The 890,685-nt window shown below is 49.2% G+C and overlaps 48 protein-coding genes and 3 long non-coding RNA genes across 146 annotated transcripts; 20 read left to right on the top strand and 31 right to left on the bottom strand.

Annotated features, from left to right (window-relative positions):
- The first annotated feature begins 377 nt into the window (after positions 1-377).
- On the top strand, positions 378-100,278 carry CFAP20DC (CFAP20 domain containing). 13 transcript variants are annotated; one of them, XR_012589331.1, is made up of 20 exons: positions 580-604; positions 4,178-4,982; positions 7,257-7,346; positions 7,843-7,936; positions 10,562-10,634; positions 23,251-23,365; positions 26,253-26,409; positions 29,089-29,253; positions 34,864-35,000; positions 36,150-36,348; positions 36,910-37,056; positions 43,477-43,808; positions 48,857-49,270; positions 56,824-57,027; positions 62,900-62,961; positions 77,425-77,516; positions 82,967-83,113; positions 86,447-86,752; positions 88,114-88,239; positions 89,914-100,278. XR_012589331.1 is itself a non-coding variant. In XM_074602705.1 (18 exons), the coding sequence occupies exons 2-17, from the start codon at positions 4,962-4,964 to the stop codon at positions 83,077-83,079; spliced, it is 2,415 nt and encodes an 804-aa protein (XP_074458806.1). In that variant the 5' UTR covers positions 580-604; positions 4,178-4,961; the 3' UTR covers positions 83,080-83,113; positions 83,548-83,935. The 13 variants fall into 13 exon arrangements, 6 of the variants coding, with proteins under 6 accessions (XP_074458808.1, XP_074458806.1, XP_074458807.1 ...); XR_012589329.1 differs by having other exon boundaries at positions 89,004-100,278; XR_012589327.1 differs by having other exon boundaries at positions 88,114-97,562; positions 99,421-100,278.
- A 2,989-nt stretch (positions 100,279-103,267) lies between these two features.
- On the top strand, positions 103,268-113,118 carry FAM3D (FAM3 metabolism regulating signaling molecule D). Of its 4 annotated transcripts, none has more exons than XM_074602711.1 (12): positions 103,268-103,361; positions 105,912-106,071; positions 107,231-107,288; positions 108,001-108,067; positions 108,812-108,919; positions 109,208-109,228; positions 109,898-110,021; positions 110,266-110,324; positions 110,713-110,763; positions 112,123-112,207; positions 112,351-112,477; positions 112,702-113,118. In XM_074602711.1, exons 4-12 carry the CDS (start codon positions 108,055-108,057, stop codon positions 112,789-112,791), a joined length of 678 nt encoding a protein of 225 aa, XP_074458812.1. In that variant the 5' UTR covers positions 103,268-103,361; positions 105,912-106,071; positions 107,231-107,288; positions 108,001-108,054; the 3' UTR covers positions 112,792-113,118. The 4 variants fall into 4 exon arrangements, with proteins under 4 accessions (XP_074458812.1, XP_074458813.1, XP_074458814.1 ...); XM_074602712.1 differs by having other exon boundaries at positions 107,214-107,288; XM_074602713.1 differs by lacking the exon at positions 107,231-107,288.
- Positions 113,119-115,513: 2,395 nt separating this feature from the next.
- Positions 115,514-147,819, top strand: FAM107A (family with sequence similarity 107 member A). 2 transcript variants are annotated; one of them, XM_074603008.1, is made up of 5 exons: positions 115,514-116,054; positions 128,842-128,905; positions 139,385-139,559; positions 143,175-143,331; positions 144,530-147,819. In XM_074603008.1, exons 1-5 carry the CDS (start codon positions 116,031-116,033, stop codon positions 144,635-144,637), a joined length of 528 nt encoding a protein of 175 aa, XP_074459109.1. In that variant the 5' UTR covers positions 115,514-116,030; the 3' UTR covers positions 144,638-147,819. The 2 variants fall into 2 exon arrangements, with proteins under 2 accessions (XP_074459109.1, XP_074459110.1); XM_074603009.1 differs by lacking the exons at positions 115,514-116,054; positions 128,842-128,905 and adding an exon at positions 129,717-130,302 and having other exon boundaries at positions 144,530-146,971.
- Positions 147,820-150,245: 2,426 nt separating this feature from the next.
- ACOX2 (acyl-CoA oxidase 2) lies at positions 150,246-169,548 on the top strand. Of its 2 annotated transcripts, none has more exons than XM_074603326.1 (15): positions 150,246-150,462; positions 151,337-151,712; positions 152,881-153,043; positions 155,424-155,575; positions 156,109-156,216; positions 156,928-157,047; positions 157,522-157,637; positions 158,048-158,220; positions 159,352-159,514; positions 160,211-160,401; positions 161,553-161,714; positions 162,717-162,822; positions 165,666-165,883; positions 167,665-167,797; positions 168,729-169,548. In XM_074603326.1, exons 2-15 carry the CDS (start codon positions 151,553-151,555, stop codon positions 168,789-168,791), a joined length of 2,028 nt encoding a protein of 675 aa, XP_074459427.1. In that variant the 5' UTR covers positions 150,246-150,462; positions 151,337-151,552; the 3' UTR covers positions 168,792-169,548. The 2 variants fall into 2 exon arrangements, with proteins under 2 accessions (XP_074459427.1, XP_074459428.1); XM_074603327.1 differs by having other exon boundaries at positions 150,330-150,462; positions 151,540-151,712.
- A 591-nt stretch (positions 169,549-170,139) lies between these two features.
- KCTD6 (potassium channel tetramerization domain containing 6) lies at positions 170,140-179,027 on the bottom strand. Its single transcript, XM_074603340.1, has 3 exons — positions 178,644-179,027; positions 173,242-173,350; positions 170,140-172,009 (listed from the first exon to the last, which is right to left on the bottom strand). The coding sequence occupies exons 2-3, from the start codon at positions 173,266-173,268 to the stop codon at positions 171,323-171,325; spliced, it is 714 nt and encodes a 237-aa protein (XP_074459441.1). The 5' UTR covers positions 173,269-173,350; positions 178,644-179,027; the 3' UTR covers positions 170,140-171,322.
- PDHB (pyruvate dehydrogenase E1 subunit beta) lies at positions 179,019-184,369 on the top strand. Its single transcript, XM_074603339.1, has 9 exons — positions 179,019-179,284; positions 179,478-179,585; positions 179,658-179,720; positions 179,805-179,840; positions 179,934-180,219; positions 180,975-181,085; positions 181,733-181,824; positions 182,301-182,442; positions 182,827-184,369. Exons 1-9 carry the CDS (start codon positions 179,153-179,155, stop codon positions 182,970-182,972), a joined length of 1,116 nt encoding a protein of 371 aa, XP_074459440.1. The 5' UTR covers positions 179,019-179,152; the 3' UTR covers positions 182,973-184,369.
- Positions 184,164-221,995, bottom strand: PXK (PX domain containing serine/threonine kinase like). Of its 13 annotated transcripts, none has more exons than XR_012589408.1 (20): positions 221,700-221,995; positions 210,903-210,953; positions 210,187-210,234; positions 205,366-205,552; positions 203,342-203,419; positions 203,103-203,176; positions 202,142-202,216; positions 200,775-200,879; positions 200,518-200,619; positions 199,701-199,862; positions 198,234-198,351; positions 197,715-197,793; positions 195,453-195,501; positions 194,607-194,684; positions 194,119-194,205; positions 193,430-193,499; positions 192,394-192,453; positions 188,708-188,742; positions 188,354-188,436; positions 185,217-185,274 (listed from the first exon to the last, which is right to left on the bottom strand). XR_012589408.1 is itself a non-coding variant. In XM_074603337.1 (19 exons), the coding sequence occupies exons 1-18, from the start codon at positions 221,799-221,801 to the stop codon at positions 188,381-188,383; spliced, it is 1,581 nt and encodes a 526-aa protein (XP_074459438.1). In that variant the 5' UTR covers positions 221,802-221,995; the 3' UTR covers positions 184,164-185,274; positions 188,354-188,380. The 13 variants fall into 13 exon arrangements, 10 of the variants coding, with proteins under 10 accessions (XP_074459438.1, XP_074459433.1, XP_074459435.1 ...); XR_012589406.1 differs by lacking the exon at positions 221,700-221,995 and adding an exon at positions 216,404-216,521 and having other exon boundaries at positions 192,394-192,456; XR_012589407.1 differs by lacking the exon at positions 221,700-221,995 and adding an exon at positions 216,404-216,521.
- Positions 221,996-224,289: 2,294 nt separating this feature from the next.
- Positions 224,290-224,846, bottom strand: HTD2 (hydroxyacyl-thioester dehydratase type 2). Its single transcript, XM_074603341.1, has one exon. It carries the CDS (start codon positions 224,844-224,846, stop codon positions 224,340-224,342), a length of 507 nt encoding a protein of 168 aa, XP_074459442.1. The 3' UTR covers positions 224,290-224,339.
- On the bottom strand, positions 224,290-227,729 carry RPP14 (ribonuclease P/MRP subunit p14). Its single transcript, XM_074603342.1, has 5 exons — positions 227,193-227,729; positions 227,015-227,099; positions 226,273-226,349; positions 225,606-225,684; positions 224,290-224,946 (listed from the first exon to the last, which is right to left on the bottom strand). The coding sequence occupies exons 1-5, from the start codon at positions 227,276-227,278 to the stop codon at positions 224,890-224,892; spliced, it is 384 nt and encodes a 127-aa protein (XP_074459443.1). The 5' UTR covers positions 227,279-227,729; the 3' UTR covers positions 224,290-224,889.
- A 2,384-nt stretch (positions 227,730-230,113) lies between these two features.
- On the bottom strand, positions 230,114-295,537 carry PRKAR2A (protein kinase cAMP-dependent type II regulatory subunit alpha). The gene is made up of 11 exons (XM_074602283.1): positions 295,150-295,537; positions 270,491-270,526; positions 252,463-252,515; positions 250,798-250,881; positions 247,273-247,379; positions 243,146-243,299; positions 239,926-240,027; positions 238,258-238,332; positions 235,118-235,183; positions 234,278-234,416; positions 230,114-233,729 (listed from the first exon to the last, which is right to left on the bottom strand). Exons 1-11 carry the CDS (start codon positions 295,400-295,402, stop codon positions 233,596-233,598), a joined length of 1,203 nt encoding a protein of 400 aa, XP_074458384.1. The 5' UTR covers positions 295,403-295,537; the 3' UTR covers positions 230,114-233,595.
- Positions 295,538-317,626: 22,089 nt separating this feature from the next.
- Positions 317,627-329,317, bottom strand: SLC25A20 (solute carrier family 25 member 20). The gene is made up of 9 exons (XM_074603095.1): positions 329,185-329,317; positions 328,408-328,500; positions 326,334-326,461; positions 324,020-324,110; positions 322,940-323,057; positions 321,622-321,694; positions 320,911-321,020; positions 319,324-319,448; positions 317,627-318,812 (listed from the first exon to the last, which is right to left on the bottom strand). Exons 1-9 carry the CDS (start codon positions 329,287-329,289, stop codon positions 318,750-318,752), a joined length of 906 nt encoding a protein of 301 aa, XP_074459196.1. The 5' UTR covers positions 329,290-329,317; the 3' UTR covers positions 317,627-318,749.
- Positions 329,288-362,160, top strand: ARIH2 (ariadne RBR E3 ubiquitin protein ligase 2). Of its 7 annotated transcripts, XM_074603094.1 has the most exons (17): positions 329,717-329,812; positions 331,558-331,818; positions 333,093-333,194; positions 333,734-334,080; positions 347,000-347,067; positions 348,797-348,860; positions 351,216-351,363; positions 352,084-352,205; positions 353,111-353,220; positions 354,285-354,402; positions 355,905-355,955; positions 356,056-356,077; positions 357,574-357,725; positions 358,804-358,947; positions 359,293-359,361; positions 360,260-360,343; positions 360,790-362,160. In XM_074603094.1, exons 4-17 carry the CDS (start codon positions 333,832-333,834, stop codon positions 360,859-360,861), a joined length of 1,473 nt encoding a protein of 490 aa, XP_074459195.1. In that variant the 5' UTR covers positions 329,717-329,812; positions 331,558-331,818; positions 333,093-333,194; positions 333,734-333,831; the 3' UTR covers positions 360,862-362,160. The 7 variants fall into 7 exon arrangements, 6 of the variants coding, with proteins under 6 accessions (XP_074459189.1, XP_074459192.1, XP_074459190.1 ...); XM_074603091.1 differs by lacking the exon at positions 331,558-331,818 and having other exon boundaries at positions 329,430-329,812; XM_074603093.1 differs by lacking the exons at positions 329,717-329,812; positions 331,558-331,818 and adding an exon at positions 329,978-330,338.
- Positions 362,161-364,710: 2,550 nt separating this feature from the next.
- On the top strand, positions 364,711-383,085 carry P4HTM (prolyl 4-hydroxylase, transmembrane). The gene is made up of 9 exons (XM_074603242.1): positions 364,711-365,048; positions 365,129-365,210; positions 374,471-374,661; positions 375,695-375,791; positions 377,880-378,042; positions 379,665-379,850; positions 380,280-380,370; positions 380,924-381,047; positions 382,740-383,085. The coding sequence occupies exons 1-9, from the start codon at positions 364,782-364,784 to the stop codon at positions 382,946-382,948; spliced, it is 1,410 nt and encodes a 469-aa protein (XP_074459343.1). The 5' UTR covers positions 364,711-364,781; the 3' UTR covers positions 382,949-383,085.
- On the bottom strand, positions 368,880-372,303 carry LOC141749563 (secreted frizzled-related protein 5-like). Its single transcript, XM_074603243.1, has 4 exons — positions 371,978-372,303; positions 371,061-371,233; positions 370,067-370,153; positions 368,880-369,214 (listed from the first exon to the last, which is right to left on the bottom strand). The coding sequence occupies exons 1-4, from the start codon at positions 372,301-372,303 to the stop codon at positions 368,880-368,882; spliced, it is 921 nt and encodes a 306-aa protein (XP_074459344.1).
- A 17-nt stretch (positions 383,086-383,102) lies between the features above and the next one.
- On the top strand, positions 383,103-388,205 carry WDR6 (WD repeat domain 6). Its single transcript, XM_074603240.1, has 6 exons — positions 383,103-383,198; positions 383,270-385,670; positions 386,008-386,103; positions 386,303-386,419; positions 386,631-386,749; positions 386,864-388,205. Exons 1-6 carry the CDS (start codon positions 383,132-383,134, stop codon positions 387,352-387,354), a joined length of 3,291 nt encoding a protein of 1,096 aa, XP_074459341.1. The 5' UTR covers positions 383,103-383,131; the 3' UTR covers positions 387,355-388,205.
- On the bottom strand, positions 388,089-392,890 carry DALRD3 (DALR anticodon binding domain containing 3). The gene is made up of 13 exons (XM_074603241.1): positions 392,612-392,890; positions 392,168-392,454; positions 391,818-392,098; positions 391,513-391,571; positions 391,289-391,414; positions 390,897-390,967; positions 390,205-390,263; positions 389,765-389,847; positions 389,553-389,676; positions 389,385-389,443; positions 389,161-389,274; positions 388,866-388,934; positions 388,089-388,650 (listed from the first exon to the last, which is right to left on the bottom strand). The coding sequence occupies exons 1-13, from the start codon at positions 392,873-392,875 to the stop codon at positions 388,531-388,533; spliced, it is 1,716 nt and encodes a 571-aa protein (XP_074459342.1). The 5' UTR covers positions 392,876-392,890; the 3' UTR covers positions 388,089-388,530.
- Positions 392,891-396,678: 3,788 nt separating this feature from the next.
- Positions 396,679-399,297, top strand: NDUFAF3 (NADH:ubiquinone oxidoreductase complex assembly factor 3). Its single transcript, XM_074603239.1, has 5 exons — positions 396,679-396,809; positions 397,139-397,331; positions 397,418-397,484; positions 397,799-397,899; positions 398,094-399,297. The coding sequence occupies exons 1-5, from the start codon at positions 396,754-396,756 to the stop codon at positions 398,187-398,189; spliced, it is 513 nt and encodes a 170-aa protein (XP_074459340.1). The 5' UTR covers positions 396,679-396,753; the 3' UTR covers positions 398,190-399,297.
- Positions 399,298-400,073: 776 nt separating this feature from the next.
- IMPDH2 (inosine monophosphate dehydrogenase 2) lies at positions 400,074-412,167 on the bottom strand. 2 transcript variants are annotated; one of them, XM_074603237.1, is made up of 15 exons: positions 411,968-412,167; positions 411,796-411,844; positions 411,609-411,710; positions 411,177-411,251; positions 410,525-410,731; positions 408,258-408,345; positions 407,456-407,655; positions 406,300-406,390; positions 405,490-405,585; positions 404,027-404,098; positions 401,641-401,784; positions 401,280-401,424; positions 401,051-401,194; positions 400,613-400,696; positions 400,074-400,345 (listed from the first exon to the last, which is right to left on the bottom strand). In XM_074603237.1, the coding sequence occupies exons 1-15, from the start codon at positions 412,063-412,065 to the stop codon at positions 400,324-400,326; spliced, it is 1,617 nt and encodes a 538-aa protein (XP_074459338.1). In that variant the 5' UTR covers positions 412,066-412,167; the 3' UTR covers positions 400,074-400,323. The 2 variants fall into 2 exon arrangements, with proteins under 2 accessions (XP_074459338.1, XP_074459339.1); XM_074603238.1 differs by lacking the exon at positions 404,027-404,098 and having other exon boundaries at positions 411,968-412,166.
- Positions 412,168-418,807: 6,640 nt separating this feature from the next.
- Positions 418,808-443,425, bottom strand: QRICH1 (glutamine rich 1). Of its 6 annotated transcripts, XM_074603233.1 has the most exons (12): positions 443,289-443,425; positions 442,238-442,298; positions 438,242-438,571; positions 428,698-429,711; positions 424,916-425,093; positions 424,137-424,291; positions 423,250-423,364; positions 421,823-421,931; positions 421,326-421,477; positions 420,532-420,622; positions 419,567-419,760; positions 419,044-419,275 (listed from the first exon to the last, which is right to left on the bottom strand). In XM_074603233.1, exons 3-11 carry the CDS (start codon positions 438,548-438,550, stop codon positions 419,568-419,570), a joined length of 2,316 nt encoding a protein of 771 aa, XP_074459334.1. In that variant the 5' UTR covers positions 438,551-438,571; positions 442,238-442,298; positions 443,289-443,425; the 3' UTR covers positions 419,044-419,275; position 419,567. The 6 variants fall into 6 exon arrangements, with proteins under 6 accessions (XP_074459330.1, XP_074459333.1, XP_074459331.1 ...); XM_074603229.1 differs by having other exon boundaries at positions 418,808-419,760; XM_074603232.1 differs by lacking the exon at positions 443,289-443,425 and adding an exon at positions 442,467-442,792 and having other exon boundaries at positions 418,808-419,760.
- Positions 443,426-444,468: 1,043 nt separating this feature from the next.
- On the bottom strand, positions 444,469-451,820 carry QARS1 (glutaminyl-tRNA synthetase 1). Its single transcript, XM_074603228.1, has 24 exons — positions 451,638-451,820; positions 451,279-451,426; positions 451,087-451,196; positions 450,892-450,967; positions 450,506-450,570; positions 450,224-450,277; positions 449,968-450,025; positions 449,774-449,845; positions 448,491-448,576; positions 448,160-448,246; positions 447,944-448,043; positions 447,742-447,820; positions 447,510-447,618; positions 447,297-447,427; positions 447,079-447,171; positions 446,785-446,922; positions 446,624-446,711; positions 446,401-446,544; positions 446,225-446,329; positions 445,754-445,846; positions 445,338-445,465; positions 445,056-445,122; positions 444,749-444,874; positions 444,469-444,653 (listed from the first exon to the last, which is right to left on the bottom strand). The coding sequence occupies exons 1-24, from the start codon at positions 451,797-451,799 to the stop codon at positions 444,603-444,605; spliced, it is 2,370 nt and encodes a 789-aa protein (XP_074459329.1). The 5' UTR covers positions 451,800-451,820; the 3' UTR covers positions 444,469-444,602.
- Positions 451,821-453,593: 1,773 nt separating this feature from the next.
- Positions 453,594-454,802, bottom strand: LOC141749505 (epidermal differentiation-specific protein-like). The gene has a single exon (XM_074603085.1). The coding sequence runs from the start codon at positions 454,650-454,652 to the stop codon at positions 453,594-453,596; it is 1,059 nt and encodes a 352-aa protein (XP_074459186.1). The 5' UTR covers positions 454,653-454,802.
- Positions 454,803-456,145: 1,343 nt separating this feature from the next.
- On the bottom strand, positions 456,146-462,257 carry SLC6A8 (solute carrier family 6 member 8). Its single transcript, XM_074603235.1, has 14 exons — positions 461,950-462,257; positions 461,439-461,657; positions 460,869-461,000; positions 459,927-460,200; positions 459,712-459,844; positions 459,320-459,454; positions 459,132-459,235; positions 458,924-459,048; positions 458,725-458,837; positions 458,498-458,635; positions 458,067-458,169; positions 457,878-457,978; positions 457,497-457,667; positions 456,146-456,654 (listed from the first exon to the last, which is right to left on the bottom strand). The coding sequence occupies exons 1-14, from the start codon at positions 462,044-462,046 to the stop codon at positions 456,523-456,525; spliced, it is 1,977 nt and encodes a 658-aa protein (XP_074459336.1). The 5' UTR covers positions 462,047-462,257; the 3' UTR covers positions 456,146-456,522.
- Positions 462,258-463,285: 1,028 nt separating this feature from the next.
- On the bottom strand, positions 463,286-484,977 carry USP19 (ubiquitin specific peptidase 19). Of its 25 annotated transcripts, none has more exons than XM_074602387.1 (28): positions 484,872-484,977; positions 481,210-481,309; positions 480,794-481,038; positions 478,881-478,937; positions 477,650-477,778; positions 476,960-477,093; positions 476,218-476,625; positions 475,603-475,870; positions 475,313-475,469; positions 475,136-475,207; positions 474,491-474,606; positions 473,951-474,159; positions 473,435-473,636; positions 473,216-473,349; positions 472,876-473,034; positions 472,680-472,790; positions 472,395-472,505; positions 472,142-472,243; positions 471,633-471,773; positions 471,332-471,450; positions 470,969-471,106; positions 470,515-470,879; positions 469,722-469,832; positions 468,947-469,163; positions 468,467-468,619; positions 468,206-468,369; positions 467,947-468,125; positions 463,286-463,545 (listed from the first exon to the last, which is right to left on the bottom strand). In XM_074602387.1, exons 3-28 carry the CDS (start codon positions 480,900-480,902, stop codon positions 463,405-463,407), a joined length of 4,206 nt encoding a protein of 1,401 aa, XP_074458488.1. In that variant the 5' UTR covers positions 480,903-481,038; positions 481,210-481,309; positions 484,872-484,977; the 3' UTR covers positions 463,286-463,404. The 25 variants fall into 25 exon arrangements, 23 of the variants coding, with proteins under 23 accessions (XP_074458488.1, XP_074458487.1, XP_074458489.1 ...); XM_074602377.1 differs by lacking the exon at positions 463,286-463,545 and adding an exon at positions 464,951-466,100 and having other exon boundaries at positions 473,951-474,165; XM_074602379.1 differs by lacking the exon at positions 463,286-463,545 and adding an exon at positions 464,951-466,100.
- Positions 484,978-485,422: 445 nt separating this feature from the next.
- LOC141749303 (laminin subunit beta-2-like) lies at positions 485,423-495,676 on the bottom strand. The gene is made up of 33 exons (XM_074602635.1): positions 495,468-495,676; positions 495,148-495,311; positions 494,935-495,070; positions 494,688-494,761; positions 494,387-494,575; positions 494,247-494,310; positions 493,188-493,390; positions 492,980-493,100; positions 492,483-492,671; positions 492,223-492,402; positions 492,038-492,150; positions 491,882-491,961; positions 491,668-491,803; positions 491,369-491,524; positions 491,152-491,279; positions 490,952-491,069; positions 490,646-490,838; positions 490,426-490,569; positions 490,069-490,300; positions 489,830-489,993; positions 489,526-489,750; positions 488,814-489,028; positions 488,631-488,727; positions 488,191-488,563; positions 487,935-488,119; positions 487,616-487,857; positions 487,345-487,548; positions 487,109-487,253; positions 486,533-486,740; positions 486,308-486,449; positions 486,024-486,200; positions 485,789-485,948; positions 485,423-485,687 (listed from the first exon to the last, which is right to left on the bottom strand). Exons 1-33 carry the CDS (start codon positions 495,508-495,510, stop codon positions 485,551-485,553), a joined length of 5,337 nt encoding a protein of 1,778 aa, XP_074458736.1. The 5' UTR covers positions 495,511-495,676; the 3' UTR covers positions 485,423-485,550.
- Positions 495,677-495,820: 144 nt separating this feature from the next.
- On the bottom strand, positions 495,821-511,456 carry LOC141749240 (laminin subunit beta-2-like). 4 transcript variants are annotated; one of them, XM_074602460.1, is made up of 35 exons: positions 510,588-510,713; positions 509,790-509,839; positions 509,049-509,224; positions 508,834-508,957; positions 508,644-508,717; positions 508,353-508,541; positions 508,210-508,273; positions 507,924-508,129; positions 507,727-507,847; positions 506,838-507,026; positions 506,528-506,707; positions 505,933-506,045; positions 505,740-505,819; positions 505,282-505,438; positions 504,964-505,116; positions 504,686-504,844; positions 504,483-504,604; positions 504,002-504,122; positions 503,217-503,409; positions 502,678-502,821; positions 501,941-502,172; positions 501,294-501,457; positions 500,976-501,200; positions 500,338-500,552; positions 500,154-500,250; positions 499,134-499,512; positions 498,862-499,046; positions 498,558-498,787; positions 498,260-498,463; positions 497,635-497,779; positions 497,344-497,551; positions 497,123-497,264; positions 496,521-496,697; positions 496,272-496,428; positions 495,821-496,094 (listed from the first exon to the last, which is right to left on the bottom strand). In XM_074602460.1, exons 2-35 carry the CDS (start codon positions 509,818-509,820, stop codon positions 495,961-495,963), a joined length of 5,490 nt encoding a protein of 1,829 aa, XP_074458561.1. In that variant the 5' UTR covers positions 509,821-509,839; positions 510,588-510,713; the 3' UTR covers positions 495,821-495,960. The 4 variants fall into 4 exon arrangements, with proteins under 4 accessions (XP_074458561.1, XP_074458560.1, XP_074458557.1 ...); XM_074602459.1 differs by lacking the exon at positions 510,588-510,713 and adding an exon at positions 511,351-511,456 and having other exon boundaries at positions 504,964-505,438; XM_074602456.1 differs by having other exon boundaries at positions 504,964-505,438.
- A 2,171-nt stretch (positions 511,457-513,627) lies between these two features.
- Positions 513,628-524,134, bottom strand: CCDC71 (coiled-coil domain containing 71). Of its 2 annotated transcripts, XR_012589297.1 has the most exons (3): positions 524,032-524,134; positions 514,551-521,602; positions 513,628-514,420 (listed from the first exon to the last, which is right to left on the bottom strand). XR_012589297.1 is itself a non-coding variant. In XM_074602461.1 (2 exons), exon 2 carries the CDS (start codon positions 521,539-521,541, stop codon positions 520,348-520,350), a length of 1,194 nt encoding a protein of 397 aa, XP_074458562.1. In that variant the 5' UTR covers positions 521,542-521,602; positions 524,032-524,134; the 3' UTR covers positions 513,628-520,347. The 2 variants fall into 2 exon arrangements, 1 of the variants encoding a protein (XP_074458562.1); XM_074602461.1 differs by having other exon boundaries at positions 513,628-521,602.
- Positions 524,135-524,253: 119 nt separating this feature from the next.
- On the top strand, positions 524,254-528,608 carry LOC141749522 (uncharacterized). Of its 2 annotated transcripts, XR_012589388.1 has the most exons (6): positions 524,254-524,529; positions 524,606-524,991; positions 525,594-525,754; positions 526,184-526,316; positions 527,936-528,366; positions 528,417-528,603. XR_012589388.1 is itself a non-coding variant. In XM_074603112.1 (5 exons), exons 1-5 carry the CDS (start codon positions 524,373-524,375, stop codon positions 528,140-528,142), a joined length of 1,044 nt encoding a protein of 347 aa, XP_074459213.1. In that variant the 5' UTR covers positions 524,254-524,372; the 3' UTR covers positions 528,143-528,608. The 2 variants fall into 2 exon arrangements, 1 of the variants encoding a protein (XP_074459213.1); XM_074603112.1 differs by having other exon boundaries at positions 527,936-528,608.
- A 426-nt stretch (positions 528,609-529,034) lies between these two features.
- On the top strand, positions 529,035-533,586 carry KLHDC8B (kelch domain containing 8B). 2 transcript variants are annotated; one of them, XM_074603084.1, is made up of 6 exons: positions 529,035-529,116; positions 529,850-530,319; positions 531,169-531,333; positions 531,490-531,714; positions 531,966-532,067; positions 532,941-533,586. In XM_074603084.1, exons 2-6 carry the CDS (start codon positions 529,947-529,949, stop codon positions 533,135-533,137), a joined length of 1,062 nt encoding a protein of 353 aa, XP_074459185.1. In that variant the 5' UTR covers positions 529,035-529,116; positions 529,850-529,946; the 3' UTR covers positions 533,138-533,586. The 2 variants fall into 2 exon arrangements, with proteins under 2 accessions (XP_074459185.1, XP_074459184.1); XM_074603083.1 differs by having other exon boundaries at positions 531,966-532,079.
- Positions 533,587-535,614: 2,028 nt separating this feature from the next.
- Positions 535,615-560,321, top strand: IHO1 (interactor of HORMAD1 1). Its single transcript, XM_074602822.1, has 8 exons — positions 535,615-535,748; positions 537,644-537,803; positions 545,136-545,298; positions 546,668-546,825; positions 548,688-548,736; positions 549,403-549,490; positions 556,938-557,041; positions 557,841-560,321. Exons 2-8 carry the CDS (start codon positions 537,748-537,750, stop codon positions 559,161-559,163), a joined length of 1,941 nt encoding a protein of 646 aa, XP_074458923.1. The 5' UTR covers positions 535,615-535,748; positions 537,644-537,747; the 3' UTR covers positions 559,164-560,321.
- Positions 560,322-562,906: 2,585 nt separating this feature from the next.
- On the top strand, positions 562,907-567,622 carry PRRT3 (proline rich transmembrane protein 3). Its single transcript, XM_074602927.1, has 4 exons — positions 562,907-563,016; positions 563,862-565,015; positions 565,102-565,242; positions 565,701-567,622. The coding sequence occupies exons 2-4, from the start codon at positions 563,881-563,883 to the stop codon at positions 567,455-567,457; spliced, it is 3,033 nt and encodes a 1,010-aa protein (XP_074459028.1). The 5' UTR covers positions 562,907-563,016; positions 563,862-563,880; the 3' UTR covers positions 567,458-567,622.
- Positions 567,621-571,164, bottom strand: CRELD1 (CRELD disulfide isomerase 1). 2 transcript variants are annotated; one of them, XR_012589356.1, is made up of 11 exons: positions 570,958-571,164; positions 570,318-570,400; positions 570,127-570,237; positions 569,957-570,048; positions 569,658-569,834; positions 569,443-569,538; positions 569,270-569,353; positions 569,037-569,132; positions 568,807-568,950; positions 567,981-568,695; positions 567,621-567,846 (listed from the first exon to the last, which is right to left on the bottom strand). XR_012589356.1 is itself a non-coding variant. In XM_074602929.1 (10 exons), the coding sequence occupies exons 1-10, from the start codon at positions 571,147-571,149 to the stop codon at positions 568,475-568,477; spliced, it is 1,296 nt and encodes a 431-aa protein (XP_074459030.1). In that variant the 5' UTR covers positions 571,150-571,164; the 3' UTR covers positions 567,788-568,474. The 2 variants fall into 2 exon arrangements, 1 of the variants encoding a protein (XP_074459030.1); XM_074602929.1 differs by having other exon boundaries at positions 567,788-568,695.
- A 757-nt stretch (positions 571,165-571,921) lies between these two features.
- On the bottom strand, positions 571,922-576,383 carry IL17RC (interleukin 17 receptor C). Its single transcript, XM_074602474.1, has 17 exons — positions 576,117-576,383; positions 576,018-576,039; positions 575,553-575,929; positions 575,244-575,355; positions 575,130-575,174; positions 574,807-574,946; positions 574,564-574,623; positions 574,366-574,420; positions 574,080-574,264; positions 573,951-574,001; positions 573,831-573,876; positions 573,612-573,724; positions 573,465-573,533; positions 573,338-573,395; positions 573,098-573,193; positions 572,984-573,022; positions 571,922-572,556 (listed from the first exon to the last, which is right to left on the bottom strand). The coding sequence occupies exons 1-17, from the start codon at positions 576,222-576,224 to the stop codon at positions 571,946-571,948; spliced, it is 2,187 nt and encodes a 728-aa protein (XP_074458575.1). The 5' UTR covers positions 576,225-576,383; the 3' UTR covers positions 571,922-571,945.
- Positions 576,384-576,539: 156 nt separating this feature from the next.
- On the bottom strand, positions 576,540-581,214 carry IL17RE (interleukin 17 receptor E). Of its 2 annotated transcripts, XM_074602472.1 has the most exons (16): positions 580,957-581,214; positions 580,865-580,880; positions 580,178-580,336; positions 579,976-580,082; positions 579,780-579,903; positions 579,565-579,704; positions 579,410-579,478; positions 579,222-579,288; positions 578,953-579,140; positions 578,731-578,778; positions 578,582-578,627; positions 578,335-578,483; positions 578,191-578,259; positions 578,059-578,110; positions 577,880-577,981; positions 576,540-577,658 (listed from the first exon to the last, which is right to left on the bottom strand). In XM_074602472.1, exons 1-16 carry the CDS (start codon positions 581,212-581,214, stop codon positions 577,051-577,053), a joined length of 2,202 nt encoding a protein of 733 aa, XP_074458573.1. In that variant the 3' UTR covers positions 576,540-577,050. The 2 variants fall into 2 exon arrangements, with proteins under 2 accessions (XP_074458573.1, XP_074458574.1); XM_074602473.1 differs by lacking the exon at positions 577,880-577,981 and having other exon boundaries at positions 576,744-577,658.
- Positions 581,186-582,470, bottom strand: JAGN1 (jagunal homolog 1). The gene is made up of 3 exons (XM_074602476.1): positions 582,332-582,470; positions 582,016-582,113; positions 581,186-581,914 (listed from the first exon to the last, which is right to left on the bottom strand). Exons 2-3 carry the CDS (start codon positions 582,102-582,104, stop codon positions 581,452-581,454), a joined length of 552 nt encoding a protein of 183 aa, XP_074458577.1. The 5' UTR covers positions 582,105-582,113; positions 582,332-582,470; the 3' UTR covers positions 581,186-581,451.
- A 30-nt stretch (positions 582,471-582,500) lies between these two features.
- Positions 582,501-584,674, top strand: RPUSD3 (RNA pseudouridine synthase D3). Its single transcript, XM_074602471.1, has 9 exons — positions 582,501-582,568; positions 582,918-582,985; positions 583,079-583,123; positions 583,213-583,309; positions 583,398-583,505; positions 583,581-583,665; positions 583,739-583,865; positions 583,954-584,093; positions 584,181-584,674. Exons 1-9 carry the CDS (start codon positions 582,504-582,506, stop codon positions 584,358-584,360), a joined length of 915 nt encoding a protein of 304 aa, XP_074458572.1. The 5' UTR covers positions 582,501-582,503; the 3' UTR covers positions 584,361-584,674.
- On the bottom strand, positions 584,672-591,425 carry LOC141749502 (uncharacterized). Its single transcript, XM_074603081.1, has 16 exons — positions 591,067-591,425; positions 590,759-590,877; positions 590,299-590,410; positions 590,123-590,218; positions 589,810-589,980; positions 589,462-589,678; positions 588,354-588,770; positions 588,167-588,270; positions 587,713-588,045; positions 587,436-587,564; positions 587,231-587,345; positions 587,011-587,118; positions 586,574-586,742; positions 586,333-586,481; positions 586,005-586,251; positions 584,672-585,923 (listed from the first exon to the last, which is right to left on the bottom strand). The coding sequence occupies exons 1-16, from the start codon at positions 591,067-591,069 to the stop codon at positions 584,687-584,689; spliced, it is 3,726 nt and encodes a 1,241-aa protein (XP_074459182.1). The 5' UTR covers positions 591,070-591,425; the 3' UTR covers positions 584,672-584,686.
- A 27-nt stretch (positions 591,426-591,452) lies between these two features.
- TADA3 (transcriptional adaptor 3) lies at positions 591,453-594,725 on the top strand. Its single transcript, XM_074602470.1, has 8 exons — positions 591,453-592,115; positions 592,237-592,487; positions 592,658-592,763; positions 592,960-593,101; positions 593,267-593,370; positions 593,461-593,570; positions 593,705-593,890; positions 593,971-594,725. The coding sequence occupies exons 1-8, from the start codon at positions 591,909-591,911 to the stop codon at positions 594,161-594,163; spliced, it is 1,299 nt and encodes a 432-aa protein (XP_074458571.1). The 5' UTR covers positions 591,453-591,908; the 3' UTR covers positions 594,164-594,725.
- Positions 594,726-595,756: 1,031 nt separating this feature from the next.
- On the top strand, positions 595,757-599,637 carry CAMK1 (calcium/calmodulin dependent protein kinase I). 2 transcript variants are annotated; one of them, XM_074602879.1, is made up of 12 exons: positions 595,757-595,857; positions 596,396-596,509; positions 597,229-597,360; positions 597,624-597,698; positions 597,768-597,906; positions 598,009-598,135; positions 598,231-598,306; positions 598,402-598,514; positions 598,628-598,706; positions 598,800-598,887; positions 598,988-599,114; positions 599,189-599,637. In XM_074602879.1, the coding sequence occupies exons 2-12, from the start codon at positions 596,424-596,426 to the stop codon at positions 599,242-599,244; spliced, it is 1,098 nt and encodes a 365-aa protein (XP_074458980.1). In that variant the 5' UTR covers positions 595,757-595,857; positions 596,396-596,423; the 3' UTR covers positions 599,245-599,637. The 2 variants fall into 2 exon arrangements, with proteins under 2 accessions (XP_074458980.1, XP_074458979.1); XM_074602878.1 differs by having other exon boundaries at positions 598,985-599,114.
- On the bottom strand, positions 599,581-601,490 carry OGG1 (8-oxoguanine DNA glycosylase). 2 transcript variants are annotated; one of them, XM_074602880.1, is made up of 7 exons: positions 601,258-601,490; positions 600,915-601,159; positions 600,659-600,838; positions 600,395-600,573; positions 600,182-600,323; positions 600,042-600,091; positions 599,581-599,949 (listed from the first exon to the last, which is right to left on the bottom strand). In XM_074602880.1, exons 1-7 carry the CDS (start codon positions 601,365-601,367, stop codon positions 599,845-599,847), a joined length of 1,011 nt encoding a protein of 336 aa, XP_074458981.1. In that variant the 5' UTR covers positions 601,368-601,490; the 3' UTR covers positions 599,581-599,844. The 2 variants fall into 2 exon arrangements, with proteins under 2 accessions (XP_074458981.1, XP_074458982.1); XM_074602881.1 differs by lacking the exon at positions 600,182-600,323.
- A 160-nt stretch (positions 601,491-601,650) lies between these two features.
- BRPF1 (bromodomain and PHD finger containing 1) lies at positions 601,651-614,653 on the bottom strand. Of its 4 annotated transcripts, none has more exons than XM_074602867.1 (14): positions 614,536-614,653; positions 613,793-614,395; positions 611,644-612,603; positions 609,057-609,213; positions 607,844-607,975; positions 607,352-607,498; positions 606,077-606,389; positions 605,169-605,483; positions 603,640-603,927; positions 603,385-603,532; positions 602,704-602,840; positions 602,492-602,610; positions 602,220-602,374; positions 601,651-602,118 (listed from the first exon to the last, which is right to left on the bottom strand). In XM_074602867.1, the coding sequence occupies exons 2-14, from the start codon at positions 614,386-614,388 to the stop codon at positions 601,935-601,937; spliced, it is 3,651 nt and encodes a 1,216-aa protein (XP_074458968.1). In that variant the 5' UTR covers positions 614,389-614,395; positions 614,536-614,653; the 3' UTR covers positions 601,651-601,934. The 4 variants fall into 4 exon arrangements, with proteins under 4 accessions (XP_074458968.1, XP_074458969.1, XP_074458970.1 ...); XM_074602868.1 differs by having other exon boundaries at positions 605,169-605,480; XM_074602869.1 differs by having other exon boundaries at positions 607,370-607,498.
- Positions 614,654-614,948: 295 nt separating this feature from the next.
- On the bottom strand, positions 614,949-621,953 carry CPNE9 (copine family member 9). Of its 5 annotated transcripts, XR_012589350.1 has the most exons (21): positions 621,761-621,953; positions 620,193-620,233; positions 620,058-620,104; positions 619,681-619,784; positions 619,429-619,468; positions 618,775-618,851; positions 618,512-618,575; positions 618,293-618,396; positions 618,108-618,212; positions 617,702-617,743; positions 617,517-617,592; positions 617,390-617,443; positions 617,215-617,276; positions 616,894-616,940; positions 616,633-616,814; positions 616,311-616,438; positions 616,090-616,192; positions 615,955-616,012; positions 615,735-615,808; positions 615,260-615,609; positions 614,949-615,038 (listed from the first exon to the last, which is right to left on the bottom strand). XR_012589350.1 is itself a non-coding variant. In XM_074602876.1 (20 exons), the coding sequence occupies exons 1-20, from the start codon at positions 621,835-621,837 to the stop codon at positions 615,457-615,459; spliced, it is 1,638 nt and encodes a 545-aa protein (XP_074458977.1). In that variant the 5' UTR covers positions 621,838-621,953; the 3' UTR covers positions 614,949-615,456. The 5 variants fall into 5 exon arrangements, 3 of the variants coding, with proteins under 3 accessions (XP_074458977.1, XP_074458976.1, XP_074458978.1); XM_074602876.1 differs by having other exon boundaries at positions 614,949-615,609; XM_074602875.1 differs by lacking the exon at positions 621,761-621,953 and having other exon boundaries at positions 614,949-615,609; positions 620,193-620,460.
- Positions 621,954-622,299: 346 nt separating this feature from the next.
- Positions 622,300-655,532, bottom strand: MTMR14 (myotubularin related protein 14). 4 transcript variants are annotated; one of them, XR_012589349.1, is made up of 19 exons: positions 655,363-655,532; positions 655,137-655,282; positions 649,947-650,055; positions 648,836-648,911; positions 648,055-648,115; positions 647,384-647,506; positions 646,788-646,861; positions 644,212-644,282; positions 643,551-643,625; positions 641,091-641,157; positions 640,016-640,101; positions 639,648-639,724; positions 639,361-639,397; positions 637,826-637,896; positions 637,139-637,188; positions 636,780-636,918; positions 633,858-634,034; positions 625,947-627,439; positions 622,300-622,673 (listed from the first exon to the last, which is right to left on the bottom strand). XR_012589349.1 is itself a non-coding variant. In XM_074602872.1 (19 exons), exons 1-19 carry the CDS (start codon positions 655,483-655,485, stop codon positions 622,496-622,498), a joined length of 1,896 nt encoding a protein of 631 aa, XP_074458973.1. In that variant the 5' UTR covers positions 655,486-655,532; the 3' UTR covers positions 622,300-622,495. The 4 variants fall into 4 exon arrangements, 3 of the variants coding, with proteins under 3 accessions (XP_074458973.1, XP_074458974.1, XP_074458975.1); XM_074602872.1 differs by having other exon boundaries at positions 625,947-626,102; XM_074602873.1 differs by lacking the exon at positions 625,947-627,439.
- Positions 655,533-657,011: 1,479 nt separating this feature from the next.
- LHFPL4 (LHFPL tetraspan subfamily member 4) lies at positions 657,012-670,279 on the top strand. 2 transcript variants are annotated; one of them, XM_074602866.1, is made up of 5 exons: positions 657,012-657,614; positions 667,735-667,971; positions 668,192-668,208; positions 669,006-669,154; positions 669,694-670,045. In XM_074602866.1, exons 1-5 carry the CDS (start codon positions 657,209-657,211, stop codon positions 669,908-669,910), a joined length of 1,026 nt encoding a protein of 341 aa, XP_074458967.1. In that variant the 5' UTR covers positions 657,012-657,208; the 3' UTR covers positions 669,911-670,045. The 2 variants fall into 2 exon arrangements, with proteins under 2 accessions (XP_074458967.1, XP_074458966.1); XM_074602865.1 differs by having other exon boundaries at positions 668,452-670,279.
- A 2,746-nt stretch (positions 670,280-673,025) lies between these two features.
- On the bottom strand, positions 673,026-740,456 carry SETD5 (SET domain containing 5). 2 transcript variants are annotated; one of them, XM_074602298.1, is made up of 24 exons: positions 740,283-740,456; positions 713,708-713,882; positions 709,773-709,878; positions 708,688-708,899; positions 708,308-708,366; positions 707,734-707,921; positions 706,718-706,756; positions 704,917-705,159; positions 699,812-699,960; positions 699,375-699,492; positions 698,839-698,948; positions 698,307-698,553; positions 698,022-698,102; positions 694,590-694,853; positions 693,397-693,717; positions 691,533-691,775; positions 687,819-687,948; positions 686,336-686,589; positions 684,382-684,438; positions 682,419-682,886; positions 680,368-680,654; positions 677,251-677,384; positions 674,065-674,138; positions 673,026-673,869 (listed from the first exon to the last, which is right to left on the bottom strand). In XM_074602298.1, the coding sequence occupies exons 2-24, from the start codon at positions 713,776-713,778 to the stop codon at positions 673,270-673,272; spliced, it is 4,455 nt and encodes a 1,484-aa protein (XP_074458399.1). In that variant the 5' UTR covers positions 713,779-713,882; positions 740,283-740,456; the 3' UTR covers positions 673,026-673,269. The 2 variants fall into 2 exon arrangements, with proteins under 2 accessions (XP_074458399.1, XP_074458398.1); XM_074602297.1 differs by having other exon boundaries at positions 698,307-698,556; positions 740,283-740,421.
- A 950-nt stretch (positions 740,457-741,406) lies between these two features.
- On the bottom strand, positions 741,407-754,302 carry LOC141749616 (SRSF protein kinase 3-like). Of its 2 annotated transcripts, XM_074603408.1 has the most exons (12): positions 754,197-754,302; positions 751,704-751,844; positions 751,418-751,526; positions 750,847-750,934; positions 748,418-748,505; positions 748,058-748,164; positions 745,746-745,908; positions 744,455-744,540; positions 743,895-744,002; positions 743,401-743,470; positions 743,222-743,314; positions 741,407-741,915 (listed from the first exon to the last, which is right to left on the bottom strand). In XM_074603408.1, exons 2-12 carry the CDS (start codon positions 751,807-751,809, stop codon positions 741,728-741,730), a joined length of 1,206 nt encoding a protein of 401 aa, XP_074459509.1. In that variant the 5' UTR covers positions 751,810-751,844; positions 754,197-754,302; the 3' UTR covers positions 741,407-741,727. The 2 variants fall into 2 exon arrangements, with proteins under 2 accessions (XP_074459509.1, XP_074459508.1); XM_074603407.1 differs by lacking the exon at positions 754,197-754,302 and having other exon boundaries at positions 741,728-741,915; positions 750,847-750,952; positions 751,704-751,872.
- LOC141749617 (uncharacterized) lies at positions 741,793-743,399 on the top strand. Its single transcript, XR_012589421.1, has 3 exons — positions 741,793-741,929; positions 742,306-743,040; positions 743,257-743,399. It is a non-coding gene; the product is annotated as an uncharacterized LOC141749617 (long non-coding RNA).
- Positions 748,626-750,687, top strand: LOC141749618 (uncharacterized). Its single transcript, XR_012589422.1, has 3 exons — positions 748,626-748,724; positions 749,727-749,816; positions 750,550-750,687. It is a non-coding gene; the product is annotated as an uncharacterized LOC141749618 (long non-coding RNA).
- A 3,763-nt stretch (positions 754,303-758,065) lies between the features above and the next one.
- On the bottom strand, positions 758,066-837,649 carry PLXNB1 (plexin B1). Of its 4 annotated transcripts, none has more exons than XM_074603402.1 (38): positions 837,578-837,649; positions 815,506-815,567; positions 796,720-797,863; positions 791,536-791,718; positions 790,983-791,111; positions 789,169-789,269; positions 788,358-788,490; positions 787,500-787,656; positions 784,573-784,681; positions 784,371-784,479; positions 782,883-783,743; positions 782,330-782,455; positions 781,091-781,213; positions 780,040-780,133; positions 779,621-779,787; positions 778,415-778,566; positions 776,399-776,504; positions 774,542-774,678; positions 773,729-773,905; positions 773,366-773,534; positions 772,352-772,594; positions 770,908-771,084; positions 770,414-770,562; positions 769,924-770,024; positions 768,889-769,106; positions 768,509-768,687; positions 767,700-767,766; positions 766,983-767,129; positions 766,332-766,509; positions 765,331-765,434; positions 764,568-764,652; positions 763,654-763,820; positions 762,534-762,694; positions 762,152-762,299; positions 761,373-761,437; positions 761,209-761,284; positions 760,757-760,831; positions 758,066-760,217 (listed from the first exon to the last, which is right to left on the bottom strand). In XM_074603402.1, the coding sequence occupies exons 3-38, from the start codon at positions 797,851-797,853 to the stop codon at positions 760,113-760,115; spliced, it is 6,612 nt and encodes a 2,203-aa protein (XP_074459503.1). In that variant the 5' UTR covers positions 797,854-797,863; positions 815,506-815,567; positions 837,578-837,649; the 3' UTR covers positions 758,066-760,112. The 4 variants fall into 4 exon arrangements, with proteins under 4 accessions (XP_074459503.1, XP_074459506.1, XP_074459505.1 ...); XM_074603405.1 differs by lacking the exon at positions 837,578-837,649 and adding an exon at positions 824,047-824,066; XM_074603404.1 differs by lacking the exon at positions 837,578-837,649 and adding an exon at positions 818,093-818,534.
- Positions 837,650-845,418: 7,769 nt separating this feature from the next.
- Positions 845,419-850,714, bottom strand: CCDC51 (coiled-coil domain containing 51). 4 transcript variants are annotated; one of them, XM_074602592.1, is made up of 5 exons: positions 850,404-850,714; positions 848,491-848,750; positions 848,013-848,359; positions 847,547-847,711; positions 845,419-846,551 (listed from the first exon to the last, which is right to left on the bottom strand). In XM_074602592.1, exons 3-5 carry the CDS (start codon positions 848,328-848,330, stop codon positions 845,775-845,777), a joined length of 1,260 nt encoding a protein of 419 aa, XP_074458693.1. In that variant the 5' UTR covers positions 848,331-848,359; positions 848,491-848,750; positions 850,404-850,714; the 3' UTR covers positions 845,419-845,774. The 4 variants fall into 4 exon arrangements, with proteins under 4 accessions (XP_074458693.1, XP_074458695.1, XP_074458696.1 ...); XM_074602594.1 differs by lacking the exon at positions 850,404-850,714 and adding an exon at positions 850,220-850,388; XM_074602595.1 differs by lacking the exon at positions 850,404-850,714 and adding an exon at positions 850,036-850,172.
- Positions 850,478-855,484, top strand: LOC141749285 (uncharacterized). Its single transcript, XR_012589308.1, has 4 exons — positions 850,478-850,578; positions 850,659-850,714; positions 852,996-853,083; positions 855,310-855,484. It is a non-coding gene; the product is annotated as an uncharacterized LOC141749285 (long non-coding RNA).
- Positions 855,485-862,354: 6,870 nt separating this feature from the next.
- CCDC174 (coiled-coil domain containing 174) lies at positions 862,355-876,129 on the bottom strand. Of its 2 annotated transcripts, XM_074602772.1 has the most exons (12): positions 875,771-876,129; positions 874,264-874,368; positions 873,252-873,352; positions 872,266-872,324; positions 871,039-871,219; positions 868,972-869,067; positions 867,389-867,525; positions 866,880-866,974; positions 866,487-866,634; positions 865,293-865,427; positions 862,946-863,568; positions 862,355-862,900 (listed from the first exon to the last, which is right to left on the bottom strand). In XM_074602772.1, the coding sequence occupies exons 1-12, from the start codon at positions 875,810-875,812 to the stop codon at positions 862,595-862,597; spliced, it is 2,028 nt and encodes a 675-aa protein (XP_074458873.1). In that variant the 5' UTR covers positions 875,813-876,129; the 3' UTR covers positions 862,355-862,594. The 2 variants fall into 2 exon arrangements, with proteins under 2 accessions (XP_074458873.1, XP_074458872.1); XM_074602771.1 differs by having other exon boundaries at positions 862,355-863,568; positions 875,771-875,869.
- Between the last annotated feature and the right edge of the window lie 14,556 nt (positions 876,130-890,685).

Raw genomic sequence — 890,685 nt, 5'->3', positions numbered from 1 at the left:
TCAGGAGGCGTTCACTTATTCTTGACAGGGATGTTAAACTACTGGGGCTGTCCTTCTCATTTCCTCCTCTTAGAGAAAAATGTCAGATCTGCAAGGCCATTTGAATTCCTTAAAAACCGGGGACTTTGATGTGGCTGCTCTGGCTCGCAGCTTCCTACATCCTTCTCAAAAAAAAACTTTACATGATGAAGCCGTAAAGAGTAAATGGCAAACGCGTTGAGTTTTTGGCGACCTTTGCATTTGAAACACCTCCACAGGCCCTGGGTGACACTGCGCCATTTCACACGGCCACCCTCAGCCTTGGGTGCCCTGAGGGACACCCCGTGAGGAGGCCAGCTTTGACCGGATTTTATTCACTTAGCGAAAGCCAGGGAGGTCGGCGGGCAGCCCGGCCACCGCCAGACGACGGGCACCCGCCTCATCCTCTGACCCGCCGCCGATGGAACCCGAATTGACAGACACGGGCGCGCCTACAGGTAACGGCCGCCCGCCGTGACTGACCGATGGAGCCACGCCCCGCGCGCCGCCATTTTAAACGGCTCCCGCCCCTCCTCTCCCCCCCCCCTCCGTAGGTGCGGCCTCGTCCCCAGCCACCCTCGCCCAGGTGAGACCCGGCGGGGGCTTCAGCTTCCCGGGCTGAACGGCCCCGGTCCTCTGTAGCGAGCGGCTGGGACGTGGAGGGGCGGGAGGGCGGCCAGGCCCGCCCCGGCGGCGGCGGAGGGGCGGGGGAGCCGGGCCGGCGCTGTGGGACGCGGCGTCGGCGCTGTGATGGCGTAGGGAAATGGGTGTGCGGGGGTGCTGGTGCTTGAAACGTGGGCCTTGTGTCAAAAACCCTGTATGATCGATTTTCTATGTAAAAGTGAAAAGCTTGATTTTAAATATATTTTTTTCTTCTTAATTCTGCGAGTTGTGCGTAGAGGCTGTCTGTGCTGCTTCTCACATGGAAATGCCGGTAGTCTTGGTGTAGTCTATTAATGGCCTTTCTGCCCATTTATTATGTTAACTTGTATTTTGAGAAAATATATAGCAGTGTTGCAAACCTAGCTTGAAATATTTAATATGTGGAATTCATTTGTCTGGAAGATACTAAAACCCTTCATCAGTGATGAACTGCTTTCTCTGGTGTGTCCCAGCCTACCATAAATCAGCACTGGCTTTGGGCCTGTGATGGTGAGTTATATGTATTAATAGTCTTGGGTCTAAGCCTATATTCCCTGCCAAAAATAGCGTATTTGTGGTGTTTTTCAATGCAAATTAGTAGTAGGTGCAAATTCACTTTAATTTGCTTCACACTTTTGACTTCATAATAGAAAATCTTTAATAAACACAGCTTTTTCAACACTGGGAAAATACATATTTACCTAAGTTGTCCCCCTTAAGTCAAGGGGCTAACTATGACTACGAAGGCTTTTAGGAATGGGTGAGTCTGTCCATCCCTGCCTCCCTTGCGGTTAGGGTAGCACTTAGTATTAAGTATTTTAAAGAAGCATGAAGGTCTGTTTGCGTTTACTGTTTGTAAAATACTCTTGCTTGTAACTGACTAAGAACCAATTGTTTGAATCACAGTTTTACAGTGTATATTGTGTTAAATAAACACAAAGTATTATAGAAATGTTTGAATGTGAAACATTCTAGTTTGAAGAAAAAAACATACATAAGAAGATGTCATAGGATGGAGATGTTTTTGCAGGGTCCTGAGTGGTTTTTTGGAATGGAAGGATTAGAGGGCCCTTTGGACTGCTTCTACTTTACTTTCAGTGTAGGAAACATTGTGAAACTAATGATCAAAGTCAGTGCACAAATCAAGACCTCACAAGGTAAATCCTGATAGGAATCTGTTCTTACAAAGATAAGTATCTTTCACTGTCGTGTAACTTTGTAAACTGTGTTCTTGATGGTTTGTCATTGACTGACATTTTAAGCCTGTATTTCCAGTTGGACAGATACACTAAAGTACATGGTTCAGGGCAATAAAAAAAAGTTTGATCTGTGACTGAAAAATGAGAGAATTGCATGCTTCCTCCACCTGAATTTAAGAATTAATTAGTAGCAGAAGTTTTTTGTGTGATATAGGTGCGTGTCTTCATGGTGTTTTACCAGTGCACATACGTTCTTTCTGTGCTCAGAGCTCACAATACAGTGTGGAGATAAATTAGTGATGTCAAGCCAAAGCTAATAAGCACTGCTGAGAGGCAAAGTATATTAGCACAGTGTTGAACCCAAGCTAATATATCAACATGGCTTCCTCTCACCTTGCACTGTATGCAGAGCTGTTTGCATTTTCCTTCAAAACTGTGTGATGTGCCTACAGTGGACTGGCTCTTATGAAAGCCAAGTATACTTTGAGAAAAGAGTGAAGGAAATGAAGTATTACTTTCTATATCTTATGTGTAATTCTGACTACAGCAATGTCTGCAAATACTGTAGCTGTCCACCTTGCTAAGTAGCTTTAGCCTTTCCATCCCGAAAGATGGTATGGTAATGAAGATGAAACTTGGCCTCTACATACTAAACACTAAATGTTTGTTCCAAAATATACAGTAGGATTATAGTCAGCAGAAGACTTCTGACCAGAATATTAGTAGTAGTCTCTGAAAGAGATGAGTTATTTTTTTCAATCTCAGAACTTCATACTTTTCATACAGTGAATCCCTCACATTTATTTAGTCTTAATATTTTTCCCTGAGACGTAAGAAGGCATAACAGAACTGCAGAATAGATGAGGGTTTTGTTAGATGCGTGATACTTGGCAGATCTGGAACTTGTTTTTAAAGCAAAAATAAGTGAAAGGGCCTTGCTCCAAGGAAAAAGCAGTGTCTTCCTTCATATCTTTTTCACTTGAAAGTACTTGTAAATAAGAACTGGGGGATGGTGAAATCCTTAGTCCTCAAAGGACAAGTGCCTGACCATGGGAGTTACAGTAATACGCTCATTGTAAATATGTACTGTAGGAGGGCATGACTTCTGCCTCTCTCTCACTACTGGTCCTTCACATTTAGCTCAAAGTGAATCAAAATAGTAGGTCACTCTGGGATTAGTTCCATGGTGCCATTAATTCTCACTAAGACACGAATCATGCAATTTTGAGTAGTTTTGTTTGTTTACAGGCTGTAGATAACTGTGAAGTTAGGGCTGCAGACACAAAAGTGAATAAACAGATTTCCAAAACAATTGCTCTGTATGTAAAGTGAATATATTCAGAAGGAAGAAAAAATACACTTACTTTAGAAGTGTTTTCTTTAAAAGACATTTCTAAAATGTCTACTTCATAGTCTAGAATAGTTCAATATAACACTAATGTAGTAAGTCTTAAAAAAAAAAAATTGCGCCAACTAAAGAAGTAGGACATTTGTATAGGAAATGGTCTAAAATGCAGAATAATGCAACTGGTGGTTAGATGTGCAGTGGCACTATTAAAGTAATACAATCAAAATACTAATTACAGGTTTTGACAGGCCTGTTACAAATGCTATGGTTTCTAAATTTTGATTTCCTTATAATCAAAAAGTTTAAAATGAAGTAAAGTTCCTGGCTACAGCATGGGGTAAATTTCTAATATCTGATCCTTTTTCCATTTATTTCATTTACAGATAACCTCAAGATTTAAATTAATTGTTGCTGATTAAAATAATTTTGTTTAAACACTAACAGATTCATTACTTTTTCCTAAATGCATGATGATCTACTTTTTAAAATAGAATGCTGCTCTAATCCTTTAAATGTGTACATTGTTTAGGAACTCATGCATATTGTCACTGAATTTCTAGTTCATTCGCAATCTTGTGTATCTTTTTATAAAATGTTTCAAACTTTTTGTCACTTCCTGGTTGAGAGAGCTAAACCGTTCTTTATGAGAAGCTATACTTATATTCTTCTGGTCAGCATATTGGTTTTTTATCTGTTAAGAAAATGGTTTGAGGCTCAAAAAAAATTCCAGTAATTAAAAATAATTTAATTATTATAAGCGGTCTGTGTCTAAACTGAAACAATGAACATAAACAAAGATAGCAAATAAGTCTGGTGATATTGCACAGTCTGGTGAAAGGGCTTCTGTGAGTTGACGAGCACTTTCAGTTTTCACAGTGAAGGTGCATGTTGTCTCTTGTGACTGGTTCTGCCTGTCTTTGGAGACTGACAACTACCTCTTATGTTCAGGGTCCCTCTCTGTTGACTTCAGGTGAAATTGCAGACACTCAGCATGATCAGAGAGGGATGTGGGAGCCTTCCAGTATCAGTCCCTTCACTTTCTACTGTTCTGATTCTCCAACTGCAGATGTCTCTTAACTCCCATTGACTTTTGCAGCCCTCGGATAACTTAAGTGCTTGGTTTGAGACTTATACTAATCATCCTCAAAGAAGAATGCTGAATGTGAAAGAAGATAATTTGTCTCAGAAGTCTCTGCCAGATATCTCTAGATGGAGTGGTTTCTATTGCAGCTGTTTCATATGTTTCTCTTTTTCTGTATTAAATGTTAAGCTCCTCTTTAATGGAGTCTAATGTTTTTCAGTGGGCATTCAACAACAAAGAATAATAAAAAAAGTGTATTAAAGATGATTTTTCAAAAGCATGAGGAAGTCTTCATTGTTAAAAGTAAGAGCTGATGATAAAATTACTAGTTTTACTTGGAATACAAGGAAACACAGGCAGCCCTGAGTATTTGATGCATGAAGAGAACATTTTCCAAGACAGCATCAATATTAATATTTTTTTGATCTTAATTCTTCTGTGGTAGCGCTCTGATGCAGTTGATATACATTCTGTACTCATGAAAAGTAATTCATAATACTTTCATATCTTTTAAAATATAATTGGGGGTTCATTGTAAGATTTTTTCATGTCATATTCTATCTAAGATTTCCTGTTTTATTTCGTTGTTTGTTTTTTTTTTTTCAGTGTAGTCTGTGTCTTTACTGATTGAGAAGCTGAAATTTTTTTTTTTTTTGCCTATGAAAGCTGGAAAATGTTTAAAAATCACTATCAGGTAAAGCAAATAATTTTATTTTTTACTCTTACATTTCACCTGAGAGCTCAATTTAAATGGCATATTCTGGGGGGCAAAAAGTCCAGATGCAGAAATGTTTTGGAATGTTTCATTATTTAGTATTTTTATAGAAATGTTATGAAATAGTGGGTAGCTGCTCATCCTGTCAGGTCTAGAATGGACACCAACAAGGTGTTACCAATGTCTTTGTCTGGTGTGCCTTCCCTCATGGGCCAGGGAAGGCACACCGTCTGCATCCTCCCAGTCATGGAAGCAGGTCCAACTCTTAAGGTATAGTCAGAAAAAGGGGCTTGGCTTATTCTCTTGGTCCAGCAAAATTTTGTGACAAAACTAGTTGCCTCATTCACAAATCTTATTATCCCTTTTACTGTTTCCTGGCCTCCCTTTTCACCATGCTTTGCCTCCCTTTCTCTGCACCAGTCTCCTCCCAAGAAAGCAACCCACCTTTAACTACTTTTTCCTCACTGGTCCCAGATGTGCTGTATCTGTACCCAAAATTGGTATTTCTGATGCTGTTCCCTAGGCTATCTCAGCTTTATATGGTATTTCTGATACCGTTGCCTAGGTGCTCTTGGCTTTGCAGGACTGTGCTCCCAAAAGATGCCCCATACTCCCCTCCAGTTGATTGTGGAGTTTGACTCCCTTTTGCATAACTCCTCTTTTGCTACCCGTGAGATCCAGCCATCCTCCATGGCACTAAGTAACTTTTGTCAGCTTCTTATATCAGTGTTTGTTCAGCATTTCTCCTGTCATCTCCGGTAGTTTTCCATGTCCTGTTCAGTTAGTTTAACCTCAAATCAGGGCCTACTCAATAGCTGCAGTATTAACAAAATGTATTTGTAAATGTGGGAGGAAAAGCCACTTGTTTAAGATTTGCTGCAAACACATACAACTTGTCAGTTAAAAAAAAAAAAAGATTCTTAACTTTGAGCTTGATCCTGTAGTCAAGGATCCTTAAATATGTCAAATAAGTTTCAAATTGATAGTATGTCATATTTTTAACTTTTTAATCCGTTATAAATTTAAAATGTATTCTACAAGTGCAGTATATGGAATGCCGTTTTGAATCTCCGTAGAATTTAGTAAGTCTAATGACTGGGGTTAGCCATGTGACTGGAAGCTGCCAGGTGTAGGTGGGCAGAGGAAAATAAGTAACTCGTATACAGTGCAACATTGTTCTCTGAGAGCATAATCTGGGGAGCATTTATTTTGCTGGAAAGACTGCTCGTTCTGACTTGCATACAATTGTTTGAGCAGCTGAACATGAAGAGAATCAGGGAGTGCAGGCAACCAGGAATGAGAAGGGAGCAGCACAGTTTTAATGATTGATTAGGTAAACCATGCTGCTGAAAAAATGCTTATCAAACTATAGGCTGAGCACTTCAGATGTCCCAAAATGTGACATCAAATAGGAAAAATGCTGAAGCAAATAATTCCCTAAGCAGAGGTGATAAAGCCTATCTCCTCAAGAGCCTATGGTTAGATTCTTTGATGTCTAGTAGGGCACATGCTCTGCATAAGGAATTTTTCATCTGGCACGGGCATTCATAATCTTTTTCCAGTATTAATTCTCTGATGCCTCATGAAGGCCGCAGCAGCAGTACAGCCCTTACCTTTTTATGGTGATACAGTAGGATCAGATCTACTACAAGGCCACTTAAGTTGGCCCAGAAAAGATAGTAAATTTTTGTGAGTTTCCCACACTGTTTGGTTAAATCAGGCTGGAATTTGGTAACTGGTAGAAAAGTTACTGAGAAATGTCTTTGACATTCTCACAGACAGAGCTGAACATATTCACATATGTAGACAGATTGTGTAAACTTCATTTCCATAGGAAATCAGACAAAACATCCAATCTGCAACAGTTTTTATTTTTTATTTTTATTTGTTTTAAAACTCACTTATTTTGAGTTGTAGAAATAAACCATATCCAAATATAAATTGACAATTTCCTGCATGTTTTTAGAATGTTTACCATAATTTTGCTTTTTAGAGAATGACATTATAAATAAAATCATTTGAAATATTCCATGGTATTCCTTCAATTTTATGTTCTGATCCTCTAGTAAAGCCAAATATTGACTGTATGGATTGCTATGTTTAGTAGTCTAGAAGCTGTTAATATTCTGCTGTCTGACTGATCAGTAATACTGAGTGTGGGGAGGGATTGTTCTTATGTACTCATCTTGACCATTGTTGATTCAGTGCCGAACATTTGCTTGGATCGTGTGTCCTTAAACCATTTTATTATAGGGTGGCCCATTTGTTGAAATATTCAGTGCTCAAGGCAAGAACCCAGGAGCAAAATGGAAGATTTTTGGTAATCCATCAGCTATATGGAAAGTAAGTTTTTAAAGAAACTTATAAAACCTGGAGTATAAAACAGAGAAATGTGAATGAAGCTTAAAATTAGAAGGTAATGAGGGCTTTGACCTCACAGTGGAGTTGTCACTTGCAGTTCTGTCATTATGACAGACTATGACTACTTAAATTAGTTCTTTATGCCTGCTTGCAGACTAGGTTGGTAGCAGCATAATTTTATAGTTTAAATATTTAGAAAGCAATTTTGCTATTCTGATAATTAATGGATTGAGTGGGGCCCATTGGGTCATGAGTCCTGTCTGTTGGCATTATTTGTTTATAAAACATGCAAGTAAAGGACATATTTCTATGGATTATATTATTACCATCATATTTGAACTACTGTCATACTTGTAGTGCTGTCTGCCATTTGTGATTTTTTTTTTTAAAAGTAGCTTTGCATGTTAGTAGCATGGTTGGTTATGAGGAGAAGAATTCTATCAGGATGCTTATGTTTGTTTATTGTTCCTTTTTGTAGGAATATGATAAAGAAGTAAAAGGCTTTGTTTTTGTACTTGAGGGAAGCAGCCAAATTAACAAAATGCAGCTACCAAAGGAAACTAGACAAACTTGTAAGTATCAAAGAATTAAATGTCTGTGATGTTGTTCTGATTATTAAATCAGTCGTATATTGGAATGTAAAACTTCCATTAAGTTCTCCCTTACTTTGGGAGTAATTCGGTATTAGCAAAGTGTTTTTTCGTTAACTTTTTAGATCAGTTTAAAATAAGTAAAAGCTATAGAAATACCATATTAAAGTAAGTGCTGTAGGGAAGATCCTCATTGATACAAGTTGTCCTTGTGCTGCTAGGTTCACTTCTGTACCTGATCCTGCTGCAGACTGATGTCTGGCAAATAACTTCTGACCCCATTCGGCACTTACTAAAGTCAATAATTCTATTGGCATTACAGAATATGAAATAGGTTCCTGTCCTCTTTCTCATTTTACTTTTTAAAGTATTTTTACTTTTATGTATCAAGTAAGGACTAGCAGTACAAGGAAGTTATAACAAATTTCAGCCGTGTTTATGTAATCAGTCCTTGATGGGCACTATGGAGTGTGTCGTGGTTTTGGCCAAATTGGCCAATGGCCGGCGACAGATGCTCCCCCCCAGCCTCTCGTGCATGGGAAGGAGGGGGAGAGATAAAGAGAGATTTATGAGTTTAGAAGAAACTAAACTACTTTAATGAAATATTAATAGAATAAAAAAGGAAAATAATGAAATAGATACAGTATATATAAACAGTATTAAGTTCCCAGGATGATGTCACCATCAGGCACTGGGGAAGTCCCAGGCTGGACTCAATGGTGGGTGGGAACCGGATTCCAGAGTTGGAGTTAGGAACACACTGATAGGGATCAAAGGCCCATGAACAGACAGGGTCCTCCTCAGACGTCAGCCATTGAAGGAAGAGAGCTGACCCTTTGATTCCTCAGCTTTTATACTGAGCATGGGGCAGATGGGATGGAATACCCCTGTTGGTCAATTTTGGGTCACCTGTCCTGTCCGCTCCTACCCACAGGTGGGACCCCTCTACGCTTTTCCGCTTCTGACCCTCTAACGGGGCAAATAACGAAATTAGCTGACCTTGGTTGTTACAGCAATAAATAGAAGCAAGACCCTCACTGCATACCATTCCTTGGCACAAACTGTCTTATCACTCTGAACGAACCACTTCAGACACAACAAGCTGTTAATTTCAGAGAGTTAGAAGAGGCCTAGCTAAGAAATAAAATTGCTGAACAGAAAGTTGGTTCTGTTTTACCTCAAACCAGGACAGAGTGTTTCCTCAGGTTGTGTACTACTTGCACCAGAATAAACCAGAATCAAAGCAGTCTGTTTCTCAGGGCATACAGAAGTCATTATAATTTATGCCTTAAACTCCACTGCAGGGTATTATACCTTATAAGACTTGTAGTAATGAATTGAGCTGGTTTAGAAGTAACTGCTGGCTTCTGAAGAAAAATTGAGATGGTGATTTTGGTCAAATGAAACAGGAATCTTGTAGTATACTTCTCATTCAGGGTATATAATTAGAAATTGTTTTTTCCAAACATACACAAAAATAACAGGAAATTATATAGTTTGTTAATGCACTAAGGCCTTGAAGATTAATCTGATGTCTATAAAAGAAATTTACTGTTTTCTTCAGTATAATAAATATTAGTCTAATGTATCTTTCTGAGAAATCCAACTTTAATTTGTTTATTGCCAATGTTACAATAAACTGCTACAGCCTAAAATGAGGATTGAGAATTAGTGTTGCGGATTATCACTGCTAATAGTTTGGTTTTAAATTTACTTTAGCTAGCGCTACAATACTACAGTCAAATTTCCATCTGTTACCATTCCGTCTTCCCCTGTCTCTTCCTCTTTTGAGGTGTATGTAGCTCAAATATTTCACTTATGTCAAGTATACAATCTCCCAGTTGTACTGTAATCTCGGTGTACTCTTCCAAAATAAAAGATGTTATATGTAATTTGAAATTTTAAAGTGTCATTTGACCCACAAAAGACGGAAGTTCTGAATTGGCATTCTTTAGAAGAGGAACTAATGTTGCTGTTGAGTTTTGTTAAGCCAATGAAGAGCAGCCTGTACCCCCCCGATGGAATAACTAAGAAAACAACATAGGGTTCAATTCAGACCGCTTTGTACTATCTGTTTTCCCTTGATAGCTACCTGAATCTCAAAAGACTTCTTCTGTTTGTTGCCTCAGTTAAATCAGTTCTTCTGAAAATCAGAAGCCTACACTGAGCATTGTTGTCATGATCTGGATTGCATTGTTACCCAAGGGGTTTTTGAAGCTGTTTAATGAGGTGTACCTTGTCACAAACGTGAGAGCAAGTTTCATATGACTATAAGATAATCTTGATAGGGAAGTATTACTTTATTTTATAGTTCCTATGGGATATTTGGTGTCTGTGTGTTCTTGGAACACAATGTAGAATTGCAAGTAAAAAGAAGTTTTATTTTCATGAGAACCATCAAAGCCACAGATGGGATTTTTAAAACAACACTTTTATTGCAGCTTGAATTGGTTTTCTTCAGGTTTTTCTTGTGTTTGTATGTTGTGTTAACATTGGGAAACAGTGTTGCAGGAGTATAGCTCTGTGGTACAAAATTGAAATGCTTAATCGTGAAATGTGCATCTGCACGCATACAGCACATGTACTTAATTTTTTTCCTGTTTCTAGTGGGACTGATCCAGCAATTTCTGACACTTCAGATTTTTGTGCCGCTGGGACAAGACTTCTCCACTGAGTTACTGTAAGATGCATAAAATTTCCTTGAATACTTAATATAAAGTCAATGCCTGATTGCAGACATTAATTGTAGTGGCAGATTTTGCATTAAAGCATGGTGACTTATCAAGTCAATAAGAAGTAATTAATCTAATGAGATCATTATTTCATGGATGTTTTAAACACTGACGCTCCTTTGAAGACAGAACAAGCTCTAAAAATCAAGATGGTATAAAATCTGAAGAAATGGGACATGAATTGATCAAACATGTTAAAATACTGGCTCATGAGGGTCTCCTGAAAATTTGTAAGAGATTTATAAATAACTATTCCAGGGCCCTTTGGTTCAGGGCAAAAAGAAATATATATTCTAATAATAGGGGGGGGAAACCCAACCAAACAAGTTGTAAAAAGCTAGAACAATCTGGAGTGCTCAACTGGTATAATTATGTCTTGTAAGGAAAAAGATACAGTTGAAACAGACCTTTTTCATTGGTTTGATGTGGAATGTTTTAATACAGTTTTAAATGTGGGCAGTTGTCAGTCATTGAACACCATTTCTGCCTTAGCGGCACCATCTGTTTATAACCAGCACAGCCCACTCAGCTTTGTAGCCAGTAGAACATCTAAGATTTGGATTAACAAAAGACATATTATGCCATTAGAAACCCTGCAAGAAAAGATGGGTTGAAGGATATGCAATTAAACTGAGTAAAGTCAATGCAGAATTTTATATTTGTTTGTCTTTCTGTAGGTTTGCATTTATCTGAATCCATAGGTGTCAGCTTTTCTTGATTGAAGTCTCTTGTGTCTGGAATAAGGGGAAACAACCTTTGTAGGTTTAAGTCAGAGGACAAAATGAGATGCTGAGAAAATATCATTCCAGCTATACCGTAGTAGAGAAACTGTTCATTATAACCTGAATAATCTATTTGATAAAATTAGGATGGTGTGCCATTTCATGTTGCTGGGTAATTCTGTTATCTTTTGTGCCTTCGCATAAATATAGTCATCTTGGAATATTTTGTTATACTAACAAAGCATATGCTATTGCGAATTGAGTCATATTTATTAAAATTCCTCAGTCAATTTATAACAATCCATGCAGGTATTTTAGTTGCAGTGGTTTGTGAGGTAGTGGGCATTTATAACCTACATCATGTTTGTAACATTATACATTCCTCTGTGGCATGCTTAATTTCTAACATGATTTTAGAATCTGAATAAAGGATAAAATAACTTATTTAGCACAGATCTTCACCAGAGCATATTTTTGCTTCTCCATGGAACATGGGAATTTGAGAGAGAACACAGGGTGTATATATACCTGAACAGTACAATCTCATTTGTTCCCCACTTAGTGCAGAAGTATGCAGAAGTTAATAAAACTTCTTTAAAAATAAATTTAGTTCTAAAATTTTGTATTAGAAATCGAGTGTAACTTATTGATGTAGTATAAACTCTTTCAAGAATTGCAAAATAGACAGTGTATTTTATCCTAGCAGACTCATGATAATCCAGTAGATAATGTAGACAAGTCCTCCTTGCTTCATGTGACTGCCATTCAGTTCTCTTCATTTCAGATGTTTTGAAAGGAATCTCTTGCTTGTTTGTGGACAGAATATTGATTGTGCTGGTCCTTCCTGGAGTTTAATGTTCGAAAATGGTTTCTTACATTATCTGACTACTTACTACTGAATCTTTGAGTAGCTTCAAGTGAAAATTGATACCATACCAAGCCATCAAATTTCCTTTATATTAAAAAACACTTTGGCAAGTTTTGTAATAGCTGCACATGATGCTTTATGGTACGTTTCTTCCTCTCCCATTCTGCATAGAGATGGAAATACGAATTTAGTTTGAGCCTCATCCTCTCTTTCGCATTCTGTTCAGTGATCGATCTGATCAGCAAACAAGAATTTCTTCAAGGCCATCCATCACTGCTGGCATTAGCTGAGCTAAATCTTCTAACTCGCTGCTATCAACCAGTCATGCAGGATTCCTGTGATAAATACTGAATATGGAAACAACTGTTTAAATTAGCTGGTTTGCCTTTTCTTTAGAAGAAATTTAAGTAGAATTTTAGAGACTTTGTTAGATGGCATGATTAGATGAGTATTGCCACATTAACAATGTATTGATCTGCCTAAAAAATGTGTAAAATAGATTTTTTGGATGGCTGCACAAATAGTTCCGTAGATATCCAAATGTTTTCTCTGTTCTATTGTCACCTTGCAGGATTTTGTCATCTATTTCTGATCTTGTTGTTTGAGAAGAAATGGAACTAGGAGTGATTACAAACACCATCCAAAACTCTTAGATCTTCTTTTCTGTCATAAAGAGGTTATCTGTTTTCATTCTTTGCAAATCTATCATCAATTATGTCTTATCTCTAATTTTCCAGCTTTCTCTTGAGTAGAAATAAAATATTACTGTATTTTAAGATCCAAGAAAAAACTTTTTAAAACCTAAATTTAATTCTACTTTGTCCTTGTTATAAATATGAGATTTGGTATAAATATTTTAGATACTGAATGGTGTTATGAGGGAAGGAAAGAGAACTTGTCCAGGTGCTAATAAAAATATCCTGAGCAGCGATCAATTCCCATTATAGTACTCCTTCATTCTGGGTAGCAACTTGGAAGAAGACAGAAGTGAAATTTGCCAGTGGTACCAAAATTAAAAACTGTCCAGCTGGTAAGCAGATGTACAGAATTTAACCCACTTTGGCAAGAAAGATAAACTCACCTGAAGGTTTTTAATACTTATTCCTCTTCAGGACTATTGGAGTAAACACTGACTATTTTTTTTAATCAAATTATAATTATTTGGCCTCATATCTGATGTGCTTTCATTAGTCAGTAGAATTATTACCACAGTTGTTTTCTCCCACTACATGTAGTTTCATGAAGATACAAAGATATTTTTCCCCCTTCTGTTTTTCTCACAACCATGTGCAGACAGGAAAAGTATAAGATCATAGTTGAGGCTGGGAGGGACCTCCAGAGATGGTCTAGTCCAACCCACCTGCTCAAAGCAGACTCAGCTAGAGCAACTTGCCCAAGACTCCCTCCAGTTGGGTTTTGAGTCTCTGCAAGGATGGATACTGTACAGTCTCTCTGAGCAACCTGTTCCAGTGTTCAATCACCCTTAGAGTAAATTTTTTTTGTATGTTCGAAGAAAATCTCTTGTATTTCAATTTGTGCACATTGCCTCTTGTCCATTTAAATACTGGTGAGGCAGAGTCTGGCTCAGTCTTCTTTATTCCCTCCCATCAGGTATTTATACACATTAGTGAGATTCGCCCTTCAACTTTCTCAAGGCTAAACAATCCCAGCTCCCTCAACCTCTCCTCCTAAGTCAGATGCTCTTGTCTCTTAATCATCTTCATTATCCTGAGCTGGACTCGTACCAGTATGCCTGTGTCTCTCATATCAGAGCTGAGCATTGGACCTAGCACTCTAGCTGTGGTCTTACCAGGGCTGAGTAGGAAGGATCACCTCCCTGGACCTGCTGGCAGTGCTCTTCCTAATGCAGCCCAGATTGCTCTTCTCTTTCTTTGCTGCAAAGGTGCTTTGCTGGCTCATGGTCAACTTCTTGTCCACGAGGAGTCTCAGGTCATTTTGTACAAAGTTGCTTTCCAGCCAGTCAGCCCTCAGGCTGTACTGGCACGTGGGATTGTTGCTCCCCATTTATAGGACTTACAGTCTGTAATTTAAAGTTATGATTTTGTGTTTTAAATCTAGTTTTGTTTTGTTTTTTTTTTACTTGTTGAAAATGATCAGAATTAAGGCAGATGCTTGGTTTTTGCTCACATGTATTTTTCGCCAGGGAGAAGAATTTCAGAAAGCTTGGGAATAATCAAGCACAGTTGGTAGGCATTAGCTTTTGAAAATTTGGCGTTTTCTGAACTCTTTGGAATGACTTCTCAGAATTAGCATGGCCTGAAACCACAGTTGTAGTTTATTTTCACTCTGTGAGGACTGATGTTTTTGATCATACATAGAAGGTTAGTGGATTTATAACACAAAGAGATGTTCTGATTTATCGAATAAATGGGAACTCCGTGGAGTTTCAAACTCTGGAACACACCTGATAAGGTTTAAGAAGTTTTCTGTCAAAGTTTAGCTAGTTATGTGTAGAGGAATCTGCAGGGGAAAGGGATTAAAATATCTACATTCTTAAAGTAGTTGTACTTGTTGATAAGAAATTTTATTGCGAGGCTTGTGAACAGCACAGTATAGATTGTTGTACCATATTTCCTTTTTTCAACCAGTTTCTGTAAATATAAGTTTATTACTTTCAAATTTTTAATAACCAGAACATACTAGATTTTACATGCATAGCTAATTTATTCATAGACACCATAATAGCTTGAATTTATGTGAATTACATGCTAACGTAATTAGTCATCATTTTAGCTTTGCTGACAGAGATATGATAAATTATTCATGTTAATCTAAAGACCCAGCATGTTTTCAGATACAGAACAATAAAAATATGAATCTCAGTTAGTCTTGCAAAACTTCAACAAACCTTTTAAAATTAGAAGCAGGATATAGATGCTAATTCTATTGTGTACTTCTGACAGGATTTGAAGATTTTAGATAGAGGCTGAAGGTAAAACTTGTTGAACAGATTTAGCTGGAGGAATTTTGAAATTACGGTGTCTAATAAGTAGCATGAGGCTTGCTCCTTGAATTTTTGTGAAGGACAAGTGAAATACAGAAATGTTCTTAAAAGTATTAGGGTATGTTAAATTCCATAACTTACAAAGGAGATTACGTAATATATTTAAGAGTAAATATTTTTTAATAACTCTTCCAGTTATCACTTTCACTAAAGTACCAATACAGCATGGGTGGTCATTTAGAAAACAGGTATCCCAAAAAAGATATCTCATGATCAGGGTGTCCTGCTTCCAGATACAAAAAAGGATCCATGCAATTATTATATAACTGATAACAAAATGCACAGTCCTAGTTAAAATTATGTTGCTAATTAGATTAGCCACTTGGTCTGAAAGAAGATAGGTACTTTCTTTCCCCCTAGGCAGGATAAATCTGTTACTCTTATTCTGCATATATTTCTAATTTCTCACATTTGATACCTTTCATTGTTTCTGCAGTTGCAAAACTGTTCAAAGTCTTCTTATATGAATAACTTCATTGCTTGTTCAATTAATCAGTATAAAACATCAGGCATGGAGAAAGACTTTTTTCACTGTTGATCTTCTGTTCTAGAGCTTGCACGTATCCACATTTGGTCAAAATCAGGATAGATGATTCCTTATATTCTTTTCAGTCAGGACTTTATTGGCAGGCTTTCACCATGAGCTCAGTACAGTTGATAATCCTTTCCTAAATCTTGCCACTAACATTGAGATATTTTGCTTTATTTTAAATTGGTAGGCCAAAACATTTCACTTGCTGTTCTGACCCTGATGTGCTGCTATTCTCTTATGCTTTCAAAAAGGGATCAAAGCAAAAACAGGAGGTAAAATAATTTAACTTACTGGAACACTGTATCAACAGGTTGCCCAGAGAGGTGGTGGAGGCCCCATCCCTGGAGACATTCAAGGCCAGGCTTGATGAGGCTCTGAGCAATCTGATCTAGTTAAAGGTGTCCCTGCCTCCTGCAGGGGGGTTGGACTAGATGACCTTTAAAGGTCCCTTCCAACCCAACACATTCTATGATTCTGTGATCAACCTGTTTCTTAAAGGGAGAGTACAGTGGGAGTCTAATGGCACAGACCTTGGTGAGAATGATTTTGGTACATCCTGCAGGAAATTGAAGGATGGGGTTAGAAGAGTACCAGCTTTTCACTGTAAAGATAGACTGGAATTCTAACTTTAGATAAAACTGTTACATTCTTCTGGATGCTTAGTGACAAGTAAATTGAGATCTGAAAAGAAGGAATACTTAGTGAGAGATTATGATAATCCAAGTAACATACTTAGTTTTAAACTGGAAAGGAGATGGTTTGAGTCTGGTTAGGGCCAGGTAACTTACAGAGGTCCTGAATTCAGGTTCTTGACTCAGCTATGTAAAAAAAAAAAAACCAAAAGAACATTTTCAGAATAAGTTACAATGTGACTTCTTTTAAAATATCCTACATCTGGGTGAGGTCTGATTGGCCTAATTAATGCCTTAAACCAGTATTTTCCAGTGCGCATCCTTCTGGTGATATGATGAAGTCTTCCAGGTTGTATTTGGCAACAGTTTGTGTCTGCAGACCAGGAGGTGTCAATGTGGGAAGGCAGAACAAGCATGAAAGCCGAGGAGGAGTGCTGAATAGGTGATAAAGAATGGTAGGGGAAGCAGAGATCATTTTGGCAAGGAGGGGAGAGTGGAGGGAGGGGGCCTCTTCTTTTTCCATGCATCACTCTCCTTTTGGCTGATCACTTTGGGCCTGATAATGGACAGGTTATCCAGCATTACCATTTATTTAAAGACCAGGAAAACAGAATGATGAACAAAAATGTATTTCTCAGACTTTTAATAGAAATAGCATATTGCTTTCTTCTCAGACCAGAGCATACTCATCAGTCTGCCAACCTCAAATTAGATAAAATTTGTACAGTGAAGTCAACAGCTGTCAGAAAAAGGAATATTTCCTTCATCAGGCTGTTGTATCCTCCAAGGCTGATGTTACGGGATTTGTCTTGTAGTTGTAGTGTCTGCAAATGAGCAGCTAGTGTAATTGCTTTTTTTGCATATGCAGTTACAGGCAGTCTTAATTTAGTATAGCACAATACCTTTAGCTTAGTAGGCTGATGAAACATGGTGTGCAGTCTGTACAGTTCCCCCTTCTTCCACTAGTCACTGCAGTCCAAGATCAAGAAGGTTATTTTCGTGTTGCCATATTTCTGCATAATATTCAAAATGCCCTGAAAGTAATTCTTTTAACCAGTATCACTTTATCTTTGTTTAACTATATCTTTGCTGTGTTGGAACCGATGGGAGATACACTTTGTTTTGTTAAGTCTTAAGTTGCTAGGTAGTGAGTCTACTTTAATCTACCATACAATATGCTATTAAATAATAGAATAAAACTTATCATGGTGTTAAATATGTCCTGGTGATATTACAGAATAAATTATTGTCTTCTAAGACTTTAGAGAGAGGAGAAGTACTAATTATGTATATTTCAGTTGGTGGATTAATTTAAGTAACATAGATCAAACTGAATACTGTGTGTGTTTGGTTGGTAGAGTTAGTTATTCAGGATTTTCGTATGCTGAAGAAAGGCAAGGCATGATCCAGTGTTAGCAAGAAGACTTAGTTTTGTCTTTTTAAAGGGCAGACTTCTTAGCAATTCTTAGTAATTAGAATAAATGGTTTAGATGTGAGAAATACGGCTGTACTTAAGAGACCTGTTACATATAGCAGGTGTGAACATAACCTTTTCTTTGTCTTTGTAAACTTGAAAGGACAGATTGTCTCTTTAGAATAGATAAATTAATGGAAAGAAAAACGAAGTGGAAAGAATAACAACCAATAAACTGAAGAAAAGAGCCAACGGAATTAGTTGCAGGCATAAATAACTGCATTATGAGGGTAATTTGTTTAGATTCTTGAAAAGAAGTAGGCACTAAACTTTCCATATATTAATACTCATTAGACTACTTTGTACTGAACAAATTAAAAACTATTTTCTAGAATTATGGTTTTCTAAACGGTTTGGCACAATGAGCCATGCTTCAGAGGAACATACCACTATGCCTTAAAATGGAATTTACTAAATACTTGAAAATAAGAGAAGGGTGAGCTCATTTCAAAACCAAGAATCTTAAAATATTGATAGAAGTTTCTAGAATATATGCTATGAATATTAATGACCACTTCTAGAATGATTTTTTGAAACATGTGAAGTCCTAAGAGTAATGAAACTTTCACAACAAATTATTCTTGATCTGTGAAAATACCAGGTCATTCTTTCAGTTGCAGAATGGATTGCATATATGTCAATATCTTCTAGGGTGAGCTCAGGAGTCACCAGTTCTTTGTAATTGCTAAAATTCAGAAAGTTTTTCTAGTCTGGCAACCATATTTGATTGTTCTCTTTTTTTCATCTGCCACCAGCAGATGTATGTATACTATTTAAGGGGACTTTTTTGGGGTTTCTTCCTTAATTCTTTCCAGAAAAACATTATCATCAGAAAATTCCAGTATATAAAAATAAAGCTGGTTCTTCACAACCTGTTCTCTAGGTCTAGGTGACATATCAGTCTTCCCGATCTCTTATTTTGTGGAGATTTGATTGATTTTCAACATAACTGAGTCTGTTTTTATGAGGTCAGAACAAAATGCTCAGGATTTCAGATGATCGGGCAGCCAGTTCAATAACATAGTATCTTCTACAAGATGAATTTACAAGTAGCACATCAAATAAAACATATATGAAGTACAGACTGCTCCTGAATAAGGAAACTTAAGAATCTGTAAGCATGGCAAATCAGCTGACCATTGCTATTCCTTTGGGTTTCCTATCTTTAAAATAGAGATGATGATACTATCTAATGTTTCTGAGGCACATACTTTTAATGGAGAAAATGTCACTACAATTGCTAAGTACTCATGTACCAACATACTAGTAGTTAATCTTTACCAGAGCATTCTATCTGGATTTTCACCAGGATACAAAGAAATTTCCATTATAATAAATTATATGGGAGTTGTTCTTTGCTTAGCAACATCAATGAAATATCTGCTTTCTTGTTTGGTAAGCTTCTCCTTTAAGTCATTTATGAGAGAAACACTTCCATTTTAAGCATAAGTGAGCCTGATAAATGAAGCATCCCTTCAACAGTCCAACATCATTTTTTTTAAGTTCATTTTAAGCCTTGAATTGAACATTAACAAATGGTTATAAATTATTATACATACAGAAGCAAAGTGAATAGGTAATCTGAGAAGATGAGTTTATCTGTACTCTTCGGTAGTTGCTACCATTTACTTGCAATCTCACTATAGTTACCATTGTGAGGAGAATAGTCAATCAAAGTTGAAGATATAAAATAAAATTGAAAATTGAATCGGAAGGTTATTTTACTTTCAAATGCTTTGCAAATGTAGATGTTAAGTGTGAAATGAATGCAGTTAATGACCATGGCTGGGGGAGTCATGCACCTGCTGATCACAGGAATATTATTATAAATGAGGTTGATTTTCCTGTTGACTACCTCATTTTTCTCAACATGGTCTCATTACTTTTCTATCACATGCCTGACCCTTAGATATAAATACTCAAGCACAGACATAATAAAAATACATTAACTCCTATATAGATTTTTTTTTAATGCATCTTTGAAAATCAAGATGTGTGCTGCAGATGTTTCTTGGCTTTGTAGGTTTAACATAGGTAGTGCCTTTTGATAACAGGAAAAAAAAAAGGTTGAGTTTCACAGCAAGTACTCTTGAGTCATTTTACAAGTGAGAGTTCTAATATTCTAACTTCCTTTGAATTATTTCAGAAAAGAGTTTCATCAGACCCTTGTTTTATTTTTATTTTCTAAGAAGCAATGTAACTGAAAAGTCTGAAAGTTACACCAACTCTCAAATAATTATCTTTCTTCTCCCAGGAAATAAATTATTTTACAGAATTTTAGGACCATTTTCATTCTCCAATTGTGCCTGTTCTTCAAATGTTTCGCCTACTTTGGCCTGTAGGATATAAATATTTTTTTTACTTTAAATTTATTTACTGCAATAAATTTTAAGATTCTTTAGGTGTGATTATAACTATATATCTAAGGTTTGCTGCTTCTTTACAGCATACATACCATCACAAAACCATCTTATTTTAGACTTATGTGACAGTCTGATATAAATGTGTGTATTTTTATGTAAATGAATGTGTTTAGTATTGCACTTTAGAATGTAACTGAGCTGTACATTTACTGATGGCCTTTTTATTCCTAAGGTACCTAATATTCTTCAGGAGGGAGAAAGATAAAACTATTCATATAAAAATAAATAATAAAATATTGAACTAATATTATGTTGTAGCATCATTTAAAGGAACATCCTCCATTGAGAATTATGCGGTTTGAGTTTCAGCGAGAATAGTATTTTTATTTGTGTTTCAGCCATCACATTACTGCAACTTCGTGGTTCCTCAGCACAGTTGCTCAGTTCTATACATAACCAGGAGATCTAGGGGAGTTTCATGCAACCAGTACTCCAGTTCTTTGAAGTTCTTTGGTGCCTCAATTTCTTAGCACTTCTGAACATAAAGATTTAGAATAGAGTGGAGAGTTTCTGAAAACTACATCCATAGGTTTTTCTTCAAAGGGCATATGAGAAGTGATGGATGGAACTAAGCCTTGATCTGGGGCACAGGCTTAGCTATGCAGCAAACTTGCTGATGATCTTGGGTTAATTATTTCACATCTTGCTTAAACTTTTTCCAAAGTAAGATCAAGCCCAGGTCTTATGATGAAATCACTTTTCAAAGATTTGATGGTATTATTCATCCATACATAAATATACATGCAGCTCATACTGATATCTACTATGTGAAATGATAGCAGCGCTGAGGATATAATGTTCTTCGCCCCAGCACAGTACTGAAATTTCTGCCTTTGAAGTGCATGTGATTTATGAGAGGAACTGCCAGTCTTTCAAAAGGAAACAGCTGGTAGACTCTTCCACTTTGTTTTGATTTGCCCAGCCACATTATGAGGATGAATAGATTAAAGGACAGATTGTCTGCAAGGGAGAGGAAGAATCAATAAGTTCTGGAAAGCTGACAGGCTTTGTTTGCTTTGCATAGTGGTCTTAATGACTATGGGGAAACAAGAAGGTGCTCCCGTGTTTTTGTCGCCTGCACTAGTAGAACCTTTTGATGTTTACATACTTGCAGTATTTTTTTTATACTGTCCTTGTTTGAACTTGTGAATTGCTAAAAATAGCAAAAGTATGTAACTTGCTCCAGAGTTAATGCCCTCCTAAATTAACCTAAGGAATCCTTAGAACATCTCAGGGTGTTTATGAAAATTTTGGGTGACAACACTTCATTAGTTAAGCTACGAGTAGTCCTTACTAATGAAAAAGTATTTTCAGTAATAATAATAAAAAATTATAATCTACAGGGCAATCTCACAATTTTAAAGAAAACCCTAGCATTTAAACATAATGATTATGAGTAATTATTTTTAATAACACTAAGTAGTGACAAAGTTGTTTATTGTAATTATTTGTCATATTCTCAGAGGGGCTGCTAATTACAGAGAAACACCCATCTGTTAGAAACAGGCTTGTTCAAAAATAATAGGCAAATTTATCATTATTTCCCCATACAGATTGCAGCCTGTAAAGTAATTTCTGTTCTCTGGTCTAATAAGGTAGGACTGCTGGGGGATATCAGAGTGGTGCTGCTGTTGTGGTTTAACCCCACTAGGCAGCCGAGTCCTACACAGCTGCTCTCTCGCTCCCTCCACAGTGAGATGGAGGAGAGAATCACCAGCATAAAAGTGCAAAAAACTTGTGCATTGAGATAAAGACAGTTTACTAGGTAAAGCAAAAGCTGCATGTGCAGCCAAAGCTAAATAAGGCATCTGCAGCTGTTCAGACAGCTCCAGGAATGCAGGGCTGATTCACGCATAATGGTTACTTGGGAAGACAAACAACATAACTCTAAAATTCCCTCCTTCTTCCCCCAGCTTTTATTGCGGAGTATGGTGTCATATGTCATGGAATATCCCTTCGGTCAGTTGGGATCAGCTGCCCTGGCTGTCTCCCCTCCCAACTTCTTGTGCACTCCCAAACTACTTGCTGGTAGGGTGGTGAGAGAAGCAGAAAAGGCCTTGATGCTGTGTAAGCAGTGCCCTGCAATAACGAGAACACCCCTGCTGTCGACACTGTTTTCATCATAGATCTAAAACATGGCACTATATAAGCTCCTCTGAAGAAATTTAACTCTATCCTAGCCAAAACCAGCACAGCTGCTTGCAAGATTTGAAGGAAACAGAACATAAAAATGAGCCTCTTCATCAGTTTAAAGGAAGCCTAATCTTTGCCATTGTGGCTGTGGTCTGAATCTATTAGAAGTGTTCACTTTCAGTGTCCTTGGTGTCATTGTGAGATGACCTGAATAGTGAGCAACAAAATTCTGCATTGTAATTCACATTTGAAGGTATGTGCTCAGGAAGTAGAACAGACAAACAATGTCTAGTGTCTATCTTTAAGCCAACAGTCTGTATAAAATGACGGAGGCATTTTTAGGAAAAGAAAGCAAATGTTTTTCTCGTTAGCAGGTGACAGTGCATCCCAAGATAACACAAGCTTAAGGGGCAGAAACAAGTGTGATTATTAAAGGCTACTGGGTTCTCAGTTTGTACAAATTGAATTCTTTCATAGTCTGAAGGGCTATGGAAATCTAGTGAAGAGTATAGGCTGTTGAAATAAAATTAGCATGTAAAGTGATTTTATATATGCGGGAATATAGCCACCAAGCTTGTATTTGAGGATGAAATCTCATTACTCATCTTGTAAAAGAAGTAATTCTTAAATTCCATATTTGCTATGACTGTCATAAAGGTTCTGCATATGAATAGTTTTTTTGTGATTGCCCAAAGATACTGGATTATTGAATTGACAAAGATCTGTTCCATTCTTTCCTGCTTTTTCTTTCATAGGGTAACTGATTTAGGAAATATTAAAAGAAGATTGTATTTATCAACGGTCCACAAGGAGTTGTCTGTAACCCCTCTGCATGCAAAAATTCCTCTGTTTACGATCAAGCGCAAAATAGTAGGTACCTTGGGAATATTGCCTGAACTGCAGTTGAGCACACTTGTTTTATCAGAAATGTTTTATGTAAGTTTATAGACCTGTTGAAATTACTGTTTTGTTTAGAGTTCAGTTCCTGACGATTCAAGATACATGTTTATGTCCCTTCTACTGGATGCTATCAGAACCACTTAATACTACTGCTCTTCTACCCTCCTAACATTAGGAGATCATTCCTATTTTCCAAGATTAATGCTGTTTGTGGTGTGTTTATCTCTCTCACTTCTGCCGTTTATTCAGCCTTTGTAAAGTTCTCCGTGTCTTTGATACTTCTTCATTATAGTGCTCCTGTTCGTTTGTGCCTTCTCCTGTAGTGACCTTTCATTACATTCACTGGAGCTGCAGGTAGACTGTAGCTGATGGTTACTTTCATGTGCTTCAGGCTCTTCCAAATTCTGGTATATATTAAACAATGTATATGTCAAACTGATGAAAGTAAAACAATAGCCATCATCTTCTCCCTGTTCCCCTCTCCCACGTCCAGCCACAACATATGGTATAGCTGTCAGGATACAAAATCTGATGGTTACCATATAACATTGTAAAGAGTCAAGTCTGAAATACTGCTTTAGAAAATGATTTGGATACGAGAACAGTTAGATTTTTAAATGTATTAGAATATAAATATGCACCAAGAGAACTAGATAACACTTAGTGTACTAAGCGGCTGTGGATTTAAGGCTAGACATGAGAGAGAATACTTTACAAAATCCTCTGAGGTTGTGATTTCTTCTAAGATCATTTAGGTGAAGACATCTGTGATAATTTTGAATTTCAGGAATTTTCTGCTTGTGGGAAGAACTGGTTGGCCTTTTTTCAAATGAATATGCATCAGATCATACCCCTGAAGTTTCCATTAATTCAAGATCCACTAAAATGAAATTATTTTTCTTCGGTATAATTTCAGTTAGTTGGTCTTGGTGTTAGGCTAGCACAAATGTTTCAGGATTAAAGTATGTATTAATGTACACCAAGTTAAATTCAATCAGAGTTATGAACTTCAGTTATGTGTTTTAATTTAGATAATAAAACATCAATCAGAGATCTAAATGCTTTGATCAGTTATAATGTCAAAATATTTCAATAACTTTAATGCTTGACCAACCTTAAAGATTAGGTCTGTATTTCTTAGTATCGTGTCTGTCTTTTAAATGGTTATCTGTCCTTTTATTGTTACTTTTACTTAGAGGGAGTATGCTTCTTTCAGTGATAAGATAGATCTTTTACATGGCTCTGATACTTTAACTTATTGTATACACAGGAAGACCATTATGATCAGTATGATTGATTGTGAATAAGGATATAATATGTTGTTTGTTCCACCAGTAGAACATAGTTTACATTTTCATGTGCTAGCTTCCTGTATTTTATTCTTACAAATGATGCTATTTTTCAACCTCAGCAATAGAAATATCGGTTATAATTAAATATTGCATTTTCCATTCCATTGCTTGGTGTCTTCAAAACAAGTATTACTTTCCTTCCAAAATTTCAGACTTAGAAGCTGAATAGTAATATATGCACCTAATTTTTTTTCTAAAAAATATTTACTGTTTGACATTTAGAAACTACTACTTTTGCCTTGACTTTATAAGGAAATAAGGTATGTACAATCACTATGTGTTAGTATTCTCCCTTAATAAAACTTCAACCCACTGGTCAACTAAATTTTACACGTGAGTAATCATATCAAATATGCTACAGTTCTGCAAATTTCATGAAAATGGTTGCATTTCTCCTTGAGGCCATCTCTGTTTATTTCCTGGTTTTAGAATATTTGTTAGCATCAGCTCATCCTTCAATAGATACCCGAATTGATGAGGAGAAGAATTGTTAGGAACACCAGAACTATGAGCATACATGTTTTTAACCATCAGAGACTCAAAATGGAAAATGTAAAGCCACAAAAAAAATATTTTGTTAGTTCTTCTGCTTGTCATACTACTTGTTTTATATGAAACTTCTTTTTTTTTCTAGAAGGATAATGGAATTATAATATGGTCCACATGCAAAATAGGTACCTGTAACTGCTTATTTCTGTATTATAAAGAACAGCAATGTACAAGTGTTGAATTAAGTGGAAAAAATTTGAAACAGAATTTGAAGAGCTACATAGAATAGTGTAGGAGAGTATAGCACACTGATGTTAGTGTTCTAACAATGTTTCCTGAAACAAATGGACTAATCATCTAATGAGAATTAAAACATGTATTTAAGTAGGATCTTTAGCAACCCAGATAGTTATCATTATCTGATTTGTCTTTTGGAAATGCTTTATCAGGAGTGGATAACATTTATTATAAACAAGTGGTTTTAAGATGTTACAATACACTGGGGTCTTGTCCATACTAGAAATTTACCTGATAATTTTCAGTGTGGAAGGGGTGCAGGCTTTGAAGAGGTCCTTTTTTTGTGAATCTCAGAAAGAAATCATCAAAGAATCTCCAGCTATAGCCTTTGGAGCACTTAAGCTGCAGGAACTTTAACTTATGAAGTAATATTGAATAACTTTTTTTTTTCCCCTCAGAAAACCTTCAATAAATGTACTTTCTCACAAGTTACTTACTTAGAAATAGCTGCAAAATATATTGTAGATATGCTAGGTAACAGAGCTCACTTGGGCTGGCAGTCAGTAGGTTATATGTACTGATTTGTTTGTATAAATAATTGTTCTAAGTGCAAATACAGCAATATCTTTTTTATTATCAAAATGTTATACATTGTGAATCACAGCCTGTGAGAATCGAATACTCCACAGAGACTTCATTTATAGAAAACTATACACTAATACTCTTCTGCAATGATTAGTGTTTGGGTTTTATTAAAGAGTATTGTTTCTCTTTTCTAGTGGTGCAATATGTGTATTGACTTGGTAGCATTCACCAGTGAAATATTCAGAGGAGCTGTCTTCCAGTCTTTGGATGGAATTATTATTTCAGCTAACTGTAAACTGAGAAAGATCTTCACTTTAAAATCCAAGCCTCAAGATACAGCTGAGGAAGATGGTGTGTTATAATTACTGTGTAGTCTTAATCATAACTGTTCATATTATAAAATCAAAAGCTTCTCAGTCATCAGATTGACAATTTCAAAGATCACGATTTCATGAAATTTGAAGTGGTAATACAGCATATTAAATCTGCTAGTGTTGGACTTTGGGCAAGTAATTAAATATATGTATACTCCTTTGTTTTAAACATTGACTTCCTTAGAAGTATTTTATTGAAGAAATTCTGCAAGATTTATCAAGTAGAGAGCTTGTTTTAACGAGCATATCTTATGCTGGTAGGAATCAGGTTTTGGCCAAGACAAGAATATTTGAAAGGAAAGAGAAATACTTAAATTTAGCAGCATTTGCTGTTTGTTTTCTTGATTTTGGATGGTAGCAGCTGATGAAAGATTTCTTCTTTAAATAATTCAAACGGTATTATGTGAAACAGAGCAATGAAACTATCATAAACACCTCTCTGTGATCTTTAGTCCATTTATCCTAATGTGTCCTTGTTCATTGGGAAAGTAGTATTGGTGGTGAGCTGAAAAATGAGAGATTAAATTTGTAATAGAGCAGGATATTGGTCAAAGGTTTACCAGTCCCCAAACTAACATCATAATCCTGAATCGCTATTTTCCAAGGGAGAGAACTTCATTCCTCACTGATATTTGCAGTAATAGAGGAGGAATTGAAAAACACAGCTGGCACTTTCTTATTTCAGAGGAAGCCTAGGTATAGTTCAGCTTCAATTTCGTTCAAATTTTCATTTTGTGGCTTTTAGAGAACACACCTGAAAAAAGGGTTCTGGTTTCTGAAGGAAGGATAGTAAGCAGTATTGTAAATGTAACAAAATGTATCTTCCATTTGGAAAATCTAAACCAATAAGGGAGAGTATGTGATCATTGTGATTACTCTCTTTTTTGTTGGTGGTGGTGAGGTTGGAAAAAACAATTACTTAAAAAAAATGACTACAGAGAGAGTCTGGTAAAATCTCTGCAGAAACTGCATCTAGAGGCCTCACTGTCTTTAATTTAATTTAATCCCGCCAGTGCATTGTTTTATCTTCTTCCATTCTAAACAGTTTTTGAAATGTGTGTGAATGTTCTAAATTAGTTCCAAAATATAGTTAACATAATGAGCAGACAGCTTTAATAAACTGTATGCATGGTAAAATCTTACACTTTTAATTACTGGATTATCAATTCTATGATTATTAAACAGCCGGTGGGCATTAGAATTTTCTGTGTGCTTATGAATTTCCTTATCTAGACAAGTCTTAAAGTTATGTTACAACTCAAAGTTTGGCCATATTAAAATAACTCTATACTCCATACCTAATTACAGAAAAACAACAGTAGTTTTTTGTTATTATTAATTAACTTTCAGTTAACAATCATGATTTGATAAAGTTTTTTTCCTCTCAGATGATTGGACCAGTTAGTTAATCTCCACTGAATGCAATGACATTGCAACTTGTCATGTGGGTCGAGTTCTTTGCTTAAACTTCCTTAGTAGTGGAAGTAGTGATTTCAAGGTGCAATGTGTGCATTATTCTATCTTAGTAGTTCGTACACAGTATGTTTTGCATTCTTAAAATGGTGACAAGCGGAAGGGAGAAACCACATATACTAAGAAACTATTTCTGTATGAGATCCTTGAGATAGAAGAGGAAAGAATTCATCTTCTCTGCCCCATGATATTGAGGCATACAAGCTTGATATATACCTAGTTTCTGGTTTCCATAGTAATCCTGAAGTTATGTATGGGGTTTTTATCACTAAGTATTGTCTTGCAGCAGTAAATAAAACACCAGCTTGGTGAAAAAATGGTTGTTAGCATTTATCTTACTTAAATATGTCCACTACTGAAATACAACATGGCACACTTGAATTTTTCTATTAGGATCTCAATACTTGATGCATTATTTGGGTTTGGGGTTATGTTTTCCTCTTCTTATCCTTGGAAAGGAGGCTAATTTCATTAGCTTACTATATTCGAGCATTACAAAATTTGGGATGAATTTGGATCACAACATCAGGAATGGTTCTGACTCTGGATACCTTTCTTTGTAGACAATAAATTTCATAAACTCAGTCTATATTGATTATCAAAGGGAAAGCAGAGACAATCAGATCACGTTCTACTAGTACCTGATGTCACAGGAATACATAGTTGACAGCTTTTTAGTTAATCATAAAAGCGTAATGGTGTCCAAAGTTTGGAATTAAAGCTTGTCAGATTCTTTATTTGCATATGTGGAACATCTTTATTTGCTACATCAGTCCCACTGATATCAGTACTATTTTCAGATGTTCATTTTGTCTGAAAATCAGTATATCAGTATTAGAATTGAATCTGAGTTGCAATAAAAATTAACAAAATGTATTTTGTGTTTCTGTTTTGCTTGCCAAATCAAAGTTGATTTACAGTGACTATTCCAGCCATTTGTGCACGTTTCTTAGTTTAAACATTCAAATTTTTTGGCCTAAAAAAATACACAATATCATTTTAAAATTTACATGCTTATTGTCTTAAAAGTGAACAATTGCAGCAAATTTTTCAAATTACTATAAACTATTAAACTATTATAACCATATGAACTAAAATGTATGTAATCTAACAGATAATGTAAGTTGACTTTAATTCCATTGTGTCATCTGAGTGAAGTAAAGCCCATATTTTTTGATTCTAGGTATGTGTGTTGTTCCGTCTATGCGATGTGAGCCCACAGATGTTATTCCTCGAACCTGCCAGCTAAATACAGATGTGCCACAAGTTACACAATTGCTGAACCTGACTAAAATTCGTGAGCAAGAAATAAAATGCAGCAGATATCCAGTAACAGTGCAAGAAACAGGTATTCCATTGTATTAAAATACTGTGAATACAATCTATACAATATGCATACAAATAATGGGGTTTTTTGTAAAAGTGCATGTTAAGAGTTCCACTGTCTTAAAATAAAACATGACAGCTCTTGCATAGCTGTAATGTCATGAGCACATAGGCACATATTTGTTCTGTAGTTTGAGATCTATGTGCAGCCTGAACAATTCTAATTCAAGCGTAGGATTGATAGTAACAATATTTGAGGTACATCTTCTGAATGTACATTGAAGTGTGTCTGTTCAGTTGTTACACTTCAATTATGTTTACATTAGTGAAACTCTTCTAACAATATGACCATGCATAGTCTCCTCAGATTATTATCTGAAAAAGGAAATCTTTGTTTTATTGGTGTCTTCGAGTTAATTGAATATTTCTGTAAGCTAGAAGATAATAAAATATATAATTCAGACCTTGATGGCACTGCATAGAAAAGATTTATTAAAGAAGCTAGGCACTCATGTGCCAAGATACAAACTATTGACTTGGATAAAAACTAAGAGACAGAAAGCAAACAGAGGATCAAATTTTAAATTTTTATAGCTGAAGGCTGACAGCAGGAGGCCTCAAAAGTTTTTTTGTTCTAGGCTCTTTGTTGTTTCTTATAGTTATGAATAATCTCAAAAGAGAAGTGAATAATGTAGGAGCAAAATTTTCATATGATACAGTTACTAGGTTAGTAGAGAGTGGGACTTCAGGGAGTTTTAAGCTTGTAAAATGGGCAATCCCTTATGCGTTTTTTCATGAAAAACACTACAGAGCAGGTAACATGCAGGAAACATCATATTTTGCTAAACAAGGTTTCAATTTACTTTTTTTTTTTTTTCATGTGGCCCCTGTTCAAAAATTATGAGCTGGGGACTACTGTACTAGGTAAATGTGTAACATGATACCATGTAAAATCTGGCTTTGATAAATGCGAAGGATTGTACATTGGTGAGAAATGTTAACTACAGTTAACCTTTAAAGCGTCAAAATTAAATGACTCAAGGAAGGTTATCATCACCATAGATATATCCCAGTGGAATTCTCAGATTAATATGCAGATTAAAAGATGAACGTGAGCCGGAGATGTGCGACTGTATTCTGGGCTGTATCAAAAGAAGTGTCCAGGGAGGTGATTCTTCTCCTCTACTCTGCTCTGATGAGACCCCCCGTGAAATACTGCATCCAGTTCTGGAGCCTCCAACATAAGAAGGACATGGACCTGTTGGACCGGGTCCAGAGGAGGGCCACAAAAATGATCAGAGGGATGGAACACGTTGCCTATGGGGACAAGCTGAGAGAGTTGGGGTTGTTCAGCCTGGAGAAGAGTAGGCTCAGGGGAGACCTTATTGCAGCCTTTCAGTACTTAAAGGGGGCTTACAAGAGAAGGTACGCACAGTCTTTTTAGCAGGGCCTGTTGCAACAGGACAAGGGGCAATGTTTTTAAACTAAAAGAAGGTAAATTTAGACTAGATGTAAGGAAGAAATTTTTCACTATGAGGGTGGTAAAACACTGGCCCAGGTTGCCCAGAGAGGTGGTAGATGCCCCATCCCTGGAAACATTCAAGGTCAGGTTGGGCGGGGCTCTGAAATAACCTGATCTAGTCAAAGATGTCCCTGCTCACTGCAGGGGGGTTGGATTTAGATGATCTTCAGAGGTCTCTTCCAACCCAAACTATTCTGTGATTCTATGTAGCTATATTTTTAAAAAATCAACAGCAAGTTCAAATTCATATGAAATGGAAAAGGTATCAAACCTTAAATAAACCAATTTTGCATTATTATCTGAAATGCTTTATACATTATCAGCTAAAGCATCTCAGAAAAGATTTTACAGACAGACAAGTGATTCAGAGTGAAAACAACATGAGTGAAAAACTCTTATGTGAAGATATGCTGAAAACATTAAAAATTGGCTTAAGGGAGTTTATAAAGTAACTACTAATACTAAGAAAATTCAATAAAAGCTGCTTTTCCTATCTCACAGCACAAAACCAAGGCATCATTTGATGTGATGATGCAATTGAAAATTAAAAACTAATACAAGAAAATACCATGTTACACAGAATATGATTAAAATATGGACTCCACTGCTGCAATAAGCTTGTGAAATAAAGAAATTTGTATGATTCCAAAACCAGTTGGCCACTTATATGGGTAAGAGTTAATGTCCATGTCATCGTATTTAGCACCAGTAGAAATGTGAAGGGTAAACTGTGAAGGGTAAATTCAATCTTGTACTTCTGGGTTTTTCCAACTTTACTTTAAGAACAGTATCGAAGGCAGATTGTTTCATAAATCCCTACTGAAATTATCTTGTGCCATTTCTGAAACATTTAGGTTTGGCCATTGTTTGAAACTTGATGTTGAACAGATCATTCGCCTGTTCTAGCACTTCCTGTGTTTTTGTATTTAAATCGGTGTATCTGTCTGCATGATTTGTAAGCCAAGAATCAGTAGAAACTGAACTGTAGAAGTAAAGGCCAGGAACGTGAAGTTGCTTAAATAGACTTGGGGAAGACAATTGACTGCTTTTTACTAAAGCTGCTATTTCCTTTTAGAACTGTGTATTGCTTCTTACCTGCAATAAAGTCAATAGCAAAATTTCACTAAGGCAAATGTCTTTACAGTCCTTAATGTTTTGATTCAAAATAATGAATATCCCTTTAAAACAATTTTATAATGAGATAGATCATCATTAAATAACAGGAATAGAATAAGTGACATGGATTGTTTATGTTCATTAATGGAACTCTGTAGTTGTAAAATTATTCATAAACAGTGGTATTTAAAATACAAATTAAGGTAACTACCTAAGGGTGAAATAAAGTTTTCAGCTATTTACGGGGGGTTTGTCACTGAACAAAATCAGGATTTTTTTTTTAAATCAGTTGAGTTTTGAAGACATCAGCTACATTTCCAATAAGGAAATAAATCAATGTAGAAAAAAAACCCATATTTTTCACTAGTATTACTAGTAATTCACTAGTAATCATTTCATTGATTAGAATTCTAAACATGTCAAAAATATAATTTCCTCACTGCCAGGATAGTACTGGTTTTGTAAATCCAATTGCACATAGCTAATCTGTCCTTTTTTTTTTTTTTTTAAGTTATTCTGTAGATCCATTTGCAACAGTAAATATCCTGGAATACGTGCAAACACTTCTTAAAAAAGAGGGTTACTATGGATTTTAAAATGAGAATATTTTGTATGCTCTGATTCGTGTCCTTCATGGAGAACTGATAATTTTGTCCCTTTTAAAATGTTGAATTGATTGCTATTTTCAGCTTAAACTTGAGAATTACATAAAATTCTTACTGCTAGAGCTTATAAAAATATACAGGTGGAATCTGTCTCAATAGGCACCTTCTTTCCTCTACTCTTTTGCTATGTTGTTATTGGTTTCTGAATGAGACACAAGATTAAGCCTTTAATTGGGCCCATATAACAAAATTGCAGTGTCTTACTAATGTTTTTCATTTTCACCTTGCTTTTGTATTACCTTTTGTGAGTCATTGATTCATCATACTAAAATGGGGTAACAGAACATCTTTTGAGAAGGAAGTAGGTCTGAAGTAGCTTAGAAGTGAGTCTGAACAGGAAAATTGGATAAAGAATCCTTTTCCGATACATCTTCATCAGCGTAGGCAATGTTAGAAGTGGTGCTATTGGTAAGGAAGATACGTTTTTATTCCACTGGTTTTAGTACTTTCTCAGTCTTGAGGATTCTCATCTTTAGTGTTTGAATTCAGTGAATAATCATTTCCACCATTTCTGTTAAAATGCTCTGGAAATACATGTGCAAAGTATTGACCAAAGAAGTAAGATAAATTACAGGGAATGGTAACCACTGGTGAAGATTAATCATGTAAAAAACAAGACTATTACAGCCAATACTAGTATTTAAGGTGTAGCGTCTCATGAAACCCTAAAGGAAAATAAACTTTGAAAGAAGTATTTCTTTGATAACAACCTTGGTAATATGAAAAGTTTAAGAAAATACTTTTTAAACTTTCCCTTAGCTTTTACTGTAATATAAAAAAAACAACTTAAAAGATTTTTATCATCTGCACTAAGCTCCCGTGCTGATGCTTTTTCAATTGTTAACTTCTGCTCTTTCTTGATATACCTCATTAGTAATGGCAGTCTTTGTCCTACAGCAGCTGAAAAGAATAGAAGGGGTTTAAAATTTTTGCTTAGAATAAGATCCTTCATACGCTTACTTGTTTAAATTACATTCAGCTTTTTATTACATGCAAGTACCATTTGTGTAATATTAAAGGGCAAATAATATTTTTAGAGTATTATTGCCCTACAAATAGTCAATCCAAAGTTGTGTTGTGAAGTTTGATTATAAGTTTGCTTTTGAAATAGCAGAAGAAACTCTGGAATTCAGTTTCTCAGTGACTGTATTCAAAAATCAATTATTCTTGGCTGGGTTGTCAAAATACAAGGGACTGTAAAACTTAAATGAGTACAATAGTGTGAATGATATAACTAAACAGAAAAATGAATGTTCATTTAAAACAAGACTCCAGTTTTACCATCTGGACTACAAAGATATATAACCCTTAGGTATATATGGTAAAATAATTAAGGATAACATCCCTGACCTGCATGAAAATGAAACGCCTTCAATTTAAGGTTTAATCTTTGTTTTCAGTCCCCTCTTATGAACATAGCATGAGTTCTTCCAGACATGCTTTTCAAATTTCAGAAGTTGGCTGCCTTGAAAATGGAAGCTTTGGTAGGTTTAAGTACATTTTAATTGGACAATGTTCTTTTTATCCGCTAAACTTTTTGTTTATTTGATAATCAAAAGCCAAAATTATTTTTAGTATCATCCACTTTTAATTACACATATTATTTAATTATGCCATCAACACACTGTTATGTGTAGATGTAAGTAATTAATTGCAGTCAATTAATGTGTTCATAAAGAGAGATTTTCATGCAAATCAGCTTTTATAATTGGAGCTAACAACGTCCCAAGGTAGTCAGCAAATTAAATTGATGTTAAATCAAGACAGGTCATCTCATCTTGTGAAATGGCAGCCGTTAGCAGCAACCAAATGTCACATCAGGAAAAAGGGAAGAAGATAATGGCAGACAGTGGCTTCTTTTGTGCTTATTAGTGCTCAGCCCTGCTAAAACAGTAGATTCAGTAATTTCAAAAAGCAAGCTACATGTAAATAGTTCTCTGAGCTGTGAGTGATACCTTGACATTCTTGCCTCAGTTTTATTGTGTTTTTTTTTATTCTATTTATTAATTAGAGTTGTTTTTTCTTCCTGTCAGAAGTTAGGTTTTCATTGAAGTTCTAAAGAAATCATGCAAATCAATTTTTTTTGTTTATAAATAGCCCCTTCTTTAAAGCAAGATTAGGTATGTCTGTATAATAGACCAAAAGTTTCTTGCTTGTATGTTGACACAGTTTTATAAAATGTGGATTTGCTATTCCTACATATTTCTAGGGATTGTGCTATAAAGGAACATAATTTTTATGTACATTTTATTTCAGTTGATTTGAAAAAAGATTAATATTTATTCTTTGTACGTACTGTAACATCTTTTTATACCATTATTTTTTTTAGGTAGCTTGGTTAATAAAGGACAAGGTAATATACGCAGCGGTAAAACTCAGGATGTGGCACATATTGCATTTGGATCAAAGATCCTTGGGCCACCTCCATCTTCAAACAGAAGAGTCAGTGCAAGGGTATCTGGAGAGGTAAGAAGGCTTAAATTGCAACAAAAGTGCTGCCACTTCTACAAAGGAAGAGATTGATAAGCAGAGGAGTCACACTAAAGGGTTTTTTTCCGAACTGCTGTTATGTGAGGGTGTGTCTCGGTCCTGGACTGCCGGTGTGAGAGATACTGTAACGCGGAGAGGAGGGCAAGTAAAATGCTTGAGTGGCTACAGCACCTGACATGGTTGGTCCAGCCAGCAGAAGAGAAGGCTAAGGGAGAATCTAGTTGCTATTTTCAACTAATACAGAGTTGTAGAGAAGACAGGTCCTTTAAGACAAGAGGCAGCAGGACCAAATTGTATCGGGGAGCTCTGACTGGCTATAATGACAGAGTGGTTCAGTACTGGAACGGGGTCATAGGGAGCTTGTGGAATTTCAAAACTTTCAAAGGTAACAAAACTTGACTGGAACAGGCTGATCTAATTTCAGCATTAGGCCTACAGAGATGTCTTCCTGCTGAAATTACCATGTGATTTCTTATCGTTATTTTCTGAATTTTTTGTTCTAGACAGCTAAAATTTTTGTGTGTGTGTAAATATTTTTCCTTATGATGAGAGCTGTGGTGCAGAGCAGAAATTCTGCATTTCAATAAGCTCTCAGTGGAGGACAGTGAGCCATACAGTAGTTCATGTGATGCTGTCAGTTACAATGCCAGGGGAAGCATCTGGTCTCACCCTGTCAGCAAACAATATGCAGGTTTTAGGAATCTGGTCGGGACTACAATTCCCAGTTTAACGCTGTGAATAAAGGATCTGGCGAAAGGAAGTAGACTCTTATGGACAAAGTCAATTGAAAGCTAAGACATAAAATGAGATTCCTTTCTCCGAAGAAGAAAGGACTCCTTCTGAAGTCTACAAAAGCCACAAGTTTCTCTGTCTTTTTAGCCAGATAGTGAATTTTAACTTTTTTTTTCTTTGCATCGTTTTCCTTTCACTCAGTGAAAAAAACCCTGCCTGTTAGTAAAGGTTGAAGATACCACACAGAACTGTACCTACTATGAAGTTTCCTCAAAAGATAATATTAAAAAAAAAAAATATTTGGAAACATTTACTTGAAAAATAAGCTTTATTCAAAATGTGTGTTTACCTTTGAGTATTTTGAAAGCTGTTACATTTTTATTTTTCATGAAGAAAATAATGTCTTTCAAGGTAACAAAGACCTGCAGTAGCAAAAGTAATAGATCATACCGACTTCAAAGTTCGGGGAAGAGAACTGAATCCGTACAAGACATTGAGAGATTGGAGCTATCGTTCTCACCATGCAATTATTCTATAGATCAAGGAGGCAAAAGAAATACTTGCCAAACAACTAAAGATCTATGTCAAAATGGTAAGAGCATAAAGCAAAGAGTAAGTAAAGAGTTTACAAACTGCCAAAATTTTTTGCATGATTTTGACTTCAGAATGTAAGACCTAATTCTCTGTTTTTCTAATCCTTTATCTACCTTGTTAATTACTGAAGACATTTATATTAAATCATGGCTTATTCTCCTATGTGAGCTTGAATAAATGCCCATTCTTTCTGTAGGTATTCCTATTGTAAGTGTTTGAGCAAGGGATCACCACCTGCTGGCAGTAGCTACAGGTTATACATATATTCCGCTTTCCCTCATGCTGTGTATATAACTGGGCTACCGCAGTGGTTCTTGATTATTTTGCAGACTTTTGCAAGCCTGTTTTTTATAACTTCTATGGTTTGCCCTTTTTCCATACCTAGCATTAAATTTTTACTTTCTTGTTACATTCTTATATCTGCTGCCATACAAGATTCCCGTGCTGTTTGGAAAGTGTTTATGTCCCAGGACAATGCTGGTTTTCCATGCCTCAAGTAAGAAAAGCACACAATATGAGTGTTCACAGGCATTTCATAAGCTTCTGGATTGTGTTTCAGACCCTGCAATTCAGACTCAGAAAACCTCTGAGAGTGGAAGAGCAGATTTTCAGCTCGCCTCACCACAACGGCCATCAGCAGACAAGAACAGTCATAGAACGCTATCTCGAAAAAAGGCAGCCAAAAGCACATGGGAGATAACCAGTGGTATGGTGCTCATTTTATGTTATTTTTACATCTCAGTTATGTGTGGTGTGTGGGACTACGTGTTATAAATTTCAAAGGACCCAGAAGCAGTTCACATAAAACATAAATGTCTGTGTTGTGGGGGATTATGGAAATCAAACACCCTGCAACAGAATTGCTTTTGAGCATTGATAAAGATTTGCAGGATTAAGCAGAGTACCAGAGCAGTGAATGAATACAAAAAGAAAAATTCCATGCTCTCATGATTAAAGGAAAAGAACTAAAAATAATTTATTCTTTAAATCCCTATTAAATTTAACGCAAAAAACTCCAAACATCAAACGTACAAGAAATTTTACTTGTCCCAGATAAGAATTTAGGATATTAATTATGGTACCCATGTAATATCAGGATTTTTTTGGTGTTGTTTTTAAAATTCAGTGGTGAACTTTTTTTTTTTTGTTAGTCACAGAAAGACACCTCAGCTTATGGTTTTTTCCCTTTCACACCTATCTGCCAAAAGGCGTGGATACTTTTTGTCATACAGTATCAATCAATTTGCCTTGCATGTGTCTGGAAAGTACATTATTGTGGCAAAACCAGCCCTTGTCTCTATGAAAAAGTAGTGTTATTTTCTATTAAAAGGAATAGACACCCATTTGTAAAGTGGGCAGACTACTCGAATTTGCTCAAAATTGACCGAAGAAATTTTCCTTTGCGTTTATGAGTTATTTCCATTTTGTTTAATCTTTGGGATGTTTAGAAGCAGTTATATACCATGACAATGTTAGTAACCCATAATTGCTATTATGGGTTTCACAATTTCGCTGAAACAGATGGAAGATGCTAAGGCAAGTAGAGCCTTCTGGAGAATTTTTAAATTACTTCCTATTTACCTGAATTTTGAGGATTCTGAGGCAGGAATCACTGTCTTACTTGTTCATCTAGAACACCAGGGCCTCCGGCCTCCATCTAATGTTAGAATTTCAGAAAAAGGAATCAACACTTGTTATTTTATGTAAGTGATACGAAAAGATGTCTAAATGTCCTATTGTAAATTCAGAAGCGGAGAACTGAGGAAGAAACCTATGTATAAACACTGCAGGGTGGCTCTCCATTCCGAAGTGTCCACTTCCCCACTCAGTTTGGTGTCATCAGAAAACTTCATCAGGGTACACTTGATCCCATCATCTCTATCACTTATGAAGATATTAAACAGCGTTGGGCCCAGTATCGATCCCTGGGGGACCCCACTTGTGACAGGTTGCTGGTTTGAAAGGAGCTATTTACCACCACCTGGCTTTTCCCAAACATTCATTTGACTTGATAGGCCCCAGGAGGATTCATTCCATAACTTTCCCAGGGACTGAAGTAAGACTGATGGGCCTATAATTTCTTGGATCCTCCTTTAAGCCCTTCTTGTAGATGAGGGTGACGTTAGCCATCTTCCAGTCTTCTGGGACATCTCTTGATCTCCATGATGTCTTAAAGATTATGGAGAGCAGCCTCTCAACGACATCAGCCAGATCTCTTAGCCTCGGGTGGACATTGTCAGGGCCTATTGATTTGTAGGGGTCAAGCTCCTGTAATAGTTCGCATGCAGACTCTTCCTTCACTGGCAGTGGGTCTCTGTTTGCATCAACTTGGATTTTTCTTCCCAAGGCCTGGGGCCCAACAGTGCTGGTAAAGACAGCGGTGAAGAAATTGTTGAGAAACTCTGCCTTTTCAGCGTTGTCAGTGACTAATTGACGTCTCTTGTTAAACAGCAGGCCAGTATTTTCCTTCTGTTTCTGCTTGTTGTTTACACACCTGAAGAACCCTTTCTTGTAGCTTTTGGCATCTCTGGCCAGTTTCAATTTGAGCTGAGCTTTTGCTTTTCTAACTGCATCTGCATGCCCTGGCAACAGGTATTCATCAGCTTTTCCATCTCTGGTACGCTTCTCTTTCTTCTCCTGAGCTTCTCAGACTCAGGAGCTCACAGTTAAGCCAAGGGGATCTCTTGCTCCACCTACTTCCCTTACCTTTAAAGGGGATGAACCGTGTTTGTACTGCCAGGAGAGCATTCTTTGAAAAACTCCTAGCAGTCGCTAGCTCCTTTATCCTCCATGGAAGCTGCCCACAGAATCCCTCCCAGCTGAGCTCTGAGAAAGCTGAAGTTTGCCTTTCTAAAATCTAAAGCCTTTCTCTTTGTACTAACCTTCAGCGTGCTCAGCAGGATCCTAAACTCCACAATATTGTAATCACTGCAGCCAAGGCCATCACTAACCAAGATATTACAAAGCAAGTTTTCTTGGTTTGTGAGTAGCAAGTGCAGCAACGCCTCATTCCTGGTTGGCACATCTAACATTTGTATAAGGAACCAGTCCTCTATGCATTCCAGGAACTTGATGGATGACGTCTGAGCTGCTGTATTGTTCTTCCAACAGATGTCTGGGTAGTTGAAGTCACCCATAAGAACTGGGTTCTCATGCCCCAGAGCTTGCTTAAGTGACCCCAATAATGGTTCGTTGGCCTTTTCTTCTTGGTTTGGAGGTCAGTAGCAGATGCCTACTGTAAGATCCTATTACCTTAGAGGTTAGTCACTGCTATTTATCATAATATCATTTAGATTTTTAATAGAGCTCAAATCAGCATGTCTCCTGTAGCAGGTGTGCAGTACCTTTACATAGGTAAGTTGGTTTTAAGCAAGGGAAAAAATAAGATTAGTGAGCGTTGTTTATAGTTTGCCAATGTTATTTATGCAATGCTGAAACCTTCATTAAAATGTTAGGCTGCAATTAGAAGCTTTAGCATAAGTCTGACAGTGTAGAAGAGCTAATTAGATGTTTAGGTGATCATTCTTGCATTTATCTTGTTTGCTGCAATGTTGTGATTACATAGTAATTTGCATATTTTGCAAAGAAGATACTCCAAATTGTTCATTACAATTGACATGGAAATGCTGAGTTAAAAAGAAATTCCAGTATAGTTTGTGGTGGAGAGATAATGGGATTTGGCTTGGTCCAAAACACCCCATATCTTTCACTTGTAGGCTATTAACAAAATTCTACACTGGCTACAGGTTACAGCAGTTGCTGAACTCCATAGCCAGCGTAAAATGTCATCTTACAGACTTTTCTGTCTTCCCCCTGCATATTTCATTACGAATAATGCTGTGGTATAGAAACTAATATTTGCATTTAACCTATTACTAACCCAAGTATATTTCTTCAACATCTCTGGAAACAAATGTTGTTCTTTACAGAGAAGGTTAGCCTTAAAAAGCGGAATATTCATCTTAAATGCTATACAGGCACTTTATATTTCTGAAGTATATTTGATCTGAGTAAAGACATTATTTTACTCACAACGGTGAGTAAAAAGTAAAGTGATGTGCTAGAAGTTTTTGGATGTCTGTGTCAGAGCCAGGAGTAGGACTCAGAAGTTTAAGCTTCTGACTGTCTCCACTTCTCTAAGCGCCTGACAAAAACTGTTACGTAAGATTTCTTTTTTGTATTTTGATACTTAATTCAAAATTGACTTAAAATCACAAAAACCAAGTGGGTTAACACCTTTTGTTACCTCAGAATTCATTATAAAATTTTATCTGTAATGATCTCTGGAAATTAAACAGCAACAACTGCATTAGAAGTCATTCTAGAACGAGAATAGAACAGATGAGACTGCAGTTAGGGAAGTCGATTGTTATTAAGTCTGTGTGTAGGCCATAATAAAAATTAAGCCACTCCTCTCTGCTCATTCACAGTCCTTTGTGCATAAATATTAGCAGATTCTCGTGAAGTGGGTTGTACACTAAATGTGTAACCATACCATAGTTACAGTGCTCTGAGCTATCAGTGCATATTTGAAAACTGCAAAGACGGCGTGATACTTGTCAAATCTAATTTCATGGTGGGGGAAGGGCCTTCTGAATACTAAAGAAGTATACGTTATGCATTTTGGTCTCAGTCAAGCCACTGACATTGGAACTTAGTAAAATGTGTCTAGATGAAACAGTGGAAGGGTGGGTGCCAGACTGGTCAGAAGACTGCGGAGTGCTGAGGTGGGAAAAACTGCAAAAAATCCCAAAATTTTCTTAGCTAGGTAAGTTTTGAAGATATTTTTTGTTTTGAAAAAAATGCAGCAAGTTGAAAACTTTGATATCGTTGCCTTAGGAAAAAAAGAGTTCTGAGCACTTTAGATTTAGCATCCAGAATAGCTGGGGAAAAGATCTCTTTGTGTACAAGAGACTTGTCCAGCCAATTGAAGTTTGGGAATAAGTAACTTTTTTGTGGCATTTCTGCATAGTGCTTTCTGGAGTTGCAGATGTGGCAGCATCTCCAGGGCCAGAGACATTCAAAACAATTTCAGGCTTGGTGGGCCAGATTCCTTTTGGACAAATGATTGATTATTTTAAAATACTGATTTAGTGTGAGAGAGCTTTTTAATCATGTTACGTCACAAAATCAGTTGGAAAAAAAAATTCCTGAATATTTGTTCTCGAGCATCCTGTGATCAGATTCATGTGAAAAGTTAATGCGAATGTCCCCCTGTCATTTCATTTCATTTTTATAGGGGAAATGATTACTTTAAAAATGCAGCTTATATAAATATTAAAATACAGTGAAAGCATACAAACTGTGAAATGTGAGTTCATGATTAATACTGTGTTTTCTCATGCAATTTCAGTTGTTTTATTCACGTACAACCTTTCACATGTAATTCCAATTGCCTGACTAAGAAAAATATGTTATCAGAGGGGTGTGACACAATCTTGATTGAGAATTCTGCTCTAGTATCCTCCTCTAAAAACTTGTATTTAGTGATCGGAATGAAAGGTCCTTGTGGTTACGCAGATGAAGGGTGGTTCTTAAAAGTTTTGAATTGTCTCACTCATTTCTTGAGGCTCTTGAAAAAGTTATTCCAAAATATTTGTAAAATAAATGGCATTACATACATGTTCATCTTTAAAGTCTTTCATTAATTAAAAGCAAGGTGAGATTTCTATCTGTTTACAAAATAGACTTGTTTATATACAACAGAAAATGACCTACTAGATTGCTTTAAACCAGCATGATTATCTAATATAAAAAGGGTTCACTTGAAAAGCCTTGGGCCTTCTGATTGTAGATGGTCATTTTGTAGAGACTGAAAAATAGTGCTTTGCAGAACAAGTACGTGCAAGCCATGAATGGCCAAGATGTGTTAAGTCCCTACTTTTCTCGGGTTCCTAGTACAGACTGTTGTTTAGGATATTAACTAGAGTTTGGTAGCTTTACTAGCTATCTTCAGTAAACTGGAAAAACCACAGCAACCCAGTAAGACAGCTGTTTCTCCTGGCATTCTCATTCTTCTTTCTTTTGCCTTCATATATTGTGGTTCAGGCTTCTTTTTTCCCCCCTCAAAGCTGCTGAATCTGCCTGAAGTGATAATTATCTCTAACAAAACTAGAAGGAGTAGAATACCACAGTAAATTTACTGTCTTCTGTGATGGCAAGCATTTTATTATTGCAGTGCTACTTTATTATTACGTTTTTAGTATTTTTTTATTGAGGCTTTTTTAATACCGTTGGTGCTAACTTTGTTTTATGGAGCCAGAAAGTTTCAAGATCTAGTGAATAATACACACCACGCTACCTTTAATGAAGATAAGGGAGTATCGTATACTCGAGCAATTCTCCTTTGCTCAGATGCTATTTGAGATTGGTTTTAATCAATCAAATTGACATTTTTTTCTATATCATCATTCCAAACAGTAAAATATAAGTTAACAATAAGAGAATAAAAATGGCCTTTTCATGTTTATCTGGTGCACTCAATCTTTAAATCCATTCCTGTAGTTTATTGTTTGTTTTAAAATTGGCAGATTAGTACTGCCTGTATTCAGGGAAACGTGGTGAAATAGATATCTTCATACATTTTTCATGTCTCACTATTTTTCATCAGACCTGTAGTTTCAAATTGAGATTTAAACCATAGGTTCTGAACATAAAAGAAAGTGTAGAATTTCAGCAATAAAGAAGCAGCAGATTGTAATGTTATGAACTTTCCACCAACTCTGTGTGATTTTTTTTTTAATGTCAGCAACAAAAAATGCCCAGAGAAAAAGATCAATTGCCAAATTTAATAAAATTTTGTTTTCCTAGAATAAAATTCAGTTGAACAGTTTTAAATCTTAACAGCTAAATAGTTTCAGATTTGCAAACTGCTGGGTTTGCACGTCATGTATCATAGCCTGTGGTTTTTTGAGCTATGATCTGGGAATGTTTTGATTAACCTTGCCTCACTTAGAAAGCAGCCTGATCTTTTTCGTTGCATCCTCGTCACTCTTCCAACTGATAAGCAGAATGTTTCTGTATTAGAAAAACTTGTTTTGCTGTACAGCTTCCAGAGAAAACTAGAGTGATCAGGGTAAGGTACAATTTAGATATTTGGCGGTAAAATAAACGTTGTATGTTTCAGATGAATGGGTGTTTCCAGACAGTTTCACTGAGAGTATTCAGTTGGATAGGAGTGAGCAGTTCGTAGCTACTGAAGCTTCAGCCTGCCATAAATTAACCTCGCCACAGAATGCCTCTGTTGAACATCACAGCAATGAAAGAGACGATCACCAAGTGAATAATAAAGAGATTTTCACATTTTCATCAACACCTCGATCAGCGCCTCATGGGAAGTCTTCAAATATGTCACCAGAATGTTGCATTTTCCCTTTGGATTTGAAGCAAGACAGTAACAGAGTACATGGGAAAACCCAAATTGAAGATAACTTTCAAGGAACTGACATCAGTGAAGAGGTAGGCCACTTTGTACATGTAATTCTTGATAAAGTAGTCATCATCCTAAAACTCCTAGGATGAGATTCTGTCTTCAAGCTAGTCAGAGAGGATAAATCATCTTTTCCCCATATACCTATAGGTAGATTTGTCTTTGTCAGGTTGCTGTGTCTAACAGGATACAGGAGGGAAACTGCAGGTATACACTCTGTAACATGTGGACAAAAGAAACCTAGCTCTCTGTCAGCCCCTATGCTAACAGAGAGACGTGAGTATCGTGCATGGTTACAACAAAAAAGATTTTATGAAAGCCTGCATTATAGATTCAAGTGAGGTGTAAGTCCGTTAAGGTTGAGCAAGAGAGCAGTAAATAAGGCTTCATGGTGCCTTTTAAAACCATAAGCAGGGACTGTTTTGCTCACCAATGTTGTCGAAAGTGAATTAAGAAATTTCAGCTTTTTTATGTCACTTGATGATTTGTATTTCTGCTTTATAACCTGTCTGAGCTGTGTCAGCATCACCAACTTTAATTTTTTTGCAGTGTGGAAAGCTTTCAGCAATAAAATTAATCATAGAATGGTTTGGGTTGGAAGGAACCTTAAAAAGATCATCTAGTTCCAAACCCCCTGCCCTGGGCAGGGACACCTCCCACCAGACCAGGCTGCTCAAAGCCCCGTCCAGCCTGGCCTTGAACACCTCCAGGGATGGGGCAGCCACAGCTTCTCTGGGCAACCTGGGCCAGGGGCTCACCACCCTCACAGTAAAGAATTTCTTCCTAATATTTAATCTAAATCTCCCTTCTTTCAGTATAAAACCGTTACCCCTCGTCCTATCTCTCCACTTCCTGATCCAGAGTCCCTCCCCACCTTTCCTATAGTCCCTTTAGGTACTGGAAGGGGCTCTGAGGTCTCCCTGGAGCCTTCTCTTCTCCAGGCTGAACAACCCCAACACTCTCAGCCTGTCCCCGTAGGAGAGGGGCTCCAGCACCTTTAATTTTCCAGTGAAAGAAAAGAAATATTTTTAACAAATGTATCAGCTGGTACTATATCGAAATTCACTAAATTGTCAATGCACTGAATAGTTACGTTGTGTCATTACAGTAACTGCTAAAAGTTTCTACCTTTATGAACATTCTACTGTATTTTATTTTTAATTATAAACTCTGTTTCTTAGCATTCTAATCTGTTGCTCGCAGCTGAGAAATAAAATGCAACCAAGTTACCTAATAGCAAGATGGACTAAACTTAACAGAAATACTGCTCTATACTGCTCTATATACTGTATTTCTGAGAAACCAAATTGATGATGCTAATTACAAGAAATAAAATTTTTCTCAGTTTTTTTTCTGTAGTTGTGGGGGTTTCCCCGTTATCTGCAGCAGTGTACTATTTACTAACTTAAACCCATAACTCTTTTTGATTTCAAACAGAGTTCCAGAATTTCAGAATTATATCAGTTTTAGTTAACATAACAGTTCATGGGCAGTGCTATATGGGATACCAATCTGAAGATATAGAACTGTTTGAATTTCAAAGAATTTCTTTTCTGTTATGCTCGTGAAAAGCCAGAGAGGTTACTGTAGAAGCTAGGTTAAGAAAATATTCCCATAACATAAGAATTATGGAAGCTTTCCGCCACTGTCACTTACTCAGCTTCGGTTTCCAATTTGATAGTTGTTTTTTTTCAGGGTGTTGTTTTTTTTGTTTGTTTGGGGTTTTTTTGGGTTGGGTTTTTTTTTTTTTGGGGGGGGGGGGGAGGCAGTGTTAAAGTATTAAAGTCACTTGTAAAGATATGTCTCCAAAGCAGTGTAAAAATGGCAAACAAAAATTTCTTAAGAGATCCCCATGCTATAAGTGAGTGAAAATAAAGTGTCTTTCAAAGCGCAGAGCATATGGCATACTTAACTGCTGAATTTATAAATGTATATAAATTAATCAAAAGCTAAATTAATCATTAAACTTTGCTGGTGCTTAAGCCTTTATTGAAGAAGGTAGCAAACCTTCCCCGTCATTGTCCTGCCCCCGAGATCCAGTGCCAAGCACACAAAGAGAAGGCAGTAGCCAAGTACTCCTGCTTTTACAGCACAAGAAAAACATTGGGGCGCAACGTTAATGTCCATTCTAGAGGCTTGATGTAAGAGAGACTGATAGAAGATCCCTGTCTTCTTTTATATAAACTAAAAACTTCTCTTCGGCTATATGCGAGAGGTGTGCTAGGGAACAGCCTTTGTTTCATTCATTATCTTTGGATGCAAACTGCACTAAATAGTACCAGCACTGCAGCTGGAGATGCACTGGACTGACAAAGGTAGAAGATAATTACATTAAACAAACCTACAGCATGTTAACAAATTATCAAGAGGGTTTTTTCCTCAGTCTAACTACTACATTAGTAATTCATAGTTAAGCCTTTCTTTCAAGCTGAACATAAGACTGCTAACTTAGCGGTATCTATTTTAGTGCAGTTTAAGTTATCTTTGCAAAATTACCAAAATTCTTTAGCACAACTATAACGTGTTTCCCAGTTTACTTCACTTATATGACAAAATGTTTGACAAAGTTGTGCTGAATCTTGCAGTGCTTCTTAAAAAATATATGTTAATTTTACATGCTGAAATAAGCTACATTGTTGCAGGTTTTCACACTATTACTGTTTCTCATGATCACTGGAAAATATAAGTAAAACTTATTTTTAGTTAACAAAAAAAAAATTGCATATCTTTGTAGTTTAAATATCTCAGACTGGTAAAAAGTCCAAAAGTTTTCCTTGGGTTTTTTATGTCACTGCATCATGAACTCAAAAATTGCAGTTAAAGGGCTATATCCCAATTTCACCCTAGTCTACATTTGAAGTTAGTGGAGCTGCAAAGGAGAATTATGTACTTTTTTATTAAATCTGTGGAAAATCAGTATTATCTACAAAAATTATTTACTTAATTGTAAGATATAAGAGGCAGGTTATGCATCAGGATAAGTTTCAAATAAGTGAACATTGACTCTCTTTATGTTGAATACATACCTTTGACTTTTGGGGAGGAAATGTTTCAGCCTGCAGACTGAGAACAGCAAGTATTTATAAATTCCCTTTAGTGGTTACTAATTAGTCCCTGAAATAGTTCAATGCTGTTATTCAATTATCAGATTCAAATAATCAGTAAAGGGTAAAAATTATTTCTCTTGGAACCATTCACCATCAAATGATTTATTTTGTAATTATATGAGTGTCCATGGTTTCAGCTCAAATTTCTGTCAGAGAATTTGTATAATTAAACTTGTCATGGCAGCATTTATGGATTCTGTCAAACCCAGAGCAAAACCAAGAACTCTTACCGATTGCCAAGAGGTGTGTGACTGTGGCAGGTGTGACCACGGGTCACATAGCGTAACAGGCAAGTTAATCGGTGAAGCCTTAAATGAAGAAATTGAGAATTTTTCTGTTCTTTTGTGATTCAAAGAGTAAAGGAATCAGTTTAAATAAGATAATGTATCCTTACAAAGGCCGATAGATAATTTCACTCTGATACCTCAGTATTAAAGCTCAGCGTACAAAGGGAGTATATCCCATCTGCTCCTAGTAGGTAGTCCTCTCTAGTCATTAGAATGATCTTCCTAAAATTACAGCCCAGCAAGAGCAATCAGTTTTATGTATCCAGAACTGCCCATCTGCATGTTCTTTGAAGGAACACAATACATCAGTGGAAGTGCTCGTTCCTCAGGAAAATCATTCTCATCTTCAGTTTACATATGCTGCACTGTAGTTAATCAAGCAAACATTATTGATGTTTCTGGCACCATTTCATGATCTAGTATTTAACAAATTTTTCTGGAACCTAAATACATATGGCTGAAGAGACGTGGAAAGGTGGAAGGGATTTAAGCTTCAGATAAATCAAATCATTTATCTCTAATGATTGGGAAAAAATTCAGTGTTTTCTTTAGTAATCTTCCATCTTAAGTTACCCTAACTTAATATGGGTTTCCAGCACAGATTTTTAAGATAATTTATGGTAAATAAAAATCCATGAAAAGAGGGAAATACAGATTTGTATTTCAAGGAAATTGCTAAGTGAGGGAATAAAACTGTAAACTTCCAGAACATGTATCATTAATAAAATGAGGGATTATTTTCTGGAATGTGCATTTAATTCTGTGTAATCCAGTCCTGGACTCGCTGAAGTCAGTAACAGACGTAGATCACTTTCATTTGCAGTAGGACTGAACCTTGGCTATGAGAGGCGTACTGAAGGTGGTATTTCAGTGTCTTATTGAACCTTGCAATATATACTGCCTTACATCCAGTGTGGTAGCACATGGCGAGGACCACCATGAGGAGAGGAAGATGAGGCCCCTCTCATCCTTTCTTCCTTGAGAGTAAGAACATTGAGGCAAACACCAGATGTGCTTCTGCATTGGTTTTCTTTCCATGTGTTTGGACTTGCTGTTTGGTTTTGAGGTGGAGTATGAGTGAACATCATACACTTGATTCATGGGGTATTTTGCAGAGACATTGTTAGAAGCATGAATATAAGATTAACAAACTAAACTCCAAAATTTTTAGATGATATTGAAATGGTACTGAATATGATATTCAATATTACCAGAGGTGAGCAAAGTGGTCTCAGCAGAAGTTATTACTTCCATGTTTAAGTTGAAGATGCGATGTGAAAATATGGAATATTAATTAATTCAATGCAAAACATCATCGTGGTGGACTTTTTGCTTACTTTTGGTTTACAGTTTTAATAAATTTTATTGAAATTATGATTATCATGTAACGCACAGGTTTGGGAAGTTACCAGCATTCTACATTTGGGTCGACATTTTGAAAAGTGTAATCTTGTCTCCCTCTACTCCTTTCTTGACCTTCTATTTTTCACTACTTAAGATGTAAGAATATGTTTATGGTATACTCAGTATAGTTGCCAGGAAGAGCAGCTGCTTTTCAGAATCCTTGCAAATTTAGAATTAGGCAGCAGAGATTAAACAGCCATTTTGAAATGTTAAGGTTATGTAAAACTGTATTTTGTGATGATGAGGGGAAATCACTGTTGCCTTTTTTCCTAAATTTAGGATGACAACAATGAATTTGTCCAGGGTACTGACAACCCTGAGATCAGCCGTAGCCAGCAAGGAACATCTGATTCAGCAGTTTTTAAAGAGATCCCATTAAACAGGATGTCATGGAAAAATGAATATTGGAAGAAAAAGGAACACAGCAAGCATAACCACGAAGAGACCGTCTTATCAAAACCACAGAGTTCCACTGAGAGAAAACCAGATTCTGTTAGCTCTCAGAGAAGCTTAAAGCCTACCCTTTCTCTTTCTCCAACTGGAAGTAAATCTGAATTCTTTAAAGAAATTCCAAATGAATCTGAAAAAAATGAAAGACATGAAGGAGTTTCTGATAAACTAAAACGATCCATCAGTAAAAAGTCTCTTAAGAAAATCTCAAGAGAAAATCCACGTCTGACAACACAGACTTGTGTAAGTGATTTTTACTTTGAAATTCAATTATTAGATTGTGTAGAGAAGCTATATTAGATTGTACCCATTTGCATTAATTGAGAAATAATAAGTCTTTCATCCAAATATATTCTGGTTTCGTCATAACAGTATTTACTGAGCTCAGTCTGTTGAAAGTTGATTTCATAGGTTTTTGTGGCACATAAAATAGTACACTAAATAAAACAGAAATCACAGAGGTTTATAGATAAAAAGAGGTGTCATTGAGCAACTTACGTTTTGGAAATACATGAGTTAGAAAGTAGTTTTGGGCTGAAAGATTACAAAGAAAAATTGGCAGACTTTGAATTGATATATTAATGAGTGACAATAGAAAGAGTGTTAATCTAGGTACTTCATAGACTCTCTGCGACAGCCCTGAAAAATAATAAATGATGCGATTGAGGGCCAGCAGTAAGGCTGTGTCATAGGCTAAATTGCCAGGCCAGTAAAGGAATTGTTACATTCACTGAAGTGTTGTTTTATTCCTAGTTTTTTGCTCCTGGATTCTTCTTATGGAAACACGCAGTAATTTGAAGAACAAGTTTGTCGTGAGCTAATTGTATTCTTAAATATTTCCAAATAGGTAATTCTTGTCTTTTAAGCTCGTAATGATGTGCTTTGAATCATGCTTTGAATCAGCAACTGGAGCTAAAGAATCAAGTGTATTCTGTAAATCACAAACAAGGCCGTACGTTACTGTTCCATGCTTATGCATAGAATTCTTTTGGGCTTAGAATTACTGCAGATCCACATCTTTTAACATGTGACCTCTTCTCTAAATGTATTACGCGCCGATTATATTTATTCCTGGACATCTCAGAATGGAACAGGCCAAACTTCTTCCTTAGGCTTCAGAGATCTTTTTTTCAGATGTCAGCTAATACCCTATGAGTCCAAAGGCTCGCGTAGTCAGCATCTTCTGTCCATCAGTGATCAGTCGTAGGTGGCTAGGGAAAAAAAAACATGCAAGGACAGAGCAGGCATCCAGCGATACCTCACCAGCATGCCCCGCAAAGTTCCTTCCAGTAGTCCATAGTTTAGCAATTTCTTCAGTGAGAGGTGTTGTCTTTGCCATAAATAACTGGTGGTAGAATTTTTTTTCCACAGATTTGTGTAGTTGCTTTTCGCGTCTATATGGCCTTTGGCTTGTGACGGTGAATTTCAGAATTTAACTGCTATTTATGGGGAAAAAATAACGCATCTCTTTTTATTTCTTTTGAATGCACTATCTCGTTCCTGGTGTTTTCTCTTTCTTGTGTTTTTAATAAGAAAAAATGAATAAACTTTTCTTTTTAATTATTATTCTTATCTGTGCCACTTACTATTTGATGGCTGTATATTGTATTCCCTGTAATTCTCTCTTCTACGGGTCAAAGAGTTTTATGGTATTTAGTCCCAGGATTACCGTTTTGTGAATTATTTTTGTCATTTTTACCCAAGGATGTTGAATCTAGCTACTGCATGATCATTAATGTAAGAGTGGGGTTTGGATAGTAGTATCTTGAACCAGGTATTGCACACTGCTGGGGACCAAAAGAATACACACTTCTCTTTTTTGTGGCTCTATGAAGCAATTATGTCTTCTTCGGAAAACTTTACCTACAGTAATGCCTACAACGTGATATGTATCTCGTTTGCATAAAGGAAATGAACGTCTTCCATTGTTATTGTGTTTTCTGTCCTTGTAGCTTGTCTCATCTGCTATAGGATACCGTGGTCACCATTCCAGTCTGGGAGGTGTGCTGCCATTCTGCTATGGGAATTTTAGTCTGTAGCAATTCTGTTAACTAAAATTACCTGTATCAGCAAGTATCTGATTTGACAGGACCTGTGAAAGGGGAAGCAGGAGTGACTACGTCCATGGGACAAAGCTGTTACTGCTGGTGCAGGGTCATCATGCCAGAACAGTTCTACCTACTTGCTTTTGGCTGCTGAGGATGAACTACACTGCAGCTAATTGTGGATATAGAAATCCGGGCATTGACCTAGGAAGAACAATCCAAGCTGGGCATCAGATTAAAGAATAGTATCTAGGAAAGCATATATTCAGCTTTTCTGTGTATCTTTCGTAGGGAAGTGCACATACTGCCGTGCCACTGATGCTTCAGTGCTTTTTTGTGAAATGAGTCTCTTTTAGTACCGGTGTAGGGGTTGGGTTTTATGTATCTCACAATCCTGTGAGATAGTCTCTCTGACTGAGGGCTCTGGAAATCCCTTCCTGTATTCTGCAAATAGCTTATTGGATTGTGTAAAGGCTTAGCACTTTTCCTGATAAAAACAAAACATCCTTTTCCATGAAGGGTGTGGAGACCGGTTTCCTTTGGGAAGGAAGCAGACCAGGGGGAAGCAAGAGGAATGAAATACAATAATGCAGGTGAAAATCGGAAGCAGTGCTGAGACCTTATGGTGATGAAAAACATCACTGGTCTGGTGATCTTAAAGACAATAAAAAGAAAAAAATATTTTAAAAAGCAGAGAAAATCCTACCAATAACAGCATATCTTCTATGTATTTATCTGGAAAAGACATTAGAATTGCCACCTAGTAATGTAGAAAATGTGGAAAAATTAAATGCATGTGTTCTTTTGTATTTGGGAAGATAATGTTTCTGTGATTTTTAGCGATAGGAAAACCCCAGTTGATACTGATAATCTGATTCTCTGTTTCTTAGATGTGTTAATATCCATGTATCTGTCTGTAAGTGTAGAATAAAATTTGTTTGCATTTTACATGCCTTTCCCTTCCTAGTTCTATCTATAGGGATTTACTTTTTTCTAGTTTCTGGTAACTATTCTCATTTTTGTAATTAAATGTATTGCTCCCTTACTTGTTGATTCTTTTCAGTTTTGGAAAATTTTTCCACTTAAAATTCAACTAAGTGTATTACTAATCATAACTGTGATCTGTTTGTCCATAACAAATGAAATGTGTTGATTACTTTCCTAAAAGGTGTTCTCGGTGTCTTAATGCAGTGATCAGCTTTGTCCTGTAGAACGTAACTAAATATAGACTACCTAGGTGGATTTCAATTCAGTTTTTAAAGTGTTAGATGTATTTTACAACTCTTTAGTGATATGTTGTTTTAAAAGCTGAAGGAAAAGAGCTATCACTTTGATTCTGCTCAATACATAGTGGATTACTAAATTAGACGTCAGGGTTATTACCATACCATTACTACCACTTGTAGCTGTAAATGTATGGCACGTGTAATTTCTTGCTTGTAAGTATTTTTTGCAATGACAAAGCCTATTATCAATGTATAGAAACTCAGGAGGTACAGACTTTGTTTTATTGCTACAAAATATAACATGAAAGTATATGGCAGATCTAGCTTTCATATTTGATTTCATACAGTAATAAAATTTTCCCGTCCAGAGGCCTTTCCTTCATTTTGTACCAGGCCATGGTCAAAATTTGAAGCCAAATTTGTGTGCCACTGACTGCCTTTTAAAACAGTGGTTGTTCATATTAAAGAGTATGTTCACCTAGCACTTATAGAATAGAAACAAATATGTATTTTTAATTAATTTTTATTAAGAATATTGTCAATAATTTTAAAATTAATACAGTAAGCTATTTCTGTGTATGTACATACGTATGTAAAGGGGTTTTTTTATCTGCTGGAGCAGTTTTGCAGGAAGAAACTAGTATTTTCAGTCCCCATAAGATTCAAGAAAAGAAGTGCTGGCATATTAACTACGCTGAGACAACACTGGAGTTTTTTTTGTTATCTGTGAGCACGTAATTATTTTATTTGCAATTTGAAACACTGTTCATTGTTTTAAGAATTATATATGAAAGGATAGTTTTACATGAAAAGTTACTAGCTTGAGAGTTTACAGAGTAGTGTCTTCTAATCTGCTTGTATGGAGGACTGGTAAAGAAAAAAAATGCTTAACCAACTCTTCCTGCAATTGATTTGCTAACTACTTAATATACTTTAAGGACCTGGTTGCTTGCAGTGTTTTATTCATGTTTTAATAGAGTTCTCTATTATTAACTTCAAATATTTTTAATTAAGAAAGAAGTAGAGCCCTCTGGGTAATATTGCAAGCATGTAGATAGCTGGTAATTAAAGTTTTCCACACGTATAACTACATTCAAACAATTCTGAATTAATCATTTGATCGTACAAGAATGCAAATGTCATTATATATGAAAAAAATCCTTTAAACAACAGGTTTTGTCAATCTAGCAGAAGTTTTAAGTGCTTAATAAAAATACTTCATCATGAGGGGAGGATATGCAAAAAGACAAGCTAAGCTTTTAATTACTAAATGAAATATTAGTTTTAGACAAATGTACAAGTATTGCAAAATTACTTCTTACATCAAAAGTTTCTCCTAAATTACAAAGTGAACTTAATCTCAAATTCAGTTTTCAAATTCTCTCTTTGAAAATTGACTAAGACAATATAAAATTTGTGAAGAGGCTTTTTTTGTAGTAGTCTTCTGAAGCTACAGAATAAATAGTCCAAACTATTTCTCCTTTCTTGCAAGGAGTTTATTGTACAGGATGTTTAACACAGAAAATTGTCGTGACATCTATTCTCCTTTCTGATTATGGTATTTCTAGACTGAGACCATTACAAGAAAAGAAAACAGAATGACAAAATAAGGGGGGAAAAAAAAACAACAGATGTTTCAAATTGTTTCGTAAAAATTCCAAGAATCTATGCATCTTTCTTCATAGATGTAAAGGAAAACACAAGCAGGGTTGGGCAACGTTTTGCCTTTATTAAAAAGAGAATGAGAAAAATGTTCTATCAATGCTTAGTGCTTTTATTCCGCATAGTGCTAGTTCATGCTGTCATTTTAATGACTGCATGCCAATTGCGTCGTATATGAGGTAAGAAAGATAAGCTGAAGCTTCTCTTATAATGATCAAATAAATGCAGAAGGCTTCTATATAGGAAAATTAACAGGAAATCAGCATCTTCAGTAAGATCAATAGAAGTTATAGCAGCTGTAGGTCTGGTAGAATGTTAATACATCAGAGCAAAGCAGACTTTCCAGATGTAACGGAGCAAGCTTCGCATGAAGTGAACAAATAACTAACAGTAACTGAGCTAGTATCTCACATTCAGTAAGGGTCTAGAGAAAGCATCATGTTTTATTTTAGGATTAAAAATAGTAGTAATAACCACACTATTCAGGAATGAAGCCTGGACCTCAAAAGCCAGATATAAAAGGGGATGGCAGCTGTGCCAACAGCTTGTCTCATCCTATACCTTGTACAAAATGGGAGACTACATTTATCTTGGCCACAAAGTAGCCTCTCAGTGCTTCAGGTAGTTCCATAGAAAAAATTTTGCAAAGATATTTGACTTAAGAATTTGAGATACGTAGTAAAAAATAAAAAATGTTTGCAATAGTCTTCAGAATTAATTGTCTTTTTCACAAAGGTTTGCATACTTGCACGTGCAGCTGTTTCCGTGTGAGCACCCTTCAGTCATAAATCCTGTTTTAGGAGATATCTTTACCACTGATGGTGAGCTTGCAGGCGCACTCCCTGTCAAAGGTGGTTTACTTACTTATTACAGTGCTAATTTGCTTTTTGACTGGTTATTTGCAATCATAGAATGGTTTAGGTTGGAAGGGACCTTAAAGATCATCTAGTTCCAACTCCACTGCCATGACTTTAAGTGAATCTAATATCACGGTAATCAGAATGAAACGTCAAAAATACATGATAGAGTTGCTACTCCCAAAACGTGATGTTGGGCAGCAGTCTTTAATGAGTTGTACTTAATTTCTTAACTAGAATTAAAATAAGAAGTATTATTTTACATACTATTGAGATAACAACTGTTGATTTCCTTTATGGCAGCCATGAGGAAATAAAAATATGCTAAATATGCTACAGGTTTTTATTCTAGAACTATTTTTGCGAATACATGGTAAAATATTCTAGAGCTTGAGCTGAAATCAAGGTTCTATTCATTGCATGATGCCATTAGATGTATTATTAAAAAGAAAAAGGAAGGGTTTCTCCATCTGTCCTTGATCCAAAATTGCCTTCCCCTGTGTGTTGTACTGCACATCCTATACTTGGAGTTCAGCACTGAACGAATCCGGGAGCATATCCCCAGTTAAAATTCCGCAGGGGGAATAAGTAACGTAGTATCCTTCATTATCTGGCTTTGCTCTGATCCCAAGGACAAAAAAAGCTGGCAGGAAAGGGGATCGGAGAGATTCCCAGAAAACAAAGTTGTATCACAGTATATGGAATTCCCTAAACCAGAAAAAAGTACTGTTTGTCACTGAAAATAAACTCCTTTTTCAGCAATGACATCATAGAATCTTTCTAGTGAAAGCGCGCACTTTGCATCTGAAATACTAAGCAATACACATGAAAATCTAGGATATATACATATCTTTTTGCATGATGTCATGAAAATAAGGAAATCAATTTCCGATGTATAACATCTTTTGTGGGCTGTATATGTCATACCTCTGAGCTGAATAATTGAACCTATATAATATTTTATCAATCACTTGAATATATACCTGAGTGTTTTTAAAATCAAGTGTCATATTTGTGTGGTAGTCTGAAGGTATTGAACTTTGCTGTTTCTCACACTAAGATAAAGCTGCAGTTCAAGTTTTCCTGTGTCTCAGGTGTGACCAATTCATATTATGTGAATGAAATGCTTTGTAATATGCTTTGCATATAATGAAATGCTTTTTAATTCCATTCAGAACCAAAACTAGAGGTCTCAAGTATCACACCTGTTCCTTAGTGGAAGAGCAATCCGTGTGGACTCTTTAAGAAAAAAGGAAAGTTTTTCTTTGAGGGGGAGTTCTTTAAACAAAGATGATGCCACAGCAGGTTGGGTGAACTGAATAAATCATATCATGAGGTTTTGTGAGGCATAAATACAAACTGCAAAATAGTTAATACATGGTTTTAGCTCTTGGCCTATGGATCAAGTTTGATATAACAATTACAGTTACATTGACAATTCAACCAATGAATATAAAGAAAAATGAAAATATGGTGATGTTTATTTTAAAAGGTATATGCTAGCAAGTTACCAAAACAACTTTTAAAATTTAGTGCTGACGTGTATCTTTCCAGAGAGATTTTATGCTGTGCTTGACAAATAACTAAATGTTATGTTGATGGTGTTTATGATACTATGATAACTGTGTGATTGGGTTTATTTCAAGATTTGCATTTAATGCTTAAGCAATTTTAGCTGCTGGATTTTTGAACTTCTGAAAGCCTGCTTTTATCTTGTGTTTTTAATTGCAGTGGAACAGCAACTTTACCGAACACCCTGGATAAAAACTACAGTCCATAGCAGTGTTTGTGTTCTTCTTCCCTCCTGTAATTATGTGTAAATATGCTTGATCTTCATAGCTGAACAGAAATCTGTTAATAGTCTTTTCTGGTAAACGTTTTGTTTCTCTTTTAGTATTTGAGCTTCTTGAAAATTCCCGAAGAGATTCTCCAACATATCTGTTTCATTCATATATTTTGTTCCATGATCCTGTCTATGTTGTTGACTTTTCCATTTTATTTCACAGGAGTATGACTGGAAAAACTACCAGTCAAATAGACTGAGTTCATCTGAACTACAGATGCTGGCTAGCATGAAGAGACAACAAAATGAAGAGTTAAGGGATACTGGGGTTTCACATGGGCTGAGCGCGTCACAGATAGACAACTGCAACATTAGCATAAGTACAAGCAGTGATGATACAGCAACCTGGAACTCTTGTTTCCCACCAGTAAGTCTAAAACCACAGTATTTGCTCTATATAGTTTCTGTCAATTTTGAGACGCAGGAGTCTTGAATATTGAAGTTTCTTTGAGTAACTTTGAAATTTAAGGTATCATTTCCAAACATTTTTTTAGAACTTACCAAGTAAAACACGCAACCAAAACACATGCACTTCCAGCAGGTTCTGTGGTACCACAATGAACCAAGAGCTAATCTAATATATATATACACATATATATATTCCCTCCTAGAAGCCCGAATAATCATGTAGGCTGTACAGCTTGTCACAGTAGTGGCTGACAACCTGCAGGTGTGTGATACAGTACTTAAAAATAGTTCCAAAATGAATGAAACCCAGATATACCAGTCAGCAACTGCATTACAATGTGAGTAATGGAAAATAATTGCTACTTACAGTGATAAAGTCTCATTACTGAAAAGCTAACTGTTTAAAGGACTGAAGCAGGAGAAGAGCAGCAAAAATTCTGAGCACTTAGTATGTGATCCTTCTATATTTTACACCTTATATCATTATTTGTCCTGGTACAAAGTGGTGCAAAATCACACGCAGCTGCCTATGTGATGGAGTACTATTATAAGATGCAGAGGAGTATTTGTTAGAGTCCACCGAAGAGTACTGAATGTATGAAATCACAGAATAACTTTTCAGTGACTATATAAAGGTACTTGCAGGAGCTGCTGTAAAACTAGATAACCTCATACTCCATTTATATCTCAGCAACATAGTTCTTATTTTGTTATAGGTGAAACAATATTAAACAGTGAATGTCTCTTAAGTAGAGCCAATGCTACTCTAAGAGGCAGATCCAGTGTTAGAAGAGCAGACACTGCTGTGTTGCGCCGATACAAACTATCGTAGGGTAAATGCTATAAAACATTAGGTGCAAATTAACTCCAGGGATCCATAGGACCCAAATAGAGGCCCATAGTAGCAATCTTCCATAGTGAATGATCAACACACTGTTGGAAGTTTGTGGTACGCTGGTAAATGAAGGTTTCAAATGGGAAGAGATATATCGATAAATGGGTAATTGTACAAATAAGAATTTGGTTTACGGAGTAATATTTTGCATGATATCAGAGAAGCATAAGTTGGTTTTAACTATTTGAGATACATTTAGTTGATTTCATCATATTTCCATTGCATTTCCTCAGTACTCACTAAATAGACTCAAACATGGTGTAAGTCTGCAAGACTGGACAAATGGAACTCAATTAAGTAAAGGAGAATTGCAGTCTCATTAATTTTTGAGTAGTTTAATTATAAGGAAATTGATAAGAATATTGAGACATGTCAGGTTTGGTTAATACAAATTACATGACTAAAACAAAGTGAACTTTTAAAGTAAAATGTACTGCTCCAGTATTCAGTGAAGCACAATGTAATTGCAAAGACAGTTCTTTGATCTTACTGCCTTGATCAGCTTCTGTAGCTTCAGACTAATAGCATCACTCTAAAAAAGTGTTTAGATATAATAGGTTAGTCATTTAAAATGTAATTTAATATAGCTGTAGTTTTTAAAAATAGTCCTTTGTGGCAATCTTTCTCTACATAAATCAAGTGTAAAAGGCAACATATTTGTCTTTGAGAGAGAAGTTTTTCAAATTTCATTCAGTTGACTGAAGTGTTGGTGTGTTTTATATACACAGGTTTCTCCTCTGCATTTTGCACGATGGTTATTGAGGTTTTAAGATTTAATAGCAAGAACCCCATTTCAACAGGAGATAATTTAGAAAGCAAACATAATCTTTCTCAGATAAGGACTAACCACTTAGTCCCTCACTACAACAGAGAGAAGCTTCCACAGTCTTCTCTCGGCCTTTACACAAAGGGACTTTCTGTACCGGTACAATGTCAGTTAGTCCACAGTATCTATTGATTCATTTCATATTTTCTTTTCTGAGATAGCTTCCACAGCACCAGCTGTTCATAGACGTACTACAAATTAATGCATACGGACTTGTGTGTTTAACACTGGTAATACAATTCCATTCCAATATTTGGAAAAATGCTAAGTAGTCATGTGAGGGTGCTAATTCATTTTCTAGACTTTTAGTATCTCAGAAGGTTTTAAACAGCATTTATTAGGGAAGGTGATTATTTAATCATCCCAAGTTGTTTAACACAGAAGCTTTTAAAAGAGTAGTTGGGGGCATTTTTGGTATACTGGTGTTAAATTTCAGCATATTTCTAAATGCTTGCAACATTTCAGAAGACTTGAGAGTAGTGATGCTGTGCCAGTATTCAAATGGACAGCTGAAATTAAAAGGTTAATGTAGGCCAGTTAGTCTTGATATCATCGTCAAAACAGTGAAAAATCTGGTGTGGGGTTCAGTTAAGAGAGATTTAAAGGGCGGTAATATGGTTAATGATAGTCAAGATTATTTTACAGAAAATATGTCCTGTTCAAAAAAAATTTAATTGTATTGATAAAGTTACAAATGATAAGGGAACTGCTTAGATGTAACATGCCAAGAGGTAATATTGTAAATACTTGTTTAAAAATGAGCCAGCATACAATATTGATAAAACACACATCGAATCAATTTAGAACTGGTTAACTGACAAATACCAAAAGCAGTCAGCAGGGAATTATCTGTGAGTAGAGTATATTCAGAGGGACCCACTTTGTGTTTCATTCAGTTCTAGATCTGATGTTGTTCAATGTTTTTTGTTGGTGATCCACAGTTTAGTAGCCTGTGATGTACATCCGATTATGAGTAGATCTAATTCTTCCCTCTGGCTTTCAAGTCTATAAATCTGTCAGATAACTTCATATAGCTGTTTTCAGTGAATCCCCACATGTAGCATCCGTGTGTGCAGTAAATGTGTCACTGTATTGCGTGCGCAGTCTACAGAACTGAGAGATCAAAATGCAGCCTAGTTGCAATGATTAGAACACATTCAAAGGTTGCTCCTCCTGGATTTCAGTCTTCTGCCACACATGGCCTCGCTTTAAGACCTAAAATGAGTAAAGTTATTGCTTCTTCAGCTTCCAGTTTTTACCAGGAAGTGTTCCTTATATGTATATTTACTCCGTACATATATTATGTAAAAAAAATGTGTAGAATAAAAGCAATTTTTTTTTAGGTCACTGATCTTTAGTACCACCATCATCTGACTTGTGAAGAGAATTTGCAAAAGTCCTTCCAAAATCAGGTGTTCAAACTGCAGAAAAGTTTGTATATATCTGTAGCCATCTTCGAGTTGATTTTAGCAGTGCAGTGTATAGAAAAGAAATAGAAATAGTCCTCTTGTTGTAGTTTGAGAAATTAAGGACAACTTGAAATTCTTGTCATGATTAAACTTTCATGCTTACATGTGTTTCCAGGTTGTATCTTTCTGATTATTTAAATCAGTAGTATCTAGTGCTTTCTCTTATGTTCTTCAAAGATAAGTAAGGAGTATTTTTATTCCAAATTTTCTTTGCTTTTATACAGCATTTTTGTCCTTTAGTGCAATCTATGGCAACAGCACCACCAGAAGGCAGCTTTTTGTGTATCTTTCATTTTGAAATACCTATGATGTTTTGCAAGGCAGGGCACGATATAATCATGTTAGATAGTGAACATATGTATCAACGTAATATTTTATATATAAAACACATTTTTAGTGAGCTTATTTTTTCCATCACTTGCCATTGTTAGTCTGATTTCCAGATTCATTGAAAATTCTCATGTTACTGACTAATGAATCTCAGAAACCCTTCTGAATGTAAAGGCACAGAGATCAATCATATTGCTAAGTTGCAGTTAGAACAGATGTCCTTAAACAACTATAAAACAGACATACTAAAACTGTATTTTATAACCTATGATAGTTTACCAAGAACTGAATATATGCTGTCAGGAGAAATCGTTGAAATGTAGGTTGTTTAGCAGCTGCTGTAAACTATGACAACCAAAAAGGAATGAAATAGCTTTGAATATTATACATTACCCAGCATAGCTATCAGTTATAAATATGAAAAACTTCTATTTTAAAATAGATTTACTTTGAAGGAGAATTGTAAACCCTTATAAAATGTGTGGGGCATAGATCCAAATCAATAATACGTGTACGTAGAACTAAATATTTTTAAAGACTTTATTTGACTGTGTCTTACCTGAATGTTTTCTTAAACCTTCAGTCTATGAAATTCCATGTTAGCTTTGCAACAATGTGAAAGACACAGTTCTATATCTTGCAGAGTATAATGTGAAGTTTAGACCCACACATATACAGGTTATCCAAGAAAATTTGCAAAGCTTGCAAAGTATTTCTGCTTAAATGCCTTGCTTTGTTCTAGAGATACAATAAGACCTTCTTGCCCTGTCAGGGAATTGGCCCATTCAGCTTCTTGGATAGTCGTTCCCACACTGCAGACACCACTTCAGATAGAACACAACCATTCTGGAGCAAGATCATATAGAAGAGAATTCAGGATATCTTCTTCCATGTGGTCCCTGATTCTCAGTCAGAAACGCAATGGAGAAGGAAGATTCTCCTAGATTGCTCACTGATATATCCTGCAACCTTGTAGTGGTATAATGCTCCATTAGCAGACTCCAAAATGTGTTCACCACTAAGACCTGCCTTTCAAGTAAGGAGTACTCACAGAAAAGAAAGATTACTTGTTCCCAAGCAACTTCCTAAATATAAATTCAGTCACATAGGCCTTGATCTGCAAAATATGTGAAAGGGTACCTCAGGTTCATACCTAATTTGTGGAAGGTCTTCTGGCCTCCTTTGTGATGATTCAGAAAAGAAAGCCGCTTAACACAAAAATGGTCTGGCAGAACTGAAGTCTGACAGACAAGAGGAGTGATATTTAAACCCAGAATTATTCCAACAGAGAGCTCAGTTTGACAACCCCTGCAGGGATGTGTTCACATCAAGTCAAATTGCAAAACTGAGGCAGACTATTCTTTACTATGAAATGAGACCAAAAATTATTTAGACAGATATTCTGGTTCATCGACTGACTAATTCACTTTCTGTCTCATCCTCAGTCTTCCGCTAGCCATCATTTGGGAATTGCACTATCCGCCACCAGGCAGAGTCATATTTGGCAGTAATTAGGATGTCATTCATCCTGAACATATATTTTACAACATCCCTCCCCACTTCCTGAAACCATGAGAATATATTCATTTTTATAGTAATTTCTGTATGAAATCAATAGCTTTCATAATGCTTAGAAATTATTTTTAGCATTTCGTGTACTGTATTGTACAAGTATTGTTAACATATGCTTATATTTTCACTTCTTTTACATTTTCTTCAGTGGTTTGTTTAGAACTGCTTTTGATGTGTGTGATAATGGCAGGGAGGTCGCTTCTGGAAGCACTACATTTATACTGAGAGAAAATGTATTTCTGAATTTTAGAACTACTGAATTTTTGTACCTGTTCATGAGTACAGATCTTTCTTGCAAATAACTGTTTTTAATGCCATAAACCAAATGTAGTTTTTAAGAATGGTCGGTTCTGCACAAATCCAACTACGAGTTCCTGCCCCATGCTTCCTATACACCTACAGTCCAGAATTTTCTATCAGACAGGACTTTGCCACCCTTCCCTCTCTGTTTCCTGACTCTGTCCCAACACTCACAGGCAGTAGAGAAATGACCATGTAGTCAACTCCTTAATTCGTATGTATTTCCACCCAGACAAGAATCATCTGTTAAGTTGTACTTTTGCACAGTTAGGATCTGAATATTCCTTTTAAATTTGACAGATAAGGAAGAAGACTATAAAATTCTAATATCAGAAGCTGCAAGTGTGTATTCTCATAAAGGATCTTTTACATATTTTTAAACATTCTGAAAGAGTATTTGCAAAGTTATTTTCTCACCATTATTTTTTGTTTTCCATAGCCTGTCAGTCAGGAGCATCACTATCAGAAAGAAATGAGCCCGCTTTCTCATTCCAACCCACGGTAAGATTCCACTTATAGCCCAGGCAGTAAGGATTCAGTTAAGAGTGTTCTGAATATTAAATGTGACATTTTTTGATTTAATCTTAAATCTCTTTTCAATTGCAACCTCCTCTCAGAGGGCTTTCCTATTGCTCATTTTAGTCATTGCCTGCAGTATGTCGGCGTTGTCCTGGAATGCAGAACTGAATTCTGCCTGGTTTGGGTGTACCACCGTGTATTTAACGTAACTGACATAGGCCTTGCTCCTACACCTGCTTTGATGCGTGATTCAGCAAATCTCCCTCATCTGACGTATACGCACTCTCATTTCTTTCTTTTTCCCTCTCTGCTTTGAAGGGTTAGAACTACAATTCTGTACATGACTGTCGGTGTCAGGGAATCCATTTGTTACAAAAGACTTTAATGTTACTTATTTAGACGGGGTTTTTTAATAGATGCCCAGTCAGCGTTACAATGCCATAGGATAGTTCAAGGGGATCCTGTCTACAGTATACTTCGGCTTTCAAGTTTTCACTTGATCTGTTTTGTTTAGAATCAGCAACAAAATCCCTGTGACTTTTATATAAGAGATGGGGATTTGAAAACAAGGGGAGAGGGTGGCTAGCGAGAAGTAATCAAATTGAGAGAATCAAAATTAATTGCCCAGTTTCAGAACTGCCTTGTACCTATGAAACCCCCCGCATCGCTTTGACAATTTTTTAACAGCCTGAACAAGAGGTGTACTTATTTCAAAAAGTACTCCTCCTGTTTCACTTTCACTTGGTGTGATTTTCACTTGGGTGGGATAGGAGGAGAGGACATTTCAGATACTTCTTTATCTTTTATCAACAGTATAAGATGTTTTATGATAGCGTACTGCCAGTAAGTTGTGAGGATAATATGCATTTCTCATCACACAGATGTTTTCAGTCACTTGTCTCACTTGCCATCCACATTTTTATTATGTTCTTGTTAGATTTTGTGAATTGAACACTATGAAACTTGCTGTGCGAGTTCACCCAGATGCACCAGTTATTGCAACGTGCAGCCATATGTTTCCTAGTGCACACAATATATCACTGGAATTACAAGTATAATCCCAGATTCCTGTTCCCTTTCACGTGTAAATCAAAGTGCCCATGTTGGTCTAGAAAACCTCTGTGCCTTGGGTGCTGGTTATCAAAGGAACTATCTCTATCCTTATGAATTGTTACAATGGCTGAGGTGGACAGAAACACTTGACTGTAGTCCCGAGGGTAAGGTAAGTACCTGCCTTGTGACCTTGTTGACACTTTGTCGAGGACTCTTTATTCCAGAATCGATTTCATAATTCTGATGGCATTAGAATTGCCTATATTTTAGTGCAAGCTACATTGTTCCCCTTCTTTTTGACCATACATTTGTTGAGTGAGGTTTTACTAAGTTATTTTTATGCATGTGCTAAAGCAATTTGGTACTCGGTACATTTTATATACTGGAAAACGGAATAAACGCCATTATCTGTAAAAATAAAGCATTTCATCATATCAAGTTAATATGATCAACAATGAAAACTTGTATTCCTTATAATAAAATTGTAAACAAAATAATATAAATTATGACTTAGTTCTTATGCTATTTCAATCCAGTACACACAGTAGACTTAAATTTCTCTAGAAATCATTTTCGAGAAATGCAGGCAAAGTATTCGTAAAATACCTGACTTGCAAGTGCCTCATAAATTCAGTAGCCCTTGTGAACTGCCAGAAAAGCATTATTGGGCTGTAAATACAGAAGATGACAAAATTATGAGGTCAGTTTGCATCATGATATAAAAACTGGAGATGATGTGACTTGAATACCATTATTCACATCATTACCTTTCATATATAATGGAAAACTCTGTAATGTTTTTCACCGAGGGTGTGTACCTAAATGAGAGGCAGATAAAATTAATGGTAATTCTATAACTTATTTCCTAAACTGTTTTTAAAGCCAATTTTAACAGGAAATGTATGAGCAACTGGAAAATGTCTAAATCTTTGTAGGCCTCCTGTAGCTATGTAAGGGAACATACAGAATATTTGAAAAATTGATGTATCATATGTAGATGAGTGGGTATAAATGCCATGGCATGAAGACAGTTATGCGATGCTCTTGCTGAAGCAAGAAATAGTTTGTTGTAAAGAATGATAAAAAATCTGACAGGTCTCAAGTAACTTTAAAAAGTGTAGTAGTGATGTTTTCTGGGAAATGAGAAGAGAGCAATGTGGCAGCTATTGTCCAGTAAATGTAGCTTCTGTCCATAATAAGATAAAAGAACAAGCCAGGAAAGAAAGCATCTGTGAAGATAATGGAAATACAGTCAATAAAAAGACCCAGCTAGATTCGTTTTCCATTGGTTCCACTGGGTAAAGGTCATAAGTCTGCCAACAACATTGCTACTGCAATACAAATCACCTCCACATCATGCTGCTTTGCAAGCTTTGTCATGAGAGACAGGCTGACTGCAGAGGCTACAGAGCCAGGTGAGCAAGATTCTGTGCGGTCTTTCAAGCCTTAGCTGTGCACTTCCCACTGCCTGCTGTGCCGTATGGTCCCAGCTGAACTTCGAACTGCTCTCTTCTCTCCAAATAGGGAGCTGTAACCTTCTCTGTTACTTCTTACTCCAGCGCGGGGACTGGAAATTGCTATGTACCCTACATCTGCTTAGTAAGCGTTTGTCTTCCAAAATATGTGTGTGTCATAGAAGGTTTGGAAGTCTGATTAAAGGAAATGCTGAAAGAAAGTAAATATTCTAGAGAAATTTCAGGCGTACTGAACTGCAAAATGTAGAGCTGCTCTCTGAAAAAGGTCACTTGAGCCTGATTTCATGAACTTTTTCTGAACTTCTACAGATGCTTTCCAGAACACTTATTTCTTATAAAAGCTGATTTTTCTATCTTTGAGAAAGGGTTTTTAGTAAGTTGAAACTTATCTTTATAAGCATTGCCTCACCAGATCTTCTGTTGGCATCCTACTCAACTCTTCCCAAGCTACCAAATAAAATTTGTTCCTCTGAAGTTCAAACAGCTGTTCCCCAGAAACCACACTGAAGTAGGACACAAATATTTCAGCATTTCATTGGGTATTCTTTCACAAGAAGTATATTTTACTGAAGTAATTTCATACAAAAAGTACACAGACAAATTTTCAGTTAGGTTTTACCCAGACATTTGACTCTACATGTTAAAAAAATGTATTCCCGTAGTGAATTTTGGGCACAGACATTTGATGATAGTAAATATCTGCCTGATAGGGACTGTAGCCAAGAATATAAGATCAGCACATAAAACACAGACATCATTTTATGAGAAAGTCTATTGATCAGTGGTCTCAAACCAAAGAATGAGTGATCAAGCTGTGTTTCATTCACAAATGAAAATAATTGTTAAACTGAAGTTGAATTTGTTGTCCCTATTAGTGGCTATTGGGTTTCATACGTTAGCAGCTCTAAAATCAAAAGCCTCCCTAGACTACTCCATAGATGTGGGGCTGACAGCTTTTCCCAGGGTGGTTGGAACCTGCAGAAGTTAATTGATATATCAGTCAATGAAGATGTTCTGTGCCTCTGCTGTGGGCTTGGTCAGGGTAACCTGCACAGAATTAGCAGGAGTAAATAGAACCGTACTCCCTTGTGAGTTCCACCTCTGTCTCTGCGCTGCTGAAGCTCACACTTGCCAGGCTGGTATGTTGCGGTTGCTCTCAAGTGGTAGGATTCAGGCCCATCCTCAAGACCAGCCCAATCGCTAACTTGTGAAATAAGCTAGATGTATCTGTTCTGTACATTCAAGTCAGTTGCTCCTTCAATGGGACTTTTGTGTTTAAATGAGTGGATTTGTTGTGAATAAAAAGAAACCTCTTAAAACTAAGAAGCATGCGAGGTCCCTAAAATTTTAAGGAAAACCAATGATATTATGAAGTGTTTGCTGAAATTGGTAAATGGACATATGATGCAATTCAGGCCAGCATTTTGTCTAGATTTATCTATAAAAAGTGTCACCACTGTGCTGCGGTTTAAATCCTTTGTAGCTTTGCCACTTGTGGGTGTGATATAAAGTTCCTTGTATCTATAAAAGGCTGATAAGGGCCTGCAGTCTTTGACAAACGATTACTAGTCACTGACCTCACTTTACATGGGCTTGGTACAGGCTGACTGAAGCAAGCTGTCTTGTCATTGTCACCTACATGTGTTACATTAGACTGATCAGGATGTCATTCTTCTCTCCTCTACAATCCAAAAAAAACCCAACCAAAAATAACAAAGTTTTCTTCCCCTTTTTTGGTAAAGGTATCTCTCCAATTATGATAAATGTTACAGATTCAAATTTATCGTCACAAAGATGACTTGCAGATTAACATGTTTGAGGAGGACAGTAACTATATACTTTTCAGAATAAGTTGCAGGTTTTACCTTAAGATTAAAAAAAGCAGAACCCATATCCTTAATTACTGCTTTATCCGTCAACGTGATTTTCTTATTTTTGTAATGATATGCGTGCATAGTAGTTCAGACAACTAATCATTAAATTGATAAACATGTTTCTTTAGCTAAATGCATTATCACTTCCTTTTAAACTTGATTACTGGTAAAATTTTGGTGAATTAGTTAAATATAATGAACACCTCTTTCTATGCATAACTCTGACCACTCTGTTGATTTTAGGAAATAAATTACGTCTTTTACTTTCTTTAAAAGTTTTTGCTACAGAAGTCTTTTTTTAGAACCTGCTGTTGCCATAAATTTTGCCATTATCACAACACCCGAAATTTGCATAATATATCTATGATTCCAGCACAAAAACACATCCACTGCAAACTCTCAAGTATTAAAAGTACGTTCAGCTTTGAGACTACCATTCCAGTACTCTCACCCATCCCAGGTGAAAACTAAACATTCCAATAGCTGATGCATGTGTTATTATACCACCGAGAGATTCAGTAAGATTAAACTCACCTACAAAATGGTGCAGTAAAAGGATTGTAGTTATAACATTTATTTGCACTACAGCAGAACTTCTCCAACACAATTTCTCTGTGAAATTCAGACACAAAAGGTCTTTGTCTCATGTGTTTCTGCTTAAGTAGCAGAATAACTTAAAGAAGTAATTTTAACGATTCAGTTTTGCAAACAAAGAAGCATATTTCTTTTTATGATTCATAACAAGATCAAAGTCATACAACTCCATTACTTGTGCAAAACAGACAATATTACATTATGAAGTATTATAAAATTGTACAACAGTTGTCAAAACAAGTGAACAAGAACAATGTATCACAAAATGTACTTTGGTTTTTCATTGTACTTGTTCAGTTACTTTACTCATCCACAAAATAGAGTAATTTGCAATAGGTCTCCCAGTCGTTAATCTGAATTAGCGAAGTTCTGCTGCATTTGTCAGGCTATAATATGCATGAAAAAGAACATGACAAAAGAAGCAAATGGCACAGGAAACATCTAATGGAAAAGGTTAAGAATTTTAATCATGATGGTAAAAAGCTTAGCTGCAGAAAGGTTGTTGAGAACCAATTGGCTAGCGTGTAAAAGCTTGTTAAAATAATCCAAAAATGGCTTTCCCTTGTATGGGAATCTGAGAACATGAAAAAGTGTCAGCATATACACTAAGGGTTTGAATATAAAACATGCTGTTGCATCTATATTAACATAAAGTAGTTTATCTCTTTTTTTGTAGTTTCAGGACTTACTGAGATATTTTTATATTGATTCCACCCTTTTCTGAATATTCCTGGGCCATTCAAACAGAGTTGTTTCACCGTACTTGTATGCAGAGATGGAGAATCAGCAGTAAAGGATTTTCCGTGCCTCTAAGATCTCTTAGATTGAAAGGAAGAGATAGGTGTTACGCGGTAACAAGTCGGGGATTCCCTCTTCACAGAGCGTCGCAATCTCTCCTCCAGTACTCAGTTGAACTCTTGCTATGGCCCTTTGCCAGCGTGTCTTCTTCCAGGGGATATCCAGTGTTTACGGATGACAAGACACTTTGGTTCAGCCACAAGGCAGCATCTCAGGTCTGAGTCCAACTTCTGACAACTCTTAGAGCCTTGGGATTTTAGGGGAGTTCCCAGGGCAGGCGAACTTCCAAACAGGATTGTACCGGGATCTCTTTTCTGGGGAGAAAAAGCTTACTACCACTAACCGACCACCCATCTATGGAAATATATATTTATTCCTCCATCCTCCTTCTGAAGTGGAAGCTTATTTAAATACAGACAAATCAGGCCCCTTGACTGACATCCCATGTGCATACAATGTTTTCTTACAGAGCAAAACTGTCTGGGTTTCCAAGGGCACAAGCGTCCACACCTCCCTTCCCTGATGTTCCAGTATCATTTGTGCAGGAGTGTTGGGTTTGATTCCGTTATGTTATTTCACAATTTTTGGTGATAAAACCTGATGTTTTTGAAGAATTAATCTGAGGTAGCGTACTTCTCACTTTGTGGCGATGATTGAGTTTCCAGCTTCATGCTGCACCGTTCATTGCATTGATATACTAAAAGGTCAGAGTTTTCTTGCATACAGGTGGTTTCTTTTACTTTTCTGAAAAAGAAAGGTAGTTTTCACAGACTAGGAACCTTCAACAGCATCGCATTCAATAAGTTTGATAATAGTAAAGTTAGTGCTCTGTTGAGTCATGTCTCTCCATTGATTTTTAAAAGCACTCTGGCTCCGTGTCATCCATTTTAAAAGTTAAATCTGATGCGGTCTACATCCAGCATGCACAGAACAGTAAGATGCTGGCAGTGGAGAAAAGGAGTTACTTTAATTGCAACAAGACTCGATAGGTGCTAGATTCAGGTGTTTCCTGAACTGGTCGAATTTTTTTTTTTTTTTTTTTAATAAATGGTTTAATTCATTGTTAAAAATATATAAAAATGGAGGCACATTCTACTTAATGGACACTTCATTAAATGTGGAAATCCATTTAATTCACTGATCAATGACTATCTGATGTAGTTGTTAGAATTTACATCTACATTTACAATCTAATAAGATTAGATTAATATGAAGGAATTTTAACACATCTTTGCAAATTTATTGCTTCCAGTGTCTACAGCTGATCTTCTGATAAACAAATCAAAACCAGCAAAAAAGAAAGGGCTAGTATTTTACTTAAATTAGATGATAAAACACTGGGTTTCTCTCCTAGCATCATTTATATTGCTAGTGAATATCAAGACTATAATCTATCCAGCAAGCCAACATGGTGATAAACTACAGCTTTAGTCTTTAAGTAAATTCCAATGTTAGTGTTATTTAACGGAAGCTATGATAGAAGTTTCGTGTATTTAACTGAAAAAGATTGACTAAATAGCACAATATATTAATTACTAAGCTGCTAAACCTCCAAATTCAGGTCATTCACATTTTCAGACTGATGCAGATGACTCTGTGTGCTTTTAATAACCTGCACAAATTTATTATTTGAACTTTATAATGAAAGAAAAATGGGATAGCATTAACAGATCGAACTTTCAGCTAATACCAGTCAGCATGATTATACTATATGCACTTGTAATAGCACCTTACGCTGTCTAAATATCTTGTTTTATAAGAAGAATTCACATTTCCACTTTAAGAGGAGCACTTGTACTTTTATGATCTCTTTTTTTAGTTGCTAATTCATTGAAAATTAAATAACCTAGGTTTTTTTAGGATGTGTCTCTGCCTCTGTTAGAAGAATGGTACTTGGCAGGTAGGACTTGCTGAAGTGGTTTGGAGGAAGGAAAAAGGCATTCTGTAAATATGCTCGTGATTTTGTAAATCTTAGTGCTAGCAAAAAAAAAGAAAGTTCCAGTAAGGCATACAGTAAATGAAGATATTATGTATTAGGGATGGAATGAATCTGTCATTTTGACGGATTGTGAGGCAAAGAACAGATTAACAGATTACTCATAGTCAGAATGCAGCTCACTGTGAAAAATGTGCAGGAAATGATAAGTGTTGGTTTGTGCTGATTTAATGATATTTTGAAACTACAATAGCACTCCAGGAGAATAATACAATGTAGCTCATGGCTTGCATTTTTTTAATCATCAACATATTGCTAGATTGCCCTTAAATACTTAGGATATTTCTTTTTAAAATAGAGCTTTCAATACATGCAAAGTCATATGGACATGTATATTTATGTTATTTTTCAAGATTTTTATTAAAGCGTGCATTCGAAAATCCTTGATTTGTATGTATAAGTATACTCTATATTCTTTTGGTAGTATATCTTCTTCTTCTTCTCTAAACTCACTCAGTTTTCCATTATAAAGATACTGTTTTTCCCACCTGGAGCTGAGTAGCACTGAACAGTTATTGATGTATAAATTAATATTTTATGTTTCTTGGTTTATGGCGTATTTCTGTAAGAACTTTAAGAACGTTCAAAAATTGAAATTATTTGAAACATTTTAGGTACAATAATGGACAATTTAAGGCTAAGATGCCTTCACAATTATTACAGACATACATAGTGGAAGGACCTGAAATTTTATTTCAACGTTTTTTCAAATATGATTGCATTTTGTACATAACACAAACACATTTTATTGTTAATAGCCTTCATAAGCCCTTGCTTCACTACTGAAACTATTATTAAAGGGTTTATTTCTGTGGAAATACCTCTATTAAAAAAGCCCTCCCATTACGCATACGTCATTAATATACTACAAAGCAGAACCCAAACAGATGTGTATAGGTAATCTGATTTAATTTAATGAAGTTACACATATGCATGAAGTTCAGCAGATATGTAAATAATTGAAAATTCAGATCTGCTAATCTAGAGGAGCCTGGCAAGTAATGCATGCGCCAAGAAAGATGTAGCAGGGAATATTTGAGGGGTGTTACAAAGCCAGGTGACTTTTTATTGCTTTATCTGGGAACTGAGTTAGTCTCTAACAGCCTTTCTTAAATAGATATAATTAAAAATCCAAACAAGTGAGAAAAATAGGTCTTTGTCTTAGCTGAATTGAATATTTAGGCCGTACTGAACCATACTTTTGATGTGAGCTGGTACTTTGCATTCGGTGGATCGTGGTAAGGTGTTACTTATTCACTTTGAGCATTTGCAGCAGAATTTGCTTCTGAGATTTGCTTCTAATTTGCTTCTGAGATTTGCTTCAGAATTTGCTTCTAATACCACATCTAATACATGTGGTATTAGATATTACTAATACAACAGAAGTATGTGCTGCAATTTTAGTTGATAGTCGCATAAGATGTCAAGAATTGGTCCTTTTTTCCTTAAAAATATGTTTATACTCTTGATTCATACGTTGGCATTCTCTGTCCCTTCACAGAGTTAGTCAAATTATCCATTGTAAAAAGTAATTCAGCAAATGTGCTCCTCTTATTATCACTCAGGCACGAGCCAGTTCTCCTCTTGTATTCGTAAAGATTTACTAAGTAGTTCATGCAGTTAAATATCATCTTTTGTGTTCTTTATTGGTTGTACTCTTCAGATGCTTAATAGCCTGTCAGTTTGACGTGTTCTTAATGATACAAAACTGATGTTGTTTTTTCACTCCCTGATTTAATATAGTGTAGCCCTTGCCTTGCATTTTTTAAGTATACTTAAGGCTGACTGAATAATTTGAGTGTTCCTTTTAATTCCTGTATAGTTGGACAAAACCATACTAAAACTTTGAAGTATTTGAATTTTGTTAATACCATGGATTAAATGATGCCATTGATTTAAGTAATACAAATTAAATCTGATCCAAAAGAAATGCGATGAAATATGCTATCTCAATTCACAGCAATGTTAAAAACTTTTACTAAGATTTTTACTAAGAGATTGATTCAGTCCAGCCAGTAGGATAGACTAAAAAGCAAAAATACCTGTACAAAACCAAAGTATCAAAGGTGTTCATTCAGATTTAAATCATTCCATCAAAACACTCTGATTCTTCGGATTTCTGTTGATGGTAATAATTTTGATACATTGTCATTGATAAGTGCTACTTAATAAAGCATCGCTAATTTTCTCAACAGATTTTATTGATGGATGCCATTTTCTGCAAAATTTAACATACTGTCATAGCACTGAAAACGGTGTTTATAAGTCCAAAACATTCTTTTGCTTTCTGTCACAGTTCAGCTATCATGTGACACTTCAATATATGTAAATTATTTTCTGAAAGTATTTTTTAAGAAAAGACTGTAATATAACAAGATTATATAACATTTTTTATTATATTTTGGCATGGAGAATAGCTTTCAGAATAATGAGCATTAAAGGTGCATGGTACTTTGCATACGTGTGGAAGCTATTCTGAGCCTTCGTACGCTGCAACTCACAATGTCAAAAGCCAATACTTGGCATTCCGCATTGTTATCGGGAAAGCTTAGATAGTTTATTGCATGTTGATTGTATTGATTACAGCTGGAGGCATTGATAGCATAAACAGAGTGTCTTTAATTAGTCGGAATGTGTGATTAGCTTTTCTGTTTTAAGGAGATAAACTAGCTTCTTAAAGAAGTTCACCAAAAAAATATTCCTTATTCAGTCAGAATAAAAACAATAAATGGGAACACAGGCCACAGTCTGCATTTCTCAGAATATTGCTAGTTGTCTCCACGCTGGGCTCTACTTTTAGGCAGGGTCTACAAATTTTTCAGGATTTTTGTTGCTTGTTTGTTTGTTTTTTTTTAAATTAACTCACACTGTCTCACACACACACGCACTTTACTTGTTTCCTGTAAGCAACTGTAGATTTCATTGTGGAAAAGTCTGTCTTGACTGCTAGACCACAGCATCTATCAGAATTACCACTGCAAACCCACTTCTTTATCAATTCCATTTATCAATATCAATCAAAAAGTTTATCAATCAACTGCCAGGATTTACTCTCTACCGCAATTTGGCCAAGAATATTTCAGCACACATGAGATTTTTTTTTTTTCCCCAAGGTTTTAGGAAAAGTTGATTTAGACATTGCTAACTAACTTGTGGAAGTAATAAACTAGTTTTTAATATATATTGTGTAAAATGTTTCAACCTTAAAAATAATATTGTCAACAATGAATCCCTCATACTGTACTGTTTTGATTACTTGTCTCAGACTTCATCTCTCAGGAAGACCTTCCAGAGATGAAACTTCAAACTAAAATTCATAAATTTCCTGAGTAATAAGAACTATTAATTTAACAGAAATACTGGTTTCATAACACATGATTACCTTGCTCCCTTGATATTCTCTAAATAAATTGTCTCTTTCTTTTCCGTTGGAGGTAATTGCCGTATTATCTTTCTTTCCTTCTTACAATACTCTCTCTGCTTTCCAGGTAGTAATTATTTTCTTTAGAAATTCTCTGATGCATATTTTGTGTGAAAAACACGTATCTCTAAATTCGTCTGTTTTGTGCCAGACCTGTAGCACTGCATATATGCTCTAAAGCTTCTTTACTTTTCTAACTACATTTATTCGTCTAACTGAGATAATTCTCTCTAGAAGTAAGCACTGTCTTTCCTCTGTCCTTGCACAACTTTTCCTTCTTCCTGGGAGAAATATTCTTGTTGTTCTCGATCTCAAACATCACAATCTTTTAAAAAAGCTGTAGTGAAGTTGGAAGAAAGGGTAGCTTGGGAAGCAGAGATGGAGATTAGCGCTAATAGTTCTTCCTTACCTTCCCTAAAATCGCCACAGTTTCTCCAAGAGATTGCCTTCGCTGACACTGTGTGTCAGTGCAATTGTCAAGAATCAGGTCAGTGATAAATGCTTCGTGCTCTCTGACCACATCCTGTGAGCGTGGTCAGATTCTACTCTCAGACTTACGTTGGCTGATTCTGAGGCAGCCCAAACCACACACGCAAGTGGCACAAACGGAAAATATATTCTACCATGCCACTAGATATCATAGCATGCATTTAACTGTTATTCCTAAAAGCTTTTGAAGTTTTGGTGTAAACAAAACGTCTTTGGCTATATTCACAGAGTGCAAATATGGTGAGCAACGGCAGAGAGCGCTAATAATGAGATGTCTAGGCAAGCATATTGCTGTGTGGGTTAGTTGTACCAATTCTGACTGGCGTTAGCTGAACAGCAGAAGAGGAAAAGAATTGGTTTTGAAGTTGGCCATATATGTGAAAATAATACGATGGTGTAAAAAAATTTTGAAGTATGTTTTTTACATGTTGAAATGATGGAAAATTCAATATCTCTTCCTTTAAATCTACTATACTACTTGCTGGATTTCTACACCAGCAGTTCTGTTTCCTGAGGCAGAAAATTAGTTTTTTCCTTTTTGACTGCAAACAGATAGGTGGTTGTCCCCTGATTCACCCCAGATTATGCGTACATGCCAACAGGAGATGATGTGGAATCAATAACAAGTCCAGAAGTAGCAGAAAAACTAACAAACAAAAAAAAAGCAATTGGCATATTTTAGCAATTATAACACATGACTGAACCTTGCCAGATTTCTGTCAGAAGCAAATCTTACGTGAGATCATCAAGGCTTTTCAGAAAGTAGAAGTACATTACCTGTTTACTTGGTGTTGGACAATTGAGTTGAGACAATTACAGTTTGGCAATGTAAAGAAATCTGTCAAGCTTTGGAAATATTCATCCCTTCTAGAGGAAGCCATGGATGTTGAAGTTACCTCTGCAGCTCTGGCTAATCTCCCTGGCCTCCAGCACAAGTTTGCATGCATAATGCTTTTGTGCCAGCTGTTGGAACAGCCATGTCCAGACATAAATTGAATCAACCCCAAACCAAGTTTAATTTACTCTGTGGAGCTGCACTTTTCCCAACAGCATGAAGCAAACATAAGGGAATTTAAAGACCCCTTTTTCTTTCCATTCCCCTTGCCTTGCAGTGAAATAGGGTCGTCAAAAAGGACAGCTGTAGTTCTGTCAATCAAAATGAGATGATTTACTGAGGTCCCTCGAATTCTGAGTTCAAGCGTTAACTTGCAATTACTTAGTCTGGTTAGTGGTTATACGGAAGCTTTAATGTGTTATAGCTCTTTACTGTTGAAGAGGAGAGATGGGAACTTCAGGACCCATCAGCTATGCACAGTGTACAGAGATTAGTTTCATATATGAAAAGGATTAAGACGTGGTCACCTGCACAAGGAATTTCTTAACTTTGTGACTTAGATGTGTCCTTCCAGGGCTGTCTTTCTCTGATTGTTAGTATAATATGATTGACTTTTTCCATGAAAAAGCCTGCAGTTCAGTTTGCAATAAAAAGCAGTAACAATAACAATAAAAACAACTGTTCTGTTTTCCTTTCTTTGAGCTTTAACAATCAAAGACAGTGTATCATGAAGTGGTGTATGTGAAATGAACATTGAACTTTGCATGAATGAGTGATAATGTGAAAATCATTTTTAAAAGCTATCACAAAGTAGTGTTCAGGAGAGACATAAATTGCCTGTTAAATTGAATGGGTGAAGAAGGTCCGTGCTCCCTCCTCTATGATAAAGAGCCCGTCAAAATTTTTTTTTTGCAGAAGCAAAATAGATATTTGACAGCTGTGATGAGAAGTCTACTGTATAGTCTTGCCACTAACTGAAATCAAGTTATGCTCAATAACAATTTTTTATTTAGAGTGTGTAACATTTTATAACAATAAAAAATTGTTATAAACAATTGTTTGTAATGTATTTGCCTAACAAAGCTTTTTCCAATATCAACAGTATTATCAACAATAACATCCTGACTCAATCCCATGTTTCCTTCTTAAAAACACAAGAAAACCATTAGTTTTTTACTCTTAGTTCTGATCACTAATTCTATCCCTTTATTGAAAAATTGTAAAAGTAAATTAAACTGGGAAGATTAAATTATTTAATACAAACCAGCTGTCCCACAGTTCATGAGCACTGAGCTGGTATCTCGCTGTTGGTGGCATCCATCTCATGTTTAAGCTCAGCTGTAACTCACCAGCCATCCAAACTGTGAAGGACATACCACTCGCTGTGTCGCGCTATTACAAGGGGCTCCAGTGGCAAGCACATCTTTTGTGGTTGTCTTTAAGCCTTTTTCCTTAGAGGGGGTAAGGATTTTTAGTCAAATTGACCCCTACAGTCTCTTGTCAAAGACAGGTTGTTCATCCCAAGGCTTTATTCCTCAGGCAAAGACTCTCGTGAGTCCCAGAGGCTTTCAGAGCATAGCTCTGTGATTACACAATGCACCTCATGTACACCTTTTGCTGAGAGAGCAGTACCAGCTGAATTCTGCAAAGCAAACCTAACTGAAATCACAGATTTTTAGTCTGAACAGAACAGGTGAAAAGTCTAAGGGAGGAAAGAAGCCTTAACATTTAATTAATTGTATTAACTGTAAAGTTTATTTTTATAATAATAAAATTCAGCTTGGTTTTGTTTCATCACACTCAACAACCTGCAGTTTCCTGTGATTTTTTTTTTAATAATCAAAAGAATTAGAACAAACAAGGACATAAACTGTGCTTTTATGAACGATATTTTTATTTGTATTTTTCAGGGACTGGTTGAACGCGTTCAGTCCCCCCATCATTCCTGGAAACCAACAACTGGAAGAGCACACCAAACCTTCAGCAAATCAGAGTGTTCCAGGTAGGAATTTATGAAGACAATGAAAAGGACCTGGGTAGAAAAATATATTTCTAAATGCTGTTTCTGTAGGGCCGGTGCTGCCTTTTCTGTAGTAGTTTTCTATACTGCTACGTTTTGGTTCCAAGTTCTCTTATTTATTAATCTCAGCTCAAGCTAGCAGAGTTTTCCATGCAGTCTTATTTGCCTCTGATAGAAGAATAATTTATGCAGGTTTCGTAACATTCTGGCTCAATATGGATTAACTCATGAAAAATGAATCTTATTTGTTTAAAATAAGGAATTTATGCTAGTGGGGATGGCAAACGTATGAAAGAACGAACGCAAAAACTAAACATTCTTATTTAGAAGCAAAATAACACTTATGTAAGTGATACCTCTCTTATGAAGAAAAATTTCAGTTTTAGCCTTAAATGAAATCTCAGCATGATATTCTGAGTAAAGACTGTTGTCACCACCTAAAGTGCTGAAGGTTTTTGTTTATTAATTGCATTTGCTTAGAGAATGGCAAAGAACTTAGCTGAAACTGGAAAGTCAACAACAATAGAATAAAAGAAATACCTTCTTTTCTTCAAATGCACTTTTTTCATATCGGTTGTCTTAGGAAACAGAGAGGATATCTACATTTTTCTTCAAGTCTGGGCAATTCAATGTGAAATCCCATAAATCTGACCTGTGTATTTTGGCTGCCTGAGGGATGAAGATGTCTCAGTGATTTACTGTCTGAAATAGATTATGCCCCTCAAATTGGGAATGTTTTCATAGATGTATATTTGTAATTGTTTATGACAGCAAACTAGAATTTTGCTGTCAGGAAGGGACCTTGCTTTGAAGAATCAAGTAATAGGTTTTGTTAAGGGTCCTAAGTAAGCCAAAGAGAATTGGACAATAATCCTTGAGTTAAAGGCATATTGGATATGAATTTGTGATAGGTCTCTGAGAATTTTTTTACGTTAGTATGAAATCCAAGGCTTGCTGCAGTAAAGCTGGAATTTCTGTAAATTTTAAAAATTGGATTATTATCTTTTAAAAGCTTTTAAGAAGTATGCTTTGGAATTTGTTGGATTTCTTCTCTTAATCACACTAGAATTTCCAAACTGTTTTGTGAATTGTTCCTAAACTCATTTTCCTTCCTGCTGAAATATTTTACATCATGTGTCCGTGGTTGCACGGTTGGAGAACAGACAATCTCTATATACCCATACTTTTTATTTTGGCTTTTTATTTTTGTGCCTTTATTCAGTCAATTTAAATTCTGACTCATGTATACGAATGATATTTGTGATTTTGATAACTTTACGCAGAAACTTTTCTATCACCAAATACTCCAAAAAACCTGCAATAGTGTTGAAGTGATCAAGCTTCATTTCCCCAAGAGGTTGGAGGAAATCAGAGAGAACAACAAAGCTGTTCCGTGACCTTCCCTCCCCAACCAGGACAGTTCGGATTTTTTCTGAACTACTAGACACACTTCCCTACTAAAGTAGCCGAGAAACAGCAGAGTAATTGCAGCAGCTGTGGGTCGGGGAGGCCTGTTTGGCAAAGGAGGTACCTGTACATACAGCATCTTCAAGGAACTCCAAACCTCCCTTTCTGATTGTTTACAGCCCTTGGCAAATAATGTCCCTGCACTATATTGGGAGAAAACTGTCATGGTTTTGGTAACATAAAAGATACACTTAAGTGAAACACAGACCTTTGCATAGAATATGGTGATGTGTGAAAATGCAGTGCCATGTAATACATGCCTATCAAATCAGATTGTACCCATCCAACATTAGACTCTGTGTGTTTTCCTAGATATCTTGGTTTAAAAAAATCTTGATGGATGGCGCTAACTAGATGGCTTATGGCTTAGAGTATCATTTTTGAAATGTGCTAAACAGGTCTTGTCCCGTGACACATCTCTTGCACTTTGGAAAAAACTTTATTTTCTTCTTTATTGCTTTACTTGAGGTTAGTTATTTGTGTGGTGAAATAACTGTCATCTTATTGGCAATTAAGTACCGGATCCAATCAACAAACTGAATGCTCAAATTCATTCCAGAAAATTCTGCTGCCCTACTTCCTTTTTTTTTTTTTTTTAAAAAATGTCACATTAGAAAACAAGTTATTTCTCATGTTGGGAAGAGACTTAAGTATCCCAAGATTATTTTTTGTGTGCGTGCAGTTTACCAGTATTCCAGGTGTCACAGGTTAACAAAAGCATATTATCTGTACTGAAAATCTGCAGTGAGTCATAATGTATTCAAGATAGTAATTTTATCTAAAAGTATCCTTAAAGAAAAATAGATAGTATTAGAATATTTATAAAAATTCTTTATTTCTTATATTTAGAAAAAAATCTTTAAGTTGGGGCATAACTTTGGGGAAGAAAGTGGATTCATTTCTAAGAAAGCATTTTACTCTATAGTTCAGTTCTTAATGTTTGCACTATCCCTAGTACATATTAAATAGGGAGATGTAATGAGAAGTAGTCTTCTATTCAACAGGTTTCACAAGAAAATCAAGAGGAAAATTTAGACTCAGAAATATGATAAATTTCCATAGATTTTTCCCTTATTGGGCACTGATATTTCTGATTTATAGACAATTTCATTTATCTTGACATAACAAGTCATACAAGAAAGTTTTCACAGTAAGTGACAAAGGCAGAGTCATAAATTCTCTGCAACTTACTTTATTGTATCTGTTGCTTGTCTTAAAATAGTGCTCTAGGAACCATAGCAAGGAACAGTCTTCTTTCTTGGACTAAGCTGTTGACAATAGTCATCTGGTAACCCTGCAGTATGGAATTAAAGTATAGGTTTGAGCACAGTAGTTCCATGTTCAAGGATAATATCAGATAAAATATTAGCAGTGTTCTTTTCAGCGTCCCTTCTGCTGACAGCTGATCCAGTGCAGTTGCCTTACATCAGGATTGGAACATGATCCATGTATCTTAAAGTGAGATTTGCTACAAGCCAATTTCTAATATTAAAACCTAGAATACAGCGAAAATATATTTCTGTGAAAAGGGAGAGCTATTTTAGTTCTCCAGACTGTGGTGACTATGTGAGCGGTGTTAACATAAACCAAGTAACACCACAGTTATTTGTACATTTGTTTCAGAGTTCAGAAGAAGCTGCTACATGCCTCCTGCCTTCTCTGTTATCCGGGTTTAGACATGTTGAGTGAAAACCTGTCTCCATAAAAGCAATAGCTCCCCTGATTTCAGTGGGGCAGCATTTCATTTGATGTGACAGGTATCCAGAGGTACTATCTTCAGTCTTCTTTTAGCTCAGAACTGAAAAATACTCATCCCTCTATAATGTATGTCACAGACTTCAGCTTTCATTTAAAATCAAGTTCTTTTCTAGCCTAAAATACTATTTAATTTTATAGTGATTTAAGAACAAAAGCTTTGATTTTGCTTTCACCGTGATATTCAAATTAAACTGCCAAGAGGTTTTTTCATGCAATCCTGAGCAGCCTCAACCCAAAAGTGTGAATGGTGGCAGCATAAACAGCTACGGAAATTTTCTTTGAAGGGGACTTGTTTGTATTTGGCCATGGACACTTCATTCCTACATATGGTGAGGTTGCACCCAATGTACCATTTGAAAGTAGAAAGCTGCCTTCTACCACAACCATTACACATTAGTTGAGTCTTGTAGAAGAATGTCACTTAATTTAGTTAGTACTTCTTTCTAGGAAGTAGAAGAACAGAAGTGAGGTTTTCATATGTTTTTTTAATCTGTTCAAAACTGAAACTCCATGCTGCCATTGGAAATCTGTTGCGACATCTAGAAATGCCTTAAAATGCATTTGGGGATATTGTGAGATGCTAAAAGAAAGAAGCCTAACTTTAAAAACAAGATACATCTAGAAAACTGAGTTCTCTTCTTGTTCACATGAAAATACATGTGAGGAATTATTGCTATAAAGGTATAAATCCAGCTAGTCCTGGATGCAATCTAATTGTGATTTGGCACGAATGCGAGGCATACAGGGAAAGAGGTACACCCCTGAAGAGTCTGAAGAATTTCTTATTCCTAAATCAAACCGGGGAGTATATTGAGAGGCCAGTTCCTAGGCAGAAAGGGAATGAGATTTAAGCTTAGAGAAGAAAAGAGAATCATTTTGAAGAGAAGCATAGGCAGAGAGAAGCAAAATAATAAGAGGAAGAATTCAGTGGAAATAACAACATGGTTTCAGGTGAAGGTGTAAGGCTATGTGAGGGAATGAGGCACAAATACCATTTGCTTGTTTACTGTGAAGTGTAGAAAAAGACGTTCAGTTCTATGCCTTCTTTCTGCACAGCATCATTTTTCCCAGAGCTGTCCAAACAGGATATCTCAGTTAACCTCGTTTAGCTTACCAGGCCTGATGAAGTACTCACAGCAAGGAGGGCAGCAATTTAGCTTTTTCTTTTTACCTGTGGTTACAGTAAGAGACAGTTTCTTTCTGACGGTATTTGTTAATGCTACTGAGGAAACAAAAATGAAATCTCTTCCCAAACGATAAAGTGCACACTTCTTCTGTATGCATTAAATGCACCAACCTACTTTCTGGTCTCTAGATAATGTAACCTATATATCGTTCTGTGATCCAGGCTGTAAATAGATTCTGAGCGTTGTGAAACTGCTGCTGTTAGCATAACAGGCCATTACTTATTATGAAGTGTTAGGGCATACAAAGCATTTGGTTTGTATTAGCAGCCTGAGAATGAGATGAACATTTATGATGAAATTCAAGATACAGATTGTATTCAGCTGTGAATTATTTCCTATCAAAAAGCTATAGGTCTATAACTTAGATTTAGCTTATACAGAAGACAGACAGGTTTAGAAAGGAGCCACAATATATAAAGCATCTGTAATAGTCTGTATGGCTTTATCAGTGTATTTTAGGCTAAGGATTCATTTCTGGTACCTGAAAACGTTCTTGCATTTTAAATAACTTTAGACAACCTAGATTTAATTTTTTTTATTTTCTGAAAGAATCTTATTTCCTCTCTGATACTGAAAGCTCTTTTGTACAGATTTACCTATACTGGTAACATAGTGGATACCAGACATTCAGATCCTTTCATTCTCACAGGCCTTAAGTACACAGTGGCTGTCTTTGTTCGTACTAGAACTTTATTGTTTAAGAAGGTCATTGAGAAAAATATCACTTAGGGATACTTTGATCCACTATCAGTAAAGGTACTTCTGGTGAACTGCTGCATTGGACTTGTAAAGTCCAGTTGTTAAGCAAACTCTGACTAACATCATTTCACCTCAACTAAATACAAGTCTTCAGAAATACAATGAAAAGGTGGATTGCTGTTATCTTTAAGGTAACAATTCAGAAGTCAAAAGATTATACACTTTAAAGAGACGTTCTGTCACATTTGACAGAAAGGTATTTCCATGTTGTTGTCTAAGCGAATAAGAGTGATTTGTTCTTATTTTTCCCACTTGATGCAGGTGAAGATGACCTCAATGCTGAAGAAGACGAGGAAGTTTTGACTCTTTTGTATGATCCGTGTCTGAACTGTTACTTTGATCCAAATTCTGGGAAGTACTATGAATTGGCATAGTCACATCATGAGAGGATATCCTTTTGTATTCAGAGTAGGTTTATCTTTTAACTGTTTGTAAAGTGTGACTGAGCTGTATAATTTATCATGTAACTTAAAACTTGAATTAACCAATAGTTTTGCAAATGAATTAATATATTTTGTAAATAGTGTCTTATTTATATAGTTTTGTATTAAGTTGTATTGCAGTGGAAAATCATATAACATAAAAGTTCCTTGTGACTAAGACATTTGTTAGTCTAATTTATTTCCAATATTCAAAGGTTCTATATGGAAACAAACAAAGTTGAATCAAGGAGGTGTGTGGTGTTTATCTGTAAATTATGGTTTTACTCAAATAAGAAAAAAAATTTTCATTACTTACTGTGTATTTTTAATTGGTTCTGAGCTATTTTGTTCTTTGTACTGTAAGATATACAGTGTGTTGTTCAAAGGCCTCCGTTTCATAAGCTCGTTCTCTCCCTTTAGTCATCAGGTAAAGCAGTATTTTCCTCACCTTCAAGAAGTTCTCTACTGTTGCCTACTACAGTAACGGGACGATGTCAGAGCTGTGGGGTGGTAGAGTGTGTACAGTGCAGTGGACTTTAAGGTGTGTGCACGGGCAGTTTATAAATCTAGACCACAACAGAGTAAATATGGCAGGCTCTGAGAGTACCAGCTACTGTCTACTTTATTTAACATGGGACGGAAGAGCAGTAAGAGTGATCGCTTCGACACTTAACAGCTGGAGCCTTGTTTCATGGAAGGCAAGGTGTGTATATGATTCATATGGGAAGCTGTGCTCAGAGTCCAACTCTTACATGTTTAGATTAGTTCTTCCCTTACACCTTGCAATAAAAGAATGTAATTTATTTAACCCATCTATATTGGGTTTCAGTGCAGTTTTCAGTGAGGGTCCTAAAGTTCCAACTTAGAGATTTAAATTGCCTGCCTCGCTGTGCAATTTTTTTTTCTATGGTACATAAAATATCCCTATTGACCATGGAGAAAGACTATAGGTATAAACCAGATCGTACATAGCCTTCGAAAATAAAATCAGCATCTGAAATGAATAAAATACTGTGCATGGAGACGTGTTGAGCTTTGTCTGCGCTAAAAGCCAGTTGACCTGATCCTGATGTTTCTGCATTGCCACGGGGGCTACTTGGCTCCAAGCGGTGCCCGACATTTCCAGCCCCAGAGCAAGGGAGGTGTAGTGTAGGGTGTAGTGTAGTGTATTGCACTGTGTAGTGTACAACACCGTGTAGTGCTGCTTGCCTCTAGTGTCCCCCCCAGCCAACAGGACGCTTACTTAAAGGGTAAACTAATAACTTAAAAATCGGCTACCTGATTGAAGAAGAGGTGTCAGGGAGAGGTTGCCCACGAAACAAGAAGTCTAAGGAGTTCCGTTGTAATGGGGTTGGGTTAGTGGAACAGCTTTGGAGTCCGCCAGTTCGGTACATAACAGTTTTCTGGAGACAGTTGAAGGGAATGTCAAAATCACATGACAAAATGATCTATAGGCATGTCTGGTGATTCTTGTTCTAAGGGTCTACTTGATTATATCCAGTGCTTTTTCACTGTAATTATTTGCAAGCTGATTACTCAGTGAATTTTTAAGAATAATGTATTTGAATGTCATAAAGTGAGTTTAGTAAGCTCACTGGCAAGTGATTTAAAATGATATGTCTGTAAATTATATGTAATTATGGATCCCAGTTAATGAATATCCTAGAATCAATTGAAAATGCAGTTGTTAAGAGTGACTTGGCATAAGCTCAGATTGTGTATTTGGCTTCTGTGGCAGGTACAAACATATCATCACAAATTGATTCAAGTACGAGTAGCACTGAAATCCACAGGAAGACAGATACTGTGTTGAGATAATTTACTTACCCTGCCTTAGCCTGTTTCTCCCAGAAAGATTTGTACTTGTTCTTGCTAATGCCATAATCAGTTTAAAAGTTCAATGAGATCATAATTTTGACCTTCAAAAATCAGATGGTAGCTTGTACATGCTTGTGCATATCTAACCACTTTCTTCTTGGCATCATTTAGTGATCAGGACTGTGCTCCCTGTATCTGTGCCAAGTGCTATTTAAAATGCGTTATTAGTTTTCCTTTCATAGCCCCATGTCTCACAGGAGCGGCTGGATGTCCTAAGGCACCACTGTGAATCCAGACTGGTCACTGACGCTACTGAGATAACCGCTCACTTCAGAAAAAAAAACAACCAACAAAAAACTGGCGGCAAACTGGCGTGTGCTATTTACGAGTCAGAAGTCTGCAAAGGTCCAACGGGTTGTCTGCCAATGCCTGTCTGGGTAGATATGCTTGTCCTGGCTTCGCAGCAGGCAACCATTAATGTGTCACATATAAAAGTGTACCAACGGACGTCCAAAGCTTGGACAAAAGGGAGTCCTTGGAGACTCCACGCTCTTATCCCCACCTTTAATGTGATAAGAGGCAGGCGGGTTGTGACACTAGGTTCAGGGTGAGTGTTGTTCCAGACAGGTTCACAGGCAAGTCCAGATACCCACTGTTTTCCTGTCATTAGCACAGTAGTATTTTATAGGTAAGTCCTGCTTTTCAAAATCAGCAGTTTGGGATCCTTGCCCTTTGTGTTGTGGTTAGCAGCTTTATGTCTTCAACATCCGTGGGGATTGATTGCCATAATGCTGTGAACAACACCTGTGAGTTGAGCAGCACAAAAGGCTTAGCTACAAGGACTGTGAGTTTTGCTCACAATGTTTTTCTTAATCACCATCCTGTGAACCTAGAACTAAAGCACTGCTGGCACGCAGCACGCTTTTTGTTTAGCCAATTTGTCAAAGCCAGCATTTATGGCAGGTGACGAAGAACACGGAGATTTGCTCGTAGCAGTCATGTGCAATGTTTTAGTCCGTGAGAATCACATAGTTCTCACTAGAGCGTGCTTTCCAACAGGTAAATAGAGCTGTGTCTGGGAATAAAGTTTCAGGTTAGTGAAACTGTCTGCAGGGATTTATTTCTACAGACCCAGCATCAGCTACGATTTTTGACAAGAGAAATTTTGAAATGCAGTAAATTTTAGTAAGGCTTTATTAATGTTTCTTAGATGTGCATTAAAAACAGAGGAATTGAAGATAGCTTGGTAGAGCTGCTGGAGTCAGCAGATCACAAATCAATCAATTGGTCTCTCTCGGGCCTTTCTATGTTCCTTACACACATGAGGTGTGCCAGACAACTCTGCTTTGTTTCCAGTTGCTAAAAAACACTGTTAACCAGCTTTCAGATAGTTCATGAGGAAAAAGAAATCTTTAAAACTCTTTTTAGCCACAGCCCAGAGCAGTGTGTTTCTGTGTCACTGGAATGATTCTTCTCATTTCTGTCATTCTTTCTGCCTTAGGTCCATCTACAGAGGTTTCTCCAGAGCCCAGCCAAATAACCCGGTTTGAGCCGTTAGATCTCTGGGGGCTGCAGCAGCATTGAGTTGCAGCTCACAGACAGCCCAGTACATGTGAGCACCAGCACGGATTCCTCCAAGCAGCTGCTAGGACTTTGTAATCTTTGATCTTGCGGTACTGTCGCTTGTACCCAAGTGCTGTGTGTACATGCGAGTCTCATTATGCCAGACAAAGAACATACTCTGTCCTAAGGAGCTTACAGTAGGACATCAATATTGATTTTTCCCCTCTGCTGCGGTGGTTACTAGGTAAGAAAACACAAAAAGTCATGCTTTATTATTCACCTGTCCTTCAGCCATAAAGCATTCTGTTTAGGGGCACATCTTCTAAACTTTCGGTCAAGTGGCAAGCTTGCAAAGGCTGAAAAATCCTTGAAAATAATTTTGCATAATGCATTTCACACTCAAGTTGTTTTCCGTGGTATTTCTTTTATTTTAGAAAAGGGCTTAGTCTTTTAAGCAATGGGCTACATGTAACATGAAAAGACAATCCAGCCTGTCTTTTCTATGTGGTATTGCTGATAATCACTGCTTTTCTCATGGTTACTATAGTAACTTGGCATCCTTATCTGCCACCTTTTTTGGCACCTTGAAAAAAACTATTTAAATTCAGTTCCCTGATAAACTGAAAGCTTGCCTTCACGGTACCCATGGGAGTATGTAAGTGTAACAACAATAACTTGTAGTTTTTTCTTATTTGGTGTTTAACTTGCTTGTTAGCAGCTGTACAGGCAATTCTGACTGTGATGTTTTGGCATCCGGCTGCAGGCGTTGTAACCAGCGCAAATGCCCCGAATGAATCTCCGAAAGAGCTCCCAAGGGGTCACACGCAGCAGCCCACGATGCAAAGACCCGAGCAGTATTTTCTTCTTCTCATGCCACTCTAAAAGCAGTTCTGTTTCCAAGCTTGACAGTTTTCAAGAGAAAAAATAATCTGTGGACACTAAACTACATGGTGAGAATTATTATGAAGGTTCCTGTGGTAAATCAGTAGTGAATCAACAACCTTGTGATGCTTTTCATCCCTTTCCAAGTTTGTGCCATCCAGTGTGCATGGCAGATGAGAGTGGATCTGGGCAGGTGATGCTGGAGAGCTGAGGGACAATTTTGGAGGTGAGTTCAAGGCCAGTGCCCCAGCTGAGCACAGCTCTCCAGCAGTTCCACCTCTTTTTTTGCTCTAAGGGCACCAAAATGGTGCTTGTGATAAAGGTTGGTTTTCTAGTTTTGTCAAAATGTGGCCCAGATACATCCCTCTGCTCATGCAGCCCCTGTACTGGTGCCCTTAAACCTCTCTGCACAGAAGTGCCCTCATCACTGCAAGAGAAAAGGAGATGTCGACACCTGAACAGCTGGTGTTAGCTCCTGGCGTCCGGCACAACGCTCCGGCATGGCTGCAGAGGGGCTGAACATTTTGCCAAAGCCAGAGCATTTGATGATCCATCCCTGCAGCTGTGGCCTCTTCCGCAGATCTCAGGCTTTTTTCTTTGTTATCTCATTCTTTTGCCAGGAGTTTTGAAGAGCAGACAGATTTGAAAGGTATGTGGTTGCAAAACAACAGAGGAAAAATGCTACCAAGAGCCATTTACTAAAAGGCAATTTTACTTTTGCAGTGTGGCTGGAGTGCTCCTGGGGACTGACAGTGTGTCCTTGTCCCACTCCTCACAGATGTCCTTCCTTGGCCACTGCCAGAGAAGAACTATGGGCTATGCCAGCAGCTGGTCCTCTGCACTGACCAGGTACAGCCGCAATAAAATACTTTTCATAAAGACAACCAGCTAGGCTCCTGGTACAACTATTACTACACCGGTAGTGCTAGTGTACTTCTAAAGATGTTTACATTACACTACTTAGGGTTTTTATCTATTAAAAAGTTTATTATTGGATGATTGTGCATTTTATCTGCGTGGGAGATCAAAAAAACCTTAAGTCACACAAATTACAAACGTCCTTTTAGAGCACTGCATATTTATTAGGCCATCTGCTACTGCAGCACTCAAGGCAAAAATCCTCGTACAGGCAATCTATTCACAGCTACTGTTTTACCACCTGATGTGTAAAATATCAAAGCTCTGGATGCATTTATTATTGTGCTGAGTAATTTTCTAATGAATTCATAAAGCCTGGGAGACGTCCCATGCAGGAGTTTCCATTAGGCTGCTGTTTTCTCACTGGGGTTTGAGAGGAGCCTCTGAGGAGGAATCCCATCATGTCAATAGATTTGTTATGCGGGTGGGTGGCACTTCTTTTTGCATTTCCAACCCCAGTAAGACAGATTCTGGCTGGAAGGCCTGGCAGATACCTGTATGGCATTTCCCATGTATCCATGTGAAGTCCAAATTAAAATAGCTGCTCTTTTCCCAAAGACAAAAAAAAAAGAAAAAAAAAAAAGGGGGCAGCAAGTAGCTTTACAGGAAGAGCCAGTGCCTGGGCAAGCTGTGTGGTGTTCACAAGAATACCAGAAGATGATCCAGCTTTTGGGTTTCATTGTCGTTCTTTCTAGTAGCCGGAGAACCTCCACAGCGCATGTACATCCACAGTCCCAGTGCAGCCCACAGCCTGGGCACCACCGCAGCCCCTTTGTGGCCCAGGCATCTCTACCCAAAACGTATCGCCGTGTCTTTTGGGACCGAGCCAGGATGAAATCAGTGGCTATGATAAAAATCTCCCTCAGTGCTGAAGTAAGCGCCTTTTGTTCAGAGACATGCGGCTCATGGCATAGCAGCGACAGGGGCTTGGCACCTCTCACCAGAAATACAGCACTACTTTTCCAGGTATCATCCAGCCATTTGCCCTGTCCCAGATCAGAGTTTTCAGCCCTGTTCTCCTATTTGGAACTGTAAATCCCTGGGAGCAGGGAGAGCTGCCCTGTGCCTGGCCCACACCAATGGTGCTTAATGCCACCGGGGCCAAACTGCTACTGCTGCTTACACTTTTGCAATTGATTTGCAATACTCAGTGGTGAATGATGGAGGGTGAACCGAGAGGGCAGGTTTGTGGTCTGAAGTGTTACTGTGGTAAAATACAGGCATGCTGTCTGTGTGCGCACACGTCCCTGTGTTTCGTAAGGGAGGCGCTTACAGCGACAGACCCTTCCCCTGCTCTGTGCAGCCTTACAGCAAGGCTGGGACTCTTTACACTCGACCCCGTGCAAAACATTGAGACTCCTCCATGGTTTGTACTGAAACAGCTTCGTCCTGCCCATGGGTATCCGCAGCAGAGCTGGAGGTGAGTGCCTGGCAGCTATTGTGCTGTTGATACATTACTCCACAGTGCCCTGATTTCTTGCAGTGCATTACACCTTATTTAATATGATCTGTAAATCCTTGTGTGCCAATAGACAGAAATCTCTGATCGCTCTGTAAGGTGCTCAAAGGACACATCTTTTACTGATGTCTTCTGTTAACTTCCAGCTCGTGAGCAAAGCCAACACACGCCAGGTGCTTAGACACCCGAGAGGAGCCTGTCAGCTCGCATTGATCCATCACTCCGTCTCCTGCTGTGACTTCCCCTCCAGAGCCACCTTCAAGCCACGCGCACACAGACAGAAGGTATTTATACCTTCCTCCACGTGAAAGGTGGGGCTTGATATTACCTTGTGCACTGATCATGTTGAATGTAATCATGGGAACACTTTGCCACTGTTAGAAGTTATTGATGCATTGTTTAAAAGGGAAGGAGACTTTTTTTTATAGTCAAATTTATAGCTGGAGTTGTAACACTGAACCCCAGGCACAGTCCTGACGGTGCTGAGCCATGGCAGTGTTGCCATGGCAAGTGGCAGGGAAGCCGCGCTCAGCCGCAGCAAGGCGAGCGGCCCAGGGGAGCTGCTGCCCTGGCCTCGCTCCCTGGGACATGCTGTCCCCCTCCTCGGGCTCTGCCGGCCCAGACCCTGTCCGTGTGCACCCCGGGGCACCCACAGCCCAGAAGGCCTCAGCCACGGGTGTTTGCAGGTTCCTGCACAGACAGCTCCAGTGCATCTGGAGCAGCCCAGTCAAATAAGGATAACGGCGTAATTCATGAATTTGCTTCCCCTTCCCGGTCCTCCGATACTTTCAGCTCTGCAGTCCTCTCAGCTGTAAACTCCGTACCGTGAGATTAAAATGTACAACTATGTGACACCTTATAAACCACATAAATGTGAACTGGCAAGGCCCCTTAATAATGAAGGATTTTGCACGAAATCTTCAGGCACTAATTCAGTCTCGGGGCTCTCTTTCCATTGCAGTGGGTACGCAGTGCCATTAGGAAACCTCGACTGAATTATAACCTCTTACTCTTCTAAGGCATCTTTTTTTCTATCTGCAACAAGGTTTTATTTTGACCCAATCATGAACATAAAAAGCATAAGAGATACAAATGCACTTAGTGATAGATTTGTTTTCTCTGGAAAAATGTGCAACATTGTGATGCTAGAAAAACAGCTATTAATTTGGAGGTTATTTTAAAGCTAATGGATAATTATTATTCTGTGGAATTTTTTTCCCAGTGAAGATTCTAGTTTGCTGAATGGTCCCTTTCCATTTGTGGCGCTGATGTTTCTCTTCCCCTGCATTAACATGTTACCATTCAGAACGAATGGCTGTACGTTTGGCTTTAAATTTTTCTTCCACGTTTTTGACAATTGGGTTTTATGTCTTGTATAAATCACTGTAACACATGATAAAGTCAAGCACATTCAGTGCCTCTGAATAGTTAAGTTGCTGTTTCTCCTCTGTGCAATAGCCTATAACTATATTTTAAAGCAGTTACAGTCTTTTATCAAGCACATGTATTGGCATATTTTTGTAACTGGATTACTGAGCATATTCTAACAACTCTTAAGCAGCTCTCACGGGCTATCATGTAAATCCTTCTTAATTCACGGTTTACTGACCACAGTGGTTCTGGATGAGCATCTGGTGCCAATCTCCCTCCTGTGGGCAGCGTGCCACCTGCTACCACGTCTCCGTGGAAATTCCCAAAGTTCCTTTTGAAAAACCAATCTGCGTGTTGCAAACTGTCACCTCTTCCATAGGAAAACCAAGCTGGGGAGGTCACGCCGTTTGCAGTGGGTTGACGAATGGCTGATGAACGCCCGCAGCCAAGCAGACAGAAGGCCCTTAGTCCTGCTGGCACCCCACAAGCTCGTGGGAAAAGCCTTGGTCTCGGGTGGTGCAAGGGAGTGGGAACACCCCATTCCCAAGAGCAGGAGCGTCAGGTCCTGGGGAGACAGGAGAGGACACCCAGCACTCAGGGACGTCTGTGGCCGTAACCAGCCCAATGGCACCCGTGTCTGCGAACCCTCCTGGATGTCCCAAATCAGTGTATCACAACACCCAGGACGCCACTTGTTCAGTGCAATCTTCAGTCAGTGTGGGTGGAAGGGGTTTATTTTGCTCATTTTATGGGCTGATTTATGGCTTGTTTACTTAGATGCCTCACCCACATTGCTAATGTTGTAATTAAACCTTGTTAAAGTGCTCAGGCCCCCTTCAGGCATGTGGTGCAATTTTTTTCCCCCCTGAACGATGATTATTATATAGGGTGGAAAAAATGCGTGGTGAGGAAGGGTGTCAGGCAGGCTTGGTTGTAATAAATACCTATTTATCAGGCAGAGGGTGTTTCGTCATAAATCAATGTATGTAATTAAAATTGCTGAGATTGGTGTTTACCTGTGAAACCAAAATTACTTCATGAAGAAAATAATTATAGATGCAGACTCTCTAAAAAAAACCAGTTGTGAGCCCTCATTAAATAGTTAAAATCAAGATGATCCTGTGAAAGACATCAGCACATCATGCGTGGGTCGGCTGGGGGGGATCCCTGTGCCAGAAGCATGCCAGTGGGCTGTGTGTGTTTGTACCCCGTAGAGCTCTCCCCCACATTTTTCTGGTGCATTGTAATGCCTTCCAAGTTTAAGGTCTTATAGGATATAATAAACCCCATGAAATCATATTAAATCAGGTGAAACAGGACACAAGGGAGGAATCCTATTACCAGAAAAGGCTGATGAGTTCAGGGAATTAGTGGGGTAAAAATGAAAATTATATTAATAATGGTTGTTTATTACCTGTAATGAGGCACCAAACACCCTAACGAGCAAGTCCGGAGGCACAGTGCACACCCATGGCCGCGGTGCCTCTTCCACAGAGCTCTTCCCCTTATTTTAATGCAGTTTCAGTTCAGCTTAACTCAGTGCTGGATTTGCTCAGGGACCTTTCTTCCGAGGCAGACCCAGCAGTTACTGCCAGGTGAGAGTATCTACAGATCTGTGTCGATAGAGATACTTACACAGCTAGGTGCGTGTGAGTGCCGGTGAGCCAGTCGGGAGAGCCCCGGGATGCCCTGGAGGAGCTGCTCAGCTACACATGCAGCACTGGAGAGGAGGTGCTGGTGGCCAGGTGGCAGCGCTGACGGCCCCCTCTGCCCCTACCCTTTGGGCAGAAAACCCCACAACGCTGTACGAAGGCATATTCAAGGCTCTCGCAGGGCCAGGGAGCTGCTCGCTGTCACCTACCCTGCTGTCCTCCTGCGGATGCAGAGCTGGGAACAGGGCAGTGTTGGTGGCCCTTTCCTGTAACTCTCCTCCAGCACTGCATTATGAGATGGCTCTTCCAGGAAGGATCTCCTTGTGTTCGAGCTTTATGGCTGAGACATGCTGGAAGCTCACCAACGATTGCTTGGATATGGGCTTTTTTTAGTCAACCCTGTCTAAAAGCAGAGTATTTCCTGAAATAGCAGGCGTTCCTCCTGGAAGAGTTGTTTAAAGGCATATCTGGGAAAAATCACTCAAAGGACAAAGATGCTGCTGAGCCTGGGGGAGATGGTTTGGTGTGAACCTGCTGTGCTGCGTGTTGACGCACCCGTGCATCCACAGCCGGCAGCATCGGTGCAAACAGCGCTGCTCCCCAACACACATATTTGATGTGCTGGGACATCAGTGATTCATCAGCAGTTTGACAGTGTCTTAAAAGTTACGTTATTTGGGAAAGACTTGTTGAGGTGTTAAAAACAGCAGCTCGCCACAGTGCGTGCAGCATAAGGTGTTTGGATTTCATAAACTGAATAAATATGAGTGTCTTTAGTCCGGATTAGCACTTTCCCCTCCCGAGGATGACAGAGCTGTGGTGAGTGACCCTGGCAGCCCAAAGGCCTTGACTCTCACCTGGTGGGGACAGTTTGCCTCAGGAGCTGTGCACCACTTCTCCACGCAGCTCCCGGATGGATACTCAGTGACTGTTGATGTTGGGAAGAAAAGGGAAAAAAAAAAAAAAGCGCCGGATTTTTCTTGTGGAGCTGCATGAAAAAATTTCTTTATGGAGTTTTTCAGGCAATTAGCCAGCGGTACCAGATGGCACATGGAATCGTTCCTAAAAATGAACTGGTCGTGGTGCTGCCCTACATAGAAGTTAATGGATATTAAAGCCACGCAGTTTTCAAAGAGATGCCGACAGAAGTGCGGGCAGTTTGCAACCTGCATGGCGCAGCTATACAGTGTGTGTGTGTGTGTCTGCACACGCGCGCTCATTAAGGAGAGTCATTAGCTTTGGCACCGGTTCTGCAGAGTCAACCACGGGAGACCAGCTGTAAGGAGAGCCCAACAGTGAGCTTTTGGATGCTCCAGAACTGGCATTTATTGATGGGAGAACAGCATCTTGCACTGCCTCAGTCATGAGGGAATTTCCGTAATGTATGTTACACAAGTGCCCCTCGTGTTCGGCCAGTCTGGCCTCAAAACCTCTGGAGTTATTTGCACCTTTGCAGATTTTACTATTCCCTTTAGTAGCATCAGCCATTCCCTCCAGGACCAAACTGCTGCTGTGATGGCTTTGAACTGCATCGCTGATGAACGTCCTCCTGCGTACAGCAAACCTGTTGGGAAAACATGAACTATTGAAATATGGTAGGCAGAAGAAAGACTTTTCACCCTCTCAGACCGTAATGCTTCAACTGTTGGTGTGTTTTCACTGCGAGGGATGCTGGGGTCGGGGCTCCAGCACAGGGCTTCCCGCTCTCTTGGGCATCTCCTTCGGAAAGTGAGGAAGGCAACTCCAGGCTCTCGCTCATCAAATCCCTCAGTGGACTTGTCTTAACCAAGAGTAAAGGCTAAGTAAACACATCTAAACAACTGAAAAGCACGTCAACATCCAACTTCAAAATAAAGTGCAGTGAAGTGTGAAATTATACCTTTTATTCCATAGATCTCCAGCAACTAGCACAGTTCTATAACTTGTATCACGCTTTAATACTGGCAGAGTTTAACACACCGTGCAAACCCCATAAAATAATTATATTTCATCTCAACAAAGAAACAAAATCCCAGCTCACTCAGCCCCCTCTGTCTGAGGAAGGATTATAAACAATTCAGTGCATGTCGATTTTTCCTGGTGATAAATCCAAAGCAGGTCACCAGTGAAATGGTAATGTGGGTTCCCCAGACAGCTGATTTACCGAGAAAAATAGAGATGTTATTTGGTGTCCTTCAAGGCAGTGTCACCCCGCTTTCTGAAACTTCCTGAGGTTTATCCCCTACTTAAAAGAAGCTTAAAAATTTAAAGCTTAACTTGAACAGACCATTTTGGCACTTGGCGGTTGCCCCTGTGTGAGTTGGTTATGTGCTTCACACCAGATTCCCATTCAGCTTTTCACAATAAATGAGGTTATATGAGTGGTGATGATGATAGAAAGCCAGCAGAAGACACTCCCAGGTCCACATTTTCCAACACCGTCCATCAAGCCCCAGGAGTTCAGGCACTCCAAACCCATGGATCAGGATGGAAATATTTGTCATCAGAGCTTGTGTTGGCTGCCCTTCTGCCAAACCAAGGGTACGTCTGTACACGACAAACCACAATTAATTTAACTAATATATCTATTAACTGCCCTCAAATAAAGCTTCCACACTTTAATTAGAGCATTGTGATTAAATGCAATTAAAACCCTTAAAGCAAGTCAGCAAGGACTGCAGGCACTCTCATTTCCAAAGCCCAGCACAACGCTACAAACACACAGGAATGGGTAACTGAGAATGATGGCAAAAGATGTCTTTCCCCACCAGGCACAACGCAACACGGCACCAAAGACTTTCTACCATCGCTGACTCAGCCTCTGCAACAGGACAAGAGCTCGGAAAGGAGACGGGACACAGAGGGATGGGGATGAGAGGCTAAAAAGTCCTGAAAGGGGAGAGGGATATGATTAATTGCCATGGTCTGTGTTGCTGCATCAGCTCAAAACGCGATCACACCCCTCAGCAGCACCGAGCGATGGGGCTTGGTGACAGGACAGACACAAGGGAAACTTGCAAGTACACGTTTTTTTTTTCCTTCATTCATTTCAAACCGCTGGACATCAGTTTGCTTCTCCCATCGTGTTTATTATTCGCATCTCGGGCCCAGCCTTGCTTCCATGCTTCTGACCCAAGCAAACTGTGATAAACGTTGCACAGTGATGGGAAACATGGTGGGGAAAAACCATTGCAGCACCCTAGCATCTGGTGCTGTTGTATAAAATTCAAGGCAGACAATGCAGAAATAACTCGCACAAGCGTTTCTGTGCTTTTTCACCTGATGTGCCTTGGGAATGTAGCTCAGTTCCCAGTTCACTCCGAGAACCCAAAGACTTGAAATGGTGTGCACAGTTGTGTTGCCAGAGTTGAGTCTTGTACATGGAGAGGTAAGACAGAAACCATCACGATTGCTGAGACAGAGAGAGCGGCACTGGGCAGTAGCAGCAGAGAGGATTAAATTATGCCAAGCATCACCTGAACACAGAGTGGGCTTGGTGGAAGACATAAAATTTGATGGAAAACTTTTTTAACAAAAAGTTCACAACCTTTCTAGGAGACTATGAGCAGTGGAAGACCAAAATGAGGCCCAAAACTGCAAGGTGAGTAGTAGTCAAGTTGCACAGGGCAAAGAATTTTATAATATCATGATCAATTATGATGAAATAGGAAGAAAAAACTAGAAGGGGCTCTGAGAGGCCAGGAAGTGTCATTGGGGTGGGGGACAGCAAGGAGGTGAGCGGCAAGCAAGAAAAAAATCAGGTTTCTATATATAAACCCAAGCCAGGTCCCTCGTTCGAGGTCTGGTCATTTCTTTTGCCCTTTAGACTTTTCAAAAAGCTGACACTATGCTATAACTTTAACAAGCCCGAATCATTCCTCCTAATGGCACCTGTATTCAGATTTATGTTCTGCAGTGAGCTGGAGTAAAAGGAGAGTTGCAATAGGCGCCCCGCGGCACGCCGGCCACCGCAGTTCAGTGTGTGTACGGCACCAAGAAAAACCCAGCAGGCGCGAAGAGTTCCCCGAGTTATTTCCTGTCTCGCAATAAAGACACAGTTACACCGGGTGGTAACTCTTAGCAGATGGTGACTTTTTAAAGTTGATTGCTGTAGAAATGATACTTTCTGAGTTTGTTCCTTTTAATTCAGATTCTCGGTAGTGTGTTCAAATGTCAGCGCGCATCCTATTTCTATCTTTTATTTCCTTTGTGAGCAGAAATCTTCTTTAAGAAGTCTAGGAATTACAGCTTGGGAGAAAAGATAGGCTCTCTTGATAAAAGTGATCTACTTTACAAATGTTACAGAATACAATAAAAACAGTAGATGCAAAAAGCTCCACTGGCTTTGTTCTCAGAGGAGAGGTTTAATTTCTATTGCACTTTTTAAAGAGACATTTTGTCTGCACTGTAATGGTTTACTGGATTGGTGAGGTCCATTAGCAGCACAACGGCAGGATTTCCTCTGCTGCGAGCACAGGGAGGTTGGGGGAGTGGGGGTAGAAGATGTCTGATTAATCAGGTACTGCTGTAGACAAATAAAAATAACAGAACAGCTGAATGAGTACCTTACTTACCCCCCAGCTGCCTTGTCGGGGTGGCCGTGTGCCAGATGCCCGCAGCACGCAGGGTTTGGAGCTGCACATGACCCGGACTGGCAGCCACGGGCTTTGAGGCTGCGCTTTAGCATCAACCAGGTTCAGCGAGACCAGAGTCAACGTACTTTGCCTTCGGCTCCAAATCCCAACCCTGTGCAACGGCTCCCGAAGGCAAGAGGGCTGTTATATTGCTCCAAGGTACCTACCACCTATGCCGGTGGGTTTACCTGCTTACCCACACTTCTTTACTCATCTGAGCAGGGTGGCAACTCACCACGGTCCCAAAAAGCTATACCTGTACCTGGAAGCTGCAACTAGGTGGCTTTCCTGGTTTTCTGCAAGATGTGTGTGCATGCTGTCTTTTTAATAGTGTTGCAACTGGAAACCATATCCCCCACCTAACCTTTGTGGCAAGGGACGGTGTTCACACCAGCATGGGCTGCTTACACAAAATTCACAAGGATGCAGTGCTCTCCCCCAAAGAGGAGTCCCTGCGAGGATGGTGGGTCGGCTCCAAGGGCTTCACTCTACATCATCCACCAAATCAGAAAAGATACATCTGTCAATAACTACAATATATTTTACTGCAATTTGCTGCCTCTGTTGCCAGCACCAGGTGCCAGCAGCTCCCCCAGGGGTTGGGAGAGCAGCCAAGGGCCCAGACAGGCCCCCCTGAGCCATGTCCCCACCTGCAGGCTTGCATGCTGGATGTTCCCATGTGTCCCACTGCTGTTCCCCACATGAGGCAGCCCATAATGGCTCACTGTGCCTAATTACAGCAAATAGCAGCAGTTTTGGAGCATTCAGATGATGCATCCCCATAGTCCTGCTCTGCCATAACTGATAAGCAAATCTGGCCAGCCCGGCGCGCAGGATTACTGTGCGCTCCTTCGAATATTGCTTTTAAATGACACAGACATATCAGAACTGGCCAGAAATAATCTCACCCCAGTGTCCCAGCACCAAGGACCGTCGCCTCCTGCTAACACGTGAGTACTCTGGGAAAAATGGAGGTGACAAATAGATGAAGCACCTATGTGATTTGTCTTACTGCGGACCCCTCGCCACCACGAGACAGCCCCTGTGTCCCCAGCTTGGGGCAGCTGTACCAAAATCAGTGCCGTCGTGGCAAACCGGGGAGATGCAAAGGGCTTTGGTGCAGCCACTGCTCTGCTCTCTGCACTTCACCTCCCCTCGGAGTCTGTGTCTTAGCCCGTTTATTTATTGCACCTCATTGGCAAAAAAAGGAAAGACATCCCCTGGCCAGAGGGAAACGTCCCAATTAAAAAGCAAACGATGCAGTAAAACAGCAGAGCATTCTTGAGAGCAACGGTAAAAGCCGCCACCTCTTGTCCTCAATTTATGCTGCTCCCATCACCCTGGGCATTATATTTGTGCTGACAAGGATCAGTTTAACCCCTGCCTGCAATATCTAATAAAAAGCTGGCGTGGTGGAAGCATGCATAGTCCTTCTTCAGTGTCCTAGGAATGGGTGCAATAAAAAAACTGCTGCTGGTGCTCAGTGGCTGCAGCCGCTGCCTGGAATAAATAACTCCCTGCCCGATGCAGCAGCGGGAAGTGCTTCAGACCCAGAGGCTTCTCGGACCCTTGTCCCTTTTGCACTGTCACAGCCCAGGGTGGGCAAATCATGTCAAAATAGAGAAAAATGCCAGAATTGCTGTGTGGGTCAGACCAAAGTGTCTTCAATATCTCGGGGGCCTGTGGCCTGTGGTGGGGGCACAGCCAAGCATCCCAGCACATCTCTGAGCACAGCATGTGGCCGGTGGGGGCTGCCCACCATCCCTCAGTTTTTACTAGGGGCAAAGCAAAAGGAAAAGTCCCAAAGGCTCTTCCATCGGTAAATGACAGGATCGTTCCCCTTCTCATCATTAATTGACCGAATCAGTGTTGCAGAGCTGGCATTATGCTCTGCTACGCTTTGTAATGAAATCACTGCCTGTGCGTAAGAAACAAATTTAATGATATGATACTAATAGGGCTAGAAATTTCCCATGCAAATATTAATAATTTATATCTACATTCATTTTTTTAATAGTTCTTGTAGTCTCTAACAAGCAAATACTGAGTTCTACCAACCCCTCTCAAAGATCGTATCCGGGGAGGGCGCAGTCGTTACTGGGCTGGAGACAGAGGCCCCCAGCACGATTTCACCGGAGGCGCAAATCAGCATTTGGGAATCATGTCCTGGCCTGCAACCCTGCTTTGAAAAAGAGGTGATGCTTAAAACACGAGCGCTGCTTGCGTGACACCAACCGGCAACAGGAGACGGACGTTGCACTTTGGTGCTGCCCAGGCCCCTTCCCTGAGAGCTGCTAATTGCCTCTGTAACGAACCTGGGTGAAATTAGCCCAGGGGTCACAGGTCACACTGGGCACCTCTCTGTGTTTTGAAGCAGCAGGCAGCAAAAGGAGCAACCTTTGGGCTGCAGAGCCAGAGGGATTTGAGGACCTGGGGCCGGGGGGAGGGGGGCGACATTTTGTTGCAGAAGCAGGGAGGGATTTGTGTTAAATGTCCTTTTTTTCAGCAGTAAAAATGTATCTTAAAGGAAGGGCAGTGACTGGGAACCTGATGGGCTGAAAGAGAAGATAATTGCCTCGGACAGGCATAATTGCCTCAATTCAGAATGCTAAAAATGGGAAATTAGGAATAATCAATGGCTGTTTATGATCTGTGTCTATACTGTGAATTCAGCTAATACGGAGTAATTACACTCCGCTAATTCCTGGTATTTGTCATCGTTCGGTTGCAGAGGAGTCCTGCAAAACAATAAAAACAGATTGGCTGTGCTGGGCCCACAGACTGGGGGCTTAGCGCTGCACAAGCTGATTTCATTTCTAATGGTGAAAGCGGTTATGATTTCCCTTATTTATTTTTCTCTCCTAGCGGCAAAGCCGGCGTCAGTGAGCTGCGCTGCCAGGGCTGCAGCGGGTGCAGTGGATGCGCTACACAACAGCACCCCCAAAAGCCGGCACCGCCGTGCTGCCGGGGGAGACCTGGCACACCAAACCCCCTTGCCAACAAAGCACCACCCTTCCCCTCTTGTCAAACTGCCTTTTCACCTCCTTTTTGTCCAATATTGCGCTGTCATCCCTCCTATCAAACTTTGTCCTCACGCATTTCTTCTTCCAGCCCATCCGGCACAAGGGAACCCCGCCGGCGTTTCACCCCGATGCTCGGGCTGTGCTCGGTCACCGGGATGCAGGTGAGACCTGCGGGATGGGTTATCAGTGTGGCGGCGTGATTCACTCCCTGGTCAATGAAATGCTGCTGTTTGTTAACCTGTGCAAAAGTGGAAGGAGAGGTGAGACCGGGAGCAGGCTGCGGTGGGTGAATAATCCCCCGCGGCGATGCAGGTGGGGAGGTGGAAGGCGGGGGGAGCCCTCGCCCTCTCCCAGGTGGCAGATGGCGTGCAGGAAACGCAGGTAGGGTTTAACGCTAGATAAACAGAGAAGCAAAGGACTGTTTCCTTTTAAAGGTGCTACATTTAACGTCTGCCGTACGTGGCTTAGCCCGGCACGAACAACCTGAAACCACACAGCCACAGCACTTCTCAGGACAAAGTTTGCGAAGTGGCAGTGGCCAAACCTTTCCTAAGAGAATTTGCCATGAATTTGCCCCGGTGATCACCTCCCTGCAAAGCAGCGTGTCCCTGCGGGCAATGTGGAGCCCCACGGACAAGGGATCATTGGGGGGGACCCTCCTCCCGGTGCTGAGCTCCCGTAGGAAAGAGCTCCTGGGAGGGACAGTCCTGCAGCCACTGGGGCTTTTGGCAGGAGCCACCAGTGCCCCAACGCTCCCACCACCCGCTGAGGTCCCGCAGGGGCCCCTGCACCCAGCGCCGGCACAAGGCAGGAGGAGGAAGAGGAGGAGGAGGAGGAGGAGCAGGAGGGAGAGCAGCTCCTCACCCACCAGCTCGCTCCCGCCGCTCCTACCATGGTGCTCGTTGCCGTGCAGTGACTTTGCACCACAGATTATTCATTCCCCAGCCTGGCAGCTTTTTGATATCACATCTATTATTTTTTTCTTAATTTCTCTTTCTCAGTATCCTGCAGAAGCCTCCCGGGGGGAGCCTGCAGATGAGACTGATGTAATTCCGTTGCACTGCACAAGTTAATTATTTGCCAAGTCGAGCCCAAGCTGACGCCCTGTTCCCAGCATTTGATGTATTCACTAATGTTGTGTGGGATTTAAAAGCACCTTTCTGCCATGTGCCACAGTGGATGGGAAAAACCTGGGCTACCCCAGGGCACGGGGACAGGACACGAGGGCTCCCCACACCAGCACCAGCCCGTGGGCTCTGCTGCAGCCACGTCCCGCAAGAAAAGCACACAGCTCCTCATCCTCCTCTGTGTTTCCAGGGAAAACAGCCGGGGAAACGCGCAGTTGCAGAGAGCAGAAGCTGTTCACGCATGGTTTCTTGACTGGGATGATGCGGCTCCCCAACCCCGCTGATGGTTTTTTGCTTGTTTCCTCTGAAAGCAGCAGCAACGTCTCCATCTCCGGAGACGGCCCAGGGGACCTCAGGTCCCTTGAAGCAGGAGGACAAACTCATCACAAAACAGGCCTCCCCCAGGGTGCTACAAGCCCCTTGCTGTGGGGAAGCGGGGAGACGGAGCAGAGACGCGCGCTGCAGCACGCTGGGGCTTGGGGCGCTTCGTTAGTGAGCCGAGCCAGTTATTGCCGGCAGCTAAACAAACTAATAGGAAGGATATTTCCCCGGAGAGTGAGGAGGTTTCTGATTTAGACTGCGCTGTTTAAGCCCTGACTCTCACCGCAACTAAAATTTCCTTCCAAGGGCAATAATTATCCCAACGCAAAGTCTAGGCCTGTGTTTGCTTTCCTGCTCCCCGTCTGGAAGGTTTCGGTTCGGAGGCTGCGATTTCCCAGCACTCCGGCTGCGTCCTGCACCCCGGGAACAGCACCGGGGGGAGGCAAAGAAAAGCTCAGTGCGGCGTTTTCTACAGAGAGCACCCTCAGGTATTAAACTAATTCCCATGGAGCAGTGTCGGTCCCACAGGGGCTCTGCTCCAGCCCTCCGCCACATGGCCCCAAGTCTCCTCTGATGGCTTTTGGCCGAAAATTGCTTTAAAAGCTCCAAGAGAAGCCATTTGGTTCACCTCAGTGATGGGAGCGGAAAAGAAAAAGGAAAAACGAGTGGGAATGCTTTTGTTCTCGGCTGCCAGGTAAAGGAGGTTCAGCTTTGGAAAATGTATGGAACCTCTGGCGCTAACTGCGGAGCGGGAGTCTCCAAGGAGCGATTTCTTCCTTCAGAAACATAATAATAACAATAAATGATTAAAAAGAAAAAGGCCTAAATCTATATCTCTACAGTTAACTGAGGACTCCTTTGGAGTTCAGGACTGTTGCTGGATAAAGAAATGCTTATTTGAGACGGGAACCTCCAGCCTCCTGCAAACGAGATGCAGTCAAGTGGCGCGCAGGGCCAGCCCGCACACGTACAGCACAGCCCGGGGGGGGAAAAACCCGCCCGATCGGGTTATTCTGCATTTGCCCCATGCCGGGGGACACTAGTCCTGGCTTCGTGCCCAACCGCTCGGGTTGCAGCACCCTCCGCCAGCCACGCTGCCCGTGTGCTGGCTTCGTGCGAGTGCAGAGGGCTCGGGCCTCCGGACCTCGGGAGAGGTTTTCCTCTTCTGATATGGCAAAAAAAAAGCGAGTGCCACAGCAGGGAAAACCTCCAAAGGAAACGCCTGAGCTCACAGCCACAGCAATGCCTTTTTCCCCCCCCTCCCGTGGGACAGCTGCTCCCAGCCGCTGCCGGTCACTGTGCCGTTTGGGCGGCACGCGGGGATGCCCAGCCCCGTGCTGGGAAGCGAGATAAGTTTTGGGGAGGTGCCGTGAGTCATGAAAGGCTGTGCCAGGCTGGGCAGCCACACCGCCGAGCACCAGTTCGCCGGGATGCCCCGACACCCACGCAGCCTGCCGAGAGGGACGGCGTGCCCGGGACGCTGAGAGGTAGGTAGGCTTGTCCTGTCCCCACCGCCTCACGGAAATGGGGTTTCTAGAGCACGGCAGGAATAATGCCCTTCTGCAGCGCTTTTCTTTTGACTTGCTGGCAGTTTAGAGGGTAACACAGGGAGAGTTTTAGTTGTTCCTCCCTCTCATAGTGTGCAGGTGAAGGAGAGACCCCATGCGCTGGCATCCTTTCTGCGGGGTGCAGCTGTGCAGGTTTCATAGAATTAATGAATTACCCGTATTAACAGCAAGGTTTAAGTCCATGTTTCCACCCGTTGTGGGATATGTGGTAGAATCAGCTGCGTGATGCATGGTCCAGGTCAGACCCCCTGTATCTAGCATGGCTTTGGATGGATTTGCAGGGTGTTCCCTATGCAGCGCTCCAGCGCACAGCCCCGACTGCCGGGACACCTCCCAGGCACCGACCGGGAGCCCTCAGGGTGCTGGCACCCAGGGCTTTGCTAGCTGCCAAAAAATTGCATTTCAGGTCCTCCCGTCTGTGCAATCACTAAAAACCAGAGCCTTTTGCCGCGGCTGCCCAGTGGAATGACGACTGCGCAGCCCACGCTTGCCCCTGGGCCCTCAGCCTCTTCCCAGCAGCCAGCTTGCTGCCAGCCCGACTGTCCCTCCTTTTGCCCTGGGCTTTTGGCACGGGTGGCTTTGATACAGCCTGCAATTCACGGCACAGGGGATGGCCACCGAGCTGCTGGCCACCATTCCCACGCCAGCGGGGATGAGATCGCTCCCCTCCATCTCTCACCGCTGCCACAGCTCTCGATTCACTGCTTGGGGGAAACCTCACGGGAGAGGGGAGCTGGCAGTGATTTACCTTTGGGCTCAGTGACATGTACAGAGAGCTGGACAAGCGGCTGCCAACAACAAATAAAAGAACAAGGGACCGAATCGGTGGCAGCCATGCATGGGTGACGCTCCTCTGGCAGCCATGTGTCGCATGGGCCGTGCCAGCCCCGTGGCAGGCAGCGGGCAGGGATGCACCCGCAGCAGCCACTGAAAACAGCCTGTGCCCTCTGCACCGGCCCCATGGCCCAGCTTCCCCGGTGGCACTTCCAGGTGTCCCGTCCCACCTTGGAACGAGCCCGTGCCCTTTGCACCGGCCCCACGGCCCAGCTTCCCCAGCGGCACTTCCAGGTGTCCCGTCCCACCTTGGCTGCGGTCCTGCCACCGCAGCTGGCCCCAGCCCCGCGCCCCTGCCCGCCACCACCTGCATCCTGGTTGGCTTCCGTTTCAGGATCAGGCCTCACCCTAGTTAACGATTGACTTATGCTGGGGGGGGCTCACCGTAAGATGCCCTCTCCAGCCCTTTGGCGGGTGCAGCAGCTGGCCAAGCATTTTTATGAGCTGAGGAATTTATAAGCCCTCTGGCAAACAGCATTCTCTGCTTGAGTAACTCCGCAAAGCTCAGTCGGATTGACGCCTTTCAAGACTAAAAATGGCATCATCGCATCCTCCATTCCCCTGTGGTGGGACCAGCCCTGGACACAGAGGGGATGTGAACTCATCCTGCACTGGCCCGTATTCTGCACCCCTGCATTCGGTTTCAGAGAAAACCCCGGATTTTTGGAGCAGTGACTCGCTGGGTGTGGGCACGGGTGACATCTGGCAGCCGCCCTCTTTGGAGCCACATCCCCACCCCTGCACCAAAATGAAGGCTCGAGCGTGGTCAGGGACCTGCTGCTGGGAGAGAGACAGATGTGTGGGGCTCGAAAGCAGGAAAAAAGCCAAAACAAACCAAAACCAACAATGCCAGAAGTTTCTGGGGAAGAGAGGTGAAGTTTTCCTCTGGTGCTGGAAGGAAACAGGCACATTTGCCCACCGCATCCCAGAGACCCTCCCTGGGAGGGCAGCGATCTGCCTGGGCTTCCTCTTGGCAGCCATAGTTCAGCGCTGCCGAGCGGCACTTCAGTCCTGAGCGGGCTCGGGGTGGAGTTTCGCCTTACAACGCCATGAAGCTCTTTAGCAGTATTTGTCTGAGAACCTTTTTGTTCCTGGAACGGTTTTTAAGCAAATAGGTTTCAGGTTTATTAGACAAATAACTCTGTTTATCACCCACCACAGTTCCTTCCTTTCTGCCTCTCCTGTCACTCTCTGGCAGATGCCAGAATACAGCCTTTTTTTTCCATCACAGTCTTGGCCAACAAAAAAAAAATCATTCTGAACGATTAAAAGAGAATATCATAAAAATCCCAGGAGAGAGCTACCCTCTTGTAAGACAGTTAGGTTCCAGGAATTTCGCAATCCAGGGACTTTGCCCAATAAATTTTACCCGGGATTAAGGTGAAGATAAATAGCCCAATAATTAAATTACTCTCTAAAGCAGTAAAGTTTATCATTTTATTTTTCCATTTCTCTTCCTCTGCAATGAAATCAATATGTGCATAGGAAAAAAAAAACAAACATTTGGCAAAGGAGAGCACTGTGCGACGGGCCCTGGTGAGGCCGGTGTCCCCCGCAGCGGCAGGGACAAACAGGGACAGATTTGCAAACCCAGGGGAGTTCTGCTCCGCTCACTGTGTCCAAACCACGGCCCAGGTCTGAACCCTGCCCAGCTCCAGGCTCTGCTCGGGGGAATTGAAGGGGAACTCGACAAGCTCCGAAAGCAAACCGATACCAGTTTCGAAGACTTTGCGACGTGCCAAGGGGGATTTCAAGGACTGCCCTGCTGCTCCCGTCACACCCACCGCACCGCCAGGTGAGGCACTGGGCTGGGGAGCCAGCCGCGGGACAGGCTCCTTGCGTTTAAAAAGCAAAACTTCATGCTGGAAGGAACAAAAGGCAGGAGCCTGGTGCTGTCCTGCCAGATCCAGCTGCGGGCAGTATCCATGCTCCAAAACCTTTAAACTGCCCATTTTCAGGTCTCTGGCTCTTCCACTGCCTCAGTGAAATGGGCTTTTTCACGTCAGCTCTGACATGAGGTTAAAACCCATTTCAGGGATACCGTGCCGGGGGGCTGGGATGGGCCAGGACAAGGTGGCACAGGGGAGGGCTGTGGGGGCTGCGGACCCCTGTGCCGCCTCCTGCGGAGACAGATCCCTGCTCACGGCCACTCAGCCCGGGGAGGAGCAGCTGCAGAGAGAACCGAGATGCTGCTGGGAAGCAAGTGCGCTGGGCTGATACGCTATCAAAACCACACTGCCGTTATCCAGGAGGGTACACAAATACCTTCCAAGGTTTCCTTTAAAATGCAGATAAGCCATGAGGCCACGCTCCCATGGGAAGCCGTTAGCTCCCGCCGGAGCGGCTTCGGCAGCTCCTCCTTGCCGCTGTGGAGGGGCCTCGTGGGGAGCAGTGCTGGGCTCCAGCTTCCGACAGCCGCTCCGCCAGGCACCGGCCACCCTGGCCCGCTGCAAACTCCCTCCAGGGTCTGAGGCCAAGCAGGAAAGTGGCAGCTTTCCTCCTGCAGCGCAGATTGGTTTCCTCTTTGTTTTTAAGGCTGCCTAAAAGCCTCATACAGCGATGCTGCCACTTACCCCAGGGTGCAGGGGAAGCAAAAGGAGGAACATCCCACCACGGGAGATGCCAGGGCACCCGAGGGAGGACATTCCATGGCCACGGTCAACCACGTGGCCACGGGCACTTTCCCTGAAGTCAAGCCCTGGGAGGGACCCGCAGCAGGGCTGGGCAGGAGGCAAAGTTCTCTTCTTCCTCGTGACGCAGCAGCCTGAAATCAACTTTCAGCCCAGCCCTGCGACAATCCATTGCTCCTTATTTACCCTTCAAAGAGGAAAAGCAACTCTCAGCACAGCTTTTTTACAAATTTTTCTATGCCGAGCCTCACGAAAAGGCTGCTTTAGTTAATACTTGGCTCTTCAACTCTGAGCACAAGTCTCACAGGTGACAATTCGCCTTAGGACTCCAGGGTGGTTTCCAGGACGGACGTTCACCAGGCTGCATCCCCAAACTTCACAGGTAGGAGTGGGTCCCCAGCCCCCAGGAGCCCGGTGCGTGGGGTGGGAGGCGCCTGTCCCATCCATCAGGGCTGGCAGTGGGAGGGAGGGGGGCAGACAGACTCGCTTGGGTAGGAAATCATCGTAGAATCATAGACTGGTTTGGGTTGGGCTGGAACATTAAAAGATCATCTAGTTCCAGCCCCCCTGCCCTGGGCAGGGACACCCTTCCCTGTCTGGTTTTAAGGAGGACAAGCTTGTTCCCGCAGATTCCTCTGACTGGGCCAGGCCAAATCGCAGCTTGTCCTCAGACGGCATTTTGCAGCTCCTAATATCTGAAACCTGCTTTGCATAATCACAGAAGGAAATCGGAATAAGATGCAGCAAAGCCATGATTGAAAATGTGCTCCTTGAGCTCATGGCAATAGAAAAGCGTTACTGAGAGAAGGATGTGGAACGGGAAGGCACAGGGCAGCAGACAGCCACAGTGAAGAGTTCAGAGGCTTAAAAATGAAGTAATCTTCATCGGGGCAGCCTGCTCCACCATACGGGAGCCAGGACTTCAACGCCAGGGTGGCACCAAGCACATGTGCCTGTTAGGACTTTATACGTGTTTGGTGACCTCTTAGTGATTGCGAATATGCTTAAACATAGCAATTATTGTTTCATCTAATACCTGCCTGGCTTAGGTGGGTTACAGGTAGGCTTTATGGTATTTCCTTCTTTGTCCTCAGGGTGACTTGTGACTGTGTCCCACCCCCTCGGTTGGGCTCTCTCTCCCCACCACCATGCGGGTGACAGGTAAGAAGGGAGACATTTACTTTGTCCATTTTTCTACAGTTCTTTCTGCCGCTCTCTTCCAGGGTATCCTGAGCTTCCCCTGCCAGCGCCATGGGCAAGGGCCTTTCTATAAGGTTTTTAAAAGATTTGTGTAGATTTCAACCTATTGTATTTTTCCCAGTGAAACCCTCTGCGGCTGGGAAGAGATGGCTATTGAGACGTTCCTGGTTCCATAAGAGCCATTCAGCTGCAATAGAAGTATATTTTTCTACTCTCTTTCCGTGCAGGACTGGAACGTTTTGCTCCGATGAGCGCTGCTTTAAAGCCAAATGCCAATCACATTTGTATTAGCAGCTGCTCAGCTGTAGCTAGTGACTAATTGGGGGATAGCAGCCTTCCCAGCGCTGGGAATGTAAGAAATATTTGGATTTACATAGCTTTGTAACTAATTATCAGATTTACTTTAATGCAGAGAGAAATATGAATAGTGCCTCCCGGTAGAAGGGCAATGCCTATCTGAACATCTCCACACGCCTAGAGATATTGATTAAAAGATCCAGAGTCCTTTCAGAGAATGAAGGAAGGAGGGTTAGCAGAGGATGAAGGAAGGAGGGTTAACATGCCACACAAGCACTGGCTGCCACCCTGTGCTTGGGTAACCTGGGGACACACAGACTAAGTCTCCAAGAAGCCAGAGGGATGGTCCAGTCCCCGGCCCACGCTGCTGCTGCTGCTCTCACCTGGCTCCTCTCCCACCCCTCACAGGCATCGTTCGGATCCTGGTACTGCTCATCACGCTGCTGGGCACATGGTTCATCATGCAGGCATACTTCGATCACAGCAGGAAATTCATGAGCCTGCGGAGCTGGCTGGGTGAGGTGATGGTGGGGGTGTGGATGGGTCCGGAGGGAGGGTGTGGGTGGCCCCATTGCAAGCCAGACCCCACAGATGCATGTAGTTGCCACGAACATTTGCACTGGCCAAGGCTGTAGCCTGCAGCTGTGACCATCAGGGCAGGGAGGGACCAGCGCATTGGGAAGCTGCACTGGGGCAGGTAGCTCTGGGGATGCTCACAGCCATGGAGAGAGGTTTCAGATGGACGGATTGGGGAAGAGCCAGCAGCTCTCCGGGGTGTCTAACCCTCCTGCTTCGTACCCACAGGTGTCACCAACAAGGTCAGAAGTGAGTACTGCTCTCGTCTTCATCTCCATCATGCAACACCTCTCCGGGGCTGAGGGCAATGGCAGAAGAGCAATAGCTGTCCTTGAGAGCCCCTTTCCCAAGGCAAAATCCCACCCTCCCAAACGCAGGAAAACTCCATTATTGCACACAGCAGCAGTGCCTTTGGTGGGCTCTGCAAGCACACAAACACTCACACGATCCCCCTGCCCCAGCAGAAGCACCCCTGGGCCACAGACTACAGCAGGGCATGGGTCAGAGGCCCTGGTCTGGGCAGCATGACACAGGTCCCTGCCCTGGCCAAGAACAGGGAAGCTCTGGGCAGAAAAAGTCGCAAGAAGCTGGCCTTGAATGAGCTCCGAACGCTCCCTGGCACACAGCCCTCTGCAATCCCCATGGCATCAGCTGTGCCGTCCTGCTGCTCACACCCGGGGTGGCACCTGGCACGCCGGCCAGCCCATCCCACCCCACGTCTTGGCACCATAAACCTCAAACAAGAAGCTTGTCCCAGCCCCAGGACAAGTCTCCTTCATGCGAGAAGCTGGTCCAGGTGTTGCCCCCTTAGTGGCCCAATGTGCCCCAGTGACAGCCCTGCTCAGCCCCTTGAGGACACAGCTGGTGTCCCCCCCTGGGGCCAACGCCATGGCTTCCAGCTCCACTCCTCCCTTGCAGGCCAGCAGCCACCTCGGCACAAGTGCGGGAACCAGAAGAGCTGCCCACCGAACTATTTTGCCTTCAAGATCATCAGCGGCGCTGCAAACGTGGTGGGACCCTCCATCTGCTTCGACGACAGGATGTGAGCAGCACAGGGCAGGGATGGCCTGGGCTTGAACAGGGCACGTTTGGCCCCTGCCAAGCACATTGATGGCCATCACAGCGCGTTTGTGGTTAAAAAAAAAAAATTTGGAAATCGTTTTCTTTGCTGCCGCTTACGGGGATATTTTGCTGTCTGCGGCTGCTTTGCCCCATCACAGTTTCACTGGCGCCAGCACCTCCAGGGCATCCCTGCACTTACTGGTGCTCTCTGCTTTCCTTTCCAGCCTCATGAGCAGCGTGAAAAACAACATTGGCAGAGGCCTGAACATCGCGCTGGTGAACGGTGAGTCAGGGGGCACTAACCCCCCTCTCCCCATGCCCGGGGTCCCGCTCCCTGCTCCCTGGTTCCCCAGGGAGGGAACAGGCCACTGGGGACCCTGTCCCAGGCACCGTGGCTAAGCCAAAAACACATCAGTCAGGTGTCCCACGGGGTGCACAGCCACAATGATGGTTGCAAGCACTGCCAGGGAGATGGGAACAAACCCACCTGGGTCGTGCGCGATGGCTCCGTGAACTCCACCAAGCAACGCGTTTGCCATCGCAGCAAATATGACAGACTGAGGGAAGAGCAAAGCCTTTTGCAGCAGGAACCCCAAGCCGGTGGCCAGGCAAAGCCTAGAGCCACCCCAGTGCAAACTCACTGTGCTCTGTCTTCAATTTTAACCTTTCAGGAACAGACGGGAATCTCCTGAAAACGGGCGCATTCGACATGTACTCCGGAGGTAAGTGCGGTCGCTTTGCTGCTCAGGGGCTCCCAGCCCTCACTGCGGGCTCACCCCGCCTCACCCCCGGCACTGCGGGCTGACGGCCACTTAGGCTATTCCTCTGGCGTGTATTTAAGATAAAGTCTAGTGGACTTTGATCAGGATTGCCAGCTCAGGTGGTAAAAGCTCGGCTTTCCCTAAGGCCGTTGAACCTGGAGTCCTCCTAACGCATCCACATCCAAGGTTGGCTTCTCGCTCCTTTTACGTGCACGGAATAGCCTGCAAAACATAATTCCACTAAACTGAATAAACCAGGGCACTTGAGACCTGAGAGAGGTTACTTTCTGAGATCAGGTAGTTACACTAATCCTGAGATTTTGCAACTTTCAACTCGGTTTTTGAATGCTGGTGTTATCCGAGCAGCAGCTTGTTTCCCTGGCTTTCACAGGAGGATAAATGATGAGCTCAGGGCACGGCAGGGGAGATGTGGCCCCCAGCCCCAGCCAGGCTGGGCACAGGGAGCAGAGCCTGGTGACAGCAAAGACCACATCCCTGTGCTGCCAGCTTCAAAAAAACAAATCTTCCTAACAGCAAGATGCCCTGAGCCGGGGCAGCACCCGCTCACAGCCCGGCTGGCACTGACCTGCAGGATGCTGTAATCCCACCACTGTTGCAAAGCTGTTACCAAACTCCCCAGAGTTATGGCAGGACTCCTCAAAACCACATGCTAAAGACACCACTGCGGTGCTTTTGATTTACCCTTTGCTGTTTGAGCCTTCCCCAGGGATCCATCACTTTCTGCTTTTCGGTTTTGCAACCTATGCTTAGTAACGCCGGAGTTTTAAGGAGGAACACCAACATCAGGAGGTTTCAGGCTGAGCTTGTGAGCGAGACACGCGGTGGGAGAGGCACTGGGAAGGAGACAGCAGTCGGCTCCTGTGCCACTAGATGGGGCGTTCGACTCGAGCATCCCAGGGATGTGGGATGAGGAATAATTCCCACTACACAGTCAAAGGCATGACAGCAGGGCAGGCAGCTCTGCGGCCGAGGGGGTTCATTTCTTGTGTTGGGATCGAATTCAGGCAACGAGATCTCACAGGGAGTGAGCAAACTTTAGTGAGCAAATTCCCCCCTGCAGTTGTACAGGCAGGAGGAAAGCGGCAGCCCCGGGCGCTGCAGGAGAACCCATGTGGGAGCACAAGATGGGGAATGCCACATCTGGGAGACCATCCTTCCCCAGACTCACGACGCCAAATCCCAGCTAGCACTGGCACAGCCAAGATACTTCCCACCCACCCAGGGGAGGTTCTCCCCCAGCTGCCATGCAGCAGCCCCTGCTAAATCCCTTTTTCTTTCCCTAATGCTCTTCTCTCCCAGACGTTAACAAACTGGATGCCTTCCTCCAAGAGATCAAGGCCGGCACCATCGTGCTGACAGCCAGCTACGATGACCCTGCCACCAAGTGAGTTTGGCCCTGGGAGCAACACCTGGCTCCTCAAAAACCCGCAGCTGTGGGGAGCTGGAGGTGCTGCTGCCAGCAGCAGAGAGGGGACGGGAGAGGACACTCACCTGGCACCACACTAACACCCTCTCACCCTCTTTCAGGATGAATGACAAAGTACGGGCACTTTTTGTGGAGCTGGGCAGCAACCATGTGAAGCAGCTGGGCTTCCGGGACAACTGGATCTTCTTGGGAGCCAAGGGGATGAAGAACAAGAGCCCCTTTGAAGAGGTACATGGCCCTCCCCTGCCACCAGCTCTGCAGGCTCCCATCCTCTTCATAGCACCTCCTGAGCCACATCTCACCTACCTCTCTGCAGAAGATGTGGGCCAGCGGTGTTATCCCCCACGTCAAGCCAAGCTGCAAGTTTTGCCACGATGCAAACTTGTGCTGCGCCACCAACCTCCTCATTCATTTTTTTCCCCTCTCTCTCTCTCTCTCTTTTTTTCCTGCAGCACATCAAAAACGATCGGAAAACAAATAAATATGAGGGCTGGCCTGAGATGCTGGAGATGGAGGGCTGTACCCCCAAGAAGATGCATTAGCATCCAGCCCCAGCCTGCCACGGAGGGCAGTTGCCACCAGTCTCGCAGGGACACCAGCCCCACCGCACCGACCCCAGGCCCCGCCACCGCCCGGTCACACGGCCCAACAGTGGCTGCCTGCTCCCAGGGACCCGCTGTTTCCGAGCAGGGGCTGCGCAGGACTTGGAGAAGAGCTGTACAAGAGCCTGCAGAGCCTGAACAAATGCCCAGCCGCATTTCAGACGAGCTGTCCTCATTTATGTGTCAATTTAGGTTATTCAATGTTTCTGTCCTTAAACAAAAAACTTTGCAAGAATGTTTTTCAGATTTCTTAAATAAGATATCTAATTATAAAACACTGCCTTCTCGCTTCCATTTTCAAGCATAAACCATGCTTTTCCCTGCAGGCACAGCATGCCATGTCTTCTGCCCACAGCCAGGCATCACCATCACCCATCCCACGGCGCTGCACACGGGTGCTCCCCCTCCCCACATGGCACAGGGCAAACTCATCCCTGGGGATGCTCAGACTTCGGTGGTTTCCCCCTGGAGCTCCTACCAAATTCCTACCGCGCTGTCTCCTACAGCTGCAATAGGCCAGATGGCCACAGGGATGGCTTGCAGCAAAGTAGGTTAATATTTGCAGACCTAAGCATTTCCCCAACTGGTTGCATCAATCCTGGATTAAATCCAAGCTAAATCCTACACGGCACATCCGCATCAAAGGTCAGGGTAACGCCAGGGATGTGCCAACCTGACATTGCCCTCAAAGAGGGAGGGAGGGATGTGCAAGTTCCTCAGGCAGCTGAAGTTGTGCAGCATAACCAATAGGTGGGAGCCTTTTACCAGGAGAGCCGGAGCCAGCATCGGTCTGGAGGGATACAACACACCCGGGCTGGCACCTCACTGTGGGCACCCACACACCCGCTTTGCTCCGGGAGCTGCACCCCGACCCAGGGCCGGCCAACACCGCCGGGAGAGGAGAGATCCCTGCCCAAATGCAAGCCAGCAAAGCCCCGCAGCCCTCCCTTCCAGCGTGGTTCCCATGCTGCTGCCCAACGCTGAGGAGGTCCTGGGGGAGCATCTGCCCCCCGTTCGTGTCTGGGTGCCTTCAGCCAAGCACCATCTGTGCCCAAAGCCTCCCCGAGTGCCAGCACCGCTGAGGTCTCATAAGCTGCAATGGCCCGGGCTTATCTGTTGTCATGGTCACGGATAAATTTGCATCATACACAGACTTTGATTTCCTCTGATTGTATCTGGGTTTTCCCCGTTCTTTAAAGCAGACCAGCAGTTTTGCAGAACGTGAGGGTGGAGCATTTCTGCTGGAGCACTTGGAGCCGTGCAGGGTAACGAGACAATCCTGGCACAGCCTTTTCTGCCTCTGCAGGGTTTGCCCCAGCCCAGCTTCTAACAGGCGGCTCACGCGGGTTATCTGAGCCCTCGGGTCACCCCAGGGGAGCAGAAGAAGTGAGGAGCACTGGCAGAATAAGGCCAGGAAGAGACACAGCCTGTCCCGCGCCAGCCGCCTTAGGATGAAACGCTGGATCCAAAACCCTGGATCCAAAACCCAGCACACCACCATCCAAAATCAGCGAGGCAACCTAAACAAGGAAAAAAAAAAAAAAATCAAAAAATAAATTGTGTAACACCTATAAGAACTTCCAAAGGCAAAACTGAAACAAAACTCCAAAAGAGCCATCAGAGAGGAATTCCCCGATAGCTGTAGTATTTTATCCCAGCTTATCCTCCTGCGCTCTTAACGTGCACCTGACCGCACCGAAGGAAGCCTCTGCCATAAATTAAACCCTAAATCTGCTGCAACAGCAGCGGTTAATCCCCGGCGCTGAATCATCCCTACCCGCGGCAGCAGCGAGAAATAACACAACGCAACAGACACAACAGCCCTCACATCACACAGCCCCGCCGCGCTGCCAGCATAAATATGCCAACTATTTTAAGCCCCCTCAAAGGATCTAGATTCGCTCGCAAGCCAAACCGAAAACAGCCTAAGAGCTGTAAAGGCGGCTGCATGGGGTAAAGCAGCACCCGGCATCGGCTGCAGCCCAGAAAACAACCAGCCCCTTTCAGCTGCAGGAAACTCTTCCTCGCCCTTTGCAATGCACATCAGAAAGCTGGTTTAAAGCCAAAACAAAGGAAACTTACGTTTCAGCATGCTACAGACGGTTGAAACGAGCTCTGAATCCATCACGGAGCAGTTACTAAGGTACATCGCTATTTCCAAGAAATAGGGAGAGCTGAAAGTGCAACTCCTGTGCAGGGACCTTAATCAACAGCCAGTGTTTTGAAGAGCCATTCCTGCCGAAGTCGCTGTGTCCCAATAAATAAATCGGAGCTTTTCAAAAGTCCAGAATCTGGGAGGCGGGGGCATAAATATGACTTCAGGAGTCAAATTTAACTTGCTCGTTTTTTTTTAAAAAGATCTGAAAAGAGCGGTGGGTGCGGGGACAGCGATCCCCAAATTAATTTTTTCTTTAGTACCTTGGCATTTTAAAAGCTGTATCACTGCAGAGACAGGCACCTGCCTGGCTGCCTTTCACAGTGCCGCGTCCCCCAGAGACTTCAGTGAACACAAGCCCTGAGCTGCCCGGCCCCCCCAGGACACAGCTCCGGGTAACCTGGGCTCCCCAGGGGCCACGGTGGGCTCCGGCAGCAAACGGGCAGCCCGGGGCATTTGCGGGAGCAAAGTTTGCAAAACCCAGTGCTGCCACAGGAGCCAAGAGCCAGGCTGCAGGCGGGTAGCAGAGGGATAATCCTGACTTATTTGGGTGGTAGGGGTTTATTTCGGCAAAGCAGCAGCAAGGAAGGATGCCACAGGCAAAGACCGACGGGTGCCGGGGCCCCGCAGCCGGGCGAATCCGTGTCCTGTGACATCTTGCCCTGTCAAGTGCAATTATTGTAATCTCCCACAGCCTCTCAAAATACGGATCCTGGCTTAGAAACTGGGCATCCGCAGTATGAAAGCTGCCTTTGTGCCCGGGCAGAGCCTGGGCGCGAGCCAGCCGTTAGGTGCACGAAGAAAATGAGTTCTCCACGTGCTAGGAGAAGGGAGGAAAAGCAAGCTTTCCCGCCCGACCCCGCTGCAGACAGGCTGGATTTCACCCACGTCTCCCCGCAGCGGCCGCCAAGGGGCTGGGAGCTGCACCGCTGCTCATCCCCCCGGGAGTAACGGGGCTGGTGACCACGGGGAACCGGCCGGTCCCACGCCCCGGGTGAGCAGGGCACAGCCGGCACGTCGGACCATGGGGGCGGCTCACGGGAAAAAGGTAATGGGGCAGTTTTATTGGGGGCTGCTGAAGCGGTGGCGGGATGATGGAGAAGGCACCGTCCGCTCACGTGTTGCTTGTTTTGCCCCACGCGTTCTGAGGCGGCTGATGGCAGCCAGGGATTAGTGGAGAGGGAGCCGCTCCTGGGTGCGGGCGCCCCTTGTCAGGGCTGGATTAAGTAATTCCACCTGATGGGCTCAGCATCGGGGCCTGCGGGGGATTTCAGGACAGGGACGAGGGGATCAGAGCATTGCGTTAGGACAGGCAGAGTCTGGCTTTCTGGGGAGAAACATCAGGCTTGCCCCGAGCACATCCGGCAGCCTGGATCTCCTGTGTCTCCCACAGATGCGGTGCAGACCGAGCCCCAAGTATTTCTCAGCCTGTGAATTGCTGCCAGCTCCCTGCCACGATGGGGAGGAGCCGGGGCAGGTCCCACAGCACCCACGCGCATCTCCCTCTCCCACAAATTCCCCGGGGACAGCGGTCAAACAGCTCCGAAAGGAAATGGGGCTTTACGGAGTCAGAGCCGAGCGGAGGCGGCTAGAGAGGTTGTGCTGAGGATGCTGTTAGATGTCATTTTGCAGTGATGCCTGACGATGTCGGCGCCTAGACGCGCATCATCGACATTCAGTTGTGATGCCCTGATCTGGTATTAGATTTATGTAGCTTGTCCCCCACCGCTAAGAGAAACGCACTCGCGTACCGCACTAGGTCAGTGACTTCTATTGCAACAGGGACAGCAGTGACCCTTTGCCCCAGGTGGGACCCTGCATGCTCAGCCGGGCAGGGTCTGTGGCCTTCAGAGGTGTGCACACATCCATAGCAGGTGCCTTACAGAAGTCTGCAAACCTGCTGGGCTTTCCACCAAAACCGGAGCCAGACAGAGTTGCAGGGGAGACAGGCATAAAAGCAACCCACTGGCCAGTGTTACCAACACCCAGGACGAAAATCAGTGCTGATGTGGGACAAGCAAACATTCCACTATTTTCCTGGACCTCAGAGAAGCAGCAGGTACAGGAGGTGATGCTCCCAGCCAGCCCCCTGTTTCTCCTCACCCGTCCGAGGTGCCAATGCCGCGCTGGCTCCAGCACACGGTGGTTCCCGGGGCTCAGGGCTACGGCAGCAGACCTGGGAGGAGCCGCGCTCTGCCCACAGCTAATCCCCAGACCTTTGCTCACGCAGCCGCGACCTTCAGGCCTCAGCGCATTTGTACGGGCATTACCGAAAGCAGGGGAATAAGCTGGTTAGGTCAGGCTTGGCTCAGCGCCACCCCGTCCTGCCCCGCTGCATTCAAAGCGATCTCCACCGGCCTCCCAACCCCCAGACTGGGCAGCTTTTAGACAGCTTTCCCCATTGCTTCCTCTTCCCAAAACACCACGATCCCGCCGCAGCCCGGCACTGAATGGCCTGGCTTTGAAAGGCTCCCGGGAGCTCGGGGTCTCCTGTCACGCCAGCTCACCCTCCGCTCGTTGGCAGCCCCAAAAAGCTCCGAGACAGTTTTACTTTCATGGGCACCAAAAGGTCAGCGATTTCACTCCCGTTTCAGCCTCCCAAACATTGCCCGGGTGGAAAAAAGCCTGTGCCACCACCCAGCTGGCACCGAGCAGGGACGTCTGACTGGCAGCTCCTGGGTCGGTGCATTACCCTTAGGCCGAAGCTGGTGGGGGATGGAAAAAAGATATCTGTATTTCCAGGGCGGGCACAAACAGTGGGTCCCAGCCCTCCCAGAGGACCAGGCTGGGTCCCGGTGATGGGCAGGAAACTTCTCCTTCCCCCGGCCCTTGTAGAACAGCCCCGCACAGGGCAGGTCAGGGGCTCTGCCAGGCATGACACCACCCACCAGCTACATCCCTGAGGGGACCCGCTCGGAAGCACGGAGCAGGAGGAAGGCTCAGCACCCCTCGCCAGCGCTGCCTGCATTAGCAGTCTCAGCTGCACCCCTTTTAAGCTCAGACCAGAGCAGCACTCCAAGGGGATTACAGTAGTGGATTGTGGAGTGCAAGGCAATCCCCAGCTCCACAACAAAAGGGACCGGAAAAGCTGCCAGCGTAGCTCCAAGGACATTTCTACTTTCAAAGGCTGCATCTGCTCCCAAAAAACCTGTTCTGGTATCACCACTGTCCCGTGAGTCCAAGCCAACAACGGGGCTCCAGCAGGACATAGTCCCCTGCTGGGGTACCCTTGGCTGCAAGGCAACGACTCCACAGGGGCCGGTTCAGGGATGCTGCGGAGCCGGGGCCGATTCCCTGCCGATTCCTCTGCTCTGTAGAGCACCAGCTCCACTGGGCACAGGAATGCCACTAACATCCCTCTCACCACGGAAAACCACCCTCAAATAATCCCGCAAGCGCAGCCTCCCCAGCAGCAGCTCCCCAGGATGCCCGGGAAGACGGTCCGGGACCCCCGGGCAGCAGAGGGGGGGTTGTTTCCAGGCACCTGCCCCTCTCCGCTGCTTTTTTCCCCAGTTTCTCAAGGCAGGATTTGCATAGCAGCCGTTTCCCCAGGGAAAGTTTTCTGTCCCCAAATTCCCAAGAGTGTCAGTTTACACTAATGTCAGATGAGCCGGGATTAGCCTTGCCGCCGAGCGGGGAGCTTTGCTCTGCCGCTGGTTTAAAACAACAAGAGGCAGCACGCCAGGGCCGGGGAGAGGGGCTCCGCTTGTGCAGGCAACACACAGTACCCGGCAGCCGATGCTGAAAACAGGGGCTTTGAGAGCATCCTTTAAAACTCCTCCGTCTGAGCATTGCAGAGGGACGGGACCAGCATTTCTGCGAGCTACTGGTGGGATTTCCCCACGAACACGACTCATTCCACTGGTGAGGGATTCCCCACAGCCAGGCCAGAGAAGTGCTTTCGCCTGTGTCCCAGCTCACACGGGACACCCTCGCTGGTCTTTCACCCACCCTTCTCTTCAGGGCACAAAGAAGGTGGCCCAGGACACGGCTGTGTCCCTCGGCCGCCCCAGCATGCCTGACCCAGAGCAGAGCTCCATTTCAGACCAACTGTGGCTCCTGCCAAGCTGCCACCAACACATTTAACCGCACTTCATGAAGTTTCCTCACCAGCGATCACACGTTATTCACACAATCAGGGAGGTGAAGGCTACAAAAATCAACACTTCAGTTCCAGAATAAAAAGCAAGCCCTAAAAAAATTCCTCTGCAAAAGGGTGGGAGGGGGGAAATAATTCTCTCGCTCTGCCCCTCGTTAGCAGGAGCAGGCTCTCAAACAGGTAAATAAGTGCTGCTGCCCTTCCAGGAGCTCAGCTGTGCGTAATAGCGGGGTCACGTTCCTACTAAGCATCTATCAGTCTTATTGTCTGCCAGGAGAACGGTCCATGTCTTCAAAAGGCATCTGTCTGCTGCTGTCACAGGGCAGGGAGAGAATAAGAGATAAAAGTTGTGATTTTCAGGGTTTTCCACCCATCCTGAAGGGTGGAGCAAGCAGCAGTCACATTTTCACAGCACAGCTTAATGCCGAGCAAGGCACTCCCTTCCCCAGACCACCCCCCCCCAACAGGGGAACACCCGAAAGCAGACATCCCTCCCGTGGGACTAACCCGAACAGTTCAGCTCTGCACACACCTATCCCGCTTGGCATCACCCCAGCGCCGGGTGCACACGTGCAGGGTAACTCCAGCTACAGCAGCATCTGCCCCGCTCAGCACCGTCACTTTTCTTGACCGGCTGCAAAAATCGCGGTCCAACGGGGAGCAGAGCTCCAAGAAGCCAAGGCAACATTTAAAGGGAAAGTTTTAAAAGTGTATATTATTAAATGAAAGATCCAGATTGACCAAAAAGCTGGTTGTTGCCATTCAAGAACTTAGAAACTCTTATCCCGACTACAAAAACCCTGGGCCCTTGTTTTGGAAAGCACAGGAGTAAGGCAAACAAGAGGAGCTGTGTCTGTGGCTGGCAGCGGAAAGGTTTATAATGAGAAAGAAAAGGGCTGTTTCCTGACAGTGCAGGGGAGCACAGGGAAGAAACTGCCACGAAGGGACCAGCACCGATCACACGAGGCCAAAGGAGGCAGCCCCAGGACCTGTCGTCACCAGCATCTTCCCTTCGGCTACCGGCATGGGCAGCAGCTGGAATTGAAACCGCTTCAAAAACGAGATGAGGAATAAGGCCTAAATTGCTCCCAGAAGGGATGGAAGAGACCGACCACAGAAAGACAAAGAAGCATGAAACACAGCAGCTTGGGACACGCAGGAGGGGCTCCGTGGCCCAGCAGCCTCTCCCACACAAGAGGGGACATTACAGGGGCGGCAGTGGGCTGGGACACTGCTGTCCCATCGTGTCCACAGACCGGCAGGCACAGCGGGATTTTCCTGGCTCTCCCTGACAGCTATTTCAGAAAGCCGGTAGCCGGTGTCCCTGCCAGCTCTTTCAAAGCATCCCTGTGCCCGGGCAGCACAAGAGCCCCCCGAGGGACCTGCCTGCTCTGACGCTGGACCAGCAGCCATCCCCCTCAAGGGCCCAGGCTGCCACTTCGCTTTCAGCAAAGAGGGACTGCGGGTGCCAAGGCTCACGAGCAGAACAAGCCCCACCGACAGTCACCAGTTGTCTGGTGGCACCGGCCCCGGGATCAAATCCAAAAATCAGATGGCAACTGGGAATCACAGCGTTTCAGTGTCCTGGAGCATGGCACCGCTCAGGGAGAGCTGTTGCCTGCAACAAGCCTTGGTTCAGAGCGACAGGAACGAGAGCTGACGACTTTGCATACCAGAAAAGTCCCAAGTGCCTCATGAGGGTAGAGAGATCATTGATGAAAAGCCCATTTCTGGGCAAAAATAGCATACAGCCAGCAAATAACTGTTCAGGCTCATGAGATGGCAAACACCTGTAAGCTGTGCCATCTGTCCGACACAGCACAGCCCAGAGCGGGAGAGCTGGACCAGGGCAGGTCCCAAAACCTCCACAGAAGCCCTCTAAGGTGGGTTTATCCTACCTCTTCTCGCCTTTCTCTTCTCGCCTTTCTCTTCTTCAACCCTTTAAATTCCCACAGGTGGTGACATATGGGGACTCCGATTAAGCAGAGACACTGCTCCAGGCTTTTGTAGCTTTCAAAGAAAGTAAGATAAAACGCTGTAGCATCCCAGCCCTCAGAAGCCAAACTCATTCATTACAGTGGGTTGCTCTAGCTCCTGGAAAGGGATCACAGCTTTATTTCTTACCTCTTCATCCCAAGTACCCAGACAGCACAGGTAAACCAACGTAACCCAGTCCCTGCCTCCAGAGAGGCTGACATTTTGGTCCTGTGAGGGCTTATAAGGGTTCAGTGCAGGCAGGGAACTAATTTGGGCGCAGCTGCTCCAGTTTAAGGTTCTGCCATCCCCAACCTGCACTGCTGCTTCTGCAGCTGTGTGGGATCAGCGGCCCGTGTGCCGCAGCCTTCATCACGGTGCAAGACCAGCCGCCCCGATACCCATACCCACTCTCGAGACTGCTGCCTTTGCCCTGACGTGGCGCGGCGGTGCGCACACAAGTGCAGGACATGCAGCCCCCCCTGCCAGTAAGGCAATGAGCACGTCTCACCGGTCTGCACGTGAGAAACTGAGATACGGGGGTTTGATCCATGGTTGAAGGTGCTGGGCAGGATGCAGAGGAGCCACCAGTGCCACCAGCCCCTCCAGGGAAGGGCAGAGGCCAGCACCGGCCAATGCTGCCTGCAGCATCCCTGGCTGCAAGGGAGCCATGGAAGAGGGGTCAGACTGAAGGGAGGTTCACGGTGCGCTCGTGGGGAGACCGGGAAGATCACTGCATGGGAAATGCAGCAGCTGCCAGGTCTGGGATGGCTCAGCGGTCCTCAAATGAAGACGGATTAAAGCAATTAAAGGCTTCGTTGCTTCGCTCTGCTCCTGGGGAGCTTGTTTGGGTGGCACCTGCTGCCTCCTCATGAGCCCTGCAATAACAGGGATGCTTCGCCCCTTCCTCCCCTGCCTCCTCCATTTGCAGCCCGTGGTCGCGAGCAGCCTGGCGGGTGGCATCTCGTCGCAGATAACAGCCAAACCTCCTCTCTTTTGGCCCCTTCCCTTTGGGGTCCCCCCACATAGGACCCAGCTGCCCTCGGGGAACAGATGACCCCTCTCTGCCTTCCCAGCCTGCTACCAGCACCGTCTGGGCATTTCTGCCCTTTTTTTTTTTTCCCAAAACCCATTTTTCCAAGCTTAGTGAATTCTAGTGACCCAATTCTAGTGACCCTGGCCAGGCAAAGAGCTCAACAAGGTGGTGCCAGAAGAGCAGCTTTCTGATGGCAGCACTATCCGTGTCCCCTAACATATAGTCCCTAGTTGTGAGACGGAGCAATGATGCCACTGCAGCCTGGTGGCTCTAGGACAGCATGGCACAGTGCCAGAAATAAATATTGTCCCTATTATTCACGTGGCATAAGCCTCCGTTTTTGAAAAATGTAATTCTTCAAGGCATTTCAGAGTGTCTTAATGGTCCCTCTGCAGCATGACAGCAATTTGTTCCAAAACTGCTGGAGCCCTTTTGTGCCAGTGACTGATGCTCTTCCCGTGCAGTCAGCAGCATCCCCAGAAACAGCGGAGCAGTCTTTCACATGATCAGTGGTACCACACCTCCAGCACAGGGCAAAAATGAGCTCCTGAGACCGGTAAAAAATGGTTTATCCACAGCAACAGCTTAACTGCTGCTAACAACATTGAGGTGGGCGATGCAGGTATTGCCAACAGACAGCAGGGCGAGAATTCGGCTTTGTCCTGGCATGCAGCGGCGTTAGGTGCTCTGCACGTTGCAAGGGACCAGATTAAAAAGCACTGAACTGCAGGGAAGGATTTCCTTAGGACCAAGAGAGAGAACAGCAGGTCCATCGGCACCACGCTGATGGATGGATGCGCTGCTCCGGTTTGTGCCGGGGAGCTGCCGAGAGCCTCCCCGTGCCCTTCGCAGCGGGATGTCGGGCTTCACAGTCAGTTTGAACGCTGACAAATGAGCCCCACGCGCCGGCTGCCGCGGGGCTGAGCCCTGTCACTGATTGCTCTCATTAATCTGCAGGAAATTTTCGGCTGAGCTCTGGTGCGTGGCACTCCACCTCCCCAGCCGCGGGGCAGCAGCTTTTGCTCAGCTTCAGCGGGGGTCTCTCCCCCGGGGCTGGCGGCTCCAGTGAGCTCCCCTTCCCATGCTGCTGCTTCCCTGCTTTAGCTTTTTTTGCACCTTTTTTCTGGGCAGTCTGTGAAATCGGACTCCATTTGCCAGCTTTCATGGCCGCAGGAGGGCCAGCCCCACCACCAGGATTTGGGAGGGGAGCGGCTTTGGCGATAAAGACAGGCGGAGGTCAGCGCAGCACTCATCTGTGTCAAATTGTGTTTTCTTTATGAATAAAATAACACCAAGCGCTATTTGAAGCATTTGCAATTTTCCACTCGACTGGGCAGCAAAGTGGCCACCTGGCTGGTGCTCCCCGGGAGCGGCCTGGGAGCTGCGGCAACGTGAGCCTGGCTCCATATCCAGACCGGGAGCCCAGCCTCCTCCTGCAAGCCTAAAGTTACAAATCGCTGTTGTCAAAAAAAAAAAAAAAAACAAAAAAAAAATCCCCGAGGCTGCCGGTTGCCCTCGTGAGAGTGGCCACAAGCGTCCGCCCCCAGCTCCACTGCAGCCCAAGAAACGCCGCAGACTTGTAGAGGTCAAAAGACCGGTAATGAAATGTTACACCAATAACTTGATATTTCTCAGAGTCCTTTGCAATACGATAGTGAAGTCAGCTATGGTTGTGGCCAGGGACAAGGAGTAATACAAGCTGGCAGCTTCGCTTGGAAAACCTGCTTACCGCCGGGCAGGTGTGGATGGAGGGCTGGGCAAGGGCCATGGGCAGCCTGGGACAGGGAGCCATGGGGAGCCCGGGACAGGGAGCCATGGGGCTGGATGCTGGGCTGGAGCGAGCACTGGGTGCCGTGGCGGTTCAGAGACCCTGCTGAGACCCCTTCCCATGGCAAGGGCAACGCCACGGCAGCAGATTTCATAGCTGCTCGCTCAGGAGAACCGGGATGTGCCTGGACTTCGACTCCTGGGTGCCTGCCAGTCCCGATTACAAAACCTGCCGAAATAACAGTGTCCCACAATGAGCTGGGAGCGGAGGAATGTGCACAGTCAAGCTCCCCGCCGGGGGAGTAACCCTCCGGAACCCAGCATCGCTCTGCCTCTGCAAGAGAGAGGAACCTGCAGTTTCTCACAACAGCCCAGATAGCAGCTATGTCGTGACTACCACCGGGAAGGCAGAGCCCAGTCTGCCAGCTCCGGAGGGAGGGTGTTGTTACACTGCCTTTCCTAGTCCTCAAGAAATTTTGGAAATTCATCCAAACTGCAGCACTTCCTCTGGCCGAGGCCAGCAGGCAGTCAGCAGCGATATCAGGTGCTGATTTCAGGTTGCTTCCGATTTTCTCTGTGTTTCTCCTTAACAAGGAAATGGTGTCATCCCGGCAAACACGGGCACCAGCTTGCTGAATCGAATGAGCCTCAACACCTCACATGGCAAGGCTCTCCCGCAAAACAATCGAGCTGACAGATTTTTGTGCATTGACATCACAGACGGGAAAAAGTCTTACTAATCCTCAAAAGTTCCTTCCAGTGGATGATTTCACTGAGGTCTCTGGATCAGTCCCAGCTGCTGCAAATGAGCACAGACAGACCAGAATTCAGCAATAACCCAGGAGATTTGGGTAACAGCTTAGACACTATCTATCTCAGCATCCAGGAGCATGTAAGAGATGTTTTCATACAGAACATAGCGAGGAGCGAGAGGGTATTTAGGGCTAATTGAAAGCAGTGGTAGAGTCCAATTTGGCTAACCTCTAAATCACATGTTTTGTGGCTTCATCACACATAGAAATGCTGGTTTCAATCTGCCAACCATCAATGCCTTCTTCCAGGCCATGCCAACTTCTTTTAAAGCCTCTGGGTTAAGCAATAAGATGATTTTAATCAATGGCTGTGTTCATTCAGTGAACACCGATGTCGGCAGCTGCTACAGCAACTTATGGACAAAGTGCCTTTCTCTGAGCCCATCTACTCCCAAATAGGTTGGGCAACTTCCAACCCTGTCAATGGTGCCTCCCTCCCAAAACCGGGTCTGTGGGAGATTCACATCAGTTCTCAGCCTGGGTGGCATTTTGCCCACTTTAGTACCTCTTTATCACCATGATCTGATTGCAGCAATTTCTTGCCTAATTTATTAGCTCAGGCTTTGGCTGTAGTGCACTACAGAGGCTACGATACTTCAACTTAATGGCACCTGTATTGATCTGAACCTGCCTGAAGGCATCCTCCTCGCCTTCTCCGTGGCTCACGCTCTGACCACGCTGATGGCTCATTTCCCGAACCGCTTTCATCAAAGCACAAACACGGTCCAAAATTACCAGCTATCAATTTTGCTGCAAGTAAATATTAGGGTACCCACGTGTAGGACAAGTAACACTGATTAATGGTTTATACAGGGAGGCTGGCCTTAAGCTGCAGCAGGAGCACTGCGCTCCTGAGCAGGGAGCCGTGGAGGAGGATTCCTGCTCGGAGCCGGTGGTTCAAAGCAGCCTACACCTGTGAAACTGCCTCCAGACGTTTGCTGCAGGAGCTCTTTTCTGTGCATCGGAGTTGGGGCCAGAAACGGTCCTGCCGGGATATAATGATGCCCGGGATGTTTGGGAGTAACATAGAACCGTAAAAGTACAACATGAGACTACTTACTATTTATACTTTATGTTGTTTTGCTGCGTTTAACCCCACTTAATAGCCAGGCTAATTCCAACTCAAGTGGTAGGTGTCCTCACTGGTACAGTCGAAGCAGGCTGGGGATCCCAGGCAGGAGATGGCCCGCAGGTTGGAAGTGGTACCCGCTCCCATCAGCAGTGTTTCCAGGATCTTCCCTCTCTTGCCAGAAAAATTCCCTGGCCGGGGCCGCTGCGGGCAGGTTGTTGCTGACACCGATGGAAGCACCAGGCGGGCTTGGGGCAGGTCCTCCTTCATCCGCCTGCCCCGTGTGCATCCGTCCTGCTCACCTGCAGAGGGGCATAGCGTTACCGTCTGATGCTAGATTTTATTACTACGTGTCACTCCTGGCAGTTGCACTGCCCACAGAAGCGATTTGTCACATGGAAATAGGCGGTTTTGGGAAATAGCGGGCATCTTCCACCCATTTACTGCAGTACACTCTCCCCGTCCGAGCCCGCACTGTGGCAAACTGAGCTCTCTGACTCCTGGAGTACCCGTCCCTCCCCAGCTGGGTCAGGGACAGGGTCCCCGACTTTGGGATTAACGAAAAGACTTTGTATCCCCTGCTTTGTCCCATGGGGAGCAGTCAAAAGTCTCTATCATCTGGGCAACGATTAACTCCCCCCGTGAGCCGGCGAGGTGCGAGAAGCCGTCCTGCTCTGCAAACACACTAATGGCTCGAGTGGAGATTAGCAGGAGTGTGTTTCCAGCCACTCCATGCCACGGAGGTGACGGGGTATCAGGGACCAGGCAGTGCCTAGACGTCCCCTGCCCTTGGCTTTGCCCCTGCCGAGGTCACCGCCACGCTGCAACCAGCACAACCTCGGCTGTAGTGGGATTGCACAAAGTTTGTGCTGGGGGACGTGGAGCGGGAGGGAGGGCTGGGCTGGGCTGGGCTGCCCGGCTGGACCCCGCCATCGCAGGCAACGCCTTGGCCAACGTCTAGCATTAACCCAGCGGAGGAAATGTTTAACCAGCCTCCAAGACCTCCCTGCAGCACGAAGTGAAATGTTGTCTGCCTTCAAGTCCCAGCCCTGGGTGACTTCAGCGGGGCCAGAATTTTGTCTGCCGATGGGGAGCCCGAACAGGACCGGCAGTGACGCTGCACTCCCAACCCCGAGCTGAGAGCGGATTTTTAATAAAGACACGGGCAGGCCCGGGCAGAGCTGTCTGCTCTGTAACTCACAGCTTGCACCGAGGCTCCTCGGCGCTGCGGCCGGGCCGACAGCAAGCCTGTCTTGGCTGCAGCGTTATCTCACTGTCATTGCATCCACGTGGGACTGGCTGCATTACACAACCACGGGAAAGCCAGTATTTGTGCTGGGCACTCACTTGACATGTCTGGGGTTTTTTTAATACACAGGAGACGTGTCCACACAAGAAAGCTCCTGGTGCCGCAGCAATTGGCTAGAGAAATGACAGCCAGCAGCCAACATCGCTAGCGAAGTAACTAGGCAGCTACAAGTCAATCTGATGCACAGCCCCAGCAACAAGGACCCGGCTGTGGGGCCCCCCCAGAGCCATCTTCCTCTTCCCAGCATTCATTCATTAACTGTACAGCCACCCACCGGTGGGGCCCCGGGTGCGCATTCAGCACAGTGTTATTTTCTCTTTACGTGCGCACTGAATGAAGAGACCATGTCACTGCCTCAGCAGGGCAGAGTCAAAGGCCCTGCAAACGAGCCCTCTGTGGCCACCTGTGCCAGAGAGCCACGCCAGAGCCATGCCAGAGCTCCTGGCACTGGGGCTCCCCTGGGCTCACTCCTCTGGGGGGGAAGGGGGAGTGAGACCTCCAAACAAGACCCCCCACCTGCAAACCCCCTCCCAGCATTCACAGCAACATGGGACCACGCAGGGGCAGAGGCGACGCAATGAGTGATGCTGGGCCGAGCTCCCCATGTCACCCTCTCCTGGGACACGAAGGCACTTCATAAGAAACACAGGGGCAGTTAGTGAATGACGCAACTCCTCATCTGCAGGAGCCACTCCAGACAAATACCACCCAGCAATCAACCGCCTGCACGCAGTAACCTTCAGGGAGCTGGGGGGTGGGGGGGATACAAAGGCTTTTTGTTATTCCCAAAGACTCAGGAGCACAGGGTGAGATTGCTTACTAATTTAGATAGCAAAGAGAACGGCTGTATAAGGAGCTCCTAGAAAAACAGCTTTGCCATGAAAAGTCCTTCAGTTCCAGATGGGAGGTCCTAAGCACCCCACAAACCTCCCTCCCTGCAGAGAGGAGCCCAGATGTGCAGCTGGTCAGGCACTAGGACATATGAGACAGAAATACATCCAGAAAATTTATCTTGCCTTTTTCCAATTTGTCTTAGTCAGTCAAAAGCAGGTGCCGATGGATCACAGCCCTTTTCCACTCCCGCATCTACCAGCCATAACCACGCTTACTCGGGAGCTCAAAGCGGCTTTAAATTGATGCTCTTCTGCCCCTCTGACACATCTCCAGTGAACTCACAGACCCAGCACTGGGTGTTGAGCTTTAGCCTGTTCACAGGTGCCCCAAGGGGAGCAGTACAGACGCGCATCCATCTCCTTTTCAGTTCCAAACTGAGACAAATGGTTTTTTGGAGTGTGCAATGAGCAGCCAGGCTATGGGGCAATGGGTGATGCGAGAGGAACCTGCACAGCCACGAAAAGCTCATGGGGCACGCGTGGGCTGCAAGGCAGGGTGCAGTTTGAGCGGACAAACTGCACAGCCTGCCCACTTAAAGCCCTCTCCTCCGCCACAGGCCTCGCCTGGGGGCAAAAGCGGTATGAGACCGTCAAACCCCTGCCCGTGTCTAACCCACGGCTGGTTGGGCTGGGCTGACCACGCACACGCAAGCGCAGGTACACACGTACCCCGCACAGGGGAATGCGGACCAGCTGGCCTCTCATCTCCTGCACTTCAGGCTCCACGTCAATTAAATTTAACAGCTCCTGGGCAGGAGGCAAAAAAAACCACACACAATTAATAACTTTTTAATGACGGTATTAAATGATGTTTCATTTCCTGTAACAGAGCAATACCTGCGCAGTCCTTTCCCATTTCTCTCTCTTTTCTTCCAGAAAGAATATTCCCTTCAGCCCAAGTGTCCGAGTGGAAGCGGGAAGCCTGGGAGTGGTGGCTCAGGTGAGTGCCGGCAGCCCGGGCTGCCCCACGCAGGGCTCTGCGAGGCGAGCTGGGAGAGGCTGGGGCTTCTGTTCTCACCCGGTGCTGCTGAGACCCTTGGCTGGAAAACACGGCTGGAATGGGGGATACAACGCTGGGATGTGGAGAGGAGCAAAATGTGGAGAGGTGAAAATAAGCGAACAAGCACCCCTGTGCCTGCGGCAGCCTGGCCCCTTTCTCCAGCCCTTCATGGGGACAGGAGCATCGGGCCACACGTGGCCGTGCCGGTGCGCGCACCCATGGGTGCAGGGGCATGGGAATGTGGCTGGTACCTGCACCCCGGTGATACCCCCCAGCTCCCCTTGTCCCCTTCCTCTGGTGGAAATGTCCCTGCCCACTTCCTGGGACCAAAACACTGGGCGTCTGCACGCTGGCACAGGGCGACCCAGGCAGAGCCAGACCACAGCATCCACCTAAGAGCCAAAGGAGCTGCTGGGGTGGTTTAACTACTCCTCCTCCCTCAGCTTTACAGCCTCTGGTTTCCCAGGCCCTGGCAACTCAGGGACAGCTGACATTGTACCTCCAGCCACAGCGAGGATGGGGACAAGGGACCCAATCCAGGCAGGGGCTGCATCTGAGCAGGGTGAGAGCCGGGGCAGCGACGCAGCGGTGTCACACAGCCCTGGTGTCACCGGGATGCGCGTGGCCCCCGTGCAGAGGCTGCTTCTCCCTCCCGCAGCCCTTACCCACGGGGTGCAGCAGTTGGTAGATGACGGGGTGTTGCAACACGCTGGGGAATAATCACGATAACTCGAGCGGTTGCCCTGGTGCCGCGCTTGGCTGTTGCAGTGGTTGCTAAAGAGAGTGGGCGTGCGGCTTCCTCTGGGGCGATCTGATTTCTTCGGGAGCGTGGTTAAGGCACGCTTAGGAGAAACCGTCCTCCGTGGAGCAAGGACGCGACCTCTCCACCGGCAGCAGCAGCCGTACTGCTCGAGCGCCCGGGCACACACAGAGCTGTTTGCTTTGGGGGGAAAAAGCGATTAGTTTGTTCCTCCGAAGAGCAAAGGCAGCAAGTTTTCGGGGCGGCGGAGGGACCTTTGGGACGAGCACTGAGGAGCAGGCAAGGCCACCGGCCACTGCCAGCAGAGCTCCAGCCCTCAGTGGGGTCCCCGTGGGGTGACGAGAGCGGCGGGGAGGGAGCACCGGTGCAGCGGCCGCCTCCACGTGACCCTCGGTCCCTGCTCCTGCCGGAGAGACCTGGCAGGAGCCAGGCAGCTTCGTCGGACCCGGCCAAAAAGTCACACAGGAGCCAGCGCAGCCAGGCAGAAGCAGCAGCCTCATCCCCCGCAGCTCCATGTCGTGGGGCGCGGGGCAACACCTGCCCCCCGGGCTCCCAAGGGCCACACTGCAGAAATCAGGTAAGCCCAGGGCCCCCCGAGCTGCTCTGGGGGGTCCCCGCATCTCTGCCGGCTCCCCGCCACTGGGACGGGCTGCTGAGCCCCCATGGGAGTAGTCTGTGCTGCATACCTGTCACCCACAGGTGACTTTGGACCCTGTTTTAAATTTTGCTTGAGATACCATGTTACTTTAATACTTCTGCTTCTGCCTTTCAAAACGGACCCATATCCTGCAAGTAATTCCCCAAGTAAACCCCTGCCACGATTCAAACCTTCTTCTGGGAGAGGCATTGGGCTGGACAGGGGGCACTTGCTAATACACTCCCTGCAAATCAGCGTGGGAGGATTTTCTCTGTATTCGACAAAAATACCTTTGAGCTACCTTAAAACATTCATTAATGATTGATGTGCGTCCCTATGATAGGCAGGCAAATGCACAGAGCAAATATTTGATGAGATATTAAAAGTAAGTTTGCAATTATCGAGCGAGACTGCTAAGCATCTGTCACTGCTTAACAAAACTAAACAAGCCGCTCATGTGCCGCTTGCAAAAGGCACAGGGCTGACGTCCCTTGGTGATTGCTAACAGAGTGGGATCCCAGCCCTGTTATCTTTGCTTATCACAGTCCAAGGTAATTAAATGAAATGATTAACCAGCACACCCAATCCTGCCTGCAGGCAGAGCAGAGCTTGCTGCTGCCCGACTGTACAAGCATTTCCAGCGTCAGCCAACACAAATCAGGGTACCGGTAACTTCTACACACCAGACAGCTCAGCCCCAAACCTGGCGGCATTTCTCTCTTCCAAATACATGCATGTGAGTGCAAAGCTCAGTGGGTGACCGTGGTGGCATCTGGGGTCCTTTACACCTGGGGTGATCGCAGCTGGTGGCGTGTGAGCAGCCTGGGATGAGCCAGTCCCACTCTGTGCCCTCCTTACGCAGGTGCAGCGCTGGTGTAAATGGGCGACCCCGGGCTGCAGTGCTGGCACGGCGCTCCGCAGGAGTGGGCAGGACTGGGGGCACTGGCTGGACAGGGGGGACTGGCTATACTGGTGGGCGAACACTGGCTGTACTGGTGGGGAGCACTCTGGCTGCACTGGTGGGCGAACACTGGCTGTACTGGTGGGGAGCACTCTGGCTGCACTGGTGGGCAAACACTGGCTGTACTGGTGGGGAGCACTCTGGCTGCACTGGTGGGCAGCTCCATGCCCAGCATGTGCTCAACAGGGAGGCAGAGGCAGGAATGGTGGTGACATGTGGCAGTGGTGCCAGGAGCTGCAGGGCCGTGTCCCCCTGCCCCGTTTCACTTTTCCATTAGATTTGCCTTTCCCTTTCCAACCCCATGACCTCGTGGGCTCTATTCCTGAGGGTCAGGGCTGAGGGAAGGCGAGGGGACTCGGGCCGTGCGCACCTGCTGCCCCGAGGCAGCCACCCGATAGCTGGGAACTGCCACATCGAGTTACATTCACCCTATTACATTATAAATACCAGAATTAGCCTTGCTTAATTATTTAAAACTATAGATTAAAAGCAGACAAAGGCTCTTTGCCTCCTTTCCGGAGCACACGTATCATTTATCGGTGATACGGTCGCCTGGTGACAAGGAAGGGGGAGCGTGCCAGGTCCATTGGTATGAGATGCTCCCAAGCTGCCAGCACAACAGGAACCAGAGGAGAGGAAAATCAGGGTGAGGATGGGAGCTGGTACCATCTCACCCAGGGAGGGTAACAATTAGCTTCTGCCAGTCTTTGGGCTCACCATATTATTATCATTATCATCATCCTCATCATTATTATTATTAACACCATCATCATTATTAACATCATCATCATCCGTCACCAGGGCAGCAAGCCACAGCAGACATTAAGTTAACGTGAAGGTATTTTGTTCCGGGCTCGGCTGCGTAACAACACCACACGGATCAGTTGGGGCGTTAAGGCACATTTTGTGGGCTCAGCTGCAGGGACTCCCCCACCAAAGGGCTTCCAGGCACTGCCAGCCTACCCTGGGCACCTCGCTCTGCCCTGAACCTACCGACCATGCAGAAAGTGCCTTCCAAAAGCAAGTGCCCAGCTTTGAGGACAAACCACTTTGTCCTCCCAGCGGCAGATCCTCCACAACGCAGTTGCACACCCGAAAGCTGCTCTCCCAAAGTCTCTCTCACCGCACAAAACTTTGGGGGTCACAAAGACTGACATGCAATTTTTTTCCCTGCCCGATGATGCCAACCCCAGCTATTCTGGGTTTCTAAAATAGAATCATAGAATCATAGAATTGTTAGGGTTGGAAGGGACCTCAAAGATCATCTAGTTCCAACCCCCCTGCCATGGGCAGGGACATCTCCCACTAGATCAGGTTGCTCAGAGCCCCGTCCAGCCTGGCCTTGAACACCTCCAGGGATGGGGCTTCCAGCACCTCTCTGGGCAACCTGTTCCAGTGTCTCAGCACCCTCATGGGGAAGAACTTCTTCCTAACATCCAGTCTGAATCGTCCCATCTCTAGTTTTAATCCATTCCCTCTAGTCCTACCATTACCCGACATCCTAAAAAGTCCCTCACCAGCTTTCTTGTAGGCCCCCTTAAGATACTGGTAGGCCATACAATTAATTAACCTCAGGGAAATCAGGCAAATTAGCAAATACCATCAATTCAAGAGTCCAAAACGAAAGACAAATATTCAGCTTCATTCTTTGCAGGACTTAACATACAGCATTAACTTTTCTGCCATTACACTCTCATGGGAAAAGTTGCAGGGCCAAACTCCAGCTCCACTTCAGACAGCGGAAATGCACTGACTGAAAGTTCATGCTCTAAAATGTTAAAAAAAAAAATTAACTTTTGGTTAACAGGCAGAAGTGTGTGTGAGGCTAGTTTAAAGACCCCATGCACCTCCAGGCTCGCTGCTCTCAGCCTTCCCGAGGAGCAGGGGTGTGCGGGATGCTCCCCTCACCCTGGGGAAAGGAGGGCTCCCTGCGGAGGAGATGCCGTCAGGAACATAGCCCAGAAAAGGGAAGGTTCCTCCCATGATTGCAGCTAAACGTGTCAGAAACTCACATTATTTCCCAGGCTGAGGTTACTGGTCTAAAGAGCTTTAAACCAGCTCTGCTGCCCCGGACCGAGCGTGTTGGGTTTGCAGTCTCCTTACTCACAGGATGCGTATGACCAGCTTCTTTCAGCAGCCCTTCGTTACTCTGTTGGTTCTTTTAAAAAAAAAAAAAAGACACATTCATGAATAAACCCCAGGCATCCAGAAAACCAGAGGTTCTTCTCTGTAGCCACAGTTTTGAAGTGATCGCTTCTGCCCAGGAAACAGTCCCTTGGGTCAGCGGTTTTACAAAACCCAGATGTTGGCTCTGACCCTGGCCATCCCGAGGTTTTTGCCTGGTCTCATCCCTTCTACCAAGTAGCAGGGTTTCACAGAATTACAAACAGTAATACCCTCTGAGCCTGGAACCCATTCCCAGAATAACGCCTTTTGCCTGTTTTCACACGGGTAGCACTTCACAGGGGCCCATTTTCTGCTCAGAAAGCAATTCCCATACAATATTTTTGACAAGAGCGGTTTGGTCACCTTCTGCCCCTATTGACAAACCTCTCAGGTGCTTTGGTGGGAAAATCACTTCTCAAATGACACAGACAGCAGAAATAAAAAGACTGCAAACTCTGTTCGCTTTGTAGATTTCAGCTAAAACTAAACACTGACGTGTGCTGCAGGAGACAGCATCAACAGCTTTGCGGGCCAAGGATGCTGAGAACCAACCGGGCATCATTGCACAGGGCAGGGCACACACAGCGCTGAAGGGAGAGAAAACTCAGCTTGCAGCCGGCGTGGAAGAGGGTCAAGGGACGCGCAGGAGAAGGGAGAGCAGGTCGCAGAGGGGCAGGAGGCCGAGGAGAGCTTGGCCAAACAAAAATCAAGGGGGAGGAGGCATCTGGTGAGGCCACACCTTGAGTACCGTGTCCAGTTTTGGGCACCTCAATGTGAGAGAGATCTCGAGGTGCTGGAGCAAGTGCAGAGGAGGGCAACGAAGCTGGTGAAGGGCCTGGAGAATAAATCTTATGAGGAGCGATTGAAGGAGCTGGGACTGTTCAGTTTGAGGAAGAGGAGGCTGAGGGGAGACCTCATCACTCTCTACAACTACCTGAAAGGACATTGTAGAGAGGTTGGTGCTGGTCTCTTCTCACAGGTAATTAGCAATAGAACAAGAGGGAATGGGGTCAAGCTGCAGCAGGGTAGGTTTGGGCTGGACATTAGGAAAAAATTCTTCCCAGAAAGAGTGGTCAGACACTGGAATAGGCTGCCCAGGGAGGTGGTGGAGTCACCATCCCCGAATGTGTTTAAGACTCGTTTAGATGTGGTGTTAGGGGATATGGTGCAGGGGAGAACTTTGTAGAGTGGAGTTGATGGTTGGACTCGATGATCCCAAGGGTCTTCTCCAAACTACATTATGATTCTATCTCACATGAAAACCTGCAAAAAAGCAGCCAAATGCTGATGTCCTGCTGCACCCTGCATTCTCCTACGCAGTCGCAAGTCGAGAGGTGCTGGGCAGGAGCCCAGACCTCCACCCTGCAGCTTTCTAAACCCAGCCGCTATGGATTAGTTTTCTTTTCAATCTCTTATTTTTCCCCTTGTGCAGATCGGCTGGAGCCAGGCAGGCAGCTGTAAGCAGAGCTGCACCCCTCGGGTTACCTGCCCTTTCCAGGGCCGTTAATCCCCTTAACATTCCTGGGGATTACTTCCATCCCGACGGGACGGTGAGGTGGGCTGCCAGCCGCAGCGCAGGGAGCAGCGCGCGGTCCCCACACAGAGAGACGAGTCGCTTAATCCTAAATAAATGCTGTGTGAAGGGCATCTCCTCTGAGTGAGGGAAAACCAAAAAGCAGCAGCAGCAAAGGGAAGTGTAGCTCAGCTCCCGACGCTGCCGAGCCCTCATGCCTGATGCCTGTCCCTGGGAATAAACCAGTCCTCCTCCTCCTCCTCCTCTTCCTCTCCAGGAACAAGCTAAAACCTTTCTCCTTGCCCTGCGCTGCACAAAAGCTACTCAAACCCCAAGCAGCACACTGTTTTACACTCCTAGTAGGGTATATTTAAAGTATTCTTGGCAACATTCAGGTTTCCTAAGGCATTTAATGTTGCAACAAAACTGCCCAGTACCCTGTTCCCTAAAAGACTGGGGCTGAGCATAATCAGAAGTGGAAACAATTTGGGCCACTCACAACAAATTGGTGCAGACTCACAATTTTACCAGAAGTCTCCAAGGAATTGGGGGATTTATAAGCATTTCCAGGCAGTTTGAGCAGGAATTTGGGCTTTGCTTCAGGTCAGAACAGACCAAGATATTAAAATGTCATTTTTCTCCCCTAGCCGGTCCCACACTGCACGGGGGGTGGTCAGTCTCTGGGCGATCTCAAAGATGCTGAATTTTCCCAGTGGGGTCTCCTAGAGAACTCATCAAGACTGGGAGCTCGTTTCACAGCTACGACTGGGAGAGGAGATAGGCCACGCGTGAAGTCCAAGTATCTGCCAGCGTCCCTGGCCTCCTCATTCAGGCAGTCTTGCTTTTTACTTACAGAAAAGTTGCTCGGAAACACGCTTTTCCTAGAAAGCCTCAGGCTTCTAGAAATGAGGAAAGGGAAAATATTTAAAAGCAAGCAAAAGCCTGAGTGTGTTGAAGCAAACACAGCTACTTTTTATAAGCAACGCTCCAAAGCCGATCCATTTAAAAAGGTCAGGCTGTCTTTCTGCGTACAGCGGAGGGTATTAAAATGCACGTGTATTTTTTTGTTTATATCTTGCCAAGAACAATATAAAAATGTCTAACACCTTTTGCTGATTTATGATGGTGGCCAAGGAGGTGCCAGAGCAGAGCCTTGCTCATTGATCTACGGCTGAATCATGCAAAAACAGACACCCTGCTGTAAATCCACTGCAGAGACCTGGCTTGATTTACACCTCCAGCACTATAAATAATGACAAAAAGCAGCCTGATAGCAGTCTGTCTCCCCTTACACGGACATGAATTACATCAGGTCTTGAAGATGATAGATCTACTCCATGAGAAACATTTTGCACTGGGTCCCTATCTGCCAACCTGCAGGAGAAAGGATGCTCTGTCCTTACTCCCAGCCTAACTCCAAGCTGTGTTTCGGGCTCACCAATACTTTTATATTCTCATTGCTATTTTTCTGCTCAATGCAAATAAAGACATTCCTTGAATTTAAAGCACTGTTCTGGTAGTGAGGTTCAAGGCTCCTTCAGTCGCGGTTAGGGACAAGGTCAGGGTTTTGACTTTGTCCCCAGGGCAGCAGTAGGGACACCCACTGGAAGCCAAACCCTGGAGGTCAGTGTCTGCACACCCCTCGGCACATCTAGCGCAGTGAAAACCCAGCTCAGAGCTACCTGCTGCGTCCTGCTCCCCCAGCATTGTTCAGGCAAATTACACTCATTGTGAGGACTTTTGCATGCGGATTTAACAGCCGCCTGGCCAGAAATGCTTCCAGTCAGTTTCAGTTCCTCCCACTCCTTCCTTTCCGGTATTTTCTCCATTTCTACTAGTTTCAACGAAAAGTTCCCCATCTGCCTCCAGTAAATAGGTTGATAAATTGCTGTTTCTTTGCAAGCCTCAGCCATGCAACATCAGATTGCTGCAGTCAGGAAATAACCACATTAGCCAGTTCAAAACCTCCACTCCTGGGGTCTGGGTATCGGAGGTAGGGAAGGGACTCCCGTTCCTGAGATGCAAAAGGAAACCCATACATCACGGAGGCGGGGGAAAACAGTAATTATAAGTAACAGTGCTGCACCAGAGCCCCAAGAGCTAGTACAGCTTAGCGGCAGGGCCTGAGAGCTACTTGGTACAGGAAAAAAAAAGCGCCAAAGTCACTGGAGTTACAGCCATTTACAGCATCCAGGTTGGTCCTTCAGGCTTGGCTGGCTGCGTAATCCTTCCACACTTGCTGCTCGCTGCGTTATCCCCCAGCAGAGCACAACAGGTGGATTTAAGGTGGACAAATCCAAGACCAATATGCCCCAGCCCTTCTCCCGCTGTGCGGCGGGATTTGGTACCCAGCACACAAGCAGTTGCAGGAATCTCTCTGTCGCAGGATGGGGCAGCTCAGGTCCAAGCGACGGCACAGGAACAGTGGGAAAAGGGCGACAGGATGACACAGTGACACTGAGGCTAGTCTGGCAGTGCCGCTGTCCAAAAATGGTGTTTTCGTGAAAAACACCTGGCATTTTATTCAAGTTACTCCACGGAGAGACATTTTTTTGTTTGACGAACGAAGACATTGCTTTGTCACTTGAAATAGGAGCCCATCCATTTAATTCACGCCAAAACAAGCCTTTGTTTTTGTATCCTCCTTCCTTGTCTTTTGCCTGCCTCTCTTCCTGTAAAAAAAAAAAAAAAAAAAAAAGGAAGAAGTAGAAGAAGAAAGAAGAAAAAAACTAAAGCAATTTTACCCCAATGAAAATCTGACATGTTTTCTCATTGTTCAAAGCCTGGCTTTCATCTAACAAGAATTAGCCATGAAATTGTGCTGCCCTAACCCTTGGCTGTTCTTCAGTCCCCGCATCCCTCTGGAAGGCAGCGCCGAGCCCCCAGTTCCAGCCTGTGGAGTCCGTCCCTGCAGGGGTTTGAGTCAGCCCAGCACTTGCCATCAAACATCAAACCACGCCACCTTCCCCCTTCTGCCAGCAGTGATGTATGATCCTAGCAGAAAATAATTCGATACAAGCAACCACTGGTTCCAGCTTCCAAGCACCTTTTAAATATGTACCGAACTATTCACCCCAATTACACTCATGTAATGGGCTCTGATTTGTTTTCCTTTGTTCCCAAAGCAGTCGGGCCATGGCCACATTAACATTCAATGAGAAGTTGTTTGATACTGAATCATTTCTTCAGCAGTATTATTCCTTACACAATTCTGTTTGATTGCAATCCACTTTACATTTGATAAGTACTTACTGACTATGAAAGAATGACCTAGCTTGCTTTCTCTTGCCTTTTTTTTTATTGATTTCTCTTTTAAAAGGGTTTTATTCCTTTTATACATAAGATTGCAACAACAGAGAGAGGCAACATTACTGAAAAACTGTTTTCCTTGCTGCTCCACCAACTCATATAACTTCACACTAGGCCCCCAAAAATACTATAATAACGAGACACTTGCAGACACGGAGCTGCCTACACCCTTTTCCTGGGACTTTTTGTTCTTACTGGTAAACTTCCAAATTGTTCAAGTGAATAGTCAGGAATAAATTGCTCTTTCTGAGCTCCCAATTAGACCGTACACTGAATAATTGTAGGCAGCCCCCCTGTGCTCCGCATTTAAAGACCCAGCCCACCGCACGCAGGTTGTCTTATAACTTGTGCTTTGCGCTCGCTTTGTACAGGGGCTTTGTAAAGGAGAAACGTAGAGCGCTTGGAAAATACCAACAGTGAACATGCCCCGTGCTTCGCCTGAAATCCAAGCTGCCATCATTTCCAAAACAGTGGGCTCTTGTTCTTACACCTAGAACATAGAGAATTATTACAGCACAACCACACACTGCATGGGCGAACTATGCTTTTCTTGGCATTGGGCTCGATCCTGATTATTAGGCCCGCAGGATATCGGCAAAATCTTTCCTTGACAAGAGGTTTCAGATACAGCAGCACCTCCTCAGGCCCGTGTTTCAGAAGCCCCTCAAATCCCATAGCATCCCCCTGTGCCAAGGGACTGACAGCCTCGGCCAGGATGACCAAAGCAGCGGCTCAGCACAGTCCCCATCCATGGCCGTTCCCACTTTTAGTTAGACCCATCTTGCATTAATTAATCCTTGGCACTAAATGCTGCAGCCACTGAAGCGAGTGGCTGGCAAGTAATTTAAGTGATCTAATTAATATGTGTCTCATCAACAACGCAAAGGGAATAGTTTTTAAAACCTCTAAAAAACCCGCACCAGCACATGGAGGCACGTGCACGCAGATGGGCGCTGAGCAGCCGGGGCAGGGACCGTCGCTTCTCCTCTGCCTTGCCCAGGGGAGATCCCAGCAGGAATTCCACACCACAGTGGAGTGAGACTTCTCACGCAAACGCCTCTCTTTTCTTCCAGCATCGATGTACACTGAAATACAGCGGGAGCGACCAGACAGTGGGAATATCCTGACCCACCCAGACTACATAGATGGAAACCCAGACCTCATCAAACCTAAAAAGCTCCTAAATCCTGTAAAAGCCTCGAAGAGCCACCAAGAGCTGCACAGGGAGCTGTTGATGAACCACAAAAGGTAAGAGGAGGTCACAGCCTGCCCTTGCAAGCGAACACCATGCAAAACTTGCTGTAATCCCTTCCTCTTTCTGTGATGCGATGGTTTCTTTTAAAACAAAAGCAGAATGAAAAGCCCCCTGCTCTGCTGGCCTGAAGCATCAGCTAGCACTTTTTGGAGCTGCTCACTATTTCCAGCCATCTCAAGCCACGAGCGCTGGACGATGCAGAGCATCCCTACAGCCCCCTTCTCAGTGTCCCACGCGTGTTTTCTCTCTGGTCCTGGTTTTTCTATCTCCATCACTGGCTTGCCAAATCCCCAGCAACGTGCAGCCTTCCCGTGCACTTTAAGGTCAATCCAGAGGCAGTAAGAACGGCAGGCTGGATGGAGCCTTTCAAAGTTGGGGTAGCATCAGTGTGAGATCTTCTACACAAGGAAAAGGCTAATCCCTGTCTCCCTAAAAATCAAACGAGTAAAGATAGGCTAGAATTCAGATTCCTGATTTCCTACCCCATCACCCCAATTTAACTGTTTAAGGATACAGGTACAACATCAGGATAATGACACCAGGGACTGAGAACCCATGACCACATCATTCCTTTGCGGCAACTGTCTGAGCATCAGTGCAATAAAAGCATATTCAGTTCCGAGCCTTTTTAGCACAGCAAGAAATCCACTGCCTTTATATTGACATTTTCTGAATACCCTGAAATATTCTGACACGATATCACTTTGACCATCTAATTAAAAGGAGCACAGCCTCTGTTCAAAAGGACTGCAGTCATTATGAGAACCAGACACACATTAATTCGGCAAACAATCAAGCCTGCCAGCAGGGTGCATTAATCAGTGCTGGCACTGGCTGGGCGTGGGTTTGATTCGATTTTCACAGAATCATAAAAATTACAGGGACCATGCCCGGGCCATTCTCCAGCAGCGAGGCAGAGGTAACTATACCAGGTATTTTTAAGACTCTCTGGTTTGAGAGTGACCGTATCCTGGCTAGTGATACTGGTTAGTTTAAAGGCTCACCCGCCAGCATTGGCTTTGATCTCACAGAATGTTATTCCAGCCTAGCCGTGATGGACCAAAGCATCGAGAAATTCCTGCAATGGAGGTAGCGGAGAGGAATGGTGGCAGGCAGGGTACAGACCCCACGGCACCAGGCTGAGCTGAACTTCAAACTAGCAAATACCAAGTGCATCATCACTTTGTACTCGAGTCCTGTGCCTGCCACCACCATATATCCACATGTGCCAGCAGATGCTGGCAGAAGGCAGCCCCATCGCAGCCACCCTGCATCTCCTGACCCCTCTCATTTTAGTTCTGTACATCTCAGGCATCCATTTAAACCCGCTTTGGCTCTGGCCTCCCAAATATTTTTTAGCAAATATGTGAAACAAACTCTACTGCAAACAATAATCCATCGTTGCTGATTTCTTGTTACTCTCGAATCCACCAGTTTTGCTTCCTGCTCCATGTTACTATAGGGTGAGAGAGGGGAGAGGGGAAGAGAGAGGGACCTACGACCTGCTCCGATCTCTGCTTTGCTGTTAGTTTTTCCCCTTAAGCACAGGGAGAAGCAACTCAAATCAGCAGCTTGTGCAACAAACCCCTTATCTTAGTCAACACCTCTGGGTACTAACAACACAGGCTGATTAAATCAAAGAGCAGTAACAAATCCACAGGCAACATTGCAAGCTGTGTCCCCAGTGAGCCAAGGCAGGTTTTCCCTCTCTCAAGCCTTAGGAAAAGCATCTCTGTGACATCTGAGTTCTTCCTGACTTGAAAAACCATCATGAAAGCTCTGGGGCCAATGCTACGGCTACCTTCGCTGATGCTGCCCTGAGCTTTGTCCCACCATAAAGCAAAAATAACGAAATGGCAACAGGAAGCATTGTTAAATGTGGCGCTGGAAGGATGCAAGCACTGGTCCCCAGCCATGTTGGGATCCACAGAGGTCTGCTGCATCTGGAAAGCGTTTCCCTCTCCTGCTGCCAGTTCAGTTTCTCACGATGTGAGATACCACCTCGGTGTCTGCCACTCTGCCAAAGAAACTCGGTGGTGCACAGGGTTTGGTGTCTCTGCTTTCAAACAACCTTAGCAGAAACCAACCTGCTGAGGATGAGGTTTGCATTAACAGCGCGTGCCAACCTGCCACGCCGTGGGCCAGCCCTTAGCACAGAGGTGGGGAGGTCCCCTCCTCACCTCAAAACAGACCTTCGCCCACAGGAACACCAAACACCCCACATTTTACAATGGGACTCGTAAATACTCTCAGCCCATAGAGTTGTAGACCACTACGAAAGTGGTCAGGCCCCACTCCCTCCCCGTGTGTGACAGCTACAAGGTCTTCAACTCCTTCTCCTCAAAAATACAACTTCAGTCAACAACTTCCAGTTCTGTATTACCTTGCAAGACCACTTACATCCCAGCTGCTATTGCAGAAGATAGCCTGCGTAAACACAGCCTCGACCACTTCTTAATATTCTGTTCTTCAGCGAAACGAAACTCTGTGTAGTTGCAATAAAGTCTCCCAAAATTCAGCAAAATGTTCAACTTCCCAGCAGCTGCAGCTTTCTGCCTCTCTGACAAGGCCTCAGCGGGGCAGAGTCGCTGCTTTTAGTGATTTAAGCCAAGAAGTTGATGGATATTATGAAGGCAGATTCCTCTTGGCATGGAGGAGGTGAGTTGGTCAAACCACTATCCTGGAAGGGCAGGAACCATCCCACGACCACACCTGGACTTGTTGCGCATTCACCCATAGCCCTACATGTCCATAAATACTCCTGTGCTTCTAGGGGGACAGAAGCTGGTAGGAACGTGGCCAGGGTTAGCTGCAGGAGGTGAATCTTAGTGTCTGAATTCAGACATGGCAAAATCCAGCGTGTTAGATATCTGAAATTTGTTTGGAGGACTTTTCATGTCTTTACCACATATTTATACTTTGCCTGCATGTCCTTGCTATGTCTCCTTTCCTGTGATCCCACCCGTCATAGAACAGGGCTGGGAGCAGCCCTGATTCATCCGAGATGCTTCAGGTGGCTGAAGGGGAGCCAGACGCCTGCGCCACCGGCAAACGCTCTGGCTTCCAGGAGAAAAGGACATTTCATTTTGGCCTCCTGGCCCAAGCTCTCCATGTCAACAGGGGGATCGCTAGCCCCCAGCTAAGCTGGGATGCAACAGGGAGGAAAGGAACTGCCAGGACAATTATTGCAGATCAATGACTACCCCTGCTGGTGGAAAAAAAATCGTCTTTATTTAAAATGCCCTCAATGCTGCTGAAGTCGCCACTGACTTATGATTAAAACTAGTAACAGCAGGAGCCAACGCAAGGTCCCGTTTCCATACCCGACCCAGAAAACTGTAGCACCTCAGTATAATGGGATTAGCAAAACTTTCAGCGCTGCAAGCCCCGGACACGGACAGCAAGCGCCGTGCCCACCCCAGGCAGGCGGCCTAAGGTAAGCACCACAGTAAGGTGCTCCTGGTAACACCCTTAAAGCCTTGTGAAATGATGTGTGGACCAGGACTGGTTTGTGGACCAGGTCTCCCATGTTTCCATTTAGGACTGAGAAGAGTTTTGGGGTTGCCGGGCTGGCAGTGGTTACACCTCATCCGTTTTTTTGTCCACAGGGGCTTGGGCGTGGAGAGCAAGCCAGAGCTGCAGCGGGTGCTCGAGCACCGACGGCGAAACCAGCTCATCAGACAGAAGAAGGAAGAGGAAGAGGCAAAGAAACTGCAGTCTCCTTTCGAAAAAGAGCTACTAAAGAGGCACCAGAGGCTGGATCAGGTAGAACTGAGTTTTCGGTCATCCCGGGGTTATCCAAACCAACCTGCATGAGGCACAGAGCACAGGGAAGACGGGTAGGCTGAGGTTCAGCCCAAAGTATAGCGTTGCTACCCCTCTATAAAACAGGAGCCACAGCACATCCTTCGCTGCTGCCCCAGGCAGCTGCAGCACCCTCATCCTCACAGTGGGATTCACCTTGTTTGTACCACCTCACCCACGACTCCCCCAGGCACCACCGGCCCCAGGTCTCCTCCGGGTCCCGCATGGTGGCCTTGGGGCGTGCTTTCCAGTTCAGAGCACCCCAAATAGCACGGGGGCTGTTGCAGCACCCACCACAGGGGTGCTCGGGACCCTGGGGTGCAGGGTGAGAGACTGCAGAAGTGCTGGAAGGTGCAAACCCCACTGCAATGACACCCAAGTTGCTTCTGGGAGCAGTTCCTGGCACATATTCTGGACAAAAACACACCTGGGGAGAGCAATATTCTGTGTGGGCACTTGTCAGCAGCACACAGCCATGCCCTGGGTGCTCTGCACCTCTTGCACAAACCAGTGCTAGCAGCGAGCAGGCTTGTTGCCACCAAAAATAAAGTCTTTCGCTGTCCTACTTGCCGGTATTTGCACTGCAAATGGATGAAACGGGTTTATTTAATTAGTGACACAACAGCTCCCTTGCAACAATATCAGCCAAGCCAATATCACTTGAAAAATCAAAGCCCAGCACCCTCAGAGAAGAACCAGGATGTGAAACAAGGTGGTTTAGGGACAGATCCATAAAGATTTTGCATATAAAAGTGAGGCAGCACAGTGACTTACCCCCCATAGACAATAACCTAATGCTGAGAGCTTTTCCCAGCCTCAGGGGCCTCCTTTGCTGGGAAGGATTCAAACCTCCTCCTCCCTCCTCCACCCCAGGTCTGAAGTGAAGCACCCCCCTGCTTTTCTGCTGGAGATGGCCCTCCCTGGAGGAAAAAAAAAATAAATTAATGTTTCAGTTGGCCAGAAAAAGAGACTTGGAGTGCACATGGCTCTAGTGTAACGCTTTGGAAAAAGAGAGCACTGACACACGCATGACACACTCATTCAGCTTTGGGCAACAATAACTGGACACCCAGCAATAGTGAAGCCCACCGTTTTAATGTAGCCAATGCACTTCTGTCCTTTAGCATGCACGGATAACTGCGGCTCTTCTTTCTTACAGCTGGAGAAAGAGCAGGAGAAGCAGGAAGACCATGCACCAGAATTCATTAAAGTCAAGGAAAACCTGAGAAGAACATCGACGGTGACCGGGGATGAGAAAGCAGCGTAGCTTCTGCCAAAACTCACCAGGGATCCTACCAAGGCCGGCGCTAACACATACACGCTGACATCTCTGTACATGGTGGACATTCACAGCCGCATCATTGGGGCTACTTACAGTTATTAACACTTGCTCCAGTAGAAGGCTCAAAAAAGGTTTTCCCAGCCCAGGAAGGTATCACGGTGGAAAAGGTGCAGTATTCACCGAAGTACTCACACGAGGAGACGCAGAGAGAAATGATGTTATTTTTCCCCCCAGATTGTGGGTACACGCTAACCTCCAGCTAACTCTTGGTTAACCCTTGAGACACAGCACCATTTAAGCCAGGGGAGTCCGTGGAGGGATGGTTTGGGGGACCCCTGCTTCTTCCTGGAGGCAGGCTCGCCCAGGACAGGGTGGCAGGAGGGCGGCTGCAGCTCTGGAGAACCTCCTGGAAACCTGGCGTGGTAACTAAAAGGGACAATGTGCATATTACTGAGAACAGCCCAGGTGACCGTAACGGCTTTCCCGAGGGTCCCTGCTATTGCACCAGTGTGAGAGTGAAGCCCAGCTGAGGCTGTGTGTCCCAGCAGCACACCCATACTATTAAAAAACCAACCTCTGTGTGCCCACACCAATGCAGCACAGGCAGGTGCAAAACTGTTCTTCACAAGGACCTTTAAACTGCTTTCAAAACCTGTTTAAAAATCGCTATTTAGGCAGTTTCGTGCTCAGGCAGAAGACACGTTGGACTATACCATCAATGCCCCAAGCAGGAGGCAAATGCTCCCTGCAGAAAGCAAAGGCTGGGTGTTTCCAGCTGGGTGTTCGTGGAAGCCTGCAGTGACCAGGCAGCAGATTCCTGTGGATGCAGCAGACAGACAAACTGCTTCTTGCCCTTGGACCACTGAACGCCAGCCCCTCACCCAGCAGCTGGACATGTGCTACCACAGAGACCCACAAAAACATCCTGTTGTTGAGAGGTGGCGATGTGGTAATGTCCTACCGGCGTGAGGCTGCTGTCCTGTTCGCCCCGCACGCAGCTGACACCTGTAGGCACCAGGGGCTATGGAGCACATAGGTACCGATGCAAAACTAGTTGTCGGTGCTTCTCATCCCCTTTTCCAGAGGTCGGAGCTGCCTCATTTCAGCTGCCACCTTGCAAAGCTAAAAACCTTCTTGCTGCCGGTGTAGCAAAGCAGCACCACGTGCGCTTGCACCAGGTATGGACGGAGCGTACCACATTAACGGGGCACCCACAGGTGTCCACATCTAGGGCTAAAATGGCACCTTCGGGAAGATCTCAGCTTCTTGCTTCTCACATCAGCCCTGACACAAAGCCTAAACAGCATAACTCACCGACTGCCTTTGAACACTGGCTCTTGAATGGCAAGCCTCAATGGACCTAGTCAGCTGGGAAGGTAATACCTGGTTAAGCAATATTTACTGTCCACATCTTCAGTTGATCCATACATAAATTAAGGGAAACAGGGCATTTATCACACACGCATTTATTAAAAAGTTACTAATCCATTCCCTAATCTCCCTGGCCCAGTGGGGTGTTTCATTTCAGAGGGCTGTTGCTCAACCTGGCAGCTTGAGTAAAACGTCTGAGCCACATCACCTGTGGTGAGCAGTGATACAGGCACGGGGCTTCCGCGAGACATTGGACTATAAAACCCCTTAACTCAGTTCCAGCCCTTGAAAGCCCCATCTCATGGCACTACTCTGCGGTAGTTTCTAAGCCCCCTGCTCATCACGCTCATTCTAAACAAGTTTCTAATTCAGAAATCCAGTGCATACGGTCACTATGGGTCAAACAAGATCTGAAAGGATCTATTATGTCCTTTCCAACTGTGACGCTTTTCATATAGGTTATGATTAAAACCATGAGGAAGAAGCAGCATCGACCATTTTTTCAGGGTGGAAAGAAAGCCAAATTTCTCCAAGAAAAACGAAGTGTTGCTAAGGATGCTCGTGCACAGCTGTAAAGAATGCTGTATGATACTCCATAGATAACATCGGCTTCAATAACAAGCCAGAAGTACTGTGCTGGGGGTTTTGTGAGGGGTTATGGCACAGATTAAGTAACCTTGATCAAAGAGCTCAAAAAAAATCATCAAATTAATTTGTAATTTTGCCACAGATGGAAACGCGCTCCAGGAGAGGCAATCTGTCGCTCCATATGCACCAGTGAAATCAGTGTTATCAGCTCACCCGGGCTGGGACGGGGGCATTTATGCAAGTCCTTGGGTGGGAGCCATGCGGTAAGGTCTGGGAAAGCCAAGCGCTCAAATCAGCAACGAAAAGGTTGAAAATATTTTACTGCAGTCTTCTTTGGAGTATGCAAATACCATCTGGGGGAAAAAAAAAAAAAAATAATAAATCAAGGTGTCTCCCTCTGATGCGGTGGCCACCAAGCACAGAGTGGGGCTGCAAACCAACGCAGTCCGGGATCGCTCAGGGGTGTCTGGGTCATTTTCAGCGGGTGTCCAGAAGGGAAAGGGAGGGCTGGGTCACGCTGCCCTGAGGCAGGCTGAGCTATCAGGGCCACGAGAAACCCTTCCAGCGGTGGAGAGACAGCAGAAAGCCCTGCCCCGACTGCCCACGGGCTGTGAGCCAGGACCCAGCCGCATGTCCACACATCGACCCACCCAACCGGCCACCAGCCGCTGGCACCGGGAGCTCCCGCGGGGCCAGATCGGGCGGCAGCAGCCCCACGGCACACAGCGGGACGCATGGCACTTCACCCCTGGCAAGAGCTGCAGGCTCCAGCCCTCCGCGACGGCACGTGGGAAACGATGCTTTTGCTGTGCAAGCCTTGGCTTAAAAACTCACGGCGTTTTCCAACGCAGCTCTTCTCACCCCTGCGAACCAATAACCGCATCCCTGGCTGGGCTCAGAGCCTCCACAGCCTTCACGGATGCTCTTGTGGTGCGGCAGCGTGGAAGTGGCACCCGAAAAAACAGCAGTGTAGACATCACCAGGAAGATTTTGGGGTATCTTTGTGTCTCTTTTTCTTTTAAGTGAATTCCTCCCTATGTCCCTAAAACACATTCCTGAATAAATGTGGTGGATCCAGAAGATACAGATTATCAGAGTATCGAAGGAAGACAATTTTTTGCACTGTGTATATTGCCGATGTGGTATATAGTCTATATACTGTCTTGGTGTTTGTACATTTATATAAAAATATATGTCATGCAACTCTACTTAATTAACTCACTCTGTTTAATGTGGACACTTCTGAAGAAATAAACTAAAAGATGATTGTATATTTTGCTCTTTTCCACAAGGAACTGAAAAAGCTCTGAGGATGCAAGCAGACGACAGCCAAATAAACAGAATGAACATAAAAATCAGTGAAGTCTGACAGCAGCTCCTTTGTTAGTCCTGTGCTAACTTACTCATCAACGAGCTGTTTTCATCATCTGCACCCAATGCTGCATCCGTTGCTTACCCCCAGACTTCACCATTTGCCGAAAGTTTAAGGCCACAAAAATTATGGAACCAGGCATTGCACACTGAAACTTCCCCTATGTTTGATTTCTAACTGGCCACGGATGCCCACCTGCCCGGCAGGGTAAGACCCACAAGGCCAAGGAAACACGATGCCCTTGGATGTAATTTAAAAACTCGGTTCTGAGCTGAAAGGTAATCCTCACACTAGTGAGCTCACTTCGTTATTTTTTAAACATTTTTAAAGTGTTTTAGCAGCAACCAAAGATGACAGATTAAATAGATAAGAAAAAGAGAGGGTGCTTCACAGGCGCGGGTCACACACACCACGCTGCCCACGAGCCAGGACTAAAACTGAACACAGCAAAGCAAACAAAAAGGACTTCTCCATCTCATTAGCGATAGCCTTAATGGCAGAGACACCAACTTCCTGCTCAGAAGGCGGCAGAGATGGTGCTTGGATGCGTTTCTCTGACACCAGGTATCTGCTGGGGTTGCCACACTGGGAGGCACACGGCGTTCCCGACCCTCCGGCACTGGTGTGGGCAGTCAGCTCATCATCAGGGACAAGGGCTCATCGACTAAACCTGTTCTTCGGGTCAGGTTTCCAAAACATCTTTCCCACCTTGTTGCTGCTTATAATAATAGCTGACATGTTCGCCTACCACGGCGGGTTGCGTACTTCATGTCCTGGCACAAACCACACAAAGGGAAAATTCTTCCCTGGAGACTGTGGCCTTTGGTGAGACACGAGACCAGGGGACCCAGGCAGGACTTTGTAAAACGCTTTATCAACCTCTCCCAGCCCCAACCGGCAAGGTTTCGATGCGCTATGCCCCAAGACTGCTTACACTAATCGCACACCCCCTTTCACGCACGGATGCCAAAGGCAAGTCTTTCATAGCATGACAGTTCTCTCCTATGGAAGACAGCAAGAAACAATCACTTCTGTTCTTTAAAGATACGCTACCTTTTAGCTATGCACAAACTGCTCCGTTGCCTGGATTTTTCTTACCGCCAGGGTTTTCAATACCAGCTTTGCCATTTATCCAGCTCACGCTGAGATCTCTCCCATGCACTCACTCCTGAAGTGCCCCTAGATATTTTGCTGCAGTAGAATTTCCTATCAGAGAACCCTTATATTTTACTGCCTGATTCACTTCTCGTTACTGCCTCAGAAATGGCAAATTCTATTTTTCTTCCCCAAGCTAGTGGTATCCTCAGACGGGCCCTGGCTGAACGCCCCTTCTCAGGAACTCTCCCCTGCCTGTCCTAGGTATCATTTCCCAAAATTACCTAGAACTGTCACAGACTGACCAGTTTTGTGTGGATTAAAGCATCGTGTGAAACCTGGGAGTCAGACATGGTATCAGAGACAGGCAGGCTTGTGGAAGAGGGGAAAAATGCAAAATTATCAGCAACACAATAATCAGCAAAATTATCAGCAACACAATAATCGCGGTGTGTTCCAACTCGCCATGACCAAATGCTCTTGGGGATTTTGTTGGTTCCCAGGATATTCTGTGAGCTCCCTGGGCACCCCGCTGGCGCTGATGTAGCCGGGGGGGTGGCGGAAAGTTGCCAGCTCCTGCCCAGTAGACACCAGGACAGACTGCAATGGGGACAGATTCACAACTGACAGAGACAAAGGCACCACATAACCCGCGGCAACGTCCCTCTGACCCCCAGCACGACCCAGCCTGCGAGGCACATACCCGGTCTCCCGGCTGGCACCCCAAACTGCGGGAAGAGCTGAGGGAACGTCCCCGGTCTCCCGGCTGGCACCCCAAACTGCGGGAAGAACTGAGGGAACATCCCCGGTCTCCCAGCTGGCCCCGCAGACTGCGGGAAGAGCCGAGGGCAGTGCCCTACCGGAGCCAAGCGCGCAGTAATCGAGCTGGGAAAACCTCGAGCGAGTCACATCCACGGGCAAGGGGTGATGAGAGCCCACGGGGTGCTCCGCTCTGTCCTAAACAGACTACAAAAAAAAATAAAAAATAAAAAATTTAAAAATACTGGGAGAAGGGCAGGGTGTCACTTTGGTGACAGAGCTGGAAGTGCAGCCTCCAACGCACAAACAGCCCGAAATGAGATCAGAAAAAAAGTCTTTTTTTTTTTGGTCTTTTTTTTTTTTTTTTAAAAAAAAAAAAAACAAAACTGCAGAGGCTCCAGCCCTTTCGGCAGCGGGAGCTGCGGGATTTTAGGCCTCACAGTTGCCTGGGCCGCTGCCGGCAGAGGTCAGCTCCATCTCGCCGCCGCGCACACGCAGAAGCGCCCACGGCCGCCTCGAGCTCCCTCAGCCACGGGGACAAGGTCCCGGCCGCGGGGACGCCGGGAGCGTGGCCCGGGCAGGTGGGCAGCAGGCAGACGGCTCCCCAAAGGACGCGAGGGACGAGGTACGTGGGGGTTTGGTTTGAACGTAGCGGAGGCAGACATGGATTTTTCTTACGCGGCCTCACGGGAGAGGGAGCCGGCGGCTGAGCCGTGCCGGAGCTCCAGCGGCCAGCCCAGCGCTTCCCGGGACGGCTCAAGGGCAGGTCTGGGTTATTTGTCCAGTTTTGTGTACTCAGCAGGCTGCTTTGAGCCTTTTCTCCCCCCGAGACGCCTTGAATTAAAGGGCTGAATAGCAGAAAAGTGGGAATTAAAAACATCTTTGCAAGTCTTCCAGAGCTTTAAATTTTTATAACATTAAAAATAGTTTAGGAAGGCGAGGGGAAAAATCTACAGCCCCACCCCCGCACACCCCACCCCCGCCATCACACTTTTTTATCAGTATTCCTGCTAACAGGGGAATTACAAGGTTAGGAGTTAGTGTAAAGCCGAGCCCGGTGGGAAGCAGGACGGAGGCAGCGTGGGCAGAGCCGCCAGCGCCTGCAACCACAGGTCCGGGAGGCTCCTAGCCCCTGGGCTAGTCAGCAGCGGCAGCACCCAGCGTGGGGAGGGGGAACGGGCCAGGGCCAGAAACTCCCTTAAACGTTAACACAGAGTTGTGGGATAGTCCGGCAGCAACGTCTCATAAAACACTGGGGACAGCCTGGTGAAAGAAAAAGATTTTATGTTTAAAAATAAAAATAAAATCATAAAGCCTGCATGCTGAGCTTTTAAAAGTGCCCTAAATTTTCATTACCCATATCATTGCAAGGAGGACAAGACAGTGCCTCAATATTCATGCAACCCCTGTTTGTTTGGTTTTGGGTTTGTTGTTTTTTTTTTTTTTTTTTTTTTTTTTGTGTTAAACTAACATGGAAACGTGCCTATTTGTGTACAAAGTTCACTCCTACGCCTACTTCGCTGAGCGTGGTGCCCTGCAATAGCCGTGCTGGCAGCGCAAGGAGCCGTGCCCCAGGCTGCCTGCGCGGGTATAACACCTTGGCCAACCCACCGAAACCGCTCCTCGCTGCTCCCCGCGCCTTCGTCCGCCACCCGCTGCAGGGGTGCCAGCGCCTGACGAGCCCCGTCCCTCCCCGGAGCAGCTCAGCCTCCAGGATGGCTCTGCTGGAGACCGGCAAGTACTCGCAGGGCTCGGCGCCCGGCAGCGTGAATCCCGACCTGGCCAACGAGAGGCAAACGGCCTCCTTCAGCGTGGAAAAACTCACGGCCTGGCTGGACGGCGGCGCGGAGCAGACTCGGCTGCGGAGGGCGGTAGGTGAGTGAGCCCCCCGAGGGCCGCGGGCTGGTACAGGGCATGGCTTCGTGCCCGCTGCTTCCGCTCCTCCTTGGGATGGTGGGGTTTGTGCTCCCAGGTATTGCCTGATCACCCCCCTCTCCTAAAAAAAAAGCGTGACCGTGGAGCGCCTGCTAAGTGTAAATCAACACGACTCCTCCGCAGCCACTCCCGCGGTCTGAAGCTTTTCCCCCTCCCTGCTCCCACCCCCAGCACCTCTGGCGAAACTGGTTAAACTGGAATACAAGGGCTGAGGGTGACACGGGAGGGCATCTCTGTGCGAGGGGGATGCGGGCGGGGGCTAGCGCCACTGCGCAGGGATGCAGGAACCCCGGCCAAACCCCCCCGCACCTCCCCAGCACATCAGGCTCATCCAGGTGGGGAATTCCTCCTGTGGGTTGTCTCCGCCAGGCTGAGCTGCCCTCACTTGTGATGGGCGTGCCGAAAAGTGACTGTGAGCTCAGAAGGAACAGAGGGAAACAAAAATAGAAAAGCTTTTTGTCCCTGTAAGAACCCCCATGCGATACACCTACCGAACAAAAACGGCACAGGCCACTGGGATTGCACGCTTCACGTGCAACTGGAGCTCGGTACACCCTGAAACGTGAAGGGACTCAAGGGTTTCAAGGCAAAAAGGGAGCAGCGGGAGTGTTCAGGCTGACACAGAAAGAGCACGGCCAAGAGTCGCTTTGCAACACTGCAATGGGCTGATAAAATCCCAAATTGAAGCATGGCTGCCGAGTGGGACACCCGGCATCTCCAGCCGTTAGCCACCCTCCGGGCAAAACCCGGCTAACCGCGGCTCTCGCTGCCATCACAGCAGCAACACGGCACGGGAACGGCAATTAGAGACAGAGGGGCCCATGGCACTTTCTGTCTGAGGCACAAAGTCACCTCCAATGCCCCGACCAGGGACGGTGCCTTACCCTGCAGGGTCACCGCTTCCACTCAACAGAGCCCACTCGCTTCCCCTCCTCTCCTCCTTCCACCGCTTCTCAGCGTTGGGCACGACAGCCCCCAGAGCCAGCCCTGGCAAGATAAGACCTGCCCGCAGTCACCCTAAAAAGTCACAGCATCGGTACCCACGACCCCAGCCCTGCCCGCTCCTGCCCAGCCCCAGGAGAACCGACTCTTCCGTGTTGCTTTGCAGTCGAAGCTATCGAACGCGACCCTGTGTTCAGCAGAGAAAATCAGTATTTCCAGAGCCAGAATGAGAGGTACGAAGCAGCAGTCAGAAAGGCTGTTCACCTCCAGAAAAAGATGCACGAGATGGGATGGAGTCAGGACGGACCTGAATCTAAGTACATCTACAGGTGATTTTTATTTTATTTTTTAACTGTATGACTAATTTTTTTTGTTAAAAGATTTGTACGCCAACAAGAAATGGCTTTAGCAAAGGCTGGGAGAGGCCAACAGTTGACAGATAAGGTTTTGATACAACCACGCTGCAAGTTTTTACTTTAGCAGCATGCTCGGGAAAAGGGAAAATGATGATACACGGCAGGGAACTTCTCAAAGAGCAGCACAGGGGTACAGCGTGATAGATCACAGCACTTCGCGTCCCCAACGTGGTATTTCCACTTCAGCAAACGCCTTACCTGTGCTACAGCTCGCACGCTGCTCCTATGCATTTTTAAACGTATAATGGGATGGTGCTGTTTCAGTTATGTTACTGACTTCCAGATAAATTTTCTCTAGCTAGAAAACCCATATTGTATTTAAAAAAAAAAAAAAAAAAAAAAAAGAAAGAAAGAAAAAAAACCAACTTCATTTGTAGCACGGGAATAAAATATTTTTCACAATCCTTTCCTTAAAAAAAAAATTAACACTTTGCATGGGGTTGAGCTCCACATTTTAATTGCTTGCGCCTCCTTCTTTCCCCCCTTTGCTAAATAAAAGTGCCCAGTGCACACTGTCCGTTTTGAGGGCTACGTGCCCAGCAAGGAGGTGCAAGTTCAAAAGCATCATTCAAAAAGGCTACGGCTGCACCTTACAAATCACCGCTGACGCTCAAAGTCACTTTCCAATATTTCATCATATGAAAGATTATAGTTTTTTTTTTACACCAAGCTCTTCGCCACCTACAGCAGGTGGGCCGGCTAAAGGGGGAAACCTCCCATCGAGAGCTCTTGGACCCGATCATTATATTCCCAATCAAAAGCAGCTCTGCACTCCTCCCTCGGAAGTAAAAAAAAAAAAAAAAAAGATCCTAGCAGATTTTAAAAACCTGGCAAAACTCAACGCCTCTCCCACCCGGGGTTGCGTTTATCCGGCCCCCGTCACCACGGGCTCCGTGGGGGCCAGCCCGCGCAGCGCCTGGCAGGGCAGCTCTGCCTGCGGAAGCCCCAGGGGAGCACCAGGCGCTCACTGACCAAGTCCTGGTGCCTCCCGCTGCAGAATCACTTGCACGCATTTAAAAGCCAGCTTTTTAAAATCACAGATAAAGTAACGTTACTTCTGTACGGGCTGCCAAGGGTTCGTTACATCTTTCTCTGTTAATCAAAGCAATTTCCCGTTAGCTTTTTTGTTCATATTCACACACACACACTGTTTCAGCACGACCGATTGTCTCTCAGGGCACGTATAAAAGAAAGGGCGCAGTCGTTTGTTAGAAATGAAAGGTAACTATCTGGAATGAGATGCTCTCTAGAGCACTGCAGCAAAGCAACGTGCTAACAGCCAGGCCTAGCTACCGGGAACAGCACGGCCACTTATTTTTAAGTGAGAGAGAACATGTACTTGTATCTGTGAGGGGATTCAACCACAGTCTGAGGAATCTCAGGAAGAGGGACCATATTCCTCGTATTTTCTTACGATTTCTCGCACAAACACACACACACACAAAAAAAAACCCCACCCAACTTAAAACAAATGAGTTTCTGATTTGCACCACGGAAAGCAGCGTACCCAAGTTCCTACACACAGCTTCTGGAATAGCGCTTTTGGGGATGTATGCAGCCCTGTCAACTGGTGATGGCAAAGAACCTGACCAGACAATAAACCAGGTTACAAGGATGTATTTGAATTTTTCCCTAAGGAAAAAACCTCTCGAGTGATGCCAAACCTCCATGCACCCTGGTATTGTTCGCCGGCAGTGACTGACAGCAAACAGCCAGGGAATAGTACAGCAACAAACCCAACGTACCCAGGTATTTCCCCAGAACGTGAAGGCCCAGGAAATCCAGGTCTCAGATGCCTACATACGTAATTAAGTCTAATGTGCCCCACACTGAATTGCCAGAGTTTGGGGGGTTTAGGGTAGGGTGGTGGGGTTTTGGTTTTTTTTTAGCTCAGCCTTAAAATGTGACTTAAATAATCAGGAAAAAAATAAAACAACTCTGAAGGGAAACAAAGATACGAAGGGCTCACAAGCTATCAGAGCTCCAGGAGCTTTGGAGCTGGGCTATGTTTTTAGGAGCTCAGCATCTGCTACTCAGAACAGATAATTCCTCCACAAGCAAGTGAAATAATGAGCTAGCAACACTTAAGCAAACTATGTTATGAAAGAAGGAACAAAAGCAGCTTGGAAGAGCCCATACTGTGTCGATGCTGGGCGTTGAGTAGGGTATGACAACGCAGAAATCAAAAGGCAGCAGGTGGTACTGTCTGGTGACCGCCACAGTGTCACTGGCTCATTCATCACATCCCTGGAACTTCATCCATGTAAAAATACCCCTTGTGCCTTCTCCGCAGGGCAGTGGCAGGAGACATCGCGTTTCTCCTTCACCGCATCTTCATGAGAAGTATTTCGGTGCTGGGCTCCGACGAACAGATTGCCAAGTGGATTCCCCCCGCCTCCCAGTATCAGCTCATTGGAAGCTATGCCCAGACCGAACTGGGGCACGGTAAGGCTGCAAAAAAAACGCAGTGTTTCCGTAGGACGAGAGACTCTGGTCCAGATTCTCAGGGGCACTGGAGTTCAAGCTGTCCACGCTTCACTGGGACAGGGGTGGCCGAGAGGGAAAATGCCACCTGTGCGTTAGAGGTTGTTGTCCTCAGCATTCCTCTGCAAGCTGGAGATGTGCTGGCTTTGGTTTTGCTCATGTGGAAAAAAATAACAAGCAAGGGTGAAAGCTCGTGGTTAGACAGCAGGCAGCCACCATCGGTGGAGGGGATGAGCCAGGCAGCTTGCCTGAGTTGGCGGCTGTCACCATGAACAAGGCAGCTTGCCCGAGTACCATGTGGCTCAAGAGATCTTTGAAGGAGATGGTGTGGGGTCACTGGGAGCATGGTCCTGTGGTTCCACAAAACCCTGGTAATACCCACACCAGCCTCCAGGGATCCTCCTGGATCCTCCAGGAGGGATCCTCCACTCTCTCCATCTTTGTGATACACCAGGATAGATAGATTTTATTTATTTATTTATTTATTTTTAAAGGAACTTATCTTCAGGGTTTGGAAACAACAGCAGTCTTTGATGTCACTACACAGGAGTTTATACTGAACACACCAAAGATCTCTGCCATGAAGTGGTGGCCTGGAGACAGTAAGTACCACAAAAAATATTTTGGTTTTCCTAATTTGGTTCCTTCAGTTACTCAGTCTGCCCTGCTCAAGCTCTGTGTTTGAGGGCCCAGGAGCTAGCAGAGGACTTCAGTAAGAGATGCACACATCAAGAGGCAAATAAGAGACCAAAGGGTTTTGTACAAGTTCAAAGGCCAGAAGGGAGCCACCATCATCTGTCAAAAGCCCTTGGGTGGCAGGGCTGGAGAACTTCACTCAGGGAAACTCCTGCCTCTGCAGGAATCAATCTTCTCTTCTTTGTAAATAATACTCAGATGACCAAAACCTGCAGGGAGGTCATCAGCATAAAGGATCCACATAAAAGATTCAAGCGTGAAATTCATGGTTCCCTTCAGGAAGGTATTTCACAGAAAATCACTGGAGTTACTCTGCCAGCCACGGAACTGCCCACTCTCTCAGCACTCCATGAACTTTAACTACTTACTTTTTCCCATCTGCTGATGCAAACTGTTTATCCAAGCCTCACGGGCAGCCACAGAGGTAGAAGGATGATGCAACTTCTGAGAGCCAAGAGCAGGCTCAGAGCACAGATTTAGGCAATATCCAGCATCTGTGGATCACACCTACGCTGACCCACAGACCAAACACACAATTACCACTGCCTGCTGTTAACAGTGGAAGTGTTTGTGATGTACCTTGTCTTAAGGGAAGGGGGCTGTTTTTCTTCTTGCAGTGGGAAGGTCAGCAACCCACACAGTGGTCTTTGCCCAGCTGTACGTCCACGGGAAGTGCTACGGCATACATCCCTTCATCGTGCAGATACGCAGCCTTCAGGACCATTCACTCTGCCCAGGTAAGCGACCCTGGACGTCCCAGCACTCATGCAGGTGCTCTGCCTATTTTACACTTCAATGTATTCTAAAACATTGGGCCCAGGGAGAGAGTTGTAATTGCCAAAACCAAACCAAGACAGATACACAAGGCATAGTTATCATTAACCCCAACCTTTTTATCTAAAGGAAGATTTAACGTACCCTCAGGCACATCCAGACCAAGCCGCCTTCTTACCCAGAAGCCTGGGCTGCTCTGACCCCCTCTGCATTGCCAACTCAGTTCTGACCCAGGCAAACGCGGGTAACAGATGGATCACTGAAACAAACTACCACAAGGCATTCGAATGCCTGTTTCGTCCCCTCAGGCAAGATCACCCACGCTGGGGAAGAAGCAGAGCTGAACGTGCCCTTCCTTTGACATCCCCAGCCTGACAAAAAATGGGGAGAAAAAGGTTCAAGTGGAAGTAAGCAGGCTACGTTTTCTCCCGCTGCAGGCATAATTGCAGGAGACATCGGTCCCAAAATGAATTTTGAGCACATCGACAACGGGTACCTCATGCTGCAGAACGTGCGTGTCCCCAGGGAGAACATGCTGAACAAGTTTTGCGAGGTACGTACGGAGTCACATCACAGACTCACCCGTCAGACTGTCATCGCACAGACAGAGAGACAACAGGGACCTGCCTAAATTTAGGACAAAAATCTTCCTTTGAGGCGTCTGCAAGTCTCTGTGATTTTATCAAGGGCAGATGTTACCTGAACCCTAAATGAAACTCGGTGACAGGAATTCCACGTTCAGAGGTTGGGGATCATGGGGCAGGCAGAACCCACCTGAGCCAGAAGCAGTAAGAGTTCGTCTCTTCAAATGGAGGTGTTTTATCCATCAAACATAAAAATACTTAGTTTTGCATTCAGTGAAGGATTTTGACGTCTGTTTTATTCTACGCGTAGAGATTGCACAACCATTCTAGTACTGAAGTATTGACGAAGGTGGCATCTAACATCCTCTCTCTTCTCTAGGTTCAACCAGATGGCACCTATGTAAGACGGGGGTCACAGAAGATCAATTATTTCACAATGACTTCAGTGCGCATTTCCCTCATTTCAAGCGAAGCTGTAACACCTTTAATGAAAGCTTGCACCATCGCCATCCGATACTCGGCGGTTCGCCGGCAGTCCAAGTTAAAGCCTGGGTAATGCCACGCAAGTCCGCAGTGGTGGGAAGGGGACCATACACCGTGTTGCCCCTCACCGGTCGTATTTCTAACTTTTCATCTTATCTTTCAGCGCATCACTGGCTTCTTTCCTGCGCCCAGGCTACAAACATATTACAAACATGCTTCCCCATTATTTACATTAACGAGCTCCAGCCAAAGTACAAGAGAATGTTTACAGTTCTTTCTGAGATAAGCTTCATAGTTTGAATAGCTCAGCAGTTCACACAGGCAATTTATTTTTCTTATAACGGGCCTTCCTGTGTAACCCCATAACTGAGCAGAACCCAGACAAAGAGGACAAGTCGCTGAATTCTTATTCCACAGCATCCTGCTAGTGGGCGCGACATTAAAATACCTTCCAACATCCACAATTCCAATATCCACACTTCACAACGCTGAATTTTATTAGTCTGGTAAGAATCCCTGTAATTTTTAAATAGATACTTTCATTTGAATGGATTTCAAAAATTTCCACTTAAAATCGCCTTTCAACAGCAAGAAGATCCTCATGAGAAGGTGGTTTGGTTCAAACACAAACCAAACACAAGAGCACAGCACGCCGGACTATTGCAATAACCAATTCCATCATTTGAAGTCCTCAGTGTACTAACCACAGCAAAAGCGGTAAAGAACATCCAAAAAAAAAAAAAAAAAGAAAAAGCTCAGAAAGCTTAAAATAATTTAGACTCCAATATTTTCAGACAAACTTATCTGCACCCAGGGCCACAAAGATGCACTTTGAAAAGCCAAAGTTTTTCAGGGTGCAGTGCCACCGCCTCCCCTCTAACACCTAACGGCTTGCTATCCTTGAAGGCTTCGTCCTCGTCCTCCCCCGCAGTCCCTGTTCCGCCTCTGTACTGAGCCTTTTCTACTCTGTTAGGCTGGTTCACCAAAGCAGCAGAAAAATTACTTTTTTTCCTAGTTGGGCTTGTTTCTCTATCAGCTTAGCACGCTGGGCAGGTTTGCTGCCACGACATCAGCTCGGTCCCGTTCACGTACCGCCTCTTGGTAATGAAAAATGCCATTTTTCATCATGCGATAGGTAAATTTAACAGCAGCTATGCCTGTGTCCGCACTTGCCCTACTTCATTACCTGTCTTCCAACAGGGAACAAGAAGCAAAAATCCTTGACTACCAGACCCAGCAAGAGAAACTGCTGCCCCAGCTGGCAGCAGCCTACGCCTTTCATTTCATCGACGACTACCTGCAGGAGATGTTCGACAGGGGGTACAGAGAGATCCAGAGGAAGAACTTTGACACGCTGCCAGAGGTGAGCTGCCGCGGGATGAGCTCATACAGCACTTCTCATCCCTAAATATCAAAATATTTCAGTCAACTGGCCCAGCGTTCCCCTCACCATTGGATAACTGGGAAAAGAGGAAGCGCTAAGAGACCAAACGGCGCGTCCCAGGTCCACAACCAGTCAACAACAGCCTTTCCCTTCACCGCCCCCAATTTTTCATTTTGGGAACTATTGCAGAGTGAAAAGTCCTTGAAAAGCATGTCCATTTGATAAAAACCTCGTTCCGAGTAGCTGGTGGCACAGAACGTTATTTCACAACTTCACCTACAAATGCACATGCAAATATTCACTTCTGAGCCAAAACCAAAAATGTGACTTTTTAGATAGAACAAAGATTTTGCAATTGGAAGCCTGAAATGAAAGCACACTCTGAACGAGGGCGGCCAAAGCCACGGCTGGTTGAGAGAAACCCAAAAATGCATAAACTGACCACAATGTGCCCAGCACCCGGGGGTGCAGCGTCCCAGGCACAAACCGAAGGCCGGGTTGAGGGAGCTGGGGGCTACTCCAGGACGGAAGGGAGGATCTGGCAGGGATTTCACACGCAGGAATTGCACAAAATTCAAAAAGGGAACTTATTCTGAGGATTGCTTTAGAACACTTTCACCATTAAGCCTTTACCGTTTTGTTGTTTTTTTTTTTTATGTATTTATTTTTAAACAGCTCCATGCACTTTCTTCAGGCTTTAAAGCCACGGTTACTCAGTATTGCACTTCAGGAGTGGAGATCTGCCTCCGGGCATGCGGGGGACACGGTTATTCCTTGCTGAGCGGACTCCCTTCCTTGTACACTAAAATAATCGCCTCTTGTATTTATGAAGGGGAAAACACCATTTTGCTCCTGCAGACTGCCAGGTAACAATGCAAATCTGCTCATCTAAAAGCCTGTCCCCTCATTTATTCAACCTCTACCACTTCTTCTCCAAAACCAGTAAAACCAGCTACTCCTTTCTCACAGCACCTTCTAAAAATACAGCTCAGGACATAAACTATTCATGTCTTCCGTCTAACAGGCATGGAGGTGTGTGGGAATCGGATTATCTCTTCTATTTTTGGTTTGGGGACGTATGCAGGTGCTGTTCTGCATAACCTCATTTTCCTCTTTGTCTCGTAGCGCAGCAAAAGCATTGCTATACAAGTTTTACGGATTATATTTTAAGCGCCCGATGTAACACAATATCGGTAGTGAGGTTGATTCAGAGAAGGCAAAGTTGGATGCTGAAAGCGGATGAGTCATGCTCCAAGAACACCACTTTCCTCCGAACACACAGACCGATGATTACCCAGAGTAGATGAAATACGGGGGAAGGAAACCACAGCTGTTTGAACTTTTAATAACGCGCGTTTTTACTAGAAGGAGAAAACCAGTACACTTCCCAGGGACGGAGGTGCTGCCACGTAGCTGTGTGCTCGCACGCAGACACTTCTGCGCTCATTACCGACTCCTCCTGTAAGGCCGATAGCAAGGTCAAGAGAAGTGCTGTAACTTTTTGCTTCCAGACCCGGTCAGCCTAGGTCACAGCAGGAGTGCCCAAAAAAAAGAGGGAGTGGGGAATGCTCCTTGGACACACGTTCAGCTCTAAGAAAGGGTCTCACATTTGTTACCATAATGTGACTGCGTGCTGGGAACCAGAGGGTAAGACCAAACCACCAGCAAGGCTCCCAGAGCATTACGACTCGGGCTGCAAAGTTGATAATGTCTCTCATCACCATGCTGCTGAGACTGCTAACAGCCACAGCAAGTTTCTTCCGAAAAATTCATCACTACAGATTGCTGTAGCATTAAATACAGCAGACAGGCTACCCCTGAGACCCATCACAGATCAGGTTACAGCGAATAACATGCAAACCGAAAAGGTCATTACTCGTTCAAGTCCATTCTGGACCACTGATGGGACAGGTCACACATTGCTGCTCCTCACCCGAGCCTGCTTTACTTTTTACACAGCCGTTTGCTGTGTGGGGATCACAACCATACCCTGCTCTTACTGTTACCCTCTCCCCAGGTTCCTGGTTAAGTCCTTCATGGCAGCCAGCACTGGCCAGTCCGTTCCACCATCTGTCACTTATCTGGCTGCAGTGAAACCCAGGAAGTGTCCAGCCAAGAACAAGTTGGATTTTCTCAGTCCAGATATTTACACTGAGGCCTATCAACACATGGCAGTCAGGTCAGTACGGGGGACGGGAGACGGGCTTTCTCTCTTTGGCATCAGAAATGTGTTAAGAGCTCAGCTTCTTCCTTGCTTTAAAGGGAGGCAAAATAACATAAGTTACACAAGAATTGAGACCATCTGCTCCTGAAAGAGAAAAGGAAGACTCACACGGGATTAACAACCATATCAAATGGTCAATAAGAAGCTTTCACATTCAAATCATCAGAAGTTTTTAAGCCACATGCTACCTACTATATTCCATAGGGTTGATTCCATACCGAGCGGATGGCACCATTTAAGTAAATCCCAGACCACGTCACTGAGTTGCCATCCGGTAAAAGCTTTAGGCAACTGGACCCCGTGCAATTCTCTAGAGAAAGTTAAAATTTCACATACCTGTGAAACTGATGTTTGTTTTGAATTAACACCACAGCAAACACAGAGCCTCTCGTTCTGCCTGTAGCCTTCTAACTATACATTCAACCACTCAGCACAAATAAAAATGAGGTCATGAGCGGTCTCATTAGTATTACGTGCGCTTTTACAGGTCATATGGGTGTCATCTCTGAAAAACAGGTAGAGACGACCCTGCTGTCATTCAAATCAGTGTAGAGACAAACCCATTCTTCCGAAAGCTTCAGTGTCAACGGGAGCAGGATTTGGATCCCTGTGTAGAAAAGTAGAAACATAAATGTAACATCTGTCCAATATTATCACTGCTTTATTTTGTTTTGCAAACTCTCCTTACACACGCACAACCCAAGGAAACTTAGCAGATCCCCTGGTAAACTACCCTGGAAGCTGAGAAGGCAGAAATCCTTCAGTACCGGGGCGGTCCGGGTGCTTCTCCCAATTTGTACTTAGATTTTGCATAATCTACCTTCGCTCATACTGAGCGTAGATAACTTCAAATGTCAGAAATGCCATTTTGCCATACGATCGCACACGAGTCTGAGTATGGGATGAGGGCACGTGGGCTGCTATACTCATACACAATATGCTTTTTCAATTTTCCAGACTCATAAGCAGCACAGCAGTGAAACTGCAGGACTTGATTCAGTCTGGAGTCAAAAAGCACGATGCGTGGAACCGGTGCACAGTGCAGCTGGCGCAGGCTGCGAAGGTTAGCAAAATTTAGCCGCTTATTTGACGTTTCTCTTTATGATACCACATGCAACAGAAGCGACACGAATAGCTTAAAATCTCAGCGCTGTTTAGTGTTTTGCGTTAGCATCTGAGGGACACCACAAAGACCAGGGCACCACTGTGGTCTGCACGGTGGAAAAATTGTAGTAAGAAGCAATTCCTGATCTGAAGAATTTGTCATATGAATAGGCCACGTAGAAAAAGATTACAGGGAGTAGAAATGAAAGGGAGGGGAGGGGGGAAAAAACCAACATTCTCGGTTATGCTGAGCTAGTATTCTCCACTACTAGCAGAATCAGACCTCCCGTATCCTGCAAAAAGAACCCTCCAGCTAACACCCATCTTTTTATAAGAATCCAGCGTTTCTGTCTCCCAGAGGAAAGTCTCCCCACAGCCGCCCTACTGAAAGCTGGCGGAGTCACAGCAAGGGCGAAACGTGCCTGGTATTTCTTACATCTGCCACTCTCGCGAGGAAAGATAACTGCAGGGAAAACAATGAAAAGCAGCGATAAGTGCAATGTTAATTACTACTGAAAGAAAAGTCAAATCAAAGTCAAATTTATAAGAGATTCAAAACCACCAACTCCCAGTTCACACGGATTAGGCAGGCAAGCAGCACTCCCTCAGCTCAAGTAGGATCGGGACAGCAGCATTCGCTCTCCGCAACAGGGGTCAGTTGGTACAGAACTAAGCAGAAAAGAAAGCAAGAGGGGTGGAAAGCCCTAAACTTAAATGAAAATCAAAACCACTGATACTTCAGTAGGTCAAAAAAACGAAATTCTTTTTTTAATATGCAATTAACTGCGATTCCTCTACAATTATGGTGAAGGTCTTCCTTCCTTCCTTCACTGAGGAAAGGAAGATTTTGAAACAGATCCGCAGCTTATTTTAACTTCACTCAATTTTTAATGAAAAACATCTTGCTGCAATCTACCGTTCAGCCAGAGCCAATCCAAACTGAAATGGACTTAGCAAGAAGCTCCTGACAGGGAAAAAGGAAGCCTACACATGCCAACTGTGCTGATACCATCTTGGGGATTTCATAGTAGGGACCAGCCCCCTTGCAGTCAGTCAATTAGAGGAAGTCCTTGATGAGTCAAAGTCTTGCTCGGCAACAGCCGAGATCCTTTCAAAACCATCGGAAGCGTTGGTCCGCTCATACTGGTAAGCACAGTTATAATCCTTCAAAACATGAACTCACCGAGCAAGGGAGCAGAGACTTGATCTCAGCAGTATCGTTTTTTGTGGTCACCCGTTTGCTGTCTCACCTCCCATTTTCAATTACATAGACTCAGTGGAAGCAGCAAGTATTCAATGCTGTAAGCTTGAAAATGAGCAGGAAAAACTCTGTAATTGCCTCAGAAACAAAGGAGAGCTCCTATAAACAAAGTGACTTTTAAAAATTACTTTCCCTATAATTGCTTAAATGTAAACATATTTTTAGTGGAATGAAACTGAAGCACAACGTTCCCATTTGAGGTTATCTCAAGAAAAGGCTCTGACTGACACTCCCCACACACAAACCTGAACAAGCCGTTCCCTCCTGCACCCACCACTCAAACGGGTGGCCAAGGTCTCTGGACTGAAGAACTGGGGAGACCAGGTGTCACAGGAGGAGCTGGAATCCGGCTCTTTCAGAGAAGCGAGGAGGAGAACCTAGACACAGGACCAGTCAGAAATAAACTCTTTCTGAAGAGCCTAACATATGCAGAGGGCTGGCTGTGGTACTGTCAGTGGCGATTGTGCTGCCAGACACTTCAGAAAATGGGATATGGGCGCCCAAAGTTCCTTAGATACTTCAGGAAGAGGAAGAGTTACCCAAAACCCTGGAGTTTCCCCCATAGCTTTTAAACCTTGATAGCCTGCTGCCTTCTTGGGCCACTGCTGTATTTACTTCTTGTTCCACACCTTCCCTGAAGGCTCACCCACACGACTGGCACAGCAGCTACATGAACTGACGCCTGCTCTCAGCTGAGGAGCTCAGACACTGGGTACGGCTTTGCTGCGGACTCCACACAGGTTAATTGCTTGAGTAGACACCCAGCTTCTCAGGCAGGTTCTGCAGTCCACGCTGGCCTCCACACTGCTTGGCCGTGACGGCAAGAAGAGCTGCATTGCAGGTGTGCCGAGCTTACGCAGCCGGGAGGAGAACTGTACTGTGGGGGAGTGAACCCGGGCAGATACCACCACCACCACCCACCACAGTGATGTCAGCATAACAAGAGTCACCCCCACAAACAGGTGGAGTCAGCCTGCTTCATTTGCTCTGGAGCTCAGCCAGAGTTTTTGCAACTTGGCAGTTAGACACTCTACTGGTGTCTGACCCAGAAATTATCACTTTACTCAAAACCACAAAAGCGAGAGGTAGGTTTTGTTGTTCTGTGACAACGGATCTTTTCAGAGCTGAAGCCCTATAGACACTGAGCCCAGCCTACCATGAGCCCAAGGTCTTCAACAAAAGTTTTCTCCTGTTGATGTATAAACAAGACTCCCTTGCTAGGGGTCAACACAAGCACATTCCGGTGTGTTTCCATCACACAAACTCTTTGGGGTGTGCATCAAAAATATTTAGAGTAAGTACTACCATAATTTCTAGAGTTTACAAATACCACAGTGTTGACTGACCCCCAGTTCTCTCCTCTGCTGTCACTGTACGACACAAATGCAAAAAGGTCTGGTCAACCAGCAAACAAAGAATACAGACTGGGAAAGTGCCAGGGAAATGAAAAGGTTTTGTATTCTTTGTGAGAATGTTTGAGTCACTTGGCCTACTAAAAGTGTTTTGAGGTGCATTCACTGTTGATTGCGTTTGTTTTCCAGGCTCACTGCCACTACATCACTGTGAAAAACTTTGCAGAAACTGTGGAAAAACTCGAGAGCAAGGCTGGCATCCAGAAGATTATGAAACATCTTTGTGACCTCTTTGCATTACACGGGATCTTCTCGAACGCAGGAGTCTTCATGCATGACGGATACATATCTGGAGCACAAATGGACATGGTCACAGCATCATACCTGGACCTCCTGGCTATCGTTCGGTGAGCTGCCCTAGCGTGAGTGCAGATACACAGCTATTCAGTTTGTCCTTGCGATAGATATAAAATGGTGCTGCTGTACCTATGGCAACATCTCCAAAGTCAATTCACCTCACTCGGGTTTTATTTTCATTGCCTGGCAGCACTAGAAATTGATTGAAACATCTACACAGAGCTCGTTTTCACAGCAAAACAGACCTAAGTGTCCAGCTCCTCTGCAATCTCGAAATTAAAGTTCTGTAACATCAAATCTTAAATTATAGATCAGGAGTTATGATTTGCGGTAGAGCAGAAGCAAGAAAACACGTAGTCAGAGCAGCACTGGCAGGAGGCAGCCACAGCGACCGATCATACGCTGCAAAATCTGCTTAACCCGCAGCTAATACAGCCCACTCTGTTGCCATGGCTGAGCTGCAACCAGAACCCAAACAATCCTGCCTACAGCTAGTTCAGATGCATCTGCTCGGCACCATTTATTACTTACTACGTGACTTCTGAGATATGATAAGGTTTTTTAACTTACCACAACGCTCACAAAGGCTTTTCCACAAGGGGTTCATCTTCCACTACTCAGTGCCGTTTGTTAAGAACAGATTAACTCACAGTGCAGAGAAGTGAGCTACTACTGTATGTAAAATTCTACTGAAGCCACCTGGAGAGAAACAAGTACGTGCCATAACCAAGAACAGGACTGAGCCAAACAGTGAGCGTTTTCAGAACTGATGACTGATAACTGATAACTTCAGAATTCAAGTTAAGCGCTAAGCTTAACACAACATTTTCGAAAGCCTAACATGTTGTCGTCTCTGGAATTCACTATGACATCTCCAGGTTAGCCCATGCCTCGTTAACAGGATTCAAGAATGGAGTGGATATTTACCTAGGTAATTAAAGTCAGTTATTTACAATTAGGAGAAAGGATATCAACACTTCCCAGTCTGTAAAAGAAAAAAAAAAAAACAAAAAAAACAAACAGCCTTTCCCTTTAAACCCCCAAACAGCCCTCCCCCAAAAAGGAACCGGTAGATGCAAATGCCAACATCTGAGCAAACCACTTTGCATCCCTGTACCTGAGGTGCGGCGTAGACGGTGCCACTTCCTACACCCAGGACGATGGGAGGACAAGGAAAAAGAAACCATCTCCCGCTTAGAAGGTGCCATCGTTGCGTACTTGCCCTTACGCTCTCCTCTGCTATCTGTAGGTGACTGCTGTCAGATTGGCCCCTGGGCTGATGGGCCCTTGGTGGGGTTCAGGGCTGCTTTGTTCTCACAGACACAAGGAGAGTAGAAGACCTTGACACTCCATGATGAGGTAACAGAAATACTTCAGAGTAGATGGCAGCTGGAGATCAGCAAAGCACTTCACGTCAATCCAATTACATTTTGTGAGACAAATACATACACCAGAAGAAAAAAAAAAAAAAAAAACAAAACAAAACAATCCTGAAAGCCAAAAGCAAGAACCGGCAGAGACTGCTGAGAAAAAACCTGACAGGAGATTGAGTTCTAAATTAGGGAATTAGGGACAGAGCCCAGGTGATTACAAGACCCTACAAATACCCATTCAACAATACAGATCACTCAGGGCATTAGTGGAACACGCCTCTGAGGAATCAAAACAAGCAGGATTTTCCCCTCAGTGTAGGCAAGGGGAAAAACTGGCACAAGCATTTTAGACTGAGGAACTCGGGCAACTGACTTTCAAGTTTACTTTTGACTTATTTTACTCCCTTACAAAGCAATACCTGCTTCGGTAACACGAATGTCATTCATCTGCTCCGTAGGAAGGATGCTGTTCCGCTAGTGGATGCTTTTGACTTCACAGATAAGAGCCTGAATTCTGCGCTTGGCTGTTACGACGGACAAGTTTACCAACGGCTTTACGAGTGGGCACGGAAGTCACCGACCAACAAGCAGGTATGGATGCCGCGTTACAGTCAGGCAGCTTCTGCTCTGGCCAGAGCAGAAATTGCTTGCTTTTCTGTCAATAAAAGCAATACAGATAAAAGCAAGGGGAATAAGAGCATTTAATTATCAGTATCTCGCTCTGAACAATGACCTGTGATACTCCAATTATGCCACCTGCAGTCTTAGCTCAGACATTTAACCTAACGACGAATTACAGCCCCCAGTGTAGCAACCTAGGAGCTGGACTGTCATGTGCCACCCATGTATTTTTGGTTTTTAAACTTATATCACTGGGGTAACATTGTATAAAATAAGCTAAAGCAAAAGTCTGTTTACATATTATAGAACAACACTAGATGGCTGCAAGAGCCACTAATTGCAAGGTATTTTCCATACACTGGTACTTTTACTAGTGCGATACTTAATTTTTTTTAATAGTATGTTTAACCAGAAAGAGTATAAATGTTAAACAAGGCAATTTCATCCTTCACGGTCTTTAGGACTTTACTTTCACTTCTGAATTCATACGTATTGTGGAGTAATGTGAAATTCTGCACGATGCAAATAGCTATTGCTCTGTTTGAAAACTCATTTTGCCTTAAGTGAGATTTTTACCGTGGTAATCAGCAACCCTTTGAAATTCTACAGCTGAACACAAAATTTGCCTTCAGCAAACATTCAAGTTCAAGCATATTTTTTTGAAGTTAAACAGTATGCTGTTCCATTTGGGATAAGTATTGTGCACTGGTTATGAAGGACAGCACATACTTTAGGGAAAGAGACTCTTGCATAGCTGAAATAGCTGGCTGTTTGGGTTTGTTTGGGTTTTTTTTAAATAGTATAGCTTGCTATGTTTCAGAGATCATTCTTAATAAAAAAATTATTGCCTTTTCCTCCTTCTTAATTACCATTCATTCCCTTCCACATTCTTTTTGAACAGATAAGCCCAGCCTATGAGAAGTATTTGAAGCCACTTCTTCACAACACGCTATCGAAATTATGAAGACCGTGATCTAAGTGAAGGCCACACATCTCCTCCTGTTCTTTGTGCAGCAGTACATTTATTAAGCATCAGTAATGACTAATCTGAATTAATAATCAGTTGCTTACTTGCCGTTGCAACAAGTATGAAACAAGATTCTTAGCCAGCCATTTGCTTTTAATCAGACAGAAGCCAAACCGCGCTGAGGGGTACCCGCTGCTACGAGGCAATCTAGTCAGAAATAGCCTAGGGTTTGCTGTCTTCTAACCTGGAGCATCCTGATACCATCCAAACTATGCCATTTGGCTTTCCTATTCTTTTTCTAAATCCACTATATGACAATTAAGGAAAAAAAAAAAAAAACCACAACACACAAAAACCCCACACTATGAGCTCCCCCTCAGCATGCTATAACTGTATGGTACCTTCAAAAAAAAAAAAAAAGAAAAGAAAAACAAAAAACCAAACAACACAAACACACCCCAAAAATCAAAAACAGAAAACCAACACTTTAATGAAAAACACAAGGAAGGGGAAATTACGCTCCTTATTTCTAGGAACAGCTTGCTCTTTTACATCAAGAAGTATATTAGAAAGTACATCTGTTTGGACAGTTAAAATAGCTCTTAAATCGCTCAGCGGTGGAGTATTCCTGGCTAATGAAGATTCAGACAAAGTGATGCCAACTCCAGCCTGCAGAATTTACTTCCCCATCAACAGAGCTGCTCGTACTGTCTTTCTATAAATCTTGGGCTCCAGTAAAGTGTATTATTTGGAATATTGCTTCTCTAATTATTATACTTCATGATTATGGGAAGGGCAGGCTGATCCAGGCCAGTCATTAATTTGCTAGTAAATGAAGTGTTGCAAAGAACATCTTGTAATTATAATTCAATGCCAGTTAACGCAGGTATTTCTTACCACGTGTTGCAGGAAGGAAACAACCACTTTTCCTGAGCTACATCAGTTCAGTTTTTCTTTCCCCTCTTAAAGGGAGAAAAAAGCTCTTGTTGCCTCTTATTACAAAAGTCAAAACCCCTACAGTGTATGAAAAGGGGGAGACAAAACACAACAAATACACCCCTGAGGGAGACCTTCTGAGTGAGAGACAGGATGGAAAGCTCCCACCTTCCAGACCAGCAGCTACTGTAGAAATACAGATGCCGTGCTCCATGCCCAGGGAACTGTGGTCCACACAGCCCAGAGAGCAAAGCAGATGTGGTGAGGAACACTTGCGACAAGAACTTCACGGGAGAACGCGACTCATTCATCAAACCAGCTATCAACCCTCCTACTCCCACCATCATTCAAGTTAGAGCGTAACCAGAAATTCTATTAACTTTGTCAAAAGTGCTGAAATGGCAGAAATGGCTAATCAAAATTTAATAAAACCACAGAGTTTGAGTGCCTTGACTTGAACATCATCAGAAACAGCGCTCCACAGTTAAAATTATCTATGTAAAGTCACTAGATAAACCACGACAAACCAGATAACGCTACACAGCGGCTACAAACAAGCATTTAGGCTGTGTTCCTTCCATCTCTATCCCTTTAGCCGGTACAAATACTTGACATCCTTCTGTTAGTCATAATGCAGTTTTCAAAACACAAGCTTATTCTATAATGAGGACAGTTGAATCAACTGATTAAGATAAAAAGGAACAAAGTACATTGTTAATGGAGGAGAATGGAGCCCTAGCAAAGCATCTGAACTACTCTGCAGAACGGAAAAACAGGTTTGGGGTGGGGGGTTTTGGTTGGTTGGTTTTGAGTTGTTTTTGGTTTTTTTTAAGTATTAGAGTTCTAGAAGACAAAAAAAATACCAAATAGTATTCTGTATTTCACATGTTTATTAGCTTCTTGCTGGCAGGCATTACAATTGGGAATAATATTGCACCAGGCATTAAAAATATGAATTCTACCACAGGGACATTTTGCATTTAGAATCCAATATAAATATTTCTAATCTTATTTCCATGGCTACAGATAATATTTGGTTGCTTGATTTATATGCATAGAAAGAAACAGTTGTCATAACTGTAAGAAACTGTACTTATCAAGTACTTTTAAAGGGTGGGATTTGTTTTCCTAGAATATTACAATACTGTTTATTGATTTTAGAAACTGAATTAGTCTACATGATAGCAGCTTTTCCCCAACTGCATCCTAAATTCTGTTTGTTTCTCGCTCCCAGTGTTGTAGCATTAGATGGATTAGAAACCGTTTAAACGGAGGTAATTTTAGCACTTTAAGTTGCATCAGAGAATTGTGTTAATGACACAAAATACTCTATTGTACTAATTCTTCAGACTCCCTCTTTCAAACAAAAAGGTGTCTTGACTGAACAGGCACATGCATATTTTTTTTCTGAACAGGACAAACGGACAGAGCTGCTAGAGAACGAAACTCCTCCAGTCCTTATTGATAAACAATAAATAGTCGTATAAAAAAAAAAAAAGCCCACATTGTTGCTTTAGTCAAAATCCAGACTCTCTCGGGTTTACTGTCCAATTAAGTTGCTAATCACTGAAGTGGCTCCTGTGGAGTCAGAATCAGTCATCTGTTTTCCGTGCCAGTCTACAGAAAGTCCAGTTATGCTCCACTGTGTTTTCATTGGCACGCTCGCTCATATGATGAACTCTGGTATTCCTGATCGTGAAGCCTTGCTTTGTGATGTACTCCATCAGATGGACTCTGAGCGACACTTCCTGGTGGTAATCGCACGGCCCAAAAGTGAAGGAAACCTGGCAGTCCCTGGTGTCCATCATATGCTTGTTCCACTTCGTGAAGTGGTTCGAAATGCCTTCCAGCAACGAATGGACTTTCGTGGTGATGGTGAGCTGCGTGATGATCACGGCCACCGGGTTGGAGTACTTGGACAGCTTCCGGGTGCTGGACAGCTCCACCACCTCCTCAAAGGTATCCACGGGATACAGCGGCTTGGGGTCATTAAGACACTGAATTAGCGGTTCAATCTGATAGAAGTCCGCTTCTTTCCGAAGTAGGTCGAACTCTTTGAAGTCCAGTGGCAAAGTGAGCTCTGAGGTCCTTAAAAAGTTAAGAACATAACGGAAAAGTGGTCCATCTCTGTCAATAAAGTAATTGCCCTGAGAGTCCCTGGCAGTGGGGAAGTCTCCCCTGAACATGGCCCCAAGCATTGAGTCAGGATATCTCGTTAGAGTTGTGAGGGATGTCGTATACATGTGTCCACCCACATTTAGCGTGACTGGATCAGTCATCTAAAAAGAGAGAAATTGCAGAGTTTATCAAGCCACCCCAAGAAGATTCAATCACCTCACCGACACACATGGCAAATACTGTTTGACAACTGCAGGCTCTGGAGAGAATCACATTTCTCCCATTCGACGCCTTTAAGCGCTGTTTAAACCCGAACAAATACAAGCCACCTAGCAACAAGGCACAACTGGCAACTAGACAGGATGATACTTAACATTCAGAACGCACATTTCCAGAATGCTTTAGAAATCTTAACAACTCAGCTACTGTCACAGAAGTTTTGCATTTGGGCAACAAGGGTTTTTTTTCCCTATTCTACAGATGGGGAAATGAGAACAGAGATTTCCTGAAGAACAAGTTAGTCTGAATGAGGCCCATCAGTGCTCCTTACTTTCACAATCTGTTTCTCATTCTAGAACAAAAAAAAAAAAAAAAAAAGAGAAAAGGGAAGGGGAAAAAAAATAAAAATCAACCAAACAAGTCGTAAGCCTCTCCCTCAAAAGAGGATGACAGTGCAAGTTTAGACACAGGACCAAGAGCTCACAATCAAAATAATCCATGTGCTATTAAAAAGCATCACTAAAACAAGAAAAAAAAAAAGAGAACTTTCAGCTTTTAACTCTAAAAAGAAATATTTATTAGCAAATTAGCATGCTGCATAGAAGAAGGGGGTAGAGCGCAAACCAGTCTACATCAGCTTCCAGATAGCACATGAGGAAGCAAGAGAGAAAGGAACATAAATCCCATCTGGCCACCAACCCTAACAACCAGGACTGAGGCCAGCCAGAGAAAAGAGACATATGCATGGCAGCAGAATGTTTAGAGAAAGAGAAGAGGGGAAAAATAAGATGCATTTGTCTAGTTTGAAACAGGGTTTACAAGGAAAAATACTTCTCTTTATAAATAAAATTACAAAGTCCTTAAAATTACGTGCAGGAAGCACGAACTACTTTCAGCCTTTTTGTGTTAGGAAAACAGTAACAGTGAGCTTAAGGTGCGAGTTAAGTCCTCACTGACTGTACCCAGGAAATACAAATCCGAGCTCGCTCTCCCCACGAACTGCATGCGAGGTGAAGCACTCCAGAGAATGTAAGCAAGCTGTCGTAACACGCGCAGTTTTTCTTACATGACTGAAGCTCTGGACCTACACAAGACATACCTGGAAGGATTCTTACTGCAGGATCCTGAAAGCCCAGTTGTAACGCACAGCGCACACTTACAGAGGCTCACTTACCATATATCCCCAGTCTCCATTATCCATCTGTTCAATTACTTGAACTGTGGTATTCCAAGTTTAACAGAAGGCTGCTGAAAGGATACGTAATTCACCTCTTATTATCTCCCTGCAGGAAAAAGCACACACAAAAACACAAAACAAAGAACAAAACATGGCAGACCATCAGTACCTACAAGAACAACCGAGGGGAATGCTTTCTAATCAAAGGCAGGCTCTCTGCCAGGAGAGCATTCAGCTACAAAGCCACATTAGCAGGAGAATCTACAAACGAGCTTTTCCCTCCCTCTCCCTTCACACTACCCCCAGGACTGCCTCCGGAGCACACAGGTAATCACTCCGCCAGCTGCTTGACCATCCCGGTTTTGTTAAGTAACAAGCAATGTGCCTCTAAGGATGGCATACGTTCACAAACGGACTACCTTTCACCTGGGAAACTGCGAGTACTTTGAAAGACACGTGTCCCTTTCCCAATTAAAAAAAAGTTTATTTAGCCACCACTGAGGTCATACATGTGACCCGTTAATATTAGTCAAAATTCCCATGCTCCGGTTTCAAACTGCACACAAGGATAAATCAAGCATGACAGTCAATGAACAGTAAGAAGAAAAAAAAAATTCACTGCAGAATTAATAATTCAGCAGTGGAGAACTGCAATTGACAGCAAAAACATTAATCTACAGACAAAGAGTACAAATGGACTTCACAGGCACATACACCCTCTTGGAAGAAATCTCTTCAGGGACAAGCCAGAGGACATCAAACATGTTTTCAACAACGTTCCAACAAAAGCAATTTGAGAAGTGGTTCATGCCGTAGCTTCCCAGAAGATGCCGAACTGCTGACTTGCATAACAAGGGGACCCTCTCCACCCGAGCACGCCAAGGGAAATCCACAGCCCGGGTTGTGCAACTCAAGGTGGGGGAAGTGAATGACCCCAGACACCAGTGGAGACTTTCCAAAGGTGGCCTGTCAACCATGTCAAGCGATGCATGGACAGGGAAGCCAGTCGTCAGTAAGCCTTTATCCCAGAGCCTGCCTCTCCACTGGAATTGCTGAAAATTTAGGTCAGTCTGTTTTAAGTAGGGTACAGCTTCTCAGCTTTGTTTATTTTTACATCTTAAAGACCACACAGTTACCAAGACTTCTGCTCCCATCATCTTTACTAGCAAACTTCAACACATCATCACCCAGCTAAAAGCAGCACGGAAGTTTAGCCAAGCCAGAGCCCTACATTCCAAAACAACTGAAGGTTCACAGTTAATTCCCAACCAAAAAGATTACTCGCCCTTCTCATTCCTAGTAAACGAGGTCGGTCTCATTCACCACCGAGGTCGGTCTCATTCACCACCGAACAAGGCAGCACATCCCACCTCCCTGGGCTCTGCTACCCTGCCCAAACCCACAGCCTGGGCACAGCAGCGTCCAGCAGGTCAGGCTTTCGGGGCCAGCAGCATGAACACGGCCTCAGCTGCAGCTCAGATGTATTAAAGAGTAGAAAAAAAAACCAAAATCAGTATATGAAAATCGTGAGGTCAGACAACAGAAGACTAAGGAATACTAAGATACAGAACAAGTCATACCAGGATCCTACTTTTACAAATTAGAGACGGAGCATGCCTCAAGAAAGTACATTAAAGCACCCCCCACCACCTCCCCGACGGCAGATAAACCTGGAATGCCAGCTCTTTTGCCAACCTCTGCTCACAAATCAAGAGGTTAATTAATTCCGGTTTTCTTTATTTGGAATTGTCATTTAAGCACAGCTCATCAACTTTTATCAATAGCCCAGACCTTTTAAATTCCAGCACTTTTTTTCTTAAGCAAACCGTACTTATAGGTGTTATTCCAGTCAAGTACAACACCAGGATAAAATGCAGGTGCATTAAAACCATAGGAAAGACTGGTACAGGTTTCTGATATTCAAGGAAAACATTCACTTGAAAGTGAAATGATGCAGCCAGCCAGAAACTTCACTGGTAATCAGGATAGAAGAGATCTGCAGTCTTAATAAAATTAACTGGAATTATACATTCAGAATATTTCAAAGGAGGACAGATGTCCAGAGTTATTTAAACTGGTGGACAGATACTGTGTTATTTTAGTCAGCATCTAAGTCCACACTACAGATGAATCAAGACTTTCTTTATCAGGGAAAGAAACAGATGATGCGACATGTCTGTACGAGGACATGAACTAATCTTTGATCACAGTACTGCTATGTAACACTGGAGTGAATAATTTACAAGAGCAATTAGCTGAAATAAACCCAGCCCTCAACATGTAAGTGGCATCAGGAAGTCTCACTGACCTTTGTGTAAGGACCCAGAATCACTAGATATGCACAAACCTCCCTGGCAAAGCCAGTGCCAGACCGAGATGCACAACATGAAGGGATGATACTGGGAAGCCATCCTAAAATGCCCGAGTGTGATCGCAACTACCCGCTGCTTCCCTCATCAGCCTGGGAGCTCTGAATTTCTAGACAACTTCACAGGGGAAAATAGCTCTGCTCAGGTACCACCTGAGATAAGGACTAGTAAACCCCATCACAACAAGGGTGGGGATGTACACCCTTCATGACATACACCCTTTCAACGATGCTTTAAATCCTTCTTGAATGAAACAGTGATGCACTGGTGAGGGTGGGCAGACACTCACTCCATGCACACCCCACGATAGGCAGCCTCAAGCCGGCTCTTGTCCCTGTGTCACACAACAACATACTGCACCCAGGGACAGCCTCGCTAATGTGGCTACTCGCATCCACACAGCGGCAAACAGACGACATGCAGCCATATCCCAAGACAGCATGCCTTTAATAACCATAAGAAATACTCATTTAAGATGAAACTCAGCCAGACAAACTGCTGACACCATTTAAGCCAAAAAAGACATTGTTCTGTGGTGAGAGCAGAAGTGCACAGATTGTGTCAAACCACAGTCCTGCTTTCGTTAAGCTTCTTCTGCGAGCAGGGAGAAGATGTACAGCGTTAATGTGGTCATCACAGCTCCTGCTGTAGCCCAGCACCAAGCACATCCAAAACTAGAAAGGCACAATGAGAGGCGAGCCCCTTTGAATAAAAGCACTCAAGTTATCATTTTATACTTAATACACAAAATTGGATACCTGCATTTATAAAATGATCACTCTTATTTCATGTATTATGACTCAGAGGATTACAAGGCTATTTGCCAGCAGCACTACTGGAACAGGTAGTCCCATTAGCTTCAGCAGGGCTTCTACCAGAACAGAGCTGCTAATGTGCAACCATTTTGCAAGCTGAAATTCAGAGAAAGCAAATGAGAGTCAGCTGAACATCTGCAAAGACACACACATACACACAGGTGGGCTCAGGACAGGCCCAGGGGGGATGCCAGCAGCACTGCCAAGTGCTTGCACTGCTGGGACCACGTGCGCTGCGTTTGGTCAAGGCCACGGGCTACACGCTGCACCTGGAGAAAATCACAGTGTTTGTGTCATATGCAGTTACTTAAAGGAGGAGCAGAAATACACCTAACAGTTAAAAGTCGAGAGGCACACACCGCTTGATTTGCTCTGAATGTTTTTCATGTAGTTCTTCCAACAAAAGAACGAACAGACTTACTTGTGGCACTAGTCTTTAACGGACAGTTTGGTATCACTATTGCAACACAAGCTGTTTAAACTTCACACAACCTTAGATTTCTAGGTGACTATAGAGTTGACGGGAATTCTACCAATGGCAACTTAAAAATTATAAAAGAGCAAAGCTAGCACTCCAGATACAGCAAGCTCCCTGCCTCTCAGATTTAAACCTCCAAAGACGACCAAAAGAACCTCCTGCCCTCAGCGCAGTTATGCCACACATGGACAACCTCTCTGTTCCCCAGACAGCCATAACATTTGAGAGGCAAGTTTTTGTTGTAAGTCATTATCGGCGACTCACCCGAACTGACAAGAACTAAGCTAGCATCAGTGATGGCTGCACTCCACCAAACTGTACAGTGAGATGACAGTCTGCAGAGCAAACCCACGAGGCTCCAGCATCATGCTACCCTAACCAAGGGAGCAAGGAGGAGGCAAGCTCTTAAAACAACTGTTACTGAATCTTCTGGTAATTCAGCAGCTCAGCTTCACTAAAGAAAGCATCCATCACCTTCTACACAGGTCAGATTTACAATGACTAATACAGTTTATTAAAAAAATAACTTAGTTCTTGCTTTTCACTAATACTTAGTCTTCACCTCAGGCAGGAGGGAAAAATGCTCACACCAGCCACTCAGCATTTTCATTCCTTTATGTCTAATTGCTTCACTATAATTTCCAAGCTCCTGAAGTTTCCTTCCCTGCCCTGAGGAGCTCTACGACATCCTGGTTTAAGTCCAGGTTCCAAACTTTTATTTTAATTGCTACTTGTCTGAAGAGCCCACATCACAATATCACTTTGACCCTCCTCTCACAAGAACCAAAGGAAGATGCTTATATCTAGCCTGGTCTTGCTGGCCCTTGGCTTCTGAAGCAACCCAAGGCACCCAGGCTTTCAGCACCTGTAAAAACAGTTGGTTTTTACTCGTGTATTTTGCTTCTGTGTGCTTCTGTGCACTAACTGGCAGTTGTCTGCGTGTGGAAACGTGTCTCCAAACAGTTCTGGAGGAAGGCAGGCATCAGAAACACTGAGCCTCCCTGCACACACCAATGGGCCTCAGCACATGCATGGACTAAGGAGCAACAGCAAGACAGAAGAGCAGAAATCCCTCTTGCGAGCTCAGGCCAGAGAGGGGCCCAGGCCTGCAGCAGAAGTGGGAAGTGCCGGTTTCCATCACAGAGGAGCCAGCGAGCTCATGGTGGAAGAACTCTCCCAGGATGACAGTGATTCAGCAAAGATGCTGGAAATGAACCCAGACATTTTGCCTTCCCCCCTCCAAGTGACCCAAGAACCCAGACCCTCTCCCCCACCCCAAACCTGTGTCCCAGCTCTGCCTCCTCTCCCGGGTGGGGCAAGAGGACCCACTCCCTCCCATCGTGGGGCAAGGCCCACGTATCCCAGACCCTCCCAGCCAGAAATCACCGCCGGGCACCCCGACTTCCACCCCGCTGCTTCCCCCAGCCCAACTGGGAGCAGGACCCGGGCACCAGCTGTCCCATCCCCACCCTAACACCGGGGTCGCGGCATCCTGCCCCGCAGCCCTCCCCCGCCACCCAAGAAGCCCCAGGAGCCCAGCCCCGCGCCCTGCCCCCCACACCCCCCACCCCGGGACGCGGCCATGCCGCCTTAACGCGGTGCCACACGGAGGGTGCGGGCACCCCGCCCCACACAGGCCCCCGGCCCCTCAGCACTCCCCCGAACCAGGGCACGCCCCGGGCGCTGAGCCTCACTCCCCCCCACCCCGAGGCGGGCCGGCCCAGCCCCAGCACTCACGGGGGCAGCTCCCAGCGCTGAGGCAGAGCCCGGCGGCGGCGGGGACGACTGACCGAGAGCCCGGGGTTGAGCCGCCGGCGCGGGCAGGGGCGGAGACGAGGGTGTGCCCTAACCAAGCCCCGCCCCACACGCCACGCCCTCTCCGGTGGGAGCGGGGAGGGGCGGGCACCGCCCCCCGTTCCCCTCAGGGCCGCCAGCCGGGTGGCCGCTCTCGGCGCCCGCCCCGGCCTCACCGAGGGGGTTGGGAGGGGCCCGGCCTGGGCAGCCCCGTCGCCAAAAGGCGAAGCAGCGGCGGGCGGGGCGCTTGGGCCCGAGCCATGCGCCTCCCCGGCAACGCAGGGCGGCCGCACGCTTGTCCCCCGCAGACCCAGCACCGCCGCCGTCGCGGGGGACCGGAAGTGGCGTAGAAAAGCCGCGCCGCCCGGCGTCGCGCGCGCCGGTTCTCGCGAGAGCGCGGCGAGGGCGGGGGCGGAGCTAGTCCGTTGGTCGGGCCAGAGGACACGGGCAAGATGGCGGCGGCTGCGGTGGCACTGCGGCACCTGGCGCCCATGGGCGCCCGCCTCCCGCCCCGGGGCCGCGCCGCCGGGCGGCTGCTCCAGCAGCGCAGGGGGTTCCGCCTCTCCGCCCCAGCCGCCATACAGGTAGCGGGGCCGCCGCGGGGAGGGGTTGGGAGAAAGGGACTCGTCCCTCTCAGGGGAAATGTCCGGCCCCGGGGCGGGTGGGCGGTGAGGAGAGGAGAGGTGATGTGAGGTGACTCCCCGCGCCCGAGGCGTGCGGGGCGCCCGGCGGCGGCGGGCCGTTCCCCTGCCCTGCCCATCTGCCGGTGTCTCGCAGGTGACGGTGCGGGATGCGCTGAACCAGGCGCTGGATGAAGAGCTGGAGCGGGACGAACGCGTCTTCCTGCTGGGCGAGGAGGTGGCCCAGTACGATGGTGCCTACAAGGTGCGTGGCTGCCGTTACCGGGCCGGGAAGGGGCCTGAGGGCGGGCCCTGACTCCTCTCTCCTGCCCTGCAGATCTCCAGGGGGCTCTGGAAGAAGTACGGGGACAAGAGGGTGATCGACACCCCGATATCAGAGGTATGGCTGGCCCGTGTCCTACCCTGGCCGTCCCTTCATTGGCCGCTCCCCTGGTGCTCACCCCTTGGTTTCCTTCTCTTTCAGATGGGCTTCACAGGAATTGCAGTCGGTGCTGCCATGGTTTGTAAATTTGTATTCCTTTACTTCTGAATTTAACATTTAAACTATTTCTGTGTAAAAACATACTAAAATCTATTTTAATATGCTTAATAGGCAGGGTTGAGACCAGTGTGTGAATTCATGACATTCAACTTCTCCATGCAAGCAATCGATCAGGTTATAAACTCTGCTGCCAAGACCTGTTACATGTCTGCAGGAGCAATCGCTGTCCCCATTGTCTTCCGGGGCCCCAATGGGGCATCAGCTGGAGTCGCCGCTCAGCACTCGCAGTGCTTCGCTGCTTGGTACGGGCATTGCCCAGGACTGAAGGTTGTTAGTCCGTGGAGCTCGGAAGATGCCAAAGGCCTGCTGAAAGCATCAATCCGGGACGATAATCCAGGTGAGCACAGGCAGATCATGGCAGTACCTAGCACTCAATCCTGAAAAGAATGTCTTGTTTTCCCCTCCTGCACCATTTAAAAAAAACAAAAAACAAAAAAAAGGTGGTTAAACCCTAAAACGCGTAAGGCTCCTTTACTGCAGCTTTAGGGTACTTACAAAGGCACAGAAGTATTTATTCTTTTTCTAACAATCACTTGTCTTGTTAGCAGTAGATTAATTTTGTGCTGTTGCCAGCTGCGTATCTTTAGTGCTAGTTTGGTACCAGTCGGGAAACTTTGAAGTATTTATGAATCTATCGTAAAGGGGTTAAAAAGGATGAAGATGAGTCAGGAGGAGTACATGCATATACAGTTGTATACGTAACTCATTTTTACAGATCATGAAATTCATGTGATAAATTCAGAATGTCATTAATTAAAAGCAGGGCAACCCTTGTCTTTATTTCTCAAAAACATGCATGCAAAATCTAAGACCTTTCTAAGATTTGCGATTCTGCCGTCATGTAGACAGTAGAATCAGTTAACTTATCTGATCTAGTTTAAAAAATTGTCTAAAATTAGTCCTCAATAATTCAGCATTGAAGTAAAGACTGTGATATTTTTATTTATTTTTTAATTGCTTCTGCAATCATACTCAAGTCCTCGTTGCCCAGATTGTCTTAGTATCTTGAGCTAATCTGCTGCAGTACTGTTAATCATCAGTACAGGCCTGTGCCTGCAGATGTACGCTTAATCCAAGTATGTTTTGTTCTAGTTGTGATGCTGGAAAATGAACTGCTCTATGGTGTTCCCTTTGAAATGTCTGAACAGGCACAGTCAAAGGATTTCGTTGTTCCAATTGGAAAAGCTAAAATAGAAAGGCAAGGTAAGCTGAGACTACAGTTTGTTTCCTTATTAACTGAACTGCTTGGGGACTTTTTTTAACCTCTTAGCTATTCACAATACCGCTGTCATGGTGCACAGGAAAGTATTTCAAATGTTCAATGTACAAGTCTTACTTTATCCAGTAGTATACTTTACTGTTCTGTTGCCCATATAAAGGAGGAACACCTGATTCTCTCTATCTCCTCTAAGACTATACCCTTCTAAAGGATTTGTACCCTAGTATAATGGTGGAGGGGTTAACGGCTGAAAAACTTTTTTCCTCAATTTAGTATGTAATTTTTGTCAAAAAATGCAAAAAGAGATCACTGTAATATTTCGGCTCATTTATTCATCATTTACCACTGAATTATATGAATGTTTGAAAAAGAAATTCTAAAAAATATATTAAATATCTCTTCAGAATGAAAGGGTAAAGTTTGTGTCTTAGCATAGTCCTTCTGCTACTGCTCTTCATGCGATGTATGGGTGCAGAATACTTAGTGTTTCAAATAAACGTAAGGAACTTAAATTTACAAGAGAATCCTAACATTACCTTGCAAGGAGCCAGAGATCTAGAAAAAAGCTTTAAATCTTAAGGTTTGTTGGTTGTTTTTTTTTTTAATTTTTTAACACTTGTTTCTGTTGTAGGAACTCATGTTACGTTAGTGTCACACTCAAGACCTGTCGGACACTGTTTGGAAGCAGCTGCCGTACTTGCCAAAGAAGGTGTAGAGTGTGAGGTGGGTGGGGGGGGTCTGTTGCTTTTCTCTTTCCCTGAAGTGGAAAAAAAAAGCAGAGGGTCTTCTCATTCAGGCTCTGCAAAACTTCCGTGTATTACCTACAATTTTCTTACATTTGTAAATGCCTTAACAACATGTGCGTTTCATGTTTCTGCATTTCACCTTTTCATCACAAAATTAAGGCAGAACTACTAACAACTTTCAGATTCGCCCAGCTGTACAGTAAGCAGAACATGACAGTACGTATTAGTATGGCTGTATCTCAATATAGCAAGACTCACCTATCTGGGATTTTCCATGAGCCACCAGAAACTGTTCTACACAGTCTCTGCGAGAATAAAAAGTTAGACATTTTATTAAGTCTTGTCTTCAATGTGAGAATAGATGAGAGTGCTAAAAGGCACTGTACCCAAACAGTGCTAACTGACAGACTTACATCATAGCAAAACTCACACTCCCTTTTTTTTCCCCCCCAGGTTATAAATCTGCGTACCATTCGACCAATGGATATTGAAACAGTGGAAGCCAGCGTTGTGAAGACAAACCATCTTGTAACTGTAGAAGGAGGCTGGCCACAATTTGGAGTAGGAGCTGAAATCTGTGCCAGGATTATGGAAGGTACCGAGTTTTGCAGTATACATGTTGATCTTATTCCCTAGTCTAAATCCTGACAGCTTCTTGATACGGCCAGATGAAGGCAGAGTTAGGGGTTTATATCTGAGGAGCTTGAGCCTAGTTGTCTCCTCTAGAGATTTTCACAGGGTGGATCCAGCTGGTCTTCTGTTGAAAGTAACTCTTATCCCTGGAATCTTTCTCAGGCCTGTGAGAAGCAGGATGGAAACTTTCTGTCTAAACCACAGTACATGAAGATAAATGAGCAGGAACAGCTCTCTGGAATATTAGAGCTACAGGAACAAAATTGTTTAAATCAATTAAGATTCAGAAATTGAATTGAGAGAAAACCATAGTGCATGGCAACCTGACAGCTGTCTTCTGTTTCAGGATCTGCCTTTAACTACTTGGATGCTCCAGCTGTGCGTGTTACCGGTGCAGATGTTCCAATGCCTTATGCAAAAATTTTAGAAGATAACTGCATACCTCAAGTGAAGGATATAATATTTGCAGTGAAGAAGACCTTGAATATCTAAGTTGTAAATACATGTTTTAAAGTCCTGCTTTACAAAGTATCAGTTGTCTATGGCAAGTTGTATGCATTACTTCTGTTGTATATCTACATGGGAATTTTGTACAGTGGGGAAAGTACAGTGACCTCCCAGAATATTTATACGGGGTTACCCTCTAAGCCACACTTCATATAAGCAACAATGTGGTAATGCTTGTTTGTTAACAGTACAGGTGGGTTAGTGCTACTGTAGGGTGAGAGATGCTGTTCTAAATTCAGAGCGAGGAAAAAATCCTCCATTTCTGCTTGGCTTTTAATTACCAGCGTAGCAGTGTTAAACTGGCTGTAGTGGTGGCTGAGTGAAGAACTCTGTGAGCAAGAGGGGGCCCCGAGTCCCGCCCTGGGATGCTGTACAGCGCTCCAGGAGCCTGTGGTCACGAGGATTATTAAAGGTGAATAATCAAACTGGAGTGGGTGAAGCCTTGCTGTTAAGTGCAACTGTCCACGCAAAGTGGCTTTGGAAGCCTGTGACACAGGTGAAGAGATGGCACGTGCGTTTGGTTTGAAGAGCATTCCACTGCATGCAGGAAAGCTGCACACAAGCTTACATAAAGATCCTGATCTTCTTCAGTATGTGATGGGCTGGGAAACGCTACCTAATTTTTCTTCACTAGCCACCACATACAGTGATGAAAACAACACTTGCCCAGATGCTGAGCTTTATGTTTGGTTGGTTGTTTTCTTACACTCATCACATGGGCTAACAAGGGCATGCACAAACTATAGCTCTTACAGTGCAAAACAAGATATTTTATTATTCAGACACACTGAGCCTGGGTCTGAATTAGCAGTTGTGTAGATTGTGTTTGAAGAGCTGGGAAACTGCCGCAGCAGCCTTTCGGCAGATCACCACCTGCCAGGGTTTAGCTAAGGGGCTGAGGACAGGCCAGGAGAGCTCCGCTTGGCTTTTTCAGCAGCGTCTGGGACAGAGCGAAAGCTGCCGGGAGGAGTCTGTACCTCGGGCAGGCTGCCTTTTGACTGCTGGAGAGGAGATACTTACCTCTGTAAGCAAGCAGAAGCGCTTGGGTCCTATTTCAGTCAAGGGCCAGGAATACCTTTCGGGGTATTTCCTTTAGTAGAAGTGCTGTTAGGTTCTTAGGAAGTCTGGCTTGCAGGTGAAATCCTAGCTGAATATACCCACCACCACGCTGCTGAAGGAATTCCATTAAACATTTTAATAAAAATGACTGGATATCACAGGTTACATGAAACTTTGTACAGACATTCTCTGCATAGTAACAAACACTGATGTACTTGAATTTAAAAAATGGATTATCTATAATCCTTTAAAGTGCAATTTGTTTAAGGTTTTAAATCAAGAAGGATCTTTCAATAAAGTTTAAGCTGTAGAATTAACTTGAAGTAACTTTGCATTTAACTAAATCATGAATAATATCCCAGTGCCCTATTAACTCCCATTTCAACTGGTTTCTCATTTAAAAACACTTTCCCTCAGAGTTAAAGGTAGGATGTCCATTTAAACAAATTTAATGAAACAGCATTTTTATTCCACCAGCAAATATGGTGGGAGTAAGATTTAATTCTCCAGTTCCCTCACCTGTGCAGTACGCTTTAAGGGTTGGGGGGGAGGGAGGGTGTTGGATTATCTAAAACAAAACTTGCTGATTTGGTGCAGTAAGAATTAAGATGAGTTACAACTGCATGAAAAGTGTTGAAAAACTGAGCAGACTAAAACTACATTCCTGTAATTTGGAAAAAAAGGGGTGGACTAGAGCTAGGAAAAAAATGCATTAATTCACCATGATCATGGTCATTCCTATTTCAGATTTTTATTCAGCCATATAGAAGTTGCTGTTCCCCTGAAACTGTAGCTAGAGAACAAAGTTCTTGAAACCAAGTAAAGAACGGAGTACTTATCACAGCATGGCAACGCGATGCAGACAGGGTAGTGCGACTCAAGAAAAGCTGAAATAAGGGCAAACGGCTCTACAGCGTGATTAGCCGCTATATGCTGGTGGATCCGTCGGCAGTCAGGAGGGTCTTGTTCCTGGACAGCACAGGAGGGGGAGTGGGAATTCAATCCTGGTGTGACCAGTGGCCTCAGCTGATCCTGGGAGCACTGTAGTCGCAGGTCTGTGTTTTCTTCAGAGTTCCTTTCTGAAAGTTTTGAATGGAGCTGAGTAAGGCTCCTCGGCTTGCACTGACGTCGGGCTGCGGGCTCGGCTGCGTTGGCACCTCTGTACTCAGAGGAGGAGCTGCTGGTGGCAGGGGCGGCGGTGGCGGTGCTGGGGGTATCAACGATGCTCCTGTTGAGTTGAGGAGAGAAGATGTAGTTTGATTTTGTCAAAGAGGTCCTGCTGCAAAGGACTGCAGCTCTTAGCTGGGCTTGGTCAGTCCTGCACTAGTCACGTCATTCCTCGAATGCCAGTGGAGGGTGAAGAACAGAACAGATGAAAAATGCCAGAGTGATCAAATCCCTCTATCTGCAGGTGAGTTGTGTCATCTGAGACACCTCTGAAATGAAGCCTGAAGTGCCTCAGTACTCGGGGATGAAAACATGACTCAAATGTGATCTTGCACTGAGGGAAACAGAGATCACTTAACAGGACTTCCCAGCTTCAGTTTCTCTTGTTTGTCCCCAGTGAAGCAGTTTGCTCTTTGGGTCACCAACAGTAACAGAGACCGGAAGCAAATCTTACTACCTGTTCTTATTTACGACTAACTTAACATTACAGGACCATATTGCTGTAGTATTCGTGATGACTGCTTGGTCAGATTATATTATATTCCATTTTTAAAGCACTAACTGCAGATAGAGTTTTCTGGAAGTGTTCTCCACTTCCACATACTGTCAAGACTTCCTCCGAACATGTTGTAACAAACGCTTGTTTCACAGGCTGAATGAATCACAACCATCTGCCACTCACCCCTCTGCCTCTCGTGCTCCCACCTTTGCACTGTCTCTTGGTTTCTACCCCTGTCACATCCATCTGGTGCTTCTCATGCCTCAGCCTCCGCATCCTGACACCCTGGGAAGCCAGAGCCCGCAGCGGTGCAGGCAGGTACCCAGCAGCGAGGACCTGTGTGGAGGTGCCTCCTGGCAGCTGAGGTCCAGGCCAGTGGCTTTACTTGCCCTAAGCAGCTCTCCCAAACACCCTGATCTTGTGCAACTCAGCTGCTGCGCATTGCACCATCATTTCTACGCAAGTATAATCAAAGATCCGTGCGGGAGTAAGAGCGGAGGGCTTCAGAGGTGGCCCCTCGCCATTCCACAAGACACCCACGTGAAGGTGGCATTGGCAGCACATCACCAGCTATATGGGGACCGAGGGGCCTGTCTTGTCTCATATATTCTGCAATGAGCAGGGGCATAATGATTAGTATCTTAGAACTATTCAACAGTGAATTTTAACCTATCGTCTAGATCGTAAATTATTCCACAGTAAGACCAGAGAGACAGATGGCACCTATAGTGTAACACTTGCTTTTGTTAGCTCTAGCCTACAAAGAAGAATATATGGGTAAGTAAGTGGCAAGAACTATGATACAGCGCAAAACAACATGAGGCCAACCAAGAGGCTATGGCTATTGAAGTAGAACTGCTTACTATGAAGTAAGCAAATACCACGCAGTTAAAGGACATTATGGCACACGGATTCGAGGTGATGAAGGATAAAGCTCAGCCACCGAAACCAAAAAGCAGGCAAAGTTCTCTGTGCTCCAATTCTCTCTCAATTCCTCACTAACACTTGCTCTCAAGCTAGTAAGTAATAGTAAAAAAGTAACTGCTGCAATTTAAAAAAGCAGTTATACTAGATGAAAGTCGTAACTCAAAGCTCCCTCATTTTCTATTTGTACCAGTCTTTGAAGAGAGCCCTTCCACGTATGGGAGCAAGCTCAAAGTGCAGAGTATTGACACAAAGCGTTCCATTTTGCCAGTGTACATTAATACATGCTGTGACTGTAGCACTTCCAACTCTTCAGGAGAAATTCTCATTAGCACGAAAACCTTCTGTGGCAACAAAACATGGAAGTACATATTGGGCTCATCTTCGCTCTCCTCCTTTCCAGAGGAAATACTCGAGTCCTAGTAGAAATACCAGAGATCAACTGAAACAATTTAACATGCCAGTTGCACGTGGATCAACTGCTCTCTTAAGTAATCAAAACATTACGCAATGTTAGCACAAACTGAAATAAATTGCATATTGTAGCCTTGGGGCCACCTAACCCAAATTTACTTTTTACATTTGCCAAAGATGTAAGTCAATTTATTATTAGAAATAATGAAAAACCATCCCCTAGGTTAGAGTCCTGTTCCACATGCATGTACGGAGTGCCAGCAAAGTGCAGCACAGCAAATCTTGACACTTTGCCAAAGGACGAACAAGACCGAGAACAGTTAAAGCAACCGCTTTTGCAGTTAAAGCAGTCAGAGCAGACCACTGTAGGACTGGCGTACCACCGCTGTCACCAGACTCATCAGACGAACTGCTGTAAGATAGCCAAGACCAGCTAATCATACATGAAATGGCTCGAAAGAGATGCAAGAACTGCAGAGAAGAAAGCCAAGATTTTTGGCAGGAATTACAAGCTGAGGTTGAAGAAGCTATGCAAGTAGTTGTACAAGATGCCACAGGGAATGACGGTGAAAAGAGGGGGCAGGGCTCTGTATGGAATACAAATACAACGGTAACATACATAGTGAAAGAAGGTACATGTTTGAGAGAGAGCGGGGGAAAAAGCCTCAAATGTTTGGATCACTAAGTATCATTAGGCCAAGATTCCAGGCGTAATCTTCACATTTAGTCTGGTTATTCTGCAACAGGGGTAGAAAAGACAGGGAAGTATGGGGAGAGGCCACCTTCCTTCCTGGAAAATGGTTAAGTTGCTGAGGACTCACTGTTATTGAAATTGAGCTGCCGACAACATCATACAGTTAAACTCTTGGGAGACTGATTACGGGCAATACTACTCTTACACCTGAGCTCTGCTTTAACACATAAATACAGTTTTTAGGATGGTATCTGACTAACTATGAGCGTTACGTATTGAACTCATCAATTAAGAGCGTGGTTCTGAAAAATCTTCAATTAATTTCTATTAGTCAATCAAAACCAAGCTGTCCTTCTCTTCTCGACGTTGAGTGGTGCAAAGGAAATCTTAGTTCACGCTGGTGTACTCATATGCAGTTACATCTACAGATTAAATTCTTTTGCCCAACAGTGAAATATTTTTCTGTATATACTAGAAAACACATTTGAGGCAAGTCCTCAGTTACCACCAGACCTTTCCAGTACATATATGTTGGAAGAAGTTGCCTGCAAACACACATTTTACCCATTCATGCAGTTATAAGAATAAAACACTCAAACAAGAACTTACCAAGGTTTTTTTACAGGGACATTTTTGTTAAGAGAGTGTGTTAAAAGGAATAGGAAGTAAATCAGATGCTGTAAACTTGATGCCTGAATTGAAACAAAAACTTAATTATGAGTTTAAAGTGACAGTAATTGTGCAAACAGCATTAAAAACTTGGCGGAGAATGGGATGCAAACAAAGAAAATCATTTTAGTGATAGAGTTTTTAAAGATGCTGTATTTCATTAAAATAATCCATCAGAATGTTTAGATTTCTTTCTTCTATTCCCTCCCATTACTAAGCAAGTCCAAGATTTGCATTCAACTTTCCCATACAGAAACAGAGCATCTTTAAAGAGATAAATCAGCATTAGCTTACTTTTCCGAAATTTCACGTTCAAAATGATGCATGCTCTATTGAAGACAGCAGAGAAAGAGAGAGGACACAAGTTAATCATCCAGTTCTCGTGTCAAAGTAAGAAAAACAGATACACTGTTAGCTGAAAAGTTAGTACAAAAATCAATACATTCCTATTCACTGGCAAATGTGAGGATAGCAGACTATTTCATATGACATATACAATACTTTGTCCGATTCTGAATAACGAACCACAATTTTCCATGCTATAAGCATTATTATACTCGATGAACAAATACAACACGCATGCTTTCAGTTGCACATGCCATAATTCGAGCTTTACAGGATTAAAGCGCATTTAGAGAGATTTAGCAAGAAATCTCCAGGAAGATTAGCCACAGAAGACGAAATCCATTCCGTTCAAGGAACAATTCCTGCTGCATTAACACCTGTACTTACACTTACGCTGCATGGGTCAGAGACACTCAAGAACAGCACTGACTAAAGCATTCAAATTGTCTTACAGAAAGGTGAAGGGCAGAAAAGGTGCACCACGTGGGTGTCTATGAAATATATGTCATACTGAAGGATTCGGAACAACTGGCATACAAAAAGATAGCTAAAGTTAAGCACAACTCTTTCACTTTATTCCCGCAGGGAAGCTAAAATGGCACCTTCCACACTTTTCTCTATTGTAAGAGAGCCCGCTGGTATTTTATGGGCTTACTGGATTTCGAGAAGATGCAGTGAAGCTTTAAAATAACCCACACCGTGGTGTTCTACGTCCCTTCTGATCCTAGCCACAGCTCATAGCCGCAAAGAAAAATAACACATTTTCAAGAAAGCAAAGAATTGTGCAAGCGGAAAAAAAAGAATCAAACATTCACGGGAGAGTGTCAGAAACATGGGAAGTTACATTAGAACCACTTGCCACAATCTAAACAACATATTTCAAAGATGATATTTATCTGAGTATCTGCAACAAAACCAGCCCAAAACTCTAGTCAATGAGAAAAGCTCATGAAAGTCTGGGTTTCCAGCAGACACCTTTCCCCTCAAAGCAGGTCATGCATCTGATCCGACGGTTGCAGCTGTCCTTACAAAGACAGCTGAAGCCAGCAATCGTTTTCTTTCTTAGTATGTTTTGCACTGACCACACCAAGCACTCTACTGCAGGGCAAGTCTTGCAAGGCCTTTGCTGAGAGACAAAGCACGTCTCAATGTGTAAGAACCCCCCCTCATGTCAGCCTGGAGCCCGTTCCCTTCTGGCCGGTGTCTCTGGCTGCGCACGTACCCACCCACACACCACATTGATTTGGTTAGTTACGGGCCAGGACAAGGGCAAGAGCTTCTGTTGGGTACACTTGTCCATGTCAGCCATTTTGCCACGGCGTCCTATCAGCAAGATGCTTTGACGTGCCGTGATTCTAACACAACCACAGCCAAAACAGAAAGACAGACTGAAGGCCTCATTCCCCTCCTGACAGTCATCTCACCACACTGATACCCACAAGCAATTTTGGTTTAGAGGTAAATATCCTTAGTAAGTGCGAGGAAACTGGAAGAGAGAGATACAGGCTACGGGTGCATCAGCTGTCACAAAGAGAGTCCTACCATGGGGCTGGTGAGTCTTTCATCGAATCGGTGATAGCATACTTGCTTAGAATAGATGAAAGCACATTGTTGCTGGTGAAAAAAAAAAATCAGGAATGCTATCTTTCTCTTAGAACTAGTATCTTAAGTTTCTTCTATGAAACCTACTCACAAAAGCACTCCTGAACTGGTGACACTTGCCTTCACACCCGATCAAATGCATCAAAGCCATCAGCCCGCTAAAGCGCTTCCCAATTTGAATGCAGGTAGGGCAACGTGCACAGCGTCAAACCGGGCTGATCACCACAAGTCACCACGAGCACACTGCCTGCAGGATGACCGACACACTGTGACAATGTGGTTCGAACAACAGAGCCACGTTTTGAGCCCAAACTTGAGCCATTTTTAGCCACTTGAGCCATGTCTACACATATACGTGCATCACATGCCCAAAACTTGAAAAAGCTTTAAACCAAGTTCCAACACGTTAAAGTTAAAAATGTAAGTAAAAGATAGTTTTATTGCAGAAAAAAAAAAGTGTTTTCTAAACATCTGTCCATTTTGAAGACTTAAGGTTTTCTTTTGTATTTTCAGCTACTTCCTTACTAAAGCAGACAGAACTGGAAATAAACCCTCCAGCGAAGAGTCAGTACGTCCACAGAACAGCGCTGTCATTGTGCAAGACAATAACAGTAATTATCCTGTTTAGACTAACTGGGGGAAGTTAGTTCATAAAATATACACTTCAGTATACCCTTAACTTGAAGGAGAAATGAGCAATTTGAATTTCAGCATGACTGCTTTGAATTACATCACACAGACTGCAGTGTCCTTTGAAAGGCCATCCACAGCAAAGACAAATTTGATTGCACCACTTCAATTAACAAGTTGTGCTCTGCAGAAAGTTCCCGGGACAAGGAATCATATGGCGTGAGTCATCATAACAAACAGCAATGCTACGGACTGCTTCCCTTCTAGAAATGTATTCCATTAACACCTTTTGCTGTTAACGTTTGCCGGTGCTCCTCTTCTAGCCTTTCAGACTGAAGCACGGCCACTATTGCCCTCTCAAGCAGATTCTTTACCACTTCCCACCACCTTTCCTAAATATTAGAAAAACTGTTTGCACAGCTACCTAGCAAATTGGAAGAGGGAACTGGCCACAAATAATAAAGATATTATTTTTAACCCAAATCAGTTTCTGACTTGTTCCTACAAGTCCTACTGGTATTACCAATGGGCTGTAGCAGAACAGGGGAGATTTAAGCAGCCTAGGCCACTGAATTTGTCACACCTAAAATTCATAGAATCACAGAATGGTTCAGGTTAGAAGGGACCCTAAAGATGACCTAGTTCCAACCCCCCTGCCCTGGGCAGGGACACCTCACACCAGACCAGGCTGCTCAAAGCCCCGTCCAGCCTGGCCTTGAACACCTCCAGGGATGGGGCAGCCACAGCTTCTGTGGGCAACCTGGGCCAGGGGCTCACCGCCCTCACAGTAAAGAATTTCTTCCTGATATCTAATCTAAATCTCCCCTCTTTCAGTCTAAAATTGTCGCCCCTCGTCCCATCGCTCCACTCCCTGATCAAGAGTCCCTCCCCATCTTTCCTGTTGGCCCCCTTTGGGTACTGGAAGGCTGAGATAAGGTCTCCCCGGAGCCTGAAATTCCTGAAACTACATCACAGTAATAAAGGGTAAATAGACAATACAAAAAACCAAGGGATCAACAAACAATACTTCAGAGCCAACAGACCATTCACATCAGAACAAATGCATACTGCAACATGAGGGCCAGAAGATGTCTGGAAAGTAGCAATGTCAGTAGGACTGGAGTAATAGAGACTTTGAAGCAGGCACATAACACTCTATGGGTAAATCATACCATGTATATCTCAGGAAAAGTTACTAAATGAAAAAGAACAGTATTAAAAGGTTCTCTATGGCCCTTAAAAGACAGCAAACGCTCAGGCTGACACAAGATAAATGTCATCTCTGTGTTCCATCCTTGAAAACCACCATCCCTTAAGCCATCCTTGGAAATAACACCCACAGTTGAGGGGGGCGAATAAAAAACAAAGAAAAAGACAAACACTCTAATGACTCTTGAACTTACCTGCTGTAGAGGGCGGAGTGGGGGATGATGGAGACGTTAATGGGGAACTCGCCCCAGAGCCTGATAAATAAAACAACAGTCTAGTAACTAAAGCTGTGACATAAAATTCAACACAGTCAGACAAGACAGATTGTTGGAAACAGGCCAACTTTATTGACTGAAGATCCAATGCCGCTTCCACTGAAATCTTGGGAAAGATTCCCATTCATACGAACAGCGTCACTCAGACCCAATCAGAACAGAGAGACTTAACAGTACACAGTATCAGAGGAGGTCCAAAGACATGAGAAGTGCACTCAACAGTATTCCTCAATGGGAAACATTTCTTTTCTGGTGCTTAAGCTGTTGGATTTCAGCGTCCAAATTCTGTTCTCCTTAAGAGTTGTGCCACTGCACGGATGGCACCCCATTTCTCCTTATAAAAGATGATTTTCAGTCAGTTGCTGTACTCCACAAGTTACTCTGATATCTGACTATTCCACAATAGGCTGCTTTTGGACACATTTTAGCCAGGCAAGCCAGCTCTGTTAAATTGTTCCGTAGTACCAACCATTCCTTTTAACTAAATGAAGACCTGTCAAAGGCTCTGTTGTTTTAGAATTTAGCACTGAAGCAGCAATTAAACAGATAATTTTCTCATTCATCTTAACACCTCACTACGGAAACAGATCACCACAGAGTTTATCCCCGAAGGCTGCATTATTAAATGGCCCAAATAACGGATGTTATTATTATTCCACTCAAACGTCAAACAGAACGAAGAGACTGATTTTATTTTATTTTTTTTTTTGAATGGGGCACAGAAGAGAGGACACATTGCTTTTTATTAGGCAGCTGAAAATCTTAACACTGACAATATTTTTCAGACCTAGTTTTACCTATTATTAAATAGCCAAAACAGTGTTATCAGGCTCTGGTAGTCCAATGTTAATGTGTAAACTGATGGTGACCCTGGATCTTTTAAGCCAGAAAATGACATCAACAACAAAAACATTGACATAGCTGTGTAAAAGCAAGCTCCTCTTTCTGTAGTTACCTGAGTTATTTGAGTTGCTGTACTTTGCTGAGTGTTCTTCCCCACTTTCATAGGCAGAGCGTTTTGACTTCTTTAAAAAAAGAGCAGAAGAAACAGAAGATGAGAATGAATAATCGCTTTCCGTGATAAGGATTGAACTGACACACAGATTTATAACAACCATCCACCGTATCACACAAGGTTTATCAATGCCCAACATCCCTCTCCCCACATCCAACACGTGCTGCCACGCTGACAATGGCAGCAAGGCTGTTGTGCGCTCAGATATCTCCAGGCACGCAAACGGTGCAATTCCAGCGTCCTCTGACCACAAGGGAAAGGCAGAAAACTGACCCCCAGAAAGGAGGAGAAACACAGACGGCGTGCTGCAGAGGCAGACCGAAAAAGGCTCCAACACCCCGAGCGGGCAGCAGGAAGCAGCACAGGCCGTCATCTGTGCAGAGCTGCTAACTAGGCCTGTTTGCATGCAGCAGCCTCTAACAGGTTAAGCCAATATGCGGGTCAGCTACCATTGTAAATTAAAGTTCTTAGGAAGCGTATTGCTCAGCTACGGAAGCGAAAACAACCAGGTAATAGTACAGAAAAACACAGGCCTGAACAGACCAGCGTACCTGTGCTCGTGCACGCTAAACATTCAAAAAAAATACGCGTCTTTTTCTGTGTGAGAAACCTATTTAAAGATTGCTTACTTTTCGTGCCAAGATCTTCCTTTTCTTTTTTTCTTCTTCAGAGCCATGATGAGATTGAGCTCTTGTCAGCCTTCTGTGCTGGTGAATCTTCAAAATGAAGGGAAAACAGAAAAAGACCACGTTAAGATCTTAAGTGTTCTCCGACGAGGCTTATGTTTGGGGCGCAAGAAAACGCACTACATGTTTAGTTTTTGTTTTTCTTTTTTCACCTTTAGTTTTTATCTTTACTGTTGCTAGTAGTGGATGGAGCCTCATTACTGCAGTTAAAACGATCCTTTAACTTAGGAGCCACTGCCTGTGAAGCTGCACCGTTTAAAACAGTGAAATGCCATACAGTCAACAGCTGTTCTACAACAGCAAATCTGCTGATGAAAGCCTTTATTACTCAAAATCACTTTGAGTGAGTAAAAACTCACTTTCCCTACGTAAAAGTGATAAGAGGAAATGGAATGTCTGTAGGAAATACAGTAAAGAAATGCAGACGTTACCAATTTCTGTTCTTCTGTTAATCGTTTTTCTATGCATTCCTTGGAGGTTTTCAATGCCTCTTTTAGCTTAGTAGGAATCTAATAGAGAATGGGGGGAAAAAAATCACAGCACAAAACGTGATAAAGGAAAACATAACTTGACTGCTCAAAACTCACCATTCATCTGATCCTGTTGCCCGTCTAAAGCCCCAAGTACTGACACTACTCCCTTAGTGACTGAGAAAAAAAGAATCTAGATGCGTGTTTTACACTCCAAACCTAGCTACAAATCTAATGGCAGGGACAAAGAAACACTGAATAATGGAAGGGATACTCTGATGGCAGGGACAGCTAACTGTTTTGATGCTCCAGTCACATCCCCAAACTGCCATGAGGCTGACAACGCAAGACACAGCACATGCCCTCCAGAAGTCGTCCTCTGGGGCAGCTCGCCACGGGGAGCAAATGTGGCTCCCTGAAGGTCCCAGCGCTGGAGCTGGCAACAATGTGGTGATGGTCTCACCTCACAAAAATCAGTTTCCACAGGTCTTAGCAATTCGTTTCCTCTCACTGCAAGGGACCCATGTTACTTAGCAGCCTCTGCTCAGATAGAGCACCATCATTAGTCATGCAAATGAGCTCCACGACAAGAACTGCACTTGAACGCCCATGGGTCACAGCGTGCCTGCCTTCTAAGCGGTGATATAAGATTCTTGAGTACAATTCAGCACAGGAATCTAAATACTGATGGCAATCACCATAAAGCCAAATAAAGCCAGGTCTCCTCTACCCTATCTGTCGATTAATGCATAGCTACCCGCAGCCTGGCACTTCCACAAACATCAGCAAATCAAGGTTCAATTCTACCTTAAACTGTGGTTTCTCGGAGTTTGTTAGCAGGACGTCACTGAATAATCTGTGAGTGGATAAAAAAAGGAAGAAAAAAAAAAAAAGGAATATTATTCCCAAGAGATAGGCAGAATCCCAGCAAGAATACTACTGGTACTGTTCGCTTAACTCCCACTTTCTCCTTTTCCTTCTCTGCCCTCATCTCTACACCACCGCTTGGGTTTTTTCAACAGGTTTCTATGTACTGTTTTTTATTTTCCAAGCACTGCTGTGAAGTTAGCAGCATCCAACACCCTGAATGTAGCCACTACTGATGGCAGAGAAGCAAGACTGTGTGAAGTATTTTGAAAGCTGATAGAGCAGGCACAATTAGCAAAGGCAGAGAAGGGTTTCCCCAAAACAAGAATGTCTTTTCCTTAAAAGTATATGGATTCTTTAATGACAAAAGATTACCAGGGACTTTATTTTAAATTTCACCTAAACAAAATGATTGCTCTTTTTGAGAAAACTCTCTTGGCACAACTGTTGTTTTGGCATTAACAAGAACCATGTGAAAGATCAATGAGTGAACTTAACATTTGAAAATATCTACCTTTTTGTCTGTACTCTGGCAAAGGCCACTAAAGCAAATATTCTAATACTTTTGCTCTCCCTTCTATGGTATCAGCAGCAACAGCATAAATGATTAATCCTTTTCCATCCAAAACAAAGACACTAGAGGGCAATGGTAGTCTGAAAATAAACTGGTTAGTCCATTTCACGATACTTTGCTCTGGAGAACATACTAGAAAACTGTCCCAGAAAGAGATCTCAAGCCTGGCTCTGAGATAAAGATTCCAGAGATTTATTTGTTGCTGGCATTATGGAAAATTATCACAGGCCTACACTAGAGAAAACAAATTGAAGTCTAGAATCAAGTTTCTAAGAATAGTATTCCATGAAAAATTCAGATATAAATTAAATTTTAAAAGATTTTTTAAAAACCTACAAATGTTCACCCTTGTTTACAGGGCATTTTTCTGACCCTTTCTGATTACGTGTACTTGCACAATTAAGGAAACTCAGTCTATATGGTTATAATAAAGGTTAATAAATATTTAAATTACATTAATTGCATTGCACATCTACATAGAACACTTGTGAAGAGTACTGGTATGAAGGGAATGTAGTATAATATCCTATGTATCAGATACAGCTGGGCACGGGTTGTTTGTTCAACATCTTTTAACACCTGTATATTCCTGCAGTCACAGAGTTCTCTCATAGTATTTCTCCCCTGCTTACATTCTCTTCTCTACCTCCCACCTCCTTTAAGAGCAGAGGAAGGGAGGAGTAGAAGGAATTGAAGGCTGAGATAAGCCTGAAGTGACTCTTCCCAACCAGGAAATATGAATCTTGGAGCACACTCTAAACGTACTGCAATCTGTACAGTGTGAGATCAGACCCAGATTTAGGTATGGGCAATCTGTCATTTATAAGGTCATGACTCTGGCACCTCGTATTAAGAAAAAACAAAAGAACCCCCCACCAGGAGCTGTGGCTCTACGCTCAGCATGCTGGTGACATGTCACAGCACAGTGACAGCAGACAATTTCCCTGGTAATATTGTCTCCGGATTGCAGGAAGGGCGGCACTGCAGACAGGTACGAGCTCCAGCTCAGTCATGCACTGACATTGCTACTTTTCTGCATCCCAGTCTTGCTCTGTACCTGCCTTTACCGCTTCCCCGAATCACTGGGCGGACAGCCTGCAAGGAAATATACTCTGTCTATGCTTCAGAGAATCCCTACGGCAGCCCTGCACGAAACCGGCCAGAACTTCTACATAACATTTCATATCCAGACCCAGTCTAAATGTCACTGCTGAGCAAAGCAAGAGATCTATTTTGCTAGTCATAGGTAAACCGATAGCAAAATCTGCTGAAGTAGGTCTGAAGGGTAGATGCAAAAAGACTCCTTATTCTAAATGCTTTAAAACAATCTGTATATGATCTCAATCATGCTTGCACTACATTAAAGCTGGATCAATTTAAATCATAGCACCATGCTAAATAAAATGCATTCATGACAGCTCCAACACACCAAGAGAGAAAGAAACGTTAAACGAGCATCTATCAAGCAATGAGTTCTATAAAGCCTATCAGTTTTAAATTTGGGATACACTACATACCTCAGAATGAGGAGCAAATCTTTCTAAAAAGGAACAAGAGCAAAAAGGTTCTTCCTCCTAATATAATTGAAAACATTGCTATGAGTATTAAACAAGTAAAACAAGACTTACGGCATCTGTAAGAGCCGTGAAACAGTTGGCATGCCATTCTTCATAGCTTCACAGGTCAGAATGGATTCCAACACAGACACTACCAAAGAAAGAATAAACACAAACACATTTTTGCACTGCAGGATAGCAAATGATTTAGAATGAACATCTGGCACTGCTGCACGATGTTCCCCGAAGTACTGCATCAGCTAAAAAGTGATGAAGCTCTGTGGCACGTGTTTTTTATTATAGTGTTACTATTGCACGTACAAACTTTTCAAGAATGTTAGACATGAGGCGAGGGAATCCAGACATCTAATTACTTACTACACACTGGTTTATCACTCAGTTAAAAAAATAATTATATGCTACACATACTTCAGGAAGAACGCATTTTCTGTTTTTTAACAATTACTAAGTAATTCTTTCCGGTCAGAGGCTGCAAAGCTGTTAGGCTGCTATTTCACAGCACTTCAGCTTAGGTAAATGTAAGAGTACCCAAGGAAGGCGAGACTGACATTTTCTCGTTTGTATACTAACCAACAAACACTGATGGTGCAGGGGGGAAGCTGTCTACTGGAATCATATCTGGGGGTCTTCCATACGTCATTTCATACAGTAAGTGCCCAAAGCAATGTACATCAACACCTTCTAAAGTCTGTAGAGGAACAAAAAAAAAAAAAAATAAAACCACAACTTGCTAGAACTAATCAGTTTTTCACAACTAGTTTGAAAACATGTGATAACCCATCAAAGAAAAAGAGTCGTATCTCATTTGAAGATAGAAAAGAGGAACCATTAAGACAGTTTGTAACCACAACCATTTCCCCGCACTTCAGCTCAAATGAAATCTTCACGTCTCTAGCAAAAGCAGCTACTGCTGTACGTGATGATACAAATGGGACAGCAGTATAGTCATGTCCTGTAGAAGTGCGTAAAGTAGTAAACTCTTTTCATACAAAGTAGTTCAGAGCCATACGTTGATACGAATCATAACCAAGCACGTTTTCCTAGCTAAGCCAAACAGTAAAGAACGAGATTCATAATACGACCAGCTGTCACTTTACAGGGAGGTAGATAAAAAGACAGCAAAAATACATACCAAACAAACCTATGAGAGCCTCTTTCACTCCTCCTTAGGTTTGTACAAGCTGTACATAACAAGCTAAGCTCCCAGACAGCATATTTCTGAGATTTTTGAATCATGTTTAAACAGAAATGGCTCCTCTTACTGGAAGAGGCTTACAGCTTTGATGGCTCTAACAGATTTGGACTAACCATGAACTTTTGATCGTTTCTTTGACAGCAGAGAAGAACCTGTTTAGCAAGGTCAGCACGCAGCTGTCTCGTGATGCTGTATGGAATTTATTACAATGAGCACTTAAAGGCAGGGCAAGATGCTGGCTAAAAACTGTATTGCTGCAACAGGGCAAGTTTGTTTTCATATTTTTGTAAGAAGATAGTATTTTGCTTTGCAAGCCTGCAGAGACACCCTTCAAACAAATAAAAAACAGCTTTTGATAGCCAGACGTCTGCAAGCATCTAATCAATTTTCACAGTATCCACCAAAGACAAGGCTGGTGACTACTCCCAGCTAAGACCAAGTAATACGCTGCGCTCACTGTACAGACAGACAAGCGAAAAAGTGCGGTAGACAATATGCACATTCCTATGACATACGAGACCAGGGCAGAAAGAGATCTTAAAACAACTGCAGTTTACCTCTATTTATGCCAGCACTGCTGTCACGAAAACCCTCACCTGTGCTCCCCTCCTACCTGCTTACCTTTGGCCTGAGCCTCACTCCAACGTGCTGCAACAAAACTGGGCAGCCAGACAGGGATTTGCAGGAAACAGAAAAGGGATTTGATGGAGAAAAGTTCAGATAAAAAAGAAAGGGGGTTGAGAGAGGTGGTTTTTTTTTTCGTTTTAGTCAGTTCTCCACAAACTGAAGTTGAGGATAAAGGGATGAATAACAGTCAGCTGAATTAATTGCCTGAATCTTACATTAATTTTCCGAAATTGTGAAAAGTATGATCGATAAAATGATGGAAGTCCCAACAAGGAATTTTCTAGATCCAGTAACTTGCAGGTGTCCCCATCCAACATCACATTGGCAGAGTGAAGATGGCCATAAGGAAATCCTTTCTCATGCAAGAATTTTAATACCTGAAAAAAATCCAATACAGAAGAACTGTCACTAGGTGCTCTGATGATCTCACGATCTTAAATGGTCCGATACTAAAGCAGATGATACATAATAAACGAGACCCCTATTTGGAATTCTTGCTCAACTTGATCTTCTATCTACATCATCTTTGGCTGACTAGTCATTTCCATTTCACTGGTAGCATTTCTCACAAAACAAACATTTGATGCTGATCCTCAAAGCAGGCTTACAGAGGCCTCCCAGAGAGATCTGGAAACTAAAATTCACAATTCTACTGAGTATTATAGTTTGAATAAAAAATTAAAAAAAAAAAAACAAACCACGTTAATGGGAATGAATTTATGGCACATGTTCTGTAGGCTAAGAATTACTTCTTTCACTTTTTCCACAAGGGAAAAACTACATTACCACCTTTCTCCCACTTAAGCTCCACACGTACCAATTGCCTTCTTTGGTTTTTTGGTCAGGAATGGCCTCACATGCACACATCTAAATTCAACTCCCAGCAGCTAATCTCAATTTACACTTAGCTTTGAAGTCTGCTGCTGAAATAAAGCTTGTGTGCTCAAAAGTTTGTGTACTTTTTCTAGTAAAATCAGTTGGCCTAAAAAAGCCTAAATCATAAAGGCTGGTAAATAAAGCAAAAAAAAATACCTCTAATATTTGCCTTCCATATGTTTTTATTTGCTGAAGTTCAAGACCTTGGATTTTTTTAGGATTGCAATACTTCTTCAGGAATGGGTCTTTTGGCTTTGCCTTTAAAAGAAACACACATATCAAGTATCATGCTCAGAAAAGCCAGTTATTGTCTTAGTTTGCAATAGATGGCAAACAGTTTTATAAAAGACATCCTGTGGTCATTCCAGGAAATATTCTACCATTTGAGTTGGGGGCAGGGAGGGAGACCTTACCTTATAAATAAGGTCCTTTAGTGTCCCTTTTTCACTGAACGGTCTAATAACCAGCGCTGAAGATTCATTGGCAGTGGCAAAAGTGATTTTGTAAATATAAGGATGCTACCAAAAGAAGAAACTGTAAGTAAGTTTTAGATGACAGATTCTGTAATTCATTTTTGCTTGATTCACAAGTAAGAAAAGATCTGCCTCAATTGTATATTTAAAGTAATAAATTGGATTCCGTCAGTGACATTTGCTCAAGTTCGTCAGTCTTAACCTGAAGTAAATACAAAGAAAACTTCACAAGAACATTGTTCAACTTCCATATAAGTAATTTTTTTAAAAAAATCCATCAACTTTTTTTAACAAAACATACTGGCAGCTAAGACAAATGAAGAATCCAGCCCCATTAATACTTATACATGAGCAGCTTTACTGCAGGTTTAAGTCATGCTAAGCTAATAAATTCATTCATGGTTTTATACAACTATGGCACATAAGGGAACTCGGCATTACGAGCTGTCATAACAGTTTTATGTCTTCAGAAATTATTATAATGACTTCCTGCAACTCTGTGAAACCAAATGAGACAGCACAGTTGGAAATAAATTACACATGTAACACATGCTTTCATTGGAATTGCAAGTTAGGAAAAGACCCCTTGTTCACGTCCTGTTTTAATACATCGGTTTCAGTGTGGTTTGAGGGTTGAAAAGCCTAGTTTTCAGCCTCTTCTGTTGTGTGCATCTGCTGAGCTCTGAGACTGCACAGAGGGTTACCAGAGGTTTAGACACCATCCTCTTCAGCCAGTCTCTCGCACGCTTAACATCCTTAAAGAGAAACTCCTTTTGGAGTCAAACACCAGTTTTTCAGAGACACCTATTGGATTTATAACGTGGCATTGCACAGAAGCTTAAATTGTACAGCCTCTGCTCTACCTGTACTAAGATATTCCTGTCTTAAGTTCAAAGAACTGAAAAAATAAAGACACTCGTTGCACTGCCTTATCCACCGCTGCCTGAGAATAATCCCAGCACACGGGTTAGCAATTACACCTAGACAGCACTATCCTAACAGCCAAAAAGTGTTCAGGAGCTGAAATAAAAGCTCGTGATCTCACACTACTGCACAACAGGAAAAAAAAATACAATTAACGTCAACTCTGAATCTCCTGTAATAACCCTGCAGGATTACTATTTGTGCTGAGAACACGTTACCTCATACTGTGTGGGAAATGTAATTAAAAGGTTCACACATCTTTAAATGAAAGCAACTCTAAAATTCTAAACTATGTCTGCTAGGCTACATGTGCTTTTGCAAGATCAGTCCTTGACAAGCACTTTTGTGCTGGCACAATTTAGAAGTCTTCAAGTAATACTCACAGAACAGGAAGAAAGAAGTTTCACAGCATACTGTAAGTCTTTGTCAGACAAGTATTTATCAGGGCCAAGATCAGCCTGGAAATAAATAGGGAAAGAATGGCATCATAATAGATGTTGCATTCCATAAAGAAAGCGTGATCTATATTCTGCTCTCACAAATTAAGGCAGCTGCTTGAAGGTATATTTTGAAGCGCAAGCAAGGAAATCACACATACAGAATGAAACTTGAAGAGGCTGAATAAGGCCATGGTTTCACAATGCAAAGTGTCTGACAGTAAATAAGTATTATTGCCTCCTTCCTCCCTCAGTATCTGACGTGCATTATTACCACCGAATGAACTCTGCCAACCCCAAACTTGGCAACTGTGCACATTGTGAACCGATAAGGCTTAAACCCCCACCTTCTTCCTCTCCAGCAAAAAAACCTTCCCTCCTCCTGCAGGCTTTAGTGATATCTGCTCGCCAGTGAAGTCTCACAAACAGCTACGCTGATATAATTAAGAGGGCAGCACATTTCAGCACAGGAACACAAGTGTTTAGCAACAACAAACTATTTGGTGTCAATACATGTCTACCTTAAAGGAGCAGTTCATGCTTCTCTCGCCTATTGGTCAGTAAAACTAAAGATCCGAGTAAGCAAACCCACCAGTTTAAAAAGGGTCACCTTGTTACTTTCAGTGAGCAAATTTATACTACGGTCAGCATCATTACAACCGAAGAAACAGAGGTGCAGGAATAGGAACAAATGACCAGGCACAGAAACCTGCAAACTGGATTTGCCACCAGCGGAAAGAAACATAAGAAGTTTCCACACTACGCAGCCACCTAAGGGCTTTCAAGGCTCTTTAAAACATGGAGCTGTTAAGTCTATGTCACTGTCACTCACGCATGGTAGTCAAGATAAATGAAACCAGCCAGGTTCATTAAGAAAGACCTAAGTACGAGATGAAAGTATGCATACCCAGCTTAGCATTAGCCTTTCCTTTGGTTGATTCTTAATCTTCATCAAGAAATATTTCTTACGTATTCGCCAACCTACAAAAGAAGAGTCATCAACAGCTTTAATTAAAACACGATTAAATCACATGGCTTACAGGGAGGACAAGGTCTGTAAGCAAAGATAGTATTGTAATCTTAGGACAACTCCCATAGTTGGAAAAAAACATCAGACAAGTTTTCATGCATACATACTCTTCTTACCTATATCTTTTAATGGTTCTACCACTTCCCACTTTGGCTCTGATCGGAAGAACATTGAAACGTGCTGTAAGGCAATTTCTGGAAAGGAAAAAAAAAAAAACAGTTTTGAAGAGACTATTTAAGATGATAATCCACATGCTAGGTAAGGTTCAATGCCAGAAGGAAGCCTGCAGTGATTCAGGCTGAAAGTCAGCAAAATCACTTTAAAAGGAAATCAGATAAAAAACACAGTTAAAGGACGTTTGCATTTTTAACCTGTAAACACAAATCCACAGAGAAAGTGCTGCCTTCAAAAAACTTAGCTTATTGAGTTTGCATTCTACCTGTACTAGATCTACATTTCCAAGTCCAAATCCAATGCTCCCAGCGAAGATTTCCCACACTACATTAGATCTTGAAATGTTTCTGCTATACCTGTAGAAGTGCTAACTTTTACATCTCTTTAATGTGCATCTACATTTCCATGACTACATGTAAACCAATCAGTTCTGTTTCACTAGGTGTTAAGCTGTCCTTCTGTGCAGGCAAAGGTATTTTGCTAGCTATCATGACCCAGCACATATTTCAGGGGAGAGGGGGAGGTCGCCCTTCTGGTTACTGAATCCTCCCGCAGCTGGGAACACAACTGGTTTATTCATGAAGCGATTTGAGGGGAAATCTCAGTGAGAAGTGGTGACGGCAGGGGGAGAAAGGGAATCACGCCAACACGGAGTTTTCTCTAACATGGCTTATCTTGGCATAGAAACACAGCAAAAAGGTAAGGGTGCACTGATCTTTCTGCACTGGATCTTCTCTCTCCAAAAACAAGCTAGGAAAAAGAGAGAGAACAGTGCAATAAATATCAGCTCACTGCTCCGTTATTTTAAAAATGACAAACTGATGGCGTTTGCGAAGACCATAGGCAATGACGACTGCTACTAACTTCCCTGCAACTTGCTGGAAAAACAATTGTGATGAAAGCGCTCAGAATTAACACAGAAGTCACGGTGTCTCCTAGAGGATTTAAATTGCTTGCTCAGCATTAGCCCGACAAACTGCATCCTTAAAGAGTTACTAATAATTTACAACTCCTCCACAGCTTATCATAAACATCCGGGAAATGTTCTTTGCACTTTGAAGCTGGAGATACAAGAATGTTACAAAAAGGGAGAGCAAAAAGACAACTGAAAAGGAAGCAGTAAGTTCCTGCTTCAGTAGGCTCTGCTTTTATAAAAACAAGCTTTGCATTTTGCGAAGAGTCAGTTTGCCCATGAACTAAATCTGCAGAGTGGGTTTCATCACTAAGAGGAAACGTTTTTTTCAGTCTGTAAGACAAATATTTAACAATTTCCAGTGGCTGAAGCTGAAGTCAGAGAAATTCAAAGAAGAAACATTTAATAACAAAGAGAACTGATCACTGGGATATCATTTTAAGGGATGCAGTGATTTTCCAGTACTTGGGGGCAGAGGGTGTGTGACTTATTTAAGCCTTGAAGAAGTACTCAACCTAGCTCAAACAACAAGGTCTAGGAAGTCTCACAACCCAAACTGACAGCGGGAGCCAGACAAGATGACCACAATTGTTCCTGTTGATTTGAAAAACCTCAGAACCATGACGAATACAAGTTTCGGTGTTCAGAAGATCGGCTGTTTTAACAGAACGCGGAGCTGAAACTTAACTCCACCTTACACTCCGGTAGACAAATAATTTCCAAACACCAACCCCCCCCATTTATCACAAACTGTGAAAAAGTAGATGTCACTCTCACCAAACCCCCTCCCCCAAGTTCTGCTTACATAGATCTGACCCTCATCACTCCTCTGTAAAATAATTCAAATACTTAGACTTGACAATCGCAGCTTGATTCATGCAGAGTTGGGGAAACATTATCATAAATAATCACATGCGCAGAGTGATAGTTTTGAAGGTTATTCCCCCCACCCGCCCCCCCCGTGCTTCAATGTAAATCCTTGCCAGCGTTAATGGCAGATATACAGCCATGCTAAAGCGAAACTGTAACGCAGTTTTGCAATTCCTCACTTACCAGTGTAGTTTACAGAGTAGCTGTTTGGGTCCAAGAATTTTTTTACCAATTCACAGTTAGACAGGATGTGATGGGTAGTAATTACATCGAGATAGGCCTGGAGTCCCTTCTGTCTTTCAGCTATGAATTCACGCTCCATATTTCCAATCAATTTTTTTGGAGGAAGAGGTAGACTTAGAGTCGAGATCTTAAAAAGAGAAGAAAAATTACTAACCTTGCTTTCAAAATGCCTCAGGGACATAAACTAGCAACCCAAAAAGTAAAAGAATCTTAGCAGCAAGCTAACTACTGGATAACTCTTTTTGTACTGTGTATATACAAGCTTTTATGTTTTTTCTAAGTACTGTTGTCAGGGTGAGCTCGTCAGACAACAGCTCACATCCCACTGTGAAGAGATTAGTAAGTGGAACGACACTGAAAATGCAAGAAGATAATTTTTTGCTAGTGAGTCATGCATTTAAGATCACTACACAAAACTTTCAGATACTAAATGGCTACAGTTTTCAGCAAAATCCTTTTTATGACATACCTCCACCACAGCACAAAACAATTCACACTTTACCATTTTCTCCAGATAATATTTATGCCTTCTTATTTCATGAGGTGCAGATTAATAACTTTCCTTTGTCTTTACTGCCTTTATCAGTAATTTAAAGCCCTTACTGTCAGTATTTTAAATCTATAATTTCAAATATGGTGCAACTTTTCCATTTTCTCTTCCGAATTTATTGCTATACAGTTTTTAAACAGCTATACATCTTTCAACCTAGAAATAGCTGCAGTCTACCAGCGGATGTGCAGCAGTTGTTTTATGTTGACATAAGTGATCCAAAACTTCAGATAAAAATCAGAGATATACTTCGAAATGGGACGACGAAAAAAATGTATAGAAATTCAAAGACTTATGTAAGTCAGATCAAAGAGATCAGCTTTAGAAAACAAAACTAGGTTGCGCATTCAATTACGTCATGTGAATTGCCAGGATGATTTTTTCATGTTGTTAACACATCGTTGTCCTGCAGATCAAAGCGCCTGCCTTGGGTACACTGAGTCTCCATGGGAGTTATCTTTAAGAAATATGTATCGCAGGAATCAATTACACCAGATGCAATAACCTCATTTCTAAAGCAAACAGTCCACCGGGGAGAAGACAGTGACTTCTGGTGTTTGAACAACTTTCATTTTAACTACTGGAAAAAGTAAAGGATTAGTTCAACAAACTGGGGCAGAAGTAGCAATCCCTCTCCTTTTTTCCTCCTTCTCTGGAACACAGGAGTTGTGTGTCCCCCCCCACCTTAGCACTTCTACTTCTGTTTCTGACTGCAAATTATGGGCTAAAAAAGACCTCTAACTACGCCTGAATTACCAATGTTAATAAAAATCATCCAATCCACCGAGCATTTTTTTAATGCTCTTTTATACCCAAAGGGGGAAAAAAGTATATCCAGGAAGAAACCCAAAAGCAACAATATACCACTTAAAACTAATGTGGTGAATTACTGGCTGTAACAGCAGAGGCACACAGAACTTTCATTTGGCAGACCACTCTTACTTCAATTAAAAAACAATTTTCTAAACAAAACCTAAATCCATTTCTGGTATTACTCACTTGAAAAGCGTATCAATTCACAATCACCTTTACCTTCTTGACCCAACAGCCAGCTACCATCAGGGAGAACAGGACTCTAGTTCAGATGTTTTCAAAACCACTATTATTTGTTTTAAAATTTACTTCAATAAACCACACATCTGCTATTTTTCAGCAGAAAGTAACGTTCACCCCCAGATTTTTGTAGCTCTCTGCCAAACCACAGAGCACAGCGAGAGCACTGTCTGCCACAGAAGAACACCTCACTGAGGTTCTGACCTTGCAAAGACCTTGCATGCTTTCAAACACCAGTGGTACTTCTTGGTGGCCCCAGCTCAGCGCTGGAGCCACGATGGGCTTCGCCAGAGAAGAACCTGGGAATTAACGTTCTTATCTTCAAACCACAGCCCGCTCAGGAATGTCTGTTCAAAAGCTGCAATAAAATGCTTCACAAAAGCCAGATACCTTGCTGTGAATACTGTACCAGTAAGTAGTTCACTTAACAAAATAGATGAGCAGCCAACGATCTCCACACATCTCTGTCAAAGAAGTGAAGGGGAAGAAATCCAGGACAGCCTGGAAGGAGCTTTTCAACCCAGGAGATAGCTGAGAGTTCAGGGCACCTGGCTTGAAACTTTCTGACGCAGATCAGGCTCACAGGTATACACCTCTCGTTATTTCCACCGTGTTTGGTAGGACTGCATCCCCTAGCCTAGCCCATTTGGAAATGCTCAGTCCTTACGATTATTGCATAGGTAGCACCAGATTAACAGCAGAAAAATTGCATTCCCACTCATCTGCAGCTGTGTGTTGAAACACAACCACCCAAACCTACAGAGAGGTCAAGTACGCCACAAGAACTGGAAGAACTTGGGGCTTTACACCCAAAAGAAGCTCCAGCAGTTTTTCTAGCAACATTTTGGTTTTGAAGAAAGGAAATTGGGTTTTGCTATTTTCTGAGTGCTCATTGCTTTACACTATTGTTTTGGTTTAGGGGTTTTTTTTTGGGGGGGTGGTGGTGTATTATTTGCTTGGAGTTTTGTTTACTTGTTTGTTTAGTCTAATTTCAATATACAAAAGATGAGAGTTTAAAGAGTTTAAAAACAAGTCATGGGACCTGAATAGCGTGATGAAATATTGTTGCTTAGAGTTCTGGATGGAAAGAACTGAGGAGTGTTGCACGTCAAGCTTCAACTCCAGCATCACAAAGTGTATTTTATGAAAAAACTCCAAAAGAGTAGGAGAAAAGACCAATTTTAACATGCTTCGCGCCAGCTACTGTCTGCTGTCTCTCAAGCCCAGGCATGTGGAACTAGGATGGAGGAGCAGTGCTGTTTGTCAAAAGCAGAGTTGTGCATCTTTGGTAAAGGCTTAAAACTCTCTTCCTGCCCTTCTCCTGGGCATATAATGAAGAATTTCACCTCCTAGGGCAGCTCTCCGTACTAGCCAGAAAAGGCTGTCTCCAAGCTGAGATCCATATTTGCCTTTCCAGACTGTGGAAAGCAGAAACAGGACTCTGAACATCAAGGGGTGAGCAGTCATTTTCACTGAAGGAGACCAAGTGCTAATGAACTCCTCCTGTTAATTTAGCCGCCTTCTGCATACCCTCCTATCCAAGTTAGAGGGATGTTTTGATGATTCTGTTTGATCTTTTCTATCCACCCAAGGAGCTGACATTTTTGTCCCAGATTTTAGTATCTTACAGCTGAAAAATCTCTCTCTTGTTTCAAATTCCTCCTTGTCCCACCCTGCAAGTTGCTGTCAAATAAATTCCTGAACCCTCCACTTTTATCATTCACCTCTGCCTCAGATACAAAGGCCTTTTCTTTCTGTCCTACATCATACATAGCCCATTTACCTTCACTTTCTAGACCTTCCACATAGACCTAACCTTTCAGTACCTGCCATTTCTAAATTTTAAGTCTTAAAGGTGCATTGCCTTTTCTACTAAAGCTGTTTCATTTGAAAGTTAAATGAGAAGGCAACAAAGCTTTTTCATGCCTTAACACATTCTATTCCCCACAGTTAAGAGGAGTTTGTTATAGGTGGCTACAAAAGTGAAATCTTTCTTCTCTTTAAAACTTTCTCAAAATTCTCTGTCCCATCTCTATCAAAACTTGACTGTGGTTAAGACTACAATGACCACTATGTACTGTGACGGACACGTACCATCTCATTTCCCTGTTTTCCCATGGGTGCTTATCTAATCTTAAATCTTGGATTTCTCTGGTGCAGGAGGCATCTTTGTATTGCATTTATTCAGCACATCACACAAGAGGTTTCTAGGTCACAAAAATCAAGTTCCTACGTGCCACTGCACATTCAATAAAGTAATTCCACAATGCAACCACATTGCCTCTGTTGAATTATGACTAATTTATCCACCTTCTAGGATAGGAATCAGTTATAGCAGACTATCAGAGTGGACAATTCAACATCCTTAGACGTTTTTGCCCACTGCGGTTCATCAAGCAGATAGCTGATTTGATTGGGGGGAGGGAGAGGAAGCAGTATTAAGCTCTTGAATTCACACAACATTTAACAGAGGAAAAAAAAATTTCAAAATCACAAAAATCTCTCCTCAAATTGCAAAAGCGTTCCCTTTTTATCTTGCTTGCATGGAAATCCTGTGTAACAGGTTTCACTCCTGTAGATGCTAGCCACTGCTGCGTCCCCCTTCTTCCCAAACACACTCATATGCCCTGCTTTTTCCCACACAAACTAAAAAGAAATAATTGTCTGAAAAAGCAAAAGAAAACGCACAGTAAGTCCAGTGTTTAACTAAGGAACGCTTTCCAGTGATACAGAGAACCATCACATGATAAGCAGCATCTGGTAGTGCTTTTAGACCAATATAAATAATGAGGCACGTAGTGCTTCAATGCTGGATTTATAAGGTTGGTATGTGCCTTGGCTTTCTTCGAATCAAAGGGGGAACAAATAATACATAAAACCGGAACAAGTCACAGTACTGAAGGAAAAGATTCAGTATCTGCCAATTTCCTCCACTTCTATATAAATTGGTCCTGTTGATGCTAAAATTAAAATTTTACAAGAGAAAACATAAGAGTGAAGTAGTATACATTCAAGTTGCATTTGAAGTCACAAGTTTCTCCTACAGCTATGCGAATTTGTGGTTTTTCTTCACTGCAGTATATAAAAATGTCACAAGCCATTTTAAATATATCCTTCTAAATTACATTTTATATTTATATATCAAGGGTGAAAGTTACCTGCAAGCTATTATTAAGCAAGTCAAAGTCACTGTATCGCCTCACAATCTGCAAAATATAAAGACAAAGTTCAGGAAACATATTACTTTTCCCATTAGCATTTTACTCTTCAAAATCCCATCGGAGAAAAGTAATTCCCATTTATAATCTTGTTCTTTTAAGCATTTTTGTACAAATGTGTAGCTGCCAGATTTATGTCGCGTTGCCAGAGAGCAAAGAAAAGTTTTTAATCCTATCAGATCAAAAATGCATTTCTAAACATTATCTTAAAACAGCTAAAAAAAAAAATTTGCAAGCAAAGTTGTCTGCAAACAAAGCATTGTTGCCATATTAGATATATCAACTTTTCATAGTCATCTTCATTATTACTTCCAGGTTTCGTTGGTCGTGTATCAGCAAGGCTGTGATTTTAGCACTAAGGAAGGCAAACTGGCATTTGAGATTTAACTTATGGTTGTACCAACACAAGTAGTAACACATCACAGGCTTTTTCCCTGGAATTTCCACAATAGCAGCAGACAACATGCCTTCTGTAGCTGGCAGCAATGCTGTTTTTCTCTTAGTTTTTGACCAAAAGTATTCAAGCACTTCACGTTCTCAATTCCAAACCAACATTTCCCTCTCTAGCTCAAATTTAATATCTAGGAAGAGTCAATTTTCAAATTCTTCCTAAAAAGGCATCCTGGTTTAAAGAAATCCACAATTTAAGAAATTACCTGCCAACTGTTTTCTGCTGAAACTCCTCTCTGAACACGGATTATGTATTCCTAATAAAAGGAAAGAGTTATTAGAAATGAGAACTAATGAGCTGAAGAAAGTTTTTAGGTACTTCTCCAATTGTGACCACCATTCAATTAGGAAACGTTCAGAACCAGAAAATTCAGATCCAGATGTTAAGTGCCGAGGTGAAGGTCAGGGCTGGGTTTGCCCAGACCCATCACTAGCAGCTGTCTCCCTCTGCTTCATGGAGTAGAAGACAAAGAGAGGTCCAAGAGCTTGCAGACCTGTAAAGCACTCAAACAGCTTCATTTCGTTATGGGAAAAGATGGCAAGAGCATACTCACCACACATCTCGACTGACAACAGCTGAAGAAACCTCTCCTCACCTCACCTCCAATATCTAACCAGTAGCCCCCAGGAATTACTGCTGCCATCGTAACAGAATAAAATGCCAGTAAATACCCACAGCTGCCCAACCTCTAATTATTTTTGTACAAGAAAGGTTACCACAAAAGCTTTGGGGTGTGCTTGAGTAACTAGAACGTATCGGTCTCTCATTATGATAATTCTTCATTTATAATGCATGCTTAAAGTTAATCATTTATATATTAACTATGCAGATATATCTAAATCTCAGTGAACCGCTTTTAAACTTTAAGAATTAATAATTCTCCCACCACAATTACATTAATAAAGCACAATCCTTTTCAGTCTCTTCATTTCAAGCTCCACTGAACCTTTTACCTGGTCAATACAAGAAGATCATTATTTCAGATTTATCTTATATCTCAAGAATAGAAGATACCAAGTATTTTGTACACCTACTTAGATATTCTTCAAGGAAGCCGTGATTTTGTTTACCCCTCCTCTGTTTAAGTTTGAAAACAGCTCTAAAAACACTTTTGACATTTCAAAGATTATAAATGAGGCAAGTCCTTTTCCTAGAAAGCCTATAATCTCCATTTTAGATATTGTTTAATTAGCAAGGAAATAAAATTAATCCGGGCTAAGTGTAGTAACAGATACTTCCTTTATCACTTGCATACACAAAGCTCTATAAATGCAGCTATTTTACAAGTCTTATTATGCAGATAATCCCACGGCCATATAGTTTACATTGAAAAACATGAAAATGGAGAGCCAAAAAGTAAGGTGCTGCCTGAGCAAATGCAACTCTCAGCACGGAAGAGAGCTGGAGACTATGCAGAGTCAGAAGAGGGGGAAGAAGCCGTGCAGGTACCCATGTTTTTACACTTTCCCTCCAACCGTATCGGTCTGACACTGCAGGACGGTTTATGTCCCCAACGCCTTTTAAGCACGTTCATCTTCTCTGCTGTGTTTGGCCAGGGGTGGCAGGACCCACCGCCGGTGCTCGAAGCACCACTGAATCCCCCAGGCTGCCTCACCGACCACCGCACACCTGCAGCTGCAAAAACCAAAGCGAGAACTAGAAATTCTAAAACAAATAGAAATTCAAGCCACGGCTCACAGTCTTTCTAAGCCGGAACGTGCAAAAAAGCTCTTTGCACTTGTGCCAAGCGAGGCGTGAGCACCCACCCAGCCATCGCCTGCAGTGCAGCAGGCATCACATGGCAAATCATTTGTTATTTGGCTCAGATGACTTCATTCACCCTGGTACAAACTTTCAAAGGCATTTTATGTAAAGTGCTGAATAATTTTTCGATTTCAAATGCCACCCAGTTTTGCTGAAGTGCTTACATCAATAGGGTTATTACACAAACAAAAAGGAGAGATCAGAGCATTATGCACGTTTTCTTCAGATATTAAAATTAATGCTGCATTCCAAATTATCATGAATAGACAATAATGAAATAACAACAAAGGCATTTCCAGCACCTTGAGTTTATACACCAAATTCGTCCATTCTGTAACAATAACTCTGTCTGGCATGTACCTGCATACCAACTAGATAATTCAATTAATTAAGTGTTTGACCTATGAATTATTATAAATTCAGCTTCCCAGTTAAAAATCCACTACAGGCAGTTATTAGTAACTTCTTTCAGGGACTGTGAAGCGTCTTCTGGTTTTGGAAGTTGCCTTCAGAACCACACAGAACTAATACTGCACTTTCAAATGAAATGAAATTAAAAGCTTGTACCTGAAAAGCATAAATGGACCATTGGATGCAAACAAAGTGGGGCACATCATAGAATCCCTTTGTAGAATTGAATTCTCCTTTAACATTTACCACCATGAATAGTAGGTAGCGTAGATCAAGAATTATGACTATTCCACACAAGAAGCAAAGGCAACACTTATCAGATGGCTTTACCTTGTGTGGCCAACCTTAACTAATCCATTATTTATTTACTGGAGTTCCCTTCCAAAGCACAATGCTGCTCAGACAAAAATGCTATTCCATTTTTTAAAATTCACTACTTAAAATATCCTTGATCATCAACAGCTATCAAATATCTGTAGCAATTTTGAACCATCTAGACTCAAGAACAAATTCAAGACTAGTAAGCATGAAAACCAAAGTGATTTAAAATACTTAATATCCTAGCAGCTTAGGTGGAAATGACAGAAATCCAAGATGTCACAAACCAAAACACATAACGACCACAGCGGAATTAAAGTATCTCTTTTCAGAAAGTCAGCCTGACATGCTCTCTCCATATTCTCTTCTCCTACCTATTTGAAAATATAATTAAGGTATTTTCTTGCAAAACAAGAAGCCCAAACCCTCATAAATAGTAACAAAATTCCACGGAGCTGACTGCAATTCAACCAGCATAATTATGCTTGGAAACTGTGCGACAGAACCCGATTAAAGGGACACCTGGAGACCCAGAGTCACCATGAAAACGTGGCTTTTCCTGTTTTGTGATCGTCGCTGCATTTTGGGAAGTAGGAAGAGGCCACTTCATACACAGCCAAAAGATTGCAGCAACTGCTTATTCAGCAAGTCTCAAAGGAACGTTGGCCGTTTCTCTGAGAAGCCACGTCAGTGATGATTCACTGTGTTCGGTCATTCATCTTTTCTAGGATTTTGAAAGAAGCAGAGTTATTACTCAACCCCTTGTAGCACTTACTCTTTACCCAGCGATTAACCTTTTCTGTTGTAGCCCCAGAAAAGGCCCTCGGGCAGACAGAACACACAAATTCATTAGACAACCGTCAAAGCATCTTATTGCATACAACCACTCTGATCAGGACAACAGTCGTCTCTTCTGGAGAGCCTAAGGACAAACAACCCAGGGCTCAGAGCCCATTCTCACAGTAAGATTATATTACAAAACTAGATTTGCGCCACAACTATTTTTTCCACACAGACTCGAGTATTTTCCTATCCAGTTAGTTCTGCTTTGGCACCCAAAAGCACTAATTGAGCCCCCTCTTTACACCACAGGTTCACAACCTGAAACAAGAGAGCATCACTCTCCAGATTCCAGATGTGGTCTGTAATTCTGTCTGTATGGAAAAATGAAGTCCCCACCACACTCTCTCCATCAGCGCTGACCGTAATAAAGAATTGGCTGCTTCAGCACTACCTTGTCAATACAAATAATGAAAAAGCCTAAATGCCCTTCTGTTGGTTTGTTCCGCTCCCCCCCCGCAAAGTTGATAATGAGATTGAAAGTCAAAGAATAGCTATAGTAGAAAAGCCACAATAAGAAATACACCACCAGACCACAGTATGCCGAGTTTCAGTGAGAAACTGATACTTCCTATTGCCTCCGCACGGCAACAAGCTTGTCTTGGGATTATAATTAGCACCACTGATATATGCTTCCCATAGGACCAAAGAAGAGCTTTCAACTCTGCAAGGAAAAAGCCTAAATGCACAAAAGCCATTATAACTCTGCCAAATTCTGTTTTGTTTAGGAAAAAAAATCTGAATTACGATAGTGGGATTGATAGTGGGACTGAGACTGGGCCCATAGGAAATAAATGGCAGCGTAAGGAAAGCAGATCGGCACACTCAGAATCATTTCTGTTTAGCTGCATCATCTAACACAGGAAAATATGATGGCTTCAGAAATAGCTAGTAATTACTAGAATTTACTCCTGCCGACAATTTTAGGGATCAACAACCAAGCTCAGCGAGGTCTAGGTTAGCTACATTCATGCAGAAATTCCCATGGCATTTCTCACTCCTACACGAATGGCTCAAAAATCTTCCCCATGACTCAGTTTACCGAACAACTTCAAAGGAGCCCTAACAGCTGCTAGCTGGCAAAGAAAGGCCTCAGCTTGCAGGACAACCTCACGCTACTGATTTTGGCTGCAGGCAGAGAGCTCCCTGGCAGCAACTACATAAGAGCCACCAACCAGACAGGCCATAAAACCCTTCCCCGAGACCACCTCCCTGAGCCCCTCCAGGCCTCCACACAGGGAAGGTTTGTACGTCCGCTGCGCTTCCTACGACTACTGCCAAGCCAGATCCTGCCACAACCTTCACATTCCAGCAGCAGCAGTTCAGTATAGATTTTTAAAGACGCCAAGCAAAGCGGTTTTACCTATGGGATCATTTCCTGGCTGCTCCCATCAGTCAAGGAAGCGGAAACCAGTGCTGGGAGGAGGAGGTCAGGAGCAGGGAAAGCTGTATGACCCTGGATGTGCACTGTCATTTCCTAAAAATCTTCTTCCTACCACTACAGAGCGCTGGATAGAGTTTCTGAAAAAGAGTATCTTCCAAACATCCACATGGATCAGGGACAACCACACTGCATTTCTGCATCCTTTGCCAATAACAGTTTCACAATCACTGCCTGGGATTAACGTTATCCTGAATTTACCCACTTAGGTGTTTTTTTCCGCCCCAGATGCACCAAGATTGTTCCCTGGTATTCCAGCACTTGTTAAAACATCAGCATCAGAGCTGCGCAGATAATTTTGTTACCATTCCTAGGTGAAAGTTACACAGCAAAGTATGTCCAAACATTTAACAATCGCTGTTTATCATCTTTCCTGGTTTTTGAAACAGAAAGCAAACAGGAAAAAAAGGCTTTTGCAGAGACAAAATAGGAAAGAACAAGCGGTGAATTTAGAGATTCATATAATAAAACGTAGAGAGTCTCGCCAATATTGGGTAATACATTCTGTTTTCCCAAGAAAATAGTCTCTAAATTTCTGGCTCAGGATAGTCAGTCTGTTTTTCACAGATTTCTGCTGTACATCTGTTTAATCCAACAGGCTTGAAAAGCCAACCATTATAAAGATCCAGGTCACCTTCAGGTCACATCAACTAAAAGTTTGAAAGGGCTTTATTTTATAAGCATTAAAGAGAGGAAAGCCTAATTAAGCATGAATGCAATCCCCGCTTAAGTAGGCTGGATTGGAACAATTTCTCGTAAGAAGCTCTTTTAAATGTTTATTTAGAAAATCTCCCATGTGAAAAGTAGCAACAAAAACCAGGAAAGCTGCTCAGAAGCGGGGACCTCTTCGCTACAAGGCACAGAACTTATTTGCTATTGCACAACCTGCCATTAAACCCATCTGAGGTACGAGCAGCAACAGCGGTGTTTACCTGCGTTTTAAACAACGCACGTGTTTGTCCGGGGACATTCTCTAGCTCCACACGCCCTGTATTGCTGGTGTAGTAATGAGTAAGCCATTCAACAAGTGAAAGCGATGAAGTAGGACAACTGCAGGGGAAAAAATAGGACACGCGTTTACGTGTAATGAAATGTTCTGAACAAGAAAAGCTCCAGAGAGAGACAAGAGAAATAACAGCATCATCGTGGCCTTCACCAGAAAAGCAGAATACTCAGTATCTTTCAGGAAATACTCAGTAGCTGATAAAAATATTCCAAGTCCACTGCAAGATCTCTAAGGCAATGGATTCTCTAAGGTATGATACGGCAACTAGTATTCTGACTGCAATCTTTGCAGGAGCTACAAACACAATACTAATTTAGTTAAGTTCACCAGTGGAAACCGTAAGGCTGGGATAGCTAAAATTAGGTGTGATGAAGCAGCTATCTTTTTTGAGCCCAAGGTGGGGGTGGAGGTGGGAGGTGGTCAAGCTTACTTACTAAGTGCAGTGGAGGAACTGCATTTCCAAAACGTCAAACAAGCGAACCCTAATAGTTCCCTCTCTAAGGCCACCTCTAAAAGCAACTTCATGATTTTTTTTTTCCCCCAAAGTGAAGGCAACCTTCACTGGAGAGGCTGAATTCCTTATAAAGCAGACGTGCAAAGTCCTTTACAAGCTCTTAAAATAAATCCTACAGTTCTAGAAACATATGGCTCCATTTTTGTATCATAGAACAATATAGGGAAAATATAAATGCTTTTTCAAGATTTTTCTAATCTAAAAGCTATGAGTGTCAACATGCATCATTGCTTAAGGAAAACGAAAAACTCTGAAAGTATGTTACAAGAGGGATTTATTTCAGCTGTTCATTTCCAAATGCCTTTAAGACAACAATGTACTGTAGCAAAATTGGCTGTTTCACTGCTTCAATTTCAACATGAAACGCATGAAAAAGGAAAATCACTTCAGAAAAGAATTAAGGAATGTTCAGAAGTATACATATAACTTGCTAGTGGTTTCACTGCTTTGAAGTGCCCTAAAACGTGTATGTACAGTTGTGCAGTTCTTATTAAGGAATATGTTTAGATTATTGCAGAAGCAAATAGCATCCTATTTTAAGGCTTAGAAAGAAAGCCACTTTTAAATAGTGAATATACAGATGAGATGTTCCAATATGAAGCAAGTTCAACAGCCAAAATTTATTAAAGCTTTAGTGCAGAAAATGCCTCCGTTGCACAACATTTGGCATTAAGATGAGACACGTGCAAATGGCTTAATACACTGGATGCAATTCCACTCCGGTTGAATTCAAGGAACGCAATGGCAACAAAACGGATTCATTTTCTGCAAAACGGCTGGTACAGATACCTGCCACGAGCACCAAACCATGCCTAGGAGAAGGCGCCCAACGCACTCCTGGAAGTTATACAGTTACTCTCTCTTCCTGTGCAGTGCCAGTAACTGAAGCACATGGCAGGAGACAAAACGAAGCTGACAGAGTTTCCTCGTGCAATTTCAAATCTATTAAGTCAGGTACTATTGGAATGGGCCTGCGATGTAAGTATATTTGGCTTTCCAAATGAAAAGGACTCCATAAACACTGCACTATAGAACTAATTAATGTTTACAAGTATCTAAAGGGTGGGTTTAAGGAGGACAGAGCCAGGCTCTTTTCAATGGTTCCCAGTGACAGGACGAGGGGCAATGGGCACAAGCTAGAACATAGGAAGTTCCGTTCAAATACACGGAAAAACTTCTTTACGGTGAGGGTGACAGAGCACTGGAACAGGCTGCCCAGGGAGGTCGTGGAGTCCCCTTCTCTGGAGATTTTCAAGACCCGCCTGGATGCAGCCCTGAGGGATGTGCTTTAGGCAATCCTGCTTTAGCAGGGGAGTTGGACTAGATGATCTCTAGAGGTCCCTTCCAACTCTGAAGATTCCGTGATTCCGTGATTTGCGTGAAAGTGCACACTTCAACAGATCTCAGGCTGCTTGTAACACACTTAACCAGGGAAACAACTTTTATAAAAAAAGAAAAGGCATCATTTTCATCTTCATTTATCATTGGAAATAAATACGCAGAAAGAAAACCTCAGCTGGCAATTTCTTTGTTGCAACACAAGAGCATGGAGATTGTGTACCAGCTGAGATGCACTAGCTCAAGAAAGAACTTCTGAGCATTTCTGACTTGAAAGAAACATAAAAAGCTTGTGAGCGTACCAGAAGATTTTGCAGTTGATTTCCTAACAATCTACAAACCACATTTACTAGATGGTTTACATGCTCTTACTAAGCAAAAAGTGCAAACCCTCAAAAGAACATTTTAAATACTAGCTTTACCCCTTCTTAGGTTTCTGGAGAATTCAGGTAAGTAAGTAGCAGTTTCGGGTTTTGTTTTCAGTTTTGCTTCTTTTAGTTTCACCTTCATCCCCAGGAAACAGAAACTCAGCCTCTGCCAAGTACAGCCCTTGATTCAATGCTGTTAAGTCTACACTTACCCAGTCTGTTGTATTAAATCTAAATCAACAGAAGCCGCTCAGAACAATTGACACAAGCTTAGTCTTCTGCTTGGTATTTCACCATGTCCACAAAGCTTTTCCTGAAATTCTTCACCTTTTCCTCAACTGGTTATTCAGAAGACTGGCTATTTTCAGCACCTACAGAAGGTTTACATTATTACTAGCTCAGTCACCACGTTAAAGTTGCATCTAACCTGGGCCTAGATCATCTTCATATCAGCAATTTTTTAAGCAATGATCTACAGGAAAAGAATTATATATACAAGTTTAAAGCAATTCTTGCAACACTAAGCAGCATTATAAAATCTTAATACATACTGCTGACAAAAGAATAGAAAATTTATTCCAGGATGCCTTTGTATTTCAGCTTTAGAACAAGTCTAGCATGTGGAGACCTACTTCTCCAAACACTACATTGGGATGAAGAACTGCATAGATCTACATCTTTTGAAGGCGTCGCTTTGAGGTGGGATGAGGAACAAACCCTAAAAGCATTCAGTTAATGACAACCTACTTCCTTACGTCTATAATATAATAAAGTAAAATACAGTCTTAACGCCCCACAAAAGCACTTCAACCCTTGTTTCTCAGAGGGGCTTCATTTACACGCCTCCATTTAAACACAAGGATCTATTTGCGTGGCTGATTTGAACCAGGAAAGTTCAAATCAGGGACAGCACCACCCATCAACAAACAAATTATTCGGATACCAGGGACAAAAGATGAAGTGTCCAAAATGACAAAATAGTTGACTTACATCAAATAAAAAACCGAGTCTGTGTTATGGCTTCCTGTATTTTGATACCCCACACTGCCTCTATATAAACCATCTGTGCTACGCACACTTCAAGCCATCTTTCAACTATCAACAGGGCTTCTGCAGTAAAACAAACAATTACTAATAGATGTATCTTAGAGACAGATTTTAAATCAAAAGGCACAGTGCTCCAGCATTCTGTTATTAACAAAAGATCAGAACAAATCAGTAGAGAATTTTTTCTGAACATCCGTTAGTAACAGAATACAGAGATGAAAGACAGAGGGGGGAGCAACATTTGCTATCACACTCACCCAGACAAGACAACACACACACAGAGTCTGGATTGAAAAACTACTTCCAAGTTCTCATTCTAAAAGAATTTTATGACTTTTTTTTTTCCCCCCTAACCAGAATCATACAAACCAAAGAAAAGAACACAAAAAGCTACTGTCATTTGCACTAGCAAAAAAATAGTGTAATAAGGCACGATGGAAACAAATTAACAGTGAAACTGTAATCTGGACTTTTAACCGGGGAGTGCTAGAAATTACACAGCTTCACGCAGAACTTGGCACATACACCCCTCAGCTATTGAAACAGGTAAAAAGTATCAGGCTTGCCAGAAAATAAACCTCATCAGCTTTATAAACCCGGAATTGTTCAAGGCCAGGCTGGATGGGGCTTCGAGCAACCTGGTCTGGTGGGAGGTGTCCCTGCCCACAGCAGGGGGGTTGGAACTAGATGGTCTTGAAGGTCCCTTCCAACCTCAACCATTCTCTGATTTACAAGAGGAGTTGCAACAATGGAGAGCCAGAGCCTGCTGATCCACAAGATCTTCTGGGCAATTTCTCACATATAACTTCTGTTCAGAGGAAGCCTGGAACATCGGTTAATGCATGTTCCTCACACAAAAAAACAACGCTTCTGAAGCGTGGATTACTTATAGGAAGAGTATTTAATAAGAGAGGCTACAGATTAGTTGTGCATCCTGTGGTGAACCTACAATTATTGTAATTCGGGTTAATAGGAGTAGACGCTAGACGCAAGGAACAAGGAAGGGAGACCATCAAGGCAGGCATGGCAGCTGTGTGTGGGGCAGCAGGAGCTCCCTCTCGCCATGCCAGACACGCTGCCCGCTGCTGTACCTGCTGCTGTATGTACCTGCTGCTGGAGCACCCCTGGCCTCCAATACAGCCCAGCATCCCCGCTCTCGGCCAAAGCAGGAGTCAGAAGCGACAGCCAGTTCTATCTCTCTCTCTCTCCATGATTCACAGCACTGCTTTGTCATACCATAAGTAAACCTAGTTTTTAAAGTGGAAAATAACTGCAAACGGGAGGTTATGAAATGCAGAGTGTCACTGCACGCTCGAAAATGGTACATTTCTCACGGAGGCAGCGTGCGTGTGTACTAGACATGCCAGGAGAATTAATCTGTGACATGAAAAGTCGCGGTAGGACTCGTCCTGCTGGGTGTCACCGCTCCCCACAGCGGAGAGCGTGGGGCCGTACCCCCACTTCTGTCTCCGCAGCCGTACAGCCGTGGCGGCCCCCTCACACCTAACTTCACCTCAGCAGCCCAAACGAGGGGACCGGAGCCCACTTTTGCCCCAAAAGGCTGTAACACACCCCGAGAACCACCCCCCCCGCCCCGAGACGACACCCGCTCCCTCAGCCAGCGGGCGCAAGGCCTCCCTGGGGCGCCGGGGCGAGCCCCGAACCCGCAGCCCCATCGCCGGGAGAAGGCGAAGGAGTCCAACAACTCCCGGCTGCCCGCAGGGGAACCGGGCAACGGCGGCAACCGCCGCAGCCCCGAGAGGTGAAACCCGCGCTCCCGGCTCCCTCACACCACCCTCCCCCGGCACCACACCGGCTGCCCAGGCCCCGCACCGCCCCAGCTCCCGCCGGGATGAGACGCAGGCCGCGGGGCCGGGCCGGGGCGCGGGCCCACGTAGCCCGGACTCCCTCCCGTTCCCTCGCCTCATCCCCCCCCCCCGGCCTGCCCCGCTCACCGTGTGGGAGTGCAGGCTCTGGCTCGCCTCGATCTGCGCTGTCAGCGGCACCGTGTCGTCCAGCAGCACCTTACCGGCCGGCGGCTTCTCCATGAACGCCATAGCGGGGCGGGGAGGGGGCAGCCCCGGGTGCCGCCGCCAACCTGCTTCCCGGTGGGGAAGGCGGCGGGGAGAGGAGGCGGGAGGCGGGGGGGGGCGCCGCTGTCAACACGGCAGCGCCGCGACGCCGCCGCCGCCGGGCCTTAGCGCCGCCCGCCCGGCCCCACCGACCGCCAGGGGGCGCCGCGGGGCGGGGCGGGCCCGGCGCGGTCCGAACCCCGGGGTCGGTAAGGGCGGGAGGGGGATGGAGCTGCGCGGGGAGGGAGGGTAACGGGGGAACGGACGGGGACACACGGCCGCCCGGGGACACGCTCTCGGTAAGTCGCCCCGCTGCTCCGCGCCGCCCCGGTGGCGCCAACGGCTGCGGTGGCTTCAGGGGGGGTTGCGGGAGGGGGATAGAGCCCGGGAGCGCTCCGGTCCTCCCAGAGAGAGGAGGAAACTGAAAGGGGCTGGTGCACTTGCTGCTCGTTCCCTTTTGGGGTGGTTTTTTGTTGTTGTTGTAGTTAAACGACCACAAAAAAATAAAACAGCACCCAGTATCTTCTACTCAATTTGTAGATTCTTTCTTTTAAAAACCACCGATTTTAAGTTGTTAAATTGAGTTCCACACCGTAGCTTTCATTGTAGCAGCGCGGAAAACTCTTTCTTTCAATACTACTTAGCACTCGGGAACCTACTGCCTTCTGAACACTTGTCTGCATTTCCTTTTGTCTTTTTACACCGTATTCAGGAATTAACCTCACTGAGGATGCTGTAAGACCGCAGAGCTCGAGTTTGTCGAACGCGTCAGTCAGTTATCGTAAATAGCCTCATCCCTCCGTCTCGCAGCTCCACGCCAACAGGAAAATGGGCTGCGCGCTGTGGTTAAACAGCTAAATCTCAGGCTGGCACAGCAATCCTTCCACACTACTCCTCCTCATCACCCAGCAGGTCAGGTACAGGTCTGATTGCTTTTGTTAATAGGCATTACCGTGACAGCTTCCCATCTAGAGAGGCAGGTGAACAAGGAACTAGGGAAGGCACAGGCCTGCTTTGAAAAACAGAGTTTGGTATGGCAGAAGCCAGCGATCAGGCAATGAAGTGACCCAGGGCAGAATGAAACGGGAAGTGAAGAATTCCTACAGACTGGAGATAAGGAAAGCTCTCGCTAAGTACTTGTTGTGAACAGGCCAAACCCAGTGCGTTCAAAATAGAGGGCATGTTGAAGCCAAACAGCTCAAACATTACTCCTCCCTCTGATCCAGCCTGACTGAACACCTGGGGTTTGTTGTTTTGGTGCAGTTGCATTTAAGAACCAGATGTCACAGCCGGACAGCGTTAACTGTTTTACCAGTAGCTTTCATCACAGTTTGAGGACAAACTCTCTTCTCACAGCAAACAACTTTTCAGGTGATTTGCAGCCAGGAAAAGTTACGGGTGCACTTCTGCTGCAGAGAACATGGCGGGGGGGTAACAGATGTTTTGCCAGAAAATGATAGGAACCACCAACTGAAGACATCCTGTACTTTTACTCCTGATGGTCCCCATCATTCCTGAAAAAAAGTTTCTTAGTGTCTAATAATTTTATGCTGGTACTAAAATAATTTAACCCAGGTGATTTACTAATGAATTTACCAAACGCCTACTTTACCAGCAACCAAGGTACTTCCAGTGGGCAAAGGGGAATACATGTTCACGCAGACGAATAAGCAGAGAGAAGCCATTTAGGTTGTACTCAACAAAACTGCCCCTGCTTGTCTTGCCCCCAGGAGCACAAGGAGGCAATAAGTATGAGCGGTGACAATTGGGCTTTTTAAAAGCCTCCTTCACTCTGCTTCTGGGAAGCAAGTTTCAGAGGCGTTTGTCATTAAAGGTAAATTTTTGTTTGCTTATAATCAGATTTTGTAAGGTATCTCAAGAATTCGAAAGTATTATGAGAGCCACATCGCCAGCTGTATCAGGCAGAGTATCTTGTTTATGTGAAGGCTGACTACTACTAATCTGCAGATCTAAGGAAGGTTAAGGAATATTGCAAAAGAGCCCACTGCACCAACATCAGCTAGAGCTGCCATGGAGATGACAACCGATCTTGCAGTACACGTGTGTCGATACCTCCCCTTCTGTTCTCTCGTTAAACACACAGCATCATCCCTTCCCACCGGTGCTTGTTAGCAACAGAACGACTTTGTAAAGAGCGAACAAGTTTGAACATAGGTACTGCGGACTGTGATTTTGCTGAAAAGAACAGCTGCACCATAAGCCCCGACACCGCAGACTTCCCACTGCAGCAGAGCAGCAGCTCGTCTTAAACGTGCCACTTCTGTCACAGCAAGTGCCTAGTTCCATTGGCTTCACCTTGGCAGGATGCAGGCAAGAATTAAAAGCTCTAAGTTTCTTAACACAGCTGCTACGCGGATTGAGTTTGCGCACTGTATTTGAAACATTTTGAAGGGGTTTTTTGTTGCAAGTTTACTGGATTAAGTGATGTCACATAAAAGGACAGAGTCAAAACCAAGTGTACATTTCTGACCTTTATAGCAAAGCCACAGAGGATCAACAGCTCTAACTGTCTGACACCATGACTTTCACCAGCCCTTCCATAACAGTCTTTCCACTTTCTTTGACTTTACACGACACTGAAATGTGCGCAATAGAACCCTTCAGTCGTTTAACTTCCGCTGCAGCTGTGACTTCTTCTCCAGTATACAAAGGAGCTGGAAATCGGATCTCTTGAGAAAGAAATACACAACCTTGACCGGGCATTTTAGTACCCAGAACTGCAGAAATAAGTCCATTGATCAAAACTCCGTGCACAATAGTTCTCCCAAACCTAGATTTCTTTGCAAAATCTTCATTTAAATGCAAAGGATTTGTGTCACCTGTTAAATCAGAGAAAGTAATAATATCATTCTGTGTGAAAGCTTTGGTAAGTTCAGCTTTGTCTCCAACTTTTACGTGTAAACTCTGAAGCACAGCACGTCCGAGCAGTGAGTTGATAACTGTTAGCTTTGTCAAGGTTCTTTGTCGGAAATCCCCTCCAGAAATTCCATACCTGAAGGGCTGCAACATCTCAAGCAACTTCTGCTTTGTACAACCAAACCAACAACTGCACTCAGTCCAAGACTAGTTCTCTGCTGTTCCCAGATAACGCAAGAAGAAATGGAGATGTCTAGTTTGTGGAGGGAAACAAAAACAAAACAAGAAACCAACTAAAGCATTTAAAAAAAAAAACAAACAACAAAACCACATCAAACACACTCGAAGTTGAAAATACTTCAATTTCCCTTTTACAGAAAAAATTAAAAACTTAGAGCTATGCCTGAGCAGATTTTCGTTTAGCCATCGCTTCGGAGACAAAGAATTCTTGGAACTCATTTTATTAAGCAGCACCTTCAGGAAAAAAATGAGCTCTGGAAGTGCATGTTTATGCATGCATTTTTAAGTGAGGTCAGTCGACAGTGACTATAGGAGAGGGAAGAAATGGGGTACAGGAAATAGAAGATTGGACTAAGGTGTGGGCTAAGAACAAAACTTTCCAGAAATTATTTTCTTGCAGGTGTATTAATGAGAGCAGGACTTCTCATTGGAATGGAACCATAAAGTAATAGGACAGCCACTACTGTCACATTTTACAACATTCATTATAGGATGGGAAGTACTTAAATGCAGGCCTACACACCTGCACTGAAAAGCGTTTCACTCCCAAACCAAGACGTTTATGCATCTAGGCCGTCTTTCTCTGAAGAGGCAGCGTGCTCAGCTAGCCAGACCACCTTACAGTGAGAACTGACGTGTGGGGGAAGCCATCCAGCCCCCGCAGGGCTTTACCTGCAGCACTCGAAAGGCACACCTTCTGTTCTGGTAGAAGCCCAGCAACGTTAGAGCACTCCACAGCTTGACAAGGCCACTACATAAAAAGAAAAATAAAATTTATTAATAAAATTTGTTTTTCTCAGTTTTCCTGCAGCATAAATGTCTTAAATCAACGCATGTTATAAAGATTAATGAAACCTTAACGGAGTTTAACCGCAGGTGATTTCACCAGTGAGTTCTGGTAGCAACACCGTGCCCTAGAGCGCTATTGCAGTCACTGCAGTCTCTTGTCCTTGATACACAGAGATATGTACTGTAACCTTTTCAAGTTCACTTTACTAGCCTTGTTCCTTCTGTGCCTTTAACCTCCTCCTTCCCCTAAATCACCTGCAGTTGTCTTCACCATTTAAATCTGGTAAGCATTCTCAACTTTACTACAGAAGGGGATTTAAAGCCACATATTCCAATGGTTCTGCCAGACCATTCTGTTTTAAAAGAGGAATAACATACTGATGCGTGTAGGTTACCAAATCTTAGTGAATTTCTATTTTCTTTATACTCTATGCAGACATCTGCAAGTTAGGCTTAGTTCTTCAAAGACTATTCTTAGGTTAAGAGTCCTGTTTTCTTACTAAAAGTATTTTCATGGCAGTGTCTGAAGTGCGTACCTACCGCACCTTACCTGCTAATAACTCTTAATATGGCAGACAGAGTTTTTTCCTCATATGTTAAGACATCAACAGGCAAAGCTGCTCCAACCTATGAAAAAACACATTATTAAATAAGTACCATCTTATGCTCTTGTAATAGTTTATAAGCAAGGGGATTCACTGCCAGCATGTGACATGACTAAAGGTGTTACAGCTACGCTCAAGTCCCACACGAGTGTTTTGGCTACACCACCACTAGATTTCACACAGCACCCTTCCCCTCGGAGCTCTGCAGACGGAAGCCACTTCTAGTTCCACATTACAGCTGGGGAAACAGGGGCCCAGGGGGGATGCGGCTTGCCCGAAGTCACCCAGCAATACCGTGAACAGAGCAAGAACAGCCCTGTGGGCTTCCCCAGCCGAGAAGCTGTTCCCTTCCCACAGTTCTGCCTCTAAAGCCTCACCGCAGCCTCCATCCGTACCCCCAATTCCCGAGGCCGGCACGCTGCAGCCGCTAAGACGAAACGCACAACCCCCCAGCCCCGTTACAGCGCGGGGGAGCGTTAAGTCGAGCCGCAGAGGCTGCTCCCGCCCCGCAGGCCCCAGGCTCCCGCCCGCCGCTTCAAAACCCACCGCGGGAGGCAGGGGCGGGCCGCCGGCTCCCGCGCGGCTCTCCCGGACCCAGCCCCAAGCCGCCGGCCGAGGGAAGGCGGCCCGGCCCCGGCTCCGGCCCCGGCCGCCCTCTCCGTGCAGCTCCCTCAGCGCCCGGCCCACCTCTCCGTGCAGCTCCCTCAGCGCCGACACCACCAGCTGCTTGAACTGCGCGACGCTCGGCCGGGCCCCGCCGTCCGGCAGCTCCCTGCGGGGGAAGCAGAGCAGAGGGCGGGCTGTGGGGGGCTCCCCGGCGGCGGGGGGGTGTCTCTCACACACAGACACACACACGCTCACTCACAGGCGGACCCGCAGGTAATGGTGCTCCGCGCCGCTCCGCACCACCCGCCGCTCGTAGGTGGCGGCCGGCACCTCCGGGGTCTCCATGCTCCCTGCAGGCTGCGCACCGTCTCCCTCCTACGGCGGCCCCGCGGGCCCAGCTCGCCGCGCCCCGCCTCCTCCTCGCCATGGCGACCGGGCGGCGCCAACGCGAGGCCTCAGGCCCGGACCGAGGCCTCTCCGATAAGGCCCGGGCGGCTGGTGGGGAAGGGCCCCGCCGCTGCAGCCGGGGCCGAGGGGAGGCCCCGGGGGAGCCGCCGTGCCCGGGCAGAGCAGCGTGCCGAGGCCCGGAACCGGCCGTGCGTGGAACAGGAGCGCGGCCTCTTCGATCGAGGGAGGCCACGGGTCTGCAATGAGTCCCGGGGAAGCTGTGGCAGCAGATGGTGCTTCCGAGCGCCGCACGCGAGCTTTTCGCAATAAACATGCTGCTGGAGAGGGGCTGGCAGAGGTGCTCCTTCACTTCCCCATTAAACAAATTGTCTTCGTCCCGATGGATTCCCGGTGGAATGTCTTGTCTGGCACGGTAACACCGTGGGCCCCATGTTATCCCAGCCTCCGGTTTGCAGGACACATGACTGGAAAAGCACACAGGAGGAGGTTGGCAGCATGTCTTGGCATCTCGCTGGTCACACGCGGTTGAGGAGATAACACAGTGCCAGCACAAACCCTTGCAGCTGATGAAAATTGGTGTGAAATACGTCCTTCAGAGAGAAACGGCAGAAAGGACAGAAGTATCTTGACTCTGCCAAAACGATGAAGCATCATTCTCAGCATAAGAACTTTACAGAATCTTACTTCTTTAAAAAAAAAAGGAATTAATATTCATTCCAGTAGCCTAACACCCATCTGATGCACCTGAGCTAGGGCCCCACTTACAGGACACCGGTTGCCTTTGCCACCAAGCAGCTCAGTCTGTGTCATTTGGGGGTTCAAGATGTTTTATTTATTTGGATTCGGGGTTTTCTCTCCGTGCCGGGGGGGAGCCCGGCCTCCTCTCCCAGGTGCTTGGCAAGCTTTTGGCCCCAGCACGCCACCAGCCTGCTCACGTGCCGGGCTGTAAAGGGCACATCTCCCTCTCTTTTCCAGGCACCCAGCCGCTTTCATCTTCCTACTGCTGACGTGGCACAAAGCCTGGAGACAGCGTGTTTGTGTCAGCTACAACCCTTGGTGATTTTAAAGAGGTATTCATAAGAAAACAGCGACATATCTCACAAAAGCAGCCCCAAGAGGTTATCTAATCCACCCCTGCCTCAGACAGATATTCTAAGTATTCAGCAGAGCTAGTTTACAACTGTTCAGGGGGAAAGAAAAAAAAAAAATTAAGGAGGTAGTGCTGGAAGACTTCACGCTCCCCCAAGCGGTCTGTTCTAGCTGTCTTCCAGACAGACCTTTTCAAGGCTTAATCAACAGCTTCCCTGGTGTAGTTTATGCCCCATATTAACAGGCCTGTCCTAATCAATATAGGTTAATTCCTCCTTGTTTGAATATTCCCTGCCCACTTTTCCCCCAATCCTTCTTTCCATAGGAAGAAAATCCCAGTTTTTCCTTACCCTTCTGTAAAATGTAACATTTTCTAGGTATTTGTTTATCATGCTGCTGCCCTCTGACCCCATCAGGTGTCAATATGTTCCTCCAGTTAAAGCGCCCAAAGCTGAAGTACTGTATTCCGGCAGAGGCTTCCTCATGCTGAGCACCACACTCCCTCTGAACTACTCTCCCAGACTCATTTTAAAGCTGTCCAGAAAATACTAAGTGTTTAGAAACAGAACTTCAGCAAAAGCAAATATTGATTATCTGAACAGGCAATTTCACATGTACCCAAGTAATTTTCTTTTCAAATTGTTAGTTAGGTTAGAAAAAAAGGCAGCTTGCCCCATAAAGCTTGCTGCAAGCATAGGCCAGCAAGAGACCTTCAGGAAGATTGTGTTTCTCCTAGAACCAGTCAGCACAGCGCTCGAACAATAAATCAGTTCTACGATAATTTGGCAGACAGGTCAGAGCAGCCAGTTTTATTGGGAGCAATGATATCTACAGAAATGGGTATTATTTTGAAGATATTAGTAAAATTTTAATCACCAAACAGCAAAAAGGTGGTGGTCAGGTAACGCATAAATCTCTTTTGGTTACTGCCACAGGGCGAGTGCTGTTCTCCGTAAGGCTCTGATAACACAAGCAACGGTGGCTCGGGCACTCCCAGTAAATCCAGGGAGCTGCTGGGAAGTCCGCTCCTGCCCAAAGCGGAGGGGGGGGGGGCTTGTGTCAGCTGCAGTGAGTCAATAAAGAGCACACACAGGATTGTACAGGAATGCTGGACACAACATGTCAGTTTTTTATTAACCAAAAGTGAAGCTGAACCCCAGAGTGGTTTAACTGGTTAAAACCATATGTTTATATGGCAGATATTTTTCTTTCATGTTCAACACTATAGTGCAAGAACCAAACTTCGCAGCTGTTCATCCTTTGAGAATCAAGTACTAAACATAAAATGAATTCAATAAGGGTCCCTCAATAAATCAGTTAAAGAAAAAACATTTAACTCAAAAGAACAGACCAATTTTAGAAACTGTCTTATGAAATTCTCCCAAGTGTAAGACCTTTAAAAGCACTTGGAGCCTTGAGGTAGCAACTTTATGCAGAATTTAATTCCCCACCTGCCCCACAGAGCAGAGGAAAATTAGTAGCGCATTATTAGCTCCAGCCAGCTAAGCGGAGTTGAGCGTTCTCCTATGAGGTTAGTGGCTTTCTCTTGCATCTTGAAAGAGCAGTGTAGAGCTGCAGACCATCAGGAGGAAATCCACAAGGAAGGCCTCTTGAAATAAAATATATGGTTTGGAAAAAGTGAAAGTAATCAGCAATAACTGTAACAACAAAAATTACCTGGAGTGAAAAAAAAAAAAAACCAACAAGTGTTTGTATTTTGGCAAGACTAGTTTACAAATACATGTCATGAACAAGAGTCTGCTTTCAGCCAACAGAAAAGAAAGAATGGAAATGACATTCAAAGGGGTTTCAGTTTTTTGCCCTCTGTGCAAAATTGCACTTTGTTTTTACAGTTTTGTTTTAAAGTTTTAAGTTTTGCACTTTTGTTTCTAAAAAGAGAGCACTTTTGCCCTTATTTTTCCTTTTACATTGTGAAACCTGCGCTGTGACATTGAACAGAAATACTTTATGCCAGGATATTTGACCACTGGAAGCTCCTCTCACTGACTTCACAACAACCACAAGGGAATCACACACACACACAAAAAAAAAAAAAAAAAAAAAAAAAGAGACTTCCCCCACCCCCCAAGTCTCGAAGACACTATCGTCTTTGCCCACTTTGCTGCTGAGTTCTTTTATTAAAAACTAGATGTGTCTCTACTGCCAATTTCAGAGACTCCACAGCAGATCTACTGAACATTGAGCAGTAACAACAAAACACCTGGGCTCGTTCTCCACAACAATTGCGACGAACAGTCATAGTGGAAAGGGATGAGCTGAGATACAGTGATGCGGCAGATCTTTATGAACAGGCGCCTCACTTCACTCTCTGGTCTTGATATCGCCACTCACACACTTTCCAACTTGGCTCGCTGCTGGTGCTCTAAGCAGATACCTGGCAACATTGAGTATCTTACTACAAGCTTCTCTCACTATCTTCATGCTCCAAAATTGTACAGAACAGGTTGTTTGAACTGGACCAAACTAATCAGGCACATTGCAAATTATAGCTTTTAAACGTGCGAGCCTTTTTACAGGCTCATTCTCTTTCGGCTCAAGGTCAGGTTGCCTCTTTACAGCACAGAATGATGTCACAGGGATCCTGGATGCAGTACGGCATTGCCCAGCACACCCTTCCTTCGGGGAGTCTAGAGAAAGGTAAAACTTCAAAGCTTCTTGCTGGCATGGGATCCCAGTCTTTTGACTTTACGTTCCCATCCTTTCCTTTGACTTCCAAAAGCCATCAAATCCTCCCTTACAGGCAGAATTACCTTAAGAATCAGACTTGCCTGTTCTTTTGGTTAAGCTTCAGAACAATTGCCAATGTTTGCATTTGCCGAGGTATACAATCCTGTCCTGCAGAGAACCAAAGGCCGTAAGAACCAGAATCCATCTGAGGCAGCCCAACCTGCCAGGCTCCTCTGGATAAAGGAGAGGATATTCTGCCTGGGAGCAACACCGGCCAGCTGATGATTATTCACAGCAAGTTTCTTTTTAGTTCCCATGACAGTTTAGGCAGCACAGAAACTCAGGCTGTTTTGGAGACCAGTTTATGTCTGGTTCGCAGGACAGTCACGAGCTGGCTTCAGACTCTTGTCTTGGAGCCCGAAGTATCTTAAAGTTTTATCTGTTATCAATGTGAGGACCTGATGGTGGTTGGTTGGGGTTTTTTTTTTTCCTTGTTTTTTTTTTGTTTGTTTGTTGGTTTGGTTTTGTTTTTTTAAATTCTGTAATCAAAAGAATGATTTTGTCTTTGGTGTTAAACATTGGAAGCATGAATGAAGTACCTGCTGCTTCTTTGGCTGTAATTTACAACAAAAAAACAGCCCAATAAAGCCAGGGAAATTCACTGTTCTAAAATACATGCAGTTAGAACAGCCACTAGACATCACAATCAGGACTTTAATAATATGGAAACACCTAGTTCAGTGGTGTCCATTACAAATCATTTGCATTATATAAAAATATGACTCCAATTACAGTAACTGGACAACAGCCATTCAAACTTATCAAGTTTCCATCTTACTCATATTGCAGGAACTGGGAGGAGCTCATTCATTTAGGGAAAAAAAATGTCCAGAAATCAACTAAGAGTTGCAGCTAAGCATCTCGTGCCTTAGAGAAATGTCCGCTGTGATAACTAGAAGCAGGAATTCAGCATTAGCATCCTCCTAATCTTGCTCACGTGGCCATGAATAAAAAGAGCAGGTTCTGTTATGCTAGCATCCACAATTAAAATTTTATAACCCCATAAAACACCAGTAAGTTTTGCATGAGCTGCAGAAGAATGCAAATTCAAAGGGTCACTAGATTTATTACCTACAAATTCAATGTCTTAATATAAATATTCTGTTTGTACACCATAAAAACGTCCTTCTTATGGTCTGATTCTTATTTAGATAATACTCTTGATAAAATCTCAGCAGTATGCCAATTAAGGTCATTAAAGCTATAGAAATAGAATCTACCTAATAAATGCTGCAAATTTAACAGGTATTTTAGATAAACATCATTAGCTTAGTTATCACCTAATCCAAAACGACTCCTCAAACACACCAACTGTGTAGTCAGCAAAGACATTTGCTTCACAAAGTCAAATGTTGCCAACTTTTGAAAAGTTTAGCAAATCACCATGGTATTTGGAAGCATCCAAGTGTCTAATGAAGTTAGAATACTGTGAAATGTTAGGACTAGGGGGGGAGCTCCTGTAAACAAGTACAGAAGTAGTCTTCATTTAAATTACAAAACATTCACCTCCTTAAAAAGCTTTAAAACTGACCCAGTCAACAACAGTGCCCTGGGAAATCTAGCAGTATATAAAGGATCTATGTAAGCAAGAGAAGGTCATATATTGTGATCTCACCCCAATAAAATGTACTCAGTGTCAAGAACAAGGATCAAATTTGGGGAGATGACAATTATGACACCTTCAGGCCATTTGATCTGAACCACTGCACCTTTTTGGGCAGCATAGAGTAAAACAATTTTGTTTGCTGCTCAGGAAACACTTAAAATATAGTAATGCTCGATTTTCTGCATTTTGTTGCTAGGCAGACTCTCCCATGTCCCCAGCTCGGTTTACTTGGTTTACAGAGCTATATAGTACCCGCACCTTTCAGCAGGTGGAAGAAAACTTCAGTGCCACCTTACTAATTGGCTCCATTGATATTTTAACTTCAAACCCAGATGCTACAATTAAAACCAAATTTGTCATTTTGCAAGGAAAGCATCAGATGAAGGTAGTAAGCCCGTGAAAGGCTCATATTCCACAGGTTGCCTCTGCAGAACAGGCAACCTCCCACTACAGAATCTGATCTGAGAATTTATCCCAACAGTAACACGAGAAGGAAGGAGGCTTCTATATCTTGCACACTTTGGGTTTCATATCAGGCACTTGAACTGTTGGACAGATGCCATTCTGAACCAAGTAAGTGAACATAGGGTTAGAATCATCTTTAATCTAGGTCTAATAATGAAGTATCAGCAGCAAAGTGGAGGCAGGGAGTGAGCAATCCATCTGTGCTGAGACTTGTTTATGGTTTCTAAAATGCCCAAGAAGACAGCAGCTGTAACTGTTCCGTAGTGTCCGTTTTCCTTGTGAGTTGTGTTGCTGATAGGAGGCTTTTCTGTGTCTTGATCTAAGAAGGCATTGAGGTACCCTGTGCCTAATTCCCTGGATCCAACAGGTCCATGCTAGAGCCAAACAATGCCACCAGCTGCTCCTCATAGTGTGTTATATTCCTCTTCATAATGTCCATGCAGGGTCCAAGCAACCTCTCAAATGCTTGCACATCCATGACTGCAAAGGAACAGAAGTGAAAACAAGTTTGTTTGTCAAAAAGGACACCACATACCAAACTATTTTTTTAACTCAGAACACAGATCTCCAGTCCAACCCATTCAGGTTTGAGGCTTCAATAGAAGCCAAAGAAACAAAAATCGTACTTCTGATTTCTCTCTGTACTGTGATTTGGAGAAACATGATTAATGAAATGCACGCCTGACCCACGGATAAATACAGAAGCCAAATACACACCACACTGGCATTAAAAGATCACCTGAAAGCTGCGTGTGACAAACAGGCTGTAGACAAGAAGCTGATGCTACTTACCCCTTCAAAGAGTACAGACCACACAAGCAGAAAAAACAGAATCTGCTGGAAGGAAGCAATGGTGCTTCTCAAACTTCTACATGGAGATCTGCTCTACACCATGCTCCTAGCTTCTCGTGTCTGACCACCAGTTACCAAAATGCTGCTAGGTTTTGAATAGCTGCCCACTCAGACATGGTCCACAAAAAAAGCAAAGACCCAAAAAGGGTAGCTAGAAACACAGAACATCTGCTTACCTAAACATTTGACCTCCCCAACAGCATAGGCAGAGGCTGCTCTGGGTTTGTTGGTAACAAGTGCAAGCTCTCCAAAATACTGCCCTCTGTGACACCGGGCAATCTCCACTTCTTGATTAGCTTCTTTACTCGTCATAGTCTGTTAAACATTACATTTTAATTATTTGCATACAGTTCTGTCATTGTACCAGGCTGCAGTTAATCCCAGATATCTTACAGATGTGCAACAGCTCATTGGTTTAGGGCTTTTAAACTAGCAAATCCCAAGTCATGCTCTGTACTGGTAGAACACCTTAACAGCATCTTCCGTTAGAAGTTTGCTAAGAAGAGTGTATGCCAGTCCACAAGTTTTGATATTGGCAGGTATTTACCCTTACAGCTTTGGGAACTGCTATGACATCAGCCTAACAGGTTTTATCATGCACAACATGTTGTTCCCTAAGGCTGCTTCCCACTGCACAGCAATACGTTCAAATGCCAATGTCTAGTATGTCACTAGAATGACATACACTAGTATGTCACTGAACCCAGGTTTGTAAGTTGCAGTTTTCTATAATCCTAGAAGAAAAGTTTCATCTCCACTCTTAAGGCCAGGGAGAGTATATCACATTAGTTTGCAGAGGAGCAGATAAAAGCAAAAGAGTTTCTAACTTCGCTAAAGTGACTTCTGGCCCCTTCAGAACAGGTATAGAGATTTAAAACCTACATCACATGAATGACGATAATAAATATCATAAAATAATACATTAAAGTAAGTCAGGGTAGACTTTTTCCCACCACTTGTATTAATCGATTGAATCAGGGATTGACCTACAGCCTAATCACCCAATTTGAACTCACCTTGCTTTTAATCAAGATTTTTACTTCACCAGATTCTACAATGTAAAAACAATCTGCTTTATCGCCCTGCGAGGAAGAAAAGGTAAAACAAATTATTTGTTAGTTTACTGTGTAAATGGTATTAAAGCATTCACTCTGAACTAGGCTTTGTGCAGAAAATTGCTACAATTCACATATACTCAAATTCTTAACATTAAAAGGTTAGCGGTAAGGTAATATACCAGAGGAAGCCACAAGAGAAGGAACTATTAGTACACGTCATTCAGTGAGAGGGCAGGTGGAAAGGAAAAAGCAAAGGACATTGACCATATATAGCAAAACCACTTTAGTGCAAATCTTCTGATCCTGATGGAAGTATCCAATAGTTAGTGAAACTAAGCAGGGCCTAAAATTTCCAGAAGCAAGTTTTAATAAAACATGAATTTAGTGACTGCATTTCTAGATGTCAGTAGGAAGAAGGATCCATTAAACTAAGTATGAGCTCAGCCAATCCCAGGTAAAATAGTGAGAGATCAGCAGAACCCAGAATAGCTGTATTTCAGGAGCATGAACATAGAAAGTAAGAGAAGGATAGTTTATAGAAAAACAAGTTCACAATGCAAGCCACCTACATGAGGAATGATGCAATGGCTGTATAAAGGTAGTAAGAATGGTAAGGAATAACGAAGCACTCAATAGCATCATGCAATTAAAGGAAAATAAGTCACATAGGGCAAGTGGGAGAAAATAAAAATTAATAGCCATTTTATATCAAGTTCTAGAAAGATATCACAAGGTGTTGTTGAATAACTGAGGGTGAAATAAAAAAAAATTTCATTTAGTCAAATTCAGCTGTTTCTACGAAAAAGTCACTGTGAGGGTGACCAAGCACTGGCACAGGTTACCCGGAGAGGTTCTGAAGTCTCCATCCTTTAAGATATTCAAAAGCCACCTGGACACGGTCCTGGGCAACAGGCTGTAGGTGGCCCTGCGTGAACAGGCGCGTTGGACAAAATGACCTTCAGAGGTCCCTTCCAACCTCAGCCATTCTGTAAGAGTTTCTAGAACCTTTATCACATCTATCTAAACCATATCAGGTTGCAGACCTTCAACAGATTGTATTTTACATCTGCTCTGTAGAGCTTTGCCAGGACTTAACATTTTGAAAGTTTTAGCTGTGACAGAGAGAACTTTCCCTCACTATACCAATGCTTGGTATAGGACTGGAGGTCAGAGTGGAGAGCCAGCACATGCCTGCTGCTATGAATCAGAAGCAAAGGGAGTAAAGGCTTCACAGAGACAGAGGCTGGGTAAGGAACTGATAAGGGAATGGGAGCAGCTCAGCAAAAAAACCCAAAAAAACTGTGAAACAGTGTGAGGAGAGAGATAAATCTGACATTAAGTCAGATGGGCAAGATGTCAGATGACATTAAGTGGGCAAGGAGACTACGAATGTGATGGGAAGGATGGAGAGAGATGATTACAACTTCAGTATGAAACGTGGGCTGGGACAAGATGATGCAAGATTTAAACACTGAGTTAACAGAAGAAATTAGGCCGTCAGCTAAGCTTCCTGGGGATAGTCGTAAACCATACAGCACAAAGCTTTTCATTCACTGTTGCCATCTGTCACAACATGAACCAATATTCTCAGCACACTTCTGAGAGTAAGTACTGAAAGAGTACTTACTTATTTCTTTAAAAGAATGAAAACAGAGTGGGAGACATCCTCGTAACACCAGCAGGCACTAACAATTTTCAAGTGCTTTAAAGCATACTGCCCTTAACTGAAGGGTCAAACTCCAGAAAAGTAATTAAAATGTAAAATTATCCACGAGAGAAAAGGGGTTCATGGTATTGATGCAACTGCTGTAATGGAAGAGCTATCACATCTTTTCCAAGCATAAAATTTCATCGTCTTTAGTAGTGTATTACCATCACCCAGACCTATCCAGACGATTAATCCTCCTTTTAAGGGTAATTATATCCTTGTCCTTAATTCAGTTATTACAAAAGATTAAAACCAACTGCGTAATTGGATCACCGATTGCGTGGGTTCCCAGTTTTGAGACTGATTTATAAGCTTTGATTTTGCTGACAGTTCGGTTTTCTCAGGGTCTTAAGCAACAAGATCTTCAACTTACAAAATTGAGGGTATTTTTGGAGAGAAGTAATTTGGCAGTATCTGGTTATCAGCAAACTCAGGTTTCCTGCATTCAGAGTTATCTGGCATTCAAGGTAACTAAGATTAATTATTCAAGGTGTTATCAAGGAGTCATATTCTGTTTATAAAACAAGACAATGGTTGTGATCAAAAACCTGCAATTTCGGGTAAGCCCAGGACTTTCTTGCATTAACTTGAACTAAAGCATTTTTGTGACAAACAGAGCAACTGCAAGCTAAACTTGATGCAAAATTCCTGTGTTTCATCAATAACAGTGTTCCAAGGAGTTATTTGTGTCACAGATAAAATATCCCACAGCTTTAGCTTGAGTTTGTCCAGCTTCATGGTCACCCAACTCTGGCCTTGACCTACTACAGCATATAAAACATACACCAAGAACCAAAGACTGTTGATTGAAGCTAGACTACTCCACCACTGAAATACTCTTTTTAAGAGTATCAAGAAAAACAATCGTTTTAATTAACCCTGATAGTGTCTCAGAATAGTTAACTGAGTTGGGTCCAATTAGTATAATATTCCCAATGACATCATTGAGTTTCATGTTTGTTTTTGTTGTTTAGTTAGACCTGGGAATCAGAAATGCCTTTACGACACGCTTGTGACTCCTTGTTTAATCTGGTCATAGATGCCTGTGAGAAGCATAGCTGGGGGCTGTCATGGAAAATTAAATAGACAGACATTTATTTTCAGCTTCTTAAGGCATATTCCTCTTGAAACCTTGCAAAGACCGTTTATAAAAAACAAACAGATGAGAGAAGAAAAACCCAGAAGCTAAAGTAATAGAATAATTTTTTTAGCAAAAGACATAATGGCTGTTCCCCAAACTTTCAAGAAGTGGTTAAATAAGTTGAAAGCATTAAAAGAATAAGCGATGCCAAGGTAGTCCAAGTAGTAGGATTCTATAAGTCAATTCCAAAGAGGAAAAAAGAAGCAGAGAAAGGAGAATGGATAAGAGAGAAATTTAGAGTTCAAGTACCTGAGAAATTATACGTTCCCCATCTTGATACACTTTCTCCCCTATAACATCCACTATCTTCATTCGTTCTGATGCCTGGAACAGAGGAAAATTAAACATAATAATCTATTATAGTACAGCTCTTGTAAACTTTGTAGCCCTGAAATGAAGAGGCATTTGCTAGACACAAACACACAGTATCTGGGTGCTGAAAATAGAGCCCCTACAATGGCATTGTCGTACCGCACCACAGTTTTCAAGGCTGCTATAATCAATAGGGAAAGAAAGTTGTCTGGTGTCCCATCCATGCACTTTTCTTACCCACAAAGTTAACAAATAACTGATTTGGCTGGTTTAGAGCAAAGAAAAAAAAACCAAAAAAACAACCAAACCTCAAAAAAACAACACAGAATCACTTCCTCTAAGATTTAGTTGAAATTTGAAGAAAACACTCAGAAAAATGTCATAGACTTCCTAACAACAAACCAATGAGAAACACCAGCAACACAATTTCAAAACATTTTAATCACCATACACTTGAATATGGGGATTTTTTGTGCGTCCCAGAACTCATTCCTAGAGTGGAGAGAGGAACTGGACTACAAAAAGGATACCAGCTCTAAGTTGTAAGCAGGCACTGCAACAGGACGCCCGGCAGCAAGGGCAAGAGGTACTAGTCTGACATGCAATGAAGCATGGCTGAGTCTTCAGAAACAGGAAGGGAGAAAGAACACTTAAATTTATCTCCAATGTTACCCGCTGCCCATCTAGAACACCACGAAACAATTTTATTGCTTCAGAGCAATATATAAAACATTTTAAGGAAGGAAGAAAATTCTACAGTTAAAATGAATATCTCAGATGATTCAGTTGTAATCCATTCATTCCACAAATGCACCTCAATCTAGCCCATGTTTGAGAAACTTAATTCTGATCCACACATGATTCAACTACAGCACATCATGCAAAAAGCCATCCAGTGCTAACAAGTTATTTTTCTATATTTTTAAATATGAGTCATTTTTATGCTTAAAAAAAGTCACATTAATGGAACTAGTTTAAGCCAGGCACTGAGGGAGAAGGTGTTGTGCAATTTACACATTCCATAGCTACCAACATATGTCCAAAAAATGTCCCTGCACCATCAACATGACATCTGCCTGCTCTGCCTGGTCATTTTGTTCCCAGCTAGCAGAGCTTCCCGTTAGCCTATTCTTAGTCTGCCTCCTGAATATCGGCTAAGATTAAAGCAGGGCCTAGTATGGCGCACATCATTGTCTCAAATTTAAAATCATTCATGGCTGATAAAGACCATCCCAGTGATTGTATCATTACTTCAATATCACACCCTCAAAGGGAACCACAGCCCTGAGTTCCAATTTTCATTTTAATATCTGTTCTCTGACATCTTTATAGATGCTTTTTGTTTTGTGGTGTTTTGCGATTTGTTTTTTTTAAATCTTTACACAGACTGAGATAAAAATCAGCAAATCACTTACTGTGAACAAAGGATATGAAAAAAACAGTGTACAACAATGCAAATTAAGTTGTACAGTAAATGTGATACCAAAGCAGCTCTTAAAATTTTGTTCTAAGCAAAAATGACACAGATTTTTGATATAGCAGAAACACTGACTGTGGAGCTAATGCTAATGCAAGAATTTGATGCAGATGTCTGAGAGGCGTTACCTCCAAGGATTTAAGAAGGGGCACAGACTCAATAAATAATTCATACGTCTTCCTCTTCTTTGCATTATTTTTCAATATAATTCTTCTGAATGTCACTCGATCCTGCAAAGAAACAGCACAGAGAAATACATTATTCCTTTTGACTGAAATGCTCCCTGTTTAAAGAACTGACAAATATGAACTACTATTTGCAATAAACACTGGGTTAGAGAAGCCAGCTGTTAAAATGATACCATATCCATCACAATGGTGATCGTAACAACTCTTCTGAGAGTACTTGTTGCAATAACAAATTGAAAAACAGGGAGCTGTAAGACCCAGTCCTTCTCAGATAAGCATTTAAGAAATCCATTTTGAGTCTATCTTGTACTGTTTTTCAGAGTTGAGGTTTTGGGGTTTGTTTGGCTGTTTGTTACTATATCTTTCACGCTTCCTCATACAATGAAGAGTTACGCTCTTCTTATTGAAGCCATTGGAAATTGGCATTTCCGACACTTTTTTGTTAAGGCAACTGCAGATTAAGTCCGAATAGGATTCTTCTCTACTTGAGTCACAGATTTCAAAAGTAAGTTAGAGATTTATACTGGTCTCAAATAGATCAGGAACACAGTATCAAACAGCAACAGGCTGGTTTTGATTCAGTCCTCCACCTTCTAGGATCCGAGAGGCAGCTTTTTGCAACAACTACTTCCTAATTGCCAGCTGTCCACATGTAACACAAGCATCTTTCTGATGGAAAAATTGTTTGGTTTGCTTTTGAAGCCCAAATATTGGTCAAGATTCCCACCCACCCCTGCCATCCCATGCATTTTCCCCAGGCAGCAGCTAGGGATGTGCAGGCTGCGCGGCCACTGGGCGGCACTAGGTGCCCGAGTGAAGGCAAGCTCGCCCAGTTAACCACAGCTCCTGTCTCAGCACCTGCAGCGGCAGACATATTTGCGAGTTTATTGTCAGAGATCTTAACAAAATGCTTTTTATTTCCACACAAAAAAAGGCAAACGACTGCAAACACCGATGAGAAAGGCCATAAGAGAGCTGAAACTGAAGAGCACGCCCAGGCTAAGGGGAAGGGCACTTGCCCACCAAGTATTTTTGTTGGTGTTTGCATTGAAATAATGCCCTCTGTCCCTGTTAAGATTAGCACTAAATTACGAACAAAGTGACAGTTGCAGAGTTCACCTTAAACAGCATGAGGCCACAAGGGTAAAAATAAAAAAAAGTCAGAGGAAAGGAGCAGAAATTTGGTTAGGAAAATGGTACCAAAAAATCTTTTAAGTTTACATATACTGCAATTAGAAACATCTGAAGTCCTGAAAGACATTCCTCTGAATCTCATTTTCTGAAAACATCAACTGATACTTAGCAGAGACATTTTGAGGTGAAGAAGTATTTTCAACTAAGAGAACAGTTTTATGGGATGCAGGCTGCAAACACTTGAAACAATGACTGATACAGGTGACACTAGTAGAATACAGGAGTTGAAGGCGGTGAGAGATGAAGGGAAGAATGGTATTACTGTCATCCAAAGAAGAACAAGAGATGATAAAGCATGAGGAATATTTTATTTTTTTTAAAAAGAAATTCTTCAGTGGTAGAAGTCTCTTCAAATGGTCAAGGGAATTACAAAAGCATAAAAAAATCAGGATTAATTTGTTTGAGAGTATCAGTGAGGGAGGAGAAGCAGCAGTACTTGAACAAAAAAGGCAGCACAGTGAAGGAAGCACATGTGATCATGAGGTTTTCCCCAGACACATTCAGTAGCAAAGGCTGAGGATATTTCTCTGTTCCACAAGAGACCCACGTTTGATAACTGCTTTGTGCCTGAGTCTTCCAGGCTTTTGTTGGCCTAAGTCTGCAATGCAGCAGGAGTAATCCACATTTCCTAAACTCAGATAACCCATGAGCTTTAGCAATGACTTCTGCAGACTAATAAAAATATGTTTAAATTACATCAGGCACAAAATAGTACAATATAACATGGCAACGACAGAATAACTGGAAGAAATAACTGACGTTTCAGACAGGCAAATGCAGCCTTAGTTAATAAAATATCCAGAGGACAGATGACTAGAGAGGTTCCCCTTCAACTACACCTTGCTAATTAAGTGAATGTAATCACAGAAAAAATGAACCAAAAATTAACCCAATTTGTGCACTTCTTTTCAAAGGCAAACTGAAACAAAGAATCATCCTCTCATTTTTCTTCCTTTTATGAATGAGCTCAGGTTGTAGGTAGCTGCTTTGTTCTGTCTTGTTCAAGAAATTAGATTCTGACATTACTCCCTGGTTGATTTACCAAAAATCTTTTCTGTCAGCTCACAAAGAAAAGGGGAGTCAGATCCCTCAGCAAGCGCTGCGATTGCATAAGCACGCGGTGTAGCAGCTTATCAGTCCTATAATCAAGGTCACAACACATGGTCAACCCCCAGCGATAGTTGCCGAGGAGCCCAGCGCACACAGAAAGCATACAACACTTCTGGCTTCAAAGGCTTTGTTGATCGCACAATCCACTTATTATGTGAGCCCTCACAGATGAGTAAGAGAGCACTGTGAAAATAACCCTGTCCAAATAGTACAGAGAAAAGAACTAAAAAAGGAAACTAACGTCTACAGCTTCACGTTCAACATTGCTGGGCTAGAAACAATGCAACACCATCATTTAGCTTGGTATCTCGTAGGTCATGCTGACCTGAGAACCTCTTCCAGGGTAACACAAAGGGACCAGAAACATCATGACAATTTATTTTGAAGGATAACAAAGCTTTGGGCAGTTTTCCTAGCTCTTCAAATTACTGACATCCTCAAGAAGATATTTAACACCTTTCCATTCCCCTTAAAGAAGACAAGAAGGTGAGTTGAAAATAGAGAACATCATTTAGATACTGTTTTCCCCTCCCATAAAACACATGCATTAATGCCTCCCCTGTCCTCAGCAGGATGAAAACAAAACCAGGGGTTTTTTTCTTTAACAAAAGCCACAATTACAGCAAATGCAAAATAATAAAGGGACAGATAAAATGAGTGATACAGTTTTTACAGACAAGTTGTTCTAGAAAGGCAGCCAAAAAGATTTGCACAATGGATCTCTTATGCCAGAAGGTAAGATAGCAGATCATGATAAAACAGCTATTGGAACAAAGAGTCATATGAAGAGAAGCACTGGACACGGTGCGTTAGTGTTTAAAATATTATGCAGATGAGAGCAACTTCCTTTCCTTACCAGTCCCCAAAGGGCTCCTTCTGTTGTGGCAACAATGGTGGCAGCTCTAGGAGTGTTGTACATCAATGCCAGTTCCCCAAAACTGCCGTGATTATCATAGCGGCCCACACAGCGTGACTGGTTGTCTTTTGCTACAACAATATCATACAACCCCCTGGAAAACAATGGAATAGATGCTTTTTATTAGACAACATTCCAGTAGAGATCATGAAAACAGCTTTTTGGTGTTATACAAATAGTCCTCTTATTGCTGGGTGAGATGGAACATGCTTTATTGAGCTTTCCAATTGATACTAAGCTGCTTCTATTTACACTATTTTCACAATAATTCTCTCTTAATAAAGCATTTAACTCATGATAGATCTGGGCAGGATCTACTCTGCAAGATCTTCCTCTGCATAGTATTTTGACATTGCTATTGTAAGTATTCTGGCCAGAGTGTTAGGTAGTTTCATCGTCTTTAACAGTATTTGTCTTTTCACAGCATGCGTGTTATCCAGTGAGGCCTCTTTAGAGTGACTTGGATCCACCTATAGCCTCTATTACCCGTTTTTCTCAGTGACCGCACTGCTGCAGTACCTTTGGGGTAAACTCAATCCAACTGCTCACCCACTCCTATGGTTTTGCCTCAACTCCAGCTTAAGGCCATGTCTGTATCATAACCCCAAGATGCAATGGCAGCTTGTATCGGCATATGCCCGGGCTAGACTCAAACTATCCATCCAGCTCTTACCCAGCTAACTAACCAGTCTTAATATGAGCAGCACATACTGATCTTCAAGCTGGAGGATTTAAAGCTAGTTCAGGAATGTTATACATGACACATCTTTACGCTATAGCACAGAATCTCCAGAGGCAACAATTTCTCACCTGGTATTTGTCTTATAGATCCCTTATGACAAAAACTTTTATCACTCAGTTCAACTTCACACCATGCTGCAAATCTGAGCACACTGACAGTTGAACCAAGCAATTTTATCACCATTTTCATGGAGGTGTGGCTACTGAAGAACACAGGTTACAGCATGCACATAATTTTCACCAGGAGTTTAGAGCTTTGTCAGAAGGAATGGTATTATTTCCCAGAACATCATTAGGCACATTAAAAAAAAAAAAAAAAAGAATCAACAGAAATGGCAGTAGGTGAAACTTCTCATGGTAAACAAGTATGGGAACAGGCTCATCAGTGAGACCTGCCTAGTATTAACAGCAGAAGGTCTTTCAGGATTGCTGATGGACAGCCCTGGGTTTCTTAGTTATCTTTGAACACTGCTGCATCTAAAAAAAAAAAGGTACTATAAGACAGCTTTATGCCAGCTTCATTTGTAGGAGATTCCACAAAGTGGACATTACATGCATCAAACAAACAATTAAAATACATCAAAGTGAGGAAGCTTTGCACAGCGACTTCGGGATCTACTGCATTAAAGCCTTTCAGACACAGAGATAAAGTTTGGCTACCGGATCAACAGTAGATGGGCCAGATTCAGAGATGTCAGAAGATCCAAGAAATTTAGTCTCTGTCACCTGAAAAGCTGAAGGAGGAAACTAGGTGCATGAGGACTACATAACATCCTTACTAGACATTTTACACTCTACTGCTTACTCACATCTAGAAGACAGAGAAAGAAACCAACAGCATACCAACAGTAAACTAAATACGGATTAGTGTTGATGGGAAGTCTCACTAATTCTTGTAATGTCCAATACCTACTTAATGATTCTCTGAGAGGCACCAGAAGCAACAGCCTTCAGAGGTCTTTTGATCTGAAGAGACAACTGTGAGCACCTTAAGCGAAATACAATAACTTCTTCCCATCCCTCAGCCTGAAAGTCACTTACTAGTGCCATTTATTTCCAAATAGCTATAGCCACATAACCTTTAGCCAAGCATTCAGCTGCCTGTGGCCCAAGCACTAAATTGGTGAGACACCACTGGGTGACCTTGGCTCAGATTTATTGAGAAAACTGTTGCTGAGCTGCGAGACAATCTGTGAGCTAAAGCCCTGCAAGATAAGAAGAATAAAAACACAGACCGAAGTGTAATTGTTGAGATAGTAATCGTTAGGAACTCAAGGACTCAAAAGAAAAATACTGACATGAAAAAATACAAAACCCCAAGGAAAAAGAGCAGAAAAGCAGAAGAGGGCAACTCAGCAAGATTGTGGATCAGCCTGTTCCAAGAGGCAGAGGCCAGTGCTGCCCCTCCTGACTGATGATTGCTCAATCAGCACAGACTCGTCAGGTGCCTCCTCAGCAGCGATGAGCACACTGATGGTTAGCCACACGACACATTCGATCTAGCTCTCCCTTCCATGCAGTAAGCACTAAATAGCTACTGCATCCTCAAGTTGCATCTGTCCTGCCTGCCGTCCCTCTGTTCACAGTAAAAGACGCTCAGACGAAGTGATCTGGTGAGGAAGTATTACAAACAGAAGACTTTGGTGGGGGGGAAGAAAAAAAGGGCCTGTGCCAGAAAGCCTGTTTTTCTATGCAGACAAGAAGCTAAAGAGTTAGCTCTGCAACACAAAGTCACTGTTCATTCTGACAGGAAGAAACGAATCCTCAGGGATATTTAGGCATTAATGATTATCTTAGAGTAACAAGACATTCCTACTGATGCCTTGGAAGAGCCAGAGTCCTCTGAATTTGCACTTATAGGCAACTGGAAATATTGTAGCTTTGCATAAACACCAGTATTCTGCTATTCTTCTGCATGAAAAAAATGAGGGGGTGGGAGGTGGAGGAGGACTGGAAAAGGGGAGAGTGGGACAGAAAATTCATAACTGTAGAATTCTTTTTAATAACTCAACAGCCGACATAGGAGTTGCAGCCGAGTTGGTGTTTACAGCACAGGCTGGTATGCTCTATTGCTAGACAACACTGAGTTTAATAACTGTATTAATATTTAATAACTCTCTAGCCTTTCTGCCACATACTTTTGGCAACATATTTATGTGACCAGTGTGTTATACCTTCAGAGCAAAACAAAACAAACAAAAAAAAAAAACTTAAAAACCTGAAATCTTCCAACCTGACTATCTCTTGATAGAAAAAAACCCAACATTGTGGAATAGCATTGTATCTGTAGAACAGAGACCACAGAACATTTACCTGCATATCAAAGATAAGGTTCTGTTTCACTTCTTGATTTTAGGTTAAAACTTGTAGCAGGAAAAGCTTTTTGGTAACCAACAGGTTAAGAGCCATACACAGAAACAAATTAAAATAGGCTGATGGTATCTAACATTTTTGAGAGACTCCCAAACTGAATTTAAGTTTCCTCAAGATTAGGATTCACTGCTCTGCCTACATCTCATCTTTAATAGAATCACAGAATGGTTTGGGTTGGAAGGGACCTTTAAAGACCCTCTAAGCCAACCCCCCTGCAATGAGCAGGGACATCTTCAACGAGACCAGGTTGCTTGGAGCCCCATCCAACCTGACCTGAATGTGGAAAGAGAAGGAACTTGTCCTGTCTAGTCAAAGACACAGGACTGCTCTGAGGCAGAGCAGCTGAGGGAGATAACTGAGTGTAGAAATGGAGTGCTGGTTGAGGCTAATGGGATGGTATGGGAGAGGACAAGGGAATGGGCATATGGTGAGAATATATTTGAGGTAGCCTTATGTTCTGTAATTCCGCTAATCAGAAAGCGCAATGTCCGTATAATGAACAAGGATTATTTAAAATGAACAGTTTCTAACCTAGAAATTCTTTTGCAAGAAGCGCAGCATGACAATTCAAAAGGCAACACATTTTCTTGAAGAACTGCTTTGAAAGCATTTAATACAATATTAATGGTGCCATTATTTCAGTGATAAGGAAGATAACAGTGCATCAAAAAAGTAGTTTGCGAAGATTGTGTTCCAACAGACATTTGTAATTCATCAGTAATATTCTGTTTTATATTACAGTTTTACAGGAAGAAAATAAATCTGTGCCCTTAATTCTTCTTCAAATAAAGTGAGTAAAAATAACATTAGCCAGAATTTCTTCCAAAAAGGTAAAAGATACTCAAAAGGTGCATACACACATCTATTATATGCCTGTTGCACATATATATGATCTACAAAATTATCAGACTGAAAAAAAATATACTCTACATTTCAAAGGCACAGCTGCTTACCGCTCAACAACATAGAAGTTGTCTCCATCATCACCTTGGTCAATCACATGTTCCTGAGGTTTCACCTTCCTCTCAAACATGGCATCAAGGACCTGAGACAGCTGCTCCTATAAAATGAACAAAAAAAAAATAATCAAAAAATAAAAAAAAAACTCTCAGAAGATACACTTTAGCGTTATTTGACTTAATCTGGAAAGTGAAGTGCAACACGCATTGCATTATCTTTACTGTACGCAAATACAGGTAATACAGGTATGAATGTTGATTTCCACTTGTATCTCACTTGTTTCCAGCTTATATTAATAAGTTCAATAATGCAGACAAACATAGATACTTCTGTTACAGAAATTTATGTCCAAATACCTTATGCATACCATTTCAGTGCCAAAGCGCACCTGTATAGCAAGCTCTCACTTAGTATAATCTGACACAGCTTTGCTGCAATGGATATCTATTGATTTATGTCAACAGTACACATAATTCTTTACATGTATGTGTGCCTAGAAACTGCACCACTATTTATTAGTAACTTATTTATACTGTCATCATCTAAGAGCCCTGGTCATGATCAGGACTTTACTGAACAAGACTCTATACAGATGGAGTTATTTCCTTGGATAGGCTGGGTCTTAGAGAACCTGCAATTCCAGCACAAGGTGAGATCAGCTAGGTAAGGATGGGGAGCACATATGGAAAATGGGGTAATAGTGGTCTGCACAGCAGACTCAAGCTGGGTTTCTCTGATGAGCCGCGACTAAACTTTTTTTGTAGGCAGTGCAGCCAAGGAAGCTGTGAAAGCCAAGAGAGATGGTGCCATATAAATGCCCTGCCTCAATGCTGAGCTGCTCTACCATCTTTGTTATTCTGAAGTCCATTAATAACAGAATTTCATTGCATTTTCAATGACCAGATGTTCAAAGTTAGAAGATGTAGATCACAGCTGAGTTTCTAAAAATATACTGTATGAACACGCAAACTACTCTTTATGCTGCTAGATACACTTGAAATATTTACTGCACTCCTTAAGTTGGAAGTAATCGTTGCAGTGTCTGTAGGCACCACTATATTGAAAATATTTTGTATCTTTTCACTAGAATCCTATTTTCTTATCTTTAAAAACTGTCCTGATGTTTAAAGTAAACAAACAATCGTTTTAGGAAAGCCATTTATTTTAACCACATATTTCACAGCATGCATTTAAGTAACAGTTGTCAGAAAACCAGCATTTAAAAAAGATTTAAAAGCTTTTTAAAAATACTGTAACTCAACAATTCTTTATTTGGAGGATAAACAGGCAAAGACTTATCATTTTAACTAAGTAAAACACTGAGCTATTATGTCAATAAAAGGACAAGCTTCATCAGATTTCTGAACTGTACAAAAACCCTCTTGGTTTAAATACGGGCACTCAGCACACTCAGGGGACTTGCTGGTAAAGATAACAGCCATTGCTCTCACTCAGTACAAAATTCAATTCTAACTAGGATTCTACAAACTCACTTATAAGACACTGTGGACCTTACACATGATACATCATACAGAACTTTATACTGAAACATAAATCAGGTTTATCATAGGGGACGCTCAAAATCTCAGGGTTAAACTCTATAACAATCTGAATTGACTTTAGTCCAAAGTCCAATGTGAACCTTGCTGGAAGTGACCCACTGGACACTGGCTCCCTTGTATTTGTTACCAAGTATTAGAGCAACTGTTCGTGCAAGTGAAGACATTTAAAAGGGCTGTTGAGTCACTGCGACTAAATTCAGCACAGTTCGCCTAAATGCAACCAGTGGAAAAGGGATGAATTTGTCCAGGACATTTGAGTCACAGAATCATACTTCCTCCTAAAAGGATTTTATGCAATTTTGTTGTTGGGTTTGTTTGCTTGTATCTAGCAGTTTTACATGACACTCTTTAGAGGATAAGAGCCAAAAGAACATATTTTGAGCCTTAATTTGAAAGTGTTCCTCACAATTATTAAAGGACAACTGAGCAAAAGCAGCAGCCATGTATTCTGCCTTTCAGTGGGTATTCTACAGCCAACCTTCCAAACCAGTCAACATTACACAGAGGGCGTTAAAAAGAAATTATTGGGAAGAAGGGTGAAAGGATGCAAGTTCCATACTCCCTTTATACCCATTGGTAGAAAAGGTCTCCGCTCTCTGCTAAGTGCCCTTTATCATACTATAATCAGTGTAGGGACTGCAGCCATCTTTTTCAGCCATGTACTATCGTCGTTTTGTCTGTTTTGTTTTGTCTAACAGTTGCAGTTAAGATCATTTCCATTGCTTGTCTCCTCAGCTGCTTAGAAAGCTTTTCCCAGGAAGCAGTATTTTTCCAAGCCCACCTTCTCAACTCAAATTTGTTTTTCAAAGTCATCTTTGAATATAAACTGGTTATTCATTTTTGCTTAAGTAAATAGGCATAAGAACAACAAGAATCCCAGAACAGTGAAAGGCCAGCCTTGAAAACAACAGCTTTCAAGGAAACTTTTTGACAGAAGGTCAATTCCTCAAGCCTGCTGCAATCAAAAGTTTTCAACAATTATTTTGAGAAAGCAATTCAATGACTCTTGGGGTTTGTACAGCAACCAAGAACTGGGAGAACTTCCTGGTTTTCAAGGAAAGCTGAGCAGCGTTTCTGAAACCATAAGCTACCACATCGATCCTTTCATATCTCAGGCAAAGCTCAATGATTCAAACCATGAAGCTGCAGGGACCATCACTGGTGTAACAGCTTTCATTCTGCCACAACCTGTAGCAGAGATGCCAATTCTGTTTTCATGGAGACACCAGACCAGAGAGGAGATGCATTTATTCTATGGCCCCTCAGAGGCTGGATTAGAGGATCTCCAAAGGTCTGTTCCTGAACCATCCTATGATTGTCATTAAAAAAATTCATACCAATTTAGATTACTAAGTGCTCATCATTAAAACTCAATGCTGAGGCAATGAGTAATTAATAACCAACTTCAGCAATAAAAATGAGTAAGAATAGGAACAACCTAAAAAGATTACATTAATTTACAGAAAATTTACTGACACATTGGCATTTAAGAAAATGGCGCCGCAGTCCGAAATCATGCAAATGTGGGCAGTGTTCAATATCACAATTGTGTAAGTAATTTCCTTTTTAAATTGCCCATAAAATTATGAACTGTTTCCTAGGGAAAAGGGAATCAGGTGCAATAGTACTCCACAACAAATACTGAAAGATAAGCAAAAAAAATTAAAAAAAACAAAACAAAACATAACAAAACAACAACACACTTTTCTCTAACAGAAAAAAAATTGAGTTTGCAGGGAGAGGGATCTCACAATCATGGTAACTGACAATTTGACATGTTTGTTTATATTGTTCATTGATTGTTGATCTCCAAACACATGTCCCAATCCAGCCTGCGTACAATTAATACTTCATGAACTATCACAATGCAAACAAGTGTCTGGACTGTTAGATCAAGTTATTACCTGTACCTACAAGCCATCAACTCCAGTTGATATTTCCTTAAAACGTTATTACCTGATCTAGGTTTTTGAAGAGCAGGATATCTTTACATGCTTCTTGCAGTCTGCATCGCTGTTCATCAGTTTTTGGATGAACTACCTTTAAAACAAAGTAAAACAAAACTGTCATGACAACAAAGAAATATGATTATAGACTGAACCTTCACTTCCGAGTAAAAAAGCACAACACAATTTAAAAGTGTCAAAGTATACAGTTCGTTTTTGTTGTTTGCATAAACAGTATTTATATATAAACATACGATGCAAGACAGGAAGAAAGAGACATAAGAAGTATATTATGTTGACAATTAGCACATACAAAATAACAGTCAAGCAAAACAAGAGGATGTATTTTCCTTTCCTTTCCCTTCTAACCCAGCCACACATACAGTCAAGGCTTGAGCATTTGGAACAGAGGAAAAAGTGAACAGTTTTCTTTCTAAACTCTGTCTACATTGGTCCCAATACACTTACTGTTGGCATACAGGTAGATTTATGATACATATGTATCTCAGCCCATCTAATAACAGAAGTTATTTAAGAAGTGTATTTTTTTTCCCCAACAAAATTACCTAAATAAAAGCTTTGCTGTTTGAGAGATAATTTTTTTGTTACTTCTTTCCAATTATAAGCATTTCATCAAGTTAAAGGAACCAACACTCATAAAAACATGGATATGTGCTTGTTGGGGGCCAATTATGAAAGCATGTACAAAAATATTAATTACCTCACATTCACCACATTAATTATATTTCTGGAATAACAAAGATTCCAAAAACCAGTAACATTAGTAGGCTTTTCTAAAAACTCATTGTCCAAAGTTGAGCAGATCTCAGATCCTTGTTTTAAAAGAAAATTTAATATTGAATCAGCAGTCAGGAAAACTAAGACTTTGATGGAATAAGTGTATCCAGTTTACAAACATTTGGATGATCAGACACGCTCATAGTCTTTTTTTCTTTTTATAGAATCTTATTTATGAAGCATCTTCTTTAAGAGAAATCAAATTAGACTTAGATTTTCATTGCAGAAGTGTAAGCATCCTTGAGATGGAATCTGGAAATGGAATACCAGAAGTCCAGAGAGAAAACACTGACCCTCACTAGCCAGCCTATGGGATTTTATCACATAAAAGCACGTCTAAAGAAATACAATTACAGTATCTGGACTTGCAATTCCTAGAAATTCCCAGCTTTCAAAAACAACAGAACAACAGGTGGCCACAGTCTCAAAATATTTCAACAAAGTATTCCTTTTACCCAAGCAGAACTGCTTTGACAAGAAAGGCAGTAAAAAGCATGTCAGGAATTTTAAGCACCCATGAAGAAACAGCTGTGGTAAAGCTTAACTAATTCTTCACAACAGCATTGATGCTCTAGGAATTGCCTCAACAAGCCTTTAAGATAATTAAGAAAGGAAAATACCCAAACTTTTATAGATGGTAGACTTAAGTACAGCTCTCAGGTCCTTTGAAGTAAAATTATGTTAAAGCTATAGTGACTAAAAAAGTGCATGAGACTAAGCAGCCCTAAATTTCAGAGCAATGTCACTTTGTCAATGTCAGCATGCCACACAGCCTCCCAGAACGAAATGCACAAGTGCTAAGGAAAAGGTGACATACAGACATCTGCCTGTCAAACTGCAGAGAGAACCATGCATGATGCAATTCACTCATTCTTACCCTTTGTTCTGTATCTTCTTCCTCTTCATCTGGATTGAAAGCTTCGGCACATACTTGGAAGAAAATGAGAGAGGAAATTAGTAAAAAGAAGCAATTACATAAGAACATCAAACAAATCAAGTTTAAATTCCTTTCTTCTATATTTTATTTTCCTACAGGAAAAACAAAAGCACTTTTGTTTTTATGTCATTATAGTGTCAGAGGCTCAAATCCTATTCATTCTCTGAGCAGGCACAGCATGGTTGTTCTCAAACTCTCGTGTAAAAGGTCTGTAACTTACAATAGAAAGTAATCTTCCCTAGCAAGTACTCCAAAAGCATGCACGCCGATTGCCTTTCAATCCTTATCAAAGCATAACAATCTCAGACTCATTTACACACATCATCTCGAAAATGCAGTGGAAAAACACCGCAGCTACATTGCTTTGCTCTTTGCAATGTAATGTATATAGTAAAACACACATTAAAAAAAAAAAAAAAGAGTACAGGGGAGCATGTGGCACTCACTCCACCTCAAATCAGATTTGCAAGCGAGTATCTACATGTTGAGGTTTTTTCAATACAGAGAAATTATGTTTATGCAGAAATTAACCTGGGAAATGAACCAGCAGCTTGACCATAGTATATTCTGTGACAAAAAATGATGGATAGTCCCTTCCCCTGTATGCTCCTACATCTTACTACATTTGAATCAGATTAATGTCAAGTTGTGATAGGAAAACAACTTTAAAAAATACACAAAGTTTTGTTGTTTTGTTTTTTTTTTTAAAGAGCATGAGAACGTGTGTAGAAATCATACACTGTAGTGCACAGGAACAAGGCTCTGCCAAACTATAGGATCAAGAGAGGCAATCAAGAGAGGCAATGATAACGGTGAGCTTCTAAAATTTCAAACCATTTTTGTTTGGTTTTAATACTTCAGAAAAGGCTTATCTTCACTTATCTTAACAGTTACGCTGTTACACAATTTTACAATATGAAAGACAGACACGTTTGGCTCTCAAAAGCCTACGCCTCTAGCTCAGACTTTCTTATTAATTCGTGGATATTTGCAGTTCTTACATGTCAAGGTGAACTCTACATTCCAACTAGCTGTACAGATAGTCAGAGAAAGTGAGAGTCAGTCCTGTTTTCCTCTAGGTCTGCTCTTACTTTAATAGGGTGGTCTTACTTCTTAGGCTATATGCTTCTTGTAAAATTTTACAAAGAAACACAGACAAGCATTTTTCTTTGTACTTTATCCAGCATCCTGACAATACTGAAGACTTGGCAGAATGCCCAGAAGCTCACTGCAATGACATCTAACCACTGAATGGACTTAGAAAGTATAAATAAAAATGAGCAGATTTAAAGAAAAAAAAAATAAAATCTAGACGGCCTAGCATTCAGCAACTTGCAAATAATTTGAAAATGCATACAGAACTATTGACCTTATCATCATGCTTTCAAAAGCACTATAAAAATGCACAAGTCCAGCACAATTTGCTAGGAAAGACTTGCTTTTTTTTTTTTCCCCCGACTAAAAGGTACAGGTCTTTCCCAGCAAATTAGATTTTAATTCATTTTTTTCCTGGAGAGGTTGAAGAGACTGGAATACAACACAAGCATTCCATTTATCAAACCACAATGTAAAAACGCAATCATGTAGTCATTAGGCATTTAAAGAGTAGTTACTGCTCATACAATAAACCCAGTGTCACACTGTCTCTTCTGATTTGCACTTTTTAACAATATAGAAACACTGTATTAACAGTGCACCTACAACAAACACATGCTTTTAGTTTAACAGAGTGGTCCACCCACATTTAGAGCAGATAGTTTGCAAAGGATAAACAGCATTCTTCCCTGGCTGAAAAAAAAAAAAGAGTATAGTCCACCACACAGTGCAACAGATGACTGTATTATGGGAAAATAGATGCCTCTAAAGCTGCAGAACTTGGACTGATAGGCAAAGATCCACTTAATATGCAATACAAAAGCACTAACAAAGAGAACATTATTAGCATTTTGGTGTGAAAGCTTTCCTCCTCCTTTCATTTTACAGTAAGGATCAAAGTCTATTGTGAAAGCTTCGGATTTTCTAATAAGGAACATTTTCTTTAAAGAAAGGCTGCTTGGTTCAAACAGTATGGTGGAACTGGAGATAAAAAGTATCCTTTTTCTTTACAACCAGCATATCTTACCAGTAACCAGCGTTCAAGTCTTTATTATGCAATATAGTACATATGCGCTTCTGTGCGTTTCTGAAAAGTACCTGGCACATAAGCACATTGAAGCTGTGTATCTATGAATTCAGAGATCAATGTACTTCATTATATTGTTCATCATTTACATTCCCAATATTAAGCTGCAAATTAGATTTTGTTCCCACCTCAATTGCAGGGAAGCTATTGCTAAGAATATGCTTTGGAACTGAGGAAATTCTCTTCAAGATTTCCTTGGGAAAACAAGTTTAATTACCACGGCTAATATTACAGCATTAGAGCAAACCCTTATCTTAAAACATGCCGCAATCAAAACAACACAGTTCTCTGCAACTTTAGTATCAAGCAGCTTTGATTGGGATTTGTACATGTAAGTATCCCCTATTTTATCTTACCCAGTAAGGGTGAACACAGCTTCATAAAGCCCACTCAGGATACAGACCAGGTCTCAGGGCCCTTCCCTTACATATGGAAATCACTGCTGCAGTGCCTATGAATGGCACCACGGAAATACAACAAAAATGTTGCAAAAATACTACTTCTTCCCATGCTGTCATGTAGAAAGCCTTCCCATTATACTTCTCGTTCTTCAGCCTCCTGCTGGGATTTCTTTTTTCATTTAGAAGCAGTAGGGCAGGCATTTTGGACTTCGACTGACAGCTCTGATTGACAGGACTTTTATTTATTTGCAGGCAGAACTGTAACAGTTAATGTAACATATCTGTTGTGGGATAGTTAAAAAAAGGGGAGATAGTTAAAAAAAGGGAAAATGATTAATTCTGACCTCAAGCTTAAATTAATGTTGTGATAGGCTGGAAAGCCCACAGAAAGCTCTTCATCCTACTCATATTATAACAACCAACAGCATTTTCCAAATATTTTAAAACATGACTAATGCAAAGAAAAGGAGAACATTACGTCAAACACCATCCCATGGTTTATGTTACAATACATCCAATTTTTCTTTCCACTATTTTTAATTGGTAAATTTCTTGTGGAAGTCTGCACTGGTAAATATATTACCTGTCAAGATCTGTGTGTCAGTCTTACCTTCACTATGTTTCACATTATCTGTGCTCAAACAGTGTTGCTTCTCTATTATTCTGACTGAAAAGAACCCCCCGAAACTACCCTAAACTCTGTCAACCCCTGTCAGGAATCTGTGGAAGTTAATTGCAGGACTCCTGAAGGTTAGTCATTTGCAGGTTACAGTACAGCCACTCCCAATGAAAAACCATTTGATCTTTCATCTTTACAGAATGAAAACATACTTGCCCCACTGTTTTATACATGACTGAATTCACATATTAACTATTTCAGTGTCCCAGTAAAACAGGTACTCCAAGACAAAGCTTATTCTCACAAGATTATCCTGAAAAAAATGTGTTGGTAGCATCTTTTCAGACTCACTGGAAGAGCAATTGGAAGAGATCTCTCTCTGAAGGTCATGCAGTCCAACCTACTGCTTAAAAGGGAGCTGTTTGCAATGCTAGATTGGGGCTGACCTGGAAACCTTCCGGGGCTGGGGGAGGGATGCCCATCTCTGGGTAACCTGTTCCACTGCCCTCCTGGGGAAGAAGTTTTTCTTGGTGTGCAACCTAAAGCTCACAAATATGTTGATATAACTTGAAGTGACTTCTGAATTCACACCTTTCCTATGTGAGATTTTCAGCACAACTCTGCCCTTGAGCAAATGCTAAGCATGAATGCATCAGTGAAAGTTACGTGCAAGTGTGACACACACCCCAATTACGTATTTCCAATACTACAGCTGTATCAGTATATGTCACGTAGACCAAGCTTCCTTCCAAATCTACCCACATAGTTCAAACAGCTTTGGAACATATAAAACAGTTTTCAATTTTAAGAAGCTTTAAGATAAAAAAAATATTAAATCAGGCTTTTATCCTATCATCTACATTCAGTCTCTCCTAGCTTCTGCAGCTTCTACAGCTAGTTTAGCTTTCTCCTCATACAGCACCTTCTTTGGCTTTCAAGAACAGGCACATCTGTTAACACTTCTGAAGGCTCAGAAATGATACAACTTGATCGCTGCTTTGTTATGCAGGTGACAGCATCTTCAGAGCAACAAAGATATTTCTAGCTGCAGCAATGACATAAGCAGTGGATGGCTGAGGGGGAAGCAAGGGATGGGGAGAGAATGAAGTAGCAAGAAAAGTTTGCCAGTACAAACACTACCTTTGTTTATGCAAGTTTTAACCGCTCCCAAGATAATATTGTTCTGCAAAATATGTGTTTTGTCAAGATCAAAGACCTTGTGCTCTATGCAAATCTGCATAATAGTTCAGTATTTAGCTCCCATAAGCAAATAAAGCCTTTGTGTGATAGGCATACCTTCCCAGTAGTTGAGAGATCACTGTTACTTTTTTTCGAAATAGTAGACCTTCAGACACACACAAGAGGAGGAAAAATTTTCATACTGGACATGAAAATTCTACGGTTTAGGTAAGGTGAATGCATTGTTAATATTTCTGTTGTTATTGGAAGAAGTAGCAAAGACATGCTCTGCCATAGTCTCTTTGCAATTTTGGATAGCACCTTTGGTACAACAGAGTGAAATCCTATTCAATTATCTTTACTTACGAGGATGCATTACCTCCAATTGATCCTATGAGACCCATTAGTGAAAATCCACCTAGAGTAGTACATGCAGAACAACTTTTCCAGTTATTTATCCAGATCAGTTACCTTGCACTACGTTTAAGGCGATGTTCTTTGCTTTTGAGTTTGCCAAAGCTTCAAACATTTTGCAAGTGTCTCTCAAGGGAGATATGCATAGCCTCTTCTGGGACCACTATGCCAGCTGGATAGGTGACCACTTCAGTGGCTTGTCATTCCCTCTTTGACAGCTGAGTTGCTAAAGCAGGCACTTCCAAAACGATTGAGATGAAGTTAGGAAGCTTAAACAGAGCTTATACATAGGTCTTTGCTGGCACAGCTGAATGTGATTTTCTGCACTTTGGAAACAACTTGAAGTTTCCTCTCACTTCTGTTACTGGATAGCTCAGAACTTTTTAGTTTAGAAATTGCACTTTGTTTCCTGAGTTAAAGATCTCACCATCTCAAAGCAGACGACAGATTCATACCTCGATCCAGCAAGTGGGAAACAGAACCTGCACTCATTTGCACTACCTGAACAATTTTCACATTTATGACAGTTAGAATGAAAAGCAACACTGAAATCTGAAAAACAGTTAAGCCATATGCAGGAAAATCAGCTGCTTCAGCCTTCAATTCACTAATTAGAACCAACTGAAATCAAGTGTAAATTTTTTAGTTAAAAAGAATGTCATTGTACCAGCCCGAAACTCAGATCTCGGGTCTTAAAAGACTGGTCTTTCTCTTTTATTTTATGTGCCACAAGAAAATTCCCAGATGCAGGAGTACCCGCATCAGTACCACCTTGTCACTTCATTCTTAATTCTCAAAGAGGCAGAAGTGAGACACAACTTACAATGACTGGGACTCGAGCAAACAACGCCCCCTCAAATCTTTGTCAAATACCAACGCAGAATATTCAAACACACAACCCCTTGCATGGCCACATATGTCAAATCAAGTGGAAGATTTTTCAGTTGAAAAATATTTAGAAATAATGAATTTAGGTGGCAAGGGAAAAGAATGGATTTTCAGTTCTGGAAACAGCTTCAAAATTCATTTAAAGGTCAAAGGAAATTAAAATAATATAAACTCGGTTCTTCACAGGTAGCATTATCCTGCATTACAGATTAGCTACAAAGTCACTCAGCAGGGCTGTGCCAAACCCACTCAGTCCAGCAAGGATTACAGGTTCAGACGTAGCTCCGCACATGGTCCCAACGCCTGCTCAGGTTGGGAAGCTGCACAGATCATTTTGTCAGGCAAAGAAGCCTATGAGACACTGATAAGCCTGTAAAGCACTAAAATCCTGCTCTGGCTCACCCAGCTCTGCCAGCCTTACCTCTCTGTACTGTAATTGAGAGGTAATTGAGGGGCAAAAAGGTGAAAATATTCACCTGGCTTACCCAAAGTTTTGCTTATACCCCTAATTCAACTTGAAAATGCCCATCTCTGGTGTGGACATTATTGATATTTCACAAGGCCCACTACTTTAATAGAGTGGTAAAACTAAGGTCACAGGCAGAGCTTGAAAGGACCCACTCTAGTCGACAGCTACCCCAAGGCACAATTCTGGATAGATGTTTTTGCCCATGTAAGAGAACTGGATGATGTATTACAGTGCTTGCTATCCTTGCCTTTAGAAACCTTTGATAACCATTCCCTCAGTAAGATGACATACTCTTCAGTAGCATTACCTAAATCAGATTTCTCCAGCCTGTTTTCTTTCCATCAAGACAGAAATGCAACAGTGCCAGTGACAATGGCTTGTGATAAAACTGTAATGCCAGTGTCACACACTCCTACTTCATATTACATTTCAGTCATGAGTTCAGAACAGACTACATAATCAATTACAAATGCCACGTTTTATGATAATGTTTTTTTCCTTTGCTTTCTTTCCAACTCTACATGCACAGACATCTTTTCTCCCAAGATGCGTAAGTACAGGCAATATAATAAAGCCCTTTAAAATTACGACAATTGGTTGACAACTATTTCCACATGTACATTTGTTTTATATATTCTGAATGCATTTTCCAAATATTTTTACTAAATTCATACAGATTGATAAAAATCTGGGTTTAAGTGTTTATCTAAAAGGCTTTATCATCAGATATAGAGTAAAGCAATTTAGACAATGCATTACAGCAGAACAACCATTAAATGATGCAACCACAAATTAAAAATTTTTTTCCACTACAGAAAGATTTGGCAAAGTATTTAAAACTACATTTCCCTAGGGGTAAATGAGAACTTTCAAGATGAAAGACCTAGAACAAACAGAAAGTAAATAATCACAGCCTCTTTTAGATTTATATCTTTACATACATAAAAGCATTACACGCAGACAACACTGCTTCAACTACATTTTAAAGACAAACATAAAGCACTTTTATGAGACAATGCATTCCTACTTGATTATTATTTCTATGTAAGCTTTGCTGAGGGTTTGGGTTTTTTGTTTTGTTTTGCTTAACTCCTTCTGCAACATACAGCATTTGGTCTGGGAACTGCCCCAAGTTAACTGACAGGCCTTGCTTTACCACAGCCATCCCACACATCGCAGGGACACACAGCACTAGACACAGAATAGACCAAAGGCTCCTTAGCACACTGGAGAACCTGCTCCTGGGACCCAGCATGCAAAGACATTTCCTGTCAAAGTAAGAGGCAAATTGGGAGGGGAAGGCATCCTACTGAACTGCAAGGAAACTTCAAAAGGGAATCCTCAGCCAGTATAACTTTAAATCCTCCTCCTGCTCAGGAGCAGCTAAAACAAAAAAATGGTGCCAATGCAGGACTGGGGACAGAATTCTCTTCATCTCTTCTCCGACCTCTTTGGTATAACCAGATGAACATAACATTTGCCTTTTTCTTTTCTTTTTCTTTCTTTTTTTTTCCCCTTTCAATTAAACCAACAGCTGTGTATCATTGTATCTGCCTTATGTAGTCGCCTGTTGAATTATATGTATGAGTTATGCAAAGTGCTTTAACTTGTCCTTCCACGTTACACGCTCACAAGTGGTTAAAAGGTCATACCCTCCCACCTCACAGAAGCCAGGTGCAATAACAACAAAGTCATGAGGCTACTTCATTTCATAGAATAAAACACTGGCAAAGATAACTGAATAAAATGCTTCTAGATCATCTAAATACGCAGTTGTGCATACACTCTAATAATTCTACTTAATTCCTAAACTGTAATTTTTTGATAATTTGAAATCCTACAATTTACAGCAGAATTATCATAGAAGCACTCTGTAGACAAAATACACCACTCTGCAAGTTGCCTCTCTCCTGTACAGTTGGAGAAACCAAGGGACAAGACTACCAGATTTCACAGAAATCATCTGCTAACTAAGCCACAACCAGGGGTCCTGCACTTCTGGCTTCCATGTCCCCATTCATGACAGTAGAGCCCAGTATCCCATCAGACACTAGTGTGCTCTGGACCTTGCAGTAAGAGGCAAGTCCGCATGAAAACTAAAAAAAAACAAGAAGCTTTCCATCATGGTAGAGGAATAATTAAAAATAAGAAAGCTTTCCATGTGACAGTATTAAAGGAGTTCACAGCTCTGACATAGTAACAACCAAATCCAAAATATTGCCCCTCAGATCTTAAACAGTAATTTAAAATTTGCTACTTGTTTCCAACTCTGTTTACTACATTTAAACAAAAAAAACAACCAAACTTAAAACAGCAGAGTATTTTGGAGTTAATACATGATTATTCCTTTTGGTGCAGTCTGAGAAATTCAAATGAAGCAAGCTTTATTCCTGCAAGTTAAGAAATCGGAAGACTGAAATGGATAAACATGCTGCTGACCTTGTTCAAGCCTTCTAAGAGAGCCTTACCGATGAGATAAGTCAGCCATAAAAAAGGTCTCCTGGAAAACATGATGCTACTACTATTTCAGAGCACCCAGATTCACAATTGTAGAAGTAAGCCTTCTGCTTGAATGATCTTCTGGTTTAGCCCATCACAGAAATCTTACCATATTTCTAAATGGTCACGTAACCAAGGCAGATAACACCAGAAATTAAGCACCAAAAATGTTTACGTGCCTGATAAACGCTATGATACTTTATTTCAGCTAAAAAGCATGGAAAATGTTAATTTTACATTCAATTTACATCACAATACCACAAGTTCCAAGAATGGCTCAAATACATGCCTTCAAAAAAAAAAAAAGCATGTATTTTACAGGCTTTTAGTTGTAAATAGTAGGTATGAAAAATAATCTAGATGAGGAATAAAACAGAAATGTTTTTCCAATCTAGAAATAAGAAATTCTCTTTCAGTTTCCAGGTGAAGGCATTTTTTGTTTTTATACTTGCAATTCTGATATGTGAATTGCTAAACCCACAATAAGGCAGACAGTATTTTAAAAAACCCACCAGCATCTTGGGAAAACTGCACTGAAGCACTTGTGTGTTAGAGCAAAGAAGATATTTAGCAACAAAAATTACCCACATCTTTCTGTGATCTATCGTGACAAAGAATTGAAGGATGTCAAAGTGTTAGAAGGCATTTCTGAAATTAATGGTTAGGCAATTTAGATACATTTTTTAAAGATTTCTAGCGAATGTCCAAATAGATTAAAAATCACATTATCCCTAATGGAACAAGTATTGCCTATTTAACTGGAGCTACAGAGAACAATATAAAACCATCATGGTTTTGACAGAAAAGGATTGTGTCCAGGGCAATGATGTGGAAGCCCCCAGGTCCGCATGCTTTGAAACAACTGCTTCCCGTCCTGGCACACAGGCAAAGCGGGGAATGCGGAAACCTACTGTCCAATCCCTTGAAGAAAAACACAGCAGCTACCCCCATTTCTGTGCATCTGCTGAGCAACTCGGACGCCCTGGTGATTACTAATAATGGGGAAGGCATAACTATGTGACTTGATCCAAGTCACCTTCAGGATGAGTCAACTCTTGACTTCAGTGGCTCACTGAACAACTGGATTCCATTTACAGAAAATACACAGTTGAAGTAGTCTGGCAAAAGATTAATATTAGGCAGAACTTGATCAGTTAGAAGTTGCGTGCTTTATTTATAAACACTTAGTTCTGTGTTTTTCCATCACAGAAGATTAGTGAGTTTAAGGAGATTACACTCCTTCCTATCCCAAATTTTGGAGACATGGGAGAAACATACATTCAGCCACACTAATCTGAATCAGGTGAGTGCTTCAGGCAGCAAAGTACCCATGCACAAGCCATCTCCCAAAGTCAAACCTTGATGTAAGTCTCTCTTTAAATGAGAGCACTACAAAAGTGCTCACAGCAATTCCTAACCGAGACTGCTTTAAACCCATTATATTCCCTGTAGCTAGTTTTTTTTCGTATGCTGACTAAAACTTTGTATTATTTAGAGTAGATACACTCTCATCAAGATGTTCTGGTGTTTCAAATGACTGAGTGGAGTTTCTGAAAATACATGGGATATCCTTTCACATTTAAATCAGGTATGTTGAAACTTCTCTGTTCTACATGGACTATTCAATCCATTTCACATTTAATTTGAAGTTACAGCAACTTAAACTTTCCATGACTGTATCAATCAGTATAAGAGCATAACATCCATGACTTTGTCTAAAACTTTATATTAAGAAAGGGATAAAGTGCTGCCTTGTTTATTCACAAGAAAAAAGCAAAGTGCATCTAAGTCCTTAGGTCACTCCACATATATACATCACAGCACCACGTTTTGCCCAAAGTATAAAACTACCATTTTAGCCTGTATCGTGACATGCATTTTGAGATTTCCTCCACTGTGTTTGCTGTCAATTTCTTGTGCACAACAAATCATGTGGGAATATTTTCATTTGGGCTTCAATTCACATGTTAAAAACCAGCTTGGGTTCAAAACAAAAGGGGGGGAACAAACAAACAAAAAAAGCAGTTCTCCTCCTTTCCATCTCACCTCAAAAAAAAAAAGAAAATTAAGTTTTAACCCATCAAAAAGTGAGAGAATAAGACTTTATTTAAAAATATCAGACAAAGGCTGATATTTTCAAAAGTATTTATTTATCTAGAGATATGGAGTAGCATATATGTACGTGTTTTAAAGATCTTTAATGTAAAAGAATTCATGAAAGTTAATCACCTGCAGCTTTTGCCACCTGGATACTTTCAAAAAACTGGTCCTTACCACATTAATTGCTTAAGAAATGTGCATAGCTATACCTTATTCTCCCAGTTAATAAGAAGGACTAATTTGAGTTAAAATATTTGACTTCAGATTAACAAGTTTTAATCGCTATGTAACACTATAAGCATGAACAAATATTTAGAAAGAAATAAAGAGGAAAACAATGAATTCCACTCCACTGCAGCACTTATATTCACTTATATTTGCACTGAGTAGATTGAATCAGATCTCATCTGACCAGGTATTGCATTGACTTTTTAAATAAGGATGCTCATTGAGTATTGTATTTCTCTTTATGTCATAAAAAATATCTAGCAATTAGAAGCAGAATTATTCACAACAGTGTGAAATCCAAGTAATTGTGAAGTCACGACTGTTAATTTCCAAAAATAAGCTTTTCATTATTCACTGAATGCCAATTACATGCCAAGAATTTTTAAATAAGTCCCAATATTGCAAACAGAGAAAACAAGCTTTTTTTTTTTGTTTAACGAATAATGATTCAGGCACTTTCTTACAGGAGAGCACCCACACAATTTATCACCACTTTCATCTGTCATCCCACACACTTGGCTTTTGCTCATATCAACATTTTTCAAAATGAATTATTTTCACTCTAGTTATGATATCAGTTTTGCAATCATTAGGGCTAGCAAAAAATGATAGAAGCATCAGGTTGTTGAAATAGGAAAGCTGCTTGTGCCATTAGTAAAAATGTGAATTTTTGAACTCAAAAGTCTCTTACAATTTATCATCTGCCTGAAAACCTTTCATCAGAAGCTATTATGCCATCAGTTTTGTAAGATGGTGAATAATCAATGTAGAAATTCATTAAATACCTGCAAGAGAAGATACCAGATCATGACTTTCAAGTCATCCTCTGATTATCAGATAGTCTGGTAAGTACAAAGCAAAGAGAATAGCACAGAGAAAGTCAGTCACTCAGTCTTCCTCCCTTGATAATTTGAAGTGATGAGATTTTAATCACTAAAGTAGTAGATAGTATCCTGCAAGAGAAAAAACTCAGAACAACTTCCCAAAAGAAGTGTTGCCTCTTGCTTCATTGCTACTATTTAGATGTCCTAATTTAACAGGATCCCAAAACAGTATTCTTTACCAAATACTAACATGCTTCACGGCAACAATTAATATAAAAGCTTTTTTAGAAGATGACTTTTTTCTTTTAAAGTTGTAATTTTAAAAGGTGAAAAGCTACTAGAAAGATTTTACTATGTGTAATATTATCATATTCTGCTATCTGAGCTTGCCAGAGTGTGAAGAAAATGCTGTATCTCTACTTTCAATAGAAAGCCCAGGGAGATATCAGATTAAACAACATATCTACTTTATGAGATGACTGTTCATCTGTGGTAGAAGCCCTCATTACCAAAATGGAGAGCCACCAGTGAGTTTGAAAAACCAACTGTCATACAAGCCTCTTATGGAAGTTTATCTTATGAGGAAAGAAAAAGCCAGAAACTGTCAGGGAACATTGATTTACACGTTATTGAAATACAAAATTCTATACCTACATCCTCTAAGAATAGCATGTTAAAATGTTGCATGAAGATGGAAAAAAATAACCAAACAAAAACCCATACTGTCATATCAGATTGCTAGAGAGAAGAGAAACTTCAAATATACTCATTCCAAACCAAACATTTGTTGGGGACACTGACAATGTTAAATGCCAGTGCCCCCAACAATGTTAACGTTCACCACACACAGGAAAACAGGAGTCAGTAACATTCAAACAAAATTATCCTCTACATATGTAAACATCTATTCAGCAATCATATCTTAGGAGAGGGCTCAGCACCTGATTCCAGGGACAGCAGATTTGATCCTTCTCACTTCACCGAGTCTCTGCTGAAAGCTGCCCTACCAAAGGGACTAACTGAAGCAAGTCTTGTTCATTTGATTACTTTTTATATTAACATGAAAATAGTCACAGATCCTGACAGTCACGTTACTTGGCTGGTATAAAAATATTAGGGAAGTAGCTATCATGTATTGCTTCCCCAGATTATATAATTCAATTATCCTGCTCATATAGTTGTTGAATGTGAAAACTGTAATCCCATTCCTATCCCACAGAGACCAAAAGACTGAGGAGGGAGTACAGGCATATGCAAGAGATAAATTATACCAGGTCACTCACATAAACAGAAGTAATTGGAGAAAAAAAGATGGAAACCTTCTGTCACATGTGTATGGTATGGGTGTCATATTTTGTCAGATTTTTTTCTATCCCATGAAGAAGTCAGCAAGTCTGCTGGAGAGTGGGTGTTCTCTAGAATGAATCAAAGGTGTCTAGAAATGGCAATACAGAAATCTAGCAAAAAACTTTACTTTTCTGAAACACGCTAAAACTAAAAGAGGAGAAACTATGCTCAAGTGAGACTGTAGTAGGTGTCACACTCTTCATTCCAAAACCACAATTAACTTTCATTCATATACTGCCAGGAGCAAAATTCTCTTCAATGTTACGTATCAGTTGTTATAGTGGGACAAATATCAATGCTTTGTTCCCTCTAAGTTTTAAAATAGCTTTGACATTATCACCTAAGAAAGGAGGTATCACTGATTTCTCCCACCTCCCTGCACCCTGTAGTCACTAACCAAGGGCCAAGATACTCACCTGTATTCTCCGGAGTCTCTTTCACTACAGAAAAATAAGTGACTAACAAAAAGCTTGTCAGGACCCCCTATCCTTGCAGGAAGATCAAGAAACATAATCAAGTATGAATTTCAGCACAGTCCAGCTCTTTGGAAGAAGGAATCTGTATGGTTTTCAGGCCACACAAACCAAGCCTGGGCAGAGCGAGTCAGACAGCAAGCCCTGTACTGTGAGTTACACTAGCAGAAGGCTCAGACATTGCTAATTCGCTTAATGCGGCAGCAAGACGACTGTTCTACTGGGTAATTAGCACTGACATTGCCCATGGCACCACAGCCTATGGCTAGGAGATTTTTAAAATTAGTGGGTTGTTTGCTGTTCTCTTTCTTTTTAGTTTCTACATAGCGATAGTTATGATTTTGCAAACAGAGGATTATTTTAATCAAGTCAGCCACCCGTTTGTATACAAATTAGAACTGACACAATGCTTTGTGTACACGCCATGGAACCCCAACATGTTACATGGCCAAACATGCTATACACAAGTAATCTATTCATTAGATACATTTCTGGGGGAACATTAAGCTCTCATTTCTCTTTCTCCCTCCCAGCATTTCCTGGAAAAGGCTGTTTCTCTTCATGAGAACACTACTTTACCACTCTGCACTTCTATAAATAATTCTGTGAACACGATTAGATAAGTCCTTCTTTTCCAGGATGACCCTCCTGCACAGTCTATGGAGTTTCTCGTCATCCCACCCACAGACCCCTGCTTTGCTGCCTGGATCTCTGACCAGCACACAAAGCCATGTTTCTCTGGTCAAGAAGCAAATGGGATTCCCTGCAGAGCCTTTCTGACTGTTGAACCGCCTGGAAGAGTTTAATGCCAAGCAAACCAACACTGTCCCTTCCCCCTCGGGTAACACATCAGCCTCGGAGATGAATAAGTAGCAAATGTTGCAGAAATGGGGAGCATAAGTGAGCAGAGTGAATCCCCGTGTTCGCAGTAACAAGAAAGATGGAATAGTATGTGAGAATGTGCTACTATCACTTACAGGGTATGAAAGCGGCATCATCACTTTTAGTCAATGATTTGAGAAATGTAGAAACAAAATTTGTTCTTCTGGACAAAAAGAACATAAACAAGATATGTTTTAATGTACAAGGTCAGCTTGACCTTTCTAATAGATTACCATTTGTCAAGCAGTTTTCTTAAATCCTGATTTGTTGAAGTATTTTACTGAGCTACTGGATAAGCTAGAAGTAAACTAATTCGCTCCAAGTTTTCAAAAAGCACAAAAATAAACTTCCTGACCAATTCTTGCCATGTGTCAGAAATCTCATATTTTGAGTAAGTCTTAAAGAATGACAGCTAAATATTTACAATCATTAAAGCAATATTTGCCAGTACAGTCAAGAGCCCCAGGTTTAGATGTTTCGTAACTAAAAATAAACACCTAAATGAAAATTCAGTAGTCATTACAACAGGTTTTTTCTAGGGGTTTATGTATCCTCAGAATTCGCATTAATGCACCAAGGGAATCACGATCATCCTGTTATCTTTAGGCAGCTAAGCCCAACTGACCAGGAGTAAACACTCCAAATATTGAGGACATTAATAAGAGAGATTCTGTAACTGCTATGTGTAAGAGTCATAAACAATTGTTAGTCTCCAAGAACATGTACCCAGTTGAATCGTTTACCAGAACAATTATTAGCCAGTCCTAAACTGTATGTATAATGTAGATAATTATCATCTTTTCCCTTAATTAGAATAGTATTTTTTTCTCACTGTCATTCTTGACCTCCTGAACAATGAGAGCAATGCCACAATTCCTTCGACAGCCAAATGCTTATAAGAAAAATTCTTGCTTGAATTTTAAGTCTTTTCTTCAGCATGTCCAGTTAGTTTTTAAATTCTTCTCCTATTTGGTTCTTACAGAATACTGTAAAACTACAATTTTGTGCATGTAAATCTTGATACCAGCAAACAATTTAGCTCTGCTCTTTACTCCCCTTACAACAACATACACTGCACTGGAAACATGACAATAGCTGGTAGGACTGACAGTGTTCAACACAGACTACCAGGAAGTTCTTCTGAATAGAAAACCCGAAAAGAATACACTAAATGCAATTACAAAAAAATTGTCTGTCAGCTTTTCTTCTCCGTGGTTTGTTCTGCTTCACTTAATAAGTTAAAAACAGATATACTTCAATACTGTTCTGAGTAATACATAATGCAATGTTGGTTTGTTTTATAAAGAAAAAAGAAATGCTATAAAAATTGCAGAATGAAGAGGTTTTTTAAAACCTAACGCATCTAACAAGGAAACCCAATCAAATCCAGAGCACCAAAACCAACAAATCAGCCATTCGTTTTATGCAAAGGATTATAAAATGTGGTCGCCTGTGATAGCAGGGGGCTGAGTTCAACAACCTCGGAGAACCCTGCCAGGCTCATTCCTATTTGGGTAAATTCTTGACAGACACAGCAGGTAGAGAGTGAAAAAAACCTAACCAAACAATCCCCTCGCCCCAAACCAGTAGGTTTCCCGTACTTTTCCTGCCAAGAGAAGGAAAACGGAGTCTCCTTGTATATGCATAGACACTGTTTGCATCTCTTTCACATTTTTACAAATTCCACACTGATCATGACCTGTACAGTGTATATATATGAAGTGGAGAAAAAATACTTTCCACAAAAAAATAGTTAACACACAATAGTAAAATATACATATTCTATTAATTTTTTGTCTCCATGAGAATTCTAACATATACTGTAAACTCTGAATTATTCTAGCTCTTTCTGGAGCAACAGTGCTATTAAGCATCTAAACAGTCCTCCTTAATCTAATTGCATAAGTTCGCAATTCAATTTTACGTTTGCTGTCTAGTTGTTCACATTAACCTTTAGACCCCTCCAATGAAGGAACCTGTTGTTTAACTAAAAGTTGCTCAGTAGTATGAGTGCACCAATATTATATTTCAGTATTAAAGATTCAAAAAGATTACAACTACTCTCTGATTAAGGCTCAACTTTTTAATGTCGGGAAAAATTTAGCCTTTATTTAAAATTAAATCTGAGATGTATTCATTTCTCATTTGTAAGGTTTTACTCTGTCAGCAGGTTCCAGGTTGGATTAGTTTAATTAGCAGAGAAATGAAAATGTCTTGGGACTCTCCACATTAAGATACTCTACAACGTATGACTTCCAATGTTTACTATCAAACTTGATCATTCAAGGCAGTTCTGTCTTGCCTAAATTTCTCCTGTAATAATATACCAAAACTAACAGCACTGCCAATTTTTAAGAGTTATGAACTTCTCATTAGACTCACAATTTTTATATGTATGCATAAATACCCTTAATCATACCCAAGCAACTAGTAGTCAAGTAACTGAACTGCATGGATATAAGGACATTTTGCACATAAAATTAAATATGTATTTATCTCATATATATTTATATACTATAGATATTATCAACAGTGCCTCACCATAACTACACCAAATAACATATCAGATAATATACACAAGCTACAACTGAGCAGACTTGAACTGAAAACTAGAGAGAAAACACTGACAAGCTGGCATTTTTACAAAGAAATTTTTCAAATCAGAACCATAGTAACTTTCTAGACCAGCTAAATGTCACAATTAAATATTTGAAGAAAAAAGGTAACCTATGCAAAGCAATCCACATTGCACCTCAAATGAAAAAAATAATACAATACCTTCTCACCTACACGTAACATTTTGTGCACGTGATACTGTTCAAAAACAACTTTAAAAATAATTTGTTGGGAATAACAGCTACTTATTAAAGCATTTAATATTGGTTAAGATAGAAAAACAAACAAACAAACAGTATGATCTGTGTCTCCAGAACAGCCACAAATCCTACAACTTTAAATACCAGTAGCACAAGCAAGGGGCTAAAAACAACAAAAAGAGGAGACACCGCCCACCCCCATATTTCTGTATTCTAACTAGAGAGACAATTCTTAGCAACATGGATGATTAGGAGATGTGTTCCAGCAGAAAGAAGCTGCCACTTTTTCAATTCACCGTAAAGCAAGCCTTTGCCATAATTATTATGTTGCATAAAAGTTCTGGGAAGTTTTTCTGGACAGAATCATTACTATTGCTGAAGTTGCTTTAACAGTCTGTGATCACCCACAGAACTGTTTCCTAAACTATTCTCAATGAGTTGCCCATTGGTTTCTACAGCGAATTAAGAAACAATTCTCTTTATATTAAAAAAAAGAAAACAAACAACAAACCAACCCAAACCTGCAAGAATTATGAGAAATAAGGCAGTGATAAAGAGTAAGGGCTGCAATTTAATGTAATTCCTTTAGTCAAGTATACATTTCAAAACTTTTTCAGAAACATTAAATTCTTAAAAGGAAATCATACCTGATACTCTTCTGTTGTATCGGTTAACAACTGGAGCTGCAAAATAAACAAATCAAAATTACAAATGTTATTTATTATAACAAATTCAAATCAATCACCTTGAATAATCATTATATTTTTACTACACAAATCCCATTCAAATCTCTTTTTTAAAAAGAAGCTTCAATATAAAGCTTTCATCCACTTACTTGCCAACCCATAAGTGTTTATTCAAAGTTAAAATTTGGTATTTTGGAAGGTCGTTACATGCTAAGATGGAGGGTAAGTAGCTTTGGGGTTTTTTTTGTAACCAATTCTGAAAAAAATATACCTCTACAGAGGTTACCCAATCTTAACCTACCATCAATTCCCAGCCCACTTTACTTAGCATTATTACAGAACATTCAAGCACTTTAAGTTAGGTATAGCTACGTAACACGAATCAAAAGCTGATGGAATTTAGTAACTAAACCATTCTACACTCCTACACAACACAAGCCATGTAACTGTTCAGGCAGTGCTCCCGTAACTCACTCCACTCATCTGTCCTTGACCAAGACTATCTCCCATAAGGGCACAGATTTAAATTGAAAAATTCTGAGATGGAGGGTCCCGTGTTTCATTGCTTCTTTGTTCATGCTGTTAGGTATACAAGGTATTTAAACTTTATCTCTAATTTGGGATGAAATTTCACCATTCATATACATTTTGACATTAAGCCAACCTTTAGTAAGCAGTATTCTGTCCTCCTTTCACTGTATTCCGGCTACTGCCTTTGTGAGTTGCTTCGGTCTCAACACAAAAAACAATCAACCTGTAAAACTTCACCCAGATCAAAACAAAAACACCATGCTCCCCTTCACCACTAACAGCCAAAATAATTTTATTCTGAATGCTTCATGCTTTCCCATTCCTCTTCCCCTCAACAGATAATTGCACTTTTCCTGATACAACCAGTGACCTTTCTATTCCATTCTTTAAACTTAATTAGATGAGCCTTTATACCACATCAAAGCATGTGCATCACAGAGCCAGATTTATTAAACACATGCTACCAAAATCTTAATGATCCCATAATTTCTTAGAAGTTAGAAACTCGCAAGTATCTCAGCACCACCAGAATATGAAGAACAATGCTTTCTTAAGCAAATATACAAGAACTCAGCTTCTTTTGAGCATTTACAACTACCCTGTGTCTATATTAAAACACATAACAGAATAATACCAGGGAAAAAAATATAAAAATTATTGTGTACTATTTTATAATGATAAAGGAAATAACAAGAAAGAAGTTGTAGGGGAAAACAATCAGGCTAACTCCACAGTTTTCAGCCAAATCTATCAACAAGGAGACAATACTCAGCTCAAAAGGAAGCTAAGGATTAAAAGCAAGATATTTTTTTAAGCCTTTTCAAACCCTTAAGCAATTTTTCACAGCAGCAACCCTTCCTGCAAATACGGGCAGCATGCATTTCACTTGTCAAAGGACACCATGGATGCAAGAAGTTTATATCACCTTAAGGGAAGACAGGCATTTGGAACAGAGATCCATTCTGGTTTATTAAACAAACAACAAACCCATGCAACTCCCTGAAACGAAAATGTTCATACATTTTGCTTTGTTCTTAACTTCTCCTTGTGGGCCTGCCTGTGGCCACCAGTGGCAACAAAATACTGCTCTAGACATTAATCGCCCTGCAACAGTACATTCATTCTTACCTTTAGCTTATTGAGCTAGTTTACTGGGTAACTACTCAAAGTTGGGAATCAAATTTGGATCTTAAGAAACAGGAAAACTCAATACTACTTATCTAGAGACATAGACAAATGTCTACCAGTTCTAAGATACTGAAGAATAAGGGGACCAAAACCAATGCAATTGATTCCCTCTACAAAGTGATTTATTATAAGAGAAATAAATAATATGATAAGTTTGCAGTAAAAGCACCTCATCTAGGTCATAACAGTTTCAATTAAATGATTAACTAGTCTTATATACTTTTAATCAGCACCATTAGTAAATACATGATTTTGTTTCAGGCACTGTCTTGCCCGTGCAGACTTTCTTCTCCACTTTTTGACTACCACATCCATTTCTTACTCATGTTTAAGAATAACATTTTAACGTCTTTGAACACAACTAATGTACTACGTAAAACTCTGACATACTTTGGGTACCATAGGAAAAAATCCACTTTTCAAAGACTATGGCTTCTTTTAGAATCTTGATTATTTTATCCCATAGCAGGGTTCAGTGTCATCAAAACAGCATCAAGTTTTCCACAGTGTTAAAAATGAGGAAAAAACCCATAACCTTTTAAGGACAGTTAAGAGAGCACTATTATTCTGCCTCCACAAAGCTTTTAAGATTAAAATGATAGTTTGCTTTTCTTACACCAGTGACAGTTTTAACATGTATAAAATTTCAGGTTCACTTTTATATGTTGTCAGAAGATGACTATTTTTATGCTAAAGAGATACAACCTGACATTTCCTACTACAGAAGATTAGCATTTTCTTTTGTTCTGGCTTACCAATGAAAAGCTCTCTTTGTTTATGACCATTTTCAGTATTGCACAGACAGTATATCCACTCCTATGGCACCCTTGCGTTTTGTCATGAGAAGTACACGGACAAAAGCCTGGCATCAAGCACTGCCAAGAGAACAACTCATGAAGGTCCTACATACACATAGATCAGCCTGCAGACAGATTCCAAAAAATTAGATTGGGTGGAAGGGAATAACACATTTACTGTTAAACCAGACTATTTTCTAGACTGAACACTAAAGGGCGTCTAATTTAAAGCAATAGCGTTAGGTGCACTAACAGTAACCTCTTACACCAGCAGAGCCATCAGAGCACATCTCTGCCTACATTGTAATAAGAACTTCACAGATACCAGCACACCAACCTGGTATCACTCAGAAGAGCTGGTATTTTCATCTATATAAAGAAATTGCTGCTTTGAAACAGGAAGCAAATCATTTTTTTTTGGACCCACATTTAGAATTTTCCTCCAGCACAACAATGGGCCGTGCCTCAGGTCAGTTATACATTAATTGCTGAAAATGTAATGAGATTAAAAGGTTTTGCTGTGAGATTATTGTATTGCAAACTCTCCATTATGTAAAAACCTCAGGTGCAGCAATATTCAAGTTCAAAATGTCTCATACCTTTGGCACAGTCCCTGCTTTTACTTGGCTTGTGGGAGCCAAGACCTAGTAATTGGGTAAACACAACAGAAACTGAGGTAAATTAAACCATTGTACCAGAAGAGACCAAAACAGCCCAATTTCCTCCCTGGCAGCCAAAGGCAAGTGACACCGGCAGTGGAAAGGAAGATCACATTGGCAAGTTTTGCCAGAACTAACTCAGGACAGCAATCCTACTCCACTGTTTTAAGAAAAGTCAGAAACGTCTGCTGAGCATGTGCATGTTTTCCATAGCGTCCTGAGGCACAGCCTGAATTAAGCACTAGATAGGAACACTTAACAGGGGCTGATTCAGATTACAAAAATTACAGGTTTCTGGCTGTAGGATTATTTTTTATTTACAATTGCAATTTCTAGAACGAGCCAGTTCTCTAGTTTAAAATCAAATACTTATTAAATAAGTAGTTATCAACTTCATGTCAGTATCACTTAACCTCACTTATCATTTCCCTTTTCGTGTACTGGGGAAAAAGAAAAAAAAAACCCAACAACAAAATAGTGGGCATTCATTCATATATATATGAACAACACACATGTACCACAAACACTCAAAGAAGAAACAATGTTATAAAGGTGCTCAATTTCAAAAGCTTCCCAATTTCAAAACCATTTTATACTACCCTCAATCAGCTAACTCAGCAAAAATTAGTCACGTACATATTTGCTAATAAAAGACTGCACAACCTTTCTTCCTCAAAGTAAAGGTATGTCATTCCATTTATTTAATAAAAATTATTTGAATCATTTGTATAAATGAATCAATACTGTACATTATGTTAGTTAAATTGACAAATGTACCTTATATCAAACAGCCCTACTGCCATGCATCCTACTACTTGTTAGTGGCTCCACTCAATTTCATTTTCTCACTTGAAAAATTAGGGATATAAATTTCAGAAACAGAGACTGGTATGTCATAATGCTGGGAACCACTAACCTCAAACATAGATTATTATTTTTTTAATTATTTTTAAATACTTTTGAAAAGTGAAAAAACAGGAATTTCTCCAATATTCTTCAGTTTGCTTTGGCATGGAGGTTTTCTTTGAAATATCTGATGCTGGATTTCAGCTCAGCATGCTTAACTTACGAGAGTTCTAGCTATGGTTATAGGCCAGTGTTAAAACTCAGCCCCACAGGTGAAAAAGTAAAAAAAAAAAAAACAAGGACATAGATATTACCATTTTTTACTCCTGCTTTCGAAACCAAACAAACAATTAAAGTATTTAAGCCAAACAAGTGAGACAGTAAAAATCATTCTCCAACTTTACAAATCATATCTAAGAGAATGCTTTTCCTACAGTGCGTGGGATCACTTTCTTTGTCAGTGTACTGAAAAGTGACTAGTAAAAAACACCAGCAGGCTTTTTAAAAGTTACACTACTACCATAATAGTGTAAGTCATTTCTCTATACTACTCATAAGTATTGTACGGTTACAGAAAACACTAAAGCTTGAAATGAACAGAAAAATTACAACAATCTTTCTCCTACCTATTGCTATCCTCTTCTTACATATACTGAGAACATTAAATTCTTACAGAAAGGATAAATAAAACCCAAAAGATCAGTTCAGGGTCACAGGAAAAATTCAGGGACAAACGAAGAACTGGAATTCCAGGCATGAGCTTAGAGTACTAGATGTTACCACTCTGTACTAGATACCTTGAAAACTTTCTTTCTCTTCCTCCACAGATACTCTGATTTTTACTAGGACCTGCGAACACTTCTTAATTACAAAAGAGGGGGGGGGCGGGGGGGGGGGGGAAACATGCTGATTGTTTCTGATACTGGATACAATTTATAGCAGCAGACTAAGTTAAGCTAGTGTGCACACAAAAATTTAATACAGATCTTTCGTGTTAATGTTCTAATCAACTCAAAAATTCTTTGAAGGTTTCCTGATGAAAGATAAGAGTGAAGTTTATAACAGGTTGCATAAATTTGGTAGTATAGTACTCGGAGTTCATGGAGCATAGGCACAAAATACCAGCTTTATTATAACAAATTAGCAGAAATCAGTGATTTCTACAGTCCCTTCCCATCGAATCGTGGTACAAAACCATCCTATGTGAACAGAGAAAAAAAAAAAAAAAGAGAAACAGAATGTAAACTGTTCTTATTTAACAAGTCAATTAAGATTATCCAAACAACATGTGAGCTGACACTATAAACTATTAAAGCTGAAATACCAGAAGCAGAGTGGAGTATAAATCTGAGGCGTGACTGTCTCTATGGAATGTTATATCAAGTTACGATAAGGAAGTGCTAGACTACAGCTGTCAAACTGTTTTTCTACACAGCAAGATGCTAATGGACTTACATGAATATGAACCATTTAAAGATTCAAGTATGAACTTTTTAGGATTCCTATTAATTAAAAAGTAATGCTACAGCAGAAACAAGACTGTCATCATCAGATATGCAATCATACTTTAATAAATGCATATCTGAACTTGTTTTTCAATTAGTAAGTAAAATAATGGTGTTCCCTGTGACTATTACTAATACAACGGTTATGTATCCATGATTTCTCTGCTTGATAAGGTGGGGGAGTGTGAGTGGGGGTACAAACTACTACAATTTTTTCAGAGGCAGTTCTGGAACCTAACCATCCACACGTCAACATTTCTTTCAGAAGAGCAAAACAGACAAAAATGGCCAAGAGTTTAACAGGTGCCAATTTTCTTTTCCTTCTATTTCCTTCCCCCCAGAAGAGGATGGAAACTCAGAACCTGTCTACAGACAGGCGGGAGAGATTCTGATGGTGTCAGTTGAAGCATGCCAGATATTCGGAGAAAGACAAAAGGTCAGGGAACCCTAGGGAGGAAGCGAGTTCTTTCAGAGGAGGAAGAGAGGGAACATGAAACGTTAAAAAAAAAAAAAGGTAGAAAAATGGAAACCATGGTGTAGGATTGTCTGCATACACACACTCTCCTTACTTTTCTATAAGAGACTTTTTACATCCATTAATCTGGAAGACAACAAGAAAAATTACATTAATATTAAACACTGTTTTCCCCTCTGCTACAGGAGAAATAATAGAGGCATAGATACCTTTTCATTCCCAGTATTTAAAAATAGCTCTCAGCAGTAGCAAGAGATAATAAAATATAAAAACAAAGTAGCAACACATCCTGGTCTTCAATTTAATTGATTTTTTTATTTGGATTTAAAAATTACTGACACAAAATGGAAAAACACTGTCTGGAAGCCTCACCTTAAAGGAGCCCGTGATCCTTGCTTTCAGAGATTTTAGAACGCCTCTGATAGAAAGAATGTAATAACTACTTCTGAAGGAAAAAGTTGAGTCAACAAGCAAGGCATCTATGTTAGTTAAAAAAAGATGTTTTACAAAGTTATTAAAGCTGTTGTGATATTTTGGGTTGGCTCTTCTTTTTTCCAAGACAGAAGAAAAATTAATATGCGCTCTGGAATGGACAAACTTTAAACAGCTGATAAATTCAAGAAAGATAAATCTTTACTTGACTCACAAAGAAATTTGGGGGAACCTCCAGTTAGAATAGCATTTCTTCACTAAGATGTTAAAAGAGGAGGGGTTTTGTACATTGGTTTGGTTGTTGTTTTTTTAAAAAAATAATTGAAGACACTTTATGAAAAGGAATCACTATTTCAATATTTTCATTCCACAGCTGAATTTGAACACTCATGCATGGTACAATTTTTATTATGTTTCTCAGCAGATATTAATTCAGTACCAAAAGAGGACCACAACCCTGTTATGCACTGAACTCTGCTCTGAAAATTCAGGAGTTAATACAGCCACAGTGAAGCCTAAGTACAGGAGAATGAATACCTATCAAGCAGCACTCCATATTATCTGACATTGCAATGGCACGACCCACATAACCCTCTCCTATTTCTTGCTGACACGTTTCAGAGATCTAGCCAAACACAGCACTTTTTTTTTGGCGTTGACTTTTTATGAGAGTAATCTATATTACGAAGATCAAAGAGATAGCAAGAAGGCATGCACTTGCTTTACAGACATGGAATTAGACAAATTGCCAGTGCTAAGGTACAATCTTAGCTGAAAAAACACATTTCACAGTGATTAAAGACATAACTGTATGCTGATACTACAGCGGAGATTGTCAGGGACTGAAATGAAAGACTTTGGAATTTTTTCAAGATTAGAAAGACAAAATCATACACTGCACAGAAAAGGAAGGATGCTGCAAAGAACTGGGAGAGTTAAGAAGCAACTGACAAATCTTCCAAGTGTTGTCAGAATAGGCAAGACACTGGAGGGTACAGCAAAGCAAGAAATAATAAGTGAAAAGGGGAAATTTGCTTGGGCTTTAGGAGCAAGCTTAAAGAGGAAGGCATTTCAGAGATAAGGAAGCAAAGGAGCCACATCAGTAATATCACAAAAGTTTTAAGAGCAAGAATGACGTTAGGCTTACAAACCGAACACTAAGCAGATGATAAAAAGTAAAGATCCTGAACATATTCAGAAGTGACTTTCATAGGGATTCTCTGACAACGAAAAAAGAAAGGGTCAAAGATGAGTATGAGACTACAGAGCATCAGAAACATCACATCAAGGAGAAATAACTGCAAGTTCCCTTAAAACAAATGCTTCATACAAAAAAGATAGTTGCATCTTACGTAGGGAAGCACGAGGCATTTCCTCATCAGCAAGAAAGATGGGCAACTCAGCCTCATGTCTAGGTGCAGTGGCAAAGCAAGTACAGACTCTTCCTTTTCCAAGTCTCTTGACGTTTGCCTTCTATCTCAGCAGTCCTGCTTTCACACTTCACCTCTTTATTTACCAGACTCCCATCCCGCCAGAAATCAGATATATTAGGCAGGAGGATTAATACTTCAGGGTATTTAAGATCTTTGAAATGTAATGAAGACAAATTATGTCTGAAATCTTTTTGGTAGAAACTTCAGAAATGCTGTTTAAAGCAACATTTGACTCCGACAAGTACAGTTCTTTTAAAGCAATACTTTTGCATTTCAACTGTTTTTTTTACTATGGCTTTGATTTCTAAGACACTTACAAGACTTAACTTCACATCTTCATATTTTTTAAAACATCAAACCCTAAAAGACTTTTGACCAGATTTTTATCCTTTGATTGGTTGTAAGGTGCAAAGTCATTGCTCTATGTTACAAATTCACAACACTTAAACATCTTTTGGCTTACTTAGAAAGATGAGTTTCACCAAGCACACTTGGAAACCGTGGAGATAGTTAAATGACACTTTTGTGACTCATTTAGAAATTATGTCTAGTAAGCCACTCCATTTTGATTATTTTCCACTGCAGTTCTTTCAGAAATCTCTTTCCACAGATTAACGAACTGTATACAGATGAATGCAATGTAAACAAAGCTAAAAACAAACAAACAAAATCCACATAAACCTGACACAAATTTTTATACATTTCATTATCATTAAATTTTTCATTTTACCACAGCACAGAGACACTGCTAAACATAAGATACTTAAGTCATTGCCCCAAAGAGCATAGTCTCAATCACTCCTGATCTGCCACTGCTATCAGCCAAGATCACTTGTTTTTCTATTTTCACAAGCCTAATTAAAAGTCACACCATTATCCCCAACAACTGAATGCATTAAACAGTAGCAAGGAAACTTTAATGAAAGCAACAACTCACTGAAGGCCTCTCATGACAGGTAAGTCAGATTCATCAGGCAATTTCTACACTCCTCCATAACAGAAATGGCACCTACAATGTGGTCTGGGACAAAACCATCAAAACCAGCTTGAGTCAGGTCTAGACACAGCCCTTCCTCACTCTGACAGTACCCAGTCACTGCTGTCCTCTCCCAAACCTCATGGGCAATTCTACTCAGTCTCAATGTGGTCTAGATTTAAAAAAAAAAAAAAATTCTCAGAAAATGAGCATTATTGTCAGAAATAGCACACAACCAATTTATTTGAAAGTATGAATATATCACTTAAATAAGTACCCTTGCTGAAGCCAGGAACCTCTTCTTTACAGCTAGGCCAGGAACTTTGAGAGAAATATTAGCCAGGAAATATAACTACAATAGCCAAACATAATGCAAACGTAGATCTGGGGGGAAACCTTCGTTAAAGTAACATGGATGAAGTGGAAAATGCTGGCACTGACTTTAGTGTTTACACAGCCTCAGGTACATGCTATTGTAAAATCAAGTATAAAAAGGGCAGAAGACAAGCACACCACAGCTATGGCAACAACACTAGAGAGTTAAACAATGTACTGGATTTACATATTTCATGCCTCCTGTCCCTGCCTTTTCTATAACCTCTTCCCCCTGTACTCAACCACTCGCTCCCTTCCCACACACCTGCATTCTGCCCGAGAGGATAACACAACTGCAGCAGAAAAGAAGAAAGTAACAATTCCCACTCACATAGAAACTCTTCTACTCTCTGTTTCAATCCCACAGTTACCCTGTTATTTCCAAGATTTTTAATATATTCCTACTACCAAGGCTTTACTCTATATCTCAAGGACTGCCACAGAAGCATAGTAAATATTAAGTAATTAATCCACACACTTGCACAGCTGGATTGCTGCTGTTTTTTGAAAGCTATATTTGGGTTTGCAACACACTACATGGCAGCACACCACTGATGTCCTTGTCGCTTTCTTCATTTCCAGTTTCATACTACCCCTCCTATTCAGGATGAACTTTTCCTACACACCTCACATAACATATTCAAATCCCCTTTAAATACACACACCTTTTTCAATGAAAAACTCCTCAAACAACTCATAGGCATCCTACATTTTAACTATTATCTGTTGCCTCATATCTGTCCTTTAGGCAGGAGCATATTTTAAAGCACAGCAAATATATACGTTCTCAATACTTTCCTAGGTACATCTGGCATTTAAGACAACTTCAAAAAGGCATAATGCTGTACTTTTATTTGGATGTATAATGAAGAGTTTATTTCCTCCTATATGTAAAGATGATGATGACAATGCACAGATATTATTGTGGTTCAGCAATGAAAAACAAAGAAAAAAAGAATAATTTTGACTGCCTCTCAGTTTCCACCAGAAACCCAACCTTAATTTTACATTCACTGTATTGTATTTTAAAGAGATCCATCTGCTCTGTCTGTAGTACACATTAATATTCAGACGACATCTGCAGTGTGCAAACCAAGCTTTTAATTGGAATCACGTCACAGCTACCATTCCACAACACTGAATGTAAATGTTGGCTATCTGCACTTGGCAGCTGCTTGGCAGGCTTATTATAAAGTCCTAGTGAGACTGATAGTGTCTTTAAATAATGCTGTATCAGGACATAAAAGGTATCTTGAAAAATCAAATATTTACTATCACGAAACAGTTTTACAATGCCATCCATATCTAATATAGTTTACTAGCACCTTAAACTACTTATAAGCAAAATATTGTTTATATTCAGACATAATTTTCAGAGAGACAACAAATTGATAAACGGAACACTCATATTTTTCATTATGACAGATATTTAAGCAGATGTAACTTGTACACAAAAGAGGACAAAGAAAACTGAACTTCAGTGCAACTGAAATTGTGTAGTGAAGCTCGAAGCATTTATAAAAATCTAAAACTCAAGCATTGCTAACCATGTAAGAGCACATGAATAAAAGAATTCAATTAACAGGTGTGCTCAGTGATTTAAGACACTTTCCTACAATGTCAGACTAATTATTCTAGAGTGAATAATATAGTTCCCTTTTTTTTTTTTAAGGAAAAAAAAAAACACCTAAGTTAAGAGCATCATCATTTGCTTCAAATCCTTGCCAAACCATGGTAACATAAAATTATATTTGCCCATTCACGTAGGTATTTTCAGCTTGTACTCTTCTGTAAGTTTCTGACAAATGGGGCAGTGATCAGCAACTTATACAGAGAAAAGCCTATGAGTGTGTGAGTGTGTGTACATACACACACAGAAAAGCAACAGTTACCTGTCCAATACAAGCAACTACTTGTTATACCATCAAACTGATCTTATACATGTCACAAGTTATTTAAATCTTACCAGTAACTAAGAGAGACACAGGAACTCTTAGAACAGCAACACTTTCTTGTTATGAAATACCCATTTTAAGGAATCTGTCTTCCACTATATTTGCCATAGCATCATAACAAACATTTTTTCGAAAATCTCATGAAAATTCCAAGACCATAGCTCGTTAAGATATAGATACGTTGCCACAAAAATAATTACACACGTAGAGGAAACATAAGAACAGAAAGTCATCGTGATCCAACTGTTCTAACTCTAGTGCCCTTCTCCAATAGACTAATTGGCTTAACAGATACTGCTTAGCTTCAGTACAGCTTCCAACACAAATAAGTGAATTACACAGAAGGGGAAGACGCAATTGTTTGCGCTCAGGGCATACTTACATGGCCACTCTCAAGCCTGTACTTGCACATCCACCACCATTTTAGAACACTTTATGGTGGAAGGGCAGCAAAGAACAAAAATGCTCAGAGGACAGAGCAAGGCTTCAGTCCCAAATCTGAGCACACAACAAGGCTATCAATGACCACTGATTGCAGCAGCACTTCCAATCTGTTTCAATGCAAAGGAAAAAAGGGTTGGTCTTAGCTTTTCATCAGTGGTATACAGCTGGCCTGCTCAAGTCTGCACTAGAACAGAAAAGAAGAATTAATGTGGGCAGTTACAGATGATACGCAGTGTAAGCAGCTTTTCCTTTGCCTCTTAGCTATTTACAGTCTCGGATAAAACAGATTGGAGTCACTCTCACAGTCAGGTACTGTATCTCATGTGATAGACAGTAAGAAACAACTGTAACTGAACTAGTTATACAAAAGAGAGCAACTTAGAAGAAAAATACAGAAGATCTGAAGCTCAGTAGAAACCACCAGTGACACTGGCAGGGCATGGTGTTTTATATACTCAGCTACACAGCTATACCTGCCAGACCAACCTGAGCTCAGGAACGTATATAGGTGTTGTACATAGGTAGGATTTAAGAATAGCATCCTACAGCTAAAACAGGAAGCATGTAAGAGCCCATAGTTCTTTGGCTGGGTCACTTCTAATGTCAGTTACTAATTCCTACTGCCAGTACTGATTTGGATGATGAAACTTAGCATGGTTTTACATAAGACAAAGCTGGAATGGGTTGTGCTGTCATCTGATTTATCTGTATAAAAGAGCAAGAGGAATTTCAATTAGAAACATCAGCATCAAGTGTCACTTCAAGCTGATTCAGAGCCTAATGTCACACATCCACATTTAAATCAGGGCATAAGTACACTTGTATATGGCAGGCAAGACACACCAGATTAATGGTATCCTGGGATGCGTTATGAGCAGTATTGCCAGCAGGTCAAGGGAGGTGGTCCTTCACTTCTACCTCAGCCTTGGTAAGGCCACACCTGGAGGAGTACTGTGTCCAGTTCCGGGACAGGACAAGAGCCAATGGGCGCAAACCGAGACACAAGAGAGTCTGTCTGAACACCAGGAAACACTTTTTTTTACTGTGAGGGTGACCCAGCACTAGCACATGTTGCCCGGAGAGGTTCTGCAATCTCTATCCTTCAGGATACTTAAAAGCCATCTAGACATAGTCCTGGGCAACCACTCTAGGTAGTCCTGCTTAACCAGAGGGGTTGGATAAGATAACCTCCAGAGCTGTCTTCCGACCTCAACCATTCTGTGATTCCCTAAAGATACTCTAACAGCTCATTAAAACTCACACTTTGCCTCCAGTTTAAGTTCCAATGGCACGAGACGATAGAAGTAAACATCCTTTGCAGACAGATACATTAATGGACCCTCTAGTTCTAGACATGTTTTTTCCAGGTAGGTAACTATAAATTTTGACAGAGCCATGATACAGGTTTTGGGCTGTTGGGGTTTAGTTTGTTTGGCTGTTTCTGTAAAGGGAGATGGGGAGAAAGGGAGGAAAAGAAGAGGCCTGGGCTTCTGCAATTTCTTATGAGGGACACATTCTCCATATTTGCAAACTGAGCATTTCTCGGGCATTTTAAAAAATTTTCAGCAATGACCCCTACTGCAACATGCTAAACAAGTTCTTATTCTATTAATGTCACATAAAAGCCAACAAGCATCCACATCCTGGACAAACCTCAACGTATGTATCAGCCCTCTTAGCCGCTGACACAAAAGGCAACTATTATCAGTTGATCATCTCCAATAACTTCTGCATCCTTCCCCACCTCACTGTTTCCTAGGATTTAGCACTCCATCCTGTATACATAATCACTGCTGAAGACTCACTCTTGCCTGAACAATTCGTGAATGACCTTTCTCAAACCTGTCATTCTCAAAAGATCAAAAATTTAAAGAGCTGGCTCAATTCTTCTTGAGGTCTGATTTTGACTTTTTTTTAATTAGGTGCTTAAAAAAGACTGAAGATGTGTTGTTGATTTGTGAAATAAAAAAAAGCGTATTCAAAGAACTAGCATCCCCATATGTGATATGTTTAAAAAAATACATTTAGAGAAAAAAAATGTATCATGCATCATATCACATTTTTTAATAACCAAAGCCAGAAAACCTTGGTCAGTTGTTTATAAGAATTTCTAGATATACTCACAACTGAAGTTATTGGTTTTCCAGTTACAAAAAAAAAAGCAAAACAAAAACAAACACACAAAAAAATCCCAAACCAACCCACGATTTGTGTCCTATATATAGAGATATCTACAGCAGTAATAGAAGAGGTGCACAGGATTTACAGGATTTAATCCTGTAGTGGTAGCTTCAGAATCAGTGCTGGACACCAGGTTTTCTACCTTGCTTCCCCTCATCTCTAGGATGCAGGATCCTCTATATGAGCACAACTGACTTCACAATTCATGTTAATTTTCTTGTCTGATGCTTTACTACAGAGATAACAAAATGTGAATCACACCCAGCCCTTCCACACCACCGTAGCAGGTAGCACAGCCTCAGCTCTGAGGGAGGATGACAGCTTGCAAGCTGAGGGGTGGCAGAAAGTGATGAGAAGAGGAGTACCATGGATTCTGCAGAAGTATTAGCAACATCTCTGGCAATTCTGTGATTCTACATGTATACAACATTAAGTGCTATTTCATTATCAGTACAATTATATTAATCAATAATTCATAAGCTGATCTTGTTCCATTCAGATATAATTTGGTAACAGTTTCTTTTAGCGAAGTATAAATAAATTTGAGTAGATTCCAAATACAATTTAGAAAACTTAAAGTTTCTTATCTGGGCAATCTTCAGTTTGTGATACACAACAAAATTATGAGCAAAAATAACTGGCGTACCACATCTCAGAATAACGTATTTTATAGCTTTTCTTCCTTCAGATTTACACTTCTAACAATATTAAGTCAGCATTCAGAAAGCTTAATTAAAACATATAGCTGTAAAAAGAATAATATCCATGTAAAAAAGTATTTTGATAGACAACAAAACACACACTTCCAGTAACTGCATCCTGTGCACTTTCACAGGGAGAGGATTTAGGGGAAAGAGGAAGAGTGAAGACAGGCAGATTCGCCCTGTTTCCTAAGAAGGGATAATAGTAAAAAAAAAAACAAACAGTGCATTCTCCCCAGACCATGGAAAATCCCCTTTTATGCTCACATATGTCTAGAGTCCCTGAAAGAGGGCACAAGTTAGCATTCATCCCAACATAAACATGTCAGTAACAATAAAAAGAAATTCCCTGACCAAAGTGAGGTGCAGCAAGTACTACATGGTTCAGCTTCCAGATGAACTGACTTTTAGTAGCAGAACTTCTAGTATAAAGCTCACAACAGTCCCTGTTACATACTACTTCAAAACAAGTGGTACACATTGCAACTCTTTTAACTAGGAAAAGTTAAGTGTCTGCATATAAAATCTATGAGAAGTTAAAAAGAAAAACACTACCAAAACCAATGCACATCACACAAAGTTACATTGTTTGACAGCGTTATGAAAAAAAAGACACAAGGCACAACACCTAATTACTAAACAGTTTCAGCAGCAAGAAATTAAAATTACTTCACAAGGATCTAAGAGGTGCGCATACAGAATACAAGATAAATTGAAGCCTAGTTTATGATAAACAGCCATAAAGTTACACAATCTCAAGATTAGAATAAAAATCATTATACAAATTGCATCAAGTGATGTTTAATTTCAATATGCTTGAGAAACCGGAGTATTTAAAGTAACATCACCACTCTGAATAGTACTAAGTTTTATCATTTTAGAACAAGAATATTGTGGAATCTTCCGCCAGCCTCCCCAAAGGTGTCAGAGACAGAAGACTGAATGTTTATCTACTTTAATGAGCCATCTTTCATAATTTATCCCTGAGAAGGCTTTGAGTCCTACAAATACTTATGAATTTTAATCAGAAACATTTAATATTATCAATATTAAAAAAACTTAACCATTTCAGAACAATTACTTTTTTTAAAAAAAAAAAAGGGAACTCCACCATCTTTGAATTTTCACTCCAGGGCTGTCCAAGAGACATCTTTCATAGAGAGGTATTCCCCATATCCATGACAACCTGAGATGGACCAGTTCCTTACACTACAGCATTTCCTTGAGGAAGCAATTCTTCCTGAATGATCAAGATTAGCACAAGTGTTGCCACAGAAATGGCAGTGTTTACTGGAGCCCCAACAGGAAAAAAGAAAACAAATATTTGTATTTTTCTTTTCTTAAAATCTCTTCTATGGAATACAGGTTTCTCAATAGGAAGCAGAAAACAATATGCTATCCCAAGGGAGGAAGAACCAAAATGGAAATGGAGGGCCATTGTGACATCCTGCTTTGTAACAGTCTGTCAATATACAATCACCAAGAACAAGGAACTTGGCACTACAATATTTACATAGGAAAACTACAGAGTAGTTTCTCAACCCTCATCTAAAACACACACAGTTCACGCCCCACACAAACTTCACACATGTTATTAGAATGCTCCACAACCAGAGAAGCAGTACTTTAAGCTTTTCCGTCCTTTGTGTACCACTGAGATTCAGAGAAGGACAGAAACAGTTACCAATGGAAGAACAACTTTTTACCAAAATCACCACTTCATCTCCAATTTGCAGCCCTAATCCTTGTTCACACAACAGTTTAGAGAGAGATTTTTGTGACAATTTTGCTGGATGATCATGGACCATCTTGGTTTGTACTTCACCGACACCCAAAAAGGAGTGCAGGGTTCCAGACTTTTGCAAGATGACCTCAGAACGAAACATGACATCATGCCAGTTGGAAATTGAGTTCCTCCAGGATGTATACAGTTTCTGAGAAGAAGCAAAGCTGTTCGTCAAGCCGCTCTCAGAAAGTTAACAGGAAATAGAAGGAGGGAACAGAAAGTGGCTTAAATTTTTTTAGAAAAATAAAAAACAGGTTTGTTTGGTTTTGTTGTTGTTTTTAAATTATCATAAAAGCGGTGCTACAGAAATGATACCTGCAGTCCCTCCCACATGCCTTGAAGGCAGGCTGTTCCTAGAGATGTGTTCTCCCCTAAAGGGAATTTCCAAGTCCATGCTCAGAGCAGAATTGCCGCTATTCATCGTCTGCAATTTCTACATAGAAAAGAAATGCCTCAGTATGGAAAGGGCTAGTAGCAAAACTGCTACTAATACAATGCTGGGCTTTATTATACACAACTTATTGTATATTTATGAAACAGAGGCCAAATCCTAGCAGTACGATAACTGTATGACAGGCTTGCTTTCCTCTAAATCTCCTCTCTCTTCTAGGTATCATATCTATTAAAGCACACAGAGAACACTGCCATCCACGATCACCACAATTTTCACTACCTCACAGACGAAACACAAACAACCACAAAGCAGCTGCTTGTTCTGGGTAACACTTCTGGAGTCTCCTCCTGATAGTCCCTTTTTCAGATCTGTACTTTCAAAAGAAAAGTTTGCATTAAAGGATCTCTTAAGCATACATCCTTTCATGGAATTAGTATTTTGGTTCAAGAGTCTTTTATATAACAGTGTTTCACCCACACTCAGATTTATCAAATTACCCACTAGTAACTTTTCCAACCAATGTTCTTACGATTCTTGATTTACCTTGTCTGTTTCATATTACAGTGATGCATCAAGATACTGAAAATGCAGAGTGCAGAAGAGTACACGCCATGCAATTAATGACACCTCAGGGGGAAAAAAACAAGCAAACAAACAGAAACCTATGTGAATCAAAGAATCTTGATGTATCAAAAAAATTATTACATACCAAAGAAGTACTGATGCAAAGCCAGACATGGATTACAAAGATGCAAGTGCAGTAGCATATCTAAGGAATCTAAAGGACTGTTACAGAGACAAGAATAATATCCCTCTAAAAGAGGAACCAGTACGTTTGTTACAATTGTATTTGTCATTATCTCCCTCTTCTTTCACAAAAAAATATGAATGATCATTCATGAAGTTGAAAATGTTGCTAAAGCCAGTGAGAAACATGCATAACTCATCTTGGCTACACTTCGAGTCTTCATTTGAATAATGAGCAACTGCTCTTTGTTAAACATTAATGCTTTTTAATGACTGACTGGTGAATAATTTGAAGTGAGCTGCTTCTCTGTTGTCTCCTCCTCTTCCCCGAGATCTCCATTGTTCTATTTTAGATAAGAGGGTACAACTAAACTTCAGTATCAGCAAAAGGGGAAGATGGCACTTGGCAACACTGGCAGAATTGTCTCAGCACTCTAATATTAGATTATTAAATGAAAAAATAACATAGTTAAAAAAAGATAATATTCACTACAACAATTTCCTTTAGCTTAATTTTAGAACCAGCTAGAAGAATCCCATTTTAGAAGTTTCATACAATTTTTCTTACAATAAACTTTTTCAATGTGGAAAAACCAAGCTTTTAAGAATTAAGCAATAATTTCCAAAGGCTAATTATCCCCTTCCTTTATAGTTAGTTACGTTCTTTTTAGAGGCTAGTACACAAAGTAACGCAGTTTCTATTTGCCCAAACTAACAGCAGGATACTAAAAGAGCACAAACTGAGTCTAGAATTTAATTTATCTATGCAGTTACAGCTAGTGCCAAAAGCTCTTTCAGGAAATATCAAGCTTAACAGCTAAGTGAAAAGTTACCGGAATTTTTAAAGGTACTGCTTGCTTCCTCACATTTTGCGATACACAGATGATTTAAGAAAAGCAGAATGATCATGTCAAGCAACTGAGAGCAAACTGGAATAAGAAGATATCTTTCTCGAGAGATTTTAAGGACTGTCTAATAGAAGCTATAGGAATAAGAACAGCGCTGATGACAGGATGTTACAAATAACAATGTAAGTATACCACGTCAAAATTGCAAGAAACTTATCTTTCAAAATTAACATAGAAGTTTCTCCTTCCTGATGTAAATCAATATACATTTAGCAATATCCAGTGATGTTTGCAAATTTCAGTCAACTCATCTACAGTTCTGTTTCTCAGCCATCCAGCAGCTTTTACCCCTTCACTTCATACTTTGTTATTTTACTATCTCAGGTAAGAATGATGTATTACACATGTATTTTAATTAAATTTTCATTTGTACTGAAGACTACTGATGAAACCTTCCTTCAGACTCCATTGAGATACAAACGGTGACCTCCTTAGAGCTACATCACTTAACTAGAAAAAGTCCTAGTCAAATCTTGTAACAGAGTAAGTACAATCTTCAGAACAAATGCTGAAAAGCATGTCTTTTGTGATAAGCAAATACAGAAGCAAAAAGACCTCCAGAAAAAAACTTTAGAAATTTTGTCCAAGTAACTAAAGAGAAGTAAATTCAGTCCTCCTTTATACTTAGTTTATGTTCAAAGTTCCCCTGTGTGAACAAGATAAATATAGGGAGTGAAGTTCCATTAGTACTAACAGCAGCTACTCTATTTAATCCTTCAGATTTAAGTCAGTGAGAACTGTCTCTGCAAAAGCAAAGACACGCGCAAGTATAGCAGCTGCACAATGGTAATCTTTCACTTGGTATTTTTTATGTTAAACACATTCAAGATATTATGCTGCCAAGACCTACCAAAATCAGAAAATCAAATGTAGAAATATATATTCCTCTTAAAACATTATCAACATGCATGTATCGCTAATACTTTGCTTTGTAATTGATTCCATGTTATTGATAGAGACCGAAGAATAAATAAAACTAAAGCTTATTCTACACCTTCAGGTTGCTAGGCTTGCTTACACATACACTCTTTTCAAACATATTAGAAAGTATGTGTACTTCTTTCTTTGTATACTAACCTCAAAGGCTTATGGCTAGATCATAATCTAGAGCTTCTTCCTCCATCTAGAGGAAAAATCTAGAGACTACTTAAGTAAAGCGCAAAACACCTTTGTTATAATCACTATTAAGCAACATGAGTCAGTCAAACAAATTTCAAAGAAAAAAAGAAGTAGCACTAATAATTATCAGATTACGAAAGTGACCACTGTGCTACCTATATTTTAAATAGAGTAGCTATTCTTTGGACTGAATTTGCATCATACAATGCAATAGTACTGTAAAAAAAGTACTGTACTGCAGAGAGAAGCTCTTTTCACGTTAAGGACAGGAAAAAAAAAGAAAGAGAGCAAGGAGAGTGCTACTGTGCTTTATTCCCAGTAAATTAACAATTATGGAGGAAGCAGGTGAACGTACTACTAAAAAGTTAAGAGTACTTTCATTTTAAAGGTGACTGTCTCGCAGGAACACTTGCAATAACAAATCTGAATTACATCTGAAAACTTGAACTGTGTTCTTCAGAAGGACCACTATTCTCCTTATTCCATCCTTCAAAGGTCTTCTTCAAAAGTCTTCAATCATCTGACTTCTATCATTCAATATATTTCCTTGAATTATTTCAGGAAAACAGCAAGGAGTTACGCCTGACCTGTAAATTGATGTAGTACAGAATAAGTACAGAATAAGAAAGCATAAGCAAATGATGCTTAAGAGTAAGAACAGTTTTAATTTAATAGTAAGCACTTCTGTTAACAATTAAGAAGATAAAGATTTCAAAGATGGACTGAACTCTTATTTGGTATCACATCCAAGATCTAATGATGTAAAAGTACATTTCCCTACTCCCTTCTGCTGAGATATCCTATTGATGTTTTAGATGACATTTAGCAAATCCTTGAATTTTAATTGAGAGCTCAGTGCAGACACTAAACTGGATCTTTTCACCTGTTAATCCAGATTCATATGCACCATTTTCCTTCATAACAATAGAGCATGCTGAAAAGGATTATTTTGAAAGCAATATATTAAGAAGCGTTTTCTTTTGGTCAGGGAGCAGCTGAAAAGTACACAATCTTTCCTTCAATATCAAGGTGAAACCCTGGGAAGGAAAAATTTTATTTTCACTAAAATACTTGTCATTAGGTAAAACATCTGAGTTGCTCAAGTTAGTATATAATCCGAAAAATATTTTAGTTCTACTGTTTGTTATATTTAATATCTCCAACAATAAACACAAGTGGCTTTATTCTTATAATTTTTTTTTTCCTTCTATAACTGATTACTATTACAAACAAGGAGACACAAAAATGGAAAGTTAACAGTGCAGTACCTTGCACCTTTGTGCAATTGCCACAACTGACAGGGAAGGAAAGCTGCCTGCCTTCCTTCAGATGGGCTACTCACAATAGAAGGTTTCCCAAAGTCATGACTCAGTCTAAACAGTGGACAGACCATTTCTGTTGCTTTAATTTCACACCCTTAACACAACTATTCAGAGCTTCCTTGTTAAAATTACAAGTGCCATGGTCAAGGACACACTTTTAGAATACATATACATCCTTGGTTATGTCCTCAGCCTGATTTTTTTTAAGTTGTCACTTTGCATCTTTTCCCAACTCTATCAACTTGTCAATTTTGCAGTTACACCAATCAAATAAAGGCTCTGAGGAAAGCTTCCTATGTATAAATTCTCTGCCACAGCCCACTGGATAGATGTTTCTGGAGGTTCTCCCCCCTATTGTCACTATTTTCTTTCCACACATTCCTTACACTCCACTGTCTGTTAACAGCCACGTCCTGATATCCTTTGATAGCATACACAAAAATGATCAAAATCAGAGATCAAACTCCCAGAAGTTCAGAGAATAAATGTAAACCTAGAAGTAATTTCTTAAGTGTCATAAGAGAATAGAAGTCTTTTTTGTCATCTAGTTAGTTTCAGTGACTTTTACCATGTTGATTGAGTGCCGTTATGGCAGAAAAGGAACCACTGGTGTCACTATGACTACATGAAGACATTTGCCACACAGTTTACACCAAAGGCCAAGAACTTATTCTGATTTTAAGTTATTTCTCCCTTCTATTACCATGGGCCCTCAAAGCATACAAAAAAAACCCAACAAGTAAGTTATCTGAAGTAGTCTCTACCTCATAGTATGCTGATGCAGCCTAGTGAGATACACAAATTTAATATTGTGCCAGAAGTAGAAACATGAAGACAACCACATTATTTATGCAGACATCTTTCATACGCCCAAAATACACAACCAGGTCACTTATTTAAACTAGCTTTAAATTTTCTTAACTTAATACTTTACTAAACTACCATTGCTCAATTTCATCTTTATATTTAAAAACAGCCATGGAAACATATTTAAAACATCCTTTTGACCTGTCTTTGAAACTCAAAGGTAAACACATGTTAACCTAGGAAAACAAAGTGAAATTAATTTTAGTCTTTCTAAAATTGTCCAAGATGAAAAAATGCAATCTTAGTAAACAGTACTAGGGCCTGTCCAGTGAGATTATCTGAGACTCATTTTGTGGGTTTTCTCTACCTTTAAATGTCCTTTAAACACTGAGCAGTGTATAAGGACACAGGATATGGTCTTCCACAACAAGGTAGAAGTATCATCCTACCTATAAAATTCATAGAGGACGGAGATATCAGAATCTCTGACCTAACATTTTCCCATTAATAAAGCCTTCTATGACAACAGCTACAACAGAAATCTAAAAAACAGGTAGCTATGGGCAACTGCCCCCCACAATGTTAAACAACGTAAGAAAGAATTGTTTCCCTGACCCTGTAGAGACCCTCACCTGCTGATAAATAGAACACAGCTCTCTTCCTCCCCCAGGTCTTTGAAACTGTAAAGAGGAAATAGCACAGATTTTCAGAAAAGCAGCAAGACAGCACTACTGACAGTGCTACTTGCCTATGTTAATTGAATTTTCTCTCTGACTAAGACAGAAAGATGATGAGCAGAAACTTGAAGCAAAGGAACCACCTTTCTGCGTTGGACACCCTCAGCACATAAAGCTGTATTTGAAAGTTGCTTGCCACCATCAAGTTTGTAGATTTTTATCTGAAAATATTCAACTTCAGAGTATCCCTTCAGCTGCAGTTGCCAACATTCACAGGAAAACTTTACACTTACTTCCCTGGAGAAGATCTTTCAAACCCTAAAATAAGATAAACTGATCAAGAAATAGAAGAGATGCTTTCAATGACATTAAAAGCTCTGGTGGAGTGCGGGGTTTTGTGTATGTTTTTTTGTTTGGTTGGCTGTATTTTTTAAAAAAGGAAAACATTATATACAGAAATGTTGCACATTTTAAAAAATCATACACAACTGTTTACTGCAATTTTTCCAATCTAGAACTTTATTTTTAAATAATACATTTTACAAGAAACTATAGCTTCTTTTATATTTAGAGATGCTTGAAAATATTGCTGACTTGAGTTGCAGGACAAACAAAATCACTTGAAATTGCTGTCATAAATCTGTGCTCAAGCTTGCACATCCCCTTAACTACAATCCAGTCACTACCACCTCTTTATCCTTTACCGTTCATCTTTTCTTCTTCATGCCCTAAACAGAACCTCTCTCTCATTAGAAAAAAAAAAAAAACACACTCAAATCTAGACAGCAATTGCAAACTGCTTTTTAATTCATTCCGACTGTACATTTTATTCTTGCCCTCTCACACACTTGCATTTCCCATTTAGATTGTATATTTTCAAGAGCAGAAGCTGTGTTTTACTTTGTAAAGTTCCCAGTCTAAAAGGGCTGCAAAAATAGCTGCTCTCCCAATGCTTTCTTAACAAAAACAATTGTTTGTTCCAGTTTAATTTCTTCTTGTTTCTTTAAAACTGTTAGCCAGAGCACAGATGCAAGAACACACTTCATCCTCAAGGTGACATATAGTAATTTGTCTAAGAGAAAATGCTCTGTCAATAAAAGTCAGGAACCTTTGTTCATGTTATAGGTCAAGGGCATAAGACCGCAAAACTGAGGGCACTGAAAGTTTAGGGAAAGCACGCCTTTTCTTACCTTTCCCTCTCCACTTAAATTAATTTCTAATAATGAGACAGTATTCAGCAATTTCAGCTCCAAAATTCTGGGTGTGCCAAGTACCACCATTCACAAACATTTTCAATAACTTTTTGCATTGAAGCTCAATTACAGTCCAAATTATAAACACTGCACAAGGCACACAGCACATTTTGACAGAATAAAAACTGAAGTGTCACAAGTGGCATTTCATTGTCCAGATCACCTAAGTTATCTTTTCTCTTGGAGACCTACAGTATAAACAGGAGTATACAAGTGGCTTCGCATTTTTGCTACTTAGTAACATATTAAAAAGTTATGTCAATGCTTTATAATAACCACTTTAAACGCACAACAGTGGCAACAAACATCCCCAGCTTCAGAGGAAAAAAAAAACAAACAGTCGTCCACAATGATTTAAAGGCAGAAATGTAAAGATAAGTACAGAAGAGATTGCACAATAACACATGATCTTTCCTATCACATGCTTGGCTGTATGCTCAATTCACTCCGATAACTCTGGTCAGACCCCAGGCACAATTTTGGCCGTTATACGGCAGCTCTGTACATCTGCTTTCTGACACCCCGCCCAGGGAACGAGTCTCCCACTGGAGCCTACGGGCCTAATGTCAAGGCGAGCACGGCTTGCCCCCGAGAGGGCAGTTCTCCTGCAGGCGTACAGCTTGCCCGGGGCGCAGCCGACACCCTGCAGAGCCGCGGAGGGAAGGAGCCGGCTGAAGGCGCCCAGCAGCACCCGCCGCGACGCTGCAAGAGGCGGCAGCCGGAGCCTGTCCCCCATCCAATCCATCCCGCCCCGCAGACCCGAGCGCCAGCGGCCGGGGCAGCGGCGCAGGCGGCGGGCCGGCCTTCCGGGCTGCTTCCTACCCCCGGGGGCAGGACCCCGCCGCTCCCGGCCCGTCCTCGCCCCCCGCCGCCGACACGGGCAGTCCTTCACAGCCTCCCCTCACAGGCTCGGGCGGCCCCCGTCACCAGCGCCCCTCAGTGCCACGGGCAGCCACCCCTCACCGCCCGCCGTCACAGCTGCCCCTCAGTCTCCTCACGCCGCCGCCCCTCAGGGCCACGGGCAGCCTCCCTCACAGCTCCCCCTCACAGCTGCCCCTCACGGCCCCGGGGGCAGCCCCTCACAGCCGCCCCTCACCGCCGGCACTTACGCTCGAAGTCGGAGTCAGAGTCCTCGTCGCCGCGGTCGGGCTCCTCCTCGCCGTTGGACTCGGTCTGCATGGGCTCCCCATCGAAGCTGACCACCCTGCGGCCGCCGCCGGCCGCCTCCTGGTCGCGGGCATCCCGCAGGCGGGCGAAGTAGTCGGCGGCGAAGCCCAGCAGGTCGGGCGGCCGGTGCCGCAGCACCTCCACCGTGTAGCCCTGCAGCAACTCGGTGAGGCCCGGCGGGATCTCGATGCTCATGGCGCCGGGGACCGAGGAGGAGGCCACCGCCTCCCACCCTCCGCGGCCGGCTGTGGCGGTGGTGGGCTCGGGGCCTCCCTCCGCGGGCGCCGACTGACTCCCGCCGCTCCGGTCACACGAGCCGCGCCGGGGCCGGGGGGGGGCGGGGGGGGAGGAGGCGGGACGGGAGCGGCCCCGAGTGCGCAGGCGCCGCAACGGGCGCGGGGCCAACGGCCGCGCAGGCGCCGAGCGGGGGGGGCGCGTGCGTCACTGAGAGGCGCGGCGCGAGCGGGGGAGCCGGGCACGAGGCCGGGAGGGGGGGGCAGAGGCAGGTCTCGGTTGGCGTTAGATCGGGGCCCTGAGACCGCGCTGGTTTCGTGTCGGAATTAAGTCATTAAGTCAGTATTCTTGAACCTCGCGAGCTGAAGCAACCTGCAGGCCTCGGCGCCTCGTGGCGGCGGCCGTGCGAAGCCGGAGTGGCGGCTGTGGAGTGGTGGCAGCGGGATCGGTCCGTGTAATGTCGAGCACCTGAAAGCATGATGGGTGAAGGACTTAAGCACCTCATCGACTGCTTGTATGTGTGAGCTTTGGAGATACCTCTTCATACTTCATAACTTTGTATGTTAAGTGCATTTTATTCAGATTTTTGATTGTATTCCTTGCCCAAGGCCTTGTGTTGGTGCCACGAAGGCCTGACAGATGCCCAGGGGCCCTTAAGGTTTGACATTGCTGTAAAGCTCATATCATGTTCCGGTTTGAGGTAAAACAGAACCGAGTTTCCATTCAGTATCTTTTCAATTAAGCTGGCCTAAACCACGACATCTTGGAAGAAAACAGGACTGTGCAAACAAGAGTCGAGGAAAATCGAGGATGTTGGCTTAGTGACGCTGCTGCGTGTTGTCAGTGTAAATGTTTTTATTTAATTATTTTGTTTCAAAAATAAAAGGGCAGAAATCAACTTGTCCTCAAAACACAAAATTTCACTTAGAAGCCCAGGATTGGCTGAGGCAATTCGTTGTGTGTTTTGTTTTGGTTTCCTTGTGTGCCAAAATGTCCCATCGCTTATCCAGATGGTTCTCGCCACACTCCCATGCAAAGATCATCTGTTCATGGCCACTGCACGGAGAGCACAACTGCAGATCCCGGAGCACCCAATCCAGTGCTTTTACTGACTTTATTCTTGGTGAGGGAGGGCCAGTTGGAAACCTCGTGGCACTTACTACAGCTCCCAGCCTCTCTGGTAAAAGGTGTTCTTTGTAATACGTCTCCCGTATTTTTTTATGCAGGGTAAGATTATGTTTTGCATCTATACAAAATGAGCAAATTAAAAATAAGTGCAGGAGGTAGATTTGCCATATCTAATCAGTTTATCTGGAGATTTCATATGAAGCCGTTTCTCTTAATTTTTATTCTTTTTTACAGCAGGCACAACAATTGCAGTATCCCTTTTCTCCTGACTTTTCATTTGCCACTCCTACCATATCATCTTTCTGATGGTCAGAAACAATACAAGAGCACATGTCACTGTTCAGTGTACATACTTACACGACTGGTAGAACTGGTACAGGGAAATGGTTCTGATCAATGAGAAAACTGTCTTTGGTTGGTCCCCCACAAAATTAAGATTTCTGATGAGATCTTCCTTTGCCCAGTTGGGTGCTGAAGATACTGCAGGTGGTGAAAAGGTCAAAATGAAATTTTAAAAATGCTGTAAAAATGAAAAAATGCTGTAAAGAATGAAAAACATTGGCGAGTAGGATCAGAGGAAGAAAGAGAAAGTCTAATTCCAAGGGAATACACTTATTTTTCTTTCCCGTTCTCTTGCACAACAGCCAGCCACCTGACAATTGCCTGCTCTTGGCAGTAGTCAGCTCTTGTATTAGCTTTTAACGTTTGTTGATAATTTTCTCTCATTTGTGCCTGTGGATATAAATCTGGTTATTTATATGAAAAAATGTGTTAGCAGTAAATATTGTTAAGTCTCTGAAGAGCTACATTGTGTTAGCCTTCTGATATTTATATGTCTACATATAACTAATCAGCTTCAGAGGAAAGCAAACAGCAGAGGTCTGTTTAGCCTCTTTCTGAAGGTCAACGGACAAAATAAAAAGCATCCAAGGTCACATGAAGCACATTTTCAAGCTAATTTACAGCACCGTTTCTTTATATACCTTTTTATTTTGTGATCATCAGAAATGATGGCACATACATGGAAGAGACTTGTCTGTGATCAAGTTAATTGTAATACTGCCTGCTGTGCATACATATAGCTCATCATACGCTTTCTTTCACCCTAAATTTGCATAACTTTTTAAATTATTACTATAATAAGCATCCGCATTAAAAGAATGGTAGAAGAGAAATTAGGAAATGCACTTGCAGCCTTAATTTGATCCTCTTTATAATAACGTTTTTAGTTCATGCAGCATGACCAATGCAGTTTATTTCTGCTGGCTTCATGGCGTATTCAGCACCCTGTATGGAATTAGATAAGACTTGTGTAACTGATGAAGCTGGTCGCCACAGTATTCCTGTCAAAATATATATATTCTTCAGAATTATATTTTCTCCTAATACTTTCTTAGCATCTGAAAGCTGTTCCCATATTTATCATGTGTTTGAGCTCTCAAACGTTGAGGTCTCTTCCCTTCACTTGCCTGTCCTACCTGGTGCTATGTGACTTTCATGCACCCTTGATGAAACTGATGGAGCTTCTGTTCTCCTACTAGCAGGAGCAGTGAAGTTGCAAGCAAAAAGGCAAAATAGTCTGTGTAGTCTTGCACTGGGGAAAAATAATCAGATTAAACATCCAGACTGGCTCTTTAAAAAGTAAAATAAATCCTTTTATAACAAGTAATAATTTACTTCTCATAAACCTGTCAGCACCAGCCAGAGCTCAGACACTGTATAAACATACGTACATCTTGGATTAATTACCCTTGCCTTCAAATTCGCTCCCAAGTAATTCAGTACAAGGATAATGCAAGAGAACACTAAATATTCTGATGGTTGGTATTAGAAAACACAATCTCTTGTTTAAGGGAAGTTAGATTAATTACCACGAGTATAGCTTTTGCATGTTGTTGCAGGTGACACACTAGCAAGCCCTGTCCTGTGGGGCATGTCCCAGAGCAGCCTTCCCTACGAGCCAGGTTTGGGCCTTCTGCAAACAAAGTGAAATCCTGCCCTTGCCATGCTGAGTTGTGGAATTCAGCAGTGGGGGATGCTTTTGGTGCAAAAAGCATGAACTGTTGAGGAGTAGATTTGCCAGTGTCTTAGAAATTCAGTGGTTGCTTTAGTTTTGAATTATTTGTCAGTTCTAGACATTTTCCTGCATTTCCTGCCTGGTAACTACTTTAGTTCACAGCAGATTTTTAAAGCCCTCCATCCAGGATCATGGAGCCATGGAGCTGAGGACAAACAGAACTGTTTGATAATCTTATGCAAAATGTTGTAAATCTCAGGATGTTAGATTTTCCACATCCCCTGTGTGCTGAAGCCAGCGACCAGGGTTTGTTCCTGTCTCCTGTCTCATGCAGGACAGGAGGAGATTCTGCTCAGGGCGAGCAAATAAGCCTGGCTGCTGTCTGCAGCCTGGTCCCCATGTAGTCCTCTAGCACCTCCAGTTGTTCCATTAGGGATGTCAGAGCGTACATCCGTGGCTATTTCTCTCTGTTTCCAGTTCAAGGACTGCTGCTTATCTCTCACCTGGTTTTGGACCTGCAAGTGCAATGTGCTTCCATGGTGTCTTATGGCAGCAAGTTCCAAAAGTCAAATACCCGTTAGATAAAGCAGCACTTCTCTTTACTTAGTTTTGAAACACTTTTCCCGGATCTATGAAATGCCCCCTACTTCTGGTATTGCTGGATTTGGTGAATGATGGTTCTGCATGTGTTTTATTTGATTCTTTCTGGTTTTGTAAACTTTGATTTTCCTTCGGCCTTCTCCAAATTAAGGCCTCATGGTCTTACCAGTCTCTCCTCCAAAGGCAGCTGCTTCATCCTCAGGATCACGTTAAATGCTTTTCACTGTACCTGCTCAACTTTACTATGCCTTTCGTGAGCACTGTGTGCAGGTCTGGTCTCCACATCCCAAAATGCGGGCTCACCACAGTTTTACACATCAGAAAAACGACACTGTCTGTTTTGTTCTCTAACACGTTTCCTTGGGTTTTTTTGGCTGCCACATCACAATGAACTGAAAGTATCCAGTCTTCCTTTTAAGACATAAAAAGATGGAAAAATTCCCACTTCCCTTGGTCTGTTCCTCCAGTGATTGATCACCCTCATTGTAAGAAACGTATGCTGAGTTTCATATTTGAAATTTTCTGTTTAATGTTCAGATTTTAGCGGTTTTTATTTTTCTACCTACTGCTTTCTCCTGTTGCTGTAAATGTGCAGGTACATCATATAACTTTGTGCATAATGTACACAAAACTTCTGAGTTTCAATTTTAGCAGAGGAGGTAATGCTAACAAAAGACAGAGTGATCCAGGGTTTAGCTACCAGGATGCAAAGATCCTTCAACACAGCGCACAGGATAAAAATGCTTCTCCTGCTTCTGTTTGGTTTTCTTCTTAGGAAAGTACTAAACCTCAGAAACCAAAACTTTGGTATTCTAATGAGCCAGTTTGCTTATGGCAATAAGCAAGATTCAGTATATATTTTTCTTGATAGCTTCTAGAGTGAGTAGCTTGTATACTGGGTATTTCAATAAATGATACAGGACTGTCTGTCACTAGTACAAAGACAGGAGAAAAAAACAACCTTTTGAATAAATGTACATAAATAGTTGTGTCAGTTGAAAATATTACTTTGCTGCTACCCTTAGTCCATGAAACATTTTTTGGATAATTCTTGGAAAGATACTTGGCTGCATTCGTTGATAAATCTCGAAGTATCAAGCTAGGAGAAACATCTGTGTAGATGTCCAGATTTTTGTGGCATAATTTGGTTTATGAACACAGATAGCACTGATTTTGTTGGTAGCAATTACAATTTTTCAGTCAGTAGAAGACATCAGTTTTAAAATACCTGATTTTGTAAAACATTCCTAACCATTACCTAAATGTAAAAAGAAGTGTCTCTGAATATCAATTGTGTCATACTTATGATGTAAAATGCTATGTGTATGAGTCTAGATAGAAGTAATCTTTGTGACGTAAGGCATGTGAGATGACCGTATTGTTTGAACTACCCCAAGCAACACTACGTAGCAGATGTAAAGTTTATGGTTTCCACGTCAGAGAAGCCCTAAGCACCTGCACTCCAATGTGTAAGCAGGGGATATTCAAATAAGAACTTAACTTAGATAATCATTTGATTCTTTTGAATACAAAGTGAAAACCATACCTGCTTTGGTTGTATTTTATTTTCTGTTCCCAGCACTGAAAATATTACATGAAGAACCTCTCTGGTGAGGTTGGATGAATTCTGGGCAGAGGGAGCTGGTGGGAATAGAGCATTGTGCATGTCCCATGGCAGCCAGTCACTCACCAGATAGCGCTGACCCTACTGGAATGGCTGTCGGGGTTACAGCACACAGGCATTGCTACAAAATAAAGATAGAAGTTTTGTAGATTGTTTTCTTTCAAGAGAAGACAGTAAACTAACTTGCCTGTACATTGTTCAAAGACTAATCTGAATCCAAAGTATCAATTTCTGTCTACGTTTTCCAGCAGACCCTGTTCAAACAAAATTGTTGGAGTTAAGGGGTGTGTCCCACAAAGGGCTCTGAAATTCATTTCTTCCTTGATCCTTTGCTTGCAAATCTGCAATTGTCTTTTACTGTGTGTACACACTTGTCCCTTCCCTCCCTATCTTCTCACATTTCTGCCTGACGCAGTTCGGGTTATCAGCATTTCCGTATGTGGTCCCAACCTGCCACTACCCGTCCCATGGAGCACTTCAGGCATGTATTGCACTATCACTATTGCTGCAGCTCCTGTTTTTACATCTTCCGTTGTCACCTTTGTCCGTTGAATGTTATTAACCATTTCTCACACCTTGGCGATTTCCCATTTCATAGAATCATAGAACGGTTTGGGTTGGAAAGGACCTTAAAGATGATCTAGTTCCAACCCAGGGACACCTCCCACTAGACCAGATTACTCAAAACCCTGTTTGTCATATATCTTCACTAGCTTCTTGTCAAATAACTGTTGCCATTCACAAAGCTTCACCCCTGAGGTTTACTATAAATCCATAATCTATCCCTTGCCCCATCTTGCTTATCTCCCCCTGTGGGGCACCTTGAGCCTCCTTCCAGACTGAGCCTGTCTCTCTGCCCCTCCTTGCAGCCGCATCAGGAGTCTCGGCGTCTTTGCTCTTTGGCCTCGTTTTATGGTAACTGCAAGAAGCAAGTCATTAACACATTTCACTGTTCCCAGTGTTTATGTCCCTGCTCCTGCCCTTTGATGCCCACAGATCCACCCCACGCACGGAACTGCTGTACATGGACACAGGGCAGTGCTACGATGGACAGTCCATGAGGGGTTTGTTTTCCTAGCTCAGCACAATGTGTTGACTAATTCCAAGTACTAAAATTGCAGTATTAAATGTAAATTACAGCAGTAATAAAGGAGCTTTATCCACCAAATCCCCAACATTTTATATTTTGCTCTAAAACCCCTTTTATGAGCTCTATTACAGTGGTTAGCACTTGTTTTAATTAAACTTATAGCACGGCATGCAGCTCAGTTGACTGGTTTTCAGAGAAAATCAGTAAGCAGTTCCAATTGCATTTTTCTGTCAGTCTTCACATGCTGTGCTTTAGCATACATTATCAAAGTGTTGATAGAGGATTATATGTCTCAGGGGAGGATAATGGGGACGTGAAACTTCTTACTTCCAGGCTATTTTTTCCAACCCAGTTTAGGTTCTTAAGTCTTATAAAAGTATTTGATGTTTGATTGCAGCTCGGATGTCTTCATTCAAGGAAGCAGGTGGTCTCAGCATCCAAGGCAGGGGATTATAAGGCCACATCACCATGTTTAGATCCCTCATTGTCAGTCTCAGCAAAAAAATGATTGGTTTGAAGGGCTGAAAAATGCTTGCTGCCTTCAACTACCACTTAAATCATACCTGTATCAGAAACTAATTGGATGGGTGTTCCATGTACAGTGCCTCTCCTGAGGGTTTTTTGTGACTTTAATTTACAAGGCTATCAGCCCAAAAGAGTTATATTAGAAAAAGAGGAAAAGAAAAATCTTGTTTTAGAGAATGCAGCGGCACAGCCTTTTGTTGCAGCCGGTTTGAAGTGTCTCTCCATTGACATCTAGTGTCCATACAGAAAGATCTTCAGATTCCTCAGCCGTGCCGGCAATATTTATATCTACATCTTTAAAGATTTTTTCCTTGCGTAGTTATTAAGAACTCTTATTGATAATACCAGGTCAGCCAGTTGGTGAGACTGGTGGTGAAAACATAGGAATCTCCCTACACATAATATTTTGCGGCATCAGTGACATCCATAGATGTCTATGTTCTGAATGGCTCCAGAACCCTTTCAATGCCTTGCAGTTCAAAAATATTACCCTTTTTTAAGTTATCCTGTAAATACTGGCAAAATGCTTTCAATCTCTGTCTCTTTCCTCAGAGCAAGCCAAGCAATTGTAAACAAATAAATATTCAATATAGATTTTACAAAGTATTGTACTTTGTGGTCAGGCATTATTCTAATTTTCTATAATTAAACAATAGTCTTTTTCAAGTATAGAAACCTCTTTATTACACTCCATTATATCACTAAAAGCTATTTAATAAAGAACTGTCCTTATCTATCTTTACAACGATGACAAGAGTTACTTTCATGTTTATTTATTTATATTGTAGAAATTCCAAGTTTATACAAAAGGATTTGTTGTTCTGCTTTTGCAAAATCTTGGACGGTGGCAGCGAGCAATTAATCATGTCGTTACTGTACACTTTGCTCCGTAAGCAACTCCCCCTGTGCAGCACAGCCTTCAGTCAGACTGAAATGCTTATGTTGGGGTAGTGCACGCAGGAGCTATGCTAGAAGCACAGCTCCACCATGCTTGGTCCGAGGCTGATGTGGAAAAGTCCCTCCCTACTCAGAAAACTCCCTGTAGGTTCACATTTGTAGCATTTCCATTCATAGAATCTGTTTTCAAAGGCAGTTATTAAAAAAAAAATGTTATGAAAGCTTAACAATGTTTGTTGCCCTAATATTTGTGTGTTACAGCTTCAGGGGAAGAGTAGGACGGGTCCAAGGATACACACCGGTCACAGTCCAGGCATGACTCTCTGGCTCCAAGGGGCTTGTGGATTCCATCAGTTCTTGGCAGTGTTTTATGATCCGTCCCTTTCCAGCCTTTCCTCAGCATCTCATAAGCTCTAGAAGAGCTCTCTTTTGGTTTGGTGATACCTGACGTAGCAGGGTCCTGTCCTTGCTAGCTAGTGGAAACTACTAATGTACAAATAATAAATCATTGCCTTGGAGCAGTAGGAAACTTCTGCTGAAAAAGAGCTAGAACAGCCTTTAACTTTTCTTCTGTGAAGGTCAGAGGAGGGTGATACAATCTTTCCCACACTTTCTGGAAAAGTAGCTGTCATCAGTTTCTATGGACAGTCAAATATTTTCCCTCTTTCTCCTTTTACTGTTCTGTTATTTAAAAATACTCGTTACATTAGCACAACTGTCAGAGAGTCTGTATTGAAAGAACCTGCTGAATCAATACATCCAGAATAGGAGTGAAAGCATCGTTAAAATATATCCTGCTTAGATTATTCATAATTTAACTATAAAGCAAAACATGTGATCATGAGCAATAAAGGAATGTGACATAAATAATTTCATTCAGAGCGGTGCATTAGTGCGGGCACTGGCAAAGCTGCTGCAGCAGCAGCCAAAGCCCTTAATATGCAACTGCTTTATAATTAGGGTTACAAATAATACATTCATATCTGTCCTTGACGTGATCTTTCATCCACCCCAACTTTTCATCCCTGATAGGTCTCGGTGCTTCCAGCAACCCCAGATTCTTCCTCCCTGGTGTCAATGGAAGGAGGCAGCGGCTGCAGCCGAGAGCATCGCGTTGCTGTGGCAACACATCCCACTTCCCCGGGGACCGCGTTGCCTCGGCGACATCAGGCGGGCAGACGCCGGTAGATCAAATTGTCTCAAAGCAGCTGGCCCCCAAAAAGCAGGGCAGCCCTGGCCTGTAAGCACTATGAATGAGCAGAGGGAGATGAACTAACGAGTGTAGGACCATGCACTCACACTGCCTGCGTCTGGGTGAGGAGAGGGCAACCGGTGTGTGTGGGTCTTTGCAGGTAGTGAGAGAAGGTTACTGCCACAAGGAGCTTACCAGATAGTGTGTTAAAATAAGACGGCAAGAAAGACAATGTCAACGGGAGGGGATTAGCTGAAGGGAGCAAGTGCTGAGACCACCGTTCTTGGTTTGTACAATCAGGACCTGCAAACATATTGCAACACCAGAAATAATTGTCTCTTGTTATATGACGCATCTATGAGTGGAGGTTATCTTATACATTCATTTTAGGATAGTCCAGTGCTGCATTATGCTCTGTCACACGCACAGCACACAGCGTCATGTAGGCAGAGGATTAAAGATCAATTTACGTAGGCAAATGCCCTTGTTAATGCTGTGAGGCACGGAGCCTCCCACCTGCGTGCCTGCAGGCAGTCCGGCAGCCAGACCCACCCCGTGGGAAAACACTGCCAAGTTTTCAAGAGCCCGTAGACTCTTTATCACGACCATGTTCGTGGAGATCTGCATCAAACGTGTACTGTGGCCTTCACCAGAGCCATCGGTGTAACTGCTAGTAAGATGAGGCGGTTCAAAGTTTGATGCATGGACATCAGTTATCCACAGCACTTGGAGAGCAATTGGAGAAGGAGGATGATGGTAAAGGATGGAAGAATTTACACAAGAAGGCAGGTAATTTCCTTGTCATTTGACTGTTCTTGTTCTAGGAATCTTTTCTCCCTTTACACTGTTGGATTAAGAAGCTTCTTGCCTACTGTAATTAGCCCTTGAATTAAATAGCATCTTTTGAACCAAGCCTTGTTTTTGTGTGCTAGCAGTGCTTTGCTTTTTTTTGAGCCTTATGCTGATTCTTGCAGAAGAGCAGAGCCTGCTTCAGGGGGTCTAGTGTTACTTTCCGCCCCTGGAGACATTACCATGTGCTGCAGTGCTGTGTCTCAATGGTGTTAACATATCTGGTTTTAAGTAAATATTGCCTGTACTTACAGCTACAGCCCTACTACCTGATTTATCCTTGTATTTCTGATACTGGCCTTACTCTCTCTGAGCCATTCTTTCTGTGTTTTGGCCCTTCTCTCTCTGAGCCATTCTTTGTGCATTTTCCGCAAGACATTAGCTGTCTTTCTTCTCACAATCAAAGCTGTGGTTAATTGTGTTTACAAAGGATTCCTGCACTGTGAGAAGCGTTCCTCAGAGCGTGCGGTTTTGCATCATTTAGCCTTGAAAGGATGCTGCTTTCCCTGACCTCTTGCTGTTTTTTCTCAATGACTCTGGTAATTGCATCAGTAGCCTTGGGAGTCACATTTTCCTTTCACATCTAGGAAAGATCCAACCTTTCCTTATCCTCTCCCAGCTGAATCACATATCCAGTCCCTCCTTCATGCTGTGGCTCAAACACACCAGCTCTTTTTCTGGCTTCTGTGGATGCAATCTTGTTTCACTCTGGTCCAGAATAAATTCTGCCACTTTCCTGGCTCATCATTTCCACCACTCTACTTTTCTGTGAACTCCTTGGTCTTCCTTCTCCTCCCCTGCACCAAAAACATTTCTTATCTTCTCCATCAACATCCTTAACAACCCGTCTTCAGTGCTAGCATTGTCCCCTGTGACCGTTTCAAAAAGATGTGTCAGTGGTTTTCCGTATCTCCCCCCCACAGCTGGGCAGTGTTCTCCAGAAACATCTGCAGAGCGGGCTGGGGCATGGAGACCACCACGGTACCACGGGCTCCCTCCTGTTGGAGGGATTCATCTGCCACGTTTCACCTTATATTTAAATTCAGACTGCCTTGGGGAAGGGGCTCGGCTTTTGCTCGCTTCAGCACAGTGAGAAAATGAAAAACGACAGCTAGGAATGCATCCCAATCCCACGCATTTATGACTCTGAGATCACCTCAAAGGCGCTCAGTCCCCACACTGATGCTCCATGTTATCTGCAGTGGTGCGAGGGGGATGTTCCCTTTCGACTGCACAGCAGTGTCGGTTCCTTGAGGTTTAATTTGCAGTCAGCAAGAAACTAGAGGCAACATGCTGAAAAAAAGCTGTTTCCTCTCTTTCTTCACATCCCTTAAAGGTGACTGGTTTTTCTGAGTCATAGCTAACGCAAACCTGTTGAAAAAGATACAGCCTAGATTTCTACTACGGCTTAGAGGAACCTAAAAGATCATTTAGTGTTCAAAGTATTATTTTGAATTATTGATCGAGGCCCCTGTCTGGCTGAGCTCAATCAGGTCCTTCTTCAGATTTCACGGAGTTTATTTCTCTTGTTATCCTGAGCAATCTTTAATGTGCAGGAGGGAGGTTTGCTGATGAAGCAGGAAGATTGCTGTCAAAGTTCGTCTCTGTGCATTTGCAGGAGCATCTCAGTGCAGGGGACATGCATTGCAGTTGTTCCTTTGTTCATATTTAATGGTATGAGAAAGAAGACCATAATTACGGCCTGTCTCACTCAGTCTTCTCCCTGCGTCTGACTATTTCAACTCTTTGAGATAAAGGCAAGAGAGAACACAGCGTTTTCTGACAGCAGAATGCGTCCCAGCACAGATCAGAAGTGATTCTGCCAGTTTACTCTGCAGTTTCCATTTGACAACAGCTTCCTGCTGAGCCGTCTCCCATGTGAAGGAACAGGGCCGTTACAAACAGCCCCGCGAATACCAAAACCTGATCAAAGTCAGGAGCAGGGTGTTTCCTCTTGGTTTTCTTTGTACGTTTGACAGCCCAGTCAAACCGTGCTTGCTTCACTTTCCCCCTGACTAGCTGGCTGGTTTCTCCTTATCTGAAAACACCCGTGTGCGTGTTACTGGATTTGAGGATGCAGCATCAAAATGGGGCGTGGCTCAGAAATGGAGGGTTTTTTCCCCCATTTATCTATTTTAGCAATTTATTTTCTGTTCAGCTTTGTACCGCAAGGTAAACTCACTTCATTTACACTCCAAACCTACCAACCCCTTTAAAGCTCGGCACCAAAGGTTTGCTGCCTTTCAATTCTGAAAATTGAAAATGTGGTACTGAAAAGGGTGTTTCAAGCTTGCGATTTTGGTTGGCTTTGGGCCGAAACGAAACCATAACAGCAAAGACAAGGAAGGACTGGAAGGGGCAAAGAAGGGTGAGTCGATCCACCCGACTCCCAGGTGGAGGGCTCGGGGGGCGGCGGGGGGAGGCAGTTCAGGATGCTGGCGGTGAGGGATGGTGTTTGGCCAGAGCAAGGAGAAACCTCCTGAGCCCGAGCTGCGTGGCAGTGCCGGAGAGCTACAGAAAAACCGGTCAATGAAAAGACAGTTGATTCATGAAATTGCCCAAAATGAGGAAGGAGGAAAAAAGCTGTAATATGTAAACACTTTAATTACAAAGTTGTTTAATCTGAGCTGTCCTAGGAGCTGACAGGGTAAGTGTTATTGCTGCTTCCTAGGCTACCTAACAGGCACAGAGACTGACGGGGAAATTTTCCACTTAGTGGCAGAGATATTAAATTATAAAAAAGATAAGAGTTTATCTCAAAAGCAATGAGCTGCAATTTTCTCAAGACCTTGCTGCCGAACTCTAAAGAAGTACCATGGAAATAAAAGCAATGCTCGGAAGGAGAGAAATCTGTTACAGAAAGAATGCTGATTTAAATCTTTCAGTTTGCAAAATTGTTTTTACCTACAGAGAGGCTTTAAACAAGGGGAAAATGTATTCCAGTTGCTTGGAATCAAAATCCAAGTCTCAGACTCACAGAAGAATAGTCCAGAGAGAAAAGCCAATAATTAGCTGCTGAAAAAAAGCCATGGCAAATGAGGAACTGAAGAGGGGTGGAAAGTAAAGGGGAAAAAAGGACAGGACGGAAAATGTTCTTGCAGTAGCAAAAGTGCAGCTGAAACAGAGGACTTGAATATGTGAGGAATAACCAAAAGGTTATACAGGAGGATTTCTTGGGAGTTAGCAAGTGTGAACTGTGACACAGTGACAGCGCTGGTGCTTAGAAAGAGAGCCGTGGGCAGGTTGGTTTAACGGGAAAAGCCTATTCTCATTGCAGAACAATACAGAGACAATGAGCTCGGGACAGAGGAGATTAAATCAAATGGAAAGGATCCTCCTGAGGGGCTTCAGTGATAAGCAAAACAGGGGCCGGAGCCAGGTGCCCATAGTGGGAGTGTGTCTGGGCGCAGCAAGGCCAGCGGCTCCCCAGGGGAAGGGGAGCCGGGACCTGGCGGGGACGGCAGCCGGGAGCCAGCCGAGAGCCTGGCCAGGGTCAGGTCTGGCTGGGGTCGGCAGGACCCCCGGCCAGGTGTGGTGGGGACACGGCAGGAGCTGCACTGGGCTCTGCTGCTCAGCCTCTCACAGCTCCTGCCATCCTCCTCGGCCCCTCGCCCCGGGGATGGGGCATCCCCTTGACTCAGAGGGACTCTCCCCATTGGAAGCAGCACATCTGAAGCTTTAAAAAAAAGCCAAAATAATTATTGGTTGCCTCTAAACTGAGATATTTGAAGATCAAAGGACAAAACAATGGAGGCAAAAATGACAAAACTGAAAAGTAATTGATCAAGTGCTAGACATGAAGGGTCTGCTGCAGCCACTGTTTTCTTCAGCTGAAGCAAAGGGAAGCCATGCACTCTTAATTAAACATGTGTCTTTTCGGACTGAAGCTGAATATAAGAACAAGTGATGGTATCTTGTATTAAAGGACACAGTTTCTTGCTGAGTTATCCCTATCACAGAGTTCAGCTTCTGATGACTATTTGCTCAGTCAAAAGCAAATAGTTTTAAATGCGCTTTAAAATAGGCCACTACTTTGGGAAAGGTCAAATTCTCATTGGAATTTTGACTGGTATATGTTTTTACAGGAAAAGACGCAAGAAGGTAAAATGGAGAAGGCAGCAAGCACTCACTGTATCAGCAACTCAAGCTCCCAGACTGCTGAGAAGAACTGCCCTCCGGGAAATGAGATTATGTTTTACTTATGACATATATAGAATAACAGATTTCTCGTTCATTTCTAAATTCATATTGAAACCAATTAGGGAAGAGCTACTGGAACAGGAGGAAAACCATGACCGAATCTTAGAAGCCGTATTTGATCGCCGGATGAAGTCTCAGGGAACACTTTTTTGGAAATTAATGTTCTGGTCACTGGAACAAGTTAGAGAAATTAAGGAAGACTGCTCAGTGCTTTCAGTAAATGGAAACCTCTTTTTATATATATATTTATTTATGCAGATAATTCGCTTAAGCGATATTAACCAGTGATTTTGAGAAGATCCTCCCCTTCGAAGTTGAATTGTAGCAAATTTCAGAAGTGACACACAGCTGCCAAAGATCTTCCTTCAGAAAATTCTTGTGAGCAAACATTTAACAGATTTCAAGTTTCCTAGCAATCGCATTTCAGAGCATCTAGAACAGCCATATGACTAATATGATAAGCAGCTCCTTTAACAACTAAAACTAACCATAAAAATCAAGATGAGCATCTTCCATGGGCACCTCACTTCAAGATCTTACAATTATTCTGAACAACGCTTTAGCAGATGAGCTGAAGTGTGAATAAAAGGGACATGAAGTAAGAAGACGATGCTCTCAATGCAGTGGGCTGGGCATTGTCAGTATTACCATTACTACCAGCGGAGTCAGGATAGAGAAAGGGCTGGGCAGTCTTTTGCTCAGAAAAACAGTACTTGTTTATTGATGGTGTAAATGTTGCTAGGCTACGTGGATTAAATTAAAAACCCCATCCTTTCCCAATGTGTACACCACCTTCAGCAAAGCGAGCTCCGTGAATTTAGTAATTTTTTTTCCCAGATATTTCAAATTTACCAGAAATGATGGACCAGAGTGTTTTAATTATAGAAGAACCTGTAGAAGACAGAATATTAGCCAACTACTCAATAAAGAAACTTTTCAGCATATTTAGAAATCAATACCAATTTTAATTAACCAACTGTGCCAGTGCCCAGGGGAAAACAAAAGGTAATAAAATAGAAACTATCAATATGGCTGTATAGAAATTATTATCTTTTCATTAAAAATGGTATGTAGAACTAGAAGAAATACAAAGAAAGGGGAAAGGAGGATCATGGTTTTGTACAAGGAGAGGTTAAATAAATCATCAGCTTGGAAGAGGACCCAGAGGAGAAAGGCCCAGAAAGTGATGAATTATTTCAGAACAGATGAAGGCGAAACAATTTGTTATTATTTCTCACAAGACAAGGTTTAAGCGACAGCGGTGAAATCATCATTCAGCCAATCTAAGACAAAGCAGCACATAATTAAACGGTGCCACTGGCTGCCACTGGGTATTGTAGAGGCCAAAAGCAAGAAGGTGTCCAAAAGGCGATTGTACAGAACACTGCAAAGGTGCAGACACAGTCTCCATCCCAGTAAATCCCAGTGCGTGGCTGTGGATGGCAGAGCCGGGGAGGTACGGCTGGGTGCCTTGTGCCTCCTGTTCTCCTCGCTGGGGGCAGGGCTTTGGGCTGAGAGATCCTTGGTCTGAGTAAGGCTGTTCTTAGTGACACAGTGAGCTTTTGTATCTTCCAGAAAGAGTGACCCTACCTGTAATAAATTCTAGCTGATTAGGAAACAAAAATAAAAAGACAAATTTTCCTTTTATTTGCAAATTGCTTAAAGAAATGTCTTTAGACTGTACTGTTGGAGAATGTGGGTAGACAGATTATCCTGGAAGAACAGACTTAGATCTGCAAATGCCGGGAGTGACTCTGTGCCTTTGGGACAAACGGTATGTGGGACAGAGAGGTGCTTCATCCCCTTAGCCGGACACTTAGGGAGGGAAATGGGGAAAACCCCAACAATTTATCATCAGCACATGAGAGAGCTTGTCCATGTCACAAGGAATTGCTCATCTCAGGAGAGACAGACTTGTCACACCGGCACCGTGTCACCGTGCCTCATCCACGACCCCCCTGGCAGAAGAACCAGCTCCAGGCAACTCCTCAGCCCAGGAGACATTGAACTTTGCCATCCCGGTGCAGCTTTTGCTGAATAGAGGCAGGGGTCTGGAGCCGCTGGGGTGGTGGGCAAGGACAGAGAGCGGGAGGGCTGCCCAGGGCTCGCCGTCCACCCTGCAGAAACCTGCCGTGCCTTGTGGCTGAGCACGCCTGCCACTGCTGGGAAACGGGTGGCCAGGCTGGGAGAACAGCGAGTTCCCTCCGCCGAGTGATCTCCTGCCATCAACTGCCCGTTCCTGAACTTTGGCTCTGGCCAGGAGGCAGTAAACGAAGCAGATAATTGCCTGGCAGTGATTGATAGGGAGTCAAGGGTGAGCAGGGGGGGATGAGCGGGGAGGATTATGTTTCAGAGGGAAGTATTTTTTTAGGATTTGTCTATGCAGGCAGTCAGGAGCTTTTCTGAATCACATGGGCTTAGCCCGAGCAGGAGGACTCGCTGTAATTTTACACCTTTTCAGCATTTCAGCTGGTTCTGCTGAAATCTGCATAGGGATTAAAGATGGGAAGTGACAGAGAATTGATTTCCTTGCCTTCAGTCTACCGGGACAAATATTCAAGGCTAAATCCGAGTTCAGAGTTTTTTGATTGTATGAGTGGAGAGAGAGAGGAAGGAGCAAGCAGCTGGCAGCAATAAATAACTATTAGGAAACACTATTAGGAAATAGTACCAGGAAGAAATGTTGCTGCTACGATATGCTTTCAGCATTGGGGAATCTATAACCAGGCATCTCAAAATTTACTTTGGTATCCAGAGCTCGTGTGCAGCTTCTCTCGGGCCCAGAGCAGCAGCAGCGCTGCTGGAGAAGCCCGAGCTCGGGTCTCCCATGAAAAAGGGAAGTCAGCTCGTTGCCCAGATAAACCTCGCAGGGTTAGTGACAGCATCCTGGACTTCACCAAATCTAAATTCAAACCGTCACCTGCAAAGGGAAGCGAAGCTTATCTACAGCCTGTTGCTGTAACTGTGATACTGATCTTTATAGCCGGGCTTCCCGTAAGCCTTAGGGAGAACCTATGAATTGGAAACTGCTTAAACTGAACTGTCAGGGCTTAAACTAAAGTGTCTGAATTCAGAGACATGTTAGTAAAAATCCTGTCCAACCTCGACTTGAGGTTTACATTTTTACCAGGTTTGAGATACACTTGCAGAACTATTCAAACGCATTGAGGTAATGGAAAATGTCCTCAGTTTTATACACAAATCTCCCTGAATTAGAAACGGTTTTCCATTTCAAGCATCCAGCAATAAGCAGCCTGTTCCCTCTCCCTCACTGGGCGACTTTCTCAGAGCAGGGCCCACCAGGCAGAAAGACAGAGCCCGGCGTGAACCGGGGTCAGGCAGAGCCACATCGGTGGCCACTGAGCGGGCAGCCAGCCCCGCCGTTATGAATGAGCACAGCCGCATGCAGCCGGATCACCCAAAATGCATCCCAGTGCGCGGGGACGGGGCAGGAATCCCAGCAATGCCTGCAGCCCTCTCTCCCGGGAAGCCCCCGGCTGCAAAGGAGGCGGCTCCCTGCCATCCTCCGGGTCAGGAGCAAAAGTCCCCAGCAAACAGCTGCCAGGGCAGCTGGGCCTATTTTCAACCGGGAACAGTTGAGCAGCGTTATTAAAGGCCTTCGGTGCAGAGCACGGCCGGTGGCAGCAGCACAGTGCCACCGTGTTCGTGGCTTCGTGCCACTGACTCAGCGGGCATTTTTGTCCACGGCCTGTCCGAGCAAGCCGCGCGGTCAGGCGTTAACGGTTGGAAACAAGATGTTTTGAGGAGAACCATCCCATGCCACGTGTGTGAGGTGCATTCCTGCTCAGGGGCTGCAAGCCACCAGAAGGGACTATTCTTGTCGTGGTCAAAGATCACTTGCTGTAGGATGGCTCCCGAATGTCAGCCACTGGTTTATTGTAGTATTTCTTCTGCAGCTGCTGGCAGGGGCGGCCTCAGCAGTCCCAGGCCCCTGAGACCGGTGGGGAAGTCATCGACAGTGAGATGACTGTCTCAGTGGATGAGGGGAGAGCAGTGGGGGTTGTCTGTCTTGGCTTTGGCAAGGCTTTCGATGCTGTCTCCCATGACACCTCCCTGGACTAATTGATGAAGTACAGATTAGATTCGTGGGCTGAAAAGTGGCTGAGCTGCCAGGCTCTGAGGGTTGAGATCAGCAGCATGAAGTCCAGGGGACTCGTGGTGAGAGGCCAGTCACTAGAGGTGGACCCCAGGGTGAGTACGGGGCCACTACTGTGTGACATCTTCATTAATGACCTGGAAGATGGGACGGAGTGCACCCTCAGCAAGTTTGCAGATGATGCCGAGCTAGGGGGAGTGGTTGGTACCCAGAGGTTTGTGCCACCATTCAGAGAGCCCTCAACAGGCTGGAGGGCTGGACCAACGGGAATCACATGAAGTTTGCCAAAGGGAAGTAGAAAATCCTGCTCCTGGGCAGGAATAACCCCATGCACAAGTCGATGCTGGAGGGGCTGACCGGCTGTGAAGCCATGCAGCAAAGGCCATGAGGGTCCCAGTGGAGAAAAGGTTGAGCATGAGCCACCAACATACCCTTGTGGCAAAGGCGGCCACCAGCCTGCTGGGCTGCTTTGGGAAGAGCATAGCCAGCAGGTCGTGGGAGGTGATCCTTCTCTCCACTCAGCCCTGTGAGGCCACATCTGGAGTCCTGGGTCCAGTCCTGGGCTCCCCAGTACAAGAGAGTTGGGCACATGTGAAACTGTAACTGGTGCTTTGTCCTAGTGTGTGTTGTCACTGAGAAGGTACATGGCCAGCCCATGCTCCTGGGTGCAGACCCCACAGAACTAGTCGCAAGAAGAATGCCAGGCAAACTGTCAAAGATCAAATCAGAGGTCTGTCCATTCTTCTGCCTGACAGTGGCCAGCAGCAGATGCTTCCAGGAATAACACAAAAAATAAAGCACTGGGTGTGGCTTCCCTACCACACCCTCCCTGTTCCTGCCGACCTGCAATTCAGTTCCCTCTTGTTCAAGACTTTGCAGCCATATCAGTTTTCAGTAGCTCTTGATGAACTGTTCTTCCCTGATTTTTTTTAAAAGTACTTTGCATTCTGTGGCCATGACCTGTATGGCTTAATTGTACACAATATATAAAAAAGTATTTTTATTTTAAATACTGCTTGATAACCTCACTGGGCATACTGTATGTCTTGTACTGTGGAAGCATGAGTAAATGCACCCTCTTCACATTACTCATCCTTGGTAATATCTACCATGCAACGTCCTTTCCAAACTGGAGAGTCTGTAGTAATCCTCCTACAGGCAGCTTCCTTTAATTAGTCAAATTTGATCAAGACTGACTTATCAGGGGTATTCCAAGGACTTTTCCATTAATATAGCAACACAGAATGCACACAAAAGCCACTTGCAGACAATGGGCAGAGACACGCAAGCACGGAAGATTTGAAATACAAGCATGGAAGGTTTATGTATCATGGATTACTTCTGGAATACTTCCAGGCACCTTGAATCACCACTGGAAAAATCACTTGCATCAAAGCAAGAAGGGCCAGGCAGATGTACAGCACGAGCATTTTGTGGAAATCTATGCTGATTTTGATATTGCGAAAACATATACTGTCAGCACAGGGAGCATAAAGACAAACGTCATCGGTGCCTTTTGCTGGTAGGGACCCAGCTCACCCGCTGCTGCGGTGTACATTAACCTGTATATACACTACCTTGATTCCCACAAGAAGGTGGGCAACTAGAAAATAACATTTGAATGCAAATCTGGGCTTCTGAAAGTACGAGAGTCCGCAGTGTGCAGGGAACTGTACCTGTGTTAAAATCCCCCTCTCATTCTGAGGCTGCACACGGCAGGGGCCAGGATTTGGCACAGTTCGCATGGCAGAATCTCGAGAGACACGAGCAGCTTTTTAAACATTTCCAGGGTGGCTGGGTTTGAACAAGCAAGCAGATGTGTCTGATCAGCCTTCCCAAAGCTCCTCTCCTCCCACCGCTGTTTTTGGAAAGCAGTCTCTCATTCCCGATTTCCTTCTTCCATATTTTACGTATCTAAAAGCACCAAATTAAAATCAAGCATGTTAAACAGCCAGAATTTTATCATGCAAAGTACAAAGCTCTGCAAAAACTTCAGATTAGGGAGAATATAATTAGGATAATTGAAATTGGGAAAAGGATCTGAAATGCTTTTAAAAAAAAAAAAAGTATTAAAAAGGATAGTTTGGCAGAAGGGAGGTAGTTTCCAGTTACTAGGAACAACTGAAGTATTAGAGAGCGTAGGGCATTTCTCAGTCTGTCAGCGCAGATACTGCATAAAGCCACGGACGGGTGACCCTGGGCTGGTGACAGCGCAGCCAAGGTAAGTGCTGGAGCGCCAAGCAAGAGGCCAGCACACAGAGAGAAGGCTCCTCCATGCCCCAGCGGAGGAGCTGTGCTCTTAACCCCAGCAACTGAATCCAGGGCGTCACTAGTCCCTGATTTGGTTTCCAAGAATGTTTTTCCACAGACCGCAGCACTCCAGACTAATAGGATTGGGATGGGAGGGAGCACTAATTACAAAGCACAGCTCGTCACCCGGCCTGGAGGATCAGAGTCTTCCTCAGCAGGACAGATGCGAAGAGCCTCCTGCCTTCTGGCTGCCTCTCTGTCCTGACAGAGACGTAAAACTTTCGCAGCCTGACTTGGAAATTTGCAGCTGCCACAAAGGGAGGCATTGCCTGCCAGCAGCAGCTGCTCTGCTGGCTTCCTCGCCTCTGACCTTGCCTTTGGACCTGCAGGTTGGTCCCTCTCGCTGACAGCCCCAGACAGCCATCTGCTGGGCAACCGCGTCATCAACCAACCCAGAACAGCATTCGCACCCAGGATGATTATGCTTCAGTTCTTCCTAGCTTCCTGCGAGATTAGGAGCCCAACAGGACGCATTATTTGGCAGAGCATCTGGAATAGGCAGCATTAAGCATCAGTGTCTGGAATTTTAAGAAAGAAGATACATGTCTGCCCCTCCCGAGAAGTGTCAGTATTTCTGGAACGCATAAGGAAAAGAGAAGGAAAAAAAAAATCAGCTTTATAACGCTTCTTGAAGTTGAAAGTCGCTTCTAAGCATCATGGCCCAAGAACGGAAGTCAGAGAGGTGGCCAGAGCAGCGAGGGAACCACAACACTACAGGATAGCATTTGGTGGTCAGGAAGCACAAAGCCAAAAAAGCAGATCTTATCCTTTTGAAGCTAGGCTGGATTTAGCCTCAGTAAACCTAGTATTGTGTTTAAAATCATCCGAGAGGTTAATGTCCTTTCATCACCACTTCTCTGAAACAGTATTAACTCGGTGTTCATGCTTTAAGTATTTCATTCATCCGTAGCTGCGGTGACATTGAGAAGCAGGAGCAGCAGCCGGTTACCAAGCAGTGAGGAAGGGGGAAGGTCTGTGGAGCGTAAGGCACAGCATGGAGGCAGCTCCAAGCAATGGAGATTTTCACGCCCCAGTGGCTCCCTCATTGGTTTCACACCCCCACCCTGTAAAACACAAGAGGTGGGCTCTGGGGAAGGCAGGTTGCCCTCTGGGTCCTTTCAAAGAATTGGGAAAGAAAGGGGGATTCAACGCTTCTGCAGCACTTTTGGGTGGAAGGTTTTCAGGGCTGACCCTGCCTGTGGAAAGCCAAGGTGAAGACTGCGTCCTTACGGTACAGGCCAACAGACCAAGGACAAACTCTCAGCCTCCTTTCCCATGGGACATCAGGACAGATGCTTTCCCTAAGCTCCCCTCTATCCAGGTCCAGGCCTCTCCCTGGAAAACATAAAATGCTTTCCATGGGCAAAATGTGTTACTTAATTTCTGGCTTTACAGTTAAAAAGTTGCATCCACAACACAGGACCTAAGGGGACTTGTACAACAAAGGTGTGAAGTGTGGAACGTTCATTTCTGTGGCTCGACTCAGAAATCCAAAAGCTAAAAGGCAAGGGGTTAACAATTAAAGACAGCATGGCACAACTTATTTCCCAGTCGCACCTCAGAATTAAGAATTGGAAAACTTTTGCAAAACTAACCATGCATGACCGTGCAAAAAGTAAATGAACTGAAGCACACATTCTAGCCAAGCAGCAGCTAGCTTTATTGAGTTCCAATAACACTGCATCAAACAAAAAAAAATTAAGAGTTGCTTTTTGCTTCTTAACATTAGTCATTTCTCAAATGAAAATATGATTATGTTTAGTGATATTAAGAGAAAAACAAGGAACAGAAGTAAGAATAAAGTTAGACAAGACTGCAGAGCCAGTGTCCCCTTCATGTATCCCCCTCGTGTCAGAGAAATGGAGCTCTTGGAAGTGCTGTTAGATTTTGCCAGGTCAGGGACTGAATCCCAGGACACAGCATTTGATGAATCAAATACATCGTGGGTTGCTATGAACCATGCTGTACTTTTGGAATCACATTCAGTATATCATCAGTGGGACAGAAAGGGATTTCAGAGAAAAGTTCAGGATCAAAACACATTTCCCCACTGGCTGCTTCAGTAAAGCTTAGTACAAATGTTAAGGATAATTCATTTTTCCTCCTAGTTCCACAGAAAAGATCAGTGCACAAGATCCGATACACCATCCGTAATGCTCCTCAACCCACCACAACGTAGCTCTGGCCTCCCCTGCTTAGCTCTGCGTTTGCTGCATTACACGCATGTAAGATTAAAACCACTGTCAACACAGAAATAGCCACAACTAAAAAACTACAAGAGATGAGGACACTATCTGACATTGCTTGTAGATACTAGTATGTGCAGCTGCTAACTCATGCCCTGAGAGTTATGTACACACTGCCAAACAATTATTTTAAGGAAGGCTTTCAGCATTAATAGCTACATGTTTCTTCAGTAACTAAAGAATTACATTTTAAGAAGTGTCTCCTTCTTCCATGAGGAAGTACTTAAGGTAGCGTGTGTAGTAGTGACAGCTGTCCGTCAGCAGCATTACTGCTGTGGTACATTGGCTCAGAAGACGGGTGTACATCACCTCTAACTCCTCATCACCTCTGTTTCAGAGCTACAGCTTACATTTCTGAATGGCACATAGCACCACCTAAAGAATGGGAGGAAGGCAAAAAGGTATTAGGCAAGCAATCATTCCTGAAACTTCAAGTGATCATTCATTTATTCCCTTGAGGCAGACTTGCACTCTATTCTTTCTCTTCTCTAATTTCCAGAGACTTCCTAGTCTTCATAGGCCTGGTGCAATCCAGTTAAGAAATTTCATAGCAACTTCAAAGCCAAGAAAACATGCCTGGAAAAGAGAGAATGTACAGAACAAATGAGGATTCTAAAAACCTATTCAAAACAAGGATTTTTGAAATGCAGCACTATAAACACCGGACATGGCTGATGTGGAAGGAGGAAGAGAACAAAAAAAGGTCTTGGACCAGAGACAAGAATTCTACTATATCCCTCCACACAAAGGCAGAACTTCTACTCTGTTAGGTTCGTTATTTATTGAAGGGGAAGCCAGTCCAAACTTCCCTGTCTTCTACTGGTGGATGTACAATCAGACAAGAAATACTACCAGAATCAGTCAAAGGGCTTTAATGAAAAACTCCCAAGCAAGGTTTACTTGGTGTTCCCCCTAGATTAAGGTACATTTTTAGAATCTGGACACCAACAGCCAGAAGTACCTGCAGTGACAAGAATCTCACTGAAATGGTACACCAGTAAGCAGCCAGTCGTCTCCTCTACAGACTGCAAATAATCACTGTGAGTCCCAGGTCCCCAAAACGCATCTAGAATCGCAATTTACTTACCGCATTAGCGGGAAATGCCCTGATCATTACAGCGGTGAAGCCCTTATACAGAGATGCAACTCCTTCCTCTCTGATGAGTTCTCTCAGCACATCTCTAAAGCCATTCGGGTATTTTCCTGGAGGAGCTGAAAGGGATACAAAATGCATTAGCTAAGATGTGTGGCAGTCGCAAACGCTGAAGAATGCGGTGTATGTAACAGCCCAGGATTCTCAGCAGGTTCACACTGCTATACCATCTAAGTGGCACCAGAATCCAAGCACTGCTGGAGCTATGTTCTGAAAACATCTGCTTAGGAAAGTTCTCTATTTCAGTCAAAAGCAAGCAAACAAAAAAGACACCTTACTAAAGACTCGGTAAACAGAAAGAAGGTGCTCACCACCAGCACAAAGTATTTACCTAATCAAGTCATTGGGGGGCAGGGAAGAAAGGAGAATAACTTTCGTCGGGTTGGATGTCTAAGCTGCTACTTGCGCCACCGATCACAGCTCTCCCAAGAGCTGCAATTAGGAGATAGGGAGGTCAGCTATAAAAATGGATGAAGTTTGTTTATAAGAAACAGAAAATGATCCTATCACGCAGCCAAGAATGGCAACAAACTTCAAGTGAAAAGCACAGGCTGTTTTAATGCTGATGTTACACAGATTTGCTGAAGTGTTTCTAAAAAGTTATTTTATTCAAAGAACAAGTTCTTCCTTCTCCTGACACTTCTCTGGAAAGTACTGCCTCTGCCAGCCCTCTGAACAAGTGCTCCACACACCGACATTAACCCACATCATCTACGTAGCGGCATTGGGGATTGGCTCAGTGGAACAAAGATGCAAAGTTTTAAAGTATTTCACACTCAGCCCTTGGTATGACATCAAACAACCACAGCATCCATTATTCAGAGAAAAAGAAAAGAAGTTTCCTGCACTAGATTATCAAGAAAAATGGTTACTGTCCGTTCCGTGGAGAGCCGATTCCACAGACAGAGAATACGAGGAGCTGTAACAAAAATACTCATTGACTAGGACTCCCAGAGAAAAACCAAGGAAAAAAAAAATTAAAAAAAAAAAAATAAAAAAAATCAGTCAAACCTCGCTGAAGCTCAAGGCCTGGGGCGATCCTCACTACAACTAGGTCACAGATACTTAAGACCAGATCTGCTAGTCTAAAAGAAACACTCTGGGCAAGACATGCCCAGTTACAGTAAATTTCAGACAGCACAGGCTACAATTTATACAACTGTGTCTGAAGTGAAATAACAAAACCTCTCAAATAATTACATTTGTAATAAAACTGCCACAACAAGCCATTCTATTATTATGACTTCTATGCTTAGGTTTCAAAAGAGGTACCTCGAATCAGGATCATTACATTAGCAGGGAGGCAGAAATAGGGACACGTAGCCTGATTTGCCAAAAATTTGCGAGGAAGCCAACTAAAAAGCTACGAACACACTTGGGTTTTTCATATAATTGTCTCAAGCAGTGCTCAAGATCCCGGATGCCGTGCTCAGATGGCATCTTCCCTCACTGCCCAGCCCTTTCCCAGGAGCACTGCACCGAGTGTGGCCGTGACGCAACTCACGCTGGGACGCAACTCACCAGTCTGGAAACGGGATTTCAGCACGTCTGGTGGAATGGCCACTGCCCAGTTGAAGATCCCAGCCAGGCCCCCAGCAAAGAGGATCCGAGGAGCACTGAGGTCACTCACACTGTGGCAGGATCGGGGTGGGAGGAAAAAGAAAAAAACAAAACAAAAAAAAAAAAGAGAAACAAACAAAAATGTTAAAAGCTCATCTGTTTTGACTAAGGTGACAATCAAAGAGGCAGCCTGTCTGACAGCCAGCCAGCACAATGCTGCAGGGACAGAGCGCAGCATCTCAGCAAGATTTCCAAGAACCAGAGCCCTGTGGGCAAAACGTACTAACTCCACCCTAAAGGTTCAAATCGATTCATTCAGCAGCATACACACAAACGTTCTGGGGGGAAAAGAAAACAAATCAAACCAACAAAAAACCCCAACAACAAAAACACCCTGCTCTTTGTGCGCACACAGGGGTGAAAGGGAAGAGACCTACTTTAAATACTGCTTGGCTAATAAGACCCAAGGCTCGAATCTGAGAGAAATTTAAATACTATTTAAATTGTCGGTTAATCTCAGACCAAAACAGCTCAACTCACAAGATGAGGAACCTTTTTTTTTTTAAAAAAAAATTGTTTTGATGATATTGCTGTAAATCTCTTCGTAACTGGGGAGATTAATCAACAGTGTCTGGGAAGTTCACAAAATGATGACTGTGAGATTTCACTAACCTCTTTCCCTCCGGGGTCAGAATGTTCTTCAGCCATTCGTACGTCATGAAGTACATTCCGCTGGCTGGGACGTCTAGTGGGTAAACAAAGACTGTGAGTAGTGGGAAACAAAATGAAGCCTAAAGGCACAGCAGCCCCATGCCAGCTCAGCAACACCACTAAGTACATCCAGATTCCTTTTCTGAGCCTCCTCTACAAACAAAATAAAATCTTCTATTGCTCTAGACAGAGGAGCCTGAACTTTCCCAGGGATAGCAGGTGCTAAAGGCAAGAACTGGGAAAATACCTGTTTTTGAGCGCTTCTATCAGCAGACTTTCAAATCAGAATGTAACGTGCCTGCTGGCCTTTACACTAATGAGATAGCTCTAAGCTTTCTTAATTGCCACATAGCAGATCAGAACAGTTCAGGAACTTCAAGAGTTTTGCACACTATTTGTTCTAATGATTCTATTTTTTTGTTTTGGGTTTTTTTGTAGTTGATGGGTTTCATTTTGGGTTTTTTGAAGATGCTCCCACAGCCCATTCTTAGCTCATGCCTAAACTGGGGAACCAGCCTCTGGCCAGGGACACTGCCACAGTTACATCGCCAGTTCTACACTTCTGTGAGAAGCAGAGGACAGAACAAATTCCTAAACGGAGGTACCAAAACACAGAAATTTCAACTTATCCTTGGAAAACATTGCCCCAGTCCAGGGAACAATCTAACGCTTTTCAAAGGAGAAAGCACCAAAACATGTAAAGGATCCAGTGTCTGGCACAATTACTTTGTTGTTGTTGTTGTTGTGAGAGGGGTCATGACATCCCAGTCCAAAATAACCCACACTCAAGCGGGTAGAAAGCATAACTGCTGCAATCACATCTTCTAAACCAGTCAGCGTTATACAGCAACAGTCACAGGCAGTCACAATCCTTCTCCCAAGGAAGAAAAGGAAAAAAAGAAAGAAAAAAAAAAAAGAAAAGAAAAGAAAAAAAAAGCCCACTTCTGTATGTTTCTTTTCTCTTTGTTCTCTCTGCTCCTCTCCTGAAGTCTCTCATTCCTCTTGGCTTCTCAGATCTTAATTACTTCCTATATCCCTCTGATCCTTGTCATCTAATCGCTTCCTCACTCACTGAGAATCTCATGTTTATTTCTCAGTCCCTTTGAGGCACTGGAGGAGCTCTGCAGACTGGAGAACAAAAAAAAAAAAAAAAAAAAAAAAAAGGGGTGACACAGCATCTCCAATTGGCTAAAGGGACACTGAGATCTATGATACTGTCAGGCTCCTTATCTTAAAGTTCCCCGTGCAGAAGAAGCATCAGAACGTCTCCATCAGTTACCTCTCATGAGGGTGAGCACTGTCCCCTTGTACACGCCACGAATCCCAGCCTCGCGGTACAGCTGTTTTGCACAGTCCAAAGAGCCACTGTATTTAGTTTCACCTGTAGCTGCCTGGATCTGAAGGATTAAAGCGGTAGTTTCTGACTAGTGAAGGTTTTGGCTTGTGAACAATCATTCACCTAATAGTTAGAAAGCCACGTGCATGTTTTCCAGAGAGGAAAGAGCACATACTCATTCCACAGGGACTCCTGCATACGAAACCTCTGCGTCATTTCCTCAAACAGCTCTCTCCTGTTCAAACGAGGATATGTTCACTGTTCCATGCAGTGGCTAGATTCTCTCTTATTTTGCCCCAGCGTAAGTTTGAAATGACTGAAGTCAGTCAGGTAATTCTACACTTGCACTGACAAAAAGTAGCCTTCAAATAGTTTAGTGAAATTCAAACAATTTGTATGTGTATAAAAGCTTCCATGATAATATCACGGCTGTCAGAACTAACATGTGACCACCCGTCGCCATCCCAATGGAGTTCAGCACAGTTTGAAATAAGCAAACCTCCCCATCCCTGCTAAAGACAGTATTTTCATTTGTTCAGGTTTACATTTTCCAACAAGATTTTAAAAACCCTGGAGAAGGTGTAGAGCTAACAGTCACCCAAACATTAGAAAACCATTTCATGTATTCTGAAATGCATTCCTTATTGGGAAACTGTCAAGGTAACAGAAAATTTTTACACTAGAAAAAAGTCTTATGCTCTAGTATTTTTGCTTTTCTTTTTTTAGAAAAAGTTTCCAAGTATGGAAAAGTCCAGTTTTTCAGAATGAAGCAGACTGAGGCACCCACTGATGCCTCATATAATGCCACATAGTATACGGCTTGTGCTCTGTAAAATGAATAGAGCAATGAATGCTGCATGTACTTATACTGTCATGCTGAGTTTGTATAATGCTTCTTCGTGACAGTTGTCTCAGTCCTGTCAAAAAACACAACAGAGTAAATACACTAACCAAAGTAGTTCCTGGTATGGAAAGACAAGACCCCTAAAATGAAATTCCCATCACCACCATCCAATGCCTTACCTGTAAAAGGCACTTGATTCTCTCGCCTGGAGCCATGATTACTGTTGTGAACACTCCCGACAACATGCCAGCAGCAAACAGCTGAGGATATCTGCCCCGAGGAAACAGAAGAGACCCTAACACAACGCAGTACACGGGAAACGAAGGGCAGAAAGACCCCTGTATCACCAGATGATGCCGTTCCACACAAGGTTGGCAGTGGAACTAGAAACGCATCCACTGCTTTTGATCAGTGCAGAAGTGCCTCATCAATGCATAATAAGAGCTAAACATTTAAGATCTCCAGGGTTCAAAGCGCTGGTTCCCACAGCAACCACAACTCGGCTCTTCACATCCATTGTATTTGCTAATATTCCTTGTACTTGCATTTTTTGCTACAGCATTCCCCATTCATTTTTATTCCCAACAATCTCTTCCTCCTCCATTCTCCTACACTCTCCTCAGTGACCGCAGTTTTCACACATATTCCTGCTTGTGCAGCCAGGAGTCTCCTTTCTGTAACCTCTCAGCCCCTCACTCCTTCGGCCTCTGCCATTGCTGAGTCTGTCCGACCAACCTGACATAATCCCACGCACTCTGCATCTGTTTTCATGTGGCAAAGTCCCATGACAGAAATCCCTCAAAGAAGCTGAGTTTCTCAGTCACAAACTTATCTTTACATCCAATGTCCCGCTACGTTCCCTAGTAAGATGACCTAACATCTCAATTTAACTAAGTTACACACCTCCTGCTTCTCTCCGCTTGCCCAAGAGACAGCATTCTATTCAGGTTTCCCAATTCTTACACCTTTCTTTACTCTTAAATTACCACTAAATCTTGGAGACCATTGAGACCTTCCCCACCACTCCACTTGCACCTCCTGCTAAAACTAAGCTTTGAGTTTTCTAGACCCAGAAAAGACAGAACAGGCTCCTCAGTTTTCTCTCCATCTCCTTCCTTCCAAAACTTCCCTTCAAAATCAGCATGGGGAACCACTGCCTGCCTCTAGACCCATAACCATGATGCTAGGAGTCTGACCTTTATTTTTGGGCCTCACGTCCCAAGCACACTATATCCTACTGTATCAAGTCTGCACCCACACTACTGCAGAGTTGGGCACAACGACAGTTCCACCATCTATCTGTTGACCTTTGTTCTTTCTCTCCCACAGCTCTGCTTGGGAGGAGTTCTGCATAAAGACTCCAAAGACTATGCTGCCCTTCTCCAGCTTGCTCCTTAAAACCTCCCTTTGGTATGATGTGTATAAAACACAAGGCACAGGGGTGATAAGGCTGCTGGAAATAAGCCCACAGCCCATTTGTGTCCTGGTATTCTCCACTCCATATTGTTCCCCTGGTCTTACCCTTCAGCCTTGTCTGCACAAGGACACTACTGTGCTAAACCGGAGGGTAAGCTACCAGTGCCCCAGCACCTCAGCACTGCCTCCCTCTGAGAAAGCCGAGCCAAGGGAGCTTGCTCCGTGTCGCCTGGCTCCATGCGGCTAGTGCTGTACAGCCAGGAGCACTCGCACCATCCGGGAGACTCCTCTGCGGGCAAGGCTCCAACAGAAGCCGCACCTCCCCACAACACCACGCCTGGCCCAACACAATGGACTCCTGCTTTCTGACCGAGCTCCTACCTATTGCACAAATAATAGAATAAAATGTTGCTAAGCTACATTTCTGTTGCTGTAGAGCTATAAATCGCAATTCAGCAAAGAAGTTAAGGGAGTACTCTATGGGCAGGGGGCTTTCCTCATCCTGAAGTTAGCTTGGAGAAAGCCACACAAAGTTTTCTTAGCTTCCCATCTCTTTTCCAGAAGGTCAGACACGCCTGAGAGGAGGGCTGCTCATAAACACCGCTTTTCAGAAATTAATAATAAAACATTTCTATGGCTATTATCATATTCTAACATAAGGACGCAGCAGAGTCACAACTAACAAGGAAAAGAGAATCAGGACTGCGAATGTTGTCAAGACTGCTTGACCATAAATTTATTTCCCCCAGAGTTTCTGTTAATAGCGAGACTGTTGGCAGGCAATCGCTATATAACTCACACTGTACTCATCTAAAACGGAATTGTTCCTTAATGGCTCTTTCTTGCGTAGAAAGGGAATTGCATAGCACCTGCCCACATGCTGTCTGTTTTTAGCCTGTGCTATCAGTCCCACGCTTCCAGCAGCATTAAAAAACATGGGTGTTTTATTTTTTAGAACTATATTTATAACCTAGGAGAAGAGACACATTTACACCACAACTCAATATGTGGCAATACAGCAGGCTGCAGGAGCCTTAGGGTGCCTTTCCCAACTGTCTGATTAACTCAGAAACTCACGTCAAAATGTCGTCAGGTGTTCTTTGTTGGAGTCTTTTTCCCAAGCCAAATCCAAAGAAGCACACAGCAAACATGGGTGTCACTCCGATAATGGGAGCTGCCATTCCTCTATATAAGCCTCGGACTCCCTGCAAGAAACGTTACCACAAGAATTACTTCGTGTTGCATAGACTTCGCACACATTTCAACTACTGAGGAGCAAAAGGCTACAATACAGGACAGTATCAGTTGACAGTCAAATTAATCAGAGGAATAATGGGGTCTGTTGTTCATTTGCAATTACACATGTTTAGCTGAGGCTCAGGGTCTGTTGCAGAGGAAAACTATCCTTCCTGGAAAACCAGGCACCACTTACACCCCTCTGTTCCAATACTGTTCATCCTGTATTTCCATCTCAAGTATGAGGAAGTAAAGTTAAAAGCCACCTGAGTAATAGCCCTAATAGACTGTGTGAAAAGCCTTCTCTCTCAGATATATACAAAAACACACATGTGCTTCGCTAATAAGTCATCAAATGCAGTAGCGTAAAATCCTGACGCTGAGCCTGAGACTGCTGGATTGGATTCACTCTTCAGATAAAGGCAGAGCCAGGGAGGCTGACCTGAACCACTTCACTCCCCACATGAACACAATTTATAACGAGTTCAAGAGAATTTTTTTTTTCTTTCCTTCCCCAAGTCAAAACTTTTTTACCACACAACTTTACATTCCTGATGTTTCCCTTCATCAGACTGCGCAGATGGAAAAAGTCTAATGCAGACCCCAGCAGTAGCATTTATTTCATTTATCTCGCCTTTGAACTGAACTTTTTCTCAAAAAAAGGAGAGTTATATTTCTAGATCAAGGCTAGATGCGCAAACTAAATAATTGCTGGTCCATCCGCCCCTCCCTTCCTCCCCCAAATAAATCAGCATATCCCAGGATGTGTCTCTACGCTTACAGGCACAACTGACTCTGTCCTGAAATGGTATCTGGCTGGCAAAGATCAGACACTCCTGCTCAATCTTCCCATGAGCAGTGGGAAACAAAAGGCCTTGGCAGAGAGGTTTAATAGTTTGCCTTATAGAAACGGATGAGTATTGAGTAGGAGTAGAGAGGCAGCATTACTTTTGAAGTTCACATCACAAGGCTATTATTATGGTTCGGCTCTGACGTCCGTGCTTCAGCAGGGGTGTTAAAAACCGTGAGGGATTCAGAGCTAGCAAAGCATTTCAGTGCTTTGTGGGAGAGACCAGGGAAGCAAGATTTGCTTTGGTTGTATAACAGCCTGTTAATACCGTCATGAAAGTAGATTTCAGATATGAGACAGATCTTTCATTTAACAGGGAGTTACCTAACAAGATCCAGCGGTTAGAAATTAGACTTCAGACTAGTAAACAAACAGTTAGGCTTTACAGCCATTGTTTCCAAATGGTGAATAGCTGCTGGGAGAACTTGCAAAGCAGAAAACTGGATTCTATGTCACTTAAAGTCTTTAAACCAAGGCTGCGTGCCTTTCCAAAACCAAAATAGACTATAGTTCAATCACACGATACGGCTGATTCAGGAGTGAAAACCATTGTCCACCTCCGAAGAAGATTGAACAAAACTACTATACTTGACCCTCTGTTCTCAAGAAAGAAAAAGAAGGAAAAAAAAAATCTATTAACTCAAGCTAATGCTCCTCTGCCTTCTCATAGATGGCATATACATTATAGAAGAAAGCAAGTACTGCTTGTACTTGCCTATTTTAGGGTTTCCAGAGACAACTCCAAATACCACCGACTACAACAACAAAGCCAGCAAACAACTGCCAACATTCACTCCAGTCTATAACTTCAGATATTAATACCATATTTTGAAACAAAAGCATTTCTTAACAAAACAAGGAGACATGCACCTGGAGCACGTGGGTTCTAAGCATTCCCCAACTTTCGTAATCTGCTTAAAAATTTTAGCTAGAAACAATTCAACTGACCACCCAAGAATCGTGCAGTCTCTGAGGGACAGCATTCCCACACGATTCCATTCCTGCGACGCACAGGAACGAGTGATATTTTTGGCAGGCACCGCGGATGACGCGCTAATGCCGTACCTCCCCAACGAGAGTCTTTCTGAAGCAGTCAAAGGTCCCAGAATAGAGCGGAGGCTGACCAGGCTGCGGCTTGGGCTGGGTTTGCAGTCTGACCTAGTAAGAAGGGATAGGAAAACATTATTTTATTAAATAGTACTATCTAAGCTTTGATTCGGAGAACACCTCTATGTGGCTATTATGGAGGAAGTTTTGTGTCTGGACTTTACAATCTGGGTAGGGAAATTCACATCACTTTAGCCCTTTGCAGAAGACAAGAGATTCAATTTTAACATATTTAATAGTTAATGTATGTAACTAATTAACTGCTGGGATGACATCAGGGTAATACCCCCACCTGAACACCTGAGAACTAACGCCGTGTCACTGCAGCCTTACACACCGGGTGTGCGGGCGCAATCTCCTCCGGGACCCCCGTTGCTCCCCCACACCGGGTCACTCCCGGCCTCCCTGCGGCCCAGGAGGGGCTCACAGGAGGGCTCGGGCCCCTCCATTCCTCCCAGCGCCGGGAACATCGACGCTTTTCCCCTTAGTTTTACTATAAACCTGCCGCTGACGGGGCCCGCCGGGCCGCCAGGGGGCGCCCCGCCGCACGGCCAGCCTGCCCCGCTCGGCACGCCGGGCCGCTAGGCCTCGCCTCCCCCCGCGGTGCACGCCGGGAAGTGTAGTCCGCCCAGCCAGGAGACCGCACCGTTCCTCGCGCGGTGCCCGCCGGGAAGCGTAGTCCCCCCCTACGGCCGCCCTGGGCCGCCCGGTACCGGGTACCCCCCCCCGCCTCACCTTGATGGTGTCCAGCGGGTGCCCCACGAACACCAGGCAGACACCCCCGAAGCCGCCGGCGAAGAAGTTCTTCACGGGGCTGATAGGCTGCGGCTGCTCCGCCATGGCGACGGCGGGTGGAGAACGGGACCGGGACGCTGCGTCCCCGCCAAGCCAGTGCCGCCCCCTCCGCCCCGCGACCTTTACCCCAGTGCCGGCCCGCGCGGCACGCCGGGATACCGGGGGCGGCCGGCGCGGGGCAGGCCGGGAGAGCGGCGGCCCCTGCCCGCGGCGCTGTGGGGGCGGCGACGGGCCTTGTCCCCGCCGCAGAGCCGGGCTCGCTGGCGGCGGGCGCTGCCATCCAGCGCTGGCACCGGCCGAGCCTGGGCCGCCGGCGCCTCCTCAGGGCGCCGAGCCGCCACCTCGGGGCGCTCCCGCGCCGCCGCCCCCTCCCGGTGGTTCGGTTGTTCCCCCCCCGCGGCCCAGCGCAGTGGACCGGCCCGGCCCGGCGGCGGCCTCGGCCCCGCCCGGCGGAAGTGACGCTAGGCGGAGGCCGGTGCTTCCGGCGTGCAGGCAGTGGCGGCCCGGCAGGAGGAGCCCGGAGCGCCGCTCCCTGCCTCCCCCGCCCGGCCGCGCTCCGCCGCGCCCGGTAAGTGTGGGAGGCCGGGCTGCGCTGCGCTGCAGGGTGGTGGTGGTGGGGCTCCCGGTAGGGGCGGCTTGTGCGGCGGTGGCGGGGAGCCGGGGGGGCCCGGTGAGCGCCGCCGCCGCCTGCCGGGCCCCGTGTCCCTCAGCGGGAGGCGGCGGGGCCCGGGGCGGAGCGAGCCCGGCGGGAGGGACGCAGTGCCCCTTCTCTGTAAGTTCCGCCGAGTTCAGCGGCCGGCGGCGCTCCGCCCCGCAGACGGTGCCCGGGTCGGGCCGCCCCGGGGGAGAAGCCGCAGCCCGTGAGCGCTCAGGCCGGTGCCCCCCGCTCCCCGCCGCCCCCCGGGCTCTCCCTCCACAGTTCCCTTCGCTCCCGCGTTCTCCTGGGCTTTCCTCCCTCAAGTACGCGGTGTTCCGGCCGTGCGGGACAAGTGCAGGATTCAGCCTGACCCGAGTGACAAAAGAAATGGATTTGACGTAATTTAAAGGTACCGGGTACCTTTCTGCCCGAGCCCGTGGAAGGAAGGCTTCCATAGGTATGCGTAAAATAACTTGTTAAAAGTGATGGTAGATTAGAAAGGGCAAGAATGAAACGGACTGGGTGAGTTGGGAAGGACGAGGGAGTCGCGATAGTGTGAACAAAGACTGGGAGGTGGGAGGAGAGCACGCAGCTTCACGGGGGACGAGTGGTATGGCTGCAAGGAGGTCTCTGCAGAGTCATCTGTGGAGAAGAGGATGGGGGATGTTCTAATTTCTCACTCTTGGGATGAAAAGAACCCGATCAGAAACCTCAGTGGAAAAGGAAATGGCAAGGTATGTGTGCTGCATGTGTGAAGAAGCAACTGAGGGTGATCCACGGGTTACAGGTTTGAGTGACATAGACAAAGGTGCGATTAACGTTGATAGCAAGCGTGGAGTTGGGGTTAGAGATGGTTGCAGAGCAAGGAGGGCATCAGTCTGTTTGAAGTTTACGTGGATAAGTAGTTCAGGAGGCAGACTCGAGTTAGACTTTCTCTGTTTCACAATTATCAATAAAGAGGTGAGAAGAAAAATTCGTCTCAAATGTCTGTGAAATATCAACAGAAAACATAGGAGTATCCTACAAAGCACACACTAGAGAAATCCCAGAGGTAGGTACAGAGGGCAAGAAAGGATATAAGAATGATGTAGTAGGAAAAGGTATGAGGTGGGATAACGTAATTTACTGCGTCTGAGGGTGGTGAGGTCAGAGAGAGACTGATGGTGGCATGTTTGAAGGTGTTTTGTTTCAAGAGACCTTGTTAACAAGAATTATATTGCAAAGCAGGAGTCAGCAAGAGGTCATCTCCGTCGGAGCCGATGGGCAGCAGAGCGCAGGGGTGGGTGTGTTTATGAGTTCCTGCAAGGAGGCTGGACGAAGAGAGGAGATTAAACGGTATCAGTGATAGTGAAAGTGACGGAGTATTTTGGATGAAGGTGGTAAAGAAGGACCTCATCCTCCCTTGGGCAGGAAAGCGATCTAAATACGGTTTAAAATTTTATAATCTGATTTTTGGGATTATGGTAATTATATAATATAAATACTGTTGGGTTTTTTACCTTGTTTTTTTGAGCTTAACGTCTTTATTGTCTTAAAAACTGGTATTATCAAGTATTAGCTGTGTCTTGTCTTAGTTTGTATTCAGAGAGTTGGGTCATGAGGGCATTAGCCTGAGCATTAGCTGAGGCGAGCTCTGTTCCTCATTTTCCTAGTATCCTGCTTTGTTTTGTCCACAGAGCTTCTACCTTAGTCTTCCTCTCCACGCATGTCCGTCTGACGGTCAGTTATGCCGGAAGGGAGCTCTTTCTGACAATGTTGTGAGAAGAGTCACAAAAGTCGTCTGGGCTGCAGACTGTTTTCTGCTTGATATATCGCATTTGCTCACGCGAACAGTTCCTCTGTTTGTTCAAATAAGTGTGTTAGTGGCACAATGAAAGGGCTCTGAGCTCTTCTGAGCCTCCTCCCCAGCGCCTGGTGTGTAACTGCTGAGCTACCGGGTAGGCCCATTATTTTACTTAAACATCTAAAAACATCTCATTGCTTGGACAGGACTCGCTATGTGTTGAGCTAGCAAATGGACCCAGTGTTTGGGGTGGTTTTTTTTTTCTTGTCTCTAGTGTGTGGGATGATCTGCGTGAGTTTGAGAAGTTTCCTGACTGGTGAGACTCGCTTGGGCATTGTGATGCTCTGACGTTGGCTGAAGGAAGCTGTTGCACACTGGGCTATTGATATCTCCATTACTTTTACGCAAGAGATCAGTGTTGATTCAGATTAAGCCCAGAACTGAATTGTTAACCCTAAGCAGGGTAGACGGAGGGAGGAACGGACAACGTAGGTTTGCCTTGTGTCTGTCAAATCAGATTTCATATTTATCTCCTTTCAATACGCAGAGATGGTGCCTCTGCTCCACTGAAGTCCTACAGAAAGCAGTCCTGTGAAATATTTGTGTGCTACTTCTGTTGTGGATAGCTAAGAAATCAAGAGGCAAATGAAAGGAATGGAGACCAGAATTCAGGGGATAATGTAATTAGCTCCTAGCCTTCATCCTCTCTCACTGGAGGCTTGTATCTGCTGAAATCACTGCAGCCCCTCAAATTAATTGTACATCACATTCCTGATTACTCTGTGCTGCCTGGTCAGATTATTGGAAACAGAAAACAAACAACTTGAGGAAGAATAATGAAAAATTGAGATTTCCTGGACTCTAAAGTCAGGATTTTCAAAGCTTGTTTATGGTTTCCCCAGTAGCTACAAATTGGGATACTGTGGGAATATGTTTGTGTAACAGAGTTAACAGCATAGTAATGCGAAATGCAAACGTGTAAGAAAGCCAATACATGCTGCTTGTGTAAAATATAGCTTTGATTTTATATATATATATTTATATGTAAAATTTGGTTGCAGCATTGTTTTAAGTCTTTTGTATTTAATATATTCTCTCTTGAAACTAAATTATTTAGTTAAATGGAAATTTGTGACTAAATAGGAGATGACCATTATTCAAGGTTGATACATGCTCTACTGCTGAACCTCTTAGATCTCGAATTCATGCTGGTTTAGTTACACGAGCAGAAGGTTTGTAGTTCTGATAAGTAAAGTCAAATAGGTGAATTATCCAATACCAGTGAGAATCTAAAATAAATTGGCTGTTCTGATTCTTCGTGAATAGCAGCTGTCAACACTTGAGCATAAATTTCTACATTCAGAAGGTAATAAGTGTATATTGAGAAGGTAATAAAATGAGAGAATTTTTTTTTATTTCCCCCCTCAGACGTAAGGCCCAAGCCACATCACATCCAGCAGAATCTACTTAAAGGGATTAACTAATTTCGCCATTACTTTTGAGACGGCATTGAAGACTGTTAAATTGGATGTATGTAAGAGATCTGCTTGCTTCTCTTATTTTTCAAAGTCCTGCTTAATGGCTGTGGCTCTGAAGCGCTATGAACTTGTACAGGGCTTCAAAGGTGGCCTTTCTTGCTACTGTGGTCATAGTTAAGGGGTTTGGGTTTTTTCCTGTTGGTGAAACGGATATGAAGCTTTTCTGCAGCACTTCAGGCTGTTGGTAAAAACTTAATGTCGTAAATCTGCTTGTATCTCTGAAAAGATCTGTAGTGAAGGTTATGGAGCTACTTGCCAAATATCAAAAGTCTCGAGGCCTGCACTGGGTGCGAGAATGTGCTGTAATAAGCCGATCTCCAAGGTTTTAGACTGTGCCTGTAAGAGTGGCCCTGGCTTTGCAGGTGCAAGAGTCACAGTGGATCCAAACCAGGGACCTGCACAGCAGAATCTTCTTTAGCTGGGCTGTTGGGTCGGTCCGTTCCTGGCTGTTTGATCACCTGTGTGATGATGTTGACGTGGCCTCTCTTACAGTTTCTTAGGCAACAGAAAAAATTGTTTTTCCCCCCTTAGGAGACAGAGCTCAGATGAAATCAAAAGAACGATAAAGTTTGGAGGAGAAAAAGAAGCTGCAATTGCTTTCCTGGTCTGCAGTTTGACAGGGCATTAAGATGTCCGTGGACATGAACAGCCAGGGCTCTGACAGCAATGAAGAGGATTATGACCCTAATTGCGAGGAGGAGGAAGAGGATGAGGATCCTGGGGATATTGAGGATTATTATGATGGGGTAGCTAACGACGTGGAGCAGCAGGGAGCAGATGCCTTTGATCCAGAGGAGTATCAGTTCACCTGCCTGACTTACAAGGAGTCGGAGAGCACTCTGAATGAACACATGGCCAGCTTGGCTGCCACGTTAAAGGTGAGGAAAGGTTTTTGCATTAACACAGGTGTAAAATCAGTCTGTGATTGAAAGGGCAAATGCCGAGCATACTGTTTGAAATAAAAGCTGTGGTGATATTTCTGTTACGCGGGGTTGGAGGAACATCATTGAAGGTCCCTGGTTCAGAACTGATTCAAACGTTTCAAATTGTTGCATACTGGTTCTGGGGCCTGAAAAAATCTTCCTTACTTGAATGTTGATTCTTACAATTTATTTTTTTTTACAGAGCTGAGCTTCATGACCAAAATTCCCGAGTTACAACTCTTTACATTAGCACAGTACAAAGAGGATAGATAGAGAAGAAACAAACCACATCATAAATGGTGCAGATTGGTACACTTGTGTTTGAGAAGACAACTGACAGATAGGAAGACATGCTAAAACTCTAATTCTAACAAAACCACCTTTCTTTGTTGGTTCTGAGAGAATAATCATAGACTTTCAAAAAGACAGATCAGCTGTCATGCCAGGTATTAACCCTACTGTTGCAGTGACAGCAATTAAAGTACAATGAAGTTGCCAGCTCTTGTAGTGACTAATTCATCACAGAAGAGTCAGCTCCATGGTGTTATGCTCAATAAGACTTTTGTGAAGTTTTCTTTCTCTTTGTGCAACTGATTACTGTCATGCAGACTTGTAATAAAGAGAGGTTCCCTGTCTGCCTTGCCAGTGAGCTTCGGTCCCAGTGTGGGTCAAAGGAAAGCAGTTTCCCAAGCTCTAGGAGTTGACACCGGGTTGAAATTACCAACGCATCTACTTTGTAACAGGTCTCCTAGAGCTTGTTGTTCTCTGAAACAAACCCCAAAAGCAGGAGGGGTAACCACAGTATATAAAAAACCCATGTTGGATAGATTTTGATTCCTTTACATTTGGTCTGATTCAAAGCTAATTTAAAAAAAATGAGATCTCTTGATGCTGATTTGCACGTTGGAGTGTCCTACAGAAATAGTGTAACCATAAAGCCTATAAACAATAGGCTCTGAAGCGCACCCATACCTTTTGCTGCATCTCTAGCTAGTTTTGCCATCTCTTGTCCTTGTTCCCAGCATTCACCACCTCAGAAAATGAAGTTTTACTCTTTCTTGACTGTCAAACTCATGTCTGTGATTTCTTCGATCAGTTCTGAATGCTTGCTGTTCCCTACGGAAGGGTGGGGGGGAGAGAAAAGAACAAATGAGAATAGTTGGTCAGCACTTTTGATCCAGCTGTCAGTTGCTCTTGGTTCTTAGCGATTAAGTAAAGATTTAGAATGGCTTTTCTGCTCCTTGCTGTTTGCCTTCAAATGGAGCACGCTTTAAAAAGATGACCCCTGCCATATTGTTCCCTTGAATTAAATTAACAAAAGCAATACTTTATTTAGTCTTTAAAGGCTTCCAAAGTTAAAATAAGTTTTCCAAGAATCCTGAAGGTCTCATTGGGCAAATATTGTAGTTGACCAGATAATAACAACCTGCTAGCTCGAATCTGGCCCCAAATATGACCCCAAGAGAGACCATTTTAGATTCCTTTTATATCAAGAGTATGCCTGTGTATTTGCTTAAAAAAGAAGTGCTACACATTTTGGGTTGTGCATGAGAAGATGATAATAAAACTGGGTAGAAACCTGAAATACTGCAATCTTGTAAGCCACACACTCTAAGCCTTTAGCTCTTGAAGTGCCACATGAACTCTCTGTTCGCTAGAAATGGTGGTGCAAGAATTGGACTTTTCTTGGAAATCTGTTGTGTATCTGCAGCATGTGCTCTTCGTTTCCTGGCATCCTTTCTCATAATACTTCAGCAACCCTGTTTCTTCCTTCCCCTCTCTTCCCCCAAGGAAACTTGTCATTTTGCTAGTTTTCTGAGACAAACTGAAATGGAAAGAATTTGCGTTGCATTAGCAAGCATGGAGAAGAAGGAAACTGAATAGAACATGTTGAACTATTTGTTATCCTTATTTTCCATTGACTAAATGGATATGAATAAACAGGGACGCACGGACTTTTGCAAGAACTGTGTTAACTTCTTTCCTCTAATTTGCTTGAGCTCTAAAACCTTTTTCTTTTTTTCTTTTGAAGACTAACTTTCATAATGTCTTGGGTGTTTTGGATAGTGGTGATTGTTCTTTTGGAGCATGCTAGTTCATTTTGTTGATTTCAGCTTCTTTCCCTTGTGATAGCTAGTGGTTATGTAGCGCTTTTCGGCATTAGCTCCTATTTAAGGCGGAGTGGTTGTCCCTGACAGGGCAAGAAGGTGGTAAATTAAAGACTGCCTTTAGGAGATTCGATTTTGAAGGCAATGCGTGACATGGTATCTGAGCAATTTGCTATCACACGAAATGAATAGACTAATACAATTCCCTAAAGCAAAGAAAAAAATGAATGCAATAAATGGGCTCAAAGCCCTGTTTGAATGTTCTGCCACTGTGTATTGTCATTAGGTGATTCACTTTCTGAAGGTTAAATTGGGAGGGGTGTGTGTTCAGCGTGGTCTTTCTCAGTGACATGTTGTCAACAAACTTTTAAGACCAGAGACAAGTATTCAGGTTGATCTTCCTTGGAAACCCTCTTGGGTACCTTTTTTCATTCCTCGTTAGATACAGCTGACCACCTTCTTGCTTCTACTGAAGCTGATCAGATAACTGAACAAACCTTGCACTGGCCGGCTAATGTCAGGTCCAGTGCAAGCACCCTGCATATGTTTAAAAGTTTGAAGGCAACATCAGAAGAGAAGACGGCCTCTTCAACAAAATGCTTGGTTTGGTTTTAAAATGGGTTAAAATCTTAAGTCTGATGAAAGCATGAAACCTGGCGTGCAGCTAGATGTATGCCCTTGTGTCTCTTACTGTCATAGGAAACTGTACCTTGAATTCTTCTGACTTGCTTTTTATCGAGTTGGTAATTCTGAATAGAAAAATTAGTACAAACGAGGTTGTAGTAGATACAACCAGCTGTGCTGTGTGCTGGGCCTGCAGCTACAGTAGGGGTTGTCCCGGAACCATACTGGAGCTAGAGGGACTGTGTAAGTGGTACTTTGAAAGTTTCTTCTCACTTTGGTTTTAATAAGGACTGTGTGTGGATCCTTGCTTTCCAGGAAAAAGAAGAGGAAATGTTTGCTCCTTGGTTAGTGCTGTTAATCTGGAGGTCTGTTTGTGGAGGGTTCCGTTAACGCTCTGACTAAAACTAGGACTGGCTATCTGTGTTGAAACGTGCCAGAAGAAAATCTGGCACTGGTATTATCCAAAACTGTGATTCTCTGACCAAAAGGCCTGTGAGTTGAAGCAGATCACTTTTAATTCCCCAAAAGGTCCCTTGACCAACACGCAACGCTTGTTAAGGGCAACACTCTTCAAAGCAGAATAGCGTCTGTTCCCTGCAGACCAGCTGAGGAATTTACAACAGTTCTTTTTAAAAAGTAGATGTAATTATAAAATCCAGTATCTTTCAAAAATAATGAATTAAAATTGTATAGTAGTAAGTTTGTTTTCAAGGTAACTCTGTCAAGTCGCCATTGAGTGACTGCGGGTCCTGGAGTGGCAGTATCAGTCCATGCACGCAAACAGTACCATGCTCAACAGTTGTACAAACAAAGTTGACCCTGTCACTGGCGAGCAATTAAGTGTGTGATGATGTCATATTGTTTTTGTTTGTGAATGACACTTCCTGGCTCTGCTGAGGGTCCCCGTACGAGTCTGGAATATCTGTGGTGTTCCAAAGAACTGGCAGTAGTTTCTCTGTTTCAGAGATGAGATGGATCTTTCTAGTTTTTACCAAATTTTTTAAACTGGTGGTATAAGCCACCAGATAAAACAATTGCAATTACAATTTATGAAAAAATGGTACCTTGACTTTAAGTCTTTTTAGAAGCTGATTGTCAGTCACGAGGAAGCTGAGGTATTTCTGCATATATGAGGTAGCAAGGAAAGATGGTCGTGTTGTTTCACAGGTTTTATCCTGTTTACACGGGATAATGATGTCGTCTTTCCACTAAAACCAAAGGAGTTGTAAAACTGAAGAACTTAAAGTCTTCAGTTTGTTAATGTGTGAGTAGTCTGCTAGTATTTACCAGACAGCAAAAATCTTACTTCCCTTCCTCCTTGCATTAACAGCTTGTGATGTGGGGTTTTTTGTTTCTTTGGTTTTTAGCCCTGAACTGTGAAGAATAAAACTTCATAGATGCAAAAGTATTTGCTGTCATGACATAGTACTAAACCTATTAATCCATGTTATCACTACGGATCTTTCAGAGATAAACCATTATTTTTTTTTTTATATTCTTGCCTCACCTGACTGATGTCCCATCTTTTAATGCGACTGAATTAATATTCGCTCATAAAAACACAGCATTCGCTCATAAAAACACAGCCCTTTGAAACTGTTCCCCAACACTCAAATTGCGCTGACACAGACCAGTTCGTTTGTAGAGCTGCTTGGTGACCGCTGGCAGCGGTCCTTCACAAATACCGTCTTTAGCAGACCCGGAGTCATGTGCGTGGAGACTGGCAGCCCATGCCAGCAGCTCTGCCCGCGGGAGATGAGTCGGTGCTCGCAGAACGCCTGCTCCGTGCCATCGCAGAAGGTCCGTAAAGAGCCCCATGTCAAGACAGTGGCGCGTGTGGCTCCCCGTATCGCTGTGCAAACCGCAGGCAAATATGCGGTGTGAGGCGCTTGTCTGAACAAACCTGCGCAGTCATCCTTTTTGATGCCCTAGTGACTTCATGAAACTTATATGCGATGTAAAATGGCAGTTGTAAGAGACTAGCTGTACCTAAGTACCTCAGGTACAGGAGGAGTATGAAAGCCCCTTGAAATATTAAAATGCACGTATGTAAGAACACGGTTTGAAAAATTCATGTGCAAAGTTAATGTCCGTAAGAACCAACATTGGTAAATTTTAGTATACATCAGCGAACAGTTAGTAAATATTTAAATATCACTTATTATAAATGGTGGACCCTGATAGGCAAATTTGACTTCTCCGCAGAACCCCCACGTGCTGTTCGGCGATGATAACGCACTGTTTCGAAGTACCTGTAACCCTAGATTAGTCAGGACGTGCAGGTTTGTATCTGTACCGTGTTCTGCGTTTTAATATCAAGCCAACATTATGTGGGGCGTCCAGTCTGAAGTTGTAACCCTTAGGAGCACACACTTTTGAGACGTACCTGTGTCCTTTACCCACTTATTATTCCCAAACAGAAAGATCCTGGAAGTTCTGCTATACAAAAGCTGTGCTGTTCCCTGACAGATTCACAGTGCCTGTACTTCAGTATGTTAAACATCAATAGGACAGGAATATGTCCGTAACTGTCTTCAGTGCGTGTTTTATTTTGGCTCCTAAAGATCTTTTTTTTTTTTTTTTTTTTTTTTTTTAAAGTGTATTAAGTTTTTGTAGACTCCTGGTCAGCAAGATAAGAGAGCTGGCTGGGGAGCCCAGAGCTCACAACCTTGTGACAACTTCATCAAGTCCTTTGAGAAGAGAAAACAGTTTTGTTCTTTATTGCCCAGGACTGGTGAAATTCTCAACTTGATTGGAAAAATGAGGCACAAATGTGGAGGGTGATTATAGCCCACACATTTCTGTGTGATTCACGCCTTAAGTGTATCTTACAGCCAGTATGACTCTGCAGGGAGCCAAAAAAAAAAAAAAAAAAAGAAATCTGTTCACAGCTGTTGATGAGTATGATCTTGGTGGGAGGTAGAGGCAAGGCACAAGTCATTAAAAATGCCAAGGCAATCTTTCAGTAAGTGTTCCATGTTGCAAGCTTACAGCTGGGCAACACGATCACGGGAGCGGCATGAAGCAGCTGAAGCGCATTGCCAAATTTCTGTGCTGTGCCTATGGCGGGTGGTGCAGCAGAGGCGAGCTTCGTTGTGTGCTATGAAACACTGTTTTGCAAAGCAGGTGTTCCTCCTCTTCATCTTATAACAAAAGAGAAATGCCTGTAGAAGCTGGGATTGCCAAGTAAAGGACTATGTTGTTTGGGACTGAACGGGGATTGCTCACGTCTAGGTTACCGGAGCCCCGCGCGTGTGTGGGATGTAGCTGTGTGCACACACCAGTGCTTCCCAGTTCGAGTTGGCTGCCCTGTGTCCTGAGCCACCGGTCACGGTTGTGTGGATTCAGATTATTCTGTGTCCTTTGCTTTGCCCCTGCGCATCCTCCGCATCCTCCTTCCTGCCAGCCAGAAGGAATTGTCCGCTTCTCCTCTCATTTGCTGGGAAAGCACCTGGGCAGGGGCTGAGCTGAGTGAAGCTGGGGGGGTGCTGCCAGGGGTTTTGGCAGCATGTGGGGGTTGCCGTGCAGCGTGCGCTGGGTGTTGATGCTCCCAGACACTGCATTACATTGGAAAGAATAACTCCAGTGAGTGCAGCTGGGGAGTTTTGTGTCAGTCTTCTATCCGTGTGCCGTCTTACGGCTTTCTTGCTGCGTTTCTTTCGCTCTGAATCTTTCAAAGAAGGAATCTCATAGCTATTTTGTAATAATGCCTTCTGGCATACCGTCTTGCTTAAGTCTTTTTTTTTTTATTTTTTAATTTATTTCTGAATCTCCTCAGGAAGCATAGCCTAACAGCTTGAGAAATACGTATGTTGAGATTTCCTAGCTGAGTCCTACTGATCCTGTTTGTTGGCAGCTGCAGCTGAAATTGTTGCTGTCCTGTGGATGGATTAAAGCGATATGTAAGTGTGGAAAAGGAGTTAGAATTTGACCCAAGATCCCCTTTCTTCAGTGTGTGGCCAACTAGGTTGTGCACTGACAGCTTCACAGACCATGTGTATAACACCGGCAGTATTTGTCATTCCCAATTCCCCATTCTGCCTACTAAATATGCTTTTAATCTTGCGGACTGACACCAGGTCTCTGCGTGCCGGAGGGTGAGTGACGGGGTGCAGATTAAAACCCCGTGATGAAGCAGAGCTCACGTAGGGCTCTTTGTCAAGACCTTTCCGTGGTATCGAGACTGTCGCTACAGACTATAAATTGCATTTCTTTCCCCGGTGCAGCCGATGCTCTGTAATCAGGAGAGGGGCTGAAATGTCAGGCAAATTGTAAGCAAGACTGTGAGTGAAACCTAAGCATTGAGGGCTTTTTCTCACATTTTTTTAAGCTTGACTGAACCCAAGAAAAAAAGCAGGGTATCTGATTTTGTTGTAACTTTGTCTATTTTTTTTTTTTCCGATGAGTGAAATTAATTTAAGTTCCCTTTTGAAAACAGCCTCCTAATGCTCAGAAACCCGTAACAGATAGGGAGGACTTTGCCACAAGACTTTGAACGCTCGGGGTGTTTATGGCAGGCGATGTTAATCACAGCTCAAGCTCCTGCAACCTCCTGAGTTTGCATATTGGAAGTCTGCTTAAAAGAGGAGTAGATCAAAGCAAAGAAGAAAACATGGTCCAAAAAAAGCTTTTTGGTTGCCCTTTTATTTCTTCTTAATTCCTAATATTTCTGCAGTTTTCTGAGAAATCCTCCAGTAAAAACAGGGCAGTGGGATAGTTTTTCCAGTGGGGCGTAGGGGGAGTCAGATCTACTTTCCACAAGAGAAATGAGTGTAAAATAGTGGGTTTTTCCATTTGTGGGTCACTTTCTTCACCTCAGTACCCTTAAGTAAAGCCTGTCTGAAGGGTTTTTTTCTCTTCGGCAAAATCATTGGATACGAAGTATGGTTTCTTTCTAAGGTGTTATTATTCTCTACTGAGAACTATTTTGCCCATCGTTGCTCACCAACAGCAATAATTTCAGAGGCTCTTGCTCTGTCTGTTTTTACTGTTGTAAAGAATTCAAGAGTGTGTTTTCGGAAGTTTTGCTGCAGCACAAACTAATGTCTTCCCAAGTTCATCCTTTCCTTGTAGAACTAAGAAAAACTGTTTGTGGATTAAAAGAAATAATGCTTCTTAAGATTAATCCTATTTGCTTAAATCTATTTGTATAAAAGCCTTTGATTAAGGGAAACACAAGAAATGGAAGCTGCATTTCTTTATGCCAGGTTTGCGTTCGTCTCAGCCAGACGTTTCAGTGCAACCCTGATCTAACGTGAATTGTCAGCTTGGTGCAAAGCCACGGGATGTCAGCTCCAGCCAGATCATCATATCTCAAACTCACTCTGACTTGAATCTCTTTGAGAATCATGTGATGATTCTTGTTTTAAATTCCTGATGCCATATCTCTGCAAAAGGGAGGACTGAAACGCACCTCCAAAAAAATAGGCCATCCCTTGGAGAAAAGTGAAATGAACTCATGAGATATGCATGCAACATAAATATGCATGAGCAATTTCTGTAGAATACAAGCTCTACAAAAGACGGTGGTTTTTTAGCTTTTAGGAAACATTTCTCTCTGAATTAGCAACTGTCAAAGTGGCGCGGTTGAAAAGGTTTTCTGCTGTAGAGAGATGAAACTTCAGCCCTTCAAACAATATAGCTTATCTAGGGAAGCTTGTTGAGCCATAGTTGTGTTAGAGCTCTCCGAACCCAGCAAGGTACCTGCAGAGCTTCTTTGCAAATTCTTTTGATGCTGTCTTGTCCTAGAGAGTGCCAGACTCTCTCTCGCACTTCAGAAGTGTGAGAATTTTGCTTATCTTGGAGAGTAAAGAACCCAGAAGATAAATGGAGATAGAAATAGTAAGAAAATAAACACTGTGCTCTTTTTCCAGAATATGAACAGGTGTGTGTTTAACGCGATGGCATTACTTCTTTGTTCTACTTTCAGAATCGAATTTTGTCCAGCACTATGTAAATTTTTCAGACTTTTTTCACAAGTCCCGTAGAGTCTTTCCCTTATGGAGAGCAGCTTCCTCTTGGCACCCTTCCTGCGTGCATCGACACGGCGCCCCTTTTCCAGTGCAGTGATAAACGTTGGCGCTTGGTGCCCGTTTCTGGCAGTCAGCAGCCTTCTGTCCCTGGTAAGTCAGAGTTAAGCTGGTGGAGGCTTGGAAGAGGTTTCTGAGGAGACCAAATTCCTGGTTTAAGGTGAAGCTGGAAATTGTAGATTGGATGAGATCCTCTCTATTCAGCTTTGCCGCTCCATCATGAAGAAAGAAACGTGGTCTTCTGTCTGAAATTTTCCAGGTTTGGATTTGGACTGAGCGGATCTTTGATCTTAAAGTTTTAAGCTGATGGTGAGAAAAGGGGGAAACGACAATGGGGGAAAGACAGACGTTTTTTTTTAGCATGACTACTGCTTTCAGCTTTCTTCTTCTAAACTTTAATAAATTTAATCACAGCTAGAGGACTTGTGGAGAAGTCGAGTTATGCAGAAGAACTGTCACAATTTATCAGTTGCAGACAAAAACTAAAATAACAGCATCTAGAATATGCATTCCCTTTTGCACTCTGGTCTGTAGAAGTATTTTACTGAAATGACCTCCTGCCAGCAAGACACTGAGTGTGCTATCTCACTGTCTTTTTTGGGTCTTGTTATTCTCAAACGAGAGTGGGAAAGTGTAAACAAAGCTGGCATTTTATCAAAGGCATCTTTTTATTAATTTGTTCTATGTTTGAGATAAAGCATTACTGTTCTTGGATAACCTGAGATTCTTGTGGCACCCAGTGACCGATAGGGGACGGAATCATAGCTCTTTCTGAAATGCTTTATAAGTTTGAGATCTTTCATTGTGTGAACCTTCTGGCTGTCGGGGAAACGCTGAATCGCACTGTTCAGTGTGCCTGAACAGCCACTGAGGCTTATTTCCTAAGCTGCGAGGCTGCAGCGGGTGCATACGGAGCGGGCATCGATGTCTTCTAACTGAGCAGTTCAGCCAGCAGCTTCTGTACGTTGCTTCTCCAGTACTGTAAGGTAATGAATTATGTACGTATGGACCAAACTTCTGATTGCAGTGGTATTTTTCTGTACACGGCATGTTTTGGCTCCTGCTTACAAAGAAATGCTTCAATTATTCTGGGGTGTTGTTGTGGAAGGACTGGCTGACTTGGTACAATCATTCACTCAGTGTGAATGTACAATCATGGAAGAGGCTGGGGAGCACTGCTAATCAATAGAAGCAAGCTTTTGTTACGCACTTGTTTTTCTTCTTGTGCTTGTTTTCTTGAATCTTTCCAGTAGTGTTGGCCCCTGATCAACTTTTGCCTTCTGAATTACCAGCCTTGCTGATGGTGAGCAGGACGTAGATTGTCATGCAGTGAGACTCCGCTCAAGAGGCACGACTTCAGCCTCAGCAGTTATCTGCACCCTTCCCATCCCTCTTTCTTACAGTTTGAATGTTATCTATCTTTAACGTGTAAGATCCAGTACTTCCATGCCAAACGGACAGTGGGTACGTTGCTGCAACTGGCTGACTCTGAGACTTCTTGTTTGCAAGATTGCAGGCACTCCAGTCAGGTCATATCAAAAATTTTTCTGCTTCAGGGCTTTTATGGATGTGGACTCATGTCATGAACCTGGCTTTATCAATTGGAAATGTTTTATTCTTGGGTGCTTTTATGATGAAAGTAGTAAAATTAGCACTACAGCTGATCCAATCAATGCTTGCAGTTGGAGCAAAATAGGAATGGTCACAGAAGCTTTATTATTCTTCTAGATCTGTCAATTTGGCATCTTTCTGGAGCATTAATTCCAGATTTTGCCTGACAAATAACTTGACTCAAAAGCATGTGATTCTGTTAGGGTAGTTTGTTAGATTTCAGAAATGCGCATGCTAGTATTTGTATTTCTCTTTTCTGTACATCTTCATTCTTGAATGTACTTGGCTCCTCTTCTGGGATCGAGTAACTTCATGGAGTTCACGTAGTCAAGATGCCGCAACGGATGCTACACCTCAGGCTGTGAAAATCCAACCGAAAAATACTCATTTTCATATGTTACAGATAAACTTCCTATTTAAGTCTGGTAGTTTGGTTGTTTTTGTTGGGTTTTTTTTGTCAGGACGGTAGTTCTTCCTCACTGCTACTGAGAAATAATTTCATTGCTGTTAGAGAGTGATTCATTAGCATGTGGTTTGCATTTGCAGGAAGCCAGTCTCGTAGAGACCACATTCCTGATGCTTGTTTGCTTTACGAACGTGAAATGCAGATGTCTTCCTTGTACAAGCAACTCAAAGGTGTCCCATTGGGTCTGCCAGGTTGGGGGCTTAAGATAACAACCCATGCGAGGCTGGCAGTGACACTTCATCCCTACGAGCTGGAGCAGAGTGTACGTGGTGTCCACAGCAGCCCTGTGTGCCACACTCCATCTAATCACGGGCTGCTGGGCTGGCAGGGAGGGGGGGCAGCGCCGCCCGGGCAGCCTTTGTTCTCGCAGGGTCACATCCCTGGTAAAGTCGAGGAAGTTGACGTACCAGATCTTACACAGCATGAGCTAAGGCTTCATTTCTCCTAGAAAAAAAGGATTGTTTGAACGTTGAAAATTACTCTTTTATGACTGGGATTTCTTAGTGGCCAGCAAAGGGGGCAAATCAGAAAGCAGATGTGGGTAAGAGACATTTAAACACCCCCAGCTGCATCATGTGTTGGTGCTACGCTGGTTTAGCTCAGCAAACCAACCGTCCAGCACTGACAAATGCCCGTGCAGGACCAGGGCAGTGTCATGTGGCAGGAATAGGTCAGTTGTGCAGTGAAACTGCACCTCTTCAGTGGGGCAGATTTAGAAGAGTAATGAATGTGCTGCCCCTCGGTGTGCAGAGCGTGTCTGTTTTGTAGGAGCAACCATGGCTTGTTTTTCCTTCCAGGGTTGTGTTGGGGTTGCTGTGTATCTGTATTGCCAGTACGTCAGATCTTGTGATTCACCTGTAGCAGGATTCAAGAAGGCGTATGGCTTTCCAGCTGATGATTGGGACTGACAGCTTCTCTAGAGGAAAAAAAATGGAGCTCTTCCTGCAGCTAGGGTGGAAGGAGCTGTGTTTTCTATATGTATGGTAGAGAGGCAGGCGCTATGGTGGTAGCTTGTCTCAGAGTGTGGGAGGTACAGGCCTTTAGCGTCAGCGTATTTGAATGCAGAATGTGTAGACCATTGGGCTTGCCTGGGTGCTTCCTAGCACAGAGAGGAGTGAGGAGGCAGGGGTCGTGAGCCTTCGGAATCCCCCTGGAAGAGGTGTCTTGTTTGCAGGAGACCTGCTTTGTTTGAACTCCATGAGCCTGATAAAGGTGTGAGGGGGTCGAGAGGCAGGGTGAAGGTCCGGCAGCTCAGCAGATGGCTGTGGTCTTGGCGGGTATGAGCCTTTTTGTGCTAGCAGACCAGTCTGTTTTCTTCAGAAATTAAATAATACATATAAGCAAAGGAGAACTTGTTTGCTTGTACCCTTGCAACATGACTTTAAATGTCGTGTTGCAGTATTCTAGAGGGTGCTCGGGCTAGTGCTTGCCAGGAGTTCACGTAATGCAAGCAACCCTGCACGGAAATAGTCTCTGTCACGGTAGCTTTCCGTCTTCCTATTCCACTCCAGCGTATAACTTTCTTCTCTGCAATGAAGGCTGGGGAAAATGTTTTGGTTTTTCCCCCTACCCTTTGCGATCACAGCATGCCTATGTTTGCAGCTTTTTACTGCTTCTCCGGCTCACTGAGCGGTATCCGTCTGCCCCGTGGTGCCTACTTTGCACACTTAGCAAGGACCCCGATCCCAGTCTGGGCTGGGCCTCTCAAGTGGCAACCGCTTGAGGACTGGATGTGGGGCTTCCGTGAGCAGTTAAGCTAATCCAGTGAAATCTTGATTCCTTCTTCTCTGTGCTGTTGTGACTAAGTACGTGAGTTAGTTTGGGTACATCCGTGCTTCATTCCAACCTGTGTATTGCAGGTGCACTGGCTGTGAACATTGTCTCTAATAGTTTAATGGGAATTGAGTATCACTGGAATATCATACTGAGTTTGCACAATTTATTAGTCTTACGAGAAGATTGTAGTCCTAAGCAGAGGTGTGGCCTCAAAATACGCCTAACTTGACTTTTTTTTTTTTCTTTTATTTTCCACCTAGGTATCACATGCTGTTGCAAAGCTAGTATTAGTTAGTTTCCACTGGCAAATCTCAGAGATTTTGGAAAGGTAAGTGTGAATAGTCTTATCTGTTCTGTGCTCAGTGCTTTTCCCCCTTGCTTTGCAAGAATGCGCAGGGTGGTCCATAGGTGTCTTTTTGACAAGCATCTTTGAACCTGAAAGCAGGCCATACAGTCCATGCCAGGGAGCAGAGGAAAAACACTGTTTTGTTGAGGCTGCATTGCCTGTAAGAAATTTGTAAACAGGGAGAGAGTAGTGGTGGCAAATGTTTTTCAGTCTGAGGAATTATATTCCTGCTGGGAACCCTGTAGATGCATTTAGCTTGAACTTTGAGGTAACAGATTGAGAGTGCTGCATCTATATTTATTTATTTTAACAAATGTAAAGATAACATATGTTCTGTTTTGAACATATGAGCCATAAATCATGAAGGAGCACTGGACCTGTGATGATGTATTCTTTAGTAGTACATTCACATTGAAGTTTTTTCTCCTTCTGAACATAAGTGGTGTTTTTTTTCCAAGCTGACTAACATTTGGAGAGCAGAAGATGGTGTAAGAGAACTGAGAAGTGCAGCCCCTTTGTGGCTTGGTCAGTGTAACGGAGTCCTCCAACTGATTTCAAAAGGAGGGTTCGGACTCTGCCCAGACGTATACTGGAAGCGTGTCAGGAGGCACTGCTGTCTGGCAGCCCCTCCAGAAAATACTGGCTCAGAACTGAACATTGTCTGAAAATAGAGACCATATCAGTCTGACTCATTCTGCCATGCCATTTTTGGCCCTGTAGCCAGCAACTTCATCCAGAGGACATATGGGAAATGCATCTCCTGTATGGATATTGTCGCAACATCTTTGGTAACTGGCTCGTTGGTTATCATGCATCCTCTGAAAGCTTTCCTCTGGGGAATGCGGAGGGTGAGGTTCTGCACAACAGCTCAGGAGGAGTTTGCAGGTCAACTGACGAGATTTAAACAAGAGGAAGTTTGGGGAAGGGTTTACTTTAAATCTGTGACTTTGCAAGTTGCCCTCCGGCTGATCCGATCCTCAAACTTCTGTCTTCGTACAAAGTGACATTATCAAATGGAAGATCTCTAATACAACTTAAAAGTGCTACTGGGGAGGGAGGATTTACAGCGTGGTCACAACAGTGATGCTGCTATTTCTGAATTCACTGGTGATTTTTTAACTGGAGATACAAACATTCCTCTGCAATGGAAATCACAAACAGCAAAACGTTTAATTCTAAGGCTACTGATAGGCAGCTTCATATGCCAAAGAGGTGATAATCTGTCACAGAGTAAATGCTTAACTAGATACTAGGCTGGAGTCAAAGTGAGAGCTAACCAGGATAGCTTGATTTTACAAAGGAATAGGAGACAGACAGGAGCTTCACTGGAGTGTGTTGTTATGGGCAGTGGCTTAGGACTGCTCTAGAAGCGTGGCTAGAAAGCCCTAGCTTCAAAAATAATTTTCGGGCGGGGGGGAAGGGAGAGAGTTGTAGAAAGATATTCATCAAGGAGCATGAGGGAGATGTTAATCCATTAGCATGAGAAGTGTTGTTCCTGTTTCTGATTTTGAAGAAACTCATAAAGTTTCGTTGATGAGAGTTCAGCTCACGATGTGAAGGAGCCTCACGCAGGACACGTTTCCACTTTCCTTGTTGAAACCTACCCTGCCATTTGCACAGAACCTGTTATTTATTCAGGCGAGAAGGATCAATTTAAGAAGGCAAAATGTATTCAGAAATTGATTTGATCATTCTTCAATTGCCTTTTCAGGCACAAGTCTAATGCTGCCCAGTTGCTAGTAGAAGCACGAGTTCAGCCCACCTCATCCAAACACGTAAGTATGCTAACTATGTTGGTCTGTTCCCTTGGCAGACACCTCTGACCCACCTCATCGGAGGATTGCATTACTAATGGCATAGTCTGTCCCATATTAACCCTTAGCAAACTCAGGTCCTACACCCTAACTCGGTGCTGGGCTTACTTTTTGAATGAGAAAGCATTCAAGAGGTGCCTAACATTTAAATAGCAGCTTTGCTATTGTCTTGCAGGTAGCGTTCAGGAGTTGCTTGCCTCGAGAAAATTGAGGTCATTTTTTTGTCATGAGTGATGGTACACAATGGAAGGAGCAGAGTGCATGGGCTCGGCTGCCTCTTCCAGTTCTGCGCTCTGTAAGACACTCAAGGGACGCTCTGGCTGTGCAGAGTGAACAGAGCTTGTCTGCGGCAGGAACAGAGATTTTTTTAATTTTTTTTTTTTTTCCCCCTAGGGTGACTGTTTGCTGCGCTGCTCTGCTCTGCTCAGGGATGCTTAAGCCAGATCTCCCAGTGGTGCTGCTGAGCCAGTCAGTAGTGATACTTGAACCAACAGCTTGTGTTTTGCAGCCAGAGCTGCACAGATCCTTAGATGCTTTTCTCCCCCCCCCCCCCCCTTTAAATAGAAACTTCCTGTTGCATGTTTACAGGTTTCATTCACAGTGGGTGTCTTGGTACAATCCACAGTTACCCAGGAACACATTGCCATGTGTCAGATTTTGAGTGATAAAGTATTACATCTGAGAAACAGCCTTTGGGTTGAGGGGGGGAGGGGAGATTTTAAAAGCCTGATTTGGCATCTGAGCTGACTTGTAACTAGCAGAGAGTGAAAATGCTAAAACAGCTGACGGGAGTAAGCTTCATGGACTCAAAATAAATTATCTGCCTAGAGTCCAGAAAAAAAATCTTTGTTATTTAACATACCTGCAAATTAGTCCACGTATTTTGAGATTTGTCTGAATCTTGTATCAGCCGCCACTTAAATTCTCTCCCCTGCGATGGTGATTTCATTTTGGGAAGGCAGATATTACAGTTAAAAGGTTAGTTTAAGTCGTGACAAACTTGGTTTGGTAGGCAGTTCATTACAGCTTTTTTGTATGTGCTAGGTCAAGTTGCTGTGTGCTTCAACTCCTACTGCAGAATGATGGTATGGGGGGCAGATGCTCCTCCTGCATGTCTGTAGAGCAGCTGACCCTACAGAGAGAAGCTCCGGTGGTGAGCTCAGGGGGGCAGCTCGCGAAGGTTTGGGGCAATGCGCGTGCTGTTCAAGTTGAGCAGTGGCTGTAGGCAGTCAACGCAGCGTCAGACTCGGTGAATCTTGTTCTGGTCCGTAAGTGAGGCCGCTTAGAACAAAGTCGCATTATTTCCTTTTTCGTGTGGTCGTGCCATAAAGCAAGCTCTGTTGGTCATGTGGCTGCGTATCACGCTGCTGCTGCTCTGCGTCTCTGGTGTGCGGAGCTGGGCATGGGAGCTGACTGCTGTCTCGCGCAAGCTTCCCAAAGAGTAGCAAAGGCTTAAGTAGATGAAAAGGGATGATATGACTTCTCTGTGAAAGGAGAAATAGGAACATAAACTCCTGCTAACAGCTCTGTAGGGCCTTGCTTTTGATGATGCTGTGCTAGACCTAGTTCTTCAGGTCCCAAGGGTGAGCCGAGATGTGTTGGAGGCTAGATCTGTTGTCTAGGGATTAGTTCTGCGCTACCCAAGGGGAGATCCAGAGTGCTTCCCAGTGGCTTGGCGAAGCAATAGCAGAATTATGTCTGACTTGAAACAAATGCTCTAATCCTTTTCAGCTGAAGGGATGATGCCTGTTTTGCCAAATGTAGCATAGGCAGAAGATAGATGTGAGATGATGGTCTGTGAACTCTCTTTCCTCTCTCTATAAACACCCTGAACGCTGCACCTTCAGTTCCCTCTCCTCTTACTCAAAATCATCCAGTAAAAGGGCACTGCTAAACCTGCTTCCAGTTATAGCTGCTCTTCAGGGCCTGTGGAACAGTGATAGACTCTGACCCCGCTAACAAAGAGTATCGGTAAATTCAGGGAAGGACTAACACAATGATGTATTTCCTCCTTTTTCAAACCAGGTGAGAGTAAGAACCAGAAGAGTAAACGTTCTGGTTAGCACTAGATTAGAGTCAGGAGCTGTTCAGTGACTGTCGGTCTGTTGTGCTCCATGAGGTTAAAGAGGTTCTTGTGACGGACTGACTGTCGGGGCAGTGCAGCACCCCAGCACGCCAGCCAGAACCTCTTCTGGCCTGGAGCTCACCCGAGACCACTGTCACAATGAAGGTGATGCGGGTGCCTGTGGATGAGGTGAGAATACTCTGGGAGAGCTGGGATGCTTTCACAGTAATGCTGATTTCTCTCTCTCCCAGGCAATGGTACATTCCTCCCATCACTGCGCAGTGTGCATGCAGTTTGTCCGGAAGGAGAACTTGCTCTCTCTGGCTTGTCAGCACCAGTTCTGTCGCAGCTGTTGGGAGCAGCATTGTACAGTGCTCGTCAAGGATGGTGTCGGAGTCGGTGAGTTCAAGGCGGGTACGGTACTGGGTCTGTATTTGCCATGTTGGCCGTTCTGATGATGACTGGCTGATTTGGCCTAAAACATCTCAGTAACGAGAAAATAGAGCATGGAATGAGTATTTGTGACAAACTTAACTTGAACTAGTGGTCTTATCTGAATCCCTGGTTACTGTTTATACCACCAGGAGAGCGCTGCTCCTGCCTAACAAAACGTGCAGGTCCGTAGATCCATTTGCTGCTTTTTTCCCCTTGTGATCTCAAGAGTGTGACTGTAACAAGTTACAAGCTGCAAATCTGCTGCATTTTGAGTTTGCGTCTCTTATGGTGTATGGTTGCACTGCCCCTGGAGCGCGTGTGGATACAAACACCTGGTCCCTTTGTGTTGGGTAGAAGCCAGCGGTTGCCAGAGTTGCTCTGGGCTTTTCCTAGCCTGTCCTTTACGCTGGCATGGCAGTAGCATGCAGTTTTCTACTTTTAAGTGTCTGACCTTGTGAATACTGGTTGAAGCGCCTACTGGTCCGGGATGCACATGTGCCCTGTCGTCTTTCGGTGAAGACAGTTGGGCTCCAGCTTTTCGGCAGCCCTGATAGATTCGTTTCACAGTTGTGTCCCTCTTGCCACAACAACAGATGGCACCTAGGAAACTGTGTTGAATGCTCTCTGGGCATTCCCTCTGTAGTGTAAGTTGCACTGTGCTAAAATGTTGCTTTTTCTGCTCAGGGGTTTCCTGCATGGCTCAGGACTGCCTGCTTCGGACGCCAGAAGACTTTGTGTTTCCGTTGCTGCCTAGTGAAGAGCTGAAAGACAAATACAGGCGCTACCTCTTCAGGGACTATGTGGAGGTATTGGGTTTTTTTCAGATTTAAAATACCCTGGGTCAATTCACCAATGACTGGCAGAAATTTTGTTTGAAGCATCTTGCATCTTTGATTACAAATGCAGTAACTGCGGCAAAATTGTCCCTGATGAACACAGTGAGGCCATAGGACAGGCTCACTGACAAACACTCTAGCAGGTTGCCAAAGTGAATTCTGTTGTAAGGTCAACCAGTAACTCCTTGGCTGGTGCTTGGCTCTTTTCCTGAAGCAGAATTCTCGGTGTGTTGCAGCTGAGAACTTCAATCTGAGTTTTAAAGTCCTTTTTGCTCTTGCATGGATATTTTAAGTTCTGAAAAATTAGTCACTCATCTTAGCGTAGCCCAGCTGAATTGGCTTGCTTAATAATATTTTATGTGAGGTGTTTGGAAATTAACGCAGAAATTATAAGGGTTGAATATTCAGGAAGTATTCTGGTAACTGCAAACAGACTGTGAATACTCAAGAAGCAGCAAAGCAGTGCAAAAGAGTGGTGTCACCTCTCTTCAGTAAGACACCCTTTGGGAAGGAACAACTGCCAGAGGAGAGCAGCTGAGTACGTTCTGGGACATAAGGAAAGTACAGGGAAAGAGCTCAAATGGAGAAAAATGTGTCATGGTGGGGTGTTACGGTTGTGTTGCTGTGCTTGCTTGGTCTGTAACCCGCCATTTGAATTCCATGTTCTAGAGAAGCTGTAAGTAACACTCCCTTTCCTAATGTGGAAGAGGTTTGTCTGCCCTGTTGGCTAAGATCTGGTGGCAATTTTTACTGTCTTTTTCAAAAAGGAATACTGACCTGTGTATTTTTGAGGCTAGGAGTGGTTAAACCTGAACAGATAAAGATAATGCTCTTCTGCGCCCACTGCTGATCTTACCACCTTGGTATGTTCACAGAGCCATTATCAGCTGCAGCTGTGTCCTGGTGCAGATTGCCCTATGGTCATACAGGTACAGGAGCCAAAAGCCCGGCGAGTGCAGTGCAATCGTTGCAATGAGGTCTTCTGGTAAGAAACAGAGAAGGTTAAAGATCATGGTTAAAGTGTGTGCTGTCCTCAGAGCTACTCCATTTGCTTGCCAACGGGTTCAGTGTGTAGAAGCATCTCAAATGCTTTGCTAGAGTCGTTTGTAACTTGAGTTAGCTTTGAGTAATTGGACACTTGGGGTCTGACTTCTACAGGTGGTCAGCCCTCCCCTTGCTCTCTACGCTCCTTGGGTGTTGGGTGTTCTGACAACTGGGGAATGCAGAGCTTAGGTAACAAAGGGGTTACAAGTCTTCTGTTCTCATATTTTGGCTAGGTTACAAATTTTAATTTTGGTAGACATGTAGTGACTGGTAGAGATTCTGGTAATGGATGTGGGGGCCTCGCCACTATCTGCTGATACTGAGTTTTCAAGTTTGTAACAAGTATTTGACTCCCCGAGCGTCTGGTGTGTTTTGAGGCTCATGTGAGTATAACTTTCTGCTGAATAGGAAAGCTAGTGCTCCTTGTCTGACTTCAAGTGTGTATGGGACCAGAGAAAAAAAAGATAGCTTGCAGGGCTGCTGAAATGTCTTCTGCTCCTGGGTTTCCAGAATCACTGCTGTTGAGAATGTCTGTGGAGCACCATACGACTAGTTTAGAGACCCACCTTACTGGTATCTCCATGCAAATGGCCCCTCCTCACCTGCGGCTGCTAAAGTCATGCTGATGCAGGTGCCTGATACCTACCACTGGAGTCAGGCTACTTGTAAAGCCACTGGTATGCCCCGGGCCTCTGCAGTCATGTTAGGCAGACGTGGGTAGACTCTAGGGAGGGATGTGTCAGCCCTCAGACACATGATTTGTTGGGGAAGGCCTCAGTTCACTCTCATCCCGACACCGGTTTCTGCACAAGAGGGTGGGGATTTACTGAAGTTCAGCCTTTGTCGTTGCACTCCGGTAATACACAAATGTATTTGCGTCCCTTACCCTCGCTTGGTCTCCCAGATTTTGGTCATCAGGAAAACCTCAATTCTTGAGTCACTTCCTTGGAAATCAATATGTCTCTTTTTTGTTGGTTGGTTTTTTTTTTTTTTCTCCCTATTAAGCTTTAAGTGTCGGCAGATGTACCACGCACCCACAGACTGTGCTACCATTCGGAAATGGCTCACCAAGTGCGCAGATGACTCCGAAACAGCCAACTACATCAGTGCTCACACTAAAGATGTAAGGACAAACATTTGTGTGGTTTTTCTTGTCCTTTAGTCCTGTCTGGGAAGCAAGATACAATTCTATGCATACGTGGCGTTGTGTGCTGCATTTTCACAGGCTGCAGATCCTCACAGCTCCCTAGGGACCGTGATATAACACAACTGAATGCCCTGGGAACGCTTTGTGTGGGCAGTCCAGCTGCCCTCCTGCGGCAAGGACCTGGTGGTCCTTATTCCAGACCTGGTGTGAATGTTTTTGGCAGCCAGGTGTGCTGCCCTCACTGTGGGCAAAAGAATTGTGGCTACTTCGAAATGATCAGTGAAGATGTATTTAAAAAGGAAGGAGAGAGTGTAGTAAGTGCGGAGTCAGTACCAAATAAGGCACCAGTGGTGTTTAAACCTGAACAGCCGTGTGGAGTACTGTGAACTGGAAGGTGAGGGAGATAAAGTCTTCATTTGGCAGGGACAGCAAAATGGGGTAGAAGTCTGTAAACGAGACATTGAAATACTTCTTGTAGATTTAGACCCAAGAAAAAGAAATACTATTACATGTTGTGCACTCTAGTCTACCTGTAGGATTATCTTGAGAAGTTATAGTTATGCTGCCTTTGTCCTCTAGATTAGCTGTCTGCTGATTGGAACTTTTGATGTCTTTTGGGGATTTTGTAGCCTGACTTCAAAACAGTTCGTAGCTGGCATTTGTTCTGCCATAGCTGATGACAATTGTGACAGTGCTAATTAGCCCAAGCTTCAGCTGTGTTAGGGAAGTGGGTAGGTAGTTAGACTAGAGACCTTAAATTCCCTTCTTTCTCTGGAAAAGGTGTCAACATGTCATGGCATTGTTTCTGCGGTGCTCTTCTGCAGAAGTAAGGCTCTTCTATATTGAGCATTGTGCTGGCATATGTTTCGCCTGCCATTAAAATGTACAAAAAGCAGCAAAACTCAGTTCCTTCTTTGTACCCGTGCAACCCAAAAAATATAACTGAACTTGAGACTCCAGAGCATCAGTGGACTGCTGATGGAGCGAAGACGTGTGCAGCTCTCACTTGTGGTCAGCCAGATTCTCTACAGCTAGCTAAGTTGTCATCTGTTAGCGGCTGCTGAAAGCAGGGTATAACACTGATTATCTTGTAGTCTTAAGTAGCTGTGGAAGCTACTGTCATATGTGAACTAATTACATCCTTCTGCCTGAGCAACTGCTGAATGGTAGCTTCAGTTTTACCAGGAGTAACAACAGCAAACTTGTTTTCTTGAGGAAACAGTCCAGTGCTGCAGTGTAACTTCCCTGGCTTTGCCTTTCTGCCTCCTTTTTAAATGGAGCTGTCAGGAATTGGTGGGAGGCAGGGTGTATATATATATATATATATATATATAGTACTTTTTTTTTTTTTTATGTTCTCATATAAGCGTATGCATATTTTTAAAAAGGTAGGAGGGGAGTAATCATCCAAGCGTTGTCATTCTCGACAAGGCTGCTAGAGACAGAGTTAGATCTAACAAATGCTTCTGTTTCCACAGTGTCCCAAGTGCAATATCTGTATTGAAAAGAATGGAGGCTGCAATCACATGGTGAGCAATTCCCTGAACACGTCAGACCTTCCTTGTTATAAGCAGAAAATTTTTTTCCTCACTTTCCACTAACCAGCGCCTCCTGTCTCTTCTTTTTCAGCAATGCTCCAAATGCAAGCATGGTAAGTAGAATTTGGAAGCAGTTTTCTCTGTTGTGTTTGTTAGTGATGATGTTCTTTTCTCTTTTTTTGTGATATGAAGACAAGTTGTGAGTATTGACTGAAATATTTTTTCCCTCTAGTAAAAGGTGAACAGGATATTAATTACAGACTTGTGTGTGATAGCTTTATTTTTATATTTTTTTTCACTGTCTATGACCTCAGCTGGGTTCTGATTCAGTGCTGGTTTGGCTCCCTCTCCCTGACATGTCCGTTGTATAGAGAAATCTCCATCTCTGCCATAGTATTAACACTGACATCCGTCTCAGAGGAGACGTAGTAAATGCTTTCCGTGTAATTGTATTTGTCATCAGCTGAAAATACTGGCAGAACTGAGCCATTTCCTCAGATCAGCTTAAGTCCTTCTGCTTAGTGATGGAAATAATGAGCTTCGACCCAGATGAAACTGCAGGAGCCGTGAATTGTTCTGCGTAACATTATCTGTTGGACTTCGCAGTCCACCCCTGTGCAATTAGCAGCCTGAGTGTCTTTGGCCCATTGTGCAGTCCTACAAAATGACAGCCTGTTCTTGCACTTGTCTTTTCATGGCAGAATTAATTTCTGTTGCCTTGGAGTGAGATAGTTTGTATTCAGCCTTCTAAGTTAAGTGTGCCACCAGGAAGTATTATAGCGTCAGAACCTAATTTGGAAGATGATTAAAGATTACTGTCCTCTCTCATTTCCTTTGCTTTGGGGTCCTCAGCGGCACTGGACGTGATTTGATGGAGCTCTGTGACAAGGGTGAGCAAGCAAGTGCCACGGTACCGTGGTGACTAGCACTCGAGAAGGCTGGTGAACTCTGGAAACACAAATTTCAGTCTCTTCTTATGAGTCGCACGGAAGTGATTCCTATTGGAGCAACTTAATCTCCATCTTTTTCCTTCCCAGCAGGACACTCACAGCCTTGCTCTGAAATCAGGAAACTGTCACGCGGGTTTTGCTATTGCTCTCTTTCCTCCACTTTATTCCCAATTCGGTGGCTCCTAACTTGAAGTGTCATAAACCACTGATACCTGAGGTTACCTGGGCCGTGCCCTCCTCAATAGAACTGAGGGCAGACTTTCTTTTGCATGAGTTAGTTCACTTTTGGATTTGATTGTTCATATTTTATTCAGCTGGAGGTCCGCATGGGGCGGTGTGCCAGTGGTGGGGAGGTTACAACTCACAAATAAGACTGCAGCCTTCCTCTTCTTTAATCTAGAGCGGCAGCCTGTGCAGAGCACATGTACAGTTCTGCCCATTGGTCTTGGTGTACACGATGCAGCACATCGGGATTTACTTTCCGTAGTTGCACGGGAGGCAGTACAATTAAAATCTTCAAGATATTTTTGGCTCACTATTGTGTTCCATTATGCAAGATGATACAAAATGTATGTGTTTCTTGGCTTAGCAGAAATATCTGAAAACAGATGGGCTGTGTCTCCTGTGCATCACAGTGGGTTTTTCACTGTTTTCTGCAGATTTCTGCTGGATGTGTCTGGGAGACTGGAAGACTCACGGCAGCGAGTACTACGAATGCAGTCGGTACAAAGAGAATCCTGATATTGTAAACCAGAGTCAGCAAGCACAGGCCAGGGAGGCCCTTAAGAAGTACTTGTTCTATTTTGAGAGGGTAGGAGACATCTCCTTGGCCAGAGCTGCTGTAGCCTTTTAATGCTCCCTGCCTGGTGCAAAGGTCATTGCCAGCAATCTCCATGCAAGAAACTGCCCAAAGAGAATCTGTGCAGGATTTTCAGTCCCTGTGGTTTTTTACTCAAAATCCTGCCCTGAGAGTCGCATCCAAACCAGTAATGTCCTACCCAAAGCAAAACATACTCGCTCCTGTATTTCCTTGTGCTAGAGATGATCAGAATTACTTGTGTGCCACCCTGCTGTTTCCCTGTAGGCTGGGTGCTGCTGCGCCACATAGATACTGCTCCAATCACTTCCTTCCAGGATCGGGGAACTTCAGTTCCTTGCAGTATGTCTTTATAGAGACAAAGAGTAAATAAATTCTGCCGTGTTCAATACTCCATTGACTGTGCCAAAGTTTTCCTAAATTTTCATGTAATCGCGTTTTTAAAAGTTGCAGTCAGAGCACCTCTGTCCATACAGCAGGCTCGATGCACCTGGCCACACAGTGCAATCCTAGACCAGCGTCTCTAGAAGAGAACATGGTAGAGGTTCAATGCTGCTGCATTTCACTTGTTTCCCCTTTAAAATGAGTTTATTCTTCACACCGTGAGCCAGGTCCCGTGGTAAAAGAAATGTGTTCGTTCCTGGCTCTCCAGACCAATAGGCTTTGGGAAATGGCCGCGTTTACAATGTGCACATGGATGTTGGAGTTCACTGAGCCCATGTTAAATGTTAATTTAAACTCTTCACCTTTCTATAGAAACCCTTTAAGTAGGGGAATCACCGTTACTTTCCATCTTATTAGACACAAGGTCATTGTGCAACCAGAGGGCGTTCCCACTCCGAAGAGCTGGGTTTGTTCCCTGCTCGTTGCTGCTGTCAGTCTCTTGTATACGGCCGCCGCCACTTGCTACTGGAGGTGCTGCCCTGCTGTTCTTTCCCACAGCATGTCTTGCCTTGCTGGACTCCTGCCCCACTTCAATTTCTGCTTGCTAGAGCTTGTGCTTTTACAGCAGCCATATTCTGGTCTCATGCCGTTTTTTCTTTCCCCGTTTCCCCACCCCCACCCCTTGCAGTGGGAGAATCACAATAAAAGCTTGCAGCTGGAGGCACAGACGTACCAACGAATCCAGGAGAAAATCCAAGAAAGAGTTATGAACAACTTGGGAACATGGATAGACTGGCAATACCTACAAAATGCTGCAAAATTACTTGCAAAGGTGAGTCATTGTGGCTTGTTTGGCACAGAGAAGAGAACACACACCAGAATACTAAATTCACAACACCGAGTGAGGAAGGGAATTTAGGGGTTGTGAGTATGTGGGACAGTACCTCTGGTCTAGGACACGAACTAGCCAAAAATCACATGGAAGTGACCTCTGTTACACTTTAGCTGCACAAGTACTTCCAAGGAAGGTGTAGGAAATTCCACCATGAAGCGTCCCGTCATCCTTGCCAGAAGGTAGCTTCTTAGCCCAGGGTGGTCACACAAATGTGACTGTGCTGACTTCCAAGTCTGAGACTCTTACCTTTCTTTTCTTTCTCTTCCTCCCACTCCCCAACAGTGTCGTTACACCCTGCAGTACACATATCCATATGCCTACTACATGGAGTCTGGTCCCAGAAAGAAACTGGTAAGATGCTTTTGCTCTTTTTTGGCTGATAGTTTTTTGGGGTGTAGCTGGCAACATGCTGGGCTGAATTCCAGAGCTTGGCAGTGTCTGAAATATTAGTCCTGAGCGTGAGGTAAGGATAGGTCAAATAATAGGTGGTTTTGCACCTTTCCTCTTCACTTCGAGTTCACCAGCAGCTCAGTCCTCTGATACATTACATTATTTTCCCAGGGCAGCACTGCCTGGGAAGTGTGCATTTGTTCCTTGGTAAGACTTATCACAGCGCCGTGGGCCATATTTTATGTGAAGAGCTGCTGGAGGAGAGCTTTTCCATCCCTGAATCAGGGTGTAGCTTTGCTTTTTATTCCAGCTGTAAGTTTCTTGCTGGCTTGGAGCATCCCATGAGCTGGACGTGTCCAAAAATAGCCCTGGATTCACTGAAGAGGTTGGTTGTTTGACTCAGTTGTCCAGTAAAACCTGTTATCCAATCTCTCCCCATAGCATCATATGTGGTCTCTGAGGCTGTGGACAGATGTTCTCTTCTGGGTCCAACTGTGCCAGTGGAACAAGTTACTGCTCCCAGCAGTGGTTAACAATCCCTCTGCTCTGCCTGCAGATCTGCTCACAAGAGCATTTCTTGACGTGTTTATGGCAAAATGAGCTGAGTTAGGAGATATCTGTCACTTGCAGTGTTTTTAGGCTGACCAGGTTATTTTTGAGTGATGTGGGCTGGGGAGCGCTTACACAAGAAACCCCTGGAAGAGGTGATGCTGTGTAGCTGAAGGAGGAGGCGCAAACCTGCTCTGCCAGCACAGCTGTCAGCAGAACACACTTGTCTGCTCCTCAAGTGTAATGGGTGGTAAGAAACTGCTCCACTAAACTAGTTTCTTGTTGCTGTCTTTAATTTCGCTCTTTGCAGTTTGAGTACCAGCAGGCCCAGCTGGAAGCTGAAATTGAAAATCTCTCATGGAAGGTGGAGCGAGCAGACAGCTACGACAGAGGGGTGAGTGTCCTGCTTGCTTAGTCCTGCTGGACAGATTTTGTTTGTTGGGCTTAACACTTCTGCAGGAGCGCTAAGGCAGTCGAGTGAGGGTGCTGAGAAGCTAGATCCAGAATCTCCCCTTTAGCCAGTGGGTGTTGGAGAGCTCGATGCCATATGGGAGAGGAGGGAGGGCTGTAGTGAGTCCTGCAAACTGAATTGGGACCAACAAAGCTCTGGAGGAAGCTGCGTGTAGCCCACTGGTGAAGAGCAGATTCCTTAAGTGCGTAGCTTTTTAGACGGAGCGGGAGCCCACGTCAAAAGGAAAAGGATCTGCGATCTTGTGATTCAGAGCGCGTGTGAAGTGGGAAGGTTGGTGCTTCTCAGGCTGGAGCGTAGTCTCTCCCTGAAGAAAATGAGCTCTTCTCTAGGGAGTTCTTGCTAACAGTTTCTACCTTCTGTTTTACCAGGACTTAGAGAATCAGATGCACATAGCAGAGCAGAGACGGAGGACCCTGCTGAAAGACTTCCATGACACATAAGACAGGAGGAAGTGACGAAGTGCAGGGGTGAGAGCAGCGAGTGAAGTGATGGCAGCTTCACCGGGATAAGCAGGCACTGCCTCTGGGAGAACACGGCCAAGGACAAAGCCACCCCTCCCCTTGCAAGTCAGACACATGCAAACACCACATCTTAGTCCAGTTTGTTCTCTTATCTTTCTGTTTCTGTTTCTGCCAGGCTAGAGGCCAGAATTCAGATTGGCATATTTCCTGGGACATTTCCCTCCTGCCCTTGATGGTTTCAGAAGGGGAGGGAGTTTTTCTCTGAATGGCTGTTAATAGTATTAGATCATTACAATTTATGTAATTTTCAACGGTTGTACAATTATACAGACAAACCTTAGAATAACACACAACCCTTTTTAAAAATAAATTGGCAGTGGAGTGTTTTTCCTTAATCTGCTTGTAAATTTAATGGGCTTTTCCCCTTCTCCCTCTCCCTTCCTCTGACCCAAAAATCCTCCTCGGCGCTGAAGGAGGTTACAAAATATCTCAGCTAAATTTCCCGATGCTCCTTTAACCAGGGCATTGTAGCATTGGCATTGCACGAGGAGAGCGGCTGGTGTTAAGAGTGGCTGCTGCTGTGTCTGACCCGACAGTACCAGCAGTGGCCGTGATTTAGGATGATTACATCTGACATCTCTTTTCTTGTAAATCAGCTGTGCAAAATCCCGCTACACAAACAAAAGCAAACAGAGGAATTGTAGGGGAGAGACCAGGTTAACGCTGGGGGATATGCCTTGAGTCAGGCCAGGTTCTGCGTTTGATGAATTTTAGGTCTTCCATGTAGATTTTTGCTTTACTTGTTTTTGTGGGGAGGGTGTTGTATTGCCAAAGTGAGTGATGAGGGAATAGTAGCATACAGTTGTTAATCAAGGCTTGGGGCTTTTGCAGAGTGAAACAATCCATGTTTTAACAGTGCCATGCAGCCTGGTAAAGATTATTTGTGCCTGCTGGGTAACATGGCTGAGAAAATTTGATCCCATTCGTCAAGGTGAGACTAAACACCGCTACATTATGAGGAGGAAAGATTATGTACGACACACTCCCTGGCACACGTCGGCGATGTGGACGGGCACTTGAATACAGGTGCACTGCTTGTGCAGAGCCTGCACCGAGCCAGGCTGAAAATTAACTAGCAAAATTAATTTATTTGTATATTAGTATTGATACTGGTGGGGACTTATCAGAAAATTGGTTGTTAGGAGCATGTGGAGCTTTTTTATTAACATTCTTTTTTCTAATGTAAAATATACACTAAAATAAAAATATGAAAACCTAGTTCATCTTAGTAGGGGTTAACATGAAAAAGGTTACGTAAATGCTGATGCTTGCCTGTTTGCTACAGGAAGCAGGCCACACGTTGAGATTTCACAGGCACGTATGCCACCTGCACCAGGAACACGCCGTTTGCAGCCAGTAAGGTGGAGCCGGAGTCTCCGATTTGAGGAAATCTTCACCTCAGCGGGGAACTCATGGGATTCTCTTCCATGCCATATGTGGAAGTGTTGCCTTTGACGCATCCCTGTGTACTCTGTTGCTCTACATAATGCCACTTGGCAAAGATTAAACTGGGGGCGGGGGGGGAGGGCAGTGCTAAATTCCTGCATGTCAGAATAAGCGAACTCTGCTGTTGGAGCCTTTTTCATGTACCTGAGACGCGTGAGCCAAGTATTAACAGCACGTATAATTGGGCAGATGCATTTAACAAGCGAGACGAATCAGTTTAGAAGAGGAGTAGGTGTCACAGGAGCTAATCCCGTGGCTGTGCTTGTTGTACGCAGAGGAAACGTTCAAACTGAGAGGCCTTTTCCTTCCTCTCTCCCTCCCTTCCCTGCTGTGGGATGTGTCCTCAGGGAACGGGGAACGTACCGGCCAAGAGCTGCTGGTGGCAGAGTGGGGGTTACAACAGAGCGGCTGAGGGCAGAGCAGGGTTGCGGAGAGGTGGCTGGAGCCAGGGAACGTGGGAGAGGGAGGGAGGGAGGGAGGGAGTCCCTGTTTTCTGGGAGCGGTGCTGCTTCCTGCTCCGTTAACTGGGGCTCCTCGTGTCCCTGCTCTCTCCTCTTCTGGCTCCCCTCTAGGCTGGAGCCGTCGGGGTAGGCACATCCTTGCTCCAGCCGCTGTCTCCTGAGTTCACTCCATCCTCTGCCCCCAGCAGCAGCCTCTTTGTGCCCTCCTCCTGATATATTCTGGAGGTCGGTCTCCTCCTTCCTCTCCCCTTCCTTCCCCAGCCATTGCCGGAGTCTGGGCATGCTGGGCCCAGGGGAAGGGGTAGCGCGGGGGAAGGCTGCTGAGACCCAGCAGCGTGCAGGGCGTAGAACCAATGTTTAAACTGTTCTTTAAAAACGTAACATGCAAAGTACTAATTAGGATAAAAGCTGGTGTTCTTCTTGTCTAAATGTAACTAGCGTAACACCGAATCTCTTTGCAGAACAGGTGCGTGGAGTTTCCTAGTCCCAGAGAGCTCTCACTTCTGTCACATCATTGTCCAGCTTCGAGCTAGATGAGAATGGGGTTTTGTCTCACTGCCCTTCCCTCCCTCCCTCTCCCGTGCCCCCACAACGTGCTTTGCTGTGAACCCTTGTTTGTAGGCGGGCCAGAGCGTGCAGCTGCGGCCAAACCTCCCGAGCAGACTCTGAGCCGCGTGGCAAAGGAACAGTAATGCCTGTTGCACAGTGCACCCCCTAATTCTTTCACGTTTTCTGAAGCTAGAGCTTCGTCGGCAGTTCCTTTTAATTTAAAAGAAAACAAAACACCCTTTCTGCCGGTGGTGGAGGTCCTGGTTTGCGCGCGCAGATCCCGTTTCTGTGCTCTGGGAAAACAGCAGAACCGACTTCCCTGCGCAGCCCAGGCAGGTGACGCCGGTGTCGGTGTCGTACGGAAAGGCGTAGGCTCCGAGGAAACCTGCGAAGCACAGGGGATCATTGGCTCTTTGTGTGAAGTGACCGACGACGCTGCTCGAGAGGCAGGTGACGGGACGGAAACAGGAGCTCTCGACACTGAGACAAGGACAGTTTTTTCCCCTCTAATAGGTACGCGTCCCTGTTCGAGTCACCAAGGGTACATGAATGTAGGTGGATAGAAAATGGCTCAGGAGCCGTTAACGCTGAGGTACAAGATTCCCTTTGGTGCGTTACTGCTACAGATGTGGAATGTTTGCTCTCTTTTTTTTTTTTTTCCCTTTTTGCACTTGTTTCCAGCTCCTGCGCCCGCCTGACACCTCTCCATCCTTGCATCCGATTACTCTTTTGATTTCGGCTTCGCTTGTGTTTAGTGCGTTGGCTGCCTCATCTCTAACAGTCCTCAGGCTTCCCGGACTTTTACCAACAACATTATTTTTTTTTTTTTCTACTGACGTCGTAAACTGCATGACTGCTGCTCCGCGCCCCCGGCGAAGGCCCTGCGGACAGGGGCAGCAGGAGGTTTCTGTACTATAGTCTCGCACTCTCGATTTTAGACTTTTTAAGCGGGTGGGGTTAAAAAAAAAAAAACAAAACAACAACAACAAAATTAAAAAATAATAGAACTTTATTTTTAAACGAGGCACTTGTTCTGCGAATTCCTTTCCTCGCCCTCCCAAGCACCGGAGAGGGGCGGTGGGAACACACACCCCTACCCCCACCCCCCCACCCCCCCCGGGAGAGGGTTTTGCCGGAGGTGTGGCCTTGGTTTATTTGAAATAAATTGTGACTTTCTAACTTTTTGAGGTTTCCCGGCTCTTTTTGCGCGGGAGGGGGCGGGGGGCGCCGCGGGGGCGGGGCCAGCGCGCAACGAGGGGGCGGAGTCAGGGAACCTGACTCCGCCCCCCCGTTGCGCGCTGGCCCCGCCCCCGCGGCGCGATGACGCAGCACGCCGTGCGGTTGCCGTGGTGACGGGCGAGGCCTGGCGGGCCGGGGGGCGCCATGGCGGCGGCGGCGGCGGAGCGGGCGGACGGTCCCCCGCTGCCCGGCCCGCCGGGTGGCCGCCCGCGTCCCGTCTGTTCGCGGCCCTACTTCCTCGTCCTCATGGTCTTCGCCCACCTCTACGTCCTCAACGTTTTGGGGCTGCTGCTCTTCGTTCACCTCAGCGCCGGAGAGACCGGAGGGCCGCCCGCCGCTCCCCCGCCGCCGCCGCCGCCGCTGCCGCCGGCTTCTCCCGCCCGCGCCCTGCCGCGCTTGGAGGGCATCAAGGCAAGGCCGCGACAGGGGTGGTGTGGACGGGGGACCGGGGCTGCGCCGCCGCCGCCGCTGAACCGCTGCTCTCCCCGCAGGTGGGCCACACGCAGCGGGTGGAGCTGGTGCCAGGCAGGGCCCACGCCGTGCGGACCCTCAGCCTCAAGCCGCTCCTTTTCGGTGAGTACCGGCACCGCCGACACGCTCCCCCCGCCCCCGGCCTCCTGTCGGGGCCTCCCCCACGGCTGGCCCGTGGGTGCCCGGAGGTTTCCGCCGCTCGCGCTGCCCTAACGGCGGGGGGGCACCGTCTGACAACGGGTATCGGGGTGTCTGTCTCACACCCGCCGCTCTCACGCCCCATCGGGGGAGAATGACTTTTCTCGTGCTGACTTTTCCTCCCTGTGCCGCTTTACCTTGGGCCTCCCTTGAAAAAGCGGGTGATTTTGTTTAAGGTGTTTCGATACAGTATCCACAGAGGTTACATGTTCTGGGTGGCCTGTTTAGAAGGATTTGGAAGATTAACCTTTCCAGGTTTTTCAGATTCTCTTTAAAATACCATGAATAGACAGAAGATCACTGAAGAGGACCTCGGAGAAGCTGCTCAGTATTAGGAAAGGACAAGAGATGCCCAAACTTTTGGTAATAAATGATGATAAAGCAATTTAGCGTCGATGTTTCAGTGCTGAGGAAATAAGTAACAGAACTGATAGACTTAGCGTCTTCCATCATTCTGCGTCCTGTTCTAGATTTATCTTTATTTCTGGCTGCTCTGCTACACAACCCCATGACATCCATCTTTCAGATATTTTAAAACCTTCTTTACCGTTCTGTGGTTTTTGCTCAGGCTGGTAAAGTCTCATTAATTGAACTCTGTGTTATGGAAATCCACTGAGAATACAAAAATTAATTTTTTGGAACAGATAATTACAAAATTCCTACTACTGCAAGGTCAGAAGACCTGTTGTCTCTGAAAAGCTAGCATTGAGAGCCTTCCTTAGATGCTTTCTCAATAATATAAGAGGGTTTTTTTTATGATTCCAAGTAGACTATACATACTGAAAGTCTGCCCATAAATCAGATAGGTTTCTTATTAAACTCCTTTAATGCAAAAAAGTATCTGGAAGAAATATACAAAGTTCTTCTTTCATTTCTACATAGGTGGTACTCATGGTTTGCAAATTTCTAAGTGGATTTCTGTCTGACATTCAGTAAACAGACACGCTAACCTGGAACTGATATCCCACAGCATTCGCAAAGCTGGCATCATTACCAGAACCACGGCCTGGGGCAATTGCTCTGCTTTTCACTTGGGAAAAACTCCTGTTTCCACTTTCTCTGCCCTGCTGGTGCTGCTTAAGTGACAGGCCTGCAAGGAGGGTGCTGAAGTTGAGAAAAGGCAGGTTTGTCCCAGCAGCACTAATCCCACAACTTTCAGCTTATCACTCTGGTACCTCCATGGTTTCTGAGGGAAGCTTTGCTCCCTGAGGACGGTATCATGGGCAGCGCCGGACATTCATCATTTGAGATGCCACCCGAGTCTCTTCTCCTTTGTCCTCTGATAGGGAGTCCCTTAATTTAGAAACTGCAAGTTGCAAGACAGCTCTTATCTCCCGGATGAACCTGCCAGGAGCCCGCTCTGACTTTAAAAGACTTCCAGAGACTTCTCTATCTGTGCAAACAGTAACAATCTAAACTGGTTTTAAAAACCTGATTTATTGCATCTCTGGTGTTTAAATTAGTGGAAGTGTGTATTGAACTGAGTTGTGTTACAAACCCAGAAGTTGCTAGCAAAGAAGGACTCTTGAATTTCTGGGGATTTTACTGAAGACAAAGTGTTGCGGTATGTGAGAGCCAATTTAAGGAAATAAGTGGTTGGTCTCTGATCTTTGCTTTCAGCAGAACAGGCTGTAGTGGGACTACAGCAGCAGACGGCTCGTTAATGATTTAATGTGAGCTCTGTGCTTTGGAGCATGGCACTGGACACCATAGGGGAACTTGCGGTTTGTTTTTTAAATGTGGGTAAGTCATCTGCATTGGACCCAAGTGTATTCCGTGGAGCTCTGAAAAAGTCCCTGCCCTATTTTTTTCCCCCCTCTGGCTACGAGACATCATTTCTAAAGCTTGTAAGTCAGACCATCTGTGCACTTTTTAGTTAGGAAACACTAGTAATCAAATAATCCTATTAATGGAAAACAAGTATCAGACAAAGCCTTTTCAACCTTCAGAGCTTTTATGTGTTCTGTTGTGTTTTCCAAACGCAGTCTGTTCAGAAGATACTGCCATTGCAGGGACCACCTGGCAGCGGATTCTGTGGATTGGGCGGCAGTTTGCAAGACAAGGCGGCGGGGAGGAATAAAAATAGGAAATCTCACTGTGTTTTTCTTCTGAGCCTCAGGGAATAGAAGTAATCACTGCACAAATGTCAGGGCGCAGCTGAATTTCAGTGTAAGCGTCTGAGTGGTTGTCTGAGCCCACGCTGAATCTGAAGAGATCTCATCATGGGTTGTTGGTGTGCTTTACGAGCACAGGGAGGCAATGTGTCTCCATCAAACCGGGTGGCTGTCTCCACAACCAAGACTGCAGGCGTCATGAACAAGGCTGAGTGCGTTTCATCCAAAAGCTGTTTTCTCCCTTATTTGAATCCCAAGTTGAATCCACCATAGAAAACTATCCACTGACAGTGCTTTGTTAGGTAGTATAAATCAGACTTGTTTTCTCATTTGGGGATTTGCTGGTTTCTGCTCTGTGGTCTGGAGGGTAGAACTATAGCTGTGTTTAGCCCAGAGGGAGTTACAGTCCCTGCTTCCTTGGGTGAGAGAGTGAGCTGCAGAGAATTTGGTGAGACTGAGTTTTGCCACCTTTTCTCTCTTCCTTGCATGCAGGGGGAAGGCCAGACAGATGCATCATGTTTCTTCCTCCCCCCGTATCAGAATGGCAAGTATCTCCTGCTCTGCTGTGGTCGGGGCTCACCTCTGAGTCCCAAGCAAAGCTGCTGTTGCACACCAAAGCAGAGGTTTAACCGGCTGATGTCCCACTCCTGCTCTGCTCTTTCTCAAGGCTTTTGTGCTGTCTTCGGTAGTTCCCCAGTTATCAGAATCTTCTGATCCAAATTGAATTTCTGATGTTAAAAAATGGTTTTCCCTGTTATGCAGAAGCCCTCAGCTGTCTTTGTGCCTTTCCTGCTGCAGAACGGCCGTTTCCTTTTGTGTGTGAGGATGCTCATCAAGTCTTAGCGCAGCAAGCTGAAGGGACAGCCTGAGTGACTGCTCAAGAGCAGAGTTTAGCACTCATTTTTTTTAAGGGGCTGGGCATTGCTTGCGTGGGTTCCTCTCCCCCTTAATTTACCTCGGACTGTTTAAAAGTAAAGTATTTGCTCCATTACATAAAAAAGCATCAGTTAGCAGTCAGGGAGGCTTTCATGTAAACTCTCTGGACAGAAAGCAAGCAGGCACTTGGGCAGCATCAATGTCTCAGGGACAAATAATGAAGCTGAAATGGCTATCAGCTGTGATGAAGAGAACTAGAAGGAACTGTTATGACAGGTCTCTTCCAGATTGTGCTCGCCTGCGGAGTTCAGTTCAGTTTTGTTGTGACGTTGGATGTGACACGAAGCTGTCCATTGCAAGTCCTGGATCTGCAGAGCCTTGCAAGAGGAATATGTTAAATCTGCATCCTTAAGCTCTGTCTCAGTAGAACAAGGGTCTGTAATGAGGTCCTATCTGTGGACTATGACTGCTTTGAATCACCTAAAAATATTGTTTGTACATCTCCAAAACACCGACTGCCAGGGAAAGGAGTTTTCTAGCCATAGGGAAGGGAGCAGTTTCTTATTGTTGGAATTGAGATTTTTCAGACCTTCCGGCCAGCCTGTTCAGGGCAGCGGTGATGTTTCCACCTCCGCACCGCCTGGTGCAGGTTCCTGTTCTTCTTCTGCCAGGCATAGGCCTTGTTCACCACCACTTTGTCACTCTGTACTTCACCGCTTACAACAAAGACCCCTGCGTGAGTGCCTCTCATGATGTTGTGGACACACGTAGCATCTATGTCCAGCCACTGCTGGAGCCTGGCGGGGATTTCGGTTCTGAGGAGCGGGCCGTGCTTCAGGACCTCCACCCTGGAGGGGTCCAGGTCGAAGTCCGAGATGGTGGTGGTCGTGTTCTTCCTCAGGATTCGGATTTTCACTGCTGCAGGGGTTGGAAAAAGCTGTTAGTTCTGTTTACTTTTCATAGCTCTTACCTGCCTAAAGACACAGCCAACGCTTTCTTGCTGTTTCTGTAATGTGGTGACGCATCCATCCAAGCTCTTGTAATTGCCATGAATTTGTAAAAGTTCTCATTTGAAGTTAGTTTCCGGTGTTGAACACCGTTATTCTCACTATGCTTTTCTCGTGAGAGTGGCAAAGGCGTATCAGTGCTGCTGCATGGGCGGAAACCCTCTAGCAAGCAGGGGTGAGAGCAAGTCTGGTCTGATGCAAAATACTTGATTTTTCTCTGAGCTGGGATTTCAGGAAGTGACATGACTGCCAGCAGCCTTGAATTTTTAACTTTTTTTTTTTTCATGAAGGTTGCGTGCCTGAATTCAGGACAGTATCTTGAAAACTTCCTGCCGGCTGGTTGACCAGAGCCAGTTCTGCCACCTGCTTGGGGTAGGGGAGGGAGAGTCGCATTATTAGAACAACGGTCCTGAAGTTTGAAACAGCTAATGTGGAGTTTGCTGAGGGTTTTTTATACGGGCATTGATTGAAATGTTGCTCTCCAAAGGAAAACCAGAGTAGTGCTTATATTTATCAGCCACGGACCAAAATCAAATCAGAGACCACAGAAATAAAGCAGTTCTTCACCTTCGGTGCTGCCTGGAGCTGCGCCCTCCTGCTACCTAACAGGTGAGTAGGGACCTGAAAATCTCTGTGATCTGCTGTAAAAGCTGCAGTTCCTCCAAGTCAGTTTGTTATGGCAAAGCCATTTTCTATCTGTGCTGCTGCTTGGCTGCTGGAGGGAACAGCAGCAACTGAACGGAGGAGGAGGAGGGTTACTCACCAAAATCATTGGCGCAGAGGTTTTCAAGGATCTCCCTGGCAGTGCTGGCCTCCTCAAGCTCGCAATCCTTGCAGCTGGCTCGGGGCACTGCTGCAACAGAAATTTGGTTATAATACCCTTGTCAAGCGTCACTGGAAAAGACGTAATGCAATTTTGAGATCTGCGAGTGGTGGCTTGCTGTTTCGACGTGGTGCTTCCTCCTGAGCTGCCCAGTCCCTGGAGAGACAGCTTAGCCTGCCAGGGTGGGAACTGTTAAGCTCTCCTTTCTGTGGCTGGGGCAGACCTGCTTGTCGTGCTTTGTTTAGGCTTGGGTGTGTTGCTGCATGTTAAAGCAGCAGTGAAAATGCTTACTGAAGATCTCCTAGTTTGGATGAAACAGTAATGCCATTGGTATGGCCAGGCTCCATCAATGATGCTGAAATGAGGCGTCTGTTCTCCCCTTAACTGCTCTCAAATCTCCCCCAGTGTTCATCACTATCTGGGTGTTTAATTTAGTCTTAAAGATTTTTTTCTTGTGTAACTCATGTCTGCAAGAGGCTTATGCCCCTTTGTTGTGTTTCCTAATGTTTAAAGAGAAGGCTTGCAAAACATTTCTCTTTGCATGTTTTTAAACCCTGGACACAGCTGAAAGATGAGGGCTGCAGCTCCTCAGCTCTGCTGGAAGCACATCTCATCGCCTGGAGCCTGCACACCAGGAGCTCTCACGCTGTGACTGAGCATTAGGCTTTTACAGCAATTCCTTCCCCCTGCCCCAAACCCTGCCTGCTCTGATGGCACCCAGGGAGCTCATGAATACAGTAGAGAGGGGAACAAGCTGCAGTCAATGTTACACTAATTTTCTAGACGTGGTGGAGTTCCCAGAGAGAACAAAATTAAGATTTCTACATAATTTTTGTAAATTATGGCTTAAAACCAGAAGCATTAGGAACGCGAAGAAGAAACAGGCTTTCAGGGTTACATACGGGAAAACATATGAGTTAAAAAAACCCCTTACTTCTCCTGCTCGATGAATTTTCATCCATGGAGACTGCTGCGATGCACAGTTCATGATCCGCAGGGAACTTGTTGCAGTTGAGGATTTCGGGCCAGGGGTAGCCGTAACAAGCCATGACGGGTGCGCAGCTTCTCTTGACGGCTTCGCAGAGGCTGCGGCAGGGGTAGATGAGCCTGGGGAGGGGACAGGGGTTGCAGTACCTCTGGACTCATGGCAGCAGGCTGAGGGTTAAGCTCTGGCACCGCATGTTGCGCACTGTAGTGCTAGCAAGGGCTTTTTTGGGGGCTTTGATGTCTTTTGAATATTCATGCCCAGGAGGCAAATGAGGACTTTCTGAGGATGGGAGGGATGAGGCCATTCGATACAGGTTGCTGCCAGAAGCCCTGCCTCTGTCCAGGGATCTTCTCTATTTGTGCAAAGCCTCCTTGCCTTTACAGGTGCCTAATGAAATACCTGATTTCCTTAGCAGCTCTGTCCTTTGACAGCTGCACCTCAGAACTGAGGATTCCTCCCTGGTGCTGGCACTGTCGGGCTGAGGAAGCCCTTGTGTGGTCAGGGCAGGAGCCGGGAAAGGGGGCTGCAGGGGAGGTGGGAGGTGAAGCCTGTGGGTGCCAGCAGCTGCTGCGGCGTGCGAGGGGCGCAGCCGGGGAGACAGCAGCAGTGCCTGGGGTGGGAGAGCAGGGAAATCCAGAGGAGGGAACATAATGCTTCTGTTCCTGCAAGATTAAATGCTCCTGTTTCACTGTCAGATGGAAGGTCCCTGCTGGGTAATCCAATTGCCCCTTGCTGAGGGGGGCAGCATGGCTTCTTGGGGACTGTGCTGAGATTTCGCGCATTTTCTCTCGGGAAGCAAATGCAGTTGTGCTGTTGGAGAGTGTTACTTGCTACAGTTGAAATAATTTGTAAAAACATCTTACCTGTCCAAGCAGATTGGTGCAAAGAGGGAGCAGAGGAAAATCCTTGCGTCTGGGTGGCACTCCCTGGCCAGCAAGGGCAGCCAGCTGGAAGACTGCTGGATCACTTCTGTCATGGTCTCGTGCTCCAGCAGGTTAGGAATCCTCATCTCGGAGTAGCCGATGTCATAGCACAAGGCCATGCGGAGTGGAATGGGCGTGCAGCTGGAGGATCTCCTCAGGTAGCTTGCCCAGGCTCCTGGAGAGCCCCAGAGCAGCAGACGTGCCAGGAGACCCAGTAGCCATGGGCCACCCGATCTCGAGGCTTGCCTGCGGTGGGCTGTGACCATGCTCGGAGCAAGCTGGGAGTGGACGAATGGGCAGCGCACCCTGGACTGAGCTGCTCCCGACTGCAGGATGCCTTTTATAGCCTAAGAGCCACCTCTCTGTCAATCCATCCTCATTAAGCGCGGCCCTTTCAGAGCCCTCATGGGGAAGACAATGCTCCAATTTTCGTTTGCCAGCGGCCCTGATTGTTTGGATTTTAGCAGGGGTTTGGCTTAGATCAGCAGGTGTGGAAATGAGGGCAGTTGGGGAGGGATGAATGACTTGGCCCATGTGTCTTGGGGCTCTTTCAGCCGAGATTGAATCTCTGTTTGACACCAGTGCTCCAACCCATCCCCTTTCTCTTGCTCCAGGATTAGTCATTATTTCATAAACCCCAATGTTTTCCTCTCTTTTGTTTTTTGTAAAAGCAATCAAGTGTTGCTCAAAGTCAATTAGGAGGCATTTGTTTAGCTGGATCTATTGTTGAGCGGGCAGAGAGATAGGATGGTCTCACAGCCAGAAGTTAACCGTTTCAGAGAGCTGAGGGTAGAGAGGAACTAATTTGCAGCTGTGGAGCCAGGCTGTTTGCAGATGGGATTGGCAGCGCTTAGCTGGAAACCCCCTCACCTTGCAACCTGCGTGACAGAGCGTGCTTTCCGGTTAACAGAATTTTTACTTCATTACGAAATCCCGTTACTACCGCTGAAGAGTGGGATTGTCCTTCCTCCAGCATGTAATTAAGATTCCAGAAGCCATCATTATTGTAGCCCAGTTTGGGGAACTGGAAATACTGGGGGCGTTGCTTGCCAGAGCGTACGGTTCATTCGGACCTGGTGCTGTGCCATGAGGTTCAAACCAGCCAGCGGAAGCTCCGGCTCTGCAGCGTCCTCTGGCACAAGGACCCTGCGCTGCCTGTGGCGGAAATTGTTTCCTTGGAGGGTGTTACGGATACAGCCGGCTGCATTGTGTGTCTGGGGCTTCCCAGGAACATCTCATTCTCTCCAGCGCTAGTTCTGGTCTGTACTTAGCAAGAAGCCAACTGCTTATTGACAGTTTGAGCTGATGGGGTTGATTTAAGGTCATGGAAGTAATTAACCATTTTTTTTCCTCCCGCTGGCTTTGAGGATTCCTGCTGTAGTGGAGATGTAATGTGTCCTTGGCACATGCCTGCAGGAGCTCTAGGGGGCTGCGATTTGGAGAGCAGGACCTTTGGCCCAAGAGCACTTAAACCTGTCCTGCTTTGGTGGTTTTTTCTTTCCCTCTTCAAAAAGTCTCAGCAGCTGGTAACAAGGTCACCGTAGCAGTGACAGACGTCTACCAGAAGAATCTTCTCAACCTGCTGGGCCACGGTGTAACTGTGCTGTGGAGCAGGACCTCGCCAGCACTTCGCAAGTGTGTGCCCAGTGCACCAAGCAGTTAGAAATCTCATCGCCTCATAGTTGTCGGTGGATTTCTCTGCATTTAAATTTGCTTGCGATCCTGGTGTTTCCTGATTGCTGCAAAGGAAAGCGGGTGATACCGGGATGCTACCTGGGTGTGGAGCGTGGCATCCACCATGTGCAGTGTCTTCCCCTTTAATATTGCATTTGAAGACCGTTTTAGTGGGGGATAAAGGGAATGAGTGGGAATAAGCTTGGAAGTTGCCTCCTCACTGTTTGAGTTTCACAGGAGAGCACTGTGCCACGTTCTCCTGAAAGGCGTTGCTTTTGTTCAAAGTGCTGTCCTCTCCACGTGACAGCAAGGAAGCCTGAAACCCTGGCCATCACTGCTGCCCACCGTAAAGGTTTTGGCCTCCCTTCCTGTAAAGCAGCAGTTCCCAGACTGTGATCCACATGTCACCTTTGAAGTGATAATATATGGTGATATGCATGTGTTTGTTCACTCCTTTGTCCATTGTGGTATCTGCGAGAGAGTTTAAAGGCTTGACCCCTGGATCCAAACATTTAGGAACTGCTGCTGTAAAAATACCCGCTTCCAGCAGCTCAGGTGTGTGGTGTGTGCTCTTTGAGACCTCTTCTTTTAGAAAGGTGGATGTGTTTGAATGTACCAAACTTAGGTAGAGTCTAAATTTCCCCCCCACCTCTTTTTTTTTTTTTTTTTTTTTTCTTTCTTCCGAGTGGCCTGCCATCAGTATGGGGTCCCGCTGTAACAGTTCCTCAGTCTCTGTTGCTGCTCACACTTTTGCTGCAGAAATTCCCAACTTCCTGACGGAGGAAGAGTGCAAGCTCATCGTCCATCTGGCACAGCTGAAGGGGCTGCAGAAGAGCCAGATCCTACCAACAGATGACTACGAGGAAGCCATGGAAATGATAGAAATCAGCCAGATGGACATTTTCAATCTGCTGGACCACAATCAGGACGGGCAGCTGCAGCTCAAAGAGGTAGAGTGTGGGACAGACCCGGAGAGGTTTGCTGGGGGACTCTCTGGCAGGTCACCTCCTCAGATGGTCTCTTGATTACTGTTGTGCTTGGGTAGGGACAGACCCCAGTATACACCAATCAGTTTTTGTTTAATTTTATGTCTCAAGACTTAAGCTGACCTTCAGCATGGAAGTTTCTGGGGAAATGTGCAGCAGTTGTCATGCTATTGGGAGGCAGAAACAGTCCTTGGCAGGAGATGTGTGTTTTGAACATGCTGGGTGAAAAGTCCCTTTTGCTGTGGGTTTCCTCTTGCTGGGTGTCCTGGGGAAGTGAGTTTGTAGCGTAGGCGCTGCTTTGTGCAGCCTGTGGGGACTGACTGTGTTCAGTTGGCCAGACATCAGCAAAGCCACCCCTATAATGACCCTGGAGAGGGATAATGAGCACCGTGTCCACAGCCCTTCAGCACCCTTGCCTTGTATGGCAGGGTGCATCGGGGCAGGCGCTGGCAGTTCAAGGATGTCCCTCCCCAGGCTCCCTTTTCAGGTGGGGCTGGGGGTGTGTAACGTCCTGTGGGCAGCAAGTGTTGTGGAGTATGGGGAACTGTGCCAGGGACAACTGTGCAAGGATCCTTTCTCTGGAGGTCAGAGCCTGCTGAGAGCTCTCCAGGATACTGCATCTCTCTGTCCACATGGAAAGGAAGCGTTTTGTTCCAAGCTCTTATCTTGGGCAAGTAAAAGCATTCACTTTTATCATTAATAGCTTTACTTTCCCTTCAAGAGAAAGAGCTGTGGCCCCTCCACTTCAGGACTGGTTAACCGAGTCCCAGCAGTCGTTTGCCATGACCTAAACTGGAAATAACAGCGTGCATCAGCCACACACTGTGTGTGGCTGCCAGATGATTCCCCCTCCAATCTTCTTTCTGCAGAGACGTGCTGATGCCTGGCTGGCCGATGCTCTGCGGAGGAGAGCCCGCCAGGCCTCAAGCAGGGGATCTGCAGGGTTTCCTTAGTATGAGAAACCAGTGCCTGGTATTGATCCATTTCTGAATTTCAGGTGTTGACCCACACACGGCTTGGGAACGGCAGGTGGATGACCCCTGAAAACATCCGGGAGATGTACACTGCAGTCAAGGCTGATCCTGATGGGAACGGTAAGAGCAGCTCCATGGCAATCCCTTTGCCCTCAGCAGGCTGGACTCCTCGCCCAGCCATGCGGGGCAGAGCAAGAGCCAGGTCCCTGCCTAGGCCTCTTTCTCTGGCTGTGTTCTTCAAAGGAAAATAACGCTGCTTCAGAGACCTTCACAGAAAAGTAAAATCAGTGTGAACCTCTCATCGGAGCACTCCTGCCCCTTCATCACCAGTCTAGCAGCAGACTAGTTCCACCGCCTGGGCTTGGATATTGCAGAAGCAGGACCAGAACAAGACTCTGCACTCCCTCTCCCCTGTCAGACCTGCCTTAGTTTGTGCCACAATGTCACAGGGTGCACTTCTGCTCCTGTGGTCTGAGAGATGGCTCTGGCTCTGACTATGTAGCTCTTGTTATCTGGGCTGCAGGTTTTAAGGTGCACCCCTCCTGCTTTCAGGGAGACCTCTGCAGCAGGCTGGGAGCGCCGCAGCACTGTCGGGGGAGGGCAGTGTAAGCAGAGGTGAGGGTGGTCTTGTTGGTCAGCCTTTGTTGCTGACCCCCCATCTCTGCCGCTGTAAACTCACTGTATTCCATGAGGCCACTTCTGCACTTCCTGCCCCTGGTCTTCCGAGGGCTCCTGCTGGTCCGGACACGCACTCTAACCTCTGCTGCTCTAATTAGAGTGCCCTCAATTAAGCAACTTTCCATTTCCTAATCAAATTAAGTGAACGCACAGGCTCTGCGTGCTCTTTTCCAGTGACCTGGCGTTGAGAGCTGCCCAGGAGGAGCTGGTTTGGGGTTGAAGCTCTATCCATGTGAATGCCTACATATCCGGAGGGCACCCTGTGCCCCGCTCCTCCAGGCTGGTGGCATTCTTGGCAGGGTTAGGAGCGTATGACCGAGTCCTCGGTGGCTTTTCCACTGTTCTGGACATTAACAAATGAAAGGTCCTGTTAAAGTGCTCTTGGCAGGACCATGGTTCCAGAGAGCTGCTTCCCCCCGTTGTTAGATTGGTACGTGACACTGAGAGACCAGGTCGCAACCTGGATGTGGCACTGCATCATCGAAGACTGTGTGGAGTAAGGGGAAGTGGGGACAGAAAGACACTAGAAATAATAATGGTCTGGATAATTTGGTCACAACCACAGGCACCTGAGGAACTGTCCCAGGCTGACCCTGGTGGCTGTCCCTTCCTCCTGCCGGAGGGTGCTGTGTGCTCGGGGAGCAGACCTGGCACCACAGCAGCACTGGGTTTGCTGCCTGAGCGAGCTCCACTCGCAGCCCACAGTGGCTGCTGGCTGCCCGGCAGCACGCTGCAGCGCTCCTTATGCTCCAGTCCCGGGGACCTGATCCTCAGTGCGGGGCTTCCTTCTCCAGAAAGGGGCAACAACAAATATGAGGATTTTTCTGAAGCCGACAAAGGCAAAAGTCCATCCCTTGCCGAGTCCAGTTGAGTGCAAACAAGAAATACCTGTTTTAGTAGAAACCACTTGTTACCTATCACTTTTCTGTTATTTCTACTTACGCAAGATCATACTCTGTTGTATTTCTCACTCATGTTTTACAATTACACAAATGCGGAGGAATGCACCACTTGTTTTGGGTTTGGCTTTTTTAACTTACCATGCAAGGTCTTGTAGAAAATGCAGTCTGAGGTGTCCCACTGTGCTCTTAAACGTGTCTGTTTAAATACGTAAGTAACAAGCCCCAAGGCATCAGGTGGCACAGGCTTTTTTCGCTGCGGCATTGCCTGTGTTAGAACCGCAGTGGCTATTTCTCTCTTTTGATGGATTGGTTTGTGTATTTGAGGAGCTTTTCAAAGTTCAGAATGGTATTTTGCCTGTCCCAGTGCTGACCTTGCACAGCAGCTAAGGGTTCACTTTTGCAGGTTGCTGTCTGCTCTCTACTCCACTAAAGGTGAGAGCATTGCTGGGGCCCGTAACCCTGCGCTCGCGGGGTGCAGCCCGTGGTGGGCACAGTGGGGGACCCTGAATGGAGTTTGTTTGAGGAAGGCAGTTTCTGCAGTGCCCTCAGCCGGTGGTTTCTCTGACTGCAGGACGCTAAGAACTATTACCTGCACCAGAGTCAGTCGGCTTTTCCTCTCTTCCTGTAGGTGTGCTGAGTTTGGAGGAGTTCAAACAACTAAATATCCGTGATTTCCACAAGTACATGGGAAGCCAGAAAGTGAAGATGAGTGACTTGGTGCGCAACAGCCAGCACACCTGGCTGTACCAGGGCGAGGGGGCACACCAGGTGATGAGAGCCATACGCCAAAGGTAAGGGCCAGGCAGCCGGGCGGTTGGGTTTGTGTAGGCACGAGGACCACCTGTGCTGGGAGAGGCAGTGGCAGACGTGCTGATATTCACACTTCCTAATTGCGTGAAAGTCTTTGGAGTATAAAGAGCAATGAACACAGACACGGAATGGGGAGAGGAGGTTTTCATTAGAACAAGAATTTGTATTGTCCCATGGAAAAGGAAAAAGAAAAATCAAACCTTTCAGCGTCTCCATTCACTTTTGGGAACAGCCCTATAAAACCAAGAAGACTTGGCATTATATGAAATAATTCATTCTAATTAGTAAATGAGCTTACTGGGAGAAACTGCCCGTTTCCAATGCTGTCTGGGTGCCAGTAGTTACTGTCATTTTCTTTAGTTACTCATGCATTTCACTGAAATCTGTCTTAGCTGTTCAGAGCTGACTTTTTAACAAGCACAACTTCATCTCAAGTAAGATGAGTTAGTTTAATGCTCCAAGCACACGTATTGCGGGGCAGCTCACGGCAGACAGGAGAACCTCTTACCTTTCCTTTCATGTCAGATTTGGTACTGGGAAGCATCAAACCCATCACACTGGCCAAATCGTTTATCTGTGGTGAGTTTCGGATAATTGGCTGGAGACTCTTGTTCTTGTGGTGCTGGTCCTCGCCCAGGATATGGGTGGGTGAAATCTGTCCCGAGGCTTGAAAATGGCTGTTGGCCACTCCTTTTCTTCAGTACATTCCAGAGGGAGAATGGGGTCGCATATTGCCTTGATTAGAGCAGACTGTGGCTGCCACCTTCTCCGTGCCAGCTAGCCAGCACACACAGGCATCGGCATACTACTTTTACAGTCTTCAGCTGGACAGTGTTACGAGGACATGAAGACATAGCACTGAAGGAGGCTGTTACCATCGTCCCTGGGACCATGCGGTGCCTGGGGAGGAGCTTTGACATCCTGCCTGGGTGCCACGTTCCCCTTGCGCTTGCCCGGAGGGCATCATCAGTCTGAATTCTCAGAGCTCTGAGTGTTCTTTGGCAGGTCTCAAGAGGTACCTGCTTGCCTTGGGGATGATCTCAGATGTAGCAGCGGAAAAATCCCAGAGCAGGAGGGTTCCGGTCTCCTTGATCACTTCCCGTGCCCCTCTGCCCTGGGGGGAGCCTGCTGAAAAGGCAACAGGGAAAGGTGAGTTAGGTGACAAGAATATTCCTAGAGCTAGTCTCTCGTTCACTCTCAGCAGGGGCCCTGTGCTTTGCTGACTGTCCCCGAGGTCCGTAGGTGGTGTGCAGGAGTCCAGAGAAGCGATGAGATGGCACATGAAGGCTCCAGGGACACACACAGAAGGGATCTTGCTGAGCAATCAAAGTCTTCCTGAGCGCAGTCCTGATGGAGATGCACCCTTCGGTTTTGTTTTGGTTTTTTTATTAACCTTGACGAGGACTTTCTGAGCTGATGCTGATGGTCCAACAGATCTGTAAGGACCTAGTTATCTCTTGATATGCTTGCTGCAGCCCATCCGTCTCTCCGGTCTGTTGGGGAAGGGGGTTATCTTTCTCTGGATTTATCCGGTGCTTGGGAGTAGTGGCTGACCAGGGTGATGGTGCTTTCCCCTCACCTGCTCTGCACTCCTCTTCCCCAGGGTAATGCGCCTGACTCGCTTGCCCCCTGAGATTGTGGAGCACAGCGAGCCCCTCCAGGTTGTGCGGTACGACCAAGGAGGGCACTACCATGCCCACATGGACAGTGGCCCCGTCTTCCCCGAGACTGCCTGCAGCCACACCAAGCTGGTCGCCAATGAAAGCACTGCCTTTGAGACCTCCTGCCGGTAAGGTCTGCTTTGGCACAACCTGGAACGTGTTAGAGAAGAGGTGTGGAGAGCTGTTTGCCTCACCTCGCGTGGGGCTCGGCGCTCAGGTTGTGGGCTCGCAAACCAGCTCTGGAGATCGCTGGCATGAAGGGGTTTGAAGGGGGAGATGGGTGATTCCTTTGGGTACGCATGAAGAGGGCAGAGTCGTTCTGCAGAACCGCTGGACCATCCCCACCAGAGGCTAGAAACACACTCTCAAGGTTGTGGGAGGGGATTTTCTTTGTTGTCCTGGTCTTGTCCTTGGAGAAAATGTGATGATGTAAATCACTTGTCTTGTGATGTCTTGGAGGAACTGCTGTGTGTATGGTGGAGGGGCAGGGTATGGACAGCCCCGCTGCATCCCCTCCTGATCCAGTTGTGTCCCCTGACAGCCACTCTGTCTTGCAGGTATGTGACAGTGCTGTTCTACCTGAACAACGTGACTGGGGGAGGCGAAACAGTCTTTCCTATAGCTGATAACAGGACATACGAAGAGATGGTAAATGAATTTTGCTTATATGTTACTCCGGGGGATTTTGAGTCCCTCTTTGAACATCTTTATTCGCTGTGGCTGCAGAAGGGGTCTGGTGTGTGAGGTTGGTGGACGTTAACCTTCGTAGCTAGAACATGGGGAACCTGTGTCCCTCTGAGGCCAAGGGAAGAGGCGCAGGGCTTTGACACCTGCACCTCTCCCTGCTCAGAGGCGTGAGGAGCGGTCTGTTGGCCTTGCTGCCGTAACACGGGTCCTGCTCGCTTCTCTCTGGGCAGGTTTCCTCAGACTAAATCTTGGCAGGAGGTATGTTGTGCTCCTGTCATGTGACATGTTAAAGGAATGGGTGGCTGCTCAGAACCAGGTCACGGACCTCCAGGGGGGCTGAAACTGGCTGCTCCGGGTGGGTTGTGAAAGCCTGGCCCTGCCCAGCGTCAGCCTTGAGCTGTTCCTGTGGAGCGTTCAGGCAAAGGGCAGGATGACGGCTGGCAGCGGAGGCAGCCCAGTGCGTGCACTTCATTCCAGCCCCATTTGCGACACCTTCTCTGTGGTTTCTTGCCAGTCTTTGATCCAGAACGACGTTGACCTGCGAGATACTCGGAAAAACTGCGACAAGGGCAATTTGCGAGTGAAACCTCAGCAAGGCACTGCTGTCTTCTGGTACAACTACCTGTCAGATGGAGAAGGTGTGGTCCTGTTTCAAGACTCGGGTCTTGGGAGGGGTAGGACTGCAGGAGGTGACAGCCGTGATCTTCTTGTGGCAGCTGGGAGCTCAGAAGAGAGTCAAAGGGTGGTAGCTGCCTGCTAGTGGGAACTGTAGAGCCTACTTGTCACCAGCTGGGTAGGAGCTTCCTGACTCTGAAAGGCCTTTGTTTACAGGCAGTAGGTCAGTGGCTCCTGATGCCTTTGGGGGACGGGAGTAGCTAGCAAACAAAGACCTTGGCTGCACTAGCCATCGCCAGCTGCCTCCCATCCCGCTGTGCGAGCTGAAACTCCTGCTGGAACTTGGTCTGCAATTGAAAATGTTTCACTGATGTGGTGTTGCCCAAAGGGGTGGGGAGGGGAGGTAGACAAAGGCACGGCCATCAGCTCTGCAGCACAGGGAGGCATGGCCCGCCCCGCGCGAGGCTCTGCCGTGCTTGGGGCCGACTCCTGCTTTATGGCTCAGCCGCAGCGTGATGAGATGTGTCCTTGGGGCTGTTTTTCTCATAAAGTGCAGCGCGGTTTTCTCTGACAGCCAGGCTGGGGGATTGACATGAATCTTCCAGGCTGCTGGTGAGTATGACTCCAGAGTGCTTTGACAGCAGATTTTGAGCAGTGGTGGGAGGAAGAAGTATGGCATCCCAGCTCCCCTGGGAGCAGCCCATGTTTCCATCTCCAGAAAATCCACAGAGGAGGTCAGAAGACCAGCATTTGGGCTGTTGGATGATAATATCAAGACCATCAGTCTCCTGTAAGAAGAGCCCTGTTGTGTTTTTATGAGCAAATTGTTCCTAAATGGAAGGCGGCTGCCGATGCAAGTCTGACACAGAAAAAACGTAGTACCTCTGTAAAGAGAGGGTCATTTAGAACTGCTGAAATCCAACCTCTAATATGGCCGAGAGCCTCTGACTTCCATGGGCCTTCTAGCAGCAGCACCTGTCTCTTCCATGCCAGCCTCCGCTTTTGGGAATCAGAGAATGGTTTAGGCTGGAAGGGACCTTAAAGATCTTCTGGTTCCAGCCCCAGGGCAGGGACACCTCCCACCAGAGCAGGCTGCTCCAAGCCTCTTCCAGCCTGGCCTCGAACACCTCCAGGGATGGGGCATCCACAGCTTTTCTGGGCAACCTTGTGCCAGTGTCTCACCACCCTCATAGTGAAATATTTCTTTCTGATATCTAATCTAAATCTCCCCTCTTCCAGTTTGAAGCCATTAACCCTCATCCTTGTAAAAAGTCCCTCTCCAGCTTTCTTGTAAGCGCTCTTCAGATACTGGAAGGCTGCTATAGGGTCTCCCTGGAGCCTTCTTTTCTCCAGGCTGAACAACCCCAACTCTCTCAGCTTGTCTTCGTAGGAGAGGTGCTCCAGCTCTCTGATCATCTCCGTGGCCTCCTCTGGACCTACTCCAGAGAAGGAGCTGAGAAACAGCAGCTGTGGTGCAGAATGTGAGAGCCCCTTGTGCTGGGTGGAGATGAGCATTTTGTATTTGGGAACCTCATAGGTGCTAGGGTGGGATGGCACCAAGATGGAGAGGCGCCGGGAGCGGCCAAGTCCTGCAAGCTGTCACTGAGCTACAACCCAAGCGGGTGCTGCGGGCGGGGGAGCGGGTGCCTTTCCTTGGGGTGCCGCAGCACTCCTCCCTGCTTCTTAATGGTTTGTCTGGTTTTTTTGTTCGGCAGGCTGGGTGGGGGAGCTGGATGACTTTGCCCTGCACGGGGGCTGCCTGGTCACCCAAGGCACCAAGTGGATTGCCAACAACTGGATCAACGTGGACCCCAACCGCCGCCGGCAGCAGCAGTTCCAGCAGGAGATGGAGCGCTACGCGGGGGCCGGGCCGGGCGAGTGGACGGTGGATAAAGCCTACAGCGGGGTGCACCTGGAGCTGTAGGGAAGGGGACGGAGGAGGGGGGGACAGGGGGGCGACAGGAGTGGCGGCGGGCCCGACCGCGCGCACGTGGCCTTTTCCCGCGCTGGGCGGGGGGGGCGGGGCCGCGTCGCGCGCCAATAAAGGGTGGAGCGAGAGGGGCGGTGCCTCCGCGTGCTCTCGGGGCGGGGGGTGGGACGCACCAAGATGGAGTCGGCGGCGCTGGTGGCGCCGGTAACGGCGCTGGAGTTCGCGGGGGACGTGCTGCTGGCGGGTGAGCCTGGGTCCGGGTCCGGGGCGGGCGGCGGGGCCGGTGGCGGCGGCGGCTGACGCGATGTCCCGCAGGCACGGGCCCGGAGGTGGCGGCGTTCCGGCTGAGCGGCGGCGGGCCGGCGGCGGCGGCGGGCCGGCGGATCGTGCTGCGTGAGGCCAGCGTGCAGGGGCTGCGGGCCGAGCCCGGCCCCGGCCCGGTGGTGCGAGTGGCGGCCTTCGGCGGGCGCTGGCTGGCGGTGCTGGCGGTGCGGGGTGGCGGGGGGCGGCTGGCGGCCTGCGGCGGCGGCGGGGCGCGGGACGTGGGGGCGCGGGTGTGGGAGGCGCGGTGGGCGGCGGGCGGGCGGCTGGCGCTGGCGCTGGGCGGCGGGAGCGTGGGGCTGTACGAGTGGCGGGGCGGCGGGCGCTGGCTGCGGCGGGCCAGCTGCGGCGGGGCCGGGGCGCTGCGCTGCGCCGCGCTGGCAGGTACGGGCTGGGGGCGGCTGGCGCTGGCGGCCGGGACGGCGGCGGGGGCCGTGGTGGTGTGGCGGGCGGCGGCCGCGGCGGCCCCGCGGCGGCGGCTGCTCGGGCACCGGGGAGCGGTGCTGGCGCTCTGCTACTCGGCGCCGCGGGGGCTGCTGGCCTCCGCCTCCGAGGACCGTAGCGTGCGGCTGTGGGCGGTGGGCGAGCTGGGCAACGGGGACGGGGACGACTCCTGCCTGCTGGTGTGCTACGGGCACGGGGCGCGGGTGGCCGCCGTGGGGCTGCGGGGACCGTGCCCGGTCAGCGCCGGGGAGGACGGCGCCTGCCTGGAGTGGGACGGCGGCGGCGGGGTGCGGCGGGCGCGGCGGGGACACCGCGGGGCCCTGCGCGCCCTGGCCCTGAAAGCCGCCGGCGGCCGCCTCGCCACCGGTGGCGACGACGGTGGCGTCCGGCTCTGGCAGCCCCGGCGGGCGGCCCCGGCGGTGGCGGCGGCGCTGGGGGCCCCGGACCGGCCGCGGGCCGTGCTGCTGGGGGGGCCGCGGCGGGTGCTGGCCCTGGGCGAGGCGGGAGGGCTGGCGGCGTACGAGGCGGCGGCGGGGCGGTGGGTGCCGGTGCTGCCCGCCCCCGCCGCCGGCGGGTCCCGCGGGGTGCTGGCGGCCGCCCCCCTGCCCGGCGGGGACGAGGCGCTCTGCGCCCTGGGTGGCGGCGACGGGCGCCTCCTCCTCTTCGCCCTGGGTCACCCCGGGGCCGTTGCCGAGCTGAGGCCGTTCGAGGGGGCCGTGCGCGGGCTGGGCTGGGCCCCCCGCCCCGGGCAGCCCCCCAGCACCGTCGCCCTCCTGGCCTCTGGGCCCGACGGGGAGATGCTCTGGCTGGACGTCACCCACTGCCCCAGGCAGGCACCCCGGGTGCAGCTGAGGGGACGGTACCTGCTGCCGCCCTGCAAGCAGCGCTGGCACACCTGCGCGGCCTTCCTGCCCCAGGGGGGGCTCCTGGTCTGCGGGGATCGCCGGGGCTCCCTCCTCCTCTTCCCTTGCAGCAGCTCCCCAGGGCAAGCTGTGGAAAGCACCAGCATCACCAATGGTGGCACCGACTTAGTTGACAAAGACTCCGGCAGCGAGTTGGAGCCCTCTTGCTTGTTGCACAAAGAGGCTCTTCCCCTTGAGGCCCCGGTGTCCATGCTTTTTGGGCTCCACGGGAAGACGGGGGTGACCTCAGTGGCCTGCCATAAGGGCTACATCTACAGCACTGGCCGGGACGGTGTCTATCGCCAGCTCTGCCTGCAGGGCCAGCAGCTGGAGGTCCTGCGGAAGCACAGGCCCTGCAAAGGGCTGCAGTGGATCGAGGAGCTGCGCTTCACCCCAGACGGGGACCTGCTCGTACTGGGCTTTCATGCTGACAACTTTGTGGTGTGGAGCAGCAGGACTGGTGAGAACCTCCACTGCGTCCCCTGCGGCGGAGGGCACCGCTCCTGGAGCTACTGGAGCAGCCCCTCGGCCGAGGCCTTCGCTTTCATCAAGTGTGGGGACGTGATGCTGTACAACCGTGAGGCTGAGCCCTGCGAGCAGCAGGTGCTCCTGGCGTCCCTGCATGGGCGGGAGATCGCCTGCGTGCGGCGCCTGGGGGCGGTGGAGGTGCTTGGCCGTGCCACCCTTAACGTCTTTGTCACTGGCAGCGAGGACACCACGGCCTGTGTCCTGGCGCTCAGCGAGCATTCTCGGGCAGCCGTACCCCTCGCCCGGCTCAGCGACCACATTTCAAGCGTGAGGGCACTGGCGCTGGCCGGCCCCACTGGACCTGGTGACGAGGGCTTCGGTGACAAGGGTTTGTCTGCCTTGCTCTTCTCTGCGGGTGGCCGGGCGCAGATTGAGTGCTACCGGCTACTGTGTACTGGGGACCCAGCCTCCGAGAGTGCTGTGGCCTGCCAAGTCATCCATGTGGCCTCTCACCGGCTGGACGAGCACTGGGAGCGGAAGAAGAACAGGCACAAGCTCGTCAAGATGGACCCGGAGACGAGGTGATGCTCAGGAACTGCCTGAGGCAGGGTTAGCAGTGACCACGATCCGGGCGGGTGCTGGGAAAGGCGCTGGGGTATCCGCTCTGTGCAGCTGTGGGCTCAGCTGAGGCAGAAGGAGCTGGTGTGGCTTCATGTGCTCATCCGTGGTGTCGTGTGCCCAGCAGCTGGGCCTCAAGGGCTCTTCAGAGTTAGGGAAAGGCTCAATCTTTCCTCATGCCTCTTTCAAGTGCTCGTAGCTGTGTCGTGTGTGGGGCTCGGGCTGCTCTGCTGGGCCACCTGCCTCCCTGGGGCCACAGGTGTCACCGAGGTGTTAGTAAGCATCATGTGTTTGCTGCAGGTACATGTCCCTCTCGGTCGTGCCTGGGACCAGCACTGAGCAGCTGCCAACACCCTGGAAGTTCCTGGCTGCTGCCTGCAGCGATGCATCGGTCCGGTGAGGAGCCATCGTGGGGCCTGGCAGGGAGAGCGGAGCTGGGGCTGGCGATGGGAGCAGAGCAGGCTCGCAGGGGAAGCTGCGGCCATGGATGTGGCCGGCTCTGAGCCGGGAGCAGGATGGCGTGTGGTGGAAAGTGGGGGCAGAGGCACCAGGAGCCCCCTTCTCCCGTGGCCGACTGCCCTCTGCTCCATCACAGGGTCTTTGGGCTGCTGGAGGCCGCCCGGAAGCTGGTGCTGGTGGCGGAGTCGTTTCACCACCAGCGCTGTGTGCTGAAGGTGGAGGCGTTCCTGCACGTGCGGGCAGGAGGGGAGAGGTGAGCACCGAATGCTGCGCTGCAGCCGCTGGGGCCCTGGGGAGGGGTGTTCATCCTTGCAGGGACGGCAGCTGGCAGCTCAGCAGGTGGAGGGAAGGGAGATCTCGGTCTGCGGGGGTGGTTCTGCCGCTTCCCCAGACCTCAGTGGGGGCCCTTGGGGCTGCCCACCACAGGGCTGTGGCCGGAGGCTCCCCCAACACCTCCCTTCTAGGAGGCACCTCCTGTGCAGTGCGGCCACCGATGGCAGCATCGCCTTCTGGGACATCACCAGCCCCATTGCGGACGCGGCAGATGCCCTGCACCGAGCAGAGGGAGAGATGCAGCCCCTGGGTGGGTGCAGCTGATGGTGGTTCCTCTTTTTCCTGAGAGAGGCCACGCCGGTGTCTACTCTCTTCCCTTCAACCAAGGTGAGAATCACTCTCCTGACTGAGCCTGTTTTCCCAGCCCTGGGCGCCCCGCTGCTCACCATCATGGCCCACAGCTGCGGTGTGAACAGCCTCCACGTCCATGAGACACCAGAGGGACGGTACCTGGTGGCCAGTGGCAGTGACGACGGCTCCATCCACGTCTGCCTGCTGGAGGTGGCGCTGGGCAGGGGCGAGGGCTCAGCAGGGACCTGCCTGCGTGTCCTGGAGCGGGTGGCCAGGCCCTGCGCCCACGCCGCCCACGTCACAGGGATCCGGGTGCTGCGGCCGGACCTGCTGCTCTCCGCCTCGGTGGACCAGCGCCTGACGCTGTGGCGCCGGGGCCCGGGTGGGCTGGACGCTCTCAGCACCACCTTCTTCCACGTGCCCGACCTGGCCGAGGTGGACTGCTGGGAGGTGGGGGAGGCCGGGGGGGAGCTCCACTACTACTGCGTGCTCTGCGGGCAGGGGCTGGAGATGCTGCGCGGCACAGCCCCTCTGGAGACCCCTCCACAGGAGGCTCCACACTAATGGGGCAGGCGTGTGCAGCACACCCGGCTCCCTGCCTGCCTGGGGAGGGTACCCTGCCCCTCTGCTCTGCCCCTCACCGCAGCCCCTGTCCCAGCCTGCCTGATGATGGGTCCCCTGTTGAGGGGACGGGCGTGTTTGGCTCTTTTGGGGACAGCACAGCCACATCTGCGGTGCCCAAGGCTGGTGAACTTGGGGGCAAAGGCAGATGTACCCCATTCCTGGACCAGCCTGTGGTCCCCCAAGCAATAAAGGAGTGGGGACATCAGCCCACCCTGCCCAGGAGAAGTTCCTTCTCCCCAAGGTGTGAGGGACCCGTGTACAGGCTTTCTAGCCCTGGTCCCTGAAAGGAACCTGCTTGGGAGGGTGCTGAGCGCTGTGCCCAGCCCTGGGGGCTCAAGGACAGCAGGAGGCCAAGACCAGCCGGGCACTGGTGTGGCATGTGGCCAGCTGCAGCCTTGTGCTGCTGCCCTGTGTGACAGCCCTGTCCCTGCGGTGCTGGGGACTCTGCTGAGTGGGGACATTGACCCTCTGCAGCAGCACCCTGCAGGGCGAGGGGCAGCAGCCCAAGGTGTGTCACGCGTCTGCGCCAGCCCCCCCCCTTCCTCAGAGCAGCCCTTCAAGTGCTGCCTCAAGGTTGTCCTGCGCAGCCGCAGCCCCCAGCACAACAAGCTGCAGGCGGCCTCAGCCCCGCGTGGGGCAAGGTGCTCTCTGGGGGTCAGACACACACAGCGTTTGTCCAGCAACAAATGTATTGGACCCCGGTGTTAGGGCCTGGCCCAGGGCCCGACAGGAGCCTTGAGCCTCAGGAGCTCCCTGCCAGCACGGAGCGACCTTCAATAAACGGCTTTAAGGGATGTGAGGTTGGTGCCTGGCTTTGTGGTGACTGGTCCCCAGTGCTGCCTCCCCCAGTACCCCCCAGCCCCACTTGCGGGGTGCTGCTGGTGCGGACGTGGCAGATGCACCCATCTCCCACACTGGGCACAGCTGCGGGGTGCAGGTAGCCAAACCCTCAGAACTCAGGGGCAGGGGGAGGGAAAGCGTCTGTGTGGGGCTGAGGTGTCCCCTGGCTCCCTGGGGCAGCCCCTCGCCCTGACAGGGAGGACGTGCCCTGTCCTTCCCCTTGTGGCACGTTGTCCTGGTGCTTGTCACACCATGGCGCAGCTCTTCAGTGGTGGCTCAGATCTGGCTGAGAGGAGGGAGGTGCAGTGTTGCCAGGGCACTGTGGAACACGTCCCTCACTGCTCCCAGCAGCTGGAGGCGGGCAAACATCTGGTCGAAGAGGTGAGGGAATGGCTCCTGCAGGGAGAAAGGCAGCGACCTGGGGCTGGTGGCCATATTTCCCCTTGACGTGCTGGCCCTAGAGGCATTGCTGCCTCTGCACCCTGCGTGTGCATCCTTGAGGGGATGGCGCGGGGCTGCATCACGCCATTGGCACCACAAAGCCCCACAACTGCAGTCCAGCCCCGGGGAGGACTGCAGTGCCAGCCGACAGCCCAGGACGTCCTACTCACCCCCAGGACGTGGACCCGGTTGTAGTAGGAGCTGAAATCCATGCTGAGCTGGATCAAGAACTTGCACACCTGCAAGACAGAAACGTTCTGGCGTGGCAGGGTCTGGCTGGCCCCAGGCCCTTCCCCACCCCAAGCACAGCAGGGGCAGCCCCGGGGGTGTTGCGTTCTCTTCCTCTTCCCTCGGCACTGCGCCTGTGTCGCTCACCAGTGGGCAGCACTCTGCCAGCATGGAGCCTTGCCCTGGGCTGGGACTGTTGGAGCAGCACCCATGGGTGCTCTAGCACGTGGTGCTTACCATCTCTGTGTTGGCTGTGATCCGGATCCCTTTGCTGGGTGGGGGCAGCTGCGCTGCCTGCTGCAGGACTTCAGGGAAGGGCAGGAGATAGTTGAAGAGCAGGAGCCACTCACCCTGCAAAAAGATTACGTGTGTCGGAGAGGGGCGGATCCTCCTGGGCCAGCAGCATCCATCACCGGAGCTGAGGGCACACAGGTCCCCGCATTCCCCTTCTCGGCGCACACCTCTTCCCGGAGGCAGGAAAAATTCAGTTCTGATGCTGGTGGCCGAGGTGGGTACGTGCCTGGAAAGGAGGTGGGAGACTGTTGTGCCCAGAGAAGCCTCTGTGGCTCCAGGTGTGAAGAACAGCCCAGGAGCAGCTGTTAGAGGAGGGTCGTGGGGCTGGCGCTCACCCCGCTCCACAGCCCGCTGGTAGGTGTCGAAGAGCGTGGCCAGCCGGGCACAGTTGTACATCACAAAGGCACCGCTCTTGGTTCCCTTTGTGGAGATGCTGCTGTCTTCCAGGTCCAGGGTGATCTGAGGGCAGGGAGAAGTCGCAGTCCAGGCTGCTGCTCTGGTATTCCCACGGCTCGTCTGCCTCACGCTGCACAAACCGCTGTCCTACCTGACTCCGATGGGCAGTGCTCAGCATCTCAAACCTGATGGCAGCCACTGTGAGGGTATCGATCACCTCAGTCCAGGCCTCATCTGTGGAGAACACAGGTGGCATCACGCGCAGCTTGCACCATTCCCATGTAGTGTCACCCCCAGCGCCCAGGCAGGAACCCCCACTGGGGCCAGGGGGCTCTGGTGGAAGCTGGGGACCACCAGGCTCCCCTGGCCCTGGCCCCCATCTGCGGGTGCTGCTCTGTGCTGGTGTCCCAGTTTAGACGCCTTCCCCCCCAGCAAGGTCAGCACCTGGCTCCATCGTGGAGGGGAGAGGGACCGCTGTGTAGGGGAGAGCCCCACTGGCTGCAAACACACAGGTGAGGTGGGGAGACCCATGGGAGCAGCGGAGACAGGGACGGAGCAGCATCCGTGTAGAGCCACAGACCAAACCCTCACCTTCTGCAAGCTCCCCATACTTCATCACGGAGGCTTCGTACATCTGGTGCTTTCGGAGCCTGGGAGGAACAGGGACACTCACAGCCACCACCCCTGGGCTGAGCTGGCTCCAGAGAGCATCCCAGGGCTCCCCCAGCCTTCAGGTTGCTCAGGGCACCCCAGCTGCAGCAGCGACCCAGCCAAGCAAAAGCTGTACAAAACCTCCAGGAGCGGGGCAGGGACAGCCACCCCGTGGGTAGCCCCTTGTGCCACTGCCTGGAGAGAGCCGCAAGGAAGCCGCTGTGCTGGGCACAGGCTCTGCCTTTTGGCTGAGAAAGGGCCGTCCCCACACCAGGGCCATCCAGTAACGTGTGAAGGCAGGGAGATACCATCCTGCACCACCACGGTGCTCAGCTCCTGCTGCTGCTGCCGCCTTTCCTCCCGGCATCACAGAGGGCCACAAGCAGCACTGCTGGAAGAGGCCACTAGGACTGGGGAGGACCCTGTGGCTCCATTCTGCACCTCCAGTCCTCTCAACACAGCCCTGAGGCCACGGAAAAACAGAATGGAGGGACTGCACAGAAGTCTCCATGTGCCACCGGCTCGCTCAGCGCTGCAGCGTGGCTGCCGGGGTGCCCACGAGGCCGGGCAGAGCACAGGCAGGCCTTGGCAGGGGAGCAGCACAGCAGGCGCCTCGCTACACACCGACTTACTGGAAGTACTGGTCTGCCCCGATGGGCGATGAGGGGTTTGTCACCTTCACTGGCCCACAGACAAGGTGTTTCTGAAAGACAGAGGCGAGGCCGGGGCTGGGGTCAAAGACTCAGAAGTTCCACCAAAACACAGTGCAGGAGAAGTGGGCTAAAACCAGCCCCGTTCCAGCCCTGTCCCCACAGTCTTCTCCTGCCCCTCCTTCAGCGCTGAAATCCCAAGGGCAGAGAGGCTGCTCCACCACCCCGGCAAGAGCGTGGAGGGGCCGCCAAGGGACAGGGAAGCCTCACAAGGGGGCAAGGCTGGGCCTCCGCATTCGCTGCGGGGATTGAAGGAGGCTGGCTGAGCGCAAGGATGCTGGGGGCCACAGTGAGGAGGGCGAAAGGTTCCTCACCTGCAAAGCCGTGTGGGCTCCTGGATCCAAAATCCTCCAGAGCAGATCCAGCTGCTGCTGCTGGAATTCCTCCTCGCAGCTCACCACGTGCACAATGCTGCTGCAGCAGCTCCCCTGGCCTTCAGCCTGCAGCAGAGCACAGCAGGGAGGTCACACACCGTTGCGTGACAGAAGGAAATGAGGTCTCGAAAGCGAAAGGCAGGCAGCGCCACAGGATTACTCACCGTGCACTGCAGAACAGCTTGCTGCAGCTCAGCCAGGGACCGCAGCTTCTCCTCCGTCACTGAAAGGAGGAAGGACACTCAGAGCGGGACACGAGGGCTTGCCACCCCCCGCCATCCTGCCCCATCGGGTCTGCCCCAAGCTGTCTGCGTTTCTGGCTCAAACCAGACTGAAGGGGAGTAAGAGGAGAACGCAGTTTGGATCTAAATGCCCCTTATGTTCTCTAAAAACAATTGGAAAAAAGGGAACAGGACTGTTTGCAGCCGATCGCCCTCCGCTGTCACAGCGCTGTGCACATGAGGCTCACCGAGAAGGACGTCTAGGTTGGGGTCGTAGCCCACCAAGCCCTGCTCCTCCACAAAGCTCTTCAAGTGCACTTTACAGATGACATCCTCGGGCAGCGCAGCTGCGCCCGGCGCCTGCTCACAGGCTGCGGCACAGGGGGACCGGCCCAGTGCTTGCTTCAAGGCCGAGATGGCGTCAAGGAGGGCCAAGCCGCCGGAGCTGGAGGGCCAGTCGATGCGGAGCTGCCGCAGGACCTCTCGGCTCCCCTCCTCGGGAAGGGCAGGGACCAGGCGGACGCCGACCCTGGGGGAGAGGGAGAGGCGGGTGGTGGCCGCTCGGGGCCGGGCAGCGGGGCGGGGGCGAGGCACTCACCCCTGGGCGCGCAGCAGCTGGGCCAGGTGGTCGGCCAGCAAGAGCGGGCGGAGGTGGCGGGGCCGCAGGGCGGCGGGGCGGCGCAGGGCCGGGCAGTGCAGCACCACCCGCGGCCCCGACGGGGGCGGCGACGGGGACGGGACGGATGGGGACCCCAGCAGGCGACGGAAGGCCTCGGGGCGCCGCAGCTGCACCGCCAGCCCCGCCGGCGTCTCCTGGCAGCCCCGCACCTCCAGCACCCCCGGGCCTCCTAATGACGTCACGCCCGACATGATGTCAGCGGGCACCTGCCGGGCGAGAAGGAGTCAGTGCCCTGCCCGCGCATGGCCCGCCGCGGGACACGCCCCTTCCGCGCAGACCCCGCCCCCTCGGCTCAAGCTCCGCCCCTTCATCTTAGACCCCGCCCACCACCACAGTCACCCTACCCGCGCCGCCGCGGCCTACCTGCCCCCCGGGGAAGGCGGCATTCAGCGCGGCCCGCGGCGCCAGGAAGTCCCGGTGCCGCAGGTTGCGGGCGCCGCTCTCCTTCACGCAGAGCCCCTCGGGCCGCCCCAGCGCTCCGTTCAGCGCTCGCAGCGTGGCTGCCAAGCCCGGCCGAACCTCGCCCGCCTCCATGGGAGCCTGGCTACCGGCTCGGCCGGCACTGGCCGGAAGTGACATCAGCGGGCAGCCATCTTGGGGGCGGGTTGGGCGGTGCAGGGCGGCCATCTTGGGGGTAACGGGCACGGCGCCGCCGCCATGATGTGCGTGGCGAGCAGCGCGGCGCCGCCATAATGGGAGTGGCGAGCCGGGAAGGGGCAGCCGAGGACCGGAGGGCGTAAGGCGGACCCTGGCTGCGAGCACAGAGCGACCCCGGGCTGGGCGGCCCGGCCTCAGGGCCCCCCGGGCTCGGAACAGGCCGACTGAGGAGAACCAGCGGCACTGGCAAGGTGCGGTGTGCGGCGGTGGCTGGGTTCGGCATGGTGGCCGTGTGGGCATCGGGTTGTCACCACCGTGCTCTTCTCCCAGCCGCTGCCCCAGACACCCCCTGTGAGAGGGGTGGCCACAGGGAGCTGCCCTCCCGCCCAGCGCCTTCCTGCTCATCAGCCCCGGGAGGAAGGAGATGGGAACTGTTTCATGGTGCCATCGTGGTCTTGATTGCGGTCTTGATTGCGTCTGCAGAGCTGAGCTCCTCTGCAGCAGCCGTGTCTCAAGCACAAGTTTGCGGGGGGGGGGGGGGCACGGTGCTGCCTGGGCCCTGAACAGAGCAGGCGTAGAATCACTGAATAGTTTGAGTTGGAAGGGACCTTTAAAGGCCATCTTGTCCAACTCCCTGCAATGAGCAGGGACATCTTCAACCAGACCAGGTTGCTCAGGGCCCCGTCCAACCTGACCTTGAGTGTTTCCAGGCATACACCACCTCTCTGGGCAACCTGGGCCAGTGTTTCACCACTCCCATTGTAAAAAAACGTCTTCCTTGTATCTAGTATAAATCTGCCCTCTTTTAGTTTTAAACCATTGCCCCTTGTCCTATCGCAACAGGCCCTGCTAAGAAGTTTGTCCCCATCTTTCCTGTAGGCCCCCTTTGAGTACTGAAAGGCCACAATAAGGTCTCCCTGGAGCGTTCTCTTTTCCAAACCCCAGCTCTCTCAGCCTGTCTCATCGGCAGGGAGGCAGCGGGGGCTGCTGCTCCGTCCAGGGCTGCAGGCAAAGCCGGCTCCAACCTGCGGATGGTGGCAATGGCCTGGCACGCACCTAGCCCCGTGCCAGCTTGGTGGGGAGCGGTATCCGGGAAGCGCCAACCCCCCCGCAGTGGTGGGGAGCACGTGTTCCCGGGGAGCGGGGGACCTCCCTCCCTGCCCTTCCCTTCCTGCCCTCCCCGCAGGGCCGGGGGGGCCACTCTGCCCGCAGGGACCAAACCGGTTCCTCCGGGGCTTGTATGCACGGGGGGGCCGGGACAAGGGCAGATCCTGGCAGCATGGCCCATTGTGTGGTCTCTGCCAGGAACGCAGGAATCCATTCAGGGCTCCCTGAGCAGCTCTGCAGCCAGTGCGAACCCACAGCCCTGGGGCAGGAGTGGGGACATGTCCCTCAGCTGGGGGGGGGTGGGTGCTGCGTGTCCCCCACCCCGCCGGCAGTGCGGGTATGTGCCCCGGCGGGGTGCTCCCTGCACCACCCACAGCCAAGAGGTGATCTGAGAATCGCTGCTCACACCAGACCAACTGCTGACTGTCCGCAGGGCAGGAGCCACCCGGGACCCCTGCCTGGCCGGGGGGATGGACACACACCAGCGTGGGCTGGGAGCGTGCTTGGACGTTGTGCCACTGCTTGGTGGGCTCCAGGATCAATCCGTCCCCATCCCCACAGCACCGGGGATCCCTGCAGGCAGTGTGGTGGCCAGAGGTGGGGGCTCTCAGCGGTGCCGAAAGAGCTTTGGACAGACACGACATCCCCGATGGCTCTCTGGCTGCCTGCTCAGCGGGAGTGATCGTGTCATTCCAAAGCTGTCTCTCTCTGTCTCTCTCTCTCTCTCTGGGGGACGGATCCTGCCCGGGCACCACTCGCCGCTGCTGGCTCACCACGGCTGGGGGGGCTGTGGGGAGCCCGGCGCAGGCCAGTGGTGGCAGGAAGCTCGTGCAGCATCTCATGACCCATGCTGCCCCGGCGCAGGTGGCCACATCCACCCTGCGGCCGGCAGCCGCTCAGCACGCTCACCCCGGCGGTTAGTCCCCAGGAAGCCAGCTGCTATTTTTAGCCATTGGTGGCACGAGATGGCGGAGAGCCCCCAGCCCTGGGACGGGGGGGCTGAGCTGCGATGCTGGGCGCCGTCGATCCCCCACCCCCACACCCCCTTTCTCCCAGCATGGCCCCCACGCACTGCCCCAGCCCCACGGAGGGGCTGGAGGGGGGCGAGCGGCTCTCGCCCCGTGCCTGGCCTGGCATGGGGCGGCGGCGGGCAGCGGGGTGGGGGGCGAGGCAGGGGCGGGAGCGCGGGTAACGAAACCCCAGGGCAGCTGGGCACAGCGGGGACAGCTGCTTTTGGGATTCCGTTGCCCGCGCTGGCGCCATGAAATGACGGGGGCCACCGCCACCATGCCACCCCGACCCCAGGGCAGCCGGTGGGCCAAGGAGGGGAGAGGATGACTTACCGGCAGAGACTGGGGCGGAGGAGCTGCGTGGGGGCCACAGCCAGGCCAGTTGTGGCCGGGGGTGCCGGGAGAGGCTGGGGTTGTGCTGCGGGCTGGGTGCCAAGGGGAGGGCGGCGCGGCCGAGCCAAAAGGAAACGGCTCCGAACAAAGCCCCGGTGGGGCTGGAGCATCTGGTGCCAGCCCGGCAGCCCCCGGAAACCTGAGCTGTCCCCAAGGGAGGGCACCCGCCCCGGCACCTGCGCCCCGGCGGCGGCACGGCATGGTCCCCGCTGCCGCCGGCGCCTCCAGCCCTCTGCTGCCGGGCGCCCGCCATGGGGGGAAGTGAAACTGTGCGGGGAACCCCACTGGCCCCACGCAGAGCTCACATGGTGCTCGCCAAGGGGGACTCGGCGCCCCGCCGTCGAGCAAGGGTGCCCGTCCGTGGTGTGCTGGTGGTGGCTGACACCTGCCCACCGTGGCATGGCACGACATGGCATGGCAGAGGGAAAAGCCCCACTGCCGACGCCGGGGCACTTCCCGGTAACCCCCGTGGTGTTGGGGCTCTGGCCGACCCCGGGTGGGTGTCACGGGGTGGGGGACGCATGTCCTGAGCCCCATGGCAGCCCTCTGAGCCCCCAGTCCTCTGCCATCCGCCCCACCGGCTGTGGCACGGGGCAGAGGGGGAACCCGGCAGCCCGCGGGTTCGGTGCGGGGAAGTCACGGCGGCGGCTCGGGGGGGCTCAGCCCGACCGGCAGCAGCCGCCCCACGCCGCGCCGGAGACGCAGGACCAGGGCAGAGCCGGCACGGGGAGGCCGGGGAGCCGCGCCGAGCCCCGGGGCACCGGCGGGGCCAGGCGGGCGGCGGGGACCCCCGGGCTCCCCCTGCACCCCGGGGCCGGGCGCGGGGACCGGCGGGCGCCCCGCGCCTGCGGGACGGGAGCGCAGCCGAGCCCCGGTCCCGCTCCCTCCCGCCGCCCGGCCCGGCCGCCCGCGGGGTGGCGGGGACCCGGGGCCGGGAGCCGCCCGCTCCCCTCTCACCTCCGGCCCCGCAGCCTCCGGCGCAGCAGCCCGGGCCGGTCGGCGGCCCTCCCGGCGGCGGGGATCGGGGCTCCCCGGGCGGGACCCCCCGCGCCGCCGGGGCAGCGCAGCCCCGCACCCGCTGTGCCGCTCCCCGCCCCGTCGCCACCGCCGCTTTCGGTTTCGCTCCGGCGCCGGCCGCAGCCCGCCCCGGGCGCACCAGGTCGGGGCGTGCCGGGGTCCGGGTGCGGGTGAGGTGGGGAGGGGTGTGTGTGTGTGTCCCTCCCGCCGCCCCCCGGCAGGAGGGGGAGCCCCGGGCCGGCCCCGCGCCCGCCCCCGGTGCCGCTGTCCCAGCCCGGTGGCGCCGGGGCTGCCCGCGGCGCCGGCGGTGGCCGCCAGGGGGCGCGGCGGGGCGTGCGCCGGGGGCGGGGCCGCTCTGCGCTTCCGGCGGCGGTGGCGGCCATGGCGGTGGCGGCGCTGCGGCTGCTGGGCCCGGCGGCACGGCGGGCGGCCGGAGGGTACGGGCACCAGCACCGGCACCGGGGCTGTCACCTTGGGGGTGGGCGGGGGAGAGCCCTGTGGGGTGGTGGCCGTGGGGCGGACGGGGGATCGCTGTGGGGTGGCCTTGGGGCGGCAGTGGGGATCGCTGTGGGGTGTCCATGGGTATCTCTGCGGGCATCTCCGTGGGGATCTCTGTGGGGCTGCTATGGGATGACTGTGGGGTGGCCGTGGGGCTCACTGTGGAGCTGCCGTGGGGTGGCCGTGGGGCTCGCTGTGGGTCCGCTGTAGGGCAGCTGTGGGGCTGGTCGTGGGCCCCACGTGTGTGAACCGCTCCCCGTCGCCGCAGGGTGCCATGCCGGGCTCACCGCCTCACCCCGGCGGACGACGAGCTCTACCAGCGGACGCGGGTGACGGTGCTGGAGCCCGAGTCCCCCAACACCATGTTCATCGAGGGCTACACCAGCCGCGGCTTCACCATCAGCGGGGACCTGGTGGTGGGGCCCTGCGCCGTCCTGCCCCGCGCCATCCTCCAGTGGAACGTGAGTGCCTGGTGATGGGGCAGGGGCTGCTTGGCCCCCCACCCCGGAGGAGTCTGCCCCACTCAGTGCCCTTGGTGTCCCCACAGGTTGGCTCCTACAGGGACATCTCACATGAGAGTCTGTCGCTATTCCGGCTGCTGGAGCCCCAAATAGGTACGTGGGGCAGCCGAGGCCCTGGGCTGTGCCAGGCTGCAGGGGTTTGGCTGCCCCTTGGGGCCAGCATAGCTCTGCCCCAGCCCACCCCACAGCGCCCTGCCGGCGTTTTGGGGGAAGGAGCTGCTTTTGGCATCCTTCTGCTCTGCAGCTGCAGCTGGAGGGGCACAGTGGGGCAGGAGGGGCACAGCAGGGCAGGCTTCCCCCTTGTTTGGGCTGCTGTGGGGGAGCTGCTGCTCCCTGCAGGGAGAGCAGGTCTGGGCCGAGGCAGGCCGAGCTGCTCACCCTTGCCTGTGGTCGTGTCCCGGTTGCAGAGATCCTGGTGCTGGGCACAGGAGACAGGGTGGAGCGGCTCCACCCCGCCATGCTGAAGCAGATGCGGGAGTGCGGGATCGCTGTGGAGGTGCAGGACACGGTGAGCAAGAGGAGTGTGCGCAGGCAGCGCCCCAGTGAAGGGGGAGTGGTGACACTGGGAGCACCCCCCGTGCGCCCTAAGACTCTGGCTGTCTGGGGATGGGCCAGGGGGAGGGGGGTCTTGTGCCCCATGGGAAGGGCTGTGTCTCCTGCCAGAGGACTGGGGCTTCACTCCCTCCCTCTTCTATTTCACAGCCAAACGCATGTGCAACCTTCAACTTCCTAACAAGTGAAAAGCGCGTGGCAGCTGCTGGGCTCATCCCTCCACGGGGCACCTACATGGGGATGTAGGTGCTGCCCACCGCGGCTGTGGGCTGAGCGGCTCTTCCCTGGCCCGCCTGAAGCCCCCGAGTGTCACCGTTCCTGGTGGATAAACGCTTTGGACTCAATGGAGACCAGCTGTGGCTGGGTGGTGGTTCTGCGCACAGGAGGGTGCTGTGAAATGCCCGGGCTTGGCTCTGCCCCAAAATCCCTGGTTTCTCAGCCTCCTTGCCCGGTCTGGCTGGTGGCTGCAGGGCATGGCACGAGGCATGAGCATTGCTGGCAGCATGGCAGCCGCAGCCCTGCCGAGGTGCAGAGGTGGTGCCTTGGCAGCAGGAAGACGTCGCCCCGAGGCAGGACAGAGGCGATGAGGTGAGCCGCACACCGCCAGGCACGTCTGGGGCTCCACAAGGAAAATACATGTAAATTGGAAGTACAAAGCAATTGCGTGGTGGTTAATGCGCAGCAGAGCCAGGCTGTAATGCAGCCATGGGGTGTGTGCTCGCCCCCACCGGCGGAGCTGGCCAGGCAGGGGGGCTGTGGGTCGGCCACCACATCTCCCTGGGCAGTGTGTGTGGTGCCAGGGGTGCCACCTGCCAGCAGCTCCCTGGGCACAGCCAGCACCCGCAGCCGGTGGGCCTCGGGATCTCCTGCAGGGTTTTGTGTCCCCCCCCAGTGTCCCTTGTGAAGCCTCGAGCTGTGGTGAGTCCCAGGGTGCTGCACCCCATCTCCCTGCAGGCTCAGAGCTCAAGCAGAGGGCACGGAGAAGGTCACTGTCCTGCGTCCCCCCCAACCTTGCACTGGCGGATGGTCGTGGGGGCCACCCCTGGGGCTGGGGGCACATGTACTTAATCGCCGCCTCGTGCCCCAAACCCTGCCACCTCCGCGGGCCCAAGGAGGGGGTACATGGCTGCAGTCAGGCCGTGGGCTAGCTTTGCTTAGTGAGCCAGCTGTGTCAGTGAATGTTTGACACTGATACAATTATGTTGTAATTCAAGGCTCTGGCTTTAGCATGTGTAAATCTAATTTGCCATTGCCATGCTATGGAGTGATTGATTGATTTATTTATTTATTTCCAGTCAACAACATCAGCGACACAGAACGCTGATGGTAAACACGAGCTCTTCAGCAGGAGTGACATTTGCATGTGTTGGGGGGGGCGGGGGGTTGTTGATAAATATGTAAAATACCTTTGGCAGCTGGTGTAGCAGGCACAGGTAATCTGGCCGTGCTGGGGGGGGGGGGTTGCACTGGTCAGGCAGGCAGAAATGCAACCCCTGGTGCCTTTAGAAGCCTGTGAGCTCTTAGTTGTGCCCTTCCAACTTCACTGTCCACACACCTTCTGGCAAACAAATGGTACTTGAGCCACCCAAGCGATCCATGCGACCCCCCACCCACGACAGCACAAGGGGGTGCAGCTGCTGCGGCAATGTGGGGACTCGCACCTGGGGGATGTGGGGGGATGTTTCGGGGAAGAAAGGAAGGGAAGGAGAAAGGCAGATTGGTGAGGGAAGATACAGGCCCACGGGGGTGGTGCATGGAAGCAGCTGTAGTGCAGAGCACTTGGGGGGCGCAGGGGTGGGTGTGCACGTACGTACATAAGCACCTCCATGATTATTGCCCCAGCTGGACCAGGCACAGCCTGGCGGTGGCTGCGGGGTTGGCAGCTCCCAGCAGCACCTAACGGCTCTGTAAAATCCATTCGCTTTCTTGCCTGGCAGCCGCTTGTTTTTTTTCTGCCCTCAGGAAGGCTTTTTTTTGAACACCCCACATTGCATTATCCACTCAGCCCTGCCAAGGAGCCGTCTCTTCCCCCTTCCCCCTCACACACAGTGTCCCTTCTGGAGCCAAGAAGCAAAGGAAGAGCCAGGGTAGGAGAACGAGGGCAGTACAGAAGGAAGAGGGGCTCCGGGCTGACACCAATTGCACATCTTTTCCTCTTTTATTGTAAAACACGGCCAACGCGTGCAAGGCTCCAGGCACCAGCCCAGGATGTCTTCTCCTGGGTGGTGGGTGGGCCCTCTCGGGTGGTGATGAAGCAGCCAAGGGACACAGGGAGCTCCAGGCAGCCCACAGAGTAATGGCACTTCTGCAGCAAGAGCAGCTCCCGCACAGGGTGGCGCAGGGCTGAGTGGCACGATGACAAGACACAGACAGACCTCCTTCAGAAGAGGCGCTTCTCATACCTGTGAGGGGAGCAGCAAAGCTGAGAGCCCTTTTACTGACCCGCCTCACCCGGGGCAAGGAGCAAAGGCACAGTCGGGAACGGCTCCTGGCCTGGCAGCCCACGGCGGGGAAAAGCCCCGTCGCACTGGCCAGGCCAGACGACAGGCTGCGGCTCAGCCCCGCTGCGCAGAGGCAGGTGAAGGCAGCAGTGTGCCAAGCCAGCGGCACGGCAGCACCGAACTCAACACCCACCCCAGGGAGACAGGGGTCCTGCCTGCAGCACTTACGAGTGGAGGCCATGCACTCCTCCTTCCACCTGGGCAGACATCGTCCTCTTCTCAAACTTCAGCTCTCCTGAATACATCATGGCTCTGAGGGGGAAGGACACATGTCACAAGCCAGCCAAGAGTCCAGGGAAGACAGTGCTCCAGCACCTGTTCAGCTGGAGCAGCTGGGATGAGGAACACTGGTTCCAGAATGGTCTTTGCTGTGCTCCTCAGAGCCAGGCAGAGTAAGGTAACCCCCACATTGCAAGCCCAGCCAGCCAAATATGCCACGGGACACCACGCTCCTGCACCCCTGGGGCTGGCAAATCTATGAGGCAGTGCCCGCTGGAGATGAGGGAAGAGGGTTACAGCGAGGTCAGACCACGCAGAACGTACCACAGCGTGGGGACAGCTTGCCCAGAGAGGCCAAATGGCAGCACTGTGAGGGGAAGCACTCACCGGACTTGGGTCAGGCTCTTGGCACCAATATCCTGGCAGGAATGCTGGATCCCAGCAATCAGGTACGGAATGAACTTGTGGATAGAGCCCTTGTCCTGCACTGCGCCAGACACCCCCTGGGCCACTTTGATTTTGTCTGTCTCGCTGCATGGGAGCACAAATCAAGGAAGTTTGTGAAGCAGAGAAGCCCCAAAAGCTTGGTCTGCTGCCCCAAAACACCATCTCTCACCTGAAATACCGGTTCTGGCTGCCTAAGTTCTTGTCCATGGCATCTAGTGAGCCCATGCCACGGTATTTCTTCAGCCTAATTCCATCCGAGAAGAAGTATTCACCTGGGGCCTCCGTGGTGGCAGCCAGGAGAGAGCCCATCATCACTGGCACAAGAGATCACCAAGAGATGCACGTCAACAGCAGGAAGGCTGTGGCCACAAAACCCCTCGGGGTCCCTGGGCAAGCACTGTGCTGGACCCTCACGCCCCCAGCCACCTGCAGGTATACGCCCTTGTGCCGAGAATCAAACGCCGTACAGAAACCCTTCCTAGCAGACTCCCTACAACGTGCACACCATGGCAGCCCGAAGTGTCGCTCACCTGTGGAGGCCCCGAGCGCGAGGGCCTTTGCGATGTGCCCGACCGTCTGGATCCCTCCATCTGCAATCACGGGGACGCCGAATCTCCTGGCGTATTCGGACACCTTGTACACCGCTGTGGCCTGGGGGCGGCCGCACGCCAGCACTGCGGGCAGGGAGAGAGCAGAGAAAGGGTCAGCTCCCACGCGGCAGCGTGTTCCCTCCCCACCAGGCCCTGTAGGCTTCCAGCACACACATGCTCTGGCACTCGGGAACGCACAAATCCCTGGATGCTCCTTCCCTAGGCCGAGTTGCAAGAGAAGTGGATGCCCAGGAGATGCCTGCTGGGACATCCTCCCGGCCCTCAACTCCAAGAAGCTGTGGGTGACCTCGGGACTGGAGTTTTTGACTGAATGCCTGGGATCAGCCGAGACTCACAGCTCGTCCTGGTACACAGGAGACCTGTGGGGAGCTTGGGAAGGAAGCGGAGCAGACTCCAAAAGCCCCTCTCCAGAGCATCCCTGGCCCATAGCCACGTCCCACCGCTTGCGCCCTTGTAGCGGTGCCAGACCCCTTCTCCGTATACCCAGCAGCTGTTATGATGTGCTTCTTGCATGGAAAGGCAGCTGGCTGGGAGAGAGCTGGTATGTATATATATGTTTAGATATATTTATATATATACATCTGCACACGCACACACACACGCACACATGCAGCAGTGGAAAAGGAAACGGGCAGGGTAATTTGATGGCTTATGGGAATTAATTTAGGTTCCTGCCCTGCAACACAGCAAGGATTCGGTCAAGTTTAGCTGCCCCATGGGAAGGGAGTTATTAGCTTTAGATTTACCTGCTCCTCCCAGTCGCAAGCAGTTAGAGGCTTCCCATTGAGCGAGGGGGAAACCAGCACAGGGCACATCTTGTTAACACATTTGTCAGCCACAGGCATGCAAGTACGTCGAGATAAGCTTCTCTCGGGGGGACTTCCCTTCCCCGCAATTAACTGGAAGCCTTTTCTCCAATCACGGTTAGTCCGATACACCGGGTTAAGATGATGGCCATGCAGGATTAGTACTTCAGAGCGCGAACTCCAGGTGTGGTTTAGTCTGCCTGGCAGCAGCACTGGCAGCGCACATCCCTGGCAGAGGTTTGCCGAGGCCGTGAGTCTGCAGTTGCTCCGCTCCCAGTGCGCAGCGGCAGCTGCTCAGAGAGAGAAGCAAGACTCCAGGCTGAAATCATGAAAGATCTGATTTTAACTGAACAAAACTCCGCGTTAAGCTAGGGCTCAGCCAGCCAGGGAGAGTCTGACAGCTAGAACACAAATGCTGTTAAGTCTTAAAGAGATGGTCTCGCTCGGTACTGCACTGCTAAAGCCCACATTGCAGCAGCAAAATGCTGCAAGAAGAGCTCTGTGGAGAGAAGCACCTGATTTTGAAGGGTCTAGAGCCCAGTGCCCGCGGGAATGTGCTGTAGACAGTGCAGGGCCTGCAGAAACCTCACAACAGTGGCCACGGAGACCAGCCCTTTAAAGAACAGCTTGGCTCAGGGCCCCTGGGAGCACCGCACCGTTCCGACTGTCCCAGTGCCCAGCGCCACAGCTTCAGAGCGCAGGCTTCCAAAGCAGGGTTCAGAGCGCACACGCACCGAGTGGTCGGGGTGAGGGTTTGTCTTTTTTAGTGTATCTGCAAAGGGTGGCCCTACAGGATCAGCTGTTAGAGAAAACCTTCCGGGAGCTTCAACAGAAACCTCCTTTCCCTTTGAGGTGTGCCAAAACTAGGAGAAAGGGTAAAACCCAAGGCTCGCCTCGGGTGGCTGCTTGATCTGGCAGTGACAGAGAAGTACAGAGCAGACAAAGCTGCGCCCTGTGCTGGGCAGGGGAAGAGCCCTTTCTCCCCACAGGAGGATCAGGCGTCAGCAGGGAAAGATGTGGTTCTGGTACGTAGTTGCCAAGGTGGCCGTACACAGTAAAGTCCCTCTGTAACCCCAGGGGAGCTAGCTCCAAGTGAAGCTTAGCCAGTGCACAACTTCCCCACAACTGGGGCCAGATTGAGAGCGGGATCGAGGACTGTCCAGGGATCACCTCCCAGCACGGGATCAGCGGGGGCAGGCCCAGATAGAGACCCAGAAGATGCAGCCAGAAAGCTCAAGTCAGGCTCCTGAACTGTATTTTGGAGTGGAGGGTGGACGAGCCTGAGTGCCCTCAGCTTTGACAATTCAGACCCTGCTTTAGGAATTCAGAAAGGCTTCTCAGCTTCCATTTCAGATTAAAAACCAGTATCCAAAGCCACAAAACCCCAAGTGCATCTACAGCTAAATTATTCTCAAACAAGCAGTAGGGCCATGTGCAGCCAAATCAGGGTCCTGCTTCAAGACACATAATTAGGGTTGGGAACAGGGCAAGTGACTTACTATAGGTGCCCGTGACAGTAGAAGGGCATTTGGGGCTGTGGGACTTTAGGTCTGGAGGGATCTTTGGAGCAGCTAAACAAAAACAAACACACACATTTTAGAGACAGAAGAACAGCAGCAGAACAAAGGACCCCAGCAGTGACCTGCTACTAGGCAGAGCATACGGTGTGGGACAGAACTGACCTTGCAAATCCTTCCTAGCCCGAGCCATGCCAGAGGCCAGATCCAAGCCAGCCAGGCCCGGCTGTGCACAGCGCATGCTCGCCCTACCCCAGCAGCCATCCAGAGAAGTGACCCCTCTAACCCCAAAAGCCAGAGTTCTTGCCCTAAGAGGGTCAAAAACCTGGGGAGCTGCGGTTAAGAGTTTTGCAACCATGTCTCCTGTGAAGCGCCACATTCTATCTCTGCTCTGTTCCTTCCCCAAAAGCAGCACCCAACCCCACCTTGTGCAGCAGCTGGGAGAGGCACCCTCTGGAGACGTTCACCAGGCTGCAGAACAGAGCGTGCCTCAGCAGGTCCTCTGCCTCGGAGCCAGAGTAGGACACGTGCGTCCTGGTTCTGCTCTGGCTATGGAAGCGTCAGCCCAAGGACATCGCTACCTCCCTAGAAAGGTCACCCGAGACAGGCTGCCCTGATTGGGAAACTCCCCGCAGCCCGTGCTCCCATGGCAGGCAAAGCAGGAACACAGCCTAGGTCCAGGGCCACTCGAAGGCTCCACGCTGGAATCAGCAGAGCTAATACAGCACCTTCAGCCATCAGCTACCCTCTTGCTGCCTCCCGTGGCAAAGACCACAGAGCAAAGCAGAGACGGGCTGTGTTTGTGGGCTGCAGCCCCTTGCACCACTGCTCTGTGCCTCACCGGCCAGGTTCAGAACACGAGGACTGAGCCTGTCCCCAAGGCAGCCTTTCTCCAGGCCCTGGGGACACCCCTCTCCACCTTTTAGGTAAGGGCAACAAGGCCGCTGCCCCGCACAAGCTTTGGCTAACCGCAGAGAGAACAGCCAGAAATCCCATTTCGGCCTGGAAATTGCAGAAAGGCATCGAACGCAGCAGACCAATCCTCAAGCATCACGCACACTGCTGCCAGGGGGAAGGGGAGCGCAGGCAGCCCGGTACACTTCACCCGTCAGCACTGGGGATCCAGTAAGCCCCTCTCCCTGCAGAGCTGCCCGCCAGCCCCATCCCACACCGAGCCAACAGCTCCTCTCTGGCAAAGCCACGTGTGCCACACCTGCTCTACTCAGTCTCGGTCAGTACTGGGGAATGCCTTTGCTGCTGCTGCCACCCCAAAGGTTTGACCCAGGTAATGGGAATGTCCTGGATGAAGGGGGTGAAAGACGTCTTGCTGTTAGAAACGGCCCTTGTAACAGGAGAAATCCATCCCGGCTATGCTGCTTTTCAACAGGGGATCTCTACTGAACGGATGTCTTCAGCCTATTTAGGAGACGGCTCATCTCTCTCACCTTCCTGTGTGATGCAGATGGAGCCACTGCCCATCCCGACTCTCAGGGCATCGACCCCTGCGTCAATGAGGTTCTTGGCCTGAGCAGCGGTCACAACTGTGGGGAGCAGAAACTGGTTTGAAGAGAGACAAGCAGATTTGCATGCGACACTGCTCTGCCCCAGTGCTTCCCCCGTGGCTGCAAACATCCCCTACCCCAGGCACCAGCCATACACCAGTGTCCGAGCCAGGCTTGGCTGTCCACCGCTGCCAGGCAGCTAGTTCCTGTCCCCAGTGCATGAGATGACACTTGTCCTTTAGGCTACTCTGCAACACGCTTACACCCAAAGGCTGAGGTAGCAGAGGTCACCGCGTGGTGCCAAGCACTCGTTGGGCCACACCGGGTAGCGAGGGCAGAGCACAGGCTAACAGCAGCACCAGTAACGCACCAGCCGGGTAAAACCAAAGACTGCTGAACTCTGCTGCCAAGAGGCAGGGAAAATTTCCATTAGATTTCCACATTAAGCAATATCCATTATTATTATCCAAAATTTTAAACTGGCGTGTAAAAGAGGCTAATGTGTAATGGGCTACGGAGGACTGTAGCGCACTGTGCTGCGGAATAAAGGTTTCAAAATATCTGCAGCTGCGGCAGCAGCAGGGTACTACCCTGCGTTTGCAGAGTGGTCTTGCTCTGTTCCACAAGCCAGAGGAAACTATTTCAAGTTCACAGACATCTATCGAAGAGGATCATTTCATCCGCGTCCCTGCAGCTCCCTCTTTGCCTAAGCAGCAAACATAAAGACAAGAACAGTCTTCAAGACATGCCTACCGTTTCCTCCAATAACTTGTAGGTCGGGATATTTCTCCTTAATATATTTTATCATATTGATCTGGAAGATGGAGTTCCCCTGAGAGGAATCCTGCAACAGAAAGAAAACAAATTTCAATCAGAATTTCTGCAAAAGATTATGAATACAGCCCCCGAAGAGCCTCAGATCTTCACTCTGCTTACTGGGGTCTCTGCTAAGCTTGTTAAGTGGGCAAAACGGCACCCAAAACTGAGCATAGAACCAGAGGAGAAGCTGCTGCCAAGACAGTAATGTACTTTCCCTGTGCAAGGCAGTTTACTGTAGACTTCAGTAATATCCTTCACACTTAAATCCTGCAGCTTCAACAGTAGGCAACAAGCAGCACATCTGGCTGTGGGTAAGAACCATCCGGCTCTACCAGGACACCGTCAGCCCTGTCTCAAACTACAGGCGAAACAGTGAATGTTCCTGTGACACCCAGAAGGGCTGGCAGGGGGTGCATCTCTCCCTGCCGCGCAACAGAGCAGCTGAAATGCCAGATGTTGGCCACTGTGCACTCAGGCCCTGCCAGCCTCCATGACCCAGCCAACTTGCAGTGTGTGTTAAACATTTCCAGCTGCTCAGTCATGCCCTCAGAGTACGGTGGACTCGCAAGTTAATAACTGATAAGAAATCAATGCACAAGCACAGGCAGTGACTGCTGTGCCCGAAAGCTTACGGGCCAGAAGGGGAGATGAGCAGAGCAGCTCCAGGCTGACCACTCCTGAACATCAGGCAGTTAAGAGAATAACAACACTAACAAACACAACTGAAGGGAAACTGTAAGAAGCCAAATATTCAAAACTAGTTAGGAACATCAGAGAGGATGGCAGCAGACTGCAAGAAGCATCTGTGTTAACTGACAGTGTTTCTCTTCTCAGCCTTCAGGGCTTTGATGCTACGTACTTGCTCAAGGTTGGGTAAGTTCCCAGGCAAGAGGAATCCCTTTTATTTGAGGACTCCAACCTGAATGAAACTGAGAGGTCAACAGATTGTCATATTCTAACACAAAAGGGCCTGTGACGAAGACAGTAAGCGCCATGCTGCTGCGCCACTGCCAGAGGGATTCATTCAAACCAGATCCTCAGGCCACCCAACCCCCCCGCCAGGCCAATGTGATGCCTGTGGGTGGCTCACCAGCACTACCGCATCCACGCCAGCCTGCACCAGGAGGTCCAGCCGGTACTTGTCATCTTCGTGGGTCCCGATAGCAGCACCGCAGAGCAGCTGCTTCTTAGAATCCTTAGAAGCCAGAGGGTAGTCCCTGTTCTTCTTGAGATCGGTGCGGGCAATTATAGCCACCAGCTCGTCATCTGCATTAACAATTGGCAGCTTGCCTTGAAACAAACAAGAAAGAACATCACTGCGGATTTCTGCAGTTAGGCCGGAGCAGGAGGATCAGGCAGGCAGCAACTGGTACAAGGTGGAGACACAGAGACACAAAATTGTGTTACCAAATGCTGCTTGTCCACAGATGCCAGCAGCCCTGTCTCAAGAAACAGAGCAAGGAGTTTGCAGGGCTCGAAGAGGACTCAGTATCCTCACACTGACGACAGAAAAAGTGCATCTTTTTTAACAATTAGACCCTTGACACCATGTTAAAAAGTCAAACTACCAAACCCTGACAAGAGCTGAACTGAGTGCTAAAACATGAAGGCCAGAATAGAAAATTGAAGACGTGTGGCTGGAAAACCAGGCAGCTCTTCAGCTCCTGGGCTGCCAAGAATCCCTCAGCTTCAAACAGATTTGAGATGAACGCATGTGAACTCTACCCTGGCAGAGGGCTGCGGGCACTCTCTCCTCACTGTCCTCTCCTCGTCCTGGAACGCCGCCCTTCCATGCTCCACCCACGCACGGATGTGTGCCCACATTCACCCGCTGCTGCTCCCAGCCCACCGCTTCCACAGCTCTCCCTCGCGTCACAGACGATCACAAGTACCTTTTTTACTCCTTTGCAGAATTTCATTCGCTTCTTTCAACATTACGCCAGCCAGGGCCACAACAAGATCCTCCCGCTTTGTCATAATCTGGTGGGAGGGAGAAGGTAAAAAGTCACAAGAACTCCTTCGCGCTGATCTGAAAATACCGAACCCCTCTGCCCACGTGAAACGCTCCGCAGCAGCCGTGTGGGAGTGCTCTACAGCCAAAGGAACCCACAGCACAGCAACACGCCTCCAGAAACAAACAGGAACAGCCTCCAATGTGCTGTCCCTATGCAAGCAGCGGCCATCGGCCCCCAAGCCCATTGGTGCAGTGAAAACAAGAGATGACAGAGGGCCTCAGCAAGCCGAGGGAGAGCACCTAGAAGCAGGGGATGACTCTCAGATGACCCTTGTTTGGGATGTCACCCAAACAGCTCTCCCTTTTAATAGAGCGCAGGCAAATAAGGGCTGGAGACACCTCCAGAGTCCCATGCTTTTCTGGCAGAAACGCTACCCCCAAGCTCTTTTTCAGGCAGCGATCCCCAGCACACAGGCTCTGGAAGGGCTCTGCCCAGAATAACCCACCGCTGCTGCTGGCAAGGTCAACGGGGCAAAGGATTCACTTCAATCCAAACAAACAGGCTCACCCATGCTCACTCTGACAAACAAGCGCAAGAACGCTGTGGCAAGGCAAGGGGCAACGGACACAAGCTGGAACACGGGGACGTCTGACGTGGTATACAGAAGAAAGCTTTCACCACGACAGCGGTCAAACACTGGAAGAGCAGCCCAGAGAGGCGGTGAAACCTCCATCCTCGGAGTCGCAGACACAGCCCCACGCAAGCTGCTCCAGCTGAACGCGCCTCAAGCAGAAGGCTTGACAAGGGGCCTCGAGGTCCCTCCCCAGCCACAGCGTTCTGCGATTACAAACTTCACGTGGGATGTTTTCATAAAAGGTTACCCAAGGCCGGGAAAAGCTAAAAGGGAACACTCTAACCCTCAAGGAAGGTAGATTAGTTGCACACAACAAAGAAAAGAGGGAATGTTTTAGTTATTTATACCCTGAGAACAGACATTTTGCATCAGGAAAGAGGTTCACCCCACCTGTATCCACCCAAAATCCTGTCTGTGACAGAACCCACTTCTCAGGAAAAGCTTGAGGAATCTCAGACATATCCCAACACACTCCCTAAGCCTGTGGGATCCACGAGCTTCCCGAGCTACAGCAGACCTGTGTGTTTAACTGGACGGCTACAAACAGCTCAGCAAGATGACTGCTGGATGGCGAGTGGGGAGAGATCGAGGAGACCATTCATGTCCTTAGCCTTGCCTGGTGACAGAAGCAAGCACCAAAGGCTAACGCAGCAAGCTTCCAGCTTTGCAGCACTGAATGATCCACATAAAGGGTGAGAGGAGATTCTTATCTGGCTCCTCTGAATGGGCCAGCATTGCTTCAAAGGGCCATGTGCACTTTTATAACCTACTGCTGGTTTAAGATTCTTGTTAGAGGTATTTATAGGCGATTTCAAACCAAACAGGGATAAGCATGTGATACCAGGTTTGGTCAGCAAGAGCTAAAAATAGGCGTGAGTCAAGAGCAGAGCCTGGCCGAGAGGCACCGGTGGTGTAACCTGACAGTGCCGCAGATCTACGGTTACACAGCTCGTGTAACAGGAATGCCAGAACTAACAGGAATCAGCATCGGCATCGCAGGGAACGTTCTCCTGGACGAAGGGAGTCTGACAGTGCAGCATTATAAAGGCAAAACTGCCAGTCTCCGAGTTCAGGGGTTATTTTAAAGAGCAAGTAGCCTAGATGAGGCACACAGGGAAAGGCAGCCCAGAAAAGGAAGACTGGCATTTGGAGGGCCTGCTGGGCACAGCGCAGCTGCTACAGCCCTGGCCAGCGCCAGCACGCTACGTGGCACCACAGCAGCAGCCAGGAACACCAGGAATTAATGACTGAACCGGGGAGAGCACGAGCTGTAGAGAGGATGGCTTCCACAACACTGAAAGATAACCCTGCAGCGGGAGTCATGCGAACGCTAACTGCAGGGCCCCTCTCCTGTATCTGCACTGCAGGAGTCGCAGAGAGAGCGTAAATGAATGAGACGCTCTCTCCTGGAAATACAATTAAAGATGGACCCACTGAGCTAACGTGGAGCTGCTCCGTCCTGCTGGCACAGCATCCTCACAGCCAGGCACTCACCCTTCTCCTTATCACAAGCCACTCTGCTTCCTAACACAACGCTCGCCTCCATCCGCTGCTCACAAGCCCTTCTCACCTCACCAAGCGGCAAGTCATGCTCCGACTCTTTCAGGAAATCAATATCTCGAGATGAAATGATCCCAACCAGCTTGCCCCCCATCTTCCCGTTGTCCGTGATGGGAATCCCACAGAATCCGTGACGAGCTTTTGCTTCAAACACATCTCGCACTCGGTCGTTGGGGCTCAGCACCACGGGGTCTGTGATGAATCCTTGCTCATATTTCTGAAAAGAAGCAGATTCAGCAGCCAGGCCAAGCGGCACCACCAGACCGAGTGGAAGCCAGACATGTGCCTCGTGGCTACTGAGGCCGCTCACAAAGGTCTGCAACTGCCCAACCTGGCCGTGTGCTCACTGACAGGGTGACTCACAAACCAGCACCACAGCTCACCTAAGTAGTGTTATATCCCAAGAATTCCCAGGCTAACCTCCTTCCTGAAATTGTGGGGAATACTCCCACTCCGGGAGGCCTGGCAGTTCTCAAACCCCAGGCTGCGAGTGGGACAGCACCTAACACGCAACCAGAGGTTTGCGCAGGCGACCATGGCGGCACTACTCTTCTGAAACACCACGATCTGATGGTCTCCTCTCACGATGGGCCAAACCCCACCGGCCACCTCCACGAAGCGCCCTGCGAGCTCGGTTCCAGGCTGCCATTCCGGCCACTCACCTTCACCTTCCGCACTTCGTTGGCCTGGAACTCCGGGGTGCAGTTGTGGTGGATGAACCCAATTCCCCCCGTCAGCTGGTAACACAAAGGCGGCTGTAAGTCACTGCAACTCCCCCCCCTCCTCCCCGGCCCTTCACCGGGCGGATCCCGCCGCCGGGCACGGAGAGCAGGGCCACCACGGCCGCCCCCGGGAGGCACGGGGTCCCTGCCCGCAGGCTCGGCTCTGCCGCCGCCGCCTCGGGGGGTGCCGGGGAGAAGCATCCCGGATTCCCCACCCGGGGACTGCGGGGGGGGGCGGTCTCCGGAGCGCTGCGGTGACGCCTGAGCAGACAGGCCCGCTCCTCGCACGGCATCTCCACCGCCGCCATCCCGGTAGGGGCGGCAGAGGGGACCCGCCCGGTGGCCGTGCCCGCCCCGCGGCGCCGCACTCACCGCCATGGCGATGGCCATGCCGGCCTCGGTGACCGTGTCCATCGGGGAGGAGACCAGCGGCGTTTTCAGGGTGATCCTCTTGGTCAGCGCCGAGGTCAGGTCCTGGCGGGGAGGCAGGCGGCGGGCGGGGGGTCAACGGCGGCACCGACACCGGCCCCCGCCCCGCGCCCCCGCCCCGGCCACTCACCACCTGGTCCGCCGTGAAGTCGATGTACCCCGGGAGGATGAGAAAGTCGCTGGGGGGAGCGGGGGGGAGTAATGAGGGGAGAAGCGTCAGACACCGCACCGGCACCGGCCCGGCCCCGCGCGCCGATCCCGGCCCCGGTCACGGTCTCGGTCCCGGCCCCGGCCCCACTCACTTGTAGGTGAGCCCATCGCCGCAGTTGAAGAGCTGCTGCGCCGTCAGCCCGTCGTCGGGCACGTAGCCGGTGCCGCCGCTGATGAGGTAGTCCGCCATGGCGCCGGCCCGCCGCCGCCGCCGCCGCCGCGTGCCCGCCACTCCGCGCGCCCCCGAGCGCACGTGCCCTCCGACGGCGGCCGCCAGGGCTCAGGCCGCCCCCAGCGAGAGCGCGGCCCAGAGCGGCCGGCGGAAGTGGGAGGGGGGGGCGGGCGCCGGCAGCGCCCCCTGCCAGACGTGAGAGTCTCTGCGCCCCGGCCCGCCCAGAAAGAAAAATCCCTAAAAAAGAGCGGCCGTGGGGCCGGGTGGGTGCTGGGTTCAGCGCGGAATGTTCCAGCAGCTCCGGGACAACGTGCTCTGTCGGGCCTGTGGTGGATGCAGAGCTGGAGCAGCGGCGGAAGCCACGGGCAGGCCGTGAGTCAGGAGCGGCCTGCAGGGAGCACGGCGGCCCAGAGCCCGGCACCAGGAGAGGGAGGGAGGGAGGCACGGAGGGGAGAGGGAATCCCCCCGGGGCAGGCGGGGATCCGAGGTGATGCCTCACACAGGCCCCAGGTCCTGCCGGCGCCAGGCCAGGCCCTGCACACCGAGGAGATGTCTACAGCTGCCTGAATGGAGGCTGTGGCGAGGGGGGAGTCACTCCCTTCTCCCAAGTAACAGGCGACAGGACAAGAGGAATTGGCCTCAAGTTGCCCCAGGAGAGGTTTAGATTGGATATTGTGGAAAATTTCCTCACTGAAAGGGCTGTCAGGCATTGGAACGGGCTGCCCAGGGAAGTGGTTGAGTCGCCATCCCTGGAGGTGTTTAAAACACATGTGCATGTGGTGCCGAGGGACGTGGTTTGGTGGTAACTTGGCAGTGCTGGGTTAACGGCTGGACTCCATGATCTTAAGGGGCTCTTCCAACCCAGACGACTCTATGATTCTATGGCCTACGCCCTCCTGCCCTCCGCAGCGGGCGGCTGGAGGGAGGGTTCAAAGCAGCAGGAGCAGGGAAGACCGAGGACTGTGCCGGCCGGCCGGGGAGGAGCGGGCGCACACAGGTCTGGCTCACAGGAGAGGGGCAGGAACCAGCCATCGGCCATTTCCAGGATGAGATCTTTCTCCCCCCACAGATCCATTTGGGCGTCACGCGCAGTGCAGTCATTCCTGTACTATGGGCTACAGAACGACCTCCTCCTCTGGTGGGTGGTTTGCATGTTGTGATATACCAGAGCTGGCCTCAGAGCAGCAGGGAACCGAGGCGACCAGCCCAGCCCCCCTCTCTCCCTGCTCTTGTATGACACTCTCTTCAAGACAACCCCGTATCTAACACTAACAAGTTCAGGGAAGTAAAGAATGATGCTCCTATACCTACTGTCTCACTGCAGTAGATTAAATCCTTGTCCAAAGATCAGCAAATAGCTTTAAGAAAACATTAAGGGTTACTCGTTTTACCCAGCCACAGGACACGGGAAATGTGAACAGGGACACCTGTTCAGGTCTCCTGAAATACTCGGAAGCAAATGGCCCTTGTATGCTGCGAGGTTTGTCAGTCCTGTAGTTTGGATGAACGTGTTTTGGTCTGAGTAAGTTTCTCTGAAAGGCAACATGGGGTTTAGAGAGACCAGTTAAGCCAGGCTTTGATAGATGCTAATGTTGACTTTTACACAGGGGAAGGAAAAACGCAAACGAGTGAACCATGCTATGGACAGACGCAGGATTCAGGTGGCTTGTTTGGACTCAGGTCTCAACAACAGTAATCTGCACAGAATAGAGGCTGCAGCTTCTAAAAGTTATAGTTGTTTCCCACCGTGTTGTGGTTTTGTTTCTAGCAGGAAGGGAAGGCACACACCTCAGCGCAGAGATGCTCACTTTGCTGTGAGGAAGGGGATGTGCAGCTTCCAGGCACCCCCAGGTAACTAAGAAAAGGCAGCCCTTGCACAGTTAAGAGCCAGTGACAAGGAACTGCAGTGCACTCAAAACTTCAAGCCAAGAGATTGTTGGCGATCCTGTTACTGCTACTGTGAATGGCAACACCAATGCCATCTTCCTACAGCCACATGTTAACAGCACTTGGCGTTACACTACGCTCTGAACTTCACAGGGTTTCAGTTCTCGTTGCCTGACAGTCTGCTATAAAAGATTGCAGTTCATCCTGGTTTTACTTCTTTGCATAATTCTTGGGTTCATTCTCAGCTAAGTTGATCTCGCCTATCCAGACACTGCTTTCCCATTGTTTGCAGTTTGCTTGGGCTAGGCAGCTGTAAGAAAAGCACTGTCCTTTGCAGTAAATAATGTGTCTAGGCTCACACCACCGAAAGCAGTCACCAGTAAAGACACCGAGATACCCATCACAGAGGCGGGGTCCAGAAACGCAGCCTTCCACAGGAAAACGCCGCCTGCCAAGGACACGCACTCTCGAGTCAGCGTTACCTGTCACAGGATCAGCAGAACAGGAGGCATCGTGCCAGACCAAGATCAGTTTAACAGGTCTCTCTACCCTTTATTTTAAATAAGGACAGCGCTAACAAAGGTTTGCTAAGCCTATCTGGGAGGAACACACCGATCTCAGCCGTTACGCTAGAGCACAGGCACAGCAGTAAACAGGCAAGTTGGCTTCTGTTCCGATAGAAACACCAGACAAAGTTTAATGGTTCTCAAACAGACTACAACAAAGGCTGCAGGGAAAAACATTTTATTTCCAAGCAGATTACAAAGAGCAGAGAATATAAGAGTAAAATTAAATTAAAAAAATAGTTGAGTGCATCTCTTTAAAATGATTTGTAGTGTGAGTTACTCACGGGGCAAAGCTACTGGAGAGTTCTGAAGGTCACTTTGCAGGATGCCAATCACATGTGCTGTTTAGACCAGGGTCAACACGGGAGGGACAGACAAGACGTATTTTGCATATAGGCTGCACACTCATTATCAAGCGAGGCTCTGGGCTGCAACGGGACCCTGCCTTTCTGAGACATCCCCTCCACCTCGTTCTCTCCTGCAGTTCCCTCTCGAGTTCTAGACACGGTTTATTGCTGCTGTAAGTGGGTTCAGTCTGCCTCCCCATTCTGATGAGCTCAAACAAGAACCGAGAAGCAGGCAAACGTGGCTGCCATGCACAAGGTTATACAGGGAAAGTGACTGCAGTGCTGAGAGCCGAGCTTCAGCCACGCAACAAAGGGGACCAAAAAAGTAGGGGACACAGCAATCACTTCAGAGGTTTCGGGGCAGCATGTCAGCGAGACTTCTGGAAGATGATTTGAGATGCTCCTTAAGGTAAGAAGATGCTCGAGCTGAGAAGGGCTCTTTCCTATGCATTGGCACCAGTGAAACAGAACAGGCTGAAACATCAGGAGAAGGTACGTTCCCTGTAGTATTCCGACAGGAGCAGCTCCAGCAAGACCATGGGGAGAAAAGCCCCATAGAGGGTGGAAGACTCTTTATATCCCACTTTAACAGTGATTTAAAAGTCCAAACACTAATTGCAAGTAAGTCACTATTAAACTTGGATGAGAATGCAGTTTGATGGGACTGCGTGGTGTCAATCGGTGTCTAGCAGCACTCAGACCAGCAAGAGGATGAGCAACTACAGTATCAGTGAGTCCTCCACCCTCCATATGCTCAGAGGGCTCTTTTCTACCACTTTTGTATCTGTCTTATCACAGCATAGGAGGCTGAAGATGGCCTATCCTATGGACGCCAAGGCAGACTGTAGCCCTGATGCAGTTAAGAAAAGACTCTCTTAATTTCTGCCCTAGGAGCAACAGTGCAGAAGAGGGTTCGTTCTTAGGGATCAAATTAAGTCTTTTTAAGTTGGTGCAAGGCAGGTCAGGAACTACTTCAGACCTTGTCTCTCATCTAAAATCCAGATCTCTAGGGGTGAAGGAACCAACAGACAAGAGCCCTGCTAAGTTCCTTAGACTCTTCCCTTCACTCGCCACTCTAGACAAAAGCAAAGAACCACTCTCTAGTCTGCTCTCCGCTGCTTCAGCCATTACCACTTAGAGGAAATGCTTGAACTCTTGAAAGTAAATGAAAATCTAATGGTGCCGTAGACAAGTGCATAAGAGGCTACAAGTTTCCTTAGGAAAGTAATGCTATTAGTGTCAAGAGATAGGACAATACAGGAATCTCACGTCAGAACGTGAGGTGCTTTACAGTAGTCAGTCATGCTCTGCTTTCTATGGTTCCTTTCATACCACAGAGACAAGATGGGCATAGTTTGAAACCAACAACGCAGGGTCTCCAGCTTGATTTCTCGGCTTTATTTATTTAGAGATCGATGCATTTTCAGCCTGCGTCATACAAGGCATAGGGCATGGAGAGTTCTCGTTTAATATATACACGCATACAAGAGCTAGCAGTTTGGCACTCTCGGAGCCAAGGGGGAATGCCCTTTAAGCAGCAGTCAAGCTGGTTATAGGAAAGTGTTAAAAAGCTATTTTACATGTTTGGCTTGGAACATTTCCCAGAACTTGGATAGCAACCCTAAGCCACAGCACTCTTCTGTGCACGTCTCCCTGTGAGCCCCTAAAAGGGAGCAGATCATGTTCTTCACTATCAAAGAACGTAGTATTTATATTCTAGAAATACTGTACCTTTTAAACTAGCTCCAGAGAGCCAGACTAGAAGCCAGGCCCAGGAAAATAATCCTTAAGTCACAGTATATCGATTGTCTCTAAAAATAGGGAATGAAGTTAACACAGTGGACATTCTGATGAGACAGTACAGAACAGTACGGCAGTCCACTTCTGCGTCAGCAAATCCCTCTCCTATGTACGTCCGAACAATGAGAAAATAATGGAAACACTTCGTTCTGTCAGGACAAAACCAATCATCAGGTCATCTCCACAGCTCACCGTGCGCCAAGTTCCCCCGCTCTTAAGATCAAGAACGCTTTCCCTACAAAGATTTTAGATCTTCCTGCAGTTAAGGGTAGGAAGGAAAGTGCACAATCTAGAGTTTTAAGGTAACACGGAATTCCGTTTCCCCAGAAAGCTCAGCTGAAGTATCTGCTCACCCCTAACCTGGAACTGCCCTAATGTTCTGTCAAGTTACACTAAAAATTCCCGGAAGCTGGAATAAGAGGTGACTCGCAAGGCCACCTAATGAAGCATCTTGTACACCGGGTATCTGGCAGGTGACTTTAACACCTAGTGCATTTCTGATGGAGATGGACAAAGCAGCAGGCTGACGCTGAGGTGCAGGCGTGCTGGAGCAAGCTTCCCATGCACTGCTGCAGAGCACGCGCTGGGACTCGAGCAAGGTTTCTGCAGTTTCTCTCACATCTTCGCAACACTGTTCAGAAAACAAGAGAAACTGCCCAAAAGAATGGGAAATCCACCCTGTGCAGGCCTCTTGGGCATCCTGAGCAACAAGCACACCCGGCTGCTTGAAACAGCCAGAGCTTGCCCTTAACCATGTCCTTAAATACTTAAATTAGGGCCAGAGATGGACATTCCAGTCACTAAGATATGGCGAAGGGATTACAGGCTTCTGGCAGCTGAAGCAGTGTTAGCGATCCTGACAGCCACCCTACCAGGGGGCGACTGCTGGCCCCCAAAGGCTGAACGGAGCTGAGGGTATGTGTTGCCAGCACTACGCACCACCCGGGCACCATCTTCCCATCCTACCCACTGGGATCTGGCACCAACCCCAGGCTGTTTTCCCCTGGCATAACTCCGAGGGGAGACACTGAGCTAAGAGTCTACTTTAGAGTACAGGTATTGGTAAACAACAGCGCGTTGCTACTTCACCTCTCTGCACTTATTTGAGCATGGAGTCCTATACAGGGAACAAACTGCTCATGCTGACAACCAACTCCAACATCTCTGCTTTCTCATCAACACCAATGTCAATACAAAGCATCAGAGGCTTGAAGTCTCTCTAAGCCCACACACCCCAACACTGATTAAGAGCGCAAAGGCAGGGAACATTACGGCTACTCTCATCCTCTGTGCAGATTTACACTGTGCACAACTGACAGAGAGGGCAGACCTTCCTTCTCAATACAGACAGGTGCTGGTCAACAGAAGCTTCAGAAAAATTGCTTGCCTGTACACAAGTTTAAGGGTTTTTTTACTGTAATATATATTTAAATATATATCTACATGTTTTGGAACAGGGAAGGGACATGAGATGGAGAAGCAGGGAAGACAGGTTCAAGAAGCAGAGTCATCTCTCCGCATCCAAGAAGCTGGTGGCACAAATAACAAGCCTGGCTAGAGCGATCTCCCATTTCAAGCACGGTTGGCTACCTGCTGGCTTCAGAAGAGCTGACTTGTTAGTGATATAAAATACAGCAACCATTTAAGATGCAGCAAGGCAAGGCTACAGGGCTGGGGTTTATGATCATGAATGATGCCAGAAGCTACACAGCTGTGTTAAAAACTGTGAAAAGGCTGTTAAATGGCAGGAGTAAGCCATGTGCTGCTCCTGCAAGGCCTTTTCCCTCCAACACCCCTCCATCATGCCGTTGGTGTGATGCATTTGTAAAGGTAGGGAGAGGGGGGGATTTGCCTAGGGGTGAAGCCTCGCAGGCTGGTCACAGAACATTAGGACAGACTGACAGGCTGACCTGGTCTCACAGATCCCATGTTCCTAGCCTGACACTGAGCTTCCATCAGCAAGCAGACATTCAGGTCCTTTGACAGAAGTTAATCCCCTTCTACCTTTCTAATCTGTAGGGGTGAAAGAAGCCCAGCAGAATGGAGCTGGAAAGCACAAACAGGGATGGAAACAACCAGTTTGCATACTGATCTTTGTATAATGACCCCCCCCACCCTCACAGCTCACTCTTCCCCAAATAAAGACACATTGTTCAATGGCATGTTGAAAAGACGTGCTCGTCATTCTTAATAAACAACTAGAGTAAGAATACATAAGAGAAACAGGGTGGTATCTTTATATGATACACAAGTGTATGTTACAAGAATTCCATCAGGCACAGGAGCCTCAAGGTTTAAGGCCTCAATGTTAGGCCAAAAAAAGAAGAGTGTGGTAAAGTTTGTACTTTTAACATCTAAAAATGTCACTTAAAGGTCTGAATAGAAATCGTTGTTTGTTTTTGTTTTGTTTTTTTGTTTTTTTTTTTGTATAAATCACAATTGCAGTTCACTCTCTCCTCTTCCTTCCAAGATAACAGCAAATTAACGTCCAAGCACAAGAAAAGAAGATGCCTGCCTCTCCTCCACTGGCCGAGCAGGTCCATCCATCATTCTGTGCCCTCTAGGCTGCACGTGCTCCAAGGAGACAGAGGCCCCAGCCATCCAGGCCAATCCTGTAGTTCATGTTTTCTACATCATAAAAAAAACCAGAGTCAACCAGCAGCTTTCCACAGCTCCCAGCTCGCAGGGGATATGCAGCCTCCAATGGGTCCAACAGTTTGGTGTGTTGGGTAGGATACACAATGGGTAGGTTTTCCTTTAGATTCTTTTAAAGAGAAGAAGCCTAAAAGGGCTTCATAACTACACCAATAAAAAACCAAAAACTTAGGCATCTCCTTTAGTGTAAAAGTCTGTACAATTTATCTTTGCTTGTCCCTCCCCCGTCACCCCACCCCACCCCTTCTGAGCCAAGAAGGATGCCTTAGTGCATGGTGCTGGCATCAGCCACGGCAAGAGCTTCCTGAATCTCTCGTATCACCAGGATCCGGGTGAGCATCTGCTCCATCTGCTCTCTGCTGATCGGCTGGATGGAATACCAGATAGGGCTGTTGGGGGCCACCACTGGCTCCGGTGTCAAGTAAAACGTGTCATTCCGGCCTTTCACACTCTGGGGGCTGCGTGAGGAAGATCAGAAATAACCAGACTAACAGAATATCCTGGAAGGGAGAGACCGCCACTGTCCTTACCCCAGACTTCACAAATCCTGACAGTGAACATCTGGCTGATGAGACATGAAGGTACGGTGTTACATCTTGGGGCAACAGCGGTCCCAAAGTTTTTAGGCCATGCCAAGGTTAAAAAGCCATGGTAACGACTACAAGAAAAAAGTCTGTATTTCACACCAGTACGTATAACACACACCTGGATTTAGGGGTCTTTTGGAATGAAGGAAGGATGGGGTATTTTCACATCCAGGCTAACTGCAGACCCATCTATGCAGAGGAATGTTTACATGAGTTATCAGAATCATCATGATTTAGAGGCGAGTCCTTTGACGCTCCCTCCGATCTCCATACCAAGTCCTCATTTTTGTTCAGAAGCTGATTTGAATAGGACCCTAATTTCACCTCAAGTAGTGGATGCTTCCAGATGCTCACAAAGTCACAGGCAGAACTGCGAGTTCATGCCAACGCAGCATACCTCCAGAGCGAGTATGAGATTAAGAGCAGCCAGTTCACAAATCAGGATTTGTGTCTCTTAAACACCACGGAAGTTCAACTTCTGTGCCATCAGAGTAAACCGCACCCTCTCACATCAACACCCCTCCCCATTAAGTAGAAACTGTGCCAGCAATAAAACACAGCCCTGAAAACTAGGCCAGCCACAAGATGCAGCTTAACAGTCGCAGAAGACCAGCAACTACACAGACGAACAAAAGCTCTCACCATTTGAAGAGGTAGAAGTCATACAGCTTTATCGGACACCTCAGGGGGTTCTCTGGATTCTCAGTCTGCTCTGCATACATGTCATCTGTAACTACAAACCAGCCCCCCCCAAGTCTGTCAGACACTGTATAAGTACAGTAAACCAAGCAGTGCCATACAGCCCCGGAGCTCTGAAGCACCTTGTCACCATGCAAAAGCTGGCAAGAGACATATGGCTGTTCCAGGGCAGAGGCACCTGGTTATAAAGGCCCAAAGCATTATATAGAGAGCCTGCTTTCTCCCAAGGCTACTGAAGATCACAACCCATCTATATCCTTCATTCCATTTCTCCTCTACCTGTGCCCAAAATGAGAAAAATCTCACTACTAAGACTGTAATGCCTCAGCTAAATCCCCAGTCTGTGCTTTTAAGAGGACAGATTGTACTTACATATGGATTCTATATGGGTTCACATGAGTCACGATAAGAGAAGCCCTCCCAAAGAAGTTTCTCCCTTTGTTCATAAGCACTCACACCCAAAAGCCCCTTTGCCCATAAAAAACCAAGAGTAACGATAAAATGATCATTAGCTCTTGATGAGTCCTATACGCCTCAGGTATGTCTCCAGGATTATTATTAGAAGGTGCTATGCTCTCTCACACAGAACACACAGAAAACCCATGCTGCTAGGCTGAAGGTAATTAATTGTCAGAGCCTTGGGTTCTTGTGGCCCTACCTGCAGACATCTCCAGGTTCATCCACTTCCTTCAAGCCCAGTAAGTAAGTATTCCCCAAAGAAAACTTCCAGACACTACCTTTCTGTCCTGTCTGGTGTATGCCAAGAGGCTTCAGATAGCGGATACTCGTGCTTTTATCCTTGGGATTAGAAGGGTTCTTCTTGGTCTGCCTCAACACCTTGGAGAAGGCCAGCTTCATGTGCTGGTCTACGGTTTTCAACAGGAAGTATCTGAGCAGCGAGAAGAGAACACAGGACATTGAGGCAAGTAAAGGATACAGTCACAACAGCGAGGTAGTTATCTTTACTCATCATGAGCCAGGTGACACTCAAACCAAGTTAAAGGCTGTTCCAGCAGCAAAGCATGCAACAGCCGCAAGTTCAGTTTCCCCTCTGCTAGCTCATTTCCTTGTTGTACTGCATCTTCTTTGCCTGACGGGGCTGCAACAGGGCTCTGTGTGCAACCATTTGAATTCACGACTTCACGCTAATCCAGTGCGGCAGTTTCCTACCAACCCCGTCAAGGCATTTGAAGTTCTTTTATTTCCCAAGATTCGCAAAGACCTAAGTACTTACTTTGTATTAAAAAACATCAGTGTAGTGAGCAAGGTGGAAGGGGAGTGAGCTCCTAGCTGCTTACACTCCCACAGCATCTCTTCTGTTACATGACTGGAGAGGACATAACCTGCAATAATCAGAAGTCAGCATCATGCCAGGAGACAGTCACAGCAGGAGCACAGGCAGCACTTTATACTCTGTAAGTATTGGAGAACATATAAATCTTAAGGGAAGGAGGAGGAGGAGATCCTCACTGATGTCAGGGTTCACTACTGTGCAGGAAGCTTTGTAAATAGCAGGTACAGTTAGGAAACACTCGAATACATACGTCAACAACCTCTAGTTGCGGAAAGTATGCTTCTGCAATACGCCTATACATCCCAGCCCAGAGAGAAATAAATATGCACTTAAACAGCTTTTAATTAATGGCTCGACTCCAATGCAGATGCTCCTAATCCAATAATATGTGAGAGCAGGCAGGCCAGTGTAACAAATCAGCTCTTGGCCCTGTGCGCAGCTTTAGTCAGCACACAGTGCCAAGTGATGTATTTGGACACATGAGTAATCCTTTGATTCTCAGATTTTTTTCTTTGTGTAGAAGAGAAATACTATACTCCAAATACACAGATAAACAGAAAAACAGACAGCAGTATGAACTCCGGGGCTTGTGGAATGACAAAGCACAGATCAAACAGCCAGAGTGAAAACAAAAGGATTCCAAAACTCAGGGTGCTACTTAGCCATCTAGCCTGTAACATCAGCTACTTTTCTGAACACAAGGAATAGCTTCTTCACTGACGTTTAACCAGATCAAAGGTAATGAAGTAATGAGAAACCAGGTTTCCGCGCTCTGAAAATGCAATTCTTAATCTAGTTCTCATACACAACTCTGTCAAAATCTGTCTCTTCTGGAAGTGCTTCCCCGACTCCTGTTCCCATCATCTAAACACAGGGCTGAGAAGAGCTGCATTTGATTGCAGCATTTGAGGCTCTAATCACGCATTGTTTCTTTCTTTTGCACCTAGTTGGTCCTGCAGACCATATCCATCTGGCTATATGGCAACATGACAGTGTCATATTATCTCCCAAAGTAATAATACCTATTAAAGGCAAGGTGTATTAGTACTTCAGATGAGGAAGCTTGATTCACATCAAGGATCAGCTGGCTTCCAAGTAAGCCAATCTTGTGACACTACAAAGTCCCAACAACCTGCCTTCTGATGGGTGATAGACTAATAAACCTCAACGACAGTCAGGGCTACAGCCTGACACGTGCAGTAGCCCCAGCATTCCCTGCAGACGCAACATTTCTCTCCCTGACCAGAATGAGCTCTCCTAATGACATTAAGTACTTTGAAAGGGTTTCTATTCAGACTACACTTATGTTGTTGTTCAAACATTCCAAACTATGGGAAGTTTTAGAGTTCTTAAATAGAAGTTCTTACCAAGAGGGGAAACACGGGGCTGTACGTCCTTGAGAACTTCATGCAGCCATTCGGTGAACCGAATATAATAGAGATCTGAGAAGATGTCATCTACTCGGCCATTTTCAAAGAGATACTGTAAGAGAGTCACAACACAGTCCAGTACAGCGGTAACAAGTATATTCCTCAGACCAGACCTTATCCTAAGAGACTACGTACCTGGTTAGTCAAGCATTTTACAGCATAGCACTGAGGACTAATACATTCTAGCAAGAAGAGTGAGGACCCTTGCACCAAGGCCAGTACAGAGTATGTAATCTCAGTTACTATCATGGGAATGCTTAAGACCATCTTAGAAAGGAAAGCTGGTTGGATTTCACCTTTTATTTCAGGTGCGTTCACTGTAAGTTATTTCACATGACCATCCTTTGGACGCTATTTCACGTTAAGGAGAGAGATGCTCAATTCTCCTATCAGAGTTTAGTTCTGTTCCTCAGCTCTTCCAGAAAGCATACTAATATTACCAGCTCAGACTTCCCACACGACACAAAGCTAAGTTCTTGCCTGTTAAAGCTTCAACTAGATCAAGTTTTGACACTGACAACTTCCTCAAACATCATTCAATCCTCCTCCCCCCACCAAAAAAACTAAAAGGATTTATTATGATACTGAACTCATTTATTAACAGTTCTTCAAAAACTTAACTCAGTAGGTGAAAGCATTGCTGTGCCCTAATGACATTTCGTCCGGTTTATTATTTTTTTAAAGCAAAGAGACTTTTTTCTTATGAAATTGTTGGGCAGCTTCATAAAAGAAGCCACAGTCTGCACTTTTGTAACAGAGAATCCTCCCTACACATGCTGTCAACATGCACAGCTCTGCTGCACATATCGCTGTCCTCCCCCTACCTTCTGAATGCACAGGAAGATATAGTAGAGCACATCTGGATCATAGGGTTCCCCATCACCATTTCGAGCTTCTCGTGTCATTAAGCATAGACCATAATTCAGCTCAGCCACAGCTGAAGAGATGAGATCTTCCTGGAACCTCAGCAGCTGACGCCCTGGAAAAACAAAACAAAGCCATATTATTTAAGCCATAAAGCCATACTATATCCCAATCTTTCAGGAACGATTTCCCACATCTCCAGCTTTACCTTTCTATCTAGCAGGCCTAGTACTACCTCATTCTCCCAGTACAATAAATAAAGCTGAAATAAATCAAGATCTTAGGCTGTCAGATCTACTAAAAGATAAACCGGCAAGAATCCGACAGGAAGACTCTCTGCCCTGCCAACTGCATAACTATTGCCTTCTTTTACCATGTCCAAAATGAAAAGCTGGCCTGCAGCAAAAGAAAACATCAGCTCTGTGACTGCTCTACCAGCTTGGCTGGCATCCACAGCCATTTTGTTTGTCCATGCACCACAGCCATATAGTGCCCTTTCCTACTGCCACCAGCCTTGGTGGCTCAAGTTGGCTCAGCACAGAGCTAATACCTCCCTTGGAACATGTCCTATGTCAGTGGGAATATGCAACAATTAGTACTGCAGAGTAAATCAAAGTTTAAATTTAAAAACAATCTCTCATTAAAGAAAGGTGTTTTCCAGAGCGGTAAACAGCTAACACTTTAGTCACTTCTAATCCTACTTGAAAGGAAAGAAAGGCCACGTTGTCATGACACATACTTCCAATAGGTGCTAGCCTATTTTGGGCTTCTTTTTCCAGCTCAGCATTCTTGGTCTGTGCCCAGCTTTTCCACACTTCAAGTCCTTCTTCTGGCTTCAGAGAGTTTGGAAGTAGAAGTTCAGGTGAAGTCTGTGGTTGTGGCTGTGGTTCAACTTCAGCAACCTGAACAGTTTGAGCCTATGAAAGAAAACATTTCATTTTACATATACACTTCGATGTGCAACAGCTCGACAGAAAACAAGTAATGCCGCAACACCTCTAGCCCCAGGATATCAGTCTTTTCCAACACTCCTCTCTAACAAGATATTAACCCAAGGAACACAACTTTTGCTGTCTAACCTGAATTGCTGCTCACGAAAGAGTATGTCTCTCCAAGAACACTTTTAGTTTGAACGGGTATATCAGTAACACCTTTAGCAAATCCACACGACTTGCCGTATGATGCATTTAGAAGTCCTACAGACCATCACAGGAGACCTAACAGCCAAAAGCCATTCTTGCTGCAATACCGTTAAGATGCTAGCCAGCACATTCAAAGGCAAGGATCTTCATAGGGCTAAACTCCTCTCAACAACAGACTTCTGGTCTCCCCACGAACACTGAAATAGATCACTATTGATCCTGAAGCCCTCTTTGCTCCAATGCATTTTTCTTGGCTTCAGCTAACTTGTCACTCTGAAACACCGCCAGGGTCCATCATCTCACAAGAAGAGGAAGGGGCCCAAGGCCCCCTGCAGACACAGCCTTGACACACAGCAGCTAGAGAGACCACCAGCCCCTAGCAGGGAAGAACTGCAAGGTGCCATCAGCTTTACTAACTGCTGCTGCTCCAAACATCGACTGTCCTGAGCAAGGTTCTGGGCATGATCACGTATTGTACGCTAGCAGCATCCCTCCCCACCCTTGCCCATCGAGGGCAGGCTCTCTTCGTTATTCAGTACGCCCTAGGCAGACAGAATGCTCTGTTCTTATCGTCAACAACTGGTAAGATTAATTCATTTGCAAGAGTATTAACCGACTAGAACACAAGCATCAAAACATTAATTCAGCTGCAATACAATGCTCTCAAACTACCAAATACTGCTAACGAAGACTAGCTACTATTCTGTGAAGAGCTACTGTATGACCTACTATAGACCTAAAGGGCCTCCAGACCCTTTGGAAATTTACTTCGCAGCAGGACGTTAAGTCACCAAGAATTAATACCTCAAACTGAAACTTATTTTACCAGCAACTGATGGCACCTATACAGAAAGAGCAGTGAGCCCTCCAGCTGCACTCACTCTGCATTCTTCACTACAGCTTCTCAATCCCATGCCACATAAAGTCTCATGGCTACCTCAATTAAGGAGATTAACTTGAAGCTTTACAGCCCTTAATCAAATTCTCACTGGCACCCTGAATGTTACAGAAGATAGCAACTGTTACATCCAAACAGTTTTGCTTCCTCCTTCTCAAGAGTCAGCCCAAAAAGCAAGGCTTTGTTATAATGAAGGAACTTTTCCTTTGATACTGCCAAGTGCCAACCATCAGTGGAAGTTGCTCCGACAGTGCTAGAGACTGTAATAAAAATGGCATAGAGACTTTAGTAATACCCGTACCTTACTTAGTGTAACAAAAAATACAGCTGAAGAGGCAAAGCCTGCAAGAGCCTCAGACTGGATCTTTCTGACTGCCTCTGGTTGGTTTTGGTTTTTTTTTTTTTTTTCTTTTTTTTTTTGCATCATCTCTTAATAACTCTTTGCTTATCAGCCCCTGCATTTTCCACAGCTACAGAGGGAGACCACGACTGAAAGGGGCCAGTTTTTATCAAGTCAGATGGCGACAAAGTTTAAGTTGTCAAGCAAGCCTCTGCCTCGAAGAGGACAGGAGTCCAAGGGTGAGCTGACACCTTGTCTCTGTAGGAGCTGGGATTGAGCCTCTGCTCTCCTCCGGAGCACTGCCCTGTTACTCTCCAGAAAGCAGAGAGCTTTCCAGAGCCAGACACCTCCATCAGCCCAACCTAAGGTGCAATCTTCCGCCCTGACCTCGCAGACACCTTGTCCGGTGTGAAGGCAGGCACACAGGCTGGAGTTAAATTCACTGAACTGGCAGTTGCTTCTTAACTGACTTACATTTTTCACAAACAGAGCAAAATAGCTGCAACTTGTCCGGGTCCCACAGCAGCACGATGCCAGAGGACAAGCAGGCAAAATCCTTCTCAGTCTCACAGTTGTGAGAGGGACAACCCCCAAGAGTCTGATGTTCACCTACAGTAGCTTTATTGCCCTCTTAAAGAAAGAATGCAACCCGTCCTTGAGGTAAAACAGCCCTCCTGGACCGGCCTCTGTATTTAGGGGCTTATGCAATACGCTGTACTCCAGAGAATTTGCATCAGAAAACTCTCTGATACCCAAGAATTGCAGACCACTGTGCTGTTAGTAGAAGATTTACAATTAACCATTAAAGAAATTATGAGGCTAATACCTTGGAAAGGATCCCAAGAATGTGGCTCATGCTCTTAAAAGACCCTTGAATAAATCTAAAAATCCTGTTTAGCAGAAAGGCAAAAAGTTTTATCAACTTAGTTTGTTCAAGCAGCTGAAAGCGATGATGTGATCTCTTAAGTACCATTACAGGGAGAATATGAGCTACAGAATGCTCTTTGAACATGAAGAAACAAAAAAACCAAAACACAACCAAACAAAACCTCATGCATTACAAAGACCCATAAGCTGTAGCTTAAAGCACAGCTTTATAAAAGAGGGCATCCATCACCTGCAAGTTATTTAGAGATGCAGGGAACCCTTTTCAGTGAAGACCTCGGTGGGCTATAGCCCACACTCAAACTCAGAAACAATCAGACATGACTACATGAAAGTAATCCTCCTTGTCTCAGTGCTTACTGATGAAGTAGAGGGCACATATGCCTTTATAAAGCCAACAGTGTTATTTATAAACTGGAAAGAATTTATAACAACATTTATGCTAGCAGACTTGGATATTTTTGCCCTCATTCCATTGAGCAAAAACAGGCTCTGACAGATCAATCACTTTTCATTTTCTGGTAATAAAAGATAAATTACATCCATTTGCACATATAAGATAGGCCGTTAGTAGCCCTAGTTACTTAAGTTTTAAAACCCAATTCAAAATAATCTATGGCTTAAAGTTAGCAAAAGCCTTTAAAAAAAAAAACCAAAACCACAGCAACAAATTTGGCTGCCACATTTGCCAAGCACTATGAAGAGGTGCCTACTTGCCACTGCTCGTTACTGTGCTCTTGCACTAGGCATTTACCAGAAGCAGGACCTGGCGTTAGAGAGGTAACCTGATCCATGAAGTTTGCTCACAGCTAGACAGATTTCGACACTTTCCCTGGGCTCTGGATCTGCTGCATAACAAAAAGTAACTGATAACCAGGTTACTACTATATTTGTGCACCTTACTTTGCTGCAATCATCCCTGCCTGTCCACTGCAAGTCCTGGAACAGCTCAGGAGAAGGCTGCAGACCTTGGAATACCTGCCATGAAGAAGCTAGCAATGAGCACGTATCTATTAATTTATATTACGAAGATGAAGACTGCACTTTCTTTTGGAAAGTTTTGAATCTTTTAATTACGTACCAACATCAACACATTGCAGCGCTACACCTATCAGGAGTCAAATGCCCTACCTCACACCCAGGCTACTGGGACAGACACATCTCTGCTTCCTAGATACCAGCTGTCTGCTGAAATCCTCCTCCTCCTCAACATTTGCAAGTTGTTAATCACAGACTGAGACGCAGTTTTAACTTACTGAGCAAGTGACTTGTAGCTGCTGCTGCTGCTGCCCCTGCTCCTGGGGTGTGGGCTGCTGCTGTTGCTGCTGCGGGTCCCATATGTGCACCGTCTGTGCTGTATTCTGGTACGTCCCTGCCACAGCCTGCACTGCCACTGGAATGTGGATGTTGCCATTCATAAACTGCGCCGGAAAGAGCGAATTAGCAAGAGTCTGCACCACTTCCTCGTGAGAGTTCTTCACTACCGAAGTACTTCCCACCATCTTATCCTTGTCATCTTCCAGCTTCACGGTAGCCAGTGTCGTTGGCGAGCCACTGACATGGACGGCATTGTAGGCCTCCTGAGGGATGGCGATGTGGGTTATGTTCTGCTGCTGAAGGTCACCACGTGGCTGAGCAGAGTAAACGGGGATGGTCCAAGTCTCTCCAGTGGGGCTAGTAATGGTCCCAGTGGCACTGTACAGGTGGGCACTGTCCACTGTTAACAAGTCTGGCCTTAAAGAGACATAACTTTGCTGCTGGCCCTGAGGAATGGCCAGCACTGTGGCAACTGGCTGCCCTGAAATAGCATACGATACAGTAATAGGCATATCCACTTTACGTTTCTTCACCGGCTGAAGGACACTAGCAGTGCTGATCCGCCGCTCTCCCTCTCGTGGAGAGCCTTGTTGAGAAGGTGGAGGTGACAGTGCCCCAACTGTTTGGATCTGTATCTGCTGACCACCAGTAATGGCCTGTCCTGCCACAAGCTGGGCCTGGATCTGCTGGTGTTGTATGTGTTCCTCCTGTATCTCCGCAGCTTGGATCTGCTGGGCAGTCTGCACATGCTGCACTTGGATCTGAGCTGCCTGCAGCTGAGATGGGCTGGGGCTCTGAAGAGATTGACTCTGTATTGTCTGGGATGCCTGCTGCTGCGCCTGGCCTTGGATCTGCACTTGGACCTGTATTGGTTGCTCCAAAGCCTGATGAACAGTGAGCTGCGGAGAGAGCTGTTGGGCAGAGACCTGCTGCGGTGATTGCTGGACCTGGACCTGCAATGACACCAATTCAGCAGTTAATGGTCAGCAAGTGTCAGCGATTCAACAGGGGGACCACCAACAGAGATGATCCATCACTGGAGGTGTACGCTCCAGGTCTTTTTGCTCAGTTTTATGATTCCATATACTAATCCATTAGTAAAGATCTCAGGAAAATGAAACCAAGTTACCCTAGAAGTGCCTGGTTGACAAGACCAATACCGTAGATGATGTATTTGCTTAGCATTGCACATGACTACACTTCTCAGCACAGACAGAACATCACGTGAGCTGCATCTCCATCCCCAAAGCTCTGTGGGCTCAAGCCAACAGACTGCATCCTTGGAAGCCAAAAGGGTCTTCAGAGCTATCTGCATAGGCCTTGCAATAGCAAGACTTTAAGGTCACACACAGTACAATTCTGATAACATCTTGCTACAAAATGCAGGAGCTTTCCTCATTCTTACTGTGCTCTAAAGATTGTTTTACTGCTTTCAACCCCAGTCCCCCAAATGGCTGCAGGATCATCTGCCAGTGACAGGCAGTAAGAAATATGGGTAAGTTGAAACCAGCACTTGGCTCTTTCCACATAAAGAACAGAAATATTATTTTGAAACCAACCGCTAACAGTAACACTACACAAGCAGGTGTCAACACAGAAAGTTGCCAGTTCAACCTGAATCTTTGTCATGTGCTGAGGGGCAACACTGCAGCATTTGTTTTTTTAAACTTCAGAAGTATTTCTTTGGCAGTGATAACTAAAACCTTTTAATTCTTTTTTCTTTATTTACTTATTCCATTTATTGTCCAAATTTTTCAGTTTTATTTTCTAGCTCATGTGCTTACACAATACTGAATAACATGGACAAAATATGTTAAGACTTGGATTCAAACACAGTTCCTTTTATTTTAAGGAAAAAAATAAGAAATAAATCACACCCTCTCACATCAACGCTCGTTTGACCAAGGCCTGTCACACTATCTAGCAGCAGTCCAGGAGCAGACTTAAAGCTAGGAATCAGAGGTAGCCCCCAACACAAAGTTCAGGTCTCAGCAACTTCATGTTCCAGACCTCGAACCCAACCCAGCTGGCATCTTCGCTCCCAGGGCACCAAGTGAGGTCTGCACTCCTCATCCAGACACTTCACCACTTTGTCCCGCACATTTACGCAGCCACTTTGTTGCATTTGCCTTGTCCTAGAAGTGATATCCCAGGTTCCCATGATCATCTGCTCCTCCAGGCGTCCTTAACACTATACCTTAAGGGAGGGAATTAATTCCTCAACCTTTCCTTTCAAATCCAATGGAGAGATATAGAGCTTTGTTAGTGGCACCTACGAGGTCCATATGAAGTTTGGAGCCAACGCAGATTTATTCAGCTGCAAAACTACGATTTCCTACTCATTATGTTCTCTCACCCTTTTCTACCGCACTTTCTTGAGTCAGTCAAGCTAATGTAGCATTTGCACAGAGATGCCACGCTCGACAGACAGACAATACCAAAAAGAACTACCAGGTAGGTCTGCATTGCGCAGATGCACGAAATCTCACTTCCCAACATCACCTTTAAGAAGTCTTTAAAAACGTTAAGGATTCATTTGCAGTCAGTTAAGAGTTGCTAAGGAAAAAAGTGGGGTAGCAAAATGCACTGCTTGCAGACCAGTTTTATAAGCCACCTCCTGTTAAGAACTAATTCTATTTCCAGGAAGAATAGGGAATTTTACAGATTCCTGCTAGGAGCTATATGCAGTGTACTGTAATCCAGATGACGTGGACCTTCTATAATAATTTCCTGCACGGTAACAAGAAACATATGACCTTGTGTCACCATGACAGTTTAAAAAGCTGCATCAATGAGTGATTTGATCAGGCAGTTAATTGAAAAAATATTAAGTCACCTATTGGACACTTCTTTAGTTCTGTTTGATACTCTTATCATACTGTCCTACAGCATGAGTATGGCCTTGGCCCAAGCACAGATCCCAGTTAAGAATTCAGTTTAAGAAAGCCAGTTTCAATTACACCTCTAATGCAAATATTCTCCCAAATACCCAACTTTAAAAACCACTAATTTAGCCCTTAGTATTGATTTAAGTCCTTGTTCAAAAGACTATTTGTAAGGCAAAGGTCCAAGACTGGGCAAACTAAAATACATTATTGCACTATTATATTTTCAGTTTCACACAAGAAACATTTGCTTTACCTGCTGGGACTCAAAATCATGTCACAGAAAGAAGTAAACGTGTCATTTATCCTGTACTTCTGCACTGTGTTTTCAGAATCTGCACATGTTGACCAAGAACACCCTAAAAGTACCCCCACCTTCTATCAATACAAAATTTTACATTACAGTTTGTGTTACTGCTGTAACATACACAAGACTATATTTTTTCTTTTTTTTCTAGCAGGTAATGGAATAGGTTTAAGCAAGAGGTACTGTCAGCAAAAAAGGCATGGTCTAAGAACAGACCTGACAAGACAGCATTTTCTTCCTCCCGCTTTTATAGACTATTTCAGTTGGAAGGGACCTACAATGATCATCTAGTTCAACAGTCTGACCACTTCAGGGCTGACCATAAGCTAAAGCGTATTATTAAGCGCATTCTCCAAATGCCTCTTAAACACTGACCGGCTTGGGGCATCAACCACCTCTCTAGGAAGCTTGGGTATTTGTTGTTAAATAAATGCTTCCTAATGTCCAGTCTAAACCTCCCCGCACAGCTTCGAACCATTAACCATTTTAGAGCCTACTGTGTCTCAAAGTCACGGGCAACTTCCATCACTTTCAGCAGATGAACAATCATGACCTGAGGCCCTACAATACTCCCCCCGGACTAAATCCTACCCCCTATACAACTAGCATGTCTTGCTACTGCTTTAGAGTTCACACAGTGGTGTTGTTAACACCCCAAAAAAAAAAAAAATAAAAAAAATGAGTCCAGACCCGAACAAGATGAAGTAGTCAGACTGCAGAACCACTAAAAGTTCTCCATGCTGCAAACTGCAGACATCACGCTTCTGACTGGAGACTGCTCCTATTTAAAAGAATACTGGAGCTCTAGCTACCACACATTATGCATCCCTCGTGAATTACACATCCATTTTTAACAACCGTATTTTGCAGTAGATCCCTCCCTATTTTCAAGTAGGTTGTACCCAGGAGTGCTACAAGCATTCATTCCAGATTTACCGACTCCAACCCAGTCTGAGACCAGAGCTTCCTACATTGACCTCATTGTCTAACTTGCTATCTGAGAAAAAAAAAAAAGGACAAAGAATTACACTAAACATCATCAGAGGCTGTCTTTTTAAAGGACTCTGCACAAAGAGGAATGCTTTAAATTCACAGGCCAAGACCAACAGGGAAGACTTAAAGTCTTCACCTTATGCTGAAGATTAAAGCGAGAACATGTTATGCTGGGAATTCCTGGGTTATACTGGTGCAAGAGAGGAACATGCCAACTTACCAGTACTGAAAAACCGTTTATTGCCAGAAGTTTGGATCTAACAGCATGAAAAGAATCACTTCCCAGCAGGCTACCATCACACAAAGAAATGCCTTTTTACCATAAAATAGCGAGAAGTTGGACCAAGTACTAGCTGACTGGAGAATCAAAAGCATTGCAAGTCAGCCCTGTATCATAACAGGAGGGCAGAATTCAATTTTTAAGATTCCCCTAAAAGAAATCTTCTGTCACAATAAGCTCAAAAATATATTCTGAGCACACAAAAAGAGAAAATAAGTAACTCCACAAGCATGAGAACAGCTGAAGCCTCGTTTCCAGAAGTTTTTTTTCCTCATGGCTGACAAACTCCAACAAACTTTCATGTAGCACTCATAACGCGGCTGCCCTGTGTAGATTCTCTGTCCAATGAGAAATCAGACTGCAGAACTGCAGTTCTGAAACAATTAAGTGGAAAGAATTCCCAAGCAAATAAAATCTCATCTGTCGACTGACTGGATTTTCTACTATTTCCTAAAACATAACTCCAAATGTGCACACATACCAACTCTTGCCTGCATGGATTTTCTGATACCTAGCTTGCCCTAGAGCACCTGACAGGCTCTCAAATGCCTCTTTTCACAAACACATCTTGGTTTCAGACACTGTGTTTACACTAGCAAGTAGTAGGATACACCAAGAGCAGACCTTCAAAGCAGGACTGAAGACCTACTAACACATCCACACCAAAAGTTTCAGAAGACCATTTCAAACTTAGGCCTAGTCTTGCCCACTAGCCAAGCTAGACAAACACCTAAAACCAACAAGATTGCATCTTACAGCTTAGTTTCATCTGAAGGGAATCTCAAATGACAAAATGACAGTGGCAAACCTGCTGTGGAAAGTATGCTCCAAATCCCCCCTAGAAGTAATGTACGTGCACCTCAAACTTCCACACCTGAGCAAGCCAAAAGAAGTCAAGCACTTGGTCAAAAAGTTAGTGAGCGCAGGAGAAGAGCAATCTCCTAATTATTTTTTACCCCAATTTAAGGGAAGAAGGCTTAAAATACACTCCTCGCAATAATCATCCTAAGCTAAAGCTACTCCAGCATTAAAAACTAACACTGTAATAAAGAGTTCCTTCTAATGTTACGCCAGAAAGCATACACACAAGTACAAAACAGACCTGAAGTATACAGAGCAGGTGAAAAGACTGATCGCTGAAGTAGCAGGAAATGTTGGAACTTGTTATTCAACTACTTTACAGGAAGTCCTTTGCTATCTATCTAAGTAAACAAGGTCTACGGGGAGTGTACAAGTCAGCTTTTCAGAACAACTGCCAGACAGATTCTCACTGCAGGTTTTTCCTCTGCTCATTCATCAACATCAGAGACAGAATTCCATGGGCCAAATTAGGCCTTGTGTGTGTTTGAACAGTTACAGTACCAAGATTACATTGTCAAGCTGTACTCTGGGGCAGGATTTAGGCCTAAGACGGTTAAAACATGTGGACCAGGGAAAACAAAACAGCTTACGTCTCAAAGAGGAACTTCCATACACAAGAAGCTGCTACCTTGAAAACACGACTCTTGACTATAGCCATTCTTTGAAGTGGTGCACTCAGCCCTAGCAAATCACAATTAATACTAGCTGCTACGCTAAGATCTTATTTGGATGCTTCTTAAAGGTAAATGAATAGGAGCCCTACCTTCAGGCTAAACTTCAGAACCAAGACTGAGGCAGGGGGAAGCTGCATCCATCAGAAGTGAAGGAAAGATGCATTTTATGCAGAGCCAGAGATAAGATTTTCTTCTGAGCTACTTAAAGGCATCTTTCCCCACCTTGTGTCATTAATAATGCCCAGCTTCGTATAACAGTCTGAAGTCACAGAATAGACTGGAAGAAGACTGAAAATGCTGAACAGTAAACATACACAGAACTGAGCAATTAGAAAGGCACAAGCCTTAACTGAAAGGCATTTACACAGGCATTTAACCATTCCCTATACAGCTCTGGGATATTGCTCACCTGTAGCACCCTCCCCTCAAGCTCTGTCCAAAAAGCTCTTGCCACCTAGCCATCAGACTCTGTCTTAATAAAAAGTTGAAACTGAGGATCTTCCCCACATGCACTTTATGTATCCTAAGCAAAGATACTTTCTGTCCTCTGATATTATTTCAGTTAAATCATCTTGCGGAAGAGGAAAAGGCTCAAGAGGTGCGCTGACCTCTGCAGAAATAGCATATTCAGTAAGCAAGCCAGCGCTAACACCTCTTCTCGCTGGCATTATCAATTCAATGGCCTTAATGCACCAGACCAGCTAGCAACAGTTTCACCAAACACAGGGCCAATAAAACTTGACTGGAGAAAACACAGCCCCTTCCAGATGCTCCCTGATGCAGCACAGGGTACGACAACTGGATATACTCAACTCTTCCTTAAGATCGTTCATGCCATCGCTGTGATACTGAGCATGGAAGGAGCTCCAAGACACTTGTACTGTAGCACTGACTAGTACATAACTCAACAGTTGCATCCACTCAGCCTTTAAAATAAACATTTGGCAATAGGTTGTTAAATCTTTTAGGCAAGAAACCCCTAAGGTGGCAACTTCTTCAAACAGGAAATTTATTTTGCTAGGATAAATAAAAGCAGCAAGCAGTCACGCACTGTCTTTGGTTGTTCACAGCAAGTAAAAACCTAGGATGAAACCTGAGCACCGTCTGTCTATCTTTATGATCATAAGGTTGTCATCAGCACTTGCAACCATGAGGTCATCTGACTGGTCATATTATTAGTCACCTTCAGCACCATTGTCATACTGCCAGACATAAGTGTAGCCATTCAAAGGGTCTTCCACTGATTTGCAATTGGATTAGCAAGAACTAAACAGATTATCAAGTCAAGTACTGGGATGACATAAGTTTGATCAAAAGCTAAGAGGCTTCAGTGGATGACCAAAATTTCTCATAATAGAACACAAGCAGTATTTTAGCAAAGCAAGCCAGCTGGATCGGGTGCACTGCTCTAGCAGAACACTGTCAACCCCAGAGTCACAACAAAATCCAGCTTTGTTCAGGCACCATGCTCTGCTACGGCTGCCACAGTGACAGTGTTGAGACAGGTGAACGCTAAATCACGGGTTTAACATAAATCGTGCGTTGATAAGAAATCTTGAAAGGCAGAAAAACTCTTGCAAAGGGATAAAGACATTCCTCTCCGCCCTATTCCTTGCAAAAAAACCTTTGAGATAATTCAAATACACATGAATCCAGTTGCACTGCTAATGCACAAGAGCTGCAGCTGTATCTACTACCACATGTGACACCTAGGTGTTCCAGGGGTTTGTAACATCCTAAAGTGAGCAGCAGGGTAGGCAGCACAAACAGTAATTATGATCTGTACTGAAAGATGTGAAACCAGATATTTCAAAGTAGAGTCACATCAAAAACAAGGGGGAAGAGAGCAGACAACATTCTTTAGGAAAGCTGCTGAAATCTTGACTTTCATCAGATATTTTTCACATTCAGGGTGCAGACCATTCAGTTTAAAAACAGGAACAGGTCTCTGGCAGCAACTCTATGGTTATTTTCAAGAAGGTCAGGAGATTATTTTTCTCTGGAGCATATGATATATGACCTCCCTCTCTATCTCTGTTACTAGAAGACTTGCAAGGGTCAAGCCTGGACTTTGACTAGTTCTGAAAGGAGGCAGCAGCAGGAAAAAATAGAAAGGGGAGTGGGGGGGAAGAAGAGATTCCTTCTGACTTCTAGAATTGGTTTGGGGGGCCTTCCATATCTCCAAGGCTGAAGCACCCAAAAAAGCTGACCCCCCTAGTTCTTCTACTGAAAAATCAAGCATCTCCCAAAAAAATGAATTAGCTGGCAGAACCAAAAGCACCCTTAATCAGTTTTAATAGACTCACGCGGAGATCCAAGTCATGTCTCTGAGACTAGAGGCTTTTATTCTTCCAAAGCCTTTCTGACACAAGTTACTGTAGGGCAACAGGTTACAGAAGTACCAGTTAAGCATTCATTTACTCAATAGAGAGAGTAACTGGAGACGCGTTTCCCAGTGAAAGAGGCAAGTTTGTTTTTGCTGTAGGATAAAAGCATGCAAGTGAGCTGTTAGCACAAGTCTACTGCACTGCAGCAAGTTCATGCTACCTTATCTCCAGTCACTTGTGTCTCCATACCCTCATTTGTTGCAAAATAAGGGAGCTCACAACTTTACATTCATGCTACAGAAGGCAGAAAGATTCTTATCCGAAGTGTATCAGAATTACAGCTATAGACAGAGTTCAGCTGTTTGGAGACATATCATAAGAAAAACTTAGCAAATGCCCTGCCATCTATAAACTCTTCAAATCACAAAATGTGTTTGAGGACCAAAGCAGTTATCCTAAGTTATATGTTTGGGGGGTTTTTCCCCCTCTGGTGCTGGATTTGCTCATTTAATACTTAATAAAAGTTACTGTAATACCTATTAAAAAAAAAAAAAAAGAGAAGACTCCTTCCACTGTGCAAAGGGATAATGTACCTTGACATAAATGTATCTTTTAGAGTTCCTTTCCTGAAAGGTACCTTCCCCTGGTTTATATCATAAATTGACTCCCGTGCATTTCCCCTGACTTCAAAGCCAGTTCAAGAACTACAACTTTTGGAATGCTCAAGCAAAATCATTTGAAGAGAATTGATTTCATTAAAAAAAAAAACCAAACCCTGAAGGCTACCCTGAACAAACAGATAAAGCAAGACCAGCAGAGGGGGGTGGTATTTATAGCAGCTTCACACAAGAGTGCAAGGCGTCCGGGAGCTGTGCACATGCCAGAACTGTCAACCATTTCTCCAATAGGTTACAGCACTACATTGCTATGTATGCTACTCCTCCTACAGCAGGGCTCAATGAAGGCACAGTCAAGAGAGAAATTTACTACCAAATTCCTTAAATGAAAGGGAAATAGTGCTGTTCTATATAAAGTTAATTGGCCCTGCTTCTTAAGTGCTTGCCTGTGGTTTCAGGTTAGACAGTAGCTGGCTCTGAACACCACTCCGTGGGTTAGCAATTCATATATACATTTAGAGATGATTTAAGACGCTTACCTGGACTTGCTGGGGTTGCTGAACCTGTATCTGCTGCTCTGGCTGAGTTTGCTGCTGGACACTGGTTGTCACAGGACAAGCAAGTTCAAGCAAAGACCCAGCCACCTCTGTGCTGTCTGTGTAAATGCAGTTGCCACCCTGCTGATACACCATGGTGGTGGTGGCTGTCTGCTGAAACTCCTGCAGAGCTTCCGGCCCCTTGGAAGCAAGGGAGTCCAGAAACTCCTTCATCCTGTGCTGGGGGATCGATCGTGCCTTCACACGGATGTATTCTTCAAAGGAAATGGTGTTCTCCAGAGAATTATTCATATTGCAAGGTCCTTAGGGTTCCTTAAGGAAAGAGAAAGTTAAAGTCTTAACTACAGCTCTCCTTTGGTGCCAGGATATTCCCAATTCCAGTAACTAATTTCTCAGATCGAGTACCATATGAAAACTAGCAAACATGCACAGCCAGATGCCCGAGACAGATGCTTTGGTTTTACGAGGCATCTTGTGCTACTACACATTTCTGAGATTAACCCTTAGCAGCTCAGGGAAGTCTGAACAATAACCAGGTGTAACTGTGGTACTATTCAAAGAGCTCACTGCCATGTAAAGTCTTGTAGTATTGTACTTCACCCAGACCAGGCGAGTCCCGTAACAGATGAAATCAAGTCACACATTTCATTTGTTTGCAGCATGCAGTATTAGTGAGAGAAGCTTAGAAATCAATATCTGTGGCCCTGCTTTGCAGCCACAGAGGTGGGAGAACCGAGCAATATGTTTTATCAGGCCATGCAGTTCTATTCTAGGCAGCTAATGGGAAGCACAACGGAAGAGGATCAGATGCAGCATTCAGCCCACCGCTATTAGGACTAGGACAGCCTTATTGATTTGAGCATAGCAAGCAAAAGGAGAGTGCTGGAATCAAGAGATTCCCCAAACAGGGCACTATACACATGGAGAAGCAGAGCTCTGGAAATTACAAAGGCAACAGCAGCATCAGTTACTGATATCCTTTTAATATAGGAAGAGGTTAACATGAAACATTCCATGTATGAAGATGAGAGAAAAAGAAATCAGATGATCAGGGAGGAAGTGAGAGCAAGGGAAAAAAAAACAAACCAACAAAAAAGATTACTCCACCTGAGAACATTAGACAGCTCTAGGGTATACTCTGACAGCATTCTTCTCTTATTGACTTATCTTGTTTAAACCCACAAATTGTTCTGCAGCGAGTATACTGGTTGTTTCTAAGGCACTAATTAGTCTTCATAAAGTATAAATAGATTTGAGCTACAACGCTACTAGATACTGAGATGGTCGTGAAAAAGATGTGAAACAGCACAAGATTAGGACTAGAAGTGACAATTCAGTACCACTACATCAAGCTGCAGAAAGGCAGAATAAGGGACCAACATCAGTATATGTACATTATGACTGCAGTTCTGAAGAGAGCAGGTACAAAAAGTAGAACCACGTTTATCATTTTACTGTGATTTAATGAAGTGGAACCAAGACAAAAGTAAGTGGTTGAACATAAGACTGCAACAGCCTGTGCGAAAACAGGAGCTAGTTCTAGTCCCTCAGCAGCACCCAAGCATATTCCACAAGTCCAACTCCAATTCCCACCAAAATCAGTGGGAGCTAGAGCAAATTCTAACAACTCTTTACTGTTACATGACAGCAGTCTAAACACACAGAAGTTTTTGTTTACACGGAGGAGGTTCATGGCTAGGGCATTGGACAGGCTCACAAGAGAAAGAATGAATATCAAAGGTAAGGGGAATACACATGAGGCAACCTGTGCTGTATCTACAGTTTCTGGAGTTATTAAGCAACATTTGCTGCTGTATGAGATTACTATAGAAAATATTCCTAAACCACGCATCAATGCTTAGTGAAAAGCAGCAGCTAATGGTGTTCACTTAGTAAACACAACTACTCTGTAAAAATCAGCATACAGAAGGTCCCATAGAACTCAGAGCTGGAGAGAAACATAATTCTCCTGCCTTTCAGAGATTCTGATCTGACACATTTTAAAGCCAGCTTTGCATGATAGAACCATAGGACTATTCACTTAGCTGCTGAGTGAGGTTTCCTGCAGAAGCCACACAAGCACAAACTAAGTACCCCTGCAAGCTCAACCCTCGCCTTTCCCCACCGAAGGGGTGGCAGTACTGATACTCTACACCTCCACAGGATGCATTGTCAACCCTTTCCCAGGTGACCGTACATCCAAGCTGGAACCAATGGAGGACAACCTTGTTAGCGCATCCTCATTGACCCAGGAGCTACACCAGGCACACTCAAATGCATCTTCCATCTAATCATAAGATGCTCCATTACATACCTGGAAGCTGGAAAACAGATTCTGAGCCATTAACTTGTCCTGATTTTCTACTTGGATCTCGCAAATATTTGACTTCAGTACTACAGCGAGGCTTTCAGAAGAGCACAGTCATTTTGCATGTCCGCTTTGAGGTGTGCTAGTGGACACAGCTTTGAGAGGGAAGACTCTTCTGAGGAATAAGCCTCAAGGATGCTATGCTTGACATCATGCCAGACATGAACACAACGCGTGCTCTTTGAGATTATTTGCTCTTTGACAGTTAGCTGCTGCTGAATAGGACGGACTCACCTCTCAGCAAAGGTTCTGCCTTCTTCCTTGCTCCTGCATTGGTTCTTATTACGTTGGAACAGCTCAGGGAATAGTTATTCACCTTCTGTTAATCTTGTTAAGTGAGACAGTGGGGAGGTCAGCAGGGGCACTGTTTTCAACAGCAGCTATCCATTAGCCCTCGCTTTTACTTTTGGAACGTCAACTGTTCTGTCAACAGCTGCTCACAGGTACATCGTGCTCCTGTGCAGCAGAGACCAGAAGCCACCAGAAACCCAGATGCATAAGCAGTAGGCACAAAGATCAAAGAGAGGTCCACCACCAAATCATCACCTACCTCTTCCAACCACCAGCAAACGGAATAAACACGGCATTAATTTCTTAGATACAAGTCCTTGGCCCTACTAGGCTGCTTCATCTTAATTGGTTCTTTTTAGCATCAAAATCAAGAGCCTACTACGCCAGCCTTCCCCTGCTAGCAAATATTCCTCTGTCACAAGCTGTCTGAAGGAATCTTTTTCTCTCTCTTCTAGCATGCAAAAGTCTTCCTTTACATTTGCTTGAAGTTACTACACTGAGAGCCACTGACTTCTAAACCAGTGAAATCCTCATCTGAGCCACTGCAGCACTTGATGGCCCAACCACAGACCAGAACCTCTGCAACATGTGGTATTTGTTCCTGCTCCGGAACAGCAGCAGGGTCTTCCTTTGGCTTTCCCTACAGCTCTGCAACTCTGACAATCAGAAAGGAGCTAAAGACACCTCAGGTGACAGTGCGGCCTGAACCAAGTTTCTCCCAGAGTTGAACCTGTCAGTTTGAAGGCTGCTTTAGGGTAATTTAACAAAAGCATTGAACTCATAAAAAACGCACTTTAAAAAACCCTCTACAGCAGTAGAGGTACCAGGTCTAGATGAAGAGTCAAGAAAGTAATGCTGTACTCCCAGAAATGTTATTTATTAAAACTAAACCCACCTGCATTTGTGACAGAAAACCTCTTTAAGGCTCAAGTGTATGTTCAACGGGCTTTTGTAGGGCAACATACACAGTTTGCCGCTGCAGTTGCCACTGCTACCGTTAGTTATTAAGACATACTAATTTACACATTCCATTTATCCCATAGACACTCATTAGAAACAGCAAACACCCATCCTCACTAGATCTCGGCAGCATGTTTTTAATACTGTATTTTAAAATAAAAAAGAGCATCCGGGCAATAAGCTTTTTGCAATAAAGGGAGGTAATTCCTCCCTGTTCATCAAGACTGCATTTTTTCCCAGAAAATAGGTTGAAGAAACTCTTTGAAGATCATGAGCACATACGGTTAGTTCATAAAACTTAGACTGAGGTTACTGAAAACACACACACAACTTGCAGCATGTGGACAATCTGGACTCACCAGTCACCATGTTGCATGTATTTCTGCTGCTCTTGTCCTGAGCTCTTAGACTTGTAACGTTCTGGAGAAGACAGAACAAAGAAGCCCTTTCCATCCCCAGTTCCTCTTTCTTTATTAAAGCCATTTTATTTTTAAAATGTATTCCATTAAGAAAAAAAAAACAACACAAAAACAAAAGCAAAATCGGGAAAGAAAGATGCGATCATCCACGCAGCTTAGCGGTTCTTACTGAAGGATTGTGAGATGCCCAATTCCTAACCATTGTATCCCTGCGTTACTGGGAAGGAGTGTGCGAGCACATCTGTCACAGGGTGCAGAGCACCGTGCGGTGACAGGCGCAGCCGGTGACACCGGAGTTACTGGAAGACAGAACTTAGAACAAGGCAGCAGCAGTGACCGTATCCAGAGGTCCCCCCCCCGCTCCCTCCCCTCCCGCAGGTGCTCCCGACAGAGCCGCCGCTGCCCGGAGGCCCGGGAACGGCTCAGACTGCCCCACCACCCCACCGGGACGAAGCGAAGCTCCATATTTAGCCCCTGAGATCATCGCCCGCCCGCTCCGGCGGTGAACGCGGGGCTTCCTCCCGCCGGCCGCTGCCCGGGCCGCTCCCCGCCGCCTTTGTTCCCCGGCAGGGCGCCCGGGCCGGCGGGAGGCGCTGACGCCCCCCCGCCGCGGCAGGAGCCATGTTGGGGGCTCCGCCGGGGACGGCGGCCGCCGAGGGCCGCGACCAGGCCGCGCCTTCCGGCGCGCGCTGCCGCCACCCGTGGCGGGGGGGGGGGGGGGGGGGGGGGGGCGGGGACGCGCCCGGTGCGGGGAAGCGGGGATATAGGGGGGGGTGGGGGGCGCGCACCGGCAGGCCTCGCGCGCCCCCGCGGGCGGGGCCGCCCCCTCCCCCGCCGCCGGGCCCGCGCCGCCCCCGGAACCACCGCCGCCGCCGCCTCCCCCCTGCGCCCGACGGCAGGCCCCGCCCGGCCCCGCCGCCGCCTCCCGCGCACACCCCGTCCCTCCTCCCCGGCCCGGCGGCCCCGCGGCGCGCCCCGGCCCCCGCCTCACCCCGGTCCTGCTGCCGCCGTCGCCTCGCGCCGCCGCCGCCGCCTCGGCCCCCGAGTCTTTTCCCCTCACAGCTCCCTGGGCGCCATCTTACATTCAACCCCCCGCAGCCAATCAGCGCGCGGGCCCGGCCTCGCGAGAGCTCGGCCCCCAAGTCCCGCGAGAGCTCGGCGCCCGGCCCCGCCCCGCGCCTTAAAGGGGCCGCGCCCCGGCGGGGAGGGGGCGGGCGCGGCCGCCGGGGGGCGCCCTCTGCAGGGGGGCGACACACACGACATACGCGTGGGCCTGTGGTTTCGCGGGGCCCAGACACGCGTGGGGCGAGGTCACCCACGGGAGCGGGGACAGCCCCCGGCGGCGGCCGTGGGGCTCGGGAGCCAGCGGCACGCGTGGCCGTGGGGCGCCGCCCGCTAAGGGGGTCCCACGCAGCCGCCCCGCGTCAGGCGGGGGCGGCCCGTCCGCCACCCCCACGCAGCAGCCCGGGCCGAGGCCCCGAGCCGCCCCACGGGTGGGCGAGATCCTCGCGCAGGGGGTTCCACGCTGAGGGCGCCGTGGCCTCCGCGGCCGGTACCGGCGTGGGCCGCACCCTGCCCCCGCCCCCGGGCGGGACCGCGGGGCGAAGTGTCCCCCGCAGCGTGGGGCCGAGCCGGGGCTGCTTTAACGTGCCCATGTGCTCGGCGCGGCCTCCCCGTCCCCCGCTGCCGCTTAAGGTGGCCCATGGGGCCGGGCACAGCTTCCTCCAACCCGCGGCAGGATCGGGACCGTGGTCCCACGGCTCAGAGACGGAGGGACCGCACCGGTCCCGCGGGGGCACCCCCCCGACCCCCGGCCCGGGGCCGGGCAGGGGCCACCCCACTCGAGTCCACCTTAACGGGGGACGGCGCTGGGGTGGTGTTTGTACACAGTGCGCACACCCTCCGCTGCCTGCACCCTGCCTGCACCCTGCCTGCAGCCTGGGGACCCTCCTCCACCCCCTTCCCCCCCACCCCCGGCACCCTCAACCCCAGCCCAGCCTGGCGGTCCGGGGTGGGGGGAGCTGCATCTCCCGTGAGGGCAGCACCGGCCCTTCACAGGGAGGGGGGCAGGAACAGAGCCCAAGCTCTCCGGGGGCTGGGGGGACACCCCCTCATCCCGGCACCCTGTGGGGCACAGTGACAGGAGGCAGTGACAGCACAAGGGACAGGGCTGGGATGCTCTGTTTATTGAGGTGATGCTGTGGGGCGCCCCAGGGGGGGCTGCGCCAAGGCACGGCGGCACTGGGGGTGCACAGGGAACCCCCCGCGGAAGCAGCATCACGGCGAGGTGGCAGCGGCAGGTCCCTCAGGCCTTGCCGGGGTCCTCCTTCAGCGTCACCGTCCGGTTGAACACCATCTAGGGAGAGGCAGAGGGTCAGCGCTGAGCCCCACGCCCCCATAGCGGGCAGGGGGGAGCCCCACACTTCCCTCACCCCCCTCCCCAAGGCTCACCTTCCCCTCCTCGCTGTCGGGGTCCACGGAGAAGTAGCCCAGCCGCTCAAACTGGAACTTGTCGAAAGGCCGGGCAGAGAGGACGGAGCTGTCGACCATGGCGTTGCAAACCACACGCAGGGAGTCCTGGAAGGGAAAGGCAGCTCAGATGGACCCCACAACCCCCTCCACAGCCCCACTCCCCCCAGCCCCTCTCCCCGCAGGGCCCTGCCCAGGGTGGGGTAGGGGTCTCATGGAAGTAGGTGCCTCCAGCTTGGGTACGGGAGGTCCCCAGCTCCCCCCCCGGCCCATAATCCCAGCTACTCACAGGATTGAGGTCACTCAGAAAGCCGCCGGGCACCTCCGAGGGGTCCTCGGGATTTTTGTGCAAAAACCTGCCATGAGAGAGAGTCTTGTTCCAAAGCCGCCAGGCGAGGGGACGTGGCGCCCCATGGCAGCTGTGGGGCAGCAGCTCACAGGACCCCCCAGCAGCATCTTCCCCACCAAGGAGCTGGGCAGACCCCCGCAGAGCCTGCTGGTGCACAGCCACGCTGCTGCTCCAGCATCGCTGAGCTTGTGCCTTCGCCTCTGGGGGTAGCCGGGTACTCACAGCCGCTCGTAGAGCCGCACTTCACATGCCAGCGGCTCCGACACCCAGTGAATGAAGGCTTTGGGCTTCTCTGCCACGTCTGACTTGGTACAGGTCACCTCCAGCTCAATCACGCGCCCGCTGGCGTCCTGGCCAAGAGGAGAGGAGACGAGCCGTCAGGCAGCAGGCGGGCAGCAGCCCCATCCCGCAGGGCAGCCCTGGGATCAAACCACCAGCCCCCCATCTCAGGGCAACCCTGCTCCCCACCACGCGAGGCACAGCGCTGTCGGGGAGCTGCCTCACAGGCAGCCTGCACCCACCCTGTGCAGACAGCACCCAGCCTGAGATGACCATTGCTGCCCGTCCCTGGTGGGGCACAGCCATGTCCTGACATTCCACAGCCCAACCTTGTGTCACTGGTGCCCAGAGCCACCCACCTTGATGACATTCTGGACGGCGATGACGTAGCCAGCGTGGCGCAGCCCCACGGGCTGCCCAGGGGCCAGGCGCTTGTAGCCCTTGTCCACCTCCTGCGAGAGAGTTCATGGCTGCACGAGGGGTCCCAGCACAAGCAGCAGGTCCCCAAAACTGCGTCCCCCAACCCACTCCTGCCGTCCCAGGGATTGGCGCACCCAGGGCTGTTTGAACGCCCACGTTGCTGGAGGATGTTCCTCAGCACACAGACCAGGTGTGGGCACCATCAGTATGGACACGCCAGGCTGAGGACAGCGGGCATTTTGCCAGCATCCGTCAGAGCTGCTCGCACGTTTGAGAGTCGCAGTTAGGTGCCTGACACCCGCCTGTGCCCCGTGCAGCACCAGCGCCGTTCCCAAGTGCTCCCAGGCTCCTGCTGCCCGAGCTCCAGCTCCCGGGAGCAAGGGCAGCATGGCTCGGTGGGCCCGGCTCACCTCCCTGAAGTCCGTCTCCTCAATGTAGATGGTGGGCTTGAAGGGCACTTTGTGAAAACCCCGGCTCTCATCAGCTGGAAAGTTGGGCACAAGGACCTCGAGTGCCTGGGGAGGAGAAGGGGGTGAATGCTGACCTTGGGGAACCCCACTCCCACCCCAGCCCGCAGCAGTCTCACCTTTGGAGCAGGGAAGTTGATGATGGTGACCTTGAGGGGCTCCAGGACGGCCATGGCGCGGGGGGCCTGCTCGTTCAGCACCTCCCGCGCACATGCCTCCAGCAGATGCGGCTCCATTGTCGCCTGGGCCACCGTCACACCAACCTGCAGGACAGCCTGCCGTCACCAGGCTGGCCAGGGGACGCATCCACCTGGCCCATCCCATCCTGTCCCCAGCACCTACCCGAGCACAGAAGTTGTTGATGGCCTCGGGGGGGAAGCCTCGCCGGCGCAGGGCTGTGAGCGTGAAGAGCCGCGGGTCATCCCAGTCCCTGAGAAAACACCGGTGTGACAGCCAGACGTGCCCTGGTCAGGACCCACCCTGGCTGCTGGCCCCGTTCCCACCTCACGGCACCCGTCTCCACCAGCCGGATGATCTTCCTCTTGGAGACGACGGTGTAGAGCAGGTTCAGGCGCCCGTACTCCCACTGCACGGGGCAGTAGACATCCAGCGCATTGCACAGCCAGAAGTAGGAGGAGCGTCTGCAAGGGAGGCACAGGCACAGCCCAGCTCAGTCTCGTGCCCAGCCACAGCCCCACGGACACCGTCCCATGGACACACTGTCCCCCAGCACTTTGGCAGCCACTGGGATGCGGACAACTGATCCCCCTGGGATCCCCCCCGGCCCCAGCACTCACCTGGCCTGGAACTCCTTGGTGCAGAGGGAGTGTGTGATGTGCTCGATGGAGTCGCAGAGGCAGTGTGTGTAGTCATACGTGGGGTAGATGCACCTGCGAAGCAAAAGAAGTCAGCCCTGGGGCAGAGCCTGGTGCTGCTCCCCTCCCGAGACCCCCCCTGCTCCCAGGAGACGCAGGCCCACCCCTGCCACGCATGCCAGGACACCGCAGACCCATACCACTTGTCCCCAGTGCGGTGGTGTGGAGTGAACTTGACACGGTAGGCAACGGGGTCCATCTTCCCATCCTCCATCACCAGCTTCATCCGCAGCGTGGCCTCCCCCTCCCCAAACTTGCCCTTTCGCATGTCCTGTGGAGAGAGGGGAAGCTGTCGGCTGAGCCACAGACCCACACCCCACGGGCACGCAGCGCCTGCCCCCAGCCAGGAGTACCTCGAAGAGCAGGAGTGATTCCTCCACAGGCCGGTCCCGCCATGGTGAGGGCGGTGGGTTGTGGCCCTTGATCTCCTCAACCTTCTGATGGCAGACGTACGCCTGGCCCCTACAGAGGGGAAACCCCGTCACCAGACGTGAGCAGCCCATCCCTTGGGCAACAAGGACCCCCAGACGTGACACAGGACATCCACACTGCCCCGGTGCATCCATACAACGCTGGCACGCTCACCGGCGGATGAGCTCCAGGGCCCAGGTGTAGAGCTGGTCAAAGTAATCTGAGGCGTGGGTCACTGCATAGGGCTGGTAGCCTGCGGGGACAGGGGAAACAGAGCGGGTTGGAGGCACCCCCACGGCCCGGCAGCAGGACGTGCATGCAGGGCTGTCCCCAGCAGCACCTGGCCTGATCCTGCCCTCCCCAGCCCGAGCCATACCCAGCCACTCCACCATCTCCCGGATGGCCGTGAAGTACTTCTCCTCCTCCTTCTCGGGGTTGGTGTCATCGTAGCGCAGGAAGCACACGCCACCGTTGGCCTGGGGATGGGGGGACAGTGAGCAGCTGCTCCCTGAGGGACCACAGGGCCAGCGGTCAAACAGTGGGGGGAGGCAGGGACCAGGGGGAGCTGCCAGCAGGGCTTGGTGCTTCTCACCTTGGCATAGCCAAAGTTGAAGTTGATGGCCTTGGCATGGCCGATGTGCAGGATCCCATTGGGCTCAGGAGGGAACCGTGTCCGCACCTGTAGGGGGGAAAAGGGGACACCTCTGTCCTTCGGCAGGAGAATCTCCTCACTCCCCGAAAGTGGGGACGCTGACATGAGCCCCCGACAATCCCATGGGGCTCCCTGTGCCAGGAGGGTGCCACCTCTGGCCGTGTCCCCAGTGAGCTGCGTGTGTCCCCAGCCACCCCACCCACTTGGCTGGAGCCTGGCAGAGCAGTGCCACCCTCACAGGGAACCGCTGGGCTGGGGGACGCCGCCTCACCTGCCCACCCGTGATTGCCAGGTGCTGCTTCAGCAGGGCCATGGTGTTGGGTGTCACCACGTAGCCCTCCGTCTTGTAGTTCTCTCCTGTGGGCAGAGGATGCTCAGGGCTGCAGCACCGACCAGACCGAGCCAAGCCCAGCAGCCGGCAGGGAAGGACATGGGTAATCATAGAATCATAGAATTGCTGAGGTTGGAAGGGACCTTTAAGATCATCAAGTCCAACCACTAACCTACCCTGACAAAACCCACTTCTAAACCATGTCTCTAAGTACCACATCTACCCTTTTTTTAAACACCTCCAGGGATGGCGAATCCACCACCTCCCTGGGCAGCCTATTCCAATGTTTAATAACCCTTTCAGTGAAAAAATGCTTCCTAATATCCAATCTAAACCTCCCCTGACATAACTTGAAGCCGTTTCCTCTCGTCCTATCACTTGTCACCAGGGAGAAGAGGTCAGCCCCCATCTCTCTACAACCTCCTTTCAGGTAGTTGTAGAGGGTGATAAGGTCTCCCCTCAGCCTCCTCTTCTCCAGGCTAAACAACCCCAGCTCCCTCAGTCGTTCTTCATAAGGTTTGTCCTCCAGACCCCTCACCAGCTTTGTAGCCCTTCTCTGGACACGCTCCAACACCTCAATGTCCTTCTTGTAGCGAGGGGCCCAAAACTGAATGCAGTACTCGAGGTGGGGCCTCACCAGTGCCGAGTACAGGGGGATGATCACTTCCCTAGTCCGGCTCACCGCACTATTCCTGATACAGGCTAGGATGCTGTTGGCCTTCTTGGCCACCTGGGCACACTGCTGGCTCATATTCAGCCGGCTGTCCACCAACACCCCCAGGTCCTTTTCTGCCGGGCAGCTTTCGAGCCACTCTGCCCCAAGCCTGTAGCGCTGTTTGGGGTTGCTGTGACCCAAGTGCAGGACCCGGCACTTGGCCTTGTTGAACCTCATACCATTGGTCTCAGCCCATCGGTCCAGCCTGTCCAGATCCCTCTGCAGAGCCAACCTACCCTCAAGCAGATCAACACGCCCGCCCAGCTTAGTGTCATCTGCGAACTTACTGAGGGTGCATTCGATCCCTTCATCCAGATCATTGATAAAGATATTAAAGAGAACCGGCCCCAGCACCGAGCCCTGGGGGACACCACTTGTGACCGGACACCAACTGGATTTAACTCCATTTACCACCACTCTCTGGGCACGGCCGTCCAGCCAGTTTTTTACCCAGCGAAGAGAGAGCTGGGGCCAGGCCCCGCAGACGGCAGCTGCTCCTCGCACTCACCCGGCTTGTGGAACTTGAGGGCTTCTCCCCTCAGCTGCTCCAGCAGCGACCGCGTCTCCGTGCCCACCTCGCCTGCAGGGAGAGACGGGGCTGAGATGGGGCCTGACGGCAGATCCCAGGACCCAGCTCGGAGGCAGGTCTTGGCCAGGAACCGCAGGGCTGGGGAAGCTGCCCGCAGGAGGATGGTCTCTTACCGTTCTCCACCACAGCCACCTTCTGCTTCTCCACTGGGGCCGGCCGAGCCTTCGCAGCCTGCAGGGACCAGCACAGCATCCTGAGTGCCCAGCCCTGGCCCAAACCTTCCCCCCCATGGCCCAGCCTGCTGCCCCCAGTGCTCCCGCAGACCGGCGCCCATGATGGTGGCTGGGCCCAGAGCAGCTACTGGGGATCCTGCCCAGACACTCGGCAGGGAAATGCCACCCCAGTTCCCAGCCTCCCTCTCCGCATCACCTTTGGTTTCTTTTCCAGGTCAGCTTCTGTCTTTGGCCCCAGCAAATGCAGCACCTGAGAAAGAGAGACACAGAGAGGAGAAGAAAAGGCTCCCAGTGCCCCAAGGCCTGGAGGTGGCCTTGTCCAGCTGTCATCCCCCTCACCCTGCCTGCACCTACCCAGGGCAGGCTGTCCCCAGCACCGGGTCCTCCCAGGGGACAGGCCAGCAGGTCTCACACCGGGGATGGCACCGACAGGGGCCACCACCCCGCACAGCGCCTGACCCACTGCCCTCGCACCCACCTGCAGGTCCACCTCATTCTTGATGGTCTTCCCATCCGCCCACCGCAGCCGGCTCCGCGCCTCCCCTGCAGACAGGGCACCCCATGGGCGAGGAGCACGGCCCAGCCCAGGGGATTCAGCCGGGGCCGCTGATGCGGGACATCACAGCCAACGGCTGGAGGCAGCCCTTGCCCCAGGGCTGTCCCCGGCACAGGGCACCACAGGCGGCTGCCACACACAGCCCTGCCTGCGTGGGGGACATGGCAGGATGAATCCCCTGCATCGGGTGGGCTGTGGCACAGCGACGCAGACGGTGGGGCCGGGGCAGCCCAGGGCAAAGGGCTGGCTCTCAGGAGGCAGGGGAGCAGGCGCGCCAGGCGGGGGCTGCCCCGGTGCCCCACACTCACCCATCAGCAGCCCCATGTTGAAGTGGTAGCGCTCCGCCAGCAGCTCTGCTCGGTGCTGGCCGATCACAGCCTCCACCTGGGGAGTGGGACAGGGACACGGGGGTGAGCGAGGCAGGCGGGGAGCGTGGCGCCAGGGGCTGCCAGCCTGTCCAGTGTCCCCTGTCACCCATGCCGTGTCCCCCCTGCCCCACTCACCGCCTCCTCGATCTGCTCGGGGGTGACGCACACTCCCACGCCGCAGGCCTGCTCAAAGTCCGCCGTGTCCAGGGGCTCCAGGGGATGGCTCCTCAGGTACTCCAGGGCGGCTGGGGACAGAGCGGGGGTGAGGAGCGGGGCCCTCCCCTCCCCGCCGGGGCCGGGGGGGCGTGTCCCGGTGCCGCACGGTACCGCTGAGCTGCAGGTCGGTGAGGATCTGCCTGCGGGCGATGTAGCCGACGAGGAAGCCGAGGTGCTTCGGGTCCCGGAGGCGGGCGGCCGCGTTGTAGAGCAGCGTCCCGGTGGCTTTGTCCAGGGCCGGACCCAGCACGTTCCGAGCCTGCCGCCGCCCCGGGGAAGCGTCAGGGCCGGCCGGGGGCTGAGCCCCGGCGAACCGGCGGCCCCGGGGCCGGGCAGAACCAAGGGCCGAGACGGGGCCGGGGTGAGGTGGGGTGCCCAGGGAGGAGGCGGGGCCCCGGGAGCGACTCTGCCGCACCGGGGACCGGGGCTGTAACCGGGGGACCGGGGGTGGGGTCCCGCGGTGGGCGCACCTGCAGCACGGCCTGGCGGAGCAGCGCGCTGAGCGCCCCGTTGCGCAGCGTCTCCCGCGCTTTGGCCTCGCTGAGGCCGATGCCGGTGAAGAGCCCCAACGCTTCTTCCACGTCCTCCGCCGCTGCCGCCGCCATGGGCGCCGCCGCCGCCGCCGCCGCCATGCTGCCGCCACTGCCAGCCGGGGGGGCGGGGCCGCGCCCAGCCAATCGCAGCGGGGAGGGCGTGTGGCCGAAGCGAGAGAACCCAATCGGCGGCGAGGAAGGCCCGCCTCGACCAATGGGATGGAGGAGCTGGGCGCCGGCTCGGCGAATAGGCGCGGGGCGGGTGGGGCCAAGCCCGCGGTCGGTTGCATCATTTAAAGAGACCGGCGACGGCGGCGGCCACGTGGGGGGCGGGTCCGGGGAGGAGCGCGTCCGCCGCACGTGCCGGGCCCCGCCCCGCCGGTAGCCCCCCGCCGGTAGCCCCCCGCCGCCACCGCCCTTTGTCCTGGCCGCCCCCGCCCGCTCCCGCCGGCCGCCGTGTCCCGCCGTCAGCCCGGCGCTCCCGCAGCCCCGGCGGCCGTCCCGCCCCGTCCCCGCCTGCCCCGGGCGGTCCCTGCGGCGGGCCCGTTGGGTGGGTCGCGCTGCCCAAGGGGCCTGGGCGGAGGGAGTCGCGGTGGCCGCACCAGCACGGTGCGTGCGAGGCCAGGACGGCCCGCCGGCCCCCCCCGCGGCTGCACCAACCCGGTGGCCCCGGCTACCCCAGCCCGGTGTCCCCCCAGCAGCACAGTGTCCCGCCCCAGCCCGGTGTCCTCCCCTCTTTCCCCAGCCTGGTGCGTGCAGGACCAGACCAGCCCGGTGTCACTTGCCCCCGCTTCCTGCCTCCCCCCAGACTAGTGTCCCCTGTTCCCCTACTCCTGTCGTCGTCGTCCCCGGCCCCAGCTCCCCCAGTCCAGTGTCCCCCTGGCTCCCCCAGCATGGTGTTGTCCCAGCAGCCCAGTGTCCCCCCCTTCCCCCGGGCTGCACCAGCCCATTGTCCCCCAAAGCCCAGCGTCCCCTGGCTTCCCCCAGCCTGGCGTGTGACCCCCCCAGCCTGGTGTCCCTTCTCCAGCCTGTTGTGTCCCCCCTAGTACAGTGTCCCTCTGGCTCCTCCAGCCTGCTGTCCCCTGGCTTCCCCAGCCCAGTGCTCCCCCAGCAGCCCAGTGTCCTCCTGGCTCCTCCACCGTGGTGTCTCCCCCCAACCTGGTGTCCCCTGGCTGCCCAAGCCCGGTGTCCCCCCATGGCTGCATCAGCCTGTTGTCCCCCCAAGCCCAGTGTCCCCTCACTCCCCCAGCCTGGTGTCTCCCTGGCTCCTCCAGCCTAGTGTCCCTTCTCCAGCACGGTGTGTCCCCCTGCCCCAGCCCCATGTCCTCACGGCTCCTCCAGCCAGGTGTCCCCCCAAGCCCAAGGTACCCAGGCTGCCCCAGCCCAGTGTTCCCTCAGCAGCCTAGTGTCCTCCCCGGCTGCACCAGCCCATTGTCCCCCCCCAAACCCAATGTCTCCTGGCTCCCCCAGCCCAGTGACACCCCCCCCCCCAGCCTGATGTCCCTGCTCTAGCCTGTTGTGTCCCCCCCAGCTCCTCCAGCCTGGTGTCTCCCTCCCAGACTGGTGTCCCCCCAAGCTCAATGTACTCTGGTTCTCTCAGCCTGGTGTCCTCCGAGCAGCCCAGCGTCCCCTGCAGCTGTACCAGCCCATTGTCCCCCCCAGCCCAGTGTCCCCCCAAGTCCTTTTACCACCCCCCCCAGCCCCCTCCCACCCTGGCCCCAGCATCAGCAGACCTGAGCAGTTGGAGAAGGGGATTTATTGCCAACAGCCAGCGGGAGGAGGCACCATCAGGTCATACCAGCCCGAGCTGCCCGATGCTGGCTCCTCCATGGGTGTCCCCGGGGGTCACACACCCTCAAGGGGACAGAGACGATGCCCGGCACCAGGACGGAGCTATTGCTCCGTCCTGGTGCCGGGCATCGTCTCTGTCCCTTTAGTGGCTGCCTGCTCCCTGCCTGCAGCCGGCAGTGGCTTCAAGCTATAGCGGGCACTGATGTTGGTACCCGAGACGCTGCGGTACTCGCCCATCTCTGTACGAACAGCTTCGTTCTGGGTGATGGTGAGCAGGACCGGGACGGAGAGTGTCACCTCCTTCCGCAAGACCTGGATGCTGAGCGCCGTGCGCGGGGGGATCTTAGCCGGCAGCTGCACCTCCACGCGTTCCCGGCGGGTGCTGGATTCGCTGCGCCCTTTCTGCACCGTGAAGATGTTGGAGGCTTCCACGGTCAGCGTGAAGGAGAGCCCGGCTTTGAGGCTGGTGGCGTTGCTGAAGTGGAAGCTCTGCCAGAGCGTGGTGCCGTACTCCCGGCTGCTGCTGGCTGCCAGCGTCTGCTCCGACTCCGTCTCGTTCACCCCCTCGATCTCATCCACCAGCACCTCCCGCTCTTCCTCCACCCGCTTCTGCTCCCAGAGGAGACGCGCCGAGACGTGGGGCCGCCCGGGCCGCAGCGGGCGCAGGTGGGACAGCCGAGCCTGGAAGTTCAGCTCGGGTTTGTAGTCAGCGAGACGCTCGCCGGGCCATGCCAGGCAGTGCCAACCGCCCCGGCCGGGGTGCTGGTAGAGCAGCCATACTCCCCTCTGCACCACGTGGGAGGCCACCCGGTCGTTGAAGTACCCGTATGCCAAGTTGGTCTCCTCCGTCACCACTTTGCAGGCACCTTGGAAGTTGGGGCGCTCGTAGAGCGTGATCTGGGGGTCCCCCAGATCATGGTGCACCAGGCGCAGCGCTGAGAAGCTGTTGGGCCGCCCCACGGAGGGGTACTCGCCCTCCTCGAAGGCGTGCGGCTCCCCCTCGTACTTGGGGTCAGTGTAGGCGATCCACGGCTGCCCCACCACCTTCAGGGAGGCAATGCAGTTCCCAAAATCCAGCTCGTGCAGGTCGGGCACGTCGCAAGTGAACTCCCGGCTCAGCCCCTCGAAGTTGGCACGCTCGTACACCGTGATCCGGTTCATGGTGCCGCAGGGGTGGGCACGGCACGCTTCAAGTCCCCTCGAGTGGGGTCGCGTGGGCACTACAGGAAATCTGTGGGGCAAGCCTGGGCAGCAAAGGGGCCCCCCTTATCCCCCCTGTCGTCTACCTCTCCTTTGCCCACTGCCGCCCAGTCCCTGAGCTCTCACGGTCGGTGCCGGCAGCGCCCCGACGCCAGCTGGCAGCCGTGACTCTTACGAAGGGGTGGTGGGGCCGGGGCGTGCTGCGGCATGAAGCGAGGGTGATGACGATGCTCGCCCCCGCGCCCAGCCCCGGCCCCGCGCCGGTGACGGGGAGACAGCCAGGTCCCGCACAGTTGCGTGGTAGCCGGCGCACCGGGATGCCAGCCTGTCCCGCAGACCAGCCCTGCCGGAAAGTCCTGCCGCACCCCGGGTACGCGGCACTCCAGCGCTAAGAGTCACCAGCAATTATCAGTGATGCTTCTGCCCTACCCGTGCTAATTACGGTGTGTGTTGCCGGTGGGGCAGGAACTGCCGGCTCACCCCAGCGGGGTGAGAGGGTATCGCGGTGAGACGAGCCGGCGCCCCGAGACAAACCCCTCCGGCACCCAGGACATAGCATCGCTGCCCCAGCCCCCTGCCCAGGGATGGCTGGGGCAGGTGGTGGCACTTCTCCCGCCTTGTCCCCCCATGGGCAGGATGGCCACAGACCACCCGAGGTGGCCACGGCGCTGCTGGAGGATGACGGGTGCCAGCGCTGGGCATGGTGGGACGCTGATGGCTGGGCAGGGCACAGGGATGGCGGGTAGCCACCCTAAGCACAGTGTGCTGGGGGCTTCCTAGGGGCACGGTGTGCATCCCCATGGCATGGACTGGAGCTGGCCTCCCTGCGAGCTGCCAGTGTGGGGCACAGGGGACGTGCACCCCCTGGCTGGCACCCCCCTGGGGCCAGGGTCAGGCAGCTTGAGGGGTCTGGGGCAGGTCGAGCCTCTGGCTTCTCCCAGCTGCGTGCCCGGGTGCAAGGGCTGCCTCATCCCCTCGTCCCTGCAGCCCTCCCCAGCCCGGGGCTGTACCTCCGGCACAGCACAGGGTCTGGAGAGCCCCAGAGTTGGCATGAGCAGCTCCTGGTGGGATACGGCTAGATCCTAACGCACCCCTGCAGCCCCTGCTGTGGGCTGGGGACAGCCAGGACCCCAAATCTGCCCCCTGGGGTCAGCGTGGGGCCGGGAAGCAGGGCAAGGCCCGGCTGTGTGGGGTGCCCCAGTCCCGCAGGAGAACCTGGGTTTGGTACAGCCTGAGAGCACCCACGTCCTGCGGTGGAGGAGGATGGAGACCCTGCTGCTCCATCAGCTCGTGCCCCCTGAGCCACCCCAAGAGAGGAACCCAGGCGTCCTGGCATCCCTGAGCCCTGTCCCCCCCCAGACCCCTGTCCCTCCCAGGTAGGTGCCAGCCCACATCTCGCCCCCCCAGCTGCCCGCCGCTGGTGCCCCCCTTCCCCTGCCCGCGGTGCCGGGGCTGCCAGGGTCTCCCAGTTTATTGCCAGATGTTGGGGCGGTCGGGGTTACACCAGACAAACGCTACAGGAAGCGGTTAGTGAGTGGGGAGCCGCGGGGGCCGCGGGCGGGGGGCTGGGGAAGGGCTGTCCCGCTTGCTCCCCCGGCCCACAGCCTCCCCGCCGGCCCCCCCCGGGCTGCCACGCTCCCCCGCACCGGGGACCCCTCCCGCTCCCTGCGGCCGCCCCGGCCCCGCGGCCCCCAGCGGCCCCCGCCTTGCAGTCATGCACCCCCCTGTGCGGCGAGGCCGGGGTGGCGTGGGGGGCACGGGGCAGCGTGGGTGGGAGGCGGTGCTGGCATTATTGCTATGGCGGGCGGGAGCAGCGCGACCCTCCCCACGCTCAGATCACAGTCTCGAAGAGCGTCGCCTTCTCCTTGGGGGGCTCTGGGGCCAGCAGCTTGGCTTCTGCCTCGGGCGTCAGGTACTCCAGGTGGTGGTGGCCCCAGATCGGAGTGGTCAGGAGCTGCCAGCGCTGAGGGGACGCCGTGTCAGCACCCAGGGACGGCAGCACCGGGGACTGCCTGGATCCGGCGCAGTGCATCGCCCCGGTGCATGGGGACGGGACCAAGGTGGGGACAGGGGTGGAATTTGGATGGGGATGGAGATGAGACTGGGATGGGGAAGGGACTGAAATGGGATTGAGAGAGGGAGAAGGATAGCATGGGGACAGGGATGAGATGGGGACAGGGATGGGACCAAGGCAGTGATGGGATTAAGACAGCGATGTCAGCAAGGATGGGATTCGGGTGAGGTTGGGAGTGAGACAGTGATGGGGACAGGGATGGGATTCAGATGGGAGAGCAATGGGGACAGGAATGGGACGTGGATGGGGACAGGGATGGGATTCGGATGGGATTCAGATGGGAGAGCAATGGGGACAGGAATGGGACGTGGATGGGGACAGGCGTGAGACTAGGATGGAGATGGGACTGAAATGGGATTGAGGCAGGGACAGGGATCGCATGGGGACCGGGATGAGATGGGGATGGGATTGAGACAGTCGTGGGGACAGGGACAGGATTTGGCTGGGAATGAGAGGGAGCGGGATGGGGACGGGGACGGGATTCGGATGGCGATGAGCGTGAGACAGCGATGTGAGCAAGGATGGGATTCAGGCGAGGTTGGGAGCGAGACAGGGGTGGGGGCAGGGACAGGCTTTGGCTGGGGACGGGACTGAGACGGCAATGTGCACAGCGCTGGGATTGGGATGGGGATGGGATGGGATGGGGACAGGACCGAGAGGGCGACAGGGACAATGACGGCCGAGATGCGCTGGGGACGGAGGCAGGAGGTCTGCCGCCGCGCTGCCCTCACCTCGCGCAGGGAGCCTTTGCAGCGCAGGAGCTTGTAGATGACGGTGCAGGGGATGCAGAGCATGGAGGAGAGGGCCAGGACCCAGCCGATGGCGTCCCCCCACCACGGGTACACGTACGTCTTGTTGTAGGTCAGCGGCTTGTAGTTCACCACGTGGAACACGAAGATGCCCTGGGCGGAGAGAGCGGGGCGGGGGTGAGGTCCCGCGGGGGCAGGGGGCTGCCAGCCCCCGACCCTCCCAACCTGTGTCACCCCACGGGCCGCGACGTGCGTGTCACCCCGTGGCTGCCGTGCCCGAAGCAGCCACCTGGGGGAGCCCGGTGCCCGTGGCACTGGGCCGGGGCAGCGGGCACAGCCACGCACACGCGTGTCCCCGCTCACCACGCAGACCAGCGGCGTCACCACGGCCCAGCACCACTTCATGAAGGGCAGGGGCCGGTAGCCGATCATGCGGGCCACGTCGTCCATGAAGCGGTCAGCACCTGCGGGGAGAGGGGGTGTCAGCCGGGGTCCACGGGGCACCCGCGTCCCCTTGTGTCCTCCCCCTCCCCGTGGTCCCCCTGGCCTCACCGTAGACCCAGGCAATGACCACGCACTCCCAGAAAGCTTGCCACAGCAGCGTGATCCCGCTGGCCGAGTAGTTGTCAAAGAGCTGGAACACGTACATGCCGCCCTGCCGGGACGGCACCACGCGTCACCGGGGCTGTGCCAGCTGCCGCTGGCGCAGGCACAGCCTTGCCAGCACCAGTGCCCCACCTGGCACGGACACCCTGCGTGCCACGGGCACCCTGTGCTCCCACAGCACCCCCAGGATGACAGGCATCCCCCATGGCCACAGGCACTCCCATGGCATGGGGACCTCCACAGCGACGGGCACCCCCCGCTGCCGTGGGTGCAGCAGCCCCGGGGAGCTCCCACCCCACGCTGGGACCCTGTGGGAGGTGACGTCCCAGTGGCCCGGCGTGGAGCCGGCTGGCCAGTGTCCCTGCTGCATCCCCCACCTGCGTGACCATGGAGAGGTCGATGAGGCAGCAGACGACGCAGCAGATCGCGGCGGTGAGCTCGCGGCGCAGCGAGCCGGCCCCCGGCTGGGGGAACAGGTCCAGGATGCCCGTGATGAAACCCTCCACGCCGACAAACTGCAGCAGAGAGCGGGGCTCAGTGGGGACGTGCCACCCCGACCTGTCCCCTCCCCGTCCCCTCCCCGTCCCCCTGCCCGCCGCTGCACCTGGCTGTCCAGCCCCAGCACGAGGAGCATGAAGAAGAAGAGCGTGGCCCAGAGCGGGGACAAGGGCATCAGCGTCACGGCTTTGGGGTAGGCGATGAAAGCCAGCCCAGGGCCTGCGGGAGAGCGAGTTCAGTGGTGCCACCCCAAGCAGGGACACGGGGGACACAGTGCCAGCGGGCACCCGCTGCCCAGCGCTCACCGGACTCGGCCACCTTGGAGATGTCCACGCCTTGCTCAGAGGCCATGAAGCCCAGCACGGAGAAGACGACGAAGCCGGCAAAGAAGCTGGTGGAGCTGTTGATCACGGCCAGGATGTAGGCATCCCTGCGGGCAGAGCGGGTCAGGGGCTGCCAGAGGGCACCGAGGGGACACGTTGGGGGGACACCCCACAGACGGCACAGCCCTACCTGTAGCAGTTGTTGTGGAAGCGGTTGTAGCTGCCCAGTGCGGTCAGGGCGCCCAGCCCGATGGCGTAGGAGAAGAAGATCTGGGTGCCGGCGTCAATCCAGACCTGGGGCACGAGGGAGGGTGTCGGGGAGGGTGCCGGGGGGGTGCCCAGCACTCAACCCCCTCCCGCCCTCCCCACTGCCCTCACCTGCGCCTCGGCCAGCTTGGACCAGTCGGGTTTCAGGTAGTAGACGATGCCGCCCAGTGCCCCGGGCAGCGTCACCCCATGGACCAGCAGCAGGATGAGGACCACGTAGGGAAAAAGTGCCGTGAAGTAGACAATCTGCAGAGGAGTGGGTGCCGGTGAGACCCCCCCCGGGCCGGGACTCTCCGTCATGTGCCACAGGTGTCCCAGCAGGACCAGGGCTCAGGGATGTCCCCATCAACTGGTGGCACGTCCCAGACAGATGTGGGACAGAGGGCCTTACACCCCCGTGGGCTTGCAGCACAGGAGGGCAGGAGTCGGGAGTGTCGTGAGCCACAGTGCTATCCCCACATGCCGGTGGCCCTGACGCGTCCCCCCCCTCCCACCAGCGTCACCTTCCCAGTTGACTTGACGCCCTTCCAGATGCAGAAGTAGACGACGACCCATGTGGTGACCAAGCAGAGGATCATCTGCCAGTTCATCTCCCCCGGCTCGCTGAGGTCCCCCGAGAGCCGCAGCACCTTGTTCCTGAAGAGCGGGGCCGTGCTGAGTGCCGGCACCATCCCCCCAGCCCCGGGCGAGACCCCACCACCCTGGTGCCCACACTCACTCCCAAAACTCGATGACAGGCGAGCGCTTGTTGGCCAGGTCGGCACAGCTGAGGTTGAAGGACCCGGTGCCGGCGCTGGTGTTGGCGGTGCCATTGAGGCAGAGCTCGAGGTGGAAGAGCTCGGTGCACTGCTCAGTGTTCCAGGGGTGGCCGCAGGTGGCCCAGGGCAGGGTGTCCGTCAGCGAGTGCACCAGGTAGAAGAGCCCCCACACCAGGATCATGATGTAGTAGGAGTTGCAGAAGAAGACGATCACCATGGAGGCCAGGCCCAGACCTGCGGCACAGGGAGATCAGAGCCCGCGGGCACCCACCGGCACCCAGGTGGGAGAGGCAGTGGGATGGGGGGGGTGCTGGCAGGGATGGGGCAGGACATGGGGTGCTGGTGGGGATGCAGGGAGCCAGCACCCCAGGGCAGGAGCGGGGGGAGCTGATGGGGATGCAGGGATCTGTCTGCCCCGGGTAGGACAGGGGGGAACGGGTGGGGACGGGAAAGGGGGAGCTGGCAGCCCAAGGGGACATGGGGAGCTGGCAGGGACAAGACAGGGGGAGCTGGCAGCAGGACCGGGTGGGGACAGCCGGCAGCATGGCACAGGACCGGGGGGACCTGTCAGCTCCCGGGGAAGCCGGCAGCAGGCAGAGAGGCTGGCAGCACGTAGGCAGGTGGGGCTGGGCAGGGCAGCGCAGGGTGCCACGGGGCACGGGCGCAGGCAGCTGCCACCCTTGGCCGGGGCGCAGGGTAGGAGCGGGAGGCGGGCAAGGTGCACAGGAGCAGACAGGGCAAGGGCAGGGTGCTGCCAGCCCCGGCTTGCAGCCGGTGCCCCACGGAGGGTGCTGCCAGCCCGGCACAGGGTGCCAGGGGCCACGGGCAGGGTGCAGGGTGCCAAGGGCCACGGTCAGGGTACAAGGGGCCGCGGGCAGGGCGCGGGCAGGGCGCGGCGTTACCCTTGAAGAGGGGGGCGATGTTCCAGGCGGCGATGCCCCCCTGCTTCATGAACTGCCCCAGGGCCACCTCCAGGAAGAAGACGGGGATGCCGCCCACGAAGACGATGAGCAGGTAGGGGATGAGGAAGACGCCTGGAGCCGGAGGGGGACACGACACGGGGCTGGCTCAGCAGCCGCCGCCGCCGCCCCCCCCGCGCCCCCCCGGGCCCCCCCTTCCCTCCCCGTGCCGCTCACCCGGGCGCAGCGAATGGCGAAGGCGCCTCCGCGCCCTCCCCTCGCCGTGCTGCCGATGTAGGTCAGGGCGGGCAGGTGGCGGGGGGCTCCCCACGGACCCCCAGCCCGGTGTGTGACACCAGACACGCGTGGGGTGGCCCACGAGCCACAAAGGCAGCCCCTTGCCCCGGGGAGATGCGGGGTGGGCTGGCCCACCGGGGGGTGATCCCACGCACACGCTGTGGGGTGGAAAGTGAGGTGCTCCCACGCACCGTGCAGCGTCCCCCCCTTGCGCTGTGGGATGCCCCGCCCCACATCGCGCCGTGGGGCACTCCGTGGGGCGGGCGCGGGTCTCACCTCCGCCGTTCTTGTAGCACAGGTAGGGGAAGCGCCAGACGTTGCCCAGCCCCACGGCGAAACCCACGCAGGACATGATGAAATCCATCTGCCGGGTCCATGTCTCCCGCTCGGGGGCGGCCGCTTTCGGGGGGCCGGGGGGTCCCACCAGCGGTGCCGTCACTGCCCGCTCCTCGCCCGCCGCGGGGGGCTCCGCGCCCTCCGCCTCCCCGCGACCCTCTGCCGAAACGGGGGGGGGGAGGCCCACGCTGCCGTCACGCGTGTCCGTGGGGGCGCGGAGTCGGGGTGGGGGGGAGGCGCGGGGGGGGTCCCCCCGCGCCTCCCCCCCCCCCCCGACTCCGCGCGTGGAAGCGTGACGTCAGATGTCAGGCCGGCGCGTGACGTCACAATGCAGAGTAGTGACTCACCCCGCGGCGGCGGGAGGGGGCGCGCCGCGGTCGCGCGTGGCCGTGGCCCCCCCCGCTTTACCCCCTTCCCCATCCCCATCCCTCCCCCAGCGCTCCCCGCTTACCGGACCCCGCGGGGGCAGAGGCGGCGGCGGCGGCGGCGTCGCGTCGCGGGGCGGCGGGCGGCTGCGGGGCGGCCGTGTCGGCGGGGACGGGGGGCATGTCGCGGGGGTCCGGGGAGCGGGGGCGGGTCGGGGGCGGCTCCGTGGCCGTGGGGAGGGAGGGGGGCTCAAAAGCAATCCACGAAGCACTTGAAGGTGAGTCGGAAGAACCTCATTGAGGGCGGCGGGGCGCGGCGGGGGGGGCCGGGCCGGGCGGGCGGCTCAGAGCCGGGCTGCGGGGCCGGCGCCGCGCGGCCGCTCCGGGGCTCTCTGCGCCGCGGCACCGGGCGGCGGCGGAGGCAGCGACCGGCCGCACCGCCCCCCGAGCCCCATTGGACGCGCCGCCCGCCCGCGGCTTGACGGGACTTGCAGTCCCGCCGCACCGGCACCGGCACCGGGGCCAGGCGGGGGCAGAGGGACAGAGGGCGCGTCGCGGAGCACCAGGGGATACCGGCGAACGGGGCGTCACCGGGGGATACCGGGCGCCGGGGACACTAGACGATAGGGCACACAGCGGGGACGGGGCGCACCGGGGGACGGGCGCCCTACTGGCATTAGGGACACCGGGGGACACCGGGCATTAGAGCACCGGGACTTGCCGTCCTGCCACACCAGCCCGCACCGGGGGACACCGGGCGACGTGGTGTCGGGACTTGCAGTCCTGGCACACTGGCGCGAGGGGATACCGGACAGCAGGGTGTACCGGGCACAACAGGCACTTGCAGTCCCGCTGTATCGGTACCAGGACACACTAGGAGACACCGGGTGCTGGGACTTGCAGTCCCAGGGGACTTGCACACCAGGGGACACCAGGCACTATGGCACTGGGACTGCACCGGGGAACACCGGGCGACAGGGTGCAGCCAGCCACAGAGCACACTGAGAAGCAGCGGGCACCGGGGGACTCCAGGCACCGAGGCACATCAGGGGTCACTGGGCGTCCCCCCGCTGCTGTAGGGTGCACCCGGCAGCAGGGTGTACCAAGAAACACCCGGCACTGAGGGACACCAGGGGACAGCAAGCACCAGGGGACACCAGGGGCACGCTGGGGGCAGCAGAGCCCAGCAGGGACATCGAGCTGCAGCGTGCACTAAGCACCAGGGGACCTGGAGGGGGGGGACTGGGCTGCAAGGAGCACTGGGGGACACCAGGGGACTAAGAGCTGTGGGGCGCACCGTGTATCCCAGCACAGCAGGGGACATGAGGGCACCCGGGGACGCAGGGTGCTAGGGGCCCCAACAGCACGCTGGGGGACACTGGGTCCTGGGGGGGCTCACCAGGGGACAGCAGGAAGCAGAGTCGAGTGGAGTTCAGCAAGTTTAATGAGCGCAGGACAAACCCCAACCACCCCCCATCCCCCCCTCCCTCCCCAGTGCCCGGCCCGGCCCGCACCCCCCGGGGCAGGCACCCCCCGACGCCCTAGTCGACTTCTTCCATGCTGCTGTAGGAGGGGGCCGGGCGCTCGGCGGGGCTGGCGAAGCGCTCGGGGAGGCCTTCTGCGGCCAGCGCCGGGGCTCCTTCGGGGGCCAGGCCGGATCCGAACGGCACCGGGGGCAGTCCCTGCAAGCAGAAGGCGGGCATGAGAGGGAGACCGCGGGCAGGATAGGGACACCAGGGGCATGAGGGGGACACCAGTGCCCAGCCCACCCCTCTCCCTCCCTGCTCCCAGGGGGGCTGTGGGGGATGCAACCCCTCAGGTGGGGGATCCCACACAGTGTGGAGCAGACACAGCAGCTGGTGCCAGCCCTGGCAGGGGTAAGGCAGCATGCCCAGGGCCCCCGGCGGCAGCCCCCGCCTGCCTGCCTAAGGAGAGCCAGGCCACAGCACGCTCAGCCCGGCCCCGGTGCTGCTGCCTCTCCCCAGCCCGGCACTCGTGGCCCCGGGGCTGCCGCGGCCAGGGCCGGTCTGAGCAGAGCCCCGCGCCCCAGCACGGGCACCCTGCCAGCCCAGGCGGCAGCAGCGAGCCACGGGGCAGGCTGCCAGCGCCTGCCGGGGTCTAAGGAACGGCACAGGACCAGAGGGGATTTCCAGAGCCCAGAGGGTGTAGCCTGGGCCTCGCTGCCGGCCACCCACCTCCGGGGAGGGCAGGCAGGTGCAGGCAGTGGCTTGTAGGCCCCAAGCCTGGGGCGCCAGCCGGAGCAGAGGTCACCCCACCGGCGCCGGGCACTGACTCAGCCCCACGAGGCCAGCGCCGTGGGCGAGCGGGGGAAGCCGCCGAGCCCCGGGGCTGCAGACAATGAGGCGACTGTTCCAGGACCGGCACCTCATGACCACGGCACGGCCCCACCAGCCTCCCCGGCTGGGACCCACTCGGCAGGGGGGGGACAGTGTGGCGCACGTGCAAGAGGGGTGCGGGACCGAGGCGGAGGAGCCCTGGGCTCCCCGCTGTCCGGCTCAAACCCCAGCCAGACACCCGGGCGACCCCCTTCCCTGCCAAGCATCCTTCCCACGCCAGCCAAGGACACAGCCGGCGGGACAGCAGCGGAGACGGAAAAGGAAGTCACAGGGCTCTGAAGTCACCTCTCGCACCCAAACACGCCAGAGCAGGCTGAGCCACGCTCAGCCAAGGGCGACACGTCTCAATGTCAGACACCGCTGGAGCCGCAGCCTGCGCCCCGGCCCCATGGGACCGTGCGCTGCCGGCCACACCGGGCTCCCCCTGCCCCGTACGTGTCCCAGCGGGGCTGCCACCCCATGGCTGGGGAGCCAGAGCCCAGCCTGTGCCCCACAGCACCAGCAGGCAAGAGCTGTCCCCAGAGCCTGCTGCCGCACAGGGTGTACCAGGCACCCTGCGAAGCCCAGGGCAGGGTCACTGTGCCAGCTGGGCCAGAGAGACTCTGCAAGCAGCTGCATCAGGTACAGGAAGGTCACTGGCACCTGCCCTGTGCTGGAGCAGGCTCTGGGGCAGAGTCCCTGCCCCTCTGCGGGGGTCCCATCACACAGGACAGGGATACTGCTTCTCTTTGGAAAACCCGGCTTTATTAACACACCGAGGTCCTGCCTGCGCTCCCCGACCCCATGCCTCTCCCACAGCATGGGCAGCCCGTCCCCTCGCAAACGAGGCACCGCACCACGCTCCCCCAGCACAGACCCAGCCCCCCAGACACAGCCAGCTAGAGCTGAGTGGGGACAGCCCCCATGGCGATGGTGGGAGCCAGCAGCCCACAGAGGGGGGTGCTCACCATGGGCATCCCATCCCAGTTTGCCAGGCTCCGCAGCAGCTGCCTGGGGAAGAGGAGCTGCAGCAGGGCTGAACAGAGAAGCACGCAAGCCCTTGGTGACAAGCCCATTCGGTCCCAGCATGAGAGTGTGACATGCACAGCTCCAGGTGCATAGGCAGCTGGCACCAGGAGGGACGGGGCTGGCCCAGGAGCCATAGGTCACACCAGCCCTGGGGAGCACAAGGTTCTCGCAGCAGCACAGCTGGGAGAGGTAGCCGGACCAGGACCCGTGTCAGGGCATCCTGCCCTTGCTGCAGCCTTCCAGTAGGTCTCTGCTTCTTTCCTGGGAGCCAAGCAGAGGTGGTTGATATTCCCAGAGGGCTCCCAGGCCCCGGCCCTGCTGCAGCAGCAACATCCCTCCCTGAGCAGCAGGTAGCCACGAGGTCTGCCCTGCTCCCAGCAGGCAGAACGGGTGAAGGAGGGCTGAGGGACTCCTGGTTCTGGGCTGCACCTTGGCAAGGCAGGGAGCTGCCCACGCAGCCCTGCCAGCTGGCACGGGAGATGCCAGAGCAGACAGGCAGGAGCCGACATCCCCACGCTTCCCTTGGCGAGTCCTTCCTGGCAGTTTCTGTCCTGCCACCTGACATCTTCGTCGCGTAGCATCCTAGGACAGTGCATGCCCCGGCAGCTCTGCTCCTGCAGCTGGCTGCGTGCCTGTGCCTATCTCCAGCGGGTCTGGTAAATGAGCGGGTAGAAGACATTCAGGAAGAGCGCGACAATTGCGGCCGTGGTGGCCAGGACGAAGTATCTGACGCAGCCTTCATCTGGGTGCTGGGGGGTGCCCGGACTCCGCTTCTGGCCACGGGGCCTCCAGGAGTTTCTTGCAGGCCTTTGGGGTGCCTCGAGCTGCAACTCTTGTTCTTCAGCCTCCAGTTCCTGCCAGATCAGAGAAGCCTGCGATGTGGAAACCTGCGTCAGCACTTGGAGAACACAATGGGCAACACCCCTCGCCATCCCCCGGGGCAGGCGGCTGCCTGCGAGCCCAGCCCCGTGCCCAGCCAGCCCGCCTCCCCATGCAGCACCGTCGCGGTCGCACCCGCCCCCGCGGCTCTTCGGGGTCTCCGGCACACGGGGCGCAGCCGGGCTCCGGCAGGGCAGGGTCTTCGTAGGGCCGCGGAGCGGGCAACCAGATCCCGATGGAGCCGATGCTCTGGCATTGGTGGGTCCGGGTGTCGAGGGGGCAGGCAGCAGCCAATCACAGCCCAGCTTTTGTGATCCCAACCGGATCCTTCAGATGACAGCAAATCCAGAGCCAGGGGGGGCGGCAGGAGCAGGAGGCACGGTTGCAGCACAGCCAGTCACGGGTCTGCTTCAGCGGGTGGGGATGCTCCGACAGCCAATTGTAGTCCAACTTCCAGGAGGATTATCCGCAGGCAGCCAATCACAGCCCAGCCGTTCGGTGATCATGCAGGCCAGCCAATCAGGGCGCAGGTCTCCAGAGGGCACCCAGTACTCGGGAGGGTGGGGGTGGTCCGAGGGGCTCGGGGACTCGCTCAGCCCTGGTGGGATCCAGTGATCCCCCAGCGCTGCGGGGGATCCGGTGCTGCCGAGGGCATGATGAGGCCCGGCGCCACGGGGACACCCGCTGAGCCCCGGCGCTGGGGGGGGTTACAGTGAGCATCGGTGCTGCCCGGGGCCCCTGAAGGTGCCCAACACCAGTGTGGGATGAGCAGCGCAGCCTTCCTGTTGCCCAGGCCACCAACAGCAAGTGGGGCTGCTCCGGGACATGCAAAGCCCCCCCTCCAGGACAGGAACAGCTCAGGCAGGCAGACACTGACGTGCCAGACAGCCCCTGGCCCCAGAGAGTGGCAGCTCCCGTCCCCCGACGAGAAGGAAGAGCTGGGATGCCTAACCAGTGCCGGACCAAGGGCTGCACGAGCCAGACAGGCCGGGGACCCAGGCCAGAAGGGCCCCACAGGGCACACGTGTGCCACCGTGCCAGACATGAATTGAGCATCATCCTGATTCCCCGCGGGGCCACGGGGATGCTGAGCGCGGAGGGAAGGGCTGCAGGACAGCGATGCGGGGGGGGGGGGGGGGGGGAGGGGCTCGCCAGGTGGGTGCTGCGCTGCGCCCCAACCTGGGCCTTCACGTCTTGACGTTCACGCAAAGATCAGCCCAACCGTTCCCCACCAGTGCATGCCGAAAGCACCCTGCCACCGGCTGGCCCACCCCTCCCTCCCGGGCGGCCCAGCAGCAGAGCTCGCTCTGGCAGGTTTCTCGTCAGCACCCTGCGGAGGCTGCCAGGCCTCTGGCTCAGCGCTGGCATTTGCCTTTTTTGCACCGAGCTTGGCCCCAAGCTGGGCCCCAGCAGAAAGTGTCCCTCACCCTGCCTCGAGAGCGGCTGCGGAGGGCAGGATCTCACCGCTTCCCGGCACAGCCAGCTCCTGCTGTACCGCTCACAGCCTTCCTTCGGTGCAGGCCTCGGGGAGGCTGGGCCCCCTTCCTGCCTCCTCTGGTGCCCTCCCACCAACACTCCCACCCTAAAGATGGAAACCAGCTCTCCTGTGGTCCCTCAGGGCAGGGACTATCCCAAGCTCACAGTGAGAACAGGGCAAGACAGGTCCCAACGCCCAGCCAGTGCAAGCTCTTCGGTGTCGAAGAGAGGCAGACATCACACCACAGCTGTGCCAGGCTCTGTGGGTGCTGGCAGAGACAGGCTGGACCCTGCGTGTGGGCATCTGGGCACATTTCACGGCTCTGTGGCTCCAACAGTGCCAAAAGGCACATGAGCTCTCACCTGGCTAGCAGCAGCTTCGGCAGAGGGTGTGCGCTCAGCTCGGTGGTCTGCGGGGTGCCCTGGCAGGGGTCTCTCCACAGGAGAGTTCCTCCGGCGGTAGAAGAGGACATACGCGTATCTGGTTACCACCTGGCTCTCATCCACGGTGGTGACTGTGCTGTCGTCAAAGAGCCGCCAGCCTGAGAGGAGAGAAGGGTTAAGCAAGCAGAAGGGCCACAGCTGCAGGAGAGGCGGGGCGGCGAGGTCGGCAGATCCTCACCCACGTCACTGCGCTGGCTGTTCTTGTCGTTGGGCAGGCGGGCGTATGCCGTGTAGTGCCCCCCAATCATGCCTCCGTAGTGGTTGATCACAGCGTATAAGTCGTACATGGGCAGCTGCTGCTCGCCCTTCCGGCCGATGCAGAACTTGCTCAGGTCCAGGCTCCTGGGGAGAGACAGGGGGTCAGTCGGGGCAGTCAGCATTAGGCAGCAAGAGGCCAGACTGCAGGGCAGCACAGGCATTTCATCCCCCGGGGTCTCACCGGACGGGGAAGTCCACCATGTCGTTGATCTTGTCCCTCCAAATAAAGCTGCGGAAGGAGAAGCGCTTGAGCTGGATAATGAGGACGTTGGGCAGGCGCCATAGCATCAGCTGCTTGGAGGCCTCGCGGTGTTGCTTGCACTTGGGGCAGTACCTAGGGGAAGAGGTATTATTATATCATTACCGGCGCGGGGAGAGCCCCGGGTCCCACAGCCCAGCCCAGCCTCAAGGTCCCTCACAGGTGGGGCTGACAGAGGGGATGTGGGGGGTCTCAGCCTCCCCCGCCAAGGGAGGCCAGCACAGCCCTGTGGAGTGCTGGCATTGCTCCCTGCTGTCTATTAGCCTCCCTCTCCAGAGCACAGGGAAGGCCAGAGCAACGCTCCAGGCTGCCAGAAGAAGCGTGCAGGCCCAGACAGCTCCTGGGAAACCCCCGCTGCTGTCTGAGCCCACAGGCTGGAACCCACCCCATCACCTTCCTCACCACGCTTCCTCTGGGGCCAGGACTTCAGGCTTGGTGAAGAGATTGAGGCACTGCTCCAGGGTGAAGTGGCCAGCCCGGGCTGCTTCGCTAGCCGAGCCTGGGTCCTCCACGCACTCCAGCTCCTTGGATTCCACCAACACAAACTCCTTGAGGCGCTCATTATTCTTCCACACCAGGGCAAGGGAGCAGTCATCTGTCAGCTCCAGGGGGTTGTCACCTGAGAAGGAGCACACACCTCACACACCTGCCCTGACAGGCTACACCAGGCCACCTTGCTGGGGCTAGAAGTAGTCTTGCCCGTCCCAATACAGCAATCACACAGCGCTGCCAGGACGGGACAAGTACCCCTCTGGGGCACCTGCAGTGCCCAGTTCACCACCCCAGGGTGGCAGAGGCCCACAGCCAGTGGGGCAAGGTGGGCACAGTCCCTCTCGGTAGCACCTCCATAACCAGCACTGGCTGCGGGTGTCCCATTCAGACATGACGTGACCCACAGATCACAGACTCTCTGTGGATGCAGGAGTTTGAAGGGAATTGGTCTATTTGCTGAGGAGAGCAGGAATGTCATGCCTGAGAAGAATTTCTAGGCAGCGGCTCTATGCAGCAGAGCCCTGCCCTCCTCTGTGCCAGATGCAGCTTCCACCGTCCAGTCCTGACAGTGACACCTGGGTTCACCTTGTGCCATGCAGCCTCTGGCACCCTGGCCAGGCAGATCCACCACCCTACCAGCGACTGCAAGGGATGAAGGTGGCACCTTCTAGGGCCCTGGGCTCACCTTTATCTTCCAGCTTGTGCTCTCGGTTGGCAGCATCGATCTTGTTGATGTAGAACTGCGTGGCGCGGGCACTCAGCGAGTCTGGAGTGTGTTGGTACCCAGGGATGGCAGCTGTGGACAGGCAGGGACAGATCTGCGGTGGCACTGCCTGTCTGCCCTGTGTAGGGGGCCAAGAATTTGCAGTGCCCCCACCCCCATCTCACATGCTACGGCCTTGCAGGCACACAACCACGTGCCCCGTGTCCTTGACTATTTTTAGCAGGCGCCTGCCCCTGGCAAGCTGTGCTCCTCTGCCTGCCTTGCCCCTTCACTGCACATTGCTGCCATCCTGAGACGAGTGTCTGGAAACGTGACAGTCAGGCAGCCGAGCGCAAGAGGCTGCTCCCGTGCAGCTGAGTCAGAGCGAGGGAAACGCTACGCTCACAGCCCCGAGGGGCTCAGCCTGCGCCAGGCTCTGCCCTCCCACGGGACTTGGAGGCTTCTGCCAGCCCTTGCCTTCCCACCACTCCCACAACAACACAACACTCCAGCCTCTTCCTAGTCAGGTCTCTGGCTCTGCCCCGAGGGCCCTGTCAAGGCAAGACAGAGGATGGGCAGACAGGCATTTCAGGTGAGGCAGTGCTGCCAAAACACAGCTCCCAGGGCCTCACATATGTTCCCAAGGGTTTCCGGACAAAGCTCACAACAGGAGAGGAGATGCTGTGGTGGGAGATCACCCCAAGGAGGGAGAATTGCTCTTGTTTTGTCTTGGGGCTGCCGGCACAGACACGGTTATCACCGCAACATCTCTTACCTTCTGGCTTGAGGGCTCTCTCATAGGACGGCTCCTTCTCGCAACAGCTGTCGCCCTGCGACTCCATGTGCTCGGAGAAGCCCGAATCCAAGCTCAGCAGAGAACTCCTGGCTGCCAGGACCTTGCTCCGGACAGTGCCAGTGTCCCCCAGCTCCGGGTGCAGCTCTGGCAGAGCTGGCGAGAGCGGGGGCTCCTGCAGGAGGCTGGAAGCCCTGTCCCCATCCCCCAGCTCAGGGGCAGAGGTGGCTGCTGCACAGCTGCTCTTTGCCAGGGGCTCCAGCTTGTCCGGGAGCAGAGGCTGCAGCCCCTGCTCTGGTGACATCCGTCCCAGCTGGAATGGAGGCTGGAACACGCTGACCGAGTACCTGGGCAAGGAGGTGACAGTCAGAGACGGACAGGCACAGGGCCGAGCTCAGCTCCGGGGCAGAAGCACCCTCCTTCCCTGGACCCTCACCTTGCATAGCCCTCCAGCAGCTGGGCCAGGCGGGCATAGGTCAGGCGGGACTCCGGCACACTGATGAGGAAGGGGAAACCGATGTTCTCTGGGCGGCACAAAGCCTTGTGGTCTGGCCAGTGTGTTTTCTGACATGCCCTGTAACACATAGAGTCCCAGGTGAACCCAGCATCCGCGTCCACCCTGGGCAGGAGCTTGGCAGGGCCAGAGGGATGTGCGGGGGACAAGGGGAACACCACCAGCCAGACTGGCTCCCTCCCAAAGACCAGACCCATCCCACCTCCTCCCAGTGGACTGAGCTCTCCCATCTAACCCTTCAAGGCAGGAGATCATCCCTCCCTGCCATGCGCCAAGTCAACTCACACGTTGCAGTAACCGACTCGATAGCACCTCGTGCAGCGCCTGAGCTTCTCATCCTCAGGCAGTTGCTTCTTCTGGCAGGCAGCACACTTGGCGACGGGGCCGCTGGGCACCTGCGGACGCTGTAGGAGAAAGGACCCATTGGTCAGGGAACGGCACCCAGGCAGGACAAGGTAGCCCCAGTGGGCATCCATGCTCAACGCAGCTAGTCACTCTTGTGTGCAACTCTCCCCCTCCTGCTCAGCCCCACTTGCAGGCTCAGCCTCTCTGCATGCCTCCAGGCAGTCCCAATATCCCTTCTTACCTGCTGGACCTGCAGCTCCACCACCCGCTCCTTGGCCAGCTCTGGGGACAGCACCTCAAAGCAGAGCAGCAGGTCTGTGGGGGAGACTGTGTCCAACGAGTTGGATGGCAGGAACATGCGGTGGAATCGATTCTTGATCACCTGGCAGGAAAGCAGTGGAGCAAGACCATGTGAGGGCTGCCCCATACTTCATCTCCTGAGAAAGCCACAGACCTCAGCCCCACAGTGAGCTGCGGGGACAGCAGCACCACAGGGATGCTGTGCTCGGCTCACCAACCCACCAGGGGAGGATGGACACCCCTTGCCCTCCTGCGGTGGCCCAGCCCTCCTAGCAGGGCTCCGCTTGGCAGCACCCTGTGCAGGACACTGCCACCCATGACAAAATCTGTCCCGTGGATATGCGGCATATGGCAAGCGACTGTCAGTGGCCATATTCCCTGCAGAGCTGTGGGAACCAGGGTGCCCACAAGAGCAGCCCATGGCTTGCTCCCCAGCTGGAGCACTCTTACCTCTGCCAGGCGCAGGTTCTCTGGTTTCACATGCACACTGTGGGCCACCGAGTCGAGTACCTCCATGGCACTGGAGTTCTCCTTGCTGATACTCACAAGGAACTGCCAGCAAGAAAGTGCCCCATCAGTCACACCACACCAAGGCATGCGGGCCCTTAACACAAGGCTCAGCCTGCTGGCACACAACCAGCTGCCTGGGGCATCTCCAGGAGCCCTCTCAGGCTCCTACCCCAGAGCAGACGGTGTCCTTTACCTTGATCGGTTTCTTGTGCGGCTCCTTTGCAAAGTAGTAGACAGTCAGCACCTTCTGCTTTTGTGGGAGAGGCACAGGGAGGTACAGGAAGGGGTCGAAGGTGATAGACACCTGCAGATGCGAGAGCACATTCAGTTGTGGGAAGTGCTTGTGGCTGAGATCAGTGGGGCAGCAGCCCCAGAAGACCTGAGATCGAGCCTTGCCCTGTGACCTGTGCTCTCTGAGGGTCAGAAGCCTGCTGCTGCACAGCCAGGACAGGAACAGACCCTCCAAGGGCTGCCCTACCTTGGAACACACTGGGCACACCAGCTTGGATTTGTACTGGCCCTGGAAAAGGTCCACAATGAAAGAGTCGTTCCTCATCTTGTGTCGTTGCCAGGCCTCCTCAGCTACCACCTACGGGGAAAGAGGGGTCAGCACTATGCTAAACCACCCAGGCTAGGGCTGCTCTCCCAGTGGCTTTGGGGAAGGACATCCTCACCTCGTCGGGCCTCCCATCTGAGTCAACAGTTTCTGTATAGGGCTTGTTCTGGATGCGGTTGAGGTCCTCGTGCAGGCCATCAAGTAGGAAGGCCATGAACTCCTGAGCATCATGCTGGGCATAGCCAGTGAACTGACTGGCCTTGCTGGCCACGATTGCCTGGGGAGAGCACAGTAGTCAGAGCTGGTCAGCAGCCCCCTGGCAGCACTGCCAGTCCGACACACAAAGCCTGGCTGCACCCACCCACACCCACCTAGCTCTCAGTGGCACCAGCAGGGCATCCAGGTGCCCACAGAAGAGTGGTGGGGACTCACGGCAGTGCTGGTGACTGCAGCCCTACCTTTAGTTTAGAGGGCTGGAAGGCATGGTGTGTGCCCTTCCACAGCGCTCGCAGCAGCATGGCAAAGCCAATGGCCAGGCGTCCCCCAGTCCCCAGGGGGTTGTTATGGTTGATTTCCGACTCAAAGGACCGATCTGTAAGAGACACAGGAGAGCGAGGGTGCCACTGGCTGCACCATCTGAGTGACAGGGCTCTGCTGGGCTCTCAGTGTGGGCTCACCATGGAAGTAGTCGCGCAGCTCCCGGGTGTTGGACAGGGACTGGATGACGCTGTTCATGAAGCAGGTGTTGCCAAGGTTCACCAGCCCTGTGAAGCCGGGCAGGCACACCTTCTTCTTCTCGTCCTCATCCTCATCATCCTCCACACTCTCAGTGCTCACAGGGCTGTGTGTCATTGGTGGCACCATGCACGTCGGTTTGGGCTGCCAAAGAAGAGGAGGGTGTGAGTGCGCTGCGTTCGGGGGGTCTCTCTGGGAACACTGGAGGAAACCAAAAGCCAAGGCATCCCTCAGACATGGCTGGGCTGGAGCCATCATGCCATCTCCCACCAGGACTGGGACAGAAAGGCCAACTGCTGCCCCCAGTCCTGCCAGCTATGACTGAGGAGTGCTGCCTTCTCTTCCAGAAACAGTCTGCCAGTCCCCAAAGCAACACCAGGGAGGTGGAGTCCCACAAGATGGACAAGTGGGCCCCCCTTTCCCCCTGCCCAGGTCAAACTCCATGCAGACCTACTCACCGAGGGGATGTGGGGCTCTTGCTTCACTGCCACATGCTCTGGGGCTGTACGAGCTGCTACACCATCCAGACTCCCATCTTCCACACGCGGTTTCTCTTTGTCGCTGGCTCGGGCCTCCTCCTTGCTGGACAGGGGATGCTGGTTACTGCCAGGGGGGTTCTTGTCCAGAGGGGTAGGGCCTGTAGGCATGGCAACCTTTGCACCACCCACTGCACCTTAAAAAGGGGGAAGGGTGGGCCTGTGGTTAGCAGCACCATGCGCTGCCCACGGCAGGGCTGAGCCACTTGGTCCACGCTCACACACAGGCTCACTCCTATGCCTCTTCCCCATGAACAAGGGGAACAGCAATGCCCTTCCCCTAGAGCTTGGCTTGGCTTGCCTTGCCCTAAACCTCTCCTGCCTACACCCACTAAGCCCCCCTCCTTCCCCACAACCCTGCACCGGACAATCTGGCACAATCTGGCTGCTGCCAGGAGTGAGGAGGGCCCATGCCCTGCTAGGGTGCAGCAGGCAGGCAAGACAAAAAGGCAGGGTGCAGACCTCGTGTGGCTGGAGCCTCCAGCCCCCCCCAGCGCTGGCTCTGGCGTTTCTTCAGGCAGACGTCGATGCGAGACACCATGAAGTTGTATGTGCACTGGTCCGGATCAATAAGGTTCCTGCAAGACACCCAGCAAGTCAGGGGTGCCTCAGACCCCCCAGCAGCCTCAGACATGCCAAAGCCTCTGCAAGGTAGTGCCATGGACGCCAGGCATTAGGGACCCAGTTAGCACCAACCCTGAGGTGGGCCTGGCAAACAAGGGCGGAAACCCTTGAGCCTGGATAACATTGAGCACACAGAGGGCCCCCTTCCTGGCAGATTCATTCTGCTTGGCTCCACATGCCCCTCCCACTGGACAGCCCACCCCAAATGCACGTAGGCTGGTCTGGCTCCATCCCCAAGAGCTCCGGAACGGGCTGGGGGGAACTGCAGGCAAGGAGGCACTGGGATTTCCTCCCCTGCAAGCCACCACACAGAGCCAAGGCAGCCTGGGCTTAGGGCATTAGTGCAGCATGGCGTAAGGGAGACCCCCAGGTGCAGAAATGAGCGTTCCTTGCACAGACGTGCCAGCCAGGACTGGCTCCTGCTCCAGCTCTGCACTCTCAGCACCCTTGCCCTGGTGTGGGCTAGAAGGATAGAAGCCATACCTGAGTTTCACCTGCCACCGGAACACTGTGTGAGGCCCACAGCCAGGATGGAGGCGAAGGAAGTTTGTGTCGCTGCAAAGAAATTGGGAGCGAGTGAGAAGAAGTGAACGAACAAGTAACCTGGCCATAGTCCAGAGCTCCGCAGCAGCTTGGCACTGTCCCGAGGCATGTCGGTACCTCGTCTGGAACAGCAGCGTGAAGTCTTGCTCCCGGAACAACACCTTGGATGTCTCCTTGTGGATCTCCTTCACGTAGACGTGCACCACCACCAGGTCATTTCCCTTCTCGTATGAGTCATTCTTGACAAAGGTCAGGCTCACAACAGGCTCTGGCTCTGAGCAAGGAAAGCCATGGAGAGAGATATTACCTTCTTTGCGCGCCGAGGCAGCACTGCAGGTTGACCCAGGAGAGGTCCTGAGCAGATGAACTTTCCCAACTAGGCTGACCGCTGGGCTCCAGCCACTCACCATCAGCTGCTGCTTCCAGAGCCACGTCATCCTTGGACCAGTCCCTCTTCTCACTGTCTCTGCCCAGGGGAGGGGTGGCCACTGGGACAGCCTTAGAGCTCTCTCCCAGGACAGGTGCACAGTCCCGGCCCCGCAAGGCCTCAGCAGGGCTGCCTGGCTGCAGGACCCTCTTCTCCACACAGGTGGCAACACGGTGGGGGAACACCTCTGTGGTAGCTGTGAGAGGTGGCATCTCCACAGGAACGGTCTCCTTGGCCAAAACCACGGCCTTTCAAAACAGAGGGACATGGTAAAAAACAGACACCATCACCCCCAAGCTGCCCTGGCTCATCCGCTGTGACTCCTGCCAGACAGGCAGGCACAGCCCCATGCCACCCATTTCCCCCACACATCCCATGCTCGGCTCAGCCTCCTTACTTAGCACCAGAGCACACGCTCAGCCCAGCAACTGCAGGGTCCTCATGTCACCCTCTTCTCCACCACAGCCAGGCCCATGCCAACCCCCACAGAACACCGGAGCCCATCTCGTCGGCATTGATGGGTTCCTGTGCAAGCAGCATCCTCTGCATGGGGGCTGAGAAGCAGGGGTGCCCCGTTTGGCTGGGTGCTAAGTACCTTCTCCAGTGGCGGTGCGAGGTCCGTGAGGGCTGTAGGCCCATCGACCTGGCTGGCTCTGCCATTGCGGCGGCTGCCTGCCCTCCCGCTGTGCCCTTTGCTGGGCTCCATGCTCCCAGTGACTCTGGCATTTGGCCCCTCTTCAGTGGGAGCCACTTTGAGGTATACTGCCCGCTTGGCGCTGGGGCCGCTCTGTGTCCCTGGGCTGGCTGGGCTTTTCCCTCCCAGGGCCTCGCTTCTTCCCGGAGCGCGCTTGGGGTTGGAAGGCTCCCGCCGGGACCTCGGTGTCTCTGTGCCTTCAGCCCTCAGCTCTTCAGGGGCCAGCTCTGCAGAAGCAGCCTTCTCCTTCCCGTTCTCCCAGCATGCAGCCCCTTTGGTCAGCTCTTTGGATCCGTCTTTCCTTCTCTTCTGTGAAAAGCAGTGCAGCACAGTGGGAAGGTATCCAGGCAGCAGCACCTCTCATGCTCTTTGTCAGCCCCTCACCCTCACTCGCTGTTCCCCAAACGCGCTAGGGCTCTGCTCCAGAACCTGGAGAGTGTGGGGCAGGCAGGAACAGGGGTACAATGACATTGCCCTCCCTGGGACAGAGGCAAGGCACAGAGGCAGTGGCCTCTGGAAGCACGTGGATGCAGGATGTGCCCCACATTGCTCCCTCAGCAGCTCAAGAGCAGGAAGTGAAACCCTCACCCCAGCTCCCCCGGGCTCCGTAAGCTCCTCAAAAGGTAAATCCTCCCCTTCTCACCAGAAGCGAAGACCAGGTATGCAGTGGGATCTTCTTCTGAAGCACAAGCTGTAGAAAGTTGCCCTTCTTGCACTGGACCTTGCTGCAGGAGCTCTCAATCTCCTCATAGAACTGACAGCTCCACTGGCGCCCGTCTGCAAGCAGAGGGGGACAGGCACCTCAGGCAGCGCTCCAGAGAGCTGTCACCTAACCCACAGCCCCCTTTCACCTGCCTCAGGGATCAAGGGAACGCTCATCCAGAGCCAAGGATGCTGCAGGCAGGCTGCCACCATACCCCCGGAGCCTTCAGGGTAATGCCAGCTTTCCTGGATTTGCTTTGTACATCTGGCTGGCCTCCTTCCCAGAGGGAAGGCCCTGGGCCTCTCTGCCCTCAGGGGCATGGTCGCTTTTCCAAGGGATACCCATGACTGACTCAGTCACCCTAGCAAGCAGGGGACAGAGATGCACCAGCGCAGCAGTGGGCACTTGCTCGCTTGGCGCAGAGGCCAGCTCCTGCCCTCCTCAGCTCTACACTCTTCTTCTTTTACACTGCTCTTGTATCAGCCCTGCCTGCTGGCTGAAGCTGTGCCAGCTGACAGCGGGGCACTGCCTCTGAAGGAAAAGTTTTATGCCTGCCTGGATCAGCCCCACTTCTAGCTGCGCCGAGCCCAGCTGACAAAACATCTGCAGCAGTCCCTCCACTCCCCATACCTGGTAGTTTGACCACACAGTCCGTGTCAGTGAAAGCAGCATCCACATCCTCCACCTTCAGAGCTCCGCTGCCCAAGTTCAGCTTGACGATGATCTCATCAGCGTTCTGCTTCCAGTCCAGCAGCAGCTCTAGGAAGAGGGAGGGAAGCGTCATACACTTGCTGGGGCACGAACCTGCGGTGCCCACGCCTTGGCTGGGGAACGAGAGCCTGAATGCACGCTCAGTTCAAGGAGGTCGACGCAGGGAACACAGGTCATGCCAATCAAACAGGAAGCTTGCAACCTGCTCTCATCAGACAGGCCACAAACAAGAGCACAAGTTGTGGCAGGGCAGGTGAATGCTGGTGGGAACCAGAGAGATCAGAAAGGCAGCGCTGCTCTCAGCCCCATCACGTGCAGCAGCAGTGGCTGGGAAGAAGGGGTGGCTCCTGCCAACTACAAAGCAATTGCTGCTTTCCCCAGGGAACGAGGAAGCCACAGAATTACTCTGGGGATTCAAGTGGACTCTGCCCACAACCAGAAATTGCCACTTCCTCTTTGCATATGCAAACTGAGCAGCCCAGCTGCTACCACGAAAGCACTGTACTCCTGCCAGGTGAGCACTGTTACCACGACTGAAACATGGGTGGTTGCCTGGCCAGCCGGGCAAGGCGGCCACATCCAGGAAGAAAATGGCGTGGCAGTGTCACTCCACTGCAGGTAGAACGCCCACCAGGTGCCTGCCAGGCTCCAGGTCTGGCCCTGCGGTGTTCTGAAGTCTTCAAGGCAAAAAGGTGATTTATATCACCTTAATTTCAGTCAGGTTAATTCTGCCCTCTGTGGCATAAGGGTATCCTACTCCATCTGCCCTCAAAGCAGGCCTGGATCAAGGCAGAAACAGTCATCAGCACTCACTGGGTGACATGGATTGGGATTTTCCCAGCCCAGCCCAGCTCCCTGCTCAGAAACAAGCAGGACAGATGTGCTCAGCAGCACCATGACACCTGCGTCAGAAGCAGCCTGCCATGTGCTGAGGGCCTCTTCCTTGCAGACAAGCCCTTCCCAGCCATGTGCATCCTTCTGGGCCCCTGGGAAGACTGCATCCTGTTAAAACAAACGCTGTGGCAAGGAGCACTCAGGTTAGTTCTGCTCAACGCTTGAGCATGGGACAACGACAATGTGAGAGTTTCAGATCCCTCGGCAAGGGCACTCCATGGCCATGCACTGACAGCTGACGCACACCTTGACTTACCCTCCTCTGAGTCCTTCTCCTGGGCAGTCTCAGCCTGCTCGAGCTCAGGGTGAGACACTGGTGGGCAGAGAAGCAAAGCGCAGGCAGGTCTGTCATTCCGTTATCTCAGAGCATGGGCCAGCACGCTGATGCCCAAAATCTCAAACGCCACCTCTTTATCCCCTGAACTTCTGTCTAGGCATCCTGCATGTGCTGTTCATTTTCCTCCTCTGCCTCCTCACACCTCTCCCTTCCCTGGAACGCTGCCTGGGGCACCACAACAAGTCAGCTCCCAGCACCACTGCTCTGGGCCACACCACCATATCTCAGTCTAACCAGCACCCCAGTAGAAGCAACACAACATTGCTGCACTGCACAGACAGCGGTGCTTTGAGGCATGTCTCAGTGTCGAGCTTGTGGTAACCGGGCTGTGTGCCCCTGCTCAGCGCACCAGGCCCTCAGCCTCCAGGCATGCAGAAGAGTCCTGCCTTGATCAGACAGGGAGAACCTGATGTTTGGTCATGCTCAAACCATTCAAACAAATTCTGCTGTAACAAGAGAACCACACAGCCCAGCTGCACTTTAGCATTCCCATTCCAGCACAAGCTACCAATGTCCGCAGCCAAAACCTCCTTCCAGATCAGGCTGGGGAAACAAACTGACCTGACACCTAATCCCTGCTCCCCACAGGATTACCTCCAACAGCCAGAAGTGTCTCATGGCCTGCTCCACCCCCACAGGGCAGTGAGCTCTGCCAGGCAAGGGGCTCAAAGCAACAGCACACTGTCCTGGAGCAGAGAAACAGCAGCAACGGGAACTGTGGTCTCCACCCTGGAGTGCTCAGAGGGCTGTCACTGCCTCCCTTGATGGGCTACAAACCAGTAGGAAACCTCTGCTGACCACCACAGTCACTGGTGCAAAGGTGTCAGTGGGGCTAGCAGCATGGTAAGTACTGCAGCGGTACTGTCTGAAGGATCTACAGCTCGTTCCATCCCTCACCACCCCTGCACAGAGGGGACAGAGGCAGCGTGGCTGCACTGCAGCCCCTGGGAAGGCAGAAGCCCCCTGCATCAGAAGGTGCGGAGGGTCAGGCCTTACCAGAGATACAGCACACCTCCCATGTGAGACGAGGTGCAACGCTGCACTCTCTGCACTCTGGGGTTTTGCATCGGGGACTGCAGCTGGCTGCTCCAGCAGAGACCTCAGCAAGCGCTCATTTACCTTGGCCTATAAAACACCCTGTGATTTTGAGGTTACAACAGTCATAACGGAGCAGGCAGAAAAATCGAGCAATTTCCCAGGGCTGCAGAAACTCTTGCCTGCATCCTGCCCGCAGGCATTACCTGCCCCACACCAGAGCCTGCACCTGAAGCATAGTTTTCATCATCAGATACACACAGCTACAGAGGGAATTATTCCACAGCAACTATTCCACTTGAGCCACACCTTGCCCTGACACAGAAGCTAAAGCACCAGCCCCACCCACAGGCCCCGCACTTGGCAGGCGCTGTCAGCACTGTGTCACTGCTTTGCAGCATCTGGCCTCGGCAAACGGATGGGGAAGCAGCACTGCCTCCAGCTGCAAAAGCACCCACCGGCTTCAGTCCCACTGCCTCTGGATCAGGGCAGCTCTGCCTCAGCCAAAAGCAGAGTCTAGAAACAACCACTGAGGCCAACTCCAGGCTCAAGGTAACAAAGCCACAGGTTCGACCTTCCTCACATAGCTGGGGCTAAGTAGCGCGCGAAGGAAGGAGGTTACAGGTCCAGGGAGGACACTCTGTCGAAGAGGATCCCACATCATACGGTTTACCATCAGCTGCAGGAAGCGATTAGTTAAATCTGCTTATCCTGCAGCAGATGGCTGCAAGGCTCCCACCCTGCAGGGCTGAGAAACCACAGGCCTGCTCGCCGCAGCGCTGCCGAGGGGCTCTCACCTTCCTTGCTCTCCTGGTTGGCTCGATCCTTCTGCTTCTTCTTGTTGGCGGCATCATCCAAGCCCCGAGACACTCTCCTCTGGCCAGGGGCATTGGTGCTGCTGGACATTTTCTGCCGTTTGGAGGACACAAACGGCCCACCGGGGTCGGTAATGGAATCTGGGTCAGGGGTGCGACGTTTTCTTCCTGGCCCAGCTATCTTGGCGACTCTCTGTGGTCAAACTCTCTGGCAAGGAACTAGTGGCCTAAAGAGAGGAGAGAGCAAACGTGGCAGAAGGAGCAGGTGGAGAAGGCCGAACAACATCAGGATCTGCTCTCTGCCCCAGCGCCAGACCCTCCCAGGGCTGGTGCCCTGACACGACCTCCACTGCAGCTTTTATGGGAAGCCCCATGCAGAGCTCAGTGAGGAAACCTACCTCATCACAGCTGTTACAACGCTTACTGCCAAAAGCATGGGCTTGTCAGAGCTCCCAAGATACAACCAGGGGTCTTCCGTATGTGGCACTCATTAAAAACCTGGAAAGCAATTGTCATGCTCATGGCTCCCACTACAGCAACACTGGCCCAGAGGAGCCGCCGGCGCTAAGAACACCCAGAGGCAGAGCCGAGGGCGAGGACATGGGGAGGCCCCAGTCTGCAAAATCGAGCCTCCAGGGTCAACTGGGGCAGCCCGCCCCACAGCTCGGGGCAGCAGCTATTTCAGTCAAAGTGTCCCATGTAAGAGGGCGGGAACGGGAGCGAGTAACGCCCTAAGAAGGAAGAAAGGGGAGAAGCAGGAGCAGGCCTGGGACAGTCTCCCGTGACAGATGAGAGCAGAGCTCCCTGGCAAGAAGAGAGTTCCTCCCCCTCCGCCCACCAGCTGGGAGCTTAACCAGCATGACTGCACCTTGCATATTCATCTCCCCACCGGTTTACAGACAGCGCCAGCGGGGGCCTGGCCTGGAAACAGGACACCTCTACTCCGCCTGCCCCAGGGAGAGGGCAGGGCGGGCAGGGTGCTCCCCCCTACCGCCTTAGGCTTGCCCTCCCAGGAAGAGCCAGCTCCCTGACAGGGTATGGGAGCTCCTGGCCCAAGAGCTGGTCTCAGTTTCACCCTCCGGTGTTACGGCTTCCACAGAGGAGCTCGAACAACCTGCTGAAGACAGTCCTGCTCGAGGTGCCTCCGTGAAGGTGGCAAAAGCAGGGAGCTGGGAAGCTTTTTCCCTTGCCCTCACCCCAGTAGCGTTCACCGGTCTGCTGGGGTTTGCTGCAGGAGAGTACATCCAGCTGCATGGATCCCACCCATCCCCAGGTGCCAGTAGCAGGTCCTGGTGCACCGATTCACACCCCATCCCACAGCCCTGCTCCCATCTGAGGACACAGGGCATCTTGGTCTAGCCCAGCTCCGCTGAGTCTACCTCTCCCTCTGGAGTTCCCCATGCCCTCAGGAATAGCCTGTCCTGCCCTCACCCTTGTACAAAGTGCAGACCCCACAGCTCTGCTCGTGTATGGCCGGGAACAGGAGGCACCTCCAAGGGAAGCTCTCGGTTGGAGGGAGCATGCTGGCAGCTCTGCAGGGCGTTTGTGTTCTAGAAACACTCAGGGCAACAAGTAGCCACAAACATGGAGTCGTAGCCACAAACTGCAAGGAAGCCCAGAGAGCAAAGCAGTCCTGCCCTGCCCTCAGCTCTAGCAAAGCCAGCCCCATGACAGGTGCTGAGCCCAAACCCTTTATCTTCAGGCCAACCCACCCTTTTAACCAAGAGCCACCAAAGCCAAGCAAAAAGGCCGAGCTCTGAGTCCAGCCTGGCTGCCTGGCACAGGCAACTCCCACCACCCGCAGCAGAGGGGCCCAAAACAACCTGGAGACCAAGACGCTGAGCAGGGCTCAGCACCAGCCCCAGAGAGCTTGAAAGAGTGTGGGAGGACAGCAGTGCCACCCGCAAGCTGCTACACACACTGGGTCTCCTGGGGACGCCGCAGCGCCTCTGGCTGCAGAGGGGATGGGAAGAGCCCCTCGCAGTGGCAAACGTGGCCATGGTTCACAAGGCTGGGATTCTGATGCCAGCAGGCTGCTGCTGCCAGCGGCATGCTGTTGCTCAGCTCCCGACACCACCAACACTAAAACACGCCGGCTACAGATGCTTCCCAGTGGTGAGAAAGCTAACCTGGCTTGGCAAACATAGGAAAGCATTTTTTGCTGAATTTCTTTTGCCTCTAGGGTGAGAGCTCCAAGAGGAGCGGGAGACAAGAAGCAGCAACTGCTTCATGCAGAACCAGGCAGAACTCCATCACCTCCTTCCTGTGCCTCCAAAGGGGTGGTATAGGATAACTGCTGGGCTGGGTGACATCAGGCTCTGAGAAGGGTCCTGGAGGGCTGAGAAAGGATCATCCTCTGCCCAAGAAAGGGTGAGGAGGAGTGCCAGGGTCACGTGTCTGCTGTCACTCCTCTAGGAGAAGCTTGCTGCTCTCACGCCTTACTAAGGGCCTGGCTCCCTCGGGTGCTTTACCGACAGTTATTCTTAACAGCAGGCAGGAACCAAGCGGGGCTGGAGCTCTGCCTGATTCCAGCTGCCAGACTGATGGCAGCTTGAGGCCGCTGTGGGCACTATGGGGTTTTGGACGAGTAGAGGCAAACCACAGATTATTCCCATTCACCTATTCTAACCCCGGAAACTTTCTGCCTCTCTGCCATCAGGAAACATGCAGCCAGGCAGGACATTCAGCCCCCAGGTGTGCAGGGGCACAGAGCTTTTGGCACTATAGGAGCTGCTGCAGGGGAGAGATGGTGAAAGGCCGCCCTGGCTGGATGCCAGGTGTACCTCCGAGAAGCACCTGATGGGCTGGGCGCTTGTACGAAACCTTGCTCCATTCTTCTCTGAGCCGCGAAAGCCTGGCCATGCTACTGAGAGAGGAGGTGCCTCCTTGCCCTCTGTTCTCCCAGCCTTTGTGCCGGTGAGAGCACCCACGTGGTTGCAGCGCGTACTGGACCAAGACAACAGCCAGAGCGAAACTATTTCCTGACATGTTTGTCTTAGCCTAGAGCAGTTCCTCAGCCCAGTTCATGCTGGGGCTGCACAAACATTTTCACTGGCCAAAGGAAAGGGAGAACTCAAGAATGGGACCAAAGGACCACAGAGAAGGGCCGCCTCTTCCCATGGCAGCGCCAGACTGAGCTAGTGTAAGTGCTCAGTGAACAACAGCAGAAGATGCCCAACAAAATGCACTTTACCCCCCACGTTTGGGGCACATGTAGCACTTGGCAGGAGGAGGTGCCCTGGTTCGTGCCTGCAGCACCTCCCCCTCAGCAGCCAAAGGCCTTTATTGGGGTAGTTGTGGGCTGTGGCTATCCGCCAGCATCATCCTTCCACAGACTTTTGGCTCCTCCATATCCCAAATAGAGCCAACAGAAACACTTCCTTCATGCACACAAGTACTTTTGTCACCTGCTCCATATTCCCCCGAGAGATCAGAAGTCTCAAGGCTGAAGCTCATCTCTTACTACAGTTCCTCAGCGTGCCTGACACACAGGCTGAGCCAGGACAAGCACAGAGCTGCTTGGGGCGGGCACCCAACCCAGCACTGCCACACAGAATGTTTCCAACCCGCGTGGGAATCCCCGTGCCAGCAGCTAGCCCTTACAGCCACGCTGCCTAGGGAGCCCGGCAGGCCCAGCCCCCCGCCAGGCCCTGACAAGTCTCTGGGGAAGACGAGTCTGACCAGACAGCAGCCGGCGGCGGGCCCCTGGCCTGCCCTGCGCTGCTGCCGGGCCTCAGGAGAGGGGAAAGGGACAGGGAACGGCACTTCTGCCCAAGGGCCCGCAGCCCGCAGGCCCCGGCAGTGCCCCCGCGCAGGCAGAGCATCAGGCCACGGCAGCGGCCCAGCCCCGCGGCTGCCGCGCCCCCCGCCGCCCGCCAAGCCCTCTCGCCTCGGGCCCCTCTCACGCCGCCATCCACCGCCGCCTCCTCCCACACCGCCTCGCTCCCCGCCGCCCCGGCCCTGCCTCCCGCCGCCGCGGCTGCGGCTGCGGCTCCGGCCCTCGCCCCAGCCGCCGCTCGCCGCCCCGCACGGCCCCGCCGCCGTCCCGCCCCGCACTCACGGCCCCGCCCGCCGTTCCGGTCTGTTTTGTTTCGGGACGAAGTTCCGTAGCGGGCCGACTCAGAAGACAGGCCCGAGCCCGTGACGCACTTCCGGAAGCCGGCGGACGAACCCACGTGACGCGGAAGCGCAATGACCGGGGGGGGGGGGGGGAGGCGGTCACGTGACGCGGGGCGGGGCCGGCCGCCGGCCCGTTTCCTCCCCTCTCCCGGCAGCGCCATGGCAACGACGCCCGCCATGACGTAATCGCGGCGCCTGAGGGAAGACCCGCCCCCAAGGGCGCGACCCACACCGGGCCGTTTCCATGGCAACGGGCCGGGCGGCGCCGCCGGGCCCCAGCCTGCAGCTGGTGTCCCGGGCCCGCCGCTGGCCCCACGGCCAACCCTGCGCAACTCTCCCGGCCCCACGGCCAGCCCTGGGCACCACCCACAGCCCCACAGCGTCCCACACCCAGGGGCTGGCAGCGAGCGGCTCCCACCCCGCGGGCTCGGGAGGCCACTGTGGGGACACCCGAGCGGAAACGGGGCCCCACGGCACGGGTCAGAGGCGGGGCAGGCTTGCTCTGTGACTTTATTCACGCAGGGTTTGCCCACCACAGAGGCGGAGGCTGGGCAGCGGCAGGGTGGGCAGCGGGGGGGGGGGGGGGGGACGGGGGGGCGCGTCCGGGCCCCTCCAGGGGATCACTGGCAGGTGTTGTAGATCTGGACCTGCTGGTTGATGGTGGCCAGCACCTCCCTCATCCTGGCCTCCAGCCCACCCAGCTGCGCCGCTTTGGCGTCCAGCACCCGCTCGTTCCGCTCGTACGCCTCCTCCAAGGCTGTGGGGACAGGGGGGACATGGGTCAGCGGGGACAGGGGGTAGGCAGGTCAGCACGGCCCCCTGCCACCGTCACCCCCCGACCCACCGCCCTAGCCTCACCTCGCAGCCGCTGCAGCTTGCCCTGGGCATCCTGCAGCAGACCAGCGGCCTCATCCCGCAGCTGCTGTGCCCGACTGCCTGCCTGCCGTGCGCCCTGCGCCCGGTGCTGCACCAGCTCCTGCGCCGTTCGGTAACGGTCCCGCAGCGGCCCCTCCAGCACCTGCCAGGCAGTGGGGCCGGTCAGTGGGACACCCGCAGGACCCCCACCGGCCCCCCACAGCCCCTGCTCACTCACCTGCTTGGCCTCGCCAGCTCGGTCCCGTGCAACACTGGCTGCCTCCTGGGCACGTGTGGCCGCCAGGCTGTTGTTGGCACGTTTCACCTTCAGGGCGTCCATCTGTCCGTCTAGGAGCCCAATCCGCCCCATGGCGCCCGCCAGCTGCTGCTCTGCGCTCGCTGTCTGGTCCTGTATCTGGGGACCGGTGGCACGGGGGACAGGCATGGTCAGGGTGCCTGCATGGTAGAGACGGGACCCTGCCTGTCCCCATGGGGCTGAGGTCATGGGGACTGGGCCCTTACCGTGCCGAGGGCTCTCTCGGTATGCTGGATGTCACTGGTGGCATGGTGCAGCGCCTGCTCGGCCATGCCCTGGGCTCGCTGCGCCTCATCCAGCGCCTGCCGCACCGCCTCGGCTGTGCCCCGTACACCCTCTGCCCGCGACCTGCAGCCAGGGCAGCACGGCCTCAGCGCCAGCCCGGGCTGAGGTGCCCTGGGGGAATGATGTCCCTACAGCCCCAGGCTCACCTGGCCCGCTGGGCGTCCTGCAGCAGCTGTCCTGCCTGGCGCACATCGCCGGCCGTCTGCTCCAGGATGGCATCCACGGTGGCCAGGCTGCGCACCCGGGCCTTGATCTCCTCGGCCAGGTGGTGGATCTGTGCCGGCGCGGCGGGGAGCGACAGCTCCAGCACCCGGCTGGCTACCACCTCGATGCTCTCGGGGTCAGCCCCCTCCTCTGTGGGCAGGAGCAGTCAGTGTGTCCCCTGCACCACCCCGGGGAGGAGGGGACAGGCAGACCGAGGAGCAGAGGAGGGCAGGTGGAGCCACATGGGGAGGGAGCATGGGGCAGGGTAGGGGATGGCTGGGGAGGCCTGGGATGGTCGGGGCAGGGCAGGGTAGGGCCCGTGCAACGCAGTGTGGGGCAGGGGCTGTGTGGTGCAGTGTGGTGTCAGGGCGGTGCAGTGCTGGGGACAGCCCACATGCAGTGCGGGGACCATGCAGTGCGGTGTGGGGTCGGTGCAGCGTGGTGCAGGTGCGGTGCAGGTGCAGAGCCACGCAGCGCCAGGCAGGGGCAGTCAGCCCCCCCAGCACGCTGGCACTCACGGCTCAGGAAGGCCTTGACGTGGCTGATGAGCTCCCGCAGCTCCTTGTTGGAGCTCTCCACGCGGGCCCTGGTCTGGTTTGCCTTGTCCAGAGCCGCCTGTGCCTGCAGACGGGCCTCATCCGCCTTCCCCTTGGCCTCTGCCACCTGAGCAGGGGCAGAGACACTCAGTGCCAGCCCCAAGGGCTTGGAGCACAGGTGTGCCACCCACTCCCACCAGCACCCATGTACCACGCACCTTGTGGGAGAGCTGGGCCACATCGCCAGCAGCCCGACGCAGCTCCTCCTGGGCATGGCGTGCCCGGTCCAGCGCGCTGTCAGCCGTGGACACAGCCCCACTGCAGCTCAGACCCCCGCAGCGCCGTCCCCCGTCCTCATCCCGGCACCCGGCTCCCCCGCAGGGGCTCTCGGCACAGGGCACGTCACCCGCTGCACCGCAGACCTGCAACGCAGCATGGGCTCGAGGCGGCTCCAGGATCCATCCCCCTGCTCCCCTCCCCACGTCCCACCTTCTCATTGAGCGGGTGCAGGCTCAGTGCCTGCGCCCTCGTTGCCAGGTCCATCAGCGCCCGCCGGCTGGCCGCGTTTTGGCGGTTGAAGTCGTCCCGGCGGCTGGCCAGGAGCTGCTCAGTGCGGCGCCGGGTGGCTGCTGAGGTGCTGACGGGGCTGGGCATGGTGCGGGTGGAGGCGTCCGCCCGGCGCTCAGCCTCCTGCGACTCCCCGTGGGACTGGCGGATGCTGTCGTAGGCGCCTGGGGATGGCAGGGGAACCATCAGACCCCCACGCCATGGCCCTGCCACTCTGGCCTGGCTCAGCGGTGTGGCTCACCGAGGAAATTGGAGGTCTTGAGGGCATGCAGCCGCTGCTCCAGGTCCTGCAGGCTGTGGTTGAGGGCACGGGCACCCCGGTCCACCGCGCTCAGCACGTGGCTGGCATTGAAGTTGGCATCCTGGGTGGCTGTCAGCTCCCCCTCCAGCCGCGTCAGCCTCTCTGTTGCCTCCCCGATCTGCTGCCTGCAAGGCAAGGGGGTGACAACCCGCTCCTAGGGCCACCCCGGGAGCCGTGCCCCGTGCTGGGTGCTCACCGCAGCCCCTCCGTGGCATGCGTCAGGTGGGCAGCAGTGGCGGCGGTGGCATTGTGGGTAGCCACCACGTTACGCACGGTGGCCAGGCTCTCCTCCAGCTGCCGGAAGGTGCCCTCGAAGGTGCCGGCGGCCCCAGTGTGCTGCAGGAGGCTGGCCCGCTGCGCCAGTGCCCGGGTACGGGCGGCCAGGTCCTGCACCACCCGGTCCCAGTCGCCGAAGCAGGGGTGGCAGGGCTGGCAGGCAGGGAAAGCGCCGGCAAAGCCCCGGGCGCACTGGTCACAGCGGACTCCGGAGATGCCGGGACGGCAGTCACAGTGGCCGCTGCTGCGGTGGCACTGGGTGCTGGCGACGCCACGGGGGTCGCAGTCACAGGCTGTGGGGAGAGTGGGGTCAGGGTGTCGTGGGGCTCACCACGGACCCCCACCGGCACCGGCTCTCACCTCGACATTGCTGCCGCGGATCGCCCCAATGGTGCTCCTGGCAGTCAGCACAGGTCCGGCCCCCGAAGCCTGGCCGGCACGAGCACTGCCCTGTGAACTGAAAGACATGGCGCGGCCAAGGCTGGCACTGCTGCAGCCCACCCCCATCCCCATCCCCCGCCCTGCGCCCCGTCCCTGTCTCACCTGGTTGCAGGCGGGTGTCAGGGCGTGCTGGGGGTGGCAGGCACAGGGCTGGCAGCCCTGACCGCTGCCCAGGTTCCAGAAGTTGGGGCTGCAGCGGTCGCAGCTCTGGCCCTCCACGTGGGGCAGGCAGTGGCACTGCCCGCTGCGCCCATCACACTGGCACTGCTGGGGCCCGCAGGTGCTGGGGTCGGTGCCCAGCGTGTTGCAGGAGCAACCTGGAACCAGACAGGTGCTGAGCGGGGATGGGGAGGGGGACAGGGACGGTATGGGGATGACACTGGGATAGAGATGGGATTGGGGGGTGCAGATGGTATGGGGACGGTGATGGGCGAGCGTGGAGGCAGGATGGAGACAGGGATTGGGCAGGGATGAGGTGGGGACTGAACAGAGATGGGATGGGAACAGCATGTGGACCACTGATAGAGATGGGATGGAGATGGGACTGGGAGAGGGCCATGATTAGGATAGAGATGGGATGGCGACAGAGTTTGCAGGAGGGTGGGATTGCAATGGGGACAGGAATGGGCATGAGATGAAGATATAGATGCGCTAAGTTGGGTGCAGGGACAAGGATGGGCCACAGTGCCAGGGCTGGGCTTCAGGGACCCTGCAGCGCTGTGCAGGAGCAAGGGCAGCCATGGGTGTGCATGGTCCCCAGAGACTTGCGGAGTCCTGGAGGCAAGTCTCTCTCAGCGTGGCCGTGAGTACTCACGCCTGCAGCTGTGCCGCGTAGCATCCCCATAGTAGCCGGGCTGGCACTCGGCACAGTGGGGCCCTGCCGTGTTGTAGAGGCAGCGCAGGCAGTGTCCCGTGCGCCGATCGCATGCCTCCGGGTCCGTCATGTCAATGTTATCATGGCACTGGCAGGGCAGGCAGCGTCCGCCGGGCTGCAGCGGGTCTCCGTAGTAGCCGGGGGCACACTCATCACAGCGGGGACCTGCCGGCACAGAATGCTGGGCAGTGCCCGGGGATGGGGGACCCCCGAGGGCACCGAGTGTGCTGCGGCGGGCACCCACCTGTGTACCCAGGGCTGCAGTGGCAGACGACCTGCCGGGAGTGGCTGTCCTGGTAGCAGGAGGCGGCGAAATGGCGGAGGCTGCTGGGCCCCTCGGGACAGGGGCACGGCCGGCAGTGCTGCCCGGAGCCCAGCGCCGGGTTCCCAAAATGCCCAGCCACACACCTGTGGGCAGGCGGTCAGTGGGGGACAGGGTGGCCGGCAGCACCCTGCCCTGGTCCAGGTGTGCACCCCACTTACCTCTGGCACCTCTCGCCGTCCGTGTGGTCGCGGCAGCGCAGGCAGCTGCCCGTCTGGGGGTCACACTCCTCAGCATGCCCATTGCACTGGCAGGGCCGGCAGGCAGGGAAGCCCCAGTGGCCGGGCTGGCAGCGGTCGCAGCGTGGCCCGTGGGCACCCTCGCGGCAGGAGCACTGTCCTGTGGTGCTGTCGCAGACAGTGCTCACCGAGCCCTCCCTGCTGCACTGGCACGCTGAAAGGCACAGCACCCATGGCATCTGCCCCTGGCATGTGGGGAGCATTCCTCTCCGGCCCCCCCAGCCGTGGAGTGCCCAGGCTCCTCTCCGGGCCAGGGTGGCACAGCCCCATGGCACTCACCTCGGCACCCACCGGGCCCAAAGCCAAAGGTTCCCGGGGAGCAGCGGTGGCAGCGCCGCCCCATGACGTTGGGTTTGCACCGGCACTGCCCACCCTGGGGCTGGCACTCGGCGCTGAGCGAGCCCTGGGGGTCACAGAGGCAGGCTGCGAGCAGAGAGAGAGTGGGGTGAGCAGCGGTGGCCGCCGCAGGACACGGGACGGGGCACAGGGCTGTACTCACGCAGCGCCCCGTCGTGCAGGATGGCCGAGAGGCTGTGCAGGAGGCTGGAGCAGGGCTCAGCCACGGGCGAGGGCCCCGCGGCGTGGAAGGGCTGGGCGCAGCGGTACCGCTCAAAGGTCTGCCGGCGCTCCATGGAGCTGGGGTCACCCGCGATGAACATCTCCAGCGAGGAGTAACGGGGCATGAGCACCAGCTGGTGGGGGTGCAAGTCGGTGGGATGTCAATCTCTACCTACGTCCCCTACAGCCGCACCCTGCCCCCGTGAAGGGTGGGTGTCCCCTGTCCCGCTGCCCGGCCGCCCCTCACCGAATCGATGAGCACGCTGGCGGTGGGATCCTGCCGAGTAGTGGCACAGCCCAGCTCCAGGCGGAGGGTGTAGGAGACACCTCGCTCCAGGCAGATGGGCTGGGGCAGCACCACGTACCTGGGCGGGGGTAAAGCAGAGCATAGGCAGCCGGGTTTCTCCTGCGAGCCCCAGCACAGCCCAGTCCCAGCAAGGCGCTCACCTGGCACCAGAGGGGAGGCTGGTGGAGAGCTGGTCATCAGCTGGGATGGTGTTTCCGCAAGGGCTGCTGGCGGAGACGGGGCTGGGGCGCAGCACCCTCACCCTCACCTCCTGCCAGGGCTCTGGGTGCTGCCGGTGGAGAAGGAGCTGTGCCAAAAAGCCTCACCGGCTGGCGCTCCCCACCACCACCCGCCAGTTTAGCGATACACCCCGCTCACCTGGGGCTCATAGCGGATGATCACATCATACTCGGTGGAGAAGGGCACGTTGTTGACATGAAACTCCACCCAGCCGCCCTCCAGCATGCGGGCAAAGCCTGTTCCCGTCCATGAAGCTGGGTGGTCCGTGGTGGGCTCACGCTCCACCACCGAGCCCTGGTGCGAGGAGAGGTTGAGATGGGACCCTAAAAAATGCTTTGGCCGGCAGGCACCACTCTGCCAACTTGGGGACCTTCCAAAGAGCCACCCACTGCACTGCTCTCCCTGATGTGCCCCCCAGGGACACTTTTGTCCCTTACCTGATGCAGTCGAGCATCCTCAGCCTCGTAGGTGTAATGGTCCAGGTTGATGCGGTAGAAACCAGGCTCCACCTGGCTGCACTGCCGTCCCACCACGTGGCTGCGGCACTGGCACTGCCCCGTCTCCACGGTGCACCTGATACCCCAGTGGCACTGTCAGCCCCGATGCCAGCAGTGATTGCCCCTCACCCCCTGCGTCCCTGCGAAGACTCACAGGTTGTTGCGGGCACCTCCCACATCGCAGTCGCAGGGCCGGCAACCCTGGAGGTCGTGGCTCAGTCCCCAGTGCTCAGGCTGTAGAAGGCAAGGGTGTCAGGGAGCCCCACGGTCCCCAGGCACCGTGCATGGTTCCCGGCACAGCCCCACTCACCAGGCACTGGTCGCAGTTGCGCCCGGTCACCAGCCTCTTGCAGAAGCACTCGCCACTGAGAGGGTCACACCGGCTGCCCTCAGTCACCGTGCCGCGGGGGTCACACTGGCACCCTGCACGGAAAGTGGTGTCTGGAGGGGCCGAGCCACGTGCCCAACCCCAGTGGGTGCTGCCCCGGTACCTACGTTGGCAGCCCTGCGGGTTGGCAGCGCTGAGGCCAAAGAAGCCCGGTTTGCAGCGGTCGCAGCGGGGACCAGCCACGTGCTCCTTGCAGCGGCACTGCCCCGCAATCAGCCCCCGTGCTGGGTCATCGGCGCTGTCACACAGCCCTCCATCCAGAGAGCCCTCGGGGTCACAGTCGCAGGCTGGGGACACAGGCAGGGTCATCACCCTGATTCCGCCCCCTGCTATCCCAGCCCCACGCCGCACACCCTCCGGCACCGACCTTGGCACACTGCGGGGTCCCGCAGGTCCTTGCTGGGGTCCTTGTAGTAGAAGGGCTTGCAGAGGTGGCAGCGGCGACCCATGGTGTTGTGCTGGCAGCCGTCGCACACAGCCCCGCTGGTGTTCCCCGTGGCCAGGTAGACGGCCATGTCGAAGTGGCATCGCCGCGAGTGCTCGTTGCAGTCGCAGCCTGCAGGGATGGCACCATGGCACAGCATGTGGCACCCCAACTCCCCGCCTGGCAGCACCCCCACTGCCAAACCTCCCCAGCCCTCACCCCCCCCTCACTCCGGTATGCAGCACCCCAACCCCAAACCCCCCCAAACCACAGCCGGCAGCACACAAGACCCCCCAAAGCCACTCTGCAGGAGGCCACTCCCACCCAACCACATCCCAGCAGGCAGCACCCCAAAACCCCACGCACAACGCAGCCCGCCAGCCCCGGCACCGGGATCTCCATGCCAGGAGACGGAGCTGGTGCCGGCGCGGGGCACTCACGGCGGCAGGCGTTGGTGCTGGAGCCCTCGGCCGGGCGCCAGGGCAGGTCGTGGTAGAAGTCCTCGCAGCGCTCGCAGTTCAGCCCCTGCGTGTGGTGCTTGCAGACGCAGCGCCCATGCACCTGCCGGGATGCCATGGTGAGGGGCTGCCGGACTGGGTAGTGAAGCCACCCAGCTCCAGCAGGGCATGCGGGGCCAGCTTGCCTTACCATGCCATCGGTGGTGGCCGGGGCCCCGGTGAGCGGGGCGCACTCGGAGGCGTGCCCGTAGCAGAAGCAGTTCCCGCGCATCACCAGCTCGTAGAGCGCGTAGTAGTACTTCTCCCGGATCTCCCGCCGCGAGTCCAGCAGGTTGTCCCCCAGCGTGTGCAGCTTGGTGAGGTTCACTCGCAGGTTGGTGACGCGCAGCAGGTCTGGGACAGGGAAGAGACACGCGTTGGCACGGGGTGGCCAGGCTTGTCCATGCGTGGCTTGGCTCTGCCATGCATGGCTGGGCCGGGCTGCGCATGGCGTGGAGTGTCCGCGCAGGGCTGCACATCATTGGGCTGGGCTGCGCGTGGCTTTCCATGGCCTGGTTTATTGGCACTGGGCTGCACGTGGTTTGGCTCACACGCAGGTGGCTGCACGTGGCCAGGCCGGGCTGCGCGTAGCCGCGGCGGTTCAGCTCCCGTGCACCTGGTTGCACACAGTCAGGCTGTGCGGGGACCAGGACCCTGCAGGATCCCCCAGCAGACGCGGGCTGGGACCCCACCAGTGCAGCACAAGCGCCCTGGGAGAGGGCACCTTTCTGGGCAGTGGGGCACCCACTGCCACGGCTGTTCCCAGAGGATGGCTGTGCATGGTGGGCGCAGCCTGGGGCCCCCGGCAGGACGGGACTGCTCCCCTGAGGACTGCAGCTTCCCAGCAGCCCTGCCCTGCAGATTCCTTCACTCCTGCTCCCAGCCTAAATTTAGCCCTGGGTGATTTAACCCACTGCGTCCTGCGCCCGGCCTGACTCCTCTGCCCGCCACCGACCCCATCCCGCACAACCACCACCGCTCGGCACTGGGCTTGACTCCGGCAGGGCTCTGGCACAGCTGCCCCCTCCGCTCCCCCCGACGCAGCCCGACCTTTAGCTGCTTCCACAGGGGGAGCGCAGGAGGGACTCGAGCCCCCGCAGGCTGGATCCTGCCCTGACCCCGCCGTGGGGCTCAGAGCAGGGAGAGAGCGGCCAAAATAGCTGCGCCCAAAATAGAGCAGCCAGGCGGGAGCCCGGGGCGGGCAACTCACTCTGGATGGCGGGGCTGTAGGGGTCCCGGATGGGGATGGCGGGGTCCAGCACCCGGTAGATCACCTGCGGGTGGAAGGCAGGGTGGTGAGGGGAGAGTGGCGGGTCCCCCGACCCTCCTGGGGCACCGCTGGGGCCTCACCTCCCCCTCGGTGGAGGGCTCGATGTCAGAGTAGCGGGACTCGCAGACAACGTCATCAATGCGGCGTGGGGGCCCACGGGGGACATGGGGGAAGGCGGTGGCACAGTCGTAGGCGAAGTAGCGGTAGACCTTCCAGCTGCGCCCGAAGTCGGCTGAGCGCTCCACCAGCATGGCCGCGGGGCGGAAGGTCTGCGGGACACCCAGATGGGACAGGGGCAGGCCATGCAGACCCCGCAGGCCCCATCCCAATCCGTCCCACCCCATCCCATCCTACCCCAGGAACCCACGTGCCAGGACCCACCTTGAAGGTCATGATGAGGTGGGTGAAGTGGAACTCGGCCTCCAGGTCCAGCTGGATGCTGACATGCTCCACACCTGGGGATGGCACGTGTGACGGTGGGGAGCACCCACCCGCGGGTCCCCAGTGCTTGTCCCAGCCGCGGTCCAGGGGTGCGGCTGCAGCCGCTGGCTGAGTCACGCTTCCTCGGCGTGGGAGGAAGGGAAGGAGAGCCCCCCGGGACACCCTGCCGCCCCCACCCGCCGCTCACCATTCTCCGACTGCCACCAGGCTTTCTTGGGGCGTGGGGCGAAGGTGGTCACCACGTTCTCGATGCGGTGGCTGTTGGCATTGGCGCGGGCATCGTAGGGCTGCCGCGAGTCGCAGACGAAGCACTTCTTCTCCTCCTGCAAGCGGGGGGCTCAGCGGTGTGTGTCCCCATCCCCATCCCCATCCCGTCCCCCCCGGTCCCCATCCGGCTCACCTGGAGGTGGCTGACGATGCAGTAGGGCTGGGGCCGGCGCAGCCCGCAGGTGGAGGTGGCACTCAAGCGGGGGGCTCGTCCCACCAGCAGGTCCCCGGTGGCCGGGTAGCAGCTGCCGCGGGCGCAGCCCTGGGGGGGGTCGGGGGCCTGGGCCCCCCCTAGCCCTGCGGGGCAGCGGGCGGCTGAGGGCGCTGGGGCCGGGGGGGACGGACCGGGGCTCCCCCCGCCGCCGCCCGAGGCCCCTTCCGCGGTCGCCCGGAAACAGGGCGCCGGGACCGGGCCGGACCCCGGCCCCCACCGCGCGGGGGGAGCGGACTCACCGGCCAGCAGCGGCAGCAGCAGGAGGGCGCCGGGGCTCCGCATCGCGGGGCGCAACCGGGGCGCGCAAAGAGGGCGCAAAGAAGGCGCAAAGGGGGGCGCTCGGCAGGTGCCCGACGGTCCCGTCCCCGCTCCCGCTCCGTTCCCGTCCCGTTCCGCCCCGCCGGTTCCCGTTCCCGTCCCCGTTCCCGTCCCTCCCTCTCCACCCCCCCCCCCCCCCCCCGCGCTCCGAGCTGGGCGGCGGGAGCTGCGCTCGGGGCTGCGCGGAAAGCGCGGGGCGGATCCCGGCCGGAGCCGGGGCGCGGCCGGACGGCAGCGGGCAGGAGGCAAGAGGGAGGCACCGGACACAGGCAGCCGCTGTTCAGGGTTTTATTTGCAAGCGCGGCCACGCTACAGCCGTCCGCCGAGGGGACGGGACCCCCGGGCTGCAATGCCGGGGGGGCTGCGGAGCAGGACCGTGTCCCACCCTCCAGCCCCCGGCCCCTTGGCCGGTCACTAGCAGGTGGCGTAAGCGTTGGCCCTCTCCCGGATCTCTTCCAGCAGCCCCCAGACACGCTGCTCCAACGCCTGCAGTCGCGTTGCCTTCGCCGCCATCACCCGCTCGTTGGCCCCGAAGTGCTGCTCCAGCTCTGCAGGATGGGGGAACGGTCAGGGTGCAGCCCCCGGCCATGTCCCCAGCCTGTGTCACCCGTGGGGCTCCAGGTGGGACATGCCCAGGGGGACAAGGGGAGACACGTGTGGAGAAATGGGCACCGGGCGGCGTCAGGATGGCAGGGAATGCCCCCCACCACATGCTCCCCCCTCACCTTCCAGCTTCCTCTTGCTGCTGTTGGCCTTGTCCAGCAGGTCCCGGGCCTCCGCCGTCAGCCGTGTCACACGCTGCAGGGCACCGCCGGACACCCCGGCCAGCCCGCTCACCCGGCCCTTCAGCACCACGTAGCGCTGCGTCACCTGCGCCAGGTCCTGGTGGCACAAGGGCATGGCGAGGCTGAGCCCCCTCTGGCACCCCGTACCCCCTCGGTGCCACGCCACTTCCAGGCAGGGCCAGAAGTCACCTGGCTGAGCGTCCCTGAGGCGGCAGTGGCACGCTGCGCCCCCTCCTTGGCTTGCTGGGCCAAACGGCGGACATCCTGGCCCCGCTCCTGCAGGGTGGTGACGTGCTGTGCCAGCTCCCGCAGCCGCCGCTGTGCCCGAGACTCCTTCCCCTCCAGCGCCTGCAGCCTGCGCTCCGCCTGGACAGGCACGGGCACCGGTTGCCGGCAGGCACAGCGACCGCCGCCCCCACGGTGCCAGCCCCACCGCATTGGCCAACCCACAACACCGCCCCACACCATCCACGTCCCCCTGGCACAGCCCCACTACCCTTGGTGTCCCCATGGCATCAGCCTCGCTCTCCATGGCACCAACCCCGTTATTCCGAGTGCCCCCATGGCACTGACCCTGTTACTCCCAGTGACCCCATGGGACCGACCCCATTGCTCCAAGTGCCCCACGACACCTACTCCATTCCTCCCAGTGCACCCATAGCACCAACGCCATTATTCCCAGTGCTCCCACAGCACTGACCCTGTTGCCCCCAGCATGGCCCAAGCATCACCCCACTCCCTGGCCATGCCGGCGGCATTGTCCCTGCTCCCGCAGCCCCGGTGCCCCTCACCTCCTTGGCTCTGCTCTCAGCTGCCCGGATGGCATCCTTGGCACTCCGCAGGGCGCTCCCTGCTGCCGTCGCCTGCACCCGCGCTGCATCCAGTGCCCGCTGCGTCCCCACCAGCTCGTCCCTCACGCCCTCCGCTCGCTCCCTGCGGTGGCACGAGCAGCTCCAGCCCCTGACAGCACTGCGGGATGGACCCCCACCCCCTGCCCGCCACCACAACTCACCTGGCATCTTGTCCCTGTGCCAGCAGCCCCTGTGCTGCGGCCAGCCCCTGCGCCGTGCTGTTCAGCACAGCATCCACTCCCTCCAGCTGGCCAATGCTCTCCCGCATCTCCCGCAGCAGCTCCTGGATGCGGCCGGGGCTGCTGGGCAGGGAGATGTTCAGGACCTGCCGGGCCACCAGCTCGATGCTGCCCGGGTCGGCTCCCTCCTCTGCGGGGACACGGGAGCGGGGTGGGCTCCGGGTGGGCGCGCTGACCCACGCCATGCCCGTGCCCACCCCGTGCCGGCCCTACCTGCCAGGAAGGCCTTGATGCGTCGGATGAAGTCCCGCAGCTGGGATGTCGCCTTCTCCGCGCGGCTGCGGGCGGCCTGCGAGCGCCCCAGCGCCTCCTCCGCCCGGCTGCGCGCCCCCCGCGCCAGCTCCTGCACCTCCTGCGTCTGGGGGGGCACCGGGCTGAGCGGGGGGCATGGGGCGGCCCCAGGGAGGGTGCACGGGGGAACATGCATGGGGACAAGATGGGGACATGCAAGGGGGTGAAATGGGGTGTGCAAAGGGACACAAGGGGGGTTATGCAAGGGGGCATGAAGGGGTGTGCAACAGGGTAGAAGGGGGCACGGAAGAGGTATGTAAGGGGACATAAAGGGGGTCTGCAAGGGGGTGCAACAGCGGCCCAAGGGGACACACAAGTGGCACAAGGGGCATCTGTGAAGGGGCTTAAGAGGGACATACAGGGGGACATGCTTGGAGGCATGGAAAGGTCACAAGAGGGACATACAAGGGGACATGCAAGGGGGCATGGAAAAGGCATAAGTGGGACATGGAAAGGGACACCAAAGTAGCATGGAAAGGGCACAAGCAGGACACAGAAGGGGACACAAGGGGACCCCAAAAAGCGTCAATGGAGCCACCACCCCTACCTTCTGTGCCACAACACCCAGCTGACCCAATGCCTCCTCCAGCTGCTCTGAGGTGTTACGGGCGCTGCTCAGGGCTCGAGCCGAGACGGGCAGTGCCCCCGCACACCCCATGCCACCGCAATGTCGTGTCCCTGTGCCGTTCCGGCACAAGGCTCCTCCACAAGGCGCTTCCTCGCAGCTCCGGTCCCCAGGAGCCCCACAAATCTGCAGCGATGCCAGTGGTGGGGATGTCAGCTCAACACTGCGTGGGGGGGAGATCCCCATGTGCCTATTTGCCCCTCACTGGTCCCACTCTCACCTTCTCATTGATTCTGGTGATGCTGAGTCCCATCACCCGTTTCTGCGCCTCCCGCAAGGATTTCCGCGCCGCGGCGGTGCCACGGCGGAAAGCGTCGCCCCGCTGCCGCAGCACCCGCTCGGCCGCCCGCCTCGTCACCCGTGCCTCGCTCAGCTCACCGGCTGTGCCATTGGCCACCGCCTCCGCCTGCCGCGAGTCCTCCGCCGATCCCAGGATGCTGCGGTAAGACTCTGCGGGTGCCCGTGTCAGGGTGCAGCCAAGATGGTTGCCACTGAAGCCCCCAGTCCTTGCCGGACGCTCTTACCGCTGAATCCGGCCGCTGCCACGGTGCCGAGGAGGATTTGGAGGTGGGAGGCGGTTCGGTTGAGACCCCCCAGCTCGTGGCTCAGCCCAGCCAGCCGGTCGCAGTGCCGCACATCTGCCTGTGCCAGCTGATCCAGATGTTGCTCCAGCTCTTGGACCTGCTTCCAGAAGTCATCCAGCTCCGTCCTTTGGTGTGGAGAAAAGGGGTCTCAAGCCTTTTTGGGTGACAAGAGGGGGTTCCCCCCCCCACCCCAGCCCACGATGAGCACTTGCCTGGTGCCATCCAGCCGCCCAGGCAGCCCATTGAGGAGGGGGCCACTGGGGCTGCCCCCCTCGCCCAGAAGCTGCTCCACGCGCCCCAGGGCCTCCTCCAGTGCCCGCAGGCGGCGGGGGCTGAGTGTGGGCATGGACCCCCCTTCCCGCAGCGCCCGCGCCTGCTCCCCAAGACGCCGCAGCCTGTCCTGCAGGCTGCCCAGGGCCGGGTCCCAGCGCCCGAAGCAGGGGTGGCAGGGCGAGCAGCGGGGGAAGGCCTCCTGGTAGCCCCGCTGGCAGCGGTCACAGCGCAGCCCCCCGAAGCCCGGCCGGCACTGGCACTGCCCGCTGGCCTGCTCGCACTGCGGGCTCTCAGCGCCCAGCGGCTCGCACTCGCAGGCTGCAGAGACAGGCGGTGGTGTGTCCCCGCCTCCCCAGGGACTCCCGTGTCCCCAAAGTGCCACCATGTCCCCAGCGTCCCACTGTGCCCCCCTGCATCTCCAGGGTTCCACCATGTAGCCAGGGTCGCCTATGTCCCCACAATCCCACCATGTACCCAGGGTCCCGTGAGTCTCCCCTGTCCCCAGAGACCCATCACATCCCCAAGGTCTTCATGTCTCCAGCATCCCACACATCCTTCCATGCCCCACAGCATCCCACTGTGTCTCCAGGCTCCCTCCATGTCCCCAGGGTCCCATGCTGTCCCCAGCATCCTGCTATGGGTCCACGATCCCCCATGCCCAAAAGGTCTCGCCACGTCCCCATGATCTCACCATGTCCCCAGGATGTCCTGGGTCCTCAGAGTCCCCTGTGTCCCCAGTGTCTCCCCAGGGCTCCCATGTTGAGAGTCCCACTGTGTCCCCAGGGTCCCACCATGTCCCCAGGCCCCCCCATGTCTCTAGGGTCCCACCATGCACCCAGGGTCCCTCAATGAGCCCCTCTTTCCCCAAGACCTCCCATTCCCTGGGGTTCCCATGTTCCCAGACACCCCACGTCCCCAGAGCCTCTGCACCCCGCCTTGTCCCTGTGCCGTGTCCCCACCTCGGCACTCCCGCTCGGGGTCTCCCCAGTGATGCTCCTGGCACTGGGAGCAGATGCGGCCCCCGAAGCCGGGTCGACACTGGCACTGCCCCGTCACCTGCAACGAGAGTGGCATGCTCAGCTGGGCGGCTCACCGGGCATCGGGAGGGCAGCGGAGCCATGCCAGTGTGCTGGGGGGGCTCACCGCATCGCAGGCGGGGTGCAGGGCACGCGTGGGGTGGCAGCCACAGGGCTCGCAGCCCCCCAGCTCCCCCAGGCTCCAGAAGTGGGGTGCGCAGCGGTCGCAGCTCTTGCCCATCACGTTGGGCCGGCAGGCACAGGCGCCCGTGCCACGGTCACAGGCGCAGGCACCGGCGGTGCAGTGGGAGACCAGGGTCCCCCGTGGGTCGCAGCTGCAGCCTGCGGGAGGGTGGGTAAACACATGGGGCTCAGCCCGTACCCCCCTCACCCAGGTGATGCCCTCCTGGCAGCTGGCCCCAGCTCCACCCCCTGCCTGGCCCCGAACCCATGCACAGTCCAAAAACCCCAGATCCCAACATCCCTGTCCCCTGCCCAGCCTTGACCCCGGGAACAGCCCCAAGCCCCCCCGACAGCCCCAAACCCCACCCCCCCAACACCCCCAAACCCCACTTGTCCCTGACCCCACCTAGCCCCAAACCCCCCGACACCCCAAACCCTGCCCAACCCAACGCCCCTCCCCAACCCCAAGGCAGCCCCGAGCCTCACCCCCACCCTGAGCCCTTGCATTGCCCCAAACCCCCTGCACATGCCCGAACCCTCGCACAGCCCCAGCACCGGCACGGCCCCCCCTGCCCCGCTCACGCCGGCAGCTGCGCTGCAGGGCATTGCCGTAGTAGCCAGGCTGGCAGTGGGCGCAGTGGGGCCCGGCGGTGTGGTACAGGCAGCGCAGGCAGTGCCCCGTGCGCGGGTCGCAGGCCCCCGGGTCGCTGGCGTCGATGTTGTTGTTGCACTGGCAGGGCCGGCACGCGCCCCCCTCCATCTCTGGCATCCCGAAATAGCCGGGGGAGCAGCGGTCGCAGCGGGGCCCTGCAGGGAGGATGAGGGGGGGCATGGGTGCCGGGGGTACCGCAGCCCCGGTGCTGGGGGTCCCCACTGCACAGCGCCTGCTCTGCCCCTCACCGGCGTATCCGGGCGCACAGAGGCAGACGATGTGGTGGGTCTCCTCGTCGGCGTGGCAGGCGCTCCCGTGGTAGTGCCGTGTGCCAGGGTAGCCGGGGCAGGGGCAGGGCCGGCACTGCTGCCCCGAGCCCAGCACTGGGTCCCCATAGTAACCGTCCTGGCACCTGCGGGGATGAGGGGTGAGTGCCCTGGGGGTCCGTCCCATCCTATCCATCATATCCCATCCCACCATTCCATCTCGTCCATGTCATGTCATGCCATGCCATGTCATGCTATGCTATCTCATCTCGTCTTGTCTCATCTCATCCATCCCATCATACCCTATCCCACTATTCCATCCAATCTCACCCCATCATATCCCATCCCACCATCCCATCTCATCCCATCCTATCATATTCCATCCCATCATCTCATCTCATCCATCCCATTCCATCATATCCCATCCCACCATCCCATCTCATCCCATCCTATCATATTCCATCCCATCACCTCATCTCATCCATCCCATTCCATCATATCCCATCCCACCATCCCATCTCATCCGCCCCTTCCCATCCTATTCCGTCTCATTGTATCTATCCCATCCCACCCCATCCCATCCATGCCACGCCGTGCTGTCCCATCTCCTCCCCTCCCACCAGGCTCACCGCTCGCAGTGCCGGCCGGCAGTGTGGTCGCGGCAGTGCAGGCAGCTGCCCGTCCGGGGGTCGCACTCCTCGGCGTGCCCGTTGCACTGGCAGGGCCGGCAGGCGGGGAAGCCCCAGTGGCCAGGCTGGCACTGGTCACACTGCCGGCCCACAGCGCCGTGCTGGCACCGGCACTGCCCACTCACCGCATCGCACAGCTGTGACACCGAGCCCTCCGGGGAGCAGGCGCAGGCTGTGGAACGGCACGGCTTGGGTCAGGAACATGAGTGCAGGGATACAGGGATGGACGGACAGACAGATGGAGGACCGGCACTCAGGGCATGCCCAACCCACGGGCTACGGCATAGTGGACACACAGGTAGGCAGATGGACGGGCGGATGGACAGATGAGTGAGTGCAAGGTAGGGAAGTGCCCACCCCAGGCTGGAGCACAGGACTCGGGTGGGTGGATGGATGGATGGAAGGATGGATGGATGGATGGATGGATGGATGGATGGATGGATGGATGGATGGAAAGACAGATGGACAGAAGAGGAAATAGGACCCAACCTACAGGCTGTAGGACAGCAGGGCTGAGATGGACAACACGCATGGACAGAGATGGACAACACGCATGGACAGATGGACAGACAGACAAGTGAACAAGCAGATCGGAAGCAAATGGGGCTCTGACAGCTGGATGGACAGACAGACAGGAGGGACAGGGATGCCCGGCAGGCGCAGATCCCGCTACTCACGGCTGCAGCCCAGGGGCCCGAAGCCGTAGCTGCCTGGGGCGCAGTGGTCGCAGCGCCGGCCGAGGACGTGGGGCTTGCACTCGCACTGCCCTCCCTGCACCTGGCACTCGCTGCTGCGGGAGCCCTGCGGGTCGCACTGGCAGGCTGTGGGCAGCAGGACCAGTGTGGGGCTGGGACTGCTCTGCCCGCCCCCTGCCCGACCCCACCGTGGGCACGGCCTCATCCCGACCCACTGCACCGAGTACCTCTCCCACCCTGCCATGGGCACAGCCCCATCCTGACCCACTGCAATGAGCATGCGCTCATCCCAACCCACTGCACCGGGTACCCCTGCCCAACCCTCCAATGGGCATGGTCTCATCCCAACCCACTGCCCCAGGTACCCCGACGCCCCCCCTGCCACGGGCATGTCCCCATCCTGACCCATCAGCCACACCTGACCACCTGCCGTGGTCACGGTCCCATCCCAACCCACGGCTCCACCCTCGCCCACCGCCCCAGGCATGTCCCCCAACCCCGGCAGGGTGCTCCCCACTCACGCAGCGCCCCGCCATGCAGCAGGGCTGAGACGCTGCAGACCAGGCGGGCACAAGCCTGGGCCAGGGGGGATGGGGGGGCCATGCGAAACGCCTCCAGGCACCGGTACCGCTCCAGCTCCTCCTGGCGCGCTGCCGCCGCCGCCTCAGCCCCATGGAAGCCAGGCAGCTCCGACACCCGCGGCAGGAGCACCAGCTGCAACAAGCAACGGGAGGGGGAGAGGTGGGACCTGGTCCCCACTCCCAGGCTGGATCCATCTGCCCCAGCCCTGCCGGAGGTTCAACTGCCCTGGTCCCAGCAACAGCCCCAGACCCATAGACATCCCCAACCCCATCAGCATGCCCAGCCCCACAGATATGCCCATCCAAATTGCCATCCCCACAGGCATGCTTATCCCTACCCACTTTGACATCCCCAAGACCAGCCTCAACTCCATAACCATCACCAGCCCCACTCATATCTCCAACCTCATCCATGTCCCCATCCCCATTCCTATCCCCACACCATCAATGTCTCCATCCCCCTTCCCTTTCCCATCCCCATCCACCTTCCCATCCCCATCCCTATCTGCTTTCCCATCCCCATTCCTCTCCCCATCAACATCCCCATCTCCATTCCCTTTCCCAATCCACTTTCCCATCCCCATCCCCTTCCTCATTCCCATTCCCACCACACACGAAGCCCCAGCGCGGGGCTGCTGCCCACCCCAGCCCATAGTCCCCCGTCCCCGCCCATCACCCCACCCCTGCTGAGCCCCAGATGTGGGGTGCAGCGGGATGCCCCTCACCGAGTCAATGAGGATGAAGGCACCAGGGTGGCGCTGGGTGACGCCAGCCCGTTGAAGCCGCATGGTCACCTCGTAGGGGGTGCTGGGCTCGAAGCAGAAGGGCCGGGACAGCAGCACGTACCTGTGCAGAGGCAGGCGTCAGGACACAGGCACGACAGAGCCATAGGGACAGCCAGGGGACAGCAGTAGCAGCCAGCCACCTTCCTTGTCCCTGTCCCCATCCCCATCCCCGTCCCTTGCCTGTGTGGCAGGACTGTCCCTGTTTCCATCCCATCCCCATCCCTGAGTTTTGGGAGCGTGGCAGGGCTGTCCTTGTCCCTGTCCTGTCCTGATCCCTGTCCCCATCTGCACCCTGTCCCCATCTGCACCCCATCCCCATCCCATCCCCATCCCATCATCATTCCATCCCATTCCCATCCTCATTCCATCCCCATCCCACCAAACCCCCATCCCATCCCATCCCATCCCCACCCTGTCCCACCTCTGGCTGTGGGGCAGGCTCTCACGGTACATCTGCTCGGAGGGCAGCAGGTTCCCGCAGCGAGGGCTGGTGGGGAGCACCCGGGAGCCGACGCTGACCACAGCCTCCCAATCCTCGGTCGACTGCAGTGACAGGCGAGACGGTGTCAGGGCTGTGCCATGCCGTGACGTACATGCCAGGTCCATGTCCATGGCTGCACTCACCTCGGGCTCGTAGCGTAGCAGCAGCTCGTAGTCCATGGGGTAGGGCACGTTGTCCACGCGGAAGGTCAGGCCAGCCCCGTCCCGCACCCGGGCGAACCCCGAGCCCGTCCATGTCACCATGCGCCCAACGCCGTCCCGCACCACCTCCTCCACATCCGGCTGGGCAGGGCACCGGCACGGCTTGGCCCCGGCTCCACCGGTCCTGCCTCCCCGCTGCCCCTGCCCCACAGCGCCCACCGTGCCCTGCCCCGTGCCCCATCCCACCCCCCGGAGCTCACCTTGGGGGGCTGCTGGCGGTTACGGCGCGAGGGGGCACGGGGCTGGGGGGGACGTGGGGGGCTGCGCTGGTGCCGTGGGCGCCCCTTCCGCCCCCCTGGCTCCCCTGTGTCGTACTCCAGGCAGTCCTGGGGCACCTCTGCCCGGATGGCACCCTGCGGGGATGGGTGGCCATGCACAGGGACAGCCACATGCAGGACAGGGTGACAGCCATGCATGGAGCACGGTGCATGGTGACAGCCATGCATGGAGCACGGTCCATGGTGACAGCCATGCACAAGCCTGGGCTGGGGGCGCAGGGACCCCCCCAGGAGACTCACCGGGAGCTGGGGGTGATCATGGCTGTGGCCAGTGGCCTGCTCGGCCTCGTAGGTGTAGTAGTCGAGGGGGGCACAGAAGAAGCCGGGCTGCACCTGGTCGCACTGCCGCCCCATGAGGTGGGGACGGCAGGGACAAGCCCCGTCCTCCATGGAGCACCTGGGGGTGACCGGCTTGTTCCTCTGTCCGTGCATCTGCCTGGCTCTGTCCTCACCCATCCATCCTTCCCTCCCTCTCCACATCCCTCCCTCCATCCATGTCCCCATCCTTCAATCTCCACAGAGATCCCTCCCTCATCTCACCCTCCCTCTCTTCATCCGAGCCCCCTCTCTCCCCAGCCATGTCCCCATCCCTCCACCGATGTCCCTATCCCTCCCTCCCACCATGCTTGACCCCCAGCCTTGCCCCCACTCCCGCCCCCCAGATCCCATGCCCCGCCGGGTGCTGTGCTTGACCCCACCGGTTGTTGTAGGCTCCCCCAAAGTCACAGGCACAGGGCCGGCAGCCCCCCACGTCGTAGCTCAGGCCCCAGAACTCAGGCTGCAGTGAGAAGAGGGGGGGAACGTGGGGCAGGTGTGGAGCCAGCCCGGCCCTGGGGCTTGCCGTGGGGCTGGGGCCACAGACCATGGTGTGGGGCAGACTGTGGCACTCACCACGCACTCGCTGCAGGAGCGCCCGGCCACGAAGCGTTTGCAGTAGCAGTCCCCGCTGATAGGGTCGCAGGGGGAGCTGCCCGCCACCGTGCCCCGTGGGTCACATCTGCATGCTGCCCCCCCCCATGCACCCCGGAATGTGAGGGGCTGCCTTGTGGCACTGCAGCCCATGGACTTCATGGCCCTCCCTCCCCATCCCATGTCCCTCCATCCCTCAACCCCTTCATCCCTGTCTCTCTCTCCCCATTCCTCCTTCTGCATCCCTCCATCCCGCATCCCTCCATCCCATCTCCCTCCATCCTCATCCCTCCATCCCACATCTCTGCATCCTCATCCATCAGCATCCCTCCATTCCACGTCTGTGCATCCCATATACCTCTATCTCCATATCCCTCCATCCCACCTCCCTCCATCACCATCCCTCCATCACCATCCCTCTCTCTCATATCCCTCTATCCCCATCCCTCCATCCCACATCCTTCCATCGTCATCCCACCATTACCATCCCTCCATCCCATACCCCTCTGTCTCCATCCCTCTATCCCCATCCCTCCACCCCACATCCTCCCGTGCCCATCCCTGTGTCCCAGCTCACGCTGGCAGCCCTGCGGGTCGCCATGGCTGAGGCCGTAGGCGCCGTGCCGGCAGCGGTCACAGCGAGGACCGGCCACGTTCTCCTTGCAGCGGCACTGCCCCGCAATCATGCCCAGCGCCACGTCTGTGTGCCCATCGCAGGCGCCTCCGTCCAGCGAGCCCGCCGGGTCACAGTCACACGCTGCGGGGAGAGAGAGAGAGACCGCGGGGACCTGGGGCTGCTGGCCACCAGGAGCCATGAGGCTGGGGTGGTGGCACCGGGAGCCATGGGGCCAGGACAAGCCATAGGGATGGGGTCCTGTGGCACTCACGGGCGCAGGCGGTGGGGGAGCGGATGTCGGAGCGGGGGTGCCGGTAGTAGAAGGGCTTGCAGAGGTGGCAGCGGCGACCCATGGTGTTGTGCTGGCAGCCGTCGCACACAGCCCCGCTGGTGTTCCCCGTGGCCAGGTAGACAGCCATGTCGAAGTGGCACCGCTGCGAGTGCTCGTTGCAGTCGCAGCCTGCAGGGATGGCACCATGGCACGGCATGTGGCACCCCAACTCCCCGCCTGGCAGCACCCCCACCCCAAACCTGGGGATGCAGCTCCTTGATCCCAACCCCTCAAGCCCCAGCCTGCAGAGCCCCCATCCCACACCCCAGCAGGATGCACCCTAAACACCACCCCACCCCCCCCAAAGTGCAGCCTGCAGCACCCTGACCCCCCCCAAACCCCAGCCCCACCTGCAGCACCCCCAACCCCAAAGCATGGCATGCAGGATGCTCAACCCCCCAGCCCCAAGCCGCCAGGATGCTGAACCCTCCGCACACAACATGCAGGACCCCAAAATCCTCAAGCACAACATGCAGGACCCCCATTCCCCCAACCCAGCATGCGGGACGCCAAGCCCTCAGGCACAGCGTGGTGCTGGTGGCACGGCATGTGGCACCCCAATTCCCCGCCTGGCAGCACCCCCACTGCCAAACCTCCCCAGCCCTCACCGCCCCCTCACTCCGGTATGCAGCACCCCAACCCCAAACCCCCCCAAACCACAGCCGGCAGCACACAAGACCCCCCAAAGCCACTCTGCAGGAGGCCACTCCCACCCAACCACATCCCAGCAGGCAGCACCCCAAAACCCCACGCACAACGCAGCCCGCCAGCCCCGGCACCGGGATCTCCATGCCAGGAGACGGAGCTGGTGCCGGCGCGGGGCACTCACGGCGGCAGGCGTTGGTGCTGGAGCCCTCGGCCGGGCGCCAGGGCAGGTCGTGGTAGAAGTCCTCGCAGCGCTCGCAGTTCAGCCCCTGCGTGTGGTGCTCGCAGACGCAGCGCCCATGGATCTGGAGGGGGAGAGCACCTGGCTCAGCACGGCCGGTAGGTGCCACCGTGCCATGCCGGCGGTTGCGTGCGCCTCACCATGCCGGGGATGGAGGATGTCGGGACACCGGGTGCCGGGGCGCAGTGGGCGGCGTGGCCGTGGCAGAAGCAGCTCCCGCGCAGCACCAGCTCATCCACAGCGTAGTAGTACTTGTGCAGCACCTCCCGCCGCGTGTCCAGCAGGTTGTCGCCCAGCGTGTGCAGCTTGGTGAGGTTCACCCGCAGGTTGGTGACGCGCAGCAGGTCTGGGGGAGGGCGAGGTGGCACCATCAGCACCCATCCCACAGCCCACGGCACCGCCGCCCCGGCACCCCCAGCCACGCACCCTGGATGGATGGGCTGTAGGGATCCGCCACAGGGATGGAGGGGTCCAGCACCTTGAAGATGACCTGGGGGGAAGAAGAGGTGGGTGAGCCCAGACCCCCCGGATCCCCGAGCCCCAGTCTGCGCTGCCCTGGCCCCACGCACCTCCCCGTGGCTGGAGGGCTCGATCTCGGAGTAGCGCTGGTCACACAGCACCTCATCCACCAGCCCTGAGGGCTGGACGGGGACACCGGGGAAGAGCTTGGAGCAGTTGTAGGCGAAGTAGCGGTAGACCTTCCAGCTGCGCCCGAAGTCGGCTGAGCGCTCCACCAGCATGGCCGCGGGGCGGAAGGTCTGCAGGACACCCAGATGGGATAGGGGGCCAGCCCCACAGCCCCCACGGGTCTGTCCCATCCCATCCCACACCATCCCAGGCACCCATGTGCTGGGACCAACCTTAAACTTCATGATGAGGTGGGTGAAGTGGAACTCTCCCTCCAGGTCCAGGCGGATGCTGACATGCTCCACGCCTAGGGGATACAGAGGGGTGATGTGTGAGGCTGGGCAAGACCCCTCCGGGCCCCATGGCCACGCAGCCCCAAGGCACACACAGCTGGGGGCAATCCCGCTGCCACCCCGGCCTCACCGTTCTCCGACTGCCACCACGTCCGCTGGCCATGGGGGCCGCTCAGGTAGATGACGTTCTCGATGCGGTGGCTCTCGAGCAGGGATGGGTCCCGCGAGTCGCAGGTGAAGCATTTCTCCGAGTCCTGTGTCGGGCAGCGGCACTGTCAGCGACGGGCAGCTGGAGGCTGCACCGGTGCCCGGTGCCAGGGCCGTGCCGGGGACGGGTGGGCTCACCTGGAGGTGGCTGACGATGCAGTACTCCTGGGGCCCGTCCAGCCCGCAGGTGGAGGTGGCACTCAGGCTGGGGGCTCGCCCCACCAGCAGGTTCCCGGTGGCCGGGTAGCAGCTGCCGCGGGCGCAGCCGTGGCTCAGGTCAGGCTCCTGCCAGCCCCCTGCTGCTGGCACCCCCGCTGCAGAGAGCACGAGGGCAGGGGCTGGAGCTGTGCCAGGGTCCCCGGGCACCCCCTGCCCCCCCATGCCCCCCAGATGCCTGCCCAGCACCCACCCCACCCCCAGCCATCCCGGCGCATCCCGTCACATCCCTGCATCCCGACCCACTGATGCAGCATGAAGCTCCGTGACCCGGAAAGGTGCTGGCAGCGGTGCCGGGGCCTCGTGACCAGGGGGCAGGGAGAGGGGCGGGGTGGGCAACGGGGGCAAGCGGGGGGCTGGCATCCACAGGGCCGGAGGGGCCAGGCAGGGGGGTGGCTGCCTGTGCTCCTGAGGGGGCGGGCAGGTCCCGGGGTGCCGAGTGGTGCCGGGGGGAACCAGGAGCCAGGTCAGGCGCTCGCTAATCCCACCGGGGCTCAGCACAGCCCGGATTCCCCCCTGGGATTTGTGGCGGTCAGGCCCTGGCTGCTGCCAGCCGGGGAGCATCGCCTTCGCCACCACGCTCCACCCGGGCTGGGGTCCCAGGGCCACTGCGGCCCCCAGCACTGCAGGTACACAGCGTGCCCCACTGAGGCCAGCGCTTACCCAGGAGGAGAGCAAGTGCCAGGAGGTCCATGGACAGCCACCGGCTCTGCCTGGGGGGACACGAAGATGACGCTGCGGCAGGGTGCGGGGTACGGCACAGGGCGGCCAGAGACTGGCCTCTCCCGGCTCCGGCACGGCCATGAACCCCGGCGCACACCCAGCCAGCTCCGGCATAGTGGTGCACCCCGGGGACAGCAGTGGGAAGCAGGGTTGGGTGGGGAAGTCGTGTCCAAAAGTCCCCTGGGGTGTCACCCAGTGCCCACCCCCATGGCTGTGCCCTCCACCACGGCAGGGGGCTGCGGCACACAGACCCCGGCGAACGGCCATGCCCCAGACCTGGTACCAGCTGTGCCGTGCCCCCTCCTGCCCCACTCAGGTCGGATCCATCCCTTCGAGTGTCACCGGTGTCCCTGGGGGGCCCCAGCACCGGGCCAGGGCCAGGCAGGGAGGGGAGCCAGGAGCACCGGAGCCGGCTGGGCGAGGGCGTCCCTGCGGCTGGCCGGGGTCCCGCTGTTAAATTTAGGCTGGAACAGCCTTTTGTGCTTCCTTTTCTCCTGGTACCGCCCGCTCCCAGCCTCGCAAGCGCTGGATCAAAGCCTGGCCCCGGCGCTGCCCAAACACATCTTTCCTGTCCCCGCGCAGGAGCCAGCCGGGGGCAGGGGGGCTCGGGGCAGCGGGGGGAGACGCCACCCTGCCCAGCCACCAGCCCCGCTCGAAGCCAGGCCAAGGCGGCGAATGAGGCGGTGCGGGACCGCGTGTTGGCGTCAGGGGTCCCCGAGCCCCGCAAGCCCCCGGTACCTGGCGTCCTGCGGCGTCCGGCGGGGCCGAGGCCGGGGGCGATGGCGGGACCCGCTGCCCCCCGGGCTGGGCGTGCAGAAATGAGCCGGGGCGAGGGCGGCGATGGGATGGCGGCGGCCCCCCTTCCCCGCGCACACACACACACAATTCTTATTCAAATGGGCTGCCCGCTGAAAGGGACGGCGGTCTCCAGGCTACGGGAATGTCACTGCCGATTCCTTCTGCCTGGAGGCCCCCGCTGCCCGCCTGCCCACGGGGGCCAGGCTGGCCAGGCGTCGGCAGCCCGGGCACGCCCCGGCCCCCGGGCGGCACGGCGGGCCCCGCTGGCGAACAAAAGGGCGGCATGGCGGGACAGGCACCCGAGGCCAGCATGGCTGCGCGGGGGGCTGCGGCACCGCTTCGTGCCCCATGGTGGAGGTACTTGTACGGCTTGGCCACAGGGAGCCCGTCCGGTCACAGCCACGGTGCCGCCGGCTGGGCACGTTCCTCCCGAGGGACGCAGCCCTCCCCACCACCACGGCTCCCGGGGCAAAGTCCAGCAGGCGCCGGCCCTGGGAAGCGCACCGCGGGCACGGGGGGGACCCAGCCTGTCCCTGTTGAGGGACCCCACCGCCCCTTCCTTGTGTGCCGCCTTGTGCCGGCTGCCGGCACCTGGCCTGTGCCAAGGGCTGTGCCCTGTGCCAAGGGCCGTGCCGTGGCCGGGGCTGTGCCATGCTCGGGGCTGTGCGTGCTCGGGGGTCCCTGCCGGCATGCCAGCTCCTACCTGTGCCCGTGGGGCCCAGCGCGCCAGGCAGGTGGTGGTGGCCCAGGTGGGCTGCGAAGTCGGCCAGTCAGCCCCGCTTGGCTCGGGCTTGACTCGGCTGCTGTTCCTGGAGGAGGGCGGCCGGCGCCTGTCTCCTCCTCCCGCAGCCGTGCCAGGCGAGGGGAGGGACCTGCCCGCACCGAGCTTTAGCCAAGGTGAGGCAGAGGCCAGGTACAAGCCGGCGGTGGCCCGCGCGTGGCATGGTGGTGTCCCATGCCCGGGCTGGGTGGGAGCTGGCACACGGCATCCCCTCAGGGCTGCCGTGCCCAGCCGTGCGGCACGTGGGGCCGCCGAGGCAGGCAGCCCGGCCGGGACTCGCCCTGCGCCGCGTGGGCTCGTCTGCCTCTTCAGGGCACGTCTCCAGCAGTAGTGCCGGGAGCCCCGGAGCAGCACGGCTGCCAGCCACACTCCCTCGGCACCCGTGCTGGATGGATCCTGCTCCCCTCCCGTGCTAGCACCGTGGGCACCACCATGCCCCAAGCCAGGGCCCCACTCACCCCATGCCGGTCGGTGCTGTCTGGGATCCTTTAGACCGGCTGTGCCGGGCACTGAGCTGGCAGCCCCGGAGCCCTGCGGGGAGCACGGTCGTGAGCCAGGGCCAGGCTTGACAGAGACCTCATGGTCACACAGGGATGATGCCTTTTATTAGCCGAGGCCGAAGGAAGGAAGAGGAACTGCGTGCTCTCTACACCAAGGTTGTGCTCTGGCCGCCCGCCGGCAAGCAAGGTCACAGGCAAAGCAGCAGCTCCCCGGGCCACGGGGGTGCCAAAGCCCGTGCCCACAGGGACACCCCGACACAGTGCAGGCTGGTCCCACGCGTCTCGATGGGGCGAGGGATGCTGTGGGCAGAGCCCTGCCCGCTCCCCATGGCCATGCTCTCAGCAGGCGCTGGGAAACCCGGAGGAAGAGCAGGGCTCTGCCTGGCGAGGCTCTGGCAGCGCAGGGTGGTGGCTGGGCACCACCACCGCCTTGGCTAGGAGAGCTGGCAGGAGATGAGCTGATAAAGAGCCATTAGCACTGGCCAGCGTTGTCTGTATCGCAGGGAACTTGCCAAGCAAACCTTATCTGCCCTGAGGAGATCCAAAGTGGCCTGATAACGGTGACTGTAACGGGATCTCAGGCCTTGAAAAGCAAGGTAAAAGCAGGAGGGAGGGATGCTCAGCAGGATCTGAGGGACAAGAGAGGTGTCCCAGCCCAAGTCCAGGCACCTCCCGGCTGCACTGAAGGCTGCTCTGACTTCCCTCCCCCACTGCAATCCCCTCAGCTGCCCCACAGCAGAACGCGTGGGGGTGGATCGTGTCTGCCCGGGGAGGTGACATGGCTGGGGGCAGCTCCGCTGGCCAGAGACCTGCCAGCAGCTCTGCCACAGCCCTCTGTCACCAGCCGAGCATCCCCGGCTCCCTCGGGCACCCATCGCCTGGGCTCCACCAGCACCTTTCAGCAGTGATTTCACCGACATCAGCAAACCAAACAGCTTGGGGGGGCAACAGTGGGAACCAGCAGCGCTCACCGCTTCAAGGCACACAGAGGAGGGGCCCCCCCAAGCCTTGTCAGACCCCCGAGCTCCTGGGGCAGGCTCTCACGCCTGGCCAGCCCCGCTTGGCCCGACTTCAGTGCACTCAGCAGGCGGCCAACGCTTCCCTGAACATCCTCAGCGAGCGGGAGAACTGCTTAACCCTTCCTGAGGAATGAGCTCCGGCACCGAAGCCGCTGTTTGCCCAGGGCCACGGTCCCACCACGGTTAGTGCCGGGTCAGCGCACCAACGGCCCCGCGGCACAAACCGGATCCGGATTGCACGCGGGCGAACAATGGCATTTCTGTTGAATTAGCCGGCCGCAGAGTCCCTGCTACAGACGGGACAGATCCAGTGGGAAGTCGGAGGGTGGGCAGGCAGGAGCTGGCAGAGCGCCTGCCAGCGCCGCGCCGGCCCGGCGCGTCTCTAGGAACTAACCTGGAATGCGAATTTGTGCCATTTAACACCAGTTCAGCACCAACGGCACTTATCTGGTGCATTTCCCATCCCGAGGCAGGCATTCCTTAATGGGACTCGAGCAATCCCAAAACCTCACTGAGGGGAACTAGGGAGAAGAGGCGGTGGTGGGCTCCAGCTGAGTGTGCCCCAAGGCAGCGGCCAGGCACACGGGAGACACCGTTCCATGGAGCTCCCACGGGGCTGGGAGCAGGAGCCCAGGGAGGAGCAGTCTGGCGGGGCCCAAAGAAAAGCTGGACACGCTGGGTGGTTCTGAGCACCATTTTACTGAAGGGCTGGACACCTGCTAGGACTTTATAACAAAAAGTTCACTTCATTTAAGAAAAAAGACAGTCTGGTTTTTGTCCCATTCCCTCCGAAGAGCGGAATAATAATAACACTGTCTTTTCACTAAACAATGCCATTCCAAAAGATACAACACTGAGTGTGGAGCAGCCCGGCCTCATATTAAACATTAAATATTAATATAGCTTCGGAAACATTCTACACAAACAAATGAAACAGTAAAAAGTTCACTCAAGAACAAGATGGTCAGTTGTTGTAAATTCACCATACAAAAGTTTGTTACTTGCCCTCCCGTGGGCTGCAGCTGCCGCTCCCTGGCTGTTGCTCGGGATCCCCTTAACACCGGGATGCCCGCGGCTGAGCCGGCGGCACCGGTCCCAGCCGGAGCAGGTCGGTCGCGCTGTGGCATGGAGATGGCTCTGTTAGAGACGAGGGTTGGCAGAGACAGAGCGCGAGGGGCCGGGCAGTGCCCACCCGGAGCCCCCGCGTCCCCCAGAGCAGCTGCTGCGCCTCTGCTCGGGTAATGCTGCTCCTCTGGAGCGCTGCACTGGGAACCGGGAGGAAGGAACGGCATCACACACCGTGCCTTCCCCACCAACACTTGTTTCGTCCCCTCCCGGGCCTGGGCAGCGTGACAGAGCAGGGGCAGGAGGAGGGGGGAGTTCTGGGGGTAGCTTTGCAGCACCTTCTCTTTTACAACAGCACCGCGGGCCTGACTGCATCCGTGGGAATCACCAGACTCTCACAGGGGCTGCCTGTAGCAACAGGAACGGAAAGGGCTAATTAAGACAACAAGGAGAGTCCCAGACGATAATAAGGCCTTTAAGGGGCTCCCCGGGAAAAGGCCTAATCGTCCCCGCAGGGGAAGGTATTTTGGATGCTCACCAGAGGAATTGCTACCCCTCCTGCGAGGGCGTCCAGGGGGCACGAGTCAGCACTCACGGGGTGGGGAGGGCTCTGCAGGCCGCGGGGGCAGCTCACCTTCCCCACGGCCACCCGAGCAGGGCCAGTTTGTGCGACTGACGACCGATGGAAACCAAGGGTTAGGAGGAGCGCCTGCTCCAAAAGGGCACCCCCCGCCCGTGCCCCAGGGCCTGCAGCACCAATGCCTGCATAGTGCTGCCAGACAGGGCAGGGCAGGCTCCGTCGGCCGGGCAGGGACAGTGGAGGCAGTGCCACGGTACGCCACAGACCTGGCTCCTCTGTTTGCAGGTCTCAGAAGCAGAAGCTGGCTGGCCAGGTGCTGCCAGCATCTTTGGCTTCCCCTAATCCCAGCTTCAAGCTTTTTCACCAGACCTCCTCAGTCTTCCTAAGCAAACTGAGGGGTCTGGCCTCAGCACCACGGCTTTGGAGGTGGCAGCCGGACATGCTGCGAGTGCTAGCGCAGTCACACCTACAAACAGGGTTCACTCAACACTCCAGGCCGATCCAGTGACAAGGGCTGGCTCTCCTGCCTTACGAGACAAGGTCTCTGCTCCACCAGCCAGCGAGGCACCTGGCACCTTCCTAACAGCACCCAGCTCCGGGCAGGAGCAGGCTGCGAGGAGAAGGACACTCAAGCATGGTGCTCTCTAGCACAGAGCCCCAAGCATGAGCGCCTGGGAGCAACCTGCCCTGCTGCCCTCTCCGTGGATGGTGCCAGCCCACCCAGCTCGCAAAGCCAAGGGCTGCAGCACCGTTGAGAAGATGCGAGGTGCCCCAGAACAGCCGACCTCTCCTCAGGCCACCGCAGCTCCCAGAAAGCCATCCTCGTCTGACCACAGCAGCAAATAGGCCAGTGCCACTCTGAAGACTGAAACAGAAACCATCACTTCCACACAAACCAACCAACCTGCTTGAGTGGCAGGTGCTCCCCACAACTCAGCACCGACACTGCCAACCACAGCCGAAACAAGGATCCTCTCACCAAACCTGCGCTCCTGCCTGGGAAACTGCCCAGCTCGCGTCACACTGTCCAGCTGCAGCTGAGAGACAAACCTCCTCTCTGTCCCCATGCGCCCCTTGTGCCATGGCCAAAGGCCCAGCTCCCAGACAGGGCAGGGAACTTGGACCCAAGGAGAGCAGTTGGAGTGGCTGCACCCCGCCGCATGCTGGCAAGGTCTGGCCATGAACACAGCACAAGTCACAACTAAAAGGGCACAAATTCTGCGCTCAAGCCCAAAAGCCAAAGCCCCCCAACTTCTCCTGGCACAGCTGGAGCCAAGGGACTTCTTCCACCAGCTCCACCGGTGGAGAAATGCTGCTGGTGTGTGAGGGGGGGCCGGAGGACACGCAGCAGAACAGGGGCAGCTGGGGAGCAGGGCCACGGAGCTGCATGAGCAGCATCACCCACCCGTGCTGTTCTGCTCCCGACTTCCCTGTGATGCTCTTCACTGGTGACTGGCTGAACTCCGTGCAAGGAAACACGAGGCAGCGAGGGGTCTCAGCCCACTCCCCCCCGGTCCCTGTCAGCGTGAGCACTGCGGGCTGGGCAGGTGATGCCCTGGTGTGAGAAGTATCCAGCTACGTGAGTGCTCACAACGCTTCACAGAGCACACCTCTTCCCCACGCTGAAATACCACTAGTGAGATACAAAACAGGAGTAAGAAAATAATCCCTTTTTATTTTGCAGAAAAGTGGTTAAGAAATTCTGTACGTGGATCACTGGGGCAGCTGGCTCTGCGGGGGACAGGCAAACGGTTTGGAAGCAGGGGTACCACACTACATGGCTTGCAGGGAAAAGGCCAAGCAGAAGCTTCTCCAACTGAAAGTAATGGCAGAAGGTGAAATCTGATCACAGTGGACATGAGCTTCAAAACATTTCTACCAATTAACAATGTGATTTCAACTGGTATCTGATGTCAGCTTCCCCTCCAGCTGCCTGCCGGACAAGCTGCTCTCCCTACGGACCTCGCCGACGGACATCTGAAGCATGCAGGAAGCTCAAGGACCTTGTCTGGTGGAGGCGAAGCATAAACTCTTGCTTCTTGGCAACTGAATAAAAGGAGAAATGATTTCCACAAACTCAGTTGGAAGAACAGCCCTTTGACCGCTGGCTGAATCATTTCTCGAAGTGACAGTGGCACAAATCCGTGCAATAAAAGCATTCCTAAGAGAGCCTCCAAAGCTCCCAGCTGTCACAGTGCCTAGAACAGCATAGGCCAGGTTAGGCACTTGGATGAATTCAAAGTGACTAATACAGAAACAGCTCTGAACAACCTGCACACAGCACGCTCAGCAGAGACCACAGCACTCCAGGCAAGGCATTTCTGCGTGCCCTGCCTGTTACTGCTGCCCAGGTCCCTGAAAGGCAAGTGTTACTCTGCTGTCACAGATTAATATGGGGTGGAAGGGACCTCTGGAGGGAAATCTCTGGTTAGATCAGGTCTTAGGTAGGCCTGATTTGATCAAACCCTCTATCTTCCCTAACACCAGAAAGCAGCATTCACAGCACAACCCCTTCTGCAGCCTCCTGCACATCAGTGTTGAAGGCCCAGGACACCAGGAGCACCGGCACCCAGCCATGAGATGAAGGACGGCAGAGCCAACCACCCACAGGCTGCAGGCACCCAGTCTGCCAGCACTGGATGACAGGCAGCAGTTGCTGACATTGGCACCAGGGGCTGTAAAGTGAATAACAAGCTGCAATCCTTCCAGCCAAGTTCCCAAATCACTTGCAAGGGGGAAGAGGAGACATCAGGAGGGCAGAGAATCAAGCTCCAGTGCTGCCCAGTAGCTCAGGAGCCCTGTGGTCTGTTAAGAGATGTGCAGAAGAGACGACAGAGACTGGACCGATGATAAGCACGTCCCCAGGCACATAGCTGTGGAGTGCTCGCTTCCCTGGCGGAAGCCTCGGTGACACAGAGGCATTTCTAAGGCTCGTCCCTCTCTGCAGAGCAGAAGACCTCTTGCTGGCGGCCTGGGAAGGACACTGGGTGAGCTGTTGCCACCAAGCATTCAGAGAACTCAGCTCAGAGCCGGGAAAGGCATGGCAGCGCTAAAGCAGTATGTTCTGCTGGATGTGTTAAGCAACAGTACAAGCCAAGTCCTTGACTGGCAAAGACCCAAGCTGTGAAAGACAAGAGGTGACAGAGAAGACTGGGGAGGCAGGCAGCAGTGCAGCTGGGGGAAGAAATACAGCAAAGAGGAGGGATGGGGCGCTGTAAGCTGGCCTCAGGTGCTCAGCTTCCTGCTCAGGCTGGAAAAAAGCAACCTCAGCCCGAATTCAGCCTTGTTGATGCACGGTTGTTTTTCCCACCAGAGGCCAGGCACTCAGCTGGGATGCCTGCGCTGCACGAAGAGGCTCCAGAGACAGCTCTCGGTGCCCTTATAAGGGGCTGGGAACAGGGGAAGCTGCCGAGCAGCCTGTCAGACAGCGATACCACAGACAGGAGTTCAGAGCCCTCCTCAGGAAACAGCCAAAAAGAGAAACGCCAGTGCAAGACTTCAAGACCTGGCATTTGAGAGCCTGGGAATGAGAAAGGTCTGAAGGAGTGGGAACAAAAGAGACAAAGTAATTTTTGGCAGGTTAACAGTGATGGAGGGTCCCTGTTCATCCAGCATCATGTCAGGACAGAGAACACTCTGCCAAAGCATTTTAAAACACAGAATCAGAAGAAAATATTTTCTCTTCCTCTGCAGCCAACCAACGGCATTCACAGGTCAGTCTCAAACACTGCAAGCTATGATCTCTGACAGCAACTCAGATATGCACAGTAAAACCACACAGTGTCACACACCGAGTGTGTGATTCAGAGCCTGCAATCACCCCCAAAGGGAGAACCTCCACCTGGTTGAGGACAGAGAACCCTGGCTGTGCCTCGGGACGGGACGCCCAGCTTCCCTGCCCTCACTCCGTCATGAACCTCCTCTCTCCCCTCCGTGCCACGGTTTTCCTTTCTGAGCTGGGGATCAGACACTGACCCCTTTTACAAAGCGCTGAAATCCAGCCAGGTGCTAGGGAGGGGCTGAAACGTAAGGAGCTGGGGCTTCCCAGGGGAGCTCATCCCTGCAGCCAATGTCCACAGAGATTACTAGGTCAGACAACTGGTATTTTGAGCTGGTGAGAAAATGAGTGGATTACTGGCCCACTGCTACACAGATCTGAACGTACGGCAGTGTACGGAGCCGAGCCCGTGCCTCCCCCACCCTGCTCCCTCTCCCTGAGCAGCCAGGTTCTGCTTTTGCAGTATCCCAATGCACATCGTCTCATCGGAGACCATCACTCCTAGGTGACAGCGGTAGCACCTACTGCTCCAACGCGGTGTTTCTCCTGGAGCTTGCGGATCCTTCCCTGCAGAGAGCAGACCCACGCATGCAGTCTCTGTTCACATCTGACAGCGTGCCCCTGGCGCAGGAAGGCTGACACAGCCGCCTGCAGCGGTTGCACAGTGCCTCCTGGGGAGGGCAGAGCCTGCGCTCCAGGAGCTTTCACACCTGCCACACACCTTCTTCCACCATCCCAGACGGCATAGCAAAGCTGTCACCCTTTGCAACACGGTGCCAATCTCCCCTCCTACTGTCTCACCTCCACAAACCGACAGAAAGAAACTCTCCATGTTTAAGTGCTGGCATATATCCTCTCAACTCTTTTGCTCTTCTGCTTTAATTCAGACTCAAATATCCCACTGAGCTCTGGGATGCTATGTATCTAATACATTCAAACACAACCTGTGTCTTCTCTACCGGCACCTAGAACCTGCTCCTGAAACATCCAGCAACAGCAAAGTAGTTATGTGGTGGGCAGGACACTTTATGCAACTCCCCTTAACAACTCCAGCCCTTCAGCTCTAACAGTCACAGTTCATGTTCTACATCTGCACCTGGGGTATGGGAGAGCAGCGCAACCCTGGGTGCTGAGGAGGAATGGCTCTTTGGAGGCAAACCCTACCATGAGTTCAGAGCTTCTGCTACCAACGAACAGAGGAGGCACCTAGAGACGTCAGGCAGACTTGCAGGCAAGAGCCCCGTAACACTCCCCCACTCTTACGCAGAGGTAATACCAAAAGTATGATTAAAACTGTAGTCAACTATCAGCTGGTAATTCTCCAAATTGCTTGACATTTCTGGAGACAAACAAGTGGCTATAACTGTGCCTGCCTCTGAGCTGCTCAAGCGAGCCCAGAACAGACTGTCACAACACTGAATCACAAAGAAATCCTGGCACCTCTCAACAAAGGACTGGCTGAATGGAGGGGGAACAAAAGCTATCAAACCCAATCCCAGAGGGATGGAGAAGTGCATCTTCCCACAGTTCCTGGGCCGTATGCACATATATGGATATATATATAGATAATAAAGTTATAAAATTTGATCAAAATAAAACCAGTAAATGTACAGCTTGAAAAAGAGCAATATCACAGTGCATCAATGTCATGAGAAAGTCCCATGTTCTCCCCCTGCACGAGAGTGCAGCCTGCCATGTTCAGAAGAGCGTCCATGGGAAGGAAGCCCTCCGGCCTGCTCAGCTCCCCACAGGCAAGTCACCATCCCGCATTCCCAAACAGGGCTTTTGATTTTCTGCAGTCAGTTCTGCCTAGCAGTGGTAGACAGGCAGAAACAGGAGAAAGCAGGCTGCTCCGTCTGCAGGTTAGTTGACATATCGTCACCAGGTACCAGAGATCCAGTTACTCAATCTTCTCCACGCTCTGGTGCCAGACTCATATTTACTTACTTACAAAAAAAAGCGACAAAGTGAAGAAACTCAGGGGACACTGTGAGAATGGGACAAAGGCTGAATTCGGATGACAGGGGACAAGTTGACCCTAAGAATCTTCTGTGCTCTCCTCCTCACTTCATCATCAGAGGAAGAGTTGCCCACCTTGATGGTCCGGAATTTCAGCAGGTTCAAAGTGCTCTGAGGCCGTCGAGATTTATTTTGGACAGGAATGGTATTTGCTTTCTTCCTTTGTGGTGCTTCTCTTGCCTCCGTCGCTCTTCTCTTCTTCTGCCCAACACTCTCCCGGTAAGCGCTGCTGCCCTTCCACTCTGTTTTCCCCTCCAGAGCTTCCTTACCTTTGATTTTCAAGGTCTTGGACTGCGGTGCTGTGGTGCAGCCTTGGGACGAGCTGCCTGCGACTCTCCCGTTGAGAACCCCCGAGGCTTTGCAAGCATTGCTCTCCTGCAGCACTCCACCCTTTGGTCCCTTCAAAAGATTTAAAGCAAGGGTGGCAGAATCCGGTGCTTTCTTTATCAAACGCTTGTACCCCTTACCTTCTGTTACTTTAGTGGTCTTGCCTGAAGAAAACTGCCTTGGTGGATTTGAAGCCTTGAGGAGTTTAAGGTCTGAGTGCGAGATCCCTAGATGTCCTTGTGTGTACTTGGACTCCAAACAGGATGCGGTAGTTTTCAGCGGCACCAGGGCTTCCAGAACCACCGACAGTCTCATGGCTGGATACACGTCAGGGTACATGCTTGTAGGGAAGCCCACTGCCGCGGCCTTCGACGTGCCGGATCTTGTCTGCTTCAAGGAGCTCAAGAGGAGATTTGTGGAATCCCCTTTGGAGATGGGCTGAGTGGAGACTTTTGAAGAGTTCACCGAAACGCTGGTGGGCGAAGCAGACACCTTTGCCACGGCTGCCGTATTTCTAGTCGGACTCTTAGCGGACTCGGCGGCGTTGGTGCAGTTGTGTGGGGTGCTCTCTTCTGTTTGACTAGGTATGTCTGCCGTGCACGAGCTGTACCCATACACATCCTTACTCCTCAGAATTGTGGGCTGGTAGCCCTCCTCCTTCAGGCCCTGAATGAAGGCCACCAGCTGGGTCTCTGTGTCTGAAAGGTCCTTGGACATCGGGTTGAAGACTCGGAGGGCTTCCTCCAGCACTTTCTGTCCTGCTGAGGAAATTCTCGACCAGGAATGGACAGCTTTTTCTTCCACATTGTTCGCTGCAATATTCATGGCATTAGGAAAGCGGGCACTTCAAAAAGGTCCAAATTACTGGAAAAAAAACCCTTGACACCTTGAAAGATAGAGAAGATAGTCAGCTTACAGCAACTGAAATCATCTTGCATTTTTAAGTGGGGACCTGAAAACATTAAGCCCAAACATTGGGTCAGGTTCTGGGCATAACCCAAGTTAAAGCATCATCGAGAATATCCTGTCATTGATTTATCCCTTAGGTAAAACTACAACATCTCCTGCAGAAACATCCCCAAAACTAAACAAAGACTTCAGGCAACCCCAACCAACCCATCCCAAGACGAAGGGTTCCAATTTCTTAGTGAAATCTGCAGCTCGTTTCCAGTTTGAGTTTGAGCCCTTCGTTGAATCCTCTCCCTGCGCATGATCGAGACATCTCAACATGAAGCAGCCTGAGCACCTCAAATCTATCCCAGCATCACGTTCAATTTTTCCAGCTTTCTAATTGATTCTGCTCAAAAATTGATTCTGAGTCCCTGCCAAAGCTGTAGCACCCTCCCGAAGATCTGACAGCAAAGCTGGAAGATATTTCAGTTGTGGTTCATTGATGCCGGACGCTGTGGCAAGGCAACACCACTCCTTGCTGTTCCCTTGTTTGAACAACGGTCTGCAACTTGCTGTCACAGCAAACTGGTGTTGATCCAAGGGCACTCGCTGCCAAGTGAGGAGGAAGCAGGAAATTCAAGCAGGGCAGCATGAAGGAAACACACATCACTGGGGCCAAGTGTACAATGCCCTGAGGGACAACACTCTGATCATGCTCAAGGCACTACACAGCTGTCTCCCAGGGACAAAAGCACTATTTATTGCTTTAAATAAAAAAAAATAGGCATTGAAGAGCAGTCCAGACAGGACTTTGTGATGCATCTGGGAGAAGTCTAAGCCTCTCACATGGAGTTATAAAATCTTTACCTTCATTGGTACCTCTCAAAATAATGAGGAGGATTCAGTCCAAAACCCTTTTCAGGGAAATGAAGAAGTTGGAGACACTATCGGAGAGGGCAGTGCACAGGCAAGAAAGCTGCGATGGAAAAGTTAGTGCCTGAGCAGACACAGCAAGGAACTACTCATGTCCGAAGTTCCTCACAGAACTCCGGTTTCATTGCAACCCTGGATCCCCGGAGTGCCAGCCCCGGACTGGTGCCCCGTGCCGCCGCCGGCTGCACAAGCAGGACACAAGCCAAAAGCTGCCGCAGAAGGGGAAGCACAGGTCAGCGGTGGGGGTAAGAGCCTCCACATGACAGACTAATCTCAGTCAAGTGTTCTGCAGACGTCATGGCAGAAGAGGGATTTGGAGGAGGATAATGCAGTTGCTCTGCAACAGGCGGGGGATCTCCCATGGAGGAGGGGAGGCAGGCAAGGGAGTGCTCCAAGAGCTGTGACTGGCGTCATTGGCCAGCTGTGAGATTTGCCACCTCCAAAGTGAACGAGTAGTAGCAGGCACAGTGAAGCCAGCGAGGATGTAAAGCTTAATCGTAAAATGGTAGAGAGCAAGAAACACAACTAACAACATGCACTCAACAGGCTGCTAAATGGACCATCTTCTGTTGAGAACTTCAGGCTGTAGCAAGCCCGGGAACAGCTGGGACACCTTAAGGGACATTCTGATGTTGAACAGAGAGGCTGTGACATCTCAGCGGGGACAGGACACCTCAACATCCATCCGCTCGGTCCAGTTTTGTGCAGTGCAAGTTGTAGCCAGCCATAAGAAGGCACACCCAGATGGTCTGTCCACCCAAGAGCAAGTTTGTTCACTTAAGACCGGGGGTGAGGGGAAGTGCCGTAGCTAAAGTGCCAGGGGGCCACAGGCCCACAGCGCTCCTAGCAGGGATGCAAAGCGCCGGCAGGACCCTCACGTAATGCTCAAGCAATGCCAGGCCCGGCTGTCCGGGCACGGTGGTCGAGGGAAGGGCTCTGCCGTGCTTCTCCGGGCACACCAGAGGGACAAGCCGGCTGCTGGCAGGGCCCAGAGGCGGGTCTGGGGTAGTCCGGGGAGCCGGAGGCCGGCGTGGAGACCCAAGGAGGGCTCGGTGGGGGCTGCCCGCCCCGGCGCAGCCTCTGAGGAGATGGAGCCTCTGGCCCACCCCTCGGTGGAGGAGATGCCCCTTCCCGAGCGCCCGTCCCCCGCACACCCCTTCCCAGGCCCGGCCCAGTAAGGAGGGGCCGGCGGGAGCCCTGACCGGGCGCCTTCGTCCCGCCGACCGGAGGGCCCCCATGGCGGGGAGAGCCGCCCGGGTGCCGGTGCCGTCCCTACGGGGCTGCAGGGCGGTGATTGATGCAGACAGCGGGTGCGACCCCCCCGCTCGGTCCCGCGACGGTTCTCGGGTCCGGGGGGAGAAGGGGGGGGGGGAGGGCGGGGTCCGCAGCGCCGCGGCTCCGCCTCCAGCGCCCGGAGGCCGCCCTGCCGGGCGGCTCGGCAGCGCCCTCGCCCGGGAGCGCGGGGCCCAGGCACCGCCGGCCCCAACCTACCGGCCGCCGCCAGACCCGCAGTCGCCGTTGCGCTGCGACCGCCGCTCCAACATGGCCGCCCGCGGAGCGCCGGAAGCACCTCCCGCTTCCGCTTCCGGCCCCCTTCCGCGCACCGGGGCCACGCCCCCCCTCACGGAGCGGGCTCGGCCACGCCCCCTCCCCGGCCTCCGCCCCCACCGCCTTCCCGGTCTCCATGGCGACGGCGGGCGGGGCGCCGGTGTCGGGCGGCGCCGCCCCGGGCCGGCAGGGGGCGCCGTCCGGCGGAAGCGGCGCGGGCGGAAGCGGCGCCGTTTCCAGGTAACGGCGGCGCGGTTCCCGTGTTAGGGGCCAGTTCCGGGGCCATGAGCGGCGGCGGGTCCGGGCGGCGGCGACGGCTGGTGCTGCACGTGGACCTGAACAACACGGTGGTGGCGGCGGACGCGGTGTCGGGGCAGGGCCCGCGTGCGGCCCTCAACACTTTCCTCAGCACCGTCACTTGGGGCCGCGACGGCGCCGCCGGTGAGCGCCGGGGCGGCGGGGGCCGGGAGGGCGGCGGCGGCGGCGACCGGCGGCTGAGCGCCCTCCTTTCTTGCAGGCGAGTGGCAGTGGGCGAGCGACAGCCCCTCCCTGCGGCCACCCTGCCCCGGTGCCCTCAGCTACTACAGCCGCCACGGCCGGGACCCCGCCTTCACCGAGGCGGGCCCGGGCCGGTGTTTCGGTAGCCTCCACGCTCGCCACCTGCAGCTGCTGGAGTGGCCGGGCCGGCCACACGACGTCTTCTCGGTCCAAGGGGAGCCCAGCAAGAGCTACCACCTGATCCTGCCCTCCTTCTTCCGCCTCCTGGACACCCTGCACCGGGAGGGGAGAGACTTCGCCATCGTCTTCAGGACGTTCGGCACCGACCTGCCCCGCGCCCTGCGGGCCATGGGCTGCGCCCTGGCCGGGCAGCACCCCCAGTTCCCCGCCCTGAGGGAGGTGGCGGTGAGTGGCACCCTGAGGAGGGCAGGCGGCCTGTAGGGAGCTCCCCCACGTCAGGCCGCTCTCGAGCCACTCGGCCATCCCGCTTCTAAAAGGTCGTGTGGAGGGGAGACGCAGCCAGCTTCTCAGGATGAAGCCGTTAGCCAAGGGCGAGCACATGTGTGGAGACCCTGGGTGGGAAAGGTCTCCTCTGGGGGTATCTATCCCGGCTTGGACAGAGCATCCCTTCTCCTGGAGAGGGGCTGCTGCAGCAGAGTGGGGCTCCCTGGCTCAGTGCCGATGGCAGCCGTGCTCTGCCCCTGGCAGCACGCTGGGCAGGAATGCTGGGAACGACCTTCAGAAGCTGCTTTGGATGTTCCGCGGAGCATTGACAGAGATCAGGGACTGAAACAGGCGCAGCGTGCAGCTAGGAGACCATTCCTTTCCATCTCAAGGGAGGATTTTTGGTTGGGGGGGGATTCCACACCTCGTCTTCTTCCCAGTGCTGTTCTCCCACGCTGCGGTGGTGGGGAGTCTCCACCCTGCTGCTTGTTGTCTCTGCCAATGCATGAAACAACCTGCCTGCTTTGGAAACCTTTCCTCTCCTGCTTTCTGTGGTCCCGCAGCTCCCTGTGGACCTCACCCCTGGCCAGATACGCTGTGGCAAGCGAGAGGTGGTGCTGACAAGGGGAGCAGAGCGGCTGGCCACCCGGGAAGATGGAAGAAAGCTTTATGACTACTTCAGCTCCTTGGAGGGAATTGGGGGCTTCCAAGACCACTTTGACTGGTGAGAAACGGGGCACTGAGGAAGTGGATTGGGCATTTTTTTCTCTCCTGTGATTTTCTGAGCTTCTCCCAGCCTGGGATAGCTCCTAGTTTTAGGATCTTTACATTGTTGGGGCCCCTATCACTTACGTGCTCCCCAGTGGAGAGCTTTTGCCAGTGGGCAGCTTGATGGGGCTCTTGCATCTTTCCTCAGGTCCCCATTCCCCGATGTACCTCCTGTTTTTCTCCAGACACCCCCTGATTTGTCACCTCACTGCAAAATGCCTCTCTCCCAGGAGGCAGCAGTGGGCAGAGGAACAGGATGGTCTCCATCCCGCTTCCCTGGCTCACTGGGTTGCCCTGAGCCCGCAGCACCGCCCTGCCTGCCTTTACCCGAGAGCTGTCGCCCTCTCCCTCCCCTGACTGCTCCGTGTCCCGCTTGCTGTTTCAGGTGGGCCAGAAATCAGTTCTCTTCCCGGGGTGGGAAGCCCCTGTGGATTGACCCCCATGATCCTGATGTTCACCACATCTTCATTGACGACAACATCCGGCTGGACGACGCGGACACCATTGTTCATCCCCTGGTAGGTGTCTGAAGGCCCTCCGGTGCCAGCTGCCTGCACTGGAGGGGGTCCCTGGTAAGGTCAGGCACATTTTGTCCCCTTTGCATGAGCGTGAGCCTGCAAAGGGGGATCAAGGCATAGCCCCGGTGTCACTGCACCCCATGTCGCCAGCGTCGGTGGCAGCGATGCACGGGGCTGCCCGTGGGGAGGTTGAGATTGGCCGTCAGCAGAGAACAGCAGGTGCTGGCTGCCTGCGCTCGCTGCCGAGCGCCTCTGCTTTGCCAGGGTGAATCATCCCCGCTCCTGGCGGCAACAGGCCAGCCAGCCTCGGCAAGTGGCCACGGCTCATCTGTGGCACTGAATTGAAGGAGCAGTGTTTGTGGTGGAGCATGCTTGGAAAAGGGAATGTTTATGCAGACAGAAATGCGCCTGGAAGTTGGACAACTGTTGATGCTCGAATGAGAGCTGCAGCTCCATGGGCGAGCCTGAACCCCTGCCCGTTTCCATCCAGGAGGAGACAGTGCCGGGATGGGAAACCTGCGGCAGAGAGTGAATGGTCGGCAGCGTTTGCCAGGCAGCTGGGGAGTGGCGAGGGACGGGATGCTCGTCGGATATTCCTTCCATACAAACTCTCTCAGCTCGTGGATTTGTAGGTGGTGGCAGGAGTTGTTGCTGCCCGGGGCAGACCTGTCAGGAATAGGCTTCTGTCTGTGCCGTGCCTGATTCAGGGGAATTAATGCAGATGGCTCTGCTGAGAGCCTGAGGCTCCTCTGCGCAGCAGCTGTTGCCTGCGTGTCTGCAGCAGCCGGAGCGTGGCTCACGCAGCTCCACTCGCTGCATTTCAGCCTCAGGTTGTTTCTCTGATGAAGGAGTTCCTCCTTTGCCGTGCCCAAACCACGACACATCTGTAGCCAGCATGGCTGGTTGGTCAGCCTGCTTGGTTTGCCTTGGGGCGGCCGTGCAGCCAGCCCCAGGGCTCCTGACACCACATCAGTCAGGTAGGATCAGGTGGCAGCAGACCTTGCTGGGGTCTGGGTGGCAGCCGAGCATCTCGCCAGCAGGGCTCATCCCCCCTGCTAGGACTTTGCTGTCCTGCAGCCAGGATCAGTAGGTTGGACGCCAGCTTCCCCTCCTCATGCGTCACCAGCTCTGCGGGGCTGTCCCTGTGTCAGTGAGGGTGACAGAGCAGCACTGGGAGGGAAACAGATTGCCAGGTGGGCTTAGGCAGAGCTGTAGTTAAGATCAGAAGGTGAAGTCCTTGTTCCCTCCTGTGCAACAGGCTGTGGCAGCCAAAGAAAGAGCTGTTGGCAAAGGTTTTCCTGGGCCATAGAGCCGTTTTCTTCTGGCTGTGTGATGTGGTCCATTCCTTAGGGAAGGCCCAGCCACGTGTGTGGCAAACTGGTGTGGGAGGGAGGGGAAATTGGAGAAACTTCATCTTCTACCACTGGAGTGGAGATGGGAGCCCCTGCCCTCTCCCCCTGACCCACAGATAGCGTGGAGGCTCCTGGCCAAGGAGGAGGGCAGGGTGCACTGCCGGATGCGTGCACTGCCACCAGGCTCCACGCTCGTGCCGGGTACGGCCCTGGCACTGCTGCCCAGGGAGGGTGTGAGTGCTTCTGTGCGCTGCTCTCTCCCCACAGGTGTTTTCAGAGCGGGGCAGCAGCAGCCCCAGGCGCACTCCCACCTCGGAGCTGTATGACGTTTGCCTGGTGCAGACCGACCTGCTGGAGGCCATTGCCGATGAGGACTATTTCCTGCGCTGCGTGAGGAGGTGCGAGGAGAACTATAACCACTACCTGGCCAGCACAGAGAAGGACAGCCCGAGCCAGCAGCAGTATGGACAGTGATGCTACCTCCTGGGGCCGAGGGTCTCTGGACTGGGACACCCCCTTCCCTGCTTCCTGCTGCGTGCAGGCAAAGTCCCAGGCTGGGCTTCTGCTTTGAGTTGTCCCTTCTCTCTCCGACGTGTGATGTGCCCCCTCGGTCCTACCAGGAGCCCCCATGCCCGAGCACAAGCATCCTGGGAGCTTGTGTGACAGGATCCCTGGAGGAAACGGCTTTCCTTTCCTTGGCAGCGCTGCAGGAGCTGCCTGCCTTGCTGGCGGGGCAGGGGCAATGCAGGCAGCTGCGCAGTGTTCACTCCTCTCTTCCCGTTCCTGTACCAGTGGCTGGTGTGGAGCGGGTGCCAGGGTGAGGGCAGTGTTACTGGCGGCACACCCGAGTGCCGTTTGCACGATGGTGTTCTCCCCGGCAGAGCTAGCGATGCCATGTCACTTCTGCCTGTTTTTAAAGCAAACCTTTCTAGCTTGTTTCTGCTGTGAGTTTCCTGCCTGCCCTTGGTTCTGCCTGCGCTGGCGGGTGGAAAGCGCCTTTCCCGGTGTGTTCATTTTCCGGGCTCAGTCGAGTAGGGACAAAGGTGATGGTGGAGGGTTTAGGACCTGAGTGCACCTTCCTGTTGGTGCCGAGGGACCCCGGCATGCTTGTGCTCAGAGTGGGGCCGAGCTCACGCTCTGTCCCCGGCAGCCCTGCAGTGGTGATGGGCAGGGGGTCGTCTTCTTCAGGGCAGGACGGTGGCTTCTCAGGTCCGGAAGCCCGGTGCTGGGGTGGCACTGGTTGGGGAGCGCAGAGCTGGGGGGCTCTCTCTGGCCCCTCTTCCCGACGGGTAGGGGTCCCCGGGAGGGCCGGGCGGAGGGGAGCGGGGCCCGGCGGGGGGGCCGGGGCGGGCGCGGCGCCGCCCCCAGCAGCAGCGGGCGGGCCCGGCGCGGAGCGGAGCGGAGCGGCGGCGCGGAGCGGCGGGGAGAGCAGCGGAGCGGGCGGAGAGGTGAGCGCGGCCGCGGTCCCTGCCCCGCTACCGGCGGCGGGGCGGCGCGGGGAGCCCGGGACCGGCGGTCCGGGGGGTGCGGGCTGCGGGAGGGAGCCCCGGGGGGTGCGGGCTGTGCAGCGGGAGCCGCCGAGAGCAGCGGTCCGGTGGTTACGGGATGCACGCCGAGAGCAGAAGCCACGGGGGTCCGGACCGTGCACCGGGAGCCCCGGGGAGCGGGAGCTTCGCTGTGGGTATGGGCCGTGCACCGGCAGCCCCGGTGAGTGCGGGTTGTGAGCCAGGAGCCCCAGAGAGCAGAATCCCGGGTGGGTGCAGGCAGAGACCCCTGGGGAGTGGGAGTGCGGGTGGGTGCGGGCTGTGCACCGGGAGCCCAGAGTACGGGAACCTCGGGGAGTGGGAACCCCGGTGGGTGCGGGCACAGAGCCCTGGCGAGTGGGAGCCCTGGTGGGTGTGGGCTACGCACCAGGAGCCTCAGGGAGCAGGAGCTCAGGGTATGGGAATCTCTCGGGGAGTGGGAGCCCCGGTGGGTGCGGGCACGGAGCCCGGGGAGTGGGAGTCCCAGTTGGTGTGGGCTGTGCACTGGGAGCCCCAGGGAGCAGGAGCCCGGGGTACAGGAGCACCGGTGGGTGTAGGTGGGGAGCCCTGGGGAGCGGGGGGCTGTCGCATTGCTGAGGGGACCCGACTTGCTGGGGCCAGGGCGGCCCAGGTGCTAACTGGGGTGCTCTCCCTGCAGGACGCGGTGGGTAGAGCCGGGCCAGCGACGAGCCGGGCCGGATGGGTGGCACGGCAGGGCCGGGGCCTGGGGACCCCCGGGGTGGCTGAGCCGGCCCATGGCGGCAGGCGCGGGCGCCTTCGCGTGGGCCGCCTTCCCTGCCATGCCCACGCAGCGCGTGTACTGCAGTGGCGTGCACCGTGACGGGCAGCTCTTCGTGCTGGGTGGCTGCGGGAGTGGTGGGCGAGCCTTGGGTGCTGCCGAGGTGCTCGACCTCCCGGCCCAGCGCTGGACCACACTCCCGCCGTTGCCCACGCCGCGGGCCGGTGCCGCTGCCCTCGCCGTGGGCAAGCAGATCCTGGTGGTGGGTGGCGTGGACGCAGCACAGAGCCCCCTCGCCTCCGTTGAGGTCTACCACGTGGATGAGGGCAAGTGGGAGAAGAAGGCGGCGCTGGCTCAGCCCTCCATGGGCATCTCAGCTGTGCAGAGAGGTGAGGGCTGGGGATGGGACTCGGCTGTGAGTAGCTGTACCATCCAGGGAAGCGGGGATGCAGTGGTTGGGCATGCTCGGGTGGGATTTGAATCCCGCTGCTTCTTGGGATGCAACATGAAGCTTTCATTCAGAACTTGCCACTTAATGGCAGGGTCATGCTCCTGCCCTAGCAGCGCTGTCGCAGCCCGGGACTGGGCGATGCAGAGCCCTGCTGTGCACGGGATCCTTCCCCAGCTGGGAGCCATACCGGGGTGGCCAAGCACCCTGCTGCAGCCTGGCTCGGTGTGCTCTGCATCGAACGCATTGTGATTTCTGCCCAAACTTTGCTGAGCAGCCTCTGAGCCTTGGCACAGCCCGGTAGCCCACGGGCTGAGGGTCAGGGTTAGTGCCATATGTGGTGTCCACGTCTGCTCCCTGTCTGGGGACACCGTGGCCTGGCCCCGGGCTGCAGCGGGGTGGGCAGGGCAGAGGTGTCGACAGGGCACTGGTGGGAGCGGGCAGGGGTGCCGGCCGCGTCGGGAGTGGGAGCAGGATTTGGCAGTATGGCTGTGTTGCCATGGTGTCTCCAGGGAGATGGTACTGCTGAGAATAATTAGAGTCGATGGCCTTGTGCTCCGCTGTGCGCCTGATGGATGGGGCAGAGATGGGGGCGAGGGGGTCCCAGCAGGGTCGGGGCACTGCCAGGCTCAGGCCTGGCTGCACTCACTGTCCCCTGGCCACCCTGGAGCAGCGGCTGGCCGTGGGGCTCAGCAGCACCCGTGCTGCCTGCCCTGGAGGGCACGGGGGGACTCCCAGTCCCCCGGCACTGCTCACAGCCCCCCCAACCCTACCACTGTCTCTTTTGCAGACGGGGCCATCTATGCGCTGGGGGGAATGGGTGCAGACACCTCTCCCCAGGCACTGGTTCGTGTCTACGAGCCGGCAAAGGACCACTGGCAGCCCCTGCCCTCCATGCCCACCCCCTGCTACGGGGCCTCCGCCTTCCTGCAGGGCAACAAGATCTTCGTCCTGGGTAGGTGCCGCTGGGGCGAGCCGAGCATCCCCTCGCGCCCCTGCCCTCTCCCTCCATGGCCTCCCTGGACCGGGGAGTGACCTGGTGCATTTCACAGTGCCCACCGATGGCGCCAGCTCAGGGCACTGGCAGCCACAGCATCTGGTCTGTGTGCAGGGGGCCGTCAGGGCAAGCTGCCCGTCACTGCCTTTGAGGCCTTCGACCTGGAGACGAGGAGCTGGACGCGCTACCCCAGCGTGCCCAGCCGCCGCGCCTTTGCTGCCTGCGCCATGGCTGATGGTGTCGTCTTCAGCCTGGGGGGGCTGCAGCAGCCAGGACCCCACAACTTCTACTCCCGTCCCCACTTCGTCAACACCGTGGAGATGTTTGACCCTGTGCAGGGTGAGCTCTGTGTCCCTGGGTGCGGTGGGAGCATTCTTTGCAGGTCCGGGATGCCTCCTTGGGTGCTTGGTGAGGGATGTCCATGCCAGAGGGATGCAGTTCATCCAGGCTCTGAGCATCAGCCCCTTGCACCCATGGCGAGTCCTTCCCTGCGCTCCCTGGCCCTGGGGAGCTGTTAGCCTGGGGGTGTCCTGGTCTTGGTGTGCGCAGAGGAGCCCTGGTGGGCGATGCTCACACCTTCTTGCTCCCAGGTGCATGGAGCAAGCCGAGCCGCGCCATCCGCATGAGGGAGAAGAGAGCTGACTTCGTGGCCGGCTGCCTGGGAGGAACAGTGGTGGTCGTGGGTGGCCTCGGTAATGCCAGGGGTAGGCGTGTGGCCGTGTTCTCATCCCTGTCCTTTGTGGCACATCAGTGACCTGTGTGGCAGCAAGGAGGTCGGCTGTGCAAAACTGTGGTGGTACCACAACACCTTCCACAGCAAAGTGGCCTTAACTCTGCCCGCCGTGTCACTTCTGTGCCCCCCAGGTGCTGGAGGAACCCTACTGCCCTGCCCCACAGGCTGCCCCCACTGAGCTGCTTGTCCCTTTCGCCCCCCAGCCAGGCTTTCCCCAGCTCTTGTGCAGTGTGCTGGGCTCACACAGCCCATGCCAGCTCAGCCCCGCCGCGCAGGGCTGCAGCGCCGCATCCCTTTCCCAAGAGAGCTCGGGAAAGGTTAGTGCTGTCACTCAGCAGTGGGGTTGCAGCGGGGAGGGCTGCTGGGGAGCCTGGCGTGGCTGCAGCACCCCCAGCCCTGCAGCGAGGGCTGCCGGACCCTGCTTAGCTCACCCGCGGTGATCTGGACCTCCTGCCACAGGGCAGGAGGAGGTGATGGGGATGGCGAGCAGTGCTGGCTGGATCCCTGCCTGTGGTGCGGCGTTGCTTCTGAGCCCTGCTGGGGCTGGAGCTGCCCTCCCTTACTCCCCAGTGACGGCTGTGGGCTGCCGGTGCGAGGGCAGAGCCCGCAGTGCACCACTGGTGCCAGCAGCCCTCCCTGTGGGGACACTGCTAATCCTCTTGTGCTGCTGCTAATTGCCTCTGGGATTGCAGAGCCCCCGCAGCCCAGGGCTTGGGGACCCGCTGCCACTGGGGGCTCCGGCTGGGGCATCAAAGGCATGTGAAGGTGAAAAGGCAGAGCCTGGGGTGCGGGAAGGGATGCGGGGGGGCTGATGCCATCCCGTTTCCCACAGGGAACCAGTCCTGCCCGCTGGACTCGGTGGAAGGATTCAGCCTCTCACGGAAGAAGTGGGAGCCGCTGCCCCCCATGCCCACCGGCCGCTGCTCCTGCTCCAGCTGCCCGGCACCCAGCCTGCTCTTCGTCATCGGTGGGGTGGCCCAGGGCCCCAGCGGCGCCGTTGAGGCTCTGTGCCTGCGCGAGGTGCCCTGAGCGGAGCCCCGGGGACCAGCCCTGGCCGAGCACCAAGTGCCTGAAGACGGGGACAGGGTGTGCACGTGCCCATGCGTGCGGGTGACCCAGCTCCGGGGAGCCGCCGTCCCATGACGCCGGACACCAAGAGCAGCTGCGGTTTCTCGCCATGCTTCGGAAACTCCTCTCGGCTCCTACGCAGCTGTGGCAATGGAGCCCAGGGCAAAATCCTGCCTGGCGGGAGGGCCGCGGCCAGCGGTACGGAGGGAGCGGCGGCGGCAGGACTGTTGCTGGCCGAACTGCCCTGTCCGGCCCCATCCGTGCCGCGGCGTGTCCGTGCCATGTGTGTAGCAGTGAGTGCTGTGTCGTCGTAGACCCAGTCGATGTCTCATGTAGCACAGAGGTGCCCTGTAGCTCAGTGCCTAGGAGGTGATGTAGCACCTCGAATAAATGAAAGACATGGAATTTTACCCCACTGGAGTCGTGTCGTCCCTGGTTGCACTGCTCCGGGCAGGGATTTGCCGCAGCCTGTCAGGGAAAACCCCTCCCAAGGCAGAGCTTGGCCAGCCCTTTCCCAGGGGTGGCCTGTGCCGTGGGGCAGGGATGGCTCTTGTTCCTTTCCCCACTGCCAGGGCGAGCGGAACAATGTGATGTAGGGACCCAGCTCTTCTTTTGGAGAGGGAGAGCTGAGCGGCGGTGGTTCTGCCTTGGTGCAGCCTTGCTCCTGCTCAGCATCTCCTGTGGACAAATGGGCTGTGGGGGGTGAAGGCAGCAGCAGCAGAGGGGCTTTGTCGGAGAGAGACAGGGTGCGAGAGCAGGCAGGGAATGGCAAGGGCTGCCAGGATGCTGAGAAATAAGATGAGATGCCTAATGATGCTGGGGTTCCTGGGCCCCATCCAGCACCACAGCCCTGTCTCAAAGGATGGAGGACATCTGGTGCCTGGGAGAGCCAGACCCAGCTGTGTCCAGCTCTCCTGGGCAGGAACACCGCATCTCCTGCTTACCAGTGCTGGGAAGGGAAGGTAAGCTCTGTACTGGTGGTATCTGTGGGTGATATTTAGGGGTGCACAGTGAGGCCAGTGGAGGGGGTGACCTCCCAATTGCCCAGTGCTGTGGGCTTACCTGAGCCTCATTGGTCTTGGCTTCACGTAGAGTCACACGCCCCAAAGCACAGAGCGGCGGCTGCAGGCGCAGGCGAGGGATTCAATCTTCCACTGATGTGACACTGGAAAGATCTCATAGGTCTGGGTAAATATCAAGCACAGATACCTGACCTTTCAGAGAAGGCATTCAGCATGAACTTTGGATGGCTAGCAGGGCCGGAGAGATGGGAGGCCAAATCCTGTCAGAGCACGGCAGCCTCCGGCACACTGTTGGGGCAGGCTGTGCTGTTTGCCGGGGGTGTCGTGGCATGGGGAAAGTTGGAAACGATTTAGAGAAGAGCATTCACAAGATGTTTTCAGTGTTGTTGCCCCATCGCCTCTGCAGCCTGCCTGGCATGGTAACCACGGGGTCTGTCCTGACATGCTGTGTGGCTGTTTGCCTGCGTTTTGAGAGGAACATCCTGGGATACCTGGGCTTGGAGGTACTTTGGCTGAAGCTATCCTTGCATCCGCCTCTGGAGTTGCCATAGAAACCACCGCTGTGCCAGAGCCAGCATCAACAGGGAGCCCCGAAACAGTGATTGAGCCGTATCTTGGCGGCTGGGGGGATGCGCTGGCAGCCGGAGGAGAGCAGCTCATGCTGTGCCATGGGGCCTGGACAGAGGGACCTCCTCCTCCGAGCACGACGTGGCTCCAGCCTTCCCCTCTGGATATTGCGGCAGCACCCCATTTTCCCAGCACTCCCCGACCTGCACTCTGCCCTGGTGGGCTTTTTCTTTCCGAGGTCCTGTGAAGTGACAGACTCCTCGGTGCCACCGCAGGCACCCTCAGCCTACCAGTCCTTTCCAGAAGCCACCGAGGTATGTATAACATCACTCTCACCAAAACTTTAGTCACAGGAGACCCTAAATCACAGAGCTGCTTTGGAAATGCAGCCCTGATTAATAACCTTTTCCCACAGGAGCATCGCACGGACGGGATAAATCAGATGCTGAGTCATCGGCAAATTGACTTCCCTGTGTGCCAACTTCACAGCTTTCCCTGCAGCTGATGGGACACCCGTCGCTGCTTTTACCAAATTCAAGGCAAGAACTAGGAGATGCCAGAAGGTGAAGCCACAGCTCAGGAGCCTCTCGCTGTTGCGTGTCCCTGCTGCAGCGGTCTTTGTGGCAGCGCCGGTACCCAGCCTGATGTGGCCAGTGGTCCCTGTGCCACAAGAGGTTTGCCCCTTTCTCAGCAGCACCTTGCCTCAGGCATGCAATTGCCTGGCACATCAACACAACACCACACCCTTTGGTTTGGCTGTTCCACCCAAGGAGAACAGAAACGTGTGACCTCTCCTAAAAGTGTGGATTTCTCATCCTTTTCTATCTATGCTTTTGGGCACAGGATCCCATCCAAATGAGGGGAGGAGAGCAGCCAGGACGATGGCCAAGGACATCTTGGGGTGGATGGATAGATCTTCAGGCAAAGGCATGAAGGCTCTGACCAGCCTTGAAGACTGACAAGTTATTAACTGAAGAGCTCCTGTGAGTTTATAATGAAATGTGCTACAAAGGAAAAAAAACAAAAGTTGAGTGATGTACCAAGTATATTGCTGTCCATCTCCTGGCAGCTTCTGCTAATTTTTACTAAATGGAAGGCTTCAAGTATCTGGCCACACTCATAATGCTAGAAGAACAGTCTGTTACTTCAGCTATAAGGAGAGCTACGAGCCAGTGCCTGGCAACGTGGCTAATCTCCCCGGAGTGTGTTATGGATGGGGGAGACTGGAACTAGAGGTAGCTGTCAGACCTATAATTAAAAAAATGTGTTTCCTTACAGAAATTTATTTCCATTGTAAGGAGAGATGAAAATATAAAAATCTCATTTATCATATTCCACAAACTCGGTAGACGCTTAAACCAGAAAGCTCCATCCACACCAGAAATAGGAATAGCTCTATTTAATAACCTAAAATAACGTGCCGAGCCTTATCGCTGGTGCACAAAGCACCGGCAAATCCTTTCCTAAGGGCAGTGGAAGTGCTGTAAAGGGGTACAGGGCTCTGCAGTCTCTTCTGAAGGGAGTTCTTGGCCAACTTTCCAATTACGAGCAATAAAATGATGGAAAAATCACCATTTATGATGCAGCGCATTATCGGAACCTGGATGCTCAGCAAGGCTCTTGGCAGCAGCGCCGTGTACCGGGCTGTACAACGGAGCTGTAGGCAGTTCAGGAGCAGAACAAGGCTTTTGTTTACTCAACAAGCGCAATAGACATTAATGTTCCCATCAGCACCTGGAGGAAGGTTTGCCTTCCAGCCTACGGCTGCCTTGGACAGCCCGGCCATTATCCCATCCATGAAGCAGGAACACGATCTAGGCTGCGATTCCCCGCTCTGGTGCTAGAAAATCAGCCCGTTAGAGGCTCAGTCATGCAGCTGAGAGTTAACAAGCCGCCGTGGCAAATCCGGGCTATTTATACCAGCCCTAGCACTGTAGTGACAAGCAAAAACAACGCAGCAAAGTCACTTCAATAAGTTTTTTATGGGTAAAAGTCCAGAATATTATTTTTTTTTAAGTGAAAGCTTTATTTCTGTGGGATTTGATTAAGAAACCAGATATATACATCAAGAAAGACATTATTTTGACAGCTCTGAGCTCCAGGCTGCCTTTAATACTAGAGCCAAAAGAGCATAAAGGGGAATGTGAGTAACTCCCCTAATCTATCTGTGAATTTATATCAACCTTATTTCTACAGTGATTTGGTGCTTATGGAGTATCTTCAGAACCAGAAACCAAACATTTTAACTAGTATTGAAATTGCTTTGAATTAAAGGAGAGAAAAATAGGCAAGTTAAGCGCGCCCATTTTCCATTCCCGAAGACGGAGGCTACAGAAATACAAGGAAAAAAAATTCCAGTAAAACCATGTTTGAGAATATTTCTCTGGGGAGTGTTTAGATGAGGGGTTATTTTTGTCACGCTTCTAATGGGCGAAATTAAATCGTGCTGCGTTTCTGCGAGAGGTATTTACATGAGAGACCACACAGCCTCTGGACGTGAGGTACGTGGGCGCCGTGGCCGCCCTGTTCCCATGGGGGCTCAGGCCTCCTCCTCCTCCCCTGCCCCATGATGGCACCCTGTGACCCGGGGCTCTGGCTGGGCACCTGCCGTGGGCCTCATGGGGAGCACCTGGAGCTGTGGCTGATCCTGGGATCCATGTCCCTGGGGTGAGATCCAGGGACCCCCAGCCCCAGGGGTGGAATCCATGGAGAGACACTAGGCCCAGCCCTGGGGTGGCCATGTTGGCCAGGCCTGCACTTGGCCTGCAGGGCCGTGCCTCCCCCTGAGGCTCTCCCCACAGCGAGGGGGTACAGGGGGATGGTTCCCCCACCCCGACTGGGGCTTATCCTTCTCTCTTCATTTTCCCCTTCCCTGCAGAGGAGTGTGGCAGCATGGCCACCGTGGGGTAGGAGATGCCATGCACGCCGGGGACATGGTGAGGGCCAGGAGCTCCCAGCGAGGGTGTCAGCTGTGAAAAAAACATGAATCTTAACGTCTGGAATATCAAGGAGATGTTGAGCACGCCGACAGCCACCGGGTGAGCTTGCGCCATGAGGTGGGGAGGAAAGATTGTGAGGAAATCGTCTATAAAATTAGACATTTAGGGTGTTCGATAGCGATGAGGTGAAACACAGCTCTGTGGTTAATTACAGTCTGGTTAATGATGGTTAATTAGCCTACTCCATGATCCTGTTTGTGTCTGCGTTACTCACAGCCTGCCAGGCACCGCGATAGATCCACCATTGCCGGGAATTTAAAAACCAGCATCGTCTGAAAGCTGTGCTCTGGTTTATTCGGGGGAGTCCTGTGGCCTATCTACGTCTAATTAGATAAGTTAACTGTTCCCTCTCGCCTTGTGCAGAGGGTAGATGAAATGAATTGTGATTTGCAATATTGTTACACGTTATGTAACTCTAAAATTATTCCATATCCTGCATTTATACACATGGCTTAATTTTTCTTCCCAGCAGAAGTCAAAGACTAGCTGGAACTCCCCACATCTACAATATATAGTAATACAGCAAATATTGTTTGGATCTAAGCATCTGGAGAGCAAATACATAACACTGGCTGCATTTTTTATAGCCGAGCATCGCCTTTTGCCTCACATGGCTAAAAAACAGAGCAAGGTTTATCCCTTGTTTGACTCTGGAGAAGCTAATTGATGAATTTGGTCCTCTGAGGCTCTGTTAGTTAAATAACTCACTTACATAACTAACTGTTGTTAAAATTCACAGTTTTAGTCATACTGTCTCTTTGGCCTGATGTTATCACAATGATGGATGATAATGAAAACATAATAGTAATTTCCTTGCCCATTATAAAAATACTTGTCGTATATATGAGAATTAATTGAATTTTGCACAGATGTGGGGGTCAAAGGGGAGCCAATTCAGAGAAAAACATATTTATATCTGTGATGGTTTTGTCTTTATAAATATGCATTGCATAATTCTATTGTCTTCTTGGTACCTGCAGATTTTTTTTTGTTTGTTTTAATTTTTTTTCCCAATAAGTTGCTTCTAAGTAGTTTGAAAACCTGTGACTTACTTTCTGGTCAGAGACCAAGCAGGGGAAATTTAGAGAATAGATTGAAAAATACATAACATTATATATAATAATATATAATTATATTTTTATATTATGTATAAAATATGTAATATAGATTTTTTTAAAAAATACATAAATCATTCTGTGGAGTCATGCAATAGGAAAGCAAAAGAGTGGAATAAGTACAGGTGCTTATTTGGAAAGGGATCACTTGAATTCCATCCTCCTCCCAAGTATTCTGTCAGCTACAAAGTCTTCCCTTTTAACTCATTTATTAATGCAGGAAGAAAATACAGACAAGATTTTAACACCCACTCCTCAACATTCCACATTTTTTGCAAGTGAGTTCAAAAGGGTCAAACAGGGCATAAAATGTTATGAATACGCAGCTGCATTTTTGGAGGAGTTGAGAAGGGGGAGAAGGTTCTCAGGAGCAGAACTAACTTTTTCTGAAGGAAAAAAAAAGTTACTCGTAGGACCATGTGTGTGTTTTGAAATGGGGGGAAAAGGTGTTGATTACTTTTTTGCCAGCTCACTTCTGTTACTAGAATCCTTTCTCACCTCAGCAGGGTATGCCACATAATTCCCAGAATACTGTCTTTCAGGGAGCTTTAAAAATTAAACATAAAATCAGCATACAATCTAGGCAGGGTATGAATCATGCTGTGAGTTCTTTGCAAGTTTGAGTCAGGCTGTTACTTCTGAGAGCAGCTGCCACCAGGTCCCTAAGAGATGCAGAGCTCCAGTGACACAATACCCTTATGGCAGCGGTTCTGCAGAAGCCCAAGATTGCTCTGAGTTTTATTCATTATCTATCTGTCATACACACATGTGTTTCTTCATAACCGCTAGCAGCCTGAGAAATAGGGTGGGGGAAACAAAGTCCCTGCTCTTCCTGGTTTTATGTGTGAATATTGACATAATAGAGATCCTAGAAATGCGGGAGAAGGCAGATTATCTAGTTGGACACCGTAATATCAGGGTCCCAATTATTTAAGAAGGTGGGAGGGGGTCACGTGGATAGAATGACAGCTATACGGTGGAGAAAATTTAGGATCAATCTAAGTGTATTGACAAACAACACAATTTTGGAGGATTGAAATGCCAGACTTCATTAGGGAAAGTGCTGCATTAGAGCGGTGCTGCTGCCTGCCCAGCCAGAAGGGCAGGTGAAGAAAGATCACAGAGGATGTGAGAACAGCAGCCGCAAAAGCAATGATGCTTCAATCAGCCTTTTATCGACCGGATAAGCGTCACCAGGGCATGATGCTGAAAGTACATTTTCAGACACCATAAATACTTGCCTCAGACAGGGAACTCCCCAGGGAAGAGACGCATCTGCCTTGGTCCTGAGCATTCAGGGTATTACTCTTGTAGTGCTACCGTGAGAGTGACAGTGGTGAACCGGCATCAGCATCTCCGCAGGAGGAACAGAAGCCAAAAAATCACCAACTGTTTAATTTCAAAAAAGACACTGATATAGTAGTAAGGAAGCTCTTTAATATGAAATTAAACTAGACAGCCAAAAGGGTTAAATGCTTGCCTGAGGCATAGAGATTATTTAGACCTCGTGTTGAAACTCAGAACAAATGCATACCAGCTCTCAGATCAGATGCCAGAAGGATCAGTACTGGACTGGCATGGTAAAGACGACTACTGAAAACGAGAAGGCATCCTTCAAGAAATGAAAGACAATCACAAATAGAAAAATAGAAACCAATGTGTTATGATTCTAAATTGGAGTTATGAGAATTTTCTTGTCCCATAAGAAAAGCAGTAACTTGCTAAAGGCATAAAAGCTAGTAATATACCTAATTCCAAAGACATCAGAAGCAGAAAGCCTGCCAGAGAGTACCTAAGGCTAATATATGATGAAAATATTAAAGACACATTCAAAAAGGATGCTGTAAGTTAAGGCGTACTTGGGCCATTACCCTCTATGGCTTATTTCTGCTATTGAGAAAAAACTTCCAAATTTAACAGCCTCACTCAATCCATTATCCCATGAAATTCCATCCCACATAGCAGGGTCACATATTTTGAAGTCTCCTTAAGGTCCCAGAATAAGCAGAAAATGAAGGAGACCGCCAGGACAAAGACTGAGAGAGCAGCCATAAAAATCCCAAGCCTTGGGGGAATGAGAAACTGGGGCTGTAAGTGCAGGCTGGAAGATGGCTTCAGACTGTGGGGGGCAAAAAAAACCCTGTCTCCAGATGTCTGATTCTTAACGTGGTCAGGGATATGTTTTGTTTAAGTAAACAGGGCTGCTCCATGGAAATCCCAATCTCCTCCTAAGAAAAAGGCCCTGCGACCAGCGACTGGCTCAGGACAAAGGGCTAACACGGTTTCCAAGGTGAGGAATGTCTGGGTAGTATTGAATCACAGCCAAATGAATAATGGAGTGGCTCATAGAAAGTAAAAATGACCTTGAGGAATTAAATCAAGACCAGAAGGACTTTGAGCCTGAAATCTGGAAACTGGAGGCAGTGTTTGAGCTGAATAACCAAGCGGGATTTCGTTGTGGTTAATGCATTAGGGTCGTTGCCAAAATATGTTTGTAGAAGTTCCTTTTAGGATATGGTGGAAGTGATGTGCAGCAAGCAGATCATGCTATTCCAGAGGACAGAAAGCAAGAAAAGTAATTTTATGCTGTGGCCATTTCCAGTGGAGCAAATGGCTGTAAGCTGCAATAGCAGCCAGAACTCCTTGATTTAAACTCCTGCAGGCCCCTGGATGCTGAAGTTCCTCTGCACCCAAAGCCAACACAGATCCTTGCTCATTTGCCAAACGCATTGGCAGGCAGCAAATAGTGACGATGAGAACAGCATAGCAGAGTTAGAGACAGTTCCTATAGATACAGACTAAAGCCAGGAGGAAGAGCAGGTGAACAGCAGCTCCCAGAATTTCAATTGGATTTGCAGTGATGCAGCCCTGGTCACTAAATGAGGAGGAGCAGAAAGGGCTGGGAGATTTTTTGGAGGGGAAGCAGGAGAAGAGGAACTTTGTGGCACTGATCTTACTTAAGATTACTACTAGGAGAGAAAGATCTCTTCTTCGGGAAAGAGGCTTTACTGCACTTTGAAGAGATGTCAGGAAGGCGTGAGCTTCACCCACAGTGCTTGGGAAGAAGAGGGCTGTTGGCACCGTTTCAGTGGGGATGACAGAACCACATAAAATCACTTACACCAGCACTGCGGATAAATGTTATTTTGCAAATTGTAGAAGATTGAGTGTGCTTTTCCAACTGACTCTTAAACCTCAGTGTTGGCGCCTAAGGATGGATCCAAACAACAGAGAAAATTACCAATTTTAAGAAAGACCAATGAGGCCTATGACAATTTAGAGTTATGAATTTTTAGCTTGTCAAAGCCCCTAGGAACATCTCTGGAACACAAGAAGAGGGTATTTATCGCATGCTGTGTTTCTCTCAGTGTGTTGTATCTGACAGCTATTTGGGGGCAAGGCAGAACCTTTGAATGAGAGGTGAACATTTGCATATGGTTGGGCTAAAATATTTGGAAGTGGAAATTGGAACTTAGAAAAATGAAAGAGGCTCCCAAAAGATCTAAATTCTCCTGCGGAGGGGGAATTCCCACTGACGACTGCGAAGAACTAGCTGACTCCCCAGATATGCAGGGGGCTGGAGATTTTTTAGATCACACTCATATTACAGAAAGGGTTGGAGTTGCCAATATTGCAATACCCTGCATAAAGTTAGGTGGAAAACATAAACTGTTTGTTGATCAGCATTTTTTGGACCTGACAAGGACTTACAGTGGCATTTGTCTTACATATCTAAACCTGGTTTTGCTTTGGATCCACCTGATAGTGTAAATACCATAGGATCACTATGGACACAAATTCATGAATGATTTGGGGAATGGCCCATGTTAGCAGAAAGCTAAAAGTTCTCCTGAGATAAACTATTGCATCACCTAGGAGGGACTACTAGACAGGATTAAATATCTAGGATGTCTCCTCGCTGTATATAAGGAAGGGTTTATATTTAGGACAGAGCATGCGTCCCTGCAGCTCAGGCATCCTGAAGGGAATGGTCAGGTGGTTAGAAGAAGAGCTGTGGTTGCCTGATCGTGGATCTGATCACAGATCTGATCACGGTTGTCTGATCTCACTGTCACAGATTGGCCTGGGCCAAGGGTGGCCAGGATGATGTCTTGCCCAGATGGTCTTGTTAGTAAATTAATTGCCGTCAGTGTTAAGCAAGGGAGAAAGAAACGTGTTGCTCAGGGGAATGAGTGTATTCAAGAGAGACATCTGTTTTGTGTACCATCCCCCCACCCCCCCGGCTAATTTGCAGAAGTACCATCATTCCAAAAACAACCACTGAGACAGTGGACTTAACACAGAAGAATTCAGCTCCAAAGCAGCCAACAGCTGCCTTTGGTCGTAGTGTCAGTGCAGAGTGAGCCTGGGAAGTCACTTGGCTCATAAGTCCTCTCAGCTCAATAGTCCTCAAAATACCAGTCATAAAACTCTTTTACAGGAATCTTGTACTTCAGGCATTAAGTAATGTGAAGGGACTGAGAAAATGCGCAGGTTATGGGATGTGATATTCGCCAGTTGTACCAGACGCTGTTAAAGGGGGGTTGGCAGGACAGTAAAACATTTAGGGATTATAAAAACGCTTCTTTAAACTAAGAGGGAGCTTTTTTGGCTAGAAGACAGGAGGATTTAGAAAACTGGTACAGGAGATGTGATACTCACATTGCAAGCAGGAGTCCTGCCCATGTGGGGTCATGGCAGCCCATGCACTCACATCTCTCCCTGACATGCTGGCTGTAGATTAAGAAATTTGTTATTTTTTTAAAGCTTAGCTGAGATGGAAGGAAGAAGTTGTTCTAGTAAAAGTTGTATTCAGATTTCTTTCTCAGTAGATTTGGGGTCCAGAGACAGATCAAGGGAGAATTTTTGAATTCGGACAGATTTATCAGGCTTTTTGAGAATCCAGAAACCCAAACCTCATCTATTTTTGCCTGCAGCTCAGTGTACGCCGTGAGATCAATGCCAAAAGTATTAATACGATATTGTCACTGACACCACTATATAATGAAGAGGGAGACTGAGCAGTTCAAGTACTGCTACTAAATCCCTTTCCTGTTGTGCGTATGATGTTTGGGCTCTTTCCAAAACTGGGGATTAACCGAACACATCACTGCTAATAAATGTTGGGGTGATCATCTTTTTTTATATGCATAAATTAGTCTCCTGTTCCTTCTTCTTTACTTGTATGATTTGATATGGAAGGAAAACCTTGTGCAAAAGTGTCTTTCGTTAATTTCAGTCTGTAATTCCCAGTTCCAAAGGCAGCAGCACATCTCTCCATTTCAGTAGCTTAAAAGCCAGCAAGAACTGGAGTATAAACCAGACTCCATCAGACCTTGTAGACATGGAGCAATGGAATAGCGATCATGTGAAAAACGAATAAAATCTGTGTGCTTTGCTAGCAAAAAATTGAAGCCAGTCTCTGACAGATTGAGAAGCGGTGCAGCTGTGCAGGGAAACCCTTGGCTGAGGGAAGCTGGTACCATGCCATGATCCTAGTCCATAAAGCGTTAGAAACCCTGTCTCCGAAGACAAGTAGAATCAGAGCAACATAGCACAAAATCAAGGCTAGTTGGAAAAGTTTATTTGGGAGATGCTCAGGGGAAAGAAGGGAACTTCTGAGTAGCATGTTATTATGTTTGAAATATTTTTAACAATTCAGATCTATTTGTCCAGCCATATGCTACCTATTTATTTGTTGTTCCAGTGTGTCAGACTGAAGGCATCTGGAGAATACATACTCAAGAAGTGTCAACTATCAGTCCAAAAGGTTTACTTTTTTGGAACTGCCTTCCAAATAAGCCCAGCAGCATCTGAGTTATAACAGAAACTATTATCCAGAGTAGTGAAAAGGGAGAGACCTGGCACTTGCTAGGAGCAAACCCCCAGGTGTCCCTTAAACTAAGACTGACTGACTAGGCAGGTAGGATGAACTGAGTTAGCTGGCCAGTCCTGGTTTTGGTCTGTCTGCAGGACGTGCTGGAGAAGCACCTTCCCCCCTGCAAGGGGAATGCAGAGCTAGGCACTGCATTCGTATGGATGTGGCAGTTTAAGATAAGCTTGTTGGCTTTGCGTGGCAAAACCATACACTGTTAAACATTATGCAGTTATAGGAAAGGTACTGTCGGAGTGGAGAGTGAAAATGAACATGTTGGGGTGGGCCATGCTTGAACGGTTCCAGTAGGTCGTGTAGGGTGTTTTGTTTGGCTTTTTAATTGCTTGAGACTCATTCACAACCCTCTCTGCCTCATTTCAGGCCTAATAAGTTTTCTTCAATCCGGAGCAGCGCTCCTAGCGACTACTCGAGTTTGAGCGATTCTCAGTTGCTCTTCGGCTCCCAGTTCTGCCCGGAGAACGTGCAGTCGGCAGCAGCGCCGCTGGAGCTGGGCACGCAGCTGGGACAGCACAACTCCCAGGACGTGAGTCTCGCTCCCGTTCAGCCCTGTGCAGGCACACAGCCACCATTCAAAGTTAATGGAAAATGATGAAATCAGGTGGTAACATTTGCAAATGTTAGTAACTGCTGAAATCAAGTTATCTTCTTGATCCACGTACATATTTACTGTGGCTAGACAAAATATCAGCCTGGTTGGCTGAAAACCTAGTATTTATAAGAGATTACTAACAATTATTGTTGAGGTAGGTATTATTTTCTTTAATTACATTTTTAAATTACTGAAATAATATGAAATTATCCTCAAGCTAATGTCTTTAGACCACCTAAGGTAAAATATTCCATCTATTCCTTCTGTGAAAAATACTGTGCTTCTCTTCATTAGCTTTCCGTGAGAATGACAGAGGTATTCAGTATTTACTTCCACCAACTGAAAATTACCTTGCTGTATTGTTGTTATGGCAGATGCTTGAATGATTTTGGATGAAGAGCTTCTACGCTCAGGATCGTTCTCCTACAGCACATGGTTTCTGATGTTACCAGCCTCACTAAAATAGTTCCTGCACCGCTAACAGACCTGAACAAAAGACACCTGAGAGCAAAGATTAGGACAGAGCAGTGGTGCCAGCTGCTAGCCCTAGGCTGTCCTTCAGTTCCAGATCCTATCTGCTGTCCTCTGCATTTTGCTGGTGACCTTGTCCATTAACTGCAGCAGCTTTTCATCAGACACAAAAAAGGAAATTCACTCTTCACAATGAAAGAAGATAATTTAACGGAGTTTGCATTTTCTTATGTTCTAAGGAAAACGAATTTCCATTTTGGTCACACCATGTCTGGAAAGTCTGTAGAATGAAGAAGGTCTTTACAGCTTTCATATTAATATTAAATTTCTTGTTCTGATATGTATATTGAGGCATGTGAGAAACTGATCAACAGTCTGGAGATGTTGCTAGTTGGCAGCAAAATGATGTCATCCCCCAGGGACTTCAATAGGATTTTCTTTAAATTGGTGTACAGGGAGCTCCCACTGACATCTTTAACTTTTCCACAATTCCAGGAATGCTGGAATTAATTTTTAGTCTCTGTGATGAGCATACAGGAAAAAAATCTGCATACCTGATGATTGCAACCAACTGAAAATCCTCAAGATGAGAGAAAAGCCTGAATCTGGAGGAATTTGGGTTGGGTCTTAGTTCCACAGGGAGTCGATCTAACTAGGCACACTAAGTGAGCCATAATCTCATGAAAATTCTTAATCTCCTTGTCCAATCTGATCTGTCACGTCCAATCACTGTGATCTCTGTCTGCAAAACACTTGGTACACAAATGTTTTTTGCTAATTAATGTTCTGATTATTTTTATACTTCAACATTTCTCTTTCTTTTGTGCAACAGAGCGAGCCCAGTATTTTTACCAAATACCAGACAAAACCACAGTTATTTGATGAAGAAACAAAAGAAAAAGGTTCACTTAATTTTGGTGCTGGAAGAGTGAAAAGTGTCTTTGAAAATTTTGAAGTAAATAAGAACAAAATAAAGGACAAATATGACCGGTATGTAGAAATCCACTGGAAATTTTTTCTGTGCTAGTGGTTATCACTCCCTGCAGCTCCTTCTTCTCCTCTTAAAAATCATACAGGACACATTTCTCCAAGAAAAGTATATTTTCAGGTTTTTAGATTATCTCTGATTGGAAAAAGTCACAGGATAAGAGAATAGGGTTTATTTGCAATGTGATTTATGTAACACACTCAGCCATAAGCCACAAGGAACAACAAAACCCTAACCTGAATTTACAGTTGTCCTTCTTTGTCTGATCAGCAGGGTTTTTTCTGTATTGATTCTCTGCAAAAGCCCACATTTCTCAAAATATTACAGGCTGTGTTGGGATTGATCAAAGGGGCTCTGAGGACAGCCTTTACATTTAGAATAGATGAGGAGATTGCCAAGCATACATGTGTGCAGTGGAAGATGGAATGATTAGACCTTTATAAATCTGCACATATCTCGAGAATTTTACTTGAATATAAAATTTTTATATATTATGGTTGTGGTAACAGACAAGTGTAATTTGCCAATGTAATTTGCATCTGATCTTTGTCAGATGTCAAGAATTAAATGTACATGTAGGTCCTAAAGGACTTTAGGGAATAAACTAACAGTTTTAAGCTCAAAAAAGAAAAATGGCAAACTCCTCAGTGCACCTATAAATAATTCTTAGCTCTGTACATTTTGTAATGTAACATCCAAAGTGAAACACATTTTTATTAAAAGCCTTTGATCAAATCAGGCTGTGTGTCTCCTCCTCTTCTGCAATGGGTACTATGCTTCTGATAATGCAGAATTTGATTCTCTAGTGCCTATTAGAGAAGAGGAGCATTTTTGTAAGTGAATTATGAGAAATTAACAAATAGTTTTAAATGTTTAGGCAGAACTCCTAATTATCCTTTATTGCTTCTTTAAATGAATTATGCTCCTTCCTACACTCCAGACTTACTCCCAGATTCGAAGCCTGTTTATAGAAATAGCTTTAATATCCTTACCAAGATAAACGTATAATTTATCAATTGTATCCCCCACAAGTTTGACTAATAAAATGAGTATCTTCCTTTCCATAAGGCTAGAAAAAGTTCAGAAGCCCTGCCTAATTCTCGTAACTAGACTCTACCTGGCCTCCACCTTTTTGATTGTTGCAATTTGGATCACTAAATGATTGATTTAAAATTACCCGAATCTTCAGAGGGGAAACAGGTTATCACTTTGCTTAGCAACTGTCCTTGCGTTTTGGTTTGATAGGTTAATCATGAATATAGCCTGGTTCCTGATAGGCTCGTTCAACTTAAAAGGACGGATAACAGAAACCACAGGCATAATCTCGGGAGAAAAGGATTTGCAGCATTTGTTCTTCCTGGCTTGGGCTTTGTTGATGCTGAAGCTTTTCCCATCTTTTTCCCACAGTTATTTTAAGTCCAAATACAATACCCATGTATCCCAGCAACAGGCACGTCACCTCTGCCAAGGCTGGGTCCTTCCGGAACAGATAGCGCGCATATAACAGATAGTGGTAACACCCCAGCAGCTAATGGACAGTTGTGTAAATGCCAACTAAAACTTTTGAGAGAGGCACGAATGCTCAGCCAAAACCGAAAGAGTTAAAAAAAATAAAAATTTATACTATATATGTGTATATGTATTTTTTTTTTCTTACCCTACATAGCAGAATCCATGCTTTCCTTAAACAAGTAATGTGACTTCAAAGGGTTATGCCCCCTAAGTAAGCATTTCTGTGCTTACATTGCGCACTATGCTATGTCTTGCAGTGTTTCTTGTCTCATGTTTGCTGTGATATTTTAAATTTCTTTCTATTTCAGTAACTTACATATCTGTTTTATACTTGGGTGTTTTTTCATTTCAGTGAGGTTTTAAGCACCTTTATTTCCAGTATCAAAGACAGGCTTCAAGGGGTAAGTTAAATAAAATTCAGACTGCAAAATAATGAACAGTTAGAAATGCTAGAGAACATTCATCTTCTCTCATTTACTCTGCTGATATTAAAATTATTATGCTGTTTGTATTGAGCACTCAAATACTTTAAACCAACAATTGCCATTTTTTTTGCGTATAGCATTGTCTTTGTGGCCTGTCCTTGGGGTCAAGGTCTTTAGGGCCTTGCCTCAGTGACAGCAGTGGAATTTCTCTGGGGCTCGGGAGCAGGAACAGGCTGTTAATGGCTGTCTGCAAATATCAATTCTCTTTTTCTTTTGCCTGAAGAAAGTAGTCTTCTCTCAGGATGAAGTAAATACAACGTGATCGTACTCTCTGAAGGCAAAGGACTCTCCCCCCACCCCACCCTTTTCATAATTACTTTGATTGTTATTATTGATGCTATTTTACAGATGAGTATCTCTATTTTGAAATCTGTTAACATTTCATGAGCTCTTTGAGCCATTCCAGATCTCTGTTGGGGTTGCAACCAACAGCTGGATAAATTGTTTCATGCGACAGATAAATAACCATTTTCATGCTGTTTCATTCCATGAGTTGCAGTTGTTGTTCTGTGGCATTTGGGGCTGTGTTTTTCCAAAGAAAGGGCCGTGTATTAATTTTCTCATTTACCTTTGTTTTTGCAGCTGCATGCATGCTTGGACAAGTTTGGAGAAATGTTTGATTCAAGAAACAAATCCATTTTGGTTCACCTGGAAACCATTTCCAAGACACGTAAGTCCTTTCTGAATTTCTGTTAACAGCAGAGGGCACAGTCAAACTGCTGAATGTCAGCATGTTGTCTCCAAGCTGGGGTGAACTAGGCAAGTCATGCCACTCACAGCTGCTCTTTGTAAGGGAGAAGAGCAAATAAGACTTATCCATGGTATGAACCTGTCTATTTTTCCATTCTTACTCTGTTATAGTCTCCTTTTCTCTGTTCTCTTGTGCTGAGTCAAAGAACTGGGGTGTTGTGTGCTTAGACACCATGCACGTATAGATAAATGCACCTCTATGCTTTTGTGTTCTGCCTAGAGTATGATCATTTTTAGACTATCTGGAGCACTAATGGAAAACACAGTAAAAATAACTTAGATATTTATATCCTGAGTATCCTGTTTCAGTTTTGAGGGCTTTCTCAGATTTTTCATGTGTTAGTTTGAAGTCTTCCATCATTCCTCTGTGCTTGAAGTGGTTATATTTTCGATATGAGAAAAACTAATACTGCTCATTTCTTAAGTAAGAAGCACATAGTGAAGCAAGCTATTGCCATGATTAAAAGGTGGACTCCCAAAAAAGCCAATAATGTAAAATACTTCTGAACAGCTCTGTCTCTGAAGTTGCTAGTCACAGCAGTCTTTACTGAGGGAAAGTGCTTCAGAGAAATTGTTTCTAATTTGGCTTAGATCTGAGCCTTTGAGAGTGCGTTAATTTTTAATGCTGGCATGATTTTTTATCAACACCCTGTCAGGACTCTGCTCAGTGCTTGCCCTGCCCTCTGGAAGAACGAGAGGCCAGCTCCAATACATGCAAGAAATGGGAAGTGAGTTACACCTTGTGACTTCAAGGTAGCAGACCCTCACAAAAGCACTATAATATCCACTGTGCGGTAAAACGTGGCTTCCACGATGCACAGCTTTGACAGATACCCTTTAAGCCCTCTCAGGCAAAAAGGGTGGAGTCTGGTGCATTCTGCTTGAGGTGGTGGTAGCCTGTACGTTTGAAATACCAATCTGTTTACACTAAGAACACTCCCTTGCTGTGCTTGGAAAGTGCTCGTGGTAGGACCTTAATGTAAGCAAGAATCTGTCTGCTTTGGCCAGCACAACAAGCTCCCTATTACGCATTGGCCCATGTCCTAATTACTTCAGTGCCTCAACTTGTCCACTCTGCAGCAGGACTTTGCCTAATTTCATATATCTCGTGCACAAAAAATGTTGTCACGGCACTGAAAATCAAATCTATTGTTCACGATTCCTCCTCTTCATTCCATACCATTTGCTCAGCTGTCCTGTTTATTCTCCGTACCCATTTTAAATAAATGTGCCTTGAATGAAATGAGAAACCTCCCAGAGGTGCCTGCTGCTAGATTTTCAAAGCAATTGAAAAGAAAAATTGGCACTTTCTGTAATGTATCATGCTGCAGAATGTTGAATATATAATGAAAATCATCACACGCTCCACAATGTTGTTCTTTTTATATTTCTGGGAAGGTTCATCTGTCACTGGTTAATTGCTGATAAACACTGCCATTTGACTGGTATCACAGTGATGGATAATTAAGTTCCCACTAAATAAATACCTACACTAGTGCCTTGAAAAGATCCCAACTGAGGCAATTTCTTTGAAAAATTGGTATACAATTCCTAAACTCAGGTGATAAAGAGCTAAATTCAGAGCTGATAAAGCACTGAATGCCAATGGCTGATGACACAGTACCTTGGGATGTGGGTGACACAGTAGAGACACGGTACGTCATTGGCAATGCAGGATTTCACACGTAGGAGAGGAATGCAGAAGATGAAGAGGCTTTCTTCAAGGAGAGAAGTAGAACACCAGGACATTCAAACAGCTCTGAAAAACAAAGAAAGGTGTAACTTGAAATCAAGTCTGTCTTCATAAAAAGCTTATAAGGAGTATCACAGGCTTCATTTATAGCAGTGGGTAGCAAGCACATTTGGCACAGACTATATAGCCACTGGGCGAGAACAAAACAGAAAATATTTTTCAAAATATATTTCCAAAGCATTTCCAAATGCTGTTGGGCTGGCATGCTCTATGCAGTAAGATTTAAAAAAAAAAAATAAAATGTTCTCTTTTGAGTGTTTGTCCATATGTGCTTGCACACAGTGGCTAGAGCTGTGTCTGGCACTGGAGATGAGACGACGTTTGCCTCAGCAGCTTCCACAGAGGCACAGCCGCTCTGTTCCTTGCCCACATCTCGGTGTGCCGAGCACAGGGATGTAAAGCGGCAAACAGACCCTATGTTCTGCCACCTTATATAAGGTTTCTCTGGTTGACTTGCTTGCTCATCATTTGCTCTTTCCTTCTGGTTTCAGCTCCTGTAACTCATTTCTTTTTATATTTTTCTCATTTTCATTTATATACCACACTTCTATCAAAACTTTCTGGGTTTTTTTATACAAATCCCGATTTTCACGGCTCAGCCCTCTCTGAACTGCTTTGCTTTTCTGGTATCTGGTAATTCCAGCTGTGACAGCTCATAACAGCCATATCCTCCGCACCACCTTGACTTCATTGCAAATGAGAAGCATAGTCCCAGCCAGCAAACCACAGGCAAGCCTCTGATGTTCCTGCCAGCAAGGGTGACAAAATAACGTGAAATATGTCCCTTACAGAGGTACGAGCTGATGCAATTCTCTGACAAAATCCAGTGCCTAGTGGGCAGTTTTCAAACGTGACTTGCTTTGAGGCTCCTGAGGCCCAGTAGTTGCTGGCAAGGTTTCCAGGGGAATTTGCTGTGTTTACAACAGCGGGATTTGAGTTGTTAGCAGTGTGGTCCAGACTGGGACACTCAGTCCAGACTCCCTTATGTTCTGTATGGGTTGAAAAGTCAAAAGGTTTAAAACCGATAAAGGAAATGCCTTTCCCATGCAGCTGCTCACTAGCTGTGCAGTGACTGTCAATGAAAATTATTGAGATGAGGGACTTAACCAGACTCCAAAACACCTCGGCACAGATGGCGAGAGGATATGTGGTTGTCTTGGTGAATACTGAAACCCCTCAACACCACACTTCAGGGCTTGGGGCATTCTTTGCCACAGAGCAGGCTGAGATCGGGGGCAACTCATCCCACAGTCCCCCAATGCAGGTGTCTTCTGCCGTGCTGTGGAAGGGGACCCAGGCGAAGCAGTCACAAACCTGCCAGCTGACTGCTCAGGCTATGTCCGAGCAGGATGCAGCCGTGCCAGCCCAAATGTTCACCCACTGGCGCAGCACCGTTACTGTCCAGGGAGAAAACACAGCACTCTGCTGAGCTCCATAGCTGCCTTCCCTGCTCGTGTCTCACCAGGTTTATACCACCTCCTCTTTCCCCTACTGAACCTGGGCACGGGGGAACCATCCTCCCTCCAAAGTGTTATTTAAAGCCTCTGCGCTGTCAGTGCCTATCTCAGGAGGAGTTCCACGGAGAATGATAGATAGGCATCAGAAGCAGTTGCTGTTTAATATTCCTAGGCTAGGAGGCTGATGCTTCCTCCCTTGGCTGCTCAGACGGTAGTTTTCAGCTGTTGGGAGTGCTGCTGCACCTGAGAGCAGGCTGATTTGCGGGGAACCCTCTGAAGCACAGGGTGGCAGACCTACCCCGAGGCCCTACAGCCTTTTATTTCATGCCAGATTTCACATTCCATACGTTATTAATGTAAACCAGTAGCATCCGAAGACAATGGTACCGCAAATCAAAACACAGCGATGTTCCAGGCTGTAAAAAATTGCTTCGTTTAGAGTAAAATACCTTAAGAGAGGCACAAGTCTGTGCACAAGCCACCTATTAACTGGGTAAAGATTTTCTCTCTATGATCAAGTTATTCAATAACTATCTGCTGCGGGGTTTATTTGAAGTAAACTTTCTCTGAAGCAGCCGTTCTTGATAATTTTCAAAGACAAGAGACTTGATTAACAGGGTCCTTGATCTGATCTAGTTTGGCCATCTCAATGCCTGGTTTTTGAAGTCTAGATTAACGCTCATTTTTATTTTGTTTAATAGTGTTTGACAAGTCTGAACACTCCTCTGGTATGGAAGCCAGAGAAGGAAGAAGAGTGCCCCTCCCCTGTACCGAGGGGATTTTTTCTGCAGAGTACTCCTACACGTACAAATGAAGCGCATTCAAAAGCCTGGCTGTTGGTTGCTTGCCTGCAGCATGCTGTGCTGAGTCAAACGTATGTGCAGATCACAAGCCCCGTGGATGCAGTGCTATTTTTAGACTGAGGATACCATGTTGCAGAAGAACAGACAGACTAGGGAAATCAAAAGTTTTAAAAATAATTCTGAACTAAAATTAAGCGTACGGGGAAGAGCAGCAAGCCGAGGTAAGCTTGTTGGTGCTGGCCTTCCTATATCCTCACTGTGTGGAGCTGAAAGGTGATGAAGTGACATGAGAGGAGTTTCCTCCTTCAGTCACTTCTCCTTTCTTCCTCTTTATAGGCTTGCAAGCCAGGAGGGGGCTGGCAGACTCCCAAAAACCTGCTCTCGGACTGCAGGTAGCCCCTAGGTTTAGCCAGGGAGATGCGAAGTCGAAAAGGCCCACTCAAACATTCACTCCACCGTCACAAACCCATTCTGCAAGCTACAGCTTTCCCCCGGTGATTTGTTAAAAAGTCTAACCCTCTCAGAGCAAAAGACTAAAAGCTTAAAAACAGCAGTGAGAGATCAGGGACAACTAAATTGCCTGCAACAGCAGAGAGCTTATTAGTTGAAATGTGTGCGGATAACCCTCAGAAATCAGCCACGCTCCTGCAGAGAACGAGGCAAAGCTGTGTGGTGACGGGCAGCCTGAAAAAATGAAGAAATTCCCCCCAAGCCTAGGTCCGGGAGGTGGTTTAACTCGATGCGTGTGAGGAAGACACATGAACAAGGCCACTACAGGGTGTCTTCTCCCAAATGACAGCAGTGTGCAGTCTGCCCAAGCATCGCTCCTTCGGAGGAAGGCAAATAAAGTTAAACGCACAGCCTGGCACAGGGGTTCCCTGCTGCCGGGAGGTAGCTCTCGGCAAGCACCCCATCCCTCGAGCGGCAGCCCTGCCATGCAGCCGGAGCAACTCCAGCCCTCTGCCATCAAACACCTCTGGTCTGCGTGGCTGAATAAGCCCAACACTTTCAATCTCCTTTCGTAAGAGGAGATTATCATCTAAGCACTTAATTATCTGGTAGCTTTTCTCTGCACGTGTCCCAGTTCAGTCTCTTTTTTTTTTTTTCTCCTTGCACATAGTTAGCCGGGACTGCGCACAGGCTTCCAGCCCCCCCGGGGTGCACAGCCGTTCCCATCAGCCAGAGCCTGTGCGCCACTGCACGCCACACTGCCCCATCGCGCCTGCAGCCCCTGGTGCTGGCATTTGCGTCTTTGTGTCACCTGCTAATTACCTAAATGCCCGCTGGCTTTTGCACCCAGGTGACTACAGCAGATTTTAAGCAGATTTGGCTCATGAGCAGGCCTTGAGGAGCACCTTCCAGAGCCGCCTTGTCCCCTCATGCCAACCCTCTCAAGACCTGATGTTTTCCCTTTAATCGAGGCTTATCCCACTTACTATTTCTCAACTTTTTTCATATTACTTACACTGAAAAGCTTTGTTTGAATCTACAGAAAGTCCACTGCATTGCCTTTGTCTAAGAAGTCACCTATCTTATCCTAGTGTATTACACTAGTCTGGCAAAATCTGCCTTTTATAAAATCTTGTTCCATTTTATTCCATTTCCCTCCATGTCTTTGAGTACCCTTTACCTTAAGGTCTATTCTAAAACCTTGCACAATATGAGAACAAACTAGAAAGCCCATAATTGCTCAGATCTCATTCCTTTCTTCCTTCCCAAATGTACCTTTTTTAAATGTCCCTGGTTTTTTACAGAAACAAAGCCCGTACAGTCACTTTCTGCCTGCCTCTCCCTAATAGTTTTTAACTCTTTGACCAATTTCATCTAGAGTTTGACAGAAGGGCACAGCTCACTGAGACAATTAAGTCCCTGTAAGCTAAATGAAAATGGCCAGGCAGGAGGAGGAGAGCTCCTGAGTGCTCTGTGGCTCTGCAGCCTGGGAACACACATCTCTGGGGCAAGAGGTGCTGCGCTGAAGAGCTGAGATAAGTACTCTGCGTGCAGGAATAGCTTCAGCCGGGCTCTCAGCTCCACTGACACCAAAGTCGATTAAACACGTTGGATCTGTAGCAAAAGAAGATTAATTAATTGCAGAGCTCTTGTAGCCACTTGTTGAAATGTAGGCTTGATTCTGATTTCCTCAGGTGTGCAGCACTAGTCCAGGACTCCAGAGTTTCAGTGATCCCGGCCCGTTGGCTTGGCAATGCTTTGTTTTAGCAGCAGGGCTTTGCATCCTGTTTTGTTCCAACCAGCCAATGTTCCACCCCAGCCACACCATCTGTACACACCTTCCTGCGCTGTTCACAGGAGAGACCAGACATGTTTAGCGAGCAGCTCTTTCGCTCCGTCCTAATTTATGATTTTAAAGGAAGACTTCCACAAGATTGCTAAAGATTTTTCACGTCCACATACGCTGCAAACTGTGTTCCCATGCTGTAGTGTATTAGGCACAGCAGTGATTCCTGTAAGAACAATTGCAGCTGCATGGGAGGAGTTATATTTTGTGCAATCGTATAACACAAATCCCTATTTTTGTATCAGTTTCTCAACAACCAAAGCCAAGAGCATCTTGCTTCAATTTAAAACCCTCCCAGGGGGTCCGTGCCCCCACAGGACACTGCCGGGGCACCCCGCTACCTTCCACCATTCCAGCTGCAGCTGCCCAAGCGCTGGGCACAGCTCCCTGGTTCAGACGGTTTCTGACCCCATCTCTTCCTGTGCCCAGCAACTGGAAATCCCAATTCTTTGCACACTCCTTCCTAATTTCCCACTGTCCCTTCAGGCAGCTTTCCTTCAGTTACCAGCCTCCTGCCCATTTCCGTCATGTAGTCTCTGGTTGCACTTTTTCGCCATGAACCTCTTGCATCTCTTTGCTGTTATCAGCAATACTATCCTTCCCGTCACACGTTCAAGCTCCCATTTACCATCCTCTGGTTATGGAAATGGGTTGGTTATACTGGGGTGGGACAGCTATTTTGGGGTCCCTCTCCCCTGGCCATGCCTGTTGTGCAGTTGGCAGACAACTAAGTCTCGGCCTTCCTTGCATTGAGCCAAACAAGTTTTGTAGATTCACGTAGCCTTTTGTCTCCAGCTGCCATATTAATAGAGCACAGTAAATGAGGTTTGGCCTATACACAGCATCTTATAAATTTCAAGTGCTTTGCATTAAACATCTACCCTATTGTTCATCGCTTGGGGCACGGGGAGATCTCAGCGGGTGAATCACTATGGTTGCACAGCACAGTGAAGTATTTCATGCCAAGCCGTGGAGGAGGTAGCAATAGTATTGATAGTACTTTATTCACATTTACAAATGAAAGACCAAATGTGTTTTTTATTGATTTCCCTGTTTAGTGCAAGATGCTCTTCAAAGTCACTGTGGCTCGGTGCTGAAAGCTCTGACAGATAAAAGCCAAATGGAGCAGGCGCTGCTGGAGATGGAGAGGAAACTTGCAGTCGTAAGTGCAGAAATTAATCTTTTATTCTGAATCCTCGTTCTGAATTTCTCCCGCTTCTTCAAAATATTAACTGAATATTAAATTGCCTTCGAATGGTGGATTATAAAGTAGACTGCTCCCATTATAATGAAGGGGGAAAGACATATTAAAATGCTAATTCTAGGCTAGATACTGACTGATGCTTACCCAAGTGCTGGCTAACAGTGCTGTAAGCTCTGATGAAAAACTGGTCAATAAGAGGGGAGCCCAACAGTCCCCTGTCATGGCAGGACACGACGGAGCCATTCCTCACGCTGGCACATGCCTTCGCTGGAGGAGGTGGTGCAGTGTGTGCCCGCGAGGGGAAAGCATCTCACAGAAGTGCAGTGCCTTGTCCCTTCAGCTGGATGATTTCCCAGGGAGAGGAAAAAAAGACATGAAAAAAGAACAAGCGGGTGTCAAGAGAGACAAAAGAATGAACTGCCAGAGACCTCCTGAACAGGTTTAGTTTCTCCAAAGGCTCTGTTGCAGGAATTGGTTTTGGCAATGATGTGTCATGCCAGTGTGTGAGAAGGCAGTGCCCCTGGGAGAGGGGACACCCAGTGGGTTACGGGTACCCCCCAATCCCAAACCTCTCACTTGTGTGGGACGGTTTGAGAACACGTATTACACAGGGAGACACAAATTGCTGATCTTTGGGTTGACACCCAACTTAAGGGGTCTAGCTGACACATAGTGCCTGAAGTTTCTCGTTTGAATGCTGTTATTGCACCTTTTAATGTGTTGCTTACTGCTTCTGCTCTGCTTGTTGCTTCCCCAGAAAGATGTGGAGATTTTGGATGTGAAATCCAGTGTCCAGTCGCTGAAGGAGGGTCTGGAGTTGCTGCCAGCTCAGCTGAAGGATCAGCACCTGAAGCTGTGTGAAGAACTAGGCTTCCTGAAGCTTCCTAACACCTTAGCAGAGCTGCACACATTCATTTCTAGTGCCAGACTCCCCCCTCACATGGCAGATAACTCTTCCCAGACCTCCCCTGGCCCATGCCAGGACCGTGCTCCGGGCAAGGAGAAGGCATGCTGGCCATGCTGCCAAGGCAGGGGGGTTTGCGGCTCCTCGGGTCAGTCTCAGCCCCCCTGCATGGCAGGGGGGGAGCAGCAGGTAGACTCCCCCATGAGGAACCAGGTCACTGGGGGTGGTGCACCTCAGGGTGACCCAAACACAGCTTTGGGAGGGAACGTCAGCCCCATTGCTACAGCAGGGTGTAGCAGAGAAAACACCTCTTTGCAGGAGGTGAAAGATGGTTTGGAAACGCAGAGCTGTTTCAACCATCCTTGCGTGTGCTGCGCTAACAGTCACTTTTTGGGGGATAGTCAGAAGAAACACAGCCCTGTACCACAGGAGGTGCCTCTACCAACTCCACTGAGGAAGGCGGTCAGGAGAGGCACCAGAGGATTTGAAGCCGTGACAAGGTCACAACTGAGGCAGCCTCAAGTTTGTCACCTTTCTGTAAGAAAAGATATGCCTGGGCGAAGAGACAGTAGCTGGGCTGCAGACCGTGAGGTGGAGAATGCAGCTGTAGGGAACAAAGCAAAGCAGAGGCCGGGAAGGATCCCCTGGAATAAAGCAATGGGGAGGAAGAAACCGTGCCCCGCTGTGAGAAAAGGCGAGCTCTCTCGTTGTGCTGATGGTGGGCTGAAGCAAAGGAAGGCAAATGGGATGATTGAGTTGGAAAGCTCCAGAAAAAATTGCTTTCCCAAACACATGGTTGCTCTCAATTTAGGAAGCTGTAACCCAGTTTCTGCAGCTCCCCAGCAGCAGGTCCTCAGCAGCGCTCAGCCGAGGCTTACAAAGAGTTTCCCACCAGCGCCGTGCTCCAATAAAAGCCTGCAACAGCTTGCAGACAAAAGAAAGAGAAGTTTAGAAATTAAAAAAAGAGTGAATTTTTCCAGCATAAAAAGGAATCTCTGGGATTCCTCTCCCCAGGACAATATATTTTCCCTCTGTAGCACAACAGGTGAAAACCAGATGAGCTGCTTCAGTCTCCGAAGCCCTGCAGGCTCCAAGAAACCACGTCCTGTCAATACACTGGCTCAGCAGAATACGGCCTGTTGCTCTTTAGTTTTTGATAGCGATTATTCCGATTAAGGGGTTTTGTTCCGTGGTTGGAGTCCTCAGCGCAGGCTTGGCCCTCTCAGTCACGGTTTATTCCTCGAGGTGTGTTACCGACCTAGCCAGAGACGAGGCTCGTGCCTGGACGCTTGAAAGTGTTATTGCCCGCTTTGATATGTTGTACGGGACTGCGTGGGACCTGAGGGGAAGCCCTACCGTAGCGTGGAAAGCCAATGGGATCTCTATTACTTTACCACCCTGCTCCCAGCAGAGACGCCATGGGCTCCAATTACCGTCGTATTTACGCAGCGTAGAAGTACCTGCAGAGCCCGCCGAGACGTTCACCGGGGAGGAGAGGGCTGGCAGAGCACAGAGGCGCAGCTCAATCAGATTTAGCACCGAGATCTACTTGACTTTTCAATGAGACAGATGTAATAATATCTCTGTGGCCAGAGGCTTTACTCTGTCTCTCGCTCGTAGTCTCTGTGTTGGTTTTGTACGTCTAAAAGTTCTGGTTTTTAGCTCCCTGGGCAGTAGTAGCGTTGTTCGGTTTGATTTTGGTAAGGTTCAGGTTTCTCCCAGGAGCTGTTTGTGAGCTTTGGACAAGGGACAAGTTTAGCGGAGGAAAGCAGAGTCCCAACATCTCAGGTTTATGGACTGTTGCGTTTCTTCTCCTTTTAGGCTGAAATTTCTTGGTTTCAGAAAATTCAGGAAATTTAGTTTCTACTTTATTTGTCTCTCTTGGCTAATCAAGCAATTCTCCAACACACTTTTCAAGGGCAGCGGTTCTCAAAGAGAAGCTGAAAGATGTGACGTTCAAATTCAGCCAATGAAATCACCGATGGATATTTCTCATCCTTTAGAAACCTGCGCCTCTCTGGTGAGGAGGCGCTCCAAAATTTTCAATTCAGAAAGGACCAGCCCGCTCACCTAAATCTGGTGTTATACAGCAGCCCCAATTCCCACAGAGCAACTCTTTGCAGGGTACCCAGCTCTGACTGTCAGCAGCTTCCGCTGCTTCAGGTGTTTGTATCACATTGGATTTTTGATCTGAGATGTTACTGGCAAAAGAAATATTTTGGTGTTGACGAAACACGTCTGTTGCCACGAATCCAACTGGTCTGGCTTTGTCATCCCGAGGGGGAAGACTGGGATCCTTTTTTCCTGGCTTTAATAAACTCATTGTGTCTTCACAAAACTCTGGTGTCTTTGTATTGGTTTTTTGGGAGAGGCAAGATCCTGTTTCAGTGGGTGAGCAAGCAGCTGCTCTTTAGATGTTTAACTCCCCTGGAACTGGGAGGATTAGTTTTTTCAGCTCCTCTCTGATGTTTAAAGACGGAAACCTCCGCCCTTCCAGTTTAACATTGGTTCGGTGGCATTAATTAGCAAGGAGAAGGTGGCGGGGGCAGGCACAGGGAGCTCCCAGAGCCTTGGGACCCCCCAGGTCAGCAGAGGGGCCGGGTGACGGCCGCTGGTGGCAGCAGCCGTTCATTTCTCCTGCCCGGTATCCCCAGCATGCCCAGTACAGCCTTTGCTGGGCAAACCCTGCTCCATGGGACTCGCTACCCCCTGTGTTTGGGGGTCAGTGGGGCCGGGCGCAGGCCCCTGCGCAGCCCCCTGCTCGACGCTCACCCCAGCTGCGTCGCCGCCAGCTCGGCAGCTCATGGCTGAGCTTGGAGGGACCTCTGGAGGTGTCTGCTGCAAGCCCCTGTGCCGAGCCGGAGCAGGCCCCGGCACCCCAAGGATGGTGTGCCCGTGCCGTGGAGTGCAATGCAGGGCCGCCATGGGGACCCTCACAGCCCCCCCACCCCACGCACGCGATGGCATACAGCAGTGTCACGAATAAAATCGCTGGAGAAAGGAGGTGTAATGGCAACGGCAGAGAGCAGTGTGTCCCCTCGCACCGGCCACCTCCCTGGGGGAGCGGGGGGAAGCCCCAGGTGCCACCCTGGCCCCCATGGAGCAGCCCCACGACTGCTCCCACTCAGGGGCTCCTGCGAGGTTTCTGCTGCCAGCGAGAACATTTGTCCCAATATGGCTGTGACAATGGTGACTCCTCTCCCAGCCTCGCCGGACAAAAATGGAAGTGTGCGCGCTGGCGGCTGTGCCCCCGGGGCTGGCATCCTCAGCCCGGAGCCACCACACTCCCGCGGGACTCAACAGCCTTCCCATGGGCACTGCATCCTGGCAGAGCGGGTTCTGTCTCCCAGCCCGTGCTTCCAGCACACGCAGACATGGAGCTCACATCTCTGGTCAGCAGCACAACCGAGGGGGACCATGGAGGGGACAGGGCAGCACCGTAAAACACGCACAGTGGGCGTGAAAACACGAAGCTGGGCTCCAGGCTGTTTGTGGGTGCTTAATTGGGCCTGTTTTCTTCTAAACTGGGGGTTCACCCTGCTTCCTTGGAGGAGAGCCTGGGATAAGAGTGAGGACAGTGGCCAAAAGCTGGAGAAACCCTGGTCGTCGTGGGCACAGGGGTGCGAGAGCGCGGGTCACATCCCCTGCCCGGCGTCCCCGGCTGCGCAGGCAGGCAGCCGCTGCGGTGGCAGGAGCGGGGCTCTCATCCTCTCATCTTCTCATCTGCCGGTGAGTCACTTGGCAGAGGAAACCGCTGACGGCACCGGGGACACGGAGGTGGCTGCGGCACCCGCACCTCGTGCTCGAGGCACCCGACGACTGCGGTGTGTGGGGCACAGACGGGCCCTTCCCCACAGCCCCGCCGCACGCTCAGCACCGCGGCCACCCTGTCTGCAGGGTGACACCAGCCGGCTGTGGTGCTGGCAGTGCCCCTCGGTGCCTGGTGCTTGCCGGCCGCCCCTCCGGGCTCTGCTGCTGCCCGGCTCTCCCCCCACCATGCGACCTGCCCTGTGCTAATCCCCCGATTAGCCGCCTGCCCTGCCTGCTTCGTGGGGGCTGGCGCATCGGCATTGCCCAAATTCCCCAGCCCCTGTGCTCGGCTGGTTGCCGCAGCCCCCTGGCCCCGCTGCCCATGGCCAGCCCAGCAGCACGGAGGGGTGGACTGGGGCCCCGAAATGCCCCATGCCCCCGCGGTGAGTCCAGCCCAGGCACAATGCCCCGGGGACGGAGAGGTTGCAGGGAGTGGGAAGGGGATACTGTGTGCTGCTGCCAGCCTGGCGCTGCCATGGGGACCTGAGGTGCCACATGGCCCCGCTGGCCTGGGCAAGAGGCGGGCAACGGTGACAGGGGTTTGCCAAGGCCGTGGTGGCTCAGGTACAGCCTTGAGGGAGCCAGGGTGCAGGCATGGAGCTGGGCTACGCCACCGTCTGGGGCAGAGCCCGAAGCCGGTGTGACTTTGTGGCGCCGTGGCAGTGCCAATGCCAGCTCAAGCCCTGGCGGGGCTGGCAGCTCTCCAGCAGGACAATTAGCTGATTAATTACCTGCACCTTGGCAGGGCCCCATAGCCCAGCGGCTGCCAGGGTGCTGCCTACCCCGTGCGGGGTGGGCAGGAGGGGTTGGGGCAGGTGTGGGGCAGGTGTGGGGCAGGAGGGTGCCAGGGCCACCCACGGACCTTCGCGGGGGCTCTGCCCGGGGGTGTCCGCAGCCCACCCCGCTGGCCCCATGGCCGCGGTGGGACCGGCCTCGGCAACAGCCCCGCAGTGGGGGCTACCCGTTCCCCTCGGGGTCCTGCCCCAGCGGAGCCCCCCCCAGCGGAGCCCCCAGGGGTCCCGTCCCCGCACGGCAGCCGCAGCCGTGCCCGGGCGCCCCGCGCCCCCCCCTCCCGGTGCCGGGCGGGCTCCCGCGCGGGTGCCCGCGGCTCGGGGCGGCGCGTGACCGGCTGCCGCCGCCGCCGCCGCCGCCGCCGCCTGCTCCGCCGCAGAGCCCGGCCCGCCCACACCGGCACCGGCACCGGCACCGGCACCGGCAGGTCAGCGGGGGGACTGCGGCCGGCTCCGGCACCGGGGCCTCCCGGGCTGCGGCGGGCGGCGGGAGGGGGCTGGCTGCACGGCGGCCCGGGCACACGGCACCGAGCACCGAGGAGCAGGGCCGGCCCGGCGGGTTCCAGGCGGGGTCCGCGGGATGCGGCGGCCGCACCGGCCCCGTTCTCATCCCGCGCCGGCCGCGGGCCCGGCCCCGAAGCGCATCCCCGCCGGCTCCCGCACACGCACCGCAGGGCCCGCCGCCGCCACCGGGAGGTCCCGGCCCCGTTCCCGGCCCCGGCCCGGCGGCGCTGAGCCGCGTGTGCGGCGGCGGCGGGGCGCGCCGGGCCGGGCATCCCCGCCGGGATGCAGCCGGGGACGAGCCAAGGTGAACGGTGTGCGGCGGACCGGGGCCGCCGGCAGCAGGGACACCGGGGACGGGCACCGGCGATGGAGCACCGGGGAGGGGACACTGGGGAGGGGCAACGGGGATGGAGGACCAGGGAGGGGACACCAGGGAGGGGACACCGAGGAGGGGGACACCGGTGACACAGAGGCCGGGAAGGAGACACCGGGGATACTAGGGGCAGGGACCACTAAGCATCAAGGAGCACCAGCACTGGGGACACGGGCATGGGGAAGACCGGGAATGGGGCCACTGGCAGCAGGGCCACTGGGGACGGGGACAGCTGGGAACAGGGCCCAGGGCCAGCCCGAGCAGGGACAGCCTAGCCGCTGGCTCTCGCCCTGGGCAGTGGGTTGCTGTGGGCACAGCAGCCCCACGGCCAGTGGCATGATCCCCCCCCGGGGTAGCCGCTGTGGGTCCTGGCTCACTGAGTCCCTGTCCCCGCAGGGCCAGCTGGGCGCTCACCATGGCTGCAGCACGGTTCGTCACTTGGGGGCTGCTCCTGTCTGCCGGCGTCCCCACCAGGGCCCAGGGGACGCTGCTGGCGGGGCTGTCCCCAGGTGGGACCCTGCAGCGGGACAGGGATCCCCTGCATAGCCCTCTCTGGGGACAGCAGTGGCCAGACCCGTCCCCTGCCTGGGAGGCGTCGGGGGAGCCAAGCGGTGCCGGGGCACCCGGGAGCGAGCGCTGGAGGGGTGGCAGCCCCATGCGCTGGGCCCCACCGCTGCAGGCGGCAGATGCCACCGGGGCACTCCTGGAGACAGAAACCACCATGGCAGGCGCTGGCACCAGGGCCCAGCAGGACAGCGGCGCAGCCCCGGCCGTGGTGGAGGAGCCACTCATCACCGATGCCGAAGGCCAGGACAGTCCCCGGGGGAAGACCTGGTTTCCTCACGGCTCTGCACTGGGGACACTGACCTCTAAGGTGCCCATGGACACAGAGCCGGGCTCCCCAGGGCTGCCCTGGGCAGGGCAGGGACCATCTCCAGCCGGGCAGAATGCCACCGGGCCAGCCAGCACCCCCAGCCCTCAGCCAACCATGTCCACCATCGCCCTGACCCCCACGCCGTCAGTGGGGACAGGGATGGGGACAGCAGACACGCACGCAGGGGGACAAACAGTGGCGGAGGAAGCCATGGCAGCCCCAGGCCTCCCTCAGGGCACACAGCTCACTCCAGCCACCAGCCAGCCGGTCCCACTGGGCACTGTCCCCGTCCCCCACCCTACGGGCACGGGGCCAGCCCGAGGTCCCCATGCCAGCCCTGGCTCCACGCAGCCGGTGGGCAGACGGGAGGACCTGGGAGGGCCCCCCAGCCCCTCCCCAGCTCTGCCCAGCTCTGCCCCATGGCTGCACCCCACAGCCCCATCCTGGGGGCTGGCCGAGCCCCGGACCTGGGTGCTGCCAGTCCACCAGCGCAGCACCCGGAGGGCCCCGCTCAGCCGTGCCACCACCAGCCCCGGGGATGTGGCCCCTCCTCGCACGGACCCCAGGCTGACAGGGCAGCGTGGACCCCAGCCCACCACCAAGGGGGCTGCCATCAGCACCAGCCCTGCACCACCGCCTACCTCCAGCACGGGTGTCCCCGGCACCCCCAGCACAGGTAGGAGCCAGCGTGGCATGGGGGGGCTCCTCAGCAGGGACCAAGCCCCCGCAGGTGCCAGCGCCTGGCTCTGCCCTCTCTCGCAGGGCTGCTGCCTGAGGAGGACGTCGGCTCCCCACAGCGGGTCCGGGGCGCCGTGGGCCCCATGAGCATCCCAAACGCCACTGAGGCCACCCCACGGCCAACAGCACATCCCACCACAGGGACAGCCGGGACCAGACACTCAGGTGATGGGGGGGACACCGCAGCCGAGCCCATCCAGTCGGTCCCCAATAGGGATGCCATGGGAGCCCATCCCTGGGGCGTCGGGGCTGGTGGGGGGGATAGCAGCTATCTTGAGCTGCCCAGCTGGGACACGGTGACACCTTCAATCAGGATTGTGCCCGGCGACGGACCTAATCTACTCCTAAGATTAGTGCTAAGTGCCCAGTGGGTGGGATCTTCCCTGAGGGGGGCATCAGGGAGGTGCCCATGTCTGTGACACCCCCTGCACTGAGGGTCCTGCCGGAGTCCCCCGGGAGGGGGTCTGGCTGACACAGGGCATCCCTCCCCCCCACGGTGCCGGGGTGCTGTGGCTGATGCATCCCAGCCACGGGGTGCAGATGGGGGCCGGGTATCACTGATCCACCTGCATGCAGTCCCCCCCTCACTCCCCACTGACCGTCCCCCTCCTTCCTGCCCACAGAAACCCTGGGGACGCAGCCCCCCACCCACGGCACCGCAGCCCCTTCGGCCACGTGGCGACAGGCAGGGGTGACGCCGCAGCCAGCCCCCCGGCATCCATCCATGCTGCAGCCACAGCCCGGTCATCCCTCCCCGGCGCCGGGGGCCAACGGGACTGGGCTGCGCTGGTCCGAGCTGCGGCGCCGGCTGGGCTTCGCCTGGGAGGGCCACGTCTACGGGGTGGCCGCCATCTTCCTGCTGCTGGCACTGGGCTGCCTGGCCGGGCTGGCGGGAGCAGCCGCCCTGCGTCCCCCACACCTTTCCCATGTTTTAGGGGCCCATGGGCTACTGCTGGCCGCCTGCCTGCTGCGAGCCACCTTCCTGCTGCTGGACCCCTACGGGGCGCGGGGCCGCCTGCCCCCCCGGGCGCTGCTGCTGCTCAGCACGGTCCCCTTCCCCTTGCTGCTCGCCGCCTTCGCCCTCCTGCTCCAGCGGCTCCAGCGCCTGGCACAGCTCCGGCTGCTGCCGGCCTGGCTGCGGGGGTTGCCGGCCCTGGTGGCCACCGTTGCCCTGCAGAGCGGCGTGCTGGGGGCCGCCGACCTGCTCCCGCCCCGGCTGGGCCCCTGGGCCGGGCTGGGGCTGCAGGCGCTGGGCTGCAGTGCGGGGGCCCTGCTGCTGCTGGGGGGACTCTGGGGGTGCTGGCGGGTGCTGCGGGCGCCGTGGGAAGGGCCAGGGGGTGGTGGGGGTCCAGGGCTGCGGCGGGGGGCCTGGGCGCTGGCGGCAGCGGCGGCGGCGGGGTTGCCGGTGTGTGGGCTGCAGGTCTACAGCGCCCTGTGGCTGCGGGGGGTGCTGGGCGTCCCCGGGCGCTTCTCCCGGCCAGGCTGGGCGGCACAGCTCTGGCTGCGGGTCGGCGAGCTGGGCACGGTGCTGGCACTGCTGGCGGCCGCCGCCGAGCCACTGTGCCAACTCTGTCGCCGGCGCAGCGCCGCCAGCCATTCCTGCTGGGTCAAGGCGCTGGGGTACTTCTGCGCCAGCCGCAAAGCCGAGGCGCCCGAGTATCCCAACAACTGCTACGACTGGGCCGGCAGCAACACCAGCGGCACCGGCCCGGAGCGGGCACCCACCGGCGACATTTCCAAGAGCCTCATCCGCAACCCGGCGGAGCAGCTGCCCCTGCGGGCGCTCAAGGACAGCAACGAGGCCTGGGCGGCTGCCGCCGGCGTGCCGGGGCTCAGCCCCAAGTGCCCCAACGTGTTGGCCGCCCGCTCCTGCGCCGCCTTCGAGCAGGGCTCGTCCCCCTCGCTGGGGGAGCTGGCCTTCCGCCCCCCGTCCCCCATCGACCTGCGCCGCAGCATCGACCAGGCGCTCTGCCGTCGGCACCTCCTGCACGACAGCCTCTTCGGCCGGCCCCGACGCGGCTCTGGCACCTCACTGCACGGCTCCTCCGCCCCCGACGAGACCCCCGGCCTGGGGCGCATGGTGCGGTGCAGCTCGCTGACGGAGCTGCCCGGCCCCCGGCAGCCCCCCGGTACCGTCACCGTCACCGTCACCGCCTCGGCCAGCTCGCTGGAGAGCAGCTCGCTGAAGATCAGCTGGAACCCCTGGCGCCATGGGCTCTCCTCGCCCGACAGCCTGCCCCTGGACGAGGCGCCCAGCCGGGCCCCCCTCCTGGTGCCCGCCGTGCCCCCCGGCTGGGAACGGGAGGGCCCCCGCAGCTTCCCAGCCCTTGGCAAGGCGGCGGACACCCGCAGCCTCTCCAGTGACACAATCGAGCTCTGAGCCGGGGAGAGGCGGTGAGGACGGGCAGAGACTGGGGGGTGCAGGGGGACCAGCCAGGCGTGGGGGTCTGGGGGCCCGATCCCACGCCCCTGCAGGGCTGGGAAGGAGCAGGGAGCTGGGCTGGGCCAGCTCCGTTTGTGCCAAACCAGAGAAATAAAAGTTTATGTTGGGAGGAGGCGGCCCCGGTGGCGTGCGGAGGGCGGCAGTGGGCAACAGCACCCCCAGGCCCCCCTGGACCCCCCCCACCCCGAGCAGCCGGGCTGGGTGTGCAGAGCTTTATTTCCTGAGATATGGACACACGGACAGATGGGCACACCCCGACGGACAAACCACGGACAAATGCAACGGCCACGCTCATGCATCCAGCAGGACCCCCCACCCCTCCCCGGCTAGCACGGCACCCCGGGAGCCACCCCTGCCCCCCCCGGAGCCCCTGGCCCCCCCGGCCTGGGGGGAGGGATGGGCTCTGCCCAGGGATGCGGGGAGGAGGGATTGGGGCGGGGGGCAGCTCTCCCAGCCCCACAGTTCAGGACAGAGGTGGGACCCAGCCCCTCACTGCCCCATGGGGAATGGTCTCACAAAGGGGGGGACACAACGTCCCACGGTGCCAGCAGCCCCCAGCCCAGGGGACGCTGGCTGGGCAGGCAGCAAGGCCGAGCTCTGCCAGCATCTCTGCCCCGGCACCCGGCAGTGCCAGAGCACCCCACGGTGCCGGGCCTCTCCTCCAGAGCACGAGGGGCTGAGGGCAGCATGCTGTGCCCCCCCCCTGCAGTGCCATACTGCTCAGCATCACCATACATGTCCAGAGGGGGCTACGAGAGAGCTCCCCTGGGACCAGGCACCCCCAGCTCATTCTGCAGTGGGGAGGCGAGACCCTACGCTAACGGGGGGCTGGGGGACGCATGCAGGGCACAGCACCGCGCGCAGGATCCGGCCTCGGCAGCCAGCCCCTGCTGGGGGGGTACCCTGCACCCCAGGCTGAGCCTGCCCCCCGGCCCGTGCCTGGCAGCCCCAGAGCTATCTGCCCTTCATGAAGCCGTCGAGGACACGGTCGCTGCGGTCGGAGAGCCAGTAGCCAGCCATGGCAGCTACGGCACCGATGAAGATGGCGGTGAAAACCATGTCGCCCTTGGCAGCCAGTGTGGCGAGGGCGCAGATCATCACACCGAAAAACATCTGCTGCAGCACCACCACCTCGTCATCCGTCACGTCGTCAAAGAAACCCTTCTCCGGGGCATCTGCAAGGACAGTGCTCATGGGGGGCAATGGTGGAGCTGGCAGAGCCCCCTGCCACCCCTTCCCACCCCCTGCCCGCACTCTGTGCCCCTCCCCACCGCGTCAGGCCGTACCAGGGGGCTTGTCCTCTACGCACTGTCCATCCCGTCGGACGTGGCCACGGGCGCAGACGCAGCGGTAGCTGCCCTCCGTGTTCTCACACACCTCCTGCACCCCCGTGCACACCGGCTCCTCGGCGCTGGTACACTCATCCACGTCTGCGGGGGGAGGCAGGGCTCAGGCAGGGCTCGGGCAGCGGGGAGGGGGCAGAGCCACCCCCCCTCAGGCCACAGGAGCCACTCACCCAGGCACTTGGCTCCATCCCGCCAGTAGCCCTTGTTGCATTTCTTGCAGCGAGCCGGCCCGGCGCCCATGCAGCCTATGCAGGCTGTGGAACAGTCTGCCACGGGGAGAGGAGCTGGGGTCACCGCCAGAGCCCCCTCCCAGCCCAGCCAGTGGCAGCTTGGGCAGGAGGGGGACAGCCCTGAGCAGGGGGGAGCCACCTGCACAGAAACCCCCCCCCAACCTCCGCCTGACCTCGGCACTCATAGGAGCCCTCCGTGTTGACGCAGAACTGGTTGGCTCGGCAGTGCGCCATCTCCGTGCCGCACTCGTCGATGTCTGGGGGAGAGGAGGGGGGACGGCCCCGTTGAGCCCCAGCTCCTGGGACACAGACCTCTCCCCCCCCGGTTCCTCCCCACGGCCCTCACCGATGCAGCGGTGCTCGTGCAGCACCCAGCCCCTCTTGCAGCGAAGGCAGCTGGAGTCCTCCGGCCCCGTGCAGCGCCCGCACGCCCGGTAGCACTCTGTGGGCAGGGGGGAGTGGGCATGGGCACAGGCAGGGGGGCAGCTGCCTGCACCCGGTGCCAGGGCAGACCCCCCAGCCACACAGGCCCCCTCCCCACCGGGCTGGACCCCTACCTACCGGCACATACCAGGTGGCTCTTGTTCCGCGAGGCTTCGTAGTACCCGTCACCGCATTCGGCGCAGAAGGGGCCGCCGTAGCCGGGGCTGCAGACGCAGAGGCCGGTGCCGCGGCGCGTGCCGTCGCCGTCGCATCGCCCGTTGCCACTGCAGGGCTGCCGCGGCCCGCCGGCGCAGGCTGTGTGGGGGGAGACCAGCCGGCTGGCAGCCCGGGCCGGGGGCAGCATGGTGGGGGGCCCTCCAGCCCCGGCAACACTGCTGGCACCCCACCAGCACCCCGCTCGTGCCACAGCTACTCACGCCGGCAGTCAGGGCCGTAGGTGCCGGGCGGGCAGCAGAGCGCCAGCCTGTCCATGCACAGCCATTGGAAGAAATCGGGGTGCTGCTGCCGCCTGGGGACGGGGGGGGGGACATGGTGCTCAGCCCCCTGCCACCACCTGTCCCCCCTGCGTCCCCGTCCCCACACTCACTCGTGGAACCACCACTGCTCCACGTGCTCCTCGCTCCGCTCCAGCAGCTGGTGGCAGGTGAAGTCTGAGGGGGCACAGACGCCCTCCAGCACCTCCAGCAAACGGGTCTCGCTGTAGAAACAGAGGGGGGTCAGTGTGGGGAGCAGCTAGGCCCCCCCCCCAGACTCCCCCCCCAGCTATGGGGCACCCACCTGTGCTGGTACTTGGACAGCTTCTCCTCCTCCCAGGCCGTGTTGCCCCCACCAAATCCCTCGTGCTCCGTCCGCTCCAGGCCCTGGGCACGCAGGGGGGGCAGCGCAGGCATGGGACCCCCCCAATGACCCCCCCTCCCTCTTGGATCACCCCTGGGTCGTGCCACCCTCCTCCCCCCAAGGGATCCATCACCCTCTCCCCTCCACAGAGCCCAGCCGCTGTGCCCCTCTGGGACCCCCTCCGCTCCCGAGGGACACTGTGGGAGTGCCCCCCACCTCATCGATGTCCCCCCGGGCCACCCCACACTCCGCAGCCCTGTCACCTCCTTCCCCCCCCCCAGCCTGTGCTCCCCATGGCCACATCACCCCACACAGGACCCCCTTTGTCCCTCTTTGCCTGTCACCCCCAGACTATGTCACCCTGCGCCGGGCCACCCTCCATACCGCAGGCCGTGTCCCCCGCCACCTGTCACCTGTGCCCCCCCACCACCATGCTACTGACACCCGCACCCCCGGCTCCCCCTGCAACGGGGGCTGTGTCACCCCCATAACCCCCCAGGCCCCACCATCCCCAATGCCCCCCTCCCAGGCCCGATGTCCGTCCCCCCGCCCCGCCACGGCCCCCATTCCCCCCCCGCACCCTGCTGAAGCTGTCAGCCAGGCCGCGGCAGGCTCGGCAAGGCTCTGCCCCGTCCCCGTCCCGCTCCGGATCCGGGTGGGCTTGGGCGGCCGCCAGCAGGACCCCCCCGAGGATGGCAGCCCCCAACAGGGTCCCCCCCAGCCGGGCCCCCCCCCGCCGGGCCGGCGGCAGCAGCGCGGCCCGCGGCCCCATCCTCCGCCCCGCCCCGCCCCGCCGCGCCCCGCGCGCACCACGTGGGCCGCGCACGCTGACTCAGCGCCCGTCGCCCCCGCCAATGGCCGCCCGCCCGCCGCCGCCCGCCCCCCCGCTCCCAGCCAATCCCCACCGTCCGCCGGGTCACGCCTCCCCGCGCCTTAAAGGGGCCGCGGACAAGGGCACCCGGAGCGGGGGCCGGGAGAGCGGAGGGGTCGGGACGGTGACGGGATGCCCGGGGCGCGCCGGCCCCTCTCCTGCCTGGCCTGGACGAGCCCCTCACGCCGCGACTCGACTAGGCCGCTCCCCATCACCTCCCCGCCTCCAGCCAAACCAGTCCAGGTCACCTTCCCCCTCCAGCCAAACTGGTCTGGCTCCCCCTCATCCCCCCAAACTGGCCCAGTTCCCCTTGTCCCACCCCCGAACTGTTTCAGTTCCCCCTCCAGCCAAACTAGTCCAGTTCCCCCTCCAGCCAAATTGGCCCAGTTCCCCCCCCCCCCCCAAACTGGTCCACTTCCCCCTCCAGCCAAACTGGTCCAGTTCCTACCCATCCCCCCAAATTGGCCCAGTTCCCCCTCACCACTCGAAATTGGTCCTGTTCCCCCCCATCCCTCCTGAACTGGTCCAGTTCCCCGTCCGCCCTCCAACCCAACCAGGCCAGACCCCTCCTCCTGCCCCCAGCACCCCCCCCTTACCTCCCCGTCACCCCTCACCGATCCATCCCACTCCTCATTCCCCCCTGCCACCGACACACCACAGGGCTGGACTCACGCTCAGCAAAGGCACTGTCACCGCTTTATTGCCCCAGCGCCCGCCGCAGCCCCTCGGCCACCGCCGCCACGTACGGCTCCGGCCACCGGCCCCGCCAACGGCCCGCTCCCGCCAGCGCCCGCAGGAAGCCCCCCATTTCGCTGGGCAGCGCAAAGGCAGGGGCTGCCCGCAGCGCCGGCGGCACTGCTGGCACCAAGGCTTCAAGCCGGGCCACCACATAGCGCCCGTTGCCCGCCGCCAGCGCTGGCACGGTGCAGGACAGAGCCGCTGCGAAGGCTTCGCAGGGTGCTACAGCTGGGACATCATCATCGGGGCCAGGGACGTGCCGGGGGCCGGGGATGCTGAAAGCTTCCCCAGCCCCCGGCACATCCCCGGCCCCAGCGTCCCACCGCCGTGCGGCGGCCACAGCCGCCGGGGAGAGGAGGAGGATGATGGTGCCACCGTCACGCAGCACCCGCCGGTGCTGGGCATGCAGCCATGGCAGTGGCCCCCACGCCGCGACCCCGCTGCCGCCTCCCGGTGCTGCCGACACCGCCAGCCCCAGCGGGCGCAGGGCCGCCGTCAAGGCGCACGCCGCTCGCTCCGCCGCTGGCTCTGCCGCGTGCACCAGCAGCGCCCGCCGGCCTCGCAGCGGGCCTGGGGGGGTACCGTCAGTGCCTGAACCCCCTCTCCCAGGCACCCCACACCCGCCCTGTGGGGTGGCCACGGTGGGAGGCATACTGGGACACTTCTTGATAGGGGACTTATCCCTGGCCCCCCTACCCATCCTACGGGACAGCCACAGTGGAAAACAGGCTGGGACCCCCCAGTAGGGGACTTATCCCCTGCTCTGTCCCCTGACCCCCCCCTGCTCATCCTAAGGGAGAGCCATGGTGGGAAAACAGGCTGGTACCACCCCATATGGGGGACCCACCCTCTGATCTGTCCCCCGACCCCTGCAGCACCCCTGTACCCACCCTAAGGGACAGACATGGTGGGAAGCAGGCAGGGACCCCCACCTCCCAGAGGGAAACCCATCCCCTGCGGGAAGGGGATGGACATCCCTGGCTCGCCCCACACTCACCCTCGGAGCGGTAGTCAGCCCTCAGGGACTTCAGCCAGCCTGCAGGGAGGGGAGATGGTGAGGGAGGGTCCTAGCGGGGGTCCCAGGCACAGCCCCCAGGTGGGCACCACTCACCTTTCACATCCTCCTTCATCAGCAGGAGCAGGAGGAGGAGGCAAGAGGCCCCCAGCAGCACCCCCATCCACGCCAGCGCCCAGCGGGCACGAAGGTCTGTGGGACAGGGTCAGCACCTGCTGAGGGTCCCCAGCACCCACCGAGGGCCCCCGGTGCCAGCCCAGTGGCTCCGCAGGGTGGGTGCCCTCCCTCAGCCCTGCACCAGCCCCCCTCTCCCCCGGCACGGCCGGGGACACTCACACTTGTGCAGGGGACAGGCCCAGAGCGTGACCCCAGTGCCGTTCTCAGGGTGCCGGATCTGTGGGGATGGGGACATGTCGCACGCTGCCTGACCTGTGCCCGCTGCCCACAGGCCGCCCACACTGACCTGCCTGCAGTGCCCTGCCACCACGTCCCGCCGCAGCTCCTGCTCCAGCAGCCCTGGGCGCCCGACTCCCTGCAACAACGGCAGGGGGTGACCTGGCTGTGCCACCGCTACCACCGTCACCGGGACACGGGTGTCCCTGCCCCTTACCGTGCGGGTGAAGCTGGCAAGGGGTGTGCAGGTGCCTCGCTCCAGGGCACACAGTGAGGCATTCCCCCTATGCTGCAGCAGCAGAAGGTCATCGGCACGGCCAGGCAGTGCTCCTGGGGATGTGACAGTGGATGGGGGGGCAGCAAGCGGAGACCAGATGGGGGCAACCCCCAGCCTGATCCCCAGCTTGTCTCTGCCCTCCCCTCCGGCAATACTCACTGTCCCGCAGGCACTGGGTCAGCCGGACCTGTCTGCCGCTCCACACCTGCCCCAGAGATTGAGTTAGCAGTGCCATGGGGTGGCCGTGGGGCGGCCGTGGGGAGTAGGGGAATGTCCTACCTGCACGCAGAGGTTGGGATGGAATCGCAGCCCCCCAAACTCCTGGGGTCCCTGTTGGCAGGAGGGATGCTCCGTCAGTGTCACCCATGGCCCCCCTGTCCCCCCAACACCCCATGGAGCCCCACTCACCTGCCCCACGGCGGGCTGCTGCAGGCCGGGCAGGGCTTGGCAGGGTCCGTCAGGCTCCGGCTGCCAGCAGGGCACCAGCTCAGCCGGGAGGTCGCAGGGGGCCGAGAGGGAGGAGGTCAGCGCCTGTCCCTCGTTGTGCAGGACCAGCTGGCTGCGGGCCCACAGCCGCTCCCAAGCCTCCACGTCTGCAGTGGCATCGGGAGAGGGGTGTCACCCCCATGTGGTGTCCCCTCGGGTCCCCCTGTATCCCGGCCCTCCCTGCGTCCCAGCCCCACGGCACAGGTACCGTGGGAGAAGGGGCACAGGGTGGCCCGCGGTGGGTCCTGGGTCTCTGGCCAGACCTAGAGGGGAAAGAGAGGAACAAAAGGATTTGGGGTGCCCAGGTTGTGACTGTGACCCGGCTGGCCCCCTTGGGATGCTGGAGGGGGCCATGCAGTGCCCAGAGCCCCTCTGCCACCCCCGCAGTGCCCAGCTGGGTGCCCACCTGCAGGCAGAGGCAGGGCAGCACCTCGTCGGCCGGCAGGCTGTAGTTCATGGAGCCACTCTGCCGCCGGCAACCAGACGTGGGTCACCCCGCGGCAAATGGCTCCCCAGCAGCGTCACCCACCCCTGGGGGACCCTCTCCCAGCACCCTGCCTGTAACACAGACACGACTTCCCGGGGGGCGAGGGGGGCCAGTGGCCGGAGCCTGGCCAGGGTGGGGAGTGGCGAAGGGGTTCGTACTCACCGCGGTCACCGTGCGCCCTGACCCGCTGGTGCCGTGGCTCTGGTTGTGGTAGAGCCGCAGGGTGTAACTGTGCCCCGCCGTAGCCCCCTGCACCTGCACGACCACCTCCTTCGGCCCCGGGAGGACCTCCAGCCTGGGCACTGCACCGGAGGCGGCTCAGGGCTCATGGCACCCCGACACAGGGCACAGCACCCCGGCACAGGGCATGGCACCCTGGGGGTCACTCTCTCCCCCAGCACCCACCACCCCCGGCTCCTCAGGGGATGTGCGCCAAAGCAGGGGGGGTCCCAGCGCTGCCACAGCTGGGGGATGCCAGCACCTACCTTGGCACTGTGGGACAGCGGTCTGTGCCGCGGGCCACGAGCAGTCTGTGGGGACAGGGTGTCAGTAGGCGGGGGGGACAGGGGCCACCGCGGCAGGGCATGCTGGGGGCTCACCTGGCACCCACTGCCACTGACTCAGCCTCCGGCGGCCGCGGGAGTTGGTGTACGCCGTGACGCGGAGCTCGGAGCCCAGCGGCGCCTCGAAGCACCGGAAGGTCACCCAGCCCTGGGCAGGAAAACCACCACCACCGCGTTGCGGCAAGACACCGGCACCGCCCAGCACCCCCTTCCCCGGGGCACGGGGAAAAGGATCACTGTGCCATGGAGACGCCCTCGTGCCAGCACCCACATCCCCTTGCAACACAGTGCTAGGGGACTGCCGGTGGCAGGGAGACTCACCCCCGCCACCCTGTACTTACGTACCAGGGGCCGGCCGTGCAGCGCAGGGGCTGGGGATGCCTGGACCTCCACGGCCACGCAGCGGGAGGAGGCGTAGGCGTGCCCGGAGAGCAGCAGCAGCCCGGTGATGTTGGGCTGGGACGAGGCAGCCTCATCCACCGGTGACCACCGTCCCCCCTCATCGCTGTCCTCGGCCGCAGGGATGCCCGAGGGCGCGGGGCGGCGGGGCTGGCCGGTGCCGGTGCCAGTGGCGGGTGGCAGGGCGAGGCGCAGGCGCACCTCCAGGCAGGGCGAGCAGGCCGCGGGCCCGCTGCAGCGCAGCACCGGCACCAGCCGCAGCCGAGCCAGGGCCAGCCTGTGGCCGAGCCCCGGCAGCTCCGTCCCGCACAGCACGTCGGTGTCTGGGGAGGGAGACGGAGGGCAGCCGTGGGCGTCGGGGTCCCGCACCCCGGCTGGGCTGGGGCCTACGGCAGTGGCGGTGGCACTTACCCAGGAGGCGGCAGGCGAGGCCCTGGGAGGGGAGACGGGGGTGAGTCCGGTGGCCGTGCCGGTTGCCCGCTGGCCCGTGTGCCAGCGACGTCGACCCACCTGGGAGCAAGCCAGGGTATCGCGGGGGACCCCGTGCCCATCCGCCGTCCCCACGGCCAGCAGCAGCAGCAGCAGCAGCAGTAGCCGCCGCCGTCCCAACCCGCACATGGCGGGGCCGGGGCCGTGGGGCGCCCCGGCCCCACGCCGTCCGCTCCCGACGGCCCCGCTCCCGGCTCCACGGGCCCCGCCGCCGCCGCCGCCACCGCCGCCTCCGGCTCCCGCTTCCTGCTCCGATCCCGGACACCCGGGTCCTTGCGCGGCGCCGGCGACCGCCCCGGGGTGGGGCCTCCCCGCTCCCGCACCGACCCACGGACGGGCTCGGCGCCTCGCGGGGACCGGGGCGGCCCCACGGGACCCGCCTCCCTCCCCACCGCCACCCTGGGGCGACCGGCCGAGCCCCGGCACACCAGACGGACGGCGGGACAGCGTGAAACGGTGCTTTTATTGCTCCCGCCGCTGACACGGTCCCGCTGCCGGGGCGGGAGTGAGGAGCGGGACCGGGCTGTGCCCAGCACCCGGCCCCGACGGCCCCGGGCACGGCAGGGAACACCCCCCCATCCCCGGCTTCTTCCAGCGCCGACCCGGACCCTCACCGCAGCAGGGCATCCCGAGGGACCTCCCGGGGTCCCGGGCTCTCCGCCGGAGCAGATCCCTGTGTGGAAATAAGGCTGCCCCTGTCCGGGACAGCCCCTCCGCTCCCGGCCCCGGGGAACAGGCTGGACTCTGGCCCCTGCGGCACGTCCCGTGGCCGGGGCCAGCCCAGCTCAGGCCCCCCGCAGCACCCACGGCCCCTGCCTGGGGCACCCCACGGGCAACCCACGGCACCCCTCCTGCTGCCACAGCCAGCACGTTCAGCCGACCTCCATGACGGGGCCCCCTGCCCTCACCGGGGGGCTGCCCCCAGCAACACCCATCTCAGCCCCGGCGTGGGTGCTCAGGTGCCAGCAGCCGCTCCGGGGTCCCGGGGTGGGGGGCTGCCCTCCCCGGCCCCCGCCTCCAGCAGCTGGTGCAGGAGCCCTTCTGCTCTGCCCCGGCGGCAGCGGCGGCGGGCCGGGGGGCTGCCCCGCAGGGCACCCAGCAACCCGGGCAGCTGCTGGGGCAGGCGGTAGGTGGGCAGGGGACGGAGGGGCCGGGGAACGTCGCGGGGGCTGCAGAGCCGGCTGAAGTAGGCCAGCACCCAGCCACCGCCACGGCCCCCGGCCCCCAGCTCCCCATGCAGGCAGGCCATGGCTGCCCCAAAGACATCATGGGCATCCCCGGGGACGCCACCGGCGGCCCCAACCCGCCACCGGCGGAAAAGCTGAGTGCTGCCCCGGCTCCAGAGGAGGAGGACGGTGCCGCGCTGGCGGCCCACGCGGCCCCGCTGGGCGTAGAGCCAGGGCAGGGCACCTGTGCGCCCCACGCACCCCGCTTCCCACAGGTCCAGGCGCACGTCACAGCCCAGCCCCCTCCGCAGCCGCTCAGCCAGGGCACACACCAGCCCCAGGTGCTCCTCCGAGTCCGGCGAGTACAGCAGCAGCACCGGGCGCCCACCTGGGGCACCTGTGGGACAGAGGGAACAGCAGTGACAGCCCTGCCCTGAGCCCCCCTGGCATCCCCCAGGGACATCCTGGCATTCCCCAAGGGCATCCCAGCATCTGAGCACCCACCGCCCTGCACCATCGCCCTCGGACCCTCTGCAGCCCAGGGAGCTGTCACCCCCCAGCACCCCAGCCCCATGGCCACTGCCCCTCCGTCCCGCAGCCCCCTGGGGTGCCCCTCACCATCAACCGGCCTCCAGGTGCCGCGGCAGTTGAGGAGCAGCACGGTCACCACCAGTCCTAGCACCAGTGCCAGCCCTAGCAGCCCAAAGTGCCTGCGGGAGACTGGGAGAGGGATGGTGCCATGAGGGGTGTCTGCCCATGCCCACCACCTGCCTTGGTCCCCTGGGACCCCCACTCACTGTCAGGACAGAGCAGCTGCTTCCGAGCAAAGCGCACGTCCGAGCGCCACACCTGGTAAAGGGGATGGGTGAGGGGGGACCAGATTGTGGCCTCCCGCCGTGGTGCAGATGCCGGCGTGGGGGTCATCTTACCAGCACACAGCTGCCCAGGACCTGCACCGGCAGCAGCAGCGCCAGCTCCCCTGGGGCAGAGCCCTCCAGCTGCAAAGCACAAGGGCAGGGTCAGTGTGGCTAGGTCCCCCCACCCCATGTCCCCCCCTGCCGTGCGCCACTCACCTGTGTGACGGTGTAGAGGGGGGCCTCGGGCTCACACTGCCCGCCCCGGCGCTGGCAGAGAGTTGCGCTGAAGGCCGCGGGGATGCTGGAGGTGAGGCGCAGGCGCAGCTGCAGCCCCCAGGTGCTCATCGAGACATTCCAGGCGGTCTCTGTGACCACCAGAGAGAGAGGGGTGGCTCGTGGGGTGCTTGAGGGGATGAGGGGTGCAAGGGGCCCCAGGGCAGGGCTGTCCTCAGCCTCAGCTCACCTTGATGGTGGGGACACTCCACGTGGCTGCTGTTCCCGTAGGAGAACTGGGGGGAGCAGGGGACAATGGAGGGGCCAAATGAGCCACTATTGCCCACCGCTGCCTCCAGCCCCTTCCCAGGTGGTCCCCATCCACCCATGGGGGCTTACCCGAAAGCAGAGCTGGGGGTGCACGTCCACCTTGTCCAGTGTGTATGCCTGGTGCGGGCAGAGAGCATGTCACTGTCGCAACTCGCACAGCCCATGGGCACCCCAGCACCCGCCCACCACCCTTGGGGAACCCTGGGGTCTGGTGGGTGCCCCAGGAAGGGACACAGCCCTGCACCCGCCTGTGCTGGTGCCCCACCGCACCCCAAAGCCAGGACCCCTCACCTGCTCCTCCTCGCTGGCCGTGGAGTTGGGGATGTCGTGGCAGGGCGCAGTCTCGTCTGCTGCCTCCCTCCAGCACAGGGTGGCCCGGGGGTGCAGGGGGCAGCTGGCACTCAGCACCATCGCCATCTGGTCCTTGCTGCTGGCGCTGTAGTCGTGGAAGCGCACCGAGGACCACAGCTCAGGGCCATCTGCAGGGCAGCACGTCAGCGGGGTGTGGGGACAGCCGGGGGGACCCCCGGGACCCAGCTCCCCTCCCCATGGGCACTCACAGGTGGCCGGCTGGTCACGGAAGGGGCAGTGCTTGCTGCGTGGGCTGTCGTGGTGGGGGTAGGAGGCCTGAGGGAGCAGAGCGGGGTGGTGAGGGCAGGATGTGCCCCCACCCCCCTGCCTGCCCTTGCTGCACAGGCAGATACAGCCAGGGAGAGGGGCCTGGTGGCTGTAGGGGACGGTGACACACCTCGACGCACAGGCAAGGCACCAGGAACTCGTATGGCAGTGAGACACGGTGGCCCCCCGGCACCAGCACCTGTGGGCACAGAGGCAGCATCAGCTGGCAGGGAGTGTGGCCCCCAGCCCGGAATGGGGGTGGCCGGGGGGGGCTGGAGTTGTTACCTGCCGGTGGAAGGGCCGGGGCAGCTCCTCACACTCCAGGGCCAGCTGGTGGCACAGCCGCACCATCAGGGCAGGGCCCTCGGGCACCCACACCTCGATGGCCCGCTCCTCAGGGACCCAGGTATGGGTGAAGACAGGACCTACGGCGCAGGCGGGGAGTCAGACAGTGCCAGGGTCCCCGCTGGGACACCCCCCGGTGTCCCCCGCAGCCTCACCGGGCAGCTCGGCGGCAAGCAGGTGGCTGCGGCTGATGGCCAGACCTTGGTCAGGGATGGTGCGGAGGGAGACGACGACCTGCCGCCCGCTCTCCGCCGGGAAGCAGTCGAACTGCACCTGCCACTGCGGGGAGCGGGGGGATGAATGGGATGTGTCACCCCGGTGTGCGGCCCCACGGTACCACCCCAGACTCACCGGCGAGCTGCCCATAGTCTGCTGCTGCCGCCACACCTGCAGCCAGCCGGCGCGGTTGGAGCCCAGCTCCAGGAAGTTGAGCTGCAGCCCACGGACGCCACCGAGCCCTGAGAGAAACCAGCGCGGGGCAATGTCGCGGGTGGGACGATGAGCCCCCCCCGTCTTCCCCCCCTTTCCCCAAGGAGGGGACACGGCCCCGTACCTGCGGCGGGGAGGGCCAGGCGCACCCGCAGGCAGGGCTGGCAGGACTGCGAGGGCAGGCACAGGCGGGCCCGGCTCAGCGCCAGGGCGGGCGGCTTCAGCGGGGGCGGCCCGGTCCGGGCTAGGCGGCGGCAGCGGGGACGGCTCAGTGTGCTGTCGGCTGGCGGAGGGCAGGGGGGAGAGCAGAGAGAGAGGGGCGGCCGTGCGCCGGGGGTCCCGCCGGTACCGAGAGCCCCGGAGTACCTCGGAAGGGGGGAAGCCCCGGGGAGGGGGAGACCCAGGGACTGGAAGTACCAGGCGGGGGGAGCTCTACACACCGGGAGCCCCGTGCGCCGGGGGCCCCGGGGAGGGGAAGAGCTCGGCATACCGGGAGCCCTTGGAAGGGGGGAGCCCCGGGAAGGGGGAGTCTCGGACAGGGCGGGGAGCTCGGCACCCCGGGAGGACCACGCACCGGGAGCCTTTGGAAGGGGGGAGCCCCAGGAAGGGGGAGTCTCGGACAGGGTGGGGGAGCTCTGCACCCCGGGAGGCCCGCGCACCGGGAGCCCTGGAGAGCGGGAGTCCTCGGAACTGGGAAACCCCGCGCCCCGGAGACCGGGAACCCCCCTCGCCCTGCAGGGTCCGGTAGCCCCGGCCAGGGGGAACCCCGGGCTCGCAGCCCTGCCCCGATTCCGGCCCCGCCGCTACTCACCGGTGGCCCGGCACTCCTGCAAGCAAAGAGACGCGGTGAGCGCGGCGCCGACCAAGCCCCCCCGCTCCGCCCGCTCCCCTCCCGGTGCTCACGAAGTTGGCGGAGACCCGCAGGCGGGTGACGGCGGCCCCGGTGCCGGTCCCCAGCAGGAGCAGCGCGGCAGCAGCGGCGAGCAGCACCGGGCGCCCCATGGCGGAGCCGCCGCCGCCGCTGCTCCCCGCCCCGCCCCGGGCCGGCCCCACCGCATTCCTCCGCCGGCACGTGTGGCCCCGCCACCCCCCCACCGCGGCCGGGCGGCGCTTCCTGCGGCGCAGACACGCGTGGAACCGTGGAGAGTGGTTTATTTCCATAGGGCGACACGCAAAGGAAAGCGCGGGGTGGAGGGGGGGCAGCGGGGAACCTCCACGGCCCAAGAGCTACCCCAGCCCCGGGGACTGCCACACATCCCCCCCCCCCCCCCACCGCGTGTGAGCCATGGCGTGGCTCAGTCACCCACGTTGGTCCCCGTGGACCCCCACCCACCGGAGCTGCGCCAGCGCCGCCCCACTGGGGCCCGGCTGCCGAGCTCCAGCCCTGACGGAGCCCGCTCATTTCTTCTTCTTCTCCTGCGTGCTGGTGAACCAGGAGTCCAGCAGCTTCTTGCTGTAGTAGAGCTGCCAGCCGTGCACCTGGGCAGCCACCACCACCACCAGGTACATGACGGAGACGGCCGAGAAGCCGAAGATGAAGCGGTAAGCTTTACCATGCCGGTAGAGCTGCTGCGCCATGGGGAACATCTCCATGGCCCCGTAGATGAGAGGAGCCACCGAGAAGAGGCCGGTGCTGATCATGGAGAGGACCAGGTAGCTGATGTTGTTGCGGGGGAAGGAGAGGAGGCCCAGGAGGGAGGGCAGGATGCTGAGCAGGTAGGGGTACTCCCACTGGTAGGGCATGGCCACCTGGTCGTGGGGCAGCAGCTTGAGGTGCCCCACGCACATCTGGGCCAGCAGCAGCAGCCAGATACCCACATGCGTGTAGATCAGCTTCTTGATCTCCGACTTGAGGGACACGCTGGGGAGAGAGCGCAGGGTCGTCAGGGCCTGCCGGGGGGGGCTGCCCCCCCCCGGACCCCCAAGGTGGTCGCCGGTCCCCTGCAGCGGCGGGACACCCACCTCATCTGGTAGTGCGAGGCCACCCGCTCCCGGTGCTGGAAGTCGCTGCCGTCGGTGCCGGCGGCGCGGGGACCCCCGCGGGAGGCCATGGCGCTATCCTGGGGAGGCGCGGCGTCAGGCGGGAGCGGCCCCCCCACCAGCCCCGAGCACCCCCGGTCCCCGCCCGCAGCCGCGGGCTCCAGCCCCCCACTGACACAGCCCCGGAGATCCCCTTCCCCCGACTGCCCTGCCCCCGGCCCGACCCCCCGGGGCCGCCCCCCGGGCGGGCTGACACCCCCGGGGACCCCTCCCCGCCGGACCGGCCGCCGCACCCCACCTGCCAGAGGGACGCTCTGCCCGCACTTCCGCTTATCTATGGCCGCGGCCGCCGGCGCTGAACGCCTGGGCGGCCGCTCTGTGCCCTCCGGAGGCCCGCTTATCTATGCCCGCGGCGGGGCGCTCTCCCCCCCCTCCCCTCGGCCCCGCCTCCGCGCATGCGCGGTGCCGCCATGGCGGGCGGGGGCACGGCCGCGCGCGTCCTGGGGCGCGCGGGACAGGGGGCGCGCGCAGTGGGGTCAGCGGAGGCGCGCGTCGGGGGCGGGGGGGCTGCGTGGGGGGGGGGCGACGGCTGGGGGGGGGGCACACGCGTGGGGGGGCGCAGAGGGGCTGTGGGTGGGCGTGGGAGCGGGGACACGCGTGGGGTCACGCGTGGGGACAGAGGCCCGCGGGATGCGCGTGGGGGTGCGGGGACACGCGTGGGGAGGGCAGGGCGGTAGGCGGGGGGGTCAGATTGGGGGACGCGCGTGGGGCTGCGGGGACACGCAGGGTGGGGTGCAAAGTAAGGGGGGGGGGGGGTCTCGCCGGGGGTGTGTGTCCCGGGAAGGGAACCCACCCGTGCCCCCCGCCCACTCCACTCCCCGCAGGTGGGGGCGGCCGCTGGGCCCCGAGGAGACGCTGGGGCTGCTGGAGGCCTCCGTGGTGCACCGGGAAGGTACCTGGGGGGGGGGGGGGGGGGGGACAGTGGGGGTGCTGGGGAGGGGGGGACAATGGGGTGGCCACATCCTGACCAGCCGTCCCCTCCCAGGAGCCCTGCTGGCGCTGAGCAAGCCCCCCGGCCTGCCCGTCCTGGGTGAGTGTGGGACTGGATGGGGGGGGGGGGGGGTGTGTCCGGCTGCGGGGGGGTCCCAGCGGACGCTGACCGCCCCCCCCTCTCCCCAGGACGCCCCGGGGAGCTGAGCCTGACGTTGCTGCTGCCGGCTCTGCGCCGGCGCCTGGGGCTCCCCGCCGAGCTCCACGTGGTGAAGGCTCCCACCAGGTAGGGTTGGGGGGTCCCGGGGGAGGAGGGGGGGTCAGGGGGTGCCAGCCCACCCCTCACGGGGCCTCAGCGCTGCCATGTCCCACAGGGAGTGTTCTGGCGTCGTCCTCCTGTCCAGCTGCCACCGCGCCACCGAGCAGATCCAGCAGTTCTTCACCGATGCCCGCCGGAGGGGCCGGTACCCCGCCACGTACTGGTGAGTCCCTGGCCCCTGCCATGCTGACGCTGAGGGGGGGTCGTCCCGTCCCTTCCTGACCCCCTCTCCCTGCAGCGCCGTCACCGTGGGGGTCCCGGCGGAGGCAGAGGGCGAGATCCGTGCCGGGCTGTGCTGGCAGCAGCAGGGTGACACCACCGTGGTAAGGGGGTGCCAGGGGGGGCTGGGGGCGCGGGGAGTGCCCCGGGGGGATGCTGAAGGCTGTACCCCAACAGGTGGTGCCGGTGCCGGCCCCGGGGCGCCGCAGCCTGGCCAGGAAGGAGGTGAAGAGCACCCTGACGCGCTACCGGGTGCTGGGTGCCGCGGGGGGTTGCGCCCTCCTCCAGCTCCAGCCCAGGACAGGTGAGTGGCCCCCCCCAACTCCCCCCCACCCTGTACCCCTCCATCCTGCCGGCGTGGTCCCACTGCCCCCTCCCTGGTTCCTCCCCAGCCTTCCCGGAGCAGCTCCCGGTGCACCTGACGCTGCTGCTGTGCCCGGCCCTGGGCGATCACCAGCACTCGTCCCGCGTGGGGAGGGTGCTGGGGGTGCCCTTCCTCCTGCCCCCCGAGGCCGCCCCCACCCGCACACAGGTACGTGGCCAGGGTGGGTGCTGGGGGGGGGGGGGGAGCTCAGCACAGCCCCCAGGGACCCCGCTGAGCTCCCCCCGACCGTTGCAGGTGCTGGACGACGAGCTGCTGTCCCGGCTGGGGCTCTCCCCGCAGCAGCTCCGACGCCTCCCACTCCATATCCACCTCCAGCAGTTGGTGCTGCCCCAGGGCCCACTCTGCGCCCCCCCGCCGCCCCCCTTCCTGCGCACCCTGCGCCGCCTGGGGCTGCCCCAGCACCAGGAGCCCTGATGCCCCCCCACCCCAACCCTCTCCCCCTTTGCCACCCCATTAAATCCCCACCGGGGTGGCTCAGCACCCATGTCTTTTGCCACGCACAGAACATGTCCCCCCCCCTGCCCAGTGCCCATGGCATTGCTGGGGGCACCAGCCCCCTCCATCCTGAGTAGAGCTGGTGACAGCTGGTGTCAGCACTGCCACGGCCCACTCTCTGCCCCCCGGCCAAGGAGCTGTCATGGTGGCCCCGGTTCCTGCCTGCAGCCCCTGTCCCCGGTGCAGCCCTGGCTGTGCCCACACACTCCCCCCTTGCAAACAGAGGGACGGAGCCAGGGTCCCTGTCACAGACGTGTTTTGCGGCCCCTGCGGGGTGTGGGATGGGTGCCCCCACCTGGCAATGGGCTCCAACTGGGGCAGGGGGGAGCTGAGGACCACCCTGTCACCCCAGCTGGGACGGGCAGCGTGCTGTTCCCTCCTGGGTGTCCTTCAGTGTCACAGCTCTTCTGCCTCCCCTTGGGACCTGCCGCGTGCCTTCTCCTTGCAGCGGGGCCCGGCTGCCCCGGGCAGGGGCACAGGGGCCAGACATCGGGTGCCAGCCCAAGGGGGTGCAGCACCCCGGCAGGAGGGGTGGGAGGGGGCCGGCCAACAGGACCCCAGGGGCTGCCGGGGACTCCCCGGGGCGGTGGGATGGGCACCGTGGGCAGAGAACGGACATCCAGCCGGGGCAGAGCTGCTGGGGGATGCTGGAGGGAGCGTCTGATGGATGGCAGCCCCCGGCTCCTGGCACAGCAGCGTGGGGGCTGTGATGGTGCTGGGGGGGCAGAGGCGGGGGGGAAACGGTGGCTCCATCGCCCCAAAGGAGCTGCCTCCCCAGGCGCTGCTCCCCGATGGGGGACCTTCGTGGTTTTGCCTGAGGGGCTGGGGGGCACGAGGGGCTGGGGGGCACAGGGCGTAGTGGTGGGGGGCTTGCCCTGCGATCGGTGCCGTGCCAGCTTGGGCTTCTTCAGGGAGTGGCCTTGCACCATCAGCTTCAGCCCCACGTATGGGGGCACGGGCACGGCCGCCTGCAGGGGGACATGGTGGGGAGTGGGGGCTCGGGGTGCCGAGGGGGTTGTGCCTGCCCCGCAGCCCCCCCAGCCCACCTCCTTGTAGATGAGCTCAAAGGCACCGGTGGGGCAGGCGGGGTTGTCCCTGCAGTCGATCACCACGCGCAGCGTGTCCCGCTGGACGCTGGCACACAGCCGGCGGGTCACCGCCGAGGAGGGGGCCATGGTGGGGCTGGCGTTGATCTCCAGCAGCCAGGGCTGGCAGTCTTCCCCGAAGATGAAGTCGGCCCCGTAGAGCTCGAAGCTGCCCTTGCGGTGCTCCACCAGGTCCTGGGCGCTGCGCAGGGCACCCACCACCGCCGCTTTCATGCCGGGCACCATCACCTGGTGCCAGGCCCCCCCCAGCCCCACCTGTGCCAGGTACGCCTGGAGCTGCCGGCAGGACCAGGTCTGGTCGGGGGGCAGTTGGGGGTGCCGACCCCGTGCCAGCCTGTACCGCTTCTGGATGGAGACGTTGCAGAGGTGGCGGGCGCTGGGGTGGGGAGAGCGGGGCTGGGTCAGAGGGGTGCCAGGGTGCTGCGGTGGGGGGTGCTGGGGTCGGGGGGGCACTCACGGGTCCAGGTGGTGCAGGGAGAAGGGCTGGGAGCAGAAGCGCAGGTAGCTCTCGCGGTAGAACCAGACGGTCAGCGGGTTCCAGTCTGTCACCAGGAACCATTGCCGGATGTCAAATTTGGTGCCGAAGATGAGCAGCGGCCGCTCCACGTACTTCTGCACCACCCACTCGCCCACCCGCGCCGAGGGTGCCACGCACACCCCCACCAGCCGCAGCACCTCCTCCAGCCGCGCCGCGCAGACGATGCCTGGGCAGGGGACACGGGGTGACGGTGGGACCCCTCCATGGCAAGGAACGTGTTCTCCCTCCTGGCTTCCCCCAGCCTTACCTCTGCCACGGGACTTGGCACCGGGTTTGAGGATCCAGATGTTGCGGTCGCCCTCCATGCCGAGCTGGGGCAGCTGCCCAGCCAGGCGCTGCAGCAGGGCCCGGCACTGCTCCCGCTGCGCCCCGCTCAGTGCTAGGCCAGTCCCCTCGCTGCGGGATGGGGCCGGGGGGGGGGGGTGACACGGGGGGCTCAGCACCGGCCCCGCCGCGGTGTCGCCCCCCCCATCCCACTCGGCACTCACTGCACCACGCGGTAGTAGTCCTGCAGGAAGCGGTTCCAGTCGGTGCCCACCGTGGGGGGGGATGGGGGGTCCCCATCGATGTCCTGGTGCCCCAGGGTGCTCAGGTGCTGCCCACACACCTGCAGGGCTTCCTCCACCAGGTGGGGGGGCAAAGGGGGCCCCGGCCCTGCTGGGGATGACATGGGGTGAGGGACGTGGTTCCTGGGGACCTGCTGTGCCACCCTTGGGACCATGGCACAAAGCCTCCCCACGGGACAGGTGGCTTTGGGTGCACAGGGATGGGGTGGGGTGGCAGGGGGGACAAAGCACAGGGTGGGCTGGCAGGAGGGAGTGGGGGGTCCCAAGCCACAGCCCTGAGCAGAGGCTCAGCCCCCAGATGTGTCCCTGACCCCACACTCCCTGTCCCCCTTCTCCCAGGCCAAGCTCCACGCGCTCACCTGGCTCCTCGCTGCATTTCGGGGGCTGCTCCATCCCCGCCAGCACGTCCATAGCCCCCTCCGCAGCCACTTTGAGCAGGCTGCGAGCTGCCGTCAGGTGGAAATCTTCTGCAAGGGCCGGGGGGGGCATCATCCCTGCCCAGTCCCAAGCAGGACACAGTGGGTACTGGGAGCACTGGCGGGGACAACATCCCCGGGGGTCACACCGACCCGAGCTCACCGATGAAGGCTTGCCGCTCGTCCACAGCCCTCAGCCGGTAGCACCGGGGGAAGAAGGTGTCGGGGTCGACTTGGTCGAACCAGGGCAGGTTTCGCAGGTTTTGGCACAGCCCCTCCTGTTTAGAGTAGGGTGGCAGCCCCTGCCGGATGCCCCCCCCCCACACTCCTGTTGTGTGTCCCCCACCCCGGGGGCTCCAGGCACCCACCTTGGTGGTGAAGGCGCCCACCCGTGCGTAGTGGTTCACCACCTGGTCCCGCTGCAGCAGCCGGCAGTCAACGGCACTGCAGCGGTTGGTCCAGATGAAATATGGCACCTGGTCCCGCACCAGGCGGGACTGCGGGAGGGAGGGGGCCGGGATGAGGCACGGAACCCCACAGTCCCACCCTCTCCCCCTGCCCCAGGCTGTGCCCTGTGCCTGGGGGTCCCTGGGGAAGGGTGCTGGGGGCTGTGGCAGAGCTCAGCCCTAACCCCCCCCACCTAACCATGAGGTTGTGGATGGCTTCGGGGTCCTCATCCCATCGCTCTTCCTCCTCCTCGGGTGGTGATGGGGAGTGCAGGGGCTCTGATGTCCCCTGGGAAGGCTGCGCCCCACAGCATGCTGACCCCAGCCGCGGGTCCAGCGCTGCCTCCCCCTGCTCAGCATCATCTCCATCGCCTGCCTTCTCCTGAAGCTGCGTCTCCTGGCTGCCATGATGCCACTCCGGCCGGCTGCCTGCCTTGCCTGCGCCCCCAAACTTCTTCTCCACCCAGCCCCGGGCCCGCAGCAGGCTGCGGATGATGGGGTAGGGGCCCTGCACCGTGAAAATCTTCTTCTCCTGGGGAGGGACCCGAGAGCTCAGCCTGGCCCCATTCCAGTCCCTCTGGCTCAGCTCTCCCCCCTGGGCCATAAATGCAATAAAAGCAGGTACGTGCCGGAGGGGGGTTCAGGCCCCTCACCTTGATGGCCCTTTCCACTTGCAGCCTGGCCCTCTGGAGCTGCTCAGGGTCTAGTGAGGGGTGGTGGCGGCCACGGTGTCCAGTGGTGGCCGGTGCTGCCTGCCCTGCAAGGCCAGCCCCAGCTGAGCCCGCTGTCCCCATGTCCCCAGCCCCATGGGGTGGGCAGGGAGGGGGAGAAGGCTCCTACCTGCCTGCCTCCGCCCGACCGAGCCGAGGGTCCCTGTCGCAGCATCCGCCGGCCCACCCAGCCTCATACCGGAGTCCTGGCTGCACTGTGCACCCCCCAGGACATCCTGCTGCACATTTGTCCCCAGCCTGGCAGGCCCGGGGACAGACAGGACATCTGCTCCAGCAGCGGCCTCCCCAGCCAAGCGCTGTCCCTGGCCAGGGGGCTGTGTCCCCATGGTGCTGCCCTCGCTGGGGCACCGTCCCACGGTGGCCTGAGGGTGAGCGGAGCTGCAGGTGGCTCTGCCTCCTCCAGGAGCCAAGCGTCCCCTTGCCCACCGGGGGCTGAGGTGGGGGCGCAGCGCAGGACGCAGACCCCAGCCCCGGCACTGCTGGGACAGCAGAGCCCCGGGCCCAGCCACCGCACTGGTTCCACTGCCTCAAAGGGGCACAAACACCAGACCCCCAGTGCCACGCGTGCAGCCCCCCCATGCCCACATCCCCTGCCTACGCCCCCACCCAGCTCCCCACTCAAACCTCACAGACCCCCCCCTCCACCCCCCTCCAAACCCTTTTGTGCCCCACACCCGGAGAACCCCTCCCTCAAACCCCCTTGGTGCCCCCCCAGCCCCTCTTCAAACCCTTCCATACGCCCCCCCCCCCCCAACACTCCCCATACCCCTCCCCTTCTACCCCCGGCCCTGCCCGCACCGTTGGGGCCACCCCCGTTGTTTGCCGTTGCCATGGCGACCCGCCACGCCCCGCCCCCTGGTGCCACCAGGCCCCGCCTCCCCCCGTCCCCGGTGCCACAGGTCCCCCCCCCCCCCCCCGGGGTTCGGCGGGAGGGAGGGAGGAGGCGGAGGCGGCGGTTACAGCAAACGAGACCGTTTTAAAAAACGAGACGAGACAGTGGCAGCGACCGGGGGCCGCTCTGCCGCAAGCGGGGGCTGCTCCCAGCACGGCCGCCCGCCCCGGCGAGGGTCCGCGGGGGGAGCGGGAGCAGGCGCAGGCACGGTGCCCGGCGGGCACAAGCACTGGGGAGCCACGGGGTCCTGCACCACGGCCTAAAACTGGAAGGCGAGAGGAGAAGACACACGTCCGTCAGTGCCTGCCCGCTGCCTCCCTGTCACCAGGGAGGGAGGCCGAGGGCAGCCGCCGCTCATGGAGATCCAGCCTCAGCTTCTCCAGGGGACTGCACATCCCATCGCGGCAGCCACCAAAAGGGCCACGTCCCCCGTGGCTGCTGCCCACCCCCGAGTGTGCTCTGGGGGGTCTCAATGCTGGCACTTCAACAGCAAAGGGGGTGCAAGCACCCCGGGCACCCTCCCCGCCATTCCCAAGAGGTTCCTTGGGCAGAATGTCACCACCGTCCCCATAGATAGGACGGAAGGGCTCTGGGCACAAGGGCCACGCTGGCTTTAAGCCCCACACCCCACTCCCGAAAAGGGGACCCATCTCCTCCCGGTTCAGAGCCTCACATTCTTGAGGAACTCCTCTGCCACGATGCGGGCCCTGGCGTTGACAGAGAGCTTCATCTCGCTGATCTCTTTGTCAATCTCCTCCATGAAGTGGATGACAAAGTCCACCAGTTTGTGCTTGTACATCTGCTCCGTGTGGAAGTTTGTGATCAAGAAGCTGATGTCATAGCCCTGGGGAAGAGAAAGCAAGCGCCCTGGGGATGAGCACCCAGAACACCCACCATGCGACCTCGCATCCCAGTTCCGCACCGGAGCCCCCTCCAGTGCCAGGAGCGGAGCCGGGAGTTGCTCTGCCCCCTCCCTGTCACCTCACCTCCACGGGCTTCCTGCGCAGGATGAAGAAGTTCTCAGCCCTCATCATCATGAACCGCATGAATTTGTGGCACAAGATCTTCTCGATCTCGTCAGCCTGGGGAGAAGAAAGGGAAGTGAGGCTTCCCCCATGCTAGGCATGAGCTGACAGCCCACTGCCCATGGCCACCACCTCACCTGCTTCACCGCGATGCTGACACGCACGGAGTTAATGGAGCCCTCGATGAGGACCTTCTCCTTCTCATTCCTGCTGATGATCACCGGCTGCAACAGCAGCTCTTTGCTGCTCCTGCGAGCAGAGGAAGGGCAGGACTGACTCAGAAAGAAGCATTTACGGGTCAAAATCGGGGACGGGGAGCGCACAAGCGGGGAGCCACAGGGATCGCAGAGATGTGGAGGTTTTGCTTCATACTGCGACATGATACTTTCTGCCTCCCGCAGCTGTGCGCCCCCAAGGTGGATCCCAAGCTAGATCCCCCTCTTCCCTGCAGCTCCTCGGCTCCCTGCCGGCACCAGCCCTGTGACAAGGGGCAGCAGCTGGCGGGTGCGGAGGCCCGCCGGGCTGTACCGGCAGCACGGCGGCAGGGAGCCGTCCTCCTCACGGTGGCCCCCCTCCTTTCCCCTCCCGCCCCCGTACCTGACTTCCACCTCGGGCTTGTTGTGCCGCTCCACCACCTGCGAGGAGAAGTTCTCCAGGCACAGCGCGGCCTGCAGCGTGGCGCGCACCGCGTTCAGGTACGGGCGCAGCGTGGCGGTCTGCGGGGACACGACGGTGTCAGCGCCACGGGACCGGGCCTGGGACCGGGTCCGGGACCGGGTCCCGCCGCCGGCCCCCCACAGCCCCCCCCGATCTTTCTCGCCCCGCCGACGCCGACCCCGACCCCTTCACCCCTCCCCGCCGCCGCCCCGGCCCCCACATCCCCGGCCCGGCGCCCCCCGCCCTACCATGGTGGCGGCTGCGGTCCGGTCCCGGCAGGCGGAAGTGGCCGGTCCCCTCTTCCGGGATGCACGGGACCTCCCACTGCGGCGGGAGGGGGACGACGGCAGACTCCCGCCCGGTGCCCAAGGCCCGGGTGGCGGCGGAGTGGCCTCCCTGCGGCACAGAGCGGAGATACGACAGTGCTGGAGAGCGGCGGCGGCGGCGGCCCGTGGCGGCGGAGGGATCCCGCACGGCTTCCCCCGCGCCCCGCCACGCTTGGTACGCCCCTGTCATCGCTTCCATATTAGGAAATGGAGATGGAGGGCGGGCCGGACCAATGAGCGGCGGGCGCTGGGCGCGGCTGGGCCAATGGGAAAGCGCGGGGCGGGGCGCCCGCCGCCGCCGCCGGGGGCCGGAAGGGGTGCTCGGCCTAGGCCCGGCCCGGCCCGGCCCCGCGGCGCCGCCCGCCCGCGGCACCCGCTGCCCCCTCGGCCTCCCTCCGGCCTCTCGCCGCCTCCTCAGCGCCCCGGTGCCGCCCCCTGCCTTGTTCCCGTGATCCCGCCCGCTTCATCTCAGCGCCCCGGTGATCCCACCCCCCGGTTTCCCCTCAGCGCCCCGGTGATCCCCCTCACGGTTCCCCTCAGCGCCCCGCTGACCCCCCCCGGTTCATCTCAGCGCCCCGCTGATCCCCCCCGGTTCCCCGTAGTCCCCTGGTCCTCTCCCTTTCCTCTCATCTTCCCCTGTCCCCGGTCCCACCATAGCCTCCCGGTTCCCCCAAATCGCCCCGTGCCCCCCTCTGTTCCCCCGTAGGCCCCCGTGTCCCCCCTCGGCTCCCCCGGTGCTCCCCCGGTGCCCGATCCCCACCACCATGAGTGAACTGAAGGACTGCCCGCTTCAGTTCCACGACTTCAAGTCGGTGGACCACGTGAAGGTGTGCCCCCGGTACACGGCCGTGCTGGCCCGCTCGGAGGATGACGGCATCGGCATTGAGGAGCTGGACACGCTGCAGCTGGAGCTGGAGACGCTGCTCTCCTCCGCCAGCCGCCGTCTCCGCGTCCTGGAGGCCGAGACACAGGTGTCAGGACCGCAGCCGTAGGGTGGCTCCCTGTCCCGCTCCTTCCCGCCAAGGGGCTGCCACGGGTCCGTCCCTGCCCAGTGCCGGCTGCGGGATACAATGAGGCATCGCTCTCTTCCAGATCCTGACGGACTGGCAGGACAAGAAGGGTGACCGGCGGTTCCTGAAGCTGAGCAAGGACCACGATGTGGGCACCTCTGTCAAACATGGGAAGCCCAAGAAGCAGAAGCTGGAGGGCAAAGGGAGCCACGGGACTGGGCCTGGCCCTGGCCGGCCCAAGTCCAAGAACCTGCAGCCCAAGATACAAGAATACGAGTTCCAGGATGATCCCATTGATGTGCCTCGCATTCCCAAAAACGATGCTCCAAACAGGTGCGTGGGTGTTGGGGGAGCGTTTGGACCGTCAGTCTCTTTCCTTGCAGCACCCAGTGTCAGGGCTGCCTCTATCCCAAGGGAAGAGGTGCTCCAGGGGGATGGGGGGAGCATGTCGGGTCCCGCAGGCTCCCCTGCGGCTCTCCCTCACAGTTCATCCATCCTCACAGGTTCTGGGCATCGGTGGAGCCGTACTGTGCCGATCTCACCAACGAGGAGGTCAGAGTCCTGGAGGAGCTACTTAAGCCACCAGAGGATGAGGCTGAGCATTACAAGGTGAAAAACTCCAGAGCCCACCCAGAGCCCCCCTTGCTCCATCCCCTACTCTCTCTCCCCGATTCCTCCCAGCCTTCAGCTGCTCCACCCCTCCCGTGCCTCACAGCGAGCATTTCCTCCCCGGGGATGATGCCGGGTGGGAGACGGGAGGCGAGGCAGGGGGTTCCAGGAGCTGTGCCAAGCCCTGCTCCCGCAGATCCCGCCGCTGGGGAAACATTACTCCCAGCGCTGGGCTCAGGAGGACCTGCTGGAGGAGCAGAAGGACGGAGCCCGGGCGGCAGCTGCTGCTGACAAGAAGAAAGGCGTCCTGGGGCCGCTGACCGAGTTAGACACCAAAGGTGCCTCCATCCCCACCCGTCCCTGCCCGGTGTGAAGCGGCTGCGAGCACCCACACCCTGTGGAGCCGGGCCCGGCCCCGTACCCCTGGGGCAGAGGCTGCCCTGCCCCGCTGCTCACCTCTGCATATTTGCGGTTGTTTTTTCCCCCTTCCCACTTCCTCTCAGACGTTGATGCCCTGCTGAAGAAATCGGAGGCCCAGCACGAGCAGCCGGAGGATGGCTGTCCCTTCGGGCCCCTGACGCAGCGTCTCCTGCAGGCTCTCGTGGAGGTGAGTGGGCTCCGTGGGGCTGTGCTGTGGCCTGGCCCCGTGGGGCAGCACCGCCACGGCCTGGCGCAGTGACCCTTCCCTCATCGCTAGGAGAATATCATCTCCCCCGTTGAGGACTCCCCTATCCCTGAGATCGCCGGCAAGGACTCGGGAGCTGATGGTGCTGGCACATCTCCCCGCAGCCAGAACAAGCCCTTCAGGTGAGCGGATGAGGTGGCCCCGGAGCTTGGTGCTGCCTGTGGGGACACTGAACACGTTGGTGGCTTCCTTGCCCCAGCGAGTCGGGGGCAGCAAAGGGTGCGTGGTGGGCAGCAGCTGCTCTCTGCGCCGGCAGCGTCCCCCACACCAAGTCACTGGAGGGGCGGATCAAGGAGGAGCTGGTGGCCCAGGGCCTGCTGGAGTCGGAGGACCGGCCAGCCGAGGACTCGGAGGACGAGGTGCTGGCCGAGCTGCGCAAGAGGCAGGCGGAGCTGAAGGCCCTCAGCGCGCATAACCGCGCCAAGAAGCACGAGCTGCTGCGGTGAGCACAGGCAGGGACGGGCATGGGTAGGCAGCTGTCTGGCAGGGACTGACATCCCCGTCTCTGTGTGTCCCCCCCAGGCTGGCCAAGGAGGAGCTGCACCGGCAGGAGCTGCGTCAGCGTGTCCGCATGGCCGACAACGAGGTGATGGACGCCTTCCGCAAGATCATGGCCGCCCGGCAGAAGAAGCGGACGCCCACCAAGAAGGAGAAGGACCAGGCCTGGAAGACCCTGAAGGAGCGGGAGAGCATCCTCAAGCTGCTGGATGGGTAGCGGGGGCTGAGGACCGCCCCCCTCTGCCACAGATCTCAGCAGCCAGGGGTGGTGGCTGTGACCCTGTCACCCGCAGGGTGGTGGCATGCCCGTGCCCTGCCTGCGTGGGACAGAGGGGGCGCAGCCCCCTGCATGCCCAGGGCCTGCTCAGCCTCCCCACCCGGGTGACAGTCCCAGCTGCTGTCCCCTCCACGGACGCAGCTGTCACCGACCCAAGCTGGGGACCGCATGGAGGTGCCGGGGTCCTTCCTGGGAACATCCCCCCACCCCCGTGGTCAGTGGCTTCCGCTCCCATTTCGTCGTTGTCCCCCCGCCGTGCTCCCCCTGTTATTTTGGGAGGGTGACATCAGCCAGGCCACTGCGGGGGGGGGGCGGATGTGGTGGCTGCTGCGGTGCGGCTCCCACGGTCCTCTGTCCCCTCCCCACGGCCCCGGAGGGGGGGAATCCTGGCTCGCACGGGGCTGGGTGGGGGTGGGCAGAGCCGGGGGGACGCGGCTGGGCTTTCCATGTACCGGTGTTTTCTGCTGCCGTGCATGGGCAATAAAGACAGCCCGGTACAGGCGGTGGTGTGGTGGCCTCGGGGACACCATGGGGGCTGGCAGGGGGGCTGGCAGCCGTGGGGCAGGGTGTGGGGTGGGTCCTGGGGTGGGGGGAGCTGGGAGGGGGGGAATCCCTGGGCTGGGGGAGGAGTGGAAGCTGCCAGGGCTGGGGCTGCCCTGCAGGGGTGCCCCACTTGTGTCTACCCAAGGGACCTGATTGTGTCTACCCAAGGGACCCGCTGGTGTCCCCGCAAGGGACCTGCTGGTGTCTACCCAAGGGACCCACTCATGTGCCCAAGGGACCAACTGGTGTCTGCCCAAGGGACCCACTCGTGTCTGCCCAAGCCACCCACTCATGTCGTCAAGGGATGCAGTTGTGTCTACCCAAGGATTCCATTCATGTCCCCAGGCAACCCACTGGTGTTTGCTCAAGGGACCCATTCGTATCCCCAAGGGACCCACTCGTGTTCCCAAGGGACCTACTTGCGTCTACTCAAGGAATCCACTCGTATTCACCCGACGGACCCACTCGTGTCTGCCCAAGGGACGCACTCATGTCCCCAAGGAACCCACTGTTGTCCCCCCAAGGGACCCACTCATGTCCCCAATGGACGCACTTGTGTCTACCCAAGGGATCCACTCGTGTCCCCAAGGAACCCACTGGTGTCTGTCCAATGCACCCACTCCTGTCCCCAAGAGACACACTGGTGTCTGCCCAAGGGACCTATGCGTGTCCCCAAGGAATGCACTTGTGTCTACCCAAGGAATCCCCTCGTGTCCCCAGGGAACCCACTTGCATCTATTCAAGGAATCCACTCGTGTCCACCCAAGGGACCCACGCGTGTCCCCAAGGGATGCTCTTGTGCCTACCCAAGGAATCCACGCGTGTCCCCAGGGAACCCACTGGTGTCCGCCCCAGGGACCCACTCGCATCCCCCCCCCGCCGCCCCACGCGCGTCCCCCACGCGCGTCCCCCTCGCTCACGCGTGTCGCGCGTCCCGTCCGTCCCCCCCCCTTCCCATCGGCGGCGGCGGGCGCGCGCGGCCCTGCCCCTCCCCGTGACGTCAGGGCCGTCCGGCGGCGCCGCCGCCGCCGCGCCGGGAGGAGTCGCCGCCGCTCCGCGCGCGGGGCCCCGGGGCCGCCGCCGCGTTCTCGGTAAGGGCGGGGACGGGGGCGGGATGCCCACGCGCGGCGACGGGTGACATCCCCCCCCCCCCCCCCCCCCAAAAAAAAAACCACCCCCCGCCGCCACACACCGGGGCTCGGTCCAGGCTTGCACCCACTCGGGGTGCCCAGCCCCGCTCCCCACGCGTGTCCCGCCCGGTGTGGCGGTGGCAGCTGGGACCGCGGGTGGGGACGGCCACGTACCCACGCGTGGCTTCTGCCCCTCCCGTTGCCAGCCCGCCCCGCGCCCGCCCTATGGGCGGGCGCGGGGCGGGCTGGCAACGGGAGGGGCCCACTGTGTGTCGTCCCCCCCCCCGCCGTGGGACACCCCACGCCGAGATTCCTGCGTGGGAGGGGTCCGTAGCAAAGCCACAGAGCTTGTCCCCATCACCCCATGATGACAACCATCGACCCTCGGGCACCCCGTGTCCCGGTGTCCCCTCGCCCCACGGCATTCTGTGTCGTCGTGTCCCCCCCCGCCCCGCCTTTCAGAGCACGCTGACCGCCCTTGTCCCCACTCGTGTCACAGGTGGGAGTGGGTGGCCCCACGGGGCACCATGCCGCTGGGGCGGGATGGGCCCAGCTGGAAGAAGAGGACAGAGGACATTCGGCGCATCTACGACTTCCGAGAGGTCCTGGGCACGTGAGTGGCAGGCAGGATGGGGTCGGTGGAGGTGGCGGGGGGGGGGGGGTGTGTGTGTGTCACACCGGTGACAATCCACCGGTGGTGCCGGATCCGGTGTCCCCTCCGGCTTTGCCAAACCCGCCGCGTGGAACCGCACCAGCTCAAATATTAGCACAAGGCAGGGACCGCCGCTCACGTGGCATACAATGGCCCGTTATCGGGTGCCTGCCACCTGCCTCCGGTGCTGGCCGCTCCCCCGTGCCACTGTGCCGGACGCTGTACGGAGGGTGCCCGTCAGTGGTCCCCCGGCCGGCAGAGGGGTGCCCGGCGGTGCCCGAAGCTCCGTAAGGCTCTTAGGCTGGATTAGCAGGTTAATTACGGCAAGGCTTAGGGCCTGGTGGGGCGCAAGCACGCTGCTCGCCACCTGCCCCACCTGGGTGACGCCACAGGGGCTGCCGAAACCCACCCGGGGTCTCATCCCTGGCATGGCTCGTCCTGGGCTGCTGGCAGCACCACGGTGTTATCCCACCTGATAAGGGGACGGTGCAGCCGTGCCGGGAGATGCCTGGCACCCCGTCCCCAGCAGGGCCCGTGTCCGGCTCCCGCTTGCTTTTCTCCTATAAATAGCTGGGATTTCTGCCCGTCGCCATGGCAATCATGGCGCAGCATCGGCGGCTCCAGCCGGCAGCACCCCCTGCCCATCTCACCCCTTGCCCCCTCACCCCCCCCCAACCCAGGGGGGCCTTCTCCGAGGTGGTCCTGGCGGAGGAGAAGGCGACGCAGAAGCTGGTGGCCATCAAGTGCATCGCCAAGAAGGCGCTGGAGGGGAAGGAGACCGGCATCGAGAACGAGATCGCCGTCCTCCATAAGTAGGGGCTCTCCCTGTGTGAGGGTGGGGGTCCCGCTCTGCGCCCGCACCCCCCCCTGCCCCCCCCCTCCGCCGACACCCGGCACAGCTTCCCGCTGCCCAGCACCCATCACCGGGTGTTATCGGCAGCGCCCGAAATAGCCGGCAGCGCGTGACGCCCCACAGGGCTGAGCCTGGCTGCTCCCTGTCCGGTGGAGGCTGGGGTGGGGGGGGCCAACCAGGAGCCCCCCTCACCTTCCCCCCGACGCTTCCCAACGCCCCCAGGATCAAGCACCCCAACATCGTGGCCTTGGATGACATCTACGAGAGCAGCACCCACCTCTACCTCATCATGCAGCTGTGAGTGACGTCAGGGGGCCCGGGGGGGTCCAGGGGGGCCGTGCTGACCAGCGCTGCCCGACCCCGCAGGGTCTCAGGGGGGGAGCTCTTCGACCGCATCGTGGAGAAGGGTTTCTACACCGAGCGAGACGCCAGCGCCCTGATCCGGCAGATCCTCGACGCCGTCAAGTACCTGCATGACATGGGCATCGTCCACCGTGACCTCAAGGTGAGCGGGGAGGGGATGGGGACACAAAGCCCCCCATCATGGTGGTGGGGACGGACGACACCCTGGCGACACCCCTCCTTGACTCCCCCTCCCTCCCCGCAGCCCGAGAACCTGCTCTATTACAGCCTGGACGAGGACTCCAAGATCATGATCAGCGACTTCGGGCTGTCGAAGATCGAGGGCTGCGGCAGCGTCATGTCCACAGCCTGCGGCACCCCTGGCTACGTGGGTGAGCGCCTGCCAGGGACTGCCACCACCCCGGCTGCAGGGTCGGGGTTCTCCCCCGGGGTTGGGGTCTCCCCTCACCCCTGCCATCCCCCCCAGCTCCCGAGGTGCTGGCGCAGAAGCCCTACAGCAAGGCAGTGGATTGCTGGTCCATCGGGGTCATCGCCTACATCCTGTACGTACCCCCCCTCCCACCCTCCTCCCTTCCGCGGGGACTCATCCCCCAGGGACCACCCGGGGCCAGCATCCCCCTCCCCGCCACCCCCCCAGGCTCTGCGGTTACCCCCCTTTCTATGACGAGAACGACGCCAAGCTCTTCGAGCAGATCCTGCGGGCCGAGTACGAGTTCGACTCGCCCTACTGGGACGACATCTCGGACTCGGGTGAGCCGGGACCACTGGGGTGGTGGGGGCTGGGACGCCAGTGCAGCGTCGCGGTGGCCAGGGCAGGGGACAGTGGGTGCAGGCGCTCACAGCTGCTCCATACCCCATCCCAGCCAAGGACTTCATCCAGCACCTGATGGAGAAGGACCCCAGCAAGCGCTTCACCTGCGAGCAAGCCCTGCAGCATCCCTGGTAAGGGGGGGCCTGCCAACATCTCCCTCCACCGGCTCACCCCACAGCAGCTGTGGGGCAGGGGGACCCCTACTGACCCTCCTCCCATTCCAGGATCGCTGGGGACACAGCCCTGGACAAGAACATCCACCAGTCAGTGAGCGAGCAGATCAAGAAGAACTTTGCCAAGAGCAAGTGGAAGGTGAGTACGGGGTGGTGGGGGTATGTGGGGAGTGTTGGGGGGGTGCAGGGGGTCCCCCCAGGCACCCTGTGCCGGGTGACGGATGCTGTGGGGTCAGCAGCAAGCCTTCAACGCCACGGCGGTGGTGAGACACATGCGAAAGCTGCAGCTGGGAACCAGCCAGGAGGGCCCTGGGCAGACGACTCCCACCAGCCCTGGCGAGCGGCTGCGGGGGGGCAGCAGCAACGGTGAGCCCCCACTCAGCCCCCATCCTGCACCCCCCGGGGCTGCCACCAGGCTCTCACCCCGCTCCTCCTCGCAGGGTCAGACTGTGGGCGCCTGCCTGCCAGCAGAGCTCAGCGCCTCCCGCCAGACTGAGCACGGCCCCCACGGCTGCATCACGGCGGGGGGGCTGGGAAGGAGGGTCCAGCCCTCCTGTGGGCACAGCATGGGGTGGGGGGGGGGCTGCAGTACTGGAGCAGGGGGCACCCTGCCCTGCTCGCCCTGTCTCCCAGCCCCCGGTGTGTGGGGCTGCCCCCCGCCACAGGCTCGCAGCAGAGCTCTGCATCGGGGCAAGGGCAGCCCCCAAAAGCGCCTCCCTCCCTCTCCCCCCTCCCCCCGGCTCGGGGCTGCGTCCCGGGCCTCCTCCGTCCCTCCCTTCCCCCCACGCCTGCCTCGGCACTGCCCCACACCCCCCAGCATGTTCAAGGAGAATTTTCCAAATGGATGTTTCTATTTTATTGCTTGTAATAAAGGCAAGAGGCCAACACCGCTTGGCTTGGCTCTGCCCTGGGAGGGGCCAGACACAGCCCTTAACCCCCCCCAGCCTCACCGCCCTGGGCAGCAGCTCGCCCCAAGAACACAGTGGGCAGGGAACAGGCAGCTGCCCGCACCCCTGCACATTCCAGGCTGGGAGCAGGTGCAGTGATCCCCACCTCAGCTGCTGACCCGGGGGGCTCTGCCCCTTCTGGGGTGTCCTTAGGGGGGACAGCGTCCGCGATTGTCCCTTCCTCGGCTCCTCCTGGCCTGGTCCCGGCTGCCAGCCAGCTCCTGGCCCTTGCGGAGGTCGGCGCAGAAGAGGACCTGGCATGGGGAGAGGTGATGGGGTGGGCACGGCACAGCCGGGATGGAGGGCAAGGGCTGAGCCCTGGGGTGCCTGGTAGGGGGATACTCACCGCCTGCGCCCATCCAGCGCGGGGGCCCCACAGCCCACGGAAGAAGTCACCTGTGGAGAGAGGGTGAGCGCCAGCACTGAGGGGACCATCCCCATCCCCATCCCCATCTGTCCCACATCAGGGCCCAGCCCTGCCCTCACCGATCTCCTGGTGGGCCCGGGGGGTCAGGCTCCTGCCACCCAGCACCGCACCGTACCGCTGCTGCGCGATGCGCCAGACGTGGGTGTCCACTGGTACTGCCTCCGCCTTGTCCAGGGCCATCAGGCAGACGCAGTCAGCGACCTGCCACCGGGCAGCACCGTCAGCCCTCGCTGCCGGTGCTACTCCCCATCCCCCCTGGTCCCATGACCCACCTTGGTGCCCACGCCGGGCAGGGCACACAGCTCCCTCCTGGCCTCAGCGTATGGCACAGTGCGCAGCCGGCGCAGCCCCTCAGCGCCGAGCCCCTCGACAATGGCCCGTGCAGTCCCGCTGACAAACTTGGCCCGGTACCCGAAGCCCAGCGCCCGCAGCCGGGCCTCGGTGTCAGCGCCTGTCAGGGGACAGCGGGGGGACGTAGGTGGTCACAGACGAGGCCACAGCAGGGTGGAAACGGTAGCATCAGGGCAATGGTGGACCTGCGAGTGCTGAGAGGGAGGGGAAGGCATGGATGGGCCGGGCGTCAAGGCAGCAGAGGTGGCGGCCGAAGGCTTGGCAGAGGCGCTCGATCATGGCAGTGATGCGGGAGATATGGTTGTTGGAGGTGCAGATGAAGGAGAGGAGGCACTCGACGGGGTCCTGCCGCAGCACCCGCACGCCTGCCGGCAGGATGCAGTGAGGGGACGCCAGGCGGGTGCTGTGGCCATCCCCCGTGGCCCCAGAGGGCCACCTCACCTGGGAAGTCGTTGGCCACCTTGCGGAAGAGGGGGTCGGCCGCCCCCCAGGCACGGTACAGGGCCGGCAGCCCCACATCCAGCTGGAAGTAGTCGCGGAGGATCTGGTCCGTCTCGGCCCCGTCCGGACGCCCGTCCTGCTCCTCGCCGTACACCGTGTACCACAGCCGGTCCTGCTCCTGCCTCAGCGTCCAGACGCGCTCCCCCAGCACACCCGTCCAGGCCCCGGGGCTGCTCTCCCACCACCTGCCGCACACCGGGAGGTCGGGGCCGGCCCTGACCCCGGCCGGGCCGGGCCATGGAGGGGACCGGGACACACACACACACCCCCGGGGCGGGCTCACCGGAACGTCTGCCCCGACGACAGCACCAGGTCCAGGCGCAGCTCGGCCGGCGGACAGGGCAGGGAGCGCCAGAGGGACGGGCAGGCGGAGGGACCGTCCCGCAGCTTCATGGAGACCGCAGCCCCGCGGCGGGGTCGGGCACGGCCGCCCCCTCAGCCCCCCTCCGCCATGACACCCGGCTCCCGCACCATAGAGCTCCGCGCCGCGCAGGGCAGAGCGCCCGCCCCCTCCCCGCCGCGCGACGGCGACGCTCTGCCCCAACTTCCGTCCGCCGCCCGGAAGCGCGGCCCGGCGCCGCCCGCACGTGTCCGCAGCGGAGGGAGTTTTTTATTTTCTAAGAATCAATAGATTTTTGGTTTTGTTTGTTTGTTGTTTTTTTTTTTTTCTCCTTCCTTCAAAATAAATACAAACAACGTCCGAGCGCGGGGGCCGGCCGGCCGGGGGCTGGGCGGGCAGCGCGGGGGGTGGGGGGGGGGTTACCCCGGGGAGCGGGCACCGGGAGGGTGAGACCGCCGACCCCCGCCCCCCCGGCCTCCCGGTGCCCCCCATGCCCCGGTGGGTGCAGACCAGCTGCACAGGGATGGGGGGGGGCGGTTCCCCGAGCCCCGTTTGCCCTGAGATTCGGCGAGGGAGCGGCCGGCGGCGGGGTGGGGGGCGCGGGGCCGGGGGGGGCCGTCTCAGTCGCTCTCGCTGGAGTCGCTGCTCTGCTCGCCCTGCACCTTGTTGCGGTGCTGCATGGCGCGGTGGTAGGCGATCTGCACCGACTTGCGGATGTTGGACTTGCGGCCCTCCAGCATCTTCTCCTTGTCCAGGTCTTGGTTCACCCCCAGAGGCACCAGCTTCGTCCGGGGTAACCACTGCCTGCGGGGAGAGGGGGGCCACCTCGTTTGAGGGTTACAATCGTCTCCGGACAACCCCCCCTCCCCTTCCCCGCCGCGAAGCCCCCAGCACCCCGACCTTACCAAGTGCGCTTGTTGTCAAAGAAAAGGACAAGGTAGAGGTGCTCGCGTGCTTCCTGAGTCATCTGCTCCCCCAGCTTCAGCACCTCCAAGGGGGGCACTGGGATGGGGACGCCGTGGTGGAACATGCCTTCTCGTGGCATCTTGGGGTCGATGATCTGCCGGAGGAGCAGGAGAGGGAGCTGAGAGGGGAAGGGGGACCCCGAGTGCCACTCTGCGTGAGGGGGATGTGGGTTTCGGAAGTCCTGTCAGAGCACGTGGCCAGTGGTACTCACCAGCGCCGGGTAGGAGGGGTACCCCCGGCACTTGGCCCACACCAGGTCCAAGGCATCCAGGGAGGAATCCTCATCCTCGGAGAGCCACCCTGTGCCGCGCCCCATGCCTTTGCGCACCACTGTGCCGGAGGAGAGGGGAGAGGGGAGTCAGCTGTGGCCCCCCCAGGTGACAGTGCCAGCCAGGCTCACGGCTGCACAGCCCGGGTACTTACTGCCATGCCCCACGCTGCGCCCTGTGCCCACGGAGTAGGACTCGTTCTCCGTCCCCGACGTGTCCTCACTGCTGTCCTCCGGGAAGTTCACTCGGGAGAAGGAGGGCTTCCCTCTGCCCTGCTTGGAAGGCGTTGTGCTGCGGAGAGAGAAAGCAGAGCTGTCAGTAGGAACCACGTTAAGCTTCCTGAAACCATTTTCAAGAAGACCAGCCTGGCGGGACACCAGGGCTCGTGGGCTCCAACTGGCCTTGGCACTGGGAAGCACTCAGCAGAGGTACCAGGAAGAAAGGTGGGATGGTGCTTCTGCTGGGGCACCGGCTGGACCCTCACCCAGTTTCAGCTGGGAGGACACAGAAGAAGTCGTGCACTGCTCCAAATCAGAGCTGCAGGGAGGAACCTGCTGGAGCTGGCTGCTGGAAAAGGCCACAGCAGCCGCTGTGCCAGAAGGCAATTCCCCGGTTGATGCTTCCTACTATCCCTTCCCTGCACACTCACACCTTTAGGTTTTACATTAAGCGAAGGCACAAACCCCACAGCTTTCTAGGGTTTAGCTAACAGTAGCCAGGCTGCAGGAGGGTGAATGAGATAGGTACTGTCAAACATGCTCCTTGCCCAGAAGAGAGCCACCCACTGCCACCCCGGGCAGCACCAGCGCCATCAGAGCTGGGCCAGGTACAGTACCTGGTACGGTCCGAGGCGGCGCTGCTGCTGCTGCTGCTGCTGGACTCCGAGTCGGAGCTGCTCCGGGGAAGATTGCAGTCGTTGCGGTACACCAGGAAGCTCTTCTTCACTGGCTGGTTCCCGCTGCTGAAACCGTTGGCTGGCAGGTCTGCAAAACACCCCACCAGAAGAGCGTTACAACCACAGGGGACCCCACCACGTGCTCCTGGCAGGGCCGTGGCTGCCCGGCTGCGCAGGGGGAGCTGCTGCACCCACCCATGGGAGCGTCTTCGGTGGACTTATCGCTGTCACTGTCCGAGCTGGAGCTGGGGCGCGGGCTTCGCCCTCGCTTCCTCTGCCGCTGGGAGGACCCCATTATCGGGAGCTGGGGGGGCCCGATGGGGCTGTTCCCGTGCCCAGGAGTGATCTGGCTGTCTCGATTCTTTGGGGGGCGTCCTGGACGTTTTGGAGGGCCTGCAGTTTTAGGGTTCTTCTTGGAGAAGAGCACTGAGGTCCTCCTGCCAACTTCATGTGCTGGGGTGGAAGAAGAATTGGGACCCAGACCTGGAAGAGAGAGGATGCATCAGCTGCAGCCCATGGGACCTGGGAGCAGTGGCAGCAAGGATTCATTTCTTGGAAACGTTATCTTGGAAGATCCTCCATCCTGAGCTTTGCCATGCCTGCGCCCTCAGGGTCAAACTATCCAGTCTGCTCACAGTAACAGCTAGACAGGGACATCAAAGAACACTCCACCACCCAGGGATGCCCTCCTTTCCCCCAGGCAGCAACTTCACAGAAGCAGAAGTCAAAAATAGGAAGCAAGCAGGAATAAACCTTTCCCATGACACGCAGCAGCTGAGAAGCTCCACTGCACCCTTGAAAGACAAAGGCCCTGAAATGCTCCCTGCTTACAGAAGAGCCTGCTTTTCCCAGTGCTTAGTGGGGCAGGACTGGGATGCAGAGGTGGCAAACCCCCAGTGACACCTGTCAGATCTGCCTGGAGCTTTGGCTGTGCTCCCCACGGAGCCCAGCGCAGCATCTCTGTCCAGGAGAGCAGGGAGCTGGCAGCTGGCCCATGTTCAGCTCCCAGCCCCAGGAGGGCGTCTGGAGCTCGGCAGTCAGTACCGCTGCAACTGCCTCCTGTGCTCCCACACAGGAAGGGACGCTGAAGGCAGCCTGCTCCGTAATGCCCCTAGAGCAACTGAGCAGCGTGGCAGAGCTGGCAGGACACAATCCATCTCACGCCCCACATCACACAGCTGGGACTCTCAGTCTCAGTCTCTGGAGTGACATCCAGTTCCTCAGCCGCGTGGGAGGTGAGCTCACCGGGTGAGCGCTGGCCACACCTGCGAACACCAGCAACCTGCTGACCCTCCCCCGAGGCAAATGCACATCAGGCTGTGGCTGTTCCTGACGCAGGAGGTGGCCTCCTTTGGCTGCCAAACCCCCCTGCTTGGCAAGCACAGCTCACTACAAACTACCCAGCAGAGTACTGTCCTCAGGCGGGCACGCCAGGAGGGAGCCCGGGGAGGCACAGACAGTGTACTCCACACCCACCCCTACAGGAAGCACTACGGGAAATGAGGGACCCCTGCAGGAGAATAGGAGATAGGGGACTGTCCCCCGAGAGGCCACCTGCCCTGCTCCTAAGGAGGAGTGAAGAGCGAGGCTGTGTGGGGAGCTGCCCACGCGGCCCTCCTGCCTCAGCAGGCAGCTGGCAGGGCGGCCTCTCCCCCAGCCAAGCCTATCCAGAGGCAGTTCTCCACCGCTCCCCAAAACTGGAAGTATTGTGAAGGGACCAGTACCTTTGCCAGTTTCCTGGCTGCTGCTCTCTTCTGCAGCGCTGTCTGTCTGCAGGTCCTTCTCGCAGGGGTTGTGCGACTGCAGGACTCCCCTGGCAGAGGAACTGTGCCGCTCCAGCCCATCTCGGCCCAGGTCCCGTGGGTGAGCGAGTTTCCGCCGTAGGACTGTGATCTCCTTCTTGATCATCTTAGCCCGGCGGGACCGTCCTATGCTCTGTTTGCCAGCGTTGACCTCATCCAGCCGCTCTAGCAGGATCTTCAGCTGCTCCTCCAAGGGCAGGTGCTTCTGATTCTCCGAGAGCAAGAGCCGCACATCTTCTGGGGGAGCAAAGAGGAACAGATGGATGAAAGAAATCAGGAACTTTTTGAAGCTCCTCAATGTGAAAGGGCATGGGGCAATCCAGGGTCCCCGCAGGAGGGAAGTAGCTGAAATGGTACCAAACACCTGTGAATATGGCAAGTTACCCTAAAAGACCTGGAGAAGGAGCCCTGTGGGAAGCAAGCCAGTTGGGTGTGCTGGGGAAGGCAGGCTGATCAGCAGCTTGGAGAATACCAGGGGTTCCCATCAGCTGGGGCAAGAAGACAGCGGGAAAAAGAAAGGGGGTTGTAACAGGAAAAACCCTTGACACTGGCCAGGGAGGCCACGTCCCAGGCAGCCCCCTGCTCTGACCAAGAGGATGAGGGACTGGCAGGACATGCAGACAAGCCACTGCCTATAACCAACCTAATGGGGCTGATGGGTACCTGGCAAGCAAAGCCCCCACCTCTCCAGGGAATGGCCAGACACAGATCGGGTGTCCGACTGAACCTCCTGTGGGAGGCAGCTCCAACAGACCCCCAGGTGTCCCGACTCTGCCCAGGTTTTACCTCCGAGTAGCCCTTGTACCCCGGGACAGGGGATGAGTACCCACCGTCCTCGATGTCTTGGACCTGAGCTTCTTCCACCGTTACGCAATGGGGGAAGTGCATGCCTGTCTCAAAGTCAATGCCCATCTTCTCCGCCTGCCGGCGAGCCTGCCGGAGGACAGCGCCTCCCTGCTCCCGCAGACGGATGGCTGCCCGGTAGAAGATTGTGTCTTTGGCATTGTATTTCAAACAGTTGTTGATAATAAGGTTGAAATCCTCCTCAAAGTCGTCGAAATTCAGATAGCGATAGGCTTCCAGGTTTTGCTTCATTGTCTGAAAATCCATCGGCTTCTTGATGTGATCCAGGTAGTCTGGGACCTGAATGAGGAAAAAGCCAGAGCTAAGAGCCCGGGAGCCATCAGTTAGCATTACCTGCTCCAAGAAAACAGTCGTTAAGAGGAATCAGGTATCGCTCCCTGTGTTCTGCCCAAATGCACATCGGGGAATGCCGTCTGCTTTTGCAGCTTGAGGAACAGTAACGCCTCCGGACTAGGGAGCCCATGTGCTGTACTCAACATGTTAGAGCAGATACGCACTCTGAAGCGTTTTTAAGGCTCCAGCGCACATGTCAGCATCCTGTCCTCTCCTCCTGTCTGCAGGCAGCTGGGATCCAGAACACTATATGGCATTCCCCGGGGGAGGAAGCTGCAAACGCAGACCCTGGGGGTGAGGGTAAGTGCGGACAGGTAAAACAGAACCGTCCAGGTGGCAGCAATGGCTGCAGGAGGGACTGCGCAGTCTTCCTCTCCAAACTGCTGAAACACTTCTGTGCTGACCTGCTGCCAGAGCCGTGCAGAGTCAGCACAGCCTTTTCCCACCTCCCCAGCTGGGGACTCATAATGGTCTCAGGAATCATTTCCCTTGCCCCCAGCAGTGACAGTCTCGGATCAAACCCACTTCCGTGCTGCGCTCAGTCTGTCACCTAGCAGAGGCTTTCATGAGAGGACAGGTAAGAGGGTGCCGCCTGCCAAGGGCTGGCATTCTGCCTTTCCCAGCAGGAATCCCCAACCGCTCACAGACACTGGGGAGTCACCAGCAACATGCGCAGAGGAAGGGCTGAGTGCTGTGCTCCCGGCTGGCACCAGCTCAGCTGTTCTGTATTCAGCTCACCCAGGAGGGGCATCACTGCACACCCACCTTGGGTGAGTGGTGCTGGGATGCGCGAGCCAGCACCAGGCTGCCCAGGGGAGCTTCTGGACCAGGGAGCGCCCTGGGCAGCCCTTGGCATGAGCAAGGGACAAGTTTGAGTCAAGTAGAAATCTGGGGGAGGGGGTTCTTACTTCGTAGATTTCTGTTACCTCAGACAGAGGGACCGGCTCGCTGAAGATGTTGCCCGTGTCTTTCTCCTGCAGCTGCTCGAGCGTCTTGCGGAGGAGGATGAGGAAGGGGGTCAGCTGCATTTCCAGTGCCACCTGCTGCACTTTGATCTGAAACAGAGGAACAGAGCAGGGCTGAGCCCCCTGTCCAGCAGCCAGGCAGCGGGGACAGACCCCATGGAGCAGCAGTGCAGTCCTGCGGGACAGTGACACCTCTCTTTGCGCAAGGGGCAGGGACTGCACCTCACCCCCATCTCTGGGGACCGGAGGTGTCGCATCAGCTCCAGCACCTGCGCGTCCCACCTCAGCCTTGCAGAGCAGCCACCTTTGCTCAGAGCCGCTGGGGCAGGGCGCAGCACGGCCGAGGGGACCCCGGCACATGCCCTACAGCACTCTAGAGAGCCCATGCTCATGCCCACCCCAGCAGCTCCCCACGGAGGGGCAAACGATCGTTACCGTCTCTCTCTTGAGCTTCTCCCGCTTGCGTATCAGCTCCACCAGCAAGCGTGCACGCTCTAGGTCATGGCGGAGGCGCTGCCATGACTTCAGCTGCTCCTTCAGGGCCCAGTTCTTATCCTCAGTGTCTCTCTGCAGGAACATCAGAGACCATGAGCTGACAGGAGATGTGTTCCCATCTACACCTTCCTGACCGTGTGCTGGGGCTCTTCCCCGGTGCAAAGGTCCCAGTTCCCTTGTTATAACCTAGGTGGGTGACTCAGAAACAGTCCCACCTCTGGCCAGAGCTGAATACCTGCTCCTTAGTCACCAGGAGGTGGACATCCTAGGCCTCTGAAAATACTCTTTCTAACATGACCACCTGCCTGCAGTTGCCCAAGAGCACAGATCAACAACACCAGGGTCTGTGCTACTGCTCAGAGCTCTGGCAAAGGGCAACAGGGCAAAAAGGGAACACGGCTCTGGTTGCTTTCACTTCTGGAGCACCAAAAGAAGCTGACTTTTATTCTGCCATAGCCAAAGATGAGCAGAAGCAGTCTCAACTCTTCTCCAGCAAATTAAAATGAGAGGGGGAAAAGGCAAGAGAAACCTCTGACTGGTCACAGTCTTTAAAGGGCTCAGAAAGAAAGATTTAGAGATCAGACAGGGAGCCAAAAGAAAAATCTTCCTCTCTGGCACCAGAGACTTCACATCTGTGAAGTACTGACTAAGGGCTGAGGCAGACAGTGGGCTGGAAGCATCACCCACAGGGAGCGCTCCTGGAGCGGTTTCAGAAACTGGAAGCAAAGTCTTGGTTCCTTCCAGACTGTTTCTGGAGATCTCCGTCCACCTCTCTCTGCACTTGCTGACACAGCAGCCTCAGACTAGAGACATTTCTGACAAGTCTGCCATTGCCACCGGCTAAACGCAGGCATGAGGAAGAAGCTAACTTCTGCGTGGCAGCGTGAGACGGCAGGATTCCCTTCCTGTGGCAGGCTGCCAAGAGCGTCGCCACCTGGTAAATCTCTGAACACCAAGAGCGGCGGAGAAGGTGAAGCAGCAAAAGCAGCTGGGGCTGCCCTTTCCTCACCCAGGAGCTTGTACCCCTGGCCCCCCTTCTGTGCCTGCAGGCACCGCATGCAGCAAAGGCTTTGAGCCCACAGCTCCGAAGGCGCAGGAAGCACACACGTGCACACCCGGGATGCCCTGCAGCACCCCAACAAGCAGCCCTTACCTGGTCGCAGTTTCTTTGTGACTGCAAGTGTGTCTGAAGGCGGCGGAGCAGAGGGACACCATTGCGGGACTGTCTCTTCAGAGTCCAGTAGCTGTGCAGCCTCTGCATGAACTGGCTCTTCCTCTGGATGGTTAAACGGTTTGTGATCTTACTGAGCCTGAAGAAGGGAGACAAACCACAGACCCCATCAATAATGTGAGCCTCGCTGCTGCAGGGGAAGCCCTGGCTGGGGGGACGTAGCAGCAAGGCCACCTGAGAGCAGCTGAGCAGCTCCTTGGGTGGAGAACACCCTTCCCCATGACAAGAATTTCTGTAAGACCAAGTCACACAGGGCAGCAGCACCCCTGAGACAGCTGCAACAGAGGACGCCTGGAACCATCCAGCCTGGCCTCTCCAAAACAGACTTTTCCCTTCTACCTTCTGCCAAATTTCAGGCAAAATCCTGGGGGAGGCTGTGCCAGGATAGGGTACAACACAGCTGCATCAGGGGTTAGACCTTTAACAGCTCCCACAGTCCCCAAGACTGCGAGCACTTGGCACTGCTATCCTAAACCCATTATTTACCCGTCTGAGGGCCACCCATGGTGACAAAGGCCCTGGCCAAACACTACCAGACAAACCTCGAGCCCCAAGGAGCCCCTAACTCAACCAAACCTGTCAAAGCTTGATGAGAGAACGGGAGGCATGAGCACAACAGAGCTCCTACATGAGCTAATGAAGGACTACCTGAAACAGCCCAAAACACCACAGAAGGCATTCTCCTACTCTCTACAACATCAGGAAGCCTGGAGGGGCCGGGACAGGCTCATTCAGCAAGGCCAGAAAGAGATGCCCTGCTAGCAGTGAGCCAAAGGGACAAACCCCCAGCATTTCCAGGTTTCTCAGGGACAGCTCTTCGCAGGGGATGACCCGACCTGCATCAGCCTCAGCTGAAGAGGCTGGAGAGAGCAGCCTCGTGTGCCATCAGCAGCCAAGCAGAGCTCCCACAGGAAGACATTTGGCATTCTGGCAACAGCCCTTGAAGAATAATTAATCCCAACAGGAAGGCCTGGGGAGAGGTTAACAGCTTCTAGCTCAGTGTGGGTTTCACTGCAAGCACAACGATAGCAGCAAGAGCCTACAAACTGCCTGCCAACGCGTCTGCACATGAGAAAAGAGGCTCCAGCTACAGAGCAAGCCCCGAGTGAGCAATAACATAAGGTTGGGACACAAACAGACTGTGGCAAAAAGCCAGTAACCGTGTAGCAGAGACCTGCCTCCACAAGTCACCATAATGCTGCCCAGAGAGCAAAACCCACGGCTTCTGCGTGGTCCCCTCCGACCGCACAGGAGCCTCGATGGTCTCAAGGGTCTGCAGGGAAGTAGCAGTCCCACGTCCCTGCACCGTCACAGCCATGTTTGACAGCAGGGACAGTGCTGGGGCCTCACAGGGTTACACTCCCGGCACAGCTCCTGCTGCGGGTAGGAGGAGAGCTCAGCAGCTCAGGCGTGGTGGCTGACAACCACAAAGGCAAAACGCAGGTTGGGCACGAAAGCATTTGACCATGCAATGCCTACTGCGGGGCGACGGCAAGATCCAAAACCATCCTAAGGTGCTTCTATGTGCTTTTACATGCTGCCGAGGGCACCCAGAGTTATAAACCACACTGACAAATTTTGGCAAGGCTGTTAAATGCTCTTGTTTTGGGACTTGCACACCAGCCCAATGATCGGACCAAAGAAAGACACATAGTGATTAGACCTGTAACCAACAAGTGTTTGCACCTTCCCGTAAGCCCTCAGAATTGGGACAACCCCTGGTGAGGCCTCGAGTATCTTCCTGACAGCCTCTACGCTACCCTCGTGCTGTGAAGCCAACCTCATGACAGTCATGTCCCTTGGCAGGCAGAAGTCCTGGTCCTCTCCAGCCATCCCTTTCAGGCAGCTGTGCAGAGGCTTCCTGTGCATCGCTGCTGCCTGGCCCAGCTCCGACAGGCAGCACCGAGGCAGAGCTGCTGCCTGCGACTAGCACAAAACACTGGGGAAGCCCAGCAAGGGGTAAGCGGTTGCTGGGATGGATGATCTGTGCTCAGCAGGGCACAGGGATCCCGATACGAGACCTCTCTGCTCCAGAGTCAAAACAACCCCCGGGGTTAGCCCATTTCCCAGGCTTGAATCGCTCCCCACACCTCCCTATTTTTCCCAGCACAGCCCCAGGATCAAAAAAACCTCAGCAGAAAGGAGAGCAGCCCTCCCCCCTCCCCAGTTTACTCTGGCGCCTGAGGTCAGCACAACAGGAAAGGAGCACTGGGAACCCCCAGCTGCTTCCTGACGCGTCCAGCCAAGTTCGTTCTCTGCCGTTACACTAACAGCAGCTATTTCCTGCCCCGCTGAGAGCCCAGACACCTTTGCGGGGCAGTGCATCGCCCTGCCTCTCTGCAGGACTCCCAGAGGAAACCACCAACAGCCCTCTGCGAGAACAAAGCGAGAAGTACCTGTGCGAAAAGCTAAGGAGAGGAACAAGATAACACCTGCACAGAAAGCGGGACACAAGGCATAGAGAAAGGGAGAAGTTTCTCCACAGCCGAGTGAGGGTGGCGGGCCTTACCTGTGTGGGGGGATGCAGGGCACAGAAACCACGGGTGCCGCAGCTCGTTTCTCCGCTAGGATCTTCCGTGCCTTCTTCATCTTGATCCTAGACTTGGCCTTTGCTTTTTTCACTTTCTCGGAGCTCCAGCCCTTCCCTTCCTCCTCCTCCTCCTCATCCTCCTCTTCCCCCTCACTGTGGGAAAGAGCGGGAAGCCTGCGCACGGAGCCCGGCGGCGTGTGGATGTCACAGTAGGCAGTTTTGCGCACGCTAAAGGAGGTACCGTTGGCCCCCGTCTCCCGGACGGGCTCCATCTTCATGTATAGCCCTGCCTGCTGGGCGCAGGTGACGTGGAAGGCAGTGTAGCAGTTGGCTTTGTGACACTGGATGCAAGCCCCAGAGCCGCGCTGCTTGCAAATGTAACAGGTCAGCTTCCAGCGGGCGGGCGGGATGTGCTCGATGCTGTCGATGGGCTCCAGGAAGACGGTGTTGGCAAAGCACACCTCCGGGATCCAGAGGGCACAGACCACGTGTGCCCAGCGCCCATCGTCCGTCTGCTTGAAGGCCCCCCCCTTGTTTGGGCAGAGGGCACAGTCCACGGCTCGCGAAGGTGACTGCAGGCACCGTCTGCAGAGCCACTGTCCCTCCGGGATGTAGGGCACCCCGTAGCACTCCTGATGCACAGCCAGGTTGCACATGTCGCAGAAGAGGATGACGTTGCTGTTCTGGCACTCCCCATCGTTGCAGATGCAACAGACGGCATCCTCGTCCACCAAGGCATTTGGATCCCCCTTGTTGTGGCTCTCGAAGTAGGACTCCTTCTCCAGCCGGTCCATCAGGTACTCAAAGATCTCCTGGGGGATGGGGCTCACACCTTCGGTCTTCCGCCGCTCATTCATGATGTCCAGCCAGATGTAATCTTCCTCGTCCATGTCGTACTCCACCTCCTCATCCAGCTCCTCTGCTGACTTCTCGATGTACCTGGAAGGACAGCGCAGGAGGGTGAGGGCACAGCCAGCGGGGGCTTGGAGCTCCTGAACTCTAACTCCCGCAGGCCAAGGCTGAGGGAACATTTAAATGCTGCATGCAAGCTCTAAGTCAAATTAAAAAAAAAAAACAGGTACAAGGCAGGAACATGCAGGAGCGGGAGGTGCTGCTACACCCTGAGCAGCGCAGTGGTGCAACAGCACATCGGGCACAACACAGACAAAATAACACTCATCTAACAGGCAAGACCTTGGAGACTCATCAGCGCAAGATGGGAGCATGCGTGAGCCACCAAGCAGGTGCCAGACGCTCTGGAGACAGCGGCCTCATGCCCAAGACTCAACAGTAACTGGCCATGGAGGCACCAAGTTTCGTTAATGATGGCGAATGCGGCTGCGCCCTCTTCTCTTTCACTCCCAGTTGTGGGCGAGGGGATGTTATTTAGAGAGGAAAGACCTGGAACCCCGAGGCTACTGCTCCAGTGACTGACAACAACCACCCCCCACCATCGCAGCAAGCGACATCGCAGACACCTCAGGGGGACACTTCTTTTGCAACACACCCCAACACAAAATAACATCATTATCCCATCCCTGGAATGCGGTGCCAGTTTCTCAGGGCATGTGGCAACTAGGACAGCAGGAGTGGCCACACAAGCCTTACTTTGGTTCAGTATTAACTGCCTGCTTGAGGTATTACTTTGGGCCACTGCACTTGCCAAATCACACATGGGAAAACCGTACGACAACCAAGACACATTAAGCCCGCAAATAGTTACATCTTTATGGGTATACCTTGGTGCTGGGGGGCTCTAGAGCTATCCCAGCACACCTCTGAAGAGCGATGGGGAAGGCAGGACACATTCGTTTTTTGTTATAACTGTACCTGCCGTCCCAGCAAGGAAAGAGTGAGGCGATCTAACTGCCAGCAATGACCTAAGCAGTGACAGGCGTTCTGAAAGCGCAAGGACCCCTCAAAACTGGGGCCCAACGCCAGACAGAGCTCCGAGAGCCTGAAGCCACGGGATGGCCAGATCCACAGGACCCAGGAGAGGCAGTCGGAGGCCATTTCCAGAAGCCACGGACAAGCCACCTGCACAGTGCAGGGCCAATTCCACCTCCAGACCCAGGGCATGAGCTAGAGCCGCCTGGGAGCTTCCTCGCGCCGCGGCCACGGACAATACCTGTAATACGAGGTGGGGCGAGGTGGGGCATCGGGGGTGTCCTGCTCCAGCTCCCGGTACACCACCTCGGGCAGCTTGGGAGTGGTGCCGGCTGAGGCGTTGTGGTGATGGTGGTTGGAGTCCTTGCGCTTCTCCTTGTTCTTGTGCTTGCCAGATTTAGGCGGGACGCTCTGGGTCTCCGTGTTCTCCTTATTGCTGCCGTTCTCGGGCACCTCCTCGGGCACCTCCTCGTCCTCGGACACCACGTCGAGGTTATCGAAGATGCTGATGCGATGGACGCGGCCGTGCAGGTCGACCTCCACCATCCGCTGGGCCTGGGCATAGGTCATCACCTCTCGGCCCGGCGACTGGGAGGTCTCGGAGGGGCTGGGCGACTGCTTGTTGGCGGCGCGGGCCTGCCGCCCCTTCTTCTTGTGCTTGCGCAGGGGGGTGTGCTGGGGCGGGGGGGGGTTGTCGTGGTCATAGTGGTAGAGGTGGTACTCGATCCCGCTGTAGCTCTTGTAGATCTTGCGGCAGGTGCCCACCGGGCACTCATAGGGGGGTTTGGTGGCCCGCAGGTTGTGGCAGAAGGTCTTCACGTCGAAGTCTACGCCCATGGCGGGGCTGAGGGGGTGGCCGAGGTTGGGGGGGGGGTAAGGCCAGGCCAGGCCGGACCCCCCGCCCCGCCGCCCCCTCCCCAGGCCCCGGCGGCGGCCTCCCGCCCTCCCTTCCCTCCCTCCTTCCCTCCCTCCGGCCGCGCTCACCGGCCCCGGGGCTGCGCTCAACGGGCGGGCGCGGGAGGCGGCTCCATGGGCGGCGGCGGCGGCGGGCCCGGGCCGGGCCGCAACAATGGAGGCTGCGGCGGCGCCTGGCGCGGGGCGGCCGCTGGGTAAAAGCGCCGCGCCGCCCTTAGCAACCGCACTTTCGGCACGGCCGGGGCGGGCGGGGAGGGGGAGCGAGGCGAGGGGGAGAAATGATGGCGGGGGGGGGGACGGCGGAGGGCGGCGGAAGAAGCGGGGAGGCCCCGGGAAGGGCCGGCGGGGGCCGGGCCGCGCCGCTCCGGTTGAGGCGAATCTGCCGCCGCGAATCACAGTCCCCGCCCGGCAGCCCCGCCCCGCTGCGCCCCCCCCACCGGAGGTGTCCCCGTGTCCCCCCCCGGCCCCATCACGGCAGCAGACCCGGTCGGAGCAGTTTATTTACAGTCGGTAACGCGGTACAGAGCCCGCCTGCCCTCCCTCCCCGGCACCCCCCGGCTGCGTGGGGCAGGCTGTGGGGCAGCAGAGCGGGGCACAGGGAGGAGCGGGGGTGAAGGCCCCTGCCCCAAGGCGATGGCGGGGCTGGGACCCCCGGCATGCACCCAGCCCCGGGGGGCAGCCCCCTCCAGGCTGGCGGGGGTGGGGGGACGCACCATGGCCGCCCCACAGCCCGTGCGCCGGCACCGTCCCTGCCCGTGCTGCCGCAGGACGGTACAGTCCGAGCCAGCCCCGCTGTGCCACGCAGGAGGACATGGCAGCTGGGGACGTCCAGCCCCAAGGTCTCGCTGCCAGGAGGGTCCCAGCCACAGCCACCGGCTGTGGCAGGCGATGCCCACCCTTGGTGGGGCCACATCTCCACAGCCCAGCCCCGCTGACAGAGAGTGACGTGTGTCCTCGCCCCACTGGCCGTCCCCAGGACCCCTGGAGGAGCTACTGGGGGTCTGCTTGGCGAGGCTTGATGTCACGGGTCTTCATGTAGGAGAGCAGCTGCTCGGGGATCTCGGCCAGCACGTCCTTGGCCAGGCGGGCCATGCTCAGCACTTGGTTTCCCGAGTCATCCACGTAATCCCGAAACGGCACAAACTTCCCAAGGGAAAGAAATTTGCAGCCCAGTTGGAAACAACCCTGCGGCTGCCGGCGGGGGGGTGGTCAGTGAAGGGCTGAGCATCGCTTGCCCATGGTAGGACCAGGCTCAATGCCGGCGTTACCTGCACGATGTCCCTCTCAGCGTAGCGTCCCCGGGAGGACAACCGCACCTCATCACCATCCAGCTCCTCCATGGCTGTGGGGTGACAGCTGGTGTCACCAAGCCTCGGTGGGGTGGCCACCGGGGATGGAAACACCGTCCCTTCCTCCGGGACACCATGTCCCAGAGGAAGGGAGGGTGTTTCTGTCCCCCTTCCCTGGTGTTCCCAAGCCCCAACTCACCCTCAAACTCAGCTGGACCCACTCCCACGATGATGATGGACATGGGCAAGGCGGAAGCCTGTGGAGCAGAGGGAGGGTGGCAGCCGGGACAGCACCCAGTGTGGGGTGAACTCACGGCAACGAGGGTGCACTCACGGTGACGATGGCCTCCTTGGTCTGCAGCATGTCGGAGATGACGCCGTCGGTGATGATGAGGAGGACGTGGTACTGTGAGCCGTCGGTCACCTGTGCGGCCGTCCTATGGGGACAAGGGCCGGGGTCCCTCCAGCAGCCCCACTGGTGTGGGGCAGCCGGCTTCACTGTGGGACTGGTGGCATTTGGGGATGGCAAAGGGGACAGAGTCCTCTGGTGCTCACCCGGCCACCTGGTTGATGACGGGGGCGAAGTTGGTGGGACCGTAGAGCTGGACGGTGCGCAGGCTCTGGAGGTAGGACTCCAGCACACCCTCAATGCCGGCACAGCTGGGGTTGTCCACGTTGTTGTTCTGGGGGACAGGGACGGGCATTTGAATGGGGACCACAGCTCCCAGTGTCCCCCCCCTCAGCTGTGGGATGCCGAGGCAGGATGCGGCCAGGGTCCTCCCCCGCCCCGCCGAGTCGCTGTGGGCACCCCACGGCCAGCCCTGCCCCACAGCCGGGAGATTTGGGTCTGCCCTCAGCCCTGCCCCCCGGGGCGCACCAGGGGGAACTGGTGGGAGATCTTGCCGTCGGGCGGGAGTTTGGCGCCGAAGCCGTAGGCAGGGAAGAGCTTGTCGCTGTCGTAGTCCTGGATGATCTCCCCCACCGCCTTCAGCGCCAGGGCGTAGGCGCTCAGCTGGTAGGGGCTCGCGTAGTGCAGCGAGGTGGGCTGCGACGGCATCCCTGCGGCACAGCGCCCGTCGGCACCTGCCCCACGGCTGGGCCGATGCAGCCCCCCCGCCCTGGCACCGTCTGCACTCACCGTTGGAGGCCGTGAAGTCGATGGCCACGGTGAAATTCAGCTGCGTCCTTGGGGGGAGAGCGAGGGAGGCTGCCGGCCCCATGGCGCGGGGATGCCGTCTTCCAGCCCCACGGCATGGTATGTCCCCTCCCCATTGCCTGGACCCCCGCTTCCCCAGCAACCACCCCACAGCCCGGGGCCACCGTCCTGCCCCCCTTCCCCAGCCCCACCGCCCCCTCATCACCCCCAGGCTGCACCTGCACCGTCACCGCCGTCCTCGCCCCAAGACCCTCGTCTGTGGGGGGGTCTCGGGGAGCCGGGGGCACCCAGCCCCCTACTCACCCGCCCCGAATGTAGTCAACGAAAGTGAACTCAGACTCGACGGAGAAGGAGAGCAGTGTCACCTGCGGGCACAGGGGGGTCAGACCCAGGACCCCCCTCCTTGGTGGGAACCGCGAGGGGGTCAGACCCGGCCCCCCGCAAGCAGGAGCTCCAGGAGCCCCCCAGCCCCACTCACGGTGCCGGAGTTCACGTATTTCTTCTTCTTGCATTTCTTCCTGGGGTTCAGCACCTGCGGGCGCAGGGGTGGGTTGGCCCCGGCGTGGGGTGTCCCCTGGCCCCCCCGCTCCGGCCCCCCGCCCTACCTCGTACACTGTGAACTGGCTCTGTGCTCGGGAGAGCTCCCGGTAGCTGGTGGCAAACTCCCCGATGAAGTCATGGCTGCGGGAGGAGCGTGGGGTTGGCGCGGCCAGGCACCACGATGAGGGACACCCTGGGAAGTGGTGGTGGCACCCCCATGTCCCCCGCCACCCCATGGGCATGGCCTCACCTCCCGTCCCGGTCCCAGTCGTACACGTCTATCTTCACTGTCCTGAAAGCGAAGGCGGGCAGAGGGTGAGCCGCCAGCCTGGCTGGCACAGGCCCCCCCCCAACCCCTCTAGTTTGGGGACACCCAGCCCCGCGGCGCCCTGGCAGCGAGCACCCTGCCTGCCAGCTGCCAGCATCTCTGCTGGGAGGGAAGTGGGAAATTTGGGTCACGGCGGGGGCCCTGGAAAGGAGGGGGATGTCTTTATGTAATTTGGGTTGCAAAAGAGAAAAAAAAAAAACAAAAACAATAAGGACTCAATTCTGAGCTGTCTGCCGCTGCGGGGCCAAACCTGTGAAGGAGGCGCTCTGGCCCCATGGCCACCCGTGTCGCCATCCCCACTGCGCTACCCTGGTCCCTGTCCCCGTACCGGTCATAGTCGCCGTTGCAGAGGGCGCGCACGGGGATGGTGAAGGGCTGCCACACCGGGTTGAGCGTGTTCTTCACCACCTCCGTCTTATGGCAGATGGTGAAGCTGCGGGGACAGGGCAGGGTCGGGGCGCGCCGTACGGTGACACCGGCACCCTGCCCACCCCACCGGGTCCCCGCGCTCACGTGCCGTCCTCGTTGCTGCGGTAGAAGACAAGGAAGGGGTCGGATTTTCCAAAGAAGTCCTTCTTGTCCAGCTTGTTGGCACACAGCTGCATGGTGACGATGTCCTGCGGATGGGGACTGTCACTGCCAGCCACCTCCTTGCCCCGGGCCCCAGCAGCCGTCCTTGCCAGGGGGGACATGCAACCCCTGCTGAGCTGCCACCAGGCCACAGGCACTCACCCGGCAGTTGCTGAGCTCCTCGGCCAGCAGCAGGATGGTCCCGCACCGCTTCCCTGGAACCCCCCTGGGGGCAGAGGTGCCAGGTCAGCTTGGGGACATGGAAGATGGGACAGGGGCAGGAGATGGGGTTGGGGTTGGGGCTTGCGCCCCACGGTTGGTGCTTGCCCCCATCAGGGGACATGCAGGGACAGAGTCCCGTGGGGTGGGTGACTGGGTACACGATGCAGGACCCCCCCCTTGCCCTGCCACGGGGCATGACTCACGTGAGGGGTCTCTCCAGGCGTCCCCGCTGGGACCCGATCACCTCCCCCAGCGCCACGAACGCCTGCCCCAGGAAGTCCTGCGCCCCAAGCACAGCGCCATGAGACCCCAGGGGCTCCTGCCACAGCCCCCCCCCCCATACCCACCCCTCGCCCTCCCAATGCATGGGACCCGCCGCTGCCCTGCCCTGGGGCCACAACAAGTACCCTGGAGACAACCTGTGCCCCAAGAGCCCCCCACCCAGGACCCATCCTGCACCCCCAGGACCACCCCATGTGCCCACTCTATATGCTCTGGACCCACCCTTTGCCACCTGGGACATCCCACAGCCCTGGACCCTCCTTGTGCCCCCCTCTTGTGCACCCCATGTGCCCTGAACCCATCCTGCACCCCTCCGGCCACCCCACACCCATCCTTCACCCCAAAAGCCACCCCCGTGGTGTATCCTGGCCCCACAGGGTTGGTGCATGGTGGGCACCTACCTTCTGCCAGTCCCCATGGGGCACAGAGAGATGGAGAGCAGGTTAGAGCCCCCTGACGCCGGTGGCACCTGTCCCCCCTGACAGCACCCACACGGAGCACAGCCTCGGGGTGCCCCACTACGGTGTCACACCGGGGTGTCACCGCGCATCCCCCCCAGCACAGGCTGCGCTCACCTGCTTTAAAATGGAGCAGCTCTTGGAGTCCACGTTGTAGCTGGTGGTGGGAGAGCAGAGACCTGAGCCGGTGCCCGCGGGGGTGCCCTGGCATGCAGCCCCACTTTCCCCACCCATCTGTGCTTTTTGCCTCTGTATCCTTATTTATTATCACTATTTATTATCCTTATTTATTATCATTATTTATTATTGACTCGGTGCTTAGTTCCACCCCGAGCCGGGGCTGAGCCCTTCCCCGGCCACCCCACTCACACGTCGAAGCGGAGGTTTTGCTTCTCTTCAAAGTAGTAGTCGAGGACGAACTTGCGGACGAAGTCAGGGTTCAGGGTGTTGTCAATCACCTCCGTGCGCCCAAACTGCAGAGAGAGGGGTGAGGGCAGCCCCCTCCCCGGGACCCCTCCCCATCGCAGCTGCCCCGGCGCTAATCCCGGCAGGGGGATTAGCGGTGCTGGCGGGACCAGATCATTAGCGTGGACGCGGAGGGATCATTAGCGTGGATGTGGGTGGCCATATGGGCCTGTTTAACTCAGCCAGGGATTAGCCAGGAGCGGGGGCAACTGTGGGTGGCAGCACCCCCGGCACAGGGCTGGGAATGTCCCCAGGGACCCAGCAAGAGGAGCCGTGCTCACCTCCTTCCACTCACTGCTCCCCGAGCCCTGCACAAAGAGGACCACCACTGCGGAGAGAGGAGCAGAGCTGGGCTGTCGTGCCATGCCGTGCCATGTCGTGCCGTGCCATGCCCCCTGCCCGGTCCCGCCACCCACCTGGGTCAGACTTGGAGAAGGTGTCCATGTCCAGCAGGTTCCTAGGGAGATAGATCCAGGCATCAGCCACCCTGTGTGCCACCCACCCGGCCCTGTGGTGGGTCCCCGTGCTCTCCCCCCTGACCGTGGGACAGCACCATGCCAGAAAGCCACTCCGGCACCCTGGGCCGATGTGCTGGCTCCCACCGCGGGGTTCAGTGGGACAGCGGGGCGAGCGAGGAGCAGCGTCTCCAGCGCTGACGATGATTGAACATGACAGGGAACCCATTTAGAGGATGAAACCTTCCCCCGTGCTGCCGGCGCCGGCTGAGTGCCCGCCGCACCCCGGCAGCGGGAGCGCGGCTAATGGCGGGGCGCAGAAGTGAGAATAAAGGAGACCAGCTCTGCGCCCCCGATGCAGCTGCCGGCAGAGCGATTGATCGTCGTCCTCTGCACGGTGTGACACCGGAAAGTGCCGGGGGCTGCGACCGGCTCTGCTGGGATCCTTCCTGCACCCCTGGGGGTGGCTGCACAGGGTGGGCCGGGGTATGGCCAGGGGCTGCAGGGCTCAGCCAGCTCCCCTGGTCCCAGCACACAGGGGAGAGACCCCAGCACTCCCCCAGCACCCCTGGATGGGGCTGAGCTCTAGGGGAGCTGCGAAGACGAAGACTGCCCCTGCCCTGGGCCATCTCCAGGACCAAACCCCGGCCCCCGCCCGCAGTTGCAAGGCCCCACGGCCCTGCTGCCAGCTGCCCAGAGGGGCTGGCAGGGAGGGCAGGGGCTCAGCTTCAGGGAGGGGGCACGGCAGCCCCTGGCCCAGACTGGAGTTTGCAGGGCTTGGGGACACGCCAGAGCTGCCCAGCCAGGCAGGGGTCTTCGAGGGGGCTGACCATAGGCATTCCCTGACACCCCCCCAGCATGGGGGATGCTGCTGCCCGGGAGGCCGCTGCTGCTGGTCCCTGCGGGCAGGACCCCCGGGCTGTGGGCAGCGAGGGCAGCGGTGCCTCTGCCGGGCTATATTTAGTCACCGACAGGCTGGCTTGGCAGCCACCGCTCACCCCTCGGACCCCGTCGGGAGCCAGGGGCACCGAGCAGCGCCTCTCCTGCAGCCCCTGTCCCGCGAGGGGCCACAAGGCTGACCCACTCCCGGTCCTGCTGCCTCCCTACGGGGCTCACGGAGCCGGGCAGAGCCGGGCAGCCCGCCCGCAGCCCACAGCGGCACCCCGCGCCCCGCCAGCATCACCCCGAGCGGGGCCGTCCTGCGCCCCAGCCCCGGGTGAGGGCAGCGGGTCCCTCCGAGCAGCCGCGCCCGGTGCCAGCGTCCCCCGGGACCCCGCGGAGGGGACGGGACCTCTCCCCGCGGGAGGCAGCCGGGCAGTGGGGCGTTGGGAACACGCCGCGGCACCGAGCGGTGCCCCAGCAGCGAGGAGGACCCGCAGCCCACCCTCCTCACCGGGACCGGGGACTGACCGGCGGGGCAGCAGCTGCTGCGGGACACCTGCACCCCGCGGCGCACCCCCGCGCGTTCCGCACCCGCCCGTGTCCGGGCGCCGGTCCCCGCCCGCTCCCCCGCCCCTCTCCCGGCTCACCGGCAGGACACGGTGAGCTCCACCTTGGTTCCCGGCACGCTGCCGGCCGCCGGCTCCAGCGCTCCCGGAGACGCCATCCCCGCCCGGGCGCCGCCGCTGCTCCGCGCCGCCTCCTCCCGCGCCGCCGAGGCGGGCGCGCCCGGGGGCGGGCACGGCACGGGCACGGGCACGGCGGCCCCGGCCCCGCCGGCAGCACCGCTCCGGGCACCGCGGGGCTCGGCACCGGGGACCGGCACGTGCTCAGTCCCGGCTCGGCTCACCCCCACCGGGACCTCCCGCCCGGGGGTGCGGGCTCAGCTCCGCTCCCCAGCCCAGCCCGCTGCGGCGGATGCTTAGCCCCGACTCCCGCCCCGCCGGGGGCTCCCTCCCGGTCCCGGCTCGATGCTATTTCGGTGCCGCCGCTCCCGGAGCGTGGGCCGGGCTATTTATAGCGAGCGTCGCCCCCGGCGGAGCGGCTCCCGCCACCCAGCTCCTCCGCGCCGCCGCCCCCCGGCCCCACTGCCCGCCTCCCCCCGCCGCAGCCCAGACAGGAGGCAGGAGAGGGCACAGCTCGGGTTGTCTTTACTGCAGAGACTCGTCGGAGCCCCCCCACGCTCCCCCAGGCCCAGGCAGGGGTGGGCGGCAGTGGACACTAGGTGCCGCAGGTGCCCGCAGCGGGAAGGGGGGCGTCCCAGCTCGGCCAGGGGGACCCACAAGGTCCCGGGTTCTCCAGCTAGTGGTCCAGGAACACCGTGCTCAGAGCGTGCTGCTGCCTCTCAGTCCCACACCTCGCACGAACTGCTCAAGGAGACCGCCGATGGCCCCCGAGGGGCTGGGGGGCACAGCCTTCAGGCCGATGGTCCGGCTGTAGCTGGCCAGGAAGGCAGAACGCACTTCTTCCAGCCGGGACTCGCGGTCGCTCGCCGACACCAGCCTAGGAGAGAGCAGGGGGAGGTCAGCAACTACAGCCACCCCTCTCCCCAGCCCAGCTCTCACTCCTGACGTGGGGCAGGAGGCTGGGGCTCTGCTCACAGCACCAGCAGGGCCATGGTGCACAGCTGGCTCCAGTGGCCAAGGCAGTGCCCGCCCCAAAAGGCTCCAGCTACGGCAACTGGTGCCACAGCCTCCTTGCCCAACCCAACCCAACCTTCTCCCATTGAGCCTCTCGCAGCCCCAGCCTCCTGCTCTCCCCTGGGTCTCTTCCTTCACCAAACCCCCCCACTTTCTCCCATCACCACGCTGCTTACGAGGCCACGGTTCCTACAGAAAGTGCTGCTTTCGCCAAGCGGGCGCTGGCTGACGTCAGCCCCTGCGCCAGCTCCCTCCCCTCCTCACTCAGCGTTCCCAGATGGAGCCTGTCCACATGTGCTGTGCCTGGACAGTCGCTTCCAACCTATTTGCGAGCATCCCTCACTTCCCCTGGCCCCAGCCTCTCACGCTTGTGCCAGCACAGACAGCTTTGGGGAAGAGGGGACGAGAGGGGGCAGACAAGGTGACAAAAGCCCCAAGGAGCGCTCCAGGCGTGGAAGGAGGAGAGGCAAGCGGCATTTTACTTCTGCTCCCCAGCACGGCTGCTCTCTGCAAGCAGGAGGGCTGCCGGCAGAGTAGGGCACGGCATCCCCAGGGTCCTGCTCTCCTCTCCAGCTGATCCATGCACCTGGTTAGCGGCGGGGGGAAGAAAGCAGAGGGAAGGCAATATTTCCGCTGAGGGAGCAGGGGAAAGCAAGACTAGGGTCCACAGGCAGCTGTTCTAAGCGCTCCGGCCTGAATCGGTCCTTGCTGCGGTGCTTCTACGACGTGCCGGTGGTTCCCAGCGAGAATAAGACATTCCTCAAAGGTCACTCCAAGGGCACAGCGCGAACCTTCCCCATAAAAAATTCTCTTTAATCTCTCCAGCGCCCGGGCTGGCTATAAATTGGCACAGCTCATTTGAATGGAAGTGTTAACCACCCACAGCCAACAGCTTTGGTCCGGAAACAGCAGCAAGAGGATATGGTGGGAGGCCTATAAACAGCAAGCGATGCCGAGGCAGCCAACCAGGCCGCTGTTTACAGGGCCTGATAATAAAGAGAAGCCAGAGGGCGAAGGAAAAAAGGCAACATATCTAAACACATTAAAAAGATGCTTTTTTGGCAACCTAATTAGGACGCGGAACTCGCAAACCTGCTAGCATTAAAAATAAGCGACATGAAAGTGGGACTTACTTGCACCCGAGTACAGTGATCTTAGATGTCACACGCAGAGGTAAGCGAGGGCGTGCAGCAGTTACGTCCCGCATCTTCTGCCTCGCGCGCCTCTTTCCAGGGCAGATTTTGTATTTAACTGTTTAGGTTTCTTTCATGGAGTGAGACACTCCAAGGCGCTGGGTGAAGCAGTTAACCACTGCCCAACACCGAGCCCCGCAGACCGTCTGTGCCATTTCACTCTCAGCAGTTCAACCAGGGAGGCAGGTCGCGCTTCCTTGCCAAATCCATGGCGCTCTGCCCCGCTACACTTCCCACAGCCTGCCCGCTCGCCTGCAGCTCGGGGTGCAGGATGAGAGGAGGCTGTCAAAGCCCCAGCTCAAAGTAAGCCCTGACAAGCCCCACACAAGCACAAGAAGTAGGCTGTGAAAAGCGTACCTTCATCGAGCTGCTGCCAGCTGAGATGTAAAGTGGGAACTTAAATGGAATTTAATTTTCCAAAAACTCATCCTGTGCTGGGCTGCAAAAAGACTGGGATGAAACCACAATGGGCTCCTGACCAAACAAGAGCTGATGCAGAGCAGAGAGAGTGGAGGCCCTGGGTCAAGCTCAACACAACATCCTTGGGAACTCTTCACCCCTTCCAAACAGCTTCTGGTCCCAGCACCCGCAGTCGAGCGGTCCCCAGCCCCCGAGCACCCCACAGCTCCAGTGGAGAGCTCAACAGGGCAAAGCACTCACAGCATCTGCTGCACTCCCAAGGGAGAAGCACCACCGCTGTCCCCCTCCCTTTGAACGCGGCTGTCCCAAGCAGCCAGACTCTAAACAGCATGAGTCTACAGCCTCAGCACATGCCGATGCAGAGCTCAACTTCAAATCACATTTCTCTACCGAATTCCCTATTCTGACATTAGATCCAAGGGCAGCGACAACTTGCTGGTGATCAGCAGCCACTAAGCACAGCCAAGTTCAGGCCGTTAATTCAGATGCCCATCCTTCAGTCCCCTCTGCTCCCTCACCCATCTCCAAACAACGTCAGGAGCAGCTCGGCACGTCCTCATGAAAGGAGGAGAGCGAATCCCAGCCAGGCCATGTCCGACATCTCTCGTGAATGTTTGATTTGCCAGTTGATGGGTCTTGTAGCTTCACCATAACAACGTGGGGGCAGCTGCTCTGCTCGGCAGAACAGCGCACAGCCCACGAGAAGGCGAGCCAGGGCAGCCAGCTCACAGGACATGTTGGTTTTCACATCGCTCGCCCTCTGCCTCCAAAGCACGTACTCGGATCCCGGTAAGGGACCGCAAGCGTGTGGCAGCACAAATCTAGCACAGCTAGCTGGCGGCAGCCCCTCGTCTGCCATTTCAGTTTCTTGATAGAGAGTTTGCAGCCTGAAGGCACAAGCCAAGGTTCTCCTCTTACAGCAATTAAAGCGCATCTCCTGTCTTTCAAGCTTCCACCGAGGTGGCTTTCTATATGGGGAGGAACATTTGCCTCCCAGCCATTTCACGCGGCAGGATGCAGGGCGTCTGCTGCTCTGCACTGGCCAGACGCAGCACTTGCAAAGGATGCTGCATGCGATCAGAAAAAAAATCAGGGTGACAGAAGGAAAGTCCCTCTCTTACTGCAGCAAGGATCTAACCCCAGCATGGAGATGGAGACGAACAAGATTCAAAAGCAAAAAAAATCTGGGTTACCAGTCCTGTCCTGACAAGCACGCATCCTCAAATGCACTCAATTATGCCCAAATTCAGTGTTTTCAGGGAAGAGAGAAAAGCCTCTTCTTCCTACAGAAAGCAAAGTGCCCCCCCGTCATTAGCCAGAGAAGATGCTGGTTTCTTTCTGAGTTCAGCATAAGCAAAGAGCAGTCAGCAACTGAATTTGTGGATGGAAAGCACCAAAGAAGAGAAGACAGGACAGCTTGTTATGGGCTCCCAGGCTTCTTCAGAAGTGCCAGGGTGATAAAGTTCCAGCGCTCGCCGCCAGCCGAGAGACCCAAGGAGAGATCCTGCGTTTGAGACACTTACAGGCAAGTGCTAGAGAACTCATCCGGGAAGCTGCAAGGGAGAGAGGCGTCCGCGCTCAGGATTGCCTGCTCCCGAATACTGCCACACCCTGTCACCATCTGCCAGCTGCCAAAGTCTGTGGAAACGGAAGATCCGGGCAGAGAATGGTCCGCCGATCTGGGGCAGAGAGAGAGGGAGACGGCGCGATCAGTCAGGTCATTCAGCAACAAGCCTTTTGCTCACGCTGGTGCCAGGGACCTGCCGGGCTGACAGCCAGCAGCGCCTACGCCAGCAGCTTTGACACTTGGGGACCAGGGTGCAACATGCAGCTCTGGCTGGGCCCCAGGCCAAGCCTTTCCTTTGAAAGCAAGGGGACAGACAAGCTGGCCGGGGCTGACAAAGCAGCAGGAGTGCACCGGGAGCTGGACAGGACAGAGCCAGCAAGAAGCAGATGGCCATGCAGAACTGTGAAGCCCATTAGCGAGACGCAATGGCACGTCCTAGCCCTAAATCCCTCGCAGATGTGGACGTCGTGCTGCACAAGCGGCATCCCCCTGTTCCTTATTGTAGTGGTTAGCACATCCCAGGGCAGCGGCAAGGCCTGACGGAGAATCAAGCTTGTGACTTGGTTAGTGCCGAGGAAGACTTAGAGATCCTTGGTCCGGGAGCCGTTAGAAAGCAGATCACTCCAGATCTGAACAGAGCCAGTCACTGCTCAAGACATCCCCAGGGCCTTCCCCCAGCATCTGAAGACCTTTTCATTCCTGTGTTAGAAAAATGGACTGTGCCAGAAACCAGGTGGGAAAACATCTTTAGGATAGGAAAAACAGCCGAGGGAGTTTAATTGTTTGATGTATGCAACCTCCCACCAGGAAAGGAGGAAGCATGAAATCTGGTAAGTGAATCTGAGGAGCCCCTCCGAAATCTCAGAGAAGAGGGCGCAATCACTTGAGATGAATCCAGAGCTCTTGGTTTCTGGGGAGCAAGCAATTACCGTGTCCTGCTGCACAGCAGAGTGTACGTAGCTGGAAGCACAGCCTGTGGCCGAGCTACTCAATTACACACTCCCAAGATCTTCTGGATAATTTATCTGAGATCTGCTGGGCAGATAGCAGTGCACCAGCTCCAGCTCTGCTGGGCCAGGTACTTGCACGCTGTCTTCACAGCTAAGAATAGCAGTGGCGCACTGCAGCTGCTCCCCAAGAGACCAGGAGAACAGCCAGAAAGACAGGATCTCCCACAGCAAGAAGGACCTCAGTGAGACTGGAAGGCAAGGGTGGGGGGAGATGCACAGCAGGAAACCTATTTGCAATGTCGATCTAATTCCAAGCCTGCCATTTAACTAGTTTGATCAATACGGCCAGGTTTGAGAAGTCTGAAACGTGGTCCTGAGCTGGCTCCACAAGCAGAGAAGGGGAAGTTACACAGCTCCTTGCACGTCAGCTTCCCAGCACAGTGATGATGTTCCTGCAGCTGCAGTTCGGGGCTAATGCCGCTGTCTGGAAGTTCAGGGTCTGAAAAGGTACCACAGCAGAAAATGGGAAGAGCAGAGCTTCACCTGTCATGTATAGCTCTTGTGCTCTGGCTGCCTGATGAACTGAGGAGTGGGGTTCAGAGAGGTGCTGCAAGAGTTAAGCACTGGGAGAGACCCCGCTCGCAAAAAGCTGTTTTTCCTAGAGCACGTAACACCGCAATCAGAATGAGGGTATTTCACTGAAAGCGGAACTGCAGCACATACTCTTAGAAAGGCCTTTTGGAGATCAGACAGGGATAACCTTCCCTGGGATGCAAAGAATTCGTAAGGAAAAGGGAGCAGCTGTTCAGTGACTCTACCGCTCTCCCTGCCTTTGGAAGACAAAGCTGAGGAAGACAGCATGATGGAGGAGAACCGGCAGAGTATTTGGGCCCAGAGTATGGTGTCATCCTGGAAGCACAGTGCGAACAGTGCAAGAAGCCAGGGAGAAGCATAGAGGAACACTGCTTCAGCGCAGAGGGAAGAGGAGGATGTCTCCCTGAGAGTACAGCACAGCCAGAGACAGGAAAAAGAGGAGAGTCACGCATGGCGACAAGAATTTGAGCTAAAGCAGTGAAGAGGTCTATAGGCAATGGGCTTGGTCTGAAAGTAGACAGGAACATGTTTCTGTCAGAAAAGTAATGAGTTGCTGATCACAAGACAGGTTTGGGGCCAGGCAGAAACAAAGGTTTTGAAGAGGGCAAGTCTGGAAGGCAGAGGAGGGCTTGGCCTACGGCAGGATCTCCAGATGAAGGTGGAGGACTCAGCAGAGCTCAGCAGTTCTCACAAAGGGAGACTAGTATCAGGAGCCTCCCAGGAGACTGCGCCCACATGGCAAGTGAAGGAATAAGACACAATCCAGGGCCCCAGGGACAGTAAAAATGTCCCTTTGCCCCGTAACAGCCGCACTGGTCAGATAAATATGTGCTAAAGAAGGTGACCAGAAAATCGTTTCCTGCTTTGGGTGTGTGGCCTCAGCTTCCAGCTGCTGGTCACCTTCCATGGTTGTCAGCTAAGATTAGACTGCTCTTACACCACTTCTTGGAGGTGGATCAAGTCCCCTCTTGAATCCTTTCTTGGACAGGCTGGTGAGAGCATCGTGTACCTCCTGCAAGACTGAGTCAGTGTCTCTCTAGCCCTCTAACTCTTCCTGGAGTCCCTGACCCTGTCAAGCAGCTGTGCAAACTTAGTCAAGTCACATCTAACCTAATAGCACAGGAGTCTAGGAGTTCAAGGCAGCCAATTCTGTGTCTCGCCTCCAGGCAGCCGAATAAACACTTGTTGATTAATTGAATAAACTGATTGACTCTGCAGTGAGTCCAGGTCATTTCTCTCCTGGCTTAGATCTCTGAGCCTAGCCAGCAGAGCTAAGATATCGTGGCAGACTTTCTCCTCTATACCCAACACCTTCTCGAGGGAGGCTCCCGAGGAAGTGTCACAACCAGCAAGCATCTTGAACAGCCTCGAGAGACAGTGGGGCCAAGGCTGGGTGAGACGGGCAGGGCAGGCATGGCAGGGGAAATCTTGTGTTTGCACTGCAAGGGCAGCAGAGCTTCTTAAAAGCTGAGCTTGGCTTGAGACCAAGCCCAGATCTCTGGGGTGACTGTATCCCCGTGCAATCCAGTCAATGCTAGAGGTGAAAGTCTTCTTGTTATTTCTACCCCTGAAGGCTCCTTGTAAAGTCTTGCTGCAGAGGCTCAGAAAGGGCTTCAGTGAGGCCCACAGAGCAAGTTGGGGCTGCTGGGACACCAGAACCAGTCCAGAAGCCTTTAAGAACAGCTTGTTTGCAACACATTACAGCCATGCCAGAGGCTGGCTAGCTGCGAGGGCAGTGCGGAGGCTCTTGGGAAGCAGCTGGACAACTTCAGCAAAGCTGACACGGTTAGAGAAGACGAGATGCAGCAAGTCTCCAAGTCACTGTCTCTGCCACAGACATCTAATGGCAGACAGAAAGAGAACGAAAGTGAGCTTCACACACCCACCTCTTCACGTCCACGAGTGGGAAGAAACTCCCTCAAAAGTGCAAGATTAACAAAATTAGATTAGCAAAACAGAGATGAGCTGCAAGCTGTTCCTTCACACAAGGAAGGACCTCTAGCAGGCCATAAACTGGCAGCTCCTAGCCTGGAACAGCTCCTTTTAATTAGGTCAGTGCTTCCCATGCAACATGCTGCACGAGACAGGGTATTTCAGAGCACACGGACACTCGCCTACCAGAGGAGAGCCAATACCGGAGGCAGAGCAACAGTCAGGGATCCTTCCCTTTCTTAATACATAACTGAGACGAGCGCCAAGCGCCAACAGCGAGGCTCTCATCCTGCCCTGCGCTGCCCCCGCTTACCTGCCATATTTCTACACACCTAGGACTATTTGGGAAGCAGCTCGTTTGCCAGCATATGCTCTGTGCCTCAAATCGAAGCGTTAAGTAGGTACCGTACGCACAGGCAGACTGCGGCAACCTGGAGCAAAGGGCAGCCCTTCCCACCTTTGCGTGGGAAATGTTGGCAAGGAGTAACTTGGCAGAGAGCTGTGCTGAGAGCCCTGGCTGAATCCCAGGCAGCTATCTACAGGCTGTGTTAGTGCCGTAACAGCCCAAGCAGCCAGTCCTCTGCAAGCACAACCGTTTCTGATTGCAGCACAGCCACGTGTCAGCCGGCAAGCCCGTTTTGTGGCATAGTCGTGCAATAATTCCAGAAAACATTCCTCTAAACAATTTCTGTCCTGCTGTGGTCACCATCCCGAGTTGTCACATCGCAGATACAGCTTCCAAGACAGGTGGCTGTAAGAAGCAAGATGCATAGCACGCATGCAGTCTTATCACTGTCAAAAAACACACCCAAAGCCAAGGGACGGCAGCTCCTCTGTCCCTCTCTGCGCTCACAGCTCTCCCTCCAGACCCACAGCTGACCTGTCTGCAGCCCTTTCACCAAGGGAGTTCTCTGTGGCTGTTGACCAAAGCAGATCCTTCAGGATTTAACTCCTACAGATCTCGACTCCTCAGATCTCAGTACTTTGGGCTTTGTTTAATTGACTTAGCAAAAGCACATTCAACCAAAGATTATCCAGCTGCTAATCCACATTAGTGCAATGTGCACACACGCTAAATCCCTGACACAGATACGGGGCTTTTCTGCAGTGTCATGGGACACTTAGACTATTAGTGTCAAATGCAAACACAGAACATAGTCTGCAAGCTGCTACCCACTCGCGCACAGGGATTTCCAGTCAATGCCTGCTATCTGCCACGCTCAGAGTTCTCAGTTTGTAGAACAAGAAGCACCTTGTTCTACTGTACAGATAATCTATGCAGTATCTTCATGCATGTTCGCCCTCAGCAGATGTGATCTTACCATCACGTTGGGATAAGCTAGAAAGACCGCTAGGAATTTGCCTTTGTATTGCTTTGGCTAACAACAACCATCCCGGGATTTATGGGTACCTTTGGATCAGAGCAGGACTCAGAAGATGGGCTGGTGAGATGATGGAAGCAGCAGATTGCCATGGCCCGGCTTGGCGCCCGCCGGCTGAGTTAGTATTTGTGACTCTTTCCTTTAGGACACCCCAGTTCCCTTCCCAGGCCCTGCTCATCTCTCTCTGCTGGTTTGCCTTCCCTTTCCCTCGGAAGCTCCCCTGCCTGCCAGCACACAGACCGGGCTGTTTACGTGAACTACCTGAAGGGTGCCTGCTGGCATTTTACAAGCAACCATTCTTCCTCAACTGCTGCTGCAGTGGGTAAGTGTTTTGTTGCTATGGCCACACAACCAGAGGATTAGGAAGTCAAGTATAGTAGTTTCTTCATCTTAAGAGCCTTGGGTGTTAACCTGCCAGCAGCACCGTAGAGATAAAGGTATTTTTGGCATCATGATCAGTCTCTGTGCTTCAGCCCTTCCATCCTAGTCCCACCTTTTTTCAGGGGTTAGAGAATTTACCCCTTCCTTCCATCACAGATACACTCCTCTCTACCCAAAATGGGACTCCTCCTTTCCTTCAGGATGGAAAATGGTGGCTGAAGGTACTGTGATATCCATTGCCTGCATGGAGCTCACCAGATAAACTCAGACTAACATAGACTGAGCAGGGAGAGCAAAGCCAAGTGGAACGCTATAAAGCCTTTCTCTGGAGACAAAATGTACCGTGGTCAGGCCCCAGAAATGCAAGCCATGTCAGCATCTGACAAGGCAACGTGTTGCTTAAGTTCTTCGCTAGCAGAGCTGTTCGCAGTGTTACCCCAGGGAAGGCAGGCAGGTCACAGACCACAGTCTGGCTGATCTGGCAACGGACTAGGAGGCAAAGGAGCACAAATGTGCCAGAAGACTTGGTTTGAAAGAGAAACTCAATTCGACCATCGCTTTGACAATTCCACCCACTCCCTGCAGGGTCTCTGGGCTCATTTCCTCCAGCCTGTACACTGACAGGAGCCGAGGAAACCCAGGTGACAGCAGAGACGGAGAGCATACAGGTGTACAGTCTCCATCCAGCATGAGTGTAGCAGCCTAACCATCTTTGCATGCAGCTGACTTCACTGCTTTGGCCTCACAACTGATTCCCTTCTCCTGTCCTCTTGTTTCATACTGTGCAAGGGGTTTGCTCTCCTTCTATCCCCTATTCCCCCCTCCCTGTGAACTTTTTTCCACGGCCACGCTGCCTTTTTCACAAAAGTTAACAGGGTTTAGGGGTGGACTGGTGCAACTTCGCTGCGTTGAAGAGTTATAAAGCTCTGTGCCACGGCAGAAGCTATCATAGAGGTCAGAAAGAAATGTTCATAGTGGAATTCACAGAACATTTACCTCTTGAATTCACAGAACATTTACCTCTTACAGTGACAGAATACTGCAACTCCTTCTCAAGCTACATATTGGGCATAAGGAAAAGCCATCCCCAGGGACTCTGGCCTAGCAGTAACAAACTTCATCACCACACCTGCCTGCTGCCTCAAGCCCTTGGGGTGCCAGTTCTGAACACCTGCCACCACCGGGCACTCATAATCCACACGCTTATAGACAACTCATCCAGACACTGCCAGAGGAAAGATAATTGCTGGCTTTACCAACTCCGAGCCCCTGGAATGCAAGGTGTTCAGCCCCCTCCTGCCGTGCCATTCTGCCTACTCTGTCTCTCCCCTTCGCTCTCGCAGAGCAGAGTCCAGCTGAAGCGTTTATAGACAGCTTCTTCGCCAGCATTGCTGAATTCTTGCTGCCAGCCCAGGGCGGAACAGCCTGTCAGGTCTTGGGAATGGCAGGAGACTATACATAGGAACTGTGGCATTACTGTCGTGAACAAAAGCAGCCCCCCAGACAAGCTGCTTTTTCTCCCGTATTTTTTTCCTCTTCTTGGGAGAATTGTTTCATCTTACAGAGAATGTAGAGGTGGGCCCCAACAACAACTCAAAAAACATCCTATTGATCTCTTTCCCTGGCGAAAACAGTTCACATCATTCATGAAAACTGTCAGACAGCAATTCTTTGAAATCAAGAGACTCGGTAAAAAAGTCTTATAAATTTTCAATGCTTTACTTGTTTGTCATTTTATTTTCCATGTGACGAGAGAGTACTAAAATTTGGCTGGTGGCTGTTTCTGAAGGGAATCAAGAGAAAAAGCCTCGTTGGAAAACCTGTGGAGACTACACAAGCGTTTGATGCTCTTAACAGCAACCTCTTATCTAAGAGCCTCTTTATCCCTGTCGGCCTAAACACATGGTGTTTGCTCCACAGGCTCTGTTCTTTCTTCCCTAGCCTAGCTCACCGCTCTGCTTTGCCCTACCACAGCATCAGACTCCAGAAGGGTGCCAGAATATCCTTTGTTATGGCATGAGATTAAGCTCAGGTCCAGGGTCCCCATTCCCTGGTTGCACAGCGGGAACACACAGCCTTCTGGGTGAAACCCTTCGCCCCAGCACAGTGCTCGCAGCTTGCTCGCAGCGGATTCTACCTCCGCTTGCCACCAGCACCCAGAGTTTTTGCACCCTTCAGCATCAGGAAGGTCAGCAGGTGGAAATGGGGACAGGACAGATGCGAAGTGAGGTCTGCTTGGCTTGAAAGGCTCCCTCCCCCACACAATGCAGCCATTTCAAACCCCTGTGGATGCATTTGACAGAGAAAGCGCTGTGAGCTCCAAGCATGCAGGATGCAGAGATGTCAGGGCTGGTGGAGTTGAGGCATGCACTGAAGACAGGCAGAACAGACACCTAGCAGTTATCGGCACAGTTCCTCACTCCTCCAAACAGGCCGAGGCAGGAGTTTCTGTGTTTAATGGCCAGCATTTCACAAAAGGTCAGGCTAGAGAGGAACAGGCCTCCTGAGGTCTATTTGTAGATCAAACCCATGTGCTCCAGGGTTCTCAGAGGCACACAAGTGCAGCTCCGCACTCCCTTTACCAGACACTCGCTTTGCTGAGAAATGCTCTGCTCTGTCCCATCTCACCTGGATCTGGGCACTTCTAGGGGGCTGCTTCCAATCCTCAGGAAGTTATCAGAATGGGTTGATGAGGAGGAGCTGGAGGACTTGACTTCGACCATCCCTGTGGAAGGCAGCCTGTCTTCAGACTGTTGTGCCCCGCTCCAGAGCACGGCTTGTGGTGACGATGCACAACTCTTCCTCCTGTGGGATGGAGGACTTGGGTGAGAAAGCTGGCTTTCCCCTGGTACTGCAACTAGGAAGCCTTTCCACAACTGGCTGGATTTTATGCCAGCAGCCACAAGCTCTTGTTCCCACCGAGCCTGCCCTCCTCCCTTCCAAGGAACCATGAGTCACGGGTGGTACACTGAGCTCAACCCATCTTAGCCCATTCTTTTATAGATCACCATCCACGTGACCTGGAAATCAGAGACAGGAGAATGCATCAGCCCACACACATACAGCGATTGCTTTGTTTAGTCTAGCTGTAAAAATGCCTCAAGCAAGGGGCCTCCCAGCAGGGAAAGACCATTTCAATCTGCTCTAAACTCTACGGAGTATATCAGCCGAGAAGCTCAGCCCCGGTGGGCGTTTGCGCACACTGACGAGGTTGACAGGGACACACCACCAGTGTTATTTTCCCTTTTAGTGATTCCCTTCAGGCACCACTGACCACACTTCTGACCACGTCCTCAGAGCCAACAATCACTCCAGATGCAGGTGTGTTTCAGTCCTCTCCCTGTCTGTGCTGACAGCCCAGAACTGCTCTGGCTTCTTTTCTAGCCAGCACGTTCAGACTCGGGTGTGATTCACTGTCCATTGCTGCATCGGGCCTAAGCTCAGAACACCATCCAGCTACATGCCAAACCGGCACACGTATTTGGCATTAATTCACATCACTGCTGCTCCATGTTCAGAAGATATTTTTTTTCTTACATTTTTTTTTTTTTCCTGGAAGAGACTCAAGAATTTCTCCCCTTCCAAAACTACAGTGAATTGGACAAAGACCTCCCTATGTACACAAGTGAAAAGGAAAAGTCTAAAGCAAACTCAAGGAGAAAAGACACTGCTCTTCCTGGAATCTGGAAGGGCACCTCGGCTTTGACTGAGATCTCGAGCACTGTCAGCAAGTGCAGCTAAAGACAGGCTCATTGTACAGTGGGAAGCACAATATCCTCTCTTCACTTTTTGAAGTGTGTCCACCCTCAAACATCACACCACAGCCTCTCTCAAGCGTTATTCATCTCATGTTATCATAGCTGCCAACATCTCCAAGCACAGCCTGCAGAAACGGGCTTGTACAGCTAAAAAACAAATCCCTCTCCCTGCAAGGAGACCTCGGGGCCACCTGTTTTCAGGACAAGACAATGAAGCACATCACCTCCTTTCCTCCCTCACACTACGGACAGCCCAGCTCACGCAGCTTGTAGCAAGCCCTACCTGTTCTCCAGACTATGCAGCCATGCAGCAAGACATCCACGCCCAATCCCCTCTCTAAGCACTCGTGGCAAGGATCACAACCTTCCCTTCCCGAAGCTCATGCCCATGGCATGGACCCGGAACCATCCCTGTGGTAGCAGCAGCTAACCCCAACACAACTTGATGTCTCCAACAGGAATGAAAGCAAACCAGAGTTAGAAAACATGTCACAAAATCAAGCGCTGATACACATCAGTGCAGCAGATCCCTTCCAACACGCTCTGGGCACTTCACATCCTATACAGATCACGCGTAGGTTTCATGCTGCAGGATCTAGCCTGTATGTCCTGAGCGCTCAGAGCAACGTAAATGCTTCCAGTTTACTACCCTGCAGCCAGGCAAGTGAAAAGTTGTTCTCTACTTGCTGCAGTCACTTTGCTGTGGATAGGCAAGAGCTGCGTGTTAAAGAGGACTCTCTGCTGCTCACTTGGCAAATGCAGTTTGGGGCTCCCCATCTCCGTTTTGTGATTCTGCAGGAAGATTTTCTCTCCCCCTTCTTCAGCATTTTATAAATTGAATCACAATGTGCTTTAGAAAGGCTGCTGCCACTAGCATGGCTGCAGGCTCAGTCCCAGAGGACTTCAACTGCCTCCAGCACAACCCAGATTTAATTTAAAATAATTGCAATATAAAATAGCATCTTCACATGTGCTGAGGGAGAGGAGAGAAAAATTAAACTGACAGGGGCAACCCTACAGAAAGGTTCTGAAATCCCTAAACAGCACCAGAAACTCCACAAGCAAGCACAACACCCGTCCCAGTGCAGCAGAGTCACCAGACACCTTCCCCGGTCTCCGCTTCCAGACAGCCACCTGCATCCCCAGGCGAGTCCTGTGTGACCCTCCATCAATAGGGAGCACCAAGAATTTCATATTTGCCCCCAAGAAGTATCTGTAAGCAGTGCTGCAGGCAGAAACCTGCTTTCAGCTCCCACACCTTGCGCTGTTAGAGGGGCTAAAGTTTAGAGGGGATTCTTGGCCACCCATCCCACCTTCCACTATCTGCAGACACTCCCCTGTACAATCTCTTCCACAAACTGATTAAGCTTCATTTCGGGGCAGCTAAACTTTGTCTCCATTTTCCCTGGGGCGGCTGATGCCAAATGTCATTTTTCTGGTAGTTTGGAACCATCTTTTAAAAGTAATGAAATCCTTTCTGGATGAAGTTTAACAGTGAAGCTGGTGAAAGTGAAACACAGCTGCTTTAATCTCATGAGAGAAAAGAGTTGGGAGCATCCCCACAGAAGCCTGACACAGTCATTAACAGGGGGAAGTCTCCAATTTTTGGTGCAGAAGTTCTGCAGCCCGAGTTGCAGCAAAACCTCTGACAGCCAGATTCCTCCCTCCGCTGTAAGGAACCCATGCCACAGAGAGGCGACCTGGAGGGCGAGGGACTTCAGAAATATCTGTTTTCCTGTGCCCAGAGCCTGTCCCTTTCAGTCTGCAGCCCACTGAGTGGTTATGTCCTCACCATGCTGCTTGAGCCTGTGCTCCTGCTGGCATCAGCTCCACTGCTTCATAAGTGAAGCTCCCAGCTGCTCCAGGAGAACTTTCCATCCCCAGGGAGAAGTCACTGCTCAGACTTGTGGTGCTGCCTCGGTCTCTTTGCTCTAGAGAAAAGAAAACAGAACTACCTGAAGGCCAGCTTGGTCTCGCTCACTTTCTCTCCCTTTAAGAAATACATTTCCCACGTGCCCTGGGGCCGCGTTCTTGCGAGGCCCCAAGGGAAGCATACCCATTTGTAGTCACCTTGATGCTGGGAACCCAAGCCCCCAAGCGATCAACCGTTACCAGCACCCAGGGGTGCTGATGCTCGGCAGCAGCACTCACTGAGCATGCAGATCTCTTCCAGGGTGAAGCCAGGTGGCAAGCTCTTCCTTCTGGGGAAAGAAAAGACAAAGTTACCTCAGCCACCCCTCAGGGCTGCGTGGAGGCTGGCCACAGCCAGATCTCTGTAGCACACAGCAGATCAGAGCAGCGGGGAATTCGCTGTGCCCCAGGGGCAGAGGGGAGGGGATGGGGCCGGTGTGCGGTACCCAGCTCTCCTAACAGTCCTAGCCCACACCCCCTGTGCTTTGAGAGGGTGGCAACAGGCTGCGGGCACACATGTGCTTATTCAGAACCTGCAGGGTGGGTTTTGCTTCTTTCTGCCCCTCCTGAAATAGGAAGGGGTTAATGCTCAGCGGTCTGTCAAAAACTAGCCACCCCGCTCCCCCCAGCAGCGCCTGATGGAGCCTGCTGCGCAGCCTGCTTGAGCCAGAGCACACACCTCCGGGTTCACCCGTGCTAAAGCAGCCACGGACAGTCATTAAGCGGAGAGCACATTTCAGCATGGACAGTTTTTCAGAGCACAACGTGGCACCTCACAAGCCTCGGCCCCATTTTGCAGCCTTCAGAGTGCAGAATAAATTAAAGAAAACTGGGCCAGGACACCAGGGCTTCCATCTCCCCAAAGGAACAGCACTAACAAGCTCCCTGGCTCTGCAGCCCATGCAGCAGCAGGCACAGGCTTCTTACCTCTGCGACTTCACAGCAGAGAACTCCTCAGAGGTGATGTGCTTCAGAAAATTGAAGCAGAAAAAGAAAATCTGAGCAAAGGGAGAGAGAAGAGCGGTTCAGGAATGAACCCGAGGCTCCATGCAGCCTCTTGTCTTGGTGGGGAGGCGCTGGCAGGAAGGCGACAGCAAGAAATCTGCAGCTACCAGCCTCTGATATGCCATGGGCTGCCACCATCCCATCCTGGGCCTTCTCTTACACATTAAACTGACCCTCTGTTCCCTGCCACAGGGAGGCCCAGAAAGGAAGGCGTACGACAAATCTCCTCATCAATGCCTGGCACACATGCCGCAAGCACACGGCAGGTACTTCTGCCATCTGTGCAGAATGGAAAAGGGAAGGTCCCCAGCAGCTCCTTATACACCCAGGCAAGCAGCAAACCCAGCAGGGTTAGAGCCGCATGCTCCACCTCGGCAGCACAGCTGTATCACAGCTGTAAGCACGCAGTACCTGTAGCAACCGCAGTCCCAAGCTCATGCCCTGTGGCATTCACCTCGCTGTGCCGCTGCCACCCCATCCGCCTGCACAGAGCTGAGCCCTTCTCCTGCAGCGGGGAGCAGGGAGGGCCAGAGGCAGCCATGGGCCCCCCCTCCTGTTCCAGCTACCGACTCCACCCTTGGCCAGGCAGGCACCAGAGCAGAACTGCCAGGATTGGACCAGCGGAGCTCTGAGGAAGGAATGAACGGGAGGAGCGACACTAATACAGTGGTCCTAGACCCCCGAGAGATGGAAAACAGGCCAGGGTCCTGGCTCTGCATTCTGCAGGGGGGGATGCTGTTCAGAGGCAGGGGATTCTCTAGAGGTGAGAGTTTGAGGAGCAGGGGATTAGCAACAGGGTTACACGTACTCCCCACCTCTTGATCTCTATCCAAAAGTGATATTGCAGTGAACTGCAACTGTAGTCAGAGCAATCATTTTTTGCTGTTAAATAGTGAAAGGTTTGAACAGAATTAGTTCCACTAATCTCAACTGCCTCCCAGACCCATCTGTGCACCCACAGATACACCCTGCCAAAATACACACACTGGAACCAGCACCAGCTGCTCCCTGAGCCCGCAATGAACATGCAAGCCACATGCAGCTGCAGCACCCAGGCAGGAGGGCCGGCAGTCAGGACAAGCGCATAAGACTATACAGCTTTATTTTCAAGCTCCCAAGAGTCACATGCCTTAAGCATCCCTTCTCGTTGCTGAGTGGAGTAGCAAGTCTTAGCATCCTTTCACCAGGGGCCTGAAGACTAATGGCACAGCAGGGGAATTGGCAGGACTGACGACCACCAACCAAACTGCAGCCTGAGTGAAACGCATTCCCACAACTTATGCATTAGGAAGTGACGGAGCAAGGCTCCTACCTCATATTTCCAGCACCTGAACAAATCTTTTTAGAACTCAGCCAGACCACTACTACCAGAAGCAGGCAGCAAATGCTGCTACTGTAAACAAGTACCCTGAGAACAAAAAGCAGTGCTCGGCCACTGCCCCAGACCAGACACTCACCTCTTCTCCTTTACTGAGTCGATCAGCTAACATGTGCCTAGAAAGAGAGCAAGGGAAGCCCAGTCAAATGCTGGAAGCCAGAATCAGCAGAGGAGCACAAGCTGTCAAGAACAGCCACATGCTTGAGCCTCCAGGTAAAAAAAAGGCGTCATCCTTTCTTGTCACAGCTCACTGGGAGCTGCCCCAACATCCACCTTTGGTTGTGAGCAAATAGCAAAGATGACCCCCTGAAGGCTTCTCACCTGCTGCACAGGGAAGCATATGCAAGTAAAACTTAATGTGCCTACCCAAAGAGAAACCAGTCATAGGCCACTGTCAGATAGAGTATCTCAGACGGCTCCAGGGACGCGTGAATCAGCCCATCCTGCAAAGGAAATGAGAACACCCTTCAGGCAGCAGCCCTGGGGATCGGGACTTGAGAATTCATGATCTACTGAAAACCATCATGGTGATCTAAGATGCCCACCTGCCTGTGATACCATGCGTGATGGCAGGACAGCATGTCGGACTCCACATTCAAGCCAATCCACACCCTCTCTGAAGCCATGATAGTCAAAAGGAGTATTAACTGCTCCACCACCACTTCCTGGTGACACAGTCACTCACCCTCCCAGCAGTTTCCCCCAGAAGCAGAGCAGGTCAGTCAGGTACTCACAGCCCATAAGGAGAGGCGCAATAAGGAGATGAAGAGAGGAGTACGATCCCAGCCGGATATACAGTGCACCAGGAGCCCGCTGTCATCTGTTCCAGGCAGGGGTAGGAAGGAGAAGGGAAAAAAAAAGGATGTTACAACAAGAGCAATGACTTCTCTTTATGGCAAATATGTAGAGACAAGCTACCCTCCGTCCCCACAGCCCAGGCTCAAGAGCAGAGCTCAGCCACCAAGCCAGAACATTTTGTCTTGAATACTGTGGCCAACAAATTGCTCAGAGTGTCCTGGGTTGTCAGCAGCCCTGGCGGATGTGCTGTCCTGGTCCTGACAGCTGCTCAGGACACAAAGTCACTAGCCACGAACATCACTTTGCTACCCAGAACATACACTTACTCAGTTGCAACCCACTCTCTCAGGTAGGAGAAAAACCTACTTCAACGGAACACTTTTTCAGTCTCACCAACATTCCTACTGATACACGCCGAGCAGAGGCACACACAGGGCACAACTCCTATGCTCTCCAGAAAATTCGCAGTGTGTCCCAACACAACTGCTGCAGGAGAGCCTGTAGTTGGCCACGCAGTTGCCATGGCTCCATCTATCCAACAGCGGTAGGTACAAAGTCACAGTGCTTAGAGGGAACAGGATGCCAACGTAAAGCAATACACCCCCTTCAAGGAGTTGAGGTGTTTGTGATGACAGAGGGTGAAAGGGGCTCTTAAACAGGCACCTAATGACACCTTAAGATTGGGGGCATAAACCACAGATGTCCAATAAATTAAGAGCAAGAGTCAACAAGCAGAGGAACAAATGTTTCTTCCCTTCAGTTTTAAAGCACTAAAACTTTAGGTAAAGTTGTTCAAATATCCCTTCACTCTTGGGAAGAGAGGGTCTGCAAGGGATCAGCAAGTCCCTCTCTAAGAGGGGAGCTGGAGCCCTGAGATGCTAGGACCATCACCCTGTTCTGAAGGGAGGGAAATGAAGCTCTCCATAAAGAGCGGTACTAATACCATCAGCTGTTCTTCTGGAGACAGCAACTGCTCCAGTTAGACCACTGGGAGCAAGGAGTTTGCCTTACCGTCACTATTGATGATGGAGATCAGCAGCTTCAGGTAGTTCTGTGTCTGTTGCACAAGGTCCCAGCTCTGCAGAAAGAGAAATGTTGATGGTAAGGGTCTGCCCACAGCAAAAGGCTGCTCTGCAGTTCAGAGCCCACCATGCTCTTGGCTTCTCTATCCAGAAGAAGAGCAACACAGAAATAGCCTCATGGCCATTCCTCAGAGTGACAGAGTCCCTTGGTGTTCTAATCAATCCCCCCCATCATCTACAAAAGGCACTCTGGGACAAAAGACCAGGCAGGGAAAAAAAAAAAAAAAAAAAAAAAAATAAAAGGGTCTCTCTCTTGTCTGCCTGGCTGGCACAGAACCTGCTTGCCTGCAGCCCCAAAGCTCCAAGCAGACCATGCTCAGAGAGACTAACGTGAGCCAGCAAACACCTGCTGAGCGCTGACCCAGTTCCACAGCCCCCCCGCACGCGTGCACTTCACCAAACGGCCCAGCAGCCACGTTACAGCTGTGTATGTGATGCAAGTGGCATGATGGGGTGAGCAGGCCAAGGTCAGCAGCCCGTTCCCACAACCCAGGCGCTCTGCTCAAAACACTCTGGCCCTCGTAAACGGCCCCAGCAGGCTGCCCGCAGAGGCGTGACCCACTCCCGGCTGCTCCAGACAGGCACTGCACTTCTGCAGTAACGCCCAAGTAGCAGCAGCGACACAGAAGGGCTCCAGCACCACAAGAGATGCAGGTGAAAAACATCAGAAGAAGCTCAAGCATGCCACTCTCGACTGCCGCATCGTGAGAAGATGCAGGGAACTTCAGCAGTCTGACCAGAGTCAGAACGTGCTCAAGGAAGTAGGATAGCACTGGCAAGGAAAAGGCAGGAGAGGGACACACGTTTCATCGTGAGATAAGTGACATCTGACCGCCAGGAACAGAACACTTGCTGTGCGCCTGCATGCGTGCACGTGTGCGTGTAACCACACTTAAGGCTACTCTCAGACAAAGAACATATTGCTCTGCCGTGAAGCCTGCACAGCAACAAAAGAGTAGGGAAATGGGGAATACGCTCAGCCTAGGGCAGAAAAACACATACTTCCAAAGTCCCTTATCTGCCCGATTCAACTCAATCTTGTGCTTATGCCAGAAGGAATCATCTGGTCATCCAGTCTGCTCTCTCTACATCACAAACCAGAAAGTTTTGTTCAGTTGCCCCAAATACAGCCTGAAGCTTGCATTTGGCAACAGTCCTGTCCAGAAAAGCACCTCAGCTAGGGGTGACAGTTCATCGCTCCTTTAGTGGCATGTTCCAACAGATCATCCTCAAAAACAACACGCAAGACCGCTTTTCCTTGTTTGAAGGTCTGATTTCAGACTGCAGACATTGCTTCCTGTGCAGCTTTTTCCCCCCAGATTGAAGAGTGCTTTAGAATTAGTATTTTCTCCCTGCAAATGTACTCGCACATTAATCAAGACAACCCTCCATCACCTTTGTGATTAGCTAAACAGACTGAGAACTTCAGCTTTAAGTGAAGCACCATCTCCAGTCGTCAGATCATTTCTACATCTATTTATTACACCCTCTTCAATTTTTAATATCCTTTTTAAAATACTGGCTGCTCAGTATTCTAGTGAACAAGTTTCTAGCCATAAACAAGCTGTGGTCCCATTAGTTCTGCTTCAGCACTGCAAGCTACTTTTCCGTGATTCTGCTTATGCTGGCACTTAAACATTATTTACATCACTGACTAACAAACACTGGCCCAGCACAGGGAGCTCTGCTACTTGTGCGGTGCTTCCAGACACAGAGCATAGGAGCGTGACATGCTCCAGCACAGTCAATCATCACAAAACCTGGGTCCACTGATGTGTGAAATGGAGCACACTAATCAGCAGTATAAGGCAACGCTCCCTGGTATGAACAAAGGTAAGCCTTGAAGCTTGGGCAAACAGAAGAGTTCAATTATCATTTGCGACGCTGTCAGAGTACGGTCGATCATGATTTTCTGCTCTCCTCTCACAGGACAGGTACCTTGTACACTCATGAAGAAGGTGCCTAGTCACTTGTCTACTGCTCACATAAGGGAAGGTTCTCTCTCAAGACTCTCCGCAGCCAAGGAAGAATGCCCACTGCAGGCACGTGCCTCGCTAAGACTGTGAACAAGTAATACTGCTTTCTGTTTGCTGGCACGCTCCTTCCCCTCGTTACTGACATTATCTCCCTAATGGATTGAAAGCTTTACGCAAGCTACAGAAAAAGACTTGACATTACAGTCAGCTGCCTCAGGACACGCCAAGCCAGGAAGTTTTTGGGTAGAGGATTTCCACCGCTATTACGAACAATCAAGTCTGCAGCCTCGCTCCCACTGGGATGCTATGAAGTGAGCCAGATTACTGCAACAGGAGCAAGTCAGACTTCAAATCTTTACTGACTACTCCTGACTGAATCTCTGACCTCCCACAGACACGCCTGCTTTGCTCACCTGGTACTCGCTCCAATCGATATTCAGAGATTGGGTCAGAGAGACTGGGATACTTAATGGAGCATCTACATAATCCTGAAAAAAAACCCAACAAACAGAATTGGTCAGAGAAAAGCCGTGACTTGAAGGCAGTGAGCTCCAGAAAAAACAAATACCAAACAGTGCATATCTAGAAGAAAGCACCTCAAAGCATCTTTGAATGCAAAAGCCTGCAGTGGCCAGGATTAACTCATAGCCTCTTAGAAGGACTAGTGGACAAGAGGCGCTTTTCTGTGCTCCCAACAGTGAAAGTCATGTTACTTTCTGAATTACTGTAGGGCTACTCCACTCAACCATCTCCCTCAGCAGGAGACAGAATACAAAGACAGAACCAAGAACAGAGGCTATCAATAAGGTATCAGATTCAAAAGCACGAGCAACTCATACCTCCCGTGAGAGGTCAAGCATCCTGGACTTCAGGATGATGACTCATTTATTTTACATACAAATTTTACAATGAAGGAGTAATCTAGTACATTCGCTATCTGCTTTGTTTGCCCTGTTGGTTTCCTCCTTGTGCTCAGAAATAAGCACGTGACACATACACCATTGCTCAGGAACTCTGAGGCAAGACTTAAGCCCAGTAAAGCCCACGGCTCTCCATTTTGTAATATCCATGTACCTGTTTCCAGTTAAATATGAGACCTTCAGCTGTATAATCCCGGTCTTTGTACTCCTTAAAAAATTCACAGCCTGCAAGAAAAAGAAATAATGAACAACCGTTCAGCTAACTGATATCTAACAACTGAAGTGCCCGTGGGACTGGAAGTGCTGGCAGCCCCAGGCTCCAGAGCACCAAATCAATCAAAACTGCTGCCTGCGGGAAGAGAAAAGCAGTAATCATGAGTACAGTGTGCAGCACGGCCTCCCAGCAGCAACAACCCAGAGCACTCAGCAGGGAACACACTCACAGAGCAAAGGGCAAACTCCAAACGCAGAGCAAATGGGGAGCTTGAGGGGCTGATTTCATTCTTCCCCAAACAAGAGCTATCCTTTCCAGGGCCACTGGCTTTTGCACAGATCTAAGGCATCAGCCTGGCACGCTGAGTGAGAGGGAACCAGCAAAAGGAGGTGCTGGCAGAGCCCTGGGGAAAGCCAGCTTTCACAGGGCATCTGCTGCAGGTAACAAGAAAGGGCTCTGTCAGAGGCGGCTGTGATTTCTCTCACATTTCAGTCTCCTCTTTCAAACACGCAAATTGCTCTATCTGAAGGAAGCAGGTACATAACCACTGCCAAGGTTTCCCCCAAGCCCTCCCCTCCCGAAGTTTGTCCTTCGACGCCATTCTTCTCAAACAACTATTTGAAGTCTCTGCTGCAAACTGCAGTCACTTAGTCACGGCCGAGCAGCACCATTAGTACTGCAGCTGCCTGCAAGCTACAAGAAACACCTCCCGACGCAGCCTGTAAGGCCCAGGAGTGCCAAAGTGCCCACATTACCAAGACACCCCTGTGCCAGGCACTGAACACAGGCAGCGATTCCTACCCTGCAAGTCACAAAAAACTCCAATGTCAAAAAAAATAATCTTTGTGCAAGGACAGGACTAGCCCTCAAAACTACAGTGCCAGGAAGCAATCTGTCAGTTGAGATTTAACTCCAATTAAACAATGGCTTAAAGCAAAGAATTGGGGATTATGGCAATAAGTATTGGCATCAACAAATGCCAACTACCAGTCAAATTGAGAAGAGGGTTTCTGCACTGGAGAGCACAAAAGCTTCTACAGATAAACCATTTTAACACAAGGCTTTCACCTGAGACAATCACATCCGGATACTGCTTTGCTCACCTAAGACAACAGGATCTCAGAATAACTTTAGAGACAAATTACAAAATAGAAATTCACTTCAGTGCCAACCTGGGAACATCAATAAGAATGTATGATGGCATTTGGCCAGTCACTAGAGGGATTGCTGATCCTTAGATGTGTATGCCTTAGATCTAACAGAATAACAACATTCCCCTCTGGACCAGCACTGCTGAACTCAGGCAACATCTGCAGGGAGAATTTCCAGTTTTTTTAAGGTTTACCTCTAGTGTGGCAGTGAAAAGCTGCTAAAAGACAGCAGCTGTCCCAGATGGCAGAAGAGGAAGGGCCATCACCGCACACTGCATACAATATGCAGATCCCCATAAAGTAACAACTCCACAGCTCAACTCTGCAGAATCACTTCTTTCTCACTCTTTACAAACTCCACAGAAGACCCATGTACGCTGCCTCTCCCATGCTCTAAGTTCGACGAGGCACACGGCTGCAACGTATACCTGTGGCACAGAAACCAGTAATACTCTTATTTCTGTACGCCTCGGTAATCTGCATGGCAAAGCAGATAAAATATCGATGCAGATTCTCTGAATTGTCGCTAATTTGTGTATGAAAGGAAAACCACTTCTTTTAAAAAAGAAAATATGTCTAAGGGCAACAACAACTAGTAATCAAGGAAAGGTTTGCGTTTGGAACACCCGTAACAGTTGTATTGTTTGTTTGGTTTGTTGGTTTTTTTTATTCCCCTCGCTTTCTTTGTGCGCAAGGGAGAAAGAAGAGTCCTTTCTTGCAGACACATCTCAAGCACAGCAGCCTCACATCCAATCCCATCACCAAGCCTGACATCAGCAGGCAGCAATGTTCAGCTCATCTTTGAGAGTGCAGCAAGTGACCCAGCAGCGGTTGCTAGGCACAGGGACTAATATAGCCAGGGAGACGGGCTGGAGTGGTCTGCATCTCAGCCGCACCTTGCAGGCTTAGGTGAACAATTCTGTCTAGCACGGAGAATACCTTACAGCGGCGCTCTGGAACACGAGGACTGGAAAACATTCTTTTAAGGACTGGGGGTTTATATAACAGAGAGCAAGATATATATTTGCATCAAGCAGTAGTTTGGAGTTGCGGGGGCGTCAAAGGCCATCGTTAAGATGGGTTAACCCAGCTCTACCTCTGGGACTTTTTCTCCACGCTTGATTTCATTAGAACTGCTGAGAAATTATTTTGCCACCTCAAAGAGTGCCTAATGCTGACTCACAGCACCAGAGCATCCAGATTCGTCGCACTGTTCTTAGTTTAAAAGATCTTCTCTCCAGAGGGAGCACAGGAAACATTCAGCAAGCCACAGCGATTTCACCACACACACACAGGTAGTTCCCAGTCCCCAGAAACGGACTGTCACCTGTCCCTTGGGGGTCCCTCTGGACATCAGTCCTGTACCTGGGTATGGGATGGAGAGAAGCGTGAAATCAGCATAACGTTGAGCTTTGTCCACCTTCTCAGAAGACGTCACACTGCAGAGGACAAGAAGAAAACAGCAGATATTTATAGAGTATTTTTCATGGAGACCCTAGCACACAAAAAGCTACCTGTCGCATCTACCTGCACAATCACTTCACTCAGGAGTGAGCAGGGGCAGAACTTACTCAACACATCCAAATAAACAAGTACAGCCCCAAAATACTATGGCTCTATTTGTAGCTCTATTTGTATTCTAATAAATACCTCTATTTGTTCCTATACACATGCAGAGGGTTCCTTTACTCTCCCCTTTCTGAAAGGGTGACAGTCACATCACCGCAAGCTCTACAGAGGAAACCTACTCAGACTGCAGAAGACAGATGAAAGCAGCTGTCTTGCCCATTGATACAGCTTTCTCCGGCCTAAAACCTTGGGGTTCTCTTTACAGCACTGACTAACTGATCCTGCTGTAGGAATCTTCCAGGGACTGCTCCCAGGCTGCTGAGTGCACGCCCAATAAGGGCTACTAGCTGCCATCCAAAGCCTGCAGAAAAAACAAATGAAACCAGACTCACTTCAAGCCAAACTTCACCTTCTTGTTTTCCACCATCAGGTCACAGATATATCGGACAGACAGGTATCGAAGCAGCTTGATGTCGTGTCCTCTGACCTTGTCAAACAGCTGGGAGTCTGCATTCCTGCAACACAGAACAAGGCAAAGCAAGATGAGCACGGAAGACTGACCGAGTTGAGTTTGATTTTTTGCACAACACTGGCACAGTTCTTTCCTGAACCGCTTTTAGGCATAAGCCGCATAGCACGAGCCTTGTCTCCACAGGTCAGACTCTGCGATGAACTGATACTGCAAACTTCATGCTTAGGGTCCTTCCCCACATCTCACTCCATTCTGCGGCAAACACATAAGACACAGAACAATTTCACCAGCCTGGAGATCTACTTTTTGATGAAGTAAACACGTCTGTGTAATTCAAACACCTTTTTAAATGGCCTTATATATTCCTGTCTCCAGACCTTCCCTCTGGCAATAGATTAGCAGGCTTCAGTTACACTGGGTTCAGCCAGCCATTAGCATTCAAGAGTCTTTTCAAAAGCAAGGGAAATAAGACTTGGTGATGGTCTCAAGTCTATACCCAAAGCCCAGCCTAAGAAAGAGCAGAACTGAGTGGCTGAGCCAGTCAGCTTTGGTTCGAACTCCCTTTTCCCTATCCCAGCGGTTCATACAAACCTAAGTGCAGAATCTTCCTCTGAAATGTCTTCTGCATCTGCCCAAGCATCGTCAGAACCCCCTGCAAGGAAGGCATTAAGAACTGAAACTTGTATAAACTAACACAGTCCCCAATCTGCCAAGACATGCACATGCCTGAAAAGGTCATGGTTTGGTGCCCTCTCTCTACACACAGGTGCTCTCAATACTTCCCTGCATTTCCTCTTCCTGAAGAGCCCGTTTTCTAACATAGACCACTTTTCCTTTGTCATTGCAAAGGACCTAGGTAGATCAAACCCATGACTGCCAGCCAAAACGACGCCCCAATAGTGCTACACAGTGCTTTGTTAAGCCAAGCTTCAGGTTCCACACTACAGACACCCAATACTCCCCCAAAGAGCTTTCCCTAGCATCCGCTATATCGTGCCAGTAGCAGGATTTGATTCCCAATGATTAGCCAAGCAATAGTAAGTTCTTATCTTTTTTCCATTATTCCCATCCCCAGTGTTTGGGGATCAGTAGCGCAACTCCTTTAGGCTGCCTTACTTGCTTACACGCTTCCCATAGCTCATTCTTCAGCCTCAAGTTCTTTTGCTGCTGCTTCTTATGAGGTATGGCACTCTGTCCAGTAGTATGGTGCTTGGAAACGGACAGATTTCAGGCTTTGCCCTATTATGCAGGGCCTGATACAAATGGGTCTACGCCAGAGCTCCGCACCTGCTCTCAGGAAGAGCTTGGTCTTGAGTCTAGGACACTGTCCCAGCCTAACCAGGCAGCCAGCCACACACGGCCCCCCACTCACCTGAGAAGATATAGTTGTAGCCAGTGCGCCCGTAGAGCTCTCCCCAGCCGGCCAGTGTTGCTGATCTGCAAATATGCTGGAGGAAGATTTTGTTATTAACCACCAGGAGTCTTTCCCTTAACAGGTCTCTGAACTATTTGCTGTCACATTACATAGAAATGGTTGGTACCTACAGCTACCACCTCTCAGCAGTCTCCCCTCCAACCCTGGTCCAGATTGAGTTCTCCAAACACATGGAACTCCCAAGTGCCTTTATCTGTAGCTAGTTTTTAAATCACACTTTCATCTCCAGCTCTCCAAGTCACTAATACAGTCAATTCCTGCCAAGTTGGCAATGTCCATGCTCTGTTAATACCCTGCTTGAGCCTTATTTCCACATTACTGTGGATAAGATTATGGATGGTCCCAGTACGACTCCAGGCAGTTCACTCCCGCAGGAAAAGGTCAGCAGGTTCAGCCCGTGATGGCTTCAGTCAAGCTAGATTAAAATTGTCACAGGTATGAATTTGCTATTCATATGGTGCTTCTAAATTGAACTAAGAAAACTGAATTAAGCTACTTAAATTCTAAATTAGACTACTCCTACAGGGCTCCAATACAGTTTAAGTAATCCACATCAAAATGAATCTAATTTCACTTTCTTATAGATCCCCTTGTAGACAAGCCCACACATTCACAAGACCATTTATGCAATCTTGCCTCCCCAGGGAACAGACAAGGGAAACTTCTCTTCAGAGAGACAAGTTATTCAAAGGGAGCTCACTGCTGGGAAGAAGAAGGGGCAGAAAGCGACAATAGTTGTCCTTCCCCTCTCAAAGACCAAATATCTTTGTCCTTCAGAAGGAAGAAACATAAACATGGGGAAAATGTTAGCTGTTTCGTGCAATGCTCATGACGTGGAGGGGTAAAATAGCCTGAAGCCCCCACAGATGACTTATGCAGCCTAGATAGCAAATGCTACCTACTATTACAGGCTGCCTGCTTGTACCCAAGAACAGATTTTTACAGCATTCAGAAAGGTGACAACCAACTGAAGACATGGCTGCACAGTTCAAACGGCAGGGAGAAAGGTCATTCTCTAAGTTGAGATAGGTAACCCATGAAGCTTTACCTTTCCCTTGTACAGAATAACCGGGCAAACAAATCGTCCTCTACACCTCGCCATCTTACTTCGGTTGATAAGGTCCTGCAGTTTGCCAACCTGCACAGTGCTCTCGAACCTAGTGGAGAGAGGTTCAGTTCAGTACACGGAGCATCTTCTCAGGCGCCTTTCAGCGAAGCTGCTACAGACACCCTGGGCTGTAATCCCCATCCCTTTTGCCTAGAAGCCAGCATCTGAAGTTAGCAAGCAAGAGGAAACTTCTTTAAGAGTTACTTCTGCAGCTATACAACATGTCTGGATGCTTTCTGTCACCTTTTCTTTATTTTGAAAGACCAGCTGCACAGCAGGTGTCAGCAAGCATCTTCAGGAGCTGGCAATATGAGAAGCATCAGAATGGTCCGCAACAAACTAACATGTGGATTACTAACAAAGGACTACCAGGGCAAGCCAGTGTCTACAAAAACATATGGTCTGCTTTCCTCCCTACCACTTTTCCATCAAAAAGCTCAGTACTACCATCAGGGTGAATTCACTATTACAGTGATATTTTTGCAAGGAGAATGAAATAAAATAGAGAATCAAAGCTTGAACACTCAATGAACCTTAGTTCCAGTCACTTAAGCACGTGTGTTGCCAGGTAATTAGACAATTGTCTGTAAATCAGCTAGTGGGTTGAACAAGGCTGTTAGATTGATGTCAACTGCATCTGCATAACTAAATTTTGTTAATCTGGTTAAAGTTAAAACAGAAATGCGTTCCAAGTTGGAGACATTTTGGAAAGAAGTTAAAATTGCTGCAATTTGTCCAAGTACTGGTCTACGTTCGTTAGGAATCCAAATTGACTTCTGAACTACACAGACCTTCAGGAGGCACAGTCAACGCAGGGAGAAGTAGAGTTTCCACATGGAATTGGAGAAGCATCCAGACTGACATAATAGAAACCAGATGAAGTGTGGAAATACAAAGCTGCATGGTCACACGCTTAGAGATGATTAACAAGAACTTCCAGTTAGCCCTTTCCAGCAGCGGAGCTCAGTACAAGAGCCCAGATGAATTGGTTGATCTCTAGATGCGTGTACGTTATCAATATGGTAAGTCTGAAAACAGGGACAAATAAGATCACGGGAAACTCTCTGGTGGGATGGAGAAGTACCAACATTACTGGGCAGAGCACAAGACCTCAGCTGAGATATGTGATTCTAGTGAGTGTGAAAAGGCACAGCAAGATGATTAGGATGGCCAGGGGACAGTCTACGCTGCAAGAGAAACGACCTCAGACTGGTTGACAGAGCAGACGAAGATGAAGTGAGGACACAACAATACATGCATTAGGGTGAAGGGGACAACTAGCGACGAAGGGGGAGAACTCCTCCAAGGCAAAGGACAATGCTGGCCTAAGAACAAATTAATACCTTTATGTTGGAAATTAAAAGAAAGTTGCTAAGCTTCAGAATCAGTCAGGAGCAACCTACCTGCAGCTGCCATTCTGTGAAGGATAAAAAAAATAATCTATTATTAACACGGAAATTGATCTGTTTATGGAAAAGATTATACAAGGTGGTGTCAGTGGAAACAGGGTGACAGTAACCAAGACCTTCTAATCCTACCTTTTTTTTTTTTTTAATAAAAAAAGGACTCAATTCACAGAATTCATAGTCAAGGTTTAGTATTTTTCCTTAAGTTTCGTAACACATTCGTAACTATTTCGGCTGTCCAGTTCCAAAGAGCTTTGGCATGTACCAGAATTTAAAGAACAAGAACCCAAGCTAATCCGATCTAAATGTTGAGGACGCGAGGGTGCTAAGTGCAAAGACAGGAAAATGCTAACAGAGTACGAGAGATTGTGTGCAGGCACCCAATGAACGCAACCCGAACTCCGCTCATCGCTGTCACTGCAACAGCCAAGAGCTCCGCTCCGCAGTCTGCTTCCCTCCTCAGAGAGCACGTGAGTAACAGATGCCGCAGGAATGGCCTGCGAGCAGTGAGAAGAGAGGCCCTCATGTATAATTCCCAGTACCAAACTATTTTGAAACTTTGAGAGATTCTGACGTACAGATTCGGTTGTGGGGTCGTTTTTAAATGAATGCATGCAATTAAGAGACACATCCCTGCACTATGCTCCAGCTGTCTTTGTGTTTCCTTTGCAAATACAAAGAGAAACAAGAATAGCTCCACTGCACTGCTTCCAAGTCCAGAAGATGGGATTCAGCAAAAAAATAAAATGCCGGGAAGATCAGAAATTACAGAAGTGCCTCCCCAGGAGCTGAGACAAGCCAAGAAGTTTCACCTCTCGGCACACCAACTGCACTTCCCCGGAGAGACATCACAGCACTGGGGAATGAGTCCGAGCAGCTTGGCAGGAACCTGGGACACAGAGCAAGCGGGAAGCCCAGCGCCCTATTGGGGACACGAAGAATGAGCCCCTCTCCCAGGCTTCTGTCCCTGTTCCCTGGGAAGCCTGCACAGGCACCGGAGAGATCCGCCCCGCTATCTACACGGCTCTCGGACCTTCTCATCTCAAGAATCATCATCAGTAAAGCTAGAATAAACACTGAAATGAAGATAAACACGGTAAGTAAACATAGTTGTTCTGAGATGATTGTAGTGAGGGGAAAGGCTGCTCTGAGGAACGGGTGCAACACTCTTACAGGGACAAGTAATTAAACGTAGCATGGACAGGAGTAAAATCCACCAAAAAGGGTTTGGAAAACGGAGCACTCTTCAACAGTAGTGTGAAAGAACATCATTAAGGCTGCTTGGGACAAGGTAGAGAATGAGGTGGAAGGAATGATGTGTATCTTAACTCTTTTCTAGACTTTTGGGTGTGTCTTGTGTTTTCAGAAGTTTGTCTTCCAGAAGATACTGCTGGGCAACCTTACCTCTGTGTTAATCCCCTCGGCCCTCTCCATTAAATCAGCCCCTAAACCTGAATTCAGATGTTTAAATGCAAGGGAAACACTTCCTAGAAGAGCAAGCAACTGTTTTGTCAACTGTACATTTTATACAGGCCTGAAGCAGAGATGCTTCCCTTTGGGTAGCCATAACAGCGCTGGAACCAAAGCGTTCCTCTCGCATTGTTAGATTGCGTGCAACTGTGATCATATTTGTCTGGAGTGCAGACAGGATCATCAGGTAAAACCAAAGACACGGCCGGTGCCTGAGATGTAGGCATTTTTCATTAAGCGCAGTCACAGTAACTCTAAGACAGCGAGTAAAGAACTGAGCGCACCCCTCTGTTTCCATTCCCTGCAGCATCTGCTTGCTCCTTCTGGGAGGACGTCAGAGTTCTCCAAGCACAGGGAAGGTGCTCCCGGCTGTCAGACGCGTCCTGATACCTTCTGTGGCTCCTCGCAAGCAGCGCCTTGGTTGACAGCCAAAAATACACATAAAATTCCTCCCACTACCTCCTGCACCTGCCTGGATTTCAGAGTACTGTTGTCAAAGTGTGATGAAGCAACATCCTTTCTTCCCCAGATGCCCAGCCACAGAACGAACAGGATCAGGAAACCGATCTGGGTTAAAAATATCCACTTTTTGCAGTTTCCCTGCATGGCTTCAGAAGCAGCTGTAACAGCAGAACCGATGGGGCAGCACAGAGTTCAAGCAAGCAAGAACTGCTTCCAAAAAACCTGGGTATTCTCAGAAGTGTGAAGTGCCCTGCACACTTCAAAGAGATCTTACCAGCTGATTAAGAACATTAGAAAGATGAAAGGCAGCCAAAGACACTCCGTCCTAGAGGGAGCGTCCCGTTCACTGGGAGAGGTTCTTGTGTTCTGTAACACAAGAAGTGCAACAGTCTCTATTTCATAATTATTCCATAGAGTACAATGATGCAACTAAAAACCGGATTTGTCTAAAATTATTTTGTGACTTTTGCAGAGATTATCACTTAGAAATCAGGAGGACAGGGATGATGAAGGGTAGTCTGTTTCCGTGACTCCCTGGGAGAGTAAATCAAGACTTGGAACGAATCGGTATTTAAAATGTCAATTGCCACTGCTGTCTTGCAAAAGTCTCGGAAGAAAACAGGGCCCTGAGTGTAAGTACACTTGTTTTGAATACTCATCAGAAAAATTAGGCATTCTTTGCTCTCACAAGAACAGGAAAAGCAGAAGCATTTGGTTTCTCTTCCCTAAAGACACTCCTAGTTACATTTACAGCTTCAGACTTCAGCTTCCCCTTTTTTGCAGCAAGGGGTTTAATATTTTCTAATCTGATCTAACCATTAAGCAGAAGTTCTCCCACCTGACAATGAGTTGTGGCTGACCCCCTCCTACAGCACCTGGTCCACATGCCAGCTGACGGTTTGCCTTCCTCAGGCAAAGCAGCTGGAAAGGAACCGGTGACAACCGTCCTTTTGAACGTGGTACTTCTGTCACAAACCCAGTTAAGACTGCAAAATTGCATTATGTTTTGTTGGAAGAGAAAATCATAAATGAAAGGCCATCATTAGAGCCGCACAGAGCAGCTAATGCGCAGTCAGAAGCAAGACTGACACGATTCTGAGCTTGTGGGTCAAAGTCCAGAAACATGTTGGCTTAGATTTGCACTAAACCACAACTAAAATGCAAGCAAGCACTTCCTGTTCACTCACTAAACCTCAGCACCCACTGACACATGTACCACGGTGCAGGCAGATTATTTCTGTCGAGGCTACCTCATCTGTCCAGCCCCATTACTCCCCTTGAGATGCTTTCCAGACTAAAATTTCCCTGATCAGAGGCCTTCCAGCACGACCACAGGCACTTCATGAAGACAGGGAGAGCATCACGCAGTCCTGCTCCCAACCATGAGCTCTCTGGGCGAGCCGCAGCACAGCAGTTGTCAGGATCTACTGGAGGGCAGCGGAGCTGGCGCTGCCCGGGAGCACCCCCTTTGCTTTACGCCCCCCAGGCTACAGACTTCGCTCAGCAGCTTGGGAGCCCCAGAGGCCGGGGGAGCCCGGAGGCGCCCCGCGGGAACTCGGCAGCGAAGCGCAGCCCTGGCAGGCGGCGAGGGCTGTCCCGGGAGCGGCGCACCCCCCGGCTGACACCGCCGGCTATAATTAGCCGCAGCGCAGCCCGGCAGGGCTTCCCCCGGCCGGCGGGAGCCCCGGAGCGGCAGCCAGCAGGTGCGGAAGCTCCCCGGGGCAAAAGGCGAAGCCGCCGCCCCGGCTGTCAGCCCTGCGGGGTGGGAACCGGGAGGGGACCGGGGCCTTACGGGTCGCGGCCGGCGCAGGCGTCGCGCTCCAGGAGGACGATGTGCCGCGGGTAGTGGGCGCAGATCTCGCCGTGCGCATTGGGGATCACGCTGTACCGGTAGTCGCGGCCAAAGAGCTCCAGGCACCGCCGCTCGATCCGTTCCACCTGAGGACAGTCACCGGTCAGCGCCCGCCGCACGGCCACCGGGCCCCAACCCCCCCGGTCCCGGCCACCGGGCCCCTCACCTTCGCGGCGGCGCCGCCGCCGCCGTCCTTGGCGCGGTACTGTGCTCGGGAGAACTCCAAAAGCAACTCGGCCAAGGCGCGGTCCCCGGAGCCCGCCGGGGGGCAGCCGCGGGCCGCCGCCATGCCCGCGCCGCTCACCGCCGCCAGCCCATGGCCCCGCCCCGCCCGCCACTTCCGCCCGCCGCCGCCGCTTCCGCCCGTCTGGCCAGTCACCGCCGCGCAGGCGGCGCGCCCCTTCCGCCGCGCCCGCTGGCGTCATCGGGGTGCGACGCGCTCCCGCCTCTCGCTGCGCCCCGTTCAGCTCCGGGGCAACCGAACCCACTCCCGGGCTCCGTCCTCCCGCACCCGGCACCGGTGCAAGGGCTGGGCACGGCCCAGGCTCGGCAGGCGTGGGGCGGCCTCCGGGGGCGGGCCGTGCTCGCCAGCACCAGAGCTGGGGGGAGGCCGAGGCTTTGCATAAGCCACGTTTAGGCCCGCAGGGAGACGGGGCAAAGGCTGTCGGGCCCCGCTGAGCGGCTCTGACGGCTGCTCTTCATAAAGAATCCCGGGAGGGGTGTTAATTAAAGAAGCCTCTGTCGGGGTGTGGCCGCACGCACGATGCCAGTCACCGTGGTGGCAGCAGCTCGTGTGCCCGGGGTGGGAGCAGGACGGGGCCATGGTGCAGGGACAGGGACAGCTCATAGTGTTTGTACCGGGGTGAACGGACACCCCTGTTCCAGAGCAGCCAGTTCCTCCGCTCGTGCAGGGGAATACAGAGTTTGGGTGTATCTGCACATGTCTTGATTCGCAAATCAGCCGCGAACCTTAACAAGATGTGGAAGCGGGTGAGGCCTCTGGAGCATTTCAAGAGGGCCAAGTTCAGCGATGGCTGCCATTAACCTTAGCGGCCTTGAGAAGAAAGCTGGCCCGAGATGGTCTGGTCCCTGCTGTGGTTTTGGGTCCAGCATGAGGCTGCTGGGACAGGAGGAAGGAGGATTTTGCGGGACACCTGCCCGCATACACACACCTCAGGCCGACAGCCTGCGACACCTGACCTGGCACACGTGTGTGCGTGCCGTCGGGGCACACGGGAGGCGCGGGATCGAGCCCTGCTGCTCCCAGTGCCTGCACACCCCGCGCTGGCGGCAACCGACAATGCCCCGGCCCCACCGGGTGGTCCGGGAAGGCCCGCTGCCCGCCGCGGGGGGGCCAACTCACAGGTCTCCCCAGCGTCGCGGAGGGGCCGGGGGGGGGATAAACGCCCTCCCTTGTCCCTGCGGGCCCGCTTGGGGCAAACGTGCCCACGCGTGTCCCTGCTGCCATCAACGGGGGCCGCGCCCACGCCCTGCCGGGGTACCGGGACGGGCCCGCCACCGCCTCATCGCCACCTCCACCATCCGCTCCGAACCGGGCCGGGGCTGCCCGAACCGGGCCGGGGAGGCCCGAACCGAGGCGAGGATGCCCGAACCTAGCCGGGGCGGCCCGAACCGGTCCGAACGCTGCCGAGCCCGTCTCCGAGCCCCGTTCGGGGCGGAGCCGAAGGCGGCCGGTCTGGGCTGGGCTCCGCAGTGGCGGAGGGGACAGGGGAGGGGACACGGGAAGTGTCGGGGCTGGGGCCGGGGGGGGGGGGAGTGCGCGCGGCCGCGCTCGCGCGCGGCGGGGGCGCGCGCGGGGCGCAGAGGCGGCAGCCAAGATGGCGGCGCGGGTGGCGCAGGGGCCGGCAGCCCGCGGGCGCGCCTAGGCCGCGGTGTGTCCCGTCCCCGTCCCCCCTCCCCCACCCCGCCCCCAAAACCCGGGCGGGGTCCCCGCCGTCCCGGTCCCCCCTCCCCAACCCCCCTACCCCGCCCCGCCCGCCCCCTCCGGCAGGATGCTGCCCTCGCAGGAAGCCTCCAAGCTCTACCATGACAACTACGTGCGGAACTCGCGGGCCATCGGCGTGCTCTGGGCCATCTTCACCATCTGCTTCGCCATCATCAACGTGGTGGTCTTCATCCAGCCCTACTGGGTGGGCGACAGCGTCAACACCCCCAAGCCCGGTTACTTCGGGCTGTTCCACTACTGCGTGGGCAGCGGGCTGGCGGGCCGGGAGCTGTCGTGCCGCGGCTCCTTCACCGACTTCAGCACCATCCCCTCGGGCGCCTTCCAGGCGGCGGCCTTCTTCGTGCTGCTCTCCATGGTGCTGACGCTGGGCTGCATCACCTGCTTCGCCCTCTTCTTCTTCTGCAACACCGCCACCGTCTACAAGATCTGCGCCTGGATGCAGCTGCTGGCAGGTACACACCGGCACACACCCCCCCCACACACCCCACCCCTCCCCACCACCCCACCCACCCCCGGCAGGCATCGCCCCCCACCCCCCCACCCCCCACCCCCGACCGGCCTTCTCTGGGTTCTGGGGCGGGGGACGGGTGTGGGGGACCGTGGGGTTGGCTGGGATGGCAGTGTCAAACGTGGGGCGGTGGGTGTGGGAGCCCCGGGCGCTGGTGGCAGGACCCCCGGCCACACGGAACACCAGGATTGCTCAAGGAAGCTGGGCTGGGTACAAGCGGTGCAGGGACATGGTTCCAGGAACCAGCCACAAGGCTTCCTGGGACACCCAGGCCAGGCACTAGCACTGACAGAGGACCAGAAATGGGCACCAGCTGAGGGCACTTGCCCCTGAGGCTCCCCAGGCATTGCTATCAGGGTCCGTGGCTACAGAGAACACCAGGGTTGCTCAAGGAAGCTGGGCTGGGTACAAGCGATGCGGGGACATGGTTCCAGGAACCGGCCACAGGGCTTCCTGGGACACCCAGGCCAGGCACTAGCACTGACAGAGGACCAGAAATGGGCACCAGCTGAGGGCATTTGCCCCTGAGGCTCCCCAGGCATTGCTATCAGGGCCCGTGGCTACAGGGAACACCAGGGTTGCTCAAGGAAGCTGGGCTGGGTACAAGCAGTGTGGGGCCATGGTTCCAGGAACCAGCCCCAGGGCTTCTTGGGACACCCAGGCCAGGCACTAGCGCTGACAGAGCACCAGAAACAGGCACCTATTCTGACTACTGGCACCCGGGGCTCCCTAGGCACTGGTATCGGGGTCCATGGCCACAGGCAACACTAGGGTTGCTCAAGGAAGCTGGGCTGGGTGCAAGTGGTGCAGAGCCATGGTTCCAGGAACCAGCCCCAAAGCCTCCCGGGACACCCATGCCAGGCACTAGCACTGACAGAGCACCAGGAATGGGCACCAGCTCAGGGCACTGGCCCCCAAGGCTCCCCAGGCACCCGTATCAGGGCCCTGGCCACAGGGAACACCAGGGTTGCTCAAGGAAGCTATGCTAGGCACAAGTACTGTGGATCCATTGGACATCCCAGCCAGGAACCAGCCTCAGGATGGACCAGGGCTTCCTGGGACACCCAGGCCAGGCACTAGAGCTGACAGAGCACCAGAAACAGGCATCAGCTCTGGACACTGGCATGTGGGGCTCCCTAGGGAAGACCTGACCCCAGGGAACCACAGGGCTCCCTGGGACACAGTGGGAAAGCTGGATCAGGGACTCTCCTCAGGAGACCCCAGAACAGCCCTGGGGTACCTGGACAGCCTGGAGCACCCTGGGCCAGGGACCAGCCTCAGGGCACCCCAGTACACCCCAGTCAGGGGCCAACTTTGGGACACCCTACAACAAGAGCTGTCCCACAGAGGCAGGGACCAGCCCCAAGGATGCCCTAGGACACCTGGGACCAACCCCCTAGGGACCCAGACCCCCTGGGACACCCCACATCAGGGAGTAGTCCCCTTCAAGCCAGTGGGAGCTGAGGAGCCCAGTCTCCCTGTCTACCCAGCCCCAAGGGCATCCCTGAGCAAGCCCAGCCCACAGGGGATGCCCACTTTAGGGGAACCCCTAGCCCCTGAAGGGACCCCATCATTGGCAGGAGCCCATGCATGGAACCTCCCAGCCCTGTAAAAGGACTTGTGCACAGACGGACCCTCCAGTTCCCCCTTGAAGAGATGTTGTGCCCAGCCTTCCTCCATCCCTCCAGCATCATCAAGGGGCTCTGAGGACAGACCTTCCCTAGCTCTCTGCATAAAAACATCCCAAGTACAGCGCTTCCCAGTGGGACACCATATATTTACCTTCTGAGGATGTCTCCTCAGAAGTGCCTACAGGCTCAAGTCCAGTCATTTCCCCCAGAAGTGGCCCTTTTTATAGATCCTCCTTTGCTCCCTCCAGAAAAGAAACCCCACTGTAGGTGTACCCCAACACCCCCATAGACTCACGCCTCAAAGGGACACCATGCAATAACCCAGACTTTTCCCAAGAAGGGGACATGGTGCTTTTGTTGATAAGGATCCCAAATATCCCCTTGTATGCAGACCTCCAAGCTGTCCTCACAGAGGGTCTGTCCTTCTGGTAGAAAGACCCCGAGAAGAGACCCTGAGCTTCACCCGGTAGTGAGACCCTTCACTTCATTCTCTCTCTGGTTTTACCACATGTGGAAAGACATTGCGTTACTTCCCACTTCATAGAAGGTGTGAATAGGCCCAGAGCTTCCACCAGAAAGACCCAGAGCCCCCCATATTCCTAATAAAAGCGTCCCACTCTGCCCTCCTGGGAAGAAGGCTTCCTCCCCCACCATGCTAGGGGCTTGCAGCTGGCCCAGCTCTCTTCTTTGCAGCTGGCTTGGGCTGGAAAGCCTGACCTCTCCTCACCCAGATCAGGACCACAGCCAGACCTGGTGTTGCCTTGGCTTATCGGGAAATTCCTTCATCTTTAATTTTCCCTCTCCCGAAGATTTACCGGTTTAAGGCAAGCTCAGAGCCTAAATCCTACCGATTGTCAGCAGCTTAATCAAGTGGCTTGGAGCGCCCGGCCGGTGCTGCTGCTGCACAGGAAGCTGTGTGGTGGAGGATGCTGCACCAAAAGGCAGCCCCGGTGCCTCCTGTCCTGCCCCCAGCTCAGGTCTGGGGCAGTCAGGGCAGCACCCTGCGTCTGTCACCTCTGGGTACCCCTCGCCCTGCCCTGGGACTTGTCCCTGCTCACACTTTGCACCTTGTGGCTACATTTGTGTTGCTCACAACTGTGGTTGTGAGAACCCCGAGTGCGTGGCTTGCTGGGGCCGTGGGTTGTCTCTCCTGGACCCAGCTGGCCCAGGCTTGGCTTGGAGCTCTCCCATAGCAGTGGGGCTATGCGGCCTTTCTGTGTCGGGGAAAGTCTGAGGCGGCATTCACAGAGACTGGCCATCCACCCTGTGCTGAGGTGGGGCAGCACGAGGCAGCTTCTGTCCTGCAGGAGAGGCTGGTGTTGCCATCAGGGAGGGCCAGGACATGGCAAGAGGGAACCTCATCTGGGAGGATGAAGCAGGGCTGAACTTCCCTGGGCATGTCAGAGGCAGCCGCAGGTGGATGTGTTACCTTGCACGTGGAGAAGGAGCTGCCGTGTCCCATGAAGAGGAAACCATGGGCCAAATCCCGTGGGTAGGGCAGGGCGGGGGCCCAATGCAGGCTCCAGCACGGTGTGTTGGCAAGGTTCAGAGAGTCACCCACCTGGGAGGTCAGAGGGTTGTGCCACAGCAGAGGGCTTGGAGGAGCAGAGAAGAGAAAGGCGTTCCTCCTGCCTGGGGGAGGTTTTAGCTGAAGCACCACTGGCAGAAGCAACAGCAAGGCCCAAAATTTCATGGTCTTACTGGTGAAAACCACAGTGACGAAAGGCAGTGATGAAAACAAGATGAAAGGCAGAGAGATGGGCCAGAGGTGGGTCCACCCAGTCTCTGTGGGATGGCCGGTGCAGAATACAGGGCTGCTGAGCGAGGGCATGAACAGGCTCTTCAAAGAGGAGAAAAGTCAAGAGCAGGAAAGTCGGGGAGGAGGATGATCAGGAATTCAGTATCTCTGTCAGAAAAAAAAAGAAGTTTAAATCGTCAATGTCTAATTAGTGGACGACAATCAAGGAAGGGTTTAATTAGAGCTTCACAGAAAGCCCCAGCTCAAAAGCCACTGCCCTCCTAGGAGGAAACTGGATCTAATTAAGAGGAGAGACTGCTTTATCGCAAATAGAAACGTAGCCATCTGCCCTGTTCAAAATCCCAATAATGCAAAACTGGAGATTTTGCTAAATCCTTCCGTTATAAAACCAGAAACAGTCCTTTAACATGAGCATGTCAACAACTGTATAACTCACAGCACCCTGATGCCTCCCCAGTCCTCAAAATTAGTGGAGAAGCTCCTTCAGAAAGTCCCACGGGATGATGCTTACTTGAAGAGAAATGGGCTGCGTGGGTGATCCCTCTCATCCACCCTCCATGGAGGGCTGGTACGGGAGCGAGATGAAGGCAGCTGGGCTGGGATGCCTCTGTTCCATGTAGCAGTCATCTGCTGGAGACCAGAGCCCAGGAATACACCACCACCACCACACACTGAGGTGGCTGCCCAGGAGCTTGAGCATTTCCTCCGATTCCCTTATTCTGTGCTGTAACGCAAGACGTGGTCAACCTGTGAGTTGAGTCCAAGCTTTGAACAAACTTGTCCTGGTGTCCGGCACTAACGCTGGAGCGAGAGACCCCAGCTGCCTCTGCGTGGCACCGCACCACGTGCCGTCTGTGAGGACAGTCACTCTGAGTGGGTCCGGGGCTCTGTTTTTAGGGGGCCTTCAGGCAGACCCTTGGTTTTGTACTTACAGTCTACTGAGGGTCAAAAGAGGCGGCCAGCTGAGCGTGCAGTCCCTCTTGCAGGGAGAAAGTGACTGGCCGCGTTTGAAGGTGTTTCCCCACTAGACCCACTTCTTTCAAGTTCAAGTCCAGCAGTTGGTGTGGTGGCACCTTCCAGCTCCCCTAGGCCAGATCTGGGCACACAACGTGCGGTGCCTTTCCACCTGCGGCCATGTCATTGGCCACGGGGCTGGGGTTTGTCTTTATCAGTGTCAAGTTGGAGTTAATTATGCTGTGTCCAGGCACCTTCCCCGACGGAGAATGTGATAATGCGTATCCATCTCAGCCCTTCCTCCTTTGGGAGACCCCCTTCGGAGCTACGCGCATCTTTCCGATGGGCTCTTCCCACCCACCAGCGTGTGAACTGGGAGCAGAGGCAGAGCCTCAGTGCCTTCATCTTCTGTGCTTGAGCTGCGTTTGTCACCATCTGAGTGGAGACCCCTCACGTGGTGCAGCTGCACGGCATCGTTTCAGCATGTCCGAGGAGAGCAGCGGTTAGGAAGGCCGTTGCCAACTGCTGATCCGATCAGGGCTGAGCCGCGCGGTGTGACGGTGTGGCTGCAGCCTTGTGGAAGAGCAGGGTCTGGCCCGAACAAACACCGCAGCCCCGAAACGCTCCCTGGTGCCGGTGGTCATGCGGTGACTCTGCTGAGCCACGTCAGGATGGGCTCGTCTTCCCAACTGGGGCTCGGCTGGAGAGCCAGCTCCTCTCGGAGAGAGTTTGAGGTTTCGAAAAAAAATTGTTCTCGTGGACATAAAAGTCATTCACTGAAATTCTTAATGAAAAAATGAGAGACAGGCAGCACTGCTCCAAACTAGCTAGGCAGTGTAACTGGGCCAGCTGCTTTCTCTGCTCAAGGGAGAAATAGTGCCAATATATGATCTTCCAGGTGATATGAACTTCCACCCGCCGACCTCACAGCAAAAAGACGACATCTCTCTAAAAAAATTTGCATTTGCTGAATTGCCGGCTTCTGGCCCCAGAAAAGCTTTCCTGAAGATTTTCCCCTCTCCTTCCCCTGCCCCTCCTGTTGTACACTGGGGACAGGAGCAGCGACACGGCACAGACCTCGTGTCTGCCCAACACCTTGTGCCCCGCAGCACCCGGCCCTGAGCTTTGGGAAAGCAGCGTAACCCTCTGGCCGCGGTGGCTGCCGTCCCCGCCGTCCCGCGGTGAGGGACCGAGCCGGGCACTGCGGAGCCGCTCGTGTCCCGCAGCTTACGTCCCTTAACTCTTGTTCCAGATAAAGTAACTGTCAGTTCTGATTCATACACACTCGTAACTCCATTCTGAATCCTGATGACTTTTTTGGCTCGTAAACAGCCTGTGGAACAAAATGCCGTAAGGGAGCTCGTGTCTGTGTAAATGGCCGATGCTAGCCCTCCCGAGCACGCTGCCTTTAATTTTCCTTTATTTTTGAGGGATTTCTATTTTTAGGAAGAGGGGGGGGGAAATTTTTTTGTTCCCTTTCCTTTTGGCGCTCGGCTCTCAGGAGGTTTCCTAGTGAGCAGCAGCCACCCCAGACTCCAAAGTCACGGCACTGTCCCTGTTCTCCTGGAGGTTGGGGGGCTGGTGTGCAGTGCCCAGAGGCACCGTGGTGGGGATCTCCAGCGGGCACCCCACCATGTGCTGATGGCACAGCATTGTGGTGAGCGGCCGCGGGCACCTAGAGCTTCCTCCCCTTTGGCACAAGGTAGATACGAGGGCAGGGGCGGGTCACCAAAATACCTGTGGCAGAGGTGGGAGTGATGTGCACAAGGGAAGGGGACGGGCAGCTCGCTGAACCCAAGGGAGGGGGAGCTGCTGCCCACAGGGCCAAATGCCTCGCTGTCCCCAAGCCCCTTTGGGACGCAGCAGTTGCTGGTTTTCCCCCACTTACCCCCATGTTTTCCAGTTTTCACTCCCCCGTGTGTCCTGTGGCAGCGCGATGCTCTGCGCGTCCCTGGTTGGGGGGAGGCCATGTCTTTCACGTGTCCTTAGCGCCTTCCACCCATGGCAGGCGAGAGCAGTAAAAACCAGCCTTCACCCAAACCTGCAGGCTAAACTAGACAGCAAAAGAAGTGATTAAAAAAAAATCAGATTTGAATCCTTCAGGCACAACTGCACAGGACTGGGGCGGCGCTGGGATAACCGTGGTACTCGGCAAACACGGAGGTTACTCAGACGGTCCAGATCAGCTAAATGCACCTGCTGCCGGGGGACGTTGTCCTGCCAGGAGGAGCCTCCTCTTCTCTCTCTGCTAAAATCTCATTCCAGTGTTGCGGCCCGAGCCGTAACACTGAATTCCCTTCAATTAATTTCTTCTGCCAGGATATCAAAAGCCCTTGAGATGCCCATTACATTTCTAGGGGGCTCTGACGAGGGAGCACCACGGAGTGGGAAGCCGTGAACCAGCTGCAAAGCCAAGTGGAGAAATGCTGGTTCCCCTGGGGCCAGAGGCCCAGCAGCATCCCGCGGGCAGCCCTGCAAACCTCGGCTGGGTCACCCTCCCTCCGTGTACACCCTGCCCCGGGGATCACCAAAATGCCCCGTCTCAAATCCGCCTGGCCAACTGGGAAAACTCTGGAAGAGGGAGTTGGAGCCCAGGGCCTGGGGGAGGGATGACAGCTGTGGGGTGTGACGAAGCAGCTGGTTGTCCTCGGGGACTGGCACCACACCCTCAGAAGAACAGGAATTAAAACCAAGATGGATGGGAGCTGGGTTTTTCTTTTTTTTTTTTTTTTTTCCTTTTTAATAGCATCTCTTGTAGGAGTCATCACTTGGTGTGCTTTTCATGCAGTTGCAAGGCGTGGAAATAGGCTGTTTTAAACAAAAAACGACACTTTCCTGCAGGGTTGCAAGGGACCTCGGGGCGTTGGGAGGCAGGTGGTGGCAGATCGGTGCTGGGGGCAGAGGGACGGGCAGGTGGAGCCCCGTCCGCGCGCCCCTCAGACCTGCTGCGAGGGGCTTGTTGAAAAGGGCAGCGCTGGGGTCTGTTGGCCGTGCGGGGATCCCCCTCCTCGTTCTCCCTCTGCACGTCAGCGTCGCTCCTTGCTGCAGGCACGGGAGCGTGTTCCCAGGACACTGGGCGGCCTGGGGATACGCGGGAAAGGGAATTGCTTGTGACAGAGCAGAGGACTCGGCTTGCTGCTGGGAACGCGTAGGACAGACGGGAAGAGGAGAGCTCCGCGCCGCCCTTCGCTGGGAGAGGAGCCGCCTTTGGTGGCCAGGCCCCACCATGGCCACTGCCCGGGGAGCTGCATGGCAGAGAGGGGCTCCTGGGAAGAGGCCGGTCGCCCTCGGGCAGAGGCGCTCGGGTACACGCGGTGGCTTGGGAGTGCTCCTTTGCCCTGGTAGTGAATTTGTACTTTAATTCTCTCTGGCAAACGGGGGCTGTGAGATCTGGGGCCGAGCTCCTTGAGCTGCTCCACGGGCCAGGGCACAGGCTGCCCTCGCCCCGGTGCCAGCGCAGAACGGGCACAGGGGGACAGGAGGGACCAGGGCAGGCAGACGCAGGGTAGAGCCAGCCCCAGTGGTCCTGGCAGTGGCCACCGCTGCCTGTCCCCCGTGGCTGTGTTGTGACAACCTGCTGCACCTGTGGCTCACGTGCTGTGTGTTTTTCCCATACCTTTTTGAGCTGCTCTCTGCTTTCGCCTTAAATGCCGTCTCTTGTGTCCTCCACGAGTGCCGTAGCCCTCCAGCACGTTAATCCACTGCCTCCTGTGTCACTGCCCCGTCCTGCCATGTTTGGGACCTGCTGATGTCCTGGGGGACCCTCACCCCTGCAGCTGAGGTGTTTGCAGAGCAGCGAGCTCTCAGCGACCTCCTGCTTTACCCGGGCAGCCGCATCCACCCAGATCCCAAATAAACTCTTGAAACGCAGAGGAAATACTGATGCTTGCGGAGCCCAGGGAAAGACCCAGGGGCTGCTCTTCTGCTCCTGCAAAGGGCTGCCCCAGGGCCATGCGCAAAAGCCAGGAGCCCGGCCGAGCCCCTGCTGGTGGAGATAAAATTGGCAGCTGATTATTTTTTTGTTTATTTAAATTTGCCTTCTCCTGCAGCCTTGGGCCAAGAGGGGCTGTTGCTGGGGGGGCTGCTGCCCACCCGGGCAGTGGGGGTGCTCGCCTTGCCGCTGGCCGTGCTTTCCTCCGGCCTCACTGCGCTCTTTTCTCCTCCTCACCCATTTCGGCAGAGCCGTTCCAGCCCTGCCTGTTTCCAGCCTGGGTCGTGTCAGCCTGACCAAGTGCTGCGGGGCCAAAACCACCCCCTCGCCGGGGATGGCCACGGAGCACTGTAGCTTTTTTCCACGGCTGCACTGCACCAGTGGGGTCCTAAAATCCTCTCGGCACCTCCGCTTTCCCAGGGAGAGTCCCTGCCGTAGGTCTGCTGCTCTCCCCCTCGCCTTTAATTCAGGCACTCGTCTGAATTCAATGGCATCTAGCTCGGAGGTGCCCAAGGTTGCTGCTCACCATCTACTGTGCAACGCACGGCGTCAGTGCTGATTGTATGTTTCTTTCCAGAAGGGATGGTTTGGGGTTGGTCTGGTCCCAGCGGACAGGGAGTTCCCGCAGACCCGGCCGTGCTCGGCTGGGTGTACCTGGTGACGACGTGCCGGAGATGCCGGCACCTCACGCGTGCACCGCGCTCCACAGCCACGCGGTGCCGGGCTGCGTATGGTCATAAATCAGGTCGCAGAGCTCCCCTCTGTCCGTAAAGATGCTTTTTCCAATCAAATGGGCAGTGTGGGGGGAGGAGGCAGAGGCCAGGCAGCAGCTGGCAGGTGGTATACGTGCTGGTGTGCGGCTGCCGAGGGCGACTCGCCCCGGCGTCCCTGCCCTTTCCCGGGGAGAGCTCATCAGGATGCAGGGGCCGTGCCGAGCCCCCGTGTGATGCCCTGTGCCAGCCCTGCGCTCCCTTTCCCCCCCTCCTAGGACTTCTCTCCCTACCGAGAGCCGTTAAAAGCTCACCTCAGCCCCCCCGAGACCACCGCGGCAGCACTGGCGCCTGGCCGGGTGTTTGCTGTCCCTCCAGCAATGAGGGACGGGGAGGCACTTTGTCACTCATGTGGGCACAAGCCTCTCTCGGTTCTTTCCTAACCCAGGACAAAAATACTCACAGCGCATCCCAGCTGCTCTACAACGGCATTAATATTTTTAGCCTTCCCAGCTGATGCGGGACGAGGAGCTGTTGTACTGGCTGTAGTCAGAAAAAGCGTCGCCTCCTTACCTTGGCGGTCACAGGCTTTGTCTCGGCATTTCCCTTCCCGTTCACCCTGGTGCTCCCGGATGTCTCCCTGCGTGCGGGAGCGTGCGGGATGGAGGCAGGCTGAGCAGGCGAGCCCGCTGGGCGTGACGCGAGGTGGTGGGATGTGGGTGCTCCCCGGGACGACGACAACCCTCTTGGCAGGCAGCACCCCTGCCTGCAGCCCACCGGCAGCTCCTGCCCACGCGCAGGGAGCCGGCGGTGACGAGGAAAGCCCGTGGGAAACCGCTGATCCCGTGGTTGCCGCTCGAAGAAACCGAGCCCCTGATGTCCACGTTTGTGCCTGGGGCAGGTTTGGGGCAGCCACGTGCAAATGTAGCCCCCTGGGGACTCCCGCCGTCACCCCGTTGCGCTGCCTGGCTGTCATGGGGTCAAGGCAGACGCTTGTGCACTGACTGGGGGGTCTCAGCTCCCGGCACTGGCACCCCGGAGTGTCCCCCTGACGCTTCTCCCTCCTCTCGCCCCTGCAGCGCTCTGCCTGGTGCTGGGCTGCATGATCTTTCCCGACGGCTGGGATGCAGAGACCATACGGGACATGTGCGGGGAGAAGACAGGGAAGTACTCCCTGGGCGACTGCTCCGTGCGCTGGGCTTACATCCTGGCCATCATCGGCATCCTCAACGCCCTCATCCTTTCCTTCCTGGCCTTCGTCCTCGGCAACCGGCAAAACGACCTGCTGCACGAGGAGCTCAAGACAGAGAGCAAAGGTGAGCGCTGCGCTGCCAGGGGTCCCGGGGCCCCATGCCGTGGCCCTGGGGGGGGTCCTGGGTGGGAAAAGCCCAGGGATCTCGGCCCCTCCGGCAGCCTGCAGCCGGGCGAGGGTCCCACGGGCTTAACCACCACCTGCAAAGTGAGGCAGGTCGGGCAGGGTGGGAGTGGGCTGCCGGGCGCCCGCCCTGCCTGACGCACTCTCTTCTGTTTTCACAGATTTTGTCGGCACCGCGGTAAGTCCTGAGTGTCACCATCCCGTCCCCCGGCCCTGACTGTGTGGCGTGTCGGGGTGTGACTGTGCTGGGTGGCCCCTCATGGGGTGGGTTGGGGGGACCCTGGCTGTGCGGGAAGGGAGGCAGCAGGGACAGGGAGGCAGCAGGGATGGGGACAGGCACGTGCATGGCACATGCTGGTGGCACGATGGCGCAGTGAGTCCTGCCCAACACCGTCCCCGACCTGCTGTGCTCTCCCCGCAGAGGATATAAGGCCAAGCGCCCGCAACAGGATCCTCTTCCCGCGGCCGGCAGCCTGGGCGCTCCCTCCCCGTCCTGCCCTTCGTCTGCTGCCAGCGGCCACGCAGTGTCCCGTGCCGCCCCCTGGGCCCCACCGCCCACGCTGGGGACATGCCAGCCGCCCGCCGCATCCACCGTCACCTCCATGTCCACGCCGGCACCGCCATCCCACGCACCCCACCAGCTCCGCACCCCCCACTGCCCGCGGGCCGCCGCCGCCGGGGGAGGATGCCCCAAACCCGCTTCGTTTGAGAACAGCGTCCAACTGCGGTTTTGCTTCGAGGAAAAAACAGTCTCAGAGTTTTTAACAGATTTCTACATCCCCAGGACTCCTGACCCGCAGAATCCCACCTGAACGCGCGCCCAGCGACGCCCCGCGCCGGCTGCTCCGGGCCCCGGCCCCCTCCCCGCTCCCATTTTGTACAGCTCCGTGATCCTGTCTCCACAGCTGGGGGACCCGGTGGCCAGGACGGGGCCCAACCCCTACTTTTACGTGTAAATTCATATTCTCTAAACAGGGTAAAGTGACTCGAGCCCCCTGGCCCCCACCCCGGGAGCCTGGCCCCAGGACGTGGTGTTTTCCGGCGCATGGCTGGGGACCACAGGGGCCTCGCTGCCACCGGCCGCTGGGACACCCGACTCGCGCTGCCGCTGAATGTAAGCCCTGGTAAGTGGGAGCAGCTGAACATGCAAAACCCCCCCGAGGCGGGCACAGGAGGACCCCCCCCGCCAGCCCCCTACCCGAGCCAGCCGCGGGCTGTTGCCAAACGCCTTCCCTCCCCATCCCCATACGGTGCTTTATCTCCACTGGTGACGGCAAGGCTCTCCCCGCCACACGGCATGGCCGGGGCAGGGGGGGACACCCAGGCACGCCCGTGCCGACCCTGGCATCCTGTCCCTGTCCCCTGCCTGCGCCTCGCTGGCACATGGCGATGGCCCGGGGTGGCGCTGAGCCCAGCAGCCTCCGAGCACGACCCAGCTTCAATCACACACACACAGCACCCAACAGCCAGCACCGACAACCCCGGCACCCTCCCCGGCACGGGCGGCTGCAGCCCGGCTGTGGCTCTGCTGGCCACACTGGCGTGTGTGGGCTTCCCCGGGTGCCGGCTCGCGGGGGGGCTCCGGTCACCACAGCCCTTGCAATGCAATAAAGTCCTCAGCACTGGCCCGGTCTCAGTGCAAGTAGCCGGGGGCTGTTTGCAGGGGGTCCCGGCAGGGCTGGGAGCGGGGCCGAGCTGGGCGCAGGGAGCGGAGCGGGACCGTGGCCCCAGGACGGGCAGCCCTGGGCAGAGGAGCCGCTGCCCATCCGCAGGCACCCAGGCAGGGCCACAGTGCAGGGAGGCTGCTGGGGGACGGCAATGAAGGGCTCCGCAGGAACCACCACCCAGCCCGGGGAGCCGGGGCTGGCGGGAGCCGGTAAGTGGTGCCCTGAGGCCCCGCGGGGCGGCGGTGAGGGACAGGACCCAGCCCAAACACCTGCCGGGAGCCAAAGTCACTTGGGACGGCACCGGCGCTCCTTCTGCCAACGGCTGCTGCCAGCCACAAGCCCGGCGGTGCCAGCGTTCCTCCGGCAGCGCCCGTATCCTCCCCGGAGCGGGGCTGGTGGGAGCCCCCCGCATCCCCCGGGTCTTGCCAGCTTGTGAGCGCTGCTGCCGGCTGAATTGGAAAAACAAACGAAGAAAATCAGTGGAGAAAGGAATACAGTAGCTGTAATATATCTGTATTTTAGTACAAAGTTTGATACAGTGTTTCACAAAACCTTATTGAAAAATATAATTCAAACCAGACGAGCTCAGAGCCCTGTGGTGTGGGGGGGAACTGGGACGGGCTCCTCCGGACACGGTGGATGAGGTCGAGATGGTTTGCAAGGGGGATGTCGGAGGACCTGGCGTGGGCACCGGGCCATGGCACGGCTACGTGGGGTGGGGAGGGAGGGGAGCCCACCCTGCGCCCCCCCGTGGGGCTGAGCCTCCATCCACCCACAAGCAGGGGGACACTGGCAGCGCGAGTCCCCAGGGAATGGGTCTGTCCCACCCCGTGGCAAGGCGGGAGGTGGGGTGTGGGGTGGGTTTCTATCACTAGGAGCGTTTTGACCGTCCCCTTTTGCCCCTCCATGGGTCCCCCCGCCCTGGGTTGCAGAGCCACAGTGCACCACGGGCGGTCTGTCACCTCATGGGGTGACACCCCAGTAGGAGCCTCCTGAAAATCAGCAAATTCCTGTGTCTTGATGGAAAAAACAACTCACATGGCTCGTCGGTCCAACGGCACGCTCTGGTAGAGGCGCGGGGACAGCTTTACAGGCTGTGTGAGCGCCAGGGCAGCCTGGGGACCTCTTGGCCATCTGGAGAGCTTCGGCCAGCTCTGGCCTCCCCAAACGGGACACGCTCACGGCCCGGGGCAGCGCTGGGCAGGCAACACAGCAGGAAGGGACGGCTGAGGGATGGGGAGAACGTGTTGGCGCCCACAGCTGCTTTGGGGGAAGACACAGAGGGGACGGAGCCAGACTCTTCTGGGGAACGCACAGGGACAGGACGAGCCACCCCACAGAGTCCCACGAGGCGTCAGGGGAGCGCTTTCGCCTGGAGGGTGGTGGAGCACTGGAGGGGCTGGGCACCTGGGACCAGCGTTGAGGATCAGCACTTGGAGGCAGGCCCGGCGTGCGCCACTGCAGGCTCAGCCCGTCTCAGGCTGCCTAAGGAAAAGGCAAGCGGGATGAAAACTAAAAAGCCCTGGGCATCAGCGCACCAGAAACCAGGTTCTGAAGCAGGACACCTGCCACCCTATCTCCTCCCCAGATGAGCTTGAGCGAGAAGAGCAGCGGCGCAGCCACAACCTCACAACCCCAGCCAGGAAGCTCAGGGAATTTCCCTTTCCTGCTCCTGGAGCAGCCCCCGGCTTGACCCGAAATTCTGGCAAAAGGGAGGTCTGCAGGGCTGCTCCCGCAAGGTTCCATTTACCCTGCAGGGACAGGGAAGAGAGACCAACAGACACCCCCCCCGCCTCCCCCCACGACCTGGGCACCAGCGCTGAAGGTGGTAAGGAAACAGAAAGGGACTTTCGAAAATACTGGTTTTCAAGTTAAGTATTTTTATTATCAAAATTATTACATCTCTTGTGAAAGTTCAAATGTTACAGCATGGTGTAAAAACTCCACTAGAGTAAGAAGCTAAAGCCCCCCACCTTTCCAAGAGCTTTCCAGGGTCCCTCCCTCCTGCCCCCCTGCTGCGCCCAAAGGTGCCGGAGCCTCTGGGCAGGGCCCCCCCGGCCTCCTCCTGCCACCCGGCAGGGCAGAGCCCGCCTGCCCCGTGCTGTTCAGAGCACGAAAGGGGAGGCTGCACCCCCAGGGCTAAGCCGAGTGAAGTTTACACCTATTTTATACAGTATACAGACACCCAACTGCGGGGTGACAAGTTCCATCCCAACACGCTCACAGCCAGACAGTGTGAGAAAAGTTACTCTTTGTTTCAATATTTTTAAAAGTCTCCCCTAGGTTGAACAAACACCTGATTTCAATTGTGAATTAGAGAAACCTGTAACAGTCCTAAAAAAAGGAAGAAGACTGTGCATCTGAAAAGACAGGGGAGACAGACTCACAGCATTATGTTATCCAAGAGAAAGGAGAAGTTCCACTGCAGCACCAGGGATGACAACTGTCGTATATTAGCTAACCTACTATGGTTATAACTGAATATAAAATTAGATAAATAAAAACACGCCCGATATTACAGTAAACAAGTGAGAAAGAAGCTGGCAATCGTATGGAATTGAACAGACAGCGCACCGTGTCTGGGCTGGCTCCGCTGCCACGCTCGGCGGGGACAGACATTCCCGCACAGGCCGGGGTCCCCACCGAGCAGCCGACCACCACCTCCCTGCAGCCCCCCCCCGCTCCTCAGCCAGGCAGCCCCCCCCACATGCCGCAGCATCACGTTACTTTAATCAGGCCCCCGGTCACCCCCCAGCGTGTCTGCTCACCGGCAGCCAGAGACTCCCCCCCGCCGGCGCGGTGGCACGTGGCAGCACCACCCCAGCAATTCTCCCGTTCACAGACCTGCGACGGAGGCGGCCATCGCGCCCCGTCGGAGCAGCACGCGACAGTGCATCCCAGATCCTCTGCAGCGACAGGCACACACACTCCAACCGACCCCCCCACCCCCTGCTAGTTCACATTTGCGGAGACTCTTGTTGTCCTGGAAAAAGCTCCGACCGCGGCAGTCGTGACCCAGGCCCAAAGGCAGCCGTGTGCGCTCGTCTGCTTGTGACTGGAATGATCGTAACGGATTAAAGCCCTCCCCAGAACGCACTGAGAACCTGACCTATAAAGAGAGCTTTGGGATTGGAGTTCAACTTCCCCCAATGTTTCTTTTAACTGCTTTCGTATTCAAAAAGATGTCCGTACTGCATGAGTGACTGTGGCCATGGGCACGGACAAGAGACAGAGGCTGCACCACAGTCATTGCACTTGAACCATTTGCTTTTTTTTTTTTTTCTTAATTTTTTTTTTCTTTTTCTTTTTTTTTTTCTTTTTTTTTTTTTGCAATGTACCCATGCATCAGGGAACAGCTCTGCTACAGTCTCTGCCTCAGAGAAATCAGTGTTCTCCTGCAAGGCCAGAGGCCAATACTGCTCACAAATCTCACCCGTGCATTTCAGACCTCAGCCTCTGACCCCTGGCACCCCAGCATCAGGTGCAAGCTCCCAACACTGGCCCAGGAGCCGCTTCCAGAGGTGACTGGAAGGAGCTATGGGCAGTTTTGTCCTCCTGGAGTCCAGACAGCCCTAGGAAAGTCCCGTTTGAGTCTTTACTCCAGAACCTTGAAGCTGCTGAAGTCTGTACTGATGGACACTGCTTCCCCCGCGGTGCGGATAGTGTTGTGCATTGGAAATCACTGCCCCCCGGGAGCCCTGGTAGAGAACAGACTGCCCAGAATTCGGTAGGCTGATAGTCCGCAAGTCTGACTGTAGTGACCTAGCACTTTGGGGAGCAGAGGTGGAGCCCGACGCGCCTGTGCAGGGCTGGGAGCCCGACTCGGAGGAAAGAGAGTCCACAGCCGTCTGCTGTGCTGGGCTGGCAGCAGCAGGGCAGCTCTTCTTCAGGAGGCTGCCGCTGACGCCGCCAGAGTGCTGCTGGCTGCTGTAATACCCCGAATTCCCTGCAAACAGGGCAGAGGAGTCTGTGGAGACCGTGTGGGCAGGGCTGGAGTAAGAGGTGGAGGAGAGGGATGTTTCCGAGGAACCGTGAGAGAGGCTGTGTGCTGTCCTCTGTGTTGCTGCTCGATAGCTGTATCCGGGAGACGGGGTAAGGTGTCCTCTGTAGGGGGAGGAACTCTGCTGGAGAAGGGTCTGCGATTCTGCCTGGGGACTGTCAGACTGCAGGAGCTGAACGAAGCGGTGGGGGAAAAAAAAAAAAAAGAAGATATGTCAGACCGACTTCCCCGTTTCCCACCTTCTTCTCATGCCAAAGGTGCTTAGTGTGGTGGGACTGGGAATGACTGGCAGCCAAACCCAGTTTCTCCCCTAATCCCGTTAAAAGCTTTATTTCAGAATGGGCAGATAATATATGAAATGATTTACCTGGTAGCTGTATCGAGAAGGACTGTAAACTGCTGGTCCTTTGTGGGCGTCTGGAGTGTCTCCTTCTGCTGTGTCTGCAATGTACAGGTAAGACGTTAACCCCCACGCTCCGGACTAAGGGCACAGCACCTCCCTCTCCAATGACACACCTGCACAAACCCCAGCTGCCTTGTTCTCCATCCAGCTACAGCCGAGGCAAGAGCAGCTTCTCCAGCCACCAGCGTTTCAGAAGCTGAAGAATCCTAGCTCGAGGCAACTGAAAAACCTTACCATGCGTAAATCAGCCACACACGTTAGGAACGGCTGCTTCCCTTACCCCAGCGCGCTCTGGTTTAGCACAAAGCTCATCTGCTTGGACCAGCCTATCTGAGCGGCTGCACTGCACGGCCTGGGCTCCCTCGGCTCTGCAGAAGGATCCGAGAGGCTGAAGACAGTTTCTAAGGACCCAGTGATCGTCCACTCAGCCTCGGTCATAGGAATCCACCTGGCTACAGTTACAGCAGGGGAGATAAAACTGCCCCTTCTTAGGTAGTTGTCAGCAGGATCCTGCTGCGGGTTTTCCTCAAAGGCAGATCCAGACGCTGCCAAAGACTGAGGTCCCGCGCTGCCAAGGCTGACAGCACCCCTGCTGCTGCTCTGGGGATTATGCTTTACAAGTCAACCGAGCTGCTCCAAACAGAGTTACTCTTAGACTTCAGGAATACCTATTTTTGAAACAGGCCAAGCTGACAGAAATGCTTTGAAGTTTGAAGGGCACCAGCAGCACAGCACATGCTGATCCACCTTATTTATGTGAGAGATCAAGAGGAATAAGCTTCTTATTGACAGAGCAAGCCTTTCTAGCACCTGTATCTTAGAGAGTGGGTGAGCTGCTTCTCCTACCAAATAACTGAACCTGAACTGGGGTAGACAAGAAGTACTTACTGCAAGCGACCCAGCCACTTTACCACATGTATCTTTTTCAGTTGCTACTACTGTAAGCGTGGGGTTCAGCTGGCGATCATGCTCTCTTTAGGAAGGAGTGAAACCAGTGGGACTAGAAGATTTCACATCAGAGTTATGTAGCAGTCTAATGAGACAGAGCTGTTTATCTGCAGCATCTCAGGGATTCTCAGCGGCCGCGTTTGAAATGCCTTGGTGAAACAGCGTTGGTATTAGTATCAAATTTATATGACAGATGCGTCTCAGTCATGAAACAGGACACACTGTCTCAGCCTGCTCTGTACTTCTGCCAGACAGGTCTGGCTTTGCATCAGCTGCACTGGCACGAGCACCAGTGTCAGCAGTGCCCATGGCTCTGCTGCGGTTGTCCTCTCTCTGTGCTACATCACAGTTGTTGGCTGAGCTCAACAGGAGTCTGGATGGAGTTGTCTTGTCTGCCGTTGAGGCTCAGAAGCCTCCTTCCTCAGGGCACAGGACCTGTGCAGAGACCGGAGCACGAAGCTCCCAGCTGTGTCCTGTGCTACCTTCCATTTTCTGAAATGACACAGGATGCACCAAGTAGCTATTTGCTGTAGGTGACGTCCCGAGTCCTGCACTGCAGAACGGCAAACCTTGGAAATTCGAGGCATGTTTTGTTAAGCAGTCACACACAGGACAGACTAACTGTTCAATCCAGGAGATTGTCATGGTTAACAGAAGTAGAGCACGAGAATCAGAAGAAATCTAAAGAGTTTTGGAAGAAATGGTGTCTTAAAAGACCAGGCACACCAGCAAGGGCTGCACAATTTACTGGCAGTGCCGGTTCACAGAAAAAAACCTGACAAGTTAAAGACTATCAAAAGATTCTAAACGGCAAAGGGTAAATAAACTATAACCTTCCTGAATTTATTTTATGTAAACTTAAAAAGATAAAGCCAACATTTCAACACTCATTTCTTAATACCTGCACAAGGAAGACCTGAAAGAACCGCGGTACTGGCCTGCGTCAACCTAAAGCATATACGAAGTGCCAGCTTTAACTGAGAGCAGCTGCAATTCTCACAAGCGTGGCATGCACACAAATCCTATTTCATTCCTACATGACCCATCAACAAACCCCCCATGTCTGGGGTTTTTAGTTCCCCTCATGTTATTACTCATTACAGCATCAAGTAAACGTGTATCTTCGCAACTCCTACAGGTGATACCAGGAACGGCAGGGACTCAGCCACTCACTTGTTTCACTAAGAAGCGGATCAGCAGCTGGGGGAGGGAAGGTGGCTCGCAGAATCTAAACAAACTACTGAAGAAATTGCCAGAATTTGCAAAATAAGAAAAAAATACTTTGCTGTACTAGGATGAAAGAGACAAAAAGACTTTAAACCATGAGTCTCTAACAACAGTTCTCGGCTATGAGGAAGCAGGGACTGACGGCAACACACAGACTAAGTTATTTATTTAAATATGATGATCCATTGCTGTAAGTCCTGAGTGTGATCAGGGTTCTGAGGGCACTATCTGTTAGGGGAAAATAACCAGGTTCAACACAGACTGCAAAATAAATAAAAGGAAAATAACTCCATTTCACAGCCGAGAAATTAGGCAATGATGAAGCGATCTGTCCATCTCACAGAAAGCCACATCTCACCCTCAGACCACAGACAGATAAGAGGGTTGCAATTTCAGCTCAGGTTACAAATACTCACTGACTCTGCATCCTACTTGGCGAGGACAATGCTTTATTCAGAGAAGAAAGGAACATCAACACAGAACCGAATTCCTCTCAGCACAGAGGTACATTTCACAAAACTGACAAATATCATAACTCAAGGAATCAAGGAACTTCAAAAAGAGCTGAAGTAAGGCTTGGAAGCTAAATTAGTTCTTAGCACTGCCTAAAGCCTGCATTTCAGTGCGATAACACATTCATCTGGATGTTCAGCCAACTAGAATTATCGAATGATAGCACTTTCATCCCCAGTACATAGGGACAATTGAGGCAATGCTGCTTAACCCGTCTGTCCAAGGACAAAGAAGCTGTCCCTGACAGAGCCAAGACGCAGGTGGTCTTGAATCCAAATCCGGGAGAATCATGGAAGTCTTCCAGGCAGTACATAAATAGTAAGAAAGTATGGTTTGCAGAAGGCTCTTATAAGGCATTGATAATGTTAAGGAAGGTAAAACTAACTTCATAGGCAAGTTTGCAAAGTCATCTGAGCCCATCATTTCCCACCAACCAAGCCTTCCAAAGGTCCATCTTCCTACCTGCATCTCTCTCAACAGCGCTGTCACAGGTAGGTGAGGATTCGTTTCTCTGGGATACCTTTGCACCACTTCGCAGCACCTTCTCAAGCATGCCTCGGCCCTCTCGAAGCCTCTCCACTGACGTCGGGACCATCCTGCAACAAAAACCCGGTAACAGCTGAGCATCACTATCACGCAGCCGAGAGCAACGTGACCAACGCACAAGGGGGCCGTGGGGTCCTCAGTATAATCACAGGACAGGTTTAGTTTCTGCTTAAATTCACTGGTATGACGTTAGCGCAAACGCAAACCTCTACACCACAGAAGGGAGGGTTCAGAGACCACCAGCTCTCTAGACAGATGAGGAATAAACTTCTGAACTGCTTTTGCAATTTAAATAGCCTCCTGTGGGATTTTAGGTTGCCAGTCACCAGCTACCATGATAGCACTGCCCTCAGAAATAAAATTTACTCATCAAAAACACGGTGTAAACATCCAGTTCAGTAGATTACAGGACACCTTCTTCCAGAAAAATTGTTTCCAGATTCAACAGCATTTTGAAAATCCTGGTATTGTTTTAAAATTAGATGCAGTTATTTTGCATAGATTACATTTATGCAAACTAAAAAGAAGCAAACCCAATACCTTCAAGATAGTACAGTCAGATAATGCAACGTTCCTGGAGCAGAGCTAGCTTGGGCCATTTTACCCATTAATGCTACTTTGTCCCGTTTATTTTGTAATGTGAAAACTCTCCACTCAAGATTGGTGCTAGATCTCGTTCCATTATATGTTACCAGTGTCTAGTCTGAGGGTGAAAAACAGAGGTGAAGTGGCTTTCCTAAAGCCAACGTGTAGAAGAAAAACAGAGCCACCGACAACCCCCAGGCCCCCGGGTGAATATTCAATCTACCATGCACACACAGGACCATCCAAATCTCTTTAGAAATATGAGTTTCAACCTATAAGACAGTAGCACCTTCATCAGGGATTCCCAATACCTTTACCCTAGACACTGAAGTAAACGCGCCTTAAAAATGCCCGAATTTAAATATTTAGTATAATATTAAACGTACTGCATATCATAGAAGTATGCAGCTTAACACCGTATTAACAGATTTGTTTTTTTTTTTTTTTTAAGATATATTAAAAACTGTGCTTTACATTAGCTTGTCTTTTTCTTTTTTTTTTTAAATAAATAGCCCAGACATTGAAGTTCACCCCTCAATGAAGCAGAAGGGAGAAGGGGCCAGAGTTCACACCTCATGGAGGTGAATGGGGTGAGGGGGTGAATTCACACCTTCGTTGCTGCTATTGTTTTGCTGGAGACAGTTTTCTGCAAGGCTGGGTTTACTGGGCAGCAGCACATCTGTTTACATTGTGATGGCTGTATCTTGGCAACTGAAAGAGACAGAAACTTAATTTTTTTTAAATGAAAGCTATTGGCAAATATTGTAGAATTCAGCAAAAATCTGGACAACTCTAAAAATTAAGGCACGTAATTTTAGTTCCCACCATTTTCTTCTGTCCCTAATATTAAATTACTGTGAATGTCTGGAAATGTATCTGAAATGTAAGCACTCAGAGTTAAAGATGAAATTAGGTCACAACTTTAACTCAGTAACATGCAGTTTCTAATATATTTTTTAAAAGTAGGTGACTGTACATTTGTTAGCCTTGCCCATTACACCACAGAACAACAAGAATTTAAAAGGCAGGAAATACTGCTTAAACCCATTTCAAAACGTTATCAGCATGGTTTCAACTTTATATCCAGTGTCCCATAACAATACGATCTTTATTCCCACACCATACTTACTCATGAAACCACGTGAGATAGTGAAGGCAGAGCACCTGCTGAGGAGCAGCAGATGAAGCTCACAGAATATAAAACGTGGTACTCGAGCGAGGTTGCCACGCTGACACCTCACCCCGAACTAGGTTTTTTTCATTCATTTTTTTCTCTCACTCTATTGCAGGCAGAAGGAAGTGGCACGGGATATCGACGCTTGCACAGAATAATATTTGTTTATAAAATAATGACTGTAAACTAATCATCAGCTGACTGTCTCAGCTGTGGCCAGTCCCAACATCTGGCAGAAGCTCATCTGGTAGACAGAGTACTGTCAGAAAGGTACAAGACAACTTATGTCTATTAAGCTCCGCTGGAAAAGTGATGGAAAAGGGAAGGAAACAAATCTTATTACTCCTGCAAATTCACCCAGACCAGTATTTCTCAAGCACTTTCAACACAGACTTCATACTTCTCACTGCCTTCAGCATTGCTTAGCATCTCTTCCCTTGCCATCCGCCTGCCATTACACGAGCAGTGACACAGCTGCGTACGTGGAGAATCAGCATTAAGAAAGGTATGCCTTTTTGCCCGCGGTGTGCATGAACAGCACTTGAATACAAAGCAGCAGAGCCAGTGTATCACATAGCTCCCATCGGCAGAACACCCTAACCATCGCTTCATTGACGCTATAATACAACTCTCCACATTTCAGTGCTGCAGTACTTCATTTTTTGGACCAGACATTACTATCAGGTTGAAGTTTTTGAAGACCAGCCTTTCCCTTTATCAAACCTTCTCATGGTAACAGGATAAAGGTGGTTTTTCCACGCCTTTGGCAAGCCACTGACTGCAGTCTGGTAACTGCTCTTCAAGCTATATATGCAAAGCCTTAGGAAAGCTGGAGTTGTGTCACTGTCCCTGCTTCTCAGATGCAAAGGTGCAGAGGCCTCTGTTAGCTTTCCTTCTGAATAGGAGTTGACTTTGTATCACACGTGTCCAAACAAAGTTGGAGGTTCAGCAAGAAAAGACCTGGATTAAATTCTCATCGCAAGAGTAAGACCTTCAAACCCGAGACCTTAAAAAGAAACTGGTGGAAGAGACAGACAAGTGTTTAACTTTGTATCTTTCACGACAGATTTTTGATATCTAAACCAAGAACTAAAGGGCAGGCTGAGAAGGCTGCTGGTATCCTTCACGGTTGTTCAGCACTTACGAAAGCGAACAATGCCAAGAGACCCGACAAAATCCATCCAACTGCACTTATTGTTATGGAAATGCCCCCTAGAGAGTTTGGTCCTTCTCTGTGGAGCAATCTCAGGCTTGCTTGGAAGGATAACACTCACCACCTACTGCTGATGTTCTCCTGGGATTTGCTGAGTGATGTTGAGGAACTAGCCCCCCTCGAGTCTGGCGGGCTGATGTCCTCTACATGAGGCAGGGAGGGATGAGAAGGGGAGAAGCCACTCTGTGGGGAGGACGGGGTTCGTACTACGGAGCCCGGCAGGCTGTTGCCATCTGTGTCAGTCACAGAACTGCTGCTGCCCTGTCGGGTAGGAGTCCCTGTACATCGCACTGAGTCGCCTCCCTCCTTGGCTTCTTGTTTCCGCTTGCGATATTCTAGTAGAGATACCTGGGAGAGAAAAATAGAGCCATGAGTCAGGGAACGCAAGGGACTAGGACGGGGGAGGAACATGCCCACACGCCATTTTAAGAATCTATTTCTCTGGGTTTGCAGATAAAACTTTAAAAGCTATACTGGGATTATAAAATCTTCCTGAACCTGCAGTCACTCTAGAGAAAGAGCTAAGTGGTACAAATTTAGATCACTCACCGACTGCCATGCTCACCCACATTTTACTCTTTATGACCGATACTTCAGTGGAAATATCCAGCTCATTTTTGCTTCTCTAACAACCTGGAATTTCACATTACTTCAGTATATGCTTGCGTATTCAAGCATCAAGCCTCTATATCCTCCTCTCAACACCCTTCACTCCCTCTCTCTCGTTTGTGACCTTATATAAAACCTGTACCACTATTTGTGCATCTCAAAACCAGAGAGTAAGAGCCTCCTTCACAGAACTGGTATCTTCAGAGAGTCCTGTTCACCCATACTAGTTCAGCCACATTAATGCTAAAAACTTGATAGTCTCACACAGAATTTTTACCTGCTTAGAGCAGGTTCCTGCTGTGGTGGCTCAGCAGCCAGTATTGCAACCTTCCAGCACTATCACCTAAACAAATTACTTTTAGCAAAGGTTTAATGTATTTTGTGCAAAGCAGTCTCAGATTTGTCAAAGGCACAGGCCAAAAGGTCCCAGATAATGCACTCTCGTAACACAGGGACAGCAGAACAAGTATTTCCAGCTGAGCACTTACCGTTCACTGGACCTTCCCTTAAAGAGTTATTATGAGGCACAGACCCTGTAAAGTACTCGCAGAAGTTCTTCAGGTCTGCTGAAGAACTCATCAACTATGATTCAATGCCTGTACAGAAAGCTTTAAACAGGCTATTTCCAAAAGTCACTCAACATATGAAGGTTTTAAGGCAAGTGTAACTTTAAAAGAAAAGCAAAGGAAAAAAATCAAAACCCTCCAGAAATGGAATGAAAATCAGATACTCCATCCAGCCGGACACTTATACAAGTGATCTGAGTTACCACACTTGTGGTAAAAAAAATATCCAAGTACAGGAAAAGGCACCGATACACATCTACACAAGCATATGTTTATTTGTCCTATGAGTACCCAGTTTTATCACAGCAACCTCTGATTTATCACTTTCACTCAGTTTTAGTCCCATGACGGCCACTGGCCTGCTATTAGAAACCAATACACGTTTGTTTTCTTTAAACAATATTCCTGTGGTTTGAGTTTCAAAGAGCTAAAATTTAAGTAACAACCTTCATTTACTTTTCTTGCAATGTTACTATGTTTCCATATTAATGGAAATGTTCTAATACCTTCTAATAAACAGCCTGTGTTTTCTTTCGAAACATTAGACCTTCTTTCCTAGTAAGAACCCTTTTCATCCTGATAAATAACACCTCTACCAACCAGTGGAGTTGCACGGTGTTATTGCTGTGGGTCTTGTCTCCGTTTAACAACTCTTTATGAAAGCTGCAAGCATCATGCTCTCCACTCTGTGCTCCCAGAAGAGGTATGTTCATTGTGGTATTTTGCATCCACCTCTCACATCAAAATCTTGCCTAAAGGGCAGCTCTCTCTTTTAGACTGTTTTCATCCAGGCACTGGATGCCTGGATTACTTGCCCAGCATACATTTTAGTTGTATTCTGCCCTCTTCGTTCTCCCTGTAAGTCCTTCCTGTGGTGCCGGCTGCTCCTGCTCAGGTTCCTGCAATCTTAACGAGTTTCTTTTACAAGAATACTTGCCTTCTTCCTTTGTGGCGGATTCTGGGGCGCAGACCTGACGCCTTCACAAGCCCTCTCGCCGCTGGGAGACATGGATCCATGCACTGTCTCTTTAAGCAGCCCTGACTCGTGTCTGCTGAAATATCCTTCGGCAGGAGAACTGCAGCATCCTGCTTCCGAATTCATTGGCTTCCTCTCTCCCAAAGGAGCAGATCCCCGCAACAACCCATCTACACGTGGCATAGCGTTCAATGGGGAGAAGGCATACATTAAATTAAACTCTGTCCGAAAAGCCTGATCAGAGCTTCGTAGCAGCATCTGTGCTTCCCCACTTTTCCCTGGGAAGTTCATCTCTGAAGTAGAGTTTACAGAGGGTTGTGGAGTCAAATCAGAGGATCCAAAGCTGAGCAGCGATGGTCGTTCTGGGCAGGTGTTTGCACCAGAATCCAGGTACCCACCCTTCAAATCCAGGTCGGATCGGAGGCAGAGCTGGAAAATCCAAGATGGATATAGGAAGGGGGTGGGAAGTCAGGAAAAAGGGTCAGGCAAGGGTGGGGAGAGAAACATAGTCAGAAAGTATTCTGTACAATGCTAGCTTATGGCTTTCCAGTTGCTTTCTGATCACCCCTCTGGTCCCTTTCCTGCACTGTTCTGCTCATTCTACAGGGGAAGGACTGAGGCTAATTGATAATCAGTTTAGCTGCCCAGTATGAGGTGCCCTTTCCCCTTTATCAGTCTCATTGCAGCAAGAGGATAAGGCTCAGCAATATCCCCGGGCAGTCAATGAAGAAAACCCAGCATTTTCAATTGCCTCTTATGTTCCAAAGTTGATGTTAACACATAGTACTAGCTAGGTTCATCATGGGTAGAGAACAGAAAAGATCTGCTGTCCATTTGCTGTTTTATTAGCCAAGTTCTTGACTGTCCCAAGTCAGCCACTACTAACTTCCTAACAATGAAACGCCCAGGACCTCTAAGCCATTTGTTTTCACTTATTGTGAGCTTTGGAAATCTCTAACAATAGTACATTCATTTAATTTATACTGCATTTCTACATTTTACATTCTCTAACAAAACCATAATGGCATCATCTTTGCGCTGTCACAGTTTCTGGAGCACTAGGCACTGACACAATGGTATAACCATTTATCTGCTTTAAGTGCCAAAAAACCTCCAGGGCAACGGCATAATCGTCTCCTTCACTACGTTAATATGTCAGGATCTCAGACAATGAGCATAACTGACACGATTTCATCCTCTTTGCAGGACTATAGTTCTTGGGAAAAACACAGCAGCACCAGGCATCAGCTCTGCCATGCTGCAGCTGCTGAGAATGTTTCTTCTGCTGTATTACAGATCCAAATAATCTGCCACGTTGGAGAGGAGTGTGTATTTTCTACTCCGAAACAGCCTCCGAGCAAGATACTTCCACTCACATTTTACAACAGGCCAGTAGGCAAACAAAGTACTGCTTTCTGGCGTCTCCTTTCAACATTTTAAGTCTGCGAGTGAACAGGTGATAAATCAAGGCTGAAGAGCAGGTCAGGTGCCCCACTGTGTCCTCAGAAGTCAAAACTCTAGTGAATGCTTTCCCTTTTCTTCCACCATAGTCATTTTGCTGCTACTGAATAAATATCACACGCCACTCATCTGCTGGGCCAGGGCTGAAGTTGATTACGGCATTTCCAGGGTCCCCAGACCTCTTGCCTTCACCTCAGCAGCTGAGACACCAGGTCTTCACACTGCCTGTTTCCCACCAGTGTCAACAAGGGAATAATAAATTCCAGTCTTCAATTTGTTTGCTCTCTCGTGATAACCCTGAAAACTCTCCTCAGCCTTGTTGTGACTGATCCTCCACCCTTATTCCCACCCGCCTCTGCTCTTCCCATCCCTCCCCTCCCACCACGGCCTCAGATACACACACACACACACAAAGCACACACGCTCCCGGCCTCAAGTGCAATTGAGACGGTGTGACAATTACCTCGGGTGACATGGACTCAGGCCTATGCGCAGGGGAACTCTCAGGGGAGGATACGTTCTAGAGGAGGGAAAAGCATCTTGTTATTCATCTACTTAGAAAGTCAAGAATCAAAATAAAAATCAATTAAAAAACAAGCACAGAGGTTAGCAATGGCTGTTCTAAACAAAGACCATCCCAGGAACTCCCTCCACCCTGGACGGCAACTCTGGCAGTTAAGTGGTTTCTGAAGTTCCTGGAAGCACAGAGACAGGACTGGGTTACCATGCTTCATGCTATAACTTAGTACCCAAAACAGAGCACATAAGTGCTAAGAAACATCTTGTTCTTCATATTTCTGATGCTGTCAGATACAGACTTTGCATCATGAAATACACAGAGAGCCATTTATGGCATTTAGTTTGATGACATGGGAGAAACGGAAAGCCTGATTTTGCCCAGACAAAAGAAACTAAGATCCCTCAAACACTGTAGTGAACTTTCATAGACTTTAAACTAGAAAACAAAAAATCTTTCTGTTCTCTTCCTACAGTGCCACAGGACTGAGGTATAAAGCTTTACACAGTGAGATGTATTTGCTCAAGTTAGAATTGACGATAACTAAATCAAACAGACATGACAATAAAATAGAGATAGGAATAAGCTGCGCTGAAAGAAACACAAGAGTTTGAACAAAGAAGCCTATGGTCTACCAAGCTGTTAAGACTCTTCTACTAGAGGAAAAAATATGCTTAAAAAGTGGCAAGTAAGGTACAGATTCTCAGTGAAATCCAGGCTCCCCACGTCTTACACATGGCAACAGAAATAACTAACACTAAGGTGGGACTGGAAATCAGTGAGTAGACTGTGGAGGCCCATGGCAACACTGCCCTGATCTGCCATCTCAACCACAGCAAAGGTAAGGATCATTTCCAATCAAGCTCTGTGCCTGAAACAGTCTTTCATCTCTCTCTTCAATGCTCCACAATCTTCCCTGCTAACCTCTATAGATCTGCCTCTCAGACAGCTTACAAGAAAGGGCTCTCAAAGAAAATAATCAGAGCACGCTAAGCTAAAAATACCACAAAGGACTGTCTGCCCTGTTGCAAAACAGATGAGGGATTCCTGCAAAACAGTCCCTAGTACGGAGCAGTCTGTCATGGCACAATATATTTTTTTAATGGTTTTAACTGGCAGAGCGTGAGCAGCCAGCCTGAAGGGTTCCGTTTTTTAAATGACAATATGCAATACTAGAAAATAAAAACAGAACTGCAAAACCAGCATGATCTCTATTCACAGGCACAGAGCAGCAACACAAAGCGGAAGGTCCTGGCTGGCTGGGTGCTAATAACTCTTCCACAGAGGTTAGAGCAAGGGAAACCACCTAACAGCCTGCTCAGTACCCCTGCAAATTTCTGCAAAAGGAAACTATCAAGGAATCAAAGGTATAAGGTATTTTCCTTCTACCCAATCAAGGGAAAGGAAAAACAAAGAATATAGTGGAAGCTAATGTAAAGTATTTCTACCATACTTGGGGTTAGTGAAAGCCGTTTAGGGAAACAGGAGCTGAGGATGTCAGACAGCGTTTGAAAAGTGGAGCACTGTTGCAATCTTTGGAAGAGGCAGGGATTGGAAGCCACATTGGCACAGAGATCTGAAATGGGGAAGTTGACTTAAGAACACCGAAAAGCCTGCAAAATTTGGGAGCTACTGTGGAGAAATGGAGAAAAGAATTAGACTAATGTTACTGATAGCTATGAAGTGAGGGGCAGCCGGGCTGCAGCAAGGTTTGCCATTTAACAGAGCAGGGGATTTGGCCAGAAGTGGAGCAGAGAAGAAAGGCGGCAGGGTTTTTCAGTCTGACACTATGATGCTGCTCAGGAATATACTCAAAAAGGAAGGCATCCCTAGTGCTACCTCTGCTGCAAATATTCCAGTTCCTCCTTTTCTTGCGTTCCCAGTCTCCGGTTGGATTTACCTCAAACTGTAGCGGAGTATTGCAGCGACTAGCAGCCAGAGAAGGAATTGGTGAGAACATCATGCCATAACCATTGCGACTCTCCTCCTCTCCTGGCAGCGATGAGCAGGGTGTAGCCAGCTGTGGGCTCACTGAACCAGGAACTGAAGGGATAGGAGGTGGAGGGGTGACAGGAGACAGCGGCCTCAGCAACTTCTTAACATTCTGCTCCATCAAGTAGCGAGACTTCCATTTCTTCAGGGGACTCAGCAAGTCTGAAAAAACAAACTGAGCTGACGACAGGGCTGCACCATTAACCATGTACAAACCACATGCTGTCTCCCTTCCCCCTACTCCCAGCCCAAATGGAGCCCATGAGTCTCCCATGTGACTATGAAAGATTCCTAAAAATGAAGTACCTCTGAAATACTTCAATACCAGTCTTGAGACACGCCTAGATACTGATAACAGGACAATACATAATTAGGAACATACAGTGACCAAGGAAAGGAAATATTTCAACTAGAAGAAAGCAAGCACAAGAGGGAGCTGGGGAAAGGGAGCCAGGAAGGGATAAAAACAGTAGAGGAGAGTGGAGAAGAGTGGCCAGAGGACATGTCACTGACACCGCTCTGAACAAACCACAGACAGCTCAGTTTTCATTACCTGAACCTAACAGTTTCCTATAGGCTACATCAACACAGTCCAAACACATTTCACTCCCACAAAGGATTAACATCTTTCCCTCAGGTCTACCGCTATCCAAAATAATATCTTTTTTTTTTGATGCTCAGTTAAAAACAAACAAACAAAAAGTATTCAGTAAATTCTGCAGTCCAGTTGTTTGCTTCTTCAGGTCTTGCTCGGGGACGTGCATTTATTGGTTCTGGCACTCTGTTCATTTCTTATTCATCTAACTTTTCAATAATCAATTCTGTATTATCTCTGTGTTGTCTAGCTTCCTGTCTGTCGTCTTGGAAAACTGGTCCCTGACTGGGCAGATCTTCACCCTCTTTCTCTGTAGAAAGATTCAGACACAATATTTAACCATTCTGCTGCTTTACTCACAGATTTTAGCTTCTCCATCTTTAAGACTTAATCATTCGCTTATTACATACGTGCCTGTGAGACTTTGCTATATCTTCCTATAGTCAGCAGATATTTAGTTGTCCATCTAACAGCATCCTGCTGAAAAGAGATGATATTGTACTCTCTTTTTTTCCCCTCTATTGGACAAATGATCACACTGCACCGAGGCTGATGATGCAAGATAAAGTGATTATCTTTTCACAGGAAAATACTGAAACTTTACACATGCTCAAACTAGAATGGGTCTGCAGAAATTTGAATGAATGGCAAAGTAACATTCTCACCTACCAAAAAGCTGTGCCATCAAGCAGCAGTACACATTAAGATGTCATCCTGTACAGCTGCCTTTGTTATTCAGCAGCTTCCCCAGTTTCACTCAAGCGCCCACGCTGCCCTGATGGTGCTGAGCACTTACCTGTGTCATCTTTGCAGATGCTGGAAGAACTGCTGTTCTCGTTACTTTGGTATAGACATTGGGTTCTGTTCTCTTGCGGAGCTGGTGAGGTCTGAGTCATCCCCTCTTCTAGGGCTTGTTTGATCCAGCGCTGAAACAGAAAGAGACTACATAAACGTGCAACCCCTCCGGTACTTTCTCTGTAATCTTGCAGGCTGCACTCAACACGAACTCCTACACTCCTGTGCAGCAGGGCAGACTGCTCAGAACACTGATATTACCTCCTTCGCGTGTGCTCAGACAGGAACCCGTTAGAACACAGCTGTTAGCGCTGAGTCTAACACCTACTGTGATGGGGCTGACTACGTGCTCTTGATAAGATGTATTCTGGGCATCAGTAGTCTTCAGCAATAACACAAAGATAAGTAAAAAGCAAATAACAAATTATTAAAATCCCAAACTCTGGCAGCTAAAAATTATTAAAGGCAATCTTAATTAAAAGAAAAAGGAGGTAAGATGATGAACTATCTTAAAACCCTGAAAAGCTGTTTCCTGCACAGGAGCACAAACACATTGTCCCCCTGCTCCACTAAGGCATACTAGAGCTTAACATAGATTCTGCTCTAACAATTCTAGCAGAGAAATGGCTGAGTTTAATCACATAACAATTCTTCCAGGACCATGGTTGCTGCCAGAGACAAAGAGCAAAAAAAAAAAAAAAAAATCTGATAAAATGCAAGCAGCAGTTTTCAAGGGAACTAAAACAAGAAGAGGATAATAAAAGCAAATCTTTTCTTCAGCTACTTAATAAAAGAGATAAAAGTCACAGTGGTCTCTGAACATGGACAGTAAAGAGTATTTCACATCGCATGCAAGTAAACATGAACTGAAGTCTCAGGAAATCAGCTCCTGCAGTGAGTGTGCCAGCCCTCTATCCTGATACAAACGGACTCCTGATGGCAGGCAGGAAACCTTTGCTTACTTTACTATAAAAAAACCCTGCCATGATATAACAGAAAACGTCCAGGCAATTCAGCAAAATGAAAAAATTAATACAGTAATTTGCATTTGTGTAGTTTACCCAAAGGACTGACTTTACCAGCCTTCTAGTCTGCCAGAGAGGTTTCAAACCAGAACTTTACCTTTCAGTAATCCACAGTTCATCTGCAGGCCAGCAATATGTATTACATGTATGTGACTTATGATTCCTCAAAGCTATCATGAAAGTGCATCAGAAACTCAGTGGCCAAAGTCCTCAAAGTGGAAAAAAACTTCAATGGGAGGATGAAGAGCAGGTGACAGGATCTATTTTGATGGCCTTCACTACTGTACAGCAGAGACTCCTCTGTTCAAATATATCTCAATGGATCCCACTGTGGCCACCAGGAAAAGTGAGAAGTGCCAGCTACTCTGGGGCAATGCTACCTCAAATGTGGCACCTGATCTGACAGCCAAGTCACCGCACAATGTGTGATTAACGTGAGCAGGTTATACAGTTCAGTTTCCTTGCGAGGTTCAGATATTGGCATGCTTTGGATGCAAACTGAGATCATCAGCTGAGGTTTTCTGGCACGGTCCTCAGTAGTTTAAGGGAAAGGCCTGCTGACAATCCAAGAAAATATGTGATCTATTTCAACAGCCTTTATAAATCAGCCTTCCTAAGTAGTCAGAAGCAGACAAGACAGAAAGATCAGGTCTTGAGAGAGCAATGTCATCAAGTTCTGGACCACTTGTAGATCTCAGCTGGCTGAAAAGGAGGTCTCCCCTGGGAGAGTTTTCTAAACACTCCTGAACATGAGAAGCAGCCTTTTTCTACCTCTCCAGACTGTTAGTGATAAAACCACTAAATGCTAGAAAGCATTTTCCACAAAAAAATGGGTAACTCCTACAAAGTGGATGAAAACCCTTCCTAGAACTAGAACAGTTATGGATTATTTACTTTCAAAAAGTAGAAATTTAGCAAATTACTTTCTGCAACATCTGTTCTGGACACGGAAGCTTTCAGTATTTTATTAATGATTTAAATAATGGAACAGGCAGTGTACTTAAGTTTTCAGATGATGCCAACCTGGGAGAAACGAGAACATGCTAGAAGACAGTACTCAAGATTTTCCTACTAAATTGGGAAATGGATGGGGAAAAAACAGGACTCAGCTCAGCACAGGCTAGAACAAAGTACCACATAAAGCCAGAAACAATCACTTCTAAAATTACAGGCTAGACAACTAATGGGTTGTTCTAACAAACATAGTAAATCATGAACTGAACACGAGTCGAAATCGACCTGTCAAAGAAAACCTGGTCACCATACTGGGATGAACAAAATGGGAATAGGCTGCAAGACACAGACCGCTGCCCCAGCTGTAACACAACATCCAGTTTTGGACACTTGGCTTAAGGGAAGACGTGGATTAAATGGAAGTTGTCCACAGTGAAACTAGTTCATTCCCTCTCCAGCAGTGAGAATTATCATATGACTAGAAAAGAGCCAAAGGTAGTAAGAGATTGGAAGACTTGTTCCATGATAACAGTTTTCACTGAAATGTGAGCTTGCTGGCCAGTTGCACAGCAAATGCACCAAGCAGAGAATTCAGAATAACGCTGCCAGTTCTGCTCTGGATGCTTCTCTCTTCCCTGAGGCTCGAAGACACTGTTAAGCGTTCAAAAAAGCAGCTCGAACCTTGCAGTTCTCAACTTAAAAGACGCACAGAGAGATTGCCCAGGCACATGGAAACAAACATGGTTTTGTTCATACAAGTACATACGAACGGCCAAGAGCTTTACCTATTAAGGGAATACCCAAGAAATACCTCAGCTTCTTTTTGTAGGTGCTTGTTAGTGCACAACACAAACTGGCTGAAGGTGGAAATGGCAAAGTCCAAGCTTCTCTCTGGAAAAAGTCCCTCAAAGGAAGGCAAAGAAACTAGGATATGGCCCCCGACTTTGAAAGCTACTAAGACTGGAAGATCAGAAAGGATTTCCATAAAATTGTTCTCAGGCAATTGTACAGGAACTGGAACAGCCTCTGAGCAAAGCTGACAGGCGACAGGCAAGATGGATTCTGATAGAAATCTGACTGAGCAAACTAATCTGAACTACTGTTTCCCTGCGGATGGGTAAATGCTAGTATTTACTGGCCACATACCATCTCTGGAGGAATGAAGTCCTCAGCTGGGCTCAGTTCAGGCTTCCTGCACAGCCACAAGTATCTGCTGTAGATAGACAGTCTATGATCCCAAACAAAGAGCTGTGGGCTTGCTCTTGGGAACAGTCAAACTCAAAGCTTTGCTAAACAACAAAGGCTCTGCAAAGACAATGGATCTTGACTGAGGCACCGTATTCTTGAGGTCTTTTGCAACACTGTCCTATCCCCACAACGCTAACCATCCTCTGACTGTGAAGTGGTAACATAAAACATTCTAAGGGCAATGATTAAAACTCCTTGAATTGCATATGCTGGATAAAAAACGGCCGCTGCAGATTTAAAAGTACGTATTTCTAAGAGCGTCACAGAACAGTGACTTTTACCACGGTAAAAGGCAAGGATGAGGGCTGAACCCCGGCTAGGAGAGGGTCAGCAGACATGGCCTGGAGACTGCATCGACGCACCAGGCCAGGCCAGCTCAGCAGGAATACATGGAAAGAGGCTCCAAGAGGACACAACAACTTTACAAGGGTGCCGGTAAGAGTTTGATGAGTATATAGCCCCCGAAGGTAAGACATGAGCAAACATACCTTTTTACAGGAGCTGTATATTCCATCCAACAGAAAGGGCCTTCGACGCCTCTCAGGGTTGAAAGGTGAACCAAAACGAATGTAGTGTTTAGGTGTGGTACAAATTAGCGGGGAGTGGATGAGACCGGGCAACATATTTAGGGTAGTTGCCAAAACTGTTGGGTCTGTAGTAATGCGGAGAGGGCATTCAATAGGGCACTCCTGCTTTTCTGCCTTGTCATTCAGCCACTCGGTAACAAGATACTGAAGGAGAAAACACACATGTCAATACAACTAGCAGAGGTGACGAGGAAAGGCAATATAGCACAGAGGCATAGGGGGGAAGCGACGCTCAGGTCAGCCCACATGCTAAAACCTCCCTCCTCCTCAAGAGGAAGGAACAGAGCCAGGACTTCCTGCATCAAACCCAATTCTCATCTGTTGCAGGTACGATAACAGGTAATCCAGTTTTACAGAAGCAGCTCAATTTTAGGTTGATTTTAGGCTCCATTAATCTTATTAGAAGGTCTCCCCAAACTTGATCACTTTGTTCAAAACTAGTTTCTAGCTACAAACCGAAATGTATTAATGACTAATTTATGCCCAGTATGAGGCAGCTGCCTGACAGATTCTGCAATTTTCCCTCCTTTCCCTTAAAAGTTTCTCCCAGCTCGTACATTATAGTCTGCACTCACGTTCCCTCTTGGTTTTTAACTCTAAATTGAAAGCTAATATCTTCTGCTTTGTCCTAAACAAATACCCTCCAGCCTGCCATCACACCCCGGCCCAAAAAGATACTGTCACTGATTCCCACAGCAAACACATTTTTATTCCATTCTACATTAATTTTTAAATTCTAAGTAATCTTTACTACATAATGACTCCACTTTTCTCTCTTCATTCTCTTGCTGGTATGCACGGGAGAGCCTTTGTTTTACTATCCTTCACAAGATGCAACACCCTGGGTATTTCAAGATGGTTTTGTTGGCTGTTTTTTTTAAGCAGGTCTCACTACACCTCTATGCTGCTTGATTTAAGGTAACTTTCTTGCTTGACAGTCTTTTTGTCCTTGCTCCTAAAACACTGGGAATACGCAGAAAACTTAATGAGATCATATGCATCCAAACTTTTCTAATAAAAATCCTTTCTTTTGGGCTCAAAATCTAGTGCTCTTTCCCAAACTATCAGCACCTAGTTTTTAAATGCCAGCTAGCCCATCAGAGTTGTAACGACCACTCTTGCATGGTGCCGCCAAAAGCTTTTGCTAGCTTACTGTGCACACGCCAGCTCTCCCCCCATCTTTCTATTAGTACCTTGTTTCCCTGCAGGAACAATACAAACAGCTTGTTTTCCTTATGGCCTTTGCCAGCCGTCTCCCATGCCTCTCATTGCCTTCCACACCAGTACTGAAACATCTGCTTTTTGCTTCCCTCACTCAGGCTCCATCACCCAATTCTTTATGTTGCCAAGCTGCTTCACTCCTTCTCTCCCAGGGCTGTTCAAACTGGAAGCAGTTTCTTCCTGCCCCTGCCCCCCACCTCCCCACAAGCTGCATAATTTGCCTCTTTCTAGACTCCTTTCTGCACCCAAAAGCGAGACCCTTCCTGTTGCACTTGTACCACCCTGTTGGTACTTTAGGTCAATGTAGACTTTCTGTAAGGATCAGCTAATTTCTTTTTCTGATCTTTGTGCGTACAGGGCTGCACAGCCAGATTCTGAACTACGATGAGGGCTCTTAGCCACTACAGAACAAATACTATAGTAAATACAAAGTCACATAATTCCAACTATTTTGAAGAACTGTTTCCCTGAGCCAACTTTACCCCAAAGGCCACACAAAACCTCTTTTTCCCCCTCTCCAGCTTAAGCACCTGATCATATTTACCTTTTTAGTTTTGGGGTACTTTACTGCAGCTCGATTAGACTGAGATCCTGCAGCCAGGATAGCAGTTGGGTCAGATCCCGTCAACTGTCTGCCTTCCCCTGGACCTTCTACATTGCTGACATCTGTTGCGGTTACCAAGCTGGCAGCGCTTCCTTCCTCTGGGACAGCCTGTGCGAGTTCAGCTTGTTGGGAACTGGCTTGTTTCTGCCTCCTCAGTCTTTGTGCCGAACTGGTCCGGTATCGAGAGAAGCGACTTTTTGGTCGAGGCCTGGAGGGTTTTGCTGGAGCCGGCTTAGTAACTGTTTTTTCAGGAACAGCATCCTACAATATAAACTGTCATTAGTCCGAGCACCTCTAAGAGTATTCCTTTTCTCTGCACACAGGATCAAGGATTGAGATTTATTAATTGACACTACCTGACTCATAAAATCTGGATGGACCCTGTTTGTATTGGCTCATAAGATGGTTTTGGGGATCCTTCTAAAAGACTGGCATGTTATCATTTTGTCTGCTGTGTTCTTAAAGGGGTCAACCAGAACATTGGTCTTAAGGAAGAAAGCAGAAGTATGAAACTTGCCACTCGTCTCAAGGTAACCGCTCTTACTCCTGATCTGAGCTGACACGTATGATTCCAGGCAAGTATCTAGGCCCTGCCATATAATGGGAACACAGGCATCCAAAGTAGACCAGGCCATAAAAACAAAGAAAAAGCAAAAGAATTCCTCAATCACTGCAGTTACACATTCAACTTAAGCTCACATCAGTACAGAAGGGGTCCACTCGGTGAGGGAGCTGGGCTTGTTCAGCCCAGAGAAGACAAGACTTAGGGAGACCTAATAGCAGTCTTCCTACATCCAGACCGAAGCCACCAAGAAGATGCAGTGGTGCATCAATGTACATACACTGAAATGAGAGGTTTAGACCGGATACAAGGCAAAATTTTTTTACCATTGAGTACAGTCATGAATTGGAAGAGGTTTCCCGGGGGGCTGTGCAATCTCCATCCTTGGAGGCATTCAAGACAAGACTGGGTAAAACCCTGGCCAACCTGGTCTGACCTCAGAGCTGTCCCCACCCGACACAGAATGGATTAGAGACCCCAGGAAGTTCCTCCCAACCTGAACGATCTCATGATCAGATATGTTGCACCTAAGCTTGGTACAAGCTATTAAACAGGCCTATCTTTGTCTTACCACTACTTGTGAAGACCGTCGTGTGTTCACCCCAGTACTGCTGTTGCTGTTAGAAACGTTTGGAGCAGCAGCACTTAGTGCTGAACTTGCATCTTCAGTTTCAGGGGTCTCTGTTTTTACTTCCTCCAGCTCAGGAGCTTCAGAATTGATGTTGATTTCAGCATCAGTGCTGTTACGGTCTGACGGTTGCTCTCGTCTCCTCTTTCTCTTTTCCAAGTTTTCAAACATGTGCATGATGGCTTCTACCTTCCTGTCTTCCCGGGACTAGAACAGAAGAGTAAATTTATGTCAGCACTGCAAATTATGCATGTAAAGAGGAGGAGGCAAGAACAGATATGGGATGCAGCACAGGAAGGAAAACAACTGCCAAATAGCAATGACAAGAGCCAGAAAGGGGACAGAGAGAAGCAGTTCTTTTCAGTTATTTGCATTTTTCAACATGGCAAATTTCCCAGAATAACAACAACATAATCATGTGTTCATAGAGTAACTAGAAGAACTAGACTTTGTTCTTAAATAGGACCACTTAGATACTACTGAGTTATATTTATAAAATAGCCACAAGGAAATGCATAATTATGAAGAACTAAAAACCGTAAGAAAGAATAAATAGAGTGAAGAGAAGACTTGGAAACAAATAGAGCTACTCACTAATGACCAAACACTAGAAGCAAACAGAAGCCAGAGGCTACAGAAGTAAGTGAATTGGTAATTTGCAGCAAGTATAACACGCCACACAAACTGACTAAAATCATCCAGATTCATTCCTTCCCTGATGTCAGGAGATGACCCAGCTCAAAAATAAGAGCTTTTGTTCGAGCAGCTTACATAGTGGATAAGAAAAACAGAACAGGAGAGAATAGAGAGGCAAAACAAAGGCATTTATTAGGTAGACAGAAAGGACAGGAAATCTTATCACCTAGCTGTGTCAGAAATAATTGGTAATTATGCATGTAAAAAGGTCCAGTACAATAATGCTGCAGTGACTGGCAAAAAGCAGGCTGAATCAAGTGAATTTTAAGAAGTGGGGTCAAGTGCCTTCTGAGACTTGTCATGGAGGAGAAAATATCTTGAAGCACACAGCAGTACTCAATCACAGCAGCCTGGCCTTTACAGTTTTCCGTTCAAAAATATTCAATAGACACACACAAAAAAATAGAGACGGAGAAAACTATAGATAAAGGTATTTATCTGGTGCCAAGTATAGAAAACTGAATCTCATTAAAGGAGATTAACTGGTGTAATGCACAGGAATAGGGTTTACAGGCCAATGGGAAACACTTCATTTTGTCTTCTTGAACTATACTGTCCCAGGAAAAGATCAGCTTCCTTGAATTAAAATGAAATCTTCCCTCCAATCTTAAGGCCAGTCTGATGGGTGACTGCTCTTATTCAAATTTCAATAGAAACTGACTGCTTTATCTTGCCTGTTCTAAAAAATCCATAAAATAATCCAAGGATCTCTCTGCTGGATGGCCCTCAGCTCTGCAATCTGCTGCACCATCTCCACATTTAAAGCATTCTCAGGAAATTTACACACGGAAGATCCCTATCTCCGATTAGAGAAAGAAGGGTGATTAGGGTATTTGGTGAACAAAGGAAAAACAGGGAACTCCAAGCTCCAATAAATTTGTTGCCTAGCAGGAAGGATGAAGCACTTTTTCTTCCTTGGGTTTCTGGTTGGTTGGTTGTTTTTTGGTTTTGGGGTTGGTTTTTTTTTTTGGGTAGGGGGGAACTGACAAATTGACAAAACAAAACAAAGCAATTAATGACTTAACTAGAGACAAAACACCTCCACTGACATGCATAAAACATTCTAATCCAGGAAGCAATCCCAGGTGCCATAAGAAGCACAATAAAAAAAACCCAAACAACCCAACTGCTCTACTCAGCACAGAAGAGGGCCAAGAAGGGACTGTGTTATCAAAGATCCACGAGCACTAAGAAATATTTTGATCAAGAAGACTAAAACAACAATTTGGGAGCACAAAGGGATTTCCTAATAAAGAACATAACAAATTTTGTTGATTTGTGCTGATAGTGCTGTTGGTGGTCTACCCCTCAATCAACTTTGGCCACTCGATCCTCCCCTTTTCCCACACGGCAACATGTTTATGAACACACAGAGGGAACGGATATACATTAACAATCTTAACCCAGCAAAACGGGTCAAGTTTTAACAAGAATCAGGTTCTGGTTCATCGTATGGGTCCATAAATTCTTGTACTGGCAATAAGGAAGGGCAGCAGGAATATAAAAAGGGTACAATTACCTTTTTTTGAATCTGGTGCCAAGTGTCTTGTTAATGGTATGTTACGTACTACAGAACAGCCCTGAAAGTACCAGTTAAACCTTGCAACCAGGAAACAAACCTGTTGTGTACCTTCTACAGTACATCAACATAAATCCTGCGATGTGGAGTCAGCCTGGTTGTTACTGTTTTGTTTTTAACGTATTCATCAATGACCTGGACGAGGGGACAGAGTGTATGCTCAGCAAGTTCGCTGATGATACCAAACTGGATGGGGTGGCTGACACCCCAGAGGGCCGTGCTGCCATCCAGCGTGACCTAGACAGGCTGGAGAGCTGGGCAGAGAAGAACCTAATGAGGTTCAACAAGGACAAGGGTAGCGTCCTGCACCTGGGGAGGAAGAACATCAGGCACCAGTATAGGTTAGGGGTGGACCTGCTGGAAAGCAGCTCTGAAGAAAAGGATCTGGGGGTCTTGGTAGACAGTAAATTATCCATGAGCCAGCAGTGTGCCCTTGTTGCCAAGAAGGACAACGGAATTCTGGGCTGCATAGGGAACAGTGTGGCCAGTAGGTCGAGGGAGGTCATTCTCCCCCTCTACTCTGCACTGGTGAGGCCACAACTGGAATACTGTGTCCAGCTCCAGGCTCCCCAGTTCAAGAGGGACAGGGAACTACTGGAGAGAGTCCAGCGTAGGGCAACTAAGATGATGGAAGGGTTGGAGCACCTCCCTTATGAGGAAAGGCTGAGAGAGCTGGGACTCTTTAGCCTGGAGAAGAGAAGGCTGAGGGGAGACCTTATTAATGTTTACAAGTATCTAAAGGGTGGGCTGAAGGAGGATGGAGCCAGACTCTTTTCAATGGTTCCCAGTGACAGGACGAGGGGTAACAGGCACAAGCTGGAACATAGGAAGTTACGATCAAATATGAGAAAAAACTTCTTTATGGTGAGGGTGACAGAGCGCTGGAACAGGCTGCCCAGGGAGGTCGTGGAGTCCCCTTCTCTGGAGACTTTCAAGACCCGCCTGGATGCAGTCCTGAGGGATGTGCTCTGGGCAATCCTGCTTTAGCAGGGGAGTTGGACTAAATGATCTCTAGAGGTCCCTTCCAACTCTGAAAAATTCCATGATTCTGTGAAGGAAATCCTAAGGGGGATGACACGTGGACTGAGAAAGGTACTTGCCCGTCGGTTGTGCACCAAGGCTCCCTGCTCATCTACAGGCTCCTCTTTCTCCCCTTCTTGTTTCTCCTCCTTCTCTGCCACCTGAGAGAGAAGCCCAGACTTAGTTTGTCAAACAAAATCCGGTGCTGTTTTAAAGTTACCAAGATTCCCATGGTAATCTAAGGTGCAAAAGGTTTAAAAAAGGCCTCCTGCACTTTCTGTTCTGAAGATCCCAGTACCGTATTAGATCAGATTCCACACCACAGAACGATAAAAATATATTTAACAAAGTGTCAAGGGTTTTACCTCATTGTCACTGACCGCTGCAGGTCCCTCGGGAACTTCCTCTGTTTGTTGACTGCTGTTCTCATCCGATGCAATGCCCTGCTGTTCCATTTCTAGTTCCTTTCGACGGGCTTTTCGCCGGCGTGTTTCTGCCCCAATCAGTGTGCCTAAAACAGGTGGAGGTAGGTGTTCTGCAGCATTTGGGCTACGTTTCTGCACAGGGCAATTCCGGTTCCCCTTGTGACACGCACAGTCCACTTTATAGTTGCTGCTCCAAAACACAAACATAATTCGTGTCACTCTTCATTTCTCAACCCTTGTACAGAGACATTCAATGCATCTCCTACTAAACATCTCACCACGTGCCAAAGCAAGGACAGCAGGCTACCTTATGGCCTCTATTGGAGAATATGCCAGCAGAACTGGACAGAATAGCCGGAAAATGCAATTCAGTAGAAAACGGAGCAAAATGTAGAATGCGAGGAAAGGGCTGGAGGAAGATGTCCAGTCCAGGAGGGCAGTGGAGAGCTCCTGGGCGAGGTGAAGGACTCACCAGATGTTGTACTCATAGTCAAAGGCGATGGTAACCTCTGTGTCCTTGGCAATGGTGGCAACAGCATAGATACACAGGTGGATCATCCCATCAGCAATCACATGACGAACCTTGTTAAACAAAGCAGAGAGAAACTAACATCTCCACAAGTTGCACTTCTTAATTCCAAGAGGGAAGCCTCCTTCTGCAAAGTACCTCTTATCTATTCCATGAATAATTAGCCTAAATTCTCCATAGGGAAAAGCCTGCTTCACTGCTCTTGTCTCATCCTGTGCTTTTCCACTTACACTTACTACCACCTGCTTACCCTAACTATCATTCTGCAGCCAAAAGCAAGCCATAAAAGACACCTTTTCTTCCCAAAGAATACCCTCATGTTCCCAAACTTTCTCATCTTCCAAGTATACACCATCAAACAAGCAAGAGATGCAGACAATTTACCCCATTTACTGCACTTTAAGTCTGAATAGTCCTAAGAAGGGAATGCACTAGGCCTAAGTAAAACATATTGCAGTGATGGTGAAGAGAGAATTTACCTCTGCATTTGGAGTGCAGGAACGCCTGATGAACCTGGCATCATTACCAAAGGTGCGGGCATCAACACACATTTCAACGCCATTGAACTTGGAGTAGAACAGCACAAAGGGATATGGCCTGGAGAAGTAACAGAATGTCTCAATCCCAAAATACCCAATTCCCATGGCTCTTATAACAGGTGTCCCTCACGTCACTGGAAGCAGTGCTTCCATCAGCGCTATTGCTCTGGACACTTAAGCGCTTCCATCATCACAGTTAAACAGATCTACTTCAGAGGGTTTTGGTCCATAAGCGGAGCATCAAGCTGAGGCTGTATATTTAATTTCACGTTTCTATGGATGGCACAGCTGACAAGGGCCCTGTAGAGGCCCCCACAGAGACACTAGTCTCTCCGTGCCATGATGCTCTCATATTAATCACTTCATAGTACTCTTACTTTTTGAAGAAATGCCCATTGACCTCGAATTGCTGTCGTAACATAACCTTTCCTCGATACTCAATTATGAGGGTATCTAGGGCCAAGTCTCTTGCTGCCCTCAGGATCTTCCGGTGCTTCTGAACCCGAGTCACCCTTCCCAGCTGCAGCTGTAACAAAAACCAGAGCAAAACACGAGAATTTAAAGCAAAGGCCTCTAACTCATGAAGAATATTTTATATATATGAAAAGAAAAATTACTCTAGTAGCAACACACAGAAACTCTGCCAGGTGAATACATTGTTTATTCTGTAACAGTTTAGTAACGACTAATGACCTTGATAATATTTATCAAAAGCAAAGAGTATTTATTCCTTTCTTTCAACAGCAAGTCTCACAAATATATCAGACCAAGTATTTCAGTCTTGCAGCTAGGAGGCATAACCAGACCTGTCAGTTGCTGCTAACAGGGAACTGCTCTGCAATTACGGCCACTGTCACAGCCTGAATAACTCAAATCTTCCCTAAATTGTGGGTTGTCACATATTCAGAGGAAAAAACCACAAGCTTTTCCTTCTGCAGAGGATGGGAAATTCTAGCTAACAGGCCAAAGACTTAAGCTGGCAATTTCTATACCCACCCAGAAACTCCTCTTCCATCTGCCTGCTCAACTAGTGCTATAGATGTTGGTTTGGTTTGTGGGGTTTTTTTAACACGAAGAAACACATTTTTCACTAAGCAGTGACAGGTTGCTGAATCTTCTTTATATGTTAAAGTCTACAGTTCTATTACAATGGATTTTCACAACAATGTGTCTTGACAGTATGAAACCACAACATTCTTTAAGCACAGACATCCAAATAAAACACATTTTATGGAATAACGGAAGGGATATTATAAGTACTAGTGCACAGGAAAGACTTCTTCCATAAAAACAAAGTACTTCTCTTGCTTAACAGATTGAACTTCTCTGCAAGTAAAAATCGTGTGAAGACGGCTGGCTGCCTCACCACAAGAGCTGTGCCTGCTCTTTCCTAAGCATGCTATTCACCGCTCATAAGGACCCAGTTTTAATACTTTTCCGGAGTGAACTGAGGCATAAGTGTTCTTACTTCAGTAGTAATGACAGTCATCTATCTAAATCAGAAGTAAATCACAAGATTTTATTAAAAGCAAGCTCCCAACTTCTACTGATAAAACTCTCTTGTTAGAAACAGCTACTGAGCAGTCTGCTCAAATGGATAAAAACCACATTAGCTTAAGAAGGGGGTCAGTCTGGACAATGACAGAAGGTATGATGTTCTAACCTTGTGGAAATAAAGTTAATGCCTTAAGGCAGCACTGGGAACCAAGTGAAACCCTCCGTACTGACCATATGAAAGTACTGAACGACAGACATATTCATTTTTTTTGGTAGCAATCTTGTATGCGCTCCGAATTAAACCTCTTTGGGAAGAAGATGACTTCCATTGTTTTAATATGACATTATACTGCAGATCTTGGATCACCCAGTAAAGAAAGATCTATTTATTGACTTCTCTTACTCAGGTCCAGGATAAAGACAGCGTTATAAAGATATTCATTTGAAACCTATGCAGATGGGAGTGATGGTCTTGCTATTCCAGACCTCCTCTTAGAGATATAACTTGCCTATGTTGTATATCTCTTTTTCATACCACTGTATCTGCCAGCAATTGGAAAAACCTGCATGCATGTATTGAAGACAGAAAAGCCTTGCAGGGCGTCGTTCATCTCTTCTTATCTCAGGTCCTGACAGAAGCTCACAGAGGATTCCCCAAGTCTACTGAACTGGCATAAAAGAAACATGTTATTTCCAGATTAAGAAGCCACACTGATGCCCACAATTTCTGATCAACAAACCCACGACACAAGTGAACTGTAGGATAAGACTGTTTACATTGCTGAGAATAGCGACTGAATTATTTTAAAAACATTGGATACACTTTGTACTATCCAACTGTGGCAACAGAGAATAAATAAATGGGACTAGATTTGTCAGTGCATGACAAAAGGAGATAAGGAGAAAGTGTCTGAAGTTAGTAGGTAAATTAGGTCTGAGACACAAGCGTGTCTCCAGTTGAATAATTTTGTTTCTATACTACCACTTGTTTGTGGTTATAATCGGTTTCTCATCTAAGCTGGCCCTACGCAGGAGGGTTGGACCAGACCACCTTCAGTGGTTCCTCCCAACCTAAGTTATTCTATTACTCTATCAAATTATCTTAGTATCTTTCAGAGATGGGAGTCCATGTCTGGTAGCCTTCACTCTCACCTTTGGCCCATGACTGAGTTGTATTACTGTTCACCTCATGCTGGAAAACAGCTTGGGGTACACAGGTGGGATAAGGTGGGGTGGGGGGAGAAGAGAGCCCATGAAAGGAAAGAGAAGCTCTGCATCTGTAAAACTTAACAATTATTGGAGTTTGGTTAAACAGGAATGATCTCATAGCTTTTCTGATAAGACCCCAGCTCAGCTTGTTTTCATTCTCTGAATTTAGAAATATGAAGAGGATTAGCTGCCATGCTTTCATGTGTGAAAAGAACAAATGATTTTATTCATGTCATAGGCTAGGGATTGCTGACTGCTCATCAGACAAAACTGTTCCGGTATGTTTGCAGAGCAACATCTGCATAATACTCAGCGGCTTTATTTTATAAAGGCCCTTTTGCTCTTCACTTCAGAATGTGAAATCAATCAGGGGTTTGAGCTCAAGTCAGCAATTATCAGAGGCAACAAAGGGCAAATACTGACCCTGGGTTTGGTTTGGCAACCAGCAGGCAGAAAAGTGATTCACAGCTTTCAGTCCGTCAAGCATCTGGCAGCAGCCAGCACTAAGATGATTTTATTCACGACACTAAACAGCTTCATATTTTCACGAGTTTCCCTTTGCATCATTAGGGCAGTTGAGAATTGTTTTATCCAAAACATTCCAATGAGCAAAATCCCATATCCTGCATGTATAACTCCAAACCCATTCTTCCCTACTCCTCCTGGCTTGGGGAAGCTGTTAGGTCACGCTTTCTTTGTCTTTCTCTCTTCTTTTTTATTTTTTTTTAAAGTATACACTTGCATCATTGTTTACCCAAGTCAAACAATTCTCTCAACTGTGAGAGTATGCAGGGCATGTAAAACATGTTATTTTTATTCCTTTCTCCTCTATCCAGATTCTTCATGGCCAAATAGAGCAGTTGCGATACCCGTCTTCTACACACAGCTGCTATCCGCATATTGACACGACCTCCCTAATTTTTTTTTCTAGCTCAAAGTACCTATTTCCTTATCTGCCAGAAAAGCTATTTTTACATCCAGTGATGATATCTAGTTAAAAGAGAACTGATGCAAACCAAGAAGCCTTCTCAGTTTGCCTAACCAAGACGAGACAAATGAGTGGAACAAAAATAGAAAGTTCAGGACGAGAGATCACGCACTCCACACCTGTGCAGGCTATTCCTCCTCACAACACTCCGCCGCCATCTGCTACGCAGAGAAAACAAGGATGACGTAAGGGTTGACAAGCAGCAGCCTGGGACAGCCCACCTGGTCTTTCCTCAGTATCCAAGAGGAACTACAAAGTCACTAAAGTCCCTTTATACTTTCCCAACATGCACAACGATAGGTACCTACCTACAGCTTGTTTAGAGTAACTGCAGCTCCCTATGAAGTTTTGCAACTTTCTATCTTTTTGTTTCTTTGGGATATATCACATTTGCAGTCTTCCGATTTGGAATGCTGGCCACTTTTCCCTGTGGGAAAACCTATGTCTGTACAGGAAGGGAGAGGGCAAGAGAGCACGACAAGAACAAGCACATATATGTATATCTTTCATAACCATGTACTCCTGCTGTACTCTATGAAGGTGAGAAAGAAAAAGAAACAGCATATGTTTTATTACTTAGTTCAGGACTTTTCCTCAAACTTATATGAAGGAGACAGAAGAGTTTACATTTAGACTTGGAAAATATTAAGATTTCTAGAGAAGCAGAACTTTTTCTTTCCTGTATTTCCTCAGTTGCTCTCTTTAGGAAGGCTACTCACATAGCCAAGTAGAAGTGTTTCTCCCCAACCCCCACAGAAGTCTTATTATTGCAGGACTAGAGGCAAGAGTGGAAGGAAGTTGGGTCCAAAGTCCTCTTTCTGCACTCTCCCTTACTGGCAATATCTGTGCTCTGCCTGATGTGCTTCACCTACATGAAAGCAGAGGGAAAGGTGAGAGGGAGCACGTGAACTTCACAGAGTGGTGAGTCAGCTGATATAAACAAGAATGATTCAAGCACAAACATATACCTGATATTCAGGTTTCTGACTCTGCTCCCCTTCTACAGAAGAGGTGCCCCACATCTGTTTTGGAGCCCATCCTTTTCAGTTGCACCTATCTCCATTCTCCTGGACAAGGAAGCCCCACAAAGCCTGAAATGAGTGGGAATGCTGCTCTCTGTTCAATGAAACACGGACCAGACGAAACATCAGCTGAGAAGAGTAGTAGGGAGGACACACACCACACAAACACATTCTTTTCCTGTTTCTCCTTGTCTGCATGCACTCCATAAAGCTGGCAAGACACCAATCATCGCACATCTCAAAAGAGAAAAGTTACTGGGAGACAGCTCCCTAAAATCAATTTCAGTTGTGCAGTATTTGAAAGTTACCAGAGTCCAAAGAGTCATTCAAAACACTGAAATAATGTTGAAAGATTCTTTAAAATAGTTTTCCACACAGCATGAGCCAGAAAAAAAAAAAAAAAAGGAAAAAAAAAGGACTGGAAAACCCAGCTGGAAAGCAGGAAATTTCTATCTCCAGCAAGTGGTAGATCTGGTTCTGCCTCAAGCCATTCAGCGACCAAAAGTATTTATGGTAAAATACCTGTGAACCATATCACAGAACTGTACAAAATATTCCCAACTTAGCAACACTGATTTGGTTGAATGCGATTGTTTCCGAATCTGTCTTGGTACTGGCATCTCTTCTGTTCCCTTTTACATCACATCTATGCCCATCGGTCTGAAATGACATGACCAGCTATGGTATTTTTCACCCATGCCCACACCTTATGCCTAAAAACCAGCGGACCTGACCTACCCCACACTTCTGTCATAATGGTTCTTACCTGCATCTGGGATCCGATAACAGTATTATTGCAGGCCAACTCCGTTTTGTTGATTGTGTCTAGCATAGCAGTTTTGCCCACATATTCTTTATTAGAGTTCAGATGACGCTCCAACAAGTTCTGTACATCAGCGCTGTATTGGTTAGTAAAAGCTTCTTCGTACTGATCTGTCCAGAGCCGTATTCGATTCTCCCACCCTTCAGCTGTGTTTTCATCCAAGGCATGCGCTTCAGAAGGGGAATTCTGCACCAAACAGCAAAGGGTGAATGGCTGCCGCACAACAGGAAAAACCTACCCACAGTGCTCTGAGCGTATGAATATGCTACAAAAAAAGACAAATCTATTCCAATCTAAGAAAGCGTCGGTTATGAGAACACTTTTTTCAGACCCTACATGCTCCAAAACATTGTACAACAGTGCCACTTAGGAATCTACGGACAACTCTGTGCAGGACTAAGACCTCTTGAGAGCTGGTACTCGGCACTGTTACATACAAGAAAATTAAGCCAGTACATGGCCAGAAAAAGTTCTTTTTAAGTCACTTTGGAAAAATAATTAAGTAGATTAAAAAAAGCAAAGGAACAGAACACACGAAGGCAAATAAATCTCACATAGGCTTGTCTTACAGTCAACCCACTCATGTCCAACATAACGCTAGATGATGCTGATTGTATCTCAATCTTTGCACTGACTGATCCCAAAATACTTCTGAACCCTCTAGCTAAATGGTCACAAAGGTTTGAAGAAACTGAAAGTAAAGCATAAGCTAACACCCAGAGGGTTAAAACTGCAAGTCCTAAGCAGTGTAAAGAGGAGAGGGCAAAATCGGGTAATTCATTTATACCATCTTGGAGGGAAAAAAAGAAGCTGGTAGAAAAAAAATATAATTAAGCTTCATTCATTACTTGACAACAGTTGAAGTAATTCAACAAATTATATTCCAGAGGTCAGTAACTTAACTGGCTTCATAAGGGACTGACACGCATGTGACACTGAGGTATTAGTGACAAGGACCACTGAAGAACAATCGTTTTTTTCATTATATATATTAAAAGCATTAAGAGTTTTAATGCATTTTTACCCTCTCAAGGCACTTGCATACTATGGAGATAGGTGCATACAGACAGACACACCACAGGATTGTCTTGTTTCCTCTGAGCCACCTGCTAGGAGCCAGTCAGCTACAGTACTGGGGTCAGGTGGAACCGAGTGAGCTTCAAGGCACCTCTTGTGTTTCTAGGATCATGTTTAGCCCTAAGCGCAAGCCTATTTTTTTTGTCAAATAAGCTTTGTATCAGACAGCCACACCTACCAGTATTTCATGAAGTCAGAGATAACTATATTGTCCCATCCATCCCTAGTTAAGAGGGTGCTGAGAGAAACAAGGCAACACTGCTAGGGACACCCAACATTAAACTTGTGTGCTACTTTGATGCCCAAGCTTAAAATACCTTTGATGTAATCAAATGATAACTGACCTCACCGAAGTGGCCACAACCAGTTCTACATTCCTTACATCAAACACCCCACTCCCAGGTGTCATGAATCAGTCATATCTCTTGGAACTGGATGACATTAGCTCACAGAAAGCGATGAGCTATCTAAAGCAAAAGCAAGGTTCAAGGTGCAATTCCTGTATTACCCTTTCGAACAGGCCTACTTGCAGTGCGTGGTAAAGCTTGCGATTATTCTGAGGCTGGTCCCACAATCAGAAATTCCCCAGGCAAACCAAGAGAGGCACAAAGCTACAGGGGGGAAGAAAAACCCACCACCATCACAGAAGCTTCTCAATTCCACTCACCTTCATCCTCAGAGACTTCCGTGATCCCTCTCGAAATGCCTGTTCCCCGAACAAGGAGAGAAAGAGAGAGAAAAACCAAAAAGTATTATATAACCTTTCCTCAGAATTAGCATCCCAGAACCACACTAGATCTTACTCCAGCAGACCAACCGTTAACAAAAGACAACAAGAATTACAGGAAGACCTACGCAAGAAGCAATGGACTTGAACAAGAAGACTCCACAATGCAAATCCAGTGGAAACTGCTGAAAAGCTTGATGGTCAGGATTTCTGAACTAAAAAGGCCCACATCATATTTAGTAAAAATCTCAAGATCAAAACGAAAACTGTCCTGACTAACCCCACTTGCTCTGACAGAAGAAAGGGCCAGCAACAGAATCAAGCTGGTTCACAACAAAAACCCTCACACGGCTCCTGCTCTCAGCCTTGTTTTTAATCAGTGCCTACCAGAAGAACTTCAAGGGAAACCTAACCTCAGGAAAACCATAGTAAAGCTGGCAGATGATGGGAAAGAACCAGCTGCTCACACACTTGCATTCCAATATAAGCAACCCAAAATTATTTCAGCCCCCAAACCCTTGCAAACAAGACAGTAAAGTCATCCCTTAACAAATGTTCATCATTACCTACATAGTTTTCCAAACAGGCACTACCTCTGTCCCTGAAGAACAGCACCAAGAAGCTCTGCAGCCCAGATTCCTTAACACAGCCCGCTAAGAAATGCCATGCTCCCTTCATTTCTCATTCCACTCACAGACTGCCCCTTTGCCACAAACAAACAGACTCCAAAAGCTATTTCCCCAAATCCTAATGGAGCAGAAGGAAAAATATATGAGTCCAAGCTCTGAGCATGAATGGAGAGCATTGGGAAATAAGGGTGGAGTTTCAGTAAGGTAATTTTTAAACAAACAGCCACGTACTCTAGCAGGTCACAAATACAAGGCGTCACATTATTACATGAGAAAGAGCAATTCCTTACAGGACAAAAGTTTCTTGCCTCATCTCATTCCACATACCTTGATCTTTTTGGCCTTTGGAGCAGTGCGAGCTTTTTCTGTACTCCTCTTCCTCTTCTTAGGTTTGCTTCTACGGACGCGGTTGACAGTCAGCGTGATGCTTGTGGGGGTGTGCTGGGTAGCTGTGTACAGCACTGTAGAGGGAGATAGTTCTTCATCCCAGCTCTCAGTTGCACTGCTGTCCCCACCTATAGGGAGGAGTGCTTCATTAGCAACATTTTAAGAAAGAACCCTTATGTCCGTTTTCATCAAGATAACTTGATGACCCTGCATAGCTTCTTCCCTGAGAAAACCATACCACCTCAGTTTTCCCACCCAAACTGGGAACAGTTCTCCCAGACTTCTCACAGAATGGCACTGATGAACATTTTCCTTTTCCATTCACAAGATAATCTCATTTTCCCAAGAGCTAACTGAGGTGAGGCAGAAGGAGAGGAGAAAATCCCAGTGGTTGGGAGGCAAAGAACATTAGCTGGCACTGATCACAGTTAGATGACTACAGCAGCCAAGAGACAAAGGTCTTGTAGAAGAAAAGCAAAAGTCACCATTATCAGAATTACAGCCTCAAGCTCACCTGACACGTTGTCCTGCTTCCGGCGGCGGAGTCTGATCACCTTCCCCCTGCTCATTCCTCTGCCAAAGGAGAATGCACAATTGAAGCTGGTTTGTAGGAGTAAAGTCACTTGAAATTCAACAGGATGTCACAAGATGCGTGCCCTCAGTGGGGCCCAGGATGATAAGAACATCGATTTAACATCCTCATCTCCACTCCTGGTGCCACCAACACTTGTCAGGCTGACAACGCAAAGGAGGAGGGTCAATACTAGGGTAAAGCACTGGAAAGAACGCTCCAGTTAGCAAAAGGAAGTCTGTCCCACAGCCCGAACGTGACACGGTTTGGTATGAGAAGTCAACATGAGGAGCAGTCCAGATCTGCACTGCACCAAAGCTTACCTGCACTTTTCACACTTGAGGAGGAAACCATCTTGGGAGACACTGCAGTGGCACCAAGTGGGAATTGATTCTCCTTCTGAGGAGCTCTCACTGTCCCCGGAGTTCTCCTCATCAGGCGAGTGCAGGCCGTTCAGTTCTGCACGAGGTATAATGGTCTGAACAGGAGGAGAGGCTGGCGGCGTTGGAGGAGGAGGGGCTCCATAATTATGATCCTGAAAACGAGTATTTGCAGTACTACTTTTAACATGAAGATATGATGCCTAGAAACTGAAGTCCCAAATCCACAGTTCCCAGGTTATTATTTAACAACTGGTGTAAAACAGTAGTCTGAATTCCTCAATCTACCAAGAAGGTAAAGCAATAGCTCTGAAAGCTGTAAATTATTTTCTTCTGCACCAATGAATTATAATTTAAAACCTATGAGAACAACTAGGCTATTTCAACATTAGCTGTTGTGCTGCTAATAACCTGAGATGACATCAGTGGTCAAACACTGGAACTGGTTGCCCAGAGACGTTGTGGAGTTTCCGTCTGTTGAGATATTCAAAACCCAACTAGACACAGTTCTGAGCTACCTGCTCAAGCAGAGTCAGCTTGAGCAGGGGGGCTGGAGTACACAATCTCAAGAGGTCCCCTTCCAACCTCAATGATTCTATGACATCCTGTTCATCCCATAGTTTCAAGCCACGCTCCCACTCTTCCTGACTGTTCTTTGTTTCTCATAGTCATAAGTTACCAATATGAAAACCTGCGCAGTTGAAACAAGTACAAATAGTGCACAATAAACCAAATGGGGCATAAAATTACCACCAGAAAAATATTATATATTCATACTTCATTCATATACTTCATTCAGTTAAAAATCTATCACCTAGAACACTAATAAAACTTGCTATAGAGTATGCAAGACTTCACAAACAATAAACACACAAATGCAAAATGTACGGCAGAACTCAGCTGTAACTCAGTGTTCCCTAATAAATAAGCCAAAACTCCTAAGGCTTACCAGGCAAAGAACTATGGAACAAGGAGAAAAGAGTAAAGTAGACAGTAAAGAGCTGATTCACTGCAGAGAGAGTACTCACTGCGTAAGGCAGCCCGCGATAGCTGTGTTTCTGGGTGGCCCCATAGCCGTGGCTGGAGTACACATTCTTCTCACTGACAGCTGGACTAGCTTCCACAGACTCTGGGCTGCAGAAAGGGCCAGAAGTAAAACCCATCAATATAACATCATTTTTTTTTTAGTGCCAGTATTTCACTGCTCTTTTCTATTCAACACATGAGCTCAAAATGAAGAAACTTCATGAAATTGAGGTCTTAATATGCGCTTCACTGGGCATCATGTGTGCAGAAGTTGTACAGGATGAACCTGCTTTCAACACAGGGAGGCAACTGAGTAAGGGCCACCCTGGATAAATCATTAAACTGTGTCTCAATCTGGGAAGTTAAAAAGATAATTAGCATGTAAGAAGCTCGGTTTCCTTACAGTTGAGGAAGTTGGGTCTAGTTCAGCATTCACATCTGAACTCAGCCAGCCTAATCTCAAAGCCACTGAACAGTACTGCCATGTTATCTCTGCAACAGCTTATTTCAAATAGCAGCTAAGCAGCTTTCCTGCATCTGTGCTTGCTTCTCTCCCCCTCAGATACTGTTAGCCAAGTCCAACATCCTGCGACAAAGTCTGCGTGAAACCTGCAGCTATTCTGATAGCAATGACCAGGAGTCGGAGATTCCTGCTACAAAGAGGCAAGAAAATTCACGACCTGGACAGCCAGCAGCCACAAATCAGATTCACCCTGTGCTGTCGATGCAGCAACATGGTGTGCGGTGTGCTGAACAGGAAATTTGCTGCTGAGGTACAATGCACTCTTCCACCACACGGTGGTGAAAAAAAGCAGCTAAAAATGAAAGGTATATCCCCTTAGCAAAAAGCTGCAGAAACCCTGCTCAGGGAAGGGACAGCTGCAATTCAATGCAGGGAGCATTAGATAATGAGACTACAGACAGAACACCAGCAAGGAATCACACTGGCTGATACAAGCAGGAGATACAAGTCAGCTAACCTCTGTACAGATTAGAAGTAGGGTCCATATCAGAATACAGCAGAATATTACTCAATCATGTCTGCAGCTGAAATCTTCTTCAGAATTTTAGCAGGGAGCTGAGCAAGCAGGAGCGAAAAATACAGGAAAGGAAAACTTTACCTTGGACCGCTGCCGCTCTGGTGAGATCTTGCAGGATTCTCAGCCCTACACTGTCAGCGTGAACCAGGCAGTACTCAAACACCATCGGCCAGTGGTCACGCGTGGGGCAGTGTTTAGGCACCACCCAAGAACACTAACCCCTGCGCCCTTTGGACTTCCTATTAGCTCTTCAAACCTCTGCTGCACTGAAGTTTGCCCCACCCTGGCACTAAACCTGATATACTCTCCAATGCACTAACCTTCTGAGCTTCTGGCTTACCCTGGAGTAAGGTGGATCTGTCTTTGCAACATAAAGGAGCAATAATTTATTGTACCAAGAACTGCAGAAAGTAGGAGACCTTAAACTATGCAAACCCCACTTCCATAGCTCAGGGTTTAGGCGCATGACGTGATAAATTCAGTTCTTTTTCAATATAACTACAGCCAGCTAAATTGTCAAAAGCAGGAGATACGGGCAGAGATACCTCTCAGAGGATATACTTCTTAATAAAAGACACTGTGTAGAGCTTGCCACATAATCCAACCTTGCTGGATCTTTGCAACAGTCCTTTAGGATTTCCAGATTGGTACAGAGTTAAATCCATGCAGGTTTAATTGTATTTTCAGAAACAACATTAGAAGAAAAAGAGCCTAAACAGCCTAAGCACCAGGTCCGTCCTCTGTCCAAGTCACCCACATTCCTAACTACAGTCAGCCTGGAATACCAGCAATGCTGCCGCAAGCATTAGCAATAAAACTTCAAGATTGTTGGTGCAACGGTGTCCAGGGGCAACAGTGCTGGGGCCCATGCTTCCTCAGCAGCAGCCCGCCAAGGAGCTCCAACAACTTCCAATATGCAGTCAGACTAACACAGCAAAACTACTCTGCAGCCTCCACAGCACCCTCAGATGAACACAAACACCCTTCAGCTTTTTTGCCTCCCCTCAGATATCAGAGGCCAGGGGAAGATGCAAAAGCTCAGCCTGAAAAGAGGGCCAGCTAGTTTTCCTTTTACCTTTTTTATCTTCCCCTCTGCCTTCCTGATGCACATCTTTGAAATCAATCCCTTGTAAGAGACAAGAAGCTCAGGTACCCCAGACTTCATGCATCAAATTAGCTGAGTTTCAAAGGAGAAGTGGTGGATGGCCTTAACTTTGAACAGACTCATGAAGGACACTTCAGCAGTAACTAACAGTGCATCATGCAAAGTCTGCAGAACAAAGTCCTGGCATTCACAATTTTTAGAAAACATTCAGAGAAACCAATTCAGAAATCTTCAAAAGCCTTTTTTCAAAGCACTCCAGCCTAGCCTCAAGTTGGACCTACAAATTTCTTCGAACCAGGGAAAAAGAAAATGCTTTGCAGAAGGTTTACAGACAGTCTTTTTGATATTTAAATGTTACAAGGGACATGCATAGATATATCTGGCTTTCCTCTCTACCATGCTTAGCTCTGAAAGCAAAGTGCCTAGTACATGAGTAAACTATTTAGCACTCTTTCTCCTGTCATAAACAGTTTAAAATTCCTGCATGCTGAGTCTTTAAAGTGCTGGTGTGGGAGAAGCATGGTGACAAGCAATCCTGCATGTTAAACCTTAGAAAGTGAAGGATCATATACTCACTGCAGATGAGTGACTTACTAGATTCTGACTCCCTGTTTAAAAACAACACGTAAAAATATGGGCTTTAGGATGGAACGAAGCATCACGACAAAGAATGCCTAGAATGGGGCCAGTGCCAAGACAGACAAAAAAGAGCATTAGCAGTCTTGCGGGGAGTGCGACTGTGCAGTCAAACCCAGCGCGTAGTCAAATCAGGGCAAGATGGAAGGGAAAAAACAGTGATTCATACCCTAACTCGCTGCTCTTACAGCTCAAAATTAATAGAGTCTGGAGCAATATCTGTTCTACACTGATTAATCTGACATGCAGGTATTTGCACAGTCAGTACCTTTAAATAATACATGGGGGAAATCTATCTCCAAAATGCCCTTTGTAAATTTGTTGTAAAGGGATGCTACAGTCCGTATTTCAAAGAAGGATGCAGGAAAGCAGGAGGTAGAAGCACACAGAAATAACTCGAGCCCTCCCTCTCACCCCCAACAAAAACACAGTACTCATCTGAGCTGACATCATTCTAACAAGGGTTTTAAGAAAAGATCACAATGCACTATTTTCTGGATTGGAAATGTTTCCAACTCCGCAGAAGCATACTCTTTTAAAAGAAATGGTAAGTCTCCTCCAACAGGCCTCAGAGATAGGACTACGGTGAGAGCCCTGCACAGGGTCTTGTGGCAGGAACCCTGAAGGTGTGCTTCTTGGAACGTGCTCAGGGGCAGAAACAAAATAAAGGTGTCTACAGAGGCTGATGCTGTCTCACATCTCTGGCCAAGCTCCAAAGGGCTCCAGAAATCAGTCATGTAAGATTGGTACTGAGACTGAGCTAGTAGGCTCAGCATGCTGACCCCTCATACAACACAGCTTTTGGAAAACGGGCTGGTTTGTACCTTGCCAATGTCAAACATGAGTACAGCAAACGCACAACTACCTGCACTTGAGTACAGACTTGGTAGCTAAGCTGATATAAACCCCATAGTTGAGTGCCTCATACTGTTAAGAGTTCTCATATTGCCCGTCTCCTGTGTCAAACTTACCAATTGCCATAACACTGCATTTGTTAAACACTTGTCTCTGCATTCATCTCTCACACAGCCAGCGGAGCAGCACCCCCTTTCTCCCGAGTGGAGAAAGCACCGGCACCGATCCTGCAGCCCCACTCCAGGGCAGGCCTCTCACACCCTCCCCTCCTCCTTCTCCTCCTCCGTGGGGTAACACTCACTCCGATCCTGCAGCCATGTCGGAGTAGGACGTATCTGGTGTGGTGACTCCCAGAGGGATTGCAATGCTCATGACGCCCGTCGGGGATCACGGAGTCCAGAGGGCAGCGACTGGCCGCTCCGAGGGCGGAGAGGAGCCGCAGAGCCTCGGCCAACACGTCACGGACATGGGGAAACCTACCGGGGTAGAAACAAAGCATTGCATCTCTGTTACAGGATGAGGTCTCCCTGTATACCCCTAAAGAGGGCTTTCACAGCAAAAGAAAAGCAGAAATAGATTTCCATCAGTGACATGCCACATCATTTTTACTTCATTTTCATACGTGGGGCCAGGGAACAGGTAGATGGTAGTAGTTTGGTGGGGGGGTTGTTTGGTTGGTTTTTTTACAGTCTTGGATTGACATGCAATGAGCTGCTCTGCCATAAAGCCGATAATGACAGTTCCCCCCTCCCCCAACTAAACTTACAACTAATTATCAGATAAGCAATCTATTAGCTCCTTCTGCATATAAGCAGCAGCTGTCACCTATCACCCACAGCCCTCCATCAGCATTTCCTAACTGCTTCCCCAAACAAGGTGCAGGCAAAGCCCCAGCTGGGAGGACAATGAGACAGAGCCAAGGTGGACTGAGCTGAGACCTCTCACTCAAGACCAGCTTGTATTTGCATTCACTGGGCCCACAGCACGGGCAAGCGTGACCAGCAGAGTGGCCATCCCCGCACCACTGACGGCCTCCCCTCGGCAAGCGAGGCCCGTCCTGGATTCTGCACCGATTACTCAGTCCGACGAGCCCTGACGCAGCGGGCCCCGACTTTTCTGAAAATCCCAGCTGACACCTCCCCGCGACAGAGCCACGTCAGACGTCTGGGCGCTCGCGCATAGGCCGCTGCGAGGAGGAAGACGGCAGGGCCATTGGCTCGGCGCGGGGAGCCGGGGTGAGTCACGGCGGCATGGCGGGGAGCAGCCGCAGGGACGGCAGGGAAGCCTGTGCCCAGGCTCCACCTTCCCTGCTGACCGCAGCGTTTCGCTAAGGCAGCCAGAGAAATCGCCGATAAACTCAAACTTCCGAGGGTCGGATGGCAGACAGAGGTAAAACAGGATCAGCTCCTCATTATGTAAATAACCTCAATAACCCAAGACGTTCATAAAGGAGCCATTATTCCACGCAGCTCTAAAGGAACCCCGCCACGGTACAGAGCAAGCATTTCAGCACACAGCAAAAGTAGCTCCAAAACCAAAGGAAAAAGGGCGACAATTTAGCCACCCTCTCTGCACATTAAACTTTAAGGGCAGCCCTGAATAACTTTCGGCAGCCGTGCCCCGGATCCGGCAGCGCGGATGAGCCAGGCTGCGCTCCCAGCCGGCCGTCACATGCTCCCCGGCATCTCGGGGCTCTGCCAGCAAAACCCTCCCGGGCTACAGAGGGGCAGCCAGCCAAGTCCTCCCGCGGGGAGTGAATTTCTCACAGGGAACTGCCTTTGGACACCACAGTCCAGCCATTGTTTAACAGATTAAAAAAAAAAAAAACCGCCCCAGAAACACAAAAACGCACACTCACTACGAGGGCAAATGAAGGAAGAGTGAGAGAGTCAAAAAGTTTAAATGCCACACACTATATTGCCTTTTTCTGTCTTAAAAGGCAAGCCGCTTCTCTTAGCACAAGGGAATACTTTCCTTCTTCAGTATACATCCCTAAGAGAAATCTTTCCGATATTATGACAGGCATACAGTGAATTGCAGAAGTAGCACATAAAGATTTCTACGTGGTCTGTGGCAATTCCCTGTTATGCCCCAAAGCAACAGTCTCGCGGGGAGGTGGGAGATGGAAAAGAAAACAGGCAGGACTCAGCTCACAAGCACCTCACACCCAAGACACCCCAGGTGTCCTTGAGTGTGGTTTTTTGAAATATAAAAATAAAAGGACCTTTAGGAAGTCTCTCATTTATCCTTTCTCATGCTTGTGACATTGACACCAGATGAGACAAACCGCTGCTAAAATACAGCTAAAAGCTACAGACATCAATCCCTGCTTCAACCCAGAGTCGCATAAAGCTCTGGGAAAAGGTTAAAAGAAACAGGACAGGTTTCTCAGTTTCTGAAGCACCTTTCCCGTTCCTAAGGGACACAGAATCCTTCCCTCCCTGCTCCCCGATATTTTTAAATACTTACTTAGATTATTTTTTTTTTCATGGCCTATTGATCTCTTGCCTTTGCCATGACCATACCCAGCTGGCAGCAGCCTGAGATTTCATCAGGACTAATTCCAGACTCCTGCCTGCTTGTGACTCAGCAGAACCGGAGGATTTCAAGTGCAGCTTCTGGACTCGAGCGTCACAGGGTATCTGGTCAGTCCCGGGGCAACTGGGACAAGTTTTCAGCCACTTCTCATAGGAAACCCTCTTTCCACCAAGGCTGTTCAAACACCAGACTGTTTCAGTGCAACAGAAACTCCCACTTTTGGGAAAGTGATTACTGGAGAATCATGAAATACCAAACAGAAAGGTTAGACAAGGCAAATTCCAGTTCAGTCGCTTTTGTGTTGACCCAGCAGTACTTGCCCAACCATCGCCCATGCTCAGATTTTGCTGTTTGTTGCTGCTGTTTTATGTGTACTTTCAACTCTGACAATGTAACATTCAAAATGAATTGCTGAGATCAATCTCAAGTGCTGTCCAAGACCACATCACCTTCAGGCTAGATTACAGTCTGGTCTTCATGAAACTTGGCCCGGTAACACCCAAAACATCAGCCTGCACAGAAAATACTGGGGATGAGATCAAAACGTTTACCCATCAAACTGGCTAATTTTCTGCATATACAATCCCCAAGCTCCTTCCTACCTCTCCCCCCTAAAAATATACAGCTGTATCAGAGAAAAAAGTTGCACCAAGCTCTCTCCAGTGCCACTGGGAGAAAGTTTTCCTAAAATTCAAAGTCTTAATGAAAATTTGATGAGCTTCAAACCACAGCACAAACCTATCTCCCTTGTGATACAATTCTTCATGAAATCAAATAGAAACAGAAATTCTGATGGCCTAACAGATAAATCACACTTAACTGCTTTTGAAAACGCAGGATTTAAAGCTATATCTTTTTTCCCACGTTTGGCATCTACATGCCTGCCTCCTTAACCAGTCATACCAGTATAAAGACACCTGGTCTTCCCCAACATCATCAGAACAGCCCAGATGAGCATCCACCCGCACAGCCACCCCAGCGCTGGGATCCCCAGTTCTCACTCAGCACACCAAGGGACTCACCCACTTTCCGACCAAAAACCATAAGTGGTTGCTTCAGCTAAAATGTAAATAGATGCTATTCAATTATTTCAGGTAACATCCTGTATCGACGGAAAGGACTGTAATAAATCTAAGCTGGCCAAGCGAAGGTTAGGCAACACCTGCTTTAACACTGAATTTAATTTTCAAAACCCTATTTAGGATGCAACAGCCACAGTGCTGCATTGGCTCACTTCCACAACCACTGCCACTCACGTTACAAATAAAGCAGATGCAGAAAATTTACTGCTGGAAACTCTTTTCAGTACTTGTGGTGTTAAAAGTAGTAGCAGGGGCGATCAAGCACGGTCAGTCAAACAGTTCGTTAGAGCTTCCACCTTCAAGATGTGGTTCTTCCCGTTTTCACTAGTGGTCTGGTCTCACAGACACCTCCGGGCACCCGTGTGTGCAACACTTGGTGACAGACTCTACAGAAATATTTGTGAGAGCCATGAAAAATTCACCCGCAGACAAAAGCCCTGGGCACAGCCTCACAAAGCGCACTTGTTAGCTAAATTCAGATGCCCTGGCTCCACCAACACTCAGTGCTGCTCGGGGGGTGTTAGACAATCTCAGGTCGGGGAGAGCCCTGCCCTTGCACCCTCCCATGGTCACAGGCTGAAGGCGAAAGCAGTTACCAAGCCAGACAGAGAGATTCAGCCTGTTTCTCCGCAGCATCAGTGCCAGTCTGTGAGTCTGTGTCTACAGAGGACTTAAAATATTTTAACGCTGTGCATCCAGCGTCTCATGCATTGCTGGGAATGATAAGAAGGTAACGCTGGTACAAAACATATGGTGGACAAACTAAGAAAAACCTCTTCCAATTATATACAACTTCAACACATGTGCCAGGGGAGGGAGGATGGGGAAATCCCCACTGCCTGCACTGACAATGGCCACTTCTCACGTATCTCTTGTTCACAGACAGCAAAGCACAAACAAACGCTTCCTTTATCACTCCCTACCTCCAGTTATTGAATTCCCCAAACTGGATGCAGACCCGAGACTTTTGACAACCCAGGATCGCTAGCATCCGAATGATACCCGCCATCCTCCTCTTGGCAACAGGCCCACAGGTCACCTATACAGGACAAGCTCCGTATATAACGAGCTGTGCACCTTTATGCTCCCAAGCTAGAATCAGTCATAAAATTCAAAGCACATTTTTCTCCCGCATCTCACACTGCCATAGGCCAGAGCCGGTGACAAACTGGAAAGAGCAGCTCTGCCACGCTGCCTTCCTTGGCATCCTCTCCATCAGCCTCATCTGGGACAGAGCCAGTGAATTCTGACCAGTTCATACTTACGTTGCCATGTGCATCAGTAGCAAACTTCTCTGCAAATGGAGCAGTATAAAAAGCGTCAGCAGGCTTATGGATCTTATTCATTCACCTTTTCCCCTGTAAACTTCAGAATAGCCAAAAATCTACAGGACATCTAAGGTAAGCATGAAGTGCTTCAATTACCATACTTAAAATGTCCCGTCTCACGAGCTGGTGCCACCCAAAACACACATGTGGTCCCCCGAGTTTGAGCAAGCACTGCCCGTTCTTTCCAGCACGCTCATAAACCTTACGTCAAGGGCAGATCCTCACAGAAGGGCAAGCACCTTTAGTGCAAACAGAATCAGATCCAGGGTTTTTGCGTTTAAAAAGGCTAGCTCAGAAATGCATGAAATTCCCAGAATTTCAGACACACCGTTCCATAAGGACACTTACACAGAGGCAGGGGCAGAGCAGACAAATCCTTAAGTCATTTAGTTGCAACCTCCTCTGAAACATACAAACTTCTAGAAGTACTGAAACTGTGCCTCAATCTACCAATATAAACGCTTAGGTCTTCTCTGACAACAAGCTGGTTTCACTAAGCAGCAAGGAAACAACTGTGCCAGTTTTAAAAAATGAAATATTGACACGAGTATTTACTGTTATCATTAGTACCATATATCATCTGCTAGCTGCCTGACAAAGCACCACGGCAATCCATCCATCCCACGGGGTCTGGGAGAACTCAGTCCTGGTCTACACCAGAAAGGATCAAAGTAACGGGCAACACAAGTATTCATTACTAACTACATATGCATACTGTGATAACCAAATTATTGACAAATATAGTGCAATGGTTAGAGATTTATCTGTCTTAGCCCTTTCTTAAGATTCTCTCCTGTTTTGCGCATAAGTAGCTACAGGGAAAAAGAAACACTTGTACATTTGGGTCAGAGTTCTTGCTCTCTGGGATCTGGAGAACCATGATAAAGCACCGACAAGCTCTTAGAACAAGAATAACAACATTTAAAAATTGTCAAATGTGTCAAAAAGCAGGAGTCCAGCGAGACCCGACCCTGCTCACTGTGCTGCACAAGACCTGGAGTCAAGGATCTGGGAAAGGTGAGAATGCTGCTTTTCGGGACACGGGCGATTTCAAACAGCTTTTGGTATCCACGGGCCTATGCATCAAGTCAAGTTGTTCCATACAAGATATGAAATCATATTAACGATTCCCATTATTCTTAAAGTACTTTATGGAAGCACTAGAAACTACCTCGCCATGTGTCTATGGACACACCTACACAGCTAAAGTCAGTGTGACAAAGCAGGTCAGTGAAGGCTATTGCGAACCACCTTTAAAACTGAGGTTCAAGCAAGTTTAATTGATTTTGATAAAATTTGGTAAACAGCTGGAAACTAAAAAGCTTTTGATTAAATTTACTTAAACTGGGTTTAAGATATTTTAAGGCAATTCTGTCATGTCTATCCGTGGGACTGAATCGTTTTATCTGATGAAGAAAACATCAGTTTTAGTTAAATTCCTCCGCAAACTACAACTACTCCCTAAAGGACTACAAACGATGACAGTGAGCAACTGAAATAAATTAAACCATCAAGCAGAGAAATTACGAAACGCATAGTCAAGTAGTCTCAGCAACTGACCCAAGACTGCAGAGATTACTCGGGAAAGCAGAAAGAATAACCTCAAAACTTTGCTGCCACTTCAGCAGTCAAGAAGTTATGCAAAACCTCTTTGTTCTGCAGACAAAAAAAAAAAAAAACAAAAAAACAACAAAAACCTCCTATGTTTTTCCTTTTGAATCACTAAGGATTTCAGGTATTATGATAAGAAATACAAGAAAAATGTAATAAGAGATAAAGGAAGGGGAGATAAGACTTTGCTTCCAGAAATACCTTCTACTTGACAATTCAACCACATTCTTTACAGTCCAGTACACTCTGGAGGTGGAGACGTCAGACAAGGGTTTGTTTGGACTTTCTTAAAAGATCTAATTTGCATGACGAAACATTACTGGAAAGTTTAATTTATATTGATTTGAAATTGGATGAAGAGTCATACATGAGGATAATTCCATAAACAAACCCATGCCAAATTAGAAAGGGGAAGCAAATTACAGAGTAGGAGTGATGTGCGGTAGACCAAATTATTCTGAGGAACATCTATGGAGAGGTGGCAGGCAGACACCAGGAAACTTTGCCTGCACCCTACACTGATGAGAAGGGACCTAACTGTATTTGCGTGGTCTGCACACAGGGTCTGCTGAGCAGGATGGCAACAGAAACGATGTTTAAAGGAATAACAACCTCAACATAAAGGGAAAAGGACTATCCCAATCAAGAACTTCATATCAAAGTCTTCATAACCTTAAGGGCCATAAACAGAGGAAATCTTCCAGAAAACTTCACAAGACGATACTTTGAAAATCTAGCAACCGATATGAAATGCTAATACCTTAAAAATGTTAATCATCAAAATAAAACTTAAAGAACAATGGTAATAGTGGAGAAATTCAGGAAAATCCCATAGACTCAGGAAGAATTGCTGGCCCGTTCCTATGCTGAAAACATTGTTTTACATTGCCTTTCGCTCACAACAGAACAAGTTGTTGTTGAAGATGACAAATTCTTCATACACTGAAGCACTTAAAATATTTTCAAAAGTGAGAAGCAGGTGACCCACTAAAGACTTATTTTTGCAAATACCGTTTTCCATTCTTTCCTGAAAGATATACAGCAATACAAGAGAAAAAAGAATTATATATGAGACCACACAGAAATGATGATACAAAAATTACTAAAGTAAATGAAACAGGAAAAGAGGAAAAACATCCCTTTTCTTTCAGTTCTACGAACTTTTGATTTGGGACAGTCATGGGGGAAAACTATTCTGCAGCGAGGTGAACACATCCTAATTGCTGTGCCGGTTCTATACTCTGACATAGTCACTCTTTTCCCATGGGGTGAAGGAGAACAGTTAAATGTCTGTATGTCACAAAAATAAGAAATTGCAAACAAAAAGGTTCAGAACCAGTATTCTGAGATTAAGGGCTTGACAACTAACGTCCAGTGAATCCAGCTGTGGCAGCTGATGTTACTGCTGCGACTGAACCCTCTAAGCCTTTGCCAAAACAGCTGGCAGGACAGAAACGTTGCCATGTCTCATCAAGGGCAGCTGATGCCAAGAAAATTGGACCGAAAGCAGATGCAGGTAAAATACATATTCCCTTTTAGATACTGCTATGGGGCAATAGATTTCTGCTACAGGGCAGAGCAGACAACTAGGAACAGCAATACTGGAAAGCACCGCTGCTCAGTCTGCCACACCTCGTGCATACAAATCCTGTGCTTCCAGATTCAATTTAAGAGGCCTCCCTACACCAGAAAATGGCTACGGTTAAAATAATACTCAAGATTAATTTAAATAATGTAAATGACACTGGTTTAATCCTAGCAGACCAGAGTGTTTCTTTGTTCTGTATTTTGTTACTTGTGAATGTAATAGTATTCACATGAATGGTTCTACCTGTGTAACTATTAAATTTTCTTAAGTAGACAAACCCTGAATTAAAAAGGTTGTCAGACATCACCCCCCTCAAAATAAAAACCAAACCAACAACCACTACCCTCCAGACCTTGAAATTGTGTTTTGAAGGGATTTCAGAGAAAAGCCTATACCACATGCAAGGTCAGACGGAAACAGAGCAATAAAGGGCAATAACTAGGATCAAATCCAAACCCAGAGAATTACAGTTCCCATGAGAATCCGGACAGTCCAGAGTCACGGGAAGTCGCTGAATATAGAAGGGGAATCAGCAGAATTTACTGGCACAGAACAGCGTCCCGAACTTGCAACCAGTGGAAGGCTAACCACAAACAAGCTGCCAGGAGTAGGATTGCAACCTCCAGTCCCAGAATTGGAAAAAAGATTTCTCCGTAATCCCACTAAATACTCTCTGCCTCACAGGTCTGGCTGTACGTCCTTTATACATCTATTTAAGGGTCCCACGTGATGAAGGCTGCCTGCCTGGCCACTCCCAGCCAGGGCAAACAAGCCAGCTCCAGAGGAGACTCCGGCAGCGGCTTCCAAGGCAGACGTTGCATCAGCCAGGTGTGCAGGAAGTGGCGGAGATAAAGCAGCTGTTGACGAAGGGGCTCTCGGATGGAGGCCGCTTCAGGAATCCCATGGAAAGGACGACAGGAAGGAGAGAGATGCTCCGCACACAGAACAAGCTTCATCGGCTTCAGAAAGCCTTTGTGCTGGGGCTCCGGACCTGGCCTTTCTCCCAGAGATGATGCAACACTGAGGAACAAGGTCTGTGCCAGAGAAAACTATTCACAGGCTATGCAGATGGCAACGCAGCCAAAGGATCTCGGATCAAAACATGCCGGAGCCCATCCAGGCCCAGTGAGCCCCCCCCTCAGCCTCCTTCTGTGCCCCTCGGGACCCACCATTTCACATTGCCCCCTCACTCCTAGCGTGACCACGGCTTCAGGTGGAATGAAGGACCTTATGATAGCAAGAAAGAAGTAAAAGGGGGTTTTAAAGTCCTGCAAAAATCACAGCTCGCCCTCTGATCTGTTGGAGGGGAGAGACGGGGGAGAGACTGAGTCCAAAGCCTCAAATCTCCCAGGCAGGGATCCTCCCGTCGCCGTGGCTTGCCAGCGCACGCCTGAGCTCCCCAAACACGTAGGGCAGCTCTCCGCTCGCCGGCAGCCTCGGCCCCACTCTCACACACCAGGAAACCATGCAGGGACAGCCCGGGCAGCCATGGCAACATCACACAGCGTGACAATTATGGAGCCGCGGCTCCCAAGTGAGGGTTCAGCCTCACTTCCCATTATAGGGCTCGTTTTGACCCTTCTTCCCCCCAGCTCGACCCATCACCAAGTGCCCTCCCAGCTCCAGCCTGGCCTCTGCAGTTTGCGAGGAGCGAGTTTCGCAGCACCTGGGCTGGAGTTCATGCAAATACATTGTTTCTCCACGTTGTAAGGAAGTTACTCCAAGCTTGTGTAATCCTCATGAGCCGCGTCCCAACAAACACCGGTTTGTCCGACCTGCCTCAAGTAGGAAACCCAGCTACAAAAACACCTGCAACCTGGACACAGTGAGACAGTCGGATACATTTACTCATTGAGCTATGTAATAAGGGAGAAGCATTAAAATCCAGTGAATTTTACACGGTAAATAAGGATTTCAGCAATGTTCCAGCATAGTGGCAAGTTTCAAAGCCCAGCCTGCTGCTCAGTCTCACCACATCCCCTTCTCAGGGACGTCTCTGCAGGAGACACCACCAACTGTGGCACTTGCCCAGGCACCAGTGCCCAGCGGCACTCTGGTCATTTAAGATGGTTCTGGGACCCTTAGAAAACTCACACATTTCCTGCAGATCTAGTTTCCCCAGCACAAAACCTGTTAGAGCGTATACAGAGTCAGTAGGACAGTGGTGCAGAGCAATCACGAAGGCCCAAAGACAGCGTATCAGCCAAAAAGCCTTATTTCCCCTTTTGGGGCTTCTACCCGCTTGCTGCTGCTGAATTATGTTCAAGAGATGTTCTTTACTGCAGTTCATTTTTCTGGCTTACTTGTATCTCATGTTATATTGTATTTTGGCACTAGCAAGGTACATGCTGATCCCAAAACACAGGTACTACCAACACGGGAGCACGGCGTGCCCCGGCTCTGCATGTCAGATCCTCTGTGCACAGTGGATATTCACCCAATTGCAACGTTAGAGTAGTCAGATTTACAGAATAAGCCATCAGCCAACAATATAATGGACCATCAAGCTTTGACGAATATAAGTTTTGGTACGTTATTGGTACAACAAGGTAACCAAAGACTTGCTCTCACACCAGAGGTGTGACACTTATTCGGGAAGCTCCTACCTGCTCCATAATTGCTGGCAAGAAATGCAAAGCTCAGTGGTACAGACAGCGCCGAGAGCCACGGTCACTTTTCGACTAGCGCATTTTTTGTTAACAAGATGAAAAGCAGATAATCCAGCTGAATGCATTTTCAAAGTAAATGCGGATGACCAGAAATCAGCAATCACAAATCTGCAACTGGTGACTGAATAAAGACAAAAGTCACTTAAACCAGATTTATTTCTGGTGACTTGCAGATAAATTAGGAACCTCTTCCTTTGCGAAGAGCTTCTCTATGAGCGCACAACACTGTAACCAACCACCTTAACTGCATGTGGGTGGTAGCATGGGAGTACTGACATCAAACAGTTGGCCAAGAGTGCTTGTTGTACGAAAGCGATGCTGAGCAAGTGGTTCTGTAACACATCAATAATGAAATGCTATCTGCTACCACAGCCACTGGGTTTTTTGAATGTTGAATTATGAGCAGAGTAATATATTGAGGACGTTTTCATGACTATTGCAAACGCAACTAAGCAGAGGTATGTACAACCACACGATGGAACGAAGGTTGAAACACAAGAGTTGCTCATGCTGAAGAGGCTGACAACCCTCCTCCAGCAGGTCACCTCCATCAGCCCCTGGATGCTGGGGAGAGGGGGGTGATGACACAGCGAAGAGGGAAGGCAAGGAAGGGGGGAGATTTCTTTCCTGCTAAGTCCTCACAACCTCTTTCATGTGCAGCACTTCCTGCGAGTTGCTTCTGCAGGTTAAGACAGATAGGGCTGTCTGGACAGGGGATTGCCGCACTACGTCTTGAAGCTGGAGGCCTTTGCTTTACACTGTGTAGTGCCCCAACACGTTTCTGCAGTTTGCTATCCCTTAGCCCTAAGCAAGGAAACTTGCAGTTGCTAGACAACCTCCTTCTCACCTCAGAAACAGCTCCATTTATGTGACAAATCGATAGGCTCAATGTTCAAAAAGCTACAGAGTTTTGAGCTGCCTCTTCTTCCTTAGGCCACAGAAGTGTTTCCTTACTCCACAGCTGTGGAGATGAGAGCCATGGGGCTCCTCCCTGGCCCGACCTGGAGGAGGAGGAGAGGAGAGGTAGGAATGCAGCCGCGCAGGAGGAGGCGAGAGCAGCCCAGGTAGCTCCAGATCCTCCTCTGCGCAGGCGAGGATGAGCATGCGGGCAGGCAGGGCTCCACCTGCACCCAGCAGCAGATTTTCAGAGCTACCAGAAGAGAATCTGAGAGCTCTGCAAGTCTGCAAAGACATCTGGAACAAGGTAATCTATGGAAATAATAGAAACTCGTCAGCCATCAAGGGAGTGGTGGAATGGACAAATAAAAAGTAGAAGCACAATCTGGAGCCATTACCAAACTGAGTCACTCAGTTCCCCAGGTGAATTTACAAAGCAAGGGAGGAGCAGAATCACTGAAGTACTTTCATTTGGATGGCACAAAAACCAGCAAACAAGTGCCATTAGAATACTGCTTCTGACAATTATTTAATATTGTTTCAAACACGAATAAACTTTCCGACTAAGTCCAGTTAACTTGAGAGACAGAGAATATCCTACATTAATTTACGAATGAAACCTACCAGGAGAGCTTGTGCTTCCTTTGCCTCTCAGAGGAATTGTAATCATATTGCCATTGTGCAATTTTTTTAATCCTGTTTCTAAAAAAGGCTGAAAAAGATTTACAGACTTCTGCTGCGGTCAACTGGAATTCAGAAATGCTCATCTGAATACAGTGAGTGTACACAGTTACATCAGGGCTTCTCTGTAGAGGCTTTCAGAAAGCCTCAACCATATCTTAAACATCTGAAGCAACGCAGTATGGGAAAGAACTGAGTTCCAACGATGCAAGCCACAAAGCATTAAATTTCAGAGTTCCCTTCACATCTTATGTGTCTTATGCAAGGCAGTATTCTAGCACCAGGTTAACTATTTCTCCGCTAAATTCATCTCTTAATTTCATGATCTTGGCTTTGACTGCAAGTGCATGTATCTGAACTTGTGCCAACTGATCATGGTACAAACCTTTGAAGATTCTTAAACTCCAAAGTCAGGAAAGGAGTATTATTGTAATTAAAAAAAAAAAATAATCACAATATATTTTCTCCAGAATGAAATGAGTTGGGCCTCTTTTAAAAGACTAAGATGAACATTTGCTCCTTTCCCCTTCCCTGTAAATGATTCCAATGTTTAATTACTATCATTGCTAAGAAACTGTACTTCAAGACTGAATTTGTCTACCCTCAGTTGATATTGCTATGCCTTTGTCAGCAAATCTCACAAGTCATTTTAGAGAAAGCTCAAGTCCTCTCTCAATTGTCTTTTCAATAAGCTGAGTAAGTTGAGCTCCTTTAAGCCTCACATCATGAGGCTTATTTTCCAGTCCCTGGATCATTTCTGCAGCTGTCCTTTGAATTGTCTCCAAATACACTGGCATTCTTCTTGAAGCATGGAAACCAAAATTCAATTCCAGTATCAGTCTCAACATTGCTGTGTTAAGATTACTTATTTTTGCTTGACATTCCTTTCCCCCACTTTTTTTTTTTCCCCTCAATATACTCAAGAATCACATTAATCCTTCTAAATAAAATACTGTCCCAAGTACCATGTAGAGGCAACTAGCTGTAAAGACCTTAAAGCCCTTTGAACTACCGGCTTTCCAAAATGCTGTTTCACAATCTATAGGTGGGTTTGCAGTTTTGCTAACAAATGCGTCATCTGCAACTGTATGGATTCATATCTTTTGATGAAATGTGGCAAAACAACCCAGAGCTCCCTAAACATACTTTATTACCCCACTAGTGTCTCTCTGACAGAAGCTTTATCAAACATTTTATGCTAGCCAGATAAAAATTTTCTAAAGAGCAGTAAATTAAAAGCTGATTTCATCTCACAACCTTCTATAAAGCTAGGTGTGTCCTTTCTAAGTTACAATCCCAGATATTTTACATCTCCACTGCTAATGCAATTTCTCCAGCACAGCCATTCCTACTGTCAGAGTACCTCGCCTTCTTCCTCTTTACTCTTGCCCTCTCCACCCAAAACAGAGATGTCCCCCACGCCTCCTCCACCCAGTCCAACTCCCACAGAACCACAGAACAATCCAGGCAGGAAAGGACCACCAAAGGTTAACTGACCGAAACCCCCTCCTCTTCCCAAAGCAGGGCCAACCGGGATCAGGTTGCTTCAGGGCTTTGCTCGTTTCTTCTCCAGGGCCACAGTTTGCGTAACTATGCATTTTAAGGCCAAAAATAACCTTCTGATGATCTGACTTTCCACCTAACAAAGACTGGAAAAATCTCACCTAGTCTTTTCTGCACTTGGCATCGCACCTTACAGACGAGCTAGACCATGTTTGTCAAGCACAGTCTAAAAACCAGCATATGGATTTCCACAATTCTCTGGGGGGAATTTAAAATCATGCAACAGACTGCAGTCTAGAGGTCCCCAGGCACCATCAACCCAAGCCATTAAGTCTTCACAGTGAGCACAGCACATTTGTACTTTTTATGAAAAAAGTGTAACTTTTTTTTTTTTTAAACTAAAACTACACTAAACACTTTCTTGGAAGCCTTTGAAGAATGTTTCCAACTACCCAAGTGAAGCTCCAGCTCTAACTACACCTCCGAAGAGGACTGTTCTTCCACTGCGTACACAGATGACTTAAGACATTAGCTTCCCCACAGTTTCATGAAACATGTATTAGTGACAAACATATTGATATAATTTTAAATGTTATCTTCCATATTCACAGTGCTAAGATTTATCAGCACCTATCTTTATCAATACATTTATTTAACAATGCACTCCCAGGACCCGTTTCCTTGACTACCTAAGGGATGTTGGACATCCTTACTTAACTAGCACAGAATATTTTTCAGCTCACACAGACCAGTTCCTACAAAGCTTCCCAGTTCTTACTTCAGTCACTAACAAGAATCTCCCCCATCCCTCCAAAACCCCCATAATTATAGAAACAAAGGATTAATGTGGACATATATTTATCTAGACAAAAGCATGTCATAATAGTCAGTTATCTCCCTTTCCATAAAGAATAGCTACGTGAAATCAAAGCGACTGAGAGCAGGGCTGGATTTAATGTAACAGCATGAACTACTACACTGAAATTAGAGATGTTAGCCAAGATCCTGTGATCCTCTCATCTTGCGTTCTTCCCTAAGCATCAATTTTTGGCCCAGTCAGAGATGAACAAACCCTTCAGTCTGACTTGGGAGAGTCACTCTGTTCTCACATTACGTTCCCTGCTCTCCTGTCTGGGATTATCAGTGCTGTATTCCCTGCCAACAGCACGGAACCTCTTTAAACCTGGAAAAATTGTAGAACAGAATAAAAAAAAAAACACCACCACAAAACCATCACATGAGTAAATGAGGCTTGACAGCATGATGGATGCTGCAGGTTCACAAGTATGAAGGCACTCCTAAGAAGATGGCTTGCGCCTGTTACAGCTTCACATAAGCATAAAAGACGCTGGTTTGCCGCATTCAGGAGGGAGATGCTCAACTATTTAGATTGGACGCATTTTATATAAGACCGAAGATGACTAAGTCACAGCTGGACAGATTATGTTCTAGAAGCAAGCTACGCGCTCCTCCCTGTACCTTACACACCAGCGTTTCCTAATCTGCATCTTTTCTCCTTTCCCTTTCAAACCCAAGATGCTGAATTCTCCCAAGAAAAAAATAGCCAGAAAATATTCAGGGCAACATCCTTTAACCAAAAGGAATTTCACATACACCAGTCATCATAGGGCTAATTTGATTTTGTCATTATGGAAAAACTGAGAACTATCAAGGCCTCAGCAGGGTAACAGTTGGATAGGAGAATGATCTCAACACAGGAGAAAAACAGCACAGACAGGAATTATCTTCCCGAATAATGCAGATAGACTTTGTGTGCACTAAGCATCCAAACACAGTTTGCCAAGATACTCTGAAGGCCCCTTCACATAGTTTATCAGTCCTGATGGCTACATATCAGTAGCAACATTGTTCTTAACCCAAACTATCTTGTAGCATCACAATGCTAGTGAAAACAAGCAGGAAAAACACCCTGGCTCATACTACCAGGCTTCCCCATTAACAACTCATACAGGACATTTTTTCACCCATATTCACTACACAACGTACTCCCCACCACACCTATTAACATCGGTATTAAAACCGCTGATTGCTTTACTGAAAGAAACCAAAGGTATATACAGAAACAACACAGCACTACAGAACATGGACACGTGGGCAGAGACAAGGACTGGCATGGGTGAGACAGCTACCTAAAAAAGTCCAAGAGAAGCAGTTTGCACCACTAGACCAGGAGTCAAAAAAAAATAAATAATAAATCCATGTTTTACCCTCACAGTGCCTATAAGATGTCCTGTGCAAGCTAATTGCTTTCCTGTGCCTTAATCTTCCCATCGGTAAAATCAGAATACTGCTTCTGAGATGCCACACACCATGTTTTGAGCCGTGCACACGAAAGCTAGAGCTAACCAGATTTAACCAGAACAGGACTGGGGACAAACCACCCTGGCAGAATTGCATCTCTAACTTCTGGGTGGAAAAATCACCTGAAAAAAAAAGTGTAAACCACTGTGGCCATTTCACTCATTTCATTCATGGTTGGTACAGGCTAAGGACCCACGCACGCATCCGGAGTGAGAAGCAGCAGCCCCACAAAAAGCAGGGATGATATGTTTAACTGGAGAGATTTTCACCTAAGCTAAACTGCACCTTCTCAATACTAACAGAACTCCATAGCAAGTCCCATTGTTCGAGATGAATTTGTACATTTTAAACCCACATACCATTTCAGTAACAACCATCTTCCTTAACAACTTAGGTAATTTTGTTTTACAAAATGCTGAAAAGTTTCCATCATTTTTCAAATATGTGTCAAGGCCATTTATTTCCTCCCTCACAACCTTCTCTTCACGTAAAACTGAATATATCAGAATTCCTTGCAAACGTTACCCCAACACAGCGACTCTCATGGGAACAGCCTAGTTCACTATCGCTCAGAAAAAGGAGTGACACCTTAAACTCTGACACTGGAAGAGCAACAGAAAGCTACAAACTTTGCTCACAAGAACAGCCTGCTCCTAAACCACCCCCATCCATCTCTGCTGTGTGACATGGCTTGAAAAAAAGAAGGAATTTTCAGTCAAAGGATTTCACTGAAAGGATCCTGGTTACATTTTCATACAGTTCCGCAAAAACCAGAGAAGTTACATCAACATTTGGACACGCCATTTCATTCAATGCTCCTCCAAGGTCCTCTTCTCCATGTGCAATTCAAGAAATTTCTGCTGACCAGTTTCAAGCTGACAGTTCCAAGCAATGCCTGAAAAAAGCCTAACTAATGACTGCCGGTTTCAATGTATAGTCTCACTTTTAGAATACGCTAGCGCTGTATTCTTTATTAATTTATTACTTCTATCTGCATACGTAAGGCTTAGAAATATAGGAGCAGGAAATACAAACTGTGACACATTTCAATCTTACGTTCTCTGGCAGCCTGTGAGGAAAGCCTTTTCCCAGTTTGTGAATTTTTCATCTTCTTACAAATCCTATAGGTGAACCTTTCCTAAAGGATACTCTGAACCCACAGTGGCCGAAGAGAATCCATCAAACAGCAGACTTGTGACACCAGATGCAAGCACTTCTATGCTTGGCTTCTTGAACTTCTCTGACTGACCCACGTGTTTCCAGGAGCTCCAAGTGTGTTCAGGAGTTAAGCTGGAAAGGTAACAAGCACTGCTCTTCTAGCAGAACTAACGGCGATTTCCACAGGTGTGTAAAGGATGTCATCAGCTTGTGATTTCAGCATCCAAGTGTCTCCCACCTCAGGCAGAGCACCCAAGAACAGCCTCTCCAAACAGGACCGCCGCAGGGCAGCATTAATATGTTTCCTTTACACATCTCACAAGTCGTAGTTTTAACCTCAGCAGAGATCTTCATACTGACAAGGCAGTTATCTAAAGACACAGGTTTGGGATGGCATAACCCAAAATACAATGCCTATTACTTAGTAAAACTTCCCACGTTCTGCCCAGCCACTGTCAGATAAAGGACGTGTCCCAACCCTGGGTACTTACCTGGGGGCACGGGCAGGGAGTGGACACCACCACTCAGATGAAGAACACAGGAATTCTACCTACGTATGTCACCCTTCTGCTCGCCCAGGTATTCAGCTACCACACTTGCAAAGTCAGAACAACTGCTATCAGCCATGAAGCATAACACAGCAGATACAATCTGCTTAGTTCCTTTATTGCAATGTGACTGATTTGGACCTACTTGTGAAGATTTTTGTTAAATAAAAGATTACCCTCACAAGAGATGAGATTTCTTGCTTATGAGACAGATTGCTCACACGCAACCTAAATTTTTTGCACGGCAATATGCATTTGGAGATGTCACGACATGCTAACATTTAAATAACTTTATTCAAACTCAAGTAGACAAAATGCTGCCTCAAGTTCTACTAGACCAAATAGTCTCACCAGGTAGGAAACTAAAAGCCTCGATTCACAGTGAGTAGACGGAGCAGCACACGCTGGGATTTGCAGTACACAGACAACTGCTCTATTTCAAATACATGCTGCTACAACCAAGTTTTCCATATTAGAGAAACAGGATTCAAGTTTCTGCTGCAACCGGCCTAGGCTGAATTAAATTTTTGCATTGTTCCAGTCACACTTTTGTCTCTATACATTTTCACCAAAGCTAGGTGTAATTCATGTTATGGGGGTTTTTTACTACTATTTTTTTTATAATTTGATTGATAACATATGCTCAGTAATTCAGAATTTTCTGCATGCTTGGATATCTCACAAGTCATAATGACTGGCAAGCAAATGCAAAATAAAGACTTATTAATTACCAGGTTAAAAAAAAAAAAAAAAGGATAAGGAACATTGTGTGGTGCATTTATTTATACAGATTTGAATACTTGTATGCTAATTAACATTTTGCCATCTTCCAAAATGAGACATCACTTCAGTTCTCTGCTGTATTTACTTTCTGCAAAAGTATACCTACAAGAATTTGCTATTTTCAAAGTTAAGCACCATGTGTAAGTTATAACACCCTTCCTCCATCACAGATCAAGCCTACGTTAAAACTCCTATCTGACCAGCTTCCTAAGCAAACGAGAGCAGATGAAGGAAAGACTACGCTGCCAATTTTCAAGCAAGGAACTAAAGGTTTATCTAAAGAAAGCACTCAATGCACACAAACCAAGGGCAAAAATCTACAGTATTTCCCAGACTGCTCACCACGCAGTGGATGGTAGCTCGCTCCCCTCCAAAAGGAGTGTGAAGTTCCAGGGGACAGCCTGAGCTGGCCACACTCTGTGCTGCCACTGAAAGGCGGAGACCCTGCTCCCCTCCTCCGGTCCACACCACATCCTCTGCGCTTCCACCCATACGCTCTCCCCTATTTATTCTGTGAGGGCTCTGGATGCTTGTCAAATCTCTTGGTGAGTCAATTCAGTTCACTATCTTGGCAAAAAAAAAATAATCCAGCAAAACCCAAAACATAAAATAACCCCAACACAGCTTTCTGCTGGGTTAGCAACTGGAGGAGTTCAGAAAAGGGATCCAGCAAGAACCAGAGCTGGCAAACGGAAAAGGCAGAACTCCACATTGGGTGGGAGAGGAAGGGGGGAGCAAAACTTCCCCCATTCAGCAGCAGAGCTGTTGGATGTACTCAGCTGTCTCGTGTAACTTCACCCGGAGTAACCTCACTCACAGGGTACAGTTCTGCAATAGTTTCAAGCTGACTTCAGCTGGCACAGCCTCGGCGCAGCCTCCCCATCCCTTTCTGCACTGGTGCTAACCTGACCCCACAGCTGAGCAGTTCAGGCAGAAGCCAGCAGAAAACTCTTACTCCCATAAATGAAATGCATTTCTTTTCCTCATGGTAGCCTTCCTGAATAGTTCACTACTGGGGCAGGCATATGCCAGAACAGAGGCAAAAGCGATGGTGGGAAGGAGAGCAGGACTGTGGCAGCAGCACATCAGGTCAGCTTGAACTGCTACAGAACCATACCGCTACTGCGCACCAAAAACCTGCGCAAAGTTGTGCAAACAATATAGAGTGCATCACAAACACCCATCCCAGTTTAATACACAAATTTCCATATATGAGCAAACCCTGAGGTGGATATTAGAAGAACTGCACAACAAAGTGAGTTTGTGGCAAGCTCAGAACCTGACTTTCACCCTACAAGTATCTTTGTTCCCTATTAACCTTCAGGCCATCTTGAACTCTAACGTCCTTGAAATTCATGAAACTGCAAGAGAACTTTCAATTAGAAAGCCAGGCTCCTCTACAGTCAAGCACAGCCTACTTAACTTGATCAAGCAGTCATCTTTTCTTCTTCTAAAGGTTCACTTTAGCTGCATTTATACAGGAAGCTTCCAGATCTTTGCTGTGGCAAAAGTTAATCTACAGCCACATTACTGAAAGCATTCTTGCAGCGTGATTATAAGTTATTCCAACCTAATGCCACCAAAACACAGGAAATAATTTGTTTTAGTGTCTTTAGTTAAAGGCCACATGAATGCAAAAGGCTCATATATTCTTCCAAGTATCTATAAATTGATACTGCAACTCAGGTTGAGACATGCTAACTATTTTAAGGGCTCCATGCTGAACCCCCAGGGCACTTCAGTTTCCTAAATCACTGGTTCTCAAACTTTTCCCAGTGTGTTCCTTCCTGCCTACAAGCAAGGATACATTCTCACCTCTTCACTCTCCAATAAAAACATTTGAGAATTGCTCCTTGGGAGCAGCTTCCACACAGACATCCTGAAGTGGTACCAGCCCTAGAGAGCAACTGATAAAATGGCCAGAAAGATGTCATTTGGGCAGAGGCATACCTAGGAAACAAGGCCACACTGAAAAATACTCCTCGCTCTCATTCTCTGCACTACCTGGACCTGTGACGAGACGTCTCAGTTCTCCTGGTCCCATCTTCCTTCCAGCTATCACCTCTGCAGCTCCCATGTTCTGCTCCCAGAAGCAGGCTGCATCTTTCTCTCCTCCAGTCTGAGCAACGCTGTCTTACATGGGCTTCCTTATCCAAATATTTCCATGCAACTCAATCCTCAAAAATCCTCCAGCCAGTTATTTTCATGACTCAAAGTCTATGCAAAACCAAGAGACTGCATTATCTGACACCGACAAACTAAAACTCCAAGCTGCATCCTGACTTTTTTTTTTTTCTTTTACTGAATCACCCTCAGCAGGCACATTCTGTTAAAAAGTCTGACGACGGGGTCTCACACTCCTTCCCTATCAACAACTTGCATTTCAAACTGCTCACTTCAAAGTCAAGAGGATTCTTTGCAGTATCAGTCAGAACTTCGAACCGTTTTCTGGGCTGCTGGCGTGGTCACTGAAAAAGTTTTGTCCCATAAATCAGCACAGCTGCAAAAGAAAACCCTGGTATGAGATCCATAAGGACAACAGGAATAAGTCTGAGTCACTAAATGAGCAGCTACCAAATCCAGACAATATCTTCTTGTCAATGCGTATGATTGTAATTGTAATCATGCTCTAAATATGAACACATCAAAAGCACCGTGACCTTTCTACTCTGAAATTACTTTGCAATATTTTAGGGCTTAAGCATTTTGGTTTTAAAACTAACTCACATTCTGTCTCAAAAGGCTGCTTGTAAGTGAAAAAAATAACTAAGCTCACTTAGAACAGCATGAATAAGCAAAAAAGTTTGCTGCCTTGAAAACTGCATAGATCTGACTGCTTGGGATACCTCCCCTTTGCTAAACTTAGCCCTTCCGTGACCCTCAGGGAGGAATGCAAGACCTGTCTACGTTATCAAGTTTATAAGGATTAAACTTTAGCATAAACAACAGATCACTTCTAAACTTCACTCTAAAAGCCAAATTCCTGACTATTTCTCAACGCCACTCTTCTGTGTTCCTCCCTCTTCCTTCTCCCCTTTTTCTTCATGTTTGGTGAACGTGGGACTATTGGATTCCTGACCACAAAAGAAATTACTTCTCCTGCTCACTAAAAAACTTGCCACTCAAACTGCCGACAAGTCCTCCCACATTTTTCCACCTTGAAGTCTGAGCACATCAGTACATTTTCTGAGTATTTCCCATATTGCTCATTAAAATAATTGGGGTTTGTGTGTGTTTGGTAGGAAGAAAATGAAACTCACCAAGAAAGTTTTTCTTTCTCAAATTTATTATTTAAAAATAAAATTTGTTTGTTCTACTGTTTAAGCATTTAAATTAGATTTAAGCATCAGAAAGTTGCAGATTTACAATTTAAACAACAACATTGACGCTCCTATAGGGCTTGTGGCAACAAAAACTAGCATCAGGGCTAGTTTTCTTCTTTTGGGCTACAGCTTTTCAAGTTCAGACTCATCAGTTGAAGTGAGGGAAAAATCCCTTTAGCTATTTTTGTTACAGGAAAATAATACTTCACCACTCAGCTAGGGGGGAAGGGGGACGATGAACAAGAATCTCCTGATTTGTCGCGTAGATCATCCTCCGAGACAAAGAGCATCTTTACTAATTATAGAAGAAAAAAAAATTTTTAAACTAGGAGCAGTTGAAAAAACTGTTTCTCAGCATGCTCAGTGGGCATTAGCTGCGATTTCAGCAGCTTAGCAAGTCCCACCCCTGCGTGAGCTCAGCAGGGAGGCCAGGAGCACTGCACATTCTCCCTGCTCAGCAGGGACGGGGGCCGCCGCTCGGCTGATTTGCTACAGGAATACTGGAAAATTGCCACCAAAATAGCAAATCCTGTGAAAAAAAAACAAAAAACAAAACCCAACCACAAACCAAACACCCAAACGCAAGAAACTCCCAGCAACTTCAGTAAGAAATTAAGAAAAGAGAAAAAGTGGAAAGAAATCTCTGGTCCCACAGTTTCAAGATGTTGAACTCTTGCTGCATTATGGTCTGGGGCTTTTTCCATGATCAAAATAAGCAAAAGGTTTAGGCTAAGCCAGATTTATGCAAAACTGCCTCTAACAATGTAAGTACAAACTTACTGTGCACTAACTCTTGCCACAAGTTGGTCATGGAAGCCAAAGACTGGCTGTAGAATGCGTAACAGCTTTAACATCCATAGCTTTTTTTTTTTAAATTTGGAAGAGAAAAAAACTAAAGAGACAAGTAAAATGCAACAAAGTCTTTATTTTAAAATCAAATAGTAGCTTTAGTTTTGTAGGGGCAACTGAGACTTAGTATCTCACATGCTATCCATTTAAACATACATTTAATGCTTTCAACTCAAGTACCGCTACTACATCTTGTGTATATATATATAAAACTTTGCCTATTGCAACCTTTCTAATATACAGCACGTAACATCAGATTTCACTGGCAAGATTTCAGAGTTACACATCCAAGCAGCACCAGAGTAAGAACACAAATGTGCATCTGTAACACAGTAATAATTGCCATGAGAACAATGATTTTTGAAGTTTCAAACCTCTGAACACTCATTATGTTTGTTTTACTATTGCCAGAATAGATAGAAACATTTTTATCTCATCACATCATTCAAAACAAGTTCGTAAAAGTCTGATCACTCAAAATGGGAGAAAGAATAGACCGGTCAGACTCATAAATAACACGGCTGGGACATCACACATTTAGTTCTCCCTTGCATGCTTTGCACCTGGAAGTCTGAATTAAAAATTTTTTTTTTTTTTTACTTCAGAGAACATCTGGAAAATTTAAATCAGCATTTGTTGTTGGATTCCCCACCCCTACCCAAAAAAAAGAGCATAAACTTCTGCACATTCTGAGATGCCAGTTTGATACCATCTCTTTCCTATGGGTTTTTTCCAACTTTGACCTATTACTTTTCAAAATAAGATCTGGTTGTAACTGAGTCCTCTTTCTAAAAAAGAATTTAAGCATACGTGGGATTTCACTACCTCACCTTGGGGTGGTGAAATCATAGACAACATTAGCTAAGGAATATTACTTTCAGGTCACTTGGGTTATGACAGTAAAATGAAAAGCCAGGGCCTTGTCAAAGCGGTGCCAGTTATTCAACAGAATGAGAGGCAGCAGACTAATTCCCCATCATAACATACAGAGAGACTGTAAACAACGTACAGAGAGACTGTGAACAAAGACTAAGGGGCCATGAAGATCACTTTGTTATATTTTAGTAAACTGAGGAGCTAGTTTTCATACCCACAAAATCCTAAATCCATTACTATTGTCATGTCAGTCCGTGCTAGGCAGCAGATACCACATTCAGCCCCAGTGATGGATGCATTTTAGATGGGTTAAAAGCTGCTCACCCCACTTGGTGAAATAATTTGGGTGCTACAGATCCTCAAATATAAGAGCTCGTTTGGCATCTACCACAGGACTGCTGCCAGTCAAGCGGATTCAAGGGCATGTTTTAATCTCTCTCACATTATTCTGGTCCTGGAATTTTTGCTTCAAGCTCACAGTAATTCTCAGTTTGGTAACTCAGGCCAGGGCAAGGGGCTCCTCATCACAGGTGTTAGTTTACAAGGATGGCAGTTATTTTCTAATGCTAACGTATTCCCATTTCCCATACTGCATACCTCCACCAACAGTTTCATCTTTAACAAATGCACTGGAATACACCGATAGCTCCAAGACAACAACATAATATCATACAGACAGCAGCCAGTGCCAAATGGTTAGTTAAGCAGATAAGAAAAGCACTCATTCTTCCTTTTAAAAAAAAAAAAAAAAAAAGGAAGCTATTGCAGTCAAGTAGACAGAGTGTGGGGATAGGAGCTGGCAGATTCCACAATACATAGTCACGTCAAAAATGGCCTCCTGCAAACTGTTCCTTCATCAAGCATTTGAGTCAACCGAAAGAGAAGAACCTTCCCCATTATTCACAGGAGGTTTCACCCCACTGTTGCAAAGCAGAGCAGCGTTTTCTAAACGTTTTGACGTACAACTGCCCAAGCAGCGCAGAGGATAAATTTTACTCTGCAGTAGAGGGGAAACTCCTCTCCCCGCTCCCTGTTTGCAGTCCCAAAGTTGAGCCGGGCCTTTATTTTGACTGTTCCCTGGTCTGTGAATGGAAAATCCCTTCTCAGCACTAGCAGGCTGGTGTCTGCTGCACACACCCACTGCACACAGCAGAAATTCCAGTCAATAAGGCAAGTGGGGCCCAGGCGATGGAAGGGGAGGAAGGAGACATACAAACAATAAGAAAAGCATCTGGCTCTGTTACTGGCTGGAAAGGAGACTGGAGTTCAAAAGAGACACGACTGCAGCCTTCAGTTAACAGAAAGATCATATCAATTCTCGCTGTCCTACTTTTCACACAGACCAAAATATCTGGAAAGGGTGACTCGGGGTTTCCAACCAACACTTTAAAGCAATTCCATTAACTCGAGAAAAGTGATGAAACCCACCTTGTAGGTTTTTGTCCCACCGGACCAAAACATACCCCCGCTTCTGCTTTGGACCTGTGGAAACAGCCCAAAAAGTAAAGCCCTTTGCTGAATGTGAGCCAGCCATCTCTCCACCACCACATTAATGGAGGCTGCTCTGCTGTCCTTCCCTGGAGATAGCAGCCAAGTCTACTGAAGCTTCTCTCTCATAGCAACCAGAGCTCCAGAGCCAACAGCAGCTGCTGTCACTGTCTTCAACGCTTACCCACAGGATCCAGAGCAAAGCAACACCCTCCTCCCTGCACCTCTAGAGCAAAAACAAAAAAAACCCAAAACCCAGAAGGGCTAACATGACGACTTCCTGGGTCAACCACAAGAGAAAAAAAGAATCCTAGTATTTCCTATGCAAGTGAAATGGGGAATCTCCTATTTCTACTGAAGAAATAGGAAAGTCCTATTCTGGGTTTAGGTTCTGGCAGTAACGCCCCGACAGGGCGAAGGGGAACCGCCTGAAATCCACGATGTACCACCACACCATCGGACACCCAACATCAAGTTCTTCGAGACCCAGCTGCATCCTTCACACCAGGAGAGACACTTGCTCCCTCGCCCCGGCCCGGCCGTACCCTCAGCGCTCCCATGACATCATGGCCAGAGCCCGCAACAGCCACCGCAGCCCTGCAGCACCCCGTGCCCTCCACACACCTGCACAACACACCCCTCCAAAAAATAAAGCCCACCCGGGGGATCCTAATTCCGGGCAGAGGAGCGTGGGGACAAGGCCGGGAAAGGGTTGTGAACCCGCCCCACGCCGCTACACCCATTTCCCCGCTTCCACGGGGCCCCACGCGGCCTCGCACCTCCCCTCCTTCCCTCCCCGCCCGACCCGGCGGTGAACTCCGGTCACCAGCACCCAAGGACGAGCCGCCGGGCGACAGTGACCTTGCCGGTGCCGCCGGAGACGAGGCGGCGGAGGGTCGGAGCGGGGCCGGGGGGGGAGACCGGGCAGGGCGGCCGGGAACCCACCCCGCGGCGGCCACGCGTGACGGGCGGGGAAATGCAGGAGGATCCGCGCTGCAGCCCCCGGCGGCGGGAGCGGGGGGTTACGGGGGAAGACGCCGCACGGGCACCATGAGAAAGCAGAAAATGCAGGTCAAACACTGCCTCCCCCGAGGCCCGGAGGGGCCAGCGGCTCGGGGCGGGCAGCGGCGGCAGGGGCAGGCGGCGGCGGCCCGGAGGAGGCTGCCCCGAGACGGACAACGACCCCCAAGGCCCCTCCCGGACAATAAGAGGGGGAAAAAGGGGAGCGGAGCAGACCAGCCTACAGCGGGGCTTCCCCGGCCATCGCCTCCACCGACAAAGCCCCGCGGCCGAGCCCGGCCCCAACCCCGGCCCCGCACCGACCTGCCACCACCAGCCCCAGCCCAGCCGCCGCGGGCGGGAGCACACCACCGGGAGCGCCATGATGGCCCGCACCGCCGAGCCGAGCCGGGCCGGGCCGGGCCTCTCCCACCGGGCCGGGTCGAGCGGGGCCTCCCGGGCCACTGCCCCACCGCCGCGGCAGGGCCCTGACGCCCAGGCCCCCGAGGCAGGGCAGGGCGGAGGGCCGGGCCACGGCCCGCGCCGGGAGCCCCCCGCGGCCGCCTCAGCGTTCCCCTCCCGCCAGCCCCGCCACCAGCTACGGCCGGTCCCCGCCAGCCTGCCCGCACCTACCTGGCCGGCCCGTTCCCCGGGCCCCCGCGCGGCACTAGGCCCGGCTCAGCGCCACGGCGTCTCCTGGGCAGCCGGCGGGAGCAAGCCCTCGGCGGCAGCGGCAGCGCCAGCCCCTCCCCCTGGCAGCAGTAGCGGCGGCTTCTCCTCAGGCCGGGCGGAAACGGCACTGGGAGCACGGGGATCCCCGGCGCCGGCGCCAGGGGCGCCCCGGGCACGCCCACCCCCGCTCCCCGTTGGCTGCCACGCCGTAACGCCCCGCCCCTCCGGGACGCCCGCCGCCGCCAACGCCCCGCCCACCCGCGCTTACCATTGGTAGCCTCGCCGCCCGGCCCCGCCCCCTCTCCCGCCTCATTGGGAGCCGCGCCCCCGCCCCGCCGCTCTCCTCACGGTGGTGGCGCCCCATTGGCGCGCGGGGCTGTCAGTCAGGCGGCTGCTAGCGCCGAGGAGGTGCGGGCGGGCTGCGGCAGCGCCGGCCGGCCGAGCCGCGCTACGTGCCGAGGGGCGGGGCCGGCGGTCGCCCCCGCCGAGGCGCCCGCTCTCCGCGGGGTAACTCCCGCGTCGGGACACGTGGCAGAAAGAAGGGGCGGCGCGGGCGGCCGGGATTCCTGGGCGGCAGCCGCCGCTGCGCCACGCATGCGCGGCCCGGGGAGGAAGGGGGGTGGTGTCGGGAATGAAGGTGGCCGCAGGGCGCATGCGCGGCGGCACAGGCGCGGGGCCTGCCGCTCGGCACGTCCGCGCCGCGGGGGGAGGGGGCGACCGCGGGGCCGGGGTCCCCTCAGGGAGGGCCGGGAGGGCAGCCCGGCACCTCCCGCCTTTCCCTCAGGGATGGCGGAGCGTGGGTGCCGCGCCTCGGGGCTGCTGTGCTCCGGTGGGCCCTCCTAGGGTGTGGGGGGCGCGCCGGGACTGCCGCCTTCCGCGCTCTGTCAGGGGCCGGGGCCGGTGGGGAGAGGGGCCAGCGCAGCGCGGGAGTCCAGAGCTGATTCTCCGTCCCCAAACAAAGGGCGTCGGGCGCTGACGGCGGGGGAGGCGGAGGGTGGGGGAGGCCGGGCCCCGCTAAACTGGGCAGGGAAGGAACGGCCCTCCCTGCCTTCGTCCCCCGCTTAAAACAGGCGTCGAGACCGTAGGACGTTAATTACTGCTTCCAATTAACGCCGCGTGCGGACTAGACAAACTAGAAGGGACGTTTTTAAGGAAGGCCAACGGAGCCCGAGTGCGGGAGGAGCCGCGGAACCCAGCTGGAGGCGGCTCTCGGGGTCGCTCGGAGCCGCCGACGCCTGAGGGGCGGCCCGCCCCAGCCGCCATCTTGTGCGCAGCGCCCGCCGCCGACCCCCTTCCCCGGCCCCGGGGCCGCCGCCACCCGACAGGGCGGTCCCGGCCGCTGCGGCGGAGCCCGGGGAGCTCCGGGTCGTCGGTGTTTCGCCCCCCAACCCCAGCGGCGGGGCCGGTCACGGGGCGCCGAGCCAGGCGTGCTGCAGGCACTGGGCGGCGGTGGCGCGGCGGTGGGGCGCGTACTGCAGCGCGGGCAGGAGGAAGGCCGTGAAGGGAGTCGCCTCGTCTTTTGTCCACTGGTGCCTGTCCGCCAGGACGCTGTGGAGGCTGCGGGGGGAAAGCCTGGAGATCCGCAGGAGAGCGCCTAGCAAAGACAGCGTAAGCGCAGTACCTTAATTACACCTGCAAGGCTGAGGGGCTGCCGCCCCTCACCTTGCACAATTCATCCAGAGCATCCCTGAAAGATCTCTTCCTGCTCCTTTGAAAGCTTCCTCTGTGTCAGCTTCACCTGCAGTGCCCCTTGCAGGTTTGGCTCTCGGGTGTTCCTCAGAAGTCATCATTTGGAGTCTCCCCGTTGCTGAGTACCTCTTCATGAGAACATGCTAAGAGCGAATTAAGTGTTCCCAAAACAGCTGTCCTAAAGCCATTGCTGCTTGTTCCCTGTGCCTGTCCGCATTCAACCCAGAACGTATCAGGCCATTGGAGTGCCAGAGCTCACAAGACAGTAATGTTTCATTTGTTTTGTATCATTTAGCTCTGTGGGACGCAGAAGAGTGCTGCTACTGACCGAGAAGCTATCCTTGTCCCCGGGAGTACATGGTGTAAACGTAGTGATTCAGGTTAGGCAGCTGTGGTCAGGCCAGTTTGGTTCACACGGAGAACGAGTATAGAACAATAATTTGTTTTGACTCATTTCTTTTGAGCAAGGAACAGGTGTGAGCACCGTAGAAGGAACAAGCGTGAGCAAAGGATGTGAATGTGCAGGGAGGTGCTTGTTTAACTGCAGCATGGTGCCAGCACTCAACGTTGAGTGAGCTGTGGATAGGCTGAGGCTGAGCGGCTGGTGAGCGTGAAAGTGGAGAAAAGAGGACGATAGACTAAATTGCATAAGGATGGAGTCATGTGATACCTTGAAGTCAAAGACAAGGATTTCAGGCCTAATGAGTCAAAGGGAAAGGAATCGGGGAGAATAAAACAGAAGAGACGTTACGGTTGGGTCAGAACACTAAATATAGCAGCCGCAGTGCAAGGATGGAAGGATATGAGTGTCCCATTCCTGATGGTCATTGTTCTCTGCCAGTGAACGGGTGAAATCCAGCCAGTTACACGCTCTTTTCAGCCTTCCTGCCATGTAGCTACTTCCTATCTGTACTTCCATTCTCTCCAAATGCAAAGGAGAAGGAATGGAAATGTTTTCCCTGTCGGGTGTTTGCTGTGACTGTTTTTCAGGATTTTGCATTCGTCCCTGGAACGCTTCTGGATTGCAGAGGTAGGCAGGGCAAGCGGTGTTACTGCTTTTTCTGAAACCTGCGCTTGTGTTCTGTCCCTGCTTGTAGCCTGCGTTGTGTAACATAACTTTTGGGGGGGGGGGGTTCAGTGTGAGCTGCGTAGGAGTATGTCAGAGATCCGCAGCGATTTTTAGAGTAAACTTCCTTACTCCCAATTCTTACCTGGCCTGCTGAAAAATTTTGTTGACTTTTTCCAGGATAAAGCAATTTGAGGAGGAATTCTTCCCAGGAGTTCAATAATACGAGCGACATGATCTAGACAGAGCGGGGGGAAAACACATCTAGACACAAAGATTGTGACACTTCCATCTGTGAAATGAATAAAACTGATGGGGTCTTACCATCGTCTCTGGAGAAATATTTCCCAGGTTGAGGATCAAATAGACGCTCCCCAGTTGCCATTTCAAATGCCTGGAAATGGAGGAGCATTGCTAAGTCGATAACTGACCTGGAGGTTTTTTTCCCCCCCCGTTAACTCTGATAGTACCAATTTCCTTTCCTATCACACAGAGCTGATCCTAAAATATGGAAATATTCACACCGCGTTGATCCGTACTGTGGTGAAACAGCACCTTGGAAAAGCAGTATGTGCCTGATTCAGTTCAAGCCCGTGGGTTAACATGTGGAGTGTGAATTGCCTTGTAGCTTAAACTAATTAAGAGTGAATTTTATCAGCAGTGTACTTTCAGTGCAAAGTGAGCGCAGACAGCCCCTTTCTCGGGAAGGAAGCCTTGCTCCCCATGCAGTGGGTATAGGTGGGTGCCGAGGGGACACTGCCCTGGCCTGTTAGTGTCAGTCACCTCCCGCGCAGACACAGCGTTGTCCCCTGTCCTACCAGGCAGCCTGTGCTCCAGATATCTGCAGGAGTGCCATAGTCTAATCCAAGCAGCACTTCCACGGCACGGTATGGCTGGGTCTGTATCTCCTTGGAAAAAGGCTTGTACTGAAACATAAATGCCCTTTGGTTAGCACCCATGAACGAGTATCAGCAACACTCGCGGTCACACAAGTCCTTCTGCGCAATGAGGAGGACACGGCGGGGGGCAGGACGGAAGATGGCTACTAAACTCTGCGCAGAGCACGGCAGGAGCATTCTCAGCCCGGCTGACACCAGGGTGAATTTAGCTCCCCAACATCTCGCGCCAAACACGGTTTTGAATTTCTAATTGTAGGGACTAACTGCAAGCTGAAGAAACATTCAAAGTTGACGGTGTCTCCAGGAGCGCAGGGCCCAGCTCTGAGCCGGGAGTCCTCAATATAGCCCCCCAAAATCAGGGTGTCTTCAGCACACTGAAATAGCTGGTCTGCTGTAAAAGGACAGACACCCAGGGCGGGATGGAAATAAGCACGCAGCATCCCTCATCGTCACGGGACTGAGACTCGGGGCAGACTCACTGTCCAGCACGCGCTGCCCAGATCTGCAATTTTCACTTCTATGCTCATTAAATCAGATTCTTCCAATTGATTGCCAAGCTCGCCACCTAGGTGGAAAGGACAGAGAGAAATCAGGTCTTTCCAAACCAACCGGTATCCCTCACGTACCACAGGAGAGGGAGGGATGCCTGCCTTTAAAGTTTTTCAACCTAAAAGGTCCTAAAGCACTTTCTAACACCACCTCTTTTTTGAGGAAACAGCAGTAGTCAGACACAAACCGTCTACAATGCCTCTTTAGCCTTCAGCAGTGCTGGCCGTCACAGACCTTGGACACAGCCTGCCTGGCAAGCACCGTAAAGGTTACGTTTCCATATGACCTCGGAAAAGGGTAATTTGTGGTGTACTGCTTTACAGCGAGCTGTCGGGCTGTGCCTAGTACTGTGTCTTTCTGCTCTAAGCAAGTCTCGGTCGCTAATTTAGCACTCCCCGATTGCCCCAGAGTTTGAGAGACAAAACAGCACCGTCACGGGAGAAATGATCGTGGGAGGACATTGCGTGAGGAAAATATAAAGGGTCTCATTGCTGGGAGAGGAGCTGATCTCTAAAGAAAGTCTCCAGCCCTACATCTTGTCCAATATTCATAGAATCATAGAATAGTTCGGGCTGGAAGGGACTGTAAAGATCATCTGGTTCCACCCCCCTGCCCTGGGCCACCTCCCACCAGCCCAGGTTGCTCAAAGCCCCGTCCAGCCTGGCCTTGAACCCCTCCAGGGATGGGGCAGCCACAGCTTCTCTGGGCACACCATTCTCTGCAGATAAATTATGTCTCAGAAGGTCTTCAAGATCAGCAGTACATAGAAGTCTCCCACGAACCTCAGAAATACAGGAAATAAAGAGCAGAAGCGTCGTACGGCTTTCTGATCAAACCATTTTGTACATACACCTTTCAGTGGCTGAAAACACCAGACGCAAGGGGACTATCCTGTACCTACAGCCATGAGAATGAACTCCGAGGCTGTGGTGGGGCTTTAACAGATGCCCGTTATTTGTAATTGTCCTCCACACAAACCTACCTGCAAACCACACGTCAGCAGGTGCCTGGAGTAACTGGCGGCCACCCAGCACGGTGTTTATATTAAGCAGAGATAGGAGCGACCTCTCGGCAGCACAAGCTGGCTGTACTTTTTTGCAGCAGCCGTCGCAGGAGACGGGACCTTTTCCCAAGATATCCTTACCTGCCGCCTCTCTGTTTCCCTCCTGGCAATAAACACCCAAGTCCCTTTTCTTGTTAAAAGAACCCCGGAGCGCTCACCTGGTCCCTTTAGCCTCAGATCTGTTCTCTGCCCGCAGTCGAAGGCATCGGGCAGAAGCCTTTGGAGGCTTTTCTCGCGTCCGTACAGCAAGACGTTCTCCGGTTTGATGTCGGCGTGGATGATGCGGCAGCGCTTGTGGAGGAAGTGCAGCCCCGCCAGCACCTGGGCGAGCAGGCAGCAGGTCACCTCAGCGACGCGAGGGTCCCCACCGTCCCCCCCCAGCCCCAGCGGAGCACTCGGGCCCAGCGCGAATGCAAGCTGTGGACATTCTGGTGTTGAAGAAAGGGGACACTGACGATCACTATCTGCGATAAACGGTTTCTGTGCAGTGTGTGCCCTGTACTAAGCTGGAGGTGCAGCCAGCGGAGCAGTGACATTGGCTGGGGTGGCCCTGTGGGAGCGAGCACAAGGGGCTTCATCACCCAACGGGGCAGGAGGAAGTGGGTGCTGGAGCCCCGCATGCCTGGCACGCTGAGTGAGAGCGGTCTGGGGAGCCCAGCAGGGAAGGGGGCTTTGGGAGAGGTGGCGGTGACACGCAGCAGCGTGAAAATACACAAACCCATGGATGGACAAAAGCCCAGGGAGATGGAAAGAGGACAGGACTACGAGGAGGCATTACGGTCACAGAGCTGAACTTTCTCCTGAAAAAACACTCCTGATTGTGTGGCTGTTACGTCCTCTGACCACTGTGCCTTCCTGCTGATTATCATTCGAAGGGATAATTGGGCGCCAGTTATAGAGTGACATGGCACGGGAGGGTGTCCCATCGTACCAGGAAAGAAAAGGAGGTGCAGCAGAACCCAGACAGGAGGAGGGAGAGACGATGAGCGAGCGCGTGTAGAGAGGACTTAAGAGCAGTGCAGGAGACCCACGTAGGGAAAGAACGGCTTACGATGGAGCAGGGAGAGACTGCCCTGTCGCAGGGGAGAGATAAACAACGCCTACCAGACAGAAACAGTCGCTATCAGAAATCAATAACAGCGAAAACGCTGCTGGGAGGTTTATATATATATATTTTTTTTTTTAAACACTCTGGTCAGTCATAAAGGGCTGGCAAATATTCTCTGTATTATCAAATTCTATTCTGGGATGAACACCAGTCCCAGGGAAATACCAACCTTAAATGGTAACTGTGAAACACGGGGAAAGATTTAAATAGCTAAACAGAAATGAATCAGAAGTAAATACAGCCCCAGTGCTGATCTGAAAGGGAAAAAAGATTCTGAGATTTTACAATTAAAGCGGATGCAGGAATGGGTCAGGCGGAAGGCTTGGGTGTGAAATGGGACACAGAGATTACATTTTTGTGTGAACGTATTCAGGTGTTAGTGGAACTTCTTTAGAGGAAGAAGAGGCTATTCCAGAAAAGGGATGAAGGAGGATGTGATTTTCTTTCTTAGTGTCCCTAAAAGGGCACAGGAATCAGGGTAGCAAATCTTCATCTTGGCAAGCATACAGACTGCTGATAAATCTCAGCATGAGAGGCAAAATATAATTTTAACTATTCTGAGGCCTCGCTCAGGTTTCCCGTTCCTCAGCTGTTCCCAGCCAATGCATAAGAAACTCAGTTTTCAGGGTCTGTTTGATCGGCGCACCACATCCTTAGAGGGGATGAAGGACGAGTTGGCTCTGAGCAGGAAAACCTCAACATGGGTGGAGGACCAGTCAACCAAACCAGCAATTTAGAAAGCCCTGGAAAGACATCAGCGCTGAGGGAGACCTCGAGCAGCCTTTGGTGGCACCGTGCAGAAAGCTGCCATCCCTGCCAGCGCTACCCGTGGCTGGATGCCGAGGCAAAGGCCAGAGAGGACTTCTCAGGGCAGCGGGAGGGCAGAGAGAGATGTTGTTTGCCCACAAGAAGCGTAACTATGGCAAGCTGTTTGTCCCCCTGCTGCTCCTGCCAGCAGCAGAACTGCTGGAGAATTCAACGATCACTGAGATGATGGGAACGCAAGTGCCACCCCTGAATCCCTGGTACAGGTCTGCAGGCTGCTGACTCTTCGTGGTGGCGGCCCTGACTCCTTCCCAAACCCCATGAGACTGCAGGCTTGGGCAGTAACACTCAGTATTAATGGGAATGTGATGACTTCCCACTCTGCATTTTAATTAACATTTTCTCTCCTTACGCCCAAAGAAGTAGTTATTGTTTTCCTTAAAACAAAAAAAAAAAAGCATGCCTTGGGCACTCACTCTGTATTGTCCCTTTCTTTGCAGATGCGTTCATGGCCGATGACCCCAGGAGGAAGACTATGGCATGTCCCCCAGCCAACAGTCCCTTGGTGCCCTCTCCCCATTCCAGCTAAGCTCTCACCTGCTGTAAAGACTTCTTCACAAAAGGCAGAGGCAGTCCCCGGGCTGCGTAGTTACCCATCAGACATCGCAGGGAAGGACCCAGCGCCTCAAATACCAAGCACGCATGTGGGAAAGAGTCAGGGATTCACTAACAGAGAGAAGCTGCTACCACCAGCCTTTTGCCCTTCACCAGAGCAGCCAAATTATCTCCTTGTCCACCTTCTCCCCTCCAGCCACCTCCATGTGTCCCGGTCCAGTTACCGCCCTCCTCATCCTCCTTGTGGGAGCGCAGCGCTCGGTTTTACACCATCCTGCGACTCTCCAAGGCAAGCCCAGGCTTTGCTGACCCAAAGCTGCAGCACTCTCAGCAGAAGGATATGGAAGCCGTTCTCTCTGATCATTCTGAAGTCGTCTAACAAACAGACAATATTTTCTCCTGCCCGGTCCTTCTTCTTCATACTGCTCACCTGAGGGGGAAGATTCCAAGAAAGCTGCAATTAAAGACACATATATGCACAAGGACATCTTGCACCCATTTTATCCCATTCTACAGACTTTCTCTTCCAGCAGTTGGCCCTTCATGAAAAATCCCAGGAAAACAGCATCAGAAAAATAAGGCTTCAAACACACGAGCAGAGTCTGTTACCAAGGAATGAGTTTCTGTGTGTTGTCTAGCTCTTGACCAGGTGGGACCATCACCCACACAGTACCCGAATAACTCAAACCGATCCTGCTAATAGTGTCTAACACAATTCCTGCTGCTTATTTTACGCCATGCAGGCCCAGAAGGTGCTCTTGCTTGTGCTGGAATGGGATTCCCCCAAGACCATGGCTCCCTGCTTTCAGAAGCAATGAATGTCCATTTCCTTTGCCCTTCTGCAGCCTTTGCTCCTTGTCCTCAGAGCCGGGATGGCCCTGTCCCCAGAGTAGCGGGCAGGGACATCACCCTTTAAAACCCACACCTTCCCTTCAGCAATTTCTTGCAAGGGCTTGCAGAGAGGCAGGGCCATTGTGGTTGTCTTCAGCCACTCAAAGGCTACGACCTGTCCTACTGGGGTAGAGAGCAGCTTCCATGTCTGCAGGAACGCAGCGAAGTAGGTCTCTTTGGGCAGAAAAAGGGTTGGCTGTGGGCAGGTACTGCAGAGATCTGTAAGGTACGGAGCGGTGTCAGAGGGCATGAGCACAGATCTTTCATACGAGAACCAGGGGGCATCAAACCTAGCACTTGGGGGTTTCAAAAACAAAGCAGAAGAGATGGTTCTTCATGCGGTATGTGGGTAATTGGTGGCAGTTCTTGTCACAGGGGGCTGCAGGCGCTGAAGCCCACATAGGCTCACAGGAAAGCAGGGCAGGGGTCTTGAAGGCAAATCTACAGTGAATTACTGCCCACCCAGACATCACCCTTGGCCTAAGAGATCTCCATCTGGAAACTGCTGTAGGTCAGGGGAGCATTCAGTGGGAGCCGCACACTGCGCTTCGCTTGCCCGTACACCCGTCTGGATACCTGCTGCTGGCCCGGGGTGCTGGGCTGGGTGAACCCCCGGTCTGCCCAAGCACGGGTGCTGCGGTACCCCGGCTCTCGCACCAGCGCTGTACGCCCGCTACTGGGAGTTTGCTCTCACAGAGCACTCACCCTGCTACAGCAACTCATACTTTTCTTTTTTTTTTCTTTTTTTTTCTTTTCACAGCCCTAACTGTCAGGATTTTGGTTTGGAATGTTGTGCAGCTGCCGGATCCACCTGTACCAGCGCCAGGAGGTTTGTGCTGGCACGACAGAGGTGAGCAGCCCTGGAAGCCGAGGAGACCAGATGGCCTCTCCTGGCGGCTCTGCCGGCACCGACCACCCCGTGCTGGTGGGAACAGCCCTGGGAACCAGCCGTACTGTGCTGAATGGGAAGGCGTGTCTTTCAGGGAGAATTAGCAATAAATCAAGGGTCAGGCTCAGCCCGTACGCAGGATTATGCTGATGTGTAGAAAAGCAGCCCTCTGATTACATTAAATTAGCACCACTTGGTACTTCCTCTTGCATCACTGAGTCTGGCTCACGTCCCTTTGGATAGGACCTACGGATTTACAGATGTGAACAAAACCTTTCTCAGACCCGTCGGAGAAAGGCCTCAGAGCAATTTGAAATGCAAAATTTAATGGCTTTTACTCATCTAAAGCTGATGTAACTTTGTATTTAGGCAAACTCAAAGAATTGTAACTACGAGCTTTCTAGAACTAGCAGGTCAAGCCATCTTCAAAGTCAACTAGCTGAGACCCAGATACAGGCACCTAATTACCACATCCATTAGCAAAGGCAGGAGGAAGCTTTCTGACTTCAGACGTTTATTATATTTTGCTACATCCTGCATTATTGGTTTTTTTTGCCCATATTTCCTTTTATTTCAGTATCAGTGCTGTGATAGAGCAATACCCTCTGAGCCGGCCATGACACAAACGCAGCAGACACACTCCCATCTCCTGCCTAAGAACGTTACCACCTTTTTCTGCCGTATCTTTCTGCAGATTCCTCCTATTTACTGGATTTTGGTCTCAGGTGAAAGAAACGGTCTGACACAACAAGTGGGATACAGCCAACATGTCCCAGGATGACAGGAGGAAGAAGAAAGTGCCTGTTTCAGAGGTCAGTGCTGAGCCAGGGTGATTTCTATGAATTCACTAACTTCTGAGTTTTTTTCCTGTTCCCCGTCTGCGTCCTCAGACTGAGAGCTGGAGGGAGAAGGGACGATGAGGCTGATGCTCAGACCTGAACTCAGCGGCCGTCCCCGTGGAGCAAAGCACGGAGCCTCAGAACATACTTACGCAGCGCAGGAGAGCGACCTCATCCTGGGCAGCCTCAGCAAAGCTCTCCCTGCTTTTCAGGACCTTCACAGCTACGTGTTTCTTCCTCCTGGGAAACAAATCACAGCTGCCAGCCAACGTGTGTCAGAGCGGCCCTAACCAGCAGCACCTCCCCTTCTACCAGTCACCCAGCCCTGGGCCTCGGTGGTGGGTGCTGCCCCGGGTCTGCAGCATGCCAGGCCCACGGACATCCCTCCTGGTGATGCTGCCGGCATCTAGCAGCGCAGCTGCCCCAGGGACCAGCAAGGGACTGGAGAGAAAAAGGAAGAGCATGGACACTTCAGGGTCTAAATGAGAAGAGCAAATGCAGAGCGAGGGCTGATCCCACCTCGTTTACGTTCTTTGGTTTCCAGGTACCAGCTCTGCTCGTTGCACCCCACCAGTCTTCGCTGCCGGTTTACCCTGTGTTCGGGGGATGCCGACGTGCTCTGGGGCAAGCAGCTGTGCTCTGCTGCGTCTGCAGGAGGGGCAGGTCCTGCCCAGGAGATCAGCCACCCCTTCCCACCTCCCCGAAAGCTGGTCAGCCCCTCACCTCATGTCCTGGCACAGCCAGACGGTGGCAAAGGTCCCGCAGCCCAGCTTGCGCAGAGCCTGGTATTGCGTGTTGAACACCTCTCCTTCCCGCGCCGGGTGGTGGCCTCCTGTGGGGACCATCGCCAAAAGACATTACTGACATCTCTAAATGCTTTTAGACTGAAAGAGCAGCTGAGGACAGCCATCCTCCCAGAGGAATGGCCGGCCAGGTCCCGGCGGCCTCTTCTGGCCTGGGAAGAGCCTGGCACAATCTCGGCTTTGGAGCCGCACGCCTGAGGACTGACCTGTGTGCTGGGCTGCCAGCATCTCCTCCTGCGCCCGCTCCTCCATGGCCCGGCGGCGCAGCAGATCCTGGCACGAGGGGATGCAGACGGCGGGGAAGCGGATCATGGGGAACGGGCAGTGTGATCTTCAGCCTATTACTCCTTTAAAGAGAGTTGGGGAGCTGAAGGGCAGCCGTACCTCTGCTGCATGCTGCGCACATCGATCTGCAAAGCTCCCATTCCCTCTTCTGCCCCCGCTCTCCCCTCGCCCCCTTCCTTCCCATCTGCTTCATCAGCCCCTGGAGCCGGGCTGTTACAAACGCTTTTGGCACTTCCCGGAGGCAGGGATTATTTTAAGAGTTCAGAAGAGGAAAGCTGGCAGGCTGGGGCTGGGCAGGGATCCTGGCGGTGTGTGGCCGGGCCAGGGCCAGGTGGGAGTCTCAAGTTTCCCTGTGCCTCGTGTGGCTTTGCAGGGGCTTAGCGGGGACTGCGGGATCCCCTCCCATGGCCACAGCCGGGGAAAGCACTCACTCCCCATCCCTGTCCCGGCTGAGGAGGGGACAAGTCCTGGCTTTTGCTGGCAGGAGGAGCTTCACGCTCCAGCTGGGCACAAAGCAGAACCTGCATTTTGGGAAGTGCAGCGCTGCACATCTGTCCCCAGCCCCGGGCTGGAACATGGGTTTATCGCTGACCGTCCCGTGACGCCCTGGCAAGAGGCTGTGATGGAGGGGGAGGCTGTTCCCTGGGTTTGTTACTATGACAGCCCACGGTACAAACACCGAGACACTGCAGACAGACTGATGCAACTGGTGTCCCCCCGCCCCGCAGCACCGGTGTAGAATTGGCTTCAGCACTGGTCACCTGAAATAGCAGCCTGGAGCCCGTGTTGCTAATGGAAATATAGACGTAAGCTGCCATAGCTGGGATACTCCCAGCCCAGCCTTTCATAATTTGGAAATGTCACTTGCTGTACGGCTGAAGCTTCAGGTTAACATACATTGCCAGAGCTCGATACAGGTGATGATAATCCCAGTAGACCATGAGCACAGGTAGAAATACTGGCCTTTGAATCAGGTCGTTAAACTGAAGAGCTTGTCTGCACCGGAGGATTTTCAGAAATAGTTAGAGTGGGCTGGTGGTGGTGGTGGTGGCAGCGGGAGCTACGTGACAGGGAGTTGTTCTGGGACAATAACATCTTCCAGGTGCCGAGATGGAGGCGTGACTTCCTCAGAAGAGTAAAGTTTCTTTCCACATGCCGCTGCTCCTCTCCCAGCACAGCAGGCAGAGACGCAGCCTGCCTTGGGCACCCAGCAAACTCTCGTTAAGGGTCAGACTGGGCTCAAAGACTCCAATCCTGTCAGGGACGACCCAAATTGCCAGAGCTGTCCTTGCTCTGTTCACCCAGAGCAGTCTGAAAGGAGCTCAAAATCCCTCCCCCTCCTTCTATGTTGACACTTCCAACCATGACATTTACACTGTTCAGAATCAGTCTCTTTTAGGACAAACCTCCAGGATGCTGCGTGTCTCTACGGCCACTTTTTTTTCAGCAAATACTTACTAACGTCTTAGCTATGAAACAGAGGTGAAATCAACGTTTTCCTTATTTGTGCACAGACTGAGCCTATCAGTAACCTCACAAGCTCCTGCACCACCAGAATCTACCCAAGCCCTTGTCACTCCCATCTTTAGGACAGCAGGAGCTGATTTGAGCGCCAGGCAACGGCCTTAAATGATGATGTTGCTCATCATTCACCTGCCAAAGGAAAACCCAAGAGCGAGGGGAGATGGGAGTTCAACCGCATCTTCCCTAGGTAGATTGTTATGGTAACAGGAGACTGCGGTAGGAAAGCAGGACCCAAAGACAGACTCAAGAGCGTAAAACGCGTCCTAGCCCTTGCGCTGATGGAGCTTTTGGGCAGCTCAGCGGGCCCTGGTGTCCTTTTTGCTGCGGAGATGAGGCAGGTCCATCCTTAGGCGTGCGGGACTTTACCTCCATCCAGCGTAGATGGATGCACTGGCAAAGGACGAGGAGCGTTACTATGCAACTTGGTATAGGAGAGAGAAACGTACTTTTCTAAGCTTTGTGATAAAGGACGATCGATGCTTTAAAGTCCTTCATCGCTTGACATCTTTACGTTATGTTAGTCGAAGCTGTGTTGTGCAGAACCTACTGGCTTGCTGCAGGCCTGGAGCAGGTCAGAGAATTTCAGCCCAAAACCACACTGGTCCTGCCTGGTCTGATGGAGCCACGGGAGAGAGCGGTGCTTCGCCTCTGGCCTGGACAACTCCGCCTGACCGGCACGGAATGGCGAATGGAGCTGCCACCACTTACAGCGCCAGGACCTCTGGAGTCACAGAGCTCACCAGAGCAACACACACCTTCATCTTCTGCACAAACACAGACCTGGCAAGCCCTTGCTGAGCGCAGCATCCCTGCAAGTCGCAACACGCAGCGGAAGGGCGGCCCTGTCGGCGCACGGGGCTCCGAGCCCCAGGGGCCCTGCGCAGACTTACCGTGCAGCAGCTCGCAGGCCCGGCACGCCGCTCCGTTTGTCATCCAGCTCGTTCGGGAGCTCCCCAGAGTGAGATACCAGCTGGTCCTTCTCTCCTTTTAGTCTGCGCTGCCCGGGAGGGGTGTCCTTGAGCAGACCAAACTCTTCTGCATCGCTGGATGGACGTGGTGAGGAGTGGGGCAGGGTATCGGATCACAGCACCGCTTCTGGGAACAACCTTGGCTTTGGGCTAGCAGGAGACCTAGGACAGCTGCGGTGGATTCACTTTACAGCTGGCCTCTCCCTGCCTCCCCCCGGCTTCCCTGCCAGCAGGTCTGTCAGCCTGCTGCGGCTCCATAGTCTCCACAGCAACTATTTATAGAGGGAAATTCACAGCTCTACTGAGATGGAAACGGAGAAATCCTTCCCTTTTGCTCCACTGTCCCCAGACCCAGAAACTGTGGGGCTGCCTGGCACTTCCCGCTGCTCCCAGCAGCGTGTCGGTGGGACTTTTGGCCCAGCCTTGCTGCTCTGGCACCATCCCCTGTGCCTGGCGGAGGGGACAGGCTCCCCAAGCCCACCCGTGTGCCACACTGCCCGACCTGAGGCACCTCGGCCTCCCCCAGCAGTGCCCACACGCAGCCGAACACAAACGTGGTGCTGGCAACCACAGAGCCCACAGTTCCCCGCTCCCTTTTCGTGGAGACCAACCACGACAGCAGCATCCTTTGGGCATCCCTGCCCCACCGAGGTCTCCTTCGGGTGGGACCTGAACATCCCAGCACCCACACGGCACCAAGAAGCAAACGGCCACACACAATAAAAATAACTTTTTTTTTTTTTTTTTCCCCTTTCATGCTGCAGCCTTGCACCAGAGCCGGGGAAGCAAGCCCTGGCCTCCCCCTCGCTGGGGCCCTGGTGTTGTACAGCTCAGGTTTCCTCGCTGAGACTGCAGAGACCGAGCCCCAGCCCCGAAGCAAAGGGTTAAACGCTGCCTAGCAGTAGCTCTGCTGCAGATCCAGGCTGCCAAACCCAGGTCGGGGCCTCCCGGAGCGCTTCTCCCCTTGCCTGTGCCCCTCTCCTCTCACCTGCCTTCCCCGCACTAAAAATAACAAGGGAGGGGGCAGAGGCTGCAGCAGGCTGGGTGCTGAGCGAGCGCAGGGGCAGCACCCAGGGGACGAGCCATTTGTAACCCCTAAAAGGCCACCAAGAACACACAGACGTACGGAAAAAGGAGGGACTAAAGCGGTGACATTACATAGATAAGAGGGGGGAGAAGCAGACCGTAGCCAAAACTCTGCTAGCAAAGGAAGGGAACGGTAGATGGGCCAGGAGCCAGCTTTATGTCTAGGAAGAGCTGTGCAATTACTTTAAGAATCAAGTTGTTTTGCTAATTTAGGAACACTGGTGGACAACAGCCATCAATACAAACCGTATCTCAAGCAACCCCCTCCCCACTTCCCCCACCACGGAAAAACACAACCGGAGCCGTAACGTGCCACAGAAGAGATTTGCCCCCAGCCCAGCTCCTGCTGCGGGAGACGCGAAACTCCTCTGCGAAGGGCGGTTCCCCGCTCCTGTGGCAGGGATGGCGTTTGAGCTCTGGAAACCGCACGAGAGCGGCGGCGATGCAGGAGCCACCAGTAGAAGGTGGCACAAGGTCATCTTGAAGAAACGCAGCCGGTATCTCGCAGACGATGGAGGGGGCGGAAGGGAAAAGCCCCACGCTCCCGGCACGGCTCCCAGGTCCTGGTGCTCAGGGGTACGCAGTTTCCACTTATGGGGGGGGGGGCGGGGGCGGAAAAAAAAAAAAGAAAAAAAAAAAAAAAAGAGGCAAACATTCTGGGGAATTGCATCATTGTGCAACACAAGCACAACACGCAGGTTGTATATTAAAATTTATTGAATTATTGTGTAAGAATTCTCTTTATTAAAATCATTTGGACTCTAAACTGATTATTTACAGACAAAACCTCTTATATCACCAATAGATTCCTACATCTCAAAACAGTATCTACAAACAGTTATTACACTATGTAACAAAATTCAGGTACTTTTTTTTTTTTTTTTCCAAGCTTTTTATATTAATTATTAATTCAAATTTGCAAAAGATGGTACCTCGGGTGCTCTGAGCAGAACTCAAGGTGTGGCAGGGCGTAAATGCAGGTCAGGCCATAGCGTAACAGAGAGACACCAAGTCACAAGGCTGGGAGAGGGCAGAGGCACCGGGACAGAGGACCGGGAGAAAGACTGTCAGAGCAAACGCACTGGGTGTTCTGGAAACCAAAAGAATCATCCCGACAAGAAAGGCACCAAAAAAGCAGCATCTCCCTGCAACCAGGACACATCCTGAAAAAGAAATGGCGTTCCACCGAGGCAGCAGCATCCGAGAACCCTCTATTTTCATTTCAAAAAATTAGCCATCGTTTCTACAAAAAGACAGACAAAAAAAAAGGTTCCAGGTACACCTAAATTTGCCACCAGACAGACGAAAGCAAGCACTCTCACATCTACATGGCGTGGGTGCCAGCTACTCTTATTCATGCCAACAGGAGAGACATTCAAATACACCAACGGATATTTATCTTAATACTGATCAGTTCTCGGCGTTTCATCCAGACCGGGGTGGAAGCAAGTTTCTTTCTCCTGACCGCAGCACTAAATAAATCTTAACGCCTGCCATTCAATAACACCCCCTTTCTGAGAATACGATTAAAGCAGCAACGTCCCCTTGCTGCCCTTGTGTCTCGCAGAAGGGGAACGGTGGCCGTGGCAGGGCACTCTCAGCTGGTGCCCGCAGAACTTGCTACCCGTGGGAAAACAGGAGCGGCCAGAGAGGATTCTCCTTCCTTGAGAAGGAACGTCCGTCTCTGGAGCGTCTGACAAGCTGGTCGTGGAATCAGGCAGAAACTGGAAGAAACTTGGAAGGATCACGAGAAATAAATAAATACGTCATCCCCGCAATAGGGAATTTCATAACAAAACCTGTTTTGTGCAAATTTAAATGCAACTGAACCCTGTCGTAGTAACGGATTTTGCCACAGGAGAGGGGCATGGACGGAGAGAAGAGGGGCCATGCCTAAACACCCAAGTTGATCCCAGCGAGGGACCCTCAGTGCGTGTCCGCAGGGGAGGAGGATGCCGGTACCTGGAACACCAAGGGCAGATGGATGGGAAGAGACGGGCACTACCAGCTTTCCACCCACACCGCACCCGCGGGGCAGTGCCTCCTGGCCGGCTACGCAAGGACAAGCTCAAGATGTAAAAATAAGTCAATCACCTATGTTTAGCTCTATTTTTAAGTCTTGATTATTGCTCTAATAAAAGCAGACTTTCACAGCTACACTCGGACAAAGTGGATCATTTCCAAGACCCAGGAGCGCCACTGAGAAGCCCAGAGGACGTGGAGCCCATTTACCCACGGCCTAAGTCAGCCACGTGGGCAGAGGCTGCGTCCCCAGCAGAGACACCTGGACTCCTGTCACTACGATTCCAGGAGAGCCACCAAGTCCTCCTCTCCCTTTGCCAATGTGAGGTGGATTCAGAATTAATCCCCAAGCCACCCTCTTCTGGGAAAGTGCAGAGATAATTCTGCAAAAATAAGGGCAGACGTTAACAGTCTGCAGAGCCATAAATCCAGCAGAGCCTCTGGCTCCCGGCTGGAGCCACTCGGCAAGTTGGAGAGACCACAAACTACATCTTGCTGCCTGGGGCAGAACGTCCGTCTGTCAACACACAAGGGGACAATGCTACTCTGCCACTCTACCTGCACCTGCCTCAAACCAAGGAATCGCCTCTTTGCAGTTCCTAAGGGAATGGGCTTTACTAGCGTGCATTGTATCTGCTGTTTCCCATCTGCCAGTCCTTTCCGCCACCCGGCTTTTTTTTTTTGGGCTGATTTAATCAGATTTGGTCGAGACAGAGGTTTCAGAGATGCTAAGTTCCTGTAAGTTTCGTGGAAATGGGTGGTCAGGCAGGAGCGAGACCCAACCAGGTGCCCACCCTGGGGAAGAGAGGCGAACTCTGCCCCCCGCTTTCCGCCTGGCAGCCGCCAGCCCGCGCGCCTGCTGCTCTGTACAGCGGGACAGGGGCAGGAGGTGGCACGGGGGTGTTGGCCGTCCCCTGGGCACACAGAGTACCTGGGAATACTGCTGAGACGGTCACGGGAGAGAGCTGGCTTTGTGGGAAGCGAAGCCAGCATTAGCTTGTTGTTAACGTTGCTCAGAGAACAGTTTTGCAGCTGCGCAGCGCTCCGACAAAGCCACAGGGCTGATGTGCTGGGCCTGGAATTACTGCTGTATGCCATGTAAAGAGAGGTAGGGACACGATCCTGCCCTGGTTTAGCTCTGGTCCCTCCTGGCCCGCACAGTCACCACTTCAGGGAAGGGGCAGAGGAGTCAGACCTGTCTACCTGCCCCAGGCACGCAGGACATCAGCGTGGAATTAGCAGCGGGGGGCGAGAATGAGCAGGGCGCCCTTATACACAGGAACTTGCTCTCAGAAGGGCAGAGTACCGTGTTCAGGAGGCGCAGGAGCTGAGGAGGGAGCAGCGAGGAGCTGCCCAGTGACAGCTGGCATCTAACTGTGCTTGTGCCCGCTCCGGCCTCTCCTTCCTTGCACGAATCATTCCCGTTTGCAGGACACCTGACGCTCCTTGGGAACAATGCAGTTGTGCTTCATGGCTTCCTCGAGTTCACAGCTCACCAATAACCCTTCTATGTGCCACAACAGGAGAGTCTGGGAAGCGAAACAGAGTAAGGTGTAAGGCAAGCCTAACAGAAGAGCCCACGGCTAAGCCTTGAACTGAGCTGCGGGGAAAAGCAAGCTGCTGTTACGACAACAGAGACATCTACGGGTTATCCCTGCAGACAAAGCAGTGGAGAAAACTTTGCTCCAGTGCTGACAGACGTTTGTCAGTAGAAGTGCACAGAGATACTTCTCCAAGAAAAGCTTTGTCTCAAAGCCACAAAATCAAACATTCTCCTTCAGCATTTAAATACATTAACTTTCTGAGGGTATTTACAAGTCCAGTTCAGAGCAGCAGAACAGCTGGACACCGGAGGAAGGGGAAGTGGCACAAGGCGTTTGTTGTGCTTTTCCAAAGAGCAGGGCAGCCTCTGACCACAAGGAACCAGGAAGACGGATCCCGAGCTGGGTCGGTGGAGACTGAGGCGAGCCAGGCAGCGACTCTCACATGCTGCATTTGTCCTGAGGGAAAGGGTGAAGGGGTGCTGCCCATTTACAGTAGGCCCCCGGGCAAGCGCGCATGCTGGTGAGCACGTTGCATCCAAGCAGGTGTCGCGCACGAGCTGTCAGAGACCAGAACACTGGGGAGCGAGAGACCTTCACCATCGGATGCTCTCCTTTCTACATCCAGCGTCCGGAACCAGTGGGGACATGGCTGCAAGGCAATTTCTCAGATGGGATACCTCAGATGGGATACCGCAGGAGCGCTCGCTAGCTGGGGACAGAGGTTAGTACAGCTGTCAGCCTGGGGAAAGCCTCCTGCGTCCCCGCTGAAGTGAGCGGCTGCAGCAGGGGAGTCTCCCAGCACTGGCAAGGGCAACCATGCAAGGCCGAGGACTCCACAGACACGGTGCTCGGCATCGTCACCTGGCTCTTCAACAACGTCGTTTGGAAACTTGGCACATTCACGTAACATCTGTAGGAAGGAGCTGTGTGGTCCCCCTGACAGTCTGCCAGAGGAAAACCAAAGTTTGGGGTTTTTTTTTGTTTTGCTTTTCAAAAGAAAAAACTGTAAAAAAATATTCTCTGAGATGCAAGGACGCTTGTACTTTGTACTGCCTTGGCCATCCCCGTTCATGTCACCCGCCGGTTCCTTGGAGAGTCTGGTTCCAATGGCAGCAGGACACCCTGTGTATAGGTAGGACGAGCACTGTCCCCGTTCAGCCAGGGGAGAGCAGTCTGTCTGCGCCTGTCACAAATCTGTGACTTTGTTCTCCACAGCTGCTGCGATCTGTTGTAGTCTATATCCGAGCTGCATCTTCTGTGCTGTTGGGTCTTCTTCCAAGGCAGTAATGATCTGCAACGAGACAGAGCTCACTGGCAGCCTTCCTGCAGCGCACAGCACCGCCAACCAGCCCAGCTCCACGCACGGCGGAGAGCCCCACGCTGGAATCCAGCGTGCTCAAGACTAGAGCAGCTATGCAGTAATTCGTCTCAAATTAACCACAAACTAAGTATTCTAGATTCGTCCTAATAACTTATAAACTTCACAGTGCAGAAAGAACGCTAAACTTCTCACCTGAAAATGATGTCTTTAGTAAATGGATCTGAACTAATTGCATTTCATTTTTAAGTGGAGTATTTAGTTACAGAGTCAAAAAGAGAAGCGTACACAAAATCCCAACAGCCTCCAAGTTAGATGTAAGCCCTTTTTTTGGTTTCCTCCCTCCCTCCCTCTTTGATAAGAATAAAGCAAACTTATGACGTGGAAGTTACGAAACAATACACAGCGTTGTAATAGTCTGGCTGCTCTTAATTATTAAGTTTTTGGAGGTTTTCTGGTTGGATGGTAAAAGGAGAAGGGCATGTTCATACCTGCTGGAAACAGGCACTCACCTGGTCATAGTATTTATTGATGTATTTGTACAATTCATGTAGAGCCACCAGGGAATTGAGGTCACCTGAGTAATTCTGAATAAGAGAGGAAGTTAGACAAAACCATGAGACACGTAACAATTGTTCTTCTAGATTCTGCATCCTCACAGCTCATTAGGAAATGTGCTTGTTGCACAAAGCAACCGGAAAGGGAATTCACCAGAAGTTCCTAGCGAAGGAAAAAACCCACACATACTCCTTGTCCTGAATCCTTGACTACTCGTTTCTCTTCGGTGCTGGCTGGGCAGACCCTCGCCCTCCTTGTGGTGGGCAAAGGCAGAGCAGCCTGGGAAGGGTCAGCGTGTCTGAGCAGAACCGCACACTCAGCTGGAATATCTCCTCTTTGCATTACTAACTTTCTCTTAGACGCACAAGTCAGGGGCCAGGGTGACTTCTGAAATTATTTTATTTACCCGTGATAGCTCAGCCAGGGCAGAGTTCATCTCCTGGTCACTGGCAGAGATGGTCTGACGAATGTCCGCATAGTACCTACACAGTGGTACACAGGCAATTAGCGTATTGTTCCCCCTCACCTCCTTCTTACTGCTTAAACTGACTCCTCACATTCATTTCTTACCTTTCCACCATCTGCTTGTAGCGAGGAATGTCCCGGGCATAGAGCAGCTTATTGATCGGAGAGTCCTTGAACATCCAAAACCAGAATTGATTACAAAAAGCTCGTTCATTATGCTGTGGACTAAACTTATAGCAGGTAACACCATCACTGCAATTTTCTGTCATTCATTCAGGATTGGGAATTTTTGTTCTCTGTATGGAAAGGGGCTTCAAATACCAGGCTCTCTTCTAGTAATGCAGTCTGAGGAACTATGAGATATGTTGGTGAAGGGACCTCTGGGATCCAGCCTTCCACTTGGAGCCAGAGCCAGGTGACCACCAGAATGAGATCACATTGGCTATAGCTTTGCATAGCTGACTCCTGAAATCCTCCAGAAATCCACCCATCCCATCTCTGGTGACCTGTGCAGGACTGTTCCACTCTGGGCACAGGGTGAGCAGTGGTGGTAAAAAGTTTTTCTAGTGGCCAACTTGAATCTCTCAAGATGCATCCTGTGATTTACACTGTCTGCCACAGCCAACTAGAGTTTAGCTCTGCCCCCCAAGTAGCTGTAAGCTGTAAATAAAGAGCACCCCTCAATAACAACCTCTGTATGCCAAACAAAATCAGCTCCTCCCTCCTCTCTTCCCAGGAGTCCCCATCACTCTCCAGTGGCACATGGGAGTAAGGACGGGCCTGGTCTGCTGTTCCAGTGGTGCTACATAAACATTACTGCCTTCCTGGGGCAGCACTGCTCAGCTATCCGTGCCAACCGTGCTCCCTTCTCCCTCTGTACTTACCCGCCCTAACTTATGGTCAGCTATTGTACAGGAGTCCATGAAGGTCTGCGCAATGACCAGGAGCACAGCATCTACGTTATCTGACGTCTGCACATCAAAAACAAACTGAGGATTCTTGATAATGTTGATCCAGAACCGTAGGGGCAGGCTGCAGAGAAGACAGAAGCCCAACAGGGGATCAGCAGAGGTAGCAGCTACAGTGCTGAAAGATACCCTGCACATTACTGCATCTCCCAGCTTTGCCCTCCCAGCAAAACCAGCTTTTCACACCACGTTCTGCTGTCTTGCGCTCACACTTTGCTCCTCCTCAGTAGGCAAAGGTGGCTGTTGGCTCTAGACAGCTTAGCAGTGCCTCCTCTGGGGCCCACAAGGAACACCGTACCTGTTTGTCTTCCAGATATGGATGGTCTCAGGGTCTGCGATCCCATAGTGTAACGCCTGCTCATCCAACAGGTCAAAGAAGTATTTGACTGCCAGAGGGACAGGGCGGTTGGTACTGAGGATCACCTGGAACAAGTCATCCACAAACTTCTGCAGAGTGCCCTGTGGAGAACCGAGCAGGACAGAGTCAGCACAGGCAGAGGAGGGTGGAGAACCCAGGCCTTGCGCAGATGAGCGGTTACCCTCTTCTGCTCAGCAACCTCCCCACAGCCATCCAAAGCACTGCAGGGAGCAGCAGCAAAGGGGAAAGGAGGCCCCAGCAGTTTCTGGAGCCGAGGCCAGGGAGAAGCTCATGAAAAAAAATCAAAACACGGAGGGGAGTCAGATGTACTCAGAGGGTCTGCAAGTAAGGGGGATTGCTACAGGGGAGAGGGCTTGCAACACGACGGAATGGCACAGAACCGTAGAGACTGCCTAGTGGAGGGGGACTGCTGGTTGCCACCAGCTGTATCCAGCCAGACAGGAACAAGGAGAAGGGGTTTGCTCAGCAGCAAGAGGAAGTTCAGTAAATGTGGGAAGAACACAGGCACTGCCTGGCTAAGTGCCTGGGCTGTCCTTTGGGGAACAGTACTACTGCAAGCAGGGCACTGGCTGGGGAACCTGGATGCCAAAAGTAGATCCTTTGTTGAGAAGAGAGCAGAAGGACAAGTTCCTGGGTCAATTTTTTAACAAGGAGACTGGAATAAAGCAAAAAAGAGAACACGAGCAGGCACTATGCCTGATTTATAACTGCAGCTGAATCTGTACATGGCTGGTGTGTATTTGTGGCATCATCTTGCTGCAGCAGGTAACAGGTCAGTCCTATATTCTTGGCCCTGGGTGGGGTGGAAGGTGAGCAGACATGGCAGCCCAGTGGACGCGGCTGCCACAGAAACTCTGCTGCAAAGCACAGGGTACCGGCCTTTTTCCGAGACACACACACACACAAACAAACATGGGGTGGACACAGGGATAAAACCGTTTCTCACTCTCCTAGAGGCTCTGCAAAACTTAACCCATTAGTAGGAGTAGAAGTTTGTCTCTACAGCGTCAAGCACAACACAATCTGTGCTTCTTCTCACCTTCATTGAGAGCAGACGTGTCAGATAGATCTCTGGGATTGCCTTGGCTCGCTCCCGATCTCTTAAGCTCCCACGCCGATGCTTGGGAAGCTCTGGCTCTTCTGTTGGTTTTACCAGGTGCCAAAGTTTGATCCCACCTTCATCCGCATCCTCCAGCATTGGCGTTTCTAAAACAAGCAATTGTTTACCAATGAGCATCAGTTCTCTCACAGTACAGCTTGGCTAGGTGAGGCTCAAGGAAGCAAAATTTCACAGTATGATAGAAGTACAAAAGGGGAAGGAACCTCTGGAGGTTCCGTCCAGCCGAGTGCACAGAGCACAACTGTTGCTAGCACTACAGTAGGTTGCCTTTGTCCACCCAAAACCTTCAAGGTCTTGGAAACTTCCCCAGACAGACAGAGATCCGCCACCCTCCCAGTTGTCTGTTCCAAGGCTGTACCATACCACCCTTTTGCTGAAGAAGTTTTTTTTTCCATCTCGAGTCTGAACCTGTTAAGAAGCAGCCTGTGGCTATTGTCCCTTGCGCCACAGGAGTGTCCATAGAGCTGTTTGCTCTGCCAGGCAGTAAAGTAACCGCCTGGCGTCCCATCACCGCCCTTGGGCCACGCTCAGCACCTGAGGGTATTAAGATTCATACAAGTTGCAGACTGTGCTCAGCCCTAGAGAGTCAGAACTAGAGAATTCTGCTTATCCTGCATTTTCATTCCCAGCCTGACTTTCCTCTACTCTTACGACCTTTTGCTTTTCTCTTATCTCACCTGCCCAAGCTTTCAATTTCCTGACAATCCTATAAGGGTCCAAATCATGTATCGGCCTTCTACAGCAGCATAAAGCTGGGGCTATGGCAAGAGACCCCTCCCACTAACTGGCAAGTGCTTTAAAATCGTTTTATGAGAACAGGACATCAAACTCACTCTCTCCTGGGATGTAATCCTGATTCTCCCTGTGGATGTGCTTGGTCAGGCGTGGGACCAGTGCTACTGTTGCTCCATCAGGCACCTGCGCACGAGCAGAAATCAGCATTCAAAACAAACAGCATGTTTCTCATCAGCACAACAGGCAAGTGCTTGTAGACCAAACCAGACTATATCATAAACGGAATTAGGGACAGAAACAGGGATTTGGGGACACAATCACTGTCTTTCCTGATTGTGGGAGAATCTTGTTTGTACCAATTAAAAAAAATTATGTGCAAAGTACGATGAAGATGATAATACTCAGGGAGTGAGGTCATTCATGTCTAGAACACGTTGCAGCAAGATATGACACATTGGTGCAAGGTAGTTTAAAAGAAAAACCAAACAAAAAAACCAAACCCTGCTTTCCATTCCTAGAAGCTACTTTGCAGATCAGTGCGCCATCACCTACTGACTGATTTGGACTGGAACATTAACCAATCCAGCAGCATCCCCTTCGTTGCAACAGCCACCAGGCATGAACTTGTGTGTCTTTTTTCCAAGCTCTACACCTGCCCATGTCTCAGGTGCAGGTTAAGGAGGGGGCTACGCTTCTTAAAGTCAGAGTGCAGGGCACAGCACTGACTTAATTTGAATATGCTGCTGCAAGAAAGCTCCAGCCTTTTGACAGTGATCCACCAGGAGCCAGAGCCACAAATAGAGCATAACAGTGTGTAGAAGATGAGAGGAGTGCCAAGGCAATGTCAGGCTGAGTTCTGACCTTGTAATGCTGAAGAGTGTTCAGGCGTTTCCAAGTTCCTTGAACAACAGATGTCACATCCTCATCAGACAGTATCAGATGACCTGCCAGCCCTGATCTCCACTCTACAGCCATCAAAACACAGAAAATGAAAGGATAAACTGTAAATTTGAGGCATCTCTGAAGTCTGCTGTTCTTCAGCCTGGTTGGCCTTGTTACAAACCCACTGAGCCTTGTCAACCTTTACCCAGGCTATTTCACAGACAGCATAACCTGAGCAAGCGCCTGTAACAATGCTGAGTCCTGCAGTCACAGGACAGTCTCTAAGCACAGGGACAGGCGGCCCCTATGGCCTCATAGGTTCCCCTCACCAAGTTCCTACAAATTCTGTAGGAATTTGAAGATTGTGACTCTTCAAGCAGGTGATTCAAACGACAAATATGCACTCACCGTCCTTATTAGCTACTATTCCCCCAGCACCTGCTCATCTGTAAATGTCACCGCTATTCAGCAACAGCCAAAGAAGGAAGAAGATGGAAAAACTGAGTGGTTTCCCTCACAATATAAGTCCTACATTTCATTAACCAGTGTGGGCAAAGTCCTCCCCGACATACATTACTGAGATGCTGCCACTGACTTCACTGGCAGGAAGAGCCAGTCTATGACGATAGCATCTCTGCGCCGCTCTCAAATCGTCCTTCCCTCCTATACTTTCTCCATGCATTTCTTTCCTGCGTCCCCTTGCCCAAGCCATTGCCATGGTCCAAGTCTGGCAAAGAACACCATGAAATGGGAAGGGCTGGACCCAACTGCTTCTTTCCTATCTCTGCCTCTTGCTGTTAAGCATTTTTCCTCCATCATGCCCTGTTGGGTCCAGCCAGAGTGCAAGATCCTTGGTCAGTGACTGTGCGCACTCAGTAGAGGACGACAAACCTCATGCCTGCCAGGGTGGTGCGCACAGATAGCAAACGACCACTCTTCCACTTCCTTACTGAGTTTTGGCACCAAGGAGTTCTGCTCACCGAGGTCCAGGGTGTCTGGGTCTGGTCGGTGACAGTATGGCGTCCCTTTGTAGATCTGATCTAGGATTTTCTCCTTCACCTGTGTTATGGTGTCACAGTCTAACACTTTCGCAGAAATCCCTTGGGAGTCCTCTGCGCCTCCTGCAGCAACTCCTGCTTGCGTCAAAGCATTTAATGTCTGGGGAAGAAAAGGTCACAGCTACTCAGCTGATAAGATTACATCTGACACATTTACACCTTTGATGGCTGGCATTAAGGTAAGATAACAGCTAGTCCTTTCACTGGAAGTTTCAGAAAAGAAAACCTCACAGATGTTAAACATCGTGTTCTCGTTCTTGTGTCAAGAGCTGGAAGCCAGTTCAACAGCGCTGGGGAGGGGCTTCGATGCGCCATCAGCAATTTCATCCCCTTATTTCTAGACACAGCGCAGCACATACACCGGATTACTGTGGTGATGGCTTCTATCAGCCTAGGGCAGAAGTGCCTGATTTAGCAGAGCTCTTGCTCATCTATGAAGTTACGCTGCTGGGATAAACCTGGCTCCCAGGAGACAGTGGCAGGATGCTGCACTTCTGCCTCAATAACGGGAGCAGAGACATTAAGCTCTGTTGCATTGGAAAGCGCAGAGGGAACAAATGATTCGGTGCTCACCAGAGTCCGGTACTCCAGGTCCTCTCTCAAAAGGCGGTTGTCGTTCAGAGTATATTTGGCTTTCCCCGTCACCCAGTCGACTGGCCCTTTGTCCACCTGGTGTTTGATTCCTCGAAACAGCATGTAAAGGGGCTCCCCAACAGAATCCTGGCACAGAGAGGAAGGAGTTTCATCTGAGAGAAATTCAACTTGCTCCTCCCAGCAGAGCCCAATGGCTTGGAAACATGGACACCCAGGCAGAGGAGAAGCAGGACTGAGGACACATCAGCTGAGCTGCAGCAGGCAAAGACAGAGCCTCTGCCGGCAGCTCCTGCTCCGTGCACAGGCCAACTACCAGGTGGATGCGCAAGACCAAGGCATTGCTCTGCCTCTGCGGCACTAATCTCAGAGACTCTCCTTGCCACCCCCTCTCCAGGAAAGGAATTAGGTCAGAATCAGTCCTCCCAATGGACAGACCAGCCTATGGCCAGAGTGTCTCAAGATAAAGGAGCTACACTGAGCCCTCCATGATCTGGTGAGACATCCTGGAAACAAGGAGTGGTATTAATGCTGATTTAAGTATCACCATCCCCAGTGAACAGCCCAGCTCTCTCATTCCCCACCCTGAAATATGGGATGACTCTGACACTATTGCAGCTACGAGCGAGGCACAAAGCAAGGCTGTGGCTGTCCTCCCTCTTTTGGCCCCTCTGCACCACAAATAGACAAAGAGCTCACCCTCACAAACGCGTACAGGCAGATGGACATCCAGTTGGTCAACAGCTTCTCTACCACTGTTTCTGTCCTGGAAGAGAGCATGAGGTTGGTCACAGGAATACGGTGCAGAGTAGATAGGGATTTGGAGATAAAGATCACTCCCCTTGAGAAAAGGGCACACTGAATGACGATACAGGATCAAGGGAGAGGAATTAAAAAAAAAAATAGGACTTTAGAGACCAGTTAAGGTTAATGCTTTTGATACCACTTATTTGAGGCACTTTTCAGCCTGAAGGAGGCACCAAACTCCAGTGGAGAGACAAGCAAACAGGGCAGAGGAAAGCCTTTGGCAGGTCTCAAACAGGGGAAATTTGTTCAGACCAGAAGGAGACCAGACAGGAGGCTAATGGGGATCCAAACGCAGGAGATGTTTCAGTTTAGCTTCCAAACGGCACGACTGCGAGCCCAGGGACCTCTAAACAGCAAAGCGAGATTAGCAGACTTAGCAGAGCCCTAGTACCTGAACACAAGCAGAGAGTTAATGTACAGCAGCTTCAAAAGAAGGGGAATTTGGGGTGGGCAACTCCAGCTTCCTACTCTTTTCACACCTTTCCTGCTATATTCCCTACTAATTGCTGACGGGGGAGAGGGGTATCATTGTTACTGCTTCCTCCAGTTTGATGCCTGTTGTCTGGACACACAATGGTCTTACAGCCGTAGCCCACATCAGGATGTTGTCCTCCTCGCAGGAGGTTCAGAGCTTGCCAGCTGGGCAGAAAGGCTCTGTCCCCTCAGGTAGCTCGCAGTGGGACCATGGCTGGCTCACTCACCTCCGCAGCATCAGCTTGGGGTTCTTGGCCACATACTGCTCCACAAGGTCATTCAGGAGTGTTTTGAGGATGTCAGTGAAGTACTCCAGCTTCCCATGCAGCGACACAGTGAGCAATGATGCTACATAAGCCCGGTCCCTTGGAGAGAAAGTGCGCTGGATTTCCAGAGTGTGGATGAACTGGTGGGGAGAGAGAACCCAGTGTGTAAATCTGCTGAAAACAAGGCAGTCACAGCTACTGGCCCTTGGAAGACGCGGTGCTGCAGGGAGCTATTCAGGAATGAACTTTAACATACCTGCCTGCTTCCTACCACCAGCTGCCAGTGGCATGGCCCTGACCCCGACCCCAAAGCAGGTTGCAAGCAGAGAGAGGGACATTACCTTGGTGAGGAAGAGCTTGCTGTTGAGCAGGTTGGAGAGCTGGACCAAGCCCTGCTCCACAGTTTGCCGCCGGCATTCAGGGATGTCCAGGTCCCTTTGCAGTGGTGACTCACGGTGGCCCGGGAAGAAAATGCGCTCTGCATAGGACTTGTAGTCCAAGAAGGGGATTCCTGTGCCCACAAGGTCACTTGTAAGGTCCATCATCTCAGTCATCAGGTCTGAGGGAAAGGAAAAGCCCATGAGGTTGACCACATGACCACGCAACTGATGGTGCAGAGCATGAGATGAGTGCAAGAACTAGGGCTAGCAGGATGGGACTGAGGAAGAATGTTTCCTGAAAGGAAGAGGCACATTGGGGTCCCATTGCTAGAACAGTTAAAACTAGACTAGGCACTGGGAGAAACCGCATGAGGAAAATTCCAGCTTGGGGTGGAACCAGAAGGTGAATTTGGCGATTATTCTCATTTACGGTCAGGAGGTGGCTTCCAGTTTTATAAAGAGGAAGCCACTGTTCAGTACAGATCTGTGATTACAGGCATTACCTACATTAGAGACAGAGCATTAGAGATCTCCTGCTCCTCACTGCTTCCCACATTAGTTGGAGATTACAGCCTGAGTCACCTGCACAGTTTCAGCACCCCACATCTCCCATGCAAGGGCTCACTGCTGTAAGCAGCTGAAGAACAAGGTTTGCGAGCCCAGAACATGGGATGTAATTCTTCTTGCCCTACACAAAGTCTGGGCTAGCTGTCCTTAAGATCTCTCCAACTGTGCTGTCTTGACCTTTAGCTCTCCGACTGAGTCCAGAGGATGAACTGGAGAATCAGAGGGGTCTGTACAGATCACTGTGCTCTGAATTAAAGAGAAGAATTAAAAATGGAATAATTTGGCTGTAAGTTTCAGTGCACCAGCACAGGATAAAGTCATTGCCTGCTCTGAGCTACCCAAACAAGTAGGAATGGAAGAGAAGTAGGACTGACAGTGGTTCTTCAAGCTTCCCTAAAGCTGCAAGAACCTAGGAGCTCACTGACTGACCTGTGAATTCCTTTTTGCATCTGTCCCGAACACTTGTTTCCAGGTTTTCCAGCTGGATTTGAACTTTCTTGTAGTCCCTCAGAGCCTGCTTGCTCTTCCTCCTGCAATAAGAAGCAGAATTGTTCTCAGTGGCCCTAGCCCAGAGATTGTCCTTGCCAACTGTTGTGTTGCTACCAAATACCCCTGGGCCATTGGTGCTGAGGTGATTTCTACTTAACATCTTCTTGCAGGATACCAAAGAGAGTTCTGTGAAGTAGATGTGTCTCTTGGAGCACCCATTAGGTGCGGGCTCTGAATGAACCACGGTGCAGGCTGTGACCAGCAGCCGCAACACGCCTCACACATCCAACAGCACCAGGGGCTCAGAATTTGGCACAAAATAAAGAAAACTGGGACCTTGTCTAGGCCCAAGAGGTACACGCTTGGCCACATCCACTGAATAATGTTGTAGAGGAGCTTAAAGACCTCGTACAATGCCAGAGTTTCTTACCTGTATATGAAGACGATGACCAGAACGATCAGTGCCACAAAGGATGCGCCAACACCCAAACCAATCTGTGCCTCCAGCGGGAAGGTGAGCTGGCTTTCTGTGTCGTACTGCACTCGGCCCAGGAGGAAGTTCAGGTTCCCCATCTGTACCTGTAGGAAAGCACGTGCCACAACATAAGCTCAGCGCAGCAATGAAATACAAAGCCACGGGGCTTCTGCGGAATGGGGCCAGGTGGCATACAGCTCTCTAGCAAAGCAGACCCACAGCACAACCCCTGAACCCAGCTATACCATTTGCTTTCAGGCAATGTTTGGCACGTAAGAGCACAGCTGAGAACAAGAGCAGCTCCTTGCCGCCCCTGGTACCTCCCCTGTCCCCTCGCAGGGCTTCTGCCTTTCCTCCGCTTCCCATCCCACTCCCTGCCTCCACCACTACCTTCTTGCTTGTGCTTCAAACAAACGACAGGATTTCTTGCGGTACTGCCGATTTCCTACCGTGAACTCCGGGAGCAAGTCTGTGCCCTCCCGCTTCGTGCGGTGCCGCGGAGCCGGCTGCTCAGAGGGAGGCTCACAGTAGAGATGATTCCTGGTTAGTGTCTTCACCACACAGATTCCTTCCCCAATCATAGCCATAACTTCATCCTTGGAGATAGCCAGATCTAGATTTTCCCCCTGGAACAGTTATGGAACAGCACATCAAATTGGGGAAAAAAAACAACTCTGCATTTCCATGGCTCCAGAGAAGATAGAGGAGACCCACACCATAGGATGAAAGCAGCCTTTTTTCTCCTCTAAGCTCACATCTGAATTGGCCACAGAACTTAATTTTGTAAGCTAAAAAATTCACTTGCGTACGATTTAGATTGTAGCTTTAGGACCTGTACGATGCTGCCTAAGTACAGTTGTAAATAGCCTGTCTTCTTAAGGCTCTTCAGGCCCAGCACAACTGAGCTCAACTCTTCACTCTGTGTGTATACGCACATACATACACACAACGTGGATATATTTAAAAAGGTAATCTCATGTCAGTTAACATAAGCCCTCAGGTGAGTCAATCAATGCCTTTCAAAGGTGTAACATAGCTATTGTTTTTGTCTGCTACACAAATATGCTTTAAATTTGGGGTAGTAAGGCTTTTTTTTTTTTTTTAAATAAAGCCATGCTGATGTTAATTACATTTTTATGTTTTAATGCTTTCTAAGCTGGATCCTGCAGCAGCGCTTTCATGTTTTTGCCCAGAGGTCTGTCAGGGCATCCTGACAGATTGGTAGATCAACCTCCTTGCTCTTTGAAAGCTTGCATCTTGTTACTTCTCTTTCACTCTTCTCAAATTCCTCAAGATGCATTTCATACCAGTGGCAGCAGTCGAGACATTTCTAGACTAGTACAGCCTCACAGTTTTTACTCATATGCGAAAAAAAAGCAAGTGGAGCATCTCCAGCTGCAGCCATTAACATTATTAACGAGTACTGCACTCGAAAGTACCTTTCCATACAAAAGAAATACCTCAGAGTGATTCTCCCACCTCCACCTAGTAACAGATCTTCCCTACCGCCAGGATTCTTTTATTCCTAAGTTACTTCTAGAGGAATCTCAAGAAATTATGAAAAAGGCAGCAGCTGAGGGTAAGATGCGGGTTTCATTTAGTACTAACAACTCGTATACAAATAGTTTATTAGAATTAAAAATAAAAAAGCACAGAAGTTTCCACAAGCCCTATGAAGCTTAACAATGGTTTATGGGCTCAAGAGGCTTTTTTGATGCACTCTTTTCCTCTTCTTAGGTACCATTTCTCATAGGCCAAAGTAGATGTGCTGTGACAGCTTTAAGCCTGTCAAACGCTTTAAAAACTTGGCTGCTGCACGACACCAATTTAAAACACTCAGGTTAGAAACAACTTTGTATGAGGAATATTATTTCCAGCTAGTTTTTGTGTTACCTCTACAGAGATGACGCTTCCTGGCTTGTGACGATATGGTTTGGCAGGGTCTTCGGCATTTAATGGTTTTAGGATGGGGTTGACTTCATAAGAGAAAGGCATGGGATGCAGTGAGTTGAAATCAAAGCTCAGATTATCCAGAATAAATTCCAGTTTGATATGGACACTCCGCAACAGCAGGTTAATGGCTGGAGTTTTGCACAGGATCAGGTAGGAGGAGTTAACAAGACATGGTTCTTCAAACTAAACGCGAAAGGTAAAAAAAAAGTCAGTAGTGAAATACTAATGCTTCTCCTGCAGCTTCGCGATACTTCCCAGCCCTGACCAATCTGGGGCCCGTCTGCATTCCTCTCATCTGGAGCAATGCCAGAGGAACTCTGCTTAATGGTAGAGGGAAAAAAAATCCAAGATCTGAGGAATTCCCCGTGTTCCTTTTCACAGCACTAGTTTTGTTGTAAGTACCTAGGTCTCCGCAGTGGGAATCAGCTCTGACATTCCCCTGGCAGCAAATTCTGGGGGGGCATTGGCTTTAGATGTCCCTGCTCTGACAGAACAGGACCGAAGACCTTCAATGCGAGGCTGATTTCACAGCCTGAATGCCTCTCTGAAGTGCTCCTTCCTCTGGTTGAATATGTTTTATACGTTTGGTGAAAGTATTAAGAGTCTCTTTTTTTCTCCTCTACAGCCACAAATGCCTTCCTAAGAACATGGGTAAAACCAGCTGTTACTGATGCGTGTGCATCAGCAGCACATTCTCCCAGTTTCTGTACAGGAAGCCCTCCATCATTTGCACTAATAATGCAAATCCTTCTTGTACTTTGGCTGCCAAACATCCTCTACCTCTGCAAATTCTGCTGCGTGCTCTGTGACCTCGATGATCACATTAATACCTCTGGATGCAAGCAGATAACAGCAAGTGAGGGGAAAAGCCCTAGGGACTGAAAGCCCACCCCTCCAGAGCAACACATCAACCCTTATGTACCCTCAGCTCCACTGAGCACTTTGCCATGCTACCTGCTGGACGCTGCACAGAGCATCCTCAGGGCACTCGGTGTCTGGGATGATTCTGCGCCATCGTCCCAGTCCACGGCGTCGGCGTTCAGATGGAGAAACTGTAACTCGGATCTTCGGTTTCTGCACAACATCCAAGTTGTATCCATGAACTCTGAGCACTCTCCCTCCACTGAAAGAGAAAAGCAGCTGAGCTCACCCACCTGTTATCCATTAGCTCTGTCTCGCCCATGCTCCCACCGTTCTGCTTATGCTCATTCCTACGAGCCTGACTTTACTCCAAAGCGCAACTCAAGCAGATGCCATTGGTGCTGCGGTACCTGCCCCTGCACACAGCCCTGGGGAAGGTGCACTCAGTCTTTCTACCTGAGGAAGCTTTTAGGTGGCTCTGCAAAAGTGATGTTGGGATCCAGAGTATATCTGAAGAGGGATCCTTCCAGTCTCCGCTCTTGGTCCCCATATTTGACAGTGACTGGGAGCTCTGTGGACACATTGCTGGGACTCGTCTGGCACGCCAGCTGATCCTCTGTCATCTCAGAGAGGCTTGGAGAGACAGAAGAGAGAACAAAGGATTAACACAGCCACTGTAGAGACAGATTTTATAGTACTATGCCTTGCTCTTTGCAGACAGACTGCAAACCTCTTCTGGTATTTCCCTAAATTTAATGCCGAAACGTCTTGCGCCTTATCTAAGCAAGCAATAATCGCTGGGGAGTTGTCAGTGAGCAGCACGTTAAAAAACAGGTGCAGCCACTGTCCAGACTGAAGAGACTGGAAGCGTGCTACCAAGGCACGTGCACCTTCCCACCAGCAGTGCTGCCAGGTGTGCGTGTCCCAGGATGCAAGAGAACAAGCAGCTCTCAGTGTCAGTCTGCGGGAGCCAACCGCAGTTCCCCATCAGCAGAAGCAGAGCTGTCAGGATGGGGCACATTCCGTGCAAGAGACATGCAGAACAGAGGCCATGTAGCCCTGCTCATGTTCAAGGGAATGTGGGCAGGAATGTAAGATGGTCGAGGTTGCTGCCATGACCCTCAAGGTGAGGATCTCCCGGCACACAGAGGAGAGCAGAGCTCCAACAGCCTGCGCTAAGGGCTGAGCCAGGCAGCATCACGCCCTGCACGGCGCTGGGAAGGACGTGGGGCAGTGCACAGCCAGCACATCGGCAGGCTCTGATCTTACATGTGGCAAGGGAGGTCTCCAAGCAGGACACTGATCTCGCTAGGATGCCCAGTCAGCAGCTTTGAGCCCAGAAGGGTAAGGCAGGTTCCTCCCGCTTTGGGGCCCTGAGTTGGAACAATGGATTTCAGCTCTGGGTTCTAGAAGAAGGGGGAAAAAATTGGAAAAAAAACCAAACAAACAGGAAAAAAAAAACAGGTGAATGACAAGGACCTTAAAAGATAAGGCAAAGAAAGAAAACAGAACATGTTCAGTGACCTCCAGTGCTCTGAAAATAGAAGCTATAGATCCCAATCACAGGCAGACCTCAGCTATGCTCCAGCAGTTACCTTACGGAGCAGAGGCAACAGAGGAGGGATCAATCGATCAATCACATCGGCAAGAACCACGAACGGGGGACCAGTCTGTCCACAGACTGCAAAAGGCAGATGGATGCTGCGAACAGCAGAGCCGTGAGCCTCACACACAAACCCTGGGATTAGCAGTTCAAAGGGATTGTTCAGATCAGTAACTGGATTAATAACTCAGGTTAGGAAAAACAAGGTAGCAAATAAATAGTCTATCTAATAGATGAGGAGATTACCAGCAGGGAGCCCTAAGAATTTGTGTTGAGACCTGTGCTGTTAAACATACTTGTAAGTGACCTGGAAAGGGGAAATGAAATTTGCTAAATTATTCAGAGTAACAAAAACTTAGTACCACTGAGGAGCTGCAGCAAAATTTAGAAGAAGAGGCAGAGTGGCACAAGTAAGTTACCGCTGATAAATGAAAAGCAAGATACACGAAGTGAGGAGGAGCAAGGAAACTACAGCAAAAAACCAACCCAACCATATGTACATAGTTGTGAGTTTCGAAATAGCTCCTGCTTTGGTACCTTTAACAACTCTACCAGGTGTAAGCACAGATCTCAACAAAAACACACCAGGTGGTAGGAATTACTGGGAAGGGAATTAAGAAAAAAGATTTTTACGCCACAGTAAAACTTCCTTTTGCACTTGCGTCTTGGACGTAGCATGCCGTCCTCATCACCCTGCCTCAAAACGGTGATAACAGAACCAAAACCACGAGAAGGGCAACAAGCGTAATCCAGTATGTAAAATGGTTCTATACAGACAAAACCGGAATAGCCTAAGACTTCTCAGGCATCTCTTTCCCCTTCCCATGGGAGAGGGAGACATGCAACTACGTATGTAACTTGTAAGTTGCAGAGCAAGGATGAAAAGCGAGTAATTGTATCTAAAAATCACTTAAATATTACTTCATAATTGCGGGCTTTAAAATATCAAGAAGTTACCAGAAATGTGTTTAAAAATAATAGGAAACATTTCTCCATGCAATGCACAGTAACTTCAGACGTACTGCCACCAACTGCCGAAGGTCAAAAGCTGAAAGTGTGTTCAAGCAGCAATTTCCAAATTAATAAAAGAAAAGTCAGAAGTCTTAGTAAGATGTTAAATCATGAATAAAAGAAAAAACAAACCAAAAAAACCCCCCAAAAACCAACCTCCAAATCAGAAAGGTACCCTGTATTTTTCCTCTTTCTTTAAGCATTTAACAGTTAGTATTGTAAAAACAAACAAACAAACCAACCACTAGACTACAGAATCTTTGGTATTACTCAGTACAGCTGTTCTTATAACAGGGGGAGAAAAAGGCGGGGTAGGGTGGGGAGAAAAAAAACCCACCAAAACCCAAAAGAACCCCCAAAAAACACCACACAACACAAACACCAGAAAAATCGGATAAAAATACCACCAGCAGGTGCCTGGTAGTGTCCCATAAGTTCATGCAACAGATAGTCATTCAGCAGAAATACTGGAAGAACAGGGAGAGGTATTAAAGAAGCAATAATTACGTTACCTGATAGGTGAAAATATGCCCAGAAACTCCACGTCCTCCTCCAGGCACCTCCACCACAATGTGCCCGGATCTCTCTGTCCAGCTCCCGCCAGTGACGCATACGATACTGCAGGGCAATCCAAGAACAGTGTCACACCATGGAAGAGCAGATGAGCTGTATCCATTGCATCATGTCCTAAAACCATCTAGCAACCACAGCTCCCTTCTTTCAGCCTTATCATATGCTTGGAATATACAACTGAACATTGAGAAACACCTTTAAGAGCTGGAGTAGAGCTGCAGCAGGAAAAAGCAAGGGGTGGTTCCGAACAGGCCCATCCCATCCAAGATTATTCTTTCTGGGATAGATAGGATGAAGCTCACTGCATCACAGAAACACGAAGAGTCCAAGAACTCTGCTATTGTCCAGACCTGATTAAATCAGTCACATCTGGAGCGACCCCAGGCTAACAGTGGTCAATCCACACATTAGCGCTGTGTCTGATGCCGAAGAAAACTGAAGATGGTAGGTTTAGCTGGCACTGGTCTTCAGCCAGTGGCCTCTGGGACCAGCCAGTTCCCCTGCTCTGCACCACCCAATTCTTCCCAGCCCTTTTCCCAGCCATAATTTGGTATGGGAGATGCTGACAAGGTGAAAAGTCAGGTTGTACTTAGAACAGGGCAGCAAGGAATCCCATGTTACAGCACTGATTTGCTATCAGAAAAACTGCTCTGCAGGAGACTTCCCAGCCTTCCCACACAGTATGAGATTAATTTTGTCTGGGCCTTGCTCAGGAGTGGGTTCCAGGTTCACAGCTATATCCCCTCAACTGAAAAGGCTCAGGAATTTGAACTCGGGCAGTGCAGTCCCAAGCCAGGACCCTGTGATGCCAGGTGATTTACAGATACAGAACAAAGACGGTGCTAACCCCAGAAAGATTATGCTCTAGTTCTAGGATCAAAACAGAAAGCAGATGGATCCAGACACACAAGACGCACAGACAGGACAACACCGCTCAACACAGCAGGCCATTTCCCAGCAGGATCTTACCTGGCTCCCAGAGGGAAGGGTGCTACAACTACTGCTACCGTGGAATGGAAAAACGGGTTTGTGATAGCTCTGATGAGAGGTTACTCACAATTGCTCTCCTCTTCTCCTGATGGTTGCTTGGCTCCTCTCCCTCCCTTGTCCAGGGCTCCCACCTACCTGCCCTGCCACAGGCCAACTACACAAATATTCCTTTCTCCTTGCTTTTTAGCTGGGTCACACCTCTCAACACTCAACTACACTGCCTTGTAATATGGTCCTGCCCTGGCCAGACACACCAGCTATCCAGCTCTCTATCACTTAGATTAGCTGGATTCAGCAGGACAGGTCTTTCTGCTTCTCATCCTCCTCCTAGATGCTACTTCTACAAGAATTGTGTGACCTGCCAGGCACTCCTAGCCACCAGGAAAGGTGGCATAGGGCCCACCAGGCCTCCCTGGTCTGTCCCTGGTTGAGAGGGTCCTTTCATTGGGCTTGTTCTAGAAGGTGAAAGTCTGGTTAGCAGTGAAAAATGACAGTCTGGGAGTGTCCCCACTCAAGCAGAGGCAAGAATCTGTGCTGTACCTCCAACCACACATTCCCATCCTCACCCTGTGTTAACACGGTCAGGATATTTCCCTAGTGGTGACACTTGCACAAGCCACGTCCTTCGCTTTTTTGATATCACCCTGTGGCTTGGAGAGACAGCCATGAAACCGCATGGTTCCGAGCCTGCGATTCCCTGATCTAGCTGGCCTGCGGGCTCTGTACTGGCAGCGTGTTCAGTGTATGGCAGCGCTGTTTGGCCATCGCCTTGTGCACAACCTTATCTCTCTAAGGTCACCGCCTGAGTAACTAATCAGACAGTGACCTTACTCAGGGGCACTCCCTGGGGAATGGGCAAGGCTCAATACCTGCTACAGCAAAGGCAATGACATCTCAGGCTGGTGTCAGCAGCCGGGGGAAAAGCCAGCGCCTGCCTCTGGGAGGAGGTTTCACGGATACTCTACCTGCTAGAGATCTCATACTCTTGAGCATCTACGGCACAGGGAATTCCTGCAACAGTGACAGTTTCTGCAATGTCTTGATGTTTCTGCCCGAGGTTTGAGCCAGTGATGGTGATTCTAGTGCCACCTTCCACTGGTCCAGACAGGGGGTACACCTGCAAAGACATCCGCGCATGTGTAAATGTCACAGTATCTCAGACCTTTGCAGTCTGGCAACTGATCTACAGCACAGGGCCCTTCAACTGCCCCATTACAAACCTCCTGGTCGGGTCACTGCTATGGATTCCTTTTACTGGCTTGGACTAGTACCAGGTTGCACCCTCATCAGAAGAAAGGCCATAAAGAACACACCAGTTGGAGCCTTCTTTCCCATACCTCACTGTTGCCAGCAGTTCCCCCCCAGAGGTGATAATCCACTATAGACTTCTAAGGCAAGGACTGGCCTGCTTAGCCTTCTCATCAACATGCTGACCACTCCAGAGGGCATTTCTGCTGAAGAGTGGGAATGCACAAGCCAATACATGTTACTAGTATTGAAGCAGCAAGCAACATTCCCCCCTCAGCATCAGTACGACAATGAATCGCATGCTGCACAAACGTCAAAGCTCTGTCCCTGAGCAGCATCCAAGATAAACTGAGACAAGATGCAGCACATGGATGTTGTGTGCCACCGGAGGGAGGACAAGCTGACAGCAAAAGGGACACATGGCTACAGACACTTGTCATGTGGCAGTTAGCAAGAAACATTTAAAATAAACAGACAAAAATAATTAATTCCAGCAGCCTGTCATGCCTTTCCCATCCTTGCTGTGCCGTTATAATTAGGGTTTTGCCCTCCTTTGCCCCAGGCTCAGTTGGGCCAACCTACTTCAGGGTCTGGCTCGGGACAGTTGGAGGATCCAACCTGTGGACCATTTCCCAGCTCCTGAATGATTCTGCTCCTTCTGGTGTGCCAGTTTCAGCTCACGTGAGACACAAATGCACCTTTCCCCACTGTTCTCCATCAGCAAACTGAAAGCCCAGCACAAAAGTCTAGCATCCTCACAACACTGAGGGATCACGGTAGAAAAGGACTAACTTGCTCTTCAGATGGCCAATGTATTATTGAGCTGCACTGTTTGCACTCCGAGTTCCCAGCCCTTCGATTTCAACTGGAGAATGGAGCCCTCCTTGCCCCAGGTGCAGTACACTAGCGAGCAAGTTACTCACAGAGTGAATGAGAGGTGCTGGACACAGGTCTTCTATCTCTTCCTTGCAGGAGCCCCTGAAGATACAGCTGGGGTTGTCACCTCCACACCACACACAGTTGTACTTTGAGTCAGCTGTTTGGCAGCGGCTACAATCGGTGTGTCCCACAGAGCAGTTGTAAAAAGTCACTGCAAAGGAGAAAAATTCAGAGGCAGCTGCAAACACCCCCTAGAGCACAGAATAATCCAGCAACTCGGCATCTTGCACAGAACCCTCTTCCTCCTCCCTCCCCTGTGACAAGCAACACAAACAAGGCTGTATGTTTTCCTTAGTTTCCCTGTGCTAGGATTACTACACATGCAAAAAGCCTCATTCGAGGATTTCTCAATTCCCTTCCACCTCGTCTGCTGTATTTTTCCTGGGAGGCGTTGCACTCCTACCGTGAAGATCCGCAGCACTGTCCACTCGAAGGTGTCGTTGCCTCTGCACAAACACCACAGCGTTGAATTCGAGTTGAGGCGCCGTGTAACTGTACTGCAAAGACAAAGACCATCAAGACAAAGGACTTAATAGAGGCACAAACAAGGCAGCTGAATAGGCAAAAAGCATCAGCATCCATCCTGCATAGCGCACCGGCACATACAGCCTATACGGAGCTTCTTGAGAATGCAGACAAGGCTGTGTTAGCTGGGACAGTGGCAGCACAGGCCTGTCCTCGCCGGTTCACGCAGCCACGATTCTGCTCTAGAAAGAGCAGCAGGCATTGCTTCAACTAGGACGAACATTGAGAACAAATATGTGCTCACAATAATACTTGTCTAGCTTCCCAACGGCATTCCTAAGCGGCTAATTCCTGTCTACAAGCCACCTGCTCAGAAAACTGCTCAAGCTGGCATTTCTGCAATTTCAGTAGAGCTGAAGATGCAGGATTACAATCGGTTTGCAGGACTGGTGTGCACAAGAGCCTATGTTCTTCCTCTCCTCTAACTATATGAGTTTGTGAACTAAAAATATCACCTCTGCTTGCAAATTTTGCCAAGTGAAATGCACACATCATCCAGAAACGTACACGGCTGTTTTAATTTTGCCTGTTAATCTTACAATTCACAGGCCAGCTTCCACCACTAAGAACAAAATTGGTATTAATAGTGTTTTTCTTTTCACAAGAGAACCACCATCACGGAAGTGACGATGCAGAGAGACTGCCGCAAGCTCAAGCAAAAGCGGCACCGTCCTGGCAGCATCCCGTACAATGGCAAATGCAGCGAGAGGTAGCGTGGCTCAGACTGAACAACCTTCCTGCAAGTTGAAGATACCAGTACCACCAGGCAGCAGCATCACAGGTGAGAGCCCCATAGCGCCAAATATTCTACAAATATTTTTGAAAAATGTGCTCTTTCCCCCAGACAGCTTGCCTTCCATCCTGCTGTTTTGCTGAGCAAAACAGCACCAGTGTGAGCTCTGAAATGGCATCGCATTCCAAGCACTCACCTGATTCATCTGGCAGGTGATATAACAGAGGGACTGGTTTGTTTCTTCTCCTTCCACGTAGGCATCCATCACCACTGTCCTCCCCTCCAAATTCAGGACACACTCATAGTCCCACTGCTGGTCCTGCAGAGAAGATACACGTGGCACCATTTCTCGACCACACAGAGCTTCCTGCTACACGGCAGCGCGCTCCTGCCTCTCTGATGCCGTGCCTTTTACCAAGCCACTGACTGGGCAAGCAGCGTGCTCCTCTCATTCCCTTCGTTGCGCCAACTCTATGCTATATATTCAAGGGCTCTCTATGCTGTCACTGCCTCCACGTATGAAAGGTAAACCAACAAAACCCAAAACACCTAGAAGGGAGCACGTGTGTGTCAGTGCGGAGAGAGCTCAGCACAGGAGGAGGAATTAAAGAGAAACCAGCGGGACTGTGAAGTTATGCCTGTATGTGTCTGTGAAACGCTAGCTTGGAAACGAAGAGTGGAGCGTGCGGATTAGGGCAGTGCACCTCAAAAAACACTAAGTGCATTTTTCTTCTCTCTCCCCTGTAAATCTTCCATGGAATTGCTTAGACACTTCATGTAAAAAAGGATGGATATGCATCTGTAACCAGCTCTGCTCCTCTGAGCAGCACTGTTTATCAGGTTTAACATATAAAGTAACCATTAGTCTGTGGGCTGCACGTTCTGAGGTGGCTGTTTGTAAAAGGTTACTAAATCAGTCTTCTGTCTTGAGAAGCAAAGTGAATTTTTACCAGAGGCACACCCAAGAAACATAGCTTTCAAGGGTGGTTTTCCCCATTGAGGAAGTTTCAGGTATGACAGGAATAGCCACATTAACACGAGCATGCCAGAAAGGAAAGGGAACAGATGCCTTATCTTTAGCTCACGGAGACACAAACAATCAGCAGAGATTCATCAGGAAGTTATTCCAAGAACTACCGTCTGCAGTGCAGCACAGGGGCAACCTAATCCGAACGCATGCAGATCTTCTCCAGCTGGCTGGTGCACACCTGTGCTCCCCCTTTCCCTGAGCAACCTTCTACCCACCAATACATCCAGCTATGCAATTCTTTATTCACAGAAGTAGGTCATTCCTCTAGGTCTTTCTGCAAACAGGAGAAACCTAGGCAGAGCCACAATTCTCTTACACGTACTTTTAGCAGTCCAGTGGACAAGTTGCCCAAACAGCGCTCTGCACTGATAGAGTTTCTCAATGCTGAAGACGTTGGCTGACTACCTGATAGAGGTGGAAGTTTTTCCCCAGCAGCGTTATCTTCCTCGCCACGTTGACTGGAAACAGCGAAGATCCCTGGATTCCCTGCACACAGGGACACGCATCTGGACCCCAGATAAGTTCTTCATTCTGAAAACAAATGCAGGTGTTTAGAGAAAAAGAACTCCATGGCTCTGATACAGGGAATCAAAGCCTAACACACCAACAGAGAAACAAGCCCTGCCTGAACGAAGACATGGCTGTGCTTCTTTACCACAAAGTTACAAAACAGCAATGCAAGAGCCCAAAGAGGTGAAGTGCAGAAAGCTGTGAATATGCTGGACATCACAGCAGATGCCACCTTCAGGCCAGCGGCGTTTATACAAGACCCGAGAACCTCGCAAACATTTTTCTTCCTCAGGCTGTCACTTCTCACTCTGCACATTACAGCGGGCAGCTTCTACACTGTCAGAGGGCACAGCCTCTCCCGTGTGCTGAAATACTAGAGCAGCAATCTGTATGAAAACTTCAAAGTGTTACAGCCTTAGACTGTGAATTTCAAAGCCCTGCAACTTACCTCCTCCCAAAACTCAGGGGCATCATACTGATAGTCGAGGTCAGGGTGGAGGATCCTGGGAAAGTCAGGGACATCCCTCTCTGAGGAATCGCCATCACCCGACAGAAGAGTAGAAGCAGAGAAAGGAGACGTGTCGTTCTCAGCCTGCAGCAAATCCATCCAGTCCTCTGTGTCCTGGAGCTCCGTGCCTTCCTCCAGCAGCCAGTCTGGGGGAGTTGACGGCGGGGGCTCTGAAGCAGGTAGTTCAGTTCCCAGCAATCTGGGAGAGCCATCAGAGGCAGCAGGACCCCCTGGCACCTGGCTGGGGGTTTGGGGAGATGGGCTGGCAGACGTCAGCGCCTCTGTGGTAGGAAAAGAACTCGGAGGCCACTTGAAACTGGTGACATGAGGGGAAGGTGTTACTGCTGCTGCAGATGTGTGCAGAGGGCTACCCACTATGGTGGTGGGTGGGTTGGTGTGCCGTGGCTCCTGGACAGTGGCTGGCCCTTCAGTGGGCAAGGCTGCGTGATTCACGTTTTTGGATGGGCTGGTGAGGACGGATGCAGCAGGAGAAGTTGTCTCTAGCACAGTGACAGCAGGTTTGTCTGCTGGTGGTGGTAAAGGGAATTCTGTGACAGCCTGGAGAGAGGCCGCTTCGGTTGAGAGCGTCAAGTAGGTATAACTGAGGACTTCTGTAGGCTCAGTCGTCACATCTGAGGCTGCGGAGAGTGTGATGTGGTTGGGCTCTGTGGGGGGCACAGTGCTCGGTACCACACGCATGGGGGGAGTGATGGGTTTTGTGGTCGCGGTCGGGGCTGTGGTAGAGGACTTGGTCAGGGGAGCTGCTGAAGAAGGAAACACACTTGAGGTTGGGATCTGGGCCTAGAGAAAAACAACATGATGGGGTGAGAAGAGTGAAAGAAACAACACAGTATATAACCCAAGCAGAAAAACGCTCCATATTACTTCCCAAAGCAGTGTTCACAAGAAGCTGCTTCACCCTCTGGATTTCAATGAGAGATACATCTCATGCCACCTTCTCTTGGGATAAGGCGGGGGAATGCTCACAGTGCAGATGATCAGCAACATTCCCTCTTCCCACAGATGCCTGCACTCGCCTCCATGCAGAGGGAGGTCTGCCTGCCTTCAACCCCCACAAAACTGCAAGGTCACCTGTGGCAGCCACAAACTGGGCATCTCTTCCACCTTCCGACCCACAGCCTCCCTGCCAGCTTGCTCTTGTCCCTCGCTTTGAAAACACAGGCTGGATAACCCCAGGAGAAGGGTGACCTGCTTCATCTGATGGCACTTCCCCAAGAACCTAGCAAGGCCTCGTAACATCAGGGACACGGAACCTTGTGTCGCTCCAAGAGGAGGCTTTGCTCCGGCAGCTCACCTCCTGGCTTGACGCGACCGGCAGCTGCTATTTTATGTGAGAAGAGATCTGACCCACTGCAACTCGCTGAGGCTGTTAGAGCACATAGGACTAGGAACGAGTAGGAGACGCACCCTTTCATTGTAGATAATGGTTCCTTCCTCACAGGCTGCTTTGTGGGTGCAGAGGTGCTGCTGGATGCACCAGTTACATCCCCAGAGGCTGCTCACACACTTCTGACACCTGGAACAATGATAGAAAAGCAGCTGCTAAGACAACTCAGGAAGGGACAGCCACCCTCCCTGTAACTACAGACAAGAAAAGGCAGGTGCTCACGGTGCCGATTTCCACAGCAGGGCCACTGCAGCACAGTCATAGAAAGAGAAGTCCACAGAAGCAATGAAGATGTCATGGAAACGCACTACGAGCTTTATGGTGACGTGATCTGAAAATGAAAATAAAAACTTCTTAGCAATGGAGCCACGACAAGTCTGCCATATTGTTAAGAGACACAGCATGCTTTAGGAAAGACACTGTCAAACCTGGAGACAGTTTCCCTTCCATGCTTCCAGCATCTCAATCACTGGATTATCCTACGGACACTAAAAACAGGTTGGACAAGTTTGTCAGGAGTAGTTTATGATAGCTCTTGCCAACCCATGGGAAGGAAGACTAGTCTGAAGATCCCTCCATCTTTATCTGCTATAATTTCACTGCCATCTCTGTATTAGAGGAAGACGTAACATTCCAGGCTCAAAGCTGATTGTCTTCCTTTGTCATCCAAAGGAAAACCCAACCCTTAGAACTGACTTGCCCTTCACATACTGCCTTCACCTTGAGAGCTTTGTTCTATGTCCAGACTAAGAAGTGAGTCAGTGAAGAGGTTTACAAGACTTGTAATCTGACTTGCAATGACTAAAGGTTTATCTGCTTTAAATCCAGGTCTCATGTTAACTACAAGCCTCAGGATAGCCCAGTTCTCTTTGGGAAGAGACTATCACTGTTTTCTGATAGACCAAATAGCTGCAGAGATGGTCAAAACTTACTGCAGCTGATAGCACAAGCCTGAAGGAGATAGTTTGCATATGACAGTACTAAAACAGCTAATTAATCTTGTTCCAGACAAATGCCCCCAATCCTAGAGTTGGGTATTAATTCTCCAAATAATAGGAACGTATTCCATGCTCTGATCAACTCCAGGAGCTGCCGTTTGTCCAAGACAGCTTGCTATAAAAGTAAGTAACAAGAAGCTTGTCCATCGTTCCTCTCACAGAATTCGGACCTCCGCTTGCAAGCAAGCTCTATTCACAACCCAAGAATTAACATGTCTGGTGAAGGACCGGTCAGGCCTAAGCTTGGTTCCTGCTCGGATGACAAGTGAAGCAGTATGCTAGTAAAATAGCTGAAGATGAGGTGTGTACAAAAACCCACGATTAGGAGAAAATAAGGGTATCGTATGCAGCTGGAGGCAGGAGTCACTGCAGTACTGTCAACTCCCATCGCTGTCATAGAGGTGATTGCATTTGGCAGTGGTAGAACGGCTAACACCTCCCAGGATTTCAGGGTTATGACACCATATTTATAAATATTCCTTCCTCCAAAAGGGCCATTATTTCCTATGCCAATAATGCCGTTCGACAGTACAGAAGATGAGGTCGAGCACTTGCAAATTGAGAGCAGGAGTTTCTGCTATCAACTTGGAGCTCAACAGCTTAGAGTGACAGATGAGCTGGTATGCAACCTTTAAAACAAATCTGAAAAAAAAAAAAGGGCAAATATTTTAGTGAGCTGGGAAAAGTATTATAAGTAGGACTAGGCAAGTGCTGGTATCCAAGGCCCTGATGAGACCTCATTTATAAAACAGTTTATGATTCCGATTACCAGCTTCAAATACATCTTAGCAGAGCACAGAAGCCAGAAACACACAGAAAAAGTTGCCACAGTTAACACGGCAAAACTGTGCTAAGGACGCCTGGCCATAGTTCACTGAGTGGGAGAAGAGCTGTGGAAGTAAAAGGACAACATAAATAGATCAAACGGACACAAACCATCTACGAGCAAGTTTAGGCTAGAGAACAGAAGCAACTTGTTAAGCCCCAGAGATGCAATATGAAAATAGCATCAGTAAAGCACCTATGGAGTCTTGAAATAAAAGCAAGACTGACTTACAAAGGAGTCAATAAGAATATCTGAAGCCTGGAATAATGAGAAGTAGACTGTTGCTTTATCTAGACTGATTTTTCACAACTGTTCTTGAATTCAGGCCCACGATTGCAGAACTAAACAGGGAAGCCAATCCCGCCCACTCTGCCTGTCGGGGCAGTGCGTGAAGCCACTTCCCTCGGTGCCTGACCGCCCTGAATGGAGACCTGGTTAGTTTGTTACAGACTAAAGCAGCGTGAAAGCCAACAGATATAATAATACTGTAAATAATGCTGAAAATGAAGGCGGTTGAGATTGAGCGAGTGTGTTAGCTGGGTTCTGCTGTCACGTTATGTCCATGGAGATTGCTTCAGACCAGCTGTATACTTGCACGGAAAATCTGTTCAGCCATTTAGGTGAATCGCGTGGAATGCTTCCCAGCCGGCACCTGCCTTTTACTTCAGACGGACAAGCTCTTTGAAGAGATCAGCTCATCAGAGCTCACTCTGACAGGCTGGGTAAAATCCAATGCAACAACTATATACTGAGAAATTTCCAGGTTCTTTAGAGCGGCCAATTAGCAATACTCAGCCACTCGTTATTCACAGTAATAGAAAGCTGACTATGTATTTTCTGAGGTTATGCTGCACTGCAGATTCATTTCTAACTTTAAGGACTGTGGGTCTCTTCCTGCCTTTCCTCACACGTACTTCCTTCTCCCATTACTGCGCGGATTTTGAGAAGGTTTGCATTTTGTTTGATTTAAATAATAAGGCAGTATTTAAGTTCTCTCTCCAGATTTACGACAGAGCTACCAAACCAGCCACCGCTCCTGACTGCATTTCAGATCATATTCAGATTTGCACACAACCCTTCAAGCAGGATCTCCTTTCCAAATACCAGAATTTGGCATCGGAATTTGGCAACATCCCAAAATAGCACAGGATGTGTGTGACACACGAGTAGAAAGCAAACAGATATTATGACAGAATGAAGTGAACACCTGCTGACACCACATACATTCATGGCTGTTAATCCTGGCAATCTGACGGACCTACAATGTACTTTCTCCCAACAATGTTATCAGAGCTATCGTGCTCCATTTAAAGCATTTCACTGACCTGTTCCTGTTGGCAAAGCTGGTGCTTGGCTGGGATCTGGAGAAGGACACATGATGCCTGACTCTGTCAGAACTGCTGGGCTTTCATAATCTTCAAAGTAACATGAGTAATACTCTTCTTCACGCAGAGAAGGTAAGTCCGGGATAGCCAGGAATATCTACCAATTCAATGATATACAGTAAATAGTTTGCCCTCTAACACATTCTTCTTTATTTCATTGAATTTTCTGGTTCTATTTTTTCAAAATAAGAGACCCATAAAGTAGTTGTCTGTGTTTACACCCATTTTCCTATAATGCCTCCTGGGACTGACTGTTCCACTCATCACCTCTTGCCATTCCCAAACTGAACTTGGCATCCACCAAGCAATTGGCAACTTCCACCTTTGCCCAACTCTCTAGCAAAAGACATGTTCTTGCCACCTCCTGACACGACGACAGACTTCAAAACACTGCAGCACCTTCTTAGCTTTTCAGAGCTTAGCTTAGCTCTCAGATGCCAGATGGAAGCCGTAATTTTGGGTAGCTTTGTCAGATCTTCCTGACAGCAAATGTCAGAAACACTGAAACCACAAACATGGGCACCTTATAGATAGAAAGCTAAGGAGGAACCCCACCCAAGCAGTCATCAACTAGTCTAGAACACTCAGTAACTCTTAGCAGGCAAGGACATTTAGCTTTATGGGAAAAAACAATGACATTAACAGCTTGGCTGTACCAGGAGATAAGTCCCTTATGTGAGGCAGACAACATGTGCTTGAAGGCTCAGTGATTCAGTACCCCACTGAAAGCAACAGGAAGACTTGTGACTCCTCAGAGTTTGCAGGAGACTTTCTACATGCTTGATCATCACCACTCACATTTCTCTTTTCTTCTCTGCTGATGTTGGCTGGAGTTAGTGACTGGACAGCCAGACACTGCTGTGTAGAGTTAAAGCTCCAGAGCCACTGCTCACTCAACCTGGACCGCAAGCACTCAGAGCGACGGCTGCACCTGCAGGGAAAGAGCGAGAAGCCCTATGAGAGATCTGTGCAGCTCTTGCAGGACACATTGGGCTTCCAAGCCAACACTGGCTGTCTGAAGGTCGGCCAGAGTCTTGGGGAAGCTGCTACGCGAGCCATGGAAGTCCCAGCCTCCCGCCACCTTCAATAATAGGATGAACTATTGCCAAAATATAGATGGTGAGGCACTTTGCAGGCTTCAAGAGTCATGAACTAGTTTCTATGGCATTCTGTAGGGAGAGAGAGCCAGCAAGAAGACATACATGCTGGAATAAACCATTCCTCATTCATCATCATCAGTAGGGGAGCAAGAAGTGAAAGAGAGTCCTAGATAAGAGAGTGACTCCAGGAGAAGAGATAAGATAGTTTCTCTACATTTGAAATGAGGCCGTTTGAGCTGCAGTCAGACTAAAACAGGCTGAAATCCCCTCGGCAGGAGCATGGTGACCAAAGATCCAAAAAGCAATGGGAAGACACCCTTGTGTGCAACTGTGACTGCTGGCGGTGTTTTAGGAAGGCAGACAGAGGAGTGGTAAGTTAGAGAGAATATCCCATAAAGGAACTAAACCCAGACTAAATCCAGACACACAGGCACAAGGAAGAGACTAAGTGGAGACAATCCCTAAGCACCATCCCTCCAAAATCCTTGCAGGTGACTAGGGATTCTTACCGTCCTTGAAGGACACACCAGCCACAGTAGGGATCTTTCAGCGCCAGACAGGATTCACAGTCTGAGTACAGGGAACATTCCAGTATGGGAACCTTTACCACCTGTCAGAGAAAGAAATCGGAGAAAATATAGCACATACAGCACAGGCCCCAGGTCTATGGCTTCTTCTGCCCAGCTAGCAAGTCCCATCATCTCCATACTCACTGAAACTTCTTAATCCCCAATGTTGCATAAAACTAAAGAAAAAAGGAACAAGCTTCCAGAGCCCATCTGAATGGCCACGGGTTATCTGTGACACATTTTGCAATAAGGAGACTTTATTTAGTGATAAAACTATATTTTAACAAAATGGATCACGGAATAGCAGACTGAATACCATTCACTTTTGCTTGTCTGGACTCAGTCATGGGAGATCATCTCTCTTGACATGTAGGTGACTGAAGCCGGAGACAGCAGCTCCAGCTGAGGCCTCTGAATGCCCTATTGCCCAACTCTACGGGGCAGAACTACCATTTTCACTGAAAGTAGACCAAGAAGCTTTGATCAATGTGGAACAAAACCCTTCTGCCATCTGGGGGTAAGTTTTACTTGCAAAATACTTCTGCTTTAACTTACTATCCTTGCTGATTTCAGCCTCTTGCCCTCTCTAATCCGCTGCTACACTTCAACTACTACACTGTCAGTTACTTTAAAATACCAACTTCTAATCCCCAACCTATTACTTTTGCTAAGTACATGATGTAATTTGCATTTTTTTATTGACAGAACAATTACTGTTAAGGATATATTTCAGATTTCCCTAATCTTCTTCCACTCAAAGATTTCAACTCCTCCTTTGAAGTGTCACAAAATTTCTGAGTATCTCAAAGTGCACTGGGAGGGGGATGACGGGAAGCAGTGGTTTCCCAGCACGTTCTCATTTTTGTTTGTTCTTTCCTTCAGAGCAACTCAAGGGCTGCTTTTCCTTTGCTAGGAGGATCCTTTTCTTTCCAGCTCAAGGAGCTGATATGAATGGTGTTGTACAAATCGTCCCAAAGTATCCGCAGCTGGATTTCCTACACAGCAGACACCAATATCCCAGGAGCCTGAGGCATCACAATGACTCTCCTCCTCCAGCTGCCATTGGGCACAAACAGAATTACAGAAAGCAGCAGAAGACGAGGGAAAAGTGCCTCGCATAGTTCCTCATACAGCTTGATTGCATCTGCAAGACTGTTACTATATCCCCGGTCAGAGCGCACCTCTGCTATCTGAAGACATTTCCCACACGTTTCTGCTTTCTGTAGGTTACATACCTTCAGAAGAACAGCTTAATCTTTTAACCGATTAAAAACAGGAGAAGTACCACAGTTTTAATGACACAAAATCTCCCTTTTCTCTTTTTAATCTTTTGCAAAACCAAGACAGGCCATATTACTTGTGAACCCAGAAGGCTCACACTCTTCTGCTCAGATGGAGATGCTCAATACAGAGGAACCCAGGAATCTGCGGCCCCTTGTCTTCATGCCAATAGAGCAGCCTTTTATAGCGTGCAGTTCACATTCCTCCATCACTGCTGATACAGCCTGACTTACGGAAATGCACATGCAAACAGGCCATGGTTTGGGATAACAAGACTTCCTCCACACTTCCTCCAGCTTTTGCAAAAGGCCCATCCCCGTCCCTGTAAGCCGGAGCAGCAGGCAGGTGCTGCCCAGCACAGGCTTGGCTATACACACCGTTTCTCTCTCTCTGCCTCCCCCACTCCCGTCAGTAGTTTGTCTGGACCTCAAATGCTTTCAACTCTTGTGTGGAAGGGATTTTATTGCTCTTACCGTTGACTGGGTCATGACGAAGAGGTGCTCCTGCGACTGGTCAAAGAGCAGGTCTCCGCTCACCATGCTGTTTAACTGGATAGCTAAAGAAGCGTATATATGCGCAGCTCCCATCGCTCCTAAGTACACCTGCAAGACAGTCACAGTTGTACGCAGGCAAAGTATCACAGCAGGAGTTGGGGGCACCTGTCCTACATGAGGAACAAGTTGGAACCACTGCTGCGTGTGAGGATTTCAACCTCCCACCAAAATCTCAACGCAGTGACTTCAGGCGCATGACGCATGTGCCCAGCAATACCTGCACAAACCACATAGGACACACCAGCCCTGATGCTGGCTCAGTGCAGATGTAACCAAAGGCATCATGACCAACGTTTGGGGCATTCACATTCTCAACGGTCAGCAGAGCGTGAGAAGAGACCATCTGATGGTACTGATCTTTAGTAGGAACCTGACTTCCCAAGGGACAAGAGAAATTGCTTTTTTTCCCCTTCCACCTGAGCATCCCTGATTAGCTTTATCTTCTTTGCTTCCTGCCGCATCCAGATCATACCTTGTGCAGTCTCCCTCTGCTGTCTCCCAGGAAAGCAATGGTGTGGCCATCTTCCACATTCACTGCCACAGCTGTCAGACGGGCCTCTGTTTTCTCCAGGAGGGGGGCTGCTTCCAAGGGCACCCGGCTGGCCATAGGGCTGGGAGTGTGGTCAGAGCCACAGGGGTACGCATACAGGGTGTCCTTTTTTCAGGGAGTGGAAAGAAAGTGGAAATCAGTACAAAAATACGGACACAAGGAACATTAGCACCTTTAATACTTCTCACCATCCCCTTACACCCAAATTTCTTAAACGGGTGCCCCAGCAGTGAATTTGACTTAAACCCCTCTAAGGTTTTTGACTGAGAATAAAAAAAACCCAATTTTAATAATTAGTTTAGGTGTGTCAGCTGTCTGAACCCTCACAGAATCCTGCAGAATTCAGTCAAGTCCATTCAGCACCAGTAATGAAATGCACTGAAACTCTTCTAAATTCTAAAGTTCTCCAAAAACCATTACTGGCTATACACTGCCATGATACAGCTTTGGGAAAGACTCATTGTATTTTTCAGAACAAAACAGGAAGATGTGAATTTCTGCTTTCAGTGCAAAACCAACTGGTCACAAGCATCGCCTCCATGGTTTTGTTGCATAACCTACAAATTGTAAGCCTGAAGTAGAACCCCAAAGCATCAGACATACATAAACACAGGGTGGAACACAGCCTGCTCCAAAGAGCTTACTAACTACACACAGAAAGCGCAGAGCACATAAAGCCAGAGACCCACAAAAAGTCAAAACAAGAGTCATCTCTGCACACTGCTTCAATTCTTCTGAGCCTTGTGAGATTTCTGAAAATTAACTCCACAGCACTGTGCAAAAACAGTCATCCTTCTGTTCCAGTTAGATCCCTCCCAGTCCCACCAAACCTTTGCTTACTGAATTCAAAAGGAAAGAGAATAAAAGCTGCCAATTTACTATTTGTATATAGAGAGAGGCAATATTCCATTATGATTCATTTTTTTCCTAAGTAACAAACTCAGTCTTGTCTAGGACAGTTCCTCCATTGCTTTATGTCTTTCTTAACACCTCGTTCTGCGTCTACTTTAATTTTACAGTATCCTTTTGGAGACTGAATGCAGGATTGCTCACCCAACAATTATTATTAAACCCACCATTTTTTAATCAATTAGTGGCTTGTCTTTAAACAATGTAGTTTGTGTAAACTGATGATTTTCATCATGGAATCCCTTACGGGTAACATTTTCACCCTCCTCCTCTCCAGCCCCTTACTAATTACTCTTAGGAAGCTGCGTGTGGAGCAGAGGCATTAACTGTGCAGTCCATGCCGACTCCAGCTCCCTCTCTTGCCTCGGGCAACGTGGTTGAATTTAGACTCCTTGTGAGCAGGGTTGTGTATTGCTTCTGTCTGATGTCCGTGGCTTTGCATTTGGCAGCGCTGAGCTGCACGGTACCATCCGGCACCAGGCAATGGAGCCGCCCCCGCCGGAGATCGGCGATAACGACACAACGTGACATTCTTGAGGCATCTGCTCATCTTCCCTCACCAACCCCAGGGAAAACCTGACCCTTTTTCCCACCCCCCTCCCTCCCATTTCTCTGGGTTTTATTGTTGTTTGGAGGGGGTTTTTTGGTTGGTTGTTTGGTTTGGTTGGGGTTTTTTTTTTTTTATACTTGGCTGCTTCCTGAAGGAACTAAAAATGATCAGGAGTTTTGACAGAGCCTATGGAATTCCCACGGTAAAATATATTTAACCTGCTGACTTCCATTCACTTCTCAAATGTATTACTATTATAGCAGGCAAGCAAGGCTCGACACAGAGGTTCCACAAAAGAAACCATGCCACTTAGACAAGCACTACTTTCTCTATGATGCTTTATTGTTTTCTTTTCAAATACTAATCTAACTGATTTTCATCACGCTAGGCGTAAGGCTCTGACTGAAAGCCTCAGAGGAGGTTACAACTTTTAATGATTGTTAGTTCATAGAGTCATAGAATGTGTTGGGTTGGAAGGCACCTTTAGAGGTCACCTAGTCCAACCCCCCTGCAGTAAGTTTTTACCGTCCTCTAAGCTATCATTCATTTGTAGTGACAGAAATGTTTTTCTCGGCATCTCTGCTGCTTGATTCTTAAGCTGCTTCATAGAATCATAGAACTGCCTAGGTTGGAAGGGACCTTTCAGGTCATCTACGTCCAACCATCAACCTGACTCTGACAAGAACCGTCACCAAACTACATCTCTAAGCACCATGTCTACCCACCTTTTAAATACCTCCAGGGATGGTGCCTCAACCACTTCCCTGGGCAGCCAGTTCCAATGCTTAATAACCCTTTCAGTGCAAAAATTTTTCCTAATACCCAGTCTGAAGCTCCCCTGGCGCAACTTGAGGCCATTTCCTCTCATTCTATCGCCTGTTACTTCGGAGAAGAGACCGACCCCCACCTCTCTACAACCTCCTTTCAGGGAGTTCCAACCACCTTCTTGTAACTTAAAGATTTCTATTTCTCCAGTTGTCCGTTTCCTGTAAGATCTATTAGGAAGCGAGTCACAGCCAAATTTCCATACTCAAAAGCATCAAGTGTTTATTTTCAATGGGATTCTAGCTATCTTTTGCAACTTTTGTATCGATTCAGACAAATGCTGGAGCCTAATGATGTCACTACTGAGGCCGGTTTTTGAAAGTTTGCTTAAAAAAAAAACGCACAGAAGTCAGAAATAGTTGTACCCCAGTCGTGCTCAGCACTACCGTTACCTATATGTGATGCCAGCGGCAAGTGACTTCACACACACAACATTTATCCACCATAAACCAACGTGACCCGTGCACTGGCACAGCCGGCCCCCAGCCTCGCAGGGACTGTCTGCGGCGCAGTTAATCGCAGTCAAGAGCTGAAACTTGTTCCGTTCTACAGGATTAAGACCATGATAATTGTATAAAGGGCTTATATAAATTTACATGGAAGCTGTTTGAATTGTTTTCAGTGAATAACATCTTGGCAACGTTGCAGAAAACACACTTCAGGGATCACGCAGTGTGATGCGGCGAGTTCAGATGAAGCTGCTGCCATGAATTCTGGTGTGCGCTTCCTGCATTACGCAGGTGAGAAGCAACAATAGGACAAATAATCTGTATCTATGCACGAAGAGGACAAAGCTCGGTGCAAAAGGACAAGTCGCATACCTTGAAAACTACACCCACAGAAGATATGCAGCCTTCCCAAGCCTTGCAGAAACACGTTTCACGCTTCCAATTATCAAGTCACTAACAGCACATACAGAGTCTCCTGCTTCTCAAGACTAATGGATCTCCAGCAAACTTAGAACAAATTAACTGGTTCTGAAATTCTTAGAAAAACAAGCTTTTTTTTTTTCCAGTAGAAGAGATTGTATTGAACTGTAACCCCCAATCTTAGTCTGTCCCGATGGACTAAAAATAGGAGGCAGTGCTAACTAGGGAAAAGGGCACACTTTGTGCGCAGGCTGCTTTGGAGGCAGAAAAATGTGAAATTAATTAGCATTATCCTTACATACAGCACAAGCTGCCACCGTTGAAACCGAGTTAAAACGGTTTCTGCATAAAATGTTCACTGACAGCCGCTTCCACTCAGCACTGAATGGAGCGGGCTGGAGCTGGCACAGACCCTTACGCGTTGTTAGACACAATCTTAACGACAACCGCTACCATGCACTGAATGGTGAAGGATAAAGTTTGTTAGGACATTTACGTATCACTGGACACACTTGTTAATAAGACGCTGTACTTTAGTCGGCCCACTAGCGGCAACCCGTGCAGCTGGGACCCCGGGATCACGCGCCAGGAATCACATAGCCACGACTGGCCTTTTCCTCCCACCCTGCGCACCCCACTGGATCAAATGCTACAGGGGGACTCTACATCATTTTGAAGGAAGGATTTTTCTAAAGTGCTTACATCAATTTGACATTTAACTCCCCCAAAGGACACATGGGGCACCACTAAGAAATACAGTGAAAGCAGGACATCAGGCTGGGCAGTCTCTTGCTTCCCAACTCTTACGTACTCCTCCCGACCTTACATTTGTCCTGCTCCAAGTCTGCTCTTCACCCTTTCCCTGTCCCACAAGCATTCTACAGTCAGCTTTAGCTACTGAAAGAAAAACCATAATTTTAAAACTGGTTTTGGATCACACATCCAAACTCGGCGACTTCCAAAGCTCTGTGGTACCACTTTGCTCTTTGTAGCACAAGGCTGGGAAGAGGCAATTATCTGGACAGCCTGTTCTGTAGAAGGAAGACACAAGATAACATGCTGTTCTGCTAAGGACTAGCAACGCCCTCGGTGAAAACAGGCTACTCGCAACCACAGAGCCTCACGCCAGGACACAGCATCCAGCACCGCCCCAGGAGAACGCTGCTGCCCTATGTTCGTGTCACTGTCCCCGATACCATGGCACCAGCCAGCGTGGCTGACAGACTGCAAGGGTTCAGGGTCACAGCCACTTCAGTTCGCATTTTTATCCTGCAACATCCCGTCATGCCTTTGCCACAGAATTTAAAGGATTATCACCTCTTACAGCTCTGGAGACAAAGAATCGCCAGGTCAGGAGGTGGTCTTCCCTGGGCACAAAATACTGCAAGACTAATAGAAAATCAGGATTTTGTTGACACTTGTTTTTTGTTATATTCTTTTTTGCTCCTGAGTGCCCTTGCAGGCAGTTGTTGTGAGATGCACCTCACCATAAGTAACAGGGACCCAGCACACCCCTTAAATTCCCTTCTCAACACATAGGTGCACATGAACATACCCCTCTCCTTCCCTGCAGTGCAGACCAGGAGATGAAAACACTGATAAAGAACAACCTGAACTGTAGCTTTAGTGCTCTTGCCCCGGTATTGCCATGAGACAGTCTCAGGGCCAGGCCACCCCGTTGCCACACACAGCCCATCTCCCTCTGCAAGGAAACCTGTCCCCGTGGGGCAGAGAGCTGCAGCAGCAATGAGACAGACCGTACTTAAACACGACGCAACAGCTCTCGCATCGCGTTGCTGCAGTAGCGGAGAGACAGCCTGAGCCCAGAGGTTTTTAACCCAAGCAGATTTCAACACCCATCTGCGCAAAACGGGGTGACCTGAGGAACACAAAGCAACACAAGAACACGTTGCAAGCTATTCTTTAGCCTGGCAAAGGTGCACAGCCACTTACCGCTGGCAGCTGGACACAGTTGGAACTGACATCGTATTCAATATATGCCACTTCTGTCCCTTCTTCTGACTTCCCATCTCTCATGTAACAAACATCCCTAGTCCAGTTGGTCAGGCGATCCACCTCCTCCATCGCATAGACACAGAGCGCAGACTCCTCGCTCAGTTTGCCAGAAGAAGCCTGCCAGGCAGAGAAGGCTGCAAACAGCACTTCCCCCTCGGTGTCCAGCTGCCCCTGGGCCAGGCCTTTTCCCGGCTGGGTGACATAGGCTGCCTGCAGGAGGCTGTAGGTATTGGTTTTGCTCTGGCAGAGGAGAGGTAACTCCACGTAGGAGTAATAATGAGAGTCATCCAGGCAGATTCGTGAGATGTAAGTCTTGTACTCACGCGATTGAGACTTGAGGTCCCGACGGTAGAATAGGAAATAGACGCTCGAGCGATAAGTGAAGGATTTAATGAAATGGTGGTTGTACTCGGAGAGCCGGCCCACAGCCAGTTTTGCTGTTTCTTCATAGGAGAAAATAGAATGAGAGTCTGTTGCTTGAACATCCCCTCCATGGGCCCTAAGATTCCGGGTAGTGATGGGAGGAATCCCTCCTCCAACTCCTCGGCTAGTGTACCCTCGTCCCACAAACAGCAAGGGGACCTCATCCTTGGAGTAGGCTATAAGTCCCACAGTGGTGATATTGGGATCATTGGCAGCAACGTACTGAGTGTCACCAGGGCTCTCTGGTCGGAAGAGGACGTGGTCGATGGACGTGAGGCTCCTCTTCTCACAGATTCCCTGGTGCACGCTGCCACACACAATGAGCTCCTTCTGCACGGCGTTCACCAGCAGCAGCTTGTTGTGATTGTCGGTGTGGTGTGCCTGAGGGCACTCCAGCTTTGAGACCGGGGGGAGGCAGTCTTTACTGTCCAGAACTGGTCCAGTCTGAACCACGTTCTTCAGCAGCAGGTCAGATGTCAGCTGAAAGAGAAAGTTGGTGGCCCCCAAGTATATGGTCCCGGATTCCAAGTCCATAGACAGGTGGAGGAATTTCGTAGCGTTGCGTGAGAATGTGACATACTGCAGTCCCCGTGGAATTGCTGCTCCCAAGAAACAGAGAACAGGAAGGAGTAACGTTCCCAGAGGCATGGTAAACACTCTGCAAGAGAGGAAAAGCTGTTATAACTCCTCATAAACCGGGAGTGAAGATTAACACTCATCAAAATCCTTCAATAGCACTCTTATTATAAGAGGTAGGCAAAGAGAACATGGATAATCACAGAAAGCAGAGAGCTAGACACCAAGAGCCAACACAGGACATTTGCAGAAACACCAACAGAAAGAGACCTGCAGGAGTATCGGAGACTTTACTCAATCATCTCCACATCAAGATGACAGGCCCAGCATCTTCAGGAGAAGCTAGACTGCTGTAAGTAATGGTCTCGGGTGCTTTCCCAAAGACTGCTGGGTGGTATTGGAGAAAGGTTCCCTTCACATGCCCGGGACTTGTATCAAACTTGCTGAATAAAAAGTCCAAAGCACAGATTCATCAATCCAGAGACATAAACTAAGGAGGAAGGTCCTCTCTATATTGTGACAGAAGGTGCTTTAAACATTGAAGCTGATCACTAACTCTTGTAACATCCAAAAGAGCCATGTTTAACCACACTCCCGCAAAACTCTCTCTTACGATGCTATATTGGAAGTTCTCCAGGAAAGGACCACACTCCTACAGCAGCCAGCACATCGCATACATTGTTAATGAGCAACACCACAGTAAAACAAACCACCAAGACAAACACAACCTGCAGGACCATTGTTTAAATAAACTGTATCTGGGATCCAATTCAGAGCAAACTAATAACACATTTGCTCTGTATTTGATCTAGATATCATAATTAATACTTCTCTTTCTTATCACTTATGGCTAGCAACAGCCTCTTTTGGGTCTAAGGCTCTTCCACTAGCGCTCCTGAAGGAAACTTCTCGTGCCATTTCTGCCACTGAGCATGGCCCACAAAAACATCTGCCCTGATGTCAGGATGAGGCCTCCAGAGAGTCAGTCACAGCAGCTCCTAATCACCCCCCCTGGAGCCACCAGTCTGTTCCTGGCCCTGCCAAGCCAGCCCCTGTGTGTCCCCATCTCCTTGGGCAGTTATGCAGCATGTCCAGGTGAGGGGGAGACCACCTTATCCTGCTTACTTGTTACCGCAGCCTTCTGGGGAAGGAGGAGGAGCTGGCACTCTTCTCTCCACAGCAACTCTACCAGTACGGTAAAAGGTGATTTAAACATGTCTCCTGCTCTGTGGACAATGCTCCATTCCTGCCCTGTTCCATGCCTCAAAGTGCAGGCAAGGCCAGATGGGGTGGGTGTTAGATAGACCCAGGGTACCACCAGACCTGTTCTGCTCCTCTCCAGACCATCTTTAGATTAACCCCTCTTGAAATCCACTGTGACTCACCCAAGCCATGCCACAGATGGGAGCAACTGTCCTGAACAGCATAGGTAAATCCCGCAGCACGGTGGAAATGTGGTAATAAGTACCTGCAACACTTAGATTAATGCTTTCCCCACAGAGGAAGGGCAGCAGCTGCAAGTACTCATAATTCACTACGAGTACCACGTTATCTGAATGGAGAAGTAGGTGGTGATGCAGCTGTGAATCTACCCCCTTCCCTCCCTCCCTCTTGCAGACAAGGTATCCAAGCTGCATACAACTACACAGATGCCAAGCTGGGCCAGGGGCTCCACAGAGCTGAGGGGTACAGTATCTCCTCCAGAACGGATCTATAACCTGCCGTGCTCGTTTTGGCAACTCAGCTCCTTGGGGATGACGTTAATTTTCTAGTTAAAGCTAAGAAAACTATCATCACTTCCCTCCTACATCATCATCCCTCCTGGATCTTCTTGGTAAGCTGTTAGTCCAGAAGTGCTTAGAGCACAGAGGTGGAAAAAGATCTGCAGCATTTCAAGAGAAGACTACCCCAGCATTTACCGCAGAGCTTACCCACTTTAGGTCACAAACTTCTCACCACAGAAACTGTGTCTTCCACTCGTTCTATACAGCACCCAGCGTGCAGAAAACACAGTAGCAATGGTGAGAGCAATAACTGTAAGGCTCTAGATTCATCCTTTATTCCACTGCTATTGCAAAAAAAACAACCCACAAAAACCTGCTTTCCAGCTCCTTTGTCAGTAAAACAGGCATCTTTGCTCTACCAAAAGACCAGTTGAGAGGATTAGTCTACTTGTGAAATCCAGCGGATGGAAAGTATTATAAATACACCACATTATTAAATATAGGCTTTGTGAAGCTCTGGAAAAGCTCCGCTTCACATGGTTATTGTAGGTAAGCGGGCAGTACTGTCAGGATATACCCACACGCAGGAATGCCGGCTCTAGGCTGGCAGCTTCCCCCCCCGGCCCCCGACCACGCAGCCGCCGATTCACACCATACCAGCGCTGTGTTTAGGTTGCGCGCACACTAGGGCTTTTGTTTGCCCTGATAATGGGACACTTAGCGTTTTCTGCTTTCAGCGCTACGAACACACTCTGCTTCACCCAGATTCGCAAACGGCGCTGAACTCGCCTTGCGAGTCTCTTTCCAGAGTGGCGAGAGAGCGCGTTGTAGCACTTGACAGAGGTCCTCATCGCGCGGGAGATGTCATCTGTGAAGTGCGATGAGGGGTATTTATAAAGCCAGCAAGTGGATACACGTAGACTGAAGGATGGAGCTCTAACTTAACTACACCACCTCGGGTTTATATCAGTAGAGGATATCTTGCCCCAACTCCAACAAGCAAGTTATTTTTTTTATGTGTTCTCACCATTTTTATTGGAGAAAACTTTATTCAAGGAACTCCTTAATCACACAACTGCCTTGGTACCTCTGCACAGCCATCAAGCAGAGGTCACGATGGCTTGTTGTGCAACTCTGTCTGGAGTCTCCTCAGGTTTTGAGCTTAAAATGCTTGCAAACAAACAATAGCCTGATGACCATCCAACAGCAGGAGCTTGACTACGTTGTGACAGAGCCACACTGACATGGAGGAGAGTCTTTGATCTGGAAGCAGCTGAGGATCACAAGACATCATTACACTACACCACTTACAGGAATCTCTAATCTTCTTTCTAGCTAATGCAACCTTCCTATGCCAGTACTTACACAGTAAAATCGGCATGTGTCTTTGGAATTTCTGAGTTCTGAAATACTGGCTGTCTGGCTGGAGGTCATGCCTGTAAGCTGCAAGACTCTGCTCTGTCCGAGATGTACCATCACCGACAAATGCAGCGGCAGAACTAACGCTCATTCGTGCCACCAGTGGTTGAACTCAAAATCCGGTGCATGACACCACTCCAGCAACACAGATCTTTCTGCAAGCTCTCTGATCCGCAGTTGAACCTATCCCTAGTGTTTCACTGGAAGCATTTTACCAATTGGAGCGCCTGTACTGGAAAAAGAGATGGAAAAGTAACTAGCCCTTCATTCCGGCAGACCACAATCAAAAGCAGACCCTGCTGCGGTCAAATCTCTGACCTGTTCTTCCTTCACTCACCAATATCCCCCTAGAAGTCACTCTGTCAAGAGCTAGTCCTCAAATGCATTCCAGGTGAGAAGCTACTATCTAGTCCTCATGACTCTGGGAAAACAGAGGGCAGCTGAGAAGACAAAAGGGAAAAAAAAAAAAAAAAAAAAAAGGAGGTAGTACAGCATGTTCTGCAAGCTGGTTCTAATCGCTCTGAGCAATGGGTAAACACTGAATATAGTGCTCTTTGTTGCTTTTTGCTGAAGAGCCATTAGCAAATGAACTTGCATTTATTGCTAGGTGAGCAAACATACAGTAGAAATGAGCACAAGCCTGCGCGGCTATCAGTAGTGAGCAGCATTCCCATTCTACGTGAAAACTGAGATAAAATGCCAGCAGCGTCTTTTGCTTCCGTTTTCCAAATTGTTTCTCAAATATGGGCATCACTGCCTTCTTTTATTTCTTGCTCTTCAGTTAAACCCATCACAACCTCTCTGGGAGGACAGGAAGGAGGAGGATAACCTACATTTAAATCTGATGGTTTCATGACAGGCTACACTTCTGAGCTCTTTATGGATTTACTGAACCGTTCTGCTTCCTGTGCTCACTGCTGGTGTACAACACAGCTGTTACAGACAGATTGCACTAAAAGTGTGTAGCCTTTAATTAATTCTGAAGGCAATTGCCAAGGCTTAAAGATTCTTTTTAAATATTCTATTTTTTTGATGAATTCCCGTTAAATCAGAAAATGCTCCAGACAATACTCGGAACATTGCCTCTAACACGCTGTAAAATATTAATATCCAAATGATACTTCTGAGTTTCATTTATTTAATCGGGATCACAACAGAAGGGCTAGAGGATTAGTCAGTTCTGCCACAGAATATTTATATCACATCCACAAAACAACAACCAATAACGTGGAAGCAATGGCACTATTTTGCTGCTTGGAATTTGAAATAAGACCGTGTTTTCTGTAGCACTATTTTTACCTCTCTGACCTCACGTATCCCCCTCAGAGACTTTACTCATTTATTAAAGAAACAAACCCAGAACTCATTTGGACACATTTTAACAGCATATCAACACGCAAAGATTATTTCAGTCCTCACAGATTATTTCCCTAACGCTACATCCTGTCCCCCAAAAATGCAGAGGTCAGACAACGTTCCACCTTCTAGGCTGGATTTCATACGCAACATCAATGCCAGCAGAACTATCCTTGGAAAAAAAACCAGGACCCCAAAATTTGCACCCAAAACTTTCAGTGTATCATTTGCAGAGCCATCCCACAGCAAGAACATGAAAAGATTAAAAAATTAAAAGCATAATTCTTCCAGCTGCACGACGACCCTTGTGCTCCAGGGCATTCAAGTCACCCAGCAGTAGGAAGACGACCACTGCTGTGCTTTCTGCACAAAAGTCCCGAATTTCAGCCCCCCCTTCTAAATTTCATATGCTCAACAGAGACATGCTATTTTCTGCTGCGAAAGATGACGTTCCCACTAAATAAATATATCTTTTTTTTGAGTTTTATTTACTACTACCGGGCCATTTCCCTGCTCTGCTGTTTAAGAACGCTTGCAGCAAGCGGCTCTGGCGGAGATGAACACAAACCTCTGTTTTCCAAATAAAATTGACCCCAAGGAGAATCCCAAGTCCAAGCCATCCTGTCGGAGCAGGACTGGCACACACAAGGGAGCTCTGTTATACCAGATCTGACACCAAAGCTGAGGTCAAAATAACTTAAAAAAAACCTGTGTAAAGACAAAATATCAAACCTGGAACAGCAAGGGAAGGTGGCAGAAAACCTGTACTTTCAGGCTGCAGCGTTGTTAGATAAACACCTGGGAAAACTGTTTTCTAAACGCTTGACAGTTAACCGCTGACCATTAGAACATACCTTTCTGGATGGGGGTTGAAAAAGTTCTACTAAAACAACGTTGCACAAAATATTTTGTCAACTTTGTGATACTATTGCCATTTTAACGACGCTTGTGCATTGTTAGGGGTTCTTTGGAAAAACTGTAGAAAGTGCTTCTACCTGAATGTTCGTTTCAGGCAGACTGGAATTAATTGACGGTAGTGGACAGGTGCTTCCCCTGCAGCTCCAGCACAACCGATCTTTTCTCTTGCACACATGAAAATGTGTTATAAAAACTAGTTTAAGCTTCCAGTACAAATGGTTAACGAAGAGTTAATGATTAATACAGTGTTAAATAGTGAACTTTTTATGAATCAAGACAAACTACACAAACATTTACAAGGAATATAAAGCAAACACCAGCTACTCGCTGTTAAAAGAAGCTTTCTTCATAGATTCTGTCATTGTAAATTGACTTGTCACTTGACCATCCTCCCAAACACTAACAAAATGTGAACTCAAGTACCATGTTGTATATACGTTTTTAAAAGGGGAAATCAAGTCAGCTGTTAGTTTCTCTGTATCTTAACACAACCAAAGGCTAACTTTCTGCCAGCGTTATCCGTTTGAAGATGAGAGTCCTTTAGGATCTGCTCCAACGTTCTGCGTAATCAAAACACAGAACACCACTAAGCAATCTCTTCTTCTGGCCCATCAGCTGCTGGCTAAAGTCTACCAGTGAAAGCAGAATTTTTTCTTAGGGCTCCTAAATTACAGAAACTGCCACCTTAGCCCAGCAAGCTGATCCCCGAGGGTTATTTACCCCAAGTAAAATGCCTTGTTATTTTGTCTAACTTTGCTTGTCACAGGATCTCCCAAGTCAAAGAAGCTTCTAGTTGCTTTTTGCATCAACAGTTTGAAAACTAATCCTCCTTCTTAATCCTCCTTGGGCAAGAAGATAACGACAGCTATTCTAACTCAGAGAGAGGCCCACCTACACAGAAACCCTGGCTCCAGCAACAGACAATAATAGATGCCTAAGAAGTACTATAAGGGCAGACAAGCATAAGGCAATCCTTTCCCTATACCTCCTGCCAGCTTTGAGCCTTCTGAATCACAGATTGCAGCCACGTGTAATCCTTCGGATGGATACATTAGGTGGCCTGAGCTTCTTCAGTCAGAAATAATTAATTTTTCTTGTAGTTCTCTGAGCCTTTTACAGTTTGCCACCATCCTTTCTTTAAGGTACCTGACCTGGATGAGCACCTCCTTTCCACAGCACCTGACCCGGGCGGGCTATTCCTTTAGCTTTCTAATGCTGCACAGGATTAGGAAAGAAAAAATGTGCATTTTCCTAATGCACAGCATTAGGAAAAGGTTATTTTCCCCGGTTTGACCCACCAGCCCTCCATTTACCTGCCCAAGAACCTGTTATCCAGTCAAATACCATCAGTGACTCAAATATTCTTCCAGGCAACTAGTTAAAAAAAAATACCCCATTGTCTACCCTTTCACGCGTAGAGTACATCCGGAGAGCCTAGATAGGTTTAATCCAGCTGTAATAGAACCCTGCTGGGAAAGCAGAGCTCGCTAAAGTTACCCATCCAATTCTGCTGAGCAAATCCACCATTTCTACACAAATTTAGATAAATCTAAGACCATCACTCCCTGTAGAAATACATTTGCTTGCAGAAATTCAAGAACCCAATTGTTGATCAAAATACAGACTAATATCTGAGCAGAGAGAAGTTCCTGCAGCACCCAGGAAATTCCAAGAGCAGATTTCTCATTTCCAGTTAATTGAGATCCAAGAGCCAGCTTTTAATCTGTTTAATATGAACTAAACTGATTTTAAAAGAACTGTCAACTAAGGCTCTTGGGAAAAAAAAAAAAAAAACAAGTTAAGCTATTGTGGAATTAAAGTTACAGTCCCTATCATGATTTAATAAGTAGGTAAAAGGCAGGAAGCCAAAAGAGTTTCCCCATCAGAAGAAGGTTACCGGTGAGATCTGCCAATGATTTGTTCTGCAACCTGCGCTGTTCAATACGTTCACATAAGATCTATGAAGAGCAATACGTCCAGAAGTGGCAAATTTTATTATTAAAAAAAACCAAAACAAACTATTCGTCACAATCAAATTCAAAAAAGCCTGGAAAAAGTAACAGAACTCATGCACTCTTAAGTAACTACACAATACCTTAGATGTCAATAAATACCAAAACTAACACAAAATATTCTAATTACATAAACACAACAGGATCCAAGTTAGCCGTTACCACTCAGGAAAACTTGGGAAACTTGGCAGATTTAGTATCAAGCAAAAAGGCAAATACAACCTTCGGAGTGATTAGGAAAAAAACCACGTGTCACCATTATGTTGTTGAATGCTGCAGGCGGTTCTGATTCCCACATCTGAAAAAGGAGACAGAATGACAAAAAGGACAACAAAGATGATCAAAAGCACGGAGCAGCTTCCATATAAGGAGAGAACGAGCAGAGTAGGACTTCGGATGGACAAAGAAAAAACCAGGGGGAAGATACGGAAAATTTAAGAGATCTGAAACACTACATCGTGTCGAGATGAAAAACATGAAATAATCAACTACTGTGTCTTACAATGCATAAACCCATGAAGTTACGGACAACTTCTGTAAGATATTTCAAGGGTATTGTCACTGGATGTAGAATATTTTAAATAACATTTAAAATGCATAATTAAATTGTAGAGCTCACTGCTGTAGGATGTCATGGAGACATAAACATAAACAAGTTAGAAGAGGGATTATAGAAATTAATGGAGAATAGATGTGCTTGAGATCAGATGATTAGATACAACTCCTGGCCAAGGAGGGTCCTAAACTCATGATGGTCATAAACTGGGAGTCAAATGAGGAGGAGAGAAAGAAAAAAAAAAAACACCAAAAAACCACCCACCCACCACCCCCCCCATTATACATGCCCTGTTTCTTACAGTCCTCATTAAGCGTCTGCTTCTGGCTCTTGTCAAAGGCAGGATACCGAGCTACACAGAGCTTTGCAATTTGCCCTAGGATGACAGTTCTATTTAAACTTCTTATTTTACGGTACATTTATAGATTTTATTTATTTTTAAATATTAAGAACTTAACTTTAGCCCTGCCTAATCACATTTTTAGGAAGCCGGAAACCTAACCTCATAGACTATTTCTAAAGACATTATCTATCATGTTAACATTTAGATAGCATCTAACCGAATCCCGACAGCGCAGCACAAAGTTGATGCACAGCACAGGAGGGAAGCAAGCGAGCATCACCCTCAGCAGGCTGGGAAACCCTGAGGTGCACAGAAGGGGCAGAATTGGGTTTTAACACACCAACAGCGTCTCTTCCAGGAACAGCTCTTCCCTGTCTCCTAAACGTTTGATGGAAACTTCTCAGTCAGATGCCGACTGAACAAAACAGATAACGCGTGTTTGCCGTACACACAGCTAAGCTTTGGGTAGCATTCAACAGAACTGCTATTGCTAAAAGTAGGTCAGGACCGACCATTCTCACCAGGGAGAAAGGAAAGCTAAAGCGCACCAGACTATTTGGCGAGGTATTACAGAAATCCTTCATCTGGGATTTCATCACTACTTCAAACAGACGTGATTCATATTTTACCGGCCTCCACCTCAAACAAGGCACACCTTCCCAACCGCACTGCCCTCCTACCATCGGGGCACCTCTCCCCAGCCTCAGCCAGGATCCTCCTCTTCTCAGATCTGGCTCCCCAGGCTGCGAAAGCCGGAGTCCTGCTCTGCAATAGCTGCCTCAGCTGTTCTGTGTTGATTTCTATAAAGCAGAAATGGCAACCGTTTCCTCCAGAAACAGCCAGGACAGCACACGGTCTCACTGTAATCGCTTCTGCCTTAAGAGTCTATTTTCCTTGGCAGGGTGCCCTCCAGAAGGGAGGGAGGAGACCTCCGGCAACCAGCACATGCTTCCCAGAGGATGGCACCGTGACCCCTAACCAAGCTCTCATGTCCCAGAGGCAAAGACCACACTCCCAAGGCAAGTCCTTTTGCATCTAAGCCTGGCCTTGGAGCAACCTAGCAAGAGAGGAAAGGAGCTTCAACCATCCTGCGAAAGGAAGCCAGTCCTACACTTGCACCCCAAGAGGAAACCATGGTCTGCATGCCAGCGTCAGCCCTGCAGGATTGCAGGGTGGAAGGGAGACCAGAGAAACCTACCACAAAAGGAGTTCGTGCAGCGTTATAGACCACAAGCAGACACACAAGGACCGCATCCCGACCTCCACCATCCAGTTGTCAGGATGCAAATCAGAACCATTAAACACTGGAGCCTGCCTTGAGTAAATCCTTTCGCTCTGCAGGCACTGAGCAGTGCGGGCTGCTCTGGCCTGTTAAAGAACAGCATTTCCTCAACACCCCAGAAGTCTGCAATTTTAGTACCACAACAGCTCTATAAAGAATTAACATGCCCTGGGTGGACACGAAGGAATTCTTCGCCTTGGAGTTTTCCTTCACTTCAAATAAAATTCACTTTTCTGCCCTCCACAGTGATCTTCTGGAGAACCGTACAACCTGACAGCAGTTTGACAGTCTTCCCCTATCACTCCAACAGTGTCAGCAGTTCTGGCTACAGTTGTGAATACAGGCAGTAACATGCAAATCAATTTAATGCAATGCAACCACATGAGTAGCATCTATCCCCTCCCACCCAGAAGAGACAGCAAAATCAACAGAATTCCACATCACTACCGCAATCTGCTTGTGGTTTGCCTTCAAACCAAGTTGGGGTATATTCTATCTTGTATTACTCAGCTCATTTTAAAGCATTATCAGAAATGAAGCTTTGATCAATTAATCTTCCATAAATTAGTGCCTAACCCTGGAAGGCTGTTAGTAGTCAGCTACAAACTATTAGGCTCAATATTCTGGTAATTAGGTTACATAGGTCTGCTAGATAATGATCGACGTTGAGGTGGCCAAACACTTTCTTCTACCTCTGCCAGCCAATACCAAGGCTTTCATAAGGCCAAGAACAGATAGCAACGCAACATGTTGTTCAAAAAGCCTGGAGACCTTCCTGAGTTGCTCATCACATGTACAGAACACAACAGCTCCCACTGCACTACTGCAGAAGACTAAACAGGCTGGGTGCAGACTTGAGAGTCAGGATCAACTTCACACCAGTCTCAACAGCCCCAAGCAATGACCCTCCCACGCAGGCTGGGATCTGATATCCAGCGCTTCCAAACGTAGTCCAGCATGGCATGGTGGCACAGGAACCATCCATGAAGGGCTCTCAAGGTGCCTGTGGTTGAGGAGCCACAGCTGGCAGCAGCGATGCAGCATACTCTTCCACTCTACAGTCACAGCCCTCCATCCCAGACACTGCCCACACTTGGCAGTTCTTGTTTCAAGGATAAAACTCAGAGATCCAGACTGCATAATGACTACTACAGTGCGTGGGCCATCAGGCAATGCTCTTCATTCATACCACTGTGGGTCCACAATCTGGACAAGCGAAAACGAGCAACATGAAAATTAAATGGCAAAGGAAGCAGAAGCTAGGACCCTGCAAGATTTCGTACTTGGAGAAATAAACCACCCGGAGCAAGAGTTCTCCAGTCACTTTGTTAACAGGCAGACATCTAGTCACACCTTATCCAGAACAGGGAATTTTATTACAAGACAAAATTCACCATAAGAAATCTTAACACCCTCAAGTGCTTTGCAACATGAGCTTCTGTTCTTATCTGTACATTTGGACTGAGGAGATCCTAACTTTTTGCACAAAATATTTGAGCTCCTGGTCCTGTTCAGGGCTGAGAAAGCTTCTTTGGTGCTGTCCTAAAGGCACCAAGGTCCAGAACTGGCTACCTTTTCTTGGCAGCCATGAATTTTAAAGGCTTTTTGGTTGAGACTGTTCTCCATCTGGTTTGCTACCCTCCCATCTTCTCAGTCTGACAGCCACTGGCCGGGCAGGACTGACTGGCTCTTCCCTTTGCCTTTCAGGGAAGCCCAGACCTTCACCCTGGGGCCACAGAGATGCACTAACAGGTCTGCTCCACAAGCTGCAGCGCTAGTCTGAAATGCAAACTGCTATGAGCAGAAATGGCAGCCAGTGTAACCGGCTGACTGTCGGCATTTCAAGAGAATGCTACCTTGCCAGGGTCACCCCTGGGCAAAAGTGCCCAGGAGACAGGAAAACCAGATTTACGGTAGCTTTTGGGGAACAGCACTGAGAGTTTTACATCTGAGTAGCTGCTCTTCTGCTGGAAGAAACAGCTAAACAGAGCAGAGAGGCTGGTAAGGGGAACAAGGAAAAAGTATGTGCATCTGTGCTGAAGGGATAAACCATAGCCTGTGGTCAGCACAGTTCTGTTCGCAGACTGTCACAGCTCCAGGCACCCTTGCTCTGTCATTTTAAGCTATATACTTAAGCTATATAGTATACTTATATACTATAAGCTATATACACGGCAGGGACTGTGCCTTCCTCTGGGAAAGGAAACGGTTCAAATTTGCCACAACATAGGTAACAAACCAAAACCCCACAAAAATGTGACAATCAGCCACCTAATGTCAACCCAGGAGGCCACAGTAGGGCTGACACAAGTTTAGCATCATAAAAATGTTTTACATTAAATCTTCTCAGGACTTAGTGGGAAATATGCTAGCTGAAATCATGGACCAGATAGGAATAGAAAAGATGATACAGGCTAAAGACAGGTTCAAACTAAATCTAAGCTGGACAGACTATCTGGAGAAGGGCAGAGAGGCCCAGCACTCACAGGAACAGGCTGAGAGGGAGTCATTGCTGGAACAAAACTACTGATGAAAGCAATAACTGAAACAGGAAGGATGCTCTCTAAATGGTGTAACAACTGAGCCCATCATTGCTACTCTGCAACGATGAGACTTCTGGCTTGGGATAGAGACACCTTCCTGCATCAAACAGCTGACTAAATAGTTGCAACACGTCAAGATAATAGGGGGACAATCAACAGGAAGGGAACTTGAGTCCACTCCACCTAGTCCTGGTCTTCCCCAATGTGACCCTTGTCCTAACCCTGTATGTACTCCACCTGGCTTCTTCTCTCAGCCCCAGGCCCATCTGTACCCCTCACGGCTCTAATCTGAGCACACGACTGCTCAGCCAGTCCACGGAGTGACTTTCACTGGAGAACGAGAGATGCGGACAATTCACTTTCTGCATCCTTGCAAAGGGGCTATAGTTTCCCCAAATACATCCGCTCAGTCATAAAAGCCTGCCCCCAAGAATATACGTCACAGTTCTGCTACTGGTCAGCTTTCCATAGCTGTTCGCCAATGACCACAGCAGCAAAGTTAGTCAACAAAAGGTTAAAAAAAAAAAAAAAAAAGACACTACCTAACAGCAGAGACCATGCCCCTAGGGACAAAAAGACAGATAGCCGGACATTGTTCTCTTCCTCCTGAAAGAGGAAGGAAAAGCTCAAAGGAACAACTACCGCTGTTCTGTACTGTGCCCTCTGCAGATTTGGGTAAGCATCTAAAACCAAGTGCCAGACCGGACTTTCAAGGGTGAAGCATCTAGAAGTGAACCCTATTTTCAAGTTATTTTTAAATGTTTAGACAGGACCTAAAATAAGACTAGTGTTTTGAGTACTTCTGAAGAGTATGAACCTCACGTAGGCCATGACATTTTTAGTTTGAAACCACTTTGGAACAGGGATTGTATTGTTTATACATCTGCTTATCACCCATTTTAGCTCAAATTAAGTTACAGTCCATTACCAGGCAAGAAACACTCTTTTAAATGGGGGAAATTCACACAAATAAGATTTAGGCTATCAGCAGTAAGACAGTCTCTGTAACTCAGTAAAACACCTACCATTTCAGAGCAGCAGGAACAGCATATGCCACAGAGAAAGGGAGAGATTCAGCTTCTCTGCTTAGAATATTTGTCTTCACACCACCTTTCCTAGCTGCGTAGTTTCCAGAAATACACTCTCCACCTCTCTTCAAACTCAAGTCAACAGTCTGCAGACTCCAACAGCCCACAGGCAATGCTTTTAGCGAGTCAGAGGTGCATGCAGTACATCACAAGCAGCACAGAACCAACCTGGACCACAAGCTGTGCCAGTCCCTGTTTTTACAAGTTTTATTTGCATCCCCCCCTCCCGCTCCATGCTGACAAACCAGGTTGCAGTTTTGTGGCTCTGGCGTCGGCCTGAAAGGTGAGTATGAAGTAAGCACAGAGCAGCACTTTACCTCCCGGAATACTCTCCCAACTTCAACAAAGCGCAGCTCAGGGATTTCTTGGGATAGAGGTGGTTTCTATGCATTTAGTAACCTTCAATAGCTCCTTCTTCTATGGAGCTGCCCTGTGTCCTCAAATACACACAGATGTTTGGCTTTCACAACATCCTGTGGCAAGAAGCTTCCCAGGTTAACTGCACACATCAAGGACTAAGTCATTATTTGTTTTTAAGCTTACTACATGCTGGCTCCATTCAATACCTATTCACAGTCGTAATGAAAGAGGCAAAAAAAGGTTGCTCCCCCTCTAACCTTTCCATGCCATTCAGGATTTTAAGATAACTATCACTTTTCAGGTGGAAGAGTCACAGTTTATTCCGTTGCTCTTCGCGGGGAAGGTAATCCTCACCTCTGGTCACTGTTGCTGCTGTTCCATTTCTAATAACTGAAGATACCTTTCCTAAGATGCAATGTTTTTTTTCCTAAGGCTGCAGAAAACTCAACTTCCATATGAGCTGGAGAAATTAGCGCAATGATTTCAAATACAGCAGGGATTCCCAACTGCTACAGCAAATTGCTAGTCAGGTGGCTCTTTGTTAAAACATGCAGCCTAACTTCTTAAACTGCCTTTGCTCAAAAGCAAGTTTACTTTCAAGCCACAGCATCCAGCTATACCTTCTTCCTCCAGAACACGGTGCATTTTTAAAACAATTTATCTCCCCATTAGCGCTCTGAAAATATAAATAAAGTCCTTATATTTGATTTAGCCTGCTCTGATGAAACACATAACCCTTGTGACAAAGCTTGTGTGCCAGAGCTTTATTCTGTCGTATGTTTGTTATGAACATTTCAATCCATCAATTTTTCTCCTCAAGTATCGGCACAATATTTAGTGGTCTCCTGATGCAACCTAAACCAACAATATCCTTAACAGACTTGGTTCTTCTGCAGAACCATATAAGAATACTTGGGTTTAGACACTGTTTTTATCATGACTCCCTCAAAATCCGGAGTGATTTCTTCCACAAGTGCAGTGATCCTAATTGCTCCCTACATTCTTGATTATCAGATGTAAGACTTTGCTGTTTATACATGCTTAGCTCACTGAGCAACCTGAGCTTTCCTGTCAGGCTGAAATGTCTGGCTTTTCTCTGTCCTTTGCCAGTTTCACTATTGAAAGTGAAACAAGCATTTTAAGACGCAGCAATATAGACATGTAACTGGAATTAAAAAAAAAAAAAATAGAAGCGAGGCCATTAAAACTCAATAGAATTCAAGAGAGGGCAGATGTATTACCTAGAGTTACAATACTCAGTGCTAAAAGCATTTTTAAAAATATAAACCTACTTCACAATTTAGGGCTTTGAACCATTCTTTAAGGGTTAGAATGAACACCTCACCCCGCAAACAGCCCATAACTGGTTCTGATCAAAGGGGAGAACCCTCCTCTCAAGGTGGTGGATATCAAACAGCACACGGGACTCAAAAGTTCATCTAATCCAGCCTCTAAACTGTGCGCAGCTATTCCCATCTCTTCCACTAGGTCAGATGGGCAGAGCATTTAGCTCTTCCTAGAAGCTGAGCTTCTAGAATGCAGTGCAGGAGAGCTGACCACATCTTTGGTGACATCAAATGATGCCAACCCCGAGAGTTACATGAAACCTGCACCTGGAACATAACACAAGGGCTTATTTTCACCTAAGGCATTCATCTGGCTGCGGGTATTACACCTGTGGTGCTTTTAGAGACAAAACCATAGGAATAGATTTGGAATTTTATTCTTTACCCCACGGTGGATATGTGTAGGTCTGCATTATTTTTTTCACTGAAAGAAGCTCAGATACTACCAAAACAGGAATCCAGTTGTTACAAGGTTAAATACTTAAACAAATGGAGAATACACACCTAGTGAAGAAGAGCTCAGCATGCAGTGGGAGACATCTCCGAAAGAGAATTGCAAGACAACAAGATGCAAGACCAGAGAGCCATTTGGACTAGTCTTTCATTGAAACACCCCATCTGGAACTGGAGCTGGCGTTTAAGGTAGTCATGCAGAAGCTTTACATCACATATGAAGGAAGTATGTGGTCCCAGGTCTAGCAATACCCAACCTCCCCACTACTCTGAGCACTCTGCAGAGAGCACACGGTACTGAACCGCTTACCAGGACTAGGAAGCAATGAGAAAAATGTCTACAACCAAAACACATCAACACAGTTTGGAAAAAAACACGCCCTCCACCTCCCAAAGGTGAAGGTTTCTCCTGAAGAATTCTTGGTTTGCACCTAGCACAGTAGTTCTACGTTTATTGTTACTGTAAAAAAGAAAGTGGTGGTCCACAGAAAATAGGGCAGAAAATCAGCCCCTACACTGCTTAAAAAGGAGGGGAGAGATGAGGAGGGAACAAGCACTCTCCTAGGTAACGCCGAATTGCTGCTCTGGCTGCACAAGAATGAAGTACAGCGCGACGCGGTTAATAACCATAACTCACATTTCAGAAGTTAGTTTGTTCAGCCATGATCTTTTGCACTTGGAGGTACTGAAAAGCATGTCCTCTAGTGCACTTCTGCTGGAGCACTTTTTCAATAGATCTGGACAGAATTAGCTTGGTATCTCAAAGAATACAACATACAAACCTCCGTCCTCCCTATGGTCTTTTATTTTTTATGTACCCTGAAAGCATGGACCCAGAAGAGACTGGCCTGAATTCAAGTAATCTCAAGTACTTACTTATTCCGTATTTCAAACAGCTTTGATTTAGTGGTTTTACTTGAACCACCCAGAGCAATGCAAAGCTGAGGAAACCAGACTTGCCAAACTTTGTACCTGTGTTCTATGTACTCAGGATTTATTCTTGGAGGCTCCAGATTGAAACAGGTTTTCCGAAAACTTGCTTTTTACCATCCAAGAGTTCAATCCAGTTCTACCACCAAACCGAAACCACACGGGCTGCACACACACAGAAGTCTGGGCTAGGGGTTGCTGTCTGGCTTTGTTCATCGCTTTTATTTCTGCTGAGCCCTCCTGCTGCTATAGCTGCAAGTCCCACAAGTAGCCATCCTTCTGATGAAGGGCTCCTGTACTCCCAGTGCTCTAACGCGATACTCATCTCTCCAGCGCAGGAGTCAGTGACTCACCTAAATTGGCACCTGGTGTCCAGGTGCCAGGGTTTCACTCCCCAACCAGAAGCTCATACAGATCTGCAGATCTCCAGCAGCTCGTTCAGTCTGGGATCTCTGCTGTACCACCCCATATTTGATATTCAAATTCCCATATTCAAATTCCACACATTCACTCACAGAGTGCTTCACCAGGCAAACTGAAACAGGAGTTCCAGCTATCCTGTTTAACAGGAAGCAGCCTGAAAGGAGAACTCAGTTTCACGGAGACATTTCTTCAAGGGTCTATAGCTGTCAACACCACAGAGCTCAGCAGCTCATCACGCTGCATGGTGATTGACAGCCAGATATGAACATAACCCCCGCTCCAGGAAACTGTCTTCAGATTTGGCAACACTGACTGGCCCGTTTCTAGCCATAGAACACCATCAGAAAGTAGCTTTTTCATTTTGTTTCCGTCTGTAGGTTTAACTCATTCCCTTGTACAGAAAATTCAAAGTTTGAAACTTTTTACATTGCGACAGAGATGGAAGTGCAGCACCAGAGGTGCTGAGAAGACTCTTGCAAAAGGTGTACGGTGGCCTGACTTAGGCACCACTGACTGCAACCCACAGATCCTGAGCAGACCCTCAAGGAAGCTAGGGAAGAGGACCAAGACAAACACAAAAATGACAAGCAAATGGATAGGAAACCTTTGGAGTAAATACATCTGGTTACAGCAGAACTCTACAGATCAAAGCTGTTGCTGAAGAGATGTCCTCTGTCCTTCATAGGATTTCCCTACACAAAGGGAACGATCCCTTCGCAAAGGGAATATGTGCATATTCCCACATACAGCCACTCACTCTTTCCAGTAGACCACGTGCCTGGTGAACCCACTTGTCCAACTAATCACAGGTGGTACAGCTCACCAGGTGGGTTCGTTACGCAGCAGCATCAAGAGGCTGCCCAGCATTACACTGGCCGCACAAACCGAGACGATCAGGAACACGGAGAAGCCCAGAGGGCTGCAGCCGTCCATGGGTGTCCCAGGGCTGACTCCCGGCGCATTTTGCTTACCATCTGGACTCTTGGGAACGTAGAGACACCTTCATTTCTCTTATTGAGGAGTGTGCCTCAAGCTGGAAAAAACAACATAACATGAAATGCAAAGACTATTTTTCCAATAAATTAAACCTCTGTTGCACTTGACTCCCGCTGTTGTTCCCTTCCCCCTGAGAAGGCAAGGTCTGGCCAGCTGCACAAAGTCCAGGCAGCCCTGGGAAAACAATGGGATCTTTTTCTTGCCAGTACGAGCCTTCCCGTTCACCCTTCTAACCATGGCAGGGAGGACACCCCCAGTGTGTCTGCAGGGGAGAGGAGTCTGTTGGCATAGCAACAGTACACCCTAACTCTCTGCTAATGAACAGGGATAAAATGTTTTGTTCTCATTAGGAAAAATACAGACACATTCCTGATTGGTGAGTAATGTCTCTGCCTCTGGGAGATTAGCTCAGAGCTGTGCAGCCTGAAACAGCCTCAATTCAGCCCACTGCAGCGCTTCCCTTGAACAGCCACTCTCCAAGGACCGCACGTCTCTCAAGGGCAAGCCTACAGAGCCTTCTGTAGCACTTTGCCTTCGGGCCTGAGACAGCTCAAGGCAAGAATAATGAGAAGAGGCTTGACAGGAGCAAACCAGCATAGGCACAATAGGAACACACCCCCTGTCCCTGCAGGAGCACGGCAGAAAAGCCAGCTCTCGCTGGTGCATTTGCTGCACCTGGGTCCCAGGCTACAGCCACAGCAGGCGAGAGTTTCTCTTTGTGCATCTACCGCAGGTCTGCCTCGCACAGGGCTCAGATCGCACCAGGGCTCTGGCTCGCAATCCAGCCACATTTCCCATTGCCGGGCAAGTAAATGGACAGAGCAAAGAGCCGTGGTATACTGGAAAGCAGAGCCCAGCACTAAGTCCCTCGGTGCCAACAGCCAAACAAGGGCTGCTGCCTACTAGTCTTTATTAGGATTTTGGCATCTAACAATCAGCAATCCATCAGGAGGAATCTCTGTATACTTTGGTGTTTGCAGAGTATTCGCACAGACACTGTTGTTTCATCACTCGTGTCTGCATCTAGGTGCTGACCCAGGCTACTGCCTTATCTTGCAAGGAACAAAGCCTCTGCCCCACAGGCAGAACTGCTTCCCAGACCCTCCCGCCTCCAGATCCTTCTGCCACAGGGGCCAGCGCAGAAACTGGGAGCATCACAGCCTTTGCAAAGAGGATCTGGGATGGGAGCAACGCCAGATATCCCATGCACAAACAAAAATCCAGTCTCCAATCACGCATCTGCCGTGCTTTTTGGCATAACCTGGTCTGCACAGTGCAAGTGCAGCCCAGCAGAACTAAACCGTGGAATTGCTCTCTGAGCCCGTGGTACATCCCTCCTTTATGCTACTACCAGGTCCCACTCCCTCACACCAGTTCACCCTGCCTTGAATTCAGTTGTTGTTGAGAATAGGGACTACACACCCTCGTCCTCAGAGAGAACTTCGGAGAGCATTTCCAAGGGCTGCACAGGTACTCTAACGCCCTCCTCCTCCTGCTGGGAAATTGGTGCTGGCCAGGGCCAGTACCCCATGCAGAGATAAAAAACAAACTGGGATGTGGCAGAGCCCTCTCGCTCTCCCAGCCCCCTGGCACTGCTGATGGAGAAACGGTGGATTCAGGCTCTGAGGCAGCCGCAGGCTGTGCTCCAGGTACCCGCTAACTCCCTTCCCGACCCCTCAGACTTCCACCTGCTCTTCCTCCTCTTCTCGCTCCTCAGGGCTTCAAAGAGCTCAAGTCAGCATCTCAAAATGGGGCAGGAGGAGAAGGTGGAGTCGGCATCAGTAAAGAAGGGCCCTGCTATCTTACGCCTTTGAGAAACTTGCACGTCCTGTAGGGAACGACACTCCTTCAAACGCTGCTGCTCTCGCTCTGCCACAAAACTCGTATGTTAACCTGTGCTGTGAGCTGCTCATGGAACTGCTGCAACTTGATTTCTACTTTACATCCTTCCAGATGAGAAATAATTTATTTCAGTCCCCTAGGCAGGAACTCGACTGCCTGTAAAGCCATCTCGGTCTGCCTAAAGGGGGGAAATAAACCTGCAGTCTTACCCAGCAGCAGGCCGAGCAGCGACAGACCCCAGCCTTGGCCAGCAGCCCCTGTCCAGTGTGAAGCTCGAATCCCTCCCAGCCCAACACAAGGCCAGAGGGGCCCTGGGTGCTGTTTTCCAGCCTCCGGGCATTTTACTTGTTCCAGGCTGGATCCCTCCCCCAGCCCTGGTCAGAAAGGAAAAGCCGTGGGAATGGAGCTCAACACCCCGAGGTAGGCTCACCCCAGCCGCCGAGGAGCGCTTAACTCCCTGCGTGCCGGCGGGCAGCCCTCCGCAGAGACCGTCGCCGCAGGGACGCCTTGTGGCAAGCCCTCCAGCAAAGCGTTACGGCTCCAGGACTGGGCCCATCCTCCTCCCCAGGCCACCAATTCCTTGCATTGAAGAGCACTGCCCAGGGGTCGGCTGGCCAGCACCAGAGCCACAAGCGGGAGGACAGCTGAAGGCAGACCTGCCACTCGCCAGCCACAGTCTCCCACGCTTTCCCAGGACACCCATCGCTCCTGCTACCCTACCTTTCAGTGTTTCCATCCTCCACCAGCACACAGACAGCGAGCCACGAGCGGATAACACTTTTTCCATGCTCCCAGCAAGTCCCAGAGGCTGCCCACTTAACAGAAAGATATCTTCATCATCGCATCAAAGCACGTTTTCTTCCTTCTGCTCCGCATGCTGCCGTACAAAGCAGCCCCGGCTCCGCGCAGAGCGTGCGGTCAGCAATCAGCCGGCATGTCAGGAGTTAAGTTCGCATTTCCATTCTCCTGACCTGCACCAACGCTGGCTGAATATCGAGCTATTCTTTGCAGCTTGATAAAGCATGAGAAAGCTGAAGGCCTCACACACTCCTCTTTTCAGAGCTTGGCCCGCTGCCCACGAGCTGTCACTCCCTGGCACCCAGGGCAAAGAGAGAGAAGGAGGCCAAACTGCAGCCAGCTGCAATGAATCACTCGCTCCCCCGGGTCCCCTCCTCCCCAGGGAGCCTGGATGCCTCCTTCCGGCAGGGGGATAATGTCTGCCTGGCTACGCTGGCTTCTTTCACAGAAAAAGCCATCCTTTTGGGGACAGGGGTGGGAGGGGAGGGGTGGCTCCTATTGCAAAAGCTGCTGCCACAGAAAAGCGCAAAGCAGCTCCCAGCAAGACCGAAGGAGGAGGATTTCTGCTCAGCAGCTGGATGGGAACGCACTCCTGCAAGTGTTCAGCACAAATACCACTTAAAAATCTGATGTTGGCCATTTGTCTAAATTGCAGGAACTTCTGGAGGAAGGCTGAGGCACAGAATCAGATTTGAAGGAGACTGCTTATCCCTTCATGCCCCAGTGGTACAATATTTATTTTGGGGACCGATTCCCATTGCAGTCCCATCCAAACTCTCCCTCTCCCCCTCACTCCAACATCCAGCCCCATTACTGTGTCTCATCCAAGCCCTTCCAACCACCACCACCTTCCCCACTTGTTCATTTCCATGTGTTCTATCATACAAACTGCTTCCCCACGTTACAGCTCATTCTTCATTTTTAACACAAAGCAGCAGAGGGAAATGCATCCAAATCTCAGGGTCAATGGTGTCCAAGACAAAAAACGCAGCTGAGAAGGCACAGGGACACCAAGGTCATCGTGTGCCTTCCTTGCACTATAGGCCCAATTTGGAGAGCAAAGCCTTTGCAAGGTAAAGATGCCAGATGTTTGCTTTCTGAGGAAGGGGATATTTGTCAATAAAACACACACAAACTCAGCCCAAGCATGAACTAAGCAGTGGCTCATGTGCCCACGTGGCATATGGGATACTTCCACCCGCTCATCTCCAAGTTCAGCATACCTGTCTGCTGGTAGCGTGCTTCACATCCAGGCAGTGCCAGGGCAGGATTATACACATTTCTAATTTTTCCTGCACTTGTGGGGTGATGAAGGCAGAGTTGCGGAGTTCCCACCCCGCAGCCAGCGCGTATTCAAGCGGTGAGAAACTCATCAACTTTGTTTGGATCACCCAAGCAACCTACAGAGGGTTTCTTTTATTATCGTTGTTGTTTGGGTTTTCAGGGGATTTGTTTTTACAAAATCTGGAACAGCACAAACCAAAATGTAAATCATGAAAAGAAACTATATATATTTTTTTATTGTTATTATTATTAAGCAGAAGTGGGAAGGACTTTCGCTATTCCTAAAGCTACTTTCATCACAAACTTAACCAAGTCTTAAAAACGCTTTCAGGGACACAGGCTGAATCACAAGTAACCACACTCAATGCCATTTTATCACATACTCTGTCAAATGACACACTACATATGGATTTATCCTTGGGATACATTTATAGCACTTTGCAAGGCTTCTCTTGCGCTCCTATACATCTACATCAATAAGTGCCTCCTCCACAACACCTGCAGCTACAAAACTAGGATATTGAAAAGTTGATTACACTGAGCATCCATAAGTCAGCAAGCTCCAGAACTCAGGTTACCCCTTGTGCAAATCAAATACAAAATACTCCCTAACTGTTCAGACACACGCAGAGAGTTTCGCTGCGGGAACGCTAGCTCATTCAGCATCACCCTCCTCTGCCAGAAGGATCTCTAAATGCAAAGCTTAATAGAAACAGTTAATATCCCAAGTGTGGCTCCGAGCCATCCGAGCTCTATGTGTAACATAATCGGGTTCATAATGCTCAGAATAGCACTCTGGAGTCCTAGTACAGACTAAGACCTCACTGTATTAAGTGTTGTGTAGATAGTTGTAGTGGTGCCGTTTTCTCTTCCATCAAATTACTGAGCACCATATACAGGAACCAACCGTAACCCATATTTTACAGAAGTTAGGACACAGGAGAGCAATGTATACTTTTTAAATGTCTTTTTTTGGCAGCTAAATCAAGTTAGTATTTTCACAGACACACTGGGAGGAGGGAGGGAGGGGAACACTGAGGTTACTCTCTCTGCGGAGCAGACAGGCAAAAGCCCAGTTCAGCCGAAGCGCACTGAGGCTCTTTATGTCCCCGTTCGGTGACAGAGGTCACTTGTGGAAGACTGAACCAGATCTGGTACTGGGCTGCCTGCTAAGCACACTAGCGCGAGGATCTGAGCTATACCCTTCTCTGCAGTTGTTTGCGTTTCGCTGGGAACACCAAAAGCCTGGAGTCCGTCCCAACCCTGCTTGCACTGCCTTTGCTAAAAACATGCCTTTTAGCTCCAAAATAAAATTTGCCTTAAACTCCTCATGCTCTGAAGAAAGGAAGCCTGTACGCAGGATCTATGAAGCAGGTAATTGCTTGTGTTTGCCAAAACACTTCATTTACGCAAATTCTAATTCTTTTGGCGCAGTTTTCAGGATATTTTCCTACCATAAATACAGGTTAGACCCATGCTTGAGCTGATCATCCTGTCATCCTTTTCAGGTTCACATTGCGCGGCGGGTGCTGCAGCCTGCTCGTGTTTCCCAGGCATCCAGAAGTCACAGCTCTTCAAGTCATTGATTTTTAAGAGGCACCAGGTCACACCGTCTGGCCTTCAGTTGATCACAGTTCATGAGCTTTCTGCACATTTCTGGCTTAGGAACTGTATGTGTTTGAAGTGAATAGAGACTAGATGCCTTTTGGCAAGACGCCTGAGGCAAAGGCCTCAGGAGAGAAATCCACCATTTCCCAGGCTGACACAAACGGACAGGCATCCCCTCGCTTCAGCTTCTATTCCCTGTTTGTGAAAAGGCCGAGGGAGTTGGCTATTACAAGGGGGAAAGGAAGAGCTGTAGCATCCAACACAGTTGCAAGCAGCGTACTCCAAGAAATATCTTACAAGAGGAAACAGAAGCAGGCAGCTGAGTACTTAAAGAGGGGAGCCCTCTGCAGAAACAAGGCAAACACCACTGCAGAATCATCTCTTAATAAAGGTTGCTCCTTCAGGTCTGCACTAGCCCGAATGCCCTGATGCAGTGAGAGAGAATGCTATACGATGGGGAGCAAGAAGGGGCTATGTATGGGCATGAGCAGGAGAAGGCTACGTATGAAGGACATTCTCCTCCCAGCTAAAAAAAGCCATGGTTTCAGCACCGTTTTGCCTTTCCTCTCCACTTTGTTTCCCAGTGGAGAGGAATCTCATCAGGCCATTGCATGGTGCCTGATCAGAGCCAGTCCTGCCTGCTGCCCCTGGCATGGGGCTCCCCAGGGACCGCTTGAGGGTAAGGGACGGAAGCAGAAGGGGGCACTAAAAACGTGCCTGCCAAGGCTTGGGTGCCAGCATGTTCTCCTGAGCTCAACAGGACGAGTGGGGAGGCAGGAAGAGAAACTCACAAAGCTGTTTCTTAAACCAGATTTACAGGGATAGAGCGAATCCGGGCTGGGTCATGGGTGAGAGAAGATTGAACAAGTTAATAGCTAACCAGCAAGACTGCCGTGAGAGACCACAATCTACGAGAGATTTTCACAGGGAAACACCGAATCCAAAGCTGTCACCTGCAGACCAACTGGGAGCTGCCGCTGTCTCTGCTCTTTCTGTACCATTGCAATGCAATCGCAACTCTAGCGCCATCCTTCCCCTGTTCCTCTAAGAAGAGGTCATACTTAAAACGATCTTTTCTCTATTTTGGGTGTCATGAGTGATGAGGATTTGACTATGGGTTTCAGACACTAAAGTAACTGCTGTGAAAACGTTACTGGAGATTTTTGCAAGACCAAGAGAGAAGACCCTTCCAGCTTCTTGAAAAGGTAGCGTGTACCAAGGCAATGTGGTGCACAGCTGCAGGGACAGCAAAAATGGAAATCCTGCTGCTGTGGTGGACGTTCCCGAAGTTGTCAATGTGGGAAAGAGTGGGATGAAGTGACTGCTGCTTTACTTGTAGTCACTCAGGAGACAAGCCGTTGAGACCTACAAAAATTCCAGTGGTCTCATGAAGAGCAGTTTCTAGGAGGAAGATTTTTCATGAGGATATTCTTGTCTATTGGTTGAATAACTTCTTTGTTCCAGACTACAGCTTGAAAAAAAAAAAAAAGCCTTCCTGCTATTGCTTTGCCATTCAAGACATTGTCATTGTCACCTTTCAGATGTGTAAGCATAAGAGACAGCAGCAGCTGAGCTGTGGTAATTAGGAGGGAGAGATGTGCAGGCCTTGTCTCACATCTTTCTGTTAAGATGCCGTTTACACTTTGGCAGGTTTAACAGTCCCCAGTGAAAATAAGCCATCTGCATCTACTCCAGCAGACCATCCTCGTTTCTGAACCCTTCAAATAGTTCCGGAAAAATCATCATTGCCTCCCTTACCCTGCTTTCTATCAGGCCAAACGCAGTCACAAAACCATCACTTCTCTTATTTACAGTAATACAGGAACACTGGCTCTAGAACTGTTTGCAAGACATCTACTTAAAAAGAAAAAACATTTCCCATTTTATTCAAGCGTCTACACAGTTCAAACTTACACGGCGCTCTGTACTTGCAGCAGGAACGCTAAGGAGGACGGGACCAAACTCATTCAATTCTATTCACAAGCACCCTTCCTGAGGAAAGCCAATAACTTTCGGAGAGTCTCTGCGGACTTTGCTCCGCTGCTTTGCACGCTGAAGAATGGCTGATTGGGAATCCTCTTTTCATTCTGTGAGCACAGACCCAAAGGTTTTCATCCCTGTGAGCTCAGAAATTTCCATTTCCATTTGAGAGAGACGTTTTCCTGGCAGTTCTCAAAAGATGCATTTGTAAAATAGGAAACAACCTCAAGGAATGCTAAAGCAAAGGAAGAAAGAAAGCCGTACGTGGACAGTCTTTCTCCCTCAGCCAGGAAAGGAAATTCCTTCTCAGCACCGATGCCCCATAAACACAACCTACTCTGCAATACTTGATCAACACAGTGACCGGCTGCCCACCCTACCCTGGACAAACACCCAACATTTTCCATCCTGGTTTCAGATCAGCTGGGGCAACAGCCACCAAAATCTCAGAAGAGAGAAATCAAGTCCAGAAACATGTAGTTGTGTGTGTGCGAGACAAGAAAGGAAAATAAGGGGTGCACGTCAGATGGCTAGGACAAATTACGGAGATGTGACGGTATTCTAGTGAACTCACTACAGAGAAGACACACTTGTGTCAGTGATTTTTAAACTTGTAGTCCATAGGCTTTTGTTGCCTGCAAAGGTAATTAAAAAAGCAAATCTATTGCCATATCTCTAAAGGAAAATGTTTATAAGTCTGCAAATCCAAAGAGGTTGAAACTTGCTTCTTTCAAGTGCAAAACATTCAAATGGCCCAAAGCCAAGTCCCAGAAAAAAGCCCTAGTCAGTAGCTCAGGAATGCCAGCTCTTAACACAAACCAAAAGCATACAAACCTTCTGGTCGGGCAATTCACAGTACCATCTCCCACCAAAAACTCACTTAAAATTGCACTCTTAAAATTGCAGCTATCGTCCACCTCCTTGATTCTACGCCAGGGAAACCCAACCCAAGTCTCACTTTGACACTCTCCGAAGTGGTCAGCTGAGTGAGCTATTTTTCTTACCTTGCTTTGGGGAATTCCTGCTTAGCCTCTCTAAAGAGAAACAAGGCGGCTTCACGCCGCATCAGGCAGGATCCCTTCCATCACTCTGGGCTCCTTAGCAAAGGCATTCCTGAGGCGCACTGTGCCCTAATAAATCAACACAACTGCTCCAGGTTTCCCCGGCAGCTGGAAGCTGGAATTCTGCAGCGAAGGCAAACACCTCCCCAGCTAAAGCAAACACAGCCAGGGAGCCCCTGCGGAGCGCCCACAGCTACTGTCAAAAGAGGGACAAGAGAGAAGGTGGGGATCCTAAGGCATCTGGCTGACAAAAGGCAATCCAACTTAAAGACAGAAGATGGCCATGAGCCCGGCCCTGACCTAGGCATTCCTCTGTGCAGGCATGTGCTTGCCAAAATGTTTTATCAGAGCAGAACCACAAAACTTCATTTTTAGAGCAATGACATCTTGCCCCCTGGTAGTTTTGCCTTTAAGAGCATTCATTTTAGCATTTAGGAGACTCGTGTAGAAGACCCTGCAAAAGTACAGAACAAAAATAGCCCAGTCTTAAAACAGCTTATAGCTTAACTCTAAAATAAACGAAGACAAAGGAAACAGTACTGATCAGTATGAGCAGCAGCCAGCTCAGCAGAACAAGACGACTGCTGTTTCCTGGGCTAAGGGAGGTGTTTGGTTGGTTGTTTTTTTTTTTTCTCCTTCTTTCTAAACGACATAACAGAAAAGACCTGATGAAGGATTTTTGAAAAGAATTATTAGGTGGGTTGGCATACGTTTATGGGCCAACCACCACTCACACAGAAACCAAACCAGTGTTTTTCAAAAGCAGCACAAGGAAACAACAGAGGCTAATGTTACCAGACAAACAGCAGCAAGAGTCCAACTTCCAGCACTAACATTTGCTAGATTGCACACAAAGAACTAGATGGGCTGCTTCAATACCTCATTTTCAGTTGCACTTGGCGAGTAAAGGCAGGGAGCAGCCAAGGCAGGGCTGAACAGTGACAGTAAAAGAAAAATAAGAGTTGACTGCCTCAAATGCTCTTATAACAGGCACAAACCCATCAATACCTTAAAAATAAATCTCATTTAGTAAAACAAAAAAAAAAATCTTCCTCAGATGCACACTGAGTAAATATCTAGTTTTCAACATCTCCCGTTGCCGATGGTTATGCTCTCCCACAGGGGTTTTCCAGGGAGAGCCTTCAGTGCACGGATGGAAGGTAGCACAGGATAAGCGTGAACAAATCCCACTTACGTCAGACCCAATCTGTACAGCAAACCCAAATCTTCGGCTTCCACAGCATCCTTTGGAGCCCTCACTTTGAGACCACTTTAAGGCATATTTTCTTCCCTACCGCCTTGAAGACCCACCAAATCCCAGTCTATAAGCAAATACTGCCTTTAAGAGAAATCCCGGTCTACCTACACATAGTTAATTGAGACACACACACCAGGCAGCTAACAGTGCACAGCAATGGTGGGAAACCAGCAGACCCACCAGTAGGTGAGTGCCAGGAGCTCCCCGACCATGGATCACGCCCCCCAGCCCCCAACAAACAAACTTGCATATCGCCGTGTGAGATTCAGCTTGCAGAGCTCTATGCTGTTTGAGAAGACCCTGAGTGGCAGCAGGGCACTTAGAAGCCCTGGATCTCAAGAAAGGAATGAGATGAACGTGTTGGGTGAAGGACTCGTACATATGTATAAGTGGAGAGAGACAGACACAAAGGAGAGTCAGGGGGGGAATAGAGGGACTTGTCTCCAGGCCTTGTGCTTATTTTGACCTTTCAGTTAAAGGTTCTCCGAAAAGGCACTGTTCAGCCCCAAGCCTGATTAGACGTCTTGGGAAAAACAGAACACAAAGCATCACACATGAATGAGCACAGAGCCATAATACGGTCTTGATATTCACACCCATCCATATGGCCAAAAAAAGCGAAGTTCTTCAGTGCAAACATTGGCAACAGCAATATGAAACTAATGTGTTAATTAGCAGACTTCGCAATCCAGCACAGGACAGAGATTGCTGATGTTGGCTATTATATAGTCAATCAGAAGCCAAACCACGTTAGTTAACCCATTCAGAACAAAGTTAATAATTTGCTAATTGCAGGTTTCTGGAGTGAGCAGACCAAGGTCTGTTTTCCAAACCTCTTTTCTCAGGGATATCTTAAAATGTATTTGTTATGGCAAGCTATCCATCACTCACAGCTCTTCTCTTTATTAGCATCCAGTCTCAACTTCGATGTTTAGCTTAAATTCAGGGAGCCCACTGCCTCGCTTTACACAACATCAGACTAAATGAGCTCAATGATTTGTCTGGCCTTATAAAATGGTAAGCTAGTTTTCAGCCTGTAAACAATCACAAGTTATTCTGAAACAATCATAGAGTAAATGACAACATTCATCAGTTTTATTTGTACAGGATTTTCACATTGAATTCAAGAGAAGATTAATGAAAGTAACTAAAATTACTTAAATGCAACTGCGATTTAACACCGTTCTTTGGTGTACGTGGGTTTACACACCAACTGCTTAATAAAACTCTACTTTCCTACAAAGTTTAATCAGTAAAATAAGTACCGCAAGACACGTCAGATAGAAAGATCAGCATAACGGTGAAAGAAATAGTGAGAAATATACAGAAGATTTTATTCTCAGGAGCCACCTGGAGTACAAACCTCAAGTTAACACTCCTGTCATGAACGAGATTCTTCATATCCAGGATGTACCACTCACGTTGTATAAAACATTTAGACACGAACAAAGTTTATGAGGAAAAACAAAATGGGATGAGGAACACAACTGCATTAGTCTTGGGGTTATTTCTAACGCACAGAAAACCAGAAATCAATTGCAGCAGGACTAGTCAGTCACATAATTTAAGGTAAGACCACTCCGACTTCCTGCCTAACACACAGGCGCTGTTCCATTTTATCCACTCACACCTCCACAAAACCCATTAAGTGGTTCTGTGAAATGTAGTGGTTTATGGCCTCTAGACTAGAGGTCTTTGGAGGTCAAAGCATAAGTTCACTACTCTCCTAGTAGTTTGCTCCAGTGGCTCTATCATTCTTTCTGGCAGCAAGGCCAGTCTAATTTCTTATTTGTTTGCCTTCTGCCTTGAGCCATTAATTCCTTCTCTGCTGGATTAAAGAGTAGCTCCTCAGAGTCAATTATGCACGTGCTTTAACCAAGTCACCTCTCAATAGCCTTTTTGGCAATCAACAGATCGGTCCTGTCAGTCTCTCATTACAAGGCACCTTCTTGAGTGCTTGAACGACTTCGAACGTTTGGTTTGTTTTTTTTTTTTTACATATCAACTTGATTGTCATTCCCACCACCTCCCCCCCCTTCTTCAGGGTCACTGCTTTGGTGAAGCACACAATCGGTGAACGATCAGCATCTCTGGCACACAGAAGTCTACAGTTGCCTGTATCAAATGGGTGTTATTTCGCTAGACCCGTTTTACAGCATAACGGAGGAGCTACAGAAATCATAGACTGCAGAGATCATATCAGTTAGCTAACAGGCAATTATCTGACTACTGAGTTCAAGGAGCTCATATCTTTCTTAGTCACCATTTAATCATTTCTCTAAAAGCACTAAGGAAAACTTCACTACCTGATTGCTATTCTGCCAAAGATTTATGTACTATTCAGAATCTTCAAGCAAGAAAATCCCAACAGACCTGTCATTTCCAGCTATGGTTTTGAATTTGCCCTCAGCACTGCCTGCTTCTCTGCTGAATCAACATTAGCAGTGGCTTTAGATTTACGTCCAGAATACTGATGAACTACTGAACAGCACAGAGTATAGTACCGATGCTCAGTGAAGACATCTACTAGGAATAACACTTTCTGACAGGTCCTCAGTAACCCATGATTTCAGATGCATCAGCCTTTTCTTTTTTTTTTTTTTAATTAAATAATTACGAGGTACACTGTTGATATTGGCACAGATCAATTATTCATACCATTGTACGTCTCCAAGTCAAACAACCTAAGAAACACATTACATGAATATAGTCACCTGCTGCCCGTTACTCACCTGGTTCTTTCCAGCTACTCTTTCTTACTATTAACGCAACCAAACCCTTCAGAGGTATATATCCTCTGAAGTATACATCAAAACCAATAACTACCCATCTCAAATCTCCCCAAAGACCCAAGTTATTCAAGATCACTGCACGAAAAGCATTAATGCCTTGTAGATGTTACCCAGGCACTCCGTATCATGAGGTCTGGTACCTCCTGCTGCTTCTGCTCTAGCAGGAGGCCCCTTGAACTTCCACCTCCAACCAGCTTTTCCATTTAGTGATAGTTCTCATTTTGTGCTGTACGTAAAACGCACGCCTAAGTTTGCAAAGGGCACAAGGCAGAGAGCTTATGCCCTGCGTGCAGGCAGGAGCACAGGCCAGGGTTTGGGTGCAGGTCAGTGTGACAGCAGGAAGGGCTCTGCCCATTATACCACACAGAAGAAAATAATTCCAAGGCAATAGTGTAAAACGAGACATGTGGTTTTATCAATCCTTAACTTGGTATCTTCAAAGCAAGAAACTTACTTGCCATTGTGAATCCCCCAGCACAGCTACCAGGGAACACTAATACCTGTCTCCAGGGACACTGTCCTCTTGAATGAGATCTTCAACATCGCTCCGAGTAGCAGGAACGTGTAGCTTATGGAAAACCGGTGGCAAAGCAGGCTACCCGTCAGTTTTAACAGCAGAAACTCTGCTCATATTTATGCATGACCGCTCAAGTGAACTGCATGACTGCTTTTGTTGATCTGCTCTCAGTGATCTATTCTTTCGGTAGGAACACCAGGAGGAAGCCATGCTGGGACTGGGCAAGGGAAAAAAAAACACCCTGTGGACATAGTGAATGGGACAGAAAATTCCTCTACAAATTCTGTAAATTTATTTGCAGTGATGCTCTGCATTGACTTTTCTAGCAGTTTTTTGGGACACCTTCACACATCAAAGCCCAAGCCACACCACAAGAGTCATTTTGACTAAATCTACTTTAGAAATTGATTAGACCATTGATTTTTTCATAGTTTAGATAGAGACAAGGTGACCTTTCCATCCCACAAAAAGCAAAGGGAATTACCACGTGTAAACAAAGTCTTCATTTTAAAGGAAGTGTTTTGCTCTCTTAGAATTAAAGTTCTGTAATGCTCCTTTCCCCCCGCCCCCATCTTGCAGCTCCAAGAGATCAATTCTACTTTCCCCACTTGAGCTTTTCACCTTTCTGTCCAAAACAGGCCAAAGGGACAAGGCTTCTCAGAGCACATACAGATGAGCAGCCTGAAGACAAACACAAGACACGGCTCTTCCTGTAAGTCACGAAGTGGTAAAGAAATCAGTACCAATTAGTAGACTAACAGTTCTACTTCAGTCAGGTAAAGCAGCATGACAGAGGACAGTTCCCAGAATAAGTAAAAGTTTCATATGCACAAAAAGTTTAAGGCTTTCTCTATACAGAAAAGAGTGCTTTGAGATGTATGCTTCATTACAGAGTGGAATAACAGTGGAAACAACAGTGGAAAACAGAGTGCTTATATTGGTTGAAAACATTTCCCTCATGAATCACCGCATGCATTTGATTTCTACCTGCTTAAAATAAACACATTGCATTTTGGGCTAAGTTCCATCATTAGGACCTCGTGCCTCCTGGTACTTCCTACACAGTGCACTTGGGGATGCGGATTACAATCCTAGAGCTGAACAGCCAGGTGTCATTTGTGTTTTGATGATCCGACAGGGTCTGGCAGCCTGCAGAGAACACTGAGCCTGTAATTGTCACTGCGGCACCCGTTAGGATTACACTGTGCTGGCAGCACTGGGAGGAAGGTAAACAGATGCACAGCCTAATGGCTTTCAGACATCCAGGAGGCAAAGGATGAAACCTCAGAACTGCAAGTGCAGGTCATTCTCCTGTAGCAGCTTTGCTCAGCGCAGCAGCAACCTGGGGCTTGCCTGCTGCTGCTAACCGCCCGCCCCAGACACTGACACAAACCCCTGGTCAGCAACAGAACATCAAACTGCGTTACTTAACCAGCAATGTTCGAGTTTCTTGGGGCTGTGCGAGCAGAATGACAGCATACAAGTTCCTCCCAGCAGGACACCCATCACTGTCATCATCTGGAAGGTAAGCACTATTTAGATGTTATTTCTCTGGAGCTAATGAGTTTGGCATTCATAGATGCACTGCAAGAGCTGTTCTTGTAGCAGGTCCCTGATGGTGGGATGTTATAGATGTATTTGAGTGGTTGGCTCCAAAATAACATGAACCTGCAATATGGCCATCAGCTTGCCTACTCTTTCTACTCTTTACAACCTTTCTTCACAGACTTCAACAGAGACAGCTCTCCACAGTGTTGTGAAGCCTTGTTATGCATTATGGAACAGTGGCAAGTATCAATACGGGTCATCAAGGAAAGCTTCGTGATGCCACCACCCTGTACGTACAGGCCTTGGTACCACAACGAAACAGAACTATTATTTGCAAGACTTTGGTGTTTTGTGGACAGAAAATGCATTTACAAGGTTCCAGTACCCAGAACACAATACTGTTACTACAACACACAGGAACAGTTTTAAAATACAGTAGGCAAGAAAGCATGACTGACAGAAGTACCCCAGAAGCCTTTAGATTTGTGGCACTCTTCTGAGCTCGTTACTGAGGCTACTGACATGGGCTTTCACTTCCCCTGCAGATCAGTTCAGTGTTGAGAAGGAAGGGGCCATGGTGACTTAGGCACTATGAGGACGGAGACTTGACTGTCCCAAGCCCAGAAAAAGCAAAACAGCCTAAATGGCTCTTTCATCTGTTCCTGTGCAGCTGCTCATATGGCCACATCACCAGCACACACAGCCCCTACTCCCCAGCTCTGCTGCTGTGGAGAATAACCTTGCAGGTAGCTCCCAACAGCTGTAGCCTCCCAACAGCACAGAGAGCAAACCCAGCATTTGTAGGGCAGCTGCTCTACCTCTCCGCTCCTTTTTCTTTGGCTCTACATCATCTCAGCAGTGCTGGGCACAGAGCACAACCAGACACTCCAGCACAGGGACTCCAACTGCCTGTTACTGTGGCCAAGGAGCTCGGCATCCTGAGTCACTTGGGGGTGGCAGTGCCGCAGGGACTGCTCTGCCTTCTTGCCAATTCAAATTTTGCCTATGCTGCCAAGGGGACAAGCTGGTAGCAAGCACCCAGGGCCATTCTGTAATTGCACATGCACCTCTGTTGGCTGTTACGCATCTGGAGAACACTTTCTGGTTACAAATCCCAAAGAGACAGGAAAAATCTAGATCAAGGAAGCAAATAAACAGTAAGAGTCAATGCTACCCGTTATAGCAATAGCAGCCCCCAGAAGGCACAGTCATCCTCTTCACATCCCAGTTACGCCTCTTGATTGTAGCCATGAGAAAGCTGCGCTGACATGCAGCCCAAGCAGCAAAAAGCCCTGGTGATCTTTGCCTTAAATCTCTCTCAACAGTTGCAGGTTGACACGATATGCAATCCGAAATACGTTTCAGCTAAACTAAGGGTCAGAACATAAATTCACAAATGCCTTAGTCTCCCCAGGTCCTTCAACATTTATGCAGTCTCATTTCAGCAATTTCTCTCAAAATGCTAAACCAGCTAAAAAGAGTTGGCAAATAAACAGAGCTCCAGGTTACTACTTCTCTATTTCCCACAGTGGCACACAGAGCTCCCATGGAATTAATTCAGTTGCACACCCGTTTTACCATTCTCTTGGGCAGAATCACTCAGTAATGGACTGCAATCTGTATGCAAGAAGTCAAGCAGTATGCAAATAGAGATCAAAACATTGATGGCGGTGGGATTCAGAAGTCCAGGAACTGCTTTTGCACTCTAGCACGTACATTTTTTGGCTAAACTAAAGGTAGGAGACAGCACAGGACAGGCGAGAAGAGCTCGTGACTCAAGTGTATGGAAGACAGATGATCCCAGAAGAGTTACTGAAATGCTCTCACATATGATAATTTACTATTAGGTAATCCACTAACAGAATTGCTCTCTCCAGCATTTTAAGAAGGTTAGTCTGATGCAAAAAATCTTGAGATCAAAGGTCGAAGTGCCAAAGAGAGAGTTTCTTCAAGGCCATTAACTCCAAACCGTCCAAAACCCTACACCAACTTCTTCACTGATAACATTTCTGACAAAGGCTGGTCTGGCAGGAGCACCTCTGAAGCCCTGGTTTCTGTGCTTTAAATTTTTGTCATCCGAAGAACTTCCAGCTGGGCACAGAGCACTTGCAGGGCACTGTCAGGAGCATATTGTCAAGCATTTGCTTGGCCAGCTCTTCACAGAGGCTGGCATTTCTTTATGGAGACTAGAGAGCCCAGAAACTCCTCAGAGCCTCACACAGGAGGATGGAGGCATGGCCACATGTAAGCAACAGAGGGATTTCATGAGAGCACTTTCTCCAGGAGTCAAGACCAGAGGGGGGAAACAGGCTGTGCCCCAGTTCTTAAGGCAACTCCACACAAAGAATAGGGATGCCACCTAACCAAAATGTGAAATGGTGCGGTATAAGAGAGCTAAAGGAACAGAGATTGGAACAAAAAATGATTTTGAAATAGGCATAGATGGGCAGAAACCTTAAGCTGAAAACACTACTTCTATGTAGTAATTTTCAGAATTATTATAATAGAGTAAGATGTCAAATATACCCATTCTATTTATAGAATGACATGCAATTTAGTCAGAAAACTAGCTTCATCAGCATAGACAAATGCTTGAATACAATCAGCTTCCCCCACCTGCACAGTCCCAGGCACAACGACTCCCCTGCCAGGGCAGAGCTGCAGGGGAGGGTAGGACACGAGAAAGACAGCATTCTCCTGGTGATAACTTCAGCAGCAGTTATGAATCCCATCATTGCAACAGGCAATACTACATTATGCTGAGATAAACGGACACGCTTTTTTTTTTTTTTTCACTGAAGCGCAGAAGCTGCAAAGGCAGCACCGCCTTTAGATTCAGAATTAAGGAAAAGTGCAAAAGAGAACAGAGAATGGTGATGCCTTGAAATTCTCTGCACCTGCAGATACAAAGCTTGTTAGCAGCAGCAATCCATTTTGTTAATGCCTTACAGATGTGTATCCCGATGGCTCACCACAGATTCTCAGTGGGCATTTGAAGCACGCGGTCACACAATTCCGGAACTCCAGCCCCCGACGCAGAACCAGCCTGGCTAAAGCACTACCAGGAACAAAGATCAATCCACCCGGGGCCCCTGTGACACAGGGACAAAAGACTTTCCACATAAGATAGAACGGGAGCGGATACAAGTAGCAGGATAAAATTACAACCTCCAGATACTTCAAGAAGGGAAACAAATTATCATATCCTAAAAGGGAGTAGCTATGAAGTTGCAGGAATTTTGAGAGCAGCAGCAGAGGCTGGGGAAACTCAACCCACCAGTTCCACGCCGTTCGCTATTAAACTTCAAAGCCAAAAGCAATGTGAAATCTCACACACTTGCCAGGCACAGGAGAAGTGTTCCTCACAGTACTTGCAGTGTTTATACTGCAAGCAAATAACTAAAGTTCACGTGCAATTAAAGTCTGGCATCTGGGAATTTCCTTAGGATCTACATCATTTGAAGATTCACCTCACGTTTTGATCAACATCTAAAATCTTCCATGCTAATACAAGGTTCTTTTCTACTTCATTTTCCCCCTTTTTCTTTCTTGGGGGTGGCAGGCAGGATTTGAAAGTGAAATTCTGAGGTTAAGTTCAGGATATTAGAAATCACTTAAAAACTGATTCAATCAAAAAAAAAAATAAAAATCGAATCCACCTAAACTCACATAATTTCCCCCCCCCCCCCCCCCCCCCCAAGCGTTGGGAGGCTGTACTTACTTCTAGTTAACAAAAAGGAGACCCAAATCACTTCCTGCAACCTCAAAATAGCTCAGATGTCTTAGTTACTACTTGGCTAAAAAAAAAATAAAAAAATAAAAAATTGTTAGCAGTGAAAACAAGTCCTCTGCATTTATTACTTAAACAGTGGGGGGGAGAAAGAGCAGAGCCTTAAAGAGATCACACCACAGCACTGTGGTTCTTCCATTAGTCAAGGCTGCATGTCGGTACAGGTCGAAACATCCCGCTTCATGTTTTCGCACCTTTGCAGCTTAGCAAGTCTGAGCTCCAGTGACTACAATCCAGGCCAGTCTATTATTAAGCAGGGGCGCATCTCAGTATCACTATAGCAAACCAGAGCATGGAGGCTGATCCTATATGGTTCTAGAGAGCAAAAATCCCTCCAAGTGGTTTGTTGAGAGTCCCGAGACTCAGCATGCCAAGGGGGAAAATCTTTGGGCTCCCACCACTGTGCTGAGAACTGTGCAACACATGAGATTACTGTTTCCCCATTGAATTAAGCATCTACTCTGCCTCCTGGAACAACGGTATCATGTCACGAGACCATGCACACGCTCCTAATGTCTCAAATGCTTGTCCCTGGAAAACACATGCAAGAATTTTCTAAGAATTGTATTCCAACACCAAAACCAGACCAGACAATGCTCAAAGAACGATCAATATGAATCTTCTCTAAGAGATCATCACAACCATCAGGTCATCAAAGATGCCTCCAATAATAGGACAAGGAAAATGACACCAGCACAATGAAAGACCAGCTGGCACATTCCCATAAAGGCAAAAGCAGCCCTCCTGTGGTTTTGATGAACAGCAGAAGATGAATCCTTTCAGATACAGTAATCCTGCAATCAGATACTCACGAGAACCACAAACAAATGCAAATCAAATCCAGGGCTTTAACAGATTATGGGGAATGCAAAGGAGAGTCAGTAGAATGCACCAGCTTTCCAGAACTCGGAGCACAAAGACATTTCACTGAAGATCCAGGTGAGCGAAAAGGGCACCAGTCCAACCCCTGCTTCCTGAAACTAGCTCGTATCTAGAGGGCTAATTCTTACAAGAAAGCAGGCAGGCTCATGCCTCCTCCGACTGCTACCACCCTGCACAGCCTGCAAGTTGGGATGAATCAAAGTCCTATCATCTTCCTCCAGGACGCCCTTATGCAAGATTGGGAGGGTTCAGCTCAGAACTTGGCTACAAGAGCCAATGTGAAAAAACCAAAACCAACAGCTACAAACAAACAAAAAAAGAACAGACAGAGAGGTAGCCAGGGAGGAGGAGAAACTGAAGTCCTTGTGAGTTTGCTTTGACAGGCAGCAGGCAGGACTGAAACAGAGAGGAAGATAACAAAGGAGAAATGATGTGAATCTGACCGATTCAGAGGTAGAGCTTTTAGCACAAAAAGTACCAAGCATTTGTAGGAAGCAGCTACTTCATCTTCTTCCGAACTTCCCCTCATCTGTTCTTCTCCCTCCCCAGGTGACACTAAAGCATAAAAAATTTCTTCTACTGAAAAAGATATCATGCCTCCCTGTATCCAACACCGCTGGCTAAACGAACCACTCCAGAAAGCAAACAGCAATAGTGGAAGACAGCGAATGCAATTACTTTTGTTTTCCCATTGGACGGTGATGGATAGCACACACCCCACACACAGGCAATCTGGGTGGGTGCTTTTTCCCTTCAGAGCACACCCAATGTACAACTGGCATCATTGCGTATTTGGCAGGCAGTCTCTCTCCAGGCACACAGGGCCACCTTCAGCAGCAACAGATACTTTCCAGACTCGTTCAGTCCTTGCAGTCTCTGCTGACGCTGCCAGGAAAGCCCGAGTGTGCCAGCAGCACTCGCAGAAACAACCCTGCTTTACACAAAGACTGGCACCGAAGGGAAGGGAACGGCCGGGTGCACTCCTTACAACCCTCCATCAGCTATTCCCTCTGCCCTAATATGGGAACATCCCTTGGCCCCGCCGGGCATATGATGCTCTTGGTGGACATGAAAGGTAAGGCAATACCTGAGCTGTCAGCACATGAGGACACAGTTCTTCTCTGAAAAGCAAGCAGAGCCTAGGAGCCCAAACTCTTTACAGCACTTACGTGGGAGAAAGCAAAGATTACGGTGTCAACTGCTGACAGTCTGCGCCCACCTTTCTCAAGAGAGTTATGCCGGTAATTTTAATCTTATTAAATATTGCTAATCGTATTACTAACCTAACTCTTTTCACATGTTGGAAGAAATTTAAAGAGAAAATTCCATATATGACCACGCTATGTCAAATGCTTTCTAGCCAAATTTCGATTCAGGGCAAGTCTCTGGCTTGCAGATTGCAGTTCTGCTACACACAGGTGTGGGTGAGCATGGACACAGCACCAGATTACCAACGAGTCACCCTCCTTGCCACATTCTTCTCTGTCCACAAATTGCTTGCTTTCTTCTCCCGAGATTCTCCTAGCCATTCCTGGCCTCTCAAAGTGACCCTGTTAAAACTTATGCAACTCTACAACCAGTTTGTAACAAACACCTCAATCAAGGGGAAACACCAGTTTTCCCATTAGAATGCAAAACCACGCAGCGCAACAGCTCAGTGCATCAGGTTCCTCCCGAATCAGGACAAATGCCTCCATCACTGGCCTCGCTCCCAACGTCACACACACACAGACACATCATCGACGCAACGCTCATCGATTTCTGCATTTCATACGCAAGGAATAACACAGGACTCCCGTGACCTCTGTTCAAAAAGTGAGACGAGAAACGAGCAGACCACGTTCTCCGCTCCACCTTACACAGAATAAGACCCTTGTTTAGTGAAATACTGACCCCGCTGTTTTACAACACTCAGGATTGTAGCCCCTTTTCTTTGTAACTACTGCAGCAGCCCGGATATTCTCTCAGGACCACTCCTGTTCCAGACTGCTGCCCTGAGATAAAGCAGCAGTCACGGAAAGTTTAGATTTGAGGAAAAGATCTCAAATTGCACCAATGTAACAGAAAAAAAAACCAAAAAAAACCACACCTGCCGAGGGGGGGGGCCCAAACACTTGCTTGCCAACTGTGCAAAAGGAATACGCGTTCAGGGTGGAAAATGAGATCTCCAGAACAACAGGACTTAAACCACTCGGTTTCGGTACAGACAGTAAAAAAGGTGAAGTTAAAGGATACTGACTTGTAACGAACGCCCAGGAGCGGGGCGAGGGACGGGCAGCCCCTTCCAGCACGGCGGTAGGGCTGCCCGGCCCTCGCCCCGCCACCGACCCGGTGCCACCCCCCCGCCGCCGCCGCCGCCGCCGCCGCCGCCAAGGTCGCCGTGGACCAGCTCGCCACCGGCTCGGGAAGGGGGTGTGGGGGGGTCCCTACCGGAGCTCGCCCCGCCCCACAGGCCCCGCTGGGCCGCGGCCCGGCCCGGCCCCGCTGCTCCTGAGGGGCCGCGCCCATCCCCCCCGCCCCAACGCGGAGACAAAGCGCGGCCCCCGGGCGGCACCTGCCACCGACCGCTGACCCCCGGCAACGCGCCGCCAGCGCCCCCCCCCGGACCGGCCGCGGCGATAGCCCGTGATCCCCCCCCGTCCCGCACCGCCGGACCACGCCGTCCACCCGCTGTCCCCCTCACCTACCGCGGCGGCCGCCCCGCTCCGCTCCCCGCCGCTGCCCGCACCGAGCCGCGGAGCCACGGCCCCGCCCCCGCCGCGCGCCCGCCGGGGCACGCGCCCCCTCGCCGCCACGCCCCCCTCCCGGCCCGGCTCCTCCAATAGCAGCCCGACGCCCCTCAGAAGCCCCGCCCCGGACCCGCCGGGGGGGCGTGGCCTGCGGTCCCCTCAGCGGCGCCCCGGTACCGGCCGCCGCCTCCGGGTTCGGTGCCGGGCCCTGCCTGCGCGGAGGGAGCGCCTGATGGACCAGGGGCTTTCATCGCCTCCAGACAACGGGCCTCCGCCTTCAACGAGTCACCCCGCGGCCGCTGCCGAGCGAGGCCTGGCGAAGGACGCGGCCGCGGCAAAGGTTCTGGGACCGGGCCGCAGGGCAAACCTCTCCTCCAGAGGTGTTTGCAGCCCCTGTGTTGAGAGCTGGACTTAAAACTACGTATTCTGGAAGAAATCACAGCATTTCTCTTCTCTGTGCGTTTCGTAGCTATGTAACTTTGGCGTTCGGTTTGACAAGCCTTTGTGCTCAGCTGTCTTCAAGGCAAGCAGAGGGTGAGTGGGAATCTGCAGCGTGCGTGGTGCACGGGGAGCAACATCTGATAGCAAAACCAGTTTCTACTTATTTAGGAATCCTCCTGTGCAAACGCAGCATCGGGCGGCTGAGATAGAGCAGTTCTCATTCGCAGAGTATGTGGGAACCAGGACATTAGCAAGGTTCAAGAATGTGACAAAAGCATAGTTATCTCTAGTTACAAAACAGTGAAGAACATACCATTCCGGCTGAAAGTCGGTGGAGACAAACGCATTGTAAAGCAGAAGCGCCTGAAGTGATATGCGTAATATAAACTGACTGCTGGTTTTGTGATTTTTATTCCTGTGAAGCTGGAAGCTCCAGTCATGAGAAGAGCAGAGGCTGGTGCTCTGTATAAGAGACAGAGGCACTTCTTGCCCCCAAGAACTGACTGCATAAAATCCTTTCTCTGAATTAGTGGTAAGTTCTATCAGTAACAGCTCTACAGAGGGACAGAATTAATGCTCCCATTTTTCTCGCTCACACTGTAACTTTTGTGTTCCCCAGATGTGCTGGACTCTGTCGTGTCGTTGATCAGCAAATGTACAGTTAGTCTAACAACTGACTTGCTATACATGCAGTGAGCGACTATATGTACTGAATACAATTACACAATTTGCCTGCTGAGCTGACTGCCAGATGTTTGGAAGTCCCAGACAAAAGATGAAGTTATGCTTTTACCACCCAGCCACAAATTCTGTGGGGAAAAAGAGGACATATCTGAGGACATGCAGATGTGATGCAGGAGCTGTAGGTTAAAGAAAACTCTGAGGAAGAGGAAACAGGCACTGACCTGTATGCCAGGGGTGCCCATCACTTTTCCTCTTTGGCTAGATGCAGCTACAGATCTCCACTCAAGACACAAAGCTGCTCTGAAAGTCTGAATCAGGCTTCCCTCCCACATGCATTTCTGACATTTCAGAGGAACGTAGTTGGTACAAGTCCCATGTCCCGAAGTGTCATTAAACATCTACTCTCTTTGTTACAAGCCATCAGTCTCTCACATTCCCACCCCCAGCCCAAAAAGCAACACTGTTATAAAGGAAAAAAGTATGTCTGAAAGTTTAGAGATACTGAACAGTCCCCAGGATATGTCAGCATGATCACAGTCCCCCAAAGGAAGGATTATTTCGGAAGCAGATGACAGCTGCCTCTCTGGACCTTTGCTCCTTGGCGCTTCGTTATTCCAGGGAGTCCTTGGGGCCCACAGTAGGCAGAGCCCGTGAGGACTCTTATGAGGAGATGATCCCTTACATGCTCCTCTCCCCACACAGACAAAACCATCCTATTACTACACCCTACCCACTGAATTGCTGTTCAGGTTAGAGCTCACTGAACAGGGTATTATCATCTCCCTAATCAGAGACATTTGAACTGCACTCACTGCTTCCGCCAAAATCCAGCTTTGGTGACTAAGAGCGTTAAAAAAAACCCCAATTTTTCTTTGCTCCAACCCATTCCTGACTCAAAACACTAATCCCCTTTGTGCCTTTCCTCCAGAACCAGTCCCAACCTGCAGCCCCTTCCGTCTGGTAAAAAACATCTGCAAGCTTCACTTAAAAAGCAGCAAAAAGACCCATAAAAGTGCATTGGAAAAGAGCACCTTTTCCTTCTGTCCCACATCAGGGCTCGTGCAGGGAGCTGGCTGCATGGTCTGCCTTAGGAGCAGGGCAGAAAGAGCTTCTGTGCACTTGAAGGATGTTGTAGTGCCCCCCCTCCTACCCCCATTACTGTACTTACAGCCCTCTGGAGTGACAAGGATAAAAAAAACCACCACGGGATTACACACCCCCTCTTCAAGGAGGAGTTGGTCTGCACAAAAATCTTTTGCAGTTCTTAAAAAGAAACTAGAGGAAAAGCTAGTTCTCAAACATTACACAGCAGAAAACAGCGTCATACAAAGAACAAGCATTATTTTGAGGGACACATTTAAACAGGTTTTGTTTTCAATTTGTTCAGAAGCTTTTTTTCATATATTTAAATCCAGAAAGGATCCTCCTCTACAAAAGCCCTTGCTCATGTCTGGTTCTAAGCAGGTTAGCTAAGTTTCTTACGTAACTATTATGATAATCACAAGGCTGGCAGCTGCTTATGCTCCTTTTGATTTTCTTCTTGCTCTTCCTCCCCTCCAAGCAGGGGATGAGACGGGTTAAGAAAGTCATGAGGGATATCTGAATACTGTCTATAGCTTCTGGGAATAAACTGCATTTAGAGCAGTAATTGAGGGACCAACAGAAGGTTGACTACGTCTACCCTACTTTAAATCTGACTCTGTTCCTTACAAGTTTTCGGTTTGTCAGAACATTTAGAAACAGCATTAAGGTCTTCATTACCCTCATTTGGGCACCTACAGTTTTGCTAGCAGCAGTTCTGTTGGGGTTTAAGGAGCTGCTTTAGAACATGCCTCACAGACCGCGTGGCCTGAACAGTGCCCAGCATTCCAGAACCTGCAGGAGCAGGACTCTGGACTCTCTTAGCACGCACCGATCTGCACAGGTTTACTTTTCTTTCTGCAGAACGCAGCAAAACAACCTTGGGATGCTTGGGACAATCCCTTTATCTCAGAGCTCTGTGGTTTAAGCATTTATGCATGGCATGTCCGCTGTCACCACAAACAAGTTTTCCAACATCAGCCATACAGACTGTCACTATCACCTCCATGAAGAGCAAGAATTAGATTATTCGATGAAGTAGATTACATGCAACAACTAATACAGAGGGTTGGGTGATCAGCTCACTGAATCAACACATGATGTGGGGGTTGTTTTTTGTTGTTTTGTTTTTTTGTTAAACAAGTCTTGAAGCACAGGGAAGCTCCTGAGAGCATATGATATGCCAGTATTTAAATCGAATAATCTTTAATGGGCCGGCTTGCTTCGGGCAAACTCACTGAAAGGTCAGTGTAGGCTGCAGCCATTTAAAGGCTTACAACAGAAGTGTGCAAAGTTCTATTAAAAACAGCCTTTACAAAAAATCCTTGCATAGTATTTCAAAATTAGTTGAGAAGTCACCTTACAAATTTGATTCTGAAAAATAATTATTAAGATGATACTTTTAGGGTCATGCTTTACTGCAGCTGTGCATACACTTGCTCTCCCTCTCTGCTGGTGCCTAACACCACATGGCCCATAGTAAACTGAGCCATTTTCTCAGCACAACACTTCCTCATTCTGCTATAACTTGCACTATAACATAACCTGCACTAGAATGACTACAACGTCAAATTGTCCCTAGAGTCTCCTGCTTTATTTAAATAAATAAATAAATAAAGCGCAAGCAGTTCTTTGAACAGAAAAGTTTGAAAACCCTTTAACCGAATCCATTCTGTCCCAGGGAGGATCTGCCTATATCTGTATCAAACCTAGTGATATTTATCTAAACTGTTCCTAAAAACTTCACACAATGGAAACTCCAAAACTTTGCCACAACCACAATTACCTGAAAGCTTAATTCTCCTTAAAAATAAAAATTGTGGCCCATCTGATTTTTGCTGTATTTAAGCCCACACCTTCTTAGATCATCCACCAATTGCCAAACTCCAGAAATCGCACTTCTCTATAGTTTATGAGGAAGGTCACCTCCTCATAACTTGCGAGCAAAAATCTGGCAATAAAATACTGTTTTAAATATGTTATGGACAAACCCAGCACTGACTCCCTTTTCCTAGCTCACAAACCTCTCTCCTACTGCAAATCTCAGTCCTGTTTCTGAAGTAAACGGGACATCTCTACCACTCCTAAGTTCCATAAAGAGGGAAATATTTGTTTTTAGAAGGCATTCTGTGAAAGAAACTGTCTTTTCCAAACAAATAGTTACAATGAATTCAACAGGAACACCTGCAACTTCCGACCAGGTTCTTCAAATACCGGAACATTCAAAACCCGAGTGTTAATAAATATATATATCCTGATTGTGACAGTACATGTACTTGCTTTTGTCCTGTATTCGTAAGCAACATTTGCTATTCCTTTCATGAGTGGAAGGAATGGCAAATTTTCTCTTCAGAATGCACCTACTGTTAGAAGTCTGCAGTGACCTCATTAGAAGTTATTTCCGTAGCCACTAGGCTGTTTGCTTTTGAGTTACGAGTGGTTTCTTATGGAGCAGTTAGAACTCAAAATAGCTTAGCATGGGCCAAGCTCAGGCCACTACCACACGTTTTTCTGTAGTTAATGTCTATCAAAGGGCTTCCTGTTGCTCTTACTAGGTTCCCTCTTTATCTTCAGTGTCTTGACTGACAGTGGAATTAGCTTGAATCAGCACTGGCTTTCTCTGACCTATACACAATGCCTAGCTCAGTCCCTGGCCTCACTAGGCCTGTACAAACTATTGCAACCACCACCCCTCCTGGCTAACAAGCATTTGGGACACAGGGCTGGCTGAGCCATCCTGCCCAGAGAGGACTTCGTTCACAGAAAGAGCAAGAATTTAAGTCTCAAAAGGCCTTACTTAGCAAGCAGAATTGATTTGTTGAGGAAAGCGTCAGCTGAGAGACCTCATTCCAAAAGTGAAACTCAACTATCTATTATAAGCTTTGTTAATAATCCATAGGTATGCAACACTTTTTCTTTTTTTCTAAACTAAAATAGCCCAGAAGAGCACAGGCAATGAACTACTCACTTAGCCATGACTGAATCATCAGGAAACATGCACTGAGATGTCACTGTGTGTTGTGTAAATCACTGTTGGAACTGCAAATGTACCTGAACTAATGTGAGCCTGCAGATAAACACCTCTGTACAGCTGTGCTGGCTTTGTTCAAACTCGTGGATTTGCTCCCTGTGTTACCATGACAAAGGTTTAGCGTAAAGTACTGAACAGATTATGCATATAGTCTATGTTTTAGCATCTTCCTGGATATTGCCTTCAGCTAGCTGAAGGTACAGCTGGTACTGTCGCAGCCACACCTTCTGCCTTTGGGGTACACATACAGGGCAGCACCAAATGACACATTTAGATCATTGCCACAAGCAGCAATGATTAATCCAGGATTGAGGAAATATACAAATCTGCCCTCCTAATTATTATATAGACACAGTTAATTACAACGTTTTTTCCTAATTGAAATTATTCTGCTGTCACTTCACATACGATGAGTTAGCAAGGAAAAGCAGAAATAAGAGAACCACGGTAATCACTTGTAACAATACTCACACAGAATCTATTCCTGAATATTCAAAACTCCCTGCAAAGGATGAGATCCAGTTATATTCATCTTGACACGTATCACACCATCCAGCTTTTCTCAAGTTTTATGATGTGTATTTCAAACTCTGATTTATCACAAGATTTATTTGCTACTGTTATCATTGACTGACTTTTTCTTCCCGTTACTCTACGTAATGTTAAAGCTAGTTAATATTATACCTTCCTTAAAAGCATAAAAAGCAAATCTCTTTAGAACAATAAACAAGTCTTGGTTTTGTATTCTCTTATTTATTGTACCCAAGATTAGCCTTGGACCTCTACTCATTTTTGATGCCACCAAGTACAAGTCAGTGAGCGTTGCCTCACTTTCAAATTTAGCTGCCTAACATTCAGCATTTTAATACCATGCTCATATATATAATCCACACTTAGAGATGCTGAGTATCTAAAATTCAGCCACTTACATAATAAGGGGGCCTAACTTTATGTAGTTAAACTGAAACAAACAAACAAACAAAAAGACCAAAATTCGCAGTGACTTGTGCCAGTAAATTACAAATAGAACCATTGTACTATCCCTTCCACTTTAATTACACACTTGTCTCTGATTTTCATCAAGCTCCTGCAAGAAGTATAACCTGTAAAAATATTTGTGAATTGAGAAAGTGAAATATTATAGATTTGAAAAATTGTATTGATCTGTATATATACTTCTTGATGCAGTCAAGTGTATAGGAATTTTTATCCCAGTTCTCAAGCCATCAGATCAAACAGCTTCCCTGACAAATGTTTGTTATTTACTTTACACTCCAAACAATCAATATATAAATCAGCAGTGGTCCTTCTCAAAACCACTTTTTGCATACCTCATCTCCCTTACAAGCAGTGAATCATCACAGATCTTTCCTAATATTGTTTGTTTATTCAGTCGTGTTATAATAGCACCTAATGATACCAAATTAAGTTGGTGTTTCTCGGAGCAAATGTCCCTGTCCCAAAGATCTTACAGTCTTAGCAGTTTATAATCAAAACCTCAAACTCTTTTAATATGGTTACTGGGCAGAAGAAAGAGCTGACAGAAAAAAAAAAACACATAGCAGACGGTATAGTAAACACAACTTAGTCATTCTGAAAAGCTTACACAAAGGCATTACAGCATGAAGTGAGCTTGTCACTCCTTTGTCTGCAAAGGTTCCACCAAAGTGCTCATAGAGCTGGAGTTCCACATCTGATTTGCTTATCTGCTACCATCACAGGGAGAAAACTATTTCTTATCACAGTGATACCAACAACTTTGTGTGAGGCCACTCACAGATACTGATGTTTAGCTGTTCAGACAAGCGTTTTTCCTCAATCAGCCATTCTTCATCCTTCCAAGAAAAACAGCTGGACCTTTCACTTTTTTCCAAAAATTATTTTGGAGTAGTTTGCATAATGCTATTACCATTAATGTACCAGCTTAAAAGCACTTGCTGTAGAGTACCATACAGGACAAAATTGACAAAAGAATAAAAAACTGAGACAGTTCCAATGAGGTACTAGTAGGGATAAGGAAAATGGTTGCTCTGTAAATAATTACTAAAACCACAAAATACCCAGGGAATGATGAGTTAAGGAGTCTGTAGAGAAAGGATAATTGACTTCCATTGTCCGAATAAACATCATCGTACTAAATACATCTCTGTATCTACAGCCTTTTTCCCTGCCTGCCAACCTTTAAGGACATGGAGCTACCAGTAATAGATAGCTGGAGCTCCAGAAATGCTTTTGGATACTTCATGATAGACCACCCTAGGAAAGTTACCACCTGTAACTTAAATGTATTTTAAATGCATCATCTGGCTGTACAGCCACATTGTATCACGGTAACTTCAATCCTCCTCCTTCGCATGGCCCCTGCTGTTTGTCACATTGCAAGTCACTGCATTGTATCCGGAATTAATGAAAAAAAACAATAAGGAAAAAACCAAAAAACTTCATGGCAAATATTTCTACCTGTTTGGTAAAATTACTCCTAATGTTTTGTGTATGGAAAAACTGAAAAACTATGAAGAAATCAGAAGGAAAATTACAAAGTATTACACATGAAACACTTGGATCAATGAGAAACTAAAAGAATCATTTGAACAGAAAATCACAAATACAGCTCCAGAATGAAAGTCACCGGTCAGCGTGATATACAAGACTAGACAGTAAAAGAGTGAAACAGTGAATGAAATCAACAGATGAAACTGGATTGCTTTACTTGCGGAGATAAAAACCACAATGTATGACAAAGACTGTTAACATGGAGCCTGCAGCGATAGATGGACTAAGTCTTTACAAGTTTTCCAAATATACAGGAGAAAGCATAACGAGAAATGCTAACACAACTTTATTTGGACTTGTACTCTAAGTACTTAGAGTGCAAGTTTACTTTTATTAATCTAGTAAATTGTGGCAATTAATTAGAGATCAGTTCCCTTTAAGTATAATATAGAGTACTGGCAGAGTAATAGCAAACATAGCACATGTCAATGCAGTGCTGTAAATAGAATTTCTCTTGATTTGTGCTTCCAGTCTCCGCTCGGTATCACACAATTCTAAAATCACATCTCTCACGGCAGAAGCCTGGCCCTTACCCTCTGCTGAAGACCTCGGCGTCACTCTTTCCATAGGTCTAGAATGGACCGCAAGCTTAACACTCTGCATCTCAGAAATCATTTGCGCTATACTTGCCTGCAGACTGTTCAACTGCTCTTGTAAACTCCCTAGACATGAACTGACTTGTTTAGTGTAGTTTAGCTGTTCGTTTAAAGGAATTAAAAGAGAATCTATTTTTATGGAGTCATTCCTGCCTTCTCTAGTTAACAGAGCACTTTCTTTTATTTCCTGAGATGTCCTTGTTTGCAGCACATTTTTCAGGTCTGCTATGACGTCACTGAGATCCTTCTGCTGTAAGTAATGACTGGAGGCCTGTTCTTTGATGGCTTCTTGCAGATTTATTGGGCCCTTCTGTGCTTCAAGCACCAAGACTTTTAGTTCTTGCAGCCTTACTCGATTAACATAGGTGGAACCAAGAACACCTATAATGGCTCCCAGAACAGAACCAATAATAGACCAGTTCTTTGTTTTTTCAGCTCTTGTTCGCTCTTTCTCATGGCTTTCCCTTACAGCTGCAGAGAAGAGAGAGAATTTTTCTCTCTCAGATTCTTCTGCATTTAAATATGCAGCTCGGTACCTCTTCTCTTCCTGCAAGAAACACAGTGATTTGGAGGAGAAGGTATAATATGAAGCTAAAAAGTATATACTAAAAAAAAACCCCACCTCACCCCAGAACCCCAGTGAAGATGAAGGAATGGAAATTAAGAACATCCATTAGTTCTGCCTCAGAAGTTTTCCTTTTAATGTGGGATTTTCTTTATTAATCCTACTTAAATCAGTGAGACATCATTTTAAGTCAAAACTGAGAAATGGAAAAGGTCATCAAGAATTACAGCTGAAGATCCCGTGCACAAGAATCTGTCACATGCTGATGACAGAAAAGGTATATAAGTGGGGAAAGTCGTTCTCTCCCCATAATGTTCACTTTTTTGGCCCTGCTTACTTCTCCAAACACTACCTCTACCACATTTCTTCCTTTCAGTTCTAAAGCCCTTAAATGGGACTGGAAAGGATATCTTGGATAGGTTCATCTCATGAACGTACACACTTCCAATTCCTCTGCCTTCTCTTTCTTAGCCTGCTCACAGACAAATGTCCTCCCTTTCTCCCTTCTCACTGGCTTCAGCATGGCAGGTCCTTTTGTAAGCCATTTTATCTCAGCCAAGGTGGAAGGTTTTCTGGTTATTTTCCTGCAGTAAAATTCCACTGTTTTAGCAAAGTAATTGCTGCATTTGCTAGCGGTGAGCCTGTCAGCTAACTGCACCTCCCAGAATTACTCTCATTCTTCTGAGCGTGTGTTTCACTGAATCCCAGCTTTTTGTCAGCTACTCATCTACACATCACCACTTGACCTTCTAGGCTCACCATCTTCAGCTTTTTTCCCAAAACTTACTGCCCTATTTTAGCATTAATATAGACAATTTGCTTAGCAGATCAACTAATCTATAGTAATTAACTAAAACAAGTATCATCAGAAATTGACTTCAGAACTGAACTGCATCTGCAAAATCAGTCACTAGTGATGGAGGCAAAGCACACAAATTTTCATTGTATTTGTCAGTGCTCGAGTACCAACAAATTACCTGCAGCATCCTGTGTTCCAGAGTAGCCAGTTCTAAATATTGGGTGTCATCCCGAGAGACCCTGTCTAAGCGGTCCCGAATTTCCTTCAGTTTAATCTGTTGGGCTTCTACGTTTTCACGAGCCTCTCGTACTATCCCTCGAGCTACCATAAAGACATTTTCAGCCTGAGAAGAAAGAGTATTTATTTTAGAGACTTATTACCAGACAGATCTAAATAACTAAATATATTATTTTGGGGGGGAAAAAACCCAACAAAACAAACCACACTCCGTTTCAATTTAAGGGATAAGCTATATTTACTAACGTGCACAGACTAGAACGCTCACAGCATCTACATAAACAGTTAAAGCAGTAAAAAGGCATCATTCTCCTTGGAGGCTCTTTTTTTTTACCTCACAGACAATGTTTATACTTCATATAGCTTAACTCAAGATTTTTAAATTTCCACATTATCTCCGTGTTTACCTCTGTCACTTTTCCCTGAGCCTCCCGAACTTCATTAATTCCAACAAACTCTTCATATCTGTCCCACCAACTCTTGCATGTTGCAGACATTTTTTGAAGAGAGTTTTTTCCCATAACGGTCCCAGCTTTGGTCAGACGATTAAAAAGACCGATGGCCATTTCTATTGCAGACTTGGCTTCAGGCCTCTTAGGTGATGATGAGCAGTAAGTCCGCACTATGTGTAAATTCATTTTTGGACTCCACTTTACCAAAGAATGGTGATATTGCAGACTACATGACACCGAGGACACACTTGACTTGTACTTCATTGGCCCCATGTCTTGAATTTAATCACTAAATAAAAGTGCTATAAGGATGAAGACAAAAAAGAAAAGTTATTGAAGTACATCTGATTAATACCTCTTAAAATTACGCAGGTACGAAAACAATAAAATTCAAGAATGGCTAAACCATCGCTAGTTTTACACCACTACTTACCTAGAGAACTTTCCACAATTTTCAATAAAGTGCAGTTCTGCCACAGATTCCTGCTTTTCTCTTGTTAGTAAGTACTCCCACCATGCTTCTTGATTACTAAGTCACGCACTGCATGAATAGTGATCACATGCAGACCCAGTACCAACAGGAGTAGCTTCAAAGTAATTTAATGCTTTAGCACAGAAGTGACTGCCATATGAAATTTTGCCTTCTGTGTTCACTCTTGAGTTTGGTGTACCATGTCACAGGTACTAACAATTCTGCAAAAGAACAGAAAAAGAAAAAAGACAGAGAGGGGAAAAAAAAAATCTTGACAAGAAAAGAAGCGAGGCTTGATCATTGCCTCTATCTTACACTTCACAGATACACAAAGACTAGTAGAAGAATGCAAAGACAAAAATAGAAAAGCCAAAGAGAAAACACAGAAGTGCTGAACATAAGTATTCTCATTAGACTGCCTACAAAAGCAAAACATAAGGAAGAGCCACAAGATTATCAGCTAGTGAATGCCCACTAGCTGCATTTTAAAATGCACTTAAAATTCTTGCTTACACTGCAAAAACAGATTGGTAGCTATGGTTTATCGTCTACCGATTTGTAAATAAGACGTTAATTTTCTACTGAGTACATTCCTCTAAAAACTGTAAACAGGAAAACTTTCGAATAAGGTTTTATATGAAGTTTTAGTATGACTATATTAGAGTTTGACTAACATAATATAAGAACATGGGTTATTGAGAAAGCTTGATAGTTGCTGCTTTTTAAAAATGATTTTAAAACAGTCTTCCACATTAATTTTGGGTGGCTAATGACATCACATATGTGGCCAGATCCACAAGAGGATTCTTCCTACTGGAAGACATTTTTTATCAGCTTTTAGCTGACTACTGATTCTGAACGCCACTGGTTCTTGCCTGTTATGCATACTCTAACAAACAGTAATAACACCAAAGAGCACTGCGAAAACCTTACCAGTTGGTTTATATGCGTAATAATACGGTAGATCATGGTAAGAGCATGGAAATGAAGTAAGTTCTCTCTCCTTCCAGCATCACTCATGTGTTTTACCATTACAACGCTTATTCTGTGTTGCAGGCCATGTACTAAAACCTCAGCTCAACTTTGTTCTACACAGCAAGCTTTCCCTCTTTTAATTGCACTACATGAAGAGTTTTACCAAATATTCAAGCTATTAAGGAATACAGCAGAAAGTTGAGATTTTTAGAAGAATTTTTATGTGGACAGTTGCAAACAGACTGCAGACAGTCATCTCAGTCTGGGCTAATAGGACCTGAGACAATTATGAAAGCTTCATCTGAGATAACATGCCTCGTTCCCCTCTTGCTTCCCTTGTGAGAAAACGAGTGTCCTCTGCCTGCAGTCATTGACAAATATTCTTTCTAAAGGTTTACACCCCAGCTGCTGCACACACCGGGCACTGGTGGCGAATAAGACTAGCTTTTATAGGTCCTGTCATTTTGTAGCAGTCTCTTTTATCACTGCCAAAACGTAGAAACAGTTTCCGACATGCCGCCACACACTCACAGTTCCACTTCTCACGCCTGAGGGGAGAAAAGTCTGTTTTTTCCACATGACCGATCCCTTCCCGGTCGGAGGGGCTCTTCCACCGCCCCCAGGGCTACCGGCCTGTGCCCCCGACTCCCTACAGACCAGACCGCCACCGCCTCTACTAGCCACGCACAGGCCCGGGCAGAGACACCGGCCTCACCTCAGCCACAAGCGGCGACCGGCGGGAGGGAGCGGCCCGCCACGGGGGGTCCCGGCGCCGCGGGCAGCCCAGAGCTCGGTGCGCGGCGGAGGCCGGGCCGGGCAGCTCCTTCCCCACCGGGCAGCCCTCCCCGAGGAGCCCGCCGGCCCCCACCGCAACCCCCGGCCCCGCCAGCACCTCCTACCTGCCCGGGGCCCGGCCCGGCCCGCCCCGGCGCCTGAGGCGGAAGCGGCGGCGGAAGCGCTACGGCAGCCGCGCGGGGCCAGGCGGAAGCGCTGCGGAGGCCGCCTGCGCGCGCTGCGGGGCGAGGGGCGGCGCGGCGGAGGCGAGCGGAGTGGGCACCATGTCGGGCCGAGAGGGTAAGGCCGGGCTCCGGGGCACCGGCGCCGCCCGCTTTCCCCTCCCTCCCTGGGCCTCACTGTCTCCTCTGTCTTTGCAGGCGGCAAGAAGAAGCCGCTGAAGCAGCCGAAGAAGCAGTCGAAGGACCTGGACGAGGTAGGGTGGCGGCGGGGGGCCTGCTCCACCGGGCCTGCCCCGCCCGGCTCTGGCCTGGGCATCTTTACACCTTCATTCATTTTCCGCCTTCACATTACCCCTCAGCTCAGCTCTCCGTAGCAATACGCGTTTTATGAAGCGTCACGTTTTACAAAGCGTGGTTCTGACGTTGAAACTGGTGTCCCTGAGGGACCAAGAGGCGATGCGCTGCCTCCCGCCGGCCCGGTTTTCCGGTTTTGTTTTTTTTTTTTCCTGCTGGCATCCCTCCTGTGTTCATGGTAAACGCAGCAGCGTGGGCTAACGGAGGAGTCCGGTGCCATGGGGAAGGCTGGAGGGCCCCCGGCAGAGCAGCAGGCTGTGAGCTGAAGCCTAACAAATTAACAGGTCACAAAGAACCTAGGACAGGATACAAAACCCGTGGATTATCAAGTCCTTTAAATAAATCAGGTACTGGTGAATCTCATTTTAGAGATACTTAAAAGTAAGGGCTCAGAGTCTGAGCATAAGCTGTTATTCTGAGGATTGTGGATGAGGCACCAGTGGTTGGAAAAAGACAACTATGATATCTCTCTGAAAAGGGAAAAAAAAAATAATCATAGCTTTCTAAGTAAGCTTTATTTTTAGAGAAATGTTAAAACCAATTAAGCATTTACAAGCATCCAGGTTATAATAACGTAAGAAGTAATAGCCAGTATGGATTTTAGTGAAACTGTGGCCAACAAAGGAAATTCTGTTCTGTAGCAGGGCAGTGCTCTGTGTCTGAGGAGAAAGCCGGTAGAGATGAGGTCCTTGACGCTGGCTCATGTAACATTCTCAAATGCGAGGCAGGAACGGGACCTCGAAAGGTGATTCGTGGAAGATGAGCGTGCAGCTTGCTGGAATGCCACACTCTAAAAGCAGTTACTAACAGTGCAGCGTCTGACTGCAAGGAAATACAGAGTGGGGTCTTGCAAGATTTTTCTCTTTGATTGGTGTCTCAGTGATGTTTTGATTAGTGCTTTGGTGGGCTGGTGGACTGACTTACTGACAGCATGGCTTGTTCTCCTTGTAGAAAACAAAATTCGAAGGGGCCACTGATTGTCAGAGAACAAGACCAGTGGTCAAAGTAATCTTAACTAATTGGAGAAAGTTTGAAAAAATGGATTAATTTAAGCATGTATGCTAAGTCCCTTTCTTTGGTAAGAATAATCAACTTATGAAATACAAGGAGAATGACTGGCTAAACTCCACGTCCACCTGAAAGAATTTGAGACTTAGATCATACACTGAACATGAACCTACAAAATCAGGTGTTGCAAAAGAAGGAAATCATACAAGGTGTATAAATAAAATCTTGTGTGTCAAACATGATGTAGTAATACTTCTTTTCCTCTCAGCACTGCAGTACAACAAGCACGATGCAACAAAAAAAACCCCACAAAAGTGGATAATTGGGAGAAATAGGTTTACTAGGAAAGACACATTAATCTCTAGGAGAAAAAAAAACAACTGTGGAAAACCTGGAGAGAGAATCAGAATATTCTGTTCTGTGTGGGGTAGGTTGGGGAAGTAATAGGCTTACATTGCAGCAAGGGAAGCTTTAACTTAAAAAAGCAGAAAACTTTCTGTTTATAAATGTAGTTCAGCCATGGATTGGTGAAGAATCTTAGTTGTCAAGGTCCTCAGTTTAGTTACACCAAAATTCTGAGTGCCAGGGAAAAAGACTATGCTCCCTTTCAGCCTTGATGTCTACAGTGAATATCTATCTAAGGGATAGAGTATGTCTGAGCTCTGTTGAATTCTGGAGTGGAAGCTGTTCTAGCAGGGATGCTCAACGGCTGGCTTGCATGTACAATTTGCCATCAGTCTCATTAGATTTCTTGGAACTAATACAAATGTATTAAACCCAGACAAAACAGTGATATATGCGTGGAAGGATTTTTTTTAAATGAATGCTAGGCTTCCAGCGTCACTGGTGGCATATTAATGAATGGTTTTAGTGCAAACATCTGTCATTCAGAGGGCAGAATGAGATTATGCCATGGGAAACGATACTTGTTTAAATTCAGAAAGATCAAACGTAAAAAGTTAAAGTTTAGTCATTGTGTTCTTGTGCAACAAAAAAACTTTGTCGTAGTTCTGCAAGGTTTTGCATATTTAATTGCATACAGCCATCTTGCATCAGTTCAGTCAGGTTTTTATTGCTGTTAGAACGTTACATTTGTTTCTTATTGCTTGTCAGTTGTTTTTAAATTTTTTTGGAGGAGGAGATGTTAACAAACACTGTTGTTCTTTTCTTTAGACAGATCTGGCATTTAAACAAAAGCAGAAGGAGGAGCAAAAGAAACTTGAGGAGATGAAAGCAAAGGCTGCTGGAAAAGGGCCCCTCAGTAAGTGAGGTGCCATCTTGATAGGAAAAATGGAGGGCTCGTTGGCTTCAAAAATTTAATTAATGTTTTTGCTTGACAAACACAAAAAGGCATGTAACTCTAAGTTATTTAACATACACCAGTAAGTCGATGGCAGGTGCAGATAAGTAACAGACAGAGGGTTTTTTTTTTTTCTTTTTTCTTTCACAATGTAATTTCACCCCCACATTACTGATGCAGGTTCTGGTTTAGCAGGTATAATGGTGTGCCTGGTGTACTGACCTGTTCTGGTTGGATGATGCAGAGACATTTCTACTCTTATTTTAGCGTACCATTCTTTTTTTTCCAGATATGTTACATGTAGGCTTTGCCGCAGTCCTGAAAGTTTAACAAATCCAGTACTTGTTCTCTTGGAGGATGAATTTCTTCAAGAGAAGTAAGTTTCTGGCAGAAAAAAAACACCCTGTGACTGGAAATCAGTCTGGCTTCTTTTCCTGAAGTGACTGTAAAAGTGCGTTGTGTCACAGAGGGTTTGCAGGGCGCACTTGGGTGGTGCATCCAATCTAGTCTTTGTCTGACAGTGGTAGTGGGAGACAGATGTGAGTCTGTGCACTCACCTTGGACTCCTCCAGCATTTGGATTAGGGGTGTTAAAGGGTGCTCCCTGCCTGTTCCCTCTAGGTGTTCTTGACCTGTGGTCCATTACTGTGACTAATCCCATCTCCATTCTTTGAAGACCATTAAATTTTACACATGGTTCTAGTCTTTAGCAAGCTTTAAATCTTGAAAGGTCCTACAAAGACCTTTCCATCAATCCCGTAGAAACTTTGTTTTACTAACAACCTTTGCTCTACAGTCTTGTCAAATGCTGTTTGAAAATGTGAATTCCCCTGGATTCACTTTATCCGTAGATTTAATTATAACCTCATAGAGTTCCAGCAGGTCAGTGAGGAAGGATGTACCATTTACAGAAGTCCTGTTAACTTTCACCAGACTGTGTTTATCCATTTGCTTTGTTACAGACTTTGTTATCTTCTCAGAGATGAAGGTCAGATTTGCAGGTCTATAGTTCCCCAGTTCTTTATAGACCTCTTTCTGTATCTGGGTGCTATGCTGGCAGTCTGAGTCCCCTGCCATAGTGGCTGTAATTATAAGTTTCCAACCTTTACCAGCAGTTCTGCATTTTCACATTAGAGCTTGTCAGTGCTCTTGGAGGGAGTGTCATCCAGTCCCACTGACTTGGGATATTTCTTGTTTGTTTTATCTCAAATTGATCTAGCTCCTCTGATTTGTGTGCTGGGTCTGGGACTTAGAATGTTTTTTGTTTTTCAGACCAATGCAAAACAATTTAGTGAGTCTGTCTTCTGTGCCCTTACCATCCTAAACTTGTTTTGCATAGGGCGCTTCAGCGTACAGATTTTTTCATAGTTCTTTCCTGCCACTATTACTCTGCCTTTTTCTAGACTGAATTTCAGTCATCTGGTCCTTGTCCAATGCTTGCCAAAGCAGATAGTGATTATTATGTTATTGTGGGAGGAGCAGACTAATCCCGAGAGTCTCAGCAAGGCAATGCTGTTAGAATCATATTGCAGTGCAAAGTCTGCTGTTGACCATCAGCTCTCGCAGCCTATCTTGCTATAGCCTTCCTATTGTTTTTTCCTTTCCACTGGTCATATATGACACATGCTGTAAAAAAACAACATATACAAAAAATGCCGCACTTGTTGCAGTGTTAATGTTTTCTTTCTTTCACCCTGCTTTAGTCTCTTCGGTAATAGGGATTGCAGAGAACAGATAATTTCAGAGAACTGGAATTCCCATAACTCCAATACTTTCTTCTGTAGAGCTTTGATTCCAGCTGAGGGCTCTGGTTGCTGTAGGGATACTGATACTTTTATTCCTTTAGCCTTGAATTTGATTTGACCAGACTATACTCCTGCTGTATAAGAAATGAACAATGGAGGGTGTCCATGGAGGAACAAAGGAATTGTTGAAATACTTAGTTCTGTTGTAGATTTTTGGGGCATATTTGGTTCCCAGAGAAACTTTGTTTCTAATGTTAAGTTATTCATTCAAGGTAGAGTATGTGAGATCAGGGACACAGAAGAGTAACACATACAAAAACAATTCACCGGTGGGGGTCTGAGTTGTACAGGCAGTCTAGTGGGGATTTGACATTATGAGGAACTAAATTTGTAGCTAAGCTTTGAAACAGTTGTCTAACCAGTTGTGTTGTTTGTTTTGGCAGCCAGCGGTGGAATAAAGAAGTCTGGCAAAAAGTAGTTTGATCAGACTGCAGGGTAAGAAGTGATCGAGTTACTCAATGGATCTGCAGACTTCGGAGAGTCATGAAAACTTACTATCATTTGGGAAACATTGTACATTTTGTTTAGTCAGAATAAATCTTTTTTGTTAAGATGTAATATTTTCTCTCTTTACCTGTAGGTTTTGTTTTAAAAATGGCGTTACTGCTTTATACTGGAAATGAAACTTTTATTGAAGACCACTTGTGACTTTATGCAGCCTCAGTGCATCTGCTGGTTTGGTAGTCATTTGTGAGAATAAATGTAAACTTCTGCTCTGTTTTTTTTATTTTTTACAATGAGAGTCAGGGCCTGAGCCTTAAAATCTGCAGAGTTTTAATCTGGAGGTTTAGGTTTAGCTGCAATTATTCAAGATGCGCCAGATCTCGTAAGAGCTGGAAGTTTTCTCTAAACAGAAGGTTGAGTTATACTTCCATCACCAGCAAAGTGGTTACCTTAGGGTCAGCCACTACCCAAAACAATACTCCTTTTCGTATTACTGCTTGGGTACACTGCAGTGCTATGCCCTATGGTTCCAGTGGCTGCGGAACACACGCTTGCCCTTGTCCTACAAATAGTCACCTTGTTTTCCTTGAACTTCTGCATACTGACGTCATTACAGCTCCTTTACGCTCCCAGCAGTGCCGTGGGGGCGAGAGGAGAGAGGAACAGTGCATATGGGACTATAACTTAATTTTTGAAATGAACAGCAGTGACAGTACACTGTATTAAAACATCAAGGAAGGAGTATGATGTTCCCAAGGTAGGAGTTTGGGGGGAAAGAATTAACATAGGGTGCTTCTTACATGGGTGGGTGGCAATCATAGAATGGGGTTTGGGCTGGAAGGGACCTTAAAGGCCATCTAGTTCCAACCCCTCTACCCTGGGCAGGGACACCTCCCACTAGACGAGGTGTCTCTGGGGTCCATGGTCTCTGGACCATGCTCCAAGCCCCATCCAGCCTGGCCTTGAACACCTCCAGGGATGGGGCAGCCACAGCTTCTCTGGGCAACCAGGTCCAGGGGCTCACCGCCCTCACAGTAAAGAATTTCTTCCTAATATCTAGTCTAAATCTACCCTCTTTTAGTTTAAAACCGTTGCCCCTTGTCCTATCGCAACACTCCCTGATAAAGAATGCCTCCCTATCCCTCCTGTAGGCCCCCTTTGGGCACTGGAAGGGAGAGGCTGTAAGGTCTCCTCAGAGCCTTTTCTTTTCCAAGCTGAACAACCCCAACTCTCGGTGCGTCCTCAGAGCAGAGGTGCTCCAGCCCTCTGATCATCTTCGTGGCCCTCCTCTTCACCCTCTCCATCGGGTTCATGTCCTGCTCGTGCCGAGGACTCCAGAGCTGGACGCGGTACCCCAGCTGGGGTCTCACCAGAGCGGAGCAGAGGGGCAGAATCCCCCCCTCACCCTGCCTGCCACGCTTCCGTCGATGCAGCCCAGGACGCGGTTGCCTTTCAGTGCTGTGAGCGCACGTGGCCGGCCCCTCTCCGGCGGCAGCCCTCTGCCGTCCCCCGCTGCCGGCGCCGGGCGCACGCCGAGGGCGCGGGCGGCGGAGGCGTCTGACGCGTGCGCACTGAGGGCGGCCGCAGGGCCGGGCGCATGCGCCCCGTGCGTGAGGCGGCCGCCTCAGGGCGAGGGCGGGCGGTCGTCCCTCAGGACCTGTCAGCCCGGGGCCACCCGCGCCTGGGCGCCCTCTCGCCAACGGTCCGAGCTTCTCTAGCGTGGTAAGAGAGGTGCTTGTCTGTAGGGCCTCAGCTGGTCATCCCGGGCTGGCTGTTCAATAACTTCGAGGAGCCAGGTCTCGCCAACGAGAAAAACTTCCCTCCCGCTGGCCGTGTTGGCTCCGGGCACTGTGTGTGAGGGGAGGCATTCGCCAACAAAAAGGCCTTGGAGATCTGTACTAGAACAGAATTTAGACACATTTCGTCATCGAATTCTATAAGGACCACAGTCCTCAGCATCTCACCAACTTTAATGGTGCAAAGGTTTACATTAATAGTTTCCTGAATGCCCTTTGTGCACACATTAGGTATCCATTTTTGGGGGAGCTGGATCTTCTAGAAGACAGCACAGCATAATGATGCTTTTTTTTTTTTGATTTAAAACCATATATCATCTGTATGCTAACCAGCTCCTGGTACATTTTTACATTTGTCCTTGCCTCTGATTAACCTCTAGTTACTTTAAAGATGCAAAAGCAGTACCTTGGGTCTTATGGGTCGAGGTTGGACATAAATTTTAGATGAAGTTTCAACAGGCCAAAAAAAAGGGATAAGAAAGAAAATCTTGGTCCAAGTCTACTACAAGATGGGTGACATTAGGGTCTAGCAGGACTAGATTTTAACAACTCTAGAGCTACCGATAGAACTGGTACCAGGACCAGGCCTTCTGGACACCCAAGGACTTGGAGAGCCATTTGTATTAAGAACAGTTAATAAGGACAATATAATTGATACAGTATCTGCCTGTAACATTATGGAATTGCAGCCTTAGCTGACATGCCAATAGTTCCCAGTCAGATCCAGATCCCTGCTGCCCTCCAAGGGGGTGAAAATCACCCTTTGGTGACATAGAGAAAATTGTCTTCTCTAAAGGTTCTTCTCTGGAGATCCGATTGAGTCCTACCGGCCAGATGCAGCAGGTTGAAAGGTAAGCGTTGAAATTCAAGCGTGCTTGAATGCTTTTTGCATTTTGGACAAAAATAACTTGTGTATCAGAAAAATATTCACACAAAGATGTTGGACAAAGCTGCCTTAGATATGTTACCCAAGAGCCAGGCTGCCCCTGGCTCTATGCAGAACACTGTAGGCAACATAAGGCACCACTGGTACCTCTTGGGGCAGAGCTCAGTTCCAACACGTGAAATGCAATCATAGGTACAGTGTGCCCACAATTTCGCATGCTCAGAGAAGAGTGAAAACACAAAGCTGCTTTACTTTCTTTACATCAGTCATACACTGATGGTGGCAGATCCTTACCAACATAGCCCAAGTGCACACCCACTTTCCACTGGTGTCAAAGTAGGTAACTTAGGGGGGTGATTTAAAACGAGGAGGAAGAGGGAATGGGAGACAACATCCTCTAGATCTGGCCAGAATATGAGACAAATATCACCTTGGCAGTGTATCAATAAGAAATTGTTTGCCCCTGGAATTACTAAATGAGGTTGCCAATCACAGCGAAGCTAACTTGAGGTGGTCTGAGTGAAATAAGAGTGAAAAAGATTGAACAGAAATCTCTCCACAGCATGAGAGAATATGCTTTTCAGCCAAAAATCAAGACAAGAGGGAAAGAGACCAAATGGCAAAGTGACAGATCACTGCTGTGGGAGAGCTGTTCTCAATGGGCTTTAGTTTAATGTAGACATTGAACTCCCTTCCTGGCCAAGAATCCTCCTGTGTTTAGTATTAGGCTATGGAAATGAAGCTGAACAAAGCAACATTTTGATTGTACGTTTTTACATAATGCTATGTAATAAATGGCATTTCATTCCTTAGTGCAGTTCCAGCTTAAACTAATGCAAAGACAATATAGCTTCTAAATCACATATATACATAAAACTACCTGCAGTATGAAGGGCACAGAAAAAACAAAGCCCAGAAGGCAGTAGGAAGTGAATGTCGATGATTAAAATAGTAGCAGAATAGATGCAAATATTGTTTATATGGAAATCCATCGAAGGATACGATTGCCACAATGAATTCAAGTCAAGCTTTAATGTTTTAAATTACTTTGCCCACTCTTTAGAATGATTTCAGCTCCAAGGAAATCATACCCTGCTCTGAATGACTTTCACATACTGATTCGTGTGAGGTCTTAAATATGAAACTTCTCTAGCATAAATCAGCCAGCCTGGAGAACTGGGTTTGAACTCCTGCTCTGCCACAGACTTGCTTTGTGACCTTGCAGAAGTTATTTTGCATTTCAGTTTTCTTCTTTCCACAAAATGGGGATAGTGGTATTCTCTTACTTCAGAATAATATTCTGAGGATTTATTAATAAATAATTGTAATGATGTACTGTGATTCCAGACAGAGAGGAGCTAAGGAAGCATGAAGTACACAACCCCACGCACCCTACAACACTTCACTGCACTGCCCAGTGAGCTTCAAAACACTATGGGGAGTTTCTCATGCTTTTATGTTTCAGTTGATCCTTCCTCCCACAGCTGCATTAAACAAACAAAAAATTAGAAAGAGGGACACAATATAAGACAGAGTTAAAACAGCAGTTTGAGCACAGCACTCCTGGATCTAACTTTGCAAGGACTAGCAATTCCTTTGCAGCCTTTAGCAGCTCTGCCAATCTCCATTTCCCTTTTTTCCAAACTGTAATTTCCCTTTTTTCCAAACTGTAATGGTACCATTCGGACCCCCCACCTTGCCAGGGCATTATAGAGGTTTCTAAGTTATGACCTTTTAATGATATAAAAATACATGTCATTTTAAAAAATCTTTTTCAAACAGCAGAATCGTTCATTCAGTCTTATCTTATTTGTAGGAACCAAGAAACTATAGCACTAAATTATTTCTTGCTATGAAACTTAAACATGGATCAGTTAAAGCATCTCTGGTCAGAAGGGATTGTTTTCCCAATACGTTTCATAAAATACTTCTAAAAGAAACACTGCTTTTTTTAAAGCAGGTAATGCAAAGCTGGAAACCAATTCTACCCTGCCTCACACATTGAAATTGCCTGTTGCAAGTGAAGTATTAGATGTTTATTCCAGTGTTTATTCCAACATAAACTGTTTTGAGTCCAAACTTACCATTCACTCCCATACACAGAAGTTACATCATTTGAACAAAGCCTTTCCAGACAGACAGTAGAAACCTGAATGAGGTCCTTTATTTCTCGTGCTAGTGCTGTAACAACCAGGCTGCCCTAATTAGTTTAAACACGGCAGTCACTATTAAGTCACTTCTGTCAACATGGTGTCAGACATGTTCCTGTACCAGTTGAGCATGAGGACAAAGGTGGTGATCTCCCTGGCGAGGCACAGCAGTGAAATCTGCTAGTGGGTAACTTAGGAAATTTACTCAAAGTAGTCTGGTACCCTTAAGAAGTAGTAGGGTCTTTGCAAATAACCCTAGCTTAGCAATTAGCTTTTGCCTTGCTCACGCTGTGGGCAACCAAACACCTTCTCATGAAACATTACAATGTTTAACATCAGTTTCTCTGTACGAGTTCAACAACTGGGGGCACTGCAAGAAGTCTGTTTTCCTAACTAGTCAAATTTGAAATGTGTATTTTGACCACTTCTTATCTTTGTGGAAGAAAGCTGCTAAAACATAACACAACTGTTTTAAACTCAAAATTAAATATGAGGTGACGCAGCATTTGAAAAAATTCTACTCAGCTCAAGGGTCATCAGAGACTACTTCAATGTTATTATGAAACAAATAGCAGAAAACAGGTATATACTGGCAGAATTTCTTATAGAGAATCAGCAAGACTAGACTGCCATCTCATGGATATGACTAATCTGAGGTTGTACCAAATTTATGACGGAAAAAAATTGCATTGATGCTGTACCATTTGGTAAAACCAGATGGGTTTGTAACATCTTCCTCTTCCTTTTGGTCATTAGTATACAATCATTATTTATTTTCAGGTTCCCTGTTCATACCGAAGGGATTCAAGGAAAGGAAGAAATATACGCCCTAACACTATGCACAACAGCTGAGCTCAGGTCAGTGTCAGCAGCAGCAAAACCAATGAGCTGCTGCTAAGCTTTCCCTGCAGTTCAGGTGGATGTGGCCATTAATGTGCCACACTATTCTCAAGTTCTAGGTCTGTTCAGAGAAACAGAAACCCAAAGTTATCATAAAGCTCCTGTCTCTTAACTGTTTGGTAAGGATAAAAGACTGGGGTAGTTTGTGGCTTTAAAACGGTACCACTGGTGCTCTTGTGGGGTGTTATTCCTCCTGTAAGGTGTTATTCCTGGCTCTGTAAATTTCTGTGCAAAAGCCAGCGGTATAGGAAAGAGACAGATGTGTGTCTATTAGCTGAGGTTAAAACAGAATTTGGGGACAGCAGATTGCAGAACATATTCACTAAGTCTGCTCAGTCACCTTGAACACACTGCTGTTCACCAGGCTTTGCAAAGCAGCCCGAGATCCGACTGAAGCACACAAGAGCAGCAAATCATCTCTGTCTCTTCGGCTAGTTCACTATTTTGTTCAAACATTCACCATTTTGACATTATTATTGTCATTTAACTTTAGACAATCTATGACATTGCCCATTCTAACCCACTTTTCTAGGTCTTATCCTTGTATGAGCTTTAAAAATACAAATGGGGTTATTTAAATTACCTTCAGAAATAAAAATATTCCACATGGTAAATAAGCGTTATTCTCATTTACTAAGATTATTCTGAAATAAAACCTTGTTTGGTAGAGGTTGGTCTGCTTTTATATACAGTGACTCCAATATCACAGTTTTTGGAAAAAAAAGTATTAAATAAAGTAAAACCATAAATATAACAGATGATGCAAGAAAAATGCACTTGGAGAATTATGAGAGCATTTTCTAAACCAGTAAGACAGTAATTTCAGGTGTCAAGACTTCTCCTTTAGTGAAGTGTTTATTCTTAGCCTAACCATCATTATCTATTGATTTCTGCAATGCCTCTCTCCACTGTAATTTGCTTCACAGTATTATGAGTTATATACAGACCTCTGGAATGCAGAAGCCATTACAACCATGTGAACCACTACTGTTCACTAGATAATATTCTGCACTTCCTAAAGGCAGGTGATTAAGTAGGTAACAGATTTCCTAAAACCCTTCTGTATTTAGCAGCATAGGGCCAGCCATTTCAATATTGTTTCTGCAGATATCACTGATCTTATAGAACCTCTAAACTAGAAGCTAGCTGGGGAGTGAAAGAGTAAAGGAAGAGTTCATCTTTTCAGAGAAAGCCATTAATATACCCCAAAAGTTCAGGTGTAACTGGCAAAGAGTTAAAATGAAATACGTACTAGACTAAATAAGTACCACCATGTCCTGGTTTTAATAAAGAGGAAAAAAAAAACCAAAACAAAAAACTAACAGGGCAAAAGTACAGCTGTGATGTAAAACAGCTTAGGTCTCCAGGACATTTATTTTGATCTGCTTACAGAAACTTTTTTTTCCCAGATGTGGGAAACAATATTCTTGCCGAGATGATAATTCTATTTCAGTTCTTTAAATCACGATTCTGGCTTATCTTTTTGCTCAGTTCAAGTCACTTGTCTGTAATAAGACAGCATATCATCTAAACTTTGGTAAAGCGGTTCCTGATTTTCAGCATCACTGCTGTTGGGCTGTGCTGAAGATGCCACATCTTGGGCGCTGCAGCTACAGACCTCCTGCACTCCCGGTGGCCCATCTTGGGTGCTGCAGCCACAGGCCTGCACCACTCCCGGTGGCCCATCTTGGGTGCTGCAGCCACAGGCCTGCACCACTCCCGGTGGCCCATCTTGGGTGCTGCAGCCACAGGCCTGCACCACTCCCGGTGGCCCATCTTGGGTGCTGCAGCCACAGGCCTGCACCACTCCCGGTGGCCCATCTTGGGCGCTGCAGCCACAGGCGTGCACCTCTCCCGGTGGCCCATCTTGGGAGCCATAGCCGTAAGCCTGCATTGGAAATGACATATCATGAGTGCTGTAGCCATAAGCATGCATTGGTGGCAGCATGCCTTGAGCGCCGTAGCCATAAGCCTGCGTGGGAAATGGCATATCATGAGTGTTATAGCCGTAAGGCGGCATTGATGACAGCACATCTTGAGCGCCATAGCCGTAAGCATGCATTGACGGCGGCACAACTTGAGCACCGTAGCCATAAGCCTGTGCCGATGGCAGCATATCCTCATCGTCGCTGCTGTCATCCTCTGCTGATGATGGCACATCTTGAGTGTCACTGCCACGGGCTTTTGTTGACACTGACTCATCTTGAACATTGCTGTTGAAAGCCTGCCCTGATGGTGGCACACCTTCACTGCTGCTGCTGTTGGCCTGCGCTGATGGCGTCTGTTGCTTTTGTGCTGTCTCTGTTTCCAGTTTTTCAGAGGATGTTTCAGGGCTGTTCAAATTCTGCCTTCTGTAATTATCATCTTTCTTTTGTCCCATAAAGTAATCAGAAGGTGGTGCAAATTCTGGATCTCGCTCATCTCTGAGTTCTTCCTGTTTCTTTGACCATTGCCCAAACATCAATTCTGTTAGAAACAGGAAAAATGGGAGATTGAATATAGATTTCAGGGTCTGAAGATCAGTCAGAAAGGAGGGAAAACAAATTAAACAGGGAAGATGCAATTGTGAAAAGCTATTTGAAGTTACTTTTCCATCTATTACTAGATTGCTGGCTAAGGTCACAGTCCACTTTCTTTACAGAGCAGGAACATTGAGCATTAAAGATAACCACCATCCTCTATGCAGCTCATCCTAGTCACTTCAGGATCCTTTAACAATGTGGTTATTGTTATGCAAAAAGACTAATTGGTTAGGGGTGAATCAAAACACAAACCAATCACCGCATTAAGAGCTTAGTTATTAGAAGATGGAGATGATGAGATTATCTCTAGCAAGCACAGGCAAAAACCAGTAACTTCTTTATTTCAACAGAAGTGGTAGATATTCTTGTTACTATGGCAGCTGCTAATTTCCGATTAAAAATAGTTCTGAAGTACTGCAATGGAATGACAGCTCAAGATGACCACACTTGAAAAGCTATCCTCAAAACCTACTCCAAAGATGTCCCCCAAACATACTCTCTAAAACGAGTAAGATTCTTTCCAGTATTCATGTCTACCAAGACTTCTGTAAGAAATTAAGTAGAAAATTTTGATACGTAAGGGCTACACATTTGTCTGAATTAACAAAATAGAGCCCCTGTCACAGCAGGTCTTCTTCCTTTGCTTTGGTAAAAAATATAAAAAATACGAAATAGTAAGGAGGAAAGCATCTAAGAGTGAGGAGTTTTGCCTATCCCTTCTTATACTAATTCAGATGCTTGCGTTTCATTTATGTTCGGCAAACCACAGTTATTTCACTTCACATTTTAAAGTAAGCTGTCCTCTACTTTCTGAGTGTAATATTTGTTGTGTAGTACAGAGCTGCTGGAGTGTCAGTCAGATACCAGGTTTCCTCAGAGGTAGGAAAACACAGGTTTCCTCAGTGTCTGGCAGGATAAAGATTTAACAGATGGAAACTGAAAGTTTTGTTTTTTAATAGAAGCACAAAGTGTCCCCTCACAATGATGTTCACTAACAGAACACAAAGAGAGCCTATGAAAAGTAAAAAGCAGCTGGAAATATCAGTATTGCATAGACCAGGAATGCTGCTCTTACAGGAGTACTAAAGGTGTATTTGCCTATTCCTTGTTTGCTTTTACTTCGAAGTCATCAGATTACAAGAATGTGCATAAGCACAGATAACTAGTGCAAAATGAGTTAATGGGTTTGGGAAGGATTTGGAAGACAGCCATCACTTGATGTTGTGACAAGGAAGATGGTTCAAGATGGGACATTGGCACTGAAGCAGTCTCTATTCCATCACTTTTTAGTATCATCCTGTACCTGTTTCAGTGTAATACATCCTGCCATCACATAGCACAAACTACAGAAATACATCAAGAAAAGATCACATTAAAAGACAGTAAATCTTACGAACTATGAAATTTGTCATTCTGTCAATCTCTCTGGATCATCCAGAAATGGAATAACTCATATAGAAGAAAAAATTATGGGGACATTATAGCAGCTACTGGCACTGAGGGCATGTCTTGTCAATCACTGCACTGGACACTAGATAGCCATTAATACAAAAGGGAGAAAGTATTTAATTGCTTTTCAGTCTTACCATACTTTGTCACAGAACAGAAATGAAATCAGCAGTGTGCACACTGCTTCCAAACAGCGGTTCCGAATCTGCATTTCCTTACCTTTGCCTTTGTCCCACTCTCGGACATAAGGCACACCGGGCTTTGTATCTCTTCTCTCCTGGATGACAACCTCTACCTTTCTACTTGCTGCGGGAACTCTCGGAGCTTCTGGTTCTTCAGTAACACCTTTCAATTCTATGTTACAGAAAGAGATAGTAGTTTGTGTTAGTAATAGGATAAAATCTGTATGAAATTCATAGGAGGAACAGGAAGCAAGAGTTATTTGCACTTACAGAGCTCATACTAACGATCTAATTTCATTCTAATAATGAAATGCATCTGAGTGGAGAGGTAATTTATTTTTTTTTTTTTTAATTACTGCATATGAGCTCAGAAAAGATAATGGGTAAGCCAGATAATCAGGAAGCGTATCTACCAAGAAACACTTCATTAGCTTTGTAGTTGTATCAAAAAGACTGCTGAAAATCTATTGCCTAATAATCCAAAAAGAAACGTCCTAGTGTTATACTGAAGCTAGAAAATTGGTTAAAAAAAAAAAAAGAACATTAGCATGTTATCTCCATTTTGTTTACAGGAGAAAACAACTTGCATTCTTATTCTGAACAACAGTAACAGCAGTGGCACATTACCGTTCTTCACTTCTAGAACATTTCACAGTTAATCACTTGCATGGAACTCTGACACGGTGGACTATTAGCTACATTTTGCAGTGGGAGACAGTGCAAGTTGACTAGCAGTGTCATAAGGGAGATAGCGCAGAGATGGCATTAGAACTCAAATTCATCATCCTAAATCCCGAAGTCAGTAGTATGTCCCATTTACAGACTGCACTGAAACTGCAGGAGCGTATATTATATGATATCAAAATTAACTTGTTACCAATTTTTATTCTACCTCATCTTCAAAAAGGAAAGCGCCAGTAAAATTTCAGCAGCTCTAACCTCAACCTGCAAAATTAACCTGCGTAATTCCTGCTGTCAGGTGTGAATCAAAAGAAGCCTATAATCTACACATCACATTTCTACCTGCATTATTAAGCTATTTCTGGCATGATTTTATATCTACACACAATTATAGGAACTCTCACTCTCTTAACAGTTATACTGATTGCATATATAGAATACATAATACCAACATATTGAATGTCCAAACCTAAATCAGAGCATGCCTATCCATCAATCAAGTACAAAATGAAATAGCAAGTATTTAACTTAAAAAGGCAGCAGATCATACCTCCATTCTCCAATTTTTCTGCCTCTTCCTCTAATCCAGCTTCCCTTAACTTCTTAATCTTCCGTGCTCGAAGTTTAGACAGTCTTGCATCTAGAGCTGCCTTCCTTTTTTCTTTTAACTGTTCGCGTTTAGTTCTCTGATCAAGTGTCTTAATGGCAAAGAAAAACATGAATTAATCTGCCTTTATCATGATAATCAACTACATATATTCCTTCACTAAACAACTAAAAGCAATCCTCATCAAGTACCATGTTTCAACAGGGAAAAAGAGGCCCGATTTTTTTGGAGTCAGTTGCAGGCATCACCTAGTATAAGACTTATACAACAAATCAAAGACAGTGACCACTGAAACTAGGATGCCCTCATACCCCAATTTGCTCTTCAAACTCATACCTGTTCTCTTAGCATATCCAATGTTGCCCGTTGTTTATTTCTAAGTTCTTGGTCACGAGAAAAGGCAAAGTAACCAACACCAAGCTGCCTGGCCTCTGAAAAGAAGAAAATCAATAAATTTAAGTTACACTCAAGTTTAAAATTGACAGTAAATACAAGCACCATGCACCCTGGTTTCAGGCACTGGATTACTCCCAGCAACATACACCGCATTAGTTTTACACGGCTAAGAAGGGCTTGTTTTAGACAAGATGTGAAGTGAAGCTTCCTGACAGAGAAAACAGGAAGATGTAATGAAATTTGAGAAAAAAAAAAATTGAGGAAAATAACAATTTAAGGAAAAATACATCTAGATTTATGTACTGGTAATTTGAATGGTTATTATACATGTGGCTTAACACCTACCTACACTTTGCTGTATAGGCACAAGAAGTAACTTTCCCTTGCTTCCTCTAACACTAATCTCTTCAGTGATATAAAGATAAGTGATATAAAGTATGGAAGTATACCATTTTCTCGAATGTCCTCATAATGTATGGGTCCCATGGGTTTTCTGAGGGCTTCTTCTTCTTCTTTTTCCCACTGCTGCCTCTGAAGTTCTTTTCTCATGTCTTCAGATAACAGGGTATTCCCATCAGGGCCTTGTCTAATTAAAAAAAAAAAAAGAAAAAGAAGAAAAAAAATAGTTAGGTATTACAGAGCAGAATTTACCAGTTTTACGGTAACAAACAGTGACAGTGTGACTGGGTGTGATCCACTGTTGCGGTTTTTACAAAACTTAGATCATTGTAGGCACCATTTAATGATGCAGCAGCACTGATGACTACAATGGTACATGATGAAGACAGAAATACAAAGCTACCTCTGAAACAAGGCACTAGTACAACATGTTATTAAAAGACTTAAAGAAAATTGTATTATTTCTTACAGGCTCTATGAAGTCATTATCAAATCACAGAAGGGAGATGAAATAATCACTTTTATTGGCATCTGTTGGGGTGCTAGCAACCACATATAGAAACATTTCAAATTTAACATAAGAGAAGAAAGGTATTTGAAATAACAAAAAGCTAGCCACTAACTTACCCTAGAAGTCCATGCCAAATATTAATACCCAATATGGGAAATATTTTTCTTTTCCCAAGAGAAGCAGCAGGATCTTTTTCTTTTATTGTCTAGCTAAAGCTGGTTTACTGACCAACTGTCATCCATATCAATGCAGACACTGCAATTTCAAAGCACTCATACTCTCTATCTTACGTTTAAAATATTGAGAACACACTAATGAGTTGTTAGCGTGAAAGAATTTTCACTTCAGCAATGGCTTAGTTGCAGTGCCTTTAGACTATTTTCTGAAAACAATTCTCAGTGCTGCCATAATAATTTTAATAAAAGAGCTGTTAAACAGCTGTTTAAGAGAAGAGCAAAAACAAACAAATGGAGATCTAACAAATTCACTTTGAATGCCATGATGAATTTGGAATTGCTAAGAGACTATAATCAGCTTCCATGTTAAACAGAACCAGGAATCACTTCTCTGGCAGTTTCTGGAAGGTTTAATAAAATACAATTTCCATACAAGGACCACAGTTTTAAAAGATGCATCAAATATCTGAGAGATTGCTAAGTCAATTTATTAGAACTCTTCTCTGCAAGCTATGCTCCATAAGTGACATTTTAGATTTGGTCAGCATTTACATCAAAGACTGTGCCTCAGTAGTTTATTAAAAATTTAATTTCAGCTTTTATTTCATATCCATGGCCTCCATTCTGTTGCAATTTAAAACCAATACACAAGCCACATATTTCAAATGGTGAACTGCCAGGGTGAAATAAAATAGAAGCCTTGGACTACTATATGAATTTATAATTAAATCAGTCATGTACAATTACTCTGTAGCTACTCTATTATTTAAGGCACAATGTAGTAACCAGCAGACGTTGGTGTAAAAAGAAAGCAGCAGCATCAACAATTCTGGATTGAGAACAGGATAACAAAGAAAAGCTTTTTTTTTTTTTTAAATGAGAAGGAAGAGAAAAAAGGTATGTTAAATACTGCAGGGAACATTCACTTCCATTAAAGAAACCACACCTTTTCCCTTGAAGTTCCTGATCCATTTTAAGTAGACTTGGCAAATCCTTCTTCATACAGCGTCTAGATCGGCCCAAGAAATCAACATAATCAACCCTGTAATGACAGCAAAGGAAATTTGATGCAGAATTTCTATTTGCAGCTTTAGAGAACTCTTAACCAGAAGATAGAAGCAGTGATACTTTCCAAAGAGTATTCATCACCTCTCAGTCTCTCTGTGTGTGACAGTTTCTTCTACCTTTCAATTAACAGATTTCCAGGTTAAAAGGATACATTCTGAGCAGGGCGTATGACAGCTTTAGTACAGACATTTACTCAATCTCACTTTGAGACGACTATTTGCCCTGGCAATAAAATGGTGTAAAAAAATGTTCAAAACTTACAAGGTAATGTAGTTTTCACACCAAAATAAAACTGAGCCTAGTACTTGCTTCCCATAGTGAAAATAATGATGTGGCATTGACTTCTTGCGGATATGAAATCGCTACAATATATTTCAATTATCAGTCTAAAGCTCATTTAGAATAGACTGATAGCGTTCATTCAACTGGCATAACAAAGGCTGACTAAAATGCAAGCAAAATGTTCCTCTGAAGCACATATTGTGCTTCTCATTCAACCCTTTATAGTACTGAACACTAATTTACAGTTGTTGAAAAAGCTGTTAAGAGCTATACTATTGTCCTGTAACGCTAGAAAGTTCTTTAGCATCACGCTGCCTCAATTATCCCATTCTAAAGAATTGATATTACATCAGAAAAAGAATGACTGGCAATCTGGCTCCCAAAACCCAAACTTTTAAAGATCTGTGCTTTTAGTAAGTTAAGTCTTTTACATAACTTCTAAGGATATCTAAAGCTTAGTATATACTCAGTGCCCTTTAGCTTTTATAATAATGTAACATCAGTAGGGAAAAAAAAAGATTGCATTCCCTATAGTAAAGATGTAACTAAAGATCACTGCAGAATAATTAGCAGTATTTATGCTAGCATTCAAATATCCGCATTAGGATATGGCCTCACTGATACGGACAATATAATAACAACACATCTCATTGATGCGAGATGTAGGCAATGATAGAAAAGCACCATGTGAAGAGTAAAATCTATCCGTTTAAATTTCTGACACTTTACGGTGATGAGAGCACAAAGCAGTTTGAGCCCATCACTCATTGACAGTTTCAATCTTGAATTTCAGTAAGGTGCTGGTAATGGGTATATCTGCCTTTCCAACCTAGCAGTCTTCTGGTACTCTGCTGGATGCATTCTCCCAATTTATTCTGAAACATTACATTGCAAATCTTATCTTGGCCTAATAAACTGGAAAACAGGGGTGCTCTGTTTCCTATCAGTTACTGCTGTTTTAAACTGATTACCAGAAGAAAAATTTCTGTTCCATAAGCGTTTTAAACAAATGGGCAAGGAAAATGTTTAGTCAGGCTCGTTTTATAATTATTCATCTAATAATTATTGGATGAAAAACTCACGGTTACTTGGAATATCACAGAGAATTGTCACAGACTACTTGCTGTGCTGTAGTTAAACAGTGGAAGAAATGCTGAAAAATCATGTTCTTTTTCCAATCAGAAGTTTCTCTCCTTTAAGAGATCAACATACAACGAAAACGACTGCTCATTTTGTGCATCACACACAATTAGAAAAGGGAAGGTGGATACAATAAAAACCCCAAGTTTTGCTAAAGTACATGTCAATTCAAGACATCAAAGCATAAAATTGTATCAATACTGTGGTCAGAACTCCCATAAACTATGCAAGAAAATAAGAAATGATATTACGATGTCTCACTTAATAGTACCTTTCCCTGATTGATATTTCTCATAATCCTGGATGTAGATTCTATTGCAGTGTTACCTACACGGAAAGGAAAGTAACACGAAGGGCTGTCTTTTCATGAGACATGAAATGAAAGAACGTACCACCTCTTCTCAATGTGTATTATAAACAAAACAAAAAAAAGTGTCACTCTACATACTCTGGAGAATAAAATTATTTTCTCATGCAATTGTCAAGAAACACAGGACAGCTTAGCCCAAACAGTAGTACGAACCATTCTTCATCTGGGTCCTCGGGTGGTGGTATTTCCATTTCAGGTTGAGTTTCCTCATCATCTGTGTCTTTTTCTGAAGTCTTTCTAGCAGCTTCACTCTGACACAGTTCCTGTACTTCGTGCTGTTTGTCTATGATCTTCTGAGTGAAATCCACTAGGTACAAATCCTCAGTTTCTTCATCTAAGGCAGAAAATCAATTCTTAGAGAACAGCCATGAAAAGAACAGGACTAGAGCACAAAATCAATACAAAATAGCCACAATCAGCTTTTCAGCTGCCAGCAATGCCCTTGACCACGCTATTGGGGAACACTTAAATCTCATTCAGTGCCAAACAAACTTGGAGCTGTAAACTGGCTCCACAGTGATAACCTCTATTTCTGAATAGAGCTTTTAGAGTATTTTAAAGCAATTAATCGTTGTGTACAATACAGAAAAGGTTGCAGTCTTTGCACTAAAATATTCTCTGCTCATTATTGCAGAAGTATAGGGTTTGTGATGTAACAGTTCAAATACTTTTTTGATGCTTAACATTTGGCGTGTTGGCAGTAGTCAAGCAATCACTAGAGTACTTTTTAGAAAAGTAGAGAAAAGTGGTGGGGTCATGTGGACAAAGATGGACACTAGTAAAGAAAACATTAGAGATTAATTGCAAGGAGATTTGGATTCTATTTTAATAATTACTTCTTGCAAGGGACTGAATGAGCGAGAGAAGAAAGGAACAGATTAGAATTCTCTAACCCTATGAGCTGCTTGACTGGTATTCACATATGAACTAGCCAGACTCCCCTCCTCCTCCTCATCTTCTCTTCATAAAGGTCCAAGAATTGGAATGCAGGACAGAACATCAGCAATGCAATCCAAAGACTGCATAACAGAGAATAAATTAATTTTGTTTTTCGAAGATTCTGTATTGAAAAACCAGAATATATTCCACCCACTTAATGAATGAGTGAAACAAGCCAATAGTGCTTTACTAGGACAGGCTGTCCTTCAAAAAGTAATTTTATTTTCTCTAGTACCTATATTTTTCTCCCTTTCAAAACAGAATAACCCATGTCAATCACTTTGTGTAATAACTCCAGAAAAAAAAAAATACCATGTAAGAAGACAAGCACTGAATTCATACCATAGCTGCTGTAAATCACCAGCTAGTCAGAAATACCAACTTTTAGGGTGAACTTTACAAACAATTTTATATATGCTCATTTAGACTGGTTTTGTTCACCTGGAAAGTCGCCTTTTGTCATTTTCTCATACAGTTTTGCTTTCTCTTCTAGTTTCTTCCTGAAAAAGAAAAAAAAAAAACCAAAACAAAAACCAAACCATTGCAATTCCACCAATTCCAAACACAGTTCAAATGACCAATTTAATTTTAACTAAATGGAGTAAGAAAGTACCAGAAGTGCTTGAAATGTTTATGCCTGCATTTCGTTTTGAACCTTAACTGACATTTCTGAAGATGCATAGATACCTCGTTCCAGAGTTTATACTGAAAATAATTTTAGTGAAGTTACAGAATTAATATGAAGTGTAATTTATCAAGTAGGCAGGAAGACAATGTAATGAGTATTCCACCTCTATCTAACTGCTGCAGTCTGTCGGATAAATACTGGAAGAAGCTAGACCATTATCTGCAGGTATGAGATACTGATATACTGTTTTAGAGAAGAAAAAAGAAAAAAGAAAGAGATAACAGAGTTACACTTAATCTTAGAAACTGAAGATAAACAGCTAATTTCTGGAATGGTAAAGACAATTTTGAAGAGCAAAGAACTGCTTACAGAAAAACAGCAAATTGCTTACAAATTGCATTTTCAACATTTATCTTATTGTACAACTAACCCATTAAGAAGATGAGGTAAACCTTGCAAAAGAGTGAGTCATTTCCTGTCAAGTCCAAGAAACACTTTTCTATAGAATTCTAATATATTGCTGCCCTGGCTTTTAATTCTAAAGATGACCTTCCAGAATCAGTAACCTGACATACTTCGACAACTACGATAATGTGAGGGCAGATACCCCTAGAGCATGAGACTGCTGGGATGCACTTTGTACATTACTGGCAAAGAGCATGGAACTGACGCTGGTCTTACTGGTTGGTCTAATGAGAACTGCTGGACCAAAACGTGCATAACTTGCTTTATGTGCTTTTGTAAGCACTGAAAAACAAATTCTACAAAGCATTCCTTTCTTACAGAGCCTGAGAGTTACCTTGATTTATCTAATATGTGCTCCTCTTCCGCCTTCTGCTCAACATCTTTCTCAGCTCGATTTGCAACTCCTGTGTTTTGTTTGTTCCAGATGCTTGGTTTCTGTGCAGTACAATTTTATAACAACAAATAAATACATAAATAAAAATATTGAAATTATAATGATTAAAATTATTTCAACTCCATAGTGCAAAGTGGGCAAATCAATCATGAAAGACTTTGTAAAGAACATCTTAAATATGTTTGACTTGAGACTACTGTGCTGTAGGATGCAGCAGGTATGTCCTAAAATTACACAGATTGCAGCATGATATAATAGTTAAGGGCAGGCTGAGAAGCACCCCCCCAAAAAAGCACTCAGAAATCAGACAAAATCTATTCTGGTAACGATGTTAAGGTTAAAAAAGTTAATAAAAACAATCTTGCTGATTACTAAAATAATAATAAAGCTATGAATTGTTTCTATTCTCTATTACCTTTATTTTAGATATAAAATACAATCAATTTGCCTGTTTACAGTGTAACACTGTAAATGCTGTATGTTCTTCAAAATGGCAGCAACACTCTATTCTACTCCTAGAAAGCTACAGAATGAGTAGAAAACAATGTGCAGTAAACCGTGAGAGAGAATTGTGCATCCACTATTATACACCGCGATAGAGAGGAACAGATAGCAGAGCATTTATCAAGAGGAGTGTCCCATCCTCCAACCTTCAGAGAAGCATACAAAATCTTGGAGAAAAAAAGAAACACCTTTTCCACTAGTTACAAAAGCTGTGGCTCCCTGGGGAACAAAGATTAAGTGGTGATTTAGAGAGGCATAAATATGTGAAATTTTCTGCTGTGCACAAGAATCTCACCTGGAAATAAAATTTAAAGAACATCCTCATCGCGTAGATTTTACATTTGATTAGAAACATAGCTCTGAGTATTTATTGATTTAGGTTTGAATATGAACTTCCTTACTTTAAGAAGAAGGAATGACAAAAACAACAATGGAAAAATATTTCTACCTTATTAGAAGTTTTGGGCTTTGCAAAGATGCCAGCATCTTTCAATAGCTTTTCTTTCTTGAATTCTTCTTGCTTTCGGAAGAGTTCTGCTTTGAGATCTACCAACTACATCAATAGCAAAATAAACGAATAAACAACCAAGACATATCACATGCATATACAGCAGTTACTGTAATAAAATAACTGTATTTCTAGTAAAACAATCTAGTAAAACATTTAACGTTACAGTTAAATGTACATTCGATTGCATTTTTCTGCGGAACTTTGAAGCAGTGATCTGATCACTCTTAAGTTTACAGCAAACAATATGCAAAAAACACGGAATGCAAATTATCATTAGGGATTTAAAAGAAGCCCAAAGATATCCTTGATCCTTTGATAGATAATGGGAATAAGCACTAATGAAATATCACTACTGAATTTGAAAATGAAACTTTTGAAACAGGATTTTATTTGTTATTTAATGGTTAGAAAAGAATTTATAAAAGTTTGCTTTCGTAAAATATATATACTTTTCCACTATTTTATAAACTGTTCATATAGTTTTAGATTTTTTTTTTAAATAATAAATATATAAGTAGCATTGCCATCTATGACCAGCACCCATCTCATCTTTTATTAAGCAACATCACCGGCAGGGGTATTGTCTTGAAATTACACTAAAAAAAAAAACCCTAGCCTGGAAGAGGATATTGTGCCACTTTCCCTGCAAGTCCTACAAAAGACAAATGTCACAGATGGACATTAATCAGGACAGTGGAAGACTTTGGCATTAATATTTGCCCCAAACACTAAAGCATTTGCTTTTTGGGTCCCTGTAACAATGATGCACAGTGTTGCAAATTAACCCTTTTCTTTCACCCCGAATGCTCAGAAGCCACCATTTAAAAAAATTCAATATTGTTTCATATACAACAACCTCCAGTTTACACTAACTGTTTAATTGTAAAAAAGCCGTGTTTGGCAGCAGTCCCTTGTTCACAGACTACCAGAGAGCAGGGAGAAACAGGCCTCACCATCTGAGGGTCGATGTTAGCTTGCCAAGACATGGACCTCCTGGTGCTTAGAAAAAAGTCAGGAAATTAACTCGCATTTCCCTCGCATGCTCTAATTTTATCATTACATGAGGGACAGGGGCAAATTCAGCGCTGGCACGCCCAGCTTCCAAACACAGTGCCAACGCTTGGGTAGGGAGGCAAAAGGGCTAAACCCCCTCCAAACACCTCACGAAACCAAGACGTGTCACAACACGACCCTTTAAATCAGCATTTGCTTTAACGAGTGCCTATTTCAGTGGGTCAGCGTTAAGGCGAAGGGCAGAAGCCGGTCCCCCGGTGCACTGTCTTCCCTGGAAGCGGCCCCCAGGCCTCAGCCCGCCCGGCCTGCGGGTAACAGGGCCCGCCTGGACGCCCTCACACCCTTATAAGCGGAACGACAGGCTCTCCCATACAGACGGAGGGTTGTGGGGTTTTTTTGCTTCTTCCCGGCCGCGGCCAGGCTCACTCACCGAGGAGGCGGCCACGTCCAGCGGCTTCTTCCTCCGGTCCATGGCGGCCACTGCCTCCGCCAGCCGCCTTCTTCCCGCTTTGCGGCCTTACCGTAAAGCGCAGCGGACGTGAGACGCTATTGCGACAACGCCCGTGAGGGCGGGCGGGCCCTTCGCCGCCGCCATGGTGAGGAGGTCAGGAGAGAATGGACGAGTAGGGGCGGAGCGCGGTGCAGAAGCTTCCCTGGCTGTGCCCCGGCTGTGTGTGAAAATAAGGGTTCTTGGCAGTTAGAGGGCAAATTCTTTAGGTCTCCTATTGGAAATGGCCGCGTCTGGCCTGGAAGCTGGAGCTGCTGCTGCTAGCGAGAGTGCTGTGGGGTGCTCTGGGGCTGCTGTGCTGGGAGGTGGCCACTGTGTCCAGAAATGAAACAGGGTTTGGCCAGCCTAGAGCTGGGTTTGGAGCTGAATGAAGAAGTATCTGGTTGAAATTTGGTATTAACAGCAAAAAAAAAAAAAAAAATCTCTGCCCTGGCTTTGTTGATACGTGTGTGCTAGGGAGGTGAGACCTGGAATGCTGCCTGGAGCAGGAGACAGCTGTGTCCTGCAACAGCAGGCTGGATTTAGCCCTGTGACTGTTGCCCCCCGTGCTGCCTTGAAGCTATGCGCTTGGGATGAAGTGCTGTGACTGTCCTGCTGTCCTTGGCCCTCTGCCTGCAGGGATCTGTGCTGGGGGAGGTGGGAGTTGATGAGCCACAACTTCGCAGGACTGGCAAGTGTGGTCCATAGTACCCAAATATAAAACCACCCACATGCACTGGAGCTAGCTCTGTAGCCTTATGTCGTGCTATGAGTACAGTTTGGACGTTTGCCTGTCAGAGATGCTCCAAGGACTTTCACTGAAACAGTTTCACAAAGTCGAAAAGTAGATGATTCATTGAAGTGACACATATAACAGATTCGGAATTGCCGTTGATAAATGCACTAGCTGCAATAGCGCTAATATATGATGATAGTGCTGGCAAAATTAATGCTGTCCGGGGTATACTTCACCAAGAGGTGAAGGTGCAATGCTTACCAAGAAGGCATCCCTGCCTTGGTGGAGGAAGGGGAGCACAGCCTGTTGACTGACTGCCTCTTCTAGGTCTCTAGTCTCTTTTCTCCCTGAGAGATCTTCGAGAGATACTTTTCTCAATATCCTTTATATCCTAACCTTACCTGTCCCCCTCCTGGGGTGACGCTTAACATGATTTGGGTGGAGAGCCAGGTACTATAGTCATATATGTTTAGCATGTCCTTCTTTAGGCTCATATTCAGGGATATCAACTTTAATATTCATTTCACAGATAATCAAGCAAAAGGTCTCACTCCAGACACCACGACCTTCAAGATTCTGTGCTGAAACCGTTTATCTGCTTACTCCTGCAATCTTTAGCCAAAGCAGGAGCATCCTGCTGTTGCAAGGCTCCCTACTTCAGCTGCTTCTCTCTTTGACTTTGTGGATCACCACCCACAAGGTTCGCACAAGAGATAAGTGGACACCAGTGTTTTTAACCTCTTATGTACCATTCCCACACCTCACAGATGGGCGCAGGTGGCTCTTGGGGTGCAAGGCTCAGTGTTTTACTTATGCGGGGTAGCTCATTGCATCCTTTATCATAATTCAAATTCACAGTGATTCTGAAGATCATAATTATCTGGAGTTGCAAGAGGAACCTGCCTTTCACTTGTCTTTAATAAAGTGGAAAAATATAAGGTGCTCTGATGTTGTTGCTTGGCAATGTGACAGCTGATAGAAGTGTCTTTTGATTTTTGAAATGTGTTGCTTTTGTGTTTGAGAAGCTGGGTCAGGCCCATATTTAAATGGCTTATGGACACAGAATTGTGAATCTGACAGAGGTACTCAGTTGCTAACTAAGCTACACCTATATTACAGGGAGAATGAAGTGTGCAATTCTGAAAGACCAATTTGTGGCCTTAGTGAAGCTGACTTGCTTTTGGCTTATTAAAAGGAGAAGGGAAAATGGTGGGAGACAACACATACAGAAAAGTGCAGGTCATACTAGAGCCATAAGGTTTACTATTTTAATCTGCAGTGAACGAAGAGAAATGAGCATTACTGAAAAATAGGACAAAGGAGTGAAAACATCTGTGCTGTTCTAATTAAATCTCACTTCAACAAATTATGTGTTGTTGCCTGTTCAAACCTCACCTGGTGACAACACTGAGAAGCCAGCTCAAATGCAGCCCAGGGTTGATTCTGACTTAGTAATTCCCATCTTTTTTTGGGGAGGCAGTGTCTGTGTGAGGACGTGTTTCCCCTCTGAAGTGCATTAATTCTTCTCCACATTGCTCACATTCTACAGTACAGCGATAGGGCTCACTTGCTCACCCATCAGGATTTCTTGTGCTGCAAGTGTTGAGCACTTGCAGGAGCTCAGGAGTGTTTTTATCTTGGGATTCTCATAACATGAATTGTTCCTGAAGAGCTGATAGTCAGACTTGGTCCTGTATACCTCTTTGTAATTGCAGGTGCAAAAACACGTCAAGAAATCTTGGTCTCTTGAAAACCTGGCCTGTAAAATATAATGGCCACGGGATAAGCTTCTTGTCTGAGGCTCTGGGGTAGGAACACTACATGACCAGTTTTAGAAATATAACACTACATAGCTGTAGAGGTACTTCAATGCTGCTTTCTATTTTCTGACTGAAAGGAAAAATGATGCAAATGCTGAATCTATTCAGGCTACTACTCTGGAAGCCACTTTTTCACCTGTCTGTCATCTCTCCCCTTCCGATGGCTGAAGCCGGACCTTTGCTTGCGGGATTCCTTATTCATTGGCACTGCCTGAACCCCTCTAAGGCTGCTTGCCGCTCCTCACTGCATTCTGTCCTTGCTGTGTTTTTCCCCTATGACCTGCCCATATCTCTTAGTAAACTGCTAGCCACACCATCTTGATTTCAATTCCTAGCAGCATTTTTCTTCTTTACAAGCAAAGAAGATGTGATGTGAGAAGCACGTTCTCCTTTTCTGCCTTTACAAACCTGGGTTTTTTTTCCCTTTTTTTAATTTATTTTTATTTGCTCTTTCCTTCCTGCACTCTCTGGTTTTGTATTTACCTGTTTGAACAATGCAGGAACAGCACTCTTTCTGTTTTGGGTGTTGCATAAAGTGGCTCAGTATCGTCTCAGCAGCCCTCCATGTATTAGGTGTTGCTTGGATAATCTTGGAGGATATGTGAAGATGGAACGAGGCCCTGGAGGTGTCAGCACCTCTCTTAAAGTGTTCCTTTCTGCTTGAGAGCGAGTGCATGACCAGGGTTGTAAGGGAAAGCTGTGCTACTGAGTGGTTACATGGCAGGATGCGGAAAAAAGGAATTACTCTTAGAAATTGCAAGCTAGCTCATGTTGTTGCTGTGAGTGAGGATCGCAGAGCTGGCACTTCTGTGCTTGTGAGAAACAGTAGATTATTTTGTGGGTAGCAAAGATCTGGCTACACATGCCTGAATTGCGAATGAGTCAATCAGTGTCACTGATGCTGTATATAACTGGACTGGTGCTATGAGAGAGAACCTTTAGCTCACATTATCTCTCAGTTAACATCAGCAGGACGAGCAGGCAGTGACAAAAGCAGACCCGGACAGAGGGGAGCACCACACTCACTGGAGCCACGGGGTTGCTCTCTGTGCTGTTGTGCTCCCATAGGTGTGAGATTCGGCGCTCGAGTGCGCGTCCAGACAGATGGATTTCAGAGCACTTTGTAAACATCGGATCAGTAGTCTTGTATTTACAGGCTAAGAACTGACAAGCTTTCACACATGCAGTCCCCTCAAAAAGGCTTGATGTCGACTCTAACCTGTGGAAGGCTGTTCTGGGCATTTTTTTTTTTTAATCCAGCCCACAGGCATTCATAAGATGCCAATGAGGGAGGGGGAGCTGAAATAAGAACATTTCCAAGTTGTGAAGCAAAATCAGCTTAACTTAAAGAAATGAGGTGAGGAAGTGGGGGGGAAATCTGTCTTTGTGTGTATAGTACAGACTCAGTGTGGCTGTGCTGTGCTTATTTCTTATCGGGAATCCGTGAAAGCTGTATAAACTGCCATGTCTGATCTCAGACTGCTGATAGCCCTGAATTCCTGGGGAGTGATTGATTCAGCACTTCTCATTAGTATGCCGCTCATTTTAGCATGAGGCCTAATTGTGTTTACTTCCACAAAGCTGCATCAACACAAAAAGCTTGTTTATTATTTTTGAGGAAGATGGGGGATCACAGTGGATTGTTCCAAGGGGATTTTGTATGAAATGGTGGCATTTTAGCATCTTGTAAGATTGGTGAGAGATGCTGCACAAACTTGAATTTAATCAGTTACAAAGCTTTGGTGTGGACTTCTCCTACACCTCGCTACCAAAACTAGACTTATAGGAGCCCAAACCCAAATTATATTGATATTTGGGGGATTTGCTGTTCTGAGACTGATTCTTTTATCACAGACACTAAGGTTTCATCCTACCCTAAGGCTTTGATGTTCTATCTTACTTTCTACATCTTGGCTTTACGATTAAATAAAACTGTGGGCAAATAACAGCTGGACATTTTGTGAGATAAGCCTTAGTGCTAGTGCACTGTGTCCTCACATGCTTTCATAACCACTCAACATAAAGCAACTTGTCCATGTTTCTCTGAGGGATGGAAAAATTCCTTCTGGCCTTTTTTTTTTTCCTTTTATTTCAGGCCCTTCATCTCAGAAGTTATCATATGAGGGAATTGGTGCTGTGTCAACAAATAAATTTTTAGAACAGGGCACAATTTCTTTTGCCTTCCATATTTTGCATATTCTTGGTTGGCTAGAATATTAGTTTGCTGAATTTGTTAAGGTCTTAGTGTGTATAAGGCCACAAGCAAAATGGTTTGCAAACTAATTATTGTAACGAGAGATCCAAAAGTGTTTCTTTCCTTTATAGCAAAGATTACATCTCTTCCCAATATAAAGCATCTCTTCCCAACATATCTTCTTTTTACTTACTTCTGTATATTTTCCTAACGGCACCTGAATCATACCCTAGGTTTTTGTATTTTAGCATTGCATTTTACAGAAGCATTGAATTGCTGCAGCAAAACAAAAAACCAAAACCCCGGAGTGTCCAGATGGATGCTATAGATAACTTTTTTGCAGGAAGACTAAAAGTTAAAATCATTTGGGTGTGTAATTAGCAGGTGTGCAAGTTAGGAGAAAAAATTGTAATTCTTTGATTAATGCTTGAGGGTTTTGCTTTGGTTTTTTTTTTTTTTTCTTTTGCATGATCCTAGGCAGAAAGTCAAAACCAGAAGTGGTGCATAATAATGTGTTTGTAACCTCTTCCTGGCACACATGTGGCTCTCCTTGTTTCTTTTCCCTCTTGGGTCACAAGCTGCAATGCCAGGCTGCGTTTGTGCTAGCTTATTTTTGCTTGCAAACTACAAAATGGGCACAGAGACAAATCAGATGGTGATTTAATGCTAAATTGAAATGAGATCTAAAGTAGCTGTGTCCTGTTCTATGGGAACCTGTATTTTATGTACAGTTTTATAATGCACTTGAAACCATGTCTTGTGTCAACAATACTGTCCTCCCTCCTCTCTTTGTGTGTGTTACGAGAGAGGGAGTGCTGTTATGTGTTATTTGTGTAGAAACTGTAATTCCTCTCAAATACAGCTAGAAAGTAGGGATTCCCTAAAATCATCCAACAACTTAAATCAGAAATAGGCTTAATGCCATCTTACAACAGAATCTGTAGGAGGGTCATAGCTATTGCAACTGGAATTAGCTTAGAAAACTGTTATTGATAGGCATGATTTTTTTAGTATGCATTTCAGCAAGCCTTAATGAAAACGGGCATAATGTCCCTTCCTCCTTTGGGGGGCATGTGTGCATGTTCTTAAGTTTGAGAGGCCTAAGAAAAAATTGAGTACCAGTTCAGAAGATGAATAGATTTCTCACTATATTCCTGTACTAGGGGATGTAAATAGATACATTTTCTAAACTGGAGATGTAAGAAGTAAGCAAGTTCCAAAGAAAACTGTCTTATCAATTACATTGGGGGGCAGCTGTGGATATTTTCATCCTCTGAACAGGAATCCTAAGCTATCGGACTATGTTGTGTTGTGAATATATTGTTGTCTGTGGTTTCTGTGCAGCTGGCATAAAAGACAAACATGCCCTTTAAGGAATTGCTCAACTCCTTGAGATTTACCCATTCATCTGTCCACCCTTCTCTCACCATCTGTTTCTTTTGCTGTGGACATGTGAAGTTGTTCCATCCCTGCAGCAAAATGTAGCCTGGGTGGTTCACGATCAGGCTTTCGCATGAAGCAGAGTTTCAAGCACGGGTGGACTTGCCTCTCCATCAAGGTTTAGCCCTATAAAGAAGCTGGGCTTTGCATTCGAGCCACACATCTGCAAACTCCTTCAAGGCACTACAGGCTTGTATTTCTTTGTCTCTAGGTCTGGGATGCCGGGCTGGAGGAAGAGACTTTTTTTTTGTCTGCAGAGAATGCAAGACAGAGGTAAGGCAAGAGGGCAATATGACAGTGACGGGGGAGACTGTAATCTAGGGAATGCTAGTGAGGGTTGGGCTCCTTTTTCTACTCATTTAAATTGCTGAAGCTGCAGGATCTATCCCAAAACTTGCGACTTTTTATTTAAAGAAACAAACCCACAATGTGGCTTTCCCATTAGAAAGCGTATTTTTAACTTGAAATCTGTTCCTTTTCCAAAGTACTGTTCCAAATCTCCACGAGGATGTTGTTAGTGAATGCATGCCTGCTTTGCTTACAGCCCTGTCTTTGATCTGAACCTGGCCTAGCAAACACAGCTTTTACAGTGGTAAAGTTGTGTCTATTAAAAGGCATCTACCAGAGCATAACTGCTGTCAACTTTAAAGCTTATGTACCTACTTCATGCTCTGTTTTTCTTCTTTTAAAGAAAACACTGGGGTATTGATTGTGTCAGGTAGGTAGACACATGCTCATTGCAGCCTTAACTTTCCAAAGAGGGTACTTTCTAGCTTTGAGTTTAAACCCTGTTATTTATGTTCATTTAGTGTCAGGGTGATGATGTGAACTGTATTTATATCACCTTCACTGCTTGTGAAAGGCGTCTGTTTATGTCCCACTGTTTGAGCTGAATTATTTTAAACCAGCAGGCTCGTGGCAGCAAAGTCAGGTTTTCTGGCATGGTGGCAGGAATCTGGGTCCTGTGGCACATTGCTAGACTACTTTGGAGGAGGGGGGATAATTTATATTTACTAGCCCTAGCACAATATCGTTGAATTGCTGTTGGTGCTTTTTGAACATATATTGAATGGTGTCATTAAAGCGTGAACTGAGTGAGATTTCAGTTCAATACAAAGCAACGTGTTTTCTTTTCCTTAGAACCACAGAAAACTAGCCTGAGGTTTCTCATTTGTCTTCTCAGGCTAGAAATGTCAAAGAATATGCCCGTTTTAAAATATATATACATACATACACACACACATATATATAAACAATATCTTTGTTCTGTTGGTTATCAATGATCCTTAAATTGCACTTTGAGATGCAGACATGAAGATGGGCTGGCAAAATTGAGCAAATTATATCTCCATGTGTGATTTCCCAATGCATAGGAATGATTAAATCCGCATATTGGGCAGGACATATCTCTAGCATATGATGATTTTTACCTTGATGCACCGGAGAGATTTAAATCAGCACAATTGTGTATGGAGTTTCCCAACCATATGGGCATTGGTTACCTAGCAGTCATCTACCATATGCCTCTGTAGATGGCTAAATGGCAGCTATGATTAATTTATTAAGAGAAAAAAAACCCTATATATATTCTTTCTCTGATATTCTGGTAGTGAAAAGCTGCTGTTAGATGTTGTGGAACCAAGGGACTTCCCCCACCACCCCCCTGTAGCTCAAAGCCTTGGTCTGTTCTAGTTTGGATCCTCTTTATTTTCAACAGTTAGATTTATCTGCAATAAAGTGTTCTTTCACTATCCATCATCCCATCAATTGACCCCAAAATATGAAGTGGAGGAGGTAAGTTTTCTTTCTAGACAAAGTAGTTGAGCATTGTGCATATTTGAAGAGATGCTTGAAAGGCTGTAGAGAAAAATCTTGCCCAGGAAAAGAGATAGCAGTGTCTAAGGAAGAAAGGGATAGCTGTTGATGGCTCACTCCCAGTTTTCCTCTGCAGCAATGTCATGGAGGTGAGTCACTTGTGCCAGTAAAGGGATCTCAACGCGATAGATGGCAGTACGAGACTGTTATTACAGCCACATAGTTCATATCTCAGCAGTACTGTGAGCGCTTAGCAGAGGTTACCGTACATAAATGAGCGTCTCCCCCTGCAGTTCCCTGTCATCTCTCCAGCATTTGAGGAGTAAATTGGTTTCTTCTCCCCATTGCCCCAGTCTTGTACCTGTGTAGTTAGGTGAGGAATAAGACAAGCGAAGAACCCAGAACTGCAAGAAGAGAACTGCAAGAAGAGCTGATCCTGGATTTTAGGCTGACAGTTCAAATTCTGCATGGATTTGTGGGACTCAAATTTTGGCTTCTGCTTTGGCCAGTTCTCTAAAATAAGAATTGGACAAGTGCTTGTATGAGCAAGCGAGTAGCACGAGCATAGCAGCTGCTACCCTTTCAAACTCACAGCTGACAACGGCTTTGCTAGAGATAAGACTGAAAATTAAATAGGCAAGGAATTCTCCAAAAGGGCTGTTAGCTTTGCAGGGGCACCAAGACATACACCCTAAGGAAATTCACATTTCTTTTGCTCAACTGATCCCTGTCCTGTTGTTGAACAGGACTCCAGCCCCCAGGACAAGCCTCCTGATACAAAGGTTACTTAAAATAGAAGCCCAGAAGGCAACAAAGCGTTGCTATATGTATCACAAAAGAAAGCTTAGAGTCATTATAGATGTTATTTTAGAAATAATTGAGAAAAGAAATATTGAGTCTCTGTACATAGAGAGAGCTTGGAAGTGCGTGTGGCACTGCTGCCATTAGTCAAATATAGACAAGTGGAATGAGAACTAGAATAATATTTCAAAATGAATAACTACATCAGGCAAAAGTTCAATGATTGCTTTATTAAAGCCTTGATGAGTGCCAAGCAACTCCTCAGCTATACCAAGGAGCCGTACAAAATGTAAATTCCAGTATTTTATGAAACACTGGAGGAGGGAGCCTACACTACATGGAAGTGAAGGGGGCTTATATTTTTTAACTCTTACTCACAGTACTCGTTTCCTTACCAGCTAGTTTGGGAGAGATCAGAACACTGAAATGGCAATTATTGTCTTTTTCCATCCCCTTTGAGTGTACATGCAAAAATACAGAGCATTTCCATTAAGACCAACAGTCAATATCAATGATTTGCAACTGTCTTGCTTCCTTCTCTGACCTGAAATAGACTGTAGTCATTAATGTGTTACTGACAGCTGGAGCTGGGTCACAATGAGAAGGACGAGGAAGCAAGACAGTCATGGTAATGACTTTTAACATATGTGGACAGAGCTGTAGTGTTGCTTTCTGCACCCTGCTCGTTCCTCAAACTGCTTCTGTTCACCAACCAGAGAAGAGAAAAACACTGAATTTTATCTAGTGGCAATATTGAAAGTAGTCTTCCTGAGATGCAAATGCTGATGTTCCGTACTGAGAGGTGGAATGATAGCGTTTCTCTGCTTACTGTCAAGTGCAGGAACTCCGAGTGGTTTTCAGTGGAATAGATGAGCGCTTAATGCCAGCTCTGGTTTAAGGGAGAGTCAGGAGGGAGCCTGAGACTGTGGCATGAATGAAGGGTGGGTACAAGCCTGTCTTCATGTCCTGAGCCATCTGCCACTGATGCACAACTGAAACTCACCTCACAAACTCGTTTAGCACAGCTCCTTCATGGGGTCTGGATGGAGTAGGATCAGCAGGACCAAACAAGTCAGAGTTAAACTTGCCAGCTGCTACCTTGAGTCTGTCTGTCCAGAGCACCTGGGATGGTTGGTCTTGTCCACCCTTTCCTTCCAGCGTAGTTGTAAATGGATTTCTGGGGATGGCAGATATTGGTGTCATGTTAATAGATGGAACAGAAGTACTTCTGCTAAGTATTTCTTCCATGCTTGTTAAGAGACACTAAGCTATTCCTGGGTGTCCTGGTTTCAGCTGGGATAAAGTTAATTTTCTTTCTAGTAGCTGCTGTGTTTTGGATTTAATATGAGAATAATTTTGATAACACATCTTGTTTTAGTTGTTGCTAAGTAATGTTTACATTAGTCAAAGACTTTTTTCAGCTTCCCAATAAGCTGAGAGGGAGCATAGACAGGACAAGCTGACTAGGGGGATATTCCACACCACAGACATCATACTCAGTATATAAATGTGGGTTTGCTGGGGGGCAGGAATCCACGATCGCTGCTCGGGACGGGCTGGGCAACTGATCATTGGGTGATGAGAGCAACTTGTGTTGTGTCACTTTATTTTGTATATTCTTTCACCATTATTATTATTGTTATTATTATTTTTGTTTTCCATTACTGTTCTATTAAACTGTCTTTATCTCAACCCACGAGTTTTTTCCCCCTTCCTTTTCTCTCTCTTAACCCTACCCTGGGGGGGGGCAGGAAGGAGGAGGGGAGCGACTGAGTGGCTGCATGGTCCTAGTTGCTGGCTGGGGTTAAACCATGACACTGGGAGAAATGACAAATCCCAGGTGAGCAACTTTTTTTTACTTGAACAGCCGGTAACGAAAAAAAGATGCAGTGTGGGAATGTGGGGACAGCTTAGAGATCCTTCCCCATGTAGAAAAGTTTATCAATTGGGAAATCAAAGCAAAATGTAGAGCATGTCCTAACCGGAAAGTTTCCCAGGCTGAGATCTGTCTGATACTTGGGGTTCTTGGTGCTGCAGAGCTGACTGTCCCATACCTGATAATTCTTTCACTTAAGTGATTTGTTAAACTTCCCTGAGACACCTCTGTAACGAGAAGCAGAGACAAAACCTTACATAGCCAGAAGCAAATCTGCCTGGAATGAAAACCTTTACATAGCAGTGGGATGGTACGGGGATCTTTACTGAGGGTAAGTGGTGATACGCACTGTTCTTCCTTGAGAGGATTATGTGACTCCATGAAGGTGAACGCTTGGACATGGTGCAAGGGGGTGACATGACATTAGTGATGCTGTGTGTGTGTTTAAGGGGAAAGAAAGATGGTGTGTGCGAGGGAGAAATTAACAGAAGTAAAAAAGGGAAGGAGGGAGTCCTGAAAGCAGTTTTGAAAGGGAAAAAACATGTTTCCAGAAACAGCATCTTCAATTACAAGTTAGAAAAGTGTCTCTTGCATTGCTGCGACTGAGTAAATTCAGGCTTGTTTTTAAATTCGCCTCTCTTCTTAAATAACAGTCCAGATGACACAGCATCTTCACAGTAACCCAGACAAAGCTGTCTGCTGGCCCTCCTGAGTAGGCTTTCACACAGAATAGGACCAAATGGCGTTGTCTCTTATGTTGTACAGTTGTAGGCAAATATTAACAGTATTAAGCAACTGTATCAGCTGCTAGTGCTTCAGGCTCTGTGCCTAATGCTTGGATTTGGAGAGTACACAGAATAACATGTAACATACACAGTCACCTCGGTGTATTGAATTTCTGAAGCCTGCCTCGGTAGCCTGGAAATCAATAGGCAGCAGCTGCAGTGGAGCTCTGGGCACTGCATGGCCCTAAACCCCCGTTAGGGGAAGAGGCAGAGACCACTGTCTTGCTTAAACACTGATGGTTTTAGGCGAGCAGTGAGGAAGATGCAAAGCTCCTCTGGCTTTGCCTTGCTATGCTGTGTAGTCTTCCCAGCACCGTCTTGCATGTCGCTGGGTCACCGGGAGGTAAACGTGGAGAATCTCTGTGGTAGGGCATTGGCAGTAAGTGATGAGGTTATGTTTGTTTGGGAACACAAAGTGGACATCCAGTCTAGTGATCTTGGCAGAAAAGATGTCTGGTGTTTGCGACTTGCTCTAAACAACATCTAAAAGTTAAGAACCCTCAAAGGAAGTGAAGCCAAAGCTTTGGCACTATCAGCAGCCCAGCAGTTAGGTCAGCGAAGACAGGCCTTGTGCCCAGGAGATGAGACCCACTGACAGTGGTGTTGCAGGAGGAGGAGAGGCAAGCGGAGATACGTCATACCACTGTGTTTGCTGGCTGACCCACAGCCTCACTGCTTCAGCGCTCAGAGCTCATTGCACACTTACTTTGCAGGGCTCTTTCAGAATGAAGATGCTTATGCTGTAATTTCCAAGGAAGGAGGTGAGGAACCAGCTTTGGAGCTGACTCCAAGTGTGCCTTTGGGACAGAAACAAGGGGCACTTGAGCTCTCTTCCAGCAGGAACAGAGCACAGCAGTGACCATATCCTCATGGTGCCTGTAAATGGGGTGTATATATGGAAATCCAAAGACATTCTCTGTGTCTGTCTAAAAGGTATTCAGCCTTTCAGAGAGATGAGTATCACCCAGAAGAGGCAGAATGACAGATTGCTTCCAGCCTTCAAAACCTAGTTGGACTTGAGCACTTCTGCAGAAGTCCATAGTTTGAATGTACGCCCTGAAGTTCCTAACAAGAAGCAGGCAACAGAACAAGTAAACTGTTTTCACTGCCTGTGTTTAAGGCAAAACAGAACCATGTTGGATTAGTAAGTAAACTTGCAATTAATCAACCTCAGGTGGTGGTAGCAAAATGAAGATAATCCATTTTTAAACTGCTTTTACCTTCTACCACAACAGGATTATTTTTAAATTCCATGATGTCAATGCTGTTCACTGCTGTCTGTGGCTTATGGGACACACTGCTGCACACAAGAAAGTGTAGCAGTCATCGGTGAGACAAACTCATCCTGACGCTGTCTTGTGACAGATTTATGCCTTGCATCCCCAGTCCCATTCCACGTGCCTGGGAAGTGAAAGTAGAGACTGATTCTTCATTAAAGCAGACCTGTGCTGTTTACATAGAAATACATACATGACATGGTGGGATGGAAATAGGTTGCCCATAGTCTGCTGCCTGCCCCACGTACAGTTGTAAGGATACAGGGCGCACTGCTTCAACACTCAGCAGAGTAGCTCAGCCTTGGTAGAGAAAGAAAATTTATCTTTTACTTAATTAAGTCCAGGAGGGGGAGAGAGAACGGAAAAGATTATTCTAGATACCTAAATAGATTTTCTTTGTGCAGGATTACATAGGTCAAAGTAATTTCAAACACTGTTGAAAGCTGACAGGCAGTAGCAGTAGGTCAATATGGGAGGGGAAAGCCCACAGTCCTCTCTATTTCCCCAAAGGGTTTTCTGATGCCTCCACATCACTGTTGAAACACTGTGGCCTTGGGGGGGCACCCCCACACTAGCAGTACATCTTCGCTCAAGCTGCTCAGGATGGTGGGAGGACAGAACACCACTCCTGAGGATCTTCCAAGTGCCAGATCCTCACTGACTCAGAAATTGCAAAGGGGAAACTCTTAAATCACTTTGTTTGGGGCTGAAAATAAAGTTTGTCTCATTTCACTAACTTTCCCGGTTTCAGAGAGTCAGCTTATTCTCATTGTGGGCTGATGACGTGAGTGGCCTTCAAGGTGAGGGAGCACATGACAGGAGAATTTGCTAGAGATGTCTGGAGGCATACAGATCAAGAAAAAAATGGAAGCTAAAAAGCCTGGACCTCCCTTAACCCTTGCAGGAAAATGGTATTTGTACTTGGGAGCCTTCTCTCACCACACATGAGATATCACTGTCTACTGACCGCCCTGTGCATACAGCGTGCAGGACAGTGTGAGATCCATCTGACTTGAAAAGCCTGGTTTGCATGCTTGGTGACAGACCTGAACCTTTGCTCAGTAGCCAACTCCTGAGATCAGAAAACTTGGAACTTTCATCTTTTCTTCCAGCTGTAGTGGTATTTAAAGCACAGTGGACCCAGCTCCCTCCTGCCTGCTGGGAGGGAGGTGCAGAGCTTGAAGCTCCCTAGGGTTATAGAGACTGTGTTCCCTACAAACCTGTTAAAAGCAAGCATGTAACTCAAGACCTACTGTCATCCCTCCAGCCCTAGAGAAACACCGCAATACATGTGCAAGGAAAACTTGCTTTTTGTTTGGAGCCACGCTGCCCGTTTAGGCTGCAGGCACTGCAGGGCAGGGACCTTACCTTTTGCACAACTTAGAAGGAGCTGGGACTTCAGTCATGCTGTACTCTGTGTATGTTCCTCAGTGGGGCAAGGACCACCAGCTGGTGAAACAGTCAACGCACAGGGCACGGTTAAGTCACCAGTTGATGGAAAATTGTTGCCCTGTCCCAGGGCGTGTGGCCAAAGAGGAATCTCTGCCTCACAAATTTGGTTTGACAACCATTTCTGCAGGGTGGTGCCGCTGGCTGGGAGGACAGCAGCACTTTCTGACGTTGTGGCAGTATTCATGTCATTGCGATGCCTAAAATCCTACAGCTGGACATTTCAGTCATACAGACCAGTAAGACATTGCTCAGGGACATGGATATTCACTTCTGAAGTTTCCGATGGACTTTCTGCTGCTTGAAATATCCCTCCATGACTCCCCTCCAAAGATAGACCATAGCATCTGTCTTACTGATTCTCTTTATGAATTCACTACCAGTATTTTTAGCTATGTTTTGTTTTCTCTAACACAGTTTCACATTTGAGTACTGAAGTTAGGCTAAGGTGCAGTGCTTCAGAAAATCTCACCACACTAGCTTTGGCTGTTTCTACAATAATGTATGCGTCAAATTCAATTTTTAAAAGCACTGAGCTACATTTTCAGCTAGTAATGTGCTTGCTATTTTCATGTTTAATTATTTCTGTGGCACCAATGTCCTTTAAAAGTAGTACTGTTGTAGCCATGATGGTCTAAAGAGATTTAAGGGACAGAGTCTTTTAT

This window comes from Larus michahellis, chromosome 10 (assembly GCF_964199755.1).
Source record: "Larus michahellis chromosome 10, bLarMic1.1, whole genome shotgun sequence".
NCBI classification, from domain to species: Eukaryota; Metazoa; Chordata; class Aves; order Charadriiformes; family Laridae; genus Larus; species Larus michahellis.
This window is presented reverse-complemented; position numbering and strand designations above follow the sequence as displayed.

Bases quoted from the DNA above. Each gene is read 5' to 3' on its own strand.
- LHFPL4 (XM_074602866.1), top strand. From the start codon at position 657,209: ATGCTGCCCTCGCAGGAAGCCTCCAAGCTCTACCATGACAACTACGTG. The intron at 657,615-667,734 runs GTACACACCGGC...TCGCCCCTGCAG, and splicing joins CTGGATGCAGCTGCTGGCAG to CGCTCTGCCTGGTGCTGGGC. The intron at 669,155-669,693 runs GTAAGTGGGAGC...GGCTGTTTGCAG, and splicing joins GCCGCTGAATGTAAGCCCTG to GGGGTCCCGGCAGGGCTGGG.
- CCDC71 (XM_074602461.1), bottom strand. From the start codon at position 521,541: ATGAATATTGCAGCGAACAATGTGGAAGAAAAAGCTGTCCATTCCTGG.
- LOC141749502 (XM_074603081.1), bottom strand. The intron at 586,743-587,010 runs GTGAGCGCGTGG...TGTCATCCCCAG, and splicing joins GAAATGCAGCGAGGAGCCAG to CAGGGCCGGGGCCCCCTTTG. The intron at 586,252-586,332 runs GTAAGGCTGGGG...TCCCCTGCCCAG, and splicing joins TGCCAAGTCCCGTGGCAGAG to GCATCGTCTGCGCGGCGCGG.
- KLHDC8B (XM_074603083.1), top strand. From the start codon at position 529,947: ATGGCGGCAGGCGCGGGCGCCTTCGCGTGGGCCGCCTTCCCTGCCATG. The intron at 531,334-531,489 runs GTAGGTGCCGCT...GTCTGTGTGCAG, and splicing joins CAACAAGATCTTCGTCCTGG to GGGGCCGTCAGGGCAAGCTG. The intron at 531,715-531,965 runs GTGAGCTCTGTG...TCTTGCTCCCAG, and splicing joins GATGTTTGACCCTGTGCAGG to GTGCATGGAGCAAGCCGAGC.
- NDUFAF3 (XM_074603239.1), top strand. From the start codon at position 396,754: ATGGCGGTGGCGGCGCTGCGGCTGCTGGGCCCGGCGGCACGGCGGGCG. The intron at 397,332-397,417 runs GTGAGTGCCTGG...GTGTCCCCACAG, and splicing joins GCGCCATCCTCCAGTGGAAC to GTTGGCTCCTACAGGGACAT. The intron at 397,900-398,093 runs GTGAGCAAGAGG...TCTATTTCACAG, and splicing joins CTGTGGAGGTGCAGGACACG to CCAAACGCATGTGCAACCTT.
- LOC141749240 (XM_074602459.1), bottom strand. From the start codon at position 509,820: ATGGACCTCCTGGCACTTGCTCTCCTCCTGG. The intron at 504,123-504,482 runs GTGGGACAGGGT...GCCTCTGCACAG, and splicing joins AGCCTGCCCCACAGCCAGAG to GTACGTGCTGCTGTCCCGGC. The intron at 497,780-498,259 runs GTAGGGGTGGTG...GTGCCCCCCCAG, and splicing joins TGGGTGTTGTGGCACAGAAG to ACGCAGGAGGTGCAGGAGCT.
- CFAP20DC (XM_074602705.1), top strand. From the start codon at position 4,962: ATGTTTAAAAATCACTATCAG. The intron at 29,254-34,863 runs GTATTCCATTGT...TATTTTTTTTAG, and splicing joins AGTAACAGTGCAAGAAACAG to GTAGCTTGGTTAATAAAGGA. The intron at 62,962-77,424 runs GTAAGATTCCAC...TGTATTTTTCAG, and splicing joins CTTTCTCATTCCAACCCACG to GGACTGGTTGAACGCGTTCA.
- LOC141749616 (XM_074603407.1), bottom strand. From the start codon at position 751,809: ATGATCCGCTTCCCCGCCGTCTGCATCCCCTCGTGCCAGGATCTGCTG. The intron at 750,953-751,417 runs GTGAGGGGCTGA...GTTGGCTGGCAG, and splicing joins TGGCTGTGCCAGGACATGAG to CTGTGATTTGTTTCCCAGGA. The intron at 744,541-745,745 runs GTGAGCGCTCCG...CTTTCCACCTAG, and splicing joins TCTGAGGCTAAAGGGACCAG to GTGGCGAGCTTGGCAATCAA.
- QARS1 (XM_074603228.1), bottom strand. From the start codon at position 451,799: ATGGCGGCGGCGGCGGCGGCGGCGCCCATGGCGGCGGCAGCGGCGGAG. The intron at 447,619-447,741 runs GTGAGCGTGCCA...TCCCCTCTGTAG, and splicing joins GCCCTGGAGCTCATCCGCCG to GGGCCAGGCGTACGTCTGCC. The intron at 444,654-444,748 runs GTGAGCCTTGGG...GCCTCTCCCTAG, and splicing joins CCGACAGCGAGGAGGGGAAG to ATGGTGTTCAACCGGACGGT.
- IL17RE (XM_074602472.1), bottom strand. From the start codon at position 581,214: ATGGAAATAAACCACTCTCCACGGTTCCACGCGTGTCTGCGCCGCAGG. The intron at 579,904-579,975 runs GTGAGTCTGGGG...CGCTCCCCGCAG, and splicing joins AGACTATGGGCAGCTCGCCG to TGGCAGGTGCAGTTCGACTG. The intron at 579,289-579,409 runs GTGTGTCACCGT...CTGCTCCCTCAG, and splicing joins TGCCTTGCCTGTGCGTCGAG to GCCTCCTACCCCCACCACGA.
- PDHB (XM_074603339.1), top strand. From the start codon at position 179,153: ATGGCGGCGGCTGCGGTGGCACTGCGGCACCTGGCGCCCATGGGCGCC. The intron at 179,721-179,804 runs GTATGGCTGGCC...CTTCTCTTTCAG, and splicing joins TCGACACCCCGATATCAGAG to ATGGGCTTCACAGGAATTGC. The intron at 180,220-180,974 runs GTGAGCACAGGC...GTTTTGTTCTAG, and splicing joins AATCCGGGACGATAATCCAG to TTGTGATGCTGGAAAATGAA.
- LOC141749563 (XM_074603243.1), bottom strand. From the start codon at position 372,303: ATGGTCACAGCCCACCGCAGGCAAGCCTCGAGATCGGGTGGCCCATGG. The intron at 371,234-371,977 runs GTAAGATGTTTT...TCCCCTCCCCAG, and splicing joins GCACCAATCTGCTTGGACAG to GCTCATCTACCCCTGCCGCA. The intron at 370,154-371,060 runs GTAAGGGGTTTT...CTGTTGCAGCAG, and splicing joins AAATTCATCGAGCAGGAGAA to TGCCCCGAGCCAGCTGCAAG.
- RPUSD3 (XM_074602471.1), top strand. From the start codon at position 582,504: ATGGCGGGCGGGGGCACGGCCGCGCGCGTCCTGGGGCGCGCGGGACAG. The intron at 582,569-582,917 runs GTCAGCGGAGGC...CACTCCCCGCAG, and splicing joins CAGGGGGCGCGCGCAGTGGG to GTGGGGGCGGCCGCTGGGCC. The intron at 584,094-584,180 runs GTACGTGGCCAG...CGACCGTTGCAG, and splicing joins CCGCCCCCACCCGCACACAG to GTGCTGGACGACGAGCTGCT.
- JAGN1 (XM_074602476.1), bottom strand. From the start codon at position 582,104: ATGGCCTCCCGCGGGGGTCCCCGCGCCGCCGGCACCGACGGCAGCGAC. The intron at 581,915-582,015 runs GTGGGTGTCCCG...CTCTCTCCCCAG, and splicing joins GCCTCGCACTACCAGATGAG to CGTGTCCCTCAAGTCGGAGA.
- CAMK1 (XM_074602878.1), top strand. From the start codon at position 596,424: ATGCCGCTGGGGCGGGATGGGCCCAGCTGGAAGAAGAGGACAGAGGAC. The intron at 597,361-597,623 runs GTAGGGGCTCTC...CAACGCCCCCAG, and splicing joins GAGATCGCCGTCCTCCATAA to GATCAAGCACCCCAACATCG. The intron at 598,136-598,230 runs GTGAGCGCCTGC...CATCCCCCCCAG, and splicing joins CGGCACCCCTGGCTACGTGG to CTCCCGAGGTGCTGGCGCAG.
- PLXNB1 (XM_074603402.1), bottom strand. From the start codon at position 797,853: ATGCCTCTGGGAACGTTACTCCTTCCTGTTCTCTGTTTCTTGGGAGCA. The intron at 773,535-773,728 runs GTAGAAAGACTG...TTTCTCTTTCAG, and splicing joins CCACCTAAAAGCTTCCTCAG to TGGAGGGAGAGTGCTCAGAG. The intron at 762,695-763,653 runs GTGAGAAGAAGC...GGTTCTCCACAG, and splicing joins CACGTCTGCTCTCAATGAAG to GGCACTCTGCAGAAGTTTGT.
- USP19 (XM_074602371.1), bottom strand. From the start codon at position 480,902: ATGTCCAGCAGCACCAATGCCCCTGGCCAGAGGAGAGTGTCTCGGGGC. The intron at 474,607-475,135 runs GTATGGCTTCTA...GGTGTCTTGCAG, and splicing joins CGGTGGCAGGTGAAACTCAG to GAACCTTATTGATCCGGACC. The intron at 471,451-471,632 runs GTAAGAAGGGAT...TTTCTCCTACAG, and splicing joins TGGAGCTGCAGGTCCAGCAG to CGTCCGCAGGTGCCCAGCGG.
- LOC141749505 (XM_074603085.1), bottom strand. From the start codon at position 454,652: ATGAACCGGATCACGGTGTACGAGCGTGCCAACTTCGAGGGGCTGAGC.
- SETD5 (XM_074602297.1), bottom strand. From the start codon at position 713,778: ATGAGCATTGCAATCCCTCTGGGAGTCACCACACCAGATACGTCCTAC. The intron at 698,103-698,306 runs GTAAAACCCTTG...CTTCTCTCTCAG, and splicing joins CAGCGGTCAGTGACAATGAG to GTGGCAGAGAAGGAGGAGAA. The intron at 684,439-686,335 runs GTAAATCCAACC...TCCCTCCTCTAG, and splicing joins ATACTCCGCTACAGTTTGAG to AACGTATCCTCCCCTGAGAG.
- SLC25A20 (XM_074603095.1), bottom strand. From the start codon at position 329,289: ATGGCGGAGCAGCCGCAGCCTATCAGCCCCGTGAAGAACTTCTTCGCC. The intron at 328,501-329,184 runs GTGAGGCGGGGG...CCTTCTTACTAG, and splicing joins ACCCGCTGGACACCATCAAG to GTCAGACTGCAAACCCAGCC. The intron at 324,111-326,333 runs GTGAGTTTCTGA...TCCTCGGGGCAG, and splicing joins ACACCTGACGACATTTTGAC to ATATCCTCAGCTGTTTGCTG.
- TADA3 (XM_074602470.1), top strand. From the start codon at position 591,909: ATGAGTGAACTGAAGGACTGCCCGCTTCAGTTCCACGACTTCAAGTCG. The intron at 592,116-592,236 runs GTGTCAGGACCG...GCTCTCTTCCAG, and splicing joins TCCTGGAGGCCGAGACACAG to ATCCTGACGGACTGGCAGGA. The intron at 593,102-593,266 runs GTGCCTCCATCC...ACTTCCTCTCAG, and splicing joins GACCGAGTTAGACACCAAAG to ACGTTGATGCCCTGCTGAAG.
- ACOX2 (XM_074603326.1), top strand. From the start codon at position 151,553: ATGGCTCTGCTGGAGACCGGCAAGTACTCGCAGGGCTCGGCGCCCGGC. The intron at 151,713-152,880 runs GTGAGTGAGCCC...GTTGCTTTGCAG, and splicing joins TCGGCTGCGGAGGGCGGTAG to TCGAAGCTATCGAACGCGAC. The intron at 161,715-162,716 runs GTCAGTACGGGG...TCAATTTTCCAG, and splicing joins TATCAACACATGGCAGTCAG to ACTCATAAGCAGCACAGCAG.
- IMPDH2 (XM_074603237.1), bottom strand. From the start codon at position 412,065: ATGGCGGACTACCTCATCAGCGGCGGCACCGGCTACGTGCCCGACGAC. The intron at 401,425-401,640 runs GTGAGCGACACT...CTCTTGTGCCAG, and splicing joins CGCGCTCGGGGCCTCCACAG to TGATGATGGGCTCTCTCCTG. The intron at 400,697-401,050 runs GTGAGTGCTTCC...CTTCCCCCTCAG, and splicing joins AAGAGCCTGACCCAAGTCCG to AGCCATGATGTATTCAGGAG.
- QRICH1 (XM_074603229.1), bottom strand. From the start codon at position 438,550: ATGAATAATTCTCTGGAGAACACCATTTCCTTTGAAGAATACATCCGT. The intron at 429,712-438,241 runs GTAAGCGTCTTA...GTGTCATTGCAG, and splicing joins AGCAACCCCAGCAAGTCCAG to GTCCAGGTCCAGCAATCACC. The intron at 425,094-428,697 runs GTAAGTTAAAAC...TTTCTTTCATAG, and splicing joins AGCTACAAGTCACTTGCTCA to GCTCAAACTGTTCAGGTTGC.
- IL17RC (XM_074602474.1), bottom strand. From the start codon at position 576,224: ATGTGCGGGTTGGGACGGCGGCGGCTACTGCTGCTGCTGCTGCTGCTG. The intron at 574,265-574,365 runs GTACCTGTGCCG...ATGCCACTGCAG, and splicing joins CCTGTGCCCCTTCTCCCACG to ACGTGGAGGCTTGGGAGCGG. The intron at 573,534-573,611 runs GTAAGGGGCAGG...CCGTTGTTGCAG, and splicing joins TTGCCAGCTTCACCCGCACG to GGAGTCGGGCGCCCAGGGCT.
- PRRT3 (XM_074602927.1), top strand. From the start codon at position 563,881: ATGGCTGCAGCACGGTTCGTCACTTGGGGGCTGCTCCTGTCTGCCGGC. The intron at 565,016-565,101 runs GTAGGAGCCAGC...CCTCTCTCGCAG, and splicing joins CCCCGGCACCCCCAGCACAG to GGCTGCTGCCTGAGGAGGAC. The intron at 565,243-565,700 runs GTGATGGGGGGG...TCCTGCCCACAG, and splicing joins AGCCGGGACCAGACACTCAG to AAACCCTGGGGACGCAGCCC.
- RPP14 (XM_074603342.1), bottom strand. From the start codon at position 227,278: ATGGAGACCCCGGAGGTGCCGGCCGCCACCTACGAGCGGCGGGTGGTG. The intron at 227,100-227,192 runs GTGAGTGAGCGT...CTTCCCCCGCAG, and splicing joins CATTACCTGCGGGTCCGCCT to GGAGCTGCCGGACGGCGGGG. The intron at 226,350-227,014 runs GTGGGCCGGGCG...GTTTTTTCATAG, and splicing joins TGAGGGAGCTGCACGGAGAG to GTTGGAGCAGCTTTGCCTGT.
- CCDC51 (XM_074602592.1), bottom strand. From the start codon at position 848,330: ATGGGGCCAATGAAGTACAAGTCAAGTGTGTCCTCGGTGTCATGTAGT. The intron at 847,712-848,012 runs GTAAACACGGAG...CTTTCTTCTCAG, and splicing joins CTCAGGGAAAAGTGACAGAG to GCTGAAAATGTCTTTATGGT. The intron at 846,552-847,546 runs GTAATTTGTTGG...TGTTTCTTGCAG, and splicing joins TGGAACACAGGATGCTGCAG to GAAGAGAAGAGGTACCGAGC.
- FAM3D (XM_074602713.1), top strand. The intron at 108,920-109,207 runs GTGAGGTGATGG...TCGTACCCACAG, and splicing joins GAGCCTGCGGAGCTGGCTGG to GTGTCACCAACAAGGTCAGA. The intron at 110,022-110,265 runs GTGAGCAGCACA...TTTCCTTTCCAG, and splicing joins ATCTGCTTCGACGACAGGAT to CCTCATGAGCAGCGTGAAAA.
- SLC6A8 (XM_074603235.1), bottom strand. From the start codon at position 462,046: ATGCCCCCCGTCCCCGCCGACACGGCCGCCCCGCAGCCGCCCGCCGCC. The intron at 458,636-458,724 runs GTGCAGCGGCGG...TCTCTGCTGCAG, and splicing joins TGCTGGGGCTGGACAGCCAG to TTTGTCGGCGTGGAGGGTTT. The intron at 458,170-458,497 runs GTGGGGGATGCA...CCGTCCCGGCAG, and splicing joins ACCTCTCCATGGTCACGCAG to GGCGGCATGTACGTGTTCCA.
- DALRD3 (XM_074603241.1), bottom strand. From the start codon at position 392,875: ATGGCCGCCCTGCACCGCCCAACCCGCCCCCAAGATGGCTGCCCGCTG. The intron at 392,099-392,167 runs GTGAGTGCCTCG...CCTCTCCCCCAG, and splicing joins CAGCTGCTGCGCGCCCAGGG to GGTCGGCGTCCGCCTGGTCC. The intron at 389,444-389,552 runs GTGAGCGCCAGC...CCTCCTTTCCAG, and splicing joins CCAGCGGGCTGTGGAGCGGG to GCACGTACCCACCTCGGCCA.
- ARIH2 (XM_074603088.1), top strand. From the start codon at position 329,288: ATGGCGACGGCGGGTGGAGAACGGGACCGGGACGCTGCGTCCCCGCCA. The intron at 352,206-353,110 runs GTATTGGGTTTT...GTATGTTCACAG, and splicing joins TCTTCAGGGACTATGTGGAG to AGCCATTATCAGCTGCAGCT. The intron at 359,362-360,259 runs GTAAGATGCTTT...CGCTCTTTGCAG, and splicing joins CTGGTCCCAGAAAGAAACTG to TTTGAGTACCAGCAGGCCCA.
- PRKAR2A (XM_074602283.1), bottom strand. From the start codon at position 295,402: ATGAGCATCGAGATCCCGCCGGGCCTCACCGAGTTGCTGCAGGGCTAC. The intron at 250,882-252,462 runs GTAAGAATGAGT...TTTGTTTTAAAG, and splicing joins AAGAAGATACAGAACAAAGG to GTAGTTCATCCAAAAACTGA. The intron at 235,184-238,257 runs GTACTTGAACTC...TCTTCCTCGCAG, and splicing joins GGGAACGTATAATTTCTCAG to GGCGATAAAGCAGATTGTTT.
- HTD2 (XM_074603341.1), bottom strand. From the start codon at position 224,846: ATGTTGCAGCCCTTCAGGTATGGAATTTCTGGAGGGGATTTCCGACAA.
- LOC141749522 (XM_074603112.1), top strand. From the start codon at position 524,373: ATGAGCGGCGGCGGGTCCGGGCGGCGGCGACGGCTGGTGCTGCACGTG. The intron at 524,530-524,605 runs GTGAGCGCCGGG...CCTTTCTTGCAG, and splicing joins GGGCCGCGACGGCGCCGCCG to GCGAGTGGCAGTGGGCGAGC. The intron at 525,755-526,183 runs GTGAGAAACGGG...TTGCTGTTTCAG, and splicing joins TTCCAAGACCACTTTGACTG to GTGGGCCAGAAATCAGTTCT.
- MTMR14 (XM_074602872.1), bottom strand. From the start codon at position 655,485: ATGGCGGCGGCCCGCGGCTGCCCCCCGGCGGGCTCCGGGGACCGCGCC. The intron at 648,116-648,835 runs GTGAGTGGGGGG...CCTTCCTTGCAG, and splicing joins CTACAACTATATCTTCTCAG to GGGGTTCTGACGATGCTTGG. The intron at 634,035-636,779 runs GTGAGGACATAA...TCCATCCCACAG, and splicing joins GCACAGGCTCAAGCAGCATG to GAGGAAGAGTTGTGCATCGT.
- CPNE9 (XM_074602875.1), bottom strand. From the start codon at position 620,460: ATGGGTTCCCTGTCATGTTCAATCATCGTCAGCGCTGGAGACGCTGCT. The intron at 618,852-619,428 runs GTGAGCGCAGCC...CTTGGGGCGCAG, and splicing joins GCTGCTCCATTTTAAAGCAG to GACTTCCTGGGGCAGGCGTT. The intron at 616,815-616,893 runs GTGAGTGCAGAC...GCTGTGCCGCAG, and splicing joins CGACTTCACGGCCTCCAACG to GGATGCCGTCGCAGCCCACC.
- LOC141749303 (XM_074602635.1), bottom strand. From the start codon at position 495,510: ATGCGGAGCCCCGGCGCCCTCCTGCTGCTGCCGCTGCTGGCCG. The intron at 494,311-494,386 runs GTGAGGCCCCAG...TTCCACCCGCAG, and splicing joins AGCCCTCCACCGAGGGGGAG to GTGATCTACCGGGTGCTGGA. The intron at 485,688-485,788 runs GTGAGGCTAGGG...CTGTCCCCACAG, and splicing joins CAAGCTGCAGCGGCTGCGAG to CCTTGGAGGAGGCGTACGAG.
- PXK (XM_074603330.1), bottom strand. From the start codon at position 221,801: ATGGCGTTCATGGAGAAGCCGCCGGCCGGTAAGGTGCTGCTGGACGAC. The intron at 198,352-199,700 runs GTAAGATTCAGG...GTTCCTCTACAG, and splicing joins CACAATTTCGGAAAATTAAT to ACTTTAGAAGGTGTTGATGT. The intron at 194,206-194,606 runs GTAACGTCTGCA...TTCATTTTGAAG, and splicing joins TAACAGAAGAACAGAAATTG to ATTCACCAGCACAGAAGGCT.
- CCDC174 (XM_074602771.1), bottom strand. From the start codon at position 875,812: ATGGACCGGAGGAAGAAGCCGCTGGACGTGGCCGCCTCCTCG. The intron at 867,526-868,971 runs GTGTGGTTTCTT...TTTTTTAATTAG, and splicing joins CAGGAACTTCAAGGGAAAAG to ACAAGGCCCTGATGGGAATA. The intron at 865,428-866,486 runs GTATGATCTGCT...TCTGTAACATAG, and splicing joins AGAAAAATTGGAGAATGGAG to AATTGAAAGGTGTTACTGAA.
- OGG1 (XM_074602881.1), bottom strand. From the start codon at position 601,367: ATGAAGCTGCGGGACGGTCCCTCCGCCTGCCCGTCCCTCTGGCGCTCC. The intron at 601,160-601,257 runs GTGAGCCCGCCC...GGTGTGCGGCAG, and splicing joins TCGTCGGGGCAGACGTTCCG to GTGGTGGGAGAGCAGCCCCG. The intron at 600,574-600,658 runs GTCCACCATTGC...GTCCCCTGACAG, and splicing joins CTCCCTCTCAGCACTCGCAG to GCGCTGACACCGAGGCCCGG.
- P4HTM (XM_074603242.1), top strand. From the start codon at position 364,782: ATGGCGGCGGCGGCGGCGGAGCGGGCGGACGGTCCCCCGCTGCCCGGC. The intron at 365,049-365,128 runs GCAAGGCCGCGA...CTCTCCCCGCAG, and splicing joins CGCGCTTGGAGGGCATCAAG to GTGGGCCACACGCAGCGGGT. The intron at 374,662-375,694 runs GTAGAGTGTGGG...TCTGAATTTCAG, and splicing joins GGCAGCTGCAGCTCAAAGAG to GTGTTGACCCACACACGGCT.
- WDR6 (XM_074603240.1), top strand. From the start codon at position 383,132: ATGGAGTCGGCGGCGCTGGTGGCGCCGGTAACGGCGCTGGAGTTCGCG. The intron at 383,199-383,269 runs GTGAGCCTGGGT...GATGTCCCGCAG, and splicing joins GGGGGACGTGCTGCTGGCGG to GCACGGGCCCGGAGGTGGCG. The intron at 386,750-386,863 runs GTGGGTGCAGCT...CTGTTTTCCCAG, and splicing joins GGGAGAGATGCAGCCCCTGG to CCCTGGGCGCCCCGCTGCTC.
- IHO1 (XM_074602822.1), top strand. From the start codon at position 537,748: ATGAATCTTAACGTCTGGAATATCAAGGAGATGTTGAGCACGCCGACA. The intron at 549,491-556,937 runs GTAAGTCCTTTC...TTCCCTGTTTAG, and splicing joins GGAAACCATTTCCAAGACAC to TGCAAGATGCTCTTCAAAGT. The intron at 557,042-557,840 runs GTAAGTGCAGAA...TTGCTTCCCCAG, and splicing joins TGGAGAGGAAACTTGCAGTC to AAAGATGTGGAGATTTTGGA.
- CRELD1 (XM_074602929.1), bottom strand. From the start codon at position 571,149: ATGGGGCCGCGGGCCGCGCTGCTGCCGCCGGCCCGGCGGGGGGGGGCC. The intron at 570,238-570,317 runs GTGGGTGCCCCA...CTGTTTCTACAG, and splicing joins CTGTCCAAGTACCAGCACAG to CGAGACCCGTTTGCTGGAGG. The intron at 568,696-568,806 runs GTACGGCCTGAC...CTGTCCTTGCAG, and splicing joins CGTAGAGGACAAGCCCCCTG to ATGCCCCGGAGAAGGGTTTC.
- BRPF1 (XM_074602867.1), bottom strand. From the start codon at position 614,388: ATGGGCGTAGACTTCGACGTGAAGACCTTCTGCCACAACCTGCGGGCC. The intron at 603,533-603,639 runs GTGGGTGCAGCA...GGTGTTTTGCAG, and splicing joins CACCGAAGACGCTCCCATGG to ACCTGCCAGCCAACGGTTTC. The intron at 602,375-602,491 runs GTGAGTACCACT...CTCCTCCGGCAG, and splicing joins ACCCCTCCTACCCGGCGCTG to ATCATCGACCCCAAGATGCC.
- FAM107A (XM_074603008.1), top strand. From the start codon at position 116,031: ATGGGGGCGGCTCACGGGAAAAAG. The intron at 128,906-139,384 runs GTGAGTGCCGGC...CTTTTCTTCCAG, and splicing joins GCCTGGGAGTGGTGGCTCAG to CATCGATGTACACTGAAATA. The intron at 143,332-144,529 runs GTAGAACTGAGT...TCTTTCTTACAG, and splicing joins GGCACCAGAGGCTGGATCAG to CTGGAGAAAGAGCAGGAGAA.
- KCTD6 (XM_074603340.1), bottom strand. From the start codon at position 173,268: ATGGATAATGGAGACTGGGGATATATG. The intron at 172,010-173,241 runs GTAAGTGAGCCT...CTCTCTTTTTAG, and splicing joins ATGGAGACTGGGGATATATG to ATGACTGATCCAGTCACGCT.